Source organism: Corythoichthys intestinalis, chromosome 19, assembly GCF_030265065.1.
Source record: "Corythoichthys intestinalis isolate RoL2023-P3 chromosome 19, ASM3026506v1, whole genome shotgun sequence".
NCBI classification, from domain to species: domain Eukaryota; kingdom Metazoa; phylum Chordata; class Actinopteri; order Syngnathiformes; family Syngnathidae; genus Corythoichthys; species Corythoichthys intestinalis.
The window spans coordinates 10,228,216-11,225,287 of NC_080413.1; the positions used below are offsets into that span (position 1 = coordinate 10,228,216).

Below are 997,072 nucleotides of genomic sequence, written 5' to 3' on the forward strand. Positions count from 1 at the left end.
CACTCCTGTTTTACTTCCGCTTTCCGACGCTACGTCACGGTCTAAAAATAGCATGCTTGCGGTACGCCATTTGTCCACTAGCCCCACCCACCTCCCATCGGACGATCCACTCGGAGGGGTCCTGTTTATGCTCATCGCAGCCGAGCCCTTGTTCACATTTATTCCGCCACTGCATAGCAGTACACCAGGTGTCCACAAGATGGTGCTAAAGCATTGAAAAATCGCGAATTGCAATCAAAATACAGTACTTCCAATCGAATTCTTATCCCGAGGTAATATCATTTAGTTGTATTTACGTACTTGTCTTCAAAATGAAAAAAATACTTGAAATAGAAATTGGTGTATTTCAATAGATACATGGTCTACACTACATATATGTAAGAATTACTTTAAAATGATAGTATTATGGAATAAACACGTTGAACTACTTTTTGCTATACTTTATTTGTTCAACATTGGATGTGATCTGCATGAAGTGAAACTTAATTGGTCATTAAATCATGATATAATTTATGAATAACATGAAGCAAAACTTTTTTAAATTAGCCAATTTAAACTCTAAAATGTATTAATTGCATTTCTTATGTGAGAAGAAAAAAATCCACAAACAATCGCAATTCACAATTTTATTTACGGAATAATAAATTTGGACAAAACACTAGAATCTTTTTTTTCTTTTTGTGTTTTTTTTTTTTTTTCAAACGATACAATCAGAACATCCGAGGCAGATATCCCACCATGCATCAACCAAGACCCCCCTTTCTCCAGGACTAAACATTAGCACCAAATCAGCACCAACTTAACTCAAAAAAGGAAGCTCCGTCTAAAAAATAACAAAAACAAAGCATTTGTCTTCTAGACTTGGAGGTGTTGGGAGAACTTTTTACGCCGATACATCCCGACAACTCCCCCTCTTTGCTCCTAGGAAAGCTTATAGCATTCGTGGGGCGCATGCCGAAAATGATTTTTTAAAAAGAAAGTACAAATTCAAGTAACATGGAGAATACTGTCGCCGAGGGAAGTGGGAGGAGAGTGGCGGCGGGAATACTGGCACGCAAGATGGCTTCCGAGCGTCAGACGAAGCGTCCTGTGTCAAAATTAAGAAAAGAAAAAAAACCTGCAATGCAATTACTTTTTAAATATATATACTTTTTTTATATTTATTTATAGATAAAGATATATATAGCTGTTTGATATAAATAAACGCTGTTTTTCTAAAGACATTAAATAGAAAATTTCAAACGTGGCCACACGTCAAGTGCACGACGCCACCAAACGGCGGCGGAAGATTTTGTAACAGGAGGCTTATTCGTTGCAAAATTCCGGGAATTTTAGAGTTGAGATTTTTCACGAGTACATGGGAATAAACGGGAATGGTGTTTTGGAATTCACGATTTGAGAGGAAAATTAGGTTAATTTACTCAATTTGCTCACTTATCGCCAAAATACAAAGGCGGTACTCAACGTAATTACTCGTACCTTAAATTTGGTCTCTTAAACCAAAACAAAACGCAAAATTAGGACCGAGTAAAGTTTGAAAAAGTAACTAAAAAAACAGGAACGAGGCACTCTCAAGTCAAGGTACCTACCGTTGTACTTACACGAAAATCTGGTTGTTTTCAATCATGATTACACTAAAATTGCCTAATCTCATACTTCAATTTTGCTCATTTAAAGCAAATTCCCATTCATTCCCATAATTCTACATCTGTTCCCGTGAAAAGTTTCTAGTTTAAACATTCACCGAATTTTTCCACCTAAAAGTTCCGAATTCAAAATGGCGGGACACATACAGTAACAAGTGGACGACACGACTAAATGGCAGCGGTGTGGTGTCGCGAAAGATTCCGGGACTGAAAGCAGAGGCGGAGTAATATAAAAAAATCTTTTTTTTTTTTTCCCAGTAATGATGAGGATTCCGTCATCGAGTCCCTTCATGCTTGCCGTAGTGTCAAAAATGTGTCTACTTGTTACGAGCACCACATCAAACCGAAACGAAGGAAGTTTTTTGTTGTTTTTTTTTTTTTTTTTTTAAAGCATGTGTTGCTACATTATTATTCGTGGGTCAGCTTTTGATGTTCATCATGCCAGGCTTGGAGGTTGTTGAGGAAAATTAAAAAAAAAAAAAAAAAAAAAAAAAAAAGCAACAAGATGGCTAAACTACAGTACAGCTGTGCTCCGTTTGTGCTCGGGCGTGTGCTCAGCTGAACAAGTGCTCCTCCTCCATGTTCACCTCAGGTACCGTCTGCTCCGGCTCCCCGCGGCCGCTTGTTGCTGAAGCGGCGGCTGCAGCGTGGAACCAGGGGTGCTGGAGGATCTCGCGCGAAGTGAGGCGCTCGGCGGGCTCGCGGCGCAAAATGGCACGGATCAGGCACTTGGCCTTGGGCGTGAGCGTGTCGGGTACGCTGAAGTGGCCGCGGCGGATCTTGCTGAAGAGCGAGCCGGGCTCCACGTCATGGAAGGGATAACGGCCTACCAGGATAGTGTAGAGCATGACGCCCAGGCTCCAGACGTCGGCCGCCTTGCCCGAGTAGCTGCCCCCGGCGTTGAGGATCTCCGGGCTGACGTAGGCCGGGCAGCCGTGTTTGTCCGAGAGAGAGTCGTCATCGCCGTCGGCCAGGATGTACGTGTCCTCCAGGCTCTCCAGCTTTAGAGCGCTTCTTCATGACACACCGGAGCACATAACAAGGCGTTAGGACAGTACCGGACACAAAATCGTGTTTAATGCGTGTCTTGGGTTTATAATAATACTGGAATTTTCGGACTATAAGGCGCACCTAACTAAGCCACCACCCACCAAATTTGACACGAAAACGGCATTTGTTCATTGATAAGTCACACTGAACTATAAGCCACATGTGTCCTCGCTGTATTATGGGATGTTAACTCCAAAAGATATTAACAGTTAACACTTTGTTTGAAAACTGCATCATAAGACTGTCATAAGACCAAATGAACCACTATGAAGTGTTGAACCAATTAGCTGCAAAGCTTCATTGCTTCAAAAAGTTTCATTTGGCCATCACTGCTTTGGCCATTAGGGTAAACAGTCAACCTCTGCTGCCATCTGCTGTCAACATTTTTGTCATCCAACATGTTTCCTAGCATGCATTACAGCACTACACATGTAAATAACAATCAAAATTCATGTTCTGTGCTAATTATTTCTTCAGTTACTGTTCCAATTGTTTCATTAATTGCTAGTTATGGTATTTGGTAACCCTTTATTTGACAGTGGCGTCATAAGACTGTCATAAGACAATCATAATTATGACATGACATGATGACACTGTCATGAGCATAAATGAATGCTTATAACAGATGTCTTTTAGTGTTATCCGGCAAATTATCTAATTTTTGAATGGTTGTAAAAAAGATCTGAGCTGGACATAAAGGTAGTTATATACCGGACGACACTGAATGACATCTGTCATAAGCATTCAGTAATGCCCATGATAGTGTCATAATCATGACGGTCTTATGACGCTGCTGTCAAATAAAGTGTTATCTATTAACCCAAAGAAATCAACAAATAAGCACTGGACTACGAACCGCAGGATTCAAAATGAAGGAAAAAAGTAACGGCTTATAGTCCGAAAATTACGGTAACTAGAAACTGCAATTTCTGGAGAAATTACGATGGGGCTTGGCTGTGGTAGATACATATCTATCATGTCACTCCCTGTTGATTTGGGGACATTTCTGGGACACGTTCAGATGCATGGCATCGACTTATTTGGGCACCAGTCGAATGTCAATGGGCTGTTATAGTAAGTTTTTGGTCAAAAATCAAAACCACACAGGTTTGTCCGCCATTGAAAATGAACTGAAATTTGGACATGCATGGCCGTCAATGGCATCGACTTACTTGGGTGCCTGTTTAATGTCAATGGGCTGTCATGGTAAATGGTCAAAAATCATAAAGACCTGTTTACCTGCCATTGTAAATGTGAAATTTGGACGGACATGGCTGTCAATGGCATCCCATTAGAAATGAATAGGCAAGTTTTTGGCAAATTTAGGGGGAATCGTAGGTTTTTTTTTGTTTGTTTTTTTTTTTGCCAAATTCTGTATACAACTATTTCACCCCTTGTCGTCCTGGAGTTTTGGATGTATAAATTTTGTGATTTGGTCAAAAATTGTTCTGAATTTTATTTGAATTTATGAGCAAAACTCGCTGTCACTCGTTCTCCACTTGGTTGACCTGACTATAAGGAAGGGCCACCTAGCATGTCAGAATATATTTACTGGCTCTGCATTTATCTAAAATCGACCAGTTTTGGCTTAATGTGCCGGATAATCAGATGTTAGCCCCGCCTGCTAACTTAGATGGGTGAGTTTGACGGTTGAAATAAATTCATGAAGTGCTTCAACACATGTCCATGAAATAATTCATTTAATAGTGATTTATTCTTTTTTTTTTTTTTACATTAAATGGACTTGTATGTATTGAAATAATGACATTTAATGACTTTTATTTAATTATTTTCATTACCCGTGTTTTCCGCACTATATGGTGCACCTTTAATGGATGGCCTATTTTATTTTTTCAATAGAGTATATAGAGCGCACAGCATTATAAGGTGCATTAGTACTAGAAAGGTGGAAAAGCGCTATATAAGTGTAACACCACATAACACACATTAGTACTAGTAGTAATGGGGTTGCGTTATGCAGCCACTAGATGGTGCTGTACTAAGGGGAATGTCATGCCATGATTAACCAATATTGATCCATATATAAGACGCACTGTTTTTGGGAAAATTGAAGGCTTTTAGGTGCGCCTAATCGTGTGAAAATACGGTATTTAATGACACATTTAAGAATTTAATTAAACACGTATTAATATATTTAATTCTGTTCCATTTGGTCCTCCATAGGGTGAAGTATCTTGCCCAAGGTTACAACAACAATGGCCACAAGTGTGAGCTGGATTAGAACCCACAATCTTTGTACCACCTGGGTCAACGCCGATATATCGATATCGTTATTCATAAGTTGTCTATCATTTCATTCACTGCCAAAAAGGTTTTTAAACTTAAATTTTTTAAAATCCAAAAAATTCTATTGGCAAAGACAAAGTTTTATGTTTTCCCCCCTCAGGGATGACTGCAAGAATGATTGACGCAGCTGTACTGTGAATCCAAAGCTTTTAGATGAGCAAAAATCGCCAGCAGGGGGCAGCAAAGTACCATTAAAAAAACTTACTAGTCTGTGTGTGGCCTCTGATTTATACAGTAAATAGATTTAACAATTTGTTGTAGTAGTAGCCATGTTACAGTAGTTAGCAGAATTATATATGTGTCATAAATGTGACATTTACATGTATAACTAGCCTGCCGTCTTGCCTTCCACTTCTGAATCTTTCTATGAAAGACCATGACATGATTTGAGTAACGCAACCTCCCTAAGAAATACCGTCACGGCCGTCCAGTACAATATTGCTAAACAGGGTAATAAAAGAATGGAATTTGCACCATTTACGTGATCTCTGTGTGAAATGGGCCAGTAATTAAAGAGGCACAAGCGAGGTAATTAGCCTTGACGGGAAGTTCTTTTGAAGACGGGCGGAAGCGGAGCGAGTAATTCCTCTGGATTAACACTGACATTTGCTCCCTCCTCGATAAAAAGCCAAACGTGTCGACGCAACAAGGGGATTTTATTTTGTTCAAAGTGGGCCGGGATAAGAGGAGCTGATTGTCTGCTCCCTAACTTCTCACACACACAAAAAAATAAAAGCCAGAACAGCTTGTGTTTGCTCTGTAAAGCTCACAGGAAGAAGCCGCTAGGATACCCTGGAGTGCTGTTAAGTAACAAGCGCTTTTAAGCCAGATGAGGATGCGTGAGGTCCCTTTTAAACAGTGTGGACAGAAAATGTTTTATAAAACAAGTTGAAGGTAGAATTTTCATACGAAAGTCCCCTATCATAGCTAGTTAACAGCCATATCTAGTTGCATTGTTTGCCACTGGCATTGTGCCTAATAAGATTATCTCAATAAAGGCCTGACTGGAGGAAATCCTCCCATAAATTAAAAAGTGTCGACGTCTTACAAATACACACGAGTAATTATGTCGCGAATATTTGATGATTTGGCATAAGCACGTGGAATCAATTTTAACAATGAACTAGAAAACGGTGCTTTCCTGTGATCGTCCACATATTAACTAGGGGAGCACGATTTCCATTTTTTGAAACCGATACCAATATCGATAACTTCCTGCTCCTTAAGGCCGATACCGATACGATAGCCGATTATATGTAAATAATTTTTCAATGTAAATTCACCAGAGTTTTTGAAAACCTGTAGGTCAAAAATATTAGTGGTGGATTCAGCAGATTTGCCTTTGACCTAACCAGAATTTTCATGAGTTACGTGATTATTCTAAAAATCTAAAAATGTGATAAATATCATGTAGAAACAGGTTAACTATTATGTAATAACGGGACATCTATGATGTAAAAACATGATTGCCATCATGTAAAAACGTGATATCTATGATGTACAAATTATTATGACGTCATCCCAATAAATCCAATAACATTATATAGGTATATAAACAGGAGTGGAAACAAATGCACGCATCCCAATCCACCGACACCGTCCCAAAATTAATATTAATAGGCCCGAATTGGGCTGCCCGATAATATATAATGTTATTGGATTTATTGGGATGGCGTCATAGTTCCCATTATCAGACCGATAATTATCGGACCGATAGTTATCATGCACTTCTAACTACAGTAGTGTTGTCCCTAGTGCACATTTTAGCATTTTGTTTTTTAATGATATCTTTGTACCTTTTGATTATTTTTCTAATCTTGAAAATGACGTGTCCAGGCCCGTCTATAGATCCCGTGATCAGGACGTATCCAATCGTTATTTCTCGGGATTATTTTGTTGCTTGTAGCACTTATTCACCGCCATTGACAGCAATCCACGTTAAATATATTTGAACTTGGAAGGCAGGCATTGAGTGATCTTGTTTCACTGCCATTGACAGTGATATACGTCCAATACAATTTTAAATGGATTGGACATATATCGCCGTCAATGGCAGCCAATGACTAAAAGATAAAAATACAGTGGTACCTTTACACACGAATTTGTTCCAGAACCTGGTTTGGAAGTCGAAATGGTCATATGTCAAGCGGGATTCTCTCATAAGAATACATTATAATTCGATTAATTCGTTCCACAGCCCAAAATCGTACGCTAAATCCTGATAAATACTGCTGGGGTCACGTCCTGTTGCATGGCTGTCAATGGCATCGACTTGGGCGCCAGTTGAATGTCAATATGCTGTAATTGTAATTTTTTAGTCATAAAACACAACCCAACAAGTTTTTCTGCCAATGAAAATGAATGGGAAATTTGGACGTGCATGGCTGTCAATGGTATCGACTTACTCGGGCGCCAGTTTAATGTCAATGGGCCGTCATGCTCAATAGTCAAAAATCACGAGGGCCTCTGTTTCCTTGCCATTGAAAATGAATGGGAAATTTGGACGTACATGGCTGTCAATGGCAAATTTTGGGGGAGCTTTTGGCAAATTCTGTATACAGCTTTACGCCCCTTACCTTCTAGGATTTTTTTTTTTATGTGTAAATTAGTGCAGGACGAGATACATTAAATGTTTTTTTTTTTTCTTTCCAAAAAACTGTGTGAACGGAAAATATTGGGGGAAATTCCGGTAATTTTGATATTGGAACAGTGACGGTCAGTCAAACGGTTTGGGCTGTGCGGCGCGCCAAAGAAACGCCATGAAAAAAAAAGGAATTTTACAATCTGGGCCATCTAATTACACGTAACAAAACAAATTTATAAATACAAATCGGAATAAGATCATAATAATAATTAATTAGATTCTAATGTGGCGGTTGTGTTTTGCATGCAGTTCCTGAACGCACCACGTGACTGATGACAGGGAAAACAATGAAATTGTGACGCTGTCATAAATCGTCGTATTTCGAGCCTATTGTCATAGGTCGAGTCGAATTTTAGGTCGGATGTCGAAAGGATTGTATGCCGAGGTACCACTGTAAATATGATTTAAGGACCCCATCTTTTTCAATCAATCCTGATCTTTTAAATTTGACGTGATCGGATCGGGGACATCCCTAATATTAACGCGTTCACTGCCCTTGACGTTTATCTTCGCTGCCAGCCTCTCCCAGTTGAATTGAGCAATAGGGCAATATATATACTTACAGTCTACTACTATAGTATTTGCCAACCTGATTAAACAACTCACCTGTCCTCATTCTTGAAGACAAACTTCCTCAGCTTGAGGTCTCGCAGCACCAAACCGCCGTCGTGGCAGTGCGCCACGGCTGAGGCGATCTGGTAAAAGAGTCGCGCGGCTTCGTCCTCCCGCAGCTTTTTGCAGGTGCGCACGAATGAGTGCATGTCGCCATGACTACGCTCGAAGAAGGCGTAGGCTCGCGTCTCGCCCAGCAGCACCTCCAGGAGTTGGTTGATGTGCTGGTGGCAGCCCAGGGCGAAGTAGGCCGCGAGAGACTCCTGGTAGCGGCCAACGTCGAACACCTGAGGTAGGTTGGAAACCAAGGTAGAAGGCCATGTTATAGTTTACATTATAGTGCTAAACATGGTGCCTTTTAAGTAACATTGAAGAAAAACTTTTTTCGGGTTTAACAAGTTCATAGCTGTTAGTGTGTCATTGTATTTTGCATATTTCCATTTTTGGTAGTGTAGTTCATGCTAGCTTGCAATTCAGCGCAGATGTCATTCATGTTTACATAAAGCAGTTTGTTGTAAACTGGGAGTCCCAATCATCACATAACACCTCGCGATGGTCTGTTACCCAAAAAAAAAGCACCTCATATGTAGCTTAGTGCTGCTATAAGAATAACTGATTCATTTAAAGTTTTATTTTGATTTTGGTTTTTCCTGCCTTTCTTTCTTGTACATCAAATTTGAGGTTCAAAATTGGCCCTATGAAACACACATCATATCTATCATGCACTAATGTTAATTCATAGTGACCCCCAAAGGGTCAGGTTTTTAATTTATGTATGGTGCTAAATCAAGGATTGGAAAAAACATTTGAAACTGAATGTTTTTTTCTTGAATCTTTCAAAGGCAAAGAAAAAAAAAAAAAAAAAAACGCTTTATTTTTACAGTTACAAAGTTGATATTTTCAGGTTCAAACATTAGCTTTTTTGTTTTTTGTAATTTTCACCTTCAGAATTTTTTTTTCACTTTCAGAGCCTAATTTTTCATACATTTTTCAATCTTTTTCGATTTCAGATTTTTTCGGTTTTAAAACTTTTGGCCATGTTTTAACGCAGGGGGAGGGGGCATAGCCTCGACAAGAGGCGTGTAACTCATTCTAGATGACTCCTGGTCAGTTTTGATGAATATTTTTTTCCAATCGTTTCTTTTTTTCAGATTACAATACTTCTGGCCTTGATTTAGCACCATATTTATGTAAATGCAAAATGTAGCAGTGTGTGTTTGGTAAGGAATTTGAATTTTTGATGAAAGTTCCTATTCTTTAACACTAGAGAAAAGGAGAGAATAAAGGAAAACCCCAGAACGCAACCAAAGCCAAGCATATTTCGAACAATCATTTCAATAATACAGCCGTACCTTTACATCCGAATTTAATTCGTTCCAGGACCTGGTTTGTAAGTCGAAATGGTTGTATGTCAAGCAGGATTTTCTCATAAAAATAAACTATAATTCGATTTATTCGATCCAGATCCCAAAAAAACCTATGCTAAATCCCTAATAAATACTTCTGGTACAATTACAAATAGCAATAACACATATCAAAACCAAATTATAAATACAAATCGGAAAAATAATAATGTAATCAGGTTCTAAGTGTGTCAGTTGTGTTTTCACGCCGTTCCTGAACGCACCGTGTGACTGACGAGAGAGAGAGAAAGATGCGGTAGTTTTTACTTTTTTTCCCCATATTGTTGTTGGCATCGGCTATGGCGGACAGTAACCGTGTTGTGTTGCACAAGTTCTGAAATACATGATTAAAAACCTGCTGAGGCTGGTCACTTCCTTGCCGATAATACAATAATAACAATAAATTGGAAATAAAAGTGTTTTTATTGTCACCTTAACTTATAGAGACTGGCATAAAGAGGTCGAAGGAGACCGACCATTGAGCCAGTTCACTAACTCACACACCACGCTCGTATTTTTCAATTATTTCCTTCTTAATTTCAATGGTAAGCGTGACGTTTATCCTCTTTTCACCGCCTGAACTAACCTTCTTGGGACCCATGTTGATTTCTCTCACAAGAAAATCCGCTGTGCGTCCGTCTTACGGAAAAACAATGAAATTGCAACGCTGTCATAAATCGTCGTATTTCGAGCATGTCGTCGAGACAAATGACGAGTCAAATTTTACATCTGATGTCGATAGGATCATATGTCGATACGATCATATGTGTAGGTACCATTGAATATAGAATAGTATAAAGATTTTGTGAATGTATTCTCCAGCCTTTCCTCCCTTGAGTAAACACCAAGTTTCTTAACGTTTAAATTTCAATGACTGTTAGCAGTTGAGTCAAACGTTTTAGGCGTGAGCGTCAATTACTTGCGGATTAACTCTTGGCCCTTAAAATGAAATTCCGTGTGTTGACGAAGCGATACGGCTGAAATAAAAGCGTATCATTAGCGAAGCATCACAGCCCCAGGTTGCGGTGGCACTTTAGTTGCCATGGCAACACCCCTCCCCTCTTCCTCAGATTGACTTTCAGGTAACAGTGCTTCCACTGCTCGCAGTCAATAGGAGAATTCCCCATAGTTTCACAGCTTAAAACCTCCTTGACCGATCAATGACACAGTCAGGGGATTGATCATTGGTAGGACGCATCTGCATAGCTGTGGGTCAAACCCTCAACTGGTGGGTGTACTTATTATGACATAAACCATGAAGGGGCTTTATATTTCATTAATTTTGAATGACTGCTTAAATGTGACAACAATAATGTACCTAATTGCTATTTAGTCATAAGAATTTTGGAAATGAAAGACCGACAAAGCAATGTAAACCTAAAACAATGTCTTGAAAGATGCTCTTTGTGACCATCTGAGGGCTCCACAGACCACACATATTTAATACTGAGCTTTAGTTAGTCTATTTCATTTTTTTGTGGGTATGTTCATGTTTTCTTAGACACATGGTTACCATTTTCAAAATGATCTCACGTCAAATTACACTACCTTGGTGAGAGCTTCCGGTATTGGGTTCACCCTTTCGTAGAATTCATATACGAGTCGAAATATTAGGAACAGCCACCCAGTATGATGCAATGCAACATCGCAAACCGTAAATCAAACCAGTGTAGGACTGCAGCTATCGATTATTTTAATAGTCGATTAATCAATGAACTAGTTAGTTCGAATATTCGAGTAATCGGATATATAACATAAAAAATTAAAATACCTGAGCTGAGCCTCAAACTGTGTAAAAAAATAAATGATCTAAGTACAACAAAAGAACTTACATAGCAAAAGTCCACTAGCTTAAATGCTATAAAATGCTAGTTTTTTTTTTTTTTTAACAAAAATGGTTCGCAAACACATTCCCACCACAAACAACGGCTGAATATACCTATAAAGTAAATTACTAATGCATTAAAAAAAACATTAGCTCAAACAAAAACATTAGCTCAAACAAAAACTTAGCGTTGTTGGTCTTAACAGGGAGCAACTGGATTCAGCCATTTGAAATGAGCTATGTCATATTCACTGTTGCCACTAGAAGGCAGTGTAGCCTACTAGCCACCCAAATCAATAACACTAAATGCAAACACTTCCAAAACAAAAACGTCACTCTTCGTGACACAAAAACTCGAGGAGATGTACATGAGCTTTTGTTGTTGCAGCAAAAAAAAAAAAAAAAAAAAAAAAAAAAAAAAAAAAAAAAGAAAACACCCCAAAAAACAGACTTTAGTTTGTGTTTGTACCTGAACATTTTAGCAAGCACTTGATTAAAAAATAAGTTTTATAAACGCGTACACCATGCTATTATGCTGGCGTCAAAAAACACGCAAATGAAAAAGAGTCGACTGATATTTTTCTGCTTTGAATATTCATTTAATTAAAGTGGTGTTGTAATGGTTTGTTTTGAAAGTGTTTGCATTTAGTTTTATTGATTTGGGTGGATGCACTACCTTGTAGTGGCAACAGTGAATATGACATAACTCATTTCACATGGCTAAATCCAGCTGCTCCCTGTTAAGACCAACATAAGCAAAGTTTTTGTTTAAGCTAATGTTTTTTTTTCATGCATTCATACTTTAATTTAAACGTGTATTTAGCAGTTTTGTGGGAAAATGTGTTTGAACGATTTGTTAGCATTAAAAAAAGTTAGCATTTTATAGCATTTAAGCTAGCAGACTTTTGCTATTCAAGTTAGCCAATTGCTCTTTTGTTGTAGTCAGATTTATTTAGTTTTTTATGGGCTCAGTTATTTTAATTTTTTATGTTCCTTATCTGATTACTCGATTATTTGAACTAACTAGTTCATCGATTAATCGACTACTAAAATAATCGATAGCTGCAGTTTTAGTCTCAAGTTTTTGTGTCACGAAGCGTTCGATTTTTTTCTGCTTCGAGTATTCGTTTGATTAAAATGGTGTTGTAATGGTTTGTTTTGGAAATGTTTTCATTTAGTTTTATTGATTTGGGTGGATACACTGCCCTCTAGTGGCAACAGTGAATATGGCATAGCTCATTTCAAATGGCTGAATCCAGTTGCTCCCTGTTAAGACCAATAACGCAAGTTTTTGTTTGAGCTAATTTCTTTTTTAATGCATTAGTAATTTAGTTTAAACATGTATTTAGCCATTTTGTGGGAAAATGTTTGAACCGTTTGTTAAGAGCGTCATTAAAAAAAAAACTACCATTTTATAGCATTCAAGCTAGCGGACTTTTGCTATGTAAGCTAGTTCTTTTGTTTTACTTAGACCTATAAACTTGATTCCGAATGCATTAAAAAAAACATTAGCTCAATGAAAAACTTTATTGAAAAGCAAAAGTCTGCTTGCTTAAATGATATAAAATGCAAACTTTTTTTTAATGCTTCTAACAAATGGTTCAAACACATATTCCCACAAGAAACAAGCTACATATACCTCTAAACTAAATTAGGAATGCACTAAAAAAACATTAGCTCAATCAAAAATGTTGGTCTTAACAGGGATCAGCTGGATTCAGCCATGTGAAATGAGTTGTCATATTCACTGTCACCACTAGAGGGCAGTGTATCCACCCAAATCAATAAAACTAAATGTGGACACTTTCAAAACAAACTATTACAACACCACTTTATTCAAACGAATTTTTGAAGCAGCAAATTTGAATCTTTTTTTTTTTCTTATCAAATTACTCGAGGTAATCGATTAATTGTTGCAGCACTAACCTAGTGCATCACAACTGAGGGATTCTCTTTAAAAAATGCACTTTTGTCCCTGGTTTGAATCTATCCTATGCAAGTGGAGCGTATGCAAGTGTGCGTGTGTTCCCTGCCCTATTGTGTGAATGTTACGTCATGCTATCCCATTCACTTTTTCCATGAGGCTTTTTGCAATGCAAGCCAAGTAGTGCAGAGTGCTCGCTGCAGGCTAGATAAAACCTTTAGTGCAACAATGCATGCGAAATATGAATATGGGTGCACCTAGATCAGGTGTGAAAGAACATTATTATGAGTACCTTGCAGACGAGCTCCTCGCCGCTGTGCAGGTGGGCGGCCCTGAAGACGTGGTCCCCCTCCAGGGGCTCCAGTAGCAGGTAGTCCCCGATGCGGGAGATACAGTGCGACGCGTCGGGGGTCTCCGGCGGGCTGGGCGAGCCGAGGTTAGGGCTGAAGCTCTGGTGCGACTCGGCGCTCCTCAAGCAAGACAAATCTTCGAAGTCGTGCGATTTGTGTCGCGATCTGCCATGACGTGAAATGTTAATAGGACGTGACCTCTGTATGTTCATGGGGGAATGTTGATGTAATAGGTCCACGGGGATCGGAGACGAAGACTTCACTTGGGATACCGCTTGGTCAGCGGGGTCCAAATTAAATATGAAGCAACTTGCAGGACAACAGGAAAAAGCTTTCTTGCTCCACTCGTCTTTGTTTTCCCATTCAGTGCTAAAACGTCTTAATTCAGAGCCTCAAACTATTCTTGAGTAAATTTATTACAGCGTTTTAAACTGCTAGAAAAAGTCAATGAATTGAGAGCGAGCTAACTAGAAAAGAAGCAGCTGCTCATGTGTTAGCTTATTTTACCGGTGTAAAAATAACAAATGAAAAATATTACAATGGCACGTTTCGTAAAATAGAAACAAGAATTTGAAAAAAAAAATGCTCGTTAAAGCCGTAAAAACAACAGAAAAGACCGAGAAAGACAACTTGTTCCCAGTTGCTGTCGAGAAAACCGGTGGTTAGCAGGTGTAGCTAACTAGTTAGCCTCCGTGCTAACTAGTACCAGGTCGGCCGTTGTTCCATAGAATCCACGCGCGAGGGTAATCACGGAGAAAGCCCCCTTAGAAAAAAGGGACGTGGTGGTAGTAGGTGTTGCAGGAGGGGGGGGGGGGCTAGAAGACGTCGTCCTCGCTCTCTCGCTTCCAGGTGGAAGGAGGTTGTCTCTTGTCGTGCGGTGATAGGTGGAAGGAAAAAAGGAAGGAAGGGGACGGGGCCGGCTGACTTTCCCGGGCCTATCCCTCGATTCAGCAGGACATCCTCTCCCGTAGTGCGCGCGGTGCCTCTAACTTGGGCTGGGGAGGACAGAGGGGGATCCTGCCTGGTTCCTTCCGTGCAGAGTGGAGCCGCACAGTGCACACCGATTCGAACGTCACACACTGCAACTCCGAAGCCTCCTGCCCCGCCTCTCTTACGTCATTGGCATTCCGGATTCCCATTGGCTCACGACGCCCTCCCCTCTTTCCTGAATATGCAAAAGAGAGCGAGTCACGTGACATGAGGAATTTGGTGCTGGCACATTAAATTGGGGTGAGGATGGAGGAGGAAAGGGGCGACGCTACTGTACGTGCAGCATTCCAAATGGGTTTCCTCTTGGAACGCTCAGACTGGGGGCAGGGAATGGTGTTTCCCTTTCTTTGGGAATATTGCAGGATTTGCCCACCACTCCACCTCATTTCTTATACGAATTCGCTTGCCGTTGATGGCGACAGACTATCTATCGCCGTCAGTGGCATTGATGAATCAAAGCACTGGCATTGATCAGTGCTTTAATAAATTTCTGTCACACCCTAGGGTACACGTAAACGTCTTCCCCCAACTCTCTGCCACTATTTTCAATAGTAGTGCTGCAACGATTAACAGCTTAATCAATTAAATCGAGTAATTCGATTAGGAAAAAAAGCTTTGAATTAAATTTTGCTGTTTCAGGCATGACTAGGTGCAATTAGACACACTCAAGTAGTAAAACTCGATGCCAGGATTAGCGATAAAATAGCATAGAATAGGATGCCAGCATACTCACACAAGGATTCACACAAATACAGTAATTCGACACGCAAACGTCTCCTCCCCAACTCTCTGCCGCTATTGTAAATAGTAGTCCTGCAATGATTAATCAATTAAATCAAGTAATTAGATTAGAAAAAAAGTTTTGAATCAAATTTTGTTGCTTCAGGCATGACTAGGTGCAATTACACACACTCAAGTAGTAGAACTCGATGTCGGGATTAGCGATCGGATAGCATAGAATAGGATGCCAGCATACTCACACTCAGAAGGGGATTCACACAAATACAGTAGTACCTCGACAGGTAAACCTTTCCACCCAACTCTCTGCCGCGATTAATCGATTAATCAATTAAATCGAGTAATTCGATTAGAAAAAAGCTTCAAACCAATTTTGCTGCTTCACGCATGACTAGGTGCAATTAGACACACTCAAGTAGTAAAACTCGATGTCAGGATTAGCGATCAGATAACATAGAATAGGATGCTAGCATACTCACACTCACAAAGGGATTCACACAAATACAGCAGTACCTCGAAACGTAAACGTCTCCCCCTACTCTCTGCCGCTATTGTAAATTGTAGTGCTGCAACGATTAATCAATTAAATCGAGTAATTTGATTACAAAAAAGCTTTGAATCAAATTTTGCTGCTTCACGCATGTGTAACAGGTAAACGCAGATCCGCGTGTGTGAAGCGGTGCGTGGGAAACCTTCCCTCTGATGCCTTCATATGGGTGCGCTGGCGGCTAGGCTGTTAGCTTGAGCTCATGGCCTAGCGGTTAGTTTTTCCGCCTGCCGAGTGGGCGCGTTGTGCGGCGCGGGTTCGAGTCATGATCTGAGCAAGGTGGGATCGGAACGCAGTCAGTGTGGCACGGACACACCGGTTACACATAACTAAGTGTCATTAGACACACTCAAGTAGTAAAACTCAGTGTCAAGATTAGTGATCAGATTGCATAGAATAGGATGCCAGCATACTCACACTCACAAGGGGATTCACACAAATACAGTAGTACCTCAACATCCGATCGCTTCGACACACGATCTTTTCGACATCTGACGTAAAATCTATGACAATTGTTCTTTTATTGTACTTTGATCCTCGTTTATTGATGTTCTTATAATTAATTAATATAATCAAATAGTAATTTTATTTACTTTCTTTTTGACGCTTACGTTCAGGTTTTTTAAATTAATTTTAATGAAATGTAAGTGCAATCCTACGTAGTTTGAAAAAACACTGGGGAATTTCATTTTGTATTCGCATTTAATGCTCGTTTCAAAGTGTAATCTCAGCAAGCCTTCTTAAAGCGCATCAATTTGCCAGAATTTAAAAAAGAAAAAAACGTCATATCCAAACTGTAAAAATACACTCAAGGTACATTTTTGATCATTTGATACTGAATAATAAAATTAATTAATAATAATCAATTAAAATGTATTAGCAACATTAACTCATTGGGACAATATGCCAAACAATGTGACAAACAAAACAAAAAAATAATAGAACAAAAATGAGTTTCATTGGACAGAGAGACACTTTTGATTTATGCTGCAGGCAGTATCAACTCCTTTACTACGGTGTGGGGTTATTTTGCACTGAGCAACTTGGTATGCCACCTTATATGATGCTAACAGTGCTCGCTGGTTTACTGATGTAACACTGACAAAGCGGGACGATTGTTGGCAATATTCAGCCCAAGACTTTTAACAGGAACCAATAGAAGAGACCACATCACCCCTGTGCTCCAGGCCCTTCACTGGCTTCCAGTCGAGTTTAGAATTAAATTTGAAATCCTCCTTCTTACATTTAAGACCATTAATGGGTTGGGGCCATCTTATCTCACCGATGCTCTGGTTCCATACCGCCCCAATAGAACACTCCGCTCTCAGAATGCAGGTCTACTGGTAGTTCCCAGGGTTTCTAAAAGTACTGTCGGAGCCTTTAGCCACTAAACCCCTGTTTTATGGAATCAGCTTCCAGCTACTATTAAAGAAGCCGAGACAGTCTGCACACTTAAGATTAGATTAAAAACGTTCCTATTCAACAAAGCTTATGGTCAGGCTAGTTGAAGTCGGAGTAGACTCAAAGTTTAGTCTAAGCTGCACTAGAAGCTATAAAGCTGGGGGAAGTACAGCCACTGAGTCACTCTACCTACCACTTATCTTACTTTATTTCTATTTTCCAATGTTAATATCTAGTTGTCTAGTCTCTTCATCACTAGTCACCCGGTGTCCCCTTTCCCCCCTCCCCTCTAGGGAGGGGCTATTTTTCAGCTGCAGCCTCCTGACTGTCCGGACCCCAAGCTGGATGGACGTCCGCATTGCTACCCCCGTCTCATCTGGCTAGATGGACCGCCTCTTGTTCCTTTACTCCACTGCATCTTTACGGACTGTAACTTCGCCTGCTAATTCCCATTAGCGGTCCTGGGGCTTCCTGTCTATCCGTCCTGGGAGTGGATCTCTCCTGACTGTGGTACTCCACAAGGTTTCTCATTTTTTCTCCCGAAGACTCTGGAGTTTTTGGAGTTCTTCCTTGCCGACATGGAGGGTCTAAGGATGGGGGAAACCCAGGACTTGAATTTATTTATTCATCTTTGTTGCTTCATTTGCTGTTTCTGATTGTGTATCATATTGCCTCTGCAAAGCCCTTTGAGACAACGCTGTTGTGATCCAGGGCTATACAAATAAAAAATTGAAATTGAATCCATTTTCGCTGAAAAAAAAATCAAGCGGCTTATCAATGTGATTGGGCCTAATGTCTTAAATGACATCTTATTTGATTTGGTTTCCTGCTGTCCGCTTCAAACATTTTTAGACACAGTAAACAGACTTGTCTTTCCTAGTCTCCCACTGTATTAAAAGTCAAAGCCAAAAGCCAAACATTACATATACTGAGTCATATTTCCTCATTTTAGCTCTTCATATCTCCAGTGCGATTTGCTGTGTGTTCTTGTGTGGTTCAAAAATACTGCCCACATTCTGAAAATGAGAGCGCCACTGCCACCCACTGATTGGATGTGCAATTACGCTTTATTCTAGTACGGCAAAGGGTCACATGCGCCACCCATGGCATCATTCTGTGCCCTACTATTTGAGAAGTACTGAGTTAAGGCTCTGAATCTGTCCATCTTCTTTTGAACTTGACGCCTGCTGATGACAATGACAGACGTCCAATTCATTTAACCCTTTCAGGCTCGTTGATCACTACAGTAGACATCTATTTACAAAGGTCACAGTATGTGCTGTGGCAGTTAGTAGAAGAGTGAAATTAATATCGAAAACACCAATTGACAGCAATAGACGTGCAATTTCGATCGCGAAAAAACCCTAAAAATGGATGGATGTCTATCGCCGTTAATGGCAGTCATGAGTTAAGATTACATCCTAAACTTGTCACTACTCAATCACAGAGCACATACAAGCTAAATACTTGGACTCGATTGGAAAGCAGATGTGCTCACCAATCGCAAAAAAAGAATCCCTTCTTTGCACTTAAGATAAACCCGCCGGGAATCATCATCATCCGCTTCCCAGATGCCCCGCCCCCCCAAGCTGCAAGGCTGCCATCTTACAACTGACGTGTCCTAGAAGGCCGGCAGAGGTCAACCGGCGGAATAGCTTCCTCACATCAGAGCGCCGTTACTCACCCTAAACGAGCTAGAGATCAGCGTTATTTGAATTTCAAATGCAAAATAAAGCTCTTAATATGTCTTGAAAGTCACAAATCTGGTGCATCCTGGTGAAAATATTCCCTAAAACAACTAAAACTTTTTTTAGTCATGTTTATTTGAGTCATTTTATGTCTCAATGCTTGAAAGAAGTATGTACAATCATTAACATGAGACGAGTACAGACATTTTTTTGTATATGGAGCTAATAAATTGTTTTATTTGTCCACCGAAAATATTGATAGGCAATAATGCAGTATCGAAATGCTATCAATGCAGAAAATGACAGCATTTTGTACTGGCTTTTATGTCTACTTTGCCGTAAGATAACATAAGCCAGCTATAAAATGTTTTCACACCTAAAAACATGACTTATACAGATTGCCAATTTAGGCTCAGGCGTGTGAAAACAAGATGCAGGAGCTTGCAAATTGCTTTTGTGCTGTGATGGCAATGTGTGTGCGTGTGTATGTGAGACACAAAATGACGCACGAAGACAACGAGAAAGAGATATGACACATTGTATAAAGCATTCCTCAGGGCAGTACAGTCAATTTCCTGAAAAGATTCCTTTCACCCTAGTGTAGGTGCAATTTACCCTGCAGTGGAGCCACACCTCATATTTTCTCTCAATCTATGTTTAAGTCAATATACAGTGGTATGAAAAAGTATCTGAACCTTTTGGAATTTCTCAAATTTTTTGCATAAAATCACCAAATGTCGAAATCACACAGATGAAAAAACAGTGGCTGCTTTAACGAAAACCATCCAAACATTTCTAGGTTTTTGTATTTTAATGAAAAATAAATAAGTGAACCATCACATTTAATAATTTGTGCCCCTCCCCCCCAACCTTTGGCAGCAGTGACTTCAACCAGATGCTTCCTGTAGCTGCAGATCAGTCTGGCAAATCGATCAGGATTAATCTTGGCCCATTCTTCTCTACAAAACTGCTGTAGTTCAGTGAGATTCCCGTGATGTCTGGTATGTTTTTAGTCTGGTATGTTTCTAGGTCATGCCTCAGCATCTCAATGGGGTTCAAGTCTGGACTTTGACTTGGCAATTCCAGAACGTGTATTCTGTTCTTCTGAAACCATTCTTAAGTTGATTTACTTCTGTGTTTTGAATCATTGTCTTGTTGCATCATCCATCCTCTTTTTAGCTTCAACTATCTGAGCAACAGCATTGGCTTCCTCCGTGGAGTCCTCCCATGAACATTATTCTTGGCCATAGTTTTACAAGTAGTTGATTCGTGCACAGAGCTATTGGACTGTGCCAGTGATTTCTGTAAGTCTTTTGCAGACACTCCAGGGTTCTTTTTTACCTCTCTGATTATTCTGCGCTGAACTCTTGGCATCATCTTTGGGAGAGAAGCAACAGTGCCAAACTCTCTCCATTTGCAGACAACTTCTCTGACTGTCGATTGATGAACATCCAGAATTTGGTTGGAAGATGGTTTTGTATCCTTTTCCAGCTTTATACAAATCAACAATCCTTGATTGCAGGTCTTCAGAGAGCTCTTTGCTTCTCATCAAGACAATTCTTAACAGGTGTGTGTTTTATAGTGGGCAGGGCAGCTTTATATCACTCATCAGTGATTCGGCACACACTTGACTTAAAATGTTTGGTAAAAATTGGTTTCAATTGCTTTTAAAGTCTCCTTATGCAGAGGGTTCACTTACTTATTTTTCCACTTTCTGTCATTGTTTGCATGGTATCCTCATTAAAATATGAAAACCTATAAATGTTTTGGTGGTTTTAGTTAAAGCAGACACTGTTTTTACATCTGTGTGATTTTGACAAAGATCAAATTACATTTGATGGTGATTTCATGCAGAAATGTGAGAAATTCCAAATGGTTCAGATACTTTTTCATACCACTGTATCCATTTCAGTAACAGTGAGACAGAGATCTAAAATACATACATTAACATGACTTAATACAGTAGGTCTCGGTTAACAAACAGGTCATACAGATTTCTTTGTACCGTACTTTTTGGACTATATGCTGCTAATTTTTTCCCTCATTTTGAATTCTGCCGTTCATAGTCCAGTGCAGCTTATTTGTTGATTTATTTGGGTTAATAGGTAACACTTTATATGACAGCGGCGTCATGAGACTGTCATAAGACCGTCATAATTATGACATTATCGTGGGCATTACTGAATGCCTATGACAGATGTCATTAAATGTCATCCGGCAAATTATGTCACTAACTCCCTTTATGTACGGCTCAGATCTTTTACATCCATTCAAAAATTAGATAATTTGCTGGATGACACTAAAAGACATCTGTTATAAGCATTCATTAATGCTCATGACAGTGTAATGTCATAATTATTATTGTCATATGACAGTCCTATGGGGCCACTGTCAAATAAAAGTTACCAAATAACATAACTAGCAATTAATGAAACAAGTGAAACAGTACCTGAAGAAATATTTAGCACAGAACATGAATATTATTGTTATCTACATCTGTAGTGCTGCAATGCATGCTAGGAGGCATGTCGGACGACAACAATGTTGACAGAGGTTGGCCGTCTCCGCCAATTGAGCAGTGATAGCCAAATGAAGCTTCTTGAAGCAATGAAGCTTTACAGCCAATTGGTTCAAAGCTTCATAGTGGTTCAATTGAGCTTATGACAGTCTTATGTGTTAACGGTTAACATCTCTTGCTGTAAATATCCCATAATGCAGTGAGGATAGCTGCGGCTTATAGTCCATTGCGGCTTATCTATGAACATAAGCCGTTTTCGAGTCAAATTTGGTGGGTGGCGGCTTACAGTCAGGTGCGCCTTATTGTCCGACAATTACGGTAAATATCTCATTAAAATAGACATAAATTTTATGAAATTTGCGTGGTTTGACTGATAGTCAGGTACACTATAGTAGGGGTGGGAACATCTGGGTACCTCACGATATAGATATAATAAAATTTGCGGTATAAGGCTACCAATAATGATGATCTCACAATGACAATTATCGATACATGGGTCAGGAAATTATTATCCAATAGTTGACTATGCAAGTAATAAACAGAAAAACAAATTCTTTTCATGTTTCTGTTTTGAATTGAATTGAGTTGATCACTAGTACACGTCCATTTCATTTCGTTCATGTTTCTGCTTTGAATTGAACTGAGTTTATCACTAGTAGACGTCCAATCCGTTTGAAGTGGGAGGGACCCTCCCAGTTCAAATGAATTGGACGTCTATGACGGTCAATGGCAACTAATGAGTTTAATTGTGGGGCATTTCAGGTCATTTGCTGTTGATTTTCAGTCACTTCCTGTGGATTATGGGACATTTCTGGGTCACTTCCTGTCAATTTTGGGGCATTAATGGATCACTTCCTGTTGATTTTGGGTTACAGACCAGCAAATGACCCGGGAATCCTCCCAAATGAAAAGCAGTGACCAAATGTAATCGAGTTACTACGACCCCCACTGAAAGTCTATACCTCAGTGTACGAACTAAAATGGTTCTCACAGCTCGAGTTCCTGGTCCCTAGTTCCTACAGGTAGAAAGAACTACAATAGCATGCAACATCAGAGAAAAAAAAAGCCTAAAAGAAACCGGAGACATAAGACATGAGGGGCTGCGCTAAGCTGACTGGTTTATACGTGGAAATGAAAAACTTTTTCTCTATGCTACGCTCCTGGGGGGTCCCGTGGTGTGCTGTGCCGGTTGGGGGGCTGCGGCTGTGGCTCGTGGTCCGGGTGGGCGTGGGGTTGGTGGTGCATCCCCTCTTCCCATCTCTGAAGGCCGGTTGATTGGAGCGCGGGTGGCCCAGGGGGGGGGGGGGGGGGGGGGTGACGATGGCTCCTTTGCTGGGCTGCGGGAGGAGGGATGGGCTGCACTGCCCCAACCAACCCCCCCTTTCGCGTGTTTGGTGGGACTTGCGTGCGGCTGGATGTGATTGGGCGCGCTCGGGCAGAGGGTCCAGGTGCCGGGATTGGCGATGGGGCGGCATGGGGTCGGTTGCCAACGGGCTTACACTCAAAAGGGATTCACACGATTACTGTGTTCTAGATCACAGAGCTGATTTGTGTACACTCTACCCCTCCCAATCACTTAGCTTATAGACTCCCCCACACCCCCTCCCCTTCTTTCTCTGGTCAACAGGCCCTCCACATTGTGTCAACCGGAAATACATCTAGCTGACATTAGCACCAACATATTAACAGTTAGTGTAGGCGTTCAATGTATTTCTTGTTGTTGTTTGTGTTTCTTTTCTTGTGTTTCTTTTCTTCTGTTCCCCCAGAAACACTTCCTGTTCGCTGCTTTGTCATAATAAACAAGATATGTTGAATGATCACAATGAGAGTAAGTCATACTCTCAATGTGAAACATTACAACTGTTCAGACCAAACGGACACTGAGACTTCCATTCTCTGTGTCAAACAGCTGAACAGGACAGAAATGAAAACCTTATCAGTAGACAAGACAAGAACTCAAAACACTTGAAAACAAGACACAACAAGGAACAAACTAAACAAATCTCAACCACAACACATTTAAAAAACTCAAATTTGAGTGGCTGTATTAATCTGTGTCCTCAACTCATTTGATTTGAACTAACTCCAGGTTGCGCTGTGACCAGATAACACTGCCTTCCTCAGGAGGCCTCTCGTACATCATCATACATCAGTAGCACTTGAATCCGAGGGTGTGATTATGTCGCTATTATGTCTCCTCACAAAGCGGAAGGTCAGGTAAAAAAATAAATAAATAAAAATGTCACGCCGTTCCGCAGCTTGCGAGATAAGCGGCTGCAAAATGACAAACGCCCTGTCCTCGTTTGGCCTCTCGTAAAAAAGCTCTCACACGCACACATTCATTCACGCTGCTGCCATGGCAACACTTCTCCATCCCGCAGGAAATATTATCCGGCACCAAAACGTAAACACACACACACAGCTTTTATCAAGAACTACCTGTCACACGTGCTTCGAAAGGAAAATGACAGTAGCGTCAGTCTGTCAACGTGATTCATTTTCGTGCCCACGCGTCACGAGGCATTCTGCTTACATTTCAGAAATAGATTATAGACTCCTTATGCGCCGCTTGTATTATACAGCAGTATTTTTTTCAACATGATGATGTGAGTTAGACAGGAAAACTTCGGAGTGCAACGGCATGGCACTGAATAACGGTATCCCTGCCCTGCAGAATTGTTCCTGATAAGGTCGATGCAAACAGTTTAAATTAAGGATGTCCCAATCGCATATTCGAGTCACCTGATTTTGAGAATTTTCATTGGACCTTTTTTATTACATCACCTTTAACATCATACTTTTCATCACTCTCATTACATACATATAATTCATATGAGTGAATCCACTGAAATTCACTCACACTTTGACGCTCACACTGCTAAGAACAGCCTCTAGACAAGGTAGCCTTTGATCGTAGAGCTACAGAGAGTTCACTTGCCAGATCAAAGCTACAAACCTGTCAATCATCATTAACTAAGTAGCAAACTCCAGTGCACTGCTGAGACCAAGACAAGCAACAGGAGGGAGAGTGAGAGGTTGTACGAGCATGAATCAGAAAAACATAAATACAGGTAGTCCACTGGTTGCGACATATTCAATTTATGACATTTTGTCTCCAGTCATTTTTTTAGTCGCATAATCTATGAGTATCTTATTTTTTACTTTACTTGATTAATATGACGTGTTCTGTCTTCCAGTGTTGGGAGTTATAAATAACGCCGTTACGTAACGGCGTTATTTTTTTCCGTAACGGGGTAATCTAACTAATTACTTTTTCCGCCGCCAACGCCGTTACCGTCACTGACGGTCAAAAGCGGTGCGTTACTTACTCTGAATAAATTGAAGAAACTACCAGCCGTGTCGAGTCGACTCTCTGCTCTGTTGATTTGTCGTCCAAGACTTGGAGTGCGTTCAGGTTCGAGAATAGTGCACGTACTTCTGACTCCAAGCTGTTTGTCCCTTGCCTGATATTCCAGACTCACATTGAGTCTGGCGACCGTCCGGCAGATCATATTCCGAGGGCGGAGCAAGCCACAGCAAACAGACAGCGGAGTGGACCAATCAGCGACGGGCACACGTGACGTTTAAGTGACAAGTAATTAGCGTGAGCGGAGAATGGAGAAGTTTATTCAACATGGCTAGCGCAAGCCATGTTGACTGTTGTCAATGACTTGTTTCGATGTGTTCTTGGTAACTTAAAACTGGTTTTACCGCGGACTGGAACATATTCTCCCGTTCGCCATCTGTGTTGTTGTAGAGACGAATTTCGGCGCGCAAGAGTGACATTACTCGTGAAGAACACGTCACGCAAATAAAGGAATCTGATTCGACGACTGATTTTGTACCTTGCTCGAGACGCCGTTAATGGGCTGGGTCCCAGACTATTTCTCACAGTGTTTGAAAAATACAGGGAGAATAGTCTGGCTGTGCCAGGCAAGTTTGTCCCTGCTCATTCAATTAGACAATGCTTTCCAAAGTTTGGCAACGTTTCTGTGTTTGCTACACCTGATGCTAGCCTCGTTCCCATCTCCCACTGTCAGCCAGAAATAATTCTGCTTCCATCTTGAGGACGACAGACGCTTTGAAGGTGACGTGAATTGTCGGGAAACTAGCCTACCTGAATGCAGCCCCTCGAGAGATGCGATGGAAGTGATTGTGATTGGCTGAGGGTTAGAGTCATGTGTCGTGGTAAGCCAATCAGAGCCGGTGATTTCACAAGCAAACCGGAACAGCGCGTGCGGCAAACACACACACGCAAAACAGATGCACAGGGTCGGGATGGCAGAGCAGTCAGAAGAAAAATTGTCCTTTAAGAGGTGGAGATATAGACACTATTTCAAGTTTGTCGAAATTAAAAGAAAGAACCTGCACGTAATGTGTAATTTATGTCCCGGGGCAAAGCTTTTGTCGACATCTGTGGTAAGCAATTCAAATCTGCTGAAGCACCTAACAAGTTAACTACCTGTCTGTTCTTCTCTATTCCACTGACTCGAATACTGCTCAGAAAATTTCAAATTCTTTGACATACAACAAGTTCTTTTTAAAGTCACGGAAATAGTTACTTTCCCTGGTAACTAGTTACTTTTACTACAGAGTAATTCAGTTACTAACTCAGTTACTTTTTGGAAGAAGTAGTGAGTAATGCAACTAATTACTTTTTTAAAGTAACGTGCCCAACACTGGTCTTCACTAAACGTGAAGTTGTTCAGCTTTACAGACAGAAAACAAGGCAATTGTGCTTATTGAAGCTTTTTACTTCCTTTACTTTTGACAATTTGTGAAGTTACACACATATGTAAACTTATCTTCAGAACTAGAGGTGGAAATGTTTGGGCACCTAACGATTCGATTACGATTCAGAGGCTACGATTCGATTATAAATCGATTATTGATTACACCCCCCCCCATTAGCTGCTTTTAATGTTTTGTACATTAGTTACAAAAAAAAAAAAAAAAAAAAGCCTCGCAGGCTTAAATAAATAACTAAACATTCAATTAATTTAATGTTGTGAATCAACCGTTGAAGTTGTTAAAATTGCTCCCGTTATTCCATAATTTCCCTTTTGTCTACTTTTGACATGTGAAAGTTTTAAAACTATTTTAAAGATAGATTCATGTCAATATTTTACCGATTTAGGAGTATTTTAGATAAAAAATTAATTAAGGTTTGCTTGGAAGGTCCGCTACAACAGCCTTGCAGGGAAGACTACTGCTTTAAGATGGCGGCCGTTTACTAACGCCCGCATCTAGCTTTTTGTACATATTGCTGCTAACGCCACTGAGTCTATTTTGCATCTAGTCCTATATCAATATGATATCTACCATACCATTATGTGGACGTACTTTGTAGCAGCTGTCTGCAGCAGTCAGGTATGTTGTTGTTTTTTTATCTCGCGGCATGAGTTGAGCTAGAGCCGTGAGTTGAGCATTGGCATTACCCGAGGGGCCGGGTAATGACAAGAATGATGTTTAGCTACTCTCGCTCCGGTCCTCATTGCGTCCCGAAGACCGCGCGGCACGCTGAGTGTGTTTTACTTCCGCTTTACTTGACATATTTCAATAATCGGAATTTGGATGTTTGTGAATCGTTCTCGAATCTTCCACGGCCGAATCGCGAATAATCTAAGAATCAGAAATTTTGCACACCTCTATTCAAAATGACACGCATTTTAACAATAAAACACTTGACACAAAAAAATTGGTATTCAAATGTCCATCTAGTCTAATTAATATGTAGATTTAGTTGACTAAATTAGCTTAAATGCTGCGAATGCTAACGTATTTACAATTCTCATAGCAAATCGCTCACACGTAACTCCAAAAACTGTATATCTAAACTTATTTACAAATGCATACACAAACATATATTAGCTGAAACAACTTACAGCCTTATGTGGTGCAAACCAGAGCGCAGCTTTTATCAATGTCAGACGTCTGAGTCTGCTTCTGAATCTTACAAGGCAACAGTCCAGCCAAACCCAGCACTGCCACCAGTGGGCAGTGCATCCTCCATCATTAACCAAAATCCACTACTTTTGGACTTTCCTAATAGTTATTTTGAGATTTACTTAAAGAGTTAATTCTGACTTTCACAGAAATTCTGTTCCGTTTGTAACCCAGGGACTACCTATATATATATATATATATAAGGGCTGTCAAAATTATCGCGTTAACGGGCGGTAATTAATTTTGTTAATTAATCACGTTAAAATATTTGACGCAATTAACGCACATGCCCTGCTCAGATTAAAATGACAGCAGAGTGTAATGTCCGCTTGTTACTTGTTTTTTGGTGTTTGGCGCCCTCTTCTGGTGCTTGGGTCCAACTGATTTTATAGCTTTCAGTAAGAGGTGTAATTATTGACATCAACAATGGCGAGCTATTAGTTTATTTTTTGATTGAAAATTTTTCAAATTTTAATAAAACGAAAACATTAAGAGGGGTTTTAATATAAAATTTCTATAACTTGTACTAACATTTATCTTTTAAGAACTACAAGTCTTTCTATCCATGGGTGGGTTTAAGAGAATGTTAATAATGTTAATGCCATCTTGTTGATTTATTGTTATGATAAACTAATACAGTACTTATGTACCGTATGTTGAATGTATATATCCGTCTTGTGTATTATCTTTCCATTCCAACAATAATTTACAGAAAAATATGGCATATTTTAGAGATGGTTTGAATTGCGATTAATTACGATTAATTAATTTTTAAGCTGTAATTAACTCGATTAAAAATTTTAATCGTTTGACAGCCCTAAATAATAATAAATAATAATAACACACCTAATATTTAAATATATATGTTTTTTTTTTTAGTTAAAAACCCAATCCTTTTCACCTGATTCCGATCCTCTGAAAAATGGCGCGATTTGCCCGATTTCCGATCACTTGCTCGATCAGAACATCGCTAGCTTAAATCGATCATAACATCAATGTGCGTAAACTGTGATCACAATTGAGACGTTTTTCAGTTTAATTGGTGTCTACCTTTGCAAAAGTCAGCGGACTGGACATGATTCAGAAAGACACACACCTGTCTACATAAGGTCTGGCAGTTGACAGCGCATATCAGAGCACAAACCAAGCATGAAGTCATACGAATTGTCTGTAGACTTCTCAGACAGGAGGGTCTCGAGCCACAGAAAAATGTCTGCAACTTTCCAGGTCCAAAGGACCTTACAGCCAAAAACACTTGAGGCTGTAGTTGCTGACAAGAGCTGCTTTCAAACTGTAGGAACCTGAGTACTTACAGTAGAACCTATTATATAGGCCTCACCAGTAGTGATATGAACTATCCTTCACCTCGTGTTCGCACGAGTAGTGCACCTGATACGAACTGGTGTGACGTTGTAGTCTGTGCCAGTGACGCATTATTTACTCGCATCACCCAACCCTGGCAAAATGAAACCGCGAAAAAAACTAACAAAAGCTGCTTTCGAACAGCAGGAACCTGAGTACTCACAGTATATCTAGACGTAGGTCTGCATAGGGACGGTAGGGACATAACACTACCCAACTTTTCAGGATGCTCAAATTGTCCACACCAACTTTTAAGCAACCTTATTTGCATTATAATATCATGACTTCAGTTACAGAAGTAATTTAGATCGTCTTCCCATATGTTGTAGGAATAGAATTGATCCTACCATTAATGAGTGAATTATTTTCATTGTGTTCAGAGATGCATTTACCCCTTTTCAGATGTTGAAAGTGCCGGGCCATGTTTTATCCCTTAAACGCACGTTTGATTGGCTGATGACTTGACCCACACAGACACGCACAGCCCTGACACAGGCAACATGTCGTCGACAACATGTCGTCGACAACGTGCCGCCTCCTCTGTCTCCATCGAAGAGGAGGGATATTAGATTTTCTTTCCGGCCAGCAGCAACCACTGTCATTAATGTAAAAAGACGTCAATGTTGTGGATGTGGGGAACACACCACTAATTTTGCTACAGAAAGTCCGAGTTGCAATTAAATCACTTTCTTTCCCAGAGATGAAGAAAACAAGATCAGACTTTGATATGTGAATATATCTTAATAAAGAACTGAATATTTAATGGGGTATACTTAAATATCTGCAGAAATGCGAAGGGTGTACTCACTTTTGTGATACACTGTAGCTTTTAGCATAGCAATATCTGTTTATGTTAAGTAGTTTTTCAGAGCAGCTTGATTTCCGAAACTATAAGTCAGAATGCTCTAAAGTACTTGACTACTGTCCACAAAAATGACATGGTTGTCAACATAACTATCATATTCAAACCATAAGCAGATTTTAAGGGGGGGACAGGCCCCCCCTGGTGGCCGAAAAGTGTCATGGCTTGTAACTGACTTTGCTATATATAAAAAGTTGCAAAGCAATAAAACTGCAACAAATGAAATGAACAAAAAATATATATTTTTATAATGGGTCAAAATTATTTTTCGAACAGATCATGTGACTAGCAACTTGTTATTTGCTTTGCATATAAATTTTTTTATAAAAAGTTTTTTTTTTTTTTCAAATGATTTTTTTTCTTTGATTGAAAATATTTTTTTCTTTTGATTGAAGCAACTTTATTTGGCATTCACTGATTTAGACACAACTGTCCTACCCATAATATGGCCCAAACACAAAAAGGATTGCTTCAATCAAAGAAAACTTTTTGGATGAAAAATTAAGTGTTCAAATGCAAATTTTTCAATCTCAAATATTTTTTCACATTAAAAAAAAAAACTTTTTTTTTTTGATTGAATTGATTTTTCTTTTTGAAAATATATATTTTTTTGAAGGAACTTATTTTTTTTGATTGAATAATGACAAAAATGTCCTAGCCAAAATATGCCCCAAACACAGATCAACATTACCTCAATCAAAAAAAGTTGCTTCAATCAAAAAAAAAAAATTTTTTTTGCATTCAAACACATATTTTTTCTTTTGATTGAAACGAATTTTTTTTGGGGTTGAAAATATATATTTTGATTGAAGCAACTTTTTTTGGATTGAATAATAAAGCCACAAATCTATCTTCATATGGCTCCGCCCAGGGGATACAATTTTTGACTGGGGTAACTACATTGGCACGACACTGGTGGGCGTACCATATTCAATGGATGACGATCTTGGCGAAAAGTATTGCCTAAGCAGCCTAATTTAGAATTCCCTTCAAGAATGATGGGAAACAAAAAACACTCATTGTCAACTTATTATTATAAATATTCTTGTAAGTTAATTTTATTGCTGACACTGCGTTTCGGGGTCATCAACATGTTGTGCCCCCCGCCCCAAAAGACAAACTCCGTCTATGATTCTATCTTAATTAATGTTACCAAAATGGCTAAATGACATCCTTATAATATCAATTTTGACTGGCTGTCCAGATTGACCTTGCTCCTACTTCCCTGGAACACAAATCAACAGATCCATTGCTTTTATTTTCAAGCCGACAGGTTGAGTCCTGCAGGACCAATGACAGGCACCTCTAGCACCGGCACGTCAACACCTGAGATTGACTTCCTGGACGCAGCTTCCTGTTTTGTATCAGGCAATAAGCTGTCAGTAGCAGGTGCAGACGGACGAATCCCTCATCATTTGTGAGCCGTTCTGTGTTGACTTTTCAAGAACGTAACCAGAACGGACAGCTTGTGCTTTAAAAGTTGATCACACGAGAATCTAGGCCACAGCGGATTGAGGACAAAGGCAGATAAGAGCGGCTGGCATTCCGTTTAAAAAAAAAACAATCCCAATAGTTGCATGATAGAAGCACAAAGAGGAGGCTTCTGCCCATTTTGAGGATGAGAGGTATTTAAGATAATAATTTGACTGTCGTCTCTAAAGATTTCCGCTGCGGGCCAAATAGCCTGAAGCTTGACAAGAAGAAAACAGCATCGGACGGCCTGTGATTACTGTCAACGTTAGTGGCATTAGCTATGACAGTAATGATGCGTTTGTAACATATTTTGCCATCGGAGGCTGGCACGGGTTAGTGTGTGGAGCATACGGTAGCGTTTAACAATGCCTGAGGATGCTAGCTCATCGGAATGTGGCGGTGTATGCTTACAGTGAACCCCCCCCTTAATCGTCCTTTCATGTTTTTTTCTTGTTCAAATTTTCCTCAGCTATTTCCTAGAAAACGGACCTCTGAGAATTTCTGAGGATTTTGTGCTAATAGTAATTGGCAACGAGGAATTAGCATGAACTGTTTAGATCTTTGTAAATTCTTGTGGGCTCTACACGCTCACAGCGACTTTGACCTTTGATCGCATCTGTCTAATCAGTTTACTTTTCAGGCCGTGTTGAGAGTGCAGTTTGGACGCGGGTATATTATTCCCGTGGCGTGTGATGATATGAGATCCAACAGATGGCTTTCCAGCACCTGTGCAATATGTCGAAGGGTGGGGTGAAGGGGTGTAATAAGTGCCACAGTTATGAGGGAGAAGCAATCTCCTCAGACTGGAGCTCACGTCGCACTTTAGAGGCGGCGGAAAACAAAGGAACAATATCAAATGTGATATGAGAGCTGCATCATAATGATCCCTTCACTTTGGTTTGCAAATACACAGACTTGGAACTCGCAGGAGAGAGATCCGACTTGATGCATGACAACAACACCGCCAAAAAATTGCGACTGAGGCGGATATAGAGATGGGCAGACATATTGGTAGAGGCGTCGTGATAATAAATAATTTTACACTGTACTACCGGTATATTGGTACTAGAGCTGAAACGAGTACTCGAGCAACTCGAGTTTAAAAACTGATCCGAGTAATTTTATTCACCTCAAGTAATCGTTTATTTTGACAGCTCTACGCATCACGTCTTGCTCGGACTACTTTCAATGCGGGACAACGCGCTGTCACGTGCGGAGAGGAAGAAGAAAAAAAAAAAAACTTACTGCAGCCGACAGCCGCCACAAACGACGCCGACGTTGCTAAATACTAGCCCGCACGATGCTACGTTGGTAACAGGTACCGTCTGATGCGTCTCATAGAGATCACATGTATGTTGAACTAGATGCGAAATGACAGACTCGGCCGCGTCTGGGCAGCGTTAGTAAACAGCCGCCATCTTAAAGCAGTAGAGCGCTAAGCGCTAATAAATAAAGATTAACGTTACTGTCGCTACTAGCTCACGTAACGTTAGCCCTGCGGAGGGCTAGGTTTCAATTAATTATGACCACTGTCGATGCGTGGCTAACGTGTCTTACATACAGGCTTTAACATAACATAGCATTGTGGAGTGATGAGGGTGTAAAATAAAAACTTAATCATGCTAACTATCAATTTTAGCTCAGTAGTCATTGCTGGATAAAACACCAAGTAGCACTGGTCCCTAATGTGCTCCAATACAGCCTGTATCATACATTTATTTTGAACACTGCAAAAACTCAAAATCCTATCAGGACTTACAGTTTAGACTAACTTAAAACTTAACTAGAACTTAAAAATGGCTTGACACAAAGAGAAATTCAATTGAAACACGTGGGAAAAAATCCTAACTTTTAAGTGATGTGTGTTATCAAGCGTAATGGCATTTTTAGGTCATATATATATATATATATATATATATATATATATATATATATATATATATATATATATGTATATATATATATTTTTTTTTTTAAATAAGATCTAAAAGTTTTTTGAGTGAAAGCAGTGAATTAGTCTTTTTTTTTTTTAATTCTAGTTACATCTGAGATGCAATTGTTGGCTGTTTTCAACAATATACATCGAAAATAAAGACATTGATTGACTGAAAATGGTTCAAGATTAGATGAAATGTCTTGTTTTCTCATGGATATTTATAATTGCTCTTCACCTAAAAATATATTTGTTTTATCCGATTACTCGATTAATCGATAGAATTTTCAGTCGATTACTAAAATATTCGATAGCTGCAGCCCTAATTGGTACCAGTCGCGATTGGTCTAAGACCAGTGCTTAATTTGCAAACCATAAGGCGCCGGAACGCAAAGTACATATGACAGCGGAGGGATGACGAGACGGGCACAGGTTCCGGAACATACGCAGAAAATGGTGCTGAAAACAACACGCAAATGCCCACTTGCCATGTTGTAGGACTTACAAGCCTCAATTTCAGATAATATCCATGGTATAAATGTTATGACAACAATTTACAATTATTTAGGCCAGGGGTCCCCAAACTACGGCCCGCCTCCACATTTGGTCCGGCCCCCTGAACAATAACAGAGAGCATTTTTTTTTTCTCTCTCTCTTTCAAACTGCACGGAATTTGTTGAAATCAACTCTACTGACTAATTAAACCCTCGCCAACTCAAAGATTAAGCCTGTTGTCAAAGATTCTTGAACTTCGGGTTTAGAGTTAGGGGTTAGGGTTAACAGCATATATATCAGTACCAGGGGTCGCGTTAACCGAATATTTTCCGTCGTTGACCGTTTTTTTACAACGGTGACGGAAAAAACTGAAGTCCATCTGTCATTTTGACAGGTTGCAATTCACACCCCAGACCACAGGGTGGCGAGTGAGCATATTAATTAGCTATTGTCTCTCTTGATGCATGATGTCGTTGGCCTTACTCGGAAAAATGTCAGGGCAACTGAGTGTCCGAAGTTTCTTCAAAAAGCCCCAAAACGACAATGGTGTTGATAAAAGAGGTGAAAAAAGAGGGACTGATGCAGTGGAGGATGAAGGATGACAACAAATCGAGTGAATCGCTGGTTCACTCCTCACTGCGGCAAGCAGTTGAAAACGCCGCCAATTACCAAGAAGGGCAGAATTGGTAACACGGTGAAAGCGGCATATAGCCAAAAAGCGGACCAGACTAGCCAGAGCCTGAAATTATTTCAAGGAAAATATGAAGGGTGCCACCACTGTGTGCACTCTTTTTGCTAAGCTGAGCTCGCATACCACGGTAGCACGTCGGCTATGAACGAACACTTGACGCGCCGTCACCCAGGTGTATTTCGGAAGACAACAGGAAACAACAAGCTAGCGGATTGTAAGTCCATACAACTTTCTAACGATTTTTTTTTAAAAATTGAAGTTGCCTTTATGTGCGTCGTATCAACGTGCATTTTTATTTAATAATAATAATAAATTTTAAAAAATATATATATATAATGGAATTATATAATATTGTATTATTATTAAATGTATTAGGATCATGGAAGGTCCCACTTGGGGGGAAAAAAATATATATATATCCTGTATTTACATAATATAATAAAAATATATATGGAAACACAGCACTGGCACTGACTGCACTAATGTTAGTTACTTTATATTATAAAGTGTTATTGTGTATATACATACAGTGACTGCATCAAGATATAGTCATTTTAAAAATTTAAGTGACGGGTAAAAATAGATTATGACCGGATTTTTATGACCCTGTCAGTCAAAATGACAGACAACGAAAAAGTCTAGCGCAACCTCTGATCAGTACCAATGTAAAACAATGCAAATTGACTGCATAATAAATCAACAACACACAAATGAAATTGCACAGTGCTATAAACACAAAAGTAGGGGTGCACAACCCGGAAGTATGCCGCACACACAAGCGGTCAATTTGGCCACAAAACGTGGCGGCAACTAAGCACTTTACACTCAATCGGACTTACAACACATCCCAAAGATGCTAAACGAACACGTCACCTCACAGCATAATTGTGCAACACAAATATGATGTATACAATGCTTGACGACTACCCGCCATTGCTGGTCAGATTGTTTTGTTACAGAGCTGTGGGATGAGATCCCAACGTCGTACCTGCATCAATTTCAGCTCATCAGCAGTGTCTTTAAACCGATCCTAGGCGGCTTGCCGAGATAGACTTGCTATTATTTGACAGTTTGTAAATCCCTTTGTCGCTAGTTGCGTCATTGCCTTATTTTTTTACGTTTGTCTGCCTCTCACCGTGGTTTTCCCTTAGTTAAAAAAAAATATATATATTGATCCCGACCTACCGTCACGGACCCTTTTTGGATCTCTCTTTTCGCGATTATGTGTTTTTGTGTGTTTTCAATAAACCCTATTACGCAGTCCCTATGCTATTGTTGTCTGATTGCTGTCTGAAATGAGCTGCCTTTTCTAATTCTGTGGTCAAGCCAGCTGCACTTTGTTTTCAGTTGTGTTTCCCTTTCAGGTTTTACCGCACAGACAACGCATGTGGGTTGCGATTGCTTTATAAGCAAAATCATGACTCTAAAGTTACTCTGAATTAAAGTCCTTTGATCTATGTGCTCATCTGTCGCGCGGGAAACGCGTTTTTGAATCCCACTGGAGACCTTCATTTCATTGCTTTTGCTGCTCGTTTTGTGAAATATAGACAGTGCTTTCCTGCTCATCACTTTTTCGCTCGGGTTCAAATTGGAAAGACAGAACCGACGACATGTTTATGTAGTGTCCCAAATGTCCCAAAATGATGTAATATGACCAGGACACGTCCCCCAAATGACCTGATATGACCAGGACACCCCCCCAAAATGTCCCCAAGTGACCTGATATGACCAGGACACGTCCCCCAAATGACCTGATATGAGCAGGACACGCCCCCCAAAAATGTCCCCAAATGACCTGATATGACCAGGACACGCCCCCCAAATGTCCCCAAATGACCTGACATGACCAGGACAGGCCCCCTAAATGTCCCCAAATGACCTGATATGACCAGGACGCGCCCCCCAAATGTCCCAAAATGACCTGATATGACCAGGACGCGCCCCCCAAATGTCCCCAAAGGGCCTGATATGACCAGGACACGCCCCCCAAATGTCCCCAAATGACCTGATATGACCGGGACACGCCCCCTAAATGTCCCCAAATGATCTGATATGACCAGGACGCGCCCCCAAATGTCCCCAAAGGCCCTGATATTACCAAGACATGTCCCCAAAATCAACAGGAAGTTATCTGATATTGTCCCCGAGCTGTATCTCCACACAGCAAAGGCCCAGAGTAATTTCTCCAGGAATTGCAGTTTCGAGTTAAACTATTTTTTTCAAATTTTATAAAACGAAAACATTAAAAGGGGGTTGAATATCAAATCATTTTAACTCATACTAAAATTTATCTTCTAAGAAGTCTTTCTGTCCATGGTTCCCTTTAAAAACAACTCGTGAAAAATTGAGCTTCTATTTCTGGTGTTTTTTGTTTTTTTAATTGTAGCTGGATTGGCTGGCAACCAGTTCAGGGTGTCCCCTGCCTACTGCCCATAGTTGGCTGGGATAGGCTCCAGCACCTCCGCGACCCTCGTGAGGAAAAGCGGCATGGAAAATGAATGAATGAATAATTGTAGCTGCTTGTGTTTGGAGACTTGACTTCTGGCACTCTAGTTTCTTTCCCTACCGAGCAGCGGGTGCTGCCGACCCCCTCAGCGGTCACAAAGCACTCACAAAAATACACACTTTGAGCTTTCTCTCACTGAAAAAACAGCATCCGCCACTGATTGGTACACTAAAAGCAGGCAGTCAAGCCAGGATTTTCACAAGTCGCCAAAGCTTTCGGATTCTTCCAAATTATACACATGACTCTGACATGGCCTTTGGCTGTGAGGCATCACGAAGTGAGGAACGAGGCTTGCAGCCTGGATCGTCTTTTCTGAGTCAGACTTCCAGAGGTGTGAATGTCTGTCTGCCTGCTGCACTCTCGCATGGCCTCCTGCCAGAGCTCTAATTTAAGCTGCAGGCCGTCTGCTGAAGAGGAGATGTGGCGGCGGGTAGGGGGGGGTTGTTTGAGCCGCCAGGGAGCCGAGCCCAGGCACAACCCCGGAGTGGAGTGGATGGCTGCTAAGCTCATCAATGGACGGATGAGTCATCGTCAGTGCAGTCTCTTACTGTACGTTCCATGTATTCAGTGTTTGCACTGTCACCGGAGCTCAAGAACTGTACTCGCTCAGTCAAAGTGTGTATGTGCATGTGTATGTGTGGGCCCAGAAAACCTGCTAAGCAACAATTTCCACATCCGCCTAATTCTCAAAGGTCAAAAGCTTTCAGACTGCTGGCTGCGCCTTGCATCCGATTTCCATTTGGGCCACTTTCACTTTCAAACCTCCCACCTTCCTGCTCTGCGCGCCCTCCTACGGATCTTCATTACCTCTTAGCAGGGGAGGGGTAAAACTCCAACTAGTAGACAGGAAACAAATTGTTGTTGACGTCCCGTTGTGGTGATTAAAGTGAATTACTGCCACCGAGAGGACTGGAGCGGAACAGGATCGCCTTAACAAACAACCTGTCTAGATCGCCGTCCAAGCCTTCTTGAGTCTTAACTCACTCACTGCCATTTTAACTGGGTGGGCTGGGAGTGAATATTCAGACGATGATGTTTTGAGGTTCTTTGAAATTGCACTTTTTAGGCTAATGATGTGCTTTTTTAAGGAGACAAAGTGATTTTTAGTAATATATAATTGCTGAAGAGAGAAAGCTGTTTTGACAAAAATATTTCAACTGTTGATCAACAATCTAGCAATGCAGTAGATGTTCCTTTGTGGTCTCACAGGGGATGATTTGGTGTCCACATGATGATTACTCCAAATGACTGGGAAAAGAGTTCTGCAGGAAATGCTCGGCCAAAAAGAAAGAAAAAAATCCTGCTCATTCCTCAAAACCGTTCAACTCGCCAAGAAGCGCAACATATCCTCGTGGCGGCCATCCCTGGGAAGGCTATCTTTAAATTGTGTTATAACTGTGTTGCCGTGACGCCTGTCTGAAAAAGATTCGCCTTTAAAATCTTATCGACTTCATATTCACTGTGCTGCAAGGGTCAAAGTACCTTCTCCTATACTATTTCAGCTACTTTGGTCAATGTTCTTTATCTGGAGATTGGTTACAATTGGACATTCAGGGGAAATTTGGCAGAAAGCTACCAAAAAAATAACATTGAAGGATCAAGTATGCCTCAAAATCTATTGACAATTGAACCTTTAAAGTGCATATGACATGACAAAAAATCTTACATAGCATTATTGTTGGAATTAAAATCATATTGTGAGACTTTTCGGAATATAAGCCGATACTTTTCCTTCATTTTCAATCCTGCGGTTTAAACTCCAGTGCGGCTTATTTGTTGATTTATTTGGATTAATAGGTAACACTTTATTTTGACAGCTGCGTCATAAGACTGTCATAACACAATCATAATTATGACATGACACAATGATGAGCATTACTGAATGCTTATGACAAATGTCATTAAGTGTCTTCCAGCAAATTATGTCACAAACTCCATTTATGTCCAACTTGGATGTATTACATCCATTAAAAATTGAGATAATTTGCCGGATAACACTAAATGACATCTGTTATAAGCATTCATTAATGCTCATGACAGTGTCATGTCCTAATTATGATTGTCTAATGACTGTCTTATGGGGCCACTGTCAAATAAAGTGTTACCAAATACCATAACTAGCAATTAATGAAAAACAAGAACAGTAACTGAAGACATAATTAGCACATAACATGAATTTTGATTGTTATTTACATCTATAGCGCTGCAGTGCATGCTAGGAGGCATGTTGGACAACAACAGTGTTGACAGCAGGTGGCAGCAGAGGTTGACTGTCTCCCCCAAGGGAGCAGTGATGGCCAAATGAAGCTTCTTGAAGCAATGAAACTTTGCAGCCAATTGGATCAAAGCTGTATGATGGTTCATTTTGTTTTATGACAGTCGTATGATGCCGCTGTCAAAGGGTTTTTATGCAGTGTTATCGGTTAATCTTTTTGGCGTAAATACCCCATAACACAGGGACAGCTCCGGCTTATAGTTCAGTGCGGCTTATGTCCGAACAAATGCAATTTTCGTTCCAAATTTGGTGGGTGGTGGCTTATAGTCAAGTGCGCCTTATAGTGTGAAAATTACAGTACAACAATTTGGCAAAGCGGTGAACAGGATCTTTTGGAAACCCAAAAACGCTCACACCTCTCTCCTGGTGTAGCAACAAAAGCCTGCAGCACATTGGGCTGGCGTGACGCGAAAAATAAACAAATTAATCTGCAAAATCAGCTGAATCCGCAGTCCGGAAGTCACTAATTTTCATGGCACAGGATTCCTGTGCTGCAACGATTAATCGATTAACTCGAGTATTCGATTAGAAAAAAATATTCAAATTAAATTTAATAATAATAAGTTTTTGTTTGAGCTAATGTTTTTTTTTTTTTTTTTTGTGGGAATATGTGTCTTAACCATTTGTTAAGAGCATTGTAAAAAAAAAAAAAAAATAAAAATAAAAAAACCTTAGCATTTTGTAGCATTTAAGCTAGCCGACTTTTGCTATGTAAGTTAGCCAATTTTTCTTTTGTTGTACATAGATCTTGATTTATTTTTTTCCTTTTTATACCATTTGAGGCTCAGCTCAGGTATTTTAATTTTTCATGTTCCTTATCCGATTACTCGATTATTCGAACTATCTAGTTCATCGATTAATCGACTACTAAAATAATCCATAGCTGCAGCCCTACAGGATTCAGAAAGTTTAATAAATTTATCGATTGCTTCCGCACACATCCAAGCGGTCCATTTCATTCAGGACCATAAAAATACTAGTGCTGCAACGATTAATCAATTAACTCGAATATTCGATTAGAAAAAAATATTCAAATTAAATTTTGTTGCTTCGAATATTCGTTTAATTAAAGTGGCGTTGTAATGGTTTATTTTGAAAGTGTTTGCATTTAGTTTTATTGATTAGGGTGGATACACTGCCCTTTGGTCTGCCTAATTTCACATGGCTGAATCCAACTGCTCCCTGTTAAGACCAACATAAGTTTTTGTTTAAGCTAATGTTTTTTTTTCATGCATTCGTAATTTAGTTTAAACGTGTATTTAGCCGTTTTGTGGGAAAATGTGTTCGAACTATTTGTTAGCGTTAAAAAAAAAGTTAGCATTTTACAGCATTTAAGATAGCAGACTTTTGCTATTTAAGTTAACCAATTGCTCTTTTGTTGTAGTCAGATCCTCATTTATTTAGTTTTTTATAGCGTTTGAGGCTCAGGTATTTTTTATGTTCCTTATCTGATTACTCGATTATTTGAACTAACTAGTTTGTCGATTAATCGACTACTAAAATAATCGGTAGCTGCAGTTTTAGTCTCGAGTTTTTGTGTCACGAAGAGTTAGATTTTTTTCTGCTTCGAGTATTCGTTTAATTAATGTGGTGTTGTAATGGTTTGTTTTGAAAGTGTTTTCATTTAGTTTTATTGATTTGGGTGGATACACTGCCCTCTAGTGGCAACAGTGAATATGGCATAGCTCATTTCAAATGGCTGAATCCAGTTGCTCCCTGTTAAGACCAACAACGCAAGTTTTTGTTTGAGCTAATGTTTTTTAAATGCATTAGTAATTTAGTTTAAACGTGTATTTAGCCATTTTGTGGGAAGATGTGTTTGAACCATTTGTTAAGAGCGTTGTAAAAAAAGCTACTATTATATAGCATTTAAGCTCGCGGACTTTTGCTATGTAAGCTAGTTCTTTTGTTATACTTCGACCTATAAACTTAATTCCGAATGCATTAAAAAAACATTAGCTCAATGAAAAACTTATGTTGGTCTTAACATAGGATGACCATATTTTGATTTCTAAAAAAGAGGACATCCAGCCCAACCTCAGCCCGGCCTCAAGATACTTGAATTTTACTCGAAGTTCACTCAAAGATGCCTATATCACTTTAATATATTTAAAGTGTGCCCCCTCACTCTGGATGGATATATATATATATATATATATATATATATATATATATATATAGTGCAGACCCATAGAAATGTAGTCCAGTCAATACACATACACACAGTAGACTATGTGCCAACTAAACATTTTTATAAATTACTATCACGACAATTGTCTTTGACAAATTGTTATTCCCATTCAATTGATGTTCTCATTCAATGTTCTAGATTGCACACAAACAAAAACCGAAATAAACTGACAAACTATTCAATCAGCATGTTTCCAAACGTAACAGTTCAAAACTACGTTTCCCATAATGCCTAGCGCGGTTTAGCTTACTGATAGCTAGCTGAGGCAAAAATTAAACTTTGCTATAAAAGTTTACAATCATCGGCAGCACGTCAATGCGACACCAAACGGGATTTTACAGTCAAAGCTCCGACAGAAGTCAAAAGTCGCCATTATATACATATTTATCATTAAAAAAAACCAAAAAAAAACTTCAGGCATTGTGGCCAAATCGTCAACCCAGTAGATGGCGGTAATGTCTCATGATAGGGGTAAACTGCCAACAAAAACAAGAACTACTACTTCCCTCCATTCTCGTAGGAGCCATGTCAACTGCTGCCACCCAGCGGCCGGAGGGATTCTCTTCAAATTGGTCCCGTGAAAAATCATAAAAACCGGACATTTTAATGAATTTATAAAACCCGCCCGGACCACGAGTACACTACGTGAAAATAGGACTTGTCCGGGCAAAAGAGGACGTTTGGTCACCCTATCTTAACAGGGAGCAGCTGGATTAAGCCATGTGAATTGAGTTGTGTCATATTCACTGCCGCCAGCAAGTTTTTGTTTGAGCTAATGTTTTTTAATGCATTCATAATTTAGTTTATAGGTATATATAGCCGTTTTTTGTAGGAATATGTGTCTGAACCATTAGTCAGGAGCACTGCAAAAAAAAAAAAACAGTTAGCATTTTATAGCATTTAAACTAGCGGACTTTTTCTATGTAAGTTAGCCAATTGTTCTTTTGTTGGACTTAGAATCTCATTCATTTTTTAAATTTTTATACCGTTTGAGGCTCATTTCAGGTATTTTAATTTTTCAAGTTCCATATCCGATTACTCGATTATTCGAACTAACTAGTTCATCGATTAATCGACTACTAAAATAATCGATAGCTGCAGCCCTAAAAAATACCGCGTGTAATATGAAATAAACATGCTTTCTTGTGTCATATACACTTTAAACTGCAATTACCCACTTCTAATTGCGACTCATTTGAGAAAACTCCTGGTTTAAACTACTTATAGGGGCAATTACAAACATTTTCAGAATTGAAATGTCTACGGACCCCCTCGAAAAACATGATTTCAACTGCGCATAGTTGCTACTTATTCAGTGAAAGAGTTGTCGTGTGTGGGGAATCGAAATACATATCGCGTGCCCTCATTATGCATATAACCAACACGCCTGCTGTGGGTAATGAATATGCCATGACCACCCTAAAGCACGCATCGCATGCATTATCATTGCAAATAAGCCAAGCCACGTGTAAAAAAAAAAAACACAAACACACACAACTGCACGCTCTTTTAATTAGTGAACACACACAAACACAAAGGAAAGGCTGTAGTGAGTCAACGCTGCAATGATTTCGTATCACAATACCGGGACAGCACATGTGACTCACAGTTTCCATTGTGGGCTAGCTCAGTGTGTGTATGCAGGTGTGTGTTTGTGTGAAGCACTTCAGGCAGGCAGGCAAGGGAGGGGGGAAGTCATGGAGCTGTAGTGGGGCAAGAGCCACCCCATCTTTCTTCCAGTTGACCTGGTGTTGCGCAAGCTGTTGTTTATGCTCCATTAGAGGGCACGCACACACACACACGTACACGCAGAGAAGAAAGGCAATTACAGTGACTTACCCGTGGTTCCATTCAAGCAGTCAGCATGTATTACCCCTCTGGCCATGGGACTTTGGTTGCACTTTTGAGTTCCACTGTTTCACGTCTGAGGTTCAATCTGAGTTACAGTGTTTAAAAAAAAAAAAGTTATTTGAACTAATTTATGTTTTATCAAGTTGTGACGGAAAACTAAAAAAACAAAACAAACAAAAAATAACAAGGACAGTACATGCAAGGCCGGCCCTGCCTATACGCAGACTATGCAGCTGCTTAGGGCCCCTGACCACTAGGGGGCCCCCAATCTAGCAACCTAATTTTATATGTTGCTAATAGAGCATCGTGAATAATGTGGCGCGCATTGCTGTTTATCTATGCAAACATCCATTTTCTTGTCATTACAATCTGGCAACCTGGGGAATGACGTTGAACCTGCTTTGCGATGATTGGTGCTCAAACTTGCTTGGAAAATAGATGCACGAATATGTCGAAGAGAATTTATCCTTCTGGAGCAGCGAAACAAAAGAAGAAGAAAATCGGAGAATAAAAGAAACAACAGTATCAAGGTAATAGAGCATGTTGTTGATGTTGTTGTTGTGCAAGACACTCAGACTTGAACGTTGAGGAACTTTGAGGTAGGGATTGATTTTTATGGTTAGGAATGTAAGAGGCAGCTAAGAGTTGTTGATATTTCAGACTATTTATGTTGCCTTCCACACTGCAGATCTCTCGCACACCGCCATACTGGATGTAACCACAGACCATGATTTTGCCACCACCAAACTTCACTGTTTTCTGAGTGAATCTCAGATCCATGCAGGCTCCAGTTAGTCTCCTGCAATATTTGTGGCGACTGTGGTGTAATTCAATGGAATATTCATCTGAAAAATCCACCCTTTGCCACAAAACAGTGAAGTTTGGTGGTGGCAAAATCATGGTCTGGGGTTACCTCCAGTATGGGGGTGTGCAGGGTGGAAGGCAACATAAATAGTCTGAAATATCAACAAATCTTAGCTGCCTCTTACATTCCGAACCATAAAAAGGGACAAATTCTGCAGCAGGATGGTGCTCCATCGTATACTTCAATCTCTACCTCAAAGTTCCTTAAGGCAAAGAAGATCAAGATCCTCCAGGACTGGCCAGCCTAGTCACCAGACATAAACAGGATGAAAGAGGAAGCATGGAAGATGAAATCCAAGAACGTTGATGAACTCTGGAAGGCATGCAAGACTGCTTTCTTTGATGTTCCTGATGACTTCATCAATTAATTGTATGAATCCTTGTCGAACCGCATGGATGCGGTCCTTCAAGCCCATGGAAGTCATACAAAATATTAAATTTGGACCTCACAGCACCACTAATTAATTCGCCTATGTTATGTAACATAGTTTTGTATTTGAAGTACATTTTTTGTTCAATTTTCACACTACTTTCAGTAGGCGACAAAACTTTTGTCTTGCCAAAATTTGACCTTTATGTCTTCATTAAATGATAAATCTTTCCTGAAATCCCTGAAGTCTTTATAGATACTGTATGGACGTAAAACAGTCTCGATTCTTGGTTAAAAGCAAAAAAAAAATAAAAATAAATAAAAAACGTGCAGGAAGCATTTATTTTAGGTAAATATTGCGAACTATGATGCTAGTCAGTAAGGAAATTAGTGGCCAACAAATGTAAACAAAGAGCTTTTTCAGTTGAAAATTCTTGTGAATACATGTTTAAATCACTGAATTCTTTATAGATATGGACATAAAACAGTCTCGATTTTTTTGTTTAAAGCAAAAAAAAAAAACGTGCCGGTAGCATTTATTTTAATGTAAATATTGCGAACTATTAGGCTTGTCAGCCAGGAAATTAGCGGCTGCCATATGTAAAGAGCTTTTTCTGTTGAAAATTCTTGTGAATGAATGCTAAAATCCCTGAATTCTTTATAGATATGGACGTAAAACAGTCTCGATTCTTGGTTAAAAGCAAAAAAACGTGCAGTTAGCAATTATTTTACGTAAATATTGCGAATTATGAGGCTAGTCAGTAAGGAAATTAGCGGCCGCCAAATGTACACAAAGAGCTTTTCCGTAGAAAATTCTTGTGAATAAATGCTTAAATCCCTGAATTCTTTATAGATATGGACGCAAAACAGTCTCGATTCTTGGTTAAAAGCAGAAAAAAAGTGCAGAAAGCATTTATTTTTCGTAAATATTGCGAATTATGAGGCTAGTCAGTAAGGAAATTAGCGGCTACCACATGTAAACAATTTGGCATTTGCTAAACAATAAATTTTATTGTTTTTACAGTGTGTCATGCAAAACACAAGTAACGTATTCACTGCCAACCCAGCTTTATGCGTAGTATTCAGAGTATGTGTTGATGTCGTAGACGTCAAATCCATTTGGACTGGCAGATGGATTTGATGTCTATCACTGTCACTGGCAGCCAATGAGCTAAACTGAGAGTGACACAGGTGACACTTTTCATCGTGGAGAAGGATTAAAATAATTGAAAAAAGCTATATTCCTTCCAAACATGACTGCTGCTTCGGTGGCATTAAACCACAGTAACACAGTTTCCTGCTGGCGTGATACCTGGAAGAAGCAACCCACCGCCAAGAACCAGTTTGGACCGGCTGCCGTGTCCGCCCCGCTACCCCTCTACACCACCCATGTGACGGCTTAGCATGTGACAGACGCTTCATGTGATCCTCTCGTGATCACTAACCGTCGCTCACAGGTTCTTTTATGTGGTTTGATTTCTTAGAAGCAACAGTTTTTTAAAACATTCGGTTCAATCGTTATGGTTATCTTAATATACGTCATAATGTGAATCTCAAATTATTTACCAATTTCTATTAAAATTTATTCAGATAGTGTAGGTATAAAATATGTATCCATTTTTTTAATTGTTATATTCTACGTTTTTATAGGACTCGAATGTTTCAGACACGTTTGGCACTTTAATTTCGAGGAGCATGTTCAAATGACGGTGAAAATTCTATTTTATATCAATTTTTAAAAATAGAATAAAATAAGCAAATACACGTTTGAATTAGGGCTGTCAAACGATTCAAATTTTTAATCGAGTTAATCACAGCTTTGAAATTAATTAATCGCAACTCAAACCATCTCTAAAATATGCCATATTTTTCTGTAAATTATTGATGGAATGGAAAGATAAGACAAGACAGACATAAACATTCAACATACTGTACATACTGTAAGAATTGTATTTGTTATAACAATAAATCCACAAGATGGCATTAACATTATCAACATTCTTTCTGTTAAAGGGATCCACGGATAGAAAGACTTGTAGTTCTTAAAAGATAAGTTTGAGTACAAGTTATAGTAATTTTATATTAAAACCCATCCTAATGTTTTCGTCTTAATGACATTTGTAAAATTTTCAATCAAAAAATAAACGACTAGCTCGCCATTGTTGATGTCAATAATTACACCTCTTACTCATGGTGCTGAAAGCTATAAAATCAGTTGGACCCAAGCACCAGAAGAGGGCGCCAAACACCAAAAAACAAGTAACAAGCGGACATTACACTCTGCTGTCATTTTAATCCGAGCAGGGCATGTGCGTTAATTGCGTCCAATATTTTAACGTGATTAATTAACAAAATTAATTACCGCATGTCACATGGGCTCTTCTACTTCTTTCTTCCACAGTGTCTTTAACTATGTAAGGCAGTGATTGAAATACACCACAAGGTTTCAATGGCGGGTCTTAAATTAATTAAGAGTTTTATGTGTATTTTGCATAGCTATTTTGACTGGGAATGCCATTTCTCTTTGCATTGAGCGCTTTTCTTTTGTGAACATTATTTTTTTGGGGAGATAGGAATATTATTTTTGTTGTGCTTTAACTAAATGATACTGTAGCAACTTAATTGTTCCGCCCAAATGCATGATGGGAGGTTGGGCAACCATGACCGTCAGTGGTGGCTGCAAATGGTATACAGTATGTTCTGTGATATGTTCGATTAAGCGTGTTAAGAAAAAAATCGTCTCCTGTGAGAGATAGGAATATTATTTCTGTTGTGCTTTAATTAAATGATACTCTAGCGACGTAAGTGTTCCGCCCAAATGCATGATGGGAAGTTGGGCAACCATGACTGTCAGTGGTGGCTGCAAATGGTATACAATATGATCTGTGTCATGTTCAATTAAGCATCTTAAGAAAAAGATCGTTTCCTGTCATTCTTCACCGCATCATTTGCCACAATACTTATAATTGTTGCAAAGAGTTGGCAAAGCTTAAGCCAATAAAAGGCGCGGTCCAATGAATGCCTGTGTCCGCTCGCATTTCTCTGCCTTTTCGCTCCCAATGTGCTAAGACGGCTTCATTGTAAACTGTTTGAGGCAACGCATGAACGGGTCCTTCGTGCATGCGTTAATTGCGTCAAATATTTTAAAGTGATTAATTTAAAAAATTAATTATCGCCCGTTAACGCGATAAATTTGACAGGACTAGTTTGAATTTATCTTTAATTGTTCAATCTATTCATTTTTTTTTTCAAACCATTCTTATTCTATACAGTTATTTTAATCTTTATGATTGCAGTTTTTTTCATGATTTTAATCAAATTTCTTCTGCTTTGTTTTACTTGATTAACGCATTCAAATATTTGTATTTGTATGGACATGTATGATTTTTTAGTTTTTAGACACCTTTTAGTTTTCGTTTTAGTCTTTTGGACGATAATACTCATTCGTCATATTTAAGTCATCTCAAAATGTGTTTGTCGTCGTTTTCGTCTGTAAAATTTTAAAACAATTACTCCAAAAATAAATAAATAAATAAAGGTTCCCAACCATTTTGAATGAACATTGACAGATCAGCCCATGTTGTAGCATCTACGAGGACAACGCCAACTTGGTGATAATATCAACGACTCATCTCCTTCTTTCCCCCCAACGTTTTTATATTATTATTTTATATGCACGAGAGCTGCCAGATCTGCCAAAATGAACATGAAGTCTGATTATTATTTTTTTTTAACAATGTCATCAGATAGACAAAAACATAAAATTATGTGCAAATGCCTGCATCTTCAAATCATGAAAATAATAACAGCCTATATCTTACCAATCTTGTAATCTCGATGGGTCTTGTATCCATTCCATGTCAGGTAGTCTAGGCACATTGTTTGCATCCTGATTAGCGTCTGGCTAATACATGTTAGGTCATACATAAAATTCCAACCTCCTCTTCTTCCTCCAACTCTTCAAAAACTTGGATCTCCTCCCTTGCGCTCGATCTATCGCTTATATCGCTGTTTGAATCATTGTTTGAAGGGCTTTGTATGGCGGCCGTATGTATGGAGTTGCCATCACTGTTCCCGGTGTGACGTATCACTTCCGGGTTCGTCCCCTTTCAGGCTCGAACTTCGGAAACGCGATTATTTTGTCAAATATACAACATATAAAATATTAATTTCATGCTTTATTTGTTGGACAATGTTTATTTACTTTAATTGTGACCCTATTTGGCATGTTATGAAATTACTTCACATTTCTGCCATTAGCATTCGCCTAATGCTAACGCGATCACGTCACGAGTGACACCACCAGACACTGCTACGATGCAGGCTAACGACACATAAAATGTCACACATTGTGAACATGACGGAAATGACTGCCTATTTTCGTCTCGTTACAGTCTCGTCAAACAAATGTTTTCTCCATACAAGGCGTGCACAATGACAGTACACACGCATGCTGGATAGTTTACATACTACTACTAGGCTACTAAAAAGACAGCATTCTACTTTACCTACAGTGTGTGTTAGTGTTTTTATATTGGAAATAAAAGTGCTTGTGTATTACAATGCAAATAGAAGACTATTACGAAGACGACTACTAAGGTGAACTACTAAGGTGAACTACAACTAATAGAAGAATTCAAACATGACTGTCAATCTCCCTCGGACTCGGGCTCCATGCAAGATCTACCTCGTAGGGTCTCAATGATCCTAAGAATGGTGAGGAATCATCCAAGAACTACACAGGAGGAGCTGGTCAATGACCTGAAAGGGGCTGGGACCACCACGTCCAAGGTTACTGTTGGTAATACACCAAGACTCCATGGTTTGAAATCATGCATGGATGCCCTGCACATGTCCTGGCCCGTTTTAAGTTTGCCAATGACCATTTGGATGATCCAGAGGAGTCATGGGAGAAAGTCATGTGGACATATGCGATCAAAATAGACCTTTTTGGCTATAATTCCTCTCATAGTGTTTAGAGGAAGAAGAATGATGAGTAAAGATGTCCCGATCAATCGGGATGCCGATCGATCGGGTCCGATCACGTCCTTTTCAAAGTATCGGAATCGGCAAAAAAATATCGGACATGCCTTTTTTTAATATATATATACTTTTTAATTAAATCGTTTTCTAATTGTATTTAACGTTACAGACAAAATGTCTTACATTCATCCAGAGTCTTTAGTTTTGGCTTAAAGTAGGGCTATCAAATTTATTGCGTAAACGGCGGTAATTAATTTTAAAAAAATTAATCACGTTAAAATATTTAATGCAATTAACGCATGCGCTGCACGACCCACTCACGCATTGTTGCGTTCAATCTATAATGGCGCCGTTTTACCTATAAATAGAGCTAACAGGCAGCGTGAAATGAGTAGAGAGAATTTTGGCAGTCTTTGGAGCCTCTTTTTAATTGGCCAAAGCCTTTAAGTCCCTCTCTCAACAATTGGAAATATTGTGGGAAGCAATGTGGGGAAGAACGGTAGTGGTTGATCTTTTCCTTAACACCCTATGTTACTTCCCAACGTAGAGAAAATATATCAATTGGTGCCACTACGCACAGTCATGGTTGCACTTCCCATCATGCATTTGGGCAGAACAGTTAAATGGCTACAGTATCATTTACTGAAAGCTCAACAAATACACTAGATGGCAATATTTAGTCACAATATACAAAGTCACATTTATCCTTTAAGAATTACAAGTCTTTCTATCCGTGGATCCCTCTCACAGAAAGAATGTTAATAATGTAAATGCCATCTTGAGGATTTATCGTCATAATAAACAAATACAGTACTTATGTACTGTATGTTGAATGGATATATTCATCGGCAGATACTCAAACTAAAACGATCGGAAGCAAAAAAAACATGATCGGAACAACCCTAATGATGAGTACCATCAAAAGAACACCATCCCCACTGTGAAGCATGGGGGTGGTAGCATCATGCTTTGGGGTGCTTTTCTGCACATGGCACTGGACGAATTCACTGAATTTAGAAGAGGATGTATTGAGGGTACTCTCACAGTGGACAAGCACCTAGCATGACAATTTCAAACCCGCCCATCATTTCCAAGTGGGAGAACTTGCAAAATCGCAGGGTGTTCAAATACTTTGTCACTGTATTTCATTTTTTATTAAATTATTCAGGATAACAACAGTGTTTTACTGCATCGTTGTGATGCACTATTATGGTTCTAATTGTAAGCCTTGGCTCAGATCCCGTTTTCTTGTTTGTTGTTGTCCAATAGAAATAGTACTTTTCTGCCTTGAGGGAGGTCTGCGCTCCTTATTGTAAAGTTTAAAAATACAAGCGCAAACTTTACAGTTGTTAGGAAAATGGCAGCTTTGCGCTCTTTTAAAGAGTGGAAAAAACGGCTGATGGTGCTAAAGGAAGGAATTCAGAAAGCCAGTTAATTGCAATTAGTCGCCGTTTTGTCACATGGCGGGCAGGTCACGCGATACCTCCTTACTGGAAGACAGGAAGCGGTGTGTGTTGGCGTCTCGCATACATCACATGCCTCTTCGTTTATAAATCATGCATTGATGGAGGCCAGCAGAGTTGTAGTATTTACACTCTGTACTTAATGTAAGTATAAGTGCAGCTACTTGTGCATGAAAGGACTGGTAAAACTTGAAGATGTAAAAGTGTATTTAGACAAAGAAGAAACTTTGTAGTATAGTTCAAATTTATCAGTCAAGCTACCTGAAAAATCTCATCATGAGTACATTGACAAAGTATTTGCGCTTGATTGCTTGAACAATAACACCCTCTTCACTACTTCACCATTAGCATCATTGGACACACCCACCACCCCAAAAAAAAGTTCTGATGCAAAGTTCGGCAGCGTTTGCCTCAGGCTCAGTGTCCCGCTGCCTCTCCCTGTTGCGTCTTTTGTTGTGGCTCTGATCGGAACATGACGCAACGCAGGGCGGCGAGCGAGAAACAGCCGGCGGGTGGCGGGGTAGCGGGAGGAGGGAGCTCACCTTGGAGGACGAATGACGGAACTGACATCAAGGACATCGCGTGATGCCGAGGGGTTTGTGCGCGCAACCCTCGGCAACATTGTGCAGCTCCGCCAAAATACACCCCGAAATTTCAGTGAGAACTTGGCAAGAGGAAAAAGCAGTTTGGTTTTTAGAACCGGACTGACCAACACTATATTAACGTTTTCAACGCAAGGCCTAGAGATTAGAGGGCCAATCTGGAGCATTTTGGCTAAAGATGCCAGTCGATCGGGTCCGATCACGTCATTTTCAAAGTATCGGAATCGGCAAAAAAATATCGGACATGCCTTTTTTTAATATATTTATATTTTTTAATTAAATCGTTTTCTATTTGTATTTAACGTTACAGACAAAATGTCTTACATTCATCCAGAGTAGGGCTGCAACTATCGAATATTTTAGTAATCGAGTAATCGACTGAAAATTCTATCGATTAATCGAGTAATCGGATGAAACAAATATATTTTTGGGTGAAGAGCAATTATAAATATACATGAGAAAACAAGACATTTCATCTAATCGAACCATTTTCAGTCAATCAATGTCTTTATTTTCGATGCATATTGTTGAAAACAGCCAACAATTGCATCTCAGCTGTGACTAAAATTTAAAAAAAGACTAATTCACTGCTTTCACTCAAAAAACGTTTAGGTCTTATTTAAAAAAAAAAAAAATATATATATATATATATATATATATATATATATATACCTAAAAATGCCGTTACGCTTGATTACACACATCACTTAAAAGTTAGGATTTTTTTCCCACGTGTTTCCATTTAATTTCTATTTATGACAAGCCATTTTTAAGTTCTAGTTAAGTTTTAAGTTAGTCCAAACTGTTTTGCAGTCAAAATAAATGTATGATACAGGCTGTATTGGAGCACATTAGGGACCAGTGCTACTTGGTGTTTTATACAGCAATGACTACTGAGCTAAAATTGATAGTTAGCATTATTGAGTTTTTATTTTACACCCTCATCACAACACATCGCTATGTTATGTTAAAGCCTGTATGTAAGACACGTTAGCCAAGCATCGACAGTGGTCATAATTAATAGAAACCTAGCCCTCCGCAGGGCTAACGTTGCGTTAATCTTATTTATTAGCGCTATGCGCTCTTTATTAGCGTAACTAGCATCGTGCAGGCTAGTATTTAGCAACGTCGGGCGTCCTTTGTAGCGGCTGTCGGCTGCAGTAAGTTTTTCTTCTCTTCTTCTTCTTCCTCTACGTACGTGACATCAGCGCGTCCCGCATTAAGTAGTCCGAGCAAAACGTGATGCTTAGAGCTGTCAAAATAAACGATTACTCGAGGTGAATAAAACTACTCGGATCAGTTTTTAAACTCGAGTTACTCGAGTTGCTCGAGTATTCGTTTCAGCTCTAATCCAGAGTCTTTAGTTTTGGCTTAAATTAGGGCTATCAAATTTATCGTGTTAACGGCAGTAATTAATTTTTTAAAATTAATCACGTAAAATTATTTGACGCAATTAACGCATGCGCTGCACGACCCACTCACGCATTGTCGCGTTCAGTATATAATGGCGCTGTTTTACTTACATATAGAGCTAAAAGATAACGTAAAATGAGTAGAATGAATTTAGGCAGTCTTTGGCGCCTTTTTATAATTGGCTAAAGCTTAAAATCCCTCTCTCAACAATTAGAAATATCGTGGGAAGCAATGTGGGGAAGAAAGGTAGTAGTTGATCTTTTTCTTAACACCCTATGTTATTTCCCAACGCAGAGAAGATATATCAATTGGTGCCACTACGCACAGTCGTGGTTGCACTTCCCATCATGCATTTGGGCAGAACAGTTAAATGGCTACAGTATCATTTACTGAAAGCTCAACAAATACACTAGATGGCAATATTTAGTCACAATATACAAAGTCACATTTATCCTTTAAGAATTACAAGTCTTTCTATCCGTGGATCCCTCTCACAGAAAGAATGTTAATAATGTAAACGCAATCTTTAGGATTTATTGTCATAATAAACAAACACAGTATTTATGTACCTGTATGTTGAATGTATATATTCGCCAGAGTTTTATTCTTTTTTTTCTTAATGCATTGCCAAAATGTATATGATCGGGAAAAATTATCGGGAATGATTGGAATTGAATCGGGAGCAAAAAAAAAGCAATCGGATCGGGAAATATCGGGATCGGCAGATACTCAAACTAAAACGATCGGATCGGGAGAAAAAAAAACATGCGCGGAACAACCCTAATTTTGACCATCACAGACTACTAAATGATCGATTACACTATCTTATTTTGTTTTATTATAGAAAAACAAATTTGTTTCTACCTTTTCCATTCTTTAGTAAGGAGACATAGACCTTGTTGCTTTCACCAAAATCACCTATTTTGCATTAAAAAAAAAATTGTCACAATCTGTTGGTCAGATCGTTTATTGTTACAGCGCCAATGTTCTGTCAGATTTTGCACCCCATCAGAAATTTGCGGTTCTACGCATGCGCGTAACGTTACAAATAGGCGTGTGCCAATTACCAGTTTTAAGGTTTACCGTGGTATGAAAACATCACCGTTTCAAAACCACTAAAATTTTATGTCATACTGTAGTACGGTATTAGCTAAAAATGCAGCGAGAAATGGCTTAGAGCGGCTTCGCTTACTCGTCCCCCTCCGGATTTTGCTCTGTCAGTGACACTGCTGTTGCTGTCGAAACTACACCTGAGCTTTTTCAAAACCCCCTCAAAAAAGTCTAGTCTAGTAGGAGTATTGGGAGTATTTCAGCTACCGAAAAGAAACAGATGGCCGCAGCTTAGAGGAGGTAGGACGGCAGGATCTCCAACAGGATTTCACATTTACGTGACCATCATCCGTCACTTTACGCGAAATTTAAGGTACGTAAACGCTGTCATGAACGTTTTCCACCAACTACGAGAATTCACTCCAGCGTGTCTAGTGTGTCTAGCGATGGTAAAAATAATTCTATAACCTAAGCTCGTTAACAAGGCCATTAAAGAGCATACGACAGGAGGAAAAAAAAGTCTTAAATAGCATTATTATGTGAATTTGAATCATATTTTGAGACAATTCAACTATTTACAACAATTTAGCAAAGCGCAGATGACGAGAAATTAGTCTTTTAATCTGCCGGTTACCCACCCCTTCCATTATAGGGCTCTAGCGTCCCCAACAGGTGGATGACGTCAGCGGGAGACTGGGCTCATCGGTTTTACTATTCAGCACATTGAGGGGGAATTATTCTGAACGAGGATAACGCGACAAAGAGAGCCGCAAAATGTCATTGTTTCAGTCTCTCTACTCCAATATTTTTACAGGATATTCTTTTTATCGAAGTATTTTTCCCCAATAGCTAAATAAATGGCTTGAGAAGGACCAGTCAGCCCGTCGAGGGGGAACTATTCACAACGAGGAAAACGCGACGAAGAGATCTGCAAAATGTCATGGTTTCTGTCTCTTCAATATTTATAAAGGATATTCTTTTTATCCAAGTTTTTTCCCCAACTGCTAAATAAATGGCATGGTCATGACAAATTAACAGTTTTGTGCTAAATGGAATATGAAATAATAAAAATGCACTTATTCAGGACAACATGGCAAAATTACTCCATAATGGTCAAAACTGTCGACTTCACCTTTACTGTCGCACCTCCCGAACGATATTTTATGACACCTAAATCGGACATATGGCATTTCCCTTCCCCCGCTTCGGAGAATGTAAACAAACCAAGAGGCGTGACAGCTAGCCGACATGCTAACCCGAACCGAGTGATGTTTCAAAGTCTTCGAAGCGGAAAATCACACATAACTAGCCCGGGTTATTTGACATGACGACTGGGTTGTCGATTGTCTTCGCGGATCAGCAAACCGCCCGGCGGAGAGCAATTTACAGCTCGTTCCCCGGAGGAGGGCGGCTGCAGTTGTTGTGCAGCTAACGTGCAGCTAATGTGCATGAGGAGAGCTTTTTACATGCCTATCAATGATCAAACGTAAGTAGTCCTTTATTTAAAGAAAGTTTGTAGTGTTTACTTTGTAATCGCTGTATTCGTATTTGACATAATACAAAACAAGATGTTTACTCACTTCCTCGTAAGTCCAATGGTCCCACAGTAGTAGGGCTTGTTTTGGCCAATATCCACGGTGAATGGGAACCTTTTGAAACTCCAAAAACATATTAATCCGCAAAATCAGCTGAATCCTTAGTCCTCATACACAACAGTACAGCTGTATAGTGAAGAGGACGCCTTCATCCGTACACGTCACAGCGCTCTCCTCCTCAATGCATGACCGAAGCCGGAAGTCACTCATTTTCATGGCGCGGGATTAAAAAAACTAAATAAATATAGCGATCGCTTCCACACACAACGAAGCGGTCCATATCATTCAGGAGCATAAAATACAGCGTGTATTATGGAATAAGCATGCTTTTTCGTTTCACATGCACTTTAACGTGGCTTGTTAGCATGCCAAGATGGCTAACTAGTTTCCTCACTACCGGTTGTCGGAGCGTTCCAGACGACGCACCTGCAGCCAATTCAAACTCACCAAGACTGTATTTAAGCCCAGGTGATCCAAGACAAGCGTGCCGAGATATTATCTTGCTGGTCGCCATTCGACACCTTGTACTCTCGAGTCTCGTGCATTTGCTAGCTTGTTCGTCGGCCACTCTTGTTTTGAAATCCTCTACCTTGTGCAGGTATTTGAGTGTGTTTATTTTGTTGTTTTACCATCTCTCTGCCTACCGTTTAGGTTAGTATTATTGATCCCCAGTTTGTTATTCCCCCTTATTGAGTGAACACGCCTATTTTTGTTTGTATTTTTCAAACCCTTGATTGCATCCCTCGGTTGTTGTCTGCTTTAAGGTCCAACCCTGTTTCTGCAGTTGCAGACCGTAACAAAAACGAGATTTTCTCTTTTGAAAAGATATGTTTTTGCCGAACAGTGACTTCAAAAGGAATATATTTTGTCTCAGTGACAGCTAAAACATGTGAACAATGAGTTCCCAAAAGCAGAGCTACCCACAGTTTTTTTTCTAACCATCCCTATAAAAATTTATAGTTGGTCAGAAAAGTCGTCAACGCCACTCAACGTTTGGATTCCAATTGATGACTTTTAACTTCATTGTACTAAAAGCATTAACTCATTTACTAGTTGCAAGACAATTGCACGAGTCACTATGATCTGAGTCACAAGTAAGTCCCGAGTCTTATCTGTTATGGACAAGTCGAGTCGAGTCACGAGGTTATGTCGAGTCCAGTCGAGTCACGAGGTTATGGCGAGTCGAGTCACAAGGTTATGTCGAGTCGAGTCACAAGTTTATGTTAAGTCGAGTCAGTTATGTCGATTCCAGTCGAGTCACGAGGTTATGGCGAGTCGAGTCATGAGGTTAAGTCGAGTCGAGTCAAGAGATTATGTCGGGTCGAGTCGAGTCACGAGTTTATGTCAGGTCCAGTCACAAGGCTATGTTGAGTCGAGTCACGAGGTTGAGTCACGAGGTTAAGTCGAGTCGAGTCGTGAGTTTATGTTGGGTCAAGTTGAGTCACGAGGCTATGTTGAGTCAAGTCACGAGGTAAAGTCGAATCGAGTCACAAGGTTAAGTCGAGTCAGGTCACGAGTTTATTGAGTCGAGTCACGAGTTTATGTCGAGTTGAGTCACGAGGTTATGCCAAGTCCAGTTGAGTCCCAAGGTTTTGGCGAGTCGAGTTACAAGGTTAAGTCGAGTCCAGTCACGAGTTTGTCGGGTCGAGTCGAGTCACGAATTTTTGTCGAGTCGAGTCACAACTTTATGTCGAGTCACGAGGTAATGTCGAGTCCAGTCGAGTCACGAGGTTATGGCGAGTCGAGTCACAAGGTTAAGTCGAGTTGAGTCATGAGGTTAAGTCGAGTCATGAGTTTATGTTGAGTCGAGTCGAGACACGAGGTTAAGTCGAGTCGAGTCACGAGTTTATGTCAGGTCGAGTCACGAGTATGTCGGGTCGAGTCGAGTCACGAGGTTATGGCGAGTCGAGTCACGAGGTTAAGTCGAATCGAGTCACAAGGTTAAGTCGAATCGAGTCACGAGTTTATTGAGTCGAGTCACGAGTTTATGTCGAGTCAAGTCACGAGGTTGTGTCAAGTCCAGTTGAGTCCCGGGGTTATGGCGAGTCGAGTCAGGAGGTTAAGTAGAGTCCAGTCACGAGTTTATGTCGGGTCGAGTTGAGTCACGAATTTTTGTCGAGTCGAGTCACAAGTTTATGTCGAGTCAGGAGGTTATGTCGAGTCCAGTCGAGTCACGAGGTTATGGCGAGTCGAGTCACGAGGTTAAGTCGAGTTGAGTCATGAGGTTAAGTCAAGTTGAGTCATGAGTTTATGTTGGGTCGAGTCGAGTCACGAGGCTATGTTGAGTCGAGTCACGAGGTTAAGTCGAGTCGAGTCACGAGTTTATGTCGGGTCGAGTCGAGTCACGAGTATGTCGGGTCGAGTCGAGTCACGAGGTTATGTCAAGTCGAGTCACGAGTTTATGTCGAGTCATGAGTTCATGTCGAGTCCAGTCGAGTCACGAGGTTAAGTCGAGTTGAGTCATGAGGTTAAGTCAAGTTGAGTCATGAGTTTATGTTGAGTCGAGTCGAGTCACGAGGCTATGTTGAGTCGAGTCACGAGGTTAAGTCGAGTCGAGTCACGAGTTTATGTCGGGTCGAGTCGAGTCACGAGTATGTCGGGTCGAGTCACGAGGTTATGTCGAGTCGAGTCACGAGTTTATGTCGAGTCATGAGTTCATGTCGAGTCGAGTCGAGTCACGAGGTTATGGCAAGTCGAGTCACAAGGTTAAGTCGAGTTGAGTCATGAGGTTAAGTCGAGTCGAGTCACGAGTTTACGTTGGGTCGAGTTGAGTCACGAGGCTATGTTGAGTCGAGTCACGAGTTTATGTCAGGTCGGGTCGAGTCACGAGGTTATGTCGAGTCCAATCGAGTCACTAGGTTATGTCGAGTCAAGTCACAAGGTTATTTCGAGTCAAGTCTCACGTCATGTCGAGTCGAGCTGAGTCACAAGTTTGTAAAGACGAGTCTTGTCAAGCCCACCCACAAAGCACTCATGTTTATCTTTGAGGGAAACTATACTGTAAATCTAACACAATGTAACAAAAAAAAAAATGCAATATTGTCTGCAGGGAATTTGATTTTTTTTTGATTGCCATGATGTTCCATGAGGGTGTGGCGAGAACAGCCAAGGCAACCAAGCGGATCACTGGCAATAAGGAACCAATCTACGATCCAAGTTTTTTGAGTCAGCTTGTCGAGTCACGAGTCATTATCTCACAATTCAAGTCGAGTCTCGAGTTATTGCCTCACAAGTTGAGTCGAGTCTCTGGTTGAGTCTCACAAGTTGAGTCGAAATCTCGAGTCTCGGACCCACACAGCTCAAGCGAGTCAAGTCCTAGCCTGCATTTTCTTTCTTCAAGTCCATGTCGAGTTGAGTCCCTGTGACTCGAGTCTAATTGACTGGTAGTTGCTGTTTTCAAAGTAGAATGACAATTTCTCCATGCATGTCAACAAATTCACATTAAAAACAAAACTGAAATGGTGCTGAGAAGAAATGTCCTTCATTATCCATTAACAAAAATGTAGAATTTGCTTATTATTGTACATTTTGTTGTCATTTGATAAACTTTTTTGAGGAATAATAATCCAGTAGGACAGTTTGAAAACTGTACTTTGAGGGTCAACTTTGAAGTTTGCTAATGAAACGTGTGCGAATCCACAAAAGAGTGTTGGTCGTTGGCGGCATTATTAATTTGTTGTGCGAATGGGAAACTTATTCATGAAAGCTTTTGATCTGCTTCGTATATTGGCTGCTAATTAGCAACGCACGCCAGCAAATGCCGCCTTTCTGTATTGGGAGAGAGGGCTGAGAAAAGAATAGAAAAGCCTAATACGCATTTAGTCGGCCTAATGAGATTGTACGCGTCATCGCGGCCCAAAAACAAGCTTAAACTCTGTGTGGTGCATCCGAAACCGCCAATTAATCACGTTTGAATTAGGACGCTTCTGTGAATTCAAGCGTCGCATTCCCTTTCGGTATTTAACGCACCAAAATAAAGCTTTGATTCCTTTTGGCCATTGAGGTGATTTGCTGCACTGCGGTAAAAAGACGACCAATAGCCAGCAAGAAAAAGCCTTAAAAAGTTTGTGGAGAGGTGAGACATCAGGGTCCAACCCCATTAAATCCCCCCCTCACACACACAAATGCACACACATTGGTGCGCCTGTGTTTTACATAGGGCCACATTATTGTCACCTCGCTGAATTGCATTAAAAAAAAGGCCTGCAGAGACAAAATCCTCCCAAGAAATATATAAGCTCTTCCCTTCCGCCCCAACATCGCGACACTAAAGACTTTCAATTTGATTCCCAGCTAATGAAGCCTTGGGGTGGTGGGTGGAGCATTTTTCTAAAGCTAATTAATTATAAGCCTGGTGCCTTGATGTGCCACACAAATGTGAAAAAAAAATTGGATGAGGGTTGAGGATCAGTGTTTTTGTGATTGTCAACCAAAACCATGATGTTGACGTTGTTCATGATTGCAGAAGCTTGAAATGCTTATGGGTAGTTTGGTCACGAGTACAGAAATCTTGGACGCTTCAGATGCTTTCCCTTGTTCCACTGAGGATGACCAAGTTCATCGCAGGCTAAGACAGAGTCCCGAAAGCATATTCTAGCCCAGTTTCATTTAATTCTATCCAAGATGACTAAAATTTTCAGCGGTTTGCTAAGGGTAGGGACAGAAACCCTGCCAAAAGCAACTTGCCCTGAATGGTTTCTACCAAAAACGTGGAACTAGAGATGCCGATCGATCGGGTCCGATCACGTCATTTTCAAAGTTTCGGAATCAGCAAAAAAATATCGGACATGCCTTTTTTAAATATATATATATCGTTTTCTAATTGTATTTAACGTTACAGACATAAAATGTTATACTCATCCAGAGTCTTTAGTTTAGGCTTAAGGTAGGGTTATCAAATTTATCCCGATAACGGCGGTAATTAATTTTTTAAAAAATGTATCACGTTAAAATATTTAATGCAATTAATGCATGCGCTGCACGACCCACTCACGCATTGTCGCGCTCAATCTGTAATGGCGCCGTTTTACCTATATAGACGGCTAAAAGGCAGCGTATAATGAGTAGAGTGAATTTTGGCAGCCTTAGGAGCCTTTTTTTAATTGGCTAAAGCCTTACAATCCCTCTCCCTATGATTAGAAATATCGTGGGAAGCAATGTGGGGAAGCAAGGTAGCAATTGATCTTTTTCTTAGCACCCTAAGTTATTTCTCAACGCAGAGAAGATATATCAATTGGTAGCACTACGCACAGTCATGGTTGCTAAAGGCGTGTTACATCCACCCATCATGCATTTGGGCATGGCTACAGTATCATTTACTGAAAGCTCAACAAATACACTACAGTAGATGGCAATATTTAGTCACAATATACAAAGTCACAAGTCTTTCTATCCGTGGATCCCTCTCACAGAAAGAATGTTAATAATGTAAATGCCATCTTGAGGATTTATTGTCATAATAAACAAATACAGTACTTATGTACTGTATGTTGAATGTATATATTCGTCCGAGTTTTATTCATTTTTTTCTTAATGCATTGCCAAAATGTATATGATCGGGAAAAATTATCGGGAATGATTGGAATTGAATCGGGAGCAAAAAAAAAAAAAAAGCAATCGGATCGGGAAATATCGGGATCGGCAGATACTCAAACTAAAACGATCGGGAGCAAAAAACATGATCGGAACAACCCTACCTGGAACCATTACTAAGGGTCATAACATAGACTGACGCTTACATCTCTTAATAGAAGTCCCAGGGTTTTTTTTTTCTATAAAGAAATGCCAGAAAGGCGTCAAATGACCCCGATACCAAACTGACCTCTTTGCTTTGTCAAACAATAGACCACTCAAACAAGCAATCAAGCAGCCTAGGTAGGAAGGGGGGGGGGGGTTCACTCTGGATAGCTGCAATTAGCATCTTGAATATTTGCAAATCCAAACTTCTTAAAAATGATGAGAGGGCCATGTGACACGAAACTAAGACCAGCATCCAGAACTGTAGCTAAACCAGACTGTCTACATTTTAGAAAATTGAGTATTAGAACATCTGTGACAAATCCCATCAAGCACCTTTACTTTGTCTTGACATGTCCAATATTCTTTTGTCAAGGTTCACAGTTTATTATGTTGAAGCACACAATGACCAAATAACTTTCCACAGCAGCTCAAACAGCTGTTACAGTCACAGCAAACACAAGCTTCAGTATACAGTACATACAGTAAAAAGGTTGTCCGCCCGATTGCCTGCCTGAGCGGTCCACTGTCCGACAAAGCCAAGGCAGCCCTGCCCTGCAAACACTCAAGATTCTAATTGAAGCAATCCATCCCCCGAGTGTGAATGGAAATGACTAGTGAGGTCCTCAATGCTCACAAAAGATATGCTAATTAGAGTCAGATAACCCTTCCCTAGTAACAAAAAGTGATTTGTATCAACTGATCCACCCTTGGTAGTTCTAGTGTTAACAAAGTGTGATAAAACAACACTAATTCTATTTCTCCATTCATATACAGGTAGTCCCTGGGTTACGAACAAGTTTCATTCCTACGCTGTTGACGTAACCCGAATTTCCACGCAAGTTGGAATTAACCCTTTGAGTACCCCTTAATACTCCCCAAATCTCAAAATAACCATCCAAAAACATGATATGTCATTGTACTGTCCACGCCAAGACGTTGGAGCTAAGTCCTAGCTAGACAGCTAACTAAGCTCCGAAAACAAGATGATAGACGTCTGTGTGGTTTGCTGACTTTATTCAGCTGTTCATGACATCAACACTTGCAGAATGAAACTAAATTAAAAATGAAATTAAATCAGTTTCATCTTCAATTACAGCAATTCAAATTTGCGTTTACAACTACAATGGTATGAAAAACTATCTGAACCTTTTGGAATTTCTCACATTTCTGCATAAAATCACCATCAAATGTGATGATATTTTGTCAAAATCACACAGATGGAAAAAACAGTGTCCGCTTTAAATAAAACTGTCAGGAACGCGTGCTCAGAATGCAGGCAAGGGAAAATGAAGGAAAAGGGAAGCGAAGCCGATGGTGCAAAAAATGATTTAATTAAAGCCAACAAAAAGCAAAGTACCAAACAAAGGCTGTGGTAATCCAAAGAAAGCACTGAGGCAAACAAAACTGTTACTAACAAAAGACTGCTTTTAACAAAAGACTGCTTTTCAAAATAAATAAATAAATAAATAAAAAACTTACTTGGAACACAAGGGCTTGGATAGACGCGAATAATGCTGACCAGAACGTGGACATGTACATTGACATTTGCCACGTTTACATGGAGCCAAATATTCCAATTACAATCGGTTTAGATGTTCAAACCGAATAAATGTGTTCCATATAAACACCTCATTCGGAATGAACAGGCCCAAACCGAATGGAATTTCATTCCGATTCACAGGGGTGGAATATTCCTTTTCCCAAACCGATTAGAAGTAAAATTATATCATGTAAACAGGGAAGCGGAATGGTGTCTGGTTGCGTTCTTTCTGCACATGCTCCGTACTGACGTGGTGACGTCACTTGGTGACGTAAGTAACGTCACTTGCAACATGTCTTCCAAGCACACGCACAGCGCACCTAATTGGAGTCCGGCGGAAAGTTTATATCCATGAATCCCTCCACCAGCCCACACAACTTTTTAAATGAACGGCGTGTCATTCTGAAGTTTTGTTTCCACTCGAAAAGTTAAAACAGCAGCTGATCTGACGATCGATCTCCATGTTTTGCAACGTGACGCTTTGTTTTGATTAATCTGCGCATGTCAGACGGCAGTTGTCAAACGTCCTTTCGGAATAAAGGCAGACACATGTAAACGCTGGATCGGAATAGATGAAGTGACATGTAAACAGCTGATCTGAAATTTCCATTCGGAATGATTTGAATCGGTATGAATAAAAGTCAGCATGTAAACGTGGCTAATGACGCAACAAGGAGTGAACAGAAACTTGGAGTTTATATACACACAGAGACAAGAGGTAACGAAACAACGAGGAACAGATGGGTGACACAGGAGGATGCAGATTGGAGGATACACAAGGAGCAGGTACAACAGGTGAAATCAATGGGCAATGACAGAGACACACTAGGAGGGAACCAACACAAAACCTAACAAAACCCACCCAAACATTAAGGGATTTCATATTTTAATGAGGATAGCATGCAAACAGTGACAGAAGGGAGAAAATAAGTGAACTCTCTACCTAAACGACTTGGAGGAATTGAAACCAAATTTTGCCAAACAATTTAAGTCAGGTGATGAGTGGTTTAAAGCTGCCCTGCCCACTATAAAACACACACCTGGTAAGAATTGTCTTGATGAGAAGCATTGTCAGATGTGCATCATGGCTCGGTCAAAAGAGCTGTCTGAAGACCTGCAATCAAGGATTGTGGATTTGTATAAAGCTGGGAAAGGATACAAAACCATCTCTAAAAATCTGGATGTTCATCAATCAACAGTCACAGAAGTTGTCTACTAATGGAGAATTTGGCACTGTTGCTTCTCTCCAGAGGAGTGGCCGTCCAGCAAAAATGATGCCATGAGTTCAGCGCAGAATACTCAGATAGTGTCTAATAAAGACTTAGAGAAATCACTGGCATAGTCCAATATCTCTGTGCACACATCAACTATATGTAAAACTATGGCCAAGAATGGACTGATGAAACCAAAGTTGAATTGTTTGGGAGTAACACACAATGTCATGTGTGGAGGAAAAAATGGAACAGCTCACCAACATCAACACCTCATTCCTACAGTGAAGCATGGTGGAGGGAGCATCATGATTCGGGGCTGTTTTGCTGCCTCAGGGCCTGAACAACTTGCAATCATGAATGGAAGAATGAATTCAAAAGTTTTGCAGGAAAACCTTAGGCCGTCTGTCAGACAGTTGAAGCTAAAAAGAGCATGGATGCTGCAACAAGACAATGATCCAAAACACAGAAGTAAATCAACATCACAATGGTTTTAGAAGAACAAAATACACGTTCTGGAGTGGCCAAGTCAAAGTCCAGACTTGAAACCCTTTGAAATGCTGTGGCATGACCTAAAGACAGCGATTCATGCCAGATATTCCAGGAATATGACTGAACTACAGCAGTTTTGTAGAGAACAATGGGCCAAGATTAGTCCTGATTTATGTGCCAGACTGATCTGCAGCTACAAGAAGCGTCTGGTTGAAGTTATTGCTACAAAGGCGGGGGAGGGGGGGCATGAAATATTAAATGTGATGGTTCACTTACTTCATTTACCTCCCTTCTGTCATTGTTTGCATACTATCCTCATTAAAATATGAAAACCTATAAAGGATTGGGCGGTTTTAGTGAAAGCAGACCCTGTTTTTTCATCTGTGTGATTTTGACAAAGATCAGATCACATTTGATGGTGATTTTATGCAAAAATGTGAAAAATTCCAAAAGGTTCAGATACTTTTTCATACAACTGTATGAGCCTTTTTGAGCTTCCATTTAGGAGCATCTCTTCCTGTAACATAACAGTATTACTATCACACTGCGGTCTCAACTGTAAGAGCGTAGTGAGTGGCAGAAAGCATCGTAAATTACACAAATGCGACAGGCGTCCGGGAGAAAGACAGCGGCGTGGAGGAGAAACTCAGTAGCCATCTATTCTCGCGTACACATGGGTGGGATGAAATGGACTGAAGCATTAGTAGATGGGTGAGGTTGGTCGTATGGATGAGTTATCGGCTTTCAGCTTTGCCTCCAGTTTCATTGTCCTGGCTTGTACTCTATCTATGTTTAATATATCCAACCCCACCAGCCACTGTACATATAGTCGTAAGTAAGTCAACAAGAATAAGTGCAAATAGACAAGCTATTTAATAACAGCGGGGTAAAGTCCGGCTTTTCTTTCGAAATGAAATGACCTCAAATGACTTGAAATTGGGTTCGCTTAGGTATAAGCCTGTCACAAGACTTGGTTTGACTTGTGCAATTCGGTCTTACAAATTCCCTGCGAATAAACGTGAGAGTGTGAAGTCAAACGTTTGTGTTGTGCCCAAACTAGATTAATTCACGCAACAGCAGGCTGAGTTAAACTAGGCTAAATTTGGTTGCACGTGGACAAAGCTTGACTGCTCGTTAGTTACTGTAGTGGCAAAATTAAAAAAGTCAAAGACAAACAACATGAAAAGTCTCAAACACCTGAATGTTTCAATGAACCCGTCAGCCAGCTTTTTGAGCAAAAAATATTTTCCAATTATTAATCCATAAACAAGCATGGAAGAGAACCAACCCAGCATTGATAAAAAGCTAGTGAGTCCTCATCTATTTGCCTTGCCAGCGGCGGCGTTGGCATGGCAACGGCAGCAGAGCGAGGGAAGACGGCGAGAGCGGGAGGGAAACGCCAGTCCTTCGGCAAATGGGTCACGTGTAGAGGAAACCCGCAAAGCTGGTAGACACCGCCATTAAGTGTTACGTGCTTCACTCTTGACTTATTTGGAGGCACATGCTGTTATTTTCATACTGCCCGCGTGTTGCAACATATACTGTTAAACTATAAGCCATGCTGCATATTGACACTTTGGAAGATGGCCAAAAAATGACTGGGCCAGGTACATTCACAGGGCATGTATCGTGGGCTTCGCCAGAAATATTTCACTGGGGCATGTGCCCCAGTATTGATCTGCAGTGCCCCAGTATAAATTTCATCGATTAAAAAAAAAAATATATATATATGGCAGAAAACACTTAGGGGACTTGAAGTTCCGCTCTGAGCATAGGCGGATCTACTATTCAGGCGAAGTAGACGATCGCCTTAGGCCCCAAACCAGTAGGGGGCCTCCAACCAGCTGCCCTTGGCCCAACAAGCAACGGCTTGGGCCTCCGGAGCCAGCAGCACCCCCAACTATTCATCATGTATAATTATGTCAGCATACCAAACAAACAAATAACAAAACAAAAAAGAAATCCATTTGAATGCTGCATTTATATTATCCCCCCCCCCCCACACACACACACACACACACTCACGACAACAGACTGTTTCATGATGACGGACTGAGTATCAGTCGCTTAGCTTCATTTAGCGCTGTTTAGCATCACTTAGCTGTTCGTTAGCTTCACTTAGCTCTCCCGCGGTTTTTCACGCCACTAAGCTCGCTATTTTTACAGCTCACTTGCAACTTTGCACGTCGCCTATCGTTTATTTCGAACACATGAGCGAACGTGCACTCTATGAGAGCCAAAGTGCAGTGAGGGAGAAGTTGAAAACAGGTCTCGAATGTCGCTTTTAACTTTCTTCTTCTTCTTCTTCACACCGAATATAAAATACACGACAGCACACCCTGTGGCGAAACAATGTAGTACAGTTCCAAGCAGTCATACAAGAACACTCAACAGCTAGTTAACAGCAAAAGCACGCCATGTTAGTCATATAAATAATGATTTCCGGAGTTAATCCCACATACTTAAGAATTAGTATTATAATATGTAGACTAAATACTACATAATACAGATTCTACACTAAGAATAGCTTTCAAATGACACTCTTTAATGACAAATATGATTGGCAATGAATAATTATTATAATTATTATACTACTATTATATATAGTAGTATGCTATAATGATACTGCTAGAATTTTTTTTTTTTAAAGAATTGCTTTGAATAATGTTGGAAAGGCAAAGTCAGTGTTCTGAATCGGTTTACTTTCCATTCTTTTGCACTAGTAAATGCTATCAGCGTTTAACCTCATTATTTATTCGTGATTAATTATTGTTATTTACATAATTATTTGTACTTTAATAAAGAATTTAAATTTCCAAAATAGTTTTGTGAATTAATAAGTGTCAACAAAAATTTCATTGCTAAATTAGTAAAAAAAAAAAAAAAGAAAATTATTAGATTAGTGGATTAAACGTAAAACTAGTCGGTTGACTAATCAGGAGAAAATTTGTCGTTTAGGACAGCCCTAGTGTACCAGAACATATTTCCTCCACACCCTTCTCACCTCTTTAACCCCTGACCCATGAAGTGGGCCCCTGGATATGTTCGCCTTAGGCCCCAAAATTGCCAAGTCCGCCACTGGCTCTAAAACCCCCAAATTGGCCAAATTTCAAAATTGTCCGATTTGCACGTGTGCTACATCATTGGAAAGCTTAAAATGTCGATTTTCTGAAGAAAGAAACATTTTGACCAGGAGGGAATTTAAAAAATATATACATTTTTAAAACAGCAAAACCCTAACTGGAGGCAAGAGCACACGAGAGCAGAATTAAAGACGCCATGGTTTTAACGAGATATTATCGCGCCCTTACCTTGTTTCGATCCAAAAACCTCCATATAGCATGTACAGTATCATTGAGTGTCAAGACACAGATGTGAATGGCCACAGCTGTGTTTTTTCGGGATTTTATGGGTGAAACATGGTAATATAACAAGGGTCGCGATGCAGAAATCGCAGACGTCAATGAGCAATCGAGATTTTCATTTTCATATATTAACCCTTTTAAACGTTTTTTTTTTTCAAATTTTCTTTGTTTGGATCGATTATTTATTGTCTAAAATATTGGGAAAAATGCGACAGTAACGAAAAAAATACAATTAAGTGATAGTTATGAGGTAGATATCCGTGACTTTTTTACAGACGCCAAATTTTTCATTGTAATGTAATTTGATTAAAACTGAAAATATGCGAGTAAATAATTTTTTAAAGTCTTTTTTTTTTTTTTTAAACGAAATATTAGACATCAATAAATGATTCTAAGCTAAAAATGACAGACATTTTGAATAATAAATATAATTACTTCCCTTCTTTTTATGGCTGGGTTGAAACAAAAGTGGTTGCGCGACGTCTGTAAACGGGGGTTTTCAGGGTAAAACGGACGGATTAAAAATAGTTCGGGGACCTAATGCGCCATGAATCTGCTACGGAAGCATATAGCCATATTGTTCTACCAGACACTTCTTTTGGCCTAAAATACAGCAGTTTATTATATAGAGGAGTGCGAGAGTCACCGCCCTGCGACGTCAACAACAATGGCGACCTACTAGTTAAAATAATTTTACAAATTGTATAAAAATGAAAACATCAAGATGGGTTTCAAAATTATTTTATCTCATAATAACGTTTATCTTTTAAGAACTACAAATCTTTCTATCCGTGGATCCCTTTAAAATTATATGTAGTATTTGAATTGTATCAATACTGATGATATTTATTGCTATTTGTTTGTAAACAAAATGAATAGAATCAACTTGCATGATGAATTAATTGTCTTCATTCTGAATTAATTGTGTTAATTATCTTTGGGATATAACCTGTAACAATTTTGTATGTGTGCTCATCATAATTTCCAGCTGTTTTACAAGCATTTTATAGGTTACTGCAGTCCTATGTATAACCTATAACAAGTAATATTTTTTTGATTTCAATTTGACTCAAACAGCATTACTCTTGCAAATGGATATTAGAAAGTTATTTGCTCGCAGCAAAGATGAATAAGCAAGGAGGAATGAGAGAGGTAAGCTAGGTAACCCACCTAGGCAACATAAACCACTTTGAGGTCACAACCGAACAGTTGAGAAACACTATTTTGATTTGTTTATATATAGGTTAATGCTCTATTTCTGACTTTTAATGATAAACAAATACTAAAAACATATTTGCTCGCTTGCCAGTACCCCGCTGTGCTCCAGTATTGTATTAGGTCTAGTGACGCCCCTGCCATGTACACATCGATATGTATAATGGCAGCCAGATGTGAAGGACACATAGCTGGTTTCCGAAAATGTTATTTGAAATATCGAAACTATTACAAAACAATATTCTCAAAAGTTTTAGATGAAATATACACAAATGTTACTATAATATACACAGATACAAATTACATGAGTTTAAAAAATATTAGTAGTAAATAAGAAAAAAATATTCAAATAAAATACAAATATTAAGGGGGAAAAAAACAAAACAAATAAACTTTTGTTTAAAATGACACAAAGTTAGGATGCAAGGATGTCTGAAAACAAGATTTACGAGCCCCCAACACAAAACTTTTCGCTGCTGCCGACCTTGAAAAAAATCAGCGTGACGCAAGGAAAGCGTGAACCAGCGGGGCCGATTTATCTCTGCCCGCCGACTTTCGCAATCGCTCGTAAATAGTGTCACAGGTGATGTAAGGCGATATAAGCAAGCGCGCAAGCGCACACATTTGCACACAAGTAGCCTACATTTGGGCACGTCTGAGCGACTGGCTCGCCTGGCGTCAGGTTACATCATCCTTCAGAGAACGGATGCTCCGATTACAGGAAAGGCAAACACGGGCCTCCGGGGTCTGCGCCAGTATGTGCGTGCGCTCCCATTGCGCGCTTACGTAACCAATCAGAAGGCCTTTCTCTCTACGGGTGCCGCCGGCTCCGGGTTCGAGTTTCATCACTTCGATTGGGTGTGCAGTTTGAGGGGGTGATTTGGATAGAGGAGATGATGCGCTCGTCTCCCTAGGCTGCGTGCGCAACCTGCTGACATGTTACGTTTTAATGTACGTAGATTTTGTACGTAGTGAGCCAAATGATCAATAACTGAATGCAACTACAACATTATTAGAAGAGGCAAATAAATACTAGTAAATACAGTGGGGCAAATAAGTATTTAGTCAACCACCAATTGTGCAAGTTCTCCTACTTGAAAAGATTTAAAGAGGCCTGTAATTGTCAACATGGGTAAACCTCAAACATGAGAGACAGAATGTGGAGAAAAAAGAAAAAAAAACAGAAAATCACATTGTTTGATTTTTAAAGAATTTATTCCCAAATTAGAGTGGAAAATAAGTTTTGGGTCACCTACAAACAAGATTTCTAGCTGTAAAAGCAGTCTAACTTCTTCTAACGAGGCTCCACTCGTTACCTGTTAATGGCACCTGTTTTAACTCATTATCGGTATAAAAGACACCTGTCCACAACCTCAGTCAGTCACACTCCAAACTCCACTATGGCCAAGACCAAAGAGCTGTCGAAGGACACCAGAGACAAAATTGTTGACCCGCACCAGGCTAGGAAGACTGAATCTGCAATAGGTAAAACGCTTGGTGTAAAGAAATCAACTGTGGGAGCAATTATTAGAAAATGGAAGACATACAAGACCACTTATAATCTCCCTCGATCTGGTGCTACATGCAAGATCTCACCCGTGGCGTCAAAATGACAACAAGAACGGTGAGCAAAAATCCCAGAACCACACGGGGGGACCGAGTGATTGACCTACAGAGAGCTGGGACCACAGTAACAAAGGCTACTATCAGTAACACAATGCCCCGCCAGGGACTCAAATCCTGCACTGCCAGACGTGTCCCCCTGCTGAAGAAAGTACACGTCCAGGCCCATCTGCGGTTCTCTAGAGAGCATTTGGATGATCCAGAAGAGGACTGGGAGAATGTGTTATGGTCAGATGAAACCAAAATAGAACTTTTTGGTTGAGACACAGGTTTTTCGTGTTTGGAGGAGAAAGAATACTGAAATGCATCCGAAGAACACCATACTGATACATGGGAGTGGAAACATCATGCTTTGGGGCTGTTTTTCTGCCTAGGGACCAGGACGACTGATCTGTGTAAAGGAAAGAATGAATGGGACCATGTATCGAGAGATTTTGAGTGAAAATCTCCTTCCATCAGCAAGGGCATTGAAGATGAGACGTGCCTGGGTCTTTCAGCATGACAATGATCCCAAACACACAGCCAGGGCAACAAAGAAGTAGCTTCGTAAGAAGCATTTCAAGGTCCTGGAGTGGCCTAGCCAGTCTCCAGATCTCAACCCCATAAAAAATCTGTGGAGGGAGTTGAAAGTCCGTGTTGCCCAACGACAGCCCTGAAACATCACTGCTCTAGAGGAGATCTGCATGGAGGAATGGGCTAAATACCAGCAACAGTGTGTGAAAAGCTTGTGAAGAGTTACAGAAAACGTTTGGCCACCGTTATTGCCAACAAAGGGTACATAACAAAGTATTGAGATGACCTTTTGGTATTGACCAAATACTTATTTTCAACCATGATTTGCAAATAAATTCTTTAAAAATCAAACAGTGTGATTTTCTGTTTTTTTTTTTTCCACATTCTGTCTCTCATGGTTGAGGTTTACCCATGTTGACAATTACAGGCCTCTCTACTATTTTCAAGTGGGAGAACTTGCACAGTTAGTGGTTGACTAAATACTTATTTGCCCCACTGTATGTGGAAGCGATCCATATATCTATGACATTTTTTTAATCCCGTGCCATGAAAATGAATGACTTCTGGCCCCATCTCACAATACAGCCATTACTATATAGCATGCAGAAGAACTGCGGATTCAGCTGATTTTGCGAATTAATTTGTTTTTTGTTGTTGTTTTTTTTGCATCACGCTGGCCCAATGTGCTGCAGGCTTTTGTTGCTACACCAGGGAGATTGGTGTGAGGCTTTTTGGATTTCCAAAAGATCGTTGCTCACCGTGATGGCCAAAACAAGTCCGACAACTGAGGAACCATTGGACAGACAAGGAAGTGAGTAAGCTTCGAGTTTTATATTACCGGTATGTCAAATACTGGGATCATGGCAAACGTTTTAATAAGGAGGTGGCTTGCATTTTGTGGGTGACAATACTCCCCGTCCACCTAGAAGGCCACACAGCCGACGCCGGCAGCTTGTCGCACACCCCACTTGGTCCTCTTTGCATGCCCAACCACATAGCGCTCTCCTCGGCTTGGCCCCGAGCAGCCCCCCGCACCGACGTCGACCGGTTTTTCCACCGAGAATGCGCTATTTTCGACGTTTCCCCTTCTCTCCCCCGGCGAGGAGCACTGCCCGCCCGCCTGGGCTGCAGCAGAACGACGAGTTGTAACTTGCTCACCGCCGGGGACTGGCCTATCGGTGAAGACAATCACCCCGCCGCCGTGTGTGACATTAGTCGTTGTAGTTTTGAGTGATTTTTCGTTTTTGAAAGGCGAGAAAAAGACTTGGAAAAGCCGCTCGGTTTGGGTTAGCATGTCGGCTAGCTGTCACGCCTCCTGTTTTATTTGCACTCTTTCCTCTGTCTCTGAAGCCGGGGCAGGGAAACGACAAAAGCTGGACTAACTCAGGTGCATAAAATACCGTTCGGGAGGTTTTAAGAAGTTGGCAGTTTTGACCATTTTGCAGTAATTTTGCCCTGTCGTACTGAATAAATGCATTTTTAATATGTTTTATTCTATTCAGCACAAGACTGTTATTTGTCATGACCATACCATTTTTATTTAGCAATTGGGGCTGGGCTAAACATCAGATTAAAGGACTCATTTCTCGTCATCTGCGCTTTGCCAAATTGTTGTATAGTGCATCACAAAAGTGAGTACACCCCTCGCAAATTTTGCAGATATTTAAGTATATCAAGAAAGCCCGCCCATCTCATCAGACCATAGGACATGGTTCCAGTAATCCATGTGCTTTGTTGACATGTTTTCAGAAAACTGTTTGCGGGCTTTGTTATGTACCATCTTCAGAAGAGGTTTCCTCCTGGGGTGACAGCCATGCACACCAATTTGATGTAGAGTGCGGCGTATGGTCTGAGCACTAACAGGCTGGTCCCCCACCTCTTCAATCCCTGCAGCTATGCTGATAGCACTCCTGTAACGAGTCACATGACATTATGGAGGGAAAATGACAAGCAGTACTCAATTCGGACATTTAGGGATGTACGTAGTTTCTAAGGGGTGTACTCACTTTTGTTGTCAGGGGTTTAGATATTAATGGCTATATTTTGAGTTATTTTGAGGGGAAAATAAATGAACTCTTTTATATAAGCAGCACACAGACTACTTTTCATTGTGTCAAAGTGTCATTTTGTCAGTGTTGTCCCATGAAAAGATATACTTAACTATCTGCAGAAATGCAAGGGGTGTACTCACTTTTGTGATACACTGTATATCGTCTAATCGCCTTATAATTATTCGTCTCAAAATATGATTTTAATTCACATAATAATGCTTTTTAAGACTTTTTTTATGGTGTTTATAGGAACTTTAATCAACCATAGAAATAACAATAGCGAAAGCGATTGTATGGACAAAAGTATTTGGACACCAGCTGACGAGCTGCTTCACAACACTTTAATCCATTAACTTTCGTATTGGGTGGCAAATCACCCAGAAATGAGCATCTATTTGCCACAAAATGCTACTGAATAATTAACTAAAATAAAGCACATTTGGTGCTGTTGCAAGATGAATATTTCATAATGTTCTTCATAATTTTGTCACATGCGCAGCAGATGTTTGTGGGCTTTTTGTCTTTGAAGGCAATGACACGGACACAACACATCTGCTCCTTGTTGTCACCATGTTGCGCTACGTTTTGGAGAGGGGGGTACTAATGTTCTGACGGAGCGGGAAAGCCCATCGGATTGATGGTGTCGACAATTTCTATGCTTTTCTCTGTATGCACGGTAGGTTAATTGAAAATATATTTGATAAGAAATTCCAGAATATTACATGGAAACGCACAAACTACTCAGCAATCTAGGCTTAAGCTTAGTTTCTACATGGGGAACCCACAGAATGCATACTGTATAACTCCCACAGGGATATACTGTACAAAACAAAACACCCCAACATGTGCTCTGCGTTGAATACGCCGACATGTCTTCAATTGGACAAGCTTCCTCGGGGTCTCTGTGACTCATCGCTCATCACGTCTGGAAAATCCTCACGCTGCCACTCTTGAGAGCAACACAAAAAGTACTTTTTCTAATGAGCTATGACGAGTGGGAGGGGGGTAGGGAAGCCGTCCCCTGTACCCCCACCTCCGGGCTGCACGTGCGATCACATGACTTGGCCGGGTGAGTCATACGCCAGGTTGCACGCTCAAAAGTGATCAGCCGTGCGTCACTGAGCAAGAAATTCCAATGAGAATGGTAGGCTGTTGGCAACTGGCGGCTTTCTGTGACTTTTCTGGTTAACTGATGTTTGATTGGATATTGGGACACCCCCTCCATGCTCAATTGGAAGGCGGGCTTCAACGGTTTCACATCTCATTAGGTATGCAAAGCCCAACCTGGTAGGCGGATGCACTTACTTGTCGAGTGCTATAATGAGACGAAGCGACTCTTCTGACCGACAGAACTGACCAATTAACCTACCGACCTTCGAATTGTCTGACATACTGCACATACCTACACACCAACCTAATAAAAGAAAACTGTAGTTATAGCAACCAACTGAACTGACCAAACTATCTCCGTACTTACCAACCGTCAAGCTTTCCTTCCTAAGACCAAACTGACCTACCAAGACCTACCAAACCTTACCAACGGATCTAACCACCTACAATGTAACCTCCCAATTGGGACTGACCACTCAACCATTCAACCAACCTAATGACTGGCAAACTGCACATAGATTCCCACCAACCTCATGACACACCAACCGAACCGAACTGGCCAACCTTCCAAACCACCAGCCCACCTACAGTGCCCTCCATAATTATTGGCACCCCTGAAAAAGATGTGTTTTTTAGCTTCTAATATTTTTTTAAATTCAAATAATATGGGACCTTAATGGAAAAAAAGAGAAAAATCCAACCTTTAATACAAGTGCATTCATTCAGTGGGGGAAAAAAATCCCACATAAAGAAAAAATTATTTGACATCAAATAATGTGTGTCACAATTATTACCACCCCTGGTGTTAATACTTTGCACAACCCCCTTTTGCCAACAAAACAAGGTCTGGGGACTGAGATGGCCATGGTAGGAGCTTGATTTTGTGTCTGGTGAACCATTTCTGTGTAGATTTGGCCATATGTTTAGGGTCATTGTCTTGCTGAAAGACCCAGTGACGACCCATCTTCAGCTTTCGGGCAGAGGGCAACAGATTTTAATTTAAAATGTCCTGGTATTTCAAAGCCTTCATGATGCCATGCACCCTAACAAGGTTTCCAGGGCCTTTGGAAGCGAAACAGCCCCTCAGCATGCGCATCTTTCCTGGCACGCCAGACCCACTTAGAGTGTTTGTTGCCAAAAAGCTCAATCTTGGTCTCACACAAAAATACACACGGTCCCAGGCTTCAACTGGGACCGTGTGCTTTGGTCAGATGATCTTTTTCAGGGGTGGTAATAATTATGGAGAGCACTGTACCTACGAACTGAACGACCTGACATATCTATAGAAAGACCTTCAGATCTACCGAACCACCACCTAACTTGCCAACCATCGCACTGACAATTTATCCAATCATCTATAGAAACATCAACGACCTACAGACTGGCAAATAATGTTTCTAATAGTTATCCACTCACCTCAGGCCTGGAAGTGGGGCTCAAGGCGAGCGTCTGGTGGCCGGCCTCAGCATTGCTTCTCTGCTTTTTTCAAACGATGTTGTGCTGTTAGCTTCATCAAGCCTAGATCTCCAACTGTCACTGGAGCGGTTCGCAGCAGGGTGTGAAGCAGTTGGGATGAAGATCAGCACCCTCAAATGCGAGAACCATGGTCCTCAGTCGTAAAACGGTGGCATGCCCTCTCCGGTTCGGGGATGAGATTCTGCCCCAAGTGGAGGATTTCAACTTTCAAGTGTCTCTGGGCCCTGTTCACGACAGAGGGTAGGAGGGAGTAAGAGATCGACAGGCGGATCGGTGCAGCGTCTGCACTGCAGTGATGCAGACTCTGTAGCGGTCCGTTGTGATGAAGAAGGAGCTGAGCCAAAAAGGCAAGCGCTCGATTTACTTTCCTACCCTCACCAATGGTCATGAGCTGTGGATCATGACCGAAAGAACAAGATCCCGGATACAAGCAGCCGAAATTAGTTTCCTCCGCAGGGTCTCTGTAGCCCGGTCATCCAGGAGGGACTCGGGGTTGAGTCGCTACTCTTCCATGTTGAGAGGAGCCAGCTGAGGTGGCTTGGACACCTTGTTCGGATGCCTCCTGGACGCCTCCATGGAGAGGTGTTCTGGGCATGTCTCGCTGGCGGGAGGCCCCTGGGACGACCTAGGACATGCTGGAGAAACTACGTCTCTTGGCTGGCTTGGGAACACCTTGGGATTCCGCCGGAGGAGCTGGCTTAAGTGGCTGGGGAGAAGGAAGTCTGGGCTTCCCTGTTAAAGCTTCTGCCACCGCGACCCAACCCCGGATTAAGCGGTAGATAATGGAGGGATCCAGTCACCTAATGACTGACCAACCTGCAGTACCTATTTAATGACCAAATATTACACTTACCTACCAACTGAACTCAAAAGCATCCACCTACCTAAATATTGATTGACTGGCTAAAGTAACTAAGTAAACTAGTATTTCTAAGATGAAAAAATTCTTGTTGAATATCTTATTAACTTTGACGTAGAAAATATTGTATGCTAGGTGATATAAATTTGTTCTTGTCATGTTTTAGACTTCTTTTAGTAAAAAAGAACCTATGACCACAATAAAATACATACCAGATGTCAATGTATGATGCAGGTGCACCAAATGCAGCGTCCAGTGAATTTGAAATTGACGCTGGTGAGTCATCGACTGGCGATGTACAACATCACTGATGCGAGGATCCCTGATGAGACAGACAGACAAAGATCCCCGCGGAAAGAGTCTGCCACGGCGATGCTGCGTTTCCATGGCAACTCGGCCTGACTAGAACATGATGTTTTTTTCTTTCTCTCAAACGAGGCACCATCTGAGGTCCGAGTGGTGGTCTTTGTGTACACAAAGCTCGAGTGGGCCTCTGGGTCACAACTACAGAGGGAACATTGCCTCTTAGGTGACGAGTCGGCAGACAGAAAGATTGGGGCTCCCTGACCTTGCTGTTTTGCACCGCTGTATTGTTTGAGTCAAGGTGACCCCTAAAACACCTCTGACATACAAAGGAGAAGAGGGATGCAGAGCTAAATCTTGCAAGATGAACTGGGCTCTGTGTTAAATCTGAAGAAGAACGTTGTTTAATTCCAGGACCAAGGTCTTATCGATCTACCTACCAATTAAAGAGTAGGTGAAATAACTGAGTTTTACTGCAACTGTCTTTTAATCACTGCATTGGTCTAATAGCTCACATCAGTTCTATCTTGTTCATTTCACAACTTGCATAGTTGTCTCGCTCCTCTGTGTAAACGTGTCAGTCGTGTGTCTTGCCAACCCACCTCCCACGACCACATGCTCCTACTTGCTCTCCCCACACCATTTTTGGTCATATTCGGATGGACATCAACAATCTGAGAGACACTGGTGGTTGTCCGAGTAAAACTGCCCATGTCAAAGCTTTTGCAAGCCTGTCAGATAGAATTTATTCATCTTTTATATAGATTTTTTTGTTTTTTTGTAGCACTATCAATGTTTTGTGCAATGTCCTCGAGTGGACAGAGAAGAAATTATCTTTATGCACTCCCAAGCTATGATTCACTGACCCCATACACACTGACAGATCGCTAGACTATGGGTTTGAGAACCAATGAATGCCCAAATAGGCTGAGAAACTGAATATTCCATGTATTTAATTTTACAGTAGGATCAAATATCCACTGACAATCCTCAATATGAAGTTGCGGGATGCTTCGCTTTCACCCACGTGTGGTCCCCGCCAAAGAAAATAGATCCAAAGCAAACGTGTGGGAGTCCATTTGACACTGTATATTGAGACGCTGTATATTTGACTTGATGAAAAGCAATTCGCCTTGAGCCGTTGAGTCAACAAGCGGCCTTCTCGCGAAACCGCGAATGCCGTTTATTTAATTGGGAGTCACTTCCCTCGGCCGCTTTAAAAGGCACGCCGGTAATCTCTTTGAAATCTCTCGTCCCCACGGGCGATTTGCTCAGCTCGGGGGTTTACTCCTTAGAATTCTACGCATGGGTTTTCGCTATTAAATCCCTCGGAAAAGAGAGAGAAAAAAACAAGGCTACCGAAGCTGAATTTGCAAATTAGCTCTGGAATCTGGAGTTTGTTTTAATGTTACTTGCGCCTAACTAGAAGCAGGAGCATAAATTGTATCAACAAAAGGGAAATATGTAACTCATTATCTCATACGGCATAATATCACTTCTTACAACACAGACACTGACAAAATTCCCACATAGCAGAATCCTGAAGATCATTATACACATGTTGAATTCCAAAAATGATCCTAAATATCAACTGATAGATTCCTGAGAAGTTTTTCCGAGGAGGTTCCAAATCAAAATGTCTTTTGACCTATCTACTGTATTTACAAACTGATCACCTGAGCTAATAACAACTTAGCAATTGACCTAACCCCAACTGACCGACCTACTGTAGCTGACTACCAGTCACCTTCCTAAAAAAACCTTCCCACCATCAATCCACCAATTTACCTATCTAACTATTTACAAAGTGATCATCTAAGCTAATAACAACCCAGCAACTGACCTAACCTCATCTGACCGACCTACTGTAGCTGACGACCAATTACCTTCCTAAATAACCTACCCACCATAAATCCACCAATTTACCTTTTTATTTACAAACCGATCGACTGAGCTAAAAACAACCCAGCAACTGTCTTAACCCCAACTGACTGACTTACTGCAGCTGACTACTATTCACCTTCCTAAACAAACTACCCACCAAGAAACTACCCACCATCAATCCACCAATTTATCTAACTATTTACAAACTGATTGACTGAGCTAACAACAATCCAGCAACTGACCTAACCCCAGCTGACTGACCTTCTGTAGCTAACTACCAGTCATCTTCCTAAACAACCTACCTACCAAACTACATAACCATAATCAATCCACCAATTTTATCTACCTATTTACAAACTGATCAACTGAGCTAAAAACAACTTAGCAACTGACCTAACCCAAACTGACCGAACTACTTTAGTTACCTACAAGTCACTGTCATAAACAACTTACCCATGATCAATCCACCAATTTCATTCATTTTCTCAGTCATTTATCCTCACGGGGGTGCTGGAGCCAATCCCAGCAAAGAATGGGCAGTAGACGGGGTACAACCTGAATCAGTTGCCACAAACTTCACACAAGCCGAAGCCCGGCATTGAACCCTTGATCTCAGAACTGTGAGGAAGATGCGCTAACCACTCTGCCACAGTGCCGCCAGATCCACCAATTTACCTATCTATTTACAAACCAAATGACAGAGCTAAAAACAACCCAGCAACTGACCTAACCCTGACCGACCTACTGTAGCTGACTACCAATAACCTACCCACCAACAATACACCAATTTACCCATCTAGCTATTTACAAGCCGCTCAACTGAGCTAAAAACAACCCAGCAACTGACCCAACCCCAACTGACCGACCTACTTTAGCAAACTCCCAGTCATCTTCCTAAACAACCTACCCACCAAGCAACTTACCCATAATGATCCCACCAATTTAGCTAACAACAACCCAGCAACTGACCTAACCCCAACTGACCGACCTACTGTAGCTGACTACTAGTCACATTCCTAAACAACCTACCCACCAAGAAACTTGCCTGTGATTAATCCACCAATTTATCAAATGACCTACAGACCTTTCTCATTCTACCAAGAAGTACAGCTCACTCCAGCTTTGTACAACTCACATTTTCCACCATTTTCTCCACTTCACTGATCCACACACAACTTCCCCGGCATCCCTTTCGTGCAGCAAAAGCTCCCTGTTATTATTACACAAGACCAGAGCTGGAGCTCCGCCACGTTTCACAAGAGCCCAGTCGGTGCATTCTAGGGTTAACAACGTGGCTGCGGTTGTCTTCGCCGCAGGAAGGAAGATATTTGCTTTGGTTGTCACACCAAAAAAAAGTTGAATGGGTGACAAACTCAGCTTGAACTGCTTGTTGAATGCTGGCTTTCCATTAGTTTGCCGACCCTGTGCGAAAGGATAGGATGGGACGTAAAAAATTTCCATTTTACACTTACAGCTACAGAACACAAAAAGCTAAGTCTGCTTCTCTGCATGCACAGTCATGGCTAACAATGAGGCACTCTTAATACAGCATACATTTTTGACATACCGTATAAGCATAACTGGCGAGCTAACTGTACGTTGCAATTGCGCCGAATGACCGCTGATGCAAACAAAGGCACTCAAGTTCACATAATGAGGGGGAGGACTGACTCATGCCAGTGCCCAAGTGTGTCATTGAGGCCACTGTTTTTTTTTTTCAAGGAAAGCTGAGATAGTGAAAAACAGTTTAACTTTTTGGTCTTTATAATTAAGTACTGCAACGTTATCAGTCTTTGCACATGGATTCAGCAATCATATTTAGACATAGGGGTGGGAACCTCTGGGGACCTCACGATACGATACGCGATACAATACTCATGATAAAGCGGTACAAGAATTATCAACACATACAGACAGACAGACACAGAAGAGAAGAACCAACAACAACAACAAATACAATGAATGCAATGGTGCCATCGTTAGCTCATCGTATTTCCCGTGGACACCATGTGGGGGGCCGAGGAGAAAGAGGAGGCAGGGTGGTTCAAAAAGAGATGTGATTAGGCGGGGTGGAGCGTACACAAATCAGCAATGTGAGGTGTAGAACCCAGATATGTGAATTAATTGTACGTGTGGATATGTTGACATCCTATTCAACGCTGCCTTATCGCTAATCCTGGCACAATCTCTCTACTTGAGTGGGTCTAATTGCACCCAGTCATGCGTGAATCCCATCAGATGTGTGATAGTCCTGCAGACAAGTGGAAATGCTGCGTGGGGGCCGCCCCAGGGCCACCCCCCTAGCCATCCCTCCTCCCGCAGCTCCAGCAAAGGGTCCATCTCCACGTCCCCAGGACCCAAGGTAGTCCCCCAGACCATCCGCGCCCCCATTAGCCGGCCTTCAAGGAAGGGATGACGGGACCGCCCCCAACAACTAGCCACCCCTGCAACCCGCCAAACGACAGGGTACACCGCAAGACCCCTACAGGCCACTAGCCCAGGGCAGGACAGGCTTCCTACCCGGAGTGGGCCACATCCCATTGACCCACCGGCACTCAGCCAGTGACCCGTGCCGGGGGCCAAGGACTATACACAGGTAGAAAAGAGGGTCACTTTTTTCAGGTCACTTCCTGTCGATTTTGGGTTACTGACAAGAAAGTGGTTCAAGAATGTGCCCAAATGAATAGGAGGTGACATAATCAACAGGAAGTCACATGGAAATGCCCCAAAAGGAAAAGGGAGTGACTGAAAATCAACTGGTAAATGACGTGAAATACCATTGATAACTGTTAAATCCCCTAAAGTGAACAATAAGGCGAGGTTCATACTGCAGGTCTTAATGCACAAATCAGATTTTTTTTGTGTGAGTGAGGCATTAACTTGGTGGTCTGAACGGGACAAGTTGCAGTGAAGTGGACCATTTCAAATCCGATCTGGGTCACTTTTGTATGTGGTTTAAATCCGATCTTGGCCACATTTTTCCAGAATGTGGCGGCAGTTTGAGCTGTCAAGTCTCCCAAATCAGAATTTATGCAGCAATGACTTCAGAAAAGAGCGAGCGGCACAGAGGAAGGCAGCGATGTAGCTGTACAGTAGCGTTAGCGCCTAGCTTGAACTCGGCTTTCTGGGAAGAGGCGAGCTTGACTAACAGTCAGGAAAAAAAAATAAAATTGGAGTATCAAGCCTGAGAATGCTCGGTTTTCTTTCCGTGTGGTAAATGAGCAGTACTGTATTTCAATATTGCTTACATGGCTTGGTGTCAGGGCAAATTGACTGTATGTATGTACGTGCATGCACCACGCACACACATTCGAAGAATGCGTTCTATCAAGCCATATAAACTTTGAATATACGACTAAACGGGGATTATTTATGTCTGTTATTTGTGTCCCCTTTTTGATATGATCAACCAAGAATGACATTGAGCCAGCATTTGTTTTAATGCTGTGCATGCGGGTCAGTTTGCACAGCGCATCTCGGACTGCGAATTAGTGCGCGTGTGTGTTACTTACGGGCTCAATGGACAAAGGCAGTCTGAACGGGTACGGCAAAAAAAACAAATGTGACAAAAAACTTGGAATTGTGCATCAATCCCTGCGGTATGAACCTAGACTAAGTCACCTGCAAATGCCCACAAAATGTCAAAACAAAAAGAAGGGAAAAAAAGACTGGGTATAAAGGCTCTAGTTTCAGAGCCATTGACAGCACTAGACCATCAGTCCAGTCAATATGAATTAGATGTCTCGCGCAGTCAATGGCAGCCAGTGAGCTAACGTATATTTGGGTGACCATATTTTGATTTCCAAAAAAGAGGACAAGATACTTGAATTTTACTCGAAGTTCACTCAAAGATGCCTATATTTAATATATTTAAAGTGTGCCCCCTCACTCTGGATGGAAAAATGCAGTTTGAAAAAAAATAAAAATAAATAATGACTTTGAAAAAAAAAAAAAAAATATATATATATATATATATATATATATACTGTATATACTGTACATTTGTATAATATATAATGCAGACCCATAGAAATGTAGTCTAGTCAATACACATACACACAGAAGGCTATGTGCCAACTAAACATTTTTATAAATGACTATCACGACAATTGTCCTTGACAAATTGTTATTCACATTCAATTGATATTCTCATTCAATGTTCTAGATTGCACACCAACAAAAACCGAAATAAACTGACAAACTATTCAACCAGCATGTTTCCAAACGTAGCAGTTCAAAACTACGTTTCCCATAATGCCTAGCTCGGTTTAGCTTACTGATAGCTAGCTGAGGCAAAAATCTAACTTTGCTATAAAAGTTTACAATCATCTGCAGCGCAACGATGCGACACCAAACGGGATTTTACAGTCAAAGCTCTGACAGAAGTCAACAGTTGCCATTATATACGTATTTATCGTAAAAAACTTCAGCTTTGTGGCCAAATCGTCAACCCAGTAGATGGCGGTAATGCCTCATGATAGGGGTAAACTGCCAAGAAAAACAAGAAGAACTACTTCCCTCCCTACTACTAGGAGCCATGTCACTGCAGGCAGGCACCAGGCGCTGCCACCCAGCAGCCAGAGGGATTCTCCTCAAATTGGTCCCATGAAAAATCATAAAAACCGGGGATTTTTATGAATTTATAAAACCCGCCCGGACCACGAGGATACTACGTGAAAGTAGGACTTGTCCGGGCAAAAGAGGACGTTTGGTCACCCTAACGTAGACACTATTTTAATGGAAGATTTTGGTAGCATGGAAGATTTTTTTTAAACAGTGACACCTTTTTGAAACAAAATATCTATTCTTAGTGGGAGCATATCAATAACCTTTTGGGCCAGAAAGTATGGAGATATAGCACCTTTATGATATATTGTGACACCCCTATTTAGATATGTAAAATGCAGCTATAGTAGAAACCAATTTTTGAATTCCCCTTGGTTGGTCTTTAATAATTTTTAAATAATTTGTTGAGGGTCACAAAAAGAGGTTATCCCTTTATATTTTCTCACTCCTTCAATGACTACACTGTCATTTATATTGACTGTTAACGTGGCTCCATTGGGGTGGAAGCTGGGAAAAGAAGAAAAAGAGATGGGAAAGCTGGGAAAGCCTCCAAAAGCCGGCAAAGCGACCAAGCATAACATTCCACATGAAGCCACATTACGGGTGACGAGTGCGTGTACGTGTGCATGAGTGCCATATGTGATTAGAGGGTCCGAGCGGAGGGGGAGACAAGTGATGCAATTCTCCGGAAGCGAAGCCAGAGAGGACATGAGGAGGGTGGCGGCAGCAATCAGGAAGCGAAGAGGGAAGGTAGCTCTAGGAATCTGCTAACAGAACGGTTGCATTTTTTAAATCAAATATATTTGTGTCTTTGTCAAATCAAAAATAATTAGGTAATATTGATATTTTTAAAAGGTGGAGTTTTTTTATTGTAGGCATTTTTGTCAAATATTTCTATTACAACAACGTTTTGTCCATAATTTGTGTATTCATTACTATTTTGGGCCTAAGTTGTCTCATATATTTATCCGTACATTGTAATTTTGTTTTCAAGTATTTTCTACGTTTGTGTAATATTTGGTTTTCTTTTTTTTTTTTAATTTAGTTTCATATATTGGGTTCTGTTTAATGTTTGTATATTTCAATGTAGAAAAACATTTAGGAGTGTAATTTCTAGAGGTTGATCGACACAGGATTTTCAAATGCCGATGGTGATAACAAAAAATTTTTTTTAGCTGATTGCTGATATCCAAAGCAGATTTTGTAAGCCAATATTTAAGGCCGATATACTTTTTTTACATGCACGTTGATTATGAAAGGCTTTTTTTTTTTAAATTGCTTCAACAGCTTCAAATTTACAATGATGACCTGAGACTTAAAGGATTAATTCGGTGTCTAGTTCTACCAAATAATTATACACACTCCACAGTGCGTTTGAGAGGATGCTCGCCATGCTAAAGCTAATGCTAACGCGAATGATACGCTAATGCTATGAGTTACATTTAGAGTGTAAGGATCACTCAGTAAACACCTTAAAAGGCTAAAGTAACATTGCATATTCTTTCATGAAAAAAAAAAAAAAATCTTACAATATTTACAAAACAGGCAAGCCTGAAGCTTCCTGTAGCAGCCTGCCTTCAAGCGGCTGTAGGGTCTTTCCGGAGTCCTACCGTCAGTCAGTGGCGGCCACAGTTGCCCACACAGATGCCTGATCAAAATCATTTTATTTATTTTTTATATTAAAATCATTTTATTTATTTTTTTGTGGTAAGTTCTTTATATTTTTTGTATTTGTGTTTTTTTCAATAAAATAAATGCTTGAATTGTCTGTCTAATATTTTATTATGTCATATTTTTGTCTGATATTAGTTAAAATAGTATGCAATATTGATTTGCATTTTTCATCCACAGTAATATGTGATCATTTTCAAGTAATCGTTTGAAAAATTGTACTTCTTTTTGTTTGATATTTGTTTTTTTATTTGAGGGGTGGAGCTTAATACCGTAATTTTTGGACTATAGCGCGCACCTGACTGTAAGCCACCACCCACCAAATTTGACATGAAAACGGCATTTGTTCATAGATAAACCGCTTCTGTCAACACTGTTGTTGTCCAACATGCCTCCTAGCATGCATTGCAGACTAAAGATGTAAATAACCATCAAAATTCATGTTCTGCGCTAATTGTTTCTTCAGTTACTGTTCCAGTTGTTTCATTTTATTGCTAGTTATCGCATTTGGTAACACTTTATTTGACAGTGGCGCCATAAGACTGTCATTAGACAATCATAACTATGACATGACACTGTGATAAGCATTAATGAATGCTTATAAGCTTATCATTTAGTGTTATCCGGCAAATGATCTCACTTTTGAATGGATGAAAAAGATCCGAGCTGGACATAAATGGACTTAGTGACATAATAAGATATCTGTCCTAAGCATTCAGTAATGCCTATGATAGTGCCATGTCATAATTAAGACGGTCATATGATGCCGCTGTCAAATAAAATGTTACCTACTAACCCAAATAAATCAACAAATAAGCCGCACTGGTCTATAAACCGCATGATTCAAAATGAAGGAAAAAAGTAGTGGTTTATAGTCCGAAAATTACGGTATATACTGTATATGGTGGAAAACACTCAGGTGACTTGAAGTTCCGCTCTGAGACCCCCAGTTTGGCCAACTTTCAAAATTGTCCGATATGCATGTGTGATACATCATTGGAAAGCTTAAAATCTCATTTTTCTGGGGGAAGAAAAATTTTGAACAGGAGGGCATTTAAAAAAAAAAAAAAAAAACAAAAAAAAAAACATTTAAACAGCAAAACCCTAACTGGAGGCGAGAGCAGAATTAAAGACGCCATGGTTTTAACGAGATATTATCGCGTGCTTACATTATTTCGATCCAAAAACTCCATGTAGCATGTATCACTGATTGTCAAGACACAGCTGTGATAGCTACAGCTGGATTTTGGGGGGGATTTTATGGGTGAAACATTTTGATATAACAAGGGTCACGATGCAGAAATCGCAGACAACAAGGAGTGGTCGAGATTTTCTTTTTCATATATTTACCCTTTTAAATGTTATTTTTCAATTTTTCTGTTTGGATCGAATATTCATCATCTAAAATATTGGGGAAAATGCAACAGTGACGAAAAAAATACAATTAATTGATAGTTATGAGTAGGGTTGTTCCGATCATGTTTTTTTGCTCCCGATCCGATCCCGATCGTTTTAGTTTGAGTATCTGCCGATCCCGATATTTCCCAATCAGATTGCTTTTTTTTGTTTTGCTCCCGATTTAATTCCAATCATTCCCGATAATTTTTCCCGATCATATACATTTTGGCAATGCATTAAGAAAAAAATGAATAAAACTCGGACGAATATATACATTCAACATACAGTACATAAGTACTGTATTTGTTTATTATGACAATAAATCCTCAAGATGACATTTACATTATTAACATTCTTTCTGTGAGAGAGATCCACGGATAGAAGGACTTGTAATTCTTAAAGGATAAATGTGACTTTTTATATTGTGACTATATATTGCCATCTAGTGTATTTGTTGAGCTTTCAGTAAATGATACTGTAGCCATTTAACTTCTGCCCAAATGCATGATGGGAAGTGCAACCATGACTGTGCGTAGTGGTACCAATTGATATATCTTCTCTGCGTTGGGAAATAACATAGGGTGTTAAGAAAAAGATGAATTACTACCTTTCTTCCCCACATTGCTTCCCACGATATTTCTAATCATAGGGAGAGAGATTGTAAGGCTTTAGCGGATTTAAAAAAGGCTCCAAAGGCTGCCAAAATTCACTCTACTCATTTTACGCTGCCTTTTAGCTCTATATATAGGTAAAACGGCGCCATCACAGATTGAACGCGACAATGTGTGAGTGGGTCATGCAGCGCATGCATTAATTGCGTTAAACATCTTAACGTGAAATTTTTAACAAAATTCACGGGATAAATTTGATAACCCTACCTTAAGCCTAAAGACTCTGGATGAGTGTAACATATTAAATACAATTAGAAAACGATTTACTGAAAAAAAAAAAAAAAAAAAAAATTTAAAAAGGCATGTCCGATATTTTTTGGCCGATTCCGATACTTTGAAAATGACGTGATCGGACCCGATCGATCGGGACATCTTTAGTTATGAGGTAGACATCTGTGACTTTTTTTACAGACGCCAATTTTTTCATTGTGACGAAATTTTTTAAAAAGTTTCAAATATGTGAGTGAATAAATTTTTTAAAGTCTTTTTTTTAAACTAAATATTAGACATCAATTAATGATTCTAAGCTGAAAACGATAGACATTTTGAATAATAAACATAATTAATTACCTTGGTTTTATGCCTGGGTTGAAACAAAAGCGGTTGCGCGACATCTGTAAACGGGGGTTTCCAGGGCAAAACGGACAAATTAAAAATAGTTCGGGGGCTTACTGCGCCATGAATCCGCTATGGCAGCATATAGACATATTGTTCTATCAAACACAACAGTTCTTTTGGCTTAAAATACAGAAGTTTATTTTAAAAAGGGGTGCAAGAGCAGAAACTGCTTTTTCAGCCTTGTCAGTGTTTTCTGCCATATATATTTTTTTAACCTAATGTTTGAGTGTTTTTCTTTTTTTTTTCTTCTTCTTCTTCAAATATTTTGAGGGCTAGCATCCAATAAGCTCAGAAGGAAAAGGAGAGGGCTTGGCTCTGTAAAATGTGCTGACAAAATAGTTGCATTGCGGGAAAACACCTGCCTGAATAAGCGTGCCACAAATGTTACCAAAAGAGCGTGTGAGTCATTTATTAAGGCTGGCATCTATTTTAGCTGCAGAAGGTAAGCGCTCTATTTCTGAACACGGTCGGCAATGGTGGGCGGCCGTCCGGTCGTCCTTGAGGCGTCTTGAGTGCTGGATACGGTTACAACGGCGGGAACACTGGCAAGGACAAGTGGAGGAGGAGGGGGGAGGATACAGAAGAAGCGAGGCGAGGGAGGGAGTAACACACGCGGTGAGTCAGAGGCCAAAGAAATTCCATCTCGGAATACCATCTATCTTTTCATCAATGGAAGGACGGAATGAGCCGAGCTGTTCAATGAACTGCATGGGAGCGTTCAAAAAAATGATCTTTTTAACGCCTTCTATTCAGGGCATGGAACTGAACAGTCTTCTTTGTTTAGCACATTCCCACACTATTATTTGCTCATTTGCTCCCCGTTTATTGAGTCATTCTTTGGCAAGTCAAGTCTATTCCGATAAAGCCCTCCAAGGGACGCATTTAGGAAATAATAGGATTCATTACAGCGGTGTTTCCCAATCTTTGTGCACCCAAGGCACCCAATTGTCATTGGATAAATCTCACAGTACACCGCAAAACTAAAATGTACTTCACACGCTTCTTACTGCCACACCATGTCCTTGACCTTGACCGGTTTACTGTTTCGCAAACTATGAAGGAAAAGCAAAGCCAGAGGCTGTCGTCCTAAGTTCAATATGGCACAAAACTTCCAACCGTGCAATTGTTGACGGACCAGAAAGCCACAATGATGGAAACATTTGGCCTCGCGTCGCTTCAAAAATCATCGAGTCTCATATTGCCAACAACATTTGACCACAATTATGAACTTCTGCTTTCAACCATGCGGTGTTCTCATCTTGTTCTTGAGGTTCTGGCTCGGCTGGACTCGCCAGGTCTAGACTCTGGTGGTGTGGCATGCAGCCACAACTCATGACAAGCCTAGACTCTTGTGCGTGTTTGTGTAGACTGGTCATGACCTTTACAGAACTCTATAATGTAATGCAAGTATATCAGCATTGGTGGGTAGAGTAGCCGAACATTTCACTTAAGTAAGAGTAGCGCTACTTCAAAATAATGTTACTCAAGTACTAGTAAAAGTAGTCATCCAAAAAAATGTACTCAAGTACAAGTAAAAAAAAAGTATCCATTCAAAAGAATACTGAAGTAATGAGTAACATTGTGAGTAACTGCTTCCAATGTTTGAATTTTATTGGTATTTTTTTATTATTATTTTTTTACGAACTGTTGTTATAATGGCACTGTACAATAACCCATTACGTAACCACATTAAAGAGCATACAACAGGAGAAAAAAAGTCTTAAATAGCATTATTATGTGAATTAGAATCATATTTTGAGACGATTCGACTATATACAACAATTTAGCAAAGCGCAGATGACGAGAAATTAGTCTTTTAATCTGCCGGTTAGCCATGCCTACCATTATAGGGCTCAAGCGTCCCCAACAGGTGGATGACGTCAGCGGGAGACTGGGCTCATCGGTTTTACTATACAGCTCATTGAGGGGGAATTATTCAGAACGAGGAAAACGCGACGAAGAGAGCCGCAAAATGTCATTGTTTCAGTCTCTCTACTCCAATATTTTTACAGGATATTCTTTTTATCCAAGTATTTTTCCCCAACTGCTAAATAAATGTCATGGTCATGACAAATAACAGTCTTGTGCTAAAGGGAATATGAAATAATAAAAATGCACTTATTCAAGAGGACATGGCAAAATTACTCCATAATGGTCAAAACTGTCGACAAACCAAGAGGCGTGACAGCTAGCCGACATGCTAACCCGAACCGAGTGATGTTTCAAAGTCTTCGAAGCGGAAAATCACACATAACTAGCCCGGATCATTTGACATGACGACTGGGTTGTCGATTGTCTTTGCGGATCGGCAAACCGCCCGGCGGAGAGCAATTTACAGCTCATTCCCCGGAGGAGGGCGGCTGCAGTTGTTGTGCAGCTAACGTGCAGCTAATGTGCATGAGGAGAGCTACAGGCCTATCAATGATCAAACGTAATTAGTCCTTTATTTAAAGAAAGTTTGTAGTGTTTACTTTGTATTCGTATTTAACATAATACAAAACAAGATGTTTACTCACTTCCTCGTAAGTCCAATGGTCCCACAGTAGTAGGGCTTGTTTTGGCCAATATCCACGGTGAATGGAAACCTTTTGAAACTCCAAAAAGGCGCACACGCCTCTCCCTCATACAGCAAGATTTTTCTGCAGCCGTTTGTTTGGCGTGATGCGAAAAATAAACGTATTAATCAGAAAAATCAGCTGATCATTAGTCCTCATACACAACAGTACGGCTGTATAGTGAAGAGGACTCCTTCTCTCGTACACGTCACAGCGCCCTCCTCCTCAATGTAAGACCAAAGCCGTAAGTCACTCATTTTCATGGCGCGGGATTCAAAAAAAGTAAATAAATATAGCGATCGCTTCCACACACATCCAAGCGGTCCATATCATTCAGGAGCATAAAATACCGCGTGTATTATGAAATAAACATGCTTTTTCGTGTCACACGCACTTTAAGCCCCCCCCCCCAAAATAATCATTGAATTCCAGCGAGAGAAAAACAAAACAAGACAGAAATCAAGCATTATTCGTCCGAAAAGCATGAGTGCCCTCTAGTAGAGAAAAGAGTTCCTCGTTTGAATAGTTCCTTCATTGTTACTATTATTAAATTAAAAGGATCATATCTCTGCTTTTCCGTGGTCAATCGGCGCCAAATAAAATCTGGGAGAGGTTTAAATCCGCGCTTTCGAATCATGTTGAGGGCAGTGCTCTATGTCAAATACAGGGTGTTCCAAAATGGTTGACCCCATTCTAAATGCTCATATCTCAGAAACTACTTGATGGATCTTAATGAAACTAGTATTGGTTAAATTTACAAAGAAAAGTACAAATATTTGTTGGTTCTATGACAATTTTTCATAAATGTTCAATATAAGTGCCGTCTGTGACTCTGAACACGTCGAGTCGGTATTCGAGCTCGTGCCAATCTCGAAACTCAAACTTGACATTTTTGGTGCCAAGTCCTAATTTGTTTTGTAGTTGGTGCCTTCTTTGCAAAATTTGTGAAGAAGGCAAGCTGCACTGTCTTCGGTGACTGAGTCAGAACATACTCTAACATGCAAAATGCCTTTTCTCTTGAGGTGAACGGCATTTCTTATCCTGAAAAGATAGAAATGCCAAACGTTACACACAAAAACTTGAAAACGTTTCTACACAAGCTGTGAAAATTTAGGTCATTTCAATGAAAATTGTCAAAATTATTGGCCAACGAAATGGGGTCAAACATTTTGGAACACCCTGTACTTCATTTTTAAGTGTTATAAAGATGCCATGTGATTGAAGAGGCTGGCGTGATCATAGAACGGCAAGCTTGCATCTGATTGGTTTAATGAAGTCATGTGATTATTGTTGCGACCTCTCATTGGTGAAATTACTCGAGCTACTAGCTATTAGCAAAAATAATAAATCTAATATGTAGAATAAAGAGGAAAAATGTAATGACTCTTGTGTAGCCCAAAGTAGCGGAGTAAGAGTAGCGTTTTTTCTTCACAAATCTACTGAAGTAAAAGTAAAAAGTATGGCTTTGTAAAACTACTCTTAGAAGTACAGTTTTCTCAAAAAGTTACTCAAGTAAATGTAACGGAGTACATGTAACGCATTACCAATGTTGTTAGTAATGACGTTAGTGTATTACAGTGTTACTAACGGCGTTATTTTTTTCAGTAGTGAGTAATCTAATTAATTACCGTATTGGTCCGTATATAAGACGGTGCTTTTTTGCATTGAAATAAGACTGAAAAAGTGGGGGTCGTCTTATATTCGCGGTCTAGACGTTATACCCATTCATGACGCTAGATGGCGCCAGATATCATTGAAGCGATGTTCTGTCATGACAGATCCCAGCTACTCTCAAGTTGAACCAGTTTGCATTATTTTATTGCAATGTTTTTCTTTATTCAGATTTGTTTCAAGACTACAGTTAGTTAGACTTCACTTTGATGGTTAATGCAGTTATTGCAATTTTGTTGTTTTATCACAATAGATTGGTTTATTTACATTTCAAAAACCAGAAGCTATTCATTTACGAATGTGATTGCACTTTAGTTTACATATTTAAATGTTCAGATGTCAAGATTTGAAAGAAGCAAAATAACATGCTTTTTCTCTCAAATATATTATATTATAATCATTTGTTTCAGATGTTCTGTAATTATTTTCTGTATAAAAATTAATTTGGTGTTCAAAGAGTCTTTTTTCAAACTTGAGTCTTGAAAAAGAGGGGGTCGTCTTATAATCAGGGCCGTCTTATATGCGGGCCAATACGGTACGTTTCTCATCTTTGCAAAACCATTACCGTTACTGAAGATGTAAAGGCGTGCGTTACTATTCGTTACTACGTTGGTTGAATGACGCGAGAAAAGTCTGAGAGACACGGACTCACGGAGACGAGAGAGCAGAGCGGGAGTGGGGATGAGGCAAGGGCGTTGTGATGCCATTGCAAACACAATGCTAGGTGGCTAGCCTACAAACTACCCCCACATGATGCCACGGTAGATATTACATGTATATAGAACTAGATGCGAAATGACAGACACGGCGGCGTTAGCACATGTATAGAGAACAAGATGCAAAATGATACTCGCTGGCGTTAGTAAACAGCCCCCATCTTAAAGCAGTAGACCTCTCAGGAAGGCTCTGCTGTAGAGAACATTCCTAGCGAACCTAAGTAACTTTTTCATCTAAAACACTTCTAAATCGGCAAAATCTTGACTTGAATCTATCTTTAAATGATGAAACAGTTTTAAAACATTCACATGTCAAAAGTCGACAGAAGGGAACTAATGCAATAACGGGAGCAATTTTAACAACTTTAACGGTTGATTCACAAAATTAAATGACTTTCAAACATAGCAAAGGTGACTATCACGTTATCGCAATATCCGCAATAGCCCCGTGTCTTTAGTTGAGTTTAGGGGTAAAGAATTGGGCGAAGGCCAATTTTCCCAAAAACCCTCTGAACTTCACATCGTGTGACCTATATATTTTTGGGGGGAATGAAAAAAACAAAAACAACAACAAATAAAACATGAAAAGTAACCCCAGTTACTTTTCCAAGTGATTAATTACTCTTACATTCAAATAACTAATTTACTAACTCAATTACTTTTTGGGAAAAGTAATTTGAAACTGTAATTAATTACTTTTTTAAAAGTAAGATTAACAAAACTGCGCGTTACTACCCACCTCTGGTTCTAAGCGTCCATCTCAGAAATTAACTATTTTACTGCCATTGATAGCGATATACTGTATGTCCAATCCATTTGAACTGAATCGAGCTGGCAGCAATTGCTGCCATACCTCCCAGTTGAAAGGGGTTGGACGTCCATTGCTGTCAATGGCTGCCAATGAGAAATTAATCAGCTTGAAGGTATCTTACAGTTAGTTCTGATGTTAGAATGCAGGCTTGGGTCTTCAGGTGTGGAGTTTGCATGCTCAGGCTGTTTGTGCAGGTTCTTTCAAGGTGCGTTGGTTTCTTCCTGCGTTCCAAAAACATGAATGTTAGGGTAATCAATATTCAAAATTGATGAATGTCTAAACAGGGGCAGAACTTAGGTTGGGTGCGACCGCACCCCGGGCCTCTAAAGGGCCAGATTTGCAGGCAAACACAAAGGTATAATGATGCGTGTAGCTGTCATATAGTGTTTAAGGGTTAAAATATGTCTGCCAGCCGCATGGCTGGTTGTCTGGAAGGGCCCACATAAAAAATTCCACCTGTACCCCACCTCCAACACACCGGACGATCGTCTTGAGGAGCCTGCGTAAGTGTGGAAGGGCCCAAGAATAACTGCCCACTAGCACACCCCAGTTGGACGCTCCACTCGGGCGTCCCGTTTATGCTCATCGCACCCGGGCCTTGCTCACATTTGTTCCGCCACTGTGTCAAAGCGTCTAGTACACACACTGAGGTACAAATTTTACTATTTTACCATTAAAAAAATTGATGAACGCAGCCTTAAAAATATGAAGAGGATGACTGATGTATTTTTGAGTGAGTCTGAGGGGAGCGGAAGGCCAAACCACTGCCGAACACGGCGCGGGACCCAAAAGCGGTCGGTATGGCTCGGCTCCCGTGTGATCGTCTAGTACAAAGAGAAAACTGCGGTTCTTTTTGGCGCTCGCGGAACACCGCTGTTTTACTTCTTCACAGTTAGCTTCTGCTTTTTAACATCTGCTGTGATTATGAGTCATCCCTGGAAAGAAAGCTGCAGTGCTTTTGCATGGACATCCGACTGATTCGCTGCATCCAGATGAAACTGTTTAGGTGCTGCTTGAGGGATTTATTTTTCCCGAATTTATTGCAACAGTCTGCATGTATTAAGGCCCAAGGGCAGAAGCCCTTCAGATCAAGTAGTCGGGACTGTAATTACAAAGATTTTATAAATTAACACTTTGTTACATGCATTACTGTCCCCGAAAGCACTGGAGTAGAACTGTATCATTCCACATGTCAACATTTTTATTGTTTTAATATCATAAAAGTTTGGTTACCTGACATTAAAGTTCACCACTGTGGATTGAATGGAATGAATATAAAAAAATGTTTTTGTGCAAAGCTCTGGTCTTGCGTGCAGTATGAGTCACCGGAGCGAGGCTCCACTGCAGGCTTGCAGGATTCATTATGATAAATGGGAGCTGTATGGATTTCTTTGTGGAGGAGACAAGAAACCTTGGCAACAGCAGAGCAGCCCTCTCACCCGTGCAACTAGCTTTGCATGGATGCTTACAATGTGTTTTGCATCTCTGAGAATGATTAATGCCTTTGTGAGTTTGGATAAATTACCTACACTGCCCCTTGAAGGTGGCTTGTTTATCAATTGTCTCTGCAATGACAACTCCAAGCTATATTTCAGCATGAAACGACTATCTAAGTAGCTCGTTTGACATACAACGTGAAGGAATAATTGGCTGCTGGGTGTCAGAATGACAGAAGACGTTAAAACCCTGAAAATTATCATGTTAGGAATATGCAACCTTGTTAAAAAAAAAAAAAAAAAACTACCTGTACTGTCGGTTTGTAATGTTGCTAATCTACGCAATGGCGACATCATGCGGACAAATTGTATTAAAAAAAACAACAACAACAAACGAGGATGACATCAGGATAGTAATAGAAATAGAAAAATAAAATGCAGAAATATCAGTATTAGGGCTGTCAAACGATTGAAATTTTTAATCGAGTTAATTACGGCTTAAAAAATAATTAATCGTAATCAAACCATCTATAAAATATGCCATATTCTTCTGTAAATTATTGTTGGAATGGAAAGATAAGACACAAGATGGATATACACATTCAACATACCGTACATAAGTACTGTATTTGTTTATTATAACAATAAATCAACAAGATGGCATTAACATTATTAACATTCTGGTAAAGCGATCCATGGATAGAACGACTTGTAGTTCTTAAAAGATAAATGTTAGTACAAGTTATAGAAATTATATATTAAAACCCCTCTTAATGTTTTCGTTTTAATAAAATTTTCAAGCAAAAAATAAACTAGTAGCCCGCCATTGTTGATGTCAATAATTACACAATGCTCATGGGTTGTTAAACCCATAAAATCAATCGCACCCAAGCGCCAGCAGAGGGTGACAAAACTCCAAAAATAAAACACAAGTAACAAGTTGGCATTGCACTGTGCTGTCATTTTAATCTGTTTGAGCGGGGTATGTGCGTTAATTGTTTCAAATATTTTAACGTGATTCATTAAAAATATTAATTACCGCCCGTTAACGCGCTAATTTTGACAGCCCTAAATAACATTATGTAATTGTGGTAAAGTCTAGACTACAAGTATAAAATATATTAACTGTTATATAATACATTACATATACAATACATATATATTATATTATTATATATATTATATTTACATATATGTATTATTATTATATACTTTATTAATATATACTTACATAGTAATTAAAATAAATCAGTAAGGATAGTTTGGAATTAATGTACTGCATCTAAAAAAAAAAACTAAAATATGCAATTGCTTAACTGCATCTCTGCCGTTTATTAAAAAAAATGAAGCAATTTGAAAGTCGGTCGAAAACCAAGTAATTTATTGCAATCTCATACTTAAATTTAAAATAAAAATCACTTATTCGTTTAATTTTTAAAATCATTTACATTTTTAAACTAAATAACACAATATTTTCTTATTGATTGCTATCAATAAAAACAATTAAATAATAAATAAAAAAAACAGGAAAGGAAAAAGCAATATAATTATTTTTTCCTAAATTGTTAAATCTATATAAAACAAGGGTGACTAATTTACTGAAAATACTAAAATTGTTTAGTTTTTAAACTAAATAACACAATGTTTTCTTATTGATTGCTAGCAATAAAATGTATAAAATAATAAAACAGGAAAGGAAAAAAAAAAACAATAAATATAATTATTTTTGCTTAAATTGTTAAATTTATATAAAACAAGGGTGACTAATTTACTGTACGGCCCCGACGAAAAATGGCCGACGACTGAGTACACTCGTCCCCGTTGTCTCCCAGCGAACGTCAGGGATCTACTTTTATATGTATGATAACTATGGCAGCAGTTTACTAGTTAGCATACGTTTGAGACGATATTAATCACAAACTACAATACAATATAAATTTAATGGGTGCTTTTTTTGGCTGCACAAATAGAACAGCTCGAAAGGCAACAAAATCGAATGTCAATTGTCAAACCTATGTCAAAATGACGATTTATCGGCTGATTTCTGTGCGGTTTTACATTGCGCGTGCGTACACCACTTGACGTGGAAAAAGACAACTACGGGAAGTCTTTATAGACAAATCTACGTCCATTATTTTCGCGAGAAGCAAAACCGTTAAATTTACTGATTTACTTAAACACACATCGATCTTTGCAATTTGATATCGGGTCATTTAAAATGTTAATTTTACGCTTGCCACGTGTTCTACCTTTTTAGTTTTTATTCGTTTGCCGTTTTGTCTTAACGGGTTTGCCGTCCACGTCCACCTTCTTCTGCGGATTAAGTTACGTGTGTATTTCGGGTAAATACAATAGCAGTGTTTTCAGGCGGGCTGCCATTTTAGCGACCTTACGGTAAGAAAGCCGCTGTCTCTTCAACGCTATTCGAAGCAGAGTCGCTTGTGTGATGCTCAAATTAGTCACACAAGAAACGAGCCAATGTTTTCCGAAGAATTTACTAGAAGCTTTCGTTAGCTCGTTTTAATACCTTGTTGGCAGCTATGCTAACCTTCAACCCGACAGCCAAACAAGAAAACTCAGACTAATTTTGTTAACTAGTGAAAATAATACGAGTTATAACTGTTACTATATAGATCCCTGCTGTAAAGTGATTCAAGTAAAATAAATTTCTTTATTGTGTGGTCACACAGTAAAACAAATACAGCTACTTTTGCTAGGGTTTCAAGGCTAGTGTGACGTTTTCAAGTTTGTGTGTTACCTACTGGAGAATCCTTAATTACTGAAGTTTCCCTTCTGTTTCCATCAGTCACTCCATGTGGGCATGGCGGTGGTCCAGCTCACCTCCGAATCCCACTCTCAGAAAGTCCTAGACAGTCTTTATCAGCTGAGGCTGCAGGGACACCTGAGTGACATCACCGTACAGGTGGACTACCAGGGCCAATCGAAAGCGTTCCAAGCTCACCGGGTGGTCCTCGCCGCTTCTAGCGGCTATTTCAGTAACATCTTCCTATCCCAGGATGGCATCCCAGACCAAATCCCGCTCTCCAACATGCTACCGTGTGACTTTTTTGACTTTTTGGAGTTTGTGTACACGGGTAAGGTAGAGTTGGTCCAGACCAGAATAGCTGATGTGCATGCAGCGGCCAAGCTTTTGGACTGCAAGGAGCTGGCCAGGGTTTGCATCGAGAATGACGTGTTTGGGTCAGATGTGGTAGTGGAGTCATCAATAGAGACCGAGACAGGTACAGAGAGGTCGTCAAAGAGGTCTAAGAGGAAGACCAGCAAGGTCAAACTGAGCTTGGGTGGCCGCAGAGTCCTTCAGAAGTGTTTCCAAACAGAAGGCGAGGCATTTAATGCTGAAGAGGATGACGCAAACGAGTGCTCACCCATTTCTTCTGACTTTGATGAGGAAACTCTGAGTCCGCTGCTGTGCTCTGCGAGTGAGGACGAGGAAGGCACGATCTCAAAGAGGTCCTCCAAAGGGAAGTTCAGTTGCAATGACTGCCAGAGGATCTTCCAATATGAGAAGAGCTATTTAAAACACAAAAGGTAGGTGCATATACAGTGTATCACAATAGTGAGTACACTCCTCGCATTTCTGCAGATATTTAAGTATATCTTTTAATGGGACAACACTGACAAAATGACACTTTGACACAATGAAGTCGTCTGTGTGCAGCTTATATAATAGAGTTCATTTATTTTGCCCTCAAAATAACTCAAAATATAGCTATTAATATCTGAACCCCTGGCAACAAAAGTGAGCACACCCCTTCGTGAAAGTTGTCCATATTTAACATACTACATGTCAACTGTCAATATTTTGTGTGGCCACCACTATTATCCAGAACTGCCTTTACTCTCCTGGGCATGGAGTTGACCAGAATTTCACAGGTTGCCACTTGAATTCTCTTTCACTCCTCCATGCCGACGTTGCAGAGCTGCCTGATATTTGAGACTTTGTGCACCTCCACCTTCCGCTTGAGGATCCCACAAAGATGTTCTATTGGATTCAAGTCTGGAGACATGCTTGGCCAGTCCATCACCTCTACACTCAGCCTCTTCAGTAAAGCAGTGGTCATCTTGGAGGTGTGTTTGGGGTCATTGTCATTCTAAAACACTGCCCTGCGACCCAGTTTCTGGAGGGAGGGGATCATGCTCTGCTGCAGTATTTCACAGTACATGGTGGAGTTCATGTTTCCCTCAATGGAATGTAACTCTCCAACACCTGCAGCCAGAGGTTGCGCTAGACTTTTTCGTTGTCTGTCATTTTGACTGACAGTGTCATAAAAATCCGGTCATAATCTATTTTTACCCGTCACATTTTAAAAATGATAATAATGACATATTCAATAGCATTTACTTTTCATTCATTTTCAATTAGTATTCTGTCCGAACAAGCTTAACAAGAGGCAAACAGACAGCGGAGTGCACCAATCAGCGACGGGCAGACGTGCCGTTAGCAAAGCGACGAGGGCAGGACGAGGGACTTGCGCGCGGAAGTAAACATACGAGGAGAACGGAGTTCATTCAACATGGCTAGCGCGAGACAGACTGTTGTCAATGACTTGTGTCGATGTGTTTTAGCTCATTTAAAACTGAATTTACCGCGGATTAGAACATATTCTCGGCTTTCGCGTTCGCCATCCGTGTTGTTGTAGAGACGACTTTCGGCACGCAAGTGCTCGTGAAGAACACGTCACGCAAATAAACAAATCTGATTTGTTGATTGATTTTGTACCTACTCGAGAGGCTGTGTCCCAGACTTTTCTCTCAGTGTTTGAAAAATACAGGGAGAACAGTCTGGCCGTGCCAGGCAAACACTCAGTTGCCTTGACATTTTTCCGAGCAAGGCCAATGACGTCATGCATCAAGAGAGACAATAGCTAATTAATATGCTCACTCACCACCCTGTGGTCTGGGGTGTGAATTGCAACCTGTCAAATGACGGATGGACTTCAGTTTTTTCCGTCACCGTTTTAAAAAAACGGTCAACGACGGAAAATATTCGGTTAACGTGACCCCTGCCTGCAGCACTCATGCAGCCCCAGACCATGACATTCCCACCACCATGCTTGACTGTAGGCATGACACACTTATCTTTGTACGCCTCACCTGGTCGCCGCCACACATGCTTGAGACCATCTGAACCAAACAAATTAATCTTCTCATTAGACCACAGGACATGTTTCCAGTAATTAGGGGTGCATGATATCCATTTTTTTGAAAACTGAGATTGATAACTTCCTGCTCCTCAAAGCCGATACTGATATCGATAACCGATAATAAATATATATATTTTTTTAATGTATAACCCGAGTTTTTGAACACCTGGAGGTTTAAAAAAAAAAAAAAAAAACAACAACAACAACAACTAGTGATGGATTCAATATAGATTTGCCTTTGATCTCACCAGATTTTTCATAATGACATGAACAAAACAGTGCGTTTCACTTCTGCACTGCCCAACAGCCAGCTAAAAAGGAATGCACTTCCATAAACCACAAGGCTTGGTCTTTTTTTGCTTTTATGGGAAGACACTCGTCTTAATATTGTGAAAGTACAACAGAAAAATACACATATTCAATACTCAATATACAACAAACTGCAAAATACACTTATATACACAACTATTATATGTATAGCATTGCACACTAGCTTGAGTTACTAAAGCATTCTATAACACAACTTATGAAGTTCTGTACACTACAGAAGTAAACATATATTGCACATCCATATGTCATAGTAAATATAAAATACATATATTTCCGAGGCGGAAACGTAACAGAAAGCATTCACGACTGTCAATGCTACCGCTAGACACCGCAATGTGTGAGTGATTGAACCAAACTACTGTAACAAAAAATGCCCTGTAAATGGTCAACTGATTTCCCATACAAGTCTGTAAACTAAAGCCAGAACAGCACATATTATTGGTCCTATTATAAATGTTATTGGAATTGTCGGGATGAATTATTAATTCATGAATGATTAATTCCTATTATCGGACCGATAATTATCGGAACAATAATTATCGTGCACCAGTACCAGTAATCCATGTGCTTTGTTGACATGTCTTCAGCAAACTGTTTGCGGGCTTTCTTGTGTACCGTCTTCAGAAGAGGCTTCCCCGTGGGGTGACTGCCATGCACACCAGTTTGATGTAGAGTGCGGCGTATGGTCTGAGCACTAGCAGGCTGACCCCCCCCCCCCCCCCCCCCCCCCACTTCTTCAATCTCTGCAGCAATGCTGACAGCACTCCTGCGACGATCTTTCAAAGAAACTATTTGGATGTGACGCTCAGTACGTGCGCTCGGCTTCTTTGGACGACCAACCCCAGGCCTGCTCTGAGTGGACCCTGCTCTTTTAAAACGCTGGATAATCTTAGCCACTGTGCTGCAGCTCAGTTTCAGGGTGTTGGCAATCTTCTTGTAGCCTTGGCCATCTTCATGTAGCACAACAATACGTCTTTTAAGATCCTCAGAGAGTTCTTTGCCATGTGGTGCCATGTTGGAACTTTCAGTGACCAGCATGCGAGAGTGTGAGAGCTGCACTACTAATTTGAACACACCTGGTCCCTATGCACACCTGGACCTAGTAAAACTTACGAGTCACGTGACATTTTGGAGGGGAAATGACAAGCAGTACTCAATTTGGACATTTAGGGGTGTAGTTTCTAAGGGGTGTACTCACTTTTGTTGCCAGGGGTTTAGATATTAATGGCTATATTTTGAGTTATCTTGAGGGTAAAATAAATTGACTCTATTATATAAGCTGCACACAGACAACTTTTCATTGTGTCAAAGTGTCATTTTGTCAGTGTTGTCCCGTGAAAAGATATACTTAAATATCTGCAGAAATGCGAGGGGTGTACTCACTTTTGTGATACACTGTATACATATTTAATTGCCATCAGGTATTCGTAACTAACCCTGCAACTAAAAAGTTGAGAGCTTTGAGTGGTCCAGTTCCTCATCCCGTTTCTCTTCCCGTGTCGCGGCAGCACCCGCCACGGAATCCAAGCCGACCTACTATACCGTTGCAAAACCTGTGAGAAGACTTTCTCCAACCGCAGCAACCTGAGGATTCACGAGAAGCATGTACACAGCAATGAACGGCTCTTCACCTGCGAGGTTTGCAACAAGAACTTCAAGCGCAAAAAGGACGTGGTGCGCCACCATAAACAGGTCAGGATTTTTTAGGGGTGTTAAAACTAAAGTGAGGGTAATTTAATATACAGTGTTACCTCTACTTATGAACGTCTCAACACACAGAATTTTCAGGTTAAGACACGCCTCAACGGGAAAATATTGCCTCTTGTTACGAAAGATTTCAGGATACGAATGGCAAGCAGATCCCAGAGTTTACTAAACGTAACATACTTATAGCTCCTCTGCCATTGGCTATTGCCTAGCATTCACGGCATCCAATTGGCTAAGAGGGACCTCTACTGAATGTGTATATCCCAGCGTCTTCTTCATTCGCCCCTTGTGTTCCGACAGCTTTACATAAGTGTATTAAGTTTTATTCTTTACTCTAGTCTTGTTTTTTTTTTTTTTTTTTTTTTTTTTACAATATGCACAACTCTGATTTTATATTGTGCAATAATCTAATTGTAACATGTATTTGTTCCATGTTTTGATGATTTTTATGCATTATAAAAGATTTAAGTCTGAATTTTGGGGGGGCTACGAACGGATTAGGGCATTTAGATGAAAAACGAGTCTCTACTCACAGAATTTTCAAGTTACGAAACTGCTTCCAGAACCCATTCATTTCGTAAATAGAGGTATCACAGTAATTTATATCAAGATAATTACTAATTGATTCCCATTCACAATGACAACTCCTGTCAATCCTCCACTGGCGACCCGACCCGTTCCCTGACTTGCCCAGTTTGCCCTTTCAGGTGCATGAAACGCATCTGCACGAGTGTTCCGAATGCGGCAAGCTGTTGAGCTCCAAGGGGTCACTGGTGTTACACAAGCGGACGCATAGCGGCATCAAGGCCTACGTCTGCTCCGAATGTGGCGCACGTTTCACCCAGAAATCGGCCCTCAACATGCACCACAGGTACAAGCTAGGTCACACAATTAATTTAACTAGCAAGTCTGGGATTCTCTTCCTACTAGTAAACTAATTGACCCCTCCCTACACACATTTGACCAATTATTACCGTATTTTCCACCTATAAGCGCGCACCTTCAATGAATGGCCCATTTTAAAACCGGTTTAAATACAAGGGCCGCACCGCATTATAAGGCGCAGTTGTAGTAGTAGCAGCACTAGTAGTAGTCATCATGGTCGGGGTTTTGTTATACAACCACTAGATGGAGCTGCAGTAAAGCAAATGTCATGCCATGATTAACCAATATTAATCCATATACAGGTAGTCTCAGGGTTAAGAACGAGTTCGTTCCTACGCTGGCGACGTAAACTGAATTTCGGCGTAAATTGGAATTAATCCTTTAAGTACCCCAAAATAACTATCCAAAAAGTCCAAAAGTCTTGTATTTTGTTTAATGAGAGTATACACTGCCCTCTGGTGGCAGCGTTGGATCTGGCTGGACTTTCGCCTAAGGACTAAGGAGCAGACTCTCGTGCATTTTATTGTTTTAGTTGCTGTTTTGACTTTTGTCGCGATACGTTGTTGTTGTGTTTTTCTTTCTTAATGTCATTGTATAATACTTTCCTGCCTTTTATTTTTCATGAATTATCTTGTCATAGTTGCAAAGCACTTTGAGGACTTTTCGGGTTTTTGTAAAGGGCTATAGAAATATATTTGATTTGACATGGATAAAGGACAGCTGTGCTCTGGTTTGGCCTACATAAGGCTGTAAGTTATTTCAGCTAATATATGTTTGTGTATGCATTTGTCATTAAGTTCACAGCTACAGTTTGTGGAGTTACTTGTGTGCGATTTGCTATGAGAGTTGTAAATAGGTTAGCATTCGTAGCATTTAAGATAGCGGACTTTTGTTAGTCAAATTAGGCTAATTTAATCTACTAAATTTACATAATGATCAGACTAGATGGACGTTTGAACACTAAGTGTTTTGTGTCAAGTGTTTTATTGTTAAAATGGGTGTTGTTTTGAACATAAGTGTACATATGTGTGTTACAGCTTTACAAACTGTCAAAAGTGAAGAAAGTATAAAGCTTCAAAAAGAACAGTTGCCTTGTTTGATGTCTGTAAAGATGAACAACACATTTAGTGAGGACAGAACACGTCATGTTATTAAAGTAAAAATAAGATACTGTGGATTACAGTAAGGTACTGTTTACACGACTAAAAAAAAAAAAAAAAAAAAAAAAGACACAAGATGGCGGATGAGACGTTATAAAGTCGTAATCGCGTAAGTCGAGTACGTCGTAACCCGGGACTACCTGCATAAAGCACATTAGATTAGAAGGCACTCTGCTTCAGTTTTTGAGAGAATTGAAGGCTTTTAGTTGCACCTTCTAGTGCGGAAAATACGATACACCACAGGGTATGCTATCAGAGCGTGGTTGTGTTTAGGATCCACACAGGCGAGAAGCCCTACGCCTGTGACGAGTGCGACTCCCGCTTCACCCAGAAAAGCATGCTGGCCTATCACAAGCGCTCCCACACGGGTGAGACAACCACCCAGTTTAAGGACATTTTTGGCAGTGTCAACAAGTTCTTTTGTCGTCCAAGGTGAGAAGCCCTTCATGTGCGAGGCATGCGGGAAGAGCTTCGCTTCAAAGGAATATTTGAGGTACCACGCCAACATCCACACCGGATCTAAGCCATTCAAGTGCGATCAGTGTGGGCGCGGCTTCGCCCAGAGGAACTCACTGCGGCAGCATATGAACGTGCACACGGGTACGAATCCGAACCGGATCATCTATAGCGGCTGTGCTGGAATTCTGACTTTGTGTTTTGACAACCCTTACACAGGCGCACGCCCCTACGGCTGCAAGTTCTGCGAAAAACATTTCACGCAGCTCAACGCCCTCCAGCGGCACCAGCGGATTCACACCGGCGAGAAGCCCTACATGTGCGGCTTGTGCCATCGCACTTTCACTGATCAGTCTACGCTTCGAAGGCATACCACGGTGAGTAAAAATACTGAGTTTTGGCTATGTAGGGGTATATTTATGTATAATTACACTAAGAACGCAACAAAAAAATACCCTATTTTTCGGAGTATAAGTCGCAGTTTTTTCATAGTTTGGCGTTACGCGTAATTATTCACACGTTTGGTGACTTGGAGGGACACTAATGGTTTGGTAAACTTATTAGCATGTTCTTAATGCTATAGTTATCTGAATAACTCTTAATAGCTATGTTATGTTAACACACCAAGCATGTTCTCAGTTCATTGTTTATGCAACCTGTAACGTTAGCATACAATATACTTATTCAGCCTGTTGTTCTCTATTCTATTTTTACTTTAAATTGCCTTTCAAGATGAGAAGCCCGTTCTTGGTGTTGGATTTTATCAATTTCCCTCAAAATTTCCTCCATTGTAACTTGTATGTTTCTTTCGTCTTAGTCTTTTGAACAATAAGACATATTTGTTTTTGTCATATTTTTGTTATCTCAAAATTTGTTTGTGTTAGTCTAGTTTTAGTCGATGTTTACTAAAAAAATTTTGTCTGTAAAATTTTTTAAAATGTACTCCAAAAATAAATAAAGGTTTCCAACTATTGTGAATGAGCAGACGAGCACATGTTGTAGCATCTACAAGGACAACGCCAATTTGGTGACAATACACACTCAGCAGGAAAACAGTACATTATTTTCAGTGAATTATTATACGCACCTGGATGCCACGATCTTTATGTAAAACCTGGATGCCACGATCTTTATGTATTAAAAAAAAAAAAAAAGTCAGGGTTTAAGAGGACGCGTCCCGTTATCATTAGCCTAACACAAACGCGAACGCTGTGCTAACGCTACGAATTACATTTACTGTCCTTGACAAAAGTCTTGTCGCTTATCCATTTTGTAGAAACAATTGCTAATAACCTGACTTTTAATTATTCAATTGGTTTCAGAAAAGGCTCATATGAAAGCTAAGATCCTCCCAAATGATGTTGAATGTACAAAAATATATTTGTTTCACTGAAAAAAAGATTCATCATTTAATGAAGACATAAAGGTCAAATTTTGTTGCCTATAGAAAGTAGTGTGAAAATTGAACATAAAATGTACTTCAAATACAAAAATGTGTGACATAACATCAGCGAATTAAGTAGTGGTGCTGTGAGATCCAAATTTAATATTTTGTATGACTTCCATGGGCTTGAAGGACTGCATCCATGCGGTTCTGCAAGGATACATACAATTTTATTGATGAAGTCATCAGGAACATCAAAGAAAGCAGTCTTGCATGCCTCCCAGAGTTCATCAACATTCTTGGGTTTCGTCTTCCATGCTTCCTCTTTCATTCTGTTCATGTCTGGTGACTGGGCTGGCCAGTCCTGGAGGATCTTGATCTTCTTTGCCTAGAGGAACTTTGAGGTAGAGATTGAAGTTTGCGATGGAGCACCATCCTGTTGCAGAATTTTTCCTTTTTTATGGTTAGGAATGAAAGAGGCAGCTAAGATTTGTTGATATTTCAGACTATTTATGTTACCTTCCACCCTGCAGATCTTTCGCACACACCCATACTGGATGTAACCCCAGACCATGATTTTGCCAACAGCAAACTTCACTGTTTTCTGAGTGAATCTCGGATCCATGCGGACTTCAGTAGGTCTCCTGCAATATTTGCGGCGACTTTGGTGTAATATAATGGAAGATTCATCTGAAAAATCCACCTTTTGCCACAAAACAGTGAAGTTTTAGTAATTAAAAGTCAGGTTATTATCAATTGTTTCTACAAAATGGATAAGCGACAAACTTGTCAGGGACTGTAGTGTGTGATGATCACTAAGTCAGTACAAACCTTTGAAGGCTCAAGCAACATTGTATATTATCTCTGGACAAGACAAGAAAAAAAATTCTGGAGTGACTGGGAGGGCAGGCTAACTTCACATTAAATGTCACACATTGTGAACATGTGATGGAGACTATTGTGCATTTTCATCTCGTTCTTTTTTCGTCAGACGAAAACAGGCTTTGGTCTCGTTATGTTCTAGTCTCAAAAAACACGTTTTTAACTTATCGTCTTGAAAAACTGTTGACGAAATATTTTTGTTATCGTCGTTGTTGGCGAAAACAACACTGGTGCGAGTAATAGACCGAAAAATATGCAAAACGGGGGAAAAAGGTTTAAAAATTGATGAACTGAGGATAAAGAAGGTAGACCTTAAGAGTGACTATGAAAAATTGTGTGTATTTTTCCTTGATCTTTAGACTCACGACGCCAACGCTCCATGGAAGAACTACCTGGTGGTTCTGCAGGACAACGTGGAAGAAAAGAAATCCAAAGAAGAAAGGAAGGCAGCGGCTCAAGAGAGAAAAAGGGTCGCCCAGAAAGCACGTAAAAGCAACGCTGCCACTGCCGCCCTCGGGTTGGACGCCAAGCAGGTCACCCTGCCACCAGAGTGGGTCGGGCCGGGGGGCATTACCCTGGTTGGTCACGGTAACGTGGGCGGGATCACCCTCATCCAGACTGAGAATCTACCCGAAGGTCAGGCGGAGACTGAGGATGACGGCGGCACAGTCACTTTGGACGGACACTTCGCCGTTCCCGGGGAGGCCAACCCTTCCGAGATTACCCGTTCGCTACCCACGGATACCCCCGCCGTGTCCTCCCTGCTGGAGCAGGCTGTCTCGCAAACTATTCTGGCTCCCGAGGGGGTAACGGAGCAGCCCGACATTCTGACGGTGGTTGTGTCTGAGAAGATGTGCAAGGAGGAGCAGCTAAAGCAAAAAATGATCGAGAAAATAGGAGATAAACAAAACACCAATCCCTAAAAAATGTAGCTAAATCTAAGTGGACTCCACATTTAAGAATCTTAATTAATCCCAATTTATGGTTATTTTAGCTGATGATCTTGGCCTCTTATTCATCTCATGAGCATTAAAAGCATTTTTACATACATGACATCCCTCTTTTTAAGTATTTAGAATAGGAATAACAAACTTTATGAATGTCTCATCATTGTGAAGAATATATAATGTGGATTTCACATGACTAGAATAGTAAAGGAAACGGCGAATACAGTACTGCCTTGAGATAATCATTTGATGGGCTAATCGAGTCCCGGTTATTTTCTTACTTAATGCCGCAATATGTCCTCATTGGGCCAGTAATTGAGGAGAATGAAAACTTTGTCGTTGCCATGGCGATCGCTTTAAATAAAATGTGTATTTATTACAATTTGGGGCAGCCCTGTAGCAAACTAAAACATTTCCACATTTTTGTTCTAGTTACAGAAATATTTACTATAGGATTCATCTCAGTATGGTTGAATTCTTCAGTGGAACACAAAAAGTGAGATATTGCATCACTTCACAATAAAAGTGTGGAGCAAAATAAGGACAGAATACAACTTTATTGTCCAACCACACGAGCACACAGATTTTTTTTTTTTTTTTTTAAAGCTCCGGAAGAATCTGGATACTTTGGTGATAGAACGGAGGCGATACGGTTTGGGTGGGGAACATGCTAATTGAAGGGGCGGACAAGATGAGATGGCAGCTGAGCCGTCCGTTAGCATTCGAACTGGATAAAGTCAAAATCATAAATAAAACCTGATGGACTACAATCATGTCGGGAGGAAATAATAAAGTGGCTGATGTTATGCTTAACAGTCTCAACTCGTTTTTCAACTTCCTGTACACAGTAATGATTGAAATAATGCGAATTAATAATGATTAACCAAACAAGCGGTTTTAGAGCCTTTAACAAGGTTTTGTAGCTTCTTTAGGCTTCATTGTGTTACTAACAAGTGGAGTCGTCCACGTTCATTTGACACGTGACAAATGATATAGGTGAAGCCATACTCATGACAGTGCTAATAGTACTGTTAGAATTGATAATTGTTATCCACATCTGTGCTTGTTTTTCAGTAAAATAGTTGCGTGACAGCTACCATAGACTTCATAATAATATTGACGGGTCAGATTCGCAATGTTTACGTAAAATAAATGCGAACTACACGGTTGTTTTGCCTTTAACAAAGAATCGAGACAGTTTTACATCCATATCTATAAAGAATTCAGGAATTTAAGCATTTAATCACAAGAATTTTCACCGGAAAAGCTGTTTACATAAGGCGGCCGCTACATTTGTTTACTAACTGGCATCGTAGTTTGCAATATTTCCGTAAAATAAATGCTAACTGCCTGTTTTTTTTGCTTTTAACCAAGAATCGAGACTGTTTTGCGTCCATATCTATATAGAATTCAGGGATTTAAGCATTTATTCACAAGAATTTTCAACGAAAAAAGCTCTTTGTCTGTGATTCCACTCGGTCAGTTTTGACGGCTAGACCAACAATGCAGGCACCCATTAATCGGCTCCGCGCCCCGTCAATATATTATGAAGTCTATGCAGCTACAAATGGGCGTATTAATCCATTTATTAATTCTATTGATGATCAATTAAATGACTATCAAAATAAGAAGCATCAAGTCCATGATATAGCAAAATTGTAGCATCACTTCCAGATTAGCATTTAGCATGGCTGCCATAGTCTTGTTTTGTCATTGTCACACCTCGTACACAACATGGAGTGAATTCAACAAAAACATTGAGAAATATGAATAACTACCATGACATTGTTAGTAAAAAGTTACGCAGCGTTCCTCTGCATGAGAGGAGTGGAGGTGGAGACGCTTTACATTTCAATAGGATTTGGAGGGAAGCGATATTGTAAAGCAGTGCCGTGTTGTACGTGTGTTGTACGTGTGTGTGTGTGAGGGGAACCATGCGCGTGACTCGTATGTCCCGTCCATCTCCGCACGCTCTCATTTGAGGTCTCCCTCGTCGCCCTGGATGGTCTTTTTGATGCGCAACAGCAGCGTGGTGTGCCACTGGTCCAGACGCGAGATGGAGTCGAACTCCTTCACCTGCGGGAGGGAAGAAGTTACAGGTTATTTCAAATGATTTCTTTGGCCAAATAACTATTTAGACAAAATTGTCGCACTTAAGGGTGGCTACACATCCTAAAAAATGAGTGGGAAATCACAAATACAGGTATATCTATATCTAATCTTACATAGACCTCCTTAACAGACTTACCGCTTCTGTGAAGGCTTCACTGTTCTGTTCCTCATGAGCCTCCAGCAGTTTCTTTTCAATAAAAAAAAGAAAAAGTAGATTAAAACAAAAATAAGGAGTATAATAATAGTGCCTACCTTCAAAAGTTTGCATTCTCTGGAGTCTGAGAAAGCCGGGAACATCTCCTCGTATTTTTCCACAGCGATCTGCAGAGAGACAAACCGGGACAAGTTTCAGCCCCACAAGCTGCGTAGAGCGATCCCGACGGAAATACACTTGCCTTGGCGTTGAGCTCGTCCACGATAAAGTGACACAGTGCCGCTTTAAAGAAATACTCCTTGGCGCTGTACTTAAGCAGTGGGTTGTCCATTGTGTTGGCACCAACCTGCGTATACATAAAGAGTATATTCATTCATTTATTCAAAAACAACAAACAAAATTTGATGCGATAATCAATACACATGGAAAATTAGGTGTCCCACAAGGATCAATGCCATGCCCCATTTTTTTCTACACTGTCTGGATTGGTTTTACCTGCTCATAGATCTCAATGGCCTTCTGATACTGCTCCAGCTGAGCACAGTAGGCCCCCACCTTCAGTAAACATTTGTTAGCCGAACTACAGGAAGAAAAGACAAAATGTAATCAGACACAGGGTAGTTAACTTATCTTGCAATGGATGGACCGCATTTCCTGAAATGGATGTCTTCACATATAAATGCATACTAACAAACAAACACTCGGTATAGACTTCATAATGATATTGACGGGACACGGGACCGATTAATGGGGGCCTATCAACCGTCAAAGCTGACCGAGTGGAAACACAGACAGCTTTTTACGTAGAAAATTCTTGTGAATAAATGCTTAAATCCCTGAATTCTTTATGGATATAGATGTAAAACAGTCGATTCTTGGTTAAAAGCAACAAACAAACAAAAATAGGCAGCTTCCATTTATTTAATGTAATTATGTTGAATGTGCTGCTCGTATTTAAGCCACTGGGTGCCGCCTTATCACCACAAAGAGCTTTTTACGTCAAAAATTCTTGTAAATAAATGCTTAAATCCCAGAATTCTTTATAGATATGGATGTAAAACAGTCTTGATTCTTTGTTAAAAGAGCAAAGAATCGGGCAGTTAGCATTTAGTTTACGTAAATACGTCGAATATGCTGTTAGTCTTTAAACCACTGTAGCGCCGCCTTATCACCACAAAGAGCTTTTTCCGTTGAAAATTCTGGCCGGTTGATGGGTGCGCGGGTGGCCCGGGGGACCACCCTGGGTCCCGGGGGGGGGACGATGGCTCCTTTGCTGGGCTGCGGGAGGAGGGATGGGCTGCGCATGGCCCCCCGCCCCCGCGCCCGCCCTCCCTCCCTCCCCGGGCTGGCTGGGTGGGGGCTGTGGCCCTGGGTTGGCGCCCGCGCGGCTTCTCCGCCCGTCTGCGTGGCTGTCGCGCGCCCGGTGGGGCCTGCGTGCTGCTGGATGTGGTAGGGCATTCTCGGGTCGGGGGTCCCGGTGCCGGGATTGGCGATGCGGCGGCGTAGGGTTGGTCGCCAACGGGCTTACTCATAAGAGATTCACACGATTACTGGGTTCTAGATCACAGAACTGATTTGTGTACACTCTACCCCTTTCAATCACTTAGCTTATAAGCTTATAGAAACCCCCACCCCCATTCTCCTCTTTCACTGGCCAATAGGCCCCCACATGGTGTAAACCGGAAATACATCTCGCTGACGATAGCACCAGCATATTAGTAACTAGTTTAGATGTTCAATGTATATCTAGTTGTTGTTTGTGTATGTGTTTCTTTTCCTTCTTCTCTTGTATTTCTTTTCTTCTGTCCCCCCATAATCCCTTCCTGTTCGATGCTTTGTCATAATAAAAAGGTATTTTGAATGATCACAATGGGAGTATGTCAGACTCTCAATGTGAAACATTAAAACTGTTCAGAATCTGGGCACTTAGACTTCCATTCTCTGTGTCAAACAGCTGAACAGGACAGGTTTAAAAAAAAAAAAAAAAAAAAAAAAAAAAAGAAAATTCTGGCGAATAAATGCTTAAATCCCAGAATTACTTATAGATATGGACATAAAACAGTCTCGGTTCTTGGTTGAAAGAAAAAAAAACAAACAAACAAAAAACGTGCAGTTACCTTTTATTTTATGTAAATATGTTTAATGTGCTGCTAGTCATTAAGCCACTGGGCGCTGCCCTATCCCCACAAAGAGCTTTTTACGTTGAAAATTCTTGTAAATAAATGCTTAAGGCAAATCCCCAATTCTTTGTAGATATGAATGAAAACAGTCTCAATTCTTCGTTAAAAGAGCAAAGAACCGGGCAGTTAGTCAACTTTTTCCGTTGAAAATTCTGGTGAATAAATGCTTAAATCCCTGAATTATTTAAAGATATGGACGTAAAACAGTCTCGGTTCTTGGTTAAAAGCAAGCAAGAAAAAAAAAAATGTGCAGTTAGCATGTATTTGACGTAAATATTGCGAACTATGATTCAGGTCAGTAAGCAAATGCAGTGTCCGCCTTATGTAAACAGAGCTTTTTTGTTGAAACTTCTTGTGAATAAATGCTTAAATCCCTGAATTCTATATACATATGGATGTAAAACATAAAATATAATAATGACCTTGATTCCTCGAACAAATCACTCCTGAGACAATCCTTCCTGTTAGTATGTGGTACTGTTTTCTTACTTTTTCAACCTAAATCCAGCGTTAGATCACGGCGTGCGTGTGTTTGGGAATAACTCCTCTTGATGTGGGCAGCCCCCTACTTGAAGGCGTGGTGCAGTGTGACGGAGGTGACCTGTCAATATCATTATGAAGTCTATGCACTAGGTTTACAGGAGTTTTATAGCTGACATTAAAAGCTATACCAACACTGGCGAGGGAAAAACAGTAGATTCACTATTTTAACTTATTATACTAATGACTATTCCTTGTTTATGATTCATTAATGCAGTACTCTCTTATTTTCAGTGATAATGACACTACAGGTAGTCCCTGGGTTAAAAACGAGTTCCGTTCCTATGCTGGCGACTTAACCCAAATTTCCACATACGTCAAAATTAACTTAAATTAATTAAGTAGCCCTAAACCTCAAAATAACTATCCAAAAAGTCCCTAAGTATTGTATTTTGTTTATTAATGGAGGATACACTGCCCTCTGGTGGCAGCGTTGGGTCTGGCTGGACTGTCGCCTTGTATAACTGAGCTGACTCAGACGTCTGACATGGATAAAGGATAGCTATGCTCTGGTTTGACCCACATATGGCTAGGCATGTGCCGGTTACCGGTTTCACGGTTTACCGAGGTGTGAAAACGTCGGGGTTTCAAAACCACTAAAATTTTCCGTCAGACCGTAGTACGGTATTGGCTATTTTTCATGTGTCAAAAATGCAGCTAGAAGTGGCATGGCGCGGCAGCGCCCACCCCCTCCCGTTTGTTGCTGTGTGTGAAAGTGACGCTATCAGCTAGACAGCCAGCGAACCCAAGAACAAATCCTCCAAACATAAAGCGTTCTTTTCTTCAATTTATTGAGCTCTCAAATCGTGGTAAGTGTAATATACAAAATGAAAACAATTAAATCGTTATACAATTGTATTTTTTCGTGTGTGAGTAGCTTCAACAGATTAGCATCATGGAAAAGTTCGCCAAAAACAAAACACACATTTTCCTTTCAAATTCGATATACACACTAACTAAAAGCTTACAAAGATGAATGTTAGCCTAGACTTAGCTGGGAGAGCAACTTCGTCGAGTGTTACAGCTGCAGAGTGAGAAAACAAGCTTGATTCGCTTGAATGAAGGGGGGGGGGGGGGGTAGCATCAAAGATCGTTAATTGCGAAAGATGATTTTGCCCTAAGCACAAATCCACGTTCGTTAGCTCAAGGAGAGGTCTCACTCCGAATGTTTTTATTTTTTTATTTTTTAGATGAAACCTTTCCACAGCAATATTTACATTTTAACCAACTTGTACATTTTTAACTAACTTGTACATTTTTAATTAACTTATTAACTTATGAATTCTTTGTTATTTTTAACACAAAGGCATGACATCATGTAGACTAGATTCGACACAGTGGCTGAAATTGGCAAAACTTCACTTGAGCTTTTCCACCCTTAAAAAAAAAAAGTGATGCAGTATAAATTTTTAAAAATTTTATTCAGAAGTGTTTTTACTTTTTTATAGAAATTATTTTGGTCTTGCTCTAATCTTGAGCAACTTGAGGTGTGGCTGTGGGTATAGTCTATAAGTTAAATTTTAATTGTATTTAAAATATTTGTTTTTGTATTGATAATTTATTTATTTTAACAATATATTCATGTTCCAATTTGCAACTATGTTCTGAAAAAAAAAAAAAAAAATCCTGTTCAATGGAAAAAAGTTTTTTTTTTTTTTAACCCATACATCTCAAAATAACACATTTTGTAGCTATAATTGCAATACCGTGATACCGTGAAACCGCGGTATTTTTGCTCACGGTTATCGTACCGTCAAAATCTCATACCGGCACATGCCTACATATGGCTTTAGGTTGTTTCAGAACAGCTATTGAGTCTGGCCACCATTCAGCGGATACAATTTCCAGGGCGGAGCAAGCCACAGCAAACAGACAGCGGAGTGGACCAATCAGTGACAGGCGGACGTGACGTTAGTAAAGCAACGAGGGCAGGACGAGGGACTTGCACGCGGAAGTAAACATACAAGGAGAGCGGAATTTATTCAACATGGCTAGCGCGAGACAGACTGTTGTCATGGACTTGTGTCGATGTGTTTTTGGTCATTTAAAACTGATTTTTACTGTGGATTGGAACATATTCTCAGCTCTCCTGTTCGCCATCTGTGTTGTTGTGGAGACGACTTCCGACACGGAAGAGTGACGTTGCTCGTTAAGAATACGTCACGCAAATAAACAAATCTGATTGGACGGTTGATTTTGTCCGTGCTCGAGAGGCCGTTAATGGGCTGGGTCCCAGACTACTCTCGCAGTGTTTGAAAAATACAGGGAGAACAGTCTGGCCGTGCCAGGCAATATACAGTGCCTTGCAAAAGTATTCGGCCCCCTTGAATCTTGCAACCTTTCGCCACATTTCAGGCTTCAAACATAAAGATATGAAATTTAATTTTTTTTGTCAAGAATCAACAACAAGTGGGACACAATCGTGAAGTGGAACAACATTTATTGGATAATTTAAACTTTTTTAACAAATAAAAAACTGAAAAGTGAGGCGTGCAATATTATTCGGCCCCTTTACTTTCAGTGCAGCAAACTCACTCCAGAAGTTCAGTGAGGATCTCTGAATGATCCAATGTTGTCCTAAATGACCGATGATGATAAATAGAATCCACCTGTGTGTATTCAAGTCTCCGTATAAATGCACCTGCTCTGTGATAGTCTGAGGGTTCTGTTTAAAGTGCAGAGAGCATTATGAAAACCAAGGAACACACCAGGCAGGTCCGAGATACTGTCGTGGAGAAGTTTAAAGCTGGATTTGGATACAAAAAGATTTCCCAAGCTTTAAACATCTCAAGGAGCACTGTGCAAGCCATCATATTGAAATGGAAGGAGCATCAGACCACTGCAAATCTACCAAGACCCGGCCGTCCTTCCAAACTTTCTTCTCAAACAAGGAGAAAACTGATCAGAGATGCAGCCAAGAGGCCCATGATCACTCTGGATGAACTGCAGAGATCTACAGCTGAGGTGGGAGAGTCTGTCCATAGGACAACAATCAGTCGTACACTGCACAAATCTGGCCTTTATGGAAGAGTGGCAAGAAGAAAGCCATTTCTCAAAGATATCCATAAAAAGTCTCGTTTAAAGTTTGCCACAAGCCACCTGGGAGACACACCAAACATGTGGAAGAAGGTGCTCTGGTCAGATGAAACCAAAATTGAACTTTTTGGCCACAATGCAAAACGATATGTTTGGCGTAAAAGCAACACAGCTCATCACCCTGAACACACCATCCCCACTGTCAAACATGGTGGTGGCAGCATCATGGTTTGGGCCTGCTTTTCTTCAGCAGGGACAGGGAAGATGGTTAAAATTGACAGGAAGATGGATGCAGCCAAATACAGGAACATTCTGGAAGAAAACCTGTTGGTATCTGCACAAGACCTGAGACTGGGACGGAGATTTATCTTCCAACAGGACAATGATCCAAAACATAAAGCCAAATCTACAATGGAATGGTTAAAAAATAAACGTATCCAGGTGTAAGAATGGCCAAGTCAAAGTCCAGACCTGAATCCAATCGAGAATCTGTGGAAAGAGCTGAAGACTGCTGTTCACAAACACTCTCCATCCAACCTCACTGAGCTCGAGCTGTTTTGCAAGGAAGAATGGGCAAGAATGTCAGTCTGTCGATGTGCAAAACTGATAGAAACATACCCCAATCGACTTGCAGCTGTAATTGGAGCAAAAGGTGGCGCTACAAAGTATTAACGCAAGGGGGCCGAATAATATTGCACGCCCCACTTTTCAGTTTTTTATTTGTTAAAAAAGTTTAAATTATCCAATAAATTTTGTTCCACTTCACGATTGTGTCCCACATGTTGTTGATTCTTGACAAAAAATTAAAATTTTATATCTTTATGTTTGAAGCCTGAAATGTGGCGAAAGGTTGCAAGGGGGCCGAATACTTTCGCAAGGCACTGTATATATATATATATATATATATGATCTTTATTACGGAGTCACACAGGGTGTCCATATCACACACACCAACAGAAAAATGACATAAAAAACACAAGAACAGAAACTACAAAAGAAAGAACATGAAAAAGGCAAAAGCTATCTGTGCACAACAAATAGGCTTTCACGCCTTTTATGCATATGTTAGTGTATGCATTTGTAATTAAGTTTAGAGCTACAGTTTGTGGAGTTATGTGTGTGTGATTTGCTATAAGAATTGTAAATACATTAGCATTCGTATCATTTAAGATAGCAGACTTTTGTTTGGCAAATTAGGCCAATTTAATCTACTAAATTTACGTATTGATAATAAATCTGGGAATGTATTGACATCTACTAGTATTTATAAAAGTATTTTCTTTTTTTCTTTGCAAGCTGTGTGAATGTGTGTGTGAATTTCTATAACATTATTGTTTATTTATATATTAGTTGTTTTTTATTTAATTGGGTTGCGAAATGTTGGTTAAAAACCAATAGAACACTCCATCTGAGACGTGTTGTACATAATTTCAAGTTTTTATTTTATGCTTTACAAGTACTCAATGAACCAGTACCATGGACAACATCAAGCCCATATGAGAATCCTTTTCAAACGTGCCTCAGAATGTTGCAGTCCACCATGTTGATTCCAGCTGTTATTTGATTTCCTGTAATTTTCATATCGATGACATGAAAGATTGAAATAAAGAACTTGAAAGTATGTACAACACATGTCTCAAGATTCAGTGTTCTCTTGGTTTTCATGTTTAAAATATTGAGTGCTGATTTTGGCTAGGGCTGTCCCAAACGACTAATTTTCTCCCGATTAGTCAGCCGACTATTTTTACGATTAGTCGACTAATCTAATAATTAATTTATTTTATTTTATTTTATTTTTTTAACTAATTTAGCTATGAAATTTTTGTTGACGCTTATCAATTCACAAAAAACATATTGGAAGACTCAGATCATTTATTAAAGTACAAATAAACACGTAAATAACAATAATAAATCATAAATAAACAATGAGTTCAAATGCTGATAGAATTAACTAGTGTAGCATCCCGATTGAAAAGATGGTCTCTTAAACTGATGGTTTACAACTTTTATTCCATCCTTGATGTAAACACACCGTAAGAGCTACGGTGCACACAAATAAAGCAACACAATTAGAAATTAACAAAAACTTTTCACTTTTTTCCTTTTAAACCTTATTTATATATCAATGAATTGCCTATATGAATTGCCTTTACCTTATTACCTTATCATTGACAATCTCTCCCTTGAGTGCAATCACTGTATATACTGTATATATTTATGACCTTTTAACCTTATATAATTTTCTATACCATAAAATAAACCATAACATGAAATAAATCTTTCAATTAGCATTAAGAACAATACTAATAGCACTTATAGGCCCATTGTCAATGAAACATTATTATTTAGTAAGGCGACAGCACCCTCTGGTGTACAAAAAATGGAGAATAAAAAAAAAAAAAATTACAAACTGCGTGAAGGCGCTTGAGGTGTTTATTCACCGCCGACGTGCAGCCAAGCTTGGCACTGAAGAGACAGGACAGAAGAGTGTACTCTCCTTAGTTTCTTTGAAATAAGTCAATGTTTTGGACACTCTGGTGCGCTTTTTTTGGCTTTGTGTCGCTTTCCCCGCTTGCACACAGAGCATCCGACATTCTAACTTTCCACGCATATATTTTTTTAACCCTTCATTAACCGTCGACGGGATGTTGTGCTCGTCGACAGATTTACGTCATCGATGACGTCGACTATGTCGACTAGTCGGGACAGCTCTAATTTTGGCACATTCTTTTTGAAACACCCTTGTATATTCACAATCACTTCAATACGGATTCATTGTTTATATGGATCCTATAGAATACCTGTTGGATTCTTCTCCCTTGTAGTAGTCCGCCGCTTGCTCATAATGTGCAATTGCCTTTGCAGGAGAAAAGGAAACATTGTCATATGTCATGTTTTCCCCCACACTAGAGTGCCTAAAAATTCCAGAATAAATTTTAACTGTACTTTTTCAATGTCCACCAAGTCAGCCTCGTAGATTTCGGCGATACTGATGTGATGTTTGGCAGCGATGGTGAACCTTCCCTAGAAATTATTATTCATTTTGTTGTTAAAATGAATGCGTGCCAGTTAAAACGTTGCATTCTAATCTAATACAGCGTTTAATTAGTTGTCATTATCTTGTGTACCCGACGTGTCTGCTTTGTTAGTACATATTATGCTTTCTTACCATGTCTGTGTAAATATCGATGGCGGCATTTAAACACTTGATTGCCTCTTTTGGCAGCGTAAAGAAGAAGGAAGAGGAGGTGGGAAATGTTAATACATGAAACGTGTTCGACTACATGACAGGACAAAAGTTAGAAGTAGACGAACAGAGATTTTACATGCTGCATTATAGATTTGTTTGGTTTGAGCACTCGTTTTATAATGGCGATAATCACCCCATAAATTAAGCATTCAGAATCGATGTCACCAGTCCGTACTCTTACCGTTAGGATCAGACTTCTTGTACGCATTGCCGGCATCGATGAAACTGGTGGCGCAGTCGTGTTTGTTCTGCAGCTGCATGTGGAGGTGAGCAGCCTTGCAAAACGCTCCACCGGCACCTTATAAAAAATGTTTAAAATGTGTTATTTTATTTTGCATTTAGTACACTGTCTGCGAGTCAGCATTAACTTGGCAGCACCTTCCCAAAGTGCTGTGCTGGTTATTTTTTATTTATTATTCATGTTCTTATCTCACCACTCCAGTTCTTGGCCATCTTGAACATGTTGGCTGCTCTGCAGTACATTTCACAGGCCTCTTCCACTTTGTGATGTCCTCTGTGCAGAAAATAGAGGGGGAAGTGTACATAAAGCTTCAATAAATTGCTGCAAAGTGTAACCTATTGATCCGAGTGCATGCTCTAGGGAGTTCACACTGGTGGTTATAATAATAAACGAGGCAGCCATTCAATTATGGTAAGGGATATGACATCACCGCATGGTCAGACACAGAATACCATAAATTAAATACTACACGTTCTCTCTTTCTAGAATTTTCAGTAGTGTATGTGCATCACAAATTCAAGCAAGTTAATATATCTTAAAACCTAAATATTCCTGTTGACTTGCTGTTTAATAAGATATAGTGCTTATTATTAATGTACATCATTGAGACTCGTTTTCGGCACGTAAAATGATAAGGTAGCTGCCGAAAAGTAGAAAGGAATGTCGTAAAGGGGTATTAAGTATGATAAAATAATGACGTGCTAGTTGTTTACATTAGCATGAGGCTAACCAATGAGTTAGCATAAATAACGTGCCAACGCCCCTTTAATTTTTGTTTATGTAATGCATACGGTTATATGCGTAAAGAAACAGGCACTGCGCAAATATTACCAGGTAATATATTTTGTGCTTCCTTACCCGCCAAACATTCCTCCCAAAAAAGAGCCCGACGACTTGACTTTCTTGTCGGCGTCGGCCATGAGCTGTACAGCTTCTTTTTCTTTCCCACTGTTGTCCATGTTTTCAACGGGTGTATTTTGAGTTTAGAGGCGGAAAAGAACCGCAGAGGATTGAGTTGACAGCGCAGGGATTACAGGCGGTGGGTTTACTCGGCAGTGGCTTTGGTGGTACAATGTGGGAGTTGTAGTTTTTTCCCGTCATTTTAACCATTTACGGCCTTGACTTCGAAGCGAAAAGGGAACTACAACAACCAGCTCAATGTAAATTCATACGTTTAAACGTATTTTTGGTTTTCTATTATTGTTTAATTTAAATTTAACTGTACAGTTTATTTTTACGGGATTAGAAATTAGAAGTTTTAGATGATGAATATAGGCATTTGTTTAATAGAAACAAAGAATGCCGTTTCTGGAGGAATTGTGTAGGGGTGCTTTGCTCTGCTGGTCAGTAACTTTTTCTCAATTACCCTTGGAATATTTGTATATATCCGTCATTGGAATTGACCGAGGTATCCGTCTTTTAACATTGACGTATATAGCAGTCTTTGGCAATGACGGTTATAGATCTGAGACGCAGTGGCGTCGTTTTAGGGCTTTTTTAGGGGGGGGGGGGGGGGGGTTAGCCCCCCTAAATAATTTGGTGTCGTTTTATAAATTTTTTTTTTACATAAATAAATTAGGGCTGTCAAACGATTAAAAATTTTAATAGAGTTAATTACAGCTTAAAAATTAATTAATCGTAATTAATCGCAATTCAAACCATCTATAAAATATGCCATATTTTTCTGTAAATTATTGTTGGAATGAAAAGATAAGACACAACACGGATATATACATTCAACATACGGTACATAAGTACTGTATTTTTTTATCATAACAATAAATCAACAAGATGGCCTTAAAATTATTAATATTCTCTTAAAGCGATCCATGGACAAAAAAAACTTGTAGTTCTTAAAAGATAAATGTTAGTACAAGTTATAAAAAATTTATATTAAAACTAGGGCTGTCAAAATTATCGCGTTAACGGGCGTTATTTTTTTTAAATTAATCACGTTAAAATATTTGACGCAATTAACGCAGATGCCCCGCTCAGACAGATTTAAATGACAGTACAGTGAAACGCTCTCTTGTTAATTGTGTTTTATGGAGTTTTGCCGCCCTCTGCTGGAGCTTGGGTGCGACTGATTTTATAGGCTTCAGCACCCATGAGCATTGTGTAAGTAATTATTGACATCAACAATGGCGGGCTACTAGTTTATTTTTTGATTGAAAATTTTACAAATGTTATTAAAACGAAAACATTAAGAGGGGTTTTAATATAAAATTTCTATAACTTGTACTAACATTTTTCTTTTAAGAACTACAAGTCTTTCTATCCATGGATCGCTTGAAGAGAATGGTAATAATGTTAATGCCATCTTGTTGATTTATTGTTATAATAAACAAATAAAGTCCTTATGTACCGTATGTTAAATGTATATATCCATCTTGTGTCTTATTTTTCCATTCCAACAATAATTTACGGAAAAATATGGCATATTTTATAGATGGTTTGAATTGCGATTAATTGCGATTAATTACGATTAATTAATTTTTAAGCTGTAATTAACCCGATTAAAAATTTTAATCGTTTGACAGCCCTAATTAAAACCCCTCTTAATATTTTCGTTTTAATAAAATTTGTAAAATTTTCAATCAAAAAATAAACTAGTAGCTCGCCATTGTTTATGTCATTACACCATGCTCACTCCCTAAACCCATAAAATCATTTGGACCCAAGCGCCAGCAGAGGGCACCAAACAACAAAAAACAAGTAACAAGCGGACATTACACTGCTGTCATTTTAATCTGAGCGGGGCATGTGCGTTAATTGCGTCAAATATTTTAACGTGATTAATTTAAAAAATTAATTACCACCCGATAACGCGATAATTTTGACAGCCCTAAAATAAATAAATTTAAAAATGCTGATATTCCAACCCCGAATGGCTAGAGAGCAAAAAAGGAATCAGAGCAAAGGGTGGTTCATTTTAAGATTCTAGAATATGATACGTTTTTAGTTATTTCACCTTTTTTTATTTTATTTTTTTCTAAATTCATAATTCCACACGTTCATTCAGTTTTATTAGCTTCAGTGAGAATTTACATTGTAAATAGTCATGTAAATAAAGAAAATGCATGAATGAGAATGTGTGTCCAAACGTTTGACCTGTACTGTATGTAATGTTTGGATATATTGTCTGTATGTTTGCGTGCTTGTATATGTCAGGCAAATTAGACTGATGTAGACATTATTTAAATTCAAGTAATAGGTAGTATTTTTCAGGGTTTGAAATTACAGCCATTTTTTTTTTTCTGTGCGATGTACAAATATTTAGGAACCATCAACTACTGTGTTGTGAGCGAAAGTCATGGCATTTTTCATTGTGACCTAATTTGTTTAAAAGTTCAAAATATGCTAGTTTTTTAAAGTCGTTTTATTTTATTTTTTTAAACTGAATATTACACATCAATTAATGATTCTAAGCTAGAAATGAAAGACATTTTGAATAATAAATATACTTACCTTTTTTTTATCACTTGGTTGAAACAAAAGCTGTTGCGCGACGTCTGTAAACAGGGGTCTCCAGGGTAAAACGGACAAATTAAAAATAGTTCGGATGCTTACTGCACCATGAAACTGCTATGGCAGCAGATGGACATATTGTCCTATCAAACACAACAGTTCTTTTGGCTTAAAATACAGCAGTTTACTTTAAAGAGGGGTGCAAGAGTAGAATCTGCTTTTTCTACGGTGGCTGAGAGGTGTCAGGTGAAATGCAAAGTCAAAACACTTTGCAAATAGAAAAAGCATGAACCCCAATTGCAAACGCTTTGCAAAAGAAAAAAAGGTTTGCAGCACGACCACAAAAGGCTCGCAAGACAATTGCAAAGACGATGACCCAGAAGTGTAAAAAAATTTTAATGTTCTTTTAATGAAGCGTACCAACTCTCTCAATAACAGAGGGAGGGAGTTGGTATTCCATTAACATAACATAACATGAGGGGTGTCCTAACAATTAGCACAAACGAATGGCACCAATTCGGAACCATTTTGCAGTAAATGAGGGGCTTAGAGGGACCTCATCACTCGAAATTAATATCTCAAGCCCCCCAATTTACCGCAAAATGGACCCGAATTTTTTTGTGCTCTGTTCACGCTAGTTGTTAGGACACCCCTCTGTTATTGAGAGAGTTGGTAAGCTCCATTAGCTGCGGAAGCTAAGAAAAAGCTACGAGTGACGTCCCCACTCGAAATTAATATCTCAATAAAAGCATCATACTGTATCCACAAAACCGTTGCAGAACAAACGATTAACATCATTTTTATATAAATTTGCGTCTGATGAGGGGGGGGGTAACTTTACAGAGGCCCTTAGAGATAGTCACAAAGCACATATAGCAAAGTGTTGTCTTATTTATTATTTATATATATATATATACATTTTTTAAACTTCTGGGTCATCGTCTTTGCAATTGTCTTGCAAGCCTTTTGCGGTCGTGCTGTGAACCATTTGCTGTCGTGTTGTGGCAATTGGGGTTCGTGCTTTTGCCAATTTGTGATCGCGCTTTGGGAATTGGGGATCGTGTTGTGGCAGTTTGCATTCGTGCGTTTTTTTCTTTTGCAAAGCGTTTGCAATTGGGGTTCGTGCTTTTTCTATTTGCAAAGCGTTTGGACTTTGCATTTCGCCTGACACCTCTCGGCCACCGTATTTTTCAGCCTTGTCTGTGTTTTCTGCCATATATAAATGATGAGTCTTTGTTAGCCGTTTGTGAAATTTTGTGCTTGTAAGCTACGTTCACTTACATCCTGTGCAACTCCTGGGGGCTAAGCCCCCCGTTTTTTTGAGGTGTTTGCATTTTGTTCCACTAAAAAAGGGTGAAACTAGGAACACCATACATTCTAGTACTGGTCATTAATATAAAATTTGCATCGTGCCTAAGAATAATAAAATAGACGAGAAAAAACAATGACAGGTTCAGCTGATTCTTTATTCTAAATGAAAAGATCGCCATGCTTTTTCACATAATATTGTGACAACTCATTGAGTAATGCAAACTTGTTTACATGACACTGCATGATGCGCACCACCATGCGATAAAGTATTGGTGCTATCAATTACTGTACATTACTGTAAGGAACTAGAAAATAATGTAACAGAAGGCGAAAATAGTCCCCCACCTAACTGGCTGCCTATTTAGATATATATATTAAAAATAATAATAGCTGACATGACCCTGATATGAGAACACGCAACAACTCGTATCAAGTTTAAAGGTGACGTTGCATTTTCAAGTGCCAGAAAATTATTAGGTTTTGATGTTCATAAAAGGTTACAGGTACAATCTGCAAAATTAAAAAAAAAATGTTTTTAATAAAACAAACAAAAAAGAAAGAAGTTCATGAAAGCCAGGTATAAAAAAAAATCATTTTGGAGCTCTTATTTTAAAAATTTTCTCACTTCTACTGCTTTAAGGTAATGACTACATGCGTACAATAATGGCACATCCTGTTCTTCTACCTATATTAATACACCGTGATCCACTATTGTTCTCCTATTGCTGTCTATATCACTGATTTTTCTGTTAACCATGTTTTTGTATTGAAATGACCTTCAAACCAGTCTCACAGATTTTTTAAAAACATTTCATGCTAGCAATTGTGCGTGTTTGTGTTCAAATAACATTCAAAACGTGTTTCAAAGGTTATTAGTAAGTTTGCATGTTTAAAGCTTGTGGGAGGTGTATTTTAAGGCTAAAACTTCTAAATCGTAGATTTTCAGTTATCACGGGGACATCTGCAACCTAACTTCTGCGATAAACGACAGACCACTATATTGCATAACGTTTAATGCACTAGGTCACATTTCAATATCCCTGCTTGATATCCGAAAGCAGACAAGTGAGCGTGAACGGAGGTGCTTGAAAAATTTGAACTTATGACACACCAATCCCTTATGTGAGCATAGGAGGAGCCTATGAAGAGCTGAGGCCCGAATCAGACTCGGCGCTCCCGCTGCAGGCCCGCTCCTTGCCGGCGACGCACGGCGCTGAAGAGCACGGTATCGAGTAGCAGGAGCAGGCGGGACTCTTGAGGGTCTCCTCGGTGATGACCTCCCGCAAGGAGTGTTGTTCCTCCACCTGGAAGATGTTTGGCTGTTCCAGTTGGTCCTCACAGATCCTTAAGAAACAACAAAACAAGTGGTTGATGTCATGTTAAAGTGCAATCACGTCATTTGCAGGGTGAGCAACACATTCTCATTTGTTCGACTTTGAAGCTTGAACAAAAATGGGACATGAGACCAAAATAAAAACATGTTCAGGCACCCATTTTTGCCTTCCGTCATTGGAAGGAAGTACTTTTTTACCAAACCCAGCCCTTCACCAAAGCACTGAAACCTCATTCCCCCTAACAAAAAGGCAGGACAGGTAGCATCAGAAATCTCTAACAGAAGAATGTGGAAGGCCACCAGTGTGTTGAAGTCAAACAACACTGAACTTTTCCAAAACAATGGTCGCCGTTTTACACGTCACACCAGACTTCAATTATTGTAGTTATCACATTCCAGGACTCTGTGCCAAGCACAAACAGAGTTGATGCAATATTCCATCTGGTACATCTCCGATGCATGAAATTTGGATGTTAAAGGCCCACTATGATACAGCCAAATCAAATGCTTTTTATTATCTAAAGCAGTGGTTCTTAACCTTGCTAAAGGTACCGAACCCTGTGAGCTTCACACGTGCATTTACCGAACCCTTTGGACTGAGAAAAACCTTTTTTTAAATTAAAAAAAATGTTTTGTTTCCAAATTCAAAATCGATATATCTAAGCTAACAAACTAAAACCCAAGTGAATTTCCATTCAAATTTCTTCTAATTTAGAAAGCTTGTTTTTGAAGAGGCCAAATTGTATGTAATCCTTATGTGTGCAGCATCAACAGAAGGAGGAATATACCTTGTATTGTTAAACATTTAACCTGCTTGGTTGCATTAACCTTAACCGTGCAGTTTTTGTGTGAATTGAAAAAAAAAAAAGCTCGTAAATTGGGGACTAACTAGTCCAAAACCTGGTCTAAAACGCCACTTTGCCTGGATGTAGTCAGCGTCCAAAAATAGGGCCCTGTGTGTCTTAACCTTCACCGAACCCCTTAGACTAACTCAGGTTAAGAAAAACTGATGTTTGCACTATTTTGATTTCAACAATAAATATAGTGGTGTAATATAGGCACTTTACCATAACTTCAGTTGAAGTTGTTCTCTTATTTTTCACAGAATATTTATTTGGCCCAACCTTAAAGTTGTTACATTTATCATTATGAAGCATCACAATACATTAGACCAGGGGTCGGCAACCCCAAATGTTGAAAGCGCCATATTGGACAAAAAAAAACATATGTCTGGAGTCGCAAAAAATTAAAAGCCTTATAGAAGCCTAATAATGAAGGCAACACATGCTGAATGTTATTTGGCCCAACCTTAAAGTTGTTACATTTATCATTATGAAGCATCACAATACATTAGACCAGGGGTCGGCAACCCCAAATGTTGAAAGCGCCATATTGGACAAAAAAAACATATGTCTGGAGTCGCAAAAAATTAAAAGCCTTATAGAAGCCTAATAATGAAGGCAACACATGCTGAAAGTATCTGTATTAGCTATATTAGGCTACTATCAAAATGACTAAGTCGGTTAAGTTCCTGTTTATTTTCCCTGCAGTGCATCCAACGTACGTGATTACTCTGTTGTATGATGCCACCTCAAGTTTAAGTTGATAACAATATGAATGAATTGTTTCATTGCTTTTATGAAATTATAGAAATGCAATAAAGAAATCCGATTTTTTCTTTATTTTGAGGTTTCGAAAAACAATAAAATGGAATGTGCATAACATCCCCTTTGTCTGGGCAAGTCTTTGATTTTCTTTATTATTTCGGTTTTGCTTTTGAAGTCTCCAAATAGGTGTTCTGATTCTGATATGTTGATGAATGTCTCCTTCATGTACTCACCATCTGTGAACGGTTTTCCATGCTTTATTATCTCCCGGGCTGCAACAAAACATGCAGCAGTAGTGGAGTTTGGCGATGCAATCCACTTCTTAAATCTATTTTTGCTCTCCTCTAAGTTCTTCAAATCAGAAGTAATGGAATCGCGCTTTTTCTCTCACTCCCAACTGGGTACTCAGCTGCTGGTTTGTTTACAATAGCGACCTGCCTGGCATCCTGCCCTGCTGATAGAAACGTGTCGCAGGCTATGACGCAAATCTTCGTTGACAGAAATGTTTAATATTTATTCTACAACTTTTTACAGCATTGGAAGACGTTAAGAATGTTTGTCATTTTTGTCCTCTTACAGAAACCATATCAGAACAAAAAATATATTTCCCTCAACCATCTTTTTCCATTTTCAAACATTTTTGAGAATGCTCCAGGGAGCCACTAGGGCAGCGCCATGCGGTTCTCAAAACACAGGTTGCAGACTCCCGCATTAGACATAATAAGTCCACGTCATAGGCATGTGCCGGTTACCGGTTTCAAGGTGTAACGTGGTATGAAAACGCCACGGTTTCAAAACCACAAAAAAATTTTTTTATCATACCATAGTTACAGTATTTGCTTTTTTTGACGTCCCAAAACAGTGACGAGACATTCGCGGTTTGCAACGGCATGCTCACCCCTCCCCTTTCAGTTGTTGCTCTGTCCTCTGTCTGTCAGTGACACTACACCTGAGTTTTTTCCCACCTCAAAAATAGACAAACTCGCTAGTATGGGAGTACTTTGGCTACCGAAAAGAAACAGACAGCCACAGCTTAGCAGAGGAGGAAGGACAGCCGACGTGCAGGCAACACCGCCAATATAATTTCACATTTACGTGATCATCCGTCACTTTAAACAAAATTTAAGGTAAGTAAACGCTGTCATTCACGTTTCCCATCAGCTACGAGAGATCACTCAAGCTGGTTTAGTGTGTCTAGCGATGGTAAAAGAAATACTATATATAATATAACCTTGTTATCGAGGCAGACAACGTGGCTAGTTACCATGACAAGACGGCTAACTAATTTCCTCTCTACCATTAGCCTAATTTTGTAAAGTATTCTGCCATTTTAAACATCTGCCAGTTTGCAAATATGTTGTGAAAAAAAAAAAAATCCTGTTCAATGGGAAACAGTATTTTTTTAGAAGATTTTTTTTAACCCATATATCTCAAAATAACACATTTAGAGCTATAATTGCGATACCGTGAAACCGTAGTATTTTAGCTTAAGTTAATCATACCGTCAAAATCTCATACCGGCACATGCCTAGTCCACGATCACATATATCTGTATCATTTGATATCGGATTTTTGGAGTTGGACAATATCGGTTAAAAAGTCATTAACGGACAACTCTATTGTCTACCTGTGAATTACAAAGCCCTTTTAAAATGCTTTGTGTGCTGAATATCACACATGATAGAATGCTCTACATCCCAGCTAACAATCCTGTGATTGAATGATTGACATGCCGAAAACCAATCCTGTGATTAGGTTGGAGTTTCCAGCTCGCCTTGCCAATGAGACCTGGCTAAAGCGGAGACACCGGCGGCCGGAATATCCAAGCGTTACATTATTTTATGTCATCGCTGTCTCCTCACGTCTGATATCAGGAGGTGGAGTCGTATTTAAAGTGAAAACAATGACCAGAATCGGCTATAAGATGCAGAGGAAACTGGCCTGTGTTTTGCTAGCCAACAGCATCATTAGCCACACCTCTGACTTGGATTGAAAAACTCCAGCACAGTTTTCGGCGTACTAAAGGTTTCCCTTTATCAACAATGCGATATATTTAGATTAAATAGGGTGAAAAGTATCATTGTGGGCCTTTAAATACTATTGATAAAGAAAGAACTGTATTGTAATGTCTAGTTAGGTATGCACTTGCCGCAAGGCTGTTAGACCACACTGATGCGTATTTATTTGTCTAAGGCTTGAGGGAGCATTTTTTAGTATAGTGCGAGACAGTTAAACATCCTAACTCCAGCAGCATAAGGCTGGTGAGCTTTTAAGCTTTCAAAGTCAAGCGAGACTGTAATCCCGTTAAGGACTATAATTTTTAACCCTGTGGCGGATCGCATGCGGCTGAGATCAAAGCGGAGTGTTTGTTCTTGAATGTTTACACCAGTAAAAACCTTGATATTAAATATACATAAACATTTAGGAGGATTACCATGTGTTTCAAATGAGCTTTTGAGAAGTAGAATTTTTGACAAGGCTTACTAAAACTGTTTAGTTGTCCAATTTTTAGCTTGGTTGACTTTTCTAGTGAAAAATACATCCAACACGCCAAGTGCCAAATGCCCCATGCAAGCCATTCATTCATGTTAAAGCAACCCAGCAGCAGGGAGGCCATGCCAGGGTCCATACATGGCCAAAAGCAATGATAAGGCAGGGCAGTTGACCGGCCATTTTAGTTTAGTTTAGTCCCAACCAGTGTTGTTTTTGTCAACGATGTTGACACGCCATATTTCGTCAATGAACACTTTTTTCATGACGATGGCGAGACGATAACGAGCTAAAAACGTGTTCTGGGAGACTAAGACATAATAAGACGATTACCAGTTTTCATTTGACAAGGCGAGAATGGCAAAAGTTTCCGTCACATGTTCACAATGAGTGACATTTTATGCGTAGTTAGCCAGAATCTTAGCAGTGTCTGATTGTGTCACTCGTGACATGCTGTGGCCCCCCCCCCCTTCTCGACTCACCAGTGTGTCGTCTTCCATCTCCATGCAGGCTTGCACACACGGTAAGATTTGTTTTCTTGGCCAGAGAGAATATGCAATGTTGCTTTATTATTTAAAAGTCTGTGCTGGGTGTTTATCACACTAAATGTAACTCTTAGCGTTAGCATTAGGTTAATGCTAACAGGGAGCGTTTTCTTAGACTCTCGGAAAACTTGTTCTACATACAGTTGGTGGCGTTCAGGTGGGCATAATTAATTGAAAATAATATTATGTGTATGCGTATTATCACCAAGTTGGCGCTGTCCTTGTAGATCGATGCTACAATATGTGCCTGTCTGTCAATGGTCTTTTGAAATAGTTGGAAACCTGTTTTGATTCGTTTTGGACAAACATTGCCTAAATCTAGACGAAATTAGTGCTGCAAAGATGAATCGATTAACTCGAGTCATTCGATTAGAAAAAAGATTCAAATAATATTTTGCTGCTTCGAGTATTCGTTTAATTGAAGTGGTGTTGTAACGGTTTGTTTTGAAAGTGTTTGCATTTGGTTTTGTTGAATTGGGTGGATACACTGCCCCCTAATGGCAACAGTGAATAGGACATAACTAATTTCACGTGGCTGAATCCAGATGCTCCCTGTTAAGACCAACATAAGCTAAGTTTTTGTTTGAGCTAAGTTTTTTTTTTAAATGTTTTACTTATTAAAAGGTATATTTAGCCTTTTTTTGTGGGAATAAGTGTTTGAACCATTTGTTTAGAGCATTGTAATAATTATAAAAAAAAAAAAATAGCATTTCATAGCATTTTAGCTAGCAGACTTTTGCTATGTAGTTAGCCAATTGTTCTTTTGTTGTACTTAGATCCCCATTAATGTTTTTATACCGTTTATGGCTCAGCTCAAGTATTTTAATTTTTTATGTTCCCTATCCGATTACTCGATTATTCGAACAAACTAGTTCATCAATTAATCGACTACTAAAATGATGGATAGCTGCAGCCCTAGACGAAATTCGTCTAGAGTTTTCGTCAACAAAAACTAAACGAAGACAAACAGATTTTGTGATGGTTATAAGATGCCTAAGACTAATAAGTATTATAGTCCAAAAGACTAAGACTGAGACGAAAATTAAAAGTGCTGCCAAAAACAACACTGGTCCCAACGTCCTATTGGGAGGACAACTGTCTTGTATTATCAACAACAAGCTCCTGCTTTCCATTGTCAAATATAAGCATTCAAGCATTAAAATGCCAGAAAGACATTACAGCAATCTGAGGGACTCGACTCAGAATTTGGCAGCGAGACGTCTGTAATTCTGGGGGAGGGAAAAAAAGGAAAAGAGTTAACACATAAGATGCCTGATGGAATGTGGAGAAAAGCATGGTTCTCCTTCTGGTGCTTATTTTCTCGTCTGCCTTGACCAGCACGAGCATGAAGACGTGAAGGAAAATGTGGTTGCGAAAACAAACACGTGGAAGGCAGAAGTGAAAAAAAAAAAAACCTGCTGAGCATGCAGCTTTTTCGCTATCCGAGAACTCTTTGACCTTCTCCAGAATGAATACACAATTAACTGAAATGGCACTGGACCGCCACTAAAGGCCATTAAACTCTTTATTGTCATGAATTATCAATTAGCGATGCTGTTCTTTTGAGGTCCTGTAGGAGGCAGCAATTTGATTAACTTTGCATTAATGCTAACAGACGGTAAAAAGTGAAAATAAATCATGAAAGCACTAAAAACATGAATGTTTTACCTGTCATAGATGAGCCCATCGATGCCCTGCTCCCTCAGCTTCCTCCGGTTCTCGTGATCGTTGTTGTCGTCGCCCCAACTGAACACCACCAGGCCTTTGCTGTGCGCCTCGCTGATGAGGCTGAAGTTTGTTAGCAGCTCCTCAGTATGAGCGCTGATGCCCTGGATCAGACATTTCTTGTTAATAACGTCACTTGTAATGCAGAAGGGGGGGCTCATACCAGGATGTCCTCGCTCTGAGCGAAGCTCATGGCGAACTCGGTGGTCTGGCAGCGGATGTCCATCAGCTCCGGGTACTTTTCAGAGATTCCCTGCGTCAGGAAAAGGATGGGATACTTGTTCTGCTTGCGGCGCACCCTGAGGGATAATCGTAGACGTAAACATTGGTTAGTTTTAGGTAGAACATGCTTAGCCTATCGGTACCAACAGGTTGTACGCGAGCTTACATAGAGCAGATATCTGGGTCAAAGCAAGAGAAGACGATACGTCGCTTGCCTCCTTCCCGCAGAACACAAGACAAAATAATGTCTAGGAACCTGTTCATGTTGAAGTAGGATGACATGTTGCCTTCCCATGAACCGTCCTGTAATGACAAACGTTAATCATATACACTTTTTAGTGTATATAGTTGTTGAGAACTTTTATAGTTTTATAGGTCACCTTCATCTGACAGATCCACTTCAGTTCGATGTTGAATCCTACATGTTCAGGCAGAGCCTGGAAGAGCTACGAAAACGGGGCAGGAGGAAAAATCTTCATAAATCAAGGAGATAAAAGCATGCATTGCAGCGCTACGGATGTAAATAACAATCAAAAATCATGTTCTGTGCTAAATATTTATTCAGTTACTGTTCAAATTGTTTCATCAATTGCTAGTTATGGTATTTTCTAACAATTTATTTGACAGTGGTGCCATAAGACTGTCAAAACACAATCATAATTATGACATGTCTCTGTCCTGAGCATTCATGAATGCTTATAACAGATGTCATTAACTGTTATCCGGCAAATGATCTCCCTTTTGAATGGATGCAAAAGATCCAAGATGGACAAAAATTGAGTTAGTGACATAAATTGCCAAATGACACTTAATGACTTAAGCATTCAGTAATGTCCATGATAGTGTCATGTCATAATTTTGATGATCTAATGACAGTCTTATGACACCGCTGTCAAATAAAGTGTTACCTAAAAAAATCAACAACAGCACTGGACTATAAGCCACAGGTATCAAAATGAAGGAAAAAAGTAGCGGCTTATAGTCCGAAAATTACGTAATTGTTCCCAAAAGTTTATCATTACACAATGTCAGACAATCTGTCAATATTTAGATGTTGGAATTTACTACTTGGTCACATTTGATGTTGAAAAAAAAAAAAAGCAATAAATTATATTTTTGGTCAGTAATATTTTCACTTGTGTATAATTTAAATTTTACATACAGTGCCCTCCATAATTATTGGCACCCCTGAAAAAGATGTGTTTTTTAGCTTCTAATAATTTTTTTTTTTTTTTAATTCAAATAATATGGGACCTTAATGGGAAAAAAAAGAGAAAAATCCAACCTTCAATACAAGTGCATTCATTCAGTGGGGAAAAAATCCCACATAAAGAAAAAATTATTTGACATCAAATAATGTGAGTCACAATTATTAGCACCCCTGGTGTTAATACTTTGTACAACCCCCTTTTGCCAACAAAACAAGGTCTGGGGACTGAGACGGCCATGGGAGGAGCTTGATTTTGTGTCTGGTGAACCATTTCTGTGTAGATTTGGCCATATGTTTAGGGTCACTGTCTTGCTGAAAGACAAAGTGACGACCCATCTTCAGCTTTCGGGCAAAGGGCAACCGATTTTGATTTAAAATGTCCTGGTATTTCAAAGCATTCATGATGCCATGCACCCTAACAAGGTTCCCAGGGCCTTTGGAAGCGAAACAGCCCCACAGCATCACTGACCCACCCCCATACTTCACAGTGGGTATGAGCTGCTTTTCAGCATGCTCATCTTTCCTGGCACGCCAGACCCACTTAGAGTGTTTGTTGCCAAAAAGCTCAATCTTGGTCTCATCTGACCAAAGCACACGGTCCCAGTTGAAGCCTGGGACCGTGTGCTTTGTGGTCTCATCTGACCACATGCACTTGTATTGAAGGTTGGATTTTTCTCTTTTTTCCATTAAGGTCCCATATTATTTGAATAAAAAAAAAATATTAGAAGCTAAAAAACACATATTTTTTCAGAGGTGCCACTTATTATGGAGGGCACTGTAAATCTTTTAATAGAATTATCTGCTTGACATTATCGGTTATCAGTTGGAACGAGGAGGAAATTATCAGTTATCGGTTGAAAAATGCATTATCGTGCATCACTAATCGTTGTTTAATCGAGTTTCTCAACGCCTGAATAAAGCTTAATCCCATACCGTATCAACCAGACAACAAAGCCATCAGCAATATCATGCAGCACCAGAAGCATTCATGGTAAGAAATACTCATCATTGATTAGCAACAGCATAAGAATGTTATTAAAAAGAATTCAGAGACTTATTGTACTTTAAAAGTGTTGAAATTACATAAAATGCAGACATTACTAGTATTTATAGTTTTAAACATATTGTATGGCTCTCACATAATAACATTTAAAAATATGTGGTGTTCATGGCTCTCTCAACCAAAAAGGTTCCTGACCCCTGCTCTAGAGTTTAGACAAGGAAGATTGACTAAACGACGATTAACACATTTGTGCCTTTGATCGTAGAGCTACAGAGCCCTCAAGATCAAAGCTACAAACCTGTTAATCGTCATAAACGTTAAGTAACAAACATCAGCTACTCTGGAAAGTTTGGTAGCACTGCTTAGAAGGAGGAAGAATGTTGTGCTGTACGAGCATGAAGCAGAAAACCAAATATATGGCGGAAAACACTTGAAGTTCCGCATTGAGACCCCCAATTTGGCAAAATTTCAAAATTGTCCTATAGGCATGTGTGATACATCACTGGAAAGCTTAAAATCTCAATTTTCTGGGGGAAGAAGAATTTTGAACAGGAGGGCATTTTATAATTTTTCTTTTTTACACAGCAAACCCGCAGCTGGAGTTGAGAGCATGAGAGCAGAATTAAAGACGCCACGATTTTAACAAGATATTATAGTGTACTTGCCTTTTTTGGGGGGGGAATTTTAAGGGTGAAAAATGTTAATACAACAAGGGTCGCAATGCAGAAATCGCAGACATCAAGGAGTGGTCGAGATTTTCTTTTTCATATATTTACCCTTTTAAACTTTTTTTTTCTCAATTTTTCTTTGTTTGGATCGATTATTTATCATGTAAAATATCCGAGAAAATCAGACAGTTACAAATAAAATACAATAAAGCGATAGTTAAAAGGTAGATATCCGTGACTTTTTTACAGACACCATTTTTTTTTCATTGTGACGTAATTTGTTTAAAAGTTTAAAATATGCTAGTGAATAATTTTTAAACGTTTTTTTAACTAAATATTTGACATCAATTAATGATTCTAAGCTAAAAATGACATTTTGAATAATAAATATAATTAATTACCTTTGTTTTATGACTGGTTTGAAACAAAAGCGGTTGCACGATGTATGTAAACGGAGGTTTCCAGGGTAAAACGGACAAATTAAAAATAGCTCAGGGGCTTAATGCGCCATGAATCTGCTATGGCAGCATATAGACATATTTTATCAAACGCAACAATTGTTTTGCCTTAAAATACAGCAGTTTCTTTTAAAGAGGAGTACAAGAGCAGAAACTGCTTTTTCAGTCTTGTCTGTGTTTTCTGCCATATATTTTTTTAAATTAAAAACCTGACCCTTATCACTTGATTCCGATCCTGTGAAAAATAATAATAATAATAATAATAATACATTTTATTTATAATGGCATGATCGGCCCTATTTTCGATCATGTGATCAGATCGGGACATCCCTACTTATTTTAGTGTCATACCTGCGATAGCGACGGAAAGGGCTGATGCTCGTCGATCTCGTCATCATCCTCCAATACATCTGGGAAAAAAAAAAAAAAAAAACGAGTGGTCAGCTGGTAATTCAATGTCACAACTGAATCAGCGTTTGGATTAAAAACAAACAAAAAAAAAAAACAGACCTTTGAGATCACTTCCCTTCATGGCAGTGACGTGAGCCAGCTGAGCAAACAATGCAAACACACAAAAATCTTGAAAGTGCCAAAATGTGCAATGACAGTCCATTTTAACTTTTGCTCTCCATGAAAAAAAGCGTCAAATGTTATGAAAAACACTAAAATATCAAATAAAACTAATTTTAACCTTTAAATGAAATGCTGACATTTTAATACCCAATGTTTTGTAAGACAAGTAGAGTGTTTTATTTTTTTCACCTTGAGAAGCTGTAGCTGATCAAACGTCAGATCTTTGACAGGCACCTCGATGAGCTCCAGAGTGTGGTCATTTTTCTGGAAAAATGCAAAACAAACATCCAAGTAAAAGATAACGTACTGCTGAGAATCTATTACGGCAGCACACGTGCGCATTGTAACCTCAATTCAAGGTTGATACCTTCTTTTTAGTGGAAATGCAGCACGTGAGGTCGTGGTACACGATAGGCACGGCGTCCTTGGAGAGGTGGACGTCGAACTCCACATAAGCGGCCCCCTGAGCGTTCAAACATAACATAGCCTGTGTTTTAAAATGGAGTACTATACAACACGTTGCGCTGCTTTTATTCAAATTTGATGGACATACGTGTTTAGCGGCACTCTTGAATGAGGCGATGGTGTTCTCTCGCACTCTGTGATGCCTGGGAAACACAAATATTGCATGTTGAAAAGCTGGTACACAACCTGGGAAGCCAAGGAATCAAAGCCGCCTTCACACAGCTCATACTTGGCTGCTTGCGTGCTGCCGGCTCCACGGTGACCCACGTTCAGGGCTCTTCCTTTCTTCCAGTACTTGGCGAAGGTGGCGCTCATTTCGCACTGTAGTCCAAGGATGGGTCTGATCACCAGGTAGTCCACTGCAACACAACAGAAAATTGAGCTTCTTCCTTTTTATGGCCATGCCCTAAATCTCTACGGATTCCTTACCTCGCACTTTGCCTATGGTCTGCCTGGAGTTGCGCCCCATGATGGGCAGCGTGACTAGACCGTGGTCTCTGCCGCTCTCGAAGAAGGTGGAAGACAGGAGACAGGCAGTGCCCACGTGTCCCGGGTGAACATCACCTTGGACCACATGCTCGCTTAGATCCTCCTGCAAGTCGCACTGTTAGAAGACGACTTTCAAAGTCATCATCTCTATCAGGTCTTCTTGCCTCAAAAAACTCAAAAGTGAGCTCCAGGTTGTCAGGGTCCATGCTGTGGATGCTGTACTCGGTCCACTGTGAGGGCTCCAGGGCGTAACCGCACTCGGGCTGCGAGTGGCGAGACTTGTAGCATTTGGGGCTGATCATGCTGATCTCCAGGGTGGTGGGCACTTTGTGTGGGGACGACACACTCTGTGGGTTTTCCGCTTCCTCCTCATCCTCTTCCTCCTCAACCCCCTCCAGCGTCAGCTTGATCCTGGGCAGATGGCACACTTATGAGCTACATGTAACTTAGGCTGTGTTCCGACTAAAAGCGTATATGATTCCAATCAGACTTATCCTCAAATCTCATTTTTAGGGCGGACTGTTCACACAATTTTTGGTAGAGTTGTCCGATAATGAATATTTAACCGATATAACTCCAAAAATCTGATACTGATACATAGACTTCATAATGATACTGACGGGACACATTCCACAGACACTGTGCCACGCATTCAAGTAGGAGGCCATCCCACAGTCCACTTCAGTTATTCGCAATCGGTCGCAGTTATTCGACACATGCAGCGATCCAACAGTGGATTTAGGTTTAAAAAGTATGAAAGCTGTACCGCATACAAACGGGAAGGATTGTCTCAGGAGTGATTTGTCCGAGGATTCAAGGTGATTACTATAATTTATCTATCTATTACTATATTTTTTTGTACCATGCATGCATTTCAAAACACTGAAAAAAATCAATGGGAGAAATTAGCCGCTATGGTATTGGCGTCATAATTCGCATTATTTCCGTAAAATATATGCTAACTGCCCATTTTTTTTTGTTTTTAACCAAGAATCGAGTCTGTTTTATGTTCATATCTATAAAGAATTCAGGGATTTAAGCATTTATTTATTTCACATAATTTTCAAATGTAAAAAGCTCTTTGTGATGATGAGGCGGCGCTTCAGTGGCTTGAAGACTAGCATCACATTCGACATATTTACGTAAAATAAATGCTAACTGCCCGGCGAAACTGTTTTACGTTCATATCTATAAAGAATTCAAGGATTTACGCACGTAAAAGGCTCTTTGTGATGATAAGGTGGCACCACAGTGGCTTAAAGACTAAAGATTAAAGACTGTTTTATGTCCATATCTATAAAGAATTCAGGGACTTAAGCATTTATTCACAAGAATTTTCAACGTAAAAAGCTCTTTGTGGTGATAAGGCGGTCCTACAGTGGCTTAAAGACTAGCAGCACATTTGACATATTTACGTAATATAGATGGTAAATGGTTTTCCATAAAACGCAAAAGCGCTTTTCCACTTTTCAATGCACTCAAGGTGCTTTACACTACATTGCCATCTACCTACTGGTGACGCAGCACCAGGAGCAATGTGGGGTTCAGTATGTTGCTCAAGGATACTTAGGCGAGTTAATCTGGGCAGGGAAACAACGACTCTACCACTGAGCCACGCCATCCCCAATGCTAACTGCCCGGTTCTTTGCTTTTTTTTAACAAAGAATCGAGATTGTTTTACGTCCATATCTATAAAGAATTCAGGGACTTAAGCATTTATTCGAAATAATTTTCAACGTAAAAAGCTCTTTGTGATGACAAGGCGGCACTACAGAGGCTTAAAGATGAGCAGCACATTCGACATATTTATGTAAAATAAATGCTAACTGCCCGGTTCTTTGTTCTTTTAACAAAGAATCAAGACTTTTTACATTCATATCTATAAAGAATTCAGGGATTTAAGCATTTATTCACAAGAATTTTCAACGTAAAAAGCTCTTTGTGGTGATAACGCATTATGAAGTCTATGACTGATATCAAACCGATACAGATATATGCATATTATGGGTAATTGTATTGTGATGCCCCACTGGATTCTTCGATCATTAAAAATGTAACAACTGCGAGGTTTTCCACATTAACATTCTGTGAAAGATAAGAGCACAACTTCAACTGAGGTGATCAAAAAAGTGCCTATATTTCACCACTATATTTATTGGTGAAATCACTCTGCTCACATAACAAATTCAAAGCGTCTTAGTTTGGATATATCGAACGGTCAATAAGCATAACTGCTGTGATATGCATTGACTGGCCTTTGTACACAGGCAGAATGCTTCTACATTCACTCTAAAGGCAACATGCATATTGGCCTAAAACCAAAAATGAGAAACCGATGTCGCTATTCCCTGATATAATTTCATAATGCTTTTATCAGCTTTTATCAATTCTTTATCAACTCTAATTTTTAATAACTATCCAAATCAGATTAGGGCCTGTTTAATAACTATCCAAATCAGATTAGGGCCTGTTCAGACTGGGTCACAATATTGACACGCCTGACCTGTTGCTGTGGCAGCAAAGGCGTCACCCAGCATAAAGTGACTTCACGGACAGTAAAAACTCCAACGAAGGCGTCAAGGCCAATAAAAACTCATCTCAGCCGTTCAGACTTGTCCATATCTGATATGAAACTACTTTGTGTACGTTGTTTCAATCTGTCACAAAAATTTCTATGCTTTTTGACTGTCCAGACTACAAAAGCCATCCAGTTTCAATCAGGATGGGCTACAAATCGGATTCTGGCCTCCAGCCTGAACAAGGCCTAAGTTAAAAAGTTGGTAATTAATGGTTATTAATTAATAGTTCAACTCATGATCAATGCCTATGAGTCGGCGTTTGTTTCAATCTGGGTCCAGAAGAGGTTGGGTATGTGCGGTATAAGGCTTTAGGCTACCTGAAGCGGGACTTCTTGAATTTCTTCTTGGTGATGGATACCGGAGACGTCTTGGAATAGTGCAGACGCAGGCGAATCTCTGTCTGGCATGTCAGCCAACCACTGTCGATGCACTTTGCCCCATCTAAAGCGTGGGAGGACACATTTTCTGCTGTGGTTGCTGACAGGGAGGCTTATCAGCTAGGGATTTTTTTTAAATGAGGAAGAGCAACATATTTCATGTTTAATTTCAGTTCTGTGTTTTAATGAGAGTCTCACATATGTTATAAACACGCTTTGTATTGTTATATAGCTACAGGGGTGGGAACCTCTGGGTACCTCACGATACGATTCAATTTGCCATACAGATCACGAAGATCTCACGATTTGGCGATACATTGATCAGGAAACCATTCTACAATATTTAACAAAACAACTCATGAACAGAAAAACAAGCTTTAGCTGTCATTGGGATGAGTTTATCACTTGCAATTGTTCAATCCATTTAAACATCCCTCCCACTTCAAACGGATTGGACGTCTATGGCTGTCAGTGGCAGCCAATGTCAGGCAGTGAGTTCATTTTAAGGGATTTCATGTCACTTCATGTTGAGTTAGGGTTTCTGAAAAGGACGTTACTCAAGAATGTCCCCAAATGATTAGGAAGCTGACTCAAAATCAACAAGAAGTAACCTGTAAATGCCCACAAAAGACTGCGTGCGAATGCCGTTTTCATTGAATGCGCGAGATGTCCAGTTTAGTCCAAATCAATTGGATGTCTAGCCCTGTCAATGGCAGACCGGGAGCTTAAGTAGAAATTACACTCATGAACAGAGGTGGGTAGTAACGAGTTACTTGTACTGTACTTGGTTACATTTACTTGACTAACTTTGTGAGAAAAATGTACTTCTAAGTGTAGTTTTATTAAGCCATGCTTTCAACTTTTAACTTTGGAAGATTTGTAAAGAAAAAACGCTACTCTTACTCCACTACTTTGGGCTACATGAGTCGTTTAATTCTTCCTCTTTATTCTATATATTAGATTTATTTTACTTTTTTGCCAGCGATGCCAAGAGTAACTCTACTAATTTCACCCATGAGACATTGCAACAATAATCACATGACACCATTATATCAATCAGACGCAAGCTTGCCATTCTATGATCACACCAGCCTGTTAAATCACGTGGTGTCTTTAAAGCACCGTAAAAAATGAAGTATTTGACCTTTGAGCGTTGCCCTCAACGTGACTCGAAAGCGCCGATTCAAAACTCTCTCCCAGATTTGGCGCCAATTGACCATGGAAAACTGAGATATGATCCTTTTAATTTCATAATCGTAACTATAAAATGAACTAACGTAATTTTTGGACTATAAGGCCAACCTGACTATAAGCCGCCAACCACCAAATTTGACACGAAAACGGCATTTGTTCATTGAGCTGTAGCCGCAGCTGTCCTCACTGTATCAAGGGATATTCACACCAAAAGATATTAACCGTTAACACTTTGACAGCAGCATCATAAGACTGTCATAAGGCCAAATGAACCCCAGGCAGCTTTGAACCAATTGGCTGCTAAGCTTCATAGCTTCAAGAAACTTCATTTGGCCATCACTGCTCCCTTTGTGGGAGACAGTCAGACCAGACTAAGATGCCTCGTAGGATGCATTGCAGCACTGCACATGTAAATTACAATCAAAATTCATGTTCCATGCTAACTGTTTCTTCAGTTACTGTTACTGTACAGTTACTGTAGTCGTTTCATTAATTGCTACTTATGGTAATTGGTAACACTTTATTTGACAGTGGCGTCAAATTGTTTCACTTTAGAATGGATGTAAAATATTCAAGGTAGACATAAATGGACTTAGTGACCAAATTTCACACTAAATGACAACCGTCAGAAACATTCATTAATGCCCATGATCGTGTCATGTCTTAATTATGGCGGTCTTATGGCAGTCTTATTACGCCACTGTCAAATAAATTGTTACCTATTAACCCCCAAAAAATCAACAAATAAGCCACACTGGACTATAAGCCGCTACTTTTTCCCCCTTATTTTGAATTCTGCAGCTTATAGTCCGAAAATTATGGTATTCACTATTCAAACTAGGGACTATTTTTTCCCACTAGAGGGCACTCGTGCTCTTTGGACGAATAATGCGTCATTTGTGTCATTTTTTTTCTAAATTCAATAATTATTTTTCTTTTTTATTGTTTCTCTTTGGCTTAATGTGGTTATGTAATGGGTTATTGTACAATATCATTATAACAACAGTTCATATAGATAACTTTGTGTTGAGGAAAAAAATACCATTGTTGAAATAAATAAATATCAAAAATGTAAGCAGTTACAATGTTACTCATTACTTGACTATTCTTTTTACCAAAAACCTTTTACTCGAGTACAGTTTTTGGATGGATACTTTTACTTGAGTAATATATTCAGAAGTAACGCCCCTCTTACTTGAGTAAAATTTTTAGTTCCTCTAACCACCTCTGCTCATGAAAGATTTTGGTAGCAACCTGTTGGTTCCTTTTTCTCTTTTAAACAGCGAAACCTTTTTAAATTCCTTTGGTCTACAAAGTATTGCGATTATGTTTTGACTGTATTTTGATATATTGTCACACCCCAATTCACAACTAAGGACATATTTTGTCATGCCTTTCCTCCTAAATGTAAATGGACTCATTGAAACATTTGTTTTTGCATAACAAAGTATTAAAATAAGTGTTTTCTTAATCAAGTAGTTGCATCATCTAAAACTCTGTATTTTTTGGAAAATAAAGATGGTTGTTGGTGTTTTTTGAGTCTATTACACTTACTGTGTATTCCAAAATGGCCATCGATCACATTTAGGTGAGATCCTGCAATAAAGGAAACCAGCATTAGAAGAAGCAGAGGGAAAAAATGTTCCAAAACAAACAAGTAAAATACATCCACCCAGAGCAACTCCATTTTATATTTACTTAATATTAACAATACCTTTACAATGCTCGATCAGTTTGTAAACACTGTACTGCAATTATTAAAGGACATGCCCTGAACATGATGTTCTGCCATATCCACAGTCAAACAACACAAGATATTATAAAAAAGAAACATTGCCAAGGATCATCAGGTAACATTAATTAAGGAGTGGAGTGGCAAAAGAAATTATGCCGCAAGCATATCTAGAACCAGCTTGGTCAGCTTGAGCCAACAGCCCGACTGTCGCTACTGCAGTGTGCGACAAAGCTTGTTCCAGAAAGTCTCCCAGCCCATTAATTTCATAAGCCACGTGCTGAATGTTAAATGGGGAAGCCATAAGAAACTAGCGATAGATTTAATTGTTTTTAAGCTCAGCAAGGAGTTTTATTTTTCCACGCATTGTACAAGCCAAGTCCATCGTGCACCTGTTGTAATACCTGTGGGGCTCACGGTGCGGGGATGAAGATGGCTCTCCCACACATTGACTATCACTTGACAAGGATCGCCCACACTCTGCAAGTACAATGTTCGGGTTTTGTTTTCACAATTTTAATGCATACAAACGATAAAATATTTCAGTCGGCTTCTCCAGTCATCTCTGGACCTGACCATCAGGGGGGTTCATATCTGAAAAGGGGGATTTGTTAGCAAATACGGTATCATAATACAGCGGTACCTCGACATACGATCGCTTCCACAAAAAAAATTGTTTTTACATCCAATAACATGCTCGAAATCTGACGATTTATGACAGTGCCGCTGTTTTGTTTGCCGCAAGACGGAGGCACGGCAGATTTTCTTGTGAGAGTAATCACAAGGGTTCCGAGAAGGTTAGTGGAGGTGGTGAAAAAAGGAAAAAGATTAGGCTTATCATTGAAATGAAGATGGAAATGATAGAAAAATATGAGCGTGCTTTGCACATCCGTGAACTGGCTCGTCAATACGGCCGTAGAATGTCTACGATCTCAATGGTCCTCCTCCGAGCTCCGTTTGCCAGTCTTTAGAAGTTAAGCTGACAATTATTATAGTGGTAACATCGCCAAAGAAATTGCCAGCTTCGTCAGGTTTTTTATAATTTATTTCAGAACTTGAGCAACACAAGACGCATACAGTTGACGCCAACAACTAAAGATGCACTGATACCGATACTAGAGGTGGGAATCTTTGGGCACCTAATGATTCGATTATGATTCAGAGGCTACGATTCGATTATAAATCCGCACTGACTGTGTTTTAGTTCCGCTTTACCTGGTATAATTAAATAGTTGCAATTTGAATGTTTGTGAACTGTTCTCGAATCTTCCACTGCCGAATCGCGAATAATCTAAGAATCGGAAATTTCGCACGTCTCTAACCGATACCAGTATAGGTGGGGGACGATCCGGCCCGAAATGGTGGCATCGGTATAGGCAAGTACCAACACAGAGAGCGCTGATACCATTTACCGGTCCAGTATTATAACACTTGACCGCAGCCTTTTTTTCTCCTGACGCTCACTAAACTCTCTAGAATCACTTTGCATGCCAAGTAGCTATCGCTATTGGCCACTCTTAACCAATGCCGGGGCAGCTTTTTCATATGTAGGAAAAACAAACTACGAGACGAAAATGTCGACCGTCTGGACATATTTCATCTTATAATTCCCGTCAAGTGCAACAACTGCATGCAAGAGTTGCAGCCTGAAAGTTTCGAGAGTTGGGAGTTATACCAGCCAGTTTCAATACCTCAAACCTGGTAAAACATTTTACGACGAAACGTGAACGAACACAAAGAGTTTGAGGCTACAACAGCAGCAACTGCTACCAAAAGAAAGGTCAGCTCCCACCGTTTACTTTTCTTTTATTGTCTTTTACTGAAAGAAATGCCGCAGTAATTTGAGACCTGTTTCAAAAGTAGGGTTGCCACCTTTCAGAAATAGAAATAAGCGACGCCCCCCTCGCGCCCAAAACCGTACAGGTGACAGAAAAAGGGGACATCCCCAAAACTCCTAACATGCATAGAAATGTATCTATTTATATATATTTCGTATTGGTTCATTACGGACCGCAATTTTTAATTCCCAATTCGGAACAATTCCTTTATTTCAAAGGACGGGTGGCAAGCCAATTCAAAGGTGCTGTAGAAGTATGCTAAGCTAAGTGGCTATGTGTGTGCTGCTGCTGCTGGTGCACAAAGAGAGAGGCTAATAGAGAGAAATGATGCTGTGGTCAATTATTATGAAAGTTGCACTGTTTGGCCTTTGAGAGCCAAAACTCAGGGTTTAAAGTTTATTCATTATTCATATGGCCGATACTGCACAGACAGGTATCGGTATCGGGGGCCAAAAAATGGTATCGCTGAAACGCTACCAACAACAAAACATTAATAGAGAAAGTAAAATCTGTACCGCACCTTTCTCACTTTGCCACATCAGCCACCCGGTGCGTTCAGGTACAGCACGCAAAACATGTCCGCCAAATTAGTACCCGATTCGTTACATTATAACAGAAATTATTATATTATCATTATTCTGATTTTTAATTTATTTGTTTTGCTATGTGTAATTGCCATTTATAATAGAACCAGCAGGATCTACTAAGGATTTAGAGTAGGTTTTCGGGCTGTGAAACGAATTCATGGATTATAATGCATTCTAATGGGAAAATCCTGCTCGACATACGACCATTTCAACTTACAAACAAGATCCTCGAACGAATTAACTTCGTATGTAGAGGTACACTGTATGCCATTAATACCGGGCTCACTTTAACCCACCCAATGATTTAAATGGATGCTGTTTCTTTAAAAAAGGAAGAGTAGATTATATAATTTGTTGTTGTTGACATGCCACACCAAAAAAAAAAAAAAAAAAAAAAAAAAAACAGCATTTGCTTATCATGTTATTTATGGCAGTGGAATACGCACATCCAGCATATTTCTAGCCACCTTTACTCGAGTCTGCAGCAATAACGAGATTAGATACTGTAATTGTTTTCATTGACATGAAGGTCAAGGTCAATATACGAAAGTACGTTTTGGGAGAATGATTCAGAGATAGTCATAGTCTAAACAAGAAAAACGAGTGTTCTTGGACCCGCCAGATGACATACAGGGCATCAGCCAGATATGGTTTGGATGTGTCACAATATAGAAAACAAGTATGAATAGTCATAGCTGGCACAAAATCTTTGCTCCAGGCAAGGAAGAGAGTGAAGCTGCTTATTCACTGTATAAGAGACATTTTTCCCAAAGGATGACTCGTTAAGGCAACCATCTGCCGTATAACGAAACTAAAATAAAATACTCCTCTCGATAAGATGACATGTAATACAGGACTCAGTTTTTAGAAAATAGAGAGCGAAAGGCGCAATTGGTAGAATTAATTTAAAATAAATGCATCATGAAACGTTCAATTGTCTACGCATAAAAGCAGTGCAAGTTTCGCTCACGTGCCTGAGGTAGAAGTCTCACATTTTAAACTTAATAGCACAACCTTTGAACACATTTTTGAATAAATGTGAGTCAAATTTCAAACTTCAGCATCTCCTTTGTCCTTGTCACACCTGAGGAATCAGTTTAATATTTTAAAAAAATAACATCAACTCACTTTTGCTTCCAGAAAGAAGCCCTTGAAGTACCGGTACTTGACCTCGACTCCCCTGGGAATAGAGACCATCGTGGTCCATGTATTCCTGATGAAACGAGGGAGAAAATTGCAGTCATGAAAAGGAAACTCCCTTTCAAATGTTGTGTAATCGTAAAACCAAGCTTTCACAAACCCTTCATCGTTCTGTGCGTCCAAGATAATGGCTTTTTGGTAGCTCCAACAGCCCAGGGATACACAGCTCCCAACCACAGCAATCACCTCTCCTGAGGAACAATCAGGGAGTAGGAACCAGTGTTGTTTTCGTCGACAATGACGATTACGAAAATATTTCGTTGATGAACAATTTTTTCATGACGATGATGAGCTAAAAACGTGGCTTGGGAGACAAGAACATAACGAGACAATGTTCACAATGCGTGACATTTTCATATTGTAAGTTGAGTATGTCAGCTTGCATCGTAGCAGTGTTTGGGTCGTGTCACTCATGTGAGATGTGCTCCGCCTCTACCTCACTCTCCTCACCAGAGTTTAGGATATGTCTTAAGCGAGGCTGTGCTCCATCTAGCTTGTTTGCAAACACGGTACGATTTGTTTTCTTATCTTGGCAAGAGGGAATATTCAATGCTGCTTTAGCCTTAAAAGGTCTGTGCTGAGATCATCAGACTACAAATGTAACTCATAACATTAGCGTAGCATTCGCTTTAGCATTAGCCACTTGGCTTTTCTGGTCAGTAAATCTAGAGGAGAGCCAGTTGGCGAAATGGCAATTAGCTAATAGCCCACTTCAGCTGCTTTTTTTGGTAAATGAGCAATTCCTGGAATATACTGATTGCTTGCAACTTCTGGCTAGCAAAAAAAAAAATTACAGACTTCGCAGAGTTAAGCGCTTGGACATTTTTTTAAATTCATGGCTTCCAGGCGGGTTTAATTGAAAATTATGTACTGCTTCACCTGGTGACACCAACACTAAGTTGGCGTTGTCCATGTAGACGCTACAGTATGTGCTCGTCTGTCTCGTATGCTCATTCGAAATCGTTGGAAACCTTTATTTATTTTTGGACTTAAACTTTTGAATTTTACAGACGAAAACATTTTGAGTAGCTTGACTAAAGCTACACGAAATTTGCATGAGATTTTGTCAACTAAAACTAGACGAAAACGAACACATTTTGAAATGACTAAAATATGACGAAGACGAATAAGTATTTTCATCCAAAAGACTAAACCTAACCCTAAGACAAAAAATTAAAAAAGCTGCAAAAAACAACACTGGTAGGAACTGGTGCTGCAATCGATTAATTAGTGATTACTCAATTAACTCGAGTAATTTGATTAGAAAAAAATCTTCGAATCGAATTTTGCCGCTTTGAGTATTCGTTTAATTAGAGTGATGTTGGTTTGAAAGTGTTTGCATTTTGTTTTTATTGATTTGTGTGCTTCCTGTTAAGACCAACATAAGGTGGGTTTCTGTTTGACCTAATATGTTTTTTTCATGGGTTCATAATTTAGTTTATAGGTATATTTTGCCATAATTTGTCAGAATATGTCTTTGAACGATTTGTTACTAGTATTGTAAAAAAAAAAAAAAAAAAAAAAGTTAGCATTTTATAGCATTTAAGCTTGCTAACGTTTGCTATGCAAGTTAGCCAATTGTTGTTTTGGTTGGACTGAGATCTCATTTATTTAATTTTTTTATACCGTTTGAGGCTAAACTTGAGTAATTTTAATTCTAAATGAAAGTGCAATTGTGCATCGTTTTAAGAAACACTCTGGAATTTTATTTTGTATTCGCATTTAATGCTTTTTCGAAAGTGCAATCTTTGTTTTACATCTCCTAAAATTTATTCTGCAATGGATTGCATGTTGCTAATCCGATTACTCGATTATTCGGACTAACTAGTTGCTAGATTAATCGACTACTAGCTGCAGCCCTAGTGGGACGAGTGTTGGGCACGTTACTTTAAAAAAGTAATTATAGTTACTCTCTACGTCTTCCAAAAAGTAACTGAGTTAGTAACTGAATTACTCTATAGTAAAAGTAACTAGTTACCAGGGAATGTAACTATTTCCGTTAATTTGAAAAGAAGTTGTTGTCTGTCAAAGAATTTGAAATTTTCTGAGCAGTATTCGAGTCAGTTGAATAGAGAATAACAGACAGGTAGTTGTGTTATAGAACCTTGTAATATTTATTGCACCTCACCAGCAACAGATTTATCCTACACTTGAAGTGCAACAAAAATAAACATTTGAATTGCTTACCACAGATGTCGACAAAAGCTTTGCCCCGGGACATAAATTACACTTTACATGCACGTTCTTTCCTTTAATTTCGACCAACTTGAAATAGTGTTTATATCTCCACCTCGTAAAGGACAAATTTTCCTCTGAATGCTCTGCCATCATATCCCTCTGCATCTGTTTTGCGTGTGTGTGTTTGCCGAACGCGCTGTTCCGGTTTGTGTGTGAAAACACCGGCTCTGCAGTTTGTTTGGAAAAAAACAACTTTATTACAAACATAGGGCGAGACAATTCACATATAACCAACCGGCTCTGAAGTACGTGCGCTATTAGGCTCGAGCGTAACGTCACAGAATGGGCGATCACGTGACATTTAACAACAACGCAGCCATATTGGAAGTAGGTCTGGCTCGCGGGACATTAAACTTTAACTTGCCAGTTCGATAAAGAGACAAACTCGTTACTTAGGCGAAGAACAGATATGTGATCAAACTTGATGTGAACAATGTTGACCCTTACGAGCAAGCCGAAGAAAAATGGAGTAAAGATGTCGACGGTCTTCCACAATTACGCGAAATGGACATTCTGCTGTATTTATTGTTTGGTGTATGTTACTAAACTCATCAGCGATTCCGAAATTAAAAATCGCTACAAAGCTACGAACAGTTTTGCTGCGGATGGGTGCAGGACCTGCACATTATGACCATATCAAACGGCAACTCCATCGTTCTTACAAAGGTAGGCTATGTGTGATTACTATTTTCATTGCCATGAACCTGAACGCGCCCCAAGTCTTGGATGACAAATAAACCGAGCAGAGTAGACCCGCTACGGCTGGTAGTTTCTTCAGTTTAATCAAAGTAAGTAACGCACCGCTTTTGACCGTCATTAACGGTAACGGCGTTGTAACGGCGGAAAAAATAATTAGTTAAATTACCCCGTTACTAAAAAAATAACGACGTTACATTTATTCCCAACACTGAGTAGGACCCATTCTATGCGTAAGTGTGTGTGCATGTGTCTCTATGGGGCAGCTTTGAATCTCATAACGCTTTGTGTAATGACAATAAAGGTGTTCTATTCTATTCTAACCATGCTTTTATCCTTTCATTAACACTTCAGAAGTCAGAAACCTTGGCGTAATTATTGACTCAGACCTAAAATTTGATAGCTATCTAAAGTCCGTCACTAAATCCGCTTATTACCACCTAAAAAATATAACCAGAATTAAGGGGCTTCTGACTCAACAAGACATGGAAAAATTGATGCATGCATTCATTTTCAGCAGATTGAACTATTGCAACGGTATATTTACGGGTCTTGATAAAAAATAAGTCAGGAAGCTGCAGCTAGTACAGAATGCTGCAGCCATAGTCCTCACAAATACAAGGAAGCTGGACCACATTACACCGGTTTTGAAATCGCTACACTGGCTTCCAGTAAGTCAAAGGATAGGCTATAAAATACTACTGCTCGTCTACAAAACACTTAATGGCCTTGGACCAAAATACATGCTTGATTTGTTAGATTCCTATGAGACATCTAGACCCCTAAGGTCGTCTGGAACCGGTCTTCTGCATGTTCCAAGAACAAGAACCAAGCAGGGTGAGGCAGCATTTAGTTGTTATGCACCTCACCTCTGGAACAAGTTACCTGAACGTCTGAAGTATGCTCAAACTGTTAGCTCTTTTAAATCAGGGCTAAAAACGCTTTTGTTTAGCACTGCATATCCATAACTGTCTATATATTTCAATCTCCTTGCTTTCTATTCCTCTTGTGCTTATCTCCATTGCTGATTTCAACTATTATTAGTAGTAGTAGCTTTTGTTTTATTTTTTATTTATTTATATTTATTCTATTTGTTATTAAATGTGATTTTTATGTATAATATTATTTCCGATTTTGATTGTCTTGGTTTTTACGTTGTATTGATTTAAATGTGATTTTTATTATCTTCATGTGATGTAAAGCACTTTGAATTGCCTTGTGTTGAATTGTGCTATATAAATAAATTTGCCTTGCCTTGCCTTGCCTTCAAACAACAAAGACAGTAGGAATAGAGAACAGTTCTATTACAGTTTTTGTTTAGTGCAACTCTATTCTACCCATGCTTTTATCCTTTCATTAATTAACACTTCAAACAACACAGTAGGAATAGAGAACAGTTCTATTACTGTTTTTGTTTAGTGCAACTGCTGTCAAACTGCTTTGAATTTATATGAAGAAACTTGAAATGAGTACAGTTACAGGCTTAATTATACTTCATTAAAATTCTTCCAACGAGTGTGTATACAGTACTTTTACGGTGTTGCGTAAGGTTCAACAAACCTGGGCACGTTTCTCCTCTGACAGTCAGGGTCACCTGGGACACATCCATTGTTGACAAACTGACGACTAGCACGCGCTAAAACACATTAAATCAGAGAAATATGTCATTCAAATACAAACATGATAGGTAAATGCTGTCGATAGTACACATTAATATTACGAGTGACTTATTATTTGAAAATAAACCACCAAATTGAACATCATTTAAGATGTGTAGTGATGGCCTGATGTTATGGGGAAGCATTGTAAACGTTTATTTAAAATAAATGGGCAAATTACAGATTTTAAAAGAGTTAAATATTAAAATTACCTTCTCAGGCAGCCATGGAGTGCTTAATAACAGAGTCCAGGCCAGCTGGTTAGGTTACGAAAGCATCTTTACAAGTAGTCACGCATCTCGTCCCGTGCCTGCAGCGAGCCATTACCGTCCGATATCGAGCAATATTATTGAAATTGTTATTTTTTTCCACCTACCAACGTTAACGTACAAATCTCAACTCTCGTTATATGGCACAAAACCGAAAAGCAGGTCTCACAAAAGATGTGTCTGAAATAGCAACGAACATACTAGACCAGAGGTTAGGGAGGATGAAAAGGATTTTCTTCAAATTAAAACAAGCGATAGGCTGAAATGTAACTTCCCTGCAATTCAAAGGCAATACTATGGCCGATACAGCAACAATATGTCTAATCTAAAAAAACTCAATGGACAAAAATGATGCTATTAAATTCTTTATACATCACAAATGAAACGCCAACTGTTTTACTTTGAAAGACCACGTTGAAGTTGTTCGCCTTGTTTTTTTCCGGATTCATCCTCCTTATACATCCGGAAACAAGTTGAAACCGCCTTGCGCCAGATAGTGGTTTATCAACTATCGTTGTTGGTGACGAGGTTGGGTTTCTCGGGTGACAACGTTCATGTTTTGGACCCGACATGCACTCATGCAAAGGGACAAAAGTCGCGTTTTATTCTTTCTTACTTATTTTTTCCCCACACGCTTGAAGCGCTTAGTAGTGATCATGATGCGTTGAATGACCTCAGCGGTGGTCGAAAACCGCAGCTTCAATTCGTGTCATTTAAAAGGGTTAACGAACTTTGGGCTTATTAGCAATAACGTAATAATGCTTAGCAAACTTTAAACTCCTCATTAGTTAAACAACAATCGAGAGCGTTAATTCTCGAAATTTCAACTGCACAGTAAACCACCTGCTTGCCAGTTGTGTAATCACAGGCATCTGTATTTTAGCGACATCGTTACAATTGCGTTTGGTTTAGCTCTTATGAAAGATGATAAAATACAAAGATAAAGAAATATAACCGAATAATTTCAAGACAAAAAGCAAATGGGTCATTATCAATATAACGTGCTTTTGGTGTCCTCATCAGAAACCCTGTTATCATGAAAATGCATACAAATAATGAAACTGATGTCTTATAGGAAAACAAAGATTTTCACACATATTTGGACAACAATATGTCTCTTAAAATACGTTTCCATTATTTTATGTATATTTTTTCCTTTTGATCTACTTCATTTTGGCATGTCCCACACACTGCAATGCTAACTTCAGTGTGTGTAATAAATGGTTAAATGATAAAAAAAATGAAATGTTTTTACTTATGAATTTATTGTCACAACAAGTTATTTGATAGAACCGGTCATTTTGACCATGTATATTCTTACTTTCATAATAATATTTAACATTTGTCCCTGAAAAAAATGTCCACACTGCCATTTAGGCAAACTTGCCCCTTTAAGAAACCTGCATATTTTTTCCAGAGATGTCACAACACCAATTTTGTCTTCCTTTATTGGTGACTGAAACAGAGACGAGTTGTAGAGTAGGCATTTACACTTATGTTTCGCAATTTTTGTCCTAGTAGAAGTGTAGCCAGATGTTGTCAAGCTTAGCATGTCCATTCTGTCGTTATAAATATCAATTAATATAAAACCATTTGATAAATATGAAAGACAGTCTGCTTGCTAATTGAACCATTTTGCTCACTGAATGTCTACCATGTGGTTATTAAATACTACCTATTAGACAAAAATCTCCACCCTGGCATGGTCCTCCCTGTCAGCAAGCCTTCCATGACAGGGTGGACATGGTTCTTCAAAGTTTAAGTTTAAAAGCCACATACTGGTAATGTCGACATGCTAATATGATAAGAGCTATGACAGACAATTTATAACTGCATGCTAGACATGGCAAAAATGTATCAGAGCAGTACCATAGACAGCCGAGTTTGATCAGGGTCGATCAAAATTGGCCACTATTTTTTTGTGTATTCTCTCGCTGCACATTTTTCCAGAAGACCAGTATCGTTTGTGGTGCTTTTTCTATCACTTCTGAAGCTACTTTAAAATGGAAGTCATCATCAATAAATTATTTTAGAGAGACAAAGAAAAGAGTTGTCAACAAGTCTGCGAAATTTTAGTCAATAAAAACAACCTGGAATTTTGGCGACATGAAATTTAACAGCTGTGTCTATTATCAGTAGACCTGCCACAAATAATTCAACCATTTTACTATTACAGTGTTCATCAGATTTTCCTCTACAAAAACCAAATACTATTCTTTTCCACCATCAAGTGTTCGGAAACGATACTGCATGCATGAAGACTAAGTCATTAACTCTTAACTGGGAATTGAGGTTCATTAAAACTATTGCAGTATGCAGTACCTTTAATTTTAGGGGACACTTCCTTAAACAGCTGAGCACCTCATTTAAATAAGCCTATTAATCACCTCTGATGGGATTTGAGCACGCTTAAATGTTAGTACTATTGAGAAAAGACCTGGATTATACATGGAGTATACAGTACAGTAATTGCATAGGGAGCCCTGTTGCGCTACCATGTAGAAAAAAGACTGAAACTCAAAGAAGTAAGATTGGAGGGGAGTGGGAAGACTGCAGCACGAATATGAATATTTTAGTATGTTTCTCAAGTTTTCGCATCTGAGTGCTCTCCCACTTGTTACAGTCCTGCAGTGGCGGTTCTAGGATTTTTCTGAAACAGGAGCCAAGAAGGGGCTACATGTACAGTGGTATGAAAAAGTATGTGAACCTTTTGGAATTTCTGACATTTCAGTGGTTTAAAGCTGCCCTACCCACTATAAAACACACACCTGGTAAGAATTGTCTTGATGAGAAGCATTCTCTGATGTTCATCATGGCTCGGTCAAAAGAGCTGTCTGAAAACCTGCGATCAAGGCTAGTTGATTTGTTTAAAGCTGGGAAAGGATACAAAACCCATCTCTAAAAGTCTGGATGTTCATCAATCGACAGTCAGAGAAGTTGTGGACAAACGGACAGAGTTTGGCACTGTTGCTTCTCTCCCAAGGAGTGGCCGTCCACCAAAGATGATGCCAGGAGTTCAGCGCAGAATACTCAGAGAGGTAAAAAAGAACCCTGGCGTGTCTGCTAAAGACTTACAGAAATCACTGGTACAGTCCAATATCTCTGTGCACACATCAACTATATGGCCAAGAATGGTGTCCATGGGAGGACTCCATGGAGGAAGCCACTGCTGTCTAAAAAACATTGTTGCTCGTTTAATACTCACAAAAAGGCACTTCTACACTCCACAGACTCCTGGCAAAATATTTTGTGGACTGATGAAACCACATTTGAATTGTTTGGGAATAACACACAACGTCATGTGTGGAGGAAAAATGGAACAGCTTACCAACATCAACACCTCATCCCCACCGTGAAGCATGATGGAGGGAGCATCATGTTTTGGGGCTGTTTTGCAGCCACAGGGCCTGGACAACTTGCAATCATTAATGGAAGAATGCATTCAAAAGTTTATCAGGATGTTTTCCAGGAAGGCCTGAGGCTGTCTAAGCTAAAAAGAGGATGGATGCTGCAACAAGACTATGATCCAAAAAACAGAAGTAAATCAACTTCAGAAGGGTTTCAGAAGAACAAAATACACGTTCTGGAGTAATGAAAGTTAGCATTATTTGAGCTTTACAAGAACATTTACTCAAAAAAGGCTGTAACCTCAGAATCCTCTATTTTATCTTGTAGTCAGTTAGTCAGTCACTAATGTTGCATCAAGAGAAAAAATTCAGGATAGACAATTGGGAGTCCAACTCCTTCTTGACTTTAATGAGCTGATGTAGATTCATTGAATGAGCTAGTCTGCTTCTGTAATGCCCACCAAAGCCTAATATGATTCATTTTATGATAATAATCTTCGTGCATTCATAGTGTCAGATATTATTACCTTGAGTTGGAGCCGCAGACTTTCCAGCAGCATAATCGTAAGCCTTAAAAAAAATGAACTGAAATAATTCATCAATCTTGCGCACTACTACAGAGGCGTGTTGCGAAAATGTCCAGTTATACAGTACACGTGAGTGAAGTATGTGGCAACTTTGCAAATCTATGGGGGACTGTTAGGGACACAATTCAGGATTACCTTTCACACACACTAGTCAAACGTTCTCACACACACTACTGACATGTTTCCTGTGCACGCATACATGTGAAACATTTTTTGCGCACGCATACATGTGAAGTTCTCGCACATATACATGCGAGACGCTCGCACTCATACATGTGAAACATTTTATGCGCAAGTATACATGTGAAATTCTCGCACGTATACATGTGAGACGCTCGCACGCATACATGTGGAATCCTTGCACGTATACATGAGACACTCGCAGGCATACATGTGAAACATTTTTCTGCACACGCATACATGTGAAATTCTCGCACGTATACATGTGAGATGCTCGCATGCATACATGTGAAATCCTTGCACGTATACATGTGAGACACTCCCACGAATACATGTGAAACATTTTTTCTGTACACATACATGTGAAATTCTCGCACATATACGTGTGAGACGCTCGCACGTGTACATCTGAAATCCTCGCATGCATACATGTGAGACGCTTGCACGCATACATGTGAAACATTTTTTGTGCACGCATATATGTGAAATCCTCACACGTATACATGCGAGACACTCGCACATGTTTACGTGCGAGGATTTCACATATATGCATGCACAAAAAATGTTTCACATGTATGCGTGCGAGCGGCTCACATGTATATGTGCGAGCGTCTCACATTAATGTGCCAGCATTTCACATATATTCGTCCGCAGAAAACATTTCAGTAGTGTGTGAGAATCTTTGACTAGTGTGTGTGAAAGGTAATCCTGATTTATGTCCCTAACGCCCCAGATGTGTTTGCACTCGGTTTGGGGTAGTGAGTAAAAAGTCGCCAATTTGTCTTTTCCGTCACCGAGTTCTAACATTGAGTCTCCATTTTCCTTAATGTTCACATCAGAAAGATAAACTTGCCATTAGAAAGCTTTCAGGGGGATCCTGTAGCTCTCGATAATAGCTTGATAGCTGCATGATGAAAAGTACATTTAGGAAGTGAAAAAGGCATTTCGAGCCTAAGGATGCCTGCGGTTTACAGTGAATTGATGAGCGATCATATAATAGTTCTAATATAATAATTGGAAGGCAGCAATTCACCACAATACTGAATCTTTTATCTGAAATTGGGGGTTCAAGTCAGTGTTATGGTTTCAAGATTAGGTTAATGGTTCTTACGTAAACATAACCCTCAATTGTTGTTGTAATATAGACATTTTTATTTTTTTTATTTTTAGCCTTGATTGTTTTTTAGGACTTTATAGACAAAGTCCCTGGACTTTGTGAGCAATGCAGGCCATAAAGACGGTTCACCCTGGGACACTTTTGGATACGTATCCCATTTTTATTATGACCATCTTTTGGATGTGCATCCAATTTTTTATTACCGTCCTAGAATCTGACAACAATCTAAGTTATTTCCTTTCACACAGACTGTTATCGCTCATGGAATCACTGTAAAGCCAGACAATAAAAAAATGAATGAATGCTGTGATAAACACTTTATTGCGAAACACATTTGTTTCCCAATACACCGTCAGAAAAGTAGATGGATAGGAAACCTTTATGTAAAAGTAGCAGAACCAGTAGTATAAAGGGATAAAACAAAGTACAAGTAGATACCAAACCCATAAATTGTCAAAGCAGAACCAGTATCTCTGGTTATTGGATTCCAGGGCAACTATTTCCAGGACCAGAGATGTTCCAAAGGGGAGTCAAGGGTACAAAAGCAGAACCTTTGAGGGTAGCACCGCAATGAAAACACATGGTACCCTACATTTCAGGGTACCATCCCATGTTTGTCACCGTTCCAAGTCGACTTTTCCAAGTCAAGGGTACCAAAAGCAGAATCTTGAAGCTACCCCGTGAGAAATCACGATATCCTTGAAGGTACGGTCGATTACAGGCAAAACCTCAAAGGCTATAGCCTAAGAAGAATGCTGTGTTGTTGCCTTCTCGGGTGTGCCTTCGTCTGAATATGACTGAACCGCTTGCTTGTCCCACGGGCAGATTGGGATGTAACGAATCCAAGGGCGTGCCGAAAACCATCGCGTGATACCGAAAGGAAGGTCATAAATGTCCTCAGTTTCCAAGGAACCAGAGTCCTCTAGGTGTGTTTCATCTGGCTCAAACAGTCCACGCTCGCTTTTGGTACCTGAATCGTGGAGAAAAATATTTAGAAAATGAGTGATCCAGGCATTTGGCCTTTGGGTTTATTTGCATTTTTAGGTGTGAGAAGTATGACAACTGCTGTTTGAACAGTTTTCCACATACAGTGAGGCAAATAGGTTTTTAGTCAACCACCAATTGTGCAAGTTCTCCTACTTGAAAAGATTAGAGAGGCCTGTAATTGTCAACATGGGTAAACCTCAACCATGAGAGACAGAATGTGGAAAAAAAAAAAACAGAAAATCACATTGTTTGATTTTTAAAGAATTTATTTCCAAATTAGAATGGAAAATAAGTATTTGGTCACCTACAAACAAGCAAGATTTCTGGCTGTCAAAGAGGTCTAACTTCTTCTAACGAGGTTCCACTCGTTACCTGTATTAATGGCACCTGTTTTAACTCATTGTCGGTATAAAAGACACCTGTCCACAATCTCAATCAGTCACACTCCAAACTCCACTATGGCCAAGACCAAAGAGCTGTCGAAGGACACCAGAGACAAAATTGTAGACCTGCACCAGGCTGGGAAGACTGAATCTGCAATAGGTAAAACGCTTGGTGTAAAGAAATCAACTGTGGGAGCAAAAGGAGTGGCTACGTAAGAAGCATTTCAAGGTCCTGGAGTGGCCTAGCCAGTCTCCAGATCTCAACCACATAGAAAATTTGTGGAGGGAGTTGAAAGTCCGTGTTGCCAAACGACAGTGCCAAAACATCACTGCTCTAGTGGAGATCTGCATGGAGGAATGGGTCAAAATACCAGCAACAGTGTGTGAAAAGCTTGTGAAGAGTTACAGAAAACGTTTGGCCTCCGTTATTGCCAACAAAGGGTACATAACAAAGTATTGAGATGAACTTTTGGTATTGACCAAATACTTATTTTCCACCATGATTAGAAAATTAATTCTTTAAAAATCAAACAATGTGATTTTCTGTTTTTTTTCCCACATTCTGTCTCTCATGGTTGAGGTTTACCCATGTTGACAATTACAGGCCTCTGTAATATTTTCAAGTGGTAGAACTTGCACAATTAGTGGTTGACTAAATACTTATTTGCCCCACTGTATTTGTTCATTTCTGATATTATTATTCATTTTATCAATCAATTTTAGGGGGAAATTTAGTTCAGTTTTAAAATAATTTATTTGAAAATGGTAATAAATTCATTGTATGTATATGTGACTGCATGGATACATATTTGTACAGTTCAAACGTTCAATAACAAGTAAGAAAAAGTGTTTACCAGGAATCGTGTTGTCCAAGACAAAGCCTAGGAAGCCTCCAACAAACATGTGAGTGGTAAAGAGGATCTGCAACACTGCGTCCACCTCACTTAAGCCTCCGCAAAACAGATAAAAATTCATTTTAAGGTTGTTAGAGCAGTGGTTCTCAAACTTGGGTCTAGGTGGTGCTTAAAAGTGCTGGAGAAGTCTGAGGTGGACCTTGGAAAAATACTGTATATCAGTTCTGATCCGAAATCTTTTGACAACCCTCATGTACCTGTGACCAGGGTATTGGGATTCTTGGCAATCCAATTAGGTATGACCAGGCCAGAAAACAAGGAAAACCCAAACACAAAGATATTCCTGGAAGAATTCATATCTGTTGACTATGAAAATGCAAAATGTAAGGTCATGACTTCAAGATAAAAAAAAATAATTTGGAATTAAAAAGAAAAAAAAGCCACTCTGGTTCACCTGCAAATTAGCAATACCCGTCGCAGAGATGACCCCGAACATTATCAGGAACATCCCTCCTATTACTGGGTTGGGAATGGTGGAGAAGATGGCTCCGATTTTACCCAGAACCCCCATCAGGATCATGACGACTCCGCTGAGTAGAATCACCACTCGACTTCCTACCTGTGTCACGGACATACCAATACACGGTCAAGAAATTGGAGGTCCATAGACAAAAGGTTACATTCATCCCTCAATGATAGGCAACGTCAAGCTAACAGCCAACTATGGTCTTGGCAGTGTAATGATCTGGGGTTGCTTTGCTTCTCCAGGACCTGGACAACAATGAATATTGCTGTCTACCTTAAAATCTATTAGACAAACATCTGGTTGTTCACTAGCCTGCAACTCCAGACTCACCACTGTTCCAGCTATAGAGTCTGGCGACTGTCCCGTGGATCAAATTCCCAGGGCGGAGCAAGCCACAGCAAACAGACAGCGGAGTGGACCAAACAGCGACGGGCGTGTGTGACGTTGGTAAAGCGACAAGAAACTCTAGCGCGAGGAGAACAGAGAAGTTTATTCAACATAGCTAGAGCGAGACAGACTGTTTGTTTTAGCAACTCAATGTGTTTTTGGTCATTTAAAACTGAATTTACCGCGGATAGGAACATATTCTCGGCTCGCCCGTTCGCTGTTGTTGTGGAGACAAATTCCGACACTGCTCGCAAATAAACAAATCTGATTGTACGGACGATTTCGTTCAGGCTCGAGAGGCCAATAAGGAGCTGGGTCCCAGACTCTATAGCTGGAACAGCGGTGAGTCTGGAGTTCCACGCTAGTTGTTCACACTCTTAAGAACTCTTGATATAGAGCAGGACATCGATTGAAGATTATTCTACAAATTCATCTCTGAATGGCTTGTTAGAAAAAGGTGATTCAAATGAAGTAGCGCCCTATTTCAAACCTTGGTGATGCCCAGCGCGGCCACGTTCTCGCTGAACGAAGTGGTGCCATTGCCAGTACCGAAGGCCCCTGCCAACAAGCTGCCGATCCCTTCCACGCCAATTCCCCGGTTGATCGCGTGCTTAGGCGGAGGCGGCGCCCCTGACAGTTTGGCACATGCGTGGTAGTCGCCCACCGACTCGGCCATGGAGCACACGATTCCCGCCACCGTGCCGACAACCCCTGCTAGGCTCACCATTGGCATGCCCCACTGGCCTGCAGGCAACAGTTGTTTTAGATCAACGATTCTCAAACTGGGATCCTTGAGCTGTAACTCGATTGCACGAAAAATTGCACGATATCATTTCATATCATTCAAAAATTCCTCCCATTGATCCAAACCCAAGACTTAATAAATGAAGATCTCCTGTTCTAGATCAACTGAATCATTTTGTGGATCAACGGAAAGGATTACCAGGATAAGGCAGGACAAACCAGGAAGCCTGACCGACCATGTCGCTCTTCACGTCAGTTCGGGCCTGATGTCCGTATTGGTCCGGATCAGATGGCAGTACGTTGTAGATGGTTAGGAGGTGGCAAACTAACCAGGAGACTGTGATGCCCAGTAGAATCTAATCGACAACAACTGTTAGCATCATAGGCTAACTTTAAGATATTGTTTTGATGACCTACAGGCATTGTTTGGAAGATGTAGAACTTTTTGGTGTGTAGCTTCCTAGCTTTGCTGTACGCGGGAACAGGCAGTGGGATAAGTCGCAGGTACTGGGAGAACAGGATGATCAAGGCTGCAGTCCTACGCATGTTAGAAGAGCTTTACTACTACTTAACTTGTAAATTTCTAAAACTATAACTGTCTGAGAACAGTAAACGAACATGGCTGAAATTCCCCAGTGGCTACCGGCCCTGACTCCAGCTGCATCGAACATGGAAAGACCGATGAGTGAGATGGTGGGCGCGATGGTGAGAGGTCCAATGAAGCGCATGAGGAAGCCCACCAGGCCGGAGAATCCCACCAGTATCTGCAGGAGGGAGGCTACCATGATGGAGCCCTGTAGCTGGGGTCAGAAGAATGGAAGGTGATGGTTTATCGCTCCAATTTGAGAATATTCGTGATGGCTTACTGTTCTCAGACGGGTCTGCCAGACTTCGATGAAGATGGGCGAGGAAGTGTTCACGAGGCTGGCGTTTTGGGTCCAAGAGGGACACTGGAACCCCGGTACGGACAGCATGGCAATGGCGGGAGTGAGTAAGGCGAATGTGCCTCCCTGCAAGATGGGAAGCCTGATAGAAACAGGTACCAGTAGTCAAGTTTTCTGTTGAAAATTTGTGATGAAGCTGGCAATTTTTCATGATTCATTTTTGTTGACTTTTTTTCCCAATTGCAATTTTTGAAATTATTTTGGTCGTTACAGGATTTTGCTACTGTATTTTGATCACGGCTTTTGACCTACCTTAGCATGTTCATACCTGATGCCAAAGGTGACCTGCAGAATGGTGCACAGACCCGACACGAAGAAAATGGTGTTGATGAGATGACTTTGGGTCAGGCCGTCGTGCTGCAAACATAGGGCATCGCCCAAGATGAGCGGAATGGCGATGTTGCTGCCAAACGCCGTCAGGTAATGCTGCAAAGTGGGGAAGACATTCGTTGAAAGCGGGTGTTACATAAAAAGCATTTGGCACCTTTGGGGGATCCTGCAAATTACCTGAAAAGCCAAGAATATGGATAAATACCATGGCGGGACGTCTGTCACACTGTACGCCAGCTTGTTCAGGTTCACTTCACCACCTCTTTTACCGCTGAAAGGGTTAAGGGGCTCCCCCTTGGGCTGCACTTTATCCTCATCTATCTGTGTATGCAAACATATGCAAAGAGATTTCAAAAACACAAATAACAAACCTTCCCCAAGGCAGGGTCCTGAACAAACTATTTTAACTAAGAGCACAGTTGACCATGATCTTGTGGACAAAAAATTTCGTGGTTGGGTTACAACAAACTACCGATGAAGAGACGGCAGGTGCTAAGGAGGATTGTATGATTGTATGTAGTGCTGCAACGATTAATTGAGTAACTCGAGTAATTCGCCTAGTTCCCTTTTCTTGTGCAGAAGTGTCTTTCTTCCCAGGTCAGTCACGTCAGCCCCTCGTCATAGCTTTCATAGTAATCCTGAATATTATCCTCCATTTGGAGCGCTTTGTGTTTGAACCTTTTTGATCCTAGCCATCTTGACTTTTTCCTCCATTTGGAGCGTTTTGTGTTTTTGCCTTTCCTCCCTTTTGGAGTGCATTTTTGTTTGAACTTTTGATTGTGGTTGCCCTGACTTATTCCTCCGTTGGAGCGCTTTTTGTTTGTACTTTTTCTCATCCCCACATGTCAGCAAACATATGCAAAGAGATTTCAAAAACACAAATAACAAACCTTCCCCAAGGCAGGGTCGTGAACAAACTAGTTTAACTAAGAGCACAGTTGACCATGATCTTGTGGACAAAAAATTTCGTGGTTGGGTTACAACAAACTACCGAAGAAGAGACGTCAGGTGCTAAGGAGGATGTATGATTGTATGTAGTGCTGCAACGATTAATTGATTAACTCGAGTAATTCGCCTAGTTCCCTTTTCTTGTGCAGAAGTGTCTTTCTTCCAAGGTCAGTCAGGTCAGCCTCTCGTCATAGCTTTCATAGTAATCCTGAATATTATCCTCCATTTGGAGCGCTTTGTGTTTGAACCTTTTTGATCCTAGCCATCTTGACTTTTTCCTCCATTTGGAGCGTTTTGTGTTTTTGCCTTTCCTCCCTTTTGGAGTGCATTTTTGTTTGAACTTTTGACTGTGGTTGCCCTGACTTATTCCTCCGTTGGAGCGCTTTTTGTTTGTATTTTTTCTCATCCCCGCATGTCAGCGGAAGAACCTCTGTTTTCAAAAATAAAGTTTTTGCCTGAACCTCCGCAACTGAGTCTGCCTCGTCGTCTCGGCCTGACAACGTCAGCACGTTGTGCCGCATTAAAAGTAGTAAGGGCAAAACGTCATGCTTAGAGATGGCGAAATTAAACAATTCCACGAGGCGGAGAAAATTTCTCGATCAATTTTTAAAATTGAGTTACTCGAATTATTTGAGTGATCGTTTTAGCTCTAGTTTATATGATGAAAAAGCGTTATGCATCCTTAGAGGCTACTTGTTACGAGTATGGTAACCTTTTACTAAAATTGTTGCGGGAATTGCTTACTTTGAGAGTAATTTCAATGAAAACCTCCTTTTACTTGAGTAAAACTCTCACGTAGTATACTCTCTTTGATTTTTCTGTTCAACGTTCAATACAATGATCATTGCTTCCAGCAGCAGATGAACATATACAGTGCCTTGCAAAAGTATTCGGCCCCCTTGAATCTTGCAACCTTTCGCCACATTTCAGGCTTCAAACATAAAGATATGAAATTTAATTTTTTTGTCAAGAATCAACAACAAGTGGGACACAATCGTGAAGTGGAACAACATTTATTGGATAATTTAAACTTTTTTAACAAATAAAAAAGTGAAAAGTGGGGCGTGCAACATTATTCGGCCCCTTTACTTTCAGTGCAGCAAACTCACTCCAGAAGTTCAGTGAGGATCTCTGAATGATCCAATGTTGTCCTAAATGACCAATGATGATAAATAGAATCCATCTGTGTGTGATCAAGTCTCCGTATAAATGCACCTGCTCTGTGATAGTCTCAGGGTTCTGTTTAAAGTGCAGAGAGCATTATGAAAACCAAGGAACACACCAGGCAGGTCCGAGATACTGTTGTGGAGAAGTTTAAAGCTGGATTTGGATACAAAAAGATTTCCCAAGCTTTAAACATCTCAAGGAGCACTGTGCAAGCCATCATATTGAAATGGAAGGAGCATCAGACCACTGCAAATCTACCAAGACCCGGCCGTCCTTCCAAACTGTCTTCTCAAACAAGGAGAAAACTGATCAGAGATGCAGCCAAGAGGCCCATGATCACTCTGGATGAACTGCAGAGATCTACAGCTGAGGTGGGAGAGTCTGTCCATAGGACAACAATCAGTCGTACACTGCACAAATCTGGCCTTTATGGAAGAGTGGCAAGAAGAAAGCCATTTCTCAAAGATATCCATAAAAAGTCTCGTTTAAAGTTTGCCACAAGCCACCTGGGAGACACACCAAACATGTGGAAGAAGGTGCTCTGGTCAGATGAAACCAAAATTGAACTTTTTGGCCACAATGCAAAACGATATGTTTGGCGTAAAAGCAACACAGCTCATCACCCTGAACACACCATCCCCACTGTCAAACATGGTGGTGGCAGCATCATGGTTTGGGCCTGCTTTTCTTCAGCAGGGACAGGGAAGATGGTTAAAATTGACGGGAAGATGGATGCAGCCAAATACAGGAACATTCTGGAAGAAAACCTGTTGGTATCTGCACAAGACCTGAGACTGGGACGGAGATTTATCTTCCAACAGGACAATGATCCAAAACATAAAGCCAAATCTACAATGGAATGGTTCAAAAATAAACGTATCCAGGTGTAAGAATGGCCAAGTCAAAGTCCAGACCTGAATCCAATCGAGAATCTGTGGAAAGAGCTGAAGACTGCTGTTCACAAACACTCTCCATCCAACCTCACTGAGCTCGAGCTGTTTTGCAAGGAAGAATGGGCAAGAATGTCAGTCTCTCGATGTGCAAAACTGATAGAAACATACCCCAAGCGACTTGCAGCTGTAACTGGAGCAAAAGGTGGCGCTACAAAGTATTAACGCAAGGGGGCCGAATAATATTGCACGCCCCACTTTTCAGTTTTTTATTTGTTAAAAAAGTTTAAATTATCCAATAAATTTTGTTCCACTTCACGATTGTGTCCCACTTGTTGTTGATTCTTGACAAAAAATTAAAATTGTATATCTTTATGTTTGAAGCCTGAAATGTGGCGAAAGGTTGCAAGGTTCAAGGGGGCCGAATACTTTTGCAAGGCACTGTATTCTTTTGTTCAAACAGGTTCTCCTTCATAGAAATATACAATAATAAAATGTGTAAAATAGAATGTCAATAGTAAAATAAATAATTTGTGCATCATAATTAATTCATTGCAGCTCTTTTGGTGTGTGCAACTTGACCACAGTGGAGTAAGTACAATAATATACAAAGGTTTAACAACTCCTGTAAGTGACAGCTGCTAAAAAATGAGACGCCATTTCAGTGCATGACATGCTAATGAAACTTTTAATGCCATTTCTAATTGTTGAACTGTTTTCCAGTCACATTTCAGTGCAGCCAATTGATGAAAACTTCCACGCTGCAGGTCTGGCTAATGATTTTGTACTTTAATTTTTCATGTTTGGGGATTCGTTAGGGCAATTAGCCCATACAGACTTGTTATTACAGTACAAAAAATGCACGCGCAGAAAAAAATGGGAACATTTTCTTCTGTTTTAGCGTGTACCCGGTGCGGCAATTAAACTACAAATGCAATGAAATATGGCCAAAACAATTTTATAGTCTCATCAGTGCAAGATGCAAACTAAGCATCTCTCTGTTTTTGTTTTATTGATCCAAATAACAAGATTATACATTAACATAAAGGTCAGTGTCCTCTCTTATTAAGCATCAGCATTAAGTGCAGACCTGACTTTTGATTGACATTTGTCACCTGTGGGCGGATACGATCGTAAATAATCTGGTTGTACCTGTGTGCTGCACTTATCATCAGTGTCGTATTAACTCAGAAAGTTGCAAAATTGAAGTGAGATTAAAGAAATACCACTTTAAAATGTTCATCACACAAATCAGCCATCAAGCGAGTTTACACGTATAGGGTGTCTTGATTTGATTTGACTTAATTCGTCTTAGTCCAATTTAGAGACAAAATGAGACTTAACATTCACAAAACGCTGATTAATTATTTATCCGCAATGATTTTGGCTCATTGGTACTTATCCTCTACCATCTTTTTTGTTTTAATCTCCCCAAAGAGTTTATTAGAATCCTAGCTTGGTCGCCCCCTCTTTACCTTGCTTATTGCTCATTAATTACCCCCCCCCACCCCCATCATTGGTAGAAGCCATGCTTTGTTCACTGAACTGAGATGTGCAGAGAAAGAAATTGAAAGCATATAGTACGATTTGACTCAGAAAAAGTCAGTAAAATTTATAGCATGTGCCGCTATGAAATTCTGACGGTATGAGAACCATTAAAAAAAAAATTTCCATTGAGCAGGATTTTCATTTTTCAAAACATATTAGCAAATTGTATAATATCATAAGTACAATGTTATCATCAGAACAAATTAACTGAATTATTTTCCATTAAAAAGCACATGTGTATGACACAGACATTTGCCAGAGAGACAAAAACACACGTTTTACCACTGCCTAGACACACTAAACACGCTGGAGTTAACTCTCATAGCTGGTGGGAAACCTTCATGACAGTGTTTACTAACTTTTAATTTTGAATAAATGCGAAATCATAAGTTCAAAAGTTCAGGCGTTTCACCTCCTCTAGCCATCGTGTAGCACAGCTGACTCACTGACACCGAGCAACAACCAGTGGGGGAGAGTTGAGCCTTGCAGATGCAAGCGAGGGATATCGCCATGCATTCTTGGGACATAAAAAATTGCTAATACTGTGGTAACGGTATGACGGAAAATTTTTGCGGTTTTGAAACCTTGACGTTTTCAAACCACGGTATACCTGGAAACAGGTAATTGCCACATGTCAATTTGTAAGAGAGTATTTTTCTTACTAACTATATCATATGATATGTGATAATATTTTTTTTTAAAGCATTTAATAGGATTTTGTACAGAACAAATGAGGGTTACTTCAGCAATGAGCATATATATATGTATATATACATATATATACATATTTATATATATATATTAGGGCTGTCAAACGATTAAAAATTTTAATCAAGTTAATTACAGCTTAAAAATTAATAAATCGTAATTAATCGCAATTCAAACCATCTATAAAATTTGCCATATTTTTCTGTAAAATTATTGTTGGAATGGAAAGATAAGACACAAGATGGATATATACATTCAACATACGGTACAGAAGGACTATTTGTTTATTATAACTATAAATCAACAAGATAGCATTAACATTATTAACATTCTGTTAAAGCGATCCATGGATAGAAAGACTTGCAGTTCTTAATAGAAAAATGTTGTACAAGTTAGAGAAGTTTTATATTAAAACCCCTCCTAATGTTTTCGTTTTAATAAAATTTGTAACATTTTCAATCAAAAAATACACTAGTAGCCCGCCATTGTTGATAATGATGTCAATAATTACTTACTCAATGCTCATGGATGCCTATAAAATCAGTCGCACCCAAGCGCCAGCAGAGGGCGGCAAAACTCCATAAAACACAACAAGTGAGCGTTTCAATGTGTATATACATATGTATGTATGTATGTATGTATGTATGTATGTATGTATGTATGTATGTATGTATATATGTATGTATATAAGTATTTAGTCAACCACTAATTGTTTTAAAAATTTATTTGCAAATCATGGTGGAAAATACAGTAAGTATTTGGTCACCTACAAACAAGCAAGATTTCTGGCTGTGAAAGAAATCTAACTTCTTCTAACGAGGTCTAACGACGCGTGGACGTGTAATGGCTTCAGCAGGGGGACACGTCTGACAGTGCAGGATTTGAGTCCCTCGCGGCGTATTATGTTACTGATAGTAGTCTTTGTTAGTGTGGTCCCAGCTCTCTGTAGGTCATTCACTAGGTCCCCCCGTGTGGTTCTGGGATTTTTGTTCACTGTTTTTGTTATCATTTTGAAGCCACGGGGTGAGAACTTGCATGGAGCCCCAGATCGATGAAGATTATCAGGGGTCTTGTATGTCTTCCATTTTGTAATAATTGCTCCCAAAGTTGATTTCTTTTCACCAAGCGTTTTACCTATCGCAGATTCAGTCTTCCCAGCCTGGTGCAGGTCAACAATTTTGTCTCTGGTGTCCTTCGACAGCTCTTTGGTCTTAGCCATAGTGGAGTTTGGAGTGTGACTGACAAAGTTTGTGGACGGGTGTTTTTTATACCGATAATGAGTTTAAACAGGTGCCATTAATACAGGTAACGAGTGGAGCCTCGTTAGACCTCGTTAAAAGAAGTCCTCTTTGACAGCCAGAAATCTTACTTGTTTGTAGGTGACCAAATACTTATTTTCCACCATGATTTGCAAATAAATTCTTTAAAAATCAAACAATGTGACTTTCTGTTTTTTTTTTTCCATATTCTGTCTCTAATGGTTGAGGTTTACCCATGTTGACAATTACAGGCCTCTCTAATCTTTTCAAGTAGTAGAACTTGCACAATTGGTGGTTGACTAAATACTTATTTGCCCCACTGTATACTGTGTATATACTGTATATATAATTTCTAAAACAAAAAATGTATTCTTACCATGTTATATAGTAAAAAAATGTGATTTTTAAGATGTGTACACAAAAAATCAGAAAGATAATGGTAATAAGTAAGGTGTGTGTGTTTGGGTATATTTTATTTTGTGTGATTATTAATAGCATTACGGTAATTTAATTGCTAAATTAATTATAACAATGTATATATATATATTTTTAATCTTATATACATGCATCTAGCTGCTCTAGCATATTGATTCATACTCTCTATACAGTCTATTGCCTGTTGTGACCTTTTATTTATACTTTTCTGAATATATTTTTTCTATTACTTAATGCAGAGATTTTTGCCTGATTACATTCCACTGCACATTGAATTAAATATTCATGGGTTTATTCAATCGTGTTAAATATATCCTAATATTGCATTATTGCAATATTGCACATTTAATATTTATACACTTATTAAAAAAATATGCTTAATACTAATACTGTCACAATGTATTTTCCTTTGTAGTATTAATATTTTCGGACATAAAATGTTTTGTAATTTTACAAATTTTCGTAAAAGTCTAGTACTTTTACTGCAGCTACTATAACATATTTAGATATACAGTATGTTTCAATTCTGCTTTTGCTATTTCCAGCTTGACTTACCCAAACGAACTCCTGGCAGTGTGAGGAGCTGTCCTGGATCCAGTCCGACTTTTCTTGTCCAGACATTCCCGATGTAGCAGCAGAGGAAGCAGAAAGAAAAGAGAAAGATTAAGGAGAAGCTTGAGCTTTGCAGCCAGTTATACTTTTGGATGTGCTTAGTTATCGCTAGTAAATCTAAAACTGTTGTTAGCTTAGTGAGAGGAAGCACCATAGTTTGTCATTGCTGACAGCTAATGATTGAACACACTGGACCCCATGTAATGTTTGCGATGTCAAGTTCAAGTTTCATTATTCACATTTGAGTCACGTGGCTCTTGTAGTTTAAAAAAAAAAAAAAAAACACTATCCCATGTTTATTTTTAGTTACCCTTGCCAAATGAGTTAAAATAAATAGTTGTATGTTTGTATACTTTGTGTAAATATTTTCAAATCATTGAGTCATTTTCCTATAATAATAGACAACAACTAAATACCTGTTTAATATACAAATAATATTAAAACAAATATAATATGAATTTATTACCATTTTCAAATGAATTATTTTAAAACTGAACTAAATTTCCCCCTAAAATTGATTGATATAATGAATAATAATATAAGAAATGAACAAATATGTACTTTTTTCTCAACTGGAGAAGCTCTTATCACTTAGGCACCTTAAAGGGAAACACAACACCATCATGTGCATCCTAGGAGAAAGAATAATTTTAATGAATTGAAAAAGCAAATAATTTCATTTTTTAAATGTGTAACAGTGGAGAAAAACATACCGTAATTTATGGACTATAAGCCGCTATTTTTTCCCCTTCATTTTGAGTCCTGTGGTTTATAGTCCAGTGCGGCTTATTTGTTGATTTATTTGGGTTAATATGTAACACTTTATTTGACAGCGGCGTCATAAGACTGTCAAAAGACTTTAATTATGACATGGCACTATCATGGGCAATACTGAATGCTTATGGCAGATGTCATTAAGTGTCATCCGGCAAATTATGTTACTAAATCCATTTATGTCCAGCTCGGATCTTTTACATCCATTCAAAAATGAAATAATTTGTCGGATACTATAAATGACATCTGTTATAAGCATTCATTAATGCTCCTGACAGTGTCATATCATAATTATGATTGTTTCATGATATTCTTATGGCGCTCAGTGTTGTTAATCTTCCTTTTAAAAAGTAATTAATTACAGTTACAAATTACTTCTTCCAAAAAGTAATTGAGTTCGTAACTCAGTTACCTTTCATGTTTTTCTTTTTTTTCATTCCAAAAAAAAAAATAACATAGTACCTTTGCTATGTTATGAAGTCATTTAATGTTGTGATCAACCGTTAAAGTTGTTAAACCGTAATTGCATTACTTCCTTTCTGTCTAGCATGACCAAATCATCTGACCAAAGCGTATTGTGTGTATTGTGTATTTTTGTGTGAGACCAAGATTGAGCTTTTTGGCAACAAACACTCTAATGCCCCTTTCCCACTGAAACTAGTGGGTCAACGCGCGTTTTTCCAAGCCGATGCAACCCACTAGCAATTGGCATTTGGCACCTTTCCCACTGACAAAAAAAAAAAGCCGTGTCTTTTTTTTTTTTTTTTTCCACCCATCTAACCCCCCAACCCCTCCTCAGCCGTGCGTAAGGTTCGTGACGTCACCACGCTAAGATGCGCTTTGACAAGTGCGACCGAATTCATTCAGTTCAAGGAAGTAAACGATACAAAGCAACATGGAAGCCTCCTTTCCGTTTGTGTTCTCTGTTTTCATGCTTTTTACTGCCCTCAAAATGGTCGAAATGCAGCAAAGGATCAACACTCTGCTTGTTCTGAGGCAACGTCGGCGACGTGAATTTTGGCTTGAAATTGAAAGGAGTTGTGTACGTCACAGAAGGAGGAGAAGAGCCTTTGTTTCATCTGTTATGGCTATTGCTAATGCTGCTACACCGACTGTTCGCCGTATGTGGATCCGGGCACATGGTTTTTGTTTTTTGTTATGACGCATCACGTACTAGCCTACGTCACCACGTAGATTAGCATGTTAACTGTTGACCTGGGGTTTTGCTTTCACACTGTATGGCGATCAGAGCCGAGGTGATTTTAACGCGGGTTGCTTGGCGGGTTGATTGACACGGGTTGAAGCGGGTCGCTGCACCTTTCCCACTGCCACCAAAAGCTGATTGTTAGCGCGTTGACACGGGTTTTTTGGCCAGTGGGAAAGGGGTATAAGTGGGTCTGGTGTGCCACGAAAGATGCGCATGCTGAAAAGCACCTCATACCCACTGTGAAGTATGGGGGTATGTCAGTGATGTTGTGGGGCTGTTTCGCTTCCAAAGGCCCTGGGAACCTTGTTAGGGTGCCTGGCATCATAAATGCTTTGAAATACCAGTACATTTTAAATCAAAATCTGTTGCCCTCTGCCCGAAAGCTGACGATGGGTCGTCACTGGGTCTTTCAGCAAGACAATGACCCTAAACATATGGCCAAATCTAAACAGAAATAGTTCACCAGACACAAAATCAAGCTCCTACCATGGCTATCTCATTCCCCAGACCTTGTTTTGTTGGCACAAGGGGGTTATACAAAGTATTAACACCAGGGGTGCTAATAATTGTGACACACAATATTTGATGTCAAATAATTTTTTTCTTTATGTGGGATTTTTTCCCCACTGAATGAATGCACTTGTATTGAAGGTTGGATTTTTCTCTTTTTTTCCCATTAAGGTCCAATACTATTTGAATTAACCAAAATATTAGAAGCTAAAAAACACATCTTTTTCGGGAGTGCCAATAATTATGGAGGGCACTGTATATAAGCTGCACACAGACTAATTTTCATTGTGTCAAAGTGTCATTTTGTCAGTGTTGTCCTATGAAAAGATATACTTAAATATCTGAGGAAATGCGAGCGGTATACTCACTTTTGTGATACACTGTATATTACATGACTAATGGATCCTGGAAAACACTACGACTTTTGCGTATATCTTGCAAAAAGCAGAGAAGTAGCATATAATGCAGTTCATAAGGTCTCTGGCTGCTTGTCACGCTGACTGCACTAAAACACGACCGCAAACATCCAATTGTTGACAACAACAACAAAAACCAACCAGCAGTATCCCGCTCTGACAAATATCCATTACCGAGCACATCGTGTTTTACCTATTGCCCGTGTTTATTACATTGGAGGATAAAGTGTGATTTAGTGTAGTGCTCACTGCCGCACTTTTTTCCATCTTTTCCTTAATATAACAAAGGCCAGAGAGCATCTTCGCAGGGCTTCACATGTGAGCGCACACTGTTGATGAGAGTGTGGCGGGCGTGGATGATTGAATGCCATCGGCTGCGACCCCTCCCCCTTTCGTCGTCCTTCCGGGGGATTCCAACGGACTACTCGCGTGCACGATTCTCTTAACAAACATGGACGCCGGCTATTTGCTTTGGACGTGATTGGATGTGAGTGTGCTGTGTACATAAAAAGGTCATTAAATGTAAAGCATCTTTAAAGAGCTCCATCCTGGAGGGCGCAGTTGGGCTCTTAACCCTTTCATGGACTAATGAACTTTTATCTATATATTATCTACATTTTTTAAAAACTCTTACAGGGCACTCATTTATTCAATGTATGCTATCGACGATGAAGTCTAACTCTCCTGGACGTGGCAACAATTTTGACAGGCGAAAAAGTCATGAAAGTGAAACCGATCGTCCGCCTGTGTGACTTGGGGTACAACACAGTTCACTTACATACTTTAATGTTCCCCAATACATTTTTATTGACTATATTATACGTTGTAGCTAAGCTGCTGGCTGAGCGGAGACATAATGCGCGAGGCGAGCTCTGTAATGCCCATCTCCTTGCAATCCGCGACCACCAATGGGCACCAAATTGAAGCATATTATTGCAACGTACGTTTGAAGTGTCCAAAATCGATGTGAGAATGAGCTCATCATGGCTCGTTCATGTCAAGCGAGCCGGCCAGTTTCACATTTAAGATTATGGGTTGGCGGAGAGCCAAATTCACTCATCAAAAGAGCCAGATATGGCTCGCGAGCCATAGGTTCCTGACCCCTGCTCTATAGGATGCACTGCAGGGAAAATAAACATGTATTGTATTTTCCGCACTATAAGGCAAGTCGGCGTATAAGGCGCATGTTCAATGAATGGCCTATTTTAAAACCGACGTATCTCTAACGTCCTGGTGAGGAAAAAACAATGACGTATAATACGTGTTTTTGGATAGTTATTTTGAAATTTAGGGGGTATTCAGGGGTATGTAAAGGGTTAATTTCGACTTAAACGGAAATTCGGGTTACGTCGCCAGCGTAGGAATGGAACTCGTTTGTAACCCGGGGAATAGCTGTATGGGGAAGTCAATTACATGCAATGACATTTTGGGGCCACTGGGGGGGGCACTGCCCTGCCTGCTTCCCCTCGTATGAATATAACTTACGAGGCACAAACAGCATAACAAAAAAAGCAAGCAATGGCTGAAACGTTAGCTCGTCCTTTAGCGCACCGTGTCTGCTATGCGGTTAAGTAAGTCATGTGATAACATCTGTAGATTAAGCCTAACAAACTAGTTACAATTGAGCGTCACAAGGGGGCGACCAAGCACTGCAGTTAAAAACAGGCAATCAGAGGACATGACAGCAATTTTAATGTGGTGTTTCAGTAGAACTTGATATGAATTAGGCGATTTACATGTAAAACGCGACTCATTATAAGAAAAAAGTCATGATACGAAAGTATTAATTTTGTAACTTGAGGTACCAATTGTTGTAATTTGACCTTTTAGCCAAATCGCCGGAATCAAACTAGTGCACTTCCAATGACCAGGGCCGGCGTAACCCCAGAGCCGGCGTAACCCCACAACCCAGCCAAAAGGCCAAATTTCCCGCCTTTGCCTTACTTTTAACCTCTTGTACTTTCAAAAGCTGGAAAAAGGTTTCAAAACACAAGTTGACAATTTATTTCAGTCCACTTGATTTCTTAAACTATGATTTCAATGCTATTTATTTTATATTGGGTGTGTTAAAGTGATACAGTCAAACAGTAAATATGGGAAAAGATATCATTCCCTTCATTCCCCCGCAGCTATCGCTAACCGCATCCCAAATAAGTTAAATATTTACACCAAATACCACCCGACTGACGGTGCTAAGCGTCCAAACCATTTTGACTGGGAGAGGGAATGATTGCTGCCCAGTTCAAATGTACTGGACATCTCGCTGGTCTCTAGTCAGTCAAACTAATTTCAATTCATATTATACGGGATGAGAAGAGCCTCATGTGGCTCTCCAGGCATCTGTCATCTCCAATGGCGCTGAAAGAATTAATATATTTAATGTAGTATTCATATGTCTATTATGCGACTAAAGGGAGTGATTGTACCCTCCCTTTAAAGAAGAAAAAAGAACTTGTCTGCAGTTGTACTCCAGAAAAAAGTGAAGCAATAATTTAGTGCTTTCATATAACTGCTAACTATCGATTGCGGGGGGGTCGTTAAGCATTTTTTTTTTTTAACTTCAGGAGGACTGCTGAGCTTAATGTGATGTGCTGAGAAGCCCGGATGAATTATTGACGAGGTGCCTAACCTTTGGTTTACAATCATCAGACCCTTCATTTGGTACGTACACCTGTACCTGCTGATACGGGAGCCGTTGTAGCGTGCATACTGACAGCTGCTTTCAACTCATCGGCTGCCATTGACGGGAATAGACGTCCAATCCGTTTGAAGTGCGAGGGCTGTCAAAATCTTCTATTAGAACTGAAGTGCGAGGGCTGTCAAAATCTTCTATTAGAATTAAAGATGCACGTTAATATCGGTTACCGATAATTATCGGCCGATAATGGCAATTATGACGTCACACCGATAATAGCGATTTTAAAAAATTCAACCGATAATGCAATCCGATAATTCGATACTTTATTTAGCCTTCAAATGTGTGCAACCGACACAGTTTTGTCGAATTCTGGGCCGGCACCCCAACCCCTCCTAAAAGGTATTTTTTGTGCAATTAAGTAATTAATTTGTAAGCATTATGAATATGAATTAATATACAATGATTCGACGTTGGAATTTACTACTTGCTCACATTTGATGTGGAAGAAGTAGCGATATATTGTATTTTTGCACAGTAACATTTCCTCTTTTTTATAATTTAAATTTGTATATACGTATATCTTTTCAAAAGAGTTATCGGCTTGACATTATCAGTTATCGGCTGGAAGGAGGAGGTGATTATTGGTTATCGGTATCGGTTGAAAAATGCATTATCGTTCATCACTAATTAGAATATTGTCGAAATTAGCTCACTGGCTGCCATTGACGGCACAGGACGTACCAATTCGTTTTGACTGGATTGGACATCTGGCGCCGTCAATGGCAGCCGATGGCAATACCTTCATTTATTGTTTGCATACTATCCTTAAAATATGAAAACCTACGAATGTTTGGGTGGTTTTAGTTAACCCTTTAACACCTATTATTTTGGCCGAATTTGCATGCCTTTGATGTTGCCTTTATATTTCAAAGAAAAAACTGTTCACAATGGCCAAGTTGGGTCCCTTTTTTCAGGACACCTTGAACTGTTGTTTTCTTCACTGACCAATTTTAATCAGCATTTTGGACCCCATAAAACAAAAGAAATCCCAAAATCTTTTTTCAAAATTTGTAATGTTGATGTCCCACTGACAACCAAACATGCTCGACCAACCGTTTTGAAGCTTGATAATATTTTTTCTATTGAATGTTTATCCTAACAAGTTAAATAAATAAGATTTAATAGTTTTATGTTTGACAATTCAACACAAACTACAGGTATGGTCATAGGCGTTTTTGGCCTTTACACATACTATGGTCAAAACAGGTTATATACAGTGCAAAATAGTGAGAGAAAAAAATTATATATATCATCCAACAAAAAGGATTTGGAGGATATCTCTTTGTGAAAGTTAGGTATTGTACCCATCACCTTATCAAAGGTATATATGTACATGCAAATAAGCTTCTCGAACACACAATCAAAGGTATATATGTACATGCAAATAAGCTTCTCGAACACACATCTACCTAAAAATTGAAAAGATTCATAGTGAAGAAAAATATATAACATTGAAAAAAAGTATTTTCAAAAATATTGACAGGTAGTTCAATTCAATTTTTTCAGGCATGCGACCCAATAAAGTTTTTTTGTTTTTTTTGCGCACTCAATAAAGTTTGTTTTTGAACAGGTCACTGAGCTGCGTCACATACAACGTCACACAGCCTACTCTTCTGCCGTTTGCGCGCTGCTGTCACTTCTACTTGCCGAGACGCCGACTAATCCGAGGAAAACAATGACAAATACAGCTCATCCTATTCCTTGAGTTAATGAAATAATGCATTAGATTGCGCTAAATTTAGTTTTCAATTCATTCTGCACGTTTCAAAGTCGCTCCCTCAATCCAATCGGCCGTTGCTTGCTTTGCGTGTCTCCTTTCCCTTATTTGGCGCCTTGCTCGTCAATTTATTAAAAATGTTCACATTAGGTTCGTCATTCTTGACATCACAACGGCTCTTGGGATATGTAGTCTTTTGTGCTGCTTTCGGTTTTGAAAAAAGGACAAGAAATGATGGAAATATGGAGACAGACACATGGTCCGTGCAGCGTTTTAATGCATATTTATGAGTGCAATAAAACTATAAAACTCAAATGACATTATCTCCCATTTTATTTGGTCGATTGACTTCAAATAAAAACTGGTGTGGACATCAACTTCCGTACTTTCAAATGAGAGCAACCAGGGGCACGTGGGTGACGTAATTACAGCGTTACGAGGCTTCAAAGATGATATGCGTAAACGTGGCGCATCCGACACGTTCGGTGTTAAAGGGTTAAAGCAGACATGTTTTTTCATCTCTGTAATTTTGACAAAGATCAGATCACATTTGATGGTGATTTTATGCAGAAATGTGAGAAATTCCAAAAAGTTTCAGCTACATGTCAGGGAAATTCAACTTTGAACTCGAAGACAAGTGTCAACTCGATAGCTCGATGAGTAATGAATCAGATCCCAACCATGGATTGCTTTGCTTCGAAGGCTTTATGAACAAGAGCTCTCGGGTACGGAAGCGGAGCCACGCACAAAGCGTCCTCTCCGCATGTGGACAAAAGAGAAATGCAGAGCATGCCTGTATTTATGGGTTGACATCATAGAAACAAAACCAAAACTTACTATAGCATATCCTGGTAAAAACATCTCAAGTTACAGAAAAACATCCTCCATTAGGGGAAAAACACCTCAAGTTATGACCTTGAACAGCGGCTCTGGCTAGAACGATGATGAGCTTATCCTGATAAGCCACAGTCGCCCATTGTATTCATTAGGGTTGTTCCGATCATGTTTTTTTGCTCCCGATCCGATCCCGATCGTTTTAGTTTGAATATCTGCCGATCCCGATATTTCCCGATTCGATTGCTTTTTTTTTTTGGCTCCCGATTCAATTCCAATCATTCCCGATAATTTTTCCCGATCATATACATTTTGGCAATGCATTAAGAAAAAAATGAATAAAACTCGGACGAATATATACATTCAACATACAGTACATAAGTACTGTATTTGTTTATTATGACAATAAATCCTCAAGATGGCATTTACATTATTAACATTCTTTCAGTGAGAAGGATCGACGGATAGAAAGACTTGTAATTCTTAAAGGATAAATGTGACTTTGTATATTGTGACTAAATATTGCCATCTAGTGTATTTGTTGAGCTTTCAGTAAATGATACTGTAGCCATTTAACTGTTCTGCCCAAATGCATGGCGGGAAGTGCAACCATGACTGTGTGTAGTGGCACCAATTGATATATCTTCTCTGCGTTGGGAAATATCATAGCGTGTTAAGAAAAAGATCAACTACTACCTATCTTCCCCACATTGCGTCCCACGATATTTCAAATTGTTGAGAGAGGGATTTTAAGGCTTTAGCCAAATAAAACAAGGCTCCAAAGACTGTCAAAATTCACTCTACTCATTTTACGCTGCCTATTAGCGCTAAATATAGGTAAAACGGCGGCATTATAGATTGAATGCCACAATGCGTGTTTTAACGTCATTAATTCAAAAAAAATTAATTACCGCCGTTAACGTAATAAATTTCATAGCCCTACTTTAAGCCAAAATTAAAGACTCTGGATGAGTGTAAGACATTTTGTCTGTAACGTTAAATACAATTAGAAAACGATTTAATTAAAAAATATATATATATTAAAAAAGGCATGTCCGATATTTTTTTGCCGATTCCGATACTTCGAAAATGACGTGATCAGACCCGATCGATGCTGATCGATCGGGACATCTTTAGTATTCATTCAGGGCATACTGGAAAACACAGGAACATAACAGTCCATATTTGGGCATATTGTGATACAGTTTACAATAGTCAAGGCTATGGGAAGGCACACTCAAACAGGTTAATATAACAATGATGCTCTATGCTACAATGTTCTCATGCAAGCATAGCAAAAGCATACAAAATATGATGTATAATGGTTGTGTTTTAAGCATGAATAAAAATCACAATTTTTTTCATACCACTGTACTTTCAGTATTAACTATACTGTAAAATGTACTCAAAAATCATTTTCTATTCATCTCTTTGACTCTGCAAACAGGTGTTTGTGTGATTTAAAGATTTAAAAAAGTGTCCTTAAAGACGCGTAAAAACACTTTACCGTGCATCACAGTAAGCTTAACAACGCATGCAATCATTTCACTTTAAATGCTATCTTATTGGAACAGAGCTAAAAAAGGGGGGCCTGCTAATGAAGTTTGCAGGGTGTGTGATTGCCAATCGTTGTCGTGCCTTTGGGCGCCTCGCGGCATTAATACCCTCCCGCCGACAACGCCGCTGCTCCTCTCAATAATGTTTAAACCATCACCTGTGTGATAGCTAATTTCATCCAGGATAGGGGAAAAAAAACGAGTTGTTTCTGCTTCTTTCTGCAGGTCTAATGAGTCATGACATGAGCATCCCCTCCCACGCTGTCCTTTCTCCCCTTCCTCCTCCTCTTCGAGTGCCTTTATATTGGAGGCGCTGCTTCTCCTCTTGCAGGAGCATCTCTCCCGCTGCATCGGGAGGCAAACCAGAGTCCAGAAGATGACATCTACTCCTCTTTTTCTCCTACTCGGGTTGGCTTTTCTTATAGGTAGGTTCAGCACCATGGACAGTGACTCTCAGCACTTTTCACTACGCCTATATAATTTTTATTTTTGCTGCTTTTCTTGTATTTTTAAAAGCTGGAAATATTTCTCTCATGTCTAGGAAATCAAGCGCTTCCAGTGGGGAAGGATAGCCAGAGGGAAGATGGGGTAAGTCACTGTATTATACATTCGTATGCATGCATGTAAACATATAACATGAATGCAAAACTTGCGTGCTGTCCTCGAGGGGAAAAAAACCCCCACAAGCGACTGTAACCTTCACTTCACTTCACAAATTATCCATAGGGGAAAGACTATAGGAAGGAATATCTAGTTTGCATTACATTTAATAATACTACTACTAATAAAATGGTATAAAACTACAAGGGAGGTGAACATCTATAAAGTGTACATTCCGTTCTTCTTATTAATGCCTGCAGTTGATCCCCCTTATCAGCTTATGCGCTAATTGCGAGTGAAGAAATTTATTTGCATATCATCCTCAGATTTTTTTTTTTCATTCTTGAGAGCTCCAGTTATTGTTTCAATATTAAACTCTATATTTCAGCAATTACAAAGCACTTGAGACATTACAAAGATTTAAAAAGCAATGTCTGTTGCATATAAGGACTAAATAATAATCATATGAAATAAGCAGAAAACCATAATCTTAAAACAAAGGATTTACTACTCCTCAAAAGCAGATTTTACTTCAAGCGGTGTCAGTGAAGTTCACTTTTGAAATCCGAGACAAATATCAACAAATAGCTCAAATGAGAGAAAAGAATCAGACTCAGCCAAGGATTGCCTGCTTCGAAGACTTTACAGTTGGGCTGTCAAACGATTAAAATTTTTAATCGAGTTAATCACAGCTTAAAAATTAATTAATCGTAATTAATCGCAATTCAAACCATCTCTAAAATATGCCATATTTTTCTTTAAATTATTGTTGGAATGGAAAGATAAGACACAAGACGGATGTATACATACAACATACTGTACATAAGTACTGTGTTTGTTTATTATAACAATAAATCCACAAATGGCATTAACGTTATTAACATTCATTCTGTTAAAGGGATCCACGGATAGATATCAGCCATGCCTTTTTTTCAATATATATATATATATATATATATATTTTTTTTTTTTAATTAAATCGTGTTGTAATTGTATTTAACGTTACAAACATAATATGTTACACTCATCCAGAGTCTTTAGTTTAGGCTTAAGGTAGGGTTATCAAATTTATCCCGATAACGGCGGTCATTAATTTTTTAAAAAAATGTATCATGCTAAAATATTTAACGCAATTAATGCATGCGCTGCACGACCCACTCACGCATTGTCGCGTTCAATCTGTAATGGCGCCGTTTTACCTATACATAGCGCTAAAAGGCAGCGTAAAATGAGTAGAGTGAATTTTGGCAGCCTTTGGAGCCTTTTTTTAATTGGCTAAAGCCTTACAATCCCTCTCCCTACGATTAGAAATATCGTGGGAAGCAATGTGGGGAAGAAAGGTAGTATTTGATCTGTGTCTTAACACCGTATATTATTTCCCAACGCAGAGAAGATATATCAATTGGTACCACTGCGCAGTCATGGTTGCACTTCCCATCATGCATTTAAGCAGAAGTTAAATGGCTACAGTACCATTTACTGAAAGCTCAACAAATACAATAGATGGCAATATTTAGTCACAATATACAAAGTCACATTTATCCTTTAAGAATTACAAGTCTTTCTATCCGTGGATCCCTCTCACAGAAAGAATGTTAATAATGTAAATACCATCTTGAGGATTTATTGTCATAATAAACAAATACAGTACTTATGTACTGTATGTTGAATGTATATATTTGTCCAAGTTTTATTCATTTTTTTCTTAATGCATTGCAAAAATGTATGTGATCGGGAAAAATCATCGGGAATGATTGGAATTGAATCGGGAGCAAAAAAAAAAAAGCAATCGGATCGGGAACTATCGGGATCGGCAGATACTCAAACTAAAACGATCGGGATCGGGTCGGGAGCAAAAAAACATGATCGGAACAACCCTAATTAAAACCCCTCTTAATGTTTTCGTTTTAATAAAATTTGTAAAACTTTCAATCAAAAGTAGAGTTAATATAATAATAAGAATAAAGATAACAATAATAAGAATAGAGTGACCAAAGTCTGAGTAAGTTTAGTGTGTATTTTGCATAGCTATTTTTATTGGGAATGCCAGTTCACTTTGCATTGTTGTTTAACTGTGTGAGAATAGGGCCTCATTACGACAGACTGAAGTGCTTTTCTTTTTGTGAACATTATATTTTTTTGAGAGATAGGTGAGGCTCCCTTAGAATGTTGCAACGAGCACGACACGAAGTTTGACTTAAAAACAGGGTTTAATTTGCTCTTGACAACTCTTGAAAAGCTTTGGCAACCCGTGAGAACTGGTCAAACACATACACAATGAAAAATACACTTAAGAAAAAATACAGAGATAATTGCAAATTAAATAAAGAAAGTACACAAACCTCGTGGGCTCACATCCACAAGGAGCTAAAATATTCTTCTCCAAACTTCTTCATGCAGTCTTTTTAGGAGTTTGAACAACAACAAAAAAGCAGCACGGAGTTCGCTACCGTCCGACCGTTCGCTCGCCTTTTCCTTCTCCCTCGCTAAATGGTTGCGTCAGCCAAAAAGCATCGAGTAGAACAGTTATGCTCTAATTAAGTTCCTATTCACAAATCACCACCAGATGGTGGAAAGGTGCAAGTGCAAATAAAATAAACGAGAATATGAGAGACTGTAACAATAGGAATATTATTTTTGTTGTGCTTTCACTAAATGATACTGTAGCAACTTAACTGTTCCGCCCAAATGCATGATGGGAAGTTGGGTAACCATGACTGTCAGTGGTGGCTGCAAATGGTATACAGTATGTTCTGCGTTGTGTTCCTATAAGCGTGTTAAGAAAAAGATCGTCTCCTGCTCCACCCCAATGCATTATGGGAAGTGGGGCAACCATGACTGTTAGTAGTAGTTGCAAATGGTATACAGTATGTTCTGCGTTGTCTTCAATTACGCGTGTCAAGAAAAAGAGCGTCTCCTTTCGTTCTTCTCCACGTCGATCGCCACAATACTTAGATATGTCGTTAAAGAGTTCCGCGGCCCAATGAACACTTGTGTCCACTCGCATTTCTCTGCCTTTTCGCTCTCAATGTGCTGAAACGGCATCATTGTAAACTTTTTGAGGCAACGCATGAACGAGTCATTCAGTGTATGCGTTATTTGCGTGAAATATTTTAATGGATTAATTTAAAAAATGTAAATACCGCCCATTAACGCGATAAATTTGACAGCCCTACTTTATAGATAAACAAGATATATATATATATATATATATATATATATATATATATATATATATATATATATATATATATATCAAGGGTACAAAATGGTGTGATCCAGCCAGGAGCTGTGATCACACAGAAGTACAACCAAAATAAGGGTCTATATCAGGGGTGGGCAAACCGGTCCTCGAGGGCCGCAGTGGGTCCTGGTCTTTGTTCCAACTGATTCAGCACACACAGTATAACCAATGAGGTTTCAGTGGAAACAAGGAGCACCTGACTGCAATCAACTGATTGCACTTGTAAGAAACCAGATTGGTGAAAGGCTGTCCTCATGATGGGTATGAACAAAAACCCGCACCCACTGTGGCCCTTTGTGGAATAGTTTGCCCACCCCTGGTCTATATGCTAGTTGAAAGGGCGTTGCTTACTATGAAATGATACCTACTATGAAAACATAAGTGAAAGTTATTACTGCCCAACTCTGGTGATTTTCCACAGAAAAACATCCTGAGTTACGACCTTGAACACTAGCTCTAGCTGGTACAAGAGGGAGTCAAATCAGATAAGGCAGTCAACAGATACACATTGTGTTTCAGAGCAGTTAATATTTGTGTTTCATAAGCATGAATAAAATATTCTTAACAAGCGGAAAAAAGATTGTTTTAATACATTTATTGGGTATTTTTACTCTGAAAAGTAAGTCTTCTTTCGAAATATGACTATTTAATTCATGCAGTTCTCTGCAACTTGGGCAGAAACAGGTCATGATTTATGGCATGAACCAATAATTTGAAAATGTTTGAAAATGAATGGTTACCAAAAAATTTGTACTTTGGCCTACTTCTATGATGACATAGCTACAGTAAATGGCTCTATGTACTTATTCCTTACATTTTAAATTGACTTTTTTTTTATAGTCAGAGGTGGGTAGAGTAGCTAAAAAATTTTACTCAGGTAAGAGTAGTGTTACTTCAAAATAATATTACTCAAATAAAAGTAGTGGTAGTAAAAAAGTATCCCTTGAAAAGAATACTCAAGTAATGAGTAACTTTATTATAGTAATAATAATGACATTTTATTCCTAGAGCGGTTTTCAAGACACGTAAAGACACTTCACAAGAAAGATGGGAACACAATAGCTCGACAACAATAACAAAACAATCAAAAGATTACATTAAAAGCAGGATAAAAGTAAATAAAAATTTAAGAGGTCAAGATAAAACCAAGATAAGGATCATGGTGGGTAAAAAAAAGAGTAAACATGTGTGTTTTGAGTCTGGATTTCAAAAGTGAGAGGATAGCCATATTGCCAGGGGTTGGGAGTTCCAGAGCTGGGGGCACAGTGACTAAAAACTATGGAACCGAAGGTGGAGAGACCGACACGGGGGACCGAAAGGTGGAGGATACATAAGGAGCGAAGTGAACGGGTGAGACGGTTAATACAAAGGAGATTGCATAAGTAGGGAGGGGCCAGGCCACGGAGAGCTTTAAAGGTAATGACAAAGATCTTGTAGTTGATTCTTTGTTTAACTGGGAGCCAATGAAGTTGACGGAGGATGGGGGTGATGTGGTGAGTGGTGGGGGTCCGAGTGATGCGGTGTGCTGCTGAGGAGCTGCAGTTTCTAGAGACTTATTTGGGAGACCAAAGCGCAGTGAGTTACAGTAATCAAGTCGGGAAGTGACTAGACTACAGACAAGAGTGGATTGTGAGTAACTGCTTATAATGTCTTGATTTTTTAAAAATAATGGTATATTTATAGATATATCTTTTCTTAGCACAACTCCATCTATATGAAGTGTTATTCTAATGCTGTAGTATAACCTATTACATGATCATATTAGGCAAAAAAAATTACACAAAAATAATCGAATCCAGACCAGTACAACACTTGAAACATCACCCATCCAAAGAGCATGAGCACCCTCTAGAGAAGAAAAACATTGTTACCTCTGATTGGTATAATGGAGTCATGTGGTTATTGCTGTGACGTTTCATTGGTGAAAATGAGAAAGCCACTGTCGGCATCCCTGGCAAAACTAATGCCTATCTGTAGAATAAACAGGAAAAATGTAACGACTGTAGTGTAGCCCAATGTAGCGGAGTAAAAGTAGTTTCTTCTTCTTCACAAATCTACTCAAGTAAAAGTAAAAACTATTGCGTGGTAAAACTACTCTAAGAAGTACATTTTTCTCAAAAGGTTACTCAAGTAAATGTAACGGAGTAAATGTAACTCGTTACTACCCACCTCTTGTTATAGTGTTATGTTGGTTCCTTGTTTTAATACTAAAGTGGTCCGACAGACCAAAGACAAATTTTGAGAATTTTAGGATGATTTTGATTCTGCTATATGTTCTTCCTTGGCCAACACCAAAATGCCTCCAAGGTTTAGTGGTATCATAATTAATGCCAATAGAAACTTTGACTTGGCAGAGGCAATTCAACCCCTAATTTTTATTCAGGTGACAAGATGTTTGGTGGAGGTTCTGTCCAAAGCACTCACCCAGCCGGATGCCCAACTGGAACAAGAGTGCAAGGAGATCCTACGAGCAGGTTTGATCCATATTTGCGTAAGTTCAGATCACAATGGTAAATAACCTACTATGTTCTGTCACAGGAATTAAACATGCTCCGCCGGACAAGAAGAACAATGTGGCAATCTACGGAGAGCAAGCCAAAGATAAAGCACAGGATCCTGAGGTCCAGGGCTCGCATGCAGAAGAAGTCCAAGAACTTCTGAAGTCTTTGAAGTCTAAACCGGAGAACACAAAGGAAGAACACAATGAGGAATCCTGGACTCTGGAGAAGAGACAACAAGAAGATGGAGGTGATGTAGAGGAGGAACGGGAGAAAAGAAGCAACTGGAGGCCAGGAAGGTTTCACCAGAAGCCCAAACGTGACGAAGAGCCTTTGGAGGGGGATGAGGGTGGCGAAGAGCGCAGTCAGGAGTCCTGGGATTTGGACCGAAGGAGCGACGGTGACCAAGAGGACAAGCGCACTTGGAAGCCCTCGCATCAACACTACCAAAGGGTGAAGTTTCATAAGCGTGGAGATGATGATGAGGATTATGAACGCAGCCAGGAGTCATGGGGACTTGACGATGAAAGGGATAAGAGAGAATGGAGGCCCGGGAGATACCACCAAAGGAGACACAAGAGGGATGAGGAACTCTCAGAAGAACCAGATGAGGAGCGCAGCCAGGAATCTTGGGATTTTGACACCGGTAGAGATAAGAGAGAATGGAGGGCTGGGAGATACCACCAAAGGAGACACAAACGTGATGAGGAACTGTCAGAGGAACCCAGAGAGGAAACAGATTACGATCGCAGCCAGGAGTCATGGGGGCTTGATGACGAGAGGGACAAAAGGGAATGGAGGGTTGGAAGATACCACCAGAAGAGACCAAAGAGGGACGAGGAATTCTCAGAGGACCCAGATGAGGAGCGTAGCCAGGAATCTTGGGATTTTGACACCGACCGACAAAAAAGAGAGTGGAGGTCAAGGAGACCCAACCAGAGTAGACACAAACGTGACGAGGAACTCTCAGAGGACCCAGATGAGGAACGTAGCCAGGAATCTTGGGATTTTGACACCAACCGACAAAAGAGAGAGTGGAGGTCAAGGAGACCCCAACAGAGTAGACACAAACGTGACGAGGAACTCTCAGAGGACCCGGATGAGCAACGTAGCCAGGAATCTTGGGATTTTGACACCGACCGGCACAAGAGAGAATGGAGGTCTAGGAGACCCCACCAAAGGAGATTCAAGCGAGATGAAGAACTCTCAGAGGAACCCAGAGAGGAATCAGACGATGAACGCAGTCAAGAGTCTTGGGATTTTGACACCGACCGACACAAGAGAGAATGGAGGTCCAGGAGACCCCACCAAAGGAGATTCAAGAGAGATGAAGAACTCTCAGAGGAACCCAGAGAGGAATCAGACAATGAACGCAGCCAAGAGTCTTGGGATTTTGACACTGACCGACAAAAGAGAGAGTGGAGGTCTCGGAGACCCCAACAGAGTAGACACAAACGTGACGAGGAACTCTCAGAGGATCCGGATGAGGAACGTAGCCAGGAATACTGGGATTTTGACATCGACCGATACAAGAGAGACTGGAGACCAGGAAGATACCACCAAAGGAGACATAAGCGAGATGAAGAACTGTCAGAGGATCCGGGTGAAGAACGCAGCCGAGAATACTGGGACTTTGACACTGACAGATACAAGAGGGAATGGAGACCAGGGAGAAACCACCAGAGGAGGCACAAGCGTGACGAGGAACTCTCAGAGGAGAAGAGAGAGGAATCGGATGGAGAACGCAGTCAGGAGTACTGGAGCTTTGACAAAAGACACGACGGAGATGATGAAAAGCGCATTTGGAAGCCGACACATCGTTACTACCAAAGAAAGAAGTATCCCAAGCATGGACGGGAGGAATTGTCAGAAGATGAAGACCTAAGGGATGATTCTGACATTTCAGAGGACAGAAACGAAGCTCTCAGGTATTTGATTCATCTGCCTGATCGCAAGACGAACATCTAAATTAAAACTTAGACAAAGTTTCCTTGTACTGCTTGGTCTGAGTAGTTGTTTTTTTCAGGTATCTAGCTGAGAAGCGAAACCCGTGGATCTACAGAGGCTTTTACCATCCTGCCTGGTTCAAAAGGGATGCAGAAGACAATACTGCCTCAAACAAGGTAAACTACACCGTCAGAATAGTGCAGTTTACGTCCTGATGTCATTCAGAACCTTTGATGCGGTTCTAACTTGGGTGTGTTCAGTTGGATGAGGCGGCCAAGGTGTTGAGTCACAAGATCAACCAGCTCGCCAACCTGGAGGCGTCAGAGGGAGCAATGCAGCCGGCGGCACTCACTCCGCACGAGGTTCGTTAAATTGCATTGTTTGAAAAGCACTACATCAGGCAATTCGATAGCGTCATAATCTGATGTGTAGTATAATTACGTCTGGTATCAAAGAGTTGTGTCGACTTGACAGAACCATCTAGTTAGAAAGAGCAGTTGGAAAAATACCAAATTTTTCTGGCAGAATGAGTTATTCTTACATTTGGAGGCAGAAAATTGATGGGACCCTGGTACATAGTTGAAGCCTGGGACCGTGTGCTTTGGTCAGATGAGACCAAGATTGAGCTTTTTGTCAACAAACACTCTAAGTGGGTCTGGCGTACCACGAAAGATGCGCATGCTGAAAAGCACCTCATACCCACTGTGAAGTATGGGGGTGGGTTAGTGATGCTGTGGGGCTGTTTCGCTTCCAAAGGCCCTGGGAACCTTGTTAGGGTGCATGTCATCATGAATGCTTTGAAATACCAGGACATTTTAAAACAAAATCTGTTGCCCTCTGCCCGAAAGCTGAAGATGGGTCGTCACTGGGTCTTTCAGCAAGACAATGACCCTAAACATATGGCCAAATCTACACAGAAATGGTTCACCAGACACAAAATCAAGCTTCTCCCATGGCCATCTCAGTCCCCAGACCTTGTTTTGTTGGCAAATAGGGGTTGTACAAAGTATTAACACCAGGGGTGCTAATAATTGTGACACACATTATTTGATGTCAAATAATTATTTCTTTGTGTGGGATTTTTTCCCCACTGAATGAATGCACTTGTATTGAAGGTTAGATTTTTCTCTTTTTTTCCATTAAGGTCCCATATTATTTGAATAAAAAAAATATTAGAAGCTAAAAAACACATCATTTTCAGGGGTGCCAGTAATTATGGAGGGCACTGTATGTGGTCAACAGATCAACAATCTGCTTTAAAGCTACCACAGGAAAACACAATGATTAAAAGTATGAGAGGGAAACACATGCAAAAAGTATTTTGAGGCAATGAAAAGGTAATAAAAGACACAATAAAAACATAAATAGTAAATACTCGCTGCTTCTAAGCGATGTGCGCATGTGTTAGACGTCTCGCCGCGTAGAAGGAATTGCAGAACACCGGTAGTGTTCGTCTAGTGATGACAAATGACGTCATCACCCCGAGCGTCCATTGTGCGCTTAAAACATGGCGCCCTCCATAGGTCAAAATGTACTAAAAATGATAGATTTTAAAATCAATGGCAATATTTTATTTGTTTCTAATAACATATTTTAGTTAAAGAGAAAAATTGTGGCTTATTAGAACCTACAAGTCTTTAAGTCCTAGGTTACCTATAAACATGACAAAACACTAAAATGTAAAAGACAATTGTAAAAAATAAACAAACTTTGCTGTGTTTTCAAAGTATCTGCATTCAACCTGACAGTAAAAAACCTCCAAGATGCATGCCCTGGGTGTTCAACTTAACATTCTATGACGGAAAATCAGCAGAAACAGTCAGCTACTGTGATTTTCTGCCGGAAAACTATGTTCCGTCTCATGCTCGCTGACCCGCGGAGCACATCCAGCCGCTCCTCCACAACCTCCCTAGGAGGAGAAAGGGCAGCTCATTATGAAAATGTCCATTCCCCGCAGACATGCCGGGTGCTTGCCGTATGAGTGCACATCAACAACTTGGCCCGCAACGAACGACACCACTAATACTCCGCAGCAGAATTTTGGCACCATGATGCTGCCTGCATCTTTTTTTTTTTTTTAGCAAATGATTTCCTTCATCAGCCGCGGGCAGAGCAGTGATTCTTATCTGCCGCAGTTTTTTCCGTGCCAATATAGACGCACCGCAACACCCTCCTGCAGCCATCAAAGTCATCATGTTGTCATAAAAAAAAAAAAAAAAAGAAAACAAGTGGTGAATTCCGTGCATAATTCCGAACATGTGCTGCTTACTTCATTTTATTTGTTGACTAATAGATTTTCTCTTTTTTTCCCCATTTTATTCTTAGGCATAAATAGCCACAGCTCTGAGGGCTTTTCCCATTATGGCACTTCCAAAGATTTGCAACCCCACAAAAAACTTTAAAGAAGCCTTATATGTGTAACCCCTTGATGTCTGAATTTACATTTAACTCTTTCAGTGCCACTGACAATCTTAGACGTTCAATCATGTGGGGTCCAATATTCCTTCTGAATTGAAATGAGTTTATTAATAGTAGTGCTGCAACAATTAATTGATTAACTCAAGTAATTCAATTAGAAAAAAAAAAAGATTCAAATTAAATTTTGCTGCTTCGAGTATTCATTTAGATTGGTGTTGTAATGGTTTGTTTTGAAAGTGTTTGCATTTAGTTTGGTTAATTTGGATGGATACACTGCCCTCTAGTGGCAACAGTGAATATGGCATAATTCATTTCACATGGCTGAATCCAGCTGCTCCCTGTTAAGACCAACATTAGCTAAGTTTTTGTTTGAGGTAATGTTTTTTTTAATGCATAATGCATTCTTAATTTAGTTTATAGGTATACTTAGCCGTTTTATGTGGGGATAAGTGTTTGAACCAATCGTTAAAAGCTTTGGAAAAAAAAAAAAAGTTAGCATTTTAAAGCTAGCAGACTTTTGCCAGATTTGCAACCCCACAAAAAACTTTAAAGAAGCCTTATATGTGTAACCCCTTGATGTCTGAATTTGCATTTAACACTTTCAGTGCCACTGAAAATCTTAGACATTCAATCATGTGGGGTCCAATATTCCTTCTGAATTGAAAAGAGTTTATTAACAGTAGTGCTGCAACAATTAATCGATTAACTCAAGTAATTCAATTAGAAAAAAAAAAGATTCAAATTAAATTTTGCTGCTTCGAGTATTCATTTAGATTGGTGTTGTAATGGTTTGTTTTGAAAGTGTTTGCATTTAGTTTGGTTAATTTGGGTGGATACACTGCCCTCTAGTGGCAACAGTGAATTTGGCATAATTCATTTCACATGGCTGAATCCAGCTGCTCCCTGTTAAGACCAACATTAGTTAAGTTTTTGTTTGAGGTAATGTTTTTTTTTAATGCATAACGCATTCATAATTTAGTTTATAGGTATACTTAGCCGTTTTATGTGGGGATATGTGTTTGAACCATTCGTTAAAAGCTTTGGGGAAAAAAAAGTTAGCATTTTAAAGCATTTAAGCTAGCAGACTTTTGCTATTTAAGCTAGCCATTTGTTCTTTTGTTGTACTTAGAACCTCATTTATTGATTTTTTTAATTCCGTTTGAGGCTACGCTCAGGTATTCAAATTTTTTATGTTTCTTATCCGATTACTCGAACCAACTTGTTTGACTTGGGTGGATACACTGCCCTCTAGTGGCAATAGTGAATATGACATAACTCATTTCACATGGCTGAATCAAGCTGCTCCCTGTTAAGACCAATATTAGTTTTTGTTTGAGCTAATATTTCTTTCAATGCATTCGTAATTTAGTTTATCGGTATATTTAGCTGTTTTATGTGGAAATCTGTATTTGAACCATTCATTAAGAGCTTTGAAAAAATTTAAACAAAAAAAGTTAGCATTTTAAAGCATTTAAGCTCGCAGATTTTTGCTATTTAAGATAGCCAGTTGTTCTTTTGTTGTACTTAGCTCCTCATTCATTTTTTTTTTTAAATTCCATTTGAGGCTCTGCTCAGGTATTTAAATTTTTTATGTTCCTTATCCGAATACTCGAACTAACTTGTTAGATTTGGGTGGATACATTGCCCTCTAGTGGACACAGTGAATATGACATAACTCATTTCACATGGCTGAATCCAGCTGCTTCCTGTTAAGACCAACATAAGCTTTTAAGTTTTTGTTCGAGCTAATGTTTTTTTTTTTTTTTTCACTTAATGCATTCGTAATTTACTTTATAGGTATATTTAGTTAGCTGTTTTATGTGGGAATGTGTGCTTGAACCATTTGTTAAGAGCTTTGTAAAAAATAAAATAAAAGAATTTTAAAGCATTTAGGCGAGCAGATTTTTGCTATGTAAGCTAGCCAATTGTTTTGTTGTACAGTGATACCTCAGCTCACGAACATAATTGGTTCCCAGAAAGTGTGTGTAAGGCGAAAAGTTCGTCTTCCGAACATTTATTTCCCATAAGAAACCATTAAAATGAGAATAATCCGTTCCCAGGTCCCCATAAAACATAATTTTCTACTAAATAAGCCTTAACACTACACAAAAATATATCTTATTTTCTTTAATGTCTTCTTAGGCTTAACACTAGCCTGTGGTGGGGTCTATTTCGGTCCCATAATAGCAAAAGTACACTCAATATGGTCCAAAATGTCTATCAAACACAAACCACGTACGCACTCAACGAAAGGGAGGGGACGAACTGGGACGCCGTGAGCGTGCGTCAGCTTCTCGTGGCGCTGTTCGACCGCGTGGTTTGGTTCGTCCGCCGAAAACTAGTTCGTCAGCAGAGACTATATGCTCGCGAATTTAATGTTCTTGAGGCGAAAAGCTCGTGAGCTTAAGCGTTCGTGAGCTGAGGTACCACTGTACTTAGATCCTCATTTATTTTTATTTTTAATTCCGTTTGAGGCTCCGCTCGGGTATTCAATTTTTTTATGTTCCTTATCTGATTATTCGAACTAACTTGTTCATCGATTAATTGACTACGAAAATGATCGATAGCTGCAGCCCTAGTTAATAGTAGACATTCAATCCATTTGAAATGGGAGGGTGGCTACTGAACATTTGTTCAACGTCTCGCGCCGTGAATGGCATCCAAAGTGTTGGCAAATATACATAGAGCGCTGGGGGAATACATATGTACATAAAAATAGTAGTAAGAAAAGGCTAAATATAGAAAGGAAAAAAATACACCTAAAAAATCCCTTTTTTTAAAAAAAAAAAAAAATCAAAAAGTGATGATTTTCAAACTAAAAACAAAAACTTTTTTTTGTTTTATTTTGATTTTTTGATTTTTAATTATTTTAAAAAATGTAATTTTTTTAAAAACAATTTTTGATTTAAATTTTTAATTAAATTTCCATATTTTCTTCGATTTTTCATTATTTACGATTTTTCAATTTTTAGTTCTATTTTTCAATTTCATCTCTATATATTTATACCTCACCTTATTTTGAGAATCTGCCGAAATGTTACTGTCCCATTGTGTCGCCTTCATAATAACGTAGAAAAAATGCTTGTCTTTATTAAATGCTTCATTGAGTGAGTCCACTCAAATCCACTCATGCTTTGTTGCTCACACTGCTGAGGACAGCTCCTCACTTACACAATGAGTTGCCACAGCACACTTATGCAAGTTTAACGATGAGTGACACATTTGTGCCTTTGATCTTAGATCTTCTAAGCTTCTCTGATAAGATCAAAGCTACAAACTTGTCAATCATCGTTAACTTCAAGTACCAAACGCAAGCTGGACAGTTTGGCTGTGCGCTGTACGAATATTTTTTAAATTAAAACACGATCCTTTTCACCCGATTCCGATGCTCTGACAAATGGCGCGATCGGCCCGATTTCCGATCATGTGATCAGATCCGGATATCCCTAATATATATGTTCATGTCTCTATGTAATCCCCTCCAATGCCTTTTGATGTGTATTTTTAAAAAGTGAATACAGGCCTTGATTGGTTACTCACAGTCTAATATTTTAGTCCAAAGCGTTAATTCAATCTATATTTCCAGTATTTCTACAGTTTTGGAAAATTCAGCTCCCGTTACATTGTGAAAGTCAACTATGTTAGCTTTAAGCTAACATTTCAAAGTGACTTCTAAGCAACTGATCACAAACAAACTTGCAGTGTATAAGTGTTTCATTGCTACAGAATTCAAATTTCCGTGTGTTAACCAACATCTCTTGCAATGAAAGCCATGTTCTGAAGAGACTACTTGCAGAAATTTATAGGCGCAATAACAACGCTCTGCTTCCACAGGAGAAAGCACTGGAGAACCTGGCGGCAATGGACATGGAAATGAAGAAAATCTCTGAGAAGTTGCATGATAAAGAATGAGCTTTGCTTTTAATGTTTACATGGAAAAATAAGGTCGTTTGCCAAGTTAATGTGCGTAAAATATTTTAAAAAGTTAACCGTGGAGCCTTGCTTAAAAACCATTTAATAAACCTTGTGTTTGTGCTATTTTGATGTGATATTCTGAACGTGAGCATGGGAATGTTTTTGATGTTTATATATAGAAATCATCCAATATTGACTGACGTCGCTGTCTTTTTAAGTGTTTGTGCTCAATAAAAGAGTTATTCTGGGACCGTAATCGCATTTTAATCCTGTGCAGTCATGTTTCAACACACTACAGAGAAGGATAAATTATAGTTTGTTATAGTAATAGACAAGAAAATGAAAAAAATAAATGGCATTTTGAGTTTTTTTTTATCCTTTTCAGGGACTGATCACTACAGTGGACATCTATTCAAAGGTTATCATTAGCTTCACTCATTTACTGCCAGTTTAGGTCACAGAGTGTGTTGTGGTAGTTAGTAAAAGAGGGAAAAATGCGTATTAAAACGCCTATTCGATCGCTTCCAGCCCCTTACAGTTAAAATGGATTCGACGTCTATTGCCGTCAATGGCAGTCGCAGAGTTAAATTATGCGAGGTCACAAGAGATTGAACAAAATACCGTTAAAATTCCCAGAGTGAAATACACATGGGCCAGACTTATGAGCTTTATGTATTTTTTCCCCATTTCAATGAATTTTAAAAAAATGTTTTCATTTTTGAAAAATTATTTTTTACTATTTTTTCTCATTTTTTAATTTAGAATTTTGATTACTCATGTTTTTTTTTTTTTACTATTCTAATTACTAATTTATTACATTTCAATCATTCATTCATTCATTTTCCATGCCGCTTTTTCTTTGAAGTTTTAATTTAAAAAAAAATTTGTATTTTTAAATGACTAATGCGTTATTTAAAAATTTTTTTTACTACAGCGGTACCTCTACTTAAGAACGTCTCTATGTACAGAATTTTCAGGTTGAGACACTCCTCAATGGGAAACCATTGCCTCTTGTTTAAGAAATTTCAGGATAAGAAAGGCAAAAATACAGCATGGCCATTACTCGCAGCTGAATGTAACATACTTATACAGTGGGGAGAACAGGTATTTGATACACTGCCGATTTTGCTGGTTTTCCCACTTGCAAGCCATGTAGAGGTCTATAATTTGTATCATAAGTTCTCTTCAACTGTGAGGGACGGAATCTAATACAAAAATCCAGAAAATCACATTGTATAATTTTTAAATAATAAATTTGTATTTAACTGCATGAAAAAAGTATTTGATACATTACCAACTAGTAAGTATTTCGGCTCTTAGTTCTTTTTTAAGAACCTCTCCTGTTCTCCACTCATTACCGGAAGTAACTGCACCAGTTTGAACTTGTTATCTATATAAAAGACACCTGTTCACGTGCTCAAACAAACAAACTCCAACCTCTCTACAATGGCCAAGACCAAAGAGCTGTGTAAGGACATCAGGGATAAAATAATAGACCTGCACAAGGCTGGGATGGGCTATAGGAAAATAAGCAAGCAGCTTGGTGAGAAGGTAGCAACTGTTGGAGCAATTATTAGAAAATGGAAGTTCAAGTTGACGGTCAATCTGCCTCGTTCTGAGGCTCCATGCAAGATCTCACCTCGTGGGGCATCACTGATCATGAGGAAGGTGAGGGATCAGCCCAGAACTACACGGCAGCACCTGGTCAATGACCTGAAGAGAGCTGGAACCACAGTCTCGAAGAAAACCATCGGAAACACATTATGCCGTCATGGATTAAAATCCTACAGCGCATGCAAGGTCCCTCTGCTGAAGCCAGTGCATGTCCAGACACGTCTGAAGTTTGCCACTGACCATCTGGATGATCCAGAGGAGCAATGGGAGAAGGTCATGTGGTCGGATGAGACCAAAATTGAACTTTTTGGTCTAAACTCGGCTCGTCGTGTTTGGAGGAAAAAGAAGGATGAGTACAACTCCAAGAACACCATCCCAACTGTGAAACATGGAGGAGGAAACATTTTTTGGGGCTGCTTCTCTGCCAAGGGTACAGGGCGACTGCACCGTATTGAGGGGAGGATGGATGGGGCTATGTATTGCCAGATTTTGGCTGACAACCTCCTTCCTGCAGTGAGAGCCCTGAAGATGGGTCGTGGCTGGGTCTTCCAGCATGACAATGACCCAAAGCAAACAGCCAAGGCAACTAAAGAGTGGCTCCGTAAGAAGCATCTTAAGGTCCTGGAGTGGCCTAGCCAGTCACCAGATCTGAACCCGATAGAAAATCTATGGAGGGAGCTGAAAGTCCGTGTTGCCCGGCAGCAGCCCCGAAACCTGAAGGCTCTGGAGAAGATCTGCATGGAGGAGTGGGCCAAAATCCGTGCTGCAGTGTCTGGAAACCTTGTCAAGGACTACAGGAAACGTTTGGTATCTGTAATAGCAAACAAAGGTTTCTGTACCAAATAATAAGTTCGATTTTTGTGATGTATCAAATACTTATTTCATGCAATTAAATGCAAATTATTTAAAAACCATACGAGATTGTTTTTTTGTATTAGATTCCGTCCCTCACAGTTGAAGAGAACTTATGATACAAATTACAGAGCTCTACATGCTTTGCAAGTAGGAAAACCAGCACAATCGGCAGTGTATCAAATACTTGTTCTCCCCACTGTAGCTGCTCTGCCATTGGCTACTGCCTAGCATTCCTGGCATTTAAATGCATTTTACAAGATGTCTGAATTTTGGGGGGGCTTGGAATAGATTCGGGCATTTACATGGAAAACACGTCTCCACTTACAGAATTTTCAAGTTATGAAATTACAGTACTTACAGAACGAATTAATTTTGTAAATAGAGGTACCAATGGCATACCTGTCAAGTTGTATGGTTTTGGCGTAATTTGTACAACTGAGCACTGATTTTTAATGTGTACGCCGTACGTTCAAAATCTGTACGTTTTTCATGCATTACGTTTTTTTTTTCTTTGTTCGGATTTTGTCACCGTTTCGGCAACGAGATAATGTGCGTTACTATGCGTTACTACGTTAGTTGAATGACACGAGACAAGTCAGAGACACCGAGAGAGACGAGCGGAAGTGGGAAGGAGGGAAGAGTGTTGTGACGCTGTTGCAAACGCGATGCTAAGCTAGGTGGCTCCAATATTTCCTGACTGTAGCCGAAAGCACACTAGATATCACATGCATATAGAACTACATGCGACATGACAGACTCTGCGGCGTAAGTAAACAGTGACAATGTAACATATGTGACAATATTACCAATATCATTTTAAAAATTGAGTTTTTGTTTCATATTGCACGCCATATACAACGTTGAGAGATTAGTTACCAATTTGTAAGGGCGTATGTCACTATTTGTAAGATTGCCAACGGCCTCGGGTTGACAGGCATGTAATGGATTACATCCCCCCCCCCCAAATGGATCCTTCTATTAATCACTCATTTTTCTATAAGAGTTACTGCGTTTGGGCAACACTAATCCTGCAATTGGATGTCAAATGGGTCCCGGAAAATATTGTCCCGTGGGCCACAGGTTTGAGACCGATTGTCCTACATGAATAAGAAAGGGTTAAATACAACACACCATAGAATCATGACATGAAAAAAAAAACAGCAGGCTTGCGACAAAGTAATTCTGCATCAGAATATTTTAATTTTGTGAAGATTCAGTCACTATATTACAAAAAAAAAATATTATAAAGCAAGAAAACTAGAGTGTGTCTGTATTGCGGCCTCTCCTTGTATAACAGGCTGGTGATGAATCCAAACAGACACTCCCGCCAGCCAAGTTGCTGATGTGCCCTCAAAACACAAACGAGGGTATGAAGCGGGTCCTTCAGCTTTCTGTCAGTTTTTGTTTTTTTGCCGCCGGCTCCTCCGGTTTAGTCTGGTCTGTCTGCTCCGTTGCCACAGTGATGCCCGATAGGATGTAACCGCCACCGCCGCTCATCAGAAGCATAGGATGCGTCCTGTTAGGCAGCACCTGGGGAGAAAAAATAAACAGGTCAGGGCGCATTAAGGGTAAGATGATGACTTCTGAAGGGTAGAAAGTAACCTGATAATGCCGCAACCAGGTGTCGGACAGACGGAGATTGACGGCGACACCTTGCTCCTTTAGTTTGGTGAAGCACTCGACCAGCGACTGCACAGATGGCACGAAAAAGTAACACAGATTTACTTTTTTACACTTCACTTTAGAGCACTCTAGTATTAAATTCTTACGGCAATTGCTTCCGTTTAATTTCGTCATTGGATAAAGACATGTTTTCTCGCTAAAGGAAATTAATTTCCCACACAAGGGGCTAGCAGTAAAGCGACGCGTCTTAAATAATAATAATAGTTGCAAAACATTGAGCTCACTTCTTTATACTGTGAGTAGACCACAAATGGTCTGGAGGGAGACAAAAACTTGAGAAGGCACATCAGGACGGGACACGGGTGGAAGCGGGAGGCGATGACCAATCTATGAAGAGGCAGAAAATCAACACAAACGATAAAAGTGGATTTAAAAGGGGTGTAACAAAAGATCGTAAAGGCTGTATCGCAATACTTTGTAGCAAAAAGATTACTGATATGTTAACACAGGGGTCGGCAAGCCAAAATGTTGAAAGAGACATATTGGACCAAAAAAATACAAGAAAAGAAATGTGTCTGGAGCCGCAAAAAAATTAAAAGCCTTATATAAGCCTTATAATGAAAGCAACACATGCTGTATACATCTGTATTAGCTATATTAGCCGACTATCAAAATGACTACGTTGGCTAAAAATATATAATGAGCCTTCATGATTTATTGTTTATTTTCCATGCAGTACATCCAACGCACCACGTTGAATGTTGCCACCTCAAGTTTAATTTCATTACAATATTAATGAATAGTTTCATTGCTTTTAGGAAATTAAAGAAATGGAATAAAGAAATACAGATTTTTTCCGCCATTTTTATTTTGAGGTTTCGAAAAACAAAATGGAACGTGCATAACAAGCCCCTAATCTGGGCATGTCTTTGATTCTCAGAATTATTTCGGTTTCGTTTCTGAAGTTTGCAAATAGGTGTTCTGATATGTTGATGAATGTCTCCTTCATGTACTCACCGTCTGTGAACGGTTTCCCACACTTTATTATCTCCCAGGTTGCAACAAAACTTGCAGCAGTAGTGAAGTTTGGCGATGCAAACCACTTCTTAAATCTGTTTTTGCACTCCTAGTAATGGAATCACACTTTTTCTCGAACTCTCAACTGGGTACAGGGCTACGGGTTTGTTGACAATAGCCACCTGCCCGGCATCCCGCCATTGAATTGCAATTGAATGTGAGAGAATGGATTGGACGTCTAGCGCTGTCAATGCCAGACAGTGCGTTATCTTATTTGATGAAAAATGGTCCTGCCCACATGACTTATAATTGCAATGAATGTGGCCCGTGACTTATAGCATGTTGGTCATCTGTTCTCACCCGTCTGCGTTCCTGCCTTCTAACAGGGCTGCCGCCGCCTCTAGTTTCTTGCGCCTCTCCTCCTGCTTCATCCTCTTGATCTCAGCCTAAAACAATTAAAAGAGCATTGAACCAATGAATCAAAATTATTGATCACAGAGTTAGCATTTATGCTTCTTTTATAATACAGGTAGTCGCCGGGTTACGAACGAGTTCCGTACCTATGCTGGTGACGTAACCCGAATTTTTGCGTAAGTCGGAATTAACCCTTAAAGTACCCCTATAAACACCTTAAATCTCAAAATAGCTATCCAAAAACATGTATTATGCATCATATTAATAAAACTAAGAAACAAGATAGATCGATCAATCTCCCCATAGTTCTTCTTACAACTGACATTCACTAATTTTATCACCATCAAACTATGAACACACAATAATGCTATAAAGTTGATCACTAGAGACATATTTGCTTACAAAAACATACCTCAATGGCTGCACAATAATACCGAGAGAAATAAGGTACAAATTTTGGGCAATTCAACAAGGAAAACGGCAGCTATTAGGGCGCTGGTCCAGCAGGGAAAATGAATGCTCCTACAAAAGCTAGTGGGCTAACACCGAGCTATCAGGATGAGCTATCAGCTGTTTACCGTTTCTCAGCCTTCTTGAAATGCTTACTGGCGTTCGCCTCTTTTCCCAATCTGAAAGCAACGCTCGAAACTAACAGAAAGTAGCTAGTCTAGTGCTGCAATGATTAATTGATTAACTCGAGTAATTCGATTCGAAAAAACCTTTGAATTAAATTTTGCTGCTACGAGTATTAGTTTAATTAGGGTGGCCTTGTAATGGTTTGCTTTGAAAGTGTTTGCATTTAGGTTAATCTATTTGGGTGGATATACTGCTCTTTCGTGGCAACAATGAATATAAGATAACTCATTTAACATGGCTGAATCCAGCTGCTACCTGTTAAGACCAACATAAGGTCAGTTTTTCTTTGAGGTAGTATTTTTAATGCATTCTTAATTCATTTTATAGGTATATTTAGGGAACATGTTTAACAACTTAAGAGCATTGTAAAAAAAAAAAAAAAAAAAAGTTGGCATTTTCTCGCATTTAAGCTAGTGAAATTTTGCTATGCAAGTTAGCCAATTGTTCTCTTGTTGTACTTCAATCCTCATTAATTTTTTTATACCATTTGAGGCTAAGCTCGGGTATATCAATTATTATTTTTAAATGAGAGTGCAATTCTGCATAGTTTGAAGAAACACTCGGCAACTTTACATTGTATTCGCATTTAATGCTCTTTTGTGGTTTGAAGAAACACTCGGCAATTTTACTTTGTATTCGCATTTAATGCTATTTTGAAAATCCAATCTTGAAATGTTCCTTATACGATTATCCGATTATTCGACCTAACAAGCTGATAGATAATCGACTACTAAAATAATCGATAGCTGCAACCCTAAAGAAGACCGAGTGCACCAAAGGAAAGCCGACCGCACATACAGTATTGTATAATGAAATACCGGATATCCATAGAAATTAGAAATCAATCATTTAGATTACTTAGGCCTCGTAAATAACACAATTAAATGACAAATAGTACACTGTACTTACCATAAACGCTGAGAGGTGGGGGACGAGACACTGCTACGGGACTTAAAAATAAAACCCACTGGAGACAAAACCGCGGACGAGACTCCGGCCTCGTAAAGTCAAAATCACCTAAGTCGGGTACGCCGTAAACCGGGGAATACGTGTAGTTAGTCACCAGATAGGATAACTTCTGTCTCGTCAGCCTTTCCTTCGTCCTCGACCATATGGCCCCCATGTAGTCTATGTATTCTATTCTATGTTCTATGACGCTTCCCTGTCCTTCGCATCCTTTTGTTTTCCCCTGAATAAAGAGTGTTGCAACTACCAACCTCCATAAAAGTTACATCGACTTCCTGCGTGTTCTTTTTAGCCAAGCCTAGGTGTACGTAGCCGTTAGAGCTGGGAATCTTTGGGCACCTAACGATTCGATTACGATTACGATTCAGAGGCTCCGATTCGATTATAAAACAATTATTGATGCACCCCCCTCCTTTTATTTATTTATTTATTTATTTATTTTTTAAAAATGTTTTGTACATTAGTTCCAAAATTTTTCAAAAACACTCTCAGGGTAAACCAAACTACTATTTCAGTATCAAGTTAACATATAACAGTAAACAAATATACAAAAATAACAGTAAATAAAAAACTCCAGTCCCCATTCTGTATCAGCAGCTTTAAACTACATTCAATTAATTTAATGTTGTGAATCAACCGTTAAAGTTGTTAAAATTGCTCCCGTTATTCCATAATTTCCCTTTTGTCTTTTTCTACATGTGAAAGTTTTAAAACTATTTTAAAGATAGATTCAAGTCAATAGTTTACCGATTTAGGAGTATTTTAGATAAAAAGTTAATTAGGTTCGCTTGGAAGGTTCGCTACAACAGCCTTGCAGGGACGTGTACTGCTTTAAGATGGCGGCCGTTTACTAACGCCCGCATCTTTCTGTAGATGTAGCTGCTAACGCTACCGAATCTATATTGCATCTTGTCCTATATAAATGATATCTACCGTAACATTATGTGGATGTACTTATTAGCAGCTGTCGGCTAAAGTCAGGTATGTTGTTGTGTTTTTTTTAATCTCGTGGCATGAGTTGAGCTAGAGCCGTGAGTTGAGCATTGGCAGTACCCAAGGGGCCGGGTAATGACAAGCATGATGTTTAGCTACTCTCGCTCCGTTCCTCATTGCGTCACGAAGACCGCACGGCGCGCTGAGTGTGTTCTACTTCCGCTTTAATTGGCATATTTCAATAATCGGAATTCGGATGTTTGTGAATCGTTCTCGAATCTTCCACGGTCGAATCGTGAATAATCTAAGAATCGGAAATTTTGCACACCTCTAGTAACCGTATCTTCAAATCTAACAGAATCCATCAAACAAAATGATTTTTCATACCTTGGCCTCTCTGTCTCGCTCGCGTTCGCTGTCAGTACGTTGTTCTCCACTAGCATTCGTCTCCATGTTGTCGCCATCCTCTGAAGTGTTATGTTGCTCGGTTTTGATCTGCGTTGCCTCTGAGAATGCGTGTACGCAGGAAATAACTTTTTTGAACAAACACAAACTCATATGTTATGTTAGCAAAGTTAGAATTTTGGACACTGCACCCAAATTGGAGCTCATTTTAAAAACGTGAGGTTTTCTGTGTGAACCCTTACCAGCACTGGGTTCTTTGGTGCTGGTGTCCAGCGTTCCTGCCAGCAAAGCGTTGACATGACAGATGGGAAAGTTATGCAGTGTGTCGTGGAAATGAGCGGGGAAGCCGAAGTTCTCCACTCCCGCCCGGAGCGGAGCACCCCCTGGATACATTTGGATCACTGATCCGTAGCCTGCATGAGAAAAACGGGAAGTGACGGTCGTTAAATGCAAAGTGAAGGTAATAAAATGAGGAGGCACTTATTCTGCATTTACTACCACCAGATGGCGTCTATTTTTATTACAATTTTATTCGTATCATACATTTAATGCCGTAATAAATGTGATGTTTTCGAATGAAAATGATGTCCCCCACCTCCCATTCTTTCCATGACGGCCCCCAGCACTAGGCCAGCGCACATCTCAAACACCAACACTTTGCTTCCGGCATGGATGTTGGCCAGAGTCAGCATCTGGGCCAGCGTATCATATCGCAAGTGACTGCATCAAACACACGAAACATTACTCACACTGTTGCACATTTTTGTTGGACGGCGGCGAAAAAACCCACCAGATCTTGCCTGGCTCTCGTCCATGATACATGAGCGCCAGGATGCGGCAGGTCGGTTTTAGAATAGTCACTGTGTTCTCATATCTGTAATAACATCAGATATGACCCACTGATATTCTGAGTTTACTCATTTTTAGATTTTGTGCCTCACTTCTTCTTTTTCTTCTTTATGTACTTGTCCTGGGCGTATTCCGTCTTATCCCTGAAGGTGGAGCTGTTGTCTATAAGCTGTTGGATGATTTCCTACAGAACAAACATATAAGTTTACAATTAAAAATAACGACTAGGGTTGTTCCGATCATGTTTTTTTGCTCCCGATCCGATCCCGATCGTTTTAGTATCTGCCCGATCCCGATATATCCCGATCCGATTGCTTTTTTCCCCTCCCGATTCAATTCCAATCATTCCCGCTAATTTTTCACGATCATATTCATTTTGGCAATGCATTAAGAAAAAAATGAATAAAACTCAGACGAATATATACAGTATACATACAGTACATAAGTACTGTATTTGTTTATTATGACAATAAATCCTCAAGATGGCATTTACATTATTAACATTCTTTGTGTGAGAGGGATCCACGGATAGAAAGACTTGTGACTTTGTATATTGTGACTAAATATTGCCATCTAGTGTATTTGTTGAGCTTTCAGTAAATGATACTGTAGCCATGCCCAAATGCATGATGGGAAGTGAAACCATGACTGTGCATAGTGGTACCAATTGATATACTGTATCTTCTCTGCGTTGGGAAATAACATAAGCTGTTAAGTAAAAGATCAATTGCTACCTTGCTTCCTAATCATAGGGAGAGGAATTGTAAGGCTTTAGCCAATTAAAAAAAAGGCTGCCAAAATGCATTCTACTCATTTTACGCTGCCTTATATCTCTCTATATAGGTAAAACGGCGCCGTAACAGATTGAGCGCGACAATGCGTGAGTGGGTCGTACAACGCATGCATTAATTGCGTTAAATATTTTAACGTGATACACCATATGTCTGTGACATTAAATACAATTAGAAAACGATTTAATTTAAAAAAAAAAAAAAATATATATATATATATATATATATATATTAAAAAAAGGCATGGCCGATATTTTTTTGCCGATTCCGATTCTTTGAAAATGACGTGATCGGACCCGATCGATCGGGACATCTCTAATAACGACTATACAATTTCTAAATCCACAACAAACTGAAAATATATGATGGTACACGACCGCTAGGTATTCCATGTGTCATGAAGGACGTCAATGAGCTTCTATCAGTACCTGACCCTTCAGACCTTGCTCTTTCAGTGTCTCAATGTCGTCCCGGGTCAATTTCTGTGACTTGCCGTCGTCCACGATGTTACGGTTGTCTGTGCCAGCTTCTTTTGCGTCTGTGGGAGAAAACACTGTGGTTTCAGAGTTTCTACAGGTATCAGCAAAAAATGATTTACTCTAAATTTTGGACTATAAAGGCGCACCTGACTAAACCACCACCCACCAAATTTGACACGAAGACGGCATTTGTTCATAGATAAGCAGCACCGTCCTACAAAATGATGTTGTCCTCACTGTACGATGGGATATTTACATGGTAACACTTAATTTGACAAGGACGTCATAAGACCATCATAATTATGACATGACACTGTCATGAGTATTAATGAATGCTTATGACAGATGTGATTAACTCATTTGCTTCCCAAAACGTATAAATACGTTCTATTTTTAATTGTTTCAGTGTCCCAAAGACGTCTTTTACCTTTTTTTTCCACAAGAGACATCTCTGGGTTCTGATTGAACTTAGCTCCAAAGCACACAGCTGAAAATCCATTTTAAAGCAATGAAACTGGCCACTGGAGGGCAGTAGCGCATTTGGTAACCCGATTGAACGGCAACGAACGGCCGGGCAGCACGGGTGGGGCGCCGGCGGAAGACGACCGAATGGATGTCCAGGATGCCAGGCGGCGGACGATGTAGCAGAACAACCGGGAGGATGCCAGGCGCTGGACGACCGAGCAGAACGACCGGGACCACCAGTGCAGCGGACGATTCTGTTGAGTCCGTACTGCTTGCCAAGCAGAGCCCGCAGAGACTCAAAAAAAATCCATCTTTATGAGACAGGCGGCGATGAGGGAAAAGTTTACCCGGCTGTCGCAGCCACAACAGCGTCATCTCTCAGTTAGTTATTGTATGTGTAAATAAATTGTTACTTTGCTATCAAAAGCTCTATTTGTCTTGTTGTCTATGTTATTTGTAAAAGGAAAACATTCAGATGTTTGGGATGTCACTAAAGCAAAAAATAGCTGTGTTAAAGTCAAAGTTATGTTTGAAATGTATGCTTTTACAAAAAGCTCAATTTCTCTGTTTTTTTCATCAGAAATTGGAAAATTGCTCAAACTAAGCTATTTTCTAATGCTGATTTCTAAAGAATGGAAAAAGATATGAACTTTTTTTTCCTGCTGATGAAGAGAGTCTAATCTTTCTTTTGGTGGGTTACATGTTTATCTAGCAATAGAACAGAATTTTCTGTGGGCCTGGCAAAATCAGTCAAAATCCAGTAAAATGGGTGTTGCACCAGTGAAAATGGCTGGGAGTGAATAAGTTAAGCGTAATCTGGAAAATTTTGTCACTAACTCCATTTATGTACAGCTCAGATCTTTTCCATCAATTCAAAAGTGAGATTTCCCCAGCTGCGATTTATCGCTGCGTGTTTGCGGGCGTGCATGCATACTGGATTTTTGTGCATGCGTGTGCAAGCATGCACTCGGCACATGTTCGTGTTGACTCCATTTCCTTTCACAGATGTTTATTGGTCATCCACACACCGAAGAATTAAAGTTCAGACATACAAACTAAGAAAAGACATCTATATTAAAGTGCGTATGACATCAAAAAGCATGTTTATTTCATATTTCACGCGGTGTTTTATGCTCCTGAATGAAATGGACCGCTTGGATGTGTGTGGAAGCCATCGTTTTATTTATTCAATTTTTGAATCCCGTGCCATGAAAAGGAGTGACTTCCGGCTACAGTCTCGAGTTGAGAAAGAGGGTGCTGTGACATGTACGGGAGAAGGAGTCGTCTTCACTATCCAGCCGTACTGTTGTATGAGAAGGACTAAGGATTCAGCTGATTTTGCAGATTAATTTGTTTATTGTTCGCATCACGCCAGCCAAATGGCTGCAGAAATATCTTGCTGCACCAGGGAGAGGCGTGTGAGCCTTTTTGGGGTTTCAAAAGGTTCCCATTCACCGGCGGATATTGGCCAAAATAAGCCCTACTACTGTGGGTCCATTGAACTTAAAAGGAAGCGAGTAAACACCGTGTTTTGTATTATGTCAAATACTGGGATCATTTTAATACAGAGGTGGCTTGCATTTTGTGGCTGACATGCTCCTTGTCCACTCGGCCGACGACCGGCGGCTTGTTGCACATCCCCCCACCGGGAGAGCACTATACTCGGCTTATTACCCTCTTCACGTGCCCGGTGTTCTGTCAAATTTTCTACCCGATCAGAAATTGCAACTTTGTGTTAAAAATAGCCGCGAATACAGCGATTACAAAGTAAACATTACAAACTTTCTTTAAATAAAGGACTATTTACTTACGTTTGATCATGGATGGGCATGTAGGAAAGCTCTCATACACATTCTGTCATGTTCGCTGCACAACAAATGCAGCCGCTCTCCTATGACTCACTCGCTGTTTACGTATTGGCTGTGTAGTAAAGCATTATTTTGCCATATTCGTGTTGACCATTTGGCAGCTACACGCTCCTCCGACGTCGGCCGGTTTGTCCGGCGGTCATTGTCCAGCTGCTTCCCTGCAAACCAGCCCTCTGCCCTCAGCAGGGGAACGACGAGCTCTAACTTGCTCGCCGCCGGGCGGGTTGCCGATCAGCAAAGACAATCGACAACCCTGCCAACGTGTCGAATGATCCGGGCTAGTTATGTGTGATTTTCTGCTTCGAAGACTTTAAAACATCACTCGGTTCGGGTTAGCATGTCTGCTAGCTGTCACGCCTCTTGGTTTATTTACTTTCTCCGAAGCCGGGGCAGGTACATGACAAAAGCCCGACTTACTAAGGTGGCATCGTTATCCGGCAAATTATCTCACTTTTGAAAGGATGTAAAATATCCGAGCTGGACATAAATGGAGTTAGTAACATAATTTGCCGGATGACACTTAATGACATCTGTCATTCATAAGCATTCGGTAATGGCCATGATAGTGTCATGTCATAATTATGACATTCATATGATGCCGCTGTCAAATAAAATGTTACCTATTAACCCAAGTAAATCAACAAATAGGCCGCACTGGAGTATAAGCCGCAGGATTCAAAATGAAGGCATAAAGTAGCGGCTTATAGTCCGAAAATTACGGTAATGAGTTTATAAATTATTTTCAATCATTAATTATTCTTTTAATTTTTGCACCATGAATGCAAATGGTCTGCTAACATTACAAATCCCAAGCATCTGCAATCAGCAATTGTCAATAAGCATCACTGCTGTGCTACGCTGTGACCAGCCCTTGTACAAAGGCAGAAGACCTTCACTTTGAAGGCAACATGCATATTGGTCCAAAACCAATAATGAAAACCTGATGTCGATATTATCTGATGAACTCTAATAAATTATGTAAAAAAAACAACAACTTTTTTTAACCATCAATTTTCAATGCCTCGAACATTTAATGTTTTTTACGGCCTGAATTGTGACAAATTCATTTTATGACTTTTAATGCTTTGTAATGACTCAGAGAAACCCTGGGTTAAGCAGCATGAGCCCCAATGTATGTTTCACATTCTGCACTGCTCAATGCGTAAGTGGACTATTACACTAATTTTGGCTTTAGCTTTTACTCGATACCTACCAGAACCAGCACTTTGCACGACTTTTGGTTTCGCAAGCTGCAACTGTCCTCCAGGTGAAATTTCAAATGCAGTGCTGTAATGGTGCCCAATGGCGTTGTCCAAGAAAAACCACTGCTTCTCAAACACGATTTTCCTGATGTGAAAACAGAGAAAATATGCCTTTTAGACGCCATTTTGCAGTCAAAACAACTTTTGTCAGACTGGCTCTCAGTTTTTAACACAGGTACGAGGTTTATCATTGAAAAAATACAAAATGTTTGCTTGGCTTTATCCAGGGGTGAGAGCGGCTAGAATTTCTTGCCGGAACTCCCCGACGTGAAGGTCGCCATGGAGTCAGCAATTTTATTTATATCTTTTTATTCTTCCTTTTTTTTGGGGTGGGGGGGTGGGGGGGCTCCTAAAACTACTGAAATGCAAAGAAAACTGTTTTGGCACAGTTATTTCTATAACACATACAAAAACTGATTTTCATTCAAAATTTTTTCAATGATTTGCAAAATAAAAGTGAACCAAAACAGCAATAACCCCAACCTCCATCTCCTAATTTTTATTTTCCCTCATTTCCTCACATACTAAATGCCAAATCTCAATTTTAACTACTTAAGAACATAGGATGTATATTAAAATTAAAGTTAATATAAACATTTACTTTAAAAAAAAAAAAAAAAGATATTAGTAACATACATTCAGAAAACCAGGTACAAATGACTTATATTACGCAGAGTGAAATGGAATATATTTTGAAGATCACGCAAACATTGACTTTTTTAGCCTAACATAAATGAACAAATATAAGTCCAAACTGCAAATTGACAGCTAAGATGTTCTGAATCTTCCCATCAGAGGAAATAAAAATAAATAATATAAATAATCCTCCTCAACTCTTTCTTTGCTTTTAAAGATTTGATCCATTTTATGTTGCATTGCCCTTTTTTTGTCGCATCAATTCAACAACCTTTTTCTTTTTTTTATTGTTCCAGAAAACATCCATATTTGACCCAATCAGAGCTAACTATCTCCGCTGATCACGTGTCAGTATGAACGGATAAATGATTACGCTACACAAGCACTTTATTATGCTTGTTGTTAACACTTGTGTATGTAAATCTGATGTTGGTAGATTGTTTTCTTCTTGGAGATGAAATGCATGTGCGCCAGCTTAGCATTTTTTTTTTTTTAACATAGCGTTTTGACAGCTGCCGTTATATTTTCGGACTCAAAGCACCGTGTGTCGGAACAGCATTCCGGCCCTGAATCTTATACCGGAACTGTGTTCCGGCCCTGAATCTTATACTGGAACTGCGTTCCAGCCCTGAATCTTATACCGGAACTGCGTTCCTGACCGTTCTGGCCCACTTTCACCCCTGGCTTTATCATGTAAACTCAAAATTAACACCTGTTATGCTATTTTGTTGTCTGACCTCATGGAAAAACGTCCCCTTACTTTCACTTTCACCATCCTTGTTCATAATATCATTTTTAACTCATTCCCTTCTATTGACAGTGACAAGCAGCATCAATTCCATTTGAACTGGGATGTCTAGCATTGAGTCAACATTCTTCACTGCTATTGACGTCAGGCGCCGTCAAGGACGGGGTTTTCTAATTGAAAAGCCTAATAGAAAAACCATGACAAAAACAGCACACATTCAGAAATTTTAGACTTACTTTCTCGACTCTATTTGTACAGCTTTGTAGACATCTCCACGTTTCAACACAACGTTGTCGCCCTCGTTGATCATATGCAGGGAGTCTTTTGCATCCCCGTTGTCCGCCATTATCGCTCAACCTAGACGACTGACGGCTCAGAATTGGGAATGTTTAAACAACAGTAACTCATAAAAGTTGCAGTTTATTTTAAAGCGTACAGTTGAATAAACTGGGGCAAACACGTGTTAGCTTTCACTTTAGCTGCGACCAGTGCAACTGGCTGAGAGTAGTAGCAGGATTTTTCTTCTGGTGTTGTTTTCTGATGGTTAGCAAAATGAATGGTTGCGCATTACCGCCATCTCTTGAACTGGAGTCTCAACTACCATTGTAACTCATTAAAATCTCTCAGGGGCCTTTACTATTACCGTGATCCCTCGTTTTTCGCGGTTAATGGGGGACAAGAACTCGCCGCGATAATTGAAAAACCATGAAGAATCGATTTTGTGTGTGTGTGTGTTCAATGTATTTATTCACATTTAGAATTGCAAAGACAGATATATGTGTATACATATAACACGTTTTTTTCCCACTTTTTTCCCAAAGTATAATTAAAAAAAACATTTATGTATACAGTGGTACCGCAACATACAAAGCTAATTCGTTCCAGGACCTTGTTTGTCAGTGTAACATTTACTGACCACCACAATGTTTTTTTATTCATTTCTTTTGGTGTTTCTGAATGCTAAAGAGTTGCACTTTTGAACTAATTCATTATTTTTTCAAGCTTTTTCTCCGGGTTTGCTCTACACGATAAAATGTCTAAGTGCTCGTCCGAGATTGGTGATTCCATGCTTTTTGCTAGGTGTTGCAAAAGCTTAAATCCCTGAATTCTTTATATATTGATGTAAAACAGTCTCGATTCTTGGTTAAAAGCCCAAAAACCGCGCAGTTAGCATTTATTTTGCGTAAATATGTCGAATGTGCTGCTAGTCTTTAAGCCACTGTGGCGCCGCCTTATCCCCACAAAGAGCTTTTCACGTTGAAAATTCTTGTGAATAAATCCTTAAACCCCTAATTTCTTTATAGATATGGACGTAAAACAGTCTCGATTCTTTGTTAAAAGAGCAAAGAACCGGGCAGTTAGCATTTATTTTAGGTAAATATGTCGAATGTGCTGCTAGTCTTTAAGCCACTGCAGAGCTGCCTTATCACCACAAAGACCTTTTTACGTTGAAAATTCTTGTGAATAAATCCATAAACCCCTAATTTCTTTATAGATATGGACGTAAAACAGTCTCGATTCTTTGTTAAAAGAGCAAAGAACCGGGCAGTTAGCATTTATTTTGCGTAAATATATCGAATGTGCTGCTAGTCTTTAAGCCACTGTGGCGCTGCCTTATCACCACAAAGAGCTTTTTACGTAGGAAATTCTTGTGAATAAATGCTTAAATCCCTGATTTCTTTATAGATATAAACATAAAACAGTCTCGATTCTTGGTTAAAAGCAAAAAAAAAACAAAAAAAAAAAACACAAAAACGTGCAGTTAGCATTTATTTTACGTAAATATTGCGAATTATGATGCCAATGCCGTTGCGGTTAATATCTCCCAATTATTTTTTTCACAACGTTTCAAAATGCATGCATGGTACGAAACATATAACAATTACCTTGAATCCTCGAACAAATCACTCCTGAGACAATCCTTTCTGTTTGTATGCAGAATAGCTTTCATACTTTTTCAACATAAATCTGGCGTTGGATCACCTTGTCCAATGCAGCTTCTTGACTCTTGACAGGGCAATGATGCTGGAACTTTTGTTTGGTGCTGTTCCAGTGAGATTTACAAAGATGACTGCCTGAAGAAAACATCAAAATTCCCTCAGTCCTTGATGACATGGGGCTGCATGTCAGGCAAAGGCACTGAGGAGATGGCTGTGGTTAAATCTTCAATAAATGCACAAGTTTACATTGAAATTTTAGACAGCTTTCTTATCCCTTCAATTGAAAATGTCATTTTCCAAGATGACAATGCATCATGCCACAGAGCTAAAACTGTTAAAGCATTCCTTGGAGAAAGACTCATCCAGTCAATGTCATGGCCTGCAAATAGCCCAGATCTCAACTCTATTGAAAACCTCTGGTGGAAATGGTGGAAAAATTTGGTCCACAGCAAGGCTCCGACCTGCAAGGATGATCTGGCAACTGCAATCAAAGAGAGTTGGCACCAAATTGATGAAGAATAATCATCAAGTCCATGCCTCACATACTGCAAGCTGTGATAAAGCCAGAGGTGGTGCTACTAAATACTAGAGATATGTTTTGATTGTTATTTCTTTGTTTCTCATGATTCTACATTTCTTTCCTCAGAATGGAATGATTCCATATATATTTCCCTGCACTTGCTCTAGAAAAGTAACATTTATTGACCACCACAATGTTTTTTTATTCGTTTCTTTAAGTGTTTCTGAATGCTAAAAAGTTGCACTTTTGAACGAATTCATTATTTTTTTCAAGCTTTTTATCTGAGTTTGTTCTACATGATAAAATGTCTGAATGAGTGCTCGTCCGAGACTGATTATTCCATACTTTTTGCTAGGGGTTGTACATTTAAATAGAAAGAGAAACTGTGGAGAGAGATAAGAACAAGGAGTTACAAAGAGGTAATAAAGACATAAAAAAGGAATTTATTCTTATAAAAGTGAATTCATACAAAGTTTGATACAATCATTATTTACACTAACACCGGTTGGTGTCTTGGCCTGACTGTAGATTAAAACCCTGATAATGTTCACATTGATAAATAATAATAACCAAATGTTGAAAAACATTGTACAACTGTTGAGTTCTTTGACCTGAAAATAAAGGACTTCTAATCACTGGCGGTGATAGGCTGTGTTTTGTCAATCAAGAGAATCACCATACCATTGATGTGTTATTCCCTGGCCCATTACTAAATAATAATAATAATAATGATAGCAGCGTTATCTTTTCTCATTCTTGACCTCCAGTCAGTTTGTGGAACAGTTCTTCATCTAAGGTTTCGTTCTGGTCTTTGGACCGTGTCGACAGGAAGATGTATCCACCGATAAACTCATGCACCACCTTGCAGTCGCAACTCAGGCAGCAGAAAGCTATGGTCACGTTCTGGTCGAACTCTATGGTCACCTGCAATGACAGCCAAAAGAGCAGTACATTAGTCGCTAGGATTCCTTTAGGTCTAACATGGTTGCTTCAAATCCAAATATTTTTTTTAGTTTTTGTCATCACTCACTTGTCTTATCTCCCAATTGACGTTCCACTGCTTCATGTTGGCGAACCTCCATGTGGTGACGGGCAGGCAGGTGGACATGTCGAGACGGATCAGGCGATTGTACGAGATGCCGAGGATCTCATCCTTCTTGCACCCCTTGAACCTGACGCAACAAGGAGGACTTCTTGAATGATAGCTCTCGAATGGTATCCCATTATTTTGGCTTTACACAATACCTGACGATGTAGTAGTTAATCCCGAACTCGGGGAGCGACTGCCAAGCCTGGATGAACCGCATCTTGGCCTCCATGAGGGACAAGCGTGCTATGTTCTGATGAGCCTCCAGGATCCGTGCTGTGAGCTTATGAAGACAAGAACAATCCGTATCAACTAGGGCTGTCAAACGATTAAAATTTTTAATCGAGTTAATTACAGTTTAAAAATTAATTAATCATAATTAATTGCAATTCAAACCATCTATAAAATATGACATTTTTCTGTAAATTATTGTTGGAATGGAAAGATAAGACACAAGATGGATATATACATTCAACATACAGTACATAAGTACTGTATTTGTTTATTATGACAATAAATCAACAAGATGGCATTAACATGATTAACATTCTGTTAAAGCGATCCATGGATAGAAAGACTTGTAGTTCTTAAAAGATAAATGTTAGTACAAGTTATAGAAATTTGATATTAAAACCCCTCTTCATGTTTTCGTTTTAATAAAATTTGTATAATTTGCAATCAAAAAATAAACTAGTAGCCCGCCATTGTTGATGTCAATAATTACACAATGCTCATGGGCGCTTAAGCCCATAAAATCAGTTGCACCCAAGCGCCAGCAGAGGTGGACAAAACTCCAAAAAAACACAAGTAACAAGTTGGCACTGCACTGTGCTGTCATTTTAATCTGTTTGAGCGGGGCATGCGCGTTAATTGCATCAAATATTTTAACGTGATTAATTTCAAAAAAATTAATTGCCGCCCGTTAACGCGATAATGGTGGGGAGTGAGTTGTTTTTAAAGTGTACAAAAAATGAAAACAGCTACTAAAATTGACACTATAGTAGGGCTGCAGCTATTGATCATTTTAGTAGTCGATTAATTGATTAACTAGTTAGTTTCAATAATCGAGTAATCGGATATGGAACATAAAAAATTGAAATACCCGAGGTGAGCCTTAAACTGTATAAAAAAATAAAAAAAAAAAGACGACTAAATAAATGACCTAAAAAAAAAACGAACAATTGGCTAACTTACACAGCAAAACTCTGCTAGCTTAAATGCTATAAAATGCTAAAGTTTTTTTTTTTTTTTTTTACTGTGTCCTAAAACAAATGGTTCAAACACATATTCCCACAAAAAACGGCTAAATATACCTGTAAACTAAATTACAAATTAAAAAAACCTTAGCTCAAACAGAAACTTTGCTAATGTTGGTCTTAACAGGGAGCAGCTGGATTCAGCCATGTGAAATTAAAGTTATATCATTTTCACTGTTGCCACTAGAGGGCAGTGTATCCACCCAAATCAATAAAACTTCATGCAAACACTTTCAAAACAAGCGATTGCAACGCCATTTTAGAGAAGGGTTGAGGATTTAAAATGATGCTTCAAAGCAATCATATTCATCGCATACTCGTCGCCTTCCACCAACCTGCTTGGTCTTTTGCTTCTTGGCATACCGTGGCGATACAAAACACTCGGCATTCATTTCCATAGAGTCCAGGTCTGGCGCCGCCTGGCCTGGAGGGGGCGCCAAACTCTTCATCTGCAAGAAGGACTGAATGCTGCGTACTTCCGACTTGTATGAGCTGTACGCCATAGTTTTGCCTTTAGAGGCTAGGATGCACGCTGCCTTCCATTTGGCGTACTGTGTCTCCTGCAGAACCAAAAATAAAAATCTTTGTTCTTGATACAGTTAATGCATTTGTACAAAAGTGCAGTATACAGGTAAGCTTACGTTGTCACATCGAATGTACACCTCATTCATCCCGTCAGCTACTGGCAGGAGGAGCTTGATACCGAACTTTTTGTCCGTGACATTGACGTCAGGAACGATCTCACAGCCTTAAGGTAAAAAATGACTGTGTAAGATAATGCACTCATATGGATCATTCTTGAACTCTTTACCTCGTAAGTGAAACTGCTCTATAGGTTCTCCCGTGGCGGCCTCCTTGTTCTTGTAGTAGGAGATAGTGGTGTCCTTGAATACAAACCAGTACTCTTTGTAAGGCCGCAGTGTCAGTCTTTTCGGTCTGAGTTAGGAGAAAGTTGTTTTTGTAGCGGTTAACATATCGTGGACGCTGTCATTAGAGTTGTCCGATAATGACTTTTCAAACTGATAACTGATATCCCGATGTTGTCCAACTCCAAAAATCCGATACCGATATCAAACCGAAACCGATAAATGCGGTTGTGGACCTGACATATTATGGCTAATTCATGAGTTTATAATTCATTATTTTTCAATTAGGGCTGCAACTAACGATTAATTTTATAATCGATTCATCAGACGATTAGCTAAACGGTAGATAAATGTCACTACCTTCACAATTTAACTTGAAGTTGTTTTAGGCATGTTGTAAGTAACCCTGAAGATAAAATGGTTGACTATTTCCTTCAAAAATAATATTTTATCACAGATTCCTGATTTAACTGTTGTCTACAACTGTACTGTTTTAAGTACATAAAACATGATAGTTTTTAACAAAGGCTCTGAGTATAAAACATAAAAAGAATTTCTCAGAACTCAAATAAGACAAAAGTATGTTCATTGACTGTTCGTTCAAATAAGTGCTGCTGATTGACTTTTTTTGTGTGTGGGCAAAGATATTGTGTGAATGACACATTTATTTTCTTTAAACAATCTAAATAACAAAATTGAATGAGGAGGAGGCAGACTGCAGCGAATTGTTCATCAATACATTCCAAATGGAACTTCAAAGCACACTCTCCTGTATTAAAATTTACAGTTTGAATGAGAGGTTGTGTTGAAAGGAGACTCTAAGCTGTTATATAAATATTGGTTTCTTTATAAAGAGAAATGAGACTTTATTGTCTAACAATAACTAAAGTACTAATATGTTTCTTCAAAACACAATACAAACGGAGACTTAAGACAATGATAAGCATAATCGCTAACTAGGTTAGCGCGCTGTGCTAAGTAGTCACGTCTCATCAACAACGAATACAATTGGCTTCATTTACTCACTTCTTGCAGACATAAGCGGATTTTCGGGGGGGGGGGGGGCGTCCTGGTGGCAGAAAAGTGTCATTGCATGTAATTGACTTTCCTATACAGTATATGATTTTGAAATTAAGAATTTTCCGGGAAAATATTGTCTATAAAAGTTGTAAAGCAATAAAACAAACAAAAATAAATTAAATTAACAAAAAATATATATTCTTATAATGGGTCAAAATGATTTTTCGGACAGATCATGTGACAAACACCTTATACCGTCATTTGCTTTGCTTAGCCAAAACCACCCGAGGACCGAAGAGGCAAGATGGATATACGTAATTTTTTTCAAACCTAAGCTTTCAAAAGCGACAAGAACTACTGAGCAAGAACCAAGGATTGGAAATTTGGACCATGAAACACTAGAGACCACCTTCAAAATGGTGAGAGGCCTTTCAGTTTGCCCCATTAAAGACACTAATTGTACAACAGAGCCACCACCGGTGTCTTGCCAATGTAGTTACCCTCGTCAAAAATTGTGTCTCCTGGCCGCAGGAGCGCACACACACACATTAGTTATGAGTTATGTCGACTTAAACAATTGATTGAAGCCAGAAAAGAACCACAGTTATATATTTTAGACATCGACGTTTATTAAACTGGAGAAACTCCACACAGGACATGAATTATAGTAATAACAGTTATAGTTCATTCTACAAGTAAAACAGTGAAACATTGCTTTTTTTTTTTTTTACATTCAGTGCGTATGTTACGTTATACGACAAAATGTATTTTTTAAATTTTTTTTATGGATGTGCTCCGTTTTAAAACCTCGTCGATAACTAAATCACCAAAACACGGAAATCAAGCAAATCGGTGCAGCACACTGGATGCGCCCAGGGGATACAATTTTTGACTGGGGTAACTACTTTGGTACGACACCGGTGGGCATACCATATTCAATGGATGACGATCTTGGCGAAAAGTATAGCCTAAGCAGCCTGATTTGGAATTTCCCTCAAGAATGATGAGAAACAAAAACGCTCATTTTCAACTTATTATTATAAATATTCTTGTTATTTTTTTTGCTGACACTGCATTTTGGGGTTATCAACATGTTATGCCCCCCGCCCCAAAGTCAAACTCCGCCTATGCTGACAGAGGCACACTAGATCTAACACCACAAAAGACAATCTAACTCTCTACACTTTATAGTACTCTACTATTGATTCAGCAACCTAACCAGAGTGTAGCAGTGAACTCTCTCTCTCTCGCTGTAATCACTGGTGTGCGCGCGCAGCCTCACATTACACACAAACAAGGACACACACGGCTGCCGACAAAAAACGATTATCAGATTCGTTGGCAACTAATTTGTTAATCAATTTTAATCGATTAGTTGTTGCAGCCTTATTTTCAATCATTTCTTGTTCATTTAAATTTTGCACTATGAATGCTAATGGTCATTTTACATAACAAATCCCAAGCATCTTAGTTTGGAGACATCTAATGGTCAATTAGCACAACTCCTGTGCGAAGCTGTGACCAGCCCTTGTACAAGATAGATTAATCATTTTAGATTTAAGATCAAAACAGCTTCAGTTTCATTTTTACACTTGCACGACTCTTAAAAATGATTCCAATGAAAACTCCTTTGTCATTTATGGTTATCAGTATAAACTCGACAGAGTGAAGACAATAGGTGCATATTAGGTGGGTGGGTTTTTACCTGAAAAGGCGGAGGGTATCAGCCAGCTCTGGAATGTCTGTAATGTCTTCCTGGAGGTTGGAACAAACAAGTGTCAATTATCCTATATCCTGGCCATGTTGAGACATGCAATCAACAGAGACCCACTAGTAAAACCCCCAGCTGTTTTGTACTCTAAGGACCCCAAAAGATGAAATGACAGCTATGAAATACTTTTACCAGAATTCGGTCCGAGACGCCGCCTTCCAGTGTCACCTCCAGGTTGGAGAGAGCAGCTTCTACTTCATCGATTTCCTGCTCGTTGGAGTGGTCCAGTGGCTCAGTGGACACAGTTAGTTTACAGATATGATACTGCAAAGAAAAAACGAAAACACAAGGAAAATTACCACAGTAAATAAAGACTTAAAAGTTGGTGAAAAACTACACTCAATGGACAAACGAAGACAAACAGCCACGTTCAGTCGACATTAAACTTGTTCCCAATTGAGCTACAGTGTTAAGGCATGATGGAATCGACCGCGTAAGGGTATACAGCTGAGAAGGTTTGATTCCTCTTCTACACGTGTCATCAGTTTTAAGAGCGCTGAAGTGGCAACTTCTGCCTGATAAGACATTTTATTGTAATTGAGCTCTGTGGTGTCACGCGTGAAGGTTGTCAAAGAGCAGGAATAAAGAATTGTTGAGCTCTGACAACAACTAGAATGGTGAAATTCCCCAAAGAAAAGTCAATACAGGGGTTTCACAGGTTAAACAGATGGTGTTTCGGGGTTGCAAAGATTTTTAGTTGGTTGTGTCGAAGAAGTTTTTAGAAAAATTAGAAAAGTAAAGTTCCTGAAGGATAAATGTATTTACTACCAACCCTGGTATACTGTATATTTGGTATAGTATTCACAGAGTATGTGATGTTATAGTCAGAAGAGGGTAGTAACGAGTTCCTCTGTTCCATTTACTTGAGTAACGTTTTGACAAAAATGTACTTCTAAGAGTTGTTTTACCATGCCATACTTTTTACTTGAGTAGATTTGTGAAGAAGAAACGTTACTTTTACTCCGCTAAGCTACACTCAAGTCCTTTTCCAGAGATGTCAACAGTGACTCTACCAGTTTCACCAATGAGACGTCGCAACAATAATCACATGACTCCATTATACCAATTAGACGTCACAATACAGTCACATGACTACATACAAACTTGCGATCGTAAGTCCTATGATTACGTGGCGTCTTTAAAGTGCCCTAAAAATGAAACCTTTTGACATAGTCATCATTACTTGAAGCACACATTTTTTTAATTTGCCATCAAGAAAAGCCAGAAACATTATCATTTTATCGTCATGGTAGGAAATCTGTTTTTTTCTCCAGAGAGGACACTCTAGTCTTTGGACAGGTGATGTTTCGTTTCTGTAAATTTTCCTAGGCTGATGATGATTTTTGTGTATCCTTTTTGGCCTAACATGGTCATTTAATGGGTTGTAGTATAGTATAATAACAACAACAGTTCATATAGATGACATTGTGCTAAGAAAAATATACCATTGTTTAAAAAAATGTCATACATTGTAAGCAGTTACTCACATTCGTACTCATTACTTGAGTACGAATTATTTTTCACTGAATACTTTTGCACTTGTACTTGAGTAATTTTTTTGCATGACTAGTTTTACTTTTACTTGAGTACCAGTAATATTTTTTTGAAGTAAAACTACTCTTGAGTAAAATTTTACTCTACCCACTTCTGGTGATAGTTAATTAAACAAGAAGAAAATGTACAGTATGTTAAAGTAAGAACCATTAATGGTAAAGACTTGTTTTGGCAGCCCTATAAATTTTCGTCTTAGTCTTTAGCTCAATAATACTTATTAGTCCTAGTCATATTTTAGTCATCTCAAAATGTGTTTGTCTTCATAGTTTTTGTTGACGAAAACTCAAGACTAATTACATATAATTTTAGTCAACGTTGACAAAAAATATTTTCGTCTGTAAACTTTTTTTTAAAAAATTACTCCACAAATAAATAAAGTTTTCCAACTATTTTGAATGAATATTAAAAGAAGAGCACATAATGTAGTGTCTACAAGGACAACGCCAACTTTGTGATGATAATAAACACTCCGCAGGAAAACAGTACATTATTTTCAATTAATTATAGGCAACTGGAAGCCATGAACTGGACGTAAAAAAAGTTGTCTGAGAGTTTAGAAGATGGTCTCCGTTAGCATTAGCCTAATGGTAACTCAAACCTGAATGCTATGCTAGCGCTACGGGTTACATTTGGTGTGTAATGATCACTCAGCACAGACATTTAGAGGCTAAAGCAACATTGCATATTCTCTCTGTCCAAGAAAAAAACCTAGCCTGCATGGAGACTAGAGACGACACGCTGGTGAGTTGGGAAGGGGGGGGGGGGCACAACCAGACACTGCTACGATGCAGACTAACCACACATAAACTGCCACATATTTTGAACATGTGACAAAAACTATGGCACATTTTCGTCTCGTTCCCGTCCCATCAGACGAAAACTGGAATTCACCTGGTTATGTTTTAGTCTCCCAAAATATGTTTTTAACATGTTATTGTCTCGTCATCATCATGAAAAAAGTGTTCATTGAACAAAATATTTTCGTTATTCTCGTCGTTGACAAAAACAACACTGATGGCAAAAGACATCCAATCAATCTTCAATGGGAGTCAAAGTGGATTGGACATCTATTTCTGTCAGTGGCAGTCAAAGATTTAACAGGTGTGTCCCAATTCGTTCTATCCAACAAAATCTTCTTAATCACAATTACCCACCTCAAAACAAATAAAATGAATATGTTTTTTTTTTTATGTGTGATAATGTCTTTATTCTCACCTGTAGTGACGCAAACATGAGCATCTCCTCTTCGGTACAGTCGATCTCCTCCAGCAGGATGGACCAGCGAGCCTGCTCGTACAGCTGTGTTATCCTCACAGCATCGTACTGAAATGTAACATGCATGTAAGATGTAGAAGTAGTTAAGTAATTTGAAAACATGAGTCTACAGCATTGCCTTGTCTTACTTTAGGATTGAGGTCAAAGAAGACATTGTACTTAAAGCGCAGTAGCAGCTTATCGTGGTCTTGAACGTCCTGTTCCATGAGGGAGCGTGAAGAGTCCAGCCATCTGACAATAACAAGTGAAGAGGTTAAGAATGAATTCTTCCATAGGAAAGGTTATACAGGTGGTCCCCGGGTTACGACGTACCCGACTTATGTGATGTAGACTTTACGACGCCGGAGTGTCGTTCCTCATTATGTCTCGAGTCTTTTTTTTTTTTTTTCCAGTCGCGTAAACAGTCCTTATTGTGCCTCACAGTATGTTATTGTTTACTTTATTAAAATGACTGTGCTGCCCTTTGGGAAATGTGTATATGATTATAATGTTAAATTTTGTTTTGAAATGCATTCTTTTATTTTGGCGCAGGAAGCTTAGAGCAAGTAGTACTTTCGCACGCGAGTTAGCGGTGACGGTGGAGCGACGTTGTAGACCCTACGTCGTCATTGAGCATTTGAAGTTCTGCATCAAGGGAACGTGCTGCTCTGTAATTCACCGCTAAGCCATTAGAAGGGTGTGGCTTTGTCTTTGTACGGTTTTGGGAAAGTCTTGTTGAATTTGTTTAGATTTCCTCCGGTCATAGACAGCAATGGCAACGGAGATGGAACGTGTGTACCGTAATTTTCGGACTATAAAACGCTACTTTTTTCCCTGGTTTTGAATCCTGTGGCTTTTAGTCCAGTACGGCTTATTTGTTGATTGATTTGGGTTAATAGGTTACGCTTTACTTGACAGTGTCGTCATAAGACTGTCATAGATATAACATGACACTATCATTAGTGAATGCTAAGGAGAAATGTCATTAAGTGTCATCCGGCAAATTATGGCATCATCTCCATTTATGTCCAGCTCGGATATTTTACATCCCTTCAAAAGTGAGATAATTTGCCGGATAACACTAAATGACATCTGTTATAAGCATTTATAATGCTCTAGCAGTGTCATGTCATAGTTATGATGGTCTTATGACAGTCTTTTGGCACCACTGTCAAATAAAGTGTTACTAAATACCATAACTAGCAATTTATGAAGCAACTGGAACATTAACTGAAGAAAAATTAGCAAAGAACATGGATTTTAATTGTTATTTATATCTGTAGCGCTACAACGCATGTTAGGAGGCATGTTGGGTGACAACAGTGTTGACAGAAGGTGGCAACAGATGTTGACTGGCTCCCCTAAGGAAGCATTGATGGTCAAATGAAGCTTTGCAGCTGATTGGGTCAAAGCTTCATGGTGGTTCATTTGGTCTTCTGACAGTCTTATGATCCGGCTGTCAAATAAAGTGTTACCGGTTAATATCTTTTGGTGTAAATATCCCTAATATAGTGAGGACAGCTGCGACTTATAGTCCAGTGCGGCTTATCTATGAACAAATGTCGTCGTCGTGTCAAATTTGGTGGATGGCGGCTTATAGTCAGGTGCGCCTTATCGTCTGAAAATTACGGTATTTGCAGCTGCAGCAAATCAAAAATTGAACAAAAAATGCTGTTAATACAAATGTGGAAGCGTAAACGATGCAGAAGACGTTTGCGAATGTTTGAAAGTGTTTGTTGTTGCTGTGCTGAATGGGAAACAATGTTCAGAGCTTACTAATAACAGTCTTTTAACTTTCATGTCACGACGCGTCAACGTGACTTGTAGTCAGGATTTTTTGGAGGCACACGTCAGGCTACGGCGTAGGGTCGTAAATCGGGTTTTCGTTAACGGCGTAGGTCCACAGTCACCTTAACGCAGAAGAATGAATCAGCCTTAAGAGAGCATGTATAAACAAAGAAGAATGTATTTGCGCACACGAAGAAGAGCGCACACGCATACACTAAGAAAATTCGTTCAACCGAGTGCGAGGGGAAAGATTACAGCTTAGCTCGCTGTCTAGCTAGAATTTAGCTCCAACGTCTTGGCGACGACAGTACAATGACATATAATACATGTTTTTGGATAGTTATTTTGACATTTACGGGGTATTTAGGGGTACTTAAAGGGTTAATTCTGACTTCCGCTGAAATTCGGGTTACGTCGCCAGCGTAGAAACTGAACTCGTTCGTAACCCCGGGACTACCTGTATACACTAACACTTTGAAGGCCTCTACCCAGCATTTCTGATGGCTTTGTCTTCCAAGGAAAGAGGCTGGTAGAGTTTGGCCAGCTCAGCAGGTGGTAGATTAGGTTGGCAATCGGCGAGGGGGTTATCGCCAAACCACAGGCTGGTGGCTGAGACTGGCATTCCGTTCTCTGGGTCATAGGTGGCTGTCATGGTCTTGCTGTACATTGGGCCTTGATTAGGGGGATATTGGTTGGTGGGTTTAGGGTTATGGAAGCTGAGTGTGTTAGGAGTGATGAGTAAATTTTGCCTGTACCTGAGCCCCCTGGCCCGCCACTGACTAGATCGATGTCCCATATGTCCTCTAGCGGTGAGTGTTTTCCTCTTTTTTTCTTTTTCTTGGTGTGATCATCCGGAGGCAGGAGTAGTGACAGTTCTTCAGACCGCCTGATGTCTGACATGAAGAAGATAAGCCAATTTAAGATGAACACAGCTGAATTTGGCACAAAAAATGGAGCGAGGATGAACTCACTGAGGATTTGACAGATTTCTGCCACTGCCTTGAAAACCACACAGGAGAAGCTGACCTTCATTTGGATGGTTTTCATGTTGGGGAGTTGCAGCAGCACGCTTTTGTGTTGGGGGGTGTAGCGCAGGTCTGCATCAGCCTGTATGGGGGGAAACAATGTAAGGAACCTGACACAGAGCTACAAAGACTGAGAAATGTTAGCTTTCCCTAGACATACATTTAAGCTTTAAGTTCTCTGAATAATTTACGACAAACTAATTGCTTGTAATATGTATTTAAAAAAAAAAAAAGTTTTTTGACTACGTTTTAGATATACACTTCCAATTTTCTCCCATACCTGAATTCCGTACTTGTCCAAGGTCCAGTGAGTCTTGAGCAGCCAACAATTCCTCTGCTCCCACCATAGTGCATGATCCGACCAGTCCTGGGGAGCCTCTGGTCATAAAAGCATCATACATTTATCATTTAACTCTTTCAGGGACAGTAGTTACTGCAGTGGACAGCTCTTCAAAAATTGACATTTAAGACCTTAGACCCCTTATGGAGCAAATCACTATTAACAACTCTTATTACCGTATTGGATTGAATATAAGACAGTGTTTTTTGCATTGAAATATGACTGAAAAAGTGGGGGTCGTCTTATATTTTTGCGGTCTAGACATTATACCCATTCACGACGCTAGATGGCACCAGATATCATTGAAGCGATATTCTGTCATGACAGATCTCAGCTACTCTCAAGTTTAACCAGTTTGCATTATTTTATTGCAATGTTTTTCCTTATTCGGATTGGTTTCAAGACTACAGTTAGAGTTAGACTTCACTTTGATGGTTAATGGAGTTATTGCAATTTTGTTGTTTTATCACAATAGATTGGTTTATTTACATTTCAAAACCCAGAAGCCATTCATTTACGAATGTAATAGCACTTTAGTTTACATATTTAAATGTTCAGATATTAAGATTTGAATGATGCAAAATAATATGCTTTTTCTCTCAAATATATTGTTATAATCATTTGTTTCAGATGTACTGTAATTATTTTCTGTATAAAAATTAATTTGGTGTTCAAAAAGTCTTTTTTCAAACTTGAGTCTTGAAAAAGAGGGGGTCGTCTTATAATCAGGGCCGTCTTATATTCGGGCCAATATGGTATTATCGGCAATGTTATATTTGATTTTTTTTCTTCACTATCATCTTTCAATTTGTATATGGATGTGTGTTCGAGAAGCTTCATGATATGTATATACTTTTGGTAAGGTGATGGGTACTATACCTAAACTCACAAAGAGATTTCCTCCAAACCCTTTTTGTGTTAGATGAGATATATATATACATACAGTACAGTATACAGTATATATATATATATCATATTATGGTATATATTTTTTCTCATTTTGCACTGTATATAACCTGTTTTGACCATAGTATGTGAAAAGGCCAAAAACGCCTAAAAACACCAAAAACACCTGCTGTTTGTGATGAATTGTCAAACATAAAAGTATTCAGTCTTATTTTTTTTTCTATTGAAAGTTTATCCTAAGAGGTTGAATAAATATTATCAAGCTTCAAAACGGTTGGTCGAGCTTGTTTGGTTGTCAATGTGACATCAACATTACAAATTTTGAAAAACGACTTTGGGATTTTTTTTGTCTTTCTGGGTCCAAAATATTGATTATAATTGGTCAGTAAGGAAAACAACAGTTTGGACATGAAGGTTATGGTGTCCTGACAAAAACAGAAGGGACCCAACCTGGCCATTGTGAACAATTTTTTCTTAGAAATATAAAGGTAACATCAAAGGCATGCAAATTCAGCCATAATAGGCTTAGGTGTTAAAGGGTTAAAATGGGTGCTGCACACTACTGTACAATAGGTGGGGGTATGCACCTGATAGTTGCTTGCAATCCGCCATTAAGCTAAATTTTGGAGTTTTTGAGCTTGTTTCTTGTTGCTTCTGTTTATTGCTTGTTTTTCCATTCTGCACAGTTTTAAATAAAACTAAGCAGTCAATGAATTTTCTGGCTCTTTCTTTCAATGTTGACTCAGATCTCTGTATGTATGTAGTATTTACAGTATGTATATGAACAAAAATGCATAAGTATTGTACATTTTTGCATCGGGAGAAAATACTTTTATTATTTACTTGTAAAGTACATTTTAGAGTAAGTACTTTTATACTTTTACTTGAATAATTTTTTTCTTTGATACTTGTAGTTTTACTTAAGAACTTTTTTTTTGCCACTGTTGCTGTACTTTTAGTTCAGTAAAAAAGTGAATACTTCAACCACCACTGCCTATGAACATAGTGGTGCTATTGCTGGCTAATTATATTTACCCGTGTACACATGTCGGCGGTCTGATCACAGAGGACAGTTAAAATGATAACTATTATTGTATATTTTATATTTTTCTAAAATTATAAATTAATACAAAGTTGGTAAATGAACTTATACTTGTATTACGCCTTTCCACCTTCAAGGCACTCAAAGCAATTTAACACTATCGTCATTTACTTATTGTGGGGTTCAGTATCTTGCTCTAGGATACTTAGATAAGGTCACCAGGGAGGGGATTCAGACCCATAGCCTTAGGGTAGGGGAACGAATACTCTACCACTGACCCATGCCGCCCCGTAAGTTGATAAAACAAAATTGATGAAATTAAAATGAATAAAAGCAGATTTTTTTTCATAGAATTTAACTCATTCCATGCCATTGATGGCAATAGATATTCAAGGTATATAAACCTCATTCATACTACACCATCGACTAACTCTTAAAAGTCCTCTGTGTTATCAGATTAGATCGTAGTTGAACTTTGTGCCTTGGGTCAACGCAAGCCATTGTGGTTTAAAACAATGGCACTTCAGTATGGAGCAATGCGGGCCAAACAAAGGTGCGGCCTGGCAAACAGCACTACGGCAGGTGGCGTTTAACTGCGTCTGATACCTACTGATCTTCTCTACCAGTTTCAGCATGAGGCCTCCGATATGCAGGTCGCCCTTCACGCGCAGCTTGAAACGCATAGATTCATCGCCATCTTTTTGGTCCACGTGCACCTGCAGCTCCCATGATGTCTCGCCGTACTCAGCCGCTTTGATCATGGCTCTTTTTGCTGAATATCTGGGTACAAAAAAAAAATCTAACAAATATGTACAGTATATGGTGGAAAAAACTCAGGTGACTTGAAGTTCCGCTCTGAGACCCCCAATTGGCCAACTTTCAAAATTGTCCGATATGCATGTGTGATACATCATTGGAAAGCTTAAAACCTCAATTTTCTGGGGGAAGAAAAAATTTGAACAGGAGGGCATTTAAAAAAAAAAGTTTTTTAAACAGCAAAACCCTATCTGGAGGTGAGAGCATGTGAGAGCAGAATTACAGACGCCATGACTTATATTATAGAGATAGAGATATTATCGCGTACTTACCTTGTTTTGATCCAAAAACTCCATGTAGTATGTATCATGAAGTGTCAAGCCACAGCTGGATTTTTTGGGGATTTTATGGGTGAAACACGGTAATATAACTAGGGTCGCGATGCAGAAATCGCAGACGTCAAGGAGTGGTTGAGATATTTATTTTTCATATATATTCCCTTTTAAATGTTTTTTATTCAATTTTTCTTTGTTTGGATCGATTATTTATCATCTAACATATTGGAGAAAATGCGACAGTAACAAAAAAAATACAATTAAGTAGGTTTGTTCCAATCATGTTTTTTTGCTCCCGATCCGATCCCGATCGTTTTAGTTTGAGTATCTGCCGATCCCGATATTTCCCGATCCGATTGCTTTTTTTTGCTCCCGATTCAATTCCAATCTTTCCCGATAATTTTTCCCGATCATATACATTTTGGCAATGCATTAAGAAAAAAATGAATAAAACTCGGACGAATATATACATTCAACAAACAGTACATAAGTACTGTATTTGTTAATATGACAATAAATCCTCAAGATGGCATTTATATTATTAACATTCTTTCTGTGAGAGGGATCCATGGATAGAAAGACTTGTAATTCTTAAAGGATAAATGTGACTTTGTATATTGTGACTAAATATTGCCATCTAGTGTATTTGTTGAGCTTTCAGTAAATGATACTGTAGCCATTTAACTGTTCTGCCCAAATGCATGATGGGAAGTGCAACCATGACTGTGTGTCGTGGTACCAATTGATATATCTTCTCTGCGTTGGGAAATAACATAGGGTGTTAAGAAAAAGATCAACTACTACCTTTCTTCCCCACATTGCTTCCCACGATTCCAAAGTTGGGAGAGGGATTGTAAGGCTTTAGCCATTGAAAAAAAGGTACCAAAGGCTGCCAAAATGTACTCTTCTCATTTTGCGCTGCCTTCTAGCTCTATATACTGTATGGATAAAACGGCGCCATTATAGATTGAACGCGACAATGCGTGAGTGAGTCGTGCAGCGCATGGGTTAATTGCGTTAAATATTGTAACGTGATAAATGTAAAAAATATTAATTCTAGCCGTTAATGCGATAAATTTGATAACCCTTCCTTAAGCTTAAACTAAAGACTCTGGAGGAGTGTAACAAATTATGTCTGTAACGTTAAATACAATTAGAAAACGATTGAATTAAAATATATATATTAAAAAAAGGCATGTCCGATATTTTTTTGCTGATTCCGATACTTTGAAAATGACGTGATCGGACCCGATCGATCGGGACATCTCTACAATTAAGCGATAGTTATGAGGTAGATACCCGTGACTTTTTTACCGACGGCATTTTTTTCATTGTGACATAATTTGTTTAAAAGTTTAAAATATGTGAGTGAATAACTTTAAGTTTTTTTTTTTTTTTTTTTTTTTTTAAATAAAATATGAGACATCAATTAATGATTCTAAGCTAAAAACGACAGACATTTTGAATAATAGATGTGATTAATTACCTCAGTTTTATGGCTGGGTTGAAACAAAAGCGGTTGCGCGACGTCTGTAAACGGGGGTTTTCAGGGTAAAACAGACAAATTAAAAAAAGTTTGGGGGCTTGCGCCATGAATCTGCTAATCCAGCATATAGACATATTGTTCTGTCAAACACAACAGTCGTTTTGGCTTAAAATACAGCAGGAGTGCAAGAGCATAAACTGCTTTTTCAGTCTTGTCTGTGTTTTCCGCCATATACAATTTCAATATGCCCAGAAATACATGTAAAAGGTAAAATTGATGGAAAATAAGAAATAGTTATGGCGCAATGGAAACAATAAAATAAGATATGATTCATGGAAAATAAAAAATACAAGAATGATAACTGAATGATAACATACAATATAATTTAAATTAGAGAGGAAAAAAATATAGGTGCATGGTAAAAATGAAATAAAATACGAATGATGCCCATGTCATACACCTAAATAAAATGGAGATGGTGGGAAGTAAAGTAAAAAATATTGAGACAATATACAGTATAGCTGCTGCAGTAAACTTACAGTATATTAAATTGAATATTCATACTACAATGGAAATTATAATACAATTTAAATAATAAGATAAAGGATGCAAGACTATAAAATAAAATATGGGTTTAAAAAAAAGAGACAAAGTAAGTGGATGATTTACAAAACAGCACAAGATAATCAAAACAAAATTTTAAAAAATGATGTTGCACAAAAAATATTTAAAAGAATAGAAGTGGATGATAGGAAATAAAACTAAAATATTGTGAGATGTAAAATTATTTCACTTAGTCGGATATAATTAAAAGCATGCCTGGGGGAATTCCACAAAACAAAAAAAACAAAAATTAAGTAACAGCTGGAACAAAAGACGCAGCAGATGTTACTCAACTTCCTGTGATTACATCCATATTAATTTGCTTGTCATATCATAAACATTGCAACACTGAGGCCACACTCCAGAGTGAAAAAAAAAATACTATGAGTGAATTCAAGCAGCAAAGAATAACAAGCCATTAGTAGTTTGAATCTTGAATAGCTGTTAGTCACTCAAGCCATCATTCAGATGTACTGTAATTTTTGGACTATAAGGCGCACCTGACTATAAGCCGCCACCCACTAAATTTGACAGGAAAACGGCATTTGTTCATCCATAAGCCGCACTGGACTATGAACCACAGCTGTCCTGACAGTATTACGGAATATTTACACCAAAAGATATTAACCGGTAACACTTCATTTGACAGTGGCATCATAAGACCAACTGGACCACCATGAAGCTTTGAACCAGTTGCCTGCAAAGCTTCATTACTTCAAGAAGCTTAATTTGGCCATCACTGCTCCCTTGTGGGAGAGAGTCAACCACTGCTGCCACCTGCTGACAACACTGCTGTCATCCAACATGCCTCCTAGCATGTATTGCAGCACTACAGATGTAAACAACAATCGAAATTCATGTTCTGTGCTTATTCTTTCTTCAGTTACTCTTCCACTTGTATCATTAATTGCTAGGTATGGTATTTAGTAACACTTTATTTGACAGTGGCGTCATAAGACTGTCATATGACCATGATAATTATGACATGACACTGTCATCAGCATCAATGAACGCTTATAACAGATGTCATTTTGTGTCTTCCGGCAAACTATCTCAATTGTGAATCGATGTAAGAGATCAGAACTGGACATAAATGGAGTTAGGGACATAATTTGCCGGACGACACCTAATGACATCTGTCATAAGCCGTCAGTAATGCCCATTGTAGTGTCATGTCATAATTATGACGGTCCTATGGGAGTTTTATGACGCCGCTGTCAAATAAAGTGTTACCTATAAACCCAAACAAATCAACAAATAAACCACACTGGACTATAAACCACAGGATTCAAATGGGGGGAAAAGTAGCGGCTTATAGTCCGAAAATTATGGTTAGCAAAAACAATAACATTAGTCTGGCAATATTATGAATTTTCTTGTCATTTTGATTATATTTAAAGAATTCTTTTGTCAAATGTATGTTTATTAAAATCCCAAGTGCAGGATGGAGGAATGGTGGGAGGCAGGTAACGAGGGGGAGGCAAAGAAGAAAGAGGAGGAGGATCAGGGAGGTTTCAGCTGAGGAATGCATGACGAGCAGGGACACGAATGCACACCTTGGAAGTCAGGAAATTTTCAAAATTCAATCATGCTCTCACAGTCGTCTATATTTCAAATATTCTGTAGTAATAGCCACGGAGAAAATTAGAAAAATAGATGTGTCAAAGTTAGAATTGTAAGCTTGCATGTCCATTGATCTTTACAATAAAATTGTACTCTCATTTTAGGGTAAAATCAAAGAAAAAGAGGACTAAAACATAGAAGGGAAGCAGTTTTATTTATTTATTTTATTCAAAAAAAAATCTAATTAAACAGTGTTAATGTGTAAATGTATTTTAAAAAATGTGACATTTTAAAATAAGCTTTGCTGTATATGCAGATGTCAACAGCTCAAGAAAACTCAGAAAACAAACAAAAAATGCATTTCTGTGTTGCTAGTACTACAACTGTTGCTTTGAAAAGGCAGTAGATTAATTACTAACTTTTGATACAAACTCCCAAAAGACCAGCAACATTACGCACTACATCACCGTTTCTTTATCAATAATCTTTTCTTTGTTCTTTTTAAATCAAGATTTTAAAATACTTCTTACCTGGATTTGTAGATTTATGTGGGCGCGTGGTGAAGTTCTCGTGAGAAGTGTTGAAAAGACGCTGTTTGGGGAACGAGAGCTTGTTGTAGATATGACACGCCCCTTTTTGCCCCAGGTGGTGAAGGATGATTAAAATACGGAAGTCTCCCCCACATTGACGTTTATGCAATATTTTAGAATTGAAAACGGATTATCACGGGTGAGTTTAGCATGCATTTACAGTAATTCGTTACCCTAAAATTCTTAGTGCAATTGTTTGAAGCCCTCTAAAACTATAGTAGTTGGGAAATCCAGTGAATACATTATTTCTCTGGTAAGAACGAGTCCCGATCAAATACATCGGACATGTATTAAAGATATAAAAAAAAAATGGCACATGCAAATGTCTTTTTCTCAACATGAACAAATCTATTCGAACATTATAGCCACATAAAAGAGCTTTTAGTCCTGCAGTGGTTTTAACGAAGTGGGGATTTAAAAAAATAAAAGTTAGCACAAATCAAGTTGGTCTTCCAATGTGATAAACTGAGGTTTCTTGGTTGTAATTTGCTTGACTTTTTTGCTGTTGCTAACTTGCTGGACATTTTAAATTAATGTACATACACTGCTGGCCAAAAGTTTTGGACCTCCTGCAATTCTTTCAGATAATGCTTAATTTCTCCCAGAAAATTATTGCAATTACAAATGCTTTGGTAATAATATCTTCATTTATTTTGCTTGCAAAAAAAAAAAAAAAAAAAAACACACAAAAGAGAATGGGGGGGAAAATTAAATCATTATAATTTTACACAAAACTCCAAAAATGGGCCGGCCAAAAGTATTGGCACCCTTTCAAAATAATGTGATGCTTCTCTAAATTGTCTAATCAACAGCACCTGTTACTTACCTGTGGCACATAACAGGTGGTGGCAATAACTAAATCACACTTGCAGCCAGCTAAAAATGGATTAATGTTGACTCAACCTGTGTCCTGGTGTGTACCACATTGAGCATGGAGACAAGAAAGAAGACCAAAGAACTGTCTGAGGACTTGAGAAGCAAAATTGATAGGAAGCAAGGGTAATCTTAAGGCTACAAGTCCATTTCCAAAGACCTGAATGTTCCTGTGTCTACCGTGCGCAGTGTCATTAATAAGTGTAAAGCCCATTGCACTGTGGCTAACCTCCCTAGATTTGGACGGAAAAGAAAAATTGAGATTTCAACGAAAGATTGTGCGGATGGTGGATAAAGAACCTTCCAGCAGGGCAATGACCCGAAGAACACTTCAAAAACCAGTAGAAAATGGTTTGAGAGAAAAAAAAAATGAGGCCTTCAAAGAAAAGAACACTGTTCCCACAGTCAAACATGGCAGAGGTTCCCTGATGTTTTGGAGTTGCTTTGCTTGCTCTGGCACTGGACTGCTTGACTGTGTGCATGGCATTATGAAGTCTGATGACTAACAACAAATTTTGCAGCATAATGTAGGGCCCGGAGTGAGAAAGCTGGGTCTCCCTCAGTGGTCATGGGTCTCCCAGCAGGACAATGACCCAAAACACACTTCAAAAAGCACTAGAAAATGGTTTGAGAGAAAGCACTGGAGACTTCTAAAGTGGCCAGCAATGAGTCCAGACCTGAATCCCATAGAACACCTGTTGAGAGATCTGAAAATGGCCGTTTGGAGAAGGCACCCTACATATCTCAGAGACCTGGGGCAGTTGGCCAAAGAAGAATGGTCTAAAATTCCAGCAGATCATTGTAAGAAACTCATTGATGGATACCGGAAGCGGTTGTTCGCAGTTATTTTGTCGAAAGGTTGTGCTACCAAGTATTAGGCTGAGGGTGACAATACAAATTTTTTTCATTCTCTTTTGTGTTTTTTCATTACAAGAAAAATCAATGAAGATTTTACTACCAAAGCATATGTAATTGCAATCATTTTCTGAGACAAATTGAGCATTATCTGACAGAATTGCAGGGGTGCCAATTAGAGGTGTGCAAAATTTCCGATTCTTAGATTATTCGCGATTCGGCCGTGGAACATTCGAGAACGATTCACAAACATCCCAATTCCGATTATTGAAATATGCGAAGCGGAAGTACACAACACTCAGCGCGCCGCGCAGTCTTCGGGACGGAACGGAGCGAGAGTAGCTAAACATCATGCTTCCCATTACCCGGCCCCTCGGGTAATGCCAATGCTCAACTCACGGCTCTAGCTCAACTCATGCAAAAAGATAAAAAAACACAACAACATACCTGACTGCTGCCGATATAATGTTACTGTGGATATCATTTATATAGGACTAGATGCATTATAGATTTGGTAGTGTTAGCAGCACATCTACAAAAAGCTAGATGCGGGCGTTATAAACGGCCGCCATCTTAAAGCAGTACACTTCCCTGCAAGGTTATTGTAGCGAACCTTCCAAGCAAACCTAATTAACTTTTTATCTAAAATACTCCTAAATCGGTAAAATATTGACTTGAATCTATCTTTAAAATAGTTTTAAAACTTTCACATGTCGAAAGTAGACAAAAGGGAAATTATGGAATAACGGGAGCAATTTTAACAAATTTAACGGTTGATTCACAACATTAAATTAATTGAATGTAGTTTAAAGCTGCTGATACAGAATGGGGACTGGAGTTTTTTATTTAATGTTATTTTTGTATATTTGTTTACTGCTATATGTTAACTTGATGTGTGTTGTTTAGCCTGAGAGTATTTTTGAACAATTTTGGAACTAATGTACAAAACATTTAAAAAAAAAAAAGAGAGAAAAAAAAAGGAGGGGGGTGCATCAATAATCGTTTTATAATCGAATCGGAGCCTCTGAATCGTAATCGTAATCGAATCGTTAGGTGCCCAAAGATTCCCAGCTCTAGTGCCAATACTTTTGGCCAGCAGTGTATGGTTCTGGCAGTAGTTTCGTAACCTGAAAATTCTGCATGTAGAGATGCGTTTTCCATGTAAATACTAATACAGTGATTCTTATGGATTATTTCTCGTGTGGATTTTATCGAACCCTTCAGGATTAGAAAATAGAGCCTTTTTTTTTCAAATTCAAAACCAATATATCTAAGTTTACAAGTTAATAATTTAACAAATTCCTGTTCAAAATTATTTGAACATCTGACAGCATGTTTTATAAACGGGTCAAAATTTGAGACCACGCTGCCCATTGGTCTGTTTCCGTCATACCAAGTGGGAGTTAACCTTCCACTGAGCAAACCAGTTCCTCCCCCCATCAGATTGAGGACGAGCAAATTAAAGAAATGGATTAAGCCCATAAATTTGGAACAAACTAGGCCAAAACCTGGTCTAATAATCTAATTCTGCGTTTCGCAGGATAATCCAGCTAGGATAAAATAACCCAGGATAAGAACCACTGCCCTAATCTGTTCCAAGTCCCCCCAAATTGAGACATAAATCTTTTATAATGCATAAAAATGCTGCAAAACATGTAACAAATAAATGTTACAACTTGATTATTGCACAATAAACATAAAATCAGAGTTGTGCAAAGAATTAAAAAAAAAAACAATAATAAAGAATTAAAGCTATTAAACGCGTGTAAAGCTGTCAGAACACGAGGCGTGAATGAAGAGGACACTGTGATATACACATACAGTAGAGGTCCCTCTTAGCCAATTGGATACCAGGGATGCTAGTTAATAACCAATGGCAGAGCAGCTGTAAGTTCCGTTCCGTAAACTCTGGGAGCTGCGAGTACCAGCCATAAATCCCGAAATTTCTTTCGTAACAAATTCTATAGAAAATATTTTACAGTAGAGGCGTGTCTCAACCTGAAAATTCTGTATGCAGAGACGTTCATAAGTAGAGGTACCAATGTATGTGTATATCGATGGCATAAAACTTGTGTACCGGTATTATTATTAATCAATTTGTTCATTCACTGCTTTTGACAGTCAAATTCATTTTAACTGGGAAGACTGGCATTGAGTGCTCATGTTTCACAGCCAATGACAGCGATAGATGTCCAAAATTTGACTGGTGGCCCTCCTAGTCAAAATGGATTGGACTTCTATCACCGTCAACGGCAGCCAAGGAGTTAATAAATAAAAATGGATAAATAAAGATTGAAAATTAGATTTTTTTTCGTGCTTGATTTCGATCCTCTGAAAATGACATGATCGGTACGTCATTAGGAAATCCCATATATACACTAACGTGTTTTTCTCTTCTCTTCGTTTTAGATTCCCACATTGTGACATACGTGCAAATTGAGCTGAATCAAGCTTGTGTCTCTGTGTCCACATCCTTCCTTCGGGGTGAATCAGGATGAATCACATAATGGTATCACCAGTTACACGGAAAACATGGTCACTGATGGGTTTCTAGTGTTTATTTGTCTTGGTGACTTATTCCCTGGGCGTGTTGGCAACGCCTGCCATCATTTGGTTTCTTTGTGTAAAAACATGCTGTACAGCCATTTTTCCTGATGCTACCAGTATTTGGAGATATTTGAAGAGAAATTTCAATCCTTCCCAATTTCAGAGAATGTATTCCTTTCGAAATGTTTTGGCAATTAATTTTAAATTATTGTGATATCTTGAATAATGGGGACATTGGAACTGTAGGCATAACATTTTGCTAAATTACTAGAATTGAAAGAATATGCAGCAAAACGTTTTATGCTTATGAATAAATTGTTTTCAAGGGAACTTCGGACTTAGACTTGTAGGCTCTAATAAGCCACAATTGTTCTCTTAACACTAATATATGTTATTAGTAACACATAAAATATTGCCATTGATTTAAAAATCTATAATATTTAGTACAGGTTTTGACTGACGGAGAGAGCCATATTTTATGTGCGCAATGGACACTCGGGGTGATGACAGTTTGCCACTGTCACTAGACGAACACTACAGGTGTTCTGCAATTCCTTCTACACGTCCAGATGTCAAACACTTCTGCAAATTTGTTAAAAGCGGCGATAACTTACTATTTTTGTTTTTATTGAGTCTTTTATTACCTATTCATTGTACCATATTTGCTTTTTGCATGTGTTTCCCTCTTACACTCTTACGAATTGTTGATGTGTTGACCACATGAGTCACGTAGTGTATTTAAACCACCCTTATTTGATAATACTACGTCCAAGTATTTTCTTAAGGTATCTTTCGTATGTTCTGTCTGTGTGCATCCAAACAAACCGATCTGAAAGCGCACGGTAGGACTTTGGGTGTCAAACTCACCTCTTGTGGGACGTTTCGCCGGTGTAGCACATTTTGGCAGAACACCGGTTTTGTCCTACTTTCGTCTCGTCTCATCCCGTCTTTCCTGTTCATTTTGCTTTTGCTGCTTTTGTGCCCTTTGTGAAATATCGACAGTGCTGTCATGCTCATTAATGTTCCTCTTGGGTTCAGATTGAAAGTTCTGAAGAGCTGACATGTTTACGCCGCAAGAGTCATATTCTGGAATCCTGGCAGCGTAACCCAGTGACGTCAACAACAGTGGCGAACCTACTCGTTAAACTAATTTTACAAATTGTTTAAAAACAAAAACCTCAAGAGGGGTTTTAATATCAAGTTATTTTAACTCATAATAAAGTTTATCTTTTAAGAACCTTAAGTCTTTTTATCCGTGGTTCCCTTTCACAAACCTGCACGTGTAACAGCTTTTCTGGTTAGCATAGCGAATGTGTTTCATTCTGAATTAGACTTCTCTTTTAAACGACCTCTATAACATAGCAGAGATTTTGATAGGAAATAAAAATAAAAGTTACCACCAATTTGGTTTTAATTCCTTTTAATTCTCAAGGAGAAACCAGTTATGACTCTTTACAGACAGTTGACTAATTATTTACGCAGCAAGAAAACACTGCCTTATTAGTCACACATTAAAACATGACTAAGATCACCCAAGTTCCCCTTTCAAGCTTCTACATTAACACAGGAAGAATGAATTGAAAAACAAGGTAAAATAAACGATGATGTTAGGAGTGTTATTTCTTTTATATTTACTTCAATGCGGTCTTTCAAAATGCTAACATTGTTGTTGCCACAAGGTGGCGCTAGTAGACCGTGTCAGAGTTTAAATCCATGCCAACTCGGAGTGAGATTTGAGGCTTACTACACTGTTTTGTGTTTTTCTTAAAAAGGAAAAACATAACATGGGCAGACATTTGCATTTGTAGTGTCACGCCACCCTGGTTTTATAGCCTGTAGTTAGCAAAGCGTATCCAATTAAAGTGAACAATCCCAGGGGGCTTATTGAGCGTTTATGAGGGGCAAACCTTTCCCATTTCTTGGCTAAGGAAGAACTGGAAGTCCAAGTTGAACCTCTGACCCGCAGTGAGCAATTGAGGGCACTAATGATGTGGTACCATGGGGTGTTTTAAACCAGTGGGTTGCAGCTGGTGATGCTGACCAGTTGCCAATTTTGGACTACACTACGTAGATTTCATACTATTGGCAGTGGAAATGTGAATTTCGCAGGGGAACAAATAAATATTACTCAAGATTTCTACACCTCAACACTAGGGGTGTGACAATATATCAAAGTGATGATATATCGCGATACTTTGTAGCTTAAAATGTTATTGATATGCTGCCACTAAGAATTGATATATAGTTTTAAAAAGATCTCACTGTTTAATGCCATTGTATTTCTGGATAATTTTGTTACTTTTTTAGCTCTTGAAAAATACAAATATATATTAGTGTACTGCCCAAAACAGGGTGTTTCCTTGCGCACTGCCCGACAGCTATAGCTAACATTGAATGTCCTCTAATAAAACACAAGGCTTGTTTTTTCTCTTGTTTTTATATTAAGTAATTCATTGAAGTTTGTGAAATTGTAAGAAACATGCATGTATTCAACACGACTGCACAATACACGCTGGTATACAAATTCCATGTGGTGGATACCACTTCACTTGAGCAGTTGAGCTACAAGCTGTAAGTAGCCCATAGGTTAGCTTAGCTTAGCAAATTTTGTTGATGTAGCTTTTTTCCCCATAAACACACAGATGGAATTAAAATACTTACATATTGTTTCCAAGGCAGAAACGTTACAACCCTGCCCTTTAAAAAAAAAAAAAAATTTTTAACAAAGCATTCTGATCGATACAAGTCAATTTTATGGGACTTTCAAGAATCCACGTAATTGATATTCTAATATTTACTCACTGAACATGGCATCACGGTTGGTGTTTGTGGCTGCGTCTCCCATGTGAGGTGCTACAAGCCAAAGTTTTCACAGTTATGTGGTGTTGTCGTATCACATGGTTTGCAAAATTACATTTTATTCGCCATCTTGCCTTACCACTTCCATTGTAATCCTCTGTTGTTTGACGCCGCGAGCTCATAGTATTAAAAAAAAGGCTATTTTTGCACGTTTTGCCGATTGTTTTGCAAGCGCTTTTCTTTTCATTTTTATTTTTTTCGGCTCCACCCTTGCTCTTTTTACCATGATACAGTAAGGCACCAAGCTAGTAGCACATTTGGCTCAATACAGGCTCTGATTAGCGGGCAGAGCTGCATGTTTTTTTATCCTGCACATGTCAGGATGCGTCTGGGAAAAAATATATGCCGGAAACCACTCAGGTGACTTGAAGTTCCCCTCTGAGACCCCGAATTTGGCCAACTTGCAAAATTGTCCTATATCCATGTTTGATACATCATTCGAAAGCTTAAAATCTTGATTTTCTGGGGGAAGAAAAATTCCAACAAAATCAGGAGGGCATTTTTATTTAAAAAAAAAAAAAAAAAAAAAAAAAACTAAATCCTAACTCGAGGTGAGCGCATGAGAGAGCATAATTAAAGAAACCATGATTTTAACGAGTTATTATCGCGTACTTACCTTGTTTCGATCCAAAAACTCTGTGTAGCATGTCTCACCGAGTGTCAAGACACAGCTGTGAAGGCACCTTTTTTTTTAAATGCCCTCCTGTTCAAAATTTTTCTTCCCCCAGAAAATTGAGATTTTAAGCTTTGCAATGATGTATCACACATGCATACAGGATAATTTAGAAATTTAGCCATATTGGTGGTCTTTGAGCGGAACTTCTAGTCACCTAAGTGTTTTCCGCCATATATAAATGTAATAATATATTTATTTTTAAAGACAGTCCATAGGGACAGCGGTAACAGCAAGTACTACCCACTGTCATGAATAAATACCAAACAAAAAATTCTGATACTGTAGTATTAAAAGTTTGTAAAACCTAGACCGGACCAGCCCTTCTGTCTGGCAGCCCACTGGGATTTGTCCCAATCTTCCCAATTAGCCAGTTTACAGGTAACTTTTTGTTGATTTTTGAGTCACTTCCTTTTTCAGTAACCCAAAATCAAAAGGAAGTCACTTCCTTTTTCAGTAACCCAAAATCAAAAGGAAGTGACCTGCTAGAATGACGTACCGTATTGGCCCGAATATAAGACGGCACTGATTATAAGATGACCCCCTCTTTTTCAAGACTCAAGTTTGAAAAAAGACTTTTTGAACACCAAATTTTTATGCAGAAAATAATTACAGTACATCTGAAACAAATTATTATAATATATTTGAGAGAAAAAGCATGTTATTTTGCCTCATTCAAATCTTAATATCTGAACATTTATATATGTAAACCAAAGTGCAATCACATTCTTAAATGAATGGCTTCTGGTTTTTGAAATGTAAATAAACCAATCCATTGTGATGAAACAACAAAATTGCAATAAGGGCATTAAGCATCAGAGTGAAGTTTAATTGTAACTGTAGTCTTGAAACAAAACTGAAAAAGGAAAAACATTGCAATAAAATAATGCAAACTGGTTAAACTTGAGAGTAGCTGAGATCTGTCTTGACAGAACATCGCTTCTATAATATCTGGCGCCATCTAGCGTCGTGAATGGCTATAATGTCTAGACCCCGAATATAAGACGACCCCCACTTTTTCAGTCTTATTCAGGGGTGAAAGTGGCTAGAATTTCTTGCCGGAACTCCTCGACGTGAAGGTCGCCAGGGAGCCAGAAATTTTGTTTATTTATTTATTTTTTTGGGGGGGGGGGGGGGGGGGGGGTGTTCAAACCTCCTAAAACTACTGAAATGCAAAGAAAATGGTTCTTTCTATAACACATACAAAAACAGATTTTCATTCAAAATTGTATTTTTTTAATGATTTGCAAAATTAAAAGTTAACAAAAACAGCAATAACCCCAACCTCCATCTCCTAATTTTTATTTTTCCTCATTTCCTCACATACTAAATGCCAAATTTCAATTTTAACAACTTAAGAACATAGGATATATATTAAAGTTGAAGTTATTGTAAACATTTACTTTTGCTTTCTTTTTGTAATAATAAAGATATAAGTAACATACATTCAGAAAAATAAGTACAAATGACTTATGCAGAGTGAAATGGAATATATTTTGAATATCGCGCAAACATGGACTTTTTTTAAATGAATAAGTAGCCTAACATAAATGAACAAATATAAGTCCAAAGTGCACATTGACAGCTAAGATGTTCTGAACCTCCTCATCAGAACAAATAAAACAAAATATGATAAATAAGCCTCCTCAACTCTTTTACATAGTGTTTTGACAGTTCCCATCATATTTTTGGAATCAAAGCAACATGTACCGAAACAGCATTCCAGTCCTGAATCTTATACCGGAACTGCGTTCCAGCCCTGAATCTTATACCGGAACTGCGTTCCTGACCGTTCTGGCCCACTTTCACCCCTGGTCTTATTCCAATGCAAAAAGCACCGTCTTATATTCGGGCCAATACGGTAATATGCATTGATCCAATCCATTTGAAATGGGAGGATGGCATCCCTCCCACTTCAAATGAATTGGACGTCTACTAGTGATAGTCATTCAAATTCACAGCAGAAGGATGACAACAGCTTGTTTTTTGTTTATTATTTTTTTGTTGTTGTAGGATATCCTAGAATGATTTCCTGACCCGTGTATCGATAAAGTCTATTGCCGTATCGTGAGGTGGTTATAATCATGAGCCTTGTATTGCAAATTGTATTGTAATATTCCAGTTTTTAACTCTTGATGCATGCGTACACTGTAGTGACCAATTTTTTTTGCTGCCCTCAGTCTCCGCTTGGATCAAATTTGTTCCAAGTGAATATAGGAGACCATTGTTTCGATTCATTAAAGCGAGGGCGAGTTTTCACACTTAGCTGCATCTACTCAGGTGGTACAAGTATAAAACCAACAATCCCATTATACTCCACAGTCTCCACTTGGCTGGAGTGCCCCACACCCAAAACAAACATGCTGAGTGTGTCGTGCCGGGACATGAGATCATCCCAGAGGGCTCGTGTGAGAGGAAATGTAAATTCTACGGAGGGGAACAAAAAACAAACAAATATACCCCAGAGTTTGGAAAGTGTGGAAAATAACCAGCCGCATTGCGTCCACGTCCCCGTGACACCTGCACCGAGTTGCGGAAAAGGGCGAATATTGATGATAAAGTGCGCTATTGAGACACAATGAATTACATGGAAGCAGGCGGGAAACGACATCTGCGGGGTCTTTTTTTGCCGACTTTCCGTATTTACGGAAAGGGAAACCTCCCGGTGACCTGGGAACACGCTTACCCAATTAGCAGCCTCGCCTATGGATCAAATGGAAGTGAAAACATTCGCTGCCGTGACGGAGACGCATCACAATGCCCCATTCATGCCGCCGAGGCTCATGCTTTGGGGAAGATTTGGGGGGGGTGGAAGGTTGGCGGGGGGTTCTTCCAGAGACTTAGCGGGGCGGTGGGGATAGACGTGAGGGAGTCATGAATGCAACAAGGAACTACCTCACCGCTCACTTTGATGGCTTGACGGAGGCCTAATTCATGACTCAATATGGGTGCGGAGGTAAACACTGTTCAAAAGTGTTGTTTTTATAATGTTACCAACCTGCCCCAATCCCATGGACGCTCTCACCTCTGCAACCCGGCAAGGGCGACGGGTCTGTTCCTGTGGGAATAGTGCCGAAAGGGCCACGGGGGGAGTCGGGAGGCCTGAGAAGTAGCACGGAAAGAGAAGCTCTTGACAGCATCAGACTCTTGGGACTGGAACGGGGCGCTGCCCTATAACCCCGCGGAGTGTTAAAGCACAAATTTATCGCTCTCCTGAAAATACGTTTCCAGTCCCGGCTTCTTAATTTATTTTTTCGGAAGCCTTCGAACTCTTCGGAGGTCATGAAATCCCTCACCGTACTACATAGCATGCACGCTGGCTTATTTGGTTTGCAAGAAAGTTTATAAAGCGCTCCTGAAAATGAACTAATTGATTGATTGAATATATCACGGCTTCTTCATAAGTAGTGCATTCGCGCCGTGATGAAAAAAAGCAGCATAAAGGTTCCTCTATTTGCAGGTTAATTGTTTATTTATATGAGTGTGGAGCCATAGGCGCTTCTATTAATGGAACCATCTAGAGGTTTTCGTTGAGGCTTATAAAAATGTGAGGTCCATGCTATAGAAAACCGAAAGAGTGGAAAAGCTTCGGAAAGCAAAGTGACTAAAGCAGTTCGGAAAAATTTTCCCTCGGTCTACTCGTTATTCATGCTTTTTTTATCGTCAAAAAACAAGACTATTATGATGTACTTTTTATGGCACCTGGTCTGCTGGGTTTCCAAGTACATGGGGTCCTTACCACAAAAGCCAGTCATTTTCGGATATGTGGTGTAAAATAATATACATAACGGTATAAAATAGTCAGATATTTTGTAGGGCTGAGTGCGCTTATTATGGAATTTTTTTCGACTGATCTCTGTGACCAGTAGGGTTGCCAACCGTCTAGGGCTGTTTGATTTTGCCTAACAAGAAAATCTCGATTACCGTACTTATCAGACTATAAATCACAGTTTTTTTCATAGTTTGGCTGGGGGTGCGACTTATACTCTGGAGCGACTTATGTGTGAAATAAATAACACATTATTATATAATTTCTCATGTTATTTTGGTATTTTGGAGTGACACTGATGCTTTGGTAAACTTGTTAGCATGTTCTTTATGCTATAGTTATCTGAATAACCCTTAAAAGCTATGTTACGTTAACATACCGGCCATGTTCGCATTTCGTTGTTCATGCATCATGTAACATTATCATACTGTACAGCAGGGGTCCCCAAACTTTTTCCTGTGAGGGCCACATGACTTTTCCCTTCTCTGATGAGGGGCCGGGTCAGTTTGTAACAGAAAAAGTGTGACGATTGCAGCAGTGCCTAAATGTAAAAATGTATTGTTTTTCAGAAAGCTACAATTAAATAACCCTTTCTGGATTCTTCACTGAACAAAAGTAAATAAAATAAAATAGGGCTGTCAAACGATTAAAATTTTTAATCGAGTTAATTACAGCTTAAAAATTAATTAATCATAATTAATCGCAATTCAAACATCTATAAAATATGCCGTATTTTTCTGTAAATTATTGTTGGAATGGAAAGATAATACACAAGAAGGATATATACATTCAACATATGGTACATAAGTACTGTATTTGTTTATTATAATAAATCAACAAGATGGCATTAACATTATTAACATTCTGTTAAAGCGATCCATGGATAGAAAGACTTGCAGTTAAAAGATAAATGTTAGTACAAGTTATAGAAATTTTATATTAAAACCTCTCTTAATGTTTTCGTTTTAATAAAATTTGTAAAATTTTCAATCAAAAAACTAGTGGCCCGCCATTGTTGATGTCAATAATTGCACAATGCTCATGGGTGCTTAAGCCCATAAAATCAGTCGCACCCAAGCGCCAGCAGAGGGCGACAAAACTCCCAAAAACACAAGTAACAAGTTGGCACTGTGCTGTCATTTTAATCTGTTTGAGCGGGGCATGTGCGTTCATTGCTTCAAATATTTGAACGTGATTAATTAAAAAAATTAATTACCGGCCGTTAACGCGATAATTTTGGCAGCCCTAAAATAAAAATAATAACCTAATATACAGTAATATAACATAATACAATATCATATAATAATAAATAATAATCACAACACTATTAATTAAATAGATAATAACCAAATAACCCTGTCTGGGTTCTTCACAGAAAAAAGCCAGAAAATAACACTATGGGGGGAAAAAAAAAATGTTCAGGGGGCCGGACCAAATGTGGAGGCGGGCCGTAGTTTGGGGACCCCTGCTGTACAGCATGTTGTTCTCTATTGTATATTTATTTAAAATTGCTTTTCAAGATGACATATCTGTTCTATGTGTTGGATTTTATCAAGTAAATTTCCCTCAAAAATGCGACCTATATTCCAGTGCGACTTATGGTTTTTTTTCCTCTTCATTGTGCATTTTTGGGCTGGTGCGACTTATACTCAGGTGCGACTTATAGTCCGAAAAATACGGTATTTTCTGTCAAACCAGATTTTGGGATATTGATTACAATTTCTTGGCAAACTAAAAATCCATCCATCCGTCCGTCCGTCCGTCCATCCGTCCATCCATCCATCGCTAAGGGGACTTTGAACGCACCTAAGTTGTAAGGGTTAAATTATACAGTATTAAATTTAACAGGACAGATGTTAATTTTATTATAGTATTTTAATGTATTTTTAAATACTTTGCCGATAACACCATGTAACAAATATTTTGTTCCCAGGTTCTACGTGGTATTTCCTAGTTTGTTACGTCGCATTGACATATAAAAATACTGTTTCCCAAAAAGTTTGTGGTCATGACTTTGAAATTCTATTTTCCACTTTTCTTTATTGTCGTACTTTCTAATGCTTATGTACATTTTCCTCATTTTTTAGGTTTAGTTTTACCTGAAACACGAAGAAATGACGTAACAAATATTTTTTGCATAACTAGGACATAAAATTGGACATTTTGAATATTGCCACTAATTCTAGCAAAACCAAACGTTTGCCTTTTTAGTAGCACTTTTCATTTAGTTTGGACCCAAGCAACACAAATGAAAATGATTACAAGCCAGGAACAAAATTTTCTTTATTTTCCTGTAACATGGTGTGATTATTGTTTTTCTGTCCACTTGTATCACTCAAACATGTTCTTAATTTTTAGTTTTAAGTAACATTATGATATTATTGTTAATTAAAAAAAAAAAAAAAAAAAAAAAAAAAAGACCAGCCATGTCATATTTAATTTCACCAGATGCAAAGTGAATAGTTTGGCAGGCTTTGAACAATGCTTCTCAGAGAATTTAATGTTGACAGTTTTCAAGTGGTTTATTGCATACCAGATGAGTTAAACTGTCAAGCTAAGCATGCATAACAACAACAACAAATTACTCAAAGTGCACAAAAATACTAAGTGCATTTCATTTTTCAAGCGCCTGCTAGCTTAAATGCTAATATACCATGGTAGGTAGCATTGTATAAAAACTACTACTTAAAGCAACACTATATAACTCTTCAACCTATATAAACTATTTTCATAACATTTGTGATATTTCGACTGACAACTAGTTAAATGACATCTCTTTTATATCTTAAGGGGGTCTGTATCACTTTTACTGGCACTAATTACCTTTGAGGAGGATGGCAGGAAGCCTGCCACACACAAAAAAAAAAAACCTACAATTGTGCTGCTTTACGGCATTCGTCCCTTTCCCCATTCATTATAAAGATGGAAGTTGATGCTAACGCTTTTGCGAAAATTCTGCAAAGATGGCAGAGCAACAGAGACAAAAAGTTTTGTCTGAGGAGGAAAAGAAAGGGAGTCTACCAGGTTATACAGAATGAAGATTGGCCCGGCTTTCACTCACTGGCGTGACGCCTCCACCCCCTGCCCCCCAACCGAAACCATGTGCTAAGCGTCTTAAGCTATTGTTTAGCCACAACTGGATTCATTACCTTATTACTTTTCATCCCTCACTCAGTTGCTGGAAACAGAAATGTTGTCTAATCCATCTGCAGGCGGCCATGATGATTTTCAGTTTAATTCAATAAACTTTATTTACAGTGTATCACAAAAGTAAGTAAACCCCTCGCATTTATGCAGATATTTAAGTATATCTTTTCATGCTACAACACTGACAAAATGACACTTTGACACAATGAAAAGTAGTCTGTTTGCAGCTTATATAATAGTTATTTATTTTCCCCTCAAAATAACTCAAAATATAGCCATTAATGTCTAAACCCCTGGAAACAAAAGTGAGTACACCTCTTTGAAAAAACGTACATCCCTAAATGTCCAAATTGAGTACTGCTTGGCATTTTCCCTCCAAAATGTCATGTGACTCGTTACAGGAGTGCTGTCAGCATTGCTGCAGAGATTAAAGAGGTGGGGCCTGTTAGTGCTCAGACCATACGCCGCACTCTACATCAAATTGGTGGGCATGGCTGTCACCCCAGGAGGAAGCCTCTTTTGAAAACTGAACACAAGAAAGCCCGCAAACAGTTTTCTGAAGACATGTCAATAAAGCACATGGATTACTGGAACCATGTCCTATGGTCTGATGAGACGAAGATTTGTTTGGTTCTGATGTTCTCAAGCATGTCTGGCGGCGACCAGGTGAGGAGTACAAAGTGTGTCATGCATGCCTACAGTCAAGCATGGTGGTGGGAATGTCATGGTCTGGGGCTGTACGAGTGCTGCAGGTGTTGGAGAGTTACATTCCGTTGAGGCAAACATGAACTCCAACATGTACTGTGAAATACTGCAGCAGAGCATGATCCCCTCCTTCCAGAAACTGGGTTGCAAGCCAGTGTTCCAGCATGACAATGACCCCAAACACACGTCCACTGCTTTACTGAAGAGGCTGAGGGTAAAGGTGATGGACTGGCGAAGCATGTCTCCAGACTTGAACCCAATAGAACATCTTTGTGGGATCCTCAAGCGGAAGGTGGAGGTGCGCAAAGTCTCAAATATCCGGCAGCTCCGCAACGTTGTCATGGAGGAGTTGAAGAGCATTCCAGTGGCAACCTGTGAAGCTCTAGTCAACTCCATGCCCAGGGGAGTAAAGGCAGTTCTGGATAAAGGTGGTGGCCACACAAAATATTCACTGCTGACATATTTCACTAAGGGGTGTACTCACTTTTGTTGCCAGGGGTTTAGATATTAATGGCTATATTTTGAGTTATCTTGAGGGTAAAATAAATTAACTCTATTATATAAGCTGCACACAGACTACTTTTCATTGTCAAAGTGTCATTTTGTCAGTGTTGTCCCATGAAAAGATATACTTAAATATCTGCAGAAATGCGAGGGGTGCACACACTTTTGTGATACACTGTATCCCGACACTATGCCTTAAGGCAAAACACTACAGCGTTTTTCTTCCGGCATCGCTTAAATCGACCAAAAACTCAAAAGTTGTTACCAAGTGTTGCTGTAAAAACAACAACATGAAAACCCATTTTTAAAAAAATAATAGAAAGAAAATAGAAAAGTACTGTAAATAGTTTACTGTAATTTGAATGTATTCATTGTGGCAGTTTCATGTTGCTGCCCTCAATCTTCTCTTGGCTAAAATATGACCTGTGAGATACTGAACAGTGGAAAGGTTGCAAATGTCCAGGGAGAAACAAATGCTAGCAAGATGGGGGGTGCGAAGATGATGGGAATTACATTGCTGTACGCCATGGCCGCCACCCCTGATATCCGTTGTTTCTGCTTAGCTTTCTCCGCATGGAAACATCTGATGGAAATAAAAGTTTTCATGGTGCCTGCTCGGGCTGTCGTAAATACTACTTGTCAGCATTGTATAAGTCTGTTCTGGAGACTGGGTTTATGGCAAGGGACGTAATAGGGTGCCTCTTTGGGAAATGTGGCTACCGTAAACTGCCAGTATCGCTATACCTGTCCTTGGCCGTTCCTTGTCATACTTCACTTCTGACTGAAAGTACAAAATGGCGATTATCCACCTTGAGTGTGTTCTCGGCCAACTACGAGACGTAAATTGTGCGTAATAACCTTCAAATTCTCTTTCATTGTCACTGTCAGCTTGCGTGATGGGAAAGTTTTGAGGCGTTTTTTTTGTGTCCCTTTGTAAACGTCAGGTGTGCTGAATGAAGCCATATGCGGCCCTGTGACTTTTATTAGCTTTGTCAAAGCCCTCAGAGACTAGAGAAGGAAACACTGCGCCAATAATGGCTTTAAAATACCACCTTTTCCTCTGCAGGGCCTGGTTTTCAGAAGCAATGGCGTGGAAGCGATTTGATGCTGTGCCGCCTCACGCTGTGCTGTGGCGGAAACACCCCCCCCGACACCTCGGAGATGCCGTGACCGATCTCGCAGGTAGAGTGCAAGAGGAAGCGGGGGCCCCGCGCCGCTTCCCACCGCACGGCCACAGTTTTCCGACCGGCCATGAATGGGTGCCATTTTTAATCATGTAAATCCGGATAGCCTCTGCCTGTATCAGCTGATGCTAGTTAGTGTTGTCTTTGGCTTGACCTTAAAGTCCTAGGGCGGGGTGAGGGGGGGGTGACGGAGAAAGACGTAGTGAGGGTTAGAAAAGACTGCATAAACTCAAGCCAGGATAACTTTACCGACACTTTCCGTGGCCGGATTTCTGTGAATGGAGTCATTGTGGGGGCGGGAAGCTAACCCTGTCAGGATCCAGTTCATTAACACCTAGCTTACTTTTGTTTGAAGTTCACTAGTCATCCGTTATCGAAAAAGAAGCCTCCGCTCAGATGGAAAAAGAAAAATATATGGATGTCGCTCAAGTTCCCATAGTTCTTTTTATGACAAACTAGTAAAAACTGAGTCAACATTTTATTCCATACAGTCAGTCCTTTTGGCCGTTTGTCGGTTCAGACCATAAACTACTTCAAAAACTAGTCAATTCAGTTAGCACACAATTACTCGACACTCAGTTGCATACAACTGTGATCCCACGACATGTATTGGTGAATTTTAACATTTAAAACTTGTTCTGAAACATTTTACAGCAAGTAGCACCTCATATACTTAGCTCTCTGAGTACAACAGTCAGGGCCAACATTACAGCAACACTAGCTAACTTTTCAACCTTCATAAAATATTTTCATAATTTTTGAGGTGATATGTCAGCTGACAGCCAGTTGAATGACACCTCTTCTATATCTTGAGGGGTTCTGTATCGCTTTCACTGGCACTAATTAACTTTGAAGAGGGTGGCATACGGTGGCCCTGAAGTGCAAAACACAACGGCAAATCACAAAAACAAATTTTTTTTTAAATTAAAATGCCAAATCACATGAACAAAATAACAAACTGAAAAACACAATGCAAAATTACAAAAACACAACTGCAAATAACATAACAAAAGCACAAATTAAAAAACAACGGAAATTCCAAAAATGAAATTACATTAAGGAACCGGAAAACGTAGGTACCAGTACACTCATCGTTGATTGGACGAATCTACCTTCAAAGTTAGGTACTGATAAACTAGGAACTTATTCTGCGTCTGGTGAGGTATTTGAAAATGAGCATTACCAAAGACGCGAACGCGACTTTCGCTATAAATCCATCCATAAATCTTCAACCACTTTGAATGTTTTTATTTGGCACATACGTATATAGTAAAATATGCCGGCGTCGCAATTGTTTCAGCCCGACTTTCCTATTTTTGCGTTCGATGTGCCAACACTACGCTCCCATTGGTTGTAAATAGTTGGTGCGGAGTGCGGTGTAAATAAAGTTTGTGTGAAATGTGAGCTTGACTCGTGTTCAGTTCAGGTAAGCATTTTCCGGCTGTTAATCCTTGCTATTTACAATCGTGGTGTCAACTAACACTCAAGTCTTTGTGCCTACGAATCCAACCAATGGGAGCTTTGCGTTAGCATATCGAATGCACCAATAGAAAAGTCGCGCTGACATACCATCGCAGCGCCAGCATATTTTACTTCATACTTAACCGAGGCTCGCTTCATTTAGGGGAGGTTCCGAAAACGACGCCCGAAGCCTCGCTGCCCAGCTGTACCACCACGTAGCTAGAGGTGTTCATATACTGTAGAGCAGTGATTAATTAATGCCGGAACAAGATCCGGCACCTCTTGATTTTGGCCTCCCTGTGTTCCGGGACTTATTTGGGCAGATCCGGTACCTCTCGTGTATAGAAAATAACTTAAAAAATAGAAAACTTTAAAAAATAAATTTTATTGTCATAGTCCCGAACGGGGGGAAAGAAGGAGAGGAGTTATTGATGGCTTGCTCCACTTTATTTAGATTTAAATATATAGAATTTAAAAAAAAAAATTCAAAAGTGTTTTTACTTTTTTATGGAAATTATTTTGTTCTTCCTCTAATCTTGAGCAACTTGAGCTGTGGCTGTGGGTATAGTCTATAAATTATATTTATTTTAATTTTATTTAAAATATTTGTTTTTTTTAAGTGATAATTAATTTTAACAATATATTCATGTTCTGAAAAATAAAAAAAATCATGCTCAATGGAAAAACATTTTTTTTAACCCATCTCAAAATAAAACATTTTGGAGCTTTAATTGCAATACCGTGATACCGCGAAACCGCGGTATTTTTGCCCACGGTTATCGTACCGTCAAAATCTCATACCGGCACATGCCTAATGACAATTTATGACTGCGGTGCTGTCATAAATGTTTTGAGCATGTTGTCAAATCTAGACACAAATGGCGAGTCAATTTTTACATCAGGGGTCGAAAAGATCGTGTGTTGAAGCGATCGTATGTCGAGGTACCAATGTACTTCCTCATACCAAGTGCGATTCAACCTTCCATTGAGCAAACATGTTTCTCCTCCCATTAGGGTAACAGTTGAAAGAAGTGGAATAAAGCATGTGAAACTGCTGGCAAACCAGTCCAAAATGTTGTCTAAAATGACACTTTTCATTTAGTCAGAGTAGAAATTAGGGCCCTGTGTCTTAACCTTCGCTGAACCCCTTTGACTTACTCTTCGAACCCGTTAAAATGTGCTGCTTTTGGATGCAATTTCTAGTCAAATGGAAACAAGGGGAGTGAAGTAAGTGGTCAAGGTGGAATTATTATTTTTAGGGAATAAATGTGCATAAGTGGAAGCTTCTCCCCCTTTTTGGTCCCTGTATGCACGTATCCTACCCACCACGAGTTACAACTGGCGCCCGAACATTTTTCCTGGATCCTCAGTCAAGTAAAGGATCCGTCTATTTTCTGGATCTGACGGTCCCACCGCGTCTGCAATATTGGTTTCGGATCTGTCCATTTTTTTGATTTGTCGGTCCCACAGCGGTTTTTCGGATCAGTCTATTTTGTGGAATCGACGGCCTAATAGCAGCTGCGACATTGCCATGGTATCGGTCTAATTCCTGGATCTTCGAGTGAGTAAAAAACGCAGATTTGGATTACTATTGCTATCTTTTTTGTTGACTATTCTTCGTGGGAGTTTTCCCCAAATCATACTAAATAATTAAAGCACTATGGCACGCTACAGTGACGACAGTGACTCAGACGTGGACCTTACAACAATGTTGGGAGTTCGTCAGGGAACGCGTGTTTGCGTACTGCTGAGCTCCCGAGTGAAGAGTGGTCAAGGTGGAAATATTTTTTGTGAATAAATGTGCATAAGTGGAAGCTTCTCCCCTTTTTGGTACTTTTATACACGTATCCTAGCTACCACGCGTTACAATGTCCAAGACATGGATTACACAAGGTGTGCTCTTTGGCCTGTACTGTATGTAAAGCACACGACAGCTCTGGATGCTAACAATCTACATAATTATATTGGGATAAGTTTGAAAACGTAATATGCTTACCTTGAATATCTGCTAATAAAACCGGACAGCATACACTCTCGCTCCCAACCGGACTTCCCAACAGGACTCTCTCGCATCACCAGTTTTGCCCAACTTTTGTCTTATCAGGTATTTGCTGCACGCATTTTTCCCTGAAGCTCGTCTTGTGAACGACCGACAGTGCTGTCCTGCTCTTCACTTTTCAGATCTGGTTCAAATAGGAAGGGTAGAACTGACGATATGTTGGGAAAGCTAACGAGTGACAAGCTGGGATTTCCGCAAAGGGACCAGTGACGTCACGCATTGCGACGTAACAAGAATGGCGACCTATCACTTAAAATAATTTTACAAACTTTATTAAAACAAAAACTTTAAGAGGGGTTTTAATATCAAATTATTATAACTCATACTAACATGTATCTTTTAAGAATGACTTGTCTTAAAAACAGAGGATCCTTTTAAGAACCACTACACTAGAGGTAGTTTATGAACAACACTTTGAGAACCACAGCCTTAGATAATGTGGATTAGCGCCAAAGTAGACTTCTACTTTCTGTAAGTCAAGCAAGTCTTTTCTCTCTCTGATCTATTCGGGAGACGTCCCCAGCGTACATTGAGTTAAGCCTCCTCTCCACATTTATGGCACGTGCGAGACACCCTATTTGTACATGCTTTAGACTCTAAAGTTTCGAGTAAATTATCATGCCAGCTGCGCATGACTGTGTCATTCCATGGTGGCTTTTCATGATAAAAATATGCCTTGGCAAACCTCCGACTTGTGTCCAGAAAAAGACGTCTCCTTCCTCCCGGGAGTGACACCTCTTCGTATTTGCAATCCTTGTTCCTGGCATGAGAAGGGAAAGAAAGTCGAAGGCGGTGGGAGTAAATAACGGGATGGGGCGGGGGTTGGTGTGGGGAGAAACAGACGGACCACCGCTGCAGATGTTTTCCACATGTAGGAGGAAAACAAGCTTGCAGCAAGATGAGTGCGAGAAGAGGGAAGCGAGAGGGCTGCACCTGTTGTGGGCCGATTGCTGGCCAGGGGTGAGCTCACTCCCTTGAATGCGTAAGGCTGCTTTTGCTATTAAGCGGCTAAAGAACAGGCAAGGTTCACTTTGAGCACATTTTGCATTCTCGTATCCCAGCTTTGCGTTCGCATAGCTTGGGATTTAAAAACTCCGGCTGCATTCTTTTATCGCTGTCGGGTGTCAAACGGGGTCAACACTTGAAAAAGATGCAAAACAGAGGTTTGATTGTGTAATCCGTAAAGTGGTTTACGATAAGAAGTGTTTCTTTTACACTGCTTTGGCTATCAAAGGAATTAAATATAATAAAACCCAGACACGTATTACACGAGGAAAAAAAAGTACTAGTTAAATCTAGAATAGCAGATTGAATGCAGGCCTCTACCAAGGCCAAACAATCCTAATTTGGATCAGGATCAGTTAAATCCTGTACTCTAGTCTCCTCCCAGATACACTTGGATGAGAGGTAAATACAAGAGGCCTTTGTTTGGATACGGTCATTGCTACAGCTTTTAAGCAGGCGAGTAGCCAGGTTACATAAAATTTTTTGATGTTAGACCCCAAAGTCTCCACTTTGTTGCAGCTGGTCATGTTCTCTGATTGTGGCTGCAATTTCCGTTTTTCGTGCTGCCCTCAGTCTCCTTTTGGATAAAATTAGTCAAATTTAAAACATGGGTCCTCCACCAAGGCTAAATAATACAAATTTAGACCAGCGCTAGGTGTGTTTACATGGACGATTTTATCTGGATTAAAAATGCTCCATGTACACACCCCATTCAGAATATTTTAACCCAGGGGTCCGGAACCTTTTTGACCAAGACAGCCAAAAAATCCAACATAGTTTTTAAAATGATTCCATGAGAGCCATACAGTGTGTGTGTGTGTGTGTGTGTGTGGGTGTATATATATACAGTATACTGTACTAGTATTTAGCCTACATATTCTATTGCTAGCTTGTCCAAGTCGGCTTTGTGATTTTTTTTTTTTTTTTTTTTTTTGTGAACGCATCATGCGGCTTTTACGGGCAGTCGCCGAGTTGTGAAATAAATCTTCAAAAAGTTGAAATAAATCTTTAGAAAACAACAACGAAAGCCTGACATCGTTACTTGGTATGTTACAATCGTTGCACACTCACCTCTTGGAAAATAAAGAGAATGATGGTGTGGCACTACATATATTTCCTGGAAGTGTAAAACCGAAAACTAGGAAACCCATTTTGACAGGCGAAAAAGTCATGGAAGTCAAACTGATTGCACACCTCTATGGCTTGAGGTACCGAGCAGTTCACTTTCGTGGTTTAATTTTCCCCCTGTGCATTTTTATATACACCAGATTGCTCGGCACTGAGTTGGGAGGAGCCAGCTTCTGGCTGAGCAGAGATTTTAGGCGCAAGACGAGCTCTGTACTTACAGCTACGTGTAATTCGCAACGGGAGGATCAATGGGCACTGAATTGAAGCATATGATTGCGACGTATGTTTGAAGTTCCAAGAAAAATGTGTAAATGGACCATCACCTCATCACAGCTCATTCATGTCAAATGAGCAGGCCGGTTCCACATTTAAAATTACGGGTTGGCGGAGAGCCAGATGAACTCAAATCACTCTCATGTCTCGCGAGACATAGTTTCCCGACCTCTGTTCTAACCCGATCCAGCCCTTTCCGATCAAGATTCTATTCCGAACAAGATGGGTTGTTTATGCCGATTGATAATCCGTTTGGCGCGCATGAAAATACCTTAGAGCTGAAAGGATTACTCCAATAATTCGAGTAACTCGATTTTAAAAATTGATCGAAAAATTTTCTCCGCCTCGAGGAATCGTTTAATTTTGCCAGCGTTTGCCCGGATTACTTTTAATGCGGCACGACGCGCTGACGTCACGTACGTACAGGAAGACTGCAGAGGCGGCGGATATATTTGATTTCAACCATGCATGAATATAGAGGTAGCGATGATGATGCTGACGAAAGCGAAGACAAAGGCAGTAAGAAAAACCAGAAAATGTCAAAAGTGTGGGAGCATTTCAAGCTGGACACTAAGGGGGACGTTGTTTCATATATTCACTGTAAGACGGCGCTAGCATAACACTACAGCACGTCTTCAATGCTGCAGCTCCACCGAAGGCACCCCATTTACTCTGAGAGCGGAGGAGCGATACTCGGGACAAGGTAAAATTCAGGTAACGTAGCACTAATTAATTTAACGTTATTGTACCTTGCTAACGTAACGTTAGCCCTGCGGAGGGCTAGGTTTCTATGAAGTATGACTACTGTCAATGCGTGGCTAAGGTGTCTTTCATACAGGCTTTATTTAATCTGTAAAAACACAGCGGGGAGAGAGATGAGGGTGTAAAATCAAAACATAATAAAGCTGTCAAATTTAGCTCAGTAGTCATCGATGGATAAATTGCCAAGTAGCACTGGTGCCTAATGTGCTCCAATACAGCAGGTATCATACATTTATTAATTTGAACACTGCAAAAACTCAATCCAATCAGGACTTACAGTTTGGACTAACTAGAACTTAAAAATAACTAGACACAAATGGAAAGAAGTTTTTTTTTTTTTTTCCCATAAGATCTAGAAGTTTTTTTTGAGTAAAAGCAGTGAATTTGTTGTATTTTCTAGCCACATCTGAGATGCAATTGTTGGCTGTTGGTTCAATATTAGGTGAAATGTCTTGTTTCCTCATATTTATAATTGCTTTTTACCTTAAAAATCCGATTACTCGATTAATCGATGGAATTTTCAGTAGAATACTCGATTACTAAAATATTTGATTGCCTAAAAAACTTTATTCTGAAAGTTGGGAACAAACAGTCCTTACCTAGAATATGGGTTTCTGTCATTGCCGGAAGCTAGTAGAAGCAGAGCGAACGGGCGATAGGGTCGACGCAACTTGCGCAAGACTAAACTGGTCTGCATATGAGACGAACACGTTGCTGGAGATATTAAAAGATCTTAGAAATATTGATGTTGTTATGCTGGTGTCTAAAAAGGAAGCAAATTGACGCTAAAAGCCACAATTGGTCTCTTTAACGAAAATGTTTTTAGAAACACATAAAATATTGCCATTGATTTAAAAATATATAATATTTAGTACATGTTTTGATCTACGGAGGGCGCCATTTTTTGCGTGCAATGTATGCTCGGTGTGATGACGTAGTTGGTCACTGTCACTAGACGAACACTACTGGTGTTCTACAAGTCCTTCCTACGTGGCGAGACGTCCAGCACATGCTCACATCAGTTAAAAGTGGCGGGTTCTTACAATTTGTGTTTTTATGGAGTCTTTTATTACCTTTTCATTGCCTAAAATACTTTTTGCATGTGTTTCCCCCTCATACTTTTAGCATTGTCTTTTCTTGTGGTAGCTTTAAATCAGATTTTTGATCTGTTGACCACTTTAGTCAAGTAGCGTATTTAAGCAACCCGTGTGTCTATATGCATGTAAACAAAACAGGCTGAAAGTGCACGGTCATACTTTGGGTGTCAAATTCGCTTCTTGTAGATGTTTTGCCGGTGTAGCATATTTTGGCAGAACACCAGTTTTGTCCTACTCTCGTCTCATCTCATCCAGTCTTTCCTGTTCATTTTGCTTTTGCTGCTAGTTTTAAATAATATAACACACATACATAAATATCGTGCTGTCATGCTCAATAATGTTCCTCTCGGGTTCAAATTGAAAGGGCTGTCGCTAGAGTAATACTCTGGAAGCCAGGCAGCGTAACCCAGTTACGTCACCACCCTGCGACGTCAACAACAATGGCGTGCTACTCGTTAAAGTATTTACAAATTGTATAAAAACAAAAACATCAAGAGGCGTTTTAAAATCAAATGATTTTTACTCATAATAACATTTATCTTTTAAGAACTACAAGTCTTTCTATCCGTTGTTCCCTTTAAAAACTTTTAGAAATGACATTCTGATGCATGAACATGCAAGACCTAATTGGATCAATATTTTTAGTGTCTGAATACTGTGCATCCAATCATAATTTTAATCCAAACACTGACCGGATAGAAAAAATTTTGTCCATGTAAACATACCCACTGACAGTGGCAGGGGAAGTGGGGTGCTGAGGGTGCTGCAGCACACCCTGGTGTTAGGGAGGGGAAAAAAGTGTTTTGGTAGATTTTTGTTTTTGTGTTAAAAATAAGTAAAACGATATGTAAACGGTATATTACTTCGGGGATGAAATATATATGTTGAAAAAATTTTTTGTTTTGTTTTGTTAATAACATGGTCACCAACTGAGACCTTACTTGTTACGAGGTCACATTGAATAAAATAATGGTGGAAAATTTAACTGTTGACAGACAAGGTGTTAACATGGCGCAAAAACGAATTAGCAATTTTCTTTTTTTACAAAAACGGTGAAATTTTCTAAAATTTGAGGTCGATAATGAAGATGATTGTGATGATAGTTCTATCTACCTTTGTTGTCTTAAAATAGGTAAGACATGAATGCATTCTAGTCATATTATTGTTGTTGCTTTTGAGCTGCCACCGTGCAGAGCGCTGTTGGATATTCGTGTGCAATTTATTTTAGTTTTGTGTTAAACAGGCCTATTGGACCTTTTAGTTGTCAAATGTGTTCGTGTGTCATTGCGCCATCTGGCTGCAATGATTTGCGTTATAATTAGAGCTGGGAATCTTTGGGCACCTAACGATTCCATTACGATTACGATTCAGAAGCTCCGATTCGATTATAAAATGATTATAGATGCACCCCCCCTCCTTTTTTAAAATGTTTTGTACATTAGTTCCAAAATTGTTTCAAAATACTCTCAGGCTAAACCAAACTACTATTTCAGTATCAAGTTAGCATATAGCAGTAAACAAATATACAAAAATAACAGTAAATAAAAAAACTCCAGTCCCCATTCTGTATCAGCAGCTTTAAACTACATTCAATTAATTTAATGTTGTGAATCAACCGTTAAAGTTGTTAAAATTGCTCCCGTTATTCCATAATTTCCCTTTTGTCTACTTTCGACATGTGAAGGTTTTAAAACTATTTTAAAGATAGATTCAAGTCTATATTTTACCGATTTAGGAGTATTTTATATAAAAAGTTAATTGGGTTTGCTTGGAAGGTTGGCTACAACAGCCTTGCAGGGAAGTATACTGCTTTAAGATGGCGGCCGTTTACTAACGCCCGCATCTAGCTTTTTGTAGATGTGCTGCTAACGCTACCGAATCTATGTTGCATCTAGTCCTATATAAATGATATCTACCGTAACATTATGTGGATGTACTTTGTAGCAGCTTTTCGGCAGCAGTCAGGTATGTTGTTGTGTTTTTTTTAATCTCGTGGCATGAGTTGAGTTAGAGCTGTGAGTTGAGCATTGGCATTACCCGAGGGGCCGGGTAATGAGAAGCATGATGTTTAGCTACTCTCGCTCCGTTCTTGCTCATTGCGTTCCGAAGACCGCGCGGCGCGCTGAGTGTGTTGTACTTCCGCTTTACTTGGCATATTTCAATAATCGGAATTTGGATGTTTGTGAATCGTTCTTGAATCTTCCACGGCCGAATCGCGAATAATCTAAGAATCGGAAATTTTGCACACCTGTAGTTATAATACATTCCAATACAAAAACTCCAACACACACTGTAGGTGAAATAGAACGCTCTTTGTAGTAGCCTACGTAAACGATCCAGCATGCGTGTGTACTGCCATTGTGCACGCCTTGTTGGGAGAAATCGCCCGAGCATGACAAATTTGGACTGAAACGGCTGTTTTTGGATGGGAAACACTCGAAAAGATCCTCAGGACTTATGGCTATGAGTGACTTCAGGCGCCTCTGCGCACCGACTGTCCCAACATCAAACGTTGCAATAAAATGTCTTTAACCGTATTTCCAGTGGTTTCCAATCATGCATCAATATCAAAACTTCCTAGGTGAATGTGAAAAAAAAATTCTTAACCTCAAGTGAAACCCAACATGAGGGCATCTGTGTTTAGGTATTTCAAAGGTGTGTGTTCTCAAAAAAATGTAAGTCAACATCGCACACCTGCCCGATTTCCATCGATCACTCAAGACTCTCTTTATTTCTCGCTACACTTCGGAAAAGTAGTAGGTAAATATCATATTTGACAGGGTGACAGGAACGAGGCCTAGTCCAGCCTCGGAATGGAGTTCTTGGGCTAATCATGCATGATTACAGCCCTCGTGTGCCAAAACACACTTGGTGTGAGAGAGGTTGTTTTCAACTGCTTGTTGCCACCACTGGACGTCAGCTTGCTATTCTCCTGAGGGCTTCCACTAATAAACTCATATTGACCCGACGGGTTCGAAGCAGGTACGGAGGCTTATCAGGGGACTGTCCCTTGGGACCGGCAAAACTACTAATGGCATAACGGTGTGCTGCGGACACAACAGCATCCCTTGATGTTGGAAACTGTTTGCAGTGCTGCTCTCATTTGAAAAGTGAAGGCCGATCAAAGATCAGTGCCAGACAATTGTTACTCCAGCTCACCTGTGCTGCGACTACAAAACCAAATGACCCAGATCTGGATGGAAACCTTTGGAAATATTTCCCCACGCAGTCTGTGGAAGAAGCATTTGCTGGGCCTCTCAGTGGGGAACTGCACAACTGTAAATGACTCTCCAGTTTGTCATTTGTTCCGATGAAGTGGTAAACAGTCACTTTGCCATCCTGCACGTAGCCCGGCTGCTGATTCAAGGTGGGTTTGGAGTGGAAGAAAATGTCAGTGCATTGCACAAGAAAGATGTATATCTTTCCTTGCTGAATTGTCTCTTGTATAACAAGCAAAGAGGCACTAATTAAAAGCAGAGTGGTTGGATGAGAAGGGAATCTGTATCTCATTTCCTTGTCTGTGCAGCGCTCCTGGCAAGGACCAACCTCTTTTGCCCAAACTACTGCTCAGTTTAGAAGCACAGGCCATGCTGCAAATATTTGGCTTGGCTTTGGATGTTGAATTATATTGGCACAGAGCATGGATGTAAAAAAAAAAACAGCAACTTGGGAACAATTATGAAAAGAAGTGAAAAGCAGTCAAACGAAAGTGCTACTAGCAGTGCTCGCGCTTTCCTTTTCCTGTCATTTTCTGTCCTGTCCACTCGTACGTACACTGAAGAGTGAAAGCCAAACATTTTAAAACGGGAGAAAGTAGACTTTGAGCTCATGTAAGTACAGTATATAATTACCAATAAGAATCAGGACATACTGTATTAGTGTGTAATTGCTTTAGTCTGGTGACAGGCAGAGGCGTAGCAAGGGTCCCAGGGGGCCCCAGGCAACAAGCAACATGGGGCCCTTTGAGCGTGTGCAAGTAAGGGGGACAGTTGGACTTGGAGCAATAGCATATTTAATAAAAGTATAATAACGCCTCAGTCTCATAGAGTGCTTTTTAGGACACTCAAAGTGCCCGGCTTCTACTACGTTAGGACATAAAACTACAGTAACATAGTACACTCACCGCTGTCTTGCTTCCTTTTCTCCTCTTCTGCTTTTTTTTTTCTTTTTTCATTTCCAGACGGATAACTTCTCTTCATTTTGCCAATAAAATAAAAAGGCCCGATCGCCGCCCACTCTCCCTCTGAGTCACGTGACACACATACAGTGGGGAGAACAAGTATTTGATACACTGTCAATGGGTTTTCCCATTGGCAGTGTAAAACCCATTGACAGTGTATCAAATACTTGTTCTCCCCACTGTACTTATTAGCGCAGTAAAATGAACACGAAGGTGGAGGGGGGGGTTCGAGTGCGCGCTGCGTGCGGTCATCTTGGCCATAAAAGTGGCGAAAACTAAGCACTTTACACTCATATGGATGTACAACATCATTTTAAGATGCTAAACTAACACCTTCCCTCTTAAAGCAAATGTGCAATGCGAATATAATGTAAAGAACGCTCTCCTCGACGCAGTGAGAACGAGTGGGATCAACCAGCCGGCGTAACAGGAAAAACACGAAACGGTCGCGCTGATAATGGCTCTAACTTATCGTAAGAACTTTATGGCATGAAGAGGAAATACTTACATTCGTTCATGGACGCACAGATTAATCCTCTAACAGGTGGGGTGGCCGTCCTCTGCTCGAAATGCGCACCTTACGCTTATGCCTATTCTCGTTCTCAGAATATGCAGCGCTTGTGACGTAGGACGATAACAGGACTGGTTGCTATGGGAACGTACGCAGCGGCATACCGCATACCCAAGGAACGGTGCTAAAAGGAGTATTAAAATTGCTAATAAAATAGTTTAGGATTATTTTAGATGCATATATGTTATATTTTTCTTATAGAGTATTCAACGAGGAATACGATAGACCCATTAATAGACTTTCTTGGGAAAAATCACCATTTCTTTAAGTTGTCACATGAATAATGAGGTGGCCTGTGAAAACCAATATAAAATATTACAGCAAGGACTTTTCATAAAGTTCTTGGTGAATCACTCTTTGCACATACATGCAGTGATAAAACTGATTGGACTTGCTTAAACATGTATGGTAATTGGGACTGATAACAGAATTGTTAGATAATCTGCCAAATGATTTCATGGTATTGAATCACACCCAATACTTGTAGCTACGAGAGTGGGGTGTAACTGAATGTGCTAAATCTTTGTGTGCTAAATCGTTGGCCCTCTGGGGGCCCCTGCTGGCTGGGGGCCCTAGGCAATTGCCTGCGTATGCCTAATGAGATGCTACGCCTCTGGTGACAGTTGTCAAATTGAGTTGAGATCAAGCACTGTGTGCAGTAGGTCTTACAGTAGTACATGCGTCCCATCGGTAGAAATTATTATGCGGCCGACTACAAGGCTTTCACGAGGCAAGGTTGAAGAATCAATAGTCTAAAGTCTTAAGCGTATTCAAACTAGGAAAGGCCACGGGGCCGGATGTATGGGGGGGCCGGGGTGGGCACGGCCCACCCAGACGTGAGTCGTGCCCACCCAATCAAAATGTCGGTGTTCTGTTATGCATAAAAGAATGATGAGTTTTGTGATTGAATACATGAGTTTTATTGCTTTTACGTCTAATTGGCATCATCTAGTGGACGCTTTAATTTACTGCATCTCATGCGCACTTTATTTGAAAGAAACTGCAACACGGAAGTGACGTTGTTCGGTAGAGAACAACACGACGACGGCCGCAGTCAGTAGGGAATGGGACGTACTACGTCATTGTTTGGACGCGCCTCCATGCTGGCAATATGATTCACTTCCGGGTCGGCAGACTCAATGCGGATTGTAACGTGTGGTCGTGCTAAGCTAACTCTTTCGGTGTTTTAGAAAGAAATTATGGGTGTGTATTGTTGTGTTACCGGGTGTAACAGCTTCTCCTACGCCTAAAAAAAGGGCGAGGAAAACTGGACTCACTTTTCACCGTTTTCCTGCATGGAGGACCAAATATCAGATCACGAAGGCACGACTGATGGCTGGATTGCAGCGGTTCGTCGGAAAAGCATTTCTTATGATCATATTTCTGCTGGAATGAGAGTATTCCCCTCATCTCTACTCTTGTAAGTTGAACGATTTATCCGTTTTGGTTTCAATCCGGTTTTTTTGTTGTTGTTTTTTTTACTGTTGTGTAAATCTGCCTCGGTAGCAATGCTAACCTACTCCTCCTCCTCACCTACCTGTTGTGTTACTAGGAAAACCTGCATATGAAATGCTGACAACACATCCCGATTGGTCACCATTGGTCACCATATCTCTTCTTGGGTTATTCTGAGGTCAAGCGCACCACATCGGAGCGTTATGAGAGGTTGGAAAGGCGAAGAGTGCACGCTGAAACTTCAGTTTGCTCTGCTCTTACAAACACGATCCCAAGTGTTGTTGTGAAAAGTCAATAAAATATGAATACCAAAACATGACTTGAACAACTTCTTGACAAACTGTAACTGCTTGTTGTTTACTTCAGGTCTTAATAATAAACAGGTGTAATAATTACAAAGTCAGGTGACTTAATTTTGTTATTCTATTTGGAATATGCATTGACAATTTTTGGACAGTGTTGTAGACAAGAACTGGGACTGATAAGTTGCAATAGATTTATTTCAAGTAATGCAATTTCTCCAATACGATATTTTAATTGACAGTTTAAAATCTTTAAATTAGTGCAAACAAAGCCCACCCTCTGACGGTGGCAGCAAATATTATATAATTATAAGTAATACACAAATACAAGATCACAATAAACGTGTCTTTGTCAAAGCAGTTTAAAACCCTATTTACTGGCCTTGGGTAAATTGCCAGACAGGATAAATATGTGCTTTAAAGTTCTTGCATTTCCATTTTAAGTATTGCAAGTACTAGTCTCCAACACAGTATTTGAACTGACAGTTTAAAATCCTTTTAGTACAAAATGGCCCACACTCTGGCAGGGGACAGCAAATATTATAATACATAATACATTATAAAAAGCTATATACTATATAAATACAAGAGCACAACAAAACCTGTATTTTTTCAAAGCAGTTAAAAAACATCCAGTGGCCTTAGGTAAATAAAGGTGTAAAAATATGTACTTTACAGTTCTTGCATTCCTATTTTAGGTATTGCAACTTTTCCAACACTATTTGAATTGACAGTCTAAAGTCTCCATAAGTGCAAATAAGAATATTATAATTTAAAAATAATAATAGAATATATAAATTCAACATTACAATGAAACGTGTCTTTGTCAAAGTGGTTTAAAAAAAAATAATAATAATAATACGTCACTGGCCATAGTTAAATAGCCAGGCAGAATAAATATGTGCATTACAGTTCTTGCATTTTCACAAGTTAAAAGCTCGCAGTTCATCGACGAGAAGGGCAGACCCAGATGGCGTCTGCAGCAGGGGCTTGTTTGAGTCCGACACAGGACAAATGGAACCACTCCATTGAACAAATTTTCTTTGTCAAATGATCCAAGAAGAGAGATGGTGACAAATCGGGATGTGTTGTCAGCAGGTTTACCTAGGAACACAACAGGTAGGTGGGTCGTAGTAGGCGAGCATTGCTACCGAGGCAGATTTACACAACGGTGTAAAAAAAGAAAAACGTATTGAAACCAAAAGTGGATAAATCGTTCAACTTACAAGAGTAGAGATGACAGGAACACACTCTCATTCCAGCAGAAATATGATCATAAGAAATGCTTTTCCGACGAACCGCTGCAATCCAGCCATCCGTCGTACCTTCGTGATCTGATATTTGGTCCTCCATGCAGGAAAACGGTGAAAAGTGAGTCCATTTTTCCTAACCCCTTTTTTTTGTCGTAGGAGATGCTGTTGCACCCGGTAACGCAACAATAAGCACCCATATTTTCTTTCTAAAACACCGAAAGAGTTAGCTTAGCACTACCACACGTTACAATCCGCATTGACTCTGCCGAACCGGAAGTAAATCATATTGCCAGCATGGAGGCGCGTCCAAACAGTGACGTAGTACGTCCCATTCCCTGTTCGCGCCGTCTCTGTGACCACTTTGCCTTAAATTTGAGGTTGCATCGCCGGTATGTATTGTTTAACTGTGTGTACTTCAGTACAAAACAGTGAGACAGATTCACTTAGCATGAAACTTGTGATATGCTAATTACCCACGAATTAGAAGGTCGGGAAAATGGCGTCTCGGGCGCTCTGCTAATTGTTTATTCATATTTTCATACGCAGTTTGCTACAGATAGGGCAGTACATATGTGATTTCATTTGTTGTGCATATTTGATTGAGTTGTTTTGTCTGTTTTCTTTTGTTTCACCCTTTTGAGTGTTAAAGGGTATGAAAACGAAAAGTGGGTGTGAGACATCAATAGAACCGATATGTGCCAAGATAACAAACATTGATAAAGTTACCCAAAAAAATCAATCACATTAATGAGCAATTATCGAAAATAGATCGAAAATGACGAACATTTCCGAAAGTGTTCCGGAAACAGCCGAATGGGGCGGAGACGTCATAACAAGGAAACAAAAGGTCAAGGCAGGTGCCATCGTTGTTTATCGACGAGAGAGTTGCATTCGTGTTTTATCAAAAAATCGCTAAAATGGTTAAAACCTGTCATGCTGTGTGGTTTACAAATAGCCATTTGTCACAATGTAGTACCCATGAGTTCCCGAACGCGAGAAAATGAGCTGGACTACGCAGACAATGAGTAAAGTTCGTCCACTCCACTCCACTGCAGGCAATTCCTTTGGATCGTTTATCCAGCTATCAGCTGCGACTTTGTATGGGCAGATTTGCAGGCCAATACACACTAATTTTAAGTCGTATCGCCTCCTCGCGTCTTTCGGCAGTGACTCATGATAATAATAAGTCATGTTTAAGACGTTTTTATGAAAAAAAGATTCAAAACACAGCTGAAATATATGAATTTCAGACAACGTTTGTCTACGGAAGTTTACCTGTGCGTGCCTCCATCTCAAAATGGCGACACGTTGCTATGCAAGATGACGTCATCGTGACATCACGCCGAGTGCGAGAATAAGTAGATAGATGAATGAAAAAATAAAACAGACCCCCCAAAAATTAATGCAGCCTCAACGGGACACAAGCCAGTGTCCTACTTGCGCCGGTCCCAAGCCCAGAGAAGGTAAAAAAAAAAGCCTGCATTGGGGGTGCCCCCTCAAGTTTTCTTGGTGCCCACTCTGGTGGGTAAACCTAGATCCGGGCCTGAAAGGCCATAGTTTGCCTTCTTTGGTCCGCACCAAAATACATTTGGTTCGCACTAGGGCTAAACGATACAGTAGTACCTCGACATACGATCGCTTCGACACACGATCTTTTCGACATCCGACGTAAAATTTGACTCGCCATTTGTTTCTACATCCGACGACATGCTCGAAATAAGACGTGACAGCACCGCAGACGAATGCACGGCTGGTTTTCTTGTGTGAGAAATCAACACAGGTTTCAAAAAGGTTGGTACAGGTGGTGAAACAAGGAAAAAGGTGACGCTTACCTTCTAAATGAAGATGCAAATTTTAGAGAAATATGAGCATGGGGTGCGCATCCGTGAACTGGCTCAATAATACATCTCCATGGTCCTCCTCCGACCACCAGTCAAGTTAAGTTGACAATTATTATTGTGGTTACCAGTGTTGTTAATAACGGCATTAGAATATAACGGCATTACTAACGGCGTTATTTTCATAAGTAGTGAGTAATCTCATTAATTACTTTTCTCATCTTGGCAACGCCGTTACCGTTACTGAGGCGGGAAAGGCGTGCGTTACTATGTTGGTTGATTGACGCGAGAAGTCGGGAAAAAGACGGACTCAAGGAGACGAGAGAGCAGAGCAGGAGTGGGGAGGAGGCAAGGGAGTGTGACGCCGTTGCAAACGCGATACTACTATGCTAGGTGGCTCCAATAATACCTGACTGTAGCTGATAGCCAACAAACTACGCCCACATGATGCTTCGGTAGATATCACATATATACAGATCCAGATGCAAATGACGGACATGCCGGCATTAGCAACATATATAATAAAGAACTAGATGCGTTAGTAAACAGCCACAATCTTAAAGCAGTATATTTCTCATGAAGGCTCTGTTGTAGAGAACCTTTCTAGCGAACCTAAGTCACTTTTTTTCTAAAATACTCCGAAATCATCAAAATTTAACTTAAATCTATCTTTAAATGATGAAACAGCTTTAAAACTTACACATGTCGAAAATAGACGAAGGGAACTAATGCGATAACGGGAGCAATTTTAACAAATTTAACAGTTGATTCACAACATTAAATGACTTTTTTTTCTTTTTTTTTTTTTTCTTTTTTTGAAAAAAACAAAAAAAACAAATTTATCACCAGTTACTTTGTCAAGTAACTAATTACTCTTACATTCAGGTTACTAATGCAATTACTTTTTGGGAGAAGTAATTTGTAACTGTAATGAATTACTTTTTTTAAAGTAAGATTAACAACACTGGTGGTGACATCGCCAAAGAAATCGCCAGCTTTGTCAGGTTTTGATAATTTATTTCAGAACTTATCCAACACAAAACGCCTGCTGTCCGCTGCACATGACCGTGTACTCAGGAAAACATTGAAAGCGAACGTAAACTCAACCGCACCGCTCCTCCCTCTTGTCACGTCAGTCACGCCACGCGGGGCGTTCAAGTGCAGAAAAAAAACATCCGCCACATTCGGACCTGATTTGTTACATTATTACAGGAATTAATATTATAATTATTACGATTTTTATTTATAATTAATTGTTTTGCTATTTGTAATTGCCATTTGTAATAGTACCAGCAGTATTTATTAAGGATTTAGTTTAGGTTTTTAGACTGTGGAACAAATTAATGGAATTATAATGTATTCCTATGGGAAAAATCTGCTTGACATACGACCATTTAAACTTATAAACAAGGTCCTGGAATGAATTAACTTCATATGTAGAGGTACCACTGTATTGGAAAAAAATACACATTGATATTTTTTGGGGGGGGTTGCAATATATTGAGATATATACTGCAATTTTAAAACTATAATTTTCACCATACTTGAATATTTCTGTTTGGGAAGACTGGTTGACTCACTACGACCACATTGTATTCATTAGACATGTCCCGATCTGATCACATGACTGGAAATCAGGCCGATCGCCCCATTTTTCAGCGGATCGGAATCGGGTGAAAGGGATCATGTTTTTAATAAAAAAAAAAAAAAAAAAAAAAAATTACAAAATCTACACTATTCTCGTACAGCCTCTCGCCCTCCCTTCTGAAAAGCATGGCGACCAAACTGTTTCTTAGTCACCAGTACAGTTAGCGTTACTTAAAGTTAACGATGATTGACAGGTTTGTAGCTTTGATCTGGCCAGTGATGCCTCGTTAGCTCTACGTTTAAAGGCATATAAATGTGTTTGTTATGCTTCTTACACAGTCTGAAGTATACTGTGGCAACTCATTCATTGTGTAAGTGAGAGGCTGTTCTCGGCAGCTTAAGCGTCAAAGCAACAAAAAAAACAATTTTTTTTTTTTTTTTTTAGGCATCAGATCAGGCCTTGGTATCGGCATATTCTCAAAATCAGGTGACTAGGACTCTGGTGCAAAAATATCCAATGGGACATCCCTAGTATTCATATAATACCGTTTAATCCAGGCTAAGGAGGTTGATCTGTGAATGATGAAGATTGGTGTATATAGACAGGATACACAAATCCATGTCTCTGCACAATTGCTGCTTTTATGAAGAAAAACCACAAACAACAATCGCACGTCCAGCGAGAGGGCAATTGTGCATGCGCACATTGCGATAGTGATGTTCAAACAATATATTGTGCAGGCCTAGTCCGAATTTTTTAATGCGGTTGCAATTTAAGCAAGCAACCCATGATATGACAACAAACCTACACATTTGCAAAAATCGTTTAATTATTGGACCAAACGGTCCGGGCGGGTTGTCACGGCAGAATAAGGAAGTAAACAATCACAGAGTTCCAGAGTACTGCAAACGTACAAACATAACCATTTTATCCAATTACAAGCGTTTGGAAATTTGGGCATGATGGGCCTTTAATGCCATGTTCATTTTACAAGGGCAGTAGACATTCCACTCCTCATTGTTCCATGTTGAACACTGACACATATTAGCCAATGTACTGTTAACCACAGACAGTGATGCTAACCATACAACATTTCCTTGCTACGGAAGCCTGTTATGTGCAAAAAGGTATGCTATTTCAGCTATGGTCCGGACCAGGGTGCGGTCGCTTTCACACCTATAGCAAACCGCGCAACGGTCCGCCCGGAAGCGAACCGAGACCAACTCTTTGACAAGGTCTTGGACCGGCTGTTTGGTCCACATCAGAGTTCGCTGGTTTGTATTCACACCAGTCCAAAGGACGCACTAAGCCTAAAACGATATATCGTTTAAACATCGCAATCGCAATGTGCGCGTGCGCGATAGACCCATCGCAAGCACGTGCGATAGTTTTTTTTTTAATCCACATACGCCTTGCTTTCTGCTCTGCGCACAGCCTCACACCCTCCCTCTCCCAGCTCTTTGTTCCTCTCAGTCACTGCGGCACTTGCTTATTAAAGTTAACAATGGCTTTGATCTGGCCAAAGAAGCAGTCTTCACACGGGCATCTGTCAATCATCGTTTAACTTGTTAAACAGTTTCTGCAAGGAAGCCGTGCTGGAACGAATGTGTGTGTGTGTGTGTGTGTGTGTGTGTGTGTGTGTGTGTGTGTGTGTGTGTGTGTGTGTGGAGACGTTGGAGACACATAGAATAAATGCCAGAAGTGATCATGAGGAGTTTGAAATTTCTACATGTCACTCCAAGAGTCACTGCTAAGGTAGATAAACAAGCATTTAATAAAGCCAAGCATTTATCTACTACAGTACTTTATTCATGTTCAAAAATGATTTGGTTGGACAGTTATGTTTAAAACTGATCATAATTATGACATTTGAAGTGCTTAAAAAACATTTATTTATATACATTTTTTAAATCACTTTGGGGGAAAAGTGAGAAGAAAACATGTCTTATATGTATCTCTTTCCAATGCTAAATCTGAATAAATACATTGAGCACAAAAAACACACACAAAAAAAAATAAAAAATTGGGGGGTGGGGGGGGTGCGCTACTTCGCGGTTTTTCACTTATCGCGGCGGGTTCTGGTCCCCATTAACCGCGACAAATGAGGGATCACTGTACACTGTGGTGATGGTGAGTCATCCAAAGTCTTTCCAAACAGCTATTCAAGTCATCTAGTGAAAATTAAAAAAAATAATAATTTTTTTTTCAAATATCGCAATATAATATCGCAATATATTGCAAACCCCCAAAAAATTGCAACAATAGTTTTTTCCAATATCGTTCAGGCCTAGTACGCACCACAAACTTTTAGCTTGGTCTGGACCAAACAGGGCAGGTGTGAGTACGCCCTTCGTTTTGAATCAGTCTACACTACTCAAAGTATTATTCTTAATTGTAATGGCCTTGACCTGGTCTTTATTTGCCTCGACTGTAGTATAAGAGTTTAATGGGTTTTACAAGAAATATGCTAAAACTGATGACGCTCAGAGCAAATGCGGATTCAAATTGAATCCCACGTAATGTTAATGATTTGCGCACATTGTACTGGTAATTGTTCGCAAAACAAAAACGGCTTCATCAGCAGGTCATTGACTCTGTCCACTCTCATTTTCCATTCAAGCCGCACCTGCGAGACACAGCAAACACATCATTCCTCTCATTGACACGGGCACCGAGGCAGCTAGCCAGATACCTAGCTAACCATCATGCAAACCTTTTTAGCCAGCTTTGTTTGTTCACAGCTGAGGCTCAAAGAAAGGCAGCACCGGTGCACTAACGGGCCAGCTTTGACAATTTTCACACAAAGGCAGCACTGTTGGCTAACAGTGAGCGGCCTGTTTCTGGGAGGTTTGCACTGTTCCTGGGGCCCATTTCATGGAACAGTTAGCAAGGCCAAAGGCAACCCGTGGATTGGAGTGATAGTTAAGGCCTTCGAGGCAAAACCTAGGTCTGGGCTTCCAGTTCTCCCCTTGACCCCCTCCACCCTAAACCCCTCAGTTTAGATGCTTTCACAAAGCCAAGTGGGAACACCGGGTGCTGCAGGTGTCCTCTTATAGAGAACTGCATCACATGGGCTGGCTGATGGAGTGAGCTGGCATGTTTGCCCTCACCGCAGGTGTTGGAAAATCTGGACAGAAATGAATTGGGCTAGCAGTATTTTCAAGTATTAGTAAACATCATTTTCATATTGTGAGTTTGTAAATAACCCTCTGCAAATACTGTTAAAATTTAATGATGATGTTGGACGAGGTGTTTGAGTTTGTTTACACTTGGTTTGCATCACACATTGGATTCTGGTTCAGTCTAACAGTAAGGCCATATCCATTACGATATTCTTCGTTGCTTGTTTCATGAGTTTGAACTTTCAAAAATAATGAAGTTGTTCTCGGATTAATTAAAACTTATAATTGGATTTGTTTACCCATCGATGGCTTAACAACATAAGCGGATTTTAAGGGGGAGGGGCCTGGTGGCTGAAAAGTCTTATTGCATGAAATTGACTTTACTATATATATATATATATATATATATATATATATATATATATATATATATATATATATATATATATATATATATGTAAAAGTTTTAAAGCAATAAAACTGCAACAAAATGAATGAAATGAAATGAACAAAAAATTCTAATGGGTCAAAATTATTTTTCGAACACATCATGTGACTAGCACCTTGGACGGTCATTTGCTTTGCATATAATTTTCACATTGAAAAAAAAAAAAAATAGTGGAGGGCAATTTTATTTTTCAAATGATTATTTTCTTTGATTGAAAGTACTTTTTTTTTTTTTTTTTTTTTTTGATTGAAGCAACTTTTTGATTGAAGCAACTTTTTGGGGGATTTACTGATTTAGATACAAATGTCCTACACATAATATGACCCAAACACAAAAAGGATTGCTTCACTCAAAGAAAATTATTAATGAAAAAATTAAGTGTTCAAATGCAAATTTTTCATTCCCAAATATTTTTTTCGCATTCGAAACTCTTTTCTATGATTGAAATTTTTCGTTTTTTGATTGAAGTGATTTTTCTTTTTGAAAATATGTATATTTTTATAAAGCAACTTATTTTTTGATTGAATAATAAAGACAAAAACGTCCTAGCCGAAATGTGGCCCAAACACAAATTAACATTACTTCAATCAAAAAAGTTGCTTCAATCAAAAAAAAAAAAAAGACTTTAATACAAAAAAAATCCATTAAAAAAAAAAAAAAAGCTTTCACATGCATTTTTTTGAGTTCCAAATTTGTTTTTGCATTCAAAAAATTTTTTTTCTATTGAAGTGACTTTTTTTTTTTATTGAAAATGTATATTTTGATTGAGGCAACTTTTTTATACTGAAGCAATTTTTTAAAAATTGAATAATAAAGACACAAATCTACCTCCATATGGCTCTGCCCAGGGGATACTATTTTTGGCTGGGGTAACTACATTGGCACGACACCAGTGGGCGTACCATAATCAACGGATGATGGTCTTGGTGAAAAGTATTGCCTAAGCAGCCTGATTTAGAATTCCCCTCAAGAATGATTGTCAATTTATTATTATAAATATTCCTGTAAGTTAATTTTATTGCTGACACTGCGTTTTGGGGTCATCAGCATGTTGTGCCCCCCTGCCCCAAAAGTAAAACTCCGCCTATGCTTAAAAATCTAAATGAAAATAACCGCTGACACAGATATTTAAGTCAGTTTTTGAACCACTGTGCCATGGAAAATCGTACACTTTCTTGTAATTGATGTAAAAATGTTTTTTGAAAATGAACCTAGAAATGTGCTTTTGCTGAGTTCTGTGTCCAATGGTTGGAAGAGTTCATGTAATATTCTTCCATCAGTAGGTGGCAGCAGATAGCGAAATACTTTGTTTAGTGACGCATCATGTGGACTTGACAGTGGCATTGTGGCTAGCTGCTAGCGAAATTTTAACAGTGACAGCGATGGAGAGGTTTTTGAAAAGAAAAGGTGCTAACTCTGAACTGCACTCTGGACAAGATTCTGATCCAGATGAAGGCCCAATTATGAGTGGCTGCCAAAAGATAGCAGACTGTTTCCTAGCAGAAAGACTCTGGTTTGAGGCAATGTACCGAAAAAGCTATCTTTCTTTTGAATTTACTTTTACCGAGGTTGCAATGGTCAGTGTTGTCATAGATTACTTGAAAAAGTAATTTGATTACAGATTATGCCTTAAAAAAGTTCATTACTGATTAGTTTATTGTGAACGTAACGAAGTTATTTTAAATAATTTATTAGTTACTTTTTACCATTTTTTTCTCCCTTTGCTGCCTCAACATAAGAATTACAACAGGAAAATGTCATCACATATAATCGACTTTCCGATAACTGAATTGAAAGGAAGATCTGAATTTTTTACATAAGGTTAAATTTTCAAGTTAGCGGGGGTTTAATAAGTTGATGGAGTTCATTTCAACCACCATTGAATCGCGCTAGCCTTTCCACTCCCTGAAACTAACACATAACTGACAAACTGCATGGAATTTGTTGAAATGAACTCCACCGACTATGTATGCAGTGCAAAACAATGCATATTTACTGTACAATAATCAACAGATCACAAATGAATTGTGCAATAAACAGTGCAGTAAACTAGGGCTGTCAAACGATTAAAATTTTTGATTGAGTTAATCACAGAATCAAAATTAATTAATCGTAATTGCAATTCAAACCATCTTTAAAATATGCCATATTTTTTACTGTAAATTATCGTTGGAATGGAAAGATAAGACGGATATATACATTCAACATACTGTACATAAGTACTGTATTTGTTTATTATTACAATAAATCAACAAGATGGCATTAACATTATTAACATTCTGTTAAAGCGATCCATGGATGGAAAGACTTGTAGTTCTTAAAAGATATGTTAGTACAAGTTATAGAAATTTTATATTGAAACCCCTCGTAATGTTTTCGTTTTAATAACATTTGTAAAAAATTTCTAACAAAAAATAAGCTGGTGGCTCGCCATTGTTGATGTCAATAATTACACAATGCTCATGGTGCTGAAACCCATAAAATCAGTCGCATCCAAGCGCCAGCAGAGGGTGACCAAACACCAAAAAAACCCACAAGTAACAAGTGGATATGACACTGTGCTGTCATTTTAATCTGTTTGAGAGGGGCATGTGCGTTAAATGTGTCAAATATTTTAACGTGATAAAATAAAAACATGAATAACCACCCGTTAACGCGATATTTTTGACAGCCCTACAATAAACACATACGCCGTACACACACGTGGTCAATTTGGCCACAAAACATTTTGGCAACTAAGCAGTTTACACTCAATCGGACTTACAACACTTCCCAAAGATGCTAAACGAACATGTAGCCTTACGGCATAAATGTGCAACACGAATATGATGTAAACAATGCTCACCGACTTGGAGCGATGACTACCCGCCGTTGCAACGGTAAAGCTACGAAACACCCGCTCATATAGTGGTTTCAACCTATCACTGGAACCCTCCAGAATGAAGGAAAAATACGTTCATTCATGGACCCACAGAGATCAACATTCCCTCGCACATTTCAACAGGTGGCTGCACTCGGCCCCGAATGTACACCCTCGCTCCACATCCCTTTTTAGTCCTAAAACACTTAGCGGGTGTGACTCGAGACCAAAACAGGAAGTAACTATGAGCGGTTACTATGGAAACAAACCTTTGGGAAACTTTCTAACATTTTCTATTGAAAATGCTCTTCGCACATGATTACAATATTCTTCATTTTACATATATTATAAAGCAGGGGTCATGAATTAAAAATCATCTGGGTCCGAAATTAAAAAATCACAACAATCTCTGGTCCGGAAATATTTTTAATGCTTCTTTTTTTCCATAAAATACAAACGTATCTTTACGTGGCCATGCTGATAATTATAACATTCAAAAATGTAAATAAAATATAAAAGGTGCATAAAACTAAAAAAGTACATTAATTGAATCATTAAATAGCAACAAAAGAGCATGTTCAAGACTTTTTTTTTTTTTTTTTAAATTGTGGATCCTGACAGGGGGACTTGCTTTATTTTTTGACAGACCTCTTCTTTTTGCTTTCCATGAAGCAAAGTTTCAGCAAGTGCACTCATACAATCTTTGACAATCGGCGCGTCACTGAAAGACTTTTTGTTTTGACCCAATATCCACGCTATTCTGAGGGAGCATTCATTTGTGCGTTGCTGTGCAGTGAATGAATGAACCATGAGCCTTGAGGTGCGATCATATTGAGCCCTTAATTCTGCTATTTTTTTGAGAACGGATGGCAGAGTTCATAAGGAAAAAAGCTGCGTGCTTCGTCTCATAGTGCCTTTTCAAATTGCTCCTCTTTACAAGCGCCACCGTCTCTGAACAGATGAGCCATAGCGGTCTTGTGATGCCGCCAGGTAAAATGAACAAAAATGTGTTGGTCCACGCCTCCTTAAACACTCTGTTTTCTGCATCAATCTTGCGTAGTTTTGAGCACGCCATTTGCCGTACCTTATTCGCCTCTTCCTCCGACTTCATTCCGCTCAGTTTTTGTCACGCCGCGGAGTCTGGAAAGCGAATGTGAGACATGCTGTTCTAAAAATAACTTTCAAATGCTTCACTCCCGTTGGCTGGCTCACGCACGTCACCGCTAAGGTTTTTGTTTGTTGCCCACTTCCGCACTGCAAACCCGCAGACAAAAATGATTTTTGTTGTTGCAACGTGTATTGGTTGCGACAGCTTGAGATCCGGTCCAGACGGCTTGGGGGTCTGGAACCGGACCGAGGTCCGCGGTTCCGTGACCTCTGTTATAAAGCAATAACAAAATAGTAATGCACACACACTACGGAAACTAACTTAAATCAAGATTACTGGTTTGGAAATGAACGCGTTAAATTGAAACACAGTAATCAGATTAGTTACTGACAACACTGGCAATGATCGCTACTCCATTACAAACACATCCAGGTGTCACACTGAGTAATTGAAAATATGATTGTAAAAGTATTTTTCTTTGTGTTTGTTTTAATTCTTACTCTATATGTGACTTTTATAGTTACTACAGAGATGTTTGCTTTTTTTTCATGAAATGTGTCTTGTCCTGGCTCAAAAAACTTGAAAAAAATACTTGTGTAAGTACTAAGAATGTCTTCATTGAATCAAAAGAATTGCAGCAGGGTCCCCCCCACCTAACCAAATGTGATGTTTATATGGATCCACTCTTATGGAGTGATTTTAAAACTCTTAAATCCTACTGGATTGATTAACACCAGAAGTAAAAGGAATGCAATCTCTTCATCACTACAAACTAGGTTCAAGACAAATAACACATTCATCTTAGTGATTTAGATTTGAGGTTTCACCAGCTGCAACTTTTATTTGTAGCCGTAATTAAAAGTCTTCATTTGCTTCAATGGCATGGGGGAACAGGAAGAGAACGTGTAAGAAAAAGTTGGCGGAAATTAATATACAGTCTTCGCTCCTTCCCTTACCACAGAGTGGGCTTAAAGGCCCCACTTCCTCCTTGATGTCAACCCATAGCCCTGCCGGTCCTGTAGTTTTCAGTTTGGTTTGGACAGAAGAGGCGGCATGGCCTACAGGGGCTGGGAGGACAGGGCCCAGGCTTTCCCACATCACTCACAGCTCTCTGATAGGCGGTCACACAGCCGGGTAATGACAGGGGCAGACATTTAGTATTGAAGTCTCCTCTGCTCCTGTCTGACATCAGTCTGTTAAATATGGGGGATGAGAGCATGGCATGGCCCTTTGGGGAACGTAGCTAGACCTGTCTTAAATACACACAAGTCTGGCTGAGTTGCTTGGTGTAATTCTGTTAAGACAAACATTTGGGATTTAGGATCAGTCCATCATTAAATAGATTAGCAAGAAGGGCGTAGGTTAGCACAGGGACATAACACTACCAACTTTTCAGGATGCTCAAATTGTCCCCACCAACCTTTAAATATATTGTTCTACGTAAAGGACGTCAGCCAAGGTTAGCCCCCCAAATTTTTACCACACCAAATCTGGCACCCTTTGCAAAAAGTTTGGACACCCCTGGCGTAGACCAAACCTACACCCTTGATTAGCAACCACCACAAAAACAATCACAGTTGAGTCAAATTGTTCCACAATATATTGGAGGAGAAATTAAATACTTTTCAACATTTCAATGATTCTTTGTCGTCAGCGGTTGTTATAAAATTATTGCTTTGCATCAAATACCCGCCATACGCGGTTGTCCATATACATTGTATAAATTTTGAGTTCATGACAGATGAACTTGAAAAGCCGTCAAAACAGATTGAGACTAGTAAATGTCAAATGTCATGAGGTAAAAGACCTCATTGTCTTTGTCGATTTGCAACTCAACCGAATAACCAAGCGGCTCAGCAACATTAAAGCGGACCGGTTGCTGCACCTGCATCCACAGCTCATCACACCATTGTGGCATTTAAAGAAAAGGCCTCAGTCAAACACGTCCCCTGACCTTCTGCAGCTAACATAAACTAATTAGGCTGGCTCTGAAAGGAATGGCCCCGCCGTTAGATTAATCAGCCTACGCAGATCTGGACCGCGCAATCCCGCTCCAGCCAGCTCGCCCCGCTGGACCCTCATTATCTCACGTTTTCAAAGGAGCGCCGTGGCAAGGAGGAGCGGGGGCTGCGGGGATGGAGGAACCAGAGGAGGTGGCGGCGGTGCAGGAAGGGGCTTCCCCAGTTCAGACCCGGAAAGGAAATGTCAAGCGTGAAGCTCTGTGAGTGGTCAGTACTGCTCAGTCCAGCGGGCAGCACAGAGGGGGTCTTTGTCCGCCATCACTTAGCACCAATTACAGCCCGTCAAAATAGTTTTTCTGCTGCAGGGCGACGTGTTAATGGGCCCGGCGTTGGGTGTGAGGAGCGGCCTTGTCCACACACACCAACTCGGGGTCAAGGGTTAATAGATCCCCTCTGATGTGGCGGATGAGATTTTTGCAACCTTTAGCTGGCAAGGGAATGCCAGGACAAAGCCTGGAGAATGTGATACAATTAGGCGGACAGCTAGCCATTCTGAATAGAGTGGGCCGCGGATAGCTGCGCTAGCTAGGACCAGATGGGCAGCTGGACCCCAGCCAAAGTGGTACCAATGAAGGTCAAACTCCATCCCGCATCCATTGAAAGAAACCAGGTGAGGAGCCAAAAATCATCTCGACTGGAGGGCATCCTTTGGAGTGTGAAACAATTAACACTCCTGGGAACCAAACTATGTAACTACTTTCTGGAGGCAAATAAACTCACTTTGTTCACGGGAACAGATCAAAAACCATTCTAGCTTCTGTAGGATTTCCCATCCTCTAACTCAGGGGTCCCCATCTGCTGGGCTGCGGAGCAGTACCGGTCCGTGGCGCATTTGTTACTGGGCCGCAAAGAAATAATTATTTATTAACAACCGCATTCTGGCCGAATCAACCCTGTGCCCCTGCTTTAATACACCAATATCCTTGTCTACTCTAGATATACTATTACAGGATAGATTAGAATGTTGTCATAGAAATCCATTGATTGGACTGCTAGCAGTACATCTTGTTTTGTATATATAAGCTGCGGGTGCAGCACATTTGTTCCCAGAAATAATTAGCCCCCACACGAGCGAAGATGACTGGAAAACAGACGTCTTTGGAGCGATTGTTTTACGGCGAAAAGGGCACCTGACGAGCCAGAAGATGAGCCTACAACGTCGAAGACCCATGAACGAAGGAGTGGATTTGTGACCCGTTTATGAATGAACCGAGTGATTCAAGCATGTCTGTGCAACAGGAGGATCAGCTTGAAGAGATCGCAAATGACGGTGACCTTAAACGTACATTTGAGACAACTACTCTACCGAGGTTCTGGATTAAAGTCATTCCGGAATATCCTGACATCGCTACGAGAACAAACGAGAGCAAACCTTGCTACAATTTCCAACATTGTATCTTTGTGAAGTGGGCTTCTTAAGCAATGATTAACGACACGGCGAAGTCGTTAACGGTGAGAGAGTGGTGTGCAGTTGTTGTGTGCAGCTAACATGGCAGAACAACTTTTCTACATGTCCATCCCTGATCAAACGTAATTTAATATTCCTTTCTTTTAAGAAAGTTTGTAGTGTTTACTTTGGAATCGCTGCATTTGCGGCCATTTTTGACGTAAGACACATGCGCAAAACCGCATAGTTGCAATTTTTGATGGGTTGCAAAGTTTGTCAGAACACTGGTCAGTGAAAAAAAGACCCAAATAACACCGGTCCGTGGTGCAAAAAAGGTTGGGGACCCCTGCTCTAACTTCACAGCTTTTTCATAAAGTCTCTATTGCAGGGATGTCCAAACTTTTTGCAAAGGGGGCCAGATTTGGTACGGTAAAAATGTGAGTGGTCGACGTCCTTTACGGAGAACAATCTATTTAAGCAAATTTTAGCAAGCCATTCTGTGCGTCACTTTTGCTTTATTTTTGTTTTTAAATAATAATTTCAACAATCTCACAACTAGCCTTTGTGGTGTTCTCTTTTGACTCTCGGGCTCTTGCGAAATACTGCTGCTGTGAAATTTAGCTAGCCTCAAGTTTCTTCAATTTCTTCAATTTTTCGCGGCGTACCTTCCCTGTAATCTTGTCTAGGGCTGCAGCTATCGAATATTTTAGTAGTCGATTAATCGATGGTCTACTTAGTTCAAATAATCGAGGAATGAAAAATTAAAATACCTGAGCTGAGCCTCAACCGGTGTGTATATATATATATATATATATATATATATATTTTAAATGAGGATCAATGTACATCAAAAGAACAACTTGCTAACTTACATAGAAAAAGTCAGCTAGCTTAAATGCTATTTTTTTTATTTTTATTACAATGCTCTTAACAAATGGCTCAGACACAAATTCCCACAAAAAACGGCTAAATATACCTATAAACTAAATTAAGAAAGCATTAAAAAACATGAGCTCAAACAAAAACTTAGCTTATGTTGGTCTTAACAGGGAGCAGTTGGATTCAGCCATGTGAAAAGAGGCAGACCAGAGGGCAGTGTATCCACCCTCATCAATAAAACTAATTGCAAACACTTTCAAAATAAACCATTAAAACGGCACTTTAATTGAACAAATACTCGAAGCAACAAAATTTAATTCGAATATTTTTTTTGTAATCGAATACTCGAGTTCATCGATTAATCATTGCAGCACTAATCTTGTCATACCTGTCTTGTTTGGTAATATCGCCTCACATTGAACTCTAAAAACAGCTACTGTCTCTGCAAATGAGGCAGACACAGTTGTTACGTATTTCAGTGAAGAAATAGTCAAATTTCCACCTATCCTGGAAGTGTCGGCTGTAGCAGTCAACTTTTTTTTTTTTTTTTTTTTTTGGCGCCATTTTAGAAAATGAAGGGTCACGCGGGGTAATGTTGCCTTTTAGTGGGTAAATGAGTTGCAGCATTTAGTGTGTAAGCTACTTCATATGCTGGTAGCAGTACTGCTGACCAATTTATTAAGTCTGTGTGCGGGCCAGACGTAATTGATTTTATGACAGAGGCTGGGGGCCGGATAAAATTTGACCACGGGCCGCATTTGGCCCCCGAGCCGGACTTTGGACATGTCTGCTCTATAGCCTGTCCTCAGTCAAACTTGGAAGCCGTCCTCTCTTGTATGGGAAAATCAACCTGGCGTGGATGGTGTCTGACCTGCTCCATGTTTCCTGAGTTTAAGTAATCAGTGATTATCTGATGTAAGGATGGAAAAAGTTAGTGTTCATGAAATTGCATTGTGCTACGTGCGCTTTGGTCTGGATACGTGAGGACAAAGCCAGGCCATTTAAAACCATAAGTGTGGGAACGGAACCGTTGCCAAACAACCTGTGCCAGGGGACTCGGGAGATTTTTAGGAAAATACTCCACACCACACGGAGAAAATCCAACCACATGCAAGCTTGTGGGAACTAGCGGGTAACATCAATCCGCATATGACTAGTCTCAAAATACTTTCTGGATGTACTGGTGCACAAATCACTTCCCCACCCAAACCTTGAGGAAACGGTCGTGGCGATCCAACCCTGGGTTTAATCGACTTAATGTCAAAATGAAGGTGGTGACTGATGTTGAAGGCTCGGGATTGGATTTGTTTAATTTGCATCAGGTTTGAACATCTTGTGTAAACACGGGAGTGCGCACAGATGCCAGGAACGCCACTACTGCATACCTGTTAAGTTGTAGAAATTGCAAATAGGGAGATTTCTGTTTGCCAACCCCGATGACGCGCGCGCGCGCGAGACAATCACTAGGACAAAATGCAACCATTTTTTTTCAAGTTCATTTTGGTCACAACACTTGTGTAAAAATTAACTACACTGTCAAAGAACCTCTTTTTGGTGGCATCAGAGATAGTCTTCAACTTGCTCCATGTATTGTCTGGCATCATGTGATACTGCTATGTTGCCTGTGTCATGCCAGTTCTCCTTGTTCCTGTAATCAACATCTAGGATATCCTCAGCTTTCCTGATCACATCCATTTGCACAAATTTGGACATCAGCTTCCTCAGCAGCCTCTTCATCTCATCAACCATCACTCCAATTAGGGTTCCGTCAGACTAAATCAACAAGATTAAAAACATTAATTACATCATTTAGAAAATTAATCATATTTGTTTTTAAAAGTATCTTTGTCATGGCAGTTTTTTAATTGAATTGTAACCTAGAATTGAAACTTTATATTTTTTGTTTCAGCACAGTAATAATGATATAATGTAATAAAGTGTATAGTATACACTTTAGCTTTAGCATAATAGCGAATCTAAATGATTAAACTTCAAGTAAGTAACGATATGCTTTCTCACTTAAATTCATATATTGTGGGGGTAGGACCGCAGTGGTTTAATATTCCATGATGTTTGATCCACGAAAACACAGAGTAAAGCAGCGACTTCTTCCTCATCGTTCTCCCATCATTAGCTCTAATGCTATTAGCATTAGGCTAGTTAGCTATCGCTGGCAGGTAAGACTTACGGCAATTACGTTGACGAACGTCGTTTTTCCCGAATACTGGAGGCCGACCAGGGTCAGCTCCATCTCTTCCTTCCAAAATAAAGACTTGAACCAGTCTAAAAGCCGGTTTATTAGTGCCAGCATCTTGGGAAGTCGGTGGTGCTTCGCCTCTTCCCTCCCTGTCAGATGATTGGTTGGGCTTTTCCAGCTCTGAAGGGGAGTGAGGGCGGGGAAGTCGGAGACGGCCAGGCTATTCGTTGTTGGTCACTTTCCGAATCGGGCCGAATGGTATCGTTACAAAACGGTGACAAACAAAAACGTAAAAAAAAAAAAAAAAAAAAAAAAAGACATTTTTGGAAAATAGGGAGATTTGGCTTTCTAATCGTGAGGCGTGAGCATTGGGGTCAAAATCGGGAGTCTCCCGACCAAATCGTGAAACTTAACAGGTCTGCTACTGGAAAACGTAAATGTCCGTGGTCAAGTTTGGCCGAGAATCACAAGAGCAGAGGCGGGAGAGAGAGTCCTGCAGAGAGAATCAGCTAGCCTCAATTGTTAGTGGAGGGTCAAAGTCTACCGCCTCCATCTGCAAATTAGTGTCTTAAAATGGCACGTTTGGATCATGGCTCATTGAAGACCAGAAGGGGATGTATTTCATCGTTTTTGTTATATCATTGACAGATGACTCTCAGAAGTACTCTGCTTCTACATCTCCGATTGCCAGGATTTCTTGTGTGTTTTATAGACTCACAAGCTCTGTAAACAGACATAGCAAGCTCATAACCTTTACGCCAAGCTCTGCTTTGGCGAATGATGTGGAAACAAACTTGAACAAACACAAACACCATTAAGGGTTCACGTGTTACTTTTCAACAGCCCGTCTTTTTGGAATCTTATTTCCTTAATGGCTTCGCAGCTGTATTTCACCTCTCGCGTAAGGACACAAATCTTTGGCAGGTAACATACCCCCTCCTTTTTCCTTGTTTTCCCTCTGAGATACAGTGGGGCAAATAAGTATTTAGTCAACCACTAATTGTGCAAGTTCTCCCACTTGAAAATATTAGAGAGGCCTGTAATTGTCAACATGGGTAAACCTCAACCATGAGAGACTGATTGTGGAGAAAAAAGAAAAAAAAAACAGAAAATCACATTGTTTGATTTTCAAATAATTTATTTGGAAAATAAGTATTTGGTCAATACCAAAAGTTCATCTCATTACTTTGATATGTACTAGGGTTGTTCCGATCATGTTTTTTTGCTCCCGATCCGATCCCGATCATTTTAGTTTGATTATCTGCCGATCCCGATAGTTCCCGATCCGATTGCTTTTTTTTTTTTTTTGCTCCCGATTCAATTCCAATCATTCCCGATAATTTTTCCCGATCATATATATTTTGGCAATGCATTAAGAAAAAAAATGAATAAAACTCGGACGAATATATACATTCAACATACAGTACATAAGTACTGTGTTTGATTATTATGACAATAAATCATCAAGATGGCATTTACATTATTAACATTCTTTCTGTGAGAGGGATCCACGGATAGAAAGACTTGTAATTCTTAAAGGATAAATGTGACTTTGTATATTGTGACTAAATATTGCCATCTAGTGTATTTTTTGAGCTTTCAGTAAATGATACTGTAGCCATTTAACTGTTCTGCCCAAATGCATGATGGGAAGTGCAACCATGACTATGCGTGGTGGCACCAATTGATATATCTTCTCTGCGTTAGGAAATAACATAGGGTGTTAAGAAAAAGATCAACCACTACCTTTCTTCCCCACGTTGCTTCCCACGATATTTCTAATTGTTGAGAGAAGGATTTTAAGGCTTTAGCCAACTGAAAAAAGGCTCCAAAGAATGCCAAAATTCCCTTTACTCATTTTACGCTGCCTTTTAGCTCTATATGTTGGTAAAACGGCGCCGGTATAGATTGAACGCGACAATGCGTGAGTGGGTTGAGCAGCGCATGCGTTAATTGCGTTAAATATTTTAATGTGATTAATTTTTAAAAAATTAATTACCGCCATTAACGCTATAAATTTGACAGCCCTACTTTAAGCCAAAACTAAAGACTCTGGATGAGTGTAAGACATTTTGTCTGTAACGTGAAATACAGCTAGAAAACGATTTAATTAAAAAAAAAAAAATATATATATATATATATATATATATATATATGTATGTATATAAAAAAAAGGCATGTCCGATATTTTTTTGCCGATTCCGATACTTTAAAAATGACGTGATCGGGACATCTTTAGTATGTACCCTTTGTTGGCTATAACATAGGCCAAACGTTTTCTCTAACTCTTCACAAGCTTTTCACACACTGTTGCTGGTATTTTGGCCCATACCTCCATGCAGATCTCCTCTAGAGCAGTGATGTTTTGGGGCTGTCATTGGGCAACATGGACTTTCAACTCCCTCCACAGATTTTCTATGGGGCTGAGATCTGGAGACTGGCTAGGCCACTCCAGGACCTTGAAATGCTTCTTACGAAGCCACTCCTTTGTTGCCCTGGCTGTGTGTTTGGGATCATTGTCATGCTGAAACACCCAGCCACGTCTCATCTTCAATGCCTTTGCTGATGGAAGGAGATTTTCACTCAAACTTTCTCAATCCATGGCCCCATTCATTATTTCCTTTACACAGATCAGTCGTCCTGGTCCCTTTGCAGAAAAACAGCCCCAAAGCATGATGTTTCCACCCCCATGCTTCACAGTGGGTATGGTGTTCTTCGGATGCAATTCAGTATTCGTTCTCCTCCAACCAGGAGAACCTGTGTTTCTACCAGAAAGTTCTATTTTGGTTTCATCTAACCATAACACATTCTCCCAGTCCTCTTCTGGATCATTCAAATGCTCTCTAGCGAACTGCAGACGGGCCTGGACGTGTACTGGCTTAAGCAGGGGGACACGTCTGGCAGTGCAGGATTTGAGTCCCTGATGGCGCATTGTGTTATTGATAGTAGCCTTTGTTACTGTGGTCCCAGCTCTCTGTAGGTCATTCAATAGGTCCCCTCATGTGGTTCTGGGATTTTTGCTGACTGTTCTTATCATTTTGACGCCACGGGGTGAGCTCTTGCATCGAGCCCCAGATCGAGGGAGATGATCAGTGGTCTTGTATGTCTTCCATTTTCCAATAATTGCTCCCACAGTTGATTTCTTTACACCAAGCATTTTACCTATTGCAGATTCAGTCTACCCAGCCTGGTGCAGGTCTACAATTTTGTCTCTGGTGTCCTTCGACAGCTCTTTGGTCTTGGCCATAGTGGAGTTTGGAGTGTGACTGACTGAGGTTGTGGACAGGTGTCTTTTATACCAATAATGAGTTAAAACAGGTGCCATTAATACAGGTAATGAGTGGAGCCTTGTTAGACTTCGTTAGAAGAAGTTAGACCTCTTTGACAGCTAGAAATTTTGCTTGTTTGTAGGTGACCAAAAACTTATTTTCCACTCTAATTTGGAAATTCTTTAAAAATCAAACAATGTGATTTTCTGTTTATTTTTTTTTTAACATTCTGACTCTCATGGTTGAGGTTTACCCATATTGACAATTACAGGCCTCTCTAATCTTTTCAAGTAGGAGAACTTGCAAAATCGGTGGTTGACTAAATACATACAGTATTTGCCCCACTGTTAGTGGGAATAAGACTTTGGCATGATGTGATGAGTTCTCCGATTGATAGGTAAAGTTCTATCCCTGAAAGTACAGCTCATTAGGGAGCGTATTTTTAGTGTGCGTGTGTGTTGAAAGGGGGTTGGCGACCGGGAAGTGAAGGTCATTGGAGGTTAATTCCAAACGCATTGCTTCCTTGAAACGGCGTGACAGCGTGTCTCCTCAGCTCATAGATTGGATGAGTTCCGACGTCGCGTTCTTTTCTTTCTTATGAGATTCATTGTTTGGTGGACCTTTTTATGTATGCCGGAATGTCACGGAGCTGTTTTATTTTGTCTTGCATATACTTAATTCAGATGTTTGGAACGTTTCTGTGCGTGAGATTTATGACGCACGCTTGTCTGGTGAGGGTTGATATGTTACCGCACCGACCTTGTTGTTGTCATTGTCTTTTATTATTTCATCAGCCCAGTGCTGTGTCTCGATGACACTTCTAAGTGAAAGAAAGAGACGGAGATGATAGAGACAAAGAACTGTCGAAGACACAACAGCAACGGAAGTGTGTGAGAGAGAATGCGAGTCAGACAGAAATGTTGGACTCAAAGGAAGAACAGAAAATAAAGGAAAACATAGCCAGGCGAGAAGGAGTGAGATGTGGGCCATTCATAAGCAGACTCTTCTAAAGGGATCCAGGGCCAGCACACCTGCTACTATTCACTTCAGAGGAAATAGACACTCTGTGGAAGAGAGGCTGTTGGCCTCAGGACAAAACCACTGCAGCGCCAAATTAGAAACAGGAAGGACTGTGGCTAAGGCTCAGATTAAAAATGCACTCTCCACATGGACTCAATATACTTCAGCCCTGATCCTGCTCTGGAAACCCAAAACCCAATAGCACTATTTTATGCCCTAGTCAACAGAACGCACCATGTTTGCACAGCGACAGTACAGGGATTCTTTCCAGTGTCAATTCCTGTATGTTGGTAAACTGCAAACCTTACAAATGCCAATTGTAAGATGGAAAGTCACGGTCAAAATATATACCTTATTACCGTGTCATAACTGTGTAACAACAGTGTAATAACAATGCAATCTGCCTGTATTTTGGACGAGGCTTCTGAATCCTCAGCATTGCAGGGAAATGACCACACGTGTCTTTTACGCTGGTATTTGCACAAAATACAGCCTTCTAATTAAGATCAAATAGGAGGAAAAAAATACACATGAGTGCAAATCTGTGTTGTTTTTGGCAGCCCTTTTTATTTTCGTCTGTCTCATAGACGATAATAATGATCAGTTTTAATCATATTTCAGTCATCTTAAAATGTGTTTGTCTTCGTCTCGTTTTTGTTGACGAAAACTCGAGACTAATTTCGTCTAGTTTTAGTCGACGTTTACCAAAATGTCTACTGTATTTCAAATTTTCGAACATTGACAGGGAAGCTTATATTGTAGCGTCTATAAGGACGACGCCACCTTGGTAAGTATACACACTAATTAGGAAGACAGTCCCCGGGTTACGACGTACCCGACTTGCGCGATTTCAACCTTACGACGCCAGAACTTGCCACTTTTTTTTTTTGACGCGTAAGTCGCCGCCATCCTGCAATTCCCACTTCCTTGTTCTCATGCTGCTGCTGCTTCTCCTCTGCCAAAATCCTCTTGTCAGTCCCGATCAGTTTTTTTTTTTTTTTTTTAGTTCCGATGGCGGGCTGAGTGAAGCCCGAATAGTTTAAAAAATTTTTTTTTTTTTTTTTTAGAGCCCGAAAAGTTGTTAAATACTAGTATAACGGCATTTAACACAAAGTACCTCACAGTATCTTATTTTTTTATCTTATTAATATGAGGTATATTACATATTTTTGGATAGGTAATTTGATTTATTTAGGGGTGCTTAAAGGGTTAATTGCAATTTACACGGAAATTTGGGTTACATCACCAGCGTGGAAACGGAACTCGTTAGTAACCTGAGGACTACCTGTACATTATTTTCAATTAATTATACCCACCTGGACACCACAAACTGTATGGGAAAAAAATGTCCAAGAGTTTAAGAGGACGCTCGCTGTTAGCATTAGTCTATAGACCCTACTCACGTGACGTCACAGCCACGCCCCCGCGCCATATTGTCTGTATACTCGTCATGTTAATGCATTAGCGCTTCGTAAATTCCTCCTATTATGGCGTGTTTTTCTGCTCGTTAACATTAATAATCAAAATGGTGAGGTCGTGTGTGGCGGTCGGTTGCAAAAACAGAGAAGATAGACGGAGAGACTTGAAGTTTTACCGTATTCCGAGAGACCCGGAGAGGAGACCGAGTTTGACTGCTGCAATTCGACGAGAAAACTGGGCTCCAAACGACTACCACAGATTATGTAGTAGTAATTTTATATCTGGTAAGATGCATTTAATATATATTTAGAGGGTTTTGGGGTGACAACCACAATTAAGATCATTGCTAGGCTAATCGCCGACAACATACACTCAGACGTTGTGAATGAACTACCTGAAAATATATAATTATAAGGGTATAATCAGACAGTTGTCATACAATTAATTTACAATTTCACTATTAAGGTCAAAAGCCAAAAAATAAATTCAACTAGGGACAATCTGGAGTAGTGCTATCGCACTTCATATTTATTACATATTATATATGTATGTAGTGAGAGTGCTATCGCTAAACCATATAAACATTAAAAGCCCTAGCTCCATTGACAAATGACATGAAATACATTAGACTTGACAGTGGATGTTAGCAAAAACAAAAGATTTTGAATTGAAAATTTCGTAACTCACCTTCCCGAGCACACAATAGATTCCTGCCGAATTTTCGTGGACGAGGACCTGTTTCACCCAACCAGCAACGTAGCATTTATAAGCCTCCAAGCTCTTAAAGTTTTTCAAACTTTCGTGAGAATAGGCTGATTTTGTGTGGTCAAGATAGTTGTAAATATCAGGGTAGCTAGCAGATGTCAGGCAAAGATGGCGAAGACAACGGGTCGAAAAACATCGATTTAGGCATCAAATATGGATCTGGCGAATGGATAAACTGGAGCTTTTCCACATAACGCCTTTTATGCAACGCATCCAATGAGTTTACAGCGTCAGATAACACCGGGGCTTCCATGAATTGCTCTATAACTTGCACGACTAATTGAAAACAATGAGAATAAGTCTAAAAAATACGGACAATATGGCGGCCGGATCCAGCGACAAGTCATTTTGTGACGTAGGTGAGTAGGGTCTATTGCTAATGGGAATGAGAATGCTATGCTAACGCTAGGAGTTACATTTAGTGTGTGATGATCACTCAGCCCAGACCTTTACAGGCTAAAGCGACATTTCATATTCTCCCTGGCCAAGAAAACAAGTGTTACCGTTAGGGCTGTCAAACGATTAAAAATTTTAATTGAGTTAATTACAGCTTAAAAATTAATTAATCGTAATTAATCGTAATTCAAACCATCTATAAAATATGCCATATTTTTCTGTAAATTATTGTTGGAATGGAAAGATAAGACACAATATGGAAATATACATTCAACATACGGTACATAAGTACTGTATTTGTTTATTATAACAATAAATCAACACGATGGCATTAACATTGTTAACATTCTGTTAAAGCGATCCATGGATAGAAAGACTTGTAGTTCTTAAAAGATAAATGTTAGTACAAATTTTATATTAAAACCCCTCTTGATGTTTTCGTTTTAATAAAATTTGTTAAATTTTCAATCAAAAAATAAACTAGTAGCACACCATTGTTGATGTCAATAATTACACAATGCTCATGGGTGCTTCAGCCCATAAAATCAGTCGCACCCAAGCGCCAGCAGAGGGTGACAAAACTTCAAAAAACACAAGTAACAAGTAACATTGCACTGTGCTGTCATTTTAATCTGTTTGAGCGGGGCATGTGTGTTAATTGCGTCAAATATTTTAACGTGATTCATTGAAAAAATTAATTATCGCGCGTTAACGCGATAATTTTGACAGCCCTAATTACCGTGTGTGCAAACCTCAATGGAGAGTGGAGACCACTCACTTGTGTGTTGGGGGTGGGGGGGGGCGCATGTCACAAGTAACTCAACCAGACACTGCTACGAACCAGACTAACTACACATACAATGTCACACATTGTAAACCTGTGACAGAAACTATTGCGCATTTTCGTCATGTGACGGAAACTATTGCGCATTTTCGTCTTGTTCTCGTCAGACGAAAACTGGCAAGAGTCTCGTTGTGTTTTAAGCCCCTTTCAGACTTATAACTCGGTAAATTCCCGTGTAAGGTGACGCGGGATTGTGTCATGGCTTCCAGACATGGGGAGATAGCCCAGGAATAATGTGGGTTTGACACTTTCACAGACTTGTCCTGTGTTGCCCACTCGGCGCTCTCTGTGGTCTGTGCGGGAAGAGCGGCTGGTGCGATTTTATAACCCGGACATTGCGTAATTTTTGGTCGACATCGGCAACGAAATAAACCACACGTTTCCAAAGATGGACGATGGAATCTCTTCCTCAGCTTTACGATCCAGTAGCAATGTGATCATATGGGGATTTGTATTGCATTTTTTCGAATGACGCCGAAAATTTTTCCGTCCTCCCGTAAACGCCGATTAAAAAAAACACATCAAAAATTCCGGGACGTTGAGGGGCATAAAAGTCTTATAGATAAGTCGAAAAACACAGACAAGACTGAAAAAGCATTTTCTGCTCTTGCACTCCTCTTTAAAAGAAACTGATGTTTTTTTAAGCCAAAACAAGTGTTGTTTGATAGAACAATATGTCTATATACTGCCATAGCAGATTCATGGCGCATTGAGCCCCGAACTACTTTTAATATGTCCGTTTTACACTGGAAATCCCCTTTTACACACGTCGCGCAACCGCTTTTGTTTCAACCCAGCCATAAAACGAAGATAATTAATTAAATTTATTATTCAAAATGTATGTTATTTTTAGCTTAGAATAATAAATTGATGCCTAATATATTGCTAAAAAAAAAAAACAACTTTAAAAAAATTATTCACTCGCATATTTTAAACCTTTAAACAAATTACGTCACAATGAAAAAAACGGCGTCTGTAAAAACGCCACAGATATCTACCTCATAACTATCGCTTAATTGTAGGGCTGTCAAACGATTAAAATTTTTAATCGAATTAATCACAGCTTAAAAATTAATTAATCGTAATTAATCGCAATTGAAACCATCTATAAAATATGCCAGATTCTTCTATAAATTATTGTTGGAATGGAAAGATAAGACACAAAAGGGATATATACATTCAACATACTGTACATAGGTACTGTATTTGTTTATCATAACAATAAATCAACAAGATGGTATTAACATTAACATTCCGGTAAAGCGATCCATGGATAGAAAGTCTTGTAGTTCTTAAAAGATAAATGTTAGTACAAGTTATAGAAATTTTATATTAAAACCCCTCTTAATGTTTTCGTTTTAATATAATTTGTAAAATTTTCAGTAAAAAAATAAACTCGTAGCTCGCCATTGTTGATGTCAATAATTACACAATGCTCATGGTGCATAAAATCAGTCGCACCAAGGCGCCAGCAGAGGGAGACAAAAAAACAAAAGTAACAAGTGGACATGACACTGCTGTCATTAATCTGTTTGAGTGGGGCATGTGCGTTAATTGCGTCAAATATTTTAACGTGATTAATTTAAAAAATTACCGCCCGTTAACGCGATAATTTTGACAGCCCTACTTAATTGAATTTTTTTTTGTTACTGTCGCATTTTCTCCGATATGTTAGATGATAAATAATCGATCCAAACAAAGAAAACTTGGGAAAAAAAATGTTAAAGGAATATACAGTATATGTAAAAGAAAATCTCGACCACTCATTGATGTCTGCGATTTGTGCATCGCGACTCTTGTTATATTACCATGTTTCACCCATAAAATCTACCATAAATCCAGCTGTGGTCATTCACAGCTGTGTCTTGACACTCAGTGATACATGCTACATGGAGTTTTTGGATCAAAACAAGGTAAGTACACAATAATATCTCGTTAAAGTCGTGGCGTCTGTAATTCTGCTCTCGTGTGCTCTCAACTCCAGATAGGGTTTTGCTGTATATATATATATATATATATATATATATATATATATATATATATATATATATTAGGGCTGTCCAACGACTAAAATCACAGCTAAACGACTAAATATCACAGAGTTAATCACAGCTTAAAAATTAATTAATCGTAATTAATCGCAATTCAAATCATCTCTAAAATATGCCATATTCTTCTGTAAATTATTGTTGGAATGGAAAGATAAGACACAAGACGGATATATACTGTACATTCAACATACTGTACATAAGTACAGTGGTACCTCTACATACGAAGTTAATCCGTTCCAGGACCTTGTTTGTAAGTCGAAATGGTCGTATGTCGAGCAGGATTTTCCCATAGGAATACATTATAATTCCATTAATTCGTTCCACAGCCCAAAAACCTTCACTAAATCCTTAAAAAATACTGCTGGTACTACTACAAATGGCAATTACACATAGCAAAACAAATAAATTATAAATCAAAATCGGAATAATAATAATAATAATAATAATAATTCCTGTATTAATGTAACGAATCGGGTTCTAATGTGGCGGACGTTTTTTGCTGACCCTGAACGCACCGCGGCGCTGACTGCCAGAGACAGACCGGTGAGCTTGAGTTTCACTTTCACTTTGAATGTTTTCTTGAGAACAACGTCAATTGCAGCAGACAGAAGGTGTTTTTGTTTTGAATAAGTTGTGAAATAAATGATAAAAACGTGGCGAAGTTGGCGATTTCTCTGGAGATGTTACCACAATAAGAATTGTCAGCTTAATTTATAAAGACTGGCGAACGATGGTCGGAGGAGGACCGTGGAGATGTATTGTTGAGCCATTTCACGGATGCCCACCCTACGCTCATATTTTTCTGTCATTTGCATCTTCATTTAGAAGGTAAGCATCAACTTTTTCCTTGTTTCACCACCTGTACCAACCTTTTCTGAAACCTGTGTTGATTTGTCACACAAGAAAATCCGCCGTGCATTCGTCTGCGGTGCTGCCATTGTCGTCGTATTTCGAGCATGTCGTCGGATGTAGAAACAAATGGCGAGTCAAATTTTACGTCGGATGTCGAAAAGTTCGTGTGTCGAAGCGATCGTATGTAGAGGTACCACTGTACTGTATTTGTTTATCATAACAATAAATAAACAAGATGGCATTAACATTATTAACATTCTGTTAAAGTGATCCATGGATAGAAAGACTTGTAGTTCTTAAAAGATCAATGCTAGTACAAGTTATAGAAATTTTATATTAAAACCCCTCTTAATGTTTTCGTTTTAATAAAGTTTGTAAAATTTTCAATCAAAAAATAAACTAGTAGCTCGCCATTGTTGATGTCAATAATAATTATGGTGCTGAAACCCATAAAATCAGTAGCACCCAAGCACCAGCAGAGGGCGGCAAAACACCAAAAATCACAAGTAACAAGTGAAAATGACACTTTGCTGTCATTTTAATCTGTTTGAGCGGGGCATGTGCGTTAAATGCGTCAAATATTTTAACGTGATTAATTTAAAAAAATAATGCCTGTTAACGCGATAATTTTGAAAGCCCAATGCCCTCCTGTTAAACATTTTTCTTCCCCCAGAAAATTGAGATTTTAAGCTTTCTAATGATATATCACACATGCAGATCGGACAATTTTGAAATTAGGCCAAATTGGGGGTCTCAGAGCGGAACTTCAAGTCACCTGAATGTTTTCCGCCATAATTTGGAAAAAACTTGAAACCTGGGACTAAAACCGTGTTCAGGTGCGTTTGAAAGTGGCTTTAGTCTCCCAAAACACGTTTTTACCTTGTTATCGTCTTGTCCTCGTCATGAAAAAAATGTATGTTTACAAAAACAACATTAGTGTAAATAGAATACTTTTCAATGATAATTTATACCAACAGATACATATGCACACATGGAAAAGTACAATTTCTTGATAGGAAAAATTGTCAGCTGTCTTAGCATAGAAACACATTTTCACCTAAATAGCAACACATCAATATTCAAATAGCTTGTTAACCTCAGCTGACAGTTGCCGTAAGGTATTTCCTGACCATTGACGTACAAACTGTGAAAAAATATTTGGAAAACACACGACTTAGGACAACGGAAAAAGTATGTACACGTGCTTAAACAATATTTCCATTCAGTCATAGGTCTGTCCAAGTAGCGTACAGTAGTGCGCACTCCTCAATCTATCATTTCACTGTGGTCACTGATGGTATAAAGACCCACTGTAATTATTCCTCCATATATTGAGGGCATCTTGAGGTTGTTCCTCCCTCGCACCGGAAAACAGAACTACTCCCCCGAAGGTCACTTTTTCATTATGCAGAGCTTAGTAAAGATTTACAGAAGGACTTTTCACAAGGAACTCAAAGGCGCAGTTCTGACTAGTTAACGAAAGGGCAAGCTGACGTGTTCTTCACGTCAATTTGAAGTGACGTTCTCAGTCTTCGCCTCACTAAGGTGTTCATCACTTGAAGCCATAAAGAGCAATATTCATTGTGTGGGCTCTTTGACTGACGCCTCATCCAGACCTTGCTGATGGATGTTCGGACATTATGCCATGACTGACTCCCGGGAGGAGAGGAAAAACCTGCCATGACATCAACCACATGTTGGAGTGTAGGTGCAGGTGCAGGGCGGGGACAGGAAGTGAGTAACAGGAAGCCCGGTGAGGCAGACTTGACCATGCTGCTGTCAGGCTGTCGGTCAGCAGGTTGAAGGAGTGACAAATACACCTTGCAGCTGAGTTGGCTTTTGGACTTCAAGGGAGTAGGAGCACCTCATTAGCATGTCCTGGTGGAACACAGAAAATATTATTGTAGCCTGTGTTAGTTGTTGAGGAGGGAATCGCAGAATCCAGTAATTATGTCAAAATTTGACCAATTATACCACCACGATAAAGCAATTGGACAATCATCGATTCATTTTTGAAAAATAGACTGTCTCGTACAAATCTCATCTAGTTTTAGACGACAGTTACTCAAAATATTTCGCCTGTAAAAGTTTTAGTCCAAAAATATAGGTTTACAACAATTTCGAATGAACGTGACGAGGACATATTGTAGCGTCTTACTTTGTGATGATAATACACACTCAGCAGTAAAAGCAATACATTATTTTCAATTAAACCTACCTAGAAACCACCAAAAAAGCAACTTTTAAACCTTTATAGCATATTTTCATAACTTACGTTGGCTGACAACTAGTTGAATGACACCTCTTTTATATCTTGAGGGGATCTGTATCGCTTTCACTGGCACTAATTAACTTTGACGAGAGTGGCAGGAACCCTGCCACGCCAAAAAACTACACACATCCTGACTGCTTTCCAGCATAGGTCACTTCCACCTTTCAATATAAAGACTGAAGTCGAAGCTAATGCTTTCGCGCGCATTCTGCAAAGATGGCAGAGCAACAAAAGAGACAAAAAGTTCTGTTCGCGGAGGGGAAAAAACGGGAGGATACCAGGGATCAAAGGATACTCAAGAATAAACATTGGCCTGGCTTTCACTCGCTGGCGTGACACCTCCACTTTCAACTGAACTCTTGACGAGTCCAGATGGGGTGGGGGGGTTAGCCACACTAAGCCACAAGGTTGCTAACCGTCATATGCTAATGTTAAGCCGCAACTGGATTAATTACCTTATTACTTTTCATCCTTCGCACAGCCGCTGGCAACAGAAATGTTGTCTAATCCATTTGCAGGTGACCATTATGATTTTACAACACTATGCGGCTATGCGCTGGTCCTCATGGGAAATGCAGCGCTGGTCTTCATGGGAAATGCAGTCTTCCTTAAGGCAAAACACTATCGCTTTTGTCTACCGGCGTCGCTAAAATCGACTAAAACTGAGATGTTACCAAGTGTTGCTTTAAGAGGACGCTCACCTTTCTGAAGCTAATGCTAACGGAAACCTAAATGCGATGCTAATGCTAGGATTACATTTAGTGACTCACCGCACAGACTTCAAAGGCTAAAGCAACATTGCTTATTCTCTCTTGCCAAGATGATAAAACAAATCTTCTTTCCAAACAAGCAAGATGGAGCTTTGCTTGAGACTTATCCTAAACTCCGGTGAGTAGTGAGAGGCGCAGCACATCGTACATGAGTGACATGACCCAAACGTGGCAAGCTGACATACTCCATAATATAAAATGTCACGCATTGTGAACATATGACAGAAAAGATGTTGCATTTTGGTCTGTTAGTCGTCTCGTTATATTCTAGTCTCCCAAGCCATGTTTTTAGCTCGTCATTGTCAGGTTGTCATGGAAAAAATTGTTCGTCAACAAAATATTTTCCTTATTGTCATTGTTGACGAAAACAACACTGTTACTAGAGAAGCATAGTTCATATTTTAATGATGAATTCATTCATCTTCTTTGCCATAATGAGTTGTGGTACATAGCATACCAATGATAAGTTAGCACAAATCAGTCACTCTTTACTGAAATTAATATCTGACATCAGCTCCAAAAAGTAAACACTTTTCCCCCCTGATAGTTCTTAATTAAAAAAATCATACAGTCCTTCCTAAATCATAGTGTTAACTGTATTGCCATTTAGATATAAATGTGTGAATCAAATAAAACTAAAAATAAGTGAGATGTTCAATTAATAAAGTCTATCAATTTTATTAAAAATGAAAATACATGTTTAAAATGAATAAAGTGAACAATGAATAACTGTTTTTTTCCCCATTTTAAAGGGACCCTCGGACTTCAAGACTTGTTGGCTCTAATAAGTCACAATTATATGTCATTAATTTGTTATTAATATGTTATTAGAGAAACATATTTTATTGCCATTGATTTATAAATCTATAATATTTATTACATGTTTTGACCTTCAGCGGGTGCCATGTTTTACACGCGAAGCGCAGGCTGGGCGTGATGACGCGGTTGGGCTGGACTGGGAGAATAGCTGTGCTAGCTAGCAATCGAAGCTAGTATGACAACTAGCATGATTTTGTCAGATTCTGCTGTTGGTCAGATTGTTTTGTTATAGAGCTGTGGGATGAGTTCCCAACGTTGTACTTGCATCCAATTCCAGCTCATCAGCAGTTTCTTTAAACCGATCTTAGGCGGCTTGCCGAGATATTGACTTGCTGCCATTTGACAGTTTGTATATCCCTACATTGCTAGTTGCATCATTCTTCTTTTTTTTAAATCCCGACCTACTGTCACTGACCCTTTTTGTGTCTCCCTTTTTGTCGCACTTTCTTTTCAGTTGTGATTCCCTTCTTACGTTGTGATTGCTTTATAAGGAAAATCATGAACTAGACTGTCGCATGAGAAATGCAAGTTCGAATCCTGCTGGAGACCTTCATTATTTGCTTTTACTGCTCATTTTGTGAAATATCGACATTGCTGTCCTGCCCATCACTTTTTCATTCAGGTTCAAATTAGAAGGGTGGAGCCGACGACATGTTTATGTAGCTAAAGAGTGACAATGGTGTAGCCCGGCAAGTGCAGCCCAGTGACGTCACCGCCCAGAGTGCAGTGCGTCGTCAACAACAATGGCGACGTACTAGTTAAACAAATTTTTCAAATTTGATCAAAACGAAAACATTAAGAGGGGTTTTAATATTAAATAATTATAACTTATACTAACATTTATCTTTTAATTACGTTTTCTATCCGTGGTTCCCTTTAACTTGGAAAAAAAAAATCAGAATAAAAAAATAATTTATTTGTAATTAAAAGGCTTATTATCGAAAAATATTTAGTCTCTAAACGTTTTATTGATTTTCAGAATCCTTTATAATAGCAGATTCGATCATCGCCTAGTGGTCGATTACTTGTGGCATCCTAAATTGGAATTATGAAACTACAATGTGGCCTGCATCAAAGATGAGTTTATTAAAGTGCATGTGACAAGAAAAAGCATGTTTATTTCATAATACACGCAGTATTTCATGCTCCTGAATGATATGGACCGCTTGGATGTGTGAGGAAGCGATCGGTATATTTATTTAGTTTTTTGAATCCCGCGCCATGAAAATGAGTGACTTCCGGCTTCGGTCTTGCATTGAGGAGGAGGGCGCTGTGATGTGTACGGGTGAAGGCGTACTAAGGATTCAGCTTATTTTGCGGAGTAATATGTTTATTTTTCGCATCACGCCAGCCAAACGGCTGCAGAAAAATCTTGCTTTGCCTTTTTGGAGTTTCAAAAGGTTCCCATTCACCGTGGATATTGGCCAAAACAAGCCCTACTACTATGGGACCATTGGACTTACAAGGAAGTGAGTAAACATCTTGTTTTGTATTATGTCAAATACGAATACAGCGATTACAAAGTAAACACTACAAACTTTCTTTAAATAAAGGACTACTTACGTTTGATCATTGATAGGCATCTTAAAAGCTCTTCTCGTGCACATTAGCTGCACGTTAGCTGCACAACAGCCGCCCTCCTCCGGGGAACAAACTGTAAATTGCTCTCTGCCGGGCGGTTTGCCGATCCGTGAAGACAATCGACAACCCAGTCGTCATGTCAAATAATCCGGGCTAGTTACAGTGGGGAGAACAAGTATTTGATACACTGCCAATGGGAAAACCCAATGCCACTATCAAATACTTGTTCTCCCCACTGTATGTGTGATTTTCCGCTTCGAAGACTTTGAAACATCACTCGGTTCGGGTTAGCATGTCGGCTAGCTGTCACGCCTCTTGGTTTGTTTACATTCTCCGAAGCCGGGGAAGGGAAATGACATATGTCCGATTTAGGTGTCATAAAATATCGTTCGGGAGGTGCGACAGTAAAGGTGAAGTCGACAGTTTTGACCATTATTTTAACCATATTTTTGACCATAATTTTGCCATGTCGTCTTGAATAAGTGCATTTTTATCATTTCATATTCCATTTAGCACAAGACTGTTATTTGTCATGACCATGCCAATTATTTAGCAAATACTTGGATAGAAAGAATATCCTGTAAAAATATTGAAGTAAAGAGACATAAACAATGACATTTTGCAGCTCTCTTCGTCGCGTTTTCCGTGTTCTGAATAGTTGCCCCTCGACGGGCTGGCTGGTCTTTCTCAAGCCATTTATTTAGATATTGGGGAAAAATACTTGGATAAAAAGAATATCCTGTAAAAATATTGGAGTAGAGAGACTGAAACAATGACATTTTGCGGCTCTCTTCGTCGCATTTTCTTCGTTCTGAATAATTCCCCCTCAATGGGCTGTATAGTAAAACCGATGAGCCCATTCACCCGCTGACGTAATGCACCTGTTGGGAATGCTAGAGCCCTATAATGGTAGGCGTGGCTAACCGGCAGATTTAAAGACTAATTTCTCGTCATTTGTTCTTTGCTAAATTGTTGTATATAGTCGAATCGTCTCAAAATATGATTCTAATTCACATAATAATGCTATTTAAGACCTTTTTTTTCTCCTGTCGTATGCTCTTTAATACCGCTTATCTAGATATTAGTTGACAGTGACCAGTACCCCGAAGTGAATGACCTGATGTATGTGTCCTTGGCGTTGAAATTTGTACAAAGGCGTATTAAGCTAATAAGAAAAGTGAGATGGAGTAAAGTTTTGCCATACCACCCAGGCAAAGCAGAGCCTGTCCGCCCTTTGGCGCTCTGCATCTGGAAGCGGCCTTCTGGTAATCTGCGCTAAGTACAAAAAGTTCAGCACCAGCTTGTTCTCATAGACCACCAAGCGAGCCCCCACCTCCGAACTCCTCAACAGGTCTCCTTTCATATCTAGGGATCAACGGGTGCTCTGCGAAGTCAGTTCCAGGCCCGGAGCCCCTCAAGGTGCTGCATCGACATTGTACTAACTCATGACAATATTATCATTGGTCTTATGCGATAATCATACCTCAGCTAGGGTTAGCTCTAAATACTTTTCTTCCTTGACAGCTGCCAGAGCTTTGACCATTGACCTCAAAGGTCTGTAATACGTCACGAGAAAATGGAAGACTACCAACACGAGCATCCATAATGTTGAGATTTACTGTGTCAGAGATGGACATTTATTTAACAGGCGTGCTGTGGGATGTCATGTCGCTCGCTGCCTTTGATTGATCTCTTCACTTCCTGCTACAAAGATGGAGGCCGCTCCCGTAACCACACTTCCCCTTTCAAGCTCTGGGTGTAGGAGACGCCCTTCGGCAAGCGTCCCAGTCATCAGTCGCTTTTCGCCTTTCCCCCCTCGGTCCCCCCTGCCCCCCACCAAAAAAACCCAACTGTAACCATCAACAGGAATAAACACGGTACTGACCTTAGATCAGTGTCTAGAGGCGAATCCATTCGCCAGCCTGTTTTAGAAGTCCATATGTGGTCCATATGGAAGCCCTTCCTGTATCCTCTGTAGAAATGTGTTGGTGCACAAAGAGCTGGAAACACATCCTGAACTTATTTGATCACAGAGTGACAGTAAAATAAAAGTAAAGAAGATGAAGAAAAATTCCCCCTCCTGTTGTTCCCTTTGATACTTCCTCCAAAAGGAGCATGATTTCAAACTTTAGAAAATATGTCCTGTCATTCCGTCAGTCCGTGTATGAGTGATGAACAATTTGAAATACAGCTTATCCTCTTGTGTAAGCAGTATTTTTGATAACGGCATTAGGGTATAACGGCTTTACTATCAGCATTATTTTTGTCAGTAGTGAGTAATCTAATTAATTTTCCCATAATTGCAACGCCGTTACCATTACTAAGGATTTGAAGGCTCCCGTTACGACAATTTGGTTGAGTGACGCATGAGGGGGTAGAAGAAGGTTGTGACGGCGTTGCAAACGCGATGCTAGGTGGCTCGGAGCGTTAGCATAGCATTCACGTTCTCGCTAGCATTAGCATTTAGCGTCATGTTCAACGCTCGGGAAACTTTTTACATGCAGGGTACAATTAATTGAAAATAATGGCCTGTTTTCCTGTTCAGTATACATTATCATCACCAAGTGGGCATTGTCTTTGTAGATTGTACAATATAATGATAATTAGGGCTGTCAAAATTATCGCGTTAACGGGCGTTAATTAATTTTTTAAAATTAATCATGTTAAAATATTTGATGCAATTAACGCACATGCCCCGCTCAAATAGATTAAAATGACAGAACAGTGTAATGTGCACTTGTTACTTGTGTTTTTGGGGTTTTTGTCGCCCTCTGCTGGCGCTTGGGTGCAACTGTGGGTTTCAGCACTGAACGAGCATTGCGTAATTATTGACATCAACAATGGCGAGCTACTAGTTCATTTTTGATTGAATATTTTACAAATTTTATCAAAACGAAAACATTAAGAGGGATTTTAATATAAAATTTATATATAACTTGTGTTAATATTTATCTTTTAAGTACTACAAGTCTTTCTATCCTTGGATCGCTTTAACTGAATGTTAATAATGTTAATGCCATCTTGGTGTTTTATTGTTATAATAAACAAATACAGTACTTATGTACCGTTTGTTGAATGTATATATCCGTCTTGTCTTATCTTTCCGTTCCAACAATAATTTACAGAAAATTATGGCATATTTTATAGAGGGTTTGAATTGCGATTGATTACGATGAATTCATTTTTAAACTGTAATTAACTCGATTAAAAACTTTAATCATTTGACAGCCCTAATAATCATTTGTTTATTCCCAAAAGTAGTCGCTTGCCCTTAACTTTTCTTGAATGACATATCTATCCATAAAGTTTTTTTTTTTTTTTTTTTTTTAATAAAACAACTGGAGCAAAGATAGGCTTGACTCTCTTCCCTTTTCTAACTTGCAAATTTAAAAATATATGTTCCATGATTTTCGGACAATAAGATGCTACTTTTTTCTCTCATTTTTAATCCTGTGGCTTATAGTCCTGTGTGGTTAATTTGTTGATTCATTTGGGTTAATAGGCAACACTTTGACAGCGGCGTCATAACACTGCCGTAAGATCGTGATAATTTTGACATGACACTATCATGGGCATAAATAAATGCGTATGACAGATGTCAATAAGTGTCATCCGGCAAATTATGTCACTAACTCGAATCTTTTACATCCATTGAAAAGCAGCATAATTTGCTGGATGACACAAAATGACATCTGTCATGAGCATTCATTAATGCTCATGGCAGTGTCATGTCATGATTATGACGGTCTTATGACAGTCGCATGGCACTATCGTCAAATACCATAACTCGCAATCAGTGAAACAAATGGAACAATAATAATAAAAAAAAAAAATAGCACAGAACATGAATTTTGAGTTATTTACATCTGTAGTGCTGCAATGCATGCTAGGAGGCATGTTGGATAACAACAGCGTTGACAGCAGGTGGCAGCAGAGGCTGGCTGTCTGCCCCAAAGGAGCAGTGATGGCCAAATGAAGATTCTTGAAGCAATGAAGCTTTGCAGCCAATTGATTTAAAGCTTCTTGGACAGCTTTATGATGCCGCTGTCAAATAGTTTTACCGGTTCATATTTTTTGGTGTAAATATTCCATAATACAGTTAGGACAGCTGTGGCTTATAGTCCAGTGCAGTTTATCTATGAACAAATGCTCTTTTTGTGTCAAATGTGGTGGGTGGTGGCTTATAGTCAGGTGCGCCTTATAATCCAAAAATTAAAGTATATACATTAGGGGTGTGACGGTACACATGTCACGGTTCAGTACATCAGCATTTGAAAGTTAGTTTGTATACCATTACACATATATAGGTGAAATTTTCAAAAATGTAAAACGGTGACCTATGTTTTTTAGGAATGAAAAAGACAGTTCAGTTCAATTCAGTCAGTTAATATAAACATATTTGAGGTGAAAGACGTTATGGAATTGATCACGTGTAGAACATGAAAAGTAATGTCAGTTACTTTGCCGAGTAACTAATTACGGTACACTTACTTTGAGGTAACTGCGTTACTAACTATATTACTTTCTGGGAGAAGTAATTTGTAACTAATTATTTACTTTTTTAAAGTAAGATTAAACAACACTGTGTGTAAGTGCGTTTTAAATCATGTTTTTGCTTATGTATTTTTTTAAAAACGTATTTGGTGCAAAGTTTTAGCCATCAAAGGATTTGTTCAACGTTTCCCTAAGGAGCTAGCGGTGATTAAACTGCTATTTCACTGTGGACCTGGCAGTGCCTTTCATTGCGCGAACGTAGGACTTTATAATGGACTCTTCCAAAGCCTGAGGTAATGACCTCAGCATGTCACTCCAGGCTAACTCTGCAGCGATTGCACGGACGATTAACTCTTACAGCAACGGCGCTGGTTGAACATATGTAAGAATAGTCGCCGTTTTGTCAATTCCTGCCTGCATTTTGTGATGTAAATGTAGCGATAAAAGTCCAAACAAGTTAATTTGTGGCACATGTACACCGACTGAGTCTTGCTCACATGCCTAAGTGTGTATGCATATAAAAGCACTTTCAACCGTGCAATAATTTCCTTATTTGCCCCGCTAAAACCGATCTTGTGGACGCGTGTCCGTTTGATGTGTTCAGAGCTGCAGTGCAGATGCCACAGTTTTAGCTATGTTGGACGTCATCTCGACCGGCTGTTCTCGGAATACAGAAAAAACACCACCAGCACCACCTCTAAAATTAGCGTGCGCAGCACACGAAGGAAGAAAACGTATGCGAGTAAGAGAAATCCCTCATGAGGCTATCGCCTATCCTTTTGTTGATAGGTTTTCGTGAGCAATCATGTGGCCGCGAGCCAGTCAGAAATCGCCTATGGTAACTGAGGCCTTTCTCATCAAAGATGAAAGAAGCGAGTAAATATATTCCTCTTCTGGGCCTTGCCAGGAATCTGGAAATCCGATTTTATATCCCTGCATTTGGATAGTTTGTGTCACAACCATGCCCACCGCACCTGCTCTTTTGTGTCTGCACCCTGCCATTTTCCATCTGACCACTAAATGCCCCAGACTTTTTCCTTAAGCTTCCCGGGCCGCTTGCTCTAGTTCAGCTCTGAGGTCTGTTTGTTGATGTGTCTAGGAGAGCCGCCGCATTAATGCCAACTCCTGTAGGGCAAACGTCAGTGAGTACCACAGACAAATAATCGAACTAGAAACAGCACTCAGTCCAGCTCAAACCGCCGCCAAAGCCGAACAATCCAAAACTCAGGCAATGCTATTTCACTCTAGACTTAAACATTCATTTATCTATTCAGACCAAAGCTCTGTAGAACACTAAAAACTGCAATTTCTGGAGAAATTACTCTGGGTCTTTGCTGTGTGGGGATACAGATCTTAGCCCTGCACAGGTTGGTTTGGCAACATTTCGGGGACAATATCAGGTCACTTCCTGTTGATTTGGGGACATTTGGGGGCGTGGCCTGGTCATATCAGGTCATTTGGGGACATTTGGGGGCGTGGCCTGGTCATATCAGGTCATTTGTGGGACACGTCCTATTGATATCTGGTCATTTCCTGTTGATTTGTGGACATTTATTTTTTTGCTATTGAAAATGAATGGGAAATTTGATCGTCCATGGCCGTCAATGGCATCAACTTACATTTGCATCAATGGAATCCATGCACATTAGCATCAATAAAATCGAAACATGGCCATCAGTGGCAGTAAACAAAGTAAATGCCATTGAAAATGTCAGGGAAATTTGGACGTACATGGCCGTCAATGGCATCGACAGCCATATGCGTCAATGGAATCCAAGTACATTGGCATCAGTAGAACTGACATACATGGCCGTCAATGGCATCTATCTAAATTGGCCTCAATGCAATGTTAATGCCTTTGGAAATGAATGGAAAATTTGGACGTCCATAGCTGTCAATGGCATCGACTTACATATGCGTCAGTGGAATCGGGGACATTTGGGGGACAGGTCGTATGGATATCTGGTCATTTCCTGTTGTTTTGCACGCATTGTTTTTTTTGCCATTGAAAATGAATGGGAAATTTGGACATCCATGGCCGTCAATGGCATTGACTCACATATGCGTCAATGGAATCCAAGTATATTGGCATCAATAGATTCGACATACACGGCCATCAATGTAATGTAAATTCCATTGGAAATTCCATTGGAAGTGAATGGGAAATATGAACCCACGTTGCATCCCATTAAAAATGAATGGGAAATTTTTTGGCAAATTTCCGAAAACCGTAAATTTTTTTCAAATTCTGTATACAAATTTTACGCCCCTTACCGTCTAAGAATTTATTATGTCCAAATTATGTGATTTGGTCAAAAATTGGCGAACGGAAAATTTTTCGGGGTTGTTCGAAAAATTCCCTGCTTTGCGTGAAAATTCTGTTCATTTCGATATTTGACCGATGCCGATCAGTCAAACGGTTCGGGCTGTGCAATTTTTTTCTTTTTCTTTTTCAAAGACCCAGATCATTTATTTATAATAATAATAATTTATACATTTTGTACAAACAATTGCTAATAACCTGACTTTTGATTATTCAATTGGTTTCAGAAATGGCTCATATGAAAGCTAAGACCCTCCCAAATAATGTTGAATGTACAAAAATATATTTGTTTCACTGAAAAAAGATTTATCATTTAATGAAGACATAAAGGTGAAATTTTGGCAAGACAAAAGTTTTGTCGCCCACAGAAAGTTTGACAAATTGAACCAAAAATGTACTTCAAATACAAAAATATGATACATACCATAAGCGAATTAAGTAGTGGTACTGTGAGAGCAAAATTTAATATTTTGTATGATTTCCATGGGCTTGAAGGACTGCGGTCCATGCTGGACCATGCGGTTTGGCAAGGATTCATTCAATTTATTGATGAAGTCATCAGGAACAAAGAAAGCTGTCTTGTATCCCTCCCAGAGTTTATCAACATTCTTGGGTTTCGTCTTCCATGCTTCCTCTTTCATCCTACCCCAGACATGCTCAATGATTGTTATGTCTGGTGACTGGCCTGGTCAGTCCTGAAGGATCTTGATCTTCTTTGCCTTCAGGAACTTTGAGGTAGAGATTGAAGTATGCGATGGAGCACCATCCTGCTGCAGAATGTCCCTTTTTATGGTTAGGAATGTAAGAGGCAGCTAAGATTTGTTGATATTTCAGACTATTTACGTTGCCTTCCACCCTGCAGATCTCTCAGGGTGCAGACAATTAAAAAAACGTGTGGCATTTACCAAGGCCCACAGCCTGTCAAAAGGATGGACGCTGGAAAAGTGGCAAAAGGTGGATTTTTCAAATGAGTCTTCCATTGAATTACACCACAGTCGCCGCAAATATTGCAGGAGACCTACTGGAGCCCGCATGAATCCGAGATTCACTCAGAAAACAGTGAAGTTTGGTGGTGGCAAAATCATGGTCTGGGGTTACATCCAGTATGGGGGTGTGCGAGAGATGTCTGAAAGCCAAATCCTGCGTCACATAACACGGGAATTTTGCGGGATATAAGTCTGACATGTAATTCTTAAAAGATAAATGTTAGTAGAGTTTTAATAATTTGATATTCAAACTCCTCTTACTGTCTCTCAATAATATAGGGATTGTGTAAGAGGGTTTACTGAACAGCAAAAAAAAAACACGCGATTGCGAAAAAGGAGACACAAAAAGGGTCCGTGACAGTCGGTCAGGATAAAAAAAAAAAAAAAAACTGAGGGGGAAAACCGCGGTGATAGGCAGACAAATGAAAAAAAAACAAGGCAATGATGCAACAAAGTCAAATGGCAGCAAGTCGATTCTCGGCAAGCCGCCTAGGATGGGTTCAAAGACACCGTTGATGAGCTGGATTTGGATGCTGGTATGACGTTGGGATATCATCCCACAGCTTTCTAACAAAACAATCTGACCAGCAGCAAAATGTGACAAAATCATGCCAGTCGTCATACTAGCTTCGTTTGCTAGCTAGCACAGCTATTCTCCCAGTACAGCCCAAACGCATCACCCTCAGTGTGCATTGTGTGCGTTAAATATGGCGCCCTCTGTAGGTCAAAAATTGAACTAATTATTATAAATTTTAAAATCAATGTCTAACACCTCATGACCCAAGAGATACACACACACACACACACACACACAGTAGAAGTGTCTCTCAGCCAATTGGATGCTTGGCAATAGCCAATAGCAGAGCAGCTATAAGTATGCTAGGTTCAATAAACACTGGGAGCTGCGAGTAGCAGCCCATACAGTATTTTTGCCTCTTCTATCCTGAAATTTCATAATAAGAGGCAATATTTTCCTGTTGAGGCGTGTCATAACCTGAACATTTCGTTTGTAGAGACGCTCGTAAGTTGTGGTACTACTGTATATGAAGCTCAAAATTACAAACCACAGGTTTTCCTTGCCCTGTAGTGAAAAACTGATCTCATCTCTCTGTATCCATTGAACTTTTTTTCCACGTGCTTTTAATACTGTGCGTGTCCTGCATGTCAAGTCGTCAAGTATTGAGCACAATGCAATGAACAAACCTGAAGTTTCAGGTCCGTTGTGGAAAATTCTTTCAGAGTCATTGGGATTCTTGCAGAAAGTCAACAAACAATATGATGCTCACGTTTTGGGTAGTTTTATTAGATGGATTCAAAGCAGTGAAAGAGGAGCGGAAGCCCTACATGGAGCAGAACTGAGGCCAAAATTGAGCGCGTCAAGCAGATGGTGCATGGCGACCGTCGGTTGACTGTTGGATTGATCGCTAATGAGCCACGCGTGAACTGGGATGTCGGGAAGATTATCTCCTGAAGTTTTGGGTATGTAGGAAGTCTGCGGAAAGAGGATGTCCAAACTGTGAAAGAAAGCAACTGAGCGAGCATGGGAAATGAAGGATGGAGGGATGAAGGGATTTGTATCAACTGATCCACCCTTTGTAGTTCTAGTGTTGACGCATGTGGCGCACTGAAGCTTTGACTTCCAGGCATATGTGGCAAGATCAAACCTTAACCTCCGGAAGATGTAAAAAGGTTGTCCGCCCGATTGCCTGCCTGAGCGGTCCACTGTCCGACAATGCCAAGGCACCCCTGCCCTGCAAACTCTCAGGTTGCTAATTGGAGCAATCCAACCCTGTGGTTTTGTGAGTGTGAATGGGAAAGACTAACGAGGACCTCAGTGCTCACAAAAGATATGCTGATGAGGGTCGACTTCCAAGCATCTGTGGCAAGATCAAACCTTAACGTCTATCAATCTCCAGTACACTAACAAAAAGCAGCAGGAGGGAGAGTTAGACTACGTGATCGGCTTGGGACGGCTCATCTGTATTTATTTATTTTTAATTAGGAAAATCTGCAGCGTTAAGTTTAAAGCCCGAAGTAGCGATGGATCACTGTACGCGAATTATTCGAGTAATCGTTTCAGCTCGAGAAGAAACATTGCTATGCCTCTGTGTGACTTCTACAAAAAAAACCTCTTTACCAAGTTTTCAAGTGGGTAGGCAACGTTGTTGAATTCCTTGGAGATTACAAGGAAGGGGATACTTGGAGTTTGAAATGGAGATCCAGTCTATATTTTTTGACACCAGCCATGGACCTATTCTGACGTGCAATGTATGTTGATCAATCTATAAATTAAAGATGCACCGATACCGATACTAGTATCGGCAGGGGGCACCGATCCGGCCTGAAATGGTGGTATCGGTATCGGCGAGTAACACCAAAGACGGCGCCGATACCATTTACCGGTCCATTATTATAACATTTGACCGCAGCCTTTTTTTTTCTCCTGGCGCTCACTACACTCTGTCTCTGTGTTGTGTGATGACACGTGAACACCAAGCAGCTATCGCTATTGGCCTGCTCCAGACCAATGAGAACCGGCCAATAGCCACTCCTGAACAATGACAAGGCCGCTTGGCGGCGCCGACATGGCGGCAGTCCGGAAATATTTCAAAATAGAAATCCCGTCAATTAAAATCAATGGCTGCATGCAAGATTTGCGGCCTGAAAGTTTCGAGATGTGGAGTTAAATCGGCCAGTTTCAATACCTCGAACCTGATAAAACATTTTAGGACGAAACGTGAACGAACACAACGAGTTTGAGCCTGCAAGAGCAGGACTGCTATCCAGAGGAAGGGCGCTTGACCGGTGCAACAATCTCTGGTCAGTTCACGACGTCAACTTTACTTTGTCTTTTACTTAAAGAAATGCTGCAGTAATTTGGGAACTGTTTCCAAAGTAGGGTTGCCACCTTTCAGAAATAGAAATAAGGGACCCCCCCCCCTGCCTCCCGAGAAAAAGGAGGCTAATAGAGAGACGGGATGCTGTGGTCAATTATTATTACTTATAATTGTTAGCGTCCGCAAATGCGGAAACAAGGTTGGACCTCGAAGCGGACAACAAGCGGGGGATACGTACAAGGGTTTAATGATTGCAAACAAAAAATAACACCCGATCGCGGGACAGTAGAAATAATAAAAGGAGTCCGTGACAGCAGGTCGACGAAGCTCAATACTACAAACTCGAAGGTTAACTAAGACAATAGGTGGTGAGCCAAAAAGCCAAAATAAAAACACTCAAATACCTGCACAGGGTAGAGGTTACAAACGAGTGCAGCACACGAACAGAAAAAAAACAATGCAGGGGAATAAAAAGCAAATGTAGCGAGACTATAGTGCGAGATGTCAAATGGCGATCAGCAAAGCAAATATCTCGGCAGCCTTCTCTAAGATCACCCTTGCTTAAATGCTGCGTTGATGAGCCTGCATTGGATTCAGGTGCGACGTCAGGAACGCCCCCACTAACAGCCCAGCAACAAAACACAATCTAACCAGCAGCAGAATGTGACAATAATTTCATGAAAGTTGCACTGTTTGGACTTTGAGAGGTTTAAAAAAGTTTACTCAGTTCATTCAGAGTTTATTGTTATGAACTTATTTTTACTTTCTTACTGTTGGGCTAGTATTATACTCTGTACTAGTCTTTTTCCTATTTTGCAAAGGTAAGCAACAGCCTGACAAAGCCTTGATAGCAATGATTTCACATCCAATTATGTAGCTCTTTGGGGGAAAAAAAAAAAAAAAATACACGGGGTGGTATCGGTATGGTATCGGTATCGGCCGATACTGCACAGCCAGGTATCGGTATCGGGGCCAAAAAATGGTATCGGTGCAACACTAGTATAAATCACACAAGCAACGGAAGTATATAGAATTCAGGGTCTTCTTCGATGAATAAATTTAGCAGTGAAACCAAGCCAAATTCTTGAAAAATACAAGCAAATCCCAGCTTGTGCTTTTTCAAAATCATCAGATGCATGCGTAAAATAAGCTAGGAACACCTCTAACGGATGCACCAGATGTTGATGGAGAAACAAGAGGTAGTGGAGTGGCTGGCTGGGGATCTCTGAGGCTAAGTCTGTCGTGCAGGTGAGGGGACGGATTCCAAAATCCCAATGTTGTGCTCTTAAGAGTGATTGAAAACACATACTTTTGTCATTTAAAATAAACTGTTTTGTGCAACAAATGAATAGTGTTAGAGCAATATAAGCGAGTTTTGAATGGTCCCTGGTGGCTGACCATACTTGGAAGCCAGCAGTCCGCGATGAGGCCTGGAAGTCAACCCGGTAATGGCGGAGATAATAAGTCCTTATGACTTTGACCTTTGACACCTGTTCTTAGCAAGGAGTTTAGGAGCTGTCCCAGAGGAGCTGTCCGATACTAGCGGTGGCCGAATGGTTGCAGGAACTGCAATCCTTATTTGGCTGTCTGGGGAAACTTAGAAATGAGTGCGACCCATGTACACCGCATCCAGGGAGCAGTATTTCTACCCTCAACCAATGAAAGGTTTATAGACTTTAACTATAAAGACAAACCACTAAATCTAACACTTGTTTTAAACACAAAGATACTTCCCCCCCAACCCACTCTCCGGCTTCAGATGTTACCCCCTGGCAGGAATGTCCAATGTTGTTTTTATCAAATGTTCATTAAACCCGCCTGTAAAGTGACTTCCTCCCTAAGACCGTTAAAAGTAGCTCAAAAAGTAGCACAGTATGTGCAGCCCATGTGGTATATTGTGGCGTCATTAGAATAGAAATGGACACCAGATGGGGGTGTGACGTAGCGGGGGTTGGAGATGCAAGAATAAAATAACACATGCAGAATATTGTGTTTGCTAGCATATCATTTCTTTGCGCTGTTGCATCATCTCCAAAAAGACGAACGTACATTTGGAAGAGATTCTGAATCGTGACTTTCATTTAACGTCCATTCGATGTTCCGCACGCCGCCGTCTTTTGTTGAACACACACATTTGTTTTTTTGCGCCCACCAGGAAGCCCTTGAATAGATGATTGAAAAAACAACTGGCGCACTGGTTTTCCATGCGAGCGTTTCATGTGTCCGAGATTGAAAACCAACATTCCACGGTCCCGATGTGCGCGCTCGCGCAAAAAAAAAGAATCTATTTAGAGCATTTTGAGCGGCCTTGTGATCCCTCCAAAACCCTTTCCCTAATGCAAACACAGCAGAAAATGCAATCCGTCAAAAACGGTGCAAATCTCTCCCGTGCTTGTTTTCTCTTACACGCATACACACACCTCTTCTCATTATCTGATCCCGACATTGTAGCCCCCTCCCCGCCCGTCTTATATATATTCTAGCTTTCAGTTCAGGCTAGAAATGACAGTGCCTCCATCATAAAAACATTGCAAGCAGGAAGATATTGACACAGGTGTTCCTGCTTCAGACTGTCTAGCTGCAACACATGATATGTTTTGTTTCTGCCAGCCAGCCCATTCCCACTGTCTTAGTGAATAAGACTCCGAAGCTGTTTTCACTGTTAGCGTACGCTTTTGTTTGCCGTTGTGACACATTCCTAATTTCTACCTCGGGATTGTTTTTCTTTTATTCTTTCAGTGTTGAGACACGGCAGTGAGTCACTAGTGTAAGGGTGGAATTAATCTGTCTGAGCACGAGCTGTGAATGAACAGGTGTAGGTGTGTTTGTCTTAATTAATTTAAGTGCCAGTCGGTTTCTTTTCGCCCCTTGAGGGCCTGTTGGCGTGGTCTCTGTCTGACACTTTTTTTTTGTTTGATCCCCAAATCCGAATCTTGCCGATGAATCAACTGTAGGCTTCCCTTTCTTTAATTTAGGACGTGTTCAGATCTGTAACATGGTTCACCTGTCCCGGTTTAAAATGAAAATGATACACGATACGTTTTGAATAATGTTACAATAATAATAATAATGGCGGAAAACATGGACAAGACTGAAAAAGCAGTTTCTGCTCTTGCACCCTTCTTTAAAATAAACTGCTGTATTTTAAGCCAAAACAACTCTTGTGTTTGATAGAACAATATGTCTGTATGCTGCCATAGCAGATTCATGGCGCACTAAGCCTCTGAACTATTTTTAATTTGTCCGTTTTACCCTGAAAACCCCCTGTTTACAGACGTCGAGCAACCGCTTTTGTTTCAACCTAGCCATAAAAAGAAGGTAAGTAATTATATTTATTATTCAAAATGTCTGTCATTTATAACTTAAAAAAAAAAAAAAAAAAACGATTAAAAAAAATAATTCACTCGCATATTTTAAACTTTTAAACAAATTACATCACAATGAAAAATTTGGCGTCTGTAAAAAAGTCACAGATATCTACCGCATAACTATTGCTTAATTGTATTTTTTTTTTTTTTTTTTTTTACTGTCGCATTTTCCCTGATATGTTAGATCAAGGGTCATGAATTAAAAATCCTCTGGGTCTGAAATTAAAAAATTACAGCAATCTCGGGTCCGGAAATATTTTTAATGCTTCTTTTTTCCCCAAAAAATACAAACGTATTTTTACGTGGCCATGCTGATAATTACAACATTCAAAAATGTAAATGAAATATAAGAAATAAATTTATAGTAAGTAATAAATAATATTTAATAATAATTAATTAGTATATAATAAAGCGATCATATTGAGCCCTGAATTCCGCTATTTTTTGAGAACGGATGGCAGAGTTCATTGGGAAACTTTGCGAAAAAGCTGTGTGCTTCGTCTCATAGTGCTTTTTCAAATTGCTGCTTTTTACAAGCGCTACCGTTGTTCGGCCATTCCTTACTACGCGGCAAAAGGTCTACACAACACTCAGCGCGCTTGCGCAAGCATCCGCACGCATGCGCACATCGGTCAGAAGCGGCGATTACTCACTATTTTTGTTTTTATTTAGTTTTTTAGAACCTTTTCATAGCCTCAAAAATACTTTTTGCATGTATTACCCTCTCATACTTTTAACCATTGTGGTTTTTTGTGTTAACGTTGAAGCAGTTGACCACATTAGTCACGTAGCGTATTTAAACTGTCCTTATTTGGTATAACTGCATTTAGGTATTTTCTTAAGGCATTTTTAGTACGTTCTGCCTGTATGCATCCAAACAAAACAAGTTTAGCGCGCACGGTATTACTTTGGGTGTCAAATTCGACTAATGTAGCACGTTTCGCCGATGTAGCAAATTTTGGTAGAACACCGTCTCTGAACAGATGAGGCATCATAGCGGTCTTGTGCTGCCGCCAGGTAAAATGAACAAAAATGTGTTGGTCTACTACTCCTTAAACACTGTTTTCTGCATCAATCTTGCGTAGTTTTGAGCACGCCATTTGTCGTACCTTTTCGCCTCTTCCTCCAACTTCATTCGGCTCAGTTTTTGGTTGTCACTCCGCGGCGTCTGGAAAGCGAGTGTGAGACATGTTGTTCTAGAAATAACTTTCAAATGCTTCACTTCCATTGGCTGGCTCACGCGCATCACCGCTAAGGTTTTTGTTTGTTGCCCAACTCCACTCTGCAAACCAGCAGAAAAAAATGATTTTTGTTGTTGCAAAGTGTATTAGTCCGGACAGCTTCAGATCCGGTCCAGACGGCTAGAGGATCCGGAACCGGACCGAGGTCCGCGATTCCGTGACCTCTGTGTTAGATAGATAATCGATCCAAACAAAAAAAAGAAAGAAAAATAACATTTAAAAGGGTAACTATACGAAAAAGAAAATCTCAACCACTTCTTGTTGTCTGCAATTTCTGCATCGCGACCCTTGTTATATCACCCTGTTTCACCCATAAAATCACAAAAAAATCCGGCTGTGGCCATTCACAGCTGTGTCTTGACACTCGGTGATACATGCTACATGGAGTTTTTGGATCAATACATGCTACATGGAGTTTTTGGATCGAAACATGGTATGTACGCGATAATACAGTTTCTCGTTAAAATTTTCACGTCTTTAATTCTGCGCTCGCCTCTAGTTAGGGTTTTGCTGTTTAAATTAAAAAAAAAATATATTTTTTTTTTATATGCCCTCCTGTTCAAATTTTTCTCCCCCCAGAAAATTGAGATTTTCAGCTTTCCAATGATGTATCACTAGTGCATATCGGACAACTTAGAATTTTGGCCAAATTGGGGGTCTCAGAGCGGAACTTCAAGTCACCTGAGTGTTTCCGCCTAATGTAATCGGTGCTACTATAGACAGATTTCCTGAGCGAAACATAAATTTCTGCTCCGAACTTCAGATTTAGACAAAACATCATAAATTGCGGTTGAAGTTAGCAGTGTGTTGATGAAGTCAAAATCAAATCAAATCAAAGGATCCCACTGATTCTCCAGAAATGGATTTAGCACAACGTAAACAAAGGTCTGGGAGTTTCTGTGCTGTGTATGGCTGTGCGAACCCCTGGAAGCGCTTAAATATATAGTTTGAAGGGGAATGATCACCGACCAGCGAAAAAGCGCCACTGTGTATGTACCCCGCCATACGCCTCACATCCGAAACCAGCAGACAATATATGGTGGAAAACACAGATAAGGCTGAAAAAGCAGTTTATGCTCTTGCACCACTCTTTAAAATAAACTGATGTATTTTAAGCCAAAAGAACTGTTGTGTTTGATAGAAAAATACGCCATGGCAGCACGGGCGCAGTAAGCCCCCGAAATATTTTTAATTAGTCAGTTTTCCCCGGGAGACCCCCATTTACGCACACCGCACAACCACTTTGTTTCAAACCAGCCATAAAAAGAAGGTAAGTAATTATATTTATTATTTGAAATGTTGAAATTAGCTTAAATTCATTAGTTGATGTCTGATGTTTAGTTAAAAAAAAAAAAAAAAACGATTTAAAAATTATTCACTTGCATACTTTACATTTTGAAGCAAATTATGTCAAATTGAAAAAAAGTACTGTCTGTAAATAGGTCACGGATATTTACCTCATAATTATTGCGTAATTGTATTTTTTGTTGGTTCACATTTTCCCCGATATTTTAGATGATAATCGATCCTAACAAAGAATAAATGGGGGGAAAAAAAGTTTAAAAGGGTAAATATTTGGAAAAAATCTCGACCACTCATCGATGTCTGCGATTTCTGCGTTGCGACCCTTGTTATATTACCGTGTTTCACCCATAAAATCCCCCAAAAGTCCAGCTGTGGCCATTCACAGCTGTGTCTTGACACTCACACTACGTGATAATATATAATATAAATCATGGTGTCTTTAATTATGCTCTCTCATGCGCTCACCTCGAGTTAGGGTTTAGGGTTTATTTATTTATTTATTTTTAACGACCTTCTCAAAATTTTTCTTCCACCAGATTTTCAGCTTTCCAATGAGTATTACACATGCATATAGGACAATTTTGAAATATGGCCAAATTCAAGCCACCTAAGTGTTTTCCACCATGTCAAGAATGTGGATCGCCTCTCTAAACTTAAAGATTATATGTTTATTCTTATCACTTCGCTGATAAGAAACATCCTTTCGGAACTTCGGTTGAGTTGTTGTAGTAGCAGCTACAGCAGTAGTTGTAGTAAAAAAATTATAAACTTAATAATAATAATACTTACAATCTTCATCGTAATACCAATAGCAAAGGCAACAAGTCGTTTCATGCGCCAGATTTTAGGTTCCGTATTTTTGGAGAACATAATTTCCATAACACAGCGGCAGCATGACTACATGAACGCTTGGGACCCGCGATACATGGACAATGCAGTTTCGACGTTTCCATCCTTTGTTACCAGGACCCATGCTTTATGGTACGGAGCATTGAGGCTCAGGTTAGGTTCCAGATCCGCCTTCATGATGACAAAATTCCCGTGTTCGAGTATGAGGACACATCCAACTTTATGGCTGTGCAGGTATTGGAATGTCTTGGAGCTTTTCAGGTTCCTGATGGGGTTTCCATCCACTGCGATAGAGTCACTAAAATACTTGTGGTCACCCTTGGCCATTTCTTTATTTTGTCTTCCCATGTTGAGATGCCAGAAGGATGCGGCATTTCCGAATAGTTTTTTTTTCTCAGGGTTTTTAGTGACGGATGCCACTCCGGCGCCATTGCTGTCACTGTAAAAATAACGTGAAAATGGAAGTCGCGAGCAGAAAGCTGGAAGTAAAGCGGAAGTACCTGGGAAACTTGTCTATACTTAAGAAATGGCTATGATTTACAGTTATATATATTTTTTGTGTATACAGTGATCCCTCGCTACTTCGCACACTCAGTCCATCGCAGATTTTTTTTCAATTAAAAAAATAATTACAGATGAGCGGTCCCGATCTGATCACATAGTTTCAATCTCCCTCCTGCTGCTTTTCTTGGGCCATGTCTACACGTAGCAAGGTATTTGACAAAAAGAACTTTTTCTACGGTTTTCCTATCATCCACACGCACATTTAAACAAGGGTTCTTAAAAACTGCGTCCAAAGTGAAGATGTGCAAATTCTGCATTTGTGGCGCCATCATGCAGACACTGATAACCAAAGATTTAAAGGAATCCACGGCTTTGTAGTCCTTAAAAGATAAATGTTATTATGAGTTAAAATAATTTGATATTGAATTCCCTCTTAATGTTTTTGTTTATACAACAATTTGTAAAATTTGTTTAACTAGTAGATCGCCATTGTTGTTAATTTTGCAGTGCGGTGATGTCACTAGGTTACGCTGCCGGGCTCCCAGAGTATGACTCTAGCGACATAAACATGTCATCTGTTGAACCCTTTCAATTTGAACCCGAGAGGAACATTTATGAGCAAGACATCACTGTCGATATTTCACAAAACGAGCAGCAAAAGCAAAATGAACAGGAAAGACGGGATGAAACGAGACGAGATTAGCAAAAAAAAAAAAAAAAAAACGTTTTTGCTATGTCCTACAAGAGGCGAATTTGACACCCAAAGTACTACTATGCACTTTCAGCTTTTTGTTTTTTAGATGCATACAGACAGAACATACTAAAGATGCCTTAAGAAAATACTTAAACGTAGTAATATCAAATAAGGGTGGTTTAAATACGCTAAGTGACTAATGTGGTCAACAGATCAACAATCTGCTGTAAGCTACCACAAGAAAACACAATGCTTAAAAGTATGAGAGGGGAACACATGCAATAAGTATTTTGAGGCAATGAAAAAGTAATAAAAGACTCGATTCAAACACAAATTTTAAGTACTCGCCGCTTTTGACAGTTATGCGCATGTGTTGGACGTCTCGCCACGTAGGAAGGAATTGCAGAACACCGGTAGTGTTTGTCTAGTGACAGTGACAAATTACATCATCACCGTGAGCGTCCATAGCGTGCATAAAACATGGCGCCCTCCGTAGGTCAAAACATGTACCGTAAATTTCAGACTATAAGCCACTACTTTTTTCCCTCATTTTGAATCCTGTGGCTTATTGTCCAGTGCGGCTTATTTGTTGATTTATTTAGGTTAATAGGTAACACTTTCTTTGACAGCGGCATCATAAAACGGCCATAAGGCCGTCATAATTATGACGTAACACTATCATGGGCATTAATAACATTATGAATTATGTCACTTACTCCATTTATGTCAAGCTCGGATCTTTTACATCCGTTCAAAAGTGAGATAATTTGCCAGATGACACAAAATGACATCTGTCATAAGCATTTATTAATGCTCATAGCAAAATTATTTTGGTCTTATGAGAGTATTATGGCGCCACTGTCAAATAAAGTGTTACCGAATACCATAACTAGCAATTAATGAAACTGGAATGGTAACTGAAGAAATAATTAGCACAGGAGATATTGATATTTACATCTGTAGCACTGCAATGCATGCTCGGAAGCATGTTGGACGACAACAGTGTTGACAGCAGGTGGCAGCAGAGAATGACTGTCTCCCCCAAGGGAGTAGTGATGGCCAAATGAAGTTTCTGGAAGCAATGAAGCTTTGCAGCTAATTGGTTCAAAGCTTCATGGTGCTTCATTTGGTCATATGACAGTCTTACGATCCCTACGTCAAATATAGTGTTACCTATTAATATGTTTTGGTGTAAATATCGCATAATACAGTGAGGACAGCTGTGGCTTATAGTCCAGTGCGGTTTATCAATGAACAAATGCTGAGGACGGGACATTACTCAGACCAAACAGATAATTGAACGGGGGTCAGGGCTACATTTCCCACGAATATGAACCAATTAATTGATCGGCTAAATGATTTATGCAAAATAAATCTGAATTGACTTATACTAACTTTCATCTGTATTGGTTCAGGTGTTGTTACAAGTCCGATTCAAACCTTTGTTATCAAAAACTACTAAAGAAAAATTTTGAAGTGCAAGTCCCTTTATTAAAAAAGCAGGGAGCTATCCAAGAATGGGTCCACTTCTGGGGGACACTGGAGCACCACTAGACTGTAACTGAAATATTGTAATATAAAAGTGATTTGGGAAAAAAATTATTGAAAAAAAATCTGAAATATCCAAGGACCGATCTACATCTGAGGCATACCAGACTACCCCAAGACTCTGTGCTTTCATGAAATCCTAATGTGTGATTTTATTTCAGTTTTTTTCTTCATGTCAGTTCATGTTCATGTCAGTGTCCCCCTGAAGTGGACCCTGTTATGTACATTTTGTGGGTACATGTTATTTTTTAATAAAGGGACTTGCACTCTGAAGCTACCGCATTGCATTACGGTAATGCACATAATGCAAACAATCATAAAAATGAGGAATGGCTAACTTGACTTCATTGTTCCTTGTGGAGGCTGGCCTGACAGCAGTAGTTTTCCAGGTTAGCAAGTTCACACAGTTTAATGTTTTGCTAACTCTGATGCAGGTCGGACTTTCAGTAGCAAAACGAGTGGTGTTTTCCCCGCCTCCACAACATTGACGTCTTTTTACATTACTTACAATGGTTGCTGCTGACCCCCAAAAAAGCTTCTAATATCCCTCCTCTTCGAAGGGGGCGTTATGCTGTCGATATGAATCTGTCGGGGCTGTTTGAGTGTGCGTGTGTGGCTGGAACGGGTGCGGGGAGGTCATGTCATCAGCCAATCAAACATGTGTTTGAGGGGGAAAAAATGGACTGGCACATTCAGCAAGTGAAAAGGGATAAATGTCTGAACGTCTGTAAGTCTGAACTCTGAACTGGAGCAGGGCGGTAAACCGAAAATTTACCATCACTGAAATTCTTCACGATGACCGACGTAATTTTGACCGTGTCGGCAAATTCGGTAATTTAATGAAACAAGAAAATATAGTCTTTTCATCCCGCTTCTACTCTGTTGTTTGGCTATGTTCATTCCCCTTTAAGAAAGCAGACAGTGTGCTTACGAATGGAGTCACGTGGTTTTCAGGAAGCCAAACAAACAGAAGCCCGGTTGGCTAACGCCAGCGGCTAACGCTACAAGTGAACGGGATGGAGTCCGGCTTAAGTTAGCTTCGCCAAACTTTCACCCGACATTAAGTAAACTCTTGGCAGGTTCCAGACAGGCTTTCACCCGTTGTCCTCCCCGGTTCTCACGATTTCAGAAGAGGATGCTTTCAGTGCTTTCTTCTGGTAGCCAAGCCACAGGCTAACGCTAGTGGCTAACAGCGGCTACAAATGAACGTGAAAGAGTCGGATAGTGGCTCTAACCTTGTCGAAACGGCTGATATTAATGAGTGGACTGGGCAAGGACTTCATGTTGCAATCATTATGTCGCGTTATTTGGCATCTCTGTGTGATTTCTCTGAAAGCTTTCATGATGGTAAAGCACTCAGCATAAAGTATAATCCAACAGTGAAGCCTATATATAATATGAGCTATTTTTCTGTATATGTTTGCTTTATTCTGCCATCATAAAACCTTAAATATTTCATTGGCATCAGAGCAATACATCTTTAATCTGGTTGTGTCTGTGTGGGAGGGTGCATGTATTAAAAAATGTTTTGGGGAAAAAAAAAAAAACCCTGAAACCTTGACGTAAACACTTGTGTTGAATAATTATGCCACAGCAGCCATTACCAATAAGTTGTCTAAAGTGTACTGTTAAAGCTGCAAGTCATTTGTGTTAGAATGACATGTTTGCACAGTCGTCATATTGATTTTTATAATGTTACACATTTTTCAAGTCATACAAGCTGTTATAAATGTTCACACGAGAATTCTTATTGTTTACAAGATTTTTTTAATACTTAATGTTTAGACTGCATGTGCAATTGTTAAATTGAAAGCTGGTAAATAAATTTAACCAGAAACGGTTAATTTGTATTCCATGCATTGATTCAAATTTTCAAATTATATAACAGTCCGCTTGGGCGAATTTATCGTCGTTTATCGTTATCGAGGTAAATCTGCTCAATTTATCGTGATGCGCACTTTAGGCCATATCGCCCAGCCCTAGTCTGAACATAATGAAAATCATTGAAGGGTCTATTCTATCTTTACAACATTTGGGAAGACAATCTAAATTACCTATATAACTGAAGTCATTATATAATGCAAATAATGTTGCTTTAAAGTTGGTGCGGACTATTAGAGCATCCAGAAAAGTTGGATGTGTTACGTGCCTACCGTCCCTATTGCAAACCAACGCCCTTGCTTTATTATAAGTACGCGGAAACCGGACTGGAGTTCATTTCAACCGAAGCATTCGCACTTGATCAAACTGAAAAATTGCAGCAGTCTGTCGAAACCGAAGCCTTCGTACTTAATCAAACGTACAGAGGGATCGCGACAGCGTTCGTATTAACCGAACTCAAAGCTGTCAAGTGTGAACATACTTTTCATCTGCTAATTTGACAAGGAAAAACACCGGGAACTGCTTTTCACAAGAGTCTTGGGGGTCTTTGCCGTCATTCTCGGAAAACAAGCTTCGATGTTTTTCTAATCCTCCCGCGGGAGTCTATTGCGCTTGTGTAACTTGTCTCCGCCGTACTATGACTGCACCTCATTGCAGCAGTGGCACTCTGACCTCAGCCGACTACACTATTGTTGTTGCGCTCCAGTTACACTTACCATAAAGAGCTCACTGCTTGCTTTGCAATCTTTGTAAGAAAACACGCTTCTGCTTGTGTGTTGTGTATATTTCTTTCTCTTGCCGTGTGTCGCTTATGTTGGGAGGACTAGAGGCAGAGCACATTTTCTCACGATAAATACACATTATTTATTTACAAATAAAGTGGTTATAATAGAAATAAATACAAAATAAAAATCTGAGCATTATACTTCATGTGGTATTGCACCCATTTGGAAATGTACATCAGAAATACATTTTCAAAACCAGTAAAAGGAATATATTCCTCTGATTAAAATATTTATTTCCCAACTTTACGTAGACATAAATATATTCATATATTGTTTTTTTGTTTTATTCTTCTTCCGAGATAGCTCTGTTCATATAAATAATGTCTTCATTGGGAAACCGGGTGTCCATAATAACCGTGATGTCTCTTTTTAGTCCGTTTTGACGTCTGTACTCGCCGCCAGGTTCTCACCGGCAGCCGCATCCCTCTACCACCATGTCTTGGTAGTTTTTAAGAATGACCTTTTCGTATTCGTCCAGGTAAAGCAGGGAGATGGGGCTCAGGTCGGTGGGCACGCAACACGCTTTGGGGATGTTTGAGTTCACAGAGTTGACCAGCGTTTGCACAATAGCGTGATTGGTGGAATTGAGGTGGTCCGCCAAGGGGAAGGGACATTCCCCTTGGCAGTAAAAGGCGTGGTAGCCGGGGGGCGCCACTATCCACTCGTTCCAGCCCACATCACTGAAGTCCACGTACAGGGCGTGCCTTTTGCAGCTGGACTTGTGCTGGTGCTTCCGCCTCTGTTTGCGTAGCGTGGCCTGGCGCTTTTCCCGAGTGTGCAGCACCGAGTCCCCGCGCCCGTCGTGGCCGTACGTCACTAGCAGAGGCCTGGCTTGAGGCCAAGAGTCCTGGTCCTGGTGCAGAGACCGGCTGACCCGCACGTGCCGGCCGCGTCTCTGGGCGTGCTCATCGTTCGCCTTTGAGTCCTTCGGGTGGTGCACCTCCACCAGGAAGCCGTGGTTGTGGCCGTTCCCGGATGTCCACTGAGACACGGCGGGGCTGACGTCAAAGCTCTCCCACCGGCTAAAAGAGTCCTGCACCAGGCGGGTGTCTAGCAAGCGAACCAGAGGCTCACCACTGCCAGTTTTGGGCGCACCGAATATCTCGTAAATGTTGATGCGATGGAAGCCGGAGGCTGCCGAGCTGAAGTTCGCAGAGCTGTTGCCGGGGACTCCTCTGACTTGGTCCCTGTAGATGCGAAGCTCCGCCGAGGTGATGCGCTCCTCCTCGGGGACGGAAGTGAGGTTGAAGTAGAATTGTTGGGTTGTTTTGCCTTTTAGGCTGGCCAGGGCCTCCATAGACTCTACAAAAAGCACAGACAGGACAGAGTGAGTTGTGCTAAAAGATTGAGGGACAGCGAGAACCAAAAGTGGTATTTGCTATGTGGCAAAATGGAGTTTGCCATATGGATTTTGCCATGTGGCAAAATGAGTTTGGCCATGTGGCATTTTTTTTGCCATGTGGCAAAATGGGTTTTGCCATGTGGCATTTTTTGGGGGATGTAGCAAAATGGAATGGAAATGGTATGTGGCTTTATTTATTTTGTTTTGGTATGTGGTATTTTTTTTGGTATGTGGCATTTTAGCAGGCCATGCACGTCCAAATTTTCCATTCATTTTAAATGGCAGATTTAAATGGCTGTGATTTATGACTACACTTACCATTACAGCCATTATCACATGGCAAAATAAATTTTTGCTACACATGGCAAAAAGAAAAAAAAAATGGCACATGGAAAGAAAAATGCCACAGGGCAAAATCAATTCTGCCACATACCAAATACCACTTTTCGTTCTGGGCCTTGCTGAAAAGATTACCATCCTCCACGTCCTTCACAATCAGGCATATAAATTGAACTCTATTAGTGCTGCAACAATGAATCGATTAACTGGAGTAATTCGATTAGAAAAAGCTTCAAATCAAATTTTGCTGCTTCGAGTATTCGTTAAATTAGTTTGGCGTTGTTATGGTTTGTTTTGAAAATGTTTGCATTTAGTTTTATTCATTTGGGTGGATACACTGCCCTCTAGAGGCAACAATGAAAATGAAATAACTCATTTAACATGGCCTGAATCCAGCTGCTCCCTGTTAAGGCCAACATAAGGTTGAGTTTTTGTTTGAGCTGTTTTTTTTTTGTTTTTTTTAAATCCTAATTAAGTTAATAGGTATATATAGCTGTTTTGTTGTGGGAATATATGTTTGAACAATTTGGTAAGAGCATTGTAAAAAAACATTTCATAGCATTTAAGACAGCGGCCTTTTTCTATGCAAGTTAGCCAATTGTTCATTTGTTGTACTTAGTTTGAGGCTAAGCTCAGGTATTTTATTTATATATTTATTTATTTATTTTTTAAAGTGCAGTTCTGTAAAGTTTGGAGAAACACTCGGGAATCTTATTTTGTATTCGCATTTAACGCTCTTTTGAAAGTGCAATCTTAGCAAGCCTTTCTTTACATCTCCTAAAAATTTATCCTGCAACACATTAAATGTTCCGAATCCAATTATTCGATTATTCGAAGTAACTAGTTGATAGATGAATCGACAACTAAAATAATCAACAGATGCAGCCCCGAACTGAATGAGCAAATGGACTGCAATCATATTCGTCAGTAATCAGCTATTTTTTTTGGTTCTCTGATTGGTTCATCAGTGCAAGTATAACAGCCGAGTTCAACTAGCGATACTGTAGCAATTACTTTAGTCCAAATAGTGAACATCTCTAGTGTGTATGATTTATATTCCACTTTCATATAGTCTGTTTTTCACGGCAACCAAAACGTTAAAATGTCACTCACTCTCCTTTGTCATACCCTAGTCTTTCCTGCCCTCCCTGTCTATGATTATCAATAGCACTGACTCAACTAATTAAGATACATGCTAATTGTGTACTGCTATAGATAAGGTGGTGTTAGCATCATAGTTCCGTTGTTGTACAAAATTTAGACAACAATAATCTAATAATAATAAATATAATCATGATGTAATAGAATATAGTGGCGGTGTCAGGAAGTGGTCCACACCAGAAGCCCAAGTACTACCTGCACATTCCAGAACTGGTTTTAACAAGTGTTTAAACACACCATGATTTTTGGATATGATAAACATTGTGATGAATGTGTTGTAGCAAGGATATTTTAAACTATCGCATCATGGTTTCTTTCATGGTGAAGTTGTCATGCCACAGTAACAACGTGCCCCATAAAAAACACTTGTTAAAGCAACACTTGTTAACTTTTCAGTTCTGGTCGATTTTAGCGACACCGGTGGACAAAAGCGGTTTTGTTTTGCCTTAAGGAAGACTGCGTTTCCCATGATTACCAGTGCACACCTGCACAGTGTTGTAAAATCATCAATCAATCAAAAATCAATCTCCCCGTCGCCTGCATATGATGGATTAGACAACATTTCTGTTTCCAGCAGCTGTGTGAAGGATGAATAGTAATAAGTTAATGAATCTAGTTGTGGCTGAACAATAGCATATGACGGTTGGCAACCGTGTGGCTAACCACTCCACCCCACTCGAACTCGTCTTGAGGGGGTGGGGGTGTCATGCCAGCGAGTGAAAGCCAGGCCAATGTTTATTCTGTATAGCCTCCCTTTTTTTTCCTCCTCAGACAAAACTTTTTGTCTCTTTTGTTGCTCTGCCATCTTTACAGAATTCGTGTGAATTCGTCTTAATAATGAATGGGGAAAGAGGGAAGTGACGTAGCTGTAAAGCAGTCAGCACATTTGTAGTTTTTCTTTGTGTGGCAGGGTTGCTGCCACTCTCCTCAAAGCTAATTAGTGCAGTTAAAAGCGATACGGACCCCTTCAAGATATAAAAGAGGTGTCATTCAACTAATTGTCAGTTGACATATCACAAATTAGGAGTAGGAACCTCTTGATACCTCATGATATGATATGATTTGCGGTATAAAGCTTACGATAACGATGATCTGACGATATGGCAATACAACGATTATCGATACATTGGTCCGGAAATCATTGTAGGATATTCTACAGACAACTAATGAACAGAAAAAACAAACTTCTGCTTTGAATTGGAATGAGTTTATCACTAGTAGAGTGGGAGGGATGAACAATCGTTCATTCGCTGCCACCCTCCCAGTTCAAATGGATTGGACGTCTATAGCCGTCAGTGGCGGCCAATGCCAGGCAATGAGGTAATTTTGGGCCATTTAACGTCATTTACCTGTTGATTTTCAGTTACTTCCTGTTGATTTTGGGGTATTTTATGGATCACTTCCTGTTTGTTTGAGTTACAGAACAGGAAGTGACCTGGGAATCACCCAGATGAATAGGCGGTGACTCAAACTCAACAGGAAATGACCTGTAAATGCCCTAAAATGAACTGCAAGTGACCTGTAAAAGCCCTGAAAATCGGACAGAACACTGTGACTGATCTGGTTTCGAATGAACGAACATTCCCTGTTTAAATGGATTGGGCGTCGTGCACCGTCAATGCAGCCTTAGAGTTAACTGAGACACTATTATGGTGGAAGATTTTGGTAGCAACTTGTTGGTTCCTTTTTATAATTTTATACTTTCGATTCTTGGCAGGAGCATATCGATAACCTTTTGGGATACAAAGTATCACGATTAATGATGTCCGGGATGCCGATCGATCGGGTCCGATCACGTCATTTTCAAAGTATCGGAATCGGCAAAAAAATATCGGACATGCCTTTTTTTTAATATATATATATATATCTTTTTTTCTTTATTAAATCGTTTTCTAATTGTATTTAACGTTACAGACAAAATGTCTTACACTGATCCAGAGTCGTTAGTTTTGGCTTAAAGTAGGGCTATCAAATTTATCGCGTTTACGGCGGTAATTAATTTTTTAAAAATTAATCACGTTAAAATATTTAACGCAATTAACGCATGCGCTGCACGACCCACTCACGCATTGTCGCGTTCAATCTATAATGGCGCCGTTTTGCCTATATGTAGAGCTAAAAGGCAGCGTTAAATGAGTAGAGTGAAGTTTGGCAGTCTTTGGATCCTTTTTTTAATTAACCAAAGCCTTGCAATCCCTCTCTCTACAATTAGAACTATAGTGGGAAGCAATGTGGGGAAGAAAGGTAGTATTGATTTATTTCTTAGTACCCTATGTTATTTCCCAACGCAGAGAAGATATATCAATTGGTGCCACTACGCACAGTCATGGTTGCACTTCCCATCTTGCATTTGGGCAGAACAGTTAAATGGCTACAGTATCATTTACTGAAAGCTCAACAAATACACGAGATGGCAAAATTTAGTCACAATATACAAAGTCACATTTATCCTTTAAGAATTACAAGTCTTTTTATCCATGGATCCCTCTCACAGAAAGAATGTTAATAATGTAAATGCCATCTTGAGGATTTATTGTCATAATAAACAAATACAGTACTTATGTACTGTATGTTGAATGTATATATTCGTCCGAGTTTTATTCATTTTTTGCTCAATGCATTGCCAAAATGTATATGATCGGGAAAAATTATCGGGAATGATTGGAATTGAATCGGGAGCAAAAAAAAAAAGCAATCGGATCGGGAAATATCGGGATCGGCAGATACTCAAACTAAAACGATCAGGATCGGATCGGAAGCAAAAAAACATGATCGGAACAACCCTAATCATGATATATCAGCATTTCGATATTTTGTCACACCCCTACAAATGTCATGAAAATATTTTATAAAGGTTGAAAAGTTAGGTAGTGTTACTTCAATGCAAAAAAATTACATGAATTAGTTTCTTTTGCATGACGTTAATTCTCGGACCGAAACTCATTGTCTGAATGACCCTGACACTTTTAAAAGCCCTTAAAAGGTTGTTCCTTGAAAGTGTATTAAGACCAGTCACGTTATAATGACTGTCCTGAGGCATGTTTAAGAATGCACAGTATATAGACTCATTGGTATTTCCCTCCTCACTGCGTAAGTGACACAAATTACAGTGCAGCGTGCAATTTTCTGTGCCGCAGTCCAGCTTTGAACTCTTACTTGCGAGCATGACGAGCGGCGATGCTCATACGTCGACGCAAACTTTGAACTGCGCAGGCCACCGTTCAAAGGAGCCATTTAGGAAATTCCACCATCTCATCCTTAAGCTCCCACCAGAGGCACAAAGACCTCAATTAGGCGTATCACTTCTTATTTGATGTGGGAAAGCCCCCCTTTTCCCCCACTCCACCTTGTCTTTACTTCTTCCTACTCAGTCTTATTTCCCCCACCGACTACCAAATCCTCCTGTTCCCCGAGTCCCAAATCCTCTTTGCTCCGTCTCACTCGCCGTCACGCTGTCTTTAGCTCCCTCCGCAACCTCCTCCTCTCCCTCGACAAACAAGTCCGGGCTTGTTGAAAACGTGTGAACCATAGATTGCGTTTATCAACATTCCTAATTTCTTTTCTCGCTCTGTACCTAAACAAAACAGTTAACGTGTCGCTTTGGGTTGTATTTAGCAGTCTATTTTTACTTTAGGCCTTTGGTTACAGACACAGTATCTGAGTAAAGTAATTATTGTGAGCAGATGTGTCAATCACTTTTTTAAATTCTTCTCCAGAGATCAGAAAAACTGTTGTATGGGCTCAATATTTTGGGTGGGAAAGTATAATAACAGTAAACTACATTCCTTGTGGTCCATGTCAATGCCGCAGATCGAAATATTAGAAAAACAAGATTTATAAGAGCTTTTGTCAGTCACAGGGCCGGCCCAGCCCATACGCAGACTATGCAGCTGCTTAGGGCCCCTGAGCACTAGGGGCCCTCAATCTGGGAATTGTTTTATATTCTATTTTGTTTAATACAGTTTGCTTTATTTGACCTTTGTGAGTTTTGATACTCGATTACAAGCTTAAAAAAATAAAAGTTCTTCCTTAACTTCTTTCTTTCCTCTTTTAGAAAAAGGTTTGGCGCTTTCTACTGTAAGTACTGACAATCATTTGGGGTGAGAAGTTTGAAGTATGCAGTGCAACAAAATCTGATTAATATACAATATATGGACGTATGGGTTGGATTGCATTTAAGGGTTTCACAGTACACTGTGAGGAAATGGTGGGCCAAAAATATGGGTCCCTTTGCATTATTTTGCTTAGGGCCCCCAAATGGCCTGGGCCGGCCCTGCTGACGTCATCACCACTTTTTGCCCTAACTTGCATCTTATGCAAAAGTTTCTGATATTTAACTGGTTAAGCCTGTACTGGAGTTGATCTATAATATATAATATCGGACGTTAAAAGCATTCTAAATTGATATCTGATAATAATCAACATTAGTTTTTCATTATCGGTTTTGGCCAAATATGCATGTTACCTTTAAAGTAAATGAAGAAGCCTTATTCCTTTGTACAACAGCTGGTCACATCTTAGCACAGCAATTATGCTTATTGACAATTAGATGTCTCATAACTAAGATGTTTGGGATTTGTTATGTGTAGGGATGTCCCGATCCGATCGCGCCATTTTTTTAGAAGATCGGGTGAAATGGATAGTTATGTGTAAAATTATTAACACTATTAACTAGGGTTGATCCGATCATGTTTTTTTTTTGCTCCTGATCAAATCCCGATCGTTTTAGTTTGAGTATCTGCCGATCCCGATATTTCCCGATCCGATTGCTTTTTTTTTGCTCCCGATTCAATTCCAATCACTCCCGATAATTTTTTCCCTATCATATACATTTTGGCAATGCATTAAGAAAAAAAAGAATAAAACTCGGACGAATATATACATTCAACATACAGTACATAAGTACTGTATTTGTTTATTATGACAATAAATCCTCAAGATGGCATTTACATTTTTAACATTCTTTCTGTGAGAGGGATCCACAGATAGAAAGAATTGTAACTTTGTATATTGTGACTAAATATTGCCATCTAGTGTATTTGTTGGGCTTTCAGCAAATGATACTGTAGCCATTTAACTGTTCTGGCCAAATGCATGATGGGAAGTGCAGCCACGTGTGCGTAGGGGCACCAATTGATATATCTTCTCTGCGTTGGGAAATAACATAGGGTGTTAAGAAAAAGAGCAACTACTACCTTACTTCCCCACATTGCTTCCCACGACATTTCTAATTGTGGCGAGAGGGATTTTAAGGCTTTAGCCAATTATAAAAAGGCTCCAAAGACTGCCTAAATTCACTCTACTCATTTTACGTTATCTTTTAGCTCTATATGTAAGTAAAACGGCGCCATTATAGATTGAACACGACAATGCGTGAGTGGGTCGTGCAGCGCATGTGTTAATTGCATTAAATAATTTTACGTGATTAATTAAAAATTTTTTTTAAAATTACCGCCGTTAACACGATAAATTTGATAGCCCTACTTTAAGCCAAAACTAAAGACTCTGGATGAGTGTAACACATTTTGTATGTAACGTTAAATACAAATAGAAAACGATTTAATTAAAAAATATAAATATATTAAAAACTTTAGTTTTTAATTAAAGAAATATACAGTTATTCCCCAGGTTACGAATGAGTTCTCTTCCTACGCTTGCGACGTAACCCGAATTTCCGTGTAAGTCAGAATTCACCTTTTGAAAATTCAAAATAACTATCCAGAAAGTCCAAAAGTAATGTATTTTGTTTAATGGTGGAGGATACACTGCCCTCTGGTGGCAGCGTTGGGTATGGCTGGACTGTCGTTCTATCATGCTTCCATACCAGAGCATTCAGACGCCTCACAAGGATAAAGGAGAGCTGCCCTCTGGTTTGGCCTACATAAAGCTGTAAGTTGTTTCCGCTAATTTATGTTTGTGTTTGCGTATGTAATTAAGTTTAGAGCTACAGTTTGTGCAGTTACGTGTGAGTGATTTGCTATGAGAATTGTAAATACGTTAGCATTCATAGCATATAATAATATTAAACTACTAAATTTACATATTGATCAGACTAGATGGATGTTTGAACACAGATCGTTTTGTGTCGAGTCTTTTGTTAAAATGCATGTCGTTTTGAACAGACGTGTACATATATATGTTACAGCTTTACAAATTGTTAAAAGTGAAGGAAGTAAAAAGCTTCAAAAAGTACAATTGCTTTGTTTGCTGTCTGTCAAGCTGAACAACTTCACATTCAGTGAGGACAGAACAAGTGATGTTAAAAAAGTCGAGTAAAAAATAACATACTGCGATGTACAATTAGGTACTGTTTGTGCGACTAAAGTTGAAATCGCGTAAGTCGAGTACGTTGTAAACCAGGGACTACCAGTAATTACGTATGTTTTTCGGCCTCATGCTTGTACAGCGCCACAGCCTCTCACCCTACCTCCTGCTAAGCAGTGCGAGAAAACTGTCCAGTGCAGCTAGCGTTTGGTACTTAAAATTAACGATGATTGACAGGTTTGTAGCTTTGATCTTGCCAGAGAAGTTTGGTAGCTCTACAATCATAGGCACAAATATGTCAATAATTGTTAAACTTGCAGCCCAGTCATAAGTGTGCTGTGGCAACTCATTGCGTAAGTGAGAGGCTGTTCTGAGCAGCCGTGAATGGATTTGAGTGGACTCACTCAATGAAGCATTTGATTAAGACAAGCATTTTTCTACATTATTCTAGTTTAAAACTAATTCCCATTATGAGGGCGGTACGGTGGGACAGTAACATGTGTAGAACTTAATTTTTTTATTTGAACAAAACTTTTTTTTCGGTCACGGATCGGGACTATATCGGCAGATTCTCAAAATCAGGTGACTCGGGCGCAAAAAATATGCGAGCAGGACATCCCTAGTTATGTGAGCATGATCATTATTAAAGCATCCAGTGGGGCATCAGAATACAATTAGCCATGATATGTTAAGTTCACAACCGCATATATCGGTATCAGTTAATATCGGCATTAGATTTTCGGAGTTTGACAATATCGGGTTATCGGTTAAAAAGTCATTATTGGACAACTCTAATTTGTACTCCTCTTTCCGTGCCCTTGGTTACCCAGCCTCTCCTGAGGTGCTTGCTCCCACTCTAACAATGTTAATTAATTTCATCCATCTATTAGCACCCTTTGGCTGTCACTGTCATACCCCCAGTATAGCTTTCAGAGGTTCCTTGTCCTCAACCTGGTTATCATCACTTTTGCCCCTTTCAATAGCAGAACAGTTCCCTGAAGAGTTTTCTGGTCTTCACCTAATCTGGCCTACACTCTAACTCAAACCGGCATCACCTTTGCCCCTTTGTTAAAGGGTGCTTGTCAGTTCCGACCTTCTGCTATTCATCCTTGTCTTCAGTTAGTCTGTCCTACACTCTATCCCAGCTTATTTGCAGTGTGTCCGAGTCATCACTGGGTGTCATCACACCAAAGCAAACTCAGACGCCCCCTCTGACTCACCCCCAATGGAAATTTCTCCACTATACACACATTCAAATGATGTGTATGAGGTTTCTGTGTGTAGCCACCTATGTTACTTTTATGTGCCACTAGGCACTACTTTTAGGAATTAACCGCGAGTTGCAATTACTTTAATATAGCACCGTGGCGAGTAGGGTTATTTGTAGTTTTCAACGCTGAAATCATACGTAAAATCTACTGAAACCAACAACCGTATTTTTCGGAGTATAAGTCGCCTTTCTGGCGGAAATTTATTGAATAAAATCCAACACCAAGAACAGACATGTCATCTTGAAAGGCAATTTAAAATAAAAATAAAATAGAGAACAACAGGCTGAATAAGCGCACGGTATGTTAACCTTACATGACGCATAAACAATGAATATGATTTTTTTCGGTGGCATCTTATTCAGCCCTTCTTAGATGTTTTTATTTTTATAAGTTACAGCCAATGTTGAAACGCAGGCCCTGAGTGTGAAAATAATAGTGCTGCAACAATTAATCGATTAACTTGAGTAATTCGATTAGAAAAAAGCTTCAAATAAAATTTCCCTGCTTCGAGGATTCGTTCAATTTGAATGGCGTTGCAATGGTTTATTTTCAAAGTGTTCGCATTTAATTTTATTGATTGGGGTGTTTACACTGCCTTCTAGTGGCAACAGTGAAAATGACATAAGGCATTTCACATGGCTGAATCCAGCTGCTCCCTGTTAAGACCAACATCAGGTAGGTTTTTGTTTGAGCGAATGTTTTTATGCCTTCTTAATATTTAGTTTATGGGTATATTTAGCAGTTTTTTGTGGGAATATGTTTGAACGACTTGTTAAGAGCATTGTAAAAAAAAAAAAAAAAAATGTTAGCATTTCATAGCATTTATGCTAGCGGACTTTTGCTACGCAAGTTAGGAAATTGTTCTTATGTTGTACTTTGATTTTTTTTTTTTTTTTTTTTTAATACCGTTTGAGGCTGAGTTCAGCTATTTTTATTAATTTTTAGTAATTTTGAAATGAAAGTGCAATTCTGCCTAGTTTGAAACAACACTCAATTTTATTTTGCATTCGCATTTAATGCTCTTTTCACTTGGATTATGTCCAAATAATAGTGAGGTATTTTTTGTGAGGTCATTTTTGTAACATGTTTTATTTTCTTTTGGAATTATAATATTGATTCATAATGATCAACGCTAGGAACTAACGCCCTTATGCTCATTACATTACATAATGAAAGTATTTTTTGCTGTAATTTCTAACGTAACGCTGTATTTGAGACGTCACGTGATCAGAAATTGTGCCGATCGTGCCATTTTTCATAGGATCGGAATCAGGTGAAACGATTAATCGATTAACTCGAGTAATTCGATTCGAAAAAAGCTTGGAATTTTGCTACTTCGAGTATTTGTTTAATGAGAGTGGTGTTGTAATGGTTTGTTTTCAAAGTGTTTTATTCATTTGGCTTGGTATTCTGCCCTCCAGTGGTAACAGTGAATATGACATAACTCATTTAACATGGCCTAAATCCAGCTGCTCCCTGTTAAGACCAACATAAGATAAGTTTTTGTTTTTGTTTGTAATTTAGTTTATAGGTATATTTAGCTGTTTTTTTTTTGTGTGGAAATATGTGTTTAAACAATTTGTTAAGAGCATTTAAAAAAAAAAAAAACGTTTGCATTTTATAGCATTTAAAATAGCGGACTTTTGGTATGCAAGTTACCCAATTGTTCTTTTGTTGTACTTAGATCCTGATGTATTTAATTTTATACTGTTTGAGGAAAAGCTCAGGTATTTTAATTTATTTTTAAATGAAAGTTTAAAATTGAAAAGTCTGCATAGTTTGAAGAAACACTCGGGAATTTTATTTTGTATTCGCATTTAATGCTCTTTTGAAAGTGCATTCTTAGCAAGCCTTAGTTTTACATCTCATAGAATTTATTCTGCATCGCATCAAATGTTCTTAATCTGATTACTCCATTTTTTGGACTAACAATTGATTAAATAATCAATAGCTGCAGCTCTATGAAATAACAAGTGAAATGATATAATAACGTTTTAATAAATTCACACATAAGTCGCACCCCCGGCCAAACTAAGAAAAAAAACTGCGACTTATAGTCTGAAAAATACGCTACTTAGATGGTTGAAGAGGTATTAACAACGCTGTAGTATTTCTGAGCAACGACGCAAAGCAGAGGGGCGTTATTTGGACAGGATAACAATTTGCAATTGTGTCTGACAGGATGACGTGTCTACCCTAATGCCATGTTGTGTGTTGCTGAAGTAACCGGGGCCGAGCGATCACCTGCACAAAAGCAAACGCCGCCCTTTATCCCGCTCCCGCGGTGCGTGTCTGGAAAAACTGTTTTCTGAGGCGCACTGCAAACACCATTAATTATTAAGTAACAAATTCACAACAGGGATTCCACGGCCACTTGGATATGTTTTGAAGCCCGCACAACAGCTGTGGCTAGAAGAGGTGGTAAAAGTACTCGCACTGAGTACAACTACATAGGATATTGAAAATGAGGGGGAGAATTCAACCAATTCAATTTTCTTCAACTGTCGATTCTTTATCATGCCAATTTTAATAATGCTTCAAGGTATCTGTTGAATTATTATTATCTGGATCTTTGAAAAAGACCCGATAGTGTTGTTCTGCAACTTTAGCCTACTTTTTTCTTTTTATTACTATTTTTCATCTTATTCTCCACGTTTTTCAGCGCGCCGCTCAGTCTGAACCATTTGATCGATTGGCACCGTTCGATTATCGAAACGTCCGGAATTTTCGCGCAACGCAGGCTTTTTTTCAAAGCGTCCCGAAAAATTTTCCGTTCGCCCTTAAACGGCAGTTTTCCGAAAAAATTTTTTGGGACCAAATCACACAATTTGGGCATAAAAAATTCCGGGACAGTGAGGGGCATTAAAGTTTTATACAGAATTTGGAAAAAAAAATTACGGTTCCCCGGAAATTTGCCAAAAACTTTCCCATTCATTTCTAATGGAAAAATGACCCATTCACTTCCAATGGGATTTCCAATGGAATTTGCATTGCATTGATGCCACTGACGGCCATGCATGTCGAATCTATTGATGCTAATGTACTTGGATTCCATTGACGCTTATGTAACTCGATGCCATTGTTGGCCATGGACGTCCAAAATTTTCCCCATTCATTTTCAATGGGAAAAAAACAAAATTCCCCAAATCAACAGGAAATGACCAGATATTAATAGGACGTGTCCCCCAAACTTCCTTGATTCCATTGAGGCTTATAGAGGGTGCTGCCATTGACGCCCATGGATGTCCAAATTTCCCATTCATTTCTAATGGCATTTACTTTGTTTCATGCCATTGATGGGCATGTTCGTCCAGTCTGTTGATGACAATGTTCTTGGATTCCATTGACGCCTATGTAACTTGATGCCATTGACGGCCATGGACATCCAAAATTTTTCCCATTCATTTTCAATGGGGAAAAAAAAACAAAATTCCCCAAATCAACAGGAAATGACCAAATATCAATAGAACATGTCCCCCAAATTTCCCTGATTCCATTGAGGCTAATGGAGGGTGCTGCCAATGTAGGCCATGGACGTCCAAATTTCCCATTCATTTCTAATGGCATTTTCTTTGTTTAATGCCATTGACGGGCATGTTCGTCCATTCTGTTGATGTCAATGTATTTGAATTCCATTGGCGCCTATGTAAGTCGATGCCATTGACGGCCATGGACGTACAAATTTCTGCATCCTTTCTAATGGCATTTACTTTGTTTGATAATAATAATAAGAATACAGTGTATTTCTAGAGTGCTTTTCAAGCCACACAAAGACGCTTAATGCCATTGACTGGCATGTTTGTCCATTCTATAGATAGCCCTGGGTGGGGCTAAGCTCTGTATAGCCACACAGCAAAGACCCAGAGTAATTTCTCCAGAAATTGCAGTTTCTAGTTGTAAATGCTCCCTGATTTATGTTCCTCTATGTTGCTGCTATAATTTTACCCCTGTCAATCCGACACTAAGAGCTCCATCAATCTATTGTCATCTGAGGTTTAGTGCAGATACCTGAGCAATCTACTTAAAATACACCTTGTATCCCAGCCTTTCTGGAAGACTCTGCCAAATTTAATTAAACGGCGCAAATAAATTAAGCAGCGTGTCGCCCGTTGGATGACAAAAACTTGTCGTAAAACAAGTGAGTGCTCTGAAGTCGGCGTGCTGACATTCTGAGTCATGTTTAAGTACATGTTTGGACTGTCTGGGGGAGCAGAGGAGCTGGAGGCTGACAGGTAAAGGTATGTCGCTAATACGCACCTTCGTGGTGAAAGCTTCTAATCGTGTTGGCCTCGCTGGCTGCCCTCTCGGCGTGTCTCCCCATGCTTTTGGGCCGCCGGGTGCTGTGGTCGCCATTGGCGGAGTGCATGCGGTACAGGTCCACCATGTATTGCGGTACCACCGCGTTCTTGCCGGGCGACGGCCTGCGTTTCAGGCCGAACATACTCAAGAGTCGTAACTCGAATTCGTGGAGTACGCCAGACGACTCCTGCGGGCTGTGTCGGCCCGACTCGCTGTACCGCCTTCGGCCCACCTCGGGGATGAGTCCCGTCGCGCCTTCCATCAACACCTGAGCCAGAAGCAGTACCATGAGAGAGCCGACCACGGCGACCATGATCAGTCAGTCCCTGCGGAGTAGGAGAAAGTGCGACTCTTGTCAATTTGCACAACAACATTGAAGAAAGGGGAATACACCTCTTCTCTTTGATAGATAGGAGGGAGTGCGGTTGGGAATTAACCCACGGCATGAAGATTGATCTCTAGGATGAAAATGAAGGAAGTCTATGAAGGGCAGGAAGGGCAAATCAAAGAAGTCTCCAATTAGAAATACGCTGAAGGAATGCAGGCGAGATCAGAAGAGGCATGAAAGAGTCTCCTCGAGGAAGGGGGGGTTATGAAAAGGAAAAAAGAAGGGAAGGAAAAAAAAAAAATTTAGGCAAAGGAGAGGCTCAGCCTGCCTGCCAGCCGGCCGGGTGCTACAAGCGTCAATTTGCGGAGGCTTTGACTGTATAATCATAAGGGATAGGGTTACTTCAAGAGGCTTGCAGGTGTTAGATCTGACGTGCACTACCGGGTCCAGATGTACAACACATCCCCCCCAAAAAACATTGCCTCCAAAGGAAAAGTGCACTTTACCCACTTCCATGAGATCATAAAGTTTTGGTGTCTTATTAAGTCATTGGCTGCCAGCCTCTCCCAGTTCAAATAGATTGGACGTCTATCGCCGTCTATGTTAATCAATAACTGAAAGAGTGCGTGCAAAGTCACTTGATTGTCGTGTTTTTTTTTTTTTTTTTTTTTTTAATTTTATCTTACCTGACGAGGAAGCGCTGTGTCCGGTCGTCGTTCCACGGTTGGGCTCCGATAAAGTCCACATGAAGTCGCGTTAAATCCACGCTGCTTCTCCGCGGAGTACCACAGACAGACAGACTGATAACCTCACCTGTCCGCTCGGACACATAATGTCACACGCTTCGGCTCGGTTGTCCTTGGTAAATGTCTTTTTACGCACTCAAACCTCCCAAAAAATAAAGGCAACCAAACGCGTTCTCGTCACGAGGAAGCGTGCGTGCGCAAGAGGGAGCGATCAAAGTATAAAGCGTCTCGGTGGAACATCTTCCCAACAGCGAAGAAAAATGTTTAAAAGTCAAAAGTCGAATTTGGTGCGCTCTCGAGTTGAGTAACGTGTGTTGCTGCCGGAGTGCTGGGATTGATTGGTGCCTTCCCTCGGCCCGCGACGCTTTTTGTCGTCCGGTGATGTCACCGAGGGGCTGTCAATCACACGGCCGCCCATGAAAGCGCCTCCCGCGGACTTCTACCCCTCGGGCGGGCGGGAGGGGTGGTAGTAGTGGTGACGGTGGGTGGGGGACTCACACCCCGGCCAACTTTTTCTCCTCTTTCTCTCGCGTCAAATAAACACACGAAAGAGAGTGACCACCCATTTTTTTTTCCTAAATAAGATTTTTAAGCCCGTGCAGGATCCGTCTTGTTTCCCACCCAGGGGGGGCTTTTTTTTTTAAACTGGAAAAAGCTACAAGAGTTGCGCGGGGATGCTTCGCTCTCCCAGTGTTGTTTTTGGCAGCTCTTTTAATTTTCGTCTTAGTCTTTGGGACAGAAATACTTATTACTAGGGTTGTTCCGATCATATTTTTTGCTCCCTTTCCGATCCCGATCGTTTTAGTTTGAGTATTTGCCGATCCGAGTGCTTTTTTTTTGCTCCCGATTCCATTCCAATTCCCGATAATTTTTCATATACATTTTGGCAATGCATTAAGAAAAAAATGAATAAAACTCGGACGAATATATACATTCAACATACAGTACATACTGTATTTGTTTATTATGACAATAAATCCTCAAGATGGCATTTACATTATTAACATTCTTTCTGTGAGAGGGATCCACGGATAGAAAGACTTGTGACTTTGTATATTGTGACTAAATCTTGCCATCTTGTGTATTTGTTGAGCTTTCAGTAAATGATACTGTAGCCATACCCAAATGCATGATGGGAAGTGGAACCATGACTGTGCGTAGTGCTACCAATTGATATATCTTCTTTGCGTTGGAAAATAACATTAGGTGTTAAGAAAAAGATCTTTTGCTACCTTGCTTCCCCACATTGCTTCCCATGATATTTCTAATTGTAGGGAGAGGGATTGTAAGGCTTTAGCCAATTAAAAAAAGGCTCCATAGGCTGCCAAAATTCACTCTACTCATTTTAAGCTGCCTTTTATCTCTCTATATAGAGAAAAAAGGCACCATTACAGATTGAGCACGACAATGCGTGAGTGGGTCGTGCAGCGCATGCATTAAATGCGTTAAATATTTTAACGTGATACATTAAAATTTTTTTAAAAAAAACGCCGAAAACAACACGCAAATGCCCACTTGCGATGCTGTGGGACTTTTTTTTTTTTTTTTTAAATTTATTATCTTTGTGCTTTTCTGACTTGTTTTGAACCATCTTCAACAAATCTCAGACTCTTTCAAATGACGTTAAATTTTTATAAACAACATACAATTCGAGGGATCTGTTCTGTAAATGAATGTATGCATATTATTATTTTATTTTTTACTGTAACGCCCGTAACTATGTAATATTCTGATATAATGTTTTCCGAGGCACCCTGAAGTGCACGCAACGTTACAGTTGTTTTGGTCACGTGATGTGGGAGTGAGATAGAGAGGCCCAGCCTTCCAAGAGCCACAAGTTCTGTTCGTGCTATTAGCTCCATTTGTTAATAAAGAAACAAAGTTGTCAGCACATCATGTGTTTGATACCTTTGTCAACAAAAAAGCTCAAAACAAGACACGATGCATGGTCGCTTTAAGAGAGGCTGGGACTGGAGAGCTGTGAATGGTAGGAAGCGAAGGGGAGACGGGCGAGAAGCAAAAGTTTGCGGTCGAAAGTGGCGGCAGTCTGCTGTTATTTTGTTTATTGTTTTCTTATTGTTGCCACAATGATGTGGAGAAAGCCATCAATGACTCTTCTCCTTCTTTCCCACCATTCGGGGCTATTGCAATACATTTTCAAAAAACGTTTTTATATTATTATTATTTTCTACACACGAGAGTTGCCGGATCTGCCCAAATAAGTCCCGGAACACAGGCCAAGATCAAGAGGTGCCAGATCTTGTTCCGGCAAGATCCGGCACAAATTAACCCCGCAGCCAAGGGCGTAGGTTTGCATAGGGGGACAGTAGGGACATAACACTACCAACTTTTCAGGATGCTCACATTGTCCCCTCCAACCTCTAAGCAACCTGATTTGCATTTTATAATGAGTTCACTTATATAGGTAATTTAAATTGCCTTTCATATCTTGTAAGGATACAACTGACCCCACCATTATTAAGCGAATTCTTTTCATTAGGTTTAGACTTTTATTTACCCCTTTTTCAAGTGCTGAATGTGCTAGTCCATTTTTACCCCCTCAAACTCACGTTTGATTGGCTGATGACTTGACCCCCCCCCACTCACACACACACTGAACCGACGAAAATACACATATCGACGAAAATATAACATGCCTCCTCATCCTCCCCCTTCAAAGACGAAGGATATTAGAATTTTTTTTTTTCAGCCAGCAGCAGCTACTATAAGTAATTTAAAAAGACATCAATGTTATGGAGGTGGGGAATACACCACCAATTTTGCTACTGAAATTTTGATACAACCTGCATCAGAGTTTGCATAACATTAAATTGTTTGAATTTGCTAACCTGCAAAACTCGAGTAGGAAACTGCTTACAAAAAAGTGTCCTGCACTTTTGTATTTTATACTTTTGTACAAATGTCGTTTTGGTGTCAAATTTGGTAGGTGGTGGCTTATAGTCAGGTGTGCCTTATAGTGCGAAAATTACGGTAAATAACAATCAAAATTTATGTTCTGGGCTGATTATTTCTTCAGTTACTGTTCAAGTTATTAACTGCTAGATATGGTATTTGGTAACACTTTATTTGACAATGGCACCATGAGACAATCATAATTATGACACTCATGAGCATTAATGAATGCTTATAACAGATGTCATTTAGTGTCATCCGGCAAATGATCTCACTTTTGAATGGATGTAAAAGATCTGAGCTGGACATACATGGAGTTAGTGACATAATTTGCTGGATAACACTGAATGACATCTGTTATAAGCATTCAGTAATGCCCATGATAGTGTCATGTCATAATTATGACAGTCTTATGATGCTGCTGTCAAACAAAGTGTTACCTATTAGCCCAAATAAATTAACAAATAAGCCGCAGGATGCAAAATGAGGGGAAAAAGTAGAGGCTTATAGTCTGAAAATGACTGTCGTCATCGTGTATTTTAGTCATTTCAAAATGTGTTCATGGTTGTCTGATTTTAGTCAATGAAAACTCATTTCGTCGAGTTTCAGTCGGCAATTACCATATTTTTCGCACTATAAAGCGCACCTTAAAGTGCATGTGACATGAAAAAGCATGTTTATTTCATAAAACACGCGGTATTTTATGCTCCTGAATGATATGGACCGCTTGGATGTGTGTGGAAGCGATTGCTATATTTATTTAGTTTTTTGAATCCCTCGGCATAAAAATGAGTGACTTCCGGCTTGGGTCTTGCATTGAGGAGGAGGGCGCTGTGACGTGTATGGTTGAAGACGTCCTCTTCACTACAGCCATACTGTTGTGTATGAGGAGTAAGGATTCAGTCGATTTTGCAGATTAATACGTTTATTTTTCGCATCACACCAGCCAAACGGCTGCAGAAAAATCTTGCTTTAAGAGGGAGAGGCATATACGCCTTTTTGGAGTTTCAAAAGGTTCCCATTCACCGTGGATATTGGCCAAAACAAGCCCTACTATTGGACTAGAAGGAAGTGAGTAAACATCTTGTTTTGTATTATGTCAAATACGAATACAGCGATTTACAAAGTAAACACTACAAACTTTCTTTAAATAAAGGACTACTTATGTTTGATCATTGATGGGCATGTAAAAAGCTCTCCTCATGCACATTAGCTGCACAACAACTGCAGCTGCCCTCCTCCGGGGAACGAGCTATAAATTGCTCATCGCCGGGCGGTTTGCCGGTCCGCGAAGACAATCGACAGCCCAGTCGTCATGTCAAATAATCCGGGCTAGTTATGTATGATTTTCCGCTTCGACGACTTTGAAACATCACTCTGTTCGGGTTAGCATGTCGGCTAGCTGTCACGCCTCTTGGTTTGTTTACATTCTCCGAAGCCGGGGAAGGGAAATAACATATGTCCGATTTAGGTGTCATAAAATATCGTTCGGGAGGTGCGACAGTAAAGGTGAAGTCGACAGTTTTGACCATTATGGAGTAATTTTGCCATGTTGTCCTGAATAAGTGCATTTTTATGATTTCATGTTTCATATTTGTCATGACCATGCCATTTATTTAGCAATTGGGGAAAATACTTGGATAAAAAGAATATCCTGTAAAAATATTGGAGTAGAGAGACTGAAACAATGACATTTTGCGTCTCTCTTCGTCGCGTTTTCCTCATTCTGAATAATTCCCCCTCAATGGGCTGAATAGTAAAACCGATGAGCCCAGTCTCCCGCTGACATCATCCACCTGTTGGGGACGCTAGAGCCCTATAATGGTAGGCGTGGCTAATCGGCAGATTAAAAGACTAATTTCTCGTCATCTGCGCTTTGCTAAATTGTTGTATATAGTCGAATCGTCTCAAAATATGATTCTAATTCACATAATAATGGTATTTAAGACTTTTTTTCTCCTGTCGTATGTTCTTTAACTCTCTAGTTGAGTTAAACTGATTGTACAAAACACCCTGGGGTCACTTTATGTACATTTGAATATTTTGTTGTTGTTGATTTTAAGGCATTTCTGGGTCATTCCTAGGATTTTGGAACTTTTTCAGGTCACTGCCTGTTGATTTCAGTTCACTTTTTACTATTGGAAATGAATGGGGCCATTGGAAATAAATGGGAATGTTGTTGCATTTGAAACCTCAAAACAAAACAAATGCATTAGAAATAAAACTTTAAAAATCCTTATCCGTATAAAATTAAAAGAATCAATAAAGTTACTGTCATTCTTCTCAGTCTCAGGTTTTACTACTGATTAGTTGCTACGTCACGGGATTTTTGGGTGATTATTTTGACTTCACGGACTGTCTGCAGAGCAATAAGCAAGCGCCAGGAGGAAATAGTGTTTGAAAGACAGCGAATGTCTAACGTTTCGGATCGTTTCACACTTGACCAAATAAGCTAACTTACATGCGTATATTTTGGTATGATATGCGTGAAGCTTTAAAATACAGTATATGTGTACAGTATATGCATTTGCAGTTTTCGTCTATTGTGGGGTTAAGCTTCAGCTGAGGAACCTATGTATAAAATGCACGTTCGTCCTAAATGACAAGATTTTTTTTTTTTTTTTTTTAAGGCGCTAAAGGTCGCACAAGCAATGTAGACCACCTGTGTGTGTGTCCAAGTCTCAACCGTCAAAAGCATTACTCAACATGTTGTGACAAAATATGGCCTCCATTTTGGGTCCAAAACCATTTGACAAGCGTCCACATTGACTGCGTGCGTACTTTCTGGGGTGATAAAAATAGTGGTAAAGTCAACACTGCAAACCATACTGCTGCTACTTACAGTACGTGCGAACATCTCCTATGTGTAAATAGCATCAATCTGTTTGCTTATTGCGCATTTGCGGCCAAGAGCTTCCTGCTTGCTCCCCTTGAAGAGTGTCAATTGCTTGGATTATGTCCAAATAATGGTGAGGTATTTTTTGTGGGGTCATTTTTGTAAAGTGTTATTTTCTTTCAGGGGAGGCGCAGTATCAACCATGAATTCTAATATTGATTCATAATCATCAGTACTAGGAACTAAACCCCTACATTCATTACATTACATAATGAAAGTAATTTTTTGATGTAATTTCTAACGTAAGTCTGTACTAGGGATGTCACGTGATCGTGAATCGGGCCAATCGCGCCATTTTTCAAAGGATCGGAATAGTGCTGCAACCAATAATTAATTAACTCGAGTAATTCGAGTAGAAAAAAGCTTCAAATCAAATTTTGCTGCTTCGAGTATTCATTTAGTGGTGTTGTAATGGTTTGTTTTGAAAGTGTTGGCATTTAGTTTTGTTCATTTGGGTGGATATTCTGCCCCTTAAGTGGCAATAATGAATATGACACAACTCATTTAACATGGCCAGAATCCAGCTGCTCCCTGTTAAGACCAACAAAAGGTAAGTTTTGTGTATGTGCTAATGTTTTTTTTAATGCAATCGTATTTTAGTTTGGTATATTTAGCTGTTTTTTATGGGAATACAGTGGTTTGAAAAGGTGTCTGAACCTTTTGGAATTTCTCACATTTCTGCATAAAATCACTATCAAATGTGATCTGATCTTCATACCACTGTATGTGTTTGAACAGATTGTTAAGGGCACTGTGGGAAAAAAATTTATAACATTTAAAATAGCGGACTTTTGCTATGCAAGTTAGCCAATTGTTCTTTTGTTGTACTGAGATCCTCATTTATTTTTTCCATACGGTTTGAGGCTAAACTCAGGTAATAATTTATTTTTAAATGAAAGTGAAAGTCTGCATAGTTTTGAAGAAACACTCGGGAATTTTATTTTGTTTTCACATTTAATGCTCTTTTGAAAGTGTGTTTTACATCCCCTAAAATTCATTGCATTAAATGTTCCTAATACGATTATTTGATTGTTCGATCAAGTTGATCGATTAATCAACTACAAAAATGATCAATAGCTGCATCCTTAGATCGGAATCTGGTGAAAAGAATCGGGTTTTTAATTAAAAAAAAATTTTTTTTTAATGTTTTTCTGCTTCATAGTCCTACATTACAGCCTCTCGCCCTCCTTCCTGCTAAACAGTGCGGCCAAACTGTCCAGCTTGCGTTTGGTACTTAAAGATAATTGACAGGTTTGTAGCTTTGACCTTACCAGAGAACCTTGGTAACTCTACGATCAAAGGCACAAATGTGTCAATCTTCATTAAATTCGCATAAGTTTACTGTGGCAACTCATTGTGTAAGTGAGAGGCTGTTCTCAGCAAAGTGTGAGTGGATTTGAGTGAACTGAATGACACATTTAATAAAGACAAGCATTTTTCTATGTTATTCTTGTTTAAAAATTACATTATGAAGGAAGCACAGTGGGACAGTAACATGTTTGTAACTTGTGTTTGAAGAAGAAAAAAAAAAAAAGACCTGTCTGCTGCTATCTGTGAGAGAGTCCGCTATCTGTGGTGTTTTCTGTTAACAGTTTCATGCTCTCATACTAGCCTTGGAGTCCACTTGGCTCTTCTCACTCGAACTAGAACGCAGTGCGTTTCAGAAGAGGTCATTGATTAGGTAACAGAGGGCAAGATGTCAGGGAAAGCCAATCAGAAGTAGTCTGACAGGTCTTGTTGGCGTTGTTATTATTATTATTATTATTGCTACTTTTGTTTTGGAGGCATGTTTAAAAAATTAAAATGCCTGTCTTAATTTCTGCATGTTTTATTGTTCCGTTACGTTTCATAGTTCTAGGAGGGAGTTGTCTTCTCTTACTGCACGAAAACGCTTTTTTAAATCGTTTTTTGTATTATCATTTTTTAAAGTAAAGCAACAAAGGAGTTACTTTCATAATTGAATAACTGGTAAAGTAATTACAGTGATCCTTCACTTATCGCTGTAATTGAGGACCAGAACTGACCGCGCAAAGTGAAATAACGCAAAGTAGTGTCCGCCACCGATTTTTAGCATTTTTTTTTTTGTGTGTCTTCAGTGATCCCTCGCTACTTTACGCATCAAATGTCGTGCCCTCAGTCCATCACAGATTATTTTTATTTAAAAATGTTAAGATACGTGCATGTATACATGTACAAATAATTGTCTTCTTTTATATATATATATCATTTATATCACATTTGCAGTGCTAAAAAAACATTAAAATATACATGTAAGGTTATTTTTTTTGTTTGTTTTATTGATTTAAAAAAATGGAGAAAAAAGGGGGAAAACATGTCTTATATGTATCTCTTGCCAATGCTGTTAAATCTGAATAAATACATTGAACCCCCCCCCCCAAAAAAAAAAAAAAAAAAAAAAAAGAATATAAGGTCCGCCTCTACTTTGCAGATCTTTGATTTTCGGAAGGAAAAGGCATTAACCGCGAAAAACAAGGGATCACTGTATAGAATATTAATAAGTGTATATAAAACCCTATAAATGCATATGTGATCATTAGAACATCATAGTTTCAAAGATGTCAATAAAGTATAGATAACAGACATAAAATACTGTAGTTTCCCGAATATAACGCACACTTTTAATCCCCAAAATCAACTTGTAAAATCATGGTGCGCATTATAAACGGGTACATGGATGGAGACAGAAATATATATATATATATATATATAAACTAGGGCTGTCAAAATTATCGCATTAACGGGCGTTAATTAATTTTTTTAACTAATCACGTTAAAATATTTGACGCAATTAACGCAGATGCCCCGCTCAGACAGATTTAAATGACAGTACAGTGAAACGCTCACTTGTTGTGTTTTATGGAGTTTTGCTGCCCTCTGCTGGCGCTTGGATGCGACTGATTTTATAGGCTTCAGCCCCCATGAGCATTGTGTAAGTACAGGGTGACCCAAAAAGATGCGTACCCATGAAAATTTCAATTGTGACTTTGATTAAAAAGCTATTTATTTCAAATTACAACCACACATTATTCAGTTTATGGAAGACCATTCACCAGAGTTTCAGCTATTTCTGTCAATTTTTAGTCAATTTATGGCTTTCCCAAGATGTGTTCCAAATGTCCACCATTCCGTTGCAAGCAAACCTGTACTCGTCTGACAAAGTTGTCAATCACTTTTACACACTCCTCTTTCGGGATGGCTCTTATTTTTGCTGTGACGGCAGTTTTCAGTTCCTCAATTGTTTGTGGATTTCCCTGGTATACATTGTCTTTGAAGAGCCATCCCGAAAGAGGAGTGTGTAAAAGTGATTGACAACTTTGTCAGACGAGTACAGGTTTGCTTGCAACGGAATGGTGGACATTTGGAACACATCTTGGGAAAGCCATAAATTGACTAAAAATTGACAGAAATAGCTGAAACTCTGGTGAATGGTCTTCCATAAACTGAATAATGTGTGGTTGTAATTTGAAATAAATAGCTTTTTAATCAAAGTCACAATTGAAATTTTCATGGGTACGCATCTTTTTGGGTCACCCTGTAATTATTGACATCAACAATGGCGGGCTACTAGTTTATTTTTTGATTGAAAATTTTACAAATTTTATTAAAACGAAAACATTAAGAGGGGTTTTAATATAAAATTTCTATAAGTTGTACTAACATTTTTCTTTTAAGAACTACAAGTCTTTCTATCCTTGGATCGCTTTAACAGAATGTTAATAATGTTAATGCCATCTTGTTGATTTATTGTTATAATAAACAAATACAGTCCTTATGTACCGTATGTTGAATGTATATATCCATCTTGTGTCTTATGTTTCAATTCCAACAATAATTTACAGAAAAATATGGCATATTTTATAGATGGTTTGAATTGCGATTAATTGCAATTAATTACGATTAATTTTTAAGCTGTAATTAACTCGATTAAAAATTTTAATCGTTTGACAGCTTTAATATAAACCGATTTTTTTTTTTTTATTGACATGGCCACGTTGTGTTGGAGAAACGTATGCGGCGACCCGTTGCCGACCATTACGGTACGTGGCGTCACCATTTTGTTTCGGTAATACTTCACTCTAATCAGCCAGATGATTTCGTCTGTGTTAAATTCTGCTTTTTTCACTCTTCATAAAGCACAGAATTTAGTTTCTTGAACTCATTTGAGTCAACGTTTATTGCAGCTCCGCAACTCGGACCGTAACAAACGTAACAACACACTTCCTGTGTGTGTCCGTCAACTATATCTGTCCGTCGGGAAACTCAAACCCAAATAACAATAGTTCCTATTGTTACTGTCGTGTCGACAGCGATGAGCTCTTACGGATTTCCGACTTACGTTCTTACTTTCATTTTACCTTATCAATCCATGGAAGAAACATTTATTCATCATGATGAAACGAGCAAGTTATACAGCAGCCTTTAAAAGAAAAGTCACATCTGTTTTGTTTTCTCCTAGAGTCTGGTAAGTTGGAGAAGTTGTCAAATCATATTATTACCGTAAATATTGTCAGTTTATGGTAATGTTTTGAACTACCAATGTGCTATGCTTGTGCTGTGTTTCACCAGTCAGTAATATGGCATTTCTGTATCTGTACACGAGCTCTTTTTTCTTGTATTTTATTTATTGGTGCTAAAATTAGGGTGCGCGTTATCAACGGGTGCAATAATTTTCCATAGATTTTGCAAGTAAATTTGGGGTGCGTATTATACACGGGTGTGCCTTATATTCGGGAAATTACGGTAATGTGTAAAATAAATAATACTTACTGTACATTAATTCTCTCACTCTCATATGATACGTATGTGTGTAAGTGTGCATACATACGTAGATGTGAATAAAGTGTACATAAATATGAATTTAGAACTCTTTGTAACAAGATATTTACAACAAGATTACAAAATCTGCGAATCTGGGAAGTAGCGAGGGATCACTGTAGTTACTTTTATTAGAGAAGTAACTATAACTTTTTACTTTTCAAAAGTAATTTGATCAACACTGGTTCCAATATTGCATTATTGTATGATATGATTGTGACATGATTAGAATGTGTATCCAATCTTTAATGTGTAGGAGTTGAGTTACTGTAAATCAAGTGAATCACTACTGAAGTACCGAATGCATTGAGCGCCACAGTTCTACCTGCTTCATTCGTACAATGTAATAAAATATTGAATCCTTGTTAGAAATTGAGAATTTTTGTGCGGGTGTGCACCTCCTCAAGAAAAACTCCTATTGATCCCCTCCGCTGGGGTCCATTAAGCCATGAATGTTAGACCAAGCGGCAGTGTTTTGGCCAAAGCGACAACTGTTTTCATCCAGGTTGATGGCAGTAGATTAAAGACCACAGAGATCACAAGATATGTTTGTCCACTCTCCAGGACAATAACATTTGATGAGGGATAATCCCGGATCATCCTTTTAGCAATTAAAATACAGAGTGGCCTCTGGTTGCATTCCGTTAGTCACCCAGTGCTGCAGATGTATTCCAAGTAACTTTATGTTCCTGGAATCTTCGAAGTTAATCATTCACTGATATTTCCTACTAAGAACGAAAGATTAATAATTCATTTTATTTGCATGTTTGTGGGACTGAAATATTTGAAAGGTTTTGACTTGCCACAGGGGTTTAAAGGTTGCGCTTAATAGTGCTTACTGGATTAAATCTTGTACCTCTCAAAAAGTGAACTCGTGGACTGTTAAGGTGTTTTTACACTAGCATAGCATTCAAGCAATCAAATGACATGTGTGCACCAGGAAAACTACTACTTGGCAAGGATGAGCAGGAGCCATGACTACCGCGCATGTAGCGGCTCCAACATATATCTGGAACCCTCCAAAATGAAGGAAAAATACTCACGTTTTTTTTTTAAAATTTTCATTTCATTTCAGGCAGTTACATTCATCTTCACAAATGCAGATCTTTGCTTTCAAGAAACAACAGAGACAAAAGAAAGATACAAAACAAAACAAAATGCCTGAAAGGGAGTGGGACGAAGAAAACTTATTAAATCCCACCCCGATTTCTCAAGTATCATCAAAATAAATAACTATTTTCCTGCAACCTTTTTCTGTTTAGTTACATAGAATACATCCTTCCCCGACACATATAACGGGAGGGCCGAACCCTCAATATTGATTCCCTCAGTCAAAAGAGAGAAAACAAGAACAACAAAACCTAAATATGTGTGTATATATATATATATATATATATATATATATATATATATATATATATGTGTGTGTGTATATGTGTGTGTAAATATATACAAATACACACACACTTATATTGCGTATATCCATACCAGTATGGTAAAAGACCTACACTGTACATTTAAGACCCTCCCTGAATATACTTAGACCAAATTAATTGTTTATAATGAAATTTATATATGTGAATATTTTTACACTCTCTTAGTGATGAACTCAGATTGTTCCATAATTTAACTCCTCGTACAGACACACAGAAGCTCTTATGAGTCGTTCTAAATCTAGGAAGTACGAACTCCCCGTAAGCTCTTAAATTGTGAGCTCTTTCACGAATGGTGAAATGTGTTTGTAACTTTGCGGGTAATGTGTTGTTAAAAGCTTTATATAGAATTATGTAAGTGTTGTAATCGACTAGGTCTTGAAATTCAAACAATTTAGACTGAAGAAATAGTTCATGGGTATGATCCAGAAATCCAGTCTTATGAATGATGCGAACTGCTCGTTTCTGTACGATGACTAAAGGATTTGTCGTATTGCGATAGGTATTCCCCCACACTTCCACACAGTATGTAAGATATGGGAGAATCAAGGTACAACAGAATACGGAGTGCATTGTGATCAAGATATATTTTAACTTTGTTCAAAATTGAAAGGCTTCTTGAAATTTTGGTTTTTATATGTCTGATGTGGGGTCTCCAAGACAGTTTGTCATCAATTATAACTCCCAAAAATTTATTCTCAACAACATTTTCAATTTGTATACCTTCAATACTAAATGTTGGTTTTGTATCAATTTTTGCATTCCCAAAAATCATTGCTTTAGTTTTACTTATATTCAATGATAATTTATTTATATCCATCCATTCTTTAATCAAGTTTAGTTCCCTGTTCACGGTAGTTACAAGTTCAATGTAACTATCACTACTGTAAAAAATATTTGTATCATCTGCGAAGAGAATGAGTTTTATAACTTGGGATACATTAAATATATCATTTATATACAAAGAGAAAAGCTTAGGCCCCAACACTGACCCCTGTGGAACCCCACATGAAATACCTAGTTTATTTGATGAATAAGAGCCGATGTTGACATATTGCTCCCTGCCTGTTAAATAACTTTTCACCCAGTCCCCAGCTACCCCGCGAATACCATATTTTTCTAAATTTTCAAGTAAGATTGAATGATTTATTGTATCAAAAGCTTTCTTGAGGTCAACAAAAATCCCAACCGCATATTTATTCTGGGCAGGTGCATTAGTAATTCCCTCTACTGCCACGTTCATTCATGGATGCACACAGATCAACATTCCCTCTCACATCTCAATAGGTGGCTGCATTCGGCTCAAATAAAACAGGAATTGTGAGCGGTTACCATGGAAACGAACGCGTAGTGGGAACCTTTATAACATTTTCTATTCGAAATGCTCTTCGTACATGACTACAATATTCTTCATTTTACATACATACATTATGAGGCAATAACAAAATAGTAACGCACAGACACTAAGGAAACTAACTTTAATCAGGTTACTGGTTTGGAAATATGGAACGCGTTAGATTGCTAGTTACTGAAAGTAATCAGATTACACTAATGCGTAACGCATTAGTGGCAACACTGCTTGGGACCTATGTTGATTTCTCTGACAAGAAAATCCATCGTGCGTCCGTCTTGCAGGAAAACAATGAAATTACGACGTTGTCATAAATCGTCGTATTTCAAGCATGTCATATGTCGAGACAAATAACAAGTCGAATTATACGTCTGATGTCGAAAAGATCGGATGTCGAGTAGATATGTGCTGATTACCGGTTTCAAGGTGTACCATGGTATGGAAACTTTTCTGTCATACCGTCCCTACGGTATTAGCTATTTTTTATGTCCCAAAAATGAAGGGAGAAATCCCTCGCTTGCAGCTGCAAGGTTCAAGCCTCCCCCACCGGGTGTTGCTCAGTGTCAGTGAATCAGCTGTGCTACATGGCTGGAGGAGGTGAAACTCCTGAACTTTTTTCCGCTACGAAAAAACAAAATCGCTGGTATGGGAAGACTATAGCGACAAAAAAGTTACGGACGACCGCGGCTTAGAGGGGGAGGGCAACCAGACATGTAAAACATGTTTGCGGAGGGTGGCTGTCGAAGAGGCAATACCTCAAATATGATTTCGCATATATACAAAGTTAAAGGGTAGTAAAATGTCATGAATGTTTCCCACCAGCTATGAGAGTTAACTCCTGTGTGTTGAGTGTGTCTAGCGGTGGTAAACTAGTGTTTTTTTTCTCTCAATGAACGGTCTGTGTTGAGAAACTGAGTGTGTATAATGTAAACATGATACGAGTCATACACACGTGCTTTTTATGGAAAATAATTCAATTATATTTATTCTGATGGTAATAATGCTGATCTATGGCTGTGGGTCTTGGCTCACCTACAGGACTGCAGTTATTTTAACCCTTAAATACCTGCAACATGAAGCAATTATCAGAGAATCCCAAAATTTGAAAAATAAGGTCCTAATGAAACCTTTTTTTCAAATTTCTAAAAATAAAACTCAAAATGAATATGTGTAATAAGTGCTCTGACATCTATAACCCTTGGTTTTCTCATGGAACCTGCAGATGCATGTGTTGACTTGCATCCATCATTTTTTTTTTTTTCAAAAAGAATTGTCAAAAATCTGAATTATTCTCAAAATCATGAAATTTTAGGTGTATCAAATGTGATACGTTGGCTATAAAGGGGTTAATTTTCTTTATTCTTTTTTTGTTTTTTTTGTTTTAATTTAACTTAAAATTATACCGTGATTTTTTGACTACAAGCCGCTACGTTTTTCCTCATTTTGAATCCTCTGGTTTATAGTCCAGTGCGGCTTATTTGTTGATATATTTGGGTTAATAGGTAACCCTTTATTTGACACCGGTGTCATAAGACTGTCATAAGATAAGATAGTCATAATTATGACATGACTGAACGCTTATGACGGATGTCATTAAGTGTCATCCGGCAAACTATGTCACGAAATCCATTCATGTGCAGCTTGGATCTTTTACATCCATTCAAAAGTGAGATAATTTGCTGGATAACAATAAATGACATCAGTTATAGGCATTCATTAATGGTCCAACAGTGTCATGTCATAAGTATGAAAGTTTAATGTTGTCACTGTCATATAAAATGTTACCAAATATCATAACTAGCAATTAATGAAACAACTGGAACAGTAACTGAAGAAATAATTTGCACAGAGTTGTCAGTGTTAACAGCAGGTGGCAGATGAAGCTTCTTAAAGCAATGAAGCTTTGCAGACAAGTGGTTCAAAGCTTCATAGTGATTCATTTGGTCTTATGACAGTCATGTGATGCTGCTGTCAAATAAAGTGTTACCGGTTCTTAACAGTAACTGAGAAAATGATTAACACAGAGTTGTCAGTGTTAACAGCAGGTGGCAAATGAAGCAATGAAGCGTCGCAGATAATTGGTTCAAAGCTTCATGGTGGTTCATTTGGTCTTATGACAGTTGTTTGATGCTGCTGTCAAAAAAAGTGTTACCGATTCTTATCCTTTGGTGTAAATACCCCATAATACAGTGAGGACAGCTGCGACTTATAGTCCAGTGTGGTTTATCTAGGGCAGGGGTGTCCAAACTTTTTGCAAAGAGGGCCAGATTTGGTGTTGTAAAAATGTGGGGGGCCGACCTTGGCTGACGTCCTTTACGTAGAGCAATATATTTAAGCAAATTTTAGCAAGCCATTCTGTGTGTCACATTTGCTTTATTTTTTATTTTTTAAATAATAATTTCAACAATCTCGCAACTAGCCTTTGTGGCGTTCTCTTTCGACTCTCGGGCTCTTGCGAAAAACTCTTGCTGTGAAATTAAACTAGCCTCAAATTGCTTCAATTTCTCGCTGCATATCTTCCCTGTAATTTTGTCGTACATGTCAGCATGTCTTGTTTGGTAATATCGCCTCACATTGAACTGGAACTGAAACAGCAACTGTCTCTTTGCAAATAACGCAGACACAGTTGTTGCTTATTTTAGTGAAGAAATAGGCCAATTTCCACCTATCCTTGAAGCGTCAGCAGTCGCAGTTAACTTTCTTTTTTTTGTTGATTGTCCCCATTTTAGAAAATTGGGAGTAAAGGGTCACACGGGGTAATGTTGCATAGAGTGCTGCTGCCTTTTAGTGGGTAAATGAGGAGCAGCATTTAGTGTGTAAGCTACTTCATACGCTGGTAGCAGTACTGCTGACCAATTTATTAAGTCTGCGTGCGGGCCAGACGTTATTGATTTTATGACAGAGGCTGGGGGCCGGATGAAATTTGACCACGGGCCGCATTTGGCCCCCGGGCCGGACTTTGGACATGTCTGATCTAGGGCCACGGCCACCCCTATAAATTGGTTGGCCACCCCACTGGCCACCCCGCTTGCCAGTAAATCGTCAGATTGTTGTAGCATCAGTTATGGATTTCATCCCAAATGAATGCATTTGTTTTGTTTTATTAAACGTAGGGCAGTCAAATTTATTACGTTAACAGACTGTAATTAATTTTTTTAAAAAATTAATCACGTGAAAATATTTATCGCAATTAACGCATTCACGATACGACTCATTCACGCAATGCCGCAAACAGCCTACAATGGCGCCGTTTTACTTATATACAGAGATAAAAGGCAGTGTCAACTGAGTGGAGTAGATACAAGCATTCATTGGGGCCGTGCTTTTAATTGGCAAAAGCTTTGTCATCTTTCCCACAGCAACTATAAATATTGTGGGAAGCGACGTGGGGAAGGATGACAGGAGTTGATCTTTTTCTTAACACCCTGTAGTGTACCCAACGCAGAGAAGATATAGCATTTGCAGCCACCACACACAGTCATGGTTGCACCTCTTCCCATCATGCATTTGGGCAGAACAGTTAAGTCGCTACAGTATCATTTACTGAAAGCTCAACAAATACACTACATGGCAATATTTAGTCACAATATACAAACTCACATGTATCTTTTAAGAATTACAAGTCCTTTTATCCGTGGATCCCTTTCACAGAAAGAATGTTAATAATGCTAATGCCATCTTGTGGATTTATTGTAATAATAAACAAATACAGTACTTATGTACAGTATGTTCTAGAGATGTCCCGATCCGATATTTGGATCGGATCGGACGCCGATATGGGCAAAAAAATGCGCATCGGATCGGAACACGGGAAAAATTCCGATCCAGACTTCCGATCCAGTTTAAAAAAAAATTTTTTTTTTTAAAGTCCAGTCCGCGTTTTCCAGCGCACCGATTTACATAATCCATTCCAGTTTTTGCTTCGGTTTCCCTAAAATCCGGTCCGCATTTTACGGCACACCTTCAACACACTACATTTACATTACCGTCTCCCAATTTACCGAGAGACTTTATCGGTAAAAATGTCAGCTGTGTGGGATCATTTCACCTTAAAGGACGACAAAGACGAAGAGGCAGAGAGCAACATATGCCACAATAAAGTCAAGCGTAGTGGTAAAGCTGTAAGAAGTTTTAATACAACCAACCTAATCAAGCGTTTAGCGAAATACCACCACCAACAATATGAGGAGTATGTTAAGAAAACCGAAGACAAAAAGAAAGGTCCTACGCAACTAACACTGGCAGAAACTTTTGCTATGCGTGACAAACTGGCACTCGACAGTCCAAAGGCCCAGGGAATAACAAGAGTCATTGCCGAAGAATTCATTCTGGATGACGAGCCATTACCTCACGTGAGTAAAGACGCACCATCCAACACGCGATTCGGCCGTGGAAGATTCGAGAACGATTCACAAACATCCAAATTCCGATTATTGAAATATGTCAAGTAAAGCGGAACTAATACACAGCGCGGTCTTCGGGACGCAATGAGAAACTGACCGCATTGCGTCCCGAAAGTAAACAAAACTTGTCTTAGACCCGGGTAATGCCAATGCTCATCTCACGGCTTTAGCTCAACTCATGCCGCTGGATAAAAAACACAAGAATACCTGACTGCTGCCGACAGCCGCTACAAACTACGTCAACGTTGTTTTACTGGAGATAATAGATATCATATGTACATAGAACTAGATGCTACACGACAGACTTGACTGCGTTAGCATGCGTTAGTAAACAGCCGCCATCTTAAAGCAGAAGACTTCCCTAGTAGGCTGTTGTGAACCTTCCAAGCGAACCTAATTAACTTTTTATCTAAAATACCCCTAAATTGGCAAAATCTTGACTTGAATCTATCTTCAAAACAGTTTTAAAACTTTCACATGTCGAAAGTAGACAGAAGGGAAATTATGGAATAACGGGAGCAATTTTAACAACTTTAACAGTTGATTCGCAAAATTAAATGAATTGAATGTAGTTTAAAGCTGCTGATACAGAATGGGGACTTGAGTATTTACTGTTTAAAAATGTTAACTTGATACTGAAATAGTCGTTTATTTAAACCTGACAGGCTTTTTATACAATTTTTGTAACCAATGCACGAAATATTAAAAGCATCTAATAGCTTGGGGGATTTGTGGGATTTTCCACTGAGGTTGTTGGTGTGTTTTGCTTTTTTAGACAGTTTGCAATATTATTTGCACGTTTTACTGACTGACTATGCCATTTCTGTTTGTTATTTATAATATTTTGTGTTTGTCACTGAATAAACAGGTCAGTTTCTTGTTACCAACCGTTGTGTGTTATTCAAACTCACCTAATTCAGCTGGCTAGTTGTTATCAAGAGTACTAAAACCTTTTTCAGCATGATTCTGACAACTAAGTAAGGAGGCTAAATAGCTTTCAACTTTAACACATGCTCAGATAGGTCGTATCGGTATCGGCCAGTATCGGCATCGGATCGGAAGTGCAAAACAATATCGGTATCGGATCGGAAGTGCAAAAACCTGGATCGGGACATCTCTAGTATGTTCCATTCCAACAATAATTTAATCAATCAAACAATCGATCAAATGTATTTATATAGCCCTTTACAAAACCCGAAAGGCCCTCAAAGTGCTTTACAACAAAAACATGGCTCAAGATAAATAAGAAGCAGGAAAATATTATACAATGACATTTAAAAAATAAAACAAAGAGCACATCGCAATAAAAGTCCAGCAAGTAAAACAATAAAACCGATAAAATCGAAAAATATTTAAAAAAGCCCTTAAGCTAATAAAACCAGGCTATCCTAATCTTTGTAAAAGGCGAGTCTAAAAAGGTGTGTTTTTAGCCGAGACTTAAAAAGACATCCGTGGTGGTGCGGATTTCGGGGGGGAAGGCTGTTCCACAGCCTGGGGGCAGCAACCGCAAAGGATCGGTCTCCCCACTGTTTAAGTTTTGACCTCGGAACATCTAAAAGAAGCTGGCCGGTCGAGCGAAGAGTCCTGCCAGAGTTACGAAAAGTTAAAATTCCGATAGATAAGATGGAGCCTGGCCATTAATAGAATTAAAAACAAACAGTAAAAGTTTGAAATCAATTCTAAAATGGACTGGAAGCCAGTGGTGTGATGATAGCATGGAAATACAGAAAAATATGGCATATTTTAGAGATGGTTTGAATTGCCATTAATTACGATTAATTATTTTTTAAGCTGTGATTAACTCGATTAAAAATTTTAATCGTTTGACAGCCCTAGTTAAATGTACACCTTATGCATAATATATACATAACACAATAAAACAGCATTGTTGTGGAACTCAAAATGTTGACTGGACAGTTATGGACTATGCACATTAAATCATTAGTAACATCAAATATTACACAATACGCCAAAGTATATCAGTATCCGTGTCCTTAAGTCTTTCTGATAGTTTCCCCCTGACCTTTTTAGTGCAATAATATAATGAAAACCTGAAATTATGGCTTTTAGTTTTGGCCACCCCAAGATTTTAAGTGGGCCCATCTGGCCACCCCTATGAAAAATTTCTGGAGGCGCCACTGGAGGGAAGAACAGCAAAAAAAAAATGCACTGGCATTGATATGTCCTGCTGCAAGCAGGATTTTTATCACGTCTATGACATAACAACAAACTACTATCAACTACTATCAGAGACTGGAATGGATTTTTGGTAAGCTCAAGAAGCCATTCACAGATGCAGAAGTAGTAAAAAAAAAAAAATGCATGACTGAAGTCATCGACACAGGTTTTGCAGGCAGGCCAAAAGAGGAAATGACAGCTAAAATTAGGCAAACCACATTTTACAGTTGTATTCAACTATGTAGTTCAATGCAGTTATAGTATTGTCACAAGCGGCCTGACTGACCTTGATAGCGGGACGGTTGCCTCAATGAAAAAATTATGTAGTAAATCTTGGATTATGAAACAATCTGTCTTCATATTTGTGCTTATATTAACAGAAAACATAAAAAAAATTCCCAAATTATGTTCATCCTTTTTGCTCCTCGTGAATATTTTTCCATTTCTTCTCCACATTTGCCGTCGATAAATACAGTATGAAGTAAACCACAATCATTGCTATGTCCTGGAGTGCGAACAACTATCGGACAGCCGCCACCAGCGCCGCTCTACTTTTTTCCCTCCAGCGCGCATTTGTTTGTATATGCGATCCACAAATATTCCCTGAACAAAAACACAAGGTCAGACTGGAGGGGCTCCCACACGGAGCTCGCTGTGCTGTAAAAGTGAAGGGCTTCAGAGTGGTTTACTTTTCTTCCAGCCGTGTTTTTTCCCCAATGTTTCGAACAAGGGGGGGAGAACATCATTCAAGTGAAATGCTGCTCTGTCAAAACAAGCGCGTCTTATAGCTTTTCCCACACTCTCAGTCCAATTGGAAACATTTCCATACTTCATGCTCAATTTTTTGGAAGGTGGAGGAGAAAATTTTCAATGTAACAACCTGGGAAAGTGCAGTTTAAAAGGCAAATCTCAACGCTACGTGAATACAAATAACGTCTTGCACATATATGATTTGGTAAACTGACAATGAGGGGAATGATCACGTTTCATTCATCCATTTTTGTTTGTGTGGGATTCCCCGAGTTCAGTTTAACCTCTCCTCAGACTCCACGCTAGGTCATTTATGTCACAGATAAGATATTGGAGCGCAACAGTTTGCTTTGCAATGTGCTCTTTTAATCAGCGTGTAATTGGATTAAAGTGGGGACTGAGATTAGATAAATGCAGAATATCTGTCTCCCAACAATGACATACAGTGGGGCAAATAAGTATTTAGTCAACCACCAATTGTGCAAGTTCTCCTTGTTGAAAAGATTAGAGAGCCCTTTAATTGTCAACATGGGTAAACCTCAACCATGAGAGACAGAATGTAGAAAAAAAAAAAAAGTATGGCTGTCAAACGATTAAAATTTTTAATTGAGTTAATTACAGCTTAAAAATTAATTGATCGTAATTAATCGCAATTAATCGCAATTCAAACCATCTATAAAATATGCCATATTTTTCTGTAGATTATATATCTTCTGTAAAATAAATTGTTGGAATGGGAAGATAAGGCACAAGATGGATATATACACTGGGGAGAACAAGTATTTTGATTTTCCCATTGGCAGTGTATCAAATACTTGTTCTCCCCACTGTACATTCAACATACGGTACATAAGGACTGTAGTGGGCATTTCACTCTACTGTCATTTAAATCTGTCTATGCTGTCCTCACTCCGAAGCGTCTACTTTTTCCAAAGCTAGACAGCTAGTGAACGACGCCTTAATAATCAGACTTCTTCCTTTTTCATCTGATTTATTAATAAAATAGCCTCCAACCATTGTCCTCTTTAGACAGTCGTAAAACTACAAAAAAAAAAGTACACAAGCATTGCTTTAGCAACAACGTTAGCTTAGCACGCTATACAGGTTCACTAAACATAAACAAAAAGCGTCTCATACAAAAAATATAACATTTCGCTTACTAACATAATATGTACATTCTTTACAACAACCATACTTACGGACAAATCTTGTCCAAGGATCATATAAGCACAACATTACAACGTAGGCGTCAGCCCGAGACGTCGTGCAGCCATGAACTGGCAAGAAAAAAATAAACCATGTCGCAAAGTGACCACAAGAGTTCGCTGTTGTGCTGCAGCACAAAAAGCCTTGCTGTAAAACTTACCAAAAGGCAGAATACTGTCTGAGCGGGACATGTGCGTTAATTGCGTCAAATATTTGAACGTGATTAATTTAAAAAAATAATTACCGCACGTGAACGCGATAATTTTGACAGCCCTAAAAAAAAGAAAATCACATTGTTTGATTTTCAAAGAATTTATTTCCAAATTACTGTGGAAAATAAGTACCGTAATGTCCCGAATATAAGGCGCACCTGTGTATAACGCGCAGCCCAAATTTACTTGTAAAATCTAGGGGAAATTATTGTACCCGTGTATAATGCGCACCAATAAATAGAAGAACACAAGAAAACAGAGCTCGTGTACAGATACAGAAATGTCATTTTACTGACTGGTGAAACAAAGCACAAGCACAGCACATTGCGAGTTCAAAACATTACCGTAAACTGACAATATGCAGTGTAATAGTATGATCTGACACTTCCTCCACCTTACCAAAATCCAGGAGAAAACAAAACAGATGTGACTTTTCTTTTAAAGGCTGCTGTATAACTTGATCGTTTCATCATGATGAATAAATGTTTCTTCCCTGGATTGATACGGTAAAATAAAAGTGAGGACCAAAGTCGGAAATCGGAACGAGGGATGCGCTCGTTCCGGAAGGAAGTAAAAAGCTTCAAAAAGTACAATTGCCTTGTTTGCTGTCTGTAAAGCTGAACAACGTCACGTTTAGTGAGGAGAGAATACGTCATATTCATAAAGTATAAAATAAGATACTGTGAGGTACAATAAGGGCTGTTTATGGGACTAAAAAAAAAAATGACGTTGTAACCCGGGGACTACCTGTACTTGCACTATTTCGAGAGATGCTTTTTCAGTTTTGGGACTATTTGCACTTTTTATTTTACTTTACACAATATAAAAAAAAAAAAAAATCTTATGCGGGAGTGTATGTTAGCGTAATTTTCAGACTATAAGCCGCTACTTTTTTCCTTTATTTTGATACCTGTGGCTTATAGTCCAGTGCGGCGTATTTGTTGATTTTTTTTTAGGTAACACTTTATTTGACGGCGGTGTCATAAGACTGTCATAAGATCATCAAAATTATGACATGACACTATTATGGACATTACTGAATGCTTATGTCATTAAGTGTCATTTGGCAAATTATGTCACTAAGTCAATTTTTGTCCATCTTGGATCTTTTGCATCCATTCAAAAATGAGATGATTTGCTCAATGACACTAAAAGACATCTGTTATAAGCATTCATTAATGCTTACGACAGTGTCATGTCATAATTATTATTGTCATTTGACAGTCCTATGGCACCACTGTCAAATAAAGTGTTAGCAAATACCATCACTAGCAATTGATGAAACAATTGTAACAGTAACTGAGGTAATATTTAGCACAGAACATGACTTTTGATATTTACATCTGTAGCGCTGCAATGCATGCTAAGAGGCATGTTGGATGACAACAGTCAACAGCAGGTGGCAGCAGAGGTTGACTGTCTCCCCCAAGGGATCAGTGATGGCCAAATGAAGCTTCTTGAAGCAATAAAGCTTTGCAGTAATTGGTTTAATGATGGTTCATTTGGTCTGATGACGGTCGGTCATGTTTTTATTTGTTTATTTATTTATTTTCCCTTCAGGCATGACAAATCCAAACAAACATACAGCATTTATATGGGTTTACAATTAATTCAACCCGAAAAGAAAAGGGCTAACGGGAGAAGCCGAAGCTTATTGAAACCCGTCCCCAGTATATCATATAGGACGCAGAAAATATCGAAAATCAATTTTTGATATCGAGTATCAATTTTTGATATTTTGATATGATGCCGCTGTCAAATAAGGTTGTACCGGTTAATATCTTTTGGTGTAAATATCCCATGATACAGTGAGGACAGCTGAGGCTTATAGTCCAGTGCGGCTTATCTATGAACAAATGCTGTTTTCGTGCCAAATTTGGTGGGCTGCGGCTTATAGTCAGGTGCGCCTTATAGTGTGAAAATTTGGGTAATTGGTAATGGTTTACAGTTAATTGTGCGTAATCCAACACTGAAAATGGTGCTGTTCTATTTTAATAAAAAAACATATATATGGCGGAAAACACTCAGGTGACTCTAAGGCTCTAAAAAGCTCAATCTTGGTCTCATCTGACCAAAGCACACGGTCCCAGTTGAAGCCTGGGACCGTGTGTATTTTTGTGTGAGACCAAGATTGAACTTTTTGGCAACAAACACTCTAAGTGGGTCTGGCGTGCCACGAAAGATGTGCATGCTGAAAAGCACTTCATACCCACTGTGAAGTATGAGGGTGGGTCAGTGATGCTGTGGGGCTGTTTCGCTTCCAAAGGCCCTGGGAACCTTGTTAGGGTGCATGGCATCATGAATGCTTTGAAATACCAGGACATTTTAAATCTAAATCTGTTGCCCTCTGCCCGAAAACTGAAGATGGGTCGTCACTGGGTCTTTCAGCAAGACAATGACCCTAAACATATGGCCAAATCTACACAGAAATGGTTCACCAGACACAAAATCAAGCTCCTCCCATGGCCATCTCAGTCCCCAGGCCTTGTTGTGTTGGCAAAAGTGGGTTGTACAAAGTATTAACACCAGGGGTGCGAATAATTGTGACACACATTATATGATGTCAAATAATTTTTTCTTTATGTGGGATTTTTTTCCCCGCTGAATAAATGCACTTGTATTGAACGTTGGATTTTTCTCTTTTTTTCCATTAAGGTCCCATATTATTTGAAATCAAAAAAATATATATTAGAAGCTAAAAACACATCTTAACCAGGGGTGCCAATAATTATGAAGGGCACTGTATCTCTACAGAGGCAACGCCTGTGTTCATCATCTTTTCTGTTGTTGTTGTGTGTTTTCCACCCGCGATCGAACACTTAAAGCCAGTTGTGTGGTTGTTTGAACGATGTGCCAATGCTAGCGAACACATTCTAACCGCTTTGTGTCATTGCTGTAACAGCACCTAATTATCATTTATTTACGTTGATGCAAACCTGTTTGGTATCGAGGACGAAATTGATTCCGCAAATTATACGGACGTCAAGCATCGTCATTTGGGAGTTTAGCTCGCTGTATAGCCACGACCGAGCCGTAGCGTCCTGGTGAGGACAGTATATTCGCATTTCGTTGTTCATGCACTGTACACTTATTCAGCATGTTGTTCTCTATTGTATTTTTATTAGGGGTGTCAAACGATTAAAATTTTTAATCGAGTTAATTACAGCTTTAAAATTAATTAATCGTAATTAATCGTAATTAATTGCAATTCAAACCATCTATAAAATATGCCATATTTTTCTGTAAATTATTGTTGGAATGGAAAGATAAGACACAAGATGGATATATACATTCAACATACGGTACATAAGTACTGTATTTGTTTATTATAACAATAAATCAACAAGATGGAATTAACATTATTAACATTCTGTTAAAGCGATCCATGGATAGAAAGACTTGTAGTTCTTAAAAGATAAATGTTAGTAAAAGTTATAGACATTTTATTTTAAAACTCGTCTTAAAGTTTTCGTTTTAATAAAATTTGTAAAATTTTCAATCAAAAAATAAACTAGTAGCCCGCCATTGTTGATCTCAATAATTACTTACACCAGGGGTCCCCAAACTTTTTCCTGTGAGGGCCACATAACTTTTCCCTTCTCTGATGAGGAGCCGGGGTCAGTTTGTAACAGAAAAAGTGTGACGATTGCAGGAGTGCCTAAATGTAAAAATGTATTGTTTTTCAGAAAGCTACAATCAAATAACCCTTTCTGGATTCTTCACTGAACAAAAGTAAATAAAATAAAATTAATAATATAATATAATTATAAAAACACTATTGATTAAATAGATAATAACCAAATAACCCTCTCTGAGTTCTTCACAGAAAAGGCCAGGAAATAAACAACACTATCGAGAAAAAAAAAAATTCAAAATGCTCTCTGGTATTGTTCAGGGGACCAGACCAAATGTGGAGGCGAGCCGTATTCGGCCCGCAGGCCGTAGTTTGGGGACCCCTGACTTACACAATGCTCATGGGCGCTGAAGCCTATAAAATCAGTTGCACCCAAGCAGCAGCAGAGGGCGACAAAACTCCAAAAAACAATTAACAAGATTACATTTCACTGTGCTGTCATTTTAATCTGTTTGAGCGGGGCATGTGCGTTAATTGCGTCAAATATTTTAACATGATTAATTTAAAAAATTAATTACCGCGCGTTCACGCGATAATTTTGAAAGCCCTAATTTTTATATTAAATTGCCTTCCAAGATGATAGATCTGTTCTATGTGTTGGATTTTATCAAGTAAAAAATGTCCCACAAAATGTGACTTATACTCCGGTGCGACTTATATATGTTTTTTTTCTCTTCGTTGGGCATTTTATGGCTGGTGCGACTTATACTCAGGTGCGACTTGTAGTCTGAAAAATACGGTAATCTACAGTGCCTTGCAAAAGTATTCGGCCCCCTTGAATCTTGCAACCTTTCGCCACATTTCAGGCTTCAAACATAAAGATATGAAATTTAATTTTTTTGTCAAGAATCAACAACAAGTGGGACACAATCGTGAAGTGGAACAACATTTATTGGATAATTTAAACTTTTTTAACAAATAAAAAACTGAAAAGTGGGGCGTGCAATATTATTCGGCCCCTTTACTTTCAGTGCAGCAAACTCACACCAGAAGTTCAGTTCCTAAATGACCGATGATGATAAATAGAATCCACCTGTGTGTAATCAAGTCTCCGTATAAATGCACCTGCTCTGTGATAGTCTCAGGGTTCTGTTTAAAGTGCAGAGAGCATTATGAAAACCAAGGAACACACCAGGCAGGTCCGAGATACTGTTGTGGAGAAGTTTAAAGCCGGATTTGGATACAGAAAGATTTCCCAAGCTTTAAACATCTCAAGGAGCACTGTGTAAGCCATCATATTGAAATGGAAGGAGCATCAGACCACTGCAAATCTACCAAGACCCGGCCGTCCTTCCAAACTTTCTTCTCAAACAAGGAGAAAACTGATCAGAGATGCAGCCAAGAGGCCCATGATCACTCTGGATGAACTGCAGACATCTTCAGCTGAGGTGGGAGCGTCTGTCCATTGGACAACAATCAGTCGTACACTGCACAAATCTGGCCTTTATGGAAGAGTGGCAAGAAGAAAGTCTCGTTTAAAGTTTGCCACAAGCCACCTGGGAGACACACCAAACATGCGGAAGAAGGTGCTCTGGTCAGATGAAACCAAAATTGAACTTTTTGGCCACAATGCAAAACGATATGTTTGGCGTAAAAGCAACACAGCTCATCACCCTGAACACACCATCCCCACTGTCAAACATGGTGGTGGCAGCATCATGGTTTGGGCCTGCTTTTCTTCAGCAGGGACAGGGAAGATGGTTAAAATTGATGGGAAGATGGATGCAGCCAAATACAGGAACATTCTGGAAGAAAACCTGTTGGTATCTGCACAAGACCTGAGACTGGGACGGAGATTTATCTTCCAACAGGACAATGATCCAAAACATAAAGCCAAATCTACAATGGAATGGTTCAAAAATAAACGTATCCAGGTGTTAGAATGGCCAAGTCAAAGTCCAGACCTGAATCCAATCGAGAATCTGTGGAAAGAGCTGAAGACTGTTGTTCACAAACACTCTCCATCCAACCTCACTGAGCTCGAGCTGTTTTGCAAGGAAGAATGGGCAAGAATGTCAGTCTCTCGATGTGCAAAACTGATAGAAACATACCCCAAGCGACTTGCAGCTGTAATTGGAGCAAAAGGTGGCGCTACAAAGTATTAACGCAAGGGGGCCGAATAATATTGCACGCCCCACTTTTCAGTTTTTTATTTGTTAAAAAAGTTTAAATTATCCAATAAATTTTGTTCCACTTCACGATTGTGTCCCACTTGTTGTTGATTCATGACAAAAAATTAAAATTTTATATCTTTATGTTTGAAGCCTGAAATGTGGCGAAAGGTTGCAAGGTTCAAGGGGGCCGAATACTTTTGCAAGGCACTGTATTTGTTTTAGGATGAGATTTTAGGGTCAGATTTGTTGCCCCTGCGTGTGTCCATGTACACATTTTGCTCTAGATGCGGATAGTACGGTCCTTACTTGTCATCACCTACATTCCACGAGTCGGGGGCGGTTCGTGAGGAGGGGGGCAGCTAAAGCCCTGAGATGACACCGCAAGATCCAACCATTAGCCTTTCACCTGCTGTTAACAGCAACTTGGCCCGACACACGGCCTGCATTCCTATGCCTCTAGCCAGATGGAGTTTTTACACTCTTGAACATGCCTGCTAGTAGATCACCGCCAAAGATTTTGCCTTGCATTTGTTTTTGTGACTTCTCTAATTTGATGGGGTTTTTTTAATATGTGAGGGAAAATGATTCAAACTGGAATGCGCCACATGTGTTTGACAGCAGAAAGCACGCCTGGCCGGCTATGCCGAGCACGTGCGTGCGGTGAGTTTGGGAGGGTGGTGGGTGGAAATGGGATGGATTCCATATAGGTTGGTCCCGAAATGGAAAAGCCACTAGGGTCAGAGACGGCCGGCGAGAAAAAAAGCCAGAGTCAATATTTATGGATACTGAACATGTGGCACGCTTCTCTTACCCACTAATTTGAGCAACAAGTCCATCTCCAGATTATACGGCCCCCTCGCAGATCACAGGCGATCGAGGCTTCTTAAAAGCGTGCGCCAAGCAACGCGCCGACGTGGGGCGCGCGCTACAAACGGCGCATAATTTAGCGAGCTGTTTATTTGTTTGCGGCTTCTTTTCCATGACACTCTTAATCTCCACGCTTGGCCTGTAATTATAAGCATGCGGGGCAACCTCCAAAGTCAAACGGTACAGAAAGTCGTTTCTTTTTGGTCAAAAATTGTCCTCAAAAGTCAAACAGGGCTTCATAGTAGCCTGGCGGAAAGCACGCCTGCCTGGTTTGAACTTAGGCCTTCATGTGTGGTATTTGCTTTATTTTAGTTTAGCGGTCAACTTATGAGGAACCCTTGTGAGGAAGTTGCGATGTAAAAAATAAAACTTCAAAAGAGCGCACTAGTAACTGAGAAGTCTGCCAGGGCGTTTAGCTCAGCGGTCTGCGCGTTCCGTTGCCACGGCGGTGGCTCGGGTTCGATCTCCGGTTGCAGCAAAATACACTGTTACCTCGAAATACGATCGCCGATTCGTCATACGGCATAAAATGTGACTCGCCATTTGTTTCTACATTGAGGACATGCTCGAAATATGACGATTTCTGACAGTGCCGGAGTTTGTTTTCCCGCTAGACGGGCACATGGCGGATTTTTATGTGAGAGAAATCAACATGGGTTCCAAGAAGATAAGTGCAGGTGGTGAAAAAAGGGAAAAGGTTTACCGTTGAAATGAAGATGGAAAGTGTCCGTGAACTTGCTCGACTATAAGGCCGTAGAATGTCGACGATCTCGACGGTCATTTTCTGACCTTGAAACACAAATGTTGTTTAATCCATCTGCAGGTGACCGCGAGATCAGGATTTTAAGGTCCTTATGGGAAGCGCAGTCTTCCTTAAGGCAAAACCCTACCGCTTTTGTCCACCTGCGTCGCTAAAATCGACCAGAACTGAAAAGTTGCCGAGTGTTCCTCTAAGTAGTTTGAACTCAACATTTTAACTGATGTCGAGTTTACATAGAATAGAATAGAACAAAATTAAAGGAGAATGTTGAGTTTACAGCATTAACTTTTTATTTTTCCATCGAAAACTTGAAAAGTCAAGTGATTTTTAAATGTATACATTAGGGCTGTCAAATGATTAAAATTTTGAATCGTGTTAATCACAGCTTAAAAATTAATCGTAATGAATTGCAATTAAAACCATCTCTAAAATACGCCATATTTTTCTGTAAATTGTTGTAGGAATGGAAAGATAAGACACAAGACGGATATATTAATTCAACATACTGTACCGTACTTGTTTATTATAGCAATAAATCCACAAGATGGCATTAATATTAATAACATTCTTTCTGTTAAAAGGATCCACAGATAGAAAGACTTCTTAAAAGATAAATGTTAGTACAAGTAAAAGTAATTTTATCATTTTAAAACCTCTCTTAATGTTTTCATTTTAATAAAATTTGTAAAAAATTTTAATCAAAAAATTAACTAGTAGCTCGACATTGTTGACGTCGCCAAGCGGTGAAGTCGCAGCCGTTCTTCCACAGTGTCTTTAACTACGTAAGGTAGTGATTGAAATACACCACAAGGTATAAATGGCGAGTTTTACCTTACTTAGATTTTAAGCTAATGAGTGTTTTGTCCCCCGACTGACGCCGTAGTTCCCATCCATTGTACTTCAGGGTCATTTGAGTGCTGGCTTCACAACGTACGAGAACTATGATAGTTTGTATATAGTGACAAAATATTGCCACCCAGTGTACAGTGCCCTTCATAATTATTGGCACCCCTGAAAAAGATGTGTTTTTTTAGCTTCTAATATATATATTTTTTATTCAAATAATATGGGACCTTAATGGAAAAAAAGAGAAAAATCCAACCTTCAATACAAGTGCATTCATTCAGTGGGGAAAAAATCCCACATAAAGAAAAATTATTTGACATCAAATAATGTGTGTCACAAATATTAGCACCCCTGGTGTTAATACTTTGTACAACCCCCCTTTGCCAGCAAAACGAGGTCTGGGGACTGAGATGGCCATGGGAGGAGCTTGATTTTGTGTCTGGTGAACCATTTCTGTATAGATTTGGCCATATGTTTAGGGTCACTGTCTTGCTGAAAGACCCAGTGACGACCCATGTTCATCTTTCGGGCTGAGGGCAACAGATTTAGATTTAAAATGTCCTGGTATTTCAAAGCATTCATGATGCCATGCACCCTAACAAGGTTCCCAGGGCCTTTGGAAGCGAAACAGCCCCACAGCATCACTGATCCACCCCCATACTTCACAGTGGGTATGAGGTGCTTTTCAGCATGCGCATCTTTCGTGGCACGCCAGACCCACTTACAGTGTTTGTTGCCAAAAAGCTCAATCTAGGTCTCCTCTGACCAAAGCACACGGTCCCAGTTGAAGCTTGGGACGGTGTGTATTTTTGTGTGAGATGCGTATACTTCCGCGTCAGACCTACGCCGTCAAGGATGAATCGAGTTACGACCCTACGCCGTAGGCTTACGCGCGCCTCTCGAATTTTCTAACCTTCGCGTCACCTAGACGTGTATGACGTGACGAAAACGGACTGTGATTGGTCCGCTCAGACTGTTGTTTCCGATTTACCGCGAAAACACCGCCATTGTAGAATAGAATCAAACATTATTTTCTACACGCAAAAATGCACCAAGCCGACGGGAGTATCATCGAAGAGCAAGTCTCGTCAAGACATTATAATTGTGATTGCCAAGCGGTGACCCAGTCGGCCAAAAACTGCCAACTTTTTATCACTTTACGTCGTATTTTTGGTTGGTGCACTTCATCATTTACTGTGTACACATGTTTCAAGTATATGAAGAATAAAGCACAGATTTGGTGTCAAAAGAGTTGTTGTGATCTTTAATTTTCAATAACAGACAGTTCAAACACACAATACATCATCACTGATTGAGAGTGCCTCGGTGCTTTTTATGATAACCTTAAAATCAAGCCTCCCAACGCAGTTTGGGAAGTTCCCTAGACGCCAGAAATCTGCTATGGCTTCCCACTGGCTGGTTGTAGGACACGGCAAACAAATCAGGCTGGAGGGCTTTGCAGACCTTGAACGCAGTGCTCGACGCCAGTTTGAGGCTACCCGCCACAGCTAGCTCTCTCCACCCGAGTCTAAAACTCTCTGTGCGGCATCAAAAGTCGGCCAGACCGCCTCGAAACCGTCTTCTGCGTCGCCTGCCCGTCAACATTTGTATGTTCCATATTTATTCAGTGTTGATGAGCAGAATATTTACTTTCAAGAGTTCCATCTTGCATTGTTTATTTTTTCTCCGACTAGCGGAAGTAAACAAGCATGCCCCAAAACCGTACAAACATAACGCCACATCCCTCTAGTGGCTTGGCGGTGAATTACAGAGCAACGCGTTCCCTCACCGCAGAACTATCGAATGTCGAATGACGCCGTAGTCGCTACGCCGTCACCGCAACGCGGGAGTATAACTCAGGCTTAAGCCAGGGCGAGTCAATAGTGGTTGAAATCAACTCCATCGACTAATTAAACCCCCGCTAACTCAAAGATTAAGCCTCATGTGAAAAACTCAATTACACGCCATGACATTTTTCTGTTATTTTTATGCTGAGGCAGCAAAAGGAGAAAAATTGGTAAAAAGTAACTGATAAGGTACTTTTAAAGTAACTTAGTTACTTTGATAATGAAGTCATCAGTAAAGTAACTAGATTACTTTTTTGAGGTGTAATCAGTCATCAGTAATTACTTTTTTAAGTAATCCGTGACAACACTGTCCGTCAATAATGGCTAATGAAGGTCCTTTTTTTGTTTTTGCGTAATTTGTTGTTGGAGTTTTCACTTGATAATGTGACAACAATTCCAATAAAGCATTAAAACTAACCTTCTTACAACCATTAAATACAAATGGTATAAACGCACACTCCATTTCAACAGTTGGTTGGGATGAGAGGCAGTCACCTCCATTTTAGAGAGAGAGGGAGAGAGGGATAAGTACAGGGATGTGCTCTCTTGAATGCAGTTCCACTCATAAAGAGACCACGCGTCACTCAATTATATGTCTTCGTGATTAGAAGCTTGGGTTCTGCGTAAACAGCCCGCGTAAAAATTTACATTTTACCACTTAGCGGCCCGAGCAGCTGTTTACAGGCCGATGAAGGGGAAGCACTTAGGGAATATACTGCACGGTATCTGTGTATCGTGTCAGTTTAGTGACATAGTATGGTCTCTTTCGTTACTATGGAAAGCTACAAAAGTCATTTGCTCCAGATGTCTTTGGAGTTCAAACGATCATCTTGGGAGACAAAATGTGCTGAAAAGTTTGTTCCTCAGTATAATACAGTATGACCAATTTTATTACTTATTTGCATATCCTGTACTTGCATGTAGCAGAATTCATAACATATAATTTGGTTGAAAATAGATGAAAAATATGTTAGTGCATTTCTCTTTTGTAAATGTAATGACTGACCAAAAAATATTGAAACTGGCATCGATAGAGTGTAAAGGGTTCAAAGCAGTTATTCCAAATATTATGGACAGCCAAATAAAATCATTTGGAAGTGTTAAAAGTGAAATAAAACAGTTTTTTTGGTGTATTTTTTCAGGCGGGGCAACATCAGTTGTTTGCGTTCAGACTAGGAAACATTTGTCAATATATTCTGCAGTAAATTTAAGTTGTTTTTTTAAATTTATTTACAGGGGTTGGACAAAATAATGGAAACACCTAATATAATTGTTAAAGAATGGCATGAGGAACATTCTAATGAAGTTGAGCATCTCGTATGGCCGGCACAATCCCCAGACCTCAACATTATTGAGCATTTATTTTTCAGTTTTAGAGATTTAAGTAAGACGTCAAATTTCACCGCCATAGTCACTAATAGAGTTCGAGGGTATTCTAACTGAAAAATGGCTTCAAATTCCTTTGGAGACAATTTACGAGTTGTATGAAGCAATACTTCAGAGAATTGAGGCTGTATTTGCCGCTAAAGGCGGGCCTACACCATATTAAATAAGTTTTTGTTGATTTTTTTTTTAAGGTGTTTCCATTTTTTTGTCCAACCCCTGTAGTGGTCCGCTGATGAATTTTGAACCAATAACCAATATCCAAAAATCTGATACTTTTTATTACTATTACTATTTCATTGCTTTTCTTAGTGACTATTTCTTCCTGGTAACACAGTAGTTATATGTAATGAGTTTATAATTCTTTATTTTTAAATCATTTACTGTTCATTTAAATTTTGCACCATTAGTGCTCACTTAACGAATCCCAATCATCTTGGTTTAGAGACATCTAATGGTCAATAAGCATAACTGCTGTGCTAAGCTGTGACCAGTCCTTGTACAAAGACAGCTTCTGCATTCACTTTGAAGACAACATGTATATTGACCCAAAACCGATAATAAAAATATATATGTATACAAAAATATTAGGGCTGCAGCTATTGATAATAGACCACTAAAATAAATCTATCAACTAGTTAGAGTAATGGCTTTGGAACATTTAATGCGTTGCAGAATAAATTTTAGAAAATGTAAAACAAAGGCATGCTAAGATTGCACTTTCAAAAGAGAATTAAATGCGCAAAACAAAATACACACAAAATAAAATTTGTTTCTTCAACTATGCAGAGCTGCACTTTCATTTAAAAAACATCTCAGCTTAGCCTCAAATGGTATTAAAAATATATCAATAAATACAGTAAATGAGGATATAAGTACAACAACAACAACAAAAAAAACAATTGGCTAACTTGCATCGATAAAGTCCGCTAGCTTAAATGCTATAAACTGCTAACAATTTTTATCATTTTTTCAATACTCTTAGCAAATCGCTCAAACACGTGTTCCCACAAAGACATAAGTAAAAAAAAAAAAAAAAAAAATTTTATATATATATATATATATATATATATATATATATATATATATATATATTAGGGCTGTCAAAATTATTGCGTTAACGGGCGGTAATTAATTTTTTAAATTAATCACGATAAAATATTTGATGCAATTAACGCACATGCCCCCGCTCAAACAGATCAAAATGACAGCAGTGTAATGTCCGCTTGTTACTTGGTTTTTGGTGTTTGGCGCCCTCTGCTGGCACTTGGGTCCAAATGATTTTATGGGTTTGGGGAGTGAGATTGGTGTAATTATTGACATCAACAATGGCGAGCTACTAGTTTATTTTTTGATTGAAAATTTTATAAATTTTAACAAAACGAAAACATTAAGAGGGGTTTTAATATAAAATGTCTATAACTTGTACTAACATTTATCTTTTAAGAACTGCAAGTCTTTCTATCCATGGATCGCTTTAAGAGAATGTTAATAATGTTAATGCCATCTTGTTGATTTATTGTTATAATAAACACAGTACTTATGTACCGTATGTTGAATGTATATATCCGTCTTGTCTTATCTTTCCATTCCAACAATAATTTACAGAAAAATATGGCATATTTTATCGATGGTTTGAATTGCAATTACGATTAATTCATTTTTAAGCTGTAATTAACTCGATTAAAAATTTTAATCATTTGACAGCCCTAATATATTTACATATAAACTAAATTAAGAATGCATAAAAAAATATAGTAGCTTATGTTGGTTTTAACAGGGAGCAGCTGGATTGAACCATATTAAATGAGTTATGTCATATTCACTGTTGCCACTAGAAGGCAGTGTATCCACCAAAATTAATAAAACTAAATGGAAACGCTTTAGAAATAAACCATTATAACGCCACTCTAATTAAACAAATGCCCGAAGCAGCAAAAATGTCAAAACTTTTTTTTCTCATCTAATTACTTGAGTTAATTGATCAATCGTTGCAGCTCTAATCTATGTATGTATATAAATTAATATACATATACAGGTATATGTACCTATATATAATATATACGTGTGTGTGTGTGTGAATACATAAATGTAAATATATGTATTTATATCTTAGTTTTTTTTTTTAGCAATATATAGCACTAAAAATCTTCTTGTCAAGGGACTACTGGTGCATGCACAGTCATGTTAATCCGACCTCAGAAAAGCTGATAGCCTTGAATTGAAATGTAACATCACAATCACCAAAACACAAAAAGCGTTGCGAGAACATCCCGACATACGTTTAGCCTTCACCCAAACACCACAACCTTTTCAATCACCTGTCCAACAAGATGTAAATATGCGATGTGTCATGTAGTCATAAACATTCAAATTCATCTTAAATCTCCACTCCTCTACACTTTTGATAACAAAACACATTGCCACCTTACTGCATTTTTAGATTAAACTCTGATGTACCAAATGTTGTGTTTTATCAGCACGTTTGATTAGTGTGGAGTTTTCAGCCCCGTCCAGCATCTCATATCACTCTTCGCAAGGTCAGATTGTCGATACGGTTTGAGGTTAAATAAGCCCAATGACACTAAACAAGCTCCCCGCTGATTATTTGTCATGCTTCAATTGCATAAACGCCTTCATGGTTGATCTGATGTCAAAGAAGTGTTGCAGCCTGCAGACAGACAAGTAATAAACAGAAAACAAGCTCTTTTCATCCTTCTGTTCTGAGTTGAATTGAGTTTATCACTAATAGACGTCCAATCCGTTTGAAATGGATTGGACGTCTATGACGATCAATGTCAACCAATGAGTTTAATTTTGTGGTATTTCATGTCATTTGCTGTTGATTTTCAGTCACTTGCATTCATTTCCTGGGTCGACTGACACGGAGATGACACAGACATTAACCGGGTCGCGTCCTAGTATAATGTCCGGGACTTAACTAACGCAGGATTTAGGTGGAAACAGGACGGAGGTTTTTTCTGCATACAAGCAGGCAGGAGTGTCTCAAGAGTGATTTGAAGGTTTCAAGGTAATTATTTTATTAAATAGCACCATAGTTGCACTTTGAAATCTTGTGAAAAAAAAAAGGATAAAATTAGTGTAACTTTGGCTTGAAATATTTATGTAAAATAAATGATAACTGCCTGTTTTTTGCTTTTAACCAAGAATCTAGACTGTTTTACCTTCATATCTATAGAAAGCCCACGATTTAAGAATTTTCAACTTAAAAAGCTTTCTTTTGTGGCGGCCGCCATGTTGGATTACACAATACCTAACTTTGGCTTGAAATATTTACGTAAAATGAACGATAACTGACCGTTTTTTTGCTTTTAACCAAGAGTCTACTCTGTTTTACGTTGTTATCTATAAAAATTCCACGATTTTAGCATTTATTTACAAGAATTTTCAACTTAAAAACCTCTTTGTTTTGTGATGCCCGCCATGTTGGATTTTGTATCTCTACACCAGGGGTGTCCAAACTTTTGGCAAAGGGGGCCAGATTTGGTGTGGTAAAAATGTGGGGGGCCGATCTTGGCTGACGTCTTTTACGTAGAACAATATATTTAAGCAAATTTTAGCAAGCCATCCTGTGCATCACATTTGTGTTATGATTTTTTAAAGTTAATAATTTCAACAATCTCGCAACTAGCCTTAGCGGGGTTCTCTTTTGACTCTCGGGCTCTTGGGAAATAATGTTGCTGTGAAATTAAACTAGCTTCAATTTGCTTTAATTTCTCGCTGCGTATATTCCCTTTAATCTTGTCGTACATGTCAGCGTGTCTTGTTTGGTAATATCGCCTCACACTGAGCTCTTTGAAAACAGCAACTGTCTCTTTGCAAATGAGGCAGACACAGTTTTTGCGTATTTTATTGAAGAAATAGTCCGTCCAATTTTCACTAATCTCTGAAGCGTCGGCGGTCACAGTCAACTTTCTTTTTTTTGTTGTTGTTGTTGATTGTCGCCATTTTAGAAAATTGGAAGTAAAGGGTCACACGGGGTAATGTTGCTAAGAGTGCTGCTGCCTTTTAGTGGGTGAATGAGGAGCAGCATTTAGTGTGTAAGCTACTTCATATGCTAGTAGCATTACTGCTGACCAATTTATTAAGTCTGTGTGCGGGACAGACGTTATTGATTTTATGACCGAGGCTGGGGCCGGATGAAATTTGACCACGGGCCGCATTTGGCCCGCGGGCCGGACTTTGGACATGTCTGACCTAGACTGTTTTACGTTCATATCTATAGAAATTTAGCCATTTAAGCATATATTTACAAGAATTTTTAACTTAAAAAGCTCTCTGTTTTGTGACGGCCGCCATGTTGGATTTCACAATACCGTAACTTTAGGTTGAAATATTTACGCAAAATGAACTATAACTGCCCGTTTATTGCTTTGAACCAAGAATCTAGACTGTTTTAGGTTCATATCTATAGAAATTCAAACATTTATTTACAAGAATTTTCAACTTAAAAAGTTTTTTTTTTTTTTTTTTGTGACGCCGCCATCTTGGATTTTGTATCTCTACACAATAGCGGAATTCAACCTTAATGAGTTGTGATTTGATAAAGAAAAATGCCAAAAATTGCTTTTTTGACATGATTCCGCATGCTTTTCTCAAGTATGAAGTTTCTGATATGAAAATTGAGGGATTTATTAGCTGTTGAAACAGTAAATTAAAAAAATGAAGTCGCTATTTCGGGTAAATGCTTATACAGGGTGACCCCAAAAAAACGGGCCCCAACTCTGATTAGGCCCCGTTTCTTAGTGTTTTGTCCGAATGAAATGAAACTTTGGTCATAACTAGTTTATTATATTCAAAACATCACATCAAAACACTAGGGCAGACATGTCCAAAGTCCGGCCCGGGGGCCAAATGCGGCCCGTGGTCAAATTTCATCCGGCCCCCAGCCTCTGTCATAAAATCAATAACATCTGGCCCGCACACAGACTTGGTCAGCAGTACTGCAACCAGCAAATGAAGTAGCTTACACACGAAATGCTGCTCCTCATTTACCCACTAAAAGGCAGCAGCACTTTAACCCTTTATTGCAAAATGTATCACAATTGATACAATTAAAATGTATGATTTTCAGACTAATTTGGAATTTTGACATTTCTTTTTGGAAAAAAATGATGGATGCAAGTCGACACATGCATCTGCAGGTTCCATGAGAAAAAAAAAAACATGATTTAGCATGGGTTATAGATATTACAGCGCTTATTACACATATTCATTTTGACTTTTCTTTTCACAAATTTGAAAAATAGGTTTCATTAGGACCTTATTTTTAAAATTTTGGGATTCTCTAATAATTGCTTCATGTTGCAGGTATTTAAGGGCTAAGCAACATTACTCTGTGTGACCCTCTACTTCCAATTTTCTAAAATGGCGACAATCAACAAAAAAAAAAGTTGACTGTGACGGCCGATGCTTCAAGGATAGGTGGAAATTGGACTATCTCTTCACTAAAATATGCAACAACTGTGTCTTGCCTCATTTGCAAAGAGACAGTCGCTGTTTTTAAAGATTTCAATGTGAGGCGATATTACCAAACAAGACATGCTGACATGTACGACAAGATTACAGGGAAGATACGCAGCGGGAAATTGAAGCAACTTGAAGCTAGTTTAATTTCACAGCAGTAGTGTTTCGCAAGAGCCGGAGAGTCGAAAGAGAACGCCGCAAAGGCTAGTTGCGAGATTGTTGAAATTATTCATTAAAAAAATATAATAAAGCAAATGTGAAACACTGAATGGCTTGCTAAATTTTGCTTGAATATATTCTTCTACATAAAGGACGTCAGCCAAGGTCGGCCCCCCACATTTTTACCACGCCAAATCTGGCCCCCTTTGCAAAAAGTTTGGACACCCCTGCACTAGGGTCTTTGGCCTTTTTTTCTCCGTTCTACAGCATATGTTCTAGATGGCCTCCATTTAGCTCCATGCATTTCTTGAGGCGCAGCACGAAGTTGTCCATGATGTTCCTACAGACTGGATTGGTAATGGCTCTCATCTCCTCCCTGATGGCGTTCTTGAGTTCCGTGATGGTTCTGTGTTTCCCTGCGTAGACTCTGTCCTTAAGATAGCCCCAAAGAAAAAAATCTGGGGGGCTTAGGTCCGGGCTATGGGGTGCCCACTCAAAATCAGTCTTGAGACTGATCACTCGGCCTCTGAAGTTCTCTTTCAGCCAATCTCGGGACAGGTTTGAGGTGTGAGAACTTCCTCCCTCTTGCTGGAACCAGAACTTGCTCATGAGCGACGGGTAGATGGTCTGGAGCTCATTCTTGAAGGTTTTGAGGACTTCCACATACCGCTCCTTGGTGACTGTCACTGCTGCGCCAGATTCTTCGATGAAGATTGGTCCATTGATGCCTCTGGCCGAGATTGCCGCCCACACCGTGCACTTAGGAGAGTGCAGGGGCTTGGTGGCTACTTCATTAGATGAAGCCCACTTCCATCTTGATGGAAAGGCGAACTCCAAGACAAATGTCTTCTGGGGGTCCTCCAGACCCAATGAAGTAGCGCCTCAAGAAATGCATGGAGCTAAATGGAGGCCATCTAGAACATATGCTATAGAACGGAGGAAAAATGGTCAAAGACCCTAGTGTTTTGATGTGATGTTTTGAATATAATAAACTAGTTATGACCAAAGTTTCATTTCATTCGGACAAAACACTAAGAAACGGGGCATAATTAGAGTTGGGGCCCGTTTTTTTTTGGGTCACCCTGTATTACAATTAGGGGTGTCAAACGATTACAATTTTTAATCGAGTTAATTACAGCTTAAAAATTAATTAATCGCAATTAATCACAATTCAAATCATCTATAAAATATGCCATATTTTTCTGTAAATTTTTGTTGGAATGGAAAGATAAGACACAAGATGGATATATCCATTCAACATACGGTACATAAGTACTGTATTTCTTTATTATAACAATAAATCAACAAGATGGCATTACCATTATTAACATTCTGTTAAAGCGATCGATGGATCGAAAGACTTGTAGTTCTTAAAAGATAAATGTTAGTACAAGTTATATAAATTTTATATTACAAACCCTCTTCATGTTTTCGTTTTAATAAATTTTGTAAAATTTTCAATTAAAAAATTAAGTAGTAGCCCGCCATTGTTGATGTCAATAATTACTTACACAATGCTCATGGGTGCTGAAGCCTATAAAATCAGTCGCACACAAGCGCCAGCAGAGGGCGCCAAAACTCTGAAAAACACAAGTACACATTTCACTGTGCTGTCATTTTAATCTGTTTGAGCGGGGCATTTGTGCGTTAATTGCGTCAAATATTTGAATGTGATTAATTTAAAAAATTAATTACCGCCCGTTAACGCGATAATTTTGACAGCCCTAATTACAATATTTTAAATATTGCTATTGCTCCTGAAAATATAGGTGATTCTCTAGGCATTTGGTGATTTTTGTGCATCTAGCATAAAATATTGAAAATATTTGAATTTAAGTTTTTGAAAATAGGCACCCTACAGATCGGCCCCGAGTCCCGTCAACATAGTGAAGTCTATGTCTAAAGCAGGGGTGCCCAAGTCCGGTCCTCGAGAGACCCTATCCAGCTTGTTTTCCGTGTCTTCCTCATTTAACACACCTGAATCAAATGATTAGCTCATCAGCAAGTGCTGCAGGAGGCTAACAATGATCCTGATTATTTGATTGAGGTGTGTTGGAGGAGGGAGACATGGAAAACAAGCTGCATAGGGGCTCTCGAGGACCGGACTTGGGCACCACTGGTCTGAAGTATCAAGATACAGTGCCTTGCAAAAGTATTCGACCCCCTTGAATCTTGCAACCTTTCGCCACATTTCAGGCTTCAAACATAAAGATATGAAATTTAATTTTTTTGTCAAGAATCAACAACAAGTGGGACACAATCGTGAAGTAGAACAACATTTATTGGATAATTTAAACTTTTTTAACAAATAAAAAACTGAAAAGTGGGGCGTGCAATATTATTCGGCCCCCTTGCGTTAATACTTTGTATCGCCAGCTTTTGCTCCAATTTCAGATGCAAGTTGCTTGGGGTATTTTTCTATCAGTTTTGCACATCGAGAGACTGACATTCTTGCCCATTCTTCCTTGCAAAACAGCTCGAGCTCAGTGAGGTTGGATGGAGAGTGTTTGTGAACAGCAGTCTTCAGCTCTTTCCGCAGATTCTCGATTGGATTCAGGTCTTGACTTTGACTTGGCCATTCTAACACCTGGATACGTTTATTTTTGAACCATTCCATTGTAGATTTGGCTTTATGTTTTGGATCATTGCCCTGTTGGAAGATAAATCTCCGTCCCAGTCTCAGGTCTTGTGCAGATACCAACAGGTTTTCTTCCAGAATGTTCCTGTATTTGGCTGCATCCATCTTCCCGTCAATTTTAACCATCTTCCCTGTCCCTGCTGAAGAAAATCAGGCCCAAACCATGTTGCTGCCACCACCATGTTTGACTGTGGGGATGGTGTGTTCAGGGTGATGAGCTGTGTTGCTTTTACGCCAAACATATCGTTTTGCATTGTGGCCAAAAAGTTCAATTTTGGTTTCATCTGACCAGAGCACCTTCTTCCACATGTTTGGTGTGTCTCCCAGGTGGCTTGTAGCAAACTTTAAACAAGACTTTTTATGGATATCTTTGAGAAATGGCTTTCTTCTTGCCACTCTTCCATAAAGGCCAGATTTGTGCAGTGTACGACTGATTGTTGTCCTATGGACAGACTCTCCCACCTCAGCTGTAGATCTCTGCAGTTCATCCACAGTGATCATGGGCCTCTTGGCTTCATCTCTGATCAGTTTTCTCCTTGTTTGAGAAGAAAGTTTGGAAGGACGGCCGGGTCTTGGTAGATTTGCAGTGGTCAATAAATGTTGTTCCACTTCACGATTGTGTCCTACTTGTTGTTGATTCTTGACAAAAAAATTAAATTTCATATCTTTATGTTTGAAGCCTGAAATGTGGCGAAAGGTTGCAAGATTCAAGGGGGCGGAATACTTTTGCAAGGCACTGTATATCACCATTTCAATATTTTGTTACGCCTCTAGTACACTGAGCGCCATAGTATGACACAATTATCTTATAACTTTTATTTCAGCCAAATATAATGTTGAACAGCCGACTTCCGAGGGTCCACTATATTTATTTGAGCAGGAGGTTATCAATTTTGGGCATTTTTCTCGTTGGCACGTCTGTTTCACAGCTGTGGTTAGCCATACTGGGCTATGTGCAAACCTGGCCTTCACACTGCCCAAGTTAGTCCCGAACACCGCAATTCTCTTGTCACATTTCATTAAGCCGCCGTCTTGCTTCGTCTGATCCTGTCTGTCGGGCCTGCAGGAGGAAGGGAAGCAGCAGTCGGGGGCGGGAGAAGAAGAAGAAGGCTCGCCGGCTACAGGGAGGACCTGATTGTGCTCTGGCATCCGCAGAATGACATTATAGCAGCGCGGTTTGACGATAATAATAATCCTCCGCGCAGCTGTATAAACATTTAACTGACATCCACTCCCTGGGCACGCCGTATGTATCTTTAACTTTTCGGGCTAGTCTGATGCAACTATTCGTATCTCCGCCCAGCTCGCCGGCAGTACTCCATCCGCATTTGTTTATTGCCATAAATGTCAGCGGAAAATGAATGTTTGCATCACGTCCGAAGAGAGGGAAAGCACACCGTGTGACGAGTACTAGTATGTCGTTTACGCTTTTCAAAGCGGGAAGTCCTTGTGCGACTTTTCTCAAGGCGGCGACAACCCCCCTCGCTATCGAGCGTATTTCCCGGTAACGTTTGTCTCCGTTCGTGGCACTTTGTGTAAATATTTATCGGACTGAACTAACTCTTCTGTATACAGTAACCCCTCTTCCACATACAATCTCCTCTGGAATGCCATCTAATTGGCGGTTTCCTCTGTTTATCCGTAGTGATGTACAATCAGGTAAAGATAAAGCCTTAAATTGAAAAGGAAATCAAATGCACCTCCCCAATTCTCCACACACCATGTCTGTAATTCACATGCTAGATTACCCTTACGTGTCATTTGTGTTTGTGATACAAGAAACAGACTCCAGATGGCTCTAAGGGTAAGACGTATCGCTACAGAAGCCGGTGTTTGACTCCACTTCAGCTCCTTCTCTGCTCACTCTCATGCAACAATGAGGAAATAGCAATTAAAGCTTCCCAGTTTAGGGATTAATGTGAGTAGTGCCTCATTCAATAAAAACGCATGACTAAGATTAGACAAATCTGAGCACATTGCTTTAGTCCGAACACATCCTTGACACTGTGCAGCCGCGTATGTAAACGGAAGGCAGGAAACGAGATCCGCCAATTTTCGCTCTGCCCACACCATGCTGTGTTTTTGTATATGTCTATGTAACAAGCAGACATGTCTATAGACTGGTCTTGATCCAAAAACTCAATGAAAGCACATACAGTGGTACCTGAACTTGAATTCTTCCAGTGACCAAGCTCAAAACTGAATTTATTCAAACGTCAAATACATTTTAATCATTGAAATGAAAATGCCATTTAAAGTGCCTGTGACAGGATAAAAAAAGTATTGAATAGCATTATTATATGAATTAAAGTCATTTCGAGACAATTCGACTATATACAACAATTTGGCAAAGCGCAGATGACAAGAAATTAGTCTTTTAATCTGCCATTTAGCCCCGCCTATCATTATAGCGCTCTAGTGTCCTCAGCTGGCTGATGACCAGTGTTGGGCACGTTACTTTAGTTATAGTTACTCACTACTTCTTCCAAAAAGTAACTGAGTTAGTCACTGAATTACTCCATAGTAAAAGTAACTAGTTACCAGTGAAAGTAACTATTTCCATTACTTTAAAAAGAAGTTGTTGTATGTCAAAGAATTTGAAATTTTCTGAGCAGTATTCGAGTCAGTTGAATAGAGAAGAACAGACAGGTAGTTGTGTTATAAAACCTTGTAATATTTATTGCACCTCACCAGCAACAGTTTTATCCTACATTTGAAGTGCAACAAAAATAAACAGATATGAATTGCTTACCACAGATATCGACAAAAGCTTTGCCCCGGGACATAAATTACACTTTACATGCACGTTCTTTCCTTTGATTTCGACCAAATTGAAATAGTGTTTATATCTCCACCTCGTAAAGGACACATTTTCCTCTGAATGCTCTGCCATCATATCCCTCTGCATCTGTTTTGCGTGTGTGTGTTTGCCGCACGCGCTGTTCCGGTGTTCGACCATTCCTTACTACGCGGTGTAATGTCTACACAATGCTCAGCGCACTTGCGCAAGCATCCACACGCATGCGCACATCGGTTAGAAGCGGCGAGTACTCACTATTTTTGTTTTTATTTAGTTATTTAGAACCTTTTCACTGCCTCAAAGACACTTTTTGCATGTATTAACCTCTCATACTTTTAACCATTGTGTTTTTTGTGTTAGCTTTGAAGCAGTTGACCACATTAGTCTCGTAGCGTATTTAAACCGTCCTTATTTGATATAACTACATTTAAGTAGTTAACTGTTAACTGTTCGGTTTGTGTGTGAAAAAAGTATTTCCGTAAGGCATTTTTTTGGTTTGTTCTGCCTGTATGCATCTAAACAAAACAAGTTTAGAGCGCACGGTAGTACTTTGGTGTCAAATTTGACTAATGTTGGACGTTTCGGCGATGTAAGAGATTTTGGCAGAACACCAGCTCTGGAATACGTGCGCTATTAGGCTCGAGCGTTTACATCACAGAATGGGGGATCACGTGAGATTTGACAACAACGCAGCCATATTGGAAGCAGGTCTGGCTCGCAGGACATTAAACTTTAACTTGCCATTTCAATACAGAGACGAACTCGTTACTAAGGCGAAGAACAGATATGTGATCAAACTTAAGGATGTGAACAATGTTGACCCTCACGAGCAACCCGAAGACAAATGGAGTAAAGATGTCGACGGGCTTCCACGCGAAATGGACATTCTGCTGTATTTATTGTTTGGTGTATGTTACTAAACGATTCCGAAATTACAAATCGCTACAAAGCTACGAACAGTCTTGCTGCGGATGGGTGCAGGACCTGCACATTATGACCGTATCAAACGGCAACTCCATCGTTCTTGCAAAGGTAGCCTATGTGTGTTTACTATTTTCATTGCCATGAACCTGACCGCACCCCAAGTCTTGGATGACAAATAAACCGAGCAGAGTAGACTCGCTACGGCTGGTAGTGACGAGATTTGTCGTTCACTTGAGTAAACGAATCCATTCCGGTTCGTTCAGTAAAAGGATTCGTTCAAACAAATCGTTCAACGAATCGTTCGCCCCCCTCATCTCCCTCCCCGCCCAAACGAATCGTTCGGTTACTGAACGGGAAGTGACGTTGCTGAACGAATCACCAAAGACCGCTTCGCAGTATAACTGAACGGGAAGTGACATTGCTTGGTCCCTCCCTCTCTTCCACATTGACCACTCGTCGTAGTTTCAGAAATGAGTGACAGGCGGTATCATTCTGCTTTCACAGACAGCCTCGTCTCCCTCCTGCTGCTGCAAAAGCGAGGGAGAACTTCCGCGTCGTCTGTCCTAGTTCTATGGGCTCAAAGTCATGGCTCGTGCTTGCATTTCGATTTAGGACACGGTTAAACATTTTCCTTTTGTGAGGGGAGTAGGGGGCGGGGGCGCACGGACTTTCTTTAGGTTCTTGATCACACATACAATCACATATACAGCATGTTTGCTGTCACGAAAATAAAAATACATCGAAAGTTTAATTTCTGAATATGGAACGACCAACACATCATATTTACATCTTGCTCTGTTGTATTTTTGTTTTTTTGTATTAAGATGATCGTGTTGAATTTTTGCACTGGTATTAATAAATAAAATAATCCGGTCAGCTCCCCTGTCGTCCCCGCATCTCAGATCGTCAAATGCTGACGAGAAATAATTGTTTGCTCTTTACGATGTCGCCTTTCTACTCTCATTAGTCTGTTAAGAAAAATGTAGACATATTGCGACATCTCCCTTGTCCGCGTGCTTTGTTTTTGGGCGCTTGAGTAGCACATGATGGACGGATTGACATAATTTGTCAAACCAACCAACACCTGACACGAAAAAAAAAAAAAAACACTCGGAAAAAAATTACATGTATATACAGTTTCATTGCAAATCAGTATTATGGTGATCATATTGTTTTTTTGCACTGGTATTAATAAATAAAATAATCCGGTCAGCTCCCCTGTCGTCCCCGCATCTCAGATCGTCAAATGCTGACGAGAAATAATTGTTAGCTCTTTACGATGTCGCCTTTCTACTCTCATTAGTCTGTTAAGAAAAATGTAGACATATTGCGATATCTCCCGTGTCTGCGTGCGTTGTTTTGGGCGCTTGAGTAGCACATGATGGACGGATTGACATAATTTGTCAAACCAACCAACACCTGACACGAAAGAAAAAAAAAACACTCGGGAAAAAATTGACATGTATATACAGTTTCATTGCAAATCAGTATTATGGTGATCATACTAAATATTTTTTTCTGTGCACATATGAGGTAAATATCGCTGCCATGAAGCCTCCATATAGTGACAGTTCTCTGCCCGCTTCACTGCCGTCACGCGACCGCAGCTCAGCTTTTGCTTGCCTCGTAGCTACCCGTGTTTTAAATTACTGTAAATTTGATAGTATGTCGTCATAGGCAGTCACGAGTTTGTTGAGAAAAGTACTACTCTAAACAATGCTCGCTAGATTTGTGTGGTGTTTTTGTCTGTTTGAGCAGCATTTGATAGGCTCCACGTTAACAAATATGTGACAAAGTCATTTCCTTTCATTTTCTGATTCGTTCACCGCATAGTCATTACTGGAAAATCAAGTTAGCAGCAAGCTAGGTCAGGAACCGGAGGACCGAGTCACTGAACGGGAAGTGACAAAACTCAGTCTTGCCCCCCTGCCTGCAAGCTGGCTGCTGATTGGCCACACGTGGACGTGAGTGACAAACGCCCTGATTCTGTTTCCGCTCCCTCCCCTGCCCGCGATGAGGCTGGCGTCTGATTGGTCGTGTGCGGTGTCAGAAGACGCTGCCGCTTGCTCAACGCCCTCCCACGCAGCGAACAAGCACCACCTTCATAGAACGAATCAGTGCAGATGATGATTAGTTCGGTCTCGTTCACCAAAACAATTCGTTCAAAAAGAACGAATCGTTCGCGACCGATACAACACTAACGGCTGGTAGTTTCTTCAATTTATTCAAAGTAAGTAACGCACCGCTTTTGACCGCCAGTAACAGTAACTGCGTTGTAACGGTGGGAAAAAAATAATTAGTTAGATTACCCCGTTACTGAAAAAAAATAACGCCGTTATGTAACGGCCTTATTTATAACGGCATTATTCCCAACACTGCTGATGACGCAGGATAAGGGTAAAGATTTCAGCTGATTCAGCCCATTGAGGGGGAAGATTCACAATGAGGAAAATGTGACAGAGACCAGAAAATTGTTATCATTGTTTCAGTCTCTTTACTCCAATATTTTTACAGGATATTCTTTTTATCTAAGTATTTTTCCCCAATTGATAAATAAATGGTGTGGTCTTGACAAGTAACAGTCTTGTGCTAAATGCATTTATTCAGTACGACAGGGCAAAATTACTGCAGAATGGTCAAAATTGACAACTTCTTGCACCTCTCGAACAGTATTTTATGCCACCGGAGTTAGTCCGGCTTTTGTCATTTCCCTGCCCTGGCTTTGGAGACGAAGGAAAGAGTGTCGTTATAGCGCTTTAGCATCCCCAGCTGGCTGATGACACAGGATAAGGGTAACGATTTCAGCTGATTCATAATTCAGCCCATTGAGGGGAAGATTCAGAACGAGGAAAATGCGACAGAGACCAGAAAATTGTCATCATTGTTTCAATCTCTCCAAAATTTTTACAGGATATTCTTTTTATCTAAATATTTTTCCCCAGTTGCTAAATAAATGCCATGGTCATGACAAATAACAGTCACCGGAGTTAGTCCGGCTTTTGTCATTTCTCTGCCTTGGCTTCGGAGACGGACGAAAGAGCGTAAACAAAACAGGAGGCGTGACAGTTAGCCGACATGCTAACCTGAACCGAGCGGCTTTGCCAAGTCTTTTTCTCGCTTTTCAAACATGAAAAATCACACAAAACTACCTTGACTCATGTCACACATGCGGCAGGGTTGATTTATTCACCGATCGGCCAGCCCCTGGCAGCGCATAAGTTACAGGCAGATGGAGAAGGGAATAAACGCTGAAAATAGCGCATTCTCGGTGGACAAACCGGCTGACTTCGGAGTAGGGGGCTGCTTGAGGCCAAACCGAGGAAAGCGCTATGTGGGCGGGCACGCGAAGAGGACCAAGGGCGGTGTGCGACAAGCCACCGGTCGTCGGCCGTGTGGCCTTCTCGGTGGACAGGGAGTATTGTCACCCACAAAATGCAAGCAACCTCCTTATTAAATAGTTTTCCATGATCCCAGTATTTGACGTAATATAAAAAAACGAAGCTTACTCACTTCCTTGTCTGTCCAATGGTTCCTCGGTTGTTGGACTTGTTTTGGTCATCGCAGTGAACAAAGATCTCTTGGAAATCCAAAAAGCCTCACACAACTCTCCCTTGTGTAGCAACAAAAGCTTGCAGCACCTTGGGCTGGCGTGACGTAAAAGATAAACGAATTAATCCGCAAAATCAGCTGAATCCGCAGTCCTTCTGCATTCTATATAGTAATGGCTGTATTGTGAAAATAATCTCGACCGCTCAAATTCGCCTTCTTCCTCAACCCGAGACTCGAGCCGGAAGTCACTCATTTTCATGGTGCAGGATTAAAAACATTGAATAATTATATCAATCGCTTCGACACACATCCAAGCGGTCCATTTCGTTCAGGAGCATAAAATACTGCGTGTAATATGACATCTGAAGACGGTACACATGCCCACCAATTTGATGTAGAGTGCGGCGTAGGGTCTGAGCACTAACAGGCTGACCCCCACCTCTTCAATCTCTTCAGCAATGCTGACAGCACTCCTGTAACGAGTCACATGACGTTTTTGGAGGGAAAATGACAAGCAGTACTCAATTTGGACATTTAGGGATGTAGTTTCTAAGGGGTATACTCGCTTTTGTTGACAGCGGTTTAGATATTAATGGCTATATTTTGAGGGGAAAATAAATTAACTCTATTATATAAATTGCACACAGACTACTTTTCATTGTGTCAAAGTGTCATTTTGTCAGCGTTGTCCCATGAAAAGATACAGTGCCTTGCAAAAGTATTCGGCCCCCTTGAATCTTGCAACCTTTCGCCACATTTCAGGCTTCAAACATAAAGATATGAAATTTAATTTTTTTGTCAAGAATCAACAACAAGTGGGACACAATCGTGAAGTGGAACAACATTTATTGGATAATTTAAACTTTTTTAACAAATAAAAAACTGAAAAGTGGGGCATGCAATATTATTCGGCCCCTTTACTTTCAGAGCAGTAAACTCACTCCAGAAGTTCAGTGAGGATCTCTGAATGATCCAATGCTGTCCTAAATGACCGATGATGATAAATAGAATCCACCTGTGTGTAATCAAGTCTCCGTATAAATGCACCTGCTCTGTGATAGTCTCAGGGTTCTGTTTAAATTGCAGAGAGCATTGTGAAAACCAAGGAACACACCAGGCAGGTCCGAGATACTGTTGTGGAGAAGTTTAAAGCCGGATTTGGATACAAAAAGATTTCCCAAGCTTTAAACATCTCAAGGAGCACTGTGCAAGCCATCATATTGAAATGGAAGGAGCATCAGACCACTGCAAATCTACCAAGACCCGGCCGTCCTTCCAAACTTTCTTCTCAAACAAGGAGAAAACTGATCAGAGATGCAGCCAAGAGGCCCATGATCACTCTGGATGAACTGCAGAGATCTACAGCTGAGGTGGGAGCGTCTGTCCATAGGACAACAATCAGTCGTACACTGCACAAATCTGGCCTTTATGGAAGAGTGGCAAGAAGAAAGCCATTTCTCAAAGATATCCATAAAAAGTCTCGTTTAAAGTTTGCCACAAGCCACCTGGGAGACACACCAAACATGTGGAAGAAGGTGGTCTGGTCAGATGAAACCAAAATTGAACTTTTTGGCCACAATGCAAAACGATATGTTTGGCGTAAAAACAACACAGCTCATCACCCTGAACACACCATCCCCACTGTCAAACATGGTGGTGGCAGCATCATGGTTTGGGCCTGCTTTTCTTCAGCAGGGACAGGGAAGATGCTTAAAATTGACGGGAAGATGGATGCAGCCAAATACAGGAACATTCTGGAAGAAAACCTGTTGGTATCTGCACAAGACCTGAGACTGGGACGGAGATTTATCTTCCAACAGGACAATGATCCAAAACATAAAGCCAAATCTACAATGGAATGGTTAAAAAATAAACGTATTCAGGTGTTAGAATGGCCAAGTCAAAGTCCAGACCTGAATCCAATCGAGAATCTGTGGAAAGAGCTGAAGACTGCTGTTCACAAACACTCTCCATCCAACCTCACTGAGCTGGAGCTGTTTTGCAAGGAAGAATGGGCAAGAATGTCAGTCTCTCGATGTGCAAAACTGATAGAAACATACCCAGAGTGAATTGCAGCTGTAATTGGAGCAAAAGGTGGCGCTACAAAGTATTAACGCAAGGGGGCCGAATAATATTGCACGCCCCACTTTTCAGTTTTTTATTTGTTAAAAAAGTTTAAATTATCCAATAAATTTTGTTCCACTTCACGATTGTGTCCCACTTGTTGTTGATTCTTGACAAAAAATTAAAATTTTATATCCTTATGTTTGAAGCCTGAAATGTGGCGAAAGGTTACAAGGTTCAAGGGGGCTGAATACTTTTGCAAGGCACTGTATACTTAAATATCTGCAGAAATGCGAGGGGTTTACTCACTTTTGTGATACACTGTAAAACTCATCATATGATAATGTTGCTTAAAGGTTGGGGACAAGTTCAGCATCCTGAAAAGTTGGTAGTGTTATGTCCCTAGCGTCCCTATTCAAAACTACGCCCTTGATGTAATGAATGTGGAACGGGAGATGTGATATATGCCATAAAGCAGTCAGAATATTTGTAGTTTTTTTTTTTTTTTTTTTTTTGGGTGGCAGGATTCAATTAGTGCCGGTGAAAGCGATACAGACCCCCTTAAGATATAAAAAGAGAGGTCATTCGACTAGTGGTCAGTCGACATATTATCACAAATGTTATGAAAATATTTTATAAAGGTTGAAAAGTTACCTAGTTCTGCTTTAAAACTCTGTTACTACAGTTTGGACCAGGAACATACCACGCTCATTCCACCATGTTCTGACTGACTGATTATAATTCACCTACGTCCTCTCGACTGCAAGATTTGACCACTCTACCCAAAATGTTGCCTTCGGTGTTAATACGGTGCGTCAAAAAGCGCAGGAGAGTTCGAAAAACCGCAGACGAACGAATGAAACAAAGCCGGCTTTTGTGCCTCGGTTCTGGGAGGCCGCTCGTGCTTGTCTCGTACATGCGAAATTAATTAGGAGGAAATACTAAAACACTCGGGTGGAAATTGCTTTCCACCATATGTTGCGCATATGAGGATCAATTTCGTACGCTCGGGCGCAACAGAATGACTCTATAACTCGCCGGGGCTCTTTGATGAAAGCCAATCTGCCACTCAAGGCACATAAAAAGAAGCCCGGGTTCTACGCTACTGTTTGTTCCCCTTTATGGAGTCTTAGGTAATATGATTACTTAACCAGGTTAAGAAAATAGAATGTTTTTTCTGGGTTAAAAATTCGGCATAGTGACAAAAGGCCCAGTGTTCAAGCATGAGAGAACGAGTGGTCTCCACACACCACGAACATGGAGCAACTGTATAATGGTTGGTAAATCGTCGGCGGATGTGACGGAGAGCCGTCACGGTGGGAAATGTTTCGTCAACGTTTCATAGGGGAATCACAACCCTGTAAGTCTACTTTCATGGCATTTTTATCGTCGGAGTCGCAACCAATGAACATCATGTTCTTGACAAGGCTTTGTTGCCAGAACTATATTTTAGTCATTCACAACAATCAACATCAAATTTTTTTTAACTGGGTTGGCATTGAATGATTATGTTTCTGGTCAGTGACGGCAATAGACGTACAATTCATTTGGACAGCAATCGTGAAATCTACCGAATGAACTGGAACTCTTTGAGGTTCATCGCGTAGCTGCACAGTCACACCAGTATATCATGAGAGAATATTGTACAGTGTATCACAAAAGTGAGTACACCCAACGAACAACAAGAATTGTGTTAATAAAAAATAAAAAATAAAAAAATGCCATTAAAGCGATAAATTAGATAGTCCTACTTTAAGCCAAAACTAAAGACTCTGGATGAGTGTTAGACATTTTGTCTGTAACGTTAAATACAATTAGAAAACGATTTAATTAAAAAATATATCCAGTGCCTTGCAAAAGTATTCGGCCCCCTTGAACCTTGCAACCTTTCGCCACATTTCAGGCTTCAAACATAAAGATATGAAATTTAATTTTTTGTCAAGAATCAACAACAAGTGGGACACAATCATGAAGTGGAACAAAATTTATTGGATAATTTAAACTTTTTTAACAAATAAAAAAACTGAAAAGTGGGGCGTGCAATATTATTCGGCCCCCTTGCGCTAATTCTTTGTAGCGCCACCTTTTGCTCCAATTACAGCTGCAAGTCGCTTGGGGTATGTTTCTATCAGTTTTGCACATCGAGAGACTGACATTCTTGCCCATTCTTCCTTGCAAAACAGCTCGAGCTCAGTGAGGTTGGATGGAGAGTGTTTGTGAACAGCAGTCTTCAGCTCTTTCCACAGATTCTCGATTGGATTCAGGTCTGGACTTTGACTTGGCCATTCTAACACCTGGATACGTTTATTTTTGAACCATTCCATTGTAGATTTGGCTTTATGTTTTGGATCATTGTCCTGTTGGAAGATAAATCTTCGTCCCAGTCTCAGGTCTTGTGCAGATACCAACAGGTTTTCTTCCAGAATGTTCCTGTATTTGGCTGCATCCATCTTCCCGTCAATTTTAACCATCTTCCCTGTCCCTGCTGAAGAAAAGCAGGCCCAAACCATGATGCTGCCACCACCATGTTTGACAGTGGGGATGGTGTGTTCAGGGTGATGAGCTGTGTTGCTTTTACGCCAAACATATCGTTTTGCATTGTGGCCAAAAAGTTCAATTTTGGTTTCATCTGACCAGACCACCTTCTTCCACATGTTTGGTGTGTCTCCCAGGTGGCTTGTGGCAAACTTTAAACGAGACTTTTTATGGATATCTTTGAGAAATGGTTTTCTTCTTGCCACCCTTCCATAAAGGCCAGATTTGTGCAGTGTACGACTGATTGTTGTCCTATGGACAGACTCTCCCACCTCAGCTGTAGATCTCTGCAGTTCATCCAGAGTGATCATGGGCCTCTTGGCTGCATCTCTGATCAGTTTTCTCCTTGTTTGAGAAGAAAGTTTGGAAGGACGGCCGGGTCTTGGTAGATTTGCAGTGGTCTGATGCTCCTTCCATTTCAATATGATGGCTTGCACAGTGCTCCTTGAGATGTTTAAAGCTTGGGAAATCTTTTTGTATCCAAATCCGGCTTTAAACTTCTCCACAACAGTATCTCGGAGCTGCCTGGTGTGTTCCTTGGTTTTCATAATGCTCTCTGCACTTTAAACAGAACCCTGAGACTATCACAGAGCAGGTGCATTTATACGGAGACTTGATTACACACAGGTGGATTCTATTTATCATCATCGGTCATTTAGGACAACATTGGATCATTCAGAGATCCTCACTGAACTTCTGGAGTGAGTTTGCTGCACTGAAAGTAATGGGGCCGAATGATATTGCACGCCCCACTTTTCAGTTTTTTATTTGTTAAAAAAGTTTAAATTATCCAATAAATGTTGTTCCACTTCACGACTGTGTCCCACTTGTTGTTGATTCTTGACAAAAAAATTAAATTTCATATCTTTATGTTTGAAGCCTGAAATGTGGCGAAAGGTTGCAAGATTCAAGGGGGCCGAATACTTTTGCAAGGCACTGTGTATATTAAAAAAAGGCATGTCCGATATTTTTTTGATATATTTTTTTTTTACTTTGGAAATGGTGTGATCGGACGGACATCCTTAATTATTACTGTACGTCGACTAAAACTAGACAAAATTTGTCTTGAGTTTCCATCAACAAAAACCAGACGAAGACAACCACATTTTGAGATGACTAAAATGTGACCAAGACTAATAAGTATTATCATCCAAAAGACTAAGACTCAGATCGAAATTAAAAGGGCTGCCACAAACAACACAGGTTTAGCCACAGCTGGTTGCTAAAATCGACCAAAACTGAAAAGTTACCAAGGGATGCGTTAAATGTACAGTTTCTGCTCACAGATTAAGAAAATGACTGTGACTCAGATCAAATGCTCAAGGAAACCACCATCTCATCAAATGAGAATAGAATCAAGGCTCCTTTTTCAGCTGTCTTCCTGGGTGGGTTGAATTGAGGTAGTCTTGATCCGATACGTGCGGTATGACCACAACCTGACTTTGATCTCATCTTGTGTACTCACTCTGTTAGTTTCAGCCAAATTTCGTCTCAGGAGTCTACACGGTGTGAAAAAACAAACTACAAAGTCATGGCCTAGCAGCGAGACACAACAGTTTCTTGTTCTTACTTGTCGGCATGTCAAGTCAAAAGACTTCCTCGAGCAGTGGCGTCGACACTTGAATAGTTGCCTTGATCAGATTAATCATTAAAGTCAGGAGATAGGAGCATATCTGGCCTTTGTTTTTAACCCAATCTCCATGCTGTGACACCTTTGTTTGGTTAGGGCGTCTGGGACCACCTAGATGAATGTAACTTTTGTTTGCGCAAACCGCACATTTCTCGACTTGAAGTCTTCTTCTTCCTCCCACTTCTTTGACAGTCGCCTTTTTATCTCTAGGAACTCTTCCTATTATTATTATGATATTTTTTGGAGATGTGATGCATGACTACAGAAGAAGCAACTGTCCAGAGGTAAGCGCCACAAAAACATCTCAAAATGGGGTGGTGTTTTTTCCCTGCTGATTCTTAGGAGATATACAAGCAGGTGATTACTGGAATGTCTGAAGTTGAAGGAAGATGGTGTGTTCTGATTAGAGCCTCAAGACGACTGCTGACACTCAATCAAAGGTGTTCATGTTCTTCCTGTCTCTTGTGGCTTCTGATATCCCAAATGTAGTGGTTTATGTTTGTATTCTCATGGATTCCAGTCGTTTTCCTCAATGATGACTATAAAAAAAATATTTTGTGGACAAACATTTTTTCATGACGATGATGAGACAAAAACGAACTAAAAACGTATCTTCGGAGACTAAAACGTAACCAGATGAATGCCAGTTTTCATCTGACGAAACGAGAATGAGATAAATGTGCACCATAGTTTACGTCAGTTGTTCACAATGTGTGACATTTTTATGTGTCCTTAACCATCATCGAAGCAGTGTCTGGTTGTGTCACTCATGTGACGTTCTGCTACCCCCTGCTCCAACTCACCGGTGTCCTCTCCTCTCCAGGCTTGCTTGTTTTTAAACACACAGCAAGATTTGTTTTTCTTATCTTGGCAGGAAAGAATATGCAATGTTGCTTTAGTCCAGTGATTCTCAATTATTTTCTATTATGCCCCGCCCCCTAGGAAGACGTAAATGTTTCGCGCCCTCCCAACTCTGCAGTGACAAATTAAATTGTAAATTATATATATATATTATATCTAACCCTATGATTATGAGTCCACCTCTGCATAACATTGTCCTTTTTAATATACAAGGAAAAAATATAGATCAACTTACACTAAAGTATAACTTTATTAACATTGTTTTGTTTGTAACAGAAAAGATTTAAAGTGCATCAGTTTGCCTGAATTAAAACAATTAAAAAAAATACAGTATACCCAACGGACATTTTTTGTCCATTTTATACTGACAAATAAAATTTAATAAAATCAATAAATTGAATAATAATAAATTCAAATTGATTAGCCACATTAACTTATGAGGACGATATGCCATAAAATTTGACCAAAAACCCCCCACAAATTAATAGAACAAAAATGACAGTGTCATGAGACAGAGGGACAGTTTTTATTTTTGCTGCAGGCAATATCCGCTCCTTTGCTATGGTGTGGGGTTATTTTGCACTAAGCAACTTGGTATCCTACCTCAGGGGTCCCCAACCTTTTTTGCACCACGGACCGGTGTTATTTGGGTCTTTTTTTGTCACGGACCGGTGTTCTGACAAATTTTGCAACCCATCAAAAATTGCAACGATGCGGTTCTGCGCATGCGCGTAACGTTAAACATAGCCGCAAAATGCGCAAATGCAGCTATTCCAAAGTAAACACTACAAACTTTCTTTAAAGAAAGGAATATTAACTTACGTTTGATCATGGAAGGACTTGTAGAAAAGTTCTCCTCAGATTCATCCTGCCATGTAAGCTTCACACAACAGCTGCACACCGCGCTCACCATTAAACACCTTTGCCTTGTCGTTAAACAGTAATTAAGAAGCCCGGTTCACAAAGATACGATGTTGGAAATTGTAGCAAGGTTGTCAACGCTCCTGTCGCGATGTCAGGAAATTCCAGAATGACTTTAATCCAGAACCTCGGTAGAGTTGTTGTCTCAAATGTACGTTTAATAAGGTCGCCGTCATTTGCGATCTCTCTGTTTATTCACAAACGGGTCACGAATCCACTCCTTCGCAGTTCGTGGGTGTTCGAGGTTGTAGGCTCGTCAGGTGCCCTTTTCGCCGTAAAAATATTTCCAAAGACGTCTGTTTTCCTGTTATCTTCACTCGTGTGGGGGATAATTATTTCCGGGAACAAATGTAATGCACCGCGGCCTAGTAATACGCTATTATCGAGGACAAGCGCACATAGATATATTATATACACAAACAAGATGTATTGCTAGCAGTCCAATCAATGGACTTCTATGACAACATTGTAATCTATCTCGTAGTATTATATCTAGAGTAGACAGAGATATTGGCGTGTTAAGCAGGGGCACAGGGTTAATTCGGCCAGAATGCGGTCGTTAATAAATTATTTTTTCTTTGCGGCCCGGTCGCAAATGCGCCACGGACCGGTACCGGTCCGCAGCCTGGCAGATGGGGATCCCTGTCCTACCTTATATGATGCTAATAGTGCTTGCTGGTTTACTGATGTAACACTAACAAAGCGGAATGATTGTTGGCAATATTCGAAAAATAAATCAAGCAGCTTATCAATGTGATTTGGGTCTAATGTCTTTAAGTGACGTCTTAATTGATTTGGTGTCCTTCTATCCGCTGCTAACATTTTCAGACACAGTAAACACACTTTCCTCGCCTCCCGCTATATGAGAAGTCAACGCCAAAAGCCAAACGTGACATACACTTCATCATATTTCCTTGTTTGAGCTCTTCATATCTACAATGCTCTTTGCTTTGTGGTCTTGTTTGGTTAAAAAATACTGCACACGCTCTGAAAATGAGAGCACCACTGCCACCCACTGAGTGGATATGCAATTACACTGTATTCTAGTATCGCAAAAAAGTAAGTTCCCCCAAGATCACATGTGCCACCCCCGGCATTGCTCAGTGCCCCCTACGATTTGAGAAGTACTGCTTTAGCCTTCTAAAGTCTGTGCTAAGTGATCATCACACACGAAATGTAACTCATAGCCAGGGGTGAAAGTGGGCCAGAACGGTCAGGAGCACAGTTCCGGTATAAGATTCAGGGCCAGAACGCAGTTCCGGTATAAGATTCAGGGCTGGAATGCTGTTCCGGTACACGTTGCTTTGATTCCGAAAATATGACGGCAACTGTCAAAACGCTATGTAAAAAAAAAAAAATTTTTAAAAATGCTAAGCTGCCACACATGCATTTCATCTCCAAGAAGAAAACAATCCAACAACATCAGATTTACATACACAAGTGTTAACAACAAGCAGAATAAAGTGCTTGTGTTTCCACCGATGTTTATTATTACTTTATTCCACGGACGGCATTCCCCAACTGCTGCAATTTTCTGAGTCTGACGTTGATGAGTCACATCAATGTGCGAATGCACGCAGCAAAACAAAATGCCTGGACTCATTTATCCATTCAATTGGCTGACATACTGACATGTGATCAGCAGCGATAGTTAGCTCTGATTGGTTCAAATGTGCATGTTTTCTGGAACAGCAAAAAAAAAAAAAGTTAGTTGAATTGATGCGACAAAAAAGGGCCACGCAACAGAAAATGGATCAAATCTTTAAGAGCAAGGAAAGAGTTAAGGAGGCTTATTTATCATATTTAGTTTTATTTACTCTGATGGGGAGGTTCAGAAGATCTTAGCTGTCAATGTGCACTTTGGACTTACAGGTATATTTGTTCATTTATGTTAGGCTACTTATTCATTTCCTTATGATTTAAAAAAGTCAACGTTTGCGCAATCATCAAAATATATTCCATTTCATTCTGCATAATATTAGTCATTTGTACTTGTTTCTGAATGTATGTTAGTTTTATAAAAAATAAATAAATAAATAAATAAAAGTAAATGTTTATAGTAACTTCAATTTTAATATACATTCTATGTTCTTAAGCAGTTAAAATTGAGATTTGACATTTAGTTTGTGAGGAAAATAAAAATTAGGAGATGGAGGTTGGGGTTATTGGTGTTTTTGTTAACTTTTATTTTGCAAATCATTGAAAATATACAATTTTGAATGAAAATCAGTTTTTGTACGTGCTATAAAAATAACTGTGCCAAAACAGTTTTCTTTGCATTTCAGTAGTTTTAAGAGGTTTGACACCCCCCCCCCCCCCCCCCTAAAAATGAAAAACAAACAAAAAAATAAATAAATCTAATTTCTGGCTCAGTGGCGACCTTCACGTCGGGGAGTTCCGGTAAGAAATTCTAGCCACTTTCACCCCTTGTCGTAGCGTTAGCAGAGCATTCGCGTTAACATTAGCTGGTGCAAACTTTCAGACTTTTTTTTTTTTTTTTTTTTTTACACACAGTACGTGGCGTCCAGGTTAATTGAAAGTAATCTACTATTTTCCTGCTGAGTGTATTTTATCACCAGGAACTTGGCGTTGTCCTTATAGATGCTACTGTATGTGCTATAAATTATTAGAAAGCTTTATTTATTTTTATACTGAAACTTTTACATTTTACAGACGAAAACATTTGGAAATGACTAAAATATGACTAAGACTATTAAGTATTTTCATCCAAAACACCAAGACCAAAACAACACTGATTCCAGTTTTCATATCAGGTAGAATCATAAAACTTTTTGATGTTCATATGGAGTTGTTTATAGGGCTGCAGCTATTGATTATATATGTAATCGAATAATCTATCAATTAGTTAGTTCGAATAATCGAGTCATCGGATTACAAACATTTAATGTGTTGCAGAATTTTAGGAAATGTAAAACAAGTATTCATGCTTGCAAGTTATTATTTTGGCTTGCTAAGAATACACTTTCAAAAGAGGATTAAATGCGAATACAAAATGAAATTCCTGAGCGTTTCTTCGAACGATGCAGAATTTCAGTGCATTTCACAGGAGCAAATAATGAATTTAAAAATAAATTAAAATACCTGACCTTGGCCTCAAACAATATTAAAAAATAAATTAATGGGGCTCTTAGTACAACAAAGGAACAATTGGCTAACTTGCATAGAAAAAGTCTGCTAGCTTAAATGCTATAAGATGCTAAAGTTTTATTTCATTTATTTTTTACAATGGTCTTAACAAATTGTTCGAACATATTCTCAGAAAAAAACAGCTAATTGTACTTCTAAACTAAATACTTAATGCATTAATAAACATATTAGCTCAAACAAAAACATACCTTATGTTGGTCTTAACATGGAGCAGGTGGATTCAGCCATGTTAGACGAGTTATGGCACATTCACTGTTGCCACCAGAAGGCAGTGTATCCACTCAAATCAATAAAATTAAATACAACACTTTTAAAACAGACCATCACACCCAGCAAAATTTGATTCGATGCTTTTTTTCTAATCGAATTACTCGAGTCAATGGATTATTTGTTGCAGCACTAGTTGTTTATAACAGTGTACGATTCACTTTCCGAAACCAAAACATTTGCTGTTGACCAAAAAGTCAGGAACTGTCCATAATTCATATTCTGGTACCAGTTTAAATATAAACTCATGACATTTCTTCAGATCCGGTTGTGCAATGGCAGCCACTGAGTTAACGTTGGCCCAGATTGTGGTACTCGGTGACCCAAGTATTCTTTGAGGTGGTAGAGAAGAGTCTTTTCCACTACTTTTTCCTCTCATTTTGCATCCTGCAGCTTATACTGCAGTGCGGTTTATTTGTTGATTTATTTGGGTTAATAGGTAACACTTTATTTGACAGCGGCGTCATAAGACTGTCATGATTGTGACATGACACTATCATGGGCATTAATGACATTATGAATTATGTCACTAATTCCATTTATGTCCAGCTCGGATCTTTTTTTCCATTCAGAACTGCCAGATGACACAAAATGACATCTGTCATAAGCATTCATTGATGCTCATGGCAGTATCATGTCGTAATTATGATGGTCTTAAGACAGTCTTATGGCGCCACTGTCAAATAAGGTGTTACCAAATACCATAACTAGTAATTAATGAAACAACTAGAACAGTAACTGAAGAAATAATTAGCACAAAACATGAGTTTGATTGTTATTTACATCTGTAGCGCGGCAATGCATGCTAGGACGCATATTGGACGCAGTGTTGTTTATGGCTGCCATTTTAATTTTCGTCTTTGCTTTCATCTTTTGGACGATAATACTTATTAGTCTTAGTCATATTTTAGTCGTTTCAAAATGTGTTGGTCTTCGTCTACTTTTTGTTGGCGAAAACTCAGACTAATTCAAATTAGTTTTATTCGATGTTAACTCAATACTTTCGTCTGTAAGATTCAAAAGTTTCACACAAAAATAAAACCCAAATGAACATTGACAGACGAGCACATATTGTAGCATCTACAAATCTATCACGTGATAATACACACTCAGCAGGAAAATGGTAGGCTACATTATTTTCAATTAGTTATACCCGCCTGGAAGCCATGCCACGCCTGCATGTAAAAAAAGTTGTCCGAGAATTTAGGAGGACGCTCGCCGTTACCAATAGCCTAATGCTAACGTGAACGGGAATGCTATGCTAACACTATGAGTTACATTTAGCACTCAGCACAGACCTTACTAGGCTAAAACAACATTGTCTTATTGTCTGTTGCCGAGATAAGAAGACAAATCTTACCGCGTTTGTCTCAAAACAAGCAATGGGGAGACTGGAGAGGACACTAGACTTGTGGGTGATTTGGAGGGTTGCAGCACGTCACATGAGTGACACAACCAAGCAGCTAGCGACACATATAATGTCACACATTGTGAACATACGACGAAAACTATGGCGCATTCTCGTCTCGTGAGACGAGAACTGGTATCATTGTCGTAAGTTTTAGTCTCCCAAGATAGTTTTTAGCTCGTTATCGTCTCGTCATCGTCATGAAAAAAATTGTCCGTCGACGAAATATTTTTGTTATAGTCATCGTTGACGAAAACAACACTGATTGGATGACAACAGTGTTGACAGCAGGTGGCAGCAGAGGTTGACTATCTCCCTTAAGGGAGCAGTGATGGCCAAATGAAGCTTCTTGAAGCAATGAAGCTTTGCAGCCAGTTGGTTCAAAGCTTCATGGTGGTTCATTTGGTACAATCTTATGATGCCGCTGTCAAATATGGTGTTAACGGTTAAAATCTTTTTGTGTAAATATCCCATAATATAGTGAGGACAGCTGCGGCTTATTATCCAGTGGGGCTTATCTATGAACAAATGCCGTTTTCATGCCAAATTGGTGTGTCGCGGCATATACTCAGGTGCGCCTTATAGTCCGAAAATTACAGTACATGGATAACTCTTTTTCTACTTAAAACGTCAATGACTATTCCAAAGACTAAAACCTCTCAAACTTTGACACTGCAGCAGGGCCGTTCCTGACCAATTTGGTACCCTGGGCAACATATTTGTTGTTGACCCCCCACTATTTTCACCACATATACAGTGCCTTGCAAAAGTATTCGGCCCCCTTGACCCTTGCAACCTTTCGCCACATTTCAGGCTTCAAACATAAAGATATAAAATTTTGATTTTTTTGTCAAGAATCAACAAGTGGGACACAATCGTGAAGTGGAACAAAATTTATTGGATAATTTAAACTTTTTTAACAAATAAAAAACTGAAAAGTGGGGCGTGCAATATTATTCGGCCCCCTTGCGTTAATACTTTGTAGCGCCACCTTTTGCTCCAATTACAGCTGCAAGTCGCTTGGGGTATGTTTCTATCAGTTTTGCACATCGAGAGACTGACATTCTTGCCCATTCTTCCTTGCAAAGCAGCTCGAGCTCAGTGAGGTTGGATGGAGAGTGTTTGTGAACAGCAGTCTTCAGCTCTTTCCACAGATTCTCCATTGGATTCAGGTCTGGACTTTGACTTGGCCATTCTAACACCTGGATACGTTTATTTTTGAACCATTCCATTGTAGATTTGGCTTTATGTTTTGGATCATTGTCCTGTTGGAAGATAAATCTCCGTCCCAGTCTCAGGTCTTGTGCAGATACCAACAGGTTTTCTTCCAGAATGTTCCTGTATTTGGCTGCATCCATCTTCCCGTCAATTTTAAGCATCTTCCCTGTCCCTGCTGAAGAAAAGCAGGCCCAAACCATGATGCTGCCACCACCATGTTTGACAGTGGGGATGGTGTGTTCAGGGTGATGAGCTGTGTTGCTTTTACGCCAAACATATCATTTTGCATTGTGGCCAAAAAGTTCAATTTTGGTTCCATCTGACCAGAGCACCTTCTTCCACATGTTTGGTGTGTCTCCCAGGTGGCTTGTGGCAAACTTTAAACGAGACTTTTTATGGATATCTTTGAGAAATGACTTTCTTGTTGCCACTCTTCCATAAAGGCCAGATTTGTGCAGTGTACGACTGATTGTTGTCCTATGGACAGACTCTCCCACCTCAGCTGTAGATCTCTGCAGTTCATCCAGAGTGATCATGGGCCTCTTGGCTGCATCTCTGATCAGTTTTCTCCTTGTTTGAGAAGAAAGTTTGGAAGGACGGCCGGGTCTTGGTAGATTTGCAGTGGTCTGATGCTCCTTCCATTTCAATATGACGGCTTGCACAGTGCTCTTTGAGATGTTTAAAGCTTGGGAAATCTTTTTGTATCCAAATCCGGCTTTAAACTTCTCCACAACAGTATCTCGGAGCTGCCTGGTGTGTTCCTTGGTTTTCATAATGCTCCCTGCACTTTAAACAGAACCCTGAGACTATCACAGAGCAGGTGCATTTATACGGAGACTTGATTACACACAGGTGGATTCTATTTATCATCATCGGTCATTTAGGACTACATTGGATCATTCAGAGGTCCTCACTGAACTTCTGGAGTGAGTTTGCTGCACTGAAAGTAAAGGGGCCGAATAATATTGCACGCCCCACTTTTCAGTTTTTTATTTGTTAAAAAAGTTTAAATTATCCAATAAATGTTGTTCCACTTCACGAGTGTCTCCCACTTGTTGTTGATTCTTGACAAAAAAATTAAATTTCATATCCTTATGTTTGAAGCCTGAAATGTGGCGAAAGGTTGCAAGATTCAAGGGGGCCGAATACTTTTGCAAGGCACTGTATATTAGTCAAATAGCTGTTGATTGTGAAACCAGCATGACATAACCATAATAGAGCCTAAATTCTTGCAGCCTACTGCACCTTTCTATTGGATCCGCCTCTATCTTTGATGGGCGTAGTTAAAAGAAAATAAATTCTTAAAACACTGCAACTACACAGGACTATCCAATAGTAATGAATTAAATAATATGTGATAGCAAAAAAAATAAATTTTTTTACATGAACGTGATCGCCATTTTAATGATTTAATGAAACATTTAAAAACAAATATTTTAATTTAAATCCGTGGCACTTTTAGTCCCCCGTACCACAGAACTTTGAAATTATTAATTGCATATTTAATGGTGTATTTACTTAATTAACCTTGGCACTTTTAGGCAAGGCAAATTTATTTGAAAAGCACAATTTAACACAAGGTAAAAGTGGTTCACATCACATGTATATAAGCAAGACAATTTTAGTCCCCCATACACTTTGTCCAAATTTCTCTCAAATGAGATGGGGAGCAAATTTAACCGAAACTATTCCACAGCTGGCTGAATACTGAAAATATTTCTAAAACAACAGCCTGGCTAATGATACAGTATAATTTTGCTTTAGCAGTAAGTCATATAAACTCTATGTAAATAACCGCTAGCTTGCAGTTGCGCTAAGTATACGTGCTTATGGTGTTGAAAAAAATCATCACAACAAACCTCTGTTTTTCTTCACGTTTATGCTCTCTTCTTTCTTTTTATTCTGACCCGGAGGGCTTTTGTCTTTTCATGGAGTGACTTGTCATCATAACGTAGCTCAATTGCAGAGGCCAAAAATAGCACCTTCAGGTAGCTTGCTGGTCTGCTGGATGGTGAGACTAGGGTCTGTGGTGAAATTATCGCATCACAGGAAAAAGTGAAACGGGCAGAAGGCACACTAGAAAAATGATTTCATTATTATTTAAAGACTTATTAAGAACAGCTTTGTTGTTCTTTTGTTCTATTGTTTTGTATAATTTTTTGAATACTGCTATCATTAAATATTATTTCAATATTTTTCTTGACGCCCTTTTGGACGCTGCTGCGCCCTTCAGCATTTGCCTAGCTCGCCATATGGGCCGCATGGGTCTGCACTGCAGTATCAGACAGTGTTTCTGTTTGCTGGATGAAGATTTCACGTCACGATGGTTTTGAAGTTCTCAAAACCCTCTTCGAGGCATCAAAGCATTTTTCCACAGCGGCAGAGTTACAAGCTCTTTGTGGCACGCTTCATTTGTCGGGAACGTTCGGCGGGGCGACTCGTTTCACCGTGGAGTCCCGCAGTGGGCTTGGGTTACACCCGAGCGGTATTACAAGCCGATGACTGACAGGAAAAATCGGGTGAGCGTTTTTGCGGGGCTCCAACTGAAACGCCAATAAGAAGGAGATGGAAACAACAGATTAGATCTCCCGCTTTCTTCTGGTTATCGGGAAATAATAGCTTTCAAAAGGAAGCCGTTTCAAAAGCGGTCTTTAATCAATTTCTCTCTCGTATAAATAAGACGCCGATGGGCTCTAATTTGCGTCCTCATGGTGTCCAGGCATCTCCCCGGCGAGCTCTCCTTTACACCGCAACGGGCCTTGATGCCATGTGTGAGCGTCAAAGCTTCCAAGGCTCCCTGGTGGTAAAAATCGCATTGCCAAAATGACCACGACCTCTAAATGAAACACTACCCCCATTTTAAAAGGTTCCATTCAAAGCCATTGGTTCTTTCATTCTTTTTTTTTTTAAAGCGCATAAGGTAGCAATTTCCCTCAAATATGGCGTGGCCCAATAACTGCAGAAGTAACTGACACCATGTCAGCGCCAATGAAAGATTTTTTTTTTATGATGTGTATGTATGAAGCACGAGCTAGATCAAACATGATACAAAAGGGTAATAAAGAGTCGCGTGATTGTTTGCAAACATGAACAAACTCGAGAGTTATATTGTTCTTCATGACCACGCAGCTCTGTAATTCTTTATATCCTTTTTGTTTTATAGTGCGAGTGGTCGGCCCTGAAGCACTGAGGGAGTACATTGTTCATTCCAGAGCCTGTGCAAATCTGTTTTAAGTTCAAGAGAGGAGGAACCCTTTAATTTAAACCCCCAAAATGAAGTCATTCATTCCCCGCTAAACTGCAGCGTGACCCATAAGGTTAGGTAAACAAATGTCCCTTGCATTACTGTCAAAGAACTCCAGCCCTGGTTCTACCGTCACGTCGACTTCCACTATTCCGTTACAGCTGCGCCGCGTGTAAGAAAATAGATTCGTCCGTTGCTTTTCCTCGCGACTCGGCGGGGAGGGGAAGTGAGTGCCCGAGTCCTGTTCTCAGGAAGCTTCGCCCGCAAGGGAGAAAAACCATCTTGTTCCTGAAGAAAGCGAGAGTACGGGGCCTGCGGTTTAGCCTAGCTCAGCGGGGCTCGCTCGAGCCTCTGACCAGCTTCGGCGGCTCCGACGCGGGCTGGAATGCGAGGAATCCTGCTGGGCTGAGGTTCGAACACAGGGGTCAAAAAACCTCACTGTGCTGCTCGCAGCTCATTTTTCCCTTTCCACTTTTTAGCGGTTTTGTTTGGCTACGGGAGGAATGTCAACTGTAAACCCTCCACTGCTGACAAAGACGTGCCGTTATGAAGTGTTTAAGAGAGTGATCCCTAAAGCCCAGTTTCCACAAAACACTGCTTCGGTACAAAGTGCATTTAAAAAACACGCTTCTTTTGTAATAGTTCCTGAAATATCCAACCAATAATGTTGTCCATCTTAGGTCAGGGTAGATAGCAGTATTGTTTTCGTCAACAATGACCGTAATGAAACTATTTCGTCAACGGACAATTTTTTCATGACGATATTAAGACGATAACGAGTTAAAAACGTGTCTTGCCGGGAACCTGGCAATCACAGTAATAGGGTGGTAGGTGGGTCCCACACTTTTTTTCTATGGCATGGCTCCCGAGGCGTGGCCTCCTCTCTGCCTGGGTTGCCGGCCGCGGGAGTGGGGGAGGTCGGTGCTTCGGTCTCGCGTCGCCCCACGGCAGCTCCTCGGCGTTCTCCTGCCTCCGCTTTCCCCTCTCTCCTCTAACTGGGTATCCGCCCTGTGCTCCGCTGCGGATTGCTGGCTGGGCGGCAGTGTATTGGCTGTATGTTGCCTGCTACGGCGGGGGACCCCGCCCTGCCCTGGGCTTGGTGGGCCGCTATGGGCCACGTGGCGTGCCGTGTCGGCTGGGGGGCTGTGGTGGTGGCTCGTGGCCCGGGTGGGCGGGCGGGTTTGGGGACGGGCGTGGGGTTGATGGTGCATCCCCTCTTGCCATCCCCGAGGGCAGGTAGATGGGCGCGGGGTGGCCCAGGGGACCACCCTGGGTTCTGGGGGGGTGGGGGGGGCTCCTTTGCTGGGCTGCGGGAGGAGGGATGGGCTGCGCTGCCCCCCCCCCCCCCCCCGCCCTCCGGGACCGCCCTCCCTCCCCGGGCTGGCTGGGTTGGGGCCGTGGCCCTGTGTCGGCTCCGCTCGTCTGCGTGGCTGTTGCGTGCCCGGCGGGGCTCGCGTGCCGCTGGATGTGATTGGGCGCGCTCGGGCGGGGGGTCCCGGTGCCGGGATTGGCGATGGGGCGGCGTAGGGTCGGTCGCCAACGGGCTTCCACTCACAAGGGATTCACATGATTACTGGGTTCTCGATCACAGAGATGATTTGTGTACACTCTACCCCTTTCTATCACTTAGCTCATAGACTCCCCCACCTTCTTCCCCCTCTTTCCCTGGTCAACAGGCCCCCCACATGGTGTCAACCGGAAATACATTTAGCTGACGATAGCACCAACATATTAGTAGTTAGTGTAGTTAGGCGTTCAATGTATTTCTTGTTGTTGTTTGTGTTTCTTCTTTTTTTTCTCTTGTGTTTCTTTTCTTCCGTTCCCCCATAACCCCTTCCTGTTCACTCTTTTGTCATAATAAATGAGGTATGTTGAATGATCACAAAGGGAGTATGTCAGACTCTCAATGTGAAACAATAAAACTGTTCAGACTATACAGGCACTTAGTCTTCCATTATCCGTGTCAAACAGCTGAACAGGACCGGTTAAAAAAAAAGAGAGAGAAAAAAAAAAACGTGTCTTACTAGACTTGTAGACTAATACATAACAAATGCCAGTTTTCGTCTGACGAGAAAAGAACAAGACGAAAATGCGCCATACTTTCCGTCACATGTTTACAATTTGTGACATTTTTAGATGTAGTTAGCAGTGTCTGGTTGTGTCACTTACAGTGGGGAGAACAAGTATTTGATAAACAGTCAATGGGAAAACCCATTGGCAGTGTATCAAATACTTGTTCTCCCCACTGTATGTGACGTGCATCACCCCCCCCCCACCCGCCCCCGCCCCCTGCCAACTCACCGGTGTCGTACCTTGAGTTGAATTGCGTTAGGTTTGTGCCCTAATTAGGGCCCAAGCACCAACAGGTGCGAAGGCCCTATTGGAATGCTATGGATTCTTATTATTCTTTTTTCAGGGCAAATGAAAATGGCCAATTTGGAGGCCTGAACATGCACGAAAATTTGCACATACATGCGGCTTTGCGTGAAGTTCAATAATCCTGCGACGGTGTGAAAAAATGTAACAAAATGGCTCAGTGGCGCCCCCTTGAAATTTTCAAAAAGGCCTATCCATTTAGGCTTTTTCAACATAGAGTGATGAAATTTGGGGAGTTAATACCTTATGCAAAACTGCTCCAAAAAGTCTCTTGCACCCATATTCCTAACCCAACAGGAAATCAGCTATTTTAGATTGAATCTGAAATTTTTATCGATTAACAGGGTGCACATTTGAGACCTTGGTGCCGAGAGTGTTAGTATTTTTTAGTTCCTCAAAATTGGTGAGAATGTTCATGAGACATATATCTTAAGTTCTCAAAACGGTGAGTTTTCATCTGTTGACCTCAAAACTTTCGGGGAAGCCTTAAAACATGTGTTCAGGTGCCTGATGAAAAATATTCAGGTTTCGTTGAGGCAGAGGGGTCCAAACAGAAAAGTGAAAATGACCGTTGTCATTTCGTCTCGCCACAAATTCTGAACAGTCATAACTTGGCAGACATACAACATATCTGTGCCAAACTATGTGTCATTTGCATCAACTCCGTAGCACCAACTAGTGGCAACAGGAAGTCAGTCATTTTACTTATACATGTCCAGTTCTTTCCTGGTTGGTCGCTGTAGTTTCAAGACCTTTTGTAAGACTACAATTTAAGGCCCATGTCCACACGTCTCTGTCTGTTGCCGTAACAACCCTTTGCTCGCCATTAAAAGAAGTAGATTTTTTCAGGCACTTAGGCAGCTTATAGACCCACAAAATTTGGCACACTTGGTCGAATTGGCCCAATTAGAAGATTAATTTTGGTTTTGAATATGGGCGTGGCTGCACAGCTCAGTAGCGTCTCCTTTTTTGTAGGACTGTCTTCAATAGGGGCTTTTTCACCGAGGTGTGTGAATGTATTTGTAATCCCAAAAAAAGAGGTGAGTTCCAAGACAGTTGGGTTCCTAGGAGATGATGAGAGGGAGACAATCTGCCACCACCCTGACCTGCGTGACATCCGAGTTGTGTGACGTTCAAGTTGCGCCAAAGTGCGAGGGCCCGTTCAGTCCTGCTTGCAGTTCTAGTATGTCTAGTCATGTGATTTCCCATTGATTTCACCTGTTGTGGACTCTTTCTTGTGTCTTGACCAATCCGCTTCCTCTTGTATCAACCAACTGTGTCTCAGTCTCGTTACCCCATGTCTGTATTTAAGTTCCCCATGTGCCCTCATCTTGTTGGCTCTTTGTTTTTCCGTGTGTCGTTTTCCCGTGAAAGCCATTGTGTTGATATTCCCAAGTATGGGACAATTCCTGTTTTTTTTTTTTTTTGTTGGATCCCCACTGCTTTTGTTTGTACTTTGTTTTTTGTCAACTGAGGAAAAATCGTTTTTGAGTTCACCGCTGCCCTGCCTTGCCTCCCGTGTTGTCCCTGCAATTGGGTCATCCTTGCCCCTTGTGTTATGACAACCGGTGTCCTCTCCACTCCAGGGTTGCTTGTTTTGCAACACACAGTAAGATTTGTTTTCTTATCATGGCAAGAGAGAATATGCAATGTTGCTTAAGGCTGTAGATGTCTGTGCTGAGTGATCCTCACACACTTAATGTAACTCGTAGAGTTAGCATAGCATTCGCGTTAGCATTAGGCTAGTGCTAACGGCAAGGGTCCAACCTTCTTTTACACACAGTACGTGGCGTCCAGGTGGGTATAATCAATCCCATCGACGTGGGGGGGGGCAACCGGGTATGTTAGTGGCCCCTGAATGACCCATAATTTATTTTATTTTACATTCACATATTTCTTTTTATTTAAAACATTGTCTGATTAAATATGTTCTATTCAATATATACTTAAAAAAACTTTTTTTTTTTTTTTTGTACAATGGCCACCCACCACCCCCTCTGTCTTAGCAGAGAATGGTTTGACCCCGCTCTGGCGCACTCAAGGCTACACTACGTACGTAGTAGCCTATTGAGCTACGGTATGACAATACATGCTGCTCGCGTTGAGCCAAAGAGAGAGAAGGTGATGGGAGATCAGGGATATATGTTAGTCTGTGGGGAGCAGGTGCGCGAGGCTGAACAGACTCTGGTCCGACGGCTAGATTTATCTTGGGTTTACAACCCACTGTGTATTATAGCAAACGCTAATATGAAGCACACTGTTACACACGTGCACACACAGCTAGCGGAAGTACACTGGTTGGCTGTTTGCCCTCCGCTAGCTTTCTGATTGGTTGGCTTCGTGACACATTAGCAGCGTGTGCTAAACTGAGCATGCAGAGAAAAAAAACCTGACGAGCGCAGGAGTCGAAAAATTTAGCGAGAGCGGGAGGTGGGTTCAAAATCCATTTTTGCTCACTCAGAATAGAGGCAGCACAGGTGTGCAGAAATTGAACGAGAGCAGGAGGGGTATTTTCTGTGTTCAAAAAACATTATTGCTCGCTCAGAATAGACGCAGCAATGTTACGCCTTATTGCCAGTGACTGTAGCTGGAGGAGAGCGAGCTCCACCATATCACAGGACAGGCTTAACAACCTCGCCATGCTCTCCATTAAGCGTGAGCTCGCTCAAAAACCGGATTTTACTAACGTTATAAATGAATTTTCTGTCAAAAAAATCTAGGCGCATCCCTGTTTGAGGGTTTAATAACTCCAGCGATGTGGAGGGGGCAGGCACAGGATGTTTAGTTATACTGTTTTGCTGCTTCGCAGGCAGGCATAGCACTTTCAGTTGTATTGTACTGGAACAGTAACTGAAGAAAATATTAGCACAGGACATGAATTTTGATTGCCATTTACATCTGTAGCGCTGCAATGCATGCTCAGAGGCATGTGTGACACGGACACTGTTGCCAGCAGGTGGCAGCAGAGGTTGACTGTCTCCCCCGAGGGAGCTATGATGGCCAAATGAAGCTTCTTGAAGCAAGGATGGTGGTCATGGTGGTTCATTTGGAAAGTCGTATGATGCCACTGTCAAATAAAATGTTACCGGTTAATATCTTTTGCTGTAAATATCCCATAATAGCTGCAGCTTATAGTCCAGGTCGGTTTATCTATGAAAAAATGTCATTTTCCTGTTAAATTTGGTGGGTGACTAAATAAATGAGTAAATGTAACAGTATTTAATATTAAACAGCTTAAATCTTAATTGAGAACGCGCACCTTTAGTTTGTCTTTTCATAGGGTGAAGAATGCAGACTGGCGCAAGAGTAACTATGAATTTTTATGCTCTGAAAACAAATACTGCCATTAGTTATTACTTTGGCTCCACCTAAAGAATTTGCTAGATACACGTTTGCATTTAACAATCTTTTTTCTAGCTAGTTTTAAATAAAAGTCAAGGAAGAATTCTGTCATGATTTTTGTGGGCCTCATAAAACGTGGCGGGAACAGAACTGGCCCACAGGCCTTTAGTTGGACGCACTACCTCGAATCTCCAAGGTGGAAAGCCAAGTCCAAATTCACCGAATCAAACGTGGCTTGAAGGTGAAAAATTGACTTGAACGTCAACCGTGGCCGTATCAAACAAAACATCTGTTCCAGGACGACCGAGCAGTACTACCAGCGGCAGCTCAGCCACCCAAAAGAATAATTCCCTGGATATGCCTAATGTGACACTAATTGCTTCTTAGCCTGTCAGAGGACAAGAGAGAGAAGAAACAGAAAGACAGAGAATGACGGTAAAAGGGGCGCAGGGGGTGGAGGGTTCTGGGTGCTGACTGAGGCTAGTAATGACTGCCAATGGAATGTCTACACCCATAATCCCCTCTGTCACCGCTGACAGATCCTCTTGACCTGTGAACTCCCCATGTAAGGAAGGCAAAGACAGGAAGTCACAACTTAATGAAATGACCTGGTAGTTAGTCGTCCGTGTGGCCGTCAGGGCGGGTGGCGGGTGACGGTCGATCGCTAATGCCGTGCTGTACCTTTAGTGGGGACAAAATGTCAAAACAAGATATAACAGTTAAATTGGAAGTAATGGTTGTCGCTCTTTATACTAGGCCTGTGATTGACGGGCCACCAATCCATGGTGTAGTCTGCCTTTCCCAAATAAAGCTAGCATAGGTTCCAACTCTCTCTTACCCAGGACATGCACGGATCTCTATGTTGGAGGGATTCCCGTTTTACTGGGTTCCGTATTAAACAAACATCATTATTATGCTAATTTACAGTATTACTCTATTTTTGCCTCTCATATCCTGAAAGTTCGTACATAACAGGAAACAATATAATAAAATAGAATCCCGACGAGGTGTGTCGTAACCTGAAAATTTCATTTGTAGAGACATTCGTAAGTAGAGGCATAGACTTCATAACCTATTGACATGACACGGGAAACGGGGCCGATTCGAAGGGGGCCTGTTTTCAAAAACTGCATATTGAAATATTTACAAAACCAAAGCTGCTACTGACCTTAGTCATAAATGAGTCTCCATGAGCAGCGGCATCAAAAAATTCACAGTCGTTCCCTTATAAAATCCTAATTATTTTCTATTCAAGTTAATTATTTTCTATATAAGTATAACACTTAACTTAAAATGGCTATAAAAGTCACAGATTTTACACTAGATGCACAAAAATCGCCAAATGCAGAGATAATCATCTATATTTTCAGGATCAGTACCAATTTTTAACATAAATAAGTTTTTGATCAAAAATATTTTTTTTTTAATTTACTGCAAGTTTTCAATAGCTAATAAATCACTCAATTTAACATCAGAATACTTAAGGAAAACATGCAGAATCATAAATAATATGTAAATAGATAATTAATGAATTCTATATCCAATGCAAGTTGTTATAGAATAGAATATCCCTTTATTATCATTATACACTATATACTGTTAGCAAATGACGCATATACAGCTTTTCTGGCGAAAATTCTTGTGAATAAATGCTTAAATCCCCGAATTCTTCATAGATATGGACGTAAAACAGTCTCAATTCTTGGTTAAAAGCAAAGAAACCGTACAGTTAGCGTTTACGTATATTGACGAAGTACCATGCTACTATGTTAGCGAAGAGGCTAGCGGCCACCTGGCGTAAAAGGAGCTTTTCTGGTGACAACTCATGTGAATAAATTGTTAAATCCCGGAATTCTTCATAGATATGGATGTAAAACAGTCTCAATTCTTGGTTAAAAGCAAAGAAACTGTACAGTTAGAGTTTACTTGACGTATATTGATGAAGTGCCATGCTACTTTGTTACTATGTCTATAAGTCGCGTGTGCCCACATAGTGACATGAGATATTATAAAATATCTCAATTTTAATACCATACCTTAACTTTTCTTTCCAAACAGTGCCAAGCAACACAGCAGTGGCATAGCAGCAACACAGCATCACAGTTGGACATCTGGGCATTAATGACGTCACCAGCCACAACAAAGTGTCGCCATATTGAAATGGGGGCAAAACACGGGTCACAAGCAGTTGCTCTATCATGCATTGTAGTACAAACGCGATGAACTTTTGTCTTATTTGCGATCTTTTTTTCCGTCGGAATGACTAAAAGTTGCCGTGTTGCGGGTTGTAACACAAGGAAGAGTTCGGAGCCGCATTTGAAGTTTTTCATTCTTCCTCGTGAGAAGAAAAGGACAAGCAAATGGCTGAAAGCAATCAATCAAGGAACAGTAAAAGAAGATGGTTCCGTGGACCATTCTCGCCAGTGGGAACCTAAATCCAGGCACATTTACATTTGCAGCCTACATTTTATTACTGGTGAGTAAACTTTAATCGATTTTTTTTGTTTTTGTTTTTTTTGCCCCAATTAGCTGCTAGGATTCAATAGACTAGGCAGTGGTTATTATTACCGTAACCGTGACATGTTCACGGCTAAATAACGCTTGGAGGCGAATTACCGGTTACGGTAGAAATAATCACTCCGTATATACTACCAGTTTTCTTAGTTCCACACAGTACATATTCCACGTAATTGATAAAGGTCAACTTACTGGGTGACTTTATGAGGTAGTTGTAGATGTTTCCGAACTTCACTGCAGGCAATTCTTTTGGATTGTTTATCCAGCTATCAGCTGTGACTTTGTATGGGCAGATTTGCAGGCCAATACACGCTAATTTTAAGTTGTATCGCCTCCTCGCGTCTGTTGGCAGTGACTCGTGATAATAATAAGTCATGTTTAAGACGTTTTTATGAAAAAAGGCACAAAACACAGCTGAAATAAATGAATTTCAGACAACGTTTGTCTACGGATGTTTACCTGTGCGTGCCCCCATCTCAAAATGGCGACACGTTGCTATGCGAGATGACGTCATCGTGACATCACGCTGACTGCAAGAATAAGTATATGAATGAAAACAAAAACAAAAAAAAAACAAAAAAACAAACAAACAAAAAAAAATTAATGCAGCCTCAACGGGACACAAGCCAGTGTCCTACTTGCACCGATCCCAAGCCCGGAGAAATGCAGAGGGTAAAAAAAAGCCTGCATTGGGGGTGCCCCCTCAAGATTTCTTAGTGCCCACTCTGGTGGGTAAACCTAGATCCGGGCCTGGTACAGTAACGTTAATCTTATTTATTGGCGCTACGTTAACATGATTTTACCTTGTCTCAGGTATCGGTCCTCCGCTCTCGGGGTAAACCGGGTACTTTTGGTGGAGCTGCAGACGTGCTGTAGCGGTATGCAAGTGCTGTCTTATGGTAAATAGTGTTCGCCTTGGTGTCCAGCTTGAAATGCTCTGACACTTTCGACATTTTCTGCTTTTTCTTGCAGCCTTTCTTTCCGCTTTCGTCGAGGTCTTGCATGGTTAAAATAAAATATATCGACCACCGCCTCTGTCTTCTTCTTGTACGCATATCTTAATTAGAGCTGGCAAAATTAAACGATTCCAAGAGGCGGAGAAAATTCCTCGATCCATTTTTAAAATCGAGTTACTCGAATTATTCGAGTAATCTTTTGAGCTGTAATGCATGCTCATCAATGTCAAAATGACCAGTACTACTAATACTAATGCTTCCATAGTACCGTATTTTTTGGACTATAAGTCGCACGAGCCAAAAAATGCGCAATGAAAAGGAAAAAAATATATGGTGGAAAACACTCGAAGTGACTCGAAGTTCCGCTCTGAGACCCCCAATTTGGTAAAATTTCAAAATTGTCCGATATGCATGTGTGATACATCATTGGAAAGCTTAAAATCTCAATTTTCTAGGGGAAGAAAAAATTGAACAGGAGGGCATAAAAAAAAATTAAACAGCAAAACCCTATCTGGAAGTGAGATCACACGAGAGCAGAATTACAGACGCCGTAACTTTGAGATATTATCGCGTATTTTGTTTCGATCCAAAAACTCCATGTAGCATGTATCACTGAGTGTCAATACGCAGCTGTGAATGGCCAAAGCTGGATTTTTTGTGGATTTTATGGGTGAAACATGGTAATATAACAAGGATCGTGATGCAGAAATCGCAGACATCAAGGAGTGGTTGAGATTTTCTTTTTCATATATTTACCCCTTTAAACGTTATTTTTCAATTGTTCTTTGTTTGGATCAATTATTTATCATCTAAAATATTGGGGAAAATGCGACAGTAACGAAAAAAAATACAATAAAGCGATAGTTATGAGGTAGATATCCATGACTTTTTTACAGTAGCCAGTTTTTTCATTGTGACGTAATTTGTTTAAAAATTTAAAATATGCGAGTGAATAATTTTTTTAAGTCGTTTTTTTTTTTAACTAAATATTAGACACCAATTAATGATTCGAAGCTAAAAAATACAGACGTTTCGAATAATAAATACGATTACTTTTCTTTTTATGGCTAGGTTGAAACAAAAGCGGTTGCGCGACTTCTGTAAACGGGGGTTTCAGGGTAAAATGGACAAACTAAAAATAGTTCGGGGGCCTTTTGCACCATGAATCTGCTATGGCAGCATGTAGACATATTGCTCTATCAAACACAACAGTTCTTTTGGCTTAAAATACAGCAGTTTATTTTAAAGAGGGGTGCAAGAGCAGAAACTGCTTTTTCAGCCTTGTCTGTGTTTTCCGCCATATACCAGTCGCACCGGAGTAGAAGTCGCATTTTTGGGGGGAAATGTATTTGATCGAATCCAGCACCAACAACAGACATGTCATCTTGAAAAGCGATTTAAAATACCATTGAAAACAACAGGCTGAATAGGTGTACAGTATGCTAACATTACATGACGCTAGAAGTTAGATCGGGCCTAAAAAATCCAGCCCGACCCGACTTACCTGCGGGTATTAAAGCCAGACCCGGCCCGAGCCCAATCAATTAACTTGATTTGCTTGCCAGAGCCCAGTAAAACCAGAAATTTTATGTTTCATTTGTAAGCACGGCCCTGAAAAAAATTGAAATTTGATGTTTTATTTGTGAGGACTCAGGAGAAGGAGGAAATGCGGGGATGCGATGAGTGGTTGCGTTTTGTGTGATCACGTTTGTGACGATACCGGTGCATATATGCATAATGATAACAAATTAAAGCCTGTCTTTTGTAACGAATTCTTCCAGTTACACACGACTGTAAGATTGATATTCAATAAACATTTATATCTTTTATGTTTGTGTCTGTTCTAACAGGCGGATAGTGGATTTGACATTTATTTTAATCTATAAACGCAAATTTTCTCAATGTTTAAATAGTCTACATATTTTTATGATCATTATAAATGCATTTACACAACGAAATAACGCTGGAAAAGTTGGTTAAATATATTTCTTGTTTAAGACCAAAGCACCACATTCGTTTACATTCAGCGAAGCCGACACAGGTTTCTGTATAGCATCTTCAACAATCAATTTGAATCCTTTCCGTACCCCACTCCTATCGCAGTTGTTTGCTTTTCAATTCCCCTGTCTTTAGTTTGTTTTTCACTCCTAGCTGCTCCATATCGAAAAGGAAATACCAGGATGCTCGCGGAGGGTGGGAGGGGAAGATTAAAAAGAGACCAGGGCCACGGCGTTAAGAAATCCAAATTATTTTATTTAACATCCATATATTGTTTTAGCATAAATTAGGGCTGTCAAACGATTAAAATTTTTAATCGAGTTAATTACAGCTTAAAAATTAATTAATCGTAATTAATCGCAATTAATCGCAATTCAAATCATCTATAAAATATGCGATATTTTATATTATTATTATATTTTTCCGTTTATTTATTATTGTTGTCCACAAAATGGATATATACATTCAACATACAGTACATAAGGACTGTATTTGTTTATTATAACAATAAATCAACAAGATGGCCTTAACATTATTAGCATTCTGTTAAAGCGGTCCATGGATAGAAAGACTTGTAGTTCTTAAAAGATAAATTTTAGTACAAGTTATAGAAATGTTATATTAAAACCCCTCTTCATGTTTTCGTTTTAATAAAATTTGTAAAATTTTCAATAAAAAAATTAACTAATTATTGATGTCAATAATTACTTACACAATGCTCATGGGTGCTGAAGCTTATAAAATCAGTCGGACCCAAGCGCCAGCAGAGGGCGGCAAAACTCAGAAAAACACAACAAGTACAGCTTTCACTGTGCTGTCATTTTAATCTGTTTGAGCAGGGCATATGTGTGTTAATTGCGTCAAATATTTCAACAGGATTAATTTAAAAAATTAATTACCGCTCGTTAACGCGATAATTTTGAGAGCCCTAGTATAAATATATGAATATATATTTATTTGAAAAAGAGTTAGCGAGAGAGAAGTCAGCCCAACCGTAAATAAGCACACATAAGTCGCTCCAGAGTATAAGACGCACCCTCTGCCAAACTATGAAAAAAAACTGCGACTTATAGTCCGAAAAAATACGGTAACAGTTTTTTGTTTTTTTCAATGTTTTCCTAATCTTAGTTGAACCCATTATGTAAGTATCATCCTACCAAGGTGTGTTGCAAGTGTGTGTGTACAGCCACAATGCTATCTACGTTTATCAGGCAAGCCAGATCTGAAGACGTCGGCCAAAGCTGTCAAAAGTTTGTCATCGATTCTCCTCGCCTTGTCATCGCGCTTATCTGATTGCTCCGTGTTTCTGGCTGCAAGTTTTTTCTCCTCCCTCGTGGAAACAAGTCAGATTCCAAAAGCATGTCTGTCATTCTGTCTTGCTCATTATTTTTTTGAAATCGAGTTTTTATACACGCTCCATCTTGTCAAATAATGCTAACGATTTGCATTTACCTAAGTTGTGTCTAATTTATTCGCGCTTTGCGTCAGTCAAATTCTTGGTAACAAACTGGTGACTCAAATGTCAAACTGTGCTACAAAGTGCACAGCTTTACCTTGAAAATCAGGAAATAAATATTTAGCTTGTTAAAAGGCAGCATTCGGTCATAGGCAGAGTTTAACTTTTGGGGCAGGGGGAGCACAACATGTTGATGACCCCGAAACGCAGTGTCAGCTATAAAATTAACAAGAATATTTATAACAATAAGTTGAGAATGAGCGTTTTTTTGTTTTCCATCATTCTTGAGGGGAATTCTAAATCAGGCTGCTTAGGCAATACTTTTCGCCAACATCGTCATCCACTGAATATGGTACACCCGCCGGTGTCGTGCCATTGTAGTTACCCCAGTCAAAAACTGTATTCTCTGGGTGGAGCCATATGGAAAGATTAATAATTAATTGCTAATTAATTAATTAATTAATTAATAATAAAGATTTGTGTCTTCATTATTCAATAAAAAAAAGTTTTTTCAATTAAAAAAAAAAAAAAAATTCTTTCAATCAAAATATATATTTTTAAACCGAAAAAATGTCGCTTCATTAAAAAAAAAAAAAATAAAAATAAAAATGGATCAAAAAAAGTGTTTGAATGCAACAAAAAATTTGTAACTCAAAAAATGCATTTAAAAGCGGTTTTTATTTGATTATTATTTATTTATTATTATTATTATTATTTTTTTAATTGAAGCAACTTTTTTGATTGAACAAATGTTGATTTGTGTTTGGGCCAAATTTTGGCTAGGACATTTTTGTCTTTACTATTCAGTCAAAAAATAAGTTGCTTCAAAAAAAATAAAAGACTTTCAAAAAGAAAATCACTTCAATCAAAAAAAAGGAAAAAATTGAATCAAAAAAAAGTTTTTGAATGCGAAAAAATATTTGAGATTGAAAATTTTGCATTTGAACACTTAATTTTTCATTTAAGAAGTTTTCTTTGAAGCAATCCTTTTTGTGTTTGTGCCATTTTATGATTAGGACATTTGTGTCTAAATCATTCAATCCCCCCAAAAAGTTGCTTCAATCAAAAAAAAAAAAAAAAAAAAAAAAAAAAAAAAATTAAGGAAAAAAAATAATTAAAAAAAATATTTTTTTTCCCGTATTTTTTTTTTAAATTAAATGCAAAGCAAATGACCGTCAAAGGTGCTCGAAAAATAATTTTGAGCCATTATAAAAATATAGTGTTTTGTTCATTTTAGGGCTGTCAAACGATCCAAATTTTTAATCAAGTTAATTACAGCTTAAAAATTAATTAATTGTAATTAATCGCAATTCAAACCATCTATAAAATATGCCATATTTTTCTGTAAATTATTGTTGGAATGGAAAGATAAGACACAAGATGGATATATACATTCGACATAGGGTACATAAGGACTGTATTTGTTTATGATAACAATAAATCAACAAAATGGCATTAACATTATTAATATGCTGTTAAAGCGATCCATGGATAGAAAGACTTACAGTTCCTAAAAGATAAATGTTAGTAAAAGTTATAGAAATTTTATATTAAAACCCCTCTTAATTTTTTCGTTTTATTAAAATTTGTAAAATTTTCAATCAAAAAATAAACTAGTAGCCCGCCATTGTTGATGTCAATATTTACTTACACAATGCTCATGGGTGCGGAAGCCTATAAAATCAGTCGCAGCCGAGCGCCAGCAGAGGGTGGCAAAACTCCATAAAACAATTGACAAGTGGGCATTTCAGTGTACTGTCGTTTAAATCTGTCTGAGCGGGGCATGTGCGTTAATTTTATCGTGATTAATTTTTAAAAAATTAATTACCGCCCGTTAACGCGATAATTTTGACAGCCCTAGTTCATTTCATTCATTTTTTATTGCAGTTTTATTGCTTAACAACTTTTATATATATATATATAGGAAAATGATTTATATGCAATGACACTTTTAGGCCACCAGCCCCCCCCCCCCCCCTTAAAATCCACTTATGCACTCGGTATCAGCTTTTCTTTTCAAACATAGGCTGAAACATCTTTCTCCTCCTTCATATACGCTGTTTATATACTATGTTTTAGCACTGCGAATGTGTTTGACAAACACGTAACCCGCATAGTTACAGATCTAGACTGATCCTCAGACTGGTGCTAACACCAACCTAGCGAGGAAAAGCTCAGAAACGCGATCGGCCCATTCGCCGAAACACGTTCGGGAAAACAGCATTGCAGGCATTCCTGCCTAATTGTACATGGGTCTTCTTCTAAAGGGGGGTGGGTGGGGAAGAAGTGTTAGGCCAGATTCAAAAGCAGCTCGGGATAGGATTGGGCGCTAGGGCACGATCTGTCCCCAACCGCCTCCTCGGGGCTATTTAAAGGTACAGTAGGCTGTATTTTCCGCCGCACGGCCAGGCACCCACCCTTCCGCCGGGCTCCATATTGGAACCAGATGCTGCTGGATGCGAGGCCCAGCTAATTTAAGCGGACGGGGCAGATGGAAGCAACTCTGCAACACTGCTCGCATACAACCCCCTGTTGGCGTCCACATCATGAAAAATACCGACTAGGATCTACTGTAACTAGAAATGCCTGGGCATTGACGACCACAGTATTAACCCGCCACATTAGATACTGTAAATTTATATGTAGAATCTGGCTGCCAAAACGTAATCTTGTCTTGTAAATTACAACGTAAACGTTATCTTGACAAAGCTGTGTATGTTGTAAATGGGTACACATTTATTCATATGGTAATTACAAGGAATGGCTAGTAAACTAGTACATCCAGAACAAGTAAAAAGAGCTGTCATGTTAAACCACTAACAGTTAAAACTGAAATGGTAGTGTTAAAAAAAAAAAAAACATATCGGCATACACTTGTCATTTAGCTGTTGTTTGTTATGGAGGCTTTATGTGGGCCATGAAAAAGCAATAAAGGGAGCCTCTAACTTCAAGACTTGTCGGCTCTAATCAGCCACAATTGTTGTCTTTTACTAAAATATGTTATTAGAAACACATAAAACATTGCCATTGATTTAAAAATAATATTTAAATATGCATTTTTGCCATTATTCTTGATGTTTGGTTCGCAATGGTAACAAATAAATAGGAGCTAAAATTACTGTAATTTTCTTACTATAAACCGCTACTGTTTTCCTTCATTTTGAATCCTGCGGCTAATAGTCCAGTGCGGTTTATTTATTGATTCATTTAAGTTAATAGGGAACACTTTATTTGACAGCATCATCATAAGACCCTCATAATTATGACATGATACTACCATGTGCGTTACTGAATGCTTACGACAGATGCCATTAACGTTCATCAGGTAAATTACGTCACTAACTCCATTTATGTCCAGCTCGGATCTTTTATATCCATTCAAAAGTGAGGTAATTTGCCGGATAACAATAAATGACATGTTATAAGCATTAATGCTCATGACAGTGTCATGTCATAATTATGATTTTTTTAATGACAACCTTATGGCACCACTGTAAAATAAAGTGTTATCAAATACCATAACTACCAATTAATGAAACAAATGGAACAGTTACTGAAGAAATAATTACCACACATTAGTTTTGATTGTTATTTACATCGGTAGCGCTGCAATGCATGCTAGGAAGCATGTTGGATGACAAGTAGAGATGTCCCGATCGGGATGCCAATCGATTGGGTCCGATCACGTCATTTTCAAAGTATCGGAATCGGCAAAAAAATATCGTCCATGCCTTTTTTTAATATATATATATTTAATTTTTAATTAAATCGTTTTCTAATTGTATTTAACGTTATAGACATAATATGTTAATATGTTAATTTTTCCAAAAATGTATCACTTTAAAATATTTAACAGCATGCGCTGCACGACCCACCCACGCATCGTCGCACTCAATCTGTAATGGCGCCGTTTTACCTATATAAAACGCTACTTTTTTCCTTCATTTTGAATCCTGCAGCTAATAGTCCAGTGCAGTGTTTATTTATTGATTCATTTAAGTTAATAGGGAAAACTTTATTTGACAGCAGTATCATAAGACCCTCATAATTATGACATGATACTACCATGTGCGTTACTGAATGCTTACGACAGATGCCATTAACGTTCATCAGGTAAATTACGTCACTAACTCCATTTATGTCCAGCTCAGATCTTTTATATCCATTCAAAAGTGAGGTAATTTGCCGGATAACACTAAATGACATCTGTTATAAGCATTAATGCTCATGACAGTGTCATGTCATAATTATGATTTTTTTAATGACAACCTTATGGCACCACTGTAAAATAAAGTTATCAAATACCATAACTGCCAGTTAATGAAACAAATGGAACAGTTACTGAAGGAATAATTACCACACATGAGTTTTGATTGTTATTTACATCGGTAGCGCTGCAATGCATGCTAGGAGGCATGTTGGATGACAAGTAGAGATGTCCCGATCGGGATACCAATCGTTCGGGTCCGATCACGTCTTTTTCAGAGTATCGGAATCGGCAAAAAAATATCGGCCATGCCTTTTTTTAATATATATTTTTTAATTAAATCGTTTTCTAATTGTATTTAAAGTTACAAACATAATATGTTACACTCATCCAGAGTCTTTAGTTTAGGCTTAAGGTAAGGTTATCAAATCATCCCGATGACGCCGGTAATTAATTTTTCAAAAAATGTATCACTTTAAAATATTTAACAGCATGCGCTGCACGACCCACCCACGCATTGTCGCGCTCAATCTGTAATGGCGCCGTTTTACCTATATAGAGAGATAAAAGGCAGCGTAAAATGAGTAGAGTGAATTTTGGCAGCCTTTGGAGCCTTTTTTCAATTGGGTAAAGCCTTACAATCCCTCTCCCTACGATTAGAAATATCATGGGAGCAATGTGGGGAGGCAAGGTAGCAATTGATCTTTTTCTTAACACCTTATTATATTATTTCCCAACGCAGAGAAGATATATCAATTGGTAGCACTACGCACAGTCATGTCCACGTCCCATCATGCATTTGGGTTCAATGGCTGCAGTATCATTTACTGAAAGCTCAACAAATACACTAGATGGCAATATTTAGTCACAATATACAAAGTCACAAGTCTTTCTATCCGTGGATCCCTCTCACAGAAAGAATGTTAATAATGTAAATGCCATCTTGAGGACTTATTGTCATAATAAACAAATACAGTACTTATGTACTGTATGTTGAATGTATATATTCGTCCGAGTTTTATTCATTTATTTCTTAATGCATTGCCAAAATGTATATGATCGGGAAAAATTATCGGGAATGATTGGAATTGAATCGGGAGCAAAAAAAAAGCAATCGGATCGGGAAATATCGGGATCGGCAGATACTCAAACTAAAACGATCGGGATCGGATCGGGAGCAAAAAAACATGATTGGAACAACCCTAATGACAAGTGTTGACAACAGGTGGCAGCAGAGGTTGACTGTCTCCCCCAAGTGAGCAGTGATGGCCAAATGAAGCTTCTCGAAGCAATGAAGCATTTCAGCCAGTTGGTTGAAAGCTTCATGGTGGTTCATTTGGTCTTATGAAAGTCTTATGATGTCGCTGTCATAAGCTTTCACTAATGTTCTGGCAGTGTCAAGTCATAGTTATGACGGTCTTATGACAGTCTTTTGGCACCACTGTCAAATAAAGTCTTACTAAATACCATAACGAGCAATTAATGAAACAACTACAACAGTAACTGAAGAAATAATTAGTACAGATCATGAAATTTGATTGTTATTTACATCTGTAGCGCTGCAATGCATGCTAAGAGGTATGTTGGACTACAACAGTGTTGACAGCAGGTGGCAGCAGAGGTTGAATGACTCCCCCAAGCAATGAAGCCATGAAGTGATGGCCAAATGAAGCGTCTTGAAGCAATGAAGCTTTGGAGTGCAAAGCTTCATGGTGGTTAATTTGGTCTTTGACAGTTGTTCGATGCCGCTGTCAAATAAAGTGTTACCAGTTAATATCTTTTGGTGTAAATATCCCATAATACAGTGAAGATAGCTGCGGCTTATAGTCCAGTGCGGCTTATCTATGAACAAATTTTGTTTTTGTTTCAAATTTGGTGGGTGGCGGCCAGTGTTGTTAATAAAAAGTAATTGCGTTAGTAACTCAGTTACCTGAATGTAAGAGTAATTAGTTACTTCACTTGGCAAAGTAATTGGTGATAATTTTCATCCCCCCCCCCCCCCCAAAAAAAAACCCACAAAAAAAAAACCAGGTCATTCAATGTGAAGTTTAAAGGATTTTTGAGACAATTGGCCTTAGCCCAATTCTTTACCCTAAACTTAACTAGACACCGGGGTATTGCAGATATTGTGATAACTAGATAGTAACCTTTGCTATGTGTGGAAGTCATTTAATGTTGTGAATCAACCGTTAAAGTTGTTAAAATTGCTCCCGTTATTGCATTAATGCCCTTCTGTCTACTTTCGACATGTGTAAGTTTGAAAACTTTTTCATCATTTCAAAGATAGATTTAAGTTTTGCCGATTTAGAAGCATTTTACATAAAAATTTACTTAGGTTTGCTAGGAAGGTTCTGTACAACAGAGCCCTCTAGAAAAGTCTACTGCTTTAAGATGGCGGCTGTTTACTAACGCATCTAGTTCTTTATACATGTTGCTAATGCTGCCGTGTCTGTCATTTTCATCTAGTTCTATATTATGTGATCTCTACCGTAGCATCATGTGGGCGTAGTTTGTAGGCTATCGGCTACAGTCAGGTATTATTGGAGCCACCTAGCATCGCATTTGCAACGCCGTCACGACTCCCTTGCCTCCTCCGGACTCCTGCTCCTGCTCTCTCAGACTTTTCTCGCGTCATTCCACCAACATAGTAACGCACGCCTTTCCCGCCTCTGTAATGGTAACGGCGTTGCCAAGATGGGAAAAGTAATTAATTAGATTTTTCACTACAGAAGAAAATAACGCAGTTAGTAACGCTGTTATATTCTAACGCCGATATTAACACTTGTGGCGGCTTATAGTCAGGTACGCCTTATAGTGCGTAAATTATGGTAACATAAACACAAAAGTGTAAAAATGAGGTCAAATTTGTATGTTGTGTGAGATTTTAGTTCTCAAAATGAAAACAAATCACCGAATTTGGTGATACATGCATTTTGTTGAGCAATAAGGATACGTCTTTTCTCTCGCGTACATCCAGCGAAAACTAAAGGAGCATCACCTGAGGCGGTGTTCAACTTGCAACCTTATCCCCGTCGTCGGTTATGGCGGCACCTAGCAACCCGAAGAGCTTTTGTGTCGCCCTTCGCTGCTCGCATGTGTGAAAGCCCAATGCTCTCGAGGTCAGAACATAAGGCAGACATTGACATTGATACACTACGACTTGTGCAGGTGTGCTTAATGTTGTGTCCCGCGAGTGTTTAAATACAAAGAAATCCTTACTAAATAGTTCACAGTGTTGCTCACTGGCAGCCAGAGCTCGTGCCTCCTCCCGAGGGAGCATCTGGTCAATGTACATCTGCGTAGCTGCGAAGAGGAAAAACTTGCGGATCGGCCAAGAAATTTCCTCTTTGATAGCATTTGTTTGTTTAGCTGGACTCGCTTGACCCATGTTGACCCCCTCCTCCTTGGGCTCAGCGGTCCGCAGCCAAGCCGAGAAGTTCTCTGCCCTGCGCTGAAATTTCTTGGCTGATATTGTGAAATGTGCATTTTTATACTTGACGCCATGTTCTTACCACTTTAGTGTAGAGTAAGCAGCTTGGCAATGGCGTACCGCAAGCAACACGTCACTTCCGCTCATTAATATTCATGACATTAGCTACTGTTGCTAAGTAAGGACAAGCCGCCGTTTGTCCCTAATAGGAAATGAATGGAAATCGTGTACGAAGGAGATGTTTACAGAGCTAAATCTACCAATTCTCTCCGAAAATGATGTGCCTGGTGCCAAATCCACTGGCAAAGATGTGGAAGAAATTAAAAATGTTCAGTTAAAGAGATGGCTTTAGTGTCGAAGGCTGAAAAAGACGGAAAAAAAACGAGCCGACCTAAGCATAGCTTTAGCTTTTTTATCGACGCGACTGACAATGACATTCTCCTGTTTCAACAAGCTATCATTTACCATCAGCCCTGTCTTTCTTATATATCCTCTGGTTGTCCTACGTCTCTTACCGTTCTTGGGGGTAATTTAGTTAGTTTTGTGTAGCGATCACAAATGCTACTCAGTGACAGCCAACAAACACTTTTAATTTTTTCATGATAACACATCCTAATCCTATGATTCATTTACACTTCCCCCTTACTAATGTTGTTTTTTTAAATATATATATATATATATATATATAACAGAAACGGTAAGAGTGGCAGTCAGATACCATTGTAATTATTTTCAGGTCATTAATTCAGACAGAAGCAGTACGGCACAACGTTTCGCTAAAAAAATAAGTTAAAAGTATAAAAATGGCTTACCTCTTTGTCCTCTGAAAGACCATGCCAACCCAACATAATGTTTACTGCATATGAAACGTGAATGGATTCACGAGCTGGTGTTAAAGTCCACGCAAGTTGATTCCGTCTTCACATTTTTTCCTCTCGAGTTTTTGGTTTCCGGAAACGTATGAAGAAAACATTTTCATGTGTCATAATGTCTAGAGTCGTTTCTACAAGTTCCAAAAAAGCAATGCGTGATCGGCATGTTCGTTTTTGAAAGATTACCGGAGAAAAGTAGCACTTTTTACGTGGGGTCCATGCGAGGGCGGGTCTGTAATGTCCCACTTCGGCTTTACTTCTGCTTTACGATGCGACGTCACGGTCTAAAAATAGCCTGCGTGCGGTACGCCATTTAGCCTTGTCATTCTTGCTAGGATAAGGGCTTCTTGTGCAAATTTTGTAATAGAATTCGTAGCCTCAAACCAAAATGGATTTTAAGTGGTTTTTCTTTTTAAAAAAAAAATTATTTTTTTTTGTTTGAAGCAACTTAATTTTTGATTGAATAATAAAGACACAAATGTCCTAGCCAAAATGTGGTCCAAACGCAAAATTACATGACTTCAATCATAAATGGTGTTTCAATCAAAAAAAAAAAAAAAAAAAAAAATTCAATCAAAGAAAAAGTTTTCAAATATATTTTTTTGTTTCAAATTTATTTTTGCAATCAAACACATTTTTTGGGGATTAAAGTGACGTTTTCTTCGATTGAAAATATATATTTTGATTGAAGCAACTTTTATTTTGATTGAATAATAAAGACACAAATCTACCTCCATAGACCCAATGCTGACACCAGTGTATCATCCATCTTTAAACAAAATACAATACTTTTGGACTTTTTGATTAGTTATTTTGAATTTTTAAAGAGTTAATTCCGATTTACACGGAAATTCGGGTTACGTCACCAGGGTAGGAATGGAACTCGTTAGTAACCCGGGGACTACATGTACTTAGTATGGATGCCAATGGTGCTCTAATGTGTTACAGTAAATAATAGCGTTTGAGCCCCCTGCACATAATCAGTAATTCTGAGACAAAAAAAGTCTAGTTGATCCCTAAGTGCAACTTCCATGCACCCGTGCATTAAGGAACACACACACTCACGCAACACAAAAGGGAGAGAGAAGGGGTTAAGGGGTTGCTTTGTTATCACCGATGTGCCCCTTGGCTGTGATTAAGCGTTGTTTTCACTATCCCTCTGGTGTCCTAAAGCTTAGCGAGATGTGTCGCAGCTATGGCAGGAATGCTTCAGTGTCGAGGCCAAGAAAGGGTCACGGCGAGGATGTAAACATCAACATTTTCTTTCTTGAAAAGGATTTTGGCGTGAAGGGGGTGGTGCGGGGCCAAGCCAGGCCCCCCTGATCTCTAACTCCGCACCTGGCCCAGGGCGCGGGCCGCCGACCAGCTTACCTGCCGCTTTAATCCTCGTTTGAAAACCATTTGCGGGGCACAAAACTGACCTTAGATCAGCATCTTAGCGCGGCCTGGGTTTAGTGTTGCGGCAGTGTGTAGGGATTGAGAGAAGGGATTTAGCCTAAGATTGCTATCACAGCAGGCAGGAGGAGGTTTTTATTTTTTTTTAAAATGCCCTTTTTGGGATTGCGCCATGACCGCAATCCTCAGACAATAGACCCTTTGTACGTGTCTACCAAAGTCTGATCAATCCTGTGACACGGCTAACTTACAATACAGTATACAAGACAGTGTACAACATACTGTTCGCAAAGTCTTCATATTTAAGTCCATTCACAAATGAACCTATTTCCATTTGTTCGGTGTACCTGCGATAAAACTAACATAATTTTTGAACTATTAACCGCTACTTTTCCCCCTCATTTTGAATCCTGTGGCTAGTCTAGTGTGACTTATTTGTTGATGTATTTGGGTTAATAGTAGGGTTGTTCCGATCATGTTTTTTTGCTCCCGATCGTTTTAGTTTGAGTATCTGCCGATCCCGATATTTCCCGATCTGATTGCTTTTTTTTTTTGCTCCCAATTCAATTCCAATCATTTCCGATAATTTTTCCCGATCATATACATTTTGGCGATGCATTAAGAAAAAAATGAATAATACTCGGACGAATATATACATTCAACATACAGTACATAAGTACTGTATTTGTTTATTATGACAATAAATCCTCAAGATGGCATTTACATTATTAACATTCTTTCTGCGAGAGGGATCCACAGATAGAAATACTTGTAATTCTTAAAGGACAAAGGACTTTGTATATTGTGACTAAATATTGCCATCTAGTGGATTTTTATGAGCTTTCAGTAAATGATAATTCAGCCATTTAACTTCTGCCCAAATGCATGATGGGAAGTGCAACCATGACTGTGCGTAATGGTACCAATTGATACATCTTCTCAGCGTTGGGAAATAAAATAGGGTGTTAAGAAAAAGATCAACTACTACCTTTCTTCCCCACATTGCTCCCCACAGTATTTCTGATCATTGAGAGAGGGATTGTAAGGCTTTAGCCAATTAAAAAAGGCTTCAAAGGCTGCAAAAATTCACTCTACTCATTTTACGTTGCCTTTTAGTTCTATATATACGTAATACGGTGCCTTTATAGATTAAATGTGTCAATGCGTGAGTGGGTAGTGCAGCGCATGCGTTAATTGCGTTAAATATTTTAATGTTATTACCGCCGTTGACGCGATAAATTTGACAGTCCCACTTTAAGCCAAAATTAAAGACTCTGGATGAGTGTAAGACATTTTGTCTGGAACGTTAAATACAATTAAAATTAATTAAAATATATATACATATACAGTATATATTAAAAAAGGCATGTCCGATGTTTTTTTGCCAATTCCGATACTTTGAAAATGACGTGATCGGGCCCGATCGATCGGGACATCTCTAGTTAATAGGCAACACTTTCTTTGACAGCAGCGTCATAAGACTGTCATAAGACCGTCATAATTATGACATGACACTATCATGGGCATTAATGACTTTATGAATTTTGCCACTAAATCCATTTGTGTCCAGCTCAGATCTTTACATCCATTCAAAATTGAGATAATTCGCCGGATGACACTAAGGGTAGGTTCATATTACAGGTCTTAATGCACAAATCCGTTTTTTTGTCATATCCGTTTTTTTGGCGTGCCTGTTCAGATTGCCTTAGTCCACTGAGACCATTCAGGTATTACGCATGCGCAGTAATTCGCTGTCTGACACACGCTGAGCAAGAACACCCGCATGTGCAGAAGTATCAGAACAAATGACCATATCATATCATATCAGATCATATTTTGCTTTAGAGGACACAAATAACAGACATAAATAATCCCCGTTTAGGCTAATATAATTAAAGTTTATATGGATCGATAGCATGCACGGACACGCATACGGGCAGTTTGCCCCGACTCTCAGCCGTGTGAACAATCTTGAAATATTGCTCATATAGAGCAGAGAGAAAACGGATCATTCTCAGGCTCATCCTCATCCCATTTTTATTTTTACATGACTGTTCGTTTCGCCCTTCGTTCGTTACCCTTCCCGAAAAGCCGTGTTCAATGCAAGCTAGGCGCTAATAACGCACAGCTGCACCTCTACCGTCTCGCTCTTTGATGATGTAATTGCTGCATAAATTCCGATTTGGGAGACTTGATAGTACAGACCGCCGCGACATTCTGGAAAAATGTGGCCCAGATCGGATTTGAACCACATACGAAAGTGACCCAGATCGGATTTGAAATCGTCCAGTTATATGCGACTTGTCACGTTCAGACCGTCAAGTTAATGCCTGACTCGAGTCGGAAAAACACGAAAAAATCGGACTCATGCATTAAGACCTGTAGTATGAACGTAGCCAAAGTGACATCTGTCATAAGCATTTATTAATGCGTCACGTCATAATTATTATTGTCTTATGACAGGCTTGTGGCCCCACTGTCGAACAAGGTTTTGCCAAATACCAGAACTAGCAATTAATGAAACAACTGGAACAATAACTGAAGAAATAATTAGCACAGATCGTGAATTTTGATTGTTAGTTACATCTATGGCGCTGCAATGCATGTTAGGAGGCATGTTGGATGACAACAGTGTTGACAGCAGGTAGCAGAAGAGATTGACTGTCTCCCCAGATGGAGCAGTAATGGCCAAATGAAGCTTGTTAAAGCAATGAAGCTTTGCAGCCAATTGGTTCAAAGCTTTATGTTGGTTCATTTGGACTTATGACAGTTGTATGATGCCACTCTCAAGTATAGTGTTACGGGTTAATATCTTTTTTGTGTAAATACCGCATAATACAGTGAAGACAGCTGCGGCTTATAGTCCAGTTCTGCTTATCTATGAACAAATGCCGTTTTCGTGTCAAATTCGGTGGGTGGCCGCTTATAATCAGGTGCGCCTTGTAGTCCAAAAATTAGGACGCTGCAATGTATGTTGAACGACAACAGTGTTGACAGCAGGTGGCAGCAGAGGTTGACTGTCTCCCCTAAGGGAGCAGTGATGGCCAAATGAAGCAATGAAGCTTTGAGGTCAATTGGTTCAAAGCTTCATGGTGGTTCATTTGGTCTTATGACAACCCTATGATGCCACTGTCAAATATACAGTGGGGCAAATAAGTATTTAGTCAACCATTAATTGTGCAAGTTCTCCCACTTGAAAATATTACAGAGGCCTGTAATTGTCAACATGGGTAAACCTCAACCATGAAAGACAGAATGTGGAAAAAAAATAGAAAATCACATTGTTTGATTTTTAAAGAATTTATTTGCAAGATTTTTTAAAAATCAAACAATGTGATTTTCTGTTTTTTTTTTTCCACATTCTGTCTCTCATGGTTGAGGTTTAACCATGTTGACAATTACAGGCCTCTGTAATATTTTCAAGTGGGAGAACTTGCACAATTAATGGTTGACTAAATACTTATTTGCCCCACTCTAGTGTTACCGGCTAATATCTTTTGTTGTAAATATCGCATAATACAGTGAAGACTATAAGCTGGGGTTTATAGTCCAGGCCGGTTTATCTATGAACAAATACCGTTTTCGTGTCAGATTCGCTGGGTGGCGCCTTATAGTCCGAAAATTACGGTACTCAAATTTTTTGTGTGCCAATGCCATGTGGAAAACCACAACCACATATATATCTGAATCGGATTTTTGGAGTTGGACAATATTGGGATAACGGTTATCGGTGAAAGAGTCATTATCGGAGAACTCTAGTTTAAATTGTACAACACAATTCAACATCCTAACACTTTAATATCATTTAAAAATGCTTACTTTTTGGTTTTCTATGCAGTGGTGAGAGAACCACATCTCTCAAAGCAGCTGTGTGGAAATGGTTTGAATTAGCCCCGCCGTTTCCCCCCCTGAGACCACGCAGTAATGATGCAAATTTAGGGGCTTTCTGACAAGGCCTTGACACTCGATATGTTGGTCAACTCCCCGCTCTGTGTTGGTTTTACCAATCCATAAATATTGGATCCATGGGGACTTGTATGAGGGGGAAAAAGGGAAAAAAAGGGGGCAAAGCATACATCAGTCTAGTTTCGTTTTTTTTCATCGAAAGTGTTTCGCAGTGTCTGCCGAGGGTCTGCAAGCTACCCCGTCCGTCAGAGCATTGTATTTTAAATACGATGACAATTACAAAAAAAAAACTTTTGGCGTTATCATGGTACAGGAAGTCCCCGGGTTATGAACGAGTTCCATTCCTACGCGTAAATCGCGTAAATCGGAATTAATCCTTTAAGTACCCTTAAGCACCCCCTAAATATCAAAATAACTTTCTAAAAACATGGATTATACATCATTGTAATGTCCTTGCTAAGACGTTGGAGCTAAATCTTAGCTCCAACCTTAGATTAAACTGTAATCTCTCACTCGGCTGTGTGACTTCTTCGTGGGTGCAAATGCGCTCTTCCTCGTGTGCGCAAATACGTTCTTTTTCGTGTGTGAATGCGCTCTTACTCCCGTGTAGGAGTGCTATCTGCTCTATGCTTCCTGCTCCAAAATAGAAGCATGCATCACAAAACAAAAGTCTGCATTATAATTAGTGATGCACGATAATACATTTTTCAACCGATATCGATAACCGATAATTTCCTGCCCCTTCCACCCGATAACCGATAATGTCACGCCGATAATTCTATTCAAATATGTATGTAAATTTTAAAGTATACAAAGATCAAATGTTACTGTGCAAAAATGTAATTTAGTGCTATTTTTTTCCACATCAAATGTGAACAAGTAGTAAATTCCAACAACTAAACAATGGCAATGATGTTGTGTAATGGTAAGCTTTTGGCAACAATTACTTAGAGAGTAAACACCCAAGTTGCACAAAAATGCCTTTTAAAGTAAGCCATTCCTAACATATATCACATTACTACACTGCAAAAACACCTCCTTAAAACTAGCAGAATTGGACAAAACTGTTGATTGCGCACATTTGGAGGCTAAATCAAGTATATAATTATCGGATTGCATTATCAGTTGAATTTCGTTTTATCTGGATTATCTGTGTGACGTCATAATTGCCATTATCGGCCGATAATTATTGGTGACCGATATTATCGTGCATCTCTAATTATAATCAAATACACATTTCGCCAAAGACTAAAATAAAGTAAAAAATAAGATACTGTGACAAACAAAAATGTACTGTTTATGCGACTAAAAAAAAAAAAATTAATTGATGAAACGAATGGAGACAAAATGGCTTACGAGACTCGCATCGTGAAATCAATCAATACATCGTAACCCGGGGACTACCTGTATTATTTTTAGTATTAATCAAGCATAAATTAAAATGCATGGTTCTACAGTTTTGCTCAAAATTTTAGCCTTAAAATGCACAAAAGCACGGTTTATTCTATTAAATTTTAACCATGAAACGTATGAAAATTATAAAACTTTCCAGAAAGAGAAGAAAAATCAACTGTAGGCTGGAAAATATGCCAAACATTAAACAAAGTTTTAGAACTGCTTAACATCTGGGTGGCAAGCAATTCACTAATTTATAGTTGAGGATTTGACAAACTGCACATGAATCAATTGAAAGCTTCTAGCTAGACATGAATAACAAAAGACAGAGCTGCAGCCCCATCTGCTGTTGTACATGAACTCAACAAACAGCTGGAATTGGAAGATGGATCGTTAAGAAAACATATTTCAACAGACACAAGTCACTTTCTTTTTTAGAAAAATGACGTTTTTTTTTTTTTTTTTTTTTTTTAAACTTGTATTGTTGTGAGGCTACGGTTTGATTTAAAAGATCTTTTTGTTAATAACCCTTTTAGATCTGCGCCTATTTTGTCCGAATTTGCATGCCTTTGATTTTGCCTTTATATTTCAAGGGAAAAAAAAAAAAATCACAATCGCCCATTTTTTCAGTACACCATAACCTTCTTGTCCAAACTTTTGTTTTGTTCACTGACCAATTAAAATCAACATTTTGGACCCAAAAGAAAAAAGAATTCACATTTTTTTGGGACAAAATTTGTATTGATAGACAAACAAACATGCTCAACTAAACATTTTGAAGCGTCATAATATTTATTTAACTTGTTAGGATAAACATTCAACAGAAAAAAAATGAGATTGAATAGTTGTATATTTGATAATTCAACAGAAACAGCAGGTATGGCCATAGGTGTTTTTGTCATTTCTACATACTATGGTCAAAACAGGTTATAAACAGGAGACCAACAATGCAAAAAGGTGGATATATACACTCAAATATTTTTTTTGTTGCACCCACCACCTTATCATGCATCATACATACAATCCAGTTTCTCGAACACACATTTACCGTAATTTTCGGACTATAAACCGCTACTTTTCCCCCCTCATTTTGAATCCTGCTGTCATGTCATGTCATTTCCTGTTTTATTTTGAAGGCTTCACCCTCCTCGTGTCTGTTTACTTGCCCTTCTTCCTGTCACCTAATCACCTATTGTTTCTACCTGTTCCCCATTACCTCGTGTGTATATATTGCCCTAGTTTCCGTTGTCTTGTGCAGAAGTGTCTTACTACCCATGTTGGTCACGTCAGCTTTGTTTCATAGCAATCATAGTTGTCTAGATTTTATCCTCCCTTTGGAGTGCTTTTTGTTTGAACTTTTGATCATAGTTATCTTGGCTTTTTTCTCCATTTGGAGTGTTTTATGTTTGTGCTTTTGCTCCATTTGGAGTGCTTTTTGTTTGAACTTTTGATCGTGGTTGTCCTGTCTTTTTCCTCTATATGGAGCGCTTTATGTTGGTACTTTTCCTCTTGCCTGGCACAGCCAGACTATTGTCCCTGTATTTTTCAAACACTCTGAGAAATAGTCTGGGACCCAGCCCGTTAACGGCCTCTCGAGCAAGGTACAAAATCAATCGTCCAATCAGATTCATTTATTTGCGTGACGTGTTCTTAACGAGTAACATCACTCTTATGCGCCGAAAGTCGTGTCTACAACAACACGGATGGCAAACGGGAGAGCCGAGAATATGTTCCAATCCTCGGTAAAACCAGTTTTAAATTACCAAAAACACATCGAAACAAGTCATTGACGACAGTCAACATGGCTTGCGCTAGCCATGTTGAATACACTTCTCCATTCGCCGCTCACGCTAATTACTTGTCGCTTTAACAACGTCGCGTCTGCCCGTCGCTGATTGGTCCACTCCGCTGTCTGTTTGCTGTGACTTGCTCCGCCCTCGGAATTTGATCCGCTGGACGGTCGCCAGGCAACTTTTCCTCATACCCCGCATGCCAGCGGAACGTCAGTTTTCTAAATAATAGTTTTTTTGCCTGAAACTCCGCAGCTGAGTACGCCTCGTTGTCTCGGCCTGACACCTGCGGCTTATAGTCCAGTGCGGCTTAATTGGTAACACTTTATGTAACAGTGTCATCATAAGACCGCCATAATTATGACATGACATTATCATGGGCATTACTGAATGTTTACGACAGATGTCATTAAGTGTGATCTGGCAAAATATGGCGCTAACTCCATTTGTGTCCAGCTAAGAGCTTTTACATCCATTCAAAAGGGAGATAATTTGCCAGAAGACATTATATAACATATTTCATAAGCATTCATTATTGCTCAAGACAGTGTCATGTCATGATTGTCATATGACGGTTTTATGGCGCCACTGTCAAATAAAGTGTTAACAAATACCATAACTAATAATTAATGAAACAACTAGAACAGTAACTGAAGAAATAAATAGCACAGAACATGAATTTGGAATGTTATTTGTGGCGCTGTAATGCATGCTAAGAGGCATGTTGGACGACAACACTGTTGACAGCAGCTGGCATTAGAGGTTGACTGCCTCCCCAAAAAGAGCAGTGATGGCAAAATGAAACGTCTGGAAGCAATGAAGCCTTGCAGCTACCGTAATTTCCGGACTATAAATCACTACTTTTTTCGTTCATTTTGAATCCTGCGGCTTATAATCCAGTGCGTCTTATTTGTTGATTTATTTGTGTTAATAGGCAACCCATGCCTCCTAGCATGCATTGCAGCACAACAGATGTAAGTAATAATCAATATTCAGCATGCTTGCAGCATTACAGATGTCAGTAACAATCCAAATTCATGTTCTTTGCTAATTATTTATTCATTTACTGTTCCAGTTGTTTCATTAATTGCTTGGTATGGTATTTGCTAACACTTTATTTGACAGCGGCGTCATAAGACTGTCATAAGACTAGGGATGGGAATCGAAATCCGATTCCAAATCGGAACCGGTTCCGAGTGTTTCGAGGCCTCGACATCATAATGAAATAGCCTTAACGATCCCTTTAACGAGTCCTGAAGACGCATATTGCGTCGTGACTGTCTTGTTGTCCAAACACATCAAACTAGCATGGCACCAAGAACCACCCGCTCCAAAGTTAGGCTACACTTCACCAGGAAAGAGGGTGAAAATGAAAGGTTACGATGGTTTAGCACGAGCATTGCAGCCGTAAACATAACAATGACAGCACGTAGATTCAAACGATCGAAAGTGTGTCTTCACTTCACGAGGAAAAATTACAACAAAACGACTTGCAATCATTGCAAGGTGGAGATAACTACATCGGGAGGGAAGGTAGAGATAACTGCATCGGGAGGGAATAGACTGTCGGGAGGGAATAGACAGCACTGTCCTCACCGAGACACCTATACAGCTAGCTAAATGACGATACAGAAGACGTTGGTATAATTTGCTGACTTTATTCAACCATCACTTGAAGAGTGAAACTAAAAATAGAAATGAAACAAATAATTTCGTCCCCAGTAACAAACAGGTTTGCATCAACGTAAATCAGCGATGGTTAGCTGTAATAACAAAACAGTTAGCATGCGTTCGCTAGCATTAGCACATCGTTCAAACCACTACACAACTGGATTTAAGTGTCCGATCGCGAGTGGAAACACACAGCAACAACAACACAAACGATGATACATACAGGCGTTGCCTCTGTAGATATTTTACAAGCATTAACAAAGAACATAGGGTCGTAGCAGTGCTTCCCTCTCTCACTAACTCTCTCACGCTTTCTCTCGCGTTCTTCTTCACGTGAGGAAGCGCAAGGGCGCCCCCACTTGAGCGTGAAAGCACCATAAAAACTAAAAGGCATGCACTTCAATATACTGGTAAATAATACTTTAACAGGGGTCCCCAAACTACGGCCCGCGGGCCGAATACGGCCCGCCCCAACATTCAGTCCGGCCCCCTGAACAATACCAGAGAGCTTTTTTTTTTTTTTTTTCTCAATAGTGTTATTTATTTTCTGGCCTTTTTCTGTGAAGAACTCAGAGAGGGTTATTTGGTTATTATCTATTTGATTAATAGTGCTATTATTATTAATTATTATTATATTATATTATTATTTTATTTACTTTTGTTCCGTGAAATATCCAGAAAGGGTTATTTGATTGTGGCTTTCTGAAAAACAATAATTGTTTTACATTCAGGCACTCCTGCAATCGTCACACTTTTTCTGTTACAAACTGACCCCGGCCCCTCAGAGAAGGGAAAAGTTATGCAGCCCTCACTGGAAAAAGTTTGGGGACCCCTGCAAGTTTAACACATATTGCTAATATATACCAATATTTTTTATTTCTGTTAGAAAAATGTTTCAGTAAAATGTTAAACATTCTTGTGCATTTGCCACTTTTTGCCATAGTTAATATTGAGGCTTTGGGCCTCTTTTGACCTTGTTGTGAGTTTTTAAGGTTGTGACTTCTGATTAAACAAACTCAATGCCAATCTAAATGTTTGTTATTCCCCCCCCCCAAATTAGAATCGATAAGAGAATCGATAAAGAATCGAATCGTTAAGCAATATCGATAATGGAATCTGAATCGTAAAAATCCTATCAATTCCCATCCCTACATAAGACCATCATAATTATGTCATGACACTATCATGGGCATTACTGAATGCTTATGACAAATGTCATTCAGTGTCATCCAGCAAATTATGTTACCAACTCCATTTATGTCCCGCTCTGATCTTTTACACCCATTAAAAAGTGAGATCATTTGCCGAATAAAACTGAATGATAACTGTTATAAGCATTCGTTAATGCTCATGACAATGTCATGTCATAATTATGTCTAATTGTCTAACGACAGTGTTATGGCGCCACTGTCAAATAACGTGTTACCAAATACCGCAACTAGAAATTATTTAAACAAACAGGAACAGCAACTGAATAAATAATTAGCAAAGAACCTGAATTTTGATTGTTATTTACATCTGTTGCGCTGCAGTGCATGCTAGGAGGCATGATGGACAACAACAAAGTTGACAGCAGGTGGCTTAAAAGGTTGACTGTCTCCCCCAAGGAAGCAGTGATGGCCAAATGAAGCTTCTTGAAGCAATGAAGCTTTGCAGCCAATTGGTTAAAAGCTTCATGGTGGTTCATTTGGTCTTCTGACCGTCATAAGATGCCGTTGTCTAATGAAGTGTTACTGGCTAATATCTTTTGGTGTAAATATCCCATAATACAGTGAGGACAGCTGCGGCTTATAGTCCAGTGTGGCTTATCTATGAACAAATGCCGTTTTTGTGTCACATTTGGTGGGTGGCGGCTTATAGTCAGGTGCGCCTTATAGTGCAAAAATTACGGTAATTGGTTCAAAGCTTCGTGGTGGTTCATTCGATCTTCTGACAGTCTTATGACGCCACTGTCAAATAAAGTGTTACCGGTTAATATCTTTTGGTGTAAATATCCCGTAATATACAGTAAGGCTAGCTGTAGCTTATAGTCCAATGCGGCTTTTCTATGAACAAATGTCGCTTTCGTGTCAAATTTGGTGGATGGCGCCTTATAGTCTGAAAATTACCGGTATATACAATTTAAAAAGGTTGTTTGCTAAAAAAATATAACATTGAAAAAAAGTATTTTAAAAAATATTTGCAATAAACTAGTTCAATTTCTTCAGGCATGCTACTCAGTTTCGTCGTGGAACGAGACAGAGGGCTAAAATGAGGGAAAAAAGTAGCATCTTACAGTACGAAAATTACGGTAGGCACATTTTTAGGCCCAATGCACACAGAGTGAAAGATTTGAACCTGACAAAACTGTCAACAGTTCCTTTTTTTCCCTTTCAATTTCTGCAGCTTTGTGTGGCGTGCAGTAGGCTTTATTCCAACTAGAACAAAAAAACGGGTAAAAGGAATAATAATAATAATAGGCAGGGGATAATTTTGCCAATGCCGAATTATGTATATAAGGGGGTTCACTATGCATGTTAATTGTGTGTCATAACTAAAATAGTCCATTCTGGTGTCAATCTAGTCCAGTCATCAGTCATTTGTACAGGTCAATCACTCTTGCAGTTGCATTTTCTTAAGTAGAGAAGGCATTCAGGGTGTTTGCACCCTATCTTTGCCTAGCGCGACGTGAGTAGCATGTAATTTGTCCGTTTCTTGTCGGTGGGAGTGTAAAAAGACACCATTACACGTCCCGGCGACTCGTCGGCCGTGTTTTCTTTTCCCCCCTGTTTCGGGCTTTGACGTGCGTCGTAATGACTTCTTTGTGACAGACGAGCGAAAACCGGCCGCCCAGCTGCCGCTCATGACTGATGTCTTTGACTTCCTGCATGAGCCTGAAAAGGCCTCTGTGTGGTCCCCCTCGCTTGACGTCGCGCAGGTTGGGAAATTTGATAGTCGCCAATACTTAGCTGATTGTTGACATTACCAACTGTTGTGTTTGTGCTACCACGTGTGTGAGTGCACGTGTTTGTGTGTATTGCAGTGGTCCTTAAAGAGCATACGACAGGAGATAAAAAGTCTTAAATAGCATTATTATGTGAATTAGAATCATATTTTGAGACGATTCGAATATATAGAACAATTTAGCAAAGGGCAGATGACGAGAAATTAGTCTTTTAATCTGACGGTTAGCCACGCCTACCATTATAGGGCTCAAGCGTCCCCAACAGGTGGATGACGTCAGCGGGAGACTGGGCTCATCGGTTTTACTATACAGCCCATTGAGGGGGAATTATTCAGAACGAGGAAAACGCGACGAAGAGAGCCGCAAAATGTCATTGTTTTAGTCTCTCTACTCCAATATTTTTACAGGATATTCTTTTTATCAAAGTATTTTTCCCCAATAGCTAAATAAATGGCTTGAGAAGGACCAGTCAGCCCGTCAAGGGAGAACTATTCACAACGAGGAAAACGCGACGAAGAGATCTGCAAAATGTCATCGTTTCTGTCTCTTTACTTCAATATTTTTACAGGATATTCTTTTTAACCAAGTATTTTCCCCAACTGCTAAATATATGGCATGGTCATGAAAAATAACAGTCTTGTGCTAAATGGAATATGAAATAATAAAAATGCACTTTTTCAGGACGACTTAGCAAAGTTACTCCATAATGGTCAAAACTTTCGACTTCACCTTTACTGTCGCACCTCCCGAGCGATATTTTATGACACCTAAATCGGACATATGTCATTTCCCTTCCCCGGCTTCAGAGAATGTAAACAAACCAAGAGGCGTGACAGCTAGCCGACATGCTAACCCGAACCGAGAGATGTTTCAAAGTCTTCGAAGCGGAAAATCACACATAACTAGACCGGATTATTTGACATGACGACTGGGTTGTCGATTGTCTTCGTGGATCGGCAAACCGCCCGGCGGAGAGCAATTTACAGCTAGTTTTCCGGAGGAGGGCGGCTGCAGTTGTTGTGCAGCTAACGTGCAGCTAATGTGCATGAGGAGAGCTTTTTACATGCCTATCAATGATCAAATGTAAGTACTCCTTTATTTAAAGAAAGTCCAATGGTTCCACAGTAGTAGGGCTTGTTTTGGCCAATACCCACGGTGAATGGGAACCTTTTGAAACTCCAAAAAGGCGCACACGCCTCTCCCTCATAGAGCAAGATTTTTCTGCAGCCGTTTGGCTGGCGTGATACGAAAAATAAATGTATTAATCCGAAAAATCAGCTGAATCCTTAGTCCTCATACACAACAGAACGACTGTATAGTGAAGAGGACGCCTTCACCCGTACACGTCACTGCGCCCTCCTCCTCAATGCAAGACCGAAGCCGGAAGTCACTCATTTTCATGGAGCGGGATTAAAAAAAACTAAATAAATATAGCGATCGCTTCCACACGCATCCAAGCGGCCCATATCATTAAGGAGCATAAAATACCGCGTGTATTATGAAATAAACATGCATTTTCGTGTCACATGCACTTTAAACTGGGGTCCAGGAGCCGTAGCTTGGGGATCGGCAAATTCATTTGGAATACATGATGCTGTATTGTTACAAGGGGTGTAACGGTACACAAAAATCTCGGTTCGGTACGTACCTCGGTTTTGAGGTCACTGTTCGGTTCATTCTCGGTACAGTAAGAAAACAAAATGCAAAATATAAATGTGCTAGTTGTTTATTACACACTTTTGTGCTTTCAACAAGAGGAACTTTAGCCTATACAAAGCTAGAATTCTGCTCAAAAATAGAAAATACATTTTGAAAAACAAAATAAAAATAGATAACATTGGCTAATACTTTTTCTTTAAAAAATATCTGATGTGCTAAATAGAACAGTTGCAACACTGAACAGTTTCAAGTTTCTCATATTAACTTTATCACCACAGCCTCAAAAAGTAAGGGTTATTAGGGCTGTCAAACGATTAAAATTTTTTAATTGAGTTATCCTAGCTTAAAAATTTAATCCTGCAATAAAAAAAGTAGGTGGGACCAACTCTCCGTGCGTTCTCTATATCCAGTGCGACGCCACAATAGATATTCCAGACTGTGCCGTCACAATAGTCGTGGCAATGAACACCTTTCTTGTATCAACGACTCTGCAGACGTGGCTTTGTCTAAGCAGGTTTATTAACACTCAAAAGGGTGAAACTAAAGAAAACAGACAAAACACACAATCAACATATGTACTGCACTATCTGTAGCAAACTGCATATGAAAATATGAATATACAATTAGCAGAGCGCCCGAGACGCCGTTTTGCTGACCCTCCAACTCGTGGGTAATTACCATATTACAAGTTTCATGCTAAGTGAATCTCTCACATTTTGCACTGAAGTACACACAGTTCACATATTTACGTTTTTAAACACATTTAAACAATAAATACCGGCGATGCAACCTCAAATTCAAGGCAAAGTGGTCACAGAGACGGTGTGAACTGACTGCGGCCGTTGTCGTGTGATTCTCTACTGAACAACGTCACTTCCGTGTTGCAGTTTCTTTCAAATAAAGTGTGCATGAAATGCAGTAAATCAAGGCGTCAACTAGATGATGCTAATAAGACGTAAAAGCAATACAACTCAGGTATTCAATCACAAAATCCACCAATCTTTTATGCATAACAGAACACCGTCATTTTGATTGGGTGGGCACGACTCACGTCTGGGTGGGCCGTGCCCACCCCGGCCCCCCCATACATCCAGCCTCGCTAAAATCACTTTTATCCTATATTATGTTCCCAAATGAAATGAACCTCCATGCACTTTTTTTTCATAGCTCTTTACCTAACCATTGACGGCGTTAGACGTCCAATTAATTTTTAATAGCTGTCCACTAATGTGAGCAATGTCCCTTAAAGAGTTAATGGAAATAGAAATGAAGTTGAATAACCTTTTCACTCTCTCTCTCTGAGCAGTCATAAAATGTTAAGAAAATGAATTTATTTGAACATCGTCACTTCATTTTCTGAACATACGGAGTCCGTTCAATTAGCATACTCCTGGTGAGTTTCATGTTGTACCATAGCGTCATCTTCTGGTGAACTTTCATATGACACGAATCCATTCTATCTCATTCAGTCATGCATTACGAGCGTTGTTATCACTATTAATGTGTTATTATTATTAGTAGTAGAAGTAGTAACACGTTTTAATCAATATTATTCACTGCAAGAGCCATAGAATGAATTCAATATATAATTTAAGTACCGAAATTATAAATTAATTGAACAGATAAAACAAATAATAACAGCAATAATAGAATAATTCAACAATTATTTTTATTTATTATATAGCCCTTTAAAAATGCTTTACAGCAAAGAAAAATATAGTACGTGATAAGTAAGGCAGGAAAGGACTATACAATAAGATGGAAGGGGGGAATCGTTGCAACAAATAAAACAAAATACAGTGATCTCTCGCTACTTCGCGCTTCAAACTTTGCACCTTCAGTCCATCGCTATTTTTTTTCAATTAAAAAAGATTTAAAAATACAATATTTAATTTAAAAATGTTAAGATGTATGTATGTACAGTGGTATGAAAAGGTATCCGAACCTTTTGGAATTTCTCACATTTCTGCACAAAGTCACTATCAAATATGATCTGATCTTTGTCAAAATCACACAGAGGAAAATGCAGTGTCTGCTTTAACGAAAATCACCCAAACATTTATAAGTTTTCATATTTTAATGAGGATAGCATGCAAACAATAACAGAAGGGGGGAAATAACGAAGTGAACCCTCTGCCTTAGGAGACTTAAAGAGCAATTGACCAATTTTTACCAAACATTTTAAGTCAGGTGTGTCCAATCACTGATGAGTGGTTTAAAGCTGCCCCTCCCACTGTAAAACACAAACCTGGCAAGAACTGTCTTGATGAGAAGCATTGTCTGATGTGCATCATGGCTGGGTCAAAAGACCTGTTTGAAGACCTGAGATGAAGGATTGTTGATTTGTATAAAGCTGGGAAAGGATACAAAACCATCTCTAAAAGGCTGAATGTTCATCAATCAACAGTCAGAGAAGTTGTCTACAAATGGAGAGAGTTTGGCACTATTGCTTCTCTCCCAAGAAGTGGCCGTCCACCAAAGATGACGCCAAGAGTTAAGCACAGAATACTCAGAGAGGTAAAAAAGAACCGTAGAGTGTCTGCTAAAGACTTACAGAAATCACTGGCACAGTCCAATATCTGTGTGCACACATCAACTATATGTAAAACTAGGGCCAAGAATGGGGTTCATGGGAGGACTCCACAGAGGAAGCCACTGCTGTCTAAAAAACATTGCTGCTCATTTAATGGTTGCAAAAAGGCCCTTGGACACTCCACAGAAGTTTTGGCAAAATATTTTGTGGACTGATGACACCAAAGTTTGGTAGTAACTCACAACTTCATGTGTGGAGGAAAAATGGAACAGCTCAGCAACATCAACACCTCATCCTCACCATGAAGCATGGTGGAGGGAGCATCATGATTTGGGGCTGTTTGCTGAGTCAGGGCCTGGACAACTTGCAATCATAAGGGAAGAATGAATTCAAAAGATTATCAGGGTTTTTCGCAGGAAAGCCTGAAGCCGTCTGTCGGACTGTTGAAACTAAAAAGAGGATACATGCTGCGACAAGACAATGATCCAAAACACAGAAGTAAATAAACTTCAGAATGGTTTCAGAAGAGCAAAATACACGTTCTGGAGTGGCCAAGTCAAAGTCCAGACTTGAACCCCATTGAGATGCTCTGGCATGACCTAAAGACAGTGATTCATGCCAGACATCCCAGGAATCTGACTGAACTACAGCAGTTTTATAGAGAAGAATGGGCTAAGATTAGTCCTGATCGATGTGCCAGACTGATCTGCTGCTACAGGAAGCGTCTGGTTGAAGTTATTGCTGCCAAAGGGGGGCCACAAAATATTAAATGTAATGGTTCACTTATTTTTCTTCCTTCTGTCATTGTTTGCATAGTATCCTCATTAAAATATGAAAACCTATAAATATTTGGGTGGTTTTAGTTAAAGCAGGCGCTGTGTTTTTTCATCTGTGTGATTTTGACAAATATCAGATTTCATACCACTGTATACTGTACATGTACACATCGCTTTCTTTTATTTATACTGTATCTCATTTATATCATAATTATTACATTTGCAGTGCTGAAAAAATTATTCAGAAAAAATATACATATACTGGTAAGTTTTTTTTTTTTTCTTTTTAAAATTTTTATTGTTCTTTGGAGGGGGAGGGACATGTCTAATATGTATCTCTTTCCAAATTATGTTTAATCTGAACAATTTTTTGAACACACACACACACAAAAAAATAAATTAAAAAATTTGTTTTTAATGTAAATAAGCTTCACCATTACTTCGCATTTTTTTTATTTTCCCGGGTGTTGGAGGGGTCCCGATTAACCACGAAAAAGGAGGGCTCACTGTATAACAGATAAAATCCGAACTCATTAATATTGTAATTATGATTATAATATATAATTATTCCATATTATAAAAATATCTATTAATTAGTGAATAATTGTTTTTAAAAATTCATGTAATTTGAATTAAATTGATAACAAAAATAGGATACAGATATCAATAAGCAGTATAAAACAAAATATTCATATCAGTCGTAAAAATGTCCAATAAAAATAGAAGTATTCTGTTTCTTTAATAAATGTGAATATTTACGTTTCAGGTATTTGCCAGTTTTATGTTTAAAGGCTGCCATTTCCTGTCAAATCGTCTAACAATATTGCTAACTTTTAAAATTGTATTATTTTGCTAGATATAGCCCTTTAACAGTACCCGTTTTTTCTATCCCTTGTTTAAACAAAACGGCAACATTACTTACATACAGCCAATAACTGCATGCTCCAGAAATTAAAATTCTTGTTTTTTTTTTTTTTTTAAATAATCAATATTTATACAGTATTAGGTTTACCAAAGTACGTAGCTACTTGGCAATGAATAACTTCACTACACCTGCACTTACAGCAGTCTTCCACGTGGTTGTGCTGATGTGCTACATAATAGATGCTGACAGTGTTTGATTTGGGGTTCACACAGGGGACAGAACAGCCACTTAAACAAGCAGGGACCTCTCGTCCTTCCCTGAGGTTCATACACTACATTAGTGAGATGAGATTCTTTTTTTAATGTCTGCTGCCCTCTGTGCGACTCTTGGCATCTTGTGAAGCAGAATAAAAATTTACAAAGTGTACAATGAAACACTGGAGCGTCACGCTAGGGATTTGGCCCAGCTTGTAATTGATTTCATGCTCCAAAGTTTAATGAAGGAGTGTATCGGGCATGGCGACAGCACCGATAAAAAGACACCAAGAATTAAATTCCTGTTACCTGGGTGTTTAGTGTTAGTATTGTTAGCAAAAGACATCAAAGAAGTCTTTTCTCTAAGGCTCTTATCAATTAAATTTAGATCCAAAGATTAGATTAGATTCTAAAGCTAGAGTCCAAATGTAGCAAATCAGTGGTTCTCAAAATGTTGACATTAAATACTACCTTTAAAACAGTTTGACTTTCTAAGCACCATCAAAATAACATCCATTGAGAGGCAGTTGCATAGCAGGCACAGGTGTTCGTATGAAATACCTTTACTAAATCTACTAAAATACTCATTAAAATGAAGGAAATAAGTATTTGAACGCCCTGCTATTTTGCAAGTTCTCCCACTTACAAATCAAGGAGTGGTCTGAAATTTTCATCGTCGGTGCATGCCCACTGTGAGAGACATAATCTAAAAAGAGAAATCCAGAAATCAAACGATTTTTTTGTGAGATACAACTGCGAATAAGTATCTGAACACTTGTCTTTCAAATAGACTTCTGGCCCTGAAAGACCTGTTAGTCCACCTATTAAAACTATGAAAAAGTATCTGAACCTTTTGGAATTTTTCACATTTCTGCATAAAATCACCATCAAATGTGATATGATCTTTTTCAAAATCACACCGATGAAAAAAACATTGTCTGCTTTGACTAAAACCACCTATTTATAGGTTTTCAATCTTTTAATGAGGATAGTATGCAAACAATGATGGGGGGGGGGGGGGGGGATAAGTCAGTGAACCATCACATTTAATGTTTTGTGGCACCCACTTTGGCAGCAATAACTTCAACCAGACCTCTTTCCTGCAGCTGCAGATCAGTCTTGCACATCGATCAGGACTAATTTTAGCCCATTCTTCTCTACAAAACTGCTATAGTTCAGTCAGCTTCCTGGGATGTCTGGAATGAATCGCTGCCACAGCATCTCAATGGAGTCAAGTCTGGACTTTGACTTGGCCACTCCAGAAGGTGCATTTTGTTCTTCTGAAACCATCCTGAAGTTGATTTACTTTTGTGTTTTGGATCATTGTCTTGTTGCATCATCCATCTTCTTTTTAGCTTCAACTCTCTGACAGACGGCCTCAGGTTTTCCTTCAAAACATCCTGATAAACGTTTGAATTCATTCTTCCATTCACAATTGCAGGTTGCCCAGGGCCCGAGGAAGCAAAACAGTCCCAAATCATGATTCTCCCTCCACCATGCTTCACGGTGGACATGAAGTGTTGATGTTGGTGAGCTGTTCTGTTATTCCTCCACACATGCCGTTGCGTGTTACTCCCAAACATTTCAACTTTGGTTTCGTCAGTCTACAAAATATTTTGCCAAAACTTCTGTGGAGTGTCCAAGTGCATTAAACATTAAACGAGCAACAATGTTTTTTTTAGACAGCAGTGGCTTACTCCGTGGAGTCCTCCCATGATCACCATTCTTGGACATCGTTTTACATATAGTTGATGTGTGCACAAAGGTATTGGACTGTGCCAGTGATTTCTGTAAGTCTTTAGCAGATACTCTAGGGTTCTTTTTTTTTTTTTAATCTTTCTGGGTATTCTGTGCTGAACTCTTGGCGTCATCTTTGGTGGACGGCCACTCCTTGGGAGAGAAGCAACAGTGCCAAACTCTCTCCATTTGTAGGCAACTTCTCTGACTGTCGATTGATGAACATCCAGACTTTTAGAGATGGTTTTGTATCTTTTCCCATCTTTGTACAAATCAGCAATCCTTGATCGCAGGTCTTCAGACAGCTCTTTTGACCGAGTCATGATGCTCATACAATGCTTCTCATCAAGACATTGACCTGAATTCACCACCTCGTGGCAGCACCTTGAGGTAGGCATCATAGCTGGATGTACCATATCTCCCTTGGCATTCACCTTGGCAATGGAGGTCATTATCCGAGCCGCAAAAAGGGTTGTGGGAGGACAAAAACTTGGTTCTTGCTGGCGCTTGCTCACCTGAGAGCCTATATGGATGACATAACCACCCTGACTACCATAGTCCCATGCACCAGGAGGTTGCACAGAAAACCCGCGGAAAACATCAGTTGGGCCCGCATGAAGATTAATCCATCCAAGTCACGCAGCATCTCGATGGTGAAGGGAGTGCTGACTGACCTGCAGTTCTTCATCGGAGACGACCCAATCCCCACTGTGTCTGAACAGCCAGTCAAAAGCCTTGGAAGGCGCTATGATGCGAGCCTGAAAGACAAGGACCAGGTTGAGCAACTGGGCAATGACATCAGTGCAGGCCTACTGGCTATTGACAATACCCAACTACCTGGGAAGCTTAAGTGCTGGTGTTTCCAGGTTGGGCTACTACCACGGGTGTTGTAGCCCTTGGCAATCTACGAGGTGCCTGTCTCAACAGTGGAGAAGATGGAAAGAAAAGTAACGGCTCACGTCAAGAAGTGGCATGGAGTCCCGCGCTGCCTCACAGCCAAAGACCTCTATGGAGACAGTGCCCTCAAGTTGACTCTTACCAGCCTTATGGAGGAGTTCAAGTGTGCTAAAACACGTCTGCATTTGACACTGAACGAATCCAAAGACCCCAGTGGTTAGGGAAACTGCACCAACCTTGGCTACTGGCCAAAAGTGGACACCAGCAAGGGCAGTGGAAGAAGCAACAGCAGCTCTCAGTCACGCTGACATTGTGGGGAATGTTTAGCAAGGAAGAGGAGGCCTTGGATTAACAGCTAGCCATCCAGCCTGGAGAAGTGCCACTGTGCCGGCACGAAGGAAGATGGTGGTGGAGGAAGTGCGGCGTCAAGAGGAGGCAGCAAGAGGGGCCAAGGCAGTCGCCCTTGGCAAACAAGGCCTGTGGATACGGTGGGAGGGTGTTGAAAAGAGGAAGCTGAGTTGGAGGGATGTACTGGCCATGGACGCTACGAGCTTGAGCTTCGCCATCAGAGCAACATACGATGTCCTCCCAATGCCAACTAACCTCCACCAGTGGTTTGGCACAGATCCTGCGTGTGTCCTGTGCACCAAGCCAGCCTCCCTCAGACACATACTTACAGGGTGTAAAACCAGCCTCACCCAAGGATGGTACACTTGGCGCCACAACCAGGTCTTGAAGAGCATTGCTTCTACTCTGGAGGGAAAGCGAGTTCACATCAACGCTCTACCACAGATATCTAATATCTCCTGGGGACCTGCCTTTGTTCGTGAAGGGGCCACAGCTGCTGTGAGGTCTACTACACCATCAGAGACTAGCCAGTTGTTCCCAACACGCGACTGGGTGATGCTGGCAGATGTTGGCAAACAGCTGGTGTTCCCCTCAGAGATCGCCACTACCACCTTGAGGCCTGACCTGGTGCTCTGGTCCCCCTCCTTAAAAAAGGCATTTATCATCGAACTCACTGTACCATGGGAGGACTCCATAGAGGAGGCATATGAGCGAAAACACCTGCGGTATTTCGAGCTAGCCGCTGAAGCTCAACAGCGTGGCTGGAACGCTGAAGTCCGCCCAGTGGAAGTCGGGTGCAGAGGCTTTGTGGGACCAACTTACACAAAGCTCCTGAGGGACTTGGGAGTCAGGGGCCAGAGCCAGCACACAGCCATCAAAGCTGCGGCAGAAGCAGCTGAAAGAAGCAGCCAGTGGCTATGGCTAAAGAGGAACGATCCAAGCTGGGCCCCCAAGTAGTGCGTCAGGAGGTATGCGGTCAGCCTTAGCCTGGCTCAGGGAAATGGACACCCCGGCCATGCATAGTCCCTCTGAGGTTTTTTGCCACCTTGCACCAAGGCGACTGCCTTGGCAAATTGGGCTTGGGACGCAAGCTCAGGGCTGATCACCCTGCAGCTGGCCGCCTCTGGGGAGGGTGTATAGTGTCAAAGGCCGAAACACCCCATGACCCAGTGGAACGCTACTGAGGATGCGTACCCACAAATTAATTCCCCTATCTTTACTACGAACATTCATCGAGAAGTCTTTTGCATGTGCCCGCACAGGAATTTTAACATCCCATTCTGTGTTTTCTGGAAACTTACCAGGTGTGTGTTTTATAGTGGGCAGTGCAGCTTTAAATCACTCATCAGTGATTGGGCACACACTTGACTTAGAATGTTTGGTAAAAATTGGTTTCAATTGCTCTCAAGTCTCCTAAGTCTCTTCAGGCAGAGGGTTCGCTTGCTCATTTTTCCCCCTTCTGTAATTGTTTACATGCTATCCTCATTAAAATATGAAAACTTATAAATGTTTGGGTGGTTTACGTTAAAACAAGCACTGTATTTTCGTCTGTATGATTTTGACGAAGATCAGATCGCATTTGATGGGGATTCTATGCAGAAATGTGAGAAATTTGAAAAGGTTCAGATACTTTTTCATACCACTGTAGTTAAAAAAGAAATCATACATTGTGATTTCTGGAATTTTCTTTTTAGATTACGATGAGAATTTCAGACCCCTCCATGATTTCCAAGTGGGAGAACTTACAAAATAGCAGGTTGTTCAAATATTATTTTCTTCACTGTATATTTATTAATCCAGGGGTCCCCAACCTATTCCACAAAGGCCCACTGTGGGTGCAGGATTTCATTCCTACAAAACAAGATGACAACACTTTTCCCCCAATCTGGTGTTTTACAAGTGCAATCAGTTGATTGCAGTCAGGTGTGGCTTGTTTTAGCAGAAGCCTCATTGGTTCAACTGTCTCTGCTGGATCGGCTGGAACAAAAACCAGGACCCACAGTGGGCCTTGAGGACTGGGTTGGAGACCCCTATATTAATCCTACTCCAAATACTCAAATGCTTGTTAAGTCACTCAGAATATAAAAAAACTTACTTACTTACTGCTTGGGATTTGTTCTGTGAGCATTATTATTTTTAAAGCATCAAGTAGGGCACCACAATACAATTAGTCATAATAGGTTAAGTCCACAACCGCATTTATCGGTATCGGTTTGATATCGGTGTCGGATTTTGGGAGTTGGACATTATCGGGATATCGGTTAAAAAGCCATTATCGGACAACTCTAGTTGTAATTTGATGCGTAATAATTATGTTACTTTTTGGGGGGCGGGGAGGGAAATTCAACCTAAATGCCATACTGCTGTTTAAAAAAAAAAAAAAAATCAAGCTAAGTCAGTGAGGTTACTCCCACGGCTGACGGGGAAGTCTTGACCCGTCAGTCAGATCTGAGAGTTTGGACATCTCTGCCAAGCCAAGAAACTGCCAACTGGCTGAGTCACAGCATCCTCGTCTTCCCTCAGTGGCTCCCTCGCTACTTGCTCGAATGGAAAGACACAAATGAAAGAAGACTGGCCTTCTTAACATTTGCAACTCAAGACTCCTCGAGCACTGACGACTCCTTCAGACAGACCGATGGAGCGACGTCTGCCTAGTGGCATTGCACTGTGGAAGGACAGCATTCATCCCGTGAGGCTTCCAGTGCACGATGGGCGTGACGGACTTGAAAAAAACGAGACTGAGCGTGACTCATTCAAGGGTGTAAAAACACCAGCTTGAGCGCCACTCGGCGTAGTCTCAAATAAGCGTGAGTCATCGGGTGGCTCTTTGAATACAAAGCCCCTTTCCTTATCCGGTCCCACAAAATGCAGTCATGCTCGATCAGGGAACCTGACTTGAAACCTGCCAGTAAAGATTTGACAGTTAACCCTGAGTCCCTAGTCATCTCATTTTTGGGAGAATATCCTGAGGGTGAGGGAGGGAACAACAGTCGGCGCTTATGTTTAATTTAAGCAAAAAAGTTAAAGACCTTCAGGCGCACTTTAGACTCAAGTGACTGGAGTTATTTTAAGTGTAGTCGGGGGAGAAGAAGGGGGGAAAAAAAGGCCAGCACTTGCTTACTGGACTTTATACAATGACAGTCTGTTACTCCCAGCAGGCTCTGTAAATGAGGCATGTGGCCACAATCATTACCAGAATTGCCTCTGAATTTGACAAACAGATGATGTTTGAAGGTGTTTTTTGTGTGTCGTCCCTATCTAAAGTAACTGTCCTCTGTTCAAGTCTTTGTCCAATCTTACAGTATTTTCGTCTCCATTTCAAGCTTTTCAGAGTTAAGTCAACATCGTAACAAGTGCCAACCGGTATACAGTACTTATAGAGCACTGCCTTGGAATTCAAGTGACGGAGAATAAAAACTAATTTTGCTTTGTGGGGTGGCATGCATAGGCGGAGTTGGACTTTTGTGGCCGGGGGGGCGCAAAACATGTTGATGACCCCGAAACGCAGTGTCAGCAATAAAATTAACTTACAAGATTTATGCTCGGTTAGTAGCTTAGCCCATGCTTGTAAATACAGGTACCCCAGCTATGCGTGTGTGGGTGGGTGCGTGTGTGAGCAAGCACGTTTTTCTGTGGAGAAGTAGACGCCGATTTTTGCGTTTTTGTGGAAATATCCAATTTAAACCCAGGTTTTTCCAGTCACTCACACTCTTGGTGAGTTCGAAAATGGCGGCATAGACTTCATAATATATTGATGGGACATGGGGTGCGGGACCGATTAATAAGGGGGCTATCTCAGTCAAAGCTGACCGAGTGGAAACACAGACAAAGAGCTTTTTACGTTGAAAGTTCTTGTGAATAAATACTTAAATCCCAAAATTCTTTATAGATATGGACGTAAAACAGTCTCGATTCTTTGTTAAAGGAGCAAAGAACCGGGCAGTTAGCATTTATTTTACGTAGATATGCCTAATGTGCCACTGTGGCACCGCCTTATCACCACAAAGAGCTTTTTACATGAATAATTCTTGTGAATAAATGCTTAAATCCCTGAATTCTTAATAGATACAGTGGGGCAAATAAGTATTTAGTCAAACACTAATTGAGCAAGTTTTCCCACTTGAAAATATTAGAGAGGCATGTAATTGTCAACATGGGTAAACCTCAACCATGAGAGACAGAATGTGGAAAAAAACCCATAAAAATCACATTGTTTGATTTTTAAAGAATGAATTTGGAAATCATGGTGGAAAATAAGTATTTGGTCAATACCAAAAGTTCATCTCAATACTTTGTTATGTACCCTTTGTTGGCTATAACGGAGGTCAGACGTTTTCTGTAACTCTTCACAAGCTTTTCACACACAGTTGCTGGTATTTTGGCCCATTCCTCCATGCAGATCTCCTCTAGAGCAGTGATGTTTTGGGGCTGTCGTTGGGCAACACGGACTTTCAACTCCCTCCACAGATTTTCTATGGGGTTGAGATCTGGAGACTGGCTAGGCCACTCCAGGACCTTGAAATGCTTCTTACGAAGCCACTCCTTTGTTGCCCTGGCTGTGTGTTTGGGATCATTGTCATGCTGAAAGACCCAGCCACGTCTCATCTTCAATGCCCTTGCTGATGGAATGAGATTTTCACTCAAAATCTCTCGATACATGGCCCCATTCATTCTTTCCTTTACACAGATCAGTCGTCCTGGTCCCTTTTCAGAAAAACGGCCCCAAAGTATGATGTTTCCACCCCCGTGCTTCACAGTGGGTATGGTGTTCTTCTGATGCAATTCAGTATTCTTTCTCCTTCAACTTGTGTTTCTCCCAAAAAGTTCTATTTTGGTTTCATCTGACCATAACACATTCTCCCAGTCCTCTGCTGGATCATTCAAATGCTCTCTAGTGAACCGCAGATGGGCCTGGACGTGTACTTTCTTCAGCAGGGGGTCCCTGGCGGCACATTGCGTTACTGATAGTAGCCTTTGATACTGTGGTCCCAGCTCTCTGTAGGTTATTCACTAGGTCACCCCGTGTGGTTCTGGGATTTTTGCTCACCGTTTTTGTTATCATTTTGACGCCACGGGGTGAGCTGTTGCCTGGAGCCCCAGATCGAGGGAGATTAACCGTGGTCTTGTATGTCTTCCATTTTCTAATAATTGCTCCCACAGTTGATTTCTATACACCAAGCGTTTTACCTATTGCAGATTCAGTCTTCCCAGCCTGATGCAGGTCTAAAATTTTGTCTCTGGTGTCCTTTGATAGCTCTTTGGTCTTTGCCATAGTGGAGTTTGGAGTGCGACTGACTGAGCTTGTGGACAGGTGTCTTTTATACCGATAATGAGTTAAAACAGGTGCCCGTAATACAGGTAACGAGTGGAGCCTCCTTAGACCTTGTTAGAAGAAGTTAGATCTCTTTGACAGCCAGAAATCTTGCTTGTTTGTAGTTGACCAAATACTTATTTTCCACTCTAATTTGGAAATAAATTCTTTAAAAATCAAAAAATGTGATTTTCAGTTTTTTTTCCCACATTCTGCCTCTCATGGTTGAGGTTTACCCATGTTGACAATTACAGGCCTCTCTAATCTTTTCAAGTAGGAGAACTTGCACAATTGGTGGTTGACTAAATACTTATTTGCCCAACTGTATGAACATAAAACAGTCTTGATTCTTGGTTGAAAGCAAAAAACGGGAAGTTAGCATTTATTTTACCTAAATATTGCGAATTATGACGCCAACGCCGTAGCGGTTAATTTCTCCCATTGATTTTTTTCACAACGTTTCAAAATGCATGCATGGTACGAAAAATATAACAATTACCTTGACTCCTCGAACAAATCAGTCCTGAGATAATACTTCCTGTTTGTATGCTTTCATACTTTTTCAACCTAAATCCGGCGTTGGATCGCTGCATATGTTTGAGAATAACTGCAGCCGACTTCGACTTTGCGGGGTGTGGGACAGCCCTCAATTTGAAGTCGTGGCGCAGTGTCTCGGGAATGTGTCCCGTCAATATCATTATGAAGTCTGTGCTGGCGGCAGAAAAAACAGGAGATGGCATCCTTTTTGACTGAACATTCCAGCCAGGAATATTAATAATCATACAGTGAAAATGAGCGTTTTTTTGTTTTTGTTTTTTTTTGGTTTCCTGTCATTTTTTTAGAGGAATTCTAAATCAGGCTGCTTCGGACAGCTATATTTTTGGCCAAGGACATCGTCCATTGAATATGCTACCCCCGGTTGTGGCTCAGTTGTACAATTAGCATCTTTAGTGGGACAAACTGAAACTCCGCTCACAATTGTGGCGGTGCTCTCCGGGGTTTCATGGTCCACATCTTCAATCCTTGGTTCTCGCTCAGTTGTTTCTTTTAAAAGCTTAGGTTTGAAAAAAATTACGGATATCCATCTTGTTTCTTCTGTCCTCAGGTGGTTTTGGCTAAGCAAAGTAAATGACCGTTTCTAACAGAGATGCCCCGATCCAGGTTTTTGCACTTCCGATCCGATACCGATATTGTTTTGCACTTCCGATCCGATACCGATACTGGCCGATACCGATACCGGCCTCTCTGAGCATGTATTAAAGTTTAAAGTTATTTAGCCTCCTTACTTAGTTGTCAGACTTATGTTGAAAAGGGTTTTAGTAGTCTTGATAACAACTTGCCAGCTGAATTAGGTGAGTTGGAATAACACATAATGGTTGGTAACAAGAAACTGACCTGTTTATTAAATGATAAACACAAAACATTATAAATAACAAACAGAAATGACATATTCAGACAGTAAAACATGCTAATAATATTGTAAACTGTCTTAAAAAAGCAAAACACACAAACAACCTGAAACTATTAACTATTACACACTCCCTTTGATATGCTTGCCCAGCCCGAAAAAAACCCAAAATTTTGTTTTATTTGTAGGCACGAGTCCGAAAAAAAGAAAAAAACAAAATTTTATGCTTTATTTGTGAGGACTCAGGAGCGATGCGTGGTTACGTTTTGTGTGATCACGTTTGGTGACGCCACTGCATATATGCATAATGATAACAAATTATAGCCTGTCTTTTGTAACAAATTCTCCCAGTTAAACAAGACTGTAAGACGGATATTCAATAAACATTTATATATTTTATATTTGCAGGTGTGTTTTAACAGGTGGATAGTGGATTTGACATTTATTTTAATCTCCTCGAGTTGGCAGAAAAAAAACGCAAGTTTTCTCAATGTTTAAATACTCTACATATTTTTATCATTATAAATGCATTTACACAGCGAAATAACGCTGGAAAAGTACATACATACATCGTTCTAGAATAAATATATGAATATATATTTTTTGAAAAAAGTCTGCCCGATGCGTCTAAATCCCACTTTACTCACGAGAGATAAAGGCTCTTCATCCAGAATGATTCCTTCGGCAATGACTCTTGTTATTCCCTGGGTTTTGGGACTGTCAATGGCAGTTTGTCACACATAGCAAAAGTTTCTGCCAGTGTTCTTTGCGTATGACCTTTCTTTGTCTTCGGTTTTCTCCTTTTACTCCTTGTATTGTTTGTGGTGGTATTTCAATAAATCCTTGATTAGTTTGGTTGTATTAACACTTCTTACAGCTTTACCACCACGCTTGACTTTATTGTGGCATGTTGCACTCTGCCTCTTCGGCTTTGTCGTCCTTTTAAAGTGAAATAATCCCACACACCTGATATTTTTACCGATAGTCTCTCAATCATTTGGGAGACGGTAATGTAGTGTGTTGAAGGTGTGCGTAAAATGCGGACCGGATTTTAGGGAAACCGAAGCAAAAACTGGAATGGATTATGTAAGTCGGTGCACGGACCAGACTTTCAAAAAAACTGGATCGGAAGTTTGGATCGGAATTTTTCCGTGTCGGCCGATCCGATACTGATACGCATTTTTTTGCCCATATCGGCGTCCGATCCAGATATCGGATCGCGACATCTCTAGTTTCTAAGGTGGTAGTCACATGATCTGTTCGAAAATTAATAATGACCCTTTGTAAAAATGATTTTTTTTTGTTCATTTCATTAGGGCCCGAGCACTAGACGTGCGAAGGCCCTATTGTTTTGCAAAGGATTATTATTATTATTATTATTATTATTATTATTATTATTATTATTATTATTATTATTCTTTTTTCAGGGCAAATGAAAATGGCCAATTTGGAGGCCTGAACATGCACGAAAAGTCACCAAAATTTGCACATACGTGCCGCTTCGCGTAAATTTCGATAATCTTGTGTCGTTTTGAAAAAATGTCAAAAAATGGCTCAGTGGCGCCCCCTTTACCCTTAAAATTTTCAAAAAGGCCTCTCCTCTCAGGTTTTCAACGTAGAGCAATGAAATTTGGGGAGTAGATACCTTATGCCTAACTGTTCAAAAAAGCCTCTTGCACCCATATTCCAAATCCAACAGGAAATCGGATATTTTGGATCAAATGTGAAATTTTTATCGGTTCACAGTTGGGGTTTACATTTGGAGGCCTGAACATGCACGAAAACTCACCAAAATTTGCACATACATGCAACTTTGCGTAAATTTTGATAATCTACAAAAAAAATTAACAAAATGGCTCAGTGGCGCCCCCTTGAAATTTTCAAAAAGGCCTTTCCTATTAGGTTTTTTCAACGTAGAACGATGAAATTTGGCGAGTCGATACATTGTGCAAAACTGCTCCAAAAAGTCTCTTGCACCCATATTCCAAATCCAACAGGAAGTCGGAAATTTTGGATCAAATGTGAAATTTTATCGATTTACATTTGAGACCTTGTCGCTGAAGAAAATAGTTGGATCGTCTTCAAAATTGGTCAGAGTATTCAGGAGACATATGAGATCTTAAGTTTTCAAAATGGTGTGTTTTCACTCAAGGGTCGGGCCTGGGCGTGGTCCCAAAGTCGGCCATTTTTGGGCAAAATACCAAATTCAGAAAATGATTAAAAACTCCGTGATACAACGTTCAATCTTTTTCATTTCTAGCATGTATATGAGATATCCCAGCCTGAACACGACTGCATTGAAATATTACCCATTAGGCCTGGCGCCCCCTAGTGGGAACAGGAAATGGCCTTCTTTACGAGACAGGCTCCTCCTCCAAGGGAAAAAAATCTATTGACCTCAAACCTGTTTCAGGGGAGCCTCAAGACATGTGTTCAGGTCCCTGATAAAAAATATTGAGGTTTCGTTGAAGCGGAGAGGTCCAAACTGGAAGTGAAAATGACCGTCAACAATTTGTCTCGCCAAAAATTTTGAACAGTCATAACTCGGCAGATATGCAACATATCTGCGCCAAACTTTCCGTGTTTGTTGAGAGTCATACCCTGAAGGTTCTTGTAGGGGTCATTTGCATCAACTCTACAGTGCCAACTAGTGGCGAAAGAAAGAAGTTTTAAAAAAGGCCTTTCCTATTGGGTTTTTTCAACATAGAGCAAGGAAATTTGGGGAGTAGATACCTTATGCAAAACTGCTCCAAAAAGTCTCTTGCACCCATATTCCAAATCCAACAGGAAATTGGGTATTTTGGATCGAATGTGAAATTTTCATGGGTTCACAGTAAGAGTTTACATTTGGAGGCTTGAATATGCATAAAAACTCACCAAAATTTGCACATACATGCGGCTTTGGATAACGTTCGATAATCTTGCAACGTTACGAAAAAATTTAACAAAATGGCTCAGTGGCGCCCCCTTGAAATTTTCAAAAAGGCCTCTCCATTTAGGTTTTTCTAACATAGAGTGATGAAATTTGGAGAGTCAAAACTTTGTGCAAAACTGCTCCAAAAAGTCTCTTGCACACACATTCCAAATCCTACAGGAAATCGGGTATTTTGGATTGAATGTGAAATTTTTATCGATTTACAGTGTGCACATTTTACACCTTGGCACCTAGGGAATTAGTTTGATCATTCTCAAAATTGGCGAGCCTGTTCATGAGGCATATGAAATCTTAAGTTATAAAAATGGTGTGTTTTCATTCACGGGCCTGACCTGGGCGGGGTGCCAAAGTCGGCCATTTTTTCGCCAAAACACCGAATTCGGAAAATGACTGATAACTCCCTCATACAACGTTCAATCTATTTTAAATCTGGCATGTGTGTGAGGTATACTAGCCTGAGCAGGACTGGATTGAAAATTTACCATTTGTGCCTGGCGCCTCCTAGTGGGAACAGGAAATGCCCTTTTTTACGGGACACACTCCTCCTCTAAAGGGAAAAAATCAATCTACCTCAAACCTGCAAAAGGGAAGCCTTAAGACCTGTGTTCAGGTGCCTGATGAAAAATATTGAAGTTTCGTTGAAGCGGAGGGGTCCAAACAGGAAAGTGAAAGTGACTGTCAACAATTTTTCTCTCCAAAAACTTTGAACAGTCATAACTCGGCAGATATACAACATATCTGCGCCAAACTTCCCGTGCTTGTTGAGAGTCATACCCTGAAGGGCCTTGTAGGGGTCATTTGCATCAACCCTACAGCGCCAACTAGTGGCAATAGAAAGTCACTCGTTTTTCCAATACATGTCCAGTTCTTTTCAGGTTGGTCATTGTAGTTTCAAGACCTATTAAAATACTTATTTACGGCCCGTGTCCACGTGTCTCTGTCTGTTGCCGTGACGACCCTTTGTTCGCCATTTAAAGGAAATATTTTTTTTCAGAGACTCAGGCAGCTTATAGAGCCACAATAGTTGGCACACTTGGTCGAATTGGCCCAGTTAGAAGATTAATTTTAGTTTTGAATAAGGGCTTGGCTGCACAGCTCAGTAGTGGCTCCTTTTTTGTAGTACTCTCTCCAATAGGGGTTTTTATCTCTTGGGTGTGGGAATGTAAATAGGCGACTTTCGAGCATGTTAGGTTCTAATGAGATGATTAGAGAGGAGGATCTGCCACCGCCCTGACCTGCACACAGTCCGAGTTGCGTGACGTCCGAGTTGCGCTAGATCGCGAGGGCCCGTTCAGTCCTGCTTGCAGGCCTAGTTCATTTTTGTTGTTTGTTTTATTGCTTTACAACTTTTATAGACAATATTTACCTGCAAAGTCTTAATTTTAAATTCATACACTGGAAAGTCAATTACATGCAAGGACATTTTCGGCTGCCTGGGGGGGCTACTTTCACCCCTGGTCCCTACCAATATTGAGCCCAAACCTACGCCCATGCTTGTATCATCAATGAATTGTGACTCCATATTGCCTCTAACGCGGGAGGGCGCCAAATCCTCTTCAATCGTCCTCCATTCATCGTGATTTTTCTCTCTCTCTCTTCCTCACTACTCATCCCCGTGGCTCCTCCAGTCTTTCCAAATCAGTCATTCAGTCTGTGAAGCTGGCTTGCTCGCGTCCACTCACCCGCCCCCTCACACCAACACACTCACCCAGGACGCGCTGCCTGCCGCCGTCAATGCGGGGCTGCACGCGCGGCGCACTGACAGCGACCGTGCTTTGGCGGGTGTCAGCAAAAAATAACAAGAAACACCATCATTTTTTGGGGGGTGGGTGGGAATTTGTAAAGGAACGAGGAGGAGGCAGGTTGTTGACTTTTTTCCCCCTTTCTCTCACGCGTGGAGGACTAGATGGCAGGGGCTCAGCCTGGAGTCCACGCGCTGCAGCTCAAGCCGGTGTCCGTGCCAGAGAGCCTCAGACGGGGCAACAAATTCATGAAATGGGACGATGTGAGTACCCAGCACAGCGTTTTCTCCTTATGCATGCTTACACTGACATGTTTCATGATTGCAGAATTATTATCACACAATGTACTCGTCCTGGATGGATGGATTGTGACAGTGCGTCGCGCGCGCACGTGCTTGTTTACACGCCTTGTAGTATAGTAGGCGGGCGTGCGTGTTGGTATTATTGAAATTAAACTTGAGTTGACAAAACATAATTATCATTATCATCAAGCCCCCATAACCCCTCCTCTGAGATCCCTCTCTTTGTTATCACTGCCCGTGTAGACAAATGACCTTGATTAAAATTGATTGCACGCTGCTATCTGAGTGGACTGTCAAAAGCATCCATGGTTAGTAGTGGCCCCTTCCAGCAAATAGCCATATCCTGCGCTCAGCTTCTGTTGCTGCATCTTGCCAATAGGCAGTTGCCAACAGGCAACAGCTTATTCCACTTCATGTTTCTACTATATATTCCCCCCCCCCCCCCATTTCAAGAATTCTTGCATGGTGCATCCTGAATACCATATAGAACAATTCTGAATTATAATGGACAATGTAGGCCAACAATGTATTCACTAGAGTGAGTCATGCCTTGTGATGTCATTGGAGAACCCTAAATCAGTGAGCGGATGGAATGCATTTGAACACACGTTTATGTGATTGTCATGCCAAAAGGGGACAAACACGAGGAGTTATGAGGCAAGAACATAGGAATGATTGTTGATAAGCTTGCGGTTTGGACTAGTGATTGTCAACTGGTGGGTCAAGTCCCGAAAGCGGGTCGCAGATTCACGATGGATGGTCAGTCCTGACATACTGCACTTTTCATTTGATTTGTATTCATAAATTTACTGTTATACTGAATACTTACTACTGTATTAGTGGAACAGTACAGACATTCACTTCCATTGACGGCGATAGACGTCCAATCCATTTTAACTGGGAGGACCAGTTGAATGAGGGAATGTTCACTGTATAAGTAGTGCTGCAACGATTAATCGTTTAACTCGAGTAATTCGATTAGAAAAACGATTCAAATTAAATTTTGTTGCTTTGAGTATTTGTTTAATGTGCCGTTGTAATGGTTTGTTTTGCATTTAGTTTTATTCATTTGGGTGGTTACACTGCCCTCTAGTGGCAACATTCAATATGACATAACTCATTTAACATGGCTGAATCCAGCTGCTTCCTGTTAAGAACAACATAAGCTAAGTTTTTTTTTAAAGCATTCGAAATTTAGCTTATAGGTATATTTAGCGTTTTTTTTTTTTTTTTTTTCGTGGGAATATGTGTTTGGACCATTTGTTAACTCATTCACTCCCAGCCATTTTCACCGGTGCATTTTTGCTATGTAAGTTAGCTAATTGTTCTTTTATTGTACTTAGATACTGATTTTATTTTATTTTTAATATATCGTTTGAGGATCATTTCAGGTATTTCAATTTTTTATGTTCCTTATCCGATTACTCGATTATTCGAACTAACTAGTTCATCGATTAATCGATGTTAATTCATGTTTTTCTTCTCTTGTTATTGTATTAATCGATACGATACGATTTCCGATACAAAGCTCACGGTAACGATGATCTCACGATTTGGCGATACAACTCTAGATATTCTACAAAACAACTAATAAACACAAACACAAGCTATCCTTCTGCTGTAAGATTATTACTAGCAGACGTCCAATTTATTTGAACTGGAAGAGTGGCAGCGAATGAACCCCTACCATTTCTGTGGCAGCCAATGCCAGCAACGAGGTCATTTTGGGCACATTACCTGTTGATTTTCACTTACCCCCTGTTGATTTTGGGGCATTTTATGGGTAATTTCCGGTTGATTTTGGGTTGCAGAACAATAAGTAACCTGGTAATGAATAGGCAGTGACTGAAACTCAACAGGACGTGACTTGAAAATGCCCTAAAATGAACAGAAAGTGACCTGTAAATGCCCTGAAAATCGGAAAGACTGCCTGCGAATGCTCTGGTCTCGATTCGGCCCTCCCAGTCAAATGGATTGGGCGTCGAGCACCATCTATGGCAGCCATAGAGTTAACTGAGACACTATTATGGTGGAAGATTTTGGTAGCAACTTGTTGGTTTCCTTATTTTTAAACATTTTAAAACGATATGTCAATTCCTAGCATGAGCATATCGATAACCTTTTGGGATGCAAAGTATCACGATTAGGGCTGTCAAAATTATCGCGTTAACGGGCGGTAATTAATTTTTTAAATTAATCACGTTAAAATATTTGACGCAATTAACGCACATGCCCCGCTCAAACAGATTAAAATGACAGCAGTGTAATGTCCGCTTGTTACTTGCTTTTTGGTTTTTGGCGCCCTCTGCTGGCGCTTGGGTCCAAATGATTTTATGGGCTTCAGCACAATGAGTGAGCATGCAGACCCGGCTGCAGAAAGCAATTACAGGGGGGGCATTACATTTTTTTGGGGGGGGCACACTCCTTCAATGTAAATTTAGCCGTAACAGTGGCGTTTTTACCCGTTAAATTTTCTGATGATAGTGTCAGTCAGTGAAACTGCAGGAGGTGGCAGCGCTATCCCTTCATGTTGACTTTCGGCCGAGTCTTTGTCATGGCTTGAGTTCGTCTTTAGTTTCTTGAAAAAAAAAACATGGATGTCGATTCCAATTTGAATTAGCAACGGAGGAGCCGCTCAATCGCCATTTCTGTAACCGGAGCAATCCCTATCCAATCGCAGTACCCAATGGCCGGCTACTCGCCCCGCCTCCCTTATCTGTGATTGGCTAGAAATTGCCTACATTCGCTGCTCTGATTGGTTGAATTGAATGACGACAGATCAAGATAGGATGACTAGAGCAGTGTTTTTCAAACTTTTCTGAGTCACGGGACGTTTTTACGTTGGAAAAAAATCTCGCGGCACACCACACCGAAATGTTCCAAAATTACTTTCTGTACAGTATATTTAATTATAAAATAATTTCTCAGTATTTATACTCACTCAGTGTGAAACGTTTAGCAATTAGGCTTGAAAAACTATCAGACAGGGGACTTGAGCAATGTCTTTAAGCACATCAGGGCTGGTCGTCTCGCCACAGTTTGGGACTTTTGGGATTTAGCAACAAAGTAACTGGCTTTCAGGGCTTTCTTTTTTACCTTTGTAGTTTTTTTCAAAAAAGTTGCCCATTTCTCTGTGTTTTCACAAAGGCGTACAAAATAGTCCATCGACTTGTTCTGAAGCAACGGGCGTTAATTTGAAGATGACGTTTAAACTTGTATGGCGCCATGGCGCTAGATAGCGGCTCGTGTCGCGTTCAAGAACTGCTTGGATTTCTAGCCATCTCCCACCTTGCTGTCCTCGATAATGTGCTGGAATAAAACAAAAAGGGAGGATTAACGGTCGTCACATATGGATAAAATGGAAAGGACACTTTTGTGTATATCGATACTTGACGAGTCAAATAATGAACAGTAGAAGTGCTGGCGTCCACATTGTTACGGAGAGCAAGGTGGCTGATGGCTAGAAATCCGAGCAGTTCTTGAACGCAACACGACTCATTTGCACACAACCGAGAACTTTTTGCCCATTCCTTCCTTCCTACTGCAACTTTGCCCGACGATGTTAAAAAAAGCGACATTGGATAATTTCTCGCAGCACACCTGACGATCTATCACGGCGGAGGCACAATCGGTTGAAAAACGATGGAATATAGGGTTCATTCTCTCCGTGTGTGTGTTCTGTGGAAGATTAAAAAAAAAAAAAAAAAAAAAAAAATTACACAGTATATTTTAATCGAGCTAGGGCGAGCACAGCCGTCCCTCAGGGCGGGCCCGGCCCCCTAATGCCCGCCCATGCCGCCGGTTCTGTGAGCATGGTGTTATTATTGACATCAACAATGGCGAGCTACTAGTTTATTTTTTGATTGAAAATTTTACAAATTTTAATAAAACGGAAACATTAAGAGGGGTTTTAATATGAAATTTCTATAACTTACTGAACTTACTAACATTTATCTTTTAAGAACTACAAGTCTTTCTATCCATGGATCGCTTTAAGAGAATGTTAATAATGTTAATGCCATCTTGTTGATTTATTGTATCTTAATAAACAAATAAAGTACTTATGTATGTACGTATGTTGAATGTATATATCCGTTGTGTCTTATCTTTCCATTCCAACAATATTTTACAGAAAAATATGGCATGTTTTATAGATGGTTTGAATTGTGATTAATTACGATTAATTAGTTTTTAAGCTGTAATTAACTCGATTGAAAATTTTAATCGTTTGACCAGAGGTTGCGCTAGACATTTTTGTTGTCTGTCATTTTGACTGACAGGGTAATAAAAATCCGGTCATAATCTATTTTTACCCGTCACTTAAATTTTTTAAATGATAATGATGACATATTAGTATAATACACAATATAATACAATAGTATTTAGTTTTCATTCATTTTTAATTAATATTGTAACGCTTGCTTGGCGGCGAAAAATTAGACATGGAAGTCGTGGTATTTTTCTCCCTCTTTTTACTCTGCTTACCACCAGCAACACCAACAAAACAACAACTCCACCCCCAAAGAAAAAGAGGCAACTACACAGACCCCAATCACCAACGTCACACAATGATCTTAATTGTGGTTGTCAGCCCAAAATCTTCTAAATATATATTAAATGCATCTTACCAGATATAAAATGACTACTACATAGTCTGTGGTGATCGTTTGGTGCCCAGATTTCTTGTCGAATTACAGCAGTCCATCTCGCTCTCCTCTTCGGGTCTCTCAGAATACGGTAGAACTTCAAGTCTCTCCGTCTATCTTCTCTTTTACTGCAACCAACCGCCACACACGCCTTCACCATTTTGATTATTAATGTTAACGAGCAGAAAAACACGCCGTAATAGGAGGCATGTACGTAGCGGTATGGCGGCTCCAGTCAGGGGGGCGGAGTTGTGACGTATGTGATTGGGGTCTATACACAGGCGGCAATCTAGTCCACCAATTGGATGACGTGCTGGCACACCGGGTGCACCAATAAGAACCTCGCGTTGATGTGTCAATCACGGTGCCGCTGCCAGACCCCGGTGACGCTACAATATTCTGACAGAATAGCCAACGACGTCATGCATTAAGAGAGACAAAAGCTAATTAATATGCTCACTCGCCACCCTGTGGTCTGGGGTGTGAATTGCAACCTGTCAAAATGACGGACGGACTTCAGTTTTTTCCGTCACCGTTTTAAAAAAACGGTCAACGACGGAAAATATTCGGTTAACGCGACCCCTGCGTTTGACAGCCCTAATCACGATATATCACCATATCAATATTTTGTCACACAGTGTATTTTTTTTTTAATAGTTTTCTTGATTTTGAGAAATCAGCAATTCACAGTTTATTCTATCTAACAGTATAAACCGAACAGAACTGATTTTGAATGGAACAAATGTGCTTATTTATTCGGGTTATTTTGGCTCTCTTCAATGTTGTGTTTTGCGATGGCCGTGAGGTGTTCTCCAACTTTAAATGTTTGTGTACTGTTCGTTTGTGGCTGTGGGCATTTCTCCAGAACAAAATGCCTGCTTCGTCCTTTTCCCTGTCAAAATACAACACCCTGGGAAAGATGAGTGCAGATACCTTCTTTTGTTTAATTTCCCATGCACTTCTTCCTTCCTCTTTCCTCCCACTGTGCGGCTTTTGTGGAAAGAACCCAGAGACAAGCAGATAGACGGAGCTCCGGGGAGATAAATCAAATTTGGTGCTATTGTGGTTTCGAATGCAACTTTTGAGCATCTCTTAACAGGAAATTGTACAAGCAGATAATTGCAACTCGATCAATAAGGTCATTTTTGTTCCTGTGTTCCTAATGGCGCCCTGTGATACAAGTCGTATTTTTGCTTTGACTTGTGAGAGCAAACTTGAGATAACCTTTGTGAATAGGAGCAGTGACTCAACTCGCAGTTGAGCAGATAGAATAATGAGCAATTCTTCTTGTTTTTTGTTCCCTTACTCTACATAATTCATGTTTAACATATTTTCCAAACATTTTTCTCAAAAACATCCATTTCATTCATGCTGTTCCATCTCGCGGCATTGTGTCTTGATTTAAGTGAGAGTGGAGCATCGGCAGGCATTCAAACTGAGTCATCCGAAGGATGAGTGACAGATGCTGGCATGCAGATGATGTTGGGTCACTGTCAACACATCTTTTTCTTTATATCATAAATAGGCTTATGCTCGTCCAGTCCAGAATGCTCTGATGCTGTGTGAATAAAGGATGTCATCAGCCTCGGCGGGAGGTGTAGAAATCCCATTAACGTGGGGGAAAATGTCTTTTTCATGCGGAACACAAATACTGTATGCCCATTGCCTAACCGACTGCCTTTCTCTCTCTTGCTCCCTCTCTCAGTCCTTTCCTCTTGCTCAGTCTCACGCTCTCCTGCTCTGTCGCTCTCTATACAGTGGAGCAAATAAGTATTTAGTCAACCACTAATTGTGCAAGTTCTCCCACTTGAAAATATTAGAGAGGCCTGTAATTGTTAACATGGGTTAACCTCAACCATGAGAGACAGAATGTGGAAAAAAAAACAGAAAATCCAATTGTTTGATTTTTAAAGAATTTATTTGCAAATCATGTTGGAAAATAAGTAAAGATGTCCCGATCGATCGGGTCCGATCACGTCATTTTCAAAGTATCGGAATCGGCAAAAAAATATCGGACATGCCTTTTTTAAAAAAATATTTATATTTTTTAATTGAATTGTTTTCTAATTGTATTTAATGTTACTGACAAAATGTCTTACACTCATCCAGAGTCTTTAGTTTTGGCTTTAAATAGGGCTATCAAATTTATCGTGTTAACGGCGGTAATTGATTTTTTAAAAATTACGTTAATATATTTAACGCAATTACCGTATGCGCTGCACGACCCACACACGCATTGTCGCGTTCAATCTATAATGGCGCCGTTTTATCTATATATAGAGGTAAAAGGAGGCGTAAAATGAGTAGAGTGACTTTTGGCAGACTTTGGAGCCTTTTTTGAATTGGCTAAAGGTTTAAAATCCCTCTCTCAACAATTAGAAATATCATGAGAAGCAATGTGGGGAAGAAAGGCAGTGGTTGATCTTTTTCTTAACACCCTATGTTATTTCCCAACGCAGAGAAAATATATCAATTGGTGCCACTACGCACAGTCATGGTTGCACTTCCCATCATGTATTTGGGCAGAACAGTTAAATGGCGACGGTATCATTTACTGAAAGCTCAACAAATACACTAGATAGCAATATTAGGTCACAATATACAAAGTCACATTTATCCTTTAAGAATTACAAGTCTTTCTATCTGTGGATCCCTCTCACAGAAAGAATGTTAATAATGTAAATGCCATCTTGAGGATTTATTGTCATAATAAACAAATACAGTACTTATGTACTGAATGTTGAATGTATGTATTCGTCCGAGTTTTATTCATTTTTTTCTTAATGCATTGCCAAAATGTATATGATCGGGAAAAATTATCGGGAATGATTGGAATTGGCAGATACTCAAACTAAAACAATCAGGATCGGATCGAGAGAAAAAAAACATGGTCGGAACAACCCTAAAAATAAGTATTTGGTCAATACCAAAAGTTCATCTCAATACTTTGTTATGGACCCTTTGTTGGCAATAACCGAGGCCAAACGTTTTCTGTAACTCTTCACAAGCTTTTCACACACTGTTGCTGGTATTTTGGCCCATTCCTCCAAGCACATCTCCTCTAGAGCAGTGATGTTTTGGGGCTGTCGTTGGGCAACACGGACGTTCAACTCTCTCCACAGATTTTCTATGGGGTTGAGATCTGCAGACGGGCTAGGCCACTCCAGGACCTTGAAACACTTCTTACGAAGCCATTCCTTTGTTGCCTTGGCTGTGTGTTTGGGATCATTGTCATGCTGAAAGACCCAGCCAAGTCTCATCTTCAATGCCCTTGCTGATGGAAGGAGATTTTCACTCAAAATCTCTCGATACATGGCCCCATTCATTCTTTCCTTTACACGGATCAGTCGTCCTGGTCCCTTTGCAGAAAACCAGCTCCAAAGCATGATGTTTCCACCCCCATGCTTCACAGTGGGTATCGTGTTCTTCAGATGCAATTCAGTATTCTTTCTCCTCCAAACACGAGAACCTGTGTTTCTACCAAAAAGTTCTATTTTGGTTTCATCTAACCATAACACATCCTCCCAGTCCTCTTCTGGATCATCCAAATGCTCTCTAGCGAACCGCAGATGGGCCTGGACGTGTACCCTCAGCAGGGGGATACGTCTGGCTGTGCAGGATTTGAGTCCCTGGCAGCGCAATGTGTTACTGATAGTAGCCTTTGTTACTGTGGTCCCAGCTCTCTGTAGGTCATTCACTAGGTCCCCCCGTGTGGTTCTGGGTTTTTGCTCACCGTTCTTGTTATCATTTTGACGCCGCGGGGTGAGATCTTGCATGGAGCCCCAGATCGAGGGAGATTATCAGTGGTCTTGTATGTCTTCCATTTTCTAATAATTGCTCCCACAGTTGATTTCTTCACACCAAGCGTTTTACCTATTGCAGATTCTGTCTTCCCAGCCTGGTGCAGGTCTACAATTTTGTCTCTGGTGTCCTTCGAGAGCTCTTTGGTCTTGGCCATAGTGGAGTATGGAGTGTGACTGACTGAGATTGTGGACGGGTGTCTTTTTTATCGATAATGAGTTAAAACAGGTGCCCTAGACCTCGTTAGAAGAAGTTAGACCTCTTTGACAGCCAGAAATCTTGCTTGTTTGTAGGTGACCAAATACTTATTTTCCACTCTAATTTGGAAATACATTCTTTAAAAATTAAACAGTGTGATTTTCAGTTGTTGTTTTTTTTCCACATTCTGTCTCTTATTGTTGAGGTGTAAGTATAAGTCTCATTTTTGGGGTAAATTTACATGATAAAATTCAACACATAGAACAGATATGTCATCTTGAAAGGAAATTTAAAATAAAAATACAATAGAGAACAACATGCTGAATAATTGTACAGTATGATATTGTTACATGACGCATGACCAATGAAATTTCTATGCTAATTTTTGGAGTTTCAAGTTCATTTTCCACACTAAATGGAGGCATACAGAGATTAAACCCATCCAAGAACACTCCCAGAAACAAAGTACAAGTGTGTAAAATTTCGTCAAGTCCTTATTGGATGAACACACATACACAAAGTTTATTTACCGGTATATACTGTTTAAGTTTGGATATATAATTTCATTTCTGTAAATCCACCACCACCTAAGGCTGTGTGTTCCCCATAGCAACTATCAGAGAACATCCAGTAATCTATTTTTACATGGGTTTATTTACATCCACTACCCAGAAAATATCAATTCTATCTGCCATGCTCTATTCCAGTAAGTATTTCTTTTATAAGTGTACACTGTGTTCACTTGAAATGTTTTGGTGGTCTCCAAAGGTTCTTTACTTTGATAGCGCATTAAAATTTAACAGACCGAAAAAACAATAAAAAATTGCTTTGGCCTTCGTATTAAATATATAACCTGAATAGAGGCATTATAGAAGTAAATGTGGTATTTGCTGCAAACGTTTGTGCTTGAGTGCACACAAACAATAAATACATGGCGTGCGTTCCGCCGCATTGTTGTCGACTTGCATCCCTTATCTGTCAAGATTGTGCAGTCATGCGACTCAGCCATTACCATTCCTCCGAGTCCCCACCATTGATGTGCAGGGGGGTTGCCATAGTGCCGTAACTCCACCACGTTGTTGTCTTATTGAGGTCTGAGCTGGGAAGCTAATAGGATATGGTGTCCTTCGACCCTTTTAATGTCAAGGCCTTTGATAGTGTCCCTACTGCATCAGATGGGGTCTCGCCCGAATACGACGTGAAACAGATGCCGGCAATTAATGTTATCGGCAAATGCCGCGACTCAGCCCTCATTAGGGGCTTTCTTTTCCTCCTTTGAACATTTTCCTATTGAATGCCCTCTGTGAACTTCAAGATGAAGTGTTCAGGTGAACTGTGCGCTATGTGTCTCTTTTTATAAATCGGTCCAATAATATCCAGGATGCCCAAGGGTCAGAACTGTGCGTTTGCACAAGGCCTGGAGTCAACAGCGTTCCAGGGGATGGAAAAAAATAGAATAACACAGGCGGACAAGCCAGCAACTCAACTGGGCTCTAAGCAGAATTGGATTTTGGTACACACAACAGCATTTTAATTGCTCTTGGTTCCTTTTTCCAATTACGTTTCTGCATGTTTTGTCGAGAATCCTTCTTAGCACCTGTAAGATAATCAGTTCTCTGCTCAGTTGAAAGTTTGCCACAGGCAATAGTCCACCAACACCCCCGGGAGCCATCTTTAAGCTCTGACTTAAGGACCTTCACCGCTAGAGTTATCACCGCAGTGCTGCAAGGAGACTTGAAGCCCAAAGGCTTAGGATGATATTGACTCTTCTGGCTCTTGACTTGTTAGACAACGTTTTTACAGGGGCTAGACCAGGGGTGTACAAACTATTTCACATAGAGCTGCAGTGAGTGCAGGATTTCATTTCAATAAAACAAGGCTACGTCTACACTAGGACAGATAATGGCCTTAAACGTGTAATTAGTTGGACTATACGGCATGTCGGCTACACTAGTATGCTTATTATCCGCGTTAGGAGTTACACGGATAATGTAGGCGGGTAACATTACCCGCCGCCTAATATGGACTGCTGTCTCCGTACAACAATCGGATACTAAGGAAGTGACATAATGCAGTCACCCTTTTTAGTTAATTCAAATACAGTGGGGCAAATAAGTATTTAGTCAACCACTAGTTGTGCAAGTTATCAGGACCTTGAAACACTTCTTTGTTGCCCTGGCTGTGTGTTTGGGAACATTGTCATGCTGAAAGACCCAGCCACGTCTCATCTTCAATGCCCTTGCTGATGGAATGAGATTTTCACTCAAAATCTCTCGATACATGGCCCCATTCATTCTTTCCTTTACACAGATCAGTCGTCCTAGTCCCTTTGCAGAAAAACAGCCCCAAAGCGTGATGTTTCCACTCCCATGATTCACAGTGGGTATGGTGTTCTTCGGATGCAATTCAGTAGTCTTCCTCCTCCAAACACGAGAACCTGTGTTTCTACCAAAAAGTTCTATTTTGGTTTTATCTGACCATAACACATTCTCCCAGTCCTCTTCTAGATCATCCTAATGCTCTTTAGCGAACCGCAGACGGGCCTGGATGTGTACTGGCTTCAGCAGGAGGATACGTCTGGCTGAGCAGGATTTGAGTCCCTGGCGGCGCATTGTGTTACTGATAGTAGCCTTTGTTACTGTGGTCCCAGCTCTCTGTAGGTCATTCGCTAGGTCCCCCTGTGTGGTTCTGGGATTTTTGCTTACCGTTCTTGTTATCATTTTGACGCCACGGGGTGAGATCTTGTATGGAGCCCCAGATTGAGGGAGATTATCAGTGGTCTTGTATGTCTTCCATTTTCTAATAATTGCTCCCACAGTTGATTTCTTTCCACCAAGCGTTTTACCTATTGCAGATTCAGTCTTCCCAGCCTGGTGCAGGTCTACAATTTTGTCTCTGGTGTCCTTCGACAGCTCTTTGGTCTTGGCCATAGTGGAGTTTGGAGTGTGACTGACTGACATTGTGGACAGATGTCTTTTATACTGATAATGAGTTAAAAGAGGTGCCATTAATACAGGTAACGAGTGGAGCCTCGTTAGACCTCGTTAGAAGAGGTTAGACCTCTTTGACAGCCAGAAATCTTGCTTGTTTGGAGGTGACCAAATACTTATTTCCCACTCTAACTTGGAAATAAATTCTTTAAAAATCAAACAATGTGATTTTCTGTCCCCCCCCCCCCACCACCACATTCTGTCTCTCATTGTTGAGGTTTACCCATGTTGACGATTACAGGCCTCGCTAATCTTTTCAAATAGGAGAACTTGCACAATTGGTGGTTGACTAAATACTTATTTGCCCCACTGTATTTACAAAACCAAAGCTGCTACCGACCTGAAATCAAAACAGGCGCCTACCTTAGCCATATATGAGTCTCTATGAGCAGCGGCATCAAACAATTCAAAGTCATTCCCTTATAAAATCCTGATTAATTATTTTCTATATAATTATAACGCAAGTTAAGATGGGTATAAGAGTTTCAGATTTTACACTAGATGCACAAAAATCACCAAATGCAGAGATAATCACCTATATTTTCAGGATCAGTAGCAATATTTACTACATATAAGTTTTTGACCAAAATAGCAACTTATATTTTTTTTATTTACTGCAAGTTTTGAACAGCTAATAAATTTTCTATGTAAGTATAACACAACTTAAAATGGCTATAAAAGTCTCAGATTTTACACTAGATGCACAAAAATCACCAAATGCAGAGATAATCGCCTATATTTTCAGGATCAATGGCAATATTTAACATATCATATAAGTTTTTGACCAAAATAGCAACTTATTTTTTTCTTATTTATTTAGTGCAAGTTTTCAACAGCTAATAAATCACTCAATTTAACATCAGAAACTTAATACTTGAGGAAATCATGCAGAATCAGTCATAAATAATATGTAAATAGATAATTAATAAATTCTATATACAATCAGAACTTATTATAGAATAGAATATCCCTTTATAAACCCTTGAGAAAATAATCAGTCCTTGTGTGGACATAGCCCAAGACAACACCTTTTCACCAATTTGGTGTCTTACAAGTGTAATCAGTTGATTGCAGTCAGGTGCTGCTTATTTTAGCAGAAAGTTCATTGGTTAAACTCTCTTTGCCCAATTGGTAGGAACAAAATCCAGTACCCACAGCTGCCCTTCAGGCCAAGTTTGGACACCCTTGGACCAGACACATGCTTATTCCTTTTGTGCTCCTTTGGTCAAGGGTGAACGCTATCATTTGACCCCTGTTTGCTAACAGGTGAATTGCAAGAGCCGATTTTGGAAATGATCTGGTGTGCTTCAGTTCACTTCAGTTCGTGTGTGAATGTGATTGTCCTTTTTGATTGTTCATTCATGTAATTTGTTTGGTCAAATACAAAGCACTGTTTGTTTTCGGGTGGATCCAGATCTTATACAAGTGGTGATCTTGGTCCCCTTTTCAAGTGAACTCTAGTGCGATTCAATTCCCTTCAGCTCAATTGTTCCATCTTGACATTTTCTGGTCACTTGAAAGGAACTCTAGTGTGACACCTCTGCCAACACGGTACATTTGATACAATTTAAATGGTATCATGCAAACGCTGGAACTGACAATTAAATACGATCAGACTTCTTCAAAAGTTGGTTTCAGTCAACTTGCAAGTGTTTTCTGCTTCCGTCTGATTGAATTCAATTTAATCTGTAACTCAGCAGTTAAATGTCCTTTTAAAAGCTCTTTGTTAGTTAAAAAAAAAAAAAAATCTACCGTAAACTACTAAAGTCGTCATTAACAGAATTCTAACATATTTTTACTGTCTGTTCTTCTAGGACTCTACCACAGTGAGCCCCGTGACCGTAACCGTTGACCCTAAAGGCTACTTCCTGTACTGGACCGACCAGAACAAGGTGATACTCTAGTGCTTATTTCATGGTTTATAAAGTGTACACTTGTGAGATGTAACGTATTTTTTGGATTACAAGTCGCACCTGAGTATAAGTCGCACCAGCGATAAAATGCCCAACGAAGAGAAAAAAAACATATACAGTATAAGTCGCACCGGAGTATAAGTCGCATTTTTGGGGGACATTTACTTGATAAAATCCAACACATAGAACAAGATCTGTCATCCTCAAAGGCAATTTAATATTAAAATACAAGGGCTGTCAAAATTATCGCGTTAACGGGCGTTAATTTTTTAAATTAATCACGTTAAAATATTTGACGCAATTAACGCACATGCCCCGCTCAAACAGATTAAAATAACAGCAGTGTAATGTCCGCTTGTTACTTGTTTTTTGGTGTTTGGTGCCCTCTGCTGGCGCATGGGTCCAAATGATTTTATGGGTTTAAGCACAATGACTGAGCATGGTGTAATTATTGACATCAACAATGGCGAGCTACTAGTTTATTTTTTGATTGAAAAGTTTACAAATTTTAATAAAACGAAAACATTAAGAGGGGTTTTAATATAAAATTTCCATAACTTGTACTAACATTTACCTTTTAAGAACTAGTCTTTCTATCCATGGATCGCTTTAAGAGAATGTTAATAATGTTAATGCCATCTTGATTTATTGTTATAATAAACAAATACAGTACTTATGTACCGTATGTTGAATGTATATATCCGTCTTGTCTTATCTTTCCATTCCAACAATAATTTACAGAAAAATATGGCATATTTTATAGATGGTTTGAATTGTGATTAATTACGATTAATTAATTTTTAAGCTGTAATTAACTCGATTCAAAATTTTAATCGTTTGACAGCCCTAAAAAATACAATAGAGAACAACATGCTGAATAAGTGTACAGTGAATGAACAACGAAATGCGAATATACTATCCTCACCAGGACGCTACAGCTCGGTCCTGGCTATACAGCGAGCTAAACTCCCAAATGACGATGCTTGACGTCCAAATAATTTGCGGAATCAATTTCGTCCTCAATACCAAACGGGTTCGCATCAACGTAAATAAATGATAATTAGGTGCTGTTACAGCAATGGCACAAACGGTTAGCATGCGTTCGCTAGCATTAGCACATCCTTCAAACAACCGCACAACTGGCTGTAAGTGTCCGATCGCGGGTGGAAAACACACAACAACAACAGAAAAGATACACACAGGCATTGCCTCTGTCGAGATATTTTACAAGCATAAACAATGAACGTAAGTTCGCAGCAGTATTTCTCTCTCGCTAACTCGCCCACTCACTCAAGCTGCGTAGCTGTCAGTCTGCTTCTGGCGTGTGAGCGGTCTTCTTCATGTAAACAAGTGCGAGTGCGCCCTCACGTGGGCGTGAATGCGCCACAAACTAAAAGCATGCATTTCAAAATAAAAAAGTCAATAATACAATTGAACATACATTGCCAAAGGCAGAACGCGAACGTGGACATAGCTATTAAGTTATTCAGATAACTATAGCATAAAGAACATGCTAACAAGTTTACCAAACCATCAGTGTCACTCCAAAACACCAAAATAACATGTGAAATGATATCATAATGTGTTAATAATTTCACATATAAGTCGCTCCTGAGTATAAGTCGCACCCCCAGCCAAACTATGAAAACTGCGACTTATAGTCCGAAAAATATGGTATTTGTTATTGAGCAATTTGAGTGTTTGTCCCACTAGCACTTGTAGTGCAAGTAGTTACATTGCTGTGAAAGTTCGGCAGTTAAAAGCATTAACTCCTGATTCCTTATGATAGAATAGGGCTAACTGTACAATATATCATAGCTGTGACATTCTCTTATATTGAAATCAAATGCGTATTTGATTCAGGCACTTAACCCGACACCCGTGAGATCCGAGACACGTTGTTCATTGTTTCTCTTAACATTTCCTAACCCACTCTGTATTGGTAGCGCAGTCTTGTCTACTCACGTTGGATGGACTCACTGCAAAATGCAGTTTCTATTCGCGTGTGTGCCACACTACTAAAGAGCTTCAATTGATTTTATGTTGGCCCGCATGAGGGCATCTCGAGATGTGTGCGGGACTGCTGACTTGACTTAACCTCCCCTGAGCGCTAATTAGCATTAACGCCCTGCGCGAAGGTATTCAAGGATGAGTAACTTTGGATGTACACTGTGAAAAGGGAAGAATAACCTTCCTCCAACACCACCTGATGGCCTTTACACTCTGTTTACAGATAACACATGCGCTAAAGGTCATTTGCACTGTACACATGATGGTGTACATCCACAAAAAGATCCGTTTGGTGCACTGCTTAAGGGCCCATCAACTGTGCTAAAGACCAGGGGATTTGTTTAGAAACTGGACCAAAGTGCATTTTATTGCACTGTAAGTGTCCGAAAAAGACTTTCTCGTGGCTTGTGATTTGCTGACATGCCCTAAATCTGTTGGATTACGTCTGTTTCAAACCCGATATTAAAAATATTGGTGTCTCTGGGCAAGGCGTTGATAAATGAACTAGTGCTGCAACGATTAATCAATTAAGACGAGTAATTTGATTACAAAAAACTTTGAATCAAATTTTACTGCTTCGAGTATTCGTTCAATTAGGGTAGTGTTGTAAAACTCATTTAAAATGGCTGAATCCAGTTGCTCCCTGTTAAGACCAACAGAAGGTAAGTTTTTGTTTGGACTGATATGCTTTTTTTTCATTCGTAATTTAGTTTATGGGTATGTTTGGCCATTTTTTTGTGGGAATATGTGCTTGAACGATTTGTTAAGGGCATTGTTAAAAAAAAAAAAAGTTAACATTTTATAGCATTTAAGCTAGTGGACTTTTGCTATACAAGTTAGCCAGCTGTTCTTTTATTGTACTTTTTTTGTATACCGTTTGTAGCTAAGCTCAGGTATTTTAATTTATTTTTTAAATGAAAGTGCAATTCTGCATAGTTTGAGGAAACACTGAGGATTTTTTTTTTGTATTTGCATGTAATGCTCTTTTGAAAGTGCAATTTTAGCAAGCCTAAATCTCTTAAAATTTATTCCAATCCGATTACTCAATTATTCAAACTGACAAATTGATAGCTTAATCGTGTACTAAAATAATCGATAGCTGCAGCCCTAAAATGATCTAATGTACGAATCTAGATATTTCTTAAAAGGGCGTTTGCATAGGGATGGTAGGGACAAAAAACTACCAAGTTTTCAGAGTGCTCAAATTGTCCCCACCAACTTTTAAGCAATCTTAATTGCATTATATAATGACTTCAGTTATATAGGTAATTCATAATGTCTTTCCATATGTTGTATGGACAGAATTGACCTTACCATTATTTAAGTGAATTATTTTCATTATGTTTAGACTTACATTTACCCCTTTTTCTTGCTGAATATGCCGGTTCATTTCCAACCCCCTTCAAACGCATGTTTAATTGGCGGATTACTAGAACCCCCCCTTACCCCGCCTCCCAACACAAACACACACACACACAACCTCGACAAAAACACATGCTGCCTCCTCCGCCCCCTTCAAAAAGGAGTGAGATTTAAAGTTTTTTTCGGCCAGCAGCAGCCACTGTAAGTATTGTAAAAAGACGCCAATGTTGTGGAGATGGGGGAAACACCACTAATTTTACAACTGAAAGTCCGATCTGCATCACACTTAGCATAACATTAAACTGTGTGAAGTTGTTAACCTGCAAAACTAATGTGGTCAGGCTAGCCTCCACATGGAACAACGAAGTCAAGCTAGCGGTCCCTCATTCAGATCATCGTTTGCATTATGTGCATTACGATAACGCAATGCGGGGGCTTCAGAGTGCAAGTCCCTCTATTGGAAAAAAAAAACAAAAACAAAAAAAAACTGGGAGCTATCCAACAATGGGTCCACTTCAGGGAGACACCGACATGAATAAACATGAACTGACATGGAAAAAAAAAAAAACTCTGTAAAATGAAATGAGAAATGAGAATTTCATGAGTACTTTGGTCGTATGCCTCAGATGTAGATCGGTCTTTGAATATCTCGAATTCAGATTCTTTAGTAGTTTTTGAAAACAAAGGTTTCAATTGAAAGCTGTAGCACCTGAAACAATACACAGGAAAGTTAGTATAAGTCAAAACAGATTTATTTTTACATTGATCATTTAGCCTATCAATTAATTAGGTTCATAATAGCGAGAAATGTAGTCCTGACCCCTGTTCAATAATGTGTTTGGTCTAATTAATGTCTCGTCCCAAGCAAAATGTGTACATGCAGGTTATGCTGCTATATCGTCCCTACCATTGTTGAGACCAAACCTACGCCCTTGTCTGAAGGCCAGATTACAGCCATATTTCAGGTCAGCTAATGGCATTTACAATGGGGAAAATAAGTATTTAGTCAACCACCAATTGTGCAAGTTCTCCTACTTGAAAAGATTAGAGAGGCCTGTAATTGTTAACATGGGTAAACGTCAACCATGAGAGACAGAATGTGCGAAAAAAAAAACTGAACATCACATTGTTTGATTTTTTTAAAAGAATTTATTTCAAAATTCAAATGGAAAATAAGTATTTGGTCACCTACAAAGAAGCAAGATTTCTGGCTGTCAAAGAGGTCTAACTTCTTCTAACGAGACTCCCACAGAAGAAACAACAATTTTTTTTCAAAACCTAATCTTTGAAAAGCGACAACAACTACTGAGCGAGAACCAAGGGTTGAAGAGTTGGACCATGAAACGCCGGAGAGCACCGCCAAAATTGTGAGCGGAGTTTCAGTTTGTCCCACTAAAGACGCTAATTGTACAACTGAGCCACAACCGGACGTAGCATATTCAATGGATGACAAGCATAGCTGTCCTAAGCAGCCTGATTAAGACTTGCTCTAAAAAATGATAGGAAACCAAAAAAAAAAAAAAAAAAAAAAAAAAGCTCATTTTCACTGTATGATTATTAATATTCCTGGCTGGAATTTTCAGTCAAAAAGGATGCCATCTCCTGTTTTGCCTGCCGCCAGCATAGACTTCATAATGATATTGATGGGACACATTCCCGAGACACTGCGCCACGACTTCAAATTGGGGGCTGTCCCACACCCTGCAAAGTCGAAGTCGGCTGCAGTTATTCTCAAACATATGCAGCGATCCAACGCCGGATTTAGGTTGAAAAAGTACGAAAGCATACAAACAGGAAGGATTATCTCAGGAGTGATTTGTTCGAGGAGTCAAGGTAATTGATATATTTTTCGTACCATGCATGCATTTTGAAACGTTGTGAAAAAAAATCAATGGGAGAAATTAACTGCTACGGCATTGGCGTCATAATTCGCAATATTTACGTAAAATAAATGCTGACTTTGCGTTTTTTTGCTTTTAACCAAGAACCGAGACTGTTTTATGTTCATACTGTGGGGCAAATAAGTATTTAATCAACCACCAATTGTGCAAGTTCTCCTACTTGAAAAGATTAGAGAGGCCTGTAATTGTCAACATGGATAAACCTCAACCATGAGAGACAGAATGTGGGGGGAAAAAACAGAAAATCACATTGTTTGATTTTTAAATAATTTATTTCCAAATTAGAGTGGAAAATAGGTATTTGGCCACCTACCAACAAACAAGATTTCTGGCTGTCAAAGAAGTCTAACTTCTTCTAACGAGGTCTAACGAGGCTCCACTCGTTACATGTATTAATGGCTCCTTTTTTAACTCATTATCGGTATAAAAGACACCTGTCCACAACCTCAGTCAGTCACACTCCAAACTCCACAATGGCCAAGACCAAAGAGCTGTCGAAGGACACCAGAGACAAAATTGTAGACCTGCACCAGGCTGGGAAGACTGAATCTGCAATAGGTAAAACGCTTGGTGTAAACAAAATCAACTGTAGGAGCAATTATTAGGAAAATAGAAGACGTACAAGACCACTGATAATCTCCCTCGATCTGGGGCTCCATGCAAGATCTCACCCCGTGGCGTCAAAATGATAACAAGAGCGGGGAGCAAAAATCCCAGAACCACACGGGGGGACCTAGTGAATGACCTACAGAGAGCTGGGACCACGGTAACAACAGCTACTATCAGTAACACAATGCCCCGCCAGGGACTCAAATCCTGCACTGCCAGACGCATCCCCCTGCTGAAGAAAGTACACGTCCAGGCCCGTCTGCGGTTCGCTAGAGAGCATTTGGATGATCCAGAAGAGGACTGGAAGAATGTGTTATGGTGAGATGCAACCAAAATAGAACTTTTTGGTAGAAACACAGGTTCTCTTGTTTGGAGGAAAAAGAATAATGAATTGCACCATACCCACTGTGAAGCATAGGGGTGGAAACATCATGCTTTGGGGCTGTTTTTCTGCAAAGGGACCTGGATGACTGATCTGTGTAAAGGAAAGAATGAATGGGACCATGTATCGAGAGATTTGAGTGAAAATCTCCTTCCATCAGCATGACAATGATCCCAAACACCGGGCAACAAAGAAGTGGCTTCGTAAGAAGCATTTCAAGGTCCTGGAGTGGCCTAGCCAGTCTCCAGATCTCAACCCCATAGAAAATCTGTGGAGGGAGTTGAAAGTCCGTGTTGCCCAATGACAGCCCCAAAACATCACTGCTCTAGAGGAGATCCTGTATGGAGGAATGGGCCAAAATACCAGCAACAGTGTGTGAAAAGCTTGTGAAGAGCTACAGAAAACATTTGGCCTCCGTTATTGCCAACAAAGGGTACATAACAAAGTATTGAGATAAACTTTTGGTATTGACCAAATACTTATTTTCCATCATGATTTGCAAATAAAAAATAAAAAAAAACCAAAAAAACGTGTTTTTCTGTTGTTTTTTTTTTTTTTTTCTTCCACATTCTGTCTCTCATGGCTGAGGATTACCCATGTTGACAGTTACAGGCCTCTCTGATATTTTCAAGTGGGAGAACATGCACAACTAGTGGTTGACTAAATACTTATTTGCCCCACTGTATTTGCATTCAGTAAATATGTTGTCACTATTTCTGATTGTGTCATCCCAATCTTTGTGTGCGGTCTCAGGCTTACTTTCTACTGGCTCTGACACTGGTCCTTAAAACTGGAATTACTGGTGACAAGCGTAGCCTCTGCAAAGCTCTATTAGGACATGTAATACTGTGTAGTCGCCGTGTGGTTCCGTGAACGTCAGCTCTTGTTTATAAACCGTCACGTGCTCTCGCAGCACATCTGTTCAGCAGGCCGTCTTAAACAAGGAGCGACGCCGCTTGCGTCCAGTTATGTGCCCGTCACGGGTACTGGTGTGATGGCCTGCAGTGTAAAAGCATTCTTAGGATTCCATCAGGAACAACGACACAACTGGAGTCTGCTTGCCAGTAAACTGCGCTCACTTGAGGGTACTAATATTGTCAGCGCTGTTTACTATAAATCATATGTAACTGTTTCTCGGTGGAATAGTTGGGAGTTAGGTTGTTTCATTTCCAGTGTTGTTAATAACGGCGTTACAATATAACGGCGTTACTAACGGCGTTATTTTTTTCAGTAGTGGGTAATCTAATTAATTACTTTTCTCATCTTGGCAACGCCGTTACCGTTACTAAGAACTGAAAGGCATGCGTTACTATATTGGTCGAAAAGTCTGAGGGAGACGGATTCACCGAGACGACAGAGCAGAGCAGGAGTTGGGAGGAGGCAAGAAAGTTGTGACGCCGAGCAAACGCGATGCTAGGTAGCTCCAATAATACATGTTGTAACCGATAGCCTACAAACTACGCCCGCATGTTATGGTAGATATGGTAGACATGGTAGATATCACATGTACTGTATATAGATATAACTAGATGCAAAATGACAGACATGGCACTAAATGCGTTAGTAGACAGCCCCCATCTTAAAGCAGTAGACTTTTTAGGACGGCTCTGTTGTAGAGAACCTTCCTAGCGAACCTAAGTAACTTTTTATCTAAAATACTTCTAAATCAGCAAAATCTTGACTTGAATCTATCTTTAAATGATAAAACAGTTTTAAAACTTTCATATGTCAAAAGTAGAGAGAAGGGAACTAATGCAATAATGGGAGCAATTTTAACAACTTTTAACAGTTGATTCAGGGTAAAGGGTAAATTAGGGTAAAGAATTGGGCTCGGGCCAATTGTACCAAAAACCTCCACAAAAAACTTCACATAGTGTGGCCAATGTTTTTTTTTTTAATTTTATTTATTATTTTTTTTGAGGGAAAAAAAAAAGTAATTATCACCAATTACTTTGCCAAGTAACTAATTACTCTTACATTCAGGTAATTGAGTTACTAACGCAATTACTTTTTGGGAGAAGTAATTTGTAACTATAATTACTTTTTTTCAGTAAGATTAACAACACTGTTCATTTCACTGTTTCACTCAGCAGAGCCAAGTTTACCTGCTTATACACTGAAAATCTACAAATACTCTTGGAATAAATGGCAGTTTGCATTCAACCTGAGTTTACACTGTATTTCTAAAGAAATGCTTTGCTAACAAATGTGACCTTTCTTTGGATTAGTGTACCTAATGAAGTGTACAGTGAGTGAAAACGTTGCTAACACATATCGGCACCCGCACATTCCGCCACTGTTGGACTGAGAGCAGGTGCTTCTTTAGAGGTTTAAAAATAATTGTCACTGCTGTCATTATTAAGGTGGTTCGAGACTAGAAAGTGGACGGACTGCTTGAAATCAGAAGACCTTATGCTTTAGTTGCCATGCGACCACTCTGAAGCCACCTTTTCAAATGTCACATTCTCTTTTGGTCGCCACTCGTCTCCTGGAGAATACAGCTTGTTCTGGGAGCGATATTATTGGAACACCTTTTTGAGCTTTAATTCCCTCCTGAGCCAGTTAGTGGTTTCCAAGGCTCTTAAGCGAGGTGATTTTCTGTCAGCATTGACAATTCCCCCCCAAATAAGTTCTCATGGGATTGGGTAATGAGTGATGTACACAGGTGACTTGCTCTGTTGCCTGTTGTCCGTCTCTGATCCCTGCAGAAGTCGCTTGTACGTTCCCCTGAGCACAGCAATTTTCCTTGATCACAGAGCTTGTTGCCCTCTTTCTCCGTCAGCACTCTGAGAAGAGTGGCGCAACAGCATAAATCCACAGGCAATCTAAAGGAAACTGAATTGTGACTTCAACAGAGTTATATAGCTTGGCACACTGTGGCTCTTTATCATCGTTTGTACCAGAAAAGGACTCTGAGATAGACTAAAAATAGTGAGCGAAAAGTCAAAGTTCCCACTTTGAGACATACTTCAGTTTTGTTCAGTATTCACATCTTTTGTATTTCCACTCTACATAGACATGAATAGGAACAAAAAAAAAAAGACTTGCATTCCCTGGCTAACTCTGGCATGTCCTCGATCTGCAGCCAGGCCAGTTTTGTTTAGAGATGGCCAAAAGGCATATGTGAAGCATCTGAGATAGAATACTAAATTTTTCAAGCACTGGTTGCAATGTATTCCTGGCGTTCCATTCCTGGTACATTAACCTTAGGCGAAACCTGGGCACCTTTTCTTTCAAGCTCCTGATGAAATGAACACTTACAAAAAAAAAAAAACTATGGCCACATAACACATTTTCCATGGACGGATCTGAAAGGGTAGTTGCAACACAGAGATTGCCTAAAACCCTTGACAGAACATCCTATGTTTTAGGTCTTTGGAGTCTTCATGGTTCCAGGAATGTCCCGAAAGGCCAAATTATACCGGACGCGGTTGCAGTAGGGATCCGCCATTGACTGTATGATCTGCAGTACGTCAAAAAAAGGACAAAATATACCGTTGTGAGCTCTTGTGTGATCGCGTGTGATAATACGGCATTAAAAACGACAAACACACGGTGTCTGTACTCAACAGAGAAGCAGAGAGATTTGGATTTGAGTTGACAAAACATTTTTTCCATCCATCCATCCTACCCAATTACCCACCCACACTTGCTCCGGAGTCGGGACGCGGGGGCAGCAGCTTTAACAGGGAAGCCCAGACTTTCCTCTCCCCAGCCACTTCAACCAGCTCTTCTGGCGGGATCCCAAGGCGTTCCCAGGCCAGCCGAGAGATATAGTCTCTCCATGTCCTGGGTCGTCCCCTGGGCCTCCCGCCGGTGGGAAATGCCCAGAACACCTCTCCAGGGAGGCGTCCAGGAGGCATTCGAACCAGATGCCCAACCAATCTCATTTTTAAATTACATAACTCACCATCCATCCTGGGGTTGGGCGAAACCTTCCTGTGTCAAGCTACTTTCTATTTACTTGCAAATTCAGCCATTAGCTGAGGAGGGGGTTGGGCGAAACTTTCCTGAGTCAGGCTACTTTCAGACACTGTTACTTCTTACTTGACACTAAACTGCTAAACTTCTGAGGATATTTTAATTTAATAATAGTATTTCATTAATTCTAACTTATTGGATGTATTTGTTTGAATACCCTCTACATGTTAAACATTTTTTATATATACATTGATATACATAGATATTTAGAAATACCACAACTAAGCACACCAAGCAACAGTGGTAACAAGAAAACCACCTCACATGAAATTGCTGGAAAAAGATATGCAAGATTAGTATATACCACACTTGGTTCAGAAACAAACTATCATTCAGGTTTCATACAATGGTATAAATATTACATTTAATTTGAAACCAAATCAAATTAAACTGAACTACTGCTCCACATCTATGTGCATGTGTTGTGGACCCTTCCGTTAGTTTTTTGTTTGCTTTGCTTAAATTAAATGATACAAGCTTGATACAGCCAAATAATATTCTAACAGCTGATGACCAGTATTATCTACTCTCAATGTGGACTCCAGGCATGGTTCCATTTTGACGGATGCGTTTCTGGCAAAAATAGAAAATAGCCCAAACCGTCAAAAGATGGTCCGTTGTCAATCCGTAGCGCAGACGCGTTCGGTATGATTTGAACAATATGATAGAATGGAAATGGATTGACTCCGCCGCTATTTCATGGCGGATCCATGCCGCAGATGTGTCCGGTATAATTTGGGCTGGTAGATTGTTTGATACTGAGGCAATGTCTGCAGGTTTGCGGCAATCCTTGTGTAATCCCTGTTGACCATGTAGGCATTGCCTGATCACTGGTAGGCTACCGACTAGTACTGGTGCACGATAATTATTGGTCCGATAATTATCGATCCGATAATAGGAATTATGACGTCATCCCGATAAATCCAATAACATTATTAATAGGACCGATATAATGTATTGTGCAGGTTTTACAGTTTACAGTGACTTTACATACTAGTATAGACCCTACCCACCGACGTCACAAAATCACGTGATCGCTGTATTGTTCCGCCCCCTTGTCCGTCATTTTGTGTCTGTATTATCAATGGTCTCAATTGATCGAGCAATTTATAATGCATTTCATGGAAGACCCGGTGCTTTCGGATGCCGTAAACTCACTTGATGCGTTGCATAAAAGGCGTTATGTGGAAAAGCTTCAGTTTATCCATTCGCCAGATCCATATTTGATGCCTAAATCGATGTTTTTCGACCCGCTGTCTCCGCCGTATTTGCCTGACATCTGCTAGCTACCCTGAACTGTACAACTATCTTGTCCACACAAAATCAGCCTATTCTCACGAAAGTTTGGAAAACTTTAAGAGCTTGGAGGCTTATAAATACTTTGTTGCTGGTTGGGTGAAACAGGTCCTCGTCCACGAAAATTCGGCAGGAATCTATCTTGTGCTTGGAAAGGTGAGTTACGAAATTTTTAATTCAAAATCTTTTGTTCTTGCTAACATCCACTGTCAAGTCTAATGTATTTCATGTCATTTGTCAATGGAGCTAGGGCTTTTAATGTTTATATGGTTTAGCGATAGCACTCTCACTACATACATACGTGTATGTTGTCGGCGATTAGCCTAGCAATGATCTTAATTGTGGTTGTCAGCCCAAAACCCTCTCAATATATATTAAATGCATCTTACCAGATATAAAATGACTACTACATAATCTGTGGTAATCGTTTGGAGCCCAGTTTTCTCGTCGAATTGCAGCAGCCCATCTCACTCTCTCCTCTCCGGGTCTCTCGGAATCCGGTAGAACTTCAAGTCTCTCCGTCTATCTTCTCTGTTATTGCAACCGACCGCCACACACGCCTTCACCATTTTGATTATTAATGTTAACGAGCAGAAAAACACGCCGTAAATAGGAGGAATGTACGTAGCCGTAACAGGTAAAGACGATGTGTTGACGGACAATTGGGCGGCACCAGTCAGGAGGGCGGAGTTGTGACGTCACGTGGGTAGGGTCTATAGGAAAGCAGTTGACCATTTGCGGGGCATTGCTCCCACCTGCAGGTCAGAATAATTTGTTGCATCTATTTTTTGTCACAGTAGTTTTGTTCACATTACAAGCTCATTCACATACACATTGTGGTGTCTAGCGGTCGCATTGACAATCGTGAATGCTTTCTGTTACGTTTCCGCCTCGGAAATATATAAGTATTTTATGTTTACTTTAACATATGGATGTGCACCATATGTTTACTTCTGAGGTGAAGGGTCATATGTACAGAACTTAATAAGTTGTTGTGTTATAGAAGCCAGCCAATGCTTTAGTAGCTCACGCTAGTGTGCTATGCTATACATATAATAGTTGTTTAAAGTGTATTGTGCAGTTTGTTGTATATTGAGTATTGAATATGTGTATTTTTCTGTTGTACTTTCACATTATTAAGGCGAGTGTCTTCCCATAAAAGCAAGAAAAGACCAAGCCTTGTGGTTTATCGAAGTGCATTCATTTTTAGCTGGCTGTCAGGCAGTGCAGAAGTGAACCGCACTGTTTTGTTCATCTCATTATGAAAAATCTGGTGAGATCAAAGGCAAATCTATGTTGAATCCACCACTATTTTTTATTTTATTTTATTTTTTAAACCTCCAGGTGTTCAAAAACTCAGGTTATACATTTTAAAAATATATATATTTATTATCGGTTATCGATATCGGTATCGGCTTTGAGAAGCAGGAAGTTATTGATATCGGTATCGGTTTAAAAAAATGGATATCGTGCACCCCTACTTAGTAGTATGATATCTAAAGGTCAGAGACGTACAGGTCTAGAAACCGAAGCCAGATCTACTTAACCAACCTCATGGTTTTTTTAGATTCAGGGTCAAAGGTTAAGCCTTCATTTTATGCTCTGTTTGTGCGAGTGTGACAAAGCTCTGTACAACTGCAGTTCTATGGTATTTTCATCTGTTGTCAGCTGAGGTTAATCATTCCGACTAGGTCAACATACCTCAGTTAAGGTGCATTCTGAAATTAATGTTCAGACATTAATTTCAGGTTTATGTCTTGCAACCGTGTGGCCAGGCACTTATTGATATTGACCTTATATGTCTGAGGGCTCTAACATTTTATATCGGTTATTTATTGGATGGCCACTTAAGTGTTATGATAGCCAGGCCACTGTTCTGATGAAGGCTTACGCGCTCGAAAGGGAGCTAAACGTTGCGAGTGTAAAATACTGACCTGGCGCATTGTTAAGTAGATGTGTCAAGCGAGTCCCAGGCAGAAAAACATGATCAGACTCTTTGCCAAAAAATCGAGGGGATTAGCAGCTCTTGGCTGACTTCAGAGGGTTTTGTTTGCGCTTGACTCGTTCTTCTTTAAAGCTCTGAATTTCGATTAGGACTTTTTCCTCTTACCGTCTCCCATTAAACAACTATAAATGCTTGAGAGCACAGTCGAACATGAAAAGTAACTCAGGTGAAAAGGAGAAACATGGCTCGGTCATTTCCTCTTACAAATGCGTATTAGCTTTTCATAGAAAGTCAATTTTAAAGACACTTAGTATTGTTTTGCTTTCAGTTTTGGCGCGATAGTTCACAGCCTGTCAAAAGGATGGACGCTGGAAAGGTGGCAAAAGGTGGATTTTGCCCGCATGAATCTCGGATCCATGCGGGCTCCAGTAGGTTTCCTGCAATATTTGTGGCGACTGTGGTGTAATTCAATGGAATATCTGAAAAATCCACCTTTTGCCACCTTTCCAGCGTCCATCCTTTTGACAGGCTGTGATCCTTGGCAAATGCCACATGTTTTTTTGTCTGCACCCTGAGATATAAATAGCTTAGCTGCCTCTTACATTCCTAACCGTAAAAAGGGACAAATTCTGCAGCATCGCATACTTCAATCTCTACCTCAAAGATCCTCAAGGCAAAGACGATCAAGATCCTCCAGGACTGGCCACCCCAGTCACCAGACATGAACCTCATTGAGCATGTCTGGGGTAGGATTAAAGCGAAAGTATGGAAGACGAAACCCAAGAATGTTGATGAACTCTGGGAGGCATGCAAGACTGCTTTCTTTGATGTTCCTGATCACTTCATCAATAAATTGTATGAATCCTTGTCAAAGCCCATGGAAGTCATACAAAATATTAAATTTGGATCTCACAGCACCACTACTTAATTCGCTTATGTTATGCAACATATTTTTTGTATTTGAAGTGCATTTTCTGTTCAATTTTCACACTGCTTTCTGTAGGCGACAAAACTTTTGTCTTGCCAAAATTTGACCTTTATGTTTTTATTAAATGATTTTTTTTTTTCAGTGAAACAAATGTTTTCGTACATTCAACATCATTTGGAAGGGTCTTAGCTTTCATATGAGTCATTTCTGAAACCAATTGAATAGTTAAAAGTCAGGTTATTGGCATTTGTTTCTACAAAATAGATAAGCGACAAGACTTTTGTCAGGGACTGTAGAGGGCTCAGTGTGATCGCCCTGTTTTAAAGTGCTGCGTCTGACTGCCTGGCATTGAATCTGCCAGAGGAGTAAAGAGGGTGATTAAGTGTCTCATTGTCTCTTGGGCGCAGGTATTTATAACGCAGATGCTGGCCCATTTCTGGCCCGCTTATTAAAGTAAAGATGATCTCTGTCGGGTTGATTTGCCCAGTCAAAGCAGGCGATTAATTTACACGACACGGCGCACTGCAGCTGATTTAGAAAAGTTTATCATGCCCGCCCCAAACTTAACGGAAAATATAATTTAAGACTCAAGAATAACGAAGAAAATGAAGTTAGTAGCCGTTTTTGTGCAGGGTCGTGCTATTGACGTTGCAGGAGAAGCCCAGCATTTATTCTCGTGCTTCTTCATTTGGTATTCCACAGAATTACCATTCTTATGACTTAAAATCATTTCACTGATACAGTTAGATTTGTGATATCATGTCAGAGCAACATGTCAGAGAGTCACGTCATAGCCCATAGTACCGCAAAAGACATCAACTCATTTAGCCAAAGTGAGTGCGGTGCAATCAGGGTTGGAGCTGCAGCCAATCCTTTCACCACCCACAAAGTGCCACTTATTACAACTCACCTTAGGTTCAGTCTCGTCCGGCCCTCCTGTGGTGAAAAGAAGCTCTAACGGGGCCATAAGTTCCCGCTGTCAAGAAAATACCATTTAACTCCTCTCAGTGGGCAGCGCTTGCCCGGAATGGGCTTCTCGCTCCAGGAAATCATGGGACACCCAGTGATAGTTTTTCATTATCATTTCCTCTTGCTCCAACAACTTGTCGTTTGTCTTATATTAAGTTGTTTGTCTAATATTATTACCTTGACTGAGCACAAGAGATAGTTACAGTGGGGCAAATAAGTATTTAGTCAACCACTAATTGTGCAAGTTCTCCCACTTGAAAATGTTAGAGAGGCCTGTAATCGTCAACATGGGTAAACCTCAACCATGAGAGACAGAATGTGGGGAAAAAATCCAGAAAATCACATTGTTTGATTTTTGAAGAATTTATTTGCAAATCATGGTGGAAAATAAGTATTTGGTCAATACCAAAAGTTCATCTCAGTACTTTGTTATGTACCCTTTGTTGGCAATAGCGGAGGCCAAACGTTTTCTGTAACTCTTCACAAGCTTTTCACACACTGTTACTGGTATTTTGGCCCGTCCCTCCATGCAGATCTCCTCTAGAGCAGTGATGTTTTGGGGCTGTCGTTGGGCAACACGGACTTTCAACTCCCTACACAGATTTTTTATGGGGTTGAGATCTGGAGACTGGCTAGGCCACTCCAGGACCTTGAAATGCTTCTTACAAAGCCACTCCTTTGTTGCCCTGGCTGTGTGTTTGGGATCATTGTCATGCTGAAAGACCCAGCCACGTCTCATCTTCAATGCCCTTGCTGATGGAAGGAGATTTTCACTTAAAATCTCTCGATACATGGCCCATTCTTTCCTTTACACAGATCAGTCGTCCTGGTCCCTTTGCAGAAAAACAGCCCCAAAGCATGATGTTTCCACCCTAATGCTTCACAGTGCGTATAGTGTTCTTCGGATGCAATTCAGTATTCTTTCTCCTCCAAACACGGGAACCTGTGTTTCTACCAAAAAAGTTCTATTTTAGTTTCATCTGACCATAACACATTCTCCCAGTCCTCTTCTGGATCATCCAAATGCTCTCTAGCGAGCCGCAGACGGGTCTGGACATGTACTTTCTTTCAGCAGGGGGACACGTCTAGCAGTGCAGGATTTGAGTCGCTGGCGGCGCATTGTGTTACTGATAGTAGCCTTTGTTACTGTGGTCCCAGCTCTCTGTAGGTCATTCACTAGGTCCCCCGGTGTGGTTCTGGGATTTTTGTTTACCATTTTTGTTATCATTTTGACGCCACGGGGTGAGATCTTGCATGAAGCCCCAGCTCGAGGGAGATCAGTGGTCTTGTATGTCTTCCATTTTCTAATAATTGCTCCACCAGTTGATTTCTTTACACCAAGCAGTTTACCTATTACAGATTCAGTCTTCCCAGCCTGGTGCAGGTCTACAATTTTGTCTCTGGTGTCCTTCGACAGCTCTTTGGTCTTGGCCAGTTTGGTTTGGAGTGTGACTGACTGAGATTGTGGACAGGTGTCTTTTATACCGATAATGAGTTAAAACAGGTGCCATTAATACAGGTAACGAGTGGAGCCTCATTAGACCTCGTTAGAAGAAGTTAGACCTCTTTGACAGCCAGAAATCTTGCTTGTTTCTAGGTGACCAAATACTTATTTTCCACTCTAATTTGGAAATAAATTCTTTAAAAATCAAACAGTTATTTTCTGTTTTTTTTTTTTTTCCACATTCTCTCATCGTTGAGGTTTACCCATGTTGACAATAACAGGCCTCTCTAATCTTTTCAAGTATGAGAACTTGCACAATTGGTGGTTGACTAAATACTTATTTGCCCTACTGTATTATTTTAAAACATATTAGCTAACTGTAGGTGTGTAACAGTACAGACAAGTCATGATTCGGTAAGTACCTCGGTACAGGAGGGGTCATGGCTTGGTATGGGTTCGGTACAACAGGAAAAACAAAATGTAAGAATTTGTGTTTTCATTGTTTAACATTCTTTAATTGACAGTTCATGTGCAAAAATAGACAACACACCCTTTTTTGTAGGGATCGACTGAAGTAACAGTCAGGTAGCACTTGCCAGCTGGAAACCTTGGAAATTTAAAATAAAAATAAGATATTACCATTTTAATGTTGGATTACACACAGTTAATTGTAAACTAGAGCTGAACGATATTGGGAAAATCTGACGTTGTGATTTTTGGGGGGTTGCAGAATGTATTATGATATTAAAGTGCGTATGACACCAAAAAGCATGTTTATTTCACATTTCACGCGGTGTTTTATTCTCCTGAATGAAATGGACCGCTTGGATGTGTGTGGAAGCAATCTTTTTATGTATTCAATTTTTGAATCCCGCGCCATGAAAGTGAGTTACTTCCGGCTCCAGTCTCGGGTTTAGGACGAATGCGAATGTGACTTCACCGGGATCAGCATCTCACAATACAGCATTGCTTTATAGCAGGTATCACTAAATCCAGACCTCGGTGCCACTTTTCCTGTCGTGTTTTCCACGTCTCTCTCCCCTAACACACCTGAATCAAATGATTATGTCATAAGCAACCTCTCCAGAAGCCTAATAATGATCCTGATTATTTTGATTCAGGTGTGTTGGAGGAGGGAGACATGGAAAACACGACAGGAAAAGTGGCACCGAGGTCCGGATTTAGTGAACCCTGCTTTATAGCATGCATATGGACTTCAGATTCATCTGATTTTGCGGATTAATTCTTTTATTTTTCGCATCACGCCAGCCAAACGGCTGCAGGCTTTTGCGGCTGCACCAGGGAGAGGCGAGTGAGCCTTTTTAGTTTTCAGAAAGTTCCTGTTCACTCAGAGATCGACCAAAACAAATGTGCGACAACTGTGGGACCATTGACTTACGAGGAAGTGAGTAAACATCGTGTTTTATATTATGTTAAATACTGGGATCATGGCACACGTTTCAATACCGAGGTGGCTTGCATTTTGTGGCTGACATGCTCCTTGTCCATTCGGCCGACGACCAGCGGCTTGTCGCACATTTTCTTTGATGGAAAATATTTTTTTATGATTGAAGCAACTTTTGGGGGGGATTGAATGATTTAGACACAAATGCCCTACCCATAATATGGCCCAAACGTAAAAAGGATTGCCAAAATCAAAGAAAACTTTTTCTAATGAAAAATTAAGTGTTCAAATGCACATTTTTCAGTCTCAAATATTTTTTTCGCATTCAAAAACTTTTTTCTATGATTAAAATGTTTCATTTTTTGATTGAAGTGATTTTACTTTGAAAAAATATATATTTTTGCATGAAGCAACTTATTTTTTGATTAATAATGACACAAATGTCCTAGCCAAAATGTGGCCCAAACGCAAAACATTACTTCAATCAAAAAATAAAATTCAAATAAGATTAGTTTTCAAATGCATTTTTATTTCAAAATTTATTTTTGCAATCACACATTTTGATTGAAGTCAGTTTTTTAATTGAAAATGTATATTTCGATTGAAGCAACTTTTTTTTTTTTTTTTTTTTTTGATGGAATCGTAAAGACACAAATCTACCTCCATATAGCTCCGCCCAGGGGATACACATTTTGATTGAGGTAACTACATTGGCACGACACCGGCGGGCGTACCATATTCAATGGATGATGATGATTCCCCTCAAGAATGATGGGAAACAAAAAAACGCTAATTTTCAACTTAATATTATAAATATTCTTGTCAGTTAATTTTATTGCTGACACTGCATTTCGGGGTCATCAACATGTTTTGTCCCCCCCCCGCCCCCAAAGTCAAACTCCGCCTATGGCACTCCTTGGAGGAGGACTAACTCCAACATGGACTTTTTTGGGAGTTTTTTTTTTTTTTTTAAAGAGCATTTGCCAGCTGACTGCCTGCACTGAACCGTGATGTTAGGGGATGAATACAAATACCGTTACTCTTAGTTAATTGGTAACTTCACGAGGTATTTTTGCAACACTGAACTATGTTGAACACATTTGTTATGAGAAGCAGCTTGAAACAAAAGCAAATCTTGGAATGTTTCAACCATTACACCTGCACGCCAGGAGTTCAATACATGCTCATCACCATCCCCTCCCCGGTTGGCTTGGCGTGCTTAATAGATTTGAATGTGCCGCTATAGCTACCACTCACATTTGTGCAGGTGCCGTCTTGTCTCAGCTTGGCTGAAAAATATCAGATTTTAAACTCAAATTCCATTTATTTGTAGGATGGTTTGTCTGTGAAGTAGCTAGTTTCTTGGTGTGTTAGCTAAGTAGCAATATATTAAGGTAATTAGTAATTGGTTAGTTTGTTAGCGGGATGCTGAAGTAATTAGGTAGTTTAATAATCTGTTTATTTGCTAGCTGTTTGGTAGCGAAGCAGTAAAGTAGTCAATGTTCTTTCTCGGCAGGAATTAAAAACTTTTTAAATTAGACTGATTGGAATAATAACAAAATTTTACAACACTTACGGCACTTTTAGAAACTAATCTACTTTTTGTGTGAGCAGGGCAGCATTGCTTGACTCACTTTAAACTGTCGAAGCCATTCCCGAAAAATCGACAAAACATTACTAAATCTCCCTGACAAATAACTCGAATTAATCGATAAAATGGATTCTTCTCCCAGCCTGAGTATCCAAAGATTGCATCAGTGTTCTATTCATTCTTCTTATCCCCCTTTTATTCTAATTAACACCTCCGCCTGTGTGCAGTCACTTATTGATATCTGAAAACTGTTTATTTTGGCAGGTCTGAAGGGATTCATTAAATCCCTCTGTGGTGGATGTACTCTATTAGTTTTAATCACGGCCAATCCAATGCCGCCATTTACGCAGGGCTCACTTTCAAAGAGTGACATTTAAAACTAGTTGCCATGACAGTCCACTTTTTTTTTCTTGATACAACAAAGTAGTTTGCCAGGCAGGTGCTGGCTTCCCTCTGGCAGCCCTTTCAAATGAAAGCCTCCTTTTCATGTTTGACAGCGTAGGTAGTTGGCAAAACACTAAGCACATGACATGACAAACAGGGAGATAGTTTAGTATAAGCGTTAATGAGGGAAACTGATAGGGGGACCAAATGTCCTCTTTTGCCCGAACATGCCCACTTTTAACATCCTGTCCGGGGCGTCCGGCTGGGTTTTATGAATTCATGAAAATATATGGATTTCATTATTTTTCACGGGACCAATTAGCAAGTGTTGAATTTGACCGACACTTTGCACAGAATACTAAGATACTTTGCTGCATGGGACGTGTTAACAGAGAGCCTGCCCAGTGTTTAAGACTCTTATTATGATCAATACGTATATAATCAAATGCTCATGTACCCAAAATAGTACTAAAGTTGAAAATACCTTCATTCTAGTTTGGATACAAATTTGCTCACGAGTGCGCGGTCAGACTGGCTTTATAATGGCGTCAACTGTCAATTCTCATTCACAAACAAACCTTCGTCACGGCAGGAGATAACAGGCTATCTGTATGTACACATGCTAAACTTATTTGTCGGCAACTCTTGATCTGTAAAATCCCGTTTAGTGTCGCATCGTAGCGCTGCTGATGATTGTAAACTTTTATAGCAACGTTTGATTTTGTCTCGGCTACCGGTGCTTGCTCATAGGGTAGCTGTCAGTGCGCTAAGCCATGCTAGGCATTATGAGAAATGTAGGTTTGAACCTCCGCGTTTGGGGAAAAATGCTGGTTCAATCGTTTGTCACTTTATTTCGGTTGTTTTTTGTGTGCAATCTAGAACTTTGAATGAGAATAACAATAACAATTAAAAAAAAAAAAAAACGGTGATCCCTCGCTACTTCGCGCTTCAAACTTCGCGCCCTCAGTCCATCGCGGATTTAAAGAAAAAAAAAAAAAAAAATACAGATGGGCTGTCCCGAGCCGATCACATAGGCTACGTTCATACTACAGGTCTTAATGCACGAATCCGATTTTTTGTCATATCCGTTTTTTTGGCGTGCCCGTTCAGACTGCCTTTATCCATTGAGACCGTTCAAGTATTACGCATGCGCACTAATTCGCAGTCCGACACGCGCTAAGCAAGAAGACCCGCATGCGCAGAAGCATCAAAACAAATGACAGACGTCATCCGTCATTCCAGGGATATCATATTTTGCTTTTCAAAAGGTGGACACAACTAACAGACATAAATAATCCCCATTTAGGCTTATATTCAAAGTTTATATGGATCGATAGCATGCGCGCACTGTCCGTGCACGTCACACACACATACGGGCAGTTTGTCCCGACTCTCGGCCGTGGAGGCAATGTTGAAATATTGCTCACTTGGAACAGAGAGAAAACTGAGCATTCTCAGGCGTATCCTCAACCCATTTTTATTTTTTATGACTCTTGTCAAGCTCAGCCCTTCCTTAAAAGCCGTGTTCACTGCAAGCTAGGCGCTAATAACGCACAGGTGCATCGCTACGGTAACGACTCTCTCGCTATTTGATGACGTAATTGCTGCATTAAATCCGATTTGCGGGACTGGACAGTACAGACCACCGCGACAGTCTGGAAAAATGTGGCCCAGATCGGATTTAGACCACATACGAAAGTGACCCAGATCGGATTTGAAATGGTCCCGTTCTATGCGACTTGTCACGTTCAGACCGTCAAGTTAATGCCTCACTCGAGTCGGAAAAACACGAAAAAATCGGATTCGTGCATTAAGACCTGTAGTATGAACGTAGCCATAGTCTCACTCTCGCGCCCTCCCTCCCTCTCCCTACTCTTTGTTTGTCTGGCATGTCACTGGAGTCGCTTATTAAAGTTAGCAATGTTGACAAGTGTTTGATCTTGCCAGAGTCACTTCAAAAGCGCCGCATGCGTCAATCATAGTTTCACTTGTTAAACAGTTGCTGTAGCAACACATTGTGTGTAAGTGAGCAGCTTGAGAGGATTTGAGTAGACACTATGAAGCATTTTCCTACTCCTTTGTTATGGTTTAAAAAGAATTCGTTGGGACAGTAACATGTTTAACAGTTATCATAAATATTACATTTGAAGTGGTTAAAAACCATTTATTAATGCATATTTATATATATTTTTTTTTTATTATAATTTGGGGAAAAAAGTGAAAAAACGTCTTATATGTATCTTTTTCCAATAACAAATCTTTAATAAATACATTAAAAAATAATAATAATAAAAAAATAAAAAACAAAGGGGAGGGGGGTGCGCTACTTTGTGGTTTTTCACTTATCGCAGCAGGTTCCGGTCCCCATTAACCACGAAAAACGAGGGATTACTGTAATTTATAAAAATGTTTAATTGGCTGCGTGTGTGCATTGACTGGACTACATTTCCATGGGTCTGCATGATGTTATTAATATTGATAGTTTTTTTTTAAATCATTATTTAATTCCAGGTCCAATTTTTTTTTTTTTCCTCTCGATTTTATTGTACGATTATATTTTAGGAGTAATAAAGCCTGTTGAGTAACCTTTGAGAATTTGAATTTGTGCCTTTGGTTATAGGCTATATGGCTATAATTTTTTAAAAAAATAAAACAGAATTTTTCTATCCAGACAGAGGAGGCCCACTTTAGATATATTAAAGTTACGTAGGCCTCTTTGAGTGAACTTTGAGTAAAATTCAAGCATCTCGAGGCCGGGCCGAGTCTCCTCTTCTTTTGGAAATCAAAATATGGTCACCCTACACTATGATTGATTGTTTTTTTAGAAAAAAATGTACAGTGCTGCTCGAAAGTTTGTGAACCCCACAGCGATGGTCAGATTTTTTGTAAAAAAAACTAAAATAACCTTATTAAATGTTAAGTTATACCCAAATCCACAATACTGACATTCCAAATAATGGACTGAAACAAAAGAAATAGTTATATTGTCATTCTTTATTTAACAAAAGTGGTTGATTTAAGAAAAACTCAGATATCATGTGTGCAAAAGTATGTGAACCCCTTCAGTTAATAGGATATTGCGCCTCCTTTTGCAGAGATTACCTCAACCAAACTGTTTCTGTAGTGACTAATCAGCCTCTCACATCTACTTTTGGGGATTTTTGCCCATTCTTCATTGCAGAACGCAGTCAGTTGAGAGAGGTTTGATGGGCGTCTGGCATGAACTGCTCGCTTCAGGTCCCGCCACAGCATTTCAATGGGATTTAGGTCAGGACTTTGACTGGGCCAGTCCAGAACACGAATCTTCTTCTTTTTCAGCCATTCCTTGGTTGTATTGCTGGAATGCTTTGGATCATTATCATGTTGCATGATCCACCTTCTGCCAAGCTTTAACTTCAAAACAGATGGCGTCAGGTTATGTTCTAGGATTTGACAATATTCCTCAGAATTCATGATTCCCTGGACTATGTGGAGTTGTCCAGGTCCTGAGGATGAAAAGCAAGCCCAGATCTTGACATTCCCACCTCCATGCTTCACTGTTGGGAGAAGGTTCTTTTGGTGGTATGCAGTGTTGACTTTTCGCCAGACATGGCGGTTTTGGTTGTGACCAAACAGTTCAATTTTGCACCTACATCAGTTGATGAAAACTCTTTTTAATTTAGTCTCGACAACACAACTGTTAAAAAAACAAAAAAAAAAAAACTACTGAATTGATTGATTAGGAAATCAGGTTGAAATAATAGAAAATTCCAAAATGTTGATGGGGTTCACAAACTTTTGAGCAGCACTGTATGGTAGTTTGTTCTATATTGATTACAAGCAAGGGCGTAGGTTTGCATAGGGACGGTATGGACATAACACCAGCAACTTTTCAGGATGCTCAAATTGTCCCCACCAACTTTTAAGCAACCTTATCTGTGTGAATTTCTCGACTCGAGGGGGAAGCTGCTTTGAGAGAAACGTCCTCCTGCATGTGTTTTGTAGTGTTAGCGTCAAAGAAAGTGACCGGAAATCAACATGAAATGGCCCAATACCAACAACAGGATGTGACCCGTAACTGCCCTAAAACAATTATGAAGTGAACCGTAAATGCCCCAAAAGGAAAAGGAAATGGCCAAAAACCAACAGGAAATGACTTGAAATGCCCCAAAATTAATTCATTGGCTGCTACAGACGGCCATAGATGTCCAATCCGTTGAAGTGGGAGGGACGGGAGTGATAAACTCATTCCAATTCAAAAGCGGGTGTAAAAGTTAATTATTTAGCCTATCAATTAATTAGGTTCATATTGGTGAGAAATGTAGCCCTGACCCCAGTTCACCCAATCTGTTTGGGCTTATTAATGTACCATCCCCAGCAAAAAGTGTACATGCAGGTTATGCTTTTATATCGTCCCTTCCAATATTGAGACCAAACCTACGCCCTTGATTACAAGATTTATATTATTTCAATAGCTAAGCAAATAGCCGAATGCGCTTCTAATATTTTTTACTCTGCATTCCGTTGCCATTCCATTCTCAGAGGTAGACTGCTTTCCAAACAAAAAGGAATCGCAAAGTGCGTGTGCTTTAAACATTGCTGCTTCACTCGGTCCAAATTCCATTACTACATTCACAGATGACCGAGAAACGACACCAAGGGGGAGACAATGAGCTAACACTTGATTAAAACAGACCAAGGGAAACCAGAGCAGGCCTGTCACCATGTGCTACCTGCTGTGCTGTCTCATTCATTTTTTACCTCTAAAATGAAGGCCCATTCATGAACAAATGCTAGGCTATTAGCACATTAATTGCACTAAGCTATTTGTCAGATGTAATTAAAAAGACATTTGTCCAACTCTGTTTTGGAACTGATTAAATGTAATCCCACTTTTAATTGTTCGATAAGAGTTTGTGTTATGTTGTTGTTAATTAAAAAAAAAAATTAACTCTCACGTTTCCCTTCCACATGGCAAAAAAAAAAAAAAAAAAAAGGCTTTATGAAATGTAATTTCTAGTGCTGTCAAATTTATCGCGTTAACGGGCGGTAATTTTTTTCAATTAATCACGTTAAAATATTCGACGCATTTAACGCATGCGCAGAATGACCCGCTCACGCATTGCCTCAGATTACAATGACGCCGTTTTTTGCACATTGAGAGCTAAGAGGCAGAGAAAGGCGAGTGCACACAGGTGTTCATTGGACCATATATTGGCATCAGCTTCGGCAACTCCTTCACAACAAACAGTATCAGAGTATCATCATACAAAGTATCATTTAGTGAAAGCACAACAAAAATAATATTCCTATCTCTCAAAAAAAAATAATGTTCACAAAAAGAAAAGCGCTCAATGCAAAGAGAACTGGCATAACCAATTAAAATAGCTATGCAAAAATACACGTAAAACTTACTCAGACTTTGGTCAAACTCTATTCAAACATTTCGTTTAGCTCAACAAATACACTGGATAGCAATATTGAGTCACAATATACAAACTATCAAAGGTCTTCGTACGTTGTGAAGCCAGCACTCAAATGACGCGTAAGACGTCAATTGACCAGTAAACAGGGTCGAGGGACAAAACACACTAATTGGCTTGATTTCTATACATTGGCTTGATTTCTAATCAAAACTCACCATTGACACCTTGTGGTGTATTTCCATCACTACCTTACATAGTTAAAGACACTGTGGAAGAACGGCAGGGAGCCCATGTGACATCACCACTCGGTGACGTCAACAATGGCGAGCTACTAGTTTGTTTTTTGATTAAAAATTTTACAAATTTTATTAAAACAAAAACATTAAGGCGGGTTTTAATCTAAAATTACTATAACTTGTACTAACATTTATCTTTTAAGATCTACAAGTCTTTCTATCTGTGGATACCTAACAGAAAGAATATTAATAATGTTAATGCCATCTTGTGGATTTTTTGTTGTAATAAACAAATACAGTACTTATGTACAGTATGTTGAATGTATATATCTGTCTTATCTTTCCATTCCAACAATAATTTACAGAAAAATATGGCATATTTTAGAGATGGTTTGAATTGCAATTAATTACGATTAATTAATTTTTAAGCTGTGATTAACTCGATTAAAAATTGTAATCATTTGACAGCCCTATAATTTAATTTATTTGTGACCTGGCAAGTATAGCATTGATGGCTCTTTCTAGAAAAGTGATGTATTCACTGACAGAAGACTATCTTTTAAACAAAATACTCGACCAAAAACAATGTACTACAAGGAAAATGTCGGATATTAAATGGGAAGTTCAGAATTTTTGACATTAGGCTTAATCTATTAGTTAGCGGGGGGTTTAATTAGTCGGTGGAGTTGGTTTCAACAAATTCCGTGCAGTTTGTTTATTTGTTAGTTTGAGGGCTCCGGAGTGGCTAAGCTAGCGTGAATCAATGGGGTTTGCTAGCTTGCCAATAAAAAAACGATATTAAAAGATTTAACTGTTCAAATGAAGCCATGTCATGGCCAAAGAGTAAACAGTACAGAGTGTCAGGGTGATTGATTTTGGTGATGGGGAGTCCCTTTCGTTCCCAATTAAAAAATTTTTTTTTAAATCAGCGGTGAAAAAAACAATGTGACGTCACAGAATCCTGCTTGTCTATGTTTGTTGCTGTTCACACTACAATTATTGACATGCAATGTTAAGTTTTAATAACTGTATCCTCAAAAGATAGCCAACGCTATCGATTGCATGGATCATCGGTGATTCCCATGTGTGCATATTTTGTTTTTTTGGTATGCTAGCAAACCCCATTGACTCGCGCTAGCTTAGCTTCGTAAGACAAAACACGAGCAGCCTTGTGCTCATTTGGTTAGATGTTGAACCTCTATATTCACAATAACACCGTTGCGCCTGTACACATCATTATAATGACCCAGATTGAAATGTCATCAACATTAGGCCAATTGGAGAGCCGAAGAGCATGATGGGAAATATTATGACCAATGGGGCAGCTGGATCTTATGGCGCGACATATAAAATAAAACAGAAAACATGTATCTTTTACAATATTGTATAGTATTTTTTCCTCTTGTAACCTAAAATTTCTTAACAAGAGGCAATATTTTCCCGTTTAAATATGTCGTAACCTGAAAATAACGTTTTGTAGAGACGTTCGTAAGTAGAGGTACCATTGTACAAACAAAAGATCAAATGAAAAAGCTCTAATACAAACATAAGAAAGTGAATGACAAATGACAAAAAAATCCATGAACTGAAGAAATCCAGGGATAATGAAGTTAGTTTTTGAATGTAAATGTTTAAACCGTTTCAGCGAGTTAAAAACACCAGGCCGTTAATGCATTTATTCCCGTATTTTTCGCAATCCTCAATAACTGGTGAATTAATTTATAGCTGCAGCAATCAGGGCTTAGTAGCGAACGGCTTCCACTTCAAGGCCCATTTGCTCGCCGGGCAATTAGCAAGGGCTCTTTTTTGCTTTCCAACAATTTCCTATTGCTTCCTGCTGCACGTCAGCGAATGAGCAGCGGCCGCTCAAGTGGGCGAGTGGAAAGCAGAAAAAGGTCTTTAACTCCATCATGACGGGAGGAGACGGATGTTGAGTAGTGAGTGGGATAGTAAGCAGGCATAATAACCAAGAGCTAAGTTTGTTTCCCATTTGAGCTACCTTGTTAATCATTTACAAACATGTTAGAAGGGACTGCATAGCTTGTGTTCATTCACATCAACTCAGAACCTTTCTTATCTTCCTTCCCGAGGCCAAAATATTAAGTACAATACTCAGTTTCAGCTCCAAACTTTATAGGCACATTTTTTAAGTTGGTTTTATTTCAATTTTCCCCATGATTTTTCTGTGAAGCTATCACACTTCCACTGACGCCCTCCTCTTGGTTGTCTCCCTGCCCCGTTTCCACTTCGGGGACCAAGTGTGTCACAAATGTGGGTCAGTCACACATCCCTCCTGCCTTTCCCTTGCTAAACTGAATTGAATTTCAGCCCAGACTGATAAGGAGGTATCGAATTCAAGCTGGTGGAAAGCTGCTGGGTACTCCAACAAGAGAAGCTGCAGACAAAATTTTAGGAATCTTAGTGACACTTGGAATGCTTGGTCCATCAGAAACTGACATGAGTGGGGGATGCAGAGATTTTTCAGTCACCCAGTCAGCAACCAAGAGCTCAACAGGGCAGTTGATGCAAACAATTCACAGAAAGTTCGGTGTTATGATGCACCAGTAACGGAACAAATATGAACAGGGACCGAGTGCGATTAGTTTAAATGGGTCCACCCAAGTGGCCTGTTTAACGGGGGTGGGGGGTGCTAGTGGACAAATATTTCGGGGCTGATTGTCCGGTGTGTGTGTGTGTGTGTGTGTGTGTGTGTGTGTGTGTGTGTGTGTGTGTGCGTGTGCGTGTGTGTGGAGTTCAAATGGAATTTTTCAGAGATATTTTAACACTTAAAGAGTAGCTGAAGAGCTTTTCGGATTTTGGTGTAATTTTACGAATATATGGCGGAAAACACAGACAAGACTGAAAAAGCGGTTTCTGCTCTTGCACTCCTTTTTAAAAAGTAAAGTGCTGTGTTTTAAGTAGGGCTGTCAAAATTATCGTGTTAACGGGCGGTAATTCATTTTTTAAATTAATCACGTTAAAATATTTGACGCAACTAACGCACATGCCCCGCTCAGACAGATTTAAATGACAGTACAGTAAAATGCCCACTTATTAATTGTGTTTTATGGAGTTTTGCCGCCCTCTGCTGGCGCTTGGGTGCGACTGATTTTATAGGCTTCAGCACCCATGAGCATTGTGTAAATAATTATTGACATCAACAATGGCGGGTTACTAGTTTATTTTTTGATTGAAAATTTTACAAATTTTATTAAAACGAAAACATTGAGAGGGTTTTAATATACAATTTCTATAACTTGTACTAACATTTATCTTTTAAGAACTACAAGTCTTTCTATCCATGTATCGCTTTAACAGAATGTTAATAATGTTAATACCATCTTGTTGATTTATTGTTATAATAAACAAATAGTCCTTAAGTACCATATGTTGAATGTATATATCCATCTTGTGTCTTATCTTTCCATTCCAACAATAATTTACAGAAAAATATGGCATATTTTATAGATGGTTTGAATTGCGATTAATTACAATGAATTAATTTTTAAGCTGTAATTAACTCGATTAAAATTTTTAATGGTTTAACAGCCCTAATTTTAAGCCAAAACAACTGTTGTGTTTGATAGAACAATACGTCCACGAACTATTTTTAATTTGTCTGTTTTACCCTGACAACCCCCGTTTACAGACGTCACGCAACCGCTTTTGTTTCAACCCAGCCATAAAAAGAAGGTAATTAATTATATTTGTTTTCAAAATGTCTGTATTTCATTTAAGGAAAAAAAAACAAAAAAAACTTTAAAAGAATTATTCACTCCCATTTTATAAACTTTTAAACAAATTATCTCACAATGAAAAAAAAAATGGTGTCTGTAAAAAAGTCACCGATATCTACCTCATAACTATCGCTTAATTGTATTTTTTTTTTGTTTGTTACTGTCGCATTTTCTCCGATAAGTTTGATGATAAATAATCGATCCAAGCAAAGAAAAATTGAAACAGAAATGTTTAAAAGGGTAAATACATGCAAAAAACAAAATTTTGACCACTCCTTGATGTCTGCGATATCGGCATCGCGACCCTTGTTATATGACCATGTTTCACCCATAAAATCCCCCCAAAATCCGGCTGTGGTCATTCACATCTGTGTTTTGACACTCGATGATACATGTTACATGGAGTTTTGGATCGAAACAAGGTAAGTACGCGATAATATCTCGTTAAAGTCATGGCGTCTAATTCTTCTCTCGCGTGCTCTCGCCTCCAGATAGGGTTTTGCTGTTTAAAAACCTTTTTTTTTTTTTTTTTAAATGCCCTCCTGTTCAAAATTTTTCTTCCCCCAGAAAATTGAGATTTTAAGCTTTCCAATGATGTATCACACATGCATATTGGACAATTTTGAAATTTGGCCAAATTGGGGGTCTCAGAGCGGAACTTCAAGTCACCTGAGTGGTTTCCGCCATAGACTTTGGACGAGTTCGTCAAAACAACCATGTCATTTTTAACGCGTAACTGCGAGGATGATTTGCGTTTTTTTTTTTTTTTACTCCCTTCACGAGCCCAGGAGTGTAATGTAAATTCCTGAATGCAACAGAAGACTGTCCACAGTGACCATATCAGTGATATTTCCACTTAAAGTAACCATTCAGGATCGCTCTTTCGTGATGATAACGATGGCAAAGGCTTCCAGGAAAGATGAACTATAATTAACCCCTACGTTTTAGAACCTGAGGCGTCAGGTGACGACGATTTACTCGGCACAGCAGACGTTGGTGATGACGCCGATGGGCAGCTCGATACTTCAGGAAAGGAAGAGTGGAAGGCATCTGGCATCATGAGTTCTCTCTGAAAACAGACGATTAGGTATATTCGAACAAATCTGGTTTTAATATAGCGGGTGTATTTGCATGCTTTCCTAAATTCCACGTGTGAGGGAGAGGCGACGGAAAGAGACGTTTCCCGGTTGTTGTGTTGGCTTCGGCAGACAGCAGCCGTGTTGTTCCCACAAGTTCCAAAAATATATAATTGCAACCTGACCAAGCGGGCGACTCTTTTTTTTTGATATTACAGTATCAAATTGACAATAATAGACAAACTCTCAGCTATCTTATGACAGGCAAGCAACAACAACAACAAAAAACAAATCGCAATCAAGTAATAAACTGATCAAATTGCCAGTATGGGTAGTACTCACCTCTTTGAAAAACCTTGGCTTTCAAAGCTGTCCTCGCTGAAATGTTGAAAACAAAGACGCGATCGAGGAGAAGTTCTTCCGCTTAACTCTCACAAAAGATGTCCAAATCCTTGCATATGAAGATTTTTTGGGCCACTCATAGTCTCGAGCCTTCGTGTGAGCAATTCATCACTAGACATCGAGATGGCATACTGAATCTCGCGTAAAACCCAGATGTTTTGCAATATATGGCGAGGATAGCATGGTGCTATACCTTCGTATTAGAGTGTTGACGATAAGCCTGAACGATATATCGTTTAAACCACACCATCGCGATGTGCGCATGCGCGATAGTCCCATCGCAAGGACGCGCGATAGTTTTTTTTTTTTTTTTTTTTTCCAATCCACAAACCTTTGATCTGCTTCATTCGCTCAGCCTCTCTCACCCCCTTTCCCAGCGCTCAGTCACTGCGGCACTTGCTTATTAAAGTTAACGATGGCTTTGATCTGGTCAAAGAAGCTGGGCAGCAATCTGTCAATCATCGTTTAACTTGTTAAACAGTTTCTGCAAAGAAGCGCGGGCTGGAATGAATGTGTGTGTCTGTGGGGGGGGAGAATGTGGAGACGTTCGAGACATATAAAATAAACGCCAAAAGTGATTTTGAGGAGTTTGTAATTTCTACATGTCACTCCAAAAGTCACAGCCATGTTAGGTAAACAGAAGCATTTAATAAAGCCAATCATTTTTTCACTACAGTACTTTATTCTTGTTTAAAAATGATTCAGTGGGACAGTAATGTTTAAAACTGATCATAATTATTACATTTGAAGTGTTTAAAAAGCATTTATTAAAAAATAAATCAATAAATAAAAAAAAAAAAATATATATATATATATATATATATATATATACAGGGGTGCACATAAGTGGTCCGCATGCGCGCATGCGTACTGGACGTAGACAAATGCGCTGGCCCTCAACGGCTTCCATACGCTTTTGCGTACCGATGCCTGACCACTGTATTTGCGGCGGACACGAGAAAATAACTTCTCAAAATTTTGAAGAGGCAGGCCACACTGAGTAATTACTTTAGTGATGGGACGAAATGAGCCGAGGTTCCGAAGCTTGTGTCGAGTAATGGGAGGGGGGTTTCCACGAAGCTTGTAGCGAGGCGCGCTTCATTTCGGCAAAACCCGGAAATGATGACATGGGAAGCCTCGCCGGCGGCCAGCGGCCGGCTGAATCTCGTGAGTGCTTCGAAAGTGATCCAACGTTTGGCGCACATTGCAAAAACAGGACAGACTACGGTATAAATTGGTTGCAAAACGCAATGGCGATCGCCTGTTATCTCACATTTTGTGGATTTCGGGCTCCTGTACTTGTTACATCTGTGCGCAACAGTGCAACCAGTGCAATCTTTTTTCGAGCCTTGTCCTTTGCTTGCGATGGAACCTGCGCGACAAGAGCGATCCTCCCCTGTATGGGAACATTTTGATTTGATTGCTTTCAATAAGGTAAGGGAGGAAAAACTACTTTAATATAAATGTGTGTGTGTGTACCTATCTGAACCAAACATCAACAGAATGAACAATCCATTAGTGTACTGGGAGGCACAAAAGAATACCTACCCAAATTTATATAAACTGGCACTCACATTTCTCTGCACCCCAGCTTCATCTGTGCCTTGTGAAAGAATATTTTCTAAAGCTGGTGAAATATTTTCCAAAAAAAAAGAAACTGTTTAAAGCCAGCCACTGTGGGAAAGCTATTATTTCTAAATAAAAATGAATAACAAATTACCCTTAGCACTTGTTGTATTTTGTTCACATACTAAATTACTAACACAAGCACATTCATATCTTTGTCTTAAGCAAATAGCCATTGAATTCTTAACAATGTTGACCTCTTGGGCTTCTAGACCACTTGATGGCGCCATAGGGTAAATGAAGCACCATGAAGCTTTGCTACATGTGCAAACCAATTGGCTGCAAAGCTTCATTGCTTCATGAGGCTTCATTTGGCCATCACTAAATTACTTCCGTGTTCCCCCACCCCCGTCAAAAGACAGACAGACGACAGAGACGTCACCGGAGCTACCGAAAAAAAGGACTTTTGCTGAAAAGTGGCTACAGGAGGTACCATGGCTAGAAGCAAATGATGGTCGCACGGAAATGCGGTACAAAATGTGCCGTGAGAATCCCAATGTCGCCGATAAGAGCAGCGCATTTTATGTAGGGTCAAAGAATTTCAGCCATCCAAACTTTGAAAAGCACGAAAAAAACAGAGCGTGTGGCAGTTAAGCAAACTATCGATGTCAAACAGGACCCCACTCGCCCTATGGACAAGTGGCGGAATAAAGGTAATGAACAGCGACATGCACTGACAAACGTGTTTTTGCTCGCATTTTACAAAGCTAAACATGCACGTTCAATGAGGTCTTATGAGGAGGATATGCCACTTTTAAAAAGGCTTGGAGTTAATGTGGGAGCCGCATAATGCCCTTTATTTTGAATTGGTGCTTCTTATTTCTTTAAATTTCACTTCAAAGTAATGGCAATTTTGTTGTGCCAGTTGATGTTAATCAAACATTAATTGTTAATATAATTAATTAAAGTTAATTGGCTCTAAGTAAAGCTTGTCATAAATTTATCGCATCAGGCGGGTCGGCTCTCAAGCTCAATGAGGACCAAGTCACATCTCCAGGTCCTCCTCTGAGAACCTGGGCAAAAAAATTATGTGCACCCCTGTATATATATAAATAAATATACATTTTTAAAAATCATACTTTGGGGGGAAAAAAGTGAGGAAAAACATGTCTTATATGTATCTCTTTCCAGTGCTAGATCTGAATAAATACATTGAGAACACACACACACACACAAAAATGGAGGGGGGGGCTACTTCGCGGTTTTTCACTTATCGCGGCGGGTTCTGGTCCCTGTTAACCGCAAAAAACGATGGAATACTGTACACTGTGGTCATGATGAGTCATCCAAAGTCTTTCCAAACAGCAATTCAAGTCATCTAGTAAAAATTTTTTAGAAAATATATATATATATATATTTTTAATATCGCAATATATCGCAAACCCCCAAAAAATCGCAGCAATAGTTTTTTCCAGTATCGTTCAGGCCTAGTTGACGAGGTCTTCAGGAATTGACGTCATGAGGTAGCGGCCGGCAACAAGGCGCATCCCTCGTTGCTAAGGTGTTGCTATGGCATTAACTCAAAAACTACGCGGTCAATACAAAAAAAAATTCTGTAATGTGAGTTTTGAGACAGCGAATGATGCAGTCAATACAATTTAACTGAGTAAAACACTCATGAATTGAAGTCTTCAGCTGCTCTTTAAACAAAATATTACAGCTCTGCACATCATCTTACTTTTCTGTTAGACCTTCCCTTCACCTAACGACACCCACTTTACACCCGGAAACCGGGCACTTTAGAGGCTCGGGCCCGGGTGCAGTTGCCCATCCAGCACCCCTATAAGTTCTGCCCCTGGAAGTCACTGTGATCAAAGAAAATGACTGGAAATTGAGAAATGGGGATGGGGGGTGGGGTGGGGGGGCTGGGCCATTTGTGAACATAAAAGACCCTAAAGCAGTACTTCGCAAATACTGGGGCGCGCCAGAGCGATGCCAGGGGTGGCGTATGCGACCTCGGGGAACATGCTTTTTTTTTTTTTTTTTGCCGTAGTAGAATAAAGTGTACTTGCACATCCATTCAGTGGGTGGCAGTGTCACTCTTATTTTCAGAGTGCGCGCAGTATTTTTGAACTAAACAAGAGCACACAGAAAAGAGATATGAAGAGCTGTGCGCCGTTTTCGAAAGCCATTTTCCAGCCGGACTCACGGCAGCGACCCACTGTCTTCTCCGGTTCTCACGTCGCCGCCCGAGAAGTGCCATTTTCGGCTTGGGATCGTCACGACGACCGCCCTCACCTACGGTTCTCCCTCGGCCGCCGAGAATGCGCTTTTTTCGGGCCGTTTGCCTTTGACTTTTAATACAGTGGGAGATGAGGAAAGACCACTGTTTACTGTGTCTAAAAATGATTATAGTGGACAGCCAGAAGCCAAATCAATTGAGACGCCACTTAAAGACATTAGACCCCATTGATAAGCCGCGTGATTTGTTTTTCAGCGAAAACGTGCCGAATATTGCCAACAATTGTCCCGCTTTGTCAGTTTTATATCAGTAAACCAGTGAGCACTGTTAGCACGCTCAGTGAAAAATAACCCCACACCATTGCAAAGGAGGTGATTCTGTGAGCAGCAAAAATAAAAACTGTCCAAACACACTTTTTTTTTCCTTCTATTGTTTTGTTTTTTCGGTCAAATTTTTTGGCATATTGTCCTCATAAGTTAATGTTTCTAATCTATTTGAATTTGTTATTATTTACTGATTTTATTACATTTTATTTTTCAGTATCAAATGATCAAAAATGTACCTTGAGTGTATTTGTACAGTTTGGAGGTGACTTTTTTTTTAATTCAGGAAAATAAATGCACGTTAAGTCTTTTCTGGTACAGACAAAAATATGTTAATAAAGTTATACTTTATAAGTTGATCTATGTTACTTTTTTTTTTTTTTAATAGAAAAAAAGGACAATGTTAGGCAGAGGCATACTTATAATAATATTTTTATAGACAGTACTATTTATAGTGGCGGCAGAGAGTTTGGGGGGGGGCGCGAAAAATTTACGTCTTCCTTGAGGGGGCGTAACAGAAAATAATTGAGAAGTACTTCCCTAAAGTAAGGAGTTCAGAGTGCTCCAAGCTGGAATTTTGAGTGTTCATACAAAATTGAAACAAGTCTAAAATGTACTGCGAACATAGAGAATAAAGGTTCTATCTTTGTTTTTTGTGTTCTGTAATGCCTTGGTTTTTAACCTTTTCTGACTCACGGCATGTTTTTACTTTAGAAAAAATCTCGCGGCACACCACAAACCAAAAATGTTGCAAAATTACTGTCTGTACAGTAGAGGTGTGCAAAATTTCCGATTCTTAGATTATTCGTGATTCGGCCGTGGAAGATTCGAGAACGATTCACAAACATCCAAATTCCGATTATTGAAATATGTGAAGTAAAGCGGAAGTACACAACACTCAGCGCGCCGCGCGGTCTTCGGGACGGAACGGAGCGAGAGTAGCTAAACATCATGCTTCCCATTACCCGGCCCCTCGGGTAATGCCAATGCTCAACTCACGGCTCTAGCTCAACTCATGCAACGAGATAAAAAAAACACAACAACATACCTGACTGCTGCCGAAAAGCTGCTACAAGTACATCCATATAATGTTACGGTGGATATCATTTATGTAGGACTAGATGCAATATAGATTTGGTAGTGTTAGCAGCACATCTACAAAAAGCTAGATGCGGGCGTTATAAACGGCCGCCATCTTAAAGCAGTACACTTCCCTGCAAGGCTGTTGTAGCGAACCTTCCAAGCAAACCTAATTAACTTTTTATCTAAAATACTCCTAAATCGGTAAAATATTGACTTGAATCTATCTTTAAAATAGTTTTAAAACTTTGACATGTCGAAAGTAGACAAAAGGGAAATTATGGAATAACGGGAGCAATTTTAACAAATTTAACGGTTGATTCACAACATTAAATTAATTGAATGTAGTTTAAAGCTGCTGATACAGAATGGGGACTTGAGTTTTTTATTTAATGTTATTTTTGTATATTTGTTTACTGCTATATGTTAACTTGATACTGAAATAGTAGTGTGGTTTAGCCTGAGAGTATTAATGTTGTAATATTGTACTAATGTACAAAACATAAAAAAAAAAAAAAAAGGAGGGGGGTGCATCAATAATCGTTTTATAATCGAATCGGAGCCTCTGAATCGTAATCATAATCGAATCGTTAGGTGCCCAGAGATTCCCACCTCTACTGTACAGTATATTTAATTATAAAATAATTTCTCAGTATTTATACTTACTCAGTGTAAAACTTGAATTTGTTTAGATGAATACAAAGCCAATATTCGGGCAGGAATCTTCTTCAACAACTCTCAGTCTCCCTCTGTTTTTATTTTCATAGCAGTTAGGCTTGAAACACTCCGAATGATCAGACGGGGGCATCTCGCTGACAATGGCTTTGCAGACTGGTAGTGTAGTGTAGGGTCCAGTAACTTGTGCATCTAAGGGTTAAAGTAAGATTAACAACACTGGTCGCGGATAGCAAGGTGGCTGATGGCTTGAAATCCAAGCAGTTTTTGAATGCAACACCAGCAATGCCTCGCTCATCTGCACACGACCTAGAAGTTTCTACCCACTCCTTCATTCCTACTACAACTCCACCCGTAAAAAAAAAAAAAAAAATGCAATATTAAATAATTTCTCGCGTCACACCTGACGATCTCTCGCGGCACACTGGTTGAAAAACACTGCTGTAACGTACTGTATGGTAAGATTCAAGAGAAACCATGGGGCAACCGCTGTATACCAAGTCTTCTAAAACTTTATCCCTGCGGTGTAAACAGAAAAAGAATCACCCACTTTTAAAAATGCTGCAAAGTGCTTCCGCTGCATTTTCTTTGAACCCTTCGATCTTGTCGGAAAGGATGTCAGGTGAAATGATAACCAGTAAGAGTAGAGGAAATGCTCTAACAAAAAGACCAAACACAAGCCAGAGAGATTCGCCCGCGGAGAGTGAATGATGAATGGATTTCTCATGGCCGCCTGCTTTGTCCCGACATCAAAAGGCTCCCTGGATGCTGTTGGAGGCGGTGCCTGAGTTGGCAAGGTGGCGGTGCTGCTCTGCTTGTCGCCACCGCTGCTGATCCTCAAAGGACTTTCAGTGTAGAGTTCCTCCAAGAGCAACTGTGATGTTCATCTTACAGTCTAGATAGGAAAAAAATACAGAGGTTAGAAAAAGAAATACCTTTAAGCAATTGTCTGAATACCACAAATGTCATTCCTCTTAAAACCATGAAAAAAAGACAATGACTTTCTTGTTAGATAAGAAGAAAGAAAAGGATACAATCTTTGTTCACCCGGGGCAAACTACTTAATGATTGAAGTGAAGCGAAGCCTAGCATTAAAATACTTTGTGAAGACTGAGAGAGCGTGGGTGTCAAACCTTCTAATCTTGCCAACACCAGAATAAGTGGGGTACTACAGGAGTTTCCTTAAGATGTCATTAACAGTAATGTGCCCCATGCCACTCCAGGATTCTACCTTCTCCAGGACATCAAAGGTACTTTGAACAACTGAGAAACTTTATTGGCGCCAACCTCAATCACATGACATTTTACCCGTTTCTTTCCAAAAGAACAGCTATAACAGAAACTGTTTTATGTTTTTCCCTACCAATAAAAGACAGGCCTAATCAGACTGTCAGGGAAATTCAACTTTTAACTCCAAGGCAAGTGTCAACTCGATAGCTTGATGAGAAATGAATCAGACCAACCAAGGACTGCCTGCTTCGAAGACTTTATATAAAAACTTGATATATCAAGTAGGGCTGTCCCAAACGACTAATTTTCTCCCGATTAGTCAGCCGACTATTTTTATGATTAGTCGACTAATCTAATAATTTGAGAATTTTTTTTTTTTTAACTAATTTAGCAATGAAATTTTTGTTGACGCTTATCAATTCACAAAAACATATTGGAACACTTAAATTATTTATTAAAGTACAAATGAACACGTAAATAACAATAATAAATCACAAATAATGAGTTCAAATGCTGATAGAATTAACTAGTGCAAAAGAATGGAATGTAAACAGATTCAGAACACTGACTTCGCCTTTCCAACATGATTCAAAACATTTCTTGAAAAAACACCTAGCATTAATATTATAGTATAGTACTATATATAATAGTTTTATAATAATTATAATAATTATTCATTGCCAATCAGATTTTTCATTAAGGGTGTCATTTTAAAGGTATTCTTGGTGTAGAATCGGAATTCGGAAGTATGTGGGATTAACTCCAGAAATCGCTATTTATATAACGAACAAGACATGCTTTTATTTTGAAATGTTCACCGGAAGTACGTTCGCTAAACCGCTAACTTCAGCTTTACACTCCGCGAAAAAAGCACTTTTTGTCATTGCATGTAGCGTCAGTAATACATTTTTTTGGTCGTTTTTTCGTTTGCAAATGCTGTTAACCAGCGATTTTTCATGTGTGAAGTGTCACCTTTTACCCGCAAGTTTGCTTTCACGAGACGAATGCCAATGTTTTATAGCAGGCTAAAGTACCGGTAGGTTGCCATTTTCCCCCCATTCACCTCAGTGTAGCAGTGTTAACGTTACAGTGTTTAATATAGATGTGTTTTCTTATTTTGTATGTCTGAACTCTAATTCTACAGCGTGTTGATCAGAGAAAGGAACTGGAGTCTCATATGCCATCAGCACGCACGCGCGAATGTATGCACGCACGCGCGAAGTGATAAAAGGCAGCCGTGAAAATTACCGCCCTCATTTTTATTTGCCGTGCGATAAATGGACTCATTGCATATCGCGACAGGCTTAGCAACTTCAACAAAACATGTCGTTAGTTAGTTAGATGGACTTACAAACTGGGTAACGGCGCTTGAGGTGTTTATTCACGGCCGACGTGCAGCCAAGTTTGGCATTGAAGGGACAGGACAGAAGAGTGTACCCTCCTTTGTTTCTTTGAAATAAGTCAATGTTTTGGACACTCTGGTGCGCTTTTTTTGGCTTTGTGCCGCTTTCCCCGCTTGCATATAGAGCGTCCGACATTCCGAACTTTCCACGCATATATTTTTTCAACCCTTCATTAACCGTCGACGGGATGTTGTGCTGGTCGACGGATTTACGTCATCGATGACGTCGACTATGTCGACTAGTCGGGTCAGCTCTAATATCAAGGATACAATGGTATGATCCGGCAAGGAGCCGTGAACACACAGGAGTACAAAGAAGCACAATAGAGGCTGGACATTTATACTGTTGTAAGGGTGTTACCTAAGGATGCTTACTGTGAAATGATACCTACGAAAACCAAAGTGAAACTTAAGTATCAACTCTGGTGGTTTTCCACAGAAAAACATCATGAATTACGACCTTGGAAAATTAGCCGTAGCTGGCACGAAAAGGGAGTGAAAATCTGATAAGAGTTGACAGAAACTCTTTGTATCATGCTCAAAGAAATACAGCACACGAACCTGGATGAATACAGTCTAACAAATAAATAAGTATCACAGCAGTTATGTGTTTTATAAGCATGAATAAAATTACACACAGACTTTACGTTGTGACTCAACGTTCTGTCTGAGAAATTGCCTGATCCATCAAAGAACCTGATAAGCCATGATCACCATGTGATGTATCTGTCATTGTACCTCTATCGAGGACTCAAAAATGATCTTGCCAAACAATAATACTCAGGAGTCATAGGTATCTACTGTGTACCCGTAACAGTACAGTTAATCATGCTTTCTGAGGCTAGGTTCAGGCAGGTCTTGATGGACGAATCTGATTTTTTCGTGTTTTTCCGACTCGAGAAAGAAATTAACTTGACAGTCTGAATGTGACAAGTCGCATAGAAATGGACCATTTCAAATCTGAGCTGGGTCACTTTCGTATGTGGTTTAAATCCAATCTGTGCCACATTTTTCCAGAATGTGGCGGCGGTCTGAACTGTCAAGTCTCCCAAATCGGAATTCATGCAGCGATTACGTCAAGCAAAGAGCAAGAGCAGCACGCAAGATGGCAGCGATGTAGCTGTTCATTAGCGTTAGCGCCTAGCTTGAACTCTGCTTTTACTACGCAGGAGGCTGGCTTGACCACAGTCATAAAGTAAAATACAATGAAGAAAAGGATAAGCCTGATAATGCTCGGTTTCTTATAGTGTTGCTCCAATACCATTTTTTGGCCCCGATACCGATACTTGGCTGTGCAGTATCGACCGATACCATTCCGATACCACTCCGTTTGGAAAAAACAAAACAAAAAAACAGCAGCAACATAACAGCTCCATGTTTATAGCAAAGCACAAATGCAAGCAGCACACGAGTGAGTCTCTAGCACACACAGCTTAGCCACTTAGCTTAGCTTACTTTGCTTGCTTCTACAGCACTTTTGAATAGGCTTGCCACCCACCCCTGGAAATTAGGAATCGTTCCGAATTGGGAATTAAAAGTTGCGTTCCCTATTAAACCAATAAGGAATAGATATAAATCGATACATTTCTATGCATTTTAGAAGTTTTGGGAAAGTCACTTTTTTTCGTCGCCTGTACGGCTTTAGGCACAAGGGGGGCGTCCCTTATTTCTATTTCTGAAAGGTGGCAACCCTACTTTTGAAACAGGTCTTAAATTACTGCAGCATTTCTTTCAGTAAAAGACAATAAACGTAAAACAGACGAAGTGAACTGACCAGGGTTTGTTGCTCCAGTCCAGCCCCCTTTCTCTTGGTAGCAGTTGCGTTTGTTGCAGCCTCAAACTTTTTGTGTTCGTTCACAAGTTTCGTCTTCAAATGTTTTATCAGGTTTGAGGTATAGAAACTGGCCGATTTAACTCCACCTCTCTTTTGAGCCACAAATCTTGCATGCAGCCATTGTACTCGATGGAGTTTCTGTGCTGAAATATTCACAGATCGCCAACATTTCATTTCTCCTGGTTTGTTTTTCCTCCACATGAAAAAGCTGCCCCGGCATTGGTTAAGAGCGACTATTGACCCGCTCTCATTGGTCTGGAGCAGGCCAATAGCGATAGCTGCTTGGCATGCAAAGTGATCACGTGTCATCACACAACAGAGTGTAGTGAGTGTCATGAGAAAGAAGGCGATACCAGGAAATGGTATCGGCGCCCTAATTGTTGGTACTCGCCGATACCAATACCACCATTTTAGTGCCGTATCACCCCCCCCCCCCCCCGCCAATACTGGTATCGGTATCGGTGCAAAATTAGTTTCTTACTGTGCGCCAAATGAGCAACATTTCAGCATTGCTTACATGGCCGAGTTGGGGCATACTGGTATTTGTTTTGATGACAGTTTGCACAGCGCGTGTCGGATTGTGCGAATTAGTGCGCATGCGTAATACTTGAATGGACTCAGTGGACAAAGGCAGTCTGAACGTGCACGCCAAAAAATCGAAATTGTGTATGAACGTAGCCTGAGAGCACTCTTAATCCAATTCGATTTCTTGAAAAAATTCAGAGACAAAAATAAGTCATCCTTAACTGTTCCTAACCGGTGAAATAAAGAAATATATCAAATCTGAACCTTTGAGAGCAGCCCCTCAGTGACAATCTAGTGTACCAGTACCTTTAAAGCTGCAATGATGTAGTTTTTCTACGAGTTTGGGAATTCAGGAGTACTTCTGATCGGGAATGGTTCTGGTCTTTAACAGTCCCCTTAAGGATAAAATGATGTACTTTAGCATTGCTGTAGAGTGGATTTTCAGCCCTTTAGGTACAATCTAAACTAATGTACCTGCCATATTGGTACTTATAGGACTCCAGTGTATCTTTGACAGTTGTGTTTGTGTTTGTACCTTATTCAGGGCTAAAAAGGTACAACAATGTTGTCAATTGATAAAAGAGTGAAGGGTACCCAAGCCGAGCTTATCAAGGCATTGGCATTTCCCTGAGAGCCTCTTCATCTAGCAAGGCCCCATGTGTATCCATGTTTGCATTTGCAAGAACTTGGAGAAGTGATCTCTCAGTTGCGCAATTGCGACAAACGAGAAGGCCCTGAAGGAGGCTCCAACAGATGGAAGAGCAGACGCTGAAGAGCACCGGTGGCGTAAAAGGAAGGACGCGAAAGAGCGGGGTGACGGCTTTGTTATTGCGTGTGCTAGCGATGCAGCGCTGACATGACAAGATGTGTCCCGCCATTCAGATACGGGAGGCGAGGATGAAGCTCAGTGAAAGAGGCAGATGTCCACTGGGAGGACAGGTGAGACATCAGGGAGTGGAGGGGAACGACGCGGAACAAGGCGACTTGATGGACGGACGACTTAGCGGTTTTGCTTCCCCCTGTCATCCCGTACTGCTCTGCTATCTGTCAGACAGGAGTGCACTCCTCTGACTTCCACGGTCCCTCGGCGCACTCCATCCGTCAAGCGTGGGAGCTCGAGTGTGTCTGTGTATGTGCGCTTATTTGATTGGCCCGGAGAAACACGGTTACCAGACGCTGAGTGTTTACACTGCAGATACTGCAGCCTGAGAATAAAGACTTGCTGTACACAAGCACCGTGTTGCACACGTTTACCTATGGCAGCAGTCCCCAACCTTTTTTGAGCCACAAATCAGTTTCAAATAAATCAATATTTTTTTTCTACAATCCCTGACAAAAGTCTTGTCGCTTATCCATTTTGTAGAAACAATTGCTACTAATCTGACTTTTAATTGTTCAATTAGTTTCAGAAATGGCTAATATGAAAGCTACGACCCTTCCAAATGATGTTGAATGTACAAAAATATATTTGTTTCACTGAAAAAAGATTTATCATTTAATGAAGACATAAAGGTCAAATTTTGGCAAGACAAAAGTTTTGTCGCCTACAGAAAGTAGTGTGAAAATTGAACAAAAAATATACTTCAAATTAGGGCTGTCAAAATTATCGCATTAACGCGCGGTAATTAATTTTTTAAATCAATCACGTTAAAATATTTGACGCAATTAACGCACATGTCCCATCAGACTGTCTAACAGCGAACTCTTGTGGTCGCTTTGCGACATGGTTTATTGTTGTCTTACCAGTTCAATATGGCTGCAGGACGTCTCGGGCTGACGCCTACGTTGTAATGTTGTGCTTATTTGATCCTTGGACAAGATTTGTCCGTAAGTATGGTTGTTGTAAATAATGCACATATTATGTTAGTAAGCGAAATGTTATATTTTTTGTATGAGACGCTTTTTGTTTGTTTTGTGAACCTGTATAGCGTGCTAAGCTAACGTTGTTGCTAATGCAATGATTGTGTACTTTTTTTTTTGTAGTTTTACGACGGTCTAAAGAGGACAATGGTTTGAGGCCATTTTATTAATAAATCAGATGAAAAAGAAAGAAGTCTGATTATTATGGCGTCGTTCACTAGCTGTCTAGCTTTGGAAAAAGTAGACGCTTCGGAGTGTGGACAGCATAGACAGATTTAAATGACAGTAGAGTGAAATGCCCACTACAGTCCTTATGTACCGTATGTTGAATGTATATATCCATCTTGTCTTATCTTTCCATTCCAACAATTTATTTTACAGAATATATATATATAATTTACATAAAAATATGGCATATTTTATAAATGGTTTGAATTGCGATTAATTGCGATTAATTACGATTAATTAATTTTTAAGCTGTAATTAACTCGATTAAAAATTTTAATCGTTTGACAGCCCTACCTCAAATACAAAATATGTTACATAATATAAGCAAATTAAGTAGTGGTGCTGTGAGATCCAAATTTAATATTTTGTATGACTTCCATGGGCTTTGGCAAGGATTCATATCATTTATTGATGAAGTCATCAGGAACCTCAAAGAAAGCAGTCTTGCATGCCTCCCAGAGTTCTTCAACATTCTTGGGTTTCATCTTCCATGCTTCCTCTTTCATCCTACCCCAGACATGCTCAATGATGTTCATGTCTGGTGACTGGGGTGGCCAGTCCTGGAGGATCTTGATGATCTTTGCCTTGACGAACTTTGAGGTAAAGATTGAAGTATGCGATGGAGCACCATCCTGCTGCAGAATTTGTCCTTTTTATGGTTAGGAATGTACGAGGCAGCTAAGATTTGTTAATATTTCAGACTATTTATGTTGCCTTCCACCCTGCAGATCTCTCGCACACCCCCATACTAGATTTAACCCAGACCATGATTTTGCCACCACCAAACTTCACTGTTTTCTGAGTGAATCTCAGATCCATGCGGGCTCCAGTAGGTCTCCTGCAATATTTGTAGCGACTATGGTGCAATTCAATGGAAGATTCATTTGAAAAATCTATGCTGGTTTCTGGGCAATGATTCAACAATGGAGGCCATTTCTAGACAGAATTCTACAGACTGACTGGTTGATACAGGTGACCAGGTCTCATGGAGCTCTGCTGCAGTGGAGAAACGGCTGGCTTTGGATTTTCCAGCCAACAACTGGTCCTCCCGTGCAGTTGTCTTGCTGGGTCTGCCTGACCTGGTCTTGTCTCCAGTCTGTTCATATCTTTTTTTTATCCTCTGTACCTGGAGGGTCTTGATATTCTTTGCCTTGAGGAACTTTGAGGTAAAGATTGAAGTATGCGATGGAGCACCATCCTTCTGCAGAATTTGTCCCTTTTTATGGTTAGGAATGTAAGAGGCAGCTAAGATTTGTTGATACTTCAGACTATTTATCTCTCAGGGTGCAGACAATTGAAAACAGTGTGGCATTTGCCAAGGCCCACAGCCTGTCAAAAGGATGGACGCTGGAATAGTGGCAAAAGCTGGATTTTTCAGATTAATTTTCCATTGAATTACACCACAGTAGCCACAAATATTGCAGGAGACCTACTGGAGCCTGCATGGATCTGAGATTCACTCAGAAAACAGTGAAGTTTGGTGGTTACATCATTACCAAAATCATGGTCTGGGGTTACATCCAGTATGGGGGTGTGCAAGAGATCTGCAGGGTGGAAGGCAACATAGTCTGCAATATCAACAAATCTTAGCTGCCTCTTACATTCCTAACCATAAAAAGGGACAAATTCTGCAGCAGGATGGTGCTCCATCGCATACTTCAATCTCTACCTCAAAGTTCCTCAAGGCAAAGATCAAGATCCTCCAGGACTGGCCACCCCAGTCACCAGACATGAACATCACTGAGTATGTTTGGGGTTGGATGAAAGAGGAAGCATGGAAGACGAAACCCAAGAATGTTGATGAACGCAGGGAGGCTTGCAAGACTGCTTTCTTTTATGTTCCTGATGACTTCATCAATAAATTTTATGAATCCTTGCCGAAGCCAATGGAAGTCATACAAAATATCAAATTTGGATCTCACAGCACCACTACTTAATTCGCTTATATTATGTCACATATTCTTGTATTTGAAGTACATTTTTTGTTCAATTTTCACACTACTTTCTGTAGGCGACAAAACTTTTGTCTTGGCAAAATTGGACCTTTATGTCTTCATTAAATGATATATTTGTTTCACTGATAAAAGATTTATTTTTGTACATTCAACATAATATAGGAGGGTCTTAGCTTTCATATGAACCATTTCTGAAACCAATTGAATAGTTAAAAGTCAGGTTATTCGCAATTGTTTCTACAAAATGGATAAGTGACAAGATTTTTGTCAGGGACTGTAGACACAAACGAAAACTAATGATTTAAAATACCATTTCACACTATGATAAATGGCGTAATCTCTCGGATCTTATCAATTGTTTCTCTTTACTTGGGTAATGATAGACAACAACAATAATTGAATTCAGTCTGCCTTGATTTTGATTTTCTTCTAGAATCTAATGATTTAAAAAAATGCTCAGTCCTGGCAACAAATGCCTCACTGAGTGGTATCTGAGGTCTCCTACCAAATAGAGTTGTTTGCCAGTTTCCTCCTGCAGCCTTTTTTATCTGCACCTCAGCTGTTTGCCAGAGCTTGTTGGCCGCCGATAGCCAGTATCAGCCGCAGACACACTCCTCCTACACTTTTTGGCCTTTTTTCCTCACACTTTCGTTCACTCCTTCTGGCCGACCTGTCATCTCTCGACATTCTGTCTCAATCTGTATGAAGATAGGTGGCTACCAAGGTCCTGTAAGACTATCAAGGGACCACCTCTCTTTTAAACTAAGCTTTGATTGTAAGTATTCATTTTCATTGATGTGACTGTTTCACTGGCCTGAATGCGTTTGATAAGCAGATGGAAGGATTTCTGGAGACTATGTTGATACTGTACCTAGACATAAGCAGTAGGCAGTAGGAAGATGTCATTAACAATCAGTTGCAGCATAAAGAAGTGGTTTTCATACAGAAAACCCCTCACTAGTAGGAGAATAGACTAGCCGAAATTTTCAGACGATAGACAACCATAGACTTCACTATCAAGAGACATCTCCTGCAAACATTGCGCCATGACTTCCCATAGGGGGCCGGGCCAGGTAGAGTGTCTTGACAGCTTTTACTGCGATGAACTAAACAGGTGAACACATGCTGCGTTCTAATGCTGGATTTAGGTGGAAATAGGACGAAAGTCTTAGTGGATACTAAGCCTGAACGATATATCGTTTAAACATCGCCATCGCGATGTGCGCATGCGCGATGGTCCCATCGCAAGGACGTGCGATAGTTTTGTTTTTTTCCAATCCACAAACCTTTGTTCTGTTTCATTCGTTCGCACAGCCTCTCACCCCCTTTCCCAGCTCTGTCACTGCGGCACTTGCTTATTAAAGTTAACGATGGCCTTGATCCGGCCAAAAAAGCCGGGCAGCAATCTGTCAATCATCGTTTAACTTGTTAAACAGTTTCTGCAAGGAAGCACTAGCTGGAATGAATGTGTGTGTCTGTGGGGGGAGAATGTGGAGACGTTCGAGACACAAAATAAACACCAGAAGTGATTATGAGGAGTTTGTAATTTCTACATGTCACTCCAAGAGTCACAGCCATGTTAGGTAAACAGAAGCATTTAATAAAGCAAAGCATTTTTCTACTACAGTAGTTTATTCTTGTTTAAAAATGATTCAGTGGGACAGTTATGTTTAAAACTGATCATAATTATTACATTTGAAGTGCTTAAAAAGCATTTATATATTTATATTACATATATTATTTATTATTAAAAAAAAAAAAAAAATATATATATATATATATATATATATATATATATATATATATTAAAATCCTACTTTGGGGGGAAAAAGTGAGGAAAAACATGTCTTATATGTATCTCTTTCCAGTGCTAGATCTGAATAAATACATTGAGCACACACACACACAAAAATGAGAGGGGGGGGGGTTGCGCTACTTCGCGGTTTTTCACTTATCGCGGTGGGTTCTGGTCCCTTTTAACAGCGAAAAACGATGGAATACTGTACACTGTGGTCATGATGAGTCATCCAAAGTCTTTCCAAACAGCTATTCAAGTCATTTAGTAAAAATTTCTTTTAAAAAGAAAAAATATATATTTTTTAATATCGCAATATATCGCAAACCCCCAAAAAATCGCAGCAATAGTTTTTCCCAATATCGTTCAGGCCTAGTGGATACAAGCAGACAGGAATGCCTCAAGAATGTTCTGGTCGAAGGATATTATTAGTATAAAATAGCAATTCACTTTGAAACGTTGTGAAAATAATTAAATGAATGGGAAAAAAATAGCGGAATTTTAGCCTGAAATATTTACGTAAAATGAATAATAACTGACGATTTTTTTGTTTGTTTGTTTGTTATTATTTTAACTAAGAATTTAGACAGTTTTACGTTCATATCTATAGAAATTCCAGGATTTACGCATTTATTTACAAGATGTTTTGTGATGGCCGCCATCTTGTATTTTGTATCCATACACAATAGCGTGACTTTACATTCAAATAATCATGTAATATTCAGATAACTGCCCTTTTTTTGGCAAAAACTAGTAATTTAGACATTTCTGCGTCCATACAAAAAAATCGTCTTTGACATGATTTATTTTAGGTAACATTTCAATCTAAAAAACGACGAGGGCCAGATAGCCGGCAAGACGTGCTGCGGTAATAGTGATATGGGAATTCAACCTAAATAAGTTGTGATTGTATATAGAAAAATTCAAAATTTGCTTTTGTTAATGATTCTTTACGCTTTCCTCAAGTATAAATATAGTTTCTGATGTGAAAATTAAGCGATTTATTTTTTTGTTATGTACTTCCTTAAGCTAAGTACATGTAAGGCCAAGACTTGAATGGAACAACACTTCTTTATTCAGTGTGCTTCTCAGCATATATGTCACCGAAACATCACAGAGATTCCTTTTATACTGTAATACCCAGTGTTGGGCATGTTACTTTAAAAAAGTAATTAGTTACGTTACTCACTACTTCTTCAAAAAAGTAACTGAGTTAGTAACTGAATTACTCTATAGTAAAAGTAACTAGTTACCAGGGAAAGTAACTATTTCCGTTACTTTAAAAAGAACTTGTTGTATGTCAAAGAATTTGAAATTTTCTGAGCAGTATTCGAGTCAGTGGAATGCAGAAGAACAGACAGGTACAGTGGGGAGAACAAGTATTTGATACACTGACAATGGGAAAACCCATTGGCAGTGTATCAAATACTTGTTCTCCCCACTGTAGTTAACTTGTTAGGTGCTTCAGCAGATTTGAATTGCTTACCACAGATGTCGACAAAAGTTTTGCCCCGGGACATAAATTACACATTACATGCAGGTTCTTTCCTTTCATTTCGACAAACTAGAAATAGTGTCTATATCTCCACCTCTTTAAAGGACAATTTTTCTTCTGAATGCTCTGCCATCCCGACCCTGTTTTGCGTGTGTGTGCTTGCCGCACCCGCTGTTCCAGGTTGCTTGTGAAATCACCGGCTCTGATTGGCTTATCGCGACACATGACTCTAACCCTCAGCCAATCACAATGACTTCCATCGCATCTCTCGAGGGGCATTCAGGTAGGCTCGTTTCCCGACAATTCACGTCACCTTCAAAGCGTCTGCCGTCCTCAAGATGGAACTTAAGCAGAATTATTGCTGGCTGACAGTGGGAGATGGGAATGTGGCTAGCATCAGGTGTAGCAAACACAGAAACGTTACCAAACTTTGGAAAGCATTGTCCAATTTAATGAACAGGGATAAACAGCTTGGAGTCCGAAGTACGTGCGCTAATTCTCGAACCTGAACGCACCCCAAGTCATGGATGACAAATCAACAGAGCAGAAAGTCTACTCGACACGGCTGGAAGTTTCTTCAATTTATTCAGAGTAAGTAACGCACCGCTTTTGACCGTCAGTAACGGTAACGGCGTTGTAACGGCGGAAAAAGTAATTAGTTAGATTACCCCGTTACTGAAAAAATAACGCCGTTACTTTATAACGGCGTTACTCCCAACACTGGTAATACCACACCCACAGGAAGTGCACACTATGGCAACAGCATATTAGCTGTTGAAATTTCGTCAAATTTGCAGTAAATTAAAAAATTTAAAAGAAGGTGCTATTTCAGGCAAAAACGTTGTTGATAAATATTGCTATTGATCCTGAAAATGTAGGTGATTATCTCTGCATTTGGGGATTTTTGTGCATTTTGCGTAAAATCTGATAATTGCATAGCCATTTTAAGTTTTGTTATACTTGTATAAAAAATAATTCATCGGGATTTTATGAAGGAACGACTTTGAATTTTTGATGCTGCTGCTCATGGAGACTCATATATACGCCCAAGTAAGTTGCCTGATTTTGTTTAAGGTGGCTAGCGACTTTGATTTTGAAAATATTTGAATTTTAAGTTTTTGAAAATAGGCCCCCTACGGAGCGGTTCTGCGCCCCATTTCCCGTCAAGTGATGTCAATGAGACAACCCACCCTGCAAATGTTTCCAATTGCTTATTTTTAGTCATTGAGTGCCATCTATTTTCAAGACAGTGTTTGTCGTATTGTCGGTCATCTGTGAGTACAGAATATTGAGTTTTGTGACACAAGAAGCACCCAACCTACAAAGAGACTAGACTCATACATATTTTTGCAGACTGTTTTAGGTTGAGGTGCCTAAATTTTTCCAACTTCCAATGGATTGACATTTCTGTTCCTTATAGCAGACATTACAAGCGACAATTTACTGCCTAATTGTTATCTTCAACTTAAAAGCTGTGCTGAGTTCAAATTCAAAGCAATGCATTGCAATTTACATGGATCTGTTTGAACAGAATAGCTGAGCTAAACTGTCTTCCACGGCTAGCATTTCGAAATGTATTTGAAGACTATCCTGTATGTCAATGTCAGTAAATGGTTCAATAATGGGTATAAACATGATTGTTTATGTTTCTCGAGTTGCATCACGGTAGTGTGTGGCAAGAACCGCCGTATTTTACATGTGGCTCGATTGCTTTCACATTTGGAGGAGGATTTCGCAAGGCAGATTGTTCAATCTCTCTGTGTGGTCGAAGATTTAATTAGAAAAAAAAAATCTAATTTCCCTACTATAGAATCCACTTAAAGCACGATCATGACTTTAAGCTTTGCAGAAGAAATTGGCCCAACTTTCCTTGAAACTAAATAATCATAGGGCTTTGAATTACTTTGATTTTGTCTCCAATACAGATTCTCTCGCTCTATATATATATTTATATATATCGGAGATTTCGCCTGCCAACTGTTCGTCAAGTCTTCATTTCTTGCCATCGTGTTTGTGACTTCTTGCCACCCAGCCAACTGCGGATGCACCGAAAATATGTCCACAAAGATCATCCTGTAGTAGACTTTCGATTGATCTTTTCTATGTTTTTGTCATTTTCAATATCTTAACTGGCTCTAAAATCCCTCTACAAACTAGTTAGTTGCTACTACTTGTTAAATACAGTGTTATTTTACCAGCCCTTTTAATTTCCGTCTTAGTCTTTTGGATGATGATACTTATAAGTCTCAGTCATATTTTAGTCATATTTTATTTCAAGACCGATTTCATCTAGTTTTAGTCGACATTTACTAAAAAGGTTTTCGTTTGTAAAATTTTTTTTTTTAATAATAAAAATTACTCCCAAAATGAAGAAAGGTTTAAACTAGGGTTGTTCCGATCATGTTTTTTTGCTCCCGATCCGATCCCGATCGTTTTAGTTTGAGTATCTGCCGATCCCGATATTTCCCGATCCGATTGCTTTTTTTTTTTTTTTTTTTGCTCCCGATTCAATTCTAATCATTCCCGATAATTTTTCCCGATCATATACATTTATACATGCATACATACAAAAATTAATTCATTTAAAACATTGTACAATTGTATTTTTCCATGTGTGAGTAGCTTCAACAGATTAGCACCCTGAAAAGTTGGCCAAAAACAAAACACACATTTTCCTTTCAAATTCAATATACAAACTAACTAAAAGCTTACAAAGATGAATGTTAGCCTAGGCTTAGCTGGGAGAGCAACTTCGTCGAGTGTTCCAGTCGCAGAGTGAGAAAACAAGCTTGATTCGCTTGAATGAAGGGGAAAAGGGGATAGCATCAAAGATTGCTAATTGCGAAAGATGCTCTTGCCCTAAGCACAAATCCACGTTCGCTGGATCAAGGAAGGTCTCACTCCCAATGTTTTTTTTGTTTGTTTAGATGAAACCTTTCCACAACAATATTTACACTTTAAACTAACTTATACATTTTTAACTTATTAACTTATGAATTCCTTGTTTTTTAACACATAGGCATGACATCATGTAGACTAGAGCTTACACAGTGGCTGAAAATGGCGAAACTTCACTTGAGCTTTTCCACCCTCAAAAAAAAAGTCAGGCAGTAGAATTAAAAAAAAAAATTATTCAGAAGTGTTTTTACTTTTTTACAGAAATTATTTTGTTCTTGCTCTAATCTCGAGCAACTTGAGCTGTGGCTGTGGGTATTGTCTAGAAGTTTTATTTATTTTAATGTTATTTAAAATATTTTTTATTGATAATTTATTTTAACAATATATTCATGTTCCAATTATTTGCAACTATGTTCTGAAATTTTTTTTAAAATCCTGTTCAATGGAAAAAAAAAAATTTAACACATACATCTCAAAATAACACATTTAGGATCTATAATTGCAATACCGTGATACCGTGAAACCGCGGTATTTTTGCCCACGGTTATCGTACCGTCAAAATCTCATACCGGCACATGCCTAGTCGAGAACATCATATACTGATTGGATGAGCATGGTGCATATTCTCTCTGGCCAACAAAACAAATCTTACCGTGTGTTCAGACACTGCTACGATGCAGGTTAACTACACATAAAATGTCACACATTGTTACGCTAACTATTACGCATTTTCATCTCGTCCTCGTCTCCTCAGACGAAAAACTGGCGTTAGTCTCATTATGTTTTCTTCTCTCAAAACACGTTTTTAGCTCGTGATGGTCTCGTCATCATAATGAAAAAGTGTTGGTTGGCAAAATATTTTCATTATCGTCATCTTTGACGAAAATGTCTCTCTACAGTAAGTAAAACTTTAGATGGTATTCAGAAATAACTGGAATATTATGACAGAGACATAACAAAACCATCACGGCCTCCCACAATTCTCAATCGCAATGCTTTGGTGTAGACGGCGCAAAGAAGTCATTGACAGGAGGCAGAGGGTGAAATATGACAAAGCTCATTAGCTCAGTATGCGGTGGTGACTGCACTTTATCTCTGAGGTCTTTTATCTCACCTCATTTCTCTTCTCCCTCAGCCGTCTCTCCCCACTTGAGTCTTATTAAATATTCAATCTGCGGATGTAATGTCCAAATAATTCAATCGTCCGTCATCTTTGTAAAATTTGCAGAAACGTCCGTTTCAATAGACTGAAGGTATACAGCACTCCCACGTGTGTGCTCTCAATGCGGCCACTCGAGACTTCAGCTCCCTGTTGTTTTTTTTCTAGCAAAGACACGGATGAATTGAGTGGATGTGACTCGCCATTGCAAGCGCCACCTGTTTTCTAGCTGTCAAGGGCCACTTCACAGGGCCTTACGCCTCCTGCTTGTATTATTTTAGGGAGCAGGCATTGTTAACAACTAGAGTTGATGAGACTCACTGAGCAATCAGATCTGTATAGACAGAAAAATATCATACAGAAAAATACTAACCCGAACCACTACCCAAAATCAATCCTTAGATTTATACCCTATTGAGTGTGCATTTACGGGATAAACAGGATACTGAAGGGAATAAATGTCACTTTTGAAGGCATGATTCCTTTTGATTCCTTTGATATAGGGCTGCAACTAACGATTAGTTTTATAATTGATTAATCGGCCAATTAACTCATTCACTCCAAGCCATTTTCACCGGAGCAAGGTCCTTCACTCCCGGCCGTTTTACTGGATTTTGACTGATTTTGCAAGGCCCACAGAAAATTCTGTTCTTTTGCTATATGAACACGGAACCCACCAAAAGAAAGATTAGAGTCTTTTCTTTCAGCAAAAAAAAAGTTCATATCTTCTAGGGCTGTCAAAATTATCGCGTTAACGGGCGGTAATTATTTTTTTAAATTAATCACGTTAAAATATTTGACGCAATTAACGCACATGCCCCGCTCAGACAGATTTAAATGACAGTACAATGAAAACCCCACTTGTTGTGTTTTGCGGAGTTTTGCTTCCCTCTGCTGGTGCTTGGGTGCGACTGATTTTATAGGCTTCAGCACCCATGAGCATTGTGTAAGTAATAATTGACATCAACAATGGCGGGCTACTAGTTTATTTTTTGATTGAAAATTTTACAAATTTTATTAAAACGAAAACATTAAGAGGGGTTTTAATGTAAAATTTCTATAACTTGTACTAACATTTATCTTTTAAGAACTACAAGTCTTTCTATCCATGGATCGCTTTAACAGAATGTTAATAATGTTAATGTCATCTTGTTGATTTATTGTTATAATAAACAAACACAGTTCTTATGTACCGCATGTGGAATATATATATCCATCCTGTGTCTTTCCATTCCAACAATAATTTACAGAAAAATATGGCATATTTTATAGATGGTTTGAATTGCGATTAATTGCGATTAATTACGATTAATTAATTTTTAAGCTGTAATTAACTCGATTAAAAATTTTAATCGTTTGACAGCCCTAATCTTTTTCCATTCTTTAGAAATCAGCATTGGAAAATAGCTTAGTTTGAGCAATTTTCCCATTTCTGATGAAAAAAACTGAGAAATTGAGCTTTTTGTGAAAGCATACATTTCAACTTTGACTTATACACAGCTATTTTTTGCTTTAGTTACATTCCAAACATCTGAATCATGTTTTCCTTTTACAAAATAAAATAAACAACAAGACAAATAGAGCTTTTGATAGCAAAGTAACAATTTATTTACACATAACCGAAAGATGACGCTGTTCTGGCCGCGACAGCCAGTTAAACTTTTTCCCTCATCACTGTTTGTCTCATAAATATGATTTTTTTTTAAGTCTCTGCGGGCTCTGCTCGCGAGCAGCACGGACTCAAAGACCTCGTCCGCTGCACTAGTGGTCCCGGTCGTTCTCCGCCTGGCATCCTGGGCGTCCTACCGGTTGTTCTACCCGGTCGTCCGCCGCCTGGCATCCATTCGGTCGTCTTTTGCCGGCGCCTGGCCGTGCGGCTTGGCCGTTCGTTGCCGTTGAATCGGGTTGCGGGTCTTACCACATACGCTACTGCCCTCCAGTGGCTGTTTTATTGCTTTGAAATGGATTTTCAGCTTTGTGATTTGGAGCTAAATTTAATCACGACCCTAAGATGTCTTTTTTGATTTAAAAAAAACAAACTAAAAAACAAAAAAAAAACATAAAAGTCTTTGGGACACTGAAACAATTAAAAATAGAACGTATTTATACGTTTTTTGGGAGCAAATGAGTTAAAGGATTAATCGGATAAATGTCACTTTTTTTAAATTACCTTCACAGTTTAACTTGAAGTTGTTTGAGGCATGTTGTAAGTAGCAAGGAGGATAAAAATCCAATTTCAAAGGACACTCTTGTATGACAATTTACAGTTTGAATGGGATTTCGTGTTGAGATTCTAAGCTGTTATTTGAATGGGTTTAAGTGTGTGGTTTCTTTAGAAGAAGAAATTTACTTTCAACAACTATCTGACAATAACTCAAACGCCAATGTGCTTCTCCAAAACGCAATACAAAAGGACGCTTAGGACAACGATTAGAACAATCTCTAACTAGCTTAGCGCTCCGTGATAAGTAGTTACGTCTTATCAACAAAGAATACAAAAAAATGCAATTGGCTTCATTTACTCACCTCTGACGGAGGCAAACAGGATCTAACAACACAAAAGAAAATCGAACTCTTGTCATTTCGTAATATTATTGATTCAGCAACCCAATCTGACCTTAGCAGTGAACTCTCTCTCTCTTGCGCAAATCACTTGCACGCACGCTCGCAATCTCACGGGACTGCTCAATTTAGACAAGTTTAACGTGAAGGTCTTAAACGATTAATTGGTTATCAAAATAGTTGTCGATTAATTTGCTAATCAATTGGTTGTCGATTAATTAATTGTTGCACCTCTACATGTATAATAAGGAACAAACAATGTGAAAAACCAGTTGGCGATCGATCGATTTATCGATACACCAAGCGAAATCTAAAAGTTTAGCAAAGTCAAGAACCAATTTTAAACTGACTTAGTCAATCTCCAGATCTGAACCAGACATAGCATGAACTGCAAGACAATGGCCCAGAATTCATCAAGTAGAATCTCATAGTAGTTTAACAAGCTCAAGAAACAAGGTTTTAAACAGATAAGTCAATCTCTAGATTTAAACCCTATAGAACATGCATTTAGTAGACCCTGAGATGAATCTGCTTTTGAAATTGATTTGTTGTGAGTAGGGCTGTCAAAATTATCGCGTTAATGGGCGGTAATTAATTTTTTTAATTAATCACGTTAAAATATTTGACGCAATTAACGGACAAATGCCCCGCTCAAAGAGAATAAAATGACAGCACAGTTAAATGTGTACCTGGTGTGTTTTGCGGAGTTTTGCTGCCCTCTGCTGGCGCTTGGGTGTGACTGATTTTATAGGCTTCAGCACCCATGACCATTGTGTAAGTAATTATTGACATCAACAATGGCGGGCTACTAGTTTATTTTTTGATTGAAAATTTTACAAATTTTATTAAAACGAAAACATTAAGAGGGGTTTTAATATATAATTTCTATAACTTGTACTAACATTTATCTTTTCATGCCATCTTGTTGATTTATTGTTATAATAAATACAGTACTTATGTACCGTATGTTGAATGTATATATCCATCTTGTGTCTTATATTTCCATTCCAACAATAATTTACAGAAAAATATGGCATATTTGATCGATGGTTTGAATTTCGATTAATTGCGATTAATTACGATTAATTAATTTTTAAGGTGTAATTAACTCGATTAAAAATTTTAATCGTTTGACACCCCTAGTTGTGAGGTGTTTTTTCCTGTTTTAAACATGGCAGGTATGGGTGGTCTGATGCAGTTTTGAGGCGTCTGTGAAGTTCTATTTGTCTCCAAGCAATTAAAGACTCATTATAAATGTGCAGAAGCATTTAACAGTATCAGGTTTTTTTTAATGATATCACACTACAGAACATATAATGAAGTTGTTAAATTAAAGTTGCAGGCAGTAAATTGCACAAAACACACATACAAAAAAAATGCAGATGAAACACAGCTTCCTTAATGATGGTAATTAAGGGAATACACATGATCATTAAAAACTATTATTAACTCATTGCCTGCCATAGACGGTTATAGACGTTCAATCGTGTGGATCTTTTTATCCTTCTGCTGTGAATTTGAATTAGTTTATCACTAGTGGATATCCAATCCATTTGAACTGGGAGGATTGGCAGTGAATGAGCGAATGTTCATGCCAACTCACTTCAAACAGATTGGATGTCTATGGCAGCCAATGCCAGCCAGTGACATGCACGCACTCACAGCCCTGACAGAAATACAATATGGCGACAATATGCCGCCTCCTTCGAAAAGGAGGGATATAAGAATTATTTTTTTTTTCGGCCAGCAGCAGCAGCCACTGTAAGTAATGTTAAATTCTTGTAGAGGTGGGGAACACACCCCTAATTTTTTGCTACTGAAAGTCTGACCTGCATCAGAGTTAGCATAACATTAAACTGTGTGAATTTGCTAACCTGCAAAACTCAAGCAGGAAGCTGCTTAGAGAGAAGTGTCCTCTATTGTCTCTGGCCATCAGTGCCAGCAAATGCCTGGCAGTGACATGCAGGCACCTATGCACTCACAGCCCCGACAGAAATACAGTATGTCGACAATATGCTGTCTCCTCTGGCCCCTTCGAAGAAGAGGGATATTTGAGTTTTTTTCAGCCAGCAGCAGCCACTGTAAATAACAAGACAACAATGTTTTAGAGGTGGGGAACACACTACCAATTTTGCTACTGAAAGTCCGACCTGCAACAGAGTTAGCATAACATTGCACTGTGTGAATTTGCTAACCAGCAAAACTCCAGTAGGAAGCTGCTTCGTAATTTTTTTTTTTTTTTTTAATGGAATTTTATTGTCATCATCATCGGTATCATTGACACTCATTGACAATTAGAAAATGTGATATGATTTGCCCGAAGAAACCGAAGAAGACGACAAAGGCAGACAAGATGAAGCATATGCTTATCAGTTTCCCATCCCCCATACAACTAAAGACGCACATTCAGGCATGGAACATACATCAAAACTGTAGAATAACACAGTCAACAATCTGGGTTCAGTTGCGCCACTGTGTCCCCTGGGCCAGGCGTCAGTTGTAATCCAGAAATGATGAGCTCATTTGCGCGTCGGCACTGGTCGAGATCGTCAGCCAAAATTTCCAGCTTCTTGATGCGAACATCTCTCTCCTCAACCACCTGCTTGAGTTTCTCGTTTTCAGCGCGAATTAAATGGAGCTCTCTGACGATTTCTTGATTCTGGTTTTGAATCAAGCCAGTCAAGGAGACCTCCAACTTCTGTATGGAGGACTTTATTTCATCCAAGTCTCCAGGTTTCGAATTCTTTGGAGCTCAACTGGGAGTCGAGCTTGTTGGCCCTGAGCGCCTATCGGTTAAGATAAGGGAGTGCTTCAGAGTGCGTCTGTACGCAGCGAAGGCTGAGCAGCGAATTTTGGAGCATTTCAGGTAGTTTCCTGTCTGGCGTCGTCAACGGCAGCTAATGAGTTCATGAATATGAGGCTTTAGTAAAATGCTGAGTTTTAGAGTTGTTTAGGCAATTGCTTATTTTTGGTCATTTTAGCATTGTTGAAACAATACGTATACCACGGACAAAGACTTGTATATCTCGACACGCATTCATGAAAGTTCAAGTCAACGTGGTTCTTGCTGCGAGTGTGGGGGATGAACAAAAAGAAATGTTTTCCATTAGAAAAGGCAGCATGTTGCAGATACATCAGGGCGATCGGCACACAAACGATATCGCCCGCGGCCGCTGCAGGTTAAGCACGCTCATTAATTTCTCTAGTTTCTCCCCCGCCGGTGCCGCTGCTCGCTTCCCAGACGTGCGGCGTATGCTAATGGGATCGGCTCGCCGTCTTTTTTTTTTTCTTCGCAGGCCAATCCGCTTTGAAAAGGCAGAGGAGGCGAGAGAAGAGACGCGGTAGATGCGATTTAATGAATAATATAAGTTGCGTTGCAGACTGCGCCGCTTGGATGTTAACAGATGATATCAACTTTGATAGAAAAAATGCCTACGAAATGTTAGTATAGTGTAGGGTGACCATATTTTGATTTATTAAAAAGAAGACACTTGGCCCGGCCTCGAGATACTTAATTTTTACTTGAAGTTCACTCAAAGGTGCCTTATCACTTTAATATATTTTTAAAGTGTGCCTCCTCCGTCTGGATAGAAAAATTCTGTTTTATAAAAGAATAATAGATATATAGCCAAAGGGACACATTCAAATTTACAGAGGTTACCAAACAGACTTTGTTATTCCTAAAATAATAATGCAAAAAAAAAAACCACTGGAAATAAGTAGTGATTTTTTAAAAAATGCTTCTTCTGTATTGGCGAATCCTTGAACAAAATAATAGCTGTCTTTTCAATTATTACTGTACAAATAAATAATCTGAAAGAATTTTCTAAATCATACCTCTTCTGTAGAAAATCCAGATTAAAAAAAAAAAAAAAAGCTCATATCTCATTCAAGTGAAATAATGTAAGTTTAAACCGTAGCCTCTGCCTCATAGTCCCTTAGTCTCCCTGAGTAAATGCATTCATCAAATCAATGAATGGATGTGACAGAATTTTCTCCAGTTAAATGTGGAGAAGACAGAGGTGATCATTTTTGGGCCAAAAAAGGAAAGGTCAAAGATAAGCAGGCAACTTAGCACAATGTCACTTACAGCTACAAATCAAGTCAGAAACCTTGGCGTAATTATTGACTCAGACCTAAAATTTGATAGCCATCTAAAGTCCGTCACTAAATCCGCTTATTACCACCTAAAAAATATAACCAGAATTAAGGGGCTTCTGACTCAACAAGACATGGAAAAACTTATGCATGCATTCATTTTCAGCAGATTGGACTATTGCAACGGTATATTTACGGGTCTTGATAAAAAATCAGTCAGGAAGCTGCAGCTAGTACAGAATGCTGCAGCCAGAGTCCTCACAAATACAAGGAAGCTGGACCACATTACACCGGTTTTGAAATCGCTACACTGGCTTCCAGTGAGTCAAAGGATAGACTATAAAATACTACTGCTCGTCTACAAAACACTTAATGGCCTTGGACCAAATACATGCTTGACTTGTTAGATTCCTATGAGACATCTAGACCTCTAAGGTCGTGTGGAACGGGTCTTCTGCATATTCCAAGAACAAGAACCAAGCAGGGTGAGGCAGCATTTAGTTATTATGCTCCTCACCTCTGGAACAAGTTACCTGAACGTCTGAAGTATGCTTAAACTGTTAGCTCTTTTAAATCAGGGCTAAAAACGCTTTTGTTTAGCACTGCATATCCATAACTGTCTATATATTTCAATCTACTTGCTTTCTATTCCTCTTGTGCTTATCTCCATTGCTGATTTCAACTATTATTAGTAGTAGTAGTTTTTGTTTTATTTTTTATTTATTTTTTTTATTCTATTTGTTATTAAATGCGATTTTTATTCATGTATAATATTATTTCTGATTTTGATTGTCTTGGTTTTTACGTTGTATTGATTTAAATGTGATTTTTATGATCTTCATGTCATGTAAAGCACTTTGAATTGCCTTGTGTTGAATTGTGCTATATAAATAAATTTGCCTTGCCTTGCCTTGCCTTGCCTTGCCTTGCCTTGCCTCAAGACTATCACTACATGTGTCGTTAACACATTGATATTAACACTCAATTATTGTTCTCATTCAATGGTCTAGATCAGGGGTGGGCAAACTGGTCCTCGAGGGCCGCAGTGGGTCCTGGTCTTTGTTCCAACTGACCCAGCACAGATAGTTTAACCAATGCGGTTTCAGCAGAAATGAGAAGCACCTGACTGCAATCGACTGATTGTACTTGTAAAACAGCAGATTGGTGAAAAGGTGTCCTCTTAATGGGTTGCAACAAAAACCCGCACCCACTGCGGCCCTTTGTGGAATTAATTGCCCACCCCTGGTCTAGATTGTGGACAGTTATTCGCGGGACCCTCCACACTTCAGCACAGGGGTCCCCAAACTTTTTCCTGTGAGGACCACATAACTCTTCCCTTCTCTGATGAGGGGCCGGGGTCCGTTTGTAACGGAAAAATTGTGACGATTGCAGGAGTGCCTAAATGTAAAAATTTATTGTTTTTCAGAAAGCTACAATCAAATAACCCTTTCTGGATTCATCACGGAACAAAAGTAAATAAAAAAAAAATATATATATATATATATAATACAGTATAATATAATATAATTAGGGGTGTCAAACGATTAAAATTTTTAATCGAGTTAATTACAGCTTAAAAATTAATTAATCACAATCGCAATTAATAGCAATTCAAACCATCTATAAAATGTGCCATATTTTTCTGTAAATTATTGTTGGAATGGAAAGATAAGACACACGATGGATATATACATTCAACATACAGTACATAAGTACTGTATTTGTTTATTATAACAATAAATCAACAAGATGCCATTACCGTTATTAACATTCTGTTAAAGCAATCCATGGATAGAAAGACTTGTAATTCTTAAAAGATAAATGTTAGTACAAGTTATAGAAATTTTACATTAAAACTCCGGTTAATGTTTTCGTTTTAATAAAATTTGTAAAATTTTCACTCAAAAAATAAACTAGTAGCCCGCCGTTGTTGATGCCAATAATTAATTACACAATGCTCATGGGTGCTGAAGCCTATAAAATCGGTCGCACCCAAGCGCCAGCAGAAGGCAACAAAACTCCGAAAAACACACCAGGTACGCATTTAACTGTGCTGTCATTTTAATCTCTTTGAGCGGGGCATGTGCGTTAATTGCATCAAATATTTTAACGTGATTAAAAAATTACCGCCCGTTAACGCGATAATTTGGACAGCCCTAAATATAATATAATAATAACACTATTAACTAAATAGATAATAACCAAATAACCATCTCTGGGTTCTTCACAGAAAAAGCCAGGAAATAACACGTAGTAGTAAAAAAAGTAAAAAAAAAAAAAATTGTTCAGGGGGGCCGGACTAAATGTGGAGGCGGGCCCCCGTAGTTTGGGGACCCCTGCTTTAGTAGTTCCCTCAGGATCATTGTGTAGCATTGTAGTAGTGCAGCGCACTTTTAAGTATTACTCTACAATATTAATAGTAAATACTGGATTATTTATTTATAAACTGTTAATGTTGTATTTTGTAGTTTTATACCCTCAACTCAGTTTTATTTCCAGAAGACTTGGAATTGCCACTGAGAGAAAAGACAAAAGTTGGACATGAATAGGCATGTGCTGGTATGGTATTCTGGCTGTATGATAACTATGGTTGTTCCGATCATGTTTTATTGCTCCCGATCCGATCGTTTTAGTTTGAGTATCTGCCGATCCCGATATTTCCCGATCCGATTGCTTTTTTTTTTTGCTCCCGATTCAATTCCAGTCATTCCCGATAATTTTTCCCGATCATATACATTTTGGCAATGCATTAAGAAAAAAATGAATAAAACTCGGACGAATATATACATTCAACATACAGTACATAAGTACTGTGTTTGTTTATTATGACAATAAATCCTCAAGATGGCATTTACATTAACATTCTTTCTGTGTAAGGGATCCACGGATAGAAAGACTTGTAATTCTTAAAGGATAAATGTGACTTTGTATATTGTGACTAAATATTGCCATCTAGTGTATTTGTTGAGCTTTCAGTAAATGATACTGTAGCCATTTAACGGCTACAGTATCATTCATTCTGCCCAATTGCATGTTGGGAAGTGCACCCATGACTGTGCATAGTGGCACCAATTGATATATCTTCTCTGCGTTGGAAAATAACACATGGTGTTAAGAAAAAGATCAACTACTATCTTTCTTCCCCACATTGCTCCCACAATATTTCTAATCGTAGGGAGAGGGATTGTAAGGCTTTAGCCAATCAAAAAAAGGCTCTAAAGGCTGCCAAAATTCACTCTACTCATTTTACGCTGCCTTTTAGCGCTATATATAGGTAAAACGGCGCCATTACAGATTGAATGCGACAATGTGTGAGTGGGTCGTGCAGCGCATGTGTTAATAGTGTTAAATATTTTAACGTGATCAATTAAAAAAAAAAAATTACAGCCGTTAACGGGATAAATTTGATAACCCTACCTTAAGCCTAAACTAAAGACTCTGGATGAGTGTAACATATTATGTCTCTATATACAATTAGAAAACGATGTAATTAAAAATATATATATATTAAAAAAAGGCATGTCCGATATTTTTTTTCCCGATTCCGATACTTTGAAAATGACGTGATCATGATAAGCCAAAATATCACGGTTTCACAGCATCACGGTTTTGCAATTACAGCTCTAAAATGTGTTACTTTGAGATATCTGGGTTTGAGAAAAAAAACAAAAAACTTTTTTTCCCATTGAACAACAGGATTTTTATTTTTCAAAAAATATTAGCAAATTGGAACATAAGTATGTTAAATTTTTAAAAAATTAAAAACAATATTCTAAATAAAATTAAAATAAATGCAGTCCTTTAGGTAAGCCAAATCTACTGCCATAACTCAACATTATTACTATCAGAACAAAAATAGTTGAATTTTTTTCCATAAAAAGCACGTGTGGAAGACTTACCATGTTTACATTATACACACACTCTCTTTCTGAAAACAGACAGTTGGCAGAGAGGGAAAAAAACACCAGGTTTTACCACCGCTAGACACACTAAACACGCTGGAATTAACTCTATAGCTGGTGGGAAACGTTCATGACAGTGTTTATTACCTTTAAGTTTGTATAAATGAGAAATCATGTTGGAGGTATTGCCTCCTCAGCAGCCACCTGCCGCAAACATGTTTGTATGTCAGTTGGCCCTCCTCCTCTAAGCCGCAGCCGTGTATAACTTTTTAGTAGCCGAAGTGTTTCCATACCAGCAATTTCATTTTTATCGATAGGGGAAGTTCAAGTTTCACCTCCTCCAGCCATCGTGTAGCACAGTTGACTCACTAACACTGAACAAGGGATTTCTCCATGCATTTTTCAGACATAAAAATAGGTAGTACCATACGGACGGTATGAAGGAAAATTTTTGCGGTTTTGAAACCTATAACACCATCAAAAATTGTTTTGAAAATCTGTTTTTCTGGAGTGTAGTTACAGATCGACCTTAGTTAAGTCATTCATTCATTGTTATTATTAGCATAATTATGTATTACGCAGTTTTCCCTGAACCTGTTCAGATGGAGGAATACATCATCTTCGGGGAGACCAAATCTTACATTGAGTGGTACCTAATATTGTGGCCGTTGAGTGTGTATTGATTGCACACATAGTCACACACATACGCGGTGCTCATCCCTTTATCAGTGTGGATTATCTGTGTGAGTGGGAGGCGGGACACGAGGTGGAAAATCAGGCTTCGGAGAACGGCGCGTCATCTCGCTGTCGACTTGCAGCGGAAAATTGCAACCCGACTTGATTCCCATCATTATCTGCAAATCCATACGCGACTGCTTACTCCGGATGAATTCTATTTCCAGTTTGAGTCAAAAAAAAAAAAAAAAGATCAAACGTCAAGCTTACTGTGTTCATTGTAAGCACCAAAATGATGAATTATTATTGCAAGATAGACTACGTCAATGCTAAAGTCGCCCTGACTTGACTGAACGGTCTAGCTTTCAGTTGTGGGCGATATTGCTAAGGCTGGATGAGGGTCTTGGGGGCGCATCACAACAGGAAGCTGCCTCCTGAACACCCCGCCGCTCGACCCAGCCCACGTGCGGCGCCCGGTGTCCCTCTGGAGCGACTTCAAAGCGCGGCGTTTTCAGCGTAGGCGCTAACCTTTGACTCAGACGCTTGCTCCGTGCAAACCAGGACGACTTAATTGATGCCCCGCGCTTGTTCTAGTCTTTTACGAGCAAACAGCAAAAGGCTTTTATTTGCTTCTTTTTAATGGAGAGCGACGGGGGACATGTCGCTAAGTGGCAGGGCTCTTAGTTTATACGACTTCTGCTGCGGTAACCAATGCTTCTCGATGGAGAAAATTCATTTAGAGTACGTGGGATGTTATAACCTTTTAAGCTATGGATATTTCAACAGAAATGTAGATGGAAATATCACAGTACTCACGGGTATGTATTCTTTATCCTCTGTGGAGATTTATCAATATCACTGCAGTTTTGAGCTACTTAAAAGTTAGACATTATCATTGTATGTAAAACATAAGTCGCACTCTCCAGAAGGCCCTGCAGTGACAATCTATACGAACACTTTTTTTTTTGGTAATATTCTAGTATTCTATATTATAATAAAATTAATTTAAATTATAAAATAATAGTAAAGATTGCTGTTTTCTTTATTGAGAAAAACAAGTGTATTCTCTGAGTGAATTCAACTCATATTTTTCAGTATTGTAAAAGTGGGTCACGATCAGGAGCAGAACTTCGTGGGGGTGCTGGGCAGTGGCGTCGTTAGGCTTAAAGAGCCACCCCCGCCCCTCCCCTAAACAATTTGTTGTTGTTTTTTTCTTAAAAAAAAAAAAAAAAAACATAGAAATGCAAAGAAATGCTGACATTTTCACTATTAAGTTGCCAGGATATTAGTTTAAATCAGTCAACACATAACCTATCATTATTAACTTGAATATAATCATAAATCTGTCAGTTTCCCCTCACATCATAGAGTAAGGTAGAGAGCCCCTTCAGTGCGTTGTTATCCAATCCATATCCGATGGATATAAGAAGGTCTTCCAAGAAAGTGAGTATTTATCACTGCTAATAGTAACTGTTAGCTCCAGCCCCCAACTAACAGCAGAAAGTCCCATGCGATTAATAAACCAACTGCTCCGTGTTTGACAAATAAAAAGCTGGCTTGCACACTACAGAAAATCTCTGCGCACGTCTTACCTTTGTTGTTTTGAGGTCAAAAGTTACACCCCATCTCTAAAATAATGCTGCTACTTGGCTGCTGCTAGCTAGTTAGTCTGAAATGCATTGTGAAGGTCATGTTTGTTTATAGAGTTAAGTGTGCAATGTTTTTACTATTTTTGGGGTGACTTCCTTCTGGAGTATCAGCTGTGTTTCTCACTTTACGCATAGATGAGCACAGGAGCTGAGCTCCTTCACGTATGATAATCATCAGTGGATAGTCATAATAATACACTAATATAATCACTCCACCACAGAGTGATAGACCGATTTGCCACCCTTAAAGACAGCATTCTTTAATGCTTCCATCTACCAAGTAACTTGCAATTGTAGCCATTTTCCCCTGTTGTTCTACTGTATAAAAATAGACTGAAACAACAACAATAATAATGATAATGAATACATGATCAGTCTTTTTTTAGCTGTTTTTGAAGTTTTGTGCTTGTACGCTACATTCGCTTATATCCTGTGCAACTCCTGGGAGCTAAGCCCCCCCTGTTCTTAAAACCTAGTTATGCCCCTGGTGCTGGGCAAGGGAATAGTTAAGGTCTCAACATTGGTAGAGATGATATACATATATACATATGTACACTTTTTGCTGGGGACGGGACGGTGGTCAGGACTACATTTCTAACGAATATTAACCTAAATAATTGATAGGCTAAATGATCAATGCATAACAAATCTGTATTGACTTTTTATAACTCTCATGTGTTTTGGTTCAGGTGATACACAGTTCAATTCAAACCTTTGTTTTCAAAAACTACTATAGAAACTTTTTGAAAACTTCCAGAATAAATGTCTGGATTTTATTAGCAACTTAAAATTGCAATATTTGAACATAATTTAAAGTATAATAACATACACAATAAATACAAACTTGTTAATAATCTCTTAACTATCCAGGAATGGGAAAAAAGTAACATTTGTCTTAAGATAATTCAACATTGTCTGTCTAAATAAAGAAATATAACTGGAAAAAAAAAATCTTCGTCAAGGAATAACAAAAATGAATAAAAATGGAGCCTTCCTTCCGGTAAAATACTACTGCTTTTGTACAAAAGCACAGCCAAACCCAACAAAAAAAAGGATAGCTCCTTTGGGCTGCTTTAAGACTACATAAATAACATAAAATGAAAATTGGGGAGACGGGGGTAAACCTTGGTTCACTATATTTCTCACAGTTTAACGTTAACAGTAGAGAAATCATGCAGAGGGATACTTCTCTCTCAGCAGCATCCTCCTCAAGTTTTGCAGGTTAGTTTATATGTTATGTTAACTCTGATGCAGGTTGGACTTTCAGTCGCAAAATTAGTGGTGTGTTCCCCACCTCCACAATATTTTTACATTACTTATGGTGGCTGCTGCTGGCCGAAAATAAAATTCTAACATCCCTCCTCTTCGAAGGGGGCGGAGGAGACGGTATGTTGTCGACTTGTTGTATTTCTGTCGGGGTTGTGAGTGCTTGTGTGTGTGTGTGTGTGTGTGCGTGCGTGCGTGCGCGTGTGTGTGTGTGTGTGTGTGTGTAGGGTGGGGGGGTGATTTCATCAGCCATTCACATGTGTGTTTGAGGGAAAAAAATGGACTGGCACATGGCAAAATAATTCACTTAATAACGGTAGGGTCAATTCCATCCTGACAACAATGGAAAGACAATCTAAATGATATATATCACTGAAGTCATTATATAATGCAAAGAAGGTTGCTCAAAAGTTGGTGGGGACAATTTGAGCATCCTGAAAAGTTGGTAGTGTTATGTCCCTACTGTCCCGATGCAAACCTATGCTCCTGGTGGAAAGGTCAATGCAGTGCCGGGGGTGTGATCGCACCTGGGCCTCTAAGGCTAGGTTCATACCGCAGGTCTTAATACACATTTCTGATTTTTTCGTGTTTTTCCGACTCGAGTGAGGCATTAACTTGGCGTTCTGAGCGGGACAAGTCGCATAGAAGTGGACCATTTCAAATAATACATGATAATAATATAATAATAGTAGTAGTGAATAATGAAAAAAATCAAATTAATACAAGAAAAAAAAGAAAGAATATAAATTCTGTACCTTTAACTGGATCAAAAAACTGAAACATTACTTTTGTGTGCTTGTTTTTCTACTTGAAAGTAGATGATTCACGACAGGATACATTGTTAGGTCGTTTGACTCCCACCGCTGACCACTATGATGTTCTTCTCTTTCCCTCCAGGAGACAGACTTACTGGACATTGCATACATTAAAGATGCCCGCAATGGAAAATGCACAAAAACGCCAAAGGTGAGCCCTTTATTGATCAAAAAAAATCAGACCGCACGCACTTTGTGGGTTTGAGCGAGGGATTCTAAACGGAGCACGCGATGGCCTCGGAAAGCCATTAGCTCCAGATGGAGACGCGCTGTCGGTGTGGGTGATGAGAGAGGCCAGCGGGTAAAGGAAGGACACGAAATTTTGTGGAAAGGTCATTAGTTAGCTAATCAGGTTCAATCAAAAAAGTGATTAAAAAAGAATTTAGAATCATTGCCTTTGATGATGATAGATGTCCAATCGTGGTTTTTTTCGTCATTTCTGGTGTGAATTTAACCAGTAGACATCCAATTCATTTGAAGTGGGAGGCTGGCAGCGAATTGCTGTCAATGGCAACTGATGTATTAAAAAAAAATAGTGATCAAATATGTAATATCGTAATAAAATAGAGTTGTCGATATTAGCCGATATTATCGGCTACCCGATAATATCGGCCGATAAAAGCATTTTGAAATGATTTCTGATAATATCGACATTGGTTTTTCATTATCGGTTTTGGGCTTGGTTTTTCATTATCGGTTTTGGGCCAATATGCTTATGAAAGTGCCTTTTTGGCCCTTTGAACTTGCAGTAGTGCCAAAAAATTTAAAGTTTGTACTATTTTCATTTCAACAATAAATATAGTGGTGCAATATTGGCACTTTTTCCATAACTTCATTACAAGTTGTTCCCTTATTTTTCACTGAATTTTTATTTGGAAAACCTTGAAGTTGTTATATTTATCATTACTAAAGCATCCAGTGGGGCATCACAATACAATTACTCATAATATGTAAAGTCCACGACCGCATATATCTGTATCGGTTTCATATCGGTATCGGATTTTTGGAGACAATATTGGGATATCGCTTAAAAAGACATTATCGGACAACAACAACAACAAAAAGTCAGATTAAGTTGCAAGTACAGTGGTACCTCGAGATACAAAAGCTTCAGTATACGAAAAATTCATTTTACGATAAGTTTTTAGACGCTTTTTTTCGCTTCATATTATGAAAAATTATTAATCATACGTAAAATAATACTTAACTGTAATAGATTATTCACGCTTGCAGCAATGCAATAATGTAACTAAGTTTGATTATAAATGTAAATAAACGAAAACACAATGCTCATGCATATGAAACAAAAGAAAAATTTAACTTGTAAGCGATGCTTCATCAATGCACAAACAGCGAGATGAAATGGCAAGCAACGACTGTGAAGTTAGCTCGTCCTTTCGCACTTTGTGTTTGCTATGAGCCGGAGTAGTCATGTGATAACGTCTGTAGACTTAGGTGAAACCAAACAAACTGGTTACACTTAAAGTAACACTACTTTTCAACCTTCATAAAAATATTTTCATAACATTTTTATTATACGTCAACTGACAACTGGTTGAATAACACCTCTTTTATATCTTGAGGGGGTCTGTATCACTTTCACCGACACTAATTAACTTTGAGGAGGGTGTCAGGAACCCTGCCACACAAAAAAATTACAAATGTGCGGACTGCTTAATGGCATACGTCACTACCCTCTTTCCCCATTCATTATAACTCATTCACTTCCAGCCATTTTCACCAGAGCAAAGCCCTTTGCTCCCGGCCGTTTTTCTGGATTTTGACTGATTTTGCAAGAGCCACAGAAAATTCAGTTCCATTGCTATATAAACATGGAACCCACCAAAAGAAAGATTAGACTCTCTTCTTTCAGCAGAAAAAAAAGTAAGTTCATATCTTTTTCCATTCTTTGGAAATCAGCATTAGAAAATAGCTTAGTTTAAGCAATTTTCCAATTTCTGATGAAAAAACTGAGAAAATGGGCTTTTTGTAAACGGATACTTTTCAAACGTAACTTTGACTTTAACAAAGCTGTTTTTTGCATTAGTTACATCCCAAACATCTGAATGTTTTCCTTTTACAAAATACCATGAACAACCAGACAAATATAGCTTATGATAGCAAAGTAACAATTTATTTACACATGACTACTGAGAAATGACGCTCTGTCGCCGAGATGACGCCGTTGTCGCCGCGTTAGCCGTGTAAACTTTTCCCTCCTCGTTGTCTGTCTCACAAAGATGGATTATTTTTGAGTCTTTGCGGGGTCTGCTCGGCGAGCCCGCTGCACTGGGGGTCCCACTCGTTTTGCTCGGTCGTCCAGCGCCTGGCATCCCAGGTGTCCTCTCGGTTGTTTTGTTCGGTCGGAGCGCCGCCTGGCTTAATGCAGCCAGCGCTCCGACCGTGCTGCCCGGCCGTTCATTGCTGTTGAATTGGGTTGCGGGTCTTACAAAATGCGCTATTGCCCTCCAGTGGCCAGTTTTATTGCTTTAAAATGGGTTTGGAGCTTTGTGTTTTGTTTCTCAGAGAGATCAGAAGCTATAGATGCTTCTTGTAAAAAAAAAAATTAAAAAAAAGAAAACGCAAAAGACATAGAAATACGTTTTTGGGACAATAAAGCATTTAAAAATAGAACATATTTATACGTTTCTGGGAGCAAATGAGATAAAGATGGAAGTCGATGCAAATGCTTTCGTGCGAATTCTGCAAAGATGGCAAAGCAGCAAAAGAGACAAAAAGTTTTGTCAGAGGAGGAAAAAAAGAGAGGCTACCAGGATAAAAGGAAATTTAAGAATACACATTGTGGCCCTAATGGGCTTTCACACGCTGGCGTGATGGCCGTGAAACAAAACTGAACTCCAGTTCAGTTGGAGTGGAGGGGTCAGCCATACTAAACCACACGGTTGCTAACTGCTATATGCTGTTGTTTAGCCACAACTGGATTCATTACCTTATTGTCATTTAATCCATCAGCAGGCGACCGGCAGATCATGATTTTACTACACTGTGCTGGTCCTCAATGGAAATGCAGTCTTCCTTAAGGCAAAACACTACCGCTTTTGTCCACTGGCGTCGCTGAAATCGACCAAAACTGAAAAGTTACCTAAAGTTGCGACAAAGCATTACGAAAAAAGACAGGCAATCAGAGAACATGACAGAAGATTTAATGTGTTGTTTTAGTTTTGGCAAATTAAACACGATTCATTACACACACAAAAAACCATGATGCGGAATGAATTAATTTCGTATCTTGAGGTACCACTGTAGTTAAATTTAGTCCATGAATTTAACGGGAATTTAAATACGGCAAAACTATTTAGAGATGAGTTAAAATCACGAATGAAAAAAAAAAAGCGCTTTATAATTCATAAATAAAGATTCACTCATACATTTTGCCAAATGCTGAATCGAGATGAAGAAAATCAATTCCACTGCTCAACGGAAGCTAGAATGAAAGACTGCATTCATCCATCTTCATTTAATTCTCCTGTTTCTATGTTCATTTACGCCACCGAATTGCCCCAAACCAACATGGCAGGCGACAGCGTCGCGCCCGAATTGGACACGGTGACGCTCTGCAGGCGGCGTGTAATCAAAGGCGGCTGCATCTCGCCTGTTATCATCTCGTTTTCCCCTCTACGCCTGCTTCACTTTTTTTTCCCCGCCGCAAATAAAATGCAGCTCATTGTCTCGCCCCTAACGCGTGGGCTGCCCGTCGGCCCGCCGGCTACCTCCCGCCACCCTGCCAGAGTCACGTATTGCTTGATACTGTTTGTATTTACTTTAAACATACATACAGATGTGTCCTCACTAATTAGCAAGTACCCACCCTGCCGTTATTCACGTTGATTAGATTGGTGGCTTCTCGGCTTTGTGCGACAAGGCGGATCTCCGAGTCAATCACAGATGAGCGGAGAGACACGTTGTCTTTTTTTTTTTTCCCTTTATACCGACTGTCTGTGGTTATTTTTAGTGCTTTTGTGGCCGTCACTGGATGTTCCCTCTGTGGCTGCTGTGGGTTATATTCTGCATCTTGCCTTTGTTGCGGCAGCCAAGCGCTGCAAAGCTTCTTTTCCGTCACTTTGCTTACTTTATGATTATCAAAAAGTCAAGGGTTTTACTGGAAGATACATTAAGTCAAAATCAAGAAGTGTTTTTTTGTGAAAAATGAATTGAGAAGACCTTTTTCACTGCAACTTCCTAAAGCTTATCTAATATGTTCCGTGTTAGACATCATTACGCCTGACTGAAAAATCCCAACACATTTCAGTATGCCATCCCCCCCAGCTCAGGATGAGGATTTACCATTTCCAAAGTGTACTGTTGCAAGCTGATCGGCCGCGTACGGATTCCCGGCAGTGTCGGCTTGCAGCTCGCCCCAGTAGACTGCTGCTAAATGTGGCTCAGTTAGTGTGTGCCCAGCCTTGTAACTGGATCTGGGTAAAGACCAGCAAGCACTCGGATCCAAGTAGCCCGCAATAGTAACTTATAGCTGGGAGAGTGGACACTGGGTGGTAAACGCCTACATCGTCATCATTGACACAAAGTGAGTCAGAACCCAAGCAAACGGTTACGGGATGTTGGAAGATGTCAGAGCTGTTCGTATATCGGAAAACATTGTGCATGGTAAACCTAAATATAATCCATTCAAGGCCTCATCTCCATATAATCTTTATTTGTCTCTTACTTTTGTCAATAGCTACATAAAACACACCTGAAATATACATGAATAAACGTAAAAAAATTAAGATGGTCATATTTAAACTAGTGCTGTCAAACGATTGAAAAATGTTAATCTAGTTAATCATATGTCAACTCATGTGTGATTAATCATGATTAATCACATTTCCCTTGGGATAAATAAAGTTGCTCTTCAGGAAAAAAAATCTAGGAAAATACTATCATTGACTTAAAATTTGTTTGAAGATGAAATGTATGATGTGTGAATGAATTAATACTTAACCAAATAGAGTTTTAAAATGTTATTTAACAACTCAGCTCGTATAAAATAATAAATAAAATGTGTGATACAGCAAAGAGCTTTAACTGTAGAAGTCCCAGCGAATTCTGGTTAATGAGGATTTGCCATGGGAAAGGCTAAATCGTCCTCTGCTGGGCATTCTAGTGTTAACAGATTACAGTGCCTCAGACTAACAATGTGGCTCAAGTACCGTTTGGCATATTACCCAAAATTAACTGCCAATTTAAAGAGCAGACAAGCACAATACAGTAACAATAGCTAGTGTTTAAAAAAAAAAAGTGTAAACAACTTGTCTGTTAAATTGAACATTTCACACAAATAAATGCAGCATTTGCAGTTTTACACTAAATGGCCTGAAAGCTGTGTGAGATATTTAAAAAAAATGGTCAATTTTCACACACTTAACTGAAAAATTTACATTAAGCTAAACTGTGTGTAAAGGTGTTTCGAAACACTGCTTAAGTTAGCCAGTCATACTCTATTTTTACTCAATTTTTATTTTTTAACCAACTGCTCAGGCAAACTAGCTTGTTGACATTTTCAGATAACAGAACAGACCTTTTCTTTTGAACAATGTGCCCTGTCAAAGAAAAGTCTCTCGCAAGGAACGGTTGTGGCAGGTGTGACCAGATACCTTTTTTTGCATGGGCCAGCTTACTGTGGGCACCACTGTGCGCAGACCAGCACTGTAGTGGACATGAGTCCATGCTGGCACTGCCTTGTACCTGTCTAGTGGTTTGTCGTTGTTGTTTGTTGTCATTGGATTCTCAACGCCGCCGTCTTCGACTATGTTAATTGGTCTACACCAGGGATGTCCAAACTTTTTGCAAAGGGGGCCAGATTTGGTGTGGTAAAAATGTGGGGGGCCGACCTTGGCTAATATCCTTTACACTACATTTAACAACAATATATTTCAGCAAATTTTAGCCAGCCATTCAGTGTGTCACATTTGCTTTATTATTTTTTTAAATGAATAATTTCAACAATCTCGCAACTTGCCTTTGTGGCGTTCTCTTTCGACTCTCGGGCTCTTACGAAATACTTCTGCTGTGAAATTAAACTAGCTTCAAGTTGCTTCAATTTCTTTCTTGCTTCCCTCTGATCTTGTTGTACATGTCAGCGTGTCTTGTTTGGTAATATCGCCTCACATTGAAATCTTTAAAAACAGCGATTGTCTCTTTGCAAATAAAGACACAGTTGTTGCATATTTTAGTGAAGAAATAGTCCAATTTCCACCTATCCATAAAGCGTCGGCCGTCACAGTCAACTTTCTTTTTTTTTTTTGTTGATTTTCGCCATTTTAGAAAATGGAATGGGTCACACGGGGTAATGTTGCTTAGCCCTTAAATACCTGCAACATGAAGCAATTATCAGAGAATCCCAAAATTTGAAAAAAATAAGGTCCTAATTAAACCTTTTTTTTCAAATTTGTAAAAAGAGAGTCAAAATGAATATGTGTAATAAGCGCTCTAATATCAATAACCCATGCTAAATCATGTTTTTTTTCTCATTAAACCTGCAGATGAATGTGTTGACTTGCATCCGTCTTTTTTTTTTCTTCAAAATGTCAAAATTCTAAATTAGTCTCAAAATCATGAAATTTTAGGTTTTTAAAATGTGATACATTTGGCAATAAAGGGTTAAAGTGCTGCTGCCGTTAAGTGGGTGAATTAGGAGCAGCATTTCGTGTGTAAGCTACTTCATATGCTGGTTGCAGTACTGCTGACCAATTTATTAAGTCTGTGTGTGGGCCAGACGTTATTGATTTTATGACAGAGGCTGGGGGCCGGATGAAATTTGACCACGGGCCGCATTTGGCCCCCGGGCCGGACTTTGGACATGTCTGGTCTACACTCTACAGTCTCTCTCTACCCCATGTAGTGATAGCAGTAGTCAACCTACTTGTTGTCTTTTGTTGACAAGTCCGAGTCCGCACTCTGCCAGTGTAGCTTGATGACTGCGGCTTGTTTCCCGCAGTGTTAGCGTCATTGCTAACACTAGCTGTGCCCGAAGGTGGTACTTTAGGCTGGTTGAGCTTCGATCGAACGACAGTTCATTACATCAGTATGTGCACACAACTTTGGTTTTATTCAGATTTCCATTAGGCAGCTTTTTAAAACGGAATTTGGTCATCATCCTCACTCATCGTGGCTGGCTGCATTATGTCCTGCTTTGCCGCGCGGAGAAAGTAAACATCAGCGTGTGGGACTACAGGAGGCAGTTGTGGGCAAACTTAGTGTGAGCGGTAAATTGCGTTATTTTTTTATAATGCGTTAATATTTCCTGATTAATCATGGTCGTTAACGCGTTGTTAACAGGCCTAATTTAAGCATATACACGTATTAGGGGTGTAACGGTACACAAAAATCTCGGTTCGGTACGTACCTCGGTTTTGAGGTCACGGTTCGGTTCATTTTTGGTACAGTAAGAAAACAATGCAAAATATAAATGTACTAGTTGGTTATTACACAACTTTGTGCTTTCAACAATAGGAACATTAGCCTATACAAAGCTAGAATTCTGCATAAAAAGTAGCGGGTATTTAAAGATAATCCAACAACAATTTGCCTTTCAGACCCCGCGTCCTAATCAGCTTTCTTTCAGAAAGAAAGAAAGAAAGAAGAAAAAAGAAGTCCTGTGCCAAAGAGAAAATCAATCTCAATGACAAAGATTTTAACATGTATTTTACATTTTTTTTCTTCTTATGAAAGGTTTTCCAAAGCTTTATTGGTGGATTTTCTCAAATTAAAGCTTCACACAGAAATTAATAAATTTAATTGTGTAAGCAGGATCTGTGTATTATTCTTATTAATTTAATTAATAATATAATTATTAATTACAGGTGTTTTAGCTCATTTCATTTTATTTTATTTCAATGGGCTATTATTTATTTTATTATGTGTTTATATTTTACAAATGTGATGTAGTATTCATTTATATTGTATATTTTATGTTGTATAACTTTAGTTCCTATGTGAATATTTGTTCATACTTGTTTTGTTGTGGTAGGAGAGTTTTGTATTGAACACGGGGCCGTGTTGGTTATTATTATAGCAGAGAAGACAGCAGTAAATCAACAAAGACAAGTCAACTGTGCCCCGATCTACAACTCAAGAGATCTGATGGACTCAAAAAGTGGGTTACGATTGCATATTAGTTTGAATATCGACCGGATCCACTGTATTTTAACACGAGTGATTTCCGGTCTGCCCGATCCTAGCTAGTAGTATTGACGCTGGAGGGCCGCGTCTCAGCCGCTTCTGGGACGTGTCTGACACGCGGCCGCACTGCGACTGGTGTGCATTGGCTGATTGACTTTAACGCCCACTTTTAACTGCGTTCTCGCGGCGGCCACGTTGTCGCGCCGTTGACGTTTCTGGGTTATACACTAGCCTACCGTGTTGGTCCTCATCATAGTAGAGAAGACAGAGTAAATATAATCTACACAAAGAAACTGTAACCCGATCGACTCACAGCCTCGAAAAGTAAGGGTTACATTACGTCAGAAACCCATTCGATACGCCTCTGTTCCGAACCGAGCACCACGTACCGATACCTTTCAATGCAAATACATGTACCATTACACCCGTATAGATATATACAGCAAGAAGCAGAAGTATTTGCACCCCTTGTGATTTTGCAAGTTCACGCACATAGAAAATAGGTAAAGGTCTGAAATTTCAATCATGGATATATTTCCACTTACACTGCTGGCCAAAATTATTGGCACCACTGCAATTCTGTCAGATATTGCTCAATTTTTCCCAGAAAATGATTGCAATTACAAATGCTTTGGTAGTAATGTCTTCATATATTTTGCTTGCAACGAAAAAACACAAAAGAGAATGGGAAAAAAAATGAAATTATTATCATTTTACACAAAACAATGGGCCGGACAAAAGTGTTGGCCCCCTTTGAAAAATCATGTGACGTTTCTTTAATTTTTGTGTAATTAATAGCACCTGTTACTTACCTGTGGCATATAACAGGTGGTGGCAATAACTAAATCACACTTGTAGCCTGTTAAAATGGATTAAAGTTGACTCAACCTCAGTCCTGTGTCCTTGTGTGTACCACATTGAGCATGGACAAAAGAAAGAAGACCAAAGAACTGTCTGAGGACTTGAACAGCAAAATTGTGAGAAAGCATGGGCAATCTCAAGGCTACAAGTCCATCTCCAAAGACCTGAATGTTCCTGTGTCTACCGTGCGCAGTGTCATTAATAAGTGTAAAGCCCATGGCACTGTGGCCAACCTCCCTAGATGTGGACAGAAAAGGAAAAATTGACGAGTGTTTTCAACGAAAGATTGTGCGGTTGATGGATAAACAACCTCGACTAACATCCAAACAAGTTCAAGCGGTCCAACAAGGGTACAACAGTACAATCCCTCGGCGTCTGAATAAAAAGGTTTTTTTCCAATATCATTCAGCCCTAGTTCTGAGACCAACCCTAAACCCTTGAATGTTTAAGAGTTCAAAGATTTGTTCTCAAGCTATTATCAACACTTTAACTCAGACATGTCCAAAGTCCGGCCCGGGGGCCAAATTCGGCCTGTGGTCAAATTTCATCCGACCCCCAGCCTGTCATAAAATCAATAACGTCTGGCCCGAACACAGACGTAATAAATTGGTCAGCAGTACTGCTACCAGCATATGAAGTAGCTTACACACTAAATGCTGCTCCTTATTTACCCACAAAAAGGCAGCAGCACTCTAAGCAACATTACCCCATGTTGCCCTTTATTCCCCATTTCTAAAATGGCGACAATCAACAAAAAAAAAGAAAGTTGCCTGTGACGGCCGACTCTTCAAGGATAGGTTTGAAATTGGACTATTTTTTCTCTAAAATATGCAACAACAGTGTCTGCGTCATTTGCAAAGAGACAGTCGGTGTTTTTAAAGAGTTCAATGTGAGGCGATATTACCAAACAAGACACGCTGACATGTACGACAAGGGAACTACAGGGAATTACAGGGAAGATACATAGCGAGAAATTGAAACAACTTGAAGCTGGTTTAATTTTACAGCAGCAGTATTTCGCAAGAACCCGAGAGTCGAAAGAGAACGCCACAAAGGCTAGTTGCGAGATTGTTGAAATAATTCATTTAGGGCTGTCAAACGATTACATTTTTTAAACGAGTTAATCACAGCTTAAAAATTAATCGCAATTCAAACCATCTATAAAATATGCCATATTTTTCTGTAAATTATTGTTAGAATGGAAAGATAAGACGCAAGACGGATATATACATACAACATACTGAACATAAGTACTGTATTTCTTTAATATAACAATAAATCCACAAATGGCATTATTAACATTCTTTCTGTTAAAGTGATCCACGGAAAGAAAGACTTGTAGTTTTTAAAAGATAAATAATAGCACAAGTTAGAAATTTTATATTAAAACCCCTCTTAATGTTTTTGTTTTAATAACATTTGTAAAATTTTCAATCAAAAAATAAACTATTAGCTTGCCATTGTTGATGTCAATAATTACACAATGCTCCTGTTGCTGAAACCCATAAAATCAGTCGCACCCAAGCACCAGCAGAGGGCGACAAAACACCAAAAAACACAAGTAACAAGTGGACATGACACTGTGCTGTCATTTTAATCTGTTTGAGCGGGGCATGTCCGTTAATTGCGTCAAATATTTTAACGTGATTAATTTTAAAAATTAATCGCCCGTTAATGCGATCATTTTGACAGCCCTAAATTAATTTTAAAAAATAATAATAAAAGCAAGTGTGACACACCAAATGGCTTGTTCAAATTATCTTAAATATATTGTTCAATGTAAAGGACGTCAGCCAAGGTCGGTCCTCCACATTTTTACCACACCAAATCTGGCCCCCTTTGCAAAAAGTTTGGACACCCCTGCTTTAAATCGTTTAATATTGCATATACAAAAGACGACGACAGAGGAACAGAAAATCCGATTCAATTCGTGACAAATGCTTAATTGAGCATATCTGGACATATGTGGTCAATATTCCTCTTTTGAAAAGCCTTTCATAAAAGCTGTAAACCCAAAGGGAAAAAAAAAAATCAAAACCCACTTAAGGATTCAGTGCGACTTTCAAGGCATATTTTTCAAATCCCGAGGTTTGAGGTGTGCGGCGACAGATAAGCCTCTAATTAGGATGTTGTTGTTGGAGCAACACTGATTACACGGCTTAAGACGGTCGACGTGAAACAGGAGAGCATTAGCATTGTTTATCTCCCCAGTGCGCCTCCTTTGTGAAAACTACACACAAAAATATGGATGGCGAGGAAGGTAGATTATCCGACATGCGGCCTTGCCAAAACTGGCTCACACACATCCATCCCTGTATGAGAGGTCACAACAAAGGTTGTAATGGCACACCAGAAATCACTGTTCGGTATGCACCGAATGCAGTGCTACAAAGATACCAATCATCGGGCTGAATATTAGTATATCCGTCCCTTGTAATCAAGTTAGCAATAGCCTCTTGTCGGATTTCCCTGAAAGATTATCCTGAGTAATTATCCTGTGATGTGGAGTTTCTAAAGAGAGATTGATCTGTGTGCACCATGTTTCATTTGCTAAGAATCGAAATGTGCGTACCTTGAATTAGGGCACAAATGCAAGAGATAAGGCAGCTTTTCCTCTTTGAATGTAGTTTATTTGTTCGCTTGATTAGAGTAGTCTTTAAATGCATACATGTACATTTGCTGGGGTTTAGTACAATACGCTTGTAGCATGAAGATTTAGTATATTTGTCACTTTTTATTGCGACTTACACACCCTCTCTGCAATTTGCTGTTTAATCCAGCACTCCACTTCCAGTGCCACTGTTTATAAATGTTTAAAACTAAAGGAAAATTGTTTGAAAACTGAAATATGGACTATTCAATACTCGTTGCTTATAGCCATTCATTTGTTGTTTTTGGAGAGTTTTTGTCAATGAATTAATACTAGTACCGGTATGGCACTAAAATGAGGTCGTCCGTAGGGTTGTTCCGATCATGTTTTTTTGCTCCCGATCCGATCCCGATCGTTTTAGTTTGAGTATCTGCCAATCCCGATATTTCCCGATCCGATTGCTTTTTTTTTTTTTTTTTTTTGTGCTCCCGATTCAATTCCAATCATTCCCGATAATTTTTCCTGATTATATACATTTTGGCAATGCATTAAGAAAAAAATGAATAAAACTCGGACAAATATATACATTCAACATACAGTACATAAGTACTGTGTTTATTATGACAATAAATCCTCAAGATGGCATTTACATTATTAACATTCTTTCTGTGAGAGGGATCCACGGATAGAAAGACTTGTAATTCTTGAAGGATAAATGTGACTTTGTATATTGTGACTAAATATTGCCATCTAGTGTATTTGTTGAGCTTTCAGTAAATGATACTGCAGCCATTTAACTTCTGCCCAAATGCATGATGGGAAGTGCAACCATGACTGTGCATGGGGGCACCAATTGATATACAGTGGGGAGAACAAGTATTTGATACACTGCCGATTTTGCTGGTTTTCCCACTTGCAAGCCATGTAGAGGTCTGTAATTTGTATCATAAGTTCTCTTCAATTGTGAGGGACGGAATCAAATACAAACATCCAGAAAATCACATTGTATAATTTTTTAATAATAAATTTGTATTTAACTGCATGAAATAAGTACCGTATTTTTCGGACTATAAGTCGCACCTGAGTATAAGTCGCACCAGCCATAAAATACCCAACGAAGAGGAAAAAAACATAAGTCGCACCGAAGTATAAGTTGATTTGGGGGGGAAATTTACTTGATAAAATCCAACACATAGAACAGATATGTCATCTTGAAAGGCAATTTAAAATAAAAATACAATAGAGAACAACATGCTGAATAAGTGTACAGTATGATAATGTTACATGATGCATGAACAACGAAATGCGAACGTGGCCGGTATGTTAACGTAACATAGCTATTAAGAGTTATTCAGATAATTATAGCATAAAGAACATGCTAACAATTTTACCAAACCATCAGTGTCACTCCAAACACCAAAATAACATGTGAAATGATATAATGGTGTGTTATTAATAAGTAATTAGTCAACACACCATAATAATAATGATAAGTCGCACCCCCAGCCAAACTATGAAAAAAAACTGCGACTTATAGTCCGAAAAATACGGTATTTGATACATTACCAACTAGTAAATATTTCGGCTCTTAGTTCTTTTTTAAGAACCCCTCCTGTTCTTCACTCATTACCGGAAGTAACTGCTCCTGTTTGAACTTGTTACCTGGATAAAAGACACCTGTTCACATGCTCAAACAAACAAACTCCAACCTCTCCACAATGGCCAAGACCAAAGAGCTGTGTAAGGACATCAGGGATAAAATAATAGACCTGCACAAGGCTGGGATGGGCTACAGGAAAATAAGCAAGCAGCTTGGTGAGAAGGTAACAACTGTTGGAGCGATTATTAGAAAATGGAAGAAGTTCAAGTTGACGGTCAATCTGCCTCGTTCTGGGGCTCCATGCAAGATCTCACCTCCTGGGGCATCACTGATCATGAGGAAGGTGAGGGATCAGCCCAGAACTACACGGCAGGACCTGGTCAATGACCTGAAGAGAGCTAGAACCACAGTCTCGAAGAAAACCATTGGAAACGCAGTACGCTGTCATGGATTAAAATCCTACAGCGCACGCAAGGTCCCGCTGCTGAGGCCAGTGCATGTCCAGACACGTCTGAAGTTTGCCACTGACCATCTGGATGATCCAGAGGAGCAATGGGAGAAGGTCATGTGGTCGGATGAGACCAAAATCGAACTTTTTGGTCTAAACTCGGCTTGTCGTGTTTGGAGGAAAAAGAAGGATGAGTACAACCCCAAGAACACCATCCCAACCGTGAAACATGGAGGAGGAAACATCATTTTTTGGGGCTGCTTCTCTGCCAAGGGTACAGGACGACTGCACTGTATTGAGGGGAGGATGGATGGGGCTATGTATCGCCAGATCTTGGCTGACAACCTCCTTCCTTCAGTGAGAGCCCTGAAGATGGGTCGTGGCTTGGTCTTTCAGCATGACGACCCAAAGCACACAGCCAAGGCAACTAAAGAGTGGCTCCCTAAGAAGCATCTTAAGGTCCTGGAGTGGCCTAGCCAGTCACCAGATCTGAACCCGATAGAAAATCTATGGAGAGAGCTGAAAGTCCGTGTTGCCCGGCAGCAGCCCCAAAACCTGAAGGCTCTGGAGAAGATCTGCATGAAGGAGTGGGCCAAAATCCCTGCTGCAGTGTGTGCAAACCTTGTCAAGGACTACAGGAAACGTTTGGTATCTGTGATAGCAAACAAAGGTTTGTGTACCAAATATTAAGTTCGATTTTTGTGATGTATCAAATACTTATTTCATACAATTGAATGCAAATTTATTATTTAAAAATCATACAACTTGATTTTCAGTTTTTTTTTTTTTGTTAGATTCCGTCCCTCACAGTTAAAGAGAACTTATGATACAAATTACAGACCTCTACATGCTTTGCAAGTGGGAAAACCAGCAAAATCGGCAGTGTATCAAATACTTGTTCTCCCCACTGTATCTTCTCTGCATTGGGAAAGAACATAGGGTGTTAAGAAAATGGTCAACTACTACCTTTCTTCCCCAATTTTGAATTGCTGAGAGAGGTATTGTAAGGCTTTAGCTACATAAAAATGGCTCCAAAGGCTGTCAAAATTCTCTTTACTCATTAGACGCTGCCTTTTAGCGCTATCTATAGGTAAAACGGCGTCTTTACAGATTGAACGTGACAATGGTTGAGTGGGTCGTGCAGCGCATACGTTAATTATTTAATGTGATTAATTAAAAAAAATTAATGACCGCCGTTAATGCAATAAATTTGATGGCCCTACTTCAAGCCAAAACTAAAGCCAAAACTACTCTGGATGAGTGTAAGACATTTTGTCTGTAACATTAAATACAATTAGAAAACAATATAAATAAAAAAATATATATATATTTAAAAAAGCCAAGTCCGATATTTTTTTGCCGATTCCGATACTTTGAAAATGACGTGATCGGGATGCCGATCGATCTGGACATCTTTAGTCGTCGGTATTGGGGAATACTAAGAAATAATGTTCTGATGCTGCGCAATACGCAAGTTTTGAGATCTAATTTTTGAACACTGGTCGCCCTACCCAAGATGGCCGCAAGCTGGACATACCGCTTGCCAATCATCCTTCTGCTGAGAATTTAAATGAGCTTGTCATGAGTAGACATCCAATCCATTTGAAATGGGAGGGTGGCAGCGAATGAACGAACGTTCATTAACGTCAATGGCAGACAATGAGTTAAGCAGTGTCTGACCGAGCCGTGATAGCAGTTACTTTACATTCAAGTGAGTATGAAGTAACTTAGTATTAATATTTTTTCATAAAACATGGACCAATACCATTCTACCATTATTATTATAGTATACTACTATATATAATAGTAGTATAATAATTATAATAATTATTCATTGCCAATCATATTTGTCATAAAGAGTGTCATTGGAAAGCTATTCTTGGTGTAGAATCTGTAATCTGTAGTATTTACTCAACATATTATAATATTAATTCTGAAGTATGTGGGATTAACTCCAGAAATTGTTATTTATATGACGAACATGACGTGCTTTTATTTTGAAATGTTCACCGGAGGTACGTTCGCTAAACCGCTAACCGAAAGCTTTGCACTCCGTAAAAAAAAAAAAATTAATCGCCATATCTTGTGGTGTCACTAAAAAAATTCGTTAGCAAATGCTGTTAACCAGCTGTTGAATGTTATTGTATGACTCATTGGAACTGTACTGCATTGTTTCGCCACAGGGTGTGCTGTCGTGTATTTTATGTTCGTTGTGAAGAAGAAGAAAGTTAAAAGAGGCATTAGTGGCCTGTTCTCAACTTCTCCCTCACTGCACTTTGGCTCTCATGGAGAGCACGTTCGCTCATGTGTTTGAAATAAACAATAGCTGACGTGCAAAGTAGCAATTGAGCTGTAACAATAGCGAGCTTAATGGCGTGAAAAACCCGGGAGAGCTAAGTGAAGCTAACGAACAGCTAAGCGGAGCTAAGCGATGCTAAATGGAGCTAAGCTAAGCTAAACGGTGCTAAATGAAGCTAAGCGACTGATACTCAGTCCGTCGTCGTGGAACAGTCCATTTTAGTTCGTGTGTGTGGCGGAGAGATAATATAAATGCGGCATTCAAATGGCTTTCTATTTTGTTTTGTTGTTTGTTTGTTTGTTTGTTTGGTATGCTGACATAATTATATATGACGAATAGTTGGGGGTGCTGCTGGCTCCCGTGGTCCAAGCCCTTGCTCGTTGGTGCAAGGGCAGCTGGTTGGGGGCCCCCTACTGGTTGGGGGCCCCCTACTGGTTGGGGGCCTAAGGCGATCGCCTGAATAGTAGATCCGCCTATGCCGATACCACACATCTGGTATTTTTGATCAGAATCGGGGGCCGAAAAATGGTTTCAGCGATCCAATATATGAAATCTTGAATGTTAAATAGCTTAAATAATGTCTTATTTCAGACACCTACGTAATCAACAACTTCTTTTTCAATGTCATCATATTTCTCCATGACACAAGGAAATAATATTAAACCTTTGACATTAGTTTCTCTTTAGGAAAGTGAAACACCAAAAATAAGCAAATAAGTTTAACATCTTAGCTTGTTTCCTTGAAGTAGAAGCGCCAAATACACTACTACAATCTCATCTGTTTCCAAAATCACCCGCGGCAAATCCAGTCGCGCACAAGCAGTCGTGGCCTTTGCGTAACCTCCTGACAGGGAGCAGCGGAATGAGAAGAGCAGCGGTGCCAGAGAACGCAACGCAGGCTTGTCACTTTGCTATGTTCACTAGTGGTCAGCAGTCTTTTTTGCCTGTCACTTGAAACAAGGTCGACAAAACACCCCCTTGACTCATACCTCATATTAAAGACCTCTGTGGGCTCTTTTTAGCTACGCTATAATTTTCCCTTTACATCATTACATGGGCGCACAGTGAAGCGAAAACACATTACACTGCCTGGGATGGGTGTATGAGCGGATACGTATGTGAGGAAAGATGATATCATAACTGCACATAACTGTTGCTATTCTGGTATGCCTCGGTAGCAGTCGTTAAATGAGGGTAAGTCGCGAGCGCAAGGACGTTGGCATTAGCATCAAACCATTAAAGTGGTCCGGAGGCGATGGTGCCGCTTGTAGATTAATGTCACCTGAGGGAAATATGTAAATATTATGTAAAAATATGAAAATTCATTCAAGATGGATGTCGGTATCTTACAGAAACGTCAAATAGCCTCATTTGGTGATCTTGTTTGTTACTTATAACAAATGTTCCCTCTAGTTTTTCATGTGTCTGAGAAGACACACAAGCTCCCTGAGCACACTGAGGACCACTGTGAGTATGGTTGCCATTACCAACTCCCTGAAAAAAAAATAAGGGGTTATTCTAAAAATTTGCCTTAATTAGCATTTAAGCTAGCTGACTTTTGCTATGCAAGTTAGCCAATGGCGTACCGCAAGCTACTCGTCACTTTCGCTCATTAATATTCATGATGTTAGCTACTGTTGCTAAGGGAGGACTCGCCACCGTTTGTCCACAATAGGAAATGAATGGAAATCATGTACGAAGGAGATGTTTACAGAGATAAACCTACCAATTCTCTCCGAAAATGATGTCCCTGGTGCCAAATTCACTTGCAAAGATATGGAAGAACATAAAAATGTTCAGTTAACGAGATGGCTTGAGTGTCGAAGGCTGAAAAAGACGAAAAAAATCGAGCCGACCTAAGCATAGCTTTAGCTTTTTTATCGACGCGACTGACAATGACATTCTCCTGTTTCAACAAGCTATCCTTTACCACCAGCCCTGTCTTTCTTATATATTAGATCCTCTGGTTGTCCTTCATCTCTGACCGTTGTTAGGGATAATTTATATTGTTAGTTTTGTGTAGCGATCGCAAATGCCACTCAATGACAGCCAACAAACACTTTTAATTTTTTCATTGATAACAAATCTTAATTCTATACAGTGCCCTCCATAATTATTGGCACCCCTGAAAAAGATTGTGTTTTTTAGCTTCTAATATATATATTTTTTAATTCAAATAATATGGGACCTTAATGGGAAAAAAAGAGAAAATTTCGACCTTCAATACAAGTGCATTCATTCAGTGGGGGGAAAAATCCCACATAAAGAAAAAATTATTTGACATCAAATAATGTGTGTCACAATTATTAGCACCCCTGATGTTAATACTTTGTACAACCCCCTTTTGCCAACAAAACAAGGTCTGGGGACTGAGATGGCAATGGGAGGAGCTTCATTTTGTATCTGGTGAACCATTTCTGTGTAGATTTGGCCATATGTTTAAGGTCATTGTCTTGCTGAAAGACCCAGTGACGATCCATCTTCAGCTTTCGGGCAGAGGGCAACAGGTTTTGATTTAAAATGTCCTGGTATTTCAAAGCAGTCATGATGCCATGCTTCCTAACAAGGTTCCCAGGGCCTTTGGAAGCGAAACAGCCCCACAGCATCACTGACCCACCCCCATACTTCACAGTGGGTATGAGGTGCTTTTTAGCATGCGCATCTTTCGTGGCACGCCAGACCCACTTAGAGTGTTTGTTGCCAAAAAGCTCAATCTTGGTCTCACACAAAAATATACACGGTCGCAGGCTTCAACTTGGACTGTGTACTTTGGTCAGATGAGACCCCAAGTCAGGAGACAGTTAGGAGAGATCCACTCCCAGGACGGATAGACAGGAAGCCCCAGGACAGCTAATGGGAATTAGCAGGCGAAGTTACAGTCCGTAAAGATGCAGTGGAGTAAAGGAATAAGAAGAGGTCCATCTAGCCAGATGAGACGGGGGTAGCAACGAGGGCGTCCATCCAGCTTGGGGTCCAGAGAGTCAGGAGGCTGCAGCTGAAAAATAGCCCCTCCCCAGAGGGGAGGGGGGAAAGGGGACACCGGGTGACTAGTGATGAAGAGACTAGACAACTAGATATTAACATTGAAAAATAGAAATAAAGTAAGATAAGTGGTAGGTAGAGTGAGAAAAAGGAGATAGAACTCAGCGGCTGTACTTCTCCCAGCTTTATAGCTTCTAGTGCAGCTTAGACTAAACTTTGAGTCTACTCCGACTTCAACTAGCCTGACCATAAGCTATGTTGAATAGGAACGTTTTTAATCTAATCTGTCAGGCTGTCTCGGCTTCTTTAATATTAGCTGGAAGCTGATTCCATAAAACAGGGGCTTGGTTGCTAAAGGCTCTAGCTCCGACAGTACTTTTAGAAACCCTGGGAACTACCAGTAGACCTGCATTCTGAGAGCGGAGTGTTCTGTTGGGGGGGTATGGAACCAGAGCATCGGTGAGCTAAGACTATTGTGGCCGCGACCGCTGGTTAAACTTTTCCCTCATTGTTGCCTGTCTCAAAAAGATGCTCGCGAGCAGAACGGGCTCAACGGTATCTAGTGGTGCTGGTCGTTCTGCTCGGTCGTCAAGCAGCTGGCATCATGGGGCGTCTTACCGATTGTTCTGCTCGGTCGTCCGCCGCCTGGCATCCATTCGGTCGTCTTCTGCCAGCATCCCGGCTTTGCAGCATGGCCTCTTGTTGTCGTTGAATAGGGTTGCGGGTCTTACCAAACGCGCTACTGCCCTCCAGTGGCCAGTTTTATTGCTTTAAAATGGATTTTCAGCTTTGTGCTTTGGACCGCAATTGAATCAGAAGCCAGAGATGTCTTTTTTCACAAAAAAAAAAAAAAACGTAAAAGACGTATGAATACGTCTTTGGGACACTGAAACAATTAAAAATAGAACATATTTATACGTTTTTGGGAGCAAATGAGTTGAAGGGTTGATTCCGATTTACGAGGAAATCCGGGTTACATCGCCAGCGCAGGAAAGAAACTCGTTCGTAAACCAGGGACTACTTGTATGTGCAAGCAGTGCGCAATTGCGCAGCTTCGAGAGAACATTGGTTATAAAAGGGCTTACTCTAAACAAAATGCAATCCGTTTTGTACAATTGATATCATTTTCAGTAGCTATTGAACTCCAATGACCTCAACCTTTCAGACTGTGCCACTCATACCCCTTTCAGAGCCGATTACAGTCAAAGATTCCATGGATTATTGATTTCCAGAAAAGAATCCGCAGCATCTCACTCCGCATCTGTAACGGGCCAATGAGCAGAGGTGGCGGCGAAAAGGTTCTCGTGATTGACCGGCTTTGGTTTTCCCCTTCGGTCAATGACTCAGATGAATTCCCCCTCCTGTGCCATTAACGCGTGGCGAGAAATCGAAGGCGACCCTCGCCGGCTCTGATGCCCACCGCTCCGCCAAACAACATGAAATTGAGAGCGGCGTGATGGACGCAGATTACAATCTCGGTGAAAAAAGGTCTGGGGGAGGACAATGGTGCGCCTGTTCCCCTCCCAATCGGAATGTCTTCAAAAGACTGTTACTTTGTCTTTGAACTTCCTGAGAATCTCAGCTTGCATCCAAAGGAAAGACAAGAGGGATATTGCTTTTCCAAACACATAAACTGCATTAAGCCCTCATGAACAATTTGCAACGCGACGATTGATTTGTCTCGGTGCTATGAAATGCACGAACAGTGTAAATACACTGAGTCTTATTCACCTAAGTCAGACAAAACACAAACAACCCTCCAGATCGATGCCAAGTTCACGAAAGGGCAAACTTAGTGTTGCCAAATGAAGGTCAGAAACTAGCGGATTTTAGAAAAATACACTGGATTAGAGCGTGCGCTCTGGTCGGCGTCTAAACTTACGGCGATGAAATCCAATGTGACATTTTGTTAAACACAGCAAAGGTCGACGCAGGCGGACCTTGAAGATGATCCATTAAGATAGAAGTGTCCGGGACAGACTTAACAAAATATGCAGCGTATTGAAAGTCAGCATTTTAGTAGGCTCTATTTGTCTTTGTAAGTTCCTGTGAGTTGGAAGCAACTCCGTTTTTTTTGAAGGTGTCCTGGCCAATTTGCTGATCAGCACTCTGGTCATCTTTCAACTTGATTAAAGAAACTCACCTCTCCCATTTAGAAGGGTGTCAACCCTGCACCGACGTCCTAATACGGAATAACATCTGTGCCAATGTCTATTTACTGCAGTAACTGCATTTCTCCATTCTTCAGTCCCACTCAGCACTCATCTACAGTCCCTGACAAATGTCTTGTCGCTTATCCATTTTGTTGAAACAGTTGCTAATAACCTTTTAATTAGACAATTGGTTTCAGAAATAGCTCATATGAAAGCCAAGACCCTACCAAATGTTGAATGTACAAAAATATTATTTGTTTCACTGAAAAAAGATTCATCATTTAATGAAGACATAAAGGTCAAATTTTGGCAAGACAAAAGTTTTGTCGCCTACAGAAAGTAGTGTGAGAATTTAACAAAAAATGTACTTTAAATACAGAAATATGTTACATAACATAAGCAAATTAAGTAGTCGTGCTGTGAGATCCAAATTTAATATTTTGTATGACTTCCATGGGCTTGAAGGACTGCATCCATGCGGTTCGGCAAGGATTCACACAATTTATTGATGAAGTCATCAGGAACATCAAAGAAAGCAGTCTTGCATGCCTCCCAAAGTTCATCAACTTTCTTGGGTTTCGTCTTCCATGCTTCCTCTTTCATCCTGTTCATGTCTGGTGACTGGGCTGGCCAGTCCTGGAGGATCTTGATCTTCTTTGAGGAAGAGATTGAAGTATGCGATGGAGCACCATCCTGCTGCAGAATTTTTGTCCCTTTTTATGGTTGGGAATGTAAGAGGCAGCTAAGATTTGTTGATATTTCAAACTATTTATCTCTCAGGGTGCAGACAATTTGAAAACCGTGTGGCATTTACCAAGGCACACAGCCTGTCAAAAGGATGGACGCTGGAAAAGTGGCAAAAGGTGAATTTTTCCAGATGACTCTTCCATTGATTTACACCACAGTCGCCGCAAATATTGCAGGACACCTACAGGAGACCGCATGGATCCAAGACTCAGAAAACAGTAAAGTTTGGTGGTGGCAAAATCATGGTCTGGGGTTACATCCTGTATGGGGGTGTGCGAGAGATCTGCTGGGTGGAAGGCAACGTAAATAGTCTGAAATATCAACAAATCTTAGCTGCCTCTTACATTCCTTACCATGAAAAGGGACAAATTCTGCAGCAGGATGGTGCTCCATCGCATACTTAAATCTCTACCTCAAAGTTCCTCAAGGCAAAGAAGATCAAGATCCACCAGGACTTGCCAGCCCAGTCACCAGACACGAACAGGATGAAAACGGAAGCATGGAAGACGAAACCCAAGAATGTTGATGAACTATGGGAGGCATGCAAGACTGCTTTCTTTGATGTTGCTGATGATTTCGTCAATAAATTGTATGAATCCTTGCCGAAGCCCATGGAAGTCATACAAAATTTGGATCTCACAGCACCACTACTTAATTCGATTATGTTATGTAACATATTTTTGGATTTGAAGTACATTTTTTGTTCAATTGTCACAGTACTTTCTGTAGGCGACAAAACTTGTGTCTTGCCAAAATTTTACCTTTATGTTTTCATTAAATGATTAATCATTTTTCAGTGAAACAAATATATTTTTGTACATTCAACATCTTTTGGGAGGGTCTTAGCTTCCATATGAACCATTTCTGAAACCAATTGAAAAATTAAAAGTCAGGTTATTAGTAGGGCTGTCAAAATTATCGCGTTAACGGGCGGTAATGAATTTTTTATAATTAATCATGTTAAAATATTTGACGCATTTAACGCACAGTGTAATGTCCACTTGTTGTGTTTTTTTTATATTTGTCGCCTTCTGCTGGCGCTTGGGTGCAACTGATTTTATGGGTTTCAGCACCACGAGAACTGTGTAATTATTGACATCAACAATGGCGAGCTACTAGTTTATTTTTTTATTAAAAATTTAAAAAATTTTATTAAAACGAAAACATTAAGAGGGATTTTATTATAAAATTTCGATAACTTGTACTAACATTTATCTTTTAAGAACTACAAGTCTTTCTATCCATGGATCGCTTTAACAGAATGTTAATAATGTACTCATGTACCGTATGTTGAATGTATATATCCGTCTTGTGTCTTATCTTTCCATTCCAACAATAATTTACAGAAAAATATGGCATATTTTATAGATGGTTTGAATTGCGATTAGTTACGATTAATTAATTTTTAAGCTATAATTAACTCGATTAAAAACTTTAATCGTTTGACAGCCCTAGTTATTAGCAATTGTTTCTCCAAAATGGATAAGCGACAAGACTTTTGTCAGGGTCTGTAGACAAGGCTTTACATTGGAATAAACTTATCCATTAACCTTGGCCCTTTCTAGATTCAGTTGTCCCACTTTGACTTGGGTCTCTGTCTTCATTTATAAGCCCAGTTTGCTCACCTGGAACCTTGCCTACAATCAATAGACTCTTAACCTATGTAGAACTCTCTCTGCAGTCAGTCGGTTGACCTGATTTGACCTATTTGGGTGCTTTCACGGGTGAGTTGTGGTCTCGGAGCATTTCATACACCGAAACAAGTTTAACTAATCACACCTGCGACGACAGCGAATGACCCTTCCTCCACGTAGGGATCAACACATGCCGCCTCTGTGCGATCCATCGGGTTTGTTTCCACGGAAACCGCCGGTAGACGTGCACAAGAGGTAACGAGGGCGGCCAAGGTTCTCCGGTGTACGGTGGCTTTTCTGCCTCCTCTCTCTTCTCTTCCTCTCTATCTTACGCTGTAATTGGAGATGATGAGATAATTAAATGGATTCTCATAGCGATGAAGCGACCCGAGTTATCATTTTTTTCCTCTTCTTTTTTTTTGCCGCTCCAGCGAACACACAGACGACGTGGATTGATTCTGTTTCATCAACATCCAAACTTCCTGCCTGATTAATGAGGGGTGCACATCTGCAGTCGGATGCGCTAGGAAGAACATCAAAACGTATTTTTCAACACTTTACTTCCTGGAGGATTCACAGGGAAATGGCTTTACTTTTCATTGGCAAAAAAAAAAAAACACACCCTAAAGTGACTCATCTCATCGATTGAAAAGTGTGAGTCATTTTAACGACGGGAGGGCGAAAGGTGCCATGCTAATGATCGTCACTTTAGCAGTGATTCTCACTCGCAGTTACATAAGCGTGCCGGCAAGCTGAGATGTTTCCGCTCCGACGCTCTACCGAGTTTTAATTGGGACCGATCAATATCTCCCTTGAATTTAGCGCCACCTTGTTATCATCCGTCTTTTCGTAATGGCTAAGCGTTGGCGGCAGATGGATGAAATGACGGTGCAGCTCATGGGATTTTTTTTTTTAATTGCCGCCACGTTACCACCAGTCACCTATTAATCACAGAGGTGAGGCTAGAGTGGACACATCGCGAGCCGCCACCGTGATCATTTTCAGTGGACACTGCGTTCGTTTGTGTGCGTGTTTTACACGGCCCTTCCAGCTGAAGGATATAATGAGACAGGCCACCTTTATAACCTCCCGGTTCGAGCGTACCGGGATGTCCACTGGCTTAATTAGTTTTCGATAGTAAATCTCAGGAGCAGTGTTGTTAATAACGGCGTTAGAATATAACGGCGTTACTAACAGCGTTATTGTCTTCAGTATAGAGCAGGGCTGTCCAAACTTTTTGCTAAGGGGGACAGATTTGGTGCGGTAAAAATATGGGGGGCCGATCCTGGCTGATGTCCTTTACGTAGAGCAATATATTTAAGCAAATTTTAGCAAGCCATTCTGTGCATCACATTTGCTTTATTAATGTTTTTAGTGAATAATTTCAACAATCTCGCAACTAGCCTTTGTGGCGTTCTCTTTTGACTCTTGGGCTCTTGCGAAATACTGCTGCTGTGAAATTTAATTAAATAGCTTCAAGTTGCTTCAATTTCTCGCTGCGTATCTGCCCTGTAATCTTGTCTAGAGCTGCAGCTATCGAATATTTTAGTAGATGATTAATCGATGGTCTACTTAGTTCGAATAATCAAGTAATCGGATAAGGAACATGAAAAATTAAAATACCTGAGCTGAGCCTCAAACAGTACATATATATATATATATATATATATATTTTTTTAAATGAGGATCGATGTACAACAAAAGAACAACTGGCTAACTTACATAGAAAAAGTCCGCCAGCTTAAATACTAATTTTTTTTATTTTTATTTTTTTACAATGCTCTTAACAAATGGCTCAGACACAAATTCCCACAAAAAACAGCTAAATATACCTTAGAGGTTGCGCTAGACTTTTTCGTTGTCTGTCATTTTGACTGAAGGTGTCATAAAAATCCGGTCATAATCTATTTTTACCCGTCACTTACATTTTTAAAATGATAATAATGACATATTCAATAGTATTTAGTTTTCATTCATTTTTAATTAATATTCTGTCCGAACAAGCTTAACAAAAGGCAAACAGACAGTGGAGTGCACCAATCAGCGACAGACAGACGTGCCGTTAGCAAAGCGACGAGGGCAGGACGAGGGACTTGTGCGCGGAAGTAAACATACGAGGAGAACGGAGTTTATTCAACATGGCTAGCGCGAGACAGACTGTTGTCAATGACTCGTGTCGATGTGTTTTAGCTCATTTAAAACTGAATTTACCGCGGATTGGAACATATTCTCGGCTCTCCCGTTCGCCATCCGTGTTGTTGTAGAGACGACTTTCGGCGCGCAAGAGTGACGTTGCTCGTGAAGAACACGTCACGCAAATAAACAAATCTGATTTGTCGATTGATTTTGTACCTACTCGAGAGGCTGTGTCCCAGACTTTTCTCTCAGTGTTTGAAAAATAAAGGGAGAACAGTCTGGCCGTGCCAGGCAAACACTCAGTTGCCTTGACATTTTTCCGAGTAAGGGCCAACGACGTCATGCATCAAGAGAGACAATAGCTAATTAATATGCTTACTCGCCACCCCGTGGTCTGGGGTGTGAATAGCAACCTGTCAAAATGACAGATGGACTTCAGTTTTTTTCCGTCACCGTTTAAAAAAACGGTCAACGACGGAAAATATTCAGTTAACGCGACCCCTGATATACTTATAAACTAAATTAAGAATGCATTAAAAAACATTAGCTCCAACAAAACCTTAGCTTACGTTGGTCTTAACAGGGAGCAGTTGGATTCAACCATGAGAAAAGAGGCAGCCCACAAGGCAGTGTATCCACCCTCATCAATAAAACTAATTTTAAACACTTTCAAAATAAACCATTAAAATGGCGCTTTAATTAAACGAATACTCGAAGCAACAAAATTTAATTAGAATATTTTTTTTGTAATCGAATACTCGAGTTAATCGATTAATCATTGCAGCACTAATCTTGTCGTACATGTCTTGTTTGGTAATATCGCCTCACATTGAACTCTTTAAAAACAGTGACTGTCTCTGCAAGTGAGGCAGACAAAGATGTTGCGTATTTCAGTGAAGAAATACTCAAATTTCCACCTATCCTTGAAGCGTCGGCAGTCGCAGTCAACTTTCTTTTTTTTTTTTGTCCCCATTTTAGAAAATTGGAAGGGTCACACGGGGTAATGTTGCTTAGAGTGCTGTTGCCTCTTAGTGGGTAAATGAGGAGCAGCATTTAGTGTGTAAGCTACTTCATATACTGGTAGCAGTACTGCTTACCAATTTATTAAGTCTGTGTGCGGGCCAGATGTTATTGATTTTATGCCAGAGGCTGGGGGCCGGATGAAATTTGACCACGGGCCGCATTTGGCCCCCGGGCCGGACTTTGGACATATCTGGTATAGAGTAATCTAATTAATTACTTTTCTCATCTTGGCAACACCGTTATCGTTACTGAGGCGGGAAAGGTGTGCGTTACTATGCGTTACGATGTTGGTTGAGAGAAGTCAGAAAAAGATCGACTCACAGAGACGAGAGATCAGAGCAGGAGTGGGGAGGAGGCAAGGGAGTGTGACGCCATTGCAAACCCGAGGGTACTATGCTAGGTGGCTCCAATAATACCTGACTGTAGCCGATAGCCTACAAACTACGCCCACATGATGCTTCGGTAGATATCACATACAGTGGGGCAAATAAGTATTTAGTCAACCATTAATTATGCAAGTTCTCCCACTTGAAAATATTAGAGAGGCCTGTAATTGTCAACATGGGTAAACCTCAACCATGAGAGACAGAATGTGGAAAAATCCCAGAAAATCACATTGTTTGATTTTTAAAGAATTTATTTGCAAATCATGGTGGACAATAAGTATTTGGTCAATACCAAAAGTTCATCTCAATACTTTCTTATGTACCCTTTGTTGACAGTAACAGAGGCCAAACGTTTTCTGTAACTCTTCAAAAGCTTTTCACACACTGTTGCTGGTATTTCGGCCCATTCCTCCATGCAGATATCCTCTAGAGCAGTGATGTTTTGGGGCTGTCGTTGGGCAACACGGACTTTCAACTCCATCCACAGATTTTCTATGGAGTTGAGATCTGGAGACTGGCTAGGTCACTCCATGACCTTGAAATGCTTCTTACGAAGCCACTCCTTTCTTGCCCTGGCTGTCTGTTTGGGATCATTGTCATGCTGAAAGACCTGCCAAGTCTCATCTTCAATGCCGTTGCTGATGGAAGGAGATTTTCTCTCAAAATCTCTCGATACATGGCCCCATTCATTCTTTCCTTTACACAGATCAGTCGTCCTTGTCCATTTGCAGAAAAACAGCCCCAAAGCATGATGTTTCCACCCCCATGCTTTACAGTGGGTATGGTGTTTTTCGGATGCAATTCAGTATTCTTTTTCCTCCAAACACGAGAACCTGTGTTTCTACCAAAAAGTTCTATTTTGGTTTCATCTGACCATAACATATTCGCCCAGTCCTCTTCTGGATCATCTAAATGCTCTCTAGCGAACCGCAGACGGGCCTGGACGTTTACTGGCTTCAGCAGGGGGATACGTCTGGCAGTGCAGGATTTGAGTCCCTGGCGGCGCATTGTGTTACTGATAGTAGCCTTTGTTACTGTGGTCCCAGGTCTCTGTAGGTCATTCACTAGGTCCCCCCTTGTGGTTCTGGGATTTTTGCTCACCGTTCTTGTTATCATTTTGACGCCACGGGGTGAGATCTTGCATGGAGCCCCAGATCGAGGAAGATTATCAGTGATCTTGTATGTCGTCCATTTTCTAATATTTGCTCCAACTGTTGATTTCTTTACACCAAGCATTTTACCTATTGCAGATTCAGTCTTCCCAGCCTGGTGCAGGTCTACAATTTTGTCTCTGGTGTCCTTCAACAGCTCTTTGGTCTTGGCCATAGTGGAGTTTGGAGTGTGACTGACTGAGGTTGTGGACAGGTGTTTTTCATACCGATAATGAGTTAAAACAGGTGCCATTAATACAGGTAATGAGTGGAGCCTTGTTAGACCTCGTTAGAAGAAGTTAGACCTCTTTGACAACCAGAAATCTTGCTTGTTTGTAGGTGACCAAATACTTATTTTCCACTGAAATTTTTTCAAATAAATTCTTTTAAAATCAAACAATGTGATTTTCTGTTTTTTTTTTTTTTCCCCACATTCTGTCTCTCGTGGTTGAGGTTTACCCATGTTGACAATTACAGGCCTTCTAATCTTTTCAAGTAGGAGAACTTTTACAATTGTTGATTGACTAAATACTTATTTGCCCCACTGTATACACAGAAATAGATGCAAATGACAGACACGGCGGCATTAGCAACATGTATAATAGAGAACTAGATGCGTTGTAAACAGCCGCCATCTTAAAGCAGTAGACTTCTGAGGAAGGCTCAGAACTTAAATCTATCTTTAAATGATGAAAGACTTTAAAACTTACACATGTCGAAAATAGACAGACGGGAACTAATGCAATAACGGGAGCAACTTTAACAGTTGATTCATAACATGAAATGACTTCCACACATAGCAAAGGTTACTATCTAGTTATCGCAATATCCGCAATACTCCTGTGTTTGAGAAAAAAAAAAACATGAAAATTATCACCAGTTACTTTGCCAAGTAACTAATTACTCTTACATTCAGGCAACTGAGTTACTAACGCAATTACTTTTTGGGAGAAGTATTTGTAACTAATTAATTACTTTTTTAAAGTTAGATTAACAACACTGCTCCGTAGGGGATGGAAAAAGCAAATATGTGATTTCTCCGTGCACTTAAAATCGCACTTTGTCTCCTTGAGAACAACTTCAAAGATAGTCGATAACACCGGTAGGTGTTGACTGCTTTCCTTTTCTTCAGCACTACTTTTTAAAGCACTGTTTAAACACCCAATAGGCCACTTGTTGGGTACACCAGAGGCTAAATAAAAGCACTGTATAACAGTGGCTATTGCTCTTAGACTGCAAGGGAAGCTCAGCTTCCACCAAAATGTCAAAAAATAAGTGAACAAATATATACTGTTTTGTGTACATGTCATTCACTAAATGTAACTTTTGTTCAGAATTAGTATCTTATCACTGGTTTCAATGCAGCTTGCGTTTCATTCATTCCCGCAGCTTCACAGTCCTGTAAAAAATGTGGACGCTGTGCGTCACCACAGTTGAGAGTCTACTAGTCCTTCTAAAAAAATTAGCATATTGTGATAAAGTTCATTATTTTCTTTAATATACTGATAAACATTAGAATTTCATATATTTTAGATTAATTACACACAACTGAAGTAGTTGAAGCCTTTTATTGTTTTAATAATGATGATTTTGGCAAAATTAGCATATCATGAAAAGGTACTCTAAAGAAGCTACTAACATAATCATCTGAATCAACATATAAACTAAAAACCCATGGAAAGATTCCTGAGGCTTTTAAAAACTCCCAGCATGGTTCATGACTCAAAACCGCAATCATGGGCAAGACTGCCGACCTGACTGCTGTCCAGAAGGCCATTCTTGACACCCTCAAACAAGAGGCTAAGACACAGAAAGAAATTTCTGAACAAATAGGCTGTTCCCAGAGTGCTGTATCAAGGCACCTCAGTGGGAAGGAAAAAGTGTGGCAGGAGACGCTGCACAACCAGACAAGGTGACCGCACCCTGAGAAAGATCGTGGAGAAGGGCCGATTCCAAACCTTGGGGGACCTGCAGAAACAGTGGACTGAGTCTGGAGTAGAAACATAGAAACCTGGGCTACAGAGAAGCAGCACTGGACTGTTGCTCAGTGGTCCAAAGTACTTTTTTCAGATGAAAGCAAGTTTTGCATGTCATTCGGGAAATCAAGGTGCCAGAGTTTGGAGGAAGACTGGGGAGAAGGAAATTCCAAAATGCCTGAAGTCCAATGTCAAGTACCCACATTCAGTGATAGTCTGGGGTACCATGTCAGCTGCTGGTGTTGGTCTACTGTGTTTTATCAAGGGAAGGGTCAATGCAGCTAGCTATCGGGAGGTTTTGGAGCACTTCATGCTTCCATCTGCTGAAAAGCTTTATGGATATAAAGATTTCAATTTTCAGCACGACCTGGCACCTGCTCACAGTGCCAAAACCACTGGTAAATGGTTTACTGATCATGGAATTACTGCTCAATTGGCCTGCCAACTCTCCTGACCTGAACCCCATAGAGCAGACATCCAAAGTCCGGCACGGGGGCCAAATGCGGCCCATGGTCAAATTCCATCCGGCCCCCAGCCTCTGTCATAAAATCAATAACATCTGGCCCGCACACAGACTTAATAAATTGGTCAGCAGTACTGCAACCAGCATATGAAGTAGCTTACACACGAAAAGCTGCACCTCATTTACCCACTAAAAGGCAGCAGCACTTTAACCCTTTATTGCCAAATGTATCACATTTGATACACCTAAAATTTCATGATTTTCAGACTAATTTAGAATTTTGACATTTCTTTTTGGAAAAAAAAAAATTATGGATGCAAGTCAACACATGCATCTGCAGGTGCCATAAAAAAACATGATTTAGCATGGGTTATAGATATTAGAGTGCTTATTACACATATTGATTTTGACTTTTCTTTTCACAAATTTGAAAAAAAGGTTTCATTAGGACCTTATTTTTCAAATTTTGGGATTCTCTGATAATTGCTTCATGTTGCAGGTATTTAAGGGCTAAGCAACATTACTCCGTGTGACCCTCTACTTCCAATTTTCTAAAATGGCGACAATCAACAAAACAGTTGACTGTGACGGCCGACGCTTCAAGGATAGGTGGAAATTCGACTATTTCTTCACTAAAATACGCAACAACTGTGTCTTGCCTCATTTGCAAAGAGACAGTCGCTGTTTTTAAAGATTTCAATGTGAGGCGATATTACCAAACAAGACACGCTGACATGTACGACAAGATTACAGAGAAGATACGCAATGAGAAATTGAAGCAACCTGAAGCTAGTTTAATTTCACAGCAGTAGTATTTCGCAAGAGCCCGATAGTCAAAAGAGAACGCCACAAAGGCTAGTTGCGAGATTGTTGAAATTATTCATTAAAAAGAAATAATAAAGCAAATGTGACACACTGAATGTCTTGCTAAATTTTGCTTAAATATATTGTTCTACGTAAAGGACGTCAGCCAAGGTCGGCCCCCCACATTTTTACCACGCCAAATCTGGCCCCCTTTGCAAAAAGTTTGGACACCCCTGCCATAGAGAATCTGTTGGATATTGTTATGAGGAAGTTGAGAGACACCAAACCCACCACTGTGGATGAGCTTAAGGCCGCTATCGAAGCATCCTGGGCCTCCATAACATCTCAGCAGTGCCATAGGCTGATTGCCTCCATGCCACGCCGCATTGAAGCAGTCATTTCTGCAAAAGGATTCCCGACCAAGTATTGAGTGCATGGCTGATAAAATTAATTGAAGGTTGACTTTTTTTGTATTAAAAAACACTTTTTTGTATTGGTCGAATTTATGGTTTTTCTTGTTTTTTTCCCCCAAAATCATCAATATTAAAACAATAAAATGCTTGAACTACTTCAGTTGTGTGTAATGAATCAAAAATATATGAAAGTCTAATGTTCATCAGTACATTGCAGAAACTAATGAATTTTATCACAATATGCTAATTTTTTGAGAAGGACTGGTATTGTTCCACAACAGCGGAACGACATGAGTCATTGGCAAAAAGCTGGGTTATTCCGCCCATCGGACGCTGAAATCCAACGTTAGAACGTAGCGTGTTTGAGTTTATGGCAGTGAAAGCTCACACGATGCTCTGCCTGGCCTGGTCGCCTACAGGAAGCCGTGGCGCAATGTCTGTAGGAGCTGTCTCGCCAACTGATAGTGAAGTCTCTGAATTATCCTTGCGTCACTTGCATTTTTAAAAATGACTAGGGAAAAATCTAACCATTTCTGATGGGTTTTTTTCTGTTGTGGCTGCTTGTGTTTGGAGACTTCTGGCGCTCTAGTTTCTTTCCCCTACCGAGCAGTGGATGCCGCTGAGCCCCTCCACCATCACAAAGCACTCACAGGCAGACACACTGAGCTTTCCCTGGTGGACCAGCATTTGCCACTGCTGTATAATAATGTTTTGGAGAGACAAACTTTCATTTCTGATCTTAACCGTGTATCACTTGGGCTGTTGATCTGTGTCGACCTTTCTGTAGGTCTGCGCGTTGCTTTTCAAGTCTCTCTGCCGATCAGTATTTTAGCTGGTCGGCCGTTTTGTTAATCAGTCTGAAGGTCGGCTGTTCTTTCGCTCCATCAGTCAGTCGATCGATGTGTCAGTTTCTCTGTTAATTGTTCGATCTGTCTGTTGGTCTGCCTCTTCTTTAGTTTTTTATTGAGTCTCATTCTGTCTGTCCGTTAACCCAAAAATAATTTTCCTCAACACACAAGCATTCAAGGGATCCACGGATAGAAAGGGTGGTGATGTCACTGTGTTACGCTGCCGGGCTTCCGGAGTATGACTATAGCGACATAAACATGTCATCTGTTAAACGCTTTCAATTTAAACCCAAGAGGAACATGAATGAGCATGACAGCACTGTTGATATTTCACAAAACGAGCAGCAAAAGCAAAATGAACAGGAAAGACGGGATGAGACGAGACACGAGTATGGCAAAACTGTTGTTCTGACAAAATGTGCTACACCGGCGAAACGTGCTTCAAGACAACCAAAGTAAAACTGTCTACTCTAAGCTTGTTTTGTTCAGATGCATACGGACAGACCATATTAAAGATGCCTTAAGAAAATACTTAAACATAGTAATATCAAATAAGGGTGGTTTAAATATGCTACGTGACCAGTGTTGTTTTCAATGATGATGACAACGAAAATATTTCGTAAACGAACAATTTTTCATGACGATAACATCAAAATGACGCGCTGAAAACGTGTCTTGGGAGACCAAAACATAACGAGATGGATGCCAATTGTCATCTGTCGACACGAGAACGGGATGAAAATTCGCCATAGTTACCGACATAAATTCACAATGTGTGATATTTTCTTATTGTATGTGTAGTTAGAACGCATTTAGAAGTGTTTTGTCGTGTCACTCAAGTGACGTGCTGCACCTCTCCCTGTCAGGTGTTGCTTGGTTAGTTTTGTTTTCTTATCTTGGCTATGCCATGTTGCTTTAGCCTTTAAAGGTCTGTTCTGAGTGATCATCACACACTAAACTAACTTGTAGTGTTAGCATAGCATTCGCATCAGCATTAGCATTTACCGTTTAGTGTTTATCAACATGAAAATGGTAATATCCTCATCAGTGTAGGGAATAACGCCGTTATAAATAACACGTTACATAACGGCATTATTTTTTCAGTAACGAGTTTTTTTTTTTTTCCGCCGTTACAACGCCGTTACCGTTACTGACGGTCAAAAGTGGTGCGTTACTTACTCTGAATAAATTGAAGAAACTACCAGCCGTATCGAGTCTACTCTGCTCTGTTTATTTGTCATCCAAGACTTGGGGTGCGTTCAGGTTCGATAATAGCGCACGTGTTTTGTTTTGTGATTTTTCTTAGCAAAGATATACCACACAGGACGTGCTGGCACTCTGTTTCTTTAATAGCCCATATAACTTCAACATTAACACAAACGTACGGCTCTCGGCAGGCCGTGTCTCTAACTCACTCCCGCATCATGTGAGCAAACAATATTAGCGCCGTGTGCACTTTAGGGTGCCTCGGATAATTATGTATCAGAATATTACAGCACGTACTTCTTATGACTCCAGGCTGTTTGTCCCTGCTCATTCAATTAGACAATGCTTTCCAAAGCTTGCTAACGTTTCTGTGTTTGCTACACCTGAATGCTAGCCTCGTTCCCATCCCCCACTGTCAGCCAGCAAGAACGCTGCTCCCATCTTGAGGACGGCAGACACTTTGAGGGTGACGGGAGGAGTAGGGGGACGAGGCTACCTGAATGCACCACCTGGATAGATGCGATGGAAGTGATTGTGATTGGCTGAGGATTAGAGTCATGTGTATTGGTAAGCCAATCAGAGCCAATGTTTTCACACACAAACCAGAACAGCGCGTGCGGCAAACACACACGCAAAACAGATGCAGAGGGATATGATGGCAGAGTATTCAGAGGACAATTAGTCCTTTACGAGGTGGAGATATAAACACTATTTCAAATCAAAATACTTGAATTACAGTAGGCTATGTCTACTTGACCTGTTGTCTCAGGTTGTGAGTAAAGTTGCACCGATACCGATACCAGTATCGGCAGGGGGCGCCGATCCGGCCCGAATTGGTGGTATCGGTATCGACGAGTACCAACATTTAGGGCGCCGATACCATCTACTGGCATCACTTGAACGCAAATGTACTGTCCTCCCCACAGTGAGCTAACTTCCCAAATCCCAATGCATGACATCTGTATGTGTTTGTCTCGAAATTACTAAATGAAATTAACTCCTTCATCTTCAATTTTAAGGATGTAGATAGACTACAACGCATATCCGCAATATTACGCTGCTCATCTAACATGGCATTCACAAACGATTAGCATGCGTAAGCTAACGCCTGCTATTGAAGCGCCAATGGGATCAGAAAGGTTAAAACCCTGGGAGACTAAGCAAACTCATGGTTTCATGATGAACAATGAGTGGCAAATTAAGAGCGCCGTACTTCAAACTCGTCCTGTTTATGAAAGTCGATTGTCATATGTGTTGTGCAGTAATGAGCAGAAGTGACTTCTGTGGCCAGACAACACTCGAGCGGCGCAGCGCGCACACTAGATATCATCAAATAGCAACCTAGATGTCCTATGTTAGATCCCATGAGAACTCCCGCGCGCACACACTAGATATCATCAAATAGCAACCTAGATGTGCTACATTAGATCCCATGCCATTCGCTGCGTGAGCCCAGAGAGACGAGTAGTCCATATACTACATTGATGAATTAGAAACCACCATGACTGAATGGCGAAATCAATCCATACCAGTGACTATAGCTAATGTTGCAAATACTGTTAATTCAGTACATGTTACAGATGGACTCGGACCACAAATAGGATGTTTTGCTTGTATGGTAAATATAGCTGCTATGAGAGCTACAGCAATCAACAGTGTGCCCCACTTTACAAACAGTAAAGGTTGTTCTCAGCACTTATATACAAAATTTCTTCAGATCAGTAAGAAGTAAGCACATAAATATCATGCACTAAAATGCTTGTTTATATGATGTTATTTTTGCTTGTTAGCAAATAAAAAAATAATAATAATAATAACAGTTGTATTTTCTGTTTCAGAGCATTAAATGTATTGAATTGTATTGAAAATCGTACCGATACATGTACATATACACACACACACACATATATGTATGTTTTTTTTTTTTTTTGCTAACAGAGTGGTATCAGAATGGTATCGGTATCGGCCGATACTGCACAGCCAGGTATCTGTATCGGTATCGGGCCCAAAAAATGGTATCGGTGCAACACTAGTTGTGAGAGTTAGATTTAATTGATTAAACTCACTTCATATTGTTTACTTCTGATTGTTATTATATTGTTTACTGTTTATTTTTTGTTGCACATCAAGTGTAGGATAAATCTGTTGCTGGTGAGGTGCAATAAATATTACAAGGATCTATAACACAACAACCTGTCTATTCTTCTCTATTCAACTGACTTGAATACTGCTCAGAAAATTTCAAATTCTTTGACATACAACTTCTTTTTAACGTAACGGAAATAATTACTTTCCCTGGTAACTAGTTACTTTTACTATGGAGTAATTCAGTTACTAACTCAGTTACATTTTGGAAGAAGTAGTGAGTAACTCTACCTAATTACTTTTTTAAAGTAACGTGCCCAACACTGATCCTCATAGATTACAGTCTTTAAGTCCGAAGTTCCCTTTAACGCGGATCACAAGCTGAGGTCTATTTGGATTAATTTTCATCGTGAATGAGTGATCATGGATCTGTCCCCCATCAGCAGCAAATGGTCTCAAGGTTTGTTTAAACTCACTGATCTCCTTTGGCTCACCTTCTGTGAGTCTGCTTGGCGACTCAGCCACAGGGGCAGATGGCACAAGCATGTCCAAAACAGCAGGCTGTCTTCATCACCCAGCAGCTCATAATGGCTAATTGCTAACTACTGACTGCAGGCATAAATCCTTGCAGTTGCCGCACGGGTGGGCTTAGCGAGGATCTTCCAATCTTTGTACATTGATTTGAAGGCCCAATTAAGTCTGAATGTGATCATTTTGGTGGATTGTTCCACGCATTGTCAAATAAAAAATAAATAAAGCGAATCTAGCGGGAACATGGTGTCCCAGCTCTCCAATTAGGGATGCGACAGTGATGACTGCAATAAAACGCCTCCATCATGATAAACTGTCTTCATATGGGATAATTAGTTTACGACTTTGTTATGGCTCTGCGGTGGTTGCATTGTCATGTGAAGGTAAAAATGAATGAGCGGTGATAAAATGTGAAAAATGGAGAAAGTTGCTTTTATGTGAGCCATTATGTCACTTTTTGAAATGCTTTTGAAGCTTGTGATTGTTTTTGCTACACTTTGTTTTACTGGGAAAACATTAACTTGCGCTATAACGATCACACAGAAAGCCAGATTCACTTTGTTTGTTTGTTTTTTTTTTATCTGAAATGGAACATTGTAGACCATTTGGATCTTTGCTTCATTTGATTTGGACCATGTTGGTTGTTCTTGTTAATTACCTGCCTGCCAACCATCAACGCACAGATGCACATACTTTACAATACGCCCACATGATGAGCATGGTTGGTGCAAAAAATAGCTGTGAAACAGTCGGACTGCGGGAACAGGCTTGGATATTTTAAGATGGATTGCTCTGAACCCACTAGGCGTGTAAATCACTAATTTCATCACAATCCCATCGATTCTTTGGACAACAATACGATATTTGCGAAAATCTACCATTATTGGATTCATTTCAAGACCCTTTTGACATAAGCGGATTTTAAGGGGTGGGTCAGGCCCGGTGGCCGAAAAGTGTCATTGCATGAAATTGACTTTCCTATATATATAAGTTCTAATATAAGTTCTAAAGCAATAAAACTGCAACAAAAAAGAATGAAATGAACAAAAAAATATATTTTTATAATGGGTCAAAATTATTTTTCGAACAGATCATGTGACTAACACCTTAGATGGTCATTTGCTTTGCATATAATTTTCTCCCCCAAAAAGGGGAGGGCAATTTTATTTTCAAATGATTTTTTTTCTTTGATTGAAAATATTTTTGGGGGATTGAATGAATTAGACACAAATGTCCTATCCATAAAGGGCTCAAACACAAAAGGATTTCTTCAATCAAAGAAAACTTACAATGAAAAATTAAGTGTTAAAATGCAAAATAATGCAATGCAAATATTTTTTTCGTATTCAAAAACGTTTTCTATGATTGAATTTTTTTTTTTTGATTAAAGTGATTTAAAAAATATATATATACATTATATATATATATATATATATATATTTTTTTTTTAAGCAATTAATTTTTTTGATTGAATAATAAAGACAAAAACGTCCTAGCCAAAACATGGCCGAAACACAAATCAACATTACTTCAATCAAAAAAATTGCTTCAATCAAAAAAACTTGACTCCAATAAAAAAAAAAATTTAAAAAACAATTAGAAATAATAGGCTTTCACATGATTTTTTTTTTAGTTTCAAATGTATTTTTACATTCAAACACATTTTTTTTTTTATATTGAAGCGACTTTTTTTATTTTTATTTTTTTTTATTGAAGCAATTTTTTTTTTTTGATTGAAAAATAAAGACACAAATCTACCTCCATATGGCTCCGCCCACGGGGATACAATTTTTGACTGGAGTAACTACACTGGCATGACACCGGCGGGCGTACCATATTCAATGGTTGACAATCTTGGCGAAAAGTATTGTCGAAGCAGCCTGATTCAGAATTCCCGTCAAGAATGATGGGAAACAAAAAAACGCTCATTTTCAACTTATTATTATAAATATTCTTGTAAGTTAATTTTATTGCTGACACTGCGTTTCGGGGTCATCAACATGTTGTGCCCCTCCTGCCCCAAAAGTCAAACTCCGCCTATGCCTTTTGATCAATTTAATGCAATATTATATGCATTTTAAACACAGTCATTGTCTAAAGGCTGGGTTTGTCCCGCCCGACGCTGTTCGTCTCTGGATCTTCAATGGGCAGTGGGCGGGGCTCGGCTGGACCAGACGCTCTGTTTTTCTGCATAATTGTTGGACAGTCTGTCTGAGGCTGAATCCCTTTTTGATTGACTGCTAAATTAGCGAATCAATGATCTTGTCATTGTTGAAATTCGCCCCCCCCCCAGCCAAGACGCACGGAAACAGCGACAGCCAAAACAAGTGCCGCTCAGCCAATGCTGCCTCCGCGCGTGCCAACCGGGAAGGCAGAACTTCGCGCGTTCTCTTCTTATTTTTAACCCTTTGTACTGACTCCATGTTTCAAAAGTTTGAAGAACACTCACCGAAAACATGTTGACAATTTATTCGTCGACAATGGTAAAAAACAAGGTAAAAACAGATGACAGAGAGACAATTCTGGATCCAAAACAAGGCTACATGTTTCCGAGCAGCAAAAATCTCAGTGTCCAGTCTTTTTAAAGTCTTTGGTGAAGCGGGCCGTGTCGAAGGTGTGTCTGGGCGTTGCTTTTGGGTATTCCCCTCTGTGGCCGGTTTTGGGCGGCTTAGGTTCGTGCGCGGATGGGACACCCACTATCAACTTTGTTGTCCGGGCTGGCTGTACTTGTTTTAGGACAAAGCGCTTTGTCCTTGGAGTTTGCTGGGAGAGCTGATTGCAAGAGTTGGTGCGTCAATCTTGTTCGTGACGCACGCGTTGGGCTTCTGTGATAAGACGGCATTGTGTATCTCTTCTATTTCTTCTCATTAAACTATGGTGTGCTATTTATTTTATATTAGTAGTGCAGTCCTACCGTAAATATGAAAATGATACTGTTTCCTGATTAATTATATTACGTGTGTTAGAGTAATGTAAACAGTTAGACGGTGCCTACGAGAAACTGTACCATTTTTCTCATCTCCCCCTCATTAGCCCGGATAAGGTGATTCACTTTACTGTGTCAAAGGGCATGTAGTGGAGTCTGCTTAAACAATAGTTAGATGAATGTGTTAGACTAATGCAAACAATTATATGATGTGTGCGATGACGGTACCTTTTCCCTTCATCGTTTAAAATCCGCGAGAAGAATTAGACTTCTAGCACTCTAGTTTCTTTCCTGACCTCCACCGTCACAAAGGACTCACAAGGGAACACACTTTGAGCTTTCCTTCCTCAAAAGACCTGCATTCACCACTGATGATCTAGGTATGGTCCAAAAGAACAATTGAACATTATAATGTATGTCCAAATCAACCCCAAAATGTCTTACAACGACTGTCAACATTTTATTTTTAGTTTCTAGTCTTGCCGTACAGGCGAGCTCGGGGCCCCTCAGGGGAAGTGTCCTCAATGGGGTCTCGGAGTAAATAATTGACAGTGCAGCCCTCAAGCAGTGGATATTGACCCTCTGGTGGTACAGTATGGAGGCAACATATGTCTTCTACCCTCCTTTCTGTTTCCTTTACTGCCTTCTGTGTCCCGATTTTTCATCTTGTGCATTCAGGACACTAAGCAGATTCCTGCGCTTGTGACATTTTGTAAGAATTTTTTTTTTCCTCCCATCATCAGTTGGGGCTGTGTAGCATCACGACTGACCAAATTGGTACATTATGTAATATTGTATAGTGACAGTTGCGGATGTGCTTTAAAGTGGAGACTTCCTGTACGTTGGGACCCAAGCATGCAGAACATTTTGTGGGAACAGGTTATTACTGCAAAATCTGTTTCTATGAAAACATATGTGGACATTCTTTACCACTCGCTACTAAATCTTTGTGGCTGGCGCGTTCATTTCAGAGACGTTTGAGCTGACTTGCGCTGCCAGCATTCTGTCAGCGTTGCGCCGCCTTGAGTTAATGAGTGCGCTGCAAGACTGTGGGGTAATTACTGTAGTTATGTACCTGCCACTTTCTAGGGCCGGCTAGCTGTTTTAAGTGGCCACCATCACCCGCTTGATAGACAGCTCCAGCCAAATGGGCTTCATCTAGCTCGAAAATTGATGCGGATGAGTCACAACGAGTGGGTGAGCGTGTGAGGAACGGAATACTAAGAACGAGCCAACATGGAAGAAGTGCTTTTAAGGACAGATGAAATAATGTCCCTTCAGCAGTTTTTTCTTATCTCACACCTGCTCTCGGTTTGTCTTGTTTACTACGCTGCAGTTTCCTTAATGCCTGCACATTTTTGATGATTAGACCGTAGCAGGGGCAGTTAAAGGGTTAGCTCGTTATTTCCGACAACATTTTTGTAAAGTTTGTAAAGTTAAGTTTGTCAAGTCGGTCTCCTTTAGCCCTAGCCCTAACCTTGACTATTTCCAAATTTGACATTGCGATTTCTTTTCACGAACGTGTGAGTTGGTTGTCGGGACGTAAATTACTGATTTTTACTATGATACGATACAAAGATATGACATTTGCTGATGTTACAAAGTCTGCCACAGCTTAATTTGATCCAAGGGCCTTCTATTTAAATCAGGGGTCCCCAACCTTTTTTGCACCACGGACCGGTGTGAATTGGGTCTTTTTTTCACGTACCAGTGTTCTGTCAAATTTTGCACCCTTATAAAATTTCGCTCCCAAAGCTTTTGTGGCTATGAAAAAGTCCTCTTTTATATTCAGTTGGACTCTCAATTTAATCCAACGGCGCTAAAAAACTATTTACAATATAAATATACATGTGCAACACGAAAATGGCGTAAATTAATTCTTAACGACACGGCGAAGTCGTTAAGTGAGAGAGCTGCGTGCAGTTGTTGTGTGCAGCAACATGGCAAATGTAAGTTAATATTCCTTTCTTTAACCCTTTAACACCGAACGTGTCGGCAGCGACGCGTTTACGCATATCGTCTTTGAAGCTTCGTCACGATGTTATTACATCACCCACGTGCCGCTGGTTGGTCTCGTTTGAACGTGCGGATGTTGATGTCCGCACCAGTTTTTATGTGAAGTCAATCGGCCAAGAAATACGGGAGATAATGTCATTTGAGTTTTATAGTTTTATTGCACTCATAAATATGCATTAAAACGCTGCATGGACAATGTATCCCTCTCCATATTTTTAATCATTTCTTGTCCTTTTTCAAAACCAAAAGCAGCACAAAAGACTACTTATCCCAAGAGCTTTTGTGATGTCAAGATGGACGAACCGAATGTGATCATTTTTAATAAATTTCCGAGCGAGGCGCCAACTATTGAAAGGGAGGCATGTGAAGCAAGCAATGGCCGGTTGGTTTGAGCGAGCGACTTTGAAACGTGCAGAATGAATCTAAAACTACATTTAGCGCAAGCTAATGCTTTATTTCATTAACTCAAGGAAGAAGCTGTATTTGTCGTTGTTTTCTTGGGATAAGTTGGCGTCTCGGCGAGTAGAAGTGACAGCAGCGCGCAAACGGCGAAAGAGTAGGCTGTGTGACGTTGTGTGTGACGCAGCTCCGTGACCTGTTCAAGAAAAAGCTTTATTGAGTGCGCAAAAAAAAACAAAAAAAACTTTATTGGGTCACATGTCTGAAAATTTTGAATTGAACTGAACTGTCAATATTTTTTTAAATACTTTTTTTCAATGTGGAATATATTTTTTCTTCACTATAATCTTTTCAATCTTTTCAATATTTATGTAGATGTGTGTTCGAGAAGCTTGATTGCATGTACGTATATACTTTTGATAAGGTGATGGGTACAACACCTAACTTCGCAAAGAGATATCCTCCAAACCCTTTTTGTGTTAGATGATATATATACAATGGGGAGAACAAGTATTTGTATATATATTGTATATATTTTTTTCTCACTATTTTGCACAGTAAATGTTTTGACCATAGTATGTGTAAAGGCCAAAAACGCCTATGACCATACCAGCTGTTTGTGTTGAATTGTCAAACATAAAACTATTCAATCTTATTTTTTTCTATTGAATGTTTATCCTAACAAGTTGAATAAATATTATCAAGCTTCAAAACGGTTGGTCGAGCATGTTTGGTTGTTAATGGAACATCAACATTACAAATTTTGAAAAAAGATTTTGGGATTTTTTTGTCTTTTTGGGTCCAAAATGTGGATTACAATTGGTCAGTCAAGAAAACAACAATTTAGACATAAAGTTCAAGGTGTGCTGCAAAAAGGGACCCAACTAGGCCATTGTAAACATTTTTTTCTTTGAAATATAAAGGCAACATCAAATGCATGCAAATTCAGGCAAAATAGACTTGGGTGTTAAAGGGTTAAACAAAGTTTGTAATGTTTACTCTGGAATCGCTGCATTCGCGGCCATTTTTAATGTTACACGCATGGAAAATATGTCAGAACACCGGCAATGTCAGGCAGAAAAATACAGTAAGTATGAAATAATATTTGGTTTTATCCCCGTTCTGTTAAGTGCAGGGGGAAAAAACTCTCCTGCTGAATCAGTGGGAGGCCTGAGCTTTTTTCGTTGAGACGAGATGGTTCCATCAAAGTGTGACGGGAGAGTAAGAGAACCCCGTTCAAAGATACGATGTTGGAAATTGTGGCACGGTTTTCAATGCTCTCCTCGCGATGTTAGGATATTCCGGAATGACTTTAATCCAGAACCTGGGTAGAGTTCTTGTTGTCTCAAATGTACATTTAAGGTCGCCGTCATTTGTGATCTCTCCAAATTGATCCTCCTGTTGCACAGACATGCTCGAATCACTCGGTTTATTCACAAACGGGTCACGAATCCACTTCTTCGCAGTTCACGGGTCTTTAGTGATTGGGAAGTAGCGTAGATTTTGTTTTCTTCGAGGTTGTAGACTCATCTTCTGGCTCGTCGGGTGCCCTTTTCCCCGTAAAAAATCTGTCCAAAGACGTCTGTTTTTCAGTCATTCTAGTGTGTGGGCTAATTATTTCCGGGAACAAATGTGATGCGCCCGCCCTACGTCAGACATTATTATCGAGGACAAGCGAACATAGATATACAAAGCAAGATGTACTGCTAGCAGTCCAATGTATGGATTTCTATGACGACATTCCATTCTGTCGTATTATATCTAGAGTGGACAGGGATACTGGTGTGTTAAGGGGCACAGGCCAAAGTTAATTTGGCCATTATGCAGTCGTTAATAAATTATTATTATTTCTTTTGCGGCCCGGTACCAAATGCGCCACAGACCGGTACCGGTCCGCGGCCCGGCAGTTGGGGACCCCTGATTTAAAGGGAACCTCGGATTTAAAGACATGTAGGCTCTAATGAGCCATATTCTCTTTTACTAAAATGTGTTAATAGAAACACATAAAATATTGCCGTTGATTTAAAAATCTATCATATTTAGTACATGTTTTGACCTACGTAGGGCGCCATGTTTTATGCGTGCAATGGACACTCGGGGTATTGACGTAGTTTGTCACTGTCACTGGACGAACACTACCAGTGTTCTGCAATTACTTCCTACGCGGCGAGACGTCCAACACATACGCACATCAGTTAAAAATGGAAAGTACTCACTATTTGTTTTTATTGAGTCTTTTATTACCTTTTCATTGCCTCAAAATACTTTTTGCGTGTGTTTCCCTCTCATACTTTTAAGCATTGTGCTTTCTTGCTGTAGCTTTAAAGCAAATTGTTGATCTACTGACCATATTAGTCGCGTAGCGTATTTAAACCACCCTGATTTGATATTGTTTAAGTATTTTCTTAAGGCGTCTTTAGTATGTTATGTCTTAATGCATCTAAACAAAACAAGCTAAAAGCGCACGGTAGTACTTTGGGTGTCAAATTTGTCTCTTTTTGGAGGTTTTGCCGGTGTAGCACATTTTGGCAAAACACCGGTTTTGACAGCCCTAGTTTTTTTATAACCCATCTCCATGCAGCTTCTCGAAATGCTTCTTTAGTTTTGCTGGTGCGAGGCAAGAGTTGCTCAATCTGGCATTGTAAATCATGCAGATAGGACGCTGACTCCCATCCCGCGATACATGAGAATCCATATTGTATATATCTGTCCGACCACTTTCATTTTTGCTCGAACTCTTGAGACCGAATCACCGAACCCCTAGGGTTCGATCGAACCCAGATTAAGAAACACTGCTTTATAGGGTTAGAAAAGTCTTTTTGCCAAGTGAAGACTTAGCGGATGCTTGGTGAAACCGCATTGCTGCCATGGAGACGTGCGTAGACGTGCGTTCGGCCAGAGTGTTGGACCCGAACACTCTCTGCTCAAAGGAAGAAAAAGATTTTTTTGGGGCAGTCTCAATTTAAATGTTGGAGGTCTGTGTACTCATCAGTACACTGGTGCCGCATGCATGGAGTAAAAAATTATTTTGAATTAACACTATTGCTTCCAATGGATTTATTGTTACACCCGTAATAGATTGCATTCCGCAATTTTTTTGTACCATTTCTTACTCAATGACATCACTTTCCATACAATATTTTTGAAATCGCCTTGTAGTGCATACAGCAATTAGCTCGCAGTCTTATAGCAGAGAAACAAATTACAAATCAAGCCCACATAGCATCCTTGGAAGAGGTAACACCAAGAATACAATCCTAATTGTTCCCAATCCCCTCAAGCATCTGCCGCTTGATGAAATTCCACAGCCTTTGGATTTGGCAGTGTCACGCGTCATTACGCAACCGCTTCGCTCACGCTCGGAAGATGAAGTCTCGCCTTTTTGCTTTTGTGGGATTCTGTAATGAGGTGTGTGTATGTGTGTTGAGGCTGATGGAGTTGACGTGCAGGAAGTGTGCACGGCAGGTAGACAGAGCTTCCACCTCATCAAACGCGGCCTTCTTGCCCCCCTTTACGCCTCTCCGACTTTGCCTACCAGCGATACACACTCAGTGGGAATGATGTCTTTTTTTTTTTTTTTTTTTTTTTTTTTTTTTGTAGCTTACTATGAAACTTTTTTTGAAGCATTATAAGCATGTGCCAGTATGAGATTCTGACGGTATGATAACCTTAAGACAAAACATCACAGTATCACGGTATTGTAATTACAGCTCTAAAATGTGTTTGAGTTATGTGGGTTAAAAAAAAATACATTTAAAAACTTTTTCCATTGAACAAGATTTTTATTTTTCAAAACATATGAGCAAATTGGAACATAAGTATAATGTTAAGCTTAAAAATATATATAAAAAAATACTGAGATTTTCTAAATAAAATTAAAATAACTGCAGTACTTTAGGTGAGCCTACAGCTCAACATTAATACCATCAGAACAAAACTTATTATTTTCCATAAAAAGCAAGTGTGTATGACTCGTATCATGTTTACTTTACACACACACTCTCTTTCTCAACACAGACAGTTGCCTGAGGGAAAAAAAAACACGTGTTTTACCACTGCTAGACACACTAAACACGCTGGTGTTACCGTGATTTCCCGAACATAAGGCGCACCCGTGAATAATGCGCACCCAAAAATTACTTGTAAAATCTAGGGGAAATTATTGTACCCGTTTATAAGGCGCACCCTAATTTTAGCACCAATAAATAGAAGAATACAAGAAAACTGAGCTCGTGTACAGATACAGAAATGTCACTTTACTGAATGGTGAAACACAACACAAGCATAGCATATTGGTAGTTCAAAACATTACCATAAACTGACAATATTTACGGTAGTAATATGATTTGACAACTTCTCCAACTTACCAGAATCTAGGAGAAAACAAAACAGATGTGACTTCGCTTTTAAAGGCTGCTGTATAACTTGCTCATTTCATCATGATGAATAAATGTTTCTTCCATGGATTGATACGGTAAAATAAAAGTGGTGATTTAGGTGGGAAATCAGAAGAGCGCATCGCTGTTGACTCGAATGTAACAATAGGAACTATTGTTATTTGGGTTTGAGTTTCCCGAGGGACAGATATAGTTGACGGACACACACAGGAAGTCTGTGTTGTTACGTTTGTTATGGGTCCAGTTGCAGAGCTGCAATAAACGTTGACTCAAATGAGTTCAAGAAACTAAAGTCTGTGCTTCATGAAGAGTGAAAAAAGCAGAATTTAACACAGACGAAATCATTCGGCCGATCAGAGTATTACCGAAACAAAATAGTGATGTCACGTACCGTAATGGTCAGCAATGGATCGCTGCATACGTTTTCTTCAACACAACATGGCCGTGTCAATAAAAAAAAAAAATCTGTCTATATATATATATATATATATATATATATATATATATATATATACAGTATATTTCTGTCTCCATCCCTGTACCCGTGTATAATGCGCACCATGATTTTACAAGTTGATTTTGGGGGGGAAAAGTGCGCGTTATATTCGGGAAATTACGGTATCTGCAGTACTTTATGTGAGCCTAAACCCACAGTCACAGCTCAACATTATACCATCAGAACAAAAAATATTTTCCATAAAAAGCAAGTGTGTATGACTCGTATCATGTTTACATAGCATACACTCTCTTTCTCAACACAGACAGCTGCCAGAGGGAAAAAAAAAAAACACGTGTTTTACCACCGCTAGACACACTAAACACGCTGGAGTTAACTCTTGTGAAACTTTCGGGAAACATTCATGACAGGGTTTACTCACCTTTAATTTTGTGTAAATGCCAAATCATATTGGAGATATTGCCTCATCTAAGCCGCGGCCGTCTGTAATTTATCTGTAACCAAAGTATTCCCATACCAGCAATTTCATTTTCTACGATGGGAAAAAAAGTGTAGGAGTTTCACCTCCTTCAGCGCATCTTGTAGCACAGCTGACTCACTGACACTGAGCAACAACCGGTGGGGGAGGGTTGAGCCTTGCTGCGCAATCGAGGGATTTCTTCCTGCATTTTTGGGACATAAAAAATAGTTAATACCTTAGGGACGGTATAACGTACAATTTTTGTGGTTTTGAAACCGTGACATTTTCATACCACGGTATACCTCAAAACCGGTAATTGCAACATGTCAAAAGCACAACCGCTTTTCTCATTTGTATCCGGAGGATTTATGTCTTAGTCTTTTGGATTAAAATACTTAATCTTCGTCTAATTTTAGTCATTTCAAAATGTCGTCTTTGTCTAGTTTTAGTCGACAGTTACTCAAAATGTTTTTGTAAAAAAGTTTTATTTAAAAAAATAAATTAATAAATGAAACCATTTGGAATTAATGTAGGCCAGGAATCTGGAAGTCCGGTCCTTGAGAGCCCCTATCAAGCTTGTTTTCCATGTGTCCCTCCTTTAACACACCTGAATCAAATAATTAGGATCGTTATCAGGCTCCTGCAGAGCTTGCTGATTAGGTGGTCATTTGATGCAGGTGTGTTAAAGGAGGGAGATATGGAAAACAAGCTGGATAGCGGCTCTCAAGGATCGGCCTTGCAGACTCCTGACATAGACAGACGAGCACGTATTGTTGGGTTTACAAGGACAACGCCAACTTCGTGATGATAATACACACTGAGCAGGAAAAGCAGTGCATTATTTTCAATTAAACCCACCTAGAAGCTACGAACTAAAAACAAAAAAAAACTTGTCCAAACTGAGAGAAGCTGACCTTTTAGCTAGATTGTCATATCACGACAGCCGAACCGTCGGAACCACGCTAGCGCAATTCCAACGACCCGGGCTGGCGACACTCCAACAACGCGACTTCAAGGCCAAACTCCGCGCATTCACCTTAGTCTTAACCCCTTGTACTGACTCCATTTTGAAAGCTGGAAAAAGGCTTAGAAACACAAGCTGACAATTTATTCAGTTTGACAGCGATCATACAGCACAGAGAGACCCAGGCGAGGAGGCAAACTGGATCCAGGGTCACCATATCACAAGTCAACAAAAGATTCCCGAGAAAAATGCCAACGATTAGTTAAACATTGTCTTTTAAAGACTCTGGTGAGGCGTGTTGTGGTCTGGTATAAGGGTGTGTTTGGGCATTGTTTGGGATTATTGTCTGTTTGTTGATTAGACAGGAGGATTCGGGCATTACTGTTGTCAGGGAAACGAGAGTTAAGGATTTTGCCATCCTTAGCGCCACGTGAGTGCTGAGTGTTCACTTCTCGATCGTGGGATCTTCCATACCATATTTTCCTTGGGGCAAGCCAAGATGTCCCACCATTTGTTCTGGACTGTCCGTAAGAGCTGATTGCGGGCTTGTAGATGTCTTGCCTATTACCTGGTTGTCAGCGTCAATCTCGCCCGTTGGGCTTCTGTGGTCAGAAGGCGTCCTGTATCTTTTTGTCCTTATTTTTTCCGTTGTCCTTGGCGCTGCAAGTTGTAATCATTCAAAGTCCAACTGTTCATAATATCAGATATATTATGCTTGTTTTTCTTATACTATGATATAAATGTAATTTATTTTATATTGGCCACGCCAAAGATGATGCTAATGCTAACGCTAATGCTATGCTAATGCGAAGATTTACTTTTGATGTGCGATGATCACTCAGCACAGACATTTAAAGGCTAAAGCAACATTGCATATTCTGTCTTACCAATATGATAAAATAAAGCTTACCATGTATTTCCAAACAAGCAAGATGGAGCGCAACCTGGCTTGAAACACATCCTAAATTCCGGTGAAGAGAGTGAGGGAGACACATCTCACATGAGTGACACGACCCAAACACTGCAATGATGCAAGCTGACGTACTCTACTTACAATATGAAAATCTCTCGCATTTTGAACATCTGATAGAAACTGTCACATTATCGTCTTGTTGTCATCGTGTCAGATGAAAACCGGCATTCGTCTCATTATGTTCTAGTCTCCAGAGCTACGTTTTTAGCTCATCTTTGTCATGAAAAAAATTATTCGTCAACGAAATATTTTTGTCATCGTCGTTGTTGACGTACACACACTGTCTATTCCATTTCGATTAAGGGTACCATACCTGTTAAAATGAATTGGACTTCTATAGCCGTCAATGGCAGCGAATGAGTAACAAACAGGCAACTTTAGTTTTTTTTTTTTTTTGTTGTTTCATTTTTTAAAATCTCTATTCAATGCTGATGACGGATCTGCATACAAAAGCGCTCTCAGACACAACTTTGGGATGCGAACCTTGAAGTGAAAGTTGCTGAGGTGAGAGTTTATTCATACTGTAAATCACTGAGAAAATATCAAACCTAACAATTTCGATTGATACAAAAAAACAAAGTAATTGACTGTTGGACTTGCAATGTAAAGCCAGACCTATTCTTTCATACATTTTTTAATACGACTATTGTTTTTTTCTTCAATGAATTCAACAAAGGTAGAATTATATCATGAAAAGGGACTTGTAATGGCCCTCTTGGTGCTGTATTATTGCAGCTCATTACATAACCGCACATAAAAAAGTACATTTCCCATCCGCGAGTAAAATGTTCCAATTTCCTCCCTGTTTCCGCAGCTTTATTTTCTTCAAAGTCTCGCCGCACGGTCAAGACACCCGAGGCCGAGTTGACCGCGTAATGAAAAGCGTTCTTTTCATGTGCCAAGATTATAAAAATTATTTCTAAAAAAACACGGGTGGACAATTTCTCAGCTGAAGCGGTTTACAGAAAAGAATGACAAAGAGAGTAAGTGAAGGGCCTCTCTGGAACAGATTAGCAAGGACTAAAGATGATGATTTACTTAGCAGGGTCAGTGTGATTGGCAGGCAAACACCCACTGGTAATTAAGTTGGTTTCCTGGGTAACGTGCACCTGGGAAGAGGTGCCACTTATGTTGCTGTCCTAGTGTGATGTACAGGAACCAACAGGTTGCTACCAAAATCCTCCATTGGAATAGTGTCTACTAGGGATGGGAATCGAAATCCAATTCCAATTCGGAACCGGTTCCGAGTGTTTCGAGGCCTCGACATCACAATGAAAAAGCCTTAACGATCCCTATAACGATTCCTAAAGACGCGTATTGCGTCGTGACGTGTGTTGTTGTCCAGACGCATCAAACTAGCATGGCGCCAAGAACCACTCGCTCCAAAGTTTGACTACACTTCACCAGGAAAGAGTGTGAAAATGAAAGGTTACGACGGGGATGCACGAGCATTGCAGCCATAAACATAACAATGACAGCACGTAGGTTCAAACGCTCGAAAGTGTGTCTTCACTTCACGAGGAAAAATTACAACAAAGCGACTTGCAGTCATTGCAAGGTGGAGATAACTGCATCGGGAGGGAATACGACCGTGCTGTCCTCACAGAGAGGCTAAGGCTCAGTCCTGGCTACACAGCTAGCTAAACTCCCAAATGACGATGCAGAAGACGTTGGTATAATTTGCTGACTTTATTCAACCATCACTTGAAGAGTGAAACTAAGAATAGAAATGAAACAAATCAATTCCGTCCCCAATAACAAACAGGTTTGCATCAACGTAAATCAGCGATGATTAGCTGCTAATAACAGTATGGTTAGCATTCGTTCGCTAGCGTTAGCACATCGTTCAAACCACTACACAACTGGATTTAAGTGTCCGATCGCGAGTGGAAACACAACAACAACAACACAAAAGATGATACATACAGGCGTTGCCTCTGTAGATATTAACATTGACAAAGAAAGTAGGCTTGTAAAAGTGTTTCCCTCTCTCTCTAACTCGCTCACTCACTTGGATGCGGCATTTCTTCTTTGCGTGTAAGCGCGCTCTTCACGTGAGCGCGTTCGTCTTTGCGTGAGGAAGCGCAAGGGCGCCCCCACTTGAGCGTGTAAGCGCCACAAAAACTAAAAGGCATGCAATTCAATGTAATGGTAAAATAATACACGTTAACCCAGTAGTCCCCAAACTGCGGCCCGCGGCCCAAATATGGCCCGCCTCCACATTTGGTCCGGCCATTTTGAATTTTTTTTTTTTCTCAATCGTGTTATTTATTTTCTGGCCTTTCCCTTGAAGAATTCAGAGAGGGTTATTTGGTTATTATCTGTTTAATTAATAGTGTTTTTATTATTAATTATTATTATTATAAAGAATCCAGAAAGGGTTATTTGATTGTGGCTCTCTGAAAAACAATAATTTTTTACATTTATGCACTTCTGCAATCGTCACACTTTTTCTGTTACAAACTGACCCCGGACCCTCATCAGAGAAGGGAAAAGTTATGTTGCCCTCACAGGAAAAAGTTTGGGGACCCCTGCTTTAACACATATTGCCAAAGGCAGAACAAAAACCTATCTGCCAATATATACCAATATTTTTTATTTCTATTAGATAAATGTTTCAGTAAAATGTTACACATTCTTCTGTATTTGCCACTTATTGCCACAGTTAACACTGAGGCTTTGGGCCTCTTTTGATCTCGTTGTGAGTTTGTAAGGTTGTGACTTCTGATTAAACAAACTCGATGCCAATCAAAACGTTTGTTCTTCTTTTTCCCCAAATTAGAATCGATAAGAGAATCGATAAAGAATCGAATTGTTAAGCAATCTCGATAATGGAATCGGAATCGTAAAAATCCTATCAATTCCCATCCCTAGTGTCTACTAGAGATGTCCCGATCGATCGGGATGATCGGGTCAGATCACGTCATTTTCAAAGTATCGGAATCGGCAAAAAAAATATTGGCCATGCCTTTTTTTAATACTGAATTTACAGTATATATTTTTGAATTAAATCGTTTTCTAATTGTATTTAACGTTACAGACATGATATATTACACTCATCCATAGTCTTTAGTTTAGGCTTAAGGTAGGGTTATCAAATTTATCCCGGTAACGGCGGTAATTAATTTTTTAAAAAATGTATCACTTTAAAATATTTAACGCAATTAATGCATGCGCTGCACGACCCACTCACACATTGTCGCGCTCAATCTGTAATGGTGCCGTATTACCTATATAGAGAGATAAAAGGCAGCGTAAAATGAGTACAGTGAATTTTGGCAGCCTTTGGAGCCTTTTTGTAATTGGCTAAAGCCTTACAATCCCTCTCCCTACGATTAAAAATATCATGGGAAGCAATGTGGGGAAGCAAGGTAGCAATTGATCTTTTTCTTAACACCTAATGTCATTTCCCAACGCAAAGAAGATATATAAATTGGTAGCACTACGCACAGTCCTGGTTCCACTTCCCATCATGCATTTGGGCATGGCTACAGTATCATTTATTGAAAGCTCAACAAATACATTAGATGGCAATATTTAGTCACAATACACAAAGTCACAAGTCTTTCTATCCATGGATCCCTCTCACAGAAAGAATGTTAATAATGTAAATGCCATTTTGAGGATTTATTGTCATAATAAACAAATACAGTACTTATGTACTGTATGTTGAATGTATATATCCGTCAGAGTTTTTTTTTTTTTTTTTTCTTAATGCATTGCCAAAATGTATATGATCGGGAAAAATTATCGGGATTGATTGGAATTGAATCGGGAGCAAAAAAAAGCAATTGGATCGGGAAATATCGGGATCGGCAGGTACTCAAACTAAAACGATCGGATCGGGAGCAAAAAAACATGATTGGAACAACCCTAGTGTCTACGTTAGCTCACTGGCTGCCATTGACGGCGCCAGACGTCCTATTCATTTTGTGGATTGGAGGCATCATGAATGATTTGAAATACCAGGACATTTTAAATCAAAATCTGTTGCCCTCTGCCCGAAAGCTGAAGATGGGTCGTCACTGGGTCTTTCAGCAAGACAATGACCCTAAACATATGGCCAAATCTACACAGAAATGGTTCACCAGACACAAAATCAAGCTCCTCCCATGGCCATCTCAGTCCCCAGACCTTGTTTTGTTGGCAAAAGGTTGTACAAAGTATTAACACCAGGGGTGCTGATAATTGTGACATACATTATTTGATGTCTAATAATTATTTCTTTACGTGGGATTTTTCACCGCTGAATGAATGCACTTGTATTGAAGGTTGGATTTTTCTCTTTTTTTCCATTAAGGTCCCATATTATTTGAATTAAAAAAAAATATTAGAAGCTAAAAAACACACATCTTAACCAGGGGTGCCAATAATTATGGAGGGCACTGTACATCTTTATTTTAGGGTACTGTAATTTTGGACAATAAAATGCTACTTTTATCCTTCATGTTGAATCCTGCGGTTTATAGTCCAGTGCGGCTTATTTGTTGATTTATTTGGGTTAATAGGTAACACTTTATTCGACAGCGGCGTCATAAGACTGTTATAAGATCGTCATGAATATGTCATGACACTATCATGGGCATTAATGAATGCATGTGACAGATATCATTTTGTGTCACCTGGAAAATTATGCCACTAAGTAAATTTTTCGTTCAGCATGGGTCTTTCACATCCATTCAAAAGTGAGATCATTTGCTGGATAACACTAAATTACATCTCTTACAAGCATTCATTAATGCTAATGACAATGTCCTGTCATAATTATGATTGTGTAATGACAGTCTTATGGCGCCACTGTCAAATACAGTGTTACCAAATACCATTACTAGCAATTAATGAAACAACTGGAACAGTAACTGAAGAAATAATTATCGCATAACATGAATTTTGATTATTATTTACTAGGGCTGTCAAACGATTAAAATTTTTAACCTAGTTAATCACAGCTTAAAAATTAATCATAATTAATCGCAATTCAAACCATCTCTAAAATATGCCATATTTTTCTGTAAATTATTGTTGGAATGGAAAGATAAGACAAGACGGATATATACATTCAACATACTGTACATAAGTATTGTATTTGTTTATTATAACAATAAATCCACAAGATGGCATTAACATTATTAACATTCTTTCTGTGAAAGAGATCCATGGATAGAAAGACTTGTAATTCTTAAAAGATAAATGTGAGTTTGTATATTGTGACTAAATATTGCCATCTAGTGTATTTGTTGAGCTAAACGAAATGTTTGAATGGTTTGCCCAAATGCATGATGGGAAGTTGGGCAACCATGACTGTCAGTGGTGGCTGCAAATGGTACATCTTCTCTGCGCTGTGTTCAATACAGGGTGTTAAGAAAATGATTATCTCCTTTTATTTGTCCCCACGTCGCTCGCCACAATAGTTATAATTGTTGTGGAAGAGATGCCAAAGCTTTTGCAAATAAATAGTACGAACCCAATGAATGCCTGTGTCCACTCCACTCGCTTGTCTCTGCCTCTTAGCTCTCAATATACGTAAAACGGCGCCATTGTAGTCTGTTTGCGGCAATGCGTGAGTGGGTCGTTCCGCGCATGCGTTAAATGCGTTGAATATTTTAACGTGATTAATTTAAACAATTAATTACCGCCCATTAACGCGATAAATTTGACAGCCCTATTATTTACATTTGTAGTGCTAAAATGCTTGCTAGGAGGCATATTGGACAACAACAAGTGTTGACAGCAGGTGGCAGCAGAGGTTGACTGTCATCCCCCAAGGGAGCAGTGATGGCTTCTTCATGCAATGAAGCTTTGCGGCCAGTTGTTTCAAACCTTCATGGTGGTTCATTTGGTTTTATGGCAGTTGTATGATGCCGCTGTCAAATAAAGTGTTACCGGTTAATATCTTTTGGTGTAAATATCCCAGAATACAGTTAGGACAGCTGCGGCTTATAGTCCAGTGCGGCTTATCTAGGAACAAATGCCGTTTTCGTGCCAAATTTGGTGGGTGGCAGCTTATAGTCAGGTGCGCCCTAAAGTGCGAAAATTACGATATTTAGATATTACTTCCTGATCAATATGAGCCACTTTCTATGTATTTGGGGACATTCGCGAGTGACTTCCTGTACAATAGCCCAAAATCAACAGGAGGTGACATGTAAATGCCACAAAATCAACAGAAAGTGACCTGTAAATGCCCTAAAATGAACAGGTGACTGAAACTCAAAAGGAAATGACCTGAAATTCCCCAAAAGTAACTCATTCCCTGGCATTGGATGTCACTGACAGCCATAGACGTCCAATCCATTTGAAGTGGGAGGGATGGCAGCGAATGAACATTCACCCTCCCAGTTCAAATGGATTGGACGTCTACCAGTGATAAACTCATTCCAATTCACAGCAAAAGGATGAAAATAGCTTGTTTTGCTGTTTATCAGTTGTTTTGTACATAATAATACAATGTTTTCCTGACCCTTGAATGTTCATTCGCCCTTCTCAATCAGAATGGATTGGACGTTTATTGCCGTCAATGGCAGGCTATGAGTTAAATGAAACAATTTTTTACCCAACCCTCACTCTAAATGTTCCTGCATAGACTTAAAAAAACCCACATATGTTGAGCCAGCTGGCTTTTATATCCGCACATCTACATACATTAGTCATGTTTCACTTCCTATATGTGGAACGTGTCCCAATACTTTTACCCACACCATGTCACATCCAATCCTGCCGCCCTGAAGGCATCCTAACGCCTTGGCGGCTGTCCGGCGCTGCCGCATGAGGAATGACTGTAATAAATTGGCGTGAGGCAGTGATTGGAATATTCATAACCAAAAGATGAGGAATACATAGCTTGTATAACTGCCCTTTTGAAAAATACATTTTCACGCTGCTCAACTCCAGAGTGCGTCACTAGGTGTTTCTGTACCAGGCTCAAGGTTCGGCCAATGCCGCCAGACATGAAAACGGGTTGCTGTTGTAACGCGTGGCAGGGCAGGATGAGTGCAGACGTCCACTTATGCACTTTTAATAGACAAAAATAAATAAATCCAGCTCAACCACTCGTCACTCGGGAGTACAACGGACCACGCACACATGATCACACTTGACTCCCCAAAAAGTAGGTAGCAACTGAAGAAGAAAGTGAACATACAACATAAAGAGGAGCCACCGTGTGGTGGATGTACTAAGGAACAAAGAGGATCACAGAAGTGACCGTTACACTGTCAGCATACGTTCGGGTGCAGGATGCTAGCATTTGAGGAGTGACATAAGTGCCCTGCACAACCACAGGCCGGTCTTTACTGGAACATAAATCCATCCATTTTTTACATCAACCAATTCATCATAACGTCAGACATTCTTGTGGGTGGCGAAGCAGTTCGGTTAGCACCACTAGTAAAATAACGTTTCTGTGTCTTGACAAAGATGCTTCTCATGAGGTCATGAAGCAGTCAAAGCTGACATTCACCTATGGCAGGGTTCTTTAGCGCTGCTCTAATAGGTCCCTGGAGCGTTTTCAAAAATGTTCGAAAATGGAAAAAGATTGGAGAGTCAAATATATTTTGTTTTTAATACGGTTTCTGTCAAAGGACAAATATACGAAGCCCCTAAAGGGACATCGAAAGAAATTAAATAAATTTAAGCAATCCGGTGCGCACCACATTGTTTCTCGTTTACACCAGAAACTATCTGGTAAACATTAGCATTACAGTAAATAGCATTTAAGATAGCGGACTTTTGCTATGCAAGTTAGCCAATTGTTGCATTGTTGCAATTGGCTAACTTGCGTAGCAAAATTCTGCTAGCTTAAATGCTATATAATGCTAATGTTTACAACACTTGGCTAACTTGCATAGCAAACGGCCGCTAGCTTAAATGCTGTATACGGTAATGCTAGTGTTTACAACAATGGTGTAGCGCACGCGTGCTATTTTTAGACCATGACGTCGCGTCGTAGAGCGGAGGTAAAGTCGAAGTGGGACATTATAGACCCGCCCTTGCATAGAAACAACGTAATTTGTGCTACTTTTCTCCGGTAATCTTTCAAAAACGAACATGCTGATCACGCATTGCTTTTTGGAACTTGTAGAAACGACTCTAGACATTACGACACATGAAGGATGTTTTCTTTATACGTTTCCGGAAACCAAAAACTCGGGAGGAAAAAATGTGAATGCCAAATCAACTTGCGCGGTGAATCCATTCACATTTCATATGCAGTAAACATTTTGTTGGGTTGGCATGGTCTTTCAGACGACAAAGAGGTGAGCCATTTTTATATTTTTAACTTATTTTTTTAGCGTAACATTGTGCCGTACTGCTTCTGTCTGACAATGAATGACCTGAAAAGAATTACAATGGTATCTGACTGCCTCTGTTACCGTTTCTGTTATATACATATATAACAACTTTAGTAAGGGGGAAGTGTAAATAAATTATAGAATTAAGATTTGTAATCAGTGAAAAAATTAAGTGTTCATTGGATGTCACTGAGTAGCATTTGCTTTCGCTACATAAAGCTAACTAAACTACCCCCAAGAATAGTAAAAGATGTAGGACAACCAGAGGATATATAAGAAAGACAGGGCTGATGGTAAAGGATAGCTTGTTGAAACAGGAGAATGTCATTGTCAGTCACTTCGATAAAAAAGCTAAGGCTATGCTTAGGTCGGCTCGTTTTTTTTCGTCTTTTCTAGCCTTCGACACTCAAGCCATCTCTTTAACTGAACATTTTTATGTTCTTCCACATCTTTGCCAGTGAATTTGGCACCAGGCACATCATTTTCGGAGAGAATTGGTAGGTTTAGCTCTGTAAACATCTCCTTCGCATGGCCAGACCAGCCTATACGCAGACTATGCAGCTGCTTAGGGCCCCTGACCACTTGGGGGCCCAGATAGTGCGCAATCTGGCAATTGTTTAATTTATATTCGATTTTGTTTACTACAGTTTGCTTTATTTGACTTTTGTGGGTTTTGATACTTGATTACAAGCTTAAAAAAATAAAAGTTCTTCCTTAACTTCTTTCTTTCCTCTTTTAGAAAAAGGTTTGGCGTTATCTACTGTAAGTACTGACAATCATTTGGGGTGAGAAGTTTGAAGAATGCAGTGCAACAAAATATGATTAATATACAAAATATGGACATATAGGTTGGATTGCATGTATGGGTTTCACAGTACACTGTGACGAAATGGTGGGCCAAAAATATGGGCCCCTTGGCATTATTTTGCTTAGGGCCCCGAAATGGCCTGGGCCGGCCCTGCTCCTTTGTACACGATTTCCATTCATTTCCTATTAGGGACAAACGGTGACTTGTCCCTACTTAGCAACAGTAGCTATATAAACATAACATGACACAAACATTGTTCTTATTCATAATATTGTAATGAAGTTAAACTTGAGGCATCAACTTCATAATATATTGACGGGACACAGGGCGACCGATAAATAGGGGGCCTGCATTGTGTGTTGCCTTCAATATAGGGCTTAGATTTGGCTTTTAATTTTTTGCGGCTCCAGACATATGGCCAATCGCCGTGTTCTACAATATTGATTGACATGGCAGCACTGAATACATGTGTTGTATCAGGCATGCACCGGAAGGCAAGAGAGACTGGTGGACTTCTTGGTGGGTCTTGCAAAGGTTCACTCTCATGTGGGCGCAAAGAAGGCGCAGAAGGAAATATTGCTTCGGCAACAGCCTCCAACACTTAGCCCCTGGAAAAGAGCAAAAAGTCACCACATCAAAAATGTTTTGTTTTTATATGTAAAAAGGTTGTCCGCCTGATTGCCTGCCTGAGCAGTCCACTGTACGACAAAGCAAAGGCAGCCCTTCCCTGCAAGCACTCAAGATGCTAATTGGAGCAATCCAACCCTGTGGTTTTGCAAGTGGGAATGGGAATGACTAATGAGGACCTCAATGCTCACAAAAGATATGCTGATTAGGGTCAGATGACCCTTCTCTGGATACAAAAGGGATTTGTATCAACTGATCCACCCTTGGTTGTAAGTAGTCTTTGAAACTGTGCATCCACCTTTGTTCAGGCTGAGCTCTCACTTTTCTGCTCTTGAGTGATGCCCCACGAGGACAGATTTTACATGGAGCCCCAGGTAGATTATCAGTCATGTTTAGCTTTTTCCATTTCCTAACAATTGCTGCAACTGTTGATTTATTCTCACCGAGCTGCTTTCCAATTGTCCCATAGCCTTTTCCAGCTTTGTGGAGCTCAACAATTTTTTCTCTGGTGTCTTTCGAAAGCTCTCTGGTCTTGGCCATGGTAGCAGTTGGATTATGACTGACTGCAGGGTGGACTGGTAACAATAATGAGCTGAAACGGATGGTGGGTGGGTGGTTACTCATGGGTTGGCAATCGGGGTGGACTTTTTTTAAGGTAGACTGACAACTCTTTGAGTGTCATACCGTAATGGCCCTGATTGGTTCAAATGTGCATGTTTTCTGGAACAGCAAAAAAAAAAAAACGTGTTGAATTAATGCGACAAAAAAAGGGCAATGCAACAGAAAATGGATCAAAACTTTAGGAGCAAGGAAAGAGTTGAGGAGGCTTATCATATTTAGTTTTATTTGCTCCGATGGGGAGGTTCTGAACATCTTAGCTGTCAATGTGCACTTTGGACTTATATTTGTTGATTTATGTTAGGCTACATATTCATTTCCTTATGATTTAAAAAAGTATATGTATGTTTGCGCGATCTTCAAAATATATTCCATTTCACTCTGCATAATATAAGTCATTTGTACTTATTTTTGTGAATGTATGCTACTTATCTTCTTTATTATTTAAAAAAAAAAAAAAAAAAAAAGGTAAATGTTTACATTAACTTCAATTTTAATACACATCCTATGTTCTTAAGTACTTAAAATTGAGATTTGGCATTTAGTATGTGAGGAAATGAGGGAAAATAAAAATTAAGAGATGGAGGTTGGGGTTATTGCTGTTTTTGTTAAGTTTAGTTTGCAAATCATTGAAAAAATACAATTTTGAATGAAAATCAGTTTTTTTATGTGTTATAGAAATAACCGTGCCAAAACAGTTTTCTTTGCATTTAAGTAGTTTTAGGAAGTTTGAACCCAATCCACCCTCAAAAAAATGAAGATAAATAAATAAAATTTCTGGCTCCGTGGCGACCTTCGGGTCGGGGAGTTCCGGCAAGGAATTCTAGCCATTTCACCCCTGAGTAAGTCTGAAACAAATGATTATAACAATATAGTTGAGAGAAAAAGCATGTTATTTTACCTCATTCAAATCTTAATATCTGAACATTTAAATATGTAAACTAAAGTGCGATCACATTCGTAAATGAATGGCTTCTGGTTTTTGAAATGCAAATAAACTAGGACTGTCAAAATTATCGTGTTAACGGGTGTTAATTAATTTTTTAAATTAATCACGTTAAAATATTTGACTCAATTAACGCAGATGTCCCGCTCAGACAGATTTAAATGACGGTACAGTGAAACGCTCACTTGTTAATTGTGTTTTATGGAGTTTTGCCGCCCTCTGCTGGCGCTTGGGTGCTACTGATTTTATAGGCTTCAGCACCCATGAGCATTGTGTAAGTAATTACTGACATCAACAATGGTGGGCTACTAGTTTATTTTTTGATAGAAAATTTTACAAATGTTATTAAAATGAAAACATTAAGAGGGGTTTTAATACTTACTAACTTTACTAACATTTTTCTTTTAAGAACTACAAGTCTTTCTATCCATGGATCGCTTTAACAGAATGTTAATGCCATCTTGTTGATTTATTGTTATAATAAACAAATACAATCCTTATGTACCGTATGTTGAATGTATATATCCATCTTGTGTCTTATCTTTACATTCCAACAATAATTTACAGAAAAATATGGCATATTTTATAGATGGTTTGAATTGCGATTAATTACGATTAATTAATTTTTAAGCTGTAAGTAACTCGATTAAAAATTTTAATCGTTTGACAGCCCTAAAATAAACCAATGTATTGTGATAAAACAACAAAATGGCAATAACTGCATTAACCATCAAAGTGAAGTCTAACTGTAACTGTAGTCTTGAAACAAATCTCAATAAGGAAAAACATTGCAATAAAATAATGCAAACTGGTTAAACTTGAGAGTAGCTGAGATCTGTCATGACAGAACCTCGCTTCAATGATATCTAGTGCCATCTAGCGTCGTGAATGGGTATAACGTCTAGACCGCGAATATAAGACAACCCCCACTTTTTCAGTCTTATTTCAATGCAAAAAACACCGTCTTATATTCGGGCCAATACGGTAATTATCGCTGATTTTCAGGGGTGCAAATACTTAGTAACCCATGTAAATTCCAAATAAATTATTGAAAAATCATGAGTTCCGATTTTTAAAAAATTATTATTATTATGTCTCTATAAGTGAAAATGCTTCTATGATTGAAATTTCAGACCTCTACCTATTTTCTAAGTGGGTGAACTTGCAAAATCACAAGGGGTGCAAATACTTCTGCTCCTCACTGTATATAAGTATATCCCAGATTTTTCCAGTGAACCTTGTCTACTACTGAGTGATTTTTTTGGTAACTAATGTTGTAAGATACGCTTGATATGATATCTAACTTGGTAGGCTTTGATCACTTGGGATGCAAATTAAAGTATATTTTCTCGATGGATTAATCATAAAAATGAGCAATCGGTGGTTGTAGAAGGCGCAGCCGCAGATAAGATCGAGATCGCTATACATCATTGTCCTCTATGTATTTCGCAGTGGCCTTGACCTATGAACCGTCCTTGAGGGTGAGTTATGAGAACGATCAAACGTGCAGCCTTCAGGATGTGGGAGGTGTTACTTTGCAATCGTGGGTAATTGAAATCCTGTAATAAAAAGCCCCCTTCCCACCTCTATTTTGCACATCATCCTGATGGTTTTTCCAGAAATTTGTTCGGGTTGTCTGCAAGCTCACACTGTCCGCATTATGAAAGGTTTCCATGCAATTAAATAGGCTGTTTGATCAGTAGAGAAGCTTTAAAGCTCAACTACACGCCCACAGCAAGCGAGGAAGAAGGGGGGGAAAAAAAGCTTTGGCGCTCCCACCGCGAGGGTGTGAAGCGGAAGGTTTTTAAGTTGTCTTGGCAGGGCGAGATTAGCATTAGCTCTGCGATGCAAATGTTGGTGGTGGATGATACTGAAGGATTTGGTATTGATCTGTTTATATTTGTGGTCTACTTTTTTTATATAATATATTCTTCACATTATGTATGTATAATGTAAAGTTTATCACTAGTAGACGTCCAATCCGTTTGAACTGGAATGTTCATTCCCTGCCACCCTCCCACTTCAAACGGGATTGGACGTCTATGGCCATCAGTGGAAACCAATGCCAGGCAATGAGTTTTGACCTGTGGGGCATTTAGGGGTCACTTCCTGTTGACTTTGGGCTTTTATAGTGGGATGAAAAACCCACTACAAATGAACCTTTGGAATTTCTCACATTTCTGCATAAAATCACAATCAAATTTGATCTGATCTTTGTCAAAATCACACATATGGAAAAACGGTGTCTACTTTAACTAAAACCACCCAAACATTTATAGGTTTTCATGTTTTAATGAGGGTAGGATGCAAACAATAATAATAATAATAATACATTTTATTTCTAGAGCGCTTTTCAAAACACACAAAGACGCTATACAGTACTTATGTACTGTATATTGAATGTATATATTCGTCCGAGTTTTATTCATTTTTTTCTTAATGCATTGCCAAAATGTACTGTATATGATCGGGAATGATTGGAATTGAATCGGGAGCAAAAAAAAAAAAAACAATCGGATCGGGAAATATCGGGATCGGCAGATACTCAAAACTAAAACGATCGGGATCGGATCGGGAACAAAAAAACATGATCGGAACAACCCTATTGTATAATTTACATTTTACATTCACAATAAAGCGTTAAATTATTTACTGAGAAATACGTTTTGACCAATCCGTTTTGAGGGAAAAAAAGCAGCTAAATCAATACAACATGTATCAAGACTACACAAAACCATTGAAAACAGCAGCCGTTGACAAAATAAAGCTTTTATCCATTTATCCCATCTAAATAAAGCGTTTCGTGAAGAGCCATCACTTAGTTCCTAGTGGCCAAAATAGTCCCAAGAGCAATCGATACATTTAACCAAACTTCCCTTCCTTTTACACACTGAGCAATTTCAGCAAAGTTCAATGTGGTGTGAAAAAAACAAAAACAAACAAACAACAAAGCACCCTGGCGGCGTTCCAGCTCGCCAGGATCGACTCCGGGATGCGCATTGGGGGATGTAATTGTCTGAGGAGGAGGAGGCAGTAAAACAAATATACATTTAAACAGCTCATCTGCGTGCAGCAGAGCCTATTAGAGAAATACAAAATACCTCTGAGGCGGAAGAGAGGAGGAATAAGACTCCCTCTTGCTCTGTGGCCCGGCATACAAAACAGTCGTTTAATTAACAACAACAAAAGGTCTTGTGAAGGCTTAGCGGGGAAAGCGAACGAGTTGCGATAGCCTAACAATTCAAACAAAGAGCTTTGTGTGTTGCCTCACTCGTCCATCAAGCCGCGACGGACCGGATGGAACGTTGCCCCCTTTTGGCACCGTTTTAAGAACAACCCCATTCCGCTTTTCCCTTTTGGCCACACCACCGACAATCAAGGCGCCGGTAGATTACGACCAGGGATCCATCAGTCTCTCCGACCATCAATCAAGCCATAAAAAAGCGGGGGCGTGGAAAGGCCACTTTCAATTTGCTAAAATGCACCGCCGCTACCAAGAAGCCATTAGTGTTCCCTTGTGACATGTAAGCTCGAAGCAGAGAGCGACCAGAAGAAGAGCGGCAACACGAGTAAAGTCACAGACTAGGAACGAGTGAAAGCCGTGGGAGTGAAATGTAATTTGTGCCGAGGTATTGTATTGAGGACGGACGGGACGGGTCATTAAGCTGAAATAAGAGAATGCCTTAGTGCACCGCAATACAGCGGACGGACAGATCCATCAATTAATCAATTGGGAGGTTCATTCGTGTTGGAACAAGCCCATGAAACTACCTCCGGGATTAAGTCAAAGACTGAACTAAATGCCGTTTCAGCTGCAAAAAAGGACAAAACGATTTCACGGTGCTGTGAATAGCCACTTGTCCCGATACTTTTGTCCAGGGCCGGCCCAGGCCATTTGGGGGCCCTAAGCAAAATAATGCAAAGGGGCCCATATTTTTGGGCCACCATTTTGTCACAGTGTACTGTGAAACCCATACATGCAATCCAACCCATACGTCTATATTTTGTATATTAGTCAGATTTTGTTGCACTGCATACTTCAAACTTCTCACCCCAAATGATTGTCAGTACTTACAGTAGATAGCGCCAAACCTTTTTCTAAAAGAGGAAAGAAAGAAGTTAAGGAAGAACTTTTATTTTTTTAAGCTTGTAATCAAGTATCAAAACTCACAAAAGTCAAATAAAGCAAATTGTAGTAAACAAAATAGAATATGAATTAAACAATTGCCAGATGTGGGGCCCCCTCGTGGTCAGGGGCCCTAAGCAGCTGCATAGTCTGCATATAGGCTGGGCCGGCCCTGCTTTTGTCCACCTGCGTTGAGCGTGAAATAGAGATGTGCCGATCGATCGGGTCCGATCACATCATTTTCAAAGTATCTGAATCGGCAAAAAAAAAAAAAAATATATATATATATATATATATATATATATATTAGGGCTGTCAAAATTATCGCGTTACCGCACGGTAATTAATTTTTTTAATTAATCACGTTAAAATATTTGACGCAATTAACGCACATGTCCCGCTCAGAAAGTATTCTGCCTTTTGGTAAGTTTTACAGCAAGGCTTTTTATGTTGTCCAACAGCGAACTCTTGTGGTCGCTTTGCGACATGGTTTATATTTTTCTTGCCAGTTCATTATGGCTGCACGACGTCTCGGGCTGCTAATGTTGTGCTTATATGATCCTTGGACAAGATTTGTCCGTAAGTATGGTTGTTGTAAAGAATGTACATATTATGTTAGTAAGCGAAATGTTATATTTTTTGTATGAGACGCTTTTTGTTTATGTTAAGTGAACCTGTATAGCGTGCTAAGCTAACGTTGTTGCTAATGCAATGCTTGTGTACATTTTTTTTGTAGTTTTACGACGGTCTAAAGAGGACAATGGTTTGAGGCCATTTTATTAATAAATCAGATGAAAAAGGAAGAAGTCTAATTATTAAGGCGTCGTTCACTAGCTGTCTAGCTTTGGAAAAAGTAGACGCTTCGGAGTGAGGACAGCATAGACAGATTTAAATGACAGTAGAGTGAAATGCCCACTACAGTATGTTGAATGTATATATCCATCTTGTGTCTTATCTTTCCATTCCAACAATTTATTTGACAGAATATATATATAATTTACAGAAAAATATGGCATATTTTATAGATGGTTTGAATTGCGATAAATTGCGATTAATTACGATTAATTAATTTTTAAGCGGTAATTAACTAAATTAAAAATTTTAATCGTTTGACAGCCCTAATATATATATATATATATATTTATTTTTATTTTTATTTTTTTTTTAATTTAAATCGTTTTCTAATTGTATTTAACGTTACAAACATAATATGTTACACTCATCCAGAGTCTTTAGTTTAGGCTCAAGGTAGGGTAATCAAATTTATCCCGATAATGGCGGTAATTAATTTTTTCAAAAATGTATCACGTTAAAATATTTAACGCAATTAATGCATGCGCTGCACGAACCACCCACTCATTGTCGCGCTCAATCTGTAATGGCGCCGTTTTACCTATATAGAGAGATAAAAGGCAGTGTAAAATGAGTAGAGTGAATTTTGGCAGCTTTTGGAGCCTTTTTTTTAATTGGCTAAAGCCTTACAATCCCTCTCCCTACGATTAGAAATATCATGGGAAGCAATGTGGGGAAGCAAGGTAGCAAATGATCTTTTCCTTAACACCTTATATTGTTTCCCAACGCACAGAAGATATATCAATTGGTAGCACTACGCACAGTCGTGGTTCCACTTCCCATCATGCATTTGGGCATGGCTACAGTATCATTTACTGAAAGCTCAACAAATACACTAGATGGCAATATTTAGTCACAATATACAAAGTCACAAGTCTTTCTATCCGTGGATCCCTCTCACAGAAAGAATGTTAATAATGTAAATCCCATCTTGAGGATTTATTGTCGTAATAACGAAATACAGAACTTATGTACTGTATGTTGAATGTATATATTCGTCTGAGTTTTATTCATTTTTTTCTTAATGAATTGCCAAAATGTATATGATCGGGAAAAATTATCGGGAATGATTGCAATTGAATCGGGAACAAAAAAAAGCAATCGGATCGGGAAATATCGGGATCGGCAGATACTCAAACTAAAACGATCGGGATCGGATCGGGAGCAAAAAAACATGATCGGAACAACCCTAGCGTGAAAATGTCATCACCCCAAAAAACTTGGGCGATGTACATTCCAATTCCGTCTGCCTGAGATGGGCCTCGTCTTGGGTCACGGAAGCCGCAATGGCACCTGTTTCACAAAAGCAGACACACAGCTGCCAGCACATGCACACTGAAGCGCGGCGACATCAGTCACACAAGCACATACATCCACTGGGTGAGAAATTGGATCCAAGGAAATGTCAGGATGAATGATTGATGGATCTTCACAACAAGAGCTATAAAAACACTGCAAATAGTGTGTGTTTGTTTGTGGGTCCCGGTATGTCTATGATGAAATCATAGCCTGAATTCAAAATGATAACCCACTAAGTACAGTGGTACCTCTACATACGAAGTTAATTCGTTCCAGGACCGTGTTTGTAAGTCGAAATGGTCGTGGCATGCATCCGTCTTCCGGCAAAACAAAGAAACTGCGGTGCTGTCATATATTGTCGTATTTCGAGCATGTCGAAAAATACAGTGGGGAGAACAAGTATTTGATACACTGCCGATTTTGCTGGTTTTCCCACTTGCAAGCCATGTAGAGGTCTGTAATTTGTATCATAAGTTCTCTTCAACTGTGAGGGACGGAATCTAATACAAAAATCCAGAAAATCACATTGTATAATTTTTAAATAATAAATTTGTATTTAACCACATGAAATAAGTATTTGATACATTACCAACTAGTAAATATTTCGGCTCTTAGTTCTTTTTTAAGAACCCCTCCTGTTCTCCACTCATTACCGGAAGTAACTGCACTTGTTTGAACTTGTTACCTGTATAAAAGACACCTGTTCACATGCTCAAACAAACAAACAAACAAACAAACTCCAACCTCTCCACAATGGCCAAGGCCAAAGAGCTGTGTAAGGACATCAGGGATAAAATAAAAGACCTGCACAAGGCTGGGATGGGCTATAGGAAAATAAGCAAGCAGCTTGGTGAGAAGGTAGCAACTGTTGGAGCAATTATTAGAAAATGGAAGTTCAAGTTGACGGTCAATCTGCCTCGTTCTGGGGCTCCATGCAAGATCTCACCTCGTGGGGCATCACTGATCATGAGGAAGGTGAGGGATCAGCCCAGAACTACACAGCAGGACCTGGTCAATGACCTGAAGAGAGCTGGAACCCCAGTCTCGAAGAAAACCATCGGAAACACATTACGCCGTCATGGATTAAAATCCTACAGCGCACGCAAGGTCCTGCTGCTGAAGCCAGCGCATGTCCAGACACATCTGAAGTTTGCCACTGACCATCTGGATGATCCAGAGGAGCAATGGGAGAAGGTCATGTGGTCGGATGAGACGAAAATTGAAATTTTTGGTATAAACCCGGCTCGTCGTGTTTGGAGTAAAAAGAAGGATGAGTACAACCCCAAGAACACCATCCCAACCGTGAAACATGGAGGAGGAAACGTCATTTTTTGGGGCTGCTTCTCTGCCAAGGGAACAGGACGACTGCACCGTATTGAGGGGATGATGGATGGGGCTATGTATCGCCAGTTCTTGGCTGACAACCTCCTTCCTTCAGTGAGAGCTCTGAAGATGGGTCGTGGCTGGGTCTTCCAGCATGACAACGACCCAAAGCACACAGCCAAGGCAACTAAAGAGTGGCTCTGTAAGAAGCATCTTAAGGTCCTGGAGTGGCCTAGCTAGTCACCAGATCTGAACCCGATAGAAAATCTATGTAGGGAGCTGAAAGTCCGTGTTGCCCGGCAGCAGCCCCGAAACCTGAAGGCTCTGGAGACGATCTGCATGGAGGAGTGGGCCAAAATCCCTGGACTACAGGAAACGTTTGGTATCTGTAATAGCAAACAAAGGTTTCTGTACCAAATATTAAGTTCGATTTTTGTGATGGATCAAATACTTATTTCATGCAATTAAATGCAAATTTATTATTTAAAAATCATACTACATGATTTTCTGTTTTTTTGTATTAGCTTCCATCCTTCATAGTTGAGGAGAACTTATGATACAAATTACAGACCTCTACATGCTTTGCAAGTGGGAAAACCAGCAAAATCGTCAGTGTATCAAATACTTGTTCTCCCCACTGTAAGTACGTGAACCATCATATTTAATATTTTGTGGCCCTCCCTTTGGCAACAATAACTTCAACCAGGAGAATCCGTACTAGCTGAAGCAAACTTACGTCCAATAGCAACGCGAAGAGACCAGTTAAGCGTGATAGCATTAGAGAAGTCATTGAGAGTAGGAGAGGCAAACCCAAGATGTCATGTTGCAACAGCAGAGGTCAAGCAACGTACAAAGAAGAGAGGTTGGAGGGAGAAAGCATCAGTAGTGTCGAAGGCAATCTTTGGCAATGTATCACCACAACCGTTCCCAAGCTCAACCCCTCCGTGGATGGAGACTGGAGAACCCAAGTTTGAACTCGAAGGTGTCAAGACGAGCACGTCAGAAGTAGACCGTAAAGCAGCAATGTCTAAATTATCAAGAAACCGGACAGAGTACGACACCACAATTTACACAGACGGATCCACGTCGAATTCGAATGAAAACGGGGGAGCCGGTATCATATTTACGGAAGTTCCACCAGAGAACCCGGTTGTCAAAAGGGAGGAGAGTATCCCGGCTGGCTAAATAAAACGCTTTCAAAACATAACCACAACAACGCCACTGTAATCCACTCTAATTAAACAAATCCTCAATGCAGCTTTTGTCTAATCAAATTCCTCGAGTTAATCGATTAATCTTTGCAGCACTAGTGTTATGTATGTTTTATCGTCCAATATTCACAATAGTTTGGTTCATTGCTTTGATTTGAATTGATGTGATAGGCAATAAAACGTTAAAATACACTTGTCAATCACGTAACCAGTATAGATTAGTGTACATAAAATATGTCTGTAGCATACATGTTTTTGTTGTTGTTGTTTTTTTTTTACAACAGTACTCACAAAATCCATCCAAAGTGACAAGATGCAACATGAATTGGAGTCCCTCAGGGAGACGTTTTAAGTCCATTTGTTTTATATAAGTAATGTAAATACTTTACTTTCGTACATGGCACAGAAATATTGTTGCTTTTATGCATCTTTTCCCCACTTAAGCTTGTTCTTGTGATCTTCCGAACTGTAAATGTGAACATTTCACATGCCGTCAGCTTTTAAATGGCACACCAATCATGCCCCTCCACTCTCGCTTTTCACCTTTTGATGTCTTTAAAGGGCAAAACCAAAAGAACAACGCTGCCTCGTTTTGTGCGTGACATCTCGCTGTTGCTCTTTTCACACCGCTTAACGCCTTTTTGTCATTTCGTCCACTCCTTTTTTGACCCATTTGCGTCTTATGTGTTAAAGGAGGCGAAGCTGCGCGAGCTGCTGGACGTCAGCACCCTGGTGGGCAAGATGGAGAATAGGATGCTGACGGTGGTGAGCGGCACCGATATGGTCAATGTCACGTACCTGAACTTCATGGCTTTCCAGGAGGAGACGGCTAAGGTAGACCCTCAATAACAGTCATTAATGTCTAATTTTTGCCGAAAATTGGCAAATACCGTATTGGCCCGAATATAAGACGGCCCTGATTATAAGACGACCCCCTCTTTTTCAAGACTCAAGTTTGAAAAAAGACTTTTTGAACACCAAATTAATTTTTATACAGAAAATAATTACAGTACAGCCGAAACAAATGCTTATAACAATATATTTGAGAGAAAAAGCATGTTATTTTGCCTCATTCAAATCTTAATATCTGAACATTTAAATATGTAAACTAAAGTGCAATCACATTCGTAAATGAATGGCTTCTGGTTTTTGAAATGTAAATAAAACAATCTATTGTGATAAAACAATAAAATTGCAATAACTGCATTAACCATCAAAGTGAAGTCTAACTGTAACTGTAGTCTTGAAACAAATCTGAATAAGGAAAAACGTTGCAATAAAATAATGCAAACTGGTTAGACTTGAGAGTAGCTGAGATCTGTCATGACAGAACATCGCTTCAATGATATCTGGCGCCATCTAGCGTCGTGCATGGGTATTATGTCTAGACCGTGAATATAAGACGACCCCCTCTTTTTCAGTCTTATTTCAATGCAAAAAACATCGCCTTATATTCGGGCCAATACGGTATTGACTTATAGGCTTCCATTGACGGTGCTAGAAATCCAATTCATTTTGATTGGGAGGTGTGTATAAACAATGTTTATTGGCCACTGAGTGTTTTAACAGCCGGTACTCACAGGATTAAGGAATTAGTTATCAGGGGCTATGTTTACATGGACAAAATTTTATTCCAACCAAATTTCGGATTAAAATTATGCATTGTATTGTTCATGGACACAGAAAATACTGATGTGATATCACGCTTTCGGTCAGAACAAATTATTTTAACATACGCAGAATGACCACAAACTGTAGACTGGAAATGGTAGTAGAAGCAGAAGAAGCCATCGCAACTTCCGTGTCAACACAACATCGTTTCGTCCATTTGTACTTCAACATTTAGGAACACTTAGGAACATTTAGTGCGTTGCAGAATAAATTTTAGGAGATTTAAAACAAAGGCTTGCAAAGATTGCATATTCAAAAGACCATTAAATGCAATACAACATAAAATTTCCTGAACTATGCAGAATTTTCATTTAAAAATAAAGATATCTGATCTTAGCCTCAAACTGTATAAAAATAAATAAATGAATGAATAAATGAGGATCTAAGTACAACAAAAGAACAGTTGGCTAACTTGCATAGCAAAAGTCCGCTAGCTTCAATGCTACAAAATGCAATTTTTTTTTTTTTCAGTACTCTTAACAAATCATTAAAACACATATTCCCACAGAAAATGGCTAAATATACCTATAAACAAAATTGAACGAAACAAATGCATAAAAAAAACATTCGCTCAAACAAAAACTTACCTTATGTTGGTCTTAACAGGGGGCAGCTGGATCCAGCCATGTTAAATGAGTCGGCGTATTCACTGTTGCCACTGGAGGGCAGTGCATCCACCTAAATCAATCAAACTAAATGCAAACACTTTCTAAACAAACCATTACAACGCCACTCTAAACAAATCCTCGAAGCAGAAAAATTTGATTTGACTCTAATTGCTCAATTAGACGGTGGCAGAGAGGTTAGCACGTCTGCCTCACAGTTATGATATCAAGGGTTTAATCCCGGGATCCGGCCTTCCTGCGTGGGTTTTCTTCGGTTTCCTCCCTCACATCCCAAAACATGCATCGAACACTCTAAAATGTCGCCTTGTGCCCTGTGATTGGCTGACAACCGATTCAGGGTGTACCCCGCCTACTGACCATAGTTAGCTGCTTTTATTGTTTTAATATTGATGATTTTGGCAAAAAGTCAAGAAAACCCAAAAATGCCAGGTCGTGCTGAAAAATGAAAAATGAAATCTTAATATCCATAAAGCTTTTCAACAAATAGAAGCATGAAGTGCTCCAAAATCTTCTGATAGCTGGCTGCATTGACCCTGCCCTTGATAAAACACAGTAGGCCAACACCAGCAGATGACCTGGCACCCCAGACCATCACTGACTGTGGGTACTTGACACTGGACGTCAGGCATTTTGGCATTTCCTTCTCCGTAGTCTTCCTCCAAACTCTGGCACCTTGATTTCAGAATGACATGCAAAATTTGCTTTCATCTGAAAAAAGTACTTTGGACACTGAGTAACAGTCCAGTGCTGCTTCCCAGGTCAGGCGCTTCTGCCGCTGTTTCAGGTTCAAAAGTGGCTTGACCTGGGGAATGCGGCACCTGTAGCCCATTTCCAGCACACGCCTGTGCACGGTGGCTCTGGATGTTTCTACTCCAGACTCAGTCCACTGTTTCTGCAGGTCTGGAATCGGCCCTTCTCCACAATCTTTCTCAGGGTACGATCACCTCTTCTGGTTGTGCAGCGTTTCCTGCCACACTTTTTCCTTCCCACTGAGGTCGCTTGATACAGCACTCTGTGTCTTAGCTATTTGCTTGATTGGCTCCAGCACCTTTGTGACCCTCGTGAGGATTGGCAGTTTGGATAATGAATGAATGAATGGATTACTCGAGTTAATCGATTAATCGTTGCAGCACTAATCTATAGCAGGGCTGCAACTAACGATTATTGTAATCGACTAATTGGACAATTAATTATACGGTTAATCGATTAATTAGATAAATGTCACTTTTTTCAAATACCTTCACAATTGAACTTGAAGTTGTTTTAGCCATATTGTAAGTAACAATGAAAACAAAATGAATGACTATTTGTTTCAAAAATATTTTATTACAGCTTTATTACAGCTTAAATGTAGTCTACAACTGCACTGTTTTAAGAAATTTATTAGTGTTTTTAATAGTATATAATATACACTCACTGGCCTCTGTATTAGGTACACCATGCTAGTAACAGGTTGGACCCCCTTTTGCCTTCAGAACTGCCTCAATTCTTCGTGGCATAGATTCAACAAGGTGCTGGAAGCATTCCTCAGAGAGTTTGGTCCATGTTTACATGATGGCATCACACAATTGGTGCAGATTTGTCGGCTTCACATCCATGATGCGATTCTCCCGTTCCACCACATCCCAAAGATGCTCTATTGGATTGAGATCTGGTTACTGTGGAGGCCATTTGCGTACAGTGAAGTCATTGTCATGTTCAAGAAACCAGTCTGAGATGATTCCAGCTTTATGACATGGCGCATTATCCTGCTGAAAGTAGCCATCAGAAGTTGGATACATTGTGGTCATAAAGGGATGGACATGGTCAGCAACAATACTCAGGTAGGCTGTGGCGTTCCAACGATACTCAATTGGTACCAAGGGGCCCAAAGTGCCAAGAAAATATTCCCCACACCATTACGCCACCACCACCACCAGCCTGAACCGTTGATACAAGGCAGGATGGAGCCATGCTTTCATGTTGTTGATGCCAAATTCTGACCCTACCATCCGAATGTCGCAGCAGAAATCGAGACTCATCAGACCAGGCAACGTTTTTCCAATCTTCTATTGTCCAATTTCGATGAGCTTGTGCAAATTGTAGCCTCAGTTTCCTGTTCTTAGCTGGAAGGAGTGGCACCCGGCGTGGTCTTCTGCCGCTGTAGCCCATCTGCCTCAAAGTTCGACGTACTGTGCGTTCAGAGATGCTCTTCTGCCTACCTTGCTTGTAACGGGTGGTTATTTGAGTCACTGTTTCCTTTCTATCAGCTCGAACCAGTCTGGCCATTCTCCTCTGACCTCTGGCACCAACAAGGCATTTCCGCCCACAGAACTGCCGCTCACTGGATATTTTTTCTTTTTCGGATCATTCTCTGTAAACCCTAGAGATGGTTGTGTGTGAAAATCCCAGTAGATCAGCAGTTTCTGAAATACTCAGACCAGCCCTTCTGGCACCATCAACACTGCCACGTTCAAAGTCACTCAAATCACCTTTCTTCCCCATACTGATGCTCGGTTTGAACTGCAGGAGATTGTCTTAAACCATGTCTACATGCCTAAATGCACTGAGTTGCCACCATGTGATTGGCTGATTAGAAATTAAGTGTTAACGAGCAGTTGGCCGCTAAAGTGGCTGGTGAGTGTATATATAAAGTATATATACTGGTCCTTCTAAAAAAAAAAATTAGTATAATGTGTTAACGTTCATCATTTTCTGTAATGTACTGATAAACATTAGACTTCCATATATTTTAGATTCATTACACACAACTGAAGTAGTTCAAACCTTTTATTGTTTTAATATTGATGATTTTGGCAAAAAAGTCAAGAAAAAACAAAAATCCCTATCTCAAATAATTTGCATATCATGAAAAGGTACTCAAAAGAAGCTACGGTAACTCTTTATAATAACTATCCGTTTTACTAGTTAATAGATCATTAGTAAACTGTTGATGAATGATTTATTGTTGATTTTTGAAGTATTTGTTAACAGTTTGTTAAGCATTTACAGGGTATTCCAATATGGTTGACCCCATTCTAAATGCCCATGCTCGTTGATGGATCTTAATAAAACTATATACACTTTATGTTGAAGGTCATACGTTTTATTGGTTAAATATACAAAGAAAAGTACAAATATTTGTTGGTTCTATGGCAGATTTTCATAAATGTACAACATGAGCGCTGCCTGCAAAATGCCTTATCAAAATGTCTTTTCTTTTGAAGTGAACGGCATTTCTTAACCTGAAAAGATAGAAATGCCAAACGTTACACACAAAAACTTGAAACGTTTCTACACAAACTGTGTTTCAGGTTAAGGACACCCTGTAAATGCTTAACAAACTGTTAACAAATACTTCACAAATCAGCAATAAATCATTTATTAATAGTTTACTAATGATCTATTAACTAGTAAAACGGATAGTTATTATAAAGTGTTACCGAAGCTACTAACTACTTTGTCTCGGATATTGACCAGTTCAGTCTTGCGCCTGACATGGCTTTTTCTCGTTTTACTTATACTACCTTCCGGGAATAACAGAAATGCGTATACTGACGTCACAGACATGCACGGTGAACACTGTTTGTTCCGAAACATTTAGAATAAGTGTTTTCATTCGCGACAGTCTGATTATAAATCGACCACCTCTCTCGTTCGGAGTAAGATGTTGATCAGAATAGATTTGATCGGGTCAGAATATTACAAATACATGAAGCGTTTTTACTCCGATCAACCTTTTAATCTCAATAAATGTATCCATGTAGACATAGCCAAGGGCAGGAGATGAGTTAAGCCTAAAAAATGAGTAGTCAAAATCTGTAAGTCAATGTTAGCACTTACGCAAATGCTAAAACAACACTGGCGATTTCCTGCCTGGTATATATACAGTAACAGTCCATAGCAAGTCGCCATGGCAACAACTACTGCTCATACTCTAATGTATAATGTCCATGTTAATGTCAAAATTGTTGCTCTAATGTACGATGTCAGTTCTGGCAAACCTTTTTTTACATTACATGTTTAACTATGTACATAACTTTATTAGTTTTTCAGGATGCCTGTGTTGTTTCTTCCCCCAGGAATGGGCGGAGGAGCTATTCAGCCTGGCTTCCAACCTGCTGGTGCAAAACATGTCCAGAGAGGCCTGCCTGGAAAAAGCGTAGGCCATCTCCACATACACACACACTCACACACAAACACTAGTCGTCATAAATCGCCGCCCTCGCTTGACTCGCATTGCGTTGCGTCAAGCTGGGAGCGACCCGGCCAATGACTTTAAAAGCACGTCATCGGTGCGCCGTTCGATCCCTCGGCGCGAGTGACCTGAAATATGAATCCGCAGACTACACGCGGCTGTTTGTTGTTTATCGGTGATCGGCTCTCGACCCGCGATGACTCCCTCCCTCCCTCTATACAGCGGGCAAATTGACTTATGAGACAATAAAAGCGGCCATCGACCGCGCGGCAGGCAGACTTCTGTCGGCTTCTGTCCTCCGGCGTGGCACTAATGTGTACGAGCAGAGCATGCTAACAATTTGCATGGTTCTCTACGCGGCCAAATAGTGTTTTTGTTTCTCTGCTTTTACGTATCATATGCACAAAAATATTCATTGATTGATCATTTTTAAATAGAAATTTTTAACTCAGCCGACGTTTTATACTGTATTATTCATGGAAAAAACAGATGTAAAATGATGGTTGGCTGAGCATATGGTAAGGGAAGCAACTTGTTGCTAGGCAGAATTTGTGGCACTGTCATCCAATGTGAAAAAAACAGGTCATTGACAACCACTGTGCTTTTTAAATTAGGGCAATAATAATACCGAGTGAGAAAACCACATTTTATTTCAGAAATGTAAAACATTAATTATTTATATGATTCAGTTTAATGGGGAAAATATAAGCTGTTGTTGATCTTTTTCATAAAACTAAAAAAACACATAAATTTCTCAATAATTTGAGGGTTTGTTTTTTTTTTTTACGACTGTAGTTGTTATTGACGTTGCCAGGCAGAATTTCTGCCACATAACCATCTTTTGTCTTATTGTCAAATGAAAAAAGGTACATTTAAGCCAGTGTTGTTTTAGGTAGCTCTTTTAATATACGTCTTAGTCTTATGTTAGTCATCTCAAAATGTATCTAGTTTTAGTCGACATTTACCATATTGGCCCGAATATAAGACGGCCCTGATTATAGGACGACCCCCTCTTTTTCAAGACTCAAGTTTGAAAAAAAGACTTTTTGAACACCAAATTAATTATTGTACAGAAAATAATTACAGTACATTTGAAAAAAAAAAAGATTATATATTTGAGAGAAAAAGCATGTCATTTTGCCCCATTCAAATCTTAATATCTGAACATTTAAATATGTAAACTAAAGTGCAATCACATTCGTAAATGAATGGCTTCTGGTTTTTGAAATGTAAATAAACCAATCTATTGTGATAAAACAACAAAATTGCAATAACTGCATTAACCATCAAAGTGAAGTCTAACTGTAGTCTTGAAACAAATCTGAATAAGGAAAAACATTGCAATAAAATAATGCAAACTGGTTAAAACAACTATAAAATATGCCATATTTTTCTGTAAATTATTGTTGGAATGGAAAGATAAGACACTAGACAGATATATACATTCAACATACTCTAAATAAGTACTGTATTTGTTTATTATAACAATAAATCAACAAGATGGCATTAACATTAACATTCTGTTAAAGTGATCCATGGATAGAAAGACTTGTAGTTCTTAAAAGATAAATGTTAGTTCAAGTTATAGATATACTATATTAAAATCCCTCTTAATGTTTTCGTTTGAATAAAATTTGTAAAAATTTTCAATCAAAAAATAAACTCATAGCTCGCCATTGTTGATGTCAATAATTACACAATTCTCATGGTGCTGAAACCCATAAAATCAGTCGTACCCAAGCGCCAGCAGAGGGCGACAAAACTCCAAAAAACACAAGTAACAAGTGCACATGACACTGGGCTGTCATTTTGATCTGTTTGAGTGGGGCATGTGCGTTAATTGCGGAAATATTTGAACTTGATTAATTAAAAAAATTATTTACCGCCCGTTAACGCGATAATTTTGATAGCCCTAGTCATGATAGAACATTGCTTCAATGATATCTGGCCCCATCTAGCGTCGTGAATGGGTATAATGTCTAGACCGCGAATGTAAGACGACCCCTACTTTTTCAGTCTTATTTCAATGCACAAAACACCGTCTTATATTCGGGCCAATACGTTACTCAAAATGTTTTTGTCTGGAAAATTAAAACAATATGATCCAAAAATAAAAGTTTCCAACTATTTCGATTGAACATTGAGAGACGAGCACATTTTGTTGCATCTGCAAGAACAACGGCAAATTGGTGCTAATACACACTTAGCGAGAAAACAATGTTATTTTCAATTTGTTATACCCACCTGGACGCCACGAACTGGATGGAAAAAAGTTGTCTAAGAGTTTAAGAGGATGCTCGCCATTAGCATTAGCCTAATGCTAACTAATCTAACTACGAGTTACATTTAGTGTATGATGGTCACCTACCACAGATCTTTGAAGTGCATGTGACTCCAGAAAGCGTGTTTGTTTCATATTACACGTGTATTTTATGCTCCTGAATGAAATGGAACGCTTGGATGTGTGTGGAAGCGATCAATATATTAATTCAATCCGTGCCATGAAAATAAATGACTTCCGGCTAGTTTCCCTCATACATACACTTGAACCAGAATCGCTGCAAAATGCTTTCTCCTCCATTGGGCTCAATGCTAAATCCGCTAAAATCGCTCATTCTCTAACATCATCATCAAGATGGAGGCGCCAGAGCGCTATAATGACAGAAGGAGCTAAACAGCAGATTTAAAGGCTCATTTCTCGTCATCTGCAATTTGCCAAGTTGTTGTATATGGTCGAATTGTACCAAAAATGATTTGAATACCAATAGTAATTCCATTTAAGATTTTTATCGTGTCACATGCACTTTACAGGCTAAAACAAACCTTGCATATTCTCTCCGGCCAATATGAGTAAACAAATCTTACCCTGTGTGTGGAAGCTTGGAAACTGGAAAGCGACAGCATGTCACAAGAGTGACACAACCAGACACTGCTACGATGCAGGCTAACTACACATAACACATCACATATTGTGAACATTTGACAGAAACTATTGCGCATTTTCGTCTTGTTCTTGTCTCGTCATAGGAAAAACTGGCAGTCGTCTCGTTATGTTTTAGTTTGGGCTGTCAAAATTATCACGTTAACGGGCGGTAATTTTTAAAATTAATCACGTTAAAATATTTGACGCAATTAACGCACATGCCCCGCTCAAACAGAATAAAATGACAGTACAGTGTAATGTCCGCTTGTTACTTGTTTTTTGGTGTTTGGCGCCCTCTGCTGGCGTTTGGGTCCAACTAATTTTATGGGTTAGTACCATGAGTGAGAATGGTGTAATTACTGACATCAACAATGGCGAGCTACTAGTTTATTTTTTGATTGAAAATTTTACAAATTTTAATAAAACAAAAACATTAAGAAGGGTTTTAACATAACATTTCTATAACTTGTACTAACATTTATCTTTTAAGAACTACAATTCTTTCTATCTATGGATCGCTTTAAGAGAATGTTAATAATGTTAATGCCATCTTGTTGATTTATTGTGTCTTAATAAACAAATACAGTACTTATGTACCGTATGTTGAATGTATATATCCGTCTTGTGTCTTATCTTTCCATTCCAACAATAATTTACAGAAAAATATGGCATGTTTTATAGATGGTTTGATTGTGATTAATTACGATTAATTAATTTTTAAGCTGTGATTAACTCGATTAAAAATTTTAATCGTTTGACAGCCCTAGTTTTAGTCTCCCAAAATGTTTTTAGCTCGTTATCGTCTAGTCATAGTTATATGCGGAGTGTGACTTTTGTGGCAGGGGGGGCAAAACATGTTTATGACGCTGAAATGCGGTGTCAGCAATAAAATTACTTACAAGATATATGCTCGGTTAGTAGCTGAGCCCATCCTAGTAAATACAGGCATCCCAGTTATGTGTGGGTGTGCGTGCGTGTGAGCGCGCGCTCGGAGACATCCTATTTAATCCCAAATTTTTCCAGTCACTCACACCCTTTAATATGGTACCCCGGTTGTGGCTCTGCTGTACAATTAGCGTCTTTAGTGGACAAACTGAAACCCCGCTCACAATTTTGACGGTACTCTCCGGCGTTTCATTGTCAACATCTTCAATCCTTTGTTCTCGCTCAGTAGTTGTCGCTTTTGAAGGCTTAGGTTTGGGGAAAAAAAACTTCGTAATCCATCATGCTTCTTCAGTTCTTAGGTGGTTTTGGCTAAGCAAAGAAAATGACCGTCTCTAAAGTGCTAGTCACATGATCTGTTCGAAAATTAATTCTGACCCATTAAAAAGGGAAAAAAAATTGTTTTATTGCTTTACAAATTTTATAGACAACATTTTACCGGCAAAGTCTTAATTTTAAATTCATGTATTGGAAAGTCCATTACATGCAATGACAATTGCATTAATCTCCACGTATGGTCACAGTCATGAAAAAAATGTTCGTTGATGAAATATTTTCGTTATCGTGTCACGGGCCAGGGCACAAATAGACCCAAAAATGCAGACAGAAGTACAGTTCACAATTTTATTGGCAAGAATAAGGGAACAGCAATTGTAGATTCTTGCCAAGGAGCCACAGCAGGTGTTACAAGCTGGGGGTTCGAAGTGGAGGAGGGAAAGGCAGGGAAAGCTGGGTCGAGGTCCAGGGCAGGCTGAGGGTCGAAACAAAAATACGGCAGACAGCAGGCAGAAGCACAGAGATCAGGGTGAATGAGTGGTCGCAAGAAATGCTGAGGAAGTGAACACATTCAGTGGGGCAAATAAGTATTTAGTCAACCACTAATTGTGCAAGTTCTCCCACTTGAAAATATTAGCGCGGCCTGTAATTGTCAACATGGGTAAACCTCAACCATGAGAGACAAAATGTGGAAAAAACAGAAAATCACATTGTTTGATTTTTAAAGAATATATTTGCAAATCGTGGTTAAAATACTGTAAGTATTTGGTCAATACCAAAATTCATCTTAATACTTTGTTATGTACCCTTTGTTGGCAATAACGGAGGCCAAACGTTTTCTGTAACTCTTCACAAGCATTTCACACACTGTTGCTGGTATTTTGGCACATTCTTCCATGCCGATCTCCTCTAGAGCAGTGATGTTTTGGGGCTGTCGTTGGGCAACTCCTGCCGCAGATTTTCTTTGGGGTTGAGATCTGGAGACTGGCTAGGCCACTCCAGGACATTGAAATGTTTCTTACGAAGCCCCTCCTTTCTTGCCCTGGCTGTGTGTTTGGGATCATTGTCATGCTGAAAGACCCAGCCACGTCTCATCTTCAATGCCCGTCCTGATGGAAAGAGATTTTCACTCAAAATCTCTCGATACATGGCCCCATTCATTCTTTCCTTTACACAGATCAGTCATCCTGGTCCCTTTGCAGAAAAACAGCCCCAAAGCATGATGTTTCCACCCTCATGCTTCACAGTGGGTATGGTGTTCTTCGGATACAATTCAGTATTCTTTCTCCTCCAAACACGAGACCTGTGTTTCTACCAAAAAGTTCTATTTTGGTTTCATCTGACCATAACACATTCTCCCAGTCCTCTTCTGGATCATCCAAATGCTCTCTAGCGAACCGCAGATGGGTCTGGACGTGTACTGACTTCAGCAGGGGGACACGTCTGGCCGTGCAGGATTTGAGTCCCTGGCGGTGCATTCATTGTGTTACTGATAGTAGCCTTTGTTACCGTGTTGCCAGCTCTCTGTAGGTCATTCACTAGGTCCCCCCGTGTGGTTCTGGGATTTTTGCTCACCGTTCTTGTTATCATTTTGACGCCACGCGGTGAGATCTTGCATGGAGCCCCAGATCAAGGGAGATTGTCGGTGGTCTTGTATGTCTTCCATTTTCTAATAATTGGTCCCACGGTTAATTTCTTTACACCAAGCGTTTTACCTATTGCAGATTCAGTCTTCCCAGCCTGGTGCAGGTCTACAATTTTGTCTTTGGTGTCCTTCGACAGCTCTTTGGTCTTGGCCATAGTGGAGTTTGGAGTGTGACTGACTGAGCTTGTGGACAGGTGTCTTATATACCGATAATGAGTTAAAACAGGTGCCATTAATACAGGTAACGAGTGGAACCTCCTTAGAAGACGTTAGACCTCTTTGACAGCCAGAAAACTTGCTTGTTTGAAGGTGACCAAATACTTATTTTCCACTGTAATTTGGAAATAAATTCTTTAAAACTCAAATGTGATTTTCTGGGGGGTTTTGCCACATTCTGTCTCTCATGGTTGAGGTTTACCCATGTTGACAATTACAGGCCTCTCTAATCTTTTCAAGTAGGAGAACTTGCACAATTGGTGGTTGACTAAATACTTATTTGCCCCACTGTACCAAAATCAACAAAATAAAACCCCGAAAATACCAACAATAACTGGAAGACATCCAAAAATAGGCAAAATATGACAGGTATGAGGTAGAACCCTAACATATCGTCATTGTTGACGAGAACTACACTGATCTTACTTTTTTGTAATGGAAATTACAGAAATTCCCCTTGGAGTAATGATTTTAAAATCATTTTTAAGTATTTTTTTTAAATGTTCATAGTTTTAAAAGTATACATGTATAATTACATAGTTGATTGTATTATTTTAAATAAAACAACCTCTTTACTTATTTTACAATATATGCTTTTATTGTCACAAAACTGATTAAACTGCACTATCATGGACTATAAGCATAATGAAACAAGTCATGTTTTTATACAGTATCGTTTGCCTTGAGTCTGTAATTCAAAGAAAATGTGGGACATCAGCATTAATGCAATGTGAGTCCTATAAGTTGTGGACTCTGTAATGGATATTAATTATTAGCCAGCAGCCACTTAAGGGCACGGCTCCTGTTGCGTCTATTTATAGCGCTGTCTCAGATTAGCCTACACATGCTAGACTGCCTTGTAACCACCACTGTTTATATACCCTAGTCACATTACACAATGTTTCATAATCATATGATTACACTAATAATGCTTTTATTGTGTGCAGATACACGCGACTGAAGCTGCAGCTCAACCCTGAAGGTCGAATCCCCGTCAAGAAGTAAGACGTTTCTCTCTTCATTCTCCCCATTCTCCTCCTCCCATGTGGGGTTTTATGCCGACGCTTACACAGAATATACGGGCGGCCTTAAAAATGTGCAGGGAGCCCGAGTTTATACACTTCTTAGTGGAATGAGCCAATTAAATCAAAGCTTTAATTAAAAGTTGATTTACTAAGACCACACTGCGGCCTAAAGGTGGAAAGGGAGGGGAGTCGATCTCGCTACACAAGCACAATTTGCCATTGAAAGTGAGTCTGCACATTCACTGCAAGTTGATATTCACGTATGGTATTTAATCATTTCCTCTCCTAAAGCAGCTTTCAGATATAAATACTGCAAAATAGCGTCTAACGTACCCTGGGCTCTACATGGAATTTGTCTTTTTAGACATATTGCAATGTGCCGGATGATTCCTAGCTCATTGGTGCACTCATCTGAGGGGATTTTAAAAGACTAAACAATAAATACAGTGCCTTGCAAAAGTATTCAGCCCCCTTGAACCTTGCAACCTTTCGCCACATTTCAGGCTTCAAACAAAGATATAAAATTTTAATTTTTTGTCAAGAATCAACAACAAGTGGGACACAATCGTGAAGTGGAACAACATTTATTGGATAATTTAAACTTTTTTAACAAATAAAAATCTGAAAAGTGGGGCGTGCAATATTATTCGGCCCCTTTACTTTCAGTGCAGCAAACTCACTCCAGAAGTTCAGTGAGGATCTCTGAATGATCCAATGTTGTCCTAAATGACCGATGATGATAAATAGAATCCACCTGTGTGTAATCAAGTCTCCGTATAAATGCACCTGCTCTGTGATAGTCTCAGGGTTCTGTTTAAAGTGCAGAGAGCATTATGAAAACCAAGGAACACACCAGGCAGGTCCGAGATACTGTTGTGGAGATGTTTAAAGCCGGATTTGGATACAAAAAGATTTCCCAAGCTTTAAACATCTCAAGGAGCACTGTGCAAGCCATCATATTGAAATGGAAGGAGCATCAGACCACTGCAAATCTACCAAGACCCGGCCGTCCTTCCAAACATTCTTCTCAAACAAGGAGAAAACTGATCAGAGATGCAGCCAAGAGGCCCATGATCACTCTGGATGAACTGCAGAGATCTACAGCTGAGGTGGGAGAGTCTTTCCATAGGACAACAATCAGTCGTACACTGCACAAATCTGGCCTTTATGGAAGAGTGGCAAGAAGAAAGCCATTTCTCAAAGATATCCATAAAAAATCTCGTTTAAAGTTTGCCACAAGCCACCTGGGAGACACACCAAACATGTGGAAGAAGGTGTTCTGGTCAGATGAAACCAAAATTGAACTTTTTGGCCACAATGCAAAACGATATGTTTGGCGTAAAAGCAACACAGCTCATCACCCTGAACACACCATCCCCACTGTCAAACATGGTGGTGGCAGCGTCATGGTTTGGGCCTGCTTTTCTTCAGCAGGGACAGGGAAGATGGTTAAAATTGACGGGAAGATGGATGCAGCCAAATACAGGAACATTCTGGAAGAAAACCTGTCGGTATCTGCACAAGACCTGAGACTGGGACGGAGATTTATCTTCCAACAGGACAATGATCCAAAACATAAAGCCAAATCTACAATGGAATGGTTCAAAAATAAACGTGTCCAGGTGTTAGAATGGCCAAGTCAAAGTCCAGACCTGAATCCAATCGAGAATCTGTGGAAAGAGCTGAAGACTGCTGTTCACAAACACTGTCCATCCAACCTCACCGAGTTCGAGCTGTTTTGCAAGGAAGAATGGGCAAGAATGTCAGTTTCTCGATGTGCAAAACTGATAGAAACATACCCCAAGCGACTTGCAGCTGTATTTGGAGCAAAAGGTGGCGCTACAAAGTATTAACGCAAGGGGGCCGAATAATATTGCACGCCTCACTTTTCAGTTTATTTGTTAAAAAAGTTTAAATTATCCAATAAATTTTGTTCCACTTCACGATTGTGTCCCACTTGTTGATGCTTGACAAAAAATTAAAATTTTATATCTTTATGTTTGAAGCCTGAAATGTGGCGAAAGGTTGCAAGGTTCAAGGGGGCCGAATACTTTTGCAAGGCACTGTAGCGATAGAACAGAATTTTCTGTGGGCCTTACAAATCAGTCAAAATCCAGTAAAATTGCCGGGAGCAAAGGGAGTTGCACCGGTGAAAATGGCTAGGAGTGAATGAGTTAATAAATAACTAGCAAACTGCACGAAATTTGTTGAAATCAACTCCACCGACTAATTTAACACCCACTAACGCAAAGATTAAGTGTAATTCTGAACTTCTGCTTGAATCCAAGTTACAGCTGCTCGCAGCTCTATTTATTATTTCAGACTTCAATTCTCTGTAGGTCTTGAAAAATCGCTCAAAATCCTCTGAAAGAGCAAGCAAAATAGGAACGGTTGAGCTAAAGGAATTAATAATAATCTCGTTTCGGCTTTACGCTTGGAAATACATGTTTTTATGGGATACAGTGCTTTGATCTTCTGTTTCGGGTTCAGAATTCTTTCAATTCCAGCCTTACGTGTGTGTCATCCCTGCAGCATCTTCAGAATATTCTCGTCGGACCGCAAGCGAGTGGAGACGGCTTTGGAGAACTGCAACCTTCCCTCCGGCAGAGTGAGACACCAAAACATTCTTAGTTTCCCCCTCTTTGATGTCCTCATCTCTCCTCCTCTTCCTCCTCCTTTTTTCATGCATCCGTCAGCCCTGTCGTCTGAGTCATCCTCGCTTGTCATGACACAAACGCACCCCGGGGAGCTACATTGATGCAACTGCTTTATTTTTACCGTCATCGCATGTCACTGCACCCCCTCATGTGTTCATCAGGGGAACAACCCTCCAGCTAGTAGTCATGGCCCCATCATTTCTACTTTAGGGGCGTGACAAAATATCGAAATGGTGATATATCGTGATACTTTGTATCCCAAAAGGTTATCGATATGCTCCTGCCAAGAATCGAGATATCGTTTTAAAAAGGTGTCAATGTTTAAAAAGTAAATAAATAAATAAACAACTACCGTATTTTCCGGACTACAAGTCGCACCTGAGTATAAGTCGCACCAGCCATAAAATGCCCCATGAAGAGAAAAAAAACATATATAAGTCGCACCGGAGTATAAGTCGCATTTTTGGGGGAAATTTACTTGATAAAATACAACACATAGAACAGACATGTCATCTTGAAAGGCAATTTAATATAAAAATTAGGGCTGTCAAACGATTAAAATTTTTAATCGAGTTAATTACAGCTTAAAAATGTATTAATCGTAATTAATCGCAATTCAAACCATCTATAAAATATGCCATATTTTTCTGTAAATTATTGTTGGAATGGAAAGATAAGACACAAGACAGATATATACATTCAACATATGGTACATAAGTACTGTATTTGTTTATTATAACAATAAATCAACAAGATGGCATTAACATTATTAACATTCTCTTAAAGCGATCCATGGATAGACAGACTTGTAGTTCTTAAAAGATAAATGTTAGTACAAGTTATAGAAATTTTATATTAAAACTCCTCTTAATGTTTTCGTTTTATTAAAATTTGTAAAATTTTCAATCAAAAAATAAACTAGTAGCTCGCCATTGGTGATGTCAATAATTACACCACACTCACTCCCCAAACCCATAAAATCATTTGGACCCAAGCGCCAGCAGAGGGCGCCAAAGACCAAAAAACAAGTAACAAGCGGACATTACACTGCTGTCATTTTAATCTGTTTGAGCGGGGCATGTGCGTTAATTGCGTCAAATATTTTAATGTGATTAATTTTAAAAATTAATTACCGCCCGTTAACGCGATAATTTTGACAGCCCTAATAAAAATACAATAGAGAACAACATGTTGAATAAGTGTACAGTGCATGAACAACGAAATGCGAATATACTGTCCACACCAGGACGCTACGGCTTGGTCCTGGCTATTCAGGTGGCTAAACTCCCCAAATGACAATGCTGGACATCCGTATAATTTGCTGAATCAATTTCGTCCTCCATACCAAATATAATTAGGTGCTTTTACAGCAATGACATGACACAAACGGTTAGCATGCGTTCGTTAGCATTAGCGCATCGTTCAAACAAACACACAACTGGCTCTAAGTGTCCGATCGCGGGTGGAAAACACACAACAACAACAGAAAAGATGATACACACAGGCGTTGCCTCTGTAGAGATATTTTACCAGCATAAACAATGAATGTAGGTTCGCAGCCGTGTTTCTCTCTTGCTAATTCGCCAACTCAGAGCTGCATAGCTGTCGGTCTTCTTCTGGCGTGTGAGCGCTCTTCTTCACGTAAACAAGTGCGAGTGCGCCCCCTCGTGGGCGTGAAAGCGCCACAAACTAAAAGCATGCATTTCAATTTAAAAAAGTCAATAATACAATTGAACACAAGTTGCCAAAGGCAGAACGCGAACGTGGCCATAGCTATTAAGAGTTATTCAGATAACTATAGCATACAGAACATGCTAACATGTTTACCAAACCATCAGCGTCACTCCAAAACACCAAAATAACATGTGAAATGATATCATAATGTGTTAATAATTTCACACATAAGCCGCTCCTGAGTATAAGTCGCACCCTCAGCCAAACTATGAAAAAAAAACTCCGACTTATAGTCCGAAAAATACAGTAGTTGTTTTCAAAATCTTCCACCATAATACAATCCCGAGCAAAAAGTATGGAATCACCAGTCTCGGACGAGCACTCACTCAGACATTTTATCATGTAGAACAAACTCAGATAAAAAACTTATAAAAAATCATGAATTACTTCCAAAGTGCAACTCTTTAGGATTCAGGAACACTAAAAGAAATGAATAAAAAACATTGTGGTGGTCAGTAAATGTTACTTTTATAGAGCAAGTGCAGGGAAATTTTATGGAATCACTCCATTCTGAGGGAAAAAAATAGGGAATCAAGAGAAACAAACAAAGAAATAACAATCAAAACACATCTCCAGTATTTAGTAGCACCACCTCTGGCTTTTATGACAGCTTGCAGTCTCTGAGGCATGGACTTGATGAGTTTTCTTCATCAATTTGGTGCCAACTGTCTTTGATTGCAGTTACCAGATCATCCATGCAGGTCGGAGCCTTGCTGTGGACCATTTTTTTCCATTTCCACCATAGGTTATCAATAGGGTTGGGATCTGGGCTATTTGCAGGCCATGACATTGACTGGATGAGTCTTTCTCCAAGGAATGCTTTAACAGTTTTAGCTCTGTGGCACGATGCATTGTCATCTTGAAAAATGACAAACATATTTTCAATTGAAGGGATAAGAAATCTGTCAAAAATGTCAATGTAAACTTGTACATTTATTGAAGATTTAACCACAGCCATCTCCCCAGTGCCTTTGCCTGACATGCAGCCCCATATCAAGGACTGAGGGAATTTTAATGTCTTCTTCAGGCAATCATCTTTATAAATCTCACTGGAACGGCACCAAACAAAGGTTCCAGCATCATCACTTTGTCAAGAGTCAAGAATCTGCATTAGACAAGGTGTCAAGACTTCAAGAATCTGCATTGGACAAGATGATGAGGCTGGAACTTTTTTTTTTTTGGTGCTGTTCCAGTGAGACCTTAAAGTGCCTGTGACACGAAAAAGCATGTTTATTTCACAATACACGCAGTATTTTATGCTCCAGAATGAAATAGACCGCTTGGATGTGTGTGGAAGCGATGGCTATATTTATTTATTTTTTTGAATCCCGCGCCATGAAAATGAGTGACTTCCGGGAACAGTCTCGAGTGAGAAAGAGGGCGCTGTGACGTGTACGGAGGAAAGAGTCCTCTTCACTGTACAGCCGTACTGTTGTATGAGAAGGACTAAGGATTCAGCTGATTTTGCGGATTAATATGTTTATTTTTTGCATCATGCTAGCCAAATGGCTGCAGAAAAATCTTGCTGTATGAGGGAGAGGCGTGTGCGCCTTTTTGGAGTTTCAAAAGGTTCCCATTCACTGGTGGATATTGGCCAAAACAAGCCCTACTACTGTGGGACCATGGGACTTTGGAGGATGTGAGTAAACATCGTGTTTTGTATTATGTCAAATACAGGGATCATGTTAATACGGAGGTGGCTTGCATTTTGTGGCTGACATGCTCCTTGTCCCCTCGGCGGACGACCGGCGGCTTGTCGCACATTCCCCCGCCGGGCGAGCGCTATACTCAGCTTTTGCCTTCTTCATGTACCCGGTGTTCTGTCAAATTTTCCAACCGATCAGAAATTGCAACTTTGTGTTAAAAATAACCGCGAATACAGCGATTACAAAGCAAACACTACAAACTTTATTTAAATAAAGGACTACTTACGTTTGATCATGGATAGGCATGTAAAAAGCTCTCATGTACATTAGCTGCACGTTTTCTGCACAACAACTGCAGCCGCCCTCCTCCGGGGAACGAGCTGTAAATTGCTCTCCGCTTGTCAGTTTGCCGATCGGCGAAGACAATAGCCAACCCAGTCGTCATGTGAAATGGTCCGGGCTAGTTATGTGTGATTTTCCACTTCGAAGACTTTCAAACATCACTCAGTTCGGGTTAGCATGTCGGCTAGCTGTCACGCCTCTTGATTTGTTTACATTCTCCTAAGCCGGGGAAGGGAAATGACATAAACCCGATTTAGGTGGCATAAAATATCGTTCGGGAGATGTGACAGTAAAGGTGAAGTCGTGAAGTTTTGACCATTATGGAGTAATTTTGCCATGTCATCCAGAATATATGCATTTTTTTTGTTTCAATATTCCATTTACCACAAGACTGTTATTTGTCATGATCATGTCATTTAATTAGCAATTGGGGAAAATACTTGGATAAAAAGAATATCCTGTAAAAAAAATATTGAAGTAGAGAGACTGAAACAATGACATTTTGCAGCTCTCTTCGTCGCGTTTTCCTCGTTCTGAATAGTTCCCCTTCAATGGGCTGACTGGTCCTTCTCAAACCATTTATTTAGATTTTGGGGAAAAATACTTAGATAAAAAGAATATCCTGTAAAAATATTGGAGTAGAGAGACTGAAACAATGACATTTTGCGGCTCTCTTCGTCGCGTTTTCCTCGTTGTGAATAATTCCCCCTCAATGGGCTGCATACTAAATCAGATGAAATTGTGACTCCGCTGACGTCATCCACCTCTTGGGGACGCTAGAGCCCTGTAATGGTAGGTGTGGCTAACCGGCAGATTAAAAGACTAATTTCTCGTCATCTGCGCTTTGGTGAATTGTTGTATATAGTCGAATCGTCTCAAAATATGATTGTAATTCTCATAATAATCCTATTTAAGACTTTTTTCTGCTGTCAAACGCACTTTGTCGTGGCCCAAAATTACCTAATTGCCTGGCATTGACCGCCACTGACAGCCAGAGACGTTCAATCCGTTCAAATGGATTGGACGTCTACTAGTGATAACCTAATTCCAATTCACACTAGAAGCTTGTTTTCTGTTAATTAGTTGTCTGTAGAATATCCTAGAATGATTTCCTGACCAATGTATCGATAATCGTTGTATCGCCATATCGTCAGATTATCGTTATCGTGAGCTTTGTATCGTATCGTATCGTGAGGTACCAAGAGGTTCCCTCTCCTATTCTACATTATGAACAGTTTTACCTGGAGATCACAACATACACATTAGAAAAAAGAAAAAAATTAGGGCTGTCAAACGATTAAAATTTTTAATCGAGTTAATTACAGCTTAAAAATTAATTAATCGTAATTAATCGCAATTAATCGCAATTCAAACCATCTATAAAATATGCCATATTTTTCTGTAAATTATATATATATTCTGTCAAATAAATTGTTGGAATGGAAAGATAAGACACAAGATGGATATCTACATTCAACATACAGTACATAAGGACTGTAGTGGGCATTTCACTCTACTGTCATTTAAATCTGTCTATGCTGTCCTCACTCCGAAGCGTCTACTTTTTCCAAAGCTAGACAGCTAGTGAACGACGCCTTAATAATTAGACTTCTTCCTTTTACATCTGAATTATTAATAAAATGGCCTCAAACCATTGTCCTCTTTAGACCATCGTAAAACTACAAAATAAAAGTACACAAGCATTGCATTAGCAACAACGTTAGCTTAGCACGCTATACAGGTTCACTAAACATAAACAAAACGCGTCTCATACAAAAAATATAACATTTCTCTTACTAACATAATATGTACATTCTTTACAACAACCATACTTACGGACAAATCGTGTCCAAGGATCATATAAGCACAACATTATCAGCCCGAGACGTCGTGCAGCCATAATGAAGAAAGAAAAGAAGAAGAAAATAAACCATGTCGCAAAGCGACCACAAGAGTTCACTGTTGGACAGCGCAAAAAGCCTTGCTGTAAAACTTACCAAAAGGCAGAATACTTTCTGAGCGGGACATGTGCGTTAATTGCGTCAAATATTTTAACGTGATTAATTTTAAAAATTAATTACCGCGCGTTAACGCGATAATTTTGACAGCCCTAAAAAAAATCTATTTTTCGTTTGAGAGGGTGACGATAATGCTGCCCAAAATCCTCCGGCCAGTAGTGAGGGCACTGCCTCAGCTCTCAGAGTGGCGAGCGTGCGAGTTTGGATGTTTGCAAAGTGCCGACAACTGCTTACACGGCGGCGCCGATGCGGCGCAAAGGGAAAACTAATGAAGGGCCTCTAAATGCAAACACCACAAACATGAAGGAGTACAAACTCTCTCTCGCACACGGACAAACACAAACGTGTATATATAGATATGTGGAGCGAGTAGTAGCTAATTAGCACAAGGAGCAGCAGGAACAAACGTGTTGCCGCGTAAAAGTCTGCTGGGATTTGCTGCTGTTCCTACGGGCTCGTAATTACAGCTAAATGGTACGCCTGTTAATCCCTAAAACACTCACGCACACACACAGTGACTCAATGACCTGCGTATCAGCGTAATGATAACCGTAGAACGGGAACTGGAAGGTAAGGCCCGTTGGGACGTGCTTCTTTCAATTAAAAACTGGTGTCGGACAAACTGAGAAGGACGTCAGTGATCATTCAGCGTTACCATCCGGAATGGATTGGGTGTCTATCACTGTCAATGGCAGTGAACAAGTTCAGAATTGTAAACTTTTGGTTTTTTGGAAGCTTTTTTTTCTAAGTGCTAATGAGGATTCTGCTTACAAAAGCACATGAAAACCGGTGTTGTTTTCATAAACAATGACAATAACGAAAATATTTCGTCGACAAATTTTTTTCATGACGATGACGCGACGCTGACAAGCTAAGAGGTGGCATCATAGGTTCACAATGCGGGACATTTTCATATTGTACGAGGAGTACAGTGGGGAGAACAAGTATTTGATACACTGCCGATTTTGCTGGTTTTCCCACTTGCGAGCCATGTAGAGGTCTGTAATTTGTATCATAAGTTCTCATCAACTGTGAGGGACGGAATCTAATACAAACATCCAGAAAATCACATTCTATCATTTCTAAATAAGAAATTTGTATTTAATTGCATGAAATAAGTATTTGATATATTACCAACTAGTAAATATTTTGGCTATTAGTTCTTTTTTAAGAACCCCTCCTGTTCTCCACTCATTACCGGAAGTAACTGCACCTGTTTGAACTTGTTACCTGTATAAAAGACACCTGTTCACATGCTCAACCAAACAAACTCCAACCTCTCCACAATGGCCGAGACCAAAGAGTTGTGTAAGGACATCAGGGATAAAATAATAGACCTGCACAAGGCTGGGATGGGCTAGAGGAAAATAAGCAAGCAGTTTGGTGAGAAGGTAACAACTGTTGGAGTGATTATTAGAAAATGGAAGAAGTTCAAGTTGACGGTCAATCTGCCTCGTTCTGGGGCTCCATGCAAGATCTCACCTCGTGGGGCATGAATTCCAGATTTCCATTCTCTGTATCAAGCAGCGGAATGGGACCGGTTAAAAAAAAAAAAATAATAATGCAATACTTATTTTAACACTGTTGTCGCATTTCCCCAACTTTTAGAACGAATCCATCCCCGAAGAAGATTTCACACCAGAGGTATACAACCTGTTCCTCAGCAACATCTGCGCCCGACCAGAACTGGACCACATCTTCTCTGATGTGTAAGATTTGTTCAGTTCTTTTTTTTCCATTCTTTTTCATTTAATCCAGCAGTTTGCGTGGAAGCCATCACCTTGGTTACCTCTTTTAAAAAAGAGAAAAGGGAAATCAAGGCATTGGCAGACAGTGTGGGATAAAGGGCAAGTCTATTTGGGGACGCAAAAGGGGGTGATTCATTGTCCCGTTTCTCTTTTCATGACGATTGCCGCAGGATCACACACGCACACACACAAAGGCTTTTAGGCCATGTACTTTACTGGAGATTGCAGTATTAAAAGTGGAATTTAGCACCTTGTTCATTTGGAACAACCTTTAATTCTTTTTCCGATCTGCTAATTGGTAGATGTTTCATCTGCACTAAGATGAGGAAATAATAATATTGATATAGATATTGCTTTTGATTTATACCAAATCTCAGTTCTTTGGTTGTTCCAAGTCAGAGAACGAATTCTATTGATTTTCAGCCAAATGAAATTGATCGCCAGCAGCCTCAGCTCAAATTGTGCAGGTTTTCTCTGACTCGGTTGAGGAGACTTAGAATTGCCAAACACCTGTTTCTCCTGTATACAGTGGGGCAAATAAGTATTTAGTCAACCACCAATTGTGCAAGTTCTCCAACGTGAAAAGATTAGAGAGGCCTTTAATTGTCAACATGGGTAAACCTCAAACATTAGAGACAGAATGTGGGGAAAAAGAGAAAATCACATTGTTTGATTTCTAAATAATTTATTTCCAAATTAGAGTGGAAAATAAGTATTTGGTCACCTACAAAAAAGCAAGATTTCTGGCTGTCAAAGAGGTTTAACTTCTTCTAACGAGGTCTAACGAGGCTCCACTCGTTACCTCTATTAATGGCATCTGTTTTATTGGAATAAAAGACACCTGTCCACAATCTCAGTCAGTCACACTCCAAACTCCACTATGGCCAAGACCAAAGAGCTGTCGAAGGACACCAGAGACAAAATTGTAGACTTGCACCAGGCTGGGAAGACTGAACCTGCAATAGGTAAAACGCTTAGTGTAAAGAAATCAACTGAGGGAGCAATTATTAGAAAATGGAAGACATACAAGACCACTAAATGACCTACAGAGAGCTGGGACCACAGTAACAAAGGCTACTATCAGTAACACAATGCGCCGCCAGGGACTCAAATCCTGCACTGCCAGACGTGTCCCCCTGCTGAAGCCAGTAACCGTCCAGGCCCGTCTGCGCTTCGCGAGAGAGCATTTTGGATGATCCAGAAGAGGACTGGGAGAATGTGTTATGGTCAGATGAAACCAAAATAGAACTTTTTGGTAGAAACACAGGTCTCGTGTTTGGAGGAGAAAGAATACTGAATTGTAAGAACACCATACCCACTGTGAAGCATGGGGGTGGAAACATCATGCTTTGGGGCTGTTTTTCTGCAAAGGGACCAGGATGACTGATCTGTGTAAATGAAAGAATGAATGGGGCCATGTATCGAGAGATTTTGAGTGAAAATCTCTTTCCATCAGGAAGGGCATTGAAGATGAGATGTGGCTGGGTCTTTCAGCATGACAATGATCCCAAACACACAGCCAGGGCAAGAAAGGAGTGGCTTCGTAAGAAGCATTTCAAGGTTTTGGAGTGGTCTAGCCAGTCTCCAGATGTCAACCCCATAGAAAATCTGTGGAGGGAGTTGAAAGTCCGTGTTGCCCAACGACAGCCCCAAAACATCACTGCTCTAGAGGAGATCTGCATGGAGGAATGGGCCAAAATACCAGCAACAGTGTGTGAAAAGCTTGTGAAGAGTTACAGAAAACGTTTGGCCTCCGTTATTGCCAACAAAGGGTACATAACGAAGTATTGAGATGAACGTTTGGTATTGACCAAATATTTATTTTCCACCATGATTTGCAAATAAATTCTTTAAAAATCAAACAATGTGATTATCTGTTTTTTTTCCACATTCTGTCTCTCATGGTTGAGGTTTACCAATGTTGACAAGTACAGGCCTCTAATATTTTCAAGTGGGAGAACTTTCACAATTAGTGGTTGACTAAATACTTATTTGCCCCACTGTATAGTGTTTTTAAACCATTTTAATATGCACTCTAATGTTATGTACATCGTCAGACTGATGCATTCAGTATCATGTTTTCAACTGTTAGCTAGGCCAATAGCAGGCTAGACCGTGGGTGCCTAGGTTCCCTATATAACAATATATGGCGGAAAACACAGACAAGACTGAAAAAGCAGTTTCTACTGTTGCACTCCTCTTTAAAATAAGGTGCTGTATTTTAAGCTAAAAGAACTGTTGTGCTCGATAGAACAATATGTCTATATGCTGCCATAGCACATTCATGGTGCATTAAGCCCCCGAGCTATTTTTAATTTGTCCGTGTTACCCTGGAATCCCCCGTTTACAGACGTCGCGCAACCGCTTTTGTTTCAACCCAGCCATAAAAAGAAGGTAAGTAATTATTAGGGTTGTTCCGATCATGTTTTTTTGCTCCCGATCCGATCCCGATCGTTTTAGTTTGAGTATCTGCCGATCCCGATATTTCCCGATCCGATTGCTTTTTTTTTTTTTTTTTTTTTTTGCTCCCGATTCAATTCCAATCATTCCCGATAATTTTTCCCGATCATATACATTTTGGCAATGCATTAAGAAAAAAATGAATAAAACTCGGACGAATATATACATTCAACATACAGTACATAAGTACTGTATTTGTTTATTATGACAATAAATCCTCAAGATGGCATTTACGTTAATAACATTCTTTCTGTGAGAGGGATCCACGGATAGAAAGACTTGTAATTCTTAAAGGATAAATGTGATTTTGTGTATTGTGACTAAATATTGCCATCTAGTGTATTTGTTGAACTTTCAGTCAATGATACTGCAGCCATTTAACTTCTGCCCAAATGCATGATGGGAAGTGCAACCATGACTGTGCGTAGGGGCACCAATTGATATATCTTCTCTGCATTGGGAAAGAACATATGGTGTTAAGAAAATGATCAACTACTACCTTTCTTCCCTACTTTGCCTCCCACGTTATTTTTAATTGTTGAGAGAGGTATTGTAATGCTTTAGCCACATAAAAAATGGCTCCAAAGGCTGTCAAAATTCTCTCTACTCATTATACGCTGCCCTTTAGCGCTATCTATAGGTAAAACGCGTTAATTATTTAACGTGATTAATTTTAAAAAATTCATTACTGCCGTTCACGCAATAAATATGACAGCCCTACTATAAGCCAAAACTACTCTGGATGAGTGTAAGACATTTTGTCTGTAACGTTAAATACAATTAGAAAACGATTTAATTAAAAAAAATATATATATATATTAAAAAAAGGCATGTCTGATATTTTTTTGCCGATTCCGATACTTTGAAAATGACGTGATCGGACCCGATCGATCGGGACATCTTTAGTAATTATATTATTCAAAATGTCTGTCATTTTTAGCTTAGAATCATGAATTGATGTCTAACATTTAGTTTAAAAAAAATTTTTTTTTTTTAAAAACACTTGCAAAAATTATTCACTCGCATATTTTAAATTTTCAAACAAATTACGTCACAATGAAAAAAATGGTGTCCGTAAATAAGTCGCGGATATCTACCTCATAACTATCGCCTAATAGTATTTTTTTTGTTATTGTCACATTTTCCCGATATGTTAGATGATGAATAATCGATCCAAACAAAGAAAAATTGAAAAAAAACTTTGAAAAGGGTAAAAAGAAAAAATCTCGACCACTCCTTAATGTCTGCGATTTCTGCATTGCGACCCTTGTTATATTACCATGTTTCACCCATAAAATCCCCCAAAAATCCGGCTGTGGTCATTCACAGCTGTGTCTTGACACTCGGTGAGACATGCTACATGGAGTTTTGGGATTGAAACATGGTAAGTACGCAATAATATCCTGTTAAAATCATGGCGTCTTTAATGATGTAAAAGACTGGTAGATGGCTTTAAAAAGTGTCTCATTGAAGTTATTTCAGCCAAAGGGGGTAACACTAGCTATTAGGTGCTAAGGTGTCCTAACTTTTTCTTCAGTTAGAATATGCATTTTTGTTGTTATATTTGGTTTAATGAGTAAAACAATGTTCATTTTTGTGCTTTACCTGCAATTAAATCTCTCAATTTATTATTTTCGAGAGATAAAGAAAACAAGATCAGACATTGATATTTGAACATTTCTTAATAAAAAACTGAATATTCAATTTGGTGTCCTAATTTTTTTACATGACTGCTTCTTTTTGACATGCATTTGTGACCTTATCTGCACATTCACTTCAATTTCTTCTTGTTCTGGTGGCGCATCAGGGGTGCAAAGACTCGTCCGTACATGAGCGTGGAGCAGATGACCGACTTCATCAACAACAAGCAGCGAGACCCCCGACTCAATGAGATCCTGTACCCGCCCCTCAAGCCCGAGCAGGTCCAACAGCTGCTGGACAAATACGAACCCAACGCCACACTAGCACAGAACGGTCAGTATGCTCTTATAGTATATATGGTCAATTTGGTAAATTACAGTGGGACAAATAAGTATTTAGTCAACCACCAATTGTGCAAGTTCTCCTACTTGAAAAGATTGGAGAGGCCTGTAATTGTCAACATGGGTAAAGCTCAACCATGAGAGACAGAATGTGGGGGGAAAAAATTACATTGTTTGATTTTTAAAGAATTTATTTCCAAATTAGAGTGGAAAATAAGTATTTGGTCACCTACAAACAAGCAAGATTTCTGGTTGTCAAAGAGGTCTAACTTCTTCTAACGAGGTCTAACGAGGCTCCACTCGGTACCTGTATTAATGACACCTGTTTTAACTCATTATCGGTATAAAAGACACCTGTCCACAACCTCAGTCAGTCACACTCCAAACTCCACTATGGGCAAGACCAAAGAGCTGTCGAAGGACACCAGAGACAAAATTGTAGACCTGCACCAGGCTGGGATGACTGAATCTGCAATAGGTAAAACGCTTGGTGTAAAGAAATCAACTGTGGGAGCAATTTTTAGAAAATGAAAGACATACAAGACCACTGATAATCTCCCTCGATCTGGGGCTCCATGCAAGATCTCACCCCGTGGCGTCAAAATGATAACAAGAACGGTGAGCAAAAATTCCAGAACCACACGGGGAGACCTAGTGAATGACCTACAGAGAGCTGGGACCACAGTAACAAAGGCTACTATCAGTAACACAATGCGCCGCCAGGGACTCAAATCCTGCACTGCCAGACGTGTCCCCCTGCTGAAGAAAGTACACGTCCAGGCCCGTCTGCGGTTCACTAGAGAGCATTTGGATGATCCAGAAGAGGACTGGGAGAATGTTTTATGGTCAGTGTTGGGAGTAACGCCGTTATAAATAACGCCGTTACGTAACAGCGTTATTTTTTCAGTCACGGGGTAATCTAACTAATTACTTTTTCCGCCGTTACTACGCCGCTACCGTTATTGACGGTCAAAAGCAGTTCGTTACTTACTCTGAATAAATTGAAGAAACTACCAGCCGTGTCGAGTCGACTCTCTGCTCTGTTGATTTGTCATCCAAGACTTGGGGTGCGTTCAGGTTCGAGAATAGCGCACGTACTTCTGACTCCAAGCTGTTTGTCCCTGCTCATTCAATTAGACAATGCTTTCCAAAGTTTGGTAACGTTTCTGTGTTTGCTACACCTGATGCTAGCCTCGTTCCCATCTCCCACTGTCAGCCAGCAATAATTCTGCTTCCATCTTGAGGATGGCAGACCCTTTGAAGGTGACGTGAATTGTCGGGAAACGAGCCTACCTGAATGCAGCCCCTCGAGAGATGCGATGGAAGTGATTGTGATTGGCTGAGGATTAGAGTCATGTGTCGTGGTAAGCCAATCAGAGCCGGTGATTTCACAAGCAAACCGGAACAGCGCGTGCGGCAAACACACACACGCAAAACAGATGCACAGGGTCGGGTTGGCAGAGCATTCAGAAGAAAAATTGTCCTTTAAGAGGTGGAGATATAGACACTATTTCAAGTTTGCCGAAATTAAAGGAAAGAACCCGGATGTAATGTGTAATTTATGTCCCGGGGCCAGTGTTGTCACAGATTACTTAAAAAAGTAATTTAATTACTGATTACTGATTACATCTAAAAAAAAGTAATCTAGTTACTTTACCGATTACTTTATTATCAAAGTAACTAAGTTACTTTAAAAGTAACTTATCAGTTACTTTTTACCAATTTTTCTCCTTTTGCTACCTCAACATAAAAATGACAACAACAAAATGTCATCACATGTAATTGAATTTTTCACATAAGGCTTAATCTTTGAGTTAGCGGGGGTTGAATTAGTCGATGGAGTTGATTTCAACCACCATTGACTCGTGGTAGCTTAGCCACCCCGGAGCCCTGAAACTAACAGATAACTGACAAACTGCACGGAATTTGTTAAAATCAACTCCAACAACTAAATAAACCCCTGCTAAACTCCAAGATAAAACCTAATGCCAAAAATTCTGAACTTCCCCTTTAAAATAAAGACCTAGCTGTTAAAATATTGTCTATAAAAGTTGTAAAGCAATAAAACAAACAACAAAAATTGATGAAATGAACAAGAATCCTACAGCGTATTTCATAATGGGTCAAAATCATTTTTCGAGCAGATCTTGTGACTACCACCTAAGAGACTTATCTTTTGCTTTGCTAAGCCAAAACTACACCTGTGGAGGCAGGATGGATATTTAGAATTTCTGTAAACCTAAGCTTTCAAACACAACCAACAACAACTGAGCTTGAACGGTTTTATATATATGTATATATCCAGTATTGGCCAAAAGTTTGGCGACACCTCAACGGTGTATACTTTGAAGAATGTAGAATATAAAACCTGTTTTCAGTTATTTCACTTTTTTTTGCCATTCCACATATTCGTTCATAGTTTTGATGTATTCAGAGAGAGATTTACAATAGTAGTGAAAATATATAAAGCGTATAAATGTTTAGATGTGTCCAAACTTTTGACTTTTGTTTCAGTCATCTTGGGACGCGCCATTCATTTATTCATTCATCAACATGCTTTGCCCCCAGCCCCACAAAAGTAAAACTCCGCCTGACAATAAAATGCGCATAAAGGCTGGTTACAAACTGTAGAAGTGCTGACTGTCTTGTTACCTGAAGGTTTCGAGTTTCGTCGCGTTGTGCTGTAGTTCCAAGTGCTTCCTTGTTGAATTGGATGTAGAGTTTTTAGCGGCTGACAGTCTTTTTCAGCCAGCGTAAAGTTTGCAACGCACGGAGATATTTTTGTCATCTTTACTGGACAGAAATGTGAAGTAATGGCTTATTTCCAGTGAGCAAAGGCATCCATTTGCGGTATATATCCTGCCTTTCACTGTTAACCTCGCTGCCTCGTCAGAATGCTATGTTGTTGACGGCCGTGGGAAACCACGCTCATACAGCATACACGTGACCCGTTTTTTTTTTTTTTTCTCCGCGATGAGAAATGCTCTTCGTACATAACTACAGTATTTTTCATTCTACATACATTATGAGGCAAAAACAAAATAGTAACGCACAGGCACTAGGGAAACTAACTTTAATCAGATTACTGTCTTGGAAAAATGAACGCGTTAGATTACTCGTTACTGAAGAAAGTAATCAGATTTACATCAGATTACAGTAACGCGTTACTTAGTACAACACTGCCCGGGGCAAAGCTTTTGTCGACATCTGTGGTAAGCAATTCAAATCTGCTGAAGCACCTAACAAGTTAACTACCTGTCTGTTCTTCTCTATTCCACTGACTCGAATACTGCTCAGAAAATTTCAAAATTTTGACATACAACAAGTTCTTTTTAAAGTAACAGAAATAGTTACTTTCCCTGGTAACTAGTTACTTTTACTATAGAGTAATTCAGTTCCTAACTGTTACTTTTTGGAAGAAGTAGTGAGTAATGTAACTAATTACTTTTTGAAAGTAACGTGCCCAACACTGGTTATGGTCAGATGAAACCAAAATAGAACTTTTTGGTAGAAACACAGGTTCTCGTGTTTGGAGGAGAAAGAATACTGAATTGCATCCGAAGAACACCATACGCACTGTGAAGCATGGGGGTGGAAACATCATGCTTTGGGGCTGTTTTTCTGCAAAGGGACCAGGACGACTGATCTGTGTAAACGAAAGAATGAATGGGCCCATGTATCGAGAGATTTTGAGTGAAAATCTCCTTCCATCAGCCAGGGCATTGAAGATGAGGTGTGGCTGGGTCTTTCAGCATGACAATGATCCCAAACACACAGCCCGGGCAACAAAGGAGTGGCTTCGTAAGAAACATTACAAGGTCCTGGAGTGGCCTAGCCAATCTCCAGATTTCAACCCCATAGAAAATCTGTGGAGGGAGTTGAAAGTCCGTGTTGCCCAACGACAGCCCCAAAACATCACTGCTCTAGAGGAGATCTGCAAGGAGGAATGGGCCAAAATACCAGCAACAGTGTGTGAAAAGCTTGTGAAGAGTTACAGAAAACGTTATTGCCAACAAAGGGTACATAACAAAGTATTGAGATGAACTTTTGGTATTGAGCAAATACTTATTTTCCACCATGATTTGCAAATAAATTCTTTAAAAATCAAACAATGTGATTTTCTGTTTTTTTTCCACATTCTGTCTCTCATGGTTGAGGTTTACCCATGTTGACAATTACAGGCCTCTCTAATATTTTCAAGTGGGAGAGCCTGCACAATTAGTGGTTGACTAAATACTTATTTGCCCCACGGTAGATACACTTGAACATACCTCGTCACCAATTATTTAGTGATGGCCTATACTATTAGAAAACGAGTGATGGCTACAGTGTTTTGGCTGCAACTGAGAGAACAACACCACTTTTTTTTTCGTGTTTCACTGCTGTTAGATTTTTCATGTCTTGAGTAGTATTTTTTTTTGGGTAGCAGCAGGACGCTGCCAAGAACAGCAATGTTTGGACCAATGTTTACAAGATTAGGACGAACAGATGTGGACCCCTGTCTGTTAAATAGTGCCAGTAAGCTGAAGCTAGAGCTGGAATATGATGAAGAGCATGTCAGCCCGGCCCGCTTTTCTGGTTTTAAAAATTGAACATCAGAAGTGACGAGTGAGCGAATAATTCATGAACGAGCGGCTAGATGGACGAGCTGCAGTGAATCAAGATTTGCTCTCAAGTCATCCCAGGTGTCAGCCTCTGCACAAGCAGCCAAGTGCCTCTCTCTGCATTCAAGGTCAAGGCTTTACAAAATCTGTTGAAATCTATTCGATAATGGAGTCCTACAGCGGACTAGATGAAAGGCTGTGTGGACAAGTTGGATGAATGGATTTGTGGTTGATACATAGAAAAATAGCTTTTTTGTGTTTAAGCGCTGATGTAGGCAATCAGGTTTGCCTAATAAAGTAGCTCTCATCGTTTCTAAAGCACATTCAAACAAGCGTGTTATTAAACTGTAATCACTGGTGTGTGTTTACTCTTGCTCCTTGGAAGCTTGCCCTTCCCTGTCTTAGTGACGACACATTTTTTCCCCCGTGTGAAGTATTTATCCCGCCGGAAGGGAAATGCTGCCATCTGCTCATCCGTATGCCCCACTTTTACATCACTCAAGGGCACTCGCGTTGACATTTTTGTCTTGAAATGTGCTGTATTTGACTTTTTTTTTTTGTTTTGTTAATAATGTAATAGTCCAAATCAAAGTTGTTAGATTTAAAATCCATGAGGATCAGATGCCTGCCATAGACATCATAATGATATTGACGGGACATGGGGTGCGGAGTAGACATGTGCCGGTTACCGGTTTCACGGTTTACCGTGGTGTGAAAACGTCGCGGTTTCAAAACCACTAAAATTTTCCGTCATACCTTAGTACGGTATTCGCTATTTTTCATGTGCCAAAATGCAGCCGAAGTGGCTTGGTGCGGCAGCGCTCACCCTTCCCGTTTGTTGCCGTGAGTGTCAGTAACGCTATTCTGCTAAACAGCCAGCAAACCCAAAAACCAACCCTCGAAACACAAGGCGTACTTTTCTTCAATTTATTGAGCTCTCAAATCGTGGTGAAATATACAAATGAATACATTTAAAACGTTATACAATTGGATTTTTCCACATGTGAGTAGGTTCAACAGGATAGCAGTAGCACCATGAAAAAGGTCGCCAAAAACAAAACATACATTTTCCTTTCAAATTCAATATACAAACTAACTAAAACTTACAAAGACGAATGTTAGCCTAGGCTAAGCTGGGAGAGCAGCTTGGTCGACGTTTTATGTCTCACAGCCGCTGAGTGAGAAACAAGCTTGAATGAAGGGGGGAGAAAAAAAAAGGATCGCGTCAAAGATCGCTAATTGCGAAAGGAGGTCTCACTCCTCACTTTTTGTTTTAGATGAAGCCTTGAAACCTCAACAATATTTACATTTTAACTAACTTATAAAACTAACTTATACATTTTTAACTAACTTATTAACTTATGAATTCGTTGTTCTTTTTAACACAAAGGCATGACATCATGTAGAAGAGAGTTGACACAGTGGCTGAAAATGGCGAAACTTCAGCTTCTCCCCCTCAAAAAAAGTCATACAGTATATATTTTTAATTTTATTTAGAAGTGTTCTTACTTTTTTATAGCAATTATTTTGTTCTTGCTCTATTATTGAGCAACTTGAGCTCTGGCTGTGGGTATAGTCTAGGTTCTATTTATTTTAATTTTATATAAAATATTTGTTAGTTTTTGTTAATTTATTTATTTTCACATTAATTTATTTTCACATTATATTCATGTTCCAATTTGCAAATATGTTCTGAAAAAAAAAAAAACCTGTTCAATGGAATTTTTTTTTTTTTTTTTTTAAAACCCATACATCTCAAAATTTGGGAGCTATAATTGCAATACCGTGATACCGTGAAACCGCGGTATTTTTGCTCACGGTTATCGTACCGTCAAAATCTCATACCGGCACATGCCTAGTGCGGAGCCAATTAATAGGGGGCCTGCATTGTTGGCGTGTCCATCGACACAGACAAAGAGCTTTTTTCATTGAAAATTTCATGTGAATAAATGCTTAAATCCCTTATTTATAAATATGGACATAAAACAGTCTCGATTCTTGGTTAAAAGCACAAAAAAAATATGCAGTTAGCATTTTTTACGTAAAAATGTTGAAGTACGATGCTAGTCTGTCAGTCAATGTGGCAGCCACCTTATGTAAAAAGAGCTTTTCCAGTGAAAATTCTTGTGAATAAATGCTTAAATCTCTGAATTCTATATAGATATGGACGTAAAACAGTCTGGATTGTTGGTTAAAAGAAAAAAAAAAAAAGAAGAAGAAAAAACGTGTAGTTAACATTTATTTTACGTAAACAATTTATGTCACAGTACGATGCTAGTCTGGTAATCAATGTCGCAGCCGCCATATGTAAACAGAGCTTTTCCGGTGGAAATTCTTGTGAATAAATGCTTAAATCCCTGAATTCTTTATAGATATGGACGTAAAACAGTCTCTATTCTTGGTTAAAAGCAAAAAAAAAAAAAAAACTTGCTGTTTGCATTTATTTTACATAAATAGGTCAAAGTACAATGCTAGTCTGTCAGTCAATGTGGCGGCTGCCATATGTAAACAGAGTTTTCCCGGTGAAAATTCTTTTGAATAAATGCTTAAATCCCTGAATTCTTTATAGATATGGACGTAAAACTGTCTTGATTCTTGATTAAAAGCAAAAAAAAAAAAAAAAGGGCAGTTAGCATTTATTTTACGTGAATATGTCAAACTATGATGCTAGTTTGTTAGTCAATGTGGCGGCCGCCTTATGTAAAAAGAGCTTTTCCGGTGAAAATTCTTGTGAATAAATGCTTAAATCCCTGAATTCTGATTAGATATGGACATAAGACAAAAAAAAAAGAAGAAATTTTACTCTCTGGACCTCTGCCATGCAAAGCCCCACCTAATAATAATCTCTTAGCAGCTCTTTAAACGGCTTGGCTGTATGCTAACATTGTTAAAAGAGGAACAAGACAGCACTAGAGCATCATCTTTATTGTCACTGAGAGAATGGCTTTACTGAAATGGAACTTGACTTATTAAATGACTATATTAAGGAGGTGGTATGGCTCAGGAATTTGAAAATTCAGCCCCTGACACCAGATTACCTAAAAGCAGTGTAAAATTTGGCAGGCATATCTGTCATTAAAAGAAGTACAAAAAAGCCTAAAGAAGCTGACTACTAAACAGCCAGGATTTTGAGTTGTTGTCATTTCCTGTGAAGGAAGGGGGCACTTTTTGATGACTGGCCATAAAACAAAATATTCCGCTCTGAATGCCGCATCCACTTAGCATCATGAAATTTGGTAGGCGTGGCTATCATTAGCAGACACTCAAAAAAACTCTCCAGAAGCTGAATAGTCATTTGCAGGGATTTTTAGTAATATTCATTGTATGAGGGCCAAGCATAGTTGCATAATTTGATGACGAGCCGAAAAACATTTTTTTAAAAATGTAGACCTTGAAGCCAATTTCATTTTGCAACATAAAATTTGGGAAGCATTTCTGTCATAAGTAGACCCACATAAAGGTTTCAATTAAACAAACTGGAAGTCTACCAGTTTGTTCAGAAACTCCCTTTTTTTTTTTTTTATGTCATTTTCTGAGAGCTTGCAAACTCTTTTTAGAGATTTTGTCTCCTCCTAATGTTGATTGTCTTAACACTGGTTCTCCATGTTTGGCCTCCTGGCAGTGCATACTCAGGGGTTGGAAGGTTGGAGGGGTTACACCACCTGGTGGCCAGGACAGCCCCCCCACTAGTCTTTAGGGATAACCACGATGCCAAGAGCTGCGATTTTACAGAAGACAGCCCGCTGTTAATTAGAGAAGTGACTCTGCAGAGGGCGGCGCCGCATTAATTAGCATAAAGTGGCCGGGGGGACATGCTGCGCCCACCGAGCGCACGCATCACTTTGCATATTTAGCATAACGTCAGAATGTGGTTGCGTGCCCAGTAGAACATTAGTGGTTTTCCGTTTTTTTCTTTTTTACCTCTAAGCCCTGTACCCAATATGTTAAAGCTAAACAAGGTAGTATGTGGGCGGAATATGAATTTAATTTGTTTTTTAATAGCATAGAGAAGGCAAATAGCGACCTTCAGTGTATGAAGTCATCTATGTGTAATAAAACGCATGAGAAAATTCCGACAGTTGGCATCTGGCAATTGTGGGAGCCTTAATCTCCAGTTCAGGGCAGTTCCTGACCAATTTGGTGCCCTAGGCAACACATTTGTTGCCCCCCCACCCCCCACTTTTCACCACATATAATACATATATTATCTCTTTGTAATTTATTATCTAAAAAGAAAGACAACAAACAAGTGCATAAATTAAAAGAAAAATGCTGTAATAACTAGGGTTGTTCCGATCATGTTTTTTTGCTCCCGATCCGATCCTGATCGTTTTAGTTTGAGTATCTGCCGATCCCGATATTTCCCGATCCGATTGCTTTTTTTTTCTCCCGATTCAATTCCAATCATTCCCGATAATTTTTCCCGATCATATACATTTGGGCAATGCATCAAGAAAAAAATGAATAAAACTCGGACGAATATATACATTCAACATACAGTACATAAGTACTGTATTTGTTTATTATGACAATAAATCCTCAAGATGGCATTTACATTATTAACATTCTTTCTGTGAGAGGGATCCACGGATAGAAAGACTTGTGACTTTGTATATTGTGACTAAATATTGCCATCTAGTGTATTTGTTGAGCTTTCAGTAAATGATACTGCAGCCATGCCCCAATGCATGATGGGAAGTGGAACCATGACTGTGCATCGTGCTACCAATGGATATATGTTCTCTGCTTTGGGAAATAACTTAAGGTGTTAAGACAAAGATCAATTGCCACCTTGCTTCCCCACATTGCTTCCCATGATATTTCAAATCATAGGGAGAGGGATTGCAATTGAAGAAAGGCTCCAAAAGTTGCCAAAATTCACTCTACTCATTTAGCGCTGCCTTTTATCTCTATATATGGGTAAAACGGCGTCATTACAGATTGAGCGCGACAATGAGTGAGAGGGTCGTGCAGCGCATACATTAATTGCGTTAATTATTTTAATGTGACACATTTTTTGATAAATTAATTGCCGCCGTTATTGGGATATTTTTGATAACCCTACCTTAAGCCTAAACTAACGTCTCTGGATGAGTGTAACATATTATGTCTGTAACATTAAATACAATTAGAAAACAATTTAATTAAAATATATATATATATTTAAAAAAGGCATGGCTGATATTTTTTTGCCAATTCCGATACTTTGAAAATGACGTGATCGGACCCGATCGATCGGGATGCCGATCGATTGGGACATCTCTAGTAATAACTATTCAAAAGCACTAATAAAAAACATTTAAAAAACAAATGCATTAAATAAATTAGAATTGTTATTACAATATGATTAATACCCACCCACACAAACCTATATAAAGACACACAGAACACTTTCAAATGAACCTTTTTTTTTTCACCTTGACCTATAACCTTACTCACCTTAGCTTCACTGATGCAAAAGCATCTATTGCACTTTGATATGACAGTTGTTTTGGAAGGTGCACTTCTTTCTTGGACTTGGTGGGCTTGGACTTGGTGCTGATGTGGATAAGTTCGCCATAAAAGATGGTCCAGGATGTACAAAGAGAAGAAAGTGGAATGTTCCATTATATTCGTCAAATAGCTGTTGATTGTGAAACCAGCATGACATAACCATAATAGCGCCTAAATTCTTGCAGCCTACTGTACCTGTCTCTTGGATTCGGCCGCTATCTTTGATGAGCGTAGTTAAACGAAAATACGTCAACTACACAGGACTATCCAATAATAATGAATTAAATAATATATGATAGCAAAAAATAACAATAAATTGAATTAGGGCTGTCAAACGATTAAAATTTTTAATCGAGTTAATCACAGATTAAAAATTAATCGCAATTAATCGCAATTCAAACCATCTATAATATATGCCATATTTTTCTGTAAATTATTGTTGGAATGGAAAGATAAGACACAAGATGGATATATACATTCAACATACGGTACACAAGGACTGTATTTGTTCATTATAACAATAAATCAACAAGATGGCATTAACATTACTAACATTCTGTTAACGCGATCCATGGATAGAAAGACTTGTCGTTCTTAAAAGAAAAATGTTAGTACAAGTCATAGAAATTTTATATTAAAACCCCTCTTAATGTTTTCGTTTTAATGAAATTTGTAAAATTTTCAATCAAAAAATAAAGTAGTAGCCCGCCATTGTTGATGTCAATAATTACTTACACAATGCTCATGGGTGCTGAAGCCTATAAAATCAGTCACACCCAAGCGCCAGCATAGGGCAGCAAAACTCCATAAAACACAATTAACAAGTGAGCGTTTCACTGTACCGCCATTTAAATCTGTCTGAGCGGGTAATCTGCGTTTAATTGCGTCAAATATTTTAACGTGATTAATTTAAAAAATTAATTAACGCCCGTTAGCGCGATAATTTTGACAGCCCTAAATTAAATATGTTTTCACATGAACGTGATCGCCATTTTAATGAATTAATGACACATTTAATAACAAATGTTTGCATTTAAATCCGTGGCACTTTTAGTCCCCCATACCACAGAACTTTGAAATTATTAATTCCATATTTAATGTTGTATTTATTTAATTAACCTTGGCACTTTTAGACAAAGCAAATTTATTTGAAAAGCACAAGGTAAAAGTGGTTCACATCACATGAAAATAAGCAAGACAATTTTAGTCTCCCATACACTTTGTTCAAATTTCTCTAAAATTGGAGGGGGAGTAAATTTAACTGAAACTAATCCACAGCTGGCTGAATACTGAAAATATTTCTAAAACAACAGCCTGGCTAATGATACAGTATAATTTTGCTTTAGCACTAAGTCATATAAGCTCTATGTAAATAACCGCTAGCTTGCAGTTGCGCTGAATCTACATGCTTATGCTGTTGAAAAAAATCATCACAACAAACCTGTTTTTATTCACGTCTTTGCTGTCTTTTTTCTTTATCTTCTCGGTCCCGGAGGGCTTTTGTCTTTTCATGAAGTTGACTTGTTACTGTAATGTCGCTCAGTTGCGGAGGCTAAAAGTAGCACCTTCAGGTAGCTCGCTGCTCTGCTGGGTGGCGAGTGAGACTAGGGTCTGTAGTGAAATTATCGCATCACAGGAAAACAAACGGGCAGAAGGCACACTAGAAAAATGATTTAATTATTATTTAAAGACTTATTATGAACGGTTTTGTTGTTCTTTTGTTTTATTGTTTGTATAATGTCTTTAGTACTGCTATCATCAAATATGATTTGAATATTTTTCTTAACGCCTTTATGGACACTGGTGCGCCCTTAGGCGGTTGCCTAAATCGCTTTATGGACGGCACGGGTCTGCTCCAGTTGATTTTATTGATTTTTGTTTTTTTTTCATTTACGCAGGTCAGATCTCTTTGGAGGGCTTCGCTAGGTATCTGAACGGCGAGGAGAACAGCATTATTCCCCCAGAAAAACTGGACCAGAGTGAAGACATGACCTTTCCCCTCTCACACTATTTCATCAACTCTTCACACAACACTTACCTCACAGGTAAACGAACAACCCCCTTGCCACAAACGCATTCCCCAACCCCAAACACGCACATCCTCATTGTTATTCATGAACCTATTTTTGCTGTTCCTTGTAACTTGCATGAAATGCTGAAATCACCATGTTAAGACTTTTCCCTTTAATGATTCAATTTCATTGTTGGATGGACTCTTATGAAGTGGCTTTCTCTGATGGGAGTTCACTGAATTCCAGTAATGGGCAAACAAATGGGGAAATGAGAAAGCTGTTGAATCTCTTCCTGTATGACTCTAATGTTACATTAGGAGATGGTTGGTTGGGTTGCATTTCAACTTAGCAGCTTTCTGAGCGTCCAGTCATCGAGTTAAAGTCGTAACGTTATCAGTCTTGGCTAGCTAGCGATGCCACAGATGAGAAAGCTGCTAAATTCAGATTTAACTTCATGTTTTCCTCGTTTAAATTACAACATGCGGTTGGTTTATATTTCAAATAAGAGTACATATAACATATATAACCATATGACATCGTATCTGAACAATTTGGAACTTCTCATATGTCTGCATAAAATCGCCATCAAATGTGATCTGATCTTTGTCAAAATCACACAGATGAAAAAAAACAGTGTCTGCTTTAACTAAAACCACCTGAACATCTATAGGTTTTCATATTTTAATGAGGATAGTTTGCAAACAATGACAGAAGGGGGAAAATAAGTAAGTGAATCATCACATTTAATATTTTGTGCCCCCTCCTTTGGCAGCAATAACTTCAACCAGATGCTTCCTGTAGCTGCAGATCTGGCATATCGATTAGGACTAATCTTGGCCCATTCTTCTCTACAAAACTGCTGTAGTTCAGTCAGATTCCTAGGATGTCTTGCATGAATCGCTGTCTTTAGGTCATGCCACAGCATCTCAATGGGGTTCAAGTCTGGACTTTGACTTGGCCACTCCAGAACATGTATTTTGTTCTTCTGAAACTATTCTGAAGTTGATTTACTTCTGTGTTTTGGATCATTGTGTTGTTGTAGCATCCATTCTCTTTTTAGCTTCAACTGACTGACAGTCTTAGGTTTCCTGCAAAACATCCTGATAAACTTTTGTATTCATTCTTCCATTAATGATTGCAAGTTGTCCAGGCCCTTGAGGCAGCAAAACAGCCCCAAATCATGATGCTACCTCCACAATGCTTCACAGTGGAGATGTTGGTGAGCTGTTCCATTTTTCCTCCACACATGACGTTGTGTGTTACTCCCAAACAATTAGTTTGGTTTCATCACTCCACAAAATATTTTTCCAAAACGTCTGTGGAGTGTCCAAATGCCTTTTTGCGAATATTAAACGAGCAACCAAGTTTTTTTTAGACAGCAGTGGCTTCCTCCGTGAAGTCCTTCCATGAACACAATTCTGGGCTATAGTTTTACGTATCGTTGATGTGTGCACAGAGATATTGGACTGTGCCAGTAATTTTTGTAAGTCCTTAGCAGACTCTGATGTTTTTTTGTTTTTTTTTTACCTCTCTGAGTATTCTGCGCTGAACTCTTGGCGTCATCTTTGGTTGAGGGCCACTTCTTGGGAAAGAAGCAACAGTGCCATAATCTGTCAATTTGTAGACAACTTCTCTGACTGTCGATTGATGAACATTCAGACTTTTACAGATGGTTTTTTATCCTTTCCCAGCTTTATACAAATCAACAATCCTTGATCGCAGGTCTTCGAACAGCTCTTTTGACCGAGCCTTGATGCACATCAGACAATGCTTCTCATCAAGACATTTCTTACTAGATATGTGTCTAATAGTGTGAAGGGCAGCTTTAAACCACTCATCAGTGATTGGGCACACACCCGACTTAAAATGTTTGGTAAAAATTGGTTTCAATTGCTCTTGAATTCTTCTTAGGCAGAGGGTTCACTTACTTATTTTCCCCATCTGTCATTGTTTGCATTGTATCCTCATTAAAAAATGAAAAACTATAGATGTTTGGGTGGTTTTAGTTAAAGCAGACACTGTATTTTCATCTGTGTGATTTTGACAGAGATCAGAAGATGGTGATTTTATGCAGAAATGTGAGAAATTCCAAAAGGTTCAGATACTTTTTCATACCACTGTAGTACTCACTCGCTATTTTGTTAGCATTAGCGAACAGTCGTGGGTAGTAACGCGTCAAATTTACTCCGTGACATTTACTTGAGGTGCATAGAAATACTAACTAAATAATTTGTCAACGACCCCAATCTGGCCTCTGCCACTTGACTAAATTGAATAGAGATTTGCGTATGTCGCCCTCAAGTTGTTGGCCGCCATTAATGGGGTGTTTGCACACCTAGAGCAGCCCAGCGTCAGTAGATGTAAACAGTAATAATAGCTGCCGTTGGCTGTGTGCTGCGGGCGGCAACGTCTTTGGACAGCTTTTTTACGGGGAAGAGGCCACCTGTTGAACCAGAAGAGGAGCCTACAACCAAGTCCATTCTGCATAATATATGGCTATAAGCTAGCAGGTTGGGAACCACCAGGCTACAGTACATAATAATAAGTGTTCATATAGATGAAGTTGTGCTGAGACAAAAAAATAGACATTGTTAGCTGTTACTCACAATTTTATTCATTACGTGAGTATTCTTTTCAACTAATACTTTTTTACTTGTACCTGAATAAATTTTTGGATGACTACTTTTTCTTGAGTAATATTATTTAGAAGTAACGCTCCTCTTACTAGCCAGACCGCACACTAAGACAGATAGCTAGTGTCTTATTACAGACTCTTGACTTAGATGCTATTTATTTATCACGACAGCAGCCTGAAAAAATACTAACCAGCAGTTTTTTTGTATTTTTTACACGTAGCGGGACAGCTGGCAGGAAACTCGTCGGTTGAGATGTACAAGCAGGTTCTTCTCTCGGGCTGCCGCTGCATCGAACTGGACTGCTGGAAGGGACGCACCACTGAAGAAGAACCCGTCATCACTCACGGCTTCACTATGACCACAGAAGTCTCCTTTAAGGTACTATTCAGACAAACAAAAGTTTTTATACGTCAGAAAGACGGCGAGTAAATTTATTAGTGAACTTGTATGCTTTAATGTGTGTAGGAGGTTATCGAGGCCATCGCAGAGTGTGCCTTCAAGACGTCGCCCTTTCCCGTCATCTTGTCTTTCGAGAACCACGTTGACTCGTAAGTCTGGTTAAGATAGCTAAATACATAAAAGTTATTATTAAAGTTAGGATTAAAGTATGGACCATCTTAGGAACTAAAGTGGTACTTCGACATACAAATTTAATTTCTTCCAAGTGTGTGTCGAAATGGTTGTATGTCACAGTGTTGTTTTTGGCAAATCTTTTAATTTTCGTCTTAGTCTTTTTAGCTTTAGTCGACAATTCTCAAAATGTTTTCATATATAAACTTCAAAAGTTTTAGTCGATGAATAAATACAGTAAATATATGAAAGATTTCCAACAATTTCAAATGAACATTAAAAGTCCAGCACATAATTGTAGATTCTACAAGGAGATCAACATCTTAATGATGAATATACACACTCAGCAGGAAAACAGCACATTATTTGAGATAAATTAAAATTCACCTGGACGCCACGAACTGTATGTAAAAACTTTTGCAAGACTTTAAGAAGACACTCACCGAGTCACTGCACTAAATGCTAATGCTAACACGAACGCTATGCTAACGCTACGAGTTAGTTTAGTGTGTGATGATCACACAGCACAGACCTTTAAAGGCTAAAGCAACATGGCATAGCCAAGATAAGAAAACAAAACTTACCAAGCAGCACCTGACACATGTGTTTCACAAAGGAGCCTGGAATGGGCATACACTTAAGACTGTGTTTGTGGGCCGTGGGGGTCAGGGGAGGCGCAGCACGGCACATGAGTGACACAACCGACCACTGCTAAAATACGTGCTAACTACACATATGATAAGACTACAGTACATGACACATTGTAAACTTATGATGGCAACTGTGGCGAATTTTCGTCTCGTCGGACGACAACTGGCATCCATCTTATGATTTAATCTCCGAAGACACGTTTTTAGCTCGTCATTGTGACGTCATCGTCATGGAAAAATTGTTCGTTGACGAAATATTATTGTTATCGTCATCATTGACGAAAAAAACAGTGGCATGCCGAGATGGATTTCCCCATAAAATCACACTCAAGGTACATTTTTTGACCATTTTATAATGAAATATAGATTTTTTGACCAAAAAAAAAAAACAAAATTAATAGAACAAATATGACACTGTCATTGAACAGAGGGACAATTATTTTTGCTGCAGGCAGTATCAGCTCCTTTGCTGTTGTGCGGGTTTATTTTGCCCTGAGCAACTTGGTATGCCACCTTCTAAATCATGGGTCTCCAAACCGGTCCTCGGGGGCCGATGTGGGTCCTGGTTTTTGTTCACCTGGTCAAGCACAGACCCTTTAACCAATTTGGTTTCTACTAAAACAAGCAGCACCTGACTGCAATCAACTGATTACACTCGTAGAACACCAGATTGGTGAAAAGGTGTGGTCCTATTTTGTTGGAGTGAAATCCTGCACCCACTGCGGCCCTATGTGAAATAGTTTGGAGACCACTGTTCTAGATGCTAACAGTGCTCACTGGATTACTGACGTAACATTCGCAAAGCGGGACGATTGCAATATTTGGCACGTTTTCGCTGATAAAAATCAAGCGGCTTATCAATGTAATTGGGGTCTAATGTCTTTAAGTGACGTCTTAATTGATTTCGCTTCATGCTGGTCACTGCCAACATTTTTAGACACGGTAAAGATCCTGGTCTTTCCTCGTCTCCCACTCTACTAGTAGTTGGTTTCACTAATAGTGTAACCAAACGCTACATACGTTTAATCTTATTTTCTCATCTTCGCTCTTCTTATCTCCTGCTTTTTGAGGTATGCTCTTGTTTTGTTCAAAAATACTGCACACACTCTGAAAATGAGAGCGCCACTGCCACCTACTGAGTGGATGTGCAATTACACTTTATTCTAGAACAGGAAAAAAAGGATATTTCCCGAGGTCACATAAGCCCCCCTCATAAGAAAATCTGACTTGCTGCCATGTTGTGGTAAAACAATGAAATTGCGACGCTGCTAAATCTTGGTATATTGAGCATTTTCGTCATATGACAGACAGATGAAGAGTTAATTTTTACGTCGTATGTCGAAAAAATCGCATGTTGATGCGTTTGTATGTCGTGGTACCACTGTATAATATACTCGGAAATCACAGACGATGTTGGTTTGAATTGTTGCATTTGTTTCAACAGAATCCCTTTGTTTTTTGACTTTCAGACCCAAACAGCAGGCTAAAATGGCTGAATACTGTCGCTCGATATTTGGCGACGCTTTGCTGACGGAACCTCTAGAGAAATATCCAGTGAGTCTCGCGCAAGCACACCCGGCACATTATTAGGCTCACCTGCAAGGCTAAATTCCAACCCAATCGCCAATTATTAATTTGCAGCAATACATGAACAAAAATAATGGGACAAAACACTCCATATTTTGATGTATACACACTTTCCCTGGCAAATAACAGTCAACTTGTGGTCGGTCTCACATAAAGAACTGATATCCACAGTTTGTGTCGCATTTGGCCAGGCGTGCTGGCACTGTTCCCCCCCGTCTGTCACACTTCAAAATGGCCTCCCGCAGAGTTGATACATTTTATGCGCGTCTGTCTTTCTGTTTACATGCCCCAGAATCTTTCACTCCCTTTGTCTCGCCGGTATCGCGCGAGGGGCTCATAGGCAGGCAGCTGGCCGCGATTATATGTTCAGACGACAAAGTACGGCACAGTGTAATCTCGGCGCCGCTTTTTCTTGGCGGCCCTTTATCAGGCTCAATTCTGTTGCCATAGTTACTGGGCCCAAGCTTGCTTTGTCCCTTTGTAACCAAACTCTCCCATCATGCCCTCACACTCCAATCCAAACATAGCATTGTGTAGAGTGATGAAATTGTGGATTTAAAATTAGGATTTCAAGTGTAAATACTAGTGTTGCACCGATATTAGAATCGGTATCATAACTGAAATGGCACTAAAATGACTGTACTGGGGAGTTCTTTGAAATAACGTGCCGATGCTGTGCACCACCAATTAGTTTTTCACCAGTCGACGTCCAATTCAGTTGAAATGGGAGGGTTGCGGCGAATGACTCACTTCCAATTGATTGGATGTCTAGCGCCGTCAATGAGAGCCAATGAGTTAAGCAGTATCAGACCAAGTCATGATGGCAATTACTATATAGTCAAGTGAGTTTGCAATAATTTAAGATTAAAAGGGGAAAATATAATGTATATACAGTGCCTTCCAAAAGTATTCGGCCCCCTTGAACCTTGCAACCTTTCGCCACATTTCAGGCTTCAAACATAAAGATATAAAATTTTAATTTTTTGTCAAGAATCAACAACAAGTGGGACACAATCGTGAAGTGGAACAAAATTTATTGGATAGTTTAAACTTTTTTAACAAATAAAAAACTGAAAAGTGGGGCGTGCAATATTATTCGGCCCCCTTGCGTTAATACTTTTTAGCGCCACCTTTTACTCCAATTACAGCTGCAAGTCGCTTGGGGTATGTTTCTATCAGTTTTGCACATCGAGAGACTGACATTCTTGCCCATTCTTCCTTGCAAAACAGCTCGAGCTCAGTGAGGTTGGATGGAGAGTGTTTGTGAACAGCAGTCTTCAGCTCTTTCCACAGATTCTCGATTGGATTCAGGTCTGGACTTTGACTTGGCAATTCTAACACCTGGATACGTTTATTTATGAACCATTCCATTGTAGATTTGGCTTTATGTTTTGGATCATTGTCCTGTTGGAAGATAAATCTCCGTCCCAGTCTCAGGTCTTGTGCAGATACCAACAGGTTTTCTTCCAGAATGTTCCTGTATTTGGCTGCATCCATCTTCCCGTCAATTTTAACCATCTTCCCTGTCCCTGCTGAAGAAAAGCAGGCCCAAACCATGATGCTGCCACCACCATGTTTGACAGTGGGGATGGTGTGTTCAGGGTGATGAGCTGTGTTGCTTTTACGCCAAACATATCGTTTTGCATTGTGGCCAAAAAGTTCAATTTTGGTTTCATCTGACCAGAGCACCTTCTTCCACATGTTTGGTGTGTCTCCCAGGTGGCTTGTGGCAAACTTTAAACGAGACTTTTTATGGATATCTTTGAGAAATGGCTTTCTTCTTGCCCTTCTTCCATAAAGGCCAGATTTGTGCAGTGTACGACTGATTGTTGTCCTATGGACAGACTCTCCCACCTCAGCTGTAGATCTCTGCAGTTCATCCAGAGTGATCATGGGCCTCTTGGCTGCATCTCTGATCAGTTTTCTCCTTGTTTGAGAAGAAAGTTTGGAAGGACGGCCGGGTCTTGGTAGATTTGCAGTGGTCTGATGCTCCTTCCATTTTAATATGATGGCTTGCACAGTGCTCCTTGAGATGTTTAAAGCTTGGGAAATGTTTTTGTATCCAAATCCGGCTTTAAACTTCTCCACAACAGTATCTCGGACCTGCCTGGTGTGTTCCTTGGTTTTCATAATGCTCTCTGCACTTTAAACAGAACCCTGAGACTATCACAGAGCAGGTGCATTTATACGGAGACTTGATTACACACAGGTGGATTCTATTTATCATCATCGGTCATTTAGGACAACATTGGATCATTCAGAGATCCTCACTGAACTTCTGGAGTGAGTTTGCTGCACTGAAAGTAAAGGGGCCGAATAATATTGCACGCCCCACTTTTCAGTTTTTTATTTGTTAAAAAAGTTTAAATTATCCAATAAATGTTGTTCCACTTCACGATTGTGTCCCACTTGTTGTTGATTCTTGACAAAAAAATTAAATTTCATATCTTTATGTTTGAAGCCTGAAATATGGCGAAAGGTTGCAAGATTCAAGGGGGCCGAATACTTTCGCAAGGCACTGTATATAAAATATTTTTTAACAATGTGTTATTGGCAATTTTGGGGGGGGAATTTTTGCTTATTGGCAGACATGAGCAAATGGCGGCGCTGCGAGACAGTAGCCACGTTTACATCCTGACTTTTATTCATACCGATTCAAATCATTCCGAATGGAAATTTCAGATCAGCTGTTTACATGTCACTTCATCTATTCCGATCAAGCGTTTACATGTGCCTGCCTTTATTCCGAAAGGACGTTTGACAACTGCCGTCTGACATGCGCAGATTAATCAAAACAAAGCGTCACGTTGCAAAACATGGAGATCGATCGTCAGAGTGCTGCTGTTTTAACTTTAACCCACTTGTTGTGTTTGTGGGGTCGTATCCGCTTCTGTTGTTTTGCTCTTTTGCCTTGTAGTAGCCGATTGTCAGTGTTTTCCACCGGTTTCTAATCTGGTCAACGCTCCGGCCTATTCCGGCTTCGTGTAACCTCTCGTGAACTTTTTTAAATAATTCACTGTTCCTCGTTTTACGTCCGTCTAAGCGAGCAATTATATTCAATTCTTATAAAGTTTGAATTAAATACAATCTTTCCGCCGGACTCCAATTAGGTGCGCTGTGCTTGGAAGCCATGTTGCAAGTGGCGTTACTTACGTCACCAAGTGACGTCACCACGTCAGTACGGAGCATGCGCAGAGAGAACGCAACCAGACACCATTCCGCTTCCCTGTTTACATGATATAATTTTACTTGTAATCGGTTTGGGAAAAGGAATATTCCACCCCTGTGAATCGGAATGAAATTCCATTCGGTTTGGGCCTGTTCATTCCGAATGAGGTGCGCCTAGCTTGAACTCGGCTTTTATGCAGGAAGCGGGTTGGACCACAGCCAAAAATAAATAAAATGAAGAAAAGTATGAGTCTGATAATGCTCGGGTTTTTTTTCTGTGCGCCAAATAAGCATTATTATTATTATCATTTATTTTTATAAGACCTTTTTTCTCTTTTTTTCCCCCAAATTACAATTGAAAAAAAATCTAATATGAATGTATATACCGTATATATACTGTGTATATATATATATCTATATATATAAATAAATATTAGGGCTGTCAAAATTATCGCGTTAACGGGCGGTAATTATTTTTTCTAATTTATCACGTGAATATATTTGACGCAATTAACGCACATGCCCCATCAAACAGATTAAAATGACAGTGTCATGTCCATTTGTTACTTGTGTTTTTTTGTGTTTTGTCACCCTCTGCTGTCGCTTGGGTGCGACTGATTTTATGGGTTTCAGCACCATCCATGAACATTGTGTAATTATTGACATCAACAATGGTGAGCTACTAGTTTATTTTTTTGTTTGAAAATTTTAGAAATTTTATGAAAACGAAAACATTAAGAGGGGTTTTAATATAAAATTTCTATAACTTGTACTAACATTTATCTTTTAAGAACTACAAGTCTTTCTATCCATGGATCGCTTTAACAGAATGTTAATAATGTTAATGCCATCTTGTTGCTTTATTGTTATAATAAACAAATACAGTACTTATGTACAGTATGTTGAATGTATATATGTGTCTTGTGTCTTATCTTTCCATTTCAACAACAATTTACTGAAAAATATGGCATATTTTACAGATGGTTTGAATTGCGATTAATTACGATTAATTCATTTTTAAGATGTAATTAACTCGTTTAAAAATTTTAATGTTTTGACAGCCCTAGTTTATTATAACAATAAATCAACAAGATGGCATTAACATTAATAACATTCTGTTAAAGCGATCTATGGATAGAAAGAATGAGCCGCACCCAAGCGCCAGCAGAGGGCGACAAAACACCAAAAAACACAATTAACAAGTTGACATTATACTGTGCTGTCATTTTAATCTGTTTGAGCGGGGCATGTGCTTTAAATGTGTCAAATATTTTAATGTGATTAATTTTAAAAATTAATTACCGCCCGTTAACGCGATACTTGCCAGCCCTAATACAGTATATGTATATATATGTATGTATATATATATATACAGTATATATATATAAACCCTATATGTACGTATTTTTAAAAAATCGTCGTCTCGGCCACCCGGGCGGTATGGTTGTTGATGAGCAAAGTTGGTTAGTGTTTTTGTGAATAATGCCTTAGGTTCCACCCATATCGATAGAAAGTTAATAAAGTTCTGGATTAAATAGGTTCAACACAAATTATTACAAAAAACTGACATTGCGACTTCTTGGGTGTTTGCGATATATACTGCGGTATTAAAACAAGAAGAATTTTCACCAGGTGACTTGAATAGGTTTAGAGTTTGTATGGACTCGACATGACCACATTGTATTCAGTCCGTTTTATCAAGGGGGTTCATCTGTGAATGATGGGGTCCAGGAGGACATGTCTCTGCATATTTGCTGCTTTTATGAAGCCAAACAAAAGTTTTACATATTCATAAAAAAAAAAAAAAAAAATGCTCGTACTGCAATGGTAGAATTGATCATGCGCACATTGCCCTGGCGATGTTTAAACAATATCTTGTGCAGGCCTAACACAAATACAGAAAAAATTGGGAAACGGGTTCCTCAAGGCTGGGAAAGTTAGCACCTCAATCTGGATCCTTCAGCAACTCCTTGTGAATAATCCATTACTTTCCACACATATTGGCAGAAAGTAAATGGAGGGTGCCATCATACCACTGTTTAGCCGATTGCAAACAAAGCGTTTTATTACGTCATCCAAACATGTCTTTTACTGCGCCCTCCTCTGTTGCCATGGCTACTAGCCCAAAGCCTGCTTTGTCCCTTTTGTCGACCGTATCCCCCTCTTTCTCCAAAGGTGTCATTGTGTGGATTGACACGGGGTCATTACGTCAGGAATTTAGTTCTGCACGTACACACTCCTTGCTTCCGTATGTTCCAGGAGGAACATCTTGTCAGAACCAAACAGAGCCTTTGAGTATTATCTCCCCTCAACAGAGGCTCTGTCAGGGGATGGCGTGAGGGCACGCGGAACGTGATGTCACCGAGTCCAATTTCTACTAGTGGGCGTGTAATTGCAAGGAGAAGGTGAAGGCAATGACGGACACGTCTTACCACCCCCGCCCTTCTTGTGCAAAGCTTATCCAATGAGATTTCCGCTCTGGACATCCTGAGCTAGTAGTTGTTAAGGGAGTGGAAGATAGGCTAATGTGGCCCGATTGGTTCAAGCTGCCTACAGTGACAATAAAGAAAAAATGCTGGTGCTACCATAAATTATCTCCACAAACGTGTCATTTACTGTTTGCAAACCACCTCTTGGGGAAAGGAATGAAAGATCGGATTTGCCATATTTGCTTGAGGTTCCCCAAGCATCTGTAGCTCGCATGGCAATATATCTGCACACACGCAAGAAGCTGTAAATTGTTGAATTTTATTCCAAACAATCAACTAGTCTTCTATTTCATTGTCAATATGCTTCATTATGAGACTCTTTTGTTTATAGGTAGTTAAAACCTTTCAAGAGAATCAGCACCACTCCACGCATTTATGCCAATACAGAGCTCTCTGTTGTTCATCGCGTCTTCTGACGTCATTCCTTTCATTCCGGGCCGATCTGCTACTTCGATTTATCAAGGCAGGCGACACAAACACATAAATTTAAAAAGTGACAGGAAATGTCAGCCTGGTACAAATACTGATAAGGACACTCAAAAAATGTGTCTGACTTTGGGTTATCAACAGATTTTCACCTTGTTTGGCTTTTTTTTTATATATATGAGGGCGTCAGGCATCTGCTTTTATTTCGAGTTTATAATCGATTACATGAGTAATTCGATTACAAAAAAGCTTGGAATCAAATTTTTCTGCTTCGAGTATTCGTTGAATTAGAGTGCCGTTGTAAAACCATAGACTCCAGCATCAGTTGACAAGATAGCTCCCACAGACATTGCGCCAAGCCTTCCCGTAGTGGGCCGACCCAGGCAGAGCTGAGTTGGCCTCAACTGTGTTAAACTCAAACACACGCTGAGTTCTAACACCAGATTTAGGTAGAAACAGGACGAAGGTTTTACTGTATACAAGCTGGCAGGAGTGTCTCAAGCAGGGGTCGCGTTAACCGAATATTTTCCGTCGTTGACCGTTTTTTTAAAACGGTGACGGAAAAAAATGAAGTCCATCTGTCATTTTGACAGGTTCCAATTCACACCCCAGACCACAGGGTGGCGAGTGAGCATATTAATTAGCTATTGTCTCTCTTGATGCATGACGTCGTTGGCCTTACTCGGAAAAATGTCAAAGCAACTGAGTGTCTGAAGTTTATTCAAAAGCCCCAAAACGACGATGGTGTTGATTAAAGAGGTGAAAAAAGAGGGACTGCACAAGCGGGCATGCAATTCAAGTCCATGCGCACCAGGAGGAAGGTGTGAGACTGCGTTCAGGCCACAGCAGGTGAACTGTTAGTTTTATTGTTACATATGTAGCTTACCTACTGGGGCCACAGTCAGCTGTTTTTGTCACTGCGGAGAAAAAGTTACATATTCATCTGCTTGATGTGTGATGGCACGGTGTGGATTCTCTGTTAAGCTTGTTCGGACAGAATATTAATTAAAAATGAATGAAAACTAAATACTATTAAATATGTCATTATTATCATTTTAAAAATTTAAGTGACGGGTAAAATTAGATTATGACCGGATTTTTATGACCCTGTCAGTCAAAATGACAGACAACGAAAAAGTCTAGCGCAACCTCTGGTCTCAAGAGTGATTTGGTTTAAGATTCAAGGTAATTATTATATTAAATAGCACCATGCATGCACTTTGAAGATTATGAAAAACAATCAATGGCTAAAATTAGTGTAAATATGGCTTGAAATAATTATGGAAAATGAACGATAACTGCCCGTTTTTTGCTTTTAACCAAGAATCTAGACAGTTTTACTTTCATATTAGGGCTGTCAAACGATTAAAATTTTTAATCGAGTTAATCACAGCTTAAAAATCGTAATTAATACAATTCAAACCATCTATAAAATATGCCATTTTTTTCTGTAAATTATTGTTAGAATGGAAATATAAGACACAAGACGGATATATACTTTTAACATACTGTACATAAGTACTGTATTTGTTTATTATAGCAATAAATCAACAAGATGACATTAACATTATTAACATTCTGTTAGAGCAATCCATGGATAGAAAGACTCGTAGTTCTTAAAAGATAAATGTTAATACAAGTTATAGAAATTTTATATTAAAACCCCTCTTAATGTTTTCGTTTTAATAAAGTTTGTACAATTTTCAATCAAAAAATATGCTAGTAGCTCGTCATTGTTGATGTCAATAATAATTATGGTGCTGAAACCCATAAAATTAATTGCACCCAAGCGCCAGCAGAGGGCGGCAAAACACCAAAAAAAACACAAGTAACAAGTGGAAATGACACTTTTCTGTCATTTTAATCTGTCTGAGTGGGGCATGTGCGTTAAATGCGTCAAATATTTTAACGTGATTAATTAAAGAAATTAATTAACGCCCGTTAACACCACAATTTTGACAGCCCTAGTTCATATAGATAGAAATTGCGCAATTTAAGCATTTATTTACAAGAATTTTCAAATTAAACAGCTCTTTGTTTCGTGACGACCGCCATGTTGGATTATAGTAACTTTTGCTCGAAATATTTACGTAAAATGAACGACAACTGCCCGTTTTTTGCTTTTAACCAAGAATCTAGACTGTTTTACGTTCATATCCATAGAAATTGTGCGATTTAAGCATTTATTTACAAGTGTTGTTAACTTAAAAAGTTCTTTGTTTCGTGACGGTCGCCATGTTGGATTATGCAATACTGTAACATTGGCTTGAAATATTTAGGTAAAATGAATGATAACTGCCTGTTTTTTTCTTTCAACCAAGAATCTAGACTTTTACATATATATCTATAAAAATTGCGTGTTTTAAGCCTTTATTTACAAGAATTTTCAACTTTAAAAGCTTTTTGTTTTGCGACGGCTGCCATGTTGGATTTTGTAAAAAAAAACGAAGTTGCTACTTCTGGAAAAATCTTATATGTTTAATATTGCTCTTGATCCTGGAAATATTGGCGATTATCTCTGCATTTGGTGTTTTTTGCGCATTTAGGATAAAATCTGAGAATTTTATAGCCATTTTAAGTTTTTAATAATTATATTAGAAAAAAAATAATCAGGATTTTATTATGGAATGACTGAATTTTATGATGGTGCTGCGCAAGGAGACTCATACATGCTGAAGGGAGGTGCCTGTTTTTGGTTTTAGGGCGCTAGTGGCTTTGTTTTTGAAAATATTTGAATTTTAACATTTTTTTAAAAAGCCTCCCTCACGGATCGGCCCCGCACCCTGTCCACTGATAGTTAAGTCTATGGTAAAACTAATTTAAAATAGCTGAATCCAGCTGCTCCCTGTTAAGACCAACAGAAGGTAAGTTTTTGTTTGAGTTAATGTTTTTTTATGCATTCATAATTTAGTTTATGGGTGTATTTGGCTGTTTTTTGTGGGAATATGTGTTTGAACAATTTGTGAATTGCTTTGTAAAAAAAAACAAACAAACAAAAAAAACATTTTATAGCATATAAGCTAGCGGACTTTTGCTACACAAGTTAGCCAACTGTTCTTTTGTTGTACTTTGTTGAACTCAGGTATTTTATTTTTAAATGAAAGTGCAATTCTGCATAGTTTGAAGAAACACTCGGGAATTTTATGTTGTATTCGCATTTAATACTCTTTTGAAAGTGCAATCTTTGCAAACCTTTGTTTAAGATCTCCTGAAGTTTATTCTGCAACGCATTGCAAATCGATTACTCGATTATTTGAAATACTAAATTGATAGATTAATCAACTACTAAAATAATCGATAGTTGCTGCTCTAATTTCGAAAGTAAAAGCGCTTGCGGCATGCGAGGGCAGCCAAGTTAAATTAAACTCACCCAAGTAATTTGGGGTCCAAATCAATGCACTTGGTGCCACGAATGCCAATGGGGCAAGGCGTCGAATCTCATATGCAACTGCTGGCGTGGAGTGAAGGCCGGGAAAACTAACACTTGCTCGCTGTTTTCTTGTTTTTAAATCACTTTCCAAAAGAAACGTTAAGAATAATGGATGGATGTTTTGCTTAAAAAAATGTTTGCAGCTGATGATTTGTGTCTGTCGTTAATATCTCTAAACACTGTCAAAAGCTGTCCAAAGCTGTAAATATATGAGAAGTGTGCCAGCCTGCTTCTAGAGTGGTTGTCTGCAACACGCGCTTTACTCAACTAAAATAGAATTGATGTTAACCATAAACAGTCTAAAAATTCCTTTTTGTGTAAAAAAAAAAAAAAAAAAAAAAGGTATTAAGCCGAGCAGAACCTGTAAATTAATAGAAGGTATTAAACTTTTTTCTTTTTATGTGATAACTTTAAAGTCCATGACTTGTCACATTTATGACCTCTGCTAACTACATCAGCATATACTGTGCCAAATCGTGTTAAATTTACTTGAGTAACCTTTTGAGAGAAATATACTGTAATTTTCAGACTATAAGCCGCCACCCACCAAATTTGACATGTAAACAGCATTTATTCATAGATAAGCCCAATGGACTATTAACCGCAGCTGTCCTCACTTTATTATGGGATATTAACACCAAAAGATATTAACCGTTAACACTTAATTTGACAGCGGCATCATAAGACCAAATGAACCACCATGAATTGCTTCAAGAAGCTTCATTTTGCCATCACTGCTCCCTTGGGGTAGTCAGTCGACCTCCTGCTGTCAGCACTGTTGTCGTCCAACATGCCTCCTAGCGTGCATTGCAGCGCTACAGATGTAAATAAGATTCAAAATGTATGTTCTGTGCTAATTATTTCTTCAGTTACTGTTCAAGTTGTTTCATTAATTTCTAGTTATGGTATTTGGTAACACTTTATTTGACAGTACCGCCATAAGACAATCATAATTATGACATGACACTGTCATGGGCATTAATGAATGCTTATAACAGATGTCATTTAGTATCATCTGGTAAATTATCTCTCTTTTGAATGGACATAAAAGATCCGAGCTGGACATAAATGGAGTTAGTGACATAACTTTCCGGATAACACTGAACGACATCTGTCATAAGCATTCAGTAATGCCCATGATAGTGTCATGTCATGTCATAATTATGACGGTCTGATGACGGTCTGATGACAGTCTTATGACGCCGCCGTCAAATAAAATGTTACCAATGAACCCAAAAAAATCAACAAATAAGCTGCACTGGAGTATAAACCGCAAGATGCAAAATGAGCGGAAAAAAGTAGCGACTTATAGTCTGAAAATTACGGTATTTCTAAGAGAAGTTTTACGAGACGATACTTTTTACTTGAGTACATTTGTAAATAAGAAACGCTACTCTTACTCCGCTACTTTAAGCTAGACTAGTCGTTACATTTTTACTCTTTATTTTACGTACTAGATTTTACAATAACAACAATAATCGCATGACTCCATTATATCAGACTCAAGCTTGCCGTTCTATGATCACGCCGGCCTTTTCAATCACCCGGCGTCTTTAAAGTACTGTAAAAAATTAAAGAATTTGACTTAGAGCGCTTCTGTCAACGTGACTCGAAAGCGTGGATTGGCACTGATTGACCATCAAAAAGCGGCGATATGATCCTTTTAAATTTCATAATAGGCAGTGTTGTTTATAACGGCGTTACTAACGGCGTTATTTTTTTTAGTTGTGAGTAATCTAATTAAGTACTTTTCTCATCTTGCCAATGCCGTTTACCGTTACTGAGGATGTAAAGGCGTGCGTTACTACGTTGGTTGAATGAGAAAAGTCAGAGAGACACGGACTCAAGGAGACGAGAGAGCAGCGCAGGATTGGGGACTCGGGAGGAGGGAAGGGAGCAGTGACGGCGTTGCAAACGCGATGCAAAGTGGCTCCTGACTGTAGCCGATAGCCTACAAACTAAGCCCACATGATGCTACGGTAGATATCACATGAATATGGCGGAAAACACTCAGGTGACTTGAAGTCCCGCTCTGATACCCCCAATTTGGCCAAATTTCAAAATTGTCCGATATGCATGTGTGATACATCATTGGAAAGCTTAAAATCTCAATTTTCTGGGGGAAGAAAAATTTTTGAAGAGGAGAGCATTTATTTTTATTTATTTATTTTTTAAACAGCAAAACCCTATCCAGAGGTGAGAGCAGAATTACAGACTCCATGACTTTAACAAGATATTATCGCGTACTTACCTTGTTTAGATCCAAGAAATCCATGTAGCATTTATCACTGAATGTCAAGACACAGCTGGAATGGCCAAAGCTGGATTTTTGGGGGATGTTATGGGTCAAACATGCTAATATAACAAGGATCGCGATGCAGAAATCGCAGACATCAAGAAGTGGTCGAGATTTTCTTTTTCATATGTTTTATTGGATCGATTATTTATCATCTAACATATCGGGGAAAATGCTACACTAACAAAAAAAATACAATTTAGCGATAGTTATGAGGTAGATATGCGTGACTTTTTTACAGACGCCATTTTTTTCATTGTGACGTCGTTTGTTTAAAAGTTTAACATATGCGATTGAATAATCTTTTAAAGTCGTTTTTTTAAACGAAATATAAGACATCAATGAATGATTCTAAGCTAAAAATGACAGATATTTTGAATAATAAATATAATTACTTACCTTGTTTTCATGCTGGGTTGAAACAAAAAGTTGCACGCGACGGGGGTTTCCAGGGTAAAACGGGCAAATTAAAAAAAGTTCGGGGGCTTAATGCGCCATGAATCTGCTATGGCAGCATATAGACATATTGTTCTATCAAACACAACAATTCTTTTGGCTTAAAATACAGCAGTTTCATGTGTAGAGAACTAGATGCGAAATGATTGACTCAAAAGCGTTAGTAAACAGCCGCCATCTTAAAGCAGTGGACTTCTCAGGAAGGCTCTGTTGTAGAGAACCTTCCTAGCGAACCTAAGTAACATTTTTTCTAAAATACTCCTAAATGGGCAAAATCTGGACATGAATCTATCTTTAACTGATGAAGCCGTTTTAAAACTTTCACATGTCGAAAGTAAATAGAAGAGAAATAATGCAATAACGGGAGCAATTTTAACAACTTAACGGGTTATTCACAGCATTGACTTCCAAACATAGCAAAGGTTACTATGTTGTTGTTTTTTTTTTTTTTTTTTTTTTTTTTTTTTTTTTTTTTTTGGTGCGGTTGAATGGGAAAAAAAAAACATGAAAGGTAACACCAGTTACTTTGCCAAGTAACTAATTACTCTTAGTATTTATTTTTTAACTGTAATTACTTACTTTTTCAAAAATAAGATTAACAACACTGATATTAGGAAATGTTTTCTCCACTAGAGGGCACTCATGCTTGTTGGATGAATGATGCTTCATTTCTGTATTTTTTTTTTCTCTCGCCAGAATGGTTTGTATTTCTTTGGCTTAATGTGTTTATGTAATAGGTTATAGTCTTCTTCAACGTATAATAATAACAGTTACTATAGATGAAAAAGTACCATTGTTTAAAAAAAAAAAATCAAACATAATAAGCAGTTACTCACAAGGTTACTCATTACTTGAGTATTCTTTTCAACAAATACATTTTTACTTGTACTTGACTACCATTTTTGGATGTCTACATTTACTTTCACTTGGGTAATATTATTTTTTTGTAGTAACACTGTCATATTTGTGTGTGTTCTCAGTTCTTTTTTCTTTATGCAGCACCTGATTGAGCCAGATTGGCGGGGTAACACGACACACCTGTGCTTGATTAGGAAAGCTCAGTATTTAAGGAAGCCTGTCACCATCTGCAAGTGTCGGACTATTGCTTGCTATTTGCCTTGCTTACCGCCTGTGTGTTCATCGTCATCCTTCGAGTTTCCCGACGTTCTACGGTCGTATTCTGGTTTGGTTAGCTTTACTTTAGTGCTCTTTTGGACTTTGTAGTTAGACTCTTGTACTCTGTTATATTCATGCATTTTAGCGTGCTCTCTTAGTTGTACTTGTTAAACTCGCGTTTGTTAGCGTGCCCTTAGTTGTACTTGTTAAACTCGCGTTTGTTAGCGTGCCCTTAGTTGTACTTGTTAAACTCGCGTTTGTTAGCGTGCTTCCTTTGTTGTACTTGTTAAACTCGCGTTTGTTAGCGTGCTCCTTTTGTTGTACTTATTAAATACAAACATTTACTCTACTGATCTCCTGGTCTGTGTTTTGGATCCACATTAACGGCTTGCCGTTCTTAACAGAATAGTCCGACCATGGATCCCACAGACTCGGAGAGTATTCGCCATGCACTTGCCGGTCATGGCCATACGATCAGTAAGCATGAACAATTATTAAATGAACTTGTGAACGTGACCACCGCATTAACCACTAGAATAGAAAATATGGCCCCACCTGCACGGACCGGTGGTGTAGGTAACGCTGCCGCGGCGCCCGATCACTCCACCCCGTCTCCGGTTGTTCCACCGGCTTCTTTTCGGGAGCCGGTGTTGCCACACCCCCATCGTTATGAGGGAAAACCTGGCGCTTGCCAACAATTTTTGCACCAGTGCTCTCTTGTATTTGATCAACAGCCATATACGTTTGCAAGTGACAGGTCCCGTGTAGCGTATACTATGAGTCTCCTCGCCGGTAAAGCGGCCACTTGGGCAATGGCGGTGAGCAACGCTAATCCCGCGATCCGTCAATCTTTCGAGATTTTTAAAACTGAGTTTGTGAGGGTTTTTGATCACCCGGTTAGGGGCAGGGAGGCAGGCAGCCGCCTGCTGGATTTTTTTCAGGGCGATCTTAGCGTGGCGGACTACTCCATTCAATTTCGCATTTTGGCCGTGGAGTGCGGTTTTGGCGAAGCTGCGCTGTGTGGAATTTTTCGGCGGGGGTTGTCTTCTGCGGTGAAAGACGAATTGGCGGCCCGGGAGGATTCTTCGGGCTTGGAGGACCTGATTTCTTTGTCCGTAAAATTGGACAATCGGCTGAAGGAGCGTGAGAGGGAACGAGCCTTGGAGCAGCGGGGACGTCAGGGGTCGTCGTCATCGTGGAACGGCCCAGCTGGGGTCCGTGCTGAGGGCTTCATCGAATCGCCATCTGCCTCTACGCCGACGCGGAGTCCGGCCCTGACGGGGGAGGAGCCAATGCAACTCGGCGGCGGTCGTCTTCCTGCGGAGGAGCGGCGGAGACGGATGAGGGCAGGCTTGTGTCTTTACTGTGGCTTGCCGGGGCACCACATCTCCACCTGTGACGCGATTCCTTCACGTAGTCCTGGATCTTCGGCTCCTGAGGTTCCTCTCGCCCGAGGGGGGCCCAGGTTCGTACGTGATGGCAATCAGTCAAATGATTTGCCTCGCAACGAGTTGAAAGAACTAAAACAAACTCTAAGTGAAATGAGACTGCAATTGCCGGGAGAAGTTTCGCATGGTGGGGTTAATTTTAGGTTCACTGCCTTAATAGATTCGGGGGCAGATGACTGTTTCATGGACCAGAGTGTTGTTGATGCGCTTAAATGTCCATTAATAAGACTCTCTTCTCCCAAAAGGGTTTTAGATCTCGATGGGCGACCCCTGGCGGACGTAAGGTTTATAACGCCCCCGCTTAAAACCAAGTTGTCCGGGAATCATTTTGAGGTCCGTAGTTTTTTGATTATGCCATGCAAATCGGCTCCGGTTGTGCTAGGGCTCTCCTGGCTAAAAGTGCATAACCCTAATATTGACTGGGCTAAGACACAAGTAGTGACTTGGAGTTCCTTCTGCTACGCGCACTGTTTACGCTCGGCGTGCCTACTTCCTGATCAAGCCCAAACTGTTCCCGAGCCTGTTAATTTGGTAAATGTGCCTGCCGAATACCATGATCTCCAACACGTTTTTAGTATAGACCAGGCTAAGACCCTGCCCCCGCACCGTCCTTACGATTGCGCCATTGACTTGCAGCCCAATGCCCCTCTGCCTAGCTCGAGATTATACAAAGTCTCTAAACCTGAGCAGGAGGCTATGAAAGAATATATAACCTCTTCCTTGGCAACTGGCCTAATTCGCCCTTCGTCTTCACCATTGGGAGCAGGGTTTTTCTTCGTTGGTAAAAAAGATGGGGGTCTTCGGCCGTGCGTCGACTACCAGGGCCTTAACGAGATTACTGTTAAAAATAAATATCCACTGCCATTGTTAGATTCGGCCTTCGCACCGTTAAAATCAGCCACCATATATACTAAATTAGACTTACGCAGCGCTTACCATTTGGTTAGGATTCGGGATGGAGATGAATGGAAAACCGCTTTCAAAACCCCGCTCGGACATTTTGAATACCTGGTCATGCCTTTTGGTCTGACTAATGCACCTGCCGTTTTCCAGAGCCTCATAAATGATGTGCTTCGTGACATGCTAAATATCTTTTGTTTTGTTTATTTAGATGACATTTTAATATTTTCAAGAAGCTTGCAGGAACACCGCCAACACGTCCGCATGGTCCTGCAAAGACTTCTGGAAAATAGGTTGTTTGTCAAGGCCGAGAAGTGCGAGTTTCACCGGGGGTCAATGCAGTTTCTTGGTTTTATCGTAGAAAAAGGGCAACTACGGCCTGACCCAGCCAAAATTCAGGCAGTGGCAGAGTGGCCAACCCCCACTTCACGTAAGCAGCTACAAAGATTCCTCGGGTTTGCTAATTTTTACAGGCGTTTTATCCGGAACTATAGTATGAGGGCCGAGCCCCTTACCAGGCTGACCTCTAATAAACGCCCATTTGTGTGGTCCTCGGTGGCGGAGGCCGCTTTTGTAAGTCTAAAAAGGGCATTCACTAGCTCTCCTGTCCTTGTTCACGCTGACTCAGATCTTCCTTTTGTGGTCGAGGTTGACGCGTCGAGTTCCGGAGTGGGGGCCATCCTATCCCAGAGGTCTGCAGTCGACCAGAGATTGCACCCCTGCGCCTTCTACTCTCGCCGCCTCACCCCCGCAGAGGCAAATTATGATGTCGGCAACAGGGAGCTGCTCGCTATAGTCCAGGCTTTGCAGGAATGGAGGCACTGGTTGGAGGGGACGGAGGTGCCGTTCCAGATACTCACCGACCATAAGAACTTGGAGTACCTTCGGGCTGCCAAACGCCTCAACTCACGCCAGGCCCGTTGGGCGCTGTTCCTGACGCGTTTCAACTACGTGATTACTTACCGTCCAGGATCACGCAACGGGAAACCGGATGCCTTGTCGAGGATTCATGAACCAGTGGAGGAGAGGCCTTCAGAGGAGCCTGTTGTTCCTGAGAACCTGATCATCGGCGCACTACGATGGGAGGTCGAGCGGCTTGTGGAAGATTCTCTACGAGGTGTTAGGGTGCCCGGAGGCTGCCCTGCTGACAAACTTTTTGTTCCAGAAGCTCGGCGTGCGGGAGTGCTGAAGTGGGGGCACACCTCAAAGTTCGCCTGCCATCCGGGTGTGTCCCGCACGTTCTTCCTAATTTCCCAGAGGTTTTGGTGGCCAGGTATGCGAAAGGACGTCATGGACTACATTTCAGCTTGTTCCATCTGCGCTCGGGGCAAATCAGTCCATCAAGCTCCAGCGGGACTTCTGCGCCCATTGCCTGTTCCATCTCGCCCCTGGTCCCATGTTGCACTCGACTTTATCACTGGCCTTCCACGCTCAAGGGGATATTCCGTCATCTTGACAGTGATTGATCGGTTCTCAAAGATGGCGCACTTCGTCGCTCTCCCAAAGTTGCCTTCAGCTCTGGAGACCGCTGACCTGCTGGTAACGCACGTTTTTCGACCCCATGGCATTCCGTCTGACCTGGTTTCTGACAGGGGACCCCAGTTTGTGTCTCGTGTTTGGAGAGCGTTCTGCAAGGCCTTGGGGGCCACGTCAAGTATGTCTTCTGGCTACCACCCACAGTCCAACGGGCAGACAGAACGGGTCAACCAAGAGCTGGAGGCTGCCCTCCGTTGCGTTTGCCAACTGCATCCGGCCTCTTGGTCTTCACACCTGCCTTGGGTGGAATACGCCCACAATACCCTCGTTTGCTCAGCCACTGGGAGGTCACCTTTTATGACTGCATACGGGTTCCAACCGCCACTGTTCCCTTCTCAAGAAGCCGACGTCGTCGTACCGTCCGTCCAAGTGCACCTGCGGAGGGCCCATAGAGTCTGGAGGGACGCAAGGGCAGCACTAGTCCGCACTGCGGCCCGCAACCGCCTGATTGCTGACCGCCGCAGAAGACCCGCTCCGGTCTATCGTCCGGGCCAGATGGTCTGGTTGTCAACGCGGGATTTGCACCTTGCTGGGACTTCCAAGAAGTTGGGCCCTAGGTTCGTGGGCCCTTTTGCTGTGGACTCTGTGGTGAACCCCGTAGCGGTCAGGCTCAAGCTTCCCAGTTCAATGAAGATCCACCCGGTCTTCCACGTGTCTCTGCTCAAGCCGGTCTCCACCTGCCCCCTGAACCCTCCGCCAGTGCCTCCGCCTGCCCCTCGCGTGGTTGACGGTGGGCCGGTGTATACGGTGCGTTCTATTCTCGATTCTAGGAGGCGGGGTAGGGGGGTGCAGTACCTGGTCGACTGGGAAGGTTATGGCCCAGAGGAACGCCAATGGGTCCCCCGCTCCTGGATCCTCGATCCGTCGCTGCTGCGGGATTTCCACTCCCTTCATCCCACGAAACCAGGTGGTCCGCCAGGGGGGGTCCGTTGAGGGGGGGGTTCTGTCATATTTGTGTGTGTTCTCAGTTCTTTTTTCTTTATGCAGCACCTGATTGAGCCAGATTGGCGGGGTAACACGACACACCTGTGCTTGATTAGGAAAGCTCAGTATTTAAGGAAGCCTGTCACCATCTGCAAGTGTCGGACTATTGCTTGCTATTTGCCTTGCTTACCGCCTGTGTGTTCATCGTCATCCTTCGAGTTTCCCGACGTTCTACGGTCGTATTCTGGTTTGGTTAGCTTTACTTTAGTGCTCTTTTGGACTTTGTAGTTAGACTCTTGTACTCTGTTATATTCATGCATTTTAGCGTGCTCTCTTAGTTGTACTTGTTAAACTCGCGTTTGTTAGCGTGCCCTTAGTTGTACTTGTTAAACTCGCGTTTGTTAGCGTGCCCTTAGTTGTACTTGTTAAACTCGCGTTTGTTAGCGTGCTTCCTTTGTTGTACTTGTTAAACTCGCGTTTGTTAGCGTGCTCCTTTTGTTGTACTTATTAAATACAAACATTTACTCTACTGATCTCCTGGTCTGTGTTTTGGATCCACATTAACGGCTTGCCGTTCTTAACAAACACTACTCTTACTTGAGTAAACTTTTTGGCTGCTCTACCCACCTCTGCATATACTGTGCATCATGTGTCCAAAAAAAAACAAAACTATGAATTTGTCTCCCCCATTTCCTGCCTAGTGACAAAGCAGTTGTGTTCTAATGAATGTAAAATGGAACTGACAGATCAGTAAAGTGCAGAAAAATGGTAATTTTCTGAACCCTGCTGTTGATTTCGGCTCATTCTCCTTGCCTAAAATTTTGGTACAGCTGCAGCTTAGCCCAGGGGTCTGCAAGTCCGGTCCTCGAGAGCCGCTATCCAGCTATTTTTTTCATGCCTCCCTCCTTTAACACACCTGAATCAAATGATCAGCTCATCAGCAAGCTCTGCAGGAGCCTGATAACGATCCTGATTATTTGATTCAGGTGTGTTAAAGGAGGGAGACATGGAAAACAAGCTGAATAGCAGCTCTCAAGAACCGGACTTCCAGACCCCTGGCTTAGCCAAACACACTTGCACTAACCCCCAGGGTAAAACATAAGACACAGAATTTTTTTTTTAATTATTTAATCTGTCAAGTCTGTTGCACGGCCCCTTTGTATTGTTTTCATCATTCTACTGCATTTCCCACTGTCTTTTTTCAGCTGGAGTCTGGCGTGCCTCTTCCCAGCCCGATGGAACTTATGGGCAAAATCCTAGTGAAGAACAAAAAGAAGCACCACAAGGCATCATCGGACGGCAGCGCCAAAAAGAAACTATCGGAGCAGGTGTCCAACACCTGCAGCGACTCGTCCAGCGTTTGCGAGCCGTCCTCGCCCGGAGCCGGTACAAAAACCCACTCACGCACTCATGTTGAGGTTGTTATGATGTGTTGCGGTAAGTGGAGCAACACAGCTCTCATTGTTTAGCATTCATCACTTTCATGGCCCTCTCCATCAGCTGAGTGGATTGCGTACACTTTCTGTCAGGAAGGGACACCGCATGCCCACCCGGTTGTTTTAAACAGGCAACATACTCTATTTGAGTGCTGGGGGTGAGGGCATGTTTATACATACAAGAATCGCGCATGGATTAAACAAAAGCAAAACAATCCTCCATATCTTCATTAATTGGCTGCTTAAATTTTGGGAATTAATTTGAGCCCTTGCAGGTTCCACTAAAGAGGATGCGACTGAGTCCTCCCAGCCACCAGAGGGCGCGGAGCTCAGCCTGAGGCCGCAGGGAAGAAAGTCCATCGGTGAGTACTGGTGGTTATAATTTTATCGGCTTTCTGACTGTCACGAATGAGATTCTCGAGTTTCCAGCCAAGTTTGTTCCAAAAACAACAGAACAAAAGCATAAATATTGATGAGTTCCAGTTTGGATGTTTTTTATCAAATTTCAATGCGATTCCAAGCATACGCACATTTCCCAGCTATCTTCAACTCAACAGTGTTTGACTGTATATCCTCCGTGACAAGACTTGCTTTCGGGTACCCAGTATTGCGAAATTACAGTGCTGTCCAAAAGGATTGCCACCCCTGCAATTCTGTCAGATAATGCTCAATTTCTTCCAGAAAATGATTGCAATTACAAATGCTTTGGTAGTAATATCTTCATGTATTTTTCTTGCAATGATAAAGCACAAAAGAGAATGGGGAAGAAAAACTTAAATCATTATCATTTTACAGAAAACTTCAAAAATGGGCCGGACAAAATTATTGGCACCCTTTGAAAAATCATGCAATGCTTTTCTAATTTGTGTAATTAACAGCACCTGTTAATTACCTGTGGAACATAACAGGTGTTGCCAGTAACTAAATCACACTTGCAGCCAGTTAAAATGGATTAAAGTTGACTCAATCTCTGTCCTGTGTCCTTGTGTGTACCACATTGAGCATGGAGAAAGAAAGAAGACCAAAGGACTGTCTGAAGACTTAAGAAGCAGAATTGTGATTATGCATGGGCAATCTTAAGGCTACAAGTCAATCTCCAAAGACCTGAATGTTCCTGTGTCTACCGTGCGCAGTGTCATCAAGGAATGTAAAGCCCATGGCACTGTGGCTAACCTCCCTAGATGTGGACGGAAAAGAGAAATTGACGAGAGATTTCAACGAAATATTGTGTGGATGGTGGATAAAGAACCTCGACTAACATCCAAACAAGTTCAAGCTGTCCTGCAGTCCGAGGGTACAACAGTGTCAACCCGTACTATGCGTCGGCGTCTGAATGAAAATGGACTCTATGGTAGCATACCCAGGAAGACCACACTTCTGACCCAGAGACATAAAAAAGCGAGGCTGGAGTGGGCCATAACTTACCTGAGAAAGCCAAAAACGTTTTGGAAGAATGTTGTCTGGTCAGATGAGACAAAAGAAGAGCTTTTTGGGAAAATCAACGTAGAGTTTATAGGGAAAAAAACAAGGTCTTCGATGAAAAGAACACGGTCCCCACAGTCAGCGGCGTCGCGTCCCATTAGGCAAACCAGGCAATTGCCTAGGGCCCCCAGCAAGCAGGGGCCCCCAGAGGGCCAACAGATTTAGCACACGCAGCTTTACTGCACTGTCGCAGCGACAAGTGTAGGGAATGTTTCAATACCATGGAATCATTTGTCAGATTATCCACCGATTCTGTTATCAATCCCAATTAGCATTTACCATGTCACGTAGATTATACATGTTTAAGAAAGTCCAAACAGCTATTAACACGACATGATTGTTTAAAGAGTGACTCATCAAGTACTCTCTTGAAAGTCCTTGCCGAGTTGTTGTACGTTGATTTTCACAGGCCACGTCATTATTCATGTGACTACTTAAACAAATGGTGATTTTTTTTTTTTGAAAAAGTCTATTAATGGTTCTATCGTATTCCTCGTCGAATACTCTATAAGAAAAATATAACATATGCATCTAAAATAATCCTAAACAATTTTATTAGCAAATTTAATACTCATTTCGGGCGATAGTCCACCAATCAGTGGTTTTTATGAAATAATTTGAATATGGTGGGTCGTAGGGCCAATCTGACTACTGATTTCACACAAAGGCATATACCTCCGCATCCGATGGTGGTATTTTTGTGTTGCTGCTCTTTCTTCTATTGCTCCAAGTCCAACTGTCCCAAAGGGCCCCATGTTGCTTGTTGCCTGGGACCCCCGGGGACCCTTGCTACACCTCTGCCCACAGTCAAACATGGCAGAGGTTCCCTGATGTTTTGGGGTTGCTTTGCTGCCCTGGCACTGGACTGCTTGACCGTGTACATGGCATTATGTAAAAGATGTAAAATATTTATATTTCATTATGTAGACATACCTCATAAGGAAAGGAGGTTCAGGGATAAAAAATAAAAAAGCTTTATGAGGCTGCTAAAGGCAGTAGATCCCTCATCAGCGGGGTAAAGAGCACAATTGGTAGGAATAACACAGTTTGCAAGGATATTAAGGTATAAAATACAACAATTATAAACACAGTTACAATGTTATTGTTCTATAACAATTTATGTCATTACTTATTAATAATTAGGTGCTAGAATTGTCATATGGATAATAATGAAATAATAGTTTTGAAAAAAAATGCTGTGGTGGCTCAGTGAACATCTGATGTGGTTAAGTTCAGATGAACAACTAGTTGAAAAAGAAAGTTTTGATATAGAGGTTGATGGAAGAAAAGAGGTAAAGACTGACTGAGTCACAGCCAGAAAGTGTTGATGACGGTGTTGATTTCTATTCACTATTCTCCCTCCCAATTAAAGTCTGTCACAGTCACAGTCAATTATACTGTAAATCTGGTTAAACTGGAAGTTATGTTGTTGTGAGGTGTATTAAATTCTTGTTCATGTCCCCCTTTTGATCTATGAGCACCTGCCCCTCCATTGGTCTCTGCACGGCTCTGTTGTACTGTTAGAACAATTGATTACATAAGTCAAGATATGTACATAGACCCTTAGCATGGGCCAAACATGGCTTTCTGGCTGGGTTTATTTTAGGGGTTGTTAGTGAGATCTCTCAAGAAAACTGGCAAAATACAAAGTTTCCATCTAAACATACTCAAAACAAACAACCAATTAGTATAACTAACTGTTTGATCTGATCTGACATTCAAGGTGAGGTGGAGGCTGAAAGCGAGGACGAGGACGACGATGACGACGACTGCAAAAAGGGATCCATGGATGAAGTGGGTGACGGCTGCCCTCTAGTGTACATTTAGAGGTATTACTGATCGATTACTGACTGAGTGCATATGTGTGGATTATCTTCAGGGAACGGCGGGCAGCGAAGCATTCGCCACTGAGGAAATGTCCAACCTTGTCATCTACATCCAACCTGTCAAGTTCCACAGCTTTGAGGCTTCCAAAAGTACGTAGGTTCACAAGCGTTCTTTTTCTTTGAGATTTTATGCAGCTATATTTGTTGTGCACCTGCAGAGACCAGTCGCGGCTACCAGATGTCATCATTCGTGGAGACCAAAGCTTTGGAGCAGCTCACCAAGTCTCCTGTGGAGTTTGTGGAGTATCCTTTTTACAGCCTTTGGCAGCCATAGTTATCCAATGCATTTGAACGGAGAGGGCTGACTGTCAGGGGCGTCACTAGGTTTTAAGAACAAGGGGGGGGGGGGCTCAGCACCCAGGAGTTACACAGGTGTAAGTGAACGTAGCGTACAAGCACAAAACTTCACAACAGCTAACAAAGACTGATAGTTTATATATATATTGGGTGTGTGAGTACACATATACATATGTACACATATAAAATTAGAGGCTAATGCCATGACTCAGTCTTAAGTCACAACACAGTAAAATTGTTTGTTCCAAAATATTTGTAAATCGCACAGATTACATTTTGGTCACACATATAACAAAAATGGCTGTAATTTCAAACCCTGAAAAGTGCTACTAATTAGTTGAATTTCAGTAGTACAGTGGGGCAAATAAGTATTTAGTCAACCACTAATTGTGCAAGTTCTCCCATTTGAAAATATTAGAGAGGCCTGTAATTGTCAACATTAGTTAACCTCAACCATGAGAGACAGAATGTGGGGGGGGGCAGAAAATCACATTGTTTGATTTTTAAATAATTTTTTTTGCAAATCATGGTGGAAAATAAGTATTTGGTTAATACCAAAAGTTCATCTCAATACTTTGTTATGTACCCTTTGTTGGCAATAACGGAGGCCAAACGTTTTCTGTAACTCTTCACACACTGTTGCTGGTATTTTGGACCATTCCTCCATTCAGATTACCTCTAGAGCAGTGATGTTTGGGGGCTGTTGTTGGGCAACACGGACTTTCAACTCCCTCCACAGATTTTCTATGGGGTTGAGATCTGGAGATTGGCTAGGCCACTCCAGGACCTTGAAATGCTTCTTACGAAGCCACTCCTTTGTTGCCCTGGCTGTGCTTTTGGGATCAATGTCATGCTGAAAGACCCAGCCACGTCTCATCTTCAATGCCCTTGCTGATGGAAGGAGATTTGCACTCAAAATCTCCCAATACATGGCCCCATTCATTCTTTCCTTTACACAGATCAGTCGTCCTGGTCCCTTTGCAGAAAAACAGCCCCCAAGCATGTTTCCACCCCCATGCTTCACAGTGGGTATGGTGTTCTTCGGATGCAATTCAATTCTTTTTCCTCCAAACAGGAGAACCTGTGTTTCCACCCCAAAAATTCTATTTTGGTTTCATTTGACCATAACACATTCTCCCCGTCCTCTTTCGGATCATCCAAATGCTCTCTAGCGAACCGCAGACGGGCTTGGACGTGTACTGGCTTCAGCAGGGGGACACATCTGGCAGTCCAGGATTTGAGTCCCTGGCGGCGCATTGTGTTATTAATAGTAGCCTTTGTTACTGTGGTCCCAGCTCTCTGTCGGTCATTCACTAGGTCCCCCCGTGTGGTTCTGGGATTTTTGCTCAACGTTCTTTTTATCATTTTGACGCCACGGAGTGAGATCTTGCATGGAGCCCCAGATCGAGGGAGATTATCAGTGGTCTTGTATGTCTTCCATTTTCTAATAATTGCTCCCACAGTTGATTTCTTTACACCAAGCATTTTACCTATTGCAGATTCAGTCTTCCCAGCCTGGTGCAGGTCTACAATTTTGTCTCTGGTGTCCTTCGACAGCTCTTTGGTCTTGGCCATAGTGGAGTTTGGAGTGTGACTGACTGAGGTTGTGGACAGGTGTCTTTTATACTGATAATGAGTTAGAACAGGTGCCATTAATACAGGTAACGATTGGAGCCTCGTTAGACCTCGTTAGAAGAAGTTAGACCTCTTTGACAGCCAGAAATCTTGTTTGTAGGTGACCAAATACTTCTTTTCCACTCTAATTTGGAAATAAATTCTTTAATAATCAAACGTGATATACTGTTTTTTTTCCATATTCTGTCTCTCGTGGTTGAGGTTAACCCATGTTGACAATTACAGGCCTCTTTAATCTTTTCAAGTAGGAGAACTTGCACAATTGGTGGTTGACTAAATACTTATTTGCCCCACTGTAATTCATTTAATAATAGTAGCGTCAATTCTATCCTGACAACATATGGGAAGACAATCTAAATTACCTATACTGGACTGTCTCAGGAAATTAGAATACACAATATTCTAATTTTTTGAGACAGTCCTGTGTATATATACAGGACTGTCTCAGGAAATTAGAATACACAATATTCTAATTTCCTGACTGTCTCAGGAAATTAGAATATTGTGTATTCTAATTTCCTGAGACAGTCCAGTATACCTGAAGTCATTGTATAATGGAAATGAGGTTGCTTAAAAGTTAGTTGGGACAATTTCAGCATCCTGAAAAGTTGCTAGTGTTATGTCCCTATGGAAACCTACGCCCTAGGAGGGCTGACTGTGAATGATCATGTTTCAGTGCCATTGATGCTGAAAGACATCTATTCGAGATTGGAGTGACTGGCAGGTTTCAAGCACATGTTGAGGATTCAAATGAGGATTTCAATACAGTACTGTATTAAATTTAGGATTTCAATTTAATTTCCAGAAGTATTGCTGCCTATGTTGTCCTTAGCCTCGCGTGTGTCATTTAGATACAACAAAATGCAATTGAGCAGGATTTACCCCAAAGGCACCAGAGTTGACTCATCCAACTACAACCCTCAACTCTTCTGGAACGCAGGATGCCAGTTGGTGGCGCTCAACTTCCAGACCATCGGTGAGGAAACTCAAGCAATCCTTTTCCCATCATTGTCATTCTTAAAGTTTACAAACCTGAATGTACTTGATCCTGTTCATGCGCGCAGATTTGTCCATGCAGCTCAACCTGGGCATGTACGAGTACAACGGCAAGTCGGGCTTCAGGCTCAAACCGGAGTTCATGAGGCGGCCTGACAAGAACTTTGATCCATTTACTGAGAGCACCGTTGATGGAATAGTCGCCAACACGCTTTCTGTCAAGGTGAACAAATACTACAACAAGCACGTGGAATTCAAAGGCGTAGGTTTGGTCTCAATATCGGTAGGGACGATATAGTAGCATAACCTGCATGAACACTTTTTGCTGGGGACGGGACATTAATAAGACAAAACAGAGGGCTACATTTCTCACCAATAAGAACCTAACTAATTGATAGGCTAAATGATTAATGCAAAATAAATCTGCATTGACTTATACTAACTTTCACACTGCAAATTTAAAGTATAATGTCTTAATCTGGTATTTTTTCTTAAATCTAGTCAAATGATTTTCTCCATCTTGATTTGAGTGTCAATGGTAAGACTGTCATTTTTCACCTAAATCAAGAAAAAAATGCTTTCAATTAATGTTTTGAACAATATCTATTCTTGAATTAAGAACATTTCTGACAAACAAATTTTTTTAAGACTAAATATCTGAATGTTTTGCTTTAAATAAGTCTATTCAGCTTATTTTCAGCTAGTTATTTTATTTCAAGAAATCTGAGTAAAATTTACTTGAAGCACTGGCAGATAATTTCACTTATTGCTAGTAGATTTGCACTGAAAACAAGGGAATTTAAGTTTTTTTTTTTTTTTTTTTCCGACAAAAAATGAAAGCTCCTTTTGGGCTGTTTTAAGAACACATAAATAAAATAAAAATGAAAACTGTGGAGAAGGGGGTTAACCTTGGTTCACTACATTTCTTCCAGTTTATTTAACGTTAACAGTAGAAAACATCCAGGAGGATATTTCTCTCAAAGCAGCTTTCTCCTCAAGTACGAGAAATTTGCACAAATTAATGTTATGCTAATTGTGATGTAGGTCGGACTTTCAGTAGGAAAATTAGGGGTGTGTTCTCCTAGCCTGGAACTCGACTCACCGCTGTTCCAGCTATAGAGTCTGGGACCCAGCTCCTTATTGGCCTCTCGAGCCCGAACGAAATCGTCCGTTCAGTCAGATTCGTTCATTTGTGTGACATGTTCTTAACGAGCAACGTCACTCTTGCGCGTCAGAAGTCGTCTCCACAACAACACAGATGGCGAACAGGATAGCAGAGAATATGTTCCTATCCGCGGTAAGTTCAGTTTTCAGTGACCAAAAACACATTGAGTTGCTAGAACCAACAGTCTTTCTCATGCTAGCCATGTTGAGTAAACTTCTCCGTTCTCCTCGTATGTTTATGTCCTAGCGGTAGAGTTTCTTGTCGCTTTACCAATGTCATGTCCACCTGTTGCTGATTGGTCCACTCCGCTGTCTGTTTACTATGGCTTGTTCCGCCCTGGGATTTTGATCGGCGCACCAGTCGCCAGACTCTATCACTGGAACAGCGGTGAGTCTGGGGTTCCAGGCTAGTGTTCCCCAACTACACAACATTTAAGTTTTTAACATTACTTACAGTGGCTGCTGGTTGCAGAAAAAATATCCCTCGTCTTCGAAGGGGGCTTAGGAGGAGGCATGTCGGGGGGGTGAATGCGTGTGTGTGGGGGGGGTCGAATCATCAGCCAATCAAATGTGCGCTTGAAGGAAAAAAATGGACTGGCACATTCAGCAAGTGAAAAGGGAGAATATAGTTAAAGTACTGTAATTCACTTCATAATGATAGGGTCGATTCTATCCTCACAACATATGGGAAGACAATCTAAATTACCAAGTCATTATATAATGCAAATAAGATTGCTTAAAAGTTGTTGTGGACAATATAAGCATCCTGAAAAGTTGGTAGTGTTATGCTCCTACCGTCCCTCGGCAAACCTACGCCCTTAGTGGAATTACAAGCTGTTGCTTGCTGGTCTATCTGAAGCTTGCTCTTAACTCAAATTTTGTCCTTGAATACCTCATAATTCCTTTATCACGTCTGTTCCAGATTATCTCAGGCCAGTTCTTGTCAGACAAGAAGGTCGGCACTTACGTGGAGATTGACATGTTCGGACTGCCGGTGGACACAAAACGTAAAGCCTTCAAGACAAAAACGTCGCAGGGGAACGCAGTCAACCCTGTGTGGGACGAAGAGCCCATCGTCTTCAAGAAGGTGGTCCTACCCACGCTGGCTTCGCTGAGAATCGCCGTCTTTGAAGAGGGTGGAAAGTTCATAGGACACCGTATCATTCCTGTGTCAGCCATACGGCCAGGTCAGTAAATGAAAGAGAATTTGAGGGGACTTAAGAACCAGCCCCAGTTTTAAAACAGGATTTGGACTGTAAATGAGGATTGAAGGTTTCTGGGTGTCCTATTGCTGCAGGTTATCATTACATCAATCTAAGGAACGAGAAGAACCAAACTCTGACGCTTCCTGCTCTTTTCGTCTACGTGGAAGTCAAAGATTATGTTCCTGACACGTTTGCAGGTGAGTACCCATATGACATGATTGCTCATTCATCATCATTATCATGACCATCATGTCCGCCCTCCATGCTCAGATGTCATCGAGGCTCTGTCCAACCCGATCCGCTACGTCAACCTGATGGAGCAGAGAGCTAATCAGCTGGCTGCTCTCACCCTGGAGGAGGGCGGTGACGATGAGGCCGAAAAAGAGGTAAGGCAGCATTTTTCCAAAAATAAAAGCTCATATAATAACCCTGTATGCTGACTGGTTGCATGTAATACCCAATAGTTTGCACAACATGCTGGTTGACTGCATCAAATGTGCTCACAACTTTGCAAAACAAAAGCATTCAACTCCAGATACACATGAAAGTTGATTGTATCTAATATAAAGGCAACTTTTCAAAATAAAAGAGAACAAGTATTTGATACCATGCCAATGGGAAAACCCATTGGCAGTGTATCAAATACTTGTTCTCCCCACTGTAGCTAGTTCAAATCAGACTATGCAGTATTGCACTTCCATTTGAAAATAAATTAAAATACCAAAGTTTAGCCTTAAACGGTATTTTTATAAATTTGAGGATCTAAGCACAACAAGAGAAAAACTGGCTAACTTGCATAGCAAAAGTCCGCTAGCCTATAAAATGCTTTTTTTTTTTTTTTTTACAATGCTCTTAACAAATCATTCAAACACATATTCTCGCTAAAAATGGCTAAATTTACCTAAAAATTTAATTATGAATGCATAAAAAAAAACATTAGCTCAAACAAAAACTTTTACCTCATGTTGGTTTAAACAGGGAGCAGCTGGATTCAGCCATGTTAAATGAGTTATGTAATATTCACCGTTGCCTCTAGAGGGAAGTGTATCCACCAAAATCAATAAAATTAAACGAAACCCTTTCAAAACAAACCATTACGACGCTTTCCCAAATTTTAAACGAATACTTGAAGCTTAGTCGAATTACTCGAGTTAATCAAGTAATCACTGCAGCACTACTGTGTATGTAGTGTGACTAGTGAGCATTAGCATTATTTTAAGCAGTCGTTTTCAAAATAAAAGTACTTGCTGTGCCATTGCCTGTGCTATGTTATCACGACATTTCAAAATCAAGTTTGATTTTGCATCATTTAAAATCTGTTTTCCACAATAAATTTCTATGTATTTGTAATCAAACTTTCAAAATAAGTACACATCTCTATTTAAGGACAGCCTTTCAAAACAGTACCATTGTAAATACAAGGGCTGCAGATTTCGATTATTTTAGTAGTCGATTAATCGATGAACTAGTTAGTTCGAATAATCGAGTAATCGGATAAGGAACATGAAAAATTAAAATACCTGAGCTGAGCCTGAAACGGTATTTTTAAAAAATGAGGATCTATATACAACAAAAGAACAATTGGCTAACTTACATAGCAAAAGTCCGCTAGCTTAAATGCTATAAAATGCTAACTTTTTTTTTTTTTTTTTTTTTTTACAATGCTCTTAAGAAAAGGTTGAAACTAGGGCTGTCAAACGATTAAAACTTTTAATTGAGTTAATTACAGCTTAAAAATTAATTAATCGCAATTAATTGCAATTCATGCCATCTATAAAATATGCCATATTTTTCTGTGAATTATTGTTGGAATGGAAAGATAAGACAAGATGGATATGTATATTCAATATACGGTATATAAGGACTGTATTTGTTTATTATAACAATAAATCAACAAGACGGCATTAACATTATTAACATTCTGTTAAAGCGATCCATGGATAGAAAGACTTCTTCTTAAAAGATAAATTAGTACAAGTTATAGAAATTTTATATTAAAACCCCTCTTAATGTTTTCGTTTTAATAAAATGTGTAAAATTTTCAATCAAAAAATAAATGAGTAGCCCGCCATTGTTGATGTCAATGATTATTTACACAGTGCTCATGGGTTCTGAATCCTATAAAATCAGTCGCACCCAAGCGCCAGCAGAGTGCGGCAAAACTCCATAAAACACAACAAGTGAGCATTTCACTGTACTGTCATTTAAATCTGTCTGAGCGGGGCATCTGCATTAATTGCGTCAAATATTTTAACGTGATAAATTTTAAAAATGAATTAACGCCCGTTAACGCAATAATTTTGACAGCCCTAGTTGAAACACATATTACCACAAAAAAGGCTAAATATATCTATAAACGAATTTACGAATGCGTTAAAATACATTTGCACAAACAAAAACTTAGTCTTTGTTGGTCTGAACAGGGAGCAGTTGGATTCAGCCATGTGAAATGAGGCAGACCAGAGGGCAGTGTATCCACCCTAATAAATAAAACTAAATGCAAACATGTAAAAAAAAACATTACAAAGCCACTTTAATTCAATTAATTAAATTAGTTAAACAAATACTCGAAGCAATACAAATTAAATTGAATATTTTTTTCAAATGGAATACTAGAGTTAATTGATTAATCGTTGCAGCACTCGGAAATAGTACAGTACTTAAAATATGCATGTATTGTACTAACATTGACTGACTTCATGAAGCTACTCCATGTCTTTTTTCAAAATAATATTAATTCGCAGCTGTAATGTATCGTATTTTAGGCTGAAATTGCTTGAAAACTAATTATCTGGCACCACTTGAATGGGACAAGAAATTGAGGTAACTTCCTCCAGGGGTCGCCTTTTAACTGATTTGACGTGGCTATTGCTACTGTCTCTAAGCCAGCGTAGGTCAACACAAGGCCAGAGAAGGACATGTTAACAGGGGTTGTAGACCTGAACATGGATGAAAACGTGCAGAGGATTTCTTACAGGTGTTCTGTTGATGGGCTGTTCTGAAACACACTGGAAAGTTTCACCAACTACAAGCACCTCATATTTTGATGTTGTGTGAAAGTGTTGTTCTCACAGCTCTTTTGACGGACAGGTGGAAGCAGGTAACGAACCCCCGTCTGAGTCCAAAGCTGACCCCAGGGTCGCAATTCCGGCAGAAAACGGACTAAGCCACATTCCGATCGCCCCCAAACCGCCGTCACTTGTCGGGCATCAACCTCAATCTGCAGGTCAGTGATAACACCGGAGTTAATTTTATTTCCAAGAGAAATTCATAGACTTTACTATCAGTTGATGGGACACGGGGTTCGGGGCCAATCTGGAGGGGGCCTGTTTAAAAAAAAAAAAAAAACCTTGAAATTCAAATATTTTCAAAACCAAAGCCACAAGTGGCCTAAAACCAAAACAAGCAACTCCCTTAGGCAAATTTGAGTCTCCATCAGCAGCAGCATCTAAAAATTCAAAGTCGTTCCATAATAAAATCCTGATTATTTTTTATATAAGTATAACAAAACTTAAAATGGCTATGAAATTCTCAAGATTCTACACTAGATGGACAAAAATCTCCAACTGCAGAGATAATCACCTATATTTTCAGGATCAATAGCAATATTTTACATATCATGTAAGTTTTTGCCAGAAATAGCAACTTAAATGTCATGTGTAGAGATACAACATCCAAAATGGCGGCCGTCACAAAACAAAGAGCTTTTTAAGTTGAAAATTCTTGTGAATAAATGCATGAACCACGGAATTTCTATAGATATGAACGTGAAACATAACTAGATTCTTAGTTAAAACCAAAAAACGGGCAGTTATCATTCATTTTACATCAATATTTCAAGCAAAAGTTGTGGTATTGTGTAATCCCACATGGCGGACGTCACGAAACAAAGAGCTTTTTAAGTTGAAAATTCTTGGAAATTAATGCATAAATTGCGGAATTTATCTAGATATGAACGTAAAACAGTTTCGATCAGGGGTGTCCAAACTTTTTGCAAAGGGGGCCAGATTTGGTGTGGTAAAAATGTGGGGGGCCGACCTTTGCTGACGTGCTTTATGCGTATGTTGTGGAATTTCGATAGATACGTAAAACAGTCTAGATTGTTGGTTAAAAGCAAAGAATGGGCAGTTATCGTTCATTTTACGTAAATATTTCAAGCAAAAGTTACAGTATTGTGTAATCCAACATGGCGGCCGTCACGAAACAAAGAGCTTTTTAAGTTGAAAGTTCTTGTAAATAAATGCTTATATTGCTGAATTTCGATAGATATGAACGTAAAACAGTTGAGATTGTTGGTTAAAATAAAAAAAATAAAAAAATGGGCAGTTATAGTTCATTTTACGTAAATACTTCAAGCAAAAGTTACAGTATTGTGTAATCCAACATGGCGGCCGTCACGAAACAAAGAGCTTTTTAAGTTGAAAATTCTTGTAAATAAATGCTTATGTTGTGGAATTACGATAGATACCCAAAGCAGTCTAGATTGTTGGTTAAAAGCAAAGAACGGGCAGTTATCGTTCATTTTACGTAAATATTTCTAGCAAAAGTTACGGTATTGTGTAATCCAACATGGCGGCTGTCACGAAACAAAGAGCTGTTTAAGTTGGAAATTCTTGTAAATAAATGCTTATATTGCTGAATTTCCATAGATATGAACGTAAAACAGTCGATATTGTTTGTTAAAATAAAAATACGGGCAGTTATAGTTCATTTTACGTAAATACTTCAAGCAAAAGTTACAGTATTGTGTAATCCAACATGGCGGCTGTCACGAAACAAAGAGCTTTTTAAGTTGAAAATTCTTGTAAATGCGTAAATCGCGGAATTTTAATAGATATGAACGTAAAACTGTCTCGATTCTTGGTTAAAAGCAAAAAACGGGCAGTTATCATTCATTTTTTGTAAATTACGGTATTGCGTAATCCAACATGGCGGCCGTTACGAAACGAAGAGCTTTTTAAGTTGAAATTATTGTAAATAAATGGTTAAACCCCGGAATTTCTATAGATATGAACGTAAAACAGTCTGGATTCTTGGTTAAAAGCAAAAAACGGGCAGTTATCATTCATTTTACGTGTATATTTTAAGCCAAAGTTACACAAATTTTATTATTTAATTTTATAATTTTTTTCACAACGTTTTAAAGTGCATGCATGGTGCTATTTAATATAATAATTACCTTGAATACTCCATGAAATCACTCTTGAGACACTCCTGCCTGACTGTACGCAGTAAAACCTTCGTCCTGTTTGCATCTAAATCCGGCGTTAGAACGCAGCGTGTTTCAGTTTATCACAGTGAAAGCCAACTCAACGTTCTGTCTAGTAAGGCATGGCACAATGTCTGTAGGAGCTGTCATGTCAAATGATGGGGGAGTATGTGAGAAATTATTTCCCGCTCTTGGTTTCTAGGCTCTTTGAAACCACCGCTAAAGACTGAGGACATCATCCAGAGCGTCCTTACCGGTAAGAAGCTTCTCTTTTTTTATCATATTGAACTTCCTCGCCAATCACATTCTCCGTTGTACCCTCTAGAAGTAGAAGCTCTGACCCTTGAGGAGCTAAAACAACTCAAGGGTTTCGTTCGCGAACAACGCAAGCAATACAAGGAAATGAAGGAGCTGGTGCGTAAACACCACCGCAAGACTGCCGAGCTCATCAAGGAGCACACGGCCCGCGTGGGCGAGCTCCAGAGTCAGCAGCAGCGGAGGCGAAACGCTCTACACAAGAGCCACAAGCGAGATGGTAAGAAAAGGTAGGTGGTGCTCTTCAACTTTGACTTTGTCTAAATGACATGAAATTCCAGAATCAGTTTGTCGTGCAGCCGGTCAGAACAGTCGCTGTCCACGTTGGACCGAGAGCTGTGCGATCTGGACCAGGAGTGCAGCCAGCGTCTGTCTGAGCTAAAAGAGCAGCAACAGCAGCAGCTCCTCACACTCCGCCAGGAGCAATACTACAGCGAAAAGTACCAGAAGAGGGAGCACATCAAGCAGGTGCAGTATAAAAGGCCTTTCGTTTTTAAAATTTGGTAGACATGTCTGTCATAAGTTCCTCTACAATATAGTCTAAAGAAACCATGGCCAAAAAGACACTGGAAATCTGTCATTTTGGTTTTATGTGGTCTATCCATAGTCATTTTGAAGCACAACTTTTTTAAATAGCTGACTTAAAAAATTTAGTTTCACGAAGCAGCATGAAATTTGACTGCCGACCAGTGTTGTTTTCTTCAACAATGATGACAACGAAAATATTTCGTCAAAGAAAACTTTTTTTTTATGACGATGACGAGACGATAACGAGCTAAAATTGTGATTTGGGAGACTAAAACATAACGAGACGAATGCCAGTTTTTGTCTGATGAGACGAAAATGCGCCAGCTTCTGTCACATGTTCACAATGTGTGACATTTTTTTTATGTGTCGTTAACCGTCATCGTAGCAGTGTCCGGTTGTGTCACTCACATGACGTGTGAAGAACCCCATGTTACTGGTGTCCTCTCCAGGCTTTCTTGTTTTGAAATACACAGTAAGATTTTTTTGTCTTGGCAGAGAACTTGCAATGTTGCTTTAGCTTAGCTTTCCGAGACGGGAATGAGACGAAAATGCACAATAGTTTCCGTCACATGTTCACAATGTGTGACATTTTATGTGTAGTTAGCCTGCATCTTAGCAGTGTCTGGTTGTGTCACTCATAACGTGCTGCACGCCCAACCGACTCACCAATATGTCATCTCCATGCAGGCTTGCACACACGGTAAGATTTGTGATACAATGTTGCATTAGCCTTGAATGGTCTGTGCTGATTGATCATCATAGTATATGTAACTCGTAGTGTAAGCATAGTATTTGCATTAGGCTAACGCTAACCGTGAGCGTCCTCTTAAAGTCGTGGACAACTTTTTTTTTTTTTTTACTTACAGTTTGTGCCTATCAAGAGGGTGTAATTAATTGAAAATAATTTACTGTTTACCTGCTGAGTACATATTATCATCAAGTTGGCGTTGTCCTTGGAGATGGACACTACAATATGTGCTCATCCGTCAATGTTTATTTGAAATAGTTGGAAACCTTTGTTTATTTTTGGAGTAAAAAATTTTAGTACCGGTTATTTTACAGTCAAAAACATTTTAGCAAACGTGACGAAATTGGTCTTAAGTTTTCATCAACAAAAACGAGACCAGGACACATTTTTAGATGACTAAAATATGACTTATGATGTATAATTGTCCAAAAGACTAAAACGAAAGTTAAAAGGACTGCCAAAAACTACACTGTTGCTGACATATCATCAGGGCCGGCCCAGGCCATTTGGGGGCCCTAAGCAAAATAATGCAAAGGGGCCCATATTTTTGGCCCACCATTTTGTCACAGTGTACTGTGAAACCCATATATGCAATCCAACCCATACGTCCATATTTTGTATATTAATCAGATTTTGTTGCACTGCATATTTTGAATTTCTCACCCTAAAGGATTGTCAGTACTTACAGTAGATAGTGCGAAACCTTTTTCTGAAAGAGGAAAGAAAGAAGTTAAGGAAGAAATTTTATTTTTTTAAGCTTGTAATCAAGTATCAAAACTCACAAAAGTCAAATGAAGCAAACTGTAGTAAACAAAATAGAATATAAATTAAACAGTTGCCAGATTGGGGGCCCCGTAGTGGTCAGGGGCCCTAAGCAGTTGCATAATCTGCGTATAGGCTGGGCCGGCCCTGCTTATCATGAAATAATGCCTGAAAAGCCCTGAGATATGAAATGATATATATGATTTTGTCTTTTATTTATGTGTTTTGTGCCATACAGTTTAAAAAAAAAATTTTTTTAATAAAATCTATTGAAACGGAAGGTTACACTGTATTTGAACTCAGTGTCATAAGACTGTCATAATGATAATATGACCTCTGTCATGAACATGAATGAGGTCTTATGACAGATGCCATTGGGTGTCATTTAGTAAATAATGTCACTTTTGATGCAATATTGAATTTTTTTTTACAAATGTCTTTGGGTTGGGATTAAAGTTTAGGAACTGTGTTAGGACACTTAATGACATCTGTCATAAGCATTTATAAATGTTCATGACAGTGTCATGTCATAATTATGACATCTTATGACAGTCTAATGACACCAAATTCAAATAAAGTGTTATAACTCAATTCGTTTATACCTATTCTTCCATCACATAACTAATTCTCTCTGTTTGCATGCAGCTGGTGGAAAAACTGACTGCCCTGGCCGAAGAGTGTCAGAGTGCGCAATTGAAAAAGCTGAGAGACATCTGTGAAAAGTGAGCAAGTAACTAAAATGAAAAAAACACACGAAACATCCCATCACTAGATCTTGATGTTTTTATATCACTTTTCCCTCTTTTTTTAAGTTATTTCACTTATTCTCTGAATAAGCAACACAATATAAGGCGGAAAACACAGACAAGACTGAAAAAGCAGTTTCTGCTTTAGCACCCCTCTTTAAAATAAACTGCTGTATTTTAAGCCAAAACAACTGTTGTGTTTGATGGAACAATATGTCTATATGCTGGAATAGCAGATTCATGGCGCACTAAGCCTCCGAACTATTTTAATATGTCCGTTTTACCCTAAAAAAAAAACCCGTTTACAGACATCGCGCAACCGCTTTTGTTTCAACCTAGCCATAAAAAGAAGGTAAGTGCTTATATTTATTATTGAAAATATCTGCCATTTTTAGCTTAGAATTATTAATTGATGTCTAATATTTCGTTTAAAAAAAAAAAAAAAAAAAAAACGACTTTAAAAAATTATTCACTCGCATATTTTAAACTTTTAAGCAAATTACTTCACCTTGAAAAATTTGGCGTCTATAAAAAAGTCACGGATATCTACCTCATAACTATCGCTTAATTGTATTTTTTGTGTTACTGTCGCATTTTCCCTGATATTTTAGATGATAAATAATCAATCCAAACAAATAAAAATTGAAAAATAACGTTTAAAAGGGTAAATCTATGAAAAAGAAAATCTCAACCACTCCTTGTTGTCTGCGATTTCTGCATCGCGACCCTTGTTAGATCACCATGTTTTACCCATAAAATCTGCCAAAAATCCGGCTGTGGCCATTCACAGCTGTGTCTTGACACTCTGTGATACGTGCTACATGGAGCTTTTGGATCGAAACAAGGTAAGTACGCGATAATATCTCGTTAAAATCGTGACATCTTTAATAATGCTCTCGCGTGCTCTCACCTCCAGTTAGGGTTTTGCTGTTTTAAAAAAAAACATTTTTTTTCTAAATGTCCTCCTGTTCAAAATTTTTCTTCCCCAAGAAATTTGAGATTTTAAGCTTTTCAATGATGTATCACACATACATATAGGACAATTTTGAAATTTGGCCAAATTGGTGGTTCCAGAGCGGAACTTCAAGTCACCCTAGTGTTTTCCGCCATAAGCAATCACAATTGAAGTACACCCAACTCCCATGCGGCGCATTAAAACTGTTTCAGCCTTTTGAAGGCATTTCAGATAAATTTTCAGTGTCTAAAACCAAAATGGAAAAAAAAAAGAAAAATCAAATGAAACTTCTCATCGCTACATCTTCTTTTGCAGGGAGAAAAAAGACTTAAAGAAGAAAATGGACAAGAAGAGACAAGAAAAGATAAGTGAAGCCAAGTCTAAAGACAAGAACGTCACTGAGGAGTGAGTGTTGTACTGCACGAATATGACCGCTAGGGGTCCCTGTCGATATAAAAAACCCACTAATTTTGTGATGCCGTTGTTCCCTGCAGAGAGAAGCTAGAGATAAACAGGTCGTTTGTCAATGAGGTGGTGCAGTACATAAAACGGGTAAGAGTGAGCATCGACCACATTACATGCTATTCAAAATGGATTCACATACACATTCGCACGGATTCTGTCAGTAACATTCATTATTAAATACAGAGCCCATAGGCGGAGTTTGAATTTTGTGGTGGTGGTGGGGGGACAAAACATGTTGATGACCCCGAAACGCCGTGTCATAATGTCATAAATAAAATTAACTCACATGATATATGCTCGGATGGTAGCTAAGCTCATGCTCGTAGATACTAGCATGAGCGCGCGCTTTTCTGTCTTAACTAGTGGAGAAGTACCGTAGATGCCGCATCCTTTTTGACTGAATATTCCAGCCAGAATCTGTCCTCAGGCCTTAACATCCCTGAGGTTACAGTGAATGATATGGCTCTTTCTGATCACTACTGTATAGACCCTACTCACCAACGTCACAGAATGACGTGTCGCTGTATCCAGCCGCCGTATTGTCCGTCGGTGTTTATCCATATTCTCAATGGTTTCAATTTGTCGTGCAATTTATAGTGCAATTCATGGAAACCCCGGTGCTTTCAGACGCTGTAAACTCATTGGATGCGTTGCATAAAAGGCGTTATGTCGAAAAGCTTCAGTCTGTCCATTCGCCAGATCCATATTTGATGCCTAAATCGATGTTTTTCGACCCGCTGTCTTCGCCGTCTCTGCCTGACATCTGCTACTCTGATATCTACAACTATCTTGTCCACAGAAACTCAGCCTATTCTCACGAAACTTTGAAAAACTTTAAGAGCAGCACTCTAAGCAACATTACCCCGTGTGACCCTTTACTTCCAATTTTCTAAAATGGCGACAATCAATAAAAAAAAAAAAAGTTGACTGCGATGGCCGACGCTTCAAGGATAGGTGGATATTGGACTATTTCTTCAATAGAATACTCAACAACTGTGTCTGCCTCATTTGCAAAGAGACAGTCGCTGTTTTCAAAGAGTTTCGATGTGACGCGATTTTACCAAACAACACACGCTGACATGTACAACATTACAGGGAAGATACGCAGCGAGAAATTATAGCAACTTGAAGCTAGTTTAATTTCACAGCGGCAGTATTTCGCAAGAGCCCGAGTGTCGAAAGAGAACGCCACAAAGGCGAGATTGTTGAAATTATGAATTAAAAAAATAATAATAAAGCAAATGTGACACACAGAAAGGCTTGCTAAAATTTGTTTAAATATATTGTTCTACGTAAATCAGCCAAGGTAGCCCCCCACATTTTTACCACACCAAATCTGGCCCCCTTTGCAAAAAGTTTGGACACTCCTGATAACTGATGATCCGGAGACGAGGCCAGCTTCTTTCACTTGGTACCAGCTAAATATTATTCAAAAAATAATGATGGCCGAAGAAATAAACATCTTGAATTTGAAACTGTATGTTGTCGGCGATTAGCCTCGCAATGATCTTAATTGTGGTTGTCAGCCCAAAACCCTCTAAATATATATTAAATGCATCTTACCAGATATAAAATGACTACTACATAATCTGTGGTGATCGTTTGGTGCCCAGTTTTCTCGTCGAATTGCAGCAGTCCATCTCGCTCTCCTCTCCGGGTCTCTCGGAATACAGTAGAACTTCAAGTCTCTCCGTCTATCTTCTCTGTTACTGCAACCAACCGCCACACACGCCTTCACCATTTTGATTATTAATGTTAACGAGCAGAAAAACACGCCATAATAGGAGGAATTTACGTAGCGGTAATGCGTAAACACGACGAGCTGACGGACAATATGGCGCGGAGGCTTGGTTGTGACGTCATGTGAGTGGGGTCTATTATGTTTAAAATGACCACCCCTGTCCATCCTCTGAAAAGGGAAACAGAGGTGATTAAGAAGCATTACATAAATGATAACACTTGTGCATTATTCACTCAGGCCTATGCATCACCATTAACCCTTACAACATCTCCAGTGGATGAACTTGTAACTAGTTTCAGTTCCAGCGTGATGACTGTAATTGACACTATTGCCCCAATTAAGACAAAAACTTTGTCAAGAAAGAAGAGGTCACCATGGAGAAATGCCACTCTAGCTTTAAAACAAAAGCAAGATTGCAGACAAGCAGAATGCAGGTGGCGAAAAAACAAACTCCAGGTTTTTTATAATATCTACAAAGAGAGTCTTCGCAAATACAACCAGGAACTGAAAAAAGCTTGACAGTCATATTTTTCAGAGATCATTAGTAGAAACACCAACAGCACCCACACACTATTTTCTGTTGTTGACAAACCGACAAACCCACAAGGATCAGTACCTCGGGAATTGGTATCTGAGGTGTCCTGTAATGATTTAGCAGCATTCTTTACACACAAAGTACTAAAGACAAACTGTGTGCAACTCCAGATTAACAATTGTTACACTATATGTTCCAAGAACAAGAACCAAGCAGGGTGAGGGAACGTTTAGTTATTATGCTGCTCACCTCTGGAACAAGTTAACTGAAGATCTGAAGTATGCTCAAACTGTTAGCTCCTTTAAATCAGGGCTAAAAACGCTTTTGTTTAGCACTGCATATCCATAACTGTCTATATATTTCAATCTATTTGCTTTCTATTCCTCATGTGCTTATCTCTATTGCTGATTTCAATTACCGTATTTTTCGGACTATAAGTCGCAGTTTTTTTCATAGTTTGGCTGGGGGTGCGACTTATACTCAGAAGTGACTTATGTGTGAAATTATTAACACATTATTATATCATTTCACATGTTATTTTGGTGTTTCAGAGTGAAACTGATGGTTTCGTAAACTTGTTAGCATGGTCTTTAGGCTATAGTTATCTGAATAACTCTTAATAGCTATGGCCACGTTCGCGTTCTGCCTTTGGCTGTGTGTGTTCAATTGTATTATTGACTTTTTTTATATTGAAATGCATGCTTTTAGTTTGTGGTGCTTTCACGCCCAAGTGGGGGTGCACTCGCACATGTTTACGTGAAAAAGAGCACTCACACGCCAGGAGAATGCGGACAGCTACGCAGCGTCTGAGCGAGTGGGCGAGAGAGAGAGAGAAACACGGCTGCGAACCTACGTTCATTGTTTATGCTTGTAAAATATCTCTACAGAGGCAGCGCCTGTGTGTATCATCTTTTCTGTTGTTGTTGTGTGTTTTGTGTGTTTGCGATCGGACACTTAGAGCCAGTTGTGTGGTTGTTTGAACAATGTGCTCATGCTAGCGAACGCATGCTAACCGTTTGTGTCATTGCTGTAGTAGCGGCTAATTATCATTTATTTACTTTGATCCGAACCTGTTTGGTATCGAGGACGAAATGGATTTGTATTATTTCTATTTTTAGTTTCACTCTTCAAATCATGGTGTCATAACGACGGCCAAAATTAAGTCAGCAAATTATACAGACGTCCGGCATCGTCATTTGGGAGTTTAGCTCGCTGTATAGCCAGGACCAAGCCGTAGCGTCCTGGTGAGGACAGTACATTCGCATTTTGTTGTTCATGCATCATGTAACATTATTATACTTTACACTTATTCAGCATGTTGTTCTCTGTTGTATTTTTATTTTAAATTGCCTTTCAAGATGACATATCTGTTCTATGTGTTGGATTTTATGAAGTAAATTTCCCCCATAAATGCGACTTATGCTCCGGTGCGATTTGTTTTTTTCCTCTTCATTGGGTATTTTATGGCTGGTGCGACTTATACTCAGGTGCGACTGATAGTCCGAAAATACGGTATTAGCAGTAGTATTAGTATTTGTTTTTCATTTATTTTTTATTATATTCATGATTAAATGCGATTTTTAATTTAGTAGTGAAGTTTATTTCCTATTTCGGTTGTCTTTGTTTTTACGATCTATTGATTATAATGTAATTTTTATGATCTTCATGTGATGTAAAGCACTTTGAATTGCCTTGTGTTGAATTGTGCTATATAAATTTGCCTTGCCTTGCCTCAGGTGGTTTTGGCTAAGCAAAGCAAATGGCCATCTCAAATGTGCTATTCACATGATTTAATTCATTTTTGTTGTTTTATTGCTTTACAACTTTTATAGACAACCTTTTACCGTCTTAATTTCAAACTCATATATAGGAAAGTCAATTACATGCCATGATATTTTCGGCCACCGGGGGGCTGTCCCCCCCCCTTTAATCTCCGCGTATGACAAGGCCCCAGACATGACATGAATGTAAAAAAAATGTTTTAATTTTTAAACAATTGTGAAAATATTGTGTGTGTAGCTGGAGGATGCTCAGAGTAAACGCCAGGAGCGCCTACAGGAGAAACACAAGGACATACGACAGCAGATTTTGGATGAAAGGCCAAAGGTAAGAAAAGTGATACATTACTGATAGACACTTGATATTATGTATAGCATTATTCATTGAAAATAGCGCTGAGTGATGGGCATGAAATTGGTATTAAATTCCTACACAAGTCTCAGAAATGACGAACAAAAAACTTTCTTCTTCACCAAACACTTTTCCTTCTGGGAATTTCCATAAATCTCCATTCACATGAATTGCATGTGATTGCACAATACAGTTTTTGGGTGGAGGGGTTGTATCAAGCGTGAATGTGTCTCATATCATTATGTGTGTGTGCAGCATGTGTCCTCCCTCACTGCCCTGAATCAAATGCTCACTTACATGTGCACCGTTGTCATGGAAACTTGCCCCCCTCCACACACACACCTCCAGTACCCCTCCTCCATTCTTCATGACTTTCTGCAATCTGCTAATTCAGAAGTGAATCCTCCATCTGTGGCGAGGCGGGAGGGAGTCCCACAAGTGTGTGTGTGTGTGTGTGTGCGCATATGTATGCGTCAAACAGGTTGCAGTGAAACAAGATGGTGGTCGCAGTGTTTTCTCATCATAGACTTTGATCTGCATCACCTCGGCCCGCCGAGAGTGCATCAATAATGCAATATTCCCACAGGAAACAATAGGCAGCTTGCTAAAATTGTGTGTGTCGGTGTACGTGAGCAGAGAATACTACATACGCGCACATTCGTGCACATGAAGCGGAACCTCGAAAGGGGAACACCTGCAATTTGGTACCCCTCGAAAGTTGCATCAAGTGAGATCAGCTCAGTGAGCATCAGCTAATACAATACTAGGGCACTGGCGAGCGGGCAAAAAATCTTTTAGCACTTATCTACAGTGTCGGGCACGTTACTTTAAAAAAGTCATTTATAGTTACTCACTACTTCTTCCAAAAAGTATCTGAGTTAGTAACTGAATTTATAGTGAAAGTTACTAGTTACCAGGGAAAGTAATTATTTCTGTTACTTTAAAAAGAAGTTGTTGTATGTCAAAGAATTTGAAATTTTCTGAGCAGTATTCGAGTTAGTTGAATAGAGAAGAACAGACAGGTGGTTGTGTTATAGAACCTTGTAATATTTATTGCACCTCACCAGCAACAGATTTATCCTACACTTGAAGTTCAACAAAAACAATAAACAATGTAATAAAATAACAATCAGCAGTAAACAATATAAAGTGAGTTTAATCAATTAAATCTAACTCTCACAACCTGAGACAACTAGTTATGTAGACATAGCCTACTGTACTTCATTTTTTTTTTTTTAACCTGTCCTGTTCAGCCCGGATAGTCTGAACAGTTTTAATGTTTCACATTGAGAGTCTGACATACTCCCTTTGTGATCATTCAACATACCTCATTTATTATGACAAAGCAGCGAACAGGAGGGGGTTATGGGGGAACAGAAGAAAAGAAACACAAGAGAAGAAACACAAACAACAAGAAATACATTGAACGCCTAACTACGCTAACTACTAATATGTTGGCACTATCGTCAGCTAAATGTATTTCCGGTTGACACCATGTGGGGGCCTGTTGACCAGGAAAAGAGGGGTAAGATGGTGGGGGAGTCTATAAGCTAAGTGATAGAAAGGGGTAGAGTGTACACAAATCATCTCTGTGATCTAGAACCCAGTAATCGTGTGAATCCCTTGTGAGTGTAAGCCCGTTGGCAACCGACCCTACGGCTGCCCATCGCCAATCCCGGCACCGGGACCCCCCCGGCCGAGCGCACCCAATCACATCCAGCCGCACGCGAGCCCCGCCGGGCACGCAACAGCCACGCAGACAAGCGGAGACGCCACGCAGGCGCCGACACAGGGCCACGGCCCCCACCCAGCCAGCCCGGGGAGGGAGGGCAAGTGGAGGGTTCAGCGCAGCCAATCACTCCTCGAGCCAAACTTGGGGATGGCAAGAGGGGACGCACCACCAACCCCACGCCCGACCCCAACCCTGTCCGCCCACCCGGGCCACAAGCCGCCAATGAAATCTAATTCTCACAACCTGGGACAACTGGTCTAGTAGACATAGCCTACTGTACTTCAAGTATTTTGACTTGAAATAGTGTTTATATCTCCACCTCGTAAAGGACAAATTTTCCTCTGAATGCTCTGCCATCATATCCCTCTGCATCTGTTTTGCGTGTGTGTGTTTGCCGCACGCGCTGTTCCGGTTTGTGTGTGAAAATACCGGCTTTGATTGGCTTACCATGACACATGACTCTAACCCTCAGCCAATCACAATCACTTCCATCGCATCTATCCAGGTGGTGCATTCAGGTAGCCTCGTCCCCCCACGTCCTCAAGATGGAAGCAGCATTCTTGCTGGCTGACAGTGGGGGATGGGGACGAGGCCAGCATTCAGGTGTAGCAAAAACAGAAATGTTAGCAAGCTTTGGAAAGCATTGTCTAATAATTGAATGAGCAAGGACAAACAGCCTGGAATCATAAGAAGTACATGCTGTAATATTCTGATACAGAATTATCCGAGGCACCCTAAAGTGCACACGGCGCCAATCTTGTTTTGCTCACATGATGCGGGAGTGAGTTAGAGACACGGCCAGCCGAGAGCCTTACGTTTGTGTTAATGTTGAAGTTATATGTGCTATTAAAGAAACAGCGTGCCAGCACGTCCTGTGTGGTATATTTTTGCTAAGAAAAAGCACAAAACAAAACACGTGCGCTATTCTCGAACCTGAACGCACCACAAGTCCTGGCTGACAAATAAACGGAGCAGAGTAGACTCGCTACGTCTGGTAGTTACTTCACTTTATTCAGAGTAAGTAACGCACCACTTTTGACCGTCAGTAATGGTAACGGCGTTGTAACGGCAGAAAAAAATAATTCGTTAGATTAGCCCTTTACTGAAAAATAACGGCATTATTTATAACGACGTTATTCCCAACACTGCTTATCTATCATAAAAAGTCAGAAATAGTGCTTTAAATATATAGTATTTATAATCAAACCAAAATACATATTTTTGTAAAGAAAAAGTAATGTTTTTTGTTTTTCAGTCATCAGTATTTAAAATCAAAATCGGGACATTCCTTGTTAACTCATTCACTCCCAGCCATTTTTACCGGAGCAAAACCTTTCACTCCCGGTCGTTTTACTGGATTTTGACTGATTTTGCAAGGCGCACAGAAAATTCTGTTCTAATGCTATATAAACATGGAACCCACCAAAAGAAAGATTAGACTCTCTTCTTTCAGCAGAAAAAAGTTCATATCTTTTTCCATTCTTTAGAAATCAGCATTAGAAAATAGCTTAGTTTGAGCAATTTTTCAATTTCTGATGAAAAAACAGAAATTGAGCTTTTTGTGAAAGCATACATTTCAAACATAACTTTGAATTTAACACAGCTATTTTTGGCTTTAGTTACATCCCAAACATCTGAATAATGTTTTGCTTTTAAAAAAATAACAGAAACAACAAGACAAATAGAGCTTTTGATAGCAAAGTAACAATTTATTTACACATAACTAACTGCAAGATGACGCTATTGTGGCCGCGACAGCCGGTTAAACTTTTCTCTCATCGTTGCCTCTCTCAAAAAGATGAATTTTTTTGAGTGTCTGCGGGCTCTGCCCGCGAGCAACATGGACTCAACGGCATCTAGTGGTCCCGGTCGTTGTGCTCGGTCGTCCAGCGCCTGGCATCCTGGGCGTCCTACCGGTTGTTCTGCTCGGTCGTCCGCTGCCTTGCATCCGTTCGGTCGTCTTCCACCGGCGCCCCGGCTTTGTGGCTTGGCCGTTCGTTGCCGGTTGTAGGCATCTCTATAATATTTTGTTGAAGTGTGCTTTTTTTTTGTTTTTACTTGAGAGTAAGTCGGTACTTACTGATTCAGTCATTATTATACTTGTTTTGGATTTTTGGTGTTTTAAACACACTAAAATGCCTTTTCACAAACTGAAATTAGCGACCATCTCTCCATATCAAAAAACAGATTTTATGACCTGCCTCCCTTTAGAACTCCTTTCATTGGGAATGACTGTTTTGTTTCATTCCCGCTGTTTCAGGGAAAATTGAGGGGAAAAAATTAAGTCATCGAAGGACACACACACGTTGTGAAAAGTGTCTGCTTCAATAAGATTCGTCTCTTTGGCTCAGCCGCCACAGTTGACTTTCATAGTTAGGAGCCGGATTGTGTCGAGAATATCAATGAAGCGAAAGGCGTTTTATTTCTCCTTTATTCATTTTACACTCACACATAGAGTTGGCGAGACAATCCTCCTTTGTCTGGTGACAGGGTGGTGACCCAAGTAAGATGTGGTTTTTCGGGGCTAATTGGGACATCTTTAGAGATGGGGAAATTTTATGTATTGCTCTGGATGTAAGACAAAAAAAATTGCCCCATCTAGTCAAAAATAATTGGACGTCTAGCGCCGTCAATGGCAGCCAATAAGCTCAGCACTATCGAAAGTCAAGGGTGTTCAGTGTAACTCACATATATCAATATGATATGATTTTCATTTTGTTGCGTTGTTTTTTTAATGTTTGGTTTTATTATATTCTATTTTCACCTTGTGGAATTTTTAATTTACTCAAATTATACACCTAATTTTCAATTTTTTTCCACCTATTTCTCTGACATTTATTTTTAGGAGTTTTAGTTTATTTTTTTCAGTAATTTATCTTTCATCAAATGAACCCCTTAATGCGTAAGGTCGCAAATTAGTGACTTTCCAGAGCAAAGCACTTTTGTTTAACCATAGATGCTTGTTGTCGGTAATCCGCATCATACATACAATTGTGTGTATTTTATTATCACATTTAAAAAAAAGGGGGGGGAAATTATTATTATATGTTTATTTTGTCTATTTACCTATTTTATGAAGCCCCTAAAGGGACATCGACAGAAATAAAATAAATTTAACCAATCTGGTGCGCACAAGAAACAGGTACAAATTAGCATTATATAGCATTTAAGCTAGCGGACTTTTGCTATGCAAATTTTGCATCATTGCAACAATTAGCTAACATACATAGCAAAAGTCCAGCAGCTTAAATGCGTTATAATGCTAATGTTTACAACAATTGGCTTACTTGCATAGTAAAAGTCCGCTAGCTTAAATGCTATTTAATGTTAATGTTTACAACAATTGGCTAACTTGCATAGTAAAAGTCCGCTAGCCTAAATGCTATATAATTCTAATGTTTACCTGTTTCTGTGCACACCAGATTGCTTTAATTTGTTTTATTTCTGTCGATGTCCCTTTAGGGGCTCCGTAGTTTTACTTTAATCTGATCTATTTCATGTGTTTGTTAGGGTTTAGGGTTGGGTTAGGATTTTTACATTTTAAATGAAAGTGCAATTCTGCATAGTTTGAAGAAACACTTGGATTTTTTTTCACTTTGTATTCGCATTTAATGCATTTTGGAAAGTGCAATCTTAGCAAGCCTTTGTTTTACATCTCCTAAAAAAAATTCTGCAACGCATTAAATGTTCCTACCCCTAATAGTGCTGCAACGGTTAATCAATTAACTGGTGTAATTCAATTAGAAAAAAGCTTCGAACAAATTTTGCTGCTTTGAGTATTTGTGTCACTAGAGTGGCGTTGTAATGGTTTGTTTTGAAAGTGTTAGCATTTAGTTTTATTATTATTTATTATTATTGATTGATTTAACATGGCTGAATCCAGCTGCTCCCTGTTAAGACCAATTTGTTTGAGCCAATATGTTTTTTTATGCATTCGTAATTTAGTTTACAGGTATATTTAGCCAGTTTTAGTGGGAATTTGTGTTTGAATGATTTGTTAAGAGCATTGTAAAAAAAAAAATATATATATATATATATATATATATATATATGTGAGCATTTTATAGCATTAAAGCTTGCGGACTTTTGCTATGCAAGTTAGCCAGTATTTCTCTTGTTGTGTTTAGAGCTCATTTTTTAAAAATACCATTTGAGGCTAAACTCAGGCATTTTAATTTATTATTAAATGGAAGTGCGATACTCCGTAGTCTGAAAAAACACTCGGGAATTTTATTTTGAAAGTGCAATCTTAGCAAGCCTTTGTTTTACATCTCCTAAACTTTATTTTGCAACGCATTAAATGTTCCTAATTCGTATTTGAAATAACTAGATGATAGATTAATCGACTACTAAAATAGTGGATAGCCGCAGCCCTATGTAATCTCATTCGGTGATTTTGATTTTTCTTTTTTCTTTTTAAATCCAACTCTATACCATGAAAACATCCAAATGTGCTCCAGTCAGTCAGAATCAGGTATCCTAGACAGATGGGCGACTCTAAATTGTCAAGCTTCTTCCTTTCCCTCGACGGCTCCTCGAAAGGAGGGCATCTGCTGAAGAAGGTCATGCTGCGTGTTGTATTTTAGGAAACGCGGGCCCGGGGTTGTTTGGCGCGTGTGCTTGTTGACCAATGATGAAAGACGAACGAGACTCGTCGGCGTATTGGGAACTTGGTGGTAGTCCAGTGTTAATGTAGGTCAGGCCGCAAATAAAACTTTACTTTTTGACTTTGCTTTATGCATGGAGGTATTTTACCCTTTCAGGGACATATTTTCGAAAGTTTGCATTATCTTGACTCATTCACTGCTAGCCCAGGTCACAGAGTATGTGTTGTGGTAGTTAGTAAAAGAGAGAAATAGAAATTGAAAGTATTGAAAGCACCTATTAACGACTGTAGACATCCAATCCATTTCAAGTGGTTATAAGTCAAAATGGACTGGACGTCTATTGCCGTTAGTGGGTGCCAAAGATTTAAGCTATTTGAGGTCACAAAATATTTTTGAATTAGTCTTTCTTCTGTGTATTTTTTTTATTTTTTTAATTATTAATATTGTTTTATCATTTATGGTGTTTTTTTAAGGTGCATTTTTGAAATTATTTTTCACTCATTAATTTTTAAATAATTTACATTTTCCCCCAAAATATATTCTTCAATTAATTCATTTATTTTATTTAAAATTAATTCAGTATTTTTTTTTTTTTTAAATTGGCCATCGCAAAATACGTGCGGGCAACACTAATACGACAATTGGATGTCAAATGGGGGCCGCCAAATATTGTCCGCCTGGCCGCAATTGGCCCCTGGCCCTCAAGTTTGAGATTCCTGTCCTGGCCTGTCCTGTTCTGTATGAATTTAATTATAACATTTCAGTTAAAAAATAATTTGTGCATAAAAAGGGTTAAAAGAGAAATAATGTGCTACAATTTTATTGTTTTGACAGCTTTTATGAAATAATAACACAATTATTCAATCAAAAGGCCCTTAAAATCAAATCGTAGCAGATTTTGTACTATCGGCAAATATCTTATCGAGATCACATCTTCATGAAATTTGTGATTTACACTCCAAGCTTGGCATATGCCAGGATGCCATCAGAGGGGAGAAAAATGACAGTTTTAATCAGCGGCAGCTCGCGCCAGCACGTGGACGCACGCGTCGAGCTAGTCCCACCCCCGAAGTAGGTCATGCGCAGTGCAGAGCGCGGTGCATTTTTAGCCATCTGCTCGCAATGTGATGAGCGAGATGTCCGCTCTGTGAGACCCGCACTGAGAGTGAGACGCAAAGCAGGACAAGAGGGAGGGAGGGAAGGAAGGAGGGAATCGTGCAAGGTGACCTTGAGATGCTGCGCTCGGGAGAATGTAGGGACCCAAAAAAAATGTTTTTTTGGGAGAGCATTTTAACACACAACCTTCACTTCAACAATGTGACTTTTTCATACAGTATGTCTTACACTTAACCATTTGGAAACCTGTGGAGGATGAGGATCATAACAAATCTTTTAAAACCCATCATCTACCGCTTAATTATTTTAAAAAAAGGATATATATTTTTTTGTTATGTATTTATACTACATATAGCTTTTGTACGAGCATACAAGTGTATACATTTTCTGTCAAAAGGTTTGTTTTTGGCTTTGTTTTAATCTTTTTTTTCAAGATGTTTTTTTTTTTTTTTAATACTTTTAGTTCTGTGTATTTCCTTACACATGATTTATATTCATGTTCAGTGAATTTACGTTTTGTTGTCTTATTTGAAAATCGTATGAATCTATCGGATAATAGCGGTGTTTAAAAAAAATCGATTCTGAGATATATCGTGATATTATGTCATGCAATTCTCGTATCGATTCAAAATCTGTCTGTACCGATCCTTACACGTGTTTTTGGTGGAAATAAACAATTCAGTAGTTGCACTTCTACTCCCGTCCTGTAGTTGGCATCACATAGCAGCATTGCCTTGCAGTGTGCTAAAGTAACAGCAACATTAGACTAATCTGGGTAGAGATTTGTGTTCGTCGCCCTCTAGTGGTTGCTGGAATTAGTCATTTTATAAGTCTGAAATATGGGCACCTTGTGGCTTTGACTGCAAAAACGGAGGGATGGAGTACTTAGAATCTGGATTCATGTTCGGAAGAGAAAATGTTATAATGAAAGTCATACAGTGGGGCAAATAATTATTTAGTCAACCACCAATTATGCAAGTTCTCCTACTTGAAGATTAGAGAGGCCTGTAATTGTTAACATGGGTGAACATCAACCATGAGAGACAGAATGTGGGGGAAAAAAGAGAAAATCACATTGTTTGATTTTTAAAGAATTTATTTCAATATTAGAGTGGAAAATAAGTATTTGGTCACCTACAAGCAAGCAAGATTTCGGGCTGTCAAAGAGATTACAATTCTAACGAGGTCTAATGAGGCTCCACTCGTTACCTGTATTTATGGCACCTGTTATAACTCATTATCGGTATAAAAGACACCTTTCCACAAACTCACTCAGTCACACTCCAAACTCCACTACGGCCAAGACCAAAGAGCTGTCGAAGGACACCAGAGGCAAAATTGTAGACCTGCACCCGGCTGGGAAGACTGAATCTGCAGTAGGTAAAACGCTTGGTGTAAAGAAATCAACTGTGGGAGCAATTATTAGAAAATGGAAGACATACAAGATCACTGATAATCTCCCTCGATCTGGGGCTCCATGCAAGATCTCACCCCGTGGCCTCAAAATGATAACAAGAACGGTGAGCAAAAATCCCAGAACCACACGGGGGGACCTAGCGAATGACCTACAGAGAGCTGGGACCACAGTAACAAAGGCTACTATCAGTAACACAATGTGCCGCCAGGGACTCAAATCCTGCAGTGCCAGACGTGTCACCCTGCTGAAGAAAGTACACGTCCAGGACCGTCTGCGGTTCGCTAGAGAGCATTTGGATGATCCAGAAGAGGACTGGGAGAATGTGTTATGGTCAGATGAAACCAAAATAGAACTTTTTGGTAGAAACACAGGTTCTCGTGTTTGGAGGAGAAAGAATACTGAATTGCATCCGAAGAACACCATACCCACTGTGAAGCATGGGGGTGGAAACATCATGCTTTGGGGTTGCTTTTCTGCTAAGGGACCAGGACGACTGATCTGTCTAAAGGAAAGAATGAATGGGGCTATGTATTGAGAGATTTTGATTGAAAATCTCCTTCCATCAGCAAGGGCATTGAAGATGAGACGTGGCTGGGTCTTTCAGCATGACAATGATCAGAAATACACAGCAAGGGCAAGAAAGGAGTGGCTTCGTAAGAAGCATTTCAATGTCCTGGAGTGGCCTAGCCAGTCTCCAGATCTCAACCCCTTAGAAAAATCTGTGGAGAGAGTTGAAAGTCGGTGTTGCCCAACGACAGCCCCAAAACTTTACTGCTCTAGAGGAGATCTGCATGGAGGAATAGGCCAAAATGCCAGTAACAGTGTGTGAAAAGCTTGTGAAGAGTTACAGAAAACGTTTGGCCTCTGTTATTTAGGGTACATAACTAAGTATTGAGATGAACTTTTGGTATTGGCCAAATACTTATTTTCCTCCATGATTTTCAAATAAATTCTTTAAAAATCAAACAATGTGGTTTTCTGTTTTTTTTTTTTTTCACATTCTGTCTCTCATGGTTGAGGTTTACCCATGTTGACAATTACAGGCCTCTCTAATATTTTCAAGTGGGAGAACTTACACAATTAGTGGTTGACTAAATACTTTATTTGCCCCACTGTATTTATGATAGTTGTGTGTACTTATTTCCTTCCTAAATGATTTATATTCATATTCAGTTAATTTACTTTTCATTATCTTATTTGAACATCACTTGAATGTATTCCACTCAATCCGGCGTTGAATCGCTGCATGTTTCGCTGCGACCAACTGCGAATAACAAACGGGTTGTGGAGTGGCCCCCTACTTGAAGGCGTGGTGCAGTGAAGGCCGAAGTTGACCCGTCAATATCATTATGAAGTCTATGGAACGTGTTAGATTACTTGTTACTGAAAGAAAGTAATTAGATTACCGTACAGTAACGCTTTAGTTTAAGGTTCACTAAATCCGGACCTCGGTGCCACTTTTCCTGTCGTGTTTTCCATGTCTCCCTCTGCCAACACACCTGAATCAAATAATCAGGATCTTTATCAGGCTTCTGGAGAGGTTGCTGATGACATATTCATTTGATTCAGGTGTGTTAGGGGAGAGAGACATGGAAAACACGATAGGATAGATGGCATCGAGGTCCAGATTTAGTGAACCCTACTTTAGTGACAACACTTGGTATCGGTTTTCGGTTAAAAAGTCATTATCAGACAACTCTCGTCAAATGTATTGTGATCTTTCAAAGATAATTTAATATTATACTAGTTTCTATTAACAATACTGATATTTATGACATTACTGATGAATTGTTCCACTCATAATAGACTATTTTGCTATCAACTTGGCTGCCGCTGTGTCCATAAATCTCCTAAAATAGAAAATTGGACAATGTGTGTGAAAAGTGTTTTGGATCAGCTCAGCGTCTTGCCAGCAGACTGCGACGGCGTTTCTCTTTTAATTACGGTTCTCCCCGGGGAGTCGCTCGGGTAGTTAAACAGAGAAATCAGCATTAAAGCAATTATTGGCGGGCAAAGAAATAAATGCTGCCATGTGTAATCATTGGATGGAAGGATTCGAGTGCCCCGGGAAAAAAACGGCGCTAGCGTCGATAGGCAAGCATCACCTGTGTTGAGGGTCTGATGTTATTTTCTGAGGTCGGGGTTTGATCACATGGCAGTCTAACTAAAACTGTTTAAGTTTTCCTCTCTTGTCTCAGCTGCAGACTGACCTGGACCAGGAGTACCAAGACAAGTTCCGTAGGCTCCCCGTGGAGATCCAGGAGTTTGTGCAGGACAGCGGCAAGGCCAAACCGGGCGATGCCAACCTGACCGCAGTCTCTTCCGCGGTAGCCGAACGGCTCAACAACAAGGCGTCGCAATCGGAGGATGACTTTGAGGAAGCCTCACTGGAGCGAGTCTATGACACGCCTCTTTAGAGGTAGACTGCGGGCGGGTTTGAGAAGCGATCTGAGGACTCTGTGCGGTGAGTAGCGGGGGTCCGGACCCCCGTGTAAATAGTACCTTTGGTGTATTTGTACGTCACCTTTGTGTTGTCGTCGCTATTTGGGTGCGACCACAGTCGTGTCAGTAACTATTGAAGGATTAACTTACTTGAACTATTGCACATTTTAATTTTCTATCATGTTGACGATCACTCATCATTTACTCCTTAAGGTGTTTTTTTGCACTGAAGTGATGGAAAACCCAATTCTCAATTTTGGTCTCGACGCTGCTATTTCCTTTAAATGCCACCATTTGACCACCAATTGATGTTGTTCGTGCAATGTTGTTTTTTTCTTTCGGGCAGGATGTGTACAGTTTTTGCATGTACTCAAACTAACTGAAGATGTTACAGTAGCTTTGTAGCGGTTGCTTTAAAATTTGGGATTACTACAAGAACTACGACAAGCATGTGGGATTTTTTGGGGCGGAAAACACTGAATGCCCAAAATTCTTTTCATGGGCATTAGTTCCGAACTAGAACAGTAGGAATTGTATCCCCCCGGAAAAAAAAAAAAGCAGGCAATTATGGATTTATTCCTTTCTTCCATTAGAAGGCTACCGTACTTTCATTAATTTATGCTCACAATCCACTAAATCAGCCAAAACAAGTCTGAGTTGGCCTATGTAATAAGTTACATCAGGGTAATTGTAAGGGATGTCCCGATCAAATATTTTTGTACCCGAGTTCGTGTCACCTGATTTTGAGAATCTGCCAATACAGAGTCCTGATCCGATCCTGAAAAAAAGTTGTTTTTTTATTGTACTGCTTCCTTTCCGCATTTTCTGGGAGTGATGCGGAGTATAAAACCTTTTTTTTTCTTTTGGCAATGCCATAGTATTTCTGGATTATTGATTTATTTTTCAGCCCCTAAATTTTTTTTTTTTAATTAAGTCCCGATTCTACGGAGCCCGTAAGGGGACATGGAATGCGGGGGAAAAAAGTTGAGGTGGGAAAAAAAAAAAAAGGTACCCCTAAAGGGACACTGAAGAATTTTTTTCTCCAAAAAAAAGCAAAAAAAAAAGCCCAGGAAAACAAATGACACGCCAGTAAAAAAAAAAAAAAATTAAAGTAATTTTTTTTTTTTTTTGCACCAAAGTAAAAATATTTTACAGTAAAGCAAATTTTTTTTTTTTTTATACTTTGAAGCATTGGATTTTGTATCTACGCAATAGCGGAATTCAACCTAACCTAAATACGTGGTGATTGAATATAGAAAAATGCAAATTTTGCTTTTGTTGAGTAAAATTAAGATAATTTTGCTTGCTTTCCTCAAGTAATAAGTTTCTGATGTGAAAATTGAGAGATTTATTAGCTGTTGAAAACTAAATTATTATTTTGGGCAAAAAGTTAAATATATGTTAAATATTGCTTTTTTTGTGTGCATCTAGCATAAAATTTAAGAATTTTATAGCCGTTTTAAGTTTTGTTATACTTGTATAAAAAAAATAATCGGGATTTTGTTAGGGAACGATTTTTTGATGTCGCTGCTCATGGAGATTCGTATATGCCTAAGGGAGATGCCAGTTTTGGTTTTTGATCGATGGCGGCTTTGGTTTTGAAAATATTTTAATTTTAAGTTTTTGAAAATGTGGCCCCGAGCCTTGTGTCGCGTCAACTGATAGTGAAGTCAATGATCAAAGTAACAAACTTGTCAGTCATTGTTAAATTGTCTAAGTCATTTAAGTACCAAATTCAAGCTGGACAGTTCGGCCTCACTGGTTAACAGGAGGGAGGGAGAGAGGCTGTGGCAGTATGAGCATGAAGCAGAAAAACATAAATGTTTTTTTTAATTAAAGACCCGATCCTTTTTATTCGATTCTGATCCTCTGAAAAATGGCGCGATCGGCCCGCTTTCCAATCACATGATCGGATCGGGACATCCCTAGTAATTGTTGGTGTTTCAAGTCACTGGCAACTCCCAAACAAACAACACATTAAAAAAAACTCCAAAATGGGTGATAAGAGTGTGCAAGTCGATGTTTTTATTTATTTATTTGTTAAAAGTCCAAGTCTAAGAGGTAAAAACAAAAACAAAAAAAACACCATTTTAACTTATTCACTGCCAATGACTGCTATGGAATGATGTTTCTTTCACTTGTTGCTAGGCAGACTTCATAGGTAAATGGAATCAAAACATAGTTCGCTATAGGAATGTTTACAGATAATCATACACAATGATGTCACTTTTCAACTACTCATAGTACCTTGCTGTATTTTACATTGTAATTCAAATTAATATGAGATCAACACCGTGAATTCAGTACATCTGATTATAAGTCACTTGATTGATGCCAGCTAATATTTCTTTGAAAATATATACATATATAATGACAGCCTGTGTGTAAGTAGGAAACAAAAGGACTCTTTGAATGGATGAACGTATGATGAGTCCCGTGCCTTTAAAAAAAAAAAAAAAAAAAAAAATTGGTTTGCCTTGTTGTGATGTTGAATGTGTGGAATGCGTCCCACTGTTGTTATTGTTATGACAAAGAAACTGTGTGATATTTAATATTTTGGTACCACTACTGACCGAGTAACACTTGTGGAAGAGCATTATGCGATTTTGACCACAATAGAGAAAAAAAGAATAGACTTTTTATTCATGATGTTACTAATTTATGCATCGTCTTGACTGACTACTTGATTAAAAGCGTCACTCCTCTGCTAATGCATTTGAACGTGTATGCACTCTGGAATTGTAAATGTACATATATAAATATATATATGGCGTGAAGGCTAAAACATGACGTGAATCAAATAACAGTATCGTGTAAAGGGAATTTTGTCTGTAATTAAAAATAAATGTGGCTGTTATTATTGAACGTTCCAAGGGTGGATTTGTGTGTTATTTTCAGATTTATTTTTTAGGTGTGCAACATTAGCTGAGTAAATGCAGTAGATACTGTATTGTGATTTTATACTGGCAATGTATCTAAAGGGAACCTCAGACTTAAAGACTTGTAGGCTCTAATAAGCTGCAATTGTTCTCTTTTACTTAAATATGTTATTAGAAACACATTAAATATTGCTATTGATTTAAAAATTTATAATATTTAGTACATTTTTTGTGCGCGCAATGGACGCTCAGGGTGATGACGTAGTTGGCCTGGACTGGGAGAACAGCTGTGCTAGCTAGCAAGTGAAGCCAGTATGATGACTGGAATGATTTTGTCACATTCTGCTGCAGGTCATATTGTTTTGTTACAGAGCTGTGGGATGAGTTCCTGACGTCGTACCTGCATCCAATTCCAGCTCACCAGTAGTGTCTTTTAAACGATCCTAGGCAGGTTGCCAAGATATTGACTTGCTGCCATTTGACAGTTTGTATTCTCGATCCCTTCGTTGCCTGCCTTGGTTTTTTTTACGCGGCTAGACGTCCAACACATGCGCACATCGATTAAAAGCGGCGAGTACTTACTATTTATGGTTTTATTGAGTCTTTGATGACATTTTCATTGCCTCAAAATACTTTTTGCATGTGTTTCCTTGCATAATTTTAAGCATTGTTTTCTTGTGGTAGCTTTAAAGTGGATTGTTGCTCTGTTGACCACATTTGTCACGTAGCGTAATTAAACCACCCGTATTAGATATTACTACGTTGACTTGAAGTATTTTCTTAAGGCATCTTTAGTGTTTTCTGTCTATGTGCATCTATACAAAACAAGCTGAAATGTTTGGATGTTTCGCCACTGTAGCACATTTTGGCTGAACACTGGTTTAGGGTTCAATTTACTCGAATAAAATTTTGCTGCTTCAAGTATTCGTTTAATTAAAGTGGCTTTGTAATTAGGGTTGTTCCGATCATGTTTTTTTGCTCCCGATCTGATCGTTTTAGTTTGAGTATCTGCCGATCCCGATATTTCCCGATCCGATTGCTTTTTTTTTGGTTTTTTTTTTTTGCTCCCGATTCAATTCCAATCATTCCCGATAATTTTTCCCGATCATATACATTTTGGCAATGCATTAAGAAAAAAATGAATAAAACTCGGACGAATATATACATTCAACATACAGTACATAAGTACTGTATTTGTTTATTATGACAATAAATCCTCAAGATGGCATTTACATTATTAACATTCTGTGAGAGGGATCCACGGATAGAAAGACTTGTAATTCTTAAAGGATAAATGTGACTTTGTATATTGTGACTAAATATTGCCATCTACTGTATTTGTTGAGCTTTCAGTAAATGATGCTTTAGCCCAACTGTTCTGCCCAAATGCATGATGGGAAGTGCAACCATGACTGTGCGTAGTGGCACCAATTGATATATGTTCTCTGCGTTGGGAAAGAACATAGGGTGTTAAGAAAAAAATCAACTACTACCTTTCTTCCCCACATTGCTTCCCACGATGTTGCTAATTGTTGAGAGAGGGATTTTAAAGCTTTAGCCAACTAAAAAAAGGCTCCAAAGACTGCCAAAATTCACTCTACTCATTTTACCCTGCCTTTTAGCTCTACACATAGGTAAAACGGTGCCATTATAGATTGAACGCGACAATGCGTGAGTGGGTCGTGCAGCGCATACGTTAATTGTGTTAAATATTTTAGCGTGATTAATTTTTTTTAAAAATTAATTACCGCCATTAACGCGATAAATTTGATAGCCCTACTTTAAGCTAAAACTAAAGACTCTTGATGAGTGTAAGACATTTTGTCTGTAACGTTAAATACAATTAGAAAACAATTTAATTAAAAAATATATATATATTAAAAAAAGGCATGTCCGATATTTTTTTGCCGATTCCGATACTTTGAAAATAATGTGATCGGATCCGATCGATTGGGTTTGTTTTGAATTTGTTTGCATTTAGTTTTATTGATTTGGGTACACTGCCCTCTAGTAGCAACAGTGAATATGACATAACTCATTTTACATGGCTTAGTCCAGCTGCTCCCTGTTGAGACCAAAATAAGCTTTGTAAGTTGTAAGTTTTGGTTTGAGCTACTGTTTTTTTTTAATGCATTCGTAATTTAGCTTATAGGTGTATTTAACGATTTTTGTGGGAATTTGTGTTTGAACCATTTAAGAGCATTAAAAAAAAAGTTAGCATTTTATAGCATTTAAGCTAGTGGACTTTTGTAATTGTTCTTTTGTTGTACTTCGATCCTCATGTATTTATTTCCATACCGTTTTTTATGTTCCTTATCAGATTACTTGATTATTCGCACTAACTAGTTCATCGATTAAACTACTACTAAAACAATCGATAGCTGCAGCCCTACACCGGTTTTATCCTACTCTCGTCTCATCTCGTCTTTCCTGTTCATTTTGCTTTTGCTGATCGTTTTGTGAAATATCAACAGTGCTGTCCTGATCATTAATGTTCCTCTCGGATTCAAATTGAAAAGGCTGAACAGATGACATGTTTATGTCGGTAGTCATACTCTGGAAGCCCGGCAGCGTAGTCCAGTGACATCACCGCCCAGTGACGTCAACAACAATTGTGGCCTACTAGTTAAACAAATTTTACAAATTGTACAAAAATGAAAAAAATCAAGAGGGGTTTTAATATTGAATTAATTTAACACATACTAATGTTTTTCTGTGGTTCCCTTTAAAGAAATTATTTTTGGAATTGTTTCATTACATTACATTTGATTTTAATTGTCTAAAAAACAATCTTTTGCCAGACTTGCTGTCTTTTGACATTTATTCACCTTCAAAAGCATACATACTTAGGAATGTACTGCATGATTGCTGTCACATTCACCAAAAATAGCGGCATGTCACGCTCACATCTTCGGAATAGTGACTGATAGAAAACTTGCACAAGGACAATAGTGAGTCTAGTGACCCTAAGTATGTTCTTTGCACCGCACGGAGTGGCGGGTGCCGTGCGTTCGTGCGTGGGTGAGGGGAAGCCCTTAACGACCCACTTCCTGTCATCTCCTTGGCAACAACAATTTTCAAAGAAGTCCCGAGAGGAACATGAATGGCGAGCAAGCGGGCACCAGAATGGATTGTTCACTGCATTGGATGTTTCATCTGAGTGAGCGGATTACCAAGGATTATATCCAGGAGTGGACTTTTTCTTTGGATTTTTCTTACAAATATTAATAACACAATACCAGGATTTACGCTGAAGTGTGATGATACGGAGAAACTCGCCTCTCAAGAATCATAATTGTCCAAGTTGAGTGGTGAGTATACTGTTTTTTAACTTTTTACTATTGTATGCCAGTTAAAATGTGACTTGAAACCCCTACTATACTTATAGCGAAGCTTTTACAACTGAAAAGTTGCACCTGATGACCGGCGTCGGCAGTTTTAACAAGATTCAGCACGCAACGTAAATACGTTGAGGACCGGGATGCAAATGTGGGTCCTTGGAGTGGACGTTAATGAGGCACTCACCTACGCAGATAACAAGGTATGATAAACATTCACTCGCAGATGTATACATGGGTGCGTATAGACATACATAATACACTACAGTATATACTATACTGTATACTGTGCATAAGTTTTTATCTCCATCCGCAATGAACATTATCATACTGGTGCAGGATGCTTGGTCTGAATTGTGCAGGTTTGTATTATAGTGTAGCCAGTGAGTATGTTCTGAAGAAATGTGATGTGTGTCTTTTGCATGTTGCTGCATGAATGGTGAGTCGGCATTCAAAGATACGATTTGCGATACAAGGCGATAACGATTATCTCACAATATGGCGATATAACAATTATCGATACATGGGTCAGGAAATCTACAGTATTGTAGTAGACAAGTGATAAACAGAAAACAAGCTCTTTTCATCCTTCTGCTGTGAGGTGAATTAATTTTATCACTAGTAGACGTCCAATTCATTTGAACTGGGAAATGGATTGGACGTCTATGGCGGTCACTGGCAACCAATGAGATCAATTTTGAAGCCAGTGGTGTTTTCGTCAATAACATTTCGTTATCGAAATATTTCCTCGACGGTGACAAGCTGAAAACGTGGCTTGGGACACTAGAACGTAACGAGACAAATGCCAGTTTTCATCTGACGAGAAGACTAAGAGATGAAAATGCGACATTATTTCCATCATATCCAGTGTCGTCACAGATAACTTGAAAAAGTAATTTAATTACTGATTACACCTCAAAAAAGTAATCTAGTTACAGTGGGGCAAATAATTATTTTGTCATCCACCAATTGTGCAAGTTCTCCTACTTGAAAAGATTAGAGAGGCTTGTAATTGTCAACATGGGTAAACCTCAATCATGAGAGACAGAATGTGGAAAAAAAAACAGAAAATCACATTGTTTGATTTTTAAGGAATTTATTTCCAAATTAGAGTGGAAATAAGTATTTGGTCACCTACAAACTAGCTAGATTTCTGGCTGTCAAAGAGGTCTAACTTCTTCTAACGAGGTCTAACGAGGCTCCACTCATTACTTGTATTAATGGCACCTGTTTTAACTAATTATCGGTATAAAAGCGATAACAAGAACGGTGAGCAAAAATCCCAGAACCACACGGGGGGACCTAGTGAATGACCTACAGAGAGCTGGGACCACAGTAACAAAGGCTACTATCAGTAACACAATGCGCCGCCAGGGACTCAAATCCTGCACTGCCAGACATGTCCCCCTGCTGAAGCCAGTACATGTCCAGGCCCATCTGCGGTTCGCTGGAGAGCATTTGGATGATCCAGAAGAGGACTAGGAGAATGTGTTATGATCAGATGAAACCAAAATAGAACTTTTTGGTAGAAACACAGGTTCTCGTGTTTGGAGGAGAAAGAATACTGAATTGCATCCGAAGAACACCATACCCACTGTGAAGCACGGGGGTGGAAACATCATGCTTTGGGGCTGTTTTTCTGCAAAGGGACCAGGATGACTGATCTGTGTAAAGGAAAGAATGAATGGGGCCCTGTATTGAGAGATTTTGAGTGAAAATCTCCTTCTATCAGCAAGGGCATTGAAGATGAGACGTGGCTGGGTCTTTCAGCATGACAATGATCCCAAACACACAGCCAGGGCAACAAAGGAGTGGCTTCGTAAGAAGCATTTCAAGGTCCTGGAGTGGCCTAGCCAGTCTCCAGATCTTAACCCCATCGAAAATCTGTGGAGGGAGTTGAAAATCCGTGTTGCCCAATGACAGCCCCAAAACATCACTGCTCTAGAGGAGATCTGCATGGAGGAATGGGCCAAAATACCAGCAACAGTGTGTGAAAAGCTTGTGAAGAGTTACAGAAAACGTTTGGCCTCCATTATTGCCAGCAAAGGGTACATAACAAAGTACTGAGATGAACTTTTGGTATTGACCAAATATTTATTCTCCACCATGATTTGCAAATCAATTCTTTAAAAATCAAACAATGCCATTTTCTGTTTTTTTCCCCCCACATTATGTCTCTCATGGTTGAGGTTTACCTATGTTGACAAAAACAGGCCTCTCTAATATTTTCAAGTGGGAGAACTTGCACAATTAGTGGTTGACTAAATACTTATTTGCCCCACTGTATCTGCCTTCTCAGGCAGTAAACGTGAGCGTTCTGGACAGATAGTGTCTCCTGCAGTGGAGAACAAACTTTCACTGGGTGTAGATGAAGCTTTAACATATAAATATGAGAAAGCAAGAATAAGTCGCAAATATCACGTAGGGCTACGCAATTTACAAACAGTACATGTACTTTAGCTGGGAGTTACGACAAAGCATTGGTATAAATTCATTTATCGATTATAATTTGATATAGATGAGGCAAAATGATAAGGATTTCCTTATTTGTAAAACTATTATAAAACAAAAGACAAGTACAAAAACATCATAAAGTACGTAGCTGCTTATATCGCTACATTAGCCCGGTGTAGTAATACGACTTATTCTCGTACTATTCCATCCATCCATCCATCCATCCATCCATCCATCCATCCATCCATCCATCCATCCATCCATCCATCCATCCATCCATCCATCCATCCATCCATCCATCCATCCATCCATCCATCCATCCATCCATCATCTACCGCTTATTCTGTGGTCTGGACACGGGGGCAGCAGAAGACAGACATAATTTATTGTTTTACTTACCTGGTTCTGACTGGTTAGAGGACTGGCACAGCGTGTCAAATAGGCGGCACTCAGCTATGCACTACTCGGCACTTGTATTCCATGAAGCTGGAGGTGTTTAATCACAATGGTCGTGCAGCCACCTTTGCATGATATGGCTGTGTTGCAAATGTTGCACTGAGCTGATTGATCATTTTTCTTTGTGAAGTTGAGCCAAACTTTTGAGCGATGCCGCACCGTGTCCATGGTTGAAATCAAGTTGCAATATACAAACACGCTTCATGTGGCTTCTTCCTCGTGGTGTTCGGCAGCTATTTTTTCCGATCGGCAGTCACAACACCTGAACATGGAATCGAAATTTAAAAATTCGAACGGTTCCAGGAGCATCGGAGTGCTAGTCCCGGATCCCATCGATGTTCGATGCCCAACTCTAGTCTTAAGCTAGGCTGCTCTCCATTTTGCTTGTTTGGAAACACCGTAAGATTTGTTTTCTTATCTTGGCAAGAAAGAATCTGCAATGCTTTATTAGCCTTTAAGGGTCTGTGCTGAGTGATCATCAGACGCTAAATGTAAATCCTAGCGTTAGCATTAGCATTAGCTTCCGAATGGCAAGCATCCTCTTAAAACACTGGCCAGTCTAACGCAGAGCCTCTTGGCTTTTCTGGTCAGTCTAGGGCAGGGGTCAGCAACCCTGGTCCTTGAGTGCCACTATCCAGCTTGTTTTCCATGTCTCCCTCCCTTGACACACCTGAATCAAATGATCAGCTCATCAGCAAGCTCTGCAGGAGCCTGATAACAATCAAGTTTATTGCGCGGGTGCCGGTCCGGGGCCGCGGCCCTTCCCCGGCCGGCCGGGGTGGGGTGGAGTTGGGGTGGGGGCCGGGGGGTGTATGCGGCAGCCATGGTTCCCTCCCAGATCCACCCGGCCGGAGCCGCGTCTCCCTGTACCGGGTGCCGGGGAGGTGCCCTCTGGTGCCATACCGCGCGCCCCTCTTGGCCCGGGGGTGGGTTGTGGGGGGTGTGCTTCCCTCCCCTTGGTCTGTTTCCGGCCCTGTCCGCCTCCCTGGGCCGCGGCGGCCGCGGCTGCCCCCCGGCCGGCGGGGTCATTGGCGGGGCCTCTTGGGGCCCGCGGGGCCTAGGGTGAGGCTTGCTGTCCCTTGCCGGTGGGGTGGACGCCCCCTGGTCGCCGGCGCTTGGTGTGGCGCCGGCTCGGGGTGCGGGGTGGGTGCTCGGTGGGTGGGAGGGGGGTGGGCGGTCGCGGAGGCGCCGTGGGTGGTCTGGGGCGGGGATTGATCGGGGCCCTGACGCCTCTTCCGCCCTGGGGCCGGTGGTTCTGGTGGACGGGGCCACGCCCGCGGGAGCCTGCCTCTTAACTCACGCACTTCTCACTTCGGCACTGTAAATATTTTTCACCCTGGCAAAAAAAAAAAAAAAAAAAGATACTTTATAATATAAAGTAACTAACATTAGTGCAGTCATGGATTACAGTAAGCAGGCCAGTGCTGTTCCATATATATTTTTATTATATTATGTATATACAGGATATATGTATATATTTTCCCCAAGTTTCCATGTTCCTAATAAATTTAATAATAATTTAAAAAATATATATAATTATATAATATATATATTAATCATTTTATTAAATAAAAATGCACGTTGATACGACGCACATAAAAGTAACTTCCATTTTTTTTAAAAATCATTCGAATGTTGTATGGATTTACAATCCGCTAGCTTGTTTTTTCTTGTTGTCTTCTACTTGGGTGACGGCGCTTCAAGTATTAATTCATAGCCGACGTGCTACCGTGGTATGCGAGCTCAGCTTAGCAAAGAGTACACACAGTGGCACCCTCCATATTTTCCTTGAAATAATTCCAGGCTCTGGCTATTCTGGTCCGCTTTTTTGGCTTTATGCCACTTTCACGTGTCACCAATTCTGCCCTTTTTGGTAATTGACGGTGTTTTCAACTCCTCGCCGTAGTGAAGAGTGAACCGGCGATTCACTTGGCTCGTTGTCGTCGGTTCGTCTGATTTCCTCCTCAGGAAGGCGGCGGCGTGCATAAAAACGGCGAAAGGCGACGGATGGCTTTTTATGGATACTTTTAATTGACCAAAACAAAAACGTGGGGGATGCAGTCACTCAACTACGCGCACTTTCCCAACTCTCCGATCTCGCTCCCTCTCTCTCGCTCGCCCACTTTCTTCCTCTTTGCTCAATCTGACAATGCCGGTCACATTGAAATAACAGCAGCCCCCTTGGGAATACCAGTAACAACGGCTTGCATCGCAAGCGCCTGCCATTCTAAACTTTATCCGCATGTAATTTTTTTTTAACCCGCCATTACCCGTCGACGGTATGTTTTGCCCGTATTTACGTCATCGATGACATCTACAACATCGACTAGTCGGGACAGCTCTAGATATATCTTGGCAGGAGCATATCGATAATCTTTTGGGATACAATGTATCACAATACATCACCGTTTCGATATTTTGTCACACCTCTAATGCGGACATGTGATAAGTATAAAAAATGAGAACCTTTTTTCCATACATTAAGGTCTTGTTAAAGTTCCTCTTTGCTCTCCTAATAGTCGACTTTGATTAAGTCTTGTTGCAGCTATTAAGTGAGACATAAGTAGAGCTTTCCACCTGTCTCTACAATGTCCTTACAATATTGCCTTGTACCATTTCAGCAGACGCTGTAAATGCCGATGCTTTTTAGAATGATTTTCTATTTGACTTCATGAATAAAAAATCTTTCAGCCTTGAGAAACTTAAGAAACCAATAATTTGGAGTCCCACAAGTAAATGTCAGAAATATGAATTATTAACCGGAAGAAAACACTGAGAAAGTCATTTCAGCTTGCAAAAATGTTATCATTCAAAACAGAACGCTGAAAATTTCTTTTGCGATAAGCGAGTTTCTTCTTATGTCTAACGTGTCAGAAAACCTGTTTTGTGACTGTTGCACGATATTTGTTCAGCCTAATAACCCGCAGACATTGTACTGACTTTTGTTTGCTAGTCAGCCATTTTCTATTTAGCGGCAGCTTTCACCTGACTCTCAGCACCTCCGGCATCAAACCACCCACGCTACCTTATGGTCATTTTCCTGTGTTCATCAAATGTTACTTGTCATTTTCTGCAGAGGATAAAGAATACATGCACATTGCTGTTGGCAATTGTGATCCATATTGTCACCCTATACACAGGTGTTGATTTGTGCCAGATCCTTCTTTATTTTTGCATTACTGTGTTACAGGACTTATTTGGACCGATCTGGCTCTTATTGACCAGCTCAGTTTAGGGAAGGAAACGTCTGGGTAGCTCACAATACGATTTGCGATTCAAGGGTCAAGATAACAATGATCTTATGATATAGGAAGACAACAGTTATCGATGGTTCAGGAAATCATTCTACGATACTCGACAACACAGTTGTCCAGTGGGTACTGGATTTCATTCCAACCAAACGAGATGAATACCTTTTCACCAATCTGGTGTCATATAAGTGTAATCAGTTGATTGAAGTCCGGTGCTGCTTATTTTAGCAGAAATCTCATTGGTTGAACTGTCTGTGCTTGATCTGTTGGAACAAAGACCAGGACCCAGTGTGGCCTTTTGTGGAATCTGTTTGCCACCACTGCCCTACAATATAACTAATAAACAGCCATGAATTGAAATGAGTTTATTACTAGTATCCGTCATATCCATTTGAAACGGGTCGGATGTCTACGGCCGTCAATGGCGGCCAATGAGTTAATTTTGTGGCATTTCGTGTCATTTTTCGTTGATTTTCCATCACTCTGTGTTGATTTTGTGGCATTTCTGGGTCAGTTCCTGTTGATTTTGGGGCATTTACGGATCGCTTACTCTTGATTTTGGGTTACCGAACTAGGGAATCTCCCTAAATGAATAGGAAGTGACTCAAAATGAACAGATATAGCAATATCTCACCATTTCCATCTTTTGTAACACCCCTACTCTGTTGTAATCAAATTGTAGACTTGGCCACTGTTGTGTAGTATTGCTTTCAACAGCAATTGTTATTGGCTGTGATCACTCGGCGGTGCGGTTGAACTACGTAGCATTATATTCTGCCATATCTGTAAATATGTGTCTTGCTTTTAAGAGAATAGATGCAATGAGGGTATGACGTAAGCAGAAGAGAGAGGTCAGTGTGGCGGCAGTAGTGACTGGACATTGAACTGCCACAGGCATACGAACCGAAGTAAAATCCGAAACAGAGAGGGGAAGGAAAGTGTGCATACAGTGGGGCAAATAAGTTTTTAGTCAACCACTAACTGTGCAAGTTCTTCCACTTGAAAATATTAGAGAGGCCTGTAATTGTCAACATGGGTAAACCTCAACCATGAGAGACAGAATGTGGAAAAAAAAACCTGAAAATCACATTGTTTGATTTTTAAAGAATTTATTTGCAACTCATAATGGAGAATAAGTATTTGGTCATTACCAAAAGTTCATCTCAATACTTTGTTCTGTACCCTTTGTTGGCAATAACGGAGGCCAAACATTTTCTGTAACTCTTCACAAGCTTTTCACACCCTGTTGCTGGTATTTTGGCCCATTCCTCCTTGCAGATCTCCTCTAGAGCAGTGATGTTTTGGGGCTGTAGTTGGGCAACACGGACTTTCAACTCCCTCCACAGATTTTCTATGGGGTTGAGATCTGGAGACTGGCTAGGTCACTCCAGGACCTTGAAATTCTTCTTACGTAGCCACTCCTTCGTTGCCCTGGCTGTGTGTTTGGGATCATTGTCATGCTGAAAGACCCAGCCACGTCTCATCTTCAATGCCCTTGCTGATGGAAGGAGATTTTCACTCAAAATCTCTCCATACATGGCCCCATTCATTCTTTCCTTTACACAGATCAGTCGTCCTGGTCTCTTGGTACCCAAAGGATGATGTTTCCACCCCCCATGCTTCACAGTGGGTATGGTGCTCTTCGGATGCAATTCATTTCTCCTCCAAACAGGAGAACCTGTGTTTCTACCAAAAAGTTCTATTTTGGTTTCATTTGACCATAACACCTTCTCCCAGTCCTCTTCTGGATCATCCATATGCTCCCTAGCGAACCGCAGACGGGCCTGGACGTGTACTGGCTTCAGCAGGGGGACACGTCTGGCAGTGCAGGATTTGAGTCCCTGGCGGCGCATTGTGTTACCGATAGTAGCCTTTGTTAATGTGATCCCAGCCCCTTGTGGTTCTGGGATTTTTGTTCACCGTTCTTATCATTTTGACGCCACGGGGTGAGATCTTGCATGGGGCCCCAGATCGAGGGAGATTATCAGTGGTCTTGTATGTCTTCCATTTTCTAATAATTGCTCCAACAGTTGATTTCATTACACCAAGGGTTCTACCTATTGCAGATTCAGTCTTCCCAGCTTGGTGCAAGTCTACAATTTTGTCTCTGGTGTCCTTCGACAGCTCTTTGGTCTTGGCCATAGTGGAGTTTGGAGTGTGACTGATTGACATTGTGGACAGGTGTCTTTTATACCGATAATGAGTTAAAACAAATGCCATTAATACAGGTAACGAGTGGAGCCTCGTTAGACCTCGTCAGGAGAAGTTAGACCTCTTTGACAGCCAGAAATCTTGCTTGTTTGTTGGTGACCAAATATTTATTTTCCACTCTAATTTGGAAATAAATTCTTTAAAAATCAAACAGTGTGATTTTCTGTTTTTTTTCCACATTCTGTCTCTCATAGTTGAGGTTTACCCATGTTGACAATTACAGGCCTCTCTAATCTTTTCAAGTAGGAGAACTTGTACAAATGGTGGTTGATGAAATATTTATTTGCCCCACTGTATGCTTGTGTTTTGGAGTGTTTTGGACAACTAATGCAATTAGGCATACAGCCCGTTGAAGGTGCTATATGGAGTTTGTCGTTTTTTTTACTCACGACTGCATGGCATGCATGCTTGTACGATCATGAACGTAAGGCAACGATTGTTTGGCCCGTAAAATCAACACCAGAAACATATAAACAGCAAATGTGATTGTTTACTGTTAGTAGCAAGTCTTAAGTGGGTTAAAAAGTGTTTTTGCCAAGCACAGCCTAGGCCAGGGGTGGCCAAGCCCAGTCCTCGAGAGCCTCAATCCAGCCTGTATTCCATGTCTTCCTCCAACACACCTGACTCAAATTATCAGTTTCATTGTCAGACTTCTGCAGAGGTTGCTGATGAGCTGATCATTTGATCGAGGTGTGTTAGAGGAGGGAGACATGGAAAACAGGCTGGATTGGGGCTCTCGAGGACCAAACTTGGCCACCACTGGCCTAGGCAGAGGATCAGTGAAACAGCGCGTGGACGTGCAAAAGCACGTGTTTGCCCAAAATCTTCAACCCTATTGAAGGAAGAAAAGGGACTTTTTGGGGCAGTCTGAGATGAAATGTCAGGGCTCTGTTTACTCATCAAGGGCGGACTTGCATATGTGGATACTGGGGAGTTCCCCGGTGGGCCAATGGGCCCGTGGTCACATGAGCAGACCCTGAAATGAGCGCATCCGCGTAATTAAGGTAAATGCGGAGAGAGGCAAGGCAGTTGACTTCTGTGTGCTCGCATTGTTCCCAACTCTTAAAAACACTCTAAAATACTCTATATAATACCACCATTGTCATCATTTAAAATGAAATAGTCGCCTGATTTTAAAACCGCTCCATGTAGTGTACATTTGCGTACAGTACAATATTATGCGATTCCCCTGATTAACTGGTTGTTTAAGTAAATGGTAAGTTACAGTTCTCATTTTTTGTGGCACTGCAAATTGACAAATCTGAATAGGTACTGCCTAAAATTGATGAATTTGAGTAGTGGACCTCTCCAACTAAGCCAGTGCTTCTCAATTATTTTCTGTCACGCCCCCCCAAGGAAGATGTAAATGTTTCGCGCCCCCCCAAACTCTCTGCCGCCACTGTAAATAGTATCATTTGTCTATAAAATTACTACTATAAATACGCATCTGCCTAACATTGTGTCCTTTTTTTCTAATAAAGAAAAAAAGTAACATAGATCAACTTATAATAAAGTATAACTTTATTAACATTGTTTTGTTTGTAACAGAGAAGACTTGACGTGCATCAATTTGCCTGAATTAAAAAAAAAAAAAAAAAAATTCACATCCAAACTAAAAAATACACTCAAGGTACATTTTTGACCATTTGTTACAGAAAAATAAAATGTAATAAAATCAGTAAATAATACCAAATTAAAATTGATTAGAAACATTCACTCATGAGGACAATGTGCCAAAAAATTTGACCGAAAAAACAAATCTGAATAAAAGGGGGAAAAAGTGTCCTTGGACAGGACAGTTTTTGTTTTTGCTGCTCACAGTATTTACCTCCTTTGCAATGGTGTGGAGTTATTTTGCAATTAGCATGCTAACAATGCTCACTGGCTTACTGATATAACACTGACAAAGCAGGACGATTGTTGGCAATATTCGGCACGTTTTCACTGAAAAAATCAAGCGGCTTAACAATGAGATTGGGGTCTTAATGTCTTTAAGTGGCGTCTTAATTGATTTGGCTTCTTGCTGTCTGCTATAATTATTTTTAGACACAGTAAACAGTGGTCTTTCATCATCACCCACTGTATTAAAAGTCAAAGCTAAAAGGCAAACGGCACGAAAAAAGCGCATTCACGGCGGCCGAGGTAGAACCGTAGGTGAGGGCAGTCGTCGTGACGATCCCAAGCCGAAAATGGCATTTCTCGGGCGGCGACGTGAGAACAGGACAAGACAGTGGGTCGCTGCGTGAGTGAGTCCGGTCGGAAAACGGCTTTCGAAAACAGCGGTGGCACACTGCTCTTCATATCTGTTGTCTGTGTGTGCTGAGTGCTCTTCCTTAGTTCAAAAATACTGCGCGCACTCTGAAAATGAGCGCGCCACTGCCACCTACTGAGTGGATGTGCAAGTACTAGTACGGCAAAAAAAAAAAAAACATGTTCCCCGAGGTCACATGCGCCCCCCCTGGCATTGCTCTGCGCCCCCCCAGGGGGGCGCGCCCCACTATTTGAGAAGTATTGGACTAAGCCCATACTCAAAACTGCATTTTTACCATACAATTTTTTGGAAAAATGAAGAAAGCTCCTGCATGTAAACTGTAACCAGGTTACAGTTCTCATTTATGTGGTACTGCAAATCCGCAATTTTGAATAAATTCCAGCCAAGGTTGATGAATATTAGTAGTAGACCTCTCTGACCACTCCCATATTCAAAACTATGCATTTTTACTGCACCAATATTCAGAAAAATGAATTACAAGCCTTACATGTATACTTTGATCAGGTTACAGTTCTCATATTTGTGGTACTGTAAATCCACAATTCTGAATAAGTTCTGGCCAAGGTTGGTAAATATTAGAAGTGGACCTTCAGACTACTCCCACACTGAAAACTATGCATTTTTACTGTAACAATATGTAGAAATGTTGAATTCTGTGGACTTTGATCTGGTTACAGTTCTCATTTTTGTGGTACTGTAAATACACAATCAAGAATAAGTTCTGGACAAGGATGGTGAATATCAGAAGTTGACTTTCAGATTACTCCCACACTCCAAACTATGCATTTTTACAGTACCAATATGTAGAAATTTTTAATTATATGTCCTAAATGTGGACTTAATCTGGTTAAAGGTTACAGTTCTCATTTTTGTGGTACTGTAAATCCACAATTCTGAATAAATTCTGGCCAAGGTTGGTGAATGTAAATAGAAACCCCTCTCTGACTACTCCCATACTCAAAACCAAGCATTTTTGCTTTACAAATATATTGTAAATTTGAATTAAAAGTCCTACATGTCAGTCTTTCTTCCGCCGTACACATCGTTCAATCAATCAATAAAAATAAAAATCAAAGATGTAGGTTTGTGTCATATTTGGAAAGCTGATTTTTTTCATCAGCATTTACCATGGCTATTACCTGAAATTGGGACTTGTAATCATAAGCGGACTTTAAGGGGGGGGGCAGCCCCCTCCCTGGTGGCCGAAAAGTGTTATTGCATGTGATTGACTTTCCTATATATATACAGTAAGTTGTAAAGCAACAAAACTGCAACAAAAATGAATGAAATGAACAAAAAAAAAAATATATTTTCATCATGGGTCAAATTATTTTTCGAACAGATCATGTGACTAGCAACTTAGACTGTCATTTGCTTTGCATATAGTTTTCCACAAAAAAAAAAAAAAATAGGGCTGGGCAATTTTATTTTTTAAATGATTTTTTTCTTTGATTTAAAATATTTATATTTTTTTGATTGAAGCAACTTTTTTTAGGATTAAATGATTAAGACACAAATGTACTACCCATAATATGGCCCAAACACAAAAAGGATTGCTTTTGCATTCAAAAACTTTTTCCATGATTGAATTTTTTTCTTTTTTTTGATTGAAGTGATTTTTCTTTTTGAAAATATATATTTTTTGAAGCAACTTATTTTTTGATTGAATAATAAAGACAAAAATGTCCTAACCAAAATGTGGCCCAAACACAAATCAACATTACTTCAATTAAAAAAAGTTGCTTCAATCAAAAAAAAAAAAAAAACTTGACTTCAAACGAAGAAAAAAAAAAAAAATCTAAGAAAAATAGCTTTTACATGCATTTTTTGGGGGGGGTTTAGTTTTTTTAGTTTCAAATTTATTTTTACATTCAAACACATTTTACTTATTGAAGTGACTTTTTTGGGTTGAAAATATATATTGTGATTGAAGCAACTTTTTTTTGATTGAATAATAAAGACACAAATGTACCTCCATATGGCTCCGCCTAGGGGATACAATTTTTGACTGGGGTAACTACATTGGCATGACACCGGCGGGCGTACCATATTCACTGGATGACGATCTTGGCAAAGAGTATTTCCTAAGCAGCCCGATTTAGAATTCCACTCAAGAATGATTGGGGGGGGGGATGCTCATTGTCAACTTGTTATTATAAATATTCTTGCAATTTGATTTTTGTTTGTTTGTTTGTTTGTTTCGGGGTCATTAACATGTTATGCCCACTCCCCCACCCTAAAAGTCAAATTTCACCTATGCTTGTAATTCCCTCAGGATAACAAGCGGGCATTTTCATGAATTTCAGCCCAATCTGTCTGTGTTATGGGACTTGTGTCCGACTCTTTATCCCTGGGCTATCGTATTTGCACCAAGGCCGACCCAGCCGATACGCAGACTATGCAGCTGCTTAGGGCCCCTGACCACTAGGGAGCCCCCAATCTGGCAACCTCATTTTATGTTTTTAATAGAGCATCGTGAATAATGTGGCGCGCATTGCCATTTATCTATGCAAACATCCGTTTTCTTGTCATTACAATCTGGCAACCTGGGGATTGACGTTGAACCTGCTTTGCGATGATTGGTGCTCAAACTTGCTTGGAAAATAGATGCACGAATATGTCAAAGAGAATTTATCCTTCTGGAGCAGAGAAACAAAAAATCTGATTAATATACAAAATATGTACGTATAGGTTGGATTGCGTGTATGGGTTTCACAGTACACTGTGATGAAATGGTGGAACAAAAATATGGGCCCCTTGGCATTATTTTGCTTAGGGCCCCCAAATGGCCCTGATTTGCACTTTGTACTTTGCATTCCAACACTTTGCAATGCAAGTATAGCAAAGCAGCCCCAAAACTTTACTGAACTTTCTGATACTGGGCTTAATATACACCCTTGCTGGACGCCTAATGCTGTATTTTCTATTTGTCTTGGCTGGTTTTCTACACATGGCTGATTTTCTCCCTTGCATTTTGTTACTAATTGGTTATTCCTTTGTTGGCGTGCAGCCTAGTGTGGGTGGCGGGAGCTTGGGAAGAAGGTGGGGGCTTTAGTGTTTGCCCCCGTCAAGGCACGGCGGCTCCACTAGTCAGCTGTTAGACAGGCAGGGAGGAGCTGGATGTGCTTGGGCTGGATGACTCACTCACCGCGCACTCATTCACTCTCTCTCCCCTCTCTCACACACACATATACACATTCACGCACACGCACGCACACAAACATAACGAAAAGATCAGCTTGTTGGTCGGACGGCCGGCTCTCAGTCTCCACGAGCACCGGGACCAGCAGCAGCAGCGGGGAGACCAGGAGGAAGCAGCCGGGAAGGGTACGAGCTGCACCGGACTGCTTGCTGGACTCCTCTCGGTACTCAGCATCCTTCCTGTTCCTCGCGGATTAAAACAAAACAAAAAAAAAAGCCTGCCAATCAAGTAAGAAGCTAGCTCCACTTAGACCGAGGTTAAAACTCTCCTTTTAAGCATGAGTGTGGAATAGCATGTTCGAGTTAATTTTTTTTAAAGAAGAAAAGAAAACTCCCATAAGGATAGATCGCATCACATATATCACACACACAGCTGGAGACAGTTGTTAGCCTCGTGGCTAACTCGCTAGCGTGGGCTGGAAACATAAGCGGGTAAAAACATGACAAATGTGTTTGCATGTGTTTAAGTGTGCGTGTGCGTTTATGTGGTGGGCCTTCAAATGCGAAAGAGATGAGAGTATTGATGTTTCCGCGGTGGGTGGGTTGGTGGGAGGTGGTGCTGGAGGTGGGGGCAGGCACTGCTAGCTCTGTAGCGGGACAGAGGCGACTGCAGGCGGGGAAGGACGAAGCCAGTGCCCGCGTGGAAATGCGACCCCGGTCGTTTTCGAGCAGGTTTACGTGTGCATGTGTAGCCCAAAAACATTAGTGCTGCATGCAAGGTGTCATTGCTCAAGGTCTCTCATCCAGCATCATGGAGGCAGAAAGAAGAATATGATAAGCAATTTTTTCTAATGCTTGCCACCTGATGTTATTAACCCTTAAACAGCAGTTGGAAATTAAGAAAAATATGAGCAGGGTAAACATGTAATATTTATAGAATTAAGTTGTAGTATTAAGGGAATATATCGACTTTTTTCAGGGTGGAATGTTGATTTAATACGAGGATAAAGTTGAAAGATTCCGTGAAAAATACATTGTAACATTACAGAGATAAAGCTCTTATAAGATTTGATTGACCTTGTAATATTGCTCAAAACTGTGAAACTGTTAACCCCGCATATTTGCGTTTCTGGAACAGCAGATTCAGCTATTCACAGGTTAAAATATTTTCTTAGACATTTTTTTCTTTTATTGTGTGGTTTTTGAGAAGCGACATAGTTATATGTGTGGGTAAAATGCTGATTTTTCTAAAGAATTTTTTTGGGGGAAAAATAAAATAATAGAAGAAAGTCATGATATTCATTCTGTAAAACTGTATAATGAGCACTAATATTCTTGCGAGAAAAAAAATTAACATGAATATAGTTCAAATGTTAAAAGAATCTCGTCGCCATATTAGGAAAATAAAGCAACATTATTGTTTGAAAAGGAAATTGTAATATCAACAGAATAAAGTTGTAATGTCGTGCGAGTTGAATTTTAATATCAGGAGAAAAATTTAATTATTTCAAGTGTTAACTGAATGTTGTTTTAAAATATTCCAGCGGTGCACGATAATTCTCGGTTTGATAATTATCGGTCCAATAATAGGAATTATGACGTCATCCCAATAAATCCAATAACATTATTTATCGGCTCGGTAATATACTGTATAATGTTTTTGCCAGGGTGTCGGTGGATTGGGATGTGTGCGTTTGTTTCCACTCCTGTTTTGCCAGTATGCAAAGTTTTGTTACTGTTCTAGAGGCCGTATTTTTCCATCACTGAGTGAGAAACCTTACAATGGCAATTAGCAAATGTTTGCATTTTACAGTGTTAGTTATAAGTTAGTAAGTTATTGATAGGCCTTTTGGTTTTTGACAGGCTTGCTGTCCTATAATTGCCAGGTTAAGAAAGTTGTTTCATGGGCCAAGACCACAAAAGTCTCCTCTCCTGTTGCACCAAATGTTTTTATCTGATGACAAAGCACACTATCTGTTGGGTTTATGTTTTAGTTCAGTGCTCACTGTTCAGGGAACACATCCTCAATGACATTGACTGATTGTGATTGACTCAAATTATATTTACTTATAAATAAATATGGGAACTTTATTTGAAGTCAAAACTGTTCTTGTCTTTGTTTTAGTTCATCATAATAATGTTCATGTCATCATGAAAAATCTGGTTAGGTCAAAGGCAAATCTATGCTGAATCCACCACTAGTATTTTTTACGCACAGGTGTTCAAAAACTCAGGTGAATATAAATTAAAAAAAAATATATATATATATATATATGTATATATATATATATATATATATATATATAATCGGTTATCGTATCGGTATCGGCCTTGAGAAGCAAGAAGTTAGCGATATCGGTATCTTTTTCAAAAAATGGATATCGTGCAACCCTAAAATATTCTGGAATAATACACAGCCATAATCCTAAAATTACAAGAAAAAGCTTGTAAAAAGAATAAAAATGCATGTTAATGTGGCGATGCTAATGTTCCATGAATATTTATTTTATTAAAGTCTGCATACCCTGAGAATAAAATCCTAATACAGCAATGAATGTACTGTAGACCTGCATTAAAATATAATTTTAGCACAAGTTTGAGTGTTGTTGTTGTGAACAGCTTCCTTTTGTCCTAAGTAAAAAAAAGACATAACTCACGTCAACAGCAACATGTGTGTTGCTGAGTTTGACAAGTGTTTGATCACATGCAGCCAGCAGATTAAGTGTTCCTTATTTGTTCAGTGTAATAACCTGCAGGCAAGCTGCTGGCTTATTTGCTTTATAAGCAATTTCTAGAAAAATATTTCCTACTTCGCTCAACTTCTCTAAGTTGACGCCATCTTGTTGTTGTCTGCATTCATTTCAATTCCATTACGTTAGAATGAAAAACTGGTTGACAATTAGTTGAAACAAATGATTGTCTGTCGCTGCTCTGCTCAGTGTTCAAATAATTATTTTTAACCGCTAGTTTTGATGGCAGCTATACAGGTACCAGATCTGCTCTACAGTCCATGGTAGCAGTTTTTTGTATAGATGACATACTGCGACGCATGGTGGGTTCAGTCATACTAAGGATAATTGTCGTGTGGTGTGGTGTTTATTCATTCATGGAGGCGATCAATACATGGCACAGCGTCTATTAGTGTTCTCCTCCTTTGTTTGTCCTTGAACGACCTCGTCGCTTCCCCTTCTATCTAGTCCCTGTCATACATTCTGCTCACATCTTCAGCCATGACAAGGTTGCACCGTCACGGATTTCTTTTGATAAGCCTGGCGTGCCGCTCGGCTGGTAGAGGTTGTGATTTGTGGGGTGTTTTCCCGAGCGGGAGGGAACCGCCGGGAAGGAGGCGAGCTTCCGACTGTAAAGCAGCCAAATAAGTCCCGACGGCGTGATTGATGAAATTCTCTCCTCTTCTTACCGTATGTCCTTTTTTGTCTCTGCAGGCTGGCCAAGAGATGAGCGTTTCCCGCTGAACGTAATTGATGCAGAACTGGTGAGTTTTTTTTTTTTCTTACACCAGTGGTGATTTTTCTTTGTGTTATTAGGCCTTACCGCTTTGAAGTGCCTCGTCATTGTTATACCATTTTGTGGGTGTTTTCCATTAAGTGACTCAACTTGGAAATTTTTGTTCTCGAGATACGTAACTTTGTTCAGATGATGTGCATTGACCTGATATACTATGAATTTAACTCGGTTAACAATAAGCAGGACTTTGGCAAATATTAAACAATTCACAGTCATATATTCTTTATCCTCTGTGAAGAAATACTAATTAAAAGGGCTGTACTAATGAGGATAGAGAAGTTGGAAGTCCTCAACAAAAAGAATATCTCTCTGCTACATATGAGATATAACGATATTGAAAAAAACTCCGACTTTTGGGGGGTTTACGATATATTGCCATATAAATTGCGATATTAAAATTAGAAGAGCTTTCACCAGATAACTTGAATAGCTGTGTTTGGGAAGACTTTGGTTGACTCATATGATCGGAAATCGGGCTCATCGCGCCATTTTACAGAGGATGGGAATTGGGTGAAAAGGATCGGGTTTTATGTTTTTCTGCTTCATGCTCCTACAGTCGCTCACCCTCCCTCATGCTAACCAGTGGGACCAAACTGTTTTTCTTGGTCACCAGTGCAGCTGGCATTTGGTACTTAAAGTTAACAATGATCGACAGGTTTGTAGCTTTGATCTGGACAGAAACGCCTCAATAGGTCTACGATCAAAGGCTTAAATATGTTAATCATCTTTAAGCTTTGTTCGTTAAGCTCGGAAGTGTGCGGTGGAAACTCATTTATTGTGTAAGTGATAGGCTGTTCTCGGCAGCGAGAGCATCAAAGCAAGAAAAAAGAAAAAAAACGGGTCTCAAAATCAGGTGACTCGGACTCTGACTTGGGTGCCAAAATATGCGATGCGGACATCCCAAGCATTCAACGTTTAATCCAGGCTAAGGTTATCTGTGAATGAAGAAGATTGGTGTACAAAAATGGGATCCAGGAAGCCATGTCTCTGCACAATTGCATTTTTCTGAAAAAAGAAAAAAAAAAAAACAACAACAAAGGTTTACATATAAAAAAAACTACCAAAAAAATTCACTTGTCCTGCGATAGGACTATTGCGCATGCGCACATTACGATGGTGATGTTGAAATGATATATTGTGCAGGCCTATCACGTATACATATATACATACATATATACTCTACTTACGAAATTAATTGGTTCTGGAGTAGTCTCGTAAACTGAAAATTCTATAAGTAGAGACGCATTTTCCATATAAAAGCCCTAATCTGTTCCATGTCCCCCAAAATTAAGACATCAATCTTTTATAAAGCATAAAAATGCCTCAAAACTAGTGATATCCCCGATCTGATCACGTGATCAGAAATCAGGCCGGTAGGGCCATTTTACAGAGGATTGGAATTGGGAGAAAAGGATCAGGTTTTTAATTTTTTGATTATTATTTTTTAGGGTCTAAAAAGAAACAAAATAATCCAGAAATACTATGGCATTGCCAAATGAAACAAAAATATGTGTTTTATACTCTGCAACACTCATAAATGCGGAAAAAGAAGTACTGTAAACAGTACTGTAACATGTAAAAATAATTTAAGAAATAAATAAATAAACTTACTTTTTCGGTATCTGATCGGGACTCGCTATTGGCAGACTCTGTGTCTTCGTAAACTTTTGGAAATCATTTTAAATAGATTTCGTGACGTCCAAGTGAGTTTAAATAATTGCTAATCGTGCTGTTTTCCTTCTGAGTGTGTATTATCATCATGAAAATGGTCGTGTCCTTGTAGACTCTACAGTTATGTGCTCATCTGTTTTGCTCATTCGAAAATTGTTGGATAACTTTTTTTAATTTATCTATTCATGGACTAAAACTTTTGAAGTTTATAGACAAGAACATTTTGAGAATTGTCGACTAAAACTAGACAAAATTTGAGTTTTTGTTGACTAAAATTAGACAAAGATTAACACATTTTGAAATGACTAAAATATGACGAAGACTAATCAGTATTTTCGTCCAAAATACTTGAGACGAAAATGACCAAAAACAACACTGAGACGCACACACACACATACAGTAGAGGCCCATGTTAGCCAATTGGATGCCAGGAAGATGCTAGGCAATAGCCAATGGCAGAGTGTCTATAAGTATGTTACATTCTGTAAACTCTTCAAGAGGCAATATTTTCCCATTGAGGCGTGTCGTAACCTGAAAAATCCATTTGTAAAGACGTTTGTAAGTAGAGGTACCACTATACTCTATAACAGCATGCCCCCTTTAAGGCGAAGATGAGCACACAAGAAAGAGCAGCAAAAAAACTTTTTTTTTTTTTCAAATAATTCATATTTAATCTTCCATTCCTTTATGTTTTTATTGACTTCAATATCATATACCGTATTTTTCAGACTATAAGTCGAACCTGAGTATAAGTCGCACCAGCCATAAAATGCCCAACGAAGGGGAAAAAAAACATATATAATAGTTATTCAGATACTATAGCATAAAGAAAATTCTAACAAGTTTACCAAACCATCAGTGTCACTCCAAAACAAGTGATAACGACGTGGTGTGCTTGTGCCGCGCCTTGACAACACATCAGTCACGATGAAACGGGCTGCTGCTACAGTGAAGCTCCCTAGATAGACGCCGTAATGAGGCAGCGAAGTGATTGCTCTCCATACGAGGGTCTCTGCTCATTATGTAATCTGTATTAATGATGTCATCATGTGTAGCACGAGGCCTGGTGACCGGCGGGGGCTGGTTAGCATTCAGGTGGTTTGCCCCTCCTGTTCCGTGTTCCTCATGTTAATGTTCATCATGATCAAAAATTGAAAGTCAAATACGTCAGTCTATTCTGGGATTATATCTATAAATCATGAACTAAGGATAATTAAATACATGGTAATATATTTGAGCTGTCAGATTTGTTGGAAGGATTTTTTTGTGTTTTCTGAGATGATACAGAATCAAAACGGTTATTAGGTAAGAAACAGAAAGTATTACTGTGTAGTTACAGTGCTGTCAGCCTCTAGACAGCAGACGTCATTTGCGTCAAACAAATTTTCTTGTCCGACTGTTCCAAATGGCAATGTTAAAAAGAAGGCGCTTACTGAAACGGGATCCTGTTTATTATCCAGTTGTACAGTCAAGCTAGCGTTGTGTTCAACCGAGGCGCATACACCGGGTTCCCTCTCATGACTCTGTGCGTCCACGGTGGGGATACACGTGAAGGAAATTTTCTCTTCCAATTAAACTGCCGACCTTCGCTCCAGAACGCCGGAATACTCGGGGGCGTCCCATACTCTGCTGGATTGCTATTATTACACATCACCTGCCTGCTAAGGCTCTCCTATGGAACTCAGCAAAAAAATGTGTGCGAAATAAGATACGATTTATAAAAGCTTAGATATATTTTACCCTTTTAAACATAAGACAAGGTTTTGATCAAGTGCATCCCAACGGAAAAGGATCTTGATTAGGATACAAAATATCGAAATGGTGTTGTGTCATGATACTTTGTATCCCAAAAGGTTATCGATATGCTTCTGCCAAGAATCGAGATATCGTTTTAAAAGGGTGGCAATGTTTGAAAAAAAAAGGGGGGGGGGGGGCCCAACAAGTTGCTACCAAAATCTTCCACCGTAATAGTGTCTCAGGTAGCTCTAAGGCTGCCATTGACAATCCATTTCGACTGGGAACGTTCGTACATTCAAAATAGGGCTGCAGCTATCGATTATTTTAGTAGACGATTGATCGATGAACTATTTAGTTCAAATAATCAAGTAATCTGATAAGGAACATAAAAAATTAAAATACCTGAGCTGAGACTCACACGGTATATATAAACAAAGAGGATCTATGTACAACAAAAGAACAATTGGCTAACTTACATAGCAAAAGTCCGCTAGCTTAAATGCTATAAAATGCTAACGCTTTTTTACAATGGTCTTAATAAATGGCTCAGACACATATTCCCACAAAAAATGGCTAAATATACCTTTAAAATAAATTACGAATACATTAAAAAAAAATCATTAGCTCAAACTAAAACTTAGCTTATGCTGGTCTTAACAGGGAGCAGATGGATTCAGCCACGTGAAATGAGGTAGACTAGAGGGCCGTGTATCCACCCAAATGAATAAAAATAAATGCAAACACTTTCAAAACAAACCATTACAACGCCACTTTAATTAACGAATACTCGAAGCAGCAACATTTAATCGAATATTCGAGTTAATCGATTAATCGTTGCAGCACTAATTCGAAACCGGAGCATTTGCAGTCATTCTGTCCGATTTTCAGGGCATTTACAGGTCACTTGCTCTTCATTTACAGGTCATTTCCTGTTGAGTTTGAGTCACTGCCTATTCATTCGGGTGACTCCCAGGTCACTTCCTGTTCTGTAACTCAAAATAAAAAGGAAGTGACCCATAAAACACTCCAAAATCAACAGGAAGTAACTGAAAATCAACGGGTAAATGACCTTGAATGGCCCAAAATGACCTCATTGCCTGGCATTGGCTGCCAATGATGGCCATAGACGTTCAATCCCAGTTCAAATAGATTGGACGTCTACTAGTGATAAACTCATTCCAATTCACAGCAGAAGCTTGTTTTTGTTTATTAGTTGTTAGTAGACTTTCCTACAATGATTTCCTGACCAATGTATCGATAATCGTTGTATCACCGTATCGTCAGATCATCGTTATCGTGAGCTTTGTATCGCAAATCGTATCGTATCGTGAGGTAACAAGAGGTTCCCCACTTCCCACTCCGAATCTTGATTAACAATTTGGGAAAAACAAAATAGTTTATCTGCCTTGTAATAGTGGAGAATTGTCAATAAAAGCCAAAATTTCCAGGAAGCAAGACAAAGTTGCTGTTAGCAGACTTTTTAAACGTCAAAACTGTGAGCCAATCAAACGCAAGAGTTTCACATCATCCACCCCTGTGTTTTTCAACCGTTTATGAGCCACATCACACCTTTTTCATTGAAAAAAATAATCCCAAGGCACACCTCCAGCTAAAAAATGTAAAAATTTGTGTAGCCTATAGTAACAATATAAAGTCATGTACAGTGGCGAACTTGGCAATTTTGGGGCCTAAGGCGTACATATCCAGGAGCCCTCTTCATGGGTCAGGGGTTAGTTAAAAAGGTGAGAAGGGTGTGGAGGAAATATGTTCTGGTACACTAGGGCTGTCCTAAACGACAAATTTTCTCCTGATTAGTCACAAATAAACAATGAGGTTAAATGCTGATAGCATTTACTAGTGCAAAAGAATGGAAAGTAAACAGATTCAGAACAGACTTTGCCTTTCCAACATTATTCAAAACAATTCTTAAAAAAAAAATTCTAGCAATATTATTATAGTATACTACTATATATAATAGTAGTATAATAATTATAACAAAACAATAGGGCCTTCGCACGCTTAGTGCTCGGGCCCTAATAATTATTCATTGCCAATCCTATTTGTCATGAAGAGTGTCATTTGAAAGCTATTCTTACTGTAGAATCTGTATTATGTAGTATTTACTCAACATATTATAATATTAATTCTGAAGTATGTGGGATTAACTCCAGAAATCATTATTTATATGACGAACATGACGTGTTTTTGCTGTTAACCAGCTGTTGAGTGTTATTAAATGACTGATTGGAACTGTACTACATTGTTTCGCCACAGGGTGTGCTGTCGTGTATTTAAACGATAGCCGATGTGCAAAGTAGCAAGTGAGCTGTAAAAATAGCAAGCTTAGTGGCGTGAAAACCACGAGAGAGCTAAGTGAAGCTAACGAACAGCTAAGTGGCTCTAAGCGATGCTAAACGGCGCTAAATGAAGCTAAGCGACTGATACGCTGTCTGTCGTCGTCGTGGAACAGTCCATTCTAGTGCGTGTGTGTGGGGGGGGACATAAATGCAGCATTCAAATGGTTTTGTTTTTTGTTTTGTTATTTGTTTGTTTGGTATGCTGACATAATTGTACATGACGAATAGTTGGGGGTGCTGCTGGCTCCGGTGGCCCAAGCCATTGCTTGTTGGGGCAAGGGGGCCCCCTACTGGTTGGTGGCCTAAGGCGATCGTCTACTTGGCCTGAATAGTAAATCCGGCTATGTTCATGTATTGAATAGGAATCAAACAAACATATTTTTTAATCATATTTTTACTCACTCGGTGTGACACCTGGGCTTTTTGTATAGGAGTAGGTATCACTAATACCAAATGAAAGTTAATCCCACTATGTTCAGTTCTTCTATGTTTAGGTCTTCTTTACAGTCCACTGCAAATCCCAATGAAATTCCTTTTGACTGCCAGTTCCCAGTTCCGAGTTACCATCTTTCCTTTTAAAAAACATTTTCCATCGCTGTCACCGTGATAGTTTCGCTAGCCAGCCACTAGCCCCAATGGCACTCTTACTTAATGACAGTGATTCGAAATATTTAAAAAAATATATAAATAAAAATACTGTATGTTGCATGATAATAATGAGGAGAACGATGCATGATATTTTAACATAATTAGAATATTTTAGGTATTTTTTTTTTTGTAACTTTACAAAGGAAAATACAAATGTCTATTATGAGACTGTAAATTGTCCATGGAAAATTAGGACACAAGAAATGTCTTTCCACTTATTAAGATGTTTAAAAAAAAAAAAAAAAAAAAAAAAAAAAAGCTCAGTCAATAGCACTTTCTTTTTCATAACAAATATGCATAATCAAACTGCGGACTAACGTTTCTTTTGCTTTGGCGGAGGTTGACACTCGACTAAATTTGTGAACATGCATCTGCCATTGTTTCTTCAGAGCTCACACAAGTGCTGTTTAAGCATCCAATAGAGCAGCAAAAAGTATGTTTTCCTGAAAGTTAGCTGCTTGGACACATGACTCGCAGATGACTTGACGAGCGGCAGGAATGTTGCTCCCTCATCGCCCGCTTTGTGTGCAGAGTGCCAATGTTACAAAATAATAAGTCAGGGCAATTATGTAACATTTAGCCACCGATATGTAGAGCGCGGCGCATTTGTGCCTATTGACTTGCATCATCTAAAGCCGTTGGCCTCGCTTTTTAGTCAGCGTGAAGGATTGAGCCTAATTTATGGCCTACATTTTCATCGCCGTCCTTTGAACTTTATTGCTCGTAAAACAAAAATCCGAGGATCGCATTTGAGGATTATAAACGAGTGCAATGGATTGCATTTCCGAAACCGGCGCCAGATATTCGTCAGCGGCCACTTTTCGCCGCTGTCATTTAAACAAACATCTGGATCTGGTGAATGAATCCATTATTAGGAGGCTGTCATAACAAACTGAAATGCTCAAAGTGCTCAGAATCAAAAGAGCATCATTGTATAGCCATTGCAGTGTTGTCAATGCTACTTTGAGAAATGATCCTTCTATTGTGGGAAAATGATTTATTTAAAACCCATTTTATCGGCCAAGCTAATTTTCAAAACTCAACCCTATACAGTGTTTTACAACAACAAAAGTAAAGAGTAAGTAACTAGTGTTTATTTAACAATATATACAGCGGAACTCCATCTGTTCCGGGACTACCATTTGTTTGGAATAGGAAAAAAATTCCCATTTCCATTCTCAATTACACACGACCCATTTTTTTTAACCACAAACGGAATTTATAAGCTACATTTGAAGATTATTTACTGTAATATCAATTAACTTTAATTGTGGCCTTTATTATTTCAGATCCAATGTCAACTTTTCAAGCTTAATGAGCCGAGCATGCAAATTCTTTCAGTTAATAAACTCTTATTGTTAATTCATCCACTGCTTGCCATTTTTACAGCTGAGTTCCCCATATTGCAAGTCATTTTAGGGCAATTTAACTGATCTTTCAAGACCAACAATATACTGTGTTTGGGAAAAGATAGGCAGAGCTGGAGGTGGCAGAGATGAAGAAGCTGAGGTTTTCTTTGGGAGTGAGCAGGATGGATAGTTTCAGGAATGAGCATATCAGACTGACAGCGCATGTTAGAGGATTTAGAGATAAAGTCTGAGAGGCCAGACTGAGATGGTTTGGGCATGTCCAGAGGAGAGATAGTGATTATACTGGCAAAAGGATGCTCAATTTCCGTATGCCAGGCAGGAGGGCTAGAGGACGACCAAAGAGGAGGTTTATGGATGTAGTTAAAGAGGACATGAAGGTACTTGGTGTGAGAGCAGAGGATGCAGAGGACAAGGTAATATGGAGAAAACTGATTCGACATGGCGACCCCTGAAGGGGAAAGCCGAAAGGAAAAGAAGAAAGAAGAGGTCACAAAGCAAGCATTGGACGTAAATGAGTACAGTGCTGGCCAAAACTATTGGCAGCCCTGCAATTCTCTCATATAATACTCAATTTCATCCAGAAAATGATTGCAATTACAAATGCTTTGGTAGTAATATCTTCAATTATTTTGCTTGCAATGAAAAAACGCAAAAGAGAATGGGGGGGGGGGGGTCATTATCCTTTTACAAAAAATTCCAAAAATGGGCCAGACAAAAGTATTGGCACCCTTTGAAAAATCACGTGATGCTTCTCTAATTTGTATAATTAACAGCACTTGTTACTTTTCTGTGGCACATAACAGGTGGTGGCAACAACTAAATCACACTTGCAGCCAGTTAAATTGGATTAAAGTTGACTCAACTTGTGTCCTTGTGTGTACCACATTGAGCATGGAGAAAAGAAAGAAGACCAAAGAACTGTCTGAGGACTTGAGAATCAAAATTGTGTGGAAGCATGGGCAATTCAAGGCTACAAGTTTTTCTCCAGAGACCTGAATGTTCCTGTGTCTACCGGACACAATGTCATCAATAAGTGTAAAGCCCATGGCACTGTGGCTAACCTCCCTAGATGTGGATGGAATAGAAAAATTGACGAGAGATTTCAATGAAAGATTGTGCGGATGGTGGATAAAGAACCTCGACTAACAACTAAACAAGTTCAAGCTGTCCTGCAGTCCGAGGGTACAACAGTGTCAACCCGTACTATCCGTTTCAGTTTCTTTCAAATCTGCGGTGTGGCAACATTTCGGTGTCCCCGTGGACTACAATGCGGTGGGAGGGAAAATTGGAGGGAGAGAAAATATTGAAAAAAAACCACAACAATTTGCAAGCATTGCTCAGCGCTTGTTCCCTATGCTAATGGCAACACTTATAACATGACTCCGGCACCTCAGCCGGCATCACCCACAGATATCACTTTCTCAGAGCAGGACAATCCCGGAGATGACACCAGTGAAAACACACGGCGGGCTTCGTTAATTTATTTGCAACGCTTGACCCGCGTTACATTATTCCCTCGCGGACATATTTCTCCAACAAAGTATTCCCCGCCATTTATGAAATGGCACGCAAAGTCATCGAAGATGACTTCGCTAAAGCACATAGTTTCGCCGTGACCACTGATAGTTGCCCGTGCTACAGAGTGCTACTATCTAACTGCGACGGTCCACTGTAATTCATACCTGTCAAGTTGTACGGTCTCGGCTTAATTTGTACAAGTGAGCATTGATTTTTAAATGGGTTAGGGTTAGGCCGTACGTTACGTTCCAATGCTGTACGCTTTTTGTGCATTACGGTTTTTTTCCCTCCGTTCGGTAATATGTTGGTTGAATGACGCGAGAAAAGTCAGAGGCACGGAGAGGGAAGAGTGTTTGTTGTGATGCTGTAGCAAACGCAATGCTAGGCTAGGTGGCTCCAATATTTCCTGACTGTAGCCGACAGCCTACAACCTACGCCTAGATATCTCATGCATATAGAACTACATGTGAAATGACAGACTCGGTAGCGTTAGTAAACAGCCGCCATTTTAGAGCAGTAAACTTCTCAAAAAGGCTCTGTTGTAGTGAACCTTCCTAGTGAACCTAAGTAACTTTTTATCTAAAATACTCCTAAATCGGCAAAATCTTGACTTGTTTCTTTCTTTAAATGATGAAACGGTTTTAAAATTTTCACAATTCAAAAGTAGACAGAAGGGAACTAATGCAAAAACGGGAGCAATTTTTATCAACTTTATCGGTTGATTCCGAACATTAAATGACCTCCAAACAAAGCAAAGGTTACTATTTTTTTGTTTTTTTTGTGAAAAAAATGTAAAAAAAAACATGAAAGGTAACACCAGTTACTTTGCCAAGTAACCTTTTTACTACCGTGTGTGTATTTCAGTAGTCAGTCACTAAACTAGCCAAAGAGCTAAGAGGCATTTTAACATTCATTCATTCATTCATTTTCCATGCCGCTTTTCCCCACGAGGGTCGCGGAGGTGCTGGAGCCTATCCCAGCTAACTCGGGGCAGTAGGCAGGGGACACCCTGAACTGGTTGCCATCCAATTGCAGGGCACAAGGAGACATACAACCATTCACGCACACACTCATACCTACGGGCAATTTAGAGTGTTCAATCAGCCTACCATGCATGTTTTTGGGATGTGGGAGGAAACCGGAGTTCCCGGAGGAAACCCACGCAGGCACAGGGAGAACATGCAAACTCCACACAGGAAGGCCGAAGCCTGGGATTGAACCCTTGATCTTAGAACTGTGAGGCAGACGTGCTAACCACTCAGCCACCGTGCCGCACGGCATTTTAACAGTCAAACATATTTACATTTTAAGTGTTTATTTCATTTTCTTAAAAGCAAAATAAAGGCAGTTTAAAAAAAAAAAAATGCAAAAAGCAAACCGAACAGAAACCGTGATCCCAAAACAGAGGTTCAAACCGAACCGTGGGCTAACTCAACCGTTGCACTCCTAATTTTTATATATAAGTGACTCATCCATCTGCTGATTATTATTACACACAACTGTGGCTTGCATCACTGCTTCAATCACTAATTATGCTGTACTCCGGTGCATGAGGAAGAATGTGTTCAGTGTCACGCAGACTTGATTTTGCACTTAACAAGGAAACGCTGTCATTTTTTTTCAAACTTGAGGAAGTGATGTTCTCTGTGTTCTCTCCCTGACTCACTAAGTGAAAGAGCAAAAAATTATTACACGCTCCCACCTTCTGATTCCAGCCTAGGAATGGAAGCGTTGGCTCCTGAAAGCTTACAACCATATGTCAGATGTAATTATTCATTCTGTGTTAGAGACTGATTCATCTGCTGCTTCTTTGGTTTGCCTAAAAGCAGATATTATTTTTCTCTTTGTAATTTTCCAACAGTGTTTTATTTTTACACAAATTTTGCTCAGTTTTTGCGAACCAAGGTCTTAATTTGATGTAAATGCAAACGTTGCCTCGTTACATCCCTAGCAAACTTGCATCAAAACTTTGTTTGTCTTGATTATTTTAAAGTGAAGTCATTGTTTAAAGAGTGTTTTACTGTCGTTTACTTATTCATATTAGACTGCTTGACTTCTGTTTACGCTTGTGTGACAGTTTGCAACGTTGATATGTTCCTAAAACCATTGCCGGTACGGTTAATAAAGGTTTTACGACTATGACAGTTTGGACTCAAACAACGAATTATTGTAAATCTTAGATCGTTTCTATTTGGACTCCAAAGAGTTTTTGCTCATTAAACCCCTCGAAGAGAAAGTGTTTCATTGTCCTTTCAAGAGGTCAGAGTGCTTTTCTGCTGAATTTATTCATCGCCAAGCCAAAATAAACCATCCTCTGTTGTCCACAGTCCTAAAGCTGCTCTTGACAATATGCTAAAAACCCTCCCGCTAGCCCAGTGGGGATGCAGCTGCGTAACAAACACCCGGAGATTTGCTCTTCAGAGCGCTAGCGTGGTTTTAGGTCCCAAAAGAGCCATATAAAACAGGAAGATGGCTGACTTAAGGGGCCAGAAATACCCTCTTTATGAGGTGTTTGGGGCAGCTGAGAGTCCTGCAGAGACCAGGGCCTGCTCCATGGTTCCTTAACAGAGGACATAATGTACTGTATTTTTCGGACTATAAGTCAGTTTTTTTCATCGTTTGGCTGGGGGTGCGACTTATACTCTGGAGCGACTTATAAGTGAAATTATTTACGCATTATTATATCATTTGACATGTTATTTTGGTGTTTTGGAGTGACACTGATGGTTTGGTAAACTTGTTAGCATGTTCTTTATGCTATAGTTATCTCAATAACTCTTAATAGCTATGTTACGTTAAAATACCGGCCACGTTCGCATTTTGTTGTTCATGCATCATGTAACATTATCATTCTGTACACTTATTCAGCATGTTGTTCTCTATTATATTTTTATTCTAAATTGCCTTTCAAGATGACATATATCTCTTCTATGTGTTGGATTCTATCAAGTAAATTTCCCCTCAAAAATGCGATTTATACTCTGGTGCGACTTATGTTTTTTTACTCTTTGTTGGGCATTTTATGGCTGTTGCGACTTATACTCAGATGTATCTTGTACTCCGAAAAATACTGTAGCTTGATGCCCCTTACCGAAAACATTTCAGTTTTTTAGTTTATATCTCAAAAGACTTGATTGTGGCTCGAGATTTGTGCAATTAACATTATGTCTTCCTGAGGGGGGCGTAACAGAAAATACTTGAGTAGCACTGAACTAAAGTAATAAGTTTTTTACCTGCTGCTTCCAGTAAGTCACCACTAGTGGAAGCCAAGCACAAAGCAAAACCAAAGAAAAATTGAAGAGTCCGGAGTTACAATGGTGACATATTGTGGCCGGATGAACAGTATGTCAGTTTAGAAAGAAATCCAACTTAAAAATTAGATCAAGGGACAGAACACTTCCGTTTGACATACCTTGTAGAAATACGACCTAAAACAAACGATGCAATACAATAAATGCCTGCACCATATGACACTCTAAAACATAGGCAAAAGAAAATGTGTAAATGTTTTCTCCGTAAGCTTTTGAAAAATAAATATCTTTGTGAAACTGCACTCCTGTGGAAAGAAACTTCATCATATTCAAGTTCAAAGACTGAAAAATAAATATCTTTGTGAAACTGCACTCCTGTGGAAAGAAACTTCATCATATTCAAGTTCAAAGACTGATATTTATACACAAGTTAAAATAGCTTGGTGAGAAATTTATAGCAAACTTAATTGAAAGTTTGTATAATTAAAAATAATAATAATAATTAGAGATGCCGATCGATCGGGTCTGATCACGTCATTTTCAAAGTATCGGAATCGGCAAAAAAATATCGGCTATGCCTTTTTTTAATATAATATATATTTATATATATATATATATATATATATATATATACATACACATATTTTAATTGTTTTCTAATTGTATTTAACGTTACAGACGTAATATGTTTCACTCTTCCAGAGTCTTTAGTTTAGGCTTAAGGTAGGGTTATTAAATTTATTCTAATAACGGTGGTAATTTTTTTTAAAAATGTATCACGTTAAAATATTTAACACAATTAATGCATGCGCTGCACGACCCACTCACGCATTGTCGCGCTCAATCTGTAATGGCGCCGTTTTATCTATATAGAGATAAAAGGCAGCGTAAAATGAGTAGCGTGAATTTTGGCAGCCTTTGGAGCCTTTTTGTAATTGGCTAAAACCTTACAATCCCTCTCCCTATGATTAGAAATATCATGGGAAGCAATGTGGGGAAGCAAGGTAGCAATTGAGCTTTATCTTAACACCTTATGTTATTTGCCAACGCAGAGAAGATATATCAATTGGTAGCACTACGCACAGTCATGGTTCCACTTCCTATCATGCATTTGGGCATGACTACAGTATCATTTACTGAAAGCTCAACAAATACACTAGATGGCAATATTTTGTCACAATATACAAAGTCACAAGTCTTTCTATCCGTGGATCCCTCTCACAGTAAGAATGTTAATAATGTAAATGCCATCTTGAGGATTTATTGTCATAATAAACAAATACAGTACTTATGTACTGTATGTTGAATGTATATATTCGTCCGAGTTTTATTCATTTTTTTCTTAATGCATTGCCAAAATGTATATGATCGGGAAAAATTATCGGGAATGATTGGAATTGAATCGGGAGCAAAAAAAGCAATCGGATCGGGAAATATCGGGATAGGCAGATACTCAAACTAAAACGATCAGGATCGGATCGGGAGCAAAAAAACATGATCGGAACAACCCTAACAATAATAATAATCGAGAAGTTAAGAAATTAATATTAACTATGCCATTTCTTGACCCTGCCTATTAAAAGAATCGGAATCGAGAATCGTTTGGAACCGGAATCGAAATGCGGAAGTTTTTTCAAACGATGCCCAACCCTAGTCGCGATATATTTTCCCAGGAAAATATCCCGATAAACAATAGTATAGTTGATTTTTTTTTTCTCAATGGCATTATTGCAAAACATAAATTAGTCATCTCAATAACAATTGAAGGTCATGAAAAAGGAGATTTAGAGTTTCGATGAGCCATCTACCTTAAATATTATCTGCTTTGGCAATTCTGGCAATTTAGTCACTTGGGCAGATCAATGCCAAAATATGCAGTATCGTATGCTATTGTTGTCCACGTCCTCTGTCTGAATGAACGTTGACGACGTGATTTATTGCACCTTAGAAACAAAATTTTGGGGCATTCCATATATCGGGTGAATAGACGATACAGTAAAAACTATCGGTGATTATCTAATATATCAAACAATAATTCGATATGTTATGGCGATAAGCATTGGTTCCACTTAATTTACCCCGAAAGGAAATAGATTCATAACGCATTTGATTTAATTGAAGTAGCTCCGCCTATAACGCAGTGGAACAGTATCGCCTGGTACATCAAGAATTTATCTGCCTTGGTTGAGATTTGCGCTCGATTGTGTGTTATTGGATTGGATACAACGGTGTGTGTGAGGCTGTGTTATATTTAGAAGAGCCTATTCCAGGTAACATGGAGTGAATGTCACTTCCCTTGCCGTCTCCCGTTCCATGATACCTGTGGGATATGCACACTTGAATGCTTGTCCCTGTTGTTTAATCTCCTGCTTCATTGTCATTGGGGAAGTGAATTTTCTGGCTGTGCCTCTGTTTACACCTAAATCCTCACGTAACCCGCTGCCGTGATTATAATTGAACATCTAGCATCCTCACCAAATAAAGTGAATGCCACGCAAATACAGTATATCCTCTCAGAGTATGGTTCTATATGATCCCGTGGAAAGCTCTCAACAGGATTGCCACTCGATGTGTAGAACAGCTGATGCTGCTATTGAGGAACCATGGTCCTTGAGGCCAATTCAAACAATATATACAGTGGTATGAAAAAGTATTTGAACCTTGTAGAATTTTATCACATTTCTGCATGAAATCACCATCAAATGTGATCTGATCTTTGTCAAAATCACACTGATGAAAAAATAGTGTCTGCTTTAACTAAAACCAACCAAACATTTATAGGTTTTCATATTTTAATGAGGATAGTATGCAAACAATGAAAGAAGGGAGGAAAATAAGTACGTAAACCATCACATTTAATATTTTGTGCCCCCTCCCCCTTTGGCAGCAATAATTTCAACCACATGCCTCCTGTAGCTGCAGATCAGTCTGGCACATCGATCAGGGCTAATCTTGGCCTATTTTTCTGTACAAAACTGCTGTACTTCAGTCAGTTTCCTGGGATGTCTAGCATGAATTCCTGTCTTTAGGTCATGCCACATCATCTCAATGGGGTTCAAGTTTGGAATTTGACTTGGCCACCTCAGAACGTGTATTTTGTTCTTCTGAAACCATTCTGAAGTTGATGTACTTCTGTGTTTTGAATCATTGTCTTGTTGCAGCATCCATCCTCTTTTTAGCTTCAACTGTCTGACAGACGGCCTCAGGTTTTCCTGCAAAACATCCTGATAGACTTTTGAATTCATTCTTTCATTAATGATAGCAAGTTGTCGAGGCCCTGAGGCAGCAAAACAGCCCCAAATCATGATGCTCCCTTCACCGTGCTTCACGGTGGGGATGAGGTGTTGATGTTGGTGAGCGGTTCCATTTTTCCTCCACACATGACGTTGTGTGTTACTCCCAAAAAATTCAACTTTGGTTTCATTAGTCCACAAAATATTTTGCTCAAACTTCTGTGAAGTGTCCTAGTGCCTTTTTGCGAACATTAAACGGGCAACAATGTTTTTTTAGACAGCAGTAGCTTCCTCCGTGGAGCCTCCCTTGAACACCATTCTTGGCCATAGTTTTACATATAGTTGATGTGTGCACAGAGATATTGGACAATGCCAGTGATTTCTACAAGTCTTTAGCAGACACTGTAGGGTTCTTTTTTAGCTCTTTGAATATTCTGCGCTGAACTCTTGGCGTAATCTTTGGTGGACGGCCACTCCTTGGGAAAGAAGCAACAGTGCCAAACTCTCTCCATTTGTAGACAACTGACTGACTGACTGTCATGTGACTCGTTACAGGAGTGCTGTCAGCATTGCTGCAGAGATTGAAGAGGTGGGGGGTCAGCCTGTTAGTGCTCAGACCATACGCCACACTCTACTGTCACCGCAGGAGGAAGCCTCTTCTGAAGACGGTACACAAGAAAGCCCGCCACCATGCACACCGATTGGATGTAGAGTGTGGCATATGGTCTGAGCACTAACAGGCTCACCCCCCACATCTTCAATCTCTGCAGTAATGCTGACAGAACCCCTGTAACAAGTCACATGACATTTTGAAGGGAAAATGACAAGCAGTACTCAATTTGGACATTTAGGGATGTATGTAGTTTCTAAAGGGTGTACTCACTTTTGTTGCCAGGGGTTTAGATATTAATGGCTATATTTTGAGTTATTTTGAGGGGAAAATGAATTAACTCTAGTATATAAGATGCACACAGACTACTTTTCATTGTGTCAAAGTGTCATTTTGGCAGTGTTGTCCCATGAAAAGATATACTTAAATATCTGCAGAAATGCAAGGGTGTACTCACTTTTGTGATACACTGTATAATTGATCATAAAAAAAATGTTTATCTGTAAAACATTTATTTAACAAAAATAAATAAGCACTCAGTAGTATATCAGCAAATAAGGTAATACTGTATGTTTACAACCTACTGGATATTGCTGGACATGGGAAAGATATGATATTCCATAAATAACATAATTTATAATCGGGGATAGTCCCAAAACGTGGTCTTTACTTCTGGAGATATGCCCTGTTCTGCTTGCACTTATCCGTTTATCTTTGTGCCAAGCAACCACACAACCACAAGTACTTCCTGTCCCGCTTGGGAAAAGCTGAGGAATTATTTAGCACTTTATCTCCTCTTCAGAATGAACACTAAGATGAAGATTGAAGCAATGGAGGCTAAAGCAAGGAAATCGCTGTCATTTTTGCCATTGTTCCTCATTGTGTGTGTAAATGTTGTGTGTGTGCCCACGCAACCCCCTCAAGGCGCCCGTATTATTACTGTAAGTGTACAGCATGAGACTGAATAATAAGGTCAGCAGCGTGATTACACTCAAGTAAGATTTAATTTTCTTATCACCGTCTCAATGACCCCTTTTTTTTCTTTTTCTGTTTTCAGAGTGGCCTGGTGCTGTCCTTTGCTGTTTCCCCCTACCCTTTCCCTAATTCTTCTGCCCCGCCCTGCTCGGTAAGTTCACTTAACTACAGACATTCATTCTTTCGTCATTTCAGGATGAAAGTGTTGTGTGTTGATGTTATTGTGGAGTTCTTTTGTAGTATTTAAGAGAATCTTATTAGTTGAGTGTGTGATACATGGATTCGCGCAAAGGTTGGAAATTCCGACTGTTGTGAGAGCCTGAAGGTGTCTGTGATTTGTGATCGGATGAATGAGTCTGAGAGTGCGGCCTGTTCAGAAGAAATACTGGTTGGATGTTTTTTCTTTGGCGACGTCAACCCTTCCTTGCGTATTGATCGACCACTACAGTATATTATGTTTTTTCACTGAGACAAGAAGGTGTTGGATCTATTTGCTGACAGTTGACGTGAGGATTTAAGACTAGACTCGTCAGATAGCTTCTGCAGATGTCAATAGTAATTGTGCTTTTGCGATGTTGGAGAATGGGCTAGCAGATTTTGCAAGTTTCTGTGCAACCGATATTTTAGCGAAATAATTCCACACGCTTGAGGCACTGCTGGTTTTCTACACAGACCCGATACCTGTTGATTCTAATGAGGAGTCTATGCTGTTGCCAAAATATGTGACTGCCAAGTATCGACCTCAAGTTTTAACTAAGTAGTCCATTTAGCACTTAGCATGTTGTAATACAAAGACTCCTTCTTTAGCAAGAAGCCATATTTAGCGACAGAATTAATATTTAATGTTAATTTTGGGACATTTTAGGGACATTTCCTGTTAATTTAGTTAATTTTAAAGCCGACGTTCCGCCATTTGCTGTTTTTAATATTTAATAGCACCGCTGCGCACACCCATTGTGACGTGTATGAGTGCTGACGTTAGGAGCTTTTGATATGCATGCGGAGCAAGCCTCCCTCAAGCCCCCGCAATCGAATTCTTCCACTTTGGAGGCAGGATTCAGAATTTTTCGTCTTCGCCGACACCATTCCACGCAAGGCAATTCCGCTACTCAGTCATTGCGTCTTCGTGTGGCAGAGTCGTCATCTAAACTGCCCGAGTCACCTGATTTTGAGAATCTTTAGTTTTTTGCTTCGACGCTCACGGTGCCTTGAACAGCCTCTCACGTACACAATGATTGAGTTGCCATAGCACACTTCAGACTGTACCATTTTTAACACATTTGTGCCTTTGATCGTAGAGCTACCGATGCCCCTCTGGCCAGATCAAAGCTGCAAACATGTCAATCATCGTTAACTTTAAGTACCAAACGCCAGCTGTACTGGTGACCAAGAAAAACAGTTTGATCGCAGGGTGGAGGGTGAAAGGCTGTATGAGCATGAAGCGAAAAAACATAAAACCCGATCCTTTTCACCCGATCCTATTCCTCTGAAAAATAGCGTGATCGGCCCGATTTCCGATCACGTGATTGGATCGGGACTTCTGTAATGAATACAATGTGGTCATAGTTAGTCAACCAAAGTCTTCCCAAGCAGAGCTATTCAAGTCATCAAGTGAAAATTCTTCTAGTTTTAATATCGCAATCAGGCATGTGCTGGTATGAGATTCTGACGGTATGATAACCTTAAGCAAAATAATCACGGTTTTACGGTATTGCAATTACAGCTCTAAAATGTGTTACTTTGAGATATCATGGTTTATTTCCCAAAACATACTAGCAAATTGGAACGTAAGTATAATGTTAAGTTAAAATATAAAAAAAGAAAAAAAAATATTCTAAATAAAATTAAAATAAATTCAGTCCATTCGATGAGCGTAAACCCACAGCTTTACATTATTATCATCAGAACAAAAATAATTGAAATATTTTCTATAAAAAGCACGTGTGTAAGACTGGTATCATGTTTACATTATACACACACTCTCTTTCTCAAGACAGACAGTTGCCAGAGAGAAATAAACACGTTTTACCATCGCTAGACACACTAAACTTGTTGGAGTTAACTCTCGTAGCTGATGGGAACTGTTTATGATCGTGTTGACCGTAATATTCGGACTATAAGCCGCTACTTTTTTCTTTCATTTTGAATCCTGCGGTTTATAGTCCAGTGCGGCTTATTTGTTGATTTATTTGGGTTAATAGGTAACACTTTATTTGACAGCGGCGTCATAAGATCGTCATAATTATGACATGACACTGTCATGGGCATTACTGAATGCTTATGACAGATGTCATTAGGTGTCATCTGACAAATTATGTCGCTAACTCCATTTATGTCCAGCGCGGATCTTTTACAATATGCTGGATAACACTAAATAACATCTGTTATAAGCATTCATTAATACTCATGACAGTTTCATATCATAGTTATGATTGTCTAATGACAGTCTTATGGCACCACTGTCAAATAAAGTGTTACCAAATACCATAACTAGCAATTAATGAAACAACTGCAACAGTACCTGAAGAAATAATTAGCACAGAACATGAATTTTGATTGTTATTCACGTCTGTAGCACTGCAATGCATGCTAGGAGGCATGTTGTACAACAACAGTGTTGACAGCAGGTGGCAGCAGAAGTTGACTGTCTCCCTCAAGGGAGCAGTGATTGCCAAATGAAGCTTATTGAAGCAATGAAGTGTTGCAGCCAATTGGTTCAAAGCTTCAAAACTCAAAGCTTCATTGTTCATTTGGTCTTATGACAGTCGTATGATCCCGCTGTCAAATAAAGTGTTACCAGTTAATATCTTTTGGTATAAATATCTCATAATACAGTGAGGACCGCTGTGGCTTATAGTCCAGTGCGGATTATCTATGAACAAATGTGGTTTTCGCGTCGAATTTGATGGGTGGCGGCTTATAGTCAGGTGCGCCTTATAGTGCAAAAATTACGGTACTAACCTTTAATTTTGCATGAATGCAAAATCATATTGGAGGGATTGCCTCCTCAGCAGCCACCCGGCGCTAACATGTTTTACATGTCAGTTGGCCCTCCTCCTCTAAGCCGTCTGTAACTTTTCTATAGCCAAAGTATTCCCATAGCAGCGATTTCGTTTTCTTCCATAAAAGGAAAAAGTTCAGAAGTTTCAACTCCTCCAGCCATTGTATAGCACAGCTGACTCACTGACACTGAGCAACAACCAGTGGGGGAGCGTTGAGCCTTGCACCTGCAAGCGAGGGATTTCTCCCAGCATTTATGGTCCATAGAAAATAGCTAATACCTTAGGGACGGTATGACGGAAATTTTTTGCGGTTTTGAAACCGCGACGTTTTCATACCATGGTATAGGGGTGTGCCATCTTAGGTACCCCACGATTCAATTCGATTACGATTCAGGGTGCTACGATTCGATTCTTGAACGATGATCACGGTATTGAGGATGATCACAGTTATCACAATTATCACGATTATCAATGCATCGTACATTACTGATTAATAAAGTAGACAAACAAATTTTTGTCTATTATTTATTTAAAATATCCTAATGATTCAACAGGAACAATGGAAACATGCCCATACAACAAAAAGCTGCCCTTAAGCTGCTTTTTTATTTATTTATTTTTACAAGAAAGTGCAAAAACATTAACCATTTTAAAGGGAGTTCTTATTTCACTCAACAATACAATAAAATTTACACAGGTGGAATGAATTCCACATTTTCTGGAAACAAAAGTGTCTTTAGAAATAAGCCTTCTTTTAACCAATATACTTTGTTTTCACAGATTTCTGTACTATTTCGCCTGTTTTTAGGTCATAATCATGGTTTTACACGTTCTGCATATGAAATACACGTTAGCTAATTAGCTTAGCGCGCGGCGCTAACTATTAACACCTCAAAAACAACAACAATTAAGGGTAAACACTACAAGAGGGTTCATGTACTCACCTCTTATGGACGCAATGGGGCTTAGCAACACACTCAGGACATGTTTCAATTGACATGACTTGAAACTACAGCTGCACATCTCTCTTCCCTTCTTGCTCTAAAAAATAATGTGCGCGCACAAAAGCGTGCTGGCTTGTGCTTCTGTTCTTGCCTGTCTCATACACAAATTTATTTTCCAGTCTTTTGAAAAAGAGTAAATCTCTCACTCAGTTACAGGCATCATCCATTATAACGTTGTGCGTGCGTCCGTTAAAGGTGTCTGGGCAGCAGACGTGTCTTGAATTTCATTCCGCTACGAGCGGCTGTCATGAAGTTATGAGGGAAAATCATCGTTTTTGAGCCTTTATGAATCGTAATGGAATCATCACGTGTCAAATCGTAATGTATGTAATAGTCGATTTTTTGGAACTCCACTACCACGGTAGACCTTTAAACCGGTTATCGACGCATGCCTAATCACAATATGTAGCGCAAACCCACAAAAATTCACAATGTCTGTTTTTTTTTTTTTCCCAATATTATTCAGCCCTTCTATAAATGGTTAATGAGAAATTTTTCAGTAACAATGTTTAGCTTTTCAGCAGAAAGAAATGAGGCCTTAAAATATACCATGTTGTTAATAAGTAAAGATGAGAAATGTCATCTTTATTGGACAACAGTGTTCCAAGAGACTCCACAATGTTGTGTATGAATTACATACACCCAGAAGAATAAATCTTATAGTATATATAAGTAGTTCACATGAAGTAACTAGAAACTGCAATTTCTGGAGAAATTACTTCTGGTCTTTGCCGTGTGGCGATACAGATCTTACCCCCGCCCAGGGGTATCAATAGAATGGACAAACATGCCCGTCAATGGCATTAAACAAAGTAAATGCCATTAGTGTTGTGAACGGCAAGCCGTTGAGGCGGATCCAAATCACAGACCAAGAAACAGAAATAGAGAACGTTTGTATTTAATAAGTACAACAAAAGGAGCACGCCAAAAATGCGGGTTTAACAAACTGAGAGAGCACGCCAATAAACGCGAGTGTAATAATAAAGTACAACAAAGGGAGCACGCGAAAAATGCGGATATAACAAACTGAGAGAGCACGCCAATAAACGCGAGTATAATAATACAGTACAACAAAGGGAGCACGCGAAAAATGCATGAATATAACAGTACAAGAATCTAACTACCAAGCCCAAAAGAGCACTAGTGTAAAGATGACCAAACCAAAATACGACCGTAGAACGTCGGGAAACTCGAAGGCTGACGATGAACAAACAGGCGGTAAGCAAGGCAAGTAGCAAGCAAACAAGCAATAGTCCGACACTCGCAGACTGTGGCCGGAGTCCTTAAATAATGAGCGCTCCAAATGCGCCACAGGTGTGTTGCAACGGCCCCGCCCATCCAGCTGAATCAGATGCTGGAATGAAAAAAGAACTGAGAAGGCATACAGATATGACAGAACCCCCCCCTCAACGGACGCCCCCTGGCGGACCACCTGGTTTCGTGGGATGACGAGAGTGGAAATCCCGCAGCAGCGACGGATCGAGGATCCAGGAGCGGGGGACCCATTGGCGTTCCTCAGGGCCATAACCTTCCCAGTCGACCAGGTACTGCACCCCCCTACCCCTCCTCCTTGAGTCGAGAATGGCACGTACCGTGTACACCGGCCCACCGTCGATTACGCGAGGAGCAGGAGGAGGCACTGGCGGAGGGTTCAGGGGACAGGTGGAGACTGGCTTGAGCAGAGAGACGTGGAAAACTGGGTGAACCTTCATCGAGCTGGGAAGCTTCAGCCTTACAGTCACAGGGTTCACCACAGCATCAACAGCAAAAGGACCCACGAACCGAGGGCCCAGTTTCTTAGAAGTCCCAGCCAGGTGTAAATCCCGCGTTGACAGCCAGACCATCTGGCCTGGGCGATAGACTGGAGCGGGCCGTCGGTGGCGATCAGCTATCTGCCGGTTGCGGGCCGCCGTGCGGACTAGTGCAGCCCTTGCGTCCCTCCAGACCCTATGGGCCCTCCGCAGGTGCACCTGGACAGATGGCACGATGACTTCGGCTTCTTGGGAAGGAAACAGTGGAGGCTGGTACCCATATGCGGTCATGAAAGGTGACCTCCCAGTAGCAGAGGAAACAAGGGTGTTGCGCGCATACTCCACCCATGGGAGGTGCGATGACCAGGAGGCCGGATGCAGTTCACAAACACAACGGAGGGCGGCCTCTAGCTCCTGGTTGACCCGTTCCGTCTGCCCATTGGATTGTGGGTGGTAACCCGAAGATTTGCTTGAGGTGGCCCCCAAAGCCTTGCAGAACGCTCCCCAGACCTGTGAGACAAACTGGGGCCCTCTATCAGAGACTAGGTCGCACGGGATGCCATGAGCCCGAAAAACATGTGTCACCAGCAGGTCAGCGGTCTCCAGGGCTGAAGGCAACTTGGGAAGTGCGACGAAATGCGCCATCTTGGAAAACCGGTCCACCACCGTCAAGATGACCGAACAACCCCTGGATCGTGGAAGACCAGTGACGAAATCGAGCGCAACATGTGACCAGGGGCGAGTTGGAACAGGTAACGGATGGAGTAAGCCCGCTGGAGCACGATGGACTGGCTTGCCCCGAGCACAGACGGAACAAGCAGAGACATAGTCAGTGACGTCCTTGCGCATGCCTGGCCACCAAAACCGCTGGGAAACGAGGAAGAATGTGCGGGACACACCCGGGTGGCAGGCAAACTTCGAGGAGTGGCCCCACTTCAGCACTCCTGCGCGCTGAGCAACTGGGACGAACAACTTGCCGGCAGGGCAGCCCCCAGGTACCCTAACCCCTCGTAAGGCTTCTTCCACAAGACGCTCTACTTCCCAACGTAGGGCGCCAACGATCAGATTCTCGGGAACAATAGACTCCTCTGAAGACCCCTCCTCCGCTGCCTCATGGAGCCTTGACAGCGCATCGGGCTTCCCGTTCCTTGACCCTGGACGGTAGGTAATCTGGAAGTTGAAACGGGTCAGGAACAATGCCCAGCGGGCCTGGCGAGAGTTGAGGCGCTTGGCTGCACGAAGGTATTCCAAGTTCTTATGGTCTGTGTATATCTGGAACGGTACCTCAGTGCCCTCCAACCAGTGTCTCCATTCCTGCAATGCCTGGACTATAGCGAGCAGCTCCCTGTTGCCAACATCATAATTCGCCTCGGCCGGGCTGAGGCGGCGGGAGTAGAATGCACAGGGGTGCAGCCTCTGGTCGACTGCAGACCTCTGGGAAAGGATGGCCCCCACTCCGGAACTCGATGCGTCAACCTCGACCACAAAAGGGAGATCTGAGTCAGCATGAACAAGGACAGGTGAGTTTGTGAACGCTCGTTTAAGGCTTACAAATGCGGCCTCTGCCACAGAGGACCACACAAATGGTCGCTTGTTAGAGGTCAACCTGGTAAGGGGCTCGGCCCTCATACTATAATTGCGGATAAAACGCCTGTAAAAGTTAGCAAACCCGAGGAAACGTTGTAATTGTTTACGTGAGGTGGGGGTGGGCCACTCTGCCACCGCCTGAATTTTTGCTGGATCAGGCCTTAGCTGCCCTTTTTCCACAACAAAACCGAGAAACTGCATTGACTCACGGTGAAACTCACACTTCTCGGCCTTAACAAACAACCGGTTTTCCAACAGTCTTCGCAGAACTATCCGGACATGTTGGCGATGTTCTTGCAAGCTTCTGGAGAAAATTAAGATGTCATCCAAATAAACAAAACAGAACACATTTAGCATGTCCCGCAATACGTCATTAATGAGGCTCTGAAACACTGCGGGCGCATTTGTCAGACCGAAAGGCATGACCAAGTATTCAAAATGCCCAAGCGGGGTTTTAAATGCGGTTTTCCACTCGTCTCCTTCACGAATCCTGACCAAGTGGTAAGCGCTGCGCAAGTCTAATTTGGTGAAAATGGTGGCAGATTTTAGCGGCGCGAAAGCCGAATCCAACAACGGTAACGGGTATTTATTTTTAACAGTAATCTCGTTGAGACCCCGGTAGTCGATGCACGGTCTAAGTCCCCCATCTTTTTTGCCAATGAAGAAAAACCCCGCCCCCAAAGGAGAGGACGAAGGGCGAATAAGGCCCGAAGCCAAGGAAGAGGAGATGTATTCCCTCATAGCTTCCTGCTCCGGTCTAGAGACCTTGTATAATCGCGAACTGGGCAACGGTGCATTGGGCAGCAGATCAATGGCACAGTCGTAAGGACGGTGCGGGGGCAGGGTACCAGCCTGCTCTTTACTGAATACACGCTGGAGATCATGATACTCGGCGGGAACATTTTTCAAATTAGCAGGCTCGGTAGCAGTTTTTTCTTGACCGGGAAGTAGACACGCCGAACGTAAACAGTGCGCATAACAGAACGTACTCCAAGCAACTATTTGAGTCTTCGCCCAGTCAATATTAGGATTATGCACTTTCAACCAGGAGAGTCCCAGCACGACCGGAGCCGATTTGCACGGCATAACCCAGAAGCTACGGGCCTCAAAATGATTCCCAGACAACTTTAATTTGAGCGGGGGCGTAATAAACTTCACGTCCGCCAGAGGGCGCCCATTGAGGTCTAAAACCCTTTTGGGCCTAGCGAGTCTTATTAAAGGACATTTAAGCGCGTCAACAACACTCTGGTCTATAAAACAGTCATCTGCCCCTGAATCAATTAGAGCAGTAAAACTAAAGTGAACCCCACCGTGCGACACTTCTCCCGGCAATTGCAGTCTCACCACACCTTGGGAGTCTCTTTGTTCCTTCAACTCGTCCAAAGGCAACTCACTTGAGGGATTGCTGTCTTGTACGAACCTCGTACTAGTACCCCCTCGGGCGAGGGGAGCCCCAGGCAACGAAGATTCCAGTCGATGCGAAGGGGCGGCGTCACAAGCGGCGACACGGTGCCCCGGCAAGCCACAAAACAGACACAAGCCTGCCATCATCCGTCTTCGTCGCTCCGCCGCAGAAAGATGTCCGCCGCCGAGTTGCATTGGCTCCTTCCCCGTCGGTACCGGCCTACGTGTCGACGTAGAGACCAACGGTGGTTTGATGAAGCCGTCCGGACCGGCCGCCGTCGGGCTGCTATGCGGCGTTGACCCGCGACGTTCCCGATGCTCCGCAGCTCTCTCTCTCTCACGCTCTTTTAGACGATGACCCAAATTTACGGACAACTCAATCAGCTCCTGCAGATTCGATGAGTCATCCCGGGCCGCCAACTCGTCTTTAACCGCCGAAGACAGCCCGCGCCGAAAAATACCACACAGCGCTGCTTCCTCAAAACCGCACTCCGCGGCCAAAATGCGAAACTGAATAGAGTAATCCGCTACGGTCAGATCGCCTTGGGAAAAATCCAGCAGGCGGCTGGCTGCCTCCTTGCCTTTAACCGGATGATCGAAAACTCTCACGAGCTCAGTCTTAAAAGTTTCAAATGAATGACGGATCGCGGGTCTTGAGTTGCTTACCGCCATGGCCCATGTTGCAGCTTTACCGGCAAGGAGGCTCATTGCATACGCTACACGGGATCTATCACTCGCAAACGTTTGAGGTTGTTGGTCGAACACAAGGGAGCACTGGTGCAAAAATAGTTGGCAAGCACCTGCCTCTCCCTCATAACGATGGGGGTGTGGCAACAACGGCTCCCGAAAAGCCGCCGGCGAGCCCACTGGAGACGGGGTGGATAGATCGGGCGCCGCGGCAGCGTCAACGGGCTGTACAGGTGACGTCATATTCTCAATTCTTGTAGTTAGCGAGCCGATCACATTCACTAATGCACGCAATGACTGATCATTCCTGCTGATCATATGCCCGTGTTCCGCGAGCACATGTCGAATACTTTCCGAGTCTGTGGGATCCATGTGGTCGGACTATTCTGTTGTGAACGGCAAGCCGTTGAGGCGGATCCAAATCACAGACCAAGAAACAGAAATAGAGAACGTTTGTATTTAATAAGTACAACAAAAGGAGCACGCCAAAAATGCGGGTTTAACAAACTGAGAGAGCACGCCAATAAACGCGAGTGTAATAATAAAGTACAACAAAGGGAGCACGCGAAAAATGCGGATATAACAAACTGAGAGAGCACGCCAATAAACGCGAGTATAATAATACAGTACAACAAAGGGAGCACGCGAAAAATGCATGAATATAACAGTACAAGAATCTAACTACCAAGCCCAAAAGAGCACTAGTGTAAAGATGACCAAACCAAAATACGACCGTAGAACGTCGGGAAACTCGAAGGCTGACGATGAACAAACAGGCGGTAAGCAAGGCAAGTAGCAAGCAAACAAGCAATAGTCCGACACTCGCAGACTGTGGCCGGAGTCCTTAAATAATGAGCGCTCCAAATGCGCCACAGGTGTGTTGCAACGGCCCCGCCCATCCAGCTGAATCAGATGCTGGAATGAAAAAAGAACTGAGAAGGCATACAGATATGACAATTAGAAATGAATGGGAAATTTGGACGTCTATGGCCGTCAATGGCAGCACCCTTCAAAAGCGTCAATGGAATCGGGTAAGTTTGGGGGACACGTCCTATTGATATCTGGTCATTTCCTGTTGATTTGGGGAATTTTTTGTTTTTCCCATTGAAAATGAATGGGAAACATTTTGGACGTCCATGGCCGTCAATGGCATTGAGTTACATAGGCGCTGATAGAATTCAAGTCCATTAGCATCAATAGATTTGACACACATGGCCGTCAATGGCAACAATGCAATGTAGATTCTATTGGAAATCCCATTGAAAGTGAATGGGACATTTCCCATTAAAAATGAATGGGAAAGTTTTTGGCAAATTCCCGGGGAACCGTAAATTTTTTCCATATTTATGCCCCTCACAGTCCCGGATTTTTTTAGGTCCAAATTATGTGTTTTGGTCAAAAATTTAGTTCACATGAAGTAATAAGAAGTTAAAGGCTTTGGACAATTATTTAAAAAAACAACAACACTTCTTTCACAAACAAGAGAAGTGTTTACTGCACGGGTGGTGACGGAAACATAACTAAGTGTGTGTCTAATGATGGGTCAAGTAATGTGTGTCAAGACCCAAGGGAGTGTTTGGGCCGGGTGGCCTTTGAGTCCCCCCCCCCCCCCCCCCCAATTCCTGTCAGTGTAAATACACACTGGGTTCTAGATTATAAAGCTGGAATGTTTTTTTTGTATGCTTATTATTGTGTGTGTGTGTGTGTGTGTTTGCGCATCTGCATGATGTCGCCACTTACAAACAGGCGATCTGAAGGCCGTGACTGGCCCACTGGGTAACCATGGTGACCAGTTGTGTCAGAGATGAGCAACATCTGTGGACTGTTTGTTTGTCAGGCAGGTTTTCCTTCTTCTGCTGCTCTGGTCTGTCTGCCTGGGAAACACTTGTGAGTATTTATATGATGTATATTCTCTTTCATGCGGAGCAGCCTCCTTTATTCATATCCCCAGAGGGGGAGGGACAATTCAATTTACACTCTGTGTAATTACCTGGCCATGGAGTAATGTTTTCATTGCTGCTGTTTTGATTTGCAGACGAACGTCAATCAAACAACAGCAGTTTTATTGCCAATGGTGTGCTCACCATCCAATCTTAGTTCATTAAAATAAAGTGATGACGAGCCATGCTTGTCGTGGCTGGATCCGTCGCTTTTTCTAAGATGAAAAATAAGTTGAAGCATAATTTCTTGAGTTGGTCAGGATCGTTTAACAGATCATGTTGCGTTTGGCGATGAGCACCTAGTGCCGCCATGGTAACAAAAGACGTAATCAGCATATGCCCCGCAATTAAAGGTGTCTTAAGCAGTGGCACATTTGCATGAGACTGAACTGCCCCCTCAAAACAGGGTAATTTCAGTAAGGCTTAACATGGTGAGTGTGTAGTGTGGTATTCATCTTGAATTTGTGGATATTTCAACACCACAGGACTGAAAACAAGAAATGAAATGTATGTATGTATGTAATGTATAAGTATCAGAATCGCCCCCAAAAAATCGTACATGCCTTTTTTTAATATATATATAGTTTTTTAAATAAATTGTTTTCTAATTGTATTTAATGTCACACACATAATATGTTACACTCATCCAGAGTCTTTAGTTTAGGCTTAAGGTAGGGTTATCAAATTTATCCCGTTAACGGTGATAATTAAATTTTTTTTTTAATTTATCACGTTAAAATATTTAACGCAATTAATGCATGTGCTGCACGGCCCACTCACGCATTGTCGCGTTCAATCTGTAATGGCGCCGTTATACCTATATATACAGTGCCTTGCAAAAGTATTCGGCCCCCTGAACCTTGCAACCTTTCGCCACATTTCAGGCTTCAAACATAAAGATATAAAATTTAAATTTTTTCTCAAGAATCAACAACAAGTGGGACACAATCGTGAGGTGGAACAACATTTATTGGATAATTTAAACTTTTTTAACAAATAAAAAACTGAAAAGTGGGGCGTGCAATATTATTCGGCCCCCTTGCGTTAATACTTTGTAGCGCCACCTTTTGCTCCAATTACAGCTGCAAGTCGCTTGGGGTATGTTTCTATCAGTTTTGCACATCGAGAGACTGACATTCTTGCCCATTCTTCCTTGTAAAACAGCTTGAGCTCAGTGAGGTTGGATGGAGAGTGTTTGTGAACAGCAGTCTTCAGCTTTCTTTCCACAGATTCTCGATTGGATTCAGGTCTGGACTTTGACTTGGCCATTCTAACACCTGGATACGTTTTTTTTTTAACCATTCCATTGTAGATTTGGCTTTATGTTTTGGATCAATGTCCTGTTGGAAGATAAATCTCCGTCCCAGTCTCAGGTCTTGTGCAGATACCAACAGGTTTTCTTCCAGAATGTTCCTGTATTTGGCTGCATCCATCTTCCCGTCAATTTTAACCATCTTCCCTGTCCCTGCTGAAGAAAAGCAGGCCCAAACCATGATGCTGCCACCACCATGTTTGACAGTGGGGATGGTGTGTTCAGGGTGATGAGCTTTGTTGCTTTTACGCCAAACATATCGTTTTGCATTGTGGCCAAAAAGTTCAATTTTGGTTTCATCTGACCAGAGCACCTTCTTCCACATGTTTGGTGTGTCTCCCAGGTGGCTTGTGGCAAACTTTAAACGAGATTTTTTATGGATATCTTTGAGAAATGGCTTTCTTCTTGCCACTCTTCCATAAAGGACAGATTTGTGCAGTGTACGACTGATTGTTGTCCTATGGAAAGACTCTCCCACCTCAGCTGTAGATCTCTGCAGTTCATCCAGAGTGATCATGGGCCTCTTGGCTGCATCTCTGATCAGTTTTCTCCTTGTTTGAGAAGAAAGTTTGGAAGGACGGCCGGGTCTTGGTAGATTTGCAGTGGTCTGATGCTCCTTCCATTTCAATATGATGGCTTGCACAGTGCTCCTTGAGATGTTTAAAGCTTGGGAAATCTTTTTGTATCCAAATCCGGCTTTAAACTTCTCCACAACAGTATCTCGGACCTGCCTGGTGTGTTCCTTGGTTTTCATAATGCTCTCTGCACTTTAAACAGAACCCTGAGACTATCACAGAGCAGGTGCATTTATACGGAGACTTGATTACACACAGGTGGATTCTATTTATCATCATCGGTCATTTAGGACAACATTGGATCATTCAGAGATCCTCACTGAACTTCTGGAGTGAGTTTGCTGCACTGAAAGTAAAGGGGCCGAATAATATTGCACGCCCCACTTTTCAGTTTTTTATTTGTTAAAAAAGTTTAAATTATCCAATAAATGTTGTTCCACTTCACCATTGTGTCCCACTTGTTGTTGATTCTTGACAAAAAAATAAAATTTCATATCTTTATGTTTGAAGCCTGAAATGTGGCGAAAGGTTGCAAGATTCAAGGGGGCCGAATACTTTTGCAAGGCACTGTAGTGCTTAAAGGCAGCGTAAAATGAGTAGAGTGAATTTTGGCAGCCTTTGGAGCCTTTTTTTAATTGGCTAAAGCCTTACAATCCCTCTCCCTACAATTAGAAACATCGTTGGAAGCAGTGTGAGGAAGAAAGGTAGTAATTGATCTTTTTCTTAACACCCTATGTTATTTCCCAAAGCAGAGAAGATACATCAATTGGTACCACTACGCACAGTCATAGGTGCACTTCCCATCATGCATTTGGGCAGAACAGATGGCTACATAATCATTTACTGAAAGCTCAACAAATACACTAGATGGCAATATTTAGCCAGAATATATAAAGTCACATTTATCCTTTAAGAATTACAAGTCTTTCTATCTGTGGATCACTCTCACAGAAAGAATGTTAATAATGTAAATGCCATCTTGAGGGTTTATTGTCATAATAAACAAGCACAGTACTTATGTACTGTATGTTGAATGTATATATTCGTCCGAGTTTTATTCATTTTTTTCTCAATGCATTGCCAAAATGTATATGATCGGGAAAAATTATCGGGAATCATTGGAATTGAATCGGGAGCAAAAAAAAAAAAAAAAAAAAGCAATCGGATCGGGAAATATCGGGATCGGCAGATACTCAAACTAAAACGATCGGGATCGGATCGGGAGCAAAAAATCATGATCATAACAACCCTAGTATTTTCTCATCAGAGCAAAAGTTGGCCCAATATATCGTACATATGAGGATGCATCTGTCAATCTTGAATCTTGTTATGTATTCATAACCGCACCTCTTTCAACACAGTTCTTTCAAATCAACTATTTCACTGCCAGCTTGGAATTCTCAAATTCAGAAGACAGCCTTCACACTTGAACAAACTGCAATGTGAACGCAAATTTAGAAATGTTGCCAGCTCATTTGATGTTCTTTATTTACTTCCCAATGAATAATGCATTCATTCTGTTGAGGGTTTTATCATATCCAAAGAACCTGACTGTTTGAAGACTGAATGAACTAATGTGGCCTGCAATTGGTTGGCACATAATCCAACTCGGGTGCTCATCTGCAGACAAGTGCTCTGTATGATATATTCATCTTAATCAGTACTTCTTGTTATAGAGGTCAAGAAACGCCGATAGAGAGAAAGGTTGCAAATAAGAGAGTTTATTACCATGCGTCTCTTTCCCACAATCTTTGGTCAACTGGATGCTGCTTGCTGCATCGGGATTGTTTCCCTTGTGGATATATAACCTTCCGGTCTCTTGAGCCGTGTCCTTAAAGACTGAGCTGCCAGAATGACAATCAACTTTCAAGGTGCAGTTCAGTCAAGGTGACAGGCTGAGTCGGCCTCAGGACCTCTTGCAGTCGGTCCAGCCCAGCGGAAAGCTTGCATTCTGGGGAAGCATGTAACCTCTGGACCTCGGAGCTGCTCCTCCTCTAGCTCCTCTCTATATGGACATGTTCTATTTTCCACAGCTCCGCAGCTCCTGGCTGCCTCACCAGTAGCTCACCAGGGGTGCGCACATTCTCTATTCAAGCATACTTATTTGGGCAATGGGAGAAATCCCTTATTTTTGTCCTGCTCATCTTCCCCCTTCCTGGCTTTTCTGTGCTTGTTTCAACTCTTGAGTATCTGTTTATAGTTTTTCCTTACTCAACAGGTTATGCATGTTTTCTTATGTTGTTGCAGATTGCAGTTGCAATAGTAGATATGTGATGTTGTGATCAATGTAGATACTAGTTCATTTTTAGTTATCAAAGTTGACATGTGCTAACTTTTGCCCCTGCTGCATCTGTTTTCATTTTTTTCTCCCCCCTTTTTTGGTATTCATCCTTTAAGCACATTTTGGTGTTACGAAAAGGCCTACACAAATTAGACTTGTATTAATATTACGGGTGTAACGGTACACAAAAATCTCAGTTCGGTACGTACCTCGGATTTGAGGCCACGGTTCGGTTCATTTTCGGTACAGTAAGAAAACAAAATGCAAAATATGAATGTGCTAGTTGTTTATTACACACCTTTGTGCTTTCAACAATAGGAACATTAGCCTATACAAAGCTAGAATTCTGCTCAAAAAGTAGCGGGTATTTAAAGATAATCCAACAACAATTTGCCTTTCAGACCACGCGTATTGGTCAGCTTTCTTTTTGAAAGAAAGAAGAAAAAAGAAGTCCTGTGCTAAAGAGAAAAGCAATCCCAATGACAAAGAATTTAACATGTATTTTACAAATGAAATGCCTCAATCATTTTTTTTTTTCTTATGAACGGTTTTCAAAAGCTTTATTGTGGAGTTTCTCAAGTTAAAGCACCACACAGAATTTAATAAATTTAAATGTGTAAGCTTGATCTGTGTATTATTATTTAATTACAGGTGTTTTAGCTCATTTCAATTTATTTTATTTAACTGGGCTATTATTTGTTTTATTATGTGTTTATATTTTACAAACGTGATGTACTATTCATTTATATTGTAGATTTTATGTTTTATAACTTTAGTTCCTATGTGAATATCAGTTCCTACTTGTTTTGTTGTGGTAGGAGGGTTTTTTATTGAACACGGGGCCGTGTTGGTTATTATTATAGCAGAGAAGACAGCAGTAAATCAACAAAGACAAGTCAACTGTGCCCCGATCTACCACTCAAGAGATCTGATGGACTCAAAAAGTGGGTTACGATTGCATATTACTTTGAAAATGGACCGGAGCCACCGTATTTTTACATGAGTGACTTCTGGTCTGCCCGATCCTAGCTACCGGTAGTCGTATTGACGAGGGAGGGTTGCGTCTTGCATCAAATAAACTATGCCATTCTTTTCGCATGCTTCGTGTAGAGCTGCTTCTGGAACGCGTCTAACACGCGGCTGCACTGTGACTGGTGTGCATTGGCTGATTGACTTTAACGCCCGCGTTTGACTGCGTTCTCGCGGCGGCCACGTTGTTGTGCCGTTGACGCTTCTGGGTTATACTGTCGTGCCGTGTTGGTCCTCATTATAGTAGAGAAAACAGAGTAAATATAATCTAAGAAACTGTAACCCGATCGACTCACAGCCTCGAAAAGTAAGGGTTACATTACGTCAGAAACTCGTTCGGTACGCCTCCGTTCCGAACCGAGCACCACGTACCGAAACGGTTCAATACAAATACATGTACCGTTACACCCTTAATTAATATGGAAGGACAGTTTACCAAACTAAATTACGACTTTGATTTTGTCGTGTTAGTCGGTCTATAACTATAAAACTTTATATTATGTGTGCACAGGTAAGCGCAAAAGTGTATGAAACCTCCAATTTGCTGATGCAGTATGCATTCCCAATGTGTAGGTGGCAGCACAAAAAAAAAAAAAAGAAAGCTCGAGAATGCATTGCTTCCGTGTCCTAATTCACACGGATGACTGAGCGTACCAACTCTTTCAATAACAGAAGTGTGTGCCAACACCTTCCCTACTGCTGTTTCCTCTTTCGTCCTGGTCAAATAGAAACATTGCGAAACGCATAAGGCTCTAAGTAGTAGGGATGTGCCGATCGCATATTTTTGCACCCGTGTCAGAGTCACCTGATTTTAAGAAAATGCCGATATATAAATTTAATTTGAACAAAAGTTCCAAACGAGTTACAGTACTGTACTATACATATACTGTATAGTACAGGTAGTCCCCGGGTTACGATGTACCCGACTTACGCGATTTCGACATTACGACGCCAAAGTCTCGTCCACCATTCTGTCATTAGTCATCTTTTTTTTTTTTTTTTTTTTGCGTAAACATTACCTAGTTCTTGCCATGCCTCCTCCCCCAGCAGCGTCACCGCCGTCCTTCAGTCCCACACGCTGTAATCTCCGGTTCTCATGTGTCCGCCCAAGAAGCGCACTTTTCAGCTTGGGAGCGTCATGACGCCCGCCCTAACCTCCGGTTCTCCTCTGACCGCCAACAAAGCGCCTTTTTCGGACCGGGCTCAAGCACCCACCCACTGTTATCTCTGGTTCTCATGAGTCCACCCGTGAAGCGCCCTTTTGGCTTGGGAGAGTCATGATGTCCACCCAATGAGGCTTCTGCTAAAACAAGCCACACCTGACTGCAATCAACTGATTGCACTTGTAAAACACCAGATTAGTTAAAAGGTGTCATCATCTTGTTTGGTTGGAATGAAATTCTGCACCCACAGCGGGCCTTTGTGGAATAGGTTGGAGACCCCTGATGTATAATACATGTTTTTGGACAGTTTTTTTGTATTTAGAGGTACTTAAAAGGTTAATTCCAACTTACGTATAGTATAAAACTTTTAGTTTCTTTTGGCAATGGCATTGTATTTCTGGGTTATTTTGTTACATTTTACTCCTTAGAAAATAAAAAAAATATATGGCGGAAAACACTCAGATGATTTGAAGTTCCGCTCTGACCCCCACAATTTGGCCAACTTTCAAAATTGTCCGATATGCATGTGTGATACATCATTGGAAAGCTTAAAATCTCAATTTTCTGGGGGAAGAAAAATTTTGAACAGGAGGGCATTTAAAAAAATAATAATAATAATTAAAACAGCGAAACCTTATCTTTAGGTGAGAGCACACGAGAGCATAATTAAAGACGCCATGACTTTAACGAGATATTGTCGCGTACTTACCTTGTTTCAATCCAAAAACTCCTCCTAGGATCCTTGAGCAAGATACTGAACCCCACATTGCTCCAGGTGCTGCCTCACCAGTAGGTAGATGGCGATGTAACGTAAAGCGCTTTGAGCGCCTTGAAAGGTGGAAAAGTGCTATATAAGTATAACACCATAACACCATAATGTTGAATGCAGTTAGGCCGTGTACAAGTTTGCTACTTAGGTTTACATGGTGACGCTGCAACACCAACATGCAACAATTGTGTTGCGGAACGGCCTCACCTTTATATTGTGACTGCGAAAAACAGAAGGCAAAGATGCAAACCTTTGATTCTGGGTCCAAAGTGAAAGGATTCAAATGGGGGGCTTGTTCTGCAACCATATCAATGGAAAGCTCTCGCGCCGACAACATCAGCACTTAAACACATCACTTTGGGCGTGCACAGCGCTGCTACTAAACATTAAAAACGGCAAACATGGCGGTACGTCGGCTTTAATATACAGTTTTTAATAATAAATAATAAAAATAAGTAAGTTAAAATGTTTAATGTTTGCATTTTTGTGCCTTTTGGAGCATAAGAAAAATGCCATTGCTTGGAGTGGGCGGGTATGTTGTCTTCCGGGCTGAGGAGGTTGTTGGTGTCACGGAAGTGCATCATTGGCTATCGCCTTGTAAATCTGCGCTGCCCCCTAGATTCTGGCATGAATACTACATCGTTTTCACACGGAATTGCCACATTGTTCAAAAGGAGACGGAACCATATAAATGCACACATGAAATTTGTCGTATTCTCGGAGCGTCACCATGTAAACGGCCCCTCAAAGACATGTTGTCATACACTGTCGGACTCTCCGCATGCACTGACATCATCAGTATCTTCACCCCCTTCACTGACAAATATATTGAAGCATTATCGTCACCTAGTGTTCCGTAGTCCGTTGACACCCAAAATTCACTTTTGCATTGTCAACTGTTTAGACGGCGACGACAGAGGGGAGCGTTTTGAAGATTACCACTCTGGAAGGCGTTTTCAAATTTTTGCGTTTTTATCCCCTAAAACACTGTCGCCATGTAAACGGACGGCCCCTAAGTAATTGGCTGAGATAATTGGTATGTGGGTGGTTATTATGTTATTCACACTTGCTGTTTGGTAACAGAATGGCTTGTTTACTCTAATTTTCAGAAATAGGCAGATAGCTAAAGATTTACTTGTTTAGTTACATACTTCATCGGTGGGGACCGGACTACAGTATGTGTGAGGTTTGGTGAGGTTTAAATGATGGAATAGTATGAAACGCAAAAGATGAGTGTTTCCACGAGCAATTAATACGCAAGATGAAAAGTCACAATGTCTTAGAAGTTGACCTTGCGGAAAAATGAATTCATTTGTAAATAAAATCTAAGGCATCTCAAACACTATTACACTTTGGCTAGTGTGTCTCTTTTTAAGAGGGGATTTCTTAGTGTTTATGTTGAGTATTTCTGACCATGTTTGGGCAAACGTGCTCCTGGAGATCCCCCCTCAAGGCATGTGTAGTTGGGCAAACTGAACCTTTGACCTCCTAATCTGCTATCACTGAGACCATCATACACACACACACAGTTTCATACACACAATAGCTCACAGCAGTGGGCAGTGTGTGATGTAACACAGCAATTTAGGCATAATGCGATGTTTTCACTCTGCAGGCAAAGGCCAGTTACCTAACATATTTTGTCCAAAGAATTCCAGCACTGGCAGGTCGTCCACCCCCGCGCCACGTTTGTCACCTCCAAGTCGGACACGAATGCATCCGTGCTCAGATTAGATTTAAGCCTGTTGATTCAGATTGTAGTGTCCTCACATGCCAGCAGGAAAGATTATTTTATGAATATTAGGCCATCTGTGTGTGTTCACTAGGCGCCAGTAGTGTAGCCTGAAATAACATGCAGTTTGTACCGAAATCCAGTATGTCCACTTTATGAGGATTTTGACTTTTTTTGTAACATCATGTTGTTTTCCTTGTGTATTTTATGATCTAAATTAAGAATGTAGTCAGGCAACCAATGAAAACATGTCTCAAAATGCCATTGTAGACAGGCCTATCAAATTAAGATGATTTATTCCCTTGAAATAATTTGGAAATATTTGCTATTTCTGAAGTGTATCAAAAGTGGTGAGCGGTTTAGCGTGTTAACCCTTTAACACCGAACGTGTCGGCGGAGACGTGTTTACGCATATCATCTTTGAAGCCTCGTCACGCTGTAATTACGTCACCCACGTGCCACTCTCATTTGAAAGTGCGGAAGTTGATGTCCACACCAGTTTTTATTTGGAGTCAATCGACCAAGTAAAACGGGAGATAATGTCATTTGAGTTTTATTGCACTCATAAATGAGCATTAAAACGCGGCATGGACCATGTGTTTATCTCCAGATTTCCATCATTTCTTGTCCTTTTTCAAAACCGAAAGCAGCCCAAAAGACTACATATCCCAAGAGCCGTTGTTTGGTCAAGAAGGACGAACCTAATGTGAACATTTTTGATCCACCTAAGGAAAGGGAGACATGCGAAGCGATCACCGGTCGGTTGGATTGAGCGAACAACTTTGAAACGTGCGGAATGTATCAAAAACTAAATTTAGTGCAAACTAATGCATTATTTCATTAACTCAAGAAAGAGTATGTGACGTTTTTGTCGTTGTTTTCCTTGGATCAGGCGGCGTCTCGGCGAGTAGAAGTGACAGCGCGCAAACGGCGGAAGAGAAGGCTGTGCGACGTGTGTGACGTAGCTCTATGTCCTGTTCAAGAGGAAACTATTGAGTCGCAAAAAAAAAAAAAAACTTTATTGAGTCGCTTGCCTGAAAAAATTGAACTGAAATACTTGTCGTTATTTTTTAAAATACTTTTTTTCAAGGTTATATTTGATTTTTTTTCTTCATTATCAATCTTTTCTTTTGTATAAAGATGTGTGTGTTCGAGAAGCTTGATTGCATGTATATACTTTTGATAAGGTGGTAACAATACCTAACCTCACAAAGAGATATCCTCTAAACCCTTTTTGTGTTAGATGATGTAAAAAAAAAAAAAAATCTCACTTTTTTGCACTGTATTTAACCTGTTTTAACCATAGTATATGTAAAAGCCAAAAATGCCTATGACCATACCTGCTGTTTGTGTTGGATTGTCAAACCTAAAACTATTCAGTCTTATCTTTTTCTATTGAATGTTTATGCTAACAAGTTTAATAAATATTATCAAGTTTCAAAACGGTTGGTCAAGCATGTTTAGTTGTCAATGGGACATCAACATGACAAAGTTAGAAAAAAGATTTGGGGATTTTTTAGTCTTTTTGGGCCCAAAATGTTGATTATAATTGGTCAGTGAAGAAAACAACAGATTGGACATGGAGTTTATGATGTCCTGAAAAAAGGGACCGAACCTGGCCATTGTGAACAATTTTTTCTTTGAAATATAAAGGCAACATCAAAGGCATGCAAATTCGACAAAAATAGACTTTGGTGTTAAAGGGTTAATGTAAACAGGATAATAGATGACTGTAAAATTGTAATTTCGCCATCACAACACTCATGTTTGCTACAAGCTGAGTTTGAATGCAAACACATAACTGTAGTTTTCTAACATCTGAGAGTAACACAGACATGATAGAACAGCACTAGGGGCAGGTGGTGTTGTAAACGGTTGGCGGTAAAAATGTATGCTTTTACTGTCACTTGAAAGTGGCATTTATATGGAAATATGCGCCCGCCAAGGGAGTAGTTTTGCATAGGGACGGTAGAAATATTGCACAACCAACTTTTCAGGATGCTCAAATTGTCCCAACCAACTTTTAAGCAACCTTATATGCATTATATAATTAGCTCAGTTATATAGGTCATTTAGGTTGTCTTCCTATATGTTGTAAGGATAGAATTGACCCTACTAGTGCTGCAACGATTAATCGATTACCTTGAGTATTCGATTGGAAAAAAAGATTCAAATTAAATTTGGCTGCATCGAGTATTCGTTTAATTAAAGTGGGGTTGTAATGGTTTGTTTTGAAAGTGTTTGCATTTAGTTTTATTGATTTGGGTGGATACACGGCCCTCTAGTCTACCTTATTTAACATGTCTGAATCAATCTGCTCCCTGTTAAGACCAACATAAGCTAAGTTTTTGTTTGAGCTCATGTTTTTTTTTGAATGCATTCGTAGTTTAGTTTATTGGTATATTCAGACATTTTTTGTGGGAATATGTGTCTGAACCATTTTTAAGAGCATTGTAAAAAAATGTTAGCATTTTAGAGCATTTAAGCTAGCAGACTTTTGCTATGTAAGTTAGCCAACTGTTCTTTTGTTGTATATAGATCCTGATTTATTTTTTTATACCGTTTGAGGCTCAGCTCAAGAATTTAAATGTTTTATGTTCCTTATCCGATGACTCGATTATTCGAGCTAAATAGTTAATCGATTAATCGACTACTAAATTAATCGATAGCTGCAGCCCTAGACCCTACCATTATTAAATGAATTATTTTCATTATTTTCAAACTTACATTTACCCCTTTTCACTTGCTGAATGTTCCGGTCCAGTGTTTCACCCCTCACACACACGTTTGATTGGCTGATGACTTGACCCACCCCCGACATGCACGCTCACACTCACACAGCCCCGGCAGAAATACATATCGGCAGCAAAAAAAGTTTTGGGGGCCAGCAACAGCCACTGTAAGTAATTTAAAAAGACACCAATGTTGTGGAAGTGGGAAACACACCACTAATTTTGCTACTGAAAGTCCGACCTGAATCAGAGTTAGTATAACACTAAACTGTGTGAACTTGCTAACCTGCAAAACTCAAGTAGGAAGCTGCTTAGAGAGAAGTCTCCTTCTGTTTGTGTTTTCTACTGTGAACGTTAATTAAACTGTGAGAAATGTAGTGAACTCTACTGGAAACTATAGAATTGGAAAAACGTGAACAAGAAACTGCTTAGAGAGAGAGGGGTGCTAAATAATCTCATATGTTGCTCACACAACACAACATACACACAACAATCATATTTAACTTTGTGTGCGAGCTAGCGCTACGATCTACTGGTAGATCGTTTAATGAGCACCCCTGACTTAGCGTATCAATTAATTAGATTTATATTTGTGAGAAATGTAGCCCCAACCCCCGTTCACCCAATTTGTTTGGTCTTATTAATGCCCCATCTCAAGCAAAAGGTGTACATGCAGGTTATCGTCCCTAACAATGTTGAGACCAAACCTGCGCCCACGCTATAATAAAAAAAGGTCACATCCAAAACATTGAACACCGTCCAAGAAAGGTTTACACAGAGCATGATGAACATGCGATGATAAAAAGAGAATGTAAAAGTACAAGTTGGGTTCTGAAATTCTGTAGTTGCTAAGTATCCTTGAAAAAGTACTTTGTGTGCATTTTGGGTACAAATACATTGGTACAATGTATTAAATTGAAACACTTTTCACCTCCTAGTTGGTTACATTTAACAAGCCAAATAACCCAAGGACAGACCTTATTTAACCCCTCCCCCCCAAACACACCCACCCACACCATCAGCCTTCAGCTTAAGACACACTCATACACACATAATATCCTCTATTCAGTAAAAGCTTTAGGCCATCATTTATTAGGGGGATGCTCCGTCCATTAAGCCATGTGTTAAATACTTTGTATAACTCAATTTGGCAGCGTGCAGATAGTAATGACTATATATAGAGCTCTTTTGGCCTCGTCTATCCTTGTCCTGGTGTGTCCGTATATGGATAAGTGTTTTACCAACTAATTTACATCTTGCAGAGGGAATTATTGCTGGATATTGACACACGCAGCTGTATTTGAATATGGCTAATCCTAAAAATGATTCATATTTGAGGCAACACTTGAGCCGGTCGGGGCACCCTAGGGTGCTCCTTATAACACCAAATGAATGATGTAACCCGGGGACCCATGAGTGACTGTGAACTATAAAAGGCAAAAAGAAACACTTGTGATGCAACATTTTTCATTTCATCTATTAAAGCGTTTCATTTGGGTTCATACAAGCGAGGATTGCACACACAAGATCATGATGAACTTTTATTTCTACTGAAAATCTGAACATTATACTTATGCCTTGTATTTACATCTTTCATTATTTGTCATTAGTAAGCATGTGCCGGTATGATATTCTGACAGTATGATAACCTTAAGCCAAAATATCATGGTATCACAATATTGCAATTACGTACAGCTCTAAAACGTGTTACTTTGAGATATCTGGGTTTAAAAAAAAAAAAAACTCCATTGAACAGATTTTTTCCGCCGAAACATTAGCAAATTGGAACATAAGTATAAGTTTTTTGTTTTTGTTTTTTAAATAACAAAATATTCTAAATAAAATTAACCCTTTATTGCCAAATGTATCACATTTCATACACCTAAAATTTCATGATTTTGAGACTAATTCAGAATTTTGACATTTCTTTTTTTTAAAAAAATGATGCAAGTCAACACATGCATCTGCAGGTTCCATGAGAAAAAAAACAGGATTTTAGCAAGGGATATAGATCTTAGAGTGTTTATAACACATATTCATTTTGACTTTAATTAGGACCTTATTTGTCAAATTTTGGGATTCTCGGAAAATTGCTTTATGTTTCAGGTATTTAAGGGTTAAAATAAATGCAGTCCTTCAGGTGAGACTTAACCCACAGCTCAACATTATTACAATCACAACAAAAATAATTGAACTATTTACCATAAAAAGCACGTGTGTATGACGTATTATGTCTACATTATATACATACTCTCTTTCTCAACACAGACAGTTGCCAGAGAGAAAATGACACCACATTTTACCACCGCTAGACACACTAATCACACTGGAGTTAACTCTCGTAACAGGTGGGAAACGTTCATGACAGTGTTTAGAAATAAACTTTAATTTTGTATAAATGCAAAATCATATTGTAAGTATTGCCTCCTTAGCAGCCACCCTCCGCAAACATGTTTTACATGTCATTTGGCCCTCCAACTCTAAGCCGCAGCCATCTGTAACTTTTCTGTAGCCGAAGTATTCCCATACCAGCGATTTTGTTTTGTTCGATGGGGGTAAAAAGTTCAGGAGTTTCACCTCCTTCAGCCATGGTGTAGCCCAGCTGACTTACTGACACTGAGCAACAACCGGTGGGGGAGGGTTGAGCCTTAAAGCTCCATGCATTTTTGGGACAGAGAAAATAGCTAATACTTTAGGGACGGAATGACAGAAATGTTTTTCAGTGTTGAAACCTGGACGTTTTCATACCATGGCATACCTTGAAACAGGTAATCAGCACATGTCTAATCATTAGTTAATTAAGTATAGCCTAACATCGTAATGTCCCCCAGGTGGTCAAGGATCGACATAGCCACTCGTGCACTTTTAATCGCTTTATTGAGCAATGGTAGCAAAACAAACACAAGGCGCTGGGTGGTTAACGGTTAACCCATTACCGATAGTTGTTAGCTTAACTCATTCACTCCCAGCCATTTTCATCGGTGCAACCCCCTTTGCTCCCGGCCATTTTACTGGATTTTGACTGATTTTGCAAGGCCCACAGAAAATTCTGTTCTATTGCTACATAAACATGGAACCCACCAAACGAAAGATTAGACTCTCTTCTTTCTGCAGCAAAAAAAGTTAGTTCATATCTCTTTCCATTCTTTAGAAATCAGCATTAGAAAATAGCTTAGTTTGAGCAATTTTCCAATTTCTGATGAAAAAACAGAGAAAACGGAGCTTTTTGTAAACGCATACACTTCAAACATAACTTTGACTTTAACACAGCTATTTTTTGCTTTAGTTACATCCCAAACATCTGAATAATGTTTTCCTTTTACAAAATAACATAAACAACAAGACAAATAGAGCTTTTGATAGCAAAGTAACCATTTATTTACACATAACTGAGAGATGACGCTGTTGTGGCCGTGACAGCCGGGGTAAACTTTTCCCTCATCGCCGCCTGTCTCTGCTCAGCGAGCAGCACAGACTCAACGGCATCGTCCGCTGCACTGGTGGTCCCGGTCGTTCTGCTCCGTCGTCTAGCGCCTGGCATCCCGGGCATCCTCCCAGTTGTTCTGCTCGGTCGTCCGCCGCCTGGCATCCTGGACATCCATTCGGTTGTCTTCCGTCGGCACCCCGCCCATGCGGCCCGGCCGTTCGTTCCGTTGAATCGGGTTGCGGGTCTTACCAAATGCGCTACTGCCCTCCAGTGGCCAGTTTTATTGCTATAAAATGGATTTTCGGCGTTGTGCTTTGGAGCTAAGTTGAATCAGAAGCCAGAGATGTCATTTGTGATAAAAAACGTAAAAGACGTATAAATACGTCTTTGGGACACTGAAACAATTAAAAATAGAACATGTTTATACGTTTTTGGAAGCAAATGAGTTAATTGATTCTGAAAATATTTGGAGGCCTCAGCCATTGTTCAGCATGTCAGCTTAGGCTTCGTTTTGTTTTGAGTTGCAGTTAACGATGACTTGACTTTTTTTCATGGCTGTTTTCGCTTGTCATTATCGTCGTTCCTGTTTTTAGCTGTATTTCTTTAAAGTTTACTCTCCTGTATAGACTGACAGTCACTCCTTTAGCAAAGAGGACCAACAAGTGGGCTAAAGAAAACACACTTAAGCACACATTTACACAAGCCACTTCAAACACAGACGTGTACTTAGACAAATTGGCAGACAGCGAAGCACCGATACCTACAAATACACACGCGATGCTATAAACACAAGTAGTGAAAAAGTGCTAATGGTAAGTCATTGACTTGGTAAAACGCTTCTCCATTGAATGCTTAGAAGAGAGAAATATGTCAGTTTTGCGAATGAGCCTGTTACTGACACAGGTCCTGTGAAGGATCTCCATCCTGGTTCGGCCGACTGCGTGTTTACTTTGCTTCACCCGCTGTTGACTGACTCATGAGACATCAAATTTAAAAGTAGGCGGCATTGATTCTGCTGCCGTATAAGCTGTGTGCTCAGAGAACATGGGTCATATTGCTGTCATAAAACCTCTTATTGGATTAAAGACATTTTCCTCTTGTGTGGGTGATATACTGTATGCTCTACAGTCAAGCCAAATATGAACCCTGATAGAGGCGCATTTTGTATTATTAATCATGATTTATCCTGCGGGCCGGCATTTGGTTGAACTGATCAATGAGCTGCAGGAAAAAAAATGATTAATAATTAATAATGATAATTTTAAATAATGTGCTGAGTCAGATCAAGCTCCAAAACTACACCCCCTGTAAGGTTAAAGCGATATGTCTAAACTAGTGCTGTCAAATTTATCGCGTTAACAGACGGACATTAATTTTTTTAATTAATCACGTTAAAATATTTGACGCATTTATCGCATGCACGGAATGACCCGCTCATGCATTGCCTCAAAAAGTTTACAATGACGCCGTTTTAGCACATTGAGAGCGAAAAGGCAGAGGAATACGAGTGGACACAGGCGTTCATTGGCCCGCGCCTTTTATTGGCATCTCTTTCGCAACAAACATAACTATTGTGGCGAGCGACGTGGGGAAGAATGACAGGAGATGATCATTTTCTTAACATGCTTTGTTGAACACAACACAGAACATATACCATTTGCAGCCACCACTGACAGTCATGGTCGCCCAACTTCCCATCATGCATTTGAGCGGAACAGTTAAGTCGCTACAGTATCATTTAATGAAAGCACAACAAAAATAATACTCTTATCGCTCAAAAAATAATGTTCACGAAAAGAAAAGTGCTCAATGCAAGGAGAACTGGCATTCCCAATCAAAATAGCTATGCAAAATACACATAAAACTCAGACTTTGCCTTGGCTAGATCTCTAATTAATTTAAAAACTCGCCATTGACACCTTGTGTTGTATTTCAGTCACTACCATACGTAGTTAAAGACACTGTGGAAGAACAGTAGGGAGCCCATGTGAAGTCCCGCTCGGCGATGTCAACAATGGCGTACCGTACGCAGGCTATTTTTAGACCGTGACGTCGCATCGTAAAGCGGAAGTAAAGCCGAAGTGGAACATTATAGACCCGCCCTCGTATAGACCCAACGTAATTAGTGCTACTTTTCTCCGGTAATCTTTCAAAAACGAACATGCCGATCACGCATTGTTTTTTTGGGAACTTGTATAAACAACTCTAGACATTACGACACATGAAGGATGTTTTCTTCATACGTTTCCGGAAACCAAAAACTCGGGAGGAAAAATGTGTAGACCCAATCAACTTGCGCAGACTTTAACACCAGCTCGGCGAATCCATTCACGTTTCATATGCAGTAAACATTATGTTGGGTTGGCATGGTCTTTCAGAGGACAAAGAGGTAAGCCATTTTTATATTTTTAACTTATTTTTTTAGCGTAACGTTGTGCCGTACTGCCTGACTGTCTGACAATGAATGACCTGAAAAGAATTACAATGGTATCTGACTGCCACTGTTACCGTTTCTGTTTTATTTATATATATATATATATATATATATATATATATATATATATATAAACTTTAGTATGGGGGAAGTGTAAATCAATTATAGAATTGAGATGTGTTATCAATGAAAAAATTAAAAGTGTTTGTTGGCTGTCACTGAGTAGCATTTGCGAACGCTACAAAAAGCTAACTAAATTACCCCCAAGAACGGTAAGAGACGTAGGACAACCAGAGGATATATAAGAAAGACAGGGCTGATGGTAAAGGATAGCTTGTTGAAACAGGAGAATGTCATTGTCAGTCGCGTCGATAAAAAAGCTAAAGCTATGCTTAGGTCGGCTCGTTTTTTTCGTCTTTTTCAGCCTTTGACACTAAAGCCATCTCTTTAACTGAACATTTTTATGTTCTTCCACATCTTTGCCAGTCAATTTGGCACCAGGCACATCATTTTCCGAGAGAATCGGTAGGTTTAGCTCTGTAAACATCTCCTTCGTACACGATTTCCATTCATTTCCTATTAAGGACAAACAGTGGCTTGTCCCTACTTAGCAACAGTAGCTAATGTCATGAATATTAATGAGCGGAAGTGACGTGTTGCTTGCGGTACGCCATTGCAAGCTATTAGTTTTTTTTTTTTTTGATTAAAAATTTTACAAATTTTATTAAAACGAAAACTTAAAAAGGGGTTTTAATAAAATTACTTCAACTTGTACTCAAATTTTTCTTTTAAGAACTACAAGTCTTTCTATCCATAGATCCCTTTAACAGAAAGAATGTTAATAATGTTAATGCCATATTGTGGATTTATTGTTATAATAAACAAATACAGTACTTATGTACAGTATGTTGAATGTGTATGTCCGTCTTGTGTCTTATCTTTCCATTCCAACAATAATTTACAGAAAATATGGCATATTTTAGAGATGGTTTGAATTGCGATCAATTACGATTAATTAATTTTTAAACTGTGTTTAACTCGATTAAAAATTTTGATCGTTTGACTGCCCTTGACTAAACTAAAGCATGTACAATATTGCGCCCTATAAATGAACACCTACTGTTCACCAAATGCGTCCTCAGTCAACCTTTACACTGCCTGGCGGATGTAGCCTCATTTTAGTTTATGAGGTGTGGGACCGCTGGGTGTTCTCTATCTGTTGTAATTATCTCCCTGTCAGGGGTTGGACAGGAGGGTGCTCGGACCTTACCCGTTCCCACCTCGGTGCCTCACGTGCACATTACCAGAGCCCGGAGCTGTTATTGGTCTCGCGTCATCCTGCTAAGAAAATATTACCTAACGTATTCTGTGGAGATCTAGTTCAGCATCCGACAGGGCGGCACAACGCAATTAGGCAAAATTAGGATCCGTCTGAAATCTGATTTGGGATTATTCGTTAGATTTAACCAGCTGTTATTCAATTGAATTCTGGATGGGAAAGACCATCTGTTCAGTTGTGAAATACCTAATCAAGCTATCCAATACCTCAGTGGATTTATCATGGTCTGCACGACTGATAAATTTCCACATTAAAAGCTTTACCCTACTCAAAAACACACCTATATTGTCTTCATCCTAATAAAAATGTACTTTGGGTAAATTTTTGGGTCTTTACTCAAGTTGACTTAGTAGCATCTCCAAGAATCTTTGTAAAATTTAGCTACCAAAGTCGATAACAAACAAGTGTTTTGTCTAATTGCTAACAAATTTGACAATCATATAATAGACAGCTGGTCAATACATTTGTGTTTTTTGCGAAATGTACTTTTTTAGTCATTGTTTGCAGGTGCAGCATAATTACTTGAATGCAGAACACAAAATTCCACAAGGTCTGATCTTGATCAAACATATTATGTGGTCAGCAGGTCCTGAAGAGATTCCTATCTTACATTTAAAAACAAGCTAATTTCAATTTCTGGCCACTATGTTTACTTGTGTACCTTTACACCTAATTAATTAACTCCATCTTAACTGTTTGGGCCCGTATCCCTAAAGATACAATAATGTACTTTCTGAGCACTTTCCTTCCATTTTGTGCTAATCCATCTTATTAGCCAAGTGCAATGACATTAACTCGTTTTCTGGGTTGCTATACTGGCGCCCTGCCTGGTCTCGGTCATTAATCAGCAGAGGAAGCAAGCATCTATGTTTTCATTCCCTCGACATGCTGTGTGCATCTGTGATCCTGGTCTCCTGGTAGAACGCCACAGATGGTAGATCACCGGGTTAGATGGACTCGGCCCATTTTTATGCACTTTTTCCTTGTCGGGTGCATTGATCTGGCCAAGTGTGCTGTGGTGCTGTGACGCAAAACAAACAAGCAAGCACTATAAAAAAGCTGTTGAAAGCGTTATCTTGCAAGCTAGATTGGAAATATCATAATTCAAATTATATACTAAAGATACACGATAATATCGGTTAACGATAATTATCGGCCGATAATGGCAATGATGTTGTCACACAGATAATCCAGATATTAAAAAATGAAAATCCACATAATAATAATACAATCCGATAATTATATACTTGATTTAGCCTCCAAATGTGCGCAACCAACTCAGCACCGCCTCCTCCTCAACCCCTCCCCTCTCTGAGGGAGAAGGGGTTGAGGAGGCGGAGTTACACAACAGAGGCGGTTGGAGGTGAGATCATGGCTCATTTTTCCGTATTTGAAAAAAAACGACGCTCACGCCATCTGCTAAACATGCACTGCATAAATTCCACGAGGCGGGAAAAAGTGTCCTCATTCAACATAAACCCGATCAGCCATTTAAACCTGCATCACAAAGATTTTTGGAACGAACGCGAGGCTGCTGCTAGTGTGAATGCTATTGCTAATGTAAACACTCATAAACGAAGCTAAACTACGGGGCTTGTGTCGACGGAGAAACACTGCGGGGAGCAGAACCAGGCCCCGAATATGCTGCGGCGAGCCAGCCGGGGCGGGGGTATATCCGGTACGAATGTAGCTGCCGCTGCCACTCCGGTTTACTTAATCGAGCAGCACGGCCAGACAGAGGCCTGGCGCGGGTGCTAATTTGGCGGCCGGACGGACTGAAGGGCACAGGCAGGAGGAGAGTCCGGACGAGAGATGTTTTTTTACCGAAATGACCCAAGAGCCAAAGCCCCGGATTAAAAAATAATGCAGTTTATACGACCACCATTCTTCGTGAAAAACATGCCGATCAAAGTTTCACCACAGACATTTGGACAAGTGATGTCAAGTAAGCACGCTTACCAAGACGGCACAGTGGTTTGATGATAATTTAAACATGCACAAAACCACACTCACAAGAAGTCAGTAATGCATTCAATATGTAAAATAACAATCGGCCAGATGACTTTGTCACGCTGCCTTTATTTTCGGCTTAACAAAATTCAGGCACAATACAACGCGCACGGGGACGCGAGCTCCAACTATGGCCTAATAGTACTGCCGTGTATCAGCTTAGCTGCCGTAAAGCAAGTGTCGTGAATGCCGCAAATGTAAACAAAGCGCTGCCATGACACAGTACGCTGTAAATTTATGACGTCTTAATAGGATCGTTCTTCTTATATCTAGTCAAATAATTTTCCCCATCTTGTTTTGAGCGTTAAGGACTAGTTAACAGATGAATCCGCCAGATTATTCCACTTACTTGAAGTACGTAAATATTGCCATTTGTTCTTATTCAGCTCATACATCTTTACGTTTAAAAAAATAAAAAAAAATTTTTAAAAAGGTGATTTTTCACCTAAATCAAGAAAAAAATGCCTTCAAATAATGTTTTGAACCATACCTATTCTTGAATAAAGAACATTTCTGACAAACACGTTTTTTTTAGGATTAAGTAATGATTATTGCTTAAAATAAGGCTGGTAAGCTTATTTTCAGCTAGCTATTTTTCTTCAAGAAATCTGAGTGAAATACACTTGAAGCGCTGGCAGATAATTTCACTTATTTCCAATAGATTTACACTTAAAACTGACTAGTTTTAAGGAGGTGTGTTTTTACAGTGAAGTAATGTTATACTCTTATGTTAGTAATGGCTTACTTTTAAAGGCATTTTTGTGCAATTTAGGTATTTACTCTGTTGTTGCCAAAGGTTTACCATTACACAATGTCAGACAATCTGTCATTATTTAGATAGTGGAATTTACTACTTGTTCACATTTGATGTTGAAAAAAGGAGCAGTAAATTATATTTTTTGCACACTAATGTTTTCTCTTGTGTATACTTAAAAAAAAATTTAATAGAATTATCGGCTTGACATTATCGGTTATCGGTTGGAACGAGGAGGAAATTATCGGTTATCAGTATCGGTTGAAAAATGTATAATCGTGCATCACTATTATATACTGACCACAAATATGTTTACTAACATCATCAGCCAGGACTTCAGTGCGTCTCAATTAGAGAAATGGCATTTGGCTGTTTACTCACATCATCAGCCAGGACTTCAGTGCATCTAAGAGTGAGATTTGTTTGATTTTCTTTGTCATTCCCTCCTTTTCTTTCCCTTCGAACATTGCTGTCGTCACTTCAGTCTCTCACTCTTTTATTTTTTTTTCTCCATCAGAGAACGGCTTCTTATGTTTGGCCAACACCCATGACGCTCTGAGTGAGCACTTAGTTGCAATTTGTTGTTATGTCATAGATTTAACAATAACCTTGCTTGACTCTTGATATGACTGCTCCAACCTGTTAATTTCGTGCTTTCAAAGTTCAAAGTTTGCTTTATTTCCCAATTCTGATTTAGGAGGACACTTCTCTTCAAAACAGCTGTGCTCTTTAACATAGTGGCGTTTCACATTTTCATGCACTTTTTATCAGAGCAACTGTCTTGAAGCCTATTAAGCACATAGGTTTGGTACTTGTAGTTGGTAAAATGTACGCCTTTTTTTCAGTCTATTCCACATTGAAACTGCGATTTTCATTGTCCACTTTTCTTCTGTTGGTCAACTTTGAGCATGCCATTTTGTTAGATTCGGTCTTCTACTAGTGGCATGTAAACAAACTGATTGCAAAGCGCCAGGTGCGACTCGTGTTTCACACCGCTGCGGTCCGTCCGCTCTAGCTAGCAGCATACGTGCTCTCTCAGCCAATCAGCGCATCGTTGTCATAGAGATGACAACAGAAGTGGGAACATGGAAGATATTTGACCAAAAATTAAAAAGAATTTAGCGATGGAATAGTAGCGCAGAGTGATAGATCAGCGATTCATACAAATGCATTTTTTTTGAGTGATGTTTTCTCTGGGTCCGGAGAGAGGTGTGCCATGGTTCAGTCGTGGACCACGGTCTGCTAATTGAGGACCCCGGGCAAAGACTGTTCGAGGGGAAAACTTGTACAGCTTCCAACCTGTTCATTTTTCTCTCACTCATACGTGACTAAATGAGATTCACAGCCTTATCGTTTATCTTTTCCACCTAAAAGCTGTGTTAGTCTCAAATCCAAGTGTATCCCTGTTGATGAACTGAAACGAACTGAATGAGTTCACATGCAGTTAAAAGGCACGCTTCATCTGCTTTTGGCACAACAGTATCCCAGCGAGAGCTTCTTGTAGCCTGTGTCGATGTTGGCACTGATCTGTATTGGCCACATCAAGAGCAGATATCCCCCATTGGCCTCTTTCCACTCGCTGTCACATACAGCTGTTTGCCTCATCCGTCTCCCTCCCTACCGATACTCTTTTGTAGCATCTCCCCTCTTATCGCTCTCTGGTCTGGGGTTGTTTTCCTTGCATGTGCCCTTCTTACCGCTGAACTCTTTACACTCGGCTGCCGCTAGTTTTAACGACAGGAGAAAAAAAGTCTTAAATAGCATTATTATGTGAAATAGAATCATATTTTGAGACCATTCGACTATACACAACAATTAGGCAAAGCGCAGATGACGAGAAATTAGTCTTTTAATCTGCCGGTTAGCCACGCCTACCATTATAGGGCTCTAGCGTCCACAACAGGAGGATGATTTCGGCAGGAGAATGGTTTCACCTGTTTTACTATTCAGCCCATTGAGGGGGAATTATTCAGAATGAGGAAAATGTGACGAAGAGCGCCGCAAAATGTCATTGTTTCAGTCTCTCTACTCCAATATTTTTGCTGGATATTCTTTTTTATAATATATTTTTATAGTATTTTTCCCCAATAGCTAAATAAATGGTAAGCTCATGACAAATAACAGTCTTGTGCTAAATGGAATATGAAATAATAAAAATGCATTTATTCATAATTCATAATGGTCAAAACTGTCGACTTCACCTTTACTGTCACACCTTCCGACGATATTTTATGCCACCGTAGTTAGTCGGGCTTTTGTCATTTCCCTGCCCCGGCTTCTGAGAATGTAAACAAACCAAGAGGCGTGACAGCTAGCCGACATGCTAACCCGAACCGAATAATGTTTCAAAGTCTTCGAAGCGAAAAATCACACATAACTAGCCTGGATCATATCACACGGCGGCGGGGCAACCTGCCCGACGGCGATCAAGTTAGAGCTCGTTGTTCCCCTGCTGAGGGCAGAGGGCTCGTTTGCAGGGAAGTAGCTGGACAATGACCGCCGGACAAACCAGCTGACAAATGGTAAACACGAATATGGCAAAATAATTACTTTACTACTTTACTACACTACGAAGACGTAAACTGTGAGAAAGTCATAGGAGAGCAGCAGTTGTTGTGCAGCTAACATGGCAGAATGTGCCTGAGGAGAGCTATTCTACATGCCCATCCATGATCAAACGTAAGTAAATAGTCCTTTATTTAGAGAAAGTAGTGTTTACTTTGTAAATGCTGTATTCGCGGCCATTTTTAACACAAAGTTGCAATTTCTGATCGGATGGAAAATTTGACATAACACCAAACACACAAAGAGGGCAATAAGCCGAGTATAGTGCTCTCCCGGCGGGGGGATGTGCGACAAGCAGCCGGTCGTCGGCCGAGTGGACAAGGAGCATGTCAGCCACAAAATGCAAGCCACCTCCGTATTAAAATGATCCCAGTATCTGACATAATACAAAACACGATGTTTACACACTTCCTCATAAGTCCAATGGTCCCACAGTAGTAGGGCTTGTTTTGGCTAATATCCGCCGGCGAATGGGAACCTTTTGAAACCCCAAAAAGGCTCAAACGCCTCTCCGTGGTGCAGCAACATTTTTCTGCAGCTGTTTGGCTGGCGTGATGCAAAAAAAAAAAAAAATTAATCCGCAAAATCAGCTGGATACGCAGTCCATCTGCATGCTATAAAGCAATGCTGTATTGTGAGACGCTGACCTGTGTGACGTCACATTCGCATTCGTCCTAAACCCGAGACTGGAGCCGGAAGTCACTCATTTTCATGGCGTGGGATTCAAAAATGGAATATATAAAACAATCGCTTCCACATACATCCAAGCGGTCCATTTCATTCAGGAGCATAAAACACCGCGTGAAATATGAAACAAACATGCTTGTTGGTGTCACACGCACTTTAAACGGGCTTAAGTTTTTTTTTTCAATTAATGAAAATATCTCATTTGCAAGGCGTGGCGGCTTTTATTTTGGTGTGGTGGTGCACCACGATTTCTTTTATGTAGGGGAAACCCTGATTTTAATGGGGAAAATACATCAGTATCTAGCTGGGTTATGAAATGAACTAAACTTTTAAGTAAATGTACTTTGTAATACAATACTGAAGTTTACTAAAGATGAGCACAGAGCTGAAAATTCAATCTTACCCTTGAATTTTCATCCCCGGGAGCAAATTGGTTGGTTTTCAGCACACTACATATTTGATATTGCATGGTGATTCTTTGGTCGAACACTCAGCCGATGGCCTGAAAGTCTGTCTCCATTTTGAAATAAAGTCATAAAATAAAGATGTACGCGGCACAAGACGAGTCAATAAATGTTCCAGGTTGTTAATCGCGCCGCATTTCACAGCGAGAGGTGCAAAATTGCGTCAGGCTGGCAAGGGAAAGGGCATTAACAAGGTTAGGCAGACAGATCGTTATAACTCTTCAAAGTGTAGAAGCTGTGCAGCAAGCCAGTGTGTCAGGGAGAACTTTCTTTTTCCAAATGCGGGGGGATGAAGACGGATGAGACCTGTCGGAGTGAGCAGGACATGTCAAAGTTTATGACAAGTGTGTGATTGGTTGCTTTGGTCAGGCGGATGTTGTAAACAAGTCACCATATAAAATATCACCAACCAACTTGGGTGCTGAAGTAGAGGCAAATATACGACACTTGTACCAGGGACCCGAGCAATGAAATTATATGTTTGAAAAAAAAAAAAAAAATCCAATTAAAAAAATTGACATTTTGACTGCAGTGATGTTCAAGATGCCGTTTAAATGGCTGTTATCATTCTTAATGGTGCGGCTCCCATGTTGGTGTCATAACAGGGCTATAGATAGCAAGCACGCACATGTCTGGCATATTTGAGAGTGACGTCAAAGAGAGACTATATTTGGGCTGGTGTCATCTACAAGATAACGCTTTCTTGTCGGGAGCGCCCCCCTCCCTCCGCCGGGAGGGAAGGCAGGTTGTGGCTGCACACGTGCAGGTGTGTGGGTATGCGCATTTTTGAGACAAACCTCAAATCCATCCTCATCCTCGTCTTGTGTAGTGATGAAAGGCTTATTTTGTTCATGTCATTACTCAATGTCACAATGGATCATTAGCATTTCATTGCCTGTAACCACCCCCCATGCTAGAGTCCAGAATGAAATGTTTCTGCTTCTTTACCAACTTTCACATATAATTGACTTACTTACTTGTGTGACTTCTTGTGTTGTAGGACTTTAAGCAGCCATGACAAAGTCATATGAGTTCAACTGGCAGAAGCCTGTGCCTGAGTTCATGCAAGAGGGCGCCTCTTTCGACAGATTTGATGAGGTACAAAAAATCCTTTCTTTTAACTTATTCACTCCCAGCCATTTTCACCAGAGCAAGGCCCTTCGCTCCCGGCCGTTTTTCTGGATTTTGACTGATTTTGCAAGGCCCAGAGAAAATTGTTTTATTGCTATGTAAACATGGAACCCACCAAAAGAAAGATTAGACTCTCTTCTTTCAGCAGAAAAAAAAGTAAATTCATATCTTTTTTCCATTCTTTAGAAATCAGCATTAGAAAATAGCTTAGTTTGAGCAATTTTCTAATTTCTGATGAACAAACCGAGAAAATGAGCTTTTTGTAAACGCATACATTTCAAACATAACTTTGACTTTAACAAAGCTATTTTTTGCATTAGTTACACATCCCAAACATCTGAATAATGTTAACCTTTTACAAAATACCATGAACAACCAGACAAATAGAGCTTTTGATAGCAAAGTAACAATTTATTTGCGCATGACTACTGAGAGATGACGTTATGTCGCCGAGATGACGCCGTTGTCGCCGCGTCAGCCGTGTAAACTTTTCCCTCATCGTTGTTTGTCTCACAAAGATGGATTATTTTTGCGTCTCTGCGGGGTCTGCTCAGCGAGCCGCTGCATTGGGGGTCCGACTCGTTTTTCTCAGTCGTCCAGCGCCTGGCCTTCCAGGCGTCCTCTCGGTTGTTTTGTTCGGTCAGAGCGCCGCCTGGCATCATGCTGCCAGCGCTCTGACTGTGCTGCCCGGCCGTTCATTGCTGTTGAATCAGGTTGCGGGTCTTACAAAATATGCTACTGCCCTCCAGTGGCCAGTTTTATTGCTTTAAAATGGGTTTGGAGCCTTGTTTTTTGTTTCTCAGATAGATCGGAAGCTATAGATTCTTCTTGTAAAAGAACAAAAACAAAAACTAAAAAACGCAAAAGACATATAAATACGTTTTTGGGACAATGAAGCATTTAAAAATAGAACGTATTTACACGTTTCTGGGAGCAAATGAGTTAAAAGCCTTTGTTGTCAGCTATCCCAGTTATGTGAAGATGCCTGACATCATTGGCCGTCTTATTATCATCCTTCACTTCTAACTGCCTTCCCCAATCACTAATTACACGCACACACAGCGGAGAGGAGGCGTGCTCTACAACCTCAGAGCTTTTTTTGCATTCATTAAGCAGCCATAGGACATCAACTGTTTGTTTGCGAGCTATTTTTTAACTATATTTTCATGATATAAAAATATGTTAAACCCAGTTTTACAACATGTAGTAATATACAGACGACAGAATCTGACCCTTAGCCTGACTGCCAGAATCCCGCTAGCCGAACCGCTGGACCTGCGCTGGCGTAGCTCCAACGACCCGGGCCGGCAAAATTCCAACAACCCAGCCAAAACGCCAAAATCCGCCCATTCACCTTAGTCTTAACTCTTTGTACTGACACCATTTTGAAAGCTGGAAAAAAGCTTTGAAGCACAAGTTGACAATTCATTCAGGTCGAAAGCGATCATACAGCACAGAGGGACCCAGGCGAGGATCCAAGGTCGCCATATCACAAGTCAACAAAAGGTTCCCGGGAAAAATGGCAATGCTTAGTTAAACACTCAGTCTTTCGAAGGCTCTCGCGGGGCGGCCGTGGGCAGGAAGAAGGATGCGTTTAGGATAATCTTCTATCGCAGTTTGGGCTGTTTAGTTCGTGCGTCACAGTTGCTGAGTCATCGTTACCGGGGCAACCGCAGTGGGAGATTTTGCCAACCTCAGCGTCCAAGGGGCTCTTGGAGTCTTATCAGTCGTGTTATCAGTTGGATATCGGGCATTCTCCGGTGTTCCTTGTGTTGGGACAGGACGTCCCACCATTTGTTCTGGACTGTCCGGAAAAACTGACGTGGAGACATGGATTTGTAGATGTCTTACCTATCACCTGGTAGTTAGCGTCAATCTTGCTCAGTCAGCTGCATGACGCACACGTTGAGCTTCCGTGATAAGAAGGCATCACATATTTCTTATGCCCTATATTTTGCTTGTTTTCCTTAAACTATGGTATAAGTGCTATTTATTTTATATCTGGTGTGTTAGAGTAATACAATCAGTCAAACAGTAAAAACGAGAAAAGATACAATTCCCCTCACAGAGTTGTCCGATTATGACTTTTTAATTGATAACCCGATATTGTCCAACTCCAAAAATCCAACGTCATCAGAAAGTGCTGGAACTTTTCAAAGTGAACATAATTAACCAACATGACAGCACTGCCATCTGCATATTGGCCTAAAACCGATTATGAAAAACAAATGTCGATATTATCCGATATCGTTTTAAAATGCTTTTATCGGCTGATGTTATCTGAAGTTTTATGCATAGACTTCTCTATCAGTTGACGGGAAACGGGGCACGGGGCCATTCCGTAAGGGGTCTATTTTCAAAAACTTAAAATTCAAATATTTCATAAATGTATTTCCTAATATTTACCTAAAACGAATCAGATCCTTCCCTTAGCAGCGACATCAAAAAATTCAGTCATTCCCTAATAAAATCCCGATGAAATATTTTTTAGATAAGTACAACAAAACTTAAAATGGCTACAAAATTCTCAGATTTTATGCTAGATGCACAAAAATGACCAAATGCAGAGATAATCACCTATATTTTCAGGATCAATACCAATATTTAACATATCGTAATAGCAACCTACAGTGGGGAGAACAAGTATTTGATACACTGCCAATCAACAAAAGAAAAATTTGCATTTTTCTATATACAATCACAACCTATTTAGGTTGAATTCCGATGACACTATTGCCTGAGCACGTTTTTGTGGCTATCTGGCCCTCGTCGTTTTTAGATTGAAATGTTACATGAAATAGAACACAAAGTTTTTTGTATGAAAGCACAAACGTTTCAATAACTACTTTTTTTTTGCCCAAAAACAGGCAGTTGGCCGAAAACTACCTGATGATTTGAATGCAAAGTTACGCTATTGTGTATGTATACAAAAGCCAACATGTCAGCCATCGCAAAACAAAAAGCATTTTAGGTTGAAAATGTTTGTAAAAAAATGCGTAAATCCCAAAATTTCTATAGATATGAACGTAAAACAGTCTAGATTCTTAGTTAAAAGCAAAAAACTGGGCAGTTATCATTCATTTTACCTAAATATTTCAAGCTAAAGTTACGCTAATTTTTTCCAGTCATTTCATTTTTTTTCCACGTTTCAAAGTACATGCATGATGCTATTTTACATAATAATTACCTTGAATCTTTGACACTTGAGACACTTCTGCCTGCTTCAATTCACTAAAACCTTTGTCCTTTTTCCACATAAATTCGGCGTTAGAACGCAGCATATTTTGGGGGCCGTTTACATGGTGACTCTCCGAGAATACGAACAATTTCAAATTTGCATTTGCGTCTCCATTTGAAAAAATGTCGCAATTCCGCATGAAAAAGATGCCGTAGGGGGCAGTGCAGATTTACTGGGCGACAGAGAATGATGCACTTTGACCCGGAAAAAAATATACCCACCCACTCGAAGCAATGTCTTTTTTTTTTTGTTCAAAAAGGCACAAAAATTGAAACGTTCAACATATTTAATTTAAAAATATTATTAAAACAGTAAATTAAAGTCAACATTCCGCCATATTTGCTGTTTTTAAGGTTTAGTAGCACCGCTGCGCACGCCCAATGTGACGTGTACGAGTGCTGACATTAACAGCGCGGTCTCGCGCCGCAGGAGCCTTTGATATGCATGCCAAGGAAGCTCCCCTCAACCCCCCGCAATCGGATTCTTCCACTTTGGAGGCAGGATTCAGAATTTTTCGTCTTCGCCGACACCATATGCACACGAGGCGAGTCCGCAACTCAGTCATTGCGTCTTTGTGTCGCAGAGTCGCCATGTAAACTGCCCCTTTGTCGCAGTGAAAGCCGCCACGACGCTCTGCCTGGCCCGGCCCCCTACTGGAAGCTGTTGCGCAATGTCTGTAGGACCTGTCTCGTCAACTGATATTGAAGTCTTTGTTATGTAACAACTTGAACTCAATTTTTACGGTAGTTTGTTTTACCAGAGCAACTGTGTAACTTTTACTACTCTTACTTCATACAGAGTCCTAGTAAATGGCGCTTTCATTCATTGTATTTTCACGCATGAATGTGAGCGAATAAACACCCTTGCAACTCGTGAACTACAAAGGCTGCAGGCAATATGTCTGTGTCGATTTTATACGGCATCCGCCAATTCCACCCCCACGCACGTAGTACACACACATTTGAGCAAATATGCTAAACAGCATGGATTTTTTTTCTCCCCCCGCTTAAAGTACAGTGCGCTAAACAAAAACCTGCTGACAGCTAATATGTGTTATTATGTGGGTGCTGTTTAGCAACATGACATGTTTATCTACACTTTGACAGTAGGGTTCAGGTCCTACCTAGAGGGAGAAAGGATTACTTTTCTTTCCATTCCCACACATATTACAGATACTGTATTTAAACTCATTCACTGCCAGCTGTTTTCAAAGCACAAAAACATTTCGCACTCTTCATTGATTTTTAAGTCAGGTATTCCAAATTAAGTTCCCTCGCTTGATGAATCGACTGGCAGGAAGGTCAACTGTGTACTCAGTAATCATTCAAGCTGCTCGTAAAAGGGCTTCCCCACCCTTTTCTCCTTCATCTGGTGCTTTTGTCTTTCTCACTCTGGTCGGAAATCAGTCGTTGACAGATGCGACGTCATAAAAACACAATATTTATCATGTTTTGAGTCAAATCAATAAAAAGGTGAGGCAAGGCCAATCCACAAAGGCTTGAAGTGTGAAAGCTTCGAACCGGTTACACAGAGTGACAGGTTGGCTCTTAACAGTCGGCTAGCGTTTTCCTCATAAAAGTCGTTTTTCTTCTTTTACGACGTGAGACGGACGCCGCTGTCGGTCGCGCTGGAGATTAAAGCCGCTCAAGCTTTTAACTCGTCTGTCACACGGTTGTGGTGGTCTTTTTTTAGCAGGTTTCATAAATTTGGAGATAGAGAATCCTGCTGTGATGAATGAAATTTATGGTAGTTTTATTTTTATTGTGCAACTTTCAGAGTTTAAAGGTGAAATTTATTTTCACCAGTGCATTTTGGGGATTTATAGCTTAGTTCTATTTTGTACAAGACAACTTTTAGAGGGAATTTATTAGGGCTGCAGCTATCAATTATTTTAGTAGTCGATTAATCTACCAACTACTTAGTTTGAATAATCGAGTTTTAGGATTAGGAACATTTCATGTGTTGCAGAATACATTTCAGGAGATGCACTTTAAAAATAGCATTACATGCGATTACAAAATAAAATTCCACAGTGTTTCTTCAAACTATTAAAAAAATAAGTTAGAATTCCTGAGCTTAGCCTCAAACGGTATTTAAAAAATAAATGAGGATCTAAGTATGACAAAAGAACAATTGGCCAACTTGCATAGCAAAAGTCCGCTAGCTTAAATGCTATAAAATGCTAACATTTTTTTTTTTTTACAATGCTCTTAACAAATCGTTCTAAAACATATTCCCACAAAAAACTTACAAATGTACGTATTAAAAAAACATTAGCTCAAACAAAAACTTACCTTATGTTGGTCTTAACAGGGAGCAGCTGAATTCTGCTATGTTAAATGAGTTATCATATTCACTATTGCCACTAGAGGGCAGTGTATCCACTTAAATCAATAAAACTAAATGCAAACAAGCCATTGATACGCCGCAGTAATTAAACGAATGCACTAAGAAGCAAAACTTGATTCAAAGCTTTTTTTCCAATCGAATTACTCGACTTAAACGATTAATCGTTGCAGCATTATTATTTATTAGGGTTGGGAATTTCGACTAATTTCTCTGTCAACTAGTCTCAGATTTTATTTGCGACTAGTTGACTAGTCTATGAGCAAGAAAACTCGTTATTCAGTACACATATTAAATAAAAAGTTTAAAATGCATAACTTTTGTCTTTTTACGAGCTATTTTAGCCCAAACATTCAAGACAATAAACCACATATTTCCAAAAATGGAAGATGGGCTGTCTCTTCCTCAGTTTAGTTTCCAGTTTAATTTTGCAATGTTTTCAGTTTGCCATGATGATAATTGCGATGTTTGTTCACTGCTTTTCGTCTTACTGTGAAGAAAAAGGAAATGACGATCGCTCTGTGACTGGGGAATTTACCGGCTGCTTTCATGGATGCTGCATCCCGGTAAAGTCGTGGACATTATACTAGGACACGACCCGGTTAATGTCGGTGTCATCTCTGTGTCTGTCGACCCAGGAAATTGCTTTCAGACATAAGGGCTCCCGGAGTTCAGCGTATGTCTGAAAGGGGCTCATGATACAGCATTTAACTGATTAGTAAAATACGAAACGTTTAATTATGAGTAGGCGGTTAAACAACTAAATGACTAGTCCCACACATATCTGTAGTGTTTTGTATTTTTATCTTCTGAAAATTATGAAAGGTTTTCCCCTGGTTACGAAGTACTCGACTTACGCAATTTCGACTTTCCGACGCCAGAGTCTCATCTGCCATTTTGGTGTTTTGTTGGTTTTTTTAAGTCTCATAAACAGTACCTTATACACCTCACAGTGTCTTATTTTTTACCTTACTTTAATAATATGACATGTTCTGTCCTCACTCAACATGAAGTTGTACAGCTTCACAGACATCAAACTACAGATGAAACGAGTACTCGAGCAACTCGAGTAACTCGAGTTTAAAAACTGATCCGAGTAATTTTTTTCACCTCGAGTAATCGTTTATTTTGACAGCTCTAAGCATCACGTTTTGCTCGGACTACTTTTAATGCGGTACAACGCGCTGTCATGTGCGGAGAGGAAGAAGGAAAAAAAAAAAAACTTAACTGCAGCCGACAGCCGCCACAAACGACGCCGACGTTGCTAAATACTAGCCCGCACGATGCTACGTTGGTACAGGTAGCGTCTGTTAAGTCTCATAGAGATCACATGTATGTTAAACTAGATGCGCAATGACAGACTCGGCCGCGTCTGGGCAGCGTTAGTAAACAGCCGCCATCTTAAAGCAGTAGAGCGCTAAGCGCTAACAAAGAGCGCTAAGCGCTAATAAATAAGATTAACGTCACTGTTGCTACTAGCTCACGTAACGTTAGCCCTGCGGAGGGCTAGGTTTCATTTAATTATGACCACTGTCGATGCGTGGCTAACGTGTCTTACATACAGGCTTTAACATAACATAGCATTGTGGAGTGATGAGGGTGTAAAATAAAAACTTAATCATGCTAACTATCAATTTTAGCTCAGTAGTCATTGCTGGATAAAACACCAAGTAGCACTGGTCCCTAATTTGCTCCGATACAGCCTGTATCATACATTTATTTTGAACACTGCAAAAACTCAAAATCCTATCAGGACTTACAGTTTAGACTAACTTAAAACTTAACTAGAACTTAAAAATGGCTTGACACAAAGAGAAATTCAATTGAAACTCGTGGGGAAAAATCCTAACTTTTAAGTGATGTGTGTTATCAAGCGTAACGGCATTTTTAGGTAAGATATAAATATACATATATATATATATATATATATATATATATTTTTTTTTTTAATAAGATCTAAAAGTTTTTTGAGTGAAAGCAGTGAATTAGTCTTTTTTTTTAATTCTAGTTACATCTGAGATGCAATTGTTGGCTGTTTTCAACAATATACATCGAAAATGAAGACATTGATTGACTGAAAATGGTTCAAGATTAGATGAAACGTCTTGTTTTCTCATGTATATTTATAATTGCTCTTCACCTAAAAATATATTTGTTTTATCCGATTACTCGATTAATCGATAGAATTTTCAGTCGATTACTCGATTACTAAAATATTCGATAGCTGCAGCCCTACATCAAACCAACGTGCTTTTTGAAGATTTTTACTTCCTTCACTTTTGACAATTTGTAAAGCTGTAACATGCTGTTCATTTATGTTCAAAAGGACACACATTTTAACAATAAAACATTTGACACCAAACGTCCATCTAGTCCGATCAATATGTAAATTTAGTAGATAAAATTAGTCTAATTTTCCTAACAAAAGTCCGTTAGCTTAAATGCTATGAATGCTAACTTATTTACAATTATCTTTGCAAATTGCTCACACTTAACTCCACAAACTGTAGCTGTAAACCTAATTACAAATGCATACACAAACATATATTAGCTGAAACAACTTACAGCCTTATGTGTGCCAAACCAGAGCGCAGTTGTCCTTTATCCATGTCAGACGAGAGTCTGCTCATCAGTCATAAGGGCACCAGAGGGCAGTGTATCCTCCATCATTAAACAAAATACAATACTTTAGTAGTTTTTTGGATAGTTATTTTCGGGGTATTTAAAGGAATATTTCTGATTTACATGGAATTTCGGTTTACCACGCCAGCGTAGGAACGGAACTCGTTTGTAACCTGGGGACTACCTGTGCACTAATCCTGAAAACGGTGTTTATTATTGAATTTTGAGCACTTTTGTACCTTTTATTTTACCTCTGTTCAGGACCCGTACATCTTTGAGCCAAATTGTCAGGTGAAGGTGGATGAGTATGGCTTCTTCGTCTCGTGGAAAAGTGAAGGAAAGGTACGTGAGTGCCACGTAAGACCCTCAAGTGTGTTGTTCATTGCCTCGATAATAGTGTTGTGTAGCTGGAGGTGTGAGTTGTGTACGGGTCAATGTGACCCAGAGTCAAGTCGCTCCTGTCAGTTCAATATTTAAGACTGTCACGTGTCTGGTTCCTCTTTTTCATTGTCATTCTCCCTCCTGTCCATCCACTCTTCCCGCTGCAGGAGGGCCAGGTGCTGGAGTGCTCCCTTATCAATAGTATCCGCGTCGGTGCCACTCCAAAGGTGAGAAAAAGCATGCACCACTAAAAGACTCCCGCTGTGATAAAAAAAGCTAATATGGATGTTGTTCTTGTTTGTCTTGAGGTGCTCTTTTGCTCTTGATACGCTAGGTTAAGGAGTTTGGGTCAAAAGCTAATGCGTAGAAGGCACTCTGTTCCTTTTTACATAAGTCATTATCACACAATGTGACTGTCACACCTAAATAGACATCCACTCATCAAATTGTCGTGTTGGAAATCAGCTATTTCTTTATTTATTTCCATTATATAGAGGAAAATTGAAGTGCAGCTTTGTGAAGTAGCTGGTTGGATGGGACTAAAGCATGATGCTAACATACTTAAAAGTTGTACCTTTTTATAACACAGACGTGTGTGAGTGTCAGACAGTCTCCATAAAGTATAATCAAGATGCAAGTCGTCAGTTGCCCGCCAGCAGCCTCCTGGGCGGCACAGGTGTGAGGTGCTTTACGCAGCCATTAGCAGCTCTCTCCTCATTGTTGATAGTGAGCAGACGTGATCCCCAAATGTGTATGTGTGTGTGCATACATGTGTGAGGGCACGTACCAAGATGATGTGTCCAGATAGCAGCCTTGTCTGTTGTTTTGCTGCTCGTGAGTGAGGCACATGCAGAGTGGGATGAAAGGGCTTCTCCTGCAAAGCTAATGTTGTTACTTACAGAAGCACACGTAATGCAATGAGCCACCAGGAGATGAATGGCACTCAATGCGTGCGCCTGCTGGCCTCACTCGGCCTGTTGCTGGGTGCTTTGCTTTCAGCCTTAATGCACACTTATACACAGTTTCATCTACAGTGGATGATAGATGCAGTGTTGAGAAGTAACAAATATGTTGTTACTGTACTACAACACACAAAAATATTATTACTCTACTACAACACACTTCAGAGATTTACTTTGTTTTTATAGCTCCCTGTATTTGAAAACATACTGTTTGTACTTTGCTTTCCATATTTGAATTTAAAGTAAAAATTCAATAAAGTACATTTCAGAGTCAATTTTTACTCAGGTAATTGAGGTAAAACAGCACTTCAACCTTTATTGAATAATTGTTTTATGCATTTATTACTGCTTCTACTTAAGAATGTAGTACATGTACTAGTACCGTATCGGCCCGAATATAAGACGGCCCTGCTTATAAGACGACCCAGCCTTTTTTTTCCAGACTCAAGTTTGAAAAAGACTTTTTTAAACACCATATTATTTTTAATACAGAAAATAATTACAGTACATCTGAAACAAATGATTAGAACAATATATTTGAGAGAAATGCATGTTATTTTGCCTCATTCAAATCTTAATATCTGAACATTTAAATTAGTAAACTAAAGTGCAATCACATTCGTAAATGAATGGCTTCTGGTTTTTGAAATGTAAATAAACCAATTTATTGTGATAAAACAACAAAATTCCAATAACTGCATAAACCATCAAAGTGAAGTCTAACTGTAACTGTAGTCTTGAAACAAATCTGAATAAGGAAAAACTTTGCAATAAAATAATGCAAACTGGTTAAACTTGAGAGTAGCTGAGATCTGTCATGACAGAACATCGCTTCAATGATATCTGGCGCCATCTAGCGTCGTGAATGGGCATAATGTCTAGACCGCGAATACAAGACGACCCCCACTTTTTCAGTCTTATTTCAATGCAGAAAACACAGTCTTATATTCGGGCCAATACGGTACATTTTTTTCAACGTTTCAGAGGTGTATTTGTCTATTGTCTTCATACAAAGACATTCACTTTCATTAGAGATGTCCAAATACAGATTTTTTTGACATCCAATACAATTTTTATCAAGATGGTCTTTACTGTGATCGGACCGATAGCTTTATTTTTGGACAATTAAAAATAATACACCCATTAAATGATAAATCATATCTTTGTATTAAAGTGAGCCCTGCTGGTACCTCCTCAAGAAATGCTCTGTTTTACAAATATTTGATGATGCTTTTTCATAATCGTTGGCTTCTAAAGAGTCGTTCCACACAGCGGACATGTTTACCTATTAGTTTGATTTACAGCAGCCGAAAAGCGTGACAGTGCTGAAAATCGGATCCGATCTTGTGACCAAATCCGATACTCCAAAAATATCAGTATGCTAGGGATAAACGATATTGGAAAAAACTTACATTGCGACTTTTTGGGAGTTTGCGATATATATTGCAAGATGAAAACTAGAAGAATTTTCACCAGATGACTTGAATAGCTTTGTTTGGAAAGACTTACGTTGACTCACCATGACCACATTGTATTCAAATCGATGTTGTTTTTGTCATTGACGACTATAACGAAAATATTTCGTCAACGAAAATGTTTTTCATGACAATGACAAGACGATAACGAGCTAAAAACATGTCCGGGAGACTAAAACATGACAAGACTAATGCCAGTTTTCTTCTGCCGAGACAACGACGAGATGAAAATTACGCAATAGTTTTCGTCACACGGTCACAATATGCGACATTTTATGTGTAGTTAGCCTGCATCGTAGCAGTGTCTGGTTGTGGCACTCATGTGACGTGCTGCTGGTCTCCAGTCTCCAGGCTTGCACACATGCATTCATGGTAAGATTTGTTTTCTTATCTTGGCCAGACAGAGCATGCAATGTTGCTTTAGCCTTTGAAGGTTCGTGCTGGGTGATCATCATACACTAAATGTAACTCATAGCGATAGCATTGCATTCGTGTTAGCATTAGACTAATGCTAATGGCAAGCGTCCTCTTAAACTCTCTATTTTTCGTGGCGTCCAGGTTGGTATAATTACTTGAAAATAACGTACTAATTTCCTGCTCAGTGTGTATTATCACCAAATACGCGTTGTCCTTGTAGACCCTATAATATGTGCTTGACTGTCAATGTTCATTCGAAACAGTTGGAAACTTATTTATCTTTAGAGTAAATTTTTTTATATATATATTTTTTAATTTTACCGACGAAAAACGTCAACTAAAACGAGACCAAATTAATCTTGCGTTTTCGTCAACAAAAACTAGACGAAGACAAACATATTTTGAGATGGCTAATATGTGACTAAGACTAATAAGTATTATCATCCAAAAGACGAAGACTCAGACGAAAATTAGAAGGGCTGCCATGTACAACACTGATTCAAATAATACTTCAGGCTAAGGGGATTCCTCTGGGAATTATGAAAATCGATGTATATAAAAGGGATCCAGGAGGTATTTTCTCTGCACACTTGCTGCTTTTATGAAGCAAAACAGAAGTTTACGTGTTAAAAAAAAAAAAAAAAAACTATCGCACATCCTGCTATAGGACTGTTGCGCATGCACATATTGCAATAGCTATGTTGAAACGATATATTGTGTAGGGCTTCTAAGTATCGAATCGGGACAGCACTAATTGTAATGTTCAATTTGTAATCCAAATTAGATGAAAATAATAATTCATATAAAAACTAACTATTGTGTAATACAGTACATTTTGTTCCATGGTGTTGGCACCAGACATATGTAGTGTATTGTTGCGAAATTTCAATAAAATTGTCCTGATCATGATCATTAAAAAAATAAATAAATAAAAGGGTAATACTTTATAATAACTATCCGTTTTACTAGTTAATAGATCATTAGTAAACTGTTGATAAATGATTTATTGTTGATTTGTGAAGTATTTATTAACAGTTTGTTAAGCATTTACAGGGTGTTCCAATATGGTTGACCCCATTCTAAATGCCCATGCTAGTTGATGGATCTTGATCAAACTATATACACTTTATGTTGAAGGTCATAAGTTTTATTGGTTAAATATACAAAGAAAAGTACAAATATTTGTTGGTTCTATGGCAGATTTTCATAAATGTGCAACATGAGCTCTGCCTGCAAAATGCCTTATCAAAATGCCTTTTCTTTTGAAGTGAACGTAATTTCTTAACCTGAAAAGATAGAAATGCCAAACGTTACACACAAAAACTTGAAACGTTTCTACACAAACTGTGTTTCAGGTTAAGAACACTCAGTAAATGCTTAACAAACTGTTAACAAATACTTCACAAATCAACAATAAATCATTTATCAACAGTTTACTAATGATCTATTAACTAGTAAAACGGAGTTATTATAAAGTGTTACCAATAAAGGTAATAAAATGCAAAGAAGCCCAGTAAAAATCACACTTAATTGCTGAGACTGAAGGTTTCCTGCTGTATTTGTTATCATCATCCATACAATATTGTGTGTCTTTCCATGCCAGGACCCTAAAATCCTGTCGTCGTTCGAGGCCATTGGCAAGACAGAGGCCGACCTGGAAGGCTGTATCATCTGTATCTGCAGCGGTGCCGATCTGGTCAACCTCAACTTTATGTTCATGGTGGCAGAGAACGCAGACACGGCCAGGGTATGAGAAAATGCAGTGAATAGAATATGAGCAAGGGCATCTTTACATTCATATTGGAGGAATGGTTTAACCTGCAACTAGAATAATACTTTTCATATTCTAGCAGATGCACTAGAACCTTGCTACTTTGGGTCAGCAGCCAACACCAAACAAAGAGCGCCTATTCAGTCACTCCACTTTTAAAGGCTTTTAGTCACACTACAATCCTTTCGACGAAGCGCTCTGTAAATTGTGCATCGGTGAATGGATTGTCCAACTCCCACACTGCCTAACAGTGATTCGCTCTAGAAATTCTCATCGCATACATTGAAAATCGAAACATTCAATTTTCTCTTTTTAGTGAGGCCTTGAAGCAGGCTAGCAACTTTGAACATGTTAACAAATCATTTGTCTTGCTTTAACCCTGACTGCAGCATGTATTTTGTGTAGTAACCTGCTGGTCATTTTAGTTTTTGTTACTGAAGGTTTTAGTGAGTGATTTGCGAGTGTGCCTTTGCAAACTGAAGTATCTTAATCTGTGCTACCTAATGGAGTTCATCTATTTAGCTTTATTTTATTTTTTTCCCACATTGCCTCCCATTGACTGTGATAGACGAACTAGAACTGCTCTAGACATTAGCTTTGGCATGATGCAACCTACAACACTGAAACTAAGGAAACAGATTGACAACATCCCCATTGTTGCAACTGCTTTAATGTTATTTCATAAATTAATCAGCTGTGAAGGAATCTGACCTTCTAGCCAGACCGCCAGAATCGCACCAGTCGAACCGCCGGACCCACGCTGGCGTAGATCCAACGATCCGGGCCGGCAAGACCCCGGCAATCCGGCCAGAAGGGCAAACTCTGCCCGTTCAGCTTAGTCTTAACCCTTTGTACTGAGTCCATTTTGAAAAGTTTAAAGAAGGCTCACCCAAAACAAGTTGACAATTTATTCAGGTCGACAGTGATCAAAACAGCAAGGCGAAACAGACTCAGGCGAGGAGGTAAACTCGTTCCAAGGTCACCACATCAGAAGTCATCAAAAGGTTCCCGAGAAAAATGACAACGCTTCATTAAACATTCATTCTTCCGAAGGCTCTCGTTGGGCAGGCCGTGGGCAGGAAGAAGGGTGTGATTAGGCATTGTTTGAGATTATTGTTTTTTTGTGGATTGGACAGGAGGATTCAGGAGTTACTGTTGTCAGGGCAACGAGGGTTGTGAATTTTGCCACCTCAGCGTCAAGGGGGCTCTTGGAGTCTTGTCAGTCGTGTCATCAGTTGGATATCGGGCGTTTGTTTTCGTTGTATTGGCACAGAGCATCCCGCCATTTGTTCTGGAGTGTCTGGGAGAACTGAATGCAGACGTGGGCTTGTCAGCGTCAATCTTGCTCAGTCAGCTGCATGACACAGGCGCTGGGTTTATCTCTCATGCCCTATATTCTGCTTGTGTTCCTTAAACTATGGTATAAGTGCTATTTATTCTATATTGGGTGTGTTAGAGTAATACAAACAGTTAGACGTTGCCTACGAGAAAAGGTACTATCTCCTTCAGCTGCCATTGACAGGGATAGACGTACAATCCATTCTGAATTGGAGGGTTGACAACTGACAACAACATAGTTATGGCAACAGTGATATTTTTTCTTTCCAATATGCTGAACACGTCTGATATTTGATCATCATTCAATTGCTCCCAGCGGCTTCCAGTCAAAATGGATTGGATGTCTATTGATGTCAGTAGCACAGAAACATGATCATTCATTGCCAGCCGTCCCATGTCAAATGTATTTGACTCCTACTGTTGTCTAGTGCTGCAACGATTAACTCGAGGAATGCGATTAGAAAAAAGCTTCGAATCAAATATTGCTGCTTTGAGTATTCGTCTATTTAGAGTGGCTTTGTAATGGTTTGTTTTGAAAGTGTTTGCATTTAGTTATATTGATTTCGGGGGATACACTGCCCTCCAGTGGCAACAGTGAATATGACATAATTCATTTAACATGGCTGAGTCCAGCTGCTCCTGTTAAAGCTGTAGTGTGAACTAATTTCTTCACATGCCAAATAGGGTCACAAGTAAAGTAATTAAACATTGTCCACCAAATAAAGCATGAAAAAATAATTTATATGTTGTATATTTGACAAAATAATCGCGTTTCCGAAGTTCGAGCCTGAAAGGGGACGAACCCGGAAGTGATACGTCACACCGGGAACAGCGTTGGCAGCTCCATACATACGGCCGCCAAACAAAGCCCTTCAAACAATGATTCAAACAGCGATATAAGCGATAGACCGAGCGCAAGGGAGGAGATCCAAGTTTTTGAAGAGTTGGAGGAAGAAGAGGAGCTTGGAATTTTATGTTGGATCTAAAATGTATTAGCCAGACGCTAATCAGAATGCAAACAATGTACCTAGACTACCTGACATGGAATGGATACAAGACCCATCGAGATTACAACATTGGTAAGATATAGGCTGTTATTATTTTTATGATTTGAAGATGCAGGCATTTGCACATAATGTTATGTTTTTGTCTATCTGATGACATTGTTAAAAAAAATAAATAATCAGACTTCATGTTCATTTTGGCAGATCCGGCAGCTCTCGTGCACATAAAATAATAATATAAAAACGTTGGGGGGAAAGAAGGAGATGAGTCTTCGATGGCTTTCTCCACTTTATTGTGGCAACAATAAGAAAACAAAATAATAGCGGACTGCCGCCACATTCGACCGCGAAGTTTTGCTTCTCGCCGATCTCCTCCTCGCCTCCCACTCCAGCGTCTCTTAAACGGATTGTGCATAGTGTCTTGTTATGAGCTTTTTGTTTACAAATGTATCGAACACACGACGCGCTGACAACCTTGTCTCTTTATTAACACATGGAGCAGTTCTTATGGAAAAGTTAGAACACAGCTCGGCACAGTTCTCGGCAGGAATTGGCGTCTAATGGCGTGAGGAAATGTAGTTTTTTCACACAAGCGAACAGATTACAAAGCACCACTTCAGTGTTGTCCCGAGACTACATTTCCCATGATTCACTGCGTGACCTTCGCGCTCGCTGATTCGCTGCGAGATTGACTCAATGGCTACGCTAAACCAACACGCTTTTTTTCAGCTGTCACCTGTCAGCGGCTCTCATAGCTTATACTGTTCAATTCCACAACAGTAGGCAGCTATGCTTTGACAAAGTCATCAGTCATCTATCCAAAAATCACACTTACTTTTTGGCAAATCCTTGATCATAAGCAGACCGGTTAAGGAAGCAGGCATCTTCGAAGTGTTTGCAGCAGAGAACACTACTCGATGATGGCGTGAAATTGATTCGCTTCGTGCGAACGAAAGATGTCCATTTACGTGCCCTGCTGTCCTTTGGCCACTCATACAACTTTTCGTTTGAGCGAGAACAAAACATCGCCACACACCTCTGTGGCATCTTACCGAGAAGCAATGCAACAAACAATACTGTTCTATGGTGGACTTCCCTCGCACGTCTAGGTGTGACGTAATTTCCGAAGATTGCCGAAGAAAAGCATTTTCGTTGTCAAGGGCGTTGCTATGGGTTAAACAAAGAATCTGGAAGGGTTGCGTAAAAAAAAATAATGAAAATATGCTTATAATTGTTTAGCCATTGATATTATTCAAAAACATGGTTGGCCAACCTTACTTCAAAGTTCCCCTTTAAAACCAACATAAGGTAAGCTTTTTTTCGAGCTAATATTTTTTTAATGCATTCGTAATTGAGTTTATAGGTACATTTAGACGTTTTTTTTTTGTGGGAATATGTGTTTGAACGATTTATTAAGAGCACTGTAAAAGTATATAGCATTCAATGTAGCTGACTTTTGCTTTGCAAGTTAGCCAATTGTTCTTGGATCCTTTTTTTAATACCATTTGAGGATAAGCTCAGGTATTTCATTTTATTTTAAAATGAAAGTGCAATTCTACATAGATTGAAGAAACCCTCGGGAATTTTATTTTGTATTCTCATTTAATCCTCTTTTGAAAGTGCAATCTTTACATCTCCCAAAATGTATCCTGCAACACATTAAATGTTCTTAATTCGATTATTCGAACTGACTAGTCAGTAGATTAATGGACTACTAAAATAATCGATAGCTGCAGCCCTACTGTTGTCAGTGGCAATGAATGAATGAAGATTGTGACTGTTTTCTATCAATGGTGTTCCATAAATACTGAAGCATAAACCCTAGTGCACACGTTCCAAAATTTCTCCGGTGCCTGCGTGGATGAAACCTAACCACTTGAATGATCCGCTCACTTGTCACCATCCTGTCAAACAACAGCAGGACAGCGTTTGTGTGGAGAGCTGACCCAAAATAGCTGCATTAGCGCATGTTTGTCGTGATGACAGAATGCGTCTATCAGTGTAGTTCACTCACGGTGACTTTTATTAGCTGTTTGACAAAGCTTATAGACATTCGCAGACTTCGCAGATGCTACTTATAGCCGTCCAGTTATGCAAAGTGTTGAATCCATTGTATTGAGGGCATTTGTGTTACTGTATTTGGCTTCTACAAGCGACCAAGAAAAGCGTAAAATAAATGACAAATATAGAGATAGAAAGAATTCAGTACACATTTTATGCTGCTTGCTGCTTTAACCCTGTAGTGAAAAATGTTTGGGCATATTAAAATTTTGGAAGGATTAGATTGAAAAAGCTCACTTGAACAACATGCTTTCAGCTACTCTATTCAAGACAGTGCTATGTATTCTCCTTGCAGCTGGTCTAAACAGAACAAGAAAAACGTTGAGTTCAAAAGTTGAGTTTCTATGCTCAGAGTCAACAAAAGTCAAGCTTTGACAATGGAGAAAGTACTACCTGTTGGAGAAAAAATGCTTCTTTATTAATAGCAGCATTGGTTTTCAATAAGACAATTGTGCACAAGTGTATCTAGGATATAAAACAAGCTAAAACAAGGTGCCACTTTCTACATTCATGTTCATCCAGGTTTAGTGGACATGGATTTTGATGAATAATAGTTCAAATAATGCAAAGTACCATCTTTTCCGGACTATAAGTCACACTTTTTTCATAGTTTGACTGGGTCTGCGACTTATACTCCAGTGCTACTTATATATGGCGGAAAACACAGACAAGGCTGAAAAAGCAGTTTCTGCTCTTGCGCTCCTTTCTAAAAAATAAACTGCTGTATTTTAAGCCAAAAGAACTGTTGTGTTTGATAGAACAAAATGTCTATATGCTGCCATAACAGTTTCATGCGGGCTTTGCACCCCTCTTAAAATAAACTGTATTTTAAGCCAAAAGAACTGTTGTGTTTGACAGAACAATATGTCTGTATGCTGCCATAGCAGTTCCATGGGGGCTTTTCACCCCTTTTTAAAATAAACTGTATTTTAAGCCAAAAGAACTGTTGTGTGTGACAGGACAATATGTCTTTATGCTGTCGTAGCAGTTTTATGGCGTATTAAGCCCCCAAACTATTTTTAATTTGTCCATTTTACCCTGAAGACCCCCGTTTAAAGACACCGCGCAACCGCTTTTGTTTCAACCTAGCCATAAAAAGAAGGTAAGTAATTATATTTATTATTTGATATCATTTTTAGAATCCTTAATTGATGTCTAATATTTAATTTGAAAAAATTATTTACTTGCATATTTTAAACTTTTAAACAAATTACGTCACAATGAAAAAAATAGTGTCTGTAAATAAGCCAAGGATATCTACCTCATAACTATCGCTTAATTGTATTTTTTTTTTTTTGTTACTGTCGCATTCCCCCCGCTATTTTAGATGATAAATAATTGATCCAAACAAAGAAAAATTGGGGGGGGGGGGGGGGGGGGGGGGGGGGCGTTTAAAAGGGTAAATATTTGAAAAATCTCATTTCGACCACTCCTTGATGTCTGCGATTTCTGCTTTGCGACTTGTTATATTACCGTGTTTCACCCATAAAATCCCCAAAAGGTCCAGCTGTGGCCATTCACAGCTGTGTCTTGACAGTCAATGATACATGCTACATGGGGTTTTTGGAACGAAATAAGGTATGTACGCGATAATATCTCGTTAAAATCATGGCGTCTTTAATTATACTCTCTCATGCTCTCACCTCGAGTTATGGTTTGGGGGTTTAATTTTTTTTAAATATGCCCTCCTGTTCAAAATGTTTCTTCCCCCAGAAAATTGAGATTTTAAAAATTGAGATTTTAAGCGTTCCAATAATGTATCAAACACGTAGACAGGACAATTTTGAAATTTGGCCAAATTTGCGGTCTCGTAGCGGAACTTCAAGTCACCTGAGTGTTTTCCGCCATATGTTTTTTTTCCTCCACTCAGCCTGTTATCTTGTGTTATTTAGGCCATAGTTATCCGAAAAACTGTTTATATGTTATGTTAACAAAGGCCTATTTAGCCTGTTGTTCTCCATTTTACTATTAGTACTTCAAAGTATAATGCTTGATCTTTGTTTTTGATCAATTAAAAATGACCACCAAAAATATGACTTGTACTGTAGTGCGACATATGTTTTTTTCCACTTTGTTTTACATTCTTTGGCTGGTGCTACTTATACTCAAGTGCGATTTATAGTCCAAGAAATATAGTAAATCTGTATTAAAATATTATATTTCAGGATTTGTCCTCACAAATTTTCTTTGTGGTTTCACAAAGGACGTTTGTGCATGTAGCATTTGCCACCATTGGGTGACATAAACACACACACACACCCAGAGATATACGCACACACACACACGTTCACTAAGACACAAGCACCACCTCCCAGCATGCATTTTGCCCACAGTAGCACACCTCAGGACAGATATTTACATCAGCACACGTACACACAAACTCACCCTGCAGCCTGTGTTATCTTGCTTAATGAGTTAATCTTGATGTCAGTCATGCGGTACAGAGCCGCAGGCACAAATATCAATAAGTCTTTTTTACCCCGTTCTACATCTCCTATTCATAAACTCTTGGATCTTATCATAAGTTATCGGAGTCGCAACGTGCGGCTAAAACGATCATACCCGCTGAGGTTAGTGGCTGTGTGGTTATTGGTTTTCAATCAGATTGGATTTTTGTGTCTTGCAAGTTGTTGTTGTTTTGGTTTGTGCAGAAATGGACGGAGGGGTTGAGATCAGTGATTCACAACTTCAAAGCCAACAACGTTTGTCCGATGACTTCTCTGAAAAAACAGTGAGTGCCATTGGTGGTCAACATGCATGCACTTCACTGAGTAATTAATGTTTTCTTGTCTCAGCTGGATAAAGATGTGCGTCCTGACCAATGTGAACGGCAAGATTCCTGTTAGAGGGTAAGTACACAAATGACAATGAGATCGAAACTCCTTTTTATGCCGTTAAGTCTTTTGCCCTCTTGTTGAAGGATTACACGGACGTTTGCGTCTGGCAAGACCGAGAAGGGTATTTTCCAGGCCTTGAAGGATTTGGGCCTTCCTAGTGGCAAGGTGAGCATTCGCGTACACCCAGAATACAACTGTAGCTTTAATCGATAACCACATGTTTTTGATTTCGCCCGCAGAATGATGAAATTGAGCAATCGGTGTTCACGTTTGACATTTTCTACGCACTCACGCAGAAGATTTGCCCTCGCACGGACTTAGAGGACCTTTTCAAGAAGATGTAAGAATCCATCGTTCTTCTTTACTGTATGTATTTTGTGTTTTTGTCATTGTTGCGAACGTACGATTAGTAATGGTTGCATCTTAAAGATAAACACGGTGGAACATTACTAGAGTTGTCCGATAATTACTTTTTCACTGATAACCGATATCCCGATATTGTCCAACTCCAAAAATCCGATACACGTATATACAGAGGTGGATAGAGTAGCCAAAATTTTACTCAAGTAAGAGTAGCGTTACTTCAAAAATACTATTTCTCAAGTAGAATTACCGTAATTTCCCGAACATAACGCGCACTTTTTTCCCCCCAAAATTTACTCGTAAAATCATGGGTGCGCGTTATTCACGGGTACAGGGACGGAGACAGAAAAAATTCATCGTGATTCATGTTCCATTGTAAGCATGGACCAGCACAATATTAGTACTTTTCGTTTATTATTCACCGGTACATTTTTCTTACTTTTGCGTTGCAACACGCCAGCACGCGGCGATGTTGTCTTGAAGAGAACGTATACGGTGATCCGTTTTGTATAAATGTTGACCGTATGGCGAGCTAGGACAGGAGTCTGAAGAAGAGTTTCGAACCACTGAGCCAAGCCACGTTGCTTTATTTACATTGAAACTCACAAAATAGCAACGTACATCTTGCACGCAAAGGGGGCGAGGGGGTTTGGGGGAGGTGCAGCACATCACATGAGTGACACGACCAAACACTGCTAAATGTGTTCTAACTACACATACAGTAAGAAAATATCACACATTGTGAATTTATGACTGAAACTACTGAAACTGAAACAACTGGCATCCATTTCGTTATGTTTTAGTCTCCCAAGACACGTTTTCAATGTGTCAATGTCATGAAAAAATTGTTCTTTGACGAAATATTTTCCGTATAGTCATTGTTGACAAAAATAACACTGGTATAATACATGTTTTTTGATAGTTATATGGCAGAAAACACTCAGGTGACTTGAAGTTCCGCTCTGAGAGCCCCGATTTGGCCAACTTTCAAAATTCATGTGTGATACATCATTGGAAAGCTTAAAATCTCAATTTTCTGGGGGAAGAAAATTTTGAACAGGAGGGCATATATTTGTTTTTTAAACAGCGAAACCCTATCTGGAGGTGAGAGCATGCAAGAGCAGAATTACAGACGCCATGACTTGATTATCGCGTACTTACCTTGTTTCGATCCAAAAACTCCATGTACCATGTATCACTGAGTGTCAAGACACAGCTGTGAATGGCCGCAGCTGGATTTTTGGGGGATTTTATGGGTGAGACATGGTGATATAACAAGGGTCGCAATGCAGAAATCGCAGACATCAAGGAGTGTTCGAGATTTTCTTTTGCATATATTTACCCTTTTAAACTTTTTTTTCCAATTGTTTTTTGTTTGGATTGATTATTTATCATCTAACATATCGGAGAAAATGCGACAGTAACAAAAAAAATACAATTACGCCATAGTTATGAGGTAGATATCTGTGACTACTTTTTTACAGACTTTTTATAGATTTATTTCATTGTGACATAATTTGTTAAAAAGTTTAACATATGTGAGTGAATAATTTTTTAAAGTCTTTTTTTTTTAAACAAAATATGAGACATCAATTAATGATTCTAAGCTAAAAACGACAGACATTTTGAATTATAAATATAATTAATTACTTTCGTTTTATGGCTGGGTTGAAACAAATGCGGTTGCGCGACGTCTGTAACGGGGGTTTTCAGGGTAAAACAGACAAATTAAAAATAGTTCGGAGGCTTAATGCACCATGAATCTGCAATGACAGCATATAGACATATTGTTCTATCAAAAACAAAAGTTGTTTTTGCTTAAAATACAGCAAATTTCTTTTAAAGAGGAGTGCAAGAGCAGAAACTGCTTTTTCAGTCTTGTCTGTGTTTTCCGCCATATTGAGATTTCGGGTGTATTTAGGGGTACTTAAAGGGTTCATTCCGACTTCCGCGGAAATTCGGGTTAAATCGCCAGCGTAGGAATGGAACTCGTTCATAACCCCAGGACTACCTGTATTTTTCTTTTTGTATCACTTTGACCATCAGGAGACTATATTACTCAAACATAGTTTAAGGCAATTTTATGTATACATTTTTTGCCTTTTTTTTTTAGTTCCTAACTTCCTGTTTAATGTATGATATCCTCCATCTGTCCCACTTTTAAAAACCTATTGTGGCCTTTTGAACACAAATTTTTCCCAACTCTTTAGAAGAATTTTCTTCCTGTTGTAAATAATGATGACAAACATTGTTGCTGTGCCTGCTGCACTAACTAAACAGCCTCTAACCCGCTTCTCCAGTTCTCCAGCATTAATGATCTTCTACCTAATGACATTTTCACCAAGGACAATTAGCCCCCGCAAAAAAGAAACAAAGGAAGAAAGCTTGTTTCTAATAATGTGAACTGACTGCCTGCTGCGTGAAGGACTATTTCCAAAGGCCTAACATTTTTTTTTATTTTCTCTTTCTAATCGATTCCTTTGCAGCAATGGGAGCAAAAGTGATTATTTAACAGTAGACCAGTTAGTCAGCTTTCTCAATGAAGTAAGCGCTTTATTATTTGTTAACTTTTCTCTATGTGTGTGTGTGTGTGCATGTGTGTGTCTTGCCTTCACCACCTTCATTATTTCCAATAAGACTCCATTAAGGAGACTATTTTACTTCCAAGGGCAACTTGCTCCAACGCCACCTCTGCATGCCATCCCTCATTCTCTACCCCCTTCTCCCAGTCCTCCTCCTTCCTTGGCCTAGCCGGTGTCTGATGGGTGTTGCCACGGCAACGGGAGGATAGAAGTTTCTGTCCTGTTGCTTCCCGCTGGTTGTGATGTGTTTGTGTGGCCACCGCATTGCACATGATACCAAAGAGCACCTTAGTTCTGATGTGGTGAAACATTTGAATCATCGTCCCCGTGTGCTATGCGTCAGATGTGCAACTTTTTTTTTTCGTATTCAGCATCATTGTTTGATTTTGTGGTATTCATGTTTGCTACCAGAACCAGCGGGACCCTCGGCTCAACGAGATCCTCTTCCCGTTCTACGACCCCAAGAGAGCCACCCAGATCATCGAGAAATACGAGCGGGATGAAGAGCTGAAGAAGAAAGGTGAGCGACGATGAAACATCAGTTATTTGGGCCTCTGCTGCCATCTGGCGGTTTTTAAAAGACATGACAGAAGGTCGTGCTACATTGTTGAAAATTAAAGCTCTTTTGTGGAAAAAGAAAGTTGTAATTGTAAGAAATAATTCAATTAAAATTAAAATCTTTGTTCATTTAATTGTATTTCCATCTTGTGAAGCTCAACTAAGTTGTGCAGATTTTTTGGTGGAACGTTTGTATTTATTGTTTATAAAGATGTGGTCCGATCACGTCATTTTCTAAGTATCGGAATCGGCAAAAAAATATCGGACATGCCTTTTTTTAATATATATGTATTTTTTAATGAAATCGTTTTCTAATTGTATTTAACGTTACAGACAAAATGTCTTACACTCATCCAGAGTCTTTAGTTTTGGCTTAAAGTAGGGCTATCAAATTTATTGCGTTAACGGCGGTAATTAAATTTTTTTTTAATTAATCACGTTAAAATATTTAACGCATGCGCTGCACGACCTACTCACGCATTGTCGCGTTCAATCTATAATGGCGCCGTTTTAACTACATATAGAGCTAAAAGGCAGCGTAAAATGAGTAGAGTGAATTTTTGTAGTCTTTGGACAGGCATGAAAATCTCTCACCTTTCGGCGAAATTCGCCGTTTTGAAGTCAAAAAGGATGACCTACATGAATCGTGTAGATCCGAGGAGAAAAATTTTAAGGGGGAGGGGGGGGTCGTTTGTAGGCATGTGCCAGTTACCTTCACGGATTACCATGCTATGAAAACGTCGCGGTTACAAAACCACTAAAATTTTCCGTCATACAGTAGTACGTTATTTTTCATGTGTCGAAAATGCAGCCAGAATTGGCTTGGCGCGGCAGCGCTTACTCCTTCCCCTGTTTAATGCTGCGTGTGTCAGTGACGCTATTCCAGCAAACCCAAAAACAAGCACTCCAAACGCAAGGCGTAAATTCTTCAATTTATTGATCTCTCAAATCGTGGTAACTGAAATATACCAAATGAATAAATTTAAAACGTTGTACACTCGTATTTTTCCACATGTGAGTAGCTTCAACAGTTTAGCTTCATGAAAAAGTTCGTCAAAAACAAAACACACATTTTCCTTTCAAATTCAATACACAAAGTTACTAAAAACTTACAAAGACACATGATAGGCAAGGCTTAGCTAGGACAGCAACTTCATTGAGGTTAATCACAGCCGCTGAGAGAGAAACAAGTTTGTATGCGGGGAGGAAAAAAAAAAGAGCGTCAAAGATCGCTAATTGCGACAGATGATCTTGTACTAAGCACAAATTCACATTCGCTGGAGGAGGTAAAGTATCACTCCCAATTGTTTTTAGATGAATGCATTTGCCAGCATATTGAATTTAGTGAGTAATGGTTTTCGTTTTCATATTTTGTGGTATGACAAAGTCACTGCCGTTCGTTGCAGCTTGCGTTGAACACTGCCGGAGCGTCCGGTGAAAAAATAGCTCCCATTAAGGTAGCGTCAAGCTTGTGTATTTAACGGTAATATAAAAGCAGTGTTGTCAATAACGCGGTATCGTAATGCGTAAGTAATCTGATTACTTTCTTTCAGTAAAGAACAATCTAACGCGTTCATTTTTCTAAATCAGTAATCTGAGTAAAATTACTTTCCTTGATGCCTGTGCGTTACTATTACTACATAATGTGTGTAGAATGAAGAATACTGTAGTCATGGGAGTGACATCACATGTCACATTTTTTAATCGGGGACGGAACAAAAAGGGTCACGTGTATTACCATGATGCGTGAGCGCTGGGAGTTTGCGGCCAAAACAACATAGCCTTGCTACTTCGCCAGGATGCAATGAAATAGGCAGGAGATATACTACAAACGGCTGCATTTGCACACTGGAAACACAGCCATTACTTCACATTTTTGTCCAGTAAAGATAACAAAAATATCTCCGTGCGCTGCGAACTTTGCGCTGGCTCAAAAAGACTGTCGACCGCTATAAGCATCCAATTCAAGCACCACTTGGAATTACAGCACAACAGGTAACACGACAGCCAGGACTTTTTGATACTGCTCGTGCTCAATCCTCGGTTCAAGCTCAGTTGTTGTTGAGGGGTTTGAAAGCTTAGGTTTAAAGAAATTCTAAATATCCATCTTGCCTCCTCAGCTGTAGTTTTGGCTAAGCAATGCAAACGGCTGTCTCTAAGGTTCTATAGTCACATGATCTGTTCGAAAAATAATTTGGACCCATTATGAAATACTTTGAAGGATTCCTGTTCATTTTATTCATTTTTGTTGTTTGTTTTATTGCTCTAAAACTTTTATAGACAACATTTTAATGGCCATTTTCAATGGTCTTTATTTTAAAGGGGAAGTTCAGAATTTTTTTTACATTAGGCTTAATCTTTGAGTTAGCCGGGGTTTAATTAGTCGTTGGAAATGATTTGAACAAACTCTGTGCAGTTTGACAGTTATTTGTTAGTTTCAGGGCTCCGGAGTGGCTAAACTAGCGCGGCTCAATGGTGGTTGAAATCAACTCCTTCAACTAATTAAACCCCCGTTAACTCGAATATTAAGCCTTATGTGAAAAATTTAAATGGTCAAATTCGCCACATGTAGGACGTTTCGCCGACGGCGGACATTTTGGCAGAACGCCGGAACATATTTACTCCACACCTTTCTCACCTTTTTAACCCCTGACCCATTTTCATGCCGGTTTGGAGCCTTTTTTTAATTGGCCAAAGCCTAACAATCCCTCTCTCAACAATTAAAAATATCATGGGAAGCAATGTGGAGAAGCATGGAAGTAGTTGATGTTTTTCTTAACACCCTATGTTATTTTCCAACGCAGAGAAGATATATCAATTGGTGCCACTACGCACAGTCATGGTGGCACTTCCCATCATGCATTTGGGCAGAACAGTTAAATGGCTACAGTATCATTTACTGAAAGCTCAACAAATACACTAGATGGCAATATTTTGTCACAATCTACAAAGTCACATTTATCCTTTAAGCATTACAAGTCTTTCTATCCGTGGATCCCTCTCACAGAAAGAATGTTAATAATGTAAATGCCATCTTCAGGATTTATTGTCATATTAAAGAAATACTGTACTTATCCACTGTATGTTGAATGTATATATTTGTCCGAGTTTTATTCATTTTTTTTCTTAATGCAATGCCAAAATGTATATGATAGGGAAAAATTATCGGGAATGATTGGAATTGAATTGGGAGCAAAAAAAAAGCAATCGGATCGGGAAATATCGAGATCGGCAGATACTCAAACTAAAACGATCGGATCGGGAGCAAAAAAACATGATCGGAACAACCCTAATTGTTTATATTCAATTAGAATAATAACACTTTCGATAAGAATATGTGTTTTGTAAAGTTTCAATATTTTTCCACAAAAATCTATCTTTTTATAGACATGTGTCAGCATAATCTGTATTATACACTATATTATTTAGTTGTTTCCAAAAATATGTTTTCACAAATGTATTATATTTTTTACAATTGTAAATGTTGATATCTAATTCGTTTTATTGATATTTCTGACTGTTATTGAAATAAATCCAAATCATTAAGATTATTGATGTTTTAAATGTTGTGACTAAATGGCAACTCATTCAGGGTGTCCCCCGCCTACTCCCCATAGTTGTCTGGGATTTGCTCCAGCACCCCCGTGACCCTACTGAGGATAAACGGCTTGGAAAATGAATAAATGACTAAATATGTCATTACAAAATCATGGATTTTTAAAATTTGGATTGTGGTTTTGCATTCTGAGTCCAATTTTAAACAATTCCTCCCCCCAAAAATATGGATATTCAGAAATATTTAATATATATATCAGGGTTGTTCCGATCACGTTTTTTTGCTCCCGATCCGATCATTTTTGTTTGAGTATCTGCCGATCCCGATATTTCTCGATCCGATTGCTTTTTTTTGCTCCCGATTCAATTCGAATCATTCCCGATCATTTTTCCCGATCATATACATTTTGGCAATGCATTAAGAAAAAAAATGAATAAAACTCGGACGAATATATACATTCAACATACAGTACATAAGTACTGTATTTGTTTATTATGACAATAAATCCTCAAGATGGCATTTAAATTATTAACGTTCTTTCTGTGAGAGGGATCCACGGATAGAAAGACTTGTGACTTTGTATATTGTGAATAAATATTGCCATCTAGTGTATTTGTTGAGCTTTCGGTAAATGATACTGTAGCCATGCCCAAAGGCATGCTGGGAAGTGGAACCATGACTGTGCGTAGTGCTACCAATTCATATATCTTCTCTGTGTTGGGAAATAACATAAGGTGTGAAGAAAAAGATCAATTGCTACCTTGCTTCCCCACATTGTTTCCCATGATATTTCTAATCGTAGGGCGGGGGGTTGTAAGGCTTTAGCCAATTAAAAAAAGGCTCCAAAGGCTGCCAAAATTCACTTTACTCATATTATGCTGCCTTTTATCTCTCTATATAAGTAAAACGGCACCATTACAGATTGACCGTGACAATGCGTGAGTGGGTCGTGCAGCGCATGCATTAATTGCGTTATGTATTGTAACGTGATACATTTTTTAAAAAATTAATTACCGCCATTATCGGGATAAATTTGATAACCCTACCTTAAGCCTAAACTAAAGACTCTGGATGAGTGTAACATATTATGTCTGTAACGATGAATACAATTAGAAAACTTTAATTAAAAAATATATATGTATTAAAAAAAAGGCATGTCCGATGTTTTTTTGCCGATCCCGATACTTTGAAAATGACGTGATCGGACCCGATCGATCGGGACATCTCTAATATATATTATCAAGTTAATAGCTAAACCCTAACTAACTAGCCCTTACTTATCACGTCTATAATAATTGAAGCTCTTTTTGTGTGTATTAAAATGTGTTTATTCATGTTGCCCAATTATTGTCAAATGATTTAGTAATGTTAAAAATTTCAATGAAATAAAATCGCACTCATATCTCCAGGCCGCATGTCCAGCGACGGTTTCTGCCGCTACCTAATGTCGGATGAAAACGCGCCAGTGTTCCTGGACCGCCTCGAGCTGTACCAGGACATGGACCAGCCGCTGGCTCACTACTTCATCAGTTCGTCCCACAACTCCTACCTGACGGGCCGACAGTTTGGCGGCAAGTCATCGGTGGAGATGTATCGCCAGGCATTGCTCTCTGGGTGCAGGTACTTATTGAATACATGAATCCATTTTATTGGCTTTATATGCAGAGGTTGATTGTGTCTGTCAGATGCGTTGAGTTGGACTGCTGGGACGGCAAAGGGGAGGACCAGGAGCCCATCATCACTCACGGCAAAGCCATGTGCACAGACATCCTTTTCAAGGTAAGGTCTTTTGCTTTAACGTGGAGTTTGGACCCCCTCTAGTGTAAAATGTTGGATATTACATCTGCCATAACTATACAGGATGTGATCCAAGCTATCAAGGAAACGGCTTTCGTCACCTCGGAGTTTCCTGTTATTTTATCCTTTGAAAACCACTGCAGGTATTTGGGATAATATGTTTACTACAGTCTAAACACAGTTTTAGAATGAGGCTCTGATGTAAAACGTGGAATTATAAACATAACGTAAACATGTCCCATTATGTGCATCCAGTAAACCACAGCAGTACAAAATGGCCAAGTACTGCGAAGAGATCTTTGGCGACTTTCTACAGAAGCAGCCCCTAGAGAACTTTCCGGTAGGTTTATCCATTCCCCAGAAGCACTGCAACCCCCCGCTACACTCATAAAGTACAACCCTTACCTTGAGCAGATCGAATCTGGTCGACCTTTGCCCTCGCCAAATGACCTCAAACGAAAAATCCTCATCAAAAATAAGCGGTTGAAACCCGAAGTGGAGCAGAGTAAGCACACGATGTGTAGCCTCATTGTGGAAGCCATTTTGTGGGTTAATATGTTGTTCTATGCGTCATACAGAGCAACTGGAGGCCTTCAAAAAGCACATGGAGGCAGGAGAGACCAACACCACTGCCATTATCATGGGAGAGGAGGACGACGCAGAGAACGGTAACATAATGAAAAAACAAAAACCATTTGTTTCAAATAGAAAAAAAGCACTGCACTGCACATGTGCTTGTTTAAAGGGCCTGTGACACCATCATTTATTTTAAATAGCATTAGTATGAGAATTAAAATCATATTTTGTAAAGCACAGATGATGAGAAATGAGTCTTTCAATCTGCCGTTTAGCTACTCCTGTCATTATAGCGCTCTAGCGCCGCCATTTGGGTGATGACGTAACGACTTCATCTGATTTAGAATTCAGCCCAATGGAGGAGGAAGATTCAGAACAAGGAAAACGCGACAGAGAGCAGCAAATGTCATCATTGTTTTTGCCTCTCTCCAATATTTTTTACAGGATATTCTTCTTATCTAATTATTTTTCCCCAATTGCTAAATAAATTGTATGGTCATGACAAAATGTGCTAAATGCAATATGAAATATTAAAAATGCATTTATTAAATACGACAGGGCTAAATTGTGGGGACTCAAAAACAAGGAAAGAGTGTAAACAAAAAGGAGCATGAGAGCTATGGTACAAGCTAACCCAAACCAAGCAGCTCTTCCAAGTCTCTTCCTCGCCTTTTGAAAACGAAAAATCACACAAAACTACCCCGACTCATGTCACACACGGCGGTGAGGGTGATTGTCTTCACCGATCGGCCAGCCATCGGCGGTGAGCAAGTTCGGCTCGTAGTTCCCCTTCTGCAGCCCCGGCAGGAGTGCTCGTTGCCGGGGATGCAGCTGGGAATGAACACCGAAAATTGCACCTTCTCGGTGGACAAACCGGCCGATGTCGGCTGCCTGAGCCCAAGCTGAGGATAGTGCTCTTTCGGCGGGCACACAAAGAGGGCCGAGCGGGATGGAAGTCTCTACACAATCGAGAACCGCAGACCATAGCGCATAGTTGCCCGAGCACGGGTGCTCATCGGCCGGCAACCATCATGTGCGACAAGTCGCCAGTCGTTGGCCGAGGGAGGCGCCCACTCCCGCCTTTTCGGTGGACAGGGAGTACTGTCACCCACAAAATGCAAGCCACGTTGTTATTAATACGTGTGCAATCATCCTAGTATTTAACATAATATAAAACACCTAGCTTTCCTCACTTCCTCGTCTGTCCAATGGTCCCACAGTTGTCGGACTAGTTTTGTCCATTCTTCGCGGGGAACAGGATCTTTTTGAAACCCAGAAAGGCTCACACGCCTCTCCATGGTGCAGCAAACAAAGCCTGCAGCACATTGGGCTGGGATGATGCGAAAAATAAACGAATTAATCCGCAAAATCAGCTGAATCCGCAGTCCTTCTGCATACTATAGTAATAGCTGTATTGTGAAGATGATTGGTCCGCTGACGTCACATTCGCCTTCTAGCTGGAAGTCACTCATTTTCATGGGGCGGGATTAAAAAAAATGGACAAATATATCGATCGCTTCCACACACATCCAAGCAGTCTATTTCGGGAAATATGAAATACAACAATGCTTTTTGCTGTCATAGGCACTTTAATGGTTATGTACTACAGTACTGGTTGTAGTTAAAAATCCGGCTACACAATTTTTTGAGCAGGAGAAAAGGAGCCCGATGATAAGGATGTGACTTCAGAAGCGCCTAGCAGCCTGTCGGAGGCGACCAGTGACAAGGAGGCCAACAGTGACTCTCAACCTAATGCCAACAGTGACTCTCAACCTAATGCTGCAAGCACGAAGAAAGTCGAAGAGTCCAACAACAGTATCAAGAAGGTGAGTTTTTCGCCCTCTTTACCAGAAAATGTGCAGAGCTTTGCTGCTTCATTCAGTATTCCTTCACTTTTATTTCTCAGGTGCCCGACAACGACGCAAAAGAGGCATCCGAAGCTACGGAAGTAGCTGACGTTACAGATATCTCAGAGGCGTCCGACCCAGACAACAACAAGAAGGTAAGTGTTCAACCTCACACATGTCCGGGCCAGTTGTACACAATTTTTATTTAGTTTGGGTTGGGCGTCTAATCAGGGCGGCGACGGCTCCGAGGACTTGGAGGAGGCTTTGATTGCTCAGTATACATACGTGGGCGCCACCACAAACATCCACCCGTTCCTCTCCGCTATGGTCAACTACGCGCAGCCTGTCAAGTTCCAGAGTTTTGATGTAGCCGAGGGTAAGCTCGCATTTATACATCATTTAAAAATGTGAAATTGTCATGAATTAGCCTCCCAGGCACAATATGTGTTCATAGACTTCATAATGTATTGACGGGGCGCGGGGCTGATTCATAAGGGGCCTATCTCCGTCCAAGCTGACCGAGTGGAAACGTAGACAAAGAGCTTTTTCCGTTGAAAATTCTTGTGAATAAATGCTTAAATCCCTGAATTCTTTATAGATATGGACGTAAAACAGTCTTGATTCTTGGTTAAAAGCAAAAAAAAAAAAAAAAACCTTGCAGTTAGCATTTATTTTACGTAAATATGAAGAAATATGTTGCTAGTCAGTAAGCAAATTAGCAGCCGCTATATCACAGACAAAGAGCTTTTTCTGTTGAAAATTTTGTGAATAAATGCTTAAATCCCTGAATTTTTTATAGATATGGACGTAAAACAGTCTCGATTCATGGTTAAAAGCAAAAAACGTGCAGTTAGCGTTTATTTTACGTAAATATTGCGAATTATGATGCTAGTCGGTAAGCCGCCATATGTAAACAAAGAGTTTTTTGCGTTGAAAATTCTTGTGAATAAATGCTTAAATCCCTGAATTCTTCATACATACAGTGCCTTGCAAAAGTATTCGGCCCCCTTGAACCTTGCAACCTTTCGCCACATTTCAGGCTTCAAACATAAAGATATAAAATTTTAATTTTTTGTCATGAATCAACAACAAGTGGGACACAATCGTGAAGTGGAACAAAATTTATTAGATAATTTAAACTTTTTTAACAAATAAAAAACTGAAAAGTGGGGCGTGCAATATTATTCGGCCCACTTGCGTTAATACTTTGTAGCGCCACCTTTTGCTCCAATTACAGCTGCAAGTCACTTGAGGTATGTTTCTATCAGTTTTGCACATCGAGAGACTGACATTCTTGCCCATTCTTCCTTGCAAAACAGCTCGAGCTCAGTGAAGTTGGATGGAGAGTGTTTGTGAACAGCAGTCTTCAGCTCTTTCCACAGATTCTCGATTGGATTCAGGTCTGGACTTTGACTTGGCCGTTCTAACACCTGGATACGTTTATTTTTGAACCATCCCATTGTAGATTTGGCTTTATGTTTTGGGTCATTGTCCTGTTGGAAAATAAATCTCTGTCCCAGTCTCAGGTCTTGTGCAGATACCAACAGGTTTTCTTCCAGAATGTTCCTGTATTTGGCTGCATCCATCTTCCCGTCAATTTTAACCATCTTCCCTGTCCCTGCTGAAGAAAAGCAGGCCCAAACCATGATGCTGCCACCACCATGTTTGACAGTGGGGATGGTGTGTTCAGGGTGATGAGCTGTGTTGCTTTTACGCCAAACATATCGTTTTGGATTGTGGCCAAAAAGTTCAATTTTGGTTTCATCTGACCAGAGCACCTTCTTCCATATGTTTGGTGTGTCTCCCAGGTGGCTTGTGGCAAACTTTAAACGAGACTTTTTATGGATATCTTTGAGAAATGGCTTTCTTCTTGCCACTCTTCTCACCTCAGCTGTAGATCTCTGCAGTTCATCCAGAGTGATCATGGGCCTCTTGGCTGCATCTCTGATCAGTTTTCTCCTTGTTTGAGAAGAAAGTTTGGAAGGACGGCCGGGTCTTGGTAGATTTGCAGTGGTCTGATGCTCCTTCCATTTCAATATGATGGCTTGCACAGTGCTCCTTGAGATGTTTAAAGCTTGGGAAATCTTTTTGTATCCAAATCCGGCTTTAAACTTCTCCACAACAGTATCTCGGACCTGCTGGTGTGTTCCTTGGTTTTCATAATGCTCTCTGCACTTTAAACAGAACCCTGAGACTATCACAGAGCAGGTGCATTTATACGGAGACTTGATTACACACAGGTGGATTCTATTTATCATCGGTCATATAGGACAGCATTGGATACTTAAGAGATCCTCACTGAACTTCTGGAGTGAGTTTGCTGCACTGAAAGTAAAGGGGCCGAATGATATTGCACGCCCCACTTTTCAGTTTTTTATTTGTTAAAAAAGTTTAAATTGTCCAATAAATGTTGTTCCACTTCACGATTGTGTCCCACTTGTTGTTGATTCTTGACAAAAAAATTAAATTTCATATCTTTATGTTTGAAGCCTGAAATATGGCGAAAGGTTGCAAGATTCAAGGGGGCCGAATACTTTTGCAAGGCACTGTATGGACACAAAACAGTCTCTATTCTTTGTTAAAAGAAAAAAAAACGGGTCAGTTAACATTTATTTTAGGTAAATATGTCAAATGTCCTGATAGTCTTTGTCACTGTGGTGGACCCCTTTGTACAACAAAGAGCTTTTTGCGTTTAAAATTCTTGTGAATAAATGCTTAAATCCCTGAATTCTTTATTGGTATGGACGTAAAACAGTCTCGATTCTTCATTAAAAGCAAAAAACCGGGCAGTTAGCAGTTATTTTACATAAATATTGGGAAGCATAATGCCAATGCTGTAGCTGCTAATTTCTCCCATTGATTTTTTTTTTCCACAACGTTTCAAATTGCACGCATGGTACGAAAAAAATAATAATTACCTTGAATCCTCGAACAAATCACTCCTGAGACAATCCTTCCTGTTTGTATGCAGTACAACTTTCATGCTTTTTCAACCTAAATCCGGCATTAGATCGCTGCTTGGACGGACTGCTAATAAATAAAGCAGAGTGTAGGACGGCCCCCTTCGGGAAGGCGTGACTCAGTGAATGGGGAATGTGCCATGTCTATACATTATGAAGCCTATGATGTGTTGAAATATCAGTTGTTGTTAATAAATGATCTTTGTGTTGTTATTTTCTTGTTTAGAGAAAAATATCCATCACAACATGTCATCTTTCAACGAGTCGGTGGGCCTCGGCTATTTGAAGACTAACGCCATCGAATTTGTCAAGTATCCTTTGGATTCTGAGTCTGATAATTATGACAGTGTTTTTATTTAGTTATTGAGCCAAAGTACACGGACAAATTAAAATGTTACTACTCACAAAGAGCATATTGAAGTTATGATTTTCCCTCAAGTTACTCATCAATTTACTTAGTGTGTGAATAGAGGGGCTGTTTAATTGGTCACAATATACACTTTTTAATATACACTTTTTTTTGTATAAATAGCAACAGATGGATACACAGTTTAATTATACCCTCTCCTATGTAATAAAAGAGCACTTATTTCTATTGCCCGTCACAATGCTAGTAATTTTTGTATTAATTCATAATGGCTTGTGACACATTAATGTAAATTACACAGTGGTTGGCATTTTTTAGTGAGTAAACATGGACGCTGCGGGGTTATCATCGTTAACAAAAACGGATGAAAGCATGAAAATTGGAATTGACGGAACAATTTTGGTGTTGTAATTTTTGCTATTGGGTAAAACTTGAACTGTGTGACTTGGCCTCACATACTACCACATGCACTCTCTCCCTCCAGAGGGACTGCTTGACCCAAGCTGTTCACACTAAAAATAGTCCTGCGGTGCATTTGATGCACGCACACATGTACAGTACACACACACGTGCACGTGCTGCGTCTTTGTGGGAACGTTCCTGAGCCTGAGCGCAGCTACAACAAACGTCAGATGAGCCGTATCTACCCCAAAGGGGGTCGAGTGGACTCCAGTAATTACATGCCTCAGATCTTCTGGAACGCCGGCTGCCAGATGGTCTCGCTCAACTTCCAGACCCCAGGTACCGCATCACGCCACGCGGGGCCCTTGTTGACCTCACGCACACATGCATACACACACAGGTTATAAATATACGGTCTCTTGACGATTAATTAAAGACACAAGATGGACAAAATATTTTAAGCGTGCAATTTATGACCCTTTAAAGGCTACACTTGGACTGTGATGCGTGTGTGGTGCAAATCCATTTGAACTCATTCTCCGTCACTGACGGCAATATACTTCCAATTAGGGCTGCAACTAAGGATTATTTTTTATAATCGGTTAATCGGATAATTAATTGATTAATTGGATAAATGTCACCTTTTTCAATTACCTTCTCAATGTAACTTGAAGTTGTTTTAGGCATGTTGTAAGTAGCAATGAAGACAAAAATGGGATAGCTGATAATATTTTCTTACAGCTTCCTGAATTAACTGTTGTCTACAACTGTACTGTTTTACCCTAATTTTCGCACTAAAAGGCACACCTGACTATTAGCCGCCACCCACCAAATTTGGCATGAAAACTGCATTTGTTCATAGATAAGCCTTACTGGACTATAAGACGCAGCAGTCCTGTATTTTGTATTATTAATATGTATGTAATATGGGATATTTACACAAAAAAATATATTAACTGGTAATACTTTATTTGACAACGGCATCATACGACTGTTATAAGACCAAATTAACCACCATGAAGCTTTGAACCAATTGGCTTCATTGCTTCAAGAAGCTTCATTTGGCCATCACTGCTCCCTTGGGGTAGGCAGTCAACCTCTACTGCCACCTGCTCTCAACACTGTGTTGTCCAACATGCCTCCATGCATGCATTGCAGTGCTACATATGTAAACAACAATCAAAATTCATGTTTTGTGGTCATAATTTCTTCAGTTACTGTTCCAGTTGTTTCATTAATTGCTAGTTATGGTATGTGGTAACACTTTTTTGACAGTGGCGCCATAAGACTGTCATAAGTATGACATGACACTGTCACGAGCATTAATGAATGCTTATAACAGATGTAATTTAGTGTCATCCGGCAAATGATCTCACTTTTGAATGTATGTAAAAGATCTGAGCTGGACATAAATGGAGTTAGTGACATAATTTGCCGGATGACACTTCATGACATCTGTTATAAGCATTTATTAATGATGGATGGATGGATGGATGGATGGATGGATGGATGGATGGATGGATGGATGGATGGATGGATGGATGGATGGATGGATGGATGGATGGATGGATGGATGGATGGATACAATTTTTAATCAAGTTAATTACAGCTTAAAAATTAATTAATCGTAATTAATCGCAATTCAAACCATCTATAAATATTAAAGATGCACCGATACCGATACTAGTATCGGCAGGGGGCGCCAAACCAGCCCAAAATGGTGGTATCGGTATCGGCGAGTACCAACAAAGACGGCTTATTTACCGGTCCATTATTATAACATTTGACCACAGCCTTTTTCTCCTCCTGGCGCTCACTACACTCTGTCTCTGTGTTGTGTGATGACACGTGAACACCAAGCAGCTATCGCTATTGGCCTGCTCCAGACCAATGAGAGCGGGCCAATAGCCACTCCTGACCAATCATATGGACGAAAAACAAACCAGGAAATATGGCGGCGCCGCGGCGGTCGGGAAATATTTCCAAATAGAAATCCCGTCGATCAAAATCAATGGCTGCATGCAAGATTTGCGGCCTGAAAGTTTGGAGATGTGGAGTTAAATCGGCCAGTTTCAATACTTCGAACTTGATAAAACATTTGAAGACGAAACGTGAACGAACACAACGAGTTTGAGCCTGCAAGAGCAGGACTGCTATCCAGAGGAAGAAGGCCGCTGGACCGGAGCAACAATATCTGGGCAGTTCACTTCATCTACTTTACTTTTATTGTCTTTTACTGAAAGAAATGCCGCAGTAATTTGGGAAGTGTTTCCAAAGTATTGTTGCCACCTTTCAGAAATAGTAATAAGGGACTCCCACCTCCCGAAAAAAAGGAGAGACGGGATGCTGTGGTCAATTATTATTACTTATAATTGTTAGCGTCCGCAAAGGTTGAACCTCGAAGCAGACAACAAGCGGGGGATACATAAAAGGGTTTAATGATTGCAAACAAAAAAATAACACGCGATCGCGGGACAGTAGAAATAACAAAAGGAGTCCGTGACAGCAGGTCGACGGACAAACTAAGACGATAGGCAGCGGTTACAAATGAGAACAGCACACTAACAGAAAAACCCAATGCAGGGGCATAACAAGCAAATGTAGCGAGATTATTGTGCCAGATGTCAAATAGCGATCAGCAAGGCAAATATCTCGGCAGCCTTCTCTGAGATCACCCGTGCTTAAATGCTGCGTTAACGAGCCTGCATTGGATTCAAGTGCCACGCCCCCACGCCCAGCAACAAAATACAATCTAACCAGCAGCAGAATGTGACAATAATTTCATGAAAGTTGCACTGTTTGGACTTTGAGAGATTTAAAAAAGTTTATTCAGTTCATTCAGATTTTATTATTATGAATTTATTTTTACTTTCTTACTGTTGGGCTAGTATTATACATGTTTTATTAATTTCACAAATTTAGCACTATTTTGGCCTTTGAGAGCGGAAGGTTTATTCAACTATTGTCTACTAGGGTTTAGTGTACTTTTTCCTATTTTGCAAAGGTAAGCAACAGCCTGTCAAAGCCTTGATAGCAATGATTTCACATCCAATTATGTAGCTCTTTGGGAAAAAAAAAAAAAAATTAAGAAAAAAAAATATATATATATAATCGGGGTGGTATCGGTATGGTATCGGTATCGGCCGATACTGCACAGCCAGGTATCGGGGCCAAAAAATGGTATCGGTGCAACACTAATAAATATCCCATATTTTTCCGTAAATTATTGTTGGAATGGAAAGATAAGACACAAGATGGATATATACATTCAACATACGGTACATAAGTACTGTATTTGTTTATTATTACAATAAATCAACAAGATGGCATTAACATGATTAACATTCTGTTAAAGCGATCCATGGATAGAAAGACTTGTAGTTCTTAAAAGATAAATGTTAGTACAAGTTATAGAAATGTTATATTAAAACCAGTGCTGTCAAATAATTAAAAAATTAATCTAGTTAATCATATGTCAACTGTGTGATTAATCATGATTAATCACATTTCCCTCGGGATGAATAAAGTTGCTCTTCAAGAAAAAAAATCTAGGAAAATACTATAATTGACTTCAAATTTGTTTTCAGATGAAATGTATGATGTATGAATGAATTAATACTTAACCAAATAGAGTTTTACAATTTTATTTAACAACTCAGCTCGTATAAAATAAAATGTCAGTATTATACAGAAAAGAGCTTAACAGATTACAGTGCCTCAGACTAACAATGTGGCTCAAGTACCGTTTGGCATATTGCCCAAAATTAACTGCCAACTTAACGAGCAGACAAGCACAATACAGTAACAATAGCTAGTGTTTCAAAAAATGTGTAAACAACTTGTCTGTTAAATTAAACATTTCACACAAACAAATGCAGCATTTGCAGTTTTACACTAAATGGCCTGAAAGCTGTGTGAGAGATTTAAAAAATAATCATTATAATTTGTCAATTTTCACACACTTAACTGAAAAACATTACACTAAAATGTGTGTAAAGGTGTTTAGAAACACTGTTAAGTTAGCCAGTCATACCGTTTTTTTTTTTTGTCCAGTGCATCCTGTCAGTGCAACAAACGTAACTCTGGCTAGTTGCTCCACCTTCGTTGCCTTTTCATTTTCAAAAAGTTCATGAATTTTTGTGGCAATAGTTGCCCCGTGAAGGTGTTCTGTATGTTGGGTCGCCCGATGCTATCTGGATGAGATTTTCAAGGCCCTTGTCTTCGACTAAGTTAATGGGTCTACAGTCTCTGACTACCCATCTAGCGATAGCAGTAGTCGCCCTACTTGTTGTCCTTTTGTTGACACGTCCGAGTCCGCACTCTGCCAGTGTAGCTCGATGACTGCGGTTTGTGTTTGCGATGTTAGCGTCATTGCTAACACTAGCGAAGATATGCTTTGCCCAAAGGTGGTACTTTAGGCTAGTTGTGCTTCGATGGAAGGACAGTTCATCACAGCAGTATGTGCACACAACTTTTGTTTTATCCAGATTTCCATTAGGTAGCTTTTTAAAACGGAATTTGCCATGGAGCAGTCCTGGGTCATCATCCTCACTCATCGTGGCTGGCTGCATTTTGTCCTGCATTGCCGCGCGGAGAATGTAAACATCACCGTGTGGGAATACGGGAGGCAGTTGTGGCCAAACTTAGTGTGAGCGGTAAAACGCGTTATTGTTGACAGGCATAATTAAAACCCCTCTTAATGTTTTCGTTTTAATAAAATTTGTAGAGCTGAAACGAATACTCGAGCAACTCGAGTAACTCGAGTTTAAAAACTGATCCGAGTAATTTTATTCACCTCGAGTAATCGTTTATTTTGACAGCTCTAAGCATCACGTTTCGCTCGGACTACTTTTAATGCGGGACAACGCGCTGATGTTACGTGCGTAGAGGACGAAGCAAAAAAACAACAACAACAAAACTTACTGCAGCAGACAGCCGCTCCAAACTACGCCGACGTTGCTAAAAAAACTGGCCCGCATGATGTTAAGTTGGTCGCAGGTACCATCTGATGAGTCTCATAGAGATCACATGTATGTTGAACTAGATGCGAAATGACAGACTCGGCCGCGTCTGGGCAGCGTTAATAAACAGCTGCCATCTTAAAGCAGTAGAGCGCTAAGCGCTAATAAAGTGCGCTAAGCACTAATAAATAAGATTAACGTTACTGTCTGAGTCACTAGCTCACGTAACGTTAGCCCTGCGGAGGGCTAGGTTTCTATTAATTATGACCACTTTCGATGCGTGGCTAACGTATCTTACATACAGGCTTTAACATAGCTTTGTGGAGTGATGAGGGTGTAAAATAAAAACTCAATAATGCTAACTATCAATTTTAGCTTAGTAGTCATTGCTGGATAAAACACCAAGTAGCACTGGTCCCTAATGTGCTCCAATACAGCCTGTATCATACATTTATTTTGAACACTGCAAAAACTCAAAATCCTATCAGGACTTACAGTTTAGAGTAGCGTAAAACTTAACTAGAACTTAAAAATGGCTTGACACAAATAGAAATTCAATTGAAACACGTGGGAAAAAATCCTAACTTTTAAGTGATGTGTGTTATCAAGCGTAATGGCATTTTTAGGTATATATATATATATATATATATATATATATATATATATATATATATATATATATTTTTTTTTTTTTTTTTTTTTTTTTTAATAAGATCTAAAGGTCTTTTGAGTGAAAGCAGTGAATTTGTCTTTTTTTTATTCTAGTTCATCTGAGATGCAATTGTTGGCTGTTTTCAACAATATATTTCGAAAATAAAGACATTGATTGACTGAAAATGGTTCAAGATTAGATGAAATCTCTTGTTTTCTCATGTATATTTATAATTGCTCTTCACCTAAAAATATATTTGTTTTATCCGATTACTCGATTAATCGATAGAATTTTCAGTCGATTACTCAATTACTAAAATATTCGATAGCTGCAGCCCTAAAAATTTGTAAAATTTTCAATCAAAAAATAAACTAGTAGGCCGCCATTGTTGATGTCAATAATTACACAATGCTCATGGGTGCTTAAGCCCATAAAATCAGTCGCACCCAACCACCAGCAGAGGGCGACAAAACTCCAAAAAACACAGGTAACAAGTTGGCATTGCACTGTGTTGTCATTTTAATCTGTTTGAGCGGGGCATGTGCGTTATTTGCGTCAAATATTTTAATGTGATTAATTTAAAAAATTAATTACCGCCTGTTAACGCCATAATTTTGACAGCCCTAAAGAAGACATCAATGTTGTGGAGGTGGGGGGCGGGGAACCCCACTAATTTTGTTAATGAAAGTTCGACCTGCAACAGTTAGCATAACATTAAACTTGCTAACCGTCAAAACTACTGTGGTCAGGCCAGCCTCCACAAAGTACAACAAAGTCAAGCTAGTCATCCCTTATTTGTTTGCATTATGTGCATTACAGTAATATCGTCCCTATCAATGTTAAGACTAAACCTACGCCCTTGGATTTAAATTATTATTTTTTTCAAGCATTTAAATGAAGCATTTGCATTATAAATGAATGTCAGTCTGGCAGCACATTGAACTCATAGTCAGTCTACCACACTGCGCTTTAATGCCTCTGTCGTGGGTGCAAGCCTGTTGTAAAGCAGCTGTTGCCCTGCCGCTCGAGGCTGGAGGGCCATCCAACATATGGCCCCTCCTGCAGCTGGCCATGTGCAAGGCTGGGGGCCCTGGCACGAGAGGATGAGCCCCTTCTAAGCCTTTGCTATGCTTTTGATTTTCTCTGTTTTTCCCCCCTCCTCAGATTTGTCCATGCAGCTGAACCAAGGGAAGTTTGAGTACAACGGCTCCTGCGGGTGAGAGCATCCCCTTTCTCTCTCACTCGTCACTTACAGCTTGTCACATCTCATTAGCGGTTGCCGTTGGCGACCGTAGCCACCGCCTCGCGCTCCCCGGGGCCTGTAAGTGATTTTCGGGGAAGTCATCTGTCCTCCTCCGACGCCCCCCCTCTGAGGACTCAGACTTCACCACTAATGCTGGAAATGTAATACGTGTAATATACAAGGAGGTCGTGGGGGCTTTTGCCAAACAGACATTATCTCTAACGGGACTCGGGTGTGCACGGTTTCCCTTTGGGATCTATTAGAAAACCATCCAGTGAAAGTGAAACATATCATTTGATTGATTTTTCTATTATCATGTGCATCAGGTACCTACTGAAGCCTGACTTCATGCGGCGGTCGGACCGCATGTTTGATCCCTTCTCAGAGACGCCGGTGGATGGGGTCATTGCCGCCACGTGCAGTGTACAGGTTAGACACCAAACGTGATTAAATATATGTTGAAATTTATTGAACTGGAACGTCACTTCATTCCTCCCAACGTAGGTTTTTTCAGGCCAGTTCCTTTCGGACAAGAAAATTGGCACGTACGTGGAGGTGGACATGTATGGCCTGCCGACTGACACCATCCGCAAAGAGTTCCGCACGCGCATGGTGATGAACAACGGGCTCAACCCAGCCTACAACGAGGAGCCCTTTGTCTTTAGAAAGGTACACCTTGGAGAGGGGGTCCACCAAATTAGATTGCATTGTGAGGGATGACAATTTTAGAATTCAATCGACTAGAAATATTTTCTAATAACTAAAAATATGAAATATATTGTGGTTCATTATATTATAGATTTTTTTTTTTTTTATCATTCAACTAAAATAAAGTATTATAACGGAGGTGTTTTTCTTTATGAAACTGAATGTTATTTTATATAATTTCTAAGGTCTAAAATGAATACAAAAAAAATAAATCTTGTTTTCTGTGTTTACATTATCTATAGTAAATATAATTGTTTCAATAATTAAATGGGTTTTTTTTTTAATGTCTGTTTTTATTTATTTATTTATTTTTACAAGGTATTTACATATAAGTTATTTATGCACTATTTTGGTTCATTAATTAACTCATTGATTAATGTATTTTAAACATGAAAAATATATTAAGTATATTTTTAAATAAATATAATATGTATGCATATGGCGGAAAACACTCAGGTGACTTGAAGTTCAGCTCTGAGACCCCCAATTTGGCCAAATTTCTAAATTGTCCGATATGCATGTGTGATACATCATTGGAAAGCTAAAAATCTCAATTTTCTGGGGGAAGAAAAATTTTGAACTGGAGGGCATTTTAAAAAGATTTTTTTTTTTAAAAAACAGCAAAACTTTATCTGGAGGTGAGAGCACGCGAGAGCAGAATTACAGACGCCATGACATTAACGAGATATTATCGCGAACTTACCTCGTTTCGATCCAAAAACTCCATGTCGCATGTATCACTGAGTGTCAAGACACAGCTGTGAATGGCCACAGCTGGATTTTGGGGGGATTTTATGTGTGAAACATGGTAATATAACAAGGGTCGCGATGCAGAAATCGCAGACATCAAGGAGTGGACGAGATTTTCTTTTTCATATATTTACCCTTTTAAACTTTTTTTTTCTTCAATTTTTCTTTGTTTGGATCAATTATTTATCATCTAACATACCGGGGGAAATGCGACAGTAACAAAAATGTCAATTTAACGATAGTTATGATGTAGATATTCATGACTTTTTTACAGACGGCAAATTTTTTTTTTTTTTTTTTGGTAAACAAAATATTAGACACCAATTAATAATTCTAAACTAAAAAGAACAGACATTTCGAATAATAAATATAATTACTTAGCTTCTTTTTATGGCTGGGTTGAAACAAAAGCGTTTGCGCGACGTCCGTAAACGGGGGTTTCCAGTGTAAAATGGACAAATTAAAAATACTTCGGGGACTTACAGCGCCATGAAACTGCTATGGCAGCATATAGACATATTGTTCTATCAAACACAACAGTTCTTTTGGCTTAAAATACAGCAGCTTATTTTATAGCGGGGGGCAAGAGCAGAAACTGCTTTTTCAGCCTTGTCTATGTTTTCCGCCGTATCTTGTTTACTGTATATTTTTACAGTAAATATAATTGTTTCAATAATTAAAGTTTTTTTTTTAATGTCTATTTTTAGTTGTTTTTTTTTTACACACAAGGTATTTACATAATTTAATTTATGCTCTGTTATAACTCATTTATAAACTCATTAATTATTTGTTTTAAACATTAAAACATATATTAAATATATCTTTAAATAAATGTAATATGTATGCATATACAGGTAGTCCCCAGGTTACGACGGACCCGACATGCGCGATTTTGACTTTACGACGCCTGTGTCTCGTCGTTTTTTTTTTTTTTTTTTTTTTATTTTTTTATGTTAACTTTTGTTTCGTGATGCATGCTTTTATTGTGGCGCAGGAAGCGTAGAGCAGGTTGTACTTCCACACGCGAGAGCATTTACACACCCGCCCACCCCACACAGGGCAGTGACGGCACACCCACACATGAGGAAGCAGCAGAGTGAAGAGGTGACAGCACGCGCACACATTTGTTGCTTGTGAAGCATCCAGAGGCGACGGCTTTATATAACCCCTTATATACTGTTTATTGTGCGTTTTCAATTGTGGTCGAAGACTTGAGGCGAGTTTATGCGATTGTTTTTAATGATGTGCGGACGCTAACTGATCCATGCTAATTGTTATGCAAATTTGAATTGCTGTTATTGAAGATGAGAATGATTTAATTTCATTTATTTTGGTTTCATTCTGCAAGTGTTGATGTCAAGTGAGCAAACCACACGGACATCGTCATTTCGAACTTAGCTCACTCATAGACACTGTCTAGCTAGGGCTTACATCCAACGTCTTGGCGAGGACAGTACAACGACGTATAATACATGTTTTTGGATTGTTTAGAGGGTGTTTTGATGTATTTAAAGGTTTTATTCCGACTTACGCGGAAATCTGGGTTATATCGCCAGCGCAGGAACGGAACTCGTTTGTAAACTGGGGACTACCTGCTTATTTTTTGAAAAAGTATTTAAATCATCTTCTAATATTATACTTTTTGAACAGACGGTTTTCAGACTCATTTTATAAATAAAATCTTCCATAAAAATAACATATTACAAATATATTCCAAGACATTATAAATCCAGTGATTTGAAAATATGATAAGTAAAATGTGTAGTTTACACTGTTCGGCGGGTGCAGGTTGCTGTGGCGTGCACGTGTAATAGTGCTGCTCTCAGCACAATGAGAAGTCTCTCAACCGTGACTGTGACTCCAGTTCCCTTTAACACACACCATCAATCACCGCCTCATGCAACACAACACACACACATCTGCCGTACAGCGCTCAGTGAGCAAGATCCCTTTTGTCACATGTGCACACGCAGCCGCAGGAACCCGCAAACACCTTAAAAAGCCCCCTTCGCACGCGTGTCCGCGTGCATACACAAAAAGCAAGACTCACGGGATGAGTCACGGACGAGGCGGGGCGAAGCGACGCCCCGCTTCGCGCCCACTCATTCATCTCAAGTGAGTATTCTCTTATCTCTTCTCCGGGGATTAATCATCCTCCGCTCTTTGTTCACTTATCTCAACACTCTGGCTTCTCTCAAGGAGGGGCTTCATACCTGCTCACGTTTTGAGATACAAATATACAAGATATACAGCACCCCAAGATGTTGTTATGGAGATGGCCTTGTCAGTAGTCAGATAGGCTCTGTATTGCTCTTCTATCGTAGATGATAATGTCCCCCGCTTGCTTCTGCTTTAGCATAATATTTAATACTACCATCGTCATGACTTTGTGAATCATCACACAGTAGAGCTTGGGGCTAGGCAGGGTTCGGCAACCCAAAATGTTGAAAGAGTCATATGGGACCCAAAAATATATATACCATATTTTCGGACTATAAGTCGCACCTGAGTATAAGTTGCACCAGCCCAAAAATGCGCAATGAAGAGGAAAAAAACATATACAGTGGGGCAAATAAGTATTTAGTCAACCACTAATTGTGCAAGTTCTCCCACTTGAAAATATTAGAGAGGCCTGTAATTGTCAACATGGGTAAACATCAACCATGAGAGACAGAATGTGAAAAAAAAAGAAAATCCCATAGTTTGATTTTTAAAGAATTTATTTGCAAATCATGGTGGAAAATAAGTATTTGGTCTATACCAAACGTTCATCTCAATACTTTGTTATGTACCCTTTGTTGGCAATAATGGAGGTCAAACATTTTCTGTTAGGGTCTTCACAAGCTTTTCACACACTGTTGCTGGTATTTTGGCCCATTCCTCCATGCAGATCTCCTCTAGAGCAGTGATGTTTTGGGGCTGTCGTTGGGCAACACGGACTTTCAACTCCCTCCTCACCCCGTGGCGTCAAAATGATAAGAACAGTGAGCAAAAATCCCAGAACCACACAGGGGGACCTAGTGAAGGATCTACAGAGAGCTGGGACCACAGTAACAAAGGCTACTATCAGTAACACAATGCGCCGCCAGGGACTCAAATCCTGCACTGCCAGACGTGTCCCCCTGCTGAAGAAAGTACACGTCCAGGCCTGTCTGTAGTTTGCTAGAGAGCATTTGGATGATCCAGAAGAGGACTGGGAGAATGTGTATGGTCAGATAAAACCAAAATAGAACTTTTTGGTAGAAACACAGGTTCTCTTGTTTGGAGGAAAAAGAATACTGAATTGCACCATATCCACCGTGAAACATGGGGGTGTAAACATCATGCATTGGGACTGTTTTTCTGCAAAGGGACCAGGACGACTGATCTGTGTAAAGGAAAAAATGAATGGGGCTATGTATCGAGAGACTTTGAGTGAAAATCTCCTTCCATCAGCAGGGGCATTGAAGATGAGACGTGGCTGAGTCTTTCAGCATGACAATGATCCCAAACACACAGTCAGGGCAACAAAGGAGTGGCTTTGTAAGAAGCATTTCAAGGTCCTGTAGTGGCCTAGCCAGTCTCCAGGTCTCAACCCCATAGAAAATCTGCGGAGTGAGTTGAAAGTCTGTGTTGCCCAACGACAGCCCCAAAACATCACTGCTCTAGAGGAGATCTGCATGGAGGAATGAGCCAAAATACCAGCAACAGTGTGTGAAAAGCTTGTGAAGAGTTACAGAAAACATCTGGCCTCCATTATTGCCCACAAAGGGTACATAACAAACTATTGAGATGAACTTTTGGTATTGACCAAATACTTATTTTCCACCATGATTTGCAAATAAGTTCTTTAAAAATCAAACAATGTGATTTTCTGGTTGGTTTTTTTCCACATTCTGTCTCTCATGGTTGAGGTTTACCCATGTTGACAATTACAGGCCTCTCTAATATTTTCAAGTGGGAAAACTTGCACAATTAGTGGTTGACTAAATACTTATTTGCCCCACTGTAAGTCGCACAGGAGTATAAGTCGAATTTTGGGGGAAATTTACATGACAAGATCAAACACATAGAACAGATATGTAATCTTGAAAGGCAATTTAAAATAAAAATACAATAGAGAACAACATGTTGAATAAGTGTACAGTATGATAATATTACATGAGGCATGAACAACGAAATACGAACATGGCCGGTATGTTAACGTAACATAGCTTTATTAAGAGTTATTCGGATAACTATAGCATAAAGAACATGCTAACAAGTTTACCATACCATCAATGTCACTCCAGAACACCAAAATAACATGTGAAATGATATAAAAATGTGTTAATAATTTCACACATAAGTCGCTCCTGAGTATAAGTCGCACTCCAGGCCAAACTATGAAAAAAAGCTGCGACTTATAGTCCGAAAAATACGGTATATGTCTGAAGCAGCAAAAAATGAAAAGCCTTATATAAGCTTTATAAAGAAGGCAACACATGTATCATGTATGTATATATTTTAGCTCTATTAGCCTGCTAAGTTGGCTACAAATACCTAATGAGCCTTCATGAAGCAACACATGTATCATGTATGTATATATTTTAGCTATATTAGCCTGCTAAGTTGGCTACAAATACATAATGAGCCTTCATGATTTAATGTTTATTTTCCCAGCAGTACATTCTATAGAGAAGAATTAGAAGAATGTTTGTTTCATGTTTGTCCTCCTTCAGAAATCATATTAAAACAAAAATCTACTTCCCTTTTCCATTTTCAAACATTTTTTTAAAGCTCCAGGGAGCCACTAGGGTGGCTTTAAAGAGCCACGGGTTGCTGACCCCTGGCTAGCCTGTTTTATCACGTAATTCAAGTTTCAAGTGAAAAAAATCAGTTAACCTTTCATGCATGAACTATGATTGTTTTTTTTCTTAAATATTTTTATTGTGTATTGTATTGTATTGTATTCTTTAATTTTTTTATTGTGTTAATGTTGGCCAGGGTCTCAAACTTGCGGCGCAGGGGCAAATTGTGGCCTAATGGACAATATTTTATGGTCCCCACTTGACATCCAATTGTAGTATTAGTGTTGTCTGCACGTATTTTGCGTTGGGCAATCAAAAAATTCATAAATGACTTTAAATGTAATTAATGAATTAATTGAAGGATCTATTTTGGAGGGGGGGGGGGGTCATCATTTTTATTTAATTAATTAAATAGTCATAAATAAAGAATGCAAAAAAACAAATTAAAATATGCCTTGAGTCGTGAAAAATTCTAAATAAAATTAATTGGATTTAGAAAAATGAAAACTTCCAAAAATAAAACAAACTTTAATAAATTGGGGGTTGCGGGGGGTATGAATAACACTGGCTTATGTGTCGTGTTTTATCAATCTCTTCTGACCTCACACACCCTCTTTGGCTACAATTGACAGCCATAGACCATCTAATCCATTAAATGATTGCTTCCAGCCCCTTCCACTTGGAATGGATTGGACATCTATTGCCGTCAATAGGTGTTTTCAATATCAATTTCCCTCTTTTACTAACTACCACAACACATAATCTGTGACATGGCGAGCACTGAATGATTTAATGGATGTCCAGTGTAGTCACCACTGTCCCTGAAAGGGATACTTAAGACTTAAAACAGTCAGTGTGTACTCATGCAATTCATTCTTTGATTGGTACAACCTTGTCAGAAAATGCCAAACAAGCGCATGTTCCCTGGCAGGTAATCTTGCCGGATCTGGCGGTGCTGCGGCTAGCGGTGTACGACGACAACAACAAGCTGATCGGCCAGCGCATCCTTCCGCTGGACGGCCTGCAGGCCGGCTACCGCCACATCTCGCTGCGGAACGAGGGCAACAAGCCCCTCTCGCTGCCCACCATCTTCTGCCAGATCATCCTCAAAACCTACGTGCCCGACGGCTTTGGGGGTGAGTCAAATAAAGCAGGTTGATTTCACGCCCTGCGCTTTATGACAAGCCTTCTGGGGAACTTTTGCTTTTGTTTTCTTTTTACTCCCTTCCCCAACGCCTTTAGTTGGTTTTCTGGTAATGATGCCGCAAAAGCTTTAAACGTGCAAATGAGAAGACATTTGCAGCTGTCGTTAAATGAAGCCAAAGGGTTTGATGCGGGAAAATGACCGCGCTCGTTAGCGCCTCCTCTCGCCGGGGGGGCTTTGATGCTGCAATCACTTTGTGGGTTTTTTTTTTTTGTTTTGTTTAATTCTTTAGCGATTGCTTTTCTTTATAAACTCTGCAAAGTAGCGATGTTTTCATCTATGCTTGAATTGGATTTACAGTGTTATAAAGGATATAACTCTGATCTATATCCAGAATTACTGGTAAATTGAATTGAACATCCTTAAATGCTTACATGGGGGTTTATTAGAATTAAAAAAAAAATTTAATGACTGTATTTAATGGATATTTGAAGTAAATAGTAAAAGTGTGGATAATAAATTGACTATGGATTTTTATATAATACTATATTATAATATTCTAATATAAATTAGGAAATAAATTTCCAATCATTTATCAAATTGGTGTATTGAAATATTTCTTGAAAATAAAGCAGTAGACTTCTCAGGAAGGCTCTGTTGTAGAGAACCTTTCTAGCAAACCTAACTTTTTATCTAAAATACTCCTAAATCGGCAAACTCTTGACTTCAGTCTATCTTTAAATGATAAAACGTTTTTAAAACTTTCACATGTCGAAAGTAGACAGAAGGGATTAACGGGAGCAATTTTAACAACTTAAACAGTTGATTCACAACATTAAATGACTTCCAAACATAGCAAAGGCACTGTTTTTTTTTGTGTTTTGTTTTGTTTTGTTTTTTTTTTAGGAAAAAAACATGAAAGGTAACACCAGTTATTTTGCCAAATAACTAATCACTCTTACATTCAGGTACTGTAACTGAGTTAATAACTCAATTACTTTTTGGGAGAAGTAATTTGTAACTGTATTAAATTACTTTTTTTTAAAGTAAGATTAACAACACTGATTACTACATGTGGAAATACAGAATAAGATAAAGAAAAAAAATAAAAATCTAGAGCTTGCATGTTAAATAATTCAGCCTTCATTGAAACAACACTTTAACAAAGCGGGCGAATGTGTTGCAGCATTTGTCGAAGCTTTGTCCGACCCAAAGAAGTTTCTGACAATCGCGGAGAAGAGAGCTGACCAGATGAAAGCCCTCGGCATCGATACGGTATCCCCATCCATACAAAAACCACTAAGTATCTATAATGTAAAGTGACAATTGCGTGCTCGTCCCATCTCAGAACGACATCGCTGACGTCCCTAGCGGAAGCTCCAAAAACGACAAAAAGGGAAAGGGCAAAGGGGACACGGTGAAGGCCAGCGTGACGCCACAGAGCAGCGCGGATGTCGCGCAGACCTCCAACGCGGCCCAGAACAACACGGCGGAGACCAAGAAAGGTACACGCACATTCCACACATGCGTTATTTGAAAAACACGCGGTCACACTTTACGTTGCGATGTTTGCAGATAACGCATTGGTACCGAATGTCAGCATTGACGACTTAAAGCAAATGAAGGTACGTACTTTTCAATACTGTATTTTTCGGACTATACGTCGCACCTGAGTATAAGTCGCACCAGCCAAAAAATGCGCAATGAAACGGATAAAACATATATAAATCGCACCGGAATATAAGTCACATTTTTGGGGGGACAATTATTTGATAGAATCCAGCACCAAGAACAGACATGTCATCTTGAAGGCAATTTAAAATACAAAAAGAGAACAACAGGCTGAAGGTGTACGGTATGCTAACATTACATGACGCTAGCTCGATGCGGCCCCAGCCCAATCAATTAACTTGATCTGCTTGCCCGAGCCCGAAAAAAACTGAAATTTTATGTTTTATTTGTAGGCACGAGCCCGGAAAAAAAAAAGAAATTTTATGTTTTATATGTGAAGACTCAGGAGAAGGAGGAAATGCGTGGTTGCATTTTGTGTGATCACGTTTGTGACGATGAGGTGCATCTATGCAAAATGTTAAAAAATTACAGCCTGTCTTTTGTAACGAATTCTCCCGGTTAAACAAGACTGTAAGATGGATATTCAATAAATATTTATATCTTTTATATTTGCGTGTCTGTTCTAACAGGCGGATAGTGGATTTGACATTTATTTTAATCTCGAGTTGCCAGAAAAAAAAAGTTTTCTCAATGTTTAAATACCGTATTGGCCCGAATATAAGACGGTGTTTTTTGCATTGAAATAACACTGAAAAAGGGGGTCGTCTTATATTAGCGGTCAAGAAATTATACCCATTCAAGACGCTAGATGGCGCCAGATATCATTGAAACGATGTTCTGCCATGACAGATCTCAGCTACTCTACCCATTCACGACGCTCGATGGCGCCAGATATCATTGAAGCGATGATCTGTCATGACATATCTCAGCTACTCGTTTAACCAGTTTGCATTATTTTATTGCAATGTCATTCCTTATTCAGATTTGTTTCGAGACTACAGTTACAGTTGGACTTCACTTTGAAGGTTAATGCAGTTATTGCAATTGTGTTGTTTTATCACAATAGATTGGTTTATTTACATTTCAAAAACCAGAAGCCATTCATTTACGAATGTGATTGCACTTTAGTTTACATATTTAATAGGGCTGTCAAAATGATCGCGTTAACGGGCGATAATTAATTTTTTAAATTAATCACATTAAAATATTTGACGCAATTAACGCACATGCCCCACTCAAACAGATTAAAATGACAGTACAGTGTAATGTCTGCTTGTTACTTGTTTTTTGGTGTTTGGCGCCCTCTGCTGGCGCTTGGGTCCAACTGATTTTATGGGTTAGTACCATGAGTGAGCATGGTGTAAATATTGACATCAACAATGGCGAGCTACTAGTTTATTTTTTGATTGAAAATTTTACAAATTTTAATAAAACGAAAACATTAAGAGGGGTTTTAATATAAAATGTCTATAACTTGTACTAACATTTATCTTTTAAGAACTACAAGTCTTTCTATCCATGGATCGCTTTAAGAGAATGTTAACAATGTTAATGCCTTCTTGTTGATTTATTGTTATAATAAACAAATACAGTACTTATGTACCGTATGTTGAATGTATATATCAGTCTTGTGTGTTATCTTTCCATTGCAACAATAATTTACAGAAAAATATGGCATATTTTATAGATGGTTTGAATTGCGATTAATTACGATTAATTTTTAAGCTGTAATTAACTCGATTAAAAATTTTAAACGTTGACAGCCCTAATATTTAAATGTTCAGATATTTAGATTTGAATGAGGCAAAATAACATGCTTTTTCTCTCACATATATTGGTATAATCATTTGTTTCGGATGTACTTTAATTATTTTCTGTATAAAAAATAATTTGGTGTTCAAAAAGTACTTTTTCAAACTTGAGTCTTGAAAAAGAGGGGGTCGTCTTATAATCAGGGCCGTCTTATATTCGGGCCAATACGGTAGTCTACATATTTTTCTGATCATTATAAATGCATTTACACAGCAAAATAACGCTGGAAAAGTTTGTTAAATATATTTCTCGTATGAGACCAAAGCGCCACATTCGTTTACATTCAGCGAAGCCGACACAGGTTTCCGTATAGCACCTTCAACAATCAATTTAAATTCTTTCCATATCCCTCTCCTACCGCAGTTGTTTGCTTTTCAATTCCCCTGTCTTTAGTTTGTTTTTCACTCCTATAGCTGCTTTATATTGAAAAGGATGCTTGCGGAGGGCGCCACAGGTCGCTGGGAGGGGAAGATTGAAAAGAGCCACTGCGTTCTCGTGCGCAGGCATGCACAGGACCTTCTCTGCTTTATCCAAATTATTTATTTTATTCAACATCCATACATCGTTTTAGTATAAATATATGAATATATATTTATTTTTAAAAAGTTAGCGAGAGATAATCACACATAAGTCGCTCCAGAGTATAAGACGCACCATCTGCCAAACTAACTGCGACTTATAGTCCGAAAAATACGGTAGTCATTTATAAGAAGAGATCTTGAGTCAGTGAAGTCATTTTGTGTCCCTTCCACTGCAGACGTACCTTAAACTCATTAAAAAGCAGCAAAAGGATTTGAGCACTATAAAGAAGAAGCACTTGAAGGTAAGTCACGCACTTCTCCAAAGGCTTTCTCCTGATTGCCCATACGAACGTTTCTTCCGATGTCTTTTTACAGGATCAAAACACGATGCAGAAAGCGCACAGCACGCAGGTGGACAAGATGGCATCGGCGCACGACAAAGAGAAGAGCACACTGGAGAAGCTGCTGGAGAAAGCCATTAAGAAACGAGGGTAAAAAATAGCAACTAGCACTGGTGGATTCTCACAAGACAAGATAATAATTGAATAATGTAAGCCGGGTAGTATGCTGAGTTCCAAATTATTATGCAAATGATATTTTTCTCTCTTAGTAGACCATACAAATGACAGTCAGCGTAATTTCCAAGTCAGCGACTGTTTCCGAATAATTCATATGTTTTTGAATAAGCCTCCCAATTATTTTTTTCACGGCACTCATAGATAAACAATAACTTTTTTTTTTTTTTATATAAAAATGCAAAAATAAAGTGAAAAAGGAATTATACGTCTAGCGCCATCAATGACAGCCAATGAGTGAACACACTGTTCTAGTGGGAAATTTTGCTGGCAACCTATTTACTTTATTAAACAGTGATATCTTTTTAAAATGATAATTCGATTCTTGGAGGAGCATATCGATAACCTATTGGGACAAAGTATCACGATATATCACCATATCGACATATTGTTACTGGAGTTGGCCGACATTATCGGGTAACCAGTAGTAACAGCCGATAAAAGCATTTTGTAATGATATCGGATAATATTGATATCGTTTTTTTATATCGGTTTTGGGCCAATATGTATGTTGCCTTCAAAGCAGTGTTGTTTTCGTCAACAATGACGATAACGAAAATATTTCGTCGGCGAACAATTTTTTAATGACAGCGACGAGCTAAAAACGTGGCTTGGGAGACTAGAACATAACAAGAGACAACAACAAGACGAAAATGCGACATACAGTAGTTTCTGTCATATGTTCACAATGCGTGACATTTTCATATTGTACGTGGAGTACATTAGCTTGCATTGTAGCAGTGTTTGGGTCATGTCAGTTATGTGAGATGTGTACGGTGGCCGAGAAGTGTCAGGCGAAAGGCAAAGTCCAAACACTTTGCAAATAGAAAAAGCACGAACCCCAACTGCAAACGCTATGCAAAAGAAAAAAAGCACAAATGCAAACTGTCACAACACCATCCCCAATTCCTAAAGCGCGATCGCAAATTGGCAAAAGCACGAACCCCAATTGCCACAACACGGCAGCAAATGGCTCGCAGCACGTATGCAAATTGCCACAACACAATCCCCAATTCCTAAAGCTCGAATGCAAATTGCCACAACACGACAGCAAATGGCTCGCAGCACGACCGCAAAAGGCTCGCAAGACAATTGCAAAGATGATGACGCAGAAGTTAAAAAAAAAAATTTGTATATTGTTATATGTGCTTTGTGACCATCTCTACAGGCCTCCGTAAAGTTGCCCCCCATCAGATGCAAATTTATATAAAAATGATGTTAATCGTTTGTGCTGCAACGGTTTTGTAGATATAGTATTATGCTTTTATTGAGATATTAATTTCGAGTGGGGACGTCACTCGTAGCTTTTTCTTAGCATAGCTCCCGCAGCTAAGGGAGTGTACCAACTCTCTCAATAACAGAGGGGTGTCCTACCAACTAGCACGAACAGAACACAAAAAAATTCGGGTCCATTTTGCGGTAAATTGGCGGCTTGAGATATTAAATTCAAGTGATGAGGTCCCTCTGAGCCCCTCATTTACTGCAAAATGGTTCCCAATTTGTGCCATTCGTTTGTGCTACTTGTTGGACACCCCTCTTTTATGTTATGTTAATGGAGCGTACCAACTCTCTCCCTCTGTTATTTTAATGAAGTGTACCAACTCTCTCAATAACAGAGGGGTGTACTAACAACTAAATTAACAACCAAATTAACAACCAATTAAAAAACCTTTGTGTCACATTTTACCCGATGAAAATAGTATGTTATGCATGGATGGAACACGGAAATGGGAATGTAGCCATGAAAACATAAATTTTAGGACCGTCAAACGATTAAAATTTTTAATCGAGTTAATTACAGCTTAAAAATTAATTAATCGTAATTAAACGCAATTCAAACCATCTATTATGTGCCATATTTTTCTGTAAATTATTGTTGGAATGGAAAGATAAGACACAAGATGGATATATACATTCAACATACGGTACATAAGTACTGTATTTGTTTATTATGACAATAAATCAACAAGATGGCATTAACATTATTAACATTCTGTTAAAGCGATCTATGGATAGAAAGACTTGTAGTTCTTAAAAGATAAATGTTAGTACAAGTTATAGAAATTTTGTATTAAAACCCTACTTAATGTTTTCGTTTTAATAAAATTTATAAAATTTTCAATCAAAAAATAAACTAGTAGCCCGCCACTGATGATGTCCATAATGACACAATCCTCATGGGTGCTGAAGCCCATAAAATCAGTCACACCCAAGTGCCAGCAGAGGGCGACAAAACTCCAAAAAACACAAGTAACAAGTGGGCATTGCACTGTGGTGTCATTTTAATCTGTTTGAGCGGGACATGTGCGTTAATTGCATAAAATATTTTAACGTGATTAATTATAAAAATTAATTACCGCCCGTTAACGCGATAATTTTGACAGCCCTAATAAATTCATTTTCCAAATGTGAAAATCAACCACGAAAGGCACAAGTATTTGTAGTATATTTAAAAATTGAAGTAATTTGTATGGGAATTCACTTAGATGTTGGCTTGCTATAGCTTAGCTATATCAATTTTAAATTTAAAAAAAAAAAAAAGCTTTATAATTTAATTCCGAAGGGTTCAGTGAATGCACATGTGAAACTTGTGGGGTTCAGTACCCTAAGCAAGGTTAAGAACCACTGGTCTAAAGCTAGGCTGCGCTCCAAATTTATCACGAAAAAGGCATTTGTTAATGGATAAGCCACACCAGACTAAAAGCCACAACTGTTCTCACTGTATTATGGGATATTTACACCAAAATATTTTAACCGGTATCACTTAATTTGACAGCGGCATCATAAGACTGTCATAAGACCAAATGAACCACCATAAAGCTTGTACCAATTGACTGCAAAGCTTTATTGCTTCAAGAAGCTTCATTTGGCCATCACTGCTCCCTTGGGGAGATAGTCAACCTATGCTGTCAACACTGTTTTTGTCCAACATGCCTCCTAGCTGCATTGCAGTGTTAAAGATGTAAATAACTCTCAAAATTCATGTTCTGTGCTTATTTATTATTTCTTCAGTTACTGTTCTAATTGTTTCATTAATTGCTAGTTATACTATTTGGGAACACTTTATTTGACAGTGGCGCTATAAGACTGTCATGTTACTATGATAATTATGATATGACATGATTTCACTTTTGAATGGATGTGAAAGATCCGAACTGTACAAAAATGGAGTTAGTGACATAATTTGTCGGATCACACTTCATAACACCTGTCATAAGCATTCATTAATGCTCATGATCGTGTCATGTCATTATTATGACAGTCTTATGGCTGTCTAATGACGCCGCGGTCAAATAAAGTGTTACCTATTAACCCAAATAAATCAACAAATAAGCTGCACTGGACTATAAGCCGCAGGATTCAAAATGAGGGAAAAAAGTAGCGGCTTATAGTCAGAAAGTTATGGTATTTTTGGACTAAAACTTTTGAATTTTGCAGACGAAAACATTTTGAGTAACTGTCGACTAAAACTGGATGAACTTTGGATAAGGTTTAGTCAACCCAAAACTAGACAAAGACGAACACATTTTGAAATGACTTAGACTAATAAGTGTTTTCGCCCAAAACACTAAGAGTAAAACACAAATTGAAAGAGCCGCCAAAAACAATACTGCTTCAAAGTGAATTGTAGAAGCCTTTTGCCTTCTCCCTTTGTACTAGGGCTGGTCATAGCTTAGCACTGCAGTTGTCAGAGTACCCGCGGGTTATTAAAAGTATTAAAAAAGCATTGAATTTAGTTTTCCATTATTAAAGGCATTAAAAGTATTAAATTAGCTGTCGTAAGTCTGGAATTTTTTCACCATGGTTTTAATTTTCAAGAACATCTCAGTGCAACCTAAATTATATCCGTGACGAAGTTTATTTTATTATTTTTTTTTTTTAATCCATAACGAAGATGACGCGTAGAATTTTTACGATGCACTGCACCTCGTGCGTGCGCGCCGTTAGCATCGACATCACAACAGCAGGCAATCGCACAGTACCAGGCCCGGAGTGGCTAATCGGGAGAACCAGGACAGTTCCCGGTGGGCCGGCCTGACGTTTGGGCCGGTTGTAATACACATTTTTAACAAAGCTTTCAGTTAAACTATTTTCTAACGGCATCACGCAACCCCGCTTTGCGCGATAAATTATGGCCCTTCTAGCATTCCGTAGTTTGAAATTCGATACCTCGCAACAGGCTCCCTCTCATTCTCCAATGCCGCCAGCTCTGCCTCTGGGAAAGAGTATCATAATATCATCCTGTTGACTTGATTCTGAAAAAATAAATTTTGGATTTTAATGGCCGAAATGGGGCACGTTGAGGCAGCATGACGAGTGTGAACCCGTCTGGCTGTTGGTGCGACCCATTATCGTTGTTTTTGAGCATGTTTGGATAAAAGTACAGCGATAAACCATAAATGAACATGCAGAATGAAATTTTTTTTCATGAGAGCACCACTAAAACTTACACCATGGAGGCTCCAGGCACTATTTTTGGGCACAAAGACGGAGGATTGGGGTGAAATCCACGTTCTCAGGCAAAACATAAGTTGGGCATTTTAACCCAAAACATTGCACTCTGAGGTGGATTGATGAGCGTGAACTACCCTGAAATACACAGGTGTCTGAACTGTATAAGTGCACTGGGAGACAGCCGTTTTGGTGAGTTCAATTATTCTTTCAATCAATCATTCAATCTTTCACATTTAATTGCGGTAATTTTATGTCATGAATAATATGAAAACACTCATAAGTAATGATATATTACATTAATTTTTTATTTATTTAAACTATATACAGTACGCCCCCAAAATTTTGAATATCAAGTAAAAGGTGTTTTATTTTGGTAGATTAAACCAACAAAATTGAGTATGTCAATTTGCATGTACCATAAACAAAAAAAATGAATATGATGAAAAGCTTCAGTTTTGTACACACTTGCCACATGTGTAATTCAAAACACCTGGAAAAAAGGTTTCTCATTCTTTAAAAAGTCAGTCTAATCTAGGGCTGGGCGATATGGCCTTAAGTACGTATCACGATAAATTGAGCAGATTTACCTCGATAACGATAGATGACGATAAATTCGCCCAAGCGGACTGTTATATAATGTGAAAATTTGAATCAATGCATGGAATACAAATTAACCATTTTCTCGTTAATTTATTTACCAGCTTTCAATTTAACAATTGCACATGCAGTCTAAACATTAAGTATTAAAAAAAATCTTGTAAACAATAAGAATTCTAGTGTGAACATTTATAACAACTTGTATGACTTGAAAAATGTACAACATTAGAAAAATCAATATGACGACTGTGCAAACATGTCATTCTAACACAAATGACTTGCAGCTTTAACAGTACACTTCAGACAACTTATTGGTAATTAATGGCTGCTGTGACATAATTATTCAACACAAGTGTTTACGTCAAGGTTTCTTTTTTTTTTTTTTATACATGCACCCCCACACACACAGACACAACCAGATTAAAGCTGTATTGCTCTGACGCCAATGAAATATTTAAGGTTTTATTATGGCAGAATAAAGCAAACACATACAGAAAAATAGCTGTGGCCATTAAACTGTCATATTATATATAGGCTTCACTGTTGGATTATACTTTAGGCTGAGTGCTTTACCATCATGAAAGCTTTCAGAGAAATCACTCAGAGATGCCAAATAACGCGACATAATGATTGCTACATGAAGTCCGTGCCCAGTCCACTCATTAATTTCAGCCGTTTTGACAAGGTTAGAGCCGCTATCCGACTCTTTCACGTTCATTTGTAGCCGCTGTTAGCCGCTAGCGTTAGCCTGTGGCTTGACTACCAGAAGAAAGCACTAAAAGCATCCTCTCCTGAAATCGTGAGAACCAGGGAGGACCCGGCAAGAGTTTACTTAATGTCGGGTGAAAGTTTGGCGAAGCTAACTTAAGCCCAACTCCATCCCGTTTACTTGTAGCGTTAGCCACTGGCGTTAGCCTACCAGGCTTCTGTTTGTTTGGCTTCCTGAAAACCACGTGACTCCATACGTAAGCACACTGTCTGCTTTCTTAAAGGGGAATGAACATAGCCAAACAACACAGAGTCAAAGCGGGATGAAAAGACTATATTTTCTTGTGTTATTAAATTACCGAATTTGCCGACATGGTCAAAATTACGTCGGTGATCGTGAAGAATTTCGGTGACGGTAAATTTTTGGTTTACCGCCCTGCTCTAGGACTCTAATATAAGATAAAATTATAGCTAGTACCCCAAAAATAAAATGGTAACTTCACACAGAACCTGCGCTTGAGCCCTTGATCTCAGAACTGTCAGTAGACATGCTCTTCCTCTGTGCCTCCCTTTTCACAGGTTATTTGGGGGAAAATTCATATTTGATTCATCTTTACAAGTGTAAAGGAAAACTCTTTTCTTGTTTCTAATGAGGCTTAAATTTGATGAACTCCTCTGCTAATAGGTGTATTTAGAAAATGAAATATATAATTTATGCATTTTAAAAAATAGCAAATTTAGTATTGACAGCATGCGATTAGTCGCGATTTTAAAAAATTTATCGCTTGACAGCACAATTATTATTACAATATTTTAATAAGGTAGGTCATGACATAAAGAGGGCCGGTCTGTGGCACAAAACTTTGCACATTTATTGAAGATACAATTAAAACATTCTTTTGTCAAACACACTTAGTAATTGAGGTTAAATTTGATGTTCAGTGCTTTATTTTTTTAATATGATTAAATATTATCTAAATAATGGGTGCGAGAAAAGTATTAATTTTCAGTTGAAATGGCATTAAAAAAGGTCTTAAAAGTCTTGAATTTAGATTTATCAATCCTGGGGGGACCCTGGTTATGCTTATTGACCATTCAAACTAAGATGCTTGGGAATTGTTATTGTGAGCATTATCATGATTAAAGCGTCCAGTGAGGCATCACAATGCAATTAGCCATGATATGTTAATTCCACAACCGCATATTTCAGTATCGGTTTGATATCGGTATCGGAACTTTGGAGTTGGACAATATCGGGATACCGTTTAAAAAGTCATTATGGGACCACTCTAATTGTTACATATAATAGGGGCACTAATATCTCATTTTTCATGTGTTGTCAATCAGGGAAAACAACTGCCAAGAACTGAAGAAGGAAACCGAAGTCAAGATCCAAAAGCTGGTCACCGATCACAAAGCAAAGGTGCGACGATGGCGTTCATTCGCGCGTTTTCGCAACTCTTGACGCACTCGCTTGCTCGCTCGGCAGGTAAAGGACTTGACGGCGCAGCACACCAAGGAATGGTCGGAGCTCATCGGCGGCCACGCCAGTGAAGAGCAGGGGCTGAAGGATGCCCACGTCACGCAGCAGTGCGAGCACCTCAAGAAGCTGCTGAGTAGCGTTCAGGAGCAGCAGACCTCACAGCTCAAACTCATACATGAACGGTTAGTCACGATTTGAAACACTTTTGTTTGTGATTTTGCAGACTCTTGAGGATTTTAATATTTTTATTTTTTGTTACCCAGGCAGAGCAAAGAGATGCGAGCCAACCAGGCCAAGATGTCTATGGAGAACAGCAAAGCTATTAGTCAGGATAAGAGCATCAAAAACAAGGCGGAGAGGGAAAGGTGAGTGTTTAGATGTTATCATGCGTGTCGGTCATTTAGGATCTTCTCAGGGTCCAGTAACTGCGGTCCAGGACTTACTGTACTGTACGACATTTAGCTGACTCCCTTTTGTTTGTGACTGCAGGAGAGTGCGTGAGTTGAACAGCACCAACACGAAGAGGTTCATGGATGAGCGAAAGAGGGTGTGTACAAACATGGAATGCATGCGTTTGCTCATATAGCAGGGAAGACATTTTATTGAATCTGCTTGTGTGTGTTTTAGTTGGCCATGAAGCACCAGAAGGAAATAGAGCAGTTGGAGAAGAACCAGAAAGAGCAAGTGGAGAAACTGGACAAGTTTAATGAGCAGGTACAATTCAACACTATATAAAAGGAGCATTTTTATAAGGTGCCTTCAATGACATCCAGTCCATTTTTATTACATTTTTATATATTGTCTTTATGTACATGGACATTCATGTTCATTTTTTGGTTGGTTTTTCATATGATTTGCTTTTCCTTTCCCAGCTTTTGGCATCACACCATGAAAACAAACAAAAAGGTAAGCACCTTTGGTTCCCCAGCGTAACATTTAAAAAAAAAAAAAAAAAAAAAATCATCATTTGTAATTTTAATGTTGCGTTATAGAATGTTTTGTAAGGTTATGTCTATACTTGATCATCACATAATCGATCCAGAGTGGTAATCATGTGTGTTTTTATTGCCAATAGGGACTTTAAAACATCAATCCATCTTTGGAAAGTTGGGGCAAATGTTTATGTCTTTATGTTAAGCCTTTCAAGCATGAAATATGTTTTTTTCTCTTAAATGTTTTTAAATATTACAGTCAGTGGTCTCAAACCTGCGGCCCCCATTTGACATCCAATTGTAGTTTTGCCCGATTGTCAGGGTACCCACGGATTATTAAAAGTATTAAAAAAGCATTGAATTTAGTTTTCCATTATTAAAGGTATTAAAAGTATTAAATTAGCTGTCGTAAGTCTGGAATTTTTTCACCGTGGTTTTAATTTTCAAAAACATCTCAGTGCAACCTAAATTATATCCGTGACGAAGTTTTTTTTTTTTTTTTTAATCCATAACGAAGATGACGCGTAGAATTTTTACGATGCACTGCACCTCGTGCGTGCGCACCGTTAGCATCATTAGCATCAACATCATAACAGCAGGCAATCGCACAGTACTGTGTGCTAACGTATTGGACCAAGTCGCATCCAGATACTTTGAGTCACAGTTTATGGGTCATGCGAAGGCAGTGGACCTGCTTAACATTTCAAAGTAAGTTGCCAATTTCTCCAATTAAAATGTGTTAGATGCAATAATGTATTTCTGCACGGTTTGCCTTTCGAATGAATGGGAATTTCGCAGTTTTAACTCAAGAGTTAGCCATGTTCAATAGGGTATTGGCAGGTGCACTCGCCTTAGCATGGATAAACCGGAGTCGTAGATTCACCATCACTCTCAGATACACAACACGGTTGACACTGTCTATTATTGGAACGAGTGCGGGGTAACGTTGATCTGAATAACAATGCATGGTGATAGGCAAAATTATAATGTAGGTGATAGTAAAACACCTCCTGGTATATTTAAATATTTTTCTTGATTAAATAAGAGTATGGATTTTCTCTATCTGATTAAAAGAAATGTCTTCAATAGCTAACAAAGGATTAACATGTGTTTTGTATACTTCTTGTAATGTGATTAGAAAAAAACGATTACCAAGGGAAATGGTCATGTGTAGCTTTTTTATTTTGCGGTAATTAATGGTAAACTACTGCCATTTAGTGGCTGTTTTTTAAACTTTCACTGCCAATTGCAAGCACTTTACAGTTAAGATGGCCAACTTGACAATCACCTACCTACCACCTTGACTAGGTCCTCTTAAAAGGGAAACCTTTTGTATTGCAAATGTAATTTCTGAAGTTACTTTGCAATAATAGTGTAAAATCCATTTTATCCTGGGGGAAAAAAATCTGAAAGACCTTATATTTAAATGTGTTTTAATTGTATCTTCAATAAATGTGCATTCTTTTGTCAAACACACTTAGTATTTGAGGTTAAATTTGACCAGGCCCCCCCCTTAAAATCCGCGTATGCTTGAAACCGGTACATGTCTAGTCTCTTGCGGTCAATAGTTTTTGATATTCATTCCCCTCTTTTACTAACTGCCACATCACACACTCTGTTAATAATGTTCTGTGTGTGTGTCTGAAGGCAAAGGAAATGGAGCAGATGGCCATGTCGGAGGAGGAGATGGACCGCAGACCTGCCCCGTTGGTGTGAGCGTCTGACATGCGCACACACACGCACACATACACACGCGCCAAAAGCTACACCCCCCACCCCCCCACAGACACACTGTAGCCCCCTTCAACACCATTTAGCTTTGGAACTGTGCACATAAACACTTTGTTTGTATGTGACATGATTGGAATGTAGCACTGTTTGTACAATCACACTTGATTTCTAACTCAATGCTGTTTTTCTATCATATTTTGTTGAAGTAGCACTGTTAAAAAAGAAAAAAGAAAAAAAAGCTCACCGGACGCCGACACCACAATGAATAATGGTCACGCTGTTTCTTACATTGCCTACATTGTTTTAAGTGGCCCCTTTTCCAATACACATGAATTCTGTTTTTTTTTCTCATCAACCACATCCATGGAATTGTGTTTTGTTACACAATCATTACGTGATGAATATTTTTGTATCCAATTGAATGGAAGAGTAATGCAAAAAAAATATTTGTTCTTAATTTGATCTCACTGCGAAAAAATTATTTTGTTGGTTCAAATGTTGTAATGTTGCAAAATGGGTTCTGGCAAATTAATGTTTTAATGCGTTTTATTGGATTCTCCCTTTAAATCCTCACTGAAATGTGTTTTAGCGTGTAAAACGGGCGGGCAAGTTTATTATTTTTATCCGTTCAACATATTCAGTGTCATGCTATCAAATATTAAAATTAAAATATTTTTAAAAAACAAAATTTTAGATGAATTAATTACGGGTAGTTTATTTATTACATGTGCTTTTTAAACAAAGCTAACTCATTTGCTGACATTGATAGTGATAGACGTCCAAACCATTTTGATCGAACGATCCCTGCCAGCCCCCCAGTCAAATTCGATTGGTTGCTATTGCCGACAATGGCAATGAAACATGATCACTCAATGTCAGCCATCCCGGTTCAAATGGATTTGATGTCGATGGGAGTGAATGAGTTAAAGAAGAAATTCATTCATCTTCTGAACCGCCTACCCTAACGAGGGTCGCGGGGGTGCTGGAGCCTATCCCATCCAACTCTGGGCAGTAGGCAGAGTACACACCGGAACTGGTATAAAGATGATATGTTAAAGTTAAATACAACAAAACTGCACTTAATCATTGATGACAGATAGTCCCCGGTTTACGAACGTGTTCCGGCGATGTAACTTACGATGTAACCTGGATTTCCGCAAAAGTTGGAATTTACCCTTTGAATACCTCTAAACACCCTCTAAATTAAAAAATAAAAAACCTATCCAAAAACACGTTTTATACGTCATTGTTCTGTCCTCACCTAGATGTTGGAGCTCAGTCCTAGCTAGACAGCGAGCTAAGCTCCGAAATGACGATGTCAAACATACGTGTGGTTTGCTGACTTTATTCAGCTGCAAATGACATCAAGACATGCAGAATGAAACTAAAATAAAATTAAATCAGTCTCATCTTCAATAAGAGCAATTCAAATTTGTGTTTACAAGTAGCTGCTGGTACAGCAATAACAAACGATTAGCATGTATCAGTTAGCGTCCGCACATCATCAACAACAATCACTTTAACTCGCGTTCGCCCACAATTGAAAATGCACAATAAAAAGTACAAAAGGGGTTATATACAGTTGTCACCTCTGGATGCTTCACAACAAACAAATGTGCGCGCAGGCTGTCACCTCTTCACTCGGCTGCAGTTTTCCTCGTATGTGCGTGTGTGGGGTGGACGGTGTGTAAATGGGTCGCGTGTGAAGTACAACTTACTCTTCGCTTGCCGCGCCAAAATAAAAACATGCATCGCAAAACAAAAGTCAACATTAAAAAGAAAAAAAAAAAAACGAGACGGGCATCGTTAGTCTCAATCACGAAAGTCGGATTCGTCGTAAGCAGGGGACTACATATATTTATATTGTGCATCACTAGAGGGCGGCCATGTACCACTTTTGGTATACACTCACACAAATTCAACAATAGCCCTGAGGGCAAAAGCTGTGAGACAGCGAGAACCAAAAGTGGTTTTTGGTATGTGGCAAAAGGGATTTTGCCATGTGGCTTTTTTTTTTTTTTTTTTTTTTCCCATATGGCAAATTTGATTTTGCCATGTAGCTTTTTTTTGCCATGTGGCAACATGGTTTTTGCCATGTGGCTTTTTTTTTTTTGCCATGTGGCAAAATGGATTTTGCCATGTGACATTTTTGCCATGTGGCAAAATTGATTTTGCCAAGTGGCATTTTTCTTTTTCTTTTGTATGTGGCTAAATGGATTTTGCCATGTGACTTTTTTTTTGCCATGTGGCAAAATTTATTTTGCCATGTGGCATTTTTTTGGTATGTGGCAAAATGGATTTTGGTATGTGGCATTTTTTTTTTTTTTTGCTATGTGGCAAAATAGAATTTGCCATGTGACATTTTTTTTTCCACGTGGCATTTTTTTGCCATTTGGCGAAATCGATTTTGCTATTTGGCATTTTTTTTTTGTATGTGGCAAAATGGATTTTCCCATGTGGCTTTTTTTTGTATGTGGCAAAATTGATTTTGCAATGTAACATGTTTTTTTTTGCCATGTGGCAAAATTGATTTTGCCATTTGGCATTTTTTTGGTATGTGGCAAAATGGATTATGGTATGTGGCATTTTTTGGTATGTGGCAAAATGGATTTTAGTATGTGGCTTTTTTTTTTTTTTTTTTTTTTTTGGTATGTGTTATTTTGTTTTGGGTGTATGGCATTTTTGCGATTGATGGCTATGCACGTTCAGAGTTTTCCATTCATTTTAAATGGCAGAAAAATATGTGTGGCTGTGATTTTTGACTATACAGTGCCACGTGCCAGTTGCCAGTTGAGTGTCAATGCGCTGTAATGGTAAGTGTATGGTCAAAAATAACAGCCACACGTTTTTCTGCCATTTCAAATGAAAGGAAAATTTGGATGTGCATAACTGTCAATGGCATGGACGTGCATGGCCTGCAAAAATGCCATATACCCCCAAAAAAATACCACATACCAAAAAAAAAATGCCACAAACCAAAATCCATTTTGCCACATAGCAAAAAAATGCCACATACCAAAATCCATTTTGCCACATTGCAAATACCACTTTTCGTTCTCGGCCCTGCTGCAAAAGTTTGCGCACTAATGCAAAAATAATACACAAAGGCATAATTCAAGTCAAGTTGATGTAGAAAACTACAAAAATGGCCACCAAAACTGCTACTGTGCATGCATCATCATCATGACATCGTTACGACACAAATGACGAAACGTCTTTTTAAAATTTTTGTTGTCTGTCTTAATTTAAAAAAAAAGCTTGTCACGACCTCCCCCCCCAAAAAAACAAGAAAAAGTGCTTTTATTCTTTGGCTTTGCAAATGTGCCACTCGGTGTCTGTTAGGGATTGTTTTAACTTATTTGAGCAAGTGTCAATGCCAAATTCAAGGGTTGTTTATATGGAGATCTCTATATACGTACATACAGTATATATAAATAACTGAAAATATATATTATATATATTAGATATGATGTCTAGTTCAATTGTTTGTTTGTTAGAGGCTTTTTTCTTTTTTTTTTTTGCACTTATGTTGTCTTTCAACTGTCTAGAAGCAAAAATTATTTTTGCAAATGTATTTTCTTTTATAATTGTAGCTCAAACCAATCTGTGTGCGTGTGTGCGCGCGCTCTTTCATTCTTTTTTTTTTTTTTCTATTGTACTGTTTGACCTCTAGCAAAGATGACGCGGTTGTTACCTGGCTCCTTTAATACTGTTTTATAGTATGTGTATTAATAAATGACAGTGGAACATGGGACCTCAAAACATCAGCTTGCTTGTGTTTTTTGGGGTGCATTTTACATCTCAGCACCACAAGAAATCACAAAAATCATACCTTTATTATCCCGCTTCCAGTTTGTGATAAACGAGTTAACGCTGGGTTTAGTTTTTTTGTTATTTTTAATGGCATTTTATGTCCAATGGAGTCTGTTTTCAGTGTGAATTCACTTACTTCACATACAAATGCTCTTCTTAGCTTGAAGACAAAAAAGAAAACAACTACAAAAAAAAGTCAATAATAAAATGTTAACTCCCACATACTGTACTTGCAAAAAAAAAAATAGTCCATCCAGAATCACAAGGAGGCGCAATAGAGCGTGAAAAGGAGAGTTGATTTTTCACAAGAGGACGTAAAAATTCTCCTGTGAGTGGTTAGCCCAGTAAATTACAAATTTTCCCTTTTTTTCCGATGATGGTTTCTGAAAGTTGTATACCAACGAATTCAAAAAAGAAAGACATGATTATCAAAATGTGGCAAAGTGAACAAAAATATTTAAGCGGCAAACATCCAACAAGTCCAACATATCACTTCATCCAGAAAAGAGCTCATTTGGGGAGTGCAAAATATATGAAAAAAAAATTAAACAACAAAATCATTTAATATTGAAATACTTTTAAAAACTCATCTTTTTTGTGTGTGTGTTTTTTTAAAAAAAGAACACTGCAAATGTAAGTACTAAAAAGTTAATCTATTAATAATGTAAGTAAATGTAAATGACAAATACAACAATTTATTAAAAATTCAGTAGCATCAACTCCGCACTCTCTAAAAATGTAGAAAACCTACTACTGTCTGAATGGTTTCCAAAAATTTTGAATAGTAGACTTCAAACAACAAAAAAACTCTAAAAGTAAATCGAATACAATTTAAAAATCCGCCCAAAAAGTTTTTATTTTATTTTATTATTTTTTTAATTTTCTAAAATCTAAAGTCGGATATTCACATCAGCTGGAAAAACGACGCATCCAACTTTTCCAAGGTGCCACAAAACCCACCAAAGCACACAAACCAAAGGTCATGTTCATGTTTACCAAAATCGACAACTAAAATATTTAGTATGACAGAGTATTTATTTTCTGAAATATATTGTGTTCTTTTTATACTGTAGCTCAAATATGATTGTAAAATATTATTCTTAGCTTGAAGACCAAAAACAACAAAAAACTCAATGGTAAAATGGTAACTCCCATATACATACTGTACTTGCAAAAAAAAAAAAAAGTCCATCCAGAATCACAAGGAGGCGCAGTAGAGCGTAAAAATAAGTCCATGATGGGACGTAAAAATCCTCTTGTGAGTAGATTGCCCAGTAAATTGCAAAATTTCCCTTTTTCGATGATGGTTTCTCAACAAAGTCAAAAAAGAAGGACAAGATTATCAAAATGTGGCGAAGTGATCAAAAATGTTTAAGCTGCAAACAAGTCCAAGATATCACTTCATCCAAAAAAGGGTCATTTTGGTTTGTTTTTTAAAGGTGCAAAATATATATAACCCAACCCCCTTTGAAAATTAAACGATAAAATCATTTAATATTCAAATTTTTTTTTTCAAGTCCATCTTTTTTGTGTTTTTTAAAGAACAAATGCAAATGTAAGTATTAAAAAGCAAATCTATTAATAATGTAAATTTAAAAATATATAACAAGTCATTAAAAACTCAGTAGCATTAACTCCGCACTCCCTAAAATTATACAAAAACCTACTACTGTCTTAATGGTTTCCAAAAATTTTGAATAGCAAACTTCAAACAACAAAAAAACTCTTTATTTTAAAAAAAAAAAAAAATCATGTACAATTAAAAGAACTACCCAAAATGTTTAAAAATCTTTTTTTTTTTTTTTTTTTTTTTAATTCTAAAATCTAAATTTAATGAATTTCCCTGAAAAATATCTCAAGATAAATAATTATCAAATATAAAAATAATAAAAGTTCCAGAAAAAGCCTTGTGACTAAACCCCAAGCGTTTTTGGTTGTCCTCAACGTTTCTACGAGGCAGAAGTGAGCACATTCTGCGAGGTTCTGCAGTCCTCACCAAGGGGGAGGGGTCAACCCCCCACCACACCTACACTCACCCTCACTCCAAACAAATCACTTCCTAAAAAGGGCATAGGTTTGTTCTCGATATTGGTAGGGACGATATAACAGCATAACCTGCATGTACACTTTCTTCTGGGGGCGGGACAGTAATAAGACCAAACAGATTGGGGGAATGGGGGTCAGGGCTACATTTCTCACAAATATGAACCTAATTAATTGATAGGCTAAATGATTAAAGCATAATAAATCTATTTTGACTTGTCTGGATTTTATTAGCAAATTTAAATTGCAATATTTGAACACAAATTATACTAAAATACACAAGAAATACAAACTTTTTAATCATCTCTTAACTATCCAGGAATGTAAACAATATAAACATTTGCCTTAAGACCACTCAAAATTGTCTGTTTAAGTAAATTAAACATCACAAAAAACTTCTTGGTCAGGGAATAATAAAAATAAAAAATTGAGCCTTCCTTCAGGACTGCTTTTGTCCACAAGCATAGCCAAACTCAACAAAAACATGAAAGCTATGAATATAAATAAAGTTGACGTTAACAGTACAAAACATACAGGAGGATATTTCTCTCAAAGCAGCTTCCTTCTCGAGTTCGAGAAATTCACACGGATGAATGTTATGCTAACTCTGATGCAGGTTGGACTTTTAGTAGCAAAATTAGTGGTGTGTTCCCCACCTACACAAGATCTATGTTTTAACATTACTTACAGCGGCTGCTGCTGGCGGAAAAAAAATTCTAATATCCCTCGTCTTCGAATGGGGCTGAGGAGGCGGCATACTGTAATTGGGGGTGGAGGGGGTCGAGTCATCAGCCAATCAAACGTGCGTTTTAGCGGGGAAAAAATGGACTGGCACATTCAGCAAGTTAAAATAGGTAAATGTAAATCTGAACATAATGAAAATAATTTACTTAATAATGATAGGGTCTATTCTATACTTACAACATATGGGAAGACAATCTAAATTACCTATATAACTGAAGTCATTATATAATGCAAATAAAGTTGCTTAAAACTCGGTGGGGACAATTTGAGCCATAGACTTCATAACCTATTGACATGACACGGGAAACAGGGCCGATTCGTAGGGGGCCTATTTTCAAAAACTTCAAATATTTACAAAACCAAAGCTGCTACCGACCTAGAACCAAAACAGGCACCTACCTTAGCCATATTTGAGTCTCCATGAGCAGCGGCATAAAAAAATTCGAAGTCGTTCCCTTATAAAATCCCGATTAATTATTTTCTATATAAGTATAACACAGCTTAAAATAGCTATAAAAATCTCAGATTTTACACTAGATGCACAAAAATCACCGAATGCTGGGATAATCACCTATATTTTCAGGATCAATAGCAATATTTAACATATCATATAAGTTTTTGACCAAAATAGCATCTTTTGTTTTTATTTACTGCAAGTTTTCAACCGCTAATAAATCACTCAATTTAACATCAGAAACTTAGTACTTGAGGAAAACATGCAGAATCAGTCATAAATAATATGTAAATAGATAATTAATAATTTATATGTACAATCACTTATTACAGAATAGAATATCCCTTTATTGTCATTATACACTATATACTGTTACCAAACGAGACTAGCAGCTGCCTGGCGTAAAAGGAGCCTTTCTGGGGAAAATTCTTGTGAATAAATGCTTAATTCCCCGATTTCTTCATAGATATGGACGTAAAACAGTCTCGATTCATGGTTATAAGCAAAGGAACTGTACAGTTAGGGTTTATTTTACCCATATAGACAAAGTACCATGCTAATATTTAAGCCAATGAGGCTAGTGGCCGTCTGGCGTAAAAGGAGCTTTTCTGGCGAAAATTCTTGTAAATAAATGCTTAAATCCCCGAATTCTTCATAGATATGGACTTAAAACAGTCTTGAGTCTTGGTTAAAAGCAAAGAAATAGTACAGTTAGGGTTTATTTTACCTATATTGACGAAGTACCATGCTACAATGTAAGCAAAAGAGGCTAGCGGCCGCCTGGCGTAAAACGAGATTTTCTGGCAAAAATTCTTGTAAACAAATGCTTAAATCCCTGAATTCTTCATAGATATGGACTTAAAACAGTCTCAATTCTTGGTTAAAAGCAAAGAAACAGTACAGTTAGGGTTTATTTTACCTATATTGACGAAGTACCATGCTACAATGTAAGTGAATGAGGCTAGCGGCCGCCTGGCGTAAAACGAGCTTTTCTGGCGAAAATTCTTGTGAATAAATGCTTAAATCCCCCAATTCTTCATAGATGTGAACGTAAAACAGTCTCGATTCTTGGTTAAAAGCAAACAAACTGTACAGTTAGGGTTATTTTACTTATATTGACGAAGTACTACTATGTTAGCGAATGAGGCTAGCGGCCGCCTGGCATAAAAGGAGCTTTTCAGGCAAAACTTCTTGTGAATTAATGCTTAAATCCCCGAATCCTTCATAGATATGGACGTATAACAGTCTCGATTCTTGGTTAAAAGCAAAGAAACTGTACAGTTAGGGTTTATTTTACGTATATTGACAAAATACCATGCTACTATGTTAGCGAAAGAGGCTAGTGGCCGCCTGGCGTAAAAGGAGCTTTTCTGGCTAAAATTCTTGTGATTAAATGCTTAAATCACAAGAATTCTTCATAAATATGGACGTAAAACAGTCTCGATTCTTGGTTAAAAGCAAACAAACCGTACGTATATTGACGAAGTACCATGCTACTATGTTAGCGAATGAGGCTAGTCGACTGGCGTAAAAGGAGCTTTTCTGGCAAAAATTCTTCTGAATAAATCACAAATCATAAAATTTGAAAAATAAGGTCTTAATGAAACCCTTTTTTCAAATTTGTAAAAAAAAAAAAAAAAAAAAATTTTTTTTAAGAATATGTGCAATAAGCGCTCTAATATCTATAACCCTTGCTAAATCCTGTTTTTTTTCCCTCATGGAACCTGCAGATGCAGGAGTTGCTATGCATCCATTATTTTTTTTTTTTTTGAGGGAAGATATTTCAAAATTCTGAATTAGTCTCAAAATCATGAAATTCTAAGTGTATCAAATCAATCATTTGGCATTAAGGGGTTAAATCCCAGAATTCTTCATAGATATGGACGTAAAACAGTCTCAATTCTTGGTTAAAAGTAAACTATGAGGCTAGTGAGTTACGAAATTAGCCGCCTCTATGTGTAAACAAGAAAATTCCTGCGAATAAATGCTTCAATTACTTATGCATGGTACGAAAAATATAATATTTACCTTGAATCCTCAAAGAAATCACTCCTGAGACAATCCTTCCTGTTTGTACGCGGTACAACTTTCGTAGTTAAATCCAATCGTAAATTAATCCAAGCTTAAATCCGACATGAGCTTCGGCTATTACTAAATTAAGCTCGGCCCTCTCTGATAAGGCGTTGCACACAGAATGACGAAGTGACACGTCAGTAGTGATGAGGTCTTATGTTTGAGCATCCTGAAAAGTTGCTCGTGTTGTTTCCTAATAACCTACTTTTCAATGACAGCCTTGAAAGTCCATTTCTGTTTTAACTTGGTTTATAAATTCTCCGGGTGCAGGGGTGGAGGCGGGGGCTTCAGCCGCCTCAGGTTGGGGGCGGGCGACTGGGGTCTCCCGTCACGCCTCACTCGTAGCGCAACCCGCAGCCCGCCAGAGTTGAGGAGCCGCTGCGGGAGGTTCCGGCAGCCGCAGCCGCTCTGCTTGGGTTGCCTCAACCTGTTTGTCACATTAGTTTTTACAGAAACCTGGACTGAATCAAGTGGATTTTTTTTTTTTTTTGCTGCATTTTTTTTTTGAGGATCTGAGTGGAGGCATCCCTCCCTCTTTCCTCTCTCTTCCGCTCCCTCTCTCTCTTTCTCCCATCCTTCCTCTTTCTTGCGCTCTTTCCCACTCAGCTCAGGTGTCGCCACTCGCCGCGGGTTCGCTTTTGGTGGGGGGGAAACTGCTGGAAGATGGGACGAGCGGGCTTCAGCACCAAGGAGAGCGGACAGATTCTTCTACTCGGTCAGTGCGGAATGTGTGAGTGTGTAGTGTAAACTAAACTCGAGCAGATTTGCTTTCAAGGAATTCCATTTTTTATGGAATAAAAACCACAAAATGTACAGGGAAATCTTGCTGATTTTTGAAATGTGTTGAGCTGTTGTTTCCATCACTTTCTTTTGAAATCATAACTAAAGTCCACTCAGGAAGCTGCGCATTTCTCACCTCACAGTGGATTTTTATGCTGACTGTGCCTTATTTGGGAGGGGGGGGGGGGGGGGGTTCAGGTTCTGTGTGGGTAATGATGTGTGTGTAATGCGTGGCACTGTCGTGACGCCACACTGCGGTGTGTGTGTTTTGTAGGAATATTTTGGGATTTGAAAAAAAAAATGGAGTTGGAGAGTACTTGTTTTTGGGGGGTTTTTTTTCATGCTGACGGTAAGAAAAAGTACAGTACTGTCCGCGCTTCTTTTTGTCTCATTCAAAAAGCATCTTTTTAATCTCATTCCTATCAGAATAGGTGAAACAAATGTTTATTAAAAAGCCCAGTTTAGTGTTTCTAACATAACATAAAATAAATTGTCTCCAAAATCTCCATGCACAATGCTTTGCAAATAAATTGAGTTTTTAAATAAATAGATAAATGAATCAAATGTATTTGTTATTATTAGAATTTTTTCTTCATTTAATTTTTTTTTTTTAGAATTATTTAATTTTTTTTTACTATATTGAATATATGTATTTTTCCAGACTATTAATCAAATAAATAGATAAATGAATCAAATGTATTTGTTATTATTAGAATTTTTTCATTTAATTTTTTTTTTTAGAATTTTTTTTTTTACTATATTGAATATATGTATTTTTCCACACTATTAATCAAATAATTATATTTTATTATTTTATTTTTTGCTTTTTATTTATCATTTTTCATATAATTTTTAAAATTATTTTCTATGCACATACTGCATGTGCACTGCTTTTTTAATGTACATTTATTCACAGTAAATTCAAGCATCAAAGGGTTAAATGTTTTTATCCTTTTCAATTTTGATCAAATTCACCCCCCCCAAAAAAACCAAAATGCGCATGATTTTCTAAAATTGTTCCTGCGCAGGTGCGTCACTGCTGCTGCTGCTGCCGGTGTCGGCGGCCGAGCTGGAAGGGGAGAACCTGTCGGGTCTGTCGACCAATCCCGACCGAGCCATCTTCGCCGTGCGGGAGAACGCCACCACGTGTCTGATGGTGGAGTTCGCCGTCAAACTGCTGGTGCCCTACGACGTGCTGGCGCTCAACCGCATTGACGTAAGGAGACCCCACCCCTACGCCGTCGCCCACCGTAGACGATTGGAATTGCTGACTCGGCATCACAAAGCTTCACTTTTTCATTTGAAATAGAGAAACGTGATTTCATTTTTTTTCTACAGCTGATCACGGAGCAGGCATCCTTCACACTCCCTCGCAGCGCTCACATCGACGGCAAGTGCGGCAGCAGCGAGTCGGAGATTCACATCAGCTGGAAAAACGACGCCTACGTGCTGCGCATTTACTTTTCCAAGGTGCCACAACAAACACCAAAGCACGCAAACCTAAGGTCAAAGGTCATGCTCATGTTGACCAAATCGACAACTGAAAGTGCGTTTCCCAAGATATTAAGTATGAGAACGCATTGATTTTCTGAAATATATTGTGTTCTTTTTATACTGTACTGATTGTAAAATATTTTTTAATTTATTTTGTATTAGTTATATCAACTGTGCTATTTTCCAGTATGAGTACAAATGTTTGTGTCATTATATAAACCTTTTTTTTTCCCAGATATGTGGATTTTCTCCCCAAATTTTCAGTTAAATTTTTAAAAAAAAAAAAATTTTTTTTTTTTTAGGATTTTTATTTGAGAATAATGAAACATTCAAATTCCCCCAAAAATTAGTACATGATTTTTGTAATATGATTAATCAAGTTTATTAAGCAAAAGGATTTATTAATTTACAACAGTGCGTTTTACATTTTTGCTCTATTTTTATACTACATTTTAACTTTATTTTTTATTTATTTATTTTATTTTATTGTTTTTGTTTTTTTCTTCCATATTTTTATATAGATTTAATTATTATTGTTTTTTAAAAGTTTTTTGCCAAAATAATTAATACACAAATTATGATTTTTTAATTTTTTTTTTTTTTGTGGTAATATTTCTATTACATTTATTTAGGAGAATTTAGGAGAGGGGTCTCCAACTTACGGCCAAGGGGCCAATTGCGGCAATATGACAATGTATAGCGGCCACCATTTGACATCCTATTGTAGTACTGTATTAATGATGTTTGCACGCATTTTGCGATGAGCAAATAATATATATATATATATATATATATATATATATATATATATATATAGATCAGAGGTTGTGCTAGACATTTTCGTTGTCTGTCATTTTGACTGACAGGGTCATAAAAATCCGGTCATAATCTATTTTTAGCCGTCACTTAAATTTTTAAAATGATAATGATGACATATTCAATAGTATTTAGTTTTCATTCATTGTTAATTAATATTGTAACGCTTGCTTGGCGGCGAAAAATTAGACACGGAAGTCGTGGTATTTTTCTCCCTCTTTTTACTCTGCTTACCGCCAACAACACCAACAAAACAACAACTCCGCCCCCAAAGAAAAAGAGGCAACTATATAGACCCCAATCACCAACGTCACACAATGATCTTAATTGTGGTTGTCAGCCCAAAATCTTCTAAATATATATTAAATGCATCTTACCAGATATAAAATGACTACTACATAGTCTGTGGTGATCGTTTGGTGCCCAGATTTCTTGTCGAATTACAGCAGTCCATCTCGCTCTCCTCTTCGGGTCTCTCAGAATACGGTAGAACTTCAAGTCTCTCCGTCTATCTTCTCTGTTACTGCAACCAACCGCCACACACGCCTTCACCATTTTGATTATTAATGTTAACGAGCAGAAAAACACGCCGTAATAGGAGGCATGTACGTAGCGGTAATGCGCAAACACGACGAGCTGACACACAATTTGGCGGCTCCAGTCAGGGGGGCGGAGTTGTGACGTCATGTGATTGGGGTCTATACACAGGCGGCAATCTAGTCCACCAATTGGATGACGCGCTGGCACACCGGGTGCACCAATAGGAACCTCGCATTGATGTGTCAATCACGGTGCCGCTGCCAGACCCCGCTGACGCTACAATATTCTGACAGAATAGCCAACGACGTCATGCATTAAGAGAGACAATAGCTAATTAATATGCTCACCCGCCACCCTGTGGTCTAAGGTGTGAATTGCAACCTGTCAAAATGACGGACGGACTTCAGTTTTTTCCGTCACCGTTGTAAAAAAACGGTCAACGACGGAAAATATTCGGTTAACGCGACCCCTGATATATATATTTATTTATATATATATACAGTGATACCTCAGCTCACGAACGCTTAAGCTCACGAACTTTTCGCCTCAAGAACATTAAATTCGCGAGCATATAGTCTCTGCTGACGAACTAGTTTTCGGCGGACGAACCAAACCACACGGTCGAACAGCGCCACGAGAAGCTGACGCACGCGCACGGCGTCCCAGTTCGTCCCCTCCCTTTCGTTGAGTGCGGACGTGGTTTGTGTTTGATAGACATTTTGGACCATATTGAGTGTACTTTTGCTATTATGGGACCGAAAAAGACCTCACCACAGGCTAGTGTTAAGCCTAAGAAGACATTAAAGAAAATAAGGTATATTTTTGTATAGTTTTAAGGCTTATTTAGTAGAAAATTATATTTTATGGGGACCTGGGAACGGATTATTCTCATTTTAATGGTTTCTTATGGGAAATAAATGTTCGGAAGACGAACTTTTCGCCTTACACACACTTTCTGGGAACCAATTATGTTTGTGAGCTGAGGTATCACTGTATATATTTATACAGGTAGTGTTACGACGTACTCGACCTAAACGATTTTGACCTTACGTCACGCAGTCTCGTCCGCCATTTTGTCTCCAGTCAATTTTTTTTTTTTTTTAGTCCAATAAACAGTACCTTATTGTACCTCACAGTATCTTTTGTTTTTTACTTTACCTTATAATCTGATGTGTTCTGTCCTCATATATACACATATGTACACTGATGTTCAAAACGACACCCATTTAACAATGAAATACATGACACAACACAATGAGTGTTCAAATGACCATAAAATTAGTAGATTTAATTAGTGTAATTTGCCTAACAAAATTCTGCTAGCTTAAATGCTACGAATGCTAACGTATTTACAATTCTCATAGCAAATTGCTCACACGTAACTCCACAAACTGTAGCTCTACACTTAATTACAAATGCATATACAGACATATATTAGCTGAAACAACTTACAGCCTTATGTGGGCCAAACCAGAGCGCAGCAATTCTTTATCCATGTCAGACGTCTGAGTCTGCCTTTCAATCATACATGGCGACAGTCCACCCAGACCCAACGCTGCCACCAGAGGGCAGTGTACCCTCCATCATTTGACAAAGTATAATACTTTTGGACTTTCTGGGTAGTTATTTTGAGATTTAGGGGTATTCAAAGGGTTAATTCTGACTTTCGCGGAAATTCAGGTTACGTCGCTAGCGTAGGAATGGAACTCATAACCCGGGGACAACCTGTATATATAATTTTAACCCTATATTGCCAAATGTATCACATTTGATACACCTAAAATTTCATGATTTTGAGACTAATTCAGAATTTTGACATTTCTTTTTGAAAAAAGATGATCGATGCAAGTCAACACATGCATGTGCAGGTTCCATGAGAAAAACAAACAGGATTTAGCAAGGGTTATAGATATCTGAGCGCTTATCACACATACAATTTGACTTTTCTTTTTAGAAATTTGAAAAAAAAGTTTCATTAGGACCTTACTTTTCAAATTTTGGGATTCGCTGATAATTGCTTCATATGGTTGGCATTAAAGGGTTAAATGAAATGAATGAATTAATTGAATGATCCATTTTTGAAAATAATCATTAAATGGTAATACGTAAAAAGAATTTTTTAAAAATGCAAATTAAAAACAAAATTGAGTAACAAAAAAGTAAAATCTAGATAAAATAAAATGAGTTACATTTTTTTTTTTTTAAATGTAATAACACAATACAATAAATTAAAAAAGGAAGAACAAGAAAGACATAAATTCATATAAGTGTGGCCTGTGTGTATTTTGCACTTTCAATCTTTTTTTATTATTTTTTTTAATTAATCAATCTCTCATGCTCGTACATATCTTAACTATTTGGTTTCCATTGACAGTAATAGACGTCCAATCCATTTTTAACTAGGACAGGCGGGAAGCAATCGAATGAAATGAATTGGACGTCGATTGCTGTCAATAGATGTTTTCAATATCAATTTATTTACATTTATTTCTTTGTATTGGCCGGTCATTCGCTGCCATCTTCTATCAATTGCAGCCAATTACTCAAGTATTGTGAGTTACTGTGTCCTGTGCTGTATAGTTATTTTTTTGTAGTTTTTCAAACATTATGACGTATTATTTTCAATACATTTGTTGTTAATAACCATCTTGCACTGCGACTGTTGTTTCAAAAATCCGTGTGCATTTCAGGAGCTGCGTGCAAAAGGCGCGGAGGTGTGGAAGATCAGCAAGGTCCAGTTCGTGTACGACACATCTGAAAGTTCTCACTTTATCAACGCCTACAACCGTGAGTAGCATTTTCTCTTATTTTTTCCACGACTCAGCACTTTTACACCCACTCACGATAACTTTAAGCACGCGGAAAGGATCAGTCGACCGCAATTGTTTTGTTCCCTGTTTTTTAGCGGGCAAGCACACGGCGAGTACTCACCGCCTGTCGGCGCTGGTGACGCCGGCCGGCCGTTCGTTCGTGTGTACGGCCCAGCAGACGCTGACGCTCATCAGTAGCGATCACCAGAAGGGCGTCACCGTCAGCATGTACGACATCCAGATTCAACCCTTCGACATGACTGCCGATTTTGTCTTCAGCGAGCGTGAGTAATACTTGAAGTTGAAATTCTTGGCCATATTTGTGTTATGTGCAGGTGTCATCATTTTCATGCTATGAACCAGGAGGGGAGCTTAGGAGGGTTCTGGGGGTGCGGTGGCACCCGAGCGGGGGCCTCTAGGGAGCCCAGTTTGCGGGCGTAATGTGGGTGTGGTTGGGCAAGGGGAGGCAGGGTTCCCACGGATCCTTGAAAATTCTTAAAAAGCGTTGAATTTATTAAAAACACGGCCTAAATTTACATTAAAATGTCTTAAATCCAATTTTTAAAAGTCTTAAAAATGTGAACACAAATAGGATTGTAGGTGGTGGATTCAAACCGGTTTCTGAACTGGTTAAAACCGGTTCGAACCGGTCTATACTGGTTCAAACCGGTTCAAACCGGTCTGAACCGGTTTGGTCGGAACTGGTTCAAACCGGTTTAAACCGGTTGTTTTAGTTTTTGGTCATGTGTTCAGACTGGTTTGGACCGGTTCAGACCGGTTTGAAACGGTTCAGATCACTGGTTCAGACGGGTTTGAACTGGTTCCAACTGGTCCGGTTGTTATAGTTTTGGTCAGTTCAGACCTGTTTTTGAACCGGTTCGAACCACTGGTTCAGACCAATTCAGACAGGTTTGAACCATTTCAGACCAATTTGAACCAGTTTGAACCGGTTTGGTCGGAACTGGTTCAAACCGGTTGTTTTAGTTTTGGTCATGTGTTCAGACTGATTTGAACCAGTTCAGACCGGTTTGAAACGGTTCAAATCACTGCTTCAGACGGGTTCGAACTGGTTCCAACTGGTCCGGTTGTTATAGTTTTGGTCTGTTCAGACCCGTTTTTGAACCAGTTCGGACCAATTCAGACTGGTTTGAACCATTTCAGACCAATTTGAACCAGTTTGAACTGGTTTGGTCGGAACTGGTTCAAACCGGTTGTTTTAGTTTTGGTCATGTGTTCAGACCGGTTTGAACCGGTTCAGACCGGTTTGAAACGGTTCAAATCACTGGTTCAGACGGGTTTGAACCGGTTCAACTGGTCCGGTTGTTATACTTTTGGTCAGTTCAAACCCGTTTTTTAACCGGTTCGAACCACTGGTTCAGACCAATTCAGACTGGTTTGAACCATTTCAGACCAGTTTGAACCGGTTTGAATGAGTTCAGACCAGTTTAAACAGATTCAGATCACTGGTTCAGACCGGTTTGAACCGGTTCCAACTGGTCCGTTTTTTCAATTTTGGGTCAGTTCAGACCAGCTTGAACCGGTTTGAACCTGTTAAATGGGTTCTGATCAAACCGGTTCAGACATATTTGAAACAGTTGGAACCTGTTTAGACCAAAGCAGTTTAATCAAGTACATAATTTTTGTCATTGGAATTGCTGGATATAGCTATCACAGGGTTTCTCGATGTGAATTGTTGTTTGTGAAAAATAATGTATTCCTTCGGGAAAATCCTGCTCGACATATAAACATTTCGACTTACAAACAAGGTCCTAGAACGAATTAACTTTGTATGTAGAGGTATCACTGTACTTTGTATCTGTACTTTTACTGTTACTAAAGTTAAAAAAAAAAAGTGAGTACAGGTAGTCCCCGGGTTACAAACGAGTCCTGTTCCTAAGCTGGCGACGTAATTGGAATTTCCGCATAAATCAAAATTAACCCTTTAAGTAGCCCTACAAAATAACTATCCAAAAAGTCCATAAGTATTGTATTTTGTTTAATGATGGACGATATACTGCCCTCTGGTGGCAGCGTTGGGTCTGGCTGGACTGTCGCCATGTATGATTGAAAGGTAGACTCAGACGTCGGACATAGATAAAGAATAGCTGCGCTCTCGTTTAGCCCACATAAGGCTGTAAGTTGTTTCAGCTAATATATATTTGTGTATGCATTTGTTATTAAGTGTAGAGCTACAGTTTGTAGAGTTGTGTGTGAGCAATTTGCTATGAGAATTGTAGCTATGTTAGCATTTGTAGCATTTAAACTAGCTGAGTTTTCATTGACAAATTAGGCTAATTTAATCTACTAAATTTACATACTGATCAGATCAGATGATCGTTTGAACACCAATTGTTTTGTGTCAAGTGTTTCATTGTTAAAATGCATGTCGTTTTGAACATAAGTGTACATATGTGTGTTACAAATTGTCAAAACTGAAGGAGAAAAAAAAAGCTTCAAAAAGCACAATTGCCTTGTTTGCCGTCTGTAAAGCTGAACAATTTCACATTTAGTGAGGATAGAACACGTCATATTGATAAAGTAAAAAAATAGATATTGTAAGGTAAAATAAGGCTGTTTATGGGACTTACAAAAAAACGACTGGAGACAAAATGGCGGACGAGATTTCAGCATTTATTCGTTCAACAGTCCAAAAACCATAACTAAATCTTTAATAAATGCTGCTGGTACTATTGCAAATAGCAATTAAACAAAGCAAAACAAATAAAAATATTAATAAAATCAGAATAATATAATAATTGTTATAATAATATTTGTAAAAATGTAACAAATTGTTACGTGTTTTATGTGGTGTACCTGAATGCACCGCGTGGCTGATTTGACTGAGTGAGAGAGGACTTTTTACTTTCACTTTTCATATTCAGCTGCGGCGGACAGTAGGCATGTTGTGTTGCACAAGTTCTGAAATAAATGATTTAAAAACCTGATGAAGCTGGCGATATTTTGGCAATGTTACCTTAATAATAATTGTCACCTCCGAACGGAGGTCGGAGGAGGACCGTCGAGAACGTAGACATTCTACGGCCGTATTGTCGAGCCAGTTTAAGGATGCGCACACCACACTCATATTTTTCTATCATTTTCACCTTCATTTCAATGGTAAGCGTCACCTTTTTCACCACCTGCACTAACCTTCTTGGAACCCATGTTGATTTCTCTCACCAGAAAATCCACCATGCGTCTGTCTCGCGAGAAAACAAGGAAACAGCATAAATCGTCGTATTTCGAGCATGTCTTCGGATATAGAAAACAAGTGGCGAGTCAAATTATACGTCAGATGTCGAAAAGATTGTATGTCGAGGTACCACTGTATCTAAGAAAAAATGTAATGTAGTAAAAGTACAAAAATACTGGCTTAAAGATTTACTTTATAAGTAAAAAGTACAAGACGCAACAATAAATGTAAGTTATAAGAGATAACCATTTTCTTTTTCACTTTTCAAAACTGTGCAGAATGGGAAAAAAACAAGCAATAAAATTGACTGCTTAACAAGCTCTGAAAACTCCAAAAATTATTTAATGGCGGAGTGCCAGCAACTATCAGGTGCATACCGCCACCGACTTTACAAGTGCAACACCCATCTGACTGCGCGCTGCTCTCTCTGTTGGTTTTTATTGGTCAATATCTTGTTGACCTGCCTAATCTTGCTTGTACTCGTGTTGCCACCTCTAGTGTTTAATTACTGTATAGTTGCACAGGGCTTATCCATTGCGCCGAAGGCATGAAAACGAAACTGTCAGTTCACAATGAAGGGAAAAAAAGATGAACAAAAGTAACTTGTAACGTAGGCGACAATTGGAAAAGTAGTGGAATAAACATATTTTGGTGCATTTTTATGCTTAATTAAAGATTTATGTCTGATTTTAGTAGAAGTGCTACTGTATTTTTTAAATGGGGCTCTTAGAAGGGTTAAAGGTCTTTAGTGCCAAGCTGTCCACTGTCCCTGAAAGGGTTCAAAAGTGATCAATTTCACATTTTAACTAGGGCTGTCAAACGAATAAAAATTTTAATCGAGTTAATCACAGCTTGAAAATGAATTAATCGTAATTAATCGCAATTCAAACCATCTATAAAATATGCTTTCTGTAAATTATTGTTGGAATGGAAAGATAAGACACAAGACGGATATATACATTCAACATACTGTACATACATAAGTACTGTATTTGTTTATTATAACAATAAATCAACAAGATGGCATTAACATTATTAAAATTCTGTTAAAGCGATCCATGGATAGAAAGACGTGTAGTTCTTAAAAGATAAATGTTAGTACAAGTTATAGAAATTTTATATTAAAACCCCTCTTAATGTTTGAATAAAATCTATAGGTAAAACGGCGTTTTTATAGATTGAACGCGACAATGCGTGAGTGGGTCGTGCAGCGCATGCGCTAATTACTTAACGTGGTCAATTTTTAAAAATTAATTTCCGCCGTGAATGCAATAAATTTGATAGCCCTACTTTAAACCAAAACTACTCTGGATGAGTGTAAGACATTTTGTCTGTAACGTTAAATACAATTAGAAAACGATTCAAATAAAGAATATATATATATATATATATATATATATTTAAAAAAGGCATGTCCGATATTTTTTCGCCGATTCCGATAGTTTGAAAATAATGTGATTGGACCACGTCTTTAGTTTTCGTTTTTATAAAATTTGTAAAATTTTCAATCAAAAAATAAACTAGTAGCTCGCCATTGTTGATGTCGATAATTACACAATTCTCATGGTCATAAAATCAGCCGCACCCAAGCGCCAGCAGAGGGCTACAAAACTCCAAAAAACACAAGTAACAAGTGCACATGACCCTGTGCTGTCATTTTAATCTGTTTGAGCGGGGCATGTGCGTTAATTGCGTCAAATATTTTAACGTGATTAATTTAAAAAATTAATTACCGCCCGTTAACGCGATAATTTTGACAGCCCTAATTTTAACATGAAAACATTTCTTTTACTATTATTAATTTTACGTTACGCTTTAAGTTCCACATTTTTATTAATCTCATGTTATATGATTCATTTCACATTTGCATGTGACAAGTTTTACATAGCAACATGACGCATTTGAAATTGCAAAAAGAATTTTGAGGCAATGAAAAAGTAATAAAAGATTCAATAAAAAAACAAATAGTATACCGTAATTCTTGCACTATAAAGCCTGACTATAAGCCACCACCCACCAAATTTGACACGAAAACGGCATTTGCTCATCGATAAGCCGCATTGGACTAAAGTCCAGATAGTTTGACCGAAGGATATTTAACCGGTAACACTTTATTTGACAGCAGCATAATACGACTGTTATAAGACCAAATGAACCACCATGAAGCTTTGAACCATTTGGCTGCAAAGCTTCAAGAAGCTTCATTTGGTTATCACTGCTCCCTTGGGGGAGACAGTCTACTGCCACCTGCTGTCAGCACTATTGTCATCCAACATGCCTCCTAGCATGCATTACAGCACTACAGATGTAAATAACCATCAAAATTCATGTTCCTTGCTAATTATTTTTTCAGTTACTGTTACAGTTGTTTCATTAATTGCTACTTAGTGTATTTGGTAACACTTTATTTGACAGTGGCGCCATAAGACTCTCATTAGACCATCATAAGTATGACATGCCACTGTTATGAGCATTGATGAATGCTTATGACAGATGTCATTTTCTGTCATCTGGCAAATTATCTCACTTTAGAATAGATGTAAAAGATCTGAGCTGGACATAAACTGAGTTAGTGACATAATTTGCCGGATGACACTTGATGACATCAGTCACAAGCATTCAATAATGCTTTGTTGATAGTGTCATGTCATAATTATGACGGTCTTATGACAATCTTATGACGCCACTGTCAAATAAAGCGTTACCTAATAACCCAAATAAATCGAAATAAACCGAAAATTACGCTACTCGTCGCTTTTAACTGATGAGCGCATATGTTGCACCTCTTGCCGCGAAGAAGGCATCGCAGCTACCCGGTAATATTTGTCGAGTGACAGTTACAATCTACGTCATAACCCCGAGCGTCCATTGCGCTTAACATGGCGTCCTCCGTAGGTCGAAACATGTACTAAATATTATGGATTTTTAAATCAATGGCAATATTTTATGTGTTTCTTATAAAATATTTTAGTAAAACAGAACAATTGTGGCTTATTAGAGCCTACAAGTCCGAGGTTCTCTCTAAATTTAACTTTATTTACTTAACATCATGAAATGTATCATTTTATAATGCAATCATTTTTGGAGTTGTAACGAGAAAATGCGACTCCAGTTTTTTTTCTTAACTCTTCCGTTGCATATTTGTGTCTTCTCAGCATACAAGTGCATCACGGACCAGCGCGAGCGACTCGAGGAGACGCTGCCGCTCATCCTGGGCTTCATCCTGGCGCTCATCATCGTCATCACGCTGACCGTCTACCACTTCCACCTCAAGCTGAGCGCCAGCAACACGCCGCCGCAGATGCCGCGCGATCGCTCCATGTACAAAAACATGTAGAGAGGCCGCGAATGATCGCGTTTCAGCGCCATTGACAGGGATAGACGTCCAATTGCTCTTCCAGTCAAAATGAATCGGACGTCTATCCCCGTCAATGGCAGCAAGTGAGTCGAGGTACAAATAATGACTTTCAATGGCCTGTGTCTCTTTAAGTGACATTATCCTTTTCAAACTAACACACGTTCGTCATATTTTGACATTTTTTTGGTCGTTCCGTGTTGTCATTTAGTGTTGCTTTTAAAGCACGTGTGCAAAAACAAAAACACACACACATACACACAAAAGGAAGCAAGCCTGATCCGATCCAAATGTGTAAAATGTTATTTTCCTGAAAAACTATGCATAAAAACCTCTGCTGAAAACACTCCTTGTTGTCTTTGGGGTCTTTGTTCTCCTGCAAGGCGTTTCTGTCAAAGAGACTGATGAGCAGGGAAGGTGCGCAGATGAACTATTGATTTTGTCGTCTAAATTGGAAAGAAATATTCTGGCTGTTATCGTAGTGTATAACTCATCAAACCACTGCCGTTGGGATGATTCATGTTCATGTGTTTGGTTGGGTTCTTTTATGAGCGTTTATTTTGCAGCATCTTTTACTGGCTGGGATTAAGGTTTCAAAGGAAGAAATTAAAACCAGGACTGTGGTTTCAAATTTAGCTACAGATTTCAAAGTAGGAATTCAAACTAGGGTTTAAAATCAATTAGGGTTTCAAACTAAAACCAGTATTAGGTTTTCAAAATAGGGTTTAAAACCAGTATTAGGGTTTCAAACTAGGTTTTAAAACAAGTACTGAGGTGTCAAACTAGGTTTTTAAAGTTTTAAGGTTTCAAACTAGGTTTTAAAACCAGTTTTAGGGTTTAAATCCAGTTTAGAGGGTTTTAAATTAGGGATTAAAACCAGTATTAGGGTTTCAAACTAGGTTTTAAATCCAGAATTAGGGTTTCAAACTAGGGTTTTACATCGGTATTAGGGTTTCAAACTAGTGTTTAAAACCAGTATTAGGGTTTCAAACTAGGGTTTAAATCCAGAATTAGGGTTTCAAAGTAGGGTTTTACACCAGTATTGGGGTTTCATACTAGGTTTTAATACCAGTGTTAGGGTTTCAAACTAGGTTTTAAAACAAGTACTGAGGTGTCAAACTAGGTTTTTAAAACAGTTTTAAGGTTTCAAACTAGGTTTTAAAACCAGTTTTAGGGTTTAAATCCAGTTTAAAGGGTTTTAAATTAGGGATTAAAACCAGTATTAGGGTTTGAAACTAGGGTTTAAAACCAGAATTAGGGTTTCAAAGTAGGGTTTTACACCAGTATTGGGGTTTCATACTAGGTTTTAATACCAGTATTAGGGTTTCAAACTCGGGTTTTACACCAGTATTAGGGTTTGAAAGTAGGGTTTAAAACCAGTATTAGGGTTTCAAACTAGGGTTTAAAACTAGTTTTAGGGTTTCAAACTAAGGTTTAAAACCATTTTTAGGATGTCAAAGTAGGGTTTTACACCAGTATTAGGATTTCAAACTAGGTTTTAAAACCAGCATTAGGGTTTCAAACTAGGGTTTTACACCAGTATTAGGGTTTCAAACTAGAGTTTAAAACTAGTTTTAGGGTTTCAAACTAAGGTTTAAAACCATTTTTAGGATGTCAAAGTAGGGTTTTACACCAGTATTAGCATTTCAAACTAGGTTTTAAAACCAGTATTAGGGTTTCAAACTAAGGTTTTACACCAGTATTAGGGTTTGAAACTAGGGTTTAAAACCAGTTTTAGGCTGTCAAAGTAGGGTTTTACACCACTATTAGGGTTTCAAACTAGGTTTTAAAAACAGTATTAGGGTTTCAAAATTGGGTTTAAAACCATTTTTAGGCTGTCAAAGTAGGGTTTTACACCACTATTAGGGTTTAAAACTAGGGTTTCAAACCAGTATTAGGGTTTGAAAGTAGGTTTTAAAACCAGTATTAGGGTTTGAAAGTAGGTTTTAAAAACAGTGTTAGGGTTTCAAAATTGGGTTTAAAACCATTTTTAGGCTGTCAAAGTAGGGTTTTACACCAGTATTAGGGTTTCAAAGTAGGGTTTTACACCAGTATTAGGGTTTCAAACTAGGTTTTAAAACCAGTATTAGGGTTTCAAACTAGGGTTTTACACCAGTATTAGGATTTCAAACTTGGTTTTAAAACCAGTATTAGGGTTTCAAACTAGGGTTTTACACCAGCATTAGGGTTTGAAACTAGGGTTTAAAACCAGTGTTTCAAACCAGTATCAGGGTTTGAAAGTAGGTTTTAAAACAAGTATTAGGGTTTCAAAATAGGGTTTAAAACCAGTTTTAGGGTTTCATACTAGGTTTTAAAACCAGTGTTAGGGTTTCAAAATAGGGTTTAAAACCAGTTTTAGGCTGTCAAAATAGGGTTTTACACCAGTATTAGGGTTTCAAACTAGGTTTTAAAACCAGTTTTAGGGTTTGAAACTAGGATTTAAAACCAGTATTAGGGTTTCCAACTCGCAGTGCCTCACGACTGACACAATGTGATACAGGCAAGATTTGTATTATATTTTATACTAATGATAACGGACCCTGGTAATGTAATCAATAAAAAAAAATGTCACGCTTCAATTTAAAAACGTTTCCTTGTTACACATTAAAATGTTTTGATGTGCTAAATTTCACTTTGTAACGTCACACTGAATTTTTTCCCCCTGGTATAGCACAAATGTTGACATCATCCCCCACTTGATGACAAACTGTTAAAAAACAATCACCTTTAACAACAAATCATCTGGTTGTGGTGCAAAACAAAAGTGTCAATTTCCAGCGTGACGTCGTTCGCCTTTTATTTAGTGACATGTCGTCAGCTAAGAGAAGAAGAAGAAAGGCTCGTCTCCACTGTCCTGCCTCAATCAATATCCCATTACGGTGCAAAGCACTCGCAGCACACAAAGACAAATAAGACCATAAATTACTCCTCTCTTAGCTCTGGGCGCGTTTGGGAGATGATGGGAGGACAAAAAGAAGTGAAAATGACAAGAGAGCAGAGGGAAAGGAAAAAAAAAAGTGATTCATGCGAAAAGACAATGTTCTTATGGAAGTTTGTTTTAATTGAAAGCATCTTCACAGACATGCAGCATCAATGTACAACACGCACACACGCACGCAGTCGTATTTACAGATCACAGTGACTGATGGGTCCGAATGGATGCCGGCAGCTTTATACACTTTTGTATGTGATTTCGTGACATTGACGATGATGTTAGATTATTTCCATTCATAGCTTACGTTAAAAAGTAGCAATTCCTTCAGTGTGTACAGAGCCCCAGACATTGCATGAATGGAAAAAAAGAAAGTATTAGTTTGCGCGCACGTACACACTCGCTCACATCAGTGTTGTTTTTGGCAGCCATTTTAATTTTCGTTTTAGTCTTTTGGACGAAAATACTAATTAGTCTTAGTCATATTTTAGTCATTTCAAAATGTCTTCGTCTAGTTTTAGTCAACGAAAACTCAAATTTCGTCTAGTTTTAATGAGAATTCTCAAGATGCTTTGGTGCATACGCTTGAAAGGTTTTAGTCCATGAATAAACATAAAAGGTTTCCAACAATTTTGAATGAACATGACATTTTCATGATGAAAATACGCACTCGGCAGGAAAACAGCATATTATTTGCAATTACTATATTGACCCGAATATAAGTGTTGCCCGAATATGAGACGACCCCTTCTTTTTCAAGATTGAACACCAAATTAATTTTTATACAGAAAATAATTACAGTACATCTGAAACAAATGATTATAACAAATTTTAGAGAAAAGGCATGTTATTTTGCTTCATTCAAATGTTAATATCTGAGCATTTAAATATGTAAAGTGCAATCACAATTTTAAATGAATGGCTTCTGGTTTTTGAAATGTGAATAAACCAATCTATTGTGATAAAACAACAAAATTGCAATAACTGCATTAACCATCAAAGTGAAGTCTAATTGTAACTGTAGTCTTGAAACAAATCTGAATGAGGAAAAACATTTCAATAAAATACTGCAAACTGGTTAAACTTGAGAGTAGCTGAGATCTGTCATGACAGAACATCGCTTCAATGATATCTGGCGCCATCTAGCGTCGTAAATGCGTATAATGTCTAGACGGCAAATATAAGACGACCCCCACTTTTTCAGTCTTATTTCAATGCAAAAAACACCTTCTTATGTTCAGGCCAATACGTTACTAGTTCGTTCACACCAGTGTTGTTTTTGTCAACGATGACAACAACGAAAATTTTTTGTCAACAAACACTTTTTCAATGACAACAACGAGACAATAACGAGCTAAAAAAAAGTGTTTTGGGTGACATAACATAACGAGACTCATGCCAGTTTTTGTCTGACGAGACGAGACAAAAATGCACAATAGTTTCTGACTGTATAAGTATTACAGTCCAAAAGACTGAGACGAAAATTAAAAAAGGCTGCAAGTACCACCAAGTAATAGTAAGTTCACATAAAGTAGTAGCTTGTGCGCACGAACAATTTGAGTCTAACAACAGTTCATTTTTTTTCATTAATGTCATGTCTGGGGCTCCTTAAGCATGTGCTACTTGGTCACACTTTTTGCCTCTATTGGCTCCCTGCATTTGTTCAAATCATTCACATGAACTCACTGACAGCAATAGACGTCCAATCCATTCCAAGTGGGAGGGTGTTCATTCGCTGCCATCCCTCCGACTTCGAATGGATAGGACGTCTACATGTGATCAACTCATTAAAATCCGCAGCTGAGAGATGAAAAAAAAACAATTGGACATCTATCACTGTCAATGGGAGTCCATATCCATCATCAAAAAAAAAAAAAAAGGGATTAATACAGTACTCTCCGCTGAACAAAATACAAATTTTCAATCACTAAAATGTAGTTTCATTGCACTTGAGTGTATTTCAGTAGTTCCCTGTCGCCCGTCGCTTGACTTTTTCATCAAATAATTACAAAACCAAAGAAAACGAATGCAAAAAAAGGCCACGCTAGACAAAAAAAAATTGCAATAAATAAATAAATAGTTTGAAAAGCTCATAGAAAATGTCCGACATGACCCTTTTTGCCCAACGTTTAATGGAAGTTTCGTCTACAAAGATAGATAAGAATAATAAATAGATTTAGTTGGGTTATTTTTTTAAAGTAACAGTTGGGTTCAAATGGGTTTATTTGGGATATTTCGTGTGTGTGTGTATATGTATATATATACTGTATATACTGTACATATATATATATACACTATATATTTGTTAATGAAAAAGTGTATTATAAAGAGTAGGAAAGTCTATTGAATACTGCTTATATCACAATGGCTACCACACCATCAATACTCAAAGATATCAAAACTGTACACTAGATCTTACAAGTTGCTCTTAAAATACATGTGCGAGACGCCGCCCACGTTCTCGGGGGTCCGCTCAGGTCCTCGAAAGCGCCCAGAGTTTCTTATTTTTCTTCGTAGTTGTATTTTTTGTGTGTGTGCGTGTGTCGGTTAGCTAAATCTACGTCACGGTTACGAGTGTGAGTGCTAACGGGGCGGGCAGAGTGGGGATCACAAAAAAAGTGTGAGTTTGTGGGTGTTCAACGGTGGCGATAGTGTCTCATGAGGGGCACGATGCAGGACGGCGGTCCTGACAGTTTGAGGAAGGGGTGCTGAAGGAGTTCCTGCGCAGTGGCTCGCTGGGACGGCTCGCGGACCAGCATTAAGTCCAGGAAGGAGCGCAACACCGATGAAACCTGAGAGGAATGCACATAACACATTGTTGCTAGAGAGAGGTTTTCTTACTTTTACAAGATTTCGAATGCAAACAACACATGGTTGCTAGTGAGAGGTTTTCCTACTTTTTCAAAGATTTCCTTCTTATTTGAATTTAAAAAAAATATTTTTCTTTTTGAAAATTCAGAAAATTCACTCGACATTTGTAGAAAGTATTTGTATTTGCATAAAAACATGCATACATACATGTATGCATACATACATACATGTATGCATACATACCTACATGTATACATACATACATACATACATACATGTATGCATACATACATACATAAATACATGCATGCATACATACATACATGTTTGCATGCATACATACATACATGTATGCATACATACATACATGTATGCATACATACATACATAAATACATACATGCATACATACATATATACATGTATGCATACATACATACATATATACATGTATGCATACATACATACATATATACATGTATGCATACATACATACATACATACATATATACATGTATGCATACATACATACATATATACATACATACATGCATGCATGCATGCATGCATACATACATGCATGCATGCATGCATACATACATACATGCATGCATGCATGCATACATACATACATACATACATGTTTGCATGCATACATACATACATACATACATACATACGTACATGTTTGCATGCATACATACATACATACATGTTTGCATGCATACATACATACATGTTTGCATGCATACATACATACATACATGTATGCATACATACATACATACATGTATGCATACATACATACATACATTCATACATGTATGCATACATACATACATACATACATACATACATACATACATACATACATACATATATTCATACATGTATGCATACATACATACATACATACATACATGTATGCATACATACATACATACATGTATGCATACATACATACATACATGTATGCATACATACATACATACATACATACATGTATGCATACATACATACATACATGCATGCATACATACATACATACATGCATGCATGCATACATACATACATGTATGCATGCATGCATACATACATGCATGCATGCATACATGCATACATGTATGCATGCATGCATACATACATACATGTATGCATGCATGCATACATACATACATGTATGCATGCATGCATACATACATACATGTATGCATGCATGCATACATACATGCATACATACATACATACATACATACATACATACATACATACATACATACATACATACATACATACATGAATTAATTAATTAATACTGGGCAAGTTAACCACAAGTAGTAAGTCCGAGTTGTCTCACAAATTAACAACACAGTAAAATATTTTATCATGCACAACTGATTCGCTGTGGTGACCCCTGAAGGGAAAAGCCGAAAGGAAGAAAAAGTTTAACAGCAATGGGCTTTTTTTGGGCTTACTCAACTTGTGCTACTTCAATGTGCTACTACATACGCTACCTAGCTATAACTCGTTAAAAAAAAGTTCCCAATCGTAAGGTTTCTTCTTAAATAATATGCGATTCTATATTTTTATCATTCAATTTTGTTCTTTTCACTACTGACTTTCTCCATTTCTATTGGTGTTGAACAATCAATCTGGCATTGCATTTAGCCAGCATAGCACCTGCAAACTTATCCAAAATGTCCAATTGTTTTTGTACTACTCACCTTGTGTGACTCTTTTAGCCGCGGGGGCAAGTTATCGCGTATCCTCCTCATGGCCTGCAAAGGCGGCTCATTGAAGTACGGCGGCTCACCGTCTACCATTTCGATCACCATGATGCCCAGTGACCACACGTCCACCTATGCATACCAAAATATAAGACGACTTGATGAGGATTTCTTACACAAGTAGATTAGTGATACAAAACTGAGTGTCAAGTCACCTCGGTCCCATAAGGCAGCCTGGAGATGACTTCGGGCGCCATCCAATATGGCGTCCCGACTAGCGACTTCCTCTTGGGAACCTCTTTGGACACTTGGGCACAGAAGCCAAAGTCGGACAGCTTGATCTACAAGCACACGTTTAAACGGTTGTAGCCTTGGTTAGCTCATGTTTGAGTGCCATTGACGGTGTTTGACGTCCAATTCATTTTGACTGGGATGGGCGAATGAACATGAATTGGACGTCTAGCACCGTCAATGGAAGCCAATGAGTAAACATTGACACTGTTCTACTTCATTCTACTTCATTCTCTAAAATGTAACCTAGTAACCTTGCATCCTCTGCTAACATAAGCAATTAGCACATGAGCAAAGCTAATGTACTATTGTCAAATAATGGCACTGAGTGTGGACTTAATAAAAGTATCAGGTTTAATACCAAATTGAGAAAAAAAACCATGTTGGCCTTTCATTCATTTATTGTCACCTACACTATTTTGATGTCAGGATCTCTGTGTGTATGTTTGTGTCTTTACCCGTCCGTCGCTTGTAAGCAAGATGGAGTCACTTTTAATGTCGCGGTGGATGACGCCCTGCGTGTGTAGGTAGCACAACGCGCGCAGCACCGACAAGCACACCGTGGCGATCTGCTCCTCGTTCATCCTGTCACATACAAAGCGTAGCATACAGTCAGATTGCACACAAGAAAAAAGATGAAGTAAGTTGCATTTGCGGCAGAGGTCCCAGATGGAAGTTTAAGCGCAGTTACAGCCTCAGTGAACACACGCACGCACGTCCAGCTGGCACTTTATGTGTACTTCTGCGTGGCACAAGCGTTAACATTGCATTTTTTATTGCGTTCCTCTTTTTTTGTGTCCATTTGCGTATCGGGCTGTGACTACAAATGTCAACGCGAGCATGAAGTTATGCTCATTCGGAAGCTAAAATCAGCCTGGCTAACAGGCAATTGCACAACGATGCATGTAGTCACACTTTCGAGTAGATGAAGTGTCACACACGTTAGCACTGACAGTGCAACAAGAAAAATGAGCCTTCTGATAATGAACGCAGGAAATAGATGTGTGTACACGCACACACAGAGAGATGAGCTCATTGAAATAGAAAATTGTTGTGCAACATAACAATAAAAAGATGTTAATGATCTTGTAAACTTGTCACGGGAATGACAATTATGGAAACGCAAACAAAAACAGCAGCCACGCTTCGATTTGCACAAAAATACAGATGAAATGACGATGCGAATATGACCCGTCTTTGTCCGAAATCCCTTCAAAGTCGAGTATTTTTGCTTAACAAGTCACAAACTATATATATCTATATGGCAGAAAACACTCAGGTGACTTGAAGTTCCGCTCTGAGACCCCCAATTTGGCCATATTTCAAAATTGTCCTATATGCACGTGTGATACATCATTGGAAAGCTTAAAATCTCAATTTTCTTGGGAAAAAAATTTAAATAGGAGGGCATTTAATAATAATAATAATAATAAAAATATTTAAACAGCAAAACCCTAACTGGAGGCAAGAGCACATGAGAGCAGAATTAAAGACGCCACAATTTTAACGAGATATTATCGCGTACATACCATGTTTCGATCCAAAAACTCCATGTAGCATGTATTACCGAGTGTCAAGACACATTTGTGAATGGCCGCAGCCGGATTTTTGGGGGATTTTATGGGTGAAACATGGTGATATAATAAGGGTCGCGATGCAGAAATCGCAGACAACAAGGAGTGGTTGAGATTTTCTTTTCATATAGTTACCTTTTTAAACATTATTTTTGTTTGGTTTTTTTTTTTGGTTTGGATTGATTATTTATCATCTAACATATTGGGGAAAATGCGACAGTAACAAAAAAATAACAGTTATCTGAGGTAGATATCTGTGACTTTTTTACAGACGCCAAATTTTTCATTGTGACATTTGTTTAAGGTTTAACATATGCCAGTGAATAATTTTTTTAAAGTCGTTTATTTTTTAAACTAATTATTAGACATCAATTAATGATTCTAAGCTAAAAATGACAGACATTTTGAATAGTAAATAATAATTACTTACTTTCTTTTTATGGCTAGGTTGAAACAAAAGCGGTTGCGCGACATCTGTAAACGGGGGTTTTCAGGGTAAAACGGACAAATTGAAAATAGTTCGGGGGCTTATTGCGCCATGAATCTGCTATGGCAGCATATAAACATGTTGTTCTATCAAACACAACAGTTGTTTTGGCTTAAAATACAGCAGTTTATTTTAAAGAGGGGTGTAAGAGCAGAAACAGCTTTTTCAGTCTTGTCTGTGTTTTCCGCCATATATATTGAATATTATATATGCAGTTTCTGCACCTTGCTGCCATAGTAGATTCATGGCACATTAAGCCCCCAAACTATTTTTAATTTGCCCGTTTTACCCTGAAAATCCCCGTTTACAGACGTCGCGCAACCGTTTTTGTTTCAACCTAGCCATGAAAACAAGTAATTATATTTATTATTCAAAATGTCTGTCATTTTTAGCATAGAATCATTAATTGATGTCTAATATTTTATTAAAAAAAAAAAAAAAAAAAAAAAGACTTTAAAAAATTATTCACTCGCATATTTTAAACTTTTAAACAAATTACATCACAATGAAAAAAATGGCGTCTGTAAAAAAGTCACGGATATCTACCTCATAACTATCGCTATTTATATATATCGCAATTGTTTTTTTTTTGTTACTGTCACATTTTCCCCGATATGTTAGATGATAAATAATCGATCCAAACAAAGAAAATTTGAAAAAAAAAAAACATTTCAAAGGGTAAATATATGAAAATCTCAACCACTCCTTGATGTCTGCGATTTTTGCATCGCGACCCTTGTTATATTACCATGTTCCACCCATAAGATCCCAAAAAATCCAGCTGTGGCCATTCACGGCTGTGTCTTGACACTCAGTGATACATGCTACATGGAGTTTTTGGATCGAAACAAGGTAAGTACGCGATAATATCTCATTAAAGTCATGGCGTCTGTAATTCTGCTCTCCGTGCTCTCACCTCCCGATAGGGTTTTGCTGTTCAAAAATATTATTTTTTTAAAAAATGCCCTCCTGTCCAAACGTATCACGCATACATATTGGACAATTTTGAAATTTGGCCAAATTGGGGGTCTCAGAGCGGAAAGTCAAGTTATTGTCCGATATGCATGTGTGATACATCATTGGAAAGCTTCTAATCTCAATTACCTGGGGGTAGAAAAATTTTGACCAGGAGGGCATTAATTAAAAAAAAAAAAAAATTTGAACAGCAAAACTCTAACTGGACATGAGAGCACGTGAGAGCAGAATTAAAGACGCCACGATTTTAATGAGCTATTATACCGTATTTACCTTGTTTCCATCCAAAAACTCCGTGAAGCATGTATCACCGAGTGTCAAGACACAGATGTGAGTGGCCACAGCTGGATTTTTGGGGGATTTTTTGGGTGAAACATAGCAATATAACAAGGGTCGCGATGCAGAAATCGCAGACATCAAGGAGTGGCCGAGATGTTATTTTTCATATATTTACCCTTTTAATCGTTTTTTTTTTTTCTTTTCTTTGTTTGGATCGATTATTTATCATCTAAAATATTGGGGAAAATGTGACAGCAACTAAAAAAAATACAATTAAGCAATAGTTATGAGGTAGATATCCTTGACTTTTTTACAGACGTTTTTCATTGAGACGTAATTTGATTAAAAGTTTAAAATATGCGAGTGAAAAGTTTTTTAAAGTCTTTTTTTTTTTTTTTTTTAAACAATATTAGACATCAATTACTGATTCTAAGCTAAAAATGACATTTTGAATAATAAATACGATTACTAACCTTCTTTTTATGGCTAGGTTGAAACAAAAGTGGTTGCGCGACATCTGTAAACGGGGGTTTCCAGGGTAAAACGGACAAATTAAAAATAGTTTGGGGACTTAATGTGTCATGAGTCTGCTATGGCAGCATATAGAAATATTGTTCTATCAAACACAACAGTTGTTTTGGCTTGAAATACAGCAGTTTATTTTAAGGAGGGGTGCAAGAGAACTGCTTTTTCTGCCCTGTCTGTGTTTTCCGCCATATAGAGTATATTCGATTTTTGTCTTTTATTGGGGTGCTCGTACCTGGTGTGTGTGACGATATCAGTGAGGGCCCCTCCCTCCAGGAACTCCATGACGACCCACAGCTCATCTCCAACCAAGTAGCTATTGTACATGTCCACCACGTTCTCATGATGGTAGTCCCTCATAATCACCACCTACACACACATACAGCATATAAATATACATGTCAGGAAATAGTAGCTCTTCATTGAAATGATTATCTATATACAGTATGAACACATTTGGGAGTTTGAAGCGTAACAGGATTACATACGTGGATTAAGAGGATTACAATGAAAGTAATTAGCAGCAGAAGCGACGCCCACCAACGTACGCACACACACACACACACACACACACACACAACGTGTTATACTGCCTGATCATGTAAATCCAAACGTGTGTGCAAATACGACAACAGCGCGCTGTTATTTTTAGGATTGGGTAAAGATTCGTCGCGATTAATCGCATGTTGCAGGCGCAGTGGGAATTAAACCTGCATGTTTGGACCATCATGCTAACAATTTTCCCGCATCGGTTCTTATGTTCATGCACGATTAAAATGATTGCCTGAGTTTGTGAGTAATTTAGAGTTACTGTAACTTAAGTTACGGGCACCTCGTTGAAGAGCAGCTCCCTCCTCTGCTGCTTCCTCAGGTCCATCTTTTTGACAGCCACCTGTTTTCCGCTGTGCTTCTCACTGGCGATGCACACGATGCCCGTGGAGCCCTCGCCGATCTTGATGAAGCTGTCCAGGTACTCGCGGGGATCACCTGATGATAGTATTTTTGGTTTGTGTAAAAAGGTTTGAGAGATACCGCGCATGTCGGTTACCTGGATTGACTACAAGTTGGAGCGCAGCTCGAAACTGCTCGTGAGAGACCCTGGAAGGTTGAGTGTCTGAGCTGGACCCCCACGAAGGAGGGGGGTACGCCCCCGGGGGAATGTACGGCGATGAAGGTTGAGAGTACGCCCCCTGTGACCAAAGAGAGAAATCACACGGTTCATTATCAGTTTAGAGTCGACTTTTAAATTGCAAAGGCTAATTCTAAACTTTTATTAAGTGATACTGCCAGGACAATTAATAATAGAGGTGGGAATCTTTGGGCACCTAACGATTCGATTACAATTACGATTCAGAGGCTCCGATTCGATTATAAATCAATTATTGATACTCCCCCCTTCCCCCGCTTTTAATATTTTGTACATTAGTTCCAAAATTGTTCAAAAATCCTCTCAGGATAAACCAAACTAATATTTCAGTATCAAATTAACAGTAAAAAACAGTAAATAAAATACTCAAATCCCCATTGTGTATCAGCAGCTTTAAAGAGCATACGACACGAGAAAAAAAGTCTCAAATGGAATTATTATATGAATTAGAATCATATTTTGAGACGATTCGACTATATACAACAATTTATCAAAGCGCAGATGACGAGAAATTAGTCTTTTAATCTGCCGGTTACCCACGCCTACCATTATAGGGCTTTAGCGTCCCCAACAGGTGGATGACGTCAGCGGTAGACTGGGCTCATCGATTTTACTATTCAGCCCATTGAGGGGGAATTATTCAGAACAAGGAAAACGCGACGAAGAAAGCCGCAAAATGTCATTGTTTCAGTCTCTCTACTCCAATATTTTTACAGGATATTCTTTTTATCCAAGTATTTTTCACCAATACCTATATAAATTGCTTGAGAAGGACCAGTCAGCCCGTCGAGGGGTAACTATTCAGAACGAGGAAAACGCGACGAAGAGAGCGGCAAAATGTCATTGTTTCTGTCTCATTACTTCAATATTTTTACAGGATATTCTTTTTATCCAAGTTTTTTCCCCAATTGCTAAATAAATGGCATGGTCATGACAAATAACAGTCTTGTGCTGAATGGAATATGAAATAATAAAAATGCATTTATTCAGGACGACATGGCAAAATTACTCCATAATGGTCAAAACTGTCGACTTCACCTTTACTGTCGCACCTCCCGAACTATATTTTATGCCACCTAAATCGGACATATGTCATTTCCCTTCCCCGGCTTCGGAGAATGTAAACAAACCAGAAGGCCTGACAGCTAGCCGACATGCTAACCCGAACCGAGTGATGTTTCAAAGTCTTCAAAGTGGAAAATCACACATAACTATCCTGGATTATTTGACATGACGACCCGGTTGTCTATTGTCGTCGCGGATCGGCAAACCGCCCGGCGGAGAGCAATTTACAGTTCGTTCCCCGTAGGAGGGTGGCTGGAGTTGTTGTGCAGCTAACGTGCTGCTGCTAATGAGCATTAGGAGAGCTTTTTACATGCCTATCAATGATCAAACGTAAGTAATCCTTCATTTAAAGGAAGTTTGTAGTGTTTACTTTGTAATCGCTGTATTCGTATTTGACATAATACAAAACAAGATGTTTACTCACTTCCTCGTAAGTCCAATGGTCCCACAGTAAATATCCACGGTGAATGGGAACCTTTTGAAACTCCAAAAAGGCGTATACGCCTCTCCTCATACAGAATGATTTTTCTGCAGCCGTTTGGCTGGCGTGATGCGAAAAATAAACGTATTAATCCGCAAAATCAGCTGAATCCTTCGTCCTCATACACAACCGCTCACTGTAGCGTGAAGAGGACGTCTTCTACCGTACACGTCACAGCGCCCTCCTCCTCAATGCAAGACCGAAGCCGGAAGTCACTCATTTTCATGGCGCGGGATTCAGAAAACTAAATAAAAATAGCGATCGCTTCCACACACATCCAAGCGGCCCATATCATTCAGGGGCATAAAATACCGCGTGTATTATGAAATAAACATGCTTTTTTGTGTCACATGCACTTTAAACTACATTCAATTTATTTAATGATGTGAATCAACCGTTAAAGTTGTCAAAATTGCTCCCGTTATTCCATAATTTCCCTTCTGTGTGCTTTTGACATGTAAAAGTTTTAAAACTGGTTCATCATTTAAAGATAGATTGAAGTCAGGATTTTGCCGATCTGACCAAAGCACACGGTCCAGGCTGTATTTTTGTGTGAGACCAAGACTGAGCTTTTTGGCAACAAACACTCAAAGTGGGTCTGGCGTGCCACGAAAGATGCGCATGCTGAAAAGCACCTCATACCCACTGTGAAGTATGGGCGTGGGTCAGTGATGCTGTGGGGCTTTTTCCCTTCCAAAGGCCCTTGGAACCTTGTTAGGGTGCATGGCATCATGAATGCTTTGAAATACCAGGACATTTTAAATCAAAATCTGTTGCCCTCTGCCCGAAAGCTGAAGATGGGTCGTCACTGGGTCTTTCAGCAAGACAATGACCCTAAACATATGGCCAAATCTACACAGAAATGGTTCACCAGACACAAAATCAAGCTCCTCCCATGGCCATCTCAGTCCCCAGACCTTATTTTGTTGGCAAAAGGGGGTTGTACAAAATATTAACTCCAGGGGTGCTAATAATTGTGACACACATTATTTGATGTCAAATAATTTTTTCTTTATATGGGATTTTTTTCCCCACTGAATGAATGCACTTGTATTGAAGGTTGGATTTTTCTGTTTTTTCCATTAAGGTCCCATATTATTTGAATAAAAAAATATATATATATTAGAAGCTAAAAAACACATCTTTTTCAGGGGTGCCAATAATTATGGAGGGCACTGTATATAACCAAACTCGTGATATAATGCAAATAAGGTTGCTTAAAAGTAGGTGAGGACTATTTGAGCATCCTGAAAAGTTGGTAGTGTTATGTCCCTACCGTCCCTATGCAAACCTGCGCCCTTTTAATAAGACACTGTTTACGCGATGAAAAAAAAATGGCGGCCGAGACTCCGGCGTAAAGTCGAAATCACGTAAGTCGAGTATGTCATAACCCGGGGGCTACCTGTAATATGAAATAATTCTAAAAAATGTGAGTTTGACTAAAACAGTCCATTTGAAATAACCTTCAATATAATCAACTTTTGCTGGAGAGATCCGACGCGTACCTGCGGGGTGTACGGCGGGCTGGGCTGAGAAGGCGGGTGATGGTAGGGCGATGGCTTGTAATGGTGAAAGACGGGCGGGTAGGGCAGGTGCACGGGCGGGTAGCCGGGAGGCTTGGCGTGGTTCTGAGGTAGCTTGAGAGGCCCGCGTGGGTAGGGATCGCCGGCCGCGGCGTGGTGGGGGCTTCCGTCCCGCGACGGACGCTCGTAGTCACCCTGTGGCAGGTCAAAATACAGTTCTTTCAAGTGGAACCTGCCACTAGATATGCACCAGGAAGATTAATAATAGAGTTAATAATGAGATATAGAGCACAAGCGCACACGCGAGAACAGGAAAAGGAGGAGGATCAGTCCTGACGTGTTGGGATGGTGTATAATTACACGCTGTGAACTCTTATAATCAATCACTCTGAGCAAAGGAAGGGGTGGGCCGCGCTGACCCCCTCCTCCCGCGTCCCACTGTATCGTTGCCAGGCTGGCTGTCAGCCAAAGGGGGGTCTCCTGATCCATGTTGGTTAAACGCGCATTAATCTGAGTTTGGCAGGGTAATCAACAACCTAACTCAAGTGTGAAATTGAATTCGGCGGCGGAACACGGCCGAGCCCGCTTTTATGCTAAGGCTGCAAAAGAGAGAGAGGGAAAAAAAGTGCCGCAACATCAATTTGTCACTGAGAGCTGCTGCAGAGAAAAGGGGGTGGGGGGTGGGAAGAGAGGGAGTGTGTTTATTATTGTGCGAGGGAGAGGATAAATAAAGCGGGTGTGAGGCTGCGTTGCTTACACACGGGAAGAAAAGCTGCAAAAAAGAGTCGGATAGTAGAAGAATGGAGAAAATTTTCAAGCTCAGCCTTCGAGTAATGAAAGAAGAGCGGACGTGAATGAGTCCATTGTAGAACAAAGCGGTTTCCACTACGTGATGAAGAGTCCTGGAAGTTTGGCTGCATACATTTAATCTCACCACTTTTTTAGTTGTGATCAAATGAAATCATTTTAGTAAGATTTTACATGCACATTATACTGTATATACAGTATTGGATGCGGAAATTATTCATTCATTCATTCATTCATTCATTCATCCTCAGCTTGTCCTCAGGAGGATCACAGGGGTGCTGGAGCCTATCCCAGCGAACTACGGGCAGTAGGCGGGGTAGGCCCTGAATTGATTGCCAGCCAATCGCAGGGCATAATCAAATGGCTAGATAAAATTAAATTGGGAAAATTCATTTAGTTTTTTTTTTTTTACTATCTACCTGTTTTTTGCTAATCTTTTTCAATAATTAAAAGTGTTTTTCAGCTTTTAAAAAAAATATTGCCCAATATTTTTGTAAATATGGAGCCCCTAAAGGGACGTCACCAGAAATAAAATAAATTTAAGCAATTTGGTGTGCACCAGATTGTTACTGGTGCGTGCTAGATTGTTTCTAGTGCGCACCAGAAACTATCTGGTACACATTAGCATTATAAAGCATTTAATTTCAACAATTGGATAAATTGCATAGCAAAAGTTCGCTAGCATAAATGCTATATAATGCTAATGTTTACAACAATTTGCTAACTTACATAGCAAAGGTCAGCTAGCTTAAATGCTATATAATGCTAATGTTAACCAGATAATTTCTGGTGCGCACCAGAAACAATATGGTACGTCGACAGAAATAAATTTAGGCAATGTGGTGCACACCAGATAGTTTCTTGTGCGCAATAGAAACAATCTAGCGTGCACCAGAAACTATCTGGTAATCATTAGCATTATATAGCCTTTAATTGCAACAATTGGCTAACTTGCATGGCAAAAGTCGGTTACCTTAAATGCTATATAATGCTAATGTTTAGAACAATTTGCTAACGTGCATAGCAAAAGTCTGCTAGCTTAAACGCTATATAATGCTAATGTTTACAAGATAATTTCTGGTGCGCAGCAGATTGCTTAAATGTATTTTATTTCTGTCAATGTCCCTATAGGGGCTCCGAATTGAAAAGTTTATTGATTGAAAATCCTAATTTTAATTAGTCAAAGATAATAAAATTAACATGTAGTAATGTATTCATAATATAATATTAAAATAATAATAATAATAACATTCTTCAAGTGTTTATCTTATTTTAAATTTTCTCTCATTGGTTGGTGGATTTTTGTGAAAATAATGATCAAAATAAATATATTAGCATTCAAAACAATCCATATTTTAATTATACATTTTAAATAATAATTAATATAAAAGAAGTGAAAATGCACTATTTTGTCCATAAAATAAACATTTTTTAACCTATTTCACAAGTATTTTTTTTAAAATTTACATTGCTAAATAGTGTGCTTATTATGTATGGTTTTGTTTGTTTGTTTTTAATTAAAAATGCAGTATTTTTCAATTGAATATTTTTCCTAAAATAAAATCACCGTGTTAAAAGTACACACTACTAGAGGTGGGAATCTTTAGGCACCTAACGATTCGATTACGATTACGATTCAGAGGCTACGATTTGATTATCAATCGATTATTGATGACCAAGCCCCCCCCCCCCGCTATTAGCTGCTTTTAATGTTTGTACATTAGTTACAAAAACTGTAAAAATAAATAAATAAATAAATAAAAAATGTTTAAAAAGCCTCGCAGGCTTAAAAAAACGACTATTTCAGTATCAAGCTAACAGTTAAAAACAATAAATAATATACTCAAATCCGCATCTTTCATCAGCAGCTTTAAACTACATTCAATTCATTTAATGTTGTGAATCAACCGTTAAATATGTTAAAATTTCTCCCATTATTCCATAATTTCCCTTCTGTCTACTTTCGACATGTGAAAGTTTTAAAACTATTTTAAAGATAGATTCAAGTCAATATTTTGCCGATTTAGGAGTATTTTAGATAAAAAGTTAATTAGGTTCACGTGGAAGGTTCGCTACAACAGCCTTGGAGGGAAGTCTACTGCTTTAAGATGGCGGCCGTTTACTAACGCCGGCATCTAGCTTTCTGTACATGTGCTGCTAACGCCACCGTGTCTGTTATTTTGCATCTAGTCCCATATAAATATGATATCTACCGTAACATTATTTGGACGTAGTTTGTAGCAGCTGTCGGCAGCAGTCAGGTATGTTGTTGTTTTTTTATCTCGCGGCATGAGTTGAGCTAGAGCCGTGAGTTGAGCATTGTCATTACCCGAGAGGCCGTGTAATGACAAGCATGATGTTTAGATCATTCTCGAATCTTCCATGGCCGAATCGCGAATAATCTAAGAATCGGAAATTTCGCACACATCTACACACTACTACCCCAAAAAAAATTAAAATATCAAGTAAGAGTTGTTTCAGTTTGGCAATTTAACATAAAAAATGAAACCAACCAATTTTATTGAGCCAAAAATATATTAATTTGCATTTTACTCATTCAATTAATACATCAAATTCGCCTTTTGATTTGTATTGCAGTAATACAACAATCTTTTCAGGATATTCTGGTTTTCTAAGTTGTACTGTACAGTATATGCTATCCAATATTGGCACAAAACAAAATTGAAATGTTTTTGAAAGTTTTTTTTTTTTTTATTTCATCATCCACAAGTAACTAAGTGAGTCCCATGTTTTCATCTTGAAACCCAAAAGTGGTCCAGCCGCCCTTTCCCCACCCCTCCTTCCGCAAAACAAACGACAAAACGACCTCCTGTTCCTCCTACTACTGCAGTACAATCCTGCATCGCTTGCACTCTGCGTTTTTTTTTCCTCCCGACGAGCGTCTATTTAGTGAAGCGTGCCGGTTAAATGCTTTTTCATCAAGGCGCCCTGGGATCCACATCAGCAAACCTGCTGGACCGGCTGGCTGGAGGAAGAGGAGGAGGACGAAGAGGAGTTACGGTAGTAGTGCGGCAGATGCCATCACGCTGCGCGCCGGCCTTAATGGAGCACGGAGAGCGAGCATAAGGACCTGCCCGCCCTGCCCCCTTCCGCTTATTGCAGGTTGACCACCTCGCTATCTCCGCTTCATAAGTCGGAGTACAAGCTGCATTTCAGCTTGCTTTGAAGAGTTTTGCCACTTAGTAACACTGAAAGTCCCGGGCTTTTTTTGGCGATAAAGAAATACCTGAAAGGTGTCAAACGACCCCGACACCAAACTGACAACTCACACCTAGGCGTGAAGGGGGGGTTTCACTCTGGATAGCTGCAATTTGCATCTTGAATACTGTATTTGCATTCCAGACTTGTTCACTCCCGGGTTAGTGTAAAAATGATGAGAGGGCCATGTGGCATGAAACTACGACGAGCATCCAGGACTGCAGTTAAACCAGACTGTCTACATTTTAGAAAATTGAGTGTTAGAACATCTGGGACAAATCCCATCAAGCACCTTTACCTTGTCTTGACAAGTCCGACATTCAGTTGTCAAGGTTCACAGTTTATTATGTCGAAGCACACAATGACCAAAGAACTCTCCACAGCAGCTAAAACAGCTGTTTTGTCACAGCAAACACAAGCTTCAGTATACAGTACATACAGTGCTGGCCAAAAATATTGCCACCCCTGCAATTCTGTCACATAATGCTCAATTTCTTCTAGAAAATGTTTGCAATCACAAATGCCTTGGTAGTAATATATAATTGCAGCCAGTTAAAATGGATTAAAGTTGACTCAACCTCTGTCTTGTGTCCTTGTGTGTATCACATTGAGCACGGAGAAAGGAAAGAAGACGAAAAGACTGTATGAGGACTTGAAAAGCAAAACTGTGAGGAAGCATTGGCAATCTCAAGGCTACAAAGACCTGAATGTTCCTGTGTCTACCGTGCACAGTGACATCAATAAGTGTAAAGCCCATGGCACTGTGGCTAACCTCCCCAGATGTGGACGGAAAAGAAAAATTGACGAGAGATTTAGACGAAAGATTGTGCGGGTGGTGGATAAAGAACCTCGACCAACATCCAAACAAGTTCAAGCTGTCCTGCAGTCCGAGTGTACAACAGTGTCAACCCGTACTATCCATCGGCGTCTGAATGAAAATGGACTCTATGGTAGGATACCCAGGAAGACCCCACTTCTGACCCAGAGACATACAAAAGCCAGGTTGGAGTTTGCCAAAACTTAGCTGAGGAAGCCAAAAACGTTTTGGAAGAATGTTCACTGGTCAGTTGAGACAAAAGTAGAGCTTTTTAGGAAAAGGCATCATTATAGAGTTTACAGGGTGGGAAAAAAACGAGGCCTTCAAAGAAAAGAATACGGTCCCCACAGTCAAACACGGCGAAAGTTCCCTGATGTTTTGGGGTGGCTTTGCTACCTCTGGCACTGTACTGCTTGACTGTGTGCATGGCATAATAAAGTCTGAAGACTACAAACAAATTTTGCAGTATAATGTAGGGCCCAGTGTGAGAAAGCTGGGTCTCCCTCAGAGGTCATGGGTCTTCCAGCAGGACAATGACCCAAAACAAACTTCAAAAAGCACTAGGAAAGGGTTTGAGAAAAAGCACTGAAGACTTTTAAAGTGGCCAGCAATAATTCCAGACCTGAATTCCATAGAGCACCTGTGGAGAGATCTGAAAATGGCTCTATCAACTCCTGACCTAGTCAGTCAAACCACCAGTGTTTATTTGAATCATCTTTGGTTTGAATGTGTCCACGGGAGTCTAAAACGGCGTTTGAGCCAAAGGACGTGAATAAAAGTAAATTGACTAAGATGAAGATGTTCTGTAATATGATGCCAATAAGAATTGAAATTTTAAAATGGCTAACTGCTTTAGATTAAATGTTAACTGCTATCAGTTAGCTACCAGTTAGCTTAAAGGTAGAGGCTGTGGCTGTGACTGGCTGGATTACTATGAATGTCATGAATATTTATACAACTGCTGGAAAACCTAATCCAAGTATCGATAGCTGATGAATTTCATTGTTAACTCTTTTAGCGAGTGATCACTGCCAGCTCTACCAGTCCAAATGGATCGGATATCTATCGACGTCAATGGCAGGACAAATTAAAAATAACATCAAGTCAACCTATTTATATGTAAGATGCTTTTCATTAAAGTGTAATACTACAGAAAGTGTCTTTAAAATCATACCAAACCAACAGTGAACATGACATAACTCATTTTACAAGGCTGAATTCAGCTGCTCCCTGGTAAGACCAACATATACTCAGTTTTTGTTTGAGCTAATGTTTTTTTTTTAAATACATTCGTAATTCAGCTTATAGGTATATTTTGCCATTGTTTGTCGGAATATATGTTTTAACCATTTGTTAAGAGCATTGTTAAAAAAAAAAAAACTATAGCATTTAAGCTAGCGGATTTTTGCTATGCAAGTTAGCCAATTGTTCTTTTGTTGTACTTATATCCTCTTTTATTCATTTTTATACCATTTGAGGCTCAGCTCAGGTATTTTATGTTCCTCATCCGATTACTCGATTATTCGAAGTAACTAGTTTAGGGTTAGCTGCAGCTATCGATTATTTTACTAGTCGATTAATTGATGAACTAGTTACTTCGAATAATCGAGTCATCAGATAAGGAACATAAAAAATTAAAATACCTGAGCTGAGCCTCAAACGGTATATAAAAAAAAGCAAAAAAAAATGAGGTTTTATGTACAACAAAAGAACATTTAGTTAACTTACATAGCAAAAGGCCGCTATCTTAAATGCTATAAAACGCTAATGTTTTTTTTTTTTTTTAAACAATGCCCTTAAGAAATAGTTCAGACACATATTCCCACAAAAAAACGGCTAAATATACCCATAAACTACTTTACGAATGCATTAAAAAAACATTAGCTCAAACAAAAACTTAGGTTATGTTGGTCTTAACAAGGAGCAGCTGGATTCAGTCAAGTGAAATGAGGCAGACTAGAGGGCAGTGTATCCACCAAATCAATAAAACTAAATGCAAACACTTTCAAAACAAACCATTAGAATGCCACTTTAATTAAACGAATACTCGAAGCAGCAAAATTTAATTCGAATATTTTTTTCTAATTGAATACTCGAGTTAATCGATTAATCGTTGCAGCACTAAACTAGTTCGTTGATTAATCGACTACTAAAATAATCGATAGCTGCAGCCCTAACTGTCAAGTCCCTACTTTGCACCAGGTACTGTTGTTATTTCGCCCAGAGGCCAACCACCTCTTAATTAAATAAACCATCTTCCATCCATTTTGATCTGATTCACACTTCACCATCTCTGCATATTCCCGCTCACCTGTACAACCAGGAAAAGGCTTCATTGCAGCAACTCAAGATAGTGAGATTTGAGTACTGAATTAGTGTTCTACAATGTAAAATTACATTAGTGCAGTCATTTTTTTGACACGGTCACCATTTATTAGGACCTTTAATGAAGAGTTACATGAAATCACTTCATATTTCTACACGAGATTCTTTTCAGAACCCCTTCCTCATTGTGCTCTTACATAACAAGCCCTGTTAAAATGCAGCATATTATTACTTAAATGTAGTCTCGCTCTGGGATGTCTCTTTATTCTTTTTGTCGTATACCTCGCCTGCCCTCTTCCTTTGTTCCCCTTCCACTTGGCTTTCTGTCCGCTCTCCTCGTGTTCAGTATGTCACGGCGGTACGCGTGGTGCTTTAAGCGCTAATTGATTGGACTGCGGAGGAGAGTCGAGAGGATGTATGTTAATGTCAACGGGAAGCTCGGACGAACTGTACTTTGAAGAAAGAGTGAGCGTACTGAGAAGTCAAAAACAGTGATCCCTCATTTTTCGCAGTTATTGTGGACCAGAACCCGCCATCATAAATGGAAAAAAAAAAGTTGGGTGTGTATTCAATGTATTTATACAGATTTAGCATTGGAGCATATAAGACATGTTTTTTCACTTTAGCACTTCGAAAGTAATAATTATGATATGTGTTAAACATGTTACTGTCCCACTGAATTATTTTAAAATAAGAATAAAGTAGAAAAATGCTTGTCCTTATTAAATTTTTCATTGAGTGAGTCCACTCAAATGCGCTCAAGCCACTCACTTATACACAATGAGTTGCCACAGCAACTGTTTCACAAGTTAAGCGATGATTGACGCATGCGGTACTTTGAAGTTTTGACTTCCAAGCTCTGTCAAGATCAAACCTTAGCCTCTGTCAATGATCGTTAACTTTATTAAGCATCTCCAGTGCACTGCCTGACCAAGAAAAGCAGCAGGAGAGAAAGTGGGATTTGTTGTTTTGATTCTATTTTTTTTTTTTTTTTCTTAATTGAAAAAAAATCCATGATGGACTGAGGGTGCGAAGTTTGAAGTGCGAAGTAGCGAGGGATCACTATAGTGAGATTGCAATTTTGGCACAAGGTTTTCATATTGTTAGCTCCATTAAATGGTTAAAATATACAGTGCTGCTCGAAAGTTTGTGAACCCCACAGCGATGGTCAGATTTTTTGTAAAAAAAAAACTAAAATAACCTTATTAAATGTTAAGTTATACCCAAATCCACAATACTGACATTCCAAATAATGGACTGAAACAAAAGAAATAGTTATATTGTCATTCTTTATTTAACAAAAGTGGTTGATTTAAGAAAAACTCAGATATCATGTGTGCAAAAGTATGTGAACCCCTTCAGTTAATAGGATATTGCGCCTCCTTTTGCAGAGATTACCTCAACCAAACGGTTTCTGTAGTGACTAATCAGCCTCTCACATCTACTTTGGGGGATTTTTGCCCATTCTTCCTTGCAGAACGCAGTCAGTTGAGAGAGGTTTGATGGGCGTCTGGCATGAACTGCTCGCTTCAGGTCCCGCCACAGCATTTCAATGGGATTTAGGTCAGGACTTTGACTGGGCCAGTCCAGAACACGAATCTTCTTCTTTTTCAGCCATTCCTTGGTTGTATTGCTGGAATGCTTAGGATCATTATCATGTTGCATGATCCACCTTCTGCCAAGCTTTAACTTCAAAACAGATGGCGTCAGGTTATGTTCTAGGATTTGACAATATTCCTCAGAATTCATGATTCCCTGGACTATGTGGAGTTGTCCAGGTCCTGAGGATGAAAAGCAAGCCCAGATCTTGACATTCCCACCTCCATGCTTCACTGTTGGGAGAAGGTTCTTTTGGTGGTATGCAGTGTTGACTTTTCGCCAGACATGGCGGTTTTGGTTGTGACCAAACAGTTCAATTTTGCACCTACATCAGTTGATGAAAACTCTTTTTAATTTAGTCTCGACAACACAACTGTTAAAAAAACACAAAAAAAAACTACTGAATTGATTGATTAGGAAATCAGGTTGAAATAATAGAAAATTCCAAAATGTTGATGGGGTTCACAAACTTTTGAGCAGCACTGTACATCCATTTCATGTTAGCTTGAGATGATTGCAACTAACTTGAGCTGGAGGTAGGCATGGACTGATAAGAGTTTCTCACAATTTGATAACCATGTGCAAAAATATTGTTGGTATTACGGTATCTGAATCATCACGACATCACTGCTCTGCTCGTTTACTTCAAAAACATCGGTGCACCGCTTGTAAAGTCAAGTCTGCAGATCTGACACCTCATGTCAGGTGCCTTGACTTTTAAAAACCTCAGTATACTTACATACCAGTTTTTTCCGCATAGTCGCCTAGTGGCGGAACATGCGTGAACTTTTCATCAGCCAACTACAAAGCAGAAAAACAATGACTTCCATTGAAATTTATGCTTCAGGAGAATTTCAATCTAGAGCTGCAGCTATCAATTATTTTAGTAATCGATTTATCTACTCAGTTCAAATAATTGAGTAATCGGATTAGGAACCCCTTCTACCTGAATTTTTCTGCGGTGGAAATTTACTTTTACTCTACTCAAACACCAGCACAAAGTGCAATTTTTTGGGTCGGGGATATTTTATGGTTTTATTGATTATTTTTAATGTTACTGTGTTTTTATGACAAATGAGCACATACGTTTGCCTTTTTGAAGTTGCATTTTGTCTCAGCCATTTTCAAAGAGCCAAAAATAGCAAAGAGGGCGTGCTAAACCTCATGATTTCATTTCGATGGGTAAAGTTTCATCCAATCATCTCCCAGAAGTGACAATAGCAAATAAATTCAGTGTATTTATTGGGTTAGAGGCGAACGTGTCATGTCCTTCAGCAGCGTGCTCAGGTCTGAAGGGGTTAATGCGTTGCAGAATAAATTTTGTGATGTTGAACAAACGTTTGCTAAAATCGCACTTTCAAAGAGCACTAATGTGAATAACAAAAAAAATCTCAAGTGTTTTCTTCATACTATGCAGAATTGCACTTTCATTTAGAAATAAAATACCTGAGCTTAGTGTCAAATAGTATCAAAAAAATAATAAACAAAGATCGAAGTACAACAAAAGAATAATTGGCTCACTTGTATAGCAAAAGTACCCTAGCTTAAATGCTACAAAATGTGAATATTTTCTTTGTTTACAATGCTCTTAACAAATCGTTCAAATACATAATCCCACAAAACACTGCTAAATATACCTTTAAACTAAATTACGAATTAAAAAAAAAAATCCTCAAACAATAACTTACCATATGTTGGTATTAACAGGGAGCAGCTGGATTCAGCCATGTTAAATGAGTTATGTCATATTCACTGTTGCCACTAGAGGGCAGTGTATCCAGCCAAATATATGAAATGGAATGCAAACACTTACAAAACAAATCATTACAACGCCACTTAAATTAAACGAATCCTCGAATCAGCATAATTTAAATTCAATTCTTTTTTTCTAATCAAATTACTCGAGTTAATCGATTCATCGTTGCAGCACTATTTCAACCAATCAAAAACTGCAAATTAGAAGTGTGTGAATGAATACATGTTTGTTTACCTTGTTGAGAGTCTGTGAAGCTGCAAGGCTCTCCGACAGGCGTGGGTACGTATAGGAGCTGTACGGATGGGCCTGGGCGGGGTTCTTAAAGGGCCCGCCAGCAGCATAGGGGACATTGGGTTCCTGGAGCCCGGAACCCGAACGGGACCGCTGCCTGATGGCCGGCGTGGGGCTGGTCTGCATCACGTACGAGCTTTTGGGCCTCTTGTCGTAGTCGTCCCGCACGCCACCGTAGCTCCACTCGCTGTCCGGGTAGTTGATCTGCTCACTGTGAAGGGAAGCACGCGACGGGGTCCCCACCGACGTGTCCCGGTAGTCCTGGCTGGATGAGCCGCCCACTGACGCACGATAATAGCCGCTAGAGCCCACCCCGCTCCCCACTGTGGAAGCCACCTCGTCCGTGGAACGCCCCTTGCTCTCTAAGTAAGTGTGGTAGTCCGGTGGGAGCTTGCCGTAGTCCGACTTTTGGGGCATGGCGTCCGGGTAGAAAGGGCTACGGATGTGGTGCGAGTGGCCGTTGTGCTTGGTAAAGCGGTAGTGCCGCCCTACTGCCCAGTCCCCTTCCGCGGAGAAACCCGGCTTGTCCAGAGGATAGTCCCGGCCACCAGAGGCATCCAAGTCGCAGGAGTAGCGCGAGTAGTAATGGCCGAAGCCGTTCTCCTCAGGACCCCCGGGACGAGCGCCCACCAAGGGCCTGGAGCCGGCCCCCGCCTGGTGCGCCCCCGGCGGGCTCTCCTTGCGCAGTGAGTTGGAGCGTGTCACCGAGATGTTATCAAACTCCTCCAGCAGGCCGTTGATGGACGCGTCTTTAGGGGGCCGGTTTCCCCGCACGATGGTCTGCGAGAGGAACAAAAACACCATCAGTATCCACAATACCCAAACGGAGAGTGACGGCAGGCCGATTACGATGGGTGTGCATTCCATTTCAGTTCAGCCATTCCATTCCGAGAACTGAATGAATTGAAATTCATTAGGAGGGGAGCACAATTTCAATTCCTTTGGCTTTGGGACAAGTATGAAGTCAATCATCACTTGCAATGAATGAACAGGCAATCTTCAAAATGGATTTGACTACATGCTTTTGTTGAACCAGTTTTTACATGTGGTATAATTCAGATTATGGGTACCAAAAGATTAGGACTCTTACATTTATTCATCCATCCTGGACTGATTGATATACTACATAAAACAAACACTCAATCACAGCTCTTCAATAAACATAACATACTCACTTTCTTAAATTAATTCAAACCCAGAACCTTGAAACTGTGAGGGAGATACGCAAACCAAAATAGCATGACAGCCAGGCTCATTTTGACTATTTCCAGGCATATCCCGCAATATTCCCGTTGAAAATGACTCAGGATTTACCCGTGTCATGTCTTTCAGACATGGGGAGATGTACCGGGAATTACCTGGGTTGGACACTTTCAGACTATTCCCGTGTTGGCGGGAAGCGGCCGGACATTACGTCATTTTTGGTCGACATCGGCAACAAAATAAACCACACATTTTCAAAGATGGACGATGGACTGTCTCTTTCTTGGCTCTAAGATCCAGTAGCAATTTAATTTCGTTATGTTTCCAGTTTAATTTTGCTATCTCTCCAGTTTGCCATGTTGATAAATACGATGTTTGTTTTCATCTTACAGCGAAGAAAGAGGAAATGACGATCAGCCTGCCATTATAATCATCACCATAGTCATCAGCCTTCCCACTGTGACCCGGGAATTAAACGACTGCTTTCATACATGCTGCGTCTTGGGTAAATCCCGGACATTATGCTTGGATGCGACCTGGTTAATGTCATCTACGTGTCAGTCGACCCGTGAAATTGCTTTCTGACATCTGGGCTATCCTGCGATTGAACTGGAGTTTAGCGTATGTCTGAAAGGGGCTAAAGAGGAGCATGTTGTAGGCCAGTGGTTCTCAAATTGTGGTAAATGTAACCAGCAACAGTGGAACTTCCTCTAGTGCAGGGGTGCTCATTACATCGATCGCGATCTTCCAGTTGACCACAACGCTAGTGTGGGTAGCTTGAGGTAAAGGTAAAATCGGGCCTAAAAAAAAATCCAGCCCGACCCAACCCAGGTCCGCGGGTATTAAAGCCCGACCCGGCCCGAAACCGATCAATTAACTTGATTTGCAGGCCCGAGCCCAAAACAGACCGAAATTTGATGTTTTATTTGTGAGGACTCAGGAGGAGGAGGAAAGGGAGGGGATGCGTCAGTCAGTCCTGGACAGAGCACTGCTTGGGGAAAAGGGACTGACCAATATTCACCATCTTTATGCTTGAAGAACAAAAAAGTCAATTTTCTCTTTTAACAGGTTCTTCTCTAAATGAACAAATGATGATGACACACAATTCTGGAACAAAAAGAATGCAATAATTACCTAATATAAATACTTTTATTAAGGAAAGAATAAATAAAAGCAAGCCCGCCAGGACAAATATCCCCGAGAGCCCCACCCAGGTGCCTTCGAGAAGATCTGCCCCGAACTCCAATGTACAGTGGGGCAAATAAGTATTTAGTCAACCACCAATTGTCCAAGTTCTCCTACTTGAAAAGATTGGAAGGGCCTGTAATTGTCAATATGGGTAAACCTCAACCGTGAGGGACAGAATGTGGAACAAAAAAAAAACAAACAAAAAAATCACACTGTTTGATTTTTAAAGAATTTATTTCCAAATTAGAGGAGAAAATAAGTATTTGGTCATCTACAAACAAACAAGATTTCTGGCTGTCAAAGAGGTCTAACCTCTTATAACGAGGTCTAACGAGGCTCCACTCGTTACCTGTATTAATGGCACCTGTTTTAACTCACTATCAGTATAAAATACACCTGTCCACAATCGCAGTCAGTCACACTCCAAACTCCACTATGGCCAAGACCAAAGAGCTGTCGAAGGACACCAGAGACAAAATTGTAGACCTGCACCAGGCTGGGAAGACTGAATCTGCAGTAGGTAAAACCCTTGGTGTAAAGAAATCAACTGTGGGAGCAATTATTAGAAAATGGAAGACATACAAGACCACTGATAATCTCCCTCGATCTGGGGCTCCATGCAAGATCTCACCCCGTGGCGTCAAAATGATAACAAGAACGGTGAGCAAAAATTCCAGAACCACACGGGGGGACCTAGTGAATGACCTACAGAGAGCTGGGACCACAGTGACAAAGGCTACTATCAGTAACACAATGCGCCGCCAGGTACTCAAATCCTGCACTGCCAGATGTGTCCCCCTGCTGAAGAAAGTACACGCCCAGGCCCGTCTGCGGTTCGCTAGAGAGCATTTGGATGATCCAGAAGAGGACTGGGAGAATATGTTATGGTCAGATGAAACCAAAATAGAACTTTTTGGTGGAAACACAGGTTCTCGTGTTTGGAGGAGAAAGAATACTGAATTGCATCCGAAGAACACCATACCCACTGTGAAGCATGGAAACATCATGCTTTGGGGCTGTTTTTCTGCAAAGGGACCAGGACGACTGATCTGTGTAAAGAAAAGAAAGAATGGGGCCATGTATGGAGAGATTTTGAGTGAAAATCTCCTTCTATCAGCAAGGGCATTAAAGATGAGACGTGGCTGGGTATTTCAGCACGACAATGATCCCAAACACACAGCCAGGGCAACAAAAGAGTGGCTTCGTAAAAAGCATTTCAAGGTCCCGGAGTGGCTTAGCCAGTCTCAAGATCTCAACCCCATAGAAAATCTGTGGAGGGAGTTGAAAGTCCGTGTTGCACAACGACAGCCCCAAAACATCCATGCTCTAGAGGAGATCTGCATGAAAAATGGGCCAAAATACCAGCAACAGTGTGTGAAACGCTTGTGAAGAGTTACAGAAAACATTTGGCCTCCGTTATTGCCAACAAAGGGTACATAACAAAGTATTGAGATGAACTTTTGGTATTGACCAAATACTTATTTTCCACCATGATTTGCATATAAATTCTTTAAAAATCAAACAATGTGATTTTCTGTTTTTTTCCCCTCACATTCTGTCCCTCATGCTTGAGGTTTACCTAGGGTGACCATATTTTGATTTCCAAAAAAGAGGACACTCAGCCCGGCCTCAAGACACTTGAATTTTACTCGAAGTTCACTCAAGATGCCCCTATCACTTTAATATATTTAAAGTGTGCCCCCTCACTCTGGATGGAAAAATGCATTTTGAAAAAAAATATATATATTATAAATATATATAAATATATTGCAGACCCATTGAAATGTAGTCCAGTCAATACACATAAACACAGTAGGCTATGTGTCAACTAAACATTTTTATAAATTACTATAGCGACAATTGTCCTTGACAAATTGTTATTCCCATTCAATTGATATTCTCATTCAATGTTCTAGATTGCACACAAACAATAACCGAAAAAACTGACAAACTATTCAACCAGCATGTTTCCAAACGTTGCAGTTCAAAACTACGTTTCCCATTATGCCTAGCGTGGTTTAGCTTACTGATAGTTAGCTGAGGCAAAAATCAAACTTTGCTATAAAAGTTTACAATCATCGGCAGCGTAACGATGCGACACCAAACGGGATTTTACAGTCAAAGCTCCGACAGAAGTCAACAGTTGCCATTATGTACGTATTTATCGTAAAAAAAAATTAACAACTGGGCAGGTGTTGTGGCCAAATCGTCAACCCAGTAGATGGCGGTAATGCCTCATGATAGGGGTAAACTGCCAACAAAAACAAGAAGAACTACTTCTTCCATCTCTTCTAGTAGGAGCCATGTCAACTGCTGCCACCCTGCGGTCGGAGGGATTCTCTTCAAATTGGTCCCGTGACAAATCATAAAAAACGGACATTTTTATGAATTTATAAAACCCGCCCGGACGACGAGGATACTACGTGAAAGTAGGACTTGTCCGGGCAAAAGAGGACGTTTGGTCACCCTAGGTTTACCCATGTTGACAATTACAGGCCTCTCTAATATTTTAAAGTGGGAGAACTTGTACAATTAGTGGTTGACTAAATACTTATTTGCCCCACTGTATACACTTTTTGATATTTCCAATGCAAATAGGCAGGCACTCATGTTAACCCATGAAGTGGCTCACAAGAATGTGGAATTTTACTGGGCAGCTGTGTTATCTGTTTACGACCTTGCGTCAGAGAAGACTCTGAGAGCTGCGCAAATCATATTATAAAGACAAAATGATATCAAGTATCAAGTACAATAAACAAACATATGGGAAAAAATATCTCTACACTATTTAAGCTACTCTCAGTCAGAACATATTGTACGTCTGGCTCCGTCAATGGCAGCTAATGGGATAATGTTGGCCCTGATGGTGGTACTCGTGTACTACCTTTGAGATGATACTTGTGTAATATTTGAGAACTGTCATAGAGATTTTGCATGACTGTGACCAAATTTGAAGCACATTTGTCATTGCGTGTGGGTAGAGCATGTTGACTTACATGACTCACCAAAATTATTTTTAAAAATCGGGCCCTCAAGTCATTTTTTCTCAGCAACTGGAATTTCAGTAAGCATTACTAGGGAAAAAGTCATAAAACTACCATTAAGTAAGGTCGTGAGTTTGGGATTTCTTTTTTTCAGGCATAGCACAAAAAAATCCCCATCTTCAGATGCTAACAGGAAGCCGGCGGTGGATCCGAGCTGCTCCTTTCCCTGCCCCATTTCCCTCACTATGGATTAGCTTCATTTTCAGTGGGCGTACCGGGGGAAGCACTGTAGTAGTCGTGACAACGTGCACGCAAGCACACACGTATACAAAGAGAGCGCGATTAGGGGCGCGCGCACGCATGTGCAGGGGCGCAGAGGCAGCTTAAACATCAGGGGTGCTTCTCATCCCCTCCTACTTCACACTAAGCCCTTTACACGCCGTTGTCGCGGTGAGTCACGGTGAGCCGGTGCTGCACTAGTAGCGGATCACGACGCAAAAGGCGCACTTCAGCGTGAAGGGGGGGGGGAAATGCATGAAGCGAATCCAGACACAGCAGGTGCTTGTTTGTGCAAATATGTTGCGTGCGCAGTGTGGGTTGATGTGGATTTGCTGCATGTCAGGCAACAGAATACTTTTCAGGATAATAAGTGATAAAATTATCAGAATGAGCACCCAAAATTGAGATTTTATGAACGTTAAGCGTTTTTCTCGCTATAGAGAAAAAGCTTAACGTGGTTTTAAGAAAATATTGAGGAAATCGTTGTGATGTTTTCTGAAGTTGAAGTGGACATGAGTAGATTTGTCCAGCAAAATGTTAATGACTTTTTAGACACTGAGGCTAGGTTCATACCGAAGGTTTTATTGCACAATTCCGATATTTTTTTCATATCTGTTATTTTGGCAAGTCCGTTCGGACTACCTTTTGTCCATTGAGCCCGTTCAAGTATCACGCATGTGCAGTAATTTGCATTCTAACATGCACTGTGCAAACTGACCCACATGCGCTGGAGCATCAAAACAAAATGCTGGCTCAACGTCATTCTAGGGTGATCATATTTTGATTTCCAAAAAGATGACCGTAATTTCCCGAATATAACGCGCACTTTTTTCCCCCAAAATCAACTTGTAAAATCATGGTGCGTATTATAAACGGGTAAATGGATGGAGACAGAAATATACTATATATATTACATATATATATATAAACTAGGGCTGTCAAACGATTACAGTTTTTAATCGAGTTAATTACAGCTTAAAAATTAATTAATCGTAATTAATCGCAATTAATCGCAATTCAAACCATCTATAAAATATGCCATATTTTTCTGTAAATTATATATATATTCTGTAAAATAAATTGTTGGAATGGAAAGATAAGACACAAGATGGATATATACATTCAACATACGGTACATAAGGACTGTAGTGGGCATTTCACTCTTCTGTCATTTAAATCTGTCTATGCTGTCCTCACTCCGAAGCGTCTACTTTTTCCAAAGCTAGACAGGTAGAGAATGACGCCTTAATAATCAGACTTCCTTTTTCATCTGATTTATTAATAAAATGGTCTCAAACCATTGTCCTCTTTAGACCGTTGTAAAACTACAAAAAAAAGTACACAAGCATTGCATTAGCAACAACGTTAGCTTAGCACGCTATACAGGTTCACTAAACATAAACAAAAAGCGTCTCATACAAAAAATATAACATTTCGCTTACTAACATAATATGTACATTCTTTACTACAACCATACTTACGGACAAATCCTGTCCAAGGATCATATAAGCACAATATTACAACGTAGGCGTCAGCCCGAGACGTCATGCAGCCATATTGAACTGGCAAGAAAACAATAAACCATGTCGCAAAGCGACCACAAGAGTTCACTGTTAGACAGCACAAAAAGCCTTGCTATAAAACTTACCAAAAGGCAGAATACTGTCTCAGTGGGACATGTGCGTTAATTGCGTCAAATATTTTAACGTGATTAATTTAAAAAATTAATTACCGCCCGTTAACGCGATAATTTTGACAGCCCTAATATAAACCGATTTTTTTAATTGACACCACCACGTTGTGTTGAAGAAACGTATGTGGCGACCCGTTGCCGACCATTACGGTACGTGACGTCACCATTTTGTTTCGGTAATACTTCACTCTAATCGGCCGAATGATTTAGTCTTTGTTGAATTCTGCTTTTTTCACTCTTCATAAAGCACAGAATTTAGTTTCTTGAACTCATTTGAGTCAACGTTAATTGCAGCTCCGCAACTCAGACCATAACAAACGTCAGCACACACACTTCCTGTGTCCGTCAACCATATCTGTCCCTCAGGAAACTCGAACCCAAATAAGAATAGTTCCTATTGTTACTGTCGTGTCGACAGCGATGAGCTCACTCGGATTTCCGACTTACGTTCTCACTTTCATTTTATCGTATCAATCCATGGAAGAAACATTTATTCATCATGATGAAACGAGCTAAAGTTATACAGCAGCCTTTAAAAGAAAAGTCACATCTGTTTTGTTTTCTCCTAGATTCTGGTAAGTTGGAGAAGTTGTCAAATCATATTATTACCGTAAATATTGTCGGTTTATAGTAATGTTTTGAACTACCAATATGCTATGCTTGTGCTGTGTTTCACCAGTCAGTTAAATTGCATTTCTGTATCTGTACATGACCTCTGTTTTCTTGTATATTTCTATTTATTGGTGCTAAAATTAGGGTGTGCGTTATAAACGGGTACAATAATTTCCCCTAGATTTTACAAGTAAATTTGGGGTGTGCATTATACACGGGTACGCCTTATATTCCGGAGATTACGGTATGTTATATTCACTGTTGCCACTAGAGGGCAGCGTATCCACCCAAATCAATAAAACTAAATGCAAACTTTCCAAACAAACCATTACGAAGCAGCAAATTTGATTCGAAGCTTTTTCTAAACCATTAATCGTTGCAGCACAAGGAAAATTAGTCATCTAAAAAAAAAAAATAATTTTTAACAAGTAAAAATGTATTCAGTGAAGAGAATACTCAAGTAACTGCTTGCAATGTCTTTTTTCTTTCAACAATGGTATTTTTTTTTTCTCAGCGCAACATCATATATAGTAACTGTTATTATTATATTGTACTATAACCTATGACATCTATAACAAAAATTCTTGAATTCCAGCTAGAAAAATCTACAGAAATGAAACATCACCTGTCCAAAGAGCATGAATGCCCTCTAGTGGAGAAAACATATTATAATGGTCATATCTCCGCCAAATAAAAACTGGGAGAGGTTTCGGGTAAAGGTGACGTCAGCGCTCTAGGTGAAATAAGTTTCTTTTTCCGGTGCTTTAAAGATGCCACGTGATTGAACACGCCGGCGTGATCATAGGACTTCCAAAGTTGGTATAATGGACTAATGTGATTACTGTTGCAAAGTCTAATAGGTGAAACCGATTGAGGCACTGTGGGCATTTCTGGCTAAATTAAAGTAAAATATAATATGTAGAAGAAAGAGGAACAATATAACGACACTAGTGTAGCCCAAAGTAGCGGAGTAAGAGTACCGTTCCTTCTTCCCAAATCTACTCTGGTAAGAGCAAAATGTATAGTGTGTTAAAACTACTCTTAGAAGTACATTTTTCTCAAAAAGTTACTCTAGTAAATGTAACTAAGTAAATATTACGTGTTACTACCCAACTCTGGTGCCTAGTAACATGGAAAAGCAGGTAGCCACAGTTCCTACTGACAAAAAAACACTTGGACTTAGTTTGTAATAACATAACAAAAACTTCTAACTTGATTCATGTTCAGCAAAATATGTTAAAAAATCCATATCCATTTAAATGTTACAGGAATTTGATATTTGTATTTGAAATGATGACACATTTCTCGGGACACCCTGTATTATGTGTCACACTGATCCACATGTTTAACTTCCCAATATTTACGCATGTCATTTCCTGCCACTCGTTTTTAAATATTTGCACATCAATTAGGCCCGCGTGTCATTGCTAACACATGTGAAAGCTTAGTATCGCGCATATATTATTACAAGCCACAGAAGCGTATTTTAAAATGGCGGCAATCACACTGAAGCGCATGAAAGCCGCTAAATTAGCTGTCAGCTATAGTGTGCCTGCTCTGAATCCCCCTGAAGAAATTCTGTGCGCACCAGGTTCCTTGACACCATTTACTGTTGAATGGTGGGGAATTTGGAAAATCCTAGTATAAAAAGTTATGTTTGGGGAAATTACTAGCCTAGAAAAAAATTTGAATATTGTGTCTATCATGAGGAAACTCATAAAAATGTCTAAAATGTTAACTGAACAAGAAGTATGACATTTTGGTGAACGGAATCATTATCAAACTTGTGGGATATGTTTGTAATATGAAACAGAAGAGGTGATTAAATATTGGGGTAATGAGGTCAAAGGTCACAGAGGTCAGGAGAGGAATTTTGCGGTTACTTGGTGACAAATTAGTCAAGCCTGTGTGAAATGACGAGTTGAGGAAAACGATGATATTTTGGGGCATGAGGGTAGGCAGTGCCCAACTTTGCTAAATACAGTGGTATGAAAAAGTATCTGAACCTTTTGCAATTTCTCACATTTCTGCATAAAATCACCATCAAATGTGATGTGATCTTCGTCAAAATCACACAGATGAAAAAACAGTGCGTGCTTTAAGTAAAACCACCCAAACATTTATAGGTTTTCATATTTTAATGAGGATAGTATGCACAAAATGACAGAAGGGGGAAAATAAGTAAGTGAACCCTCTGCCTAAGGAGACTTAAAGAGCAATTGAAACCAATTTTTAACAAACAAGTCAGGTGTGTGTCCAATCACTGATGAGTGTTTTAAATCTGCCCTGCACACTATAAAACACACACCAGGGAAGAACTTTCATGATGAGAAGCATTGTCTGATGTGCATCATGGCTCGGTCAAAAGCAGTGACGTGCGGTCAGGGGAGGCAGAGCCTCACCTGTCATCATGACAAAAAAATAATTATAGCATCAAATTTATATTAATATTTGTCCATTGTTCTTGATGTATGACTCATTTCAAACATTTTTTATAGTCAAAATCGCTGAATTTGCCCATTTCCTGCTCAAATAAGGAAATGAAACGAGAGGTGCGGCAGCAACGAGTAAAGCCTCACCTCTGATTGCGCAATCCATAACAAACTGGGTTGATACATGGAACTGGAGCGTGCTGGTTGCCGTACATCTGCATGTCGCCATTATAATGTTTCCAGATACGTTTATTTGACCTGATTTTCCACAGTCTGGCTAATGTCTTTAACCCTTAAAGTTTAATTTTTGTTAGCGAGATATTTAGTTTTGCTGATGGGAAATAAAACCGCAGTGAAAAGGCACAGCTTGCGGCAGATAGTACTCTGCCGCACTGCAAGGGGGCGTACGTGAAACTGGACTTTCCGTCAAAAGTGGACGCGATTAACAACACCGGAGCTAAAAGGTTTGTTTCAAACTATGGGACAGAAGATAACTCGCGCTTTTCAAACGGACTGGAACACCCGAAAAGACTGGCTATGTGGCTGTCCTTCGAAAAAATCGGCTTTGCTGCTTTCCCTGCCTTTTTTTCTCAACTTGTGTCAATGTCTGAACTAACACGAGATATTGTGACATTAAAAAACTACCACGAAGCCTCAGCAAACACGAGAGCTCGACCACTCACATTCAAAGCCTGATTGCTTTAAAAACTTTTGGAAGCTCAAGGATCGATTTGGCTTTGACGAACAGCGGAAGCTCAACGGTAGCATCCAGAACGCTAAGGTAAAGAGTTTGAAATACCTCATTAATGCAACCTGCATCCTAGCTAAACAGGAGTTAACGTTTCGTGGTAACGATGAGCGTGTAAGCTCTTCTAAACGTGGCATATATGTAGAACGATTACATGGTTTTGCTAAGAAAGATGAAAGGTTAGCTAGACATTTGGACACATCCACTGTGTGTTCTGGCTTGTCAAATAGAACACAGCGATCTAATTGAAGCAATCCTCTCCATTGAGGCGGAGAGATTTTTTTAAGGTAAAGGAAAATAAGGAGGACTTTTACAAAACGGGCGTAGGTTTACATAGGGACGGTAGGGACATAACACTACCAACTTTTCAGGATGCTAAAATTGTCCCCACCAACGTTTAAGCAACCTTATCTTTTTTGCATGATATAATGTTCAGTTATATAGAGAATTTAGATCTTTCAATTGTTCCATATGTTGTAAGGATATAATTGACCCTACCATTATTAAGGGAATTATTTTCATTATGTTTATGCTAATAAAAACCAGACATTTATTCAGGAAGTTTTCAAAATGTTTCTTTAGTATTTTTTGAAAACAAAGGTTTGAATCGAACAGTGTATCATCTGATCCAATGCACATAAAAGTTATTATCAGTAGATAAGGATTTATTTTGCATTGATCATTTTGCCTATTAATTAACTAGGTTCATATACATGAGAAATGTGGCCCTTTGCCCCCTTCATCCAATCTGTTTGGTCTTATTAATGTCCCGTCCCCAGCAAAAAGTGTACCTACATGCAGGTTATGCTGTTATATCGTCCCTACGAATGTTGAGACCAAACCTATGCTCTTCCAAAGTAACGGCGGTTTTTGTGGTGAAGGACAGGCGCAAGACCACAAACAGTTTTCATTTCAATCTTATAAAAAAAATTTTTTAAAAAGAGCTTAGACTAAGAAAAATACAATAGAATATTTAAAAACTAAATTTTGGCCTTAAATAAAATATTCTTTGTTTTTCTTTTCACACTTTTTGTTTAGCAATCTGTAATAAATTGATTAAAGTATCAGAATTACAAGTTTTAAAAACAACTGAATATTTCACTAAAGGTCAGAATTGAATTCTGTGGTTTTGTACACCACTCTTTACTCTCATTTATGTTGCATGAATTATCGCAAATGCATGTTATTTTCTTACTTTTACGTATCGATAATATGTACCGTGTGTGCATGTTTTGTGAAGAATGCTGATGAGATATGAAATAACCAGTAGCCAATTGAATGAGCTACCCTTTTTGGTTTATATATTTGGAAATCTGACACTAAAGGAGTCAGTGCCTCACCAACCGCACGTCCCTGGTCAAAAGAGCTGTCTGAAGACCTGCGATCAAGGATTTTTGATTTGTATAAAGCTGGGAAAGGATACAAAACCATATCTAAAAGTCTGGATGTGCATCAATCGACAGTCAGAGAAGTTGTCTACAAATGGAGAGAACTTGGCACTGTTGCTTCTCTCCCAAGGAATGGCCGCTCACCAAAGATGATGCCAAGAGTTCAGCGCAGAATACTCAAAGAGGTAAAAAAGAACCCTAGAGTGGCTGCTAAAGACTTACAGAAATCACTGGCACAGTCCAATATCTCTGTCACACATCAACTATATTTAAAACTATGGCCAAGAATGGTGTTCATGGGAGGACTCCACGGAGGAAGGAATAGCTGTCTAAAAAAAACATTGTTGCTCGTTTAATGTTCGCAAAAAGGCATTTGGACATGCCACAGAAGTTTTGGCAAAATATTTTGTGAACTGATGAAACCAAAGTTTAACTGTTTGGGAGTAACACACAAGGTCATGTTTGGAGGAAAAATGGAACAGCTCACCAACATCAACACCTCATCCCCACCGTGAAGCATGGTGGAGGGAGCATCATGATTTTGGGCTGTTTTGCTACCTCAGGGCCTGGATAACTTCATTATTCATTATTCCAATCATTATTGGAAGAATTAATTCAAACATTTATCAGGATGTCTTGCAGGAAAACCTGAGGCCGTCTGTCAGACAGTTGAAGCTAAAAAGAGGATGGATGCTGCAACTAGACAATGATCCAAAACGCAGATGTAATTCAACTTCAGAATGGTTTCAGATGAACAAAATACATGTTCTGGAGTGGCCAAGTCAAAGTCCAGACTTGAACCCCAGTGAGATGCTGTGGCATAACCTTAAGACACTGATTCATGCCAGACATCCCAGGAATCTGACTGGACTACAGCAGTGTTGTAAAGAAGAATGGGTCAAAATTAGTCCTGATCGATGTGCCAGACTGATCTGAAGCTGCAGAAAGCGTCTGGTTGAAGTTATTGCTGCCAAATACTAATTGCGATGGTTCACCTACTTATTTTTCCGCTTCTGTCATTGCTTGCATACTATCCTCATTAAAATATGAAAACTATAAATGTTTGGGTTGTTTTAGTTAAAGCAGACATTGTTTTTTCATCTGTGTGATTTTGACAGATCAGATCACATTTGTTGCTGGTTTTATGTGGAAATGTGTGAAATTCCAAAAGGTTCAGATACTTTTTATACAACTGTGTGTGGTAAATTTTCAGTTTTGGTCGATCTTAGCGACGGCTGTGGACAAGAGCGGTTGTGTTTTGCCTAAAGGAAGACTGCGTTTCCCATGAGGACCAGCGCATACCCGCATAGTCTCGTAGAATCATGATCCCTCTGTCGCCTGCAGATGGATTAAAAGACATTTCTGTTTCTAGCAGCTGTGTGAAGGATGAATAGTAATAAGGTAATGAATCCAGTTGTGGCTAAACAATAGGAAATGACAGTTAGCAACCGTGTGGCTTAGTGTAGCTAAAGAACTTATAAGTGTTGAGAAGTACTGTTGGCGGGGCGTCAGCCCAGCGCGGGAAAAGCCGGGCCAATGTTTATTCTTGAGTATCCTGGTAGCCTCCCCTTTTTTCCCCTCCTCAGACAAAACTTTTTGTGTCTTTTAGTGCTCTGCCATCTATGCAGAATTCGCGGGAAAGCGTTCGCATCGACTTCCATCTTTATAATGAATGGGGAAGGGGGAAGTAACGTAGTATGCCGTAAAGCAGTCAGTACATTTGTATTTTTTTGTGTGTCAGGGTTCCTGCCATCCTCCTCAAAGTTAATTAATGCTGGTGAAAGCTATACAGACCCCCCTCAAGATATGAAAGAGGTGCCATTCAACTAGTTGGCAGTATATCATTTCATATGTTAGGAAAATATTTTATAAATGTTGAGAAGTTACCTAGTGTTGCTTTAAGCTCGTTTTTGGATGTTTTTTTAGCAGATTTTGAAAGACCCAATAATAGGTCGAAAACAGCGATCCCAACATCTTGTTTCAATTAGATGAGAATTACAAAAAATGTGGGTCGTAACCAGTGTTGTCAGTAACACGTTAGTCACTCGTTACTGTAATCTGATTACTTTTTTCAGTAACGAGTAATCTAGCGCGTTCATTTTTCTACACCAGTAATCTGATCAAAGTTAGTTTCCTTAGTGTCTCTACGTTACTATTTTTTCATTGCCTCATAACGTATGTAGAATGAAGAATATTGTAGTCATGTACGAAGAGCATTTTGAATAGAAAATCCTAAAATAAAAGGGTTCCGGTACGTGTTTCCATGACAACCTCTTAGCTATTTCCTGTTTTGGTCTCGCGTCACGTGTTGTGGGACTGAGGCGGGTGGACATTCGCGCCAAGTGTTGAGACGTTGTGAGAGAATGTTAATCTGTGGATATCCGTGAATGAAGGTGAGTATTTTTCCTTCATTCTGGAGGGTATCAGCAAAAGGTTGGACCCCATTCATGCGCGGCCGTTTCGTAGCTTTGCGTAGCAACGATGGGCAGTCAAGGCTCCAAGTTGGCAAGCTTTGTTTACATTATATGCGTGTTGCACATTAATGCCGTGAGGTGATGTGTTTGTTTAGCATCTGTGGGATGTGTTGTAAGTCCGACTGAGTGTAAAGTGCTTAGTTGCCGCCACGTTTTGTGGCCAAAATGACCGCGTGTGTGTTGAGAGGAGTATTTCCGGGTTGTTAATGTGCACGGCTCTACGCGCATCGGCGCCCGCCACCACCTTTGTGTTTACTGCACTGTACAATCCACTTGTGTGTTGTTGATTAATGTGCCGTCAGTTTGCATTGTTTTTTATTGGCACTGATATGCTGTTAACCATAACCCGAAATTAAGAAGTTTTGACATTAGGCTTAATCTTAGAGTTAGCGGGATTTAATTGGTCGGTGGAGTTGATTTCAACAAATTCCAAGCAGTTTGTCAGATATTTGTTAGTTTCAGGGCTCCGGAGTGGCTAAGCAAGCGCGAAATTCTGATATTCCCCTTTAAATTTATGGAATTTTATTGTCATCATCATCAGTATCATTGACAATCATTGACATTTACAAAATGTGATATGATTTGCCCAAAGAAACCGAAGAAGACGACAAAGGCGGACGAGATAAAGCATATGCTTATCAGTTTCCCGTCCCCCATACAACTAAAGACGCACATTCAGGCATGGAACATACATCAAAACTGTAGAATAACACAGTCAACAATCTGGGTTTAGTGACTAAGCGTCCAGTCAAGCAGCTCGATTAATTTTAATTAAATTCCATCATAGGAAAGTCAATTACATGTGATGATATTTTTCTGTTGTCATTCTTATTGTTTAGGCGACAAAGGGAGAAAAATGGGTAAAAAGTAACTGATTACTTTTAAAGTAACTTGGTTACTTTGATAATGAAGTAATCAGTAAAGTAACTAGATTACTTTTTAGAGGCATAATCAGTAATCAGTAATTAAATGACTTTTTCAAGTAATCCGTGACAACACTGGTCGTAACATAAAACTAGCATCTAAAAAAAATCAGACGATTCACATTTTCTTTAGAATTAATGCATTTTTTTGCTGTTTTACTACCAACTCCCTTTTCAACTTTGACACAATTGTGATTCACTATTGTAGGCGGAGCATGATTATTCTCCACGTCAGCCGTCAGCAAGTTCTTCGTTTTGACGGAGTGTCACGCGTCTCCGTCACGCTCTTGTCACTTATGCTGAGGCAGGAAGGCGGCAAAGCGGCGATGTGCTGACATAAGAATACATCTGTACGTCTTTAAACACCTGCACAAGCCCCAAACCCACCCTCTCATGCTAACTCCATTCATCTGTCAGAGTGTTGACACGCACATCGGGGACGCCGGACTGAATGCGTGGATATAAAATATGTGTTAATATGACAGTCGAGAGCTTTGGGATCATCTGTGGGATTCGACATGATTGGACAGCCACTTTTTTAAAAATGTGAATTTAACTCAATCGCCATTAGACCAATCAGTTTTAAACTGTGAATTTGTTACAAAGAAGTCAAAGTAATTCATTAGAGTTGTCCGATATTATTGGGTAGCCAATAACATTGGCCAATAAAAGCGTTTAAAAATGAAGCTTGGATGATATCAACAACATTTGCATGTTACCTTCATAGTGAATGTTCGATATCACCCAACTAAGATGCTTTGGATTTGTTACATGAGCAAAACATTTGCATTCATGGTACAAAAATTAAATGAACAATAAATGATTGAAAAATAATTAATTATAAACTCATCACATTTAACTAAAGATAGACTGATTATTGGCCGGGCCGATTATCGGCGCCGATATTTGAAACTTTGATGTATATCGGCCTTTTTTAAAATCCAACTGGCCGATATGAAAAAAAATCCATTTAAAACTTGGTTACCGTAACTTTCGGACTATAATGCGCTACTTTTTTCCCCTCATTTTGAATCTTGCGGCTAATAGTACAGTGCGGCTTATTTGTTGATTTATTTGGGTTAATAGGTAACACTTTATTTGACAGCAGCGTCATAAGACTGCTATAAGAACGTCATAATTGTGACATGACACTATCATCGGCATCAATGAACGCTTATGACAGATGTCATTAAGCATCATCCGGCAAATTATGTGACTAACTCCATTTATGTCCAGCTCGGATCTTTCACAACTATTGAAAAGTGAGATAATTTGACGGATGACACAAAATGACATTTGTCATAAGCATTCATTAATGCTCATGGCGGTGTCATGTCATAATTATGATGGTCTTATCACAGTTTTATAGTGCCACTGTAAAATAAAGTGTTACCAAATACCAGAGCTAGCAATTAATAAAACAACTGGAAGGGTAACTGAAGAAATAATTATCACAGAACATGAATCTTGGTTGTTATTTACATCTGTAGCGCTGCAATGCATGCTAGGAGGCATGTTGGACGACGACAGTGTTTACAGCAGATGGCAGCAGAGGTTGACTGTCTCCCTCAAGGGAGCAGTGATGGCCAAATGAAGCTTCTTGAAGCAATGCAGCTTTGCTTTGTTCTCAAAGCTTCCTGGTGGTCTTATGAGAGTTTTGTGACGCCGCTGTCAAATAAAGTGTTCCCGGTTAATATCTTTATTTGGTGTAAATATACCATAATAGAATAAGGACAGCTGCGGCCTCTAGTTCAGTGCAGCTTATCTATTAACAAATGATGTTTTCGTGTCAAATTTGGTGGATGGCGGCTTATAGTCCGAAAATTACGGTATGTATATATAGACCTGTGTTTATATTTGTGGTTATATATTTTCTGTGGAAAAATGTCAGCGTCATTTATTTAACCTTTTAGTCAACTTTATAAGTGTTTCTGAGTCTTACAAATTCAGGCACCTCTGGAGCTATTATTTCTGATTTGTATGATTCAATAAAAATGCTTTAGGCATTTCAAGGAAGGTTAGTGTTTGCATTATTAAATTTTTTCCTGCCAATTTTATTACTTTTACTACAAATGAATATCGGCTCCAGAAATCGGTAATCGGCTCCGTTAACTTTAACCCATATCAGTCGATCGCTTCATAAAACTACTGCGTTACCAGAAATAAATAGTCACTAACAAAAGTAATAAAATACAAAAATCTGTGCAAAAACCCAGCAAAATGCAATTCGGGAATTCTCATTGCATTGGCATGTCCTATGATTGCCTGCTTGTATTTGTAATGCTTTGGTTGCCCCCTCGTGGCTCTTTGGGGTAACTACTGTAATCGTGATTTAATCATGAATGATTCTTTTTATTTAATTATGGAGATTTTCATGCTGATTTCAATTTATATTATTTATATGGGACCATTATTTTCTTTAACGTTAGTTGAAAATTGTTCTCTTACTTTTCACAGAATGTTTACTTTATTTAGTTGTTACATTTATCATTATTAAAGCATCCAGTGGGACATCACAATACAATTAGCAATAACACGTTAAGTGCACCAAGTGCATATATCATAGCGTAGCGGATTTTTTTAGTTGGACAATAGAGGTAGTCCCCGAGTTACGAACGAGCTCCATTCCTATGCTGGCAAGGTAACTTGAATTGGTTAAAAAGTCATCATCGGACAACTTTATCATATATTTTTCTGGACTCTTGCAGACACTGCACAAATGTAGCATTAATAATAATGGTTTGCTTTGTGACATATTGTAATAACTTGAGGAGCTCATCTGCTCACATTCATGCACACCGCTTTAATCACTGCCTTTAGGCAAGTAATGTTTTTTTTTTTTTCAGCTAATGCATGTTTCTGACAATAAACCACAGATGTCATCACTCTCCAAATGACATCAGTATGAAGATCCTTTTTTTCCCCCCTATTTTATAAGACGTTTGTTTGTAAGCAACACGTCTTCCAGTCAGAGCAGCGTGGAATCAACACCTCACACATTTGCGCTTGGCAGAGTTCATCGTAATGAAGTAATTAATCTACGGTTACGGCTCTGCGTAAAAGAGGGTTTACATGCAGGCTAACTCAATTAGCGATCAGCATTGGCCATGTAATAAAGCTGCTAATCAATAGCAGCGCGCGGAGGCTCGAGCGGCGGCTGCACGGGAGGCAGAAACTTTGCTGCCGCCATCGGCGAGGAGAGAGAGACAAGGTTAATTGTGTGCCAAATCACTGTCAAGCGCTAGGGATCGCGCCTGGAAATCTTTCCATTAATTTGAATTAGAGGGCTTATAGTGAGCGGCCTCCGCAGAAACAGCCCCCCCCTCCGCCGCCTCTTTACGTCCTTACGGCGGCGTGAGTCGGGTCGTGCTCGGCGTCGGCTCTGACAGCGGCCATATTTCACCGGCTTGCCGCGTTGGCCTGTCCTTTAGTGATAAGCTGTAATAGATCTACTCTCCGTGGCCTGTTCAAGGTAAGTACAGCAGAGGGGGGGAACGGGAAAAAACAGGGAGGGGGGCAAGAGAAGGGACAGGACAGGACAGGAAATGACAAGGAAGATGACAGGAAAGGAAATAAGTGCAGGAATGACAAAAGAAATTGCAAGAGGAAAATGAGAAAGAAACAAGGATGGAGTATGGGAAAAGGTGGAGATGAAGGAAAAACACATGGAAAGGAAAGTAGTGGACATTATAGAAATAGTGGAAAGGGGAAAAAATAGAGAGAGGAGAGGAGGAGGATGGGAAAAATACGAGTCAGAAGAAGAGCGTGATCAGGACAGGACAAGAGTGGAAAAATGACAAAAGAAATTAAAAGAAGGAAGACAAGAGAAACACTGAGGGGAAGCTTTAAAGGGATCCACGGATAGAAAGACTTGTAGTTCTTAAAAGATAAACATTATTATGAGTTAAAATTAGAGCTGTCCCGATCGATCGGGTCCGATCACGTCATTTTCAAAGTATCGGAATCGGCAAAAAAATATCGGACATGCCTTTTTTTAATATATATATATATTTTTTAATTAAATCGTTTTCTAATTGTATTTACCGTTACAAACATAATATGTTACACTCATCCAGAGTCTTTAGCTTAGTCTTTAGTTTTTAAAAAATGTATCACGTTAGAATATTTAACACAATTAATGAATGCGCTGCGCGACCCACCCACGCATTGTCGCGCTCAATCTGTAATGGTGCCGTTTTACCTATATAGGCAGTGTAAAATGAGTAAAGTGAATTTTGGCAGCCTTTGGAACCTTTTTTTGCTTGGCTAAAGCCTTACAATCCCTCTCCCTATGATTAGAAATATCATGGGAAGCAATGTGGGGAAGCAATGTAGCAAATGATCTTTTTCTTAACACCTTAAATTATTTCCCTACGCAGAGAAGATTTATCAATTGGTAGCACTATGCACAGTCATGGTTCCACTTCCCATCATGCATTTGGGCAAGCCTACAGTATCATTTAATGAAAGCTCAACAAATACAATAGATGGCAATATTTAGTCACAATATACAAAGTCACAAATCTTTCTATCCGTGGATCCCTCTCACAGAAAGAATGTTAATATTGTATATGCCATCTTGAGGATTTATTGTCATAATAAACAAATACAGTACTTACGTACTGTATGTTGAATGTATATATTCGTCCGAGTTGTATTCATTTTTTTCTTAATGCATTGCCAAAATGTATTGATCGGGAAAAATTATCGGGAATGATTGGAATTGAATCGGGAGCAAAAAAAAGCAATTGGATCGGGAAATATCGGGTTCGGCAGATACTCAAACTAAAACGATCAGGGTCAGCTCGGGAGCAAAAAAACATGATCGAAACAACCCTAGTTAAAATAATTTGATATTAAAACCCCTCTTGGTCTTTTCGTTTTTGTACAATTTGTAAAATTTGTTGAACTAGTAGGCCGCCATTGTTGTTGACGTCACGGGGCGGTGACGTCACTGGGTTACGCTGCCGGGCTATGTCACGTGTTAAACCCTTTCAATTGCAACCCGAGAGGAACATTAACTCATTTGCTCCCAAAAACGTTCTATTTTTAATTGTTTCAGTGTCCCAAAAACGTATTTATACGTCTATTACGTTTTTTTTTTGGTTGTTTTTTGTTGTTGTTTTTTTTTTGCTTTTTTACAAGAGGCATCTCTAGGTTCTGATGCAACTAAGCTGCAATGCACAATGCTCAAAACCCATTTTAAAGCAATAAAACTGGCCACTGGAGGGCAGTAGCGCATTTGTTAAGAACTCATCTCGGGCCAAGAAAGGAATTGAAGAAAAATAGTCAGGAAACGGAAGTTGGAGGGATCTTGTGAAGACGCGTGAGGAAAAATGTGGAGAACGATCGGGAAAAAAAGGCAAACGACACTTGAGGAGTGTTTTGAAAAAAAAGGAAACCATCGTCAAGGAAGGATTCAAAAAAATCTAGATGACACAGACGGTGATGAGAGAGAAGTTTACCCCGTCTGCCAAGACGGCCACAACAGCGTCAGGTTCCACACGCGTTCTGCGGAGCACACGTCGCGTTACCCCTGAGCCCGAGGTTGAAGCCAACGATGAAGATGATGAAAAAAGTGAGACCGATCTTGATCCGGACTCATCAGATTATTGGGAGCCACCTCATTCAACTGGGAGCAGCCAAGAGCCTTCCCCTAATATTATGTTCAAGTAAATTGTTATGTGCGCAAATAGTTCAACAGTTCAATAGTTTAGTTATGTGTAAATAAATTGTTACTTTGCTAAAAAGCTCTATTTGTCTTGTTGTTTATGTTATTTTGTAGAAGGAAATCACAAAAGCAAAAAATTGCTATGTTAAAGTCAAAGTTATGTTTGAAATGTATGCTTTTACAAAAAGCTCAATTTCTCTGTTTTTTTTCATCAGAAATTGAAAAATTGCTCAAACTATGCTATTTTCTAATGCTGATTTCTAAAGACTGGAAAAAGATATGTACTAACTTTTTTCCTGCTGAAAGAAGAGAGTAATCTTTCTTTTGGTGGGTTCCATGTTTATATAGCAATAGAACAGAATTTTCTGTGGGCATGTAAAAACAGTCAAAATCCAGTAAAACAGCCGGCAGCGAAGGGGGTTGACCCGGTGAAAATGACTGGGAGTGAATGAGTTAATGAGTATGACAGCACTGTCGATATTTCACAAAACGAGCAGCAAAAGCAAAATGAACAGGAAAGATGGGATGAGACTAGACGAGACTTGAACAAAACCGGTGTTCTGCCAAAATGTGCTACACCGGCAAAAAGTTCTACAAGATGTGAATTTCACACCCTGAGTACTACCATTCGCCTTCAGCTTGTTTTGTGTAGATGCACACAGGCAGCATATACTAAAGATGTCTTAAGAAAACACTTAAACCTTGTAATATCAAATAAGGGTGGTTTAAATACGCTATGTGACTAATGTGGTCAACAGATAAAAAATCTGCTCTAAAGCTACCACAAGAAAACACAATGCTTAAAAGTGAGAGGGAAACACATGCAAAACGCATTTTGAGGCAATTAAAAGATAATACAAGTAGTGCTGCAACGATTAATCAATTAACTCGAGTAATTCTATTAGATAAAAGATTCGAATAAAATTTTGGTGCTTCGAGTGCTCGTTTAGTTAAAGTGGCGTTGTAATGGTTCGTTTTGAAAGTTTTTGCATTTAGTTTTGTTGATTTGGGTGGATACACTGCCCTCTAGTGGCAAAAGTGAATATGATATAACTCTTTTCACATGGCTGATTCCAGCTGCTCCCTGTTAAGACCAACATAAGCTAAGTTTTTGTTGAGCAAAAAATTTTTTTTAATGCAATTATAATTTAGTTTATAGGTGTATTTAGCTCTTTTTGTGGGAATATGTGTTCGAAGCATTTGTCAAGAGCATTGTTAAAAAAAAAGTTAGCATATTATAGCATCTAAGCTAGCGGACTTTTGCTATGTAAGTTAGCCAATTGTTGTTGGGTTTTTTTGTACTTAGATCCTCATTCATTATTTTATATCGTTTGAGGCTCAGTTTAGGTATTTTAATCTTTAATTTTCCTTATCCGATTACTCAATTGTTCGAACTAACTAGTTCATCGATTAATTTACAACTAAAATAATCGATAGTTGCAGCCCTAAATAAAAGACTCAGTAAAAACACAAACAGTGAGTACTCGCTGCTTTTAACCAATGTGCTCATGTGTTGGACGTCTCGCCACGTAGAAGGAATTGCAGAATCCCGGTAGTGCTCGTCTAGAGACAGTGACAAACTACGTCATTATATAGCATGGCGCCCTCTGTAGGTCAAAACATTTACTAAATATTATAGATTTTTAAATCTGTGGAAATATTATATGTGTTTCTAATAACATATTTTAGTAAAAGAGAACAATTTTGGCTTATTAGAGCCTAAAAGTCTTTAAGTCTGAGGTTGCCTTTAAAGAAAGGACAAGACAAGAAAATGAAAGAAGGGAAAGTACTGGCCATGCTAGGAGAGGTAAAAACAAAAAGAATGGACTACTAACTAAACTAAAATAATAGAATATGGGAAAGCACATGAGAGAAAATGTAAGAAAGGGGAAAGGATGAGACCGGTAGGAAAAGAATAGGAGGGAAAATGAAGTACAAATACAAAACACAACGTAAAAGGACAGAATAACTCAAAGGAAAGTATAGAAAAGTCAAACGAAAGCAATCAAATAAAAGTACATGACAGGACAGGGTAAGGAAAACCAAACAAAGGAAATGTAAAACAAGAGAAAATAGATGGAATGTGAAATCTGACAAATGACACAACAAGGATAGATGAAACGAGGAAGAACAGTCTACTTTCTCTGAGAAACAAACGAGTAAAAGGCGGCGACGGAGGAGGAGGAGGTCGGTGCATGACAAATGAGCCTCGTTGGCCGATAAAGGGGGATTAACCTTGCAGCTAATGATGGCGGGCATAAATAATGAGCCTGACTCTTGGAGGGGGGCTCCTTTTGGGAGGCTAAGAGAGGACAAACGCGAACAGGAAAACTCAAAAGAACAGACTTGAATGCGTCAGCAAATCACATCACTCGGGCTGTTTTTTTAGATTTCACGAGAAAAGATAAAAACTCCACTGTACAATACGAGCACAGTAAAGCGGTGCTACCATCTGGCCTCTATCGCAATTCATGACGGGAATACGGCGCTGTTTGAATGGCCATTTTGTCCAGGTAAAACAGTAAACTCGAAACACTTGACATTACCAAAGTTCAACCTTGGTTGAGGTCTGTGCGTCCAACTTACTGGAGCGTCATTTGAACCCCCAGCTCCCCTTGAACGCCCCACGGATACAATACAGTACTTTCTGGTTGGTTAGCATTACTTAACCTTGACGTCGCCGTGATTTATGGTGTTTGTGGGAAACATGGCAGGCACGCAACACCCTGCGAATGTAGTGCCACAGATGCATATCTCCTCCCGTCGTTGGACATACATGAAGCTCCTCACCTCCCTTCAGAGCCAATACACTCCAGTCATTTATTATAAACACAGCAAGAAGTGAACTGAATTGTTAGGAGCTCTTACTGTAGGCATATCTGATTCCGATCGGATTCCTCCTCAAATCTGATTTTTAGGGCTGACTATTCACACTATTAGCAAGTACTCTGCGTGGATAGAAAAATTCAGTTTTACTAAAAAAAAAAAAAAAAAAAAAAAAAAAAAGCTATAAAATCCAAAACACAATTCAAAATTCGCAGAGGTTACCTAACAGGCTATGTTATTCCTAAAACTATGACGCAAAAAAACAATGGAATTAAATAGTGATGTTTTTTTTTTAAATGCCTCTTCTGTATTGGCGAATCCTTGAACAAAATATTATCTCTCTTTTCAACCCAAACACAGCACTTCAAAACTACATATCCCATAATGACTACCGCGGCTTACTTCACTGACAGCTAGCACCGGTAGGCGAGTCAAAAATCAAACATTGGAATAAAAGTTCAAAATCAACATCAGCGTAACGATCCTACACCTAACGGGATTTTACAGATCACGCAAGTACAAATCTCAGACAGAAGTAAACAGTTGCCGAATGTTTAGCAAGTGTACATTCCGATAGCCAGTGAGCTCCTGTCCTGACAAAGATTTGTTTGTGAATGAGACTTGACAGTTGACGCATGACAAAGCCAGTCTGTGACTGCGCACGCATGTGCAAATTTGTATCCAAAGAAGAATAAAGGTACTTTTGACTTATTTAACACTTTTAGGAACATGAGCATTTGATTATATACGTATTGAACACAAGTTTTAACAACTGAGCAGGCTCTTTGGGAACACGTCACAGGTCCGACAGTACCGTAGTATTGCAAATAATCAGTCAAAAAAACGGAAATTTTCATGAATTTATAAAACCCCGTCGGACGCCCAGAACAGGATGTAAAAAGTGGACATGTCCAGGCTAAAGAGGACGTTTGGTCTCCCTAATACACTTGACACATTGCTGTGGCAATGAAGGTATCATCATCATCCAGCAAAGAGTGACGCCACGGACAGTCAAAACCTGCCAAATAATCTTGTCCATATCTGATATGAAACTATGTCCCATATGTGGTTTCAATTCGTCCCGCAAAAATACGACAAAAAAAGCCATGTAGTTTCAATCTGGATAGGCTAAAAATCCTTATTCTGGCTGCCAGTCTAAACAAGGCCTTACATTCCCGGGGCTGGCGTTTGCATAATTTCCACAGAGACAATTGTCACGTGACTTAATGGCGCGTTTCCAAAATAAGGAACTTTTAAACACAACCTAGCAAATAAAGCCAAGCACGTTCGGTGGACTTGAATGTCTTTTCCTCTGGCGCCCTCTGTTGGATCTTAGGAGTCAATGCAACGTGCAATACATTTTTCTAGTGACATTTTTGCTCCTCCCATGGCCATCTCAGTTCCCAGATCTTGTTTTGTTGGCAAAAGGGGGTTGTACAAAGTATTAACACCATGGGTGCTAATAATTGTGACACACATTATTTGATGTCAAATAATTATTTCTTTATGTGGGATTTTCCCCCCACTGAATAAATGCACTTGTATTGCGTTGTAAAGCGCTAATAAATAAGATTAACGTTACTGTGACTAGCTCACGTAACGTTAGCCCTGCGGAGGGCTAGGTTTCAATTCATTATGACCACTTTCGATGCGTGGCTAACGTGTCTTACATACAGGCTTTAATATAACATAGCGTTGTGGAGTGATGAGGATGTAAAATAAAAACTCAATAATGCTAACTATCAATTTTAGCTCAGTAGTCATTGCTGGATAAAACACCAAGTAGCACTAGTCCCTAATGTGCTCCAATACAGCCTGTATCATATATTTATTTTGAACACTGCAAAAACTCAAAATCCTATCAGGACTTACAGTTTAGACTAACTTAACTAGAACTTAAAAATGGCTTGACACAAATAGAAATTCAATTGAAACACGTGGGAAAAAATCCTCTTTTAAGTGATGTGCGTTATCAAGCGTAAATGCATTTTTAGGTGTATACATATATATATATATATATATATATATATATATATACATATATTTATATATTTTTAATAAGGTCTAAAGGTCTTTTGAGTGAAAGCAGTGAATTAGTCTTTTTTTTTAATTGTAGTTACATCTGAGATGCAATTGTTGGCTATTTTCAACAATATCCATCGAAAATAAAGACATTGATTGACTGAAAATGGTTCAAGATTAGATGAAATGTCTTGTTTTCTCATGCATATTTATAATTGCTCTTCACCTAAAAATTTGTTTCATCCGATTACTGGATTAATCGATGGAATTTTCAGTCGATTACTCGATTACTAAAATATTCGATAGCTGCAGCCCTAATCTGTATTAAATTAGTATGAAATGGTCTTTTCTTTATTCAATGTTAACTATTAACACAGACTTACCAACTCGTTGCACACATGAACAAAACTATAATACATTTATAAAATTATATTTTATGATTAATTTTAACATTTTATTTGAAATGTTTTACATTTTCATTTGTTTGTGGTGTGAAAGTTGTCAATATTCTTTTTTTCGGTCGTAACGACACATTTCTCTTTATCCGCCTTTTTTCCGGAAATCATATTATTGATCTTTCCTCCTGTAGTATCCATCTCATTATTGTGAAAAGCCAATAAAAAGATTAATGAATGATTTCATAAGTACATCACAGTATATTTCAATTGGCCAATCAAATGGAAAACAAAAGTTGCAGTTCACTATTTAGCCACAAGAGAGCGCCACAGGAACATCAAGACAACTTCGACGCCTGGGTCTGCATTGACTGACAGACAATGAATGATTCTTGTCCTTGCTAATGATTGCCTGCATGTATAAATTGCTAGTATGAGGGAGGAAAAACTGCTGGACGACCTTTTTAAAAAGCCAACAAAATAAGTCATTGACTAAGAAGGCGAAGGGCAATTGAGAAGCTTCTGGCAAAGCACGCCAGAGCTCACTCGAAGCCAAAAATCCCCGGAATGACAGCAGTGAGGAGGGAACGGATCAATGGCATCCACTCCAGCTCTTTGCCCAAAAAAGACAGATGCTCCACTCTCATTCTCTTCCTCCATCAGCGGCTATTCTGCTTCAAGTGTATTCCTGCTCACACCAATTTAATCCCGCATCAATTCAGACTGAGCTCCGTTCAAATTGGACTTGAAATTAAAGGCGTATTGATCAGCGCCCGTGGATCTCACTTCAGTGCGTGAATGGCACAGTCAATGAAGATGATGATGAAAGAGTGGCGGCTTTCAGTATTGGCTGCAACTGACGGTGATAGAGGTTACATCAATTTGAACTGGAAGGGCTGGCAGTGAATGATAACGTTACAGGGCCATTAAGGACGATGGAAGTCCAATCTAGTTGAACTGGGATTTGGCAAATGATCACTGCAAGCCCCTCCCAATTTATTGGGACTGGACGTCCATCGCCTTCAATGACAGTGAATGAGTTAACAACATTTGCTTACTTAATCTTTTTCATATACATATTGTGGCTGATTGTTTTGTAGACTCCGTGCTAAGAGTTCTCTATCAGAGGCAATTGCTCTAAGCACTAGAACTACCAAGGGTGGATCAGTTGATACAAACCCCTTTTCTATCCAGAGAAGGGTTGTCTTACCCTAATCAGCATATCTTTTGTGAGCATTGTGGTCCTCATTAGTCTTTCCCATTCACAATCGCAAAACAACAGGGTTGGATTGCTCCAATGGCGTACTGCAAGCAACACGTCACTTCCGCTCATTACTATTCATGACATTAGCTACTGTTGCTAAGTAGGGACAAGCCACCGTTTGTCCCTATTTGGAAATCGTGTACGAAGGAGATGTTTACAGAGCTAAACCTACCAATTCTCTCCGAAAATGATGTGCCAGGTGCCTAATTCACTGGCAAAGATGTGGAAGAACATAAAAATGTTCAGTTAAAGAGATGGCTTGAGTGTCGGAGGCTGAAAAAGACGAAAAAAACGAGCGGACCTAAGCATAGCTTTAGCTTTTTTATCGACGCGACTGACAATGACATTCTCCTGTTTCAACAAGCTATCCTTTACCATCAGCCCTGTCTTTCTTATATACCCTCTGGTTGTCCTACGTCTCTTACCGTTCTTGGGGGTAATTTAGTTAGCTTTGTGTAGCGATCGCAAATGCTACTCAGTGACAGCCAACGAACAATTTTAATTTTTTCATTAATAAACCATGTTAATTCTATAATTTATTTACACTTCCCCCTTAGTAAAGTTGTTATATATATATATATATATATATATATAACAGAAACGGTAACAGTGGCAGTCAGATACCATTGTAATTCTTTTCAGGTCAGTCATTGTCAGACAGAAGCAGTACGGCACAACGTTACGCAAAAAAAATAAGTTAAAAATATAAAAATGGCTTACCTCTTTGTCCTCTGAAAGACCATGCCAATCCAACATAATGTTTGCTGCATATGAAATGTGAATGGATTCACCGAGCTGTTGTTAAAGTCCGCGCAAGTTGATTCGGTTTTCACATTTTTTCCTCCCGAGGTTTTGGTTTCCGGAAACATATGAAGAAAAAATAGGTGATCAAATGTATACTGTTGTGTCTACATGTCATTGCCTAAATACTGTATACGCTACAACGCGCTCAACTTTTGTTCAGAATTCGCTTCTTATCACTTGGTTACGATGCGGCTTGCTTTTCATACAATCGCACAGCTTCACAGTCCTTTAAACCAGGGGTCCCCAACCTTTTTTGCACCACGGACTGGTGCGATTTGGGTCTTTTTTTGACGGACCGGTGTTTTGTCACATTTTGCTTGCCTGGTACACCAGACTCACCGCTGTTCCAGCTATTGAGTCTGGCCACCATTCAGCGGATACAATTTCCAGGGCGGAGCAAGCCCAAGAAAACAGACAGCGGAGTGGACCAATCAGCGACGGGCAAACGTGACGTTGATAAAACGACGAGGGCAGGACGAGGGACTTGCGCGCGGAAGTAAACATACGAGGAGAGCGGAGTTTATTCAACAAGGCTAGCGCGAGATAGACTGTTGTCAATTACTCGTGTTGATGCGTTTTTGGTAATTTAAAACTGATTTTACCGTGGATTGGAACATATTCTCGGCTCTCATGTTCACCATCTGTGTTGTTGTGGAGACGACTTCCGACGCGCAAGAGTGACGTTGCTCGTTAAGAAAACGTCACGCAAATAAACAAATCTGATTTGTCGATTGATTTTGTACCTGCTCGAGAGGCCGTTAATGGGCTGGTTCCCAGACTTTTCTCTCAGTGTTTGAAAAATACAGGGAGAACAGTCTGGCCGTGCCAGGCAAAAATTTTGCACCCTTATAAAATTTTGCTCTCAACGCTTTTGTGGCGGTGAAAAAAGCCCCCTTTTATATTCAGTTGGACTCTATAATATTATCCAACGGTGCTAAAAAAACGATTTACATCATAAACATACATGTGCAACACGAAAATGGCATAAATTAATGCTTAACGACACGGCAAAGTCGTTAAGTGACAGAGCTGCGTGCAGTTGTTGTGTGCAGCTAACATGGTAAACGTAAGTTAATATTCCTTTCTTTAATTCGTGGTCATTTTTAACGTTACGCGCATGCCAAATTTGTCAGAACACCGGCAATGTGCGGCAGAAAAATACAGCAAATATAAAATAACATTTGGTTTTAGCCCCGTCGTGTTAAGTGCAAGGAAAATACAACTCACCCGCTGAATCAGTGGGAGGCCTGAGCTTGTTTCGTTTAAGTGCTCTCCTAGCGATGTCAGGATATTCCAAAATGACTTTAATCCAGAACCTCGGTAGAGTTGTTGTCTCAAATGTACTTTTAAGGTCGCCGTGATTTGCGATCCCTAAAGCTGATATTCCTGTTGCACAGACATGCTTGAATCACTCGGTTATTCACGAATCCACTCCTTAGCAGTTCATGGGTCTTTAGTGATTGTGAAGTAGCATAGATTTTGTTTTCTTCGAGATTGTAGGCTCAACTTCTGGGTCGTCAGGTTCCCTTTTACCTGTAAAAAAATCTGTCCAAAGATGTCTGTTTTTCAGTCATTCTAGTGTTGGGGCTAATTATTTCCGGGAACAAATGTGATGGGCGACGACCTACGTCATACGTTATTATCGAGCCCAAGCACACATAGATATGGGGGAAAACACAGACAAGACTGAAAAAGCAGTTTCTGGTCTTGCAACCGTCTTTAAAAGAAACTGCTGTATTTTGAGCCAAAACAACTATTGTTTTTGATAGAACAATATGTCTATATGCTGACATAGCAGATTCATGGCGCATTAAGCCCCCAAACTATTTTTAATTTGTCCGTTTTACCCTGAAAACCCCCGTTTACAGACGTCGCGCAACCGCTTTTGTTTCAACACAGCCATAAAACCAAGGTAATTAATTATATTTATTATTCAAAATGTCTGTCGTTTTTAGCTTAGAATCATTAATTGATGTCTCATATTTTGTTTTAAAAAAGACTTTAAAAAATTATTCACTCACATATTTTAAACTTTTAAACAAATGACGTCACAATTTAAAAAAAGGCGTCCGCAAAAAAGTCACGGATATCTACCTCATAACTATCTCTTAATTGTATTTTTTTGTTACTGTCGCATTTTCGCCGATATGTTAGATGACAAATAATCGATCCAAACAAAAAAAATTAAAAAAAAACATTTAAAAGGGTAAATATATGAAAATGAAAATCTCGACCACTCCTTGATGTCTGCGATTTCTGCATTGCGACCCTTGTTATATTACCATGTTTCACCCATAAAATCCCCCAAAAAATCCAGCTGTGGCCATTCACTGCTGTGTCTTGACACTCGGTGATACATGCTACATGGAGTTTTTGGGATCGAAACAAGGTAAGTACGCGATAATATCTCCTTAAAGTCAAGGTGTCTGTAATTCTGCTCTCGCGTGCTCTCACCTCGAGATCGGGTTTTGCTGTTCAAAAAACTTTTTTTTTTTTTTAAATGCCCTCTTGTTCAAAAATTTTCTTTCCCCAGAAAATTGAGATTTTAAGCTTTCCAATGATGTATCACACATGCATATCGGAAAATTTTGGAAGTTGGCTAAATTGGGGGTCTCAGAGCGGAACTTTAAGTCACCTCAGTGTTTTCCGCCATATACAAAACAAGATGTACTGCTAACAGTCCAATCAATGCATTTCTATGACGACCTCCCATTCTGTAGTTGTACATCTAGAGTAGACAGGGATATTGGTGTGTTAAACGGCACAGGCCAAAGTCAATCGGCCAGAACGCAGTCGTTAATAAATTATTTATTATTTCTGTGCGGTCCGGTACCAAATGCGCCACGGACCCGTACTGGTCCCGGTCGTTGGGGACCCTGCTTTAAACAGTGTGGAAGCTGTGAGTTTCCAGATTTTAGAGTACATTGTTCCACTACAGCGAAACAAGACGAGTCAATGGCTAAAGGCTGGGTTTATCCCGCCCATTGGACACTCTGCGTCTCTGGGGTCTATGGGTAGTGGGAGAGGCTCGGCTGGCCCGGACACACTGGTTCTCTGCATGATGATTGGGTGATCTGTCTGAGGCTGAATCCCTTTTCGATTGACAGCAAAATGAGCGAATCAATGATCTTGTCGTATTAATATTAACATTTTTCAATTTTCATTCCGTCTTTCTTAGTTAAACCTGACACTTTCATAATCACTCTAGCGACATTTGCTTTGCTAAAACGACTAGCAAAAATTCAAGCTTATTTCTGGTGGGTTTTGTTCTATTGTAGGTGCTTGTGTTTGGAGACTTGACTTCTGGCACTATAGTTTCTTTCCGCTGTCACAAAGCACTCACAGTCAGAAACACTTTGAGCTTTCCCTCATTGAAAGACCAGCATCCGCCACTGATATAGTACTACAAACTTCAAAACAAAATGGCTTCCCAACAGCAGAAACATCTCTATGAATAATTCAAGTATGTTAACCTCACACATCAGTAGTTTTCCAGCCAAGATTAACTTTCAATAGCAGTGAAAGCTTAGGTTTAACTCCAACAGATAACCCACCTGTTGCTGTGTTCTCTCCACATGGCTGACCCACGGCCACCCTCCAGACCAGTCCTTCGTCACTACAGCGTCCTGGGTTCCCTGACCTCCTGCCATGGTCACGGTGCCCCCGCCCAACCCTGTCTGAAGACCCTCTAGCTTCTGAGCAGCTTCATGATCAGGTTTCCGCTAAAAGAGTCAGTGGGTGCGGGGCAGCCGACTGACATTTAGAGCTTAGCGAGGATCACGTGCCTCCATTTTGACATTGCTACCTCACTGCCCCCTATTGAACGTTTTTTAGAGTGGCAACATTGTGTTGGCGTTCCAAAACAATTCAGCCTCTACAGTCTTGCAAACAGTCCACCTCTTCCAGGATGATGTAAGGCTGAATGTTCAACTTCCTGAAAATATCCACTGAGATTTCTCCACCTACACGTCCCACATTGCAGTGCATGCAGTTATGGAGATGAGTGTGTGTGTGAGGGGAGGCTCCATGGCGACAGAAAAAAAAAACCTTTTGGGTATAAAGGATCCTGCCGTTTGATGCTGATTAATTCTATTTCAGCTTTGAGGTAGGCCTGGGTGATAGGTCGATTTTATGAATTGATTTATGTACTGCGAACGATTTTTAAAAAAAAGTAATACAGGTAGTCTGCCACCAGAGGACAGGGTATCCGCCATCATAAACAAAATAAAATACTTTTGGAATTTTTGGATGGTTGTGCTTTCAATGCGAAAAACACCGTCTTATATCCGGGCCAATATGGTATTTATTTTGGGGTATCTTTTTTAAAATTTTACAGATGAAAACATTTTAATGCCGACTAAAACGAGACGAAATTGGTCTGAGGTTTTCATCAACAAAAACGACATGATGACAAACACATTTTGAGATGATAAAAATATAACTAAGACTAATAAGTAGGGTTGTTCCAATCATGTTTTTTTTTTTGCTCCCAAATCGATCCCGATCATTCTCGATAATTTTTCCCGATCATATACATTTTGGCAATGCATTAAGAAAAAAATGAATAAAACTCGGACGAATATATACATTCAACATACAGTACATAAGTACTGTATTTGTTTATTATGACAATAAATCCTCAAGATGGCATTTACATTATTAAGATTCTTTCTGTGAGAGGGCTCCACAGATAGAAAGACTTGTAATTCTTAAAGGATAAATGTCACTTTGTATATTGTGACTAAATATTGCCATCTAGTGTATTTGTTGAGCTTTCAGTAAATGATACTGTAGCCATTTAACTGTTCTGCCCAAATGCATGATGGGAAGTGCAACCATGACTGTGCGTAGTGGCATCAATTGATATATCTTGGGAAGTAACTTAGGGTGTTAAGGAAAAATTCAACCACTACCGTTCTTCCCCACATTGCTTCCCATGATATTTCTAATTGTAGAGAGAGGGATTTTAAGGCTTTAGCCAATTAAAAAGAGGCTCCAAAGACTGCCAAAATTCTCACTACTCATTTTACGCTTCCTGTTAGCTCTATATATTAAAAAAAAAAAAAAACAAAAAAAACGGCGCCATTATAGATTGAACGCGACAGTGCGTGAGTGGGTCATGCGTTAATTGCATTAAATATTTTAACGTGATTAATTTTTTTAAAAATTAATTACCGCTGTTTACGTGATAAATTTGATAGCCCTACTTTAAGCCAATACTAAAGACTCTGGATGAATGTAAGACATTTTGTCTGTAACGTTAAATACAATTAGAAAACGATTTAATTAAAATATATAGATATATTAAAAAAAAGGCATGTCCGATATTTTTTTGAGAATGTCTTTGAAAATGACATGATCGGACCCGATCGATCGGGATCTTTACTAATAAGTATTATCGTCCAACAGAAGAAAATTAAAAGGTCTGCCAAAAACACTGCAATTGTGAGGTAGAAAACAGATTAATATTTTTACGCCTTATCGCGCTAATTTGAGGTTGACTGAACCACTAGAAATGAATTGTCCTCTGTAATCTTATTCATTGCGCCCTGTTTGTTACCTAAAAACCTTGTTCATAATGACTGTTGTAAACCAAGGACCCCCTTGTAATCAAGCTACCACAAAGTCAATGAGAGCAAACCACTCACATTCTCTGCATCTCACTTGTAACATTAGCCACAGCTGAGGAAACCAGTTCAAACTGCAAGTACAAGACAACATGCGCTCACATTAACACACACGTGAACCCGCGAGCAGGCGTACACACACGCACCATCACTGTAAATGAGCTCCTTTGAGGGTGTGAAAGTCAAGGTGCAACATGAGATGACTTTCATTACCACTGGCAGGGAGGGGAGTACGTACACACGCTTGAATTCCGAAATCAACACGCCACCTTTGAGACAGCCATGTTGAAGACGTGCTGCTGAGGGGATGTGTTAACCCCCACTTGTGGATTAGCCTGCGTGATGATGATGGCAGTGGGGAGGCTGGAAGCAATACTAATGCTCCAGTGGAGAAGAGCAAGCTGACAACAAGACTCGGGCCTTGTGCAGAAGGCGGGAGACAACCAGTAGGAGGGCAGGGGTGCTAGTATAAGATAAAGCAACGGCGTGGCACCCATACACACGCACAAAAATGAGAGATTTTAGCAAATTCTTGCATGGAATGTAAACATCTAAGAGGATACTCGAGTTGTGTCTGTTCTAGACATGTGCCGATTACCGGTTTCAAGGTATACCGTGGTATGATAACCGCCAAAATTTTCTGTCATACCGTCCCTACGGTATTAGCTATTTTTTATGTCCCAAAATGCAGGGAGAAAATCCCTCGCTTGCAGCTGAAAGGCTCAACCCTCCCCGACCGGTTGTTGCTCAGTGTCGGTGAGTCAGCTATGCTACACAATGGCTGGAGGAGGTGAAACTCCTGAACGTTTCCCCCCATCGAAAAAAATGAAATCGCTTGTATGGGACTACTTCGGCTACAGAAAAGTTACATACGGCCACGGCTTAAGGGTGATTTATGCTTCCGCGTAGCGGTGACGGAGGACCTACGCTGTCAACGCAGACCCGATTTACGACCCTACGCCGTAGCCTGACGAGCACCTCGACAATATCCTGACTACGTGTCACGTCAACGCATGGTGACGTCACGTCAACGGACTGTGATTGGTCCGCGCGAAATCACCGCCAATTGCAAACATTCTTGCGCTACACGCAAAAACAGACCACCTCCGCAACACTCTTCTGCATCGCCTGTGCTTCAACATTTGTTGTTCAGTGTTGATGAGCTGAAGACCCACATTCAAGTTAGGGAGTTCCCAAAAAATCGATTATTAGATGCATCACGATTCGACACGTGACGATTCGATTACGATTCATAAAGGTTCAGAAACTATTTCCCTGATAACTTTATGACAACCGCTCGTAGTGGAATGAAATTCAAGACGCGTCTGCTACCCAACCCAGACACCTTTAACGGATGCACGCGCGTTATGATGGATGCTGCCAGTTACTGAGCAAGAGATTTACTCCTTTTCAAAAGACTGGAAAATAAATTTGTGTATGAGACAGGCAGGGACCCGGCGTTCGCGCTTCTGTGTGCTGTGTGCAAATTATTTTTTGCAACGAGAACAGAGATAGTTCGTTGCTCTTTGTCTTTCAGTTGTCCAGCAGTAATTTCAAGTCATGTCAATTAAAAAATGTCCTGAGTGTGTTGCTAAGACCTGTGTGCTTCTTTAGGAGGTGAGTACACGAACCCTCTTGTACTGTTTAGCCTTTATTGTTGTTGTTTTTGAGATGTTAACAGTTAGCGCCAAGCTAATTAGCTAATTCGCTAAAGTGTATTTCATATGCAGAATGTGTAAAACCATGATTAACTACAGCTGTAAAACTACAAACATGCGAAGTAGTACAAAAATCTGTGAAAACAAAGTATATGTATATGTATGTATATGTGTAAATGTTATTGTATTGTTGAGAGAAATAAGGACTTCCTTTAAAATGGTTAGTGTTTTTGCACTTTCTAGTTAAAAATAAAAATAAAATAAAAAAAATAAAAGCAGTTGAAGGGCAGCTTTTTGTTGTATAGCCATGTTTCCATCGTTCCTGTTGAATCATTAGGATATTTTAAATAAATAATGGACATAAATAATAATGTACGATGCATCGATAATCGTGATAACCGTGATCATCGTCAACACCGTGATAATCGTTCAGTAATCGAATTGTAGCACCCTGAATCGTAATCGAATCGAATCGTGGGGTGCCTAAGATGGCACACCCCTACATTCAAGCGTTCCATCTCCATTGCCATTGTTGTCTAACGGAAGAAAACTGAAGGAATTCGACAAGAGTCACAAATGTTATGAAAATATTTCATAAAGGTTGAAACGTAACGTAGTGTTGCTTTAATAACATTTGTTGTTCAAAATCGATGAGCTGCAGTTGCAAATACACACATTTTATCTCCGTTGCCATTGCTGTCAATGACCAGAGAAAAATTAAAGGAATTCGACAACAGTCCCCCAAAACCGTACAAACACAACGCCACACCCCTCTAGTGGCTTGGTGGTGAATTACAGAGCAACGCGTTTCCTTTGCGCAGAACTTCGAATGCTCATTGACTCCGTAGGGTCTATGCCGTCGCTATGCCGTCACCGCAATGGAGAAGCATTAATTAAGATTTAAAGTAGGAGGGCCAACCGACATGTAAAACATGTTTGCCGAGGGTGGCTGCCGAGGAGGCAATACCTCCAATATGATTTTGAATTTTTACTAAATTAAAGGTTAGTAGGTTAGTAAACACTGTTACGAATGTTTCCCACCAGCTCCGAGTTAACTCCAGCGTGTTTAATGTGTCTAGCGGTGGTAAAAAATGTGGGTTGTTTTTCTCTCTGGCAACTGTCTGTGTTGAGAAAGAGAGTGTGTGTATAATGTAAATATGATACGAGTCATACACACGTGCTTTTTATGGAAAATAATTCAATTATTTTTATTCTACTGGTAATAATATTGCGTTGTAGCTGTGGGTTTAGGCTCACCTAAAGGACTGCATTTATTTTAATTTTATCTTAAATACTTAACATTATACTTATGTTCCAATTTGCTAATATGGTTTGAAAAATCAAAATCCTGTTCAATAATTTCAATACCGTGATATTTTGTTTAAGGTTATCATACCTTCTCATACCGGCACATGTCTGGTCTGTTCTTGTAAAGATTAGCATTAGCATACGGCTATGATTGGCTGTCAGGAGACACTAGCTACAACAGTTGCTTCTAAAGCTGAGTAAGCTGCTTCTCCCCCATTGTTTGTGTGCCCCACTTTTTACTTATAAGAAGCACTTCATTGTAAAAAAAAAAAAAAAAAAAAAAAATCTGTCTCAAGACTCCAGCTGCACACTAAGCTTGATTGCTGGAGACAAAATTCCCCCTTTAGCATGAATGTGTATGTGTGAGAAAAGTACAACCTGCCAGGCATATTGTATTTACCACACACTGTAATTATATGGGGCTTTGAAAGGCAAAGCCCCATATAGTAAAACTACCTTTTTTTCCTGAATGGCATTTCTTCGGCGCGCAGCACAGCCCAAACTCTTTGACCGACTGTGACAGTTCAAATATCAAAATGACCGGAAATTTCGTGCGACGCAGGGAGTTTTTTTTAATGAGCCCCCAAAATTTTCCATTCGCCTGTAAATGCGGGTTTTTGGATTTTTTCCCCCAAAATGTATCTACAGTGATCCCTCGTTTTCCGCGGTTAATGGAGACCAGAACCCGCCGCGATGAGTGAAAAATCGCGAAGTAGCGTTTGTGTGTGTTAAATGTATTTATTCAGATTTAGCATTGGAAAGAGATACATATAAGACATATGACACTTTTTTCCCCAAAGTATAATTTAAAAAAAAAAAAAAAAAGTATATATATTTATATATTTTAATTAGGGCTGTCAAACGATTAAAATTTTTAATCGAGTTAATTACAGCTTCAAAATTAATTAATCGTAATTAATCGCAATTAATCGCAATTCAAACCATCTATAAAATATGCCATATTTTTCTGTAAATTACTGTTGGAATGGAAATATAAGACACAAGATGGATATATACATTCAACATACGGTACATAAGGACTGTATTTGTTTATTATAACAACAAATCAACAAGATGGCATTAACATTATTAACATTCTTTTAAAGGGATCCATGGATAGAAAGACTTGTAGTTCTTAAAAGATATAAGATAAATGTTAGTACAAGTTATAGATTTTATATTAAAACCCCTCTTAATGTTTTCGTTTTAATAAAATTTGTAAAATTTTCAATCAAAAAATAAACTAGTAGCCCGCCATTGTTGATGTCAATAATTACTTACACAATGCTCATGGGTGCTGAAGCCTATAAAATCAGTCGCACCCAAGCGCCAGCAGAGGGAGGCAAAACTCCATAAAACACAATTAACAAGTGGGCATTTCACTGTACTGACATTTAAATCTGTCTGAGCGGGACATGTGCGTTAATTGAGTCAGATATTTTAACGTGATTAATTTTAAAAATTAATTACCGCCCGTTAACGCGATAATTTTGACAGCCCTAATTTTAATCTTTTTTTTTTTAATCAAATGTAATAATTATGATAAGTTTTAAACATGTTACTGTCCCACCGAATTATTGTTAAACAAGAATAAAGTAGTAGAAAAATAATTGGCTTTTTTAAATGCATCATTGAGCGAGTCTATTCAAAACCGCTCAAGCTGGTGGCTTACACACAATGAGTTGCCACAGCAACTGTTTAACAAGTTAAACGATGAGAAGTTTGTGACTCTGGCAAGATGAAACACAAACATCTGTCAATCAACGTGAACTTTAATAAGCAACTCCAGTGCACGTCTACTGCCTGACAAACAAAGAGCAAGGAGAGGGAGGGAGCGAGAGTGACAATACATGATTGGCTCTGGACAGCTCATCTGTATTTCTTTTTTTAATTGAAAAAAAATCCGCAAAGGAGTTTGAAGCACGATGTAGCGATGGATCACTGTAGTCCTACTTTTCTGACCAAATCGCATAATTTACACATCAAAACTTCCAGGACGGTAAGGGGCATACAAGTTGTATACAGAAATTGCCGAAAATTTACGGTTCCCTCAAAATTCGTCAACAACTTGCCCATTCATTTCTAATGGGGATGCCATTGACGGCAATGTACGTCGTTCCATTCATTTCTAATGGCAAACATTTTCCCTTTCAATGGCAGAAAAACATAGGTGGTTGTGATTTTTGACCGATTACCCTTGCAACCCATTGACATTAAACTGGGGCCCAAGTCAGTGCCATTGACAGCCATGTACGTCCAAATTTCTCATTCATTTTCAATGACAAATGAACATGTATGGTTTTGAATTTTTACCATACACTTACCATTACAGCCCATTGACATTCAACTGGCACACAAGTAATTTGACGCCACTGACAGCTATGTACGTTGAAATTTCCTATTCATTTTCAATGGCAGAAAAACATGTGGTTTGGATTTTTATGCCATACACTTACCATTACAGCCAACTGACATTCAACTGGCGCCCAAGTACGTCAATGCTATTGACAGCCGTGCATGTCCATGCCATTGACAGCCATGTACGTCAAAATATCAACAGGAAGTGACCTTATATCAACAGGAAGTGATCTAATAGATCTGCATCTACCACAGCAAACCCCATCGTAATTTCTCCAGAAATTGCAGTTTATAGTTGAAATATAATGTAAATGATTCAACACTTTGTCGAAAGGAGACATCTACAAGTATTAATAGCATTTGCTTTAATTTTCCCTAATGAAAGATGATTTGATAAATGTTTTCGAGTTCACAGAATGAATTTATCTAATGCCTCAAGGCACCACTGTCTATTATTTCAGTAAAAATTAGAGCTGTAAAATTAAGCGTATTTTAATTGTGACCATTAATGCACCCAACTTAAGCAATCAAATCGTTGGTGATTATTGCGGCAAAAATGTAGCCTCTGCTGCACATCTAATCAAGCACTTTTCCCTGCTGAGTAATGGCGAGACAAAAAAGTGTGAAAGGAGCTGTTTTCCATAACATTATACATCATACTGATAAAAATGAGAACAAACTAATTGTGATCATTTTTGCCATGTGATTCGAATCTAGGAGAAATACAGTGGGGCAAATTGTTATTTAGTCAACCACTAATTGTGCAAGTTCTCCCACTTGAAAATATTAGAGAGGCCTGTAATTGTCAACGAGGCTAAACCTCAACCATGAGAGACAGAATGTGAAAAAAAAAAACAGAAAATCACATTGTTTGATTTTTAAAGAATTTATTTGCAAATCATGGTGGAAAATAGGTATTTGGTCAATACCAAAAGTTCATTTCAATACTTTGTTATGTACCCTTTGTTGGCAATAATGGAGGCCAAACGTTTTCTGGAACTTTTCACAAGCTATTCACAAACTGTTGCTGGTATTTTGGCCCATTCCTTCATGCATATCTCCTCTAGAGCAGTGATGTTTTGTTACTGTCGTTGGGCAACACGGACTTTCAACTCCCACCACAGATTTTCTATGGGGTTGAGATCTGGAGACTGGCTAGGCCACTCCATGACCTTGAAATACTTCTTACGAAGCCGCTCCTTTGCTGCCCTGGCTGTGTGTTTGGGATCATTGTCATGCTGAAAGACCTGCCACGTCTCATCTTCAATGTCCCTGCTGATGGAAGGAGATTTTCACTCAAAATATCTCAATACATGGCCCCATTCATTCTTTCCTTTACACAGATCAGTCATCCTGGTCAATTTGCAGAAAAAACAGCCCCAAAGCACGATGTTTCCACCCCCATGCCTTACAGTGGGTATGGTGTTCTTCGTATGCAATTCAGTATTCTTTCTCCTCCAAACACGAGAAACTTTGTTTCTACCAAAAAAGTTCTATTTTGGTTTCATCTGACCATAACACATTCTCCCAGTCCTCTTCTGGATCATCCAAATGCTCTCTAGCAAACCACAGACAGGCCTGGACATGTACTGGCTTCAGCAGGGGGACACATCTGGCAGTGCAGGATTTGAGTCCCTGGCGACGCATTGTGTTACTGATAGTAGCCTTTGTTACTGTGGTCCCAGGTCTCAGTAGGTCATTCACTAGGTCGCCCCGGGTGGGTCTGGGATTTTCGCTCACCGTTCTTGTTATCATTTTGACGCCACGGGGTGAGATCTTGCATGGAGCCCCAGATCGAGGGAGATTATCAGTGGTCTTGTACGTCTTCCATTATCTAATAATTGCTCCCACAGTTGATTTCTTTACACAAGTGTTTTACTTATTGCAGATTCAGTCTTCCCAGCCTGGTGCAGGTCTACAATTTTGTCTCTGATGTCCTTCGACAGCTCTTTGGTCTTGGCCATAGTGGAGTTTGGAGTGTGACCGGCTGAGGTTGTGGACAGGTGTTTTTTATACCGATAATGAGTTAAAACAGGTGCCATTAATACAGGTTACGAGTGGAGCCTTGTTAGACCTCGCTAGAAGAAGTTAGACTTCTTTGACAGCCGGAAATCTTGCTTGTTTGTAGGTGACCAAATACTTATTTTCCATTCTAATTTGGAAATAAATTCGTTAAAAATCAAACAGTGGCATTTTCTGGGTTTTTTTTCCACATTCTGTCTCTCATGGTTGAGGTTTACCCATGTTGACAATTACAGGCCTCTCTAATCTTTTCAAGTAGGAGAACTTGCACAATTGGTGGTTGACTAAATACTTATTTGCCCCACTGTATAATACTTTAAATATGCAATGAAATATGGCAGAAAATACATTTCCCAGCTTGTTGACAAACAGACAACAATGAACTTTCAAAGAGGAACGTTGCATCCATCATTTTTGTTACGATTAGCATCATCATCATCATCAAGGGAGGATCATGGGAACATGCTAGCATTTCTAGTGGTTCCTGGAGGAAGAGCGGCAAGGGTTTTAAGGGGTGGCGGGGGATTTCATGCGGATGAAACAAAGGGAAGAGTGGAAATCTAAGTAAAGACGTGGCAGAGCAATGTAGTTATGTCATATGTGGAGTCATTCTCCTGCTTCCCGCCTCCACCTAAATGCATGGCAGCAGCAGGCAGTGGTGAGGAAATGCAAAAAACAAGGCGGCGGAGGGGTGAAAGTGCAAAGGGAGGAGAAGAAGAGGCAGGGAAGGTGTGTGCGTTAGGGGAACAGACGGGTAGAGGGAGTCATACTTTGGGCGTTTCGGAAGCCTGGACCTTCTTGGGAGATATCTGTGAAGAGAGCAAGACAATTACTTTCTTGTTCCCCCCTCTTCAGAGATATTTCCTGTGGCATATTGCTGTTCTTGGTTGTGGCCATTTTAGCCTTGAGGCTAACGAGCTCGGAAGATAACTGTGTGCGCGAGATTATTCGTCACAACAATTCAGGCTGAAATGATTCACACCGTGGCCCCGATTCAGAGTCTAGCTGAATTGTTATTTGTCTTACTGACTGGAAATGACACGAGAAAGTTCCCAATATGTTGCTAGCATAAATATCGCAATTAAAAACATTACGTCAGACTTGGGTAGAGTAGCCAAAAATTTAACTGAAGTTAGAGTAGCGTTACTTCTAGGGCTGTCAAACGATTAAAATTTTTTAATTGAGTTAATCACAGCTTAAAAATTAATTAATCGTGATTAATCGCAATTCAAACCATCTATAAAATATGCCATATTTTTCTGTAAATTATTGTTGGAATGGAAAGATAAGACACAAGACGGATATATACATCCAACATACTGTACATAAGTACTGTATTTGATTATTATAACAATAAATCAACAAAATGGCATTAACACTAACATTCTGTTAAAGCGTCGTTCTTAAAGGATAAATGTTAGTACAAGTTATAGAAATTTATATTAAAACCCCTCTTAATGTTTTCGTTTTAATAAAATTTGTAAAATTTTCAATTAAAAAAAAACTAGTAGCTCGCGATTGTTGATGTCACTTGTTGAGGTGGTTGCAGCTCAACGTTGCATTCGTAGGAAGAACTGACGGAGAATAAGTTGTCTTTTAGCCAAAACTTGGCATGTTTAATTTCCACTGACATGCGGATACATCCTCTCTCATTGCTGTCTTCACAGGCAATCCCACAAATCAAAGTCATCAAAGTCAAACACAAAGAAGTAATAAATGTAGCACTTTAGACAATTAAGTCCCATCCTGCCATCTTGTGGCGAAAAGATAATATGTAAATAATAACAAGCAATAGGAGCATTATTTCCACATCAACTGAGGACACATTTATGAATACAAAACATTTCCTCCACCATTTCTCTCAACATCACTAATTACACAATGCGCATTGTGCTTACCCATAAATTCAGTCGCACCAAAAAGCCAGCAGAGGGAGACAAAAAACACTAGTAACAAGTGGACATGTCACTGTGCTGTCATTTTAATCTGTTTGAGAGGGTCATGTGCGTTAATTGCATCAAATATTTTAACGTGATTAATTTTAAAAAATCAATTACCGCCCGTTAACGCGATAATTTTGACAGCCCTAGTTACTTCCAAATAATATTACTCAAGTAGAAGTAAAAGTAGTCGTCCAAAAATTTATTCAAGTACAAGTAAAAAAAAACATACGTTGAAAAGAATACTCAAGTAATGAGCAACATTGTGAGTAACTGCTTACAATTTCAGATTTTTTTTTAAAATAAAGTTTTTTTTTTCTCAGCGCAACTTCATGTATGAGAACTAATATTACAATACAGTACTATAACCTAGTATTAGGACAAAAAGATGACACAAAATCATCAAGTTCAGACCAGAACAATACGATCAAACATCAACCATCTAAAAAGGCGTCTAGTAGAGAAAAACATTGTTACGTCTGATTTGTATAATGCAGTCATGTGGTTATTGTTGCGATGTGTCATTGGTGAAACTGAGACAGCCACTGTCGGCATCTCTGGCAAAAAAGAAAGTCAATATGTAGAATAAAAAGGGGAAGTGTAACAACTCTACTGTAGCCCAAAGTAGCGGAGTAAAAGTAGTGTTTCTTCTAGAGGTCGACCAATAGGTGATTTTCAAATGCCGATGCCAATACTGATATAAAAAGAAATTAAAAAAAAAAAAAAAAAAAACAGCCAATTGCCGGTATCCAAAGCCGATTTTGTAAGCCGATATTTGAGGCCGATATACTTTTTTTTAAAAAAGCACGTAGATTATAAAAGGAACTTTAAAATAAAAATTGCTTCAACAGCTTTAAAGGTACAATGAAGAACTGAGACTTAAAGGATTAATTCGATCTAGCGCTACCAAACCAACGAACGCAGCACTTCTTTTGATGATTATACACACTCATCAAGACAAGACTGCTGCGGGGTCCTTCAGGGGTCCTACCGTCAGTCATCGGCGGCCACAGTTGCCCACACAGATGCCAGATCAAAATCCTTTTTTATCGGCTTATTTTCTTTGTTAATCGGCCGATGTTGACCAAAAAAAAGTCGATATATCGGCAGGTCGACCTCTAGTCCTTTCTTCACAAATCTACTCAAGTAAAAGGTGTTGTTGAAAACACTGTTGTTTTCGTCAACAATGACGATACCGAATGTATTTCGTCAACAGACAATTTTTTCATGACGATGACGTCACGATGACGCGTTGAAAACGTGTCTTGGGAGACTAACTCATACTGTACGAGATGGGATACCAGTTGTCGTCTGAAGACACAAGAACGAGATAAAATTCGCCATAGTTTCTGTCATAAATTCACAATGTGTGATATTTTCTTATTGTATGTGTAGTAAGAACATATTTAGCAGTGTATGGCCGTGTCACTTATGTGACGTCCTGTGCTCCCCTCGCCCAACACACAGGCTTATGCGTGTGCCCATTCCAGGCTCCTTTTGTGAAAAGTGTCAGGTGCTGCGTGGTAAGTTTTGTTTTCTCATCTTGGCTATGGTATGTTGCTTTAAGCCTTTAAATGTCTGTGCTGAGTGATTATCACACACTAAACTTGTAGCGCTAGCATAGCGTTCGTGTTAGCATTAGGATTTAGCGTGGCGACTCAGTGTCTTCTTCAACTCTTGGAAAACATTTTACATACAGTTTGTGGTTTCCGGCTGACTTTAATTATTGCAAATAATGTGCTGTTTTTCTGCTGAGTGTGTATTATCGTCATGAAAATGGTGATGTCCTTGTAGACTCTACAGTTATGTGCTCGTCTGTCATGTTTATTCGAAATTGTTGGAAAACGTTTTTTTTTTTTTTAAATGGATTAAAACTTTTGAAGTTTATAGACAAAAACATTTTGAGAACTGTCGACTAAAACTACAGGAAGACGAACGCATTTTGACTAAAATATAAAATATGACTAAGACTAATAAGTATTTTTGTCCAAAACAGGAGAAAATTAAAATGGCTACTAAAAACAACACTGGGGGTAAAACTACATTAAAAGTAAATTTTTCTCAAAAAGTTACTCAAGTAAATGTAACAGAGTAAATGTAACACATTACTACGCACCTCTACATTACGGTGGAAAAGTGAATTTATTAAAACAAACCAGTACGTAACATGGATTCGTTAAATAAAAATGAGAACTCTAAATTGGACTTTTCTATTATATTTTCATGTCTGAAATCATCACATACTAACAAAATATTTGAACCAAACCCTGACTTTAAAACTATAGGTATAAAGTGAAATGAGATTTTTCTTGTTGTTTACCCTTAAGACGTAATTAAAATTACTACCTGTTCTTTTATGTCCTGTTGGGAAAAGCCAAGTGTCTATATAGTCTTTTATTACTTGCACGTGCCATTTCCAGCCAATCCACAAATAAATCTTCACTGTAACTCCACATTGTGATGATGATTCATTTGGGGCTTCCCCTTTTGTTGTGAGCCAAGCGTGCTATGAATGCAGAAACAAATCGATGGTTAATTTCCAGCCCGGAAGGCGGCGAAGAGGGAAGGTGAGGGGCACTTCTGGAAATATGAACGATTATCGGTCAGGGATGACACAAATGCTACGACTCGAGCGCTCAGGCCAGTTGAATTCTACTGAAACGTCTTCATGAGTATCAGTGTGATAGCCAATGAACAACAACACAACAGAGGAGACACTCAGAAGGGTCACAAACGAGGAGACACAAAAAAAAAAATGGAGACTTGCATCGATGTTAATGGAAAAAACTTGTGATTTCAAAAAATGAGCAAGTTTAAATCTGCATTAAGCGTCTTTCTTCCTACTGAGTCATGTTTTCGTAGCCATCTGGTACAATGTCGGTTTACTAAACATTTGCCTGAGTCATGTTTGAGTGTCATCGGCTCCCAAAAAAGTAGGTTTTTTTTCCTTTTCTGTTTTTACAATGACAACAAACATCAGCAGTGAGTGCCGCTTGCTGTTTTTCACTTTGATGCTTTAAACGCACCGCACCAAAAAGAAAACGCTACAAAGACGCTTTCATTTTGAGAGGCCCTTCATGAAGGATTTGTGTCCCAAAACTTCCATATGTCTCAAACTGAAACACCGACCCCGATTTTGTCTAGTGACAAAAGGAGCTTTCTAAGGTGGCTCAGATAAAAGTAAACGGTTACTAGGATAGCTTAATGCAGGTTTAAATCAGCGCACTACGGTTATTAGAGAGCATATTAAGAGTGATGTAATCGTGTGAGATGGCCAGATGGTATTGGATAAAACAAAGGAACAAGTGTAGGATTGGAGTGGTGTGAAGCAGGCATGCTCATGTGAAAATGTATCATGAAACACTGTAATCTGAAGAAGTCAAACCGGAATTAGCAGGTCCTAAAAGGTCGGAAATGTTAAGATGCCATTGGATCTATGTGGCCTTCACCCTACCTTCATAGGTGCCAACTGTATAGGAGTGATGTAGGAGGGGTCCACCATGGGCTTAGGCCGGTTGGCCGTGTCGGCCAGGAGGCTCTGCCACTGCTGCGGCAACCCGGTGAATTTCTGCTCCCGCGGATCGAACCCTGTGTGGACCCGGTGCTCGAAGTTGGACGGGGCCGAGATCTCCAGCCGTTTCTTCTTCTTACCGAACATGCTGGAAAACCCTGACAAACCTGTAAAACCAAGGACAATTGTGTCACTTGATGGCAGCGAATTGTCATTTTTAGTGCTGCAACGATTAATCGTTTAACTCGAGTAATTCATTTAGAAAAAAAAGCTCGAATCAAATTTTGCTGCTTCGAGGATTCGTTTAATTAGAGTGGCGTCGTAATGGTTTGTTTGGAAAGTGTTTGCTTTTAGTTTTTTTTAATTGGGTGGATACACTGCCCTCAAGTGGCAACGGTGAGTATGACATAACTCATCTGACAGGGATGGATCCAGCTGCCCCCTGTTAAGACCAACGTAAGGTTGTAAGTTTTTGTTTGAGCTAATATGATTGTTTATGCATTCATAATTTAGTTTAGAGGTAACTAACTGTAACTTTGCCAAAAGTATTGGCACCCCTGCAATTCTGTAGATAATGCTCAATTTCTCCCAGAAAATGATTGCAATTACAACTGCTTCGGTAGTAATACAGTGGTACCTCTACATACGAAGTTAATCCATTCCAGGACCTTGTTTGTAAGTCGAAATGGTCGTATGTCGAGCAGGATTTTCCCATAGGAATACATTATCATTCCATTAATTCGTTCCACAGCCCAAAAACCTTCACTAAATCCTTAAAAAATACTGCTGGTACTATTACAAATGGCAATTACACATAGCAAAACAAATAAATTATAAATCAAAATCGGAATAATAATAATAATAATAATAATTCCTGTATTAATGTAACGAATCGGGTTGTAATGTGGCGGACGTTTTTTGCTGACCCTGAACGCACCGCGGAGCTGACGTGCCAGAGACAGACCAGTGAGCTTGAGTTTCACTTTCACTTTGAATGCTTTCTTGAGAACACCATCAATTGCGGCAGACAGAAGGTGTTTTTGTTTTGAATAAGTTGTGAAATAAATGATAAAAACGTGGCGAAGTTGGCGATTTCTCTGGAGATGTTACCACAATAAGAATTGTCAGCTTAACTAAACTAAGACTGGCGAACGATGGTCGGAGGAGGACCGTGGAGAAGTATTGTTGAGCCATTTCACGGATGCCCACCCTATGCTCATATTTTTCTGTCATTTGCATCTTCATTTAGAAGGTAAGCGTCAACTTTTTCCTTGTTTCACCACCTGTACCAACCTTTTCTGAAACCAGTGTTGATTTGTCACACAAGAAAATCCGCCGTGCATTCGTCTGCGGTGCTGCCATTGTCGTCGTATTTCGAACATGTCATCGGATGTAGAAACAAATGGCGAGTCAAATTTTACGTCGGATGTTGAAAAGTTCGTGTGTCGAAGCGATCGTATGTAGAGCTACCACTGTACCTTCATTTATTTTCCTTGCACCTCGTGAGGAAGAAGCGGCATGGAAAATGAATGAATGAATGAATGAAAAAACACAAAAGGGAATGAAAAACAAATCATAATCATTTTACACAAAACTCCAAAAATGGGCCGGACAAAAGTATTGGCAACCTCAGCCTAATACTTGGTAGCACAACCTTTAGACAAAATAACTGCAAACAACCGCTTCTGGTATCCATCAATGAGTTTCTAACAATGCTCTGCTGGAATTTTAGACCGTTCTTCTTTGGCCAATGGCTCCAGGTCTCTGATATTTGAAGGGTGCCTTCTCCAAACTGCCATTTTCAGATCTCTCCACAGGTGTTCTATGGGATTCAGGTGTGGACTCATTGCTGGCCCCTTTAGAAGTCTCTAGTGCTTTCTCTCAAACCATTTTTAGTGTTTTTTTTAAAGTGTGTTTTGGGTCATTGTCCTGCTGGCAGACCCATGACCTCTGAGGTAGACCCAGCTTTCGCATACTGGGCCCAACATTATGCTGCAAAAGTTGTTGGTAGTCTTCAGACTTCATAATGCCATGCACACGGTCAAGCAGTCCAGTGCCAGAGGCAGCTAAGCAACCTCAAAACATCAGGGAACCTCCGCCATGTTTGACTGTGGGGATCGTGTTCTTTCTTTGAAGGCCTTGTTTTTTTTCCTGTAAACTTTATGTTGATGCTTTTTCCTAAAAAGCTCTACTTTTGTGTCATCTTTCCAAAGAATATTCTTCCAAAACGTTTTTGGCCTTCTCAGGTAAATTTCTGTAAACTCCAGCCTGGCTTTTTTATGACTCTGGGTCAGAAGTGCGGTCGAGTCCCTTTTCATTCAGACGCCGACAGATAGTACGGGTTGCCACTGTTGTACCCTCGGACTGCAGGACAGCTTGAACTTGTTTGGATTTTAGTCGAGGTTCTTTATCCACCATCCGCACAATCTTTCGTTGAAATGTCTCGGCAATTTTTCTTTTCCGTCCACATCTGGGGAGGTTAGCTACAGTGCCATGGGCTTTACACCTATTGATGACACTGTGCAAGGTAGAAACAGGAACATTCAGGTCTTTGGAGATGGACTTGTAGCCTTGAGATTGCCCATGCTTTCTCACAATTTTGCTTCTCAAGTCCTCAGACAATTCTTTGGTCTTCTTTCTTTTTTTTCCACGCTCAATGTGGTCCACACAAGGACACAGGACAGAGGTTGTCTCAACTTGAATCCATTTTAACTGGCTGCAAGTGCGATTTAGCTATTGCCACCACCTGTTATGTGCTACAGGTCAGTAACAGGTGCTGTTAATTACACAAATTACAGAAGCATCACACGATTTTTCAAAGGGTGCCATTACTTTTGTCCGGGCCATTTTTTAGTTTTGTGCAAAATTGATAATGATCTAAAAAAAAAAAAATCCATTCTCTTTTGTGTTTTTTCATTGCAAGCAAAATAAATGAAGATATTACTACCACAGCATTTTTAATTGCAATCATTTTCTGAAATTGAGCATTATCTGACAGAATTGCAGGGGTGCCAATACTTTTGGCCAGCTGGTTTCATGGAAATACTGTATGTGTTTAAACGATTTGTTAAGACCTTTGCAAAAAAACGTTAGCATTTTATAGCATTTAAGCTGGTGGACTTTTGCGATTTAAGTTCGCCAATTGTTCTTTTATTGTCCTCTTTTATTTTTTTTATACCGTTTCAGGTATTTTAATTCACTTTTAAATGCATCTATTGCTCTTGTTGAATGAAAGTGCAATTCTGCATAGTTTTACAAAACATTCGGCATTTTTTTTTGTATTCGCATATAATGCTCGTTTGAAAGTGCAATCTTAGCAAATGCTATAAAATGCTAACTTTTTATTTTTTATTTTTACAATGTTCTTAAAAATGGTTCAAACACATATTTCCACAAATAAAGGGCAAAATATACTAAGCTAAATTACAAAAACATTAAAAAAAAAAAAACATTAGCTCAAACAAACAATTACCTTATGTTGGTCTTAACAGGGAGCAGCTGAATTCGGCCATGTGAAATGAGTTGTGTCATGTTCACTGTTGCCACTAGAGGGCAGTGTATCCATCCAAATCAATAAAACTAAATGCAAACACTTTCAAAACAAAACCATTACAACGCCACTTTAATGAAACGAATACTCGAAGTAGCAAAATTGAATTAGATTCTTTTTTCTAATCGAATTACTCGAGTTAATCGATTAAGCATTGCAGCACTACTCCAGAGTATAAGTTGCACTCCCGGCCAAACTATGAAAAAAAAACTGCAACTTATAGTCTAAAAAATACTGTACGTCCAATTTATTTTGATGTCTGTTTTCGTCAAACCCAATGAATCAAATATGGCTTCAGTAGCAATTACTATTCAAACCAGTTAGTTATACAGTTGTGAAGTCAAATATGCATTGACATCTTCAAAACGCTGCAGGACAGAAAAAAGGCAGGAGCAAGCACAAGTGTCTCAACATGCTAGAAAAGAACAAGTTAACTTTGGTTATGTAATTTAAACAGTACAAAGACAGGGGAAAAAGTCTTTCCACTGCGGCGGAACAAAATGTCTAACAAATGATGCCAACTTCGGATTTTACTGCTTCTATTGCTATGAGAGTCACATGAAGTGCGTGGTGTCTCTCGGACAAAATGTCAGGACGTTCGCAATGAATGGGCTCCATTGTTTTGTTCTTTCTAGGAGCTATTGTCCGCAGAGTCATACTTCTCGAGCACCCCATTTTTTCCTTTCCTGCATCTGCGATTGCAAGCATCGTTTTACTCGTGAACATCAAAATCATTCTAGGATATTCTACAAAACAACTAATAAACAAAACAACAACAAAAAACAGCTATTTTCATCTTTCTGCTGTGAGTTTATCACTAGTAGACGTCCAATCCATTTGAAGTGGGAGGGTGGGAGGATGAACGAATGTTTGTTCGCTGCCATGCCTCCCACTTCAAATGGATTGGACGTCTATGGCCGTCAGTGGCAGCCAATGCCCGGCAAGGAGTTCTTTTTGGGGCATTTCAAGTCATTTCATGTTGATTTTTAGTCACATTTGTGTTGTTTGTTTTATAATATTTTACCGGAGAAGTCTTAATTTTAAATTCATATACAGTCAATTACATGCAATGACATTTTCGGCCACCAGGGGTATGATTGCGATAAATCAACTTTTCGATATATTTTCACACCCCTTTCCTGGAAAGTGTAAAAAAATATATATATAATTAGTAGGGCTGTCAAAATTATTGCGTTAACAGGCGGTAATTTTTTAAAAAATTAATCACGTTAAAATATTTGACGCAACTAACGCACATGCCCCGCTCAAACAGATTGAAATGACAGCACAGTGCAATGCCAACTTGTTACTTGTGTTTTTTGGAGTTTTGTCACCCTCTGCTGGCGCTTGGGTGCGACTGATTTTATGGGCTTAAGCACCCATGAGCATTGTGTAATTACTGACATCAACAATGGAGGGCTACTAGTTTATTTTTTTGATTGAAAATTTTACAAATTTTGTTAAAACGAAAACATTAAGAGGGGTTTTAATATAAAATTTCTATAACTTGTACTAACATTTACCTTTTAAGAACTACAAGTCTTTCTATCCATGGATCGTTTTAACAGAATGGTAATAATGTTAATGCCATCTTGTTGATTTATTGTTATAATAAACAAATACAGTACTTATGTACCGTATGTTGAATGTATATATCCATGTTGTGTCTTATCTTTCCATTCCAACAATAATTTACAGAAAAATATGGCATATTTTATAGATGGTTTGAATTGCGATTAATTACAATTAATTACGATTAATTAATTTTTAAGCTGTAATTAACTCGATTAAAAATTGTAATTGTTTGACAGCCCTAATAATTAGACAGTCGATCTCTACTAGATGCAAAAAAGTATCATCTGGACACATAATTCTAAACATTATTGCTAAAAATGATCATAGCTTATGAAGATTAAACAGTGTTGGTCAACAATGAATATTATGACCAAATTGGTGGAATAATAATGGAAGAATTATTATTTTATATGATTATCATTGAAATAGATTTACTACACACATACATCATGGCAGGTAGGAAACCCTGTTCTGTCTGTATGTCATCAAAGATTTAAAGACACTATCAAAGACAACTTTTGTTTTTGACTGGACAATCCTTTGTTGATGAAAAACAACAAATCGAGCTTGTCTTGGTTCTTGAATTTTCTACGTAACTCTTGAATGGGCTCGACTTGAACCAACTGCAGTCAGTACCAAATTTGAACCACATTGTACAAATATTGGACAAAATCTTGAGGTTTTCACATTATATATGAAGAAAAACCTTGGGAATCTCAATCATTTCCTACGCTTAGCCAGACAAGCCTAATTAGCTTCTTCAAACAGGAAAATGCAAGAAGAGGACTTACAGCTCATAAGGCTTTTGTGACAAAACCACTGCATAATCGCTTAGTGTGGTCTTGGGGGACAATTCAATTCTAGGTCAAAAAAAGAGAGACAGCGAGAACCAAAAGTGGTATTTGCCATGTGGCAAAATGTTTTTGCCATGTGTTATTTTTTATTTTGCCATGTGGCAAAAATGTTTTGCAATGTGGCATTTTTTTTTGCCATGTGGCAAAATGTTTTTGCCATGTGGCATTTTTTTTTTTGCCATGTGACATTTTTTTTTTGCCATGTGGCAAAATGTTTTTGCCATGTGGCATTTTTTTGACCATGTGGCATTTTTTTTTTTGCCATGTGGCATTTTTTTTGCCAATGTGGCAAAAAAAATCGGGGGAAAAAAATGCCACATGGCAAAAACATTTTGCCACATGGCAAAAAAAATGCCACATGGCAAAAATTTTTACGACATGGCAAAAAAATGCCACATGGCAAAAACATTTTGCCACATGGCAAAAAAAAAATGCCACATGGCAAAAAAAATGCCACATGGCAAAAACATTTTGCCACATGGCAAAAAAAATGCCACATGGCAAAAAACACTTTTGGTTTTCGGCCCTGCTGTAAAAAAGTGGACAAGTGGGAAAGCAAAGGCATGATTGTCACATAGGTGAAGGAAAACTGCCAAAACAAAAAAAATCTGTCGTGATTTTGAAGGTGCATCAAATGATGTAAATTCTATCCACAGGTCTCCTATTAGTTAATCACTCTGGAACACAAAGCCAATCCTTCCATTTTGCGTTGAATGGGCTGACGTCCAGTTCTACTGTCACGACTGTGCTAACCTTGTTTCCATTTTTAGCGCTAGCACTGCACAAGGTGACCGCCGTAAATTGGAATATTGACAAGTGGATCATTCCAATAAGTGATTAGTGTTGCCAACCGGTGTGCCAACTATAAAAAAACTATATACAATGTACAAAAAGGAGCAGGCAACATTAGAAAAACATTGGGAACTGGATTTGATGCTGTTAGTCTGTGGGACAGCCATGACAAAAATGTCAGACCCCCAACCTTGCTGGCCTCATCTCGGATTATTAAATGTTTTAATTGTCTCCGGGAAGGCTCGAGCACTGAGATAGGACATGAACTGAGCCCCCTTGACGGCTCTGGTGTGCAGGCCTTGAGAAAGAATCTCCTTGGGGAGGAAAGACCTGCCACGCAACATCACCCACGCTTGAGGTGTTATTTATAGGCTAACTGTAAGGTTACATGCTAAAGGCTAAACGTTATATTGTCACACAGTAACAATGTCATACAGTAATGAGCAATGGTAATATACAAGAAAGAAAGGTCGTGACTGTGTTTTACTTCAACTGTCTTCTTGAAGGTATGCAAAGGCAAAAGCCAATTGCAGTTAGATCATTCCTGTAGTGGTTTGAGAAGAAGTAATTATGCTGACGTCAAGGTAATATAATGCTATAACCGCTTGGCTATTGCAGAATCATGTCCTTTTTACGACTTTACGATTCTTAGGTTTCTGATTGGTTCATGTTTAGTTGAGTACAAAATTTAGAATATAGTGGTACAGAATTTTCAGGTTAAGACACGCCTCATCGGGGAAATATTGCCTCTTGTTACGAAAGAAATTTCAGGATACGAAAGGCGAAAATACAGTATGGCTGGTACTCGCAGCCCCCAGAGTTTACTGAACGTAACATACAGTGGGGCAAATAAGTATTTAGTCAACCACTAATTGTGCAAGTTATCCCACTTGAAACTATTAGAGAGCCCTGTAAATGTCAACATGGGTAAACCTCAACCATGAAAGACAGAATGTGGGAAAAAACCCGAGAAAATCACAGTTGGATTTTTAAAGAATTTATTTGAAAATCATGGTGGAAAATAAGTATTTGGTCAATACCAAAAGTTCATCTCAATACTTTGTTATGTACCCTTTGTTGGCAATAACGGAAGCCAAACGTTTTCTGTAACTCTTCACCAGCTTTTCACACACTGTTGCTGGTATTTTGGCCCATTCCTCCATGTAGATCTCCTCCTCTAGAGTAGTGATGTTTTGGGGCTGTCGTTGGGTAACACAGACTTTCAACTCCCTCCACAGATTTTCTTTGGGGTTGAGATCTGGAGACTGGCTAGTCCACTCCAGGACCTTGAAATGCTTCTTACGAAGCCACTCCTTTGTTGCCCTGGCTGTGTGTTTAGGATCATTGTCATGCTGAGAGACCCATCCACGTCTCATCTTCAATGCCCTTGCTAATGGAAGATTTTCACTCAAAATCGCTCGATATACGGCTCATTCATTCTTTCCTTTACACAGATCAGTCGTCCTGGTCCCTTTGCAGAAAAACAGCCCCGAAGCATGATGTTTCCACCCCATGCCAAGACATACAAGACCACTGATAATCTCCTTCGATCTGGGGCTCCATGCAAGATCTCACCCCGTGGCGTCAAAATAATAACGAGAACGGTAAGCAAAAATCCCAGAACCACACGGGGAGACCTAGTGAATGACCTACAGAGAGCTGGGACCACAGTAACAAAGGCTACTATCAGTAACACAATGCGCCACCAGGGACTCAAATCCTGCACTGCCAGACGTGTCCCCCTGCTAAAGCCAGTACACGTCCAGGCCCGTCTGCGGTTCGCTAGAGAGCATTTGGATGATCCAGAAGAGGACTGGGAGAATGTGTTATGGTCAGGTGAAACCAAAATAGAACTTTGTGGTAGAAACACAGGTTCTCGTGTTTGGAGGAGAAGGAATACTGAATTGCATCCAAAGAGCACCAAACCCATGGCGAAGCATGGGGGTGGAAAAATCATTGAAAGTCCGCGTTGCCCAACGACAGCCCCAAAACATCACTGCTCTAGAGGAGATCTGCATGGAGGAATGGGCCAAAATACCAGCAACCATGAGTGAAAAGCTTGTAAAAAGTTACAGAAAATGTTTGGCCTCTGTAATTGCCAACAAAGGTTACATTACAAAGTATTCAGATGAACTTTTGGTATTGACCAAATACTTATTTTCCACCATGATTTGCAAATAAATTCTTTAAAAATCAAACAATGTGATTTTCTGGGTTGTTTTTCCACATTCTGTCTCTCATGGTTGAGGTTTACCCATGTTGACAATTACAGGCCTCTCTAATATTTTCAAGTGGGAGAACTTGCACAATTAGTGGTTGACTAAATACTTATTTGCCCCACTGTAAAAACGATCACAATTCGTTTGTTCTAATTTTTATCACTATGATGTATCATGTTATGGAAAACAGCTCCTTTCACACTTTTTTGTCTCGGTTGACTAAATACTTATTTGCCCCACTGTAAATAGATACATTTCTATGCATTTAAGAAGTTTTGGGGATGTCCCTTTTTTTTTTCGTAGCCTGTACGGCTTTGGGCGCAAGGGGAGCGTCCCTTATTATTATTTCTGAAAGGTGGCAACACTACTTTGGAAACAGGTCTCAAATTACTGCGGCATTTCTTTCAGTAAAAAACAAAAAACAAAAAAAAAAACAATAAAAGTAGAAGAACCAATCTGACGACCAGGGATTGCTAGTACTGCTGTCCAGCCCCCTTCCTCTAGATAGCAACCCTGCTGTTGCAGTCTCAAACTCTTTGTGTTCGTTCAAACTTTTCGTCTTCAAATGTTTTATCAGGTTTGAGGTATTGAAACTGGCCAATTTAACTCCACCTCTCCAAACCTTCAGGCCGCAAATCTTGCATGCAGCCATTGTACGCGACGGAGACTATAAAATCCAGACCGCCAACATTTTCCTCTCGTAGTTTTGTTTTTCCTACATGTTGAAAAGCTGCCCCGGCATTGGTTAAGAGCGGCTATTGGCCCGCTGTCACTGGTCTGGAGCAAGTCAATAGCGATAGCAGCTTGGCATGCAAAGTGATCACGTGTCATCACACACATTGGCGCCGTCTTTGTTGGTACTCACCATTACCGATACCACCATTTCAGGCCAGATCGCCCCCCCACTGCCGATACTGGTATCGGTATTGGTGCATCTTGATTAATAAAACAACAAAAAGAGTACCAAAACACCCCCCCAGCAACAGGGAGTACTCCAGCACCCTCAGCACCCCACTTCCCGGCTACTGCGAAAATATATCTTCTTTTTTGTAAAGTGCAACAATAACACTTTTTTCACTATGAAAACAAGTTCAAAACCTTTTACGTCACTGGTGTTTGTAAAACTGTGTTGAAACTAAATACTGCAGTAGCCTTGTGGTTAGCATCTTAAGTCGCGCTTTCCTCAGGGTAGTCCCGCTTCCTCCCACATTCCACAAACACGCACAACTCTGAATTATCCATTGATGTGAATGTAAACGTCCCTAACACGCAACCCAAATGAGTTATAGCAGAGGATTGATGGACAGATGAAGATAAACATCCAAACACAAAGTCTCACACGCACTTTTCCAAATAAAATGCCCACAATTTGAAAGGGCTGAGTCGTCCCAGGGCAAAGAATCTTATTCCCAGGCTGATTTGTTGCCAAACCATCTGTCACCCTCTCCAGCCTCCACAGGCATTTCCCCTGTTTTATATTTTTTGGATAGCTAACAGCAACTACGCACTTTGACCGGAACCTGCCCCACCTTGAAGCAACGTACACAGTCCCTTTTCCCTCTTTAAAATGCGTGCTTAGTTTGAATCTTTGAATATTTAGGCTAAAAATTTGCAAAATGAGATGCAGGACAAATTAAGCATCCGTAATTCAAAACGTAGCGGGGGGGGGACACATGATAAACAAGCAAAGTAAAAGCTAATTATTTAAGAGACTTAGTGAATGAAAAAGGTCACATTCTAAATGCCCCTTTAAAAGGATTAAGGGTAAGCGAACATTGCAAATGCGTTCCTGTACGCCTGATCAATAGACGTCTTGTTCGCTTTGTAGTGAGCTGCTCATTCACTTCTGTCCCATCTGCATCGGTGAGTTCCCTGAAGACATGCACATGGTTTAATTGGCTTTAAAAACTTTATGCACAGACTCGCGTTTCACCTTCTACTCCCCTCTAGACACATTTTCAGAGTGGTAAATAGCCCATGGGAGGTTTATGGTCATTAAAACAGAATTCAACTTAAGGGTAATAACTCAGATAATTTTTTTCTATCTTGAAATGGTACACACGGTGAACTGATTTTTAAAACGTGAGAGCCACCACTTAGTTGGGAAAAAATTGGACATTGTGTTGTTACTGGTCTTATAATGTGTGGTACCGGTTTCAAGGTTTACCGTGGAATGAAAACGTGACAGTTTCGAAACCACTAAAATTTTCCGTCATACCGTAGTTACGGTATTAGCTAAGGGTGTCAACAATAATCGATGCGGCGATGCATCGCGATGCGGGGCAGGGACGATTCGATTCGATGCGGGCAACACGCTGAATCGATTCAGCGCATTTTAAAATATATAAGTACGTTCAAAAATCTTCCCTGCGCAATTCCGGTGATGCATTGGATTTGGTTTCCCCATTTGTATTGTTATTCTCATGTTTACCTGTATTGAGAGCTACTTTACATTCAAAGCAAGCCCGTAGAGGTTAGATCGGGCCTAAAAAATTCCAGCCCAACCCGACACGGCCCGCTGGTATTGAAGCCCGACCGGCCAGATCACTTAACTATAGATTTGCATGCCCGAGCCGAGTGATGCGGGAAAAAAAACGCAGCAGCAGCAATTTATTTTCATCTCTTCAAGTTTTCTTACTGTTTAAATAGTCTACATATTTTTATAAGAGTTATAAAAGCATTTACACAACGAAATAATTCTGGGAAAGTTTAATATAAAAAAAAACACGGTTTTGCAGACACACAGAGAAGATACGAAAGGATCACATTTGCCTTTGTGTGCATAAATAAAAGTGTCTTTCCTAACAAATTCTCAGTTGGCAGACAAAAAACGCAAGTTTACTCAATATTTAAATAGTCTACATATTTTTAAGAGATTTATAAAAGCATTTACTCAACAAAATAACACTGGGAAAGTTTAATATTTAAAAAAAAAACACGGTTTTACAGACACACAGAGGAGAAGATTCGAAAGGATCACATTTGATCACGCATGAGAATTATAAAAGCATTTACACAACGAAATAACGGGAGGAGGAGAAGGATCTGCGCATTTTTTTTTTTTTTTTTAAATAATTCATTAGTCCGGCGCGGCGGCCCGACCCGACCCACCGAAACGTGAATGCTTAACATTTCAGGTCGGGTTCGGGCACAAGATCTAACCTCTATGCAGGGGGGACGAGGAACCCAAATCCGCTTCCTCACCGGAGTAACGTCACAGACAAGCGCAGTTGTGTTGGCTCATGATTCACGAAAAATATGCATTGCTTTAGAATTTTAATGCATCCCAGGCTTTAATGCATCGCAATGCATTGCCGAATCGAACCGAATCGAATCGTGACCCTCTGAATCGAATCGAATCGTGGCCCTCCGAATCGTAATCGAATCGAATCGTGAGGGCAGTGTCGATGCACACCTCAAGTATTAGCTATTTTTGAGGTTCCAAAAATGGAGCGAGAAATCTGTGGCTTGGAGAAACAGTGCTCACCCATCCTCTTCTAGTTGTTGCTCTGTCCTGTGTATGTCAGTGACACTACACCTGAGCCCCCCCCACCCCCGTTGCTGGTATTTTGGCCCATTCCTCCATGTAGATCTCCTCTAGAGCAGTGATGTTTGGGGCTGTCGTTGGACTATAAGGCACACCTGACTATAAGCCGCCAGCCACCAAACTTGGCATGAAAACAGCATTTGTTCATAGATAATCCGCACTGGACTATAAGCCGCAGTTGTCCTCATTGTATTATGGGATATTTACACCAAAAGATATTAACTGGTAACACTTCATTTGACAAAGGCATTATAAGACTGTCATGAAACCAAATGAACCACCATGAAGCTTTGAACCAATTGGCTGCAAAGCCTTATTGTTTCAAAAATCTTCATTTGTCCATCACTGCTCCCTTGCGGGAGACAGTCAACCTCTGCTGCCACCTGCTGTCAACACTGTTGTCATCCAACATTCCTCCTAGCATGCATTGCGGCACTACAGATGTAAATAACAATCAAAATTCATGTTCTGTGCTAATTATTTCTTCAGTTACTGTTCCAGTTGTTTCATTAATTGCTAGCTATTGTATTTGGTAACATTTTCTTGGATAGTGGAGCCATAATACTGTCATAATTATTACATGACACTGTCATAAGCATTATTGAATGCTTATAATAGATGTCGGTTAGTGTCATCCAGCAAATTATCTCACTTTTGAATGGACGTAAAAGATCTGAGCTGTACATAAATGGAGTTAGTGACATAATATGCCACATGACACATATTGACATCTGTCATAAGCAGTCAGTAATTCCCACGATAGTGTCATGTCATAATTATGATGTTCTTATGACAGTCTTATGATGCCGCTGTCAAATAAAGTTTTACCTATTAACCAAAATAAATCATCAAATAAGCCCCACTGGACTATAAGCCGCAGGATTCAAAATGAGGGGAAAAAGTAGCGGCTTATAGTCCAAAAATTAGGGTATTGTGAATATTTTAGTGTTCTTACACAATTTTGGCCTCTAATAATGCTTTTTTTGCCCAACAAATCTGATATCAGTCAGACTCTACTTATAACACGTTGATAATGCTACCAACATTGACACGAAAGACACATATGTACCATAGTACCATCAATGATCTGACATAAACTTCTAATAACATAACAAAGATTTACCATCGTGAATATTTGTCAGATTTGAATCGTAGGGTTGTTGACCCCGACCATTTTCGTGAAACACACAGGCCACGCCCCTCTATGTCGACTCACTCACCATGCAGCTACTTGTAGTTGTGTTGTTTGGGAAATAACAAATTAGAGTTACAAACTCTGCCTTGACGGCAATCGACGTCCTCTAACTTTAAGTAGATCGGACGTCTATTGTTGTCAATAGCACTGAAGCATGATCACTTCTTACCTAGCAACAAATGCCCAGTGTCTTTCAACCAGCCAAAGTGTTGGTGATAAGCCATTGCCAAGTGCTCTGATGCGGTCATATCCTGGTCACATGTTGAACGTTAAAGTGGAACCTCCAATGGCTCCGTGAACCACCACAAAACACAATGAGCCTTGAAATCCCTAAGGAGGGAAGGAGCAATGATTCGGGTCAGTTATCAGACCCTCAGCAGCTCCTTGGAGAGATGGCGTTACTACGACGACGAGGCCGTGACTACGCTTGTGCCGGCATGCTCTGATAACTCCCAACACGAGACGGCAAAAAAAGGACAGCAGCCCGCCCGGCACGGCAAGGCGCAGCCAGACAGCTTAAGCCCGGACACGTCCCATTCTGCTTTCATTGTTTGCCTAACTGCCTAACACCATCTGACCGGGCCGCATCCCAAACCGAGCAACCTTTGACCTTGCACTGTCAAACGTTGCGAGGGCCTGGCACGCGAAGATGAGTCATGGCGTCGCCTCCTCAGATCACTTTACAGGGTCTTTAATGTTTTTTCATCACTTTTGACGCTTTGTGAAAATCAGTTAATGGCAGCGAAACATAAAAAAGCCCTGAATTTGGATTGGTGTTATTTCTTGATTTTCTTTTTGGGATAAAAAGTAGATTGTAGCTATATCAATTGTATTTTATTTGTTTTCATTATTTATCAAATAATGGTACCTCTACCTTCGAATGTTTATATTCAGGTTCAGTTTACTAAACGTAACATACTTATACAGTGCCCTCCATAATTATTGGCACCCCTGAAAAAGATGTGTATTTTAGCTTCTAATTTTTTTTTTTTATTCAAATAATATGGGAAAAAATGGAAATGGAAAAAAAGAGAAGAATCCAACCTTCAATACAAGTGCATTCATTCAGTGGGGAAAAAAATCCCACATAAAGAAAAAAATATTTGACATCAAATAATGTGTGTCACAATTATTAGCACTCCTGGTGTTAATACTTTGTACAACTCCCTTTTGCCAACAAAACAGCACCTAATCTTCTCCTATAATCAGGGGTGCACATAATTTTTTTGCCCAGGTTCTCAGAGGAGGACCTGGAGATGTGACTTGGTCCTCATTGAGCTTGAGAGCCGACCCGCCTGATGCAATAAATTTATGACAAGCTTTACTAAGAGCCAATTAACTTTAATTCATTATATTAACAATTAATGCTTGATTAACATTAACTGGCACAACAAAATTGCCATTACTTTGAAGTGAAATGTAAAGAAATAAAAAGCACCAATTCAAAATAAAGGGCATTATGCGGCTCCCACATTAACTCCAAGCCTTTTTAAAAGTGGGATGTCCTCCTCATAAGACCTCATTGAACGTGCATGTTTAGCTTTGTAAAATGCGAGCAAAAACACGTTTGTCAGTGCATGTCGCTGTTCATTACCTTTATTCCGCCGTCACTTGTCCATAGGGCGAGTGGGGTCCTGTTTGATATCGATAGTTTGCTTAATTGCCACATGCTCTCTGTTTTTTTCGTGCTTTTCAAAGTTTGGATGGCTGAAATTCTTTGACCCTACATAAAATGTGCTGCTCTTATCGGCGACATTGGGATTCTCACGGCACATTTTGTACCACATTTCCGTGCGAGCATCATTTGCTTCTAGCCATGTTACCTCCTGTAGCCACTTTTCAGCAAAAGTCCTTTTTTTCGGTAGCTCCGGTGACGTCTCTGTCGTCTGTCTGTCTTTTGAGGGGGGTGGGGGAACACGGAAGTAATTACTCAGTGTGGCCTGCCTCTTCGACATTTTGAAAAGTTATTTTCTCGTGTCCGCCGCAAATACAGTGGTCAGCCATCGGTACACAAAAGCGTATGGAAGCCGTTGAGGGCCAGCGCGTTTGTCTACGTCCAGTGCGCATGCGCGCATGCGGACCACTTATGTGCACCCCTGCCTATAATGTTTCACAAGCTTGATTTTGTGTCTGTTGAACCATTTCTGTGTAGATTTGGCCATATGTTTAGGGTCATTGTCTTGCTGAAAGACCCAGTGACGATCCATCTTCAGCTTTCGGGCAGAGGGCAACAGATTTTGATTTAAAATGTCCTGGTATTTCAAAGCATTCATGATGCCATGCACCCTAACAAGGTTCCAGGGCCTTTGGGAGCGAAACAGCCCCACAGCATCACTGACCCACCCACATACTTCACAGTGGGTATGAGGTGCTTTTCAGCATGCGCATCTTTCGTGGCACGCCAGACCCACTTAGAGTGTTTGCTGCCAAAAAGCTCAATCTTGGTCTCATCTGACCAAAGCACACTGGGACCGTGTCTATTTTTGTGTGAGGGGGTCGTCTTATATTCGCGGTCTAGACATTATACCCACTCACGACGCTAGATGGCGCCAGATATCATTGAAGCGATGTTCTGTCATGACAGATCTCAGCTACTCTCAAGTTTAACCAGTTTGCATTATTTTATTGCAATGTTTTTCCTTATTCAGATTTGTTTCAAGACTACAGTTACAGTGCCTTGCTTTTGCTTTTTGTATTCGACCCCCTTGAATCTTGCAACCTTTCGCCATATTTCAGGCTTCAAACATAAAGATATGGAATTTAATTTTTTTGTCAAGAATCAACAACAAGTGGGACACAATCGTGAAGTGGAACAACATTTATTGGATAATTTAAACTTTTTTAACAAATAAAAAACTGAAAAGTGGGGCGTGCAATATTATTCGGCCCCTTTACTTTCAGTGCAGCAAACTCACTCCAGAAGTTCAGTGAGGATCTCTGAATGGTCCAATGTTGTCCTAAATGACCGATGATGATAAATAGAATCCACCTGTGTGTAATCAAGTCTCTGTATAAATGCACCTGCTCTGTGATAGTCTCAGGGTTCTGTTTAAAGTGCAGAGAGCATTATGAAAACCAAGGAACACACCAGGCAGGTCTGAGATACTGTTGTGGAGAAGTTTAAAGCCGGATTTGGATACAAAAAGATTTCCCAAGCTTTAAACATCTCAAGGAGCACTGTGCAAGCCATCATATTGAAATGGAAGGAGCATCAGACCACTGCAAATCTACCAAGACCCGGCCGTCCTTCCAAACTTTCTTCTCAAACAAGAAGAAAACTGATCAGAGATGCAGCCAAGAGGCCCATGATCACTCTGGATGAACTGCAGAGATCTACAGCTGAGGTGGGAGAGTCTGTCCATAGGACAACAATCAGTCGTACACTGCACAAATCTGGCCTTTATGGAAGAGTGGCAAGAAGAAAGCCATTTCTCAAAGATATCCATAAAAAGTCTCGTTTAAAGTTTGCCACAAGCCACCTGGGAGACACACCAAACATGTGGAAGAAGGTGCTCTGGTCAGATGAAACCAAAATTGAACTTTTTGGCCACAATGCAAAACGATATGTTTGGCGTAAAAGCAACACAGCTCATCACCACACCATCCCCACTGTCAAACATGGTGGTGGCAGCATCATGGTTTGGGCCTGCTTTTCTTCAGCAGGGACAGGGAAGATGGTTAAAATTGATGGGAAGATGGATGCAGCCAAATACAGGAACATTCTGGAAGAAAACCTGTTGGTATCTGCACAAGACCTGAGACTGGGACGAAGATTTATCTTCCAACAGGACAATGATCCAAAACATAAAGCCAAATCTACATGGAATGGTTAAAAAATAAACGTATCCAGGTGTTAGAATGGCCAAGTCAAAGTCCAGACCTGAATCCAATCGAGAATCTGTGGAAAGAGCTGAAGACTGCTGTTCACAAACACTCTCCATCCAACCTCACTGAGCTCGAGCTGTTTTGCAAGGAAGAATGGGCAAGAATGTCAGTCTCTCGATGTGCAAAACTGATAGAAACATACCCCAAGTGACTTGCAGCTGTAATTGGAGCAAAAGGTGGCGCTACAAAGTATTAACGCAAGGGGGCCGAATAATATTGCACGCCCCACTTTTCAGTTTTTTATTTGTTAAAAAAGTTTAAATTATCCAATAAATTTTGTTCCACTTCACGATTGTGTCCCACTTGTTGTTGATTCATGACAAAAAATTAAAATTTTATATCTTTATGTTTGAAGCCTGAAATGTGGCGAAAGGTTGCAAGGTTCAAGGGGGCCGAATACTTTTGCAAGGCACTGTATTTAAGTTAGAGAATCACTTTAAGATTTGAATGAGGCAAAATAACATGCTTTTTCTCTCAAATATAGTTATAATCATTGGTTTCGGATGTACTGTAATTATTTCCCGTATAAAAATTACTTTGCTCAAAAAGTCTTTTTTCAAACTTGAGTCTTGAAAAAGAGGGGGTCGTCTTATAATCAGGGCCGTCTTATATTCGGGCCAATACAGTATTTCATTTGTTTGTGTTCACTAACGCAAAGAGAGAAAGTTCTTGCCGCGGATTACTACTTACCCATACGCCAGGGCTTTGGCACCATCTTGCGGAGAGCACAAAAGTTTCATGGCTAGCTAAAGATAGCTTTTTGCAGAAAAAAAAACTTTTTTTGAATTTGAATATAGTGAATGTTGGTCAAGAAGCTAAATCCACTGCGTTGTCATTTTTTCACTAAGAGAAAATGCACTCCATGGCTAAAAGGATCACGCAGCAGTCACACCCCTCTCCGCAAGTGTGAGTTATAAATACACCACGCCACCTTCGAGGTCTCGCCCCGGGGTCTTTTCCCCATTGCTGGTAGGAGGGGGGCAGCTGAACGCTAAATACAGAGCGTGGCAAGTCAGAATTATGGCAGCTAAAATGCAGCGTACACATCTGTCACGCTAGCTTGAGCGGCTGAAGATCATTCCGGCTGCTTCTTCCAAAGATAAGCACATTTTTTTAGTAACATTAGTGACACGTGAATGACGGAATTAGCCTTGAAAAGGACAAATGGGCCACACACAAGGCGCATTTCATTCTTTCATCCGTATAATCGAGCATTGATACGATAGAGAATCCTTTATTTTTTTCTAAATGAATTGCACAAGGTTTCACAAATACGTTTTTTTTTTGGCACTCAGTTCCCGAGTTAACAGAAATAATTCTTATCGGATCATAACTACATGGCAAAAATAGGTTCCTCGCTGTTTGACTTGACATTTACTATGCACATTAAGAATTCTAAGTGATTATCCTTGTTAGTGGGGTAGGGGGTCACCATCTCACTGCCTTTTAAAAATAACATGCTTTCTGCTGCTGGTTTTGAGAGATAAAAGCACTATGTTTCTTTGAAAGCCTCTTGCTTCTCTCACCATTATCTTACGTTAAACCCCCAACTTAATCGTGTATTATTGATAGCCCAGCGAGAAGCCCTCGTTCACTGTTGTTAGGTGGGAAAAGTGGTATTCTTTAGGGTCTGGTTGGAGGAGGAGTATTGGAGAGATTTGAATAATATGTAAACTTACGATTTTTCTACTGTAATTTAAAGTGGTACCTCTGCATACGAATTTAATTCGTTCCAAGACCTGGTTTGTAAGTCAAAATGGTCCTACGTTGAGTGGGATTTTGAATTTGATGAATTAGTTCCATAGCCCAAAAACCTACGCTAAATCCTTCATAAATACTGCAGGTACAGTTACAACACACCCCCATACTGGATGTAACCCCAGACCATGATGTTGTCACCACCAAACTTCACTGTTATCTGAGTGAATCTCAGATCCATGCGGACTCCAGTAGGTCTCCTGCAATATTTGCAGCGACTGTGGTGTAGTTCAATGAAAGATTCATCTGAAAAATCCACCTTTTGCCATAAAACAGCGAAGTTTGGTGGTGGCAAAATCATGGTCTGGGGTTACATCCAGTATGGGGGTGTGCGAGAGATCTGCAGGGTGGAAGGCAACATAAAAAGTCTGAAATATCAACAAATCTTAGCTGCCTCTTACATTCCTAACTATAAAAAGGGACAAATTCTGCAGCAGGATGGTGCTCCATCGCATACTTCAATCTCTACCTCAAAGTTCCTCATGGCAAAGAAGATCAAGATCCTCCAGGACTAGCCAGCCCAGTCACCAGGCATGAACACGATGAAAGAGGAAGCATGGTAGACGAAACCCAAGAATGTTGATGAACTCTGGGAGGCATGCAAGACTGCTTTCTTTGATTTTCCTGATGACTTCATCGATAAATTGTATGAATCCTTGCCGAACCGCATGGATGCGGTCCTTCAAGCCCATGGAACTCATACAAAATATTAAATTTGGATCTCACTGCACCACTAGTTAATTCGCTTATGTTATGTAATATATTTTTGTATTTGAAGTACATTTTTTGTTCAATTTTCACACTACTTTCTGTAGGCGACAAAACTTTTGTCAAAATTTGACCTTTATGTCTTCATTAAATGATCAATCTTTTTTCAATAAAACAAATATATTTTTGTACATTCAACAACATTTGGGAGGGTCTTAGCTTTCATATGAGCCATTTCTGAAACTAACTGAATAATCAAAAGACAGGTTATTACTAGGCTGTCAAAATTATCGCGTTAACGGGCGTTAATTAATTTTTTAAATTAATCACGTTAAAATATTTGACGCAATTAACGCAGATGCCCCGCTCAGACAGATTTAAATGACAGTACAGTGAAACGCTCACTTGTTGTGTTTTATGGAGTATTGCCGCCCTTTGCTGGCGCTTGGGTGCGACTGATTTTATAGGCTTCAGCACCCCTGAGCATTGTGTAAGTAATTATTGACATCAACAATGGCAGGTTACTAGTTTATTTTTTGATTGAAAATTTTACAAATTTTATTAAAACGAAAACATTAAGAGGGGTTTTAATATAAAATTTCTATAACTTGTGCTAACATTTTTCTTTTAAGAACTACAAGTCTCTCTATCCATGGATCGCTTTAACAGAATGTTAATAATGTTAATGCCATCTTGTTGATTTATTGTTATAATAAAAAAATACAGTCCTTATGTACCGTATGTTGAATGTATATATCCATCTGGTGTCTTATCTTTCCATTCCAACAATAATTGACAGAAAAATATGGCATATTTTATAGATGGTTTGAATTGCGATTAATTACGATTAAATAATTTTTAAGCTGTAATGAACTCGATTAAAAATTTTAATCGTTTGACAGCCCTAGTTATTAGCAATTGTTTCCACAAAATGTATAAGCGACAAGACTTTTGTCTGGGATAAAAAAAAGAAATGAACACAAAAACAAAAAAAAATACATGGCAATAAAAGTCAAAACAGCAAATAAAACAATAAGACTAGGGCTGGCCAATATTTTTTTGCCGATTCCGATACTTTGAAAATGATGTGATCGGACCCATCGGGACATCTCTATTTTGTACATTTCCCCACAATCGCCAGCCTTGCAACAGTTGACGACGTCTCTGTGCAATTTTTCATCGTTCAACCTGCAGCAAACTACAGTTTATGAACAGGGTAACGTAGCACTGACACTATCAATCTCCCTCACTCCGGCCAAGGTTAGCCAGTAAAAAAAAAAAAAAAAAAAAAAAAAAAAACATCAGCTTTGACAGATGACGCACCCACAGGATTTTCCCCTCATGTCCCCTTCGCAGTTTGCTGTTAATCCCCGGAAAGAAGAACGTCGGAGTGACCTCGTTTTGGGAGAGCAAAAGGTCATGTGACAATTCACTTGTGGGCAGGCTGGAGAAGATAAAGACAACAAGAGTTCGGCACTGTCGCTCTTGACGTACAATTAATTTCTACTAACAAGACTACACTGTACAGAGCGGCCGTTCATACTGGCGCGTATTCTGTGACTGACTACAGTTTAATGGGAGCTTGCAATTGGCAGTGGACATAAACGTTAGTGACGTGTGGCGTTCTTTGTGTTTTTGTTTAGCGGTGAACACAGCACAATACGTTGAGGTTATCTTGACCAAACAGCCTGCAGATAAGTAAAAACGTATAAATCATTGATCAGGACGCCACTATGTAGCCTGCCTTATCCCCGAGCCCCTTTCCACTCTGCTTGTCTTTATCCACAGACAGTAAATGGAAGCTTATACCTGTTGACCTACATTACTGCCATCTTGAGCAGAAGAGGTTGTGGTAATCCTGTAGCCTTGGGACGAGTGGCTGCAGTTCTGCTACGAGCAGTGTTGGGCACGTTACTTTAAAAAAGTAATTAGTTATAGTTACTCACTACTTCTTCCAAAAAGTAACTGAGTTAGTAACTGAATTACTCTATAGTAAAAGTAACTAGTTACCAGGGAAAGTGTCTATTTCCGTTATTTTAAAAAGAAGTTGTTGTATGTCAAAGAATTTGAAATTTTCTGAGCAGTATTCGAGTCAGTTGAATAGAGAAGAACAGACAGGTAGTTGTTTTATAGAACCTTGTAATATTTATTGCACCTCACCAGCAACAGATTTATCCTACACTTAAAGTGCAACAAAAATAAACAGATTTGAATTGCTTACCACGGATGTCGACAAAAGCTTTGCCCCGGAACATAAATTAGACTTTACATTAGGAGTGGGAACCTAGTGGTACCTCACGATACCATACGATTTGCGATACAAAGCTCACGATAACGATGATCTGACGATATGGCGATACAACGATTATCGATACATTGCTCAGGAAATCATTTAAGGATATTCTACAAACAACTAATAAACAGAAAAGCTTCTGCTGTGAATTGGAATGAGTTTATCACTAGTAGACGTCCAATCCATTTGAACTGGGAGGGTGGCAGCGAATGAACATTCGTTCATTCGCTGCCATCCCTCCCACTTCAAACGGATTGAAGGTCTATGACCGTCAGTGGCAGCCAACGCCAGGCAATGAGGTAATTTTGGGCCATTTACCTGTTGATTTTGGGGTATTTTATTTATCTTCCTGTTTTGTAACTCAAAATAAACAGGAAGTGACCCATAAAATACCCAAAAGAATAGGCAGTGACTCAAACTCAACAGGAAATGACCCGTAAATGCCCTAAAATGAACAGCAAGTGACCTGTAAATGCCCTGAAAATCGGACAGAATGACTGTGAATGCGCCGATTTCGAATGAACATACGTTCCCAGTCTAAATGGAATGGGCCGTCGAGCACCATCAATGCAGCCTTAGAGTGAACTGAGAAACTACTATGATGGAAGATTTTGGTAGCAACTTGTGGGTTCCTTTTTAAAAAAAAAAAATTAAGACATTGACACATTTTTAAAACGATATCTCGATTCTTGGCAGGAGCATATCGATAACCTTTTGGGAAACAAAGTATCACGATATATCACCATTTCGATATTTTGTCACACCCCTACTTTACATGCACGTTCTTTCCTTTAATTTCGACCAACTTGAAATAGTGTTCATATCTCCACCTCGTAAAAGACAAATTTTCCTCTGAATGCTCTGCCATCATATCCCTCTGCATCTGTGTGTTTGCCGCACGCGCTGTTCTGGTTTGTGTGTGAAAACACTGGCTCTGAAGTACGTGCGCTATTAGTCTCGAGTGTTGACGTCACAGAATCGGGGATCATGGGAGATTTGACAACAACGCAGCCATACTGGAAGTAGGTTTGACTCGCGGGAAATTAAACTTTTAACTGGTCAGTTCGATAAAGAGACAAACTCGTTACTAAGGCGATGAACAGATATGTGATCAAACTTAAGGATGTGAACAATATTGACTAAAGGTGTGCAAAATTTCCGATTCTTAGATTATTCGCGATTCGGCCGTGGAAGATTCGAGAACGATTCACAAACATCCAAATTCCGATAATTGAAATATGCCAAGTAAAGCGGAAATACAACACACTCAGCGCGCCGCGCGGTCTTCGGGACGCAATGAGGAACGAAGCGAGAGTAGCTAAACATCATGCTTCTCATTACCCGGCTCCTCGGGTAATGCCAATGCTCAACTCACGGCTCTAGCTCAACTCATGCCACGAGATTAAAAAAAAAAAACACAACAACATACCTGACTGTAGAGCTGGGCGGTAAACCGAAAATTTACCGTCACCGAAATTCTTCACGATGACCGACGTAATTTTGACCATGTCGGTAAATTCGGTAAATTAATAAAACAAGAAAATAGTCTTTTCATCCCGCTTTGACTCTGTGTTGTTCGCCTATGTTCATTCCCCTTTAAGAAAGCAGTGAATGTACTCACGTAGGGAGTCACGTGATCATCAGGAAGCCAATCAAACAGAAGCCCGGCAAGCTAACGCTAGCAGCTAATGCTACAAGCAAAACGTGATGGAGTGTGGCTTAAGGGAGGTTCGCCAAACTTTCACCCGACATTTAATAGACTCTTGGTGGCATCCAGACGGGCTTTCACCCGCTGTACTCCCTTGTTCTCACGATTTCCAGAGATGGTGCTTTCATTGCTTTCTACTGGTAGCCAGGCCACAGGCTAACGCTAGCGCCTAACGCTAGTGGCCGCTAGCGGCTAACGCTACAAATGAACGTGATGGAGTCGGATAGCGGCTCTAACCTTGTCAAAACGGCTGAACTTAATCAGTGGATTGTGCACGGACTGCATCTAGCAATTACTATGTCGCGTTATTTTGTATCTGACTGTGTGTGATTTCTCTGATAGCTTTTGTGATGGTAAAGCATTCAGCATTAAGCACAATCCAACGGTGAAACTTGTAATATGACCGAGAAATGGCCCCAGCTATTTTTCTGTATGTGCTTAATTCTGTGTCATTATTGCTATCATAAAATCTTAAGTGTTTCATTTGCAGAAGATCAATATAGCTTTAATGTGTGTCTGTCTGTCTGTTTGGGGGTTCATGTATCCCTGCATTTATTAAAAAATGCACTTGGGGGGGGGGGGGGGGGGCTGAAACCATAAAGTAAACACTTGTATTGAATAATTATGTCACAGCAGCCATTAACAATAAATTGTCTTTTTGAAGTGTACTATTCAAGCTGCAAGTCATTTGTGTTACAATGACATGTTTGCACAGGCATATGGATTTTGACAATGTAGATTGTTCAAGCCATACACGCTGTTATAAATGCTCATACTTGAATTCTTATTGTTTACAATACATTTTTATAAACCTAATGTCTAGACTGCATGTACAATTGTTAAATATATCAAATTGAATGCTGGTAACTAAATCAACAAGAAACTGTTAATCTGTATTTCATGCATTGATTCAGATTTTCAAATTATACAACAGTCTGCTTGGGCGACTTTATCGTCATTTATCGTTATCGAGGTAAATCTGCTCCATTTATCGTGATACGTATTTAAGGCCATATCGCCCACCCCTACCTGACTGCTGCCGAAAAGCTGCTACAAAGTACATCCACATAATGTTACGGTAGATATCATTTATATAGGACTAGATGCAATAAAGATTCGGTAGAGTTAGCAAATCTACAAAAAGCTAGATGCGGGCGTTAGTAAACGGCCGCCATCTTAAAGCAGTACACTTCCCTGCAAGGCTGTTGTAGCGAATCTTCCAAGCAAACCTAATTAATTTTTTATCTAAAATATTCCTAAATCAGTAAAGTATTGACTTGAATCTATCTTTAAAATAGTTTTAAAACTTTCACATGTCGAAAGTAGACAAAAGGGAAATTATGGAATAACGGGAGCAATTTTAACAACTTTAACGGTTGATTCACAACATTAAATTAATTGAATGTAGTTTAAAGCTGCTGATACAGAATGGGGACTGGAGTTTTTTTTATTTACTGTTATTTTTGTATATTTGTTTACTGCTATATGTTAACTTGATACTGAAATAGTAGTTTGGTTTAGCCTGAGAGTATTTTTGAACAATTTTGGAACTAATGTACAAAACATAAAAAAATAAATAATAAAATAAAAATTTTGAAAAATTTAAAAAGGAGGGGGGTGCATCAATAATCGTTTTATAATCGAATCGGAGCCTCTGAATCGTAATCGTAATCGAATCGTTAGGTGCCCAAAGATACCCAGCTCTAATGTTGACCCTTACGAGCAAGCCGAAGACAAATGGAGTAAAGATGTCAACGGGCTTCCACAATTACGCGAAATGGACATTCAGCTGTATTTATTGTTTGGTGTATGTTACTAAACTCATCAGCGATTCCGAAATTACAAATCGCTACAAAGCTACAAACAGTTTTGCTGCGGATGGGTGCAGGACCTGCACATTATGACCGTATCAAACGGCAACTCCATCGTTCTTGCAAAGGTAGGCTTTAGAATGGCGTTAGTCCCAACACTGGCTACAAGGAAGGGTCGTTTAAGTTGACCGTGTTGGTCAATTTAGAAATGGGCTTCACTTGCTCGCTTTTACGCTAGCCCTTAAGATAGCATTCTATGATGCATTATAGCGTTCCAAGTGACACTTAGAGGTTGACGTGCATGTTTCTTTGTGAGAAAAGATGCTCTTTTCATCCACGCACAAGAGCAGGTGGAAATATTTATGAGACGAGAGAAGAGCCAGTTGCTTTCAAAGGGCACTCCAAGGCCACTGTTACTATTCCAGCTGCGCTTTTGCTCAGGTGGCCCTCAGCTGCTCGGGCTTTGAAGGCTTGACAGGGCTGGAGGAGACAAGCTGGTTTGACAGCAGTTCCGGTTTGGGCTGGACTTGACATTTCGCCCATGAAAGAAAACATGGTGTTCAGGGTGTGTGCCTCTCGTGACTTATTTCCAGAGTTATTTTAGGACGCATCGTGAACTGTCGTGCATTATTCATCATGTGTAGAAGGAATGAGCATGACTTGAGGACATACGCATCACAAAACAGTACTCTGAGACGCACTGTTAGCCAGAAAACCCTTTCATTACTGCTTCTTTTGTTTTAAAACCACCAGATCCAAATAGTCAGGAATAGTAACGTCTATGGGAGGCCATTTTAAGCTTTGTCAGTCTGTACTAGAAAGAAGAGGGGACTGATTTGCAGCTCTATACTGGTTTTATGGTAGTCAGATTAATTTCCATGATTGGTGGTAATTCCACAACCTAAGCGTCATCTGGCAATTACACTGAAGAAAATAAGTATTTGAACTCCCTGCTATTTTGCAAGTTCTCCCACTTAGAAATCATGGAGGAGTCTGAAATTTTCATCGTAGGTGCATGTTCACTTTAATCCAAAAAGATAAATCCAGAAATCACAATGCATGACTTTTTTTCTAACAAATTACAGTGGTACCTCGACATCCGATCGCTTCGACACACGATCTTTTCGACATCAGACGTAAAATTTGACTCGCCATTTGTTTCTACATCCGACGACATGCTCGAAATACGACAATTTTTGACAGCGCCGCAGTTTCTCTGTTTTGCCGGAAGACGGACGCACGGCTGATTTTCTCGTGAGAGAAATCAACACTGGATCCAAAAAGGTTAGTGCAGGTGGAGAAAAAGGAAAGATGACGCTTACCACTAAAATGAAGATGTGAATGATAGCAAAATATAAGCATGGTGTGTGCATCCATGAACTGGGTCAACAATAGCGCCATAGAATGTCGTCCTCGGCCGGCGGTCCTCCTCCGTTCGCCAGTTTTTGTAAGTTAAGGTGACAATTCCTATTGTGGTAACATCGCCAAAGAAATCGCCAGCTTCGTCAGGTTTCTAATCATTTATTCCATCAACTCGCCTAGTGTCCGCTGCTGTTGACGCCAGGATCAAAACAGGAAGTAAAATAGAACCACGCTCTCTTGCTAAGCGTCACATAAGCCCCGCGGTGCGTTCAGGTACTGCAAAAAAAGTCTGCCACATTAGAATCGGATTCGTTACATTATTACAGGTATTATTATTACTATTATTATATTATTGCTTTTCAGATTTTTATTCAGAATTTATTTGTTTTGCTCTTTGTAATTGCTATTTGCAATAGTAACAGCAGTATTTATTAAGGATTTAGTGTAGTTTTTGGGCTGTGGAACCAATTAATGGAATTATAATGTATTCTTATGGGAAAATCCTGCTCGACATACGACCATTTCGACTTACAAACAGGATACTGGAACGAATTAACTTCGTATGTAGAGGTACCACTGTATTTCTGTGATACAGGTGCAAATAAGTATTTGAACACCTATCTATCAGCTAGAATTCTGACCCTGAAAGACCTGTTAGTCCGCCTATTAAAAGTCCACCTCTATTCTATGTATTATCCTGAATCAGATGCACTTGTTTGAGGTCTATGGCAGCATAAAAACACCTGTCCACCCCTTGCAATTAGTAAGACACAAACTTGTAACATGGTCAAGACCAAAGAGCTGTCCAAAGACACCAAAGAGAACATTGCTCACCTCCACAAGGCTGGAAAGGGCGACGGAGCAATTGCCAAGCAGCTCGGTGAAAAAACGTCCACTGTTGGAGTAATCATTACCAAATGTAAGAAGCTAAACATGATGGTCAATCTCAATTGGAGTGGAGCCCCATGTAAGATATCACCTCATGGGGTCTCAATGATCCTAAGAATAACCTGAAAAGAGCTGGGACCACCATTTACAAGGTTACTGTTTGTAATACACTAAACCAGTGTTTTTCAACCAGTGTGCCTCGGCACACTAGTGTGCCGCGAGAAATTATCCTATATCGCTGTTTGTTTGTTTTTTTAACTTGACGGGCCGAGCTGCAGTAGAAAGTTGCAGTCGTGTCCAGATGAGCGAAGTATTGCTCGTGTCGCGTTTAATAACTGCTCGGATTTACAGCCATCAGCAACCTTGCTGTCCGTGACAACGTGGACCACAGCACATCTACTGTACATCATTTGATTGGACTCATCAAGAGTCAATATACACGAAAGTGTCCTTTACATTTACACATTCCATATGTGACGACCGTCAATCCTCCCCGTGTTTTATTCCAACACATTGTCGAGGACAGCAAAATGGCTGACGGCTAGATATCCGAGCAGTTCTTGAACGCGACACGAGCAGCTATCCTAAACGTCATCTCCAAACGAAACATCCGTGATCCGTCACTTCAAAACTAGTCGATGGACTGTTTTGTTCGCCTTCATGAAAACACAGAGAAACAGGCAACTTTTTTTTGAGAAAAACTACACAGGTAGAGAAAGCCCTCAAAACCCTGTGTTGCTAAATAAAAAAAGTCCCACACTGTAGCAGAGACCTTAATTCTACCTGCCTTTAAAGCTATTGTCAGCGAGATGCTCGGCCCTGATGTGGTTAAAGACATTGCTCAAGTCCCCCTGTCTGACAATTCTGAGCTTTTCAAGCCTAACTGCAGTAAAAAAAAAAATAATAAAAATAACAGAGACTGAGAGCAGTTGACGATGATTCCTGCTAGGATATTGGCTTTGTGTTCATCTAAACAGGCTCAAGTTTCACACTGAGTAAGTATAAATATTGAGAAATTATTTTACAATCAATAATACTCCAGAGAAATTAATTGTGGAACATTTTTGGTTTGTGGTGTGCCGCGAGATTTTTTTCCAATGTAAAAATGTGCCATGATTCAGAAAAGGTTGAAAAACACTGCACTAGACGTCATGTTTTGAAATTATGCATGCACGGAAGGTTCTCCTGCTTAAACCAGCACATGTCAAGGCCCGTCTTAAGTTTGCCTATGACCATTTGGATGATGCAGAGAAGTCATGGGAGCACGTTTTGTGGTAAGATGAGAGTAAAATAGAACTTTTTGGTCATAATCCCACTAACCGTGTTTGGAGGAAGAAGAATAATGAGTACTATCTCAAGAACACCATCCCTACTGTGTAGCACGGGGTGGTAGCATTAGGCTTTGGGGGTGTTTTTCTGCGCATGGGACAGGATGAGTGCACTGTTTTAAAGAGAGGATGACTGGGGCCCTGTATTGTGAGATTTTGGGGAACAACCTCATTCCTTCAGTCAGGGCATTGAAGATGGGTCGTACCTGGATCGTCGAACATGACAATGACCTGTAGCACACAGCCAGGAAAACCAAGGAGTGGCTCCGTAAGAAGCATAACAAAGTTCTAGCATGGCCTAGCTGGTCTCCAGACCTAAACCCAATAGAAAACCTTTGGAGGGAACTCAAACTCCATGTTTCTCAGCGACAGCCCAGAAACTTGACTTATGGGTGGGCCAAGATCCCTCCCGCAGTGTGTGCAAACCTGGTGAAAAACTACAGGAAACGTTTGACCTCCGTAACTGCAAACAAAGGCTACTGTATCAAATATTAACATTTGTTTCTCAGGTGTCCAAATACTTATTTGCAGCTGTATCAGACAAATAAATTGTTAGAAAAATCATACAATGTGATTTCTGGATTTTTCTTTTCAGATTCTCACTCTCACAGTGGACTTGCACCCAAGATGAAAACTTCAGACCCCTCCATGATTTCTAAGTGGGAGAACTTGCAAAATAGCACAGTGTTCAAATACTTATTTTCTTCACTGTACATAGCTTCTGGTGTCCGATATTTATTCATCTATAAATCAACATACTTGCTAAATGCTGCTTGTTAATTTTCAGGTTTGTGACTACACAGAGCCTGAGGTCCAGTGTGACCTGCCAGCCAGAGGTTCCCAGCAGAGATGTTCTCATCAGAGCAGCAGACTCATACCGGTTCACATGACTTCACACGACCGATGCGCCCGAGATAACACGTCGGGATTAGCGGCGCGTAGTGTCCCTACGCGCTTGCGTGCAGCAATGTGTGCGAATCATCGCCGTAGAGTAAAAAGAGGCTACGTTGGCAGTTCCTGAAATGGGGATTAAAAACCCCCGTAGGGGTGACGAATGAATATCTTCAGTGTGTGGAAGGCAGTTTCAGACTTCCGACCCACGGGAGAAATTTGAATTGCTGCTAATGAACAATCAGATCAGTAGAATCATTTCCCGTTGTTTTATGTCTGACAAGACAGGAAGCAGCCAGAATCAATGATGATCATGATGAATCCTTCAGCTACAAATTTACAGACATGTCAGGTTCCACTGTAGCTAACTATACCCCAGTGGCAGATGCTGTTCTTTCAATGAGGGGAAAGCTCAAAGTGTGTCCACCTGTGAATAATTTGGAGGAGGGGCTCAGCGGCACCCGCTGCTCAGTACGGAAAGAACCTCGAGGGCTAGAAGTCAAGTCTCCAATCCAAACACAAGCAGCTTCAATATAAGAAAGAACACCAGAAATAGAAGCTTTACGCTAGTCCTTTTTAACAAAGCAAGTGTCGCTAGGATGATTATGAAAGCCCCGGTTCAACTCAGAACAATGAAATAAAAATTTTAAAATGCCTCTCATGGACGTTAATATGACAAGATCACTGATTTGCTCATTTCGCTGTCAATCAAAAAGGGATTCAGCCTTAGACAGATCATTCAATTATCATACAGATAAGCAGAGCATCCGGGCTAGCCGAGTCCCGCCCACTGCACATAGAGAGCATCCGATGGGCGGGATAAACCCAGGCTTTAGCCAATGACTCGTCTCATTTCGCTGTAGTGGAACAATGCCCTCTCAACTCTGGAGACGCCCCAACATCCACACTGTTTAAAGGACTGTGAAGCTGTGTGAATAAATGAAAAGCAAGCCCAGTCATAAACAGTGATAAGAAGCTAATTCTGAACAAAAGTTCAGTATATTTAGGCTAGGTTCACATCGCAGGTCTTAATGCACAAATCCGATTTTTTCGTTTTTTTCCGACTCGAGTCAGGGATTAACTTGACGGTCTGAACGGGACAGGTCGCATAAAAGTGGACCATTTCAAATTTGATCTAGGTCACTTTCGTATGTGGTCAAAATCCGATCCGGGCCACATTTTTCCAGAATGTGGCTGCAGTCTGAACTGTCAAGTCCCCCAAATCGGAATTCATGCAGCAAATCCGTCACCATAGTGCGAGAGAGACAGGGCGCTACGTGAGGGATGAAGCTGTGCATTAGTGTTAGCGCCTAGCTTGAACGTGGCTTTTAGGTAAGACGCGAGCTTTACAGCAGTCATAAAAAAAATAAACAGGGGGAGAGGATAAGCCTGAGAATGCTCGGTTTTCTTTCTGTGCTCCAAATGAGCAATATTTCTAGATTGCTTACACAGCCGAGAGTCCGGACAAACAGTCCGTATATGTGTGTGTCATGCACGCACAGTACATGCATGCTATTAAACCATATATAGTCATGTGAATAATTAGGACACCCTATTTTTAACATATTTGTTCATATTGATATTTGATATCAATTTTAACAATCTTGAGAGATTCAAGTAATAGAACTAAACAGTGAAAACTGGAAGAAAAAAAAGATTTTTTTACAACTTTCTGTAAAATGTAATAAATAAATGCAATTTCTGTTGAGGAATAAATTAGGACACCCCTACATTCAATCCCACTTAAAATGGCTAAAATCACACACAGGTGTATCACATCAGGTGCACATGATTTGAAAATCATTACCCAGTGTTTTGAAGGAAGCTTGCCTTATTTAAAACTCACATTTAGTTTGGTATGCCCCTGACTGTTGAAGTGAGAGAAAACACCATAGTGAGATCAAAGGACCTGTCTGAGGCCTTCAGAAAGAAGATTGTAGACGCTTATGAGCCTGGTAGGGGATTTCAAAAGATCTCAAAAGAATATAAAATCAGCCATTTCACTTTAATTTGTGAATCAACCCTTAAAGTTGTTAAAATTGCTCCCGTTATAAACGATTTCATCATTTAAAGATAGATTCAAGTCAAGATTTTGCCAATCTAAAGGTATTTTAGATAAAAAGTAATTAGGTTCGCTAGAACAGAGCCTTCTAGAGAAGTCTACTGCTTTAAGATGGCGACTGTTTAATAGCGCGGCAAGTCTATCATTTCGCATGTAGTTCTTTATACATGTTCTAACGCCGCCGTCATCTGTCATTTTTACATCTAGTTCTACATATATGTGATATCTACCATTGCCGTATGTTTGTAGCAACTAGCAACTGGGCAGTGTTTGTAGCTGCTGTCGGCCGCAGTCAGGTATTATTATTTTTTTTTTTATGTAGTGGCATGAGTTGAACATAATATTTACTCTCGGTCCCTTCCTCATTGTGTCTCGAAGACCGCGCTGACTGTGTTTTATATCCACTTTACCTGGTAAAATTCAATAATCGGAATTTGGTTGTTTGTGAATCGTTCTCGAATCTTCCACGGCCAAATCGCGAATAATCTAAGAATCGGAAATTTCGCACGCCTCTAGTTTGGAGATGCATTTTTGTTGATATATTTGGTTTAGTAAGTAAAGCAACGTTAATTTTTGTTGTTTACCTGCAATTAAATCACTTTCTTTTCCAGAGATAAACAAGATCAGACATTTATATGTGAACATATCTTAATAAAGAACTGAATATTTCAGGGGGTGTCTTAATTTTTTCCCATGACTGTACATCTGATTACTTATTTTTGGACATTTTGGGAGAAGCTGATCTTTCCTTGTAGTCTTAGGCTAGGTTCATACTACAGGTCTAAATGTACAAATCCGATTTTTTGCCATATCTGTTTTTTTGGCGTGCCGGTTCAGACTGCCTTTGCCCATTGAGAACGTTCAAGTATCACGCATGCGCACTAATTCGCAGTCCGAGATGCGCTCAGCAAAGAGACCCGCATGCGCAGAAGCATCAAAACAAATTACACATGCTAGCTGTATGTCATTCCAGAGTGATCATATTTTGATTTCCGAAAAGAGGACACAAATAACAGACATTAATAATCCCACTTTAGTCTTATATTCAAAGTTTCTATGGACTGATAGGACGCATACACGCACACACATGTGCCTTGACGTGTATGCGTGAAATGACGTGGGTGCGTCAGTTTGCCCCGACTCGGCCATGTGTGCAATAATGAAATATTCGGCGCACAGAATGAAAATCGAAAATTGTAAGGCTTATTCTTTCCTTCGTTTTAATTTTTTAATGACTGTGGTCAAGCCCGCTTCGTGCTTAAAAGCAGAGTTCAAGCTAGGCGCTAATGCCTACCTGGCTGCCGTCCTCCATGCCTCTTGCTTTTTGCTGACGTAATTGCTGCACGAATTCGGATTTGGGAGTTTGACAGTTCAGACCGCCAGTCACATTCTGAAAAAATGTGGCCCAGATCGGATTTGAACCACATACGAAAGTGACTCAGATCGGATTTGAAATGGTCCACTTCTATGCTACATGTTCCGTTCAGACCGTCAAGTTAATGCCTGACTCGAGTCGGAAAAACACGAAAGAATCGGATTCGTGCGTTAAGACCTGTAGTATGAACCTAGCCTTTGAGCAATTGCCACTGTTGTACACTGTAGTGTCATGCTCATGCAATTGCTACAAGAGAAACTTGAACCCCACCGTAGGGTCATTCTGTGTCAATTCACGCATACCTCCAGAAACTGAAGAAACAAAAATGAGAGATTCCAAAGTGCCATTCCCAGATTCCAAAAGTCGTTACAACACCCAAACCTTGAAGGGCCATAACTCGAAAACCGTTTAATCTGCGGGCCTCATACTTTGGCCTCTTTCACTTGACATCATAATACACTAATATTATCAAAATCAGGCAAATTAAAGAGGTGTCATTAGGGAGGAAGTGTGAATTGACACGGAATGACCCGGTGTGTTAATAGTGTGAGAGGGAGACATACACACAAAACACTGGCAATCGACCTAATGGGCGGCTGACTTGATGTGCGTGCAGCTGCTGGTTCCAGAGCGTTACTAGCATGCCACGCACGTCGGCGCGTCTTTTTTTTTTCCCCCTTCTTTTTTTGTGTGTGTGTGCACCGCCATCCCTTAACAGCGTTCATTTCCTGCTGTTTCATGCCCGAGCATCAAAGAGGGCACAGCTGTGTCACTGGATAAACGCTTTCATCTATTCAGCCCATGTTTTGCGCTACGTCATTAGCAACCGACCTCACGAGGTCTTCAGGCTATAATCTTCACTCGTGCGTACGTTCAGTTTGCGTGTTCTCACTTAGAATCAGATGCACAGGCTTTTTTTTTTGTAACACCGTGCACATGTCTCTTACTTGTATCACATCTCGACATTACAATGCCAGGTTTTTTCTCGTAACCGACGAAAAGCTACGACCTACTTTCCGATAAGGCACCGGGCTACTTCCTGTTTGGTTGCTTAGCAACCGGTGCCAAATATGATCAAACTTGCGCCGTGCCGTCCTCGTACTTGCGTCCTACCCCGGGGTGGACGCCGCGCAGACTCAATTCAGTGTGTAAGAGTCTTAAATGAGACTGCCTGAGGTTTTGTCAGAATAGGTTAAGATACTCGAAGAGTCACGACACATACACGTTACACGCACGCACTTATCTACGAGATGGTCCGTCTTCAGAGCTAAATTTAGACTGGATGACAGCTCTTCGGCTGCAGAGCAGAGTACAACAACACGGTTACGGTAGCACAAAAGATAAACCACATGTCTGAAAGTGCTGGTGTTGATACTCTGTGTGCAACGCTATGCCAAAAATCAGTTTGCAACGTCTCCTTTTTTAGGAAAAAAAAAAAAAAACAAGCAGCTAGACTCCACGGAATGTTTATTATTTGCTGCTATATTTCAACACATATTCAGCCTTTTTGGCCATATTATTTGGAGGTTTATTTGTGTTTATCTTCTAGATTTTTAATGTATTGTTTGTCCTGTTATTCATATTAAGTTATAAAACGATATATTTTTCCCCACATATTTTCTAGCATTTTTTCCCTTTCATCTAAAAGTTTTTCTATTTGTAAAATAATTGTATCGAACATTTCACATTTCTAGTACAAATAGTACCCGGGTTTAGAGTTGGGTAGAGTAGCCAAAAATTTGACTCAAGTAAGAGTAGCGTTACTTCCAAATAATATTCACGTGAAAGTAAAAGTCGTCATTCAAAGATTTACTGAAGTACAAGAAAAAAGTATTCATTGAAAAGAATACTCAAGTAATGAGTAACATCATGAGTAACTGCTTACAATATCAGATTTTTTAAATAATGGTATTTTTTTTTCTCAGCACGTCATATACATGAACTATTATTATTATTACAGTGATCCCTCACTACTTCGTGCTTCAAATATCAGATTTTTTTTCAATAAAAAAAAATAAATAAATAAAAACAGGATTTTATAGAAATGTCCCATCCGATCACGTACAGCCTCTCACTCTCCCTTCTGATTAGAGCTGTTCCGAATAGTCGACGTTGTCGACGTCATCGATGACGTCAATGCGTCGACGGGCAAAACATACCGTCGACGGGTAATGACGGGAAAAAAAAAAATTACATGCAGATAAAGTTTAGAACGGCGGGCGTTCGCGATACAAGCGGTTGTTACTGGCTCCCCCAAGGGGGCTGCTGTTATTTCAATGTGACCGGCGTTGTCAGATTGAGCCAAGAGGAAGAAAGTGGGCGAGCGAGCGAGAGAGAGGGAGCGAAATCGGTGAGTTGGAAAAGTGCGCGGGTAGCGCCGAGTTGAGTGGCTGCATCCCCCACGTTTTTGTTTTGGTCAATAAAAGTATCCATAAAGAGCCATCCGACACCTCTCAGTGTTTTTATCCACGCCGTCGCCTTCCTGAGGAGGAGATTGGACGAACCCGGACGAACCGACGACAACGAGCCAAGTGAATCGCCAGTTCACTCCTCACTGCGGCGAGGAGTTGAAAACACCGTCAATTACCAAAAAGGGCAGAATTGGTAACACGTGAAAGCGGCATGAAGCCAAAAAACCGGACCAGAATAGCCAGAGCCTGGAATTATTTCAAGGAAAATATGGAGGGTGCCACTTTGTGTACTCTTTGCTAAGCTGAGCACGCATACAACGGTAGCACGTCGGCTATGAACGAACACTTGAAGTGCCGTCTCCCAAGTGTAATTTTCGAAGACAACAAGAAACAACAAGCTAGCGGATTGTAAGTCCATACAACTTTCTAACGATTTTTTTAATGGAAGTTGCCTTTATGTGCGTCGTATCAACGTGCATTTTTATTATATATATATAGGACTACCTGGACTTTATTTTGGTCAAAACTGTTTTTTTAATATAATGGTTTTTGAACCTAAAAATACTTTTCTCATATGTAGAATTGTTTTCAGTGTCGAGAATTATATTTAAGGAAACTTTAGTGTCCTAGCATTCAGCGCTCATTACGGTTGTACTTTGTTCATGGTCCAGTCATAATCATAGTGTTTTTTATTTTTATTTTAAAGTTATTCTCACCCATATTGCACCACAAATAAGGCATGGCAAAAGATAGATACAAAGTAAGTTTGTTTGGCCTTTTTTGATATTGCTAATAGCTAAGTTTACGTTTACATATGCCTACTTCCTCACAACTGGTGATAATTACCATAATTTTTTAAATTACATGTTTTTAGACATTAATCAATTGGATACTTTACTGTAAAAAAATATTAGGAAGCTCAAAATGTTAATGACAAAGAATTACTATAGTCATCCTAGCATTCTGGTATTTTCAGTTAGCTTAGACCACTGTCCATCATTACCGTCAAATATAGTTTTAATGAGAATCACCCTAATATTTCTATTTGTGCGATTCACTTTCAATTTTAAAACCGCTGCTGTACTTTTAGCAAAATTCAGCTAAGGCAAACAGCTTCTGCTAACTATATTGGTGATATTTCTATACCATTTGATTGGTAGTAGTCAAAATAGGGGCATATTTTTGTGGCCATTTTCCAATATCAGACCAGAGCTTCTCAATGTCATAAAACGTCCACTCGCACGAAAGATGTTGCATGTAGGTCCGACAAGACGAAGCTCTCAGACCATGCGTTTTCCTTTGAAGCGCTCTGCTGTACCCCCCCCCCCCCCCCCCACACACACACACACACCCGGTGGGTTACCGAGCCAGGGGACTGTAATGAATCACGCAAAGCCATAATGAATGTCCTTATTTAAGTTTGCTTTGATGCAATTCCACCTGACTGATCTCAAATCACAGAACAAAACAACGTCTGCGCTGACTGATTCCTTCAGGATGCGTGAGTCTTTATCACGCGTTTCTTTCTCCACTCCAATTCCCTCTGCGAGCACAACAAAGAAATTTGAATTAATACAGAAAAAAAAGGTCCAACATCTCACTCGTGTTGCGCTTGGTAGAGCAGAACATGAAGACAACTTGCTTTAGTGTCACCACGCTGAACGGGGATCTGTTTATATGGTGCTGAACACGTGTAGCAATCAATTTACTCGCTGTAAATGAATTTCATGGATAGTACAAAGAAAGACACTTACAATCTATCTACTAATTCACTGCCATTGATGGTGATAGTGCGCTTCAATTGAATTGGACGTCTATCGCCGTCAATGCCAGTTAATGAGTTCAGGATCTAACAGTCAGACAATTGCACAAGTCACTATGATCTGAGTCACGAGTCTCGAGTCTTACTTGTTGCTGCCAAGTCGAGTCGAGTCATGAGATTATGTCGAGTTGAGTCATTAGGTTATGCCGAGTCAAGTCGAGTCAAGCCGAGTCACAAGGTTGTAAAGACGAGTCGTGTCAAGTCAAAAGGTTGTCGAGTCAAGTCCAGTTACAGGCTAGTCAAAGCCTTCACCGTTGTTCTCCGGCCTACCCAAAAAGCACTCAGGTTTATCTTTGAGGGATACCTTACTGTCAATGTAAAAAAAACAAAAAAACATAATAAACCAGCATTAAGGTGTTTCAAGCAGATGACTTGCAGGTGGGATACAATATATGATCCAAGTTTTTCGAGTCATCTTGTTGAGTCTTGAGTCATTATTTCACAAGTCAAGTTGAGTCGAGTCTGGAGTTATTGCTTCACAAGTCGAGTCGAGTCTCGGACCCTGCCAGCTTAAGTCAGAGTCTGTGTTTTTTGTCTTCAAGTCCAGGTCAAGTTGCAAGTCATCAAATTTGCGACTCGAGTCTTGAGTCCCTGTGACTCACATCGTGAGTTATTCCCTCCCAAGTCAAGTCGAGTCTCGAGTCTTGAGTCTCGGACCCTCCCAGCTCAAGTCCGAGTCAAGTTGCGAGTCTTCAAATTAGCGACTTGAGTCTGAGCCCCTGTGACTCGAGCCAAGTCTCGAGCTATTGCCTCACAAGTAGAGTCGAGTTGAGTCCCGAGTCTTGAGTCTCAGACCCTCCCAGCTCAAGTCCGAGACTGCATTTTTTTCTTCAAGTCCTAGTCAAGTTGCGAGTCATCAAATTTGCGACTGGAGTCTGAGTCCCTATGACTCAATTTGAGTCTCGAGTTATTGCCTCACAAGTCGAGTCGAGTCTTGAGTCTCGGACCCTCCCAGCTCAAGTAAGAGTGCGTTTTTTGTCTTCAAGTCCGAGTTGAGTTGCGAGTCATCAAATTTGTGACTTGAGTCAAGTCTCAAGTAGTTGCCTCACAAGTAGAGTTAAGTCTCGAGTCCTGTGTCTCGGACCCTCCTAGCTCAAGTCCGAGTCTGCGTTTTTTGTCTTCAAGTCCAAGTCGAGTTGCGAGTCATCAAATTTGCAACTTCAGTCTGAGTCCTGTGACTCAAGTCAAGTCTCGATTTATTGCCTCACAAGTAGCGTTGAGTCGAGTCTCGAGTCTTGTGTCTCGGACCTTCCCAACCCAAGTCTGAGTCTGCGTTTTTTGTCTTCAAGTCTGAGTTTAGTTGTGAGTCATCAAATTTGTGACTCGAGTCCGAGTCCCTGTGACGAGTCTCGAGTTATTGCCTCACAAGTCGAGTCGAGTCTCGAGTCTTGAGTCTCGGACCCTCCCAGCTCAAGTCTGAGTCTGTTTTTTTGTTTTCAAGTCCGAGTTGAGTTGAGAGTCATCAAATTTGCGACTTGAGTCTGAGACTCTGTGACTCGAGTCGAGTCTCGAGTTATTACGTCACAAGTCGAGTTGAGTCGAGTCTCGATTCTTTAGTCTCGGACCCTCCCAGTTCAAGCAAGTCAAGTCAGAGTCCGCTTTTTTTTTTCTTCAAGTCCAAGTCGAGTTGTGGTTCATCAAATTTGCGACTCGAGTCCAATTTTCTGCTAACATTACAGCAATCATCATTCATTAGTTGATTTTTTTTTTTTTTTTTTTTTTTTTTGATGGCTTGTTTCATATTACTTTTTAATAGTAAAACAACTTATATTCGTCCGATTTTGGTTCTTTTCATGTGTTTTTTTTTTAAACTGGGTTATTATGTTGTTTTTTAAACTGGTAGTTTTTATTATAATGGTGTCTACCATTGTGTGTTAGCATTAAGCTAGCGCGCGCTCAGAAAATTGTAATGTATTTTGCGTTTTAGTGCACAATACGTGTAGTTTTCTTTGTTATGTGTTTATAAACTACTTTAAACATCAATATGTGGCTTTTTTGAAGGGATGTTCAAAAACTGCCAAAGCTTAAAATATTTTAATCGCTGAATCCTAACTAGCAATTTTAAGCGTTGTGCGTACAAGTTCAAAAGACGTCATTTTAAACTGCCTGAATATTATGCATATAGTCATACGCTGAACTGCACTGTAATTATTTACCAAGTAGGTGTGCGGCTAGAAACAGTTGTTCAACTCCATCTAACTGCAATCTCGCTATATTTCTTGCTTTAAATGCCTTGAAAAGATTTTTTTTCTTTTATCTGCCTTGTTGGACTGGTTCGCCTTCGTGACGAGGTTTGTCTTGGGCGTGGTCAGTCTACAGTACATATTAATTCAAAATCAAGGTGTGCACACGAGATAAATTCTGTTGCTCCTGAAAAATGTAAGCAATTCCCGTTATGACAGAAAATAAAGGATGCAATCACAAATAGAGGTGGGAACCTCTGAGTAGATCACAACACGATTTGCGATATAAGGCTCACGATAACGATGATCTCACAACAATTATCGATACACGGGTCAAGATATCATTCTTGGATAATCTACAAAACACTAATAAACCGAAAAACAAGCTATTTTCATCATTCTGCTGTGAATTGGAATGAGTTTATCAAATCCAATCTAGGGCTGCAGCTATCGATTATTTTAGTCGATTAATCGATGAACTACTTAGTTCGAATAATCGAGTAATCGGATAAGGAACAGAAAAAGTTGAAATACCTGAGCTGAGCCTCAAACGGTATAAAAAAAATTAATGAGGATCTAAGTACAACAAAAGACCAATTGGCTAACTTACACAGCAAAAGTCTGCTAGCTTAAATGCTATAAAATGCTAACTTTTTTTTTTTTTTTTAAAACAATGCTTTAACAAATGGTTCAAACACATATTCCCACAAAAAACGGCTAAATATACCTATAAACTAAATTACAAATGCATTAAAAAAACATTAGCTCAGACAAAAACCTATGGGGCTTTTACAGGGGGCAGCTGGATTCAGCCATGTGAAATGAGTTATGTAATATTCACTGTTACCACTAGAGGTCAGTGTATCCACCCAAATCAATAAAACTAAATGCAAACGCTTTCAAAACAAAGCATTACAAAGCCTTTTTTAATTAAAACGAATATTCCAAGCAGCAAAATTAAATTTGAATCTTTTTTCTAATCGAATTACTTGAGTTAATCAATTAATCGTTTCAGCACTAGTATGGCTGTCAGTGGCAGCCAATGCCAGGCAATGAGTTCATTTTGAGCTACATAGTATCACGATATATCAACTTTTCGATAAATTATCACACCAATGAGTTGAACTGCTGTTGTGTCATATCAGTCATACTGTTCTTTCAGCTTCCTAATATTGTATTGTAGAGCAACTGTGACAGTAATCTTTTAATTCTGATGTTGGGCGGGTGTCGTCCAGACAAACGCATTGTTAACTATGTACACGGGTGATTAAAACTGCCTTTTGTTAGTGTTAATAAAGCAACGGAAAGTGATTGAAGGCGCAGACGCCGAAGCAATTGGCTTCCTTGTTCCTAACAGGGATCGCTTTAAATGCCGATTAAAGTGGAATTAGGCGGCGACTGGTCAAGAGAAAGCATGTGGAGGAAGACAACATGAAACCGGGATTTGAACCCTGTGACGTGGACGCACTAACAACTTGTTGATCATGCCATATACAAATAATACAACCCTTAGCAAAAAGTATGGAATCACCAGTCTCGGACGAGCACTCACTCAGACATTTTATCATGTAGAACAAGCTCAGATAAAAAGCTTGAAAAAAATAATGAATTAGTTCAAAAGTGCAACTCTTTCGCATTCAGAAACAGTAAAAGAAATGAATAAAAAACATTGTGGTGGTCAGTCAACGTTAATTTTATACAGCAAGTGCAGGGAAATATATATGGAATCACTCCATTCATAAAAGCATCATCACCTTGTCAAGAGTCAAGAATCTGCATTGGACAAGGTGTCAGGAGTGAAGAATCTGCAATGGACAAGGTGATGATGCTGGAACTTTTGTTTGGTGCTGTTCCAGTGAGATTTACTAAGATGACTGCCTGAAGAAGACATCAAAATTCCCTCAGTCCTTGAAGATATGGGGCTGCATGTCAGGCAAAGGCACTGGGGAGATGGCTGTGGTTAAATCTTCAATAAAGTTTACATTGAAATTTTAGACAGCTTTCTTATCCCTTCAATTGAAAATATGTTTGTCATTTTCCAAGATGACAATGCATCATGCCACAGAGTTAAAACTGTTGAAGTATTCCTTAGAGAAAGACTCATCCAGTCAATGTCATGGCCAGCAAATAGCCCAGATCTCAACTCTATTGAAAACTTCTGGTGGAAATGGTGGAAAAATTTGGTCCACAGCAAGGCTCCGACTTGCAAGGATGATCTGGCAACTGCAATCAAAGAGAGTTGGCACCAAATTGATGAAGAATACTCATCAAGTCCATGCCTCAGAGACTGCAAGCTGTTACAAAAGCCGGTGGTGCTACCAAATACTAGAGATTTGTTTTGATTGTTATTTCTTTGTTTGTTTCTCATGATTCCATTTTTTTCCCCTCAGAATGGAGTGATTTCATATATATTTCCCTGCACTTGCTCTATAAAATTAACATTTACTGACCACCACAATGTTTTTATTCATTTAATTTATTGAAGATTTCACCACAGTCATCTCTCCAGTGCCTTTGCCTGACATGCAGCCCCATATCATCAAGGACTGAGGGAATTTTGATGTCTTCTTCAGGCAATCATCTTTGTAAATCTCACTGGAACAGCAACAAATAAAAGTTCCATCATCATCGCCTTGTCAAGAGTCAAGAATCTGCGTTGGACAAGCTGTCAAAAGTCAAAAATCTGCGTTGGACATCATCTATGGACATCATCACCTTGATAGAGTCAAGAATCTGCATTGGGCAAGGTGTCAAGAGTCAAGAATCTGCAATGGACAACGTGATGATGCTGGAACTTTTGGCTTTTGGCAACTGCAATCAAAGAGAGTTGGCGCCAAATTGACGAAGAATACTAACCAAGTCCATGCCTCAGAGACTATAAGCTGTCATAAAAGCCAGAGGTGGTGCTACTAAATACTGGAGATGTGTTTTGATTGTTATTTCTTTGTTTGTTTCTCATGATTCCATATTTTTTCCTCAGAATGGAGTGATTCCATATATATTTCCCTGCACTTGCGCTATAAAATTAACATTAACTGACCACCACAATTTTTTTTATTAATTTCTTTTGTTTCTGAATGCTAAAGAGTTGCACTTTTGAACTAATTCATTATCTTTTCAAGCTTTTTATCTGAGTTTGTTCTACATAATAAAATGTCTGAGTGAGTGCTCGTCCGAGACTGGTGATTCCATACTTTTTGCTCGGAGTTGTAAATACAGTATAAGTAACAATAATATATGAAGACAATACCATCCTTGCACATGAAACACAGTAAGAAGGCCCGCTATGTCGCACAATTCACCAGCTGACAAAAAAAACAAAAAAAAACATAACTAAATAAAACAGCACAACTGCCTCACCCTGAAGCGTCAGGCGAGTCGGGCAGCTGAGGCAGATGCGACACTGGGAGGCCCCAAGGCAGAGCTGGATGTTCAGGCTTCACTGGGCCTCCTCAGCAACACATACACACACACACACAGCAAGAAGAAGTAGAACAGACTCATTGAGCAGAGAAATGTGAAGAGGATTTAGGTTATGTGTCTCTAATTCTATGGAAGTACGGGGCTTAACTCTTTCTGTGTGTGTGTGCGCGCGTATACGCGCTGAACACTGGAAATGATGAAAATCACCGTGACATCAGCATTCTCTTGAGGTAGGGAGTCTAAAAAACTGATGGTTTCAAAATGGCTTCCTCCCTTACTACTAAATATTCCAAACTGACTCATACTTTAAAGAGCATACGAGAAAAAAAAAGTCTGAAATAGCATTATTATGTGAATTAGAATCATATTTTGAGACGATTCGACGATATACAACAATGTAGCAAAGCGCAGATGACGAGAAATTAGTCTTTTAATCTGCCGGTTAGCCACGCCTACCATTATAGGGCTCTAGCGTCCCCAACAGGTGAATGACGTCAGCGGGAGAATGGGCTCATTGGTTTTACTATTCAGCCCATTGAGGGGGAACTATTCAGAACGAGGAAAACGCGACGAAGAGAGCCGCAAAATGTCATTGTTTCAGTTTCTCTACTCCAATATTTTTACAAGATATTCTTTTTATCCAAGTATTTTTCCCCAATAGCTAAATAAATGGCTTGAAAAGGACCAGTCAGCCCGTCGAGGGGGAATTATTCACAACGAGGAAAACGTGACGAAGAGAGCTGCAAAATGTCATTGTTTCTGTCTCTCTACTTCAATATTTTTACAGGATATTATTTTTATCCAAGTATTTTTCCCCAATTGCTAAATAAATGGCATGGTCATGACAAATAATAGTCTTGTGCTAAATGGATTATGAAATAATAAAAATGTTATTCAGGACGACATGGCAAAATTACTCCATAATGGTCAAAACTGTCGACTTCACCTTTACTGTCGCACCTCCCGAACGATATTTTATGACACCTAATGTCATTTCCCTTCCCCGGCTTCGGAGAATGTAAACAAACCAAGAGGTGTGACAGCTAACTGACATGCTAACCCGAACCGAGTGATGTTTCAAAGTCTTCGAAGCGGAAAATCACACATAACTAGCCCGGAACTTTTGACATGCCGACTGGGTTGTCGATTGTGTTTGCTGATCGGCAAACCGCCCGGCGGAGAGCAATATACAGTTCGTTCCCCGGAGGAGGGCGGCTGCAGTTGTTGTGCAGCTAACGTGCAGCTAATGTGCACGAGGAGAGCTTTTTACATGCCTATCAATGATCAAATGTAAGTAGTCCTTTATTTAAAGAAAGTTTGTAGTGTTTACTTTGTAATCGCTGTAGTCGCAGCTATTTTTAACACAAAGTTGCAATTTCTGATCGGGTGGAAAATTTGACAGAACATCGGGCACACCAAGAGTGCAAAAGCCGAGTATAGAGCTCGGGTATGTGCGACAAAGAGCATGTCAGCCACAAAATGCAAGCCACCTCCGTATTTAAATGATCCCAGTATTTGACATAATACAAAACAAGATGTTTACTCACTTCCTCGTAAGTCAAATACTCCCACAGGAGTAGGGCTCGTTTTGGCCAATATCCACGGTGAATGGGAACCTTTTGAAACTCCAAAAAGGCACACACGCCTCTCCCACACACAGCAAGATTTTTCTGCAGCCGTTTGGCTGGCGTGATGCGAAAAATAACTGTATCAATCCGCAAAATCAGCTGAATCCTGAGTTCTTGTCATACCACAGTATGGCTGATAATTGCCCGTTTTTTGCTTTTAACCAAGAAGCTAGACTGTTTTACGTTCATATCTATAGAAATTTCGCAATTTAAGCATTTATTTACTAGAATTTTCAACTTAAAAAGCTCTTTGTTTCGTGACGGCCGCCATGCTGGATTACACAATATCGTAACTTTGGCTTGAAATATTTACGTAAAACGAACGATAACTGCCTGTTATTTGCTTTTAACCAAGAAGCTAGACTGTTTTATGTTCATAGCTATAGAAATCCGCGATTTAAGCATTTATTTACAAGAATTTTAAATTTAAAAAGCTCTTTGTTTTGTGTCGGCCGCCATGTTGGATTTCGCATCGCTACACAATAGCGGAATTCAACCTAAATAAGTTGTAACTGTTTATAGAAAAATGCTAATTTTGTTTTTGTTTAGTAAAACGCACTAAATTTTAAAAAAAATTAGGTTGCTATTTCGGATAAAAACCAATAGGATATGCTAAATATTGCTATTGAGCCTGATAATATACGTAATTATCTCTGCATTTGGTGATTCATGTGCATCTAGCGAAAATTTAAGAATTCTATAGCCATTTTAAGTTTTGTTATACTTTTATAAAAAAGTAATTAATCAGGATTTGATTCGGGAAAAACTTATTTAGGTCGCTGCTCATGGAGACTCATATATGTCTAAGGGAGTTGCATGTTTTAATTTTAGGTCACTAGCGGCTTTGGTTTTGAAAATATTTGAATTTTAAGTTTTGAAAATAGGCCCCCTACGGATCGGCCCCCGAGCCCCGTGTCTTGTCAACTGATAGTCTATGCTCAAATCCTAAACGATGCAACCATAACGACTATAAATGAGCATCTCCACTGACAAACTTTATATGTGAAACTGAGTGTAGACTTGGTGATGGTCATCTGCTCTGCCACCATCTCCTCAGCCCTTAAAAGGCCTCTCATCCTTTTCCCCCTCACCGGGCTATCTGTGCCCTTTTCAAGTGTTATTTTGGGAGGTTTGGGCCCAATTTGCAAAACCAAGCAACCAGTGTGAGGCTGCCAGGGAAAAAAAACATCCAGCGGGCTCTTTGGAGAAGCTCCAAACTGTCACAGGTAAGCACTCTAGCATGAAGATGCCGCTACGGATGATGTAACGGCAGCAGTGGTGGCGGCACACAGAAATGCCGACTTCCTCCTCCCGGTTAAATTATTCACCGTGTGACTCCATCTTATGTAATTTAGTGTGAGCAACCACGGACAACCCAAAATAGATGATTGCTACGCATCCAGAAATGGGAATAAAACTTTACAGTGCGCAGAATATGATGGGTTGGACTCTTGTAATGATCCGTATTAGGAGCAGGCTGTGGTTTTTGGCATTTTGATCATTATGTAAAAGTGCAAGCATGGACATACCAAGAATTTTGGGGCATTTCACGTCATGAAAAAACAAGCTATTATTAACCTTCTGCTGTGAATTTATCACTTGAAGACGTCCAATCCATTTGAACTGGGAGGGTGGCAGCGAATGAACATTCGTTCATTCGCTGCCATCCCTCCCAATTCAAACGGATTGGACGTCTATGGCCGTCAGTGGCTGACAAAGTCAGGAAAGGCATTTCACGTCATTTCCTGTTGATTTTCAGTCACTTCCTTTTCCTTTTGGGGCATTTAGGAGTCACTACCTGTTGATTTTGGGGAATTTTACCAGTCACTTCCTGTTGATTTTGGGTTACTGAAATGCAAGTGAGTCAAGAATAGGAGTGGGAACCTCTTGGTACCTCACGATACGATGCGGTTTGCGATACAACGCTCACGATAACAATGATCTGACGATATGGCGATACAACGATTATCGATACATTGGTCAGGAAATCATTCTAGGATATCTACAAACAACTAATAAGCAGAAAAACAAGCTTCTGCTGTGAATTGGAATGAGTTTATCACTAGTAGACGTCCAATCCGTTTGAAGTGGGAGGGAATGGCATTCGCTGCCATCCCTCCCACTTCAAACGGATTGAACGTCTACGGCCGTCAGTGGCAGCCAATTCCAGGCAATGAGATAATTTTGGGCCATTTAAGGTCATTTACCTGTTGATTTTCAGTTACTTCCTGTTGATTTTGGGGTATTTTATGGGTCACTTCCTCTTTATTTTGTGTTACAGAACAGGAAGTGACCTGGGAATCACCCAAATGAATGGGCAGTGACTTAAACTCAACAGAAAATGACCTGGAAATGCCCTAAATGAACAGCAAGTGACCTGTAAATGCCCTAAAAAATCGGACAGAATGACTGAATGCTCTGGTTTCGAATGAACATACGTTCACAGTTTAAATGGATTGGGCGTCGAGCACAGTCAATGCAGCCTTAGAGTTAACTGAGACACTATTATGGTGGAAGATTTTGGTAGCAACTTGTTGGTTTGTTGGTTCCTTTTTTTTTTTAAAGACATTGACACCTTTTAAAAACGATATCTAGATACTTGCAGGAGCATATCGATAACCTTTTGGGATACAAAGTATCACGATATATCACCATTTCGATATTTTGTTACACCCCTACTCAAGAATGTCCCCAAATAAATGGGGAGTGACTCAAATCAAGTAGGAATTAACCTGTAAATGCCCACAAAAGACTGGCTTTGAATTATGTGGTTTCAGTGCCATTGATGGCTCTAGATGTCCAATCCAGTCACAATGAATTGGATGTCAAGTAGACATGTGCCGATTTCCATTTCAAGGAATACCATGGTATGAAAACGTCACAGTTTCAAAATAGCAAAAAATTTCCTTCATATGATCCCTAAGGTATTAGCTGTTTTTTTATGTCACAAAAATACAGGCAGAAATCACTCGCTTGCAGATGCAAGGCTCAACCCTCCCACACAGGTTGTTGCTCAGTGTCAGTGAGTCATCTGTGCTACACGATGGCTGGAGGAGGTGAAACTCCCGAACTTTTACCCCCATCGAAAAAAACGAAATCGTTGGTATGGGAATACTTCGGCTATAGAAAAGTTAGACAGCCACGGCTTAGTATGTAAAACATGTTTGCTAAGGGTGGATGCCGTGGAGGCAATACCTTGATTTCACATATATACAAAATTAAAGGATAGTAAAAACAATGTCATGAACGTTTCCCACTGACTACGAGAGTTAACTTGTTAACTCCAGTGTGTTTAGTGTGTCTAGCGGTGGTAAAACGTGATATTTTTTTGGGGCAACTCCCTATGTTGAGAAAGAGAGTGTGTGTATAATGTAAACATGATACGAGTCATACACCCGTGCATTTATGGAAAATAATTCAATTTTTTTTTTCTGATGGTAATAATGTTGAGCAATGGCTATGGGTTTAGGCTCACCTAAAGGACTGCATTTATTTTAATTAGATTTTTTAAAAATTTATTTTAACTTAACATTATACTTATCGTATTGGCCCGAATATAAGACGGCCCTGATTATAAGACGACCCCCTCTTTTTCAAGACTCAAGTTTGAAAAAAGACTTTTTGGACACCAAATTAATTTTTATACAGAAAATAATTACAGTACATATGAAACAAATGATTATAACAACATTTGAGAGAAAAAGAATATTATTTTGCCTCGTTCAAATCTTAATATCGGAATATTTAAATATGTAAACTAAAGTGCAATCACATTCGTAAATGAATGGCTTCTGGTTTTTGAAATGTAAATAAACCAATCTATTGTGATAATACAATAAAATTGCAATAACTGCTTTAACCATCAAAGTGAAGTCTAGCTATAATTGTAGTCTTGAAACAAACCTTAATAAGGAAAAACATTGCAATAAAATAATGCAAACTGGTTAAACTTGAGAGTAGCTGAGATCTATCATGACAGAACATCGCTTCAATGATATCTGGCGCCATCTAGCGTCATTAATGGGTATAATGTCTAGACTGCGAATATAAGACAACCCCCACTATTTCAGTCTTATTTCAATGCAAAAAACACTGTCTTATATTCGGGCCACTACGGTATGTTCCAATTTGCTAATATGTTTTGAAAAATATAAATACTGTTCAATAGAAAAATTTTTTTTGTTTTTAAACCTTAATATCTCAAAGTAACACATTTTAGAGCTGTAATTGCAATACCGTGATACAGTGGAACCGTGATATTTTGGCATAAGATTATCGTACCGAATCTCATACCGGCACATGCCTAATGTCAAGCGACGTCAATGGTAGAGAAGGAATCTGAACTTTTAGCCAGATTGCCCGAATCACACCAGCCGAACCACCGAACCCGCGCTGGCACAGCTCCAGCGACCCGGGCCGCAAGAACCAGACAACCCGGCCAAAAGGCCAAACTCCGCGCATTCACCTTAGTCTTAACCCCTTGTACTGACTCCATTTTGAAAGCTGGAAAAAAGCTTCGAAGCACAAGTTGACCATTTATTCAGTTCGACAGCGATCATACAGCACAGAGGGACCTAGGCGAGGATTCAAGGTCACCATATCAAAAGTCAACAAAATGTTCCCGAGAAAAAATGACAACTATTAGTACTGGTGCACGATGATTATTGGTCCGATAATTATCGGTCCGATAATAGGAATTATGACGTCATCCCGATAAATCCAATAACATTTATAATAGGACCGATAATATGTACTGCTCTGGCTTTGCAGTTTACACACTAGTATGGGAAATCAGTTGACCATTTGCGGGGCATTGCTCCCACCTGCTGGTCAGAATAATTCAATGCACCTATTTTTTGTTACAGTAGTTTGGTTCAATCACTTACACATTGCGGTGTCTAGCGGTAGCATTGACAGCCGTGAATGCTTTCTGTTATGTTTCCGCCTCGGAAATATATGTAAGTATTTTATGTTTACTATTACATATGGATGTGCTAAAATTTGTTTACTTCTGTGGTGAAGGGTCATATGTACAGAACTTCATAAGTTGTGTTATAGAAGCCAGCCAATGCTTTAGTAGCTCAAGCTAGTGTGCTATGCTATACATATAATAGTTGTGTATATAAGTGTATTGTGCAGTTTGTTGTATATTGAGTATTGAATATGTGTATTTTTCTGTTGTACTTTCACAATATTAAGACGAGTGTCTTCCCATAAAAGCAAGAAAAGACCAAGCCTTGTGGTTTATGGAAGTGCATTCATTCTTAGCTGGCTGTCGGGCAGTGCAGAAGTGAAACGCACTGTTTTGTTCATGTCATTATGAAAAATCTGATGAGATCAAAGGCAAATCTAT

General features: G+C 39.6%; 14 protein-coding genes across 30 annotated transcripts; 5 read left to right on the top strand and 9 right to left on the bottom strand.

Annotated features, from left to right (window-relative positions):
- Positions 1 to 611: 611 nt before the first annotated feature.
- Positions 612 to 102,590, bottom strand: trib2 (tribbles pseudokinase 2). 7 transcript variants are annotated; one of them, XM_057822506.1, is made up of 9 exons: positions 101,994 to 102,590; positions 98,449 to 98,593; positions 98,025 to 98,328; positions 97,825 to 97,952; positions 93,748 to 93,847; positions 43,217 to 43,313; positions 13,704 to 14,926; positions 8,254 to 8,546; positions 612 to 2,660 (listed from the first exon to the last, which is right to left on the bottom strand). In XM_057822506.1, the coding sequence occupies exons 7-9, from the start codon at positions 13,971 to 13,973 to the stop codon at positions 2,201 to 2,203; spliced, it is 1,023 nt and encodes a 340-aa protein (XP_057678489.1). In that variant the 5' UTR covers positions 13,974 to 14,926; positions 43,217 to 43,313; positions 93,748 to 93,847; positions 97,825 to 97,952; positions 98,025 to 98,328; positions 98,449 to 98,593; positions 101,994 to 102,590; the 3' UTR covers positions 612 to 2,200. The 7 variants fall into 7 exon arrangements, with proteins under 7 accessions (XP_057678489.1, XP_057678491.1, XP_057678488.1 ...); XM_057822508.1 differs by adding an exon at positions 73,044 to 73,176 and having other exon boundaries at positions 97,825 to 98,328; XM_057822505.1 differs by having other exon boundaries at positions 97,825 to 98,328.
- Positions 97,034 to 108,777, top strand: gzf1 (GDNF-inducible zinc finger protein 1). The gene is made up of 8 exons (XM_057822504.1): positions 97,034 to 97,456; positions 97,869 to 98,611; positions 102,066 to 102,249; positions 102,972 to 103,135; positions 104,583 to 104,677; positions 104,742 to 104,909; positions 104,985 to 105,142; positions 107,391 to 108,777. Exons 2-8 carry the CDS (start codon positions 97,884 to 97,886, stop codon positions 107,952 to 107,954), a joined length of 2,061 nt encoding a protein of 686 aa, XP_057678487.1. The 5' UTR covers positions 97,034 to 97,456; positions 97,869 to 97,883; the 3' UTR covers positions 107,955 to 108,777.
- napbb (N-ethylmaleimide-sensitive factor attachment protein, beta b) lies at positions 102,605 to 120,551 on the bottom strand. Its single transcript, XM_057822513.1, has 11 exons — positions 120,350 to 120,551; positions 119,685 to 119,764; positions 119,432 to 119,548; positions 119,170 to 119,216; positions 118,947 to 119,024; positions 118,802 to 118,857; positions 110,740 to 110,824; positions 110,486 to 110,590; positions 110,343 to 110,411; positions 110,227 to 110,277; positions 102,605 to 110,054 (listed from the first exon to the last, which is right to left on the bottom strand). The coding sequence occupies exons 1-11, from the start codon at positions 120,448 to 120,450 to the stop codon at positions 109,953 to 109,955; spliced, it is 891 nt and encodes a 296-aa protein (XP_057678496.1). The 5' UTR covers positions 120,451 to 120,551; the 3' UTR covers positions 102,605 to 109,952.
- A 3,860-nt stretch (positions 120,552 to 124,411) lies between these two features.
- gpcpd1 (glycerophosphocholine phosphodiesterase 1) lies at positions 124,412 to 151,650 on the bottom strand. 3 transcript variants are annotated; one of them, XM_057823222.1, is made up of 21 exons: positions 151,534 to 151,633; positions 151,370 to 151,467; positions 151,060 to 151,135; positions 146,666 to 146,756; positions 146,494 to 146,578; positions 143,333 to 143,420; positions 142,763 to 142,804; positions 139,955 to 140,078; positions 137,223 to 137,469; positions 136,999 to 137,161; positions 136,799 to 136,928; positions 136,658 to 136,712; positions 136,472 to 136,567; positions 136,294 to 136,368; positions 136,042 to 136,081; positions 135,883 to 135,941; positions 132,573 to 132,638; positions 132,359 to 132,495; positions 132,134 to 132,269; positions 131,914 to 132,074; positions 124,412 to 125,614 (listed from the first exon to the last, which is right to left on the bottom strand). In XM_057823222.1, exons 3-21 carry the CDS (start codon positions 151,106 to 151,108, stop codon positions 125,410 to 125,412), a joined length of 2,049 nt encoding a protein of 682 aa, XP_057679205.1. In that variant the 5' UTR covers positions 151,109 to 151,135; positions 151,370 to 151,467; positions 151,534 to 151,633; the 3' UTR covers positions 124,412 to 125,409. The 3 variants fall into 3 exon arrangements, with proteins under 3 accessions (XP_057679205.1, XP_057679204.1, XP_057679207.1); XM_057823221.1 differs by having other exon boundaries at positions 151,370 to 151,650; XM_057823224.1 differs by having other exon boundaries at positions 143,345 to 143,420; positions 151,370 to 151,649.
- Positions 151,651 to 157,018: 5,368 nt separating this feature from the next.
- On the bottom strand, positions 157,019 to 169,453 carry LOC130907736 (solute carrier family 23 member 1-like). Its single transcript, XM_057823146.1, has 12 exons — positions 169,323 to 169,453; positions 161,990 to 162,133; positions 161,751 to 161,908; positions 161,405 to 161,564; positions 161,157 to 161,338; positions 160,956 to 161,076; positions 160,738 to 160,894; positions 160,285 to 160,538; positions 159,336 to 159,500; positions 159,139 to 159,247; positions 158,882 to 158,977; positions 157,019 to 157,627 (listed from the first exon to the last, which is right to left on the bottom strand). The coding sequence occupies exons 1-12, from the start codon at positions 169,386 to 169,388 to the stop codon at positions 157,401 to 157,403; spliced, it is 1,839 nt and encodes a 612-aa protein (XP_057679129.1). The 5' UTR covers positions 169,389 to 169,453; the 3' UTR covers positions 157,019 to 157,400.
- A 9,954-nt stretch (positions 169,454 to 179,407) lies between these two features.
- Positions 179,408 to 193,969, top strand: chgb (chromogranin B). The gene is made up of 7 exons (XM_057822170.1): positions 179,408 to 179,516; positions 179,633 to 179,679; positions 185,319 to 185,409; positions 185,474 to 187,361; positions 187,460 to 187,556; positions 187,641 to 187,742; positions 193,633 to 193,969. The coding sequence occupies exons 1-7, from the start codon at positions 179,468 to 179,470 to the stop codon at positions 193,708 to 193,710; spliced, it is 2,352 nt and encodes a 783-aa protein (XP_057678153.1). The 5' UTR covers positions 179,408 to 179,467; the 3' UTR covers positions 193,711 to 193,969.
- A 3,399-nt stretch (positions 193,970 to 197,368) lies between these two features.
- trmt6 (tRNA methyltransferase 6 non-catalytic subunit) lies at positions 197,369 to 209,808 on the bottom strand. The gene is made up of 12 exons (XM_057822986.1): positions 209,511 to 209,808; positions 207,842 to 207,975; positions 204,245 to 204,354; positions 203,118 to 203,209; positions 202,967 to 203,050; positions 202,772 to 202,896; positions 202,419 to 202,589; positions 202,159 to 202,277; positions 199,183 to 199,268; positions 198,090 to 198,192; positions 197,785 to 197,871; positions 197,369 to 197,712 (listed from the first exon to the last, which is right to left on the bottom strand). Exons 1-12 carry the CDS (start codon positions 209,618 to 209,620, stop codon positions 197,566 to 197,568), a joined length of 1,368 nt encoding a protein of 455 aa, XP_057678969.1. The 5' UTR covers positions 209,621 to 209,808; the 3' UTR covers positions 197,369 to 197,565.
- A 2,416-nt stretch (positions 209,809 to 212,224) lies between these two features.
- fermt1 (FERM domain containing kindlin 1) lies at positions 212,225 to 231,057 on the bottom strand. Its single transcript, XM_057823351.1, has 16 exons — positions 230,917 to 231,057; positions 226,254 to 226,423; positions 223,636 to 223,733; positions 223,302 to 223,437; positions 223,086 to 223,223; positions 222,819 to 223,002; positions 220,692 to 220,794; positions 220,504 to 220,611; positions 217,867 to 217,998; positions 217,669 to 217,718; positions 214,889 to 215,013; positions 214,719 to 214,825; positions 214,413 to 214,637; positions 212,980 to 213,104; positions 212,765 to 212,906; positions 212,225 to 212,658 (listed from the first exon to the last, which is right to left on the bottom strand). The coding sequence occupies exons 2-16, from the start codon at positions 226,402 to 226,404 to the stop codon at positions 212,485 to 212,487; spliced, it is 1,998 nt and encodes a 665-aa protein (XP_057679334.1). The 5' UTR covers positions 226,405 to 226,423; positions 230,917 to 231,057; the 3' UTR covers positions 212,225 to 212,484.
- On the top strand, positions 231,008 to 711,470 carry plcb1l (phospholipase C beta 1-like). 3 transcript variants are annotated; one of them, XM_057823348.1, is made up of 37 exons: positions 231,008 to 231,115; positions 235,114 to 235,213; positions 247,975 to 248,090; positions 391,335 to 391,408; positions 391,482 to 391,564; positions 457,090 to 457,194; positions 470,683 to 470,760; positions 539,161 to 539,229; positions 608,943 to 609,083; positions 614,608 to 614,687; positions 621,673 to 621,726; positions 624,283 to 624,358; positions 631,756 to 631,856; positions 636,163 to 636,329; positions 648,333 to 648,479; positions 651,303 to 651,460; positions 651,548 to 651,630; positions 653,772 to 653,856; positions 673,284 to 673,464; positions 673,790 to 673,876; positions 676,720 to 676,790; positions 676,876 to 676,972; positions 677,041 to 677,125; positions 679,666 to 679,790; positions 679,879 to 680,033; positions 681,897 to 682,161; positions 682,272 to 682,376; positions 682,450 to 682,565; positions 685,270 to 685,405; positions 687,591 to 687,644; positions 687,714 to 687,933; positions 688,003 to 688,171; positions 690,387 to 690,463; positions 691,758 to 691,847; positions 691,937 to 691,994; positions 696,203 to 696,289; positions 707,384 to 711,470. In XM_057823348.1, the coding sequence occupies exons 6-37, from the start codon at positions 457,096 to 457,098 to the stop codon at positions 707,600 to 707,602; spliced, it is 3,735 nt and encodes a 1,244-aa protein (XP_057679331.1). In that variant the 5' UTR covers positions 231,008 to 231,115; positions 235,114 to 235,213; positions 247,975 to 248,090; positions 391,335 to 391,408; positions 391,482 to 391,564; positions 457,090 to 457,095; the 3' UTR covers positions 707,603 to 711,470. The 3 variants fall into 3 exon arrangements, with proteins under 3 accessions (XP_057679331.1, XP_057679332.1, XP_057679333.1); XM_057823349.1 differs by lacking the exons at positions 391,335 to 391,408; positions 391,482 to 391,564; XM_057823350.1 differs by lacking the exons at positions 231,008 to 231,115; positions 235,114 to 235,213; positions 247,975 to 248,090; ... (1 more) ...; positions 391,482 to 391,564; positions 457,090 to 457,194 and adding an exon at positions 470,052 to 470,134.
- Positions 280,327 to 281,396, bottom strand: LOC130907862 (ADP-ribosylation factor-like protein 8). The gene is made up of 2 exons (XM_057823354.1): positions 281,078 to 281,396; positions 280,327 to 280,662 (listed from the first exon to the last, which is right to left on the bottom strand). The coding sequence occupies exons 1-2, from the start codon at positions 281,198 to 281,200 to the stop codon at positions 280,450 to 280,452; spliced, it is 336 nt and encodes a 111-aa protein (XP_057679337.1). The 5' UTR covers positions 281,201 to 281,396; the 3' UTR covers positions 280,327 to 280,449.
- bmp2b (bone morphogenetic protein 2b) lies at positions 320,068 to 336,107 on the bottom strand. Its single transcript, XM_057823353.1, has 3 exons — positions 335,650 to 336,107; positions 334,594 to 334,961; positions 320,068 to 321,261 (listed from the first exon to the last, which is right to left on the bottom strand). Exons 2-3 carry the CDS (start codon positions 334,946 to 334,948, stop codon positions 320,366 to 320,368), a joined length of 1,251 nt encoding a protein of 416 aa, XP_057679336.1. The 5' UTR covers positions 334,949 to 334,961; positions 335,650 to 336,107; the 3' UTR covers positions 320,068 to 320,365.
- Positions 711,471 to 711,575: 105 nt separating the features above from the next.
- LOC130907664 (1-phosphatidylinositol 4,5-bisphosphate phosphodiesterase beta-4-like) lies at positions 711,576 to 855,987 on the top strand. 5 transcript variants are annotated; one of them, XM_057823006.1, is made up of 41 exons: positions 711,576 to 713,817; positions 713,895 to 714,047; positions 731,073 to 731,122; positions 748,607 to 748,675; positions 786,173 to 786,270; positions 794,771 to 794,851; positions 795,058 to 795,117; positions 799,348 to 799,491; positions 806,570 to 806,649; positions 806,714 to 806,767; positions 806,839 to 806,920; positions 806,995 to 807,095; positions 809,605 to 809,662; positions 810,112 to 810,220; positions 815,224 to 815,434; positions 815,500 to 815,593; positions 815,675 to 815,754; positions 815,867 to 815,951; positions 816,026 to 816,116; positions 816,190 to 816,279; positions 817,841 to 818,013; positions 818,094 to 818,189; positions 818,266 to 818,410; positions 821,221 to 821,305; positions 821,978 to 822,102; positions 828,541 to 828,592; positions 828,946 to 829,048; positions 829,124 to 829,288; positions 835,778 to 835,982; positions 837,177 to 837,265; positions 837,339 to 837,495; positions 837,566 to 837,615; positions 840,132 to 840,197; positions 840,271 to 840,386; positions 847,578 to 847,653; positions 847,720 to 847,895; positions 847,977 to 848,078; positions 848,203 to 848,260; positions 848,341 to 848,427; positions 848,586 to 848,619; positions 850,293 to 855,986. In XM_057823006.1, exons 5-41 carry the CDS (start codon positions 786,187 to 786,189, stop codon positions 850,367 to 850,369), a joined length of 3,741 nt encoding a protein of 1,246 aa, XP_057678989.1. In that variant the 5' UTR covers positions 711,576 to 713,817; positions 713,895 to 714,047; positions 731,073 to 731,122; positions 748,607 to 748,675; positions 786,173 to 786,186; the 3' UTR covers positions 850,370 to 855,986. The 5 variants fall into 5 exon arrangements, with proteins under 5 accessions (XP_057678989.1, XP_057678990.1, XP_057678987.1 ...); XM_057823007.1 differs by having other exon boundaries at positions 711,576 to 714,047; XM_057823004.1 differs by lacking the exons at positions 711,576 to 713,817; positions 713,895 to 714,047 and adding an exon at positions 727,377 to 727,918.
- A 396-nt stretch (positions 855,988 to 856,383) lies between these two features.
- On the top strand, positions 856,384 to 872,849 carry lamp5 (lysosomal associated membrane protein family member 5). The gene is made up of 6 exons (XM_057823012.1): positions 856,384 to 860,218; positions 861,312 to 861,499; positions 861,622 to 861,753; positions 865,824 to 865,920; positions 866,039 to 866,227; positions 872,292 to 872,849. The coding sequence occupies exons 1-6, from the start codon at positions 860,167 to 860,169 to the stop codon at positions 872,471 to 872,473; spliced, it is 840 nt and encodes a 279-aa protein (XP_057678995.1). The 5' UTR covers positions 856,384 to 860,166; the 3' UTR covers positions 872,474 to 872,849.
- pak5 (p21 protein (Cdc42/Rac)-activated kinase 5) lies at positions 872,506 to 960,817 on the bottom strand. Of its 3 annotated transcripts, XM_057823009.1 has the most exons (12): positions 960,353 to 960,817; positions 946,395 to 946,618; positions 941,771 to 941,809; positions 899,065 to 899,901; positions 888,290 to 888,502; positions 885,140 to 885,281; positions 884,924 to 885,078; positions 884,327 to 884,460; positions 880,710 to 880,836; positions 880,176 to 880,301; positions 879,958 to 880,092; positions 872,507 to 878,215 (listed from the first exon to the last, which is right to left on the bottom strand). In XM_057823009.1, exons 1-12 carry the CDS (start codon positions 960,429 to 960,431, stop codon positions 878,060 to 878,062), a joined length of 2,367 nt encoding a protein of 788 aa, XP_057678992.1. In that variant the 5' UTR covers positions 960,432 to 960,817; the 3' UTR covers positions 872,507 to 878,059. The 3 variants fall into 3 exon arrangements, with proteins under 3 accessions (XP_057678994.1, XP_057678992.1, XP_057678993.1); XM_057823010.1 differs by lacking the exon at positions 941,771 to 941,809 and having other exon boundaries at positions 960,353 to 960,814; XM_057823011.1 differs by lacking the exons at positions 941,771 to 941,809; positions 946,395 to 946,618; positions 960,353 to 960,817 and adding an exon at positions 931,582 to 932,655 and having other exon boundaries at positions 872,506 to 878,215.
- Positions 960,818 to 997,072: the final 36,255 nt, after the last annotated feature.

What these genes read in the sequence shown, in the direction of transcription:
- trib2 (XM_057822511.1), bottom strand. Translation starts at nt 13,973, where the DNA reads ATGAACATACAGAGGTCACGTCCTATTAACATTTCACGTCATGGCAGA. An exon ending in GCGAGGAGCTCGTCTGCAAG is followed by an intron (nt 8,547 to 13,703) that starts GTACTCATAATA and finishes AACCTACCTCAG; the next exon opens with GTGTTCGACGTTGGCCGCTA. An exon ending in GTCTTCAAGAATGAGGACAG is followed by an intron (nt 2,661 to 8,253) that starts GTGAGTTGTTTA and finishes TGTGTCATGAAG; the next exon opens with AAGCGCTCTAAAGCTGGAGA.
- gzf1 (XM_057822504.1), top strand. Translation starts at nt 97,884, where the DNA reads ATGGCGGTGGTCCAGCTCACCTCCGAATCCCACTCTCAGAAAGTCCTA. An exon ending in AGCTATTTAAAACACAAAAG is followed by an intron (nt 98,612 to 102,065) that starts GTAGGTGCATAT and finishes GTGTCGCGGCAG; the next exon opens with CACCCGCCACGGAATCCAAG. An exon ending in TCACAAGCGCTCCCACACGG is followed by an intron (nt 104,678 to 104,741) that starts GTGAGACAACCA and finishes TTGTCGTCCAAG; the next exon opens with GTGAGAAGCCCTTCATGTGC.
- napbb (XM_057822513.1), bottom strand. Translation starts at nt 120,450, where the DNA reads ATGGACAACAGTGGGAAAGAAAAAGAAGCTGTACAGCTCATGGCCGAC. An exon ending in CAAGAAGTCTGATCCTAACG is followed by an intron (nt 119,217 to 119,431) that starts GTAAGAGTACGG and finishes CGCTGCCAAAAG; the next exon opens with AGGCAATCAAGTGTTTAAAT. An exon ending in ACTTGGTGGACATTGAAAAA is followed by an intron (nt 118,858 to 118,946) that starts GTACAGTTAAAA and finishes TCTCCTGCAAAG; the next exon opens with GCAATTGCACATTATGAGCA.
- gpcpd1 (XM_057823221.1), bottom strand. Translation starts at nt 151,108, where the DNA reads ATGGATGTGTCCCAGGTGACCCTGACTGTCAGAGGAGAAACGTGCCCA. An exon ending in TCAAGAGTGCCGCTAAACAC is followed by an intron (nt 136,568 to 136,657) that starts GTATGTCCATCA and finishes TTGAACGCTCAG; the next exon opens with GGGGCCGCTTATGTGGAGTT. An exon ending in CTCAGAGCGAGGACATCCTG is followed by an intron (nt 132,075 to 132,133) that starts GTATGAGCCCCC and finishes TGTCTGATCCAG; the next exon opens with GGCATCAGCGCTCATACTGA.
- LOC130907736 (XM_057823146.1), bottom strand. Translation starts at nt 169,388, where the DNA reads ATGTCTGGACAAGAAAAGTCGGACTGGATCCAGGACAGCTCCTCACAC. An exon ending in CCATATTCTTGGCTTTTCAG is followed by an intron (nt 161,909 to 161,989) that starts GTAATTTGCAGG and finishes CCCACTTTGCAG; the next exon opens with CATTACCTGACGGCGTTTGG. An exon ending in CTTGGACAACACGATTCCTG is followed by an intron (nt 157,628 to 158,881) that starts GTAAACACTTTT and finishes TCCACGATTCAG; the next exon opens with GTACCAAAAGCGAGCGTGGA.
- chgb (XM_057822170.1), top strand. Translation starts at nt 179,468, where the DNA reads ATGACATCTACTCCTCTTTTTCTCCTACTCGGGTTGGCTTTTCTTATA. An exon ending in ATAGCCAGAGGGAAGATGGG is followed by an intron (nt 179,680 to 185,318) that starts GTAAGTCACTGT and finishes ATTTTTATTCAG; the next exon opens with GTGACAAGATGTTTGGTGGA. An exon ending in ACAATACTGCCTCAAACAAG is followed by an intron (nt 187,557 to 187,640) that starts GTAAACTACACC and finishes GGGTGTGTTCAG; the next exon opens with TTGGATGAGGCGGCCAAGGT.
- trmt6 (XM_057822986.1), bottom strand. Translation starts at nt 209,620, where the DNA reads ATGGCGGACAACGGGGATGCAAAAGACTCCCTGCATATGATCAACGAG. An exon ending in CGAGAGCCAGGCAAGATCTG is followed by an intron (nt 202,897 to 202,966) that starts GTGGGTTTTTTC and finishes TGTTTGATGCAG; the next exon opens with TCACTTGCGATATGATACGC. An exon ending in CCTGGTTGCGGCATTATCAG is followed by an intron (nt 197,713 to 197,784) that starts GTTACTTTCTAC and finishes TTTTCTCCCCAG; the next exon opens with GTGCTGCCTAACAGGACGCA.
- fermt1 (XM_057823351.1), bottom strand. Translation starts at nt 226,404, where the DNA reads ATGATCAAAGCGGCTGAGTACGGCGAGACATCATGGGAGCTGCAGGTG. An exon ending in AAAGCCATCAGAAATGCTGG is followed by an intron (nt 220,795 to 222,818) that starts GTAGAGGCCTTC and finishes TGTTATTGTCAG; the next exon opens with ATGGCTGGACTCTTCACGCT. An exon ending in TCTTTGACCTCAATCCTAAA is followed by an intron (nt 220,612 to 220,691) that starts GTAAGACAAGGC and finishes GTTACATTTCAG; the next exon opens with TACGATGCTGTGAGGATAAC.
- LOC130907862 (XM_057823354.1), bottom strand. Translation starts at nt 281,200, where the DNA reads ATGCTGGCACTAATAAACCGGCTTTTAGACTGGTTCAAGTCTTTATTT. An exon ending in CGTTCGTCAACGTAATTGCC is followed by an intron (nt 280,663 to 281,077) that starts GTAAGTCTTACC and finishes TTGTTGATTTAG; the next exon opens with TCTGACGGAACCCTAATTGG.
- bmp2b (XM_057823353.1), bottom strand. Translation starts at nt 334,948, where the DNA reads ATGGTCGCCGTGGTCGGCTCTCTCATGGTACTGCTTCTGGCTCAGGTG. An exon ending in TAGAAGCTTTCACCACGAAG is followed by an intron (nt 321,262 to 334,593) that starts GTGCGTATTAGC and finishes TGCTTTTTGTAG; the next exon opens with AGTCTATGGAGGCCCTGGCC.
- plcb1l (XM_057823348.1), top strand. Translation starts at nt 457,096, where the DNA reads ATGGCAGGGGCTCAGCCTGGAGTCCACGCGCTGCAGCTCAAGCCGGTG. An exon ending in ACACAACACTTACCTCACAG is followed by an intron (nt 648,480 to 651,302) that starts GTAAACGAACAA and finishes TTTTACACGTAG; the next exon opens with CGGGACAGCTGGCAGGAAAC. An exon ending in AACCTCTAGAGAAATATCCA is followed by an intron (nt 653,857 to 673,283) that starts GTGAGTCTCGCG and finishes GTCTTTTTTCAG; the next exon opens with CTGGAGTCTGGCGTGCCTCT.
- LOC130907664 (XM_057823007.1), top strand. Translation starts at nt 786,187, where the DNA reads ATGACAAAGTCATATGAGTTCAACTGGCAGAAGCCTGTGCCTGAGTTC. An exon ending in CACGGCGGAGACCAAGAAAG is followed by an intron (nt 837,496 to 837,565) that starts GTACACGCACAT and finishes CGATGTTTGCAG; the next exon opens with ATAACGCATTGGTACCGAAT. An exon ending in TAAAGAAGAAGCACTTGAAG is followed by an intron (nt 840,198 to 840,270) that starts GTAAGTCACGCA and finishes GTCTTTTTACAG; the next exon opens with GATCAAAACACGATGCAGAA.
- lamp5 (XM_057823012.1), top strand. Translation starts at nt 860,167, where the DNA reads ATGGGACGAGCGGGCTTCAGCACCAAGGAGAGCGGACAGATTCTTCTA. An exon ending in CGGACAGATTCTTCTACTCG is followed by an intron (nt 860,219 to 861,311) that starts GTCAGTGCGGAA and finishes GTTCCTGCGCAG; the next exon opens with GTGCGTCACTGCTGCTGCTG. An exon ending in CGATTTTGTCTTCAGCGAGC is followed by an intron (nt 866,228 to 872,291) that starts GTGAGTAATACT and finishes GTGTCTTCTCAG; the next exon opens with CATACAAGTGCATCACGGAC.
- pak5 (XM_057823009.1), bottom strand. Translation starts at nt 960,431, where the DNA reads ATGACCGCATCAGAGCACTTGGCAATGGCTTATCACCAACACTTTGGC. An exon ending in CCAACTTGTAGTCAATCCAG is followed by an intron (nt 885,079 to 885,139) that starts GTAACCGACATG and finishes TACTATCATCAG; the next exon opens with GTGATCCCCGCGAGTACCTG. An exon ending in TGCTTACAAGCGACGGACGG is followed by an intron (nt 880,302 to 880,709) that starts GTAAAGACACAA and finishes GTGTGCTTGTAG; the next exon opens with ATCAAGCTGTCCGACTTTGG.